This window comes from Anabrus simplex, chromosome 3 (genome assembly GCF_040414725.1).
Source record: "Anabrus simplex isolate iqAnaSimp1 chromosome 3, ASM4041472v1, whole genome shotgun sequence".
In the NCBI taxonomy this organism is placed as follows: Eukaryota; Metazoa; Arthropoda; class Insecta; order Orthoptera; family Tettigoniidae; genus Anabrus; species Anabrus simplex.
In genome coordinates, this window is record NC_090267.1 from 320,151,937 (window position 1) to 321,254,783 (window position 1,102,847).

At 40.2% G+C, this 1,102,847-nt stretch overlaps 3 protein-coding genes across 3 annotated transcripts; 1 reads left to right on the forward strand and 2 right to left on the reverse strand.

Moving 5' to 3' along the window:
* Nucleotides 1-118,904: 118,904 nt before the first annotated feature.
* LOC136867272 (corticotropin-releasing factor-binding protein) lies at nucleotides 118,905-682,397 on the reverse strand. The gene is made up of 9 exons (XM_067144418.2): nucleotides 682,081-682,397; nucleotides 470,351-470,485; nucleotides 389,751-389,811; nucleotides 296,189-296,349; nucleotides 232,146-232,356; nucleotides 229,013-229,188; nucleotides 154,502-154,610; nucleotides 147,336-147,482; nucleotides 118,905-119,376 (listed from the first exon to the last, which is right to left on the reverse strand). Exons 2-8 carry the CDS (start codon nucleotides 470,426-470,428, stop codon nucleotides 147,340-147,342), a joined length of 939 nt encoding a protein of 312 aa, XP_067000519.2. The 5' UTR covers nucleotides 470,429-470,485; nucleotides 682,081-682,397; the 3' UTR covers nucleotides 118,905-119,376; nucleotides 147,336-147,339.
* Nucleotides 682,398-732,918: 50,521 nt separating this feature from the next.
* LOC136867273 (uncharacterized) lies at nucleotides 732,919-835,696 on the forward strand. Its single transcript, XM_067144421.2, has 4 exons — nucleotides 732,919-732,988; nucleotides 791,742-791,848; nucleotides 824,819-825,044; nucleotides 835,544-835,696. The coding sequence occupies exons 1-4, from the start codon at nucleotides 732,983-732,985 to the stop codon at nucleotides 835,670-835,672; spliced, it is 468 nt and encodes a 155-aa protein (XP_067000522.2). The 5' UTR covers nucleotides 732,919-732,982; the 3' UTR covers nucleotides 835,673-835,696.
* Nucleotides 835,697-999,082: 163,386 nt separating this feature from the next.
* Vps60 (vacuolar protein sorting 60) lies at nucleotides 999,083-1,080,220 on the reverse strand. Its single transcript, XM_067143141.2, has 5 exons — nucleotides 1,080,080-1,080,220; nucleotides 1,079,762-1,079,913; nucleotides 1,050,820-1,050,985; nucleotides 1,035,291-1,035,518; nucleotides 999,083-1,000,649 (listed from the first exon to the last, which is right to left on the reverse strand). Exons 1-5 carry the CDS (start codon nucleotides 1,080,146-1,080,148, stop codon nucleotides 1,000,599-1,000,601), a joined length of 666 nt encoding a protein of 221 aa, XP_066999242.1. The 5' UTR covers nucleotides 1,080,149-1,080,220; the 3' UTR covers nucleotides 999,083-1,000,598.
* Nucleotides 1,080,221-1,102,847: the final 22,627 nt, after the last annotated feature.

Below are 1,102,847 nucleotides of genomic sequence, written 5' to 3' on the forward strand. Positions count from 1 at the left end.
GATGCCGCCAAATCATAACATCAGCTTCACAAGACAACGTTATGTGCTAATCTCATTTAAATAGGAAGTTTCAACTCGCTCTTTTTTCATACCTCTGTGAGGCTTTCAACACAGAAATAAAACATATACAGTATATATTGTACTTATCTCTCATTTCTCAAGATTAGTCATCTTAAAACTCGCTTACTAACCTACAGGTTGTGTCCGCAGTCAAAGACGAAAGTTCCCGATCTCTTTATGTAGCGGTCCGTTTCTGGACGTAAATTTTGAGTCGACTTTTACTCTTCTTCCTTTCACATTAATACGTTGTATAAGAAACTGGCACAGGAAATCTATACATAGCCTATCAATCTACAGAATTATTTTTTTTTCATAGTGGCTTTACGTCGCACCGACACAGACAGGTCTTATGACGACAATGGGATAGGAAAGGGCTAGGAGTGGGAAGGAAACGGCTGTGCCTTGAATTAAGGTACAGTCCCACCATTTGCTTGGTGTGAAAATGGGAAACCACGGAAAAACATCTTCAGGGCTGACGACAGTAGGATTCGAACTCACTATCTCCCGGATGCAACCTCACAGCTGTGCGCCTTTAAGCGCACGGCCAACTCGCCCGGTATTATTATTATTATTATTCCGTGGATTTTGTGCAACGCAAAGGTGTAAGAAAGTACGGGCCTGAATCAGTGGACAGAGAAAATACCAAAGTATAATTTAAAACTCTAAAATTTGAAATTTTATTTCTTTCCTTGATTTCTTTTGTTTCTTTACAGATTTCAAACTTTTTTAAACAATAACAAATAACATTTTGGATAGATAAAGTTTAGCTCTTGAGCTCGAGAAACAATCTTAGAGAAGCCTAGAACAGTCAGACAACAAGTATTTAACAGAATGAACTTGAAGCTCCCAAGTTACCACTTTGCCGGGCTGAGTGGCTCAGACGGTTGAGGCGCTGGCCTTTTGACCCCAACATGCCAGTTTCGATCCTGGATCAGTCCGGTGGTATTTGAAGGTGCTCAAATACGTCAGCCTCGTGTCGGTAGATTTACTGGCACGTAAAAGAACTCCTGCGGGACTAAATTCCGGCACCTCGGCGTCTCCGAAGACCTTAAAAAGTAGTTAGTGGGACGTAAATCAAATAACATTTTAAAAAATTATAATTAGTTACCATTTTACAAGAGCACCACTGCTCCATTCAATTACTCCTCAAAAAATTACTACATTCAAAGAGCGCCTTTGCTCCACACAGTTACTCTCCAAACTTATTACAATCAAGCCTTCTCCAAGGCACAATCTACATTTAACACTAGATTTATACTGTCTAACCCGCTCGACAGTCTAAGTTACCTTTAAATGGATAAACTTTTAACAGAAGCAAAATGTGCCTATTCTACATGGCCTTAGTGCAAAAAGAAAACATTTAATATTGTTAGCCGTAAACCAAAATGTTATGAGGCAAACACTTGCACTTCTTTGAAGTTCACTTGAAAATTCTAAAACCCTTTGTGGGCTTATGACCCGAACATACAGAGGTTAAGCCTATACTACAGAGGTGACTAGATGGAAAGAAAATTTAAATTGCAAAAGGAAGAGATGAATTTTAAAGTTTACGAAATCGTAGTCACCTCAATACCAAGTTGAAGGGGAATAGAAGAGGGTTCACCCTCTTTATTCCCTAAGTTAGACTAAGGTCTTTAGACTTGGTAGAAACTTTACATTGAAAGTTTTACATTAAGAAAGGATTTTAAACCTTCCCCTCAAATCAACTTTCTGAAACTGTTACATAATTAAAAGATGTCTGCAATTACGTTGAGCTGGAGGGCCTTCCGAAGACGGACGAGGTGTGCCCCCCCGCCTCCTCTATGGACACACTCTGCTTCTTGACTGAAGCGATCGAAAGATAACATGACCCAAAAGGTCCCAGCTTTTATAACGGAGAGGAAGGTTCCAGAATTTTCTTGGCCAGAGCCCTCGTTGATTCAATGTATCTCAAAAATTCCTGATTGGCCACAATTTTAAGCAGGGGGGAAGTGACAGAAATGCTAGTAACCTTAGAACACCAAAAACGATCTACAAACAATTCAGTTTTGAAAACTCTGACACAACAAAATTAGTTTGAGAATTAATTGTTCATCCTCGCACCAGAGGGGGCACGTAAGTCGACAGTAGAGTCATCTGACGATAAACGTTCAAACTTTTTCCACTAGAAGGTTCACTGTTCGTATTACAGATGGGATTCTAAAAGGCGCTTAGTTCAATGTACGGAATTGGTGTACCTCAGATACAATTATTATTATTATTATTATTATTATTATTATTATTATTATTATTATTATTATTATTATTGCAGCCCTGTGGTGTAGGGATAAAATGCTAGTCTTTTACCGAGTTTCTAGATTCTATTCCCAGTCAGTCCAGGGAACTGAATTCTGCACTGAGGGCTGGGACGGGGTACATTCACTCTATGAGAACAATTGAGGAGCTGGCTGATGCGACATGTAGAGGACCCGGTTAAGAAAGCGGAGTAATTAGCTGAGGATGGCGTAACGTGGGGCTCTAATATTTGCAGGCCATCTGACCGGGCCTCTGTAATCTTTGGAGGTTTAGGCTATAATGGGGTACAGCGCAGCGGGTTTTGTAATTATTATTATTATTATTATTACTATTATTATTATTATTATTATTATTATTATTATTATTATTATTATTATTATTGTTACCGTGTTTTAGTGGTAGGTAGAGGTGAAAGAAGGTGCGGGTGTGAACGGGTCTCAAACTACGGAATCAAAGTTAATGTAAAATTTAACAAGGTTATATTTTCTTTTCAAAAACAAAGAAATAACAAGCATGGCAGGTACAAAGTAACAAGTCCAAAGGGTAGTTACAATATTTACAGGATTTGGGCTTCGCGCCCTGACTTCACAATGCTTGGGCAATCAGCTCAGTTTTACCCCAAACACAAGTTTCAACAGAGGGGCAGAAAACCCCATTCATGCCTAGGAGTCCTTGCTCCAAATTACACTGAAAAGCCTCCACGAGGCATACAACACTCAATTTTCAAAAGAGCCACACGCTCTCAACTTTAAGCCTCTCAAAGGCCACACCAAACTCCACCTTCGAGTTGTCCCCACTGGACATAGACACAGGGGTAAAATACCCAACCTACTGAGGTCTATTAAATGAAAAGGGGCAATTACATGACCTCTAAAATAACAATTTGAGAGGAAGCGATCTGCACTCCTAATACACTTGTTTTTAAAACCTAATCTGGCTCTAGGCCACTAATGCAAGGGCTAATCCCATACTACAGAGGTGACTTTAGAAAAGAGCAATTTGTTTTACGTTAACGAAGAATAGGTTGAGAAAATAAGTTCACCTCAAAACAATGTGAGTGGGAGCTCGAGAGGGTTAGCACTCTCTATCCCAATATGCAGCTTTAAAAGAGAATAGATGAAAAGATTGGTTACATTTTAGGAAAAGGTTACATGGTGGAAACGCTTCGAACCCGCTCCGAGAGTTAAACTGCCAACCTAGCAAGAAAAGAAGTTATTAAGAGGCCATTACCTGGTGTTGAACAGCTGGAGAAGAAAGAGGCGCTTCCCGCCCCCTGCTATGTACTTTACACACTGAAAGATGGAACAGAAGTGGCCCGGAGACCCAAAAATCAGCAGTTTAAAATACTCTCGCGGAAGGTTCTAGGCGTTTTAGGGAAGAGAACACCCGCCTACAATCACTTTATTGGCTAGGGTACAGAAACATATCCAAGTTGGGGGAAGATACATCGGATTGGTCGGAAATTACTCAAAGAAATTCGGGATTGGATAAATCTAAAACAAGGGGAAAAAGAGGGGTATACAGCCAACTTAAACAATAACAGAAAGAAATTTAACAAGAAACAAACTTTTGAAATAAGAACTTCTCCAAAAAAAATAGTTCTTTCACTCCGCACTAGGGTGCACTATTGTTGATCTTCAGTAGTGTCCTCTAGAAGAGAAAGTTCACACTTCTTACTACAAGCAAAACAAAATACGTCGAAAATGACACAGTTCAAAAACTCCAAAATTTCCAGGTAGAGACATCTTCTGAGAAACTTGAAAATTAATACTGTCCATAAAGTTCAGACTTCCTCCAGCAGAGGAGTTTCAACAGGCGCACATTTTAAATTAGCGGTGTGGAGGTGTACCGCCCGGTACAGACCTCCCCCCCCCCCAAAAGTTCCTCCAGGGGTGACACATGAAATTGTTTGAAAACAAGGTCCAAGTTTTGATGTAGATATGGAGATTAATTGCCAAAAAAAATTTATAAGATTTTCTTAATTTGGTTTGATTCAGTTTCAAAATTTTGTTGTTGCAGGTGAAGTACAGTCTTATGTTTGTAGAAGTTGAATTCTGAAGATAAATTTTTAATACTTAAAAGTGATGAAAAATTTTGCAATGTCCACCAAATATTGCTGTTGAATTCCCAAGTGTAGTCATTGCTTATAGTACTGTTCATGTAGTTGATGTTGATGAAGTTGGATGGCCAGACCGGCCGTTGCAGCTTGCGTCCAAAGGAGGCCGCTCGGACCCCTCAAGTACCCTGAGATACCGCTCGCCCGCACTATGAGGGGAGCAGAGGTGTTGAAGCACGCCGCGCCCGCGGTGAACATACACAGCCTGCGGGCAAGTAGCAGGTCGTGCGCCGCACATCAGCCTAGGCCGGGAGGAGAACTCCGGCTCGCCGTGCACATGTCGTCCTCGCTGGGGCCGAGGGGGCCCTTCCTCAAACCCAGTCGCGGCACGGCGCCGCGCGGCTGCGGGGGCACTGAAACATTAAAACTAGGGGGCAGAATTTTGTTGGACCATCATCATTTTTTTGAGGGCACAGGCTTGTTGGAGAGGTAGAGGGGCCAGCGGCGTGCAAATATCCATGGCATTTTAATCTAAGCAAGCCACAGTGTGTATAGCAGGAGACGGGAGCGTGGTAATGGCCATGGTAAGGACAGAATGGCAGTTTAACGGATCGGGGAAGGTTTTACAAAAAATGCTTACATATAAAACAAAATAGAAGGAGCAGAATGCCTTAAGAGTGGAAACTCAAAAAGAAAAATATAACTTTCATATTCCTATCAAATTATATGAAGCAAGTTGACACAAAATTTACACCGGTTTCACCTGGGACAGGTGAACCCTAAATATCCTCTCGGTGGCTGGATTGCTTACTAACAATGTAACCGGCGTAAGAAAATCGAGAATGATACAAGGCCCATGAAATCTGGGGGCAAGCTTGCCCGCGGGAACAAGGTTCTTGACCATAACTTGGTCACCTACCTTCAAAGGGGTGGGTCTCCGTCCACGATCATACCTTTCCCTAACCTTTTCATGAGACACTTTAAGATTGGCTTTAGCCTTCTTCCAAAGATCTTTAATGTTGTCCGGATCTATTGTCTCGGGTAGAATGTCACTCAGAGACCAGAGGTTAGAGAGCGGCGTGTTGGGAACAAACTTGAACATCAACGAGGCTGGAGTACATTTATGTGATTCATGAACCGCCGAATTCAAAGCAAAAGCTAACCAATGCAGGGACGTGTCCCACCTGGAATGATCTTCATGATGATAGGCAATAAGTGCGGACCTGAGATTACGGTTAACTCGTTCAGCCAGAGATGGTTGAGGGTAATAAGCAGAAGTAGTTACATGAGAGATGGACAAGTCAAAACAGAATTTACGAAATAAATTAGATGTAAAAGCCTTAGCATTATCAGATACAATATATTGGCACGGACCAAAAGAAGCAAAAATAGAATTTAAGCAAGTAATGGTAGACTGAGCGGTAGCCAGCTTAGTCGGAAATAACCAGGAAAATCTAGTAAAGCCATCTACGCATACAAAGATGAACTTGTTAGCATTTCCCTTTGACTGGGGGAAGGGTCCTACATAATCAATATACAGGCGTTCCATGGGGCGCGACGCTTGATGCGAAGACAAAAGGCCTACCTTGGTGGACATGGTGGGTTTACTGAGCAAACAAGATTTACAAGCTTTTACAAGTTCACGGATTTCACCGTCCATACCTTTCCAGATGAACATTTCACGAATCTTTTCACGAGTTTTAAAGATACCCAGATGCCCTCCTAATGGGGTCTCATGATAATACTTGAAGATCATAGGTACAAGAACAGCTGGAACGACAACTTTCATCATCTTATCATGCCTCGATGGGCAACATAGAACACCATTCCTCAGAACATAAGGGACAACATGTTCCCCAGAAGAAAGGGTTTCCATTATCGGAGCCAGCGTCGGATCTTCACGTTGGTATTTCTCAATATCCCTAAAAAGCATGGGAGCATCTGTTAAGATGGCATTAACACCAGATAGTATGGACTCGGGAGGTGATGAACTGTCGACCGGTTCATGGGTCTCGACGTCGTTAGAAAACATACGACTGAGTCCATCAGCAACAACATTTTCGGTACCTCTGATATGCCTGACATCGAATTGGAAGGCAGAAATACGGATGGCCCAACGGGCTATACGACCAGTACGACGCGGCCTACCTAAGACCCAGCTTAAGGCTTGATTATCTGTCTCCAGGTCGAATTTGACGTGTTCCAGATAGAGACGGAACTTTTCTAAGGCGAATAAGACTGCCAAACCTTCGAGCTCATAGATGGAATACCTGGCTTCTTGAGCCGACAAGGTCCTAGATGCATAGGCGATGGGTCGCCTCCCTAGTTCAGTCTCTTGAAGAAGGACTGCAGCTACTGCTGACGACGACGCGTCAGTTTGGACGATGAATTTCTTCGAGAAATCAGGCATAGCAAGTACAGGGGCATTACAGAGAGCCAATTTAAGATCTTCAAAAGCGGCTTGTTGAGAAGGTCCCCACTCGAATTTGATGCCTTTCCTACGAAGAAGGTTTAAGGGCGCCGCTCTATTAGCAAAGTTAGGAATGAACTTTCTGAAGAAATTCACCATACCAATAAACCTGGCGATGCCTTTAATGTCCTTGGGAGGTTTAAAATCACGGATGGCCTGTGTTCTCGAATGATCGACTGCAACACCATCAGGTGACACAATATGCCCTAGGAATGACATAGAGGGCTTAGCAAAGGCAACCTTGGACAACTTGACAGTTAACCCAGCCTTACGAAGGCGATTGAGAACTTCTCGCAGATGATCTAGATGTTCTTCGAAGGTTTCCGAAAATACGACGACATCATCCAAGTAGTGGTACAAGTATTCAAATTTGATGTCGGAGAAGACCCTATCTAGCAGCCTAGTGAGTACAGCTGCTCCCGTGGGGAGCCCGAAAGGCACGCGGTTGTATTCATATAAATTCCAGTCCGTGGCAAACGCTGTAAGGTGTTTAGACTCTTCGGCAAGGGGAATTTGATTATAGGCCTGATTCAAGTCCAAGATAGTAAAGAACTTGGCCTTACGAAACCATGAAAAACAAGAATGAAGGTCGGGAAGGGGCACAGATTGTAACACCACCTTCCGATTGAGAGCCCTGTAATCAATGACAGGCCTGAAGCCCCCTTGGGGTTTCGGGACTAGAAAAATAGGCGAAAAATACGCTGACTTAGAGGGCCTAATAATACCATCCTTCAACATCTGATCGATAATTTCTTTCAGAGCCTTCATTTTAGGTGGAGATAGACTATAAGGTGGAAAACGGACAGGAATCGAATCCGTGACCTCAATTTTGTATTCAATAAGGTCAGTAACACCAAGAGTATCAGAGAACACCTCCGGAAAGGACTGACACAATTTGCGAATACTATCAGCCTGCTCCTCAGGTAGATGTCTAAGGTCTAACAACATCTCATCCTGGGTAGGCGAAATAGATGAACATGATACAGAATTACACTTTAACAAGGGAATGTTACAATTGGACGCAAATTTGAATGTGCACGACTTACTCTGAAGATCGAGCACAAGACCAGTGTGAGAAATGAAGTTCGCTCCCAGTATGATGGGGCAAGACAAGTGCTTAGCCACAAACAGTTTGGTTTTCCATGTAAATTTAAAAATACGAATTTTGACCAGTAAGGAACCTAGAATTTCTAATGGAGATGAATTAGCCGAAACATATAGAACAGGAGATGAGACATAGTCAGGTAGTTTACAAACAGATTTCAATTTAGAATACCATTCAGCCGAAATAATCGAACAGACACTGCCTGAATCTACTAAAGCGGTTATAGGCTCATTGTTTAACTCAATCTTAAGAAAAGGAATAGGTGCGGGGGAATCCGCCGCAATCCTAAGACACTCTTTGGGACATTCAAAAGATGCATTTGAAAATTGCTCGTTCCCTGAATTTACAACCTGTTTACTAGGGGCTGAGTCTCGGGAAGATGGATTAGTCGACTCAGCCGAAGCCACTAGTCACTTTTTATTATTGGCATAGGTGGAATTTGCACCAGAAGTTGAGCAGGAGGGGGTGCTATTCGAATTTGGGCAATTCTTGGCGATATGTGAGAAAGCCCCACATTTAAAACAGCCTTGTGATGAACCAGCCCCATTACTTGTCCCACTCGACTTGATCAGTGGACACTTATTGCGCAGGTGGTCAGGCGACCCATAAGCATAACATTTACGAGGGGTGACTGATCGGCGAGGTGGAGGCCGAGTATTACTAAAGGAAGGCGGGGGTTCTTTCGCTACACGCAAAGAATCGGCGTATCTAACTCCTTCCGCTGAGACGGCCAATGCTTCAAGTTCCGAGAAAGTTTGCGGGCACGCCGCGAAACACAAATATGACCTGTAGGGTGGTGAAATCCCTTCCACAATAGCTTGTACAATCTGATCCTCAGGGAAATGAAGAGCAAACACCCTAGTATAAAACTTAATATCTTGGATGAAGTCTGCCAAGTTTTCATCCAAGCGCTGTACCCGATAATAGTACTTCTGAATAAGGGAGGACCTGGCCCTAGCAGGGATGAAGTTAGCTAGCAAGTGGGCATGGAAATCCTCAATAGATGATTGCTCGGCAATGGCTCTTACGATTTTATCAGAGAGAATACCAATAGCATACGGATAGATAATTTGCAAAATTTGACATGGAGAAAGAGAAAAAACAAGGGCATGATCCTGAAATTCAACTAGAAATCTTAAAAATGAAATTATGTCACTGGTGGTATTAACAGAAAACTTAGAGATACCTCTGAGCAACATTGCCAAGGAATGAGGCAAGCTACTAAACCCGGGAGACATAGTAGGTAAAGGTTTCAATGGCAAGGTAGTTAATTCAGAACGTACATTATTTAATGAGTTACGGCGTTCAGACTCGTCCAATGGGGCAGAGGTTGTTTGAGCAGCAATGGTTTTCCTATTGACTTCTCCCTTATGAGGCTCTTCCTCGCTACCTACATTCACCGTGACGGGTTGATCAGTTTTGGGAGGAACCTCCCCAGTTAACAATTGAGTGACCTTGCTAGATAATTCAGAAATGTTTTCAAGCAGCGTACTAGCTTCCTTCCTCTGAACGTCATTCAACTTCAGAGACAACAGATCATTAACTCTATTTGAAAAGTGATATAGCCTGGCTTGCACACACTTAATTTGATTAGGAGAAGGATCATTTTCATCAAAAAAACTAACTACAGATGCTAGCCCAGTAATATTCTCGACGATCATGGAAAGAGAGTCGTCAACTTCTTTCTCTCCCAAGGTGGGGATTGAAATAGGCAATTCAAGGGACTCTCTAAGCTTGTTTGTGTCTACTGCAACCGTGCCTCCAGATTGCACATTTCTAATAGTTAACTCATATATCAACTCCTCTTTGCGCAAATAGTTAAGATGGAGAACATCGCGAGGTCTGGGCATGATGACAGAACAATTTTGAAAAACTCAAAAAAAAATTCCAGCAACTGAAAAAATTGTTAGAGTTCGGAATAAAACAATGTTTAACCGTCAAAAAGGGCTAAATTGAGACCCATTCAACCACGCTCTGCTACCACTTGTTACCGTGTTTTAGTGGTAGGTAGAGGTGAAAGAAGGTGCGGGTGTGAACGGGTCTCAAACTACGGAATCAAAGTTAATGTAAAATTTAACAAGGTTATATTTTCTTTTCAAAAACAAAGAAATAACAAGCATGGCAGGTACAAAGTAACAAGTCCAAAGGGTAGTTACAATATTTACAGGATTTGGGCTTCGCGCCCTGACTTCACGATGCTTGGGCAATCAGCTCAGTTTTACCCCAAACACAAGTTTCAACAGAGGGGCAGAAAACCCCATTCATGCCTAGGAGTCCTTGCTCCAAATTACACTGAAAAGCCTCCACGAGGCATACAACACTCGATTTTCAACTTTAAGCCTCTCAAAGGCCACACCAAACTCCACCTTCGAGTTGTCCTCACTGGACATAGACACAGGGGTAAAATACCCAACCTACTGAGGTCTATTAAATGAAAAGGGGCAATTACATGACCTCTAAAATAACAATTTGAGAGGAGGCGATCTGCACTCCTAATACACTTGTTTTTAAAACCTAATCTGGCTCTAGGCCACTAATGCAAGGGCTAATCCCATACTACAGAGGTGACTTTAGAAAAGAGCAATTTGTTTTACGTTAACGAAGAATAGGTTGAGAAAATAAGTTCACCTCAAAACAATGTGAGTGGGAGCTCGAGAGGGTTATCACTCTCTATCCCAATATGCAGCTTTAAAAGAGAATAGATGAAAAGATTGGTTACATTTTAGGAAAAGGTTACATGGTGGAAACGCTTCGAACCCGCTCCGAGAGTTAAACTGCCAACCTAGCAAGAAAAGAAGTTATTAAGAGGCCATTACCTGGTGTTGAACAGCTGGAGAAGAAAGAGGCGCTTCCCGCCCCCTGCTATGTACTTTACACACTGAAAGATGGAACAGAAGTGGCCCGGAGACCCAAAAATCAGCAGTTTAAAATACTCTCGCGGAAGGTTCTAGGCGTTTTAGGGAAGAGAACACCCGCCCACAATCACTTTATTGGCTAGGGTACAGAAACATATCCAAGTTGGGGGAAGATACATCGGATTGGTCGGAAATTACTCAAAGAAATTCGGGATTGGATAAATCTAAAACAAGGGGAAAAAGAGGGGTATACAGCCAACTTAAACAATAACAGAAAGAAATTTAACAAGAAACAAACTTTTGAAATAAGAACTTCTCCAAAAAAAAAAATAGTTCTTTCACTCCGCACTAGGGTGCACTATTGTTGATCTTCAGTAGTGTCCTCTAGAAGAGAAAGTTCACACTTCTTACTACAAGCAAAACAAAATACGTCGAAAATGACACAGTTCAAAAACTCCAAAATTTCCAGGTAGAGACATCTTCTGAGAAACTTGAAAATTAATACTGTCCATAAAGTTCAGACTTCCTCCAGCAGAGGAGTTTCAACAGGCGCACATTTTAAATTAGCGGTGTGGAGGTGTACCGCCCGGTACAATTATTATTATTATTATTATTATTATTATTATTATTATTATTATTATTATTATTATTATTATTATTATTATTATTATTACTACTACTACTATAAACATAATATCCTTGAAAAATATATGACTCTATTTATAGGAGATGTTTTCGTTCAATTTATAGTTATACTATGAGAAAAAAATTAAAATGGGATAATTTATTGTGGCCCTTCGTTTCACAAAGGCGATTTCCTTCAAATAATATTTAAGGGAAGTTTTAAATCGATCCTAAGATCGGGCTCGTTGGCTGAATGGTCAGCATAGTGTCCTTCGGTCCAGAGGGTCCCAGGTATGATTACCGGCCGGGCCGGAACTTTTAACCACTTTAGGGTAGCCTAGCTTCTAGAATTCGCGTTTTGTCTTAATGCACATCTTCATACAAACACAACACATTAAATTAACAACCACCACAGAAACACACAATAGTAATTATATCCCTCCACATAGGGTTGGCGTCTTGAAAGGTCGTAAAATTTCCACACATAGTACCAAACTGAAGTAATTGGGTTATTAGCTCAATTCTAAGGAGGATTTTGCACTTCATTTCCAATATTTCCATTTCATAATTTGTGGACTTGTTCCTCACTTCTTTTTCTACCCGACTTTTTCTCCATTTTCGTAGGATCGATACATTGTGAGGATTTGATCCTTTTACGGCCAGACGCCCTTCCTGACGCCAACCGTATGTGGAGGAAAGCAATGACTATAACTTAGGTCTATTTCTGTCGAGGTTAGTAGTGTTGTATGTTGTGTATATAGCCTATAAAGATATATAAAGCGATTACCCTACGCAATTAAAATTCCAGGCCTCGTCGGTAATCGAATCCGGCGTTCTCAGAACCGAAGACCACTAAGCTGACCATTCTCTAAAGGTTGCCCTCGTTCCCCATTGTCTTGAATAAATAACTTTTAAAATGTTATGTGTACTTCGCTGTGTTGAGCGGACCATGGGAAAACACTGGCCATGTGAGGAAAAAATATCCACATTGTTGATAGATGGGCCCTGGTCTTAACTGATGGCAAATTACAGGACTATGGGAAATTGTCTTGCAGGGTAAGTTAATGCGACGGTGGAAATGCCTTCGGTTGTAATTATAGATTCACCAAGCGAGTTGGCCGTTCGGTTAGGTTCGAATAGCTGTGAGCATGCGTTCGCGAGATGCTGGGTTCGAATCCCACCTTCGACAGCCCTGAAAATGGCCTTCCATTATTTCCCATTTTCACACAGACAAATGCTGGAGTTGTACCTTAATTAAGACCACGGCTATTACCTCCCCAATCCTAGCCCTTTGGCATCCTGCCGTCTCCGAAAACATTCGATGTATTACTATGAAGTTAAACCACCAGCAAAAAATGTAAATTTTATAAAAAATCCCTTTGTTGGGATCGTCGTGGAAATTTTCGGTCACCAAGAATCCCAACTCTTACAAGGCATGCTTTGACAGTTTTTTATCCTTTGTTTTTGAAACACTCATTCCATTCCATCCTTCGCCCAGTGAATTGTTAATTCCAAACTGTCCAGATATTCTGTCTTAAAATGGAGTCAATGAATACGAATAAATACGAAGTTCTAACTATTTACGATTTAAATTTTTCTAACCATTTTTAGACCTACGTGGGATTCTTCGGTCACCAAGCATTCCTGCGCTCTTCCGGGTTAGGGGTTACCGGCATGTATATTTATAGTTTTCTAGGTCTTCTAGTCATAGAGCTATTTTCTATGGACTGAAGAACTGGTTATAAAATGTTATTATTTTTATTATTACCATTAACTCCACAATTGTCCGGTCACAAGTCCAGAATGTGGAAGGAAGAGGGCTTGCCGGTTTGGCACCCAGCTGCAAAATTACTACTACCCCCGTAATGGAGCCAACGGCTTTGGGCGTATGAGCTCGGGGTGTAGTTTTCGCAGTGGAGGAAATTACACTGGAATCCGTTAGGCGTCTGTTCTCCGTGTTGCGGGCGGCTGGAAAGACATCTATTCTCCACGTTAGGGGTGGCCTAACTTTCATTCATGTCTGTCTAATGGCACTGAGGTGGCACTCCCATCAGTAGACTTGCTTCTTACTTTCCAGCCACCAGTTGAAAGGAAAACATGTTGCTTTTAACACTTGCGTAAAAACAATAACGAATGAAATATTGAAAGTTTTGGTAATAATGATGTTCAATTAGACGATCTTTTGGTAATTTAATTATACCTACTTCAAAAATGAAACGGAAACTCAAAAAATCAAAGGAAACTAAATTACAGTTTTAAACCGGATTTAAAACGAACAAACATACAAGCAAAAGCGTGATGATTCATACACGTTTAAGATCTTGAGTAAATTATTATAATTTCTGCAATGAAAGAATTGTAAAATCACAAATTAAATTCTCTGAAGCTTATCATACAGCTATATTTGCCAACAGGGGCGCACGAGGAAGAAAATGACACACTTTTACAACGAACTTCGACGTATTTTTAACAAAATTAATAAAAATTAATATGATCGTCTTGGTAAGAGAATCATTGCTAGAGTAGCTAATGTGAAATTAGACCAATGTATGGGGATACATGGCGAAGAAATACGTAATAAAAATGACACTGGATTAATATAATTTGTCCTCTACAATCAGGACAAAATTATGAATAGTCTACCATTTTCAACACAAGGATAGTCATAAGTTTGTTTGAACACTTGGTCAAAATCCATAACTTACTACATAATTTGCAATATGAAACTTTCTGAGATAATTCTAGATACTAGAATCATCAGAGGCTCAGACATTGAATTTGATGATTACTTACACCCCCATTTCGTATGAAGCCTAGATGGTACAGAAAAGAAACCCAAGTACAATATCCAACAAGTGCCACCTAAGGAGTAAGCCTTTCGAATGACGCTAGTACAATATGGTTATATCAGAGGAGACTTACAGGCTTAGCCGAATCAACACCACTAAGTACTGATGCTAAAGAAGAATGGGCTAATATTCAAACTGTTCTGGGTATTTCCGTGGTCCGGAGAGGGAAAAGAGCGTGAGAGATATTCATGCACAAAGCATTAACCAAAGTTTAAATTTTGATAGTAAAATCTACTGAAAATATATTTATTTTTCTAATAGGATGATGTTTTAAAAAACAAATAGGGCATACAAAAGATTTAACAGGAGTCAAACATAAACAAGAAGTACAATGAAGCTTATAAGCTTAGTCGTCCCGTTTCAATGCAAGAATCAGTCTCATAAATGCTTAAGTCTTTGGCATTAATGTGGATGGAGAGGCACTAGCCTTTACAAACTGAGTCCTCCGACAGAAGGAATATAGAACTTTATGTAATTCAAAGAAAGAAGCCGTAGCTTCTTGTACAAATTTCTAACGAGGGGAATTGAACCCTCAATTTAAGTTAAATGTCACACCAAATCCTTGACGACCATTTGCGACTTTTACATACCCTCTTAATACTTCAGTGGAAAATCGCAGACCTCAACTCAATGCACTTGTGAGATATGTGCAATGAAAATTATTATAAATTTGTTAAAGATATCGAACACGTACGTACTGGTACGTCAAAACTCCTTTAAAGGAAATAAAAGATATGCAACAATACAACTGCAACTCAGTAATGTGACAGATAATTATAAAATGTTACAATGAATGTGTTTTAACTTGTGAACTTAGACAGCATTACAGGCCTACGTTTGACTACTCGTACTCTGTGTCATCAACGAGAAATTCAACATTTTTACCATCAGTTGTGTCATTTCAGTCTTAAGGTTCTTGAAAAAGTCATGGTAAAGATGAGAATCAATGGGAAAAGTTTAAGTCGGTCGTTGTATTTTGACACCTTGATACAGTGGTCGCTGGACTGTGTGTAATCACAGAGCTTGCTTGTCTTGTATTTACTTTTATTTACTAATCTTCATGGCCATACTTATATACGAGTCCAATAATCTCAGTTTCGATTTTACTTATAAATATGGGGGTACAATTCCTCAGAAATACTGCAGTACCCGTGAGTAATTTTGTATTTTCACAAGGCTTTTCCGCAGCAGAGATAGAGCTTGCATGTCCTCCTTTTCCATGCGAATCACTTGGAATTGTTTCCTATTTCTCGCCCTTGATTTAGTCGTCACCACAGGTCAGAGATATACACATATTTAGTGTGTTTATTCCCTTTTCGATCATACCAATGTCACGAATGTGTCTCATGTTGCTTATTTGCAGCATCCACGTTGCAAAAAATGTTCTATCCAGACAGGATTGCTTTCATCGTGTTGTTCAGTAAATGCATCACAAACCTTACATGTATCGGTTACTGGAAGTTAAAACCCGATGTTAAACTCACAGTTGGAAATATCTCGGTACACATATACCTTCAACAAACTATTATCTAGTTTCAATACACTGATGTTCATACAGAAGATACATTTCCTCTTTAGAATGCACACTTGATATTTACAAATAATCTGGTGTCTTCGTTCTGCTGTAACGTGATTGATACTTTGGAAACAATCGCGTATCTTTTTTCTACCGTCATCATTGATTGTGTGTGGCCAATCTGTATGCCTACCTCGCCGATCTTGCGGTGGTGTGAGGGTTGCTGTGTTCGGAGAACTCGCAAAGGTAATTGTGTTTTCACTTGCCTACGGAAATAATAACCAATGTACAAACATCACGCAGGGAAGACTTACAATAAGCCAAGGAATAATACTAGACATAAAATAACACCAACTGTACCGGGAGGTACACCCCAACGCCAGGCATTTAAATCTTGCGCCTAAAGGAACTCCTCTACAGGAGAAACAGTGAACTTGAAACTAGACCTACTTAAACCTTTACTCAGAAGATGTCATTGCAGTAATTTGACGTAATTTTGGTATTGTGAAGTTTCCTGTACTGTGTGAATTTCTACTTGTTTTGTTTACCCTTCATCAAGAAGTTTGGACTTTCTTCAACAGATGTTACTACAAAAATTATGACCATGCACCCTGGTGCGAAGTGGATGAACTTTGATTTAAAGAAGTTTTGTATTCATAAGTTTTTTAACTAATTAATGTTCCTTACTTTTGGGTTGTTAATATTTATCTTTTCTTTCCGCCAGTTTTGAATTTAGCCAATCACGAATTTCTGTAATTAATTTCCCGCCTATCACAGGCTTCTTCATCGATTTTGAGTGTAACTTTTAAATTCTCCAATAAAGTGAGAGGGCGTCGCTGGTTTATTCATGAAAGGTCTCGAACTTTCCCCGAGGGTTCATAAACTGCGGATTTTCACGTCACTTGGCCAATTGATCGTCATCTAACTTAGTATGTGTGTCAAGCAGGAGGCGGGAGGCGCCTCTTTCATCAGGCAGCAGTACAGCGACAAGGTAACGGCCAATTAACATCTTTATTTCTTGCTAGCTCTGCAGTTTAACCCGAGGGAGAGGTCTGAAACTTTAACTATGTAACCTACTTTTCTGAAAGTGTAACTTCTGCCGGCTTATGTAATAACTTCATAAAATCTTTCACTATAAATCGGGGATAGAGAGTGATGTACCCTCTCGAGCTCCCCTTCATACTGATTTGAGGTGACTACGTTTTGTAACTGGTTTTCTTCCTTTCCGTAATGTCTAAAAGTTTTCCTTATACGAGTCATCTCCATGGTTTGGGAATAGCCCCTCTTTCATCGGCCTAGTGTCCTTTAGGTTTTAAGAATTCATATCTAGGAGTGCAAGCATTCGCCTCCTTTCATTTTGTGTTCGGGCAATTTATCTAACTGCTATTTCTTTTTACACGAAGGCCCTACAGTTTGGGTACGAGATACCCCTGTTTCAATTTGAAAGCTGGGCCATGGAAGGCCAAAAGATGTAAGATATTTTTCGTATTGCCTTGAGTAGGCTTGAAAACTGAGAGCCTGTTAGCTTTTTTCAAAGTAAGATTACGGAATGCCTTTTGAAGGCTGGATATTATATGTTGGGAGCAAGAGCTCCAGGTGTTGAGGGATTTCTGTCCTTGTGTAAATTTGTGTCTTTTGTAAATTTGAGCTAGGAGCTCAGGAACTATAAAGTGACGGCTTGAAGCCCAAGATCTGTTTATACCACCAATCCTGTATTTCCTAGACTTGTTTATTGCTACTGGTACCTGTTACGTTGTTATTTGTTGATTTTTGAAATTTTAAAGAAATAAAATCTTTGTTAAAGTTTTAAATCAATTCGTGGTATTGTAGTTAGACCCATTCACCCCGTCACCTTCTTTCACCTCTGCTGGTCCACGGGTAACTCCGTAACACCAACAATAAGGATAAGAGTAGTAATAACAATGATTATGATAAATAATGTGGCAAATAAATCATAGTACAACATATATGCTAGTAATGAACATCATTAGACACAAAATGCATTGCATTTGATTATTATTATTATTATTATTATTATTATTATTATTATTATTATTATTATTATTATTATTATTATTCAATGGATCTCATATATACAGCAGAAATAAAACTGAATATTGATTTCAGGGCTTTATGGCAAGCAGGAACTCGCCGATTGTTAATTGTAACACAGTAGTGTTTGTAGACTCATTTTCTTTGCGAACAGTCTGGACGCACTTTGTCTTCTTTTACTAGCCTTTCTCTTTGTACATTTCTCCAGAAGTCCAACAAGGAAGGTGTTTTGTCTATTTTAGTCCCCATAGCATAGTAACATAGCGTGTATTTCTGTTCGTAAGGCTGCTGTGTTGGCATACCGACTCGGGCAGTCGGCAACAGGAGACCAAGTTCATCCATCATTATTTAACATTTGCTTGTGCGATCCAGTCACATATTGCTCCTCTTTATTTCTACAACTCTTCCGTTTATTCTCCAGCCCGACTTGGGGATTTTGTGATCGTATTTTCGTTTTACCTGTAGTAACTTCATTTTACTCCATATCAACAGCGTTCGCCACTTCAGTTGTCACGGACGCCATGCTCAGGCTGACTAAGATATGAACGTCTTTCACTGAGGTAGAGCAAGGAAAGCGGTTGTGCAGAACGAAACATTAAATATAACTACCACACGGTACATCCCCCTCAAAAATGGGTTTCTTAGTTTGTGAACAGATAACAGGAAATTACATTTCTCGTAAAAATAAAATAGAAAAACAGACGGCGAGTTGGAATTTGCCATTTTTCCACGAGGTACTCAATTGGTCATAATACCATTGCAATCGGCCTGGTCTATCCTAAACAGTTGCCTTGTGATATCGACGTATTGAAGCATAATGGACATCTCATACATTCGTCGTATTAACATACATTATAGGTTGCAATGCCATAGCAATCAGGGGTCGGCGGTTGCAGAGTGGGCACGGCTGGTCCGTGGTTCGACGGCTCTGCCCTCCGGCCGACCAACCGAGCATTGGAGGGTAGACCGCAGCTCTGCCGTGGCTCTACGCCTCCGTATTCGGGAGACGAAGAGAGGCTGGTCCTCATCGTCGGCTGTCCTGAGAATGGTTTTCTGTGATTTTCCATTTTCCTGCACTAAGGCGAATGCCGGGACAGTTCCCAGTATGCGCCACGGCCGCCAACCCCCCACATCTCCTTCACCGTATCGCATTTCCCTGGCCTGAGAGACGGCGTTACCGTTTAGGAGGCCCGCCGACCTCTTCAGGGAATGAATGAAAACAAGCAAGCTGCTTTACATCGCACCGACATAGATAGGTCTTATGGCGACGATAGGATAGGAGTGGAAAGGAAGCGTCCGTGGCCTTAGTTAAGGTACAGCCCCTGCATTTGCCTGGTGTGATAATGGGAAACCACGGAAAACCATCTTCAGGGCTGCCAACAGTGGGGTTCGAACCCACTATCTCCCGAATACTGGATACTGACCGCACTTAAGCGACTGCAGCTATCGAGCTCGGTGGAATGAAAACATTCAGTAGTAGTAGCAGCAGAAGCAATCAGAGTCGGTGGGTGCAGTGTCGGCTTGGGCCGTACCGGTGACCACAGCTGGACTCTGGCTCTAATGTTTTGCATTCCTGTCGACCAACCGAGCCGAGTAAGCTTCTCCTTACCAGTGGTCGCCATTCTACCGTGACTCCACAGTACTTTTTTTTTTTTTTTTTTGCTATTTGCTTTACGTCGCACCGACACAGATAGGTCTTATGACGAAGGAAGCGGCCGTGGCCTTAATTAAGGTACAGCCCCAGCATTTGCCTGGTGTGAAAATGGGAAATGACAGAAAACCATTTTCAGGGCTGCCGACAGTGGGATTCGAACCTACTATCTCCCGAATACTGGATACTGGGCGCACTTCAGCGACTGCAGCTATCGAGCTCGGTACTCCACAGTTCTCCATTCGGGAGACTGAGAGGGGCTGGTCGCCACCTTCGAATGGTTTTCCGTGGTTTTCCATTCTCCTGAACTAATGCGAATGCCTTCACAATTCCTAGTACAGGCCGCGGACGCCAACCCCATAACTTTCTCGAACATCTCCTTCACCGAAAGTACTTCATTATTCGCTGTTTCCAACTACTAGTAGACTACTACTAATTTTCGCGAGTGTAGTTTGTGTCGTACATGTAGACTTGACCTGGATACTCTTCGTGAATTCAACCCTGTGTAGAGGGACCAGAACTGTCGTTATTAACGTTTCTACAGTCGGTACGAAATCGAAAAATTAGACCAATTATGAGAGTGGAGACGAGCTCTCAAACATGACCTTGATCTCTCCAATCACTAACAACTAAAGATAAAGCAGAGTCTTAAGATGGATACAATTTCCAATTATAAATTAAACTCGTCTCGACATTTGTGCGTTGATAAATATTAAACAGCATAATAACAAGTTTTCATCCATTAAGGAGTGGAGCCAACTTCATGAATATCGGTGGAGTATCATTAAATATTGGTCCAACAACTTTTATAACGAGAAGTTATATAACTCAATATGTCGCATATTAACTTATTCGGATTTAACCTGTCAATTGTTAAGTGTTGACACTCTCTTCAAATTAAGAATTTGTACATTGATAACAATGCATAGCATGGATAAACGGTATTGAATTACTTTTAAATATTTTGCCAATGCTGCATACTATAGCAAACTACAGTAAGTTATAGAAATATCACTGTAAACGCGCATGCATACCGAATTTAGCTATTGTACAGAGTACATAAAATATATTTAAATTACCTTCAAAGTACGTAACAGAAATATATAAGACTAAGATGAATGATTAGCAAATATCATCATTTTACTCTTTGATAACGTAATATTTACTTTCATCAGTGAAGTAATGGATAGGGTGCCCCAGGAAGGAAGGGAAATATTCTAGTTATTTTGAAGAATTTCAAATGAAAATTAGTTTCGAAGATTTTAGGGAGGTACATTCACTGAAACGAGCTGGGCGGTGATGGGAGAATACGGAGCTGGAAATCACTTAAAGATTATATTAAGTTGCCAATATTAAACTGTAGAAGTGTTATAAAGAAAGGAATTAACTTAATTTAATAAGTTACATATATAAATGTGTAACGGGTGTTGTAACAATGGTTCGTGGTGTGGGTTACTGCAATCATGTCCTAGTTTGTGAAATGAAATGGCGTATGGCTTTTAGTGCCGGGAGTGTCTGAGGACACGTGCGGCTTGCCATGTGCAGGTCTTTTGTACTTACTCCCGTAGGCGACTTGCGCGTCGTGATAAGGATGAAGTGATGATTAAGACGACACATACACGCAGCCCCGTACCAGGATAACTGGCCAATTATGGTTAAAATTCCCGACCCTGCCGGGAATAGAACCTGGGACCCCTCTGACCCAAGGCTAGCACGCTAACCATTTAGCCATGGAGCCGGACCCTAGTTTGTGAACCATGGGCAACGGCTTAGTGGCCTAGAAGTGTTTCTGAGAGTCTAGATACAAGCTGCTAATAATAATAATAATAATAATAATAATAATAATAATAATAATAATAATACCGGTAATAATAATAATTTCGTGCGGCTATTTCTAGCCGGTTGCAGCCCTTGTATGGCAGACCCTTCGAAGAGAGTGGCCGGCATCTGCCATGTGTAGGTAACTGCATGTTATTGTGGTGGAGGATACTGTTATGTGTGGTGTGTGAGTTGCATGGGATTTTGGGGATAGCACGAACACCCAGCCCCGAAGCTAAGGGAATTAACCATTTAAGGTAATAATCTCCGACCCGCCCGGGAATCAAACCTGGGACCCTCTGGACCAAAGGCCAGCGTGCTAACCATTTAACCATTGAGCCGGACATACCAGTTGCTATGGAATAGGAGTGGGCATCTTGCACATATTCTGAGTCATGGCCCTCCTTGTGCTCAGGCGGATAGGGCTGTAAAATCCGTCGATCGTCCCTAATCCATTAGAGGAGAGGTTCTCACCGGAAATATGTGTAAATAGGGGAGCATCCTGCTTCACAGAATTTACCGATCTCAGAACATTTTAAACAATCTTCGGACCTATGGCACTATCGGAGTCTCATTTCCATTTGACAAACGAGGGTCTCCTTGGAAACAACCTGGTGAACGAAACATAATTCGATAGAAAGATATAAGAAAGAAAGAAAGAAAGAAAGAAAGAAAGAAAGAACAAACGAATGAATGAATGAATGAATGAATGAATGAATGAATGAATGAATGAATGAATGAAAAACAAACAAAGAAAGAATTTCTGCGTCAGGTAAGATGATGCGTCTGGATGTGTTAGCAGTTTATGATATTCAGGTAAGGAAAGATAATGAGGAAGAAATAGGAGATTATAAAGTGCTCGTAAAAGGTGTTAAAAAGGGAAGGGCAGAGTGTGGGATAGGACTTTTAATAAGGAATACAGAGAAAACGCAACATAGTTTCTGCTCGACACGTAAATGACTGAATGGTATGGGTAGATTTAGTAGTTGGAGGAATGGACGAGAATTTTCTTTGTCTGTTCACAATATGATGGTGCAAATGAGGACGAAGTAACAGCTCTTATGAAGCACTGAGTGACATCGTAGTCAGGGCCAACAACAAGGAGAGGACAGTGCTAGTCGGTGATTTCAATGCGAAAGTTGGAAATAAAGAACTGAAGGACATGAGAAGGTGATGTGTAAATTAGGGGTAAGATATGGAAGCTGATAGGAATTTGAAGCGTTTACTGGACTTTTATGCTAGTTTGGGACTAGCCGTCATGAATACAGTCTTCAAGGATGAGGAAATGCACCGCTACATAACGGGGTAAGGGCACCAGATCCATAATACACTATATCGTACCTGACTTTGAATTCGGAACATCTGTTGGGAATGTGAGCGTATTCCGAGGGTTTTTGGTCGATAAATACCACTATCTGATGTATAGTGAACAAAGTATCTCTGGGATTAGAAAAGAGAAAGTCTGGAGACTCTCCAGGACAAATAAATTAGATGATAGCGCATGGAATTGATTAGTGAAAAGTTCCAAACAATAGACAGTAAGCAGGTTCAGGATATAGAAACACAATGGGTGGTATAAAGGGATGTTGTTGTAGAAACATGAAGGGAATGAGAACAACCTGTGTGTAAAGATGGGGGAAAGCGAACATCTTGGTGGAATAATGAAGTAAGGACAGCTTGTAAAAATAAAGGAAATGTGTATCAGAAATGGCTCCAAACAAGGTCTGATGCAGACAGGGAATAGTGCGTGGATGATAAACGAAGGGAAAAGTAATTGATAAATCCAATACGATTTCGTGGGAAGATTTCGGGAAAAACCCTAGGAAGGCTTGGTCAATCAACCGGCAGGGAATCCTTTCTGGACAGTAACAAAGAAAGAAATTGAGGGGGGAGAAAGAAAATGAATAGTGTTTGGGTAAATCAGTCGAATTCGTAGTATATTATTTAGGGAATCATTGGACAGGTGGAAAGAATATTTTGAAAATGTTTCAAACGTAAGAGGAAATACGCGTATTTCTATTGACGCCGCGAACAACTGAGCTCATGGGGAGAGATTTTATGTTTGAGGAAATGGAAAAGATTGTACATAAACTCCATCGTCATAAAGCAGCAGGAATGGACGAAATTAGACCTGAAATGATGAAGTTTAGTAGGAAGGAAGAAATGAAATCGCTTCACGGAGTAATAAGTTTAGCCTGAAATGTTAGTGAGGTAGAAAGCAGTAATTGCGCCTATCTATAAAAGAATGGTACGGGAAGGATTCATCTTCCATCGAGGTAACTCATTGATCAATATACCAGGCAAGGTGTTCATTGGCATTCTGCAGGAGGGGGGAGGAATGGGATCAATGGTTAAGAAAGAGTTGGATGAAAACCAGTGTGTTTTCAGACCACAGAGGGGCAGTCAGGATCAGATTTTCAGTATGCGCCAGATAAATGAATAATGCTACGAGAGGAATAGACATGTATGTTTATGTTCCGTCGATATAGAGACGGCATAAGGCAGAGTTCATAGGGATAGATGTTAGCCATACTAGGCAAATACAGGATTAAGGGCAGATAATTGAAAGTAATTACAGCCATTTATTTTACAATTGGGCTACAGTGGGAATGATGGAGGAACGAGATCTTGATTCAAGGTATTTACGGAGGTTATACAATACTGTAATCTTTCACCTTTGATGTTCATAATTTGCATGGATCATCTAATGAAAGGTATACATACAGTGGCAGGGAAGGATTCGCTTAGATTGTGCAGAAAGCCTGCAATATAATATTTTGAGACTTAAAAGTGAATGCAGTGAGTATAATATGAAAATTAGCATTTCTAAGACTAAAGTAATGTCAGTATTATTGAGAAGATAACTAAAAGAATGGAGTGTCAGTTTGGGGATAAGAGTCTGGAACAAGTAGATCATTCAAGGTAGGGCTATTGAGGATGTGTATTAAGTACAATTGAAGGAAGGAGAAGTAGGGGAAGAAGGAGAATAGCTTAGCTACGGAATTTATGAGAGTGGTAAGGGCTCAGTATCCCTACTCTTTTCAGAGTTGCTGAGAACAAGAACCAGATCGCCCTGATGACAGCTTGTTGATTAAAGGGACATAACATCTAGGTCATCGGCCCCTAATGGTATGAAATGAGACGATATATAATTAGAATTTAAAAGTCCAAATTCCTCCACTGACCAGAAGTCAAAACATAATGACGAAGAATGGATGGATATGAATTTAAAACAATCAGTGGATCCGACCCGTAATACTCGACATTCCCAGAAACTAGCGTTAAACTATAGTATTACTGACCAAGGGACTGCATCTAAAGCACAATCCTGAATCGATGATACTTGTAGTCTAAAGGGGTCCAAAATCCAGGTCATCGGCCCCTCATAATGGTACTTATTGCTAAGAAAGTAGAACCATGGTATTTGTCATGTTGCGGTACTAATCAAAAGTAGGGTAAACTAGCGGTATTCCACACATTATGGTACTACTCACACGTAATGTAATGAGCACATTTAACAAACATCTATGGTGTTTCTCATATTGCGGCGCCATTTACGGGCAACGCAAACCTATGTTGTACCATTCACCGGGACTCGTACTATCCCGTGGTGTTCCTCACATACTCGTAGTGGGTACTAACCCTAGGCAAGGCAGACCCATGGTAGTAGTTGCTTGTTGCCTGTTGCTTGTTGTTTTAAGGGGCCTAACATTGAAGGTCAGCGGCCCAGTAGTACTAGTAGTAGTACTAGCAACACGTCTAGAATATTCTTCCTCTACTTGGTTTCAACTCTTTCTAATTCAGGTGTCCTGTCCAGATTAACTCATTTACCATTTGATGATCACAATTTCTGTCACTTACAATATCTTTCCAGCTAATATTTGATGAACTCGTGTGTTATATAGGGTTACTCACCTACATGAGAGAAATGAATGACAGTCGCATATCTATTCCAGATCTGAGGTCTAATGTTTGGGGTAGATTTATTTACACCATCACTATCAGTAGAAACAGGTTACAACAAATCAAGAGAATTATTAGATTTGACGATATTACTACCCGACGGGCCCATAAAGATGAATAAAATTTCCCAGAATTTCACGAAATTTTCAACTTTACGAATTAAATACTTCCTGTTTTTCTTTGCTAGTGGTTTACTTCGCACCGACGCAGATAGGTTTTATGTCGACGATAGGATAGGAAAGGCCTAGGAGTTGGAAGAAAGCGACCGTGACCTTAATTAAGGTACAGGAAACCAAGGGAAACCATCTTCAGGGCTGCCGACAGTGGGATTCTAACCCACTATCTTCCGGATAATTCTGGTATACGCTATATACACTAGTGGAAGAAATGTTGTCATTATTTCATGGAAGATTCCCATTCAAAGTTTTTCTGTAAAAGAAACCAAGGATATACGGAATTCTCATTCAAATGCTCACAGTCTGCTGTACCCGATGCATTCTTAGCATGGAACCATACGCTCGAAAGAATACAGAAATAAACTTGGCCTTCAAATTTAGCGAATGATGTTGTGAAATGTCTCATTCGTCTGATAAGTAATTATGGTCGTAATGTACAGTAACCAACGACAGATATTATATTTCAGTAAACCTAGCAGAGCAGTTGTGGAATAATCTTAAACACACTTTAGCAAACAGGAAGCATGTACCAAAGTAACTCAAGGAGCTTGCAGGGAGACAGCTGTATTCCAGGAAATTCTCCTTTGCTGATCGAGGTTCCAGTAACGTTCCTGCAACATTAGTGTTCTACATTCCTCGTGAGAAGTCCAAGAGAAACCTTTTCTTTATATCCACACAGAATACTGAGTCAGCCATATATTCCCATCTGATCCGAAAAAAGACAACTGATAAATTATTACAATGAGTTGAAGAGTGGAGTGGGCACCGTGGATCGAATGGTGTGAAAACATTCCACAAAGAGGTGCACTCGAAAATGGCCACAGTCAGCCTTTGTCACTCGTTTAGGCACTGCGACATTGAATGGTTTCACACTATTTTCGCTGAATTTCCTTAACTGGAACAAACAAATACCTAAAAAGAATATTGATAGTATTTGCGAGAACTACCTACTCAACTCATCAAAGCCTGCACTGAAGAGCGTGCCCAAAATACTGAAGGGCTGCGGAAGTCAGTAATCTTGGTCATGTAAGATATATTAGGCTGTAAAATAAATCAGACAGCCAAAGCCAAGAAAGCTGACGGCGGAAGAGGGCATTGCCACCTTCAAACCAATGGCAAAAGTGCAACAAAGTCAACAAAAACCACCATCAATTTTTCCGGCTGCAATAGACACACATTCGTACAACACAGTAAGAAACCAATCATATATTGCAAGTGTCCTGAAAATACAGAAGAGAGTGATTAATCATTTATTGTCTGAACTTTTTCATGATATATGCTGTTATTGAGTACGTTATCTTTTTGTCCTTCGAGGTTCTAAACATATGATATGTTGAGTGAAAAGCAAAAAAAAAAAAAAAACCGCACAAAACGTTGTCTGGTGGTCACAATAAACTTTACAACCCTCCGCATTGGTACCTTGCGGTTTCAAAATAGTTCGGTATTGGTAGTGTTAGTAACTGGTTTGATAGAAGGAAGTTTGATTTTCGGAAAGTTTATTTGAGCCATGCTCAAAATGTTGGATTCCAGCAAGCTATAGCAGGTATTTTATATTCAGGAGGTCAACTCGTTCCTATCGCTATTGACGTATCTAAGGCTTTTGATAGGGTAGAACCTGGGAGATTAACGAAATGAGGGTTATTGAACTAGTTACTAAACAGTGTGACAAAATAGATGGCTAAATTTCCAGAAAAAGAATTAGAGTAGATGTAGAAGAACTGTCTGATCCTCTAATTATTGAGATGAAGGTCAAGAAAAACAGTATTATTGGACCTTCATGTTCTTATGTATACAGTCTAAATGATATGAGGAAAAAATGGAAACACAGATAAGAATATGTTATGTTGTACAGAAAAGTAAATTAGTTAAAGGACTGCGAGCGACAGAAAAACACCTCGACAATGCCGTGAGATACACGACATATAAGAAGATGATAAAAGAATGAAAAGATATGTTACTTCACAACAGAAACAATCCTCTGAGTTTTAATTACTATGTTGATGTGATGAAAGTATCATTTGTAAGTACCTAGAAAATATCGTCATATTAACGAGCTTGTAAGTAAAGGTTTCAAATTTCTTCATATCGTTATGACAATATTTACGGGTTTTAGTAAAGATGTAAAGTAGAGGGTATATAAGTCTCTATCAAGACCCCGTTTAGAGTACAGCTCCACTGTAGGGTCCCACGCCAGGGTTACTTGATAATAGAACAGGAAATAATCCAAGGGAAAACAACACGTTTTGTTCTAGGTGATATCCCACAAAATTACAAAAAAAAATTGCTGGGAAAACTTGGTACTAAGGAGACGAGATACTCGACTAAGCCGTATATTCCGAGCTGTCTGTGAAGATATAGTGTGGAATAACATTAGTAGACGAACAAGTTTGAGTGTAGCTTTTAAAAGGAGGGAGAGATGAAAATGAAGTTGGAATTAAAGAGAAAAAATTCATTTATAGAAAAAGGAATTAGAGATTGGAATCATTTATCAAGGGAAATGTGTAATTAATTTAGAATTTTTTTGAAATCATTTAAGAATTGACTAGATAAACAACAGATACGGAATCTATCACCTGGGTGACAAACCTGAATGAAAATCAATGGTCACCGATGGCTGACTGATTGACTGAAAATTGCTTTATATACAAGGGTTGGCAAGATAGTTCTGATTGACGAGAAACGATGCGAACCCAGTTTACTTATTTCGTGTTAATTTTTAGGCGACAAGGGTATAAAACAATGGTCGTGGCAGTACCATTTCGTCAGCCAACCAAATCTCCAGACTTCAACCGCTACTGGTATATTGCCCTTTCCCCCTGGATAAGCAGTATACGTCTTCAGAAACATTGCATTCTAAAGTGCGTCTGAGATATTCACAGATCCCTCAATCAATCAATTACTACTGATTTGTATTTATGTCAGTCGCCCAGGTGGCTGATTGCCTATCTGTTGTTCTCCTAGCCTTTTCTTAAATGACTGCAGAGAAGTTGGAAATTTATTGAACATCTCCCTTGGTAAGTGATTCCAATCCCTAACTCCCCTGCCTATAAACTAATATTTCCGCAATTTTTCTTCTTGAATTCCATCTTTATCTTCATAATATGAGCTTTCCTACTTTTAAAGACACCACTCAAACTTATTCGTCTACTGATGTCATTCCTCGCCATCTCTTCACTGATAGCTCTGGTAGGGGAGTTTTGAACAGCTCGGAGCTGTCAGTGGAGAGATGGCGTGGAATGACATCAGTAGACTAATAAGTTTGAGTGGTGTCTTACAACATGAAATGTAATTAAACAAAGAATTAATTTATGGTTACTTGGTTACCTATCCAGAGGGTCCACAGACAATGACAGGCGTCTTGAAGCATATTGGCCTCCTCAGCCAAAATTCACTAGCGATGTATCAAGGTCAGCAGTTACGTTCACTGACGAGTGTGCGATATAACACAGCATGTGAATAATGCGAATAATGTGTTCGAGTGGTCCAAGAAAAATCCTCACATCACCTCAAAAACTCGACATTCCCCGTCATAAACACAAGATCAGCCGCGCGTGACCCGTCACTTGTTTTCAATAGATTTCTGTTACTATGTCATTTATTTAAACAAAAATATAGTACAACTAGCAAATGTACCCGTCCATCGTTACGGTATTCTACATCATATACGGATATAGAAGTAAATTACCGTACATGAAGTGAATAAGGCTTTTTTTTTTATTGCATGTCTCTTAGCGTTATCCGAGAAACAGCACGGCCAGGTCCCCATACACTGTTTCCAATGTAAAGTGTGGGTTGCGAAGTTGTGGTAATAACGGCAGGCTCACTTGACTACTGCCATTAACAATAGAGTTGGGAAGTTTACATTATAATGGCAGGCCCCATTGCCTACTGCGCTGTCACAATCGATTTGGGAAGTTTTCATTACAATGAAAGGCCCCCTTTTCTACTTCCAGACAGATTACAGTTGAGGAGATTTTTATTATTATGGCAGGCAACTTCCCTACTGCCAGTAAAAATTGATTTGTGCTGTTATCATAATGACAGGCCCATTTTCCTACTGCCAGCCAGCTTACTGCCAGTCACACCGAGTTGGTGAGTTTCCATTAAAAATGTAGGCCACTATGCCTAATGCCAGTCACATTTTAGATGGGTACATTTGTTCATAATGGCGGGCATCCTTGCTACAGCCAAACACAATCGAGTAGGGGAGTTTTGAACAAAAAATTGCGTGCTCCCTTGCCTTCTGCAAGTCAAATCGAGAAGGGACGTTTTCATTAGAATGGTAGGCCCTTCTTACTAATGCCAGTTACACAGGAGTTGGACAAGAACCCTGTTCCTACTGCCCCTCAAAGTCGATGTGGGGAGTACTGATTACAATAGCAGACGCATTCTTTCTCAATCGCCCCAAATTGACATCAATGAATATACAGTATATAGATCGACATACGAAAGTATATGCATGTTTACATATTGCAGACCTTCATGTACAGATTAACTGCTGCTAAACCGTACGTCATATCAAAAAATGGAATGTACCATAAGGCGCCGTATTTATCGGTCTAAATGGCTGGTGCTATGATATTTTCTTGCATCTCATCTATTCATGGGTCAGATTGAATTAGAAACGTTGAATAGGGTGAAATGTGGGTAAGATTGTCTCACAGTGCATTATTTTTCGGATAAATATGTGACAACTACAAACATACATTTGGCTCGCATGCACATGAGAAAAAAAAATTGGGAATGGATTTCTATCAAGGTTGACCCATTTCCAGTCAGGTGGGAAAATTTCCATGTATAATTTGACGATTCTGTCGTCCCTGTAAGTGATTCAAAGTATGAATTATGTGTGTAAAATTTGTAAAGCTTACCTACAATCGAGAAATAGAGACAAATCTAACCTATAGGGCATAAAGATACGACAAAAAGTCTTAGGACCAAAGTTATAGATCACACGAAATTGAACGGAGATTGTGCCATCCGTTTTGTGATAGGACTTGCCGTTCAGCCACAAAATACCTCTAAACGAAGATCTGCACCATCATTAAAATTGCCTCCATATTTCGATATTCTTCGGGGATTAAAAGTGAAAAATTTAAAGATCTTAGAAGTTTTCCTTCGATTACAGGCTAAAACGTATAATTTTGTCAAATTTCAATTTTCTAGCTCGTCTGGCAGATTGTGTTGCAATGTTAATTTTGGTGGGAGGGCCTTAAAATTGGACTTTCAGGAAACTAAAGCTACAAAATATGCAGAGGGTCATTATTACCCCTTAAACGGATAGCTGTATGAAAATGTCGCAAAAATAGCCAATGTACAGACACACGAGTGTTACGATTTCATTTATATATATAGATAAGGAATCTGCTCTACCTTTTGGTCTGTGTCCGCTGGACGTAGCCTGCAAAACCGACGGTTTATGATATCTACCTCATTAATCCTCCTGTAGAAAAACATGCACATGAGAAAAAAATTTGGAAATGGATTTCTGTCAACGTTGATCCGTTTCCAGTCAGGTTGGTCTTGTATATATATTGTGGAAGAGTAAAATCACTGTTACGGTTCCCTATAAAATCCCAGTCCTTTCCGCAAATTTGAAATAGTATGGACCTTAGAACCTACCATTGCACAGGTGAATGCTAAATATAAATTTTGGATGAAATATCTTCAGTAGTTTTCAAGTTATAAGCAATACGCTTTACACGCACCCGCTTTTGAGTTCAGTAAGTTGGGACTTGTGCTGAAAAACCGTCCGTCCGTTAATGATATCTCCCTTATTAATCCTCCTATCGAAAAGATGCACATGATAAAAGATTTTAGAAATAGATTTCCATTCAGGATAGTAGATTTCCATTAATTTTGCATGTGAATACTTTGTGGGAGTGCGAAATCATGGTTTCGGTTTCGGATAAACCCCCAGTAAATTTCGGTATTTGGAAATAATATTGGCCTTGAAACCTACCCGAGGACCGGCCGATTCTAAATTTCGAGTATGGTAGAAATATATCCAGTAGTTTTCTAGTTATAAGAATGCAAACAAACAGACACCAAAGCTAAAGTATTACACTTGAAACGGATAACTGTATGGAAATTTCGCCAAAATATTCAATGTACAGACACACGGTCGTTAAAATGTTATTTATATAGATATTATGAAGGTATACGAAGTCCGCCAGATACTATATTTCGAACGAATTGTTATAGTAATTGAGTAGCAAATTAAAGATCTTGCCTCAGTCGAAATGGAAAAATGAATTGGACTTCCTGAACAATGACAGGCTTTAGGACCGACTTGCGTTTTTACGAATCCTTAGGTACTTTTAGACGTGACTGGTAAATTCTAGTGCCAGATAATTTAGTATTTCTTAACGTAACTTCTCCGTCTCCGTAATGGCGGCATTTTGTCGTGCCTGAAGAAGTGGTGGTAGATGTAGACGTTTGGAAACTGTTCGTTTGAGATCATAAACCACATTATCCAATTGTGCACCTTACAATATGTCGAGGGATCATGCTAGCTAGTATATCATATGGATCCCACGTCACTCCTGGTATTCACACACAGGCATAATCTGAACGACAGCTACCAATCGGAGAGTGAATCTTGCTCCCAGTGCGGATTCAAAGCAAGTAATTGTGGAACGAAGAGCACTCAAGCGCGCACGAATCTTGTAATGAAATTAGTTGTGTACGACAGGAGAACGTGATACGTCCCCATAATAGACATAGACCTCCAAGTTGTCTGCGATGCTGTACTAAGAAACATTCATTTTAACGCTTCCCTTATGGCCTCCATAAGCGAATAAATGTTTCACCAGAGCGTTAACCAATTCTCACTCTGTCAGTGAACATGTGTGGAGCCCATAGATGTTATGTACAATTCCATAGAATTCTAACTGATCCGATACGAGCCACCCAAAATGTTATTGAAGTGTAGGGTCTCAAGAAATCTTCGAGAGGTCTTCGAAACATCTTCGAGACCTCAAACTCATATAATTGAGACGTCTCAGAGTTTTGGCTGTAGTTTCCCTGTCACTTCTCAGATCTTGTTCGAGGGTGTCACCGTACATACATCGGCCTTGCACACCTGTTGGTCCTAACCAGGGCCTCTTAGGCTGCATGCACCGGTGCATTGCGCGGCGCTAGTTTGACCAAAGTGCAGACCCCCCACTCCTAGATTTTGAAAAATAGCTCTGTCTCTCCCTTTCACTACGCCTGTCTCGCTCACTCAGCCTGTCTCCCCTTTCCTGACTTTCTCAGCAGCGCTCCACCATCCGAGCAGAGTTGAGCCGAGCTTAGCCTATTCGCCCCGAGACAAAACTCTGATCCGAACCGAGCCGAGTCGGACCGATGCACGGTGCACAGAACCTCTGCGTCTCGATTTTCACGCGTGAGATTTTGGGCGCTTGAGAGGCCGTGGTCGTAAGTATGTTGATTCCTAAGTAATGGAATGTTTGGATCTTTTGCCACAATCAGGTATGGAGATAAAAGTTTGATTAACTTGAACAATGCTAGTGACGTATAATGTTTAATTTTTGTTGCATAGAAGTGATGATTTGGATGTGATCTGCCATTGAAGGATAGTTCTGAAGCATTTTACTGAGCAATGTACTCTCAACCGCACAAAAAAATGACTGCTGCAGAATATGATTTTCCTTAAAAAATACTCTGGATTGAAATAGGATGAACATATTGTGCGGGTGGCAGAATTCCAAGTATAATCTCTTCAGCTACGGGCTATCCATAGCTTAAGAATATACTCGCATTTCAAGAATGAATAAAATTAAATATTTATTTACCGACCAATTTGTGTGCAGTTGTGTGTACAAGCAAACAGCTCACATGCAAATTGCCTGGCTCCTTGACTGAACGGTCAGCGTAATGGCCTTTTTTCGGAGGGTTTCTCTTAGATTCCCGGCCAGGCCGAGGATTTTAACTGCGTATAGTTAATTTTTCTTGTTCTTGTTTCTTGCGTTCGACTAAATACAGTTCTCTTCATCTACATACAACATTTCACACTACCATAGAAATACCTGTTTAACGTTGCACTAACACATCCGAAGTTTTTGGTGATGGAAGGATAGGAAATGCCTAACACTGGGTATGTAGCTGCCGTGGCCTTAAGGTAAAGCACCGGGATTTGCCTGGTGTGATAAATGAAAATCACGGAAAACGATCTTCAGGGCTGCCGATGATTGGACTCGAACCCACTGTCTCCCGAGTGCAAGCTTTCTTCAGCGCGCCTCTAACCGCATGGACAACTCCGTTTACTGAATACATAACTCCACATAGGGTTGGCATCAGAAAGGGCATAACGGTGCACCAAATCTCAGTCTACTGCCGACCCTAATAAACTGAAAAATTGGCCAGGAAGAAGCAGCCTGGGATGACAATGACATAGGAAATAAGGATTCTGGTAAAATTCTATCCTACCTACTTCTGTCTAGCAAAAGTTTTTGAGATCTGAGTCCGTGATATCAGCGACGAAAGGACGACCTCTAATCGTTCGGATCAAGAAGGAGCAGGCGCTATCTCGACTTCTTGTGGTCGTGACCTTTAAATTAAGAAGGATATGAACAAAATAATGTGTACTTTATTACAACGGAAACAGAAATGTCTGATGACCTCATTCTGGAGTGAAGCGGTCTGGCAGCCAGCACAGATTGAGAAAAGCGTGCCAACTCCAGAGAGGTGATGTTAATAAAACATAACCAGCAGCAGCCTAAATAAATCATCTGCTCCAGAGGTCATTCTGAGTAAGAGAGGGAGGGAACGACCAAAGTTAGATGCAAATACGAGGCAGATGAAGTGCTTGTTCGTGTATAGAAACGAGATGGCTTGTTACCTGATATTTAGAGAGAAGGAAAGCTTCTTCACTACAAATATTAACCTTCCGTTGGTCGCGCCTTATTTCTTAACACTGCTGGCCGCAGGTGAGCGACGCACTCCCGACTAACGTAACTAGCGGCCATTATTGTCATTATTATTATTATTATTATTATTATTATTATTATTATTATTATTATTTTCTCCGTTAGCGTCTTCAAGGACCACGTGACAATTTCAATGCTTCAACCTTTGTTGTTCCTTTTTCTTCCTCCAACATTCCTTCATCTGCTCACTATGCCACCTTTTCCTCTCCTAGGACCATTTTGAGCCTGTTTTCTTTCCTCTCGACCTTGGAATCCTTCCATTTTTAACACATTCTTTCTAAAAATCCCTCTCTCCGTTGCTTCTTCTTCCCTTATGTTATTTCTTTCCAAATATTTCTTGGCTTCTTGATTCCAGGTTGTTGCTGACTTCTTGTTCTAAAGATAATTGAAGATGTATTTGTTTGTTCATCATCCATTCTGTATAAATGTCCAAAAATATCACTCGCCTCTTTCATATTGCATCTCTTATGTTTTCTATGTTGCGGTATATTTCATTATTAGTTCTTGATTTCCAGAGTTCTCTAGTTCTTAGCGGACCAAGCATTTTCCGTGTAATTTTTCTTTCCAGTAGCCTACTTCTAATGAACTATAGGAATAAGAACATTTTCATTTTTACGGACAGCCAATCGGCCATTAAGGCACTAGGAGCAGTCCGGATAGTATCCAGAATTGTCTGGTATTGCGATTTACTTCTCCTGAAGCTATCAAAGAGGGGCTGCCTGGCCGAGGCGTACTCGGTTCGCCCGGAAGGACGTGGGCTCGAATCTCCGTCAGGAACTCGTAATATTTAAGAAATGAGATTTCCACTTCCGGAGGTACATATGGCCCTGAGGTTCACTCATCCTACACCAAAAATGAGTACCAGGTGAATTGCTGGGGCCAAAGGTGGCCGAGCGTAGAGCTAACCACTCTACCCCATCAAGTGCTGAGGTTACAAATAGTGGAAGCCTTTACCTTCCATCACTCCCAGAGCGTTCATGGCCTGTATGGAGACGACTTTGCTTTGCTTTGAAGCTATCAAAGTACAACATTGTCAAAATGGTGTGGATACCAAGGCATGCAGGTATAGAAGGAAATGAAAAGGCAGATAAAATGGCCAGGAAAGGGACAGAAATACATTTTGTCCTATGGACAAGCCCGACACTACATAGAAAAATGGGTACAAAAGAAACAAACGGAGAAAATACTCCAGGATGCAGGCTTGCAAAGGAACTGATAAAAGGACCGAACAAGAGGCATACTAAAGAACTGTTGAAACCAAGCAGAGAAAATATAAGATGTGTAGTAGGACTGTTGACAGGACACTGCCATCTGTAAAAACACCTACATAGAATTGGAGTAATAACAAACAATTCATTTCGTCAATGTTAGTATGCACAGCATCCTTCTGCCGAGAATAATTAGCTGTCGTTACGCGTAAGCGAACATTCGTATAAAGCACTATTTTCTCCAACACTCGTTTACTGTCTTTGCATTTTCTGCAACACATTTGGCTCCTGGTGGATGGATGGTGGATGCGTCTGTTGGGACGAGGAAAATCAATATTCCACGGAGTAATGTTGTCACGTCCAACATACTGAGGAGCAGACTTGACCGGCTTATCAGGAACTACTTCGTCCCCAGAAACATCTGATGCGCTGTCATGATACTTATTGGCGGTTTTCTCTAGATCGGAATGCACATAATCTTCGATCTTATTTTCAGCTTCGATAATCACTCCATCTCCGACTCCTCTAACAACCAATTATTAATCAGGGAATCTCGATCCATGATTTGTAATATAACAATAAGGAAGTTGGGAAAAGAAATTGTAACCTCAATGGTCACGGGGGAGAAAAAGTATAGCACTACTTTGTTTCATACAGCATAGGTTCAAAAAATAAAATAATAATCACGCTCACCCCGCGATCAACTGAAGGTTGACAACATTAAAGTATCTAGTGCTTGGTAGCCTGAAAAATCTCTTCCTGAAACTTAAAGAGTTGGTACGCGATACAGGGCATGAGGCTGTAAGCTTGCATTCGGGATGGATGGGTTTGAATCCACTGTCGACAGCTCTAATGATATTTGCCGTTGATTTCAAATTTCACACCAGAAGAATTTTGGGGTTTGTACCTTACTTAAGACCACGGCCCCTTCTTTCTTAGTATTTGCCCTTTGCCACCCTAGCGTAGTCTGTGTTAGTGCGATGTTAAACCACTAGCAAAGGAATCTTCCTACAAATGTTACTTTCCATAACTAATAGTAAACAAAATTAATACTCTCCGTACTTAAACACTAAAGAAAACTCTTATTCACCAGCATGATGCCAATCATTTTATGTGACCTTCAGCTTCCTCCCTACCAGTAATCGAATTTTTCCATACTAAAACTTGGATTCCCAAGCACATCTCCGGTCAGGTAGAGTGCATGCAGTGCACTATGTCTTCTGGTACTGCTCGAAGAGGCTTTGTCACTTTTATAGATATCTCAGTTTAATGTTCGGCTTTGACAATATTAAAGTGACTAAGGTGAAGTCACTCCCAGAGATGAATGGTGTCAAAGTATGGCTTCTAGGATCACTTGGTGTGCACGTCTCAGTGAGACTGGAAGACTGGTAAGTAATAACAGTGAAGAAAGTGACGAGAAGGTACATGACTTCTCGTTTCTCATTTACGCCTCCTGAGTAACACCCGAGCTATATGACAGCCGGTGGTAGAATGTTGGGAATCTAACCAGGTTTAGGCCATCAAACAAATATTAAACCAAGGTTGAAAGATATCACTTTATCGAGGAGAAGATAATTGAGCAGGTTGCTGAGAGAATAGTGGGGTAGTTAACATGCTCGCTGCTTACAGCTCCATCTTTCAATACACAACGACATAAATATCCGAATTTTTTGGCTTATCGGTTTGGGTGGATATTTCAGTTCTCATACTACTGCCACTCATCAACACTAGTTGGCATTGTTGTCGTTGTTCGCAGTCCGCCAATATAGTGAAGTAATTGTTGTTGGTCTACACTCTGCATGTACTTCCCGTAATTCTACCCACAGAGCTTTAATGTGAAGACCCTTCGGTTTGATTTTTCATTTCTTATTATTTGTATGACAAGTGCTGTTATACGAATATAACCTGCTCCCAGATACGAGGATTACTATATTTTTGATTATTTCCTGTAGGTCTATCTCTTCTTGTAGGTCTTGTCTCTTGACAAATACATAGTTATATTTTAATATCAATTACCTGAATAGTCACTATTGTCACCCTGGAGCTATAGTTGAGACCGTTGGAGAGGGATCCTAACGTTAAGAAATGGCCACATGCCGTGATTACTTTGAAATAATCAACTTTGGACTAAAACACATTGGTATTTTCACACTATTTTCAGCGGTGGTAAAGCTACTGGATGCACCGCTGTAAGCCATATTTGCAGCCTCCTATAATGCTCCCTAGAATACTACAATTATGTCATTAACTGATGCAAAATTACGCTCCATCAGATGTTCTATCATCCTAGAAAAGATGAAAGTGGCCACGCACAGATGTTCCATGCTTAGCAAGAAACTCTGATACCATTATATACTGATGTGCAGACTCATGTCATGCAGAAGATAGACTACCGCTGTCCTCTTCGCCACATCTCAAGCCACTTAAGACTCCCGAAGACGACGTAAAACAGCCACATACAGCTCCTTGTTTCCCACTGTACCCTCACGAATGAACTTATAAAGAATTCCCTATTAATTCGAAATCGGTGATGAAGTCTGTAATGAAATCGCTGAATAAATATTAGACATGCACGTTGCTGTAAAAAATCTGTTTTTGTCGTGCGGAAGACGACCACCATGTTAAAGCCCCTTGAAATGAATAAGAATCGTGAATAAGAATTTTGTAATTCTTCAAGTATGTGAAAATGTTATTAGGTGGGTGAAGCTTGTACCTTATCCTGATACTGAAACCCGTTTCAGTCATCTGATAGTGAATCATGTTTATGCCAAGGTATAGTTCTCTCCATTTCCTCAAACGTTAAGCAGTACCACTGCAGAACCCATCATCTCCCGGATGAATGCTCACAGCCGCACGGCCCGACAGATTTTGAACTGTCTACAGTCGCCTCTGTTGTGACCAATAGCAGATGTCCCTTGACCAATAGCATGCTTGCTTTGTCAGTGACCGACTACGTGGAGTACTTCAAAAGCTGCCTGTCCTGGAGCCGACTTGCATTTCTATCTGTCAGGCGCATATCGTACAGCCAGGGAGCAATGCGCGTAAGTAGTGTTTAGGTTCACCTGTTGATCTGCCCTCAGGTATTCCTCAACCGGGAGAGTTGGCCGTGCAAGATAGAGCTGCGCAGCTGTGAGCTTGCATGCGGGAGATAGTGGGTTTGAACCCCACTGAAGATGGTTTTCCGTGGTTTCCCATTTTGACTCCCATGACTTTTCTTCCATCGTCGCCATAATACCTGTCTGTGTCGGTGCGACGTAAATCCAATTGTAACAAAAAAGGTATTCCTGATATAGGGAGTCCTGGAATCTTATCCAGAGATCCAGAGGATTGTTCATGTAACAATATACCACCAATATACACAAGATATCTTTCAACTTTCGAGGACTCTCAGAGACGGCAGCCTCCCAAAGGGTTACCTCGCAGTAGGTGTCATACTACAAGGCCCATCAAGCGGCTTGGGAGATTGGTGTTGAAGTTCTCCACGGACAGTACTCACCATTAACAAGGGTTTTGAACGCCCGATATAAGACATGAGGGTAGGGAACCACCCAACCGATATTTATAGGGACGTTCTCACTACCAACCTTAACAAGCACATGGTGACCACAGTCTTCTGGAGCTCGCCCTCTATACGTCTGGCATCCGTTCTCTCCTGCTATTTCCACCCTTAAAAACTTCCGAGGGTATCTTTGGGTGCTGTGGCCATCCTTCATGCAGGGTTGTTGACGAGTGGCCGGTGATGAAGGCACCACACGTTTTGTGCAGCATATAGGTTTTTACGATCTTATAACCAAATCCATTCGTTCAAGTCGGAAGGGCTCCTTCAGCCAGAGCATGGAGGGGACCTCGATCTGGCATTCATAGCAATGGATGAGTCTTCCCTTTGTTCTGGAGTGCCATGAGATGCTTCATCTTGAGGTGGAAAACCCAGGATGTAACGCTATGACTGTCGTTCTCCGATCGCTATAATATTACATTGGACCACTTAAGTTTGGTTAGTGATTGCAATGAATAAGACAGGATGGCCGTGTACGTAGCAGGAAACGTTTTGTGTGCGGGGGTGCTCGTATCGGCAGCTGCCTGTAATGGTGGAGGGAATGATAGCCACTTGCCCCAGTTTATCAACACTGTCCTCCCACTTCAGAGCGTCTTGAAGGAGGACGGCGTGTTTCGCCCTAGGTTTTCTCTGATACGTCCACAGGTACAGCAGCCGTTACAGGACAAGAGATATTTCACTTCTGTTTAAAATGCTGGTTTGAGTTCTTCTGCCTGATCATAATGCGGACACTATTTACTGACCTGTGGTCAGGTTCTATGTGTTGAATACTGAGCGGTATCCTTCCTCTCCCCTACAGAACATGAGAAGCTACATCCGCTTCAAGCCCTCTGCTCTGGAGTGCAATACGATGTCTCTTCGGTCACTGTCACTGTGTTCCCCAACCATCAAGAGAACAACCTCGTTGACTGTGGGCTCGTTGTACCTGCCTGGATGTGCTCCAGTTGGACGCCAATCTGTTCTGCTCTGATTACGAGGTCGCTGAGGTCGTCTTGAAACTCTGAAGATATTACTCTCGTGGAACATAGTCTACAGAGTGTCCACTATTTCGGCGCCTAGATCCTGAAATACAGACACCCTCGTCTACAGCCGTACCTGGCCGTTACCATTAAAATAGATTTGGAGGAACAAGGAAGGATACCCGGGTGGTGGTAAAAGAGAGCCAATAAGCTGCTACTTTGACCTGAAATGTAGATATATATCCCCCCTTGTAATCTTGATTGCCTGCGAATGCTGTCATCTGGAAGGCACTCTTGAATACTGGAGGTTATCTAGGATGGATGGATGGATGGATGGATGGATGGATGGATGGATGGATGGATGGATGGATGGATGGATGGATGGATGGATGGATGGATGGATGGATGGATGGATGGATGGATGGATGGATGGATGGATGGATGGATGGATGGATGGATGGATGGATGGATGGATGGATGGATGGATGGATGGATGGATGGATGGATGGATGGATGGATGGATGGATGGATGGATGGATGGATGGATGGATGGATGGATGGATGGATGGATGGATGGATGGATGGATGGATGGATGGATGGATGGATGGATGGATGGATGGATGGATGGATGGATGGATGGATGGATGGATGGATGGATGGATGGATGGATGGATGGATGGATGGATGGATGGATGGATGGATGGATGGATGGATGGATGGATGGATGGATGGATGGATGGATGGATGGATGGATGGATGGATGGATGGATGGATGGATGGATGGATGGATGGATGGATGGATGGATGGATGGATGGATGGATGGATGGATGGATGGATGGATGGATGGATGGATGGATGGATGGATGGATGGATGGATGGATGGATGGATGGATGGATGGATGGATGGATGGATGGATGGATGGATGGATGGATGGATGGATGGATGGATGGATGGATGGATGGATGGATGGATGGATGGATGGATGGATGGATGGATGGATGGATGGATGGATGGATGGATGGATGGATGGATGGATGGATGGATGGATGGATGGATGGATGGATGGATGGATGGATGGATGGATGGATGGATGGATGGATGGATGGATGGATGGATGGATGGATGGATGGATGGATGGATGGATGGATGGATGGATGGATGGATGGATGGATGGATGGATGGATGGATGGATGGATGGATGGATGGATGGATGGATGGATGGATGGATGGATGGATGGATGGATGGATGGATGGATGGATGGATGGATGGATGGATGGATGGATGGATGGATGGATGGATGGATGGATGGATGGATGGATGGATGGATGGATGGATGGATGGATGGATGGATGGATGGATGGATGGATGGATGGATGGATGGATGGATGGATGGATGGATGGATGGATGGATGGATGGATGGATGGATGGATGGATGGATGGATGGATGGATGGATGGATGGATGGATGGATGGATGGATGGATGGATGGATGGATGGATGGATGGATGGATGGATGGATGGATGGATGGATGGATGGATGGATGGATGGATGGATGGATGGATGGATGGATGGATGGATGGATGGATGGATGGATGGATGGATGGATGGATGGATGGATGGATGGATGGATGGATGGATGGATGGATGGATGGATGGATGGATGGATGCGCCCATGTGAGTGCACGATAGAACAGCACACCTTGTCCATGGATACAATGTTTGCTACCAGAGTAGTTCATCAGTGCATCATAATGATATCTGATGTTATTTTTGTTCCCTTCCCCAAACCTTCCTGTTACTCGTTTCTTTTGACTTGCCCCAGCCTCTCTTCTTCGGTGTACAGTTTTCTGGTTTCGTGGTGACAGGTTCAAAAACCAGACAGGCATTCATCTCACCCTGGCCCTGGTAGCCCAGTTAAACTTTATCCGATCGTTCTCTTATTCCAGGCCCAGATTTTCCTGGTGAACTGCACGATGGTATCTTTCCCGATCCTTCTCCATCGGGGAATCCATTTCCCCCACTGTTACAAGATTCCACGACGTACCATGGTGAACCCTATTTTCTGATAACAGTCTCTCCCCCTTCTAGATTATTTCAATGTCACTTACAATGATATGGAGGCCCCTGTCATTTACAAGACAGACCTCTCGCTTGTCAGCAGTTTCAGTCTACCTTGAGACAGTTGTCCTCACTTTTATGAACGCCAGTCAAGCTTCCCTTTCCTCAACCCTTCCACACTCACCTGACTCCTCATACCGGAAATTGTCTTCTGCCAGCCACGCCTTCCTCTCTTCGACTGTTTCGCGTTCCCTTGACACACCATGATGAACCCTGTCCTCTTATCAGGCTAGATTTTCTCACTTCCTGAGACAGTCTAGCAGAAGGCTGAGTGCTGCTCTCTGTCCCTGGACAATCGCACCTCTCTCTCTCAGCATCAGACTACCGAGCTCTGTATCAGGTTATGCACTTACGACTGGTGGAAGGTCATGTCCGCAGTCAAACGCAGAGGAGGCTTCCATGGCGCTTGAGTTACCGAAGACACTGCAGTCACCCTTGAGGGCGAGGATTCCCTATTTCAACATCCTCACCCGGACAAGAACTTTAAACAACTTCAGCAGTCCTGCATGCCCTCATTCTCTCAGCTCTCTCATTTATTTTCCTTTTCACGGGGCATGTTGTTAGTAGGCAAACAAATTATTCGTTGTCTAGAGTAGGCGAGATCCACAAAGGCACCAATTAGATAGCCATACAATAATTGTATAGACATATCTAAATGTTTATGTTAGGACTAGCATCCAAAATATAAAGATACACGCACATAGCAAAAACCGGAAAAATTATTAAAAATGTGCATATTTTAAAATATGCCCAAATTGGCGTATAAATTTTAAATCTTGAGTGAAATGTGGTTATTAAAATCATTGCATCTATTACCACGCCCACTTCTAGTTGCCAACGATGAATTTCCACTCCATGGAAAGTGTCCATCGGGGGAAGGAAGTTGGTGCGCATACCAAATTGCTAAGGCAAAAATTGAGGATAATCATCACAAAAGACAAGGCATGAAATTGGAGCTTCTTAAAGCAATTAAAACTATTTATGAAAGACTGGCTGAAGTCAAGATGTTGGAAAAATATTTACATGCTAAAACGCAAAATGTGAACAAAGCTTCTAATAGAACCATAATGAATGGGTGTTCCGAGGAGGTCTATACAGAACACAGAACTGTGAGAATGTGTGTGAATGATTCCGTGTACCATTATAACAAGGCATATGAGGTTGAACTGGAAATTTTGAAGTGGGTGGGTATCAACCCTGAAACAAGTACCATTTCTGGAGTCATCGAGATAACAGAAAATAGGACCTGAAGTGCTAAAAGCATTCCACACCTGATGTAAAGACAAGAAGGAGGTATCTGAGAGGCTGAAAGAAGCTGAAGCTTGACAAACATGAAGTCATGGAAGGGTCAACTTATTCTGCTGGTAGTCGACTTTCTACCTCACTTTTCCGGACGTTGTAATCTTCACAATGACTCGCATTTTCAGACAACAGTTCTTCACTGTACGATATCATAGACATCTTGGCGTCATGTTGAATCTTAAAATGTCTCCCAGTGCCTGGCAAAATCATAACAATAACTAACTGATGACAATTACATTCATGCCGATGCCTAGTACCATTGTTGACGCTGATAGGAAATCATGTTAGAGGACAAATATATCAGTCTACTGTTTGAATCATATTTATAGCCAGTAAAATTCCACGTCCAAATTAAACACGCACGGTTAGTAATATGGTACTGTACACATCCACAAACAGGGGCCTCGTTACATCGCTGATTTCATAACATCCTCCCGAAAGCCGTGTCAATGACAAAATAATGGACTACTAAATAATCTGAAGAAAAGATTAATTAACATTTTATTGTTTAGTTAAGTTCCAAACAGGAAAAAATGGAACCGGCTAATGAACAGTAAGGAATTATGAACATTACTGACAGGGTAAATATCGACAGAGTCATATCGAAACTGACTATGTAATTTCACTGAGAGGACGAAGAGTTCATAAAATAGACACAGTGTAAGTACAAAAATTTACCTGCCATTTCTCGAAATCTTGATTCAAAATCCGTGTGACAACACAGCTACTGGCTAACACTTGCGTCTTTTTGGCGTGGCGCACAACGGAGTGTTGTTTCAGTTGTAGTGGAGAGAGCTAGAACGAACTGGCAGGTTGCCGCACACCAAGGTCACTTTCATGTAAGTGACGGAAAGTGAAACATGAATGAGATGTGTTAATCGCATGGTAAAAACAGAAATATTTTTGGCAACACGAGCAACGAATATGCACTCTAAGCTCACAATCTTCACAGTTTTCCTTACTTGTTTGAAGGCAATATTTTCCAGGCACTTCGAACTCGGTAAGTTTCTCCGTGTGTAATTGCTTACGAACAATGAATTTTTAATAGTTTCTTTGAACCACGAGAAAGAAAATTGAAAATACATGAAGGATTGCATTTTCAGTACGCTGTTTCTCTGATAAACATCAAATCGGAAGTCTTCAGAAGCCGGCACAATGTCTGTGAAACGGCAAAAGCCTAATCCAAAGGCTGTATTTTTCCCGTAGTGCCGCCTGGAGGAATGTCATCAAGGAAGCATTCACCACTATAAATAGTCCAGGGATCTAACAATAGCAATCACGTGTCTTCTGCGAATGGGAAGAAGGCTTCCTTAAACCAATACTTTTAATTTTTTCTTTTCCATTTTCCGTGATTTTACGGCTGTTACAAGTATATTTTCGGCATGTAACATTTCTTTGAAAACTTTTGGGTCAAAAATTCCACTTGCCTTCTTGTAGTACAATGACTAATTTCTGGAAAGAAATACTGGCTATACTAACAGTAAGCATAATTGTGTATGAATGGGTGAATGCACTAACTGATTGAGTGACTGCGTCTCTATGTTTCTCACCAACAAACGATAGAGTCCTTTTCACTTTAGCTTCGTGCATGAAACCACTCTAATGTGTAATGTACATTGAAGAAGGGGTGTAATCTAAAAATCGCTCTTTAGCTACTTCCAACAATTTCTTTTCAACTCTATATTTTTCATCTTCTTCCTACAGACAAGCACGGGATAAAAATTTGGTGATTTTTCTACTTTTGATTCGGTACTTTTTCTTAAAGCAAATCAACCAACCAGTAGATGCGCTGAAATTAGTTTGTCCCATTGAAATCTCTCTCGAAATGTCCAAGACCCACAGTCGCAGGTTTTCATCGCAACATTTCGTTTCAACCTTCTCGCTTCTGCAAAGCAATAAATTAATTTCCAATACATCAACTTTCTTTGTTCAACGGGACTTACTGACGCAGATTCTAATTGGTTCTTCCACGTGTAGAGTTGTCGTAGTGACGTCACCATACAATTTTTGCGATTAGTGGTTAATGATAGCCGCTTATTACCTCCATCCCTTTATATTTGACCATAAAAGAGTAGCTATCCTATTATTCGCAAGATCTACAGTGCATTTCATTCTCGTCTGTGAACTGGAAGCATGACTTGAACTGGCAGATTTGTCGGAAGATTGCGGTGTCGCTTCACGGGATTGATGTGAATCAAACTCCGGGCTCAAACGCGGATCAGTAACACCTCTCGTACACTCGAAATCTTAAGTATTTCGCGGCCAGAAATATTCATTTCAGGCAAGAAATTAATACAGCCCTCAGAACCACCCAGTACCTGCTTACACACTCTCTCTCGTCGGTCACATCCATCAGACGCGTTAACACATGCACACATCTGAAGCGTGAGGGGAGGTGGAGAAAACGGAAGTACGAGGATATCTAGCATGAACGAAACACACGCGGAGGGGAAGGTACTTGCTTCCCCGCCTGAACACATGTTCCACTGGCTCGACAACGAAGGGAGAGGGGAATGAATGGAGGAACCATACGCCTCCTTCAAGGCAACAGACGTAATGTTCCACAAATATTGGTTTTTAGTGTTTGTTTGTTTGTAGTAATAGAGATTAGTGGTATTTATTTGCAATTATTACACTGAGTAGTTCCGTAGCCGTTCGCTAGATTACAAGCTGTAATTTAGGACAATGTGAAAGAAGTAATATCGTTTTTAAATATTATTATAAAAATATCAGTAGGTTTGTTGATAAATGACTTACAAAGACAGGATATTAAAAAGAGTCGTAAATTCGGCAGCGGTTGTATTAGTGCAAGCAATTGACAGGGTATTTCAAATAGACGTTCAACTGTTTCACCTATCACGAAGGTAATAACTTTTTTAAGTAACGCGAAACTGTTGCAAATTTTATTTAAATAAAGGATTTCAACAGAATAAACAGTATTTGAATGGCGAAATAGTTAATATTCGTTGGATTGTTATCGATTATAGTCTCTATTCATATTAAATATTGCATTGTGGGCTACAGTCGTGAACAAAGTGTGTAGTGTAGTCAAGAAAATATTAAAAATAAGCTGATTCTTGTATTCCGATCATTTGTAGTTCAGAGTAGGTAGTTAAAGTATCCGCAATTTATATTTCGCACCTTCGCACCTTCGATCTTTCAGTATTTATGATTGGTTAGGTAATAATAATCAAGTTCCTATATCCCAATCATTGCAATTCAAGTCCGTGGCGTAGTTTTGACAGAAGTATATATGAGATATTATTGTAGACAGCCCCGGTTTTTTTTCAGCATTTAAGGACACTTTTATTCTCTGTCCCGTGGAGTCGAGAAAATAATAGTAATCCACCAGCTGTAATGACCACACAACCACATTTCAGTTGAGAATTGTAGTGTAGATACAGTATATTAGGTTGTACCTTGCCTGTTATATTCGTGTGTATCTTTGTGTACGGTTACTTCTTCGACACTATAGCATTTAACCAAATGGCAGTTTTCATTTCTATTAGAGCATAGTAGGATAAAGTAGTACCGGTACGATTTTTTTTTTTTGCTAGGGGCTTTACGTCGCACCGACACAGATAGGTCTTATGGCGATGATGGGATAGGAAAGGCCTAGGAGTTGGAAGGAAGCGGCCGTGGCCTTAATTAAGGTACAGCCCCAGCATTTGCCTGGTGTGAAAATGGGAAACCACGGAAAACCATTTTCAGGGCTGCCGATAGTGGGATTCGAACCTACTATCTCCCGGATGCAAGCTCACAGCCGCGCGCCTCTACGCGCACGGCCAACTCGCCCGGTTCCCGGTACGAATAATAGTCTGCCTACGCGTTTAACTATGTTGGTAAACTTTGAATAGTTCTTGCGCATTTCAAACTTTAGGCCTAATTGAAATTTTCATGTCTATTTGTACTTTACCGAGCTCGATAGCTGCAGTCGCTTAAGTGCTGCCAGTATCCAGTATTCGGGAGATATTGGGTTCGAACCCCACTGTCAGCAGTCCTGAAGATGGTTTTCTGTGGATTCTCATTTTCACACCAGACAAATGCTGGGGCTGTACCTTAATTAAAGCCACGGTCGCTTCCTTCCCAGTCCTAGTCCTTTCCTATCCCATCGTCGCCATAAGACCTATCTATGTCGGTACGTCGTAAAACAGGTAGCAAAAAAATTGTACTTAATAATAACCTATTGTAATTAGGATACGTCTGAACGTAGTTTAAAATTATTGTAGTGTATTGTAGTATCCGAACGTAGTCTGAACGTAGTTTAAAATTATTGTAGTGTATTATAGTTTCTTATTAGAAATTAGTGTGTTTATTCTATTACTGTGAAATATTTGTGTAGTATAGTATCTGTAGTACCTGTGGTATCTGTAGTAACTCTCTTACTAGAATTATGTTGTAGTACTTATGGTAGACTTAACTGCAGTTTAGAATTGTGTAATTCTTGTGTATTACTGTCGGTTTTCAGTAATTAACAGCAATTTTCGTTCTGTGAGGGTGTTGCAGGATAAAACAAATTTCGTACAAGTAAGTAGTATTATACTGTAGTAGTAGCCTATATTACTTACCTTATTGTTGTGTGAATATTTCTTTCCTTTCATTTTTATTTTGCACAGAATGAGAATTTTATTTTTCCTTTTCTTTCCATTATTCCGTGAATAATGGCTAAGTAGTGCAAGTGTAAGAACAGTGGGTGCGACCAAGCATTAAGGGGTATGAGGGAGGAGTTGGAGAGTTTGAGGTATATAATTAGAATACTATCAGAGGACAGGAAGGAAAGTAGGCCTCCCTCAAAAACTGTATAGGATACAGTAGGTATAAAAGAGGTATGGGAAGGAAAGGGGGGAATTGTCGAAGACAGGTGGTCTAATGTTTTAAGGGGAAGGAGATTGCAGGCCAAGGGCTCTATTCAGGATCACAATTCAGTACAGCTGTCTGTGAGAAATAGGTACGAGTCACTGCAGGCAGAACTATCGAGGGAACGTGATGAACAGGGAACTGTTGCCGAGAAGTGTGGAAGTAGGAGGAAGGGAAAATGTAGGAAAGGGAAATAGGGAGTAGTGGATAGGAAAAGACAGCTGGAACGGTCATTGGAGGGAGAAGAAGGAGGAGGAAGTAGCTTCTGCAGCTGTCAGGTAAGGTAGAGCTGCCCAGGAGGGGAGTAGATCAAATGAGGTGGGTACGGTTGAGGCTCTGGTCATGGGGGATTCCATTGTTAGACATGTGTGGAAAGTGTGTGGAGGAAAGGGAACCACGGTAGAGTGTTATCAAGGAATTAGGTTGAGGCAGATGTTGAAGAAAGTAGAAGGAGGAGGGAAAAGAGAAGGTGGTGGAGTTTTACGTTGGTACTAACAATGTAAGACAAGCAGGTATAAGAACCTAAATAGTTGGTAATTTGTGGGATCTGGTAAATGCAGCACGGGTGAAGTTTAAGGAAGCGGAGATTGTTATCAGTGGAGTATTGTGTAGGAGGGACACTGACTGGAAGGTGATTGTGGATTTAAATGACTATGGAGTGGGTACTTTCACTATCACTATTTCTCTCCAGCACGACTTCAAGACAATACTAGCGCCATGGGATTATTTTCAATTAGTTCGATCACATATCGACCCGTCTCTCTACATTTCGAAGTTATTTAATGGGAAGAAGATAAACCTTTTCCACGCAAATAACGTAATGCATACTCTAAACATTTAGCCGGATTTATGGCTGCTCTTTTAAAGAAACATATGCTCACCGCGCTCCCCTGCGAACCATGTAACCTTGCCGCTGTGGGGAGGCTTGCGTGTCCCAATGAAGCAGATAGCCGAGTCGGAGGTACAACCATATCGGATGGGTATCTGTTGAGAGACCAGACTAACGAATGGTTCATCGAAAGGGGGGTAGCAGCGTTACGGAAGTTGCAAGGGCGGCAGTCTGGATGATTGACTGATATGGCCTTGTAATAATACTCAACATGGTTTAGCTGTGTTGATACAGCTACACGGCTGAAAGCAACGGGAAACTACAGCCGTAACTAACTCCCGAGGACATGCAGCTCTCTCTGTATGAATAATGTACTGATGATGGCTTCCTCCCGGGTAAAATATTCCGGAGGTAAACTAGTCACCCATTCGGATCTCCGGGTGGGGACTACACGAGAGGGGGCGGTCATCAGGAAGATGGATACTGACATTCTGCGAGTCGGAGCGTGGAATGTTAGAAGTTTGAATCGTTGTGGTAGATTAGAGAATCTCAAAATGGAGATGGATAGACTAAAGTTAGATGTAGTTGGTATAAGTGAAGTACGTTTGCAGGAAGAACAGGATTTCTGGTCAGGCGACTACGGAATTATCAACACAAAATCAAACAGAGGAAATGCAGGAGTTGGTTTAATAACGAATAAGAAAATAGGGCAGCGGGTAAGCTACTATGACCAGCATAGTGAACGAATTATTGTCGTCAAGATAGACACCAAACCAATGCCCACCACAATAGTGCAGGTTTATATGCCTACTAGCTCAGCGGATGATGAGAAAATCGAAAAAACATATGAAGAGATAGAAGATTTAATACAATATGTAAAAGGTGACGAGAATCTAATTGTGATGGGAGACTGGAATGCAGTGGTAGGCGAAGGAAGAGAAGGTAATACAGTAGGAGAATTCGGATAGGGACAAAGGAATGAAAGAGCAAGTCGGCTGGTTGAATTCTGCACTGATCATAATTTAGTCCTTGCCAATACTTGGTTCAAACACTACAAACGACGGCTTTATACGTGGACGTGACCTGGAGACACTGGAAGGTATCAAATAGACTTCATTATGATTAGGCAGAGATTCAGAAACCAGGTGTTGGATTGCAAAACCCTCCCAGGAGCAGATGTGGTCTCTGACCACAACTTGTTGGTCATGAAATGCCATCTGAAGCTGAAGAAATTTAAGGAAAGAATGCTAAAAGATGGGATCTAGACAAGTTGAAAGAAAAGCGTGTGAGGGAATGTTTCAAGGAACATATTGCACAAGGGCTAATGAAAAGGCCGAAGGAAACACTATAGAGGAAGAGTGGATAGTCATGAAAAATGAAGTCAGCAGGGCTGCTGAAGAAATGTTAGGAAGGAAGAAAAGATCAACTAAGAATCAATGGATAACTCAGGAGATACTAGACCTGATGAACGACGAAAATACAGGAATGCCAGAAATGAAGAGGGCAGAAAAGAATACAGACGATTAAAGAATGACGTGGATAGAAAGTGCAAGGAAGACTGGCTGAAGGAGAAGTGCAAGGATGTCGAAGGTTGTATGGTGCTAGGAAAGGTAGATGCTGCATACAGGAAAATCAAAGAAACCTTTGGAGAAAGGAAATCTAGGTGTATGAATATTAAGAGCTCAGACGAAAAGCCACTTCTAGGGAAAGAAGACAAAGCAGAAAGATGGCAGGAACATATCTAGCAGGTATATTAAGGTGAAGATATAACAAGATATTCTGAAACAAGAAGAGGCGGTTGATGCTGATGAAATGGGATACCCAATTTTGAGGTCAGAGTTTGACAGAGCTGTGATCGAGCTAAATAGGAACAAGTCACCTGGAATTGATGACATTCCCTCTGAATTACTGACTGCCTTAGGAGAAACCAGCATGGCAAGGTTATTCTATTTAGTGTGCAACATCTCTGAGACAGGAGAAGTCCCAATCGATTTTCGGCAGAATGTTGTTATACCTATTCCCAAGAAAGCCGGTGCTGACAGGTGTGAAAACTATCGCTCCATTAGTTTAGTATCTCATGCCTGCAAAATTTTAACACGTATTGTTTACAGAAGAATGGAAAAACAAGTTGTAGCTGAGTTGGGAGAAGATCAATTTGGCTTCAGAAGAAATGTAGGAACACGTGAAGCAATCCTGACTTTACGTCTGATCTTAGGGGATCGAATCAAGAAGGATAAGCCCACGTACATGGCATTCGTATATCTAGAAAAGGCATTCGATAATGTTGATTGGACCAAGCTCTTTACTATTCTAAATGTGATTGGGATCAGATACCCAGAACGAAGAATTATCTACAATCTGTACAAAAATCAGTCTGCAGTGATAAGAATTGAGGGCTTTGAAAAAGGAGCAGCAATCCAGAAAGGAGTGAGGCTGTAGTTTTCCCCCCTACTCTTCATTGTTTACATAGAATAGGCAGTAAAGGAAATCAAAGAGGAATTTGGAAAGGTAATCACAAACCAAGGAGAGGAAATCAAAACCTTGAGATTTGCCGATGATATTGTTATTTTATCTGAGACTGCAGGAGATCTCGAGAAGGTGCTGAATTGTATGGACGAAGTCCTGGGTTAGGAGTACATGATGAAAATAAATAAGTCCAAAACAAAAGTAATGGAGTGCAGTCGAACGAAGGGAGGTGATGCAGGAAATATAAAATTAGGAAATTAAGTCTTAAAGTAAGTAGATGAATATTGTTACTTGGGTAGTAAAATAACTAACGATGGCAGAAGTAAGGAGGACATAACATGCAGATTAGCACAAGCAAGGAAGAGCTTTCTTAAGGAAAGAAATTTGCTCAATTCAAACATTGATATAGGAATTAGAAAGATGTTTTTGAAGACTTTCGTGTGGAGCGTGGCATTGTATGGAAGTGAAATATGGACGATAACTAGCTCAGAAAGAAAATAGAATCTTAAGAAATGTGGTGTTACAGAAGAATGCTGAATGTGAGATGGATAGATCGAATCACAAATGAAGGGATACTGAATCGAATTAGCGAGAGGAGATCGATTTGGCTAAATTTGACGAGAAGGAGAGATAGAATGATAGGACACATCTTGAGACACCCAGGACTTGTTCAGTTGGTTTTTGAAGGAAGTGTAGGTGGTAAGAATGGTAGGGGTAGACCCAGGTATGAATATGACAAGCAGATGTAGGATGCAGTAGATACGTAGAAATGAAAAGGTTAGCACAGGATAGGGTGGCATGGAGTGCTGCATCAAACCAGTCTATGGACTGATGGCTCAAACACAACACATGCTCACTGCCACGCACAGAGAGCTCAAGGCAACATGCTCGCTTCAGCTGGTCACCAGGGCTGTCCACGTGCAGCTACAGGCTGAAGCGCGCAATTTTATTAGATATTTCCGTGTAGATTTCCGGATCTTACAACTCAAAATGGTAGCTACATTCTTGTACATTGCTTTCTTATGGTCCCCTCATCCTCTGCACGAAATTTCATTGTCGGATACGACATGACTGTATTGATAATTTAATCTGAGGTAGGTGAGTGGTATGCCAGTCCGACTCGTTGGCTGAATGGTCAGCGTACTGACCTTCGGTTCACAGGGTCCCGGGTTCGATTCCCGGCCGGGTCGGGGATTTTAATCGCTTCTGATTAATTCTTCTGGCTCGGGGACTGGGTGTTTGTGTCCGTCCCAACACTCTCCTCTTCATATTCATACAACACGCTACACTACCAACCACCACATAAACACGCAATAGTGATTACATCCCTCCATATAGGGTTGGCGTCAGGAAGGGCATCCGTCCGTAAAACAGGGCCAAATCCACATGTGCGACACAGATCGCACCCGCGACCCCACAGGTGTGGGAAAAGCGGTAGGAAAAGAAGAAGAAGAAGAGGAGGTGAGTGGTATGCCACGCTTGTGTGAGCGTGGCCTTAGCTTGGTTCGGCTCAGTCGGCTGGATGAGTGTACCCGAACTGATATACTGTCAACTATTGGTTAGCTCTTCGATTTAACTGGTTAATCCACCACAAATCATGAATAATAGTTTCAATTTGAGAACAATACTTAAAATAGTGTAGAAGGTCTGATTGATGGTATAGGTCTGTTTAGGCTTAAAAAGAAGTATTTCCAGAATAGCTGCTACTCAAACGTTTTATAATTAATAGAATAATTCCCCGATGGAAGTTCATCAAAATTTTTTGGACTCCATATTGAATATTAAGAGGTTAACATTCATAAAACATTAAACTATTAGCAAATTTGAGATCAGCAGTCGAAAATTAATAGCCTACATATCCATGAGTAAAAAATTGACTTTTACGCGCCATATTGGATTTATAATTTTTAAATGTTTAAATATATCAAAATACTAATAGCACTTTGAATTTTAGCATCCATCTTCAATTTAATGTTTAATTTTTTGAAATGGTGGATGACAATTTAAGATAGGTTCAAACTTACTTACCGCTTCACGTAATAGATAAATCGAAATACCATCAGACGTTTTCTTGTAAAGCTAATCAAATACCTGTCCAAGCAGTTAAAATCAGGTTTCTGAACGCCCGCCATTTTGTCTCAAGATGGTTCTTAACAGTTTAATGTTGCTACAAACCTTAGTTAAAATTGTGGTCTAAACTTGTTTGGCCAGTTTTGTATGAAAAGTTAACAAAATCTCCGTCAAAACAAATAAAATCAGTTTTCATAGCCTTGCCGTTTTGTTTTAAGATAGCAGTTTGAATTTGCTTCAAATCTTCATACCGCTCTAGGCTTTATAACAACGGGAAGAGCTTCATCAAAATCGGTTAAGCCGGTTTCTTGTGTAAAGCGAACAAACTCAGAACCGTCAGCGTAACAGACAGACATAAATACATACATTCAGACACAAAGACAGAAATGTAGATAACTTCTTTTTGTTTTTTTGCTAGTGGCTTTACGTCGCACCGACACAGATAGGTCTTATGGCGACGATGGGATAGGAAAGGTCTAGGAGTTGGAAGAAAGCGGCCGTGGCCTTAATTAAGGTACAGCCCCAGCGTTTGCCTGGTGTGAAAATGGGGAAACCACGGAAACCATCTTCAGGGCTGCCGACAGTGGAATTCGAACCCACTATCTCCCGGATGCAAGCCCACAGCAGCACGCCCGTAACCGCATGGTCAGCTCGCCCGGTAACTTCGTTTTTAGACCCCCTAATGCATGAAACGTAAAGATCAACTAAAATGACCCGATTCCAAAGCATGCATAGATAAAAGTAGTTTATTTATAAGATTACAATACACACAGAAGTTTCACGTAAATAACACTGGTGGCTGTACAGCCCACCAAGTCTTAAGTTTAGTTTTTTATCCTTTTTCCTACAACTTGAAGCCAACATAAAATATTTTTTCAAGGAGAAAAATCCACAAATATTTCAAGAAATTGCTAGACGACTAGGGGAACTACAGTCCTCATTCATGGGTAAAAATCATGTAAGACGAAGGGTGTCATAAAATAAGTAAATCAAGTGTATTTGCTTGCCTTGGATAGTTGGTGGGTTCGAATCAGCCATCAGAATCTTCTCACCAAATGCTACAGCCAGTACCGGTCATTTCCCTTCACATCGCCGCCGAAAACGTAACATTGTCGGTGTAACTACAAGCCACTAACAAAAAATTAATCCCTAGAAGTCCGAAATTATGACCTACGACATCAAATATATTCTGTTAATTTATCAGCAGAGATTAAAACAAATATTTTATATCTTCCTTCTGAACTACTACTCACCTACGCACGAATTAATTAAATCATGTTTAAGCCACATTTCTTCTTTCATCCCTCCTCTTTCTTACCCTCAGTTTGGAAGTGTGTAGAGTCACTACGAGGAATATTAATGATTTGGGTATTGTTTCCACTTATTTTTGCCAGTCACACAATTTTCGTCCGTCTACTTTCATCTTACCCCTTTTGATTAACTCTTGTTTTCTTCCAACTACATAGGTATTGGGTTTTCGGGGCCCAGAGAATCTTCCATATTCACGTCCATGATGATCCCTGCGTTTCGTACGTCGATACCTTAATTCCCTGAAGGGACAGGCTACCTCCATTTTCTCCTACGGCTAGTTTCAAGAAGAGATTATCATTTGTATTTGTCTTTAAAACAAAGTAGTAATCGTCTCCATTACCCCTTTCCACATTGCCTCACTTTAAATATTGTGCATGAAAAGTTACGTTCAGCTGCTTAAAATGTCATGTCGTGAGAAAAGAACTGACAAGAAACACAACAAATTTTCCAAGTTTTATATGTCTAATTTGAAATGGATATCAAGTACCGGTATGGTAATATATTTAAAAATTACATTCAGAAGGATGGTAATTCCATTAATAATTTACAAAATGTACTATTTCTTATTATCTCTAGCATCATTATCAATAAATGATTTCACGAAACCTTACGGGCAAATTGCTCCTAATACGTCTGACGCCCCAATAATGTGTTACGACATCTCCCGCCATTTCCGCCACTTTAAAGGTATCACTGCAGTGTTGATTGTAGGCTTCTTTTAGCTCACTTAGTTATTAATGCTCTTTGGATTATGGTATCGATCGTCAGCCCTGCGAGAGGTCAAGCTTTCTGGATTATTCATTCGTAGTTATTCTAGGCCATTGCGCTAGTTTGAGTTCAGTGCAGCAAAGTCGATCGCACACGTGTTTTGTCACTCTGCGGCACACGTTCAAATTCTGCGACACTTTCTAGTTAGTACTGGCATTGTGTCGAAGTATGACGCATTGCGTTCTACTTCTTTCTTAGCTACGGCGCTCTGATTGTAAATTTCAAAATATATCCAAAAATATATTTCCCAGTTAAATAAGACACTTTCATTGATTTGTGTTACAAGACATCGATAAGAACAGATCAGCTGATTCGAATCCCACTTTCAGCGATATCTGAAATAACGTAACGATTTGGTTATGAACATGTGCTCCTTTTACCAAAGTCATTTTGACTTCCATCCACTACGAATTTTAATTTTCACAAGGTATAACAAATTTATACATCTTAGTGTTAACACATTCTGAGATGTGTGTTGCAATTGAGAGGCAGACATAATGTGTTATTTCTTCTACTTGTTCGGTTTAGTCTCCAAGTCATTTTTCCTATACGAGAAACTTAAAACTTCTTCTCCTCCTCTTTCTTCATCACCATTTATGTTATTGTATCTGTTCCATTCTACATTATAGCAGATATTTCGGTACCTTCTAGGAGTTCGTTCACTCAGGATATTAACTATTATATTATATTATTTTAGCCTAACTGTAATGTATATTGTTACTCCAATTCTGTATTTTTAGCATGATATATTATTAAATGGCTTATTTTATCAAAATTACTATTAATAATTCATTCATTCATTCATTCATTCATCTCGTTTCGGCCAATTTCAACTCTCTCCTTCGGGCTTTGACATTTTCCCAGCACTTTCGCATTTCTTGAGGGTGTTGTTCCCATCTCTCCTGTGTCATTATCTTTCCTGTTTCCAACTTCGGCCTTTGTCGGAAACACTGGCATGCTTGAAGTACTTCTTTTTCGTATATTATTATTACTATTACTATTATTATTATTTACATTATTACCTCCATTTTTCAATACCGATGCCTAATTTGAACTCAACAAGCTGGCTAGCCTTGTCGTCGTAATATTTAAATCTACCCCCCAGCAGTAGTGTTACAACAATGCAGTGCTATAACCTAGGATTCATCTATTCATACTTTATTCCCATATCATACTAATATAATAAGAATGTAATGTCTTCTGTACATGTGCTTTTTGCTGCGTGTTGAGAAGGCTGACAGCATACACGATGCGGAAACGTTACCCATCATCGTTGGTCTGTCGGTCGGTTTAGATTGAATAAACGCAATCAATCAATCAATCAATCAATCAATCAATCAATCAATCAATCAATCAATCAATCAATCAATCAATCAATCAATCAATCACCACTGATGTGTATATAGGGCAGTCGCCCAGGTGGCAGATTCCCGATCTCTTGTTTTCCTAACCTTTTCTTAAATGATTTCAAAAATTTCGGAAATGTATTGAACATCTCCCATGGTAAATTATTCCGATCCCTTACTCCTCTCCCTACAAACGAATAGTTTGCACCAATTTGTCCTCTTGAATTCCAAGATTCTCTTCATAATGTGATCTTTCCTACCTTTAGAAATTCTCTTGTCGGAAATCAAAACAAATCGAGCTGCTTTTCCTTGGATTTGTCCAGTTCTCGAATCAAGTAATCCTGGTAAGGGTCTCATACACTGGAACCATGCTTTAGTTGGGGTATTGCCAAAGACGTATATGCCCCCTCTTTTACATCCTTACTACAACCCTTAAATACCCTCATAAATGTGCAGAGATCTGTAAGCCTTTTTCCCATTTTTCCATATATTAACACCTAGGTACCTACAATGATCCCTATAAGGAACTGTCACCCCACAAACACATTAATTAAAACTGAGAGGACTTTTCCTATTTGTGAAACTGACAACCTGACTTAACACCGTTTACCATTATACCATTTCCTGCTGCCCATCTGAGAACATTGTCGAGGTCCTTTTTTCAGTTCCTCACAGTCTTGTAATATATTTATTACCCGATACAAAATAACATCATCCGCCAACAGCCTTTTCGCTTATTCCAGGTCTTTACTCATCTCATGTAAATAAGAAGAAAACATCCACGTCCGAAGTTCAATAACATTCCCTTGAGGAATCCTCCTCTTAATTATTACAGGATCAGATAAAGCTTGACCTACTCTAATTCTCTGACTTCTATCTTTTAGAAATGTAGCCATCCATTCTGTCACTATCTTTTCTAGTCCAATTCCATTATTTTTTTCCAGTAGTCTTCCATAATCTACCCATTCAAATACCTTGGATAGGTCAATCGCGGTACAGTCCATCTGGCCTCCTGAATCCAAGATATATGCTGTACCTTGCTGTAATCCTGCCAAAGAATGTTTTCCCAAAGCTTCCATGCAACGCATGTCAAACTGACTGGTTTGTAATTTTCAGCTTTATGTCTATCACCCTTTCCTTTACACACAGGGGCTAATATAGCAACTTTCATTCAGTTTATATAGCTCCTTAATACAAACATTAATCATATAAGTACTTCGGATATGGTGCTGTATCCCAACCCATTGTCTTTAGTACATTCCCAGAAATCTTATCATCCAGCTGCTTTTATAGTTTTCAACTTGTGTATCTTACTATAAATGTCGTTGTGATACGTAAATTTCAGTACTTCTTCAGCATTAGTCACCTCCTTTATCTGGACATTATCCTTGTAACCAATAATATTCACAAACTGCTGACTAACTAAATACTTCTGTCTTTTGAAGATCGTCGCATACACACTCCCCTTGTTCATTAATGATTCCTGGAATAATGTTCATGGAGTCTAGTTCTGCCTTAAAGTATATCTTTCTATTTTTCACTAAAATTTGTATGACTGCCAATTATGATTGCCATCATGTTATCCTTAGCTGACTTTTTTGCAAGATTCTATTTCCTAGTAAGTTCCTTCAATTTCTCCTTCCGTCCACAGCCATAGCTGCTGATCCGCTTTTCTCGAAATTTGCCATTATTAAAGCAGACACATCCAGAACTTCCCTGCACTTGGTTTTATCTCAAACTATTAAGCAAAAGCTGAGAAATATTATTAATCATTTCTGACCTTGAGAATACCGCCTCTAAGCCAAAGAGAAGGGAACAATGAGTTCAAAGACTTTCCTCGCGGGTCACCGATGACGTGCCCAGGCCCACTTTTTGTTTCTTACTTACAATAACGGACGTGTACCAGTGTCACGGTCTAGGGGCAGCGTGCCTGCCTCTCACTCAAAGGCCCCGGGTTAAATTCACGGTCAAGTCAGGGATTTTTACCTGGAGGTGAGGCAGGTTCGAGGTCCATTCAGCCTACATGATTTCAATTGAGCAGCTGTCTGACAACGAGATGGCGGCCGCGAAGTAGAAAATCAAAAGTAACTGACTATGCAACACTTCGCTATATGCAGGCCTACGGTCTGAACAACGGTCGCTTCGTAAGCCAAGGCTCATCGGATTTCCAGCGCTATGGGATTTGTTTAATAGTGGATGTATTTGGTATTTTCTTGCTTTCTGCTATCCGTGTACGATGAAGAGTTGAACTCTAAAACATCCTGTACATGTGCCCATTTGATCGCTTTTTCACTTAAGAAAATGCAATTTCTTTGCAACTGTACCTGCTATAACTCTGGCGCGACACATGTTCGGTGACGTCAGTTTTAGTGGTGTTCCATTTCCAGGCCGCAACAGTAGTGTTTATTGCCGGTCGTTGTGTTACATGTCCACTCTCACTGGTTTTGAATGGGTTGATGGTATCTCTACACTCCAGCTCTCCTTTCTCACAACTTCTATTCTATTTACAAACCAACAAAAGACAGTATCTTCATTCATTCTAAAGAAAACCTCTTGAACGTATTTTTGTACAGTTCATCAGTTTTATAAATGGTCATACAATTAATTTTTATTCGTGCGAATCCTCAAGCAAAAAGCTAGTCGAAAATTGGAACATGGGTAAAGATATCGAAGCATAATAAATATTACAAAAAAGATGTTCAGCTCCGTGGTTGTTCTTTGGTGTAAGGGGACCCGGATTCGATAGCCGGCCGGATGGGGGATTTTTTTATCTTCACTGGCTATTTCTGCTGGTTCAGGAGCTGGCTGTTATGATATCTTCAACATACATCGTAGGGCCCCCCCCCCCCCTCCGGAAAGCGCATCCCCCCTGTGTGTGGAGTTGGTAGAATACACCCACGGTATCCCCTGCCTTTCTTTAGAGGCGACTAAAAGAGGCACCAGGGAATCTGAATTTGGGAGCCTCGCCCACAGTTCCCCTGACCGAGTCTGATATTTCCTCCACTTACTTGTGTTTGGCTCCTCGCTCTCATCCTTCCTGTCTAAGGCCTTCCTTGGTCACTCTTGCTTTCAAGACTTCGATGGTATTAAGTCTGTGAATCCGGAGTCTTTCATTTTCACGCCCTTCCCTTTTGCCGGTACCTTGATTCTTCGAAGTCTCTGATCTATCCCATTTTCCTTCTGATTAGTGTTAAAAGAGGATGCTTACCCAGTTATACTTCTTCATAAAACAATAATTACCACCACCACCACTACCACAGGTGCGTAGGTCGTTCATGAGTGTCAAATTGAAAGACCTGTACCAGGCGTCCCCGGAGGCCACACACAATTATTACAAGAATGACTTACGTATAGACCATGATGTTCCTTGGAGTGTAGAGTATAAAAGCTTCCCTTAAGGTATTTATAACCTAAATGAATCCCGGGGTCATATGCTTCTCCAGATGGGAAAGAATCGTTCCTCATTCTCTCGACTGCGTTCTCAAAATGTTGTCTCTCGTGATAGCATTATTGCTTTGCATCATCACAATCATATAAATAGAGCGAAAAATTGATACTCTAATAACTAGATGACCCATGTGAATATCTCGCACAGTATCGTAATCAGTCGCCGAATGGTAATATGCAGAAATAATTAAATGCATGTACTTGTTAATGAAAGCTGTTTTACTTTGAAGAGTACCGGGCGAGTTGGCCGTGCGTGTAGAGGCGCGCGGCTGTGAGCTTGCATCCGGGAGATAGTAGGTTCGAATCCCACTATCGGCAGCCCTGAAAATGGTTTCCCGTGGTTTCCCATTTTCACACCAGGCAAATGCTGGGGCTGTACCTTAATTAAGGCCACGGCCGCTTCCTTCCAACTCCTAGGCCTTTCCTCTCGCATCGTCGCCATAAGACCTATCTGTGTCGGTGCGACGTAAAGCCCCTAGCAAAAAAAAAAAAAAATAATTTGAAGAGTTTTACATTACCCAGAATTTAAAAAGAATGGTATTTCTGTATCGGTCACGCCCACAGCAACAAGGAAATAAACATTTTACTTGTCTGTCTGTCTGTCTGTCTGTACGCGATTCACGAGATAACATCTGAAGAGATTATAATGAAAATTGGTACGTGAAGTCGGGGAATGAGTCACTAAAATCACGGTGAGTGAAATGGTTATACTTAAGTTATACAGTTATACAGAGTAAAATTTTCGGTAATTTATGTCATACATTTTTACCGTACCGGCTATGATAACAGAGGTATGCATGAATTTGTATTTTTATTGTTAAGTCCGTATCAACGCCGAGCTACGAGAAAATGGATAAACAGAATTTAATGAAAATCGGTATATAGAGTCGGGGAATAATAAACTACAGTCAAAGAAATAAACAATTTTGTTTACCCCGAATGAAATTGTAGTTTAGAGAAAGGCACCTAACTTCTTCCTATGTTATTGGTCCTATCGAAAATTACTACATAACAAAATTTATAGAGAATAACATTTCTGATCATTTATGTTTTATTCGGTTTTTTTACCGTCCCGTCGGAAGAAAACTAAATGTGAAGGCTATCGATAGCTCATCGGTTTGATCAACAATAACACTACACTGAGCAATTTTTGTTGTGATATTCTTTGTCTCTTATTCTTCCACTCATCTCCGATAGACTGAATTACTGCTGCGTACCGAGTATAACAGCCTGCCTGAATATTGGCGAGAAATAGCTGGGGAGTTAGATCACTTTCTTCTTTAGCATGCCATTCTTCTGGTTCATACATTTTCTGATACTGCTGGTACGTAGCACACTGGTTCATCTCAGTATTCCAGTTATTCGATCCCTGTTCTGAGGCGCTGATTGAAATGAGCAACGTCCACACTTAACGGAATAATAGCAGAGGAATGTCTGCGGCCCTGGAACTTCGGACTGTTAGATCGGAAGCGCAGTACTATTTGTTAAAAGTGAGAAAATATGTACTTTTTCATTTGATTGCGTAGTTCATATAATAGCATTGCTTTTAATCGCAAAATTCTTACTGGCGTCATTGTAATGACCTATGTTGATTTCAGTTGGGAAAACTACTGAGGATGTGAAAGGCAGGTGGAGAGTGAGTGTCTGCCATTATAATGAAAACTCCCCAACTTGATCGTGACTGATGGTAGGCAAGAGGGCCTACCATTACAGTGAAAACTCCCTAAACCAGTCTTCATATAAAAATACGTTTGGTGACTTCTAGGGTAACGTTAAGAGTTATGCAATTCAATATAATCTTACTCACAACGTGTACACTACCTAACCTAGAATTATGTATACAATGTAGAATTCCTTAGCGAAGTACGGGTACATCAGCTAGTTCGTTACAACTGTACACTGGGCGGTACAGTTTTATGCAACCCTCAGATTATCGCCTAACCTAAAAGTATTGACCTTGACTACTTAAGGAATGTCTCGTCTTACTACGCTTTCTATAGTTTATTCGTGTCAATGAAGTCAGCATTAATGGTAAAATACCGAATGATGGTAAAGAATCGTCAAATTTCTGTATCACAGAAACGTCATGTAGTGAGAATATGATGGCTCAGTGCCTAAAAGTAGTACTGATGTAACAGTTGTAAATGACAACTCATGATAGCCGAGCGTGCTAAAAGTTACACGAAGAATCCGGTGCTCGTTAATTAGAGGTTCGAGTCCGATGTAAAATAATATTTTTATTTCGTAGTTAATATTCGTGTGAGTTGCGTGGTTCGAACCTCCATACTCGGGAGCCCTGAAGATGTTTTACTGCAGTTACTCCCTTTCATACCAAGCTGTACTTTATTTAACGCCACGGTCTCTCCCTTCCCCCGGCATTACCCTGTCCTACACCATCGTCGCCGTAAGACCTGTGTGAAGTCAGTATGATGGAAATCAAACGGCACGGAATAGTCGAGAGTGGATAATGCTAAGAATCCATCACATATACAAGTTTTTGAGACTGTCTATATTGTGATCATAGTCACGGAACATCTAGTTTTATGTGGAACACACATCGCAGGCATGTCATTTGATTTAAATACCTCACATGCATTTTGGCCAGGATAGGAAAAATGACCACCTTGGTAAGAAGCGAGTTGTCACATCGTTCGGTTATCAAAACCTCAGGCCCAGAGTGCGATTATAACTCGTTTCTATTCATTATATTACCTGAGGCCGAGATCAATCTCCTTTACACTCTCAAACAACCTAGTAGTAGTAGTAGTAGTAGTAGTAGTAGTAGTAGTAGTAGTAGTAGTAGTAGTAGTAGTAGTGGTAGAAGAGAGGAAAATAGAATTCGGACCAACTTCTATGTTAACACATTATTAGGGTTCGGAAGTTTATGACCTAAAGAAATACACTATATGCAATCAAATATGCCCTAACATGTATGACCTAAGCATAGGTAAAATATGACAAGTATTTTTGGGATAGGCAGCAAGTATTAGAGCAGGGCCTCTCAGAATGCATGCACCTGGTGCATGCAATGTGCACGGTGCAAAAGACGACTTCGCTTGGTTGACTAGAGTGCAGACCCCCACTCCTCGATTTGGAGCAATAGCGCTGTCTCTCTCTTTCCCCACGGCTGTCTCCCTCTTCCTCACTTGCTCTGTAGCGCTCCAAATCCGAGCCGAGTTAAGCCGAGTAGCCCAGAGACGAAGCGTTGGTCCGAGCCGAGCAGAATGGGACCGATGCACGGTGCACAGCAACTCTTCGCCGCAATTTGCACGCGTGAGAGGCCCTGTATTAGAGTATTACTAACATTAAACGTGTCATAAAGTGATAAGCGATAATACAGCAGACATATTTAATCATGCAGAGCTACAGTAGGTAAACTGAAACTTCATACTTTCATTTAGTATCATAAACCTAAGGCGTAGTTCCCATTCTGTTTTCCTAAATAAGCAAACATGAATTATTAGCATGCTTTTTTTATCTGACGGCGTAAGTACCATCATCTCTTTCTCGGAATCATGCCTTTTAAACCTGCTACCTGTCACATTCGGGGGGGAAAATGAAAATAAAAATGAATTGTCGTATATCTTTTAATGCCGGGAGTGTCCGAGGACAACTTTCGGGAAAAAAGAAATAAATATACGTCTAGTAGAGCATTTTGAAATCCTGTATTTCAAAACTGACGCGGATAACATGCCCCTTTCTGAAAACGACATTTCAATTTAAAGAAAAATGCTCTAAATATGCATTTATATACAAAATGGAATTGCTTTAAACGGGACGAGGGATCCATCATTCGCAGTTATGTTTCACATTTTGAGTAAAATTACCTCAGGAAAGAAATACGACTTTTCCTTAACATCCGGACCTTACTCATTATCAACGCATATTCAGATGTAAGTACCTAGTTCAGAAGAAAATAGTGCTTCCCATATCACCTTCGCCCCTATCCCTGCTGGTCACACTGAACTGGGGCCTACCATCATTTCTTTTGGAAAAAAGTTGGATTAATTAAAGGAGTTTCTACCTTTGTAATTCATCTCATCGCGAGTCCCATCTATTACTGTTCCTGTTCTTTACTTTCAACACTCTCGCAGCCACCCTCATTATCTGCCACATTCAATTAGAGAGTGCTTAGAAGACGTGCCTTGCAGCTTTCTCCATGACACTCTTCAGCATCTCTGCCACCGAGTAATAAAAACTTTCAGACACTTTCATACTAATATTAAGGATATGAAGACGAAACTGTAGATACATCATTTGCACACTGAATTATTCACCAAGGTGGGTATAGAGGGGTGGGGGCCTGGAACCTTTGCAGGTGGAAAACAAATCAATATTTTATTTTTACGTGACTCTTGATATCGCGGATAATAGCGATACGTAGAATATGAACCACAGAAGTATTATGTTTTTTTTTTTTAATTTAGAATTTGCTAAAACGGCGAATCGAAATGTGTATATCCATAATTTCACATTCATTACGTCTGCTGTAATGAAGGCTCGCTGCCTTACTTCATTTCCGATCCAGTTCTGTTCAGGTAGGTGGGTGGGTGTATTTTAACTGTTACCACACTGACTAGATTTGTACTCATAAACAGAAACGAGTCATAATAATTAATGATAACTCGAGCCCTTTTTCTTAGTACTTGTATGAAACGCAGTAAATTATAGTTCTTTTGACCAAAACTTAACCCTATCCAGAGCTTTGTGATTGCCTAGAAATAGGACATCATCTGTACAAGAAGATGAATACAATAAACACTGAGCTGTGTGCCTGATAATTTGGTCTTCTCTAATTCGGCACTGACGTAGTCCAACCTCACCAAACTGACTTTGGACGTTACTACTCCTGACCTCAGCCTGTTCTGGGACTTCCATACCACCCGGTTCTCATCATGACGAGGTACCCGCTGTGGGTGGGGGCGGTAGAATGCATCCATGATCCCACCTGCCTGTCGTAAGAGGGGACTGTAAGGGACCGCAGGAGATTTAAACATTTATGTATTTATTTATTTATTTATGTATTTATTTATTTATTTATTTATTTATTTATTTATTTATTTATATACAAGTTGCGTTACGTCGCACCGACACAGAGAGGTCTTATGGCGACGATGGGACAGGAAAAGGCTAGGAGTGGGGAAGGAAGTTGATTGATTGATTGATTGATTGATTGATTGATTGATTGATTGATTGATTGATTGATATTTGTTGTTTAAAGGGGCCTAACATCGGAGTCATCGGCCCCTATTGGTACGAAATGAGACAAAATGAAATGACAACTTAAAATTCCAAAATCTTCCACTGACCAGAATTCAAAGCATGAGGACGAAGAATGAATGGATGGACGGATATGAATTTAAAACGATCAGTGGAAATTACCCACAATGCCTCACATACATAGAAGCTGGCACAAAACAATAGTATTACTGACCAAGGGACTGCTTCTACAGCACGATGCTGAATCGATTATGCGTATTGTCAAACGGGTCCAAAATTCAGGTCATCAGCCCCACATTATGGTATTTATCGCTAGGAAAGTAGTAATGTTGCGGTACTAATCAAAAGTAGCGGAGACTCGCGGTATTCCACACATTATGGTACCATTCACAGGTAGTGTAATGCGCACATGTAACACAGACCTAGGCCTATAGTGTCTCGCACACTGCGGCACCACTTACAGGCAACGCAAACCTATAAAAGCAACGCAAACCCATGGCGTTTCGCACATAAGTGGACTAACCACAGGGACTCGTACTATCCCGTGGAATTCTTCACATAGTGGGAACTGAGCATAGGTAAGGCAGTACCATGGTGTCGCTCATATGGGGGTACGAATCACAGGTACTTCTTCTGATTCACACTGTCGCTACTAATCACAAACCTATTGCGTACCTAACATAGTGGTACTACGTGCAAGTAAATGCAACCCATGGTGTTCCCTGCGTGATGGTACTAATTATAAGTAGTTTCATGGTTTTAATTGGATCAGCCCTTGGTCGCCACTTTTAGTCGCCTCTTGCGACAGGCAGGGGTACCGTGGGTGTATTATTCATCTTCGTCCCCTACCCACAGGAGGTGGGGAAGGAAGTGGCCGTGACATTAATTAAGGTACAGCCACGGCATTTGCCTGGTGTTAAAATCGAAAACCACGGAAAACCATCTTCAGGGCTGCCGACGCTGGAGTCCGAACTCACTATCTACAGAATACTGGATGCTGCCTCATTTTATTTAATTAAAGGAGATTTTTCCCAAACACATTGCCAGAAGTTCTGCTCAGATACTGTATATTAATTGCATGTAGATATTATCCAGTTAATACTTTACATGTCTTTCCTGTAATAACAGGTACATAAATCCACGCTTTCTGATGGGGATAAGCAGTGGCTGTAATATACAGTAAGCATGAATGACAATCGATGCTGGTTTCTAACTCGCCTGAATGCTCTCTAACCTACTTGACAGGCAATATTGATTCACCATGATCGGTTTTCGGATTGTGTTACTAATACATGATAGGATCGGTTCGTATGATGAAGCATTCAGTTAGGAATATTGTGCATCATTAATCAGTACACCGTATACATATGCAGCTAACGTATTGGACTTGAATGAATGTGTGACACTTTGTAGCGCAAATTCTCGTGTCATTATGTCTCTACTTCTTCCTTCCACTTTACACAGAAATCTCCACCATTATTATTTTATACAGTCTCCTCCAGATATCTGGGGTATTATTTTCTTACAGAGCTTAGTACTGTGTGATGAAAACTAAAACAATAACAGCAACAAAAATTACTACTAATAATAAAGTAGGAGAATAATGCCGCAATTAATAATACTGTACTATTTTGCTTGTGGTTTTACGTCGCACTAACACATCGAAGGTTTTCGAGGACACTAGGATAGGAAAGGACTATCATTAGCAAGGTAGCGGTCGTGACCGTAATTAAGGTATAGCTCCAGCATTTGTCTGGTGTGAAAATGGGAAACCACGGAAATCTATCTTCAGTGCTGCTGACGAAGGGGTTCAAACACCAACTACCAAATGTAAGCTCAGAGATAGGCGACTCTAACCAAACGGCATATTCACTGAATAATAATAATAATAATAATAATAATAATAATAATATTTTCGATGTTATGTCCACTAACGACTTTTACAGTTTTCAGAGACACCACTGCACTGCGCCGGAATCAAGCATGCCAATTTGGGCTCAAATGGCCACTACTTCTGACGTGTGTCACCCAGCTCGCCAGGAGAAGAGAAATGCAAAGAAAAGGTTATATTTGTTCATGGCTGATGACAACATGATCATTGCCACGAACATCCAAGTTTAAGTGGAATCTGAACCGCAAACCACATGGTTATGATATTTCATTGCCAAACTCCCGTATGCATTGTCCGGGAATCGAACCACTAATCAATAATATTTTCAATCTGATCTTATCTGAAGCACCACGAGAGAAACGTTCCTCTGATTTTTATGTGATATACTGCAAAGAAATAATGTTGCATTCACTAGAACTGGAAATGAAGAATGTGATTTTTGTGAGAAATTTTGACATATAATCCTGATCACAATCCTGATGCATGTATATACTCAGAAGAAAACAAAATTATCAAAGGGAACATATAATCACTTTTCTGTGATTAATATTATTTAATTTATATTATTTTGCTGCTTTAAGAAACGTTATGTTCAATGTGTAATCAAGCATAACTTCAATGCAGTCATGAAGCAAGCGAACTTGTAGGTTTACGTGACTGTTGATATCATGATCCTAGCCATTTATTTCCAATTTTACGTGGAATGCGAACCACAGGATTGCCACTTCTCATTTCAAAAATCCATCCTGCATTCACCGGCATTAGAACTGTAGCGTCTTACTGAGAAGCCAGAGGCAATGTTACTCGGTTATCACGTCTTTCCATGCAGTCAATATCCAGTATTCGGGAGATAGTAGGTTCAAACCCCACTGTCGACACCCCCGAAAATGTTTTTCCGTGGTTTCCCCATTTTCACACCAGGCAAATGCTGGGGCTGTACCTTAATTAAGGCCACGGTTGCTTCCTTCTCACTCCTAGCCCTTTCCTATCCCATCGTCGCCATAAGAGCTATCTGTGTCGGTGCGACGTAAAGCAACTAGCAAAATAGCATGCAGTCAAGTGACTGTTCCAGAATTATATCCCATAGTTTTAAACCTAGAAGGTGAGCGTCTCAACCAACCTGGCTACGCAGCCAGTATGTCTATCGGGAATTTGTTGACAGACACTTATTAAAAGCGTGTACTTCCGTTGTAAAACGGTGGTTCATGTCCAATAAATTATTTTATAAATAAACTTAGGCGATGTCCAGCGTCATCCGCACATCATATAAAAGATAAATGTGGGTGGCTACGCGAGCTGTGCTAGATTTATTGCTATGTTATAGAGTCTGACAGTAGTAATGTATTATACGACGAAAAATGGGACAGCATTGAGAGGAGAATATGAAGAAGGTGATGACTGAAGTGAGAACGTTATCCAAAATACTACTTTATTCGTCACAGATAACATGCCTGTGATCGCTATCGTCAACATGATTATTTTAATCTTGTGAATGTATACGCAATTACATTTCGACTGCATAGGGATTAAAAGATTTATAAAGCCCAATCAATACAGGTATTTAAAATACACAATAATGGAATCCAGGACCGTCCATAAAAACAGATGCTTTCCAAAATACAAATGAAGAACTAATATTACACCAAGGGCTATTGAAATAGGAAAAGCCGTGACTTTCTGTAATGACAAACTCTTTGGAAGGGAATCATTAATTTTATGTTCCTAGCAGACATGTCACAGGACTGCTACAAAAGTTCACACTACAATCCAGTCCTTGAAATAGTATTTCCTGGCTCTCATTTCTGTATTGAAGCGGTGAGGGTTAACCAATTTTTCCACTGGTGGCGAAAGGTGGAAACCTCAGTAAATCACTGGACTGACTTCCCCTGCACCCTTTAGCACTACAGCCTTGATGGGCCTTGGCCTACCAAGCGACCGCTGCTCAGCCCGAAGGCCTGGAGATTGCGAGGTGAGGCGTGGTTAATGCTAAGAATCCTCTCCGCCGCTATTCTTGGCTTTCCGAACTGGAGCAGCCATCTCACCGCCAGATAGCTCCTCAAATGTAATGTCGAAGGCTGAGTGGACCTCGAACCGCTCACAGTTCCAGGTGAAATTCCCTGACCTGCTTTGCACTGTTTTATTGGAAAAATTTATTCCGTAGTACTGGAGGAAAAGATACATGATGACACCTCACTTGTTGATTAATTTGAGAGTTAGCCGATTTTTCCTTTTCCTTTCTCCTTTGAAATATTTACCGAGCGAGTTGGCTGCATGGTTCGGAACGAGTAGCTGAGACCATGCATTCAGGAGTGGTGGGTTCGAATCCCATCATTAGAAGTACTAAAACGGTTTCCCATTTTCGTACCAAGCGAATTGGGCTGTTCCTTAATTAAGGTCACCTACCTTACCAATCTCAGCGTTTTTCCATCCCATCGGTGCAAAATCTTGACTGAGGGGTTAAGCAGGTTTCACACAGCCTCGCTAGACTAACTAAGGAGCTGTCTGGTATGAGAGACATGAAAGCCAAGCAATACGGCTCTGAGAATGTTGTCACACTTGACCATGTGACACTTCAGTATCTGTAGACATCTGACCGGACAGTAGTCGTCTTAGGCTGTGTGTGGCTAGTGGCTTTATGTCGCACCGACACAGATATGTCTTATGGCGACGATGGGATAGGAAAGTTCTAGGAGTTGGAAGCCTTAAGGTGCAGCCTGGTGTGACAATGGGAAACCATCTTCAGGGCTGCCGACAGTGGGATTCGAACCCACTATCTCCCGGATGCAAACTCAGAGCCGCGCGTCGCTAACCGCACGGCCATCTCCCCGGTGTTGGAACTGTTTGTAAGTTTTTAGAAGTTAAATGGTGATAGGGTGAAAGAAGCAAAGGAAGAGATTTGATTATTTTAGCAATTTTACATGAAACATATATCACAGTCCGCCTCTGTGGTGTAGTGGTTAGCGTGATTAGCTGCCACCCCCGGAGGTCCGGGTTCGATTCCCGGCTCTGCCACGAAATTTTGAAAAGTGGTACGAAGGCTGGAACGGGATCCACTCAGCCTCGGGAGGTCAACTGAGTATAGAGGTGGATTCGATTTCCACCTCAGCCATCCTGGAAGTGGTTTCCGTGGTTTCCCACTTCTCCTCCAGGCAAATGCCGGGATGGTACCTAACTTAAGGCCACGGCCGCTTCCTTCCCTGTTCCTTGCCTGTCCCACCCAATCTTCCCATCCCTCCACAAGGCCCCTGTTCAGCATAGCAGGTGAGGCCGCCTGGGCGAGGTACTGGTCATTCTCCCCAGTTGTATCCCCAACCCAGAGTCTGAATCTCCAGGACACTGCCCTTGAGGCGGCAGAGGTGGGATCCCTTGCTGAGTCCGAGGGAAAAACCGACCCTGGAGGGTAAACAGATTACGAACGAACGAACGAACATATATCACAGCCATATCTAATGTGGTGCCCGCGATGCCCCTGAATGGCACCCTTCGCAATTAGTTTCCAAATTAAATTTTAATGTTTGAAAGCAATCCTTTTGCATTTTAATATTCTTACTTTTCGTCTTAAAAGACCCGTCCTCGTCCTCAAGCTAAGTAAATGTTTTATATCCCTTCCTCAAAATATAAAGATATTTGAGCCTATCAAGCCATAGATCTGATCTAGGCCTAACTGACTAGTGCTCGCAATTAGTGAAAGGATGATGCGTTAGAGCATGCTGTTCCACTTACATACTAGATTTACCTCGACTTGCAGCGAGCATGCAGTGCTAAATTTCACGTTAATTATGTGAGTAAATATAATTTCATAGATTTTTCATTCTAGACTTATTAGTATCGTATCATCGTTACTATTAGTCCTAGTAGTTCAGACAACAGTAGGAGGGGGAGGGGGGTGTTGATTACCTTAGTGACTTAGCTGTGGTTTTCCACCCGCAAGGCTGAGGTTCAAATCGCTTTTCATCTCAAGAAAGGTATCCGGTCTTAATCCCCTAGTCAAAACCAAAATTAGCCTGGCTGGCCCCAGTGACTCCAGAAGTAACTGTGTTAAGGCAGCGGTAGTGTCGAAGTATTAAAGTAGTAACCTGGCGTCCACGTACCCGTAGTTATCATGCGAATGTGCCCGAGTGCAAACGAACGTTGGATAGTCCTGATCTATCATCACTACTTTATATATATATGTGCTTCTTGAATATTACCCCAATACTGGTTCTTAATGAGACCGCATTGATGCGTTGGATATTTGACGGTTGCTTTTGCATTGCGATTTGATTGTGGTTTCGGAGATTGATGTCACCGAAGCGACAGTTTTGTTTGAGAACAAGTCTCAGGCAGACCCCAAGGCACCGGACTCCCCAAGAGAGTCAATGTCGCCTTCGGGGTGGGTTCAATTTTTCCTCCTAGACTACTGGGTAGAACTATTCAACACATGCATGCACATTGGGGAAATTCCAGAGCAATGGAGGTTGTCAACAATCAAAATGATGTTTAAGAAAGGAGAAACTGACAATCCTGATTCATATCGAGGTATGGCCCTCGAAAATACATCATTCAAAATCTTCATGAAAATCTTAACAATCAGGCTTGCAGAAGAAATAGACTCCCACATACCAGAAAATCAATTCGGCTTCCGAAAGGGAAGAAGTACACTACATGCCGTAAAATACCTAATAGAACAAGTCAAGATACATTGAGGCATCCACGAAAGAAATATTTTGTAGTCTTCGTAGACTATCGTAAGGCTTTTGACCTTGTTGATAGAGCAACACTCGTCCGGAAACTAAATTACCTAATAGGGGTTAAACATCCGATAGCAATCATAATCTCGAATATCTTCAAATATAACTATGTCCAAATATCAGACAACATTACCCTATCCAAAAACATAACCCAAACAAACGGAGTCCTACAAGGTGACCCAATCAACCCAATTTTATTCAACATCATGACAGCAGACATCACAGAAATAATCACAGATACCTCAGCATTGCTTATACTTTACGCAGATGATATGGCAATAGGCTCAGAAAACATAGAAGAGCTCCAAAGAGGTCCTCAATAGGCTCACATCATGGGCAGAAAGGAACGGTTTGCAAATAAACCATAACAAAACTAAACAAATGACCTTTAGGAAAGGAGGAAAACATGCACCTAAAAATACAACAACCATGCACAACAAACCTCTAGACGTAGTGCCGAAATTCAAGTACCTTGGAGTCACCCTCCAAACTACTCTAACATCCTACAATATCCACGTCAAAGAAAGAGAACGAGTAACATGTGCTCACAGAGGTAGTTACCCTACATGTGGTTACAGTGTTGCCAAATTGCCACACCTCAACGTCCTTTTTCTGCATGATATACTCGCAGGACCAACATTTGTGAGAGACTTTTTTTATTGCTGGCATGTTGGGAGTCGCGCTGCGACGCTCGAGTGCGCGAATTTCGCTTCATTCTGTATACAGTCGTGAAGCTCTGATGATATTTTTCATCCGAGGCGACTGCCGCGCTGCAAGCGGCGAGATAGAGGCAACTTGTTAGCAGACAACAGGGAACAAATTACCACTACAGTTTAAAAATGGTCATAACTTCTGAACCACTCATACAAATAATGTCCTGACAAGGTTGTTGAAATCCTTATGAAATAGTGGAGGAGGTCAAACAATTTATTTCGATGAGAAGTCGGCAGAAATGTAATCATTCACGTGCTGATTGGTTGTTCCGTCAACAACATGTATAACACCTAGTGCGCTATAATATCTATTCGTTCTTTTAAGTAATACATATGGGGCATGTGGTGCGAAAATTTATAAATGCATATATATGTACCGACATATTAATCATTTTTATAAAAATTGTCCCTGGTAGTCGAGTTAGTAACGCGTTTAGCTTCGATTCCTGCTGAGGTTGGTGGATATCTTTAAGAAAGAAAACTTCACATCTCGTTTTATCCTTCACGCCGGCATGCAAACTGTCCCTGGTGAAGACATCGGGTCTTCATTCGGCTAAATTAACTCAGAATTGCAATAGATCTAAATTCAGTTTCACTGATAGAAGCAGTGATATAATTAACTACAGCTGCGTGATCTCTTAGCGAGAACTGAACGTGGGAATTGGCAACGAAATCACACAGTAGTGTCAACTGAGCAGACTTTCTCTTTGTCAGCTGAAGCCTTCTATTTAATATTGTATTAATGAACCATATTTTAAAAATCAAACTAGGAATGTACAAAACTTAGGAGCAGCCAAATTGCAGATTGTTTGGTATCAAATGTGAAATCCCATGGGAAACATTGGACTACGTAGAAGAGAGAGAAACGCGTAGGTTTCGATCCAGATTGGGGTTCTCATTTTATTATGCTTAAAAAAGAAAATTTAAAAAATACTTTGCTAAAAACATGGTGTTTTATAAAATACGCGGAACACACAGATAAGAAAAATATCTTAACATTATGAACGAATACACTAACTTGTGTACTATTAGTAATTTATTTTCACCACAGCATGTTACGTTCAGCTGAAGTAGATTCGCTGCCATTCTTTTTCATCATCATCATCATCATCATCATCATCATCTGTTTACCCTCCAGGTTCGGCTTTTCCCTCGGACTCAGCGAGGGATCCCACCTCTACCGCCTCAAGGGCAGTGTCCTGGAGCTTCAGACTCTTGGTTGGGGATACAACTGGAGAGAATGACCAGTACCTCACCCAGGCGGCCTCACCTGCTATGCTGAACAGGGGCCTTGTGTAGGGATGGGAAGATTGGAAGGGATAGGCAAGGAAGAGGGAAGGAAGCGGCCGTGGCCTTAAGTTAGGTAGCATCCCGGCATTCGCCTGGAGGAGAAGTGGGAAACCACGGAAAACCACTTCGAGGATGGCTGAGGTGGGAATCGAACCCACCTCTACTTAGTTGACCTCCCGAGGCTGAGTGGACCCCGTTCCAGCCCTCGTACCACTTTTCAAATTTCGTGGCAGAGCCGGGAATCGAACCCGGACCTCCGGGGGTGGCAGCTAATCACGCTAACCACTACACCACAGAGGCGAACGCCATACGTTCTTCTTGCTGAATTAGATTCAAAGTCAGTATTCTAATTTTTTAAACTGCGTAATTTTTTAAGTTTTTTATCTATTTGCTTTACGTCAAACCGACACAGATAGGTCGTATGGTGAAGATGGGATAAGGAAGCCCTAGGAGTGGGAAGGTAGAAGCCGTGCCTTAAATAAGCTACAGACCCAAGATTTACCTGGTGTGAAAATGGGAACGCACGGAAATTCAAGATGTTTGGGCTCTTTCACGATTACATAGAAAAATTAAATCTACGTTATATTACAAAAACTGGTTTTCACCATTATTGATGCTGTTACAGTTTCAATGGTGAGTTTGTTTCTTTCGTCTGTCAAAATTTCATTAATGAGTGAAAATAAAGGCACTCTACGGCTGCAATGGAACTTGGCAATGCTAAACAAAAGCTAACTAGCACTTAAACATAACACTTATGATTACCTTCTTAAAATATTAAAATATTTTATATCACTTTTCACTTGCACTTCGATTTCTGGTATTCCAAACATCAGATTTACTGTCACAATATTTTCTTTTTCACATATAGAAACCCACTAAATAATGAATCCTCGTCAAGGTTAAAACATGGTACAATTTTTTTTTATATATATTCATAACTGAGCTGTGCATTCATACGACATAATTCTCGATTTACATTAATCCCATCCATTGACTTCAGAGGTGTCAGAAATGGCGCACACCACTTATGAAGCTACTGAATGCAGGTGTCATAAACATGACTGCTGAAGTCTTGAATTGAATAAGGCCATCATTTTCGATTTCCTTCTGCTGATCTTTCACAAATGTTCTGAGACACCGTTCAGTTTTTCTAAAACGTAATTTGAACAACAAATTGTTAATTTCGCTTTTAACTTCTGTGATTGTAAAGTCTTGGAAAACAATGAGAGGCTCAGACGGTTCAGGCGCTGGCCTTCTGACTCCAACTTGACAGGTTCGATCCTGGCTCAGTCTGGTGGTAGTTGAAGGTGCTCAAATACGTCAGCCTCGTGTTGGTAGATTTACTGGCACGTAGAAGAACTCTTGCGAGACTGAATTGCAACACCTCGGCGTCTCTGAAGACCGAAAAAGCGTTAGTGGGACGTAAAGCAAATAATATTATATATATAATTCGCTGGGACCATCAAGGACCGCGTTAAGTCTTGTTGAATTTGACACTGAACTTGGCCCCGTTTAGAGCCAAAATTTCCCTCATTCTTTGTGAATGGACCTGCTTACGCTCCTCTGTCCAAGGGGCACCGTGTCATCTCTTCGGTTGCTCATCCCGGTTTAGCCTGTTCCTCAATATTTTCTTGCGGAAGCGATCTCTGTTAAGGGCGTCTTCAGTTGAGATATGTAGCATTTACAGGTGTTCTTTGGTATTTCCAAACCAGGGAATTGTGGTTTTGGGGTTTGTATAAAAAAAGTGAAAGATCTCTTTAGTTAACTTTCTTCCGTCCATTCTTTTCAGATGACCCTAAAATCGTGCCCGTCTTTTTGGATTGTGTCGGTAATTTTCTCTGTTTTGCTATAGACTTCCTCGTTGGATGTCTTTTGATGGATTCCATTTCTGCACTTTGATCCCAAAATTCCTCTCACAATTTCGCGCTCTTTTCCCTCCAGTTCTTCAAAGAGTCACCGTGTGGCTATTTACCAGTTACCTCCATCGGGCTCGTCCCATTGGAATTGGGGAAGCTCGCTGGCACTGCCGCCAGCAGAGTCAGAGTGTAGTAGGGAAATAAAATACCACCGTGAAAAGAAACTGGTCCCTGGCCACGGTTACGGCGAAGACTGGTAAATGACCAAAAGCCAGAAAACATCTTGAGGCAACCTCTAGGGCTAACAACCCTAGTTGTAATATGATGGGTACCCGTCCAAAACAAAGTCAAGTCAAGAAGCATAATGGCACAACATTTCAGAAAACATATCGCAGGAGGTAAATCATCGGATAAATCCGTCACCGTGAACGCCTCGGTGCATGAGTCTCGTTCGGTTTCTGGGGGAGACTCGACATCATGCAAGAGACGAGTCGGAGCGTATCAGTGTTGCCCGACGAGTCGAAAACTCAGGCCAAATAACATTATTATTATTATTATTATTATTATTATTATTATTATTATTATTATTATTATTATTAAGCAATTTTAGCTGGCTGGCTACAAAAGTCACAAGAATTCTATAAAGTGGATTTTTCAAGAATTTCGTAAGGGCGACAGGACATTTTTCAAGGGAACTGAAGTAGGATTTTATTGTAGAAAATATATCAACAATTATCTGAGCTGCTGGCAAAAGAGACAACCATTTTGTCTTGCTGTGTCCTAAAACCTTATTATATTGTGTGTGAGCAAATTCACAAAATTATTATTATTATTATTATATTATTATTATTATTATTATTATTTAAAGGTGCCTAACAGCTAGGTCATCGGCCCCTAATGGTACGAGGTGCAACGAAATGACACGATAAATAAAACTTCAAAATGTATCCACTGACTACCATCTAAAATGAATGATGCTGAAAAAATGACCATGAATCCAAAACAGTCAGTGGATACAATTCACAATTCCTTATTTTCAGAGGTGATACTTGCTGTGCAAAGGGGTCAAAAATCCAGAACACCCGCCCCTCATAATAGTAATCACTGGTAAAGCAGAACTATGATGTTCCTCTTATAGTGCTACTGATCACAGGTAAAATAGACTCATGGTGTTTCTTGCATGGTGTTACTATTCACAGGTAATGTAGACCCATGGTATGTCACACACAATGGTACCACTCCCAGATAACACAAACCTGTGGTGTTTCGCACATAAGGGTACTACTCACAAGTAAATAAGACCCATGGTGTTCCTCACATAGTGGAAATAATCAATGCCACGTATACTCATGGTATTGCTGACATAGTGATACTAATCATAGACAATGTAGACCCACGGTGTATCACACATTATGGTACCGCCCACACGCAACACACACACGTAGCGTTCCTCACATAATGGTACTACTCTCAGGCAACGCAGACCCGTTGTTTTCCTCACATAGTGGTACTAATCACGGGCAACAGCCAAACCCGTGGTATTTCTCACACAGTGGTACTAATCACAGGCAACGTAGATCTATGGTGTTTCTCATAAAATGGCACAACTCATAGGTAATGCAGACCCATTTTGAAAACACAGTGCAGCCGACCGGTTGAATGCACACGATGTCACTTATCACAAGCAACACCCAGAACAGTAGTGTTCCTCGCATAATGGTACTGCTGCTACGTAACGTTGACCCATAGATTTCCTAGCAATGTGGTGCTAGTCGCAAATAACGTCGACCCATGGTGTTCCGCACATAATGGTACTAATCACAAGTAGTCTCATGGTTCTAATGTCATCATCCTTTAGTCGCCCCTTTTAGTAACCTCTTAAGACAGGCAGGGGATATCGTGGGTTAAATATTCACCTGCGTCCCCCACCCACAAGGAGTATTCACAAAATGAGTTCAATGTTCGAACTCCCACAGAAAATGTGCGCAAGTGTTGATAGACGTTAATATAATTGATTGGATATTAATCGATAAGATGTCTGCACCAGTTTGAACAGCAGTGCACTGCATGTGCTGGGCGCCCAGTACCAATCAAATCTTTTTTTTTTTTTCAGCTTGGCATACAAATTATTTTTTCCTACTGAAATTTGTGTTCGTATTGTCCATGGACACAGCGATCACTTTCTTCTGAAGATCAACCAGTTTTTAAACCTACAACCCATAAAAAGCTATCACATCTGAGGTTTCCCCACCTACATTTTTCCAGATCTAAATCTTTCACCACCACGCCATCTTCAGGGTGAAAATATCTAACGAGCAGGAGTTTTAATTTCCCGTCCAGGTGATTAGAAGCGTATATAATTTGTTGTTTTGCATAAGGTGCAATGACATTGTTAACAATTGGTGTACCTATATTTTGCGAACACAACATCTGTGGTGCAATCGATCGACTTAAAACTGATTATGCACTGCAATGTGGAAAGCATTAGTGTTGCTTGTTGTGCTGCAATTGTATTTCCATTTCACTAATAATGTTATTGGTTTTCACGTCCCATTAATTACATCATTTGTACGGTTTTCGGAGACGCCGAGGTGCCGAAATGTTGCCCCACAGGAATTTTTTTACTTTTCAGTAAATAAACCGACACGAGGCTGAATATTTGAGCACCTTCAAATATCACCGCACTGAGCCAGGATCGAACCGGTCTAGTCGGGCTCAGAGGGCCAGTGCTCTACCGTCAGAGCTACTCATCCCGGCCCTTTCCATTTAACCCAAGTTTTTATATGGGCATACACCCTAACGCTGCATTTTACATCCCATTCTCAACAAAAAGTCTTTTTGATTTCTGATTTTTTATTTACTATGTCCGATCTTCCACCGTGCCCAATGCAGAATTTAACATTACAAGGATGCATTCGATATATCCCGTGTGTCCATTAATAAATGGAAATTTTGTTCTTTTCATGAAACACTTCCACATGGGCATGATGATGATGATGATGATGATGATGATCATGATCATGATGATGATGACGACGATGACGACGAATAAATAAAAATTCCACCACAACAAACACCACTACTGTTGGAACATAAACCGCAGTCATGCATAAGAGGAACAGGATGGATTACGTCATAATTATCAGATCACACGCAGAGAATTACATACAGTACATACAGTACATACATACATACATACATACATACATACATACATACATACATACATACATACTCCATCATTGATACTAGAATGTATTGGTCGGGATGCTAACATCTCCATATCGATGTTTGTCAAGCGATAAGCCACATAAGGTCGAAAAAATTTGTAGACACCATATCGATATTTATACGAAAAGTCGATAACACGCTAAGGTCAGAGATAATTCCCATCGAATACTGTAGTCTGTGCCTCTACTATTCGCCAGGATATTCACGAGTAAATCCCTTCTTTTTCTTCTTTTCTTTACTTTTTTCTTTCTTCTTTTCTTGATCTGTTTACCCTCCAAGGTTGGGTTTTCCCTCGGACTCAGCGAGGGATCCCACCTCTACCGCCTCAAGGGCAGTGTCCTGGAGTGTGATACAACTGGGTGGTCTTCCACTGTGATACAGTGGGATACAACTGGAGAGAATGACCAGTACATTGCCCAGGCCTCACCTGCTATGCTGAACAGGGGTCGTGTGGGGTATTGGCAAGATTGGAAGGGATAGACAAGGAAGAGGGAAGGAAGCGGTCGTGGCTTTAAGTTAGGTGTCATTCCGACATTGCCTGGATGAGAAGTGGGAAACCATGGAAAACCACTTCCAAGATGGCTGAGATGGGAATCGAACCCATCTCTACTCATTTGACCTCCCGAGGATGAGTGGACCCCGTTCCGCCCTCGTACCACCTTTCAAATTTCGTGGCAGAGCCAGGAATCGAACTCGGGTCTCCGGGGGTGGCAGCTAATCACACTAACTACTACACCACAGAGACGGACCTTTACTTTTTACATCGAGAAAAAGCGGGACGTTTCCCGTCCTGAAAAATATCTTCAGGACTAGTATGTTTCTTCAAAAATCGGTTGAAACAGGTAAAATGCGACACGGGACGAATGGGATCCCTTGTGTAGATCAAAGCCCAAAGTGATGAATTGGGGTCTCCCTCGTAAATGTACACTAGAGAAGTCCACAGAATACTTCATGCTCCTGACTTGAGCCAATACTAATCTCCAAGTACCATGACAATATGTCGTTTGTCATAATGCTGGTCGAGGTAGAAGAACTTCCCTTTGGGTTCACTAGTATCTTCAATTGTATCATTCTTGATAAGCATAAAAACTATATTATTATTATTATTATTATTATTATTATTATTATTATTATTATTATTATTATTATTATTATTATTCAACACCACTCAACACACTTATGAGGACGGAAGAGCACCCACGCTCTATTTCGGATTTGAACAAATTACTTCCTTGCTTCCACACACTGGTCCTAAGAAAATTTCATCCCAAGTCACTGGGATTCGAATCCAGGTCCGTCGGCCTAGAGAGTAGAACGGCTAGACGACTGCACCTGCGTGCCCTAATTTTTTAAATTTTGCTTTACGTCGCACAGACACAGATAGCTCTTATGGCGATGATGGGATAGGAAAGAACTAGGAGTGGAAAGGAAGCGACCGTGGTCTTAATTAAGGTACAGCCCCTCATTTGCCTGGTGTGAAAACGAGAAGCCACAGAAAACATCTTCAGGGCTGCCGACCCAAGTATTATTATTATTATTATTATTATTATTATTATTATTATTATTATTATTATTATTATTTACAATTTGCTCTGTCGCACTGACAGACAAGCCTTGTGGCAAAGATGGAATAAAAAAGTATGAAACCATGGCCTTAATTAAGGTACAGCCCAAGGCCAAGCATTTACCTGGTGTAAAAATGGAAAATCACGGAAAACCATCTTCAAGGCTGGCGACAGTGAGATTCGAACCCACTATCTCCAGAATGCGAGCTGACAGGTACGTGACCCAAACCGCATAGCTACTTGTGTGGTATTCTTATTCTTTTCGTTTTTAGTCCGCTTACCCTCCAGGATTTGTTTTTCCGTCGGACTCAGCAAAGGATCTCACATCTACCATGTCCTGGAGCGTAAGACCTTGGGTCGACGGGGTGATATAACTGTGAAGGATGACCAGTAACTCGTGCCGGTGGCATCACCTGTTATGCTGAACAAGGGCCTTGTGGGGAGGAGATCAGAGTGTGGAAGGAATAGAGAAGGAAGAGGGAAGGAAGCGACCGTGGGCTTAAGTTAGGTACCATCCCGGTATTTGCCTGGATAAGTGGAAAACCACGGAAAACCACTTCAAGGATGCCTGATGTGGGAATCGAAACCCCTTTATTCATTTTCACTCCCGAGGCTGAGTGGACCCAGTTCCAGCCCTCGTAACACTTTTCAAATTTCGTGGCAGAGCCGGGGATCGAACCCGGGCCTCCGGGGGTGAGAGCTAATCACACTAACCACAGTGGCAGACTCGGTATTATTATTATCATTAGTAGTAGTAGTAGTAGTAGTAGTAGTAGTAGAAGTAGTAGTTAAAGGAAGCTTGTAATTTTTTTTTATAGTTTTAACATTTTATTGACGTTTCCTGTAAATGCAGTGGTTATGTGTAAGAGAGGGCTTAAGAGCGTTAATTTCGCTAGAGATTAAAAAAAATTTCCAACGATGTAGTCTACAGTACATACTGTACCTATAGACATTTACGCGACTGATAAAATGAGGGTAGCCACTGATCCTTCAGTTTTACAGTACATGGAATTCGAATTATAGTAAGGACACAACTTCTCGACCGAGCTCGATAGCTGCAGTCGCTTAAGTGCAGCCAGTATCCAGTATTCGGGAGATAGTAGGTTCGAACCCCACTGTCAGCAGCCCTGAAAATGGTTTTCCGTGGTTTCCCATTTTCACACCAGGCAAATGCTGGGGCTGTACCTTAATTAAGGCCACGGCCGCTTCCTTCCCACTCCTAGCCCTTTCCTGTCCCATCGTCGCTGTAAGACCTATCTGTGTCGATGCTACGTAAAACAACTAGCAAAAAAAAAGAACCTTTTCGATTCACACGCCCCATTTTGAGCCGTGTCTCTTTTGTTATTATTATTATTATTATTATTATTATTATTATTATTACCCTTTTTTACAAGTTGCTTTACGTCGCACCGACACAGATAGGTCGTACGGCGACGATGGGACAGGAAAGGGCTAGGAGTGGGAAGGGGGTGGCCGTGTCCTTAATTAAGGTATATTTGCCTGGTGTGAAAATGGGAAACCACCGAAAACCATCTTCAGGGCTGCCGACAGTGGGGTTCGAACCCACTTTCTCCCGAATACTGGACACTGGCCGCACTTAAGCGACTGCAGCTATCGAGCTCGGTACCCAAATTTTTCTCCTCCAAAGTACGATTTGAAACTGTACATATTCCTGAAATATCTCAGTGTACATTTTTTGATGAAACTGCTTGTAGGTTTTAAGGTGTTGCTCTTGGCTATTTCTCGTCGTAGCATTGGTTGATCAAGTTGACTGTGAGAGCTCTGTGTGTAGTAAAATTTTACTCGCTTGTAATAAGTTCTCCACCTTGTTCATAGATGGCACTACCAGTTCCTTACACACGCGGAATGTGAGATGTGCACCATACACATCAGAAGAGGCCATCATTATCAGGAAACGAATTCTAACATAGGAGATTAACTAGGATTAATTTTTATGTCAATGAGTAACATGAGAGCGCCGTAATTTTCATGATATAACCAAGAACTTCAGAATTGTTATCCCGAAAGAAAATTATTCGTGGTGTAGTGGTTAGTGTGATTAGCTGTCACCCCCGGAGACCCGGGTTCAATTCCCGGCTCTGCCATGAAATTTGGAAAGTCGTACGAGGGCTAGAACGGGGTCCGCTGAGCCTCGGAATGTCACCTGAGTAGAGAGGAGTTCGATTCCCATCTCAGCCATCCTCGAAATGGTTTACCGTGGTTATATGCTAAGATGGTACCAACTTAAGGTCACGACCACCTCCTTCCCTTCCGATCTTCCCATCCCGCCTCAAGGCCCGTGTTCAGCAAAGCAGGGGAGGCCGCCTGGGCGAGGTACTGATCCTTCTCTCCGGTTGTATGCCTCGACCCAAAGTCTCACGCTCCAGGGCACAATTCTTGAGGAGGAGAGGTGGGTCCCCTCGCTATATCCGCGGTAAAAAAAAACCCACGCTGGAGTGTAAACGGATTAAGAACGAAAGAAAGAAAGAAAGAAAGAAAGAAAGAAAGAAAGAAAGAAAGAAAGAAAGAAAGAAAGAAAATTACTTTTACTTTGTTTATGTAATCAATGGAACGTGTATGACAGCTGATGGCGCAGCTATTGAGGGTTTAACCAAAGGGCTGAATATTCACCATACACGAACTGTAGTAAAATTCGAGCTTACGAATCTCACAAACCGTATTTTCTTTCTTCCGAAATCGTTTAATTTCGTGTAATGTTGACAATTCGGAAGTTCGTTCGATAAAACATTAATATTAATAAAAATAATCACATGGCTAAAGAAACTGAATTACAGACCATGTGGTGCCATGTATGTGGCGTGTCTATCAATTTTTATTTTTCGACTACGCCACTTGTCATTTGGTTTTAATAATAATTACATTTTATAACACAAGATATCGGCATTACGGTGCAAATGGCTGGAAGATTTTAGCGGAGCATAAGGGATATACTATTGAATGTAAATGTCCCAGTATGATACAAAGAGAAGTCTTCTAAGATCTACGTTGTCCCTGTTCTAACATACGGAGTACAACATCCAAAGAGGAAAACGAAGAAGGACCGTATAAGGAACACGGAGATACACGAATGTCTGGGGATAAAGAATCTGCAAAGCAGTACTGGGACCAGCAGAGTGATGTGGCCACGTCGGCAGGATGGAAGTAATGGGAACCCCTACAAGCCTAGAGCAGTGATGGAAGGGAGGGTGACTGGAACAAGAGCGAAGGCGGAAACCAAGGAACAGGTGGATAACCAAAGTAGAGGATGTAGTGGAGAGTAGAGGTGTGAACTGGTCCCAAATTTCAAGAATAATGACGGAAGAAAATACACATATGGTGCTCCCTGGTCGATTGCTTCACCCGACAGGGAATCTGATAGAGGGTGTAGAAGAGGATCTTAAATTTTCTTTCATTGCCGACAGGTGAACAAGTGTGTATGTGTGTGTGTGTGTGTGTGTGTGTGTGTGTGAGCTAAAATGTTAAGACATGTTAAAATGATAAAACATGTTATTTAATGTAAAATTCTGAATAATCTTTTTCTTTTCTACTGGCTTTTCGTCGCACCGACACAGATATGTCTTATGGCGACGATGGGACAGGAAAGGGCTAGGACTGGGATGGAGGCGGCCGTGGCCTTAATTACGGTACAGCCCCAGCATTTGCCTGGTGTGAAAATGGGAAACCACGGAAAAACCATCTTCAGGGCTGCCGACAGTGGGATTCGAACCTACTATCTACCGAATACTGGATATTGGCATTCTGAATAATCAAGTCAGATTAACTACGAATAAGGAAATACAATTTAGAGCATCAGTTCCTTCTCTACGTCTGCCCCTTATTCTCTCTTCTATGTACCTTGTTCATTTTATACCAGATGGACGTTGAACATGATTCGACGCAATTCGCCGAGATAGATATTTTCTCAAACGGTGGAGAGGTAAAGGTTTAATTTCGTACCCGGACATTACTAAACAACATTGTTTTCATTCCATAACCTGATTTCTCAGATCAAGGAGATTGGAATTGATGAAGGAGGTGTACGAGATGTACGGTGAAGATGAGGGAGTTGGGCGGTCGTACTTAACTTGATAGTTTCTTGTTCGCATCACGAGTTCGATCTCGACTGAGGTCGGTAGACTTGAAAGCGAGATAATGCATTGCATGCCATGTCAGTATGCAGAACCCTGGTGAAAATAAAATGAAATGGCGTATGGCTTTTAGTGCCGGGATGTGTCCGCGGACTTCGGCTCGCCATTGCAGGTCTTTTGATTTGCCACCCGTAGGCGTGCTGCACGTTGTGATGAGGATGAAATGATGACGAAGACACATCCTACACCCAAGTCCTCGTGCCAGGGGAATTAACCAATTATCGTTAAAATTCCCCACCCTGCCGGGAATCGAACCCGGGATCCCTTGTGACCAAAGGCCAGCTCGCTAACCATTTAGCCATGGGGCCGGACAGAGTCCTCGTGAACACATGAGATGTTCATTCACCTGAAATATCTAAACATGCTGTAGATACTCTTTAGAATTTGTTTCACTGATACAGGCACTAATTTTAGTTAACTACATTGGCGTGATCTGTTAATGAGGTCAGGACGTCAAAACTATCATGCATATTGCCCGGGCAGTACCAAATCCGACTCATTGGCTGAATGGTCAGCGTTGAGGCCATCGGTTTAGAGGGTCACGGGTTCGATCCCCGGCTGGGTCGGGGATTTTTATCGTCTATGATTAATACTTCTGGCCTGGGGACAGGGTGTTTGTGTTTGTCCCAACACTTTCCTATTCATATTCAGACAACACACTACACTACCGAAACACGCAATAGTGATTAACTCCCTCCATATAGGATTGTCATCAGTAAGGGCATCCGGTCGTAAAACAGGGCCAAATCCACATGTGCGACGCAGTTCGCACCCGTGACCTCACAGATGTGGTAAAAGCGGTAGAAAAGAAGAAGTACCAAGTAAAAACCTTACTGCGGAAATACTTCCGTAGGAAGATTCAACAACTTTCGGATAAGGACGACGATGATATTGTCGTTGCTACCACCATCGACTACTATGCAGCACACGTATTGTTTGCAAGTTAGCTTTAATATCCTTCTGAGTCCTGCGGTTCTTTTAAGAGAACACCGAGTTTCAAATTTCGAATCCCCCGCAAGATACCAACATTACGTACATATTTATATTTCAACTGTTAAGCATGTTATTTACTTTTGTGTAGTTAGTTAGGTTATCACTTCGCTCTTGCCCTACTGAACAGTCAAGAAACAAAATAAAACCACGAGAGTTCACATCGCTCAATGTCAAGTGCTCAGGTATCTTTACTTTTCTACTTGTTAACAAGCTTCCTGTAATGGATAAATAAAAGCAAAACAAAGTCATCTCCATTAAGGCCGTGAAGGTCCTGGGACGCGTGGAAACTAAAGGCTTTCACTATCCGTAACCTCAACACTTTGTAGGATAGAATGGTTAGTTAGCTCTAGCCACGGCCGCCTTTGCCCCCAGGAATTAACCTGATACTCATTTTTGAGGTAGACTGAGTGAATCCCGGTCAAATTTAATGCAATACTGGACCTTTCTAGTCAGAGTTCTAAGCTAAAATAGTAGCACATAGCGGTTTTTCTAGGCGTAACTACGACATTTCAATATGTTAGTACATATTTCACGCCATTTAAGCCGTAGGCTATTGAAATCAGTGACGTACAGAATATTAATAAGGTATTTTCCAAAATACGCCGGCCTCGTGGTGTAGGGGTAGCATGCCTGCCTCTTACCTGGAGGCCCCAGTTTCGATTCCAGGCTAGGTCAGGGATTTTTACCTGGACCTGAGGGCTGATTCGAGGTCCACTCAGCCTACGTGATTAGAATTGAGGAGCTATTTGACGGTGAGATAGCGGCCCCGGTCTAGAAATCCAAGAATAACGGCCGAGAAGATTCGTCGTGCTGACCACACGACACCTCGTAATCTGCAGGCCATGGGGCTGAGCAGCGGTCGCTTGGTAGGCCAATGCCCTTCAAGGGCTGTAGTGCCATGGGGGGGATTTTCCAAAATACATTTTTACCGGGCGAGTTGATCGTGTGGTTAGGGACGCGCAGCTGTGAGCTTACATCCAGGAGATAGTGGGTTCAAACCTCACAGTCGGCAGCCATGAAGATGGTTTTCCGTGGTTTCCCATTTTCAGACCAAGCAAATGTTGGGAGTGTGAATTAAGGCCACGGCCGCTTCCTTCCGACTCCTAAGTCTTAATTACGGTACAGTTCCAGCATTTGCGTGGTGTGAAAATGGTAAACCACAGAAAACCATCTTTAGGGTTGCCGACATTAGGATTCGAACCCACTATCTCCCGAATCGAAGCTAATAGCTACATGACCCAAACCTCGCAGCCACTTACTCAGTTAGAATACAGTTCAAGGCGGCTGAAAATCCGCTGAGTGTGTAAGCACCCATTTGATCGCGTGCGCCACCATTGGGACATGAGCGGTAAATACCGCCGGTAGTAGAGACAGCTGAAGTTGAAGAATTTATTTTTAACTTGTAAAGTTGATCTACGAGAACTTCCTTTTTTGACTTTTACTCACTTCACGAATATTTCCTAGAACGCACAACACTGGTCATTTTGACCCACCCCTTTGTATGTGATTTAATTTTTAATGTTGGTATCTCTGATTCTAAAATACTTCGCGTCACCGCATTTATTCGTCAACAATGGCATTAGATGCAAGAAAAGCAAAAGTGCTTCAAGTTATTTGTTGTTCTTGAGCATGATGTGGTCATTGCTTCTCGTGAGAGCTTGTTGTAAAGATCTCAAACGTTTGCGTGAAGGTGAAATCCTGGAAGAATTGCAAAATATTAAGGAGGGAGAATCTGATGGAGGAAATGTAAGTTTGGATGAATCGGATGATGATTCCGTAGTTCAAAAAGACGAAGCATCCAGTGATTCTGAATGCGAGGAAATGGGAAGCACAACAAATAAATATAAACGTGTGTGTAGGACTATCACAAACGTTAGAGAAATGTAAAGAAATTTAAAAAAAACATTAGTAAATTTCTCTCCCTTTCTTCATAGTAACTTTCTTTTTTCTCTCAATTCATGGACGTAAATTCAATATTTGCAGTTTTTTGATAGGATTTCTAATATACTTGTATTGTTGTAGTTGTAATTTATGAAGAAGCTACTGTTATCCATATAACTGTATTAGGGATTTACGTCCCACTAACTACTTTTTCGGCTTTCGGAGACGCTGAAGTGCCGCAGTATAGTCCCGCAGTTCTTTTACGTGCCAGTAAATCTAGCGACACGAGGCTGACGTATTTGAGCACCTTCAAATACTACCGGACTGAGTCAGGATCGAACCTGCCAAGTTGGGATCAGAAGGCCAAAGCCTCAACCGTCTCAGCCATTCAGCCCGGCTATCTCCAACAAATATTACTGCTCATAAATAATAGTTATTTAATTTTAAAATGTCTTTATCAAACAATAAAATCATTACACCAACATTTTGTAACTTGGGTCAAATTGAACCAGGTTGGGCGTTATTTTTGCTAGTGGCTTTACGTCGCACTGACACAGATAGGTCTTATGGCGACGATGGGATAGGAAAAGCCTAGGAGTTGGAAGGAAGCGGCCGTGGCCTTAATTAAGGTACAGCCCCAAGATTGGCCTGGTGTGAAAATGGGAAACCACGAAAAACCATCTTCAGGCCTGCCGACAGTGGGATTGGAACCCACTGTCTCCCGGATGCAAGCTCACAGTCGCGCAGTTCTAACCACATGGCCAATTCGCCCGGTGGTTGGGCGTTAAAGGCAAACGGAAACGCCGGACATTGGAGTATTAATAGCGGTGTAATCATTTGTGGCTGGCGGTAAATTATGTCTAGGCTGAATTTGGTTTAGACACTAAACTTTATTGGGCACGTCTTTACAGCACAAGTTGCTGTATCTCACTTCTCTAATAGATGCGTCCGATGATTGCTGTCCTGTTTTTGCGCGGCTGCACGTCACATCAACGCAAGTAAATTTTCAGTGGTGATAAAGATATTGTTGTCATGGCCTTAATTAAGGTATAACTCTTCCCTAGCTGGAAATGGAAAACCATGGAAAGCAATATTCAGAGTGGCCGACTGTGAGGATGGAACCAATTATCTTCGGACTGCTAGCTTGCAACCACACGACTCATACTACGCTCTTCTAGTCACCTGACCAGCCAGGTGAGTGAGAGCTACTACATCCTTGACAGGCAGGATGACAGGTTTCATACAAAATTCAAGTGCATCTGGTGAAGGGAAAGTCACGACAGTCCAATCTACACCAATCGAAACAGCAAGCACATCAGTGACAGATACATTCTAATAATGGTTTTCCACATCATTATTACGAATCCTCTTCTACGTATTTCATTGCAAATACATCTTAGAACATTACACGTTGCTCTTGCAGCAAAGATCGAAATAAATTCCCAATGGTAATTTCTTATTCGGTTCGTCCTATCATATCACTCTATCACGTGCTTAAAATAAGATTACATTACGTCATGCCAGAAAAAAAGATCGCCTATTTGCGTCTGTCATCCGGTTCTGCCACTTAATCCGTTTACCCTCCAGGGTTCGTTTTTCCCTCGGACTCAGCGAGGGATCCTACCTCTACCGCCTCAAGGGCAGTGTCCTGGAGCATGAAACATTGGGTGGAGGATACAACCGGAGAGAATGACCAGTACCTCGCCCAGGCGGCCTCGCCTGCTATGCTGATACACAAGGAATAGGGAAGGAAGCGGCCGTGGCTTTTAGTTAGGTACCATCCCGGCATTTTCCTGGAGAAGAGGGAAACCACGGAAAACCACTTCCAGAATGGCTGAGATGGGAATCGAACCTTTGTACTCATTTGACCTCCCGAGGTTGAGTGGAACCCGTTCCTGCCCTCGTACAACTATTCAAATTCCGTGACAGAGCCGAGAATCGAACTCGGGCCTCCGGGGGTGGCAGCTAATCACACTAACCACTACACCACAGAGGCGGCTCATTATTTTAGTCAGTCACTCAGTCCTTGCTGATGCATTGGTTCCTTTTACTCCAACGTCGCTGGCCCCTAACGATCAACACACATTCCATCTTAATTCGTTCCATCGCTTTTGCATTTGTAGCACTCGCAAATTCTTCTCTACCATCCAACCTGTTCTCTGCGAGGCTTGTGTGATGACTGTACGCGGTCCACTAACGCTATCACTGCTTGCCCCTCTGTCATCCACCCATTGCAATGAAGAAACGCTAGCGCCGCCTCGTGAGAGTATAATAACAATCGTACTTTGAATAAGTATATAAGTATATTAACTATTTCCTAAAGTACAGTAGATTGAGTTCTTTCCTTAATGATGATAACATTAATAAGACTAATAATAATTACAAAGATGGTTGCGCAGTTCGAGCCGTATAGCTGTTACATAGCATTGTAGGTTCGACTCCCACAGTCGGCGGCCCTGAAGATGGTTTTCATTTGTTTCCAATTTTCATACAAGGTAAATGTTGAAGTGTACCTTAATTGAGGCCACCAACCCTTCCTTCACAGAACCATTGTGAGCTGGAGCATACGTACATTGAAAGCCTCGATATCGATCTTGAGGCAAACCCTCTACGCTCCACCCACTTAACTGAATCAATTAAAGTAATTTATCTGACGCTTATTTGTGACTTGGTATTGTTTTCTGTACATTATCAGTGGAATTATTGTTTTTTTATTCTGTACTGTATTTAGATTATGAACTAAATTTATATTGTATGATATTCTTTGTCGATTTGGCAACCTCAGTAATTTGAGGAAGAAAATATTATTATTATCCTGTCCTACTCAGCCCAGCTAAAACACTTCCATTTTTGTGTCAGGAATTTTTGTGACGGAATACCGCGCACCCGAAATCTTGGCCCAATTCAACCCGCTTCGAAAACTATCAGCACGTGCATGCCACAGGACTGGCTTTAGTGGGAAGAATGTCACTACAATTCTTTCACTCGTGTAGTCACTTTAAACAAGAATGCTGCCTGGGATGGCTTTTCAAGGTGGCATAATTCAAAGCCGCGAGTGGCTCTTCATTCGAACAACCTCTAGAACCGTGTAATAAGGAAATTACAACGAGCAGAATAACAGGGAAATAAAAATAACGAATGCTTAAGTTTGCTTGTTGCAGTCTAAACATTAGAGGTTTAATTTAACAGGTGGTCTACTTTATAAACTTTTATGCGTTTAGGTCTACTAGTTAGATATCATTTGAAGGAATGTACTGAAGCTAGACGAGAGACGGAGGAGTAATACATCTTCGATGTATATAAACGTGTTTATGCCACGTTTTCTGGATATATATCGATTTTTATCGTTTTTATTACGTACAGCAGGGATTGAAATTATTTCTTACTTCTTCCACATTTAAAGATGTGTATGTTTAGTTTAAACTAGCTATATTACCCGACAATGCCCTGGCACTTTATTGATTGTTTACTTTTACCTATTTTATGTCCCACTCGTTGGCTGAATGGTTAGCGTACAGACCTTTGGTTCAGAAGGTCCCGGGTTCGATTCCCGGCTGGGTCGGGGATTTCAACCTTCATTGGTTAATTCGAATGGCTCGGGGACTGGGTGTTTGTCTGCCTCCAACACCCCTCCACCACAATAACACGCAGTTACCTACGCGTGGCAGATGCCGCCCACCCCCATCGGAGGGTCTGCCTTAGAAGGGCTGCACCCGGCTACAAATAGCCACACGAAATAATAAAAATAATAACAATAATAATAATTATTATTATTATACATATTTTATTACCTGTTAATTACATGTGAAGAGAATTTCTGTAGATCGTTATTGTGACGTTGACAGGTACTTCACCCCCTTTCCACCCCACAACCCAGAGGGGACATTTTTGGACTTTTTCACTCCTTCTCAACCCCCAACCCCACCCCCCATGCCGATTGGGATGAACTTGGACTTAAGCGACCTGCAGAGGGTCACTTTTCATTTCAGCGATCCTAAAACCTATGGATTCGACACTATTTTTGATAACTTTTATATTTCACCTCCTCTCCATCTCCATCCCTAGAGGTGGCTTTCCCGCACAGTATATTTTATCAGACAGTCATATGTGTAGCAGAATCTCTCCTTGGTCTAGCCTGATTTACGCACGTGCCTACTTCGAACACCAGCCCTGTATTCTACTAAAGAATCCTAGAGCTGACGCTGCCATGGTTACCGATTCCTAGAGCGGGATAGACTGATGCCAATATCTCCATAACGGTTCGTTTTAGGCCCTTAAAACATGGTTTTCGGGGCCCTTTTGCTCTCGACGAGTTTTGTTCTTCGCGTCGTGAGGCTTAAAATGAGCTTTTTCTCGTCCTTGTACGACAAATTTGATATTTCGCCCATATTAGCCTATATCAATGTGCCAAATACCATAAATCCAGGGAATGGAGACAGGTGTTAAAATTTATTGTTGATGGGGTTACCTGCAGGGTCCTAAAAGGTAAGTATACAAAATTTGGTTCGAATTGGTGGCACGGTATGAATTTGTATAAGGAACGGACAGACAGACAGACATTCTGAATTTTATATAGAGATAGTTGATAAAATTTTATATAGAGATAGTTGATAAAAAGTAGTATGGAAAATCTAATATGAAACATTTTATCCGTAGCTATGATCACGATATCCACAGCCACGTAAAACTACACATTTGCTACAAGCTTTGGAAAATTTTGTACTTGTACTTAGTCTCAGTCATGCTGTGTTCGTGATAAACATGCTTCAGCTACAAATTGATATTTTCAAGGACTTAAATGGAAAATTAAACTGTGATGACATTGAAGCATTCCAACACATAGGGAATCTCGTGGGTAAACTCAAATCATTCCGGGCACTGAATTGCTACGAAATGATTGTGGACAGTGACGGTCTAAAATAAACATTTCTAAATGCAAAAGAAATTATTTAACTCTGTCATAGTTTTCAAATAATACATTCGGTAGATTCTGACTATCTAACTAAACGTGAAGGTAGACTAGGTCAGATAATAGATTTGTTTGATAACCTGGAGATTAGACCACGAGAATTTCTACAGTAGGCCTACATCTACTATACTGTAAAATAGGTCACATACAAAGAAATGAAAATAATGGACACAGAACACAGCTCACAATTGTCGTTAATATACTCTACATGTGAATTATTTGTCCTCTCCGTCTAACATGAACTCATGACGTTTCCTTATTCTTTTCTCTGTCATAGTCTATTTAATAGCTACCATACTTCTCCAGTACGGAAGGCTATGCTAACTCTCGTCACCTTGTGTTGGTTGGTTTGCTACAGTGCTACACTTACTGACGATGTGTATAATATTGCTGAGGTTCTCCTCATCAGTGATTTTCTAATTATTTTTATGAGCATATTTTACCTAATGGCCTAAGGAAGACCTCTCCGAGCAATCACGCATCGTAGCAATGTGTAGTAAAACTGTACTCAATTTTACATGAATCCAAACAAATCAGGTGACAGATAAGCTGGTGACCTGGATAATAGAAAATGAAAATGCATTACATGCATTCCCAAATAATAAATATTTTGCAGTGAAGTAATTTACTCTACTGTACTTTCGTTAGTTACCATTAACTAGACAAGGTGGTATAGGAGTGTTGGATTTTCGTATCAAACACCTCGCAGTGAGATACAGAGCAATATTACGTACTCTAAATTTACACAGCAATGCAGTAACGATTTATAATATTACTTACTGTACATTCTTGAACTGAAGATGTGTAGAATTGCGCAAATGACGACCGCTAGCTATTCAGGATACGAACTCCACCTGATGATGAAGCAGCCCCGTTCACTTCAAACAGTATATTGTCCCCACCATCGGTTTTCAGCGAACAAAACGAGCTCTACTCTATACAGCTGTTGTCAGTAACAAAAGAAAATCACGTAGTGCGTAGACACTTACCTTTCGTTCTCTACATAGTGGTGGGCAAAATTCTCGTTCGAGATACTCGAGACTGACGTCACCACTCTCGATGCATCTTCGAGATTTACGTAGAGATGGGCATAACTCTCGTTTGAGATACTCGAGCCTGACGTCACTTTCTCGATGCATCTCGAGGCACGCTCCAATTGAACCTCAGCCAGGACGAATATAGCAGAAACAGACATGATTAGTAAACATTGAACTCGAGCTGTTAGCGTGGCTCATTTGGCTAAATAACATCGTTTGGCATTATCCTCCGCTACGTTTTGTGGTGGTTCGAATCTTATCTTCAAATATTTTTGTTTGTTCTTGTTTTGCAATCGGAGTTTCGGCTACCAAACACACACCTGTTCGTGCAGAAACAACCAGATCGCTAATAGAAGTAATTGTAACGTTACTAAATATACAAAATAACCAATAGATAATAAAATCTCTTCCACTTGAACACATGCAATATAAACAAATCATAATGTAAACAAACCTGATTACCTCGTGGCCATGTCATCAGATCAGTTAGCTTTGTATCTGTATTGCACTGAAAATAGTACTCATAATAATGTTGTTTTACGTCCGTCCTAAATGCTAGTTCTTGACAGACGCCTGGGTATGAGAATTATGTCCCGCAGGAGTTCTTTAACATGCTGGAAGACGACATGGAATTGTTACCTTTAAAATAGGTACACTGACAGAACATATTGAACACACTGTGACAAAAATGCACGTGTTTCGACAGAGGGTTATCATACTACTCTGTGTTTTGTATTGTACGTTTTGGTTATTACATATTACAGGCTTTGCTACTCTGGGTTTTGTGTTGTACGTTTTGATTATTCAATATTGCAGGCCTTTTCTCTGTTGTGAAGGTATTTTCACAGAAATAAGTTTGTTTGCGGTAATAAAACCGAATAAATCACCATTTAATTACCGGTTCTACTCTATAACGAGCCACCGGAGACCATGGGTACCTTCTACCAATATACACAGAAGATTTCCCTGAAGAATTTCCGAAAATTTGTCGGTGGAGTTCGGCTTCATCATGTATATGTGCCTTCAGGTCCGATAATATTGTGGCTGGTCTTGAATGATCCTTTTCAAGAAAACGATCTTATATAAAAGTATCGATAGTGCAGAAGGAGACTAGGGGCCAGTTGTACGAACAAGGAATAAAGCTGGGATAATTCTTATTCCGGCATTAGCGCCAGAAACCAGTTGTACGACGACTGGATAAGTTGTATTCCGAGTATAACCTCGGAATACGTTATACGGGCGTGAGGGCCAGTTGTACGAACAAGGAATAAAGCTGGGATAACGCTTATTCCGGCCCGAGAACGAGTCCTTCATCGGATACATGCACACATATACCAGTATATGCCATTGCCGGTATATTTTACCTTCTGTTCAAATTATTACACAATTCGATGCGTCGTAAAAGAAATGGTTTCAATAAAATGTTAAAAATATATCACACTCTTCATTACTATTTATTTCACATACCCAGTCCCCGAACCATAGGAACTAATCAACGAAGGATAAAATATCTCACCTAGCCGAGAATCGAACCCAGAGACCCTTGGACGAAACGCCAGTACGCTAACCATTTCGCCACGGAAGCGGACAGTGATTAAGTAAACTGCAGGAAGTACAGGTAGGTAAGTTGACTGCTAGTAGATTATAAAGTAGTTGGCGTATCGTCATTAGTTGTTATAATGATGTTATTTGCTTTACGTCCCACTAACTACTTATTAAGGTTTTCGGAGACGTCATTAGTTGATCAGCAGGCGGAGTATAGTCGAGGGATAACATACCGCATGCGCATGATGTCCCGATTTAAACTTCGAGGTAGGATTACGAGTCATGGACTGTATCAGTTGCTCGAAATGCTTCGAGAGCTCTCGATACGTTTCCCAGCACTGCCTCGAGACAAAGGGCTCATGCGCCTGACGTCACTATACGACATCGAGACAGCATTATGAGGCACGTACTGCATCGCTTGCTCAGAATGCATCGAGAGCTTTGCATCACGCGACCCATCACTATCTCTACACTAACATTGCTTAGACGTTGGAGAAACAGATTACAAAAGTGTTTGTTCAAGAAGTTGTTGACGTCGCCTGAGTTGTTACTGAGGATTATGTCGTTTGAGCCTTGACGGGCGTTGGCCTACAAACTGACCATTGCTCAACCGAAAGTCCTACAAATTACGAGTTGGCACGTGGTCGGTGCGACGAATTCTCTCGGCCGTTATTTTTGGCTTTCTAGACCGGAACCTCTCTCACATTCAGCTAAATTCTCGATTGTGCTCAGAAAGGCCAAGTGAACCCAGAACCAGCCTTCATATCCAGGTAAAAATTCCCTTACCTGGCCAGGAATTGAATCCACGGCCTCCGCGACTGGCAAGCTACTCTAAGATTGCAGGGCTAGCCAAAGGATTTTGAGATGTACCATATCTATATATATAAAGTAGCTTGTCCTGACTGACTGACTGATTCATCATCGCCGAGTCAAAACTACTGGACGTAAAGAAATGAAATTTTGGGCATAGATACATATTAAGATGTAGGTGCTCGCTAAGAGAGGATTTTTGGATATTCCGTCGCTAAGGGGGTGAAAATGGGGGTGAAATTTTAAAATGAGTGTGTCTATATCTCAAAACTTTAAAAGTTTACAGATGTGAAAATTGGTATTTAGAATCTTCTTTAAAAATAAGGAAACACGTATTTTTTTGTTTTGAGACAATCCCAATAGGAGGGGCGAAAAAGGGTGAAAAAGGGGTTGAATGCCTTTAATCGGGATACCGGTACTTATATCTCAGAAACCGAAGATATTACAGACCTCAAAATTGGTACTTTTGATCGCTGTGAAAAATAAAGAAACACATATTTTTTTTGTTTTTGGAAAATCCAATTAATGCGAGGGTGAAAAGGGGGGTGAATTTTTAAAATGAGTTCATCTATATCTCAAAAGTTTTAAAGTTTAGAGATGTAAAAATTGGTATTTAGAATCTTCATTAAAAATAAAGGAACACGTATTTTTTGTTTTCGGAAAATCCCAATAGGAGGGGTGAAAAGGGGTGAAAAATGGGTTGAATGCCTTTAAAGAGAATACATATATCTCAGAAACTGAAGATATTACAGACCTGAAAATTGGTACCTTTGATCTCTTTTAAAAATAAAGAAACACGTATTGTTTTGTTTTTGGAAAATCCAACTAATGGGGGTGAAAAGGGGGGTGAATTTTTAAAATTAGTGTATCTATATCTCAAAACGTTTAAAGTTTATAGATGTAAAATATGGTATTTAGAATCTCCTTTAAAAATAAAGAAACACGTTTTTTTTGTTTTCGGAAAATCCCGATAGGAAGGGTGGAAAAGGGTGAAAAAGAGGTTGAATGCCTTTAACGAGGCTACTTATATTTCAGAACCTGAAGATATTACAGACCTGAAAATTGGTATTGGGGATCCACTTTAAAAATAAGGAAACACGTATATTTTCGTTTTTGAAAAATCCGGATAATGGGGGGTGAAAAGGGGGGTGAATTTTTAAAATGAATGTGTCTATATCTTAAAACTTTAAAAGTTTACAGATGTAAAAATTGGTATTTAGAATCTCCTTTAAAAGTAAAGGAATAAGTATTTTTTCGTTTTCTGTAAATCCCAATAGGAGGGGTGTAAAAGGGCTAATAGTGGGTTGAATGCCTTTAATGAGGATACATATATCTCAGAAACTGAATATATTACAGAACTAAAAATTTGTATATGGGATCTCCTTTAAAAATAAAGAAACGCGTATTCTCGGAAAATCCAATGAAAGGGGGTGGGGGAAAAAATTCTAAAATTAATTGACTTAATTGTATGAGAATACATACATCTAATAAAAACTGAAGTTGTTACGGACGTGAAAATTGGTATTTTGATCTCCTTTAAAAACAAAGAAATACGCGTTTTATGGGGGAAACCATCTTGGGGGGCGGGAGTGGAAAGGAGTTGAATTCCTTTCATGAGGACACATAAATAAAAAACTGAAGAAGTTAGAGTCGTGATAATTGCTATTTAGAAGATCCTTTACTATTAAAGAAACAAGTATTTTTTGCCGGAAAATTCACTTAAGGGTGGGGGGGAGAAGTGTGAAAGGAAGTAAAAAGAGCGAATTATTTTTATGGGGATACTTATATCTCAAAACTCAAGGTAATAGACGTGAACATTGGGGTTTGGAATCTCCTTTAAACATAAAGAAACACTCCTTCTTTTTTTTTTTTGGGGGGGGGGGTAAATAAACTTAACGGCGGTGGGGTGTAAAAGGAGGTGAGACCAATTGATTTTGCTGTTCATAATGTACTTATAAGGAGCCTCCGTTGCTCAGGCGGCAGCGCGCCGGCCTCTCACAGCTGGGTCCCGTGGTTCAAATCCCGGTCACTCCATGTGACATTCGTGCTGGACAAAACGGAGGCGGGACAGGTTTTTCTCGGGATACTTCGCTTTTCCCTGTCATCATTCATTCCAGCAACACTGTCCAATATCATTTCATTTGTCATTCATCGATCATTGCCCCAGAGGAGTGTTTCGGCAGCCGGCACAATTCCTACTGTCGCCGCTAGATGGGGCTTTATTCATTCCATTCCTGACCCTGTCGAATGACTGGAAACAGGCTGTATATTTTCGATGTACTTATTCTGATCATAAACCGATCTTTTTAATCTTTCCTGGGTTCGTTTTCAACAGCCAACTTTTCCTTCGGAGAACGTTCTTATATTACAGTAGATTCTCCTGGCATATGAATAAAAATTTGAACACATTTGAAATAAACGATAGGAATGAGATTGACCGTCCAATTGTTCACCTCTATAATAAGGTCAATAATGCACGGAAGTATGTCATTCGTATCGCCAGAAATCCCGCACACTTGCCTACGCGCGACATTGGTGCTGGTCACATTCTCAACAATAACAATGGCAGCAGATGTAATTTACCGCCAAGTAGCGGTCTTGCATCTTGCTGTGGGGTCCAGAACATCTATAATAATAATAATAATAATAATAATAATAATAATAATAATAATAATAATAATAATAATAATAATAATAATAATAATAATAATAATGTTCTGGACCGTCGTCAAATGTGCGGACCGTGGTGGAAACGGGTCCTGGACGGGTAATGACTAAGAATGCAGTCGGGCCGCGGGTTCAGTACCGCCAAGGCACCCAAGACGACACCACACCGGATCTCCTGAAGGATTTGTTCCATATTAAAAATGCTTATAAGAAAAGATGGCAAAGATTTAGGGACCCAACTGACAGGGTGGAATACCTGGACCTAGCCTGGGAAGTACGAAATCGATTGCTGGAAATAAAGATTGAAAAATGGGAGGAAACTTGCCATAATCTATTAGAAAACGAGTCAGATCGCGAATTTTGGCGGATTCTCGCAGAAAACGATTCAGATCGCGAATTTCGGCTGATTATATATCTAAAACAACATTCAATTATAAATTTCAGTATAATACCGTAGCGAAGCACGGGTATCTTGCTAGTTAGTATATAAATTAACACATTCAACAAGAGAATGTAGAATTGCTGAAAAGATCCTAATTGTGCTTGCAGTATGTTCTGCCACGCGCTGTTGGTGGGGAACAAGGGAATGGAGGAGCGGAAAGGAACTGGCCACCCTACCGTACGTAAACTCCGGCTCAGGCACACCTCTGCGGAGGTTCGGACCTGCCTTCGGGCAGAATACATCCTTACCTTACATCCCGCTAACTATATTTTTGTCCAGCATGTGTTCTTTTACGTGTAAGTAAATCTATCGATACGAGGTTGACGTATCTGAGCACCCTCAAATACCACCAGACTGAGCCGGGATCGAATCTGGCGTGTTGGGCTCGGAAGGCCAGCGCTCTACCGTTTGAGCTCAGCTCGGCTGTAATTGAAGTAAGATGCCTCCGACTAACAGGCGATAGAAGAGCTATTCTAAGCAACCAATGCAAAGAAATGTTCAGCTAACTTTAAGTTTAAATTTAAATATTAAACTGTCAATGTTCTTAGGTTTTCAATATTCTTCAAGCAGCAGTGGCAAACTAAGTCTGCTGAAGCTAGAGGCGCCAGCAGGGCCGAAGAGGGGAGGAGTCAGCTGATACGAGCAAAACGGGGCTGGTCTTGTAAAATCCCTACGTAAAAAAATGCTGTTATTGTTGTTGCAATCTCACATAAAGGATAGGGATCCTAGGACCGGTAGTCTTCTGTAGCCTACTTAGTAAGTATGGAAATCATTAAGGGATTAATTGATTGACAGACTGATTGATTGATCGATCGATTGTTTTTGTTGGTGTTGTTGTTGTTGTTGTTGTTTTAAAGGAGAAAATAATTTCGATAATCAGCCCCAGTGTGGAGATCTCTGAAGAACATCAACGAAAGCCCAATCACTTCAGTGTCTTCGGTTGGGAAAACGTTTCACATTCATCTCGCCATTGCTCTATTACAACTTGCCTCCCCATACATTAATATCATAAAATTTAATTTCATGATTTCATTCTGCCATTTGTTCTGTACTCAGAGCTCGTCTGGAGGTCGCAATACACTGACCTCGAGACTCATTGGCCTACATTATAAAGCCCTGGAGGGGAAGGTGACCTGGGAAAAATCATAGCCGTATTATCGTCCAGTTTAGCAGAGGTGAGTTTCTAGTTCCTATTGACTGCCCAAAAACATAGACTGAAGTTTTCAGGTTTACTTTCTCCTATACTAATTAAGATAGGAGTACGATTTTGAAGGCATTCGCTTACAATACCATCATCCTCAACCAGTTCAAAATTGTGTATCTTCTTTCATTTACTCTCTGTATTGTATAACAAACTTACAGATGAATCAGGTACAACGCATTCTTTATGTTAAATGGCCAGGATACATTCTGTAACATACACATTATTTCGTTCAAAAGCAAGTGGTTTCAGTATACTTTATAAGACAAACAAAACAAAGTCTATGGTGAAGAGCCCTTATGAACCTTGGCCTACCAAGCGATCGCTGCCAATCCCAAAGGTCTGAAGATTACGAGGTGGCACGTTGTCAGCAGCTGCCTCTGTGCATCCGTGGTAGAGTGTCGGCCTCCGGATCCCAAGATAGCGAGTTCAAGCCCGGCAGAGGTAGTCGGATTTTGGGGCCTACCTGGCCGAGGCGGTAAGGGCGTGCTCGGTTCGCCCGGAAGGACGTGGGTTCGAATCCCCGTCAGGAAATTCTAAAATTTAAAGTCCGCCTCTGTGGTGTAGTGGTTAGCGTGATTAGCTGCCACCCCCGGAGGCCCGGGTTCGTTTCCCGGCTCTGCCACGAAATTTGAAAAGTGGTACGAGGGCTGGAACGGGGTCCACTCAGCCTCGGGAGGTCAACTGAGTAGAGGTGGGTTCGATTCCCACCTCAGCCATCCTGGAAGTGGTTTTCCGTGGTTTCCCACTTCTTCTCCAGGCGAATGCCGGGATGGTACCTAACTTAAGGCCACGGCCGCTTCCTTCCCTCTTCCTTGCCTATCCCTTCCAATCTTCCCATCCCTCCACAAGGCCCCTGTTCAGCATAGCAGGTGAGGCCGCCTGGGCGAGGTACTGGTCATACTCCCCAGTTGTATCCCCCGGCCAAGAGTCTGAAGCTCCAGGACACTGCCCTTGAGGCGGTAGAGGTGGGATCCCTCGCTAAGTCCGAGGGAAAAACCGAACCTGGAGGGTAAACAGATGATGATGATGATGATGATGACGTTGTCAGCGCGACGAATCGTCTCTGCCTTATTCTTGGCTTTCTAGAACCAGTCAGAGAGCTCTTCAGTTTATTCTCACGTTGCACCTCGAAGCAGACCTTTGATCCAAGCAAAATCGAACCTGGAACCTACGGGTTAGAGGCAGGCTTTACATCGCACCGACACAGATAGGTCTTCGACGATGGGATACGAAATGCCTAAGATATGAAAGGAAGCTGCCGTGGCCTTAATTCAGGTACAGCCCCAGCATTTGCCTGGTGTGAAAATGGGAAGCCACAGAAAACAATCTTCAGGGTGCCGACAGTGGGGTTCGAACCCACTATCTCGCGGATGCATGCTCACAGCCGTGCGCCCCTAACCACACGGCCAACACGTCCAGTAGGTGAAAAGTGCTTACGCTTGTGTACATATGTAGAGTTGCTTCTTACCTTTAGATTCGAAACCTCCAGCTCCACCCCTTCGGTCAGGTTTGAGATTTTTTAAGTTTATTATTTTATGTTTCTATGGATTTTGGTATTAAGTTTGTATGTTTCATGTTTATACCTACCTTTACTTAGCCTGATGCTATTTAATGATGGGTATAGTAGTTTTTCACTGTCACTTGGCACAAGGCTGAGTAAATGTACCTTCCAACCTAAGTATCAGTCTCACTTATCGCCATTTTAGTATGGAAGTGTACAACTACTTACCACAGTTATTTCTCGGGCCGGTGGTACCACCCAGGCTTATTTTCGATTTGGCTGGGGTCATAAGACTTGATGCCCTTCCTGATGCCTGGTGATTTCCAAGATGAAGATCTCAACCCAGGATCGACCGGGATTCGAACTCAGCCTGCCGGGTGGGAAGCCAGCAGCTAAGCCAATGGGCCCCTACATACACACACTTACTCAAAAGTTCAGAGAAGCAGCATTCAAGATAGCATTCGTAACAAGGAGTAAATCATGGAACAAAAATTACACCCGGAAACAAAATTCTGCACACAAACAAGTATAATTTATCTAATATTTAAACATTCAAAAATAGTGATTGTCTCAAGAAATTCTATACAGGACGTCCGTCTCCTTGACAGAATGGTCAGAGTATTGGTCTTCCGTTGAAAGGGCCTTGCGTTCGACTTCCAGCCGGGTCGGGAATTTTAACTCCATATTGCTAATTCCTCTAGCTCGGAAACTGGATGTTTGCGTTCGTTTTAACACACATTTTCATCCACATACAGTCCTCGGACACTCCCGGCAATAAAAGCCATACGCCATTTCATTATCCACATATAACACGTTGTTCTACCAACCACCACAGAAACACACACTAGTGAATACACCACTTCACGTACGGTTGGAGTCAGGAAATTCATCCGCCTGTAAAACTGGACTTAATCCAGACAATACCGATCGCAAGCAACTGGTAAAAATCCAGGAAGAAGAATTATTCAAGACATCGGGCATGATTACGCAGACATCAATATAAACATGGAAATTCTTCATATCAGCCCTCCTTGACATAATTTTAACATTCTAGTGCAATATGAAACAGAAAACACTGGCATACTCACACACTTTCTATTTGTATTATATCCTAAAGCACCGTCAGTCTTAATGGTGAGACATAATTAAAATCTCAGTAAGTTTACGGGAACGGCGACCAAACCTCTTCAAACAAAATTCTGAAACTCAGGCATGTTTGAAACCGACAGCAGTTGAAAGGATGTGAAATCTGTAAGATTATTATTACTGCAGTGCCCAGTGGATGAACTCAAAGCTCCGTGGTCGTCGGCAGTGTGTACTAGACAATAATAATTAATATTCATCCAGGTGATCCGTTGAGGTTGGTGTCCCACAGGGTCGGCCCTAGGACCACTCCTATTTTCCGTCTATTTTCCGACGATATTACGTCGTCGATTAACAACTGCAGACATCACATATACTTTGAAGATATAGAATTACATTCACACTGTGAACCATAGAAGGTAACGCATGAAATTAAGCATTACAATAGAGAGAGAAGAAATTTGTAACTGGACAGACACGCATGGACTCAGACCAAATAAGGTAAAATCTCAACCTGTAACTATTTCTCACCAACGACTTCGTTCAAAAATCCTAAACAACTTCTCTTTACCAAAACTCTACCTAAACAATTCATAACTTATTTCAGTCAATCAGTCAAAGATCACGGTGTTATCATAGACGAACATCTTTCATACAACGTAGAAGCAGCAGATTATGAGCGTTTCCAGAAAAGTTTTTGCAACACTTAACGCACGTAGAAGATTCCACAAGATATTATCTCCAGTATTAAAGAAACTCCTCACTTGCACTCCGGTATCACCACAATTTGACTACTGTGACGCCATGCACAACGATCTGACTGCTACGCTCAATGACGAACTACAACATGCGCAAAACGCCTGTGTGACCTACGGTACTATGACCACGTTACACCTGCCTACACCGGGCTTGATAGCTGCAGTCGCTTAAGTGCGGCCAGTATCCAGTATTCGCGAGATAGTGGTTTCGAACCCCACTGTCGGCAGCCCTGAAGATGGTTTTCCGCGGTTTCTCATTTTCACACCTGGCTAATGCTGGGGCTATACCTTAATTAAGGCCATGGCTGCTTCATCTCACCCCTAGCCCTTTCCTGTTCTATCGTCGCCGTAAGACCTATCTGTGTCGGTACGACGTAAAGCAACTTGTGAAGAAAACACCTGCCTACGATGAACTTGGTTGGATAAAACTCAAAGAGCGCCGTAATCTTCACGCTTTGTGCCTTCATCATCAAATATTCTCTTCACGTTCACCTCCCTGTTTCACCACCTGTCATCATCAAATCACAATATAGGAACACGGTCAAATGTGACACGCTCTTATCGACACCACCTCATCGGACTACAAGTTACAGAAACTCGTTTGTTATTTCTTCAGCACGGCAGTGGAATACACTACCTGTCTCTGCCAGAGGGACCTCATCTGCTGTTTTCAGGTAACCAACACCTACTAGGTAATGGATGTTGTTCGTAAGCTATACTGATATTGCTGAGTAGCCTTTATTCAAGATGTACTTTGTATATAAACAAAGTGTTGTTATTATTGCGGGACACTGAGAGCGAGTTTTCTAATTTTTTTAGTTAGTATCGGATTTTAATGTATTTCGGCATGCGGCATGTGTGTGTTATTATATACAATACTAGACAATTTTATACCCCTATCTTTAATAGCTTTTGAGTTATTGATTAAAACATTATTTAAATTATGTAATTTTTTAAAAATTATCTTGTGCTAAAGTAAGAAAACATAATTCTAAAATTATTTTATAATGTGTTGTTCCTGTACAAGTTAATGTAAGCATTCATTTTAACAGTCTTCTGTTACTTACTGTGATACAGTAAATTTTCTAATAGAAATTTTGTTTGTTCTAAAATAAATCATATTTTTAGAAGTATGATATTTTTTAGGAGCAATCAATTTGTCCAAGAACAAAAATTATGATTAAAGTTGTACCGGGCGGTACACCTCCACGCCGCTAATTCAAACATTGCGCCAGTTGAAACTCATCTACTGGAGAAAGCCTGAACTTTAACAACCATATTAATTCTAAGGTTTCTCAGAAGATGTCTCTACTGTAAATTTTGAAGTGTTGTGAACTATGCCTGTTTCGATTTGTTTTGTTTTCTCTGTAGTAAGAAGTGTGAACATTCTCTTCTAGATGGCACTACTTAAGAACTACAATTGTGCACCCTAGTGCGAAGTGAAGGAACTTTTTTGAAGAAATTATGTAGTCATAAGTTTGTTCTTTGTTAAATTTATTTCAGTTATGTTTTGGGTTGGCAGTATAACCCTTCTTTTTCCGCTTGTTTTGAATTTAGCCAATCCCGAATTTCTCTAATTAATTTTTGACCAATAACGCACGTCTTCTCCGATATGGAGATGTTGCTTTATGCTGCCCAATAAAATTGAGGGGGTTGTGGGTTCTCATTCTTGAAAGGTCTCGAATGTTCCACGAGGGTATTTAAACTGCTGATTTTCTGGTCTCCGGGCCACTTCAGTAACATCTATCCGTGTGTGATTATGTAGCAGGGGCGGGAAGCGCCTCTTTCTTCGGGCAGCAGTTCATCCATAACTTCTTTTCTCGCTAGCTCAGCAGTTTAACCCTCGGGGCAGGTTCGAAACTTTTATCATGTAACTTTCCTTTAAAATGTAAAAGACACTTGGTATAAATTCTGTCTCTTTAACTACAAATTGGGATAGAGAGTGCCTAACCCTCTCGAGCTCCCACTCATTTTGTTGTGAGGTGACTACGTTTTCATAACAGTTTTCCTTCTCTTCGTAATGTAATAAAGTTTTCCTATCGTGTCACCTCCGTAGTATGGGATTAGCCCTTGCATATGCGGCTTAGTGCCAAGTAGGTTTTAAAAGGTGTATTAGGAGTGCAAGTTACGCCTCCAGTCAAATTGGTATTTTGGGGCCATGTAATTGTCCTGTTTCTTTACTGAATAGGCCTCAGTAGGTTGGGTATTTTTACCCCTGTTCTTGTGTGCCTGGAGGGCAGCTTGAAGGTTGAGTTTGGTGTGGCCTTTGAATAGGCTTGAACTTTGAGAGCGGGTTGCTCTTTCTTAAATTTGGTTTCTGTGTGCCTCGAGCAGTCTTAACTGGGTAATTTGGAGCTAGTGCTCCTTGGCATGGTTGGGGTTTTCTGCCCCTTTGTTGAACTTTGTACATAGGTAAAGTTGGGCTCATTGCTCAAGGTTTGCGTGTCTGGGGGCTCGAAGCCCAAATCCATTAACAAATTGCAATTGTACATTCTTAATTTGTTGATATGCTACTGAGTACCTTTTATACTTGTTATTTCTTGATCTTTAAAAGAAAATATAACCTTTGTTAAATTTTAAATTAACTTTAATTTCGTAAGTTGAGACCTATTCATCCCAGCTCCTTCTTTCACCTCTGCTGTTCCACAGATACCTCGGAACAAAAGTTATAGAACATTCAGTAAAGATCATACAGAAGAGTTTACGGCAGAGTTGCATTAAAACTGGTGAGAAAGGAACACGTTTTATCATAAAAAATATAAATAGGTTAAAAATGTATTGTTATGAAAACAAACAGCTTGTGCACTATGTCAGTTTACCTCATCGACTAGAACTGTCCTGCCCCATAACGGACACCTTCCTTCATCTTTATAGCCTTCTTTTTTAGTTTTCGAACATTTGTCTTGCGACGGGCTGTTTTTTTCCCTTTGAGAGTCCGACCGGGCACTTGCGACTGTAACGTCTCTTCACAGTTTCTTGTGTTACATGAAGGATTTTTTCTAAGGACCTACGTTCGATCGCAGCAGTTCATCCCATATTAAATTCTGCTACAGCATTGCGAATAGCAATACTCAGTCTTTCCTGTGATATGAAAATCTCTTCGGTACACTTCCACCTGAATCGATTTCAAATATATTATTCTTATATTTTAGTATTTATATTCATCGCGTAGTGCTACAAGTAGTAGTTCTTATCAGTGCCACTAGATTGGAGCTCAGTACAGTCTCCAGGCACGTGGCGGAAAGAAATTGATTTAAAATTAGCTTGAAAATTGGAGAAAATAGACTCGCTAGGCAAATCTATCAGAAGAGGGCATTATTAAACGTCAACGCTCCGAATATTTAAAATTTGCGGCAGACCTTTAAAAATGGCGTAGTGCGGATAAAAATCACTAATCGTTCCGCAAATGTCAGGAAAGTATTTACGATAAAAAATATCATAAAATCGATTTCTTGACAACTTTTGGCTAAATTTCATACCCTTAAGAATTTCCTTTAGGTAGAAATTAGCCATGTTAACATTTTGTGAGTACTATAGTAATGTAATAGTACTGTACATCATCATTTATTTGTTATTTGTATTGCCATTTTGTATCAATATTGTATTGTTTAATAGCTGTAAGATGTCACACTTGTAGTCTATTGCTTTTAAATTCTGTAATGCATTATATTGTATTTTATACTTATATAAATGAGAGGGCTTAATGACCTCAGTCTTTCCAGAAGGAATAAATATATTATATTATATTATATTATATTATATTATATTATATTATATTATATTATATTATATTATATTATATTATATTATATTATATTATATTATATTATATTATATTATATTATATTATATTATATTATAATATATTATATTATTAATATTATTATACTAAGAACGAATATTACCTCCGTGTGGTGCATCAATATTTCATACAATACAATCTTACAGTAACTAAAAGTAATGCCTTTTTCTCTGTTCCCTGTTCTTACAGCAATTATGGAAATAGTAAATATGGCCATCCTTGGTCGTGCAACGGACTTTCAATAGCGTACATAATTTTGTCATAAGGCTATTTAAAAATTTTAAATAGACATAATTATCCAACTGAAATTTTTCATTTTTCTTTTTCATTTAGCTCCGCAAATATATTTCACAAACTAGCCGTCCCATGGATTCACAGCATCTACAAATCGCAATGAATTTTCTCGAAAAAATGTTAAATGATAAAGGCACGTTACGGATGACATAGACGGAGTTACATAATAATATTAAAAAACAGATGAACTAGGTCCAATTATTCTTCAAAACATTCAGTAAGTAACTGAAGATATTTACCAAAACTCTTTGTCAGGTTTTAGCGAAATTGACAAATGCATAGAGTCTTGTTTATATTGTGTGCACCTATCTATGTCGCTATTATTATATTCCAGAACTCTCATCGCGTGGGTTGTAAATCGTGTTTTCCATTCTTGATGAGGGAACAGCATTCTCTCCTGTGCAAGAAAAAGGAACGACGTTATTGTAAGAATACCTACAACGGAGACGTTAATGAATAGCAAGTGTTGAAGAAAAAATTAGTCTGTTCTTGGAGGAACACTAACAGGTTGGTCAATGTAGTACAGGAATGCTATAAAAATATCTGAAAATAATAAGGAAAAGAATCATATCTGAAGTTCATTTCTCTCTCTTTAAGCAAGCTCAGTTATACTACAATCAAGCTCTGAATGACTTCACAGATGATGCAGATGTGGTTGTTCGGACAGAAGTACGCTATGCTAGAACAGCCATTTGTATAGAATTACGCAGCACTTAAGACTAGTACATCGTCGCCATAAGACCTAACTGTGTCGGTGCGACGTAAAGCCCCTAGCAAAAAAACAAAGACTAGTACAATACAATACAACTCTTTATTGCCCACCTTAGTTTACACCATCGGTTACAGGCAATAAAGACCGTGATATACACCTAAACCCCAAAACAAAACAAAACAATATAAACTAACATACTATTATATATCTTGTAAAACTTCTTACTATCTACACTAAAACTATTTACTAACTACTCTACTCATTTAGTGGTGACAGCACCGGCGGAATCCGTACCTTGTACTGCACCACCTTGCCTAAAACTATTGCGATGTCTCTGGCATGCGAGGAACACCTACCGCATGTTAGGACATCCCATACCTCAATTCTAATGTACTAACACATATTCTACTATCTACAGCTAACTAAACCAAGAGAAAAAAGACACTGGCTGCACGCGGAATTCCCTAGTAAGGAGAGAACCATCCCACCCAGCACCGCTATCAGCCACTCCTCTCGGGTCAGATGTTACCCCTACCTATAGCTCGTGCTTCCCTCCTCTTTTGCGTGACGAATCGTATTGGCGGTTGACCAGTCCATCATACGATCCGTCACGTTTTTATCTACTGCTCCGCCCATAATCGAGTCGTCTTACTTCATACCTTCCCCCATCTTGATTCACTTGATCTTCTGTGAGCGGACATGCTTCATCTTTCACCATGGGATGGGACTGTACCACCCCACCCGTCTACATCTTATACCCCTCCCCCCCTTCCATCCCAACTTAAGACTGGTAGTACAATGGTAAGACCGTTGTAGTGTGTATTTAGAAGTAACCCTGGATCGAACGCTGTCTTTCAAGAAACACCTCGAAAACACAGCTGCCAAAATTAGAAGCCACAATAACTCATTGAATAAGCTTTGTGGTACAACTTGGGGTGCTCCTTCAACAACTATGAGGTGCTCTGCTTTACATCTGGTCTTCTCTACCACTGACTTCCGCCCTCCAGTTTGGTTTAACAACCCTCATATTAGGTTAGTCAACACCCAACAATCTATGAGATTAATCACTAGCCTAATCTCAACTACTCGTTTCCAGTTCTCAACAACACCATGCCTCCTCATCTACTGGTCTGATTAGAGAATACAAGAAGATCGTATTCACAGAGTACCTCACCTCAATAAGAACCGGCTAAATTCCAAATATCCACACCAATGATTTATGCCCAGTGATTAATAGAGAGTCATTTTAACGCAAATGCCCAGTGGAGAGAAAAATGGAGTTTGAACGTCAGTCCTCAATTTTTGGTCTTATTTGAAGAAAAATCAACCCTGCGGTTTTAATCTACCAAGTAAAAATTGGACTGCATTTAACAGGATTCGGACCAATTATGGAATCTGCACTGAATCTCTTTTTAAGTAACGCAAAATTACATCTCCACAGTGTGACTGTGGTGCTCTCATACAGACTATTCAGCACATTGTGTCCGAATGCAAGACAAGGGCACATCGAGGAGACTAGTCTGATTTTCAGCTAATACAACTTTAAAGCTATTCATTATGTCAACACTAAATATAACACCTATATCGCTACAACACACATGTAAAAAACACACAGTCCAAACCCATGGTGAGTGATAGAGCAGCACAAGTTGAGCTCACAGGTGTTTAAAAAAGAGTTGGATGTAGTACACGACTTCATATATATTGGATCAACTATTAGTGATACGGAAAGTTCCTAGAAAAAGATAAGGAGAAGTATTTTGCTAGGAAGAGTAGCTATGATAACATTAACAAAGATCTGGACTCCAAGGGTAATAAAATAAGGATCCGTCTCGTTGAAACACTTGTATTCTCTATATTCTCATGTGGCTGTGAGACCTGGACCGAAAAGGCTTTGGACCGAAAACATATCGATGCCTTTTAAATGTGGTACTGGCGTGGAATGCTACGTGTGCCTTTGACCGCAAGAAGAACAGAACCTCCACTCTTCAGGATCTGATGATTGTAAAAAGCCTTTCTTATCGTATCAATGAAAGTATACTGCAGTTGTTTGGACACATTGCGAGACGACCTGGAGAAAATCTACAGAAGTTAACCATGGGAGGGGTGGTTGAAGGCAGTAGAACACGGGAAAGAACTGAAACTAGTGGGAAGAACACGTGAGGACTATCGCCAGCTTATCTTTCCAATGTGCTGTGAGGAAAACCGAAAATCGTCCGGGATGGTGAAGCTACAGCAGAGATGTAACCAGCAATGCCAGAGGGGTCAATATACTCAGAAATGTGTAAATCGATTTGTGATGATGATGATGATGATGATGATGATGATGTTGATGATGCTGTTGATGATGATGATTTTGACAGGTATGGTATAATAATAATAATAATAAATAATAATAATAATAATAATAATGTAATTGTTTTTACATCCCACTAACTACTATTGACGGTTTTTGGAGACGCCGCGAGGAATATCGTATTTGAGCACCTTCAGACATTACCGAACTGAGCCAAAATAGAACCTGCCAAGTAGAGGGGAGAAGGCCAGCGCATTAACCCTCTGAGCCACTCAGCTTGGCAGGTATGGTATATATTACAGGTGTTATATTTAGTGTTCAACAGCCTGAAGAGCTGTAACTGATTCGCCACTGAAAAGTATGGCTTCCTTCGTAACAAATTATTTTCAGCTGGCAACATCTGGAGTCCTAGAGTGGGTGAGCACATTAGATCTCAGGTTATAAGCCCCTTTTGTCTTGTGCCAATTTAAGTAATTCTAAATATGTGTAATTTGAACTTACTATTGCCATACGATAAATAAATAAATGGTCTGGAATATTCATTGATTTATTGTTATAACTTTTTGTTTGTTAAGTCCTTTTCAATGACAGGTAACCGCCATTTCAACAATAGTTGATTTTAAAGGAAGTTTATGTACCCTTACATTTCAGCAAATCCACAATTTTACGCAATAACGTGCGAATCTGACGTTTCTCCGGGTGAGTTGATGGTGCGGTTAGGGGCACGCAGCTGTGAGCTAGCATCCGGGAGATAGTGGGTTCGATCTCCACTGTCGGCAGCCCTGAAGATGGTTTTCCATGTTTATCCACTTTCACACTGGGGCTGTACATTAATGAAGTCCACGGCCGCTTTCTTCCCACTCCTAGGCCTAGGCCTTTCCTATTCCATCGTCTCAATAAGATCCATCTCTGTCGGTGTGACGTAAAGCAAATTTTTAAAAAATCTGACGTTTCTATATATTTTCGTTAATATGAAATTAAATAAGAAGAAAACTAGAATAAATATCTGAAACCCCATAGTTCTGATTGGCTGCTACCGATATTCGAAATGTATAACCTATAATGTCCTTGTAGATACTTTATTCCAAAACTCATTAAGTCTATAATAATTATCCAGAATCGACCTTATTTATTTATTTATTTATTTATTTATTTATTTATTTATTTATTTATTTATTTATTTATTTATTTATTTATTTATTTATTTATTTACGTATTTTATTGTTTCAAAGATCCCATGAGCTAATGCTCATATTTGGACAGTACATTAAAAAACTGGCACAGTTAAAATACTAAAGACAAATTAAATTACAATACAGAGCTGATAAAAATTTACAATAATTTAAATCTAAAATACAAAATTTTTCATTGATACAATTGTGTGTTTAAATGTTAATACAAACAGAACCATAGATCTCGAAATGGAAATGGAAGTTCATTTAAACAGGCTAAATCCAAGAGTATTACATTTTGTTCATAAATGTTTCTTAATGTTCCTTTTGATTTTATTTATATTACGACAAGTTTTTATCGACTCTAGAACAGAATCAAATGCTGTTATAGCTCTATAAATATAGCATTAGTTCCACACTTCACTGTATTCATTGTAAGGACATGTAAGTTTCCAAATTGCCATGTTGCATGATCATGAATAGATGAATTACTGATGAATCTGAGTTTAATTTTTTCCCGAGCCAAACTATGTTTTAGTTTGAAGGCAAGTGTTACCAAAGAGTATGCAGTACATAGCCTAACCGGGGGAATACTTGTTGATGTGTGTATTATTTGTCTGGGCATTAAGAATGGAAAAACTATAAAGGGCTCTGAGTGCTCTATTTTGAAGAATTTTAAGTTCTGCTGTTTGAACTTGAGTGCAGCAACTCCTTAAAACGTTAGTGTATTGTGTATGGCCATGAAGTAAAGCAAAGCAAACACACTCTAAGTTATAATCAGGAAATATTCCACGTAGTCTGTTCAATACACCTATAGTCGATAATATGTTACTCTTAATTAATTGCAGATGATGGTCCCAGTCTAGTGTGAAGGTTATAAAAACATCTAAATATTTAATAAAATCAACTTGTTTAACGTAATCATCATTAAGAGTCAGTTTATTACTCTGCTCTAGTTATATATCCATCTCTTCAGAAAAATATTAAACAGGCTTTTGGTGTTGATTGTAACGTAATTACCATTAAACCATTCAGTTGATACACAGGGGTCATTCCTCATTTCATGTGGGAAAATATCTCTGTTTTCTGCTGGGTAACAAAGACCAATATCATCTGAGAACAGAAGCAGATTACCTTCAAGATCAAGGTCAGAAAGGTCACTAACAAAAATAATAAATAATACAGGACCCAGTACAGAATCCTGAGGTAGAGCATATTTGACTGATAAAGGAGCATTGCTTGTACTATTGATATCAACAAACTGCTTTCTATTATATAAATAACTTTCAAACCACTTCAGTGTAATTCCTCTCACTCAACCATCCAAACCGCATGGTGCTACAGTCCTTGAAGGGCCTTGGCCTACCAAGCGACCGCTGCTCAGCCTGAAGGCCTGCAGATTACGAGGTGTCGTATGGTCAGCACGATAAATCCTCTCGGCTGTTATTCTTGGCTTTCTAGACCGTGGCCGCTATCTCACCGTCAGATATCTCCTCAATTCTAATCACGTAGGCTGAGTAGACCTCGAACCAGCCTTCAGGTCCTGGTAAAAATCCCTGACCTGGCCGGAAATCGAACCCGGGGCCTCCGGGTGAGATGCAGGCATGCTACCCCTACACCACGGGGCCGGCATTGTTCTCACTCCAACCATCTGCAATTTTACAATTAAGAAATTAAGACTAATTGTATCAAAGGCTTTGCACAAGCCAATAGAAAGACCTCCACTACAAAGACCAGAATCCACAGTTTGTTGTAATGCTAGCACTACATCAACTACGGTTGCAGTTGTGCTTGACTTTTCCAGAAACCCATACGGTTCATTCAGAAAAAGATACTTTCTAAGAATTTCAGAAGTCTTGTTTTTACTGCCATTTCTATTATCTGTTCCAATTTCGAGAGAATAGAAATCGGCACGCAGTTCTCAGTTTCATCTTTACTGCCAACTTTGTATATAGGGACTATTCCGGCTTAAGGCTATCAGGCACATAACCATTAGCTGGTGATAAGTTAATTAATCCCATTATGGTAGTTACTAAACTTCTTAGCATTTCTTTAGAAAGTAACTGCTAAAAATGTCACCATTATTAGAACTTGACTTATTTAAGCTGTCTATGTAACGTGAAATTCCTCAACACCAACTCGTTTAAAAAATAAAGAATTACATCTTTTATGCAGGCTATAACTTTATCAGTATAAGGAATCGTTTCGTTTAACTCTTTTACAACCGAGATATTAAAGCAATCAGATATATTACTATATGTAACGCTGGCTACCGTTAACTTTCAGTACTTAGATATTCTAGGAGTTATTGTTGTTAGAATGCTTCCTACCCCTGAGAACCTCATTAATAACACCCCAGATCTGTTTAGGTTCATTTTGATTGTGTTCAGATTTAGAGCTGTAATAATCACGTTTAAGATTCCTTTTTAATTTCGTGACATCATTGCAGATGCTCTTACAATCTTCAATAATTTGTAGTGACAGTAAAGGCTAGAGACTTTTCTTATAAAACCTGTGTTTCATTTTGTATTTATGAATTAACTGATCATTAACCCAATGCTGAAGAGGTATAGACTTTCTGTCTGTTTTAAGTTTACTATAGGGCCGCTGACCTTAGATAATAGGCCGCATTAAACAACAAGCGTCAACAAGCAAGCTAGTTGACTAAAATTAGAACAATGCTCTACAGCCTCTGAAAGAGTATCAGTCAAATAAGTATATGCATCTTAAACGTTACGATTTTCAAAAGTAAGGGATACATTCCTCAAATAATTTAACAGTAATTTATGGTCTATTTTGGAGCTGGATATACTATGAGAAATTAGGCTAGCTAGTGGAATTTCCTTCATACCAAAATTGTCTAAAATCAAATTGTGATCACTTAAATCTGATGAAATACTACAGCTCCTGTATGTGTGAGTATCAGCATTTTTAAAAATATAGTCAATTAGTATTTTAGTACAACGAGATATTCTCTTATGAAGTTTTCGGTTACAAAGCTTACAGTTGTTGCATATGAGTAAATGCAGGTATTGAAGACTAAATTTCTCTATCGATAACATACTGTATCTATATTGGCATCCCTCTACTAACAGACATTTTCTACATGCGGTTAAAGATAAAACTTATTCCAAACCCTCAAAGTAACGGTAAATATTGCTGGGTTATACACACCAATGATATTCGGATTAATGTTTTGCTTGCGATATTTACTAAAATGATACTATGTTTATCTTCCACTACACAGAGCTTTTTAGTATTGAACTTAGCAGTTACATATATTGCTACTCCTGTCCAAATCTCAGATTTCTTAACGGTATGATTAAGAGTATAATTAGATTTGAGTAATATTTACTACCATTATTCTTAAGCCAGGATACTGAAACGACAATTACTTTCGGAAAGTTAGCCTGAGATATCAACATCATTATGTCATGAAATTTGTTCCTCATACTTCTTATATTTAAATAAAGAAATCTGAAATTTGATTGGGGAAAAGGAGCAATTAATGTGTCCTGAATACACGCAAAACCTAGGTCTTCACATATTACGTCACAACATTTATAGATTTGGCTCCAAAAATGAACTTTACCTGTATTCATAACTCAGTATTTAAATAACATCGCTCATTATGTTGTACTTCAAGCTGAGCATTGACCTAATTCGATCTCCATAAGTTGTTGTCCATTTCAAATGAGTATCTTCCTAGCGCCTCCTTCCTTGCTTCGGACAAATACCTTAAAATCGGTGATCCATGTAGAATAAATGAGATCTTTCCGTCTCATATCTCTGGCTGTCTTTGCTAAGCTACGCTTAGAGCTGGTTATATGGTCACTGAAGTAGATGTTTCTTTTAGGACCTTTATTTCGACGAACAGCTCGGATAAATTCATCTTTTTCTAGCGTCAGATAAATCGGACGAGCACTGGAAAAGAGGTAAACGATGCACTGCGTCGATGTCATTGGCAGTAACTGTGACACGCACCAAGTTAGAGAGAACTTTTATGGTGTCTATGAGCTTGCTAGTATCCTCATTCTCTTGCACAGGAATTCCATCAATTTTTATATTATTACGTCGCTGATATTGAAGAATGTCTTCAACGTTCTGGTTAACAAGCACACACTTTTGCATGATGATATTTTTACTAACGGTTTCCTCAAATACACGAACCTCACCATGCAGTTCTTCAAAAACCTCGCTCATATGGTTAGCAGCCTTCATAACGTCCTCCTTTTCACTATTTGTCTTATCAACAACCCTTAGGACACTGGATTCTATATTTAATAATTTGTCATCAAACTGGTTTATTTTTTCTAGGATCATATTCATTTTATATTCTAAATCTTCAAATATTTTTTTCATATTCAAAAAGGCAATATTGTCATTAATACGGAAAATAACTTTATCAACTAAGCGATCAACAATAGCTTCAAGGAATTTGGGTTTCCGAGGATCTCGGTGGTCATGTACATGACATTTTCTATAGAAGATATAGCACAATGATCTCCATTACTTCTATCCGTAGATACATTCCCTCCGACATCATTGTACTGATGTAGTTCCACGGAAGACTGTTGGTCAGAGTGCATAGTATTTTCTAGATCTCTACATCCTCTTTGCGAATAATCTTTTGTTTCCCACCGATTAACTTTTCTCAAATAAGAAAGAATTATCAACTAAATCCCCCGGCACAGACATTAACACACCCTAAAATTAAACACACTTATTATCCACAACTGGTAAGTATACACCTAGAACACTACTCTTAAGTCCCGATTTCACACTAAGTCAAGAGCACATCAATATTGCACAAAACTCGGCGCCGTCTTCTATTATTTATTTATTCTATTATTTATAGTTTACGTATGGAAACTCATCAACATTCTAACGTTAATAGCTTCAAAATAGGATTTTAGTTTGTTAATGTTACTTTGGAAATGTTTATCTTATGTCATAATGAAGTAGTATTGCCTAAACTGGCTCCGGCTCAAAATGGCATTTTCTGAAAAGTCAATATTTTTTACTTCGTGAGTTTTCGACACAATTGCTTCAATTATTTCTTTCGAATAGATTTAGTTAACAGAATTTCGTTGTTCCTAAGCATACCTTTAGAAATAAGAGCTACTCATTTGGTGAAAAGTTGCTTACGCTTACATTAATTAATTTCTGAATTTTTACTTTCAGCTCCTCCACCACAGAGTAATGTGAACTTTCGATGTTTCTAGAACCAATGGAATCACCAAGTTCTCAGGTACGAAGTTTTTCATAAGTTGCCTAGAAGTGCCTCATTAATTCTCTTTTCTGTTTACACATACCCTTATATATCGCTACAATTCTACTTCAGTTTTATTAACAAGCCTATAGATTCCCACAAATGTAGGTATATTACTGTCATATAGATACTATTACGATAGCCGATATTTCACTCTCATGTCCTATGGTCGACTGAGTCGTTGTTATAGACTCATTGCTTCGGACACAGACATCAGGCACGGTCACATCTATGTACAGGACGTTTCTGGCAGCCTGGCTCTCTCGTAACCATGTTTTGAACTTCGCGTCCGGATTTAAAGTCAAAAGAATAATGCAAGTTATATTTCGACATTTTTGGAGTGAACTCTGAAAGGTGGTGGCAAATGGGACTATGCTTAAAACGCAGCAGGTCGATTATGCTTGTTAGGCACCAAAAAGGTACAAAAGTGTAATGTAAATTTTAATCTTATAGCAATTGTATAGTATTATTTGAAGTAATTCCACATACTGCATATGAGTTGATTATGTTTGTAACTACAGAATATATTATGAGTAGAATTTTGTAAATAATTTAAATTGATAAGAATGAGCTGTGTGTTTAATAGAAAAATGTTAGTGTAAATTGTTAATACTGTATTTTATGAAAATATCTTATTTTGTTAATTTAAAATTTAGTGATGGATAATAATGTATTTTTGTGTACTATTTGACACCAAAGTGGATACCTCATTTACAAATAAAGTGAATTTAATTTAATTTAATTTAATTTGATTTGATTTGATTTGATTTGATTTGATTTGATTTGATTTGATTTGATTTGATTTGATTTGATTTGATTTGATTTGATTTGATTTGATTTGATTTGATTTGATTTGATTTGATTTGATTTGATTTGATTTGATTTGATTTGATTTGATTTGATTTGATTTGATTTGATTTGATTTGATTTGATTTGATTTGATTTGATTTGATTTGATTTGATTTGATTTGATTTGGATTTTGGGGAAACCCAAGGGAAAGTCACACCGTCAACGTTGTACCTAGTTTTAATACACTTTCAAATATAGGAAAGGTAAAATTTCCTTGTCCTCTTAAGGAAGTAAGTTGGACTTAGATATTTAAGTGTTTGATATATGCAGGGTTCAGTACACAAATACATTATGTCAGTTATTAACACACTATTACAATAGATTTGCCATATTACGTTTAATTTCCCTGTTTTACACTCACATACAATGACACCAAATATTTTTTCTTTTAAATTACAACACATAAAGTCTTGGGGGTTTTTGTTTTAGAAGGAAGACGAATGATGTAGTAGAGCTACCTGATGTGCTTGAAAGCATATAAAAGTAAATTTCTGCCCACCATTTAGACTAATTTACAAATATTACATTTTCAAAGTATGGAACTTCAATTTTTAGGCTTTCATGTAGAACGCCAGGTAAATAATTCGTTATACAACAAATTATTTGATGTAAAGAAAGTAAGATACTTCAGAAATAAAACCGTTTATTATTAAATAGGATTAAAATATTAATTTAATAAATTAAAGGGATAAAATTAAACAATTTAAATATCCCTAATTGGTTATGAACGTTGATCTAAAACGTTGCCTTAATTCTTCTTCTTGAGCAACATACGTCCAGTTCAATGCAACGTGAGGGAACTCCTGGAAAGAGAAAACAAATATCAGTCAGTTCTAAATCATTATAAGAAAACTAGCATGTGAGCCAGTCTTCGACAGCGCAAATTAATATGCGAATAATTGAATAACTGAAATAAGCATGTATCATTGGAACAAAATTTACACTTCTCTTGCTACATGGGTGTCACTTTATAGAATTATAATAGGTATTATGAAATCTCCGTATCACCTATATTAAGTGTAGTTGTAAATGGGAGCTAACTCAACCTAATTCAAGTTTTCATTTCTTCCCTGAAGGGGAAGGCGGGTCACCGCGACGCTAATGCCCACCCTCTGGCCGTGGATATTTGATACAATGAAGGAATGTGTGTGAATGTGAGGGGTTTTGTGACGTGGAACTGTCCCGGCATTCACCTAAGTGCAGGAGAATGGAAAACCACGGAAAAACCACTCTCAGGACAATCAGACGGAGTGAACCAGCTCCCTCTCCCTCTCCCGAATGCAGAGGTGAAGAGCCACGGTAGAGACGCGGCCACTGGTTCTCTGCTCCGTTAGTCGGTCGGAATTAAGAACTGTGGAACCACGGGTTGTCCTTTGACGTTTATAGATCTGCAAACTCTTTAGAAAATTGCATATAGATATCCTTGTTTGAACACCTGAGTGGAGACATTTATCCCAATGGTATGTAAAGTTTGTTTCTATAACAATAACAATAATAATAATAATAATAATAATAATAATAATAATAATAATAATAATAATAATAATAATAATAATAATCATATTTGTACCATGGTCACCTTCTCCGGCTGTTTAAACTGCCTGCCGTCTTTACGGTCATCTAAACTTAACACTTTAGGTATTCCTTCTTACATGATTCAGATATTCGAAAGTTACCTTTCAGGTTCCAGTCAACAAAACCCTGTCGAGCCCCTGCCTTATCCTAGCGGGTGTTCCCGAGGGTGGATTTCTCTCCCCGATTCTTGTCAACTTGTACACGGCCGACATACCTAAGCCGACGCACGCGAATGTCTACATGTATGTTGATGATATGGCAATTTCTTCTGTCTCTTAGCAACCACCTAAATTACATCCAAGATACCCTCTCCACACCCAAACCGTTGCTTCGAAAGTGGAGAGTCAAAATTAACGTTAACAAAAGCAATGCAACTCTATTTACAAAATGTACCAGGACTAATCCTCTCCCACTGGTCCTTTGGCGAAGTGATCTGGTGGAGGAATGCAAGTAAATACCTAGGTGTTATCCTAGACAGACGACTCACTTTCAAAGATCATAACAATTCAATTTCAGCCCAAGCGAATAGACGCTTATCTGAAATTAACCTCTTTATAAAAGCCGATCAAGACCTTAATCTAGAAAACAGGCTCATTGTGTACACGATATCCCTTCGACCAATTCTAGAGTATGCCAGTCCGGTCCGGGGGAATGGCAGCCGAAACCCACCTGGATAAGATGCAGCGCATCCAAAACCGTGCGCTGCATCTCATCTCAGGTGCACAATGGTTTGAACGGAATCAGGACATCCATCAACCCATTAGGATGAGATTAGAACCAGAATAAAGAAGACGTCCCGGAAATTCTATTCTGGACTAATCATTAAGCCCAAACCGTCATCACTACGTTGGGCAATTATGACACCCTTGACCCCCGCTATAAGCGACCGAAGGTCATTATACACTGACTGACAGAGCAAATGCAACACCAAGAAGGAGTGGTCAGAACTTTATGCCAATTGTAAGGTAGACTGACGTCACTGAGGTATGCTCATGATGTGAAATGCGCCGCTGTGCTGCGCACGTAGCGAACGATAAATGGGACACGGCGTTGGCGAATGGCCCACTTCGTACCGTGATTTCTGAGCCGACAGTCATTGTAGAACGTGTTGTCGTGTGCCACAGGACACGTGTATAGCTAAGAATGCCAGGCCGCCGTCAACTGAGGCATTTCCAGCAGACAGACGACTTTACGAGTGGTATGGTGATCGGGCTGAGAAGGGCAGGTTGGTCGCTTCGTCAAATCACAGCCGATACCCATAGGGATGTGTCCACGGTGCAGCGCCTGTGGCGGAGATGGTTGGCGCAGAGACATGTGGCACGTGCGAGGGGTCCAGGCGCAGCCCGAGTGACGTCAGCACGCGAGGATCGGCGCCCCGCACGCCACGTCAACCGCCATTCTTCAGCATGTGCAAGACAGCCTGGCTGTTCCAATATCGACCAGAACAATTTCCCGTCGATTGGTTGAAGGAGGCCTGCACTCCCGGCGTCCGCTCAGAAGACTACCATTGACTCCACAGCATAGACGTGCACGCCTGGCATGGTGCCGGGCTAGAGCGACTTGGATGAGGGAATGGCGGAACGTCGTGTTCTCCGATGAGTCACGCTTCTGTTCTGTCAGTGATAGTCACCGCAGACGAGTGTGGCGTCGGCGTGGAGAAAGGTCAAATCCGGCAGTAACTGTGGAGCGCCCTACCGCTAGGCAACGCGGCATCATGGTTTGGGGCGCTATTGCGTATGATTCCACGTCACCTCTAGTGCGTATTCAAGGCACGTTAAATGCCCACCGCTACGTGCAGCATGTGCTGCGGCCGGTGGCACTCCCGTACCTTCAGGGGCTGCCCAATGCTCTGTTTCAGCAGGATTATACGAAACCGAAACAGTGATTTTGCACTCCCACAAAATATAAATACCCAGACTTAATGAAAATCAATCTGCCTTAATGGAAATCAATTCATAAACTTTTTTCTGATGTGCATCATGTCGATACGAGGATTAATAAGAGAGATATCATTAACGGACCGTTTTTCGGTACAAGTCCCACTGGACTTAGCTCAAGAGCTGGTGCGTGTAAAGCGTATTTCTTAATTGAAAACTACTGAATATATTTCAACCAAACTTCATATTTAGCATCCACGTGTCCAAAGGTAGTTTTTTTTAGGTCCATACCATGTTAAATTCCCGGACTGGACTGGAGGTTTATAGGGAACCGAAACAGCAGTTTTACTCTCCCACAGTATATACAAGACAAACCTGACTGGAAATCGACCAACCTTGATTGTAGTCCATTTGTAAAATCTTTTTCTCATGTGCATTTTTTCGTTGGGAGGATAAATAATGGAGATTTCATTAACGGACCGTTTTTCGGTGTCGTACAAGTCCCACCGGACTTAAACTCAAAAGCGAGTGCGTGTAGAGATTATTTTTTCTAACTTGAAAAGTACTCGAGATATTTCAACCAAACTTCATATTTAGAATCCACCTGTCCAAAGGTAGGTTCATACCAGCTCAAATTCCCTGAATGGGCTGGGGATTTGTAGGGAAACGAAACAGTCATTTTAAACTCCCACAATATAGACAAGACCAACCTTATTGGAAATCGACCAACCATGATGGAAATCCATTTCTAAAACTTTTTCTCATGTGCATATTTTCTATAGATGGATTAATAAATGGGGTATCATGAACGGTCTGTTTTGCAGGTTACGTCCAGCGGACATAGCCCAAAAGGTGTTGTACTGTACGTTGAGCAGTTTCCTTATCTATATAAATTAAATCGTGACGACCATGTGTCTGCACACTGGCTATTTTGGCGGTATTTTCATACAGTTATCCGTTTCATCTCCGTATTTTGTAGCTTTAGTTTCCTGAAATTCCTTATTTTTACCCCCTCCCCTCCCCAAAGGCAAGTTGCAACACAATCTGCCAGATGAGCTCGAATATTGACATTTGGCAAAATTATGCCTTAGCTAGCAACCGCCGAAATGATTCCAAGACCTTTAAATAGTTCATTTCTTTTACCCTCGAAAAATATCGAAATACTGGGACAATTTTAATGTCGCTTCTTTTCAGGGTATTTCGCAGCTAAACGTTAAGTCGTACCACAAAACGGATGGCACAATCTTGGTTCAATTTGGAGTGATCTGCAACTTTGATCCTATGACGTTTTGTCGTATCTCTGTTAATTATACGTTAGATTTGTCTCCATTTCTCGATTGTTCGTATTTTTACACTTTGTACTCGTATAATTCATACTTTGAATCACTTATAAGAAAGACAGAATCATCTAATTCTACACGAACATTGGTCCACCCAGTATCCATATGTGAGCCAAATTCTATGTTTGTAGCTGTCACGTAAGTATCCAAAACTAATGCGCTGTGAACTAAACTTACCCAAATTTCACCCTCTTCAACGTTTCTAACTCAATCTTATCCATAAATAGATAAAATGTGAAAAAATGTCATAAGACCAGCCGTTTAGACCGCTAAATGAGGCGTCTTATGGTACATGCGTTTGTCGATATGACGTATCGTTTAGCAGTAGTTAATCTGTAAATGAAGATTTGTAATATCGTAAACATGCATATACTTCGTATGTCGATTTATATATATTAATTGAAATCGATTTGTAGCAACATAGAAAGGGTGTGTCTGCCATTATAACTAGTATTTTACAAATCTATAGTGACTCTCAGCAGGAGGGCGTCTGCTATTGTAATCATTTCTCTCCACATCTACCTTGACTGACAGTAGGAATGGGATCCTTCTCCATGTCCTGTGTAACTGGCATTAGGAAGGAGGGACTACCACTGTAATGAATAATTCCCTTCTCGATTTGACTGGCAGAAGTCAAGGGAGTATGCAATTTTGTTCAAAATCCCCTAACGGGTTGTGTTTGGGAGTAGGCAAGTGTGCCCGCCATTGTAAACAAATTTACCCATCTAAAATGTGACTGTCATTAGGCATAGTGGCCTGCTATTATAATGGAAACTCACCATCTCGGTGTGACTGACATTAAGAAAGGAAGTCTGTCACTATAATGACAACAGCACAACTCAGTTTTGACTGGCATTAAGGAAGGTATCTGCCATTATAACAACAACTCTGGGGCCTGCCATGTAATGAAAACTCCCCAAATCAATTGTAACCGCGCAGTAGGTAACGAGGCCTGCAACTATATTGAAAACTTCGCTACTCGATTGTGAATTGCAGTAGGCAAGTGAGCCTGCCATTATCACTACAACTCTGCAACTTGAACTTTATATTGGAAACAACGCACGAGAACCCCCCTCTGCCTTTTCCGGATAATGCCAAGAGACATGGAATTTTAAAACAGTCTTATTCACTGCATGTACAGTGATTTACTTCAATATCCGTATACAATGTAGAATACCGTAGCGAAGCACGGGTACGTTTGTTAGTGTAAAATATTATACCTGTCCGGAACTTGTAATTTAACGCCTTGGAAATGATCTCAAATTTTTGTACCTGATTTCAAGACTTCGAAGTCTCAGACGTTGTTAGAGCTTACTAGCTCATTATTAAACTCTTCTAATGTTTAGTTTTTTATTCAGTTTTCTATCTCTCACTTTCAAGAAAGAAAAGAAATAAAATTTCAAATTTTGTTATGTTAAATGCTGCTCTAAGTAATTCCTTGTTCAGCTATCCAACCCAAGCGCTTCCTATTCCCCTGTGAGCCATGGAAACTCCATAATAATAATAATAATAATAATAATAATAATAATAATAATAATAATAATAATAATAATAATAATAATAATAATAATAGGTGTTTGGTCTCACCTACTGTATTGCAGGTTTTCTGAAATAGGGTCGTCTAAGTGACTTCTCTAACAGTTATGCCATTCCGATTGTGCTTCTGTCTAGCAAGGAAAGCGGAATTCTACTGGAATGGATACTATAACATCTAATTTATTTTATTTATCTTTAAAAAGCCAATAGTGCCATAGTGAGACGATTTTTGACCGCCCTTCAAAAATGTACCACTGATCGACTAAAAAGTAAACTTGTGTCCTCGTCTAGAGGTACCACCGCACTTTTCAGGTACACCCCCAATAGAGCGTGAGCTGCGTAGGCTATACCATTTCAATCACATGCCAGCTCTCCTACCGTTCTTCTCAAGTCCCGGGAATCGTATCCGCGGCGCCGAGAACGGCAGCCAGTAGCGCTAACCTTTGCGCTACGGAGGCGGACACTGATCCACTGAGGGAGCTGGGACTTTTTGACTGAAACAAAAGGCTGAATTTAGGGAAAATTGCCTCTAAGAAGTGAAAAGTGTATCGAAGCCTTAACCTCAGCTTAACGGCACATATGCTGACAATAAACCAATACGGAAGAATTATTACATATTCTACACATACCCAAACAAATTCTCTAACATATGTAGATAAGCAATGCTGAACAATTTTACATACTTTAAGGGAAATAGGGTAGAAGACAGCGGAAGTCCGGAAGGAACTGTGACTCGTTTCTTCGCCATTACCTAATCTGGTAGAGTGCCCGTACTTTAGACATATCCGTTCTCTCGTTATTACCCCATGGTTTTCGCAAGAGATCAACAAACTTTCCCAATTTAAAGTCATTGAAATCTCGCAACCTCTGCATACATTAACAGTGATATATAAACAATGAATAATTATCACATCACCCAGTAACTTATTTACTGTCATGGTAACGAATAACTCTCTCAAACTGAGTACCTTTGCACCATAAGCCTCTTCAGTTGGTAGCATTTCAAAGTACAGTGAATCTGTATGGAGTCTATTTATTCAGTAGGAGCTTGGAAAAGGTTTCCATTCTCGGTATCGCTGTGGAGGACGAGAGAAATCAAGGATTACGGCCGAATTGAAGTGTCGCTCTGGCTAACTCCTTTACCTGCCTTGACAATTGCTTGTGTAGCGCGGCATAAACCTGTAATTGGAAAGTTTCGCCATTATGTGGCTGGAGCGCTGGCTGCCCATGGTACTGACAGGACGCTGTGCACAGTAAATACCATACTTCCAGTATTCAGATGTCTTTTCTAGTACTGCTAATGTGTTCAAAATAAGATCTTCGCTTGTTATTGAGATTTGATTGTTGTGCACTAATTCTTTTTTCCTATTGTGTAGTGCAGTGACTTTTTAATTATGTTCACAAATATTCGGATATATGATATTATTGTGTGTATTTTTAAACTTCGAACAGGAGTAAACAACAAAGGGACACTGTCATTTCACGAATTTCATGCAGACAAGGACAAATACAATGAGTGGCTCGAAGTGATTTCTCGCGAAAACTTTGTCCCAAACATCAGTTCTGTCCCTTCTGCTGTCTGTAGCCTTCATTTCAAAGAAATGTAGAAAAGAAATGAACAGTTCACTTATAGGCAAAAGTAAGAAATTAAGACAAGTTTTTGTACCATCAGTATTCTCTAACTATCCTACTTAAAAGGTACCTAGTACCAAGAATCCCCGAACGAAAATTACCAAAACTGCGCAACCTTCACCCAAAAAAAAAAAAAAAAAAAAATGCAAAAGCCGGACTGAGTGGCTCAGACGGTTGAGGCGTTGGCCTTCTGACCGAAACTTGGCAGGGTCTATCCTGACTCAGTCCGGTGGTATTTGAAGGTGGTGCCTAAAGGAGAAAAATAACTACATTCAAGCTGAAATTATTCGCCAAAAGAGAACTGTGTGCTTCGTTTCACCCAGCGTCATGCTTTCTTTTTAATGCAACGGTTTTCTTGAATTGAACACATACATTCAGGTAGCGCTATGTGCATTTTATAGACAACAGTATATAGAATATTTTTATTAACTACTAGCATTTACCCGTGGATTAACACGTGTGGAATTCCTTTCAGTTTGATAAGAATTTCAACCGATAGTAGCTCCCATTTGGTTTCTTGGTGCGAACAGTGTGAAGCTCATCAGTATGAGGGTATCTGGCGGAATCGACATGTACGACAGTCTCCCAAGCAGACAGCTGAGAGAAATGGAAATCCGGGTGTTGTGGTGGTGGTGAGTTACCTTCCCTACGCTTTGCCTCGGATTACCTTTCCCCCTCCCTTTACCTCCCTCACCACACACCTTCCTCCTCTCCACGCCTCCTTAGCCCTGTACAACCGAGTAGAATCAGCCGTAGAAGAAGGGCGTGTATTTCCTTGAACTGGTACTACTGATCGAAATTACACATTGAAGCACATATTATTCATTATCATATTCTACTGCTTATTGTGCAGTTAAATTTCTGATGATTCTTGGTATTTAAAAAAATATTGGTCAACGCATTATGTAGCTGGAAGAATACTCTTTTAACTCATAAATGTGAAGTTTACAGGAAAATATTTCTTATGACTAGGGGTAATCTGAAAATTTGCGTCATGAAAGTAACGATATAAAATGTGTGATACCGAGCTTGATAGCTGCAGTCGCTTAAGTGCGGCCAGTATCCAGTATTCGGGAGATAGTAGGTTCGAACCCTACTGTCGGCAGCTCTGAAGATGGTTTTCCGTAGGTTCCCATTTTCACACCAGGCAAATGCTGGGGCTGTACCTTAATTAAGGCCACGGCCGCTTCCTTCCCATTCCTAGCCCTTTCCTGTACATCGTCTCCATAAGACGTATCTGTGTCGGTGCGATGTAAAGCAACTAGCAAAAAGAAATTGTGTGATGCGATATTATGTAATATCCGTGCAGATTATGGTATGAAGTTGTTTTTTTTTTTTGCTATTGGCTTTACGTCGCACCGACACAGATATGTCTTATGGCGACGATGGGACAGGAAAGGAAAGTACTGATGGATGGCTATGACTGGGATACATATTATCAAAAAGGGGTGTTAAGGTACAGGAGGTCGATATGTACGTACTCTGTAAATATTAGAAGAATATTCCTGTCAATCACACTCCACAAATAAGCTCACCGGGCAAAAATTTCGTGCGTACAGATAGGTCGTTAAGCTCTAAGGTGACCAGCCTAACATGAACCAGCATGTTTATTTAGACATCACCGGGCGAGTTGGAAGTGCGGTTAGGGGCGCGAAGCTGTGAGCTTGCATCCGGGTGATAGTGGTTTCGAGCCCCACTGTAGGCAGCCCTGAAGAATATATTTAAACATTCTGGATGATCAGGTGTTACCTTTCAACATCTGCATGATGAGTCTACTATTGATAATCCGATTTTTCAAAATGTAAAAACAAAGTTCATCGGGCTGGGCGCATATGTGACGGGTTTTATGAACACTCGCCCACCCTATTACATTTCGATTGGACTGTAAAATTACGTGACTTGAACTCCATTGAAAATGTGTAGGACATGTTCGAACAGCGGGTAAAATGCCGACATCAGCACCCCCGTAATTTGGTGGAACTGCACGATCAAATCCTCAGCGAGTGGCTTAACCCGAATGCGACGTACCTGCAAAATCTTGTGGACTCACTTCCCAATCGAATCCAGGCGGTTATAAAGTACAGAAGTGGAGTTACGTGGTATTAAATGATATTTGTAATTATTTCTCCTTCTTCTTCTTCTTGAGGCACCTTCTCCTAGCGGAGGTTGGCGGTCCACATACCCAGCTCCGGACGTGATGTTGTAGCATGGAAAGTATCTTCTGAAGTGCAGTTGTGCCATCTTCGGATGTCCTTCAGCCATGAATTCCTCCTCCTGCCAACAGACCTTTCCCCTGTATTTTACCTTCAATGATGAGTTGTAATAGCTGGTACCTCTCGCCTCTCATAATGTGCCCTAGATATTGGGGTTTTCTTTTTTTTACAGTAAGTAGTAGTTCTTTTCATTTCTTCATGCGATGAAGGACTTCGTCATTTGACATTTTCAGCACCCAAGGTATTTGGAGTAGGCGGCGATACAAATTCATTTCAAAAGCATCAATTCTTTTCTCTAGATTTTGGTCAAGGGTTCAGCTTACACATCCAAAGAGAAAAATGGAGAATGCATAGCACCGAATCATTCGCATTATTAATTGCACACTTAGGTCCGATTTTGAAAATAGCTGTTTCATGCTAAACAATTGTCTTCTAGCCTTTTCTATTCTAGATTTTATCTCTCTCTTGGAATCACATTCCTCATCTAGCACAGTACACAAGTATTTGAAGGAAGATACTAGTTCAATCGTACTGCCTTTTATTGACAGGTTTTCTGGAATTTTTCTTTTATAGAAGACTACAACTTTGGTCTTGGGAGCATTGACAGACAGGCCAAACTCTTCACTGCGCTGGACTAATTTATCTATCATGCGTTGGAGCACAGGTAATTCATTTGCTATGATAACAGTATCATCTGCGTACCTGATATTGTTAATTGCCTGTCCGTCTATAACTATCCCCCTGTTTTCTCCAGCAACACCTCCCTAAATATTGCCTCAGAATAAATGTTGAATAAGAGAGGTAACAGCACACAAACCTGACGAACACCTTTTCTGATGTTCTTTGGTCGATTTTGACATCTGCGGTTTGATTCCAGTACAGTGCGCTGATAATGCGTAAATCGCATTGGTCAATACCAGTTGATCTTAATATCTCTACCATCTTTTCATGTTTCATACAGTCGAAGTCTATTTTGTAGTCAATGAAACAAGTATATGCATCGACATTCTCCAGGGGTGACTAATGTTTTGCCCGGTAATGTTACATCAGTTATGTTGTTTGAAGTTTTCACTTTATTATTTTAATTAACCGTCTAAGTATGCAGCCTAAAAGTTCCGGATATGTCATTTTTAGCAACAACAACAAAAAACGGTTTGTGCAACTGTCGCCTATAACGATCGTTAATTGGCCGTCCCGTCGGAGCCATTATAACTGATCTCGACTGTATTTCAATTTATGAAATATGTTGTCATGCATGAAGAGTAGACTGGCGAGGTAGCGCGGTTGGCAACAATATATCAAGTCAGTTCCAATCTCCTGGTATTTAGTAGTGTTTAGATAGGAGAAGCCCAGGTTTATATTTTTATTACTGCATTAAATAACCTCTTTTCAGGGTAACATTTTTTCACGCTGTTTTATTCAAAGGTCAATCACAGTCCACTGGTACATCATTACTTGCATATAGTAGTGTAAAAAGTAAGATCATATAAATCATAACTATGTTGTATGCATGTGAAGGATTATACTGTATTTCAATACATATACTTCTTGAAATGCTTTTGCTGCTTCTTTCGTTAGAAACTTATTATTATGCCAAAATTGTAGCTGACTTAGGTTTTGATTAATGAAACATAAAATACATCACAAGACAAAATACAGTAGCTCCCAACGTACGTGAATCGAGGTAAAGGGAAAAGGTTTTTGGGCAGTTTGAGAAGTGTGTTAGTGTAAGCAGCGTTGAGTTCCATTAATAACAAGTACAATATGAATCCGATAGCCGCTAGTACTAGAACAGAAACTCAAGAACGTCCTCACATCCGTATGTCTTGGATTCGTGGTCATACCGGATTTGATGCCAAATGAAAGAGCAGATTCTTTAGCAAAATTAGCAGCCACATCAAACATCGGAATTACATATGATGAATCTCCACTGTGCTATGTTAAGCGACAGATCGTTGCTTACGTTGTTATACAAAGCTTGAAAATGAGCAATAAGAAGTGGGGTCGCCGATTTTAGTTTTCAGTTCTCCCGCTAGGATCGCCTTTCTAAGACACAAGTTCAGCTTGGATCTTGTGACAAGTGCTTGTGAAAATTCACTAATGTACAGCTAATTATGGCACTTACTAAGAAACAACTTGTTCTGAATGTATGAATGAATTTTTGTTGTAGTGCAAATAATCCGTCAATGTGATGTTAACATGTCTTGTTGGAAACTTGTTTACATCAGTATTTTGAGATTATGAGTCGTCCTATTATGGACCCACAGTCAACATGAATTTATACATATTCACAAAGAGTTTTAAAGTGTTTATGAGAATTTATAGTTAATTTATATACACGTAAAAGCTAACACTTAAAAACGTAGTGTTCGTAATGGGTTTTAAGTCCAGAGTATTCATTAGAATCTCACATCACTGCCTAGCCTTAGTTTTAACACTTCTCTGCTCAAAGGTTTGCTGTGTGTAAAATAATATGACACAGGAATCCTGAAATGTGTGGAAAAGCCTTTGAACAGAATGCAGAGCAATTTTTTGGAAAGCTTGTCTTCAATACCGACAGCATCTCTCTCTACCGTCATTCCAAGAAGTTTATCCAAATTCCTGTCAAAGACCAGCTTTGATTTTATTGCCACCTCGGCTTTCATGGGAGGAGCAACCTCTTCATTATCGTGTTGTAAAGATTTCTTTTCTGCAATCAGACGAGCTCGTACCAAAAAGAGTAATTCCTATCTCTCCTCTGGAATGGCCAATGTAAATTTCGACAGTAATATGCAGACCTGTATAGTGAAAGAAATGGCGTATGGCTTTTAGTGCCGGGAGTGTCCGAGGACATGTTCGGCTCGCCAGGTGCAGGTCTTTTTTTGACTTAACTCCCGTAGGTGACCTGCGCGTCGTGATGAGGATGAAATGATGATGAAGACGGACACATACATTCAGCCCCCGTGCTAGAGAAATTAACCAATGATGGCTAACATTCTCGACCCTGCCGGGAATCGAACCCGGAACCCCTGCGACCAAAGGCCAGCACGCTGACCATTTAGCCATGGAGCCGGACACATTTAATGGTATTCTCTCTGAATATACACTTCTGTTTACAAAAAGCTTCAATCTGCTCAATCATGAAATTTAGTTTCAAATCACCTTGTTCAGCTAGTTCTGTAATTTTATTTAGTTGACTCTCAAGTACATACTGCCAACGGCCGTAGCCGTGTTCAAACTCCGGATCCCGTGAGATCTCCGAAGTTAAGCAATATTGGGCGTGGTCAGGAGTTGGATGGGTTGCCACGAGCTGTTGGTGGGGTGGTAAGGGAATGGAGGAGCGGAAAGGAACTGGCCACCTTACCGCACGTAAACTCCGGCTCAGGAACACCTCTGCGGAGGTTCGGACCTGCCTTCGGGCAGAATAACCCTTACCTACCAAGTACATACTGTATGTTTCATTTTTGAGTCGATGCATCCTTTCTTACAAAGTGGTAGTAATATTTGTCTGCTTCACAAGTGCTGCTTGTTTCCTACATTTGTTAACTATTCTTTTCAGTTTCAAACCTACTTTACTTCTGTATATTTTAAGTTTAAAAGAACACTCTGTGCCTGTGGTGTTATATAAAGGTTCACTGATAATTACATGTGGAGGGTCCTTCCCTTCGCTGGCTGCAGATGTGGGTGGTTCTACATGAAGTTCGGTTTTCTTGTAGATTTAGCTTCGTTTTCCACTTCTGTAGCTTTCCTCTTGTGTGGTCTTCCTGCATGTGATTGTGTTTGTGTCCGGGAAAAACTTGAACAGCTTGAATGACATTTGAAAGTAGGATTTATAGTGCTGTGTTTACACTAATCTGAGTCTTTAAAATGCCTACTGCAAACAGTGGAATGCACACTAAATTTCCACAGAGATTCCAGTCTATTTCCTTGACGAGAAATTGCCAAACACCACTTATTTTAAGTTCCTCCTCTTTCAGAAATCTGTGAAAAATACCACATCCTTTTGAGGTCTTTGATGTACAGTAAGAAACACTACAGCACACCACGTTTTTTAAAGAATTATCTGATGTTCGCATTACATAAATACGGTCATTAATTTTAGTCGCACCGAGCTCGATAGCTGCAGTCGCTGAAGTGCGGCCAGTATCCGGTAATCTGGAGATAGTGGGTTCAAGCCCCACTGTCGGCAGCCCTGAAGATGGTTTTCCGTGGTTTCCCATTTTCACACCAGGCAAATGGTGGAGCTGTACATTAATTAAGGCCATTGCCGCTTCCTTCTTATTCCTAGGCCTCTCCTATCCCATCGCTGCCATAAGACCTATCTGTGTTGGTGCGAGGTAAAGCAAATAGCAAAAATAAAAGTAGTTGATAAATTAAAATCACCCGCGCTAGAACAAGAAAGCTCCTAAAGTACAAAAATACGTCTTGGCATGCTCGTGAATGTTTGAATGAGAACTTCGCTTGCGCAATTTTATGACTAAGAAGAAGAGCGCACATAGCGGCAAAGCGATGCGTTTTACGAGCCTGAGTGGAAACCATTTTCACAACCAGCGAGGCCTTGTATTTCCCAGCCTTGTATAATAGCGTAAGCAACGAAAATGATAATTTAAACATAGCTATTCGTAGATTCAGACGGATATGGGCCGCATTATAAAATAATTTCTTGAAGAGCATGAAAGAGGTCTAACCTATCATGCGTTGAGTTTTCATCGTTAGAACAGTTTCAGGAGCTTTAAACAATCTAAGAATGGCAGAAAACTTTAATTGACCAAGGTTTTTCAATTAATGTACAGTTCTTTGTATATTTTCAGTTTACAAATAAACATGTTTTAGTTCTTGGACATATATGGAAGTTAGAAGTATTTATAGCTGTATGATACCTGAGACGTAAGATTATATCTACGTAATAGATGGGCTTGTTCTTGCTCATCTTTTGTCTTGTAACGGAAAGTACGTTGAAGATCAAATGTATTCCTGCATTGAGATACCATCGAGGAGAACAGTATGGAATGTCTATCTAACCAATATGACAAAACGAAATGGTTCAATAATTATTACCCTCTGGTCGTATTGCCTTGTTGAGGGTTGTTCTAGGTCTTACTTGTACAACCTCTTCACATCCAAGACCAAAAGTAGTTAAACACACATTATTGGGAGCTAGGAATAGAAAGTATCATGGCTTACCTTCCCGTAAAATTTACTCTGTATTAATAAAATCTGTCTCTGCCAGGACAAGGAGGGTAACTTTACATGTCTAACTGGTGAGATCGTCTCGCAACATAACGATAAATCACTTGCTCACCTTCTGGTGAAACAATGTCCGTACCACAAGTCTGAGGGCGACTGAGAAAGATATAAAGTAACTGTAGCTGACAGAGTTTCAAAGCAGATAGGCTATAATACAGTTTCTGAACAAGTCCGTGGATTTTAGGAAATCTATTGAAGAAAGGTACTCTTTGGTGGGAGCTACACCGGAAGGAAATATGACAATTCTGGGCTAAGATCAAAGCCGAATGGTTAAATAAACGTGGTCTCAAGCAGGCCTAATTGAAATAAAAAATAAGAAGAAAATTGTCTACTTTCTTTCTTAACATACAGTGACCAAATAACTCAGATTTACCATTGGGAAGGCTATATATTTCACAGGATGCTTGTGATGGATTTTGTAGATAGGGGTACCTTAATATGTAATTTAACCTCTGTTTGATGAGATTTCCTGGTGACTATTGTCTATATAGTATAATATTACTCGGTACGTGTGCTGTCACAATTGCTGTATTGATATTTTATTCAAGTAGGCTTACTCCAAGTGAGTGTGAAAAATCTGTAAGTTCAGTCTTACTTAAGGTAGTCATCAGAAAACGTTCTACTCCTACCTTGAACCCTTCAAATCCAATAATATCATACCGCGAGTATTTGATTCTAGACACGGAATTCAAAGTAATATATTTTCAATAATTCACAATGATAATACGACAATATAATCAAATTCTCCACATTCGAAAACACCATAATTACTGTAGTTATCTTATCTTTTGCCCCAAACTTATGACGGGTTTTAAATTTTCTTTTTCTTTTTATTTCAACTTACCATTATGAACTGATTATGATTTATTAACGACCTAGCATTTTGCGACCAATACCATGGGCTAAATATGTAGCAAATACGTTTGAAAAATAAAGCTCGTACACGTTGTTCATACTGACGTTTTAAAGAAACTCGCTATGTAAATAGGATGTCTACTAGGCAGAATTATACATGTATGCTTTTTGAACCTTCTACGTAGAATTACTGAATTACCTACAAAGGCTGCTGAGTCAAGGTTAGCAGTGGTGCGATCTAGCGGAGAGAACTGCAAGTCGAAATTGACCATGCATTTAATGCCGCCCTCACGTGTTCATAATGAGGCCGGTGGAACATCTACGCTTCATTTGTAAATCAGGTCGCCCATTAAGGTGCTCATCATACTGTTGTGACAGGTTATCGTCTAAGTTGACTACTGCGCCCATCCTGCGTCCAGGTATGACACACAAAAAATACTCCGGTAGTTCGTTAACATCTCAGAGTAAATCTTCATGAAATTACTCGTATTTACGTGAATTCATAGAGAAAGTCGACCGCATGCGAAAATAATTCTTCTCCGGATGAACGTCTCCATCCTATCGCATTTTCTATCACCGCAAGTACCATGATAAATCGCAAAAATCAACTTGAAACTAGATTAACCTAGGACAACTACCTATAAATCACTTACTCACATATTTAAACATCAATAATAAGTTTATTAAATTAATTGAATTATGAAGTGAAGAGGAAGCATGTTTTTCCAGTATCTGTCCAATAAATCATAAAATAAATTAACATTGCGTCTGCATTTCACTGAAGTCAGCGCTGGCTTAGTAAAGTTGAATTTCAATCCTGACGTGAGCTAACATCTCGTTTCCCATTCTCATTTGATACGAAAATATTAAGTTATTTATTTTCATCAATTAAATAATAATCAAATTTAAAAGAAGTCTAATCAATCGTATCACTGATTAATATACACTTAATTCATCTCTAAATGTTTTCTTTTAAGTCTCGTAATCTAAATTGTTCTATGCATATCGCATCTTCTTTGACGTTTCGTTGAATGGCATGCTAAGGTTACTAATCCCTATTGCCATCTATAATCTTCGCACCTACCATCATAATCTTACTATATTTACGTATTTGTAAAATCATATAGTATCTTTCAAAAATAAAAAATCTAAACCTCATTACTAACTAAAGTAGTTCTTAATTAGCCTTGTTAACATCCTCTCATTACGTGTTTGACTTTACATGAAGCCTTATTTGCAATGACAATTTAATCTAATTTTAACTATTATCTCTGACGTCGGTGTTATTCTACATAGCTACACACTCATTTCTTTCTTCAATTCGTGCATTACCTTTGTATGATATTTGCTATTAGTATTTCCTTATAACACAGCTGTATTTTGATATAGCAGAAACCATCTACTCTAAAATACGCGTCTGGGTTTGCCATGCATACTTTGTTTCACGTTATTCCCTCATTTAATGTACTTGCTTCTAATATTTGATCTATAATCTGAATATTAATATCAGAATCCCTCATTACGTCTTGATTGCAACTATCTCCCTAATATTTCATTCCAGTTCTTTCATATAACTCCATTTACTTCTATATATCGCTCAATTCAATCAATTATAACAACAACATGATCATGTTTCTTCATATCATAACCTCTTCATATTTAACACAATTCCTACGACGTATTAAACTTCGTTGCAACTATATTCTCTTCATTGGATCATAATTTTTCACACATAATAATATTTAATCTCTAGCATTACGTCATACCATCTCATGACGTAACTCGACAAGGAATAACCCATATAAATTACACTTCCTTTCTATATCATTACATAATGACGCTTAATTAGCATGTTCGGCTTCAAAACCCATTTCTGAAATATAATGAAAGCAAATACTCTCATTCTGCTGTGTGAAATCTTCACTCCTCCTTGCAAATAATCATAATTTCATTAAATATCATAATATACTCAACGTATGTATAATCACTTCTTCGAGACATATCGATCTTGTCACAAATAAACTTCGTAAGATATAATATAAAACATTGCACTTTACTGAGTCACTTGCTATCTTAAATACTTCACACTTATTTTAAATTTTAAGAGATTATAACATCAACCTTAATTAAGAACCAATATTTAGCACACTTAGCTTGTACATTCAGCGGGTATGGCAAATTTTGCAGCTCTCAGTGCTACATCTCTGGTCCTCGGCCGGCTGGATCTATGGGTCAGCTGGAGTACTCTCCTTTATCAGGTCAGGTCAGCTGGATGGTTACATATTCATCTCCAGGTCGGTCCATCTCGAAATAAGCAAGTCATGCTCATCTTCTTGCTTGAACTAGTATTAACATAAAATAATTACAACGAGTAAGAGTTCATTTTGGAGTTTCTTAAAATTAAAATATCTCGTCAGTACTCTCGTATTTTCTTCGTTAATCTGATTTATGCCAAATATTTTACACTGTGTTCAGTGTACCTTTGTATCTTTGCCTTATTATTTTTTATATATAGTTTTATATGACAATTCTGTTCTTGGAGGCTTATAAATTTCTTAATTTCGCTCTTGGAACTGATTCTTGATTATTTTTCTGTCCTCCAAGCTCTATTTTAATAAGTTTTGACGCGCGTATTGCTCCTTGTCAGTCCAACTGGTGAACGTATTATTCAAATTTTGCTTATTTCACGCCGCGATTCATCTCTTCTACGATGTATGCCGTGTATTATGCCGTATCTTCTTCCTTAGAACGGGTAATGTTTGCGTATTTCGTTTATCTCGGCAACTGTTCTTCCTTTCCGAAGCAGCTAAAATGGTGTGTGTCCGTTCTGTATCTCATCCAATTGGTAAGTGTAGTAATAATATATTATATTTTACTTGTTTCATTTCAAACAATTCACTTGATACTGTTCTGTTCTCTCCTCACAGCCTCTTAAAATTTGTGTGTTCTTTATTTGGTCTTGGCCTCCTGTGAACTCTAAATTTATGGTTCATTAAATATAATTCTGGCCTGTGTGGTCCATATCTCCACTTTGACGCCATTTTGTAACACGTCAGAAAATGCAATGGTCACACTGACTAACGAGTAGCTAACAATCGGATAAAATGAATTAAGGCTGGTAAGTCAAGCCCTCATCGAACATTTGTAGTGATTATCGTGTCCGCCTCCAGGGCGTAACAGAGATCTGTCGTTTTCGGTGACCCAGATTCAATTCCCGATAGTATCTCAATTTTAAGAATGGCAGCAGGGATGATAAACGTTTAAAACGGTACTGCAGCTCATTTCCAATCGGGGTGTGCCTGAAGAGAGTGCACCACTTCAGGTCGAGAACATGAATTTACTTTAGCGATTATAATTTCTATAATTTTCTGGATAAAAATATTCAGCTAGATGTGGAATTAATTCGAAACAGCTGGTTAAATGTTAAATGAAATCTATGCGTGACCTACTCTGAGCTTCACAGAAAACTATGTTTGACATCGCTCGCCTTTGTAAGATAAACAAAACCGCTGCACTCCCCCAGAAAATACTTTGAAATGGTTATGAAACAACAACTAATATTATATTCTGAAAGAAAATTGGGTCAAGGTTGCTGCATTAGAGCAGTAAATGTTTCTAGATCGATATGGGCTTGAATAGTGTGGGGAACAAATTTCATTGAAAATGTGTATACGATCGAGTAAATTCAGAAGTTTAACTCACACGTCAGTAAACGCATATTATTTTTATAGCATACTTAATTAATACATTGGGCAAGGGGATAGTTTACTAAGTACAAAGTTCCTGTTACTGCAATCCTCGAAGTACTGACACTTCCTCAGTAAAATTAAGTTGTTATTAACTAGTATTTGAAATACTGTTCATGGTACCGTTTTATTGATATCGTTTTTTATTACACTCAACCTTTCCTGAAATTACTTCACAGTGCAAAAATAAGACGACACTGGGAGAAGTTAGCAAAGTTATTGGGAGAGTAAAGTCAAACGTAGTAAGTCAAGAAGGGTTCACGAAAGTAAAGCCTACAGGTAAAACAAAGATGAAAGTAAATGTTTATACTATATTCTAAAGAAATGGGGAAGTAAACTGGTGGAATATTTAATATATACCAGTTAAAAATTGGAAACGAAACTCAGCTGTATACAAATGTTTCTCACGTTATACTGGTCCATGAATTGTTCTCTAAGGCAACATGGACAATATTACTTTGTTAAAGTCTAGGGAAATTAAGTATGTAGATTGTAGTATATATATTAATTAAATCACGCCGTATTCTAATTAGTTTGCATATGTCTTAGTGAATATTCTTATTTACTTGAGGTGTCGAACTGGTATTGTAGGTCTGAGATGATTAATGCGGTGGCCTTCACAGGGAAATCACGTTTCCGGGATATTCAATCTATGAACCTCTACAGCATGTCCGAAAAGTTTTACTTCTTTACAATAGCACCTTCAATACTCCTTTCAGACCATTCCCTCTCTGTTCAATCTCTAATCACTTACAATTTTGGTTATTACCCTAACAATCTTTTCCTTACATTTTATTCTTTATTTGTCTTTCTAGTGTATATTATGCTGTAAGCCTTTGGTAAGAAAATATTGTGAAAACTGCATTTATCAAGAAAACATTTATGGATTCCGTTATTATGGGATATGGGTATTTTTTACCTCATCTTATCGAATAATAATAATCTCTCTATTGATATAGACTTGTAGATACGCCAAGTAGTCAGAAATTTTCCCCGTTCGAGTTCTTAAAGCACTGGAAAACCAATGACACTGTGTTGCAAATTAATCCAGCTTGAAACGCAGTTGACGTCAAATGGAATTAAACGGAAATATGATAGTTCATAAACTGGGCCATTAAAGTCTTCTTGGACAACGGTTGTTCACTTCATCACCTGGTGTTATTAGGCATGGGAAGTCTTTACCACTTTTCCCAACACTTTAGTTCAGAGATAGATCGAAGCTTTCCGTTTTCTTTATCTTATTACTGTTACGTTTATGGCTGAAAATTGGTTCGTTTACCCTTTAGAGCAAATTTAAGCACCAAGAGTTTGCGCGAATTTTACCATGTGTATCATCCCTTTGGCTGCCATTGGCATTAAGAAGCGCCGCACTGACAAAACATTTGCCCTAAAAGGGGTTCTTTGATGTTCTAACAAATCTACTGCTAGCTATGTCGTATTTTAGCACTCCTAAATTGCAAATGTCTAGATGCAATTTCAAAACTTACAGCACAGGTGCTGAGCATCCGACTACTTCGGGACCGATCTGACCACCTATGTGATTGTGGGAGCTGTAATATGAAAAGGTAAATGTCAAATGAAATTGATATGATCGAGAATAGAGATGGGTATCCTAAAACGTGAAGGTCAGTACTGCTCTACAATTTGATTCACACTCGTCACAAAATACTGGGGAAAACTACATTTAGGATATATTCAATGATTGGAATTTGAGCCTCCGATTTCTGAACGAGGCAGCATACTATTTTTCGCAGAACGTGAGTTGTCATGATTAATCATGAAAGTGATGCCACAGTAATCGGCCGTTTCTAACACCAAACTGCACATACTCTATCTTACTTTGTGTTAGGGTGGTTGTGATTGTTACATTAAAAGTTAAAACAACGTGAATTTCCGCTTTCCTTTTTGTACTAGTGATAGGGAATTATGGGCCTTATACTGCACAGAAGAAAGGTAACGTGAAAATAAAATAAACGTAAAGGTCATAAATTCATTATTTAAAGTTAAAAACTTCATAATTGTTCCGTATTGAACTTAGAATCGCAATGTAGAAAAACACAGGTTCCACCTATTCAATACACTGATATACAGTTGCACAAACTTATGTTAAAACATGTTTAATTCGTGACCAGATTCGACACATATTTGGTGCAGTCATCAGCCGACTGAAAGAACCGGGCAAGAAGTATACAATTATCAACACACAAAAAAACACATTCAAGGATAACTGTAAGTCATATAACACTTTCATAAAGAAGTGATCAATTGAATTTCATATAGCTTTTACTCTCTTGCTGTGAGTATTAAAAGAACTGAAGGATACAAGTAAAATGTAACACTTTTACACGAATATATCTTTTTGTGGAGATCGTAAGCACTCCTGCTGAGAGCTTTGAAGTCAGTATATTAGATCTTGAGGTTAAAAAGGATCTTGAAGGGTGCAGCTTAATTTACAATTGTTGCTAGGCAAGGAATTACATGCTTGTATTTTTGGTACTTCTAAAGTTGGATAGTGATATATATATACTCTTAGAGTATTTTGTAGGATATAAACTTAACAGTTTTGATATGGGTTTATGAGATCTATAGAAAAAGGAAAATAAGTTAGAAATAAAAACAGGGAAAAATGGTAAGATAAGTAATACTATGAGGCTCACCTTGTTTAGCTTGCCGTGAAGTATAAGAGGAAGTAAGAACAGAAATTGAGCAAAGGGTGGGGAAAAGAGTGGGGTAAGGGAGTAAGGGGAGTTGTCTAAGGTGGATCAGGGGGCGTTGTGGTAGGGGCAAGTAGCGCGAGAAGGTGTTGTGTATAACATGAAAAAATTTTCCACTTTTCAACTTGAAGCTTTTGAAAACTAAGAAAAGGAAGTCAGAAAGGATGTTCGGTTGTTCAGACAAGTCATAAAGGTTTCGGTTAGGATTAAAAAATTGATCGAGGAGTATTGAATAATTTTCAGTGATATCAAGAAGAGGGCCTTTTCTTAGGATACTGTGAATTTCAATATATTGGTCTAACGTAGTGACATGGTTTTCGTCCTGCATGTGTTGCCCTATTGCTGAAAAATTTATTGTATTTTATCACGTTAACGTTTTCTGAGTATCTAATTTTGAAGTTACGTCCTGTTTGTCCCATGTGAGAAGAATTACAGGTATTGCATTTAAAGCGGTATAGGCCTGACCTTGAAAAGACGTTAGTTCTGTTTAATGAATAGCAGTTATATATCACTTCCATGTTTCTATTATTAGTTCGAAGGGAAATTTTGGAATTATGTTTCTGAAGGTATTGGCAATGCTGTAGACGTCTTCATTGAAGGTGAAGGCAGAGTAAGCTGCTAGTTTAGGATCGTCATTTGAGAGAGTTGTATTTGTTCGGTGTTTAAATTTATTGACTATTCGTTCAATAAAAGATCTGCTGTAACCATTAAATTTAGCGATGGAGCGCATGATATTAAGTTCTTTATTTAAATTTTCTTTAGATAAAGGTATTTTTGAAAGCGAGGTTAACCATACTGTTGTAAAAGGCACACTTACGTAATTGTGGGTGTGAGGAAACTTGTCTTATGGTAGTAGCTGTTTGTGTGGGTTTCCTGCAAATCATATATGATAAAGAATAAGGTAGTCTGCTAATTGTTATATCTAGAAAGTTGATTTATCTGTTGGATTTAGTTTCAAGGGTGAATTTAATATGAGGATCAATCTTGTTGATATTATTTAGGGCCGATGATCTAGACGTTAGGCCCCTCTAAACAAAAAGCATCAATCATCAAGCGAGATTATTTAGAGTGGAGGATGCATTAATAATCCTATCATCTAGAATTACCAATGTGTCAGGCCAAAATACTATATTCTTGAAATTATCGTTGTTATCGATTAAAGTGTGTTCCATAAGTACATCTCTGCCAAGATCCCCGAGGCCGGTGATCCCATTGCCAAGCCACCTTGTTGGTATACTATACTGTCAAATGTGAAAAAATTGTTATTGACTACCAATTTTAAGATGGCCATGAAATCAAGAACCTCAAATTTACTCAGGTGACTATATGTATTCAAGTTTCTTTCAATAATGGGAAATATTTTTTATTGTATTAATGCTAGGGTACATGTTGACAATATCGAAAGAATCTAAAGAATGGTGTGGTTGAATTTAAAAGTTATTCAATTTCTCAACTAGCTCTATAGTGCTCTTAATAGACTTTTCGACAAAAACTTATAATTATTCTTTAGAAATTTCTGAAAGAATTGGGATAATTTGTATAGTGGGCTGCGTCTGTAATTAATAATAGGGCGAATGGGGACATCAGCCTTGAGGATTTTAGGGAAATCTTTTGCAGTTGGCAGACCCGGATTCATGTTCAAGATCGATTTTTTTCTCATGATCGGTAAATAAGAAAGAGGTGTTCGTTAATATTTGTTTAAGAAGACGTTGACTATGTTGAGTTGGGTCTTTCTTAATTACTGAAAAATAATTATTGCAGAAAAAGTTTTTGTTTTTTTTATGTATCCTATTTTATCCTCAACTAGCTGTTAGTCCCGGATTCGCTCGCGAGGAGTTGTTAAGTTGATAAAAATGAATTGTTCCTCGGTACTGCATTAACTATAAGACTATCTGAAAATCCCTACTAAAGTATAAGAACTCACCGAAAAATTGCATTTCATTTATCCCAGAACCTCTTTGTAAACCACGTTCGTGGCATTGCCTTTTGAGGATAAGAAAACCCGGCCACTGGCAGAGCTAAATCTGGAACATGCGACATGGAACTCTACATGTGAGGAACAGTCCTCTTTTAAGTCGAAAAGAAAAAGGATTCTTTATTTCTAAAGGCGATTCCAAACACCGATTTTGACGTCTGTAACATCTTAGTTTTTGAAATATAAGTATCCTCATAAAGAGAATTCAATTCATACTTCACTTATTTTTCGATCTCCATCTTAAGTTGATTTTCCGAAAACAAAATGTACGTGTTTATTTTTTAAGGGGATTACAAATGCCAATGTTCACGTCTGTAACATGTTACGTTTATGAGATATACTGTAGATATACTCATTTTAAAAACTGACCCATTCTTTTGCTGAGTTGTCAGCGTTGACGCCTTCGATTCACAGGGTTTCGGGCTCGATTTAGGGCTGGGTAGTGCATTTTAATCGCTTGTGATTAATTCATCTGGCTCGGGGACAGATTTTATGTGTTTGTCCCAACACTCTCCTCTTCATATTCACTCAAGACACAGCACTACCACCCACAACAGGAACACGCAATAGTAATTACATTCCCCCCCACACACACACACACACACGAGGTTTGTGTCACGAAGGGCATCCAGCCGTAAAACAGGGAAAAATTCACATGTGCTACACAGTTCGCACCCGCGACCCCACAGGTGTGGAAAAGTGGTAGAAGAAGATGATGCTCATTTAAAAAATTCACCCGCCTTTTTTATTATTTCACCCCCTTAAGTGGATTTTCCAAAAAAGTTAATTCATTTATTTGTAAAGGAGATTCCAAATATCTATTTCCGTGTCTGTAACATGTTAGCTTTTTGTGATATATTGTACATAATCTCGCTGCTGTAGGAATACTGGAGCTTATGTTGCCATGGTTATGGCAGTTCATTTCTTTATCCGATTCCTAGAGCAGGGGTAGTTTGGTGCCAATATCTCCATAACGGTTGATTTTAGGACCTTAAAACATGGTTTTAGGGCCCGAAGGGCTTACCGAGTTTTTTCTTTGCGTCAAGGGGCTTAAAATGAGCTTTGTTTTGTCCTTGAACGACAAATTCGATTTCTCCTATATTAGCCTATAATTTTTATATTTTTATACATTCCCCCGTCGCCCCCCTCCGCCCCTCAAATTGTTTTGGAAATAAAATACAGTTCATGTTACTCACTGGCAGTGTATCTTTCTATAAGTGAAGTATTTTTTTAAATCGGTTCAGTAGTTTTTGAGTTCATCCGTTACAAACAAATATACAAATTTTTCCTTTTTATAATACTAGTATAGACAACGGTCGTGTTACCTTCATCGGCTTTTGTAATGATGAGATTATTATCTTCAATTTTCTTTTTTTGCTTGCCGGGCTGAGTGGCTCAGACGGTTAAGGCGCTGGCCTTCTAACCCCAACTTGGCAGGTTCGATCCTGGCTCAGTCCGGTGGTATTTGAAGGTGCTCAAATACGACAGCCCCGTGTCGGTAGATTTACTGGCACGTAAAAGAACTCCTGCGGGACTAAATTCCGGCACCTCGGCGTCTCCGAAGACCTTAAAAAGTAGTTAGTGGGACGTAAAACAAATAACATTAATTATTATTACTTTTTTTGCTTGAAAATGAGTTCTCTTTCAGTGAAAGTGTCTCTATTAGCAGGTTTTGTATTTGTAATAGAGGTGCGAATCTTATTTAATTTTCTCTTTACATCTAGTCTTATTTCGTCTTGTAATGCTAGGGGCATTTTACTGATATCTGTTTCAGATTTCGTAACTAAATTAAAAAGTGTATTTAATTTATTTGAGTTAGGCCAATTATGTTTAGGACCATAAGAGATGATCTAGTTTTCATCATCATCTAGGGTTGTTTTTGATATATTGACTACAGGTGGATGGAATTTCCTTATTATGTAGTCGGGATTGCTCTGTTCTTTGGTTACTTTGGAGCAGCTTGCCTATTTTCAAGCGCTCAATGGGACATATTTCAAACCCAAGTTGACAACAGATTGTTCAATATACTATCTGAAAACAAAGTACCCTGGAAAAAAGCTCAACACGTTCAAAATCAACTCAGCGCTAAGCAGAATTGTTACGAAAGTAACCCCACTCCTTCCCCTATCTTTGCTCAATTTCTGTTCTTACTTTCTCCTATTCTTCACGGCAAGCTAAACAAGGTGAGCCTCATAGTATTACTTATCTTACCATTCTTCCCTGTTTTTATTTCTAACTTATTTTCCTTTCTCATAAATCCATATCAAAACTGATATAATCTAAGAGTTTTTATATAAATCACTATCCACCTTTAGAAGTACCAAAAATAAAAGGACGGTATTCTTTGCCTAGCAATAATTGTAAATTAAGCTGCATCCTTCAAGATTCTTTTTAATCTCAAGATCTAACATACTGACTTCAAAACTCGCAGCAGGAGTGCTCATGACCGTCACATTGCTTACGATCTCCACAAAAAAGTTCTTTGTGTAAAAGTGTTACATTTTACTTGTATGCTTCAGTTCTTTTAATACTCACAGCAAGAGTGTAAAAGCTATATGAAATTCAATTGATCACTTCTTCAAGAAAAGTTTTATATGTTTTACAGTTATCCTTTAATGTCTTTTTTGTGTCGATAATTGTATACTTCTTGCCCTGTTTTTTCAGTTGGCTGATGATGGCACCAAATGTGTGTCAAAACAGGTCCCGAATTAAACATGTTTTAACATAAGTTTGTGCAACTGTATATCAGTGTATTGAATAGGTGGAACCTCTTCCTTTTTAACATTGTGAGGGCCATAAAAGGCATAAAATGCTCTATCACTCACATATAAAACAGTCCATACCGGAATAAGACAAAATCACTTTCAAATATCGCAGGCTCACTAATGCTCAACAAGCCAGCGCTCTGCCATCCTAAGCACTCAGCCCGAAAGGAGGGCACGTTACTTGTGTATCACTTTTACAAGCAGAATTCTGGTGAATAAACAAGTGCTCAGGTATATGAATTATGAATTCAAAACACTTCTACAAGGAAGGTGCGATAATGAGCCATTAATAAACATTATAAAGAGTTTAGTCTGAAAGCATCTGTGAAATTAGCTAAGTGCCTCTACAATACTTTATTTACAATTAGTTCTATGACTTCGCAGCTCCCCACCTCTTATCTTTAACTTATTAAGAACTGAATCTGCCAGGACACTGCCCTTGAGGTGGTAGAGGTGGGATCCCTTGCTGATTCCGAGGGAAAAACCAACCCTGGAGGGTAAGCAGATTAAGAAAGAAAGAACTGAATCTAACATTGTCACATTTTTCTTCCTCTACTTCACATACCCTCCAGTGTCCGAGTCCATTATTCTCTTGGTTTCTTTATGCTAGTGTTTTAACTTTGCACTATCTAAGTTTTCTGGACCATGATACAGAAACGCGCTAGGAATGAGAAATAGGTAATAGTGGCTTTAATTAAGTTATATACTCAGTATTTGTTTACTTTAGGGCTTTAGGGCTGCCGATGCGAAACCGGCTCACTCGGTCCATTAATCTCTGGGTAACCTCCCCTCCTCCATTCACCTCACATGACCCGCCATAGAGCCGCATAGCATCTTTCATCGAGTTCGTTCGATCTCCTCAGTCTGAATACCCTCCGTTTGCTTGTAGCAGCAATCATCAATCTTCTCCTTTTTCTACTCTTTCTACCGCTTTTTCCACACCTGTGAAGTCGCGGGTGCGAACTGTGTCGCACATGTGGATTTGGCCCTATTTTACGGCCGAAAGCCCTTCCTGATACCAACCCTATATGGAGGGATGAAATCACTATTGCGTGTTTCTGTGTTGGATGGTAGTGTAGTGTAGTGTGTTGTGTGAATATGAAGAGGAAAGTGTTGGGACAAACACAAACACCCAGTCCCGGGGCCAGAAGAATTAATCAGAGACGATTAAAATCCCCGACCCGGTCGGGAATGGAACCCGGGATCCTCTGAACCGAAGGCCTCAACGCTGAGCATTCAGGCAATGAGTCGTCGGACTAGCAACAATCCTCAATAACTTATCAAATCCATTTAATCTGTTTCACGTACCCATTCACATATCGCAGATGACAGATGCAGTGTCCAAGTCACCCTCGTGTGCCTGGCGGACAGCGACAGTCACTGCATTCTCGAACTCTCCACTGGACACCAGCCGCACTGCACTTACACCGCATAAGATCGTCTCCATCGTGCTGCCTGGGAACATTAGTACAACCGAAATATTTAATAAGGTTACATGTCAAAATTGAAGTTAAATATTTCTTGAGGAATCTCGTACCTTATCAAATTTAAGTCCCTGCAACCCTAAAACATCTACTGCTATAATATTTCAATTTATAGAACTGTTTTTAACATTTCCTGTAAGTTTACTTTACCGGAATTAAACGATTCTTATGGTTCGAATAAGATTCATGATTTTATTTTACTTAAAGCCATTTTTGAAGGGAACAAGTAAAATATCATCCCTGTCACACTAAAATGCTAATGAAAACAACCACACGAATTTCTGTTGTTTCTGTTAACCCAAAGGCTAGTAAATTGGACACACACGGTTCCGATGTTTTAGTCCGCGAATGTCCGACTCGTTGGCTGAATGGTCAGCGTATTGGTGTTCGGTTCAGAGTGTCCCGGGTTCGATTCCCGGCAGGGTCGGTGATTTTAACCTTCATTGGTTAATACCAGTGGCTCGGGGGCTGGGTATTTGTGCTGTCCCCAACATCCCTGAATCTCACACACCACACATAACACTATCCTCCACCACAATAATACGCAGTTACCTACAAATGGCAAATGCCACCCACCCGCATCGGAGGGTCTGCCTTACAAGGGCTGAACTCGGTTAGAAATAGCCACACGAAATTATTATTATTATTAATGCGTGAATACAGTCTCGTAAATTCATGACTTGGACATGAAGTTTGTCACAAAATTTCACATCTTGAAATGTCTTGATAATGAATTAATATCGATACCTCGTATATCCATTTCCTATTATATAATTATTCAAATTTTTATTTTCAACAGAGTTGTCCATGAGCATTATAAAGTACTTTTTTTCTAATTCCCATCGAAATTTAATTTCCACCAATATATTTATCCTTCCTGAAAACTTGAGATCTCTGTGGACACAAGGTTTTAGATTTACAGTGGCCATAGCCTCTCTACTTCAGACAATGAGGTAATATTTTATCAAGATTTTGGTTCCTAGTGTTGAGTAATCGTATAAGAAATTGATGGCATTTTGAATATTATCTGTTCGGTAGATTGACAGATAGAGGTTCATATTATATTGTGTAGAATCCTGGAAGCTGCGATCACAGTAGTTATGAATTCTCGTACAATATTATTTTCTTTGCCTTTTTCTCAGTTACCTGGGGTCGGTACGTTGAGTGGAATGCCTTTCCTGACGTAAACCCTTTGTGGAGGGATGTATTCAATGTTGTGTGTGGGTATTTTTGTTGTTTGTAGGGTGATGTGTTGTATGTAAACGAAGATGTGCATTAAGACGAACACAAAGACCCAGTACCCGAGCCAGAGGAACTAACTGTACGGAGCTGAAATCCCTGACCAGACTGAGAATCGAACCCGAGGCCTTATGAACCGAAGGAGCTAAGGGGCCAGAATTTGATGAAACCATGTAAAATGGATACACTTTTAAATATAGTAACATGATAAACATCAGAGACTTGTTTCTTAACAAATGATAAACCAAATTTATTAATACATTTTAAATTATTTTGTAGCAAAAAATTTTAAGAGTATTATTATTTTTAGAATTACGGCTCCGCTCAAATACTTTCATCCAAGCGGTGGCAGAATATCGTTGTTGTTTGCTGTGAACTAATGAGTTATGAATTCACTATTCCAGAATTGTTCATTGATGAGTGTGACGAATACCTTGAAGAAAGTGGGAAATATGATGCTGCAAATAGAGATGTGCATTGATCTTGAATGAGCCTCAAAATCATAGACCTATATACACCCAAGGACAGGAATCGCCTAAACAAGTGGACTCCTCTCCTTCTTCTCTTTTGTCACTTTTGTAATATGCTGGACTTCACAAATACGCTACGACCCGTCTCTGTGTATTTACTTTGAAAAATAGGCAGGCGGCGGAAGTTGGGATACTGAACATGTAATAGGACAGTTGTGGATTGATATTACCGAAAGGAGGAATGTACATTCTTCCACTATTAATATTTTGTGACAATGGTGACTGATACCCTAAAAGATAATTTATTCATGAATTTGTTTTGCTGAGTTTTGTGTTTATTACATTAAATAGGATATGGCTGATTGTACTTACTTAATTGACACATAGACATATGTGATTTCTGTGATAATTAATATAAATCAACGTTAAGGCGTTTGCCGCTGATTTTCACCCGAAGGTACACCCCGCTCAAACTCGGGCCCTTCACCTTATTACAACTGCCGATTGATATATATGTAATATCGACATCCGTTAAGAGTGCCATACAGCCCCTCAAAGGGGGAAAAATTATAATCGCATGGCCTCAGCTACCGGGTACAGACAATTTAATTTGACGCCATTTGGCTGTCTGCTCATCAGTTTTGACGTTCCGTTTACTGTAGCCTGCTAGATGGCAGACAAATTAAACCGAATCTCTCTTGGGCGTTTGTGGCTGAGATTTAATAAATTTTGTCGGGGAGGAAGGCGGAACATTGCTGCTAAATTATATGGAAACTTACCCCTAGAATTCAACCCCCTATTCAGCATACTTGGTTAATATGAGATCCAAAACCTTAAACACGAAAGGCCAGGGGTCATCCTGAACTGAACAGCGCCCAGCGCAAGGTCACACACTGGCCATCTATGACTAATTCCAAATTCTAACCCGCACCACTAATACCATTCAGCATTTAAGACCTGTATCGGTCGACGAGCCACAAGTTTCACGCCCCTTGGCTTACCCCACAGTGCATATGTAAGAGAGAGTGCGTGCGTTTTGCATATATTTATTACTGAATTACCAATGCAAACATTTAAATAATGTTGTTACCAATGTCCCGTCAATAATTATGCTGTTGGTGATGATGATGATGATGATGATGATGATGATGATGATGATGATGATGTTTGTTGTTTAAAGGGGCCTAACATCGAAGGTCATCGGCCCTAAGTTGATAAGGACTAAAACTGTGCGATATAATACATGTAATCACTGCCAAAGCCAGATATATAAACACTTTCACCACTTCAGTATCGGTATGTCATTTATGGCACACAGTCAGCAACACAGCACGTATCTCTCAGCTTGACGAGCCCCAGATTTGACTCTTGCTCTGACTTGGTTCAACCCAATTTCGAACTCAGTGGACTCAACGTCCAATGCGCTCGAGTCGATTGAAAGCGAAAGCCAACCTTAGAACCTTTAATGCCAGATAACATGTCCCTTGCAGTGACGTATGACTATCCACCAGCCTGTGGAACATTTGCTGACCCAATCTTCCCTTCCCTTCATCCGCCATTCTCTGTAGATGCTTTTAGATTTGTGTAGTCATCAAGATGTTTAAAAATGTGTTATAGTCGATTCCTGTGATTTTGTTAGTATAGAAGTGCTTGCCTTCACAGTAATAATATGTCAGTACACGATACTGTTATATTACCATTACTGTTATAATACCACTGGACCAAGCCGGAATCGAATTCACCAGTCTCACAAAACAAGCGCTCTACTTCCCTACTCAGCCCGAAGAAATGAAAATGAGAAGGAAATTGTAAATCTGAAAGAAGGCCGGTCACAGTACTACTACACTCAATAAAGTTTTAAATACATTTTTGAAGATATGATCCCAGAATTTTGAGGTTAAATTGATGTGAAATTGTCGTGGAATGCACTTAGGCGTGTGTTCGTTTAACTACTTTATACATTGAAGAGACAGCGGTCGATGGCCTGGAGAATGTAATCCACTGTTTGGAAGTGGATCGCTCGAAGTAGTGCTTTCATTTTAGAGATGAGATCGTAGTCGCAGGGTCTGAGATCTGGAGAAAAAGAGGGGAGGGTGTGGTAAGCACTTCCCAGCCCCAGCGTTTGAACAACTCAGCCACAGCTCCTGATGCATGCGGCTTTGCATTGTCATGCAGAATAATGGGTGGGTTTTTCAGGAAATGTCCTCGTTGTCTTCTTAGAGCTGCTGCCAGATTCGTTTGCAAAAAATGCATAGTAACACTCCGCATTAACGGTAAATCCTCGGAGAACAGTATGCTTTATGATAACACCATTCCAGACGTAGGCAACGATCAGCATGGCCTTCACATTGGTTCCGGTCGGCCGAAACGTTACTTTTCGCGGTGACCCGTGATGATGCCACTCGTTTGATTGGCGTTTCAGCTGCGGTTCATAAGCCCTGGCCTATGTCTCGTCAATAGTGAAGGCATCATCTTCGCGTTCATAGCGCTCCAAGTGCATACGAGCTGCATCATATCACAGCCCCTTTCGATGTTCGGTTAAGTCATGTGGAACCCATTTGGAGGCAATTTTCCTGCTTTCCAGCCACTTCTTCGGGATTTGCAGCACAGTTGATGGTGCCAGCCCTGTATCGTTGGCCAATTCACGAACTGTGGTGTTCCGATCCACCAGCACTAACTCGTTCACTCTCTGCACATCGTCATCACTTACTGTAGGATGACCAGGCCGCGGTATGTCTGTCACATTTTGTCGTCCGTGTTTGAAGGCCTTGGCCCACCGTGCAACAGTACGGTAAGCCTCTTGCAATCCTCCATAACACTGCCTTGCATTACGACCTCCAGCACATTCAACTTTCAGCCAGCCTCTCTGATCTTGCTTCGAAATCATCACAGCTGTACTCCACGAGCGCACATTAAATACTGCGTTCTTTTTTTTTTGTTGTTGTTGTTGTCGCTGGACACGTGCATGGGCGAGTTCATTTACGCTGAGGGAGGGTGAATAACTAAGCTACCTCAAGTATATATTATATTGCCTGGCTACGTTTCCGGCATTGTTACAGCATAGTTGCCACTATTAAAATATCAACCCATGTATTTTACTTAACTTCGGAGGTTTTAGACACCTCATTTGCCAATGTGTATTTGTACTCATAATTTTCTACATACAATCTATGATGTTCTTTTGGGGCATTCGTAAATAGCCAAGGTAGATTTTGAGAAAGTTTCCAGGTATGTCCCACAATATATCCTCCATCAATTTCATGATTATACGGGTTTATGGACGCCTGTTATCCTCAGTAACGATCCTTGTTAATTGACTGGTTTAACTGCTGCTGGTAGCTAGCAACGTTCACAATCCATGAATACTGTAGTAGCACAGTGCTCAGCCCATCACCGAACGTTTTGTGTGGAAGTTCTTCTTGTCAATATAAGCAATTAGCTGTTACTAAGGGAAGTAGGAAGTGTATTAATAACGGATTGTAGTCTTCAATACATTATTAGAAATTATTATAAATCTTAAACTAGTAAAGATACGAATCTATCGATCTAGTCATTTCTTCGGAATTTATTAGGAGAAAAGTAATCTATTAAATATCCCAAATTTAAAATTGGACCTTTTTTTGCTAGTGGTGATAATTGTTGTTCTTTATGGTAAATGATCAGCCAGTTAAAATAAATTGAAATATGAAGAGGGAGATTCACAACGTCTCCAATAATGATGATATCCAGCAGGCAAAAGAAGAGTAATTTAAAACAAAAAAAGTGTTCCGAAGCATATTCCTTGAAGGAGTTTAAGCCTTAGCACTGCATAGTATGTTGATCATCACCGCGAGTCAATCGTTGACGGGTGCTAAATTTCAAAGCGTGAACCTCCCATTAAGTTTTCATTAGAACCAGATCTCTTAAATTCCAGGAACACACAAAATACTTTGGCAATCTTGAGGTACCCTATCTTCAACTGATGTATAGACAGTTTTATCAATGCCGGCTAAAGGTTATTGTAAATTCTGTTTAATGGAGCTTTTAGAGTGAATAAATCAATCTCACCCAAATACACTAGTCAGCATTAATCCGGCTTCGAAGAATTACTGAAGGGAATATATAATTAACATAATTTGAAAAATTCCGAATTTATTCCGAATTGTCACTAATAATTTCCTATTTTTGTCCGGGAGATAGTGGGTTCGAACCCTATTGTCGGCAGCCTTGAAGAAGGTATTCTGTGGTTTCCCATTTTCACACCAGGCAAATGCTGGGGCTGTACCTTAATTAAGGCCACGGCCGCTCTCCCCCCCCCCATTCCTAAGCCTTTCCTCTCCCATCGTCACCATAAGACCTATCTGTGTCGGTGCAACGTCAAGCAAATAGCAAAAATAAAATAAAAATAATTTCCTCATAAATAATCAATTTTAAATATTGTATTATTTGTTTCTTTTAAGTCCAGTTCGCTAACATTCCGAAAATTCATCTTATTTTCAGTATTTTAGTGCCATTTAAAAACAAATAATGTAACACTGGCATGGGTTCACCCTCAATTAAGTTTCAGACAAATTATAATATAACTTGCATGGAACTGAAGTAAGTCTCTGTATTTCCCAATTAAATCTATATCAACACTTAAATCCAATATCTTAGTTACAGATTCTTTACATCGTCATATAAAATTCCATGAACGTCAGAAATATCGGGTGCAGTAAGTACCAATCGCCAGATAGGAAATAATGGCTAACAAGGAAGATTCTGGAGTAATTCCTTTGAAAAGTGGTATAAAGTCTGTTTTCTTATAGAAACCTCGCCACAAATATTATTGTGAATAAATTCCACAGTAAAATCTCTCAGGGTATTATATATGATGATGTGGAAAGGGTTGTCATATTCTGTTGTAAAATCCACCCGCTCTTATTAGTACAAATTGCCTAATTTGAGCATTAATTAATGATGATACATATGATAATATAGATTCAAGTGACAGAAAACTAATCCTAACTGTTGAGAGAAAAAGCTCACAAATATTTGTAAGGATATATCGACTAGTAATTTTATTATCTACTTTCCCTATCACCCAGCAAACAGGAATGGATCTTCAGTTCGTCACATCGTGTTGGTCATTATATTTGTATATCAGGGTCGTTCGCAATGTTTTCAATATTAGAATTCCTCCTCCTCCATGGCGTAACAGCCCCGAAAGGCCAAGGTCTACCACATGGCACCTCGTAAACTCAATTATTTGCGTGAGATTTTTCCTCTCAAAATAAAATATAATTAATTATATTTTGCTTACCTGGTCGAGAGTCCGTCCCGCAGATAGAATCGTCAACGTTAAGGTGAGTAGTGTCCAATCCTTCAGCCCCACCAAGTTCCGCGTAATCCGCTAGGCCGCGATCCTGACACTGCAAAATAGAATAGTGAACCTTAACAACATCTTTGAGCTTAAATTATAGAGAATGGGCCGCTTACTCCAACACTTTATAACTTCGTAAATTTATAATAACTTGTAAGTCTTGAGATTATTATATGATACAAGCAATAAATGTAGTTGTGTGGAAAAAGTACAACACACACTGAGAAAAACTGTTCTTGGCAATTTCTTTAACTGAAAACCAACAGTGCTAATGTGGTTGGAGGTTATACGGAAGGAGATGTGGATCCCCTCTCAAACTCATTTCGTTTTCTTTTTCCAGTTTGAAATTAATTTACAATATTATTTTGCGTTTCGTTATTATTAGCACTGACAACTGAAACACATGTAAACAGCATCCTTCTCTCAACACATTGCAATCCGACGAGTAATTTACTTGAGTTCGCTATTGGGTATTGTTAACATGTACACAGCATAACCCATAAACCAAAGGTTCGGTGAATGAAGTCGATCCAGCAATACTGGCGACACACAACGCTGCACCTGCGTAGCAGCAGGTTTTGACCACCTGCTCCCAACCTTGTTCAGTTGAGCATCGTATGTGTGCCGTGTAAGACCTGTTTGACACAGTGCGTGTTTAGTGCGTTGGTTCTGAACTGCGAACAGTAACATGAACGACCAAAAGAGCAATGTACAATTTTGATTTAAGCTTGGCAAGACACGAAAAGAAACACATGCGATGCTGGTACGTGTTTATGAAGATCAAGCACTGTCCTTGAAGTGTGTGTACGAGTGGTTCGCCCGTTTTCGAGGAGGCCGGGAAAGTGTTTCTGACAACCCCCGTAGCGGAAGACCGGCGACCGCCGTTAGTGACGAAAACATTGAGAAGGTGAGGATATTAATCACAAACGATCGGCGATTAACTGTGCGCATGATAGGGGATGAACTGCTGATTAACCGTGAATCCGTGCGACAAATCGTTACCCAGAAGTTAGGGAAGAGGAAAAATTGTTCTCGTCTTGTGCCACATCACTTGACCGACGATCAGAAGTAGGCACGTTTAGAGACTTCACAGGATTTTGTCGAAACGGCGGATGCGACACCAAATATCTTGTACTGTATTGTCACTGAGGATGAAACCTGGTGTGTGAGGTACGACCATGAAACGAAACAGCAAAGCATGGAATGACCATCTCCGGGATCCCCTCGTCGGAAAAAGGTCAGAGCCGAAAAGACACGCATCAAATTCGCTTTGAAAGGAAAGAGATTTGACGACATTCCTGACATCCAACGAAACGTGACGAGGCTTTTGAGTACCATCTCAAAGGAAGCCTTCTTGCAAATTTTCCAGGACATGTATCGCCGATCTCAGCAGTGCATAGTTATGGGAGGGGACTATTTCGAAGGACAGTAAGGTCACTGTCGTGCATTATTCACCTGTGTTGATAGTACAGGACTGTTCACCGAACTTTATTGTCACAGGTTGTATATGTGCGTCAGTGATGCGCATTGCCAAGACACTGTTTAACTTTATTTCTATATTATTCCGTATTATTTGAATAAATACAGGGATCGAAGGATTCAAGTAGCCTATAAAGAGTGGAGTGGCATAAAACTACACTATAAGAGGAAGCAGTTTCAACTAGTATACAGTGATAATGATACATTAAAGCAGGGCCTCTCAAACGCCTAAAATCTCACGCGTGCAAATCGAGGCGCAAGAGCTCCGTGCACTGTGCATCGCTCCCGCTCGGCACGGCTCGGACCAACCCTTCGTCTCTGGGCTACTCAACTAAGCTCGGCTCAACTCGGCTCAATTCGGCTCGGATTTGGAGCGCTACGCAGCAAGTGAGGAAGAGGGAGACAGGGGGAGCGAGCGAGACAGGCGTGGGGAAAGAGAGAGACAGCGCTATTGCTCCAAATCGAGGAGTGGGGGGTCTGCACTCTGGTCAACCAAGTGAAGTCGTCTTTTGCACCGTGCACAGTGCATGCACCAAGCGTATGCACCCTGAGTGGCCCTGCATTAAAGTGTGGCATACATTTCATGTTATAGTGGTTTTGGTTTATGCTGTGAAAATTGAAGCCGATTTACTGCATTAAACACTTGTCGAGATTGAAGTTCATTTTCATTTCCCAAGTACCCGTACACATCTATTTTAGTAGTTAGACATAATTTCCTCACTGAACGAATAAGTCTTGTTGATCTCAGCTGCCGTGTGTATTTGACACCATATATTTATGTATTTATTTATTGATGTCTTTATTTGTGGTGAAGTTAGGGCTCTTGACCCTCTCTTACACTTAACCACATTATGCGGCTTAATACCGAATACAAACTTAATATTCAAACTTAACACACTGTATATTTATATATATATAAAATAAGAGTTTTGTCTCTACATTGCTCAAAATTTGAAAATAATGGTATTTCTGTATCAGTCATGTCCATAGCTACAAGGAAATGCATTTTTTTATTTTCCGTAATGTCTATCTGTCTGTCTGTCTGTCTGTCTGTCTGTCTGTCTGTCTGTCTGTCTGTCTGTCTGTCTGTACACGCATCACGAGAAAACGGCTGAAGAGAATTTAATGAAAATCGGTATGTAAAGTCCGCAAATAAGTCGCTACAATCTAGGCCATAAATAATCTTTTTCACGCTGAGAGAAATGGTAGTTTAGGCCTAAAATTTAATTCTCAAATATTTATATTATTAGTGGTTCTATCGGAAAACCGGTATGTAAAGTTCTAAAGTAAGTTGCTACAATATAAACTATAAATAATCTTATTCACTCTGAAAGAAATGGTAGTTTAGGGGAAGGCCTAAAATTTAATTCTCAAATATTTGTTATTAGTTGTCCCATCGTAAATAAAATCGGTACGCAAAGTCGGGGAATAAGTCGCTACAATCTAGGCCTTAAATAACTTTATTCACGCTGAGCAAAATGGTAGTTTAGAGGAAGGCCCAAAATTTAATTCTCGAATATTTGTGTTATTGGTGGTCTTATGGACAATTACTACATAAATAAAGTTACACAGTATTAAATTTCCCATCATTTATGTCTTATACATTTTGACCATATCGGCTATGATAAAGGAGATATTTATGAATATGGATTTTTGTTGCTAAGATCATATCAGCGCCGTCACGAGAAAATGGGTAAACAGAATTTAATGAAAATCGGTATGTAAAGTCGGGGATTAAGGAACTACAGTCTACGCTATAATTAATTTTATAAGACGGCCTTATATCACAGAGTCGAAAGAAAACTGAACGTGAAAGACTACAATACAGAAAGCTCATATCATTGATCAACAATAACATTACATTGACCATTGTTTGTTGTGATTTGCTTTGTGTCTCTGTTGCCATTTATCTCGGATAGATGGGATTACTGCTGTATACCGAGTTCTTTTTAAAATTTGCTCTACGTCGCGCCGACACAGATAGGACTCATGGCGACGAATGGATACGAAAGGGCTAGGATTGGGAGTGAAGCAGCCCCAACGTTAATTACATTACAGCCCCAGCATTTTCCTGGTGTGAAAATTGGAGACCACGGAAAACTATCTTCAGGGCTGTCGACAGTCGAGTTCGAACCCACTACCTCCTTGATCCAAGCTCACAGCTATGCGCCCCTAACTGCACATCCAACTCACCCGGTCGTACCGAGTATAACAGCCTGCCTGAAAATTGGCGGGAAGTAGCTGGGTAGTTAGATAAACTTCTGATACTACTGATACGTAACAAACTGGTTCATCATAGCATTCGAGCTATTCAATTGCTACTCTGAGGCACTGACTGGAATGAGCAGTGTGCATATTTAACGAAATAATGGCAGAGAAGTGTTCACGGCTGTCTGCGATCTGGTCATTGCAGCACTGAATCTTTGGATTGTTAAATCGGCACCGTAGTACTGTTCGTTAAAAGTGTGAAAATGCGCGGTTTATTAATTTGATCGAGTATTTTATATAAATTTGCTTTTAATCACTACATTCCTTCCGACGACTTCAGGTAGGAAAACCACAAAGACATTATTTCTGAGAATCCCGTAGCGAAGCACGGGTACATCAGCTAGTAATATAATAATAATATAACTTAATATAGACTAAAACTGAAAGATTACATCCTAAGTCTAAAATTAGAAATATAAATTCAATAACTACTCTAGGTGAAATTCATATAATATAACAGTAATTTATGTAAACTTTTGGGAACTATTTGCTCCAGACATTCACTCACACATTCACACATAACTACATGATATAGCCTACGTATTCAAGAGGAAATCTTTAGACTGTTTTTTGAAGATAATTAATGAGGAACAATTTCTAATTTCAGGGGGTAAAGCATTCCATATTCTAGCGCTCGACACAAGGAAAGAATTACTGAAGGCAGATGTATGATGTGGAGGTATTGCAATTGTTGACCCAGATCGCGTGTCACGGTCATGAAACGAAGATAGAAAACGGAAATTACTGGAGAGATATTCAGGTATATTTTCAGTCAAGAGCCGATAGATAAGGGTTGATGCATGGTGATTTCTCTGCCGCTCTACGTTTAACCAAGGAAGTTGTGCATAAAAAGGGGATACATGCGAGGCAAAATTCAATGAAAAAATAAATCTAATGTAGGAGTTTAAAGCTCTCTGCAATTTCCTGTTTCGTTCACTGGTAGCAGATAGCAACACAACATCACAATAGTTAAAAATTGGAAGTATCAATGTTTGAACCAGTTTTATTTTTAAGTTGAGAGGTAATACGGTCTGGTGAATCTTAAGGGGATGAAGTGATGAATGAACTTTCCTGCATACGTTAGTGACATGCTCATCCCAGTTTAAAGTTTCATTTATAGTGACTCCAAGGCTTTTTACTGATTTACAGAATGGGACAGCAACGCCATTTAGTTGAATGACTGGAATTTGTAGACTGTGTAAATGAGCAAACAGTTTTCTCTGCCCTAGTATGATAGCTTGTTTTCGTTGGGTTGATGGAGAGAGAATTCTCAGCTGCATAACGGCTGATCTGCTCTAAGTTTCGGTTCATATTTTCAATAGCTGCATTTATGTCATTCACTTTTGTGTGGCAGTAAATTTGAAGGTCGTCAGCATGGAGATGGTAGTTGCAGTTTTTCAACTTAGAAGAGATGTCATTCAAATATAAAATAAATAACAGGGGGCCGAGTATAGAACCTTGTGGCACACCATTAACTTTGTACTTCCACTCCGTTCTCTTATCATTCATGACAACACACTGTCGTCGGTTATGGAAGTAGGAAGCGAACAAATTGAGAGCAGCGTGGCTAAGATGGAAGGAATGCAATTTCGCTGTTAATATGTCCGTACTGATAGTGTCAAAAGCACTGCTGAAGTCTAGGAGAATGAGCACGGTCACTTTACGTTCGTCCATTGCTGTTCTTACGTCATCCGTAATTTTTAGAAGAGCAGTAGATGTACAATGTCCTTTTTTAAATCCAGTTTGCAAGTGATCAAGTAACGAATGGTGCGTCAAATATTGGAGCAGTTGTTCATGCATGAGTTTTTCTAAGACTTTCGAAAGTGAAGAAAGTATACAGACAGGTCGATAGTCAGATGGAGAATTTCCTAGAGATTTTTTGGTACTGGGAAAATTAAAGCATCCTTCCAAACAGTGGGAAGTAACCTTCCGAAAGACATGAGTTACATATGTGGGTTAAAATTGGCAATACTACATCTATCAAGGTAACGAAGAAGGATATCTTTATGTCGTCCACTCCGATTGCTTGTGATCTGATAGATGTTAGTTTTCTTCTTACATCATTTTCATTTACTTTACGAAATTTGAACCAAGGCCGTTGTAGTAACGGAGTAGATTGAAGAGAATTTGTTGTTTGTATAATATGAGGGTCGGTATTAACTATTTCTCTAGTAAAGTGGGCATTTAATTCATCTGGATTTATGTCATGCGCATTGGAGTTTGTTGTTTTCCCCCCAATACCTACGGATCTGAGTTGTCTCCAGGTACATTTTGTGTTCAATTTACTGGCTAATTGTTGGAAGTACGCATATTTTGTGTTTCTGATTATTTGTTTAACTTTATTTCTAAGCACACGGTACTTTTCAAAATCTTCAGTTGATAATGTGTGCTTGTAACATCTTTGTAGTGCATCTCGTTCAGACATTGCGGACTTAATGTCATTTGATAACCATGGAGCAGCTTTGCGAGTCACCCTAGCAGTACGTTTATGTACGTGTTTGTTATACAATTCCAACACTAATGTGTTAAACCTCTTTACTTTTTCGTCATTGTCAATCAAGTGCAGTATTTCGTCCCACAGACAGAGATTAGCATCTTGTATTAATTGTTGAGAATTTAACTTTTTCATGTCTCTATAGTTTATCCACTTCGGCTTTGTTTTGGGAACTTTCAAAGAATAATCTAAATATATGAGATCGTGGTATGATATACCAGGTACAGAAGTTTGTCCGTGTTTTAGTATTTTCTGAGGACTGTTTGTGATAAGTAAATCTATTATAGTGTGTGAGGATCCGTTAGCCGTGTGCACGTGGTGAGTGGGGTTAAGTGGCAATACTGACATGTTACAAGAGGAAAATATGTTCTGTAAACGATTTGCTTCAATGGAGTCTATTAACAGGTTTGTGTTATAGTCACCAAATATGAGTACATGTTCGTAGGTAGGTACGAGTCTTAGTAAATTTTCTTCGAAGTCGGTGAAGTTTCCTGCTTTTGGTGGTTTGTAAACAACTCTAATCAGTACTTTAGTCTCATCAACAGATACTTCTACAAACATATATTCAGTTAAGGTGTCAGTAGATAATGTCGAAGTTTGTATAATCTTCCCCGTTAAATTGTTTCTGTAGTATAGAGCTACTCCTCCTCCACGGCACTTCGGTCTATTGTGAAAAAGTGCATTAAATCCTTCTATATTTACCGTGTTTAGAGGGACCGATTCCTTCATCCAATTCTCACTAATTGCTACATTTACCATGCTTCCTTCAAAAATAGCTTTCAGCTCAGTGTGATGGGCAATTATAGACTGAGCATTGACATGGGCACACAGTAATGAGCGGAGAAAGGAACGAGAATTCTCTCTCCAGGTGACTGCGGGCGGGGTGAGAAGGAGTCAGGGAAAGAGAAGGGTGAGAGGGTTCAGTATCAAGGTGAAGGTTGTTTGCCCTGCCCAGGGAGAAAGCTACATTGTTACCTGTGTTAGCCATAATCAAAAATAAACAGAAGGCAACTTACCATGGTTTCCTCTTGCCTACGTAAGCCACTTGAATCATTTAAACATTCACTCACACTAAATTTTTAATGAAACCACTTATAATTAAAACGTAAATCCATGAGTCATGTACTCTACTAATCACCTAGCCCTGAAATAACTGCATTTAGTTCCGCTTTAGTGGTCAGTGTAAGTTTGTCTTTGTTTTTGCCTAGAACTATGATTCTTCCTTCGTGGATCCAAAGGTTACGCACTCCGAGCTGGTCTCGGGCTCTATTTAAAAGATCTTTTCTTGTAGCAGTCAATGACTCCGTAACCAATAGTTTGGTGCCTTTGAAGAGCTTCTTAGCGCGCCAGACACGATCGCGAACATGAAACCGGACGAATTTAACTATAATCGGCCTGTTTCCCGAGGTCACGACTTCCGCAGCTGATCTGCGTAGAGGTCCCAATCTATGACAGCGATCGATGTCATCCATCGATAAGTCCACTTGTAAGTTAGATTTTACTGTCTCTATCACTTTGGCATAGACATTCTCAGCCGGTTCTTCTTTCACCCCGTGTATGAGTAGACAGTTCCGTTTAGTGTATTGTTCGGCTTCGTCAGCCCTGGCTTCGTACTGGTCAAGACGCTGTTGCACAACTAATAACTCCTCCTTTACACAAGAAATTTCCGCCGAGATTTACTGGCGGAAGTCTTTGAACTCAGAACAGAGGGAAGACAGATTTTCATCGGCGCGGTCGTTAGTGTTGGCTGCCCTGCTGGCACTGGCTGATCTCAACTGTTCCAAGCGAGCTTATAACTCATCCATCCGTTTAACAAACTTTGTTTCAAAGTCCGACACACGCTTATTTACACCTTTTACGGACATGGTTTTACTAGAACTAGATGTCAGTTGTCTGGTGTAATTATTGACACACACTCATCGGACCTGTCTGCTAATTATCTTGCTAATTCGGGCTGGTAACACGGAGCTCTCCTACACAACACACACAGCACGCGCCACGCTGTTTGCCGTGTTAATTTATACGTTCCGTTTTACTCTACCAGATGGCAGATTAAACCGGATTTCTGCTAGGCAATCTATGGCTGAGTTCTAATCAGTTTTGTCGGGTAAATGCCAAATGTGTCATCACAGATCTTTCATACGCTGACCTTGCAAAATATGAAGCATCAGATGAACTTCTTTCCCCCTTCAAAAATTAGACTACCTACCGTATAAGCTGAAGCAGGAGTTATTTCTTCATACATGATATTTTTCCCTTTAAATAATTCACCTTTCTTCTCCAGTTTAGCGACTACTTCATTTTACTATCAGATATGAGCATGTAATCGGTATAATCTTCTAAATTAAAAAGAAAATTCGAAGCCTTCTCTTTACATAAGTATTAGATATTTGTTTTAATTCTGCAGTGTGTTCAAAGTAATTGACTAATGAAAAAGCACGCTTAACTGGATGCAAAACGTTCTTCTATATTCTTAAATCCATAGCAAAATATGTGATGAAACCTCAGACTTTGCAGTTGAACAAACTGAGGAACAACAGTGAAAATAAGCACTCAGAAATATTTAGTAATCCTTGGGATACTTCCGCTTAAATAATGAATTATATAAAAATTCGTATAGTTCACTTTATTTGAAGACTCTGGTACAATTCTTAGTTATCATAGCCTCAAAATTACAGTAATTCCCTTCATAGAGGGCAGAAGAGTTCTATCTCGATGTTGTTCTGCTTCAATATTTACCACGTTGTGTTCCCGTAACTCCGTCACGTGAAGGGCCTAAATCAATTTTGATGTCTACACGTCTTTGTTTCCTGCTTGAAAGGCCTATTGATTGAGTTACCGTTCCAAACTTGGAAAGAGAAGTTGACTTCCCATCTTCCATACTTACAGAAAAGTTTGTGTCGTGGTATACAAGCATCTACCGCCAGCAGCATTACCAAGAAAAGAGCTCTTCATGTTGGGCATAATCACAATGTCCAAAAGCTGTGAGGAGTTCAGTCTACAAAACAGTATGAAGCTGATCAAATCTTACTCAATAGATATGTGAAGTAAAAATTCTTATACACTGACTGACAGAGCAAATGCAACACCAAGAAGGAGTGGTTCGAAAGGGATGCAAGTTGGGAAAAAAACAGAGACGGCACGGACGAATAATTGATGTTTATTTCAAACCGATATGCAGGTTACACAATGCGCACGGCATCAACTCAGTAGGATGTAGGACCACCGCGAGCGGCGATGCACGCAGAAACACGTCGAGGTACAGAGTCAATAAGAGTGCGGATGGTGTCCTGAGGGATGGTTCTCCATTCTCTGTCAACCATTTGCCACAGTTGGTCGTCCGTACGAGGCTGGGGCAGAGTTTGCAAACGGCGTCCAATGAGATCCCACACGTGTTGGATTGGTGAGAGATCCGGAGAGTACGCTGGCCACGAAAGCATCTGTACACCTCGTAGAGCCTGTTGGGAGATGTGAGCAGTGTATGGGCGGGCATTATCCTGCTGAAACAGAGCATTGGGCAGCCCCTGAAGGTACCGGTACGGGAGTGCCACCGGCCGCAGCACATGCTGCACGTAGCGGTGGGCATTTAACGTGCCTTGAATACGCACTAGAGGTGACGTGGAATCATACGCAATAGCGCCCCAAACCATGATGCCGCGTTCTAGCGGTAGGGCGCTCCACAGTTATTGCCGGATTTGACCTTTCTCCACGCCGACGCCACACTCGTCTGCGGTGACTATCACTGACAGAACAGAAGCGTGACTCATCGGAGAACACGACGTTCCGCCATTCCCTCATCCAAGTCGCTCTAGCCCGGCACCATGCCACATGCCAGGCGTGCACGTCTCTGCTGTGGAGTCAATGGTAGTCTTCTGAGCGGACGCCGGGAGTGCAGGCCTCCTTCAACCAATCGACGGGAAATCGGGAAATTGTTCTGGTCGATATTGGAACAGCCAGGGTGTCTTGCACATGCTGAAGAATGGCGGTTGACGTGGCGTGCGGGGCTGCCACCGCTTGGCGGCGGATGCGCCGATCCTCGCGTGCTGACGTCACTCGGGCTGCGCCTGGACCCCTCGCACGTGCCACATGTCCCTGCGCCAACCATCTTCGCCACAGGCGCTGCACCGTGGACACATCCCTATGGGTATCGGTTTGGGCTGCGATTTGACGAAGCGACCAACCCGCCCTTCTCAGCCCGATCACCATACCCCTCGTATAGTCGTCTGTCTGCTGGAAATGCCTCCGTTGACGGCGGCCTGGCATTCTTAGCTATACACGTGTCCTGTGGCACACGACAACACGTTCTACAATGACTGTCGGCTGAGAAATCACGGTACGAAGTGGGCCATTCGCCAACGCCGTGTCCCATTTATCGTTCGCTACGTGCGCAGCACAGCGGCGCATTTCACATCATGAGCATACCTCAGTGACGTCAGTCTACCCTGCAATTGGCATAAAGTTCTGACCACTCCTTCTTGGTGTTGCATTTGCTCTGTCTGTCAGTCAGTGTATACTAATTCTGATGTAAGCAGAAGTAGATTATTTACATGTAAACGTAATTCATTCTGATTTTATTTCATGTTGATCACTGGAAAAGTTGTCTGGTTAGAGCACTTCGTTCCGTACTAAGAAAATAATTTGAATAAACAGACGATACCAGTGATTTGATTCTGATTTAGTACTAATTGAGGATTAGATGAATATCTACAAGTTCATTATCAATCCATATAGCGGTTATCCAATACGTGATGCCTTTCGTGACCGGGCGAGTTGTCGGTGCGGTTAGGAGCGCACATCTGTGAGCTTGTATCCGGGAGATAGTGGGTTCGAACTCCACTGTCGGCAGCCCTGAGGATGGTTTTCCGTGGTTTCTAATTTTCACACCAGGCAAATGCTCGGGCTGTACCATAATTAAGGCCACGGCCGCTTCCTTCACACTCCTAGCCGTTTCCTATCCCATCGTCGCCAAAAGACCTATCTGTGTCAGTGCGACGTAAAGCAACTAGCAAAAAAATTCGTTTGTGAAGGATCGAAAGCATATACTTGAAATTAAGCACTATGGTTGGATGTGATAATCTAATCTTGAGCTCACTTTGGCAGCCAACTCTCGACAAATGTTAGTATCGCATCATAAGTGGTAGTGAGGAGTTCGGTCGCCTCCTTAAAAGGGTCTTCGAAAGTCATGTTCTCAGTTTCCAGTCAAGCAACACGCTAACAATGTCAGAATGACACCAATACTTACTTATGAACTTGGACTGCTAACAGAAGACGTTTAAATATGTGAAAAATAATTACCAGTGCTGTGATAGATTAAAATTGAACGACTGTCGAACAAACATCGGTTTATTGGAAGAGACTAATTTCACTAACGTCGAGGCTATAACTTCGATAAACCGGCCGTGGCACCCACATGCCTTATAGTGTGGTCGTAGAATGTGTTCAAGAATAAGTATAATATGGCAAAGTGCCAAATTGCCTTCAGAAACTGGAAGGCTATAGCTTGGGGAAGTATTGTCCACAGCGTTCGAAACGACAGCGATGAACGCACGAGTCCGATAAAAGATATCTCAAAAGAGTATGAGAAAATCACTGAACTGACCACCGAATTCTACAACAACATGAATCTTTGGTAGATTTCATGTATCAGCATTGCAGCCGAGCATGTTGTAATAAATATCGCCTCTTCAGCCATATAAGAAACCATAATCGGCTACACTGATGCTCTCGGAAGACATTCATTGTAATAACCGACGAGTGAATGCCTACGAAGAAATGAATCAGGCTTCAGCAAAGGATTATTTCGATGATGATGATGATGATGATGATGATGATGATGATGGTTTTGTTTAAAGGGGCCTAACATCTAAGTCATCGTCCCCCTAGGATTTTATCTGTTTAACGTCCACAGTAAGTGGCAGCCGACTTAACATACGCCAGCGTGTTGGAAATTTGTCCCTCAGGTGTTATTTTAACGAACCTGAAGGCATGCCGCGGAGTTGTTGCATTTAACACACAGTGGCCGCAGCCAGGAATGAGTTCACAATCTTCATAAGAGAAGGAGAGCAGCTAACCAACTGCGTCACTGAGGTCATCTAACTTGAAGGAGACAAGAACAGCAATAAAGGTACAGGTACATTAATTTCGAACATGGGCCTTGCACGTAGTTCATAATTTCCTCACAATGTAACAAAATATTGAGTCTTCACTACACATTCAAATTCTCGTTTCGGGAATAACGTGGGTTAAGAAGTAGGCCTACACATTACCCTACCCAATAAAAAAGGTTTCGTAATTTCTATTATCACCATCGATAGGAATTCAAAATTCAGAATCATTAGACCTCGACATTAAGAACCTCAACATACTGATCCACTTTATTCTTTAAATACAACATGTATACGTATGGTCACCCCTTAGACTCGAGTCCTGTTACGGGTTCGAGGATGGGGAGAGATGAATTTATATGGCATGCTTTTACGGACGGTTGCGCTTCCTGAAGCCAACCTCAGTTAAGGAGCTAATGAACATGAAATGAATGATGCTGAGTGAAAGTAGGTGCAAGAAATCGGCTTTAGCCTATGAATAGGAACTGTCCCGGAATTTGCCTGGAAGTGAAAATGTAAAACCACAGAAAATCATTCTCAGGTCAGTCAACGCTGGGGGTCGAACCCATTCGTTTCCCGAATGCAGAGATTGGCTCCATAGCCGTTCGCTGTTCTTTGAATATAATATCAACTGATAAACTCAAGCAAATAAAAATCAGTATCATCATCATCATTAGTCGTTGTGCTCATTACTGAGCGTCGTGACCTCATAACTCCATCATTTCCTTGTTGCAACCTTGACAAGATGTCTCCATCCCGAGTGGTTTTCACATTTCGTTAATATGATATGAAGTGGCAGCCCAGTGATCTTCTTCGCCTGATTTATCCATCTGCTTGCTGTTCTTCCTCGTGGTCTACTGCCTTCAATTTTTCCTTGTAAAATTACCTTTTCCAAGTTCTCTCCATCTCGTCTTAAAATGTGGCCAAGGAACTGGAGGTAACGTTCACTCACACGGGAAGATAGGCGTTTCTTGATGCAGAGTTCGTCCAGAATGGAAACATTAGTTCTTTTTTCTGTCCAGGGTACACGCAGCATTCTCCGCGAACACCACATCTCAAAGGCATCAATGCGCTTTTTGTCTTTAGCATTCACGGTCCAGGTCTCACAGCCGTACAAAAAGACGAAGAACACTAGTGATTCTACCAAGCGCATATTCGTGGCTTTTGATATTGCCCGGTTCTGCCATATCTTAGTAAGTTTAACCATTGCAGCACGACATAAGACAATACGTCTTTTCACCTCTTTATCACAGCTTCCCGTGTCAGTGATGACAGACCCCAAGTATACAAATTCCTTAATTATATCCAGGTCCTTTAGGTATCCCGTAAGTTGGATTTCACCTTGCCGATCAACTACCATTAGTTTGGTCTTTTTGATGTTTATCTCTAGACCATACTGAAGACTAGTGTTCTCAAAACAAATCAGTATATTAAGTTCAAATTTGTACAGCCCTGAAAGCCATTGCAAGGTTACCAGCTGGTATAAATTCCACAAAATGTTGATTCGATTCTACTGGAGATAGAAGTCACGACAACCTGTAGTTTCGTAAATTTCTGTTTGTATATTTCTCCTGTCCTTTTTCACATTGTTCATACTGGGGTTTTGAAATATTTATGAAGCTTAGATGAACGGTCAAATATGCGCCTTCACTATTAATAGAATACCAATGTAGGAATTTTATCTTTTACACGTCAACATATTCATTAGAATATTTTCTCTGTAGTACACTCAAATTAAACTGCCAACATTGCAAATGAAGTGTACTTAACATTTATAAATACACCAGCGTTCACACGTTCACCTACATTTCAAAAATACCTAAAAATATTGGCCGAGATTCCAACCACGGCCACGTTGGTGAGAAGCCACTGTGTTTGTCACGTTATCTGTACTATTTGTAACCTCAGAACTAACAAGGGGCATTCATATCTCACTGCTAATGATATAGAACTAACTGCGATGTCAAGTTCAGCTATAATCAATACTTAATGCACCTATTTTACCTGCCCATAGCGGTAATTATACATGTTAATGATTCAAGATAGATATGGTATAATAATGAATATGACAGGAAACTCGACTATCGTTGATGATTATCCTGCTAATTTTAGCTCCCTTTACATATACTTAAACACATTTGTGGATCTTGATTTAGAATCTGTTTAGCATAAATGTAAAAATGTAAACAGCAATAAGCACATTGCATGAATGATGCATTTGTGCAGTTGGAAGTTGACGGAGAATGTATACACCCAAAGGTCGGGCAAGTGAAGTTGCAGCAGATAGAATGGCTGTTACCTGCATGCGTTTATCCGGGATTACGAGCAGATTGTGTTGATGGAGAGAAAATGAATCGTCGCCATAAGACCTGCCCATGTCAGCGCTAGGTAAAGAAAATTGTTAAAAATCAGACTACACTTTGTTCCAACAACGGTAATTTCACCATTTTTCAAGAATACTCTTGTCAACTTTACCTGATTGTGAACAAGTTATACAATACCTAACGGAAATTATCAAAACACCCTTTTCTGTTCTTTCCAAATATGTCAGCCATAGCATGTAGGAGCTTCTTTTTTCACTATTACAGCATTTAATCCTCGCGGAAAGATTTCCATTCTGATACACTGAAAGTGGAGTTTTTTCCATTCTTACTCCAGCATGGTGAATAGTTCTTTCGGGGTTGTTGGGCGAATTGATCTGGCGCGCAATCAACGCTCCAGTTCATCCAAAAGATGTTCGATGGGGTTCGGGTCGCCGCTTTGAGCAGACCAGTCCAGTACATCCACCTGATTTCCTTCGAACCACGATGCAATGGTCCTTGCTGTGGACAAGAGCATTATCGTGCTGATACTGGAAAGGTCCCATTTCAAACTTTTCTCACAATGAGGGAGGCATATTATGGTCTAAAAGTTTTCATGTACGCCTAGATTCGTTGTGCCATCGACCAGAACTAATGATCCGAGCCCAAACTACGAAAAACAGCCTCAGACCATCACACAGCCTCCATCGAATTTCACTGTTGCCACAGCCCGCTCAGGTGAATCGTTCACCAGGCATCCGCCAAGTCCACGCACGCCCGGGTGAGTGACAGAGCATATATCGTGAATCATCGCTCCATAAAACTTCCTTCCACTACTTCATAGACCGATGAAGAAGTTGTTTGTCCAGTTCTAAGCAACGTAATGCATTCGTTCGTGCAATCAGTGGCCTCCGGACAGCAGCACGACTCTATGCCATCTGAACGATCGTTCTGTCACGGATCTGTGCCCCTGATCCACAACGGAAGTCTTCTGCAATAGCTGACAAGGATGTCTGACGACTGTTCTTACAGTACGCTTTAGAGTTCAGTAGTCCCTATCAATTAATTTGTTTTGATTTACAGAGAGACGATTGGGTTCAGTGTTATCTGACGTTTCCACTGCACAAGGAAATCGGTAGTAGATGACCTGGGCATATGTAATCTCCGTTATTCTCTGACGGAATGCCTGCAATTATGAACCTCTACAATATACCCCGTTCGAACTCAGTCGGTTCTCTGCGTTAACTCAGAAGACACGTTTTTAATGGTAAATCATTGCGCTTGCCTTTATATACCCTCGAATTAATAGCAGGACGTCACAAAAAGCGTATTCAGTAGACGTTTTTGACTATATTTTCTTACGGATAAATGGAAAGGTGAGCAAAGTATAGGGTGGCATGGAGGGCTGCATCAAACCATTCTATGGACTGATGACTCAAACAACAACAGTCTATGCATATTAGGAGGTTAAATCATGCTATATGACACAAGGGGACCAAATATACCAATTGATTCATGTAAAAAAATAAAAATGGGGGGAGAGGTTTACCTTCTATGGATACAATGGGTTGAATTGTATACGAATGTGATATTCCAGACGCTAATTCCTCTCTAGCAGTTTGTCTCTTTCCCCTATGCCAGATAGGGTGTGGTCCCCGTGAATTTTATAATTAAATCCGGACTGTACGGTATTCAGATTCTCAGCTGATGAATAATTAGAAAAAATATTGTCAGTCAGTGAATTCAAAACCAAATGGTAACTTAGAATTCTCAATCTCTTCTGGCGATTGACCATGTTTGTAAATTATAATGTGCATAACTTTTGACTAACAACATTGTGAACTATCTTGAAATTACAAATCCAGGTCGATACAGCTTTGAAATAAGTCAATCCAAGCGCCCTAGCTTTCATGTACCTCCACCAGTTTATATCAATACTAGCTGTAGTACCCAGCGTTGCCCGGTTCGTTTTCAAATATTTGCATTTAAGATTAGTATTACCAACTAGTTATGTGTGAAGTAAATATTTATAATATTTTCGGAATATTGATTTTTACCATCTATTATGTCGTTTTAGAATTAATTAGATGTGTTTGATTTAAAGTTTTAGATTATTTAATTTTCGAATAAAACTGTATCCTTGTGGAAGCACGAATTTACTGGGAAGTATTTAATCCTTTCAAAAAATAAGTTATAACCACATGTATTTATACGTCGCACTTTAGGTATGATCTACACGATTTCACCTGTGAGATTCTCACCAATCAGCCTTGTGAACCCAAAAGCAGTGGATTCAAAACATCTCTGTCATTTTAGACTATGTACTATTAAACCCCATTCAGCCTGCCGTGTCAATGGAGGCTGAACGTGGACTTAAACGGTATTCAGAGTGTCAAAATTAGTCTCAGCGACACATAAACAATGGATTCGAAATTAATATCGGTTATTTTCCATTATTTTTAAATGCCATCCCCTCCCATTCCCCACCCTCAGCAGGGGTTGGTATGTTTCATCTCCATAGTAGTTTCTTCCAGATGGTAAGTCATATGTGTACCAAGTTTCGTTGAGAACCATTCTGGAACATGCCCACATAGGCCTACACCCATACGTGTGACTTAACCATCCATTCAACTCAGCGACCTGAAGGTGTTCGACATTAATATCAGTCATTTCGTTTATTTTTATATTTCATCACCTACGCTAGGAGTACTAGGGGTGTTTTACCCTATAGTATTTTTTTCAGATAGTACTTTAAGTCATATGCGTACCAATTTTGTTTGAGGATTATGATGGAAGAAACACTCATACATCCGTAATTTAGGTCAATTTGGACAATTTCTTTTCCACCCCTTCTCATCTCTATGCCGATAGGGATTGAACATGAACTTCAAGGACGTCCGGAATGTCACTGTTCTTCTCAGCGACCACGAAAACAAACTATGGATTCAATACTGTTTCCGATTACTTTTTCACCTCAACCCCTCCTATCCCACCCCTAGGGATGCTAGGGTTACCATACCTTCTCGCATTTTATCTCCTGATTTTAAGTCGAAAGTGTGCCAAGTTTGGTCGAAATCTCTCCCGTAGTCGAGAGAAGTATGGATTCAACACAAATATCGGTCGTTTTTAGTTATAATTATATTTCGCCCCCTTCTAAGGATGTCTTGTCCACACAGTACTTTTTCCAGATAGTTGTTATTTTTACCAAGTTTATTTGACACCTATGCTGGAACATACTCTCCATAATCTTGGTCATTTGGACATTTCCATTTCTTATCCTCTTCTCATGCCCCTGCATATTGGGGTTCAACTTGGACTTAAACGATATCCGAAGTGTCACTATTCATTTCAGCGACCCCGAAAAGTATGAATTCAACGCTGTTTTCGATTATTTTTATATTCCACGCCCCTTACGCCCACCCCTAAGGATGGCCCCACACGGTTAGTCTCCTGATGTAAAGCAAAGTCACCTCCGTACAAGCCATGAAGGCCCTTGGAGGAGTGAAAGGTAAAGGCTTCCACCACTGTTAACCTCGCATCGTGATGGGGAAAAGTGGTTAGCTCTACGCCCGGCCGCCTTTGCCCCGAGGAATTAACCTGGTACTCATTTCTGGTGTAGGCTGAGTGAACCTCAGGGCCACATGCACCTCCGGAAGTGGATATCTCATTTCTTAAATTTTACGACTTCCTGACAGGGATTCGAATCCACGTCCTTCCGGGCGAACCGAGCTCGCCTTTACCGCCTCGGCCAGGCAGCCCCTTTAGTCTCCTGATAGTATGTCATAAATGTACCACGTTTGGTTCCAATCGCCCCAGTAGTCATGAAAACTATGGATTTGACACTATTATTAGTAGTTTGTATTTATATTTGCATTTCCCCACTTCCCCTAAAGTTTCAAGGGGCATCTCCTTCCCACTGTATTTTTCACACATAGTAAGTAATATTTGCACCAAATTTAGTCGACAGATATGCTTGGAAATTGTGCACATACATCCATAATCTCGGTCTTTTTGATCATTTTATTTTTTTTACCCTTTCTCACCCCCTATCCCAACGTGGCTGAACTTGAAATTAAGAAAATTTCGGAGTTGCACTATTTATCTCAGCGACCCCGGAAACTGTGGAGTGACACTATTTCCGAATTATATACCTCAGACCGCTCCCCCCCCCCCCCCCCTCAAGGGTGCTAGGGGTGTCTTATCCCCAAGCGGTTAGTCTCCTGATAGTAAGTCATATGTGTACCACGCTTTGTAGAAATCGCTCCAGTAGTCCTGAAACGATGGTTCCAGAATAATATCAGTCGTTTTTATTTATATTTCAATCCCCACTCTGGGGGTTCTAGCAGTGTCTTGCCCCAACAGTACTTCTCACAAATAGTAAGTAATATTTGTACCAAATTTAGCTGTCACCTCTGCTGGAATATACAAACCTCAGCCATTTTGGTCATTTTATGTTTTCACTTTTTGTCACCCCTATGTCAAAGGGTGATGGCTGGACTTGGACTTACAAATCCTGAGTGTCACTGTTCATTTCAGTAACCCCTGAAACTTTGGATTCGACTCTATTTTCATTTATTTTATATCTCACTCCCTCCTAATCTCCAACCACAAAGGGGACTGAACTTGGACTTTAAAAATTCCGGAATGTCACTATTCATCTCAGCGACCCCAAAATCTATGGATTCGACACTATTTTCTATTACTTTTATGTCTCGCTCCCCCATCATCCCCCAACCCAAAGGGGACTGAAAATGTCCTTTAAAAGTCTTGAGTGTCTATTCATCTCAGCGACCACGAAAACTATGGATTCAACACTATTTTCGATTTTTTTATATCTCGCCCCCTCGACCCCCACCCGTAAGGGATAAAAAGTCCGCAGTGTCACTATCCATCTCAGCGCCCCCCAAAACTGTGGATTAGACACTACTTTCTATTATTTTTATATCTCATTCCCCCTCGCCACCACCCGAAAATGGGCTGACATTGGACTTGAAAAAGTCCAGGGTGTCACTATTCATCTCAGCGCCCCCGAAATCTATGTATTCGACAATATTTTGGATTATTTTGATATCTGCACCCCCTCGAACCACACTCATAAGGGTTAAAAAATCCGGAGTGTCACTATTCATCTCAGCGACCCCGAGAACTATGGATTCGACACTATTTCCGATAAATGTTATATTCCACAACCCCTCGCCCCCCAACCCAAAGGGACTGAACTTGGACTTAAAAACATCCGGAGTGTCACTATTCATCTCAGTGACCCCAAAAAGTAAGGATTCGACACTACTGTACTTCCGATTATTTTTATCATTCAGCCCCCTTGCCCCCCACCTTTAAGGGTGCTTGTTGTGTCTTTCCCCCACGAGGTTTGTCTCCTGATACTAAGTTACAAGTGTACCAAGTTTGGTTGAAATCGCTCCAGTGATTTAGAAGATGTAATTCATACATACCCACATACTATGACATTTATTTACGTAGACCTTGCCTTTGCTCGTTGGGAACCAGCAGTTGCTCTTCGTTAGGAGTGGGTGATAACTCGTGTCATTCCACTGTTGATGTTCTATATTTTTCAGAGTTTCTTAAATATTTTACACATCTATAAACATAACTACATTCTTCAAACTGGGCAGACGTATCAAAGTTGGTCCTATGACATGAAGGTACATCTCGATCACGGCATGTTGGATTGCTATTTCCAAATAACTAGCATAAGAACGAACCTTCTATCAAGAAAGGTACTTAAAAAAACATGGCGTCGTCTTCCCACCCTCCTATATACTGTACAGCATTTATTACCGGACTACCATGATATACAGTAAGTTGCTGTTGCCTAGCGACAATCTGTCCATCGAATCGAGCCAATCTTGGTGCGGCTTTGCAATTTCATAAAATTACATAAAATTACTCATAATAATAAAACTGCCTATCCGATTTCGTTAAAAATACACCATAAACCCTCTAAGAAGTAAAAAGAGCAAACTGTGAAATTTTTTGCGAAATCGCTCGAGTAGTTTTTGATTCTATCAATGTTAAAGACGTCATATGAGAATGTTGCTACGATGATATAATGAATGTAAGTGAAATATTTGAAGAGAAAGTAGATAAAATTAACGCAAGTCGGATCAATTGTATTTATGAAGCGGTAACAATATTGCTTTGATTGAGAATCCATATCATACAATAATGACAACATTAGGTGATACGTGGCGGGAATAGATCATCGAAATGAGTCCTGATGAGGAGAATCATTTATTTAAATGATTATATCAACATAGTATTGTTACAATAAAGTAACTTACCCTGAAATATTAATAATGGCAGGTTTTGATAGTTATGAGTAGATAATGCTACTTCTTACCAGTGATTTCAATTGACTATGAGTCCCTTGATATCGTTAACCATGGTATTCCCTAATATTTAGTTGAGTCGCATAAGGTCATATGTTGAATCTTCAATGTAGTTGAGAATTTCTTTGGTTATTTATGATGTATGTTTTATTTAAGTTGGAGACTAAGTTGACACATGATGCAATGACAATTAATGTTATTATCTTAAATGAATTTTAGCCTACGTTTGCTACGCAGATATGAAACCAATCGTTTTCCTTAAGTTATTTTTTTTATGAAACAACGTACATAAATGAAGGAAAGTAACTGACGTAAGAAATAAAAGAAGAATTACAATTTGAATGATCAAGAATACATGGTGATATGATTAATTGCTTAACTTTACCAAATTTTTAAACACGATAATTTGCAATTCGACACCGTAAAACAGCGCCGTTAACACATATCACTCCACGACATTCGATGAGTTACGAATTAGCAGTCACAGTTCCTCTCACGATGTTTTAACTTCAGAAACACAGCTCTTCTATCCCGATTCCATACTTGCGTTACTGAACACGTTCACTGCATATTTGTAGAACAAGACATATCCACTAACCTGAGCAAAATATTTGTTCATTTCAGTAAGATATTAATGTAACAAGCAACGAATATAACGATGATATGTCAATGATTGATCTCTTAAAATTAATTAATTAATTTTGCATCTTCAATCCATTTATTTCACATTCTTCTATTATCCATCACATTTTGTCAATAAATCATAGTAATTAAGATATATTGAGGTGTTATTTATAGATCGCAGGAATACTATACAATTTAGAACTAAGATATAGCTTAATCTACTATTTCCGATTTTGAGGCGATACGTTAGGTGGAACTCTTTAAAAGTTGTAATAATTTGAATTTTAGAACATTGGTACGACAAGTTATATTGAACCCGTGGACTTATCCCACTCACGCGCCAGGTGGTTGAAATCGAGATGGAATACTGGTCATCGGTCGAATCACGCATCAGGCGCGTCGGTAGATTACTGTGGATTATTTACCGCGGATGAAAAGCAAATGGATAAGTCTTATCTCGCATTGAAGTTGTCTTGATGCTCAAAGATCCCAAATAGAATTATGACGTTAACATATAACACCATTTCAACGGTGTTTCCATCCAGGCTGATAACATTTAAATAACGTCATAAATCCCAGTGAATGTAGGTAATAAATAGACTGATGTGTAATAGCAACTTCTGGCTTGGTGAGGAAAGCAACGGGAAACTACCTCACTCCTCATTTCCCTAGTACGCCTCTTCAGTGATGCCTAGGCCATCTATGACAGCTGATGGCGGAACTGTTGAGGATCCAACCAGCCTTTGGGCTGAGGACTAAACATACATACATACAAAGAGCATCTTATCTTGCTCTGCCTGTCATACGCAAGTACTATATCTCCAATGTCAGTCTCCAGGGTTATGAGCGAGACAAAGGATTCCCATGCGTGTTTTTTCTTACCTATTCTAACATCTAAGCTTCAACTCTCAATCAAAATTTTCTAATCTCTTCATCGTGCTTTGAAAGACAAGTCACATATTCAGGTCTGAGTATTCACGTTTCCACTTAACTTTTCCAGGGCGTTCTATTTCTTTCACTAAACTTCCAAGAATGCTTGTTACGAAAGCCACCCTCCAGTGGCATCAGGTGAAGAGTATGCATATATTGCCACTTCACAACCCAAGTAGAATATATTGCACTTGAAGAGCAAGCTCGCAGTCTTTATTTTATAACAACCTTTTCTCTCTCTCACCTTGATAATACATTTTTTTTTTGCTAGGGGCTTTACGTCGCACCGACACAGATAGTCTTATGGCGACGATGGGATGGGAAAGGCCTAGGAGTTGGAAGGAAGCGGCCGTGGCCTTAATTAAGGTACAGCCCCAGCATTTGCCTGGTGTGAAAATGGGAAACCACGGAAAACCATCTTCAGGGCTGCCGATAGTGGGATTCGAACCTACTATCTCCCGGATGCAAGCTCACAGCCGCACGCCTCTACGCGCACGGCCAACTCGCCCGGTCCTTGATAATACAAAATGTTCCTTTTAAGTTTCAATTTACTTACTGTCGCAATGAAGGATTAATACTCTTAACTAGTTATCTGACGTTTTGAACAGAGAACGGTACTCCATATCTACAACCTAAAGCCATCTAACATGACTTAAGTTGAATTAAACAAATACGACGCCCTAAATCGTCGTTGAAAACCGTGAGCCAAAGCAATCACTGCAAAAGCGGACAGTGCATAGACGCAGAATACGAGACTCGTGGCTCACGTGAAATTAGCATGTGAATTTTTGTAGTGTGGTAGCTCACATTAGCTTCATCTGTGCAGTGGATCCACATGAGTAAAGTGATTTGTGAGCGGGAAAGGTAAAACTTCAATTAAATATTAATTCCGCGCAAAGTACATTTTTTTTCTTTTTTGCTAGTTGCTTTACGTCGCGCCGACACAGATAGGTCTTATGGCGACGATGGGACAGGTAAGGGCTGGGAGTGGGAAGGAAGCGGCCGTGGCCTTCATTAAGGTACAGCCCCAGCATTTTCCTGGTGTGAAAATGGGAAACCACGGAAAACCATTTTCAGGGCTGCCGACAGTGGGGTTCGAACCTACTATCTCCCGAATACTGGATAATGGCCGCACTTAAGCGACTGCAGCTATCGAGCTTGGTAAAACAAGTACCAATGGAAGCCATAGTTAAGCAGGAAGCGCTGATCAGCAAGGATACACTCGACACGCTTGCCAACCAGGCGACAAGTTCAGTCGTCGAACAATTTAAAGGAGACTATTAATGTCAATACGAGTTTAACTGAAGAACTTGGGAAGGCTCTGGAGAAACTAGAAAATCTATCAGTGAGTTAAAAACGGAACTTCAGAATAAAACTGTAATCACAGAAGGCAGTGCCTACTGTATTGGGTATACCGAAACTGCGAACGAGAGCACTGATAACACAGCTCTTGACATTGCTAAAGAAATCGGGGTTTCTCTTTCTATGGATGATATCGATAGGTCTCACAGGCTCGGGAGAAAGCAGAATGGGCGTCCACGACCTATAATTGATATGTTTGTGTCATATCGTAAGAGAAACGCTATGTTCATAAAAGAAAAAAGAATAAACTTAAGGGGTTTAATAAAACCACCCGCGAGGACCTAACTTAAGCAAGACTCCACTTCTTCAGGACGCAGTCGTTAAGTTTACTTCTTCAGAACTTTTAGTCTAGAGATGGGATATACGAGGTATCTAAAACAAGGGAAGCGTAACGTAACTAATCGTTAACACAATGCTGTCCGCTCACGTATCAATACGTGTTTCCAAGCACGGTGCTCTGCAGCCGATCACGTATGTTTGTGCAAGTCTGTCTTCTGATGCCATCTAACGGTTATTGAGGAACTATTTGGAGATTTACGTTGATGTGCCTAAATGGTAGAAAATCTACGCTTCTTTTAGTACTGATTTTGCCCGTTTTAGTGCGTCAGTGGCATTTGTTTTTGCCTTTGAATATCTTCCGTGTATTCATCAATGCTAGTAAACAAAAATGGCAGCGCCGGTAAACAAAAACAGTGGACTGACTCCTGCTGATACTATACATGAATTATACGCTGAAAATTTGTCATATGTTTCCCATGATTGTGAGGAGAGTGAAGATGAATTGTCTAATGATAATTCTAGTGCTAGTGTCATGCATTTATGTGGAAGTGATGCGTTGAATGACACGTTTATTGCACCATGCGAGCAATGACCTGATGCTTCAGATAGCAAAGATGGTCTAGATCTAAGTACTGTTGATAATATTCTCCCTATTTCTGGCAGTTTTTGGAGTCTTTCTCGTGGACGCCTGGCGTTAATATTTCGCCGAATGAACCTGAAAATAATAGATTGTGATGTCAAGTTGTTCATTTGTAATGATTTGTTGGCGTATATGGTGGAGGAATCAAACAGATATCATTACCACAATGAAATATAAAATCTCACCAAAAACTTTAAAGTGGACAGATATAAGTGTGAATGAACCTAAAATTATTAAATTATGATACCCTGCAATAACTCCATGACCCTGCCAAAACCTTCTGGCCACAGGGGCAATTTATAGGTCAGATGGGCCGGACAGCAATGTGTTAAGATCTGAACAATATTCACTAGTCATGAGCAGACTCTCTGCAATTCAAGGGCCCCCACAGTTAAATTCACTTATTTTTATACTTTTTCACATATTCTTAGTTCCGATATAGATACTCATCTTATATGTACGTGCAGTAGGCACTTCTTATTATCATTTGTCACAATTTAACTTTGAAATTGGCAGCATTAGGCAATCAGGAAACAAATGACACTATTTTCAGCCTCCTTTCATCATGTCGCAGGCAGGTCATTATCGCGTCACGCCAGAGTCCTCTCAGAATACCACAAATCGTCTTAAAGATATTCTTTCACCCTATCAAACTTCTCTACAAGTAGCACTTGTCAATTCACAGAGAATAATCCCTCATTTCGCAGAATTTTCCGAAATATTTTCATCGTATAATCTTCACCTCATAATGATTTCAGATTCATGGTTACGTCAGTATATCCATTCAGCACTAGTTAAAAGGAGTGAGGCAATCATAACTAAGGAACGATCGGGAGGGAAATCCTGGAGGTGGAGTAGTGATATTCATACGTGATGACTTGAAATATATAGAAATATTTAAATCACCAAGTAAAAACTTTCAAAGAGCGGAGTTCTTGTTCGTAAAAATTGAAGTTCGTGGTCCAAAGTGTTTACTCAGTGTACTGTATCGCCCGCCGAACACTTAAAACATCATGGATCTGGAGGAAGCGCAATCGGTTTTAATATCCAGGTATGAACATGTGATTATAATGCAAGGCTTTAACATGTTTGAATCCATCAATATGGCAATCCTGATCTTAGAATCCACACACCATGTTGCAACCTCGCACACACCCGTCGATCTAATAATTATTAACAATAACGGCATGGACAGATGTCTGTGCCAGTCTTTCCCGCCATGATATGATTTATGCTGCAAACACTTTGCAGTGTCCGAAATACACGCTCTGAGAACACCACGCACACATTTCAGAATATAAAGGACATTGACGAAAAGTTATTTGATTTTAAGGAACTTCTCTTAACTTTTTACAACAGGCATGCCCCATTATGTACTGCTCGAGTTAAGCCCCTCTCTAATCCTTGGATCAATCAGGAAATTCGAGGTCTAATGAAAGACATACACGCAGCCTGTATGAGAAACATCCAGCACAGGACTTGAGAAATATAAACGATCCAAAATAAAACAACGCATATGATAAGAAATGAAAAAAAATACGGTACTCATACGAAATTTTATTCACACATAACACTACTGTTGTATGGTAAACTCTCCACGATATGAGTTTAACTAAAACAAAGACAAAGAATAATAACTGTAATAAACCTATGGACGATCTGAATTATTATTTTAGCTCAAGAACCATCCAGATGAACTGAAATACCAAGAGAGCCACTATTGACCGAATATCTTCAAAGGGAATGCATGTCGGAGAAACGTTCTACTTCTCATGTGACTTCACGTGATGTAAAGAGCGCCCTCACTGACATAAAATCTGGGTCCACTGGACACGATGGAATAAACCTGTCCCTTTTAAGAAAAATTCTAGACGTAATTATTCCTTCAACAACGCATATTGTTCTCTCTTATGATGAGAATCTTTCCTGAGAACTGGAAAAATGCCCTGCCGAAAAATAGTATCCCCATAACCATTGATGATTACCGCCCAGTTAGTATTCTCCCTGTCCTAGAAAATGTACTCGAGAAACTACTACACAAAAAAAATTGATTGACTATCTTTTACATCGTAAGTTAATTGACAGATATCAATCAGGATTTAGAGCAGGGTTTAGATCAAATTATAGTACCAGTATCATTAAAAGTAACAAACTATATTCAGCTAGCAATGGATAACGGACAAATGGGTGTTTTAATACTTCTCGACCTTACAAAGGCATTTGACTGCATAGACAAAGACATTTTATTATCCAACTAAGAAAATATGAAATTTTCTAATATATTATGCTGGCTACGTTCCTATCTCAGTGGACGTAAACGATGAGTGTCAGTGGGAGATAATATGTGTAGATGGCGAAATACTGAGATGGGGTATTACAGGGTAGGATTTTATCACCTCTTCTGTTCTCCCTATTCATAAATTACCTACGACAACTGACGAACTGTAAATATCACTTATACGCAGCGCAGACGATATCCAAATGTATATTCATACCAAGCCAAATGGCATACAATAAACAACCATGAAATTAAACACAGACCTATCAAGCATAAACAATTGGACTAGCAACCACTGCCTGAAGGTAAACCCATTAAGACTGGAAGCAATCGTAATTGGACCTAAGAAAGCGCATGCCGAATTAGAAAGCATCAATATACTGGTTATCAAGATCATTGAAACATCCATTACACTGAAGGATTCCATTAAGGACCTATCAAGAATTTTTGATAAGATTTTAAGTTGGTTATAGCACGTAACAAACATATTTCAATGTGTATTCTGTTCATTACACTCACTATACAAAATGAGGGACTTCCCACCTGCAAATACCAGAACATAGCTCGTTCAAGGACTACAGTAATACTAACAATATTTGATAATGGCGATGTAGTCTACAATGACATAAGTGGTTCACTTGGTTCTAAACTTCAGAGGGCGCCTAATGTCTACATTCGATTAATTCTAAATATTCCTCTCCATTCTCATATCAGACACTTCCTCCATCATCTGTCGTAATTACCATGCTCTGTAAAATATTACAAACAGGTAAAGAATATTACATCAGAATAGATTCAACTACCTCTCCCCCTCAGGCAGTGCACCCTCAAGGTCATCAATACGATTCTTGCTGTCCATCCCCGCCCATGAAAGCAATACGCACAAAAAATCATTGTACCGCGAACCATACGTTCCTGGAATTCTTTCCCGGCTTAAATTAGAGGATAAGTAACCTAAAGCTATTCCGAAGGAAGTGCTGGAAGTTGTAATAACACAGAGATTAGTGAAACTAAGGAGAACACTCAAAATTTCGATTAAGAACTAAATATTATGTAAATGTAAGGTTAATAACATTACTGATTACATTTTTCAAGATTTAAGTTTTAATCACAGTAAATACTGTACATTCATTTAATAATTTTAAAGTGAGTTTTTATGAAAATTTAAATGTCAGTTAAATTACATTTTACGTTAAATTTAAATTAACGTTTACTTTATTTACTTTTAATTTCAATGTGTAATATTCACAATAAATTTTTACGAAGGTGTATAACTAGGCTATATGTTTTGGCATAATAGCAGACGTTATAACCTGAACCCCGCCATCTACAGAAATAAATAAATAAATAAATAAATAAATAAATAAATAAATAAATAAATAAATAAATAAATAAATAAATAAATAAATAAATAAATAAATAAATAAATAAATAAATAAATAAATAAATAAATAAATAAATAAATATATATATATATATATATATATAAATAAATAAATAAGTGCCAGAAACACCTTTAGAGGATACCACAATCCATAATCTCGGTACTAAGTTCAATAGTTTTTTAGCCTTATGCCTGGCGACCGCTTAATCCAGTACTCATTTCTTATGTGGATGAGTGAATCTCAGAGCTCTGTATCTATACAGAAGTTGAAATCTCGTTTTCAAATGTTTTGACATCCTGGTGGGGAATAGATCCCACGTTTTTGCATGAGAATCTATCACTCCTTTACCGTTTCCGCTAGGAAGGCCCTGTGAGCTATCGGATCAGTGTAGACTTCTTCAGAAATAAGATCGTATTAGTGATTGATTCTTTCGTTATTTGTTAACGATTACTTTGCAATCGACTTACATTTAACCCAACCGTCTTAAAAAATGTGCATAAACTGGACTATTCTTATGAATAAATCAATTCATTATGAAGCATTTGTCAGTAATATATTATTTTTCTACAAATAAGGTGACAACCGCACCACTATACTGCACGTTATGTGGCGGATGCAGAAGCAGAAGGTGTAGCTGATTAGTGCGAAAATGGAGACCTCGACGATCCCGTGACGAAAGTGAGTCATCACAGATCCAGACAAACAGCACAAGAAGAAGGAGTGGTTCCAAGGGGGGATACGAAATCAGGAAGAAGAGAACATAGAGCAGCGTTAAACTTACAGGACATTTGGGCTAAAAAACGGTCTCACGAGTACGGAGGAAACCGGGGTTGTGGAAGAAAGATTCATCAGTTCCTCCAGCGGACATATTATTCAATTAGAAAAATCAAGAATTCCTAGGAGTAGAGCTGCTTGCTCAGCGGATATACCCGAAAATAAACAATTAGAATGGGTTGTGTGGATTAATAAATATAGGGGGTATGCTGATCTTAGAGGATCGAATTAAGAAAAACAAGCCCACGTACATCGCGATCGTAGATCTATAAAAATCATTCGATAATGTTGATTGGACCAAGCTATTTCAGATTCTGAAGGTGATCGGTATCAAATAGCGAGAAAGGAGAAATATCTGCAATCTGCACAAAAATCTGTCTGCAGTGATCGGAATCGAGGGCTTTGAGAAAGAAGTAGCAATCCAGAAAGGAGTGAGGTAATAATAATAATAATAATAATAATAATCGTATGGCCTCAGCTACCGTGTGCAGACATTTCGATTTGACGCCATCTGGCTGTCTAATCGTCAATTTCGACGTTCCGTTTTACTCTAGGTCCGCTAGATGGCAGACAGAGTAAACCGGATCTCTCTTGGGCGTCTATGGCTGAGATTTAATTAATTTTGTCGGGTAAATACCAAATGTATCACCAGAGATCTTTTACATGCCGACATCGTACGACATGGAGTATCGAATGGACTTTTTTCCGCCCTTCAAAAATCCGACTACCTCTGCCGGGTTTGAACCCGCTATCTTGGGATCCGGAGGCCGACACTCTACCACGGACCCACAGAGGCAGCTAGGAGTGAGGTAATGTTTACATAGAACAAGCGGTAAAGAAAATCAAAGAGAAATTTGGAAAGGGAATCAAACTCCAAGGAGAGGAAATAAAAGCTCTGAGATTTGCCGATGATATTGTAATTTTATCTGCGTCTGCAAAAGATCTATAGAAATTTGTGAATGGTACGGACAGAGTGTTGCGGAAGGAATACAAGGTGAAAATAAATAATTCCAAATCAAAACTAATGGAGTGCGGTCGAACAAAGTCAGATGATGCAGGAAATATTAGATTAGTAAATCAAGTTTTAAAGGAAGTAGATAAATACTGTTACTTGATACTAGAACAACTAATGATGGCAGAAGTAAAGAGGGCATAGAATTCAGACTAGCACAAGCAAAGAAGACCCTTCTTAAGGAAATAAATTTGTTCACCTCGAGTATTGACATAGGAATTAGAAAGATGTTTTTGAAGAATTTCTTCTGGAGCATGGCATTGTGTGATAGTGGAATATGGACGATAACTAACTCAGAAAGAAAGAGAATAGAAGCTTTTGAAATGTGGTGTTACAGAATAATGCTGAAGGCGAGATGGGTAGGCAGAATCACAAATGAAGATATAGTGAATCGAATCGGTGAGAGGAGATCGATTTGGCTAAATTTGACCAGAAGAAGAGACAGAATGATAAGGCACATCGTAAGACACCCAGGACTTGTGCAGCTGGTTTTAATGGAACTGTAGATGATAAGAACAGTAGGGGGTAGACCAAGGCACGAATATAACAATCGGAATAGAGCAGATATAGGATGTAGTAGTTATGTAGAAATGAAAAGGTTAGCACAGGATAGGGTGCTATGAAGATCTGCATCAGACCAGTCTATGGATTGATGACTTAAACAACAACTGAGTAAACTGAGAAATGACGAAGTCAGGGATTTAATGTGGGATGATGAGATTACGGGGATGATTCAAACGTGGATGGCTGATTGATACAAGCTGCAAATACCGGGATATAAATTCTGGATTATAACGAAACAGAGGAGTCTGAAAGGGTGCTATCCTGGAGGGATATCAGTATTTATAAAAGAAAAAATATGTAACCAGATATAGCTATGGTAATAAAGAACTGAAGAAATGATTTGGGTTAAAAAAAGGCTAACAGAAAGTAGGAGGATAGAGAAATTTTCATAGGTTTTTTGCTACAACCATTCAATGGGGTCACCCTTTGAGAACAAATCCTTCTTTGTTGATCATTTTGGATAAATAAACCAAATCAAATTAAAGAATGAGGAACCGGGCGAGTTGGCCGTGCGTGTAGAGGCGCGCGGCTGTGAGCTTGCATCCGGGAGATAGTAGGTTCGAATCCCACTATCGGCAGCCCTGAAGATGGTTTTCCGTGATTTCCCATTTTCACACCAGGCAAATGCTGGGGCTGTACCTTAATTAAGGCCACGGCCGCTTCCTTCCAACTCCTAGGCCTTTCCTATCCCATCGTCGCCATAAGACCTATCTGTGTCGGTGCGACGTAAAGCCCCTAGCAAAAAAAAAGAATGAGGAAGCACAAATAATTACTGTTCCGAGGTATCTGTGGAACAGCAGAGGTGAAAGAAGGTGCGGGCTGGAATAGGTCTAACTACAAGTCCGAAAGATGAATTAAAAATTTTAATAACGGTTATATTTTCAATAGACAACAAGATTTAACAAATTTTCACTAGATGAAATAACAATGAAGAAAATCAGGTACAATTATAACTTTACAAACGAAAGCAAAAGTTAAGGGGTCCTTACAAATCCTGGACTTCGAGCCCCAATTTCACAATCCTTGAGCTCTCAGCTCACAACCACAAAATACCAAAGGGTAGAAAACCCCTAATTACATGGAGCACTTGCTCCCACCTAGTAATGTCAAACCTCCTACAGGCACCTTTCAAAACACCAGACAGAGCTGACCCGCTCTCAATCTTTCAAGCCTATTAAAGGCAATACCAGACTTTACAATTAACTGCCATCAAGGCACAACTTATAATGGAACAGGGGTATCTAGTACCCAGTCTACTGGGCCTTCGCAGGAAGGAACACAAAAACGGGTTAAGTTCATGGCCAAAAATACACTGACTGACAGAGCAAATGCAACACCAAGAAGGAGTGCTCAGAACTTTATGCCAATTGCAGGGTAGACTGACGTCACTGAGGTATGCTCATGATGTGAAATGCGCCGCTGTGCTGCGCACGTAGCGAACGATAAATGGGACACGGCGTTGGCGAATGGCCCACTTCGTACCGTGATTTCTCAGCCGACAGTCATTGTAGAACGTGTTGTCGTGTGCCACAGGACACGTGTATAGCTAAGAATGCCAGGCCGCCGTCAACGGAGGCATTTCCAGCAGACAGACGACTTTACGAGGGGTATGGTGATCGGGCTGAGAAGGGCAGGTTGGTCGCTTCGTCAAATCGCAGCCGATACCCATAGGGATGTGTCCACGGTGCAGCGCCTGTGGCGAAGATGGTTGGCGCAGGGACATGTGGCACGTGCGAGGGGTCCAGGCGCAGCCCGAGTGACGTCAGCACGCGAGGATCGGCGCATCCGCCGCCAAGCGGTGGCAGCCCCGCACGCCACGTCAACCGCCATTCTTCAGCATGTGCAAGACACCCTGGTTGTTCCAATATCGACCAGAACAATTTCCCGTCGATTGTTTGATGGAGGCCTGCTCTCGCGGCGTCCGCTCAGAAGACTACCATTGACTCCACAGCATAGACGTGCATGCCTGGCATGGTGCCGGGCTAGAGCGACTTGGATGAGGGAATGGCGGAACGTCGTGTTCTCCGATGAGTCAAGCTTCTGTTCTGTCAGTGATAGTCACCGCAGACGAGTGTGGCGTCGGCGTGGAGAAAGGTCAAATCCGGCAGTAACTGTGGAGCGCCCTACCGCTAGACAACGCGGCATCATGGTTTGGGGCGCTATTGCGTATGATTCCACGTCACCTCTAGTGCGTATTCAAGGCACGTTAAATGCCCACCGCTACGTGCAGCATGTGCTGCGGCCGGTGGCACTCCCGTACCTTCAGGGGCTGCCCAACGCTCTGTTTCAGCAGGATAATGCCCGCCCACACACTGCTCGCATCTCCCAACAGGCTCTACGAGGTGTAGAGATGCTTCCGTGGCCAACGTACTCTCCGGATCTCTCACCAATCGAATACGTGTGGGATCTCATTGGACGCCGTTTGCAAACTCTGCCCCAGCCTCGTACGGACGACCAACTGTGGCAAATGGTTGACAGAGAATGGAGAACCATCCCTCAGGACACCATCCGCACTCTTATTGACTCTGTACCTCGACGTGTTTCTGCGTGCATCGCCGCTCGCGGTGGTCCTACATCCTAATGAGTCGATGCCGTGCGCATTGTGTAACCTGCATATCGGTTTGAAATAAACATCAATTATTCGTCCGTGCCGTCTCTGTTTTTTCCCCAACTTTCATCCCTTTCGAACCACTCCTTCTTGGTGTTGCATTTGCTCTGTCAGTCAGTGTACAAAGATGAATGGAGGCGATTACTTGCACTCCTACATGAAAGCTTGTTAAAACCTAAGTGGCGATAGGCCGATTCAACAGGGGCTATTCCCACACTAGGGAGGTGACTCGTATAAGAAAATTTTAATACATTAGGAAAGAGAAGAAAATCGGTTATGAAAACGCAGTCACCTCAGATCAAAATGCAGGGGAGCTCGAGAGGGTAAAGCACTCTTTATCCCCGATTTACAGTTAAAGTAACATGAAAATTTTACATCGAAATGGTATAGGTTACATCAAAAAGGGTTTCGGACCTTCCCCGAGGGTTAAACTGCTGAGCTAGCAAGAAAATAAAGATGTTAAACGGCCATTACCTTTTGAAGGGCTGCTGACTGATGAAAGAGGCGCTTCCCGCCTCCTGCTATTCTTCCATACACTAAGCTAGATGTTGTACGAGTGGCGGAGAGCCAAGAAAATCAGCAGTTTTTATACTCTCGGGGAAGATTTGAGACCTTTCATGAATGATTAAGACACACCCACAGTCGTTCATTGGGTAGCTTACAGTTACACATCGACATTGGTAAAGAAAGACGCCATTGGCTGAAAATTAATGACAGAAATTTACGATTGGCTAATGTCAACACTGGCGGAAAGAAAGATTAATATTGCCAACCCACAAATGAAAGAACAACACTTAGTAAAGGACAAACTTATGAATACAAAATATCTTAAAGAAAAGTTCCTTCACTTCGCGCCAGGGTGCATGATCATAGTTTTTGGTAGAGACATCTGTGAGAGAATGTCCACACTTCTTGATAATAAAAAAACAAAAACAATTCGAAATTAACACAGTGACATCTTCTGATAAACGGTTGAATTAATTCAGTTTTAAAGTTCAGAGTTCCAGCTGTAGAGGAGTACCTTAAGGCGGAAAATTCAAATGTGCGGCGTGTAGGTGTACCAACCGGTACAATTAAAATGGGAGATTTCAATGCAAGAGTGGTGAAAAAATCCAATGTACGATAGAGAAATGGATGAAATTTTAATAGAAGCGAGGAGAAGCAAAGATAAGGTAAGTAACAAAAATGGTGAGAAATTATTAGAAACGTGTGATATGCTAACTTGTATCAAAGACATATAGGTACGGAACCGAACGGCATCCCATCATCAATCAACCAGTCACTACTGATCTGCATTTAGGGCTGTCGCCCAAGTGCCACATTCCCTATCTGTTGTTTTCCTAGCCGTTACTTAATTGACTGCAAAGCAACTGGAAATTTATTGAACATTTTTCTTGGTAAGTTATTTCAATCCCTAACTCACCTTCCTATAAACGAAAATTTGCCCCAGTTTGTTCTCTTAATTCTAACTTTTTCTACCCTGTACATATTGTGATCTTTCCTACTTTTAAAGACACCATTCAAACTTATTCGTTAACAAATGCCATTCTATATCATCTCTCCACTGACAGCTCGGAACATACCACTTACTCGAGCAACTCGTCTCCTTTCTCCGAAGTCTTCCCAGCCCAAACTTTGCAAAAATTTTCTAACGCTACGCTTTTGTCGGAAATCACCCAGAACAAATCGAGCTGGTTTTCTTTGGATTTTTCCAGCTCTTGAATTCTGGTGAGGGTCCTATACACTGGAACCATACTCTAGTTGGGGTCTTACCAGGTACTTATATGTCCTCTCCTTTACATCCTTACTACAACTCCTAAATACCCCAATAGCCATGTGCATACATTTATACCCTTTATTAACAATCGCATTTATTTGATTACTTTACTGAAGACCTTTCCTTATATTGACACATATGTACTTACAGTGATCTCCATAAGGAACCTTCACCCCCATCAACGCAGTAATTAAATTTAATTAATTAAATTGTTCGATTAATGATAGATGAAGGGAAACCAAAAATAAAACACCACGTTAACCATGTACAAAAAGAACTGGTTAGGTATAGATGGAGGGAGGAACATAGAGACAAATTTAGGAATTATTACACGGGGAACCTTTTGAAATTTTGAAGTTGGGTGTTGTGAACATGATAGAAAATAACGACATAGAAGAAGCAATAATAATGTTTGAAAGATCAATGACAATAGCAGTCAAAAAGTGATAGTAAGTAAGAGATGGGGAAATAAACAAAATTTATGGTACAATGATGAGTGTAGGAAAAAGAAAATTGAGTGGCAAAGGCACTAAATGAATGCAGGAATGAGGGATAGAAAAATGAGGAAAGAGTACAAGATTATTGAGGTAAATAAAAAGAGCAGGCAGGCCAAAGGGGTAGAATTATTAAATTGGCATTTTAAAGAATACTAAACCAAGAAAATATGGAAAAAATGGAACAGAATCTGTAAAGAATATAAAATTAATAATAAAGCAAGCATAACCATTGAAGAGTGGTTAGTATATTTCAATGGTTTCTTAGGAATAAAGATATATGGAAAAGGAGCGAAATCCAGTCTGTTGTACTTGTGCGGTACACTCTGCCTGCATTAGACGACCCAGTAAAAGCAGGTGAAGTAGTAGACACATTGAATAAAGAGAGCGGGGGAGGGGGGGGGGCGTAAGGAAAGTGCTATCAGTGAATTCTGGAAAGAGGTAATGCCGGCCCCCGCGGTGTAGATGTAGCGAGCCTGCCTCTTACCCAGAGGCCCCGGATTCGATTTCCGGCGAAGTCAGGGATTTTTACCTGTATCTGAGGGCTGTTTCGAGGTCCACTCAGCCTACGTGATTACGATTGAGGAGCTATCTGACGGTGAGATAGCGGCCCCGGTCTAGAAAGTCAAGAATAACGGCCGAGAGGACCCGTCGTGCTTACCGCACGACACCTCGTAATCTATAGGCCTTTCGGATGAGCAGCAGTCACTTGGTAGGCCATAGCCCTACGGGGCTCTTGCGCCATGGGGGGGGGGTTATGCTGGAAATAATAACTATAATATTTAACGACATCTTTGATGGTAGAAAATTTCCAAGTTCTTGGAAAGATTGAATTATATGTCCAGTATACAAAAGAAAAGGGGAAAGCTCAAATACCATCAACTATAGGGGTATTACACTTCGTAAGATTTATACCGGGATTTTTGTAAACAAAATTAAGAAATAGGCAGAAGATTACTCTATACTCTCAGTGTACCAGTCGAGGATTTAGGAAAGGAATGGCAATCACAGATATTATATGTATAATTAAAACAATAATAGACAAATATTTAAAGAGGGAAGGTGGGAAGTTATATATTGCAGCGATAGATCCCCAAAAAGCTTTTGATTCAGTGAGCAGGTGGGCTGAGTTGCGAAGAAGCTGGCTTAATAAGGTTGTCAAATAATATGATCAGGGCCATAGAAGAACTATACACAGAGGTGATATGCACGATTAAGTAAAGGAAGACTTGATAGTAGGAGAGATACACTCATATATTGGACTTAATCAGTGATGTAAACTTTCACATATATTGTACATAATTTTCATTAATGATGTCTTAGATAATCAAGTGAAGGGGGATAGAACATGCCCATGTGTGAATAACAAAGAAATTATTGGCCTAGTTTTCACGGACGACATCCTTCTGCTCTCTCTAACACCAGGTGGTATGCATTCCCTAACTCCCCTACCAATAAACGAATATTTTCCCCAATTTTTTCGCTTATTTCCAACTTTATCTTCATATTGTCATCTTTCTTACTTTGAAAACACCACTTAAAATTATTCGTCTACTAACGTCATTCGACGCCATCTCTCATATATTTCCTACCTATACATTATATTTGGTGTTGTTGTTATTATTATTATTATTAGGCTAATATGCTGAATTCGGTTCAAATAAATGTTCTTTATGTTGGTGAAGTCAAGCTTTCTTCTTACGCGCATTCATCCTTTCAAACTTCGTAAGTTTATCTGAAAGTACTCACAGCTATTCTCCAACACGGGTTTTCAACTGGATGTGCATGAAGCGTAAAAAGTACTAGAGAGAAAGAAATTATCGGAGCATGAAGATAGGATACAACATGGTCTGCTGGCTGAGAATGATTCTGTTGCCAAATAAAGCGAGAGAGGAGGTCATCCGATAGCTTTACGTGGACTGAGCGTCTACCGAAACGTAACTTTTTTTCTTCGACTATTGTAAATCTGTAACTTACTTTAAATGCTACATTGAATTTCGAAAGTTCTTCATAGATCCGAATTGTTCTAAACTTGTCAATCTATCAGTTTATAATTTCAGCACATTACCGGATATTAACAGTTGTATGACTCAGTTGAATGAAGATCATTATTTGTTAGAGATAACGCTAGTGACTAAAGATAATTAGGTTTATTTTACAAGTTACCTTAAAGCAGCTAACAGTTTGGGGACGGTAGCAGATAACACATACCTAGATAATGTGTGTTTCCTTAATTTCAACAATTTGCTATGCTTCCTTGAACCTTATTAAAAATAATTAAAGTGATTGTTTTATATGTATGTATGTATGTATGTATGTATGTATGTATGTATGTATGTATGTATGTATGTATGTATGTATTTAAGATACCAAAAGTTACCTGAACGTGTGCCATGCCATTTTAAACCTCATAATGCAATCAATATGTAAAAGAAATGTCTTGCACTTTTGCAGTTCATTATCTTGCGGGATCCCGTAATTCCTTCAAAACATACATTTATTTGTCGTATATTAGTCTAGTTTTTATCGGAAATGTTATTCCTTTGTTTAGCACTAGCATAGCACAAATAAACATTGATGGATAGCTTATACGGCGAGTGTAATTCCCAGTCACTAGAATATGACTTTTTATTGGAAAATTCCCACGTCCAATGCATCAATGACTTCTGAAATGAAAAGTCGTGCGCCTGTGGCTCTTAATCTACGTAAACCTAAAAGTTCCGTCGGTATGATAACGGTATTAACGGAAACGTAAAATTTCAAACTTCATTTGTCCATAAAGTGTGTGAAGTGGTATATTAATACACCCAGCTCCGTTAGTTACTGGTCAGCATCCAGGGCTACTTCCCCCTCCGGGTCGTAATATCTTAGTCGTTAATGGTTGATTTCCTTGGCATGGGAAAGATTTTTTGTTTTCTTTTCTTTGCTATTGGCTTTACGTCGCACCGGCGCAGATAGGTCTTATGGCGACAATGGGACAGGGAATGGCCAGGACTGGGAAGGAATCGGCCCTGGCCTTAATTAAGGTACAGCCCCAACATTTGACTGGTGTGAAAATAGGGAACCACGGAAAACCATCTTCAGGGTTGCCGACAGTGGGTCTCGAACCCACTATCTCCCGAATACTGGATATTGGCCGCACTTAAGCGACGGAAAGTTTGTTTGTGCTGACACTAACAGTCCTGAAAAAACTTACCCGACACACTAGCACAATTTATAATTTATGGCAGACGCCACCCAACCCAATCTCGTCGGAATGTATGATTTACAATGGTTCCACCAGGGTGGTGATAGCCACATGAAATTATTATTGTTAATTAATAATTTAATGTTATTTGCTTTACGTCCCACTAAATACGCTTTTACGGTTTTCGGAGACGCCGAGGTGCCGGAATTTCGTCCCGCAGGAGTTCATTTACGTGACAGTAAATCTGCCGACACGAGGCTGACGTATTTAAGCACCTTAAAATACCACCGGACTGAGCCAGGATCGAACCTGCCAAATTAGGGTCAGAAGGCCAGCGCCTCAACCGTCTGAGCCACTCAGCCCGGCAATTATTATTGTAAGAAGTAGGAAGGATTGCAACAACGTAAAACGTACAACTACTTCACCGGCAGATAAATGCTTTGCAGGAGTAAATAACTGAAAATATTACGTATGTATAATATTTTACAGAACGTTTGCAAATGTTGTGTGGATAAATGAAAAATGAAATAAAATAAATTATTATTATTATTATTATTATTATTATTATTATTATTATTATTATTATTATTAAGCTCTTTTAGCCTGGTTGATACACACATGTGGATAAGTGGCATCTGCCTTGAAAAGAGCCTGTATCTTTGTAGTGTGCTGTAATGTCTGAGTTGTAGCAATGTTACGAACATCTAGCTCACGAGCCACAGGAATACGTCGTATATGTTGAAAATCCTATATCTCGGTTGGGAATCGATCGTGGAATCAGACACCTGGAAGTATATATTATTAAATTTAAATGAACTCATCATCTTTCACCTAGTAGGGCCTACCATATTATTCATCTATGAGGTATTCTTTAATGTACTGCATATTGATATGAATGCTCGTCAACTTTGCTGCACTCTCAAATATTAAAGCAGTGCACACACATATGGAAACACATCTAACGATGTGTTTGTTTCCTTTGCACATTTCCCTGGGGAAATCGAAGCTGGGAAACTTAAGTTACAGAAACTAGTGGAAATGATTGCCCATTGACATGGCACCCTATTAACGTCATCTAGAGCGTAAAGAATTAGGTGAAATTCAAAGAGATCTAATTAGTGGTTGCTGCGTGGCATTCATCTGTGTTGTGTACCCTCATTCAAGGCTGCGATCTTCATAAGCAGGTTTATTTCACACTAGTGGATATTATGCCATGTTAAATTAACATCAAACTCGCACATTGCCATTACTTCATCAAGGAGGACCCTACCTTATCGCCACATCGTCATCGACTCAATACTGATCCCAGTGCACTTCAGCCTTGGAGGTCAATTGTGTGTGGGTCTATACTCTCCACGTCACTGGCAAATGGATCGTAAGGAGCACTTAACCCACAAACAAAGCTCAGACGGGAAAGTCAGTTAGTGATGGCCGCTTCTACTTCAAAGATCCGAGGTTCAAATGTAGACTCAATAAACATCATATTCAAGATATCTAATCGTGGTATCTTTATATCCTACCCAAAAATGATTTCTGCACACAAGTACAATACATTATTTATTTATTTATTTATTTATTTATTTATTTATTTATTTATTTATTTATTTATTTATTTATTTGTTTGTTTATTTATTCATTTATTTATTCTCAGTGACGTAACTCTTTCTAAAATGTAAATTGAAAACTTAAAGTGGAAACTAGAAAGACAAGCGACTACTGTTAGCACTTTAAAATATACAAAATACCATTGAAATGAAATGAAATAGCATATGGCTTTTAGTGCCGGAAGTGTCCGAGGACATGTTCGTCTCGCCAGATGCAGGTCTTCTGATTTTACGCCCGTAGGCGAACTGCGCGTCGTGAGGAGGATGAAATGGTGACGAAGACGACACATACACCCAGCCCCCGTGCCAGAAAATTTAACCAATTATGGTTAAAATTCCCGACGCTACCAGTCATCGAATCCGGGACCCCTGTGACCAAAGGCCAGCACGCAAACCATTTAGCCTTCGAGCCGGACAATGATTACAATTACTTATATTTAATGGTAGTCCAAAGGAAGTAAATATTTGAAGATCAATGAGCAAGGTTGTCTAATACCATTATGTCTATACAATTTGTTCATAGAATATTCTATCAAGGAGTTTATAAGGGAACTGAAAAATGAACTGAGGTGCCATACATACTGTTACCGTGTTTTTGTGGTAGGTAGAGGTGAAAGAAGGTGCGGGGGGTGAACAGGTCTCAGGCTACGAAATTAAAGTGAATTTAAAATTTAACAAGGTTATATTTTCTTTTCAAAATTAAGAAATAAAAAGCATGGCAGGTACAGAGTAGCAAGGCAACAAAGGTGCGATTGCAGAATTTACAGGATTTGGGCTTCGAGCCCCGAATTCACACTTCTAGGGCAATTAGCCCAACTTTACTCCAAAATAAGTTTTTCACAGAGGGGCAGAAAACCCCATTCATGCCCAGGAGCACTTGCTCCAAAATTACACCATAAAGCCTCCACGAGGCATACAACCATCAATTTTCAAGGAAAGAGCCACCCGCTCTCAACTTTAAGCCTATCAAAGGCCACACCAAACTCCACCTTCAAGTTGTCCTCTAAGGACATAGACACAGGGGCAAAATACCCAACCTACTGAGGCCTATTAAGTGAGAAAAAGGTTAATTACATGACCTCAAAAATAACCAATTGAGAGGAGGCGACCTGCACTCCTAATACATTTGTTTAAAACCTACTTGGCACTAGGCCATTAATGCAAGGGCTAATCCCATACTAAAGAGGTGACTTTAGAAAGGAACAATTTACATTACGTTAAAGAAGAATAGGTTGAGAAAAAATAAGTTCACCTCAAAATACTATGAGTGAGAGCTCGAGAGGGTTAAGCACTCTCTATCCCGATATGCAGTTTAAAAGATAGAATAGATACTAAGTGTCTTTACATTTTAAGGAAGGTTACATTATGGAAAAACTTCGGACCCGCCCCGAGAGTTAAACTGCTGAGCTAGCAAGGAAAGAAGTTATTAATCGGCCATTACCTTGTTGTTGACTGCTGCCGAAGAAAGAGGCGCTTCCCGACCCCTGCTATGTACTTTACACACTAAAAGATGGAACAGAAGTGGCGCAGAGACCCAACAATCAGCAGTTTATATACTCTCGCAGAAAGTTCGAGGCGTTTCAGGAAGGAAAACACCCGCCCACAATCATTTTATTGGTGGATAAAGAAAACCCCTACACAATACGAAGAAGAAACATACTATTGGTGAAAAATTAATTCAAGAAATTCGGGATTGGCTGAATTCAAAACAAGGGGAAAGAAAGGGTTAATATTGCCAACTTAAACAATGACTGAAAGAAATTTAGCAAAGAACAAACTTTTGAAATTAAATTTTCTCCAAAAAAAAAAAACCAGTTCTTTCACTTCGCACTAGGGTGCACCGTTGTAGTTCTTCAGTAGTATCCTCTAGAAGAGAATGTTCACACTTCTTACTACAAGCAAAACAAAAATACGTCGAAAACAACACAGTTCAGAAACTACAAAATTTCCACGTAGTGACATCTTCTGAGAAACTTGAAAATTAATACCGTAGATTAAGTTCAGACTTCCTCCAGCAGAGGAGTTTCAACTGGCGCAAATTTTAAATTAGCTGCGTGGAGGTGTACCGCCCGGTACAGACCTCCCCCCCCCCCAAAAAAAGTTCCTCCAGGGGTGACACACGAAATTTGTTTGAAAACCAGGTCCAAATTATGATGTTGATATGGAGATTAATTGCAGAAGCATTTATAAAATTTTCTTAATTTGGTTTGATTCAGTTTCAAAATTTTTGTAGTAACTGGTGAAGTAATGTCTTTATGTTTGTAGAAGTTGAATTCAGAAGGAAAACTTTAGTTTTTAAAGTTGAGGAAAATTTTCTAAGTCCACCAAATATTGCAGTAGAATACCCAAGAAAAGGTAGTAAGGTTGAACTGGAATGTCCATATAGCTGGATATGTACTTCAAACGTTGATGATATTAACGGCCAGACCAGCCGCCACTGCTTGCGTTCAGAGGAGGCCGCCCGGGCCCCTCAAGTACCCTGAGATACCGCTCGCCCGCACTATGAGGGGAGCAGAGGTGTAGAAGCACGCCGCGCCCGCGGTGAACATATACAGGCTGCGGGCCAGTAGCAGGTCGTGCGCCGCACATCAGCCTTGGCCGGGAGGAGAGCTCCGGCTCGCCTTGCACATGTCGTCCTCGCTGGGGTCGAGGGGGCCCTTCCTCTATCCCAGTCGCGGCACAGCGCCGCGCGGCTGCGGGGGCACTGAAACATTAAAGCTAGGCGGCAGAATTTTTGTTGGACCAGAATAATAGTAGGGTACATTCATTGTGGAGAGGTTGAGGGGCCAGCGGCGTGCAGCAATTCATTTCAGATGCGAGCCACTGTGTGTAGTGGAGCAGGAGACGGGAGCGTGGTAATGGCCGTGGCAACGACAGGATGGCAGTTTAACGGTTCGGGGGAGGTTTTACAAAAATGCTTACATATGGAACAAAATATTATAGAAGTGGCAGAATGCCTCAAAAGTGAAAACTCAAAAAAAAAAAATATAACCTTCATATTCCTTTCAAGATAATATGAGGCAAGTTAGCCCAGAAATTATACAGGTTTCACCTGCGACAGGTGAACCCTAAATAACCTCTCGGTGGCTGGATTGCTTAATAACAACGTAACCGGCGTAAGGAAATCGAGAATGACACACGGCCCATGAAATCTGGGGGCAAGCTTGCCCGCGGGAACAAAATTCTTGACCATTACCTGGTCACCTACCTTCAAATGGGTGGGTCTCCGTCCACGATCATACCTTTCCCTAACCTTTTCATGAGACACTTTAAGATTGGCTTTAGCCTTCTTCCAAAGATCTTTAATGTTGTCCGGATCTATTGTCTCAGGTAGAATGTCACTCAGAGACCAGAGGTTAGAGAGCGGCGTGTTGAGAACGAACTTGAACATCAAGGAAGCTGGAGTAAAGTTGTGAGATTCATGAACCGCCGAATTCAAAGCAAAAGCTAACCAATGCAGGGACGTGTCCCACCTAGAATGATCTTCATGATGATAGGCAATAAGCGCGGACCTGAGATTACGATTAACCCGTTCAGCCAGAGATGGTTGAGGGTAATAAGCCGAAGTCGTCACATGAGAGATGGACAAGTCAAAACAGAATACGAAAAAGATTTGATGTAAACGCCTTAGCATTATCAGACACAATGTATTGGCACGGACCAAAAGAAGCACAAATAGAATTTAAGCAAGTAATGGTGGACTGAGCGGTAGCCAGCTTCGTCGGAAATAACCAGGAAAATCTTGTAAAACCATCTACGCATACAAAGATGAACTTGTTGGCATTTCCCTTTGACTGGGGGAAGGGTCCTACATAATCAATATACAGGCGTTCCATGGGGCGCGACGCTTGATGCGAAGACAAAAGGCCTACCTTGGTGGACATGGTGGGTTTACTGAGCAAACAAGATTTACAAGCTTTTACTAGTTCACGGATTTCACCGTCCATACCCTTCCAGATGAACCTTTCACGAATCTTTTCACGAGTTTTAAAGATACCAAGATGCCCGCCTAATGGGGTCGCATGATAGTACTTGAAGATCATAGGCACGAGAACAGCTGGAACGACAACCTTCATCATCTTATCATGCCTCGAAGGGCAACATAGAACACCATTCCTCAGAACATAAGGGACAACATGTTCCCCAGAAGAAAGGGTTTCCATTATCGAAGCCAGCGTCGGATCTTCACGTTGGTATTTCTCGATATCCCTAAAGAGCATGGGAGCATCTGTTAAGATGGCATTAACATCAGATAGTATGGACTCGGGAGGTGATGAACTGTCGACCGGTTCATGGGTCTCGACGTCGTTGGAAAACATACGGCTGAGTCCATCAGCAACAACATTTTCGGTACCTCTGATATGCCGGACATCGAATTGGAAGGCAGAAATACGGATGGCCCAACGGGCTATACGACCAGTACGACGCGGCCTACCTAAGACCCAGCTTAAGGCTTGATTATCTGTCTCCAGGTCGAATTTGACATGTTCCAGATAGAGACGGAACTTTTCTAAGGCAAATAAAACTGCCAACCCTTCGAGATCATAGATAGAATACTTGGCTTCTTGAGCCGATAGAGTCCTAGATGCATAGGCGATGGGTCGCCTCCCTAGTTCAGTCTCTTGAAGAAGGACTGCAGCAACTGCTGACGACGACGCGTCAGTTTGGACGATGAATTTCTTCGAGAAATCAGGCATAGCAAGTACAGGGGCATTACAGAGAGCTAATTTAAGATCTTCAAAAGCGGTTTGTTGAGAAGGTCCCCACTCGAATTTGATGCCTTTCCTACGAAGAAGGTTCAAGGGCGCCGCTCTATTAGCGAAGTTAGGAATAAACTTCCTGAAGAAATTCACCATACCAATGAACCTGGTGATACCTTTGATGTCCTTAGGGGGTTTAAAATCACGGATGGCCTGTGTTCTCGAATGATCGACTGCAACACCATCAGGTGACACAATATGCCCTAGGAATGACATCGAGGGCTTAGCAAAGGCAACCTTGGACAACTTGACAGTTAACCCAGCCTTACGAAGGCGATTGAGAACTTCTCGCAGATGATCTACATGTTCTTCAAAGGTCTCCGAAAATACGACGACATCATCCAAGTAGTGATATAAGTACTCAAATTTGATGTCGGAGAAGACCCTATCTAGCAGTCTAGTGAGTACAGCTGCTCCCGTGGGAGCCCGAAAGGCACGCGGTTGTATTCATACAAATTCCAATCCGTGGCAAACGCTGTAAGATGTTTAGACTCTTCCGCTAGGGGAATTTGATTGTAGGCCTGATTCAAATCCAAGATGGTGAAGAACTTGGCCTTACGGAACCATGAAAAACAAGAATGAACGTCAGGAAGGGGCACAGATTGTAACACCACCTTCCGATTGAGAGCCCTATAATCAATGACAGGCCTGAAGCCCCCTTGGGGTTTCGGAACTAGAAAAATAGGTGACGAATACGCCGACTTAGAAGGCCTAATAATACCATCCTTCAACATCTGATCGATGATTTCTTTCAGAGCCTTCATTTTAGGTGGAGATAGCCTATAAGGTGGAAAACGGACAGGAATTGAATCCGTGACCTCAATTTTGTATTCGATAAGGTCAGTAACACCAAGAGTATCAGAGAACACCTCTGGAAATGACTGACATAATTTACGAATACTATCAGCCTGCTCCTCAGGTAGATGTCTAAGGTCTAACAACATCTCATCCTGGGTAGGCGAAATAGATGAACATGATACAGAATTACACTTTAACAAGGGGATTTTACAATTGGACGCAAATTTGAATGTGCACGACTTACTCTGAAGATCGAGCACAAGACCAGTGTGAGAAATAAAGTCAGCTCCCAATATGATGGGGCAAGACAGGTGCTTAGCCACAAACAATTTGATTTTCCATGTAAATTTCAAAATACGAATTTTGACATTTACAGAACCTAGAATTTCCAATGGAGATGAATTAGCCGAAACATATGGAACAGGAGATGAGTCATAGTCAGGTAGTTTACAAACAGATTTCAATTTAGAATACCATTCAGCCGAAATAATCGAACAAACACTGCCTGAATCTAAAAGAGCAGTTACAGGTTCATTATTTAACTGAAGTTTGAGGAAAGGGACCGGTGCGGGGGTATCCGCCGCAATCCTAAGACACTCTTTGGGGCATTCAAAAGATAGATTTGCAGATTGAACATTCCCTGAATTTACGACCTGTTTGCCAGGGGCTGAGCCTCGGGAAGATGGATTAGTCGACTCAGCCGAAGCCACTAGTCACTTTTGATTGTTGTTGGAAGTTGCACCTGAAGTTGAGCAGGAGGGAGTGCTATTCGAATTGGGACAATTCTTGGCGATATGTGAGAAAGCCCCACATTTAAAACAGCCTTGTGATGAACCCGCTCCATTCCTTGTCCCACTAGACTTGAGCAATGGGCACTTGTTCCGAAGATGGTCGGGCGACCCGCAAGCATAGCATTTACGAGGTGTGACTGGTCGGCGAGGAGGAGGCCGAGGATTACCAAAAGAAGGAGGGGGTTCTTTCGCGACACGCAAAGAATCGGCGTATCTAACTCCTTCCGCTGAGACGGCCAATGCTTCAAGTTCAGAGAAGGTTTGCGGGCACGCCGCGAAACACAAATATGACCTATAGGATGGTGAAATTCCTTCTACAATAGCCTGTACAATCTGATCTTCAGGAAAATGAAGAGCAAACACCCTAGTATAGAATTTAATATCTTGGATGAAGTCTGCCAAGTTTTCATCCAAACGCTGTACACGATAATAGTACTTCTGAATAAGGGAGGACCTGGCCCTAGCCGGGATGAAGTTAGCTAGCAAGTGGGCGTGGAAATCCTCAATAGATGATTGCTCGGCAATGGCTCTTACTATTTTGTCTGAGAGAATACCAATTGCATAGGGATAGATGATTTGCAAAATCTGACATGGGGAAAGAGAAAACACAAGGGCATGATCCTGAAATTCAACTAAAAATCTTAAAAATGAAATTACTTCACTGGTGGTATTCACGGAAAACTTAGAGATACCTCTGAGCAACATTGCCAATAGATGAGGCAAGCTGCTAAACCCAGGTGACATAGTAGGTAAAGGTTTCAGTGGCAAGGAAGTTAATTCAGAACGTATATTATTCAACGATGCACGGCGTTCAGACTCGTTGTCCAATGGGGCAGAGATAGTTTGAGCAGCAACGGTTATCCTATTGACTTCTCCCTTAGGAGGCTCTTCCTCGCTACCTACATTCATCGTGGTGGGTTGATCAATTTTGGGAGGAACTTCCCCAGTTAACAATTGAGTGACCTTACTAGATAATTCAGAAATACTTTCAAGCAACTTACTAGCTTCCTTCCTCTGAACGTCATTCAACTTCAGAGACAACAGATCATTAACTCTATTTGAAAAATGATATAGCCTGGCTTGCACACGCTTAATTTGATTAGGAGAAGGACCATTTTCGTCAAAAAAACTAACTACCGATGCTAGCCCAGTGGTATTCTCGGTGATCGTGGAAAGAGAATCGTCAATTTCTTTCTCTCCAAAATTGGGGATGGAAATGGGCAAATCAAGGGACTCTCTAAGCTTGTTGGTGTCTATCGCAACCGTGCCCCCAGATTGCACATTTCTGATAGTTAACTCATAGATCAACTCCTCCTTGCGCAAATAGCTAAGATGAAGAACATCGCGAGGGCCGGGCATGATGACAGAACAATTTTGAAACAGGAAAGGTCAAAAATTGCAGCAACTGAGAAAATTGTTAGAGTTTGAATCAAAGCAATGTTTAACCGTCAAAAGGGGCTAAATTGAGACCCATTCAACCACGCTCTGCTACCACTTGTTACCGTGTTTTTGTGGTAGGTAGAGGTGAAAGAAGGTGCGGGGGGTGAACAGGTCTCAGGCTACGAAATTAAAGTGAATTTAAAATTTAACAAGGTTATATTTTCTCTTCAAAATTAAGAATTAACAAGCATGGCAGGTACAGAGTAGCAAGGCAACAAAGGTGCGATTACAGAATTTACAGGATTTGGGCTTCGAGCCCAGAATTCACACTTCTAGGGCAATTAGCCCAACTTTACTCCAAAATAAGTTTTTCACAGAGGGGCAGAAAACCCCATTCATGCCCAGGAGCACTTGCTCCAAAATTACACCATAAAGCCTCCACGAGGCATACAACCATCAATTTTCAAGGAAAGAGCCACCCGCTCTCAACTTTAAGCCTATCAAAGGCCACACCAAACTCCACCTTCAAGTTGTCCTCTAAGGACATAGACACAGGGGCAAAATACCCAACCTACTGAGGCCTATTAAGTGAGAAAAAGGTTAATTACATGACCTCAAAAATAACCAATTGAGAGGAGGCGACCTGCACTCCTAATACATTTGTTTAAAACCTACTTGGCACTAGGCCATTAATGCAAGGGCTAATCCCATACTAAAGAGGTGACTTTAGAAAGGAACAATTTACATTACGTTAAAGAAGAATAGGTTGAGAAAAAATAAGTTCACCTCAAAATACTATGAGTGGGAGCTCGAGAGGGTTAAGCATTCTCTATCCCGATATGCAGTTTAAAAGATAGAATAGATACTAAGTGCCTTTACATTTTAAGGAAGGTTACATTATGGAAAAACTTCGGACCCGCCCCGAGAGTTAAGCTGCTGAGCTAGCAAGGAGAGAAGTTATTAATCGGCCATTACCTTGTTGTTGACTGCTGCCGAAGAAAGAGGCGCTTCCCGACCCCTGCTATGTACTTTACACACTAAAAGATGGAACAGAAGTGGCGCAGAGACCCAAAAATCAGCAGTTTATATACTCTCGCAGAAAGTTCGAGGCGTTTCAGGAAGGAAAACACCCGCCCACAATCATTTTATTGGTGGATAAAGAAAACCCCTACACAATACGAAGAAGAAACATACTATTGGTGAAAAATTAATTCAAGAAATTCGGGATTGGCTGAATTCAAAACAAGGGGAAAGAAAGGGTTAATATTGCCAACTTAAACAATGACTGAAAGAAATTTAGCAAAGAACAAACTTTTGAAATTAAATTTTCTCCAAAAAAAACCAGTTCTTTCACTTCGCACTAGGGTGCACCGTTGTAGTTCTTCAGTAGTGTCCTCTAGAAGAGAATGTTCACACTTCTTACTACAAGCAAAACAAAAATACGTCGAAAACAACACAGTTCAGAAGCTACAAAATTTCCACGTAGTGACATCTTCTGAGAAACTTGAAAATTAATACCGTAGATAAAGTTCAGACTTCCTCCAGCAGAGGAGTTTCAACTGGCGCAAATTTTAAATTAGCGGCGTGGAGGTGTACCGCCCGGTACACATACAATGATTTTTGCATTTAACATTTAACTGTCAGAATCAGAAAGGGACATGGATGTCTCCTTGAATATTATGTCAGTAATATAAAATAATGACGTCTCAATATAAATATCCAGAAAACAAAAGATTCATTAGTAAGCAATGAGTAATGCACTATTTAACATAAAACCCGGAAATTCCAAAATCAAAAAGTGGACACGTTTTGTTATTTAGGGAGCTTGATTATAAGAAATTGAAAGAGGACAGATGAAATAAAGGGGGACAATATTTTCAGTAAAATATATTAACTATCGGCCGTCTTAGCTAGGATTAAGAACAGTAATCAAATCGTTTGTATGAAATGTGTTTCTGTATGGAAGGGAGAGAGAGATTTTATCGAAACAAGATTTTAAACAGAATGATCCGTGGAAGTTTGCATTGAATGCTAAAAATCGGGTAGATAGCGAATAAATCCTCGAGAACATTTTAGAGATAAGTTATGAAAGGATTTTGATTGACACTTCGGATAAAATAAACACTAAATTTGTATTCCACAACATGAGACATATATAATTCCTTTAGAACAATGCGTGAAACGCGAGGGTGCACATTTTAAACGCATGCTGTATCGACACAATTACATACGTGTTTCTATCGTCAATTTGTTTGTTAGAATGACGTATCTTAATGTTAAAAGCATGTATGCAATTTCAGTCCTCTTTGTTTACAACATACTGTACTTAACCAATTTTACCAAGGCTGGCGTAGGTTTAAAATATATACAGATTACCCGTTTCCTACTTCCTTAAATGTTATGATTGCTTCGATATCTTTGAATTATGGGGTGAATCAACACTGAACTTCATATTTCAAGCGAATCCTGAAATGTTTATGTTGAAATAAGTTACGTTTTCTTGACATATTATTCTTATCCAATCAAAAATGAAAAACGTTTCCACCTAATCGATACTTTCTCTTATTTTATTTAGCCTTGGGCTATTTATAAAGACATTAATAATCACATGTAAAACAGCTGATGATGATTGCTAAGCAATCGAAACATGTTCTGTGATTATCTTATTATCTTTACAAATTGCCCAAGGCTAAATAAAAAAGAGAAAGTATCGATTAGGTGGAACCTCTTTTCATTTATTGATTGGATTACATTATCGATACGGGAATGAAGGGGATAGTTTGTAATATTATGCTTATCATTAAACATGCGTATATCTTGGTAGAACAATTTATTATCCTATTGTTCTACTTCCAGTGCAATAAAAATTGAGTTTTATAAAATAATGAAACAAAATATTTTTCTTTATATTTTGAATGAAATCATCTGGCAGTTAATATGTTTAAAACATTCAAATAATGAGAGACAATAACGGAACACTTACACGTTATGCGACATTGTCTACGTTTAAGTTCAGCATTAGAAACTTTCACAAACTTAAAATACACCTCTTCAGAACACAAATAGTACTCTTATACCTACATTGCTAACATCAGATGCATAAGCGTTACCATTCTGCGAGCAGCTCGACAGTACAGTGTATTCATACATTTTGGAGAACAATTGTTGCGTAGAGATATCGCCGAGTGAAACTAAATTATAGCTTCAATTATAATGATTTCGAGTTGAAATCAGTATTCATTATATCCATAGGGGTAATCTCTACCGGTATTGCTGTTGGAAATTAGAGTCACATCGGCTTGCGCGCCGTTTCTATGCAATAAGTATTTCGTCATAATCCGAATTTTGAAGTTACGGAATGGAATGGAACCTGACCAGTGGTGGTTACTGTTGTAAGAGGACGTACAACTTGGTAAACATTCTCTCGTAACACGACTCAGAAGTAAACATCCCATACTTCCGTCCCTTGGAAGAATGAGTGTATCGGCTAAAGAAACTCAGGGGAGACGAAGGGCGTGTAAATGAAAGACTCCCTAGGGCTCGTAAAATTAATATCGTCACGGTGGGGAGAGAACAATAGTTGACAGGTCGATAAAGTGCGGAGCCTAGCACAAGTAAGTGGAAGCAATTCCAGACTCAGCTGGGAGCCCCATGGTCACCAACCAACGCTCCCAATATGGCAGTTCCTCTGAATTCCCTTTTCAGTCGCCTTTTACAACAGGAAGGGGATACTGGTGTTGTGTTGTACAGCCTCTACCTACAGAAGGAAGTAATGTGGGTATTGCTGGGTATTGTCAGCTTCTGATGACCTCAAACACGTCATCATGTAATACCATATCGTGGGTTCACAAGCAAAACTTTTCTTCTGAGAAAAACAGGTTTGAAAGATTATTAACTGCTCTTAACATAAGAATATTCCTCTTCAAAATTTAGCAATTGGTTTGTTAGAGTATCTAGAATAACACTGTGTGACTAAAATTTAAATCCATGATCACGTCCCGAGGTGAAGCAGTTCATTTCAAGCAAACCACCACTGGAGGCGAGTTGCATGTAGCAGCTCCTCTGCGAATCGTAAAGTGTGTGTCTGTACGGGTGATCGAACCCGAGGTCCAGGGGACTGAAGCTAATGTCACTAACTGTTTCATAACGCTGCGTAACTGAAATTTCATCAATGTATTTTACTTTAATGAAATTCATCTCTTGAAACTTAGCAAGAAAATGCAAATTATAACATTCAGTAAGCAAAAGAACCTGGTATGATTTAATGGATATCGCCAGCGAATAGAGTGAAAAGAACACATAGAGTAGCACAAGAACATACAACTGTTAGGCTCTTCAGTTTTCCGGAAATAATTTTGAATAAATAAGGTTACAAAATATCTGAAAAAGAAAACATATGGTAACGGAATTATACTTGAAAAAGAAACATCTTAATTAAAATAGAATGGCTGCTTCGTTCTTAAAAGAACATCATCAGATTCTTTCAAATCACACTCAAATATTTAGAAATGTATAGGCATATATTATATTGTGTTATATTCTATTGTTATCATTATTATTGTTCTTATTATGAGATTTGAAAATATATGTAAATATTAAAAAATCTATTTTCGCACAAGGCACAAAAGACCAATAGAAAGGTATTAACATACAAACTACATGACAACACGAAGAAGTTACAAAGGACTTAAAATTATCTAGAAGACGGTAATGATAGCCGATTTGTATCGTCAATGGATAGGATTCTCACCAAGGTAGCATTGGTTCGAATCCCGAACAATACATGTGGAATTTTTAAAATGAAAATTTGCATCCTTGCGGTTCGGATTACATTCAAAACTGGAGGCTCAGTAGCTGTGATAATGATATGACGTTAAACTAGAAGCTTCCTTGCTTTGTCTATGAGTAATTGTAACCCAATATATGAAAATTATCAATATTAAATTGATTACTAGCGTACGTAAATCAAGCCAATCAGACTGGAAAATGAATGCAGAAGGGTGAGTTCTGGAAACGTATCATTTCAGAATGGCATATACTCTACAACAACTAAAAATCCTTCTAACAAGAAATAATAAATTAATTATTATTTATTCACTTGGAAATAAGTATATTATCCTTCTGCTGAAAATTGGAGGCCTGACTTCAGAATAATTCATAAGGAATAGCGTAACTGAGACATACATTAATTTAGAACTAACGTGGTGTGTAAGAATGGCAATAGCCGAATTCAAAAATATATGGTAGACAGTAGTGGCGTGCATTTTTCGAACTAGATACCTGTAACTAAGACGGAGCAACAAGTGCCTTGCTGCATATGCAACCGCCATCACGCATGAGTGAAGCGTGTAAGCTAAAATGCCCGAGTTTGCTGCAATTCGTTCGAGAGGGCATGTTCGAAGTAAAGTTTGCTGACGAGCGAGGATGACTTTGCAGGCTTTACCGACGTTGCAAGCAATGAGGTTCATGCAGATATGAGTAAGCCATTGTTTACATAGAGAAAAAACCTGGAATTCGGAGGTATAAAAGGACGATGGGCCATGTGAATTGACGGACAGCGTTATGGCTAACATTCGAAGTAGTGAATATAAACTAATTAAGAGATATGGGCCCAGTTCTGATGTTCGGAAGAAATTCCTGCTTGTGGTCAATGCAGACAATCAGCAGACAGGGTGTATTTCCTGTTAATCGTGCAATGCACTCTTAAGATATAAATTCGGTACAACTCATTTTTTTTAAAAACACGTTTGCAAATGCAGTGCTGGCTCTCCTCGTCAAGTATTGCCCGACAATACAAAGCAAACCATAACTAGCGTGAGTGTTTTCATGTGTGTCGAGGATTTCTGACCGTTTAACACTGTTGCCGGAGAAGGCTTTAAAGAATTAGTGCAAGAACTAATTAATATCGGTGCTAAGTTTGGAAAAGTTGACTTCTGATATGTGGTCAGACCAGATCCATTATCTGACTGTGACCACGCAGCGTGCATACAGAGTGTGGAAGCTGTTGAGTAATGTGCTATTTAACACAAAATTTCCAGATACAAAGAAAGCAAATGCAAGATTAATTGACGAAGTTTACGAAAGAATGTCCGAGTTAAACATTTCTAGCCAGCAAGTTGGCCGTGCGGTTAGGGGCGCGCAGCTGTGAGCTCGCACCCGGGAGATAGTGGGTTCGAACCCCACTGTCGGCAGCCCTGAAGATAGCTTTCCGTGGTTTCCCATTTTCACACGAGGCAAATGCTGAGGCTGTACCTTAATCAAGGCCACGGCCGCTTCCCATTCCTAGGCCTTTCCTATCCCATCGTCGCCATAAGACCTATCTGTGTCGGTGCGACGTAAAGCAGCTAGCAAAAAGAACATTTCTAAGTGTGATTATAAATATATATTTCATAACAGATCAGGGCTTAAACATAAAGGAAGCTTTTCAAGGAAGCTGTTCACTGCATAAATAAAGCACGTGCGCACGTATTTGATGAGGTGAGATTTCTTGTGGAAAATGTTCCAGTATCTGCAAACACAATAAACGCCGCATAGGCTGTGGTGAGGTAAATGAAGAAAATAACGGTATTCTAACCCATCTTCAAAAATCGATACCGCAGGAAGTAATTACGAGGTGGAATAGTCTCTATACGATGTTACAGGTTATTTTTAATCAGTATGACCACATTGTCGTATCGTTGCGAAAGCGTAATGCCTTCCAAAAGTTAGATGGCTTCAGTTATGAGGTTGCAGAACAGAAGGTAGATTTTCTTAAACCATTCACAAATAACAGCACCAACAATTTACTCATTACCATTGTAGTTCCTTAAAAAGCGACAGCACTACTCAGTGAGTGAATCAGACTGTGAGGTATTTGTTAATGATTGACTTCTGCAGTTTATGTCACTTAAGTAATATGCATACAGTTATTACATTAATATTATATTGAAACTCGATTTAACTTTCATGAAATCCGTAAGATAAAGATCAGATCTCACAAGCTCTAAGGGTACAGAAAATAGCCACATTAATATGGCCTCCGTTTCACCAGCTGAAAATGTTAGAAGAAGATGAAAGGAAGGCCGCAATGGACGGAGTCATACGTACCTGGATAAGAGATCTGTACATCAGGCTCATAATAATTTGCCTCCGTCTCTGTTGTGTTGTGTTTAGTGTGAATAGCTACCACCTCGGAGCCCGGGTTCGATTTCCGGTTCTGCCACGAAATTTGAACAGTGGTACGAAGGACGGAACGGGATTTACTCATCCTCTGGAGGTCAACGGAGTATCGGGGTTCTATTCCCACCTCAGCCATCCTCGAAGTAGATTTCCGTGGTTTACCACCTCCCCTCCGGCCCGGGATGGTACGTAGCTTAAGGTCACGGCCACTTCCTTCCCTCCTCCTTGTGTATCCCTTCCAATCTCCCCATCCTCCCACAAGGCCCCTGTTGAGCATAGTCAAGCGAGGCCACCTGGGCAAGGTACTGGTCCTTCTCTCCAGTCGTATCCCCTCGACCCTAAAGTCTCACGCTCCAGGACACTGCCCTTGAGGCGGTATAGGTGGTAATCCCTCGTTGTCTGAGGAGTCCGAGGGAAGAACCAATCCTGGAGGTAAACGGATTGAGAAAGAAAGAAAGAAAGAAAGAAAGAAAGAAAAGAGAAAGAAAAGAAATGTAACTTGCTGTGCGTAGTTACTTACGAAATTGTATCCTAACGTCCATCAAACAACTTGTTTAGTTAAAATGAGAAACTAAACAAAGTAACTAAACAAAGTATTTGGTCTCTCTGTAGATCATTCATGTCGCACTGTACATGCATCGGGCAGTCTACAAGAGGCTCCGAAAGAAAAGAAAAAAATAGTCAGTGAATAAGCGACAACTGAGCTGTTGGTTACGAAGTAGGGATGTACTGCGATATGAGCGCTGGTGAAGATGACGAAGACCTACTGCGCTGTTGGAAGGAGCACGACATCAGTCTGCTCACTCTGTCAGTAACTGCTAGACATACTTTAGTAAAGCTGGAATGCTTTTTACGAGTCGAAGGTGTCAGCTAGGCCCAGACGAAGTCAATGACTAGTTATTAATTCATAATAATCATATAACAATAAATAATTAATTTGCAATTCATTGCCAATTTTAAGCTCGAGTTTCTGTACTTGCCATATATTCTTTAATACAAAACCTTCAGAAAAGAGGACTTTTGCCATTAATGTTGAGGTTTATATTTAACTTTATATGTTATAATGGCATTAATTTGCACAATTTATACACAATGTCTTTGGTATGGATAGTAATGAAATGTGTGGCTTATATCCATTAACCATTTCTTCCAGTACAGTGTAGAAACATTGTATAAAAATATGAGTTTAATTATAGACAGTTTCGTGTCCTGTTATGAGTCCACTATTGACGCGAAGGCGTATTGTTTCGAGAGATAAAATAACGCGAGACAAACAAGGACGGCGCCTCGGCGGGGGGCGAGCACTTCTACCTGTGACTCAGATAGCACGGGAAGGAGCGAGTATCAAGGGACAAGCTTGTACGAACATGGGTCGCCTTTGAGAAGAAAATTCAGTCATAGCCATACTCGACAAATATGAACCGAGCACAGAGCGTGTTTGGCACGATACTAGTAAATAGAGATATTGGATGGGCTGAAAAGATTCTCTGGTATGGTAAGTTCCGTCGCGAAACGCCTAACGGCAGTTTACCCGTTGTACAGCTAGGTAAGGGACGTGGCTGAAACACCCCTGCGACCTAACGGTGAACCAGTCCTGCTATTGATACGTTATTTCGTATTTGTAACTGACCTTGGACACATGAATGTGGACCTGTCTTCCATCTGTACGAGAATGAATGATGATTAAAAGAAGCATTTTGGGCATTTTATGTTGTTTTATTTCAGTAAAGATAAAACGGCCTCGCAAATCAGAATACAAATTTATGTGGTGTATGATGAAGATGCAGTGTCGAATCGAGCATGTCAAAAGCGGTTTTCACGATTTCAATCGGGGTGTTTCTTCCTAAAGAACTAATTGCGTAGAGGACAGCCTGTCGTGGTAGCAATGGAAAGTACGAACTTTCAGAAAAATGGAAATACATTCTTCAAAACAATCGGCATATTGTGTGAAATAAAGTTTAAGACAACGCATCGTTACGTTCTCAAACGCCATTTCATTTTTGCTAGCGATTTGATGATGATGATGATGATGATGGTGCTTGTTGTTCAAAGGGGCATAACATCTGAGATCATCGGCCCTGCTAGCGATTTAACTTCGCATTAACGCATGGAAGGTCTTCGACCGAAACAAGGATGGAAAATGGCTAGGATTGGCAGGGCAGTGACCGTGGACATAAATTAAGGTACAACCCCATAATTTCACTGGTATGAAAATGGGAAACCATGGAAAACCATCTTCAGTGCTCTCAACGGTGGGATTCGGGCCCAAAATCTCCCGCATATGTAAGATCAAAACTACGCGCTCCTAAACCCTCGGCAACTCACTCAAACTATCGTCAGTCCTGTCGCAGCCCTCTTCGGTATTTCCTGAAAGGGATTGGTGAGACAGACTGGGAAACTCCCAGCCAAACTTTCCTTGTATTGTGGCTTTCATCTTGTTTCCCAGTAGGCATTATAGAACGGGACACGATAACCTTCCTTCTCTAGCCGCACCGCGCAAGTTCTGGTACTTCATCGCCCGAGATATAACCACAGGGCCACCGCAAACAAGGAGTTATTGTAGTGCTGCAGTGAATGGGAGTGGGACGGCAGTAGTGCGGGTTGCTCTCAGTGTCCCTCCGGAGTCAGAGTATCGTCGTGTACTGAGCGGAGCACCGTCTGTGTACTGCCGTGCAGTGTTGTGAGTGTAGTATGGTGGACTCCGACTTGGTGTTAGTGTGTATGGAATAATGGAACTCTTGTGTAAGTAGTGGTGCACGTACGTTGTTGTAAGGAATATTGCAGTGCTGTTTACCACCGTTGAGCTGTTGCTGATTGGTTGTCAGTATTAAGTGGAGCGGCCACGTGAATTGTCTGAGTGGACTGTGTGAGGGGCGCTCTTTCTCTTGACTGGAGAGCCAAGGAAGAGTCGTCGAGTGTTCTGGTGGTCAGAATCCCTGAGTTCGAATCTGTAAGCACGTAGCTGTTTTGCGGCGTGATCGAACTTGTGAGACGACATGAAAGTAAGATGAGTTGTCAGTCACGATTACCACATTCCAGGTAATACCGGCGAACCAAACTACGTACTGTGGGGAGAACAGAGAATTTGTAAACAGAAAATTAGTGGACTGTGGTCATTCATAGTTGAATACAATATTGTGTGCATATATAATGAAAATCTTCCGGGCTATTATGCCGTGGTCCGCTTGTCCCAGACGTTTCGACTACTGCTGCGGTAGTCATCTTCTGTGGCGTCGTGTCGATACGCTCTCCTGTATCCCGCTGGCGACTGGTGTGGCTGACCTTGTATATCATGTTTTGTTACGTCTATATCCTATATCCAACCTTATAGAAATTGACGATAGCATTACCACATCAAATCCCATCAGGCAGACTAACGGAATTTTTGCAGGGTGACCCTTTTAAGCCCATTTGTATTCAATACCGCTACGGCAGACTTGATCGGTATAATTCAGGACCCTTCCTCCTTCCCCCCACCCCAACAAGTACGACTCTACTACTTTATGCAGATTACATGGTATTAGGGTCCTCAAACAAAGTAAAATTACAAAGAAAAAAATGAAATGGCGTATGGCTTTTAGTACCGGGAGTGGCCACGGACATGTTCGACTCGCCAGGTGCAGGTCTTTTGATTTGACTCCCGTAGGAGACCTGCGTGTCATGATGAGGATGAAATGATGATGAAGACGACACATACACCCAGCCCCCATGCCGGCGAAATTAACCAATCAAGGTTAAAATTCCCGACCCTGCCGAAATCGAACCCGGGACCCCTGTAGCCAAAGGCCTGCACGCTAACCATTTAGCCATGGAGCCGGACAGAATTACAAAGAACTTTAACAGAACTAGGAAAATGGGTAAATGAAAATCACTTTGAAATCAATCTTCAAAACAACTGTTCAAATGGTATTTTAGAAAGGTGAAAAATCTTCTCTTGAAGACACCTTCATGATGAAAAACGAATCATTAATCGTAGTGAACAAATTCAATTACCTGGGTATAACCCTCTAGACTTCAGCAAGATCATTCAGGCATCATATACAAGAAAGATAAGCAAAATCCGTCAGAGCAATCTATAAGATCAAAAAGCTAACAGCCCTATCTCTCATTACAGTTTTGATACTATTCCGTACCTCCGTCTTATCCAGTGTGATTTATGGCATAGGAATAATTTGGGATTAACTCACAACCTGTGATCTCGAAAGATTAGTGTGTGTCAAGTCTCGCTTCTTAAAATCTACCTTAAGAGTTGGTAAAATGGCCCCTACAAGATTAGTTTACGAGCTAGCGACTCCTTCTATTACAGGACCATCTATACACCTATTAGAGTGTAGACAATCAAAGAGAAGTGTGACCGACCAAGATTATGCCATGCTGGACAGAAAGAGGGCCAACGAGAATCAACATCAAAGGCATGTAATAACAAGACTCGTTATTCATTGTGTCCACCATAAGATGTGCTCATTCAGATCATTCTACAGCCGAGTCACAAATGTGTTTGTGTGTACTACGCAATCAAAGGTGTACGATGAATCATTTAACGACGTGCCACAAAAGAACAAAATATTTAAGTGAATACAGTAAGAATTAATGCCCATTCGGGCGATCATTTCTCCTTTGTATTTCAGTAAAAGAAGTATATTAATATATCCCATACCCGAGGGTTTTCGGTAACTGCTCTGTTGTATCTGCGCTGCGGGTGGCAGTGCTCGCATGCGTTATTGAAAGGTAACGAAGAAGCAAGGTTGTGGGATAACCCAATACTTTTGAGATAGCTTGTAGACTGTTTATAATAGCAGCTGTAACATTAATATAGGTCTCAGTATTAACATAAAGTTAAGAAGAGAGAATCTATGCACTTGATATGGGATTATTTCGAACTTCAGGAGGTTGCACCCGCCTTGACCGTCAGAGAAATTATTACATCCACCAGATGTTACATGTAAGAAATACAACGGTTATAATGGACACCATAACTGAATAGAGAGGCTTTGGTGTCACTATGTTGTGATAGTACATATATCACACCCCAGAATTATATGTCGAAGTAAGAGATATTATTGTCTGTATTCTATTATTATTATTATTATTATTATTATTATTATTATTATTATTATTATTATTATTATTATTTCATTTGTATACTTTGCCATTTATATTGGTAAGCTGGAAGATATCCACATATGTAGGTATGAGTAATTTGTTTTGCACGAGTGGGAAAACATTGCTGTAATAACTCTGGTAATTTGAATGAGTCATATGGCTACCCCAGTGTCTGTTGTGATGTACTTGTGTCAGGAAATTCCATTAGTCATGTATATATCCCAGCCTGATGAGATGAGCTTGTTGATGTACCAGGGAAATTTGATGATGCATGTAAAACTCCCGAGTGTTTGTTTATAACTTGGGAGAAAGAAGAGGTTCACTCATGATTGGCTGGCAAGCACCAATCCAGACGTATCATCTGAGAGGAGGGGGATGTTGATGTCTATAAAGGTTGATGATACGGAGGCAACAAAAAACATTGTAAGGGTGACTGTAGAGGTGATTGTAAAGGAACGAGAAGGAAGATAACTACAACTACAACTACAACTGACGCACTGTACGAGAAGGAAGTGGTGCTGATACACGGTACTGGAGTGACACGGCTGCAATGGACTGGACTTCAAACGTTCGTGGAGCGTAGTCTTGTTATGTTTGTGGAAAGTGGCTGATTGTGGAGAGTGCTTGCGCATTAAGTATTGTAGCACTTGTGGCGGCCTAGCATTATATGTTGGTGAAAGCTATCTCAGACTTTCCATAAATTTATATGTTGAGGATCGACAGACGTGTGTATATATCTTTACAACAAGTGTTAAAATATGTGAACACAGTAGTACAAGGTACAGTATCTGTGTGATGTGATAACTGCCGATTATGAGAATCGGTAAGTCGAATTGATACAGAGACAGTGAAGGGTATTTATCTTCATACATGTACATTGTTCATCGGACTATTTACAAATGGTAACATAGTTCTCGCTTTCGTTTTCCCACGATTTTCATTATTTTTGTTGTTGTTGTAAATATGGAGTCTTCCAGCAATATTTTATGTGTGTATTATATGTATAATGTTGTATGTTGATGAGGTGCTCATGCACGGAATTTGTTCAGAATATAGTTAGCTATTTTAGAATCAGTGTTATTGATAAACCTAGGTGCAGTTCCTACCTAATTAGTCGTTTTCAGGAGGTTAGGTAAGGCCTGCAGCAGATGTACCAGTACGCAGCATTATGTACACGCCCTGGGATATACAGTTTATCATGCTCTTATCTAAATTCGAGGGATCCATTCTGGTGAACTCTGGCGCCCATACTACGGACATTTTGGTTAATTATGCTTATTAATTTTATTAAGTTTTTGAGTAATTTTATTCATATATTTTTATTCATGATTTTATTTATTATAATCATCAAATAGTTACAATGTATGTCTAATGGATTGTACTCGAATTCCGACTAAGATTCATAACAATAAACAAGCTGTAATAAGGATGATAAGATGGCCGTTGAAAAGATGGACTGACAAATTGAACATGGAGATGTAACATAGACCAAATCCTTGACATTTACGATGACCGTATAGAGTTTCTGTCTAAACAAATTACCTTTACAGCCCGTCAAAACACATCAGTATAAACTTTTAATGAACTGTTAAGATCAGAGGTGTGTGGTTCAGCCGCACGACTCAAGCCACAACGGTTGTCATGATTGCACCATTTCGTAGACACGGGTGTAATCGCATGGATTTGGCAGGATTGGTATCTTTATTTTCCCGATAGTGAGAAGGAACTGAAGGATGGGAGTAGTATTATTCGTCTACAGGTGCTGGAAGAGGTTGAAGACGATGAAATTCAAGATCTGATATTAAACTAGAACTATAGAGCAGAATATGTTCTAAGCAAGAACAGAGGAAGGCTTAAATGTCATCCTAATCAAAGAATTTCACTATTCCAAATTCTGTATTATGTCGAGCCTAACAGTGAGTGGCCCTGGTGTAAACTAGGATTCTGAACAACTAAGGTAAGGGTTATTCTGCCCGAAGGCAGGTCCGAACCTCCGCAGAGGTGTTCCTGAGCCGGAGTTTACGTGCGGTAGGGTGGCCAGTTCCTTTCCGCTCCTCCATTCCCTTACCCCCACCAACAGCGCGTGGCAACCCATCCAACTCCTGACCACGCCCAATGTTGCTTAACTTCGGAAATCTCACGGGATCCCGTGTTTCAACACGGCTACGGCCGTTGGCTCTGAACAACTAATTACATTCAAATATTTGAGAATGCCACTGTTGTATAGCCTCTAAGCGATGTGATTCATGCAACTGCGTGGCTATACTTATAGGCAGTCAACCAGAACTGCACGGTCTGTAAAGGAAAATGAACCTTACTGTATCGTACTGCAGGAATGTATGTTTGCATGACATATTTACCCACTCCTAGAGTATAATGTATCTAAGGTTAATTTTCCTTTACAGTCTAGCATAGCAAAATTAACACAATGGAAATGTTCAGATGGACTGCATATCATATGCGGCAGAGAGGCGTGACCAGTCTTAAGGGAAACAATGGATAGGAAGAGCATCGTCACATTCATGGTTTTGGTGCCACAGCGACGATATGTCTAAATAACAAGTACAGATTGACCGTATCTGGTACCAATTTCCATAGCAACATATGACATGGGAAATTTGTTCTTAATGTTATACAACTTTAGCCTCTACTTTCTGGTGATTATGATAACGATTAACTACTTCACAACGTCCCCACTACTGGCATCACTCGTCGAGTAGACATCATCGCCTTCGGCAAACTGGGAGAGAGTATATATATATATATACACCAGGTGGCTCTCGAACGCCGTACTTTCTACTTATAAATGCCCCGCATGCACAAATGATGAATCGGATGTCTACCAACTGATTTTCATAGGAGAACTACTGCCAGCGGGCAGGTTACGTCAGAATATGAAGAAGTAAGAAACGGAATGTCACTCGCAGCATGTTACTCAGCGCTGCCGGTCGAATGCGCCCCTTGCATTAGTAAACGTCGTTTTCGACCGCATAGTTCTAGGCTGGTGTATGCTACAGTCACACTATATTGGCTGTCTGCATATCAGCAATGGCTAGTGTGATCAGCAGCGATGAATACACAGACATTATTTTAATTTGGACAGTCTGGTCGGAATGCAACAGAAGCTCCAAACAGACGTACGCCTTCTACACACACATTTCGCCGAACAGTACTCCTTTTTCTTCCATACAATCAACTCCCTTATCGAGTTGAATGTCTGCACGTGTATAAATTATTACATTTTATTTACTGCATCTTTGGCGTGTCTACAAACAGTAGCGGCGATTAGGGGGTGGGGCGAGGAGGGACAGTCGCCTCCCCCCACACTTTGTGGGGTAAACATTACATTGTCATTTTAGCCAGCTGGAACTAGGAATTATTTTAAAAAGCTGTTTGTACAAACCTTGTTATCTTATCTGCTAATTCCTTTGTTTGTTTTCTTTAATTATTAACATAATTATTGACGGAAATACGCACAAAATTCTGTTCGTTGCAGCTAACCAATTTGTATAGCATTACGGCAAGTAATGCAGACTTTGCATGTGCTGTGAGGAAGGGTAGTAGGGATACATATTTTTTGCCGAGGTCGTGGCCACTGAGTTATAATTCACCCACTTGCCGCGTGCATTCATAAATCTGGCAGTCTCTTTAGTGTCTGTTAGTTTCTTAGTGAGTATTCAAATACTAAATAATTTTAATTGCATAATCATGCCATACTTCTGTTTAATTATACCGGGCGAAGTGGCCGTGGGGCGCGCAGCTCTGAGTTTGCACTCAGGAGATAGTAGTTTCGAATCCCACTGTCAGCAGACCTGAAGATGTTTTTCCATGGTTTACCTTTCTCACACCAGGCAAGTGCTGGGGATATACCTTATTTAAGGCCATGGTCGCTTCCTTTACATGCGTATCCCTTTCCTGTCTCATCGTCGCCATAAAACATATCTATGTCTGTGCGACGTAAAGCCAATTGTAAAAAAATTATTCAGTTGTAATCGTACTTCAACAGGAACTAATACCAACGTTCCTAAATGATTTCTTTGTGTTATGTTTTTTATTAAGTGAAAATGCCCCGTAGTATGTTTGTGAGACCTGGTGAAAATTGTACTATACAGCATTGAATCAAAATCTCAAAAAAATATATTATTACGAATAGGCCTAATCCACGGGGCAGATTAATTACAATTACATATAATAATAATGATAATAATAATAATAATAATAATAATAATAATAATAATGGCGTATGGCCTCCGGAGAGGCCTGTTGCAAGTCTTTATCTAGTAGACGGCCTATTAGGCGACCTGCATGTCTTTGAAGATAAGGGCCCTACCTAGGATGATTTATAATTCTTAATACGCCCCACACGCCCAGCCCACGAGCCATTGGAATTAACCAATTAAGGTTAAAATCCCCGACCCGGCCGGGAATCGAACCCGGGACCCTCTGAACCGAAGGCCAGTACGCTGACCATTCAGCCAACGAGTCGGACACATTTACATATCAAATAACATAACACAAACGAAATAATTTAGTCCGGTGGAAGTAAAGTTGGTATTCTCTCGCGATGAAATTACAATACAATTAAATATATCTTTTTTTACAATTGACTTTACGTCGAACGAACACAGATAGAAATTATGTGAAGGAAGCGGCCGTGGCCTTAATTAAGGTACAGCCACAGCATTTGCATGGTATGAAAATGGGATACCACAGAAAACCATCTTCAGTGCTGTCGACAATGGGATTCGACACCACTATCTCTCGAGTGCAAGCTCACAGCTGCGCGCCCGTAACCCCACGGCCAGATCGCCCTGTACAATTACATAGATGTATGGCATGATTATGCAATTAATAATCATTATTTAGTATTTGAATACACACTAAGAAACTACCAGACAATAAAGAGACTGCCAGACTGACGAATGCGCGCGGCAAGCGGGTGAATTATAACTCAGTGGCCACGACCTCGGCAAAAAATATGTACCCCTACTACCCTTCCTCACAGCACATGCAAAGTCTCCACTACTTGCCGTAGCTGTATACAATAAAGGAAATATTTAGCATATAAGACAACAAGGCTTGTACAAATAGCTTTTTTAAAATAATTCCTAGTTGCAGCTGGCTAAAGTGAAAATGTAATGTTTAACCCACAAAGTGTGGGGGGAGGCGACTGTCCCTCCTCGCCCCACCCCCTAATTGCCGCTACTGTTTGTAGACACGCCAAGGATGCAGTAAATAAAATCTAATAATTTATACACGTGTAGACATTCAACTCGATAAGGGAGTTGATTGTATGGAAGAAAAAGGAGTACTGTTCGGCGAAATGTGTCTGTAGAAGGTGTACGTCTGTTTGGAGCTTCTGTTGCATTCCGACCAGACTGTCCAGATTAAAATAATGTCTGTGTATTCATCGCTGCTGATCACACTAGCCATTGCTGATATGCAGACAGCCAATATAGTGTGGCTGTAGCATACACCAGCCTAGAACTATGCGGTCGAAAATGACGTTTACTAATGCAAGGGGTGCATTCGACCGGCAGCGCTGAGTAACATGCTGCGAGCGACCCTCCGTTTCTCACTTCTTCATATTCTGACGTAATCTGCCCGATGGCAGTAGTTCCCCTGTGGAAATCAGTTGGTAGACATCCCATTCATCAATTGTGCATGCGGGGCATTTATAAGTAGAAAGTACGGCGTTCGTGAGCCACCTGGCATATAGAAGAGACTAAACCGTTAGGTTCGAGCCAATATAAGTAAAAACAGAGAAAGAATTAGGATGGGGATTTGTCGGAGTTTTGGTGTGGAAAACATACCACGTTATAGGTATTGTTGAAGTAAAATATCTAGTCAATATTGGTTTGAATTTATACCGCTTACACTTTATTTCTTAACTAGCTGATGTACCCGTGCTTCGCTACGGAACTCTACACTGCATACAGAATTGTACGTTAGGTAGAGTACACGTTGTGAGCAAGACTGTATTGAATTGCATAGCTCATAACGTTACCCTAGAAACGTGACGGAGAAATCCAAACGTCTTTTCTCATATAAAAACTGCATTAGAGAATTTTCATTGTAATGGTAAGCCCACTTGCCTACCATCAGTCACAATCAGGTTGGGGAATTGCATTATAATGGCAGACACTCACTCTCCACCTGCCTTTTCACATCCTCAGAAAGACTGTTTTAGTGGTTTTCCCACCTGAAATGAACATAGGTCATTACAATGACGTCAGTAGGAATGGCTCGAGTAAAAGCAATGATTTCACATGAAATATTTGATCAAATGAAAAACCACTCATGTTCTCACTTTTAACGAACAGTACAAAGTTGCAGAGCTGGAATGACCAGGCCGCAGACAGCGATGAACCGTGAACACTCTTAGTCTTTCTTCGTGGGGGGGGGTCGAATAGTGAAGAGTCCCAGGGCATAAACTTTGCCCTTTATCCTAATATGTTTCGTAGGAGTACCCGATGAGTCGGAAAATCTCAATTCACTGCACTGGCGGTGGAAAAATCTATGTGACTTGGAAGCAATTATTTCCTCCAAGCCAGAGGAGAAACCCCCTCTGCACTGCTAATATGGAATAAAATGAATGTAGAATTTAATAAAAGTGAAGTGGAAAAAGCATTTTTTTTTTTTTTTAAGAAACGGCTCTTTTCAGAGTTGAATTTTGAGTTATTTAGTGAACTGTGGTGCTATAATTTGGAATATGCCTCAGTTGTAATTCTTCACCAGGTCATAATACTACTACTACTACTACTACTACTACTACTACTACTAAGTGACCTGCCTAAAGAGTGCACACTGCTCATTCAAAACAGCTCGTCAGAGTAGGGTTCGAATAGCTGATATACTATGATGAACCAGTGTGTTACCTACCAGCAGTATCAGAAAATGTATGAACCAGAGAAATGACATGCGACAGACGAAAGTTTTCTAACTCCCCAGCTCTTTCCCGCCAATATTCAATCAGGCTATTATACTCTATACACATCAGTAATCCCATCTATCGGAGTTGAGCGGCAGCATAAGAGAAAGAACATCACCACAAACAATGGTCAATGTAATGTTATTGTTGATCAATGTTATGCACTTTCAATATTGTAGGCCTTCATAGTTAGTTTTCTTCCGACTCTCAAATACCACTCTTATCATAGTCGATACGGTAAAATTGAATAAAACATAAATGGTCGGAATTTGTATTCTCAATAACTTTTGTTATGTAGTAGGTACTTTTTGATAGGACCAATAACATAGGTACCGGTATTTAAAAATTAAATTTTAGCCGCCTTCCCCTAAACTACAATTTCATACAGGGCGAATACAATTGTTTATAACTTAGACTGTAGTTCCTTATTCTCTGACTCAATATACCGACTTTCATTAAATTCTGTTAACCCAGTTTCTCGTGGCTCGGCGTTGATATGGACTTGGCAACAAAAATACAAATTCATGAATATCTGTGTTATCAAAGCCGCTACTGTAACAATGTATGACATAAATGATCGGAAATTGAATTCTATATAACTTCAGTTATGTAGTATTTATCGATAGGACGACTAATAACAAATATTTCAGAACTAAATTTTAGGTCTTCCCCTAAACTAGCATTTCACTCAACGTGAGTAAAATGATTTATAGCCTAGATTGTAGAGGCCCACTCCCCGACTTCACATACCGATTTTCATTAAATTCTCTTCAGCCGTTTTCTCGTGATGCGTGTACATACATACATACATACATACAGACAGACAGACAGACAGACAGACAGACAGACAGACAGACAGACAGACAGACAGACAGAAATTACGGAAAAGAAAAAAGTGCATTTCCTTATTACTATGGACATGACCGATACAGAAATACCATTCTTTTCAAATTCTAAGCAATGTACAGACAAAACTCTTATTTTATATATATAGATTGTAAAAAAAAGTAAACATCTTCCAGAAAAATTGGGAGTATAATACGTCTGTGAAATGAGAAGTAGCCTACGTTGAAGTGGGGCTCCAGTAGCACGGAGCTTGCCTCACGTCGCTCGGCCGCCTTAAATATGAGACGCTCCCGATAAGCCTTCTGACGCTCGATATCAGTGATCTTCGATTTTTTTTTAACTTATGGCATATGTTGTACCCATCGGATACATTTCTGATAAATCTAAAGCCATTTATTTCCCATATCGTCGTTGCCATGACAAAACCTCCTATGTGATAATATTTTTGGAGATATACTGACCCGCAACACATGCATTATGAAGAGCGAGAATGCCTTCAAAATATTCACACAACATTGCACCTTAGATGACAGAACCTTACCGGCCAAAGTTCTAAGTTAAAATATTTCACATAGGAGGTTTTGTCCTGGCAGCGACGATATGTCACATTTTGCGAGGGAAAGGCTTCACACTTTTTCACAGCACCATTTTCTCAACTGTTCACTATCTGATTTGTTCTTCGCTGTATACATATGGAAGTCACTAAGATAAATGTAACTACAGCTCACACGAGATGCTACTACGTTGGAATCCAGAGCTACACTAAATGTCATTCCAGTATTTCAGGATAGGGGCACTACTGCATAATCCGATGACATCATATAGACGTGAGAATCCTGTTTCTAGATTTATTGGTCTTTACTCTGTACTACGGGGATAGCACCACCAGATACTCGGAAAAGAACGGCTGCGGAAATGGGGAAGAAGCAGCAGTAATCTGACCCTAGACATCCCTTGTACAGACATAAACAACAGCATTCAAGGCTAAGATCAAGAAAAAGCTTCTTGCAGTCAACGGTGGCAATTACATCATCACCTAGTAAGTGTCGACTCGAACTGTAGCGAGATTCGTTACCTGAAGAGAATTGGGAGGTACCTGCGGCGGGCTACCATTTGCCGTATGCTACGTGGAAGACGTTGGGTAGGCTGAGAACTGGAGTGTCTCGATGCTGGGTGAATCTGAAGAAATGGGGATACACTAAAGACGAGCGTTGCGAGTATGGTGATTTACAGGACCTACAACATCTGTTGATCTGCAGAAACCTTCCTGAACGATCTAATTCTTGCTAATGATAAGGCCATCAAGATTGCTGAATAATGATCCTCGCATTGCATCTAGTAATGTAGTTTGTATACTTACACAGATATTTGTATTTAACGATGTAAAATAGATACCTTGGACGCGTATTATTAATTAATTAATTAATTAATTAAATACCCTTAACTATGAGATATTTAAAACTGGCGTCGCATGTGTTATCTAGAAATTATTCCCATTTCATGTTCTTGTAACGGTCACTTGTCCATATACAGTTCCGAAACTACAGAAGCATTGTACGCGAAAAGAATGGATCAACCCGTGTGTCTTGTACTATCTTAATGGATATCACCTCAAGAACCTGAAAGTCGTAGGAATTCTGACCGGAGCCAGAGGTGCAATTACGTCTTTTCTTGTTGACTTCAGCAACAGATTAAAAATCAGAAATACGTCATCCACATCTTTGCTCTCACATTATTGATAGGATCCACCAATATATTGAGACATCATTTACTATAAATTCATCCTCATGTTAGTGTACTCAAGCACCAAAAATCTCAAGCTTCCTTTCTGCTTTTTTACAACATATATCATTACCTATTTCGTGAAAAGAAAATCTATAATCTGTTTTCCAGTCAGTGACCGGGTCAGGACGGAATGAATGAAACCCCATCTTGCGGTGAGGATAGAAATTGTGCCGGCTGCCGAAGCTTGTCGCACTCCCCTGGGGCAATCGTTAATGACTGACAGATGAAATGAAATGATATTGGAGAGTGTTGCTGGAATGAAGGGTGTCAGGGAAAACCGGAATACCCGGAAAATAAACGGTCCCACTTCCACTTTCTCCAGCACAAATCTCACATGGAGTGACCGGGATTAGAACCACGGAATCCAGCGGTGAGAGGCCGACACGCTGCCGCCTGAGCCACTGAGGTTTTTCCTTTGTTCATATCTGCTATTAATTTATGAATTTGTTGTAGTATTATCGATTTTTGAGGTCATCTGTAATTTCAGGCATATCAATAAACAACCAATCCTGCTAATAATGTATATATCCGTCTCCGTAGCGTAACGGTCAGTGTTATTAGCTGCCGTCCTCGGGGGCTCGGGTTCGATTCCAGGTACTGCCAGGAATTTAAAACTGGCACGAGGGCTGGTATGTGGTTGAAAGGGTACATGCAGCTCACCTCCATTGGAGGTGTGCCTGAAATGAGCTGCACTACCTCAGGAAGAGGACACGAGTTTACTTTTTGTCCGAATCGTTGGATGAATGGTCAGCGTACTGGCCTTCGGTTCAGAGGGTCCCGGGTTCGATTCCCGGCCGGGTCGGGGATTTTAACTTTCATTGGTTAATTCCAATGGCCCGAGGGCTGGGTGTTCGTGCTGTCCCCACCATCCCTGCAACTCACACACAACACATAACACTATCATCCACCACAATAACATGCAGTGTCCTACAAATGGCAGATGCCGCCCACCCTCTTCGGAGGGTCTGCCTTACAAGGGCTGCACTCGGCTAGAAATAGCCACACGAAATTATTATTAGTATCCATAATGTCTACTGGATTTTCCATACATACCTAGGTATGTGCGTGCGTGAGTTATCCGTACTAGTGTCATGCAAATCACGGTATATGCTCGGATGATATTTGTCGAGTATGGTCATGACCGAACTTCGCTTCTCAGAGGCGAGGCGAGCTATGTTCCATCGAACTTTCCCCTTGATACTCGCTCCTTCACGCGCTGTCTGAGTCACAGGTAGAAGTGCTCGTCTCCCTTCGTTCTTGTTTAGCCGTACTCAAGTTTATCTCCTGTGCCTTTATCTCTCGAAATATTACGCTTTTGCCGTAATGGTGGACTCATGGTCGGACATGATAATACCAATAGTAACTCATATTTTTAGACTGTGTTTGTCCGTCGCATGTAAGCAAAACAGGAAATAATGTAGTAAATACCACTCATGTCGGAGAAATGGTCAATGAAGTTCACGTCCTGCCACGTGTATTCCTCCTGGAAAGAGTACATCACTGCTCTATACACGTTAACTAAATACACATGATTAATGCATAAGCCATATATTCTACTGCTAGACACACAAAAGACATTTTATACAAACTGTGCAAATTATTAAGTTATAATATCACATAAAGTTAAATATAAACCTCAAAATTAATTTTAAAAACTCTCTTTGCTCAAGGTTTCTATCCAAGTAGATATGGCTAGTGCAAAATTCTAGCTCCAATTTGGGATGAATTGCAAACCTTCTGTTATGATTGTTATGAATTAATAACAAGTCATTGACTTGTTCTGGGTCTAAATACCTCCTACTACTCCTTAAAAGCATCCCCGTTTTACTGGAGTTTCTTTCGCTGCTTGCTGGTATGCACAACTTACGTCTGGCAGATACTGACAGTGTAGACAGAATAATTTCGTGCTCCTTTCACCGGGAGAATGGGAAACCACAAAAACCTTCTCAGGACAGCTGACGGTGTGATCCGGTCCCTCTCCGTCTCCCGAATACAGTGGCGTAGAGACAAGGTGGAGCCGTGGCCATCCCTCTTCTGTTCGGTCGGCCCGACTGAGTGCAGAGCTGTTGGACCACGGACAAGCTATGGCCACTTGTGTGCCGAGAACCACTCTGAATCCATCGTCTCTTAACCAAACATTCCATCACCCTTTCCTGAATTGTCCGGCCCCATGGCAAAATGGTTAGCGTGCTGCCCTTGGGTCACAGGGGTCTCGGATCCGATTCCCGGCAGGGTCAGGAATTTTAACCATCATTGCTTAATTTCGCTGGCACGGGGGCTGGGTGTATGAGTTGCATTCTCCATCATTTCATCCCCATCACGACGCGTAGGTCGCCTACGGGTTTCAAAGAAAAGACCTGCACCTGGCGAGCCTAACATGTCCTTGGACACTCCCGGCACTTCGGCACTTAAAGCCATACGACATTTCATACCTCTGAATTCCAAACCTTTGCTCTTTGTAAACAAGGACTTACTCATATCTTCATAATAATGTCGTGTGGCCTTCGAAGAGGCCTGGTGCAGGTCTTTGGAGTTGATGACGTATAGGGCCCCTACCTATGACGAATTCTAATGATGAAGATGGCACACACATCCAGCTCCCGAGCCATCAGAATTGACCAATGAAGGTTAAGTTCCCCGACCCGGCCTGGAGTCGAACCCAGGAACCACTGAACCATAGGCCAGCACGCTAAACATTTAGCCATGGAGCGTGACTCATATCAGGATGAATCATATTGATTGCAACGTCAGAAAAGCAAGCAAGGTCATTCTCCCTTCGCATGCTCCGAACATGCCTTGTCGAACGAATTGGAGAAAACTCGGGCATTTTAGTTTACACGCTCCACTCATGCGTGATAGTGGTTGCATAAGCAGCAAGGCACATATTGCTCTCTCGTTGTTCCCTGACTCAAGTTCGAACAATGCACGTCACTAATCCCTACATACTTCTACACTTTGTAAATACATACGTATGATGAAATTATTTGCAAGTTGATATTTGAAAGCGCATATCAGTTAAGTTCAATTGATATCAGTAAAATCTATGTGAGTATAGGTATATGGAAGTACTATTTCTGGTAAATAATGCTATTCGTCCATAAGAGGAGGGATTTTTCTTCGAGTAAGGCTACTATTTTGTAAAGCATACTTTATTATCACCTACTCCAAAGAAATCAGACAATAGACTCGGAATTGTACTGTAGACGACTGGATTAATTATTCCTAAATATTAATGGATGAGTCCAGAATTAGCGAGAACAGTGTTCCACCGAGATATACCATTTGAGAACTATAGAAGATTGGAAAAGATTGTCTGTTATGTCTTACGCCTCTATAATATCGACCGTACATTGCCACATCTGATTCTTACTTGTTTTGGGCTCTGTCAAATATTTTCAGTTGTATATTAGTTCCTAATATCAACACTGTCAAAAGTACATGGATAACTTCTTCGCGTCCAAGTCAGCTAAGATATCCACTGAGGAAATTTTGAAATTTAAAAAAAGATTAATGCTATGAAGCTTTGTTATATCCATTGTATTATACACATACTTTATGTCTGAACGTTGGCACTACTATGGCATTTGTACTCACATTATTTCTTAATTCACTCCCATATTTACAAATTAACATTTTAATCATGTACATAATGATTTTTCATACAATACATTACTTCTAGTTACATTCAGATTTAATGTTATAATTCCCTTAATTCGTATACAGTACATTACTTGAATCATCTTATATGGTCTAGGATTATCGAAGGACTCTACTTATCCTACGGCACTGGCAAAATCGGTAGGGTATTGCTTACTAAATTCTTCTTGGATATATGTTAAAACTTCTTATATGACACCGAAATAGAATGATATTAATTAATATTGCATTGGAATCAGGACCACATTAGACTACAGTGGCTAATAACCCTGGATGAAATGTGGATGTACTGCTAAATAATGAACATCTCCCAGTTTTGAGAACTTAGTTGGAGAGAATTAGTAACTTTGCCTATTAATTGCCTTGCGTCAAATCTGGATTTCTGGAAACTGAAAATCAATGAGGTGAATATTAACACGAATGATGTGTTCACCTTCACCTGTGTTCACAATACATAATGTTATTAATGTTTCCAGCTCTCTTCCCCGGGGGCAAGGCGTCTCAGAGCCCCATGTGGGGTGATGGGCGTTAATATCTCCCAACAAGAGGAAGGGAGGTGGAAGATGATCTATAAGGTCAGTGACATCATTCATGTTAATATTATAATGAACCCATACATTTCTGTATAAATTGAGTGTCAGCTTATCTAAAGTCAGTTACCTAAACAATGTGTCTATTTTATGGCTGAATAGTAAAATAATGGCTTTAGTGTTGTAGGCATTGTCTTACCTTCCGTATAGTTCCTGTTTCGACGTCTAGGTGCCGATGGGGATCAACGAGCCCCACACTCAGAGACAGCACCCTAATGTGGGCTGGATAAAGTGCCAGTAGCGTACAGTTCACCGCCTTCCCGTAGTTCCTTAATGTGTATACGTCCGACTTGCCTTCCAATAGTATGTTGCATGCTGAAACATAATCGTACACTCATTCAATTACTCATGTTTTCACGAAGACTATTAGAAAAATGAGTCTAATTCCAATTACCGTATCTGTTTGATTTGTTTTATATCCAATGGTCTGAGTCAATGATTATCCAGTTAAAAATTACTCTGCAACAAGATCCATGTTTAAAATTTGTAACCAGTAACACTGCCGAAACTAAAAGTACTGGAGGTTTAGTTGACCTGAACAAGAAGAAGTTATTTATACCTTTCATCACGATTTACATGAAGAGAGCCATTTGTTTATCTGTGTAGTATACTGTAGTCAATACGGGTCTTTAAGGATTAATTACTACAGTTTGGAATAGGAATTTATTTAACATTTCTGAACAGTTTAGGTCACGTAGCCCTCAGCTTGCATTAGGGAGATAGCGGGTTCAAACCACACTGTCGGCAGCCCTGAAGCTGGTTTTCCGTGGTTTTCCATTTTCACACCAGGCAAATGGTAGGACTAAACATCAATCAAAGCCATGATCGCTTCCTTCACACTCCCAGCCCTTTTCTGCTCCATCGTCACCATAAGACCTATCTGTGTGGGTGCAACGTAAAGCCTATTATAAAAAGGAAAAATGTAAGAAAGTCTCTTTAACAAGCAAGCAGTTTCATAATTAAAGCGATATCAGCTGGCAAGAAACATAATGGGATTGGTATCGGAAGGAGAATATGAAAATGGAACAGGTGGATCATTTAAATGCCGAGGATGATAGTGTAGTAAGTGAGATCAAGTTAAGTGCACAAAAGCAAATGCGATGAGCTCTCAGTTGGGATCAACGGCATTATGTAGGAATGTTGGTCCGAAAAGTGAGCGCTGTAAAGATAATGTTGTCCGAGTGCTCATTTTTCGGACCAAAATTGCTATATGTGAGTGGAGACTTGGTGGACTAACGGTATCTTATTCAAAAATTCCAAGTAACAAAGGTGAATGTAGTGAGAACGATTGCCGAAGCTACGAAGAGGTAACAATGGCAGGAGTGTATTCACAGTGAGAATATAAAGGCGAAGTTAGGCATGAATTCGATTAATAAAACTGTGAGTGAGCTTTGGTGGTAGGGCCATGTGAGGTGAATGGTGTAGAATAAGATACCTAGGGGAAGAAGCGCAGAGGAAACCCATGGGGATGTTGTTTAGACTCAGATTTTAATGATGTGAAGATAACAGATGAGGAACTAAAGATATCACCGTGCAAGGTGCAAACTGGTTAATGTAGAAACCTTATTTAACCCACAGAAGCCTACCTACTGATAGATAAAACTGTCCATAATTAATACGTATGCATATACAAGGTGTATCCGGGATGATGTTGATGTAAAACGGCAAATGGATCAGTTTCAGAGGAACCGTAGTCCGGTAACATTCGGGTCAACATTTATTAATAATACAATTTGCTTAACGTTAGTCCGTTCTTAACTGACACCGGGATGTCGACATTTTGTCCCGCAATAGTTCTTTAACGTGCCGGAAGCCAACGAATAGTGTTATCACCTTTAAACACCCTTAAAAGCCACCGATCTCAGTCGGGTTCTAACCCGTTAACTGTGGATTAGTAGACCAACGCTGTGTCCACTACACCACTGCAGCCAGCAGTCAAAAGTTAAATAAAAATCGGTCTGATACACTACATGTGCTACGAGTTCAATACTGTAGACAATACCGACGAGCAGAAGAGGGTAGGATCATAACTCAACAGCTCGATCGGACACTCCCTGCAAAGTGGAATGGAAGAGGTGGCCCGCTCGTTCATCTGATCTCACCCCACTTGATTTATTATTGTGGGGCCATGTGGAAAGCCTTGTATATGAGACACCTGTCGAGACTGAAAGGGATTTTTTGCCAAGAATTCTCGCTGCCTACGACGCTGTTCAAACGACAGCGGGGACATTCGAACGGGCACGATGGAACGTTGTGTGACGATGCCATGCCTCGTTGACGCAGAGGGACGCCATTTCGTTGTTGTAAATGGACAGCTCGTGAAACTTGTGCAGGTAAACAGACTTAAATGAGTGGAATTTTGCTTAACTTTTGACTCGATCGCTTCCGAAATATGGTTCAAATTGATTCATTTGCCTTCTTCCATCAACCCAGAATATTTGTAACATCATCATTGATACACCGTGTATGTGCGTATGATTATGGTTCTTGAAAGTGACAAGGAGAGCCGCAGAGTCTGCCGAAGATCTGATTGGCTTCTGACTACTACTAAAATGTTTTCATTCCTCCCCTGAAGGGGTATGCGGGCCTCTTAGACGGTGACGCCGTCTCTCAGCCAGGAGATTTGTTACGGTGAAGGAGATGCTCGGAGAAGGTGAGGGAGTTGGCGGCCGTGGCCTGTACTAGGAACTGTTCCGGCATTTGCCTTAGTGCAGGAGAATGTAAAACCACAGAAAACCATTCTCAGGACAGCCGACGGTTGGGGCCAGCCATTAGGTCCAGCCCTGTCCCGTCTCCCGAATGCAGGGGCGTACAGCCACGGTAGAGCCGTAGACACCCCTCCTCTGCTCGGTTGGCCGGTCAGAGCGCAGAGCTGTTGGACCACGGATCAGCCGTGGCCACTTATGGGCCGAGACCCACTCTGTATCTACCACCTGGCTTCTGAGTCATCCAGTGCATTTTGTACTGACCCACGGGATGAAGTGGTGAATCATAGACCCAGAAACTGGGCCACAGAATATTTTTATGGTGTGAACCATAAAAACCCCTATGTTAATAACTTCATAAAACATCCCTTGAGATCTATTAATAATACTTTTTAAATATGTATTCATCTGCGATCCAGTCATAATACTTGTAACATGTATTTCTGTACGATCCATTCACAGTAAAATTAACATATATTTATCTGCGGTCCACTGATAATACCTTGAAATTGTATTCCTCCATGACGCAGATGTTCACTTACTCATCAGCTACGAAACAAGACTTACGAGTTGAATTGAGTGGAAACCGCACGCGGAAGCTGAAACCTCTCCCTGCGGTGGGAATGCGGTACTGCACCAAGGCAGCGTTCTGTGACGACTGGAATATCTCTTTCTGCTTCTGCGGACCACAAAATTCTCGATATCGCATGTTGAGTGGTTTTGAGTGATCTTCTGCGCTGGGAAAGAACTGTTGATTGAGTTCCCAACCGTCCACGAACTGTAACAAATAGAAGATATTTAAAATATGGAACACTACCTCTCAAATTATGAAAATTACAGTAGCAGTACATTTCTCTTACTGTAACATACGTATATAGTAGTCATAACATAATGTGCATTATATTAAGGGCATATTCCTTGTTGAATTACTTATCAAATTAACCCAAAAAATATCTTAGTACAAATCATAATATTTTACGTGATAGACCGGTCTAAATTTGGGAAATTGATTTCACGATGTCTATGATAATAATGTGGTGGTGATTATTGTTTTAAGAGGAAGTACAACTAGGCAACCATCCTCTATATAACACTTATCAGAGAGAAAGAAATGGAAGGGGTCCGGCACTTCGATAAATGAAGGTATCGGCCAAAGGAAGACAAGGGCCACGAAGGGCGTGAAAATGAAAGACTCCTTTTTTTTTTTTTTTTTTTTTTTTGCTATTTGCTTTACGTCGCACCGACACAGATAGGTCTTATGACGACGATGGGATAGGAAAAGCCTAGGAAGTGGAAGGAAACGGCCGTGGCCTTAACCTGGTGTGAAAATGGGAAACCACGGAAAACCATCTTCAGGGCTGCCGACAGTGGGGCTCGAACCCACTATCTCCCGATTACTGGACACTGGCCGCACTTAAGCGACTGCAGCTATCGAGCTCGGTATGAAAGACTCCCTAGCCCTCGAAAACCTAATAGCGTCGCGGTCGGAAAAGAACAACAGTTGACAAAGGGAGGTTGGATAGGATAGATTGAAGTGAGGAGCCTGGCACAAGTAAGTGGAAGAAATTCCAGGACTCAGCTGAGGGCTCGTGGACGCCAACCCACGCTCCAAAGTTCAGAGCCCCTGAGGCCCCTTTTCGTCGCCACTTTCGACAGGCAGGGGATACCGTGGGAGTTATTCTACCGCCCCCACCCACAGAGGGGTTAGAATAAGACAATGAATAGTCATAGGACGTATTTTAATCGTCTGTTCTTTGTTAGGAAGTTAACGCTCCCATGTCCAAGCTATTCGACACCTTTATTTTACCAAGCGGGATATTATGATTACCACAATACCATTTTGTGATTTACTGTAATATTTTTACTTGCAATTGAAATCTATTATAATAATGTAATTTCAGCACAACAGCGAACGTATAATTCAAGTCAACCATAATAGTAACTGGAACAGGAGATATCAATGTATGTATTGAGGTAAATAATGGTTGTAGCGTAAAATTCAACAATGTAAAAATTAAATAACGTAGATGAAGGAGAGAAATATTTCGGAAATCCTTCATTTTTACAAACGGGAAAATAAGACAATTCGTACCAAGCGGGGTAGTCTCACAACCCCACCAATATATCCGTCATTTAATAACTAGAAGACAAAAAAATGGGTCAGTCACGAGTGTAAATTACATTTCAGTCATTTCAGGACAAAGTAATGAAAGCACAGGTATGTAGTAGCTCTTCAGATAAAATTATTAGCGGGAAAAATTATCCTGGGATAGTCAGAATACCCCGGTCGGTAATGCGAGGTTTAACAACGACCTACAAAAGTGGAACTTGTAAAGATATAAATGGTAAGAACAAAAATTATTATTATTATTATTATTATTATTATTATTATTATTATTATTATTATTATTATTATTATTATTATTATAAAACCAGGGGTTCTCGTAACTCTAGATTCTACAACTACATCTTTGGAAGACGTTCATCTCCTACGTTACAAAGTAAAGTCGAGTGAATGGTGAGTTAATTGATACTATGAAGGTAGAATTCTTTTCCTTCAAATTGCTTTACATCGCACCGACACGGATAGGTCCCACGGAGATTATGGGATAGGAAGTAGCTAGGAGTGGGAAGGATGCGGCTGTGGTCTTAATTAAGGTACAACCCCAGCATTTGCCTGGTGTTAAAAATGGGAAACCACGGATTCTCAAGCTAGAGTCATACCAGTTTAAATACCTAAACGAATTTCAGAATTATTCGAAACAAAACCATAACCAATACTATTTTATATTTTAATAGTCTACTAGGCCAACACAGTCGAAATTTGACGGATGGGTTTTATGGAAACGTGGAAGAAATAAGCAGAATATTTGCATGCAATGCTGGAATAAATTTATAAAATATTTTTTTCTGTAAATGATAAGCAAAGGACCTCGCATTCATTGCATCCAGCGCTCACTTTAAAGCATGTCTTTATAAATGTCACATTGAGATCTGTCTGACCTTTAGTTACTGTTTGCACTTTGAAATTACTCAAGGAACACACTCGAGATATTGCAGCATATAACTGGCCATGAGTAAATACGGGTGGGATAGATACACCTACACAATCTGCAGTTTTCAGTCTTGCTTTGTTAATCTCCACGAAAAATGCATGGCGAAAATATGTTATGTCTGGCAGTGTTAGATTGATTCTTGGAATCAGGGTCATTTGGCATATCCTTACACCAGTAATGATTTCAGGTCAATGATATAATTGAAAATTCTTAATAACATCACAGCAGCACCGGTTTCCAGTGTGATCGGGGGCGGAAAGCCATTTAATTCGAAATAGTTTCTTCTTCTTTACGATGAGGCTTGCTAGGGACCAATTCATTCTTCCTCGTTTTTCCTCTTCTGTTCTTCCCAGTATTCCTTCATCATTGCACTATGTTTTATTCTTCTCTCTTCAGACCACCCTTTCCATTCTTCCTTGGAATCCTTTCATTCTTAAAACTTTCTTAATTACAATTTCTCTTTCTGCAGTTTCCTCTTCTCTTACTTTCTTTCTTTCTAAATCTTTCTTGTCCTCTTGTATCCAGCCTGTTGTTGAGTTTTTCTCCCAAAGTTTCTTGAATATATGTTTTGTCAATCAGTTTTAGTCCATTTTAGAGATATGTCGAAAAAATTGCAGCAAACTCCATTTTTCGTATTATTCGAAACAGTTTATTAAAAATTACTTTTACCACTCTTTACGCTGATGAATGTCTGCGGTTTATGACATTAGTATCGATTACTTCCATTTTTCCATTTTTGTTGGCAAGAATAGAAAATTTAGAAAAATTCAACACATTACCAGAATATTGTAATAAGTCCGACACGTTGGCTGAATGGTCAGCGTACTGGCCTTCGGTTCAGAGGGTGCCAGGTTCGATTTCCGGCCGGATCGGGGATTTTAATCGCTTCTAATTAATTCTTCTGGCTCGGGGACTGGGTGTATATGTCCGTCCCAACACTCTCCTCATCATATTTAGACAACATACTACACTACCAACCACAACAGAAACGCACAATAGTGCTTACATCCCTCCATAGAGGGTTGGCGTCAGGAAGGGCATCCGGCCGTAAAAACAGGGCCAAATCCACATGTGCGACGCAGTTCGCACCCGCGACCCCACAGGTGTGGGAAAAAACGGCAGGAAAAGAAGAAGAAGTCCAGAATATTGTAATAAAAAATTCTGAAGTAATGTTTTCTTCAACTATTATCCTTGATAGTAAATGTATGACTGGAAATTTCTGATTATTCACTGTTTAAGTTACAATCTCCTTTAGCAATATGAGCAAGAAATTAGGGAATTCATCTAGTTTTGTCCATGTGTTTTTTTAACAACCGATCTACCTTAAATTATAACCAAAGCGGATAAAACTTAATACTATTTTGAATTATTCTTATTTTGTGGTATGTGAAAGTATTGCCAAGAATTTTCAAAAGTACCTTCAAGCTTCAATTATTTTTCCTCCCTCCTACCGAGCTCGATAGCTGCAGTCGCTTAAGTGCGGCCAGTATCCAGTATTCGGGAGATAGTAGGTTCGAACCCCACTGTCGGCAGCCCTGAAAATGGTTTTCCGTGTTTTCCCATTTTCACACCAGGCAAATGCTGGGGCTGTGCCTTAATTAAGGCCGCGGCCACTTCCTTCCCACTCCTAGGCCTTCCCTGTTTCATCGTCGCCATAAGACCTATCAGTGTCGGTGCGACGTAAAGCAACTAGCAAATATATATATATTTTTCCTCCAATAATACTACTGCTCATAAAGTCTCTGAAAAGAATACGAAACCACAGTGCTGCATTTACATTAGGCACGGGAGCTTCAACCAATATACCTGTAGTTATTGGTAATTTGCTATGTGAAGTGGTTTTCGAAGATTAAGTGACAATAATCTCCTAGCATAATTTTAGTAGTAAGTTAGAGAATTCTAGTTCATCAAGTTTTGTGCGCATGTTTTTGAACAACTGGTTTACCTTAAGTTATGATAAACATGGAGAAAATAAAAATTGAAATTATTGTTTATTTTGTCGTACGTGAAAGTACTGGAATTATCCGGCTAAAATACCGACAAGCTCTGATCACCAAACGAAATACTACTGTTCATAAGGTCTCTGAACAGAATATCAACGCGCAGCGCTGTATTTGCATTAGAAATGGGAGCTTCGACCAACATACCTGTAATTTTCTCAGCCCTTAGGCTATACAGGCAATTTGCTGCGCAAATCGATTTTCAAATATTACACAGAAGTTTCCATTTGAAGGCAACTTAATTCACGATAAATGACATGATCATTTGGTAACACCTGTCTTGTCCGTGCCGCTGGTATAACTTCCAAACCTAAAATAAAACACTTTTGTATTACACACTGGTATATGCCAGTTCCAAATTTTGCTGTAGATGTTAGAAGCAGACTTTCAAAACAACATGGATATGGAACGATTCTACAATGTCGTAATGACGTATCAACATTGCCAGGAAGCAGTAAGTTGCTAATAATATTGTCAGTCCCGTAATCAAAATTTCTGTTATCATTTCTCTATTTTCAAAATAGGTGACCAATGCAGTGTATTTCAAACTTACCACTGTACTCTCCAACTAATGACAGAACATGTGCTTATTCTATTGTCTTTACATACAAGTCTACAGAAAAGGTCACCGGAAATGACGTCGGAAAACCTTTCCCATTCATTTGAACTTTTTCTACTACTCGCAAATCAATTTCTTGTTGATACTCTTCGGTATAGAATAACAAATGGGAATCAGCAAGAGATAAACAATTACCGCCATCTAAAATAGCAACAACATGTCATTCCATGACTAAATAACCAAACAAAGGAGTTCAAACACTTGGCGCCTGTTGCCGATTGTTCTGATTCACGGCACGAAGTAAAATAGCATTATAACCCAAACCTCTGAAATTACGCGGCAGTGTGTACATGCAGCGCAATATCCACACAAATGAGTTATATATCTTGGAACTTCTCATCGATTGTTTCGATTCGCAATACAAAGTAAACTGTGACCTGAAAAGTTGAGATTGCACAGCAATTCTGTTATGCTGCAATACACTTTAGGTGTGGTAAAATAATTTGACATTTTCTATATACTAACATGTCCTGATGCCTGTATCCACTTACGTGCCACTGGGATGGCTCCTTCATGGTGCGCAACTTCTTTTGCAAATGGGTGTATTTAAAGCACAAGTATTGGCGTAGGGATGTGGCGACCCCATCGCCCAGTGGGAAACCACTGCAATCAGCTACCCGAGTATTGGCGGGAAAACCATAACATATGCGGAGTATGGAGGAAATGCCTACTCCCAGTCCTGAACAACTAGGATGAACTTGTAGCACTTCATTCATCACCAATTCATACTTCATTAATCACCTTTCCAGATCACATCTGGAATTGTAAAGCCTGACCTTGGTCAGAAATGTTTCGATCGAAAGATCAGACAATCAATGATGATGAGTCTTCTAATGAATAAATCCACCGGTGTGGACAAACAACAACAAGGATCTGCACAAAGACACCACTCGGAATCGGTGGGGTGTCAAGTAGAAGACCTAGGCGAATCGGAGCGCCTGGAAGCCCAACAGACAATCGACAGACAGCTGACAGACAGTGGACTAACCCAACAATGTAAGAAGAGACTTAAGTTCAACAAATCAGGAAAATTTTCATACTTTGCAACATTAAACATTAATTCACTAAGTAAGGTGGGCAAGTTGAAACATTTAACTGATGTGATGGACCAACATAGGATTTTAATAATGGCTTTACAAGAACTTAGGAACACAGACCAGGACCCAATTGAATCAGGAGGTTATCGTCTCTACAAAGGACCTCCAGGAGAAAGAGTAATGAAGAATGTCCCTCAATTTGGTGTAGGTTTTCTTGTTCATAGTAGCATAATAGACTCAATTGAAGAATTTTCTTCAAAATCTTCGAGGATGGCACTTCTAACAATTAAAGTAGGGAATAAAACTTATACTTTAATAAATGTCCATGCACCAACAAATGACAAAAACAATAAAGATAGAGAAGGAGTTGAAAACTTTTGGGAGGAACTTGATTACATATTAGCGAAGATCCCTGATGAGCATATAAAAATCTTACTTGGAGATTTCAATGCTAAAATAGGCAGAGAAAAGAAGTATCGCACAGTTGTAGGAAAATGGCCAGCTCATAAATTAACGAACAAAAATGGCCAAAGATTAATTGAACTTTGTGCAGATCATAGACTCGTTTTGGAAACCACCAGATTCATGAGGCGACCACATAAACTTATGACATGGAAATGCCCTAACGTAAAATTGGGAGAGTTTCAGATTGATCATGTTGCCATGGATAAAGATTATCATAAAGAAATTTATAATGTCAGAGTCCTCCGTGGGGTAGACATTGACTCGGATCATTATATCTCAAAAATAAAAATCAAGTTAACACCAAAAAGGAAACACAAACATAATCATCTCAAAGCAAGGAGAAATTATGATCCCAGTTACTTAATAAATAATAAAATATATTTAGAGAGATCCAAAACACCTTTAAATGACAAATTAGAGACAATGATCAACAAACTTAAAACCATAGCTGAAGAAATTGCCCCAATCAAAAGGAGAAAGAAACATGCGTGGTGGAACGAGGAATGTGACAAAGCAATTCAAGCAAGACACAAGGCATGGATAAATGATCAACAGAGGAAAACGGAAAAATCTCGAGAAGAACTAATTAATGCCAGAAGACAAACAGCTAAAGAAATTAGGACAATTAAAAGGAATTATCAAAAGGAAATGCTTAGCACTATAGAAGAAACATTCAATCAGCATAAAACAAGAGACTATTACAAAACATTCAAGCAATATCAATCTAAATTTACCCCTCCCACACTTATGTTAAGAAATAAAAATGGTAAAATGGCACACAATAATCAGGATAATGCTAACATTCTTGCAGAATACTTTAAAGAGTTACTTAATTGTGAGGATCCTGTGGAACATTTAGAATTTGATCCTAACCCAAAAAATAAAACTCCATTACAAAAGATTATACCACCAGTTTACAATGAAGTGAAAACGGCAATTAATGCACTTAAAAACTACAAAGCAGCAGGAGAGAATCAAATAGTAGCAGAAATATGGAAGAATGCTAATGATCAGACTATTCAAAACCTACATAAATACATCATTGATATTTGGAACACGGAGAAGCTTCCTGAGGAATGGAATACAGCGATAATCCACCCGCTGCACAAGAAAGGTGATCGCTCCGATCCAAATAATTATCGGGGGATATCCTTACTTGATATTACATACAAGATTTTATCCAAGATTATATACACAAGAATCCAAGAACAACTCGACCAAGAACTTGGAGAATATCAGGGAGGATTTCGACCAGGTAGAAGCTGTCCAGATCAAATCATTAGTTTAAAATGGATAATGAAGCACCAAAGAGTTCGAAGTAAGGGTCTGGTCATCACGTTTGTAGATTTTAAAAAAGCATACGACAGTATTCATCGTGACTCATTATTAAAAAGCCTTAAAGAATTTGGCTTACATCAAAAACTTGTTAACCTCATTAATATGACTTTTAAAAATACGAAGGCAAAAGTTAAATTTAGAGGTGAATTATCAGAATCATTCACTATAAGAACTGGACTTCGACAAGGAGACGGACTTTCACCATTGTTATTTAATTGTGCATTGGAGAAGGTTATGCGTGAATGGAACAAGAAATGCCAACCAACTATCAAGATCGGTAGAAATATTAAACTCAACTGCCTTGCTTTTGCGGACGATTTAGCATTACTTGCAAATACAATAGAAGAGGCTAAATTTCAAATTGAACAACTAGAAATTATAGCTAAAAAAATGGGATTACAAATTTCATTTGAAAAAACAGAAATGATGCCAACTTTTAAAGTTGATTTACCAGTTATTCAGCTGAACAGTAATAAAGAGATTAAAATTGTTCAGAAATTCAAATATCTTGGGGAAATAATAACATGGAACACAAATGAAAAAGAAGCAATAGAACACAGAACAACTAAATTTAAACAAGCACAAAGACTTACCTGGCCAACCTATAAAAAAAAATCTCTTTCGATAAACGCTAAGCTGAAACACTATAATTCCATAGTTAAACCAGAGGCAACCTATGCTAGTGAAACTTTATTCAAATTAAATGTAAAATCTACAACAGACAAATTACAGAAAACTGAGAGAAGAATTCTTAGAACAATTATTAATAAAAAACACCAAGTTGATGGACAGTGGAGATTGTTGCCTAACAACATTGTCTATCGTGAATGTGAATCAATAATATCTACAATGCGTAAAAGAAGAATTTCCTTTTTCTGTCACATATCAAGATTAGCAGACACCAGGATATTGAAACAACTATTCGATTACTTTTTGAAGAATAAAATCAATAATAATTGGTTCAAAGAAGTTCAGGACGATTTGGAAGAATTGGGTATAACTCGGCAACAAATCAAAGACAGAAAAGAGGAAAGGATTTTGAAGAACAAAAGCATAAGTCTCAAACTAAAAGCAGTTGAACGGAAACAATATACTATATCGGACACACAAAGGGCTTCCAGGTCGGAGAGGATGAAAAAGTTCTGGGAGAAGAAGAAGAAGAAATTAACTCAAATGTATTGATTTCAGTGCTCCAATGTGGGCGTAAAATATGTAAATAAATAAAGCACAAGTACATTTTACGTAGGTAATTCCATTTTTTAATATTAGAGGTTTCTGCCTGCAGGTGCAAGAACGCAGCTTTTTGACTGATTACTATCCGTTTTATACATAATGGATTGTCGTTTATATGAATGCGTGGTTCGTGTTTTCGTAGTTCACCTGGATACAGATGACGACGGAATTCCAGTCTGGAGACGTCCTGACCAGCGCAGTGATCCACTCTTCATTGCAGAGCGGCACACTGCACCAACGAGAGGTGTCCTGGTGTAGGGTGCCATTTCCTACAATTCCTCACCCCACTGAAGGGACTTTTCCTGGGATACGTCCAGGAAATTCTAAAATTTTCTGCTTTCCTTCCAGTCGAAAACGCTGTTTTCCAGCTGGATAATGTCCGACCACACTCAGCACGAGTATCATAGTTTAGTCATTACGGTTGAAGTGGCGACCAATGCGCCAAAGTGCCCAAACTGCCTCTCCTAGAAGTTAGTGCGACGATGTAGCCTCTCTCAAACTCATCTAGCTTGTCAAATGTCCCACTTTCCTGATACCATCGTACCATCTTGCAGGATGCACTTAGATCACCCTTAGTATGGAGACAGGTGACAACATGGTCGGGCATAGAGGAATACATATTTCGGATGTTGTACTGAGAAAGGTCCTACCACAGACGGCTCAACTCATCCTTCACATTGCCGTGGTTGTAACTGGCCGAAGTTGCCGTCGAATCTGGTCCCAAACATTCTCGATGGACCTTCCCATTCTTCGTCCTTTCCCTTCTTTGCGCAACCGAAAACCTTCGATGTCTTAGTGCACTGTTAAACCACTACAAAAATTAAAAGAATGTCTAGGCTATGCATGGCAGCCAATAGTGGATATTTTAGGGATACAACCATCCTTCAGCCCAAAGGCTCAATATACACATTGTAGAAGGGATATAGACTTCGCTGGATCAGTGGAAGACTGCCCTACCCAAACTTCCAAGATCACGAGTTCGATGTTGGCATAGCTAGTCATATCAGAACGGAGGGCAATGTACTTATACTTAATGTCATGGTTGCTTTAATTTTCGTAATTCATGGTGGTGTATTCTGAGTTCACTCAGCTAAGTTAACTCCTCACTAGCCTACTAAGTGACAGTCCAGGAAAGTTCCATCTTCGCAACTTCACCTGGTAATCGGTTTATCACTGTTGGTATACAGGTCGCCTAAATCAAGAAGGTCTGCAACGTAATACCTGAGGTCATACATTTATAGAGAAAATAGTAAATCTACGTCATATATGTGAACTGCATTGACACAATCGTGTTCCTTGCTGAAAATGCCACTGATCCTTAATAATATTTGACGTCAACGTCGTTGCCTTCAGTACCTGATATGATTCTTGTATTTCCCTTTTTATGTTTAAGTTCTGGAGATGGAAATATTTATTTTAATACGTACTATAAAGAACTCCTTTACCATCAAACGTAGATCTCCTTTCAGCATTACATAAACTAACGAAGTACAATATTTTTTTACAATATGTTTTACGTCACACTGACACATAGGTCTTACGGTGACGATGGGACAGGAAAGGTCTAGGAGTTGGAAGGAAGCGGCCGTGGCCTTAATTAAGGTACAGCCCCAGCATTTTCCTGGTGTGAAAATGGGAAACCACGGAAAACCATCTTCAGGGCTGCCGACAGTAGGATTCGAACCCACTATCTCTCGGATGCAAGCTCATAGCCGCGCGCCCCCTACCGCACGGCCAACTCACCCGGTCAAATAATATTTATAACAAACACTATTCCAGAATGTATGTCAAAGGATAAGTGTTTTTCTCCATCATATTTCCCCATAACATTTCTCAATAAAACAATTAAAACTTGTTAATAATATTACGAAGTAGATGTTAAAACATTCAAAATTCGTATGACTATGTACACTTTCTTTTCGTGAATGCATGTTGCTGTCGTTCAATAGAAATCACATTTGATTTGGCTCAAACAATACAGCACAGGGTTTCTGAGCCCCATCCTGGCCAGTGGTATCTGAAGGTGTATAATTCGCTAGCCTCATGTCTGTAGTTTTACCGGCACGCAAGGGAACTCTTGTGAGACATAGTTCCGGAACCTCTACGCCTCCAAAAGATATAAAAGTAGTAAGAAGGAAGTAAAACTAACATTATTATTATTATGGTCGTCATGAATGCTCGGGTAATGAAGTTAAAAATAGCAAAGGAAATAGAGGAAGAGCAGCGAATAACCTGGAGAGCGCATCCCAATCAAACAACAATTGTCCAAACTATTCGACTCCAACGTTCGTCGTATTGAACATTGTTGAAAAGTAGACTTTTGTCTGTGTGTCGATGCGACGTAAAGCTACTTGTAAGTAGGCTTTGCAACGAGGAACAAGAGCGAGGTGGATATCACAGACAGAGTATGAAAACTTGAGTGGCTGAGTAGTATTAGGAACAGATGATTTTCTAAATCTGAACACGAGTTAATGTCGAAATTCAGAATATTTTTTTTTGCTATCGGCTTTACGTCGCACCGACACAGATATGTCTTCGTCGACGATGGGACAGGAAAGGGCTAGGATTGGGAAGGAAGCGGCCTGGTGTGAAAATGGGAATCCACGCAAAACCATATTCAGGGCTGCCGACAGTGGGGTTCGAATCCACTACCTCCCGAATACTGGTTACTTGCCGCACTTAAGCGGCTGCAGTTATCGAGCTCGGTAAATTCAGAATAATTAAGTGTAAGTGGTTGGAAATATGGGGTTAGTCAGAACGTTAGACTATATTGCTGGCCAGCGATACACTTGTCAATATTTGAAAGCAATCCATTATCCTTACCTGTGTTGTTTGAGTCATCAGTACATAGACTGCTTTGATGCAGCTCTCCACAATATCCTATCCTGTGCTAACCTTTTCATTTCTACATTACTACTGCAACCTACATCTGCTTTAATGCTAGTCATATTCCAACCTTGGTCTACCCCTACCGTTCTTACCAACTACACTTCCCTCAAGAACCAGCTGTACAAGTCCTGGGTGTCTTACGATGTGTCCTATCATTCTACCTCTTCTTCTCTTCAAATTTAGCCAAATCGATCTCCTCTCACCAGTTCGATTCAATATCCCTTCATTCATGATTCTACCTACCCACGTCACCTTCAAAATTTTTCTGTAACTAGTCTATATATTTCAGCGTCAGTTGAGTATTAATTTTACGCGACCTACAATTTCAAAATTATTATAATGTCATTTAGTGGTCGTGAATGTCTACGTATTAAGATAAATAAACTCTTTCTGGAGAGTATTTACTACAATATGAAACGCTTTGAACGGCTGACGCTGAAAAGCCGTAATTCATCTCGCTGTTTAATCAGAAGTTTACGAAGGGCAGTACTGAGTGTAATAACACGATAAATAATAATAATAATAATAATAATAATAATAATAATAATAATAATTTAACTAATGATATGATCTCCCTGGTGCTGGTTAATCGATCCATTCCAGTAACGAAGATAAATATTATTACGATATCTTCAGTCAATGACGTTCTCAGCGTAGGTGTATCCTCCGTTTCTCTACGCCTATGATTACACAAGCGGTTCTGTATCATTTCTCTTTCACTCTTAATTCAAAACGCAACCCCGTTTACTAACTATGCTACGTGTTTAACGTCCTTGCAATTGACATATAAAACGCGGTCTAGAAAGTTACTTAGAAAGGGAGCCTTTAACATTTGTGTCTTAACAAACTTAAATGCCCAGATGTAATGTCGTTCCTTTTAAGTTTTCTTTTCATGCAATTATAAAAAGTACATGAGATTATTGTTAAAGTTCATTATATTATTTATTATGCAAAAATAGGGGAAGTAAGGAATGCGCTTCCGTGGCTAAGGAGGCAGCGCGCCGGCCTTTCACTGCTGGGTTACGTGCAAGAATCCTGGTCACTCCATGTGAGATTTGTCCTGGGCAAAGCGGAAACGGGACATGATTATTTTTCGGGTACTCCGGTTTTACCTATCATCTTTTATTCCAACAACACTCTCCAATATCATTTCATTTGTCGGTCATTAATCATTGTCCCAGAGGAGTACGGGCTTCGGAAGCCGGTACAATTCCTATCCTCGCCGCTAGATGGGGCTTCGTTCATTCCATCGAGCTCTATAGCTGCAGTCACTTAATTGCGACCAGTCTCCAGTATTCGAGGGATAGTGGGTTCGAGCCTCACTGTCGGCAGCCCTGAAGATGGTTTTCCTTGGTTTCCCATTTGCCCACCAGGCAAATGCTGGGGCTGTACCTTTATTAAGGTCACAACCGCCTCCTTCCCACTCCTATCCCTTTCCTGTCCCATCGTCGCCATAAGGCCTATCTGTGTCGGTACGACGTAAAACAACTTATAAAATTTTTTTTTACATTAATTCCATTCCTGACCCAGTCACACGAATACGCAAACAGGTTATGGAAAGTGGACGTAAGGAATGCTGTACGTAACATCGAAGCAAGGTTTTTAATAGACTAAGTAAGCATTTCGAGAAGTGATGTACTATGTGTGCTGTAAAATCTTATATTACTCTGTTCGCATTGTAGGTGTTCTAGTACTTAACCAGTACTAAATGGGTGCCGTCCTGACATCACTTTATAATCTCTGCAACAGGCACAGAAACATGCACTCGTATAAAAACAACATCTTCACTGAGTACTTCATGAATATTCCAAATAATATGAATAATCATAAAGGGACAACGACGTCTCTAGTTTTAACGAGATCACATCAGATTTCGCAGTCTCAAGCGGTGAAGTAGAGCCTGAAGAACAAATCTTTAGACCTGAATTTATGTTTCCTTACAGCAATTATTTCTTCATAATATCGGACAGTATGGACCATAAATAACACATTAATGTGAACATAAACAACTTTCAAGAATAATAATATACAACATTCATGTAATAATAGTGTAAACAAATATTTGAAAATACTTAGACAGTAAGTTAAATTGGGAGGTACATATTACGTATAAATATTAAAGGATCAAGAATAGTATTTTTGTTGCGTAAATAAAGATCATGCATCAGCTTATAGAAAATGTTCAGTGTATGCCATATATTTGTATGTCCGACTCGTTGGCTGAATGGTCAGCGTACTGGCCTTCGGTTCAGAGGGTCCCGGGTTCGATTCCCGGCTGGGTCGGGGATTTTAACATTCATTGGTTAATTCCAATGGCCCGCGGCTGGGTGTTTGTGCTGTCCAACATCCCTGCAACTCACACACCACACATAACACCATCCTCCACCACAATAACACGCAGTTACCCACACATGGCAGTTGCCACCCACCCTCATCGGAGGGTCTGCCTTACAAGGGCTGCACTCGGCTAGAAATAGCCACACGAAATTTATTTATATATTTGTATCCAATCTTTCGATATGAATTGACCTTCTGTGGAAGCAGTTACTTCCACAAGTTGCAAAATAAAGCAATTCTAGCAATATCGGCATCCCCAGCTTAGAAACTTTTAGGCAGATATTTATCAGATTAAAAATCAGGACGTTACTATGTTCAACCTATATACTATACCCGTTTACGCCACAGTATCATTCAGGGAGAAACACGAAACTAACTGAATCTCCTTCTTCTTTTTAATCTGCTTAGTCTCCAGGGTCTTTTTTTCCTCGGACTCAGCGAGGGATCCCTCCTCTACCGCCTCAAGGGCAGTGTTCTGGAGCTTCAGACTCTGAGTCGGGGATACAACTCGGGAGGATGACCAGTACCCCATCCAGGCGGCCTCACCTGCTATGGTGAACAGGGGCCTTGCGGGGGGGATGGGAAGATTGAAAGGGATGAACATGGAAGAAGGAAGAAAGCGGCCGTGGCCTTAAGTTAAGTACCATCCCGGCATTTGCCTGGAGGAGAAGTGGTAAACCACGGAAAATGACTTACAAGATGGCTGAGGTGAGATTCGAACCCACCTCTACTCAGTTGACCTCCCGAGGCTGAGTGGACCCCGTTCCAGCCATCGTACCACTTTTCAAATTTCTTGGCATAGCCGGGAATCGAACCCGGGCCTCCGGAGGTGGCAGCTAGTCACACTAACCACTACACCACAGAGGCGTAACTGAATGCTGTCTTTTTTGTACTTTTCACAAGTTGCATTACGTCGCACCGACACAGATAGGTTTTATGGCGACGATGGGACAGGAAAGCGCTAGGAGCGGGAAGGAAGCGGTCGTGGCCTTAATAAAGGTACAGCCTGGTGTGAAAATCGGAAAACACAAAAAACCATCTTCAGGGCTGCGGTCAGTGGAGCTCGAACCCACTATCTCTCGAATACTGGACACTGGCCGCAATTAAACGACTGCAGCTATAGAGCTCGATGGAATGAACGAAGCCCCATCTAGCGGCGAGGATAGGAGCTATACCGGCTTCCGAAGTCTGTCGTACTCCTCTGGGGCAATGATTAATGACCGACAAATGAAATGAAACTATATTGGAGAGTGCTGTTGGAATGAAAGATTATTGGTCAAACCGGAGCACCCGGAGAAAAATCTGTCGCGTCTCCGCTTTGTCCAGCACTAATCTTACATGGAATGACCGGGATTTGAACCACGTAACCCAGCAATGAAAGCCCGACGCACTGTATCCTGAGCCACGGAGGGTCGTTTTTTAAAATTAAGGTGAGAGGGCGTTCGAGTTACCTATGGGAGACGGATATATTTCTAATGAGTTTGTTCCTGTCCATACATAGCGAGAATAATACGAGTAATAAGCGTAATATCTCATATACCTACGGAATGACAACGCCCACACACCAATGACCTCTATATATTTATTTTTTAAATGAATTTGGTATAGAAGCAACAGACAAAACAACAACAAATTATTTATATTCATGTTTTCTCTTACAACGGAGACAGTTTTAGTTATTATTCATCAATGATTGATCTAGATTACACTGACAATCGTAACTATTGGCATCGAACTGATTAGAAATGAATTTCATAACTCAATCAAATAAGAAAACATGTAATATTAAATATAGTGACGGTAATTAAACAAACCACGACAACTATTTTACAACTAAATTTTGGTTCAATTGATGCATCATAATAAATATTAATTCTCAGTTTAAATTGTAAGACTTATGCTTACGAAGTCACCATAACATGTCTCTACCTGTCCCAACATTATTCCTCAACAAAATTAAAGTACTCAAAAAATTAATTCGTCTAATTTTTAAGAAATTTGACCGAATAATTCGAATTATCATTATATTCTGCTTGAATGAAGAATAACACCAAAATCATTAACAACGTTTACATTCTTTAAATAATCATATAACGAATGAAATGACTACATCAGTACGATGAAAACTGCTGGTAGTTCTCCACTTAACTAATTATGGGTAAATATTATTAACAAGAAATAGCATTACATGTTTAACAGAAATAACTCAAAGAAATAACAAGATCAACACATAAATAAATAGCATTCAAAGACAACGACCCTGGATTCATATCTCCAATAATCCCCAGTGACAGTACTTTCTTCAGTATGGGATTAAGCTGAAAATATAATAAGCTCTACGCTAGATATTCAATCTACGTTTAGTAAATACGACACTCAACAAAACAGTATTCCTCTGTTAGATAGATATTACCATGATGAAGTTTAATATAAGTTACGTCGATTCTTAAAGACTATCGACATTTACGATGAGTTTCCAAAATGACGAGCCCCATGCACACAGATATTCACAATCACTCATCTCATATATGACGCGACATTCATATTTCTCTTCCTCAATATTTCCACAGACGCTATGCAATTATTTCCTTATGAATACATCCTATTTCGAAAATTATCACACTATCTTAATCCTCATTGATCAACCCAGTGTTTTTATATATCATATCAACTGTAGGAATTATTTCGTCATAAACTATATAATAAACTAGCATGTACCCGCGGCTTCAACCGCGTTTATTAATTCAACACCTTAAAACCATTTATTTGGAAATAGATTTAAAATGTTTTATCACACATCGTGTTTACATAAATTGCATTAATTACATTATTTTATTTTTAAAATATTGTAACTCCGATGCTTAAGACATACCGGGTTGGTGGATGGTACAAATAATAGTAAAACAATATAACAGAACTTCCGGATAAATTATACTAATTACTCTTCAACTTAGAGCTAAGTTGTATATTGTGTTTGCCATTCGAACTCTTGAACAACCCACATACAGTGGACCATAAGAGAAGAACAGTTTCCGATGATGCAGTCCTACAAATTCAAGCGATTTTCTTTGTGCCTTGTTGATGTGCATATCGAATCTCGAACAAATGGGGGAACTGCAGATGCCTAAATTGAAACGGTATATCCGAAGATATCATTTGAATCCAAGGAATGAATACTTACACCTGCGGCATAACCAGTCATGACGGTGACTTCAATATGTTCCACATCAGCTTCTTGACTGAGAGTCATAATAATATTGCTTTACAGAGGGAAGGAGGATTCATATACCTAAGAAGGATAATCGGTGGTGCCACACTTATCCAGTCTAAGATGTTCATGGTACTCCAGGTGACTCCAAGTTGTTCGGAAGCTCTGGAGTGTTGTTGACAGCCTCATCTGTATTATATGTTGTGTCGATAAACTTGAAAATTTGTAGAACACCGGGTAATTTTTGTAAAAGTCGCTTGTTGATGACGTTGATAACTTCATTTCTTGGAGCAAGAACTTCTCTTTGACACAGCCATGTCTGATGGGTGAAATGCTGCACCGACCTATGACAAAACTTTCAGATCTCTGCATGCCGTAGGTTTGGCTGGGCATTTGGCTGGGCATCATACAAATACACACAAACACCTCCGGATATTACGGACTGAATTTGGCTTCCCGTGTCGGGGAACGAAAATGGCTTCCAACGCAATGGACTTAAGGCTCCTTGACTTGTATTACCTATCTTATGTACGTTGCCTAGCGATGGTGAATCTATGCTGGTGGCAGCACGTTGGATTGCCATAAACCAACACACTTTTCCGACATTAAGAAAGCACACACACAATATTTTTTTTTTTTTTTTGCTTTACGTCGCACCGACACAGATAGGTCTTATGGCGACGATGGGACAAGGAACGGCTAGGAGTGGGAAGGAAGCGGCCGTGGCCTTAATTAAGGTACAGCCCCAGCATTTGCCTGGTGTGAAAATGGGAAACCACGGAAAACCATTTTCAGGGCTGCCAACAGTGGGGTTCGAACCTACTATTTCCCGAATACTGGATACTGGCCGCACTTAAGCGACTGCAGCTATCGAGCTCGGTCACACTCACAAACACACAGGGGGATGTATATCTGACATCAGCAAGTTCATAAAGAGCAGCCATGTTTCGAGTTGTCAAAAGAGTTGGCGAGAGAACATATGATCAGGCGACAGAGAGATTGTTCGTGGTGATTGAACGTCATAAATTTGTAAGAAGTGAACAGTTAAATTCTCACCTTGAAGAATACCAGGCGTATGCTCAGCGTAGGGCTACACTAATCGAAGTGCCTGGTTTTTGTGCATTTGTTTGATGTAGGCCAGATCAGTCAAACGCCCACCAAGTATGCTAAATACAGTATTTTACTGCTGTTTGTAAAATTTATTTTTATTGTAGATGTCAGTCATATTACTATTTAAGATATGGCTGCACATCATATTGGACAACTTTCAAGGTTATGTTTCAGCTTGTAATCCCAATATGTTAAGTGAATTGGGTAAAACGATATGTCCTCTACAGTATAATAAATCATAACGTTAAACAATTATAGTGGTACGCATGGGAATGCAATACGTTTAAAATATGATCAGAATGAGGTGGGTTGTTTTCTAATGTCACACTGACACTTCGAAGGTTTCAGCAAGAGAGGAATGGGAAAGGAGTAATATTGGGAAGGTAGCGATCGTGGTCTTAATTAAATTACAGCACCAGCATTTGCCTGGTTCGAAAATTGAAAACTACGGGAAACCATTTTCAGAGCTGACGTCGGTGGGATTCGAACCCACTATCTCCCGAATGCAAACTGACAGGTAGCGCGACCCTAACCGCACGGCCAACTCGCTTGGTGGGGAAATGAAGTTGAAACCTATCGTAGGTTCCTTCCGTTTTAAGGATTTCCGTCCTAAATAATGTCGACGGTTCTTTTTTTATTGTAATTTGCACTACACCATAACAACCGAGCAGGGTAACTCTCTTGATTCGATTTCGCGGCCAGTTCATGGATGAAGTGGCGGTATTCGCAATCTATTATTATGAATGCTCTAAACTTTCGCCTTTAATTTTGCATGTATAATTTTATAATGCGTATTTTCAACATTTTTCGTCATTCGAGAAGCACGTCCCTTTGCTTACTCGAGCACTGGAGACGTGACGAACGCTCGTACAGTTAAGTTCAACTAGGCAGAGCTTCCACCTCTCTATGTTATTGTAGGTCGTTGCATTTACTACAGAAAGATACCTCTCATTACATTTCCACTTCCAGTTTCTGAGAGAGGGATTACCCGCCATTTTGCCTGTCTCCAAGTGGCTCGTTGTTGTGGTTTGGTAATAACACGTAGAGTTCAATGAGAAATTCACACACGTGTAGAGAAAGGTACCACAGCCTTTTACATGGTGCTATAATTTGTGAATTTTCTTTTTTCTGTAGTTTCTTAGATGTTACGCTTTTCGCTACTTATGGCTGTAATTTTTGTTACCTTCTGAGAGTACCTGTGCAAAAACCGGTGCCCGTTGATGCGGTGTAGTATATGTCTACGCTATTCCCTGCCTGTTGCAAGAAGCCACTAAAAGGGGTAACCCTAGGCTCTATACTTGAGACCACAGGAACCCTAGCTATGTCTGACATTGCTTCCAAGTACTTCTACCAGCTTCACCACATTCATCATTCTGTCGAACCTCACTTATTCAACCCTTGTAGTCTTCCGATCCAGACAGTATTTAGCTTGCGAGACCTAGCCAAACTTTAAATTTTCATAGCTCCCTAAACGCAGTATATACGTCCATTTCTTACTTTGATCCGACCCCAACGTTGTTAGGTTTGTGAGACCTAGGGATTGGACTTGCCCCGGTTTCATGACCAAATGCCCTTCATGACACCAACCCTGAGTAGAAGGATGTATTGAATAATTACGTGTTTCTGCAGTGGTTGGCAGTGTGCAGTGATGTGTGTGTAATTTTGGAGACCTGAATCATAGCCTCATTAAATAAATAATACTATAATTGATTTTATGCCGAGGTGGCGTACTTTTGTCCCGCAGCAGTTGTTTTAGGTTCGTTCGTAATCTGTTTACCCTCCAGGGTCGGTTTTTCCCTCGGACTCAGCGAGGGATCCCACCTCTACCGCCTCAAGGGCAGTGTCCTGGAGATTCAGACTTTCGGTCGGGGATATAACCGGGGAGAATGACCAGTACCTCGCCCAGGCGGCCTCACCCGCTATGCTGAACAGGGGCCTTGTGGAGGGATGGGAAGATTGGATGGGACAGGCAAGGAAGAGGGAAGGAAGCGGCCGTGGCCTTGAGTTAGGTACCATCCCGGCATTTGCCTGGAGGAGAATTGGGAAATCACGGAAAACCACTTCTAAGATGGCTGAGGTGGGAATCGAACCCACTTCTACTCAGGCTGAGTCGACCCCGCTCCAGCCCTCGTACAACTTTTCAAATTTTCGTGGCAGAGCCGGGAATCGAACTCGGACCTCTGAGAATGGAAGCTAATCACGCTAACCACTACACCACAGAGGCGGGTTGTTTTAGATGCCAGTAAATATACTGCCTTGAGGCTTCATACGTGAGCACATTCAATCGCTTCTACTGTCTGAGGTAAACAGCTCGTCTCGCAACTGAAGGTCGTTACGCTAGTTGTTCAGTCATGAACTGGTCATCTCAACGGCATTATTGAATTATATGTATTTATTATTAATATTATAATTACTTGATCTGTTTTGCACTGCTCATATCTTGGCATTTCTCTTCTATTGTAATCCCTTAACAGTCTTTTTAATGCGACGCATCACGAATCGTCTTATTTATTTATTTGTATGCTTTTATTTATTTATTTTATTTATTTATTTATTTATTTATTTATTTATTTATTTATTTATTTATTTTATGAATTTACTTATTTACCATGGCATTATTTATGCATTTTCACTTTTTTACGCTTTTTCAATAGCCATATTCTAGAACAAAGCAACTTCTCCAGATCCTGTCTACGGTAGTTTCACAGAAAATAAGCGTTTATTTACCTATATTTTTCATGTCGTTGTGAAAACACATCTTTAGATATCTCCATTCCGTGGATTTGGCCACGCATCGCACACATACAAACACTTCCGGATGTCACATACTGTCTGAATATGGCTCCTCGTGTCTGGGAAAGAAACTGGCTTCCTACCTCATGGATTTAAAACGGCACCTTGACTTGTATTACCTACGTTGCGTAGCAGCAATGAATCTATAGAGGATGGTTGCATATTTGTACTTCCTCTTAAAACAATAATCACCACCACCACCACCACCACAGTGACTCTATGCATTCAGTCTTGGTGACAGTACGGATTATCCCAACACACGTATTTCCGATGGTTTTACGCTCAAAAATCACCAATGAAAGCGAAAATGAAAAATCCGGCTTCGAGGTGCATTCGGACCCCCTTCCATCTATCTAGACCTTATGTTCAAAATTTCAGATCTCTGCGTGCTGTAGATTTGGCTGGGCATTGCGCGCACACACACACACACACACACACACACACACTTCCTTTTAGTATTATAGATATATCCACAATGTCCGAATTATTATCTTTGATACAGTCTTTCCAAAATTCCTGCATCATGGCAATTAAGTACAGTGCTTCACTTCTCCACTTTTAAATGACATAAATTATCATCCCCTACATTAGAAATATTCACCCATCAACAAGTTATCCACTAGTTATTGAAAAGTCAAGATCTGTCATTCACCTTCAAGTATTAACTTCAAAATCAACTTCAAAATTAATTGAATTAAATTAGCACAATTTAAATAAAGCAAAGTCATCTCCGTACAGGCCATGAAGACCCTTGGAGGAGTGGAAGGTAAAGGCTTCCATTGTTCGTTACCTCGGCACGTGATTTGGTAGAGTGGTTAGCTCTACGCCCGCCACCTTTGCCCCCAGGAATTAGCCTGGTACTCATTTTTGGTGTAGGCTGAGTGAACCTCAGGGCCATATGCACCTCAGGAAGTAGAAATCTCGTTTCTAAAATTTTACGACTTCCTGACGGGGATTCAAACCGTCCTTCCGGGCGAAGGCTGCACGCCTTTACCGCCTCGGCCAGGTAGCCCCTCATCATTTAAACAAGCCAGCATTATTCAGATGAATAATGCTATTCGTAATAACAAATAGATATAGACATGTTACTTAAGAAGATTATGCCATCTCGTCTGGACTAACAATTGCTACCTGCCAGTCACCATTGTCCACGTCTCTCTCATCTTACTCGTATATACACACTTTTGCACTCGATAGGGCCTATCATATTTCGGGCTTCCAAATATTGTTCGTCTACTTGAAACCTAAAAAGAAATATCAGTTTCTGTGGCAGACGTGTATTATCTCGTAGTGAGTGCAGGCCGACACACACTTAACTGTCGATTTTGTAACCACTATCATTAATCAGCTGACTTATATTGAAATTTCTTCTTCTTCTCCTTCTTCTTCTTCTGCTTAATTTGGTTACCCTCCAGGTTCGGTTTTTCCCTCGGACTCAGCGAGGGATCCCACCTCTACCGCCTCAAGGGCAGTGTCCTGGAGCTTCAGACTTTGGGTCGGGGGTTACAACTGGGGAGAATGACCAGTACCTCTCCCAGGCGGCCTCACCTGCTATGCTGAACAGGGGCCTTGTGGAGGGATGGGAAGACTGGATGGGACAGGCAAGGAAGGGAGAAGGAAGCGGCCGTGGCCTTAAGTTAGGTACCATCCCGGCATTTGCCTGGAGGAGAAGTGGGAAACCACGGAAATCCACTTCCAGGATGGCTGAGGTGGGAATCGAACCCACCTCTACTCAGTTGACCCCCCGAAGCTGAGTGGACCCCGTTTCAGCCCTCGTACCACTTTTCAAAATTCGTGGTAGAGCTGGGAATCGAACCCGGACCTCCGGGGGTGGCAGCTAATCACGCTAATCACTACACCATAGAGGCGGACTATTGAAATTTACTGATCATTTTCCTCACGTTTCATAATCTCTATTTTACTCACAATAACCTCAATTATTATATTAGTAACACAACACATTTTATCCATTCTTCTTGAATAACAATTCTCAATAATGCTATGATCCTTTTAAGTCAAGTAGTCTACTGCTTCTTCTTTTATAACTAGAGTAGATCGTCATCATCATCTTTCCATTTCTCCCCTTACGTGGGGTCTGCCTCCTTGCAATGTTTCCTCCACTTCAGTCGATCAATCGCGTCTCGGGGACTGAGTTTGGTGAGCCGCATATCATCCCTTACCCGATTCAGCCAGAGTGTTTGAGGTCGGCGACCCTCCACGTTCAGTCGAAGGGCAGTCATTGCAACTGAGGTTTCACTGCTACGGTGTACATGTCCATACCGTCGCAGGCGTGATTCATGCATTTCCCCTGTGATTGGGGCAATCACAACCAGATGAATGTATATTTTATTGAAAATTTTCGTCCCGACGCACAACAGTGGAATGTACCATTCACCTGGCCCCCAATCTCATGACCTGTTCAAAAGACGATAATTCACATCACCTTGCCATGACTAGCACAGACTGCATGTATACTCACTCTAGACATGTCAGATCATACCTGCTAAAAGTATGAACACCTCGAAGATATCACGGCACAGTGGCACCACCGACTATTATTTTTAAATACTGTTAGCCCATTACTTTGGCGTATCAGTGTATCTTAGAAGTGTGTCGGTACTCATGTACCGGCACGCGTCACCTATTTTCTTGGAATGGAGCAGTGACAACCTGCTCTAAGAGGCTCTTTGCTATCGGTCCGCTGCTATTATGAGAGTGTTGCGCTGCGACTCGCTGTTTGCTGTATCGGGAAGTGTCATTACTGCTACCTGCAAACGGTCCAGTGATACAGCCGTTCGTCGTCGCCGTCGTCGTCATCATCCTGTACTGTTAGAGAGGGTGTGACTAGAACAGGACGGAGACATACGGGTATGGTCTTTATTATTTCATGTGAGGGAAAGAAATGCACAGTAGTGTTGGCTACTGAGTGTATGATTCGAAGCAGTGCATCGATTCATTCAAGTGTCCGAGTAAATCGATTCACAGGAACGGCGAGCTCACGGCACACGATTCAGTAGTATGTTCCGAGCTGTCAGTGGAGAGATGGCGTGGAATAACATCAGTAGACGAATGAGTTTGAGTGGTATCTTTAAAAGCAGCAAAGAACACTATATAAGGGTAAAAATGGAATTCAAGAGGACAAATTGGGGGAAATATTCGTTTATAGGAAGGGGAGTTAAGGATTGTAATAACTTATCAAGGGAGATGCTCAATAAATTTCCAATTTCTTTGCAAGCATTTGGGAAAAGGCTAGGTAAACAACAGATAGGGAATCTGCCACCTGGGCTATTTCCCTAAATGCAAATCAGAATTGGATTGATTGATTGATTGATTGATTGATTGATTGATTGATTGATTGATTGATTGATTGATTGATTGATTGATTGATTGATTGATTGATTGATTGATTGATTGATTGATTGATTGATTGATTGATTGATTGATTGATTGATTGATTGATTGATTGATTGATTGATTGATTGATTGATTGATTGATTGATTGATTGATTGATTGATTGATTGATTGATTGATTGATTGATTGATTGATTGATTGATTGATTGATTGATTGATTGATTGATTGATTGATTGATTGATTGATTGATTGATTGATTGATTGATTGATTGATTGATTGATTGATTGATTGATTGATTGATTGATTGATTGATTGATTGATTGATTGAGACTTGAAGCAGACAGTGCGCACTCACGGATCACTGAGAAACAATACACATACGGCTCACTAGCGGGACACTGGACATTGGCGCGGAGCCGAACTTTCGCTGCAGCGAGACATACAGCGCCATAGCACACTGAAAGTATCGTACGCAGTCACGGATCAGTGAGACACGACGCACACACGTTTCATTATCGGTACATTGGATATTGGCGAGGAGCCGTACTTCCGCTGCAGCGATAGGTACAGAGCCATAGCACATTGAAAGAATCCTTCGCTATAACGGACTCTCGCGCTCAACTCATTTGGAAATAAAACCCACTAAATAATACACGGATTTATTCGCTATGTTAAAAAGGTAGTCAATACATAATTCCAGAGTACCTAGCTTGTAAGTAGGCTATTAGGTTATTCTATTTACCGTATTATTTTAATCAATGTCCGACTCTTTCGCTCAATGGTCAGTGTACTGGCCTTCGGTCCAGAGGGTCCCGGGTTCGATTCCCGGTCGGGTCGGGGATTTTAACCTCCATTGGTTAATTCCAGTGGCTGGGTGTTTGTGCTATCCCCAACATCCCTGCAACTAACACGCACCACACATAACACCATCCTCCACCACAAAAGCACGCAGTTACCTGTACATGGCAGATGCCGCCCACCCTCATCGGAGAGTCTGCCTTACAAGGGCTGCAGACGGTTAGAAATAGCCACACGAAATTATGATAGTTTAATCAATCAGTTTTTAATAACTAGTTGACAATCGACAGTTAATAAAACTCAGCCCTCTAGCCTACCCGCCTGGCTGAGTGGCTCAGATGGTTGAGGCCAGGCCTTCTGACCCCAACTTGGCAGGTTCGATCGTGGCTCAGTCTGGTGGTATGTGAAGGTGCTGAAATACGTCAGCCTCGTGTCGGTAGATTTACTGGCACGTAAAAGAACTCCTGCGGGACTAAATTCCAGTACCTCGGTGTCTCCGGAAACCGTAAAAGTAGTTAGTGGGACGTAAAGCCAATAACATTAATATCTAGCCTACCCTATGACTCATGCTCATGGCCCCTCGAAATTGTCTGTTTTATATTCGGAAGAACCGCTCGGTATTCTCTCAGTTCATATGTCGCATCATTGCACAATACTTCAATATTCGAATCACGAGATCACCGGTGTGCGTGGACAATGAATAAGTGAGTCGACTGATTCAATAGCTTAAATAAAATGTTAAATCAGAAAATCAGTGGTTTACTGTAAATCTCGGGTAGCATACACAAAATATATGTAAAACATATTTTGCTGATAGAAAAAGACATTTTCAAAGACGACCGAGCTAGTTGGCCGTGCATTTAGGGTCGCGTAGCTATGAGCTTGCATTCGGGGGATGGTGGGTTCGAATCCTACCGTCGTCAGCCATTAAGGTGGTTTTCCGTGATTTTTCCATTCTCACACCAGGCATATGCTGGTGATGCACTTTAATGTTTTTTTTTTGTTTTGTTTTTTTTGCTAGTTTCTTTACGTCGCACTGACACATGTACCGTAATTAAGGCCACGGCCACTTCCTTTCCACTTCTACTCCATCTCACCGTTGCCATAAGACGTACAGGCTACTTATTGTGGGCACAGCGATTTTTACATATAATTAAGTATAGGATGATGATGATGATGCTTGTTGTTTAAAGAGGCCTAACATCGAGGTCATCGGCCTCTAATTATGTATAAATACATAATAGACATGTGACTTTCAGAGGACTGTAGAAAACCGCAAGGTAGTGCATAAAATTTGAGTTATATAAATTACCAAGCTCGACAGCTGCAGTCGCTTAAGTGCGGCCAGGATCCAGTAATCGGGAGATAGTGGGTTCGAACCCCACTGTCGGCAGCCCTGAAGATGGTTTTCCGTGGTTTCCCATTTTCACACCAGGATGTACTTTAATTAAGGCCACGGCAGCTTCCTTCCACTTCCTCGGCCTTTCCTATCCCATTGTCCCCATAAGACATATCTGTGTCGGTGCGACGTAAAGCAAATAGCAAAAAAAAAGTTTTATAAATCATTATTATTATTATTATTATTATTATTATTATTATTATTATTAATATTATTATTATTTTTATTAGTATTATTATTATTAACTATGTAAATTTTGTGCTGTAATAAGCGTGTACAGTATTGCACAAGTACCTATTTTTTCCTGCATTCCAATTTTTAACTAATTTATTTTGTATTATGTACTTACCGAGAATATACTTAAATTTCCAAGTTCCTTGAAATCATTTAAGAAAAGATTAGGCAAACAATTGATAGGAAATCTCCCACCTGCGCGATACCTCTAAATGCAGGTCATTGATAATTGTGTGTAAAAATATTTTTCATCTAACTCTATATACTTATTTAATGGAATTGTCACTGTCGGAGGAAGGCTTTGTAACATCAAAACTTGATGCGAAGAAGTTGCTGCAAGAGGATCGAGAATCTGAAAGCTAGATGACGCATAGGAAAGCAGTTCGTAGAATGAAGACCAGATGGCAGCAGCAAGCACTGAATATTGTTGCTGCTGTCTTATCAGTACACACTACACAGATGCAATAGGATCGATGAGTCTAATGAGCAGTGAATCGGCTCACTGTAAAAATTCAGTTACGTGAACGGAATCAAATGAATCGATTCAGTAAAATGAATGGAATATCCCATCACTAATGCAGAGTAATCTACTTCAACACTAAAACGTTCCTAGAGATTCTTCTTCTTCTTCTTCTTCTTCTTATTATTATTATTATTATTATTATTATTATTATTATTATTATTAACATTCTTAATCTGCTTACCCTCCAGGGTCGGTTTTTCACTCGGACTCAGAGAGGGATCCCACCTCTACCGCCTCAAGGGTAGTGTCCTGAAGCTTCAGACTCTGGGTCGGGGGATGAAACTGGGGAGGATGACCAGTACCTCGCCCAGGCAGCCTCACCTGCTATGCTGACTAGGGGCTTTGGTGGGGGAAATTGTTTGTTTGTGACTTTATACCGTTCAGTGTGGTTGAAGATGAAGATTTTCTAGCATATTCGAGAGCACTGAATTCAAATTATGAGCCACCATGCCGCAAAATCATTTTGAAAACACTGATTCCTGCGCTATATGAAGAGTTTGTGACAAATGTGTTTGACCACAGACTGTTGGACCTCACTAAATAATCAGAGCTTCTTAGACGTAACAATCCACTTCGTAAATGAAAACTTTGAACTTTGAATGAAGGTAGCCACACTACTGTCAATCTTGCTAATAAAATAAAAGAATATGTCGGTGCATGCGGTCTGGAAAGCGCTATTTTGCTTGCTGTTTTGTACAATGCAGCCAAAATTAAAAATGCTATAGTGAACGAATATCTGTAGAACACGTAAACTAAGGTGAACACATTTCGGATGTTTCGCACACATACTGAATTTGATTTTAATGGATGCCTAGAGCTTAGTGATGCCAGTCGTTGTGAAGGTAAAAGGTATAGTCGCGGAACTTCAAGAGAAGCACTATTGCCAACGAGAAGCTGTAGAGCTACCAGACCAGGAATGGCTCAGGGCAACCTGAAAAGTTATTGCAGCAAGTGGCGACACATTGGAACTCCGATTATTTTACATTTGACACATTTGTTAAATTTGAAGATGCCATACGTAGCACGAATTTTTAACCTGATAAAAGTACTGACTGGAGATATTGCATGAATTGGGAAGTTTTAAGCTGTAATAGTGTCTCAAATATTATATACAAATAGTATTATTTTAAATTACCGGTATGATTTATGAGTGGTTTTCCTGTTTTATAACTAGGATCGCAAATATTTTCCGGCACATTGAGCCTATTGTATCCTTTAAGTCATGAGGATATATTATTCATGTGTTAAGTGCTGGTTTTGGAGAAAACATAAAATCCCTCAACCTGTTTCCAGTCATTCGACCGGGTCAGGAATAGAATGAATGAAGTCCCCATCTAACGGCAAGGATAGTAATTGTGCCAGCTGTCGACCACAGTGGAATGTACCTATTACTAACTGAATTGTTCTAATAACGAAGTTCAAATTATCTCTACAAGATGTCTCTGCTAGTGATTATTTTGCTACCTTGTGTACAGTTCTGTAACTTACCCGAAAGAGAATTTTCATAGTTTAAGGCGTTGCGTACGTTATAATACTAGGCCTGGAAATAGAGGCCGTAAAACGCTATCGAAGTGGTCACACTGAAGTTCAAAGCCGGGCCGCTAGGATCGCTTTCTTGACCCCTGTCTACCAGGTTCGCGCCTTTAAACGTGTTTATTAACTGAATTGGTTGTGAATGTATTATGTATTCGTCTGATGTTAAGCATTCGCAGTTCCAATCATGGTTTATTCACGAGAAATTAAAGGTAGTGGAATTTCGTTCGACAAGTTTCCAGTGAATGTTCAATGTTCGAAGTATTACGCATGAGATACGACTCCAATCAGATGAAATTAGGCCTCTGTTCCTAAGTTTTGATACGAGTGTCGTCATAAGAATCGGGCGATTCCAAAATTTGTCACTGGACATTTTTGTAAACAATGCTACCGTGACCGGCGATCATTTGAGAGGTCTCTTTAAACTCAGAAATCTTAAATTAGGAAACCAACCAGAAAAATAATTTGCCCAACAAATTTGGAGAAAATGAATGTAGCAAGAGCTAAAAATATTGTATTTTCCCCTGAAACAATCTTTTATTTGGGAAATATGGACGTGGCTTGTCCCGAGAGCATTAAATACAGTTTTAGCAGCAGCAGTAGTAGTAGTAGTAGTAGTAGTAGTAGTATTTATTCTTATATACATAACTCTTCTAATAACATTATTACTTGAGAAAAATTAATCTTCTAACTAAACCACATATTACAGAAGTAGTAGTATTATTATTATTAACATATTAATCCTTAAAATAAATTGAACTTGTAACTGTCTCTTGCACACATTAAATACATTATTATTATTATTATTATTATTATTATTATTATTATTATTATTATTATTATTATTATTATTATTATTATTATTATTATTATTATTATTATTATTATTATTATTATACATAACAAAATCACACCAACCTCAACAGAGTCGAGCAGATATCAGTAAAATAGCACGTAAGGTGAAACCTTGTGTGTGGTAATTTAGAATATTAATTACATAGAGAGAAATATATTTTTAAATGATGCCTGAAGTACGAGTATGGGTATGAGCGATTGATGGATATGATCAACAGCACATAGTGGAGCATCGAATAGAAATTGAATATGGTGACGTGATGTTCTCATTTAGTTATTTCTTCAATATCATTTTTATTGTCCCTGACAAAGGATTTAAGACACTTCAGACTCATTTTCTGACTTAATGAAGTAGTTTGTAAAGAACCTTAAAATAAACCATTTGTTTTATGGGGCATTTTATGAAATTGTTCGATGCGCATGACGTCTGCAATACCTCACATCGGACATATTCCAGGAATGAGAACAAACGAGCATCTTTTAGTACTGAAAATGAACGCCTCTGTTGGTTAATTAATGATTTCCTGTCACATATTAAGAAAATTCAATTGCATTCAAAGAAAGTAAAAAAGATCCATGAGGGAAATGTATCAGGCATAGATCTTGAACACCCAATCCACTGTGGTCTGCGTAAAATACCTCATAAGTATACATTTGCATTATGCATTGGCGAGGAACCTAACAAGCGATGACATCGAGCTGTTCTTCAGCTACCTAAGATGCCAAGCGGAATACAATAACATTATGGTTCGTGTGGAAAAAGAACAAACAGAGTGTAAAGGCTGTTTAGAACATATCTCTTCTCCAGCTACTCAAGTCCAACATTGTGTCTTATTCGTTTTCAAGAACGAGGAGCCTTCAGATACCGAAAATCGTCGTCTGTGGCACCTCTGCAGTGAACGACGGAATTTGTCACCTCCGCTACGCAGTACTTGCCCCGAAAAGAGTTACTAAAAGGTGTACTTTTTTTTCGAAAGACATGTTCAGCAGTGAAATTAAGTGTAGAAAGTGTAAAGTCGACAAACTACCTCTTTTTCTACTCTGAAAATTTCTGAGACCTCTATTAGACATCATTGCTTCGAGCCATTCAAGTAGAAGAGAGAAAGTTTTGAAACTTGATAAGAAGCCCCTCAGAAGGAAACTTTTGAAACTTTAATGGCATAGCCAAGCCAATGCAGCACCGCTCAATAAATAAAGTACTGTCAATACTCGCAAAAACATTCAGTTCTTTTTATTTAGGATATAATTTACTTATTGACATACACGGCCATGCGAATACAAGGGGACAAGAACGCGATCCTAGCGGCTGAATGGTGAACTAGGATGCCACTCGTTTCCACGAGTGCATTTCAAGGCCTTGTATTATAGCGTAGGCAACGGTTTAAGGCGTTGCCTACGTTAAAATACAAGGCCTGGAAGTAGAGCCCGTAAAACGTTATCGAAGTGGTCACACTGAAGTTCAATGCCGGGCCGCTAGGATCGCTTCCTTGCCCCCTGTGTACCAGGTTCGCGCCTTTAAACGTGTTTATTAACTGAGTTGGTTGTGGATGTATTATGTATTCGTCTGATGTTAAGCATTCGCAGTTCCAGTCATGGTTTATTCACGAGAAATTAAAGGTAGTGCATTATACAGAACAAGTATTACACATGAGATACGACTTCAAGCTGATGAAATTAGGCCCCTGTTTCTAAGTTTTGAACCGAGTACGTCATAAGAATCGGGCGATCCCAACATTTTTCACTAGACTTATTTGTAAACAATGCTACCGTGACCGGCGATCATTTGAGAGGTCTCTTCAAAATCAGAAATCTTAAATTAGGAAACCAACCAGAAAAATGATTTGCTCAACAAATTTGGAGAAAATGAATGTAGCAAGAGCTAAAAATGTTATATTTTCCCCTGAAACAATGTCTGGTTTGAAAAGTATGCAGGTGATTTGTCCCGAGCGCATTAAATACAGTTTAAAATAAACCATTTGTTTTATGGAGCATTTTATGAAATTGTTCGATGCGCATGACGTCTGCAACACCTCACATGGGACATATTCCAGGAATGAGAACAAACGAGCATCGTTTGGTACTGAAGATGAACGCCTCAGTTGGTTAATTAATGATTTCCTGTCATATATTAAGAAAATTCAAATGCATTCAGAGAAAGTAAAAAAGATTCATGAGGGAAATGTATTAGGCATAGATCTTGAACACCCAATCCACTGTGGCCTACGTAAAATACCTCATAAATATACATTTGCATTATGCATTGACAAGGAACTTAACAAGCAATGACATCGAGCTCTTTTTCAGCTACCTAAGACGCCAAGCAGAATAAAATGGCATTATGGTTTGTGTGGCAGAAGATAAAACAGATTGTAAAGGCTGTTTAGAACATATCCCTTCTCCAGCTACTCAAAGTCCAACAGTGTGTCTTATTCGTTTTCAAGATCGAGGAGCCCTCAGAAACCGAAAATTATCGCCTGTGGCACTTCTGCAGTGAACGACGGAATTTGTCACCTCCGCTACACAGTACTTGCCCCAAAGAGAGTTACTAAAAGGTGTACTTTTTTTTTTTTTGAAAGACATGTTCAACAGTGAAATTAAGTGTAGAAAGTGTAAAGACGACAAACCACCTCTTTTTCTACTTTGAAAAATTCTGAGACTTTTTAGGCAACATTGCTTTGAGCCACTCAAGTAGAAGAGAGAAAGTTTTGAAACTTGGTAAGAAGCCCCTCAAAAGGAAAGTTTTGAAACTTCAATGACATATCCAAGCCAATGCAGCACCTTTCTATAAATAAAGTACTGCCAATACTCGCAAAAACATTCAGTTCTTATTGACTTATTGACTTATTGACATATACGGCCATGCGAATACAAGGGGGCAAGAACGCGATCCTAGCAGCTTTGAACGAGTAAGATAAAATCTATATTAGTGGTGTCTGGCTAGAGCTGTCCGTAGTAACAGATATGGGAGCAGAAGACCTAACGGAGTGCCCTCGTTAACACCATGAGGCCAGGCACAGAGTCCCATCTGGGCGCGTGACGTTGCTTATTGAACCCTAGGGGACTATCAAAATGTATTTGGTCCGACGAGCCACTATTACAGTAGTTTCGAACTGATGGTAGGTTTCGGATATGCCGCAGGCCCCGTGAACTCATGGACACCAATTATCAACAACGCAACATACAGGCTGATGGTAGCTCCACATCATATTGATGTGGGGTGTGTTCACTTGGAATGGGCTGGATTCGCTAATCCACCTGAACAGATCGCTGACCAGTAACCGCTACGCTGAACTGCTTGTGACCACTTGAAGCCCTCCATGGACTTTACGTAACCCTACAACGACGACGAGACATTCCAGCAGGATAATGCACTGAGTCATTGGACCGAAGTTGTCCAGAATTCGTTCGAAGAGCGTTCTGGTGACTTTCAAAAACTGCTGTAGCCACCTCGTTTGCCTGATATGAAACCTGTCGAGCATCTAAGGGACGTGTGGTAAGGTCTATTCGCATCCTAGACTCTGCACCTGCAAAAAACAGTAAAAGGAGAAAGAAACGGCTTGGGTCAGAATCTCTCCACAGCTGTTTCTTCCACTTGTGGAAATGACGACATGACGAGTTGCTGTACTTGGCCGAGCTAGAAGTGGGCGTGCACGGTACGAGGCCCGTATCACATGACTTTTGGATATCAATATATGACACTAGTGTACTGTATATGTATATTCCAGTGTGCCGGGCTGAGTGGCTCAGATGGTAGAAGCACTGCCCTTTCTGCCTAAGTTGATGAGTCTGATCACGATTCAAACCAGTGGTATTCGAAGGTGCTCAAATATTTCAGCCTCGTAACAGTAGATCTACTGGCACGAAAATGAACTTCTGCGAGTAAAAATTCCATCACGTCGACGTCTCCGAAAGGGAGTATTTAATAGGATGCAAAAAAAAAAAGATAATAGCATTATGTTGCATTTTTCATTGAGAAATATGAAGACGTTTACTTGACTGGACAAAACACGCCCTTCGATGTTTAATAATATTTTTGTTGCAGCCCTTAGCCCTTAAATTTGTTTATATTATAAATGGCGTCAGAGCGGCTGGTAAAAATATCGTCATAGACTCGAAATTATAGATTGGACTGCTACATTTAATTAGTTGAAGAAGAAAGTACCTATTTTATTGCTATGTTAAGCTAGTTGAAGGAAATCAGATTGAATTGCTACGTTAGGCAGTTAAATAAATTATATTTCTACGTTTACCTAGTTAAAGGAAAACACATTACATTGCTATGTTTACCTTGCCGACACGATAGAAACGTGATCGGTTCACCTGAAAAGGTGTGGATTCAATTAAATTCCCCACCAGAAGCCAACAAATGAGGAAACTCCTCATGACCAATGGGTTCACTCAACCTTCATAACGAAGTGAGGGATAGTAGAAGCCTTTTCCTTCTACTCTTCCGCGGGCCTTACTTTGTGGACTACTTACGTAGATGTAAATTAGTACTGTACATAAATGAATAAGTAGCGCTATTCGCAACCCCATTTCTTCTTGTCTCCACGCCTGAACCAGCCCCAAGATATTATATTATTTAAATCAAGATAAATAAAGGTCATTGCAGCATCCCGGGTACATCCCAAACAGGATGTTCTCTACAAATAGTTACACCTCGAATGTGAGATTTTCTCTGACTATCTGCCTTTATCAAACTCCATGCTGATTCGTTTATAGCCGCTAAACCGGTAGCCCAAGTTTATCAGCCTCTAACTAAATTATCCCAACTCCCCTCTGTCACTTGATTTTTGTAAACTCATTCACTCTCTGTATTTCTTTCCCTTAAATAGATTCCGGCTGCAGTAGAACATCAAAGCTGCCGCGGCCCACCGCAGGTGGTAGCTCGTTGTTGCACCAGCAAAAGGGTTTTCTGTGTTATATCACGTTCATAGCTCAGCCTTTCAATCCCGTGTTGACATTAAACAGTAGACCAGGGTCAAGTCCGCTCTCACTGGCGCCGTAAGTGATGCACGGCAATTGACTATGCAAGACTCATTTTCAATTTTCTTTGCCCACCACATTATAAAGAGAAGGGCTCTCTATTTACATCGCAATATTTTAAACTAGCTGTAATACCCGTCGTTGGCCGGACAATCACATACCCAGTGGATGATTACATTTTTGTCTACTCATTGCATTGGTCCACGGATTCTGAGGCACGTAAGTGGGAACACAATTGAACCATGCTCGGCTGTTGATATGGACTAAGCAATAAAAGTCCAAATTCTTGAGTTCTATCTATATATATAAAATAATAGTTTTGTATGTACATTGCTCAGAATTTGAAAATAATGGTATTTCTGTATCGGTCGTGTACACAGTAACAAGGAAATGCACTTTTTACTTTTCCGTAATGTCTGTCTGTCTGTCTGTCTGTCTGTCTGTACACCCATCACGATAAAACGGCTGAAGGGAATTTCATGAAAATCGGTATGTAAAGTCGGGGGATGAGCTACCAAACAAACAAACAAACCCCATGGCACTACAGCCCTTAAAGGGCCTTGGACTACCAAGCGACCGCTGCTCATCCCGAAGGCCTACAGATTACGAGGTGTCGTGTGGTCAGCACGATGAATCCTCTCGGCCGTTATTCTTGGCTTTCTAGACCGGGGCCGCCATCTCACCGTCAGATAGCTCCTCAATTCTAATCACGTAGGCTGAGTGGACCTCGAACCAGCCCTCAGGTTCAGGTAAAAATCCCTGACCTGGAGGGGAATCGAACCCGGGGCCTCCGGGTAAGAGGCAGGCACGCTACCCCTACACCACGGGGCTTTAATTCTCAAATATTTATATTATTAGTTATATAGAATTAAATTTCCGTTAATTTATGTCTTATTATACATTTTTACCGTACCAGCTATGACAACACAGATATTCATGAATTTGTATTTTTGTTGCTAAGTCCATATCAATGCCGAGCCACGAAAAAATGGGTTAACAGAATTTATTGAAAATCGGTACATAGAGTCGGGGAATAAGAAACTACAATCTAAGCTATAAACAATCACCCAGGATGAAATTGTAGTTTAGGGGAAGGCACGCAAAATGTAATTTTTAAATGCCTATGGTATTGGTCCTATCGAAAAGTACTACATAACTAAAGTTATAAATACCGGTAATACACTTTCCGATTATTTATGTTTTATTCAGTTTTACCGCACCGACTATGATAAGAGTGGTATTTCAGAGTCGGAAAAAACTAAATGTGAAGGCCTACAATATTGATCAACAATAACATAACATTGACCACTGTTTGTTGTGATGTTCTTTGTCTCTTATGCTGCCGCTCAACTCCGATAGATGGGATTACTGCTGCGTACCGAGTATAATAGCCTGACTGAACATTGGCGGGATATAGCTGGGGATTTGGAAAACTTTCTTCTTTAGCATGCCATTCCTCTGGTTCATACATTTCCTGGTGCTGCGGGTATGTAAAACACTGGTTCAACATAGTATTTCAGCTATTCGATCCCTACTCTGACACGGTGTTTTGAATGAGCAGTGTGTACATATACGACAGAGACTCACTTAGTAATAGTTGTAGTATCCCCTGATCTAGAATTACAATTTACCGGGTGAGTTGGCAGTGCGGTTAGGGGCGCGTGGCTGTGAGCTTGCATCCGGGAGGTAGAGGGTTTGAATCCCATTGTCGGCAGCCCTGAATATGGTTTTCCGTGGTTTCCCATTTTCACACTACTCAAATGCTGGCGCTGTACCTTAGTTAAGGCCACGGACACTTCCTTCCAACTCCTAAGCCTTTCCTATCCCATCGTCGCCATAAGACCTATCTGTGTCGGTGCGACGTAAAGTCACTAGCAAAAGAGAACTACAATTTAGGCCGATTCCAAATTATAGCACCACAATTCACTAAATAATTCAAAATTCAAACCTGAAAAGAGCCGTTTCTTAAGAAAAGCTTCTTCCTCTTCACTTGCATAAAATTCTACATTCATTTTATTCCAAATTATCAGTGAAGAGGGGTTTACTCTGGCTTGGAGGAAAAATTTGCCTCCAAGTCAGATAGATTTTATCCGCCACCAGTGTATGAATTGAGATTTTCCGACTCATCGCGTACTCCTATGAATTTTCATAGCTCCCTAAACACAGTATACATGCCCATTTCTTACTCTAATTCGACCCCAACGTTGTTAGGTTTGTGAGACTTAGGGAGTGGACTTGGTCCAGTTTTATGACCAAATGCCCTTCATGACACAAACCCCGTGTAGAAGGATGTATTGCATAATTACGCGTTTCTGCAGTGGTTGGCAGTCTACTGTGCTGTCTGTGTGTAATTTGAAGATCTGATCTGAAACGGGAACCTCGTGAACTGAATAATACTATTATTGATTTTATGTCCCAATAACTACTTTTAAAGTTTTCGGAGACGCCGAAGTGGCGTGATTTTTCCGCAGCAGTTGTTTTATGTGCCAGTAAATCTACCGACACAAGGCTGCCGTATTTGAGCACCTTGAAATACAACCGGACTAAGCCAGGATCGAACCCGTCAAGTTGGGGTCGGAAGGCCAGCGCCTCAACCGTCTGATCCACTTAGTCCGACTATCAGATTTGATAACCAATGTGCATGAAAAAACTAGTTTTGAAAACCGGGTCGGACTATAACGGCACTATGGAAGCTGTTTTGTAGTCTATTTAGGAACGTTTAAATTACATTCAAATAAAAGCAATTATAATATTTGACTTGAGGAAACTGGATTTTTGTGGGTTATTTTCTATGTACGAATTATAGTTGAATAGTTTTAACTTGCGGAAAGTATTTTATCGTTATTATATCGAGGTTTTAATCTGCAAATAGCCTACATATAAAACATTAGTGTAAACGATATTTTTACGTATATTTAGGAAAAATATCCCTGTAAATTCTACGAATGGTACTTCCAAACAACAATAATAATAATAATAATAATAATAATAATAATAATAATAATAATAATAATAATAATAATAATAATAATAATAATAGTATCGTAAGTACACCCACCCCGTTCATTTAGAAGAAACGCCTTGGAGAAGTCCATCTAAAATCTAAAACTCGCAACAACTAATCACCGCCGTCTCAATCTCTATAGGATTGAGACGGCGGTGCAACTAATACAAGAAGTTTGGATATTTCTCTACAGATGTCTCTACTATAAACTTACGTTATGTCCTCTGGTGCTAAGCTTGACTATTCAAATTGTAAAGTAATTTTGTATTGTAAGGCTACCTAAACTGAATTGATTATTCTTTGTTTTTGGTGTGTTAAAGTTTACACTACTTCTATCTCTTCCCGACAACTTAAGATGTGGACCAATAGAAAATGTTGTATAATTATTTTCATCCAATCACAGGTTTCTGGTATTTATTTAATTATCCAATGGGAATTGGGGGTGTGTCGGGCCTTAGCCCAGAGTTTTCTGGAACTTTCCCCTCGGGTGTAAAAGCTGGCATATTTTAGGGCCAGGTTGTCTGGTTGATCGTTCCAGTCTACAGAGTGTGTATTTATAAAGGAGGCGAGGGCGCCTCGTCCATCTTGGAGAAGTACACAAGCTCAAAGTAATGGCAGTCCTGGTTTAATTACGTGATAGTCTTTGAAAGCTAGCTCGAGGGTGAGGTTTCCAATCTTTAACCCTGCAACTTTTATTTTCTAAAATTTAAATTCCAAAATTCGAACGTAAATTTCAGACAAGCCAAAGGAACCTAACCGAAATCAGGGTATAGAGAGTATGATACCCTCTCGTGCTCCCTATCAGCTTGATTTTGAAGTGACTATGATTTTGTAATTTTTTTCAGTTTGTAATCTTTGTAACTTAAATATTATCTCCATCTTGTCACCTCAGTAGTATAGGCATAGCCTCTGTAACTTGGGGCCATAAGCCCATATAGGGTTTTAAGCTTTCCATTTCAATTTTCAATAATAATAATAATAATAATAATAATAATAATAATAATAATAATAATAATAATAATAATAATAATAATAATTTTATTTGTTTTACGTCCCACTAACTACTCTTTTACGGTTTTCGGAGACGTCGAGATGCCGGAATTTAGTCCCGCAGGAGTTCTTTTACGTGCCAGTAAATCTACCGACACGAGGCTAACGTATTTGAGCACCTTCTAATACCACCGGACTGAGCCAGGATCGAACCTGCCAAGTTGGGGTCAGAAGGTCAGCGCCTTAACCGTCTGAGCCACTCAGCCTGGCATTTCAATTTTCAAGGAGCGCAAGTGTGCGCCTCCTCACCATTTTGATTCTTGGGCTAGTAACTTAACCTGTTGTTTTTCACGAAGGCCTGGTGCAATGGGTAATCAATTACCCCTGTTAAACTCTATTTCATTCCTTTTCTATAAAGATCTTAGACTGTTGAGCATATAAGACAGTGAATACTGCTTCAATTGGTAAAATATAGATTGTGCCTTTGATAGGCCTGGACATTTCAGGAAATAGGTTCCTAAGTATGTGACAGTATTTAGTGCACCGAACCTCCACAGAAAACCTTTTGGACTGGTATGTTCACCATTAGAAATTCTTAACAACGAACTTTGACAATAAACATTGCCGTATCTCATTTAGAGTGGAATATCTTGCCATTTACGTATGATATTCGACTATTTCCTTCAACTCGGTCTATGAAGTGTTACGCTCTGGTGACTAGCCTTTGAACTTTCGAAACCACCTGAGGGATTCTGCGCGTGTGCTGTCAGCAGCAAGAGTAAGCAACCCTTCTCGGCTTCGGACGCGAACAGTGTGAGTTGAGCCGCCATAAGAATAAGTTGTGTGTGGTTAAGCAGCGATATGCTTCGGGTTGGCGGCTTTGATCCGGGATAAAACCAGGCCTCTGTGGGCATTTGGAGCCCTTTAACCTGGTAGTTGGCCTCGATAATTTCTGCATGTGTGCGACGAGCACTTAATCTGCATTTTCTTCCCTTTTTGGGCTAGCTGTGGAAGGTAACATTATGTAACCCTCACCGTTGCTTCGTTGTTGATGGATCAAAAACTGTAGGTTTCATCTTTTATTTACTCATGGGAATTCTACCTTCAAAGTAATCATCTGAGAAAACTTCCAACGAATTATTTTGGTTATGTGTTTCAAAAGTGATCGTTATCCGAAGTAATAATAATAATAATAATAATAATAATAATAATAATAATAATAATAATAATAATAATAATAATAATAATAATCTTCGACTCGTATAATGACTGCACGTTCGTTACGTTACTACGTGTTCAACAAAAGAAGTTTCATCCTGGTGTTTTAAGAGAAAAGCGCGGTGTGGACAGTTTTTCAAAATTAATTTTAAGTTCTACTATGATTTTTACCCGGAAATATTCCTAGAATTCTCTGTGAATCGGGAGCCCGCGCATGTCATACTAAAATAATTAAATATTTTTAATATTTCTTTATTCCTCAAATAATACCTATAAATTGATTAATTTTATTCTTTATATTTTCATCTACTCTTATTTTATTTTTTATTTTATTTTTTTGGTTGGGTTTTTGGGTTAATTTAATCTTATTCTGTTCTGCTTATTTTGGCACTTACGATTCATTATTCTATTTGGGCTAGTTCTGTGTTGTTTCGTCTTTGGGGGACATGCTGTTTGTTGCTGTTATCTTAGCAACGTGTTCTTAGTTCGACTGTTGGGAAGACTTGAATTTTGATCTGTCCGGGAAAATTAATTGTACCTTCCTTAATGTGGATATGTTTTGATTTTCGTATACACTAAGTGTGATGTGATCCTAAATTTTATTTTGCCATCTATTTTCTTCTCGGTTTTGTAATTTTTGAAAGGGGATTTGTGTTGTTGTCTGGTGTAAATACTATCCTTGCGTCGGCTTGTCTTGATGAAAAGGGATTCTTAATTGTAAAATTTTACTGCAACCTAGGGTTAATAATTCTCTAGATGTTAAGTTTAATTAATCTTTAGGTAGGTGACCGGTCACATGAGAAAACTTTAATCCTTCCTGTTTTTATTTGTATTCTTATCGAGGTCAGCATTTTATTTTTAATCAACTATAATTGATTTATATTTTATTGTTCCTTTATAGCTTATCACCTTAAATAATATTTTATTTTTTAACAATGATTAATTGGTTTTCAACTTATTGTCCTTTTTCAAAGCATTCCAAAACTAAATGACGTTGTATAGTTCCTATAAGTTATCCAGAAGTTTTAAAAAGCTTTCAAAGAAGCTTAATTTCCATTAGAATTTTTATATTATAAGTTGTTGGCCAACGGCCGTAGCCGTGTTGAAACACCGGATCCCGTGAGATCTCCGAAGTTAAGCAACATTGGGCGTGGTTAGGAGTTGGATGGGTTGCCACGCGCTGTTGGTGAGGGGTAAGGGAATGGAGGAGCGGAAAGGAACTGGCTACCCTACCGCACGTAAACTCCGGCTCAGAAACACCTCCGAGGAGGTTCGGACCTGCCTTCGGGCAGAACAACCCTTACCATACTTATGTTGTTGCAACATATTTTTCTTATGAATTAAAGTCACTTGTGTTACAAAACGTGGATTTTCATTTCACTAAATCAATGAAGCCCTATCATTGTTCCTTTTCGAAGTTTTAACCACGCCTTTACCCGCTTCCTTTCATCTTTTGGGGTAAGTGTGTGTTTTTTCCTATTTTGGGGATTTTATGTTGATGTTTGCCTTTTTCCTGACTGTTTTTGGTTCCTCCCTTGTGTTTGCTTTAACTCCCTTTGGGGGCGAATACGCAGCCAACCTTCTCACCTAGGGGCCTTACCTCTGGGCGTGTAAGGTTAATCTCCCCATCGCCCGAAGGGTTGTTTTGGGGGCCTTCAGGACGGTACCGGTGTGAGAAGTGTAAATTTTATAGAGCAAATATGCTCTTACTAATGGTGGAAATTGGGAGATACGTCTCCTTCATTATTTATTTAATGGAGCAGTAGTGCTCAACTGACATAAGTAAATTGTGAAATTTCCAGAAATATCCAGGCCTATCAAAGGCACAACCTACATTTTACCAATTGTTAATTCTGATTTTACTACATTGTACCTAAGCTAACGAGCTAGTTCTGTACCTAAATTGTTACTTTCTTAGCAAAGTGTAAAATTCAAAATCTGAAAAGGAAAATGATAACAAAGAAATACAGCTCTAATTTTAAAGTTTTTAATGAATCTTCTGATTGTGTTATATCGACCCATTCATGCCCGCGCCTTACTTCACCTCTGTGATACACACAAACTCGGTAATAATAATATAATCTTCATATTAAATAACTTTATTAAAAGCAGCTTTTTCCAATCCCTCCGTCCGTTCTATGGGGCCGATTTGATTCAATTTTTGTTTTATTCTCTCCAAAATTTCCTGCCGGTAAATCGTGAGGCATTGACATGTCTCTAACTTCAGCCAACTTTGAGCAATGATAAAATATAATCTTTAAATGATCACTCCAATAATTGTAGACGAAGACTTTCCCTTACACACAAAACATTCTGTACTTAACAGGTTACCAAACTACTAACACTTTCATTAATATTCTGATGTATGTGATTTTCATTCTTAGTAATGTCATTGCATCACGGAATAATACTATTCCCTGCTATATACTCTTTGATTCTCTAATCATTCCCAGCTTTCAAATGTATTCAACAGATTGCAGAGCGTTCTAAATACAGTGGAAATTTGGATTGCGAGCATAATTCGTTCCGGCAACATGCTTGTAATCCAAAGCGCTCGTATATCAAAGCAAGTTTTCCTATAAGAAAAAAATGATACGCGGACGATTCGTCCACAACACAAAAATATTTATTCGAATACCATTTCTGAAAGATAAAATAACGTAAAACAAATTAGAGTGAACTTTTCCTTACAATAGAATCATTGTTGGTGTGAGGGAGACGAGAGATGACATGAGAAGGGTTACTGTGTAGTGCGCCCTGGTGGGGGGGATAGGCGTCATTCAATTGTAATTAATTATTGGGGAATATATATTTCATATTCAGAAGCAAGAATATCTTACTTTATATATTGTAAGTATGTGCCAGGTCGAATGGTATTGTGAAACCTACCACAGACTGATGTCTCCTCTAAGATTAGGAAATACGATGGCCAGCAGAATCAGTTTTCTCAGAAATCGTGACGTGTTGGAAAAGAGTTATTTCTGAGTCAGTGGAAAAGTTTCATAGCCGCGGGCGATGTTATAGTTGGAATAATGGACGGGCCGAGGGCAGGGGAAACGCAGTCACGACAACTTCGTATTGTAAGAAGCACTATCAAAGTTAACTGCATGGATAAAATTTATAGAAGGAAATGGATTATGAATTCGAGATAAGGTGAAACTTAGAAGCCTAACCATATAATAAAAATTATTAAAAGTTATTAATTGAGGGAGATTGACTGGCGTAATTCTGAGAATTCATGGACGCTATTAGCTGATTGGCTGGAGGAAAGAGACGCTACAAACGGCGCGAAATTTCCCGCCCAGGATACGGGAGCTAAATTCACAATTATATTAATTATTAGTGAACGATATTAGTTGAGAATTGGCATAGAGGCTATAATAACGTAATTACATCAGTGGATCACAAGTTTAAGCCGCTGGCAGGTCCGCAAATAGTCGTATGAGGATATTGGAACTGCTCAATCTAAGGTGACCTCTCGTGAACTCGGAGAAGGGGTAAGATTAATATAAATACATGGCCGTGGCGACGGAAGTTACTTACTTGTGAAAAATTGTTCGTGCTGTTACTACGCCAGGGTGCGTACTTACTCGTGGAGAATTTTAGGAGCTGTTACTATGCAAGTACGTGTACGTATTCACTCGTGAGAAATTGTTGGAGCTGTTACTACGCCGAAGCGCATAGGCATTCGTAAAATATTGTTGAAGTGTTATTATATTAGGTGGCACAGTGGTCTAAGATGTGGATTAGTAGGTGTTACAGACTTGAACAGTCTACTATCAAGAGTTCGAATATTTACGGAACTTATTAAATCAAAACCTACGGGTAGGATTGTGAGATTCTATCTCAAGAATAGTATTTTTGTTACGTGAGAACGGTCGCGCGTGTTGACGTAATTTCACCAGTGAACTATCGATTACGAACTGATACCTGGTCAGCCACGCGAACGTGAGACGGGTCGGAATATCGAGTGCACGCCGGGCCGTTGAAGGTGATAACCGATGTATCCCATGTTCCTAGTGCCCGGGGAAGGAATGAAGAATGTATATTTACATTAAGTGGGCTAGATAAAAGCCAATAGTGTAAAATTTCTTTGTTAAATTTAGTGTGGAAAATATTCCAAGTGTAAAAGGTTATTTGTTTTCTAAGATTTAACATGTGTAATATTGAACAGTGTCAAGGATTACCTCTTCAAGCTGGCATGAATACCAGTGTGATGCAGTGCTAAAACTGGATGGGGCCGATGCTCCTCGTCCAGTTCAGCAAACTACAAGGCTGAGATGAGTACCCATTAATATACATTTGTAGACTGCCAACATTAGCCGCAGGAAATCATATTCTTTCATAATGGTAACTTATTGTGAAACGAGCCGATTCCCGGCTCGTGTAAATTCAGGGATAGGTAGACAAAGGGACAAATTAATATGTACATAATTAGATCAAGCACTCATCATAATTTTTATTATTTAATAAAATAGATTAGGGTTGATTTGTTTGTTCAAGTGCTTGAATTTTTCGTGATTATATGGAGCACGTTTCACGCAAAGATTAGATTTGTATTCATTTTAGAAGTGCTCAAATGTGTTTCCAGTTATCGGAAACTTTATAGATATCAAGGCATGTTGTATGATTATCCAGAGGTAGAGGATTGCCAGTGAATTTAATTGTTGTGGGACGGAATGAAGTCCATTGTATTGTCTGTAAATATCAATGATTATCTGTGCCGCGAAGTTTCGCCAGTGGACAGAAATGTAATAATCAGTAGAAGTATCTGAGTGATAAATGAACATGGGTAATGTGTAAATGAGTGTTTAATAATAATGTTATGTGAATAAAGGCACGGGCCTAGTTTGATAGAATGATTGCAAGTTAAAGTAATTTAAATGTGGAAATAACATGTGGCGTGGAAGACTTTAATTCGAGCAGTAAATTTGATTTTAATTTTAATTGTTGATTTAACGGTTTTGGACTCCATAATAATCGTAAATATTTGTTTAGAAGCGATAGGGGAACTTGTATATGATGGTCACGCAATGTTGAAAGCCCAGAGTGGTTTGAGCCCATTTTTATGTTGAATTCGTGCGGGACAAAAATTCGGCACGAGATGAAATTGAGTCGTACTGATGTTGATGAAGATGAGGCCTACGTCGATATAATATGCCGATTCCGGTGTTATGAGTGGCAGTAGAGTGCATGCACCGAGGATTAATTAGTGAATTAAATGGTTTGAAAAGTTCCAGTGGATTAAATGGGCTTCAAAATAAAAAAAGAAGGAATAATTTAGCATTTGCAAAGATTGTATCTATTTGCACAACTGCGAGGTGCCATGAGATTTGAGATTTGTCTTGGGAGGACATGGTGTTCCCAAAAATTAACGACAGTACGAACATAAAGTTGCGGGTTCGAATACCGTTATTGCGTCCCGACCGATGTGAATTCGGATCTTGGTGGTTCATATTGGTAGTTAACATATGTGACTACATTTTAAAGATTGAAAATTAAAATATAACATTTACAAATAATAATAATAATAATAATAATAATAATAATAATAATAATAATAATAATAATAATAATAATAATAATAATAATAATAATAATCCAAGTAAATTGATTAGTGCCAAACTAGACCGGACTTGTAAAAGGGTTATGCATTAAACATAATAATAGTTAACTGCCGTGTACCAAATGAAATTAATTTATAATAATTATACCGGATGGTACACCTCTACGCCGCACTTTTGAATTTTCCGCCTTAAAGTACTCCCCTATAGCAGAAACTCTGAACTTTAAAAACTGAATTATCGCAACATTTTCTAAGAAAATGTCACTGTGTTAATTTCGAACTGCTTTTGTTTACTAATTATCAAGAAGTGTGGACATTCTCTGATAGATGTCTCTACAAGACTATGACCATGCACCCTGGTGCGAAGTGGTAGAACTTTATTTGAAGAAATTTTGTATTCATAAGTTTGTTCTTTACTAATTTCGTTCTTTCATTTGTGGGTTGGCAATATAAATCTTTCTTTCCGCCAGTTTTGAAGTTAGCCAAACAATAATTTCTGTCATTAATTTTCAGCCAATCGCGTCTTTCTTCTCCAATTTTTATGTGTAAATTTTAGTCAGCCAATAAACGCCTGTGGGTGTGTCTTAATTATTCATGACAGGTCTCGAATCTTCCACGAGGTTATAAAACTGCTGATTTTTACGGCTCTTCGCCACTTCAACAACATCTAGCGTAGTGTATGGAAGTATAGCAGGGGGGCGGGTAGCGCCTCTTTCGTCGGGAAGCATCACTTCAACAAAGGTAATGGCCGTTTAACATCTTTATTTCTTGCTAGCTCAGCAGTTTAACCCTCGGGGAAGATCCGAAACCTTTTCAATGTAACCTACCTGTCTAAAAATGTAACTTAGTGCCGGCTTATGTAAAATTTTCTTATTACTTTAACTGTAAATCGGGGATAGAGAGTGCTTTGCCCTCTCGAGCTCCCCTTCATTTTTGATTTGAGGTGACTACGTTTTCATAACCGATTTTCTTCTCTTCTTAATGTGTTAAAAAATTCTTATATGAGTCACCTCCCTAGTTTGGGAATAGTCCCTGTGTCATCGGCCTAGTGCCCCTTAGGTTTAATAAGGTTTCATGTAGGAGTGCAAGTAACGCCTCCATTCATCTTGGTATTTTGGGCCATTTAATTATTCTGTTCCTTTCCACTGAAGCCCAGTAGGTTGGGTGCGAGATACCCCCGTTTCATTTGATGTAAGCGGTGCCTTGATGGCAATTTAGTGTAATAGTCTGGTATTGCCTTTAATAGGCTTGAAAAATTGAGAGCGGCTCAGCTCTTTCTTGTCTTTGAAAAGTGCCTCTAGGAAGCTTGAGGTTAAAAGGTGGGAACAAGTGCTCCATACAGTAAGGGGATTTCTGCCCTTTGGTAATATATGGTTGTGAGCTGAGAGCTCAGGAATTGTAAAACGTGGGGCTCGAAGCCCAGATCGTTAAAATATCTCTAAATCTTGGATTTCCTGGTTTTGTACCTGATTTGTCGTTATTTGTTGTATGTTCAAATTATATATTAAATCTGTTAAGTTTAGCTGTGTTGGAAATATAACCTTTAATGAAATTTTAATTCGTTTCTCGGTTTTGTAGTTAGACCCATTCCAGCCCGCACCTTCCTTCACCTCTGCTGTTCCACGGGTAACTCCGTAACAATAATAATAATAATAATAATAATAATAATAATAATAATAATAATAATAATAATAATAATAATAATGGTGGAAAATGGAATTGAAATATTAAATCAATGATGGTTACGTTCTACGATAATAATGATCTCCACTGATAATATTGATAATAATATTAACATTAAAAATATATTTTAAATTATTTCGGATGATATTGACTGATACCAGGGAAGTCAGCTGGCGAAATAACGTAATAATATCCAGTTGTTGTAAATAATAACTTTGTTATTTGTAATGTGATGGCAAATCCTTACATCTGGACCATTAGGTTAGAGACGCTTTTTCGTTTCCTTCTGTTAACGATTAGCATATCTTGGTTAGGAACCCGGGGACGGTTTTATATTATCCCGGGTTGGTCTCATCTCAATAAAGGTGGAGGCGAAGGCATAATTCATGTGATCTCGCCCACCTGGCCAACAGGTAACTGGTCTATGACTATAAATGGTCATTGTGTTCACGAGGGTCGAATTGAAACCCTCAGAAATCAACGGTTCCACCACCCAAGTGGATGGGTGGTCAAAAGTGTAAAATATTATATAAAATTTTCAGAAATGATTTGCAAAATTACTGGCAAAATAAGGGTCAACGAATTTTGTAGTGCGTTAAATTTTTAATTTAAATAAAATGCTCCTTTAGCATTTGCAAGGAAACAGTTCCAGGTTCTTGTTCTTGTAGCATAGTAAACCCTTGGTGACCGTTTAAATATCCGTCCCCATTCCTAGGACGGAGCCTTCCAATTTTTCCCTTGGATCTGATTTAATATATTTTGTTTTTTATGATGAGCTTTAAAGTTAATGATTAGAGTGTCCCGTTCGACCCTGTAGTACTGATTAGATTGGCGCCCATACATATAATTGGAGATCTTATATCTTCATTTTTTTGTTGTTTATTATTTGCGATAGATTCTAGTGTCGTGCAAAACACGCTCTATGCTCGGTTCATATTTGGCGAGTATGGCCATGACCGAGCCTCGCTTCTCACAGGCGAGGCGAGCTATGTTCGTTTGAACTTGCCCCTTCATACTCGCTCCTTCACGCGCTGTCTCAGACACAGGTAGACGTGCTAGTTTCCCCTCGTTCTTGTTTAGCCGTACTCTGTTGTTTGTCACGCGCTCCTTTATCTATAGAAACATTCGCTTTTGCCTCAATGGTGGACTTATGACTGAGCATGTAACTGTCAATAGTTAAACTCGTACTTTTAGACTGTGATTCTGCAATATACTGAACTCGTATATATATAGGTAAGCAATACTGGAAAATCATGTAGTAAATATCGCTCCTGTCGGAGAAATGGTTAATGAATTTCACGTGCTGCCACATGTATTCCTCCTGCTTAAAAACAGACTGCAACATCGTATAGAGGCTATTCCACGTCGTCGTTACTTCTTACTGTACCATTATTTGAAGCTGGGAAGCACGACCGCTTTTTTCAGGTACCTCACTACTGCCTTTTTGGCGTTTATTATGTTTGCAAATACTGGAGCATCTTTCATAAGAAATCTCGTTTCATCGAATACGTGCACAAGTGCTGTATTTATGCAGTGAGCAGCACAAGGCACACGTCTATGTTCTTCGAAAGCTGTCTTTATGTTCGAACCCTGATCTGTTACAAAAAACATGTCTTCATACTCACACTGAGGAATGTTTAACTAGGACATTCTTTCGTGAACTTCCTCAATTATACTTGCACTCGTTTTCTTTGTACTTGGAAATTTTGTAGTAAAAACCACATTGCTGATCAGCTTCCAATCTCTGTCTACTTACGTAGTCAGCGTCAGATAATGGGTTTGGTTGTATTGGTCAGTCCACATATCAACAGTAGCCGAGCAACATTAGTCGTGCATAGCAGAAATAATCAGCGGCATTATTTCGCTTCGTATTTCATCTGCCTATGCTTGGACGTTTCTACTGATGGTGGAAGGATGCGGTAACACATCAACAATATCTACTTTTCCAAAATTAGCACGATATTAATCAGTTCTTTCCCTAATTCTTTAAAGCCTTCACCGGCAACAGTGTTAAACGGTCGGAAATCTTTGGCACACATGAAATCACACGCGCTAGTTACGGTTTGCTTTGTAATGCCGGGCAATACTTGGCTAGAAAAGCCAGCATTAAATTTGCAAACGTGTTTCTTTTTAAATGAGTTTTACTGGGATTACATGTTAACAGTGCATTGCACATTTCACAGGAAACATACCATGTCTGTTGACTATCTGCAGTGACCACAAGTAGGAACTTCTTCCAAACATCAGAACTGAACCCATCTCTCTTGATTAGTTTATATTCACTGCTTTGAATTTTAGTCATAACGCTGTCCGTTGATTCACGTGCCATGGTGAACTTCAGCTCAAAACAAAAGGATAACGCAACCATTCCTTCGCCCTTTTATAGCTCCTAATTCTCGGGCTTTGCTGTATGTAAACAAGGGATTCCATATATCTGGAAAAACCACATTGCTTGCAAAGTCAGTAAAGCAAGCAAGGCCATCCTCCCTAGTCAGCAACCTTCACTCCGAATATGACCTCTCGAACGAATTAGAGCAAACTCGGGCATTTTAGCTTACACGCTCCCCTCATGCGTGATACTGGTTGCATATGCAGCTAGGCACATGCTGTTCTGTCTTGGTTACCCGTCTCAAGTTCGAACAATGCACGACACTAATAGATTCGGATCGTAACACCCCCTGAGATAAATGCTGGTTGGGACTCAGGCTTTGAGCAGGTACAGTAGCACGAATTTCACTAACGGAATCACTGCTATCTGTTGGCTCACTGGAATTGTTTTCTTTTTGTGCAACTTCAACGAGGGACCTGTCCAATAACTGTTCCTTTTGCCTCTTTTGGAGGATTTCAGAAAAGGTGACATTGCATTGCCATTGAACTGATTCATCGCTCGCACTGCTACAGCCGTATTCGGGTGGTGTTTTTCTACAAAATTATTGTTCACCGTTTCCCACATTTTTCACTTCTTCCGAATCTCAGTTGAAGTGAGAGATTCCTTTGACTTTTCCTCCTCCTCTTCCCCGGGCGAGATCTCGAGATCTCCTGTTGTTCTTCATGCAGGTCCATCAGTTCGTTGGTGGTCAGTTCCTGGCTGTGCTCTTCCACCAGCTCTTGTATGTCCACCTCATTCACCTCCATCCCCATAGTCTTCCCTAAGGACAGAAGTTCATCGACAATTGGTGGCTCATTGTCAACAACAATTCCCTCAAAGTCACGTCCAAGAACATAGTCAGGCCACAGCTTTCCCCAAGCGGAAGTGAGAGTTCTCTTCGTGACTCCATCTCAGGCTTTATCGATGATCTCCAGGCAGTTCACGATGGGGAAATGATTTGTCCCAAACTCTCGGAGGGTAAGGTTTGTTCCTTCGGTCACTTAGAAGCATCGCTGAAATAGTGCTTTGGTGTATAGCTTCTTGAAGTTCGAAATGACTTGCTGGTCCATAGGCTGGAGAAGTGGAGTAGTGTTGGGAGGAAGGAACTTAATCTTAACGAACTTGAATTCCTCCAGTAAGACGTCCTCAAGGCTTGGAGGATGGGTAGGAGCATTGTCCATAGCCAGAAAGACTTTGAGCAGCAGATTATTTTCTGAAAATTATTTTTTCACATCAAGACCAATGATCTCGTTCATCTATTCATCAAACGAACAGGGGAGGGAAAAACGTAGGCACACGTGACGCTCGTATTGCGGAAGCTCACTCGCTTATCAAGTTACAATTTATTTAAAATGTTTGCTCGTCTTGCAAAACACTCGTAGACCAAGTTACTCGCATTCCGTGGTTTCACTGTAACTTATATACTGCTACGGGAAGAAAAGCCTACGTACACACAAACCCCATCATGACACACATCTTAGACATTATCTGGGAGCACCTGTCGAAGGATAACCTAGCTACACTAGAAAGACTGAAAGCCATGAATCTCAAAAAAGTTCTCTGTCTGGCAAACCTCGCTCCTTCGAGACTAACCTATGAACAACCGTTCTATATTGAAGAACTGCAATTAAGAATGCCATTGCCTTCTATGACACAATACCAAGCTTTACATCAAGAACTGCAGGATAAAACAACAAATGTATATGGATAAATTTTAATCAAACAGACGGAATGATGACGTCAGCATAGATGAATTCTGGCTACGAACTGTAGCATACATTGTTCATAAAACCATTGCAAAGGGCAGGCAAAACAATATGACTGCGACGGGCATATCGAGATGAGTTATCAGATCTATCTATAAACAATGCTGCGGAGTAGCCCGGCTCCTCTAATAGTACTATTAATGTTATTAATGTTACGTCCCACTAAATAATTTTGCGGTTTTAGGTATCCTTTGTGCCACAATTTTGTTTCGGAGGAGTTATTTTACGTGCCAGTAGATCTAATGACAAGAGGTTAACATATCAACGCACCTTCAGTTATCATCGGATTAATCCGGGTTCAAACCCTCCAACTCGAGCGCATAAGACTGGAACTGTTTAGCCCAGCAGGGATAAAGAGATGCCGGAAATTTTTCCGGTACGAGTATTTTTACGTGTCGGTGAATCATCCAACGTGATTCTGGCGTAATTGAGCGCCTTGAAATACCACCAGACTCAGCTGGAATCGAACCTACCAGCTCAGTCTCAGAAAGCCAGCACTCTACCGTCTGAAGCATTGCAGAATTTTGAAAATGAGAAATGAACAACTTTATTTGCAATTTGTTCAAATAAAGCGAAACTGTTCTATTCAGGAGTACCCAGCGCATTGGGCATCTATTAAGTATAAATATAATGCAGTTATTATATTAATCTGGTTCAAAAGCTAACATAGTATTTTATGCCACAGTTATTTACTGAAGGGGCTGCCTGGCCGAGGCGGTAAAGGCGTGCTCGGTTCGCCCGGAAGGACGTGGGTTCCAATCCCCGTCAGGAAGTCGTAAAATTTACGAAACGAGATTTCCACTTCCGGAGGTGTATATGGCCCTGAGGTTCACTTAGCCTTCACCAGAAATGAGTACCAGGTTAATTCCTGGGGGCAAAGGCGGCCGGGCGTATAGCTAACCACTCTACCCAATCACGTGCCGAGGTTAACAATGGTGGAAGCCTTTACCTTACACTCCTCCAAGGGCCTTCATGGCCTGTATGGAGGTGACTTTGACTTTGCTTTGTTACTTACTGAACTGTGTCCTGAAATTTTATTTTGATAAAATGTATTGTCAGCAATTCCAAACAATGTACCTGTAGGTGTTCCTTCTGAATATGAAGATTGAATTATACGAGTACTAATGATGTAAACATGATTCGTCATCAACTTTCCATTTATTTGGGGTTGCCTTCTTGCAATGTTGCCCCAATTCAATCGATACATAGCGTCCCGCTCCAGACAGTGTGTTAAATATCGCCCTCGAGGTCGCCGAACCTCAACGATCAGCTGAAGAACAGTCTTTACAACTGAGGTTTCACCGCTACGGCGTACATGCCTCTACCACCTCAGGCGTGATTTTCGCATTGACTCTGTTTCTTCCACACATCAGCGTTTGTGATATGATCTAGTCGAGACGAGCGATTTGACCATCACAGCATCTTCATTTCCATTGCATGAAGTGCCTACATTCAGTTCCACAAAAGACCACAGGTCTGATCACTGTGAGGTAGACTTTAGATTTTAGATGCAATCGCATCTCTCTGAAGTGCATTTTCTGATCGTGCTTCACCTACCTCGCCCATAATTCGGATGTGGTATTGTTACATCTGCCTCTTGGACAAAGTGTAGCTTGTACTGAAGTCTAACGACCACTCTAATTTCTGACTGAGTCACTATGGAAGCTGTTGAGGTACGAGTGGTCCGGATTTGTAGGTGGTACAAGCCTTCATTTTAGGTTTATTGTATACTTAAAATATTTTAATCTTTGCTTCTTGGATGCGGCCACTGATGTCTTATAAGAACATTCCCATGGTCGGAATGGTTAGCACGTACCATGGCACGTATTCAGACACCAACACCCGGCATAGACGAAAGTTAAAGTTATGATCAGGATTACCAACTGTGGAAGAAATAACTCTTGCTGCTGGATTTATTTCTTCTAGCTACATCAACAATGATTGCAACGGCATATTTATGCTGCTCAAGATGGGATTTCTGCTCACGTTTGTACTGAAACAATAAATAGAAACATTTAAACATCACTCAGCGTGCTATGATATTGTAATGCAGTTTTCAGGTTAGTTACTGGAACCTAATTTGCTTGGATCATGACTGAGAGAAGACTACTCAATCATCCGTAGTAAAATTTCGATCCATAGCAATCCATTTCTTCAATTTAGGCGTTGTTTCACTATATAACAGTTAAATTTAGAAAAGTAATGCAGAAATCATTCACCACACTTTCTGCCTACTGTACACTCTGTGGACGACTGTAGCTCACCCCGTCACGCTCCTTCTGACCGTCTATCATCTGCATCAGCGTGTCACCATGTATGTCATATCTGCATGGGACGTGCTGCATTTGATGGTAGTAACCTGAATTATCTCCGTCTTACTGCTTATAATCGTGGTGGATATAATTTTACGGTAAGTCTCAATGGGAAAATAGCGATCTTCATTTAAAGAAAGCAAAACAGCTATTTAGGTTCTTTGAAATGCAAACCCCTCAATTAGGTATTTTAAGGTACAATGAAATTCATATATTCTGATTCATGAAGTGTGAAATGAATACATATTTTGAAATATGTTAATTAAATAGGGAGTAACAATAGGTTAAAACTTAAAACTCTGGGTCATACTAATGACATTCAAAGCACTAGTGCATCTGGATGTCATGCAAGGTGTTAATTAAATTTAAGTTGTGCTACAATAGCATTTTCTGGTTCTTTGAGGGAAGCAATGGTGAACTAACAAACTCCAAATTTACTTGGTACGCGCCTCGATGTAGTTCTCTGATCGGTTTTTTCTGTTTTCTTATAATCGAAAGACCTACTTTTGTCACCATACCAAAAAAGGCTAGTGCATCACATTGTGATGATTATCGTATGATCAGCCTAATGTCCCATGTGCTAAAGATATTTCTGCGTATTATCCACACTCGAATCTACCTCAAATGCGAACACCAAGTTGGACATACTCAGTTTGGCTTTAGGAATGGACTGGGTACTCGTGAGGCTCTTTTCTCCTTGAATGTTTTGACCCAGAGATGCCTAGATGTGAATGTAGATGTGCACGCTTGTTCTATCGACTACCGAAAAGCATTTGATTGCGTATCTCATGCAAAACATGTTGAGATTTTAAAATCTACTGGTGTAGATGTTGGTGATCTTCGTATCATTTCCCATCTGTACTGGAATCAAACGGCATTGGTCAAAATAGAGGGAACTACTATTGAGGACATAGCTATATGAAGAGGTGTCCGCCAGGGATGCGTCCTGTCCCCACTCCTTTTCAACATCTACTCTGAAGCTGTGTTCAGAGAGGCTATGGAAGATGTTAGTCTAGGTATCAAGATCAATGGCTTTGTCATTAATAACATCCGGTTTGCTGATGACACGATTGTGTTAGCCAGCAACCCTAGTGATCTTCAAATCATTATAAACAACATCGTGAGGACCAGTGAAACCTATGGTTTATCCTTGAATATTAACAAGACCAAGCTGATTGTATTCTCAAAAACACCAAAACAGGCCTCCCTTTACATCAACAACAACATCGTCCAACAAGTATCTTCTATCAAATATCTTGGAACTCTAGTTAACCAGCATTGTGATTCAAAATGCGAAATCTTATCCAGGATTGGACAAGCAAAAAATATGTTCAATACCATGAGGACCTTATTCACCAGCCGAGAACTCAACCTCCAGCTCAGAGTTCTAATGCTACGGTGTTATGTCTTTCCTGTCCTTCTGTATGGTTTCGAAGGGTGGACGCTTAGCCCTTTATTGGAGAAGCGTATTGAATCTTTTGAAATGTACTTATACAGAAGAATACTCCGAATATCTTGGGTAGAAAAGAAGTCAAATGAAGAAGTCCTCAACATCTTGAACAAGAAGAAAGAGCTTCTCATAACCATCAAGGAGCGTAAGCTCAGCTACCTCGGGCACATCATGAGAGGTGAACGATACGAACTTCTCCAACTGATAATTCAAGGGAAGATTGATGGGAAAAGATATGTGGGAAGACGGAGAAATTCCTGGCTGAAAGACTTGCGGCGGTGGTATGGACATACGTCGATAGAAATCTTCCGTGCTGCCGTTTCACGTGTAATCATAATCAATTGGATCGCCAACCTTCGAAGGGAGACGGCGTCATAAGAAGAAGAAGAATGACCTTCAACAGCGATGTCTGAGAATCAAACCAGCCCCTGGACTGAAGAAAAATACAGGACGTCTCCAATATTTATAGTCAAAATTATACAGATGTAAAGAGCTCTAAAATGAGTATTTCGAAATAGGGAACTAATGGTCGGAAACGCAAATTTTTTCTAGAAACAACTTGCATCTCGTAGTAACAACTTACATTTCATAGCAAAAACATGGCAACGTTTTACAGCTCACGGCAACAATAAAGAAACATCGCCGACCACTAGCGTCGGTTTATGCATTACAACGGTGCATGAAATTTTGCGGCACTTTCTCAAGTATCGTTAATATCTGCTGTACAGCGAGACAGGCAACCAGGTCTCTATCAGCCTATTCCTCAACAGTTTCTACTGGGGTTTCATACACCAATAACTGATGTCCCTCCATAGGAAAAATGTCCAGAGGACAAACAAAAACAAATGTTACCCGTATTTGGTTGAAAATCTTCTTAAAATCATAATAATCACCACCACTACCATCACCGTGGAAACATACCAAGCGATTTTGTACTGTATTGCAAGGCTAGCGCCACCAAACGAAGACGAGACAGGCAGTTGCGTGTTATGAACACTAAAGCATTTTTCATAAAAGTTCCACATACGTATTCTTCATTCAAGACCTCGTGTTGCCAGAAATATTCATTTCTGACTATTAATTCCCGGTCTCAAACTTCTTACTTTATAATTCTCTACTATCTGTAGAATTTTGGCCCTAAGGTTTGGAAATGACAAACTGTACAAGTCAATGGTAACGCCATCTTGAACCATCAGATCCTGACATAAGCAATACTGGGCGTGGTAACCTATTGTAGGCTAGACCAATGGTATTTAAAGTGTGGTTCGCGTACTTCTAGGGGTACGCAAATTTATCGTAGTTTCTAAATGTTTTCAGTGAGCAATTCAGAAAAGAATTGAACCTGCTCATTTTTAATAAAAATCGTGTTTGCATTTATTGTTTTTGTCTACTATTACACAGTGGCTCCTTTCTGAACTGGACATTCTAAAATTTGTGCTAGTTTATACCACCCATTGACTAGGTATTAAAATGCTTACTCATACTGCATTCCTCTTTTTTTGAATTTTTGTTTTGAAATCCACTCATCCTCTTCAAGTTTTTCATTAGCAATGTATACAGTACAATAGTAATTAATTTATTAATAATTATACTAGTATATTTATAGGCCTATATCATTCCTAGACAATTCCACTCACGAGAAAATCACGTTTCTCCATCTGCCTTGTGAAGGCTTGCCGCGTTGCCTGAGAAGAGGTACGATGGTAAAACAAATAGATTTAGTGGGTATGCCAACTAAAAAGTTTGAATACCGCTGGGTTAGGCGAGGAACGAAAAGGAACTGCTACCCTACCGCCGGTGAACACCAGCTGAAAGTATGTGATTAGTTGCACCCTAGGCCAGATAGGGATACTGACCGAGCGCCAACGTTCAAGTTTTGATAAGACACTAGCTTAGTTGAGTTTTAAACATTACGACGAATGAAAGTTGCTGAAATTACAGTCAGGACTTCCCTACGATGTAGATAGTGGTGACCCTTGCACAATGGATTTCCAGCATCTTCTCTTATGCAACACTCCCCTGTATTACACACACACCTGAGGTCAAATTAGCCGGTATTCTGCCCAATTAAACCAACAGATTGATTTCTGATTGAATACAGTCTGGTAGCCTGCGTTCTAATCCGATAACTTTGGATTTACTCTGCATTATTTTATCCTCAATGCTAAAATATTAAAATAAGCGCTCGACTGACCTAAAACATGCTTCAATTATATTTAGCTCGTACCTGAGTTATAGAGTGATCTTATGAGCTTAATCTTTCCAATAACTTAATATTTAGATAATGAAATTAGGAATGTTGAAGTTGGCCACTGATGACGCCTGCCCTGTCCGTGACCACAACCTGCGCCGAGGGTTCATCGTGTCTAGAACTGAACAGTGTGTCTGCAGGCGTTAACTTAATAATATTTAGATCAAGAAATGGCGACGTCTAGACAGTAGATGTGAACCACACAGGCTCTCTCATTTACACATATCTTAAATTTGGCAGTGGGATTATTTTATTCTTAATATGTTTCGTGCAGCCTCAGTTACTGAGGTGAGAGCCTTCTGAAGTGATACCATCTCGGTGGCCTGGCCTGTCCACCAACTCCGATTGTACTGCTATCTAGCAACCAAAGCTGAATTCCACTGGAACGAATACTATGGCTGAGTTTAATAGTTTATCGAGTGACACTGAGTGCGCAACCAGACAACAATGACAGGTTTTCCACCGTCGTTTAAATATCGATTATCTCAGTTGGAATCGAACCCACAAATTTGGAATCATGAATCGGACCCTCTACCACTGATCCACCGAGGCAGCTGGCAGTGGGATAACATAATTTCATAATGACATCATTCTTTATTTAACAACACATTTTGATCCTATAATAATTTAAAGACATTTTCTCAACGCATTAACTATCCGGCTCCATAGAGAAATGGTTAATGGGCTGGCCTTTGATCCAAGGAGTCCCAAGTTCGATTCCGGCCAGCACAGGGACTTAAACCTTGATGTTTAATTCGTCTGCCTCGGGGACTGGGTGTGTGTGCCATCTTCAACATTAAACCTCATCTTTAGTACTGACCCACCCATTCAGGACGCCAACTCGAAAGACCTGTGCCGCGACCCTCTGGAGGCTACAAGTCGTTATCATTATGAGACCAGGAACTTCTTAATGTATTTTATCACATTACATTTTAGAATCTTCCTCTAAATGATTCTTCTTTTTTGGTGGAAAGTTATGCGACGATTTCTAGGTCTATTCTTATTAAGTAACTTGACTTCTCGTCAACCTCCATCGGCCCTTATGGATTCTACAGATAATAGAGGCATAACTAAATAATGAAATGTTTTATTTACACACAGTAAAGGCTAAAAGGAGACTGAGATATCTCTGGACTCCAATCTGTCGAGTGAGTTGTCAAAGAGGTGGCACTAGGAGGATAATGACCTGAGATGTAGTTAGCAGAATGAGAAAAGAGGGGTAACGTGTAGTCTACCCGTTAATGAGTTGACCTTAGCAACGATAATTTGAGTGGAGGCAATGGAGCGAGGTAGCAGTTCTATCATTCACTGGGTGTCGTCATTTTCTGTTTGTATAAGAAATACATCAGCAGTGTTTGACTTCGTTCCTTTAGCGACGTAACTCAAAAAATAGACTCTCTATAACACAAATGTATTGTATTAAAATACCAGTTTTCATTTGTAGGTTTGAAATAAAAGCATTGCTATGATTATGTTAAACAAGTTCATTGTATTAAATATTTAGGTGTTTTTATAACCTCCACACTAGACTGGGACCATCGTCTGCAATTTATTAAGAGTAAGTACCGACTATTGATGTACTGAACAGACTACGTGAATAATTCCTGATTCTAACTTAAAAGTGTGTTTACTATGCTTTAATTCATAACCATTTACAATACACTAATGTTGTATGGAGTTGCTACAGTCTAGTTCAATAGCAGAACTTCAAATTCTTCAAAATAAAGCACTCAGAGCTCTTTATAATTTTCCATTCTTAATGTCCAGACAAGTAATATACTCATCAACAAGCGTTCCTCCGGTTAGGCTATCTATTGCATACTCTTTGGTAACACTTGCTTCAAAATTAAACATAGTGGTTTGGGCAAAAATAAAACTCAGATTCATCAGTAATTCATCTATACATGATCGTGCAATATGGCAATTTGGAAACTTACATGTTCCGAGAATGGATACAGTGAAGTATGGAACTAATGGTACCGGGCGAGTTGGCCGTGCGCGTAGAGGCGCGCGGCTGTGAGCTTGCATCCGGGAGATAGTAGGTTCGAATCCCACTATCGGCAGCCCTGAAGATGGTTTTTCGTGGTTTCCCATTTTCACACCAGGCAAATGCTGGGGCTGTACCTTAAATAAGGCCACGGCCGCTTCCCTCCAACTCCTAGGCCTTTCCTATCCCATCGTCGCCATAAGACCTATCTGTGTCGGTGCGACGTAAAGCCCCTAGCAGAAAAAAGAGAGAGAGAGAGGAACTAATGGTGTATTGTACAGGGCTATAATAGAATTCAGTTTCATTCCAGGCCCGATGAAAGCTTTTCGAATTCCAATAAATTCAAAATAATTATTAAGAAACATTTATGGACAAAATTTAATATTCTTAGAAATAGTCTGTTTAGATGAACTTATTGTCGGGTTTCATTTCGAGCTATATAGTTCTGTTTATATAAACTTTCAAACAACAATTGTATCCTTGAAAAATGCTGTGTTTTAGATTTAAATTATAATAATTTTTATCAGCTTTGTACCATAAATGATTATTCAGTTTTTCTTTAATATTGTTACTGTGCCAGCATTTTAATTTACTGTCCCAATAGGAGAGTTAGTTCATGGGATCTTTGAAACAATAAAATAAATAAATAATTTCTAACCTGTCAATCCAATGAAACGAATTTTACATTCATATAAAAATGTATCGTTGTATGTAGCATAGTTTTGATGTAAAATTAATACAAGGTAATGTAATGTACATTACAAGTAGTATAGCAGTACACTTTTTGGCTCCAATGTTACATTTTGGATATGATTATAAAGGTTGAAGAGGCATATTCCTTTGGAAGTAGACATGCTGATCATATCTCGTGCGGAATTTACGAGAGGTATTATCTAGTTGAAGATTTTTGGTGTGGAACTTTGGTATGTCTGGGCTTGTATAGTGTGTTCTTCTTCCCAGCAGATAACGTTCACAATGTACTACTATTACTACTACTACTACCACACTTATTCTTATTACTGTTCTTGAAGGTACATCGGAGTGATAATATAATTAGCGGTAATGTTCATTCCATGTGGTTTAAACATCGTACTGTAAGTTTTTGTTACACTTTCCATCCACGTCCTAGTCCAACGAGTCGATTGCAGTCTGATCAAAGATGCTTTCAGTTGTCAGTATAATTTCGCTCAACCCGCGGTCATAGACAAGAACCAGAACCCAAAAAAATACGAAGCTGCATTCTTCACGGACCCCAGCATTGTCAGAAATCAAGGATTTTATAATTAGTCGCAATTATCAGGTATAAGCGACTGACTTCAGTGAAGCCTATGGACTACATCTTTTACAGGTTTGTTTTTTCAATTTTTCGACTAACGTCATTCTTCCTTTCTTTATGGGTATTGTGTGGCTTCGAAAAATTGTAGTAAATTCCAAATTCAAAAGCGTGGAAAGAGTTTAATAGTAGCAATTTCCTTACTTGTTGATTGATCCTCTTGTTTAAATAAGTTACAATGATGACCTAAAAATGGATGACGTATTAAATCAAAAGTTATTTGCGTGGGATGCTTTCAAATACTGTTCCTCTGTTTCTAAGCGTAATCAAAATTGGTAACTCTGTAACAATGTGAATTCGATCGTGTTGGATTTTTTCATTGTTTTTGTTGCTTCTTTACATTTACATTACAGTAAATTGAGTTAAGGGTTCTTTAATTTCGAATTTCTTTCATAATGCTGACACATTACAAATGACTGAATTTAAAGCCATGCAGTTAAGATTTCTCTTTTCAGGATATTTTTGAAGCTACTCCTTCAAAGATACATAGAAATCATAACGCGGTCAGACTCAATGGTGTTTCCGTCGGGGATCGAAAATGTTCATTGTTTTTTCATCTGATCTGAAAGTGTCGATACAAATGCCACGATTTTACTGCCCAGAAAGTGAAAGTTCTCTGTGATGACTTTTGGAAGGAGTCATAATTTGTTCAAGGCAACATCAATATGGGCCCTATTAATGTAGTGCTTGTTCATATAGGGAAGAATGTAACCAGTGGGGACTCGTCGGCAAGTAAGAGAAAGGCCTTCGTCTAGTGGCTGTGTCCAAGTCTATCTCAAATCTTTCAGAGGTATATTGAGGTTGTCCCGGAAGCGAACATGTAACTGGATGTTAAGGGAGGAAAAGGAGAATGGAAATAACTTATAAAGACCTCTGGGGAGAGATTCCTAAAACCTGTACACATAATTAAATACACGTTTGAAGGTAGGAATGTCACCAAATCCCACAAACTATCGTGGGGGAGAGCCTTATTAGCGACGGGACACTTCGAGGCCCTACCTAAGTCTTGACCTGAATATTCAAATTGTATGCATTTTTGCGAAGTATCCTGATCATCAAAAAACTGGCCAAAAATACTACAGCAAATGTTTGAGAAAGAATTCCCAAAACTGAAATTCTACTGTCCTCGTACTTACTCATATGCATTTTGTGACACCCTGAAGGATGAAAAGGCCAGAACTAAACTCGAATATGATAACACGATCACAAAAGTGTTGTTAAGTCTAACGTATACCAAGCCATGAGCCTGAAGTAAGTCAAATTTACTATTATTTTGACACACACAAATATGCTTAATTTCAGGTAATTTGTCTGTAAGTGACACGAGTCACTATTACATGTGCATGTGGCATGAGGGGAATGAAGTAATGTTGAGGTCCTGTTTTACCTATAGAAACCATAAACTATATACAGATTAGATGCGATAACGAATCAAGAACCTGAGGATACCTAAAGGTTTAGAATTAAGCAATTACAAACAAATTTTTCGCAACAGTGAAGTTGAAATTCTTTGTTTCTGGACACTTCTACATGATCTGCAATTGAGACTACGGGGAAAAAAGGAAAATGGAAGCAAATTTATAAGGCTGTGATTCGTAATGACCGAGCGACTTGGCCGTACGGTTAGTGTCGCGCAGCTAACAGCTTGCATTCGGGAGAGAGTGGGTTCGAACCCCACTGTCGGCAGCCCTAAAGAGGGTTTTTGGTGGTATCCTATTTTCACACCAGGCAAATGCTGGGGCTGTACCGTAAATAAGGCAACAACCACTTCCTTCCAACTCCTAGCAATATCCTATCCCATTGTCACCATAAAACCTACCTGTGTCCGTGCGAAGTAAAGCAACTTGTAAAAATAAAAATTTAACAAATATTATAGTGATTTACCTGACGTGGTAGGAAACTGCAAGTATGATAACTTATTTCAGGTCATTGAAATGCAGCGAGCAGATTTTGAACGATAAGACTGTTGTGGGTGGCCAACTCTTGAACAGTTCTCAGTAAAAATAAAATTAACTATTTGTCATGGATCAGGATTTCAAGGCCTGAATTTCCATCCAACAAAACCCGGCAAACGTCCAACGATTAGGAGGAGTGAAAATAATCCCTTATTTAAAAAATAGATATTACATAAAGACATCACACATCTAATACACCAGTCATAATTTGATAGGTTTCCAGAAATTAACTATGTAAAAAGGAGTGGAGTTAGATTTTCTATGTTTCAAGAGTTTATGGATAAACATAGGAAGACGTTTAACGTTTTAGTACAATATAAAAGATAAGATAAACCAAATTTTATATTTTTAAAAATATGCAATGTTATTTTTTAATAGCTAAGAACATCTTGTTGTTTGTCATGCTAATAAAATAGATACTTTGAAGTGATTTTAATAACATTTTTAGAATAATATTTACACGTTTCTCAACGCTTCAGTTGTAAACGAGATAATTCTATTTTTATTTCGGGTCATAATTAGTACTGGGGAAAGTTATTTCTCTTCTTTACGCGAAACGTACATGATAAAAGCAAACCAGAACTGATGTAAATGTCAAAGTGAAGCACTTGAGTTCGGACTGTGATTTAAAAAATCATGCAGTTGAACTCGGTATACTTTATCTAATACATAGGTAATCGTTCCACAAATTTACTATCCTGATATGAGTTATAAGGAACATAATATATAAATATTTCGTACCTCCCTTCACTATTACTTAATTCTATTTCTTATCAATCTTCATGATTTGATCAGCATTTGTTGACATTGTAGTGTGTATTTGAGATCATAAATAACAAACAGGTATATCATCTTGATATAATTTCTTGTGTTCGCCATTGATGTTTATCAGTGAAATAATCATGCCTGACTTGTATTCTTCCAAGCATATGCACTACGTGAGGAACGTTCTTACTTACCGAAACTAACCCACCATCTTCACAGGGCACATCGAGCCAGTCAAAACGCACTTGAATGCTCCGCTCCGGATCAGTCAGCAGGTAAACCCCGCACACCGTACCCTCGTTGTCCACTGCTTCATGGAAGTATACACCTTCCTCCGACGCCACGGTGATGCACTCTGCAACATTGGATTATAGCATTTTAAATTAGACCAACAACTAAATTATAATCTCATAGTTGAGCAGAAGAAATTATATTACTTTATTTCCATTCAAAAATGCAAGTACCTGATTGTCAATGTAGGATGGGAACAACATAATTTATAACTTATTTAATTTTTAGCAAGTATTTCTCATTATATTAGTTCCTTGTTATTCTGGAAGGTTCTTTATTTGGTTTCACTGTTCTATTTTAGTCTCCCATAGAATCCAGTAATAACATTAGTGGTTTCTATGCCCAACTAACTACATTTTCAGTCTTTAGAGAAACAGACGTATCAGAATTTCGTCTCATAGCAGTTATTTTACATAAATCTACTGACACTAGGTTAGAGTATATGAATTTCTAGAAATACTTTTGGACTGACCCAGAATTAAACCGGCCAACCTGAGCTCAGGAGACCAGCGCACTACTTCCTGAGCCACTCAAAGAACTCCGTCCATTTTTTCTGCCGAGTGTTTTCTGCTTCCAAATTCGTGTCTCTGTACTTTTAAATCATCCAGCGCAGCATTCAATGATCACAGTTTAAGTTTTCCAGCTGTTCTGCTTCCTCCTGTATTAAGGAGTAACATCCGAGAAAATAAACTGAAATTCCTCAGCCTTTTCCCAGCCATTCGGCTGGGTCAGGAATGGGATGAATGGAGCCCCCATCTAGCGGCGGGGATTGAAATTGTGCCGGCTGCCAGAGTACCCGGAGAAAAGCCTGTCCCGCCTTCGCTTTGTCCAGCACAAAACATCCGAAGATTCTTTATTATTATAACTTGTCCTAGCCTTCAGAACCTTCTATTTTTATGGATGATACCTGGGAACTCAACCAACCTCTTCCAATAGATTGTTTATCTTTCTAGTAATATACCCTCACATTTCAAAATGCGAGTGTGTTGATAAAGTACCAGCTCTCCCTGTGAAATTGCGGCATATGTCGGCCTACTGATTCAACTATAGTTGGATACTTTAAGGGCGAGAGCGGTCCATTTGTCACTGCATGACGTATGATGTCAGCACGTGAAATCTCTTTGAACACTCCGTGTTTACCCACCACAATTAATTAAAACTCAGCAATAGTTCGCAGTTTCTCTGCCTCCCGTAGATAAAAACTGATCTTCAATGGCGTCAAATCAAAGTGCATGCACATGATAACGTATATTATAATATTCTCCTCTTATTCTTTTGCTTCAGCGTCTGCAGTGTGGCGGGGTCCGCTTTTCTGGCTGTTTTCTCCATTTGACATGATCTTATGCCTAGTCGGGGTATAGACCCACGATCTTCAGGTCGTTGTGAAGACTGTCGAGCCATCGCTACTTTGGTCTTCCTTCTGATCGTATTCCCACAACTTCCACGGTCAAATTTCTCCCTGCGACAGATGTGCTGTGTGCTCGAAGCACACGTCCGTATCATCGTAGCCGGCCTTCTCTCATCTTGTCCGTGATTGGTGCAATTCAATATCTACGACGGATGTCATTGTTAACAGTGTCAGTCCTGCGAAGCATTCTGGTTTCCATAACGGCAAGTCAATGTTCTACTTCCTTTCCTGCAGGCCAATACTCTGCAGCATATAGTGCAACTGGACGGATTACAGTCCAATATATTTTTTTTACTATAACCACTCAGGAATTTTCTTGTCACTAAACATACCATCATAGAACGCCACTTCAGCTACGCATTACTGGGGCGCTAGGCTCTTTCCATACTGAGGGGTCCCATCGGCAAGGTATTTGAAGACATTTATTTTCTGCAGGTCGACGCCCTCGATTTCGAAGCTATCCAGAACATTCGCATCTGTCGTCACGTACTCCAACTTTTTAATATTAAAACGTTGTCCGAACACCTTTAGGCTGGTTTTCCATGCTAGGTACTTGTTCGTGGAGCTCTGTCTTGCTCACAGAGGCCAACAATACGTCATCGTCATACAGAAGGGTTCAAGCTGCCGGTTTGTACGGGTCTTTTTTGATACTGTCCATGATTATGATAAAATGCAGGAGTGATTATAGAGTATAACATTATATTATTGTTATTATTAATAATAATATTACTATTATCTATAAGACAAATCTATACTTGTTGTTGTAATGTCAGCTTCTTTTTAGAACTGTTGTGGGTACGACGCTATCTCAGAACAATGCTTTTTTTATGGGACAGTGATTAAATGGATCAGTCCAGTGTTGGCAGATTTTCCAGATACATATTCGAAAGAAAATATTTAACCTCCTCCCAACGTCGTCTCTGAAATATTTAGAAATGAATGGTACTCAAATTCTGAATGAACTGCAAGTAAAAGAGCGGAACAGGAAATAGGCCAAACTTCGAGGAGTACTTGGTATAACAGTGAGTCGAGTATATTCTACAGATGCAGTGGAGAGAGAGTAAACCCTTTTTATATAATTGTCAGCCGTCCTCGTCTTCCTCGAGGTGATGCATCTCTTTTCAGGCACACCCCGAATGGAGGTGAAGTGCGTGTATTTTTTACCCCACATCATGCACCCTGCCAAACTTAAATTTTTGGCAGTGCCATGAAACGAACCCCGGCCTCCGAGGATGACAGCAAACAGTGCTAACCGTTACACTACGGAGATGGTCCCAGCAATGAGATATCGATTATAACTCTCGACTTCATACAATTAAACACGAGCTGAAAGACCTGTTGGTTAAAGGAGGATTTGACTACTATGACGAGGTTTCTCCAGTCGGTAAGGGATTCCTTCGATGTAGTGACAATGTAACATTTCCCACACATGATTATAGAATTCTCATTTCACCCGAAGAAGTGTAATGTTCGCCCTACGTTGTGGCCTATGCATATGCAAAAATTAAGAAGTATGACTGGGGATGGGTTACTCAATCATCCACTATACATTCCAGAACTTGCACCGCCTGTCCTCTACATTTTAGTACCAGAGGAGAAATTCCTAGGAAGTCAACGCTTTGGTTCATGCGAAGAAGTGAAATCATTCTTGCGCATCCGGCTACACTCCCTGGGAACGGAGTTCAATGGACGAGACGTATTCAACTTAGTATCAAGAAGGGAAACATTTCTCCAGAGAAAGAGATCAACGTCGAAAAATAGATAAAACCTAGAGTTATTTTGCTTTCCTACATAGTATTTTTACTATGAGTATAAGCTCACCGGACAAAAAAAATAGTCACCACTGGAGAAATCATTACAAGCATCATTTAATACCGTGTAACTCCGCCTCTGGACTTGATAACCACCTGGATTTGGTTAGGAAGTGAGTCAACAAGGTTGTACAGGTTAAGCCACTCGCTGAGAATGTGTTCGCGCAGTTCTACCAAATTTGCGAGGATGCTGATATTGGCTTTTTACCCCCTGTTCCAAAATGTCCCACAGATGTTCAGTGGGGTTATAGTCAGGTGATTTTTCAAGGTAATTTAGATGTAATAAGGTGGGAGAGTGTTCATAAAACGAGTCACATACGCGTCCAGCCCGATGAACTTTGTTGTTGTCATCTTGAAAAATCGGGCTATCAAAAGCATACTCATCATGCAGATGTTGACTGAAAGGCAATACCTGATCATACATAATGTTTAAATGAGCATGCTTGTTCATGTTAGTGGTCACCTCAGAGAGCGAACCCAATTAATGATACAAAAAACACACCCGAAATATCATAGACCAACCTGCGGCTTGAACTTGACCTTGCGCACAATCAGGACGAAATACTTCATTTGGCCTACGGTACGCTCTACGACGTGTGTCACTTTAATACGGACATAAAAGTGATTCTTCAGACTACGTTACGTTCCGCCAGTCAGATACAGTACACGTTCGATGGTTTGTAGCTCATTGAAGACCTGCAGCTTTATGTGCCTCTGTGAGCAATGACCTCTTGCGAGGTGACCGACTCCAAATGTTTATTGTATGCACTTCCTGTCGCAATGTTCTTTCGCTAACTGTGTTGGGGATATCACTAATAAATAAAACACTGAATCACTTTACTTCGCCATGGCTGCCATCTTTATTCTTACCTTACTTACTACAACCCAGTACAAAACAAAAGCATAAATACAAGCGATATAGCAGTTCCCAGTAGCTCCGCTAGATAGCAGGAGCTCATACTTGAAATACTAAACTATGTACAGGAAGATTGCATATCCAAATCACATAACGCCGTTAGAGTGTGTACGAGTCCTTTTCTATGAATCTCCAACATCCTCCCCACCCTGGTCTATCTCGAGTGGGATGACCAGCTGGACAGGTCGTGTCACAAGGTTTCCGTCCGAGGTGCGAAGAATAACCGTTCTAGTTCTCCCGTCACGTCCTTCGCGTAATTCTTCGACCCGTGCTTTATTCCACAATTGCCTTGGGCGTGTATTCTCTTGTAGTAAAACTACGTCACTGACCCTGATTCTTGACCCGTGGTCTCTGGGCTGGCGAACTTCATGAAAATTCCGTAATAGTAGCAAATACTCTTTACTCCAACGCTTCCAGAAGTCGTCAGTCATTCGCTGGAGTAGTCTGAAGGTTCTAAGAAGGTCTCGCCTAGGTGGTTCTGGTCCAGTAGGTATCGTGGTGAGTCGATCGCCAACGAGGAAGTGGGCTGGAGTCAATACACCACCATTGTCATCATGTTGCGTCAAGGGTCTTGTGTTTAATACGGCTTCTATGGTAGTCAAAACAGTCCGTAGCCCTTCATCATCAATAGTGGAACGTCCAAGTATTTTCCGTAGACATTGCTTGGTGAGGCCAATTAGTCTTTCCCACGATTCTCCAAATATTGCAAGTTCGTGATGAAGCGTTTCGTAACTTGAACAGATGGGTTATTTCGGCACCATAAATGTTGGGGATATCACTAATAAATGAAACACTGAATCACTTTACTTCGTCATAGCTGCCATCTTTATTCTTACTTACTACAACCCAGTACAAAACAAAAGCATAAATACAAGCGATATAGCAGTTCCCAGTAGCTCCGCTAGATAGCAGGAGCTCATACTTGAAATACTAAACTATGTACAGAAAGATTGCATATCCAAATCACATAACGCCGTTAGAGTGTGTACGAGTCCTTTTCTATGAATCTCCAACAAACTGTTTGGGATGGACCTTCATTCACTGACTGCAGCAATTCCTGTTGGGGTTGGAAGTGATTTTGATCCCTCTGTCAGGATTATTTTCCGAACACAATTCTGACGTCGTGTTTCGTGGCCACGTCTAGTATACCACTGCTCGTAGACCCGTTGAATAGTAAGCTGCGAAACACCAAAAATCCAGCAAATTCATGAATAACAATGTTATTTGCTTTACGTCCCACTAACTACTTTTTAGGTTTTAGGAGACGCCGAGGTGCCGGAATTTTATCCCGCAGGAGTTCTTTTATGTGCCAGTAAATCTATGGGCACGAGGCTGACGTATTTCAGCACTTTCAAATATCACCGGACTGAGCCAGGAACGAACTCTGCCGAGTTGAAGAGAGAAGGCCAGAGCCTCAACCGTCTGAGCCACTCAGCCCGTCTCCAGCAACTTCACGCTCCGTATAGCCATGGGTACTGCCAAGCATGATTGCCCCCTTTTGCCACTCTGCCACATCCTTACATTAATGTTTCACTGATCGCTAGTGCGCATGCTTACGTAGAGACAGTGCGCGTGCGGTTGAGCACGGGACTCATTAGCTACGTCATCTGTACAGGCTTAGCGATCCATCCGTGCGTGCGCAATAAGGGTGCCGGTGAGCTTACTTTGTGTGTAGGCTTGACTATTCTGTAATAATGGACAATTTGTCATTCATCATTTAGAAGGAATGTGGCGTAGTAGTGTTCATTAAGCATATAGAATATATACTTTTAATCTCATTCTTCAAGTAAAGAAGGAACTACCGAGCAAGCTGGCCATATGGTTAGGGTCACGTAGCTGCGGCTAGCATTCGGGAGGTGGTGGATGTTGTATGTCCGTCGCTCACTTCTCGATCCGCCAGCCAGCTACACGCGTGCCAGTATGTTATTCTTCGAGCCTCGACGCGCAGCTCTCAGTGCGCGTGCCTGGAACGTCGTGTGTGCTATAAAAAGGAGCTCCTAGCCTGTCCAGACGCCCACTGACCCCGGTGTCCAGCTCCAGAATACACCCTACGTCGAGCACGGAGGCTACTCCTCTTGAAAATGTGCTTCGGCCAGGTGGACTGAATTTCTGGCAGTAAGAGGTCTCACCTCGGGTCACCGCTCCTCTTGCTTATTCCGCTGTCCATGTCCAGTCTTACCATTATATGCCACTATCATTCCCTAGCTAATGCAAGCTCCCATTATCAACTTAGTGTCGCTAAGTAGGAACTCTTCAGTCATTGAACTTACGTTAATGAACTCAGACACTTCAACAAGGAAGGACTCTCTGAGATATTTACGTCAGTGCTTCTGATAGGTTTCGACTATCAAGAACTTTTCATGTCACAAGGACTATCTTTCCGAAACAGTAGTGAACGTGAATACTCCAACGTGTATATAGTGTACAAAGACAGACTCTTTCTCCAAATTCATAGTTCATTTTACTTCGAGATAACTTTCAGTTTTGTTAGTGTAAATATTGTAATTTTACATGTGAAGCAAATAAAGAAGTTGTGTTTTTGTAAACCCAACCTTGTTTACAACAGTGGATTGGAATCCCACTGTCGGCAGCCATGAAGATGATTTCCGTGGTTTCCCATTTTCATACCACGCAAATGCTAGGACTGTACCTTAATTAAGGCAACATACACTACCTTCCCAGTCCTAGCCCTTTCCCATCCTTGCGTCATCGAAGATATTGGACATGTTAGTGCGACGTTAAACCACTAACAAGAAAAAAACTGTAGGAACTACGAAACATGGTTTCCGATCGTTATTTTATTACTGGAGTCCAATGTCTTAAATTGTTTGTTTCCGTATCTATAAGTACCCCCTAGGCCTAGTAAGTAGGTCAGAAGTAAAAATAATATCTGCAGAGAGATAACGAACGTTTCTGAGCTTACCTTGAGTTATTTAAGTTATGTTCGCTTTCATCAAGGCTATTCATGTGCTCTTATGAAAGGTGATAAGGTCACCCATCCACAAATGTATGAGTTGAGTATTTACGCATGTTCATCCATCATGTTCAAGACAAGTAGATCGTCAAGGAGAAGAAGTACGATAACCACAATCTACTTTTAGAACTCTACGACATTTGTTTCAAGATTCAAGGAAAGTAAATTTCCTGTTACTCTGAGAAAAGTCAGACCTTATTTCAAACTCAATTCATTCACAATATAAATTTGTACAAATTAATATTAAAACACGATTATTTATGTAGGTAGACTCAGCCTCAAAGTCTCCCCCGCTGCTACGCCACTGCTTCAATGAAATGAAGAGAATATGTATTAATTTCTCTATCAGTGATGATCTACCTACTATCGGGGATTATTTCGCTGTCCCTTCTAGGTAATCAATCATCATTTCATTAATTTAAAATACTTACTGTCTTCATAATGTGTGTAAATTTCACTGCCACACAACGGGTTGCCTATTACTCTATGAAAAATGACAACCTACAATCTGTTTTCCAGTCAGTAACCGGGTCAGGGATAGAATGAATGAAGCCCCCATCTTGCGGCGAGGATACGATTTGTGCCGGCTGCCGAGGCCTGTAGCACTCCTCTGGGGCAATGATTAATGACTGACAGATTACATGAAATGATATTGAAGAGTGTTGCTGGGATGAAAGATGACAGGGAAAACCGCAGTACACGGAGAAAAACCTGCCTCACCTGCGCTTTGCCCAGCACAAATGTGACATGGAGTGACCGGGATTTGAACCACGGAACCCAGCCGTGAGAGGCCGATGCGCTGCCACCTGAGCCACGGAGGTTACCTGTCTATTACTCTAGTACCTGTCTGTGTCTAACATCGCTGATTAACGGGGCCGTAGCGATATCGGACGCAGAACACCTCGAAGAAGAGAAAGAACACCTCACGAGAACCCTCAGGAGAAACGGCTACTCGCTCAATGATATCCGACGAGTCTTTAGAAAATCAGAAGAAACCAAAGAAAAGGCCGTTGTAGAAGATAACAACGGGAAAGAAGAACTAACCTGCCCGAAAACAGCGATACTTCCGTACATTAGGAACACTAAAGACAGGATGGGCAAGATACTGGATAAATATGACATAAAAACCATCTATAAACCACACCGGAAACAAACCCGTTATCTACCACCAGTAAAAGACACAATAGAACTACAGGCTCCTGGAGTATACCACATAGAATGTAGCTACAGAACGTGCTATGTCGGTGAAACAAAACGTCTGATCTCTACCCGCATAAAAGAATACATCCGTCACACCAAGAACCAAAACACAGATATTTCAGCTGTAGCGAAGCATTCCTACGAAACAAGACACGGAATATCATTTGACAAGACCAAGATCCTAGCCGCTGTCCCTTGGAATCTGGAAAGGAAAATCCGTGAGGCTATTGAAATCAAGAAAAACCCAAACAATATGAATTTAGAAGGAGGATATAAAATTAGCAATTCTTGGATGCATATCGTACATAGATTAAGACATACAGACCTTAGCATAAAGAAGCAGTACGAACTTCTAATTAGATAACAGCGTGATCAAGTGCCACTACCTGGCTGTGACACATACTTTCCAGAATTCTCACGAGACAGGCAGGGGGCTTACGTCAGCCAGAAACAGTAGAATATATAAGGCCAAGGTCAGTTGTAGTGTGATTGCTGCCTGGGAGACTGGTTACCTCGGTTCGAGTACGGGTATTTCAGTCGCCTTGACAAATGTATTCGAAACGTCGGCAAACTGTACGGAATGTACAAACAACAACAACAGCACGGTTCAACCCGAAAAAAGAATTAAATAAGATGACTTGTTATAATTAACCTATGCCTCTGAAACCTCATAGAATCCTTAAGTGTCTCATGAGAAACGTTGGCATTCTCAAATCTGGTCAGCGGTAGCGGGTCGTCATTAGTATATGCACGTGTTGTGAAGCGTTCATTGGTTCACTCAAGTCTGGTTAGTGAATTGTTCAATATCTATATCAAAGGTTCTATTGCTAGAATGTAAATCCTTACTTGATTTGAATATTTTACTAAACACTTGGTCAAGAGAAATCCTTTAATCATAACTCGTGTGTTGGGCGTGCGGTATATGCCTCTGGAAACCGCGTGTACAGCAAAGCGGCAGCAAATGTAGATTTTTCTGAAAAAGGAATTCAATTGAGTCGTGGCAGTAAAAGCTCTCAGGTACGCTCAAGTTATTCAGTATGAAACACGAAGGCATCACGGTTGGCCTTCAGTAACTGCCGATGTGGCGTCAGTTCAGTGTGAAAGAGGACAGTGACCAGCACCACACTATGTGAATAATAAACTTGCAGAATCCACATGTGCAGGCTATCATGTAAGTGTACCATCCAATGATTTTGTTCTTGGTGTTCTAGTGTTCTCTCCCGTTTCGTATCTTAGGGTACCTGGGATGGTGGTGTGGCGGTGGGAGCACTCTATAGAAATATGTTGTTTCCCACTGAATGTTAAGATTTTTTCTTTTATTCATTCTCCTTCTTGTGGTTTCTTTCGTTTCATATCCAGGAATATTGGGTATGGTGGTGTGTAGGAGGGACAAGGCTATTGACTGAAGATTATCACTTGTTTTATCGGATTTTCGCTTCTGTTTTAGGTACCGTATCGTTGAGGACTTTCTTCGAGAAATAACTATGAAGCTGAGGAAGAAGGATCAAAAGTGAAGGAAGTGATTTTGATTACGAACCCGAGGAAATAGAACAAGAGGTAACTGCAACAGGTCCGGATCATTCGTTACTAGGAGATGATGGTAGATTGGATGAAAAAATTCCGCTGGAGGATTACTATCCTGTTAAATTACGTGTTTTATATTGGTAGCTACCAGGAATCGTTGTGGGTAAATGATTCGAAAAATTCAGCCAGGGCATTACACAAAACAAGGGCTAAAAGTATTATATCCTCAGAAAGGAGCTGCATGAGTTGCCATAACCCCTCTAGATGTATTTTCTACGAAAAATATGCCTCCAAATAATCGATGAAATAGTGATTAATCGTTTGAAAATATCTGGAGCTGATTCGAATGACCAATATAGTGGCCCTCAGGCTGTTTCCTTCAATATATTTCTATGATATTTATGTGAAACGTCTTACTGTCTACAACTGAATACATTTTGATGGCATATTTTGCTGGTTTTAATATTGAGTAAAACCCCGCATGTGACGCGAAATGCAGCAAACATCTCATCTATTGTAAGTTCACCCAAGACGCAGCAAAATAGATCCCAGCAGTGGGAGAAGCAGAGGAAGGTCGATTGACAGGGCAGGGATATAGTTTTGACAAATCGCTAAGAAATCTTGGCACTCACTGGGCTTCTCTTTTTGTTAACCTGTAAGAAATCAAATCGGGATAACGTGAGGGAATTATAGAAAACCGATGGGACGTGATTGAAAATGCTTAGAGTGAATTTCACCTACAATAATATTTTTGCTTCTTTTACGATACCTACGTTTTGATGACGTAAGAACCAGAACTGCAAGATAAAACCTAACAAATTGGCCCCTATTCGTGACTCCCACTCTGAATTCGTCAAGAATTTCCGAAATAGCTACAGACTGTGGACCTTACGGCAATATATTAAATGATTTTTGCCTTTCATGGCAGATGCTGTATTACTCAATGTATATAACTAAAATCAGCAAAATAAGGCATTAAAATGTATTAAACTTGTGATAGCACATATATCACACCCTCGCACTGTATTTAGAAGTGAGAGATGTTATTGTCAGTATTCGATTTATTATTATTATTATTATTATTATTATTATTATTATTATTACCATTATTATTATTATTATTATTATTATTATTATTATTATTATTATTTCACTTGTATGTGTTATTCTTATCATCTTAAACCAGAAGGTATCCATATGTGGTATGAGTATCTTTTTGTACAACGGCTGGGAAAACAGTGCTATTCATAACTCGGGAAATTTGTATGACTCATGCGGGTATCCCAGTGTCCGATGAGGTGGCCTTGTTGACGTTGGAGTCGTAAACTTTGTATGACTCATGTGAATAGCCCAGAGTCTGTTGATGCTGTTATTCTCATGTGATCCAGAAGAGGTTCAGGGCGTGGTCTTGACAAGAGGATCTACTCAGTATTGGCTGGCCAGGATCAATCTAGACGTATCATCTGAGGGACGGAGGAGGCTGAGGTCTATATAAATGCATGTAATCATACGGCACTGGAGTACACGATAAAGCACTGGGGTGACACTGCTACACTGAACTGGACTAGACTTAAAACGTTTGTAGAACGTGGCTGACCTACAAACTGTGGAGTGCTTAGGCACTGAGTATTGTATCACTTGTGGCGGCTTGGTATTATATGTTGGTGAAAGCTATCTCAGACTTTCCATAATTTATGTCGAGGAACGACAAGCGTATGTTGCCCAAGTGAATGTATCTTTAAAACAAGTGTTGAAGTCAGTGAACACAGTATTATGAGGTACAGTACCTGTTCGATATAATAAGTGCCAGTTATGAGAATCTACAAGTCGTGTTGATACACAGAGACAGTGAAGGGTACTTATATACATATGTATGCATTGTTCAACGGACCAACTGCAAATGTTGGCTTGGTCCTCGCATTCTTTTTCCCACTGTTTTCATTGTTATTGATTTAAATATGGAGTCTTCCATCAATACTTTGTGTGTGTATTATATACATATTTTGGTGTGTAGATGAGGTGCTCATCTACGGATGTTATTCAGAATATAGTTAATTATTTTAGAATCAGTGGAGTTATTGATTAGCCTAGGTGCAGTTCCTACCAATTTAGTGGTTTTTAGAATGTTAGTTAAGGCCTGAACAGTGTTGCAAACTTATATTTTCAAGATCCGCTAAATACTACTAAACATCCGCTAAAATTCCACCAAGAAATCCAATCTCAAATAATGAGCAATAATAATAATAATAATAATAATAATAATAATAATAATAATAATAATAATAATAATAATAATAATAATAATAATAATAATAATAATAATAATAATAATAATTTCAAATGTCATTTGAAAGCGAAGAGTTAAATTTCTTGGACATATTTCAAGAATGCCTGATGACAAACTTGCTAAGAAAATCTTTAACCACTTCAATAAGCCCAATAGGAAAGGCAACTCTTATGAAAAATGGTTTGTTAACACGAAGAAAGATTTGCAGGAAATGAACATCAAACATCAAGACATCCACAATAGAACCACCTTCAGAAAAAAGTTACACACATTTAAGGGTTTCCTAGAGCCAGAAACAGCGACCAAGAAGAAACAACAATGGATGGTTGAAAGGAAAGAAGCAGCAAGCAGGAGGATGAAGGAGTACTGGCGCCAAATAAAATTTAAATCAAGAGGAGTTATTTACGTGGTCCACAGCCGGCCAAAATCGATAAAATAATAATAATAATAATAATAATAATAATAATAATAATAATAATAATAATAATAATAATAATAATAAATGTCTGCGAGTCGGCGAGCTAAAACTTGTAGGCGTTTTAGTGCCGGGTACAAACTAGGTGAATCCCGTACCTCAAGGGCCACACACAGAACAGGTCAGTTCATTAAACGGTCTTCCTTCATAGCATAAATATAAATGCTACTCTCTCACAGTTTCATTATCTGTCGTCATTCGCCAACTAAGAGATAAGTTCCCTCTCCCCACGCATTACAAATTTATGATATCACGATCTCATAACATCAAATCAAATAACATGTTTTCCTCATGGGACTGCTAGCTCCTGACAAGAAATACGGAATAGCTCAGAGACAGACTGAAGTACAAATTAAAAAAAGTAAAATGGATAAAACGCTAAATTCCGCTATAATTAATCTAGAATTCCGTCAAAAAATCCGCTGTCCGCTAAATGGTATATTTCTCCGCCGACAGTCTTCTAATTCCGACAAATTTAGCGGAAAATCCGCTAAGTTGGCAACACTGGTCCTGAAGCAGATGTATCAGTACACAGCTTTATGTACACACCCTGGGAGAGAGAGATTTAGCATGCTTATCAAAATTCGAGGAATCCATTCTGGAGAAGTCTGGCACCCATACTACGCACATTTCGATTAATTATTTTATTAATTGATGTTATTTTAATTATGTTATTATTTATTCAGATAGATTTCAATTGACGCCCAAGCGTGAGGCGAATACGTATTTTATTATTATTAATGGTATTTACAAAGAGTTATAAATTATGGGGAGTAAGACGTTATACATACATACCATTGAAATATATTGTGGAAAACATCCTGAGGATGTTATTGGTCATTCAAATAAGGCCTATATAATGTCTAACGACTGGTTGAACCAGGAATAAATGGTCCAGTCGTAACCTAACTACGGATTATTACTACTCATGCATTCCGTTAGCGGAATATTTGCTCGAAAGTGGAATGACATTTCTAGGAACACGTAAAAGGAATAAAATGGAGATACCTCTAGAATTTCTGAATGTTACTTCTTATAAGGTACGATCATCATTATTTGGTTTTCAGTATGACAAATCCTTGCTGAGTTCTGTAACGAAAATTCAAAAAACTCGTCATTACCTTGTCTACTATGCTCGACGCTGCTGAAATCCACCTGGATGTGGATTCAGTGGACCAGATGCGTTCCACATTGACAACAGCGTGGAAAACAAGAAGATGGCCTATGACAGTTTTTTCAGACACCTTGTTATTACGGTTATTAAGTAGTGCAAAATTTACATAACCAATTTCATAAGATAAGAAAATTTCAGAAGAAGGCTTTATTTCCTTAAAACTTCCCAGATGTTGTTGCAACTGAAATTCAGAAACCGAGCAATAAACTACCTCAGCTGTTCAAACGATATTTTTTTACATATGCGGAACACATAAAAAATACCAGAACAAGTCTTGTCTGGGCAAAATGCTCACTGAAAGTTTGCAAAAATCACAGCAAACTTTTTTTAACAAGTTGCTTTACGTCGCACTGACACAGATAGATCTTATTGCGACGATAGGACAGGAAAGGCCTGGGAGTGGGAATGAAGCGGCCGTGGCCTTAATTAAGGTACAGCCCCGGCATTTTCCTGGTGTGAAAATCTGAAACCACGGAAAACCATCTTCAGGGCCGTCGACAGTGGGGTTCGAGCCCACTATCTCCCGAATACTGGATACTGGTGGCACTTATCACATCAAACTGACAGGAAGATGTCAAGAAAGACGTGAGACAATGAAGACTGGGTGATTATGTGTTTGAGTTTTGTTATTTAGAAAATCATAAGTGATGTGTTAGAGTTTGGTGATTTGTAAAACAACTTAGAGCTCATTAATGAGTAACTTTTACCTAGTTATCCCAGTATTTTTCTTCAATTTCTTCAATTCCAGTAATTCTTATAATTTGTATTTATTTATTTGGATTTCGTCAGAAAAATGTTATGCCCCTCTGAACTTTTCAAAAGAAGAAAGTTATTTTTTGGCAATGTGATGTTCAATATTTTATAATGATTGTTTTACTTGAATGCGTACTTCAAACGTTGATATTGATTCATACAACCGAAAAGTTACAAAATATTGCATTGGGAGTAGAAAAATTGAAATTCTTATGGTGCGGCCAATTTGCCGCCACGCGGATTCTACCGTAACTTCAGGTTTTGCGGGTTGCTGTGAATCAGTCCGGAAGACGAAACCTTTCTAATACTTTTCTCTCGAATGTTTTTCTGAATCGATACTTGCTAGTGTTGTGAAGTGTTGTCGTAACGTAAATAATATATAATTAAATCGTGAATTTCCAGTAAGTTATATACAGTGGCGGTCAAAATAATAGAGCCACCTCTGTTGACGAGATTAAGAACTAGGATATCTATTAGTTCGCAAAATCTCAATGAGTGCCGTGTTGTCAGTCTCTTTTAGACGATATCAGGGAAGACGTCGCTGCTGTCTGTAGTCGTGCGAAAGGAAGCGTTTGAGCTAGACGTTCGAAAAGAGGCATAAAGGTAAGAATCTTATGGGTCAAAATAATAAAGCCGTTTTACAGAAGTCCCGTTCAAATTGGTTTTTGCAGTTGTTTTGGGGGCTAGCGATATTATTTGTCAACAAACCTCCACTCAATATTATTTTGTATGTAAATTGACGTTTGGTTTTGTTTACATTCTTCTAGATGGGCAGAGCAGAGCATACAAGTGATGATGGTCGTATAGTAAAGTTCCGGATGTTCAAAAGTGGGATATCCATGAATCAAATAGCCAAAGATTTATGCGTTTCGCGAAAACGAGTCCAGAACGCCATTAGACTGGCAAAACAAACAAAGCCGCAGGTGGGGAACAGGGGGCGACCTCGTGTAACTACTCCTCGCGTAGACAGACTCATCACTAGGGAAGTAAAGAAACCCATTTTTGTCACCACCACGACTGAAAGCCATTTTGTTTAGCGATAAAAATGATGTTCAACCATCAACTTCAACGATTCAAAGACGACTGAGATCCGCAAAATTGAATGGGCGCATTGCGAGACAGGAGCCACATGTTTCAAAAGCTAATGTTCGGAAAAGGTTGGCCTTCGCCCGGAGAAATGAACACAAACCCAATATTTGGTAGAGGAACATCCTTTGGTCCGATGAATCCAAGTATAATAGGTTTGCCTCAGACGGAAAAGTCTATGTGCGCCGCCCACCAAACCAGAAATTTAATCCCAAGTACACTTTAAAAACTGTGAAATACGGTGGCGAAAGTGTTACGGTATGGGGATGTTTTTCATGGTATGGCCTTGGTCCAATACACCGTATCAACGGCATAATGAACGCAGAAATGTACAACGACATCTTAGCAAATGTGATGCTGCCTTATGCTGAAGAGGAAATGCCGCTGAAATGGAAATTTCAGCACGATAACGATCCAAAGCATACTGCAAGGATCATAAGGCAGTTTTTTCAATATCACCATATCGAAGTATTAGAGTGGCCACCTCAATCCCCTGACGCATCATCCATCGAGAACTTATGGGAGATCATAGACAAGAGAATTGACCGCTCAAAAGCTACGTCTTTAGATAAACTTTGGGAAGAAATCCAGAGAGCCTTGTATGCGATCAGCAGCGACGAATGCAGGCGTTTAGTCGACTCTATGGGTAAGAGGTGCAGGGAAATCCTAAAAAATAAGGGTTACACCACGAAGTACTAATGCACTCCTATGCAAAAACGACTGTTCCTGTAAATTTCATAAGACGTAGATCAAGTACAAAATATTTGTGTCAGTTGGCTCTATATTTTTGACCCTGTGGTCTGGTATTATTTTGAATATTATTGATTAGTTTCAGTTGTGTTATCTATATAACTGACTGTGGTACAATGTGACTCTGTTGTAATGGTTCCTGTACAACGTAAAATTTTGTTTCCATCATAGTACAAACATGTCTAGTAATAAATTTGCACTTTATTCTAAACCTTTGCCAGGTGGCTCTATTATTTTGACCACCACTGTATATAAGACACTTTCTCCAGGTATAGTACATGTCCGTCCATTGTTAATCACTGCAGGGAGAATGGTTCTAATTCTGACCACTAAGAACTTGGCTAGTACTTTATGATTCGAATTTAGAATTATAATTGGTCTGCAATCATTAACGCGCGTGCAGTTAGAGAGGCTGGGAATTAGAACTATGTTTCCCTTAGTAGATGTAGAATTAGTTATATGGTTCAAGGCATAGTTAAGTACCGGTAATTGTGTGAAATCTTTATCGATAACGTTCCAGAATGTATTATTCATTACCATAATACTTATAACGTGCTCCGAATTTTTCTACTGTTTTATGGATTCTACGTTTACTACGCTGCATATGCCGCTACTAACCTGCCTGTGCTCTCTTCGCCCGTCCAGTTTCAACTGCTCGTGCTGCTTACCCTCCCTCTTTCCTTCCCCTACCGCTTCGCTGCGCATTGGGTACTGTATGCTCTCGTCCTTTCTGGACGCTTCTACCTGAATATAAATTGGCCTGCTCTGGGCTTGAGCAGCGAGTTGGGATGAACGCGACGATTTGTGTGGAGGGAGGACTTGCTTTTATTTTGCTACCAGCTGGACTGTGTGCAATGTTTCTTTTAAAATGTGCTTTTGTATACCATTGAAAAGCTACGACTGCTGGACGGGTGAGCGAAAACTTTAATTTATTTCATTTCCATGTTGTTCTTTCAACTTTCTTTTAATGCTGCACTTCCTTAATTTTCAAATTGCCGTTACTGGCCACCAATGACAGTTCATGTTGATAATAAACTAACTGCAGCTGTTGATAGCGGTACCTTACTTTGGAATTACATTACCATCTTACTCCGAAGTTGGACTTTGTGATACGTCAAGTGATTGCTGCGATATGAACCATTGAAATTCAACTGTTTTCCCGAGCAAACGCATGAATAGAATCAATTGAACTATCACCTAGCTTCTGTTTGCTATTTTGGAATTTCATCGATACTAACTGATTCTATTTTTCCAAATCCCTGTTGGCAGCCATTGGTACTCTTTTCTTTCACGTCCCTCCCCTTTCCCCACCTTCCTATTCCGCATCCCTTCCGCGCTTTTTTTCTTCTACATGTATTATTGTACAGTGGCCCATGTGTCTTTCAAATTTTAATGTTTTTTTGTGTGTTCATACGTAAATTTCTGTTTTCCTGGTGCAGGACACTCCCCATGTAAAAGAGGTTGTATTATTATTGAAGGTTTCGAGTCTAGCTGTTCTCTTTGAAAAAACAAATCAGAAAATTAATATGGTCGTCCCATCTGTTTTTTCTCTTTTGGAAGTCAGAACTAACTGACCTTTGGATGATTGTTGTTTTCTTTGGGTTGTAAATGTTTCTTCTGGGTGTTTTTTTAATATATTGTTATTATGAAAAAACTATTTCTTCTTTGACCTTTTTTGTTGTCGTATGCCTTTCCTTGCCCTCAAATTTTGTACCTACCACGGTTCCTCTGAATACATGGACTCAGTGAAAATGCTTCCATTATGCGCTCTGCTGAAAACCTTTCACCTTGAAAATTGAAAACTACCTGCGAACTTGTGCACGGACGGACTTATATTTCCTTTTTTTGGAGTGTTGTTACACCCCTTTTGCTACGCCATCACGTGCGTTGATTGGTGCTGCGTCAGTTGGATTAGTATACTGGTTTATGCCTTGTGTTTTTCTTGGTGCATTGTCTTACCATTCCCATTCTGGTGCATGGCGAGATCATATTTCTGAGCGTACATACTTTACCTTAAATACGACACAGACCCATCCTACCCTTACCAACCGTCACACGTCACACTCACTCAATCTACACCACATACTGTATCCCGTCAAAGCCAGACGTCTTATTGGGAGCAGTATGGTTCAATGATTACTTCACTGAATTTTCAGCAAAGATATTCGCAATAATTGTAATGTAATCTTCTTCTAGATAGTTCTCAAAATGCTGGAGATTCCTGTCAATTTCCAAGTCTGAAATGCTTTCCTCTACGAACATTTTGCGGAATTTTCTTCTGGTATCCGCTAATTTTTATTGAAATAGTCCTCTATACCTCTATCTACTGATAAACTGCCTATTTACTGACTTTTTAACTTTTGCAACCTGATACACTGTAACGAAATGTTCTCTCTTCAAAGAGGAAGTGCTTTTTAGGTTGTTGTGGAGCTGCTGTAGGCTGCTTTCCTGAATTCATAAAACGATTCTCTCTGACTGTTCTTTACGAGGCAGATAATGCTTTACTCTGTCGTAAAACTCTATTTTCCGAGCAAGTGGTTGTGTGGTTTGAGTCACGTAGCTATCAGCTTGCATTCGGCAGATAGTAGGTTCGAACCCCACTATCGGCAGCCCTAAGATGGTTTTCCGTGGTTTCCCATTTTCCTACCACGAAAAGGCAGGGATATACCTTAATTATGGCCACGGTCGCTTTCTTCCCTCTCCTAGTCCAGTCCTATCCCATCGTCGCCGTAAGACGTACCTGTGTTGATGTGACGTAAAGCAGATTGTAAAAAAAGGAAAACTCTTATTTTCCTATGTGTATCCTACCTGAGCTTGCATGCTATTTCCTAGCTAGAGAGCCAATTGCTGGGTTAGCTTTACGCGTATAAAAGTCCGTAAAGCTATTGTATCGATTCTGTACTAATTTAGGTTCATTGAAAATACGATTTTGTGAAGTGATACATCCACCACATGGGCGCCCATGCATGAGGGCAAGGTGGGGACGTGCCCCACGCCCCTAGCTCTCAGGGAAAGGAAAAAATATCTAATATAGTCAGGTATTTTTCTTTCAAGAAGATTAAAAATCGGCATTAGATAGAAGTGGTAGGGTATACCGTGTGTGGAATTCTATCGTGGAATACAAGTTGCCATTCATCTTCCAGAATATTAAAAATAATACATACCCCCAGGTCTAGCCCCCTCCCCCCTACAAACTATCCTATGGGCGCCCATGATCCTCCATATTACTGAACAGAGATATATTCATCCCTCATGTTACCTTCCAAATAAAGCATAGTATGAGGGGGGTGATGAATAAAAGCACAATTGGTAGCGTCAAATTCTACAAATAAGATTTATTAGCCACTAGTACTTCCACACTAACAGACACACAAGCACCATTATTTTTGCTCTCTCTACTCACACTACAGCAACAATCTCTCTCTCAGAGCGTAGGCCTATGGTAGTCACGTAGAGTACTCCACGGCAGTACACACGCAGTATTCGGTACTCCACGGGAGTACACACACACACGCACACAAACACACACACAGTACTCCAATCTGCACTCCACGGCAGTTAACACAACACTCATCCACTCGACTTTACTCCCCTGCATTCGCGGACGTAAACTCCACAAGAGCAATGATTATTTACTAACTTCCTTTCTACCGCATATTGGCCGGGCCAATCAGCCGATGTTTCTCCAGCGTGGGAGGTCTCCAGTATTCTCTGGGTGTCGAATATTCCGGACTAGGCCATTCAGCCACGTTAGGGAGAAATTGGCATATCGCACTACAATGCCCTCCGTCCTGAAGCGGCAACCAATAGCGTTGATCGCTTCGTGGGCGGAAACAGATAGGCAAGCTCTTCCTGTCTTGGAATCCGGATGGCGGCTAGCCCGCTATAATACTTTATTCTTTGTTATTCTCGTCGTTAATGTGACGCTGTCTGATCATTGAAGGTCACTGGGATCATCTTACAAGCTATCTAGGTTCTGTACTTGTGATAGGATATCTATCCTTGATTTTGAATCTCTACGACAAAAGGCAAATTATAATTGTGTAGTTGCTGCCAAATATCTTTCAGATGCATGGACTGCATCGGTGTCTGATGACCTACACGAAATTTGAATGTACCTGTTCGGCCTTGTGGATGAAGAGCGCAGTTGACATGGTTGGGTGTGGATAACCAAATAAGTCAATATTTCATAGCGAACTGTCGTCTATTTAACAATTCCATTGTCGTCAAAATTATTACTACTAGTAGACACTCTCCATTCAAGAAATATTGCATTTACAGGGTATCCTGCTCGACATCCAAAAATTAAGCTTCATTCAATTATGTCTCATCTATCAGTGTATATATGAGGTAATAATGATTATAATAATCGTATAGCCATCTAAGCTGTCTGCGAGAAAATGTTGACTTTCAGTTTTATTCTATCCGATCACGTGAAAATAGATCTCTGTTGGGTGAACAATGACTGAGCGTTAATTAATTCTGTGTAGTAAATATGAAATGTGTCAATATAATTGGTATATTTTGACACATTATAAATGTTCCAGCTAACTTATTCCTGTGGCCAGCGTTTCGCCCCAGTGTACCATCTATCCACTCTTTTCTCCAACTTGTTTACAAGTGGCTAACTAGCCATGCGTCTTGGTATGTGTACTAGTTACCAACTGACGAACCCAAATTGGCACACTGGAGCGAAAGGCTGGCAACAAAAAGGAGTTAGCTAGAAAATGTATAATGTCCAATAATGGACCAATTGTATTTAAATTTACCTATTCGGGACAAATATTTCAGGTTCCCTATGTGAATCAATTTCTGTAACGAATGAAATGTGTCACCAGAGATCTTCTGCATGCCGTCATCGTACGACATGGAGTGACAAATCGACTTCTATCCGTCCTTAAAAACTTCAACTACGTATGCCGTGTTCGGACCCATGATCTTAGAAACTGGAGGATAACACTTTACCACTGGTTCACATGGCGAACTTTTATTAATGAGGAAATATTAACCCACTTTTTTCTTCAACTTGTTTACAAGTGGAGCAAAAGTCTCTTAATACAACGCATTTTAAATCTCGAATCACTCGGAAGGAATGAACGATACCGCACAGTTGAACATCATCAAATTTTACTTTCAGTCACGAATTATGAATTTTTTGCCTGTCTAACCCTTTTTTAAACAATTCGCTGATTGCTTTGAGATAATATCCTCTGCAACATATTTCATTCTAATGGCGCTTTTTTATCTTTTCGAATGTGAAACTCTTCCGTAGTATTTTTCAAAGGGCTTAGTCACCAGCAAATTTATTATAGCGGAATCAATATATGTTGGCAGTTGGTAATATACGGATAAGTCCCTCTTCTCCTGTTTTCTTCTTCTTGACCTATTCCCAGTTATTTTGAGATTAACACTACATGTGGATTTTCCTGAGTTTTACGGCTGAATGCCCTAATAATATAATTGTTACAGAGAAAGTCGATTCTTAGTAAGAGTTGACTCCCCCTAGGCAGATTCAACTCTTACTAAGAGTATCAGTACCGAGCTAGATAGCTGCAGTCACTTAAGTGCGGCCAGTATCCAGTATTCGGGAGATAGTAGGTTCGAACCCCACTGTCGGCAGCTCTGAAAATGGTTTTCCGTGGTTTCCCATTTTCACAGCAGGCAAATGCTGGGGCTGTACCTTAATTAAGGCCACGGCGGTTTCCTTCCCACTCCTAGCCCTTTCCTGTCCCATCGTCGCCGTAAGACCTATCGGTGTCGGCGCGACGTAAAACAAGTAGCAAAAAAAAAAAAAGAGTATCAGTAACAGTTGATTGAAAACCAAGTGATCAGTTTTTCCTAGAACTAGTTAACTATGTCTGCTGTGGTTTAGTAAAACTTGATTAGCAGTTGCTGCTCTGAAAATGTAACCGTGCGCGCCAAACCTTTGTTATGATTATTAAAACATTCCAATTGTTTGGACTCGTACTCTATTCTTGGAACGTTTATTTGTTTTGATTACCCCACAACACAACAGGCAGTCACCAGTCGTCATTACATTACTCGGCTCTTTATTGTTGTGCAATAGTGATAAAATATTAATTTACGTTTAAATAATGTAAAAGTGTGTATGTCAGACCCCACGGCAGAACTGTTTCGTGAAAAACTGAAGCAGGAACTCTCGACTTCCAAGGTAAATTCACTGACATTGACCAAATTGAAATATGATAGCTACATTCAAAAAGTGAAAAAATCTTTAAACTGCGACTAGGAAAACAGAGTAACGATATCAGGTTTCTAAGACGATATGACATTATTGAAGTAAATGGTATTACAAAACTAACACACCCTGTCACAGACCAAGATAGCATAAGGTATCATGTTTTGGATGAAGAGTTGTTCTGAGTTCTTCATGAAGCGTACATATCCACTGGACATGGAGGAAGAGATCGTATGTTTCAGCAATTCAAAGGAAAATTTCAAAATGTTGCTACAAAGGACATTTTACTAATTTTAAGCTTGTGTGAACCTTGTGTTCAAAAATTGAAACAAGAAGAAAGGACTGGTTGCAGAGCTTTTGTTATTCAAGGAAATGAATTCACGATGTCAAGTGGATTTGATTAACTTTCAGTCGCAAACTGATGAAGACTTCAAATTTATAATGGTGTATCAGGACCATTTGACAAAGTTTGTTGTGCTAAGACCACAGAAAACAAAGACTGCAGACGAAGTGTGTAATAATATCATTGATATTTTTTACTTTCTTAGGCACTCGTAGTATTTTACAGTCGGACAATGTCGTAGGATTTGTTAGTAAAATTATTGACAGTCTGGTTAATATATAGCCTAACTTCAAAATGGTGCACGACAAACCGCGGCATAGTCAGAGTCAAGGTAGCATCGAAAGAGCCAACCAGGACATAGAAAATATGATAACCACCTGGATGCAAGACCACAAAACATCAAAATGCAGTGAAGGCTTTAAGTTCATTCCATTTACGTAAAAAGAGTACATTGCATAGTAGGTTAAAATGATCCCCGTATGAGGCAATGTTCGGTTGCCCCCCGAGACATGGCTTATCTAGCTCAAAACTACCAACTGAGGTACTGGCAAATTTATAAACAGAAGATGACCTTCAATGCGCAATTGATCAAATTCAGCGAAAACAAGAAAACGAAATTCAGAGTAACAAGAATGGAAATGCTGATAAAAATGAAACAAACCAAAATTCATCAAGTGATGAAAAGCTTGTAGGTGATAGTGATTATGTCCTCAATGACCTGGACAAGTCTACTCAGGATATCAAGAGACACAGAAAATAAGCTTTCTACTGTCTAGAACAAACAAGTTAAATGCATGAAAAAACCTCAGATCACATTCATAGGCCAGTACAAAGGAACATCAGTTCGAATTCCTGTCCGCGATGATGACCGCGGTAGAGGACATGCTCGATCTATCCTTACCGTGGTGCTGTAGGTTGTTGATGATGGGTTTTATAGAATTGGAACGAGAAATAGAATTCTAAAGCAGCCTTTCTCAAGGTAGGTTTGCAAAGCTAAACTAATATATATATATATATATATATATATATATATATATATATATATATATATATGTGTGTGTGTATCCTCTCTCTCGCTGCCCGTAGTATGAAATCGTTCAGATTTCAATGATTATATTTTTTCAGGTCTGAATTTAGTAAATATCCTACGAACATAATGCAAGAAAAGGAAGTTCCTATGAATAAAATAATAGCTGTGAGGACTGTTGCAACTTCACAATCACTTGGAAGTTGACAAGGATTCTTTTAAAACCGAGCTCGATAGTTGCAGTCGCTTAAGTGCGGCCAGTATCCAGTATTCGGGAGATAGTAGGTTCGAACCCCACTGTCGGCAGCTCTAAAAATGGTTTTCCTTGGTTTCCCATTTTCACACCAGGCAAATGCTGGGGCTGTACCTTAATTAAGGCCACGGCCGCTTCCTTCCCACTCCTAGCCCTTTCCTGTCCCATCGTCGCCGTAAGACCTATCTATGTCGGTGCGACGTAAAACAACTAGCAAAGAAAGATTCTTTTAAATGCTCTTGCAACACTGAATGTGAATCCATGAAGTGTATGTGCCTTGCAACTCATAGTGTCACAAATTTTTACTTTGCTATAATAAATGATAAACATTTCTACTTCTTTATGTATTATAAAGGTTTTGTATTTTATTAGTTTTTCGTAAACATTTATCACTCTCTTTATATATTGGTTTTGCCATTTTATTTGTTTTTTAATACGTAGTATCATTTCCTTGGAAATAGTGAACGGTTACTACCTCAAGTCAGTGAGAGTATACTTTCTCTAGGTATAGTCAACTCTGACTAGTAAATGTTGATCGAAATTGAACACTTACCGCTTTTAGTACACTTTTACTGAAAAGACCAGTACAAGTCAACTTTAACTGTGGAGTGTCAACTCTTACTGGCCAATCGACTTTCCCTGTAACATAATAACGATAAAAATAAAAACGTTCTTCTTGAATTAACGCCTGAAATTCTCAGAGACTCGGATGGAAATAATGCGATGCTCATCGGCGTATTATCAACCGGCTCCTTGACTGAATGGTCGAGTAATTTAGGTGGGGGAAGGCGGTTAGCTTAAATACTCCGGCTCAGGAGCTGGTCGTCTGTGTGTGTGTATCTCTTCAGCTATACGCAACACATCACGACAACCACACTACCGACCATCACAGCAACACGCAAAGCTGTGAATCCATCATTCCACGTACGGTTGGCGGTAGAACGGCAGGGCCAAGTCTACATTTGCGACACAGTTCGAACCCACGACCCCACCGGGGTACAGATAAAGCGGCAGAACGGAAAAAGAAGAAATGACTGTAAATGAGTTTGGAGAAAAGAAATTAAAGCCATTAATTTGAGGTTAATATTACTGCATTAACTAAGTTACTTCAAAGAATTGATCGCAACAGTCTTTCGCGATAGAAGAAAGAAAGTAATTCTAATAAAACTCTTAAGAGAGGAGTAATGAGGACTGAAGATGGACAGCCAGTAACAATCGTGTTGGAAGTTTTCACTATAATGATAGAGTCATGTGTTATGCTATCATGATGTGAGATAGTGGAGTGTGCTATGAAGTGTACCAACAGATTGAAAGAATTTTCAATACAATGACCTATTTAAGTGGATATTGAATATTAGATCGGAACTATATTCAAGTATTAAGCTATCCGTTTTTGTTATGTGTATGGCCAATTAGATTTTTAAGTGTTTTAAAATCTTATGACTGATGATGGCCTAATATCAATAGGATGAAACTAGTACCATGATTAAAATAAACTGAAGTATTAATTTTGTATACTGTATTGATTAGGTGGATTACCTCACTTGTCTACAATAATTATACTGTCATCAATACGGGACATGAAAATTATAAACTTCGATTTAACTTGGAGAGTGTAAAGAAACATGAAGGCTGTGACCGAGCGGGAGATAAAGCGATCTCTGTTATACTATATTAATATATATTGCAATGATTCTCCGTGCCGTGATAGATGACCGAGCGTGATTCTGTTTTCTATTTAGTCATTTGTCTAATCTGTTCATGTTCATTGCCATTTAAAGGCATTTAAAATAACGTAGCCCCACATGCGGCGCCAGTGTACAGTCCTCAAACTGAAGCGTAGTCAGTTATATATTGTTAGAACTTGGTTACTGCGAAAAGTAAAGAAAGGACGAAAGCATGAGTGGGCGTAGTGAATCACACATCGTCGCTCCTATGCCAAAACCGCAAATGTGATAATGCTCTTCCTATCCATTATTTCCCTTAAGGCTGGTCACGCCCCCCAGACACATACTAATATGCAATTTCCGTTGAGTTCTTGTTCCTATGCAAATGTGTAAAGGAAAATGAATCTTACTGTACCTTACTGTAGGAATGCATGTTTGCATGACTTTTTAAATAATGAAGCAGGGGAAATGTACTTAAAATTCATTTGCCAGAATTTTTATTACATGAATGTTTTCATAACTATAAAATTTACGAGAAAATGCTTTCCTCTGTTTTGGCGTATGTCTTTTAGGGTTGCGATATAATGTCCTTACTTTCAACGAACGAAATAAGCCACAAAATGGCGGAAGCTGCACCATTTAATTCGAGAAAAGTTACACACAATTTAATGCCGTTGCTCTTATGGCAAACCGCGAATGTGACAATGCTCTTCCTATCAATTATTTCCCTTAAGACTGGTTACGCTTCCCAGTCATATAGTGATATACAGTCCATCAGAACAATCTTCGTTGAGTTCGTTTTCCTATGCGTGTGTCTAAAGGAAATTGAACCTTAAATACATTATACTCTAGGAGTGGCTTAATTTTTTCCCAGCAAATTAAATTTTAAGTACATTTCCTATGCTTCATTGTTTAGTAAGCAGATTATTAACTTTTAAGGCTCCTTGGCGTAAGTTTTCCTCAGACTTGCTTCAAATTTTCTTTCGCTACATGGCCCGTTTGAAAGATAATGTGACAGTAAAACATAGAAAAGCCAATTTTTTTCTGGAATATTGTTAGAATTACAAAGGAAATGCTTAAAAAAAATTTCTAGGAATTCGAATTTTAAGTATACTCGATGACTCCGTTATTTAATGGGACTAGCCGTTTATGAATGGTATTCACTTTTAAGGATCCCCGGCGTACATATTCCTATCAGGTGCTTCAGATTTTATTTCCCTAGACGGTCGTCTTAAGATACGCTTCAATAATAAGTAGCCTATATGTTAAATAAAAGTTCCAGTTGTATGCTTGCTAAATTTGAGCACGGTGCGGCAAGTAGTTTTTACATGAAGGAAACCGACGAAGAAACCTAGGATAAAGCATGCGCCAAACACGGAAAACTTTTTCTTGGAAACTGTTGCAGATACGAAGGTAATTCATATAACATTATTCTGGGAAATCTAATTTCAAGCACACCTGATGCCCTCCATTGTTGAATAGGACTAAAGGTTAAGGCAGCGTATTCAATTTTAAATGTCTGAAGTATACGTTTTCGTCTTACTTGCTTGCACATTCTTTTTCGCTAGATAGCCCACTTGAAAGACAGTGCGACATTAAATAGACTAGTTACCCAAGGATATCAACTATAAGATTTCAACATTTAAGATCATTCAGTGAAGTAGTTTTTACGTAAATAAAACAGAGACAGGCGAACCTGCAAATTTTCAGGTTTATTATTGCTGTCATTTTTTCCTTCAATCACAACCTGATATTATATTATCTTTCAAATGATGAAAGAAACTTCAAACTAGGTCCAGTAGGATCTGAAATTACCCGTTACATAGAAACAAAGTCACAGTATATGCCAAAACACAGAAAAACATTTTCTTGAAAATTATTAGAGTTACGAAGGGAATTCATGTAACATTTTTCTGACAAATAGAATTTTAAGTAAACCTGCTCTGCTCCAACGCTTAATAGAATTAAACGTTGCATGCAGCTTGATCATTTTTAAAGGTCCCAGGCATACGTTTTCCTCTGACTTGCTTTACATTCTTCTTTCACTATTTACCCCGCTTAAAAATTAGCGTGATGGTATGCAGTCTGTGTGTTAACAAAAGGTATCATCTATAAGCTGGCCAAATTTGAGCTCCAAAAGTCAAGAAGTTTTTACGTGAAGAAGCGGAGACAGGCAAATATACAAACTTTTAGATTGATTATTGCTGTAATTTTCTCCTTCAATCACGGTTATCGCGTGAACCCTTTGGTATTCTACGATGGTTGATAACCTGCGTTATCCGGTATGATATATTTCAGATGTTAAAATAAATTTTTAAATAGAACCATTAGTTTTTAAGATTACCAATTCCATGCAAAGAAACTCACAATCTCACTTTATGTATTAGTAATGATGATGATAACGATGATGATGATGATTGTTTTTGAAGGGGCCCGACACCTACGTCACCGGCCCCTTAGAATTAGTATAGATGAATTTGTATTTTAATAGTCCAAAACTTAATAAACTACAGTATTCTAATAAAATCCTCTACACTAAAATAGTCAGTTTTTAATCAATAATTCACCACTAGTTTAAGCCGATTTCTAAATTTAAAGGTGTGAATAGTTGAAAAAGAAGGAAACGATCACCTTTTATTACTAAAATAATATACAGTACAAAAGAGAAGAAACTAGAATTTGTTATGCAGTAATTATTGTAATGTAATCGTTTGACGTCCAGTTCAATACGTTTCTTCTTGACAAAATTTTAACCCAAATTAAAACTACTCATCATTTGGAGAACTTAGTAACCTTTTGGATAATTGATGATAATGATGCTTGTTGTTTAAAGGAGCCTAACATCTAGGTCATTGGCTCTTTTGTATAATTAACCCCAAGCCTGAAGGTTGGTTGAATTCCTGACAGTTCCACAATCACGTTTAATGCATAGCTATGGCACCATTGTTTTCCTCACCGAGGCAAAATTTTCAATCTGCCAAGCCCTCTGAAATGTATACATCAAATCGCGCTATGAGTGGCACCTTCACATTATTGATCACTGGGACTGGTTATGATAACAAATGGTGTTACTAACGTTACTCATACCTCCATCACTTTGATATTGTCAAAGTCGAATATGAGGTACATGAAATTAACATATTTGTTACCAACAACAGCAGTGTACCATTTTCCGAATTCCGCAAGAAATATACTATATAAAGCTGTAAATTAAAGCCATATAGCTAAATGGTGTGCATCAGTATTATAAAGATTAAAATGGGAGTAAATTAAAGTAACATTAAATGGAGAATGGTAGATTACATAACTCTTATATAGTAAAATTAATTTAAACATTTTATGGTAGACCACATTCTTGGTTAAATGGTACCATCTATGGCGACTCACTAGTCTTATTCTGGTGAGATAAAGGATCGTACGCCATCCGAAGGACGGGAGAAGTTCATGACAACACAGAGCTGGCCATGCGTGAATACCGTCTTTAGGAGATAAATGCCAACCCGAGAGAGAGAGACTAGCCCTGTAAGCGATTGATGGTCATCGCGGAGTTGGAACTGCAAGCCCTCAGGTTGCAATAGAAAGAGGCCAGTGATCTGTGAAAGTTTGTCGCGTGGTATTAGAACCTCTTTGTCTTTAGAGTGACCAGTGAAGATCACGCACGTAACACAGTTTGAATAGAGAGCAATACCTTCATACGGGTCCCGTTAATGAGTCCCTTAGTGGTGTTAAAGTTGCACATCACGCCCCAGCTGGTTTCAGCTTGCCAAGAAGAACGTGGGCAACCCTAAACAGGTTCCGCACAAATTGTGGCAGATCTGCATTCTCCCTTCACCAGTGGGGCTTCAGGGACTCTCCAGCGTGTGATTGTGGTGGTTTAGTCCAGACCATGCATCATATAATGGACGAATGCCCTCTGCGTGCTTATGGTGGAGACCGAAAAGACTTTGCTGATGTCTCAGTATTCCTAGTGCAGTGGATAAACAATTTAGATATTCATGTGTAATTGTTCCCTACTTACCATGTATTCTTTGCAGGTTTTTCTTTTGTATAATATTGTATATACTTGTCCATTCTGTAAATTCCATACGCTTAATAATAATAATAGAATGATAATGGCGTTGACCTTTAGATGGAGACGATGGGAGTGGTTGACGCGATGGCTCGATAGAGTTGAGGTACTCCGCTCGACGCCACTCTCATCACTGATGATTTTGTCAAAGGATTTGTTGGTTGATTTCAGCACGTTGTTCGTTCTTTGGCGCTATGACCACTTGGGGACCATCAATTCCAGCTCGCAGTCACAGTTGGTGTTTCTGCAGAGTAACGCACCCAGTGCCTGCTATATTGCACAGGTTGTTGTCCCCGTGCTACTGCCATTTCTTCGACAGGAAGGTGATGCGCTTTTCCGGCAGAACAATGCACATCCACATAAAGCTGCTGTGATACAATGTGCTCTACGCGGTGTACAACAACTGCCCTGGCTAGTAACATCACCAGATTTCTCGCCAATTGAACACGTAGGCTACGTAGGCTATGAGAAACGATGAAGCGGGAACTTAAGTGTTCGCCAGGCCTCCTGAGCACCATCTGATCACCGATGTCCGTGACAAATGAATCACCAGCACAACAACCCCTCAGTATGCACATATTATACCCTGGTGCCACTGGGCACAGTCCTTGAGGAATTTGCATGTTTAATTTTTACCTGCAGTGTATATACACTGACTGACAGTGACAATGCAACACCAAGGAGGAGTGGTTCGAAAGGGATGAAAGCTGGGGAAAAAACAGAGACGGCACGGATGAATAATTGATGTTTATTTCAAACCGATATGCAGGTTACACAATGCGCACGGCATCGAATCAGTAGGATGTAGGACCACCGCGAGCGGCGATGCACGCAGAAGCACGTCGAGGTACAGAGTCAATAAGAGTGCGGATGGTGTCCTGAGGGATGGTAGGGATGGTTCTCCATTCTCTGTCAACCATTTGCCACAGTTGGTCGTCCGTACGAGGCTGGGGCAGAGTTTGCAAACGGCGTCCAATGTGATCCCACACGTGTTCGATTGGTAAGAGATCCGGAGAGTACGCTCGCCACGGAAGCATCTGTACACCTCGTAGAGCCTGTTGGGAGATGCGAGCAGTGTGTGGGCGGGCATTATCCTGCTGAAACAGAGCATTGGGCAGCCCCTGAAGGTACGGGAGTGCCACCGGCCGCAGCACATGCTGCACGTAGCGGTGGGCATTTAACGTGCCTTGAATACGCACTAGAGGTGACGTGGAATCATACGCAATAGCGCCCCAAACCATGATGCCGCGTTGTCTAGCGGTAGGGCGCTCCACAGTTACTGCCTGATTTGACCTTTCTCCACGCCGACGCCACACTCGTCTGCGGTGACTATCACTGACAGAACAGAAGCGTGACTCATCGGAGAACACAACGTTCCACCATTCCCTCATCCAAGTCGCTCTAGCCCGGCACCATGCCAGGCGTGCACGTCTATGCTGTGGAGTCAATGGTAGTCTTCTGAGCGGACGCCGGGAGTGCAGGCCTCCTTCAACCAATCGACTGGAAATTGTTCTGGTCGATATTGGAACAGCCAGGGTGTCTTGCACATGCTGAAGAATGGCGGTTGACGTGGTGTGCGGGGCTGCCACCGCTTGGCGGCGGATGCACCGATCCTCGCGTGCTGACGTCACTCGGGCTGCGCCTGGACCCCTCGCACGTGCCACATGCCCTTGCGCCAACCATCTTCGCCACAGGCGCTGCACCGTGGACACATCCCTATGGGTATCGGCTGCGATTTGACGAAGCGACCAACCTGCCCTTCTCAGCCCGATCACCATACCCCTCGTAAAGTCGTCTGTCTGCTGGAAATGCCTCCGTTGACGGCGGCCTGGCATTCTTAGCTATACACGTGTCCTGTGGCACACGACAACACGTTCTACAATGACTGTCGGCTGAGAAATCACGGTACGAAGTGGGCCATTCGCCAACGCCGTGTCCCATTTATCGTTCGCTACGTGCGCAGCACAGCGGCGCATTTCACATCATGAGCATACCTCAGTGACGTCAGTCTACCCTGCAATTGGCATAAAGTTCTGAGCACTCCTTCTTGGTGTTGCATTTGCTCTGTCAGTCAGTGTACTATGAGACTAGTGCTTTTCAGGGTGTGACATGGCTGTAGCAGATACTGTATTTTATTTTGTGTAATGTATGGTCAATAGTCCGGCCCCGCGGTGTAGGGGGCAACGCGTCCGCCTGTCACTCGGCGTCAGGGGTTTTTAATTGTAATGATTAATATCCCTGAACTGGGGACTGGGTGATTGTGACATCCTTAATCTTACTTTCCTCACACACAACATTCCACACTACCGCCATTTCGATTACACGCAGGTTCATACAATAAGGTGCCAGTAGGGGCAAAGGATCCACATGGGTCCACGCCCCGAACAAATAGCATTAAAAAATATATGGTCAATACATTTGTTATGACTGCCAATACATGTATTCACTGAATGTTATGGTGGCTCCCACTTAATCCTGTATACTAGAACCCTATAATTTCAGGACCTGCTCACCTGATGAGTTAAAGTGAGCACTGTCCCTGCATTTCAGGAGTACATAGCCCTTAGGTGATTCATAAGGCTGTATAATTTATTTATTTATTTATTTATTTATTTATTTATTTATTTATTTATTTATTTATTTATTTATTTATTTATTTCGTATAGTTAAACAATTAAGTACCTTGCTTGCATAATTAAAGATGAACTCGTGTTTAACCAAGATGCGCTCGTACCTTCCTGCAAAAACCTGGAAAAATGATCTAAAACACTACTGTTCAAATGGAATATTAACCATTTTAACAAATGTATCTTTCCTTCCCTTATTCACCTACTGCAGTCAGCCCCTATGACCAAACTTGCGCTGTATCCTTGAGGGCCTGGATATCATCATACAGTGAACTGTCGAGTAATTTATGAGACCTCCAGACAGCACCACTAGAATAGAATAGAATACTCCCAACCCCTAGTTCTGGATCGATTGAAACTGGGGAGAGTGTAATCTTTTATTGCAATTCATTAAACTCGATACATGCATTGCGTTCTCCTGTTACAATTATTTGACTATTACTACACTAAATTTAATTTATTTTGTCCTAGTTAACAATGTTATATAGTCTAGTACAACATGTATCTTTCCCTTCCATAGCTTATTTACTGCCTACTTTTGTGTCACAAGTGTTACGGAGTTATCCAACCACTAAAACACACTTTATGTCTGAAATGAACGAGTGGATGACTGAATGAATTGATAAATGGATGATTTCATGGTTGCATTATTTGCAGAACCACTAGGAACGTGTTCTACGCACCATGAAAGATGTGTGGAATAGGACTGTTAAACTGCAAGCAGGAATCTCCGCCACAACATCAAAAATGCACGTTTTTAGCTACGATCAGGAACTCCAGATGTACCTTGATGAAATACAGTAGAAGCACTGGGATTTGCTATAACAGTTCATAAAAACAGTAGACAGTTTCGCTGAATGTTTAGATTAAAATCATCCAATAACTGGTGAGGAATACCCGGAAGCTAATAACAGTATGTCAGAATATATCCATTAGGCATAGTTGCCGTCCTGAAATTCAATGTAAATCATGCTAATCTTCGTGGGGTTCTTGATAACGGCAGTAAAAGAAGAAACACTGTGTCATGTACTCTGCTCCTATTCTTTCTGTTCATTGTTAATCAACCAGAGGCACGATAATATAAAGCATTCACTCACCGAGCCATTGCGTAGAAAAGAATACCAAAGTTTGGGAGCACTAGATCGGAAGGAGCAATTATATATTCTACAATCAGGTACGAAACCAACGCTGTTGACTAAGCAGAAGATTCTGGCAAATAAAAAAGGCATTTATAATGGCTATACTCCTTTCTTGAGTGAGAAACGTCGCGCATGCTTCCATGATCGGATATTCGCTGTTCATGGACTACTGATTGGAACTCCAGGAACTCTATATCGATTTATGGCCGATATTTGACATGATTATGCATTTAAGAAACGAACCTTTGTTCTTTACTTAAAGGCATTTTTTGTGACGGTGTTGTCATTGTTTGGCACCATAAGTAACACGCATGTTATATTATTATTAATTTAATAGTATCAATTACAGTATTTTAGGTTTATAATATTGTCATTTTTCGCGATTACCTTAGAATGTCATATCATTTGGCAAACAGTGCTGAAGAAAGCATCTTCACTTCGTAAATAAATTTTTTCTCTTCTTTTTGATCGTCTTCTTCTGCCTCTTCTTCCACTTTATTATTATTATTATTATTATTATTATTATTATTATTATTATTATTATTATTATCGAATACATTGGAATTGGGATGTATTCCAGTTACAAATAAGGAATTAAATGAAAACATACATTATATAACTAAAACAATAACAACGGCAATACAAATACAAAATGAATTACATAAAAGCAAACTATAACAAGAAATTATACTAAAACACGAAGTAAATGAAATGGCGTATGGATTTTAGTGCCGGAAGTGCCTGAGGACATTTTCGGCTCGCCAGATGTAGGTCTTTTCGATTTGACTCTCGTAGGCGACCTGCGTATCGTGATGAGGATGAAATAATTATGAAGACACATACACCAGCCCCCGTGTCGGCGAAATAAACCAGTGATGGTTAAAATTCCCGACCCTGCCTTGAATCGAACCCGGGACCCCTGTGACCAAAGGCCAGCACGCTAACCATTTAGCCATGGAGCCGGACAACAAGAAGTTATACGATAACGAAAGAAGAGGAATAAATCATCATTACATGAAACAAGAAAAAATATCCGAGAATTAAGGTTCACTTGTGCTGTGATAATTACCCTTAGTCGTATAAAAATTAACACACAACTTAAACATCGCACTATCTGCAATGTACAGTAGATCGCTTTATTACAATCTCAACATTGTGCCCATAACATTATCACATACACCGGGACCTGGGTGGTTGTGTTCGTCATAATACACATCTTCATTTACACCCAATACACCGCACTACCTACTACCACAGAAACACGCAATAATGAATAAACCTCCCCCACATAGGATTGGTGCCAGAAAGGACATCCGTCCTTAACACTCTGCCAAGTCCACACGAAGTGTCGACCCCATGAAACAGGGAAAGAATCTGGGAAGAAGAAAAATGTCACAAAGAAATGTAAATAAAATTATCAAGTTACAGAAATGTGTTTCTTGAATCATCTAACCATTTTTGGAAAAAGAGTCTTAAGATTGTTATAGGGGAATGCACAGAAAACGATTCCTCGATTTAAAACTAATACTTCTGTACCTTCGACAAACTCGATAAGAGAATACGTCCTTGATCAACACTCGCTGGCAAGTTGAAATTAGTCTCATTACCCATGAGAATATCACTTTTAACAGCCACTTTCATCATTCTTTGATATCCATCACTTCTGGACAGCAATATCTTGAAAGTCTTAGAGTCAGGGTCGTCGGAACTATTCATATCAAAAACAACCAAATGCAAGTACGAGTTACATCCCTCATCCTCAAACCCACGGAGCTCGGAGCTCAAAGAGCAACAGGTGCGAGACAGGTAACAGAGGACACCACGGACAGGCAATTACAGTTGATTAAATTTACTCTCCCCATCTGGGGCTTAGAGTAATATAACTTCAGGACGGTAGTCGAAGTTCATAACTCAGATAGAAACAAAGAACAAACAGCTCCCTTTTGGCCTGGGAATTAACAGGGATGTAACCACTACGGCCACTAAGCCTCCTCTTTCAATTCTTTGTCGCAATCAATATTCTTTTCCTTTATATACTCCAGTTTCACAAAACAATTAGGTTGTCTTCCTTTGTCAGTAGAAATCCCGTTCCTTATATTTTTCTTTTTTATTTTACTGTACTTCCTGACGGGGACTCGAGCCCACGTCCTTACGGATATTAAATCTTACTATACTCCTCCGACAATTCCTCAAACTTGTAGGCACCTAAAATATTAACGAGGACATTGTATGGCGCATATCTGAAAGGAAAAAGAAGGCAAAGCTGTACAGGCCATGCAGGCCCTGGGATGTAAAGGCATCCACTATCAATAACCTCAGCACTTGGTGGACTCTACGCCCGGCCGCCTTTGTCCCTAGGAATTAACATGGGACTCATTTTTGGTGCAGGCTGAGTATGTGGTTGCACCTCCAGAAGTGGAAATCTCGTTTCTTAAATGTCTCGATTTCCTGAGTGGGAATCGAACCTACGTCTTTCCCTTACAGCTTCGGCCAGGTTGTCCTATTCTCTTATTCGATAATAAAACTAATCCTAGATTTTCTTACTCGCGTATGTGTTAATTCGGTAGTCACCTGACTAAAGTCCCATTCTTCTTGCCAACGCCATCACATAAATCAGCTACGTCTAATTTAGTATACCTATTATCCATTACGGTTTCTCTAATCCATCACGTTTCAGACTTTACGCTCCGACTCGGAATTTCAGTATTCGACTTCCTGCAGTGTAGGCTCCTCTGGGGATCCGAATGGGGGTTTAGTTTACCTGCAAATTATTTTAGCAACGAGTGGGCCATGACGCGAAAAACAAAATTACACATGCCCATGTCCTCGATAGTTCAGGTTAAGGTTCCCGTAGCCTTCAGCCGTGCAGCAATATCAACGTAACTTCTTAATTCTCAATCCTAAGATTGGTTGGCAGCAATTCGTCTTCTCCTCTCTTCTCTGTAATCCGCTAATCTCTTCATTTCCACATATGAGCCTGTTCCTACGTCATCTCTGATCTGTCTTGAATATTGCATTCTAGGTCTTCCTCTTCCTCTTTTACCTTGAATCATTCCTTCCATGACATTAACTATGAAACCATTGTGTCTATAGAGATGACCAATTAATTGGTCTCTTCTTTTCCTTATTGTTGCTAAAAGGATCTTTTTTCGCCTATTCGTCGAAGGACTTCTTCATTGGTGAGTTTTTCTGTCCGTGAGATCTTTTCCATCCTCCTCCAGCACCACATCTCAAATGCTTCCAGACGTTTCTTATCACGTGCACTTAGTCCACGTTTCTGAACCATACAAGGCCACACTCCAGACATAGCACTTAATAAATCTCTTCTTGGTCTCTACATTTAAAGTCCTTGATGTAAGTAGTATACTTTTCTTGTAAAAAACAATTTTTGCTTGGGAAATTCTGCTCTTTATGTCGACTGAACTTTTGCCATCTGGAGTGATTTTACTTCCTAAATAGGTAAAGAAATTTACTTGCCTTAGTGGCATATCACTAATTCTGATGTCGACTGCAATATGCTGGCGGTTGCATACCATAATTTCGGAAAATCCACAGCCTGTTTCCAGTCATCTGACCGGGTCAGGAATGGAATGAATGAAGCCCCCATCTAGCGGCGAGGATAGGAAGTGTGCCGGCTGCCGAAGCCTGTCGCACTCTTCTGGGGCAATGATAAATGACTGACAGATGAAATGAAATGTTAATGGAGAGTGTTGCTGGAATGAAAGATGACAGGGAAACCGGAATACCCGGAGAAAATCCTGTCCTGCCTCCGTTTTGTCCAGCACGAATCTCACATGGAGTGACCGGGATTTGAACCACGGTATCCAGCAGTGAGAGGCCGGCGCGCTGCCGCCTGAGCCACGGAGGCTTCTAACTAAGCCATGTTGGGTAATATTATATCATCTGGACAGCCACCCTTTCAACATGTAAATATCGGCTGTTCCCTTTCGATGAACTATGGCGGGCTGAGTGTTTCAGACGTTGAAAAGCAGAGTGCAAGTTGGTGGGTTCGATCTCCGGTCAGTCCAGTGGTATTTGAAGTTGCTCCAATACGCTAGCCTCATGTCGGTAGCTTTACCGACACGTTAAAGAACTCCTTTTGGAAAAAAATTCCGGCACCTCAGCCCGTATGAACATTTAAAAAGTAATGAGACGTAAATTATTATTATTATTATTATTATTATTATTATTATTATTATTATTATTATTATTATTGTTGTTGTACCGGGCGGTACACCTCCACGCCGCTAATTCAAACCTTGCGCCAGTTGAAAATCCTCTGCTGGAGGAAGTCCGAACTTTATCTAATGTATTAATTTTCAAGTTACCCAGAAGATGTCACTACTTGGAAATTTTGAAGTTTCTGAACTGGGTCGTTTTCGACGTATTTTTGTTTTGCTTGTAGTAAGAAGTGTGAACTTTCTCTTCTAGAGGACACTACTGAAGAACTACAATAGTGCACCCTAGTGCAAGGTGAAAGAACTGTTTTTTGGAGAAATTTTTATTTCAAAAGTTTGTTTCTTGTTAAATTTCTTTCTGGTATTTTTTAAGTTGGCTGTATTCCCCTTTCTTTCGCCTTGTTCTGAATTTAGCCAATCCCGAGTTTCTTTAATTAATTTACGACCAATAAGGTGTTTCTTCTTCAAATTGGATATGCTGCTTAACCCTAACCAATAAATGATTGTGGGCGGGTGTTTTCTTTCCTGAAACGCCTCGAACTTTCCGCGAGAGTATATAAACTGCTGATTTTAGGGTCTCTGCGCCACTTCTCTACCATCTTTCAGTGTGTAAAGTACATAGCAGGGGGCGGGAAGCGCCTCTTTCTTCGGACAGCAGTTCAACAACCAGGTAATGGCCGTATAATAACTTCTCTTTTTGCTAGCTCAGCAGTTTAACTCTCGGGGCGGGTCCGAAGCTTTTTCACCATGTAACCTTTCCCTAAAATGTCAAGACTCTTAGTATCTATTCTCTTTTATGCTACATATTGGGATAGAGAGTGCTTAACCCTCTCGAGCTCCCACTCATATTGTTTTGAGGTGAACTTACCTTTCCACAACCAATTCTTCTTTAACGAAATGTAAATTATTTTCCTTCTAAAGTCACCTCGTTAGTATGGGATTAGCCCTTGCATTTGTGGCCTAGAGCCAGATTATGTTTTAAAACAAAATGTATTAGGAGTGCAGATCGCCTCCTCTCAAATTGTTATTTTAGAGGCCATGTAATTATCCTTTTCTCACTTAATAGGCCTCAGTAGGTTGGGTATTTTACCCCTGTGTTTACGTCCTTAGAGGACAGCTTGAAGGTCGAGTTAGGTGTGGCCGTTTGATAGGCTTAAAACTTAAAGAGCGGATCGCTCTTTTGAAATTTGTTTCTGCGTGCCTCTAGGAGGTCTTACTGTGTAATTTGGAGCAAGTGCTCCTGGGCATGATTGGGGTTTTCTGCCCCTTTGTTAAACCTTATGTACATGTAAGCTTGGGCTAACTGCTCAAGAATTGTGAGTTCGGGGCTCGAAGCCCAAAGCCTGTAAATACTGTTGTTGCTCTTTTGTTGCCTTGCTACTCTGTACCTGCCATTCGTGTTATTTCTGAATTTTGAAAAGAAAATATAACCTTGTTAAATTTTAAATTAACTTTAATTTCGTAGCCTGAGACCTGTTCACCCCCGCACCTTCTTTCACCTCTACCTACCACAAAAATACGGTAACAAGTGGTAGCAGAGCGTGGTTGAATGGGTCTCAATTTAGCCCCTTTTGACGGCTAAACATTGCTTTGAACCGAACTCTAACAATTTTCTCAGTTGCTGGAATTTTTGATTTGTCCTGTTTCAAAATTGTTCTGTCATCATGCCCGGCCCTCGCGATGTTCTCCATCTTAACTATTTGCGCAAGGAGGAGTTGATCTATGAGTTAACTATCAGAAATGTGCAATCTGGAGGCACGGTTGCAGTAGACACAAACAAGCTTAGAGAGTCCCTTGATTTGCCCATTTCCATCCCCACTTTGGGAGAGAAAGAAATTGACGACTCTCTTTCCACGATCATCGAGAATATTACTGGGCTAGCATCTGTAGTTAGTTTTTTTGACGAAAATGATCCGTCTCCGAATCAAATTAAGCGTGTGCAAGCCAGGCTATTTCATTTTTCAAATAGAGTTAACGATCTGTTGTCTCTAAAGTTGAATGACGTTCAGAGGAAGGAAGCTAGTACGGTGCTTGAAAATATTTCTGAATTATCTAGTAAGGTCACTCAATTGTTAACTGGGGAAGTTCCTCCCAAAACTGATCAACCCGCTACGGTGAATGTAGGTAGCGAGGAAGAGCCTCCTACGGGAGAAGTCAATAGGAAAACCGTTGGAGCTCAAACTATCTTTGCCCCATTGGACAACGAGTCTGAGCGCCGTACGTCGTTGAATAATGTACGTTCTGAACTAACTTCTTTGCCACTGAAACCTTTACCTACTATGTCACCTGGGTTCAGCAGCTTGCCTCATCCATTAGCAATGTTGCTCAGAGGTATCTCTAAGTTTTCTGTTAATACCACCAGTGAAGTTATTTCATTCTTAAGGTTTTTAGTTGAATTTCAGGATCATGCCCTTGTTTTTTCTCTTTCTCCGTGTCAAATTTTACAGATAATTTATCCTTATGGAATTGGTATTCTCTCAGATAAAATAGTAAGAGCCATTGCCGAACAGTCATCTATTGAAGATTTTCATGCACATCTGCTTGCAAATTTTATTCCTGCTCGCGCGAGGTCATCTCTGATCCAGAAGTACTATTATCGAGTACAGAGATTGGATGAAAATCTGGCTGATTTCATACAAGACATTAAGTTCTATACTAGGGTGTTTGCTCTTCACTTCCCTGAGGATCAGATTGTACAAGCTATTGTGGAAGGCATTTCACCATCTTATAGGTCATATTTGTGTTTCGCGGCGTGCCCGCAAACCTTCTCTGAACTTGAAGCATTGGCCGTCTCAGCGGAAGGAGTTAGATACGCCGATTCCTTGCGTGTCGCGAAAGAACCCCCTCCTTCGTTTAGTAATACTCGGCCTCCATCTCCCCGACCAGTCACACCCCGTAAATGTTATGCTTGCGGGTCGCCTGACCATCTACGCAATAAATGTCCATTGGTCAAAACTAGTAGGGCAAATAATGGAGCTGGTTCATCACAAGGCTGTTTTAAATGTGGGGCTTTCTCACATATCGCCAAGAATTGCCCAAATTCAAATAGCACCCCCTCCTGCTCAACCTCTGGTGCAAATTCCACCAATGCCAATAATAAAAGGTGACTAGTGGCTTCGGCTGAGTCGACTAATCCATCTTTCCGATGCTCAGCCGCTGGTAAACAGATCGAAAATTCAGGGAACGTTCAATCTGCGAATCCATCTTTTGAATGCCCCAAAGAGTGTCTTAGGATTGCGGCGGATACCCCCGCACCGGTCCCCTTTCTCAAAATTGAGTTAAATAATGAGCCTATAACAGCTCTATTAGATTCAGGCAGTGTTTGTTCTATTATTTCGGCTGAATGGTATGCAAAATTGAAATCTGTTTGTAAACTTCCTGACTATTGTTCCTCTTCGATCCAATATGTTTCGGCTAATTCATCTCCATTAGAAATTCTAGGTTCTTTACTGGTTAAAATTCGTATTTTTAAATTTACATGGAAAATCAAATTGTTTGTGGCTAAGCACTTGTCTTGCCCCATCATATTGGGAGCTGACTTCATTACTCACACTGGTCTTGTGCTCGATCTTCAGAGTAAGTCGTGCACATTGAAATTTGCTTCCAATTGTAAAATCCCCTTGTTAAAATGTAATTCTGCGTCATGTTCATCTATTTCGCCTACCCAGGATGAGATGTTGTTAGACCTTAGACATCTACCTGAGGAGCAGGCTGATAGTATTCGTAAGTTGTGTCAGTCGTTTCCAGAGGTGTTCTCTGATACTCTTGGTGTTACTGACCTTATTGAATACAAAGTTGAGGTCACGGATTCGATTCCTGTCCGTTTTCCACCTTATAGGCTATCTCCACCAAAAATGAAGGCTCTGAAAGAAATTATCGATCAGATGTTGAAGGATGGTATTATTAGGCCCTCTAAGTCGGCGTATTCTTCGCCTATTTTTCTAGTCCCGAAACCCCAAGGGGGCTTCAGGCCTGTCATTGATTATAGGGCTCTCAATCGGAAGGTGGTGTTACAATCTGTGCCCCTTCCTGACCTTCATTCTTGTTCTTCATGGTTTCTTAAGGCCAAGTTCTTTACTATCTTGGACTTGAATCAGGCCTATAATCAAATTCCCCTAGCGGAAGAGTCTAAACATCTTACAGCGTTTGCCACGGATTGGAATTTGTATGAATACAACCGCGTGCCTTTTGGGCTCCCCACGGGAGCAGCTGTACTCACTAGGCTGCTAGATAGGGTCTTCTCCGACATCAAATTTGAGTACTTGTATCACTACTTGGATGATGTCGTCGTATTTTCGGAGACCTTTGAAGAACAACTAGATCATCTGCGAGAAGTTCTCAATCGCCTTCGTAAGGCTGGGTTAACTGTCAAGTTGTCCAAGGTTGCCTTTGCTAAGCCCTCGATGTCATTCCTAGGGCATATTGTGTCACCTGATGGTGTTGCCGTCGATCATTCTAGAACACAGGCCATCCGTGATTTTAAACCTCCCAAGGACATCAAAGGCATCGCCAGGTTTATTGGTATGGTGAATTTCTTCAGGAAGTTTATTCCTAACTTCGCTAATAGAGCGGCGCCCTTGAACCTTCTTCGTAGGAAAGGCATCAAATTCGAGTGGGGACCTTCTCAACAAGCCGCTTTTGAAGATCTTAAATTAGCTCTCTGTAATGCCCCTGTCCTTGCTATGCCTGATTTCTCAAAGAAATTCATCGTCCAAACTGACGCGTCGTCGTCAGCAGTAGCTGCAGTCCTTCTTCAAGAGACTGAATTAGGGAGGCGACCCATCGCCTATGCATCTAGGACTCTATCGGCTCAAGAAGCCAAGTATTCCATCTATGAGCTCGAAGGTTTGGCAGTCTTATTTGCCTTAGAAAAGTTCCGTCTCTATCTGGAACATGTCAAATTCGACCTGGAGACAGATAATCAAGCCTTCAGCTGGGTCTTAGGTAGGCCGCGTTGTACTGGTCGTATAGCCCGTTGGGCCATCCGAATTTCTGCCTTCCAATTCGATGTCAGGCATATCAGAGGGACCGAAAATGTTGTTGCCGATGGACTCAGCCGTATGTTTTCCAACGACGTCGAGACCCATGAACCGGTCGATAGTTCATCTCCTCCCGAGTCCATACTACCTGATGTTAATGCCATCTTAACAGATGCTCCCATGCTCTTTAGGGATATAGAGAAATACCACGTGAAGATCCGACGCTGGCTCCGATAATGGAAACCCTTTCTTCTGGGGAACATGTTGTCCCTTATGTACTGAGGAATGGTGTTCTATGTTGCCCTTGGAGGCATGATAAGATGATGAAGGTTGTCGTTCCAGTTGTTCTTGTGCCTATGATCTTCAAGTACTATCATGAGACCCCATTAGGGGGGCATCTTGGAATCTTTAAAACTCGTGAAAAGATTCGTGAAAGGTTCATCTGGAAGGGTATGGACGGTGAAATCCGTGAACTAGTAAAAGCTTGTAAATCTTGTTTGCTTAGTAAACCCACCATGTCCACCAAGGTAGACCTTTTGTCTTCGCATCAGGCTTCGCGCCCCATGGAGCGCCTATATATTGATTATGTAGGACCCTTCCCCCAGTCAAAGGGAAATGCCAACAAGTTCATCTTTGTATGCGTAGATGGTTTTACAAGATTTTCCTGGTTATTTCCGACTAAGCTGGCTACCGCTCAGTCCACCATTACTTGCCTAAATTCTATTTTTGCTTCTTTTGGTCCGTGCCAATATATTGTGTCTGATAATGCTAAGGCGTTCACATCAAATCTTTTTCGTAAATTCTGTTTTGACTTGTCCATCTCTCATGTGACGACTTCTGTTTATTACCCTCAACCCTCTCTGGCTGAACGGGTTAATCGTAATCTCAGGTCCGCGCTTATTGCCTATCATCATGAAGATCATTCTAGGTGGGACACGTCCCTGCATTGGTTAGCTTTTGCTTTGAATTTGGCGGTTCATGAATCTCACAAGTTTACCCCAGCTTCGTTGATGTTCAAGTTCGTTCCCAACACGCCGCTCTCTAACCTCTGGTCTCTGAGTGACATTCTACCCGAGACAATAGATCCGGATAATATTAAAGATCTTTGGAAGAAAGCTAAAGCCAATCTTAAGGTGTCTCATGAAAAGGTTAGGGAAAGATATGATCGTGGACGGAGACCCACCAGTTTGAAGGTAGGTGACCAGGTGATGGTCAAGTATTTTGTTCCCGCGGGCAAGCTTGCCCCCAGATTTCATGGGCCGTGTATCATTCTCGATTTCCTTACTCCCGTTACCTTATTGTTAAGTAATCCAGCCACCGAGAGGATATTTAGGGTTCACCTGTCACAGGTGAAACCGGTGTAATTTCTGTGTTAATTTGCTTCATATAATTTTGAAAGAAATAGGAAGGTTATACTTTTTTTTGAGGGGTTTCTCCTTTAAGGCCTTCTGCTCTTGGTATCTGTTTCCTTTGTATGTAATTATTTCTTTGTAAACCTCCCCCGATTAGTTAAACTGCCATCCTGTCCTTGCCACGGCCATTACCACGCTCCCGTCTCCTGCTCCACAACACACAGTGGCTTAGAGGAATGAAATAAATATCTCCACGCCGCTGGCCACTCATCTTCTCCACTGAGACTGTACCCTAAAAATCGTTCTGGTCAACCAAAATTCTGCCGCCGAGCTTTAATGTTTCAGTGCCCCCGCAGCAGCGTGGCGCCGTACCGTTCCTGAGGCAGGGTATGGGCCCGCCCTTCCCCAGTGAGGCCAACCTGTGTACGGCGAGCCGGAGCCCTCCTCCCAGCCAAGGCTGATGTGCGGCGCACGATCTGCTACCGGCCCGCAGCCTGTATATGTTCACCGCGGGCGCGGCGTGCTTCAACACCTCTACTCCTACTCCTCTCATAGTACGGGCGAGCGGTATCTCAGGGTACTTGAGAGGTCCGAGCGGCCTCCTCTGGACACAAGCTGCAGCGGCCGGTCTGGCCATCCAATTTAATCAACTACATGGACATTTACTATCAGCAATTACTACACTTGGGAATTCTACTACAATATTTGGTGGACGTAGGAAAATTTTCTTCACTTTCAAGTATTAAAAGTTTTTCTTCTGAATTCAATTCCTACAAACATAAAGACATTACTTCAACAGTTACTACAAGAATTTTGAAACGGGATCAAACCAAATTTAGAAATTTTTTATAAATGCTTCTGCAATTAACCTCCATATCAACATCATAACTTGGACCTTATTTTCAAACAAATTTCATGTGTCACCCCTGGAGGGACTTTTGGGGGGGGGGAGGTCTGTACCGGGCGGTACACCTCCACGCCGCTAATTCAAACCTTGCGCCAGTTGAAAATCCTCTGCTGGAGGAAGTCCGAACTTTATCTAATGTATTAATTTTCAAGTTACCCAGAAGATGTCACTACTTGGAAATTTTGAAGTTTCTGAACTGGGTCGTTTTCGACGTATTTTTGTTTTGCTTGTAGTAAGAAGTGTGAACTTTCTCTTCTAGAGGACACTACTGAAGAACTACAATAGTGCACCCTAGTGCAAGGTGAAAGAACTGTTTTTTGGAGAAATTTTTATTTCAAAAGTTTGTTTCTTGTTAAATTTCTTTCTGGTATTTTTTAAGTTGGCTGTATTCCCCTTTCTTTCGCCTTGTTCTGAATTTAGCCAATCCCGAATTTCTTTAATTAATTTACGACCAATAAGGTGTTTCTTCTTCAAATTGGATATGCTGCTTAACCCTAACCAATAAATGATTGTGGGCGGGTGTTTTCTTTCCTGAAACGCCTCGAACTTTCCGCGAGAGTATATAAACTGCTGATTTTAGGGTCTCTGCGCCACTTCTCTACCATCTTTCAGTGTGTAAAGTACATAGCAGGGGGCGGGAAGCGCCTCTTTCTTCGGACAGCAGTTCAACAACCAGGTAATGGCCGTATAATAACTTCTCTTCTTGCTAGCTCAGCAGTTTAACTCTCGGGGCGGGTCCGAAGCTTTTTCACCATGTAACCTTTCCCTAAAATGTCAAGACTCTTAGTATCTATTCTCTTTTATGCTACATATTGGGATAGAGAGTGCTTAACCCTCTCGAGCTCCCACTCATATTGTTTTGAGGTGAACTTACCTTTCCACAACCAATTCTTCTTTAACGAAATGTAAATTATTTTCCTTCTAAAGTCACCTCGTTAGTATGGGATTAGCCCTTGCATTTGTGGCCTAGAGCCAGATTAGGTTTTAAAACAAAATGTATTAGGAGTGCAGATCGCCTCCTCTCAAATTGTTATTTTAGAGGCCATGTAATTATCCTTTTCTCACTTAGTAGGCCTCAGTAGGTTGGGTATTTTACCCCTGTGTTTACGTCCTTAGAGGACAGCTTGAAGGTCGAGTTAGGTGTGGCCGTTTGATAGGCTTAAAACTTAAAGAGCGGATCGCTCTTTTGAAATTTGTTTCTGCGTGCCTCTAGGAGGTCTTACTGTGTAATTTGGAGCAAGTGCTCCTGGGCATGATTGGGGTTTTCTGCCCCTTTGTTAAACCTTATGTACATGTAAGCTTGGGCTAACTGCTCAAGAATTGTGAGTTCGGGGCTCGAAGCCCAAAGCCTGTAAATACTGTTGTTGCTCTTTTGTTGCCTTGCTACTCTGTACCTGCCATTCGTGTTATTTCTGAATTTTGAAAAGAAAATATAACCTTGTTAAATTTTAAATTAACTTTAATTTCGTAGCCTGAGACCTGTTCACCCCCGCACCTTCTTTCACCTCTACATACCACAAAAATACGGTAACAATTATTATTATTATTATTATTATTATTATTATTATTATTATTATTATTATTATTATTATTCGGTAAATCAGTCGCTGGTCTGGCACGTCAAACGTTAACTATGCTATGTGGTTGCACCCGGCTATCGGTTTCCTCGAGAAGCTGAAACTTCATCCTGGAAATGTAATCTGATTCATAGAGGAGTTAATAACCATTTGAATACATAACATCATTACTACGTTTCATTTTGAAGTTTCCACTGTCTGTTTATGTCACGCAGCCTCAACTCAGGGAAAGCGGTTAGAGGCCGAGGTCAGCACATTCGCAGCTAGCGGACGTCGAGAGATAGTTGTTTATGAGAAGGCAGCGGACACGTGGAACTACTACTACTGCCACCAGAACAAGAAACTACTAAAACAATAAATCATATGATAATGATAGAAATGGAATAAAATTATATGAATCTGTTTACCCTTCAGGGTTGTTTTATTTCCTCGGACTCCTACCTCTACCGCCTGAAGGGCAGCGCCCTGGAACGTGAGACTTGGGGTCGGGGATACAACTGGGGAGGAGGACCAGTACCTCACCCAGGCTGCCTCACCTGCTATGCTGAACAGGGGCCTTGTGGAGGGGGGATATTGGAAGGGATATACAAAGAAGAGGGAAGGAAGTGGCCGTGGCCTTAATTAAGTTAGACACCATCCCGTCATTTGCCTGAAGAAGTAGGAAACCACGGAAAACCACTTCCAAGATGGCTGTGGTAGGAATCGAACCCACCCCTACTCAGTTGACCTCTACTCAGGCTGAGTGGACCCCGTTCCAGCCCTCGTACCACTCTTGAAATTTTGTGGCAGAGCCGGGATGGAAGCTAATCATGTTAACCACTACACCACAGAGGCGGACATAAAAAAGTATATGCGAGAATCAAAGATATCTTGTGGCGTAAAAATTACCCTTAGTCGCCTTGGAATATCTACAGTTTTCAGTAGATCGATTTACTACTAGCTCAACACTGTGCCCATAACGTTATCAGTGGTTATCACACAATTTTCCTCTGGGCCTGGAACTGGGCGATTGTGTTCGTCATAAAACATATCTTCGTGTACAGCTAACATACCACATTACCTACCACTACAGAAACACACAATAAGGAACAAATCCCTCACATAGGGTTGGCGCCAGTAAGGGCATTCGTCCATACCATTTCCAAATTGTCGTATGTTTACACAATAGGAACCAAAATAAGAATTATTAAATTTGTTCAAGGTGGAAATTTCTGAATTATTCGCACGGTGTATTAAATGTTAACATTAATGTCAGTTTGGTCAAGCATCCGTTATCGTTATCAGTAGAGAGCGGTTCGCTTCCGTAGTGTAACGGATAATGTTATTAGCTGCCGTCCTCGGAGGCCCAGGACCGATTCCCGGTAGTGCCAGGTATGTGGTTGAAATGGTACATGCAGCTCACCTCCATTGAGGGTGTGCCTGGAATTAGCTGCACCACCTCAGGATGAGGACACGAGTTTATATTTTACTACAGGGTGGATTCATATTCACCAATATGCATTCGTCCATACACTAAAATCAACAATATATGCTGTCATATACGCACTATTGCATACTCTCCAGAATACATGCTTTTTCTCTGTGAATAAGGTTGGTTCTCCAAATACCAATTGCTGAAGCAGAATACTTTTAGACGCTTTTCTTTTGGCATGATTTCTAGTGTTTACTGGTCTTCAAACTACGAAGAAATGAAAGTATATATTATAAATCCAACATAGCTGCGGCTCCGGCGATCTCGCAATGCACTAAACAGGCTTACCAACATCAGCGCATTATCCACAGATACTAACATGAAGGATGAATGGTGAAGATAGGTTTGAGCTACAAAATGTCGGTCTGGACAAGACAATTGGGGCGGGTAGTTTGGACCCTGCCAAGTATCGAGGGAGGATCTCTACTCTCTGCTACTTCAGGTCCCGTAAAATATTATTTTTCTCTGATTCCAACGTCCGAACCGAATACCAAAATGCCACAGAAAAAATTACACATTGTCAAGCTCTTGTACTGTCGATTGTCAACAACAATGCTTTATATGGGCTTCCGGCGGCGAACGGAATTTTTACATATTCATTTCTTTGCGTTGTTGTACCGGTATGAATATCAGTATACAATATTATATGCTGTTTTATACACAATAATAACAAACTTGGAATTCGGTGACCAAACTGATGGCACGAGCACTGTAGGTGGGGTTCAACTTATAAAGTGACCCAGTTCAAATACCTTGGGTCATGCATCACCTCAGACTGCAGTACGATTCCTGATGTCTAGACAAGAGTCAGTGCCGCATGGATGCAATGGCACCAAGTTACTGGCGTCCTGTGTGATAAGAAAATGCCATTGCATCTAAAATCTAAGGTCTACTGCACAGTGACTCAACCGATGGCCCTTTATGGATCTGAATGCTGGCCTACAATATCGAATCACAAACAGGCACTTCATGCAATGGAAATGAAGATGCTGCGGTGGTCCAATGGCTTGACTCGACTAGACCATATCAGGAAAGATGATGTGCGGCAGAAATTCAAGATTGCCCAAATCAACAGAGAAAATGGGTGAATCGTGTCTGCAATAGTATAGGCATGTACTCCACAGCAGTGAACTGAACGTGGAGGGTCACCGACCTCGAGGGCGACATCAAACGCGCTGACTGGATAGGGTGAGAGATGATCCCACACAAATGGAAAAATCCAAATAAGATGATGAATAACAAAAACTGCAGATATGCATGTATATGCACAGACGTCAAGAATATGCGCGTATTCCGTATATATGCATTCATATGCACTATAAATGATACGAATCGCTTTTATTTCTGATGGGCATGTTACATTGAAGCCAAACACACGCAAATATGCCAAAATGCGCCCTCTAGTTTTCACAAATGCAACGGACTGACAATGTTAACGTCATCGTCAACGTAGCACCCGCTCCAGAATATCAGGTGTCAGGGCACTTGGTTATAACGTCACAGGGCAATAAATTGCAGCTGCCTGGTTTATGTGAATAATTGTTCTTCGTCCAGTGTTAACCGTTCCGTAGTTACACTGACTGACAGTGACAATGCAACACCAAGGAGGAGTGGTTCGAAAGAGATGAAAGTTGGGGAAAAAACAGAGACGGCACGGATGAATAATTGATGTTTATTTCAAACCGATATGCAGGTTACACAATGCGCACGGCATCGACTCAGTAGGAAGTAGGACCACCGCGAGCGGCGATGCACGCAGAAACACGTCGAGGTACAGAGTCAATAAGAGTGCGGATGGTGTCCTGAGGGATGGTTCTCCATTCTCTGTCAACCATTTGCCACAGTTGGTCGTCCGTACGAGGCTGGGGCAGAGTTTGCAAACGGCGTCCAATGAGATCCCACACGTGTTCGATTGGTGAGAGATCCGGAGAGTACGCTGGCCACGGAAGCATCTGTACACCTCGTAGAGCCTGTTGAGAGATGCGAGCAGTGTGTGGGCGGGCATTATCCTGCTGAAACAGAGCATTGGGCAGCCCCTGAAGGTACGGGAGTGCCACCGCCCGCAGCACATGCTGTACGTAGCGGTGGGCATTTAACGTGCCTTGAATACGCACTAGAGGTGACGTGGAATCATACGCAATAGCGCCCCAAACCATGATGCCGCGTTGTCTAGCGGTAGGGCGCTCCACAGTTACTGCCGGATTTGACCTTTCTCCACGCCGACGCCACACTCGTCTGCGGTGACTATCACTGACAGAACAGAAGCGTGACTCATCGGAGAACACGACGTTCCGCCATTCCCTCATCCAAGTCGCTCTAGCCCGGCACCATGCCAGGCGTGCACGTCTATGCTGTGGAGTCAATGGTAGTCTTCTGAGCGGACGCCGGGAGTGCAGGCCTCCTTCAACCAATCGACGGGAAATTGTTCTGGTCGATACTGGAACAGCCAGGCTGTCTTGCACATGCTGAAGAATTGCGGTTGACGTGGCGTGCGGGGCTGCCACCGCTTGGCGGCGGATGCGCCGATACTCGCGTGCTGACGTCACTCGGGCTGCGCCTGGACCCCTCGCACGTGCCACATGTCCCTGCGCCAACCATCTTCACCACAGGCGCTGCACCGTGGACACATCCCTATGGGTATCGGCTGCGATTTGACGAAGCGACCAACCTGCCCTTCTCAGCCCGATCACCATACCCCTCGTAAAGTCGTCTGTCTGCTGGAAATGCCTCCGTTGACGGCGGCCTGGCATTCTTAGCTATACACGTGTCCTGTGGCACACGAAAACACGTTCTACAATGACTGTCGGCTGAGAAATCACGGTACGAAGTGGGCCATTCGCCAATGCCGTGTCCCATTTATCGTTCGCTACGTGCGCAGCACAGCGGCGCATTTCACATCATGAGCATACCTCAGTGACGTCAGTCTACCCTGTAATTGGCAGAAAGTTCTGACCACTCCTTCTTGGTGTTGCATTTGCTCTGTCAGTCAGTGTACATTTGCATTATGAAAGTTTTTCGACGTGGCGAATATATAGCAGTATTCTTCACCACGGGGACTGACATGACGTATTCAACTGCCTGAAGAGACTCGGATCTAGTAGGAGTGAGAATTGAGGAGGTATTCTATAGCTGTGTTCACTGAGTCAGAAATCTCTTCTGCAGCATTACTGATCCCATGAGCAAGTCCTTTCACTGCACCCACAGGGACTGGCGGCGCTCTGAATAACATTATTCTAGTTACATCCATACCTCGGTAGCTTCCGAATTTTCACAGCTATTAATAACACTGAGACAGCATAGTACTCCGTGCCAATGGGTAAAAGCAAGAAAACAAAATTCTGCGTTTACTGACCGAAAGCATATCGCCTGTATCTGTTGGTTATAGTTATTATGTTTTATTCCTGTTGCTGTAGAATTGCATTCTTTTTGTGAGTGATATTTTTTTTTACAAATTCCTTTACGTCACGCCAACAAAGATGGGTCTTTTGGTGATGATGGGAGAGGAAAGAGTTAGGAATAGGAAGGAAGCAGGCATGGTTTTAATTAAGGTACGGCGTTTGCCTCATGTGAAAATAGAAAATCACAGAAAACCATTATAAACGCTGTCGACAGTGGGATTGGAATTCACTATCTCCCGAATGCAAGCTGACAGTTATATGACTCAAACCATGGGGCCACTTGCTCGGTTATTTTATGAGCGAACACAGAGGATAGATAAGTGCAGAATCCTAAAGATGTTAGTACCACCTGATCCAGATAGAACCGACCCCGAACCCAAGATTAGTTCAAAAAGTAATCATCCGAGCCGCTAGCCGGCCCGTTTGAAATTTTATATAATAAAAATAACGATAATAATAATTACATCGACGCTGTTATGGTAAATGAAATCAACTTCAGATAGACGTAAATTGATTTTAGTATTAATCCGTTGAGAGTAGTTTTCTCACCGATCATTGCTGTGCTAGCTCCGGATTGTCATGTGAGTTAAAAGAACGGAATCCACAGTATGGTTGCTCACATTCGTACGGCGAAAATGAAACACTACAACTGTGACACTTTAATTTATTTTGTAACAGGGGTGGTAAGAAGTGATAGACCTTTGTACTGGAACAGGAAACCTAGGTAATATAGAGAGTCCATTACAACAGGAAGAGTATATTTTACCAAATCAAACATTTAAAGTGAGATCAGATATACAGTGGCGCTCAAAATAATAGAGCCACCTCTATTGACGAGATTAAGAACTAGGATATCTATTAGTTCGCAAAATCTCCACGAGTGCCGTGTTGTCAGTCCCTTTTAGACAATATCAGGGAAGACGTCGCTGCTGTCTGTAGTCGTGCGAAAGGAAGCGTTTGAGCTAGACGTTCGAAAAGAGGCATAAAGGTAAGAATCTTATAGGTCAAAATAATAGAGCCGTTTTACAGAAGTCCCGTTCAAATTGATTTTTTGCAGTTGTTTTGGGGGCTAGCGATATTGTTTGTCAACAAACCTCCACTCAATATTATTTTGTATGTAAACTGACGTTTGGTTTTGTTTACATTCTTCTAGATGGGCAGAGCAGAGCATACAAGTGATGATGGTCGTATAGGAATGTTCCGGATGTTCAAAAGTGGGATATCCATGAATCAAATAGCCAAAGATTTACACGTTTCGCGAAAACGAGTCCAGAACGCCATTAGACTGGCAAAACAAACAAAGCCGCAGGTGGGGAACAGGGGGCGACCTCGTGTAACTACTCCTCGCGTAGACAGACTCATCATTAGGGAAGTAAAGAAACCCATTTTTGTCACCACCACGACTGAAAGCCATTTTGTTTAGCGACAAAAATGATGTTCAACCATCAAATTCAACGATTCAAAGACGACTGAGATCCGCAAAATTGAATGGGCGCATTGCGAGACAGGAGCCACATGTTTCAAAAGCTAATGTTCGGAAAAGGTTGGCCTTCGCCCGGAGAAATGAACACAAACCCAATATTTGGTGGAGGAACATCCTTTGGTCCGATGAATCCAAGTATAATAGGTTTGCCTCAGACGGAAAAGTCTATGTGCGCCGCCCACCAAACCGGGAATTTAATCCCAAGTACACTTTAAAAACTGTGAAATACGGTGGCGGAAGTGTTACGGTATGGGGATGTTTTTCATGGTATGGCCTTGGTCCAATACACCGTATCAACGGCATAATGAACGCAGAAATGTACAACGACATCTTATAAAATGTGATGCTGCCTTATGCTGAAGAGGAAATGCCGCTGAAATGGAAATTTCAGAACGATAACGATCCAAAACATACTGCAAGGATCATAAGGCAGTTTTTTCAATATCACCATATCGAAGTATTAGAGTGGCCACCTCAATCCCCTGACGCATCATCCATCGAGAACTTATGGGAGATCGTAGACAAGAGAATTGACCGCTCAAAAGCTACGTCTTTAGATAAACTTTGGGAAGAAATCCAGAGAGCCTTGTATGCGATCAGCAGCGACGAATGCAGGCGTTTAGTCGACTCTATGGGTAAGAGGTGCAGGGAAATCCTCAAAAATAAGGGTTACACCACGAAGTACTAATGCACTCCTATGCAAAAACGACTGTTCCTGTAAATTTCATAAGACTTAGATCAAGTACAAAATATTTGTGTCAATTGGCTCTATTTTTTTGACCCTGTGGTCTGGTATTATTTTGAATATTACTGATTAGTTTCAGTTGTGTTATCTATATAACTGACTGTGGTACAATGTGACTCTGTTGTAATGGTTCCTGTACAACGTAAAATTTTGTTTCCATCATAGTACAAACATGTCTAGTAATAAATTTGCACTTTATTCTAAACCTTTGCCAGGTGGCTCTATTATTTTGACCACCACTGTATATCATAAGAGATTAAACGAAACAGAGCGCACTTTCTCCTAAGTCAAAATTTAACTGACCACAACAAAGTTTGGAAATTAGTTAGTATAATGTGAAATGGGGAACGAAATTTCAAAGAATTAATGTAATACAGAAAATAATAAACACTGCCCATTAAATATAAATTAGAAAAGTTAAATTACAGATGATGATGATGAGATTAAATAGATGACATAGTCTGCGTTCGCCTCTGTGGTGTAGTGGTTAGTGTGATTAGCTGTCACCCTCGGAGGCCCGGGTTCGATTCCCGGCTCTGCAACGAAATTTGAAAAGTGGTGCGAGAGCTGGAACGGGGTCCACTCAGCCTCGGGAGGTCAACTGAGTAGAGGTGGGTTCGATTCCCACGTCAGCCATCCTGGAAGTGCTTTTCCGTGGTTTCCCAATTCTCCTCCAGGAAAATGCCAGGATGGTACCTAACTTAAAGCCATAACCGTTTCCTTCCCTCTTCCCCGTCAATCCCTTCCAAACTTCCCATTCCCCCGCAAGGCCCCTGTTCAGCATAGCAGATAAGGCCGCCCGGGCGAGGTACTGGTCATCCCCCAGGTGTATCCCCGGCCCAGAGTCTGAAGCTCCAGGACACTGCCCCGGTAGAGGTGGGATCCCTCGCTGAGTTCAAGGGAAAAACAACCCTGGAGGGTAAACAGATAAATAAGAAGAAGACATAGTCTGCTCCTGTCAAATAAGACCAAGGCTTAAAGATTCCGTCTGACTAACCAATCATCATCAGCAGTTTTATATACCCACACTCCATTTAAACACTGCGGAGAGTTTTGGAATTGAATCCAGGCTCTTGACACGCAATCAGGTTATTAGAAATTGTATAAATGTACTCTAACTACAATCTGTACCACGCAAACTTAATAACTGTATTTGCGGCACTTCTCAACTGAGGTACTTCATGTATGCTGAATATCTGTCTCTGACATAATTGCACTGAGCATTAATGTGCAGAAATACTAACATACGCTTCACAGGTGACTGCGGATCCCTCTGGCAACACTTTGTAACCATGTTGTCCAACATCAGCATTGGTAGAACAGTAAGAGTAGCAAATTGTCCAGGTAAGTCGAATCTGTGGGGTATATGATGATGATGATGATAATGATGTTGATGATGATGATGATGTTGATGATTGTTGTTAAAAGGGGCCTAACATCTAGGTCATCGGCCCCTAATGGTACTAAATGTCTTGATAAATTAAAAGTTCAAAATCATCCACTGACCAAAATAAAAAATGTAATGAAAAAGGAATGGATGGATATGAATTTAAAACAATCAGTGGATCCGACCCAAAAACTATCATAACAATAGTATTACTGACCAAGGGACCACTTCCAAAGCACAATCCTGAATCGAGGATACTTGTTGTCTAAAGGGTCCAAAATCCAGGCAACGGCCCCTCATAATGGTACCTATCGCTAGTAAAGTAGAACCATGGTATTTGTCATGTTTGGGGTACTAATCAAAAGTAGCGTAGACTCACGGTATTCCACACATGATGGTACAACTCACAAGTATTGTACGTCGCACTTGTAACGTAGAATTATGGTGTTTCTCACATAACGGCGCCACTCATAGGCAACGCAAACCGATGGTGTTCCTCACCTACGTGTACTAATCACGGACGCCGGTGTTCCCGTGATGTTCCTCATATAGTGGGTACTAATCACAGGCAACGCAGACCCACGGTGTCGCTCATATAGTGGTACCAATCACCGGCAACGCCGCCCAGACCCGTGGTGTTTCTCACAGTTGTACTAATCAGGGGTACTGGAAACCCACAGTGAACCACTCTCTGCTACTACTAATCACAAACCTCTGGTATACCTAACATAGTGGTACTACTCGCAAGTAAAGGTGACCCATGGCGTTCCCCGCGAAATGGTACTAATCAAAAGTAGTTTCATGATTCTAATGCAATCATCCCTTGGTCGCCCCTCTTAGTCGCCTCTCACGACAGGCAGGAAATACCGTGAGTGTATATTTCGTTTGCATCCCACACCCACAGGTGGTAGACAGAGAGAAAATATAAGAAAAAATAAGGGATCCGTCACTTCGAAAAATGAAGTAACGGACGAAGAAAGGCAAGGGCCACGAAGGGCGTGAAAATGAAAGACTCCCTAGGCCTCAAATGCTCTAATATCGTCGGGGTCGGAAAAGAACAAGAGTTGACCAAGAGAGGTCGGACAGGATAGACGAAAGTAAGGTTTCTGGCACAAGTAAGTGGAAGCAATGCCAGGACTCAGATAAGGGCGTGGGGTATATGAATAAATCAACTTTAAATAGAGTAATTGCATACCACGCAATTGCTATAATCTATATATATAAAATAACTTGTCCTGACTGACTGACTGACTGACTGACTGATTCATCATCGCCGAGCCAAAACTACTGGACATAAAGAAATGAAATTTTGGGGATATATTCATATTAAGATGTAGGTGCTCGCTAAGAGAGGATTTTTGGATATTCCGTTGCTAAGGGGGTGAAAAGGGGGGTGAAATTTTAAAATGAGTGTAGCCATATCTCAAAACTTTAAAAGTTTACAGATGTAAAAATTGGTATTTAGAATCTTCTTTAAAATTAAAGAAACACGTATTTTTTTGTTTTCAGAAAATCCCAATAGGAGGGGTGAAAAAGGGTGAAAATGGGGGAAAATGGGTTGAATGCCTTTAATCAGGATACCGGTACTTATATCTCAGAAACTGAAGATATTACAGACCTGAAAATTGGTACTTTTGATCTCTTTTAAAAATAAAGAAACACGTATTTTTTTTGTTTTTGGAAAATCCAATTAATGGGAGGGTGAAAATGGGGGTGATTTTTAAAATGAGTGATTCTATATCCCCAAACTTTTAAAGTTTGGAGATGTAAAAATTGGTATTTAGAATCTTCATTAAAAATAAAGAAACACGTATTTTTTTGTTTTCGGAAAATCGCAATAGGAGGAGTGAAAAGGGGTGAAAAAGGGGTTGAATGCCTTTAATGAGGCTACTTATATCTCAGAAACTGAAGATATTACAGACCTGAAAATTGGTGTTTGGGATCTCCTTTAAAAATAAAGAAACACGTATTTTTTAGTTTTTGGAAAATCCAATTAATGGCGGTTAAACAGGAGTGACAAATTGGGGTGAATTTTTTGAAAGAATATATCTACAGAATATCTTGGAAACGTAAAATGTTACAGATGTAAAAAGTGGGTGTTTGGAATCTCCTGTAAATGTAAAGAAACATAGGTGATTTGTTTTAGGAAACTCCGCTTAAGGGGAACTCAAAAGGGGTGAAATTTTAAAATGAGAATTTTTACAGTATATCTAAAAAAACTTAACATGTTACAGAAGTGAAAAATGGTATTTTTATCTCTATTAAACATAAAGAAACGTGTATTTTTAGTTTTCGGAAATACCACTCGGGTGGAAGGGGGGTGGGGGTAAAAGTGACTGAAAATGGTGTTGAATTCTTTTAATTAGGCTACTGAAATCTCAAAAATGAAGATGTTACAGACGTGAAATTTGATATTTGCAATCTGCTTTAAAAGTAAAGAAACACGTATTCTCTGAAAATCCCTTGAAGGCGTGGGGGGGGGGGAGGTGAAAGAATTGAAAAATTAATTGACTTAATTCTATGAGAATACATACATCTAATAAATATAAAGTTGTTACAGACGTGAAAATTCGTATTTTGATCTCCTTTAAAAACAAAGAAAAACGCATTTGGTGGGGAAACCATCTTGGAGGGCGGGAGTGTAAAGGAGTTGAATTCCTTTCATGAGGACACATAAATCAAAAACTCTGAAGAAGTTAGAGTCGTGATAATTGGTATTTAGAAGATCCTTTACTATTAAAGAAACAAGTATTTTTTGAGGGGAAAATTCACTTCGCGGGGGGGGGGGGGAGTATTGTGAAATGAAGTGAAAAAAGTAAATTATTTTTATGTGATACTTATATTTCAAAACTGAAGGTAATAGACGTGAACATTGGTGTTTGGAATCTCCTTTAAACATAAAGAAACAAGCATTATTTTAATATTTTTAGGGGGTTGGCGGTAAATAAACTTAACGGCGTTGGGGTGTAGAAGGAGGTGTATCCAATTGATTTTACTGTTATTAATGTACTTATAAGTATCCTCCGTTGCTCAGGCGGCAGCGCGCCGGCCTCTCACAGCTGGGTGCCGTGGTTCAAATCCCGGTCACTCCATGTGACATTCGTGCTGGACAAAACGGAGGCGGGACAGATTTTTCTCCGGATACTCCGGTTTTCCCTGTCATCAGCCATTCCAGCAACACATAATAGTAAAAATAATAATAATAATAATAATAATAATAATAATAATAATAATAATAATAATAATAATAATAATAATAATAATAATAATATTCCGGACCGTCGTCAAATGTGCGGACCGCGCTGGTAACGGCTCCTGGACAAATGACTAAGAATGCAGCCCGGCCGCGGGTTCAGTGCCGCCAAGGCACCCAATATGACACCACGCCGGATCTCCTGAAGGATTTTATCCATATTAAAAATGATTATAGGAAAAGATGGCAAAGATTTACGGACCCAACTGACCGGGAGGAATATCTGAGCCTAGCCCGGGAAGTACGAAATCGATTGCTGGAAAGGAAGATTGAAAAATGGGAGGAAACGTGCCGTGAAATAATAGAAAACCAGTCAGATCGGGAATTTTGGTGGATTCTCGCAGAAAACGAGTCAGTTCGCGAATTTCGGGGGATTATATATCTAAAACAATAAGCATTCAATTATAAATTTCAGTATAATACCGTAGCGAAGCACGGGTATCTTGCTAGTCTATATATATATAAAGTAGCTTGTCCTGACTGACTGACTGACTGATTCATCATCGCCGAGCCAAAACTACTGGACATAAAGAAATGAAATTTTGGGGATATATTCGTATTAAGATGTAGGTGCTCGCTAAGAGAGGGTTTTTGGATATTCCGTCGCTAAGGGGGTGAAAAAGGGGGGTGAAATATTAAAATGAGTGTGTCTATATCTCAAAACTTTAAAAGTTTACAGATGTGAAAATTGGTATTTAGAATCTTCTTTAAAAATAAGGAAACACGTATTTTTTGTTTTCGGAAAATCCCAATAGGAGGGGTGAAAAGGGTGAAAAAGGGGTTGAATGCCTTTAATCAGGATACCGGTACCTATATCTCAGAAACTGAAGATATTACAGACCTCAAAATTGGTACTTTTGATCTCTTTCAAAAATAAAGAAACACATTTTTTTTGTTTTTGGAAAATCCAATTAATGCGAGGGTGAAAAGGGGGGTGAATTTTTAAAATGAGTGAATCTATATCTCCAAACTTTTAAAGTTTTCAGATATAAAAATTGGTATTTAGAATCTTCATTAAAAATAAAGAAACACGTATTTTTTTTGTTTTCGGAAAATCGCAATAGGAGGAGTGAAAAGGGGTGAAAAAGCGGTTGAATCCTTTAATGAGGCTACTTATATCTCAGAAACTGAAGATATTACAGATCTGAAAATTGGTGTATGGGATCTCTTTCAAAAATAAAGAAACACGTATTTTTTGTTTTTGTAAAATCCAATTAATGGGTGTGAAAAGGGGGTGATTTTTTAAAATGAGTGTATCTATATCTCAAAACTTTATAGTTTATAGACGTAACAATTGGTATTTAGAATCTCCTTTAAAAATAAAGAAACACGTATTCTTTTGTTTTCGGAAAATCCCAATAGGAAGGGTGTAAAAGGGTGAGTAATGGGTTGAATGCCTTTAATGAGGCTACTTATATTTCAGAACCTGAAGATATTACAGACCTGAAAATTTGTATTTGGGATCTACTTTAAAAGTAAAGAAACACGTATTTTTTTCGTTTTTGGAAAATCCAAATATTGGGGGTGAAAAGGGGGGGGGTGAATTTTTAAAATGAGTGTGTCTACATCTTAAAACTATAAATTTACAGATGAAAAATTGGTACTTGGATTCTCCTCTAAAAATAAAGGAACATGTCTTTTTTTGTTTCCTTAAATCCCAATACGAGGGGTTTAAAAGGGTGAAAAATGGGTTGAATGCCTTTAATAAGGATACATATATCTCAGAAACGAAAGATATTACAGAACTGAAAATTTGTATATGGGATCTCCTTTAAAAATAAAGAAACACGTATTTTTTAGTTTTTGGAAAATCCAATTAATGGCGGTTAAACAGGAGTGACAAAATGGGGTGAATTTTTTGAAAGACTATATCTACAGAATATCTTGGAAACGTAAAATGTTACAGACGTAAAAAGTGGGTGTTTGGAATCTCCTGTAAATGTAAAGAAACATAGGTGATTTGTTTTGGGAAACTCCACTTAAGGGGAACTCAAAAGGGGTGAAATTTTAAAATGAGAATTTTTACAGTATATCTCAAAAAACTTAACATGTTACAGAAGTGAAAAATGGTATTTTTTTATCTCTATTAAGCATAAAGAAACGTGTATTTTTAGTTTTTGGAAATACCACTTGGGTGGAGCGGGGGGGGGTAAAAGTGACTGAAAATGGTGTTGAATTCTTTTAATTAGGCTACTGATATCTCAAAAATGAAGATGTTACAGACGTGAAATTTGATATTTGGAATCTGCTTTAAAAGTAAAGATACACGTATTGTCGGAAAATCCAATGAAGGGGAGGAGGGTGAAAGAATTGAAAAATTAATTGACTTAATTGTATGAGAATACATACATCTAATAAAAACTAAAGTTGTTACAGACGTGATAATTCGTATTTGGATCTCCTTTAAAAACAAAGAAAAACGCGTTTGGGGGGGGGGGACAATCTTGGAGGGCGGGAGTGTAAAGGAGTTGAATTCCTTTAATGAGGACACATAAATCAAAAACTGAAGAATTTTGAGTCGTGATAATTGGTATTTAGAAGATCCTTTACTATTAAAGAAACAATATTTTTTGCGGGAAAATTCACTTGGGGAGGGGGGGGAGTAGTGTGAAATGAAGTGAAAAAAGTAAATTATTTTTATGGGGATACTAATATCTCAAAGCTGAAGGTAATAGACGTGAACAGTGGTGTTTGGAATCTCCCTTAAACATAAAGAAACAAGCCTTCTTTTAATTTTTCTTGGGGGGGGGGGAGGTGGCGGTAAATAAACTTAACGGCGGTGGGGTGTAGAAGGAGATGAGACCAATTGATTTTACTGTGATTAATGTACTTATAAGGATCCTCCGTTGCTCAGACGCAAGTGTGCCGGCCTCTCACAGCTGGGTTCCGTGGTTCAAATCCCGTTCGCTCCATGTGTCATTCGTGCTGGACAAAACGGAGGCGGGACAGGTTTTTCTCCAGATACTCCGGTTTTCCCTGTCATCAGCCATTCCAGCAACACATAATAATAATAATAATAATAATAATAATAATAATAATAATAATAATAATAATAATAATAATAATAATAATAATAATAATAATAATGTTCCGGACCGTCGTCAAATGTGCGGACCGCGCTGGAAACGGCTCCTGGACGGGTAATGACTAAGAATGCAGACTGGCCGCGGGTTCAGTGCCGCCAAGGCACCCAATATGACACCACGCTGGATCTCCTGAAGGATTTTATCCATATTAAAAATGATTATAGGAAAAGATGGCACAGATTTACGGACCCAACTGACCGGGAGGAATACCTGAGCCTAACCCGGGAAGTACGAAATCGATTGCTGAAAAGGAAGATTGAAAAATGGGAGGAAACGTGCCGTAAAATAATAGAAAACGAGTCAGATCGGGAATTTTGGTGGATTCTCGCAGAAAACGAGTCATATCGCGAATTTCGGAGGATTATATATCTAAAACAATAAGCATTCAATTATAAATTTCAGTATAATACCGTAGCGAAGCACGGGTATCTTGCTAGTATTAGAAAAGAGAGAAGGGGGCGTATTTATCGCTTCTTTTAATACGTAGAGTAATTACTATGAATGTTTTTAGTACCGAGGCAACAGTAGTACATGATATACAGTCATTATTAAAATAAAAGCTTCATTTGTTACTTTTTCCTATCTGGGAAGCAGATACTTTAGGTCAAAACCTAACCCACGCAGAGCATACCGTTTTGAAACTGAGCGTAAAATTAATAGACAGTCATAATTTGGTCATTAAATGAGTTGGTCTTCTTCACTGAAGCTTATGAGTTAGAACAATTTCCTCTCAAGCTGGCCCCATTGAAGTTCATAGATCGATGAAAAATTTGAAGTTAGTTTGAGGAAATGGATTGGGATGTACCGGGTACTTCACAGTAGGATGGGTGGTATATCTAGTCTGCTGTAGGAACTTCCATCATGATGAATGAAAGGTCTACAAGCAACAACGTAAAGTCGGAGAATTGCCGAATGTTGCAGAGGTTGCAGACTAACCGTGCACCCAGTTTGCTCATAGGTCACATGAGTGCTCTGTGCATTGCTAAGGACACAAACATTTCTAACGCATAAACATACAGAGTAGTCAAATGTACACCAATGCAACGACTACGAGTAACGTATTTGTGGATATGATGCTTATATTTTGAGAGTATCGTTGCAATGAACGACAAGCAGCTGCAGTTTAAGTACAACGACATCCAGATCGCAGTATGTTCCGGAATATGGAGGATAAATCCTATCTAATTCGTAGTGCGACGAAGAGGCAATTGTAATTAAAAAAAATTTAAAAAGACTTAATGAGTGATCATATTTCTCAATAGAGAAACATTAAGATTTTAGACTTTTCGACTGTACTAGGTCCGCCTCTGTGGTGTAGTGGTTAGCGTGATTAGCTGCCACCCCTGGAGGTCCGGGTTCGATTCGCGGCTCTGCCACGAAATTTGAAAAGTGGTACGAGGGCTGGAACGGGGTCCACTCAGACTCAGGGAGGTCAACTGAGTAGAGATGGGTTCGATTCCCACCTCAGCCATCCTGGAAGTGGTTTTCCGTGGTTTCCCACTTCTTCTCCAGGCAAATGCCGGGATGGTACCTAACTTAAGGCCACGGCCGCTTCCTTACCTCTTCCTTGCCTGTCCCATCCAATCTTCCCTTCCCTCCACTAGGCCCCTGTTCAGCATAGCAGGTGAGGCCGCCTGGGCGAGTTACTGGTCATTCTCCCCAGTTGTATCCCCCGACCCAAAGTCTGAATATCCAGGACACTGCCCTTGAGGCGGTAGAGGTGGGATCTCTCGCTGAATTCGAGGGAAAAACCGACCCTGGAGGGTAAACAGATTACGAACGAACGAACGAACGACTGTACTAGACATAGTACTTTACTTCTACAATATATACTGTAGACACGATCTCAAAAGATCCATATTTCGTACCACTCAAGCATTTCATGGGACATACTTTAGTTTTTTAATTTTTTTGCTATTGGCTTTACGTCGCACCGACACAGAAATGTCTTATAGCGACGATGGGACAGGAAAGGGCTAGGACTGGGAAGGAAGCGGCCGTGGCCTTAATTAAGGTACAGCCCCAGCATTTGCCTGGTGTGAAAATGGGAAACCACGAAAAACCACCTTCAGGGCTGCCGACAGTGGGGCTCGAACCCACTAGCTCCCGAATACTGGATACTGGCCGCACTTAAGCGACTGCAGCTATCGAGCTCGGTCACTTTAGTTTTACTGCGAGGTCAATCTGCTTGTTATTTCTGAGGAAGTGAATAATGATTTTTCGAAAATATTACGGATGTCAGTGGTAGTGATTATTAATAGCACAATGATTTATCAGAATGAACATGTTAAATACTAGATTACGATGAAGAGAACGGCCACCCACATAGGTTGCATTTTCTCCACCCTTCCATATCATTTCTAAAATCAGAAGTGACACGTTTTATTATAAAGCTCACTTTATCATGCTGCTTCCTTTTGAAATGATTGACCAAGTAAATGTTGTCGTTTGTTATTTCACAGCAGGAGGTAATAACACCGGTGACTTAACGCCCACGAGCCGAGAGCAAGCCAGGCAGAATAGCCAGCTGATCACAAAGTGAGAACAGCGAGAAAGTCCTTTGCTGTCGAGCCACACTTGGAACAGACGAGAGACGCCTTGGAAGTGATTAATGATAAGAGAGTGTAAAGTTATTTTAGTGTTTTTTCAGTGCATAATCTTACTATATATAAAAATGGATGGTGTGTGTGGGTATGTGTGTAAATGACGCATCTCTTCCTAAACCTCTGGAGCTATATCAACCAAACTTTGTACACCTATTACTTACTATGTGGAGACGAGCACTATGCGGGTAAGCCATCCCTTGCGCCCTTAAGGTAGGGGGATCAGGGGAGGTTAGTTATATAAATAATCGAAAATAGTGTCGAATTCACAGTATTCGGGGTCGCTGAGTTGAAAAGTAATACTCCAGAATGTTTTGATGTCCAAGTTCAGCCCCCTTTTAGGTAAGGAGCGAAGGGGGTATGAGATATAGACATAATTAAAAACAGTGTCAAATCCATAGATTTGAGGGTCTCTGGGATGAATAGTAATACTCCGGATTTTTTAAAAGTCCAATTGGGTTGCGAAGGGGGTGAGATACAAAAAGAATCGAAAAACTATATATAAAAATCCTATCTTCTTCTTACTATATATAAAAATGGATGAATGTGTGTGCGTGGGTGTGTGTTGGGGTGTGTATATGACATCTCATCCTAAACCACTGGAGCAATTTCAACTAAACTTGGTACACTTATCACTTAGTATCAGGAGACAAACCGCGTGGGGGAAAGCGACCACGAACTTCCATAGGGGCGGGAGGGTCAGATATCAAAATTAACTAAAATAGTGTCCAATCCATACTTCTCGGGGTCACTGAGTTGAATAATGACACTCCGGATTTTTCAAGTCCAAGTTCATCCCCCCTTTGGGGTGGAGGCGAGGGGGGAGTGATATATAAAATTAATCTCAAAATAGTGTCGAATACATAGTTTTCGGGGTCGCAGAGGTGAATTGTACACTTCGGATTTTTAGTATCAGGAGACAAAGCACGTGGGGATAATACACCCCAGGAACCCTTAGGGGCGGGAGGGGTGAGGGGGTGTGATATAAAAATCATCGAAAGTAGTGTCGAATCCGTACTTTCCGGGCTTGCTGAAATGAATAGTAACACTTCGGAATTTTTTAAAGTCCAAGTTCAGCCCCCTTCGGGGTGGGGGCGATGGGAGAGTGATATATAAAAATAATCGAAAATAGTGCCGAATCCATAGCTGTTGGGGTCGCTGAGATGAATAGTGAGCCTCCGGATATTTTATACGTCCAAGTTCATCCCCCTTTGGGGTGGGGGCGAGGTCCTTTGAGATATAAATATAATCGAAAATAGTGTCGAATCGATAGTTTTCGGGATCACTGAGATGAACAGTAACACTCCCGATTTAAAAGAAGAAACTCAAAGTTCAGCCCCCTTTAGGGTGGGGGAGTGGGGAATGAGACATAAAAATAATCGAAAATAGTGTCGAAACCATAGTTTTCCGGGTCGCTGAGATAAATAGTAATATTTCGGATTTTTTAAAGTCCAACTTCAGCCCCCTTTGGCATAGGGGGTGAGAAAGGGTGAAAACATATATTGTCCAAAATGACCGAGATAATGGACGTGTGTATGTTCCGGTATGACTTACAAGTATGACTTACTATGTGGAAAATATACTGTGGGAGTCTGACGCCCCTAGAACCACTAGGGAAGCTGGTGAAATATAATCCACATTAACAAATGGAAGTCAGTTTGGGGCAATCTGTATGTACTGTACTATATATATGTATAAATCTCTATATATAAAATAACTTGTCCTGACTGACTGACTGACTGACTGACTGACTGATTTATCATCGCCGAGCCAAAACTACTGGACATAAAGAGATGAAATTTTGGGGATATATTCATATTAAGACGTAGGTGCTCGCTAAGAGAGGATTTTTGGATATTCCTTCGCTAAGGGGGTGAAAACGGGGGTGAAATTTTAAAATGAGTTGCTCTATATCTCAAAACTTTAAAAGTTTACAGATGTAAAAATTGGTATTTAGAATCTTCTTTAAAAATAAGGAAACACGTATATTTTTGTTTTCAGAAAATCCCAATAGGAGGGGTGAAAAAGGGTGAAAATGGGGAAAAATGGGTTGAATGCCTTTAATCAGGATACCGGTACCTATATCTCAGAAACTGAAAATATTACAGACCTGAAAATTGGTACTTTTGATCTCTTTTAAAAATAAAGAAACACATATTTTTTTGTTTTTGGAAAATCCAATTAATGGGAGGGTGAAAAGGGGGTGAATTTTTAAAATGAGTGAATCTATATCTCCAAACTTTTAAAGTTTGCAGATGTAAAAATTGGTATTTAGAACCTCCATTAAAAATAAAGGAACACGTATTTTTTTGTTTTCGGAAAATCGCAATAGGAGGAGTGAAAAGGGGCTAAAAAGTGGTTGAATGCCTTTAATGAGGCTACTTATATATCAGAAACTGAAGATATTACAGACCTGAAAATTGGTGTTTGGGATCTCCGTTAAAACTAAAGAAACACGTATTTTTTTGTTTCTGGAAAATCCAATTTAGGGGGGGGGTTAAAAGGGAGTAATATTTTAAAATGAGTGCATCTCAAAATTTTTAAAGGTTATATATGTGAAAATTGGTATTTAGAATCTCCTTTAAAAATAAATAAACACACGTATTTTTTCGTTTTTGGAAAATCCAAATATTGGGGGGTAAAAAGGGGGGAGGGTAAATTTTTTAAAATGAGTGTGTATACATCTTAAAACTTTAAAATTTACAGATGTAAAAATTGGTAGTTAGAATCTCCTCTAAAAATAAAGGAAAACGTATTTTTTGTTTCCTGTAAATTCCAATAGGAGGGGTGTAAAAGGGTGAAAAATGGGTTGAATGCCTTTAATGAGGATACATATATCTCAGAAACGAAAGATATTACAGAACTGAAAATTTGTATATGGGATATCCTTTAAAAATAAAAACACGTATTTTTTTTGTTTTGGAAAATCCAATTAATGACGGTTAAACAGGAGTGACAAATTGGGTGAATTTTTGAAAGACTATATCTACAGAATATCTTGGAAACGTAAAATGTTACAGACGTAAAAAGTGGGTGTTTGTAATCTCCTGTAAATCTAAAGAAACATAGGTGATTTGTGTTTGGAAACTCCACTTAAGGGGAACTCAAAAGGGGTGAAATTTTAAAATGAGAATTTTTACAGTTTATCTAAAAAACTTAACATGTTACAGAAGTGAAAAATGGTATTTTTTATCTCTATTAAACATAAAGAAACGTGTATTTTTAGCTTTCGGAAATACCACTTGGGTAGAGGGGGGGGTAAAAGTGACTGAAAATTGTGTTGAATTCTTTTAATTAGGCTACTGATATCTCAAAAATGAAGATGTTACAGACGTGAAATTTGATATTTGCAATCTGCTTTAAAAATAAAGAAACACGTATTCTCGGAAAATCCAATGAAGGGGGGTGAAAGAATTGAAAAATTAATTGAATTAATTGAAGGAGAATACATACATCTAATAAAAACTAAAGTTGTTACAGACGTGAAAATTCGTATTTGGATATCCTTTAAAAACAAAGAAGAACGCGTTTTGGTGGGAAACCATCTTGGAGGGCGGGAGTGTAAAGGAGTTGAATTCCTTTCATGAGGACACATAAATCAAAAACTGAAGAAGTTAGAGTCGTGATAATTGGTATTTAGAAGATCCTTTACTATTAAAGAAACAAGTATTTTTTGCGGGAAAATTCACTTAGGGGCGGGGGGGGGGGGGAGTAGTGTGAAATGAAGTGAAAAAATTAAATTATTTTTATGGGGATACTTATATCTCAAAACTGAAGTTAATAGATGTGAACATTGGTGTTTGAAATCTTCTTTAAACATAAGAAACAAGCCTTCTTTTAATCTTTTTGGGGGGGGGGGGTGCCGGTAAATAAACTTAACGGCGGTGGGGTGTAGAAGGTGGTGAGTCCAATTGATTTTACTGTTCTTAATGTACTTATAAGGATCCTCGGCAGCGCGCCGGCCTCTCACAGCTGGGTTCCGTGGTTCAAATCCCGTTCACTCCTTGTGACATTCGTGCTGGACAAAACGGAGGCGGGACAGGTTTTTCTCCGGATACTCCGGTTTTCCTGTCATCATCCATTCCAGCAACATATAATAATAATAATAATAATAATAATAATAATAATAATAATAATAATAATAATAATAATGTTCCGGACCGACCTCAAATGTGCGGACCGCGCTGGAAACGGCTCCTGGACTGGTAATGACTAAGAATGCAGTCCGGCCGCGGGTTCAGTGCCTTCTAGGCACCCAATATGACACCACGCCGGATCTCCTGAAGGATTTTATCCATATTAAAAATGATTATAGGAAAAGATGGCAAAGATTTACGGACCCAACTGACCGGGAGGAATACCTGAGCCTAGCCCGGGAAGTACGAAATCGATTGCTGGAAAAGAAGATTGAAAAATGGGAGGAAACATGACGTAATCTAATAGAAAACGAGTCAGATCGGGAATTTTGGTGGGTTCTCGCAGAAAACGAGTCAGACCGCGAATTTCGGCGGATTATATATCTAAAACAATAAGCATTCAATTATAAATTTCAGTATAATACCGTAGCGAAGCACGGGTATCTTGCTAGTTAAGGCATAAAATTGAAAACAGACGTGAATTAATGAGACAATTCCAGGCATCTTAGAAACTTAAAACTTGGTACCAGACAAGCTGATCATTTCAGGAATCCTAGAAAAATCGAAAATTCTCAAAATTCTCTAAGGGGGACACGCTGGGAGTTTCAAATCTGCATAAGAAAGCAGTCGGTTATATTTATCCAGAACGATAACCTGTAGGTTTCATGGGCTTAATCGTTTTCTGAAAGTTCTAATTTTTAATCCCCTCCCCTGTCAAGATGGAGACACAATCTGCCAGACGAGTTAGAAAATTTAAAATTGATAAAATTATAGCTTTTAGCCTGTAACCGACGGAAAATTTACAAGATGTTTAAAATATTTATTTTTTACCCCAGGAAAATATCGAAATATGGAGGCAATTTTCATGACGGTGCAGACCTTCCTTTCGAGGTATTTGGTGGCTAAACGGTAAGTCGCATCACAAAACGGATGGCACAATCTTATTTTGGAATGATCTACAACTTTGGTCATATGACTTTTTGTCGTATCTCTATCCCTTATATGTTAAATGTGGCTCTATTTCTAGATTTACCTGAATTTTGCACTTTGTACACGTATAATTGATGGTTTGAATCACTTATAGGAAAGATATGTTCATCAAATTCTACACGAATATTAGCCCACTAAGTAGCCATGTATGTATGTTGAGTCCTCAGCCCTAAGGCTGGTTGGATCCTCAACAGCTCTGCCATCAGCTGTCATAGATGGCCTAGGCATCACTGAAGAGGCGTACTAAGGAAATGAGGAGTGAGGTAGTTTCCCGTTGCTTTCCTCACCGAGCCAGAGTTGCTGTTACATATCAGTCTGCCAAGCCCACTGAAATGCATGCACCAACCGAACCTATGAGCAACATTTTCACACCATTCATAGCAGGGACTGGCTGCATAAGGATTGGCATTACGAGCATCGCTCATACCTCAGTCACTTTCATATTGTCAAAGCCAAGGATAAGACAGAGACAGATCTATGAAAGTAACAAAATTGTTCTAGCCTATACCAGAAGACATAGTGCACTGTAAACACTAGGTCCTGCCAGCAAAGGCATATGTGAGCCAAATTCTATGTCTAAAGCTGTCACATAAGTATCTGAAAAGTAATTCACTGTGTGAAAACCTTACACAAATTTCACCCTATTCAACGTTTCTAAAACAATCTTACCTTTAAATAGATGAGATACGAGGAAATATCACACGACCAGCCATTTAGATCACTAAATGAGGCCAGAGGCGTCTTATCGTAAATTCTTTTTTTCGATATGATGCACCGTTTAGCAGCAGTTATTCTGTAAATGAAGGTAAACAAGCATATACTTCCGTATGTAGATCTATGTTTATTCATTGTAGTCGATTTGTAGCGATCTAGAAGAGGTGTGTCTGCCATTGTAATTAATACTTTACAAATCAATAGTGACTGTCAGCAGAAGAGCGTCTGCTATTGTAATCAGTACCCCCACATCAACTTTAAAAGGCAGTAGGAATGAGGTCCTCCTCCAACTCCTGTGTACCATTGTAATGAGTAATTCACTTCTCGATTTGACTAGCAGAAGGCAAGAGAGAGAGCATTTTTTTCAAAACTCCTTTACCTTATTCTCTTTGTCATTAGGCAAAGGCGCCCCCTTGCAAGGGTGTCCCCGATTATAAACGAATTTACTCATCAAAATGTGACTGACGTTACCCATAGTGAATTGCAGTAGACAAGTGGAACTGTAGTTATCATCACAACTATGCAACTCGCACTTTATATTTTAAACAACATATGCGGACCACCCTATGCTGTTTCACAGATAACGCCAATGGACATGCAATTTAAAAAATCTTATTAACTTCATGTACGGTAATTTACTTCGATATCCATATACAATGTAGAATACCGTAGCGAAGCACGGGTACATTTGCTAGTTGTTATATATAAATTTGTGTAATTGCTAGTAAACTAGTGTCAGAATGTTCCTTAACGGATATACCTGGTGGATCATCATGAATTCCATCGCATGTAATATGGATTAAAGTCCATCATAGTGGGCGCTGGCGGTAAGAATGGAAGACCGCTGGCGATGATTACGCAGTACTCCGGTAATAATAATAATAATAATAATAATAATAATAATAATAATAATAATAATAATAATAATAATAGTAATAATAACAAGTCATTAATGAACAACAAAGCACCTGGCGAAGATGCAATAATTGCTGAACTCTGGAAGGCCGCAGATGACAAGGCGATCGACAAACTAACAGAGATCATTCATGAAATCTGGGAAACAGAGAAAATTCCAAGTGACTGGACAACAGCCCCGATTAATCCCCTTCATAACAAAGGTGACGAAGCAGATGTAAACAACTACCGTGGCATCTCCCTCCTTTTGATAACGTACAAAATTCTCTCGAAAGCCCTTCAGACCCGAGCAGAAGAGCAGCTCGATTCACAGTTGGGTGAATATCAAGGAGGGTTTAGAAAAAGCTGATTATGCGGAGAGCAGATCATGAATCTTAAGTCTGTGCTTTCCTATCTGAATCTCAGAAATAAGAAGTTTGTGGCTACCTTCGTTGACTTCAAAAAAGCCTATGATTCTATAGATCGACAAAAACTGCTACAAATTCTAAAGGAGATGGGTTTAGACAACAAAACGAGAGCAATTATCCAACAGACTCTAACCAACACAACATCTAGAGTGAAATTCAGGAGAGAGATTTCGGACATCTTCGAAATCAAGACAGGTGTAAGGCAGGGAGACGGATTATCGCCTCTACTCCAACTGTGTACTGGAGAAAATAATTCGCGAATGGCGCAAAGAGATGTCCAAGGAAGAGTTCGGGATAGGACTTCAAATAGGATACAAGAGAACTGGCCTGACGATAGATTGCCTAGCTTTTGCAGTTGATCCTGCGATATTCTCTGATTCCCTACATACCGCTGAAAATCAAACCAACCTACTTAAAACCCAAGCACCAAAGGCTGGCCTCCATATCTCCTTTGGAAAAACATAGTTTATAACAAATACCAAACCAGCTCCTAGAGAATTTTAGAACAGGGGAAAATAAAACGAACAGAAAAGTTTAAATACTTAGGCGAGTGGATAGCACTTAACAACTCTGAGGAACTAGCAATCACATCTAGAATCAACAATATGGCATACCAACTAACTAGAAATATCTACAACAAAACATCAGGGTCCATCTAGGCGAAGCTTAAGCATACAGAGAAATTGGTGAGTACAGGAGACGGCATAACAATGAACTGTACATACATGTGGCAAGGATAACGGACCTCATTCGGAAACGGAGGATTAATTTTTATGGCCACATAACACGTATGAGCTCGCTGAGATTGACCAACCGGATCCTATCCTACTTTGTAAACAAGAAAATCAAGGGACCCTGGTTCACCGAAGTTGAAAAAGACCTTCAAGGAATAGCAATCACACATGAAGATATCCAGGAACGTTTTCCTCTCCAGAAGAAAGTTCGAGCATACCACAGATTCCAAGAAAGGCCGAAGCTGAAAACAGGCAAGAAGTGGACTGATCAAAGAATGGAGGTTCACAGAAAGCGAATGCGGGAATACTGGCAAAGAATTAAAGCTCAAGGATGCAAACGGTTGACATAACGTGGTCCACAGCTGGCTGAAACGAATAATACTAATAATACTAATAATAATAATAATAATAATAATAATAATAATAATAATAATAATAATAATAATAATAATCATCATCATCATCATCATCATCATCATCATAATAGTAATGTTTCTTTGTGAGAGAATAGTTAAAATTTCACGTTTATATTATTTTACTTTTATTTTTCGCAAGTCCTAGATGACAATTGGGATGAATTAACATTAGTTATGAGTAATAGTACATTGCATGCGGTTCTGTATTATGTATGGTCATCATTTTGTGTTTCTGTTTTGTATTGATTAGTAATGTCCAGAATCAAACGATGATTTTTAGGAATAATAAAAATAATAACCGATAATAATAAAAATGATCGTACCAGGAGTAAGGCCTCTCCGCCTATTTAAAATTGCCTCTCAGTGCCCATGTTGGTAACCGTGTAAATATCTCGAACTATCAAATGCTCTGAGTCGTTTGACTGTCGGGTCTAGATGTCCTTAGTGTCGATTTCGAACTGCTCTTTGATTTTTAAGTATTATATAACCTGGAAGAATGTTGATGTTTAGAAGTTGGGTAACCTGTTTAAAGTCAGTTATTTCTTTTACTCACTCTGAAGTTGTCAAATCTGGACATGACGACAGAGGAAATGTCGATATCCTGGGATGAAATGCTCTCCGTTGGACCGAAGTGAATAAATATTGATGATTACCACAACATGTTTAGGAAGCAGGAGCAATATGACAGTACATAATACCCAGTCGTAACAAACGGAAAATTAATATGAAACTTAAAATAGATTTTTGGTACTATGTTGCTTGTTTCGAATCATGAATGAATTATTAAACCTTCTGGGAATTGCGTTAATTAATCGATAAATAAGAAGTAATTTGCTACTCGGATGTAAGATCTTGAGGTTCATTCTAGAGACTGATAAGTAATGGATGGAGATTTTTGACATGTATGTCGGAGAAAAATGCCCGAATTTATAGTTTTAACTCAACTGACCATGATAAAAGACGATGAGAAATGGCCAAGGGCCGTTTCAGTTAAAATAATTTCTGATAGTCACTAAGGCAAATGATCTAACGCACCAGAACGAATTTCGTTTGCATGTGATCTCCGGGCCACCAATAAGACCCAATAATATTAATCAGTGCAGTCATCACATGAAATAAAGTATATGACAAACAAATACGTTGAACCTCATTATTTGTAAATAGTGTAGTTAGTGTATTTTATTTGTCTTTTATTACATATCGTAGTGGGTTTTGCATGTCATTTTAAGGGTTTTATTCGTGATTGTTGTGTATAGTTGATTGTGTAAGTGTGATTCTGTCTTGACATTAAGCCCCCGTGGCTCAGGTGGCAGCACGCCGACCTCTCACCGCTCTTTGTGAGATTTGTGCTGGATAAAACGGAGGCGGGGCAGGTTTTTCTCTGGGTACTCCGGTTTTCCCTGTCATCTTCTATTCCAACAACACATTCCACTATCATTTCATTTCATATGTCAGTCATTAATCATTACCCCAGAGGAGTGCGACGGGCCTCGGCAGCCGGCACAATTCCTATCCTCGCCGCAAGCTGGGGGCTTGATTCATCCCATCTCTGACCCGGTCAGAGACTGGAAAACAGGTTGTAGGTTTTATTTTCTGACTTGACATTGTAGTGAATCAACGTTGTAAGATATGTAAATAACTGACCCACGATGATCACTTGTGCAGCTTTAGATTAGAGATAGGACGACCGCTAGAATCGGGTCAAGTGAAAACAACATTCCTAAAGTCACGACGTTATTACAGTGATAAGTCGCTGAACATACGTTAATTTCATTTTTGATTGTAAGTTGCATCGATCTGATTGTTAGTAACTGAAATTTCAGATATTTAAATGTGACGAATAACAGACATGCATATTATGTGTGCTAAATATCTAACTCAGAAGTGTATTATAAATTTTATTATAAATTATAGTTTTTTTATTCCTGGCGAACTAAACATAGATGCCACAAGTGTAAGCAGTAACTCCTATGCAGACCCATAATATGTTAAAGGGACCGATTTGTGTCAGGGTCCATTATTTGGTTTCCAACAGGACACAATTGTGTGTTAGTAACATAGATTTATATGAAGAGACCATTCTCGACGATGTGTGTGTTTTATTACATGAAGTTAATACTGAATATTTAAATCATTTTTCTTGATGCGATTTTATTTTGATTCAAGATCACATTTGTTTGTGATTTTGTTCGGGGACAACGAAGAGTTATTTAAGTGGATTTCACTATGGACAAAATTGTATTAGTTAATTCGGTCAAGGGCCATAATTAATATGCCACACATTTTTTATTTTATTACCATTGACACATTTATTTTCAATCTGATTGGGAATAGATTACCCGAGCCGATTTTATTGCTATTACAATCAATTTTGCCTTCTTTGCATTTTAATTGTCAGTTTATTCATTGTTATTCAATTTCATCATTTTCGTTACTTTATGATAATAAATTAGCTATTCTGAATGTCTAGGTTTCATTATTTTAATACCTTAGCCTTTAGAAGAGGATCCCTCATGTACCCTAAAGAAAACGAATCAACGCAAGGTCTGTGACCCTGAGATAAGTGAAGAGAACAGTAGGTATTCGAGCAGAGGATTTAAATATTACATTATGTATTTATAATTAATTGATAATTTGTAAATTCCAGCCTCGTGGTGTAGAAGTAGTGTGTCTTTTCTTCCGTTACGACTTTTCTTTCTCTAAAGTACTGACTATTTCACTCGTGGTAGGCCATGAGTCATTTTCCCCATTTCGATGCTCTGAAAACTATACTTGTCTCACAAGATGTTTATGATAGCTCAATTGCTGACATAAATGTATCTTACAGCTAGGGGTCCAGTGATATAAAGGTGGCACGTGATATCACCTCGCAACCAACCGCCTCCATGGCTAAATGGTTGGCGTGCTAGCCTATGGTCCAGTAGGACCCTGGTTCGATTCCCGGCCGGGTCGGGGATTGCAATCTCCATTGATTAATTCGGATGGCTCGGAGGCTGGTTGTGTGTGCCATCTTAATTATTAGAATTCATCAAAGGTAGGACCCCATACTCACAGATCCGCAGGTCGCCTATACGGCGTCAACTCGATAGACCTCAACAGACCTCTTCGAAGACCACATGTCATTATTATTACCTCGCAACCATGCAGGCTGTGATGAAAATTATTTATGGATGGTTATGACTGAGAGAGGCCTTATCTCGTCATACTCTAGAGCAGAGGTACTCATGCTGGGCATTCCGTCCCGCGGGCGCCCAGCACTGCAAGTAGGCGGGCAGTCAGGCGATGAGCGTACGCTATTCAACCACGGTGACATTGTGGCTACGTCACAGGTCGTGAAGGTTGGGCGAAGTTCTCCCAGTCACTCTCGACCACTGCGGCGATGTCCGGCTCCATGGCGAAATGGTTAGCGTGCTGCCCTTTGGTCACAGGGATCCTAGGTTCGATTCCCCTCAGGGTCGGGAATTTTAGCCATAATTGGTTAATTCCGCTGGCTCGGAGACTGGGTGAATGCGTCGTCTTCATCATTATTTCATCCTCATAACGACGCACAGGTCACCTACGGGTCTCAACTCGAAAGACCTGCATCTGGCGAGCTGAACTTGTCTTCGGACACTCCCGGCATTAAAACCAATACGGAATTACGGTGGATAAGCTGTGGCTTGTGGTTGTTTGGATTTAAATTATCTGATAAACCCACCAACAATCGAATCATGCATACCTGGAATAACATCAGTTAGGTTATATATTTGAAGGCATGCTGTATTATCTCTCTGTTAGATATGGGTATTTACATTGTTGTTGTACTTTAATCTTTCCTAAGCCATGGTATTTTAAGTTGCATCAGTCACGTGGTATAACGGTTTTAGTAATCCGAATGAGGCTCAATCATAGATCACTCTCTTCGCATCTACATCGCATATGGGTTTTAGATTTACCGCGCTGTCGGTGTCAGTATGCCGAGGATAGATATCTCAAGCACACTTTGTTTACGTGTGGCCTTTATGATGCTTCTCGAAGCAGCTTTCTATCTGAACTATCTGTTCTACCAGTACCGTTCCCGACCAGTGCTGCATTGGTGTTCTGCGGTGAAAAAAATCAGTTCTCAATGCTGTGATTTACTTTTTGAGACCCGCAGATATAAGAATTTGACTTTGTCTTCTTCGCATTGTTGCCAGTGTTTTGTTTGTTCTCCCCGTCTTTTCCAGGAAGAGAGATTCAGTGTAGTGTTCTGTACTTGCAAAATGTGGACAAATTGGTTTTCATTTCTTATATGTACTTTGCACTGCCTTTTTATATTTTTTATATGTGGAGTGAGTGTTCCTTATACATAGCGGATGATCAAATGTTGTTCCAGCAAAGATCAATTAAATAAATTTTTAAAACATTTTATCTTGGATTGTAAATATCTTTCTCCTCACTCGTGATGAAACTCCCTCTCGCCATTTAGAGGCTAGCTATTATCATGGGACGCCTGTTAAATTTTAAATACTAATGAACTGAGAAAGTCACACAACACTACAACACTGTGCAAAATCAAGCAGCTCCACCAAAGGCTACCATAGACAGCCTAGGCGTCACTGGAGAGGCATACTAGGGAAATGAGGAGTAAGCTAGTTTCCTGTTGCTTTCCTCACCGAGCCAGAAGTTGCTATTGCATATCAGTCTGCCAAACCCACTGAAATGCATGCACCAACCGACCCTATGGGCGATATTTTCACACCAATCATAACAGGGACTGGCTGCATAATGAATGGTATTACTACAGTAGCATCGCTCATATCTCCGTCACTTTCATATTGTCAAAGCCAATGATGAGAATGAGACAGGTCAACGAAAGTAACAAATTGCTCTAGCCCATACCAGAAGATATAGCGCACTGTAAACATCTACCCAGCAAGGGCTCGTTGAATTATGTAATTATACTACTTTTGTATTCGGCATCAAGTCGCATAATGTGGTTAAGTGTAGGAGAGGGCCAGGAACCCTAAATTTGCCACAAATAAAGACATCAATAAATACTTTTTGTTTAATGAATAACATGAATGTTACTTTTTTCAAATGAAATTATAGTGATGCCCATCCAAAGAATTGTAAATCGTAGAATGTGCGCTTAAACTCTGTACCTGTTTAGATTGCAGCAACCAAATTATAACATGTCAGTTTATTTGAATGAATAAATGTAAGAAAATAAAACTGACTGTTTATATTGAGAGCAGTATAAATCAATCTGGAATATCTTGAAAAGGTCAGGTTTGCCTTTTTGGGATTATAGCGCTTTATTTTAAATACTGCACCCCAATCAGCATACCGCTGGGTAGTGGAGGAGAGCTTCGTAATCACAGCTGAACGTCAATGCTCTCTCTCTTCCCCGCAAAGTGTGTCCACTCTCACGCTTCACTATGACGTACGCTTGTTATGTAACCTGCTCGCAATTACTTCACGCCAGTCGGACCGCACTGGGCTAGCCTCAACGAGCGCCCAGCTGAGCACCTCCGTTCTAGAGGACTGGTTATTTCATTCGTAGTAGTTTTGTAGGGCTCGAGTCAGTTTCTCCTTATTTCGATGCACTGAATCCTACACTTGTCGACTCCAAATTCCATACAGACGTCTCTCGAAAACAATTCGTTAGGTACTAAAAACTTTATCGTTATCATATGAGTTTCATTTATTGAAAGACATATTTGTGATCATTTGTTTTTCCAAAGGGAAATTTCACACCTGTTTTTGTTTCTCAGAATTGGTTTTGGTTGTTTATTTGTTTAGCTTAAGAGTGTTATACCTGTCTCATACAGGAGACCATGGGGTCGATTCCTGGATCTTTTGAGAAGTTTATGGAATTTGATTCACTTAGTCTTGTCTGATAGAGGAGGCAGCGGGCAAAGTCAAGAAAACAAAGCAGTACGGATGATTCAGCCTGACACAGTGACAATCCAGTATCTCAAGCTTACCTGTCTGGCCAACAGTTCTCTCGGTATTTCAAGACCTTGGAATGTATGGGCTAATACGTTTCCTCTGACAGAATGTTTTAAATAATGTTCAAATTCAGACAGCCTACACTCAGCGAAGTGACTACGAGTTAGAGACCACTTTGCACCATTCGCGTCGGCAACCTCGAATATGTTCTTTTCCAAGGTTTTATATTTTCACACCTGCCAAATATTACGATTGTGCCGATGAAGGTTTTCACCGCTACCTTCGTAATGCTTCTCACCATAGTCCAGTATAATTCGAATAATTTGCCAGTGGATCAACCCTCACAAGGCAAAACATTTCTACCATCCCACCCATCACCTCTTCTTCAGGGGTTCTCAACTTGGGAGCGTGGTATGGCGACCACGGGGCCCTGAGATGAGTTCTGGAACTTCTTCCACTTACTCGTGCCAGACTCCTCACTTTCATCTATCCTATCCAACTTCCCTTGGTCAACTCTTGTTCTTTTCCGACCCCGACGGTATTAAAGCACTCGAGGCCTAGGGAGTATTTCATTTTCACGCCCTTCATGGCCCTTGTCTTTCTTTGGCCGATACCTTCATTTTTCGAACTGTCGGATCCCTTCCATTTTTTTCTCTGATTAGTGTTATACAGAGGATGGTTGCCTAGTTGTACTTCCTCTTAAAAAATAATAACCACCACCCACAACCTCTCATCAAATATAGACGTTTTGTTTCAATTTTTATTCTATTTTAAATTCCCCCCCCCCCCCCTAAAATTGCTCAAGATTCACACTGCTTTCAAATGTGCTTACAATGCTGTATGTTGCCGATGCCAAAGGGCCAACGCTGTCTCTGCATCTGCATAAGTTTTTTTGGGGGGGGGACGGTGAGGAGAACAATATAATGTAACAACACATTCAAAATTTGTGATTATTACAGCTCTTGATCATCAAAATATATTCTACTGTATTTATTCTTTATATCTTATAAGCTAACTTTTTTTATCTGTAGAAAAGTGTGAGGAACCCCCTTTTCCACTATTTGGCGTCGTTGTCGGGGATCGCGCCCCACAGTTTGAGAAAGACTCCTTAACTCAATACCATTATGTGTTAACGCAACGTTAAACCGCTAGCAAAAATAGAGTTCCATTGATATAATGCAATGACGGATGTATTGAAATGAAATTTCTATAACGAAAATAACGACTGCTCATATTTTCTTCGTGTTACGAATGTCAGATACAGCATCACAGTCGCATCACTGATGTAGATGGTGGAAAATATATCTTAAATGGCTGGAAAAGAATGGCGTATGGCTTTTATTGCCGGGAGTGTCCGAGGACAAGTTCGGCTTGCCAGATACAGGTCTTCTGATTTGACACTCGTAGGCGACCTGCGCGTCGTGATGAGGATGAAATGATGATGACGACAAATACACCCTGCCTCCATGCCAGCGAAATTAACCAATTATGGTTAAAATTCCCGACCCCGCAGGCAATCGAACCCAGGACCCCTGTAATCATTTAGCCATGGAGCCGGACTTAAATGGCTGAGAATGAAAGGTTGACAATTCAAAACTCATGATTTCTCAGGGGACGAGTTTAAAGTTTTAAAAGTTTACATCACTGCCTCTCAAAAATACACTTGTTATATATGTGTTATGAAAACTGGTGTGTACATAGTTTTTACATCGCCGGGCTGAGTGGCTCAGACGGTTGAGGCACTGGTCTTTTGACCCCAACTTGGCAGGTTCGATCCTGGCTTAGTCCGGTGGTATTTGAAGGTGCTCAAATACGTCATCCCCTTGTCGGTAGATTTACTGGCACGAAAAAAAGAACTCCCGTGGGACTAAATTCCGGCACCTCAGTGTCTCCGAAGACCGTAAACGTAGTTAGTGGGACGTAAAGTATATAACATGTATTATCATTTATTATAATCTGAAAAATAGTTACAATTCAAAGTGTAACCTTTTCGAACTAAGCAAAGTGACTAATGTAAGACCATTCCAAACTGTTAGAAGTTCTCGCTGGCATTAATATATTATAGGCCTATTTTGTGTTGTAACACTTTCCGAGATTGTAGAGGTCGAAATAAGTTATACATACATACATACATACATACATACATACATACATACATACATACATACATACATACATACATTATCATTATAGACTTATGCCTTTCAGCGTTCATTCTGCAAGCCTCTGTGAATTTACTAAACGTCGCCACAATCTTCGATTCGCAACTAGTGTTGTGGCCTCATTTAGTTCTATACCTCTTATCTCCAAATCGTTAGAAACAGAGTCTAACCATCGTCGTCTTGCTCTCCCTCTACTTCTTACCCTCCGTAGCAGAGTCCATTATTCTCCTAGGTACCCTATCCCTGTCCATTCGCCTCACATGACCCCACCACCGAAGCCGGTTTATGCGTAACAGCTTCATCCATCGAGTTCATTCCTAAATTAGCCTTTATCTCCTCATTTCGAGTACCCTCCTGCCATTGTTCCCACCTGTTTGTACCAGCAATCATTCTCGCTACTTTCATGTCTGTTACTTCTAACTTATGAATAAGATATCCTGAGTCCACCCAGCTTTCGCTCCCATAAAGCAAAGTTGGTCTGAAAACAGACCGATGTAAAGATAGTTTCGTCTGGGAGCTGACTTCTGCTGATCGCAACTACGAGCTCACTGCATTAGCTTTGCTACACCTTGATTCATTCTCACTTACTATATTACCATCCTGGGAGAACACACAACCTAAGTTATATGTAAGTTATACATTGATTGTAAAATCTTAAAAATGTAATTTTTTTTTTTTTTAGTTGTAAGTCTTTCGTTCTCAGCCATCGATATAAAGAACGACAGTAGGTGGACGGATCTATTGCATGGAGTTTGAAATATAAAAAAACATATTCAGAATGATCTGGATGTGATTTTAACCTAATCGGGAAAGTTTTTTCATCCATCCCTAGTATTAAATCTGAACGTCCATTTATCTTCGTATGAAAGATGAATTTTAACATTTAGTACTCCGTCAAAAATAACTCGTTTAAAACTTTTCGTTCCACTTTGTTCTCCGAGACCGCAGCTGGGGCTTGCGCTACTGCCTGGGAAACGCGGCTAGTGAGACATGTGCTCTCCCATCAATGCCTGTGCATTAATCGGAAAAAGAGACGAGGGCATGCGGAGCTTCACATGTGGCAGGAGCAGAGTGTAGCGTAAATCAGATAGCTGATGAGAAATTGCTGGTGACTGTCTAGTAGTAACAGAAACGATGTGCTACAATCCTGTGAATACATGAATAATCCTGAATAGCATGTTGGGATCACATATAGGCCTACTGACTTATAAAGATGAACTCAGTGATCAGTTTGACTGATACTGTGTGCGGAAGTCAATAACATGGAATTGTCGTACTCAAACACCTTCAAATGCCATCGATCTCAGCCGAAAAGGAACGCGTTATCGTGGAAATAGAAGGAAATGACCAACCGATAGCACCATAGAGACTAGCAGAAGCTCGCCATAACCCTTCAGGTTACGGAATGAAAACCTTTGTATTTAATTAAAAAATTTGGCAGTCGAGTAGAGTAGTCTTAGGTTTAACAGCGGCTAGCTTTAGCTATCCGTGCAGCTCAACTTGCGGAAGGTGGAGAGGCTGGTCCCCACCGTCGCCTATCCTGACAACGGTTTTCCATTCTCCTGCACTAAAGCGAATGTCGAGACAGTTCCTATTTTAGGCCACGGCCGCACTCACCTTCTCCATAAATCACATCACCGATGTGATCTCCCTGACCTCGCTGGCCTGAGAGACGGCGTTGCCATCTAGGAGGCCCTCTATGCCCTGCCCGGGTATCGAATTAAACTTAACACAACCCTACGACCCAAATTTTAGCACCGAGCAGAGTAGGCTTCGGCTTAACGGTAGTCACGACTTTATGGCCGATCTACGGCTCTGAATTCGGGAGATGGTGTGCTAGGTTAGCCGTCAGCTGTCCTGAGAATTGTTTACCGCGGTCTTCAGTTCACCTCACTAAGGTGAATATAATCGTGGTGGTGGCGATTATTGTTTTAAGAGGAAGTACAACTAGGCAACCATCGTCTATATAACACTAATCAGAGGGGAAAAATGGAAGGGACCCGACGTTCCGACAAATGAAGATATCGGCCAAAGGAAGACAAGGGCCACGAAGGGCGTGAAAATGAAAGAATCCCTACCCCTCGCAAACCTAATAGCGTTGGGGTCGGAAAAGAACAAGAGTTGACCAAGAAAGGTCGGATAGGATAGTTGAAAGTGAGGAGCCTGACAAGTAAGTGGAAGCAATTCCAGGACTCAGCTAAGGGCCCCTCGCTCCAAAGTTCAGAGCCCCTGGGGCCCCATTTAGTCGCCTCTTACGACAGGCAGGGGATACCGTGGGTGTTATTCTACCCCCCCCCACAGAGGGAGCGTATCTAATCCACTCAAAAATAATTTAGGATGCTCACTCACCCTCATGGCCCACGGGGAGGAGAGTCTGAGAGCGCTACTGGTACCGGTGCAGTTTAATGCTCCTCACCCAATCAATAAAGAATTTGCTAGTTGGCGTTAACATTTGTAAGATTTATAGCCAGATAAGAAATGAAGAAGTATTTGAGGTGTATGACTGCTGAAGTCATTAGAGAAAGCTTAGTGGTAATTTGTATGAAAAGAGTTTAGTGTCTAAGGTTGATTTATGCCTCTTTTGCGCTAACATGCTGCCGCGAAAGATAATCGATAATATTCTACCGACCTCTGCGATTGAGTACATCCAATATTGAAGATAAGTATACCGAGCTCGATAGCTGCAGTCGCTTAAGTGCGGCCAGTATCCAGTATTCGGGAGATAGTAGGTTCCAACCCCACTGTCGGCAGCCCTGAAGATGGTTTTCCGTGGTTTCCCATTTTCAGACCAGGCAAATGCTGGGGCTGTTCCTTAATTAAGGCCACGGTCGCTTCCTTCCCCAGTCCTAGCCCTTTCCTGTCCCATTGTCGCCATAAGACCTATCTGCGTCGGTGCGACGTAAAGCCAATAGCAAAAAAAAAAAAAAAAAGAAAACAGAAGATAAGTACTTACTATTACACAAATATGCATGTTTACAGCTAGTGTTCGGTAATTCTGGATGAGTTTTAATTTGTCTTTTTGCCGACGTGCATACATGAAAGTCTTCCGCCCGCGTAGGGTTAAGTCGTGTTAAATCGTTGACGATAACATTATGGTAGTCATAGTAGTTTTCCATGCTGACCAGCAGTGAAACCAAGCATGCAGGAAGTAAGTGAGGTGAGTGGCCATTACAACTCATGGTACAGAGCGTGTAATACCTGTTTCAGAAGTTTAAAAAATTACCAGTTAGTGATAACCCTACCACACTACAACAACATTTTATTTTTGGTAATGAAAAGAGTGAAAATGTTGAGAGTAACATGACAGATGAAGACGTTCAGCATGCACCAGCAGAGATATAAATATAGATACAGCTCCTGGACCCGACCAGTTGCTCCTTAAGTTTGTCAAGGAGCTTAACTTTGGAAGATGATTAGTATAACTGCCAAAATGATGATGACCTTATGTCATTACCTCAGGCTTTCAGAAGGGATCGTACCATATTGATTACATATCTGGATATGCAGAATCAGTGAATAATTGCCGTCCGATCACTATCTTCTGCATCATTAGGAGAACTATACGGAAAGAAAACTGGAAAAGGAAATTAGAACTTTTAATTGAGGTACCGACCCATTAGGGAGTATTTGTGTCGACTCTAGGCCGCGAAAACATTGAGTCTTCTTTGAAGGTCACATCAGTTCCTTAGCGTGTAACGCTTTTGTACTTTCACTCCTGAAAAACAGTTCAGTCAACATGAAGAGAGATAAAACCACGTGAATATTCTCTAATTTGTAGGGGGTTGACTCAAGGTTCACCATTGGCACCTCTTTGTTTAATGTGGGGATCGATTTCGTTTTGAGAGAGATGAATGATATTGAGCACCATTCCCTGTTTGCCTAAAACATTATGTAAGATCTAAACAATGTGGTTGCACTCGGCATTGTGGACAACGCTCTTTTGGTATCGAAAAATCAAAAGTCTGCTGCTATTGAAACAGCTTATCAGTGCCAAAAGAAGTTGGTCTCACATTAAATGCAGCTAAATCTAAGGCCATAGTAATAGAGGTCATGATAGTAGTCAGGATTAGTGACATGTATTTAAATTTTACCACATAATCTGTAGGCCTTCGGGCTTTTATCATCTTTTATTTCGAAAGTTAATAATAATAATAATAATAATAATAATAATAATAATAATAATAATAATAATAATAATAATAATAATAATGGCGAAAGTAAAGAGCAATGAGACGCGTCGAAATTAATGTCCATGTGATGAATTTTATTGTTTTTGGATAATATCATTTGTGAAATTCGTGATAAGTAGTAGTATTATGGCGAAGGTTCGCTCGAAAGCTAAGTGGAGGTGTCGTGTGGGTTTTCGGTGTCGTAGTTTCAATGAAAAATCCTCTCGAGTGTTTGAAATTTGTTGTTTGTTGTCCATATTGTATTTGAAGAAGCGATGTTTTGTCCATTGGGTGCTAAACCATGAAGCGCAGAGAATGAGAGGTATTCTTGGCAGGTAGTCCAGATGTAATGTATTCCTGGTGAGAAATCCAGATTTAATGTACAGTAATTGATACCTGGTTTGTGGTGCATAAAACCCGAGGAAAAAGTAGTAGGGCAGTGGGTTTGAAATGTGGGACATCCCAGGGTTGATATTCCACGTGAAACTATAGGAAAGGATTCTCTCGTAAACTCCAATAGCTTATGTAATTGAGGCAAACACATGTTGTATTCCACCAGTCTCATTAGACGTAAGTTTATTAGCATTGATAGACCGAAGAACCTGGCTATTGTTAAAATCGCATTATGTGGACGTTTGTACATTATAATTTGTAATTGAATCTGGTTAGGAATATATTTTTTCATGGACTGACGAAACAGCCCGTTTCCAGGTAGATGAACCCTTTCGCCAGAATAAACAGATGTTTTGTTTTATTTTTATTTTTTCACGCAAGGAAGGGTCTGCCGCTTCAGAATATCTAAGACGGGCTGTGACAGCAATTAAATGTTGAATTTAAATTATGGGAGATTATTTTCAATCTCATTTCGTTCCCCAGGCAAGATTTTTAGTTAAATCATTTGTAAGTCAAGTCGTCAGGATGTAATAGTTTGTCTTTCGAGTTTAGTAGCTGAAGACTCAGCGGTCGCATGCCCAGAGTGCCCTTGTTGTCTCTGAACGTGCCATATTAAGAAAAGAACAAAGAATAATTCAACGAAAAATTGTCAGCTATGACCAAATATGTGGGGTCTTATGATGGGGCTGAACGATTTCAGTATGCGATGCCATACTGTTGCTATAAAGTGGCTGAAGGACATCGCACGGCATCGCATACTGAAATCGTCCAGCCCCATCATAAGAGTAAGGTCATTGACCCCAGATAATATTTTATATTAGAGTTACTTTAAATGGTACATGGTTTATTTATTTATTTATTTATTTATTTATTTATTTATTTATTTATTTATTTATTTAGTAGCACAGAATTCCTCTCAACAGGTCTTTGTTCGGATTGTATTCCCAACACGTGTTCCAATGAAACAAAATATTTTACTGCAAGTGTTGTTGATTGATGTCGTTAGAAATTAATTATTGCTGAAAACCACTAGATAATCCGGGGAGATAAATAATTGTTTTCCGCCCATCAGGAGTCAGTTGAATATTCATTCAGCTGTTTAGATAAAGTTTTGATTTGCATGTGTTAACATAAAGCCAAGTATTCACTTGAATTTAACCAAGAAGACGTATTTGTTGTTGTTGGCTGATAATTAATCTCATTGATTGTATTTAATGGTATAACAATTATGACACTGTTGTCATCAGTAGAGTGTACTTAAACTCAGTAAGCTTATCATTTTGTGCTCTTGCATTTTGCACGTTCATTTCATTTTATTTTAGTGGGTGGACACTGTAATCATCGACCAGGTTAACTTAAATTAACCTCACTGAAGGATCAGTTGGGCCATCAACCACGTTCACTTAACTTCAGTGAAGGAACACCAGGTCAACCATGTGTGCTTAACATTATTTTCATATTAATGAGTGATGATGATGATCGGTCCATATTTCTAATTGGAGGTTACTCGGAGGATTCGTTTAGGGGTCCATGTAGCTTGTCCTGTATGTTCGTCAGTTAGTAGATGGCCTTAATTCAGCAATGTTTGGAAATCAGTTCGTGATCAGGCATTTCAGCAAATGGAAGCATAACCAGAGTTATTTATGGATTCGAACAGTAATACTTCCAGGTTGTTTTTATGGTTGTTGGTTTACCTTTAATTTAAGCTGGTTTTTGGACAATGGCCCTTCAGTCACTTTATAGCAACAGTATGGTATCGTATACAGAAATCGTCCAGCCCCATCATGAGAGTAAGGTCATTGACCCCAGATATTTGGTCATAGCTGTTTGACAATTTTTCGTTGAATTATTCTCTGTTCATTTCTTAAATAAATATAGTTAGTTTGCCCACGCCTTTGATTTCATAGCTTCTCTTTTGATACCCTAAAGTCATGTCAGCAAGTGACGGAGAGCCAGTAACATTCCCTGTGACAGAAGAATCTACTAAACATGCTCGAGACCTAGAACAGGTAATTTATTAATTAACAGCTAAGTAAAGGGTTCATTAAGAATGTATGTAACTTCAAGATGTTGACATCATATTTATCTGAGTGGAGTTTTCACTTTATCAGTTTGTTAAGTATGTGATAATTGATAGATCAGTTCGATGATATCTTCAGTGATCATTTCACAAAATTAAATTCTAAAAGTTAATTTCAAAACCGACTTTCGTGTTGATTGATAAATAATTTGTTAACGCTACATTAAGGAATATATGAGTGTTAGCTGATTTATTTTACGAATTAGATCTGATGAAAGTAATAATCATCCCCACCATCGCAGCTAGTTAGAATAACGTTATTATATTATTATTATAAAGAGGAAAAATGTGTATATTTGTTTGTAACGGATAGACTCAAAAACTACTGAACCGATTTTTGAAACGACTTCGCCTGTAGAAAGCTACATTTCCAGTGAATGACATGGGCTGTATTTTATTTAAAAAGCAATGCGAGGGGGGCGACGGGGGGGAGATATAAAAATAACAGGATAATATAGCGAAGTATCGAATTTGTCGTACAAGGACGAGACAAAGCTCATTCCTTGTTGCAAAGATCAAAACTCGGTAAGCCCTACGGGCCCTAAAACCGACCGTTAGGATATATTGGCACCACACTACCCCTGCTCTAGGAATCGGATAAAAGAAATGAACTGCCGTAACCATGGCAACGTTAGCTCCAGGATTCTAGAACAGCGAGATTATGCGTGTACTTTTGGGCATAGCTGCCAACCAATGTTTATTTTGCTATTTTCTTTACGTCGCACCGACACAGATATGTCTTGTGGCGACGATGGGATAGGAAAGGCCTAGGAATGGGAAGAAAGTGGCCGTGGCCTTAATTAAGGTACAGTCCCAACCAACCAAAATTAGCACACATATGACTTCCTATACTGTTGTGTAAGACACTCGTAGGACTCCTTTGAGCGGGGATTGAAAGGAGGTGAAGTATAAAAATAATAAATGTCATTGTTTGTTTTCATGTGTGTATGTATTACATCTCCTCCTAAACTACTGGAGCGATTTCGACCAAATTTGGTACACTTATGACTTAGTATGAGGAGACAGAAAGCGTGGGGATAAGACACCCCTAGCACCCTTATGGGCAGGGGGCGAGGGGGTAAGGTATGAAAATAATCTAGAATAGTATCGAATCCATAGTTTTCGTGGTCGCTGAAATGAATAGTGACACTTCGAATTGTTTAAAGTTCATGTTCAGCCCCCTTTGGGGGTGGGGGTGAGGGGGAGTGAGACATAAAAATAATCCAAAATAGTGACGAATCTACAGTTTTCGGGGTCACTGAGATGAATGGTGACAATCCAGAATTTTTAACTCTTAGGGGTAGGGGGCGAGAGGGGAATAGTCTAATTGACAGTTGAAATACTTTACATCGTATCTATAGTGCGACGGCTAAATGCCTTATTAATTCTTGACAGGATCAAATACTTCCCAGTCGATTCGAGCTTCCATATGGAGAAAGTTTTACTCGAAGATTAAATAATCTAAAACTTGAAATGAAACACACCTAAATAATTCTAAAACTGCATAATATATATCGTAACATATCAATCTGCAAGTCAAAAAGGAATTCTATAAAAATTCACTTCACACATGACTAACTGGTAATACAAATCTTAAAGGTAAACATTCAGAAAGTATCCGAGCAACGCCGGGTACTACAGCTAGTTTAATAATAAATGTATAAACACCACGTATTTTCACCACATGATTTCTTTATTTACCTGGTATAACCCCCAAGTCTTTTTATTCACAATAGATGTACTGAGCATTTCAAGGAGGGTCTCGGCTCTACACGTGAACGGGTAAAATACTTCGTCGACCTCAGATAAACATGGGAAGGTGACGATAATCAAATTAAAATAAAACAAAACATTAGATTCCACAAATATAATTGTGGTGAAATCTATCTCAACTCCTCTATGAACTCGAACTAAAACTTTTAAAACATCTGTCGATTGTTTCCCTTACAACTCAGCAGTAAAAGACAGACATTTATCTGTCTGAACGTGTCGAAGTTTCCGTAAGTCAATCTATCCTTCAGGATATCGTTTCTTAAGTACTATTAACTTAACACCCATGAATAGAAAACTTACTAAGCGTATACACTATCTGATCCAGAGTATCCGTTGACTCCTCTACACACGTAAACTAGAGCCTACGGATGTCACTACGACCACCGCTACTGCTATAAAAGCTGGCCGAGGACTCGATGATGTACAGCACTGGGAAATACTTTTTGAATGGATCTGTGACTTCGAACGTGGAATGGTTAGTGGTTTCTATATCAGTAAACAATGTCAGAAGCATTTGCGCCCTTTTCAAGTTTCTCAAGTCACTGTCAGGGATGTGATTGTGAAGTGGAAATGGTAAGACACAGCCACAATAAACCATGGCCGGATAGGTCCATGTCATCATCATCGTCATCAACATCATAAAGATTATCTTCATAATCCTGAGCAGCTTCTAACCTACGACCGGGTCTGTTGTTGATTCTGGAGCAAAACTCTATTACCACACGCCTTGTTGATGCAACACACAGTAGGATCTGATAGGCCGCTCGTATCCTGGAGACCAGATGCCCTTGTATTGACCCCTAACTGAAGATATTGACACTGCCTGATGGTTTTCAGAGGCATTTATTCGTCTAAGGCAGGGCCTCTCAGGGTGCATGCGCATGGTGCATGCTCTGTGCACGGTGCAAGAGAAGACTTCGCTTGGTTGATCAGAGTGCAGACCCCCACTCCTCGATTTGGAGCGATAGCGCCTACTCTCTCTTTCCTCACGCCTGTGTCACTCGCTCCCACTGCCTCCCTCTTCCCCACCTGCCCCGTAGCGCTCCATATCCGAGCTGAGTTGAGCCGAGCTTAGCCGAGTAGCCCAGAGATGAAGCGTTGGTCGGAGCCAGTCGAGCGGGACCGATGCACAGTGCACGGAGCGCTTGCGCCTCGATTTGCACGCGTGAGATTTTGGGCGTTTGAGAGGCCCTGGTCTAAGGCACCATCATCCTCCCAAGAGGGATCCTATGCCCGAAGCCGTTGGTCCTCTCAGGCTGTCTAGTAATTTCTTGCCACCCGACACCCGACGTTGAGACGCTGGCTGTACGGTCTACTTCATACTGTTGGCAACGATGCATTAAGGATAATCTCAGGATGCCTAAAGAAAAATCACCACCAATGCAGAAACTATACCCAGTTGTTGAAATACCCAACATCTGGAGGGCCTCTGCTGCAGACGCCGAGAGAATAAAGCAAGAGAATGACCATCGACATCCACTCCAAGGTCACTAAGCTGCAAGGTCTCACCTCAGTCAGATCCCGCAAGAGCTTCCTTGTTAGGACTCTGCCGCTGGAGTGAACACCAGAGATAACTCGTCTTAACAGATCGAGGAGCTCACTGCTCACAGACATGTCACCAAAAGGAAGAACTAGCTCCAGCGCCGACCTACCTTACCGAGTACGTAAGTCCCTCAACTGCTTAAGAGTGGGTGTCCTTCAATGCAAGACCAACCTGAAGACAAGGGGATCTTTCCAGCAAAAGCAGAAACCTCGTGTGAATGTGGTGCTGAACAAGACCCAATCCACCTACTTACTCGTCCCCTCCTGTGATAACAGGATGCTTTTAGAAGAAACAACAAGGCCATCACAGCTGCAGTTTTTGGAAATGCCGACCGGACCCAAAAATGAATGAATGATTACCATAGCAGGGTCATCTGCCCAGACACGGGAATATTACAGCAAATAGCAAATGTGCCCGTGCTTCGCTACGGTTTCTTACATCTATACGGATTTATAAATAAATTACTTTACACGCCGTAATTGAAATTTCATTAAATTTATTAAAGTGTAGACCTCCACTTCGAGATTCACTACTTCTACACGGTACATGATATTAACAATCGCTTTGTGCTATAAGACGTCACTTTTATCCTTCTATTTGTTTAGTTCTAAAACATTTTCTCGTATCTCACCATATTTATGTGTTAAAGTGAGCTCAAAACTTTGAATTGGGTGAAATTTGGGAACATTTTTTGCATATTTATGTATAAGCCAGGATCATGAAGCTTGGACCACATATGGCCCTTCATTGTGCCAATGTGTGCACAAATCTTTATGATCCTATATTTCCTATAAATGTGCCAAACAATGAAATATACGTGTGAAAATCACCAAATTTACGAACAATCCAGAAATACGACCAAATGTAACGTATAAGGGAGAGAGATACGACAAGAAGTCATAGGATCAAAGTTATAGTTCACTCCAAATTGAACGGAGATTGTGCCATCCGTCTTGTGATACGACTTACCGTTTAGCCAACAAATACCTCAAAAGGAATATCTGCACAGTCATTAAAATTGCCTCCATATTTGGATATATTTGGGGGTAAAATTGACAAATTTGTACATCTTGGGATTTTTCCGTCGGTTAGAGACTAAAAGCTATAATTTCGCCAAATTTCAATTTTCTACCTCGTCTGGCAGGTTGTGCCGCCATCTTGAATAGGGGGACGGGGGATAAAAATTAAGAAATTCCTGAACATTTTTAAGCCCACGAAACCTATAGGTTGTCGCTTTGGATAAATTATACCACTGCGTTCCTATGCTGAGCCCAAAACTTGACTTCCCCAGCGTGCCCCCTTCAGAGAATTTTGAGAATTCTCGATTTTTCTAGGTATCCTGGGGTCATCGGCTTCTCCCGTAGCAAATTTTAAATTTCTGAGATTTCCGGAAGTGCCTCATTAATTCACGTCTATTTTCATTTTTAAATATTTATATATAGATCGCTCCAGACCGACTTGCTTATATACATATATAGCGAGAGAGAGAGAGAGAGAGAGAGAGAGAGAGAGAGAGAGATTGGGATTTAAAATCTAACTAAAAGCCTTTACATTTCACAGCAGACAGTTCAGAAATGTATTATTTTTTCATATTGTGAAGGTCACTTGTGTTGGCTGAAATGTCGTTAGGAGTGGAGAAGGTGGTACGGGAAAATCGTCGTCACCAATTAATTGCACAGTGCCAGTAATTATGCAGCTAGAACCGTTATTGTGTGCTAGGAGATGCGAAGAATGGGGTTCAAGCCGGCAACACCCCTCCCCCATAAACCGCACATTTCGCCGGTGAACGCTAAGTGCTACTCGCTCATCCGTGGACAAATGGAGACGCGTGATTTACGGGGGATGTATCCCACTACACCACGGGACAGCCAGAGAGGAACTTTGGGGGTTGCGAATTCCAAGTGAGCGATACGTGCAAGCCTGTACAAAAGCCACTGTGAAATCTGGCAGACGTGGAGTGACAGTGTGGATGTGTTCTTCATGGAAGTGACACGGTCCTTTCGTGATACAACACAGTACGTTAAATAAAGGAGGGTATAAGGACATTTTGATCAAATATGCATTGTCTACGGTAGAAGACTGCATGTGAGATGATCATTGTCTTTCATCAAAATAATGCTCCCTACCATAAAGTGGAGTCTGATCGTGAGCGGTTAACGAACAGTAAGGTTTCGAAAATGGACTTTCTAGCCTAAGTTGCCCCCCCCCCCTTAATTCAATAGAACTCTCCTGGTAGGAACTAGAATGGCTACTTTGCTCCAGAACCAACTACTTACATTACTAACTACATTTGCTACAGAGCTGCTGAAAGAATGATCCACCATTCCTCCGGAGACTTTCGGACACTTGGAAAACATTTACCCTCCCAGAGTTCGAGCCATAATAAAGGACAAGGATGGCTACTCCATATTATTGTCCACTATTGGGCTGAATTTAAGAAAAATTTCCAGTAGGTAACCGCATACTTTTGATCACGTAGTTTATATTTGAGACCGTAAACTCTTCTTTGATGTTGTTGATTTTACGTCCTCCTAACTTATTTCGCACTTTGAACCCATAACGAATTCTAAATTAATTTAAAATTAATTTTTGTGTTGTAGAAATTCAGCGTCCCATTACAGTCGTATGATTTAAAGAGTACCTCGAATATATCAGAATTTATCTCAATAATATTCAGTAGCTAGCATCACCCACAGCGAGGCGTGGGGTACTTGCCAGTCTCTTCAATTCCAGTTCTGTCAAGAAAGATTATCTTTCATCTCTCTACTAAATACCCGCTTTGTGGAACGTAAACGGTTAGATCAGAATTCGTTCTAAAGGACACGAATCACGTAACGTGCCATGCATATCAGCCCCGTATTATCTGAGCAAAAACACGCACGCGGTGTTGCGTGAGAAAGTCGGGAGCTCTCTTTGTGTGGGCGGGACATGGGTCACTCAGGCAATATGCATGCAGATCCTTTGTGTCATGGATGTGTATTAAAAGTCCACACGCTCTCGTATACAATCATTTACTTACCCTTGATAGGGTGATACTGTATTCGCCTCGCCCTGGAAAGGGTAGATTGCCGGGATACGACCTGGAAAGAGAAAAAAATAAATTCCGCCATACATACAAGCTGTATTTGTAATCTTCAATCAAGGATATATCAATAACCAGATAAATAAATTTATAGCATCCTCCAACGTTACAAAAAGGTATGACTCATTACTAGAGACGAGAATTATAGGCACTAAAAACAGTTAAAAGAGGCAGGCATATATGCTCTTAAATTAGCCAAAATAGGCATATAAATAGGCACTAACGTGTAAAATAGGCAACAAAATGGGCACGAAAAAATACTCTCAAACACGCTCAATTACTATAAAATGAATTTACAACAAGCAACGTTTCAATGTTTTCGGGTAACAATCTTATTCTCCTGTCGGGCAGAATGTTTTGTACTGAGAGAAATCTCTTCATCAGAGGAAGTGATTGGACAAAACTTCAATGAAGCCACTTCATCTGGTTTTAGTTCAAATGCTTCATCTACCTCACCTCGTAGCACCCTGGCTACTTTTGCCGTCGTTTTCCATCGTGGATTCTGCTGCAGGACTCTTATGGAACATTTTACTGACAGCGGCTACCTTCCCAGAGGTTCGGTCAACATTTCTCCTGACTTCTTCCACAACCCTAAATGACTCCACCGGGGGAAAACCACTCGTCTCCTACTCGGTGATTGCTCCCGGCAGCTTGTTGAAGTCTGAAGATACTCCAGTTTATGCAAGGGGGATATTAGCTCCCATCATCGCAGTACACAGGTCTGTAGCAAATTGTTGTTGGTCGCTGTTCACAATGGACTGGCAGAAAAGCTGCCTGTACTCGTGTCAAATGCATCGCAGTATTTGTATGTTGATCTATATGGTATTTTTTTCACCTTTGATCTGAAAAATAATAAAACTGAATTAAATTACAATGTTCTTATATTCCTAAAGCTGGGCTAATTGGCAATAATGCTTAATATAAACATAATAATGGCGTATGGCCTCCGAAGAGACCTGGTGCGGGTCTTTTTCTCGTAGACATCCTATTAGGCGACGTGCATGTCTGTGATGAGTTCTAATGTTGAGTACGCCACACACACACACCCAGCCCCGGAGCAATTGGAATTAACCAATTAAGGTTAAAATCTTCGACCCGACCGGGAATTGAACCCGGGATCCTGTGAACCTAAGGCCAGTACGCTGACCATTCAGCCAACGAGTCGGACAGTATAACCATGCATTTGTTTCATTAAAAAAAGAGAAAGACTATTAGAGGTGATGTTTCTAGAAATACAAAACTTTAAAGTAGGAACAAGAGAATTCGTAATTTACATGGAAATATGTCCTCAAAATGTTCAGTTATAATCTGGCAGTTTCCTGTCGAGTTCACCGGGTGAAAAAATCATGAAAATGACGCGAAACGATACCTGAGAAGCGTAGAGGAGAGATCCTTCCTACATGCTTGTCAGAAACTCACCAAGCTGCCTCCAGCAATATTCTTACTTATATAGAAAAATTAAAACGGAGGCACTATAAATCTCAGACTTGTGAAAATTTTATATGTTTCTATTGGCCTGCTTTGGTCACCCGGGTCAGCTGTCATGAAGACTATTTTCTGTTGCCTGCAATAGATCCTGCATCACGTTTGCCCATCTTGTATGTCTAGCCTCTGTGATGTCGTCCTAGCTGCACCACATTCGATCTTCACCCTATGTTTCGCGAAGGCATAGCGGAAGCGTAATAGAGTTTACTAGAGCCTACACATAGCACCGCTGAAAGTTACTCAAGATTTTTAAAAATTACAATTCAGTTGTAGTCCGCTTCTGTAGTGTAGTAGTTAGCGTGATTAGCCGCCACCAACGTAGGCTCGGGTTGGATTCCCGGCTCTGCCACGAAATTTGAAAAGTGGCACGAGGGCTAGAACGGTGTCCACTAAGCCTTGGGAGGTCAACTGAGTAGAGGTGGGTTCGATTCCCACATCACTGGGCGAGTTGGCCGTGCGGTTAGGGGTGCGCAGCTGTGAGCTTGCATCCAGGAGATAGTGGGTTCGAATCCCACTGTCAGCAGCCATGAAGATGGTTTTCCGTGGTTTCCTTTTTTCACACCAGACAAATGCTGGGGCTGTACCTTAATTAAGGCCACGACCGCTTCCTTCCAACTCCTAGACCTTTCCTATCCCATCGTCGCCATAAGACCTTTCTGTGTCGGTGCGACGTAAAGCCGCTAGCAAAAAAAATAAAATTCCCACCTCAGCCATCCTCGAAGTGCTTTTCTGTGGTTTCCCACTTCTCCTCAGGGAAATGCCGAGATGGTACCTAACTTAAAAAAGGTGGCCACTTCCTTCCCTCTTATTTGCCTGTCCCTTCCAATCTTCCCATGCCTTCATAAGGCCGCTGTTCAGCATAGAAGGTGAGGCTGTCTGGGAAAGGTACTACTCCTCCCCGGTTGTATTCCCCGACCCAAAGTCTCACGCTCCAGGACACTGCCTTTGACACGGTAGAGGTGGGATCCTTCGCTGAGTCCGAGTAAAAAACCTATCCCGGAGGGTAAACAGATTAAGAAAGAAAGAAAGAAAGAAAGAAAGAAAGAAAGAAAGAAATACAGAAATAAAATATTTCAGTTGTAAATCTCTATTTTCGCGGGAATTGAATCAGAGTTCAAATGACCGATTTTTAATTTTCATCTACACTATGACATGAGACTATCGGCGCTCTAACTCCTCGTTCAGTAATAAAATGATTATCTACATTTTAGTAATATAAATTATTTAAAATTCCCGACTAATATAGCATTGTAACAAAATTAACTTTCCACAATACTTAAATTAATAGGCCTATAAATGCTACAATGAAATGCGATCGTAGTTCAGTTACAAAAAAAAAAAAAGATAAAAGGAACAAACGAACTTACCAAGCTTGGCAGAAGACTACTTTTCCATCCGTAGTGAAATTGGGATCCCCTGTGATCCACCGCTTCAGCCAGTAGGACTTCCGAGATTTTTCTTTGCAATTACATTTTTTACGTCACGCCGACACAGATAGTTCTTATGGGGATGATGGGATGGGAAAGGCCTAGGAGTGGGAAGGAAGCGCCCGTGGCCTTAATTAAGGTACAGAGCCAGCATTTGCCTAGTGTGAAAATCGGAAACCATTGAAAACCGTCTTCAGGGCTGCCGACAGTGGGGCACGAACCCACTATCTCCCGGATGCAAGCTCACAGCTGCGCGCCCCTAAGCGCACATCCAAATCGCCCGATGATTTTTCTTCGGGTATTGCCACAGACACCCTTCTTCTTCACAATAAATCGCAACACGTTTTGAAAATAAAGCGTACGCGTACAACAATTCACATCGAGAAGGAGGTATAAGGGTTCGACGTTGATTGGTTCTCGTATATGTCTTAGAAAGTTGAAGGGGTTGAAGGCTTCGAGGTCAAATTGTTCCTTGTTCCTTCTGACGAAAATTTCCCAAGAACTATTTCTGGTGACTTCGAAGAATTCCCATTTTTGTTCGTGGGGTAAACACATCTTGAGAAATGAGAAGATAATACTGTCGAGCGCATCAGTTGCAATGTAATGCACTGGAAGAAAACTGGCTTCTTTAAAATAGATTAAAAAGGCATCAAATAGGCATCGAATAGGCAATTATACTCCAAATAGGCACAAACCCCTGAAATAGGCATTTATAGGCACAATAAAACCAACTAAATCCAGCTTAAAGGAACCTGAAACGGATTTATATCTCAAAAGCCTACGTTTCTGAGCACAGGAATAAAATAGGCAAATAGACAAATTCCCGTCTCTACTCATTACATGTAGCCACAGACTCCCTAAACCTCTATCTAGCCCCTATGCGAAGAGGAAAGACCTAAAACACTTGGCCTCAACAGATGAAACGAGAATAGCAACTTTTCGACCCTCCTTATGTTGAAAGAGAAGAAGGTGTGGAAACAATGCAACTATGTTCTACTAATCCTGGAGATTCTTCAGCAGTGGCTCCGCAACCGGTGTAAACTTCATAGATGACGAAACTAGATAGAAAAGTAGAAGAACCTGGCCGTAATTACTAGTATACCACACGGCGTAAAACTTAACCTTTCATCACCCTTTCTTTGTCGATTAACGTTCATCACAAGAACTGGCTGCACAAGGAAGGATATTACTAGTGCCAGTTCTGCTTCTGCCACTTCTATTGTAGTCAAGGAATGGTATTACTAGGAAGGAATTTTGATGGAATTTAAGTAGGACTGTAAATTGTACTCACATCTTACGGGTATTTATCTTAATTTTCTTCGTTTTCAATGAGCTACCCGGTGGGGGGAAGTTAGTGCACGATGAAAGACATTTTGGAGGGCTCAGAAAAAGACAAATGGGTAAGATATCTTGCAGAAATCTGTTGCTCCTCAGCAGTCAGGTAGACGAATTTGCAATTCATCCTAATTCCTTGCTGCGAAGAAGTTTGCTGCTTAATGAGATCTCGTATGTTCTATACATATTGAGATTAGTTTAGGTAAGATTTCTTATGGTTCTAAATATACTTTTATTGTGATAATATTATCGTTGCACTTCAGTTTGTTTTACTTTTATTCCTACAATTTTATTTTGCCGATTGCCATTAAAACAAATATCACTAGAACATAAAAGCAAAGCAAAAGCAAAGTCACCTCCCTACAGGCCATGAAGGCCCTCGGCACGAAATATGGTAGAGTGATTATCTCTACGCCCGGCCACCTTTACCCCCCCCCCCAGGAATTAACCTGGTATTCATTTTTGCTGTAGGCTGAGTGAACCTCAGGGCCATATGCACCTCCGGAAGTGGAAATCTAGTTTCTTAAATTGTACGACTTCTGACGGGGATTCGAACCCACGTCCTTCCGGGCGAACCGAGCACGCCTTTACCGCCTCGGCCAGGCAGCCCCTACTAGAACATAAATCACTGCAATACTTTACACTCACAGTTTACAGATTCAAACCAGAATGAACGGTGTATGAATTTACATTTATTTATTTATTTATTTATTTATTTATTTATTTATTTATTTATTTATTTATTTATTTATTTATTTATTTATTTATTTATTTATGAGAAAATCAAAATTACCGTTCATCAAATATTAAGCCCTGTCAATTACCAATCAAATTGCGTGTCACGTAAAAGGAGAGTCTACGACAGAACAATTAATTTGATATTAAAATTATGGTTGTTGTAATTTTCAGCTGTTTGATACAATAAACTCCTAACAGTATATTGTGTATATAAAAGAATAGAAATAACGATGTGCCACATAGCAAAAGAACAAATTGACTAACTGACTACTCTAGACCATATTAGTAGGTGTTCACGAGTTTGGAGATTGTTTATGAAATAATAGACCTACAGAAAATCCAATAACACGATCAATTTTCCTCGTTTCATTTCAGGTCTTCTAGCTTTCGGATCTTTAATTTATATTTTAATTTTTTTACTGTAGGTGGAATTCAAGTGACAGTTTTAAGCGTATTTCAATCATGCGTCAAATTTAAGACATTATTTCTCCAAAATCGATCATCTGATCGAATACACATTTTAACTCAACATACACTGGGATATTTTATATTTTAAATTTCATAATTTTATGTTACCAAGAAAAACGTTATTCATTTTATAAGGTAACTTTTCCTCGGCTCGGGGTGGTAGTGTGATAGTGTGGAATATCGCCCCATGCCACGCCTCACTCGGAGTTGAACCTGCTGATTGCAAGTTGCATTTGCTTCGCCGTTTTTTTTTTTTTTTTTTTTTTTTTTTGTTTCCACCAGTATTTAATAATTACCTGTCATTATGGAATAGTGTGACAGACTGGTTTGAATTAGGGAGAGCATTAATACAAGGTATTTCACCAAACTTGTTTAACATTTATATTAAAGACATGATAATATGTAATATATTTGAAGATTAGGAACCGGAAGGTGTAAGCAGAAGTAGCCAGAAGATAACTTGTATCAGATTTAAAGATGACGTGGTATTACTTGCCATTATCTCTTCAAGTGATTATGCACAGGCTAGAAGAAGGATGGAAGGGTAGAGAATGAAAATAAACGTTAACAAACGAAGGCCATGACAATGTGCGATCGAGAAGATATGGAGGTAATGACATCAGAAGGCAACATTGAACAGGTTAAACAGAATCGATATTTGGGAAGCATGGTAAATGGTAATTGGACAAGTGTTACCAGGTGTTTGCGTAAGTTTTTGCCGGTTTTTGAGGTAAAGAAAACACGTAATTTTCAAGGGAAATTCATTGTTTGTTTATTCAAAATATTGACCATCGGCTTCTACACACTTCACCCACCTTTCAGGTAAGTCATGAATAGTATGCCAGAAAAACTGCTTGTCTTTTGCGACAAACCATTCGTCGATCCATTTTCCAACTTTCTCGAAATTGCTGAAGTGTTGCTCTGCGAATGCGTTCCCCATTGATGCGAAGAGGTAATAGTCAGGTGGTGCTAGGTCGGGGCAGTAGGTCGAGTGCGGAAGGATGTACCACCCACGCGATTTCAAGGTGACTAACTGATTTTACTGTGTGAGACGGTGCCTTGTCGTGTAATAAAATCACTTTTCCATGTCTTCTGGCCCATTCCAGTCATCTTTCGATCAATGCGTGATTTAAACTAATCATTTCTTGGTGATAGCGTTGTGTATAAACGGCTTCACCGAGCTTCAAGAGTGCATAATACGCAATACCGCTCTGATCCCACCAGACACAAAGCATAGTCTTCTTGCCGAAGAGATTGTGCCTTGGTGTCGAAGGTCCGGCTTCGCCAGGTGACAGCAACGATTTTCTCCGCTTTGAGTTTTCAAAATGAAACCATTTTTCGTCACTCGTCACAATTCGGTACAGAAATGACTTTTTCACAAGTGACTGCGATTTTCCATTTGCTCTTCATTCAAATCGTGAGGGACACATTTATTGAGTGTATTGATCTTCCCTATTGCTCGTTAACGTCTGCTGATTGTTTCTTGTGACACATGAAATGTTTGTGCCAATTTCTGTTGAGTTTGAGTTGGGTTATCATCCAGTAACACCTGCAATTGCTCGTCTTCGCACTATTGTTGATATCGTGTCTCATATATTTTAATCGACGGAGCGTGTTCACCATATGTTTCTACTGGCAAACGATGACTTTCCACAGCCTTTTTCTTCTTTTGATTAAATAAGAAAAGCAATGCATGCCGCAAATGTTCTTTCTTTCAGGCACAAACGTCGACATGGTGACTGTACGCTAGTGTTTTCCGGGCTCAACTTGTGTGTGTTCGTAGGTTAATGTCATACGAGCAAACTGACGTATTTGTCAAATTCATACATTGCGTACTGTTTGCTGGCGCCATCTCTTAGTGAAAACCGAAAATACTTATGCATACACCTTGTGAAGATAAGAATCAGAATAACCACAGCCATGGCAAAGGAGGCATTTAACAAAAAGAAACGCTTATTACACAGTGGAACAGAATCCAGTCGTCAAGCCTACCCTCTTCAATCCCGACGACATAGCTCTATGTTTCATGAAAACATCACGAGATGGCAGCACGAACTACGCCGTAGTCTAAGTCAGTCCAGCGATCTACCAGGCACTACGGAACTGCGAGGAACTCAACGTAGGATTCATGAGATTCAACTTCAGCGAACATGTTTCCGTGATTCGCTGCTACAACTGCGTGGGCTAAGGACATTTCTCTACAAATTGTAGTAAGGGAAAGTGCTGTTCACTCTGCTCAGATGCTCACAACATTCTTGACTGCCTAAAAACAAAGACTGAGTGAGTTAATTGTAAATTACAAAACTAAAGGAACGCATTTAGAAAATACCGAAAATACTCAATTTTAAAATCTAAACTATGCCTGAACACCAAGTCTATCAACAAAATTTGCATAAATCAGTTGTGCCTACCCAAAAACTCATTTCAGATTTCGAGCATAATGAAAGAACAATTTTATGTGTTCAAGAACCAAACGTAAGAAATAATAGAGTTTTAGATTTTGGACAAAACTTCTGCATCCACGCAATGAAAATGAATACGCCCGCGAAACGGATTCGAGCTGCAATCATAACGAAAACGAAAAACAGCTTACTCTCACAATAGTGCACTGCTGACAGGGTCGCCATGTGTACCACATTTAATCAACAGGGCCTCTACATCTGCAACGTTGACTTAAAACGAGACATTGACATGGATCTAAACGGCCTTCATAAGATATGTGATGAGCTAAATGGGAAACTACTCCTAATCACCGGGAACTTCAACGCTAAACATGCGGCTTGGAACAGTCCCATAGAAGAAGCACGAGGAAGACTATGACTTTTGCAACTCCTCTAATTTTACTAAACAATAACGGTAAACCGACTTACAGACGCACCAACTCACAGAGTTATTTAGATGTAACTGTATGCAGTCCAGAACTTCCCCGTCTTATCTACGATTGGGACGTAAGTGACGTTCCAACACACTCCGAACACTAATTATACCAACCTTAAAATCAACTTCAGAAATACAGCCAATAAACGCTAATAATCACTCAACCAGGACGTATAGAGCAAGAAATGTCAAATGGTCTCAACTACAACAGGCTGCCAAAATACATCAGAAGAAATTAGCTACCTGCAACACTGCCACGGAATTAGACGACTTAGTAGATATATTAGCTGACCCCATAAACAAACAGGCAGAAGCAAATCTACATATTAAGAACTTCATTTTGGTTCCATATAGACGTCACTAAACAAGTGCGAATGCAAATGTGGTGGAATTTTTACATTTGCATTTGAACAAGAAGCAAATCTATCAAAAATCTCAAAAACCGTGTAAAAATTTCTGGTTGAATGAAGAACTGACAATCATGCGAAAACGTGCACTGGACTGTGCTAGGCGATATAAAAGAAGCTGCTGCCAGGTCCTACGTCACAGATAATGCGACATTTATCTAGCAATCAAAGGGGAATACAAAAACTTAATCCTTAAAAGAAAATAGGAACGCTGGAAAGAATTCCGTTTAATCCCTGCAAAATCTAAACCTTAGGAATTTGTTCAGAAGCTAAACAGGAATCCAAAAATTCTCAATAACCTAACCTCAATAGAGACTGAACATGGATAAACTACAACCTTTTCCGATACCGCAAATGCTGTACTAAACACGTTTTTCCACGTGAAACAGAGGATACAGAAGCACAAAAAAGGTGAGAATCTCATCCACGATCAAACTGATACAGCTGATGATGTACTGTTTTCACATGAAGAAGTCGAGCGAATCATTCTACAAAAAAGATAAAATAGAATGGCATATGCACCAACATAATCAAAATATTCCATCCTTATTTGTCACACTGTTCAGTAAGTGTCTATCTTTGAACCATTTCCCTACCCGGTGGAAAATTGCAGTAGTGAAGGTAGTTTCTAAATAAAGCACCTTAACAAAGTTTACAGCCAAGTTCTTCAGACCTATCTGCCTCTTGTCAGTTCTCGGAAAGATTCTGGAGAATCCATTAATGGACGAAATTATGTACCACAAGTATCGTCGTGGCGTATTAACCCAATTTCACTACGGCTCTACCCAACAAAAATTTACTGATGATTCTGTTCTCTATACAACTGAATGGATTCGGAACATCTCCTCAAGGCGAAAAATGCGGTTATTAATCTCTTTGTATATAACTGGTGTATTTGATAACGGTTGCTGGCCGAAAATTTTTTGTCAACTAAAGGAAAAGCAATGCCCGCGTAATCTGTACAAAATCACTCAAAGCGTACTTCAGCAACAGAAAAGCGAAACGTCAAGTTGGAGCATAAATTTCAACTAAATACATCAACAAAGGATGTCCCCATGGATCTACCTGCAGCCCAGTATTTTGGAATATCTTGTAAGATGACGTCCTCAAAGTACCTCTTCCCACGAACTGCAAGATTTTTGCCTACGCTGACGATGCACTTTTGCTAATCGAAGCTGACAATGGCGCTGAATTAAACGCTCAATCGAATAGAGAACTACATATTCTGTTCGACTGGGGTTCCAAAAACAAGCTGCAATTTAATCCACTGAAAACTAAGGCTATGGTTTTCACAACAAGAAGAAACCTGATAAAGCCACAACTCAAATGAACGGACAGGAAGTCGCACAAGAAGATCAACTTTTATACCTGGAGGTTCTACTTTTAGGCTACATTTCAATAAACTAAAACGGAAATATAAATTTCTTCAGGCCATTGCTACTGCACACAGGCCGCCCTGGGGAATACAATCAGAAATACTCCGATTGATATACTACACAACTTCTGTTCCACTAATATTGTATTGTGCTTCATCGTTCCGTTCTACACTTGAAAAGCAGTGGGCTAAGGAAAGTCTTCTGCAGATTCAGACAGGAATCGTCCTTCGAATTTCTTGTCCCTATCGCACAATACTTACACAAGCAGCCCTTCTCATCGGTGGAATAGAATCCCTGTTCTTTACTGTCATCGGAACGGCTGAACACACGTTAATGAAGAAAAACGTAGCATCACCTGAACCAATTATTGAAACCACACTGGAGAAGAACTGTCAATTCCTGAAATGCGGTCAACCTAGTAACTTCAAGACTTACGTTTGCAATAGCTGCTTGCTCAACCATGACTACTATATCTACAAAGACGGCTATCGCACACCTAACAACACTGAATCTAACAAAGTGGGATGAGCAGTCGTTGTCTACAAGAATAACAGGGAAGTGTTCTCAGCCCAATACAAATTGTCATCCAGCTTCTCAGTATTTTAAGCCGAGCTATGAGGCATCAAGTCTGCTGTGTAGTGGTGTGAACACAACAACAGTAGCGCTCGGATACTAAGTGACTCGCAGGCTGCGTTGAACACAATCAACGACAAGCAGAGTGTCAATCCAGTAGCTGCTACTATAAGATCTAGAGGACAGCAGTGCCCCCGCGTCTTTCTTTCCTGGATAAGAGGACACACCAGTTCTCCCGGAAATGAAAGGGCAAACATCCTCGCAAAAGTAGCCTCATCTAATATAGAAATCACCTTCAACAAATCACCCCTAAGCTATGCAAAAGCCCAAATCAAAACACATCTAATAATACAGTGGAACAGGGTATCTCAAATGAGAATTATTTCTCTCGATATATATAGCCGACTCCTGTGCAAAACATTAGTGCCCGAATTCATTGTCACTCGGTCTCTATTCGGCCATGGAAAGTTTAAGTGCTACTTCGAGCACTTCAAAATTAATATTGCAGGCTTTTACTTGTGCTTTGGTGGATATTGAGAAAGAGTACCATTTACTGTGCAACTGTGCCATGTTTGGAAGGACAAGATTCGAACTTTGTTTCACCTAAACAGTTGTAATGTGGAACTTTCAAATCCATTATACCATCTGTTCAGGAAATCCTGCTGCTACAAACAGTTTCTTAAGTTCATTCATCACATCTTCAATAATTTAGTTTCCTACTTTTCTTTCAATCCCCAGTAATTTAAAAAACTGATCAAAATTATAACCCTAATATATGTCTACTCATGTACAGGATATTTAATAAATAAATAAATAAATAAATAAATAAATAAATAAATAAATAAATAATTAAATAAATAAATAAATTAAATACATAAATAAATACACACTGGAATGGAGTTACAAATGAGATAAAGACCAGTGAAATATTTCGTATGGTGTGTTCTCTTACACAATTTTGAAACATGGTGTATGAAAAAGGTAAGGTTGGCATCGAAGATTTTGAAATGTAAGCTTGGCGGAGAATGGAAGGAATAAAGTGGGTGGATAGAATGAAAAACAAGGAAGTAGTAAAAAAGTCAAAGAACACCGAACACTGTTTTAAAGAGAAAAGCCACCATATAGGCCATGTTATGAGAAGGAAAGTGCTTCAAACAACAGTTCTCGAAGGAACTATAGAAGCAGAAAAGAAAAGAAGGGCGGAGAAAACAACGGTAAAGGAAATGAAGGGCCGAAGGTATCAGATGACCAAAAAATATGCCTGAAATAGGAGTAGATTCGTTGTTGAGAAAGCCTGAATGTATCGCTTGCTGCAGTGACCTAAATACAAAGTATTTAGACAAAAATTATGTTTCTTCTCTCTCCTGCAAAATGATCTGTGGTAAATTAAGCTCTCTTTCCCCATGGACTATCATAAATATTGACCACTGATACATGCATTAATATTTTACGTAATTATAAATATAAGTTCATACACATGGCATCCTGAATCTATCTATACAAATGTATTGTAGGTAAAAAGAATTACTGGGTTTCACCTTCGTCTTCATCAAGAGTGACTTTCCGAAGTGAAAGTGTTTCCTCGAAAGATGAAACTCAGTTTACCGCGGCGATATTGCGCTTACCGAGGTGATAAACTGACTGCGATACCATCACGCTCCAGGGAATACCGCGCCAATGTGGGAGATTCCATTTACCACAATATAACTAGACGTCGTCCTGAACCGTTCCGAACTGGTTACCGCGTCTGTGTGTGGGAGCCTTAATGTTCCGGCTACTTCAAGTGACAGCATCCCCCTGTGCTTTCCTGTTCCATATACGTTGAACGAAAACAGTGACACAAGTCCTGTAGTCCCAAGTGTAAAATTAAAACGCCTATCAACATTATCAGAGGGCGCATAATCCTAAATGTCGGGTAACTGTCAACAACTGAAAATGGATCCGTTAAGGCAAGGATTTTCTTTCCGGTCCTCATTATCTAGCAAATAATAAAAATTTACTTAAGACAGTATTCAGTAAAATACTGTTTGAGTGATTTTTAGGCGTGCCTTGTCCTGTGTTTGCTTACTCAGGCTAATTCCCAAGTATTAATCGTGGCCCTAGTTTTTATGGCATATACGTAGCTGTTCTACTATTCATATTTACACATCTTACGTTTCTTGTAAGATCTAATACCAGGAAGTGGACGATCTAGGAAAAATTTCAGAATTATAGAAATGTGTTATGATGAAACCATCAAGTTACAATCGACAGTGATCATCTTATCCATATTGCTGACTTCACAGTTATTTTACCTTAAAGGGATAATCTTCAACGCATCGTCTACAGTTATTATAACATAAAATGATATTGTACTCATCATCATCATCATCACTGGAACGACAGCCCTCTTTGGGCCTTGGCCTTCTGAAGAAGTTTTGCCCATTCTTTCCTGTTAAGTGCAGAACTCCTCCAATTCTTAATTCAAATTATCTTTACATCCTCTTGTGCTATTTCACTGTCATAAATGAACAGTTTGGAGAAAAATAAACACGGCACGCGAATTCAATTATCAATGACAAGAAGATAATATTTACATCATAAAAAAGGCGAGAATTATTATAAAGAAGGCGGTGAGAAAAGTAAAGTAGGATATAGGATTGTTATGATATTATTATTATTATTATTATTATTATTATTATTATTATTATTATTATTATTATTATTATTATTAAAAATTCCACAAGAAAAATCATTGCAAGCTACACGGAGCGACAATATAACTACGAGAAAAAGAGGATATTACAAGCAACAAATCTGAATTGGAAGGAATTTGGAGTAATATTGAAAGAAAAGAGCGGAAAGCTATATAAGTATTGAGTCGAGTCGCATAATAAGACCAAGAAATTAAAGAGGCTTATTGAAATACATACCTAACAGACTACGTCATGAAATACAGAACAAGAGCGGCGGATATTATTTTAAGATTCCTAGAAAGAAAAAAAAGCCACGGGAATTTAAAGCGATATATAAAATTATAAATCAAATTATACAGTTGAAGTTAGGTAGACATATTGGTAATCTGGAAGACAGTAACGGAATTAAACTTAGATAAGTAATCTTCTCAACACATATATGAATGTTAGAAGGCTTTGAACATACTAATATGACGAAACTGACCATGTCTGTTTATATTTTTTTTCTATCTGCGCAAGATGTGTACAGCAACATGAGCTAAGAAGATCGAGGCCGAATGTCCGGGGAAGATGACCTGAGTTGACGGAGATGACCTGCCCATGCCCATTTAGATGTCCCAGTACATCTAATATGATAATATTTACGCAGTAAGTAAATTAGATATATTTTTTGAAAAGTGCCATTTCTTATTGTGATAAATAATTGTGCGGTGGAAACGTTGATTTAGCCCAAGAAGAATGGATTTAAATGTAAAATCGCGTACACATGATGATGTAGGAAGATAATAGAGAGTCATCTGACTGAAAATAGCAATTCTTTGGCTAGGATGTATTAGAACATTGGTAACCTAATTATGCGTTCGTAATGTTATCCATCATAAATAAGAGGTTAACTTACTTGAATTGTGAGAAGTATAACAACATTGCTGTTAATGTAATGGGTGTTAGGGTGTTATGTTACGAAATAAAGGTGATACAGTGCAATGCACAGGTTATGCTTGAATTATATGAAGACATATGAGTATTATGAAGTGAATCCGAAGAGAATTGAGAAGAAAAGGAAATATTTAAGTGAATAGATGATAGTTATGGAATCACATGCGTCGAGTTAAGGTATATATGAAAGTTATTGAAATGAAAGAAGAGATACGATGTGAAGAAATGGAACGGTTGATATGCATATGAAGAATAGTTGAATAATAAGAAGAGTAATGATGGTGATGCTTATTATTTCGTCGAAAGAAGAGATAGATTTTTTTATGGTGATATTAAGTTAACAGACGCAATTTAAGGTTAAGAGTGCATATATTTAATTCCATGACATGTTAATTCTTCAGTATTCCGCATCCAACGTTAAATATGATCAATACAGCTTACATATATCGAATTGGCAATGGTAGATCATCAAAATGAATCCGTATAGGGAAAATTGAGCAGAATTAAACAACATTAACCCAAATTCCTGAACACAGTCGTGTTTCCTGTAGTAAATAGAGATATAATGCAGACTTATTCATCTCAATAATGTTATTGAAGAGGTTACCAATGATTAGTTGATGAATATATTGTTTTTGAAAGCCTTCTTAGATGACAGACCACATATTTTTCAGAAATAATAAAGAGTAAGATGTTGTAAGTCACTGATATGTTGTACGTGATATAAATAATTGGCACTTAACTGAAGTTATGGATTTTTAAAAAAATAATATCCACATGAGCTATTGATAATAGTAATTTTAATCATTTTAGAATGCAATGATGTTGAATGACTTATCATTTAACTTTTCTTCCTGAAACATCCACATATGAGAACTACTGAAACTGAAATCCTCGATATAAATCAGAAGATTATTGTTTTTATTATTTCATTGATTAGCTATGATGATACAAAATCATGACTATATGAAATATTAATGTTTAAATCTAGGCAGAAAGGAATGTCCGATAATTTGCCAGATAGATCTGCAAAATGTTGTGATTTTAAGCGAGTCTTGGGAAATATTTTCATTCAAGCAGACAAATAATGAACTTAAACGAGATTTTTATTTAATCTGATAGAATTTTACGAAGCATCTCAAGATTATTTTCTACTTTCCAACAGAATGAATGTAAATATTTAATGTTTATTTTCAGTCAAAGATCTTTGAACATTTTTCTCGTTAATTAATTATCTGTAGGAGAAGAGAAACGCGTATTTCCTAGAATTTATCTATTTTATTTTATTTTCAAGAATCTTTTAATTTAATAAATGATCTTGGTCATACTTACTAACTTGCTTGTGATATTTTAGGATAATTAAATAGTTATAGACACCCGTAGGTTAAGTATTATGGAATTTCATTAAGCGAAAATTACTGATTTGCGGGATGGAGACGTCCATCAGGCTAACTTAAGCGAATCTAGCTGTCGAGCACACCCAACGTCTTTTACTTTCGGGACCCATGACCTCAAGAATTTTCGAAATTAGAAATTTTATGCTGAAATAAGCTCAGGATTTCTTTGCGACCCAGCCTGGACGCGGGAACGGCGCACTCTCTCACCCCTTCTTTTCACCTTGGCTTTGGTCTTCCAACTTTTCTGGTTCCTTCTGGCATTTCACGGGCATGTAAGTATTTATTCTTTCATTAATCTGTAAATTTATCTTTCTTGCTGCTTTTTCGAAGCTTGTGAAAGATTCCCTCCTTTCTCTTGGTGTTCTTGCGATTATATCGATATAATCTGCATGCACCAAAATTTTAACTGATTTATATAAGATGGTTTCACTTGTGTTAATACCCGCACCTCTAATAATCTTCTCCAAAAGCTATATTGAACAAAAGGTCCTTACAGCACTTGATAACATGTTCTTTATCTTAATCTGATTCCGAGTATTTTCCATACTAGCTTTCAAAAGGGCGATCAAATTCCTAGGGATTTCTAACTCTTCGGTTGATACATAGAGATTACTTCTATCAATACTGTCATAAGCTGATCTGAAGTCAATGAAGAGATGGTGCGTACCAATTCCAAATTCTTTATATTTTTCAAGGGATATTGTACTCTCCAATAAATATTCCACTTTATTTTCTGGAAAGGAGTCGTTTATTTGACATAACCCTTATCATCGTCGTAGATATTGACTCGCATGCGGGTATAATAATATTGTCGCCGATTATATTGTCTCAAACGGCTAAATAGCGCAATTATAAAACCAGAAGCTCTGTCGCATTACTGACACATAAAGTCTACAAGAATATACAAGTACAAAACCTGTAAAACAAATACTGTAAATTTGAAAGAAAATATTGAATGTTCGCACAAAGTTGATTAACAGAAATAATGAAATGGAAGAATCAAATCCTAAACAAAAATTTTAGAAATAAGGAGGAAGACACCCTCCTTAAAATTTACTGAATGATTTTCAGGTCTGTTTTCAGATTTGGAAACGAAACAGTCTTGGATTGAAGACGACAAGAAGAAAATCTAGACAGCAGAAAGGCCCCGTAGATCTTTAGCTGGATATAAGGTATTAGAAGTAAACGAAGTGAATTCATTAGAGACGAAATGAATAGCAACATTGTATTCGGTGAAGTGTGGGTGGGCAAAAGTTTTCATTCCGTACTCGGACAGGGGGGACGGTAATGCAGTTGGTCAGTCCAGGGAGATTTGTGGCAGTGCTGTGACGTTCGGAGAAGGTAAGTTGAATGCGGCCGTGGTCTATGCTAGGAACTGTCCCAGAATTCACCTTAGTGCCGGAGAATGAAAAACCGCGAGAAGGCATTATAAGGACAGCCAACGGTGGGGACCACCCTTTCTCCGGTGAAATTAGTACTTCCAGGAAAACATGGAAGTAACACGAAGGCAGAATGACGAGCCTAAACGCACGTAGACAATGTAAGAAAGAGCAACCGATCGCTAACACTAGGTCAAATGTTGGTATATGTGTGCGATTTCAATTTAGTGCCAGAATAAATGCTAGTTTACAATTTACTCTTCGTTGTTGACGAGTTAGTTTTTGTACAATTGTAGCGATAATGTCATTTATCGGCGTCGGAAGAAACAGAATATATTTAATTTTTCAGCAGTTGTTATTGTCGACCAGGAAGTCCCGAAAGGTCGTGTCTTAACTCGTGTCATATTTCTTATCAGCTTCCCTTGGTGAATATTTGCTTTCTTCTTGTTCGGTGACATAATTCTACTTTAAAGTTCAGAACACTGTGAGACCTCTGTATAAAGCTCGCTGACTAGTAAATAAATATGAAAAAATGAAATGGCGTATGACTTTTAGTGCCGGGAGTGTCCGAGGACAAGTTCGGCTCGTCAGATGCAGGTCTTTTGATTTGACTCCCGTAGGCGACCTGCGCGTCATGATGAGGATGAAAATGATGATGAAGACGACACATACACCCAGCCCCCGTATCAGCGAAATTAACCAATTTAGGTTAAAATTCCCGACCCCGCCGGGAATCGAACTCGGGACCCCTGTGGCCAAAGGCCAGCGCGCTAACCATTTAGCCATGGAGCCGGATAGTAAATATATATGTTTCATTAGTACAGTCCTCAATGCAAGATCCAAAGGAGAAGAGAGCAACTGAATAAGGTGCGCTTCATTGTATTAACATGAAAACAACACGCGTTCATGTACGGACATCCTTCTCTCTATCTTCCTTGTACTGATCTATCAATATTTATTTTGCATTAAGTATGAATTTTTCAGAGCACATGTTCATAGGTAGTTCGATAACGAATTATTACCCCCAGCGGAGCCTTTAGCACAGATACCAGTCATTTAGAAGCTCTTTTAATTAGCCGTTTCAAAGCCTCATTATGAATCGTACGATTTTATTGTTTTTATGACGATTTGGCTTAATGAATGGCGCAATTATACTCGTAATTGGAGGAACTGCTGAACGGAAATTTTACAGGGTTTTTCAAAGAACTCAAGCAAAAATACTGTGTTTGAAGTTGTGTTATATGTATGAATAGCATTTACATGCCCCCCCCCGATTACGGCTGCTGCTACTACTACTACTACTACTAATGCTCCGGCTCTTTGGCGGAATGGTCAGCGTAGTGGCCCTCGGTTCAGAGCCACCGGCTTCAATTTTCGGCTGGGCTGGAGACTTTAAATAAATGTGTATGGTTAATACTTGCCGACCCCGTGGTGTAGGGGTAGCGTGCCTGCCTCTTACCCGGAGGCCCCGCGTTCGATTCCCGGCCAGGTCAGGGATTTTTACCTGGACCTGAGGGCTGGTTCGAGGTTCACTCAGCCTACGTAATTAGAATTGAGGAGCTAGCTGACGGTGAGATGGCGGCCCCGGTCTAGAAAGCCAAGAATAACGGCCGAGAGGAATCGTCGTGCTGACCATACGACACCTCGTAATCTGCAGGCCTTCGGGCTGAGCAGCGGTCGCTTGGTAGGCCAAGGCCCTTCAAGGGCTGTAGTGCCATGGGGTTTGGTTTGGTTTTGTATGGTTAATACTTACGGTTAGGGACAGTGCGTATGTGTTTGTCCCAACACAACCCTCTTCCTATTTACACAACACACCACATTAACAACCACCACACACATGCAATAATGAATGCAAATGAATGCATCCCTCAACATACGGTAAGCGTCAGGGAGTGCATTCAGCCGCAAAAACTGGGCAGATCCAGACATGAGATGCAGTGCACTCGCGGCGCCGCCAGTATAGGAAATAGTTATTAATATATGAATTAATAATGAAGATATTATTATTATTATTATTATTATTATTATTATTATTATTATTATTATTATTATTATTATTATTGGCATAAAGGAAAGATTCAACATTCATAACCTGAACACAAAATACAGGCAGATAAAATGGGTTCCACACTTGGTAAAATTGTAGAACCAACAGCCTTAGAAAAGAAAACTCAGAAAGTTCACCTACAGAAACTCAAGAGAGCGTACTGGAGAACGTGCGATGTTTACAACAAAAAAAGCATGTCCACACATACAAATCTAAAGTTCTAAACGCGAGCGAAACGGTGCTAAAGATAGAAAAGAGAATGTAGAGAACAGAATGTTCTCTACATTCTCTTTTCTATCTTTAGCACCGTTCTTACTTCAGAATGAAGAACTAAATATCATGAGGAAAATTCTTGGTCCAGAAAAAACTCAAGACTGATACAATCTGAAATCCCATCAAGCAACAAAGAAACTGTTCAACCCGGCCGCTGATATTTGAAAACGAAGACGGAGATTTTATGAACACTTTCAAAGTCTCCCAACAGCAAGGCTTTCAAGATCATGATATACAGCAGAAAATTGAAGTCTACCGTGGGTCCATAGCCTAAACAAGAAAACGACTACGGACATGCTAAGTCGAGTGTGCCGGTATAGTGGGAGTCTGGTGTGATCGGGGAGTGGGCAAGTTAAGCGGAGAGTGGCGTAAAAGATGATTGGTGTATAACAATATCGGGTCGTTATCGGAAGATGACAGTGAAGAAGGGAGAAGGAAAGAACCAAAGGAAAGCAAGGAAGGTCCTTATTAAGTAAATTTGATCTCATCAAACACAGATATGCTTATTAGAAATATCTTTCTGAAGACTTCTCTATGGAGTGTAGCCCTTTATGGAAGTGAAGCTTGGGCAATGACCGAAGAAGAAAGAAAGAAAGAAAGAAAGAAAGAAAGAAAGAAAGAAAGAAAGAAAGAAAGAAAGAAAGAAAGGAAAAGAAAGAAAGAAAGAAAAGAGAAAAGCCGCTTTTACATATGACATTTAAACCGAGGACTGGCGAAGGGATCACAAAAGAAGAGTCAATAAATCTGAGAGAACAACAATGTGACGAAGTTTGTGCAAGGGAAGATTGACAGACACAGCTCGAGACACCCAAGACTTGCACCGTCAACATAGCTAAGGGACGCGATTCTTTGATAGAATCTAAATTAAATCATTTTTAGACGTTAGAGACGTAGAGGCTTTTAAACTATTTGCAAGTGTTTAATTGAAAATCTTAAGTCGAAATAAAATTGGTGAAAAAAGAATAGTGTTTTATTTCAAATGCGCTATATTCATCAAAATATTTAAAATATGCAATATTTTTCAAAATATTTATTATGCATCGAAATATGTAACTTTAAACCCCTGGAATAATTGTCCCTTTAATGTGATTCACCGACATTTTAGCTTTTCCAGTAGCTACATACATGGGAACAGAATATGTAATTACATATAATACGGGATCCAGTGATAACTGTATTGCTAGTTGTTGGGGGCGTGGAAGTAAACCCCGGCCCGAATTCAAGTGGCAACATGAGCTGGGAGGACGTGGAAATCATAAGGAAGGTGGTAAAGGAGGTTGTGGAAGAAGTTTTCCCGTTTGTACAGATCAAAAATATGATACAGGAACAAGTGCAGGAGTTCGAAAATATGAGGCAATGGATACAGGAAAAAACGGAAGAAACAATGATCAAAGTGGGAAATGAGAGAGAAATTGTGTTACTAAGAGAGAAAATAAAAAAGATGGAAGAGGAAGCGTTGAAGCTGAAGAGAGAAGTAGAAGCCAGCAGTCAGGAACGTAGGAGAAAATGCTACTGGCTTTACGTCGCACCGACACAGATAGGCCTAATGGTGACGATGAAATAGGACAGGCCTAGGAGTTGGAAGGAAGCGGCCGTGGCCTTAAATAAGGTTCAGCCCCAGTATTTGCCTTGGGTGTGAAAATAGGAAACCGCGAAAAACGGTCTTCATGGCTGCCGACAGTGGAATTCTAACCCACTATCTCCCGGATGCAAGCTCACAGTCGCGCGCCCTAATCGCACGGCCAAATCGCCCGGTAGGAGAAAATGCATATTTATATAAGGTGTGCCGGAAGAAAGGGAGAGGACAAAGTGGGCATAATTTATAAAGTGGTGGAGGTCTTCCAGAAAATGAAAAATGAAAATTAATTTCAGCGAAGTTGATACAGATGACGCGGAAAGGATAGGTAAAGTGAGAGGACACAGGCCTATGAAAGTGATGTTGTTATCCACGTTGATGGCGGAAATAGTGATAAAAAAACACGGAAAATCTAGAGAGAGAGAAAAACTGGATTTAGAGAGACACGGGAAGAGAAGGGAATAAGAATTTAAAACTTTTAAAGAAACATCTAGTGAGAGCCAGACATCAAGGACTAAGGGCGCACATTAGGGGTCAGCAATTTATGGTAACCAATGGCAGATGGAGGATGTGATGACGCCGAGATCCGAAGAAAGACAAGTAATAGAAAGCAGTGCCGGAGAAGACGGGCATAGTGAAAAGAAAAGAGCAATTGGAAACAGTGAGTTTAGAGAAGAGTTTGTGGAAGCAGTTAGGGAATGAGGAAGATAAATGAAACAGGAGGTGTTGGGGGAGGGAAAACCTCAAGAACAATATCGGGTCGTTATCGGAAGATGGCAGGGGAAAAGGAAGAAATTTAAAGTAGCTGTGGGGAAAGATAGCTAAAAATTGATGAGGGCATGATAACAAGAAGCAAAAAAGCTAAGTAATATTGAAGGATTGCAAAGAGTGATTATGAAAGGTGGTAAGGTATATAAAGAGTGATTGTAATGAAAGGTGCTTGAGGTAAGGAAGGACGTTTAAAGGAGGGATTGTAAAGTTGGAAGGTTTGTGGAGTATGGCTTATATATAAATTGGATTGAAGTTAAATTTGGTAGATGGTAGAGTGTGATTAAATTAAAAAGTTATATTGATGAAGTAATGAAGAATGGTTGAGGTTTGTGAAGAGTGATGAAGTTAATTTCTTTGGTTTGTGGAGTGTGGCTATGATAAAATACGATAAAGAACGATAATTATATTGGAAGGTATAGTGTGATTATGGTTAAGTATATTTGAATTGCAAGTTAATATGAGATTGATTAGAGGTTTGTATAGAGTGATTGTAAATAAATGAAATGTGGTAAGATTAGCTAAGAGTGATTAAGTGGCAGAGATTGGTGAAATACTGAATGTCTGGTATAGTTAAGTATATTTGAAGTGTAAGTTAATATGAGATTGGATTGGAGGTATATAAAGAGTTATTGTAAATAATGAAAAGTGGTTGAGTAAAATGAGGCTGGAACGTGGTAGAATAAAGATGGTGAAAGAATGAAGGACCGTTAAGAGAGGGTTTGTAAAGTTGGAAAGTTTCTCGAGTCGAGTATGACTTGTAAATATTTGAAGGGTAAGATAATTTTAAATAATATTGGTAAGTAAGTTAGATAATAATGTCCTAGTGAGTAATGAGAGGTAACATGAAAGTAGAACAATGCATAAAGTTGAAACGTCAGAAGAATGAGGGGTTCAGACTCAGCAGATGACGCAATGTTATGACTAGACCAGCAAGCTTTAGTAGGTCCGATCGGCCAAATGGCTCACGGCCAACTAAAATGTGGAGATCAGATAGCCTTGGCAATACGGCAACTGAATGAACAAATAAGCAAAATAAAATAAAATAAAATAAAATAAAATAAAATAAAATAAAATAAAATAAAATGAGATAAAACATTCGGCAACACGGCAAAATGGGCCATGGACACCCATAGGAAGGGTAACATCCTTCCTTTCCTCTCCTGTCTTTACACATTTCACAGCTATTTTATTTCGCTTGTTTGTATATTTTTTCATTAAGTGGTATATACTTGTTTTGTTATGCTGATTTGACTGTGTGGCAGATGACAGTATGTTTCTCCAAATATGATCGAAAAAAATCAATAAATAAATACAATGGGTCCAAAAAGTCAAAAAGGGATGGAGAAAGCCCAGATAGATATATCAGAAATATTATACAGAAATCTGTTCCGTAAAAGAGCAAACAAATGGTTAGTACAGCCAGAGAATGAAGTTCTAAGGAGACTAGGAACCAAGTTGACTGAAGAAAGGAAAAGAGCCCACGAGAGATAAAAATGAAAGCTATACGGAAGACCAGAAAGGCGAGTCATTAAAGCACTGCGTTATCCAACAGGGTCCATATGCAAACAAACACATTAATAATAAAGGAAAGATTTGGAGTTTACAGACAAAATTATAATATTATTATCATTTTATTTTAAAAGTTTTTCTTAATACAGTACTCGCTTTTCTTTCCTACAGGGTTTAGTTACTTATATGACTAGTAAAACTATAATTTTGCCAGAGAGTTTGGGGCTAGTAGTCAATAAATGGGACTTCCACAACAAGAAGAAACTTGGAAAACATATATTTAAGGAATTGCAGAATACAAATATATGGAACAGTGAGATTAATCAGAAAGTATTTGTGCGTTTCTTGCTAATAGCAGCGATTCCTCTGTTTTAGTGTGATATTGTTTCACGTATGAGTCTAGTTTATTGTCTATCCAACCTCTTACTGCTCTCATTATGACCATTAATTACAAAATTTATTAAAAGCATTAAGCTTATATGTTTTTCATATGGCTTATAGCAAGTGTACCTACATACAAATTATTTGCCATGTAATTCATGGATTTCAACCTTCATTGGTTAATTCCAATGACTCGCGGGTTGGGTGTTTGTGCTGTCCCCAACATCTCTCCAACTCACACACCACACATAACACTATCCTTCCCAACAATAATACGCAGTTACCTACACATGGCAGATGCCGACCACCCTCATCGGAGGGTCTGCCTTACAAAGGCTGCACCCGGCTAGAAAGTGCCACACGAAATTATTATTATTATTATTATTATTATTATTATTATTATTATTATTATTATTATTATTATTATTATTATTATTATTATTATTATTAGTGCGTCTGCACAAACGCTCATCTCGAATAATGCTATCCCCAGTCTTAACTGTCAACAACGAATATCATAGAAAAGATTATACACGCTGTTCATCAAAATATGAAAGGAATACAGTTATGTAAACGAGCATTGCATTCAAGAGCAGTGCATAATCGATTTTTTCAACTTTTCACTAACGAAGTTGCTAAAACATATCCATCATACAAAATTTAAAATAAATTAAATATATTAGCCCCTTCCTTGAAGTTAAGATGACGAGTATTCTTAAGTTCCGTAATTTGTCATCGAAAATGAAATAAATTCTCTTGCATAGAAAATGACAGATTTTATGCACTACCTTTTGCTTTAAAATAATAAATGCAAACCAAGAGTGGTATACACTTTAGATCTATATATAAATATTGGACGTACGAGTGCGTTCAACATAGATACTACGATTCAGAGTCATATTTTTCAAGTTATAAGAGAAAATCAATAAATACATTCTATAGTTACAGCTTCCACGATCGTTATCAGAGATAGACCAGGTCATTCTTTTCAATACAGTATATACAGACTACCGAGATATCGCAAACATTGCACTATTTTTATGCGATAGTCGGTCTCCGCAGGTAATAGAAGTGGTCCGATGTTCTTATTCGTTCTTCTTTATCAGGGGTAACATACGGACCATACCAGGAACCGAAGTAATCAACCACCCCAGACAGCTTAAAAGACTGCATATTTTTATTCCTTATTCAGTTTGTGTATGTACCCCTGCGTTATCTGATGGAATCAGTTTCATCAGGCAGCTGAAGGCGTTAGATGTTCTTATTCTCCATTTCAATGTGACTGATGTTCCCCTAATCGATCCGAGGTAATCAGTCCTCCCCCCGGGCAACTAAACGGACCGTATCGAGTAAGGCCACATAATCGCTTTGATGAAGAACAGTGAAACGTACTCAGAAACGTCGCCAGCCTGTAAATACTCTAAAATTCATAGAGCAACGGCACTATGCAACCTATGCGAGGAACTTAATAGAAATAATATGTTGCTCTTGCTGTCCCTAAATTTTCAATTAAAATTGTAGATGTCCTACTTTTTAGATGTTTACTTCCGAGCACTTTGGTTGATAAGAACGACTAGAAGCTGTGTCTTGCAATACGGAAGTTTCTCACTGCGACCGAGCACTTGTCTGGTCGTTGAGCTGTGTCTTGAATCAGTGAAGCCTAAAAGTGGCGGACTATAACAAATTGTTCCTTGACTTTGATGAGACGTCTGAAGAGAGTGTTTAGGCATAGCAGGAGGAGGAAGGGGTGCGGTAACCTAATTACACGTTCGTGGTAATCTAATCTCGCAGGCAAATTACAGTATAATAAGAGCCGTGTTCGTCGAACGAGACGTGGCAACCCAATTAGCTGGAAACATTCATCTCCATGTGGGTACAAGCGCTTGGCAAAATCTTACCCTAAAGTGTAAGAAGTTCAAGTTTACTCTCCCTGATAAACTACAAATAGATCTAATATTTCAGTCTAGTCATCCTCGTACACTGCTTCATCTCTACATTAGATTTTATCAGTTTGTTCATTAGATGCTCCATAGGCAGAGATCAGAATTTATTCCCTTTCATGATCTAAAATGATCGAGGCCTTGAGACAAATCTTCTCATCACTGAGAGTATTCTAAAATAAACTAAAATAAATGATATCATCTTTCATAAACCAGTATGAAGACTTTATCTGGATAATACACTCAAAATTTATAACTGCAAAATACCTAGAGCTAGGGCGACAAAGTTCCTAGGATTAAGTATTGACGAATTCCTCTCTTGGAGTTATTAGTTTCAGGCTACTTGTAATAAAATTACACCAGAAATTGGCGTCCTTAATGGACTTAAATACAAACTTACTAACATTCTACTACAAAATATTTATCACTCTCTTATTCAAACATATACTTTATATGATGCATATTTGGGCATGTTGCAGTAAAGAGCTATTTTAGATTGTTGAAATCCTACACAAGAGAGCATTAAAATATTGTTTAAGGGACCTACATTGACACCAACAGCTTATCCATACAAACATTGTAATGTTCTTCCACTTGAGGCTTTACGTCAGAAAGCTTCAGCTGTGATGGTCTATGAATTGATAAGTAATCTGGCTCACTCCAATACTTTATGTGTGACAAATTTTGACATGCATTCATACAATACAAGAGGTATCAACAAAATTCAAATTGAATTAATTAATCCAACTAAATATGGCAGCAAATCTGTATGGTACTACTCAGCACATGTCTATAATTCACTTCCTGAACATATTCGACAGGCTGCTTCATTTACTGTTTTTAAGCAGAAAGTTGTAAAATATTTACATAAGATGATATGAACATTTGAGATATCTTGACTATGTAATATGTAGGCCTATACGTTAAATGTGTCGCACCTCTTTAATGAGTTTAACTCACTTTCCGTTTATTCTCATGTAAAACATTTAAGATTCCGATGTAATATGTAGGCCTATACGTTAAATGTATCGCACTTCTATAATGAGTTTAACTCACTTTCCGTTTATTCTCATGTAAAACGTTTAAGATTCCGTGTTATCTCCTAATTCTGCTACATGTATATCAGATATGTATTGCACCTATATGAGCCATGGCTCAGGTGCCCTTTACGAAATAAATAAATAAATAAATAAATAAATAAATAAATAAATAAATAAATAAATAAATAAATAAATAAATAAATAAAACATATTCACATCCATTGATCTTTCTGATGTACACACGTTTTGCATTTCTTTCCCCAATGCTTCGTACATCATCAGCAATTGAAACGCATACAGCGATTCCCCTCTCTACTTTTGTGTTTAGTGTAATAGTGCCATTTATCGGGATTTAGTAAAGGTTGGTGTGGGAATGAACTAAAGCTTAGATGCATGTTCAAACATGCACAAGGTAGGGTAATTTCAACCTTTCAATTATATGAATAGGTGAATGTCATCGAACATTATAGAACCGATACTTGAATATAATTGACCACTCGCCAACTCGCTCGGCAGAAGAATAAACCGTCCAGTGGCGTGAGATTGGGTGATCTGGTGGGCCTAAGAACGAGTGCTTTGATATTTCGATAACAGCTTGCGGCCAGTAACATTCGGTCCAATAACTTCAGTCATTAGCAAAGAAATTATCGGTGAACCTTCGTAAACCTTTTAGTACCCACGTGGAATATAAGCCAACCAGGTTTAGAGTCTACAAATTCACATCTGCTCCACGTGAATTCTATAACAAAGTTGCGTTTTGTTATATGTTAATTCGGATATTCTCCCTCCCCCCAACACGCACACACACGGTTATCTTTAATGTTAGTATTGTTGACGTTTTGAGTGCATGGCATACACTCGTAGAAATGTCTTACGATATGATGGTTGATCATCCCTAAATATTTTGAATCGCATGAATTAATTATAAGTAGTAAACTTGTTACTTTTACTTAAGGGCCTAACTCTGTTCTCCTCTGACCTGAGGTCTGAGACGACTTAAGCCATCCTTCAGACGGTCCTGGCGTTGCTGACAGTGGGCTGCTGGAACGGAGATTTTGCACGGGTATTTTTAAGCTTTAAGAACAGTGGGGGTCCACTTTTGTGGTGTAGTGGTTAGTGTAGGTTAAATATCACCCTCGGAGGCTCGGGTTCGATTCCCAGCTCTGCCACGAAATTTGAAAATTGGTACGAGGGCCTCAGGAGGTCAACTGAGTAGAGAGAAGTTAGATTCCCTCCTCAGCCATCCTCGAAATGGTTTTCCGTGGTTTCACACTTCTCCTCCAGGCAAATGCCAGAATGGTACCTTACTTAAGGCCACGGCCGCTTCCTTCCCTCTTGTTTGTCTATCCCTTTCAATCTTCCCATTCCCCCACAAGACCCCTGTTCAGCATAGCAGGTGAGGGCACCTGGGCGAGATACTGGTCCTCCTTCTCAGTTTTATACCACGACGCAAAGTCTCACGCTCCGGGACACTGTTCTTGAGGCGGTAGAGGTGGGATCCCTCACTGAGTCCGAGGGAGAAACCAACCCTGTACAGTAAACGGATTAAGAAAGAACAGTGGGGAAGATGTTTGTAAACAAATGGATATCAAGTTGAGAAGTGTCACATGATGTATTTGTTTTTTCAATAAAAGTAAATCTTGTTTCACAAAGTATGGTCGCACGTTTGGTTTAGTGCGGCCCTCGTGTAACTCGGTAATTAAAAACGCCGTTTTCCACCTGAAATATGGGGCGTTGTAGAGCATGACGTACAGCCAACACACCTGAAATACACACCTCAAGAATAAACTCACGCGCGCTCACGCATATCCCCACACACGCACGCATTTTCTATTTGAAGGCGACCCACATTTAACGCATTTTAATGAGATTTCTGTGTCATTTACCACTTGAGCGGCGAACGTTTATTTCAATCTCGCATGTAATGGTTTTATTTATTAACATGCATTTTTTATATTCTGGATAACATTTGAATATCACCAGACTAAACGAGTAAAAGAAATGAGTGTAGAACTGATATAATATGAAATAAATGATGATCTAATAATTCTCCTGAAAGAAAATAGTTCAGTGTTCATATTTATTACAGCTGACCACATCGTTAATAATGAGCATAAGTTCACTGGACTGTTTGAAAATTTCCCAGCAGGTGATGTGGATGATATAATTTTACTTCTCCACCAGATTAGAGCCCAAAATAATTGAATACCGCCACCAATTAAAACACCACGAGTTTTATTACATTTGTCTTCCACATAGCTGTGGGCAAAATATTAATCCACACAGCTGACTCAGATACGATTCCTGGCTCCGTCACGCACTTCATTATGGCTCAAGCTTAGCCCATATGGAGAGAAGTTTATTCTCTTGCAACGGATAGTGTTTGAAGGAGCTTTTCTATCTTCTTCTGCCGCTTTATCAGTCTGATGTTTCATCACATTCTTTAAATAAAATTCTGTAAATCCCTTATATCTCTGTCGTACATGTAAGCTTGGCTGTATTTTACGACCGGATGCTCTTGCTGACGCCAAATTTTGTGGAGGGATGTATGCACTATTGCGTGTTCCCATGGTAATGTGTGTATGTTAAACGGCGTGTATTGAGACAAACACAAACACCCAGCGCCCGAGACTGAGAAATTCACGACCAGGCCCGTAATCGAACCCACGACCCTCTGAACCGACCACTAAGCCGGACTAGCAGTATTTAGTATTAATGAAATGCCATAGTTTTCCGAAAAATTTAAATTAAGTATGAATTGAACATTTCCATCTAATGAGATTTTAAATACATTTTGTGGGCATATCATTCCATTCTTTGAGAATTTATTTGTGTCATGTGATAGTCGTGTTTATAAGGGTAGCAAATGAAGGCGAATTAACGTGCGCGATAGCTCAAGTGACGTCATCACTACCGTCTCAGTGAGGCGGTTTTATTTCGGAACCTAGTCAAAACAGGTGAAATATTGCAACTGTATTTTCTTGTTCCAGTACTTCGGATTTTTCGTATAACTGTATTATCACTATCCACTATGTTAATAACCAAATACATTTTCAGGGTCTATTTTAATTCAGTCTTGATTATGTGACTTCAAATATATTCATTTCTGTGCGTTGAGCAGGGTGCGTATTGATAATGGTAATTAGCAATACCAGTGTCTAGTAGAATTCCTTTAGAAATATTTACAAGAGCAGCAGGGGTACAGCCCCCAGAAATCAGTGTCCGCTAACGTAACGGGGAAGAAATCCCTTCGCTATAATGTGCTAATCAACGGTTATTTCACCTATCGATTCACTGCTTCTACAGGCAGAACGAATATACGAATTTAAGCAGTAAGATAATCTCACACAGCTTCCCATTTTCACACCAGGCAAATACTAGAGCTGCAAACTAAGGCCACGACCGCTTCCTTCCCAATTGTAAGTCTTTCCTATCACATCGTCAATGAAAATTTTTCTTGGTTACTACGACGTTACATCACTAGAAAAAGAGCAAATACATATCCTCCTTGTGTTACAACGCTGAAACGACCGGTTAATCGGCGTATTCTCTTGTCAGTAGGAATTAATATCATTATTCTGCAAGTTCTAATAACCTATTATATGGAACAAACTGTATTAAGAGTAGTAATTTCCTGAACAAAATTTGTTGTAAAACCAAACCAAACCCCATGGTATTACAGCCCTTGAAGGGCCTTGGCCTACCAAGCGACCGCTGCTCGGCCCGAAGGCCTGCAGATTACGAGGTGTCGTGTGGTCAGCACGATGAATCCTCTCGGCCGTTATTCTTGGCTTTCTAGGCCGGGGCCGTCATCTCACCGTCAGATAGCTCAATTCTAATCACGTAGGCTGAGTGGACCTCGAACCAGCCCTCAGGTCCAGGTAAAATCCCTGACCTGGCCGGGAATCGAACCCGGGGCCTCCGGGTAAGAGACAGGCACGCTACCCCTACACCACGGGGTCGGCAAAATTTGTTATACCGAATAATAATAATAATAATAATAATAATAATAATAATAATAATAATAATAATAATAATAATAATAATAATAATACGCAGCAGAAACATTAAACATGAATTTCAAAGGCCAGTTGTAGAAACTCGAGCTAAAAGAATGGAAAAAGTTAAGAAAGATCATAGTACCAATATTTCAGGATAATAAGAAAATATACATCAAGAATGAAACACTATACAAGAACATTGAAACCTCACAGATAGTATGCGGAAAAGAAGGATAAAGTTTTACGGTCGCCTTCTCAGAATAAACCAAACTTTGAAATCTTTGATTTCTTCTATAACCGCTAAACAAAACCCAACTGCTTTAAAGAAACTGAAAAAGGCCTAGTAGAATTAAAATTACAGAAAATTCACTAAATAACTAAAGACGGAATATACGGTTCCAAGACAAATCTACAATAAAAGCCAAAGCTATTATCTCGAAAGACGAGGGGACACGAAGATCAGAAAGAATGAAGAAATGCTCTGCACTAAGAAAAGAACAACACACAGAGAAATGATTGATTCAACATACCTCAAAGAGGATGAAACGAAAGATTGACAGTAATAATAATAATAATAATAATAATAATAATAATAATAATAATAATAATAATAATAATAATAATAATAATAATAATAATAATAATAATAATAATAATGCTAGGCTGAGAAGGTCAAGTGATAGAGCGCTAGTTTTCTGAGCCCAACTTGGCAAGTTCGATCCTGGCTCGGTTCGGTGGTATTTGATGGTGCTCAAATAGGTCAGCCTCGCGTCGGTATACTGGCACGTAAAAGAACTTTCACGTGACAAAATTCCGGCTCGTCTGCGCCTCCGAAAGTTGTAAAAATATAGTTAGTGGGACGTAAAATCAATGACCTTAATTTAATGGCGTATGGCCTCTGGAGAGGCCTCATTCAGGGTGATCCATGGGCGATCTCAGCGTTTGTGAGTAAGGGTTCCTATACAGGGTGAAACCTCATGTTGAAGATGGCAAAAAAAAAAACAGTCGCCAAAGGAAATGACCGCTGAAGGTTAAATCCCGACTCAAATCGAACCGGAATAACTTACCCTTCGTCTAAAATCCATCATGCTTACGTGATAAGCACGAAGATGGACATAAAAAGTAGAATGTTAGGTTTCCACACCACTACTTTTACAGTGCTTTTACGGTTTTCCGAGACACCAAGGTGCCGTCAGACATTCCCGAGCTCTCTTTTACGTGATGATAAATCTACCGACACGAGGCTACCACGTCCAAATACCACAGGACTGAATCGGGGCTAAACCCGAAAACTTGGGTTCACAAATCTAGGGATTCACCGTCTGAGCCACTCAGCCCAGCTATACCGTACAGAGCAATTCACTGTTCACATTACTATCTTCAAAGCCGTTAAAAGGATATCGGGATTTCTTTTCACGGAGGTAAATGATAATAACAGGCTTATAACACAGGTGAATTACCCGGTATTTAAATATTAATTAGCATCCACCTACAACTGAATTTTTACAAGTAGTACGTATTCGACCTGCTAATGAAGCAGTCTCACAAATGACAAGAACTTCAGTAGAAAATTCTAGTATCAACATGATAACTCGATTTAACTTCCACTGATTCAGTTACTGTTATCCTACGCTGGCATTTTTCTGGCTGTTGTCACATTGTGGCTATTAAAGTGTGTTTCCTACGACAGAAATTCAATTTCCCAGAAGTTAGAAATAGAGCTTAAACAAAAGGCTTAACTTACAGCAAAATATTCTGTTGTGTGTAGCGGAAATATAATCCATTTACATTTCCGTTACAATTATTTGAAATGAACGAAGTGTTCTGAATTTCTAATGAGGTGAGGAACATAAAACGTCTCGCGTGAAGAATGAAGAATACCAGGATTCAGTGCTTTTAAATAACAGATCCTAAGAAACAATATGAGCATAATTGTGCTACCAGATTTAATTCCAGACTTCCTACTTTCAATAAAATTCCTTACATTTCTCAATTTCATGGGTAAAATACCCAGTTTTCCATTTTTTAATTCAGAATTTAGCATAGCAATTAAAATATTTTAAATATGTAGCTGTACGAGAGTATGAACTCCGGATCTTTTTTATTTACACTTTGCTTTACGTCGCACCGACACAGATAGGTCTTACGGTGACGATGTGACAGGAACGGGCTAGGAACGGGAAGGAAGCGGCCGTGGCCTTTATTGAGGCACAGCCCCAGCATTTGCCTGGTGTGAAAATGGGAAACCACGGAAAACCATCTTCAGGGCTGCCGACAGTGAGGTTCGAACCCACTATCTCCCGAATATTGGATACTGGCCGCACTTAAGCGACTGCAACTATCGAGCTCGGTCCGGATCTTTTAGGTTAGGAAATGTTCGTAACTTAACTTGTTATATAAGGTAGTGAGTGAAATGCATGTGATTTCTTTAAGTTAATATGTAAGAATTAATGATTTGCAGTTAGAAAATATGGGAAAATGTATATTATTGCATTTTGTATAAACTATTAACTTTGGGTGAGAATCTGTACATATCGTATCATAGTGAAGATGGCTCAAAATTGTGTAACATGGGGAACAGTGGCTAAATCAAGAACGGCGGTTGAATTCGGTTGCAAGTAGCTTGAAAACCCGGGGGTGGAATAGGAACATAAAGCTAAACATCGTGATGCATCAACGTGAAACCTACAGGGTTGATTATTCATTGATTCTACAGGATTTATTCTTCATTCTTTCGTTGTTATTTCTTCTCTCTTCATTGTCCATTGCGCATGGACTCAGTACGCGAACAAGATTCAAGATTCAAGATTCAAGATACCCGTCTCCCTTAATCTCGAAATTCATAGATTAGGGAGAGGGTATTATTTATTGTAATCGTTTCATAATTTCATAATTTGTGATACATGCCGTATACAAAATTAGAAGGAGTAACTTAAATAACTATTGTGAATAGTGTTAATAATTGGTACATGCGATGAATGTTCATATAAAACAGGTGCATAGAGATTGAACAGAGAAAGAATACTATAAACTGAATGTTGGACTTCCATTCATATATAGTATTATGGCAGAAAAAAAAAACATCTATTTATAGTGATATCTTTTCAGATTATCAAAGCTAATATTGCCTTTGCAGGCTGTTAAGAAAAAAAGAGAAAACGGAAATTATTACTCGACAATACATAAAACTAGTAGAACTACGGTAACGAGGTAGTTCCATGCTATCCCTTAAGCCTATGAACCTAATGGCTCTAGACTTCAACGGAGTTATATTGTCTAGGTTACCTTAGGCACAATTCGGTTCCTGGCTGACATGTATCACATCCTTTCCTTCCTTCAATTTCCTGCTCCACCTTCCCCTAATAATGTTAAATAATTTTGCAATTCTATCCGGGTGCATCCATTCTCTGTTCAATAACTTTACAATTGTATACAACTGATTTTCGTTCTCAATTTTCTTTACATCCTCATCGTCTATGAATTTTTCTCGTATTTCCTTTGTCATAGGGCAATCTTTTATAAGGTGTGCCCATCCCATCTCTTCAGAGCATATTAAACATTTATTTTCATCCCTGTTCCTTCTATATGCTTTACTTTTATGTATCCCCATTAACCACCATATTATACCCCTCATTCTCTTTTTTGTTATAAACTCTACATTTATTCTCATTCTCCCATATATATTACAAAATTCTTCTAATGACCTCTTACTTCTACATTGTGCATCAATATCTTGTTTTTCAATATCCTTAATTCTTAGAACTATTTTTTTTTACATATTTTCCACTTCTCTATACATTCTTTTTCCCAGTAACATCCCATTCCAATCGTTTCTAAAATATTCCGTACCCCATCCACCCAGTATCCTTGGTTCTGATGTTTCATTTGGTGTTGATATTCTATCTGTAAAATTTCGCCCCCTTCTCGCAACTTCATTCTCAACCAATACTTTATTATCCTTTTAATAATGTCCACTCGCAGACTTATATCTTTGCACATCATTCTCACTCCACAATTAGCTGTACAGCTGGGTAGACCCATAATTATTTTCCCAAATCTACTCGTAATTGTATCAAGTAAGTCAACCCTTTCTTCAACTCCCCAAATTTCCGCTCCGTACAACACTCTAGATTTAACTACTGCATTAAAAACATTTTTATGCACTCTGTAGTCTGTGTTGGGCATCTTCTTCTCCAGTATGCTAATGGCTGACACTGCACTCATGCCTTTTAGCTTAGATCTTTTTATTTGCTCTGACCACTTTCCGTTTCCACTTAAAATCATACCCAAGTATTCTACTTTATTGACAACTTCTAACCTCGTCTCGCCCATCCACCATTTTTCATTCTTTGATAATTTATGTCCTTTTTTACACATCATTACCTTGGTTTTCTGTACATTGATTTTTAAGTTCCAATCTTGACAGTAATTTACCACCACTTTTATACTACCTTGCATACTATTGGGTGTCAAAGTGAGCAGAAGGATGTCGTCAGAAAAATGAGGCCCGGAATATCCCGGTTCTCAAGACTTGGATAAACCCCTGCCTCGAAGCCTTTCGATTGAAAGATATCATTTATAAAGAGTAGAAACAGTACTGGTGACAATTTACAACCCTGTTTTAATCCTACATTAGAGAATATTTCTCCAAATACTACGCCCTCCTTAGTTTTTATTGCGCACCTTACATCTGCATATATATTTTCAACCGCTGTTATCTTCTGGGACACCCCTATCCCTCTCATCTTGGCCACGACCGCCCCTCTGCTCACAGAATCAAATGCTTTCTCCAAATCAATAGTAGTAATGTATACTTTTCCTCCTTTCTTTTTTACATACTTATCTATTATTGTTTTCACTACAAAAATATTATCTGTTGTCCTCATCCTTTCTTTAAAACCTGCTTGCAGCCTCTCCAGAATCGATTCCCCCTCTGCCCACTTCATTATCCTTTTTGCTAACACACCTGTATATATTTTACTTAATGTATCTAGCAACGTTATACCCCTGTAGTTGTTAGGGTTATTTTTATCTCCCTTCTTCTTATAGATTGGGCAGATCACTCCCTCTTGCCAAGATTTTGGGAACTCACCTCCTTCAAATATTTTGTTAAATAGTTTCGCCATACTTTCTAGGATATCCTTATTTTGCGCCAGCTGCTTCCAAAATTCGTTAGTGATACCCGAAATCGCTCCTGATTTGCCTTTCCTGGCTTTCCCTAGTACCTCCCTTATTTCTTCTTTCGATATTTCCTTATCTAATGCCGGCACAGTACACCCTAGCCCTACCGATATACCGGTATCGTTTACTCTCGGTCTCCACCTATCTTCAGTCTCTAAAAGTTTCTTATAGTGCTCCACCCAGATAGCCTGACTTATTACCGTCTGCCGCGGCAGCTTCCGTATTCCACAAATCCCCTTAATTGTACTCCATACTTTTCTACTATCATTCTGTTTTGCATTGCTATTTAATTCGACAACTCTCTGCTCCTGCCATTCAGACTTAGTTGCATACAGTAATTCCCTATATTCTCTTCTCACGTTACAGAATCCCATCCTATGGTTTTCTCCCCCATGCTTCCGAAACTCCTTCAATGCTTTCATCACTTCATATTTTTTATGCCTGCATTCGTCATTGTACCAGCCTTTTCCTATTATATTCTGCCCCTCCTTTATCTTCATCTTCTCCCCTGCCATCTTTACAGAATTTTCAATTATTTTAACTGCTGTATTCGTTTGGTTACTCTCGATCATTGAATCTATTCCAGCTTTCACTATCTGTCCTATTTCTCCATCATAATAATTCATAAACTCGTTTTTAGCTCCTCTCTCCACCTATATTTAGTGACTATCGTTTCTTTGTATTTTATCATATTGTTTGTTGGTATCTTACCCTCTCTAACTTTTATTCTGACAATAATTGGGAGATGATGTGACTCACCCCATTCCTTAACCTCCATACTTTTAATCACAGGCAACGCATTCCTGGAGCATAACGCCAAGTCTATGCTACTACCCCCTGTTTCCATAATGTATGTCAGGTTCCCTAATTCGTCGCTATGCCACCATCCATTCAAAATATATAATTCTATCGTACCACATAGCTCTAGCAACTTTTCTCCATTTTTATTACAACCCTTATCCTGGCTCACTCTCTTTTTTACATAAACAGCTTCTGTCTCCTTGTCGTATACCGGCTTCTGGTCTGCAACCATCGCATTGAAATCCCCCATTATAAGAATGCCTGTATCCTCAAAAATATTTTGTACTCTATGGATTTCTAATGCCAACTCATCAAAGAAAACCCTTTTCGCAAATGGCGAGGTTTCAGTAGGGTTGTAGAAAAAACCAATACATAAGTCTGACTCATTTTCATCATACATCTTTATTCTGACCCACATCATTTCCTCCATTTCTGATTCTATCTTAATTATTCTAGCTTGCAAATCCTCCCTAACCATCACCATTATCCCACCCGGGTATCTGCCCCTTTCGGTTCGTCTCTCTTTTGACTTATAATAGACTGTGAACTCTCCTATTTCTATAATAGTTTTCGGTGGAATCCAGGTTTCCACACATGCGAGAATATGCAAGCTATGTAATAACTCTTTAAAAGCTTCATTCTGTAACTTACTCCTAAGGCCTTCAATATTGATACACCCTACTCTTATCTCTAGTTATGTCTTTCTCCCTTGTCCCTCACTCTGGCAGATCTTCTTGGACCTCGTAATCCTTGTTACACCTAGATCTTCAGGGTTCTCATCTAGAGTGTTAACACCTTCTCTATCAAGGCTACCCTCATTTGCATTACCTTTTCTGAGCAAGAATTCCTTGATACTCACACGTCTGCGTTTCGGTGTTGCTTCTTTCAGAGAGTCTGCACTCAGCTGCCTCTGAAGGTCGCCTGGACTGCCTTCGCTAATCGTTGTTTCAGCATCTGTTACTTCCTCTCTCTGTCCTTGTTGCATCGCTGGCTGATTGTCCCTAGCTGCTCCGCATTCTGCTGGTCTCAGCTGCCTCGTACGTTCACCTTCCTCCTCGGCCAATGTACTCGCTGTATTGTACATATTCTTTAACTGTTCTACTCCCCAGGTCCTCGTCCAGTTACTGTCCCCCACCACTAATTCGTTGCGCCTTATGTAGGCCCTTAATCCTTCACGTCTAGCTTTCCCTAGTTGAAACTGTAGCATTTTCTGGTTCCTGAAGGCTTCTTTTTCCATCTCCTGTTTCACCCATATGTTCTCACCTTTCAACCGACTTGTACTATGCAGAATCTTTCTCACTAGTAAGTTTGATACAAATCTCACTCTCACTGGTCTCTTGCCTTTTGTTTTCCCCATTCTCTGTAGTTCTTCTATATCGGCCTCTCTGCAGCTAATCTTCATCTTCTCGTTAATTAGCTCCAGCACTTTGAATACCAGGTCTTCTTTAGTGTTCTCTGGTAGCCCATATATAAAAATATTTTTCTTTCGGGTTTCCTCTTTTCTTTTTTTCTCCTGCCATCTCAACTCTTTTATCTCTTCCTCCATTCTCCTCACCTCATCCCTCAAACTTGATATTTCTTTATTATTTTGGACCGCCCTTTCCGTCACTTTTCCTACCTCCTCTTTCACCATTTCTCGTAGATCACTAGATTGCTCTCGTAATAGCTCTCTCATTTGTTCAGTTTGGGCCTTACTATATTCCCTTATCTTCTCCATGTCTTCCCAACCAACCACATTCTCATGATCAGGTCCGGGGTTCATCTCGACCCCTCCAATAACCAACAACACTGCCATCACTGATGCAGCCATCAAAATTGAAACCAAACTTACCTGCTGTCGGTTCTGCCACTCATATTGCGCCTCGTATTCCTGACTCTACCGTGCCAACGACCTATCGTCGCCCGGTACAATTCTATTGAAATCCCCATGTCAGCATTCACACACTCAACAACCTTCCTCTTCGCTTGCACGATTACAACTGAGTACGCGAACTGTTTTAGTGTTCATTTGTTTGGATTCACTTCTCTTCACTTCACGTGACTTGATATGGTTATAGTGAAGTTGTATATGATATTTTCACCTAGGATGATGCTGTCACCTTAGTTTTAGCTCGTACAGTAATAGTACTTGTTATTCACATTCACACAGTGATGGTGCTTTTTAATTCATGTATATTAGAGTGACCCTTATTTTACAAAAATATGTATATGCGAATTTTTTGGGCTCATCCCGTAAATATTTTCCATTGGGTCAGATTTACACAAAAACAAAACTTCGTCTCAATAGGCCGGTATTAACCCGTGTCGACTTGAGCGCGAAATTTGAATTATAGGTTTTGTAGTTTTAGCTCAGCGGAAAAGCTATTGATACATGTTGTAATATCGAATTTTATATTACAATTTAATACATGTTCACTCTTTGGACTCTATTGTGGTTTTTAATATTTTTGTGGATACTTTCCTTCAATCTGGGTACAGTGCACTATATTCTTGAGCACACCAACACAACACAAATTGCTTTTTCACCTCATCTACAGTCAGTAGGCCATGAAAATTTTGAATTAATATAACACCCCTTTCAGTAGAGTCATTCGTAGCTTTTAACTCCATAACTAACCTGGTAGTTTCTAAATATGAAGTGTTGCTCGTCCATGTGCCCATCTTCAGGCAAGAGAACAGATCTCTGCTTTTTGATTGAAACAAAGTAATCTATTGTTTTCACCTGGGTGGCAAGTCTGGACTTGCTCTTCACGCGATGCATCGATCTCAGCAAAATTTTGTATAGGCATGTTTTACAGTCATTTGAACAAAACTGGAGGGTGAGCGTTCAAAAGTTTCGAAGTCGTAAAATAAGGGACACCCTAGCGTACATATGAAGTTAAAATGGGACAGTGATCTCATACGTTCGAAATTTTCAATCTGAGACTTGGCCGCCAGAAACGGTGTACATAATTTTGTGAAATCGGTTGGCTAATCTTGTATAATAATGTCTTGAAGCGACACGAGGATCAATTTTCTAAATGGTTATTGGAAGCTGGGGGGACCTAGAGCGTCAGTTTGAAGAGGAAGTGTTTGTGTGATTAGGATTAGATATAACCTTAGTAAATAAGTGCATCCAAGTGTAAGGCAGGTTGTCACACCGTGCCCTAACCAGATAGTAAGTGGAATATAAGTGGTATCATGCAGTGCCTATTGGAATATTATCATTTGTGTATAATAATTGATTGTGGTTAATTTGTTTGTGAATTTCATAATGTATACTGTTTGCTAATTTGGAGACATATGGGTTGGGTTATGAAGCAAAACTGGTTGGTATCATCAGGTGATGATACTTGGTGTTGTGTCGGTTTTAGTTTGTATTAAATTGATATAGTTCACATAACAGTGATTTTTGTTGGTGGAGTGAAAACCCGGCATACTACCCACATTGATTTTTAGGATTTAAATTGTGTCAGGTAAGATCAGGAAACTATAATAATAATGCTATTGGCTTTACGTCCAACTAACTACTTATACGGTTTTCGAAAACGCTGAGGTACAGGAATTTAATCCCGCAGGAGTTCTTTCACGTTCTAGTAAACCTACCGACACGAGGCTCACGTATTTGAATACCTTCTAAAACCTCCGGACTGAGCCAGGATCGAACCTGCCAAGTTGAGTCAGAAGGCCAGTGCCTAAACTGTCTGAGCCTCTCAGCTCGGCCCAGGAAACAAATTTGGAACCTCGTCAGCCTGTGTCCATCGCCTTGAGAGAAAGGGTTCTTCCGTGCTCAACCTAGTTATTTATTTCTGTAATTTGGAAGTGGCGCCCAATATTTATTTGATATTATGATGCATTTTCTTTTCTAATACAAAGTTAAATTATTCATTTCGTGTTTAAATTCCACCAAAAATTGCAAATCTAGCATCTTCGGTATCGAAACTGACGAGAGCAATGGTTGAAGAACTAGCACTACTTCACCTCGATTACGGCAACATTGTGATGTATATAGGGACGCTGGAATGGACCTAAATATCGACTAGAAGAGAAAAAAACCCATGCGTATTGTACGTCTGTAACTTGAAATGTTTTGATCATATATCACCGTCGTCTACTCGACTGTCATAGCCTCGTCTTGACAGGTGACGCATTTATCAATCACTCATTGCCATTCATAAAATGCTATTGTTACAAATAATACAGTTCCTCTTTTGAAAATACACATCCTGTTTCCAGTCATTCGACCAGGTCAGGAACAAATGAAGTGCCCATCTAGCGGCGATGATAGGAATTGTGCCGGCTACCGAAATCTGTCGCACTCCTCTGGGACGATGATTAATGACTGATAGATGAAATGAAATTATATTGGAGAATGTTGTTGGAATGAAAGATGGCAGGGAAAGCCGGAGTACCCGGAGGAAAACATGTCGCTCCCCCGCTTTGTCGAGCACAAATCTCACATGCAGTGACCGAAATTTGAACCACGGAATCTAGCGGTGAGAGATAGTGCGCTGTCGCCTGAGCCACGAAGACTATTACTGTTCCTTTTATTGATCTAATTTAATCCAGGATGACCCAATCAACACACACACACACACATATATATATACCAGGTGGTTCACCAGCCCCTTATTTTTTCGGAGTCAGGCAATACAAATAACACGTATAACTACTGTACATATCCTTATAATTAAGTTCAAGAACATCAAATAACTTGAAATTTATCTTTATGGTCAATAAGGCTCTCCCCTAACGGTGTGTCATTACTGTAAATTGATCCATGGACTTAGAAACAGAAAAAACTACTATGCGCAATTCCGCGCCAAATACAAAGGGCTATTCTGCAAACATGTCATTACTTGCGCCTTGAAATAACACAGGTACCCGCAATACGATCGAATTAATAGGTTATGCCACGTGCTCTGTAATGGTAAAGTGTTCAATGAACACTGTAAAGTGGTCAACATTTCGAACACTTCTTACTCTGATTATGCAGGATATCCTACTTCCTACCTACTGAGACCGGGTGAGTTGGCCGTGCGGTTAGAGACGTGCGGCTGTGCGCTTGCATCCGGGAGATAATGGATTCCAATCCCACTGTAGGCAGCCCTGAATATGGTTTTTCTGTTGTTTCCCGTTTTCACACCAGGCAAATGCTGGAGCTGTACCCTAATTAAGGCTACGGCCGCTTCCATCCAACTGCTAGGCCTTTCCTATCCCATCGTCGCCATAAGACCCATCTGTGTCCGTGCGACGTAAAGCAACTAGCAAAAAATCTACCTACGGACCATCACGTCGTAGTCCAACCTGCTTACATATCATCGGATAAAAACGGTCTTTTCCAGGGCCAAATAAAACTTTACTCTTTGGAACAGGATGATATGCGGCCATATTGCAGTCATTGTAAATTAATCGAAAAAGTTTAAAAGTGTACCAGCCTGTAATTCGAGCCTACTACCACAGCTTGGCTGATGCAACAGCAGTGATGCGTAGCTTAGCCACCTTAGCTACCGCGAGCCGCTGCGTCTACACGTAAGATAGTGTTATTAGCAGCTGTGATCGTTTTCCACATTCATTGTTAAGTAATAGAAATAACACTGCCGTTGATTATTTCTACCATATTCGCACGCATGATATAAATGGTATGATTGTACTGAGTTCATAAAGAAGCAGGTTCTATGTTTTTCCGATGACTGATATACGCGTTAATTGGGTTGCCTATCTCCGAAATAATAAGGAGCTAGTGAACCATCCGGTATTCACACACATATATACAATTATACCTGACAATGAATGACAACACGTCACTAAATAGTGGCCATTTACGAAACTACCTTGTCCTCGCAGCAGGTCTCCAGCTTACCGGTATTTACCTGGAACGGGTAATCCTTCTGTAATACTGACTGAGAAGTATCACATTTCAATTCGCTCGCACCACTTTCACTACAATGAGAAGTTCCAAGAGACAGGTTCGAACACAGCTCTGTTAACTCTCACAACTCGTGGCTAATGTACACTTGGTTCGTCTCCAGACAGGCATGACAACTACTAAACACAGCCAACCAACCACTAAACTACCGTAAACTATGACAACAATTCTCAAATCTAACACTAATCTAATACTCAACCACGACGACATTTTCTCAACACTTACTATTCAACAACTGTAACCACATGTTCGCGGCGAGCCTGTTTTTATATACCTGGCGATGAGATTCTTCTATCTTCCGCGTACGGCCAGTGCACGAAATATTGCACATTCACCTTCCAGAAAATACATAGACAAACCAGGCGAAAATCACAATACAATGAGAGGACGTCACATGCCCTCAGACGGGCTAGAAGCTTCCTCTGCCTGACTCACTCATTCCTTCGAGGAAATACCGAAGGGGGAATCCAGAGGGACGACATTCGCTTGATCACGTAACACTATACATTTCACAACCCAGCTACATTATAATTTTATTTAAGTTCCTTTATTTGTATCATGACAGAAATACTCCTGGACTTACCTCCCTATAGATAATATATCTATGACAACTCCTTCATTGTTTTCAGATCCCTTTAGCGAAATTGAATTATTTCTGGTAATATAAGGCCTACGCAGAAGAAAATTCATTTAAAGCATGAAAAAGCTATGTGGAAATTCTTGTGTAGCTAAACCTCAGTAAACTTACGAATTGTTTCTATACTTTAAAGCATTTTATTGATAAATATATACAATGCCACTGACTCATGTTTAACTCACACGTGCAAATCCATATTGTACGTATTTGATTATATCTAACTGTATATCTGTATCTCAATTAATACCACTTTTATTTTTTAACTATTCTTCAATGCTTATGTATTACTGAGTCCTTAGCTGAATGGTCAGCGTTGAAGCTTTCAACTATGAGTATCCTGGGTTGGATTACCGACTTGGTTGGTGGTTTTGAAGGCACCGGGTTAATTTCCCAGACTGAGGCACACCCCTTTATATTAGTGTTATGTAAGACACGCTCAGTTCTCGATTCATATTGTCGAGCGTGGCAATGACCGAAGTTTGCTTCTCAAAGGCGAGCAGAGCTATGTTCGTTCAACCTTGCCCCTTGATACTCGCTCCTTCACGTGCTAACTCAGTCAAAGCTAGAAGCTTTCTCCTCCCTCCGTCCTTGTTTCTACTAATGGTGGAAGGATGTGGTAACACATCAACAATTGCCAATATTAGCACCGATAGTAATCATTTTTTGCTCTAATTAACATGGATGTATATCTGGGCTTGGGGTATTCCTAGAATTGGCGTGGACAGTTTTGTGGCGACAATTTTCCGACACCATGACACCCAGTGAATGTCATATGTATACTATTACATAGGACAGGAATAAACAAACCATGTTTCTATGCTTAGTTAATTTTGTAAAGCCTGCTCTGACAACCGTGTTGAATGCTCGGATATCTTTGACACGCACGAATTCACAAGCGCTAGTTACGGTTTGCTTTGTATTGCCGGGCAATGCTTGGCGAGAAACGATAACATTAAATTTGCAAACGTTCCTTTTGTCTTTTGTTTTGATTTTTTGAAGTATGAGTTGTACCGGATTTATATGTTAACAGTGCATGGCACGTTTGTCAGGAAACATACCCTGTCCACTGACTGTCTGCAGTGAGGAACGTATTCCAAACATCAGAACTGAGCCCAACTCTGTTAACTAGATTATATTCAATGTTTTGATTTTTAGCCATAACGCCATCCGTCGATTCACGTGGCATGGTGAACTTTAGCTCAAAACTAATGATTAAGTCAACCATACCACCATCCTTTTATACCTCCCAATCCTCGGCGTTTACTATTTGTAAACAAGGTCTTACTCATCTCTGGATGAACTGTATTGCTTGCAACGTCTGTAAGGCAAGCGAGATCATCCCTCCCTAATCAGCAAACTTTGCTTCGAACGTGCCCTGTCGAACGAATTGGAGCAAACTCGGGCATTTAAGCTTACGCTCCACTCGTGCGTGATGGTGGTTGCATATGCAGTAAGGCCCACCTTGCTCCGTCTTGGTTACCCGTCTCAGGTTCAAACAATGCATGCCACTACTTTACAGTATATACAGAAACCAAACCAAACCAAACCCCATGGCACTACAGCCCTTGAAGGGCCTTAGCCTACCAAGCGACCGCTGCTCAGCCCGAAGGCCTGCAGATTACAAGGTGTCGTGTGGTCAGCACGACGAATCCTCTCGGCCGTTATTCCTGGCTTTCTAGACCGGGGCCGCCATCTCACAGTCAGATAGCTCCTCAATTTCAATCAGTTAGGCTAAGTGGACCTCGAACCAGCCCTCAGGTCCAGGTAAAAATCCCTGACCTGGCCGGGAATCGAACCCGGGGCATCAGGGTAAGAGGCACAGTATATACAGACTGGTCGGAAACAACGTGAACCAAGTATATGAGCGTTAGAACGTTGGTCATACTGATGGGTAATTTGAAAAAATTACATCGATATCTCGCGCCATTGTAATTTTATCAGCTACTAAATTTAGCCAATCAGATCGCTTCGCGGGCGAATTCAAATGAACTTTACGAGGTGGTGTTCCTAAATCTGCACGTAGCTGGTCGGGCTTGAGAGCCATGCTGATAAATGAGCAACACCCCGTAGCGTGCTTGCTATGGGCCAAGCCTATCAGCAGGGAGGTCCCTGTTCGAGTCCTTCCTTTCCAGAAGTTTATTTCTTATATTGGCGCTCTCAATCCGGTCATAAGCCACGTGCATATTTAGCAACACTGCCTTGCAAAGCCCACCTCAAGTCGCCCACGAAGCGACCTTATTGGATAAATTTAACAGTTGATAAAATGACAACGGTGTGAGATATATAATTATTTTTTGCCAATTATTTATCAGTATGATCAGCCCTTTGACGCTGATATACCCGGTTCACATCGTTTCCGACCCCCCAAGTATATCAAAACCAAATCCCATGGCGCAACAGCCACGGAGGGCCATGACCTACAAAGCGACCGCTGCTCAGCCCGATTACGAGGTGTCGTCTGGTGGGCACGACGAGTCCGCTCGGCCGTTTTTCTTGGCTTTCTGGACCGGCCTTCATATATATAAACAAAGTCACCTCCGTACAGGCCTTAGAGGCCCTTGGAGGAGTGGAAGGTAAAGGCTTCCACCATTGTTAACTACGGCACGTAATGTGGTGGAGTGGTTAAGCTCTACGCCCAGCCGCCTTTGCCCCCAGGTAACCTGGTACTCATTTTTGGTGTAGGCTGAGTGAACCTCAGGGCCATATGCACCTCCGGAAGTGGAAATCTCGTTTCTTAAAATTCACGACTTCCTGACGGGGATTCGAACCCACGTCCTTCCGGGCGAACCGAGAACACCTTTACCGCCTCGGCCAGGCAGCCCCTAAATTATTATGTACTAGTATTAAATGTTCATAAAACCATTGACAAGGGCAATGGTAATATTCGTGATAGTTTCAGTGGAACTTGAAGTGTTGTACGAACTATCGTGTATAGTACCTAGGCCTGTACGAATGTAAACTAACCTGTCTTTATGGGAATTCTACCAACAAAACTACATTTATTTAAACAAATATGGAATATTATTTCTTAATTTGCCTAGCCCAATATTGAAACAAAACAAACGTAACCTCCGTAACCTACAGCACGTAACCTAACAAACACCAAATAGAACTACTCAATGTAAAATTCAAAAAAAAAAGGAATATATTACTAATATTAGTTACTTCCACAATCACAAACACACACAATATTTACTTGCATCTCTACATTCGGGAGGTGAAGTTGGTTTTCCCAGCTGTCCACTGTCCTGAGAATGGCTTTTTTTTTTGTGGTTCTCCGTTCACCCGCACTAAGACGAATGCCGGGACAGTTCCTTTATAAGCCACGGGCGCCCCTACCTCTCCTTCCCCGTATATCACTTCACCAACACAAATCTCCGTCATTCCCGTTTCGTCAGTCACAGCGTACGGACGTGCTTGGACAGCTCTTCCGTGTAAGTCGTGTCATCAAGTGAGGCGCTTTATATCAGTGTATTCGTATAATAGGACCATTATTCAATAGTGAACTAAGTGTTTAATTTTAATTTTTTGTATGTATTTGGACCAATTATTATAAAAGTGCTACGGTGATGGCGGACTCGCCCGATACAGGGAAACATATCAACATCGCTTTACAGACATGCTACCAACTTCCGGAACATTCTACTACGCCAAACCTGAGCGCAGACACACTAATGGAACTGCAGCAGTATTCAATCAAAACAAAACACCATCAACAAGGTAATACTCAACCTCAATTACGTGACTTGTCTTCAGACATAGAACTAGATGAATGGAGTACTAAACGTTTGCGTAGCTTAACCAACATCATGGACGTAGAACAGGACCCTAAGGAAACAGATACACCTTTCCTTTTAAACATCATGCGCACTAGTAACGATGCCGCACATCGAAGTCAGTTACCTACTGAGTTGCAAAATCCACTCAATCAAACGGATCTTCCTCCCAATCGCTTACCAGTACAGGATCGTAGTAAAAGTAATAGATACAGTCGCACGGATCAAGGACCATTTTACGAATCTGTCGTAAGCCTCAACAAGAACCAGAGAACCTCCAATTTTACATGCAATTCGAGTCACATATACCAGTATGTAATTACACTAGCCTGCATGGTATAAGACGACTAAAAATTAATATGTGATGTTAACTAAATTTTTATGCTGATTCCAGAACTGTCTTCAGTTTTCTCCTATCATGCACAGTTTTTTTCGCAATTGGACTTCAAAGATATATAGTTGTGCCAGTAGGTAATGAGTATTCTTGGAATGAAATTTCTCAATACACACCTGTAAACTGCCTGTGTTACTGCATAAAGAGAATGTGTATGGGTTCATTTCCGTGACCCATTCAAATTAAAGAGACGTATGAGAACATGAAGGTACTTTTTACAAGTATCCAGTGAGAGGAACACGAATAGCTTATCTTCGGTGACCTCAAAGTTATCGAAATACTATTAGAAGAACAATCTGGGTTCACAGAAATGCCTTGTTTTCTACGCGAATGGGACAGTCGGTCAAGACATTAAAGTCCGAGATATGGCAAGAGCGGAGAAATTTTGTGCCTAGAACTAAAAAGAGAACCGCCTGTTCACCCAAAGAATTTTGCTTCTACCACTACACATCAAATTTAGCTTGATGAAGCAATTTGTAAGGGCTCTACCACAGGATGGACCCTGCTTCAAGTACCTTTCCAAGAAATTTCCCTTCATCAAAAAAGACAAATTGAAAGCTGGAATTTTTGCTGGTCTTCAAATAAATTGATTAAGGATGAAAATTTCGAGAAGATAATAAAAAGGGAGAAAAAGACACATGGACCTTCTTCGGATCAATCAGTGAGAACATTCTAAGGAGTAACAAAGAACCTAATTACAGGGCCATTTTTTAAACAATGTTGGAAAATTTCAAGAAGATGGGTTGTAATATGAGTGTTAAAGTCCACTTTCTACACTCACATATCGACTACTTTCCGGCAAGTTTGGGACATTCTAGTGAGGACCAGGCCGAATTTTTTCACCAAGATATTAAGGTATCAGGGGAACTGGAATGCAACTATGATGCCCGAGTACTGTTGGATGTTGAAGAGGAACAGTCATCTTCAACGATCTGCAAGGAAGTCAAAGAAGATAAAGTTTAAAAATTAATGGAACACTGTTGACTAATTGTTTTAATACAAACTAGTCACGAAATAAATTACGGGAGTTCTGCAGAGCATTTTTAAAAGTGTGTTTTGAATAAAAACTCTCCTTGTCCAAAATGGTGTTTGAATACATTTGTGCGCTCAGAAGTTAAAATCGTCGAGACATTACTTCTTCTTTTGTGTAAAATCCTGACGTGATGAGCAAAAACAGAAGGAATTTATAGAATCAGCACAAAAATTGATTTAAGAACACCTACTTTTAACAGATCATCTGAGACAGTTTTAAAATCCAAACTAGTGTCATTTATTTTTAAAATTCAATTTGCATTGGCCACTGTAAAACCAGCAGCCTCCTTGATTAGAAGCCAGTAACGATATCACATGTTTTTCATACCCCTACTTTATCATGTCTACCTGAATATAGGTCTATGAGACTGCGAGGAAGGATTTTATTACATTTATATGATCCTGAAGGCCCTTTGGTGAATCAACAACTCCGTGCAGTACATTATCAAACATCTTGAACTCGCCAGACCGGTTAAAGCACATAAGATCAGATTGGTCCAAGGAGCACGTTAAGTGTTGTTGAGGTAAGGTTCCCCCACCTCCTCAAACAATTTCGGTCGATAGCTCCTGAAAGGGAGGGAGATACGGAAGATTGTTTTCAAACAAGCAATTTGTGTTCCTCATTAAACTACGCGCCCAATTATCCTGTTTGTATGAAGAGAGCAAAGCTTACAAAACGCTAACAAACTCCATTAACTTCGAAACTCTCCTCCAGCGATGTGCTGTGAACATTAAAACTTCAGAAAAAATCATGAAGGTGTGTGGAAAAGAAGCACTTGCCCTTGGAAAAAGTCCGCAAAACCTGTAAAATGAACTACCTCAGATATTTAGCACACTGAATGTACAATACTCACTAATTACCTGTATAAAGACTTGTGCAATCTGATCTACAGACAAGTTGACTAAAAACTAATTCCGTGTTTGTGATTCCGTTAATATTTGATCTTGTGTCAATATCTGTAGAAAAGTACAAACTCATCCATTTTGTATGAATATTGTATGTATGTACAAAGCTTGTCCCGTTTCCCTAAGGGAGATGAATTCTCGTAGCGAGTTTTTACGACTGGATACCCTTCCTAGCGTCAAACTTATCAGAGGAGTTAATCATATGAAATTAATGACGTGATATATGATAGTAGGAATGGAGAGTTGAAATCCTGTGCCGGCACGTAGGCTATTCATGTCGAATAGCACCAAGGCTTAGCGTCTATATCCGACGATGAATCACTATCAAGAGCGACTTATGCCCTCAGTCCATATTGAACCCATGACCTTTGTGCCCTAAGAACATTATGCGCAAATTGACAATTTAATTAGAAGTTCGATTCTTGATGGCATGGATTTGATACGTGACGAGGGGGTGATTACCTTCGGTCCCACGCTCTGGGATACGTGACGTCAGTCGCACGTGTCAACGGCGGAAGAATCTCAAGTCATTTTTGTAAACTATTTCAAAGCGCGTGTACATGGCGTGCCCCAAGCCAAGTCAAAAAAATATAGTGCCTATCAAAGGAGGTCAATTATCCCACAAATCGAACCCGTATAAATTTTAAATGTCCATGAACACTACCGCCAGAAATGTAGCAAGTATGTAGTCACTTTCAAAACTCTTGTAATTACAGTTTAGTTAAGTCAGAAAATTTATAGAAATTTCCTTGGCGGCAAAAGGGAGATACCCGAAGAGAGGGGGTAACTGGTATAAATATGAAGGTACGCCATGACGAAATCTCCTTCTCCAGCATTTATGGTACAAAGCGGACGAAAAGGTGTTGAGCTGCTCTGTGAAATCAAACAACAAAAGTAGACTAAGTTCAACCACAAATTTTAGCCATTGTGGCTGGGGTCTTGACTCCATGTGGAGATAGTTTCTTGAGTGGAAATAATTGTACCAGATAGGACGGTCAAAGTACTGAATAAATTCTAATGTGATAAAGTAATTCGTGTGCGGAAGTAATTATAGTCCATCGTGTGCGCTCAACAAACAAGTGAATGGTATTTTATTTTTTATGCCTTATTTCCAGGAAACCTGAAGAAATAAAAAGATCTGTAAAGCCAGAAATATAAAAATGGCTAAATAAAAATGCCAGGGTCGCAGGTGAGCCTTACGATGAATACTGGTGTAACTACATAAGGTAATGTGACTTTCCATCTTACCGCCTATTATATCTTGTTTCATGATCTCTAAATGTGTATCTGAATTGGGATATACGACGCAGTGGTCACCCCTATGTGTTTTTTGTAAATGTTAGAATACGACTAAAAGAGTCATTTGTTTTATTTTCCACTTGGATAAATTTTGGAAGTCTTGCGAGTGCAGTATGATGTTGTAAAATAGTGATTGAATAGGGTTTCGAAGTGATATCACGTCCAATGTAGATCGTCATTTACGTGTGTGTGTACTGCCTATATTTTGTGATGTCAAATTAAGATGTTCATTCGACGTAAAAATTTTCTGTCTGTAATTTTGACGTAAATAATTTAGAAATCCATGGTTACTCATTTTCAATCGAGTGGAAGCGCGCTGTCGGGTGAGATTCTAGTGTGATGAATTTCGTCACGGAGAGAAACGTTTTTCTAGGCCCATTTTAAACTGTGTCTGACTGACAATAAAAATAAGATCTAGTAGAATGTTTCAGTCATTTTTCGGAAAAATAAAGTTATTAAAAATACAATATCATGTTATGCGAAGTTGTTCATTATTAATGCATTTGCGTATTAGACGTCATGAATTCTAGTAAGGATTTATTCCAGTTCTTTGTCGATGATAGTTGTGGAGTTGGGAAACAAAGGTTAGTTGTCGTGTGAGTCAAGATGAGATTTGTGAATCAGGCTGAGACCTGTCAAATGAAGCCGGGACATGGAAGCCCGAGGAATATTTTATAATGTTGGGGAATGGAAAGAAATATATAGAAATCCATAGCGGTATTAATTTGTGACGCGTATAAATATTGTGGGCATCTTGAAGTATAATCTAGGTGCATTTTATTGGTTAGGAATATCGTATTTTGTAATTAGTCTTTTGCGAAGTTAAACGTGTCATTCTTGGAGGTCAGTCAGGCATGATGAACAGATGTTCCATATCGAGATGGCAGACAGGGAAGGGTCGTTTGTAGCTGAGACCGCCAGCGGATCGAAAGGGAAACGGGTTGTAACGGGACATGTAGTGGTTTACGTGTAGGATTGAGATTTCATTCGTGGCGACGGAGATGAATAATTATGGAATCTAGTTGAAATTTTCATCCGGTAATAACCTGAGTGTTGTGGAATACTGTAAATTTGTTTAATTGGGGATGTAATGAACATTTGAAACCACGAACTTAGAGTATAAAGAGTACTAGTAACCAAATTCAGAGTTGTCCAAAATATAGAGTGGTGGTAGTGATGATTGTTTGTCTGTGAGGGGTGCGCAAACTTTATAAATGTTATGACGAGATATAACATCGTAATTATATGGCGAGTTGCTTTGGTTTGTACGTAGATTATTAGGATACCCAAGTGTTAATAATGGCTAGGATTAGATTAGATTTAAACTGGATATAAACTGGACATGAATGATGTAGTTCTTTTCCAGATAATAGGAAGCAACAGATAAACATCGATAGGATTTTAAAAATTGTGGGAACACAATTGCGTAGGAATTTGTGAAGAAACCAGAGTCCGCGGAGATAGAAATTGTTGTTCTTTAACATTTCATTAAATCATTTAAATTTATTTCATTATTAAATTCAGTGAAACCGCATTTTGAAATAACTTTAATCAAGCGAATAACTTGGAGATGCATCCTGGAAATCTTAGTTTGTTTTCTGGGGAATATTTAAATGGTAAAGTAAAGATTAAGGGGACATATCCGAAGGAAATGGATTTTACTGCCACAAAGTTTGTGGGCATTGCTATTGTTGTAATTATTTAACTTTGATTGATTGAGCAGTGAATGTGCTGGGGATAGTAAAGTGGAAACTTTGGCCATCAATCGATGTAACTTAATTCTGTTTGGCCTTCAGCTTAGAAACTTGGATGGTCAAGGGGTCATCCACCTCAGTGACTTAGATTAGGGCCATATGCCACTGTAGCATCATTTTCCTTGCAGTCATCATCCATAATGACTTTAAAGTAACTTAGAAGTTTAGATGTCGGTCCATGACATAGACGCAGGTCACATCGATTCAATTAAGGGTCCATGTCGTATAACCACTGTGTGGCACACACCGATTGGACGGCCTTAATTATACCCAGAGTCCAGAGTTCGTGTTACGAGGGCTGGACCATAACGAATCAATATGATGGTACATGTGGTCCCAAATGGAAGCCGGATTTAAGGATTTCCAGACTTTCCTTTCTTTAATAAAAAATGAGACAATGGTTTCTAGTAAGAATGCCCATCAGGCAGACACGCCAAAGGCTCACCAGTGTTCTAACTTTATATGTAATAAAATGATTGTGGTGTCCAGTGGACACGTGTAATTTCAGAAATACCGTTGACATATCAGAATGCTTCAGAATTTCCTGAATAAAATGGAAACTTTTAAACAGACCTTTCATTGAAAGTACATAGATTAGAATTACTGAACCTACCTTTACCTCAGCAAGTGACGAAGAATCCGATACGACCCAAGAGACAGATCTCATGAATTTTGCTGATAGGTAAGAAAGGTAGGTTTCCCTCAATATGGACCAAAGGGTACAATATAAACACTGCGTAGAGGTTTGGAGTTGAATCTAGGCTTCTGGCATGTAACATAGTGGTCATAAGTTGAATACCAAGACATCTCCTACCCTAGCGGCCAACATTCTGTTAGTGAAAATGTTTCCGACCAACGGGACTTGAACCGGCTAAGCACGGTTTTAGACTTGACGCCTTACTGATTATGGCCACCAGACGGCCTATTTTATATGGATACTAGCTGAAGTACCCGGTGTTGCCCGGATAGTTTTTTAATGTTTACCTTAGAGATTTGGATTACCAGTTAATTATGTGTGAAGTGAATTTTTGTAGGGCTCCTTATTGAGACGTTGATCGATATTTTACGATATATTACGTCGTTTCAATGTTATTTATATGTATTCAGTTTCATCTTTTAGATTATAAAGTTTTACCGTGCGGTTAGGAGCGCGCAGCTGTGAGCTTGCATCCGTGAGATAGTGGGTTCGAATCCCATTGTCGGCAGCCCTGAAGATGATTTTCCATTGTTTCCCATTTTTACACCAGGCAAATGCTGGGGCTGTACCTTAATTAAGGCCAGGGCCAATTCCTTCCCATTCCCAGGCCTTTCCTACCCTATCGTCGCCATAAGACCTATCTGTGTCGGTGCGACGTAAAGCAAATAGCAAAGAAATAACTTTGTCCATGTAGAAGCCCGAATTGATTGGGAAGTATTTGATCCCTTCAAAAAAAAATAAGTGAAAATTTTATGTATTTACCTGTCGCTCTCTTGATATGGGGAACGTGATTTCAACTCTCATTATGACTGTCACCAAGTAGCCTTGCGCACAAGAAATCTGTGGATTCAGCACTAACTCGGTCATTTTAGACTGTTTGATTTTCACCCCCATCTCAGCCCCTGTCTCAATGAAGGATAAACATGGATTTAAACGATATCCAGCGTGTCACAATTCATCTCAGCGACACAAAAACAATGGATTCGACATTAATATCGGTCATTTTCTATTTTAATCGCGTTTGCAATACCTTTTCCTCTTTCTAAGTAGATACACAAATAGAAGGCAGGCACATTTATATGTACAAAATAAATGAAAGAATGATATTTAGTGGTAAGGTAAGGGTGTATTCTGCAGAGGTGTGCCTGAGCCGGAGTTTTACGTGCGGTAGGGTGGCCAGTTCCTTTTCGCTCCTCCATTCCCTTACCCCCCACTAACAGCGCGTGGCAACCCATGCAAATATTGACCACGCCCAATGTTGCTTAATTTTGGAGATCTCACGGGATCCGGTGTTTCAACACGGCTACGGCCGTTGGCACATGATATTTAGTGCATTAAATTAAATTTGAAAACGTTCATTCGAGTGCTTTGGGGTATATAATATTTATGGTCCTTCCGTCTTCTGCAAAAATAAACACTTTTTTCGATTGTCCCACTCATGAGCATGCAGCGTATAATTGACCATGTGAAAAGCATGGATTTTCCATATTTAATCCATATACTTATTGCCTTGATGGTGGTCATTGAGAATTCAAGGTTAAAGGGGATCTACAGTCTTTTGAAACGAAATGGCATGTCGGTGGAAATGATGGGAATACATGACTCGTAATCGCTTTTACGTTAGTGCTCCGTCATCAGATCTACCAATTGATGCGCGTTTAAGAGACATGATTATTTTGACGGAGAAAGCATCTGCAACTACAAGCAAAGCAATATTGTTAATCATATATTTGTTAAATGTAATAGTGCACAGTTTACAATCTACGTACAAACAAATTACGTACCTACCTTTTAACAGTTTTCAATTAGTGTTCCGCTGGTACCAGTTGTACCCATTTTGTTTCTTTTGTCATAGCTACCATGGAAACCACGAAGATGTACACTCTACGTACTAGTCACGTCGTTGCCTAGGTCACATGGACTACCCATACTCTTATCCATCTTTATTTGCATGGTAATGAACTTCCTGGCAAGAAACGTACTTAAAACATAGCGGCATTTTCCCATCCTCCCATATACAGCATTTCTTACCGAACTATCATGATCCACAGAAATTCGCTGTTGCCTAGCGACAATCTGTCCATCAAATCGATGCAGTCTTGGTGCGGCTTTCAAATTAAATTACTCATCATAAACAAACTGCCCGTCGTATTTCCTTCAAAAAACTTTCTAAATCCTCTCAGGAGTAAAGAGAACAAACTGAAAATGTCAGCAAAATCGATCCAGTTGTTTTTGAGTTCAGTGGAGACGAACAAACAAATATTAATTTTATATATTAGAAGATTAAATGCAATAATTTGTCGGAACTGTACAAAACAAAATATATCGTGCCATTTCATTACCAAGTATAATGCGGGCGTTGAATTCTCATTGCACTAATTTGAGAAATGCTCAGAGTTATCAGAAATTACCTAACATTTGCGTGATGCAGAACTTAAGCCAAGTGTATGTGTGTGCTGATTAAAAGTAATCATTGTTGTCAATTGCGTTATTTGAACATTGCCGAAGATCTGAGTCGTGAAACAATTGAAGACATTTTTTTTTTTTGCTAGGGGCTTTACGTCGCACCGACACAGATAGGTCTTATGGCGACGATGGGATAGGAAAGGCCTACGAGTTGGAAGGAAGCGGCCGTGGCCTTAAGTAAGGTACAGCCCCAGCATTTGCCTGGTGTGAAAATGGGAAACCAAGGAAAACCATCTTCAGGGCTGCCGATAGTGGGATTCGAACCTACTATCTCCCGGATGCAAGCTCACAGCCGCGCACCTCTACACGCACGGCCAACTCGCCCGGTAGACAAAATTTTATAGAACGATACTTGGAGAAATAATGTCCAGGTAATGTAAACGTAGTAAGTATATTTTTGACACTGACTAAGAAGAGTCATGTGTGACGACAGAAGAGGAAGAAGAATCTATGAAGATGATGTCATCCAGATTGTTTTTAGGAAATGGAGTTATTAACATTTAAACGAATATTATGTTATATAGCAGTAGATTTGAAGAAGAGCCTGTTTTTTTTTGTGATAATCATACGAGTGTGTCGCGTAACGTAAATACGTGTATATGTGACGCAAGAAATGAACACGCTAGACAATGCTTTTTTTCGCTAGTTGTTTTACGTCGCACTGACACAGATAGGTCTTATGGCGACGATGAGATAGGAAAGGACTAGGAGTGGGAAGGAAGCGGCCGTGGCCTTAATTAAGGTACAGCCCCAGCATTTGCCTGGTGTGAAAATGGGAAACCACGAAAAACCATCTCCAGGGCTGCCGACAGAGACAATGCTTGTTGGCATAATAGGAAGTGAGCACATGCTCACTCTTCACCACCAATTACTAGAGGCCAGACCTATGATTCTGCTCATCGTATGTTCACGTTAGGATGCGTAATAATCACTGGAATTGGTAAGCTGGTTGGAAGAAGTTTCGACTGCTGATGATACGCTAGTTTATAATTACAAAACTAACAGTGGATATTAAGAATACAGTGCATAAACATTTACCAGGAGTAATCTGCATACAATTGTATAAAGTTATATTTGTTTCTTTGTTTTATTAATCTCGTGATTCTAACCTCAACAGAAGTCATGTTCATTCTTAGAATGCATTGCTTGCTAAACTGTGTGTGAACATGTTTATAATAAGAAAAATAACCAGGAATAGATGAGTAAGGATCGCTAAAACGTGGATACATGGAGTGCAACTTAATACAAGACTAATAACAATATTAGTGATAATAATCGGATGGGTTCAGCTACCATGTGCAGACATTTTAATTTGACGCCATCTGACTGACTGACTGATCGTCAATTTCGATGTTCCGTTTCATTGTAGACCTACTAGATTGCACACCGCATAAACCGAATCTCTCTTGGACGTTTGTGGCTGAGATTTAATTACTTTTTCGGGTAAACACCAACTGTGTCACCAGAGATCTTTTACATGCCGACATCGTACGACATGGAGTGTGGAATGCAATTTCTTTCGCCCTTCAAAAATCCGACTACCACTACCGGGTTGGAACCCGCTATCTTGTGATCCGGAAGCTCACCACTGATCCACAATGGCGTCACTAAAGAATGATTTTTATCCGATACTCTAACTTCTTATTGTTCACATTTTATTGTGACATTCCCCTTTTTATTTCTGTTATCTATACTTCTATATAATATTACTAAGAGGAAAAATTTGTTTGTTTGTAACGAATAGACTCAAAAACTACTGAACCGATTTTAAAAATTACTTCACCTATAGAAAGCTACATTGCAAGTGAGTAACATGGGCTGTATTTTATTTTCAAAACAATTCGAGATGGGGGGCACGGGGGGAGATATCAAAATAATAGGCTAATATAGGCAAAATATCGAATTTTTCGTATAAGGACGAGACAAAGTTCAATTTAATCCTCTTGACGCAAAGAACAAAACTCGGTAAGCCCTACGGGCCCGAAAACCATGTTTTAAGGCCCTAAGACCAACCGTTACGGAGATGTTGGCACCACACTACCCCTCCTCTAGGAATCCGAGAAAATAATGACCTGCCGTAACCAGGACAACGTCGGCTCTAGGATTCTACAGCAGCGAAATTATCTACAATAAATCACAAACACCTAACATGTTACAGACATGAAAATTGATATTTGGAATCCCCTTTAAAAATAAAGGAACACAAACATTCGTTTTCAGAAAATCCACTTAAGGAGGAGGGGTGTGAAAAAAGTGAGGAAGGAATTGAATTATTTATGTCAGGATACATATATCTCAAAAAATGAATTACAGACTTTACAATTGGTACATGGAATCTCCTTTAAAAATGAACACACCTTCTTGGAAAAGCCACTTGAGGGGGTGAAAAGAATAAAAAGGAGCGGGTGAATTTTTAAAATGAGTACCTTCTTCTTCTTCTATCGCTTTACCCACACCTGTGGGTTTGCGGGTGCGAACTGCGTAGCACATGTGGATTTGACCGTTTTACGGCTGGATGCCCTTCCTGACGCCAACCGTATGTGTAGGGATGTAATTTATACTTCTATACTAATATTATACAGAGGAAAAATTTGTATATTTGCTTGTAATGGATAGACTCAAAAAATACTGAACCGATTTTAAAAATTACTTCACCTATAGAAAGCTACATTGCCAGTGAGTAATGTTGTATACAAGGAACTTAGTATACAGTAACACAACATAAAGTTTATTGCTTCAATAGTTTTATACAGTATTTACAAGAATATAACTATTCTTGAAGCTTGATTAATTGCACGCAGTTAATGCTGATATTAAAAGGTAGACTGAAGCACTGTGGCGTATATACACTGACTGACAGAGCAAATGCAACACCAAGAAGGAGTGGTCAGAACTTTATGCCAATTGCAGGGTAGACTGACGTCACTGAGGTATGCTCATGAAGTGAAATGCGCCGCTGTGCTGCGCACGTAGCGAACTATAAATGGGACACGGCGTTGGCGAATGGCCCACTTCGTACCGTGATTTCTCAGCCGACAGTCATTGTAGAACGTCTTGTCGTGTGCCACAGGCCGCCGTCAACGGAGGCATTTCCAGCAGACAGACGACTTTACGAGGGGTATGGTGATCGGGCTGAGAAGGGCAGGTTGGTCGCTTCGTCAAATCGCAGCCGATACCCATAGGGATGTGTCCACGGTGCAGCGCCTGTGGCGAAGATGGTTGGCGCAGGGACATGTGGCACGTGCGAGGGGTCCAGGCGCAGCCCGAGTGACGTCAGCACGCCAGGATCGGCGCATCCGCCGCCAAGCGGTGGCAGCCCCGCACGCCACGTCAACCGCCATTCTTCAGCATGTGCAAGACACCCTGGCTGTTCCAATATCGACCAGAACAATTTCCTGTCGATTGGTTGAAGGAGGCCTGCACTCCCGGCGTCCGCTCAGAAGACTACCATTGACTCCACAGCATAGACGTGCACGCCTGGCATGGTGCCGGGCTAGAGCGACTTGGATGAGGGAATGGCGGAACGTCGTGTTCTCCGATGAGTCACGCTTCTGTTCTGTCAGTGATAGTCACAGCAGACGAGTGTGGCGTCGGCGTGGAGAAAGGTCAAATCCGGCAGTAACTGTGGAGCGCCCTACCGCTAGACAACGCGGCATCATGGTTTGGGGCGCTATTGCGTATGATTCCACGTCACCTCTAGTGCGTATTCAAGGCACGTTAAATGCCCACCGCTACGTGCAGCATGTGCTGCGGCCGGTGGCACTCCCGTACCTTCAGGGGCTGCCCAATGCTCTGTTTCAGCAGGATAATGCCCGCCCACACACTGCTCGCATCTCCCAACAGGCTCTACGAGGTGTACAGATACTTCCGTGGCCAGCGTACTCACCGGATCTCTCACCAATCGAACACGTGTGGGATCTCATTGGACGCCGTTTGCAAACTCTGCCCCAGCCTCGTACGGACGACCAACTGTAGCAAATGGTTGACAGAGAATGGAGAACCATCCCTCAGGACACCATCCGCACTCTTATTGACTCTGTACCTCGACGTGTTTCTGCGTGCATCGCCGCTCGCGGTGGTCCTACATCCTACTGAGTCGATGCAGTGCGCATTGTGTAACCTGCATATCGGTTTGAAATAAACATCAATTATTCGTCCGTGCCGTCTCTGTTTTTTTCCCAACTTTCATCCCTTTCGAACCACTCCTTCTTGGTGTTGCATTTACTTTGTCAGTCAGTGTACATTTATGCAAAGTGAGAGTCCTATATACGCATTCAATTCTATCTTGATGAGATAATCTGTTCCAATGAGAATGTCCTTGGATAGTCGAAAACTATCTGCTGAGTAATAACAAGTGTAACTCGTAGCGAGAGTTCGTATTAACAGGAAGCTAGTATTAGGTTTAGACTTGCAAGGAACTTGCATTAATATTCCTAATTAGTAGAATGCTAAGATTGACGTCGGAGCACTGGTGAGGACTTGAGGGAGTAGCAGAATGCTTGACTCGGGGCTCGACGTGGCTACGGGGATCAGGGAAAGTGAGGCAATGTCCAGAGGTGAGACCTCACGGCCAGAAATCAGTCCACCTGTTCAAACAGATTTTAAGGAGGAATGCCTCCGTAACTGACTTCCGGTGTGGTCTGGTCGTTGAACACTGGGGTAGTCCTGTAGAGGCGTGGAACATTGCTCCTTATATAGCGCTGGCTGACGTCACAGACGAGCATGCCAGGCGCAGTGCAGTCACCTCGTAGGCTCTGGAAACATCGGTGATGCGGTGGGCTGCGGAGCTTGTACGCGTGGAGCTTTATGTGCGGAGGACACACACAACAAGTAACATGGGCTGTATTTCATTTTCAAAACAATTCGAGGGGGGCCACGGGGGGAGTTATAAAAATATTAAAATAATAGACTAATATAGGCGAAATCGAATTTGTCGTGCAAGGACAAGACAAAGCTCATTTTAAGCCCCTTGACGCAAAGAACAATACTCGGTAAACCCTACGGGTCAGTAAACAATATTTTAAGGCCCTAAAACCAACCGTTGTGGAGGTGTTGAAACCACACTACCCCTGCTCTAGGAATCGGATAAAGAAACGAACGACCGTAGCCATGGCAAGGTCAGCTCCAGGATTCTACAGCGGCTAGATTATGCATGTACGTTTGGGCATAGCTGCCAGCCAAAATTGATACACACATGACTTACTATCTGGAAAAAATAAACTATTGGGTAAGACGCTTATAGCACTCCTTTGGGCGGGGATGGATAGGGAGTAAAGTATAAAAATAACAGCCCCGGAGATCTCCGTAGTACGGCGACCAGCGGTTGCCGACGGGCCTCCGATTTTACATACTGGCTTAGGTTTCAGCATTTTGCGGAGTCTGTTACCTATAGTTTAAACTATTTTCTATAAAATCATGAAGTAGTAGGATCACTGATGTTATTAGTGCCGATATTTTGGTCCACTCTTACGATCATTGTAACCATGAAAACAACCTATATACTGTACACAATTGTTAAGATGGTGCGTCCATGACTTGAATGAATTTCTCAACATTTATACTCAGATTCATTATATGATGTGCGACATGAGTGATAAGCCCTGAGAATTATAATTCTCGATAATGATAGTAGTTTTTATGCATCGCGTATTTCCTTGATCATTTGTAATAGTTACGAAATGTCGGATCAAACAAATACATTCGTTAATATTTATATTTGTGATACTATCTAACGGAAGTATACTTACACTAAAGCTGCAGCTTTGTGAAGGGAGCATGTATATCTAGGTGGGAATGAAGGAAAATCATGGTAGCAAAAGATCTTAGATGTCGACGCTAATTAAGAACTAATATTTAGAGGCCTCCAAACATGACAAATAATTTCTACGTACTTAAGTAAATACACCAATGATATACATATCTAAAGAAGTCAGTCACACCGATAGTATGAGTAACTAAAGCCATTTTCTGATAACCCGTACGAAGAACTGATACTTCTGCTAGTTTGAATTATAATTAAATTAGTATGTTATTTAGGCCGGATTACAACGAGTGTATACAATATGAAGAAGTTGAGGGTCATCGTAAGGCTTCGATATTAATGTGTAGTTTACAATCAGTTATTATTCCTCCTATAAATTCCTGTAAAGTGCTAGAATCGGAAATTATTAAAAGAATAGTTACGGTATTATGGTTGATAATGTGTACTCCTTTGGAAGTTTAGAGTCTTCTTTCTATAATTTAGTAGGAGATGAGTTTTGCTTCAAAATTTTAAGAGACAGAGATCATCTATATTACCTGAAGTAAATTAGGATGTCCTCAGCAAATACAATTACAAGTGTCATTCACAGGTTGAATTCAGTAATAGAAGGGAAGACAATTAATCCAAGAAAAGGTTATTAGAAGTGGTTTAATTATGTGTTCTTCAGGGAACTATTGATATTTAAGAGAGGAATACAATTCTACGACAAAGTGAATTAAGGATAGTATTAGTGTCTTCGAATGTTATAAAATTTTATGGATAAGTACTAACCACACATATGTATATAGCATATTAGGAAGGAATGCTATATGAGCTTTGAGTAAATCCTTTTATTTATGACGCGTCGGCATATACATGTTGTTGAATTTTTCAGCCCAGTCTTCGTAATACTTATGTGACAGATTATATTGTTGAGGAATTATTTTTGTGACTATCATATATGGATAAGCTGATATATCATCCTCGGAGATAATTGAATCAGTTACGGAGATGCAAACATGTCAGAGACCATCTTTCAAGCAACAGTCATTAGGAAGGTTTAACGTAGGAATGTCATCTAATAGTTAAATCTGATACAGAAGGATCTTCCAAAGTTACCATGCTTTAAGTAATGAATGCTGATTGTAGCTTTAGTCACAGTTTCAGCTTTTGACCTTGATGATGACCGGACTTCGAGATAATGCTACAGTGATATGATTCATAGCCTAGTTGTGTGAATTAGTACATGTCTTCTCTGCATATTACTTTTAGAACATGGGGCGCCGCATACAACGTTGCTGTTATTGTTGTTACATGGTTTCTTGTCACATTGGTTGAATTCATTATTTCTTTGCTACAGGAGACTTTACACCGATGTCCTATTTATTATTCTAATCCCCTGCCAAAAGAATTGATGACGTAACTTAATTTTGCAATGTATAAGAAAGTTTGTTCTCTTACATTCTCCATTGGGGAGAATAGCGTTTTTATAAGAGGGCGATGTACCCTTGATACTCAATTTCGTCAGCTTCACTCAACTTTTTATAAATAACATTAATTACGCGATAATCTTATATTGTGGGAAGTTCAGCACGACTGTTGTGGACCATTCTACAGTAAATGTTTCGGTTTAAGTTTGGTTTTGAATAGCGGTATGACTTATTGCAGTACTCGAACACAAAGAGCAATTTTTGAGTTGTCGCAGTTCTTTTGAACCAGACGACTGATTTTTGATGATAGAAATTTTGTAATTTAGGAAACTGAATTATGTTCTACTTTATTGGTGAAGCATGTTCTGTAGTACGCCATCTTATGGTTGATTATTATCCATTGTTATTCCAAATCGATACAGATCGTTGTGAATGTGTCAGTCTCGACCTGACCACGGACTGGAAGACGAAGCAAACAGGTGTCCCACAAGGATCTGTGCTTGGAACTCTTCTGTTTACTCTGTATATCAATGATATATCTTCTCAGTTCAGTAATTGTAAGTAGCATTTATATGCAGATGATCTACAAGTATATTAACACTCTAAAGCTGTTGATATTGAGTTTGGAATTCATCAGAAGAATTCTATTTTAAATCTGATTAGCTCCTGTTCTAACAAGAACTGTTTATTAATTAATCCCAAAAAGACACAAGCTATTGTAATAGGGCAACAAAGGCAGTTAAGTATCCTTAATAAGAAGTTATTGCCTTCACTTTTGCTATGTGGTGTAGCTATACCATTTCAGAAGTCGGTAAAAAATCTTGGGATTATCATAAGTGATACACTAGATTGGAGTGAGCACATAACAAGCATCTGTAGGAAAATTCACTTGTCACTTCACCCTCTTAAAACTCGCCAATCACTTCTTCCACTAAGCATGAAAATTAAACTTATCCAGACCCTCATATTTCCCATACTTAATTATTGTGATATTGTAATGATAGATGCCACCATGGAACAAACATTAAAATTACAGAGGGCAATGAACTCATGCATTAGGTTTATATTTTCAATTAAATTTTCAACCCATATCTCCCCCTATTATGAAATTCTCTCCTGGTTAAAAACTGATAAACTACGACATCTTCACATTGCAACTCTCGTTTTTCGTCTGTTGAATGAATCTAAACCCCAGTATTTATCCTCTAAGTTTAATTTTCTTTCCTCCTCTCATGAACATAACACACGATCGACTACCAAAATCTCAATTCCTGTGCATCGCTCATCTTCATTTAACCTCTCCTTTCAAGTGTCTGGTGCAAGGCTATGGAATTCCCTTCCAGTCAGTGTTAGAAATTGCACTTCTTTAGCTTCTTTCAAGCGGTCTTGCCGAGATTACCTATTAAATGTATAACCAGCTTGTATGAATGGCAGTATGAATGGCAGAATGAATGAGGTTAGGATTTATATTTTGTTATATTATTTCATTATTATGTTGAAGTTTATTATAGATAATATGTAGTTAAGCGTAAGAGAGGGCCGTGAGCCTTAACTTCGTCACAAATGAAGGCATGAAATAAATAAATATATAACACATTACCTTGAATAATAGATGTGTATAGTCAATAAACACCCCCCCCCACACACACACACACACATTTCTATGTTATTCTTTCGATTATTTTGAAATATAGTAAAGGAAAAAGAGTAAAATACCAGCAGACGTTATATTTATATACTAGCTGTAGTACCCGACGTTGCCTGGTTGGTTTTTGAATGTTTATTTTTAAGATTAGTGTAACCGGTTTCCAGTGGTTACAAGATACACAGTTAAGAAAAGGGGGGAAAATCAAATTACACGGCACTTTAAAACCTTATCACACAATAAAACATCAGATGAACTGCGCCAATACAAACAAACAAACACCAGGTTGGGCAACGTGGCGACTGTAATAAAGGAATGTGGAGCGGGTCTGGGAAACCTGCCAGGGCTATTGGGATACGAAGGTTGCGGGTTTCCAGAAAAATCAACGGTTATCCCTTAATTCAAGATATTATTTCCAAAACAAACATTACAAAGAAATTCGGGAAAATCCACTTATCCCAACAATCCATTTGCGCTATTTCCAAAATACAAATTAGATGTAGTCGCCGAGAGCTTTCTCTTAGGCCAAGAGGGTAACTAAAGATATCTCAACATAATGCAACTTGTACAATACAATTTTAAGGGTAAGAGGAAACTCAGGATACAAATACAATATTAAATGAAAGTTAACGTGCTTTCTAAGGCACCTGATAAATTGAGTGGCGAGTCTGGACGAGTAGGGCACACTCCTATGCGAAAATACGGGCGAACATTAAATGTAAATTAACGTGGAACTGAAACCAACAGTGCTTACCCCAAGGTAGCCCATCCCGGGAATGAAGATTCGCCGACATGAGTCTGATCACTGGACTGATGAGAGAACTAAAAGACCACGAAATCTCGCCTCACTATGTTAAAAAGGCAAAGCTGGCCCCGGTGTAATTACCGAGTGACCAATCAGATCGCTTCTTCTTCCCACCACCTCTGACAATTGACCTCCTCAGACTCCTCACCACATTTTTATACGAGATCGCTGCGACACTCCTCACCATTCACCTCAACCCTGCCACTCTCGTCTAAACCTACACCTCCTCTACACACACTCCCTCATTCACATCGCTCCAGCCAAGAGACCCCATCATTCCTTCTCTACCATATATCATCTTCTATTTCCCATCTTCTTCCCCATCACACCCGCTGTTCTCACCACTTCTCCTGGCCTGTGAGGGGACGTTACCCCCTAGGTGGCCTGAATGAAAACGTCGTCGTCGTCGTCGTCGTCGTCGTCGGGAAACAAATATAGTCTTATTCCACAGTCAGACCTGCATGGTTGACTGCTGGTGAACGTGGGTGTGCCGAGATGGCTAAGTGAGTGGAAATCTTCAAAGATGATGAGAATAAATACTTTATATTTCTACGTGCAAACTGACTGAGGCGTGTGAGCAGTGGTTAAAGGTACTTTAAAATATTCCAAACAAATTATCTGCTATACTTTAACATTTTGGAAGTGATTATAACCTAATCTGTCAAACCTAGAGTTTCGCTTGTGCAATGAACACTTAGGTAACTCGTAAATTCAACAAACACTGAAATTAATATTTCTCTGAGAATAGATTGTGTTTCAAACACGTAGGTCATTCATAAACTGTGTGAAATAATTTTACGCCCTGAACTGTGTAAATACTTGCATTCTGTGAAGTAACCTTGCGTTACTTATCTTACGAATTGAACTGCGTCTTCGTGTGGAACAATTTCACTTTCTTTACTACGCGACAAAAAAAACTATGCAGTGATGTGAAATACCTTTCATTTATTCTTTCCACGCACTGAATTATATTTTAATAGTCTTTGTGTTATTTACTTCGACAGTGATAATATTCAAGTAAAATAACTTCATATTTGCACTGAAACGTCGTGAACGGGACTAACTTCACGCATAATACATTTGAACTTCGAACAGACAGTCGAAGTATGTGTTGTAAAAAGTTGCAATTAATTTCTCTTCGATAATAGCAGTGTTCCATAGCGAATTAATTCTCCGAATTTTTTTGCATAATACTCTGTATTACTCTCTAAAATCTATTGCGTCCTCAAACTCTACAAACATTAAAGACAGTTCTTTAAGCCCTTCATAGGACTAGTGAACGTATATCACAAAGTGCACTTAATCACCTAGCCATAGTACAAGTACGAGTGACTCATACGTGTGCTCACCTCATTGACTTGAGTGCAACCTGTACGTGAACTACAAGATATTCTAGATCGTCTGGAAAATTCTAGAACTTCTGGACGTTCTAGATCGGCCAAAGAGGGAGTAGACCGTGGTTTTCATGGTTCTGGAAGGTATTTCCTGACCTGGACGAGTAAGATCCCGGTTCGATGCTGACACCGCATTCAACTGTACGAGGAGATCTCGTACTCAGTTACATTACTGAGGTAATGTTATAATTGCTTTCAATAAAAGAACGGCTAAAAACGATTATGAACATTATTTCAAGTTCAGACCTCTCATTCTCTGTATCTGCTCCAAGGGAGCATACCGTATGTGCCTTGCGTCCGTCTCATGCTCTTCAAGAACGAAGTACATGTGTTTCCTGGTACAATATGTGTAAGAAAATCCCATTATGTCAGAATAGCCACGGCCAAGTTTGTACAGGTATTGGGGTCGAATTAGAATTACTCTGCCGGTCCCGTGGTGTAGGGGTAGCGTGCCTCCCTCTTACCCGGAGGCCCCGGGTTCGATTCCCGGCCAGTTGAGGGATTTTTACCTGGACCTGAGGGCTGGTTCGAGGTCCACTCAGCCTATGTGATTGGAATTGATGAGCTATCTGACGGTGAGATAGCGGCCCCGGTCTAGGAAGCCAAGAATAACGGCCGAGAGGATTCGTCGTGCTGATCACATACCTCGTAATCTGCAGGCCTTCGGGCTGAGCAGCGGTCGCTTGGTAGGCCAAGGCCCTTCAAGGGCTGTAGTGCCATGGGGTTGGGTTTGGTTTGGTTTAGGATAACTCTAATTCCTAACCATTCTCGCTAGGGACGAATTCGGATGAAGCGATATGCCCTAAGTCAGTTGGTTTTTACGGATTAGTCCAGGTGGATGTGCCACCCATTATGATCTAGAAACAAAGCGAATCATTTATTTTTGCTAACATATCATTTATCGAAAACTTCTCAAGTGACGAGAGCTGAGGCTTCTGGAGGCAATGCAGATATGGAATTGAAGAAAAATAACCAGAACTTCTTTGAAAGAAATTAAAAGAAATTAAAAAGGCCTAAACCCAGACAGAGAACACAAACATCTAGTAGATACAATTTAGAGCAAGAAGACTTCACTTTTTGAACATTTGTTAAGGCACAATAACTCTCAAACATAACTGAAGGCGAGATACCGGGGAAGAAAACCAGAGCGAGAAAAAAGAAAAATTATGAATGATATAACACACATAAGAGGATGCAAAAACTGTCAAGAACTGAATGAAAAAAGGTGTCAGATTTTCCTTTGAGAAAATCAAGTGAAAATAAATTGTCTTTCAATAAATGAAACTCAAATTGATAACTATTAATTTATTTGCATCTAACGGATTGTTTTCGAGAGACATTTGTATGTAATATGGAGTCGCAAGTTTAATACCTTAAGTGCCACATATGCAGTAAAAAATTTCCATCCAGGCCATTCTTTATTTTTTACTACAGAGTATGAAATGGTGCATCTTATTACAGAAATGTACCTTATAGTCTTCTTGGGCCAAAATTGTAGTCATAACATTGTGTTGAAATTGTAGTGACACATTGGTCTCACACGGCCACTGACACTACCTTCCAGCTGTAGGGTAATTCCGGGAGAGTTGCCGCACTTTTTATGTCTTTTGTTATATCTCGGTATATTTACTTTAAAAATTGTTGCAAATTCATCGAGCATAATTTGAAAACATGTACATTTGATCAGGGATGAACAAAACATTGGCAATTGAAAGTAAATGGGAGAAAGGAGTGAACAAAGGAATTGTTGCATCTGCGGCGTCTCTCCCTGGATCCCGGTATAGATGCCGACTTTGCTCGGGAGAGATGCCGCGAGTAAAATAATTAATGACAAAATCAAATTTAAGCCAATTTCTTCAACTTTAATATAACCGAACACTAAAACGTACTACAAGACAATTATATCCACATAATAATATAATCATTCAATGGAAAAAATCTATCTGATAATTTACAACATTAAAATCATATTTTAATTTCGATTTACTATAAATGTGCATGTGCAATGGATTCTTCATTGTGTTATATAAAACCCCACGGCACTTAACACCCTTGAAATGGCTCTGGCCTGCACAGCGACCGCTGCTCAGCCCGAAGGCCAACTATCAGGGAGAGACGCCGCACCCTCCTGTTTTCATACCTCAAGGCTATCATGGCCCAAAATTAGCTTACTCTCAACTACAGTTATGTTTCTGACGTCTACTGTACTAAAAACGTCTGATTTAAGCATTTGAAGCCAACTTAATATACAATAAATTAACACACGCAAAAACTTTGTCAGGAGGAAACATGTACTCGCCTCATGATATCGGCTATAATTGGCGTAATATACGAGCAAATTTCGCCACACTCGCAGACAGTAGTTCTTCCTTAGAAACTGAAAAACCACACATATTGCCATCTAGCTGTAACAATGGGAACCTTTAGCTACATTGTATGCGGCATCTCTACCGGGGCGGCATCTGTCCCGGATTTACCTTATAGGCCGCGTGAGACCAATGTGTCACCACGTATCCTAGCACAGTTCTCACCTTCCTGACGCACTGGTATACGTCTGTCTCATTAGCTCATGAACTACTAAAGAATAAAACTCTATCTTTGTAACATTGAAATCTTATCGGAAGTATAATCCAACCGATGTTACTAAAAGGAAGTTAGCAAGAGGAGAGACAAGAACCCGTGAAAGTAACACTGGTGTGGTTGTTCAGAAATGACAGGATAAAAGAGACGTGTTAATTTTGACAACTAAACACACTGGTGAGATGGTCACTATTCAGAGGAGGGATGGTGAAGTGCAAAAACCACGGAGTGTTATAGAGTACAACAAATACAAACTGTACATTTATTTATCAGATCATAAAAAGAGCTATAGTACTTCCGTGAGGCGGAGTAAAATGGTACAAAATATAGCTATAGAGATATTGATCGGCACAAGTATAGTACATGCCATACATATTTCCAGTCAACTTGGGAATGAGAGTATATCTGTTACCCAGTTCAAAGAGGACATTGCTGAACAGTTAACAGGTACCGGTATCAAAAGTTTTCACATTCCCCCACAAGAACCAAAGAAACAGGTATTACCCCACCGACTCAGGATGTAGGCCGGCAGGGATGACGGAGATGCAGTAAGTGATATGAAGAGATCCATCGGGAAACAGGAAGGCAATATGCCATGAGGAAACTCTACAGTTTAAGTTCAAATGATCAGCCTATGAAAATTTCTTCTGTTTAGACTGTTTCTTCAACGTGTACAGATTTGTAGTGTGATTGTGATTGTGATTGTGAAACACAGTTTGAATCATATTTCTTCAGAAAGCCTCATTTGTTAGGCCTATACTTTAAATTCATATGCAAAAAGTGTACCAATTTGTGGTGTGATTGCGAATGAGACAAGTTACAAATATTTCTTTATAAAGTTCATGTAATTTTTTGTCCTATGTTTTCAATTCGTTTATAGACTCTGATATGAGGCAATGAACAATGAGTACACTATACAGTAAAATCTTTTGTTATTTGTACACATGACACGATCAGAAAACAATAAATAACGTCATCATAATTTATTTATTGCGGTTGATATATTACAATGACGTATAAGCTACGTGGTGCCACATCGGACTCGCAAATGGACAGGCCAAGAATAGATTCATGATGCACTGGCCACCTAATTTCATTTGACGTACGTTTACATGTCAAGTGTGATGACAGTATGGCATCACGGGGCCTGAGACTTTCAGAGTGCGCGTGAGTCCACAGCGGACTCACGCGGCCCGAATGATATTAAGCTCTGTGAGTCAACGTTGGTCCCACGTGGCACTCAAGCTGTTAAGATTCAGGGAATGGAAAGGGAAAAACTGACTCAGGGCTTATGAAGCTATTGCGAATGAAATAACCAGTTCTCTAGAATATAATGATGAAAGAGCCTTCTCTATGTCTCTCAATCATGACTATTCTTCAATACTTTACATGGCAGCATGCAAGATTACATCGGACATCTGTACTTCAACGCTCCTCTTTGACAACACGTCTCTCAGTGATGGCCATCCATCAGTACTTCGCATCGTACCCTACACGGTTGCTAGGTAACATGGCGTCACACATTTTGTATCCCTATTTACGAGATGCAGATTTTCAGATGACACCCCAGCCACAAAATATACGTAAGTCTGTCATTAACAGTCGAAATTACTATATATAAAGTAACTGGAAATTCTAAATGGACTTTTGATATATCTTACGAACAAAAATTACACTTTCCAGGGTTTATGCCGCATTTGAATGGAATCAAAATAGGTATTGTAATATTTTCTTACAAACCATATTGCATGTAGTTGTAGCTCGGAGTTGTACTTTGACATCTATGGATCTGCGTGCTCTTGAGAAATCAACATACAACTGTCCAAGCTACTGGAGTGGGGAGATACATCCCAACTTTAATGTTATGCTGGTGCCTTACTCATTGAGACATTTAGAGGAAACTGCCTCCATTGAAGAATGAATGATATACACAGGTGCTAAAACTATTCTTGGATTAAAGCACGTTCTCCCTGAATCTGAGTCCGTCTGATATTATCCATGAGCGATTTTTTTTCTAGCTTCCGTAAATTCAATCTCGTTCCATTTCACAAACCAGCTTTATTAACGTCATTCAAATTATGGAGTCAATGATAATGTACCGTACGTTATTTGGTCACCTATCAAACTATTCAGAACTCTGAGTTGGACGAAAAAATAACCAAATGGATCTCGTACAATATTTTGTGAAATACTGTTTTGAAGAATGTCAATACTACCATTGGACCGAGTTCTCAGTTTTCGAGTTTAGAAGCCATTCACCGAGTTTAATTCTTCATTTTGTGCAACAATGTCGAATATTTAAAACTTGGCTGGGTAACAACTGTTCTGTAACACTGAGGAATTACTGCCAGACACTGTCTGAAACCTGCACCAAGTAAGATCATATTTCTAGCGAAAAGTGATTTGTTGTTCATTGTAAGCAGCTGGCTTAATGTTGAAAGAGCACGAAGGGGAGCCATGCTGCCTCGTCCCGTATGATTAAATTATTATATTTCATTTAACCGCGTCTTCTGACATTCTTATGTTACACGTAGAGCACTGCGAATTTACAGTCATATCTCTGCCTTTCCTTTGCTTAATTCATCTTTCTTCAAACGCATCGTTTTAGCTTAATTTTTTTCTCTGGAACTACATATTTTATCTTAACCAATCTTGCCTTTGTTTACAATTTTCGTCTTCCTTGTGGAGTTTTAATGCGTTACATTTAAAAAAAAATTGATTTAACAAACGAAATTTATACAGCCTTTGATGATCGAGAATTGAAATGAATGACGTGATATATGATAGTAGGAATAGAGAGGGTGAAGCCCGCTGCTGGCGCCTACACTTGTCGAAGAGCACCAAGGGATCTGATAAAGGACTTACGTTTCCATCGTATGGACGAATCACCATCAATAGCGTCATATGCCTTCACTCCAAATGAGCACTGCGTACAGGTCTGGAATTTAATCCAGGATTTTGGCACGCAATCTAGTGATTAGGAATAGTATACCATCACCTCCCCCAACCTGTCAGCCAAAATTATGATGGTAAAATTATCGTCGACGAATGAGACTCGAACCGTCAAAGAACGGTTTTAGATAATAACTTCATGCTTCCACGCCCACAGCTACCAGACAGACTGCTTTATTATTGTCTGCTTATAGATAGAAATACTCTGTTTTCATACTCCAGAATGGAAGAAAATTATTCATTTAATTCACTGATAAATATTTTTCACTAAACAGTTCAAGATTGATGGCTATCCTTGCATTGTTCTTGTAGCCCATACCTTGTACCAGTATAAGTCTGCCAAACGCGATCGTTTTCTCAATATATATGTGGAAAGCAAAAGATGCCTGATGCAGTTCGGCAGTATGCAGATAGATACAGCTGTGTACCAACGTCATCATGGCGATGAGACAATAACTTCTTTTTCTTAGTCTTTTACCCTCCAGGGTCGGTTTTTCCCTCGCACTCAGGGAGGGATCCCACCTCTACCGCCTCAAGGGCAGTGTCCTGGAGCTTCAGAATTTGGGTCGAGATACAACTGGGGAAGATGACCAGTACCTCGCCCAGGCGGCCTCACCTGCTATGCTGAACAGGGGCCTTGCGGGGGGATGGGAAGATTGGAAGGGATAGACAAGGAAGAGGGAAGGAAGCGGCCGTGGCCTTAAGTTAGGTACCATTCTGGCATTTGCCTGGAGAAGTGGGAAACCACGGAAAACCACTTCCAGGATGGCTGAGATGAGAATAGAACCCACCTTTACTCAGTTGACCTCCCGAGGCTGAGTGGGTCCCGTTCCAGCCCTCGTACCACTTTTCAAATTTCGTGGCAGAGACGGGAATGGAACCCGGGCCTCCGGGGGTGGCACCTAATCACATTAGCCACTACACCACAGAGGCGGACAACAATAACTTCGCTGATAAAAACATATTTTTCTTTAAGTAGAAAAATCGTGGTCGTGGGAGGTTCATAACATTTTTCTTGTAAAGAAGACATAGAAATCTATAAATGGTGCCAAGTTCAGTTATTGAAACATGCTCGTTTTCTCAATATCGCTGTGAATGACAGACAGAATTAAGCATTTTATATACATATATATTATATATTATATATTATACATTACATATATATATTTATCAAAATAAGAAAGAAGTGAAATATGGTTGAATCGAAAAAGCGTGATGATGATGATGATGATTTTGATGATGATGATGATTCCATACATCTCACCCAAGAAAATATACTTAAGAGTATCACTAGCATAAAAGTATGTACAACTGTCTTAAACTGATCGAAACAACTCGGCTGTTATTGTTGCTGTGGTATAGGTGGTCAACATTAGTACAAATGCTTTGTTCTGATGCAGCAATATCTGACACTCAATCCTGTGCGAATCTCTTTATTTCTACTTAGCAATTTCCCCATATATTTTATTCATCAAAATCATATCATGTCTTTTTCCAGCCTTTTTAACACCTACCCATTTTCCAAAACGAATTTCACAAATCTTGAGTGTCCCATGATGTCTCCTTTCAATTTATCTCGTCTACTAGTGGAATGTCACCAAACCATTCCACAACAACTTTAACATTGGTAATAAAACAATTATTGTCAGTAGATATAGAAATTCGTTGACTTAGAACAAAGAATGAAATTCTACATCTGTCACCAGTCGTTTGACGAATCGGAAATCCCTCCTACTTCTCATTCACTTGCACAAATTATAGTCACATGTTCTTAGCATCCAACACCAATCCCTGTGTAAAGAAGACCACATGTGTGAGAATCAGTGAATATAGATTCATAAAATCCACGACGTCTGAGAGGAAGGGATACGCCTCTGTAAATATTATCCTTCCGGTTCTAAAGTCAATAATCCTGAGTATTTTGCGTTTTAGAACCAGTTCCACTTGGATATGAAGACATGGGATGCAATATCTCCAGGGACTTACTCAACACCTGCGTTTCAACTTCATTTTTCTTTTTTCATCGCTTTCCCCACTCCCTGGCAGGGTTGTGGGTGCACCGTGCCGCAGCTATTGACCTGGCCTCGTTTTACGTTCTAATGTCCCTCCTGACCTCAACACGATGTTGAGGGTGAATTCTTCACTACTGTGCGTATTGTGTTGATTGGTAGTGTAGTGAGTTGCATGTAAGAGAAGAGGCGTGTATTAACAAGAACAAAAATAATCAGTCCCCTAGTCAAAAATAACTAGACACGGTAAAATCCCCCATCTGGCCGAGAATCGAATCCAGGATTCTGTGAACCGAAGACCTCGATGCTGACCATTCAGCTAAGGAACCCGTGTTCCAGATAACAATATATATTTCCTATGTATTTATTTGAACCGGCCCTGAGGTGTAGGGCGTAGCATGCCTGATTCTTATCCAGAGGCTCCGGGGTCGATTCCCGACCAGAACACGGTTTTCTACCTCGATCTGAGGACAAGTTCCTTTCAGCCTATCGCATGACACCTAGTAATCTGCAGGAATTCGGGTTCAGCAGCGGTCATTTATTACATCCTTCGAGGCTCCTGCGCCTTGGAGTTTTTTTAATGTGTCTGGGTGTGTAAATCTTAGTGGAATATTAAAAAGAAAAGGATACACCTTTACCTGGAGAAGAATTCAATGCCATTATTTTCCAGAAATTTAAATGAGAAATCACGAAACTTATTTGAAGAATGGGTGACGCTAATATCTGAACGCAGTCGTCTAATTGTATACCAAGTTTATGAGTAATTTCTAATCAAAATTCACTGTACATAATGATAATCAACTGTGGCCTTTGAAGGCTCCCCCACCATTAACCCAGTAGGTGAATGAACTTGATATGCATCTCTTAAATCGTGATCTTCATCTTGGGGATGTAGTTGCAGTCTTCTTCTTTTTGCTAGTGGTTTTACGTCGCACCGACACAGATAGGTCTTACGGCGACGATGGGATAGGAAAGGACTAAGAGTTAGAAGGATGCGGCCGTGGCCTTAATTAAGGCACAGCCCCAGCAATTGTCTGATGTGAAAATGGGAAACCACGCAAAACCATGTTCAGGGCTGTCGACAGTGGGATTCGAACCCACTCTCTCCCGGATGCAATCTCACAGCTGGGCACCCCTAACCGCACGGCCAACTCGCCCGGAAAGTTGACATTATACAATAACCTAACCCCATGGCACTACAGACCTGAAGGGCCTTTGCCTACCAAGCGACCGCTGCTCAGCCCGAAGGCCTGCAGACTACGAGATGTGTGATCAGCACGACGAATCCCCTCGGCCGTTATTTTTGGCTTTCAAGACCAAGACCACTATCTCGCCGTCATGTAGCTCCTCAATTCTAATCACGTGGGCTGAGTGGACCTCGAACCAGACCCCAGATCCAGGTAAAAATCCCTGACCTGGCCGGGAATCGATCCTGGGGCTTCCGGGTAAGAGGCACGCACGCTACCCCTACACCACGGGGCCAGCACATTATACAATACAAATATTTTTATTATTCTAATTTTGAATGTAGTCCTATGTTCGGTTTCTTAAAGGGTAAATACCTACCACATTACTACATTACATGCATTACAACTATGCAAACACGCAGCTTCAGATCTATCAGAGCCACTCTCCACTATCATGTAAGACTGTTTAGTAGGTGGAACACGGAGTAACTTCCTCTGGCGGTATAGCATTCAAAGTGGCTTCAAATTGAATTACAGCCGGAATGGATTGGGTGCATCCTGTCACCGTAAACTGTAAACGATGCTTTGAGGACGACTAGAGTGAGTTTGAACGGGACCACGGTAGGGTTCTTAAATGGTAATTGATGTCCTGCCAGTCTAAATCTGTACATGGTATGATACCCTTTACACCTATTAAGCTTGAATTAGTCACGTGGGGAAATTTGAAAATTCATTATCTAATACTATTACCTTTGGTTGTAACCCCTCTATGTTCAGTGTAATTCTCTCTCCACTTCTCATCAAATCCTATAACACCATATTTTCTTTCCCGGGCAGTTTAGGACTATATTTCGTGCATGTGTACTGTTGCAGAGGGTTATCCAAGTGCGAAAAGTAACTACCACCACTGTCACATACCGGGTGATTACGCTGCACCTGACTTTTTCCTGTTGTTAGGCATCCCACCAAACGCAAGGTGTGTAATAGTCGATTCTCCTTTGCCGTACACAAAGCCACAGTCGCCTTTAACCACTTACTGCGCCATTACAGCAAGACTTGCGAAATCATGTATGCGACAGGTATTAACACAGTGCATCACACTGTAATATATTGTTACTAGCAAATGTACCCGTGCTTCGCTACGATATTCTACAATGTATACGGATATCGAAGTAAATTGCTGTGCATGAAGTGAATAAAAAAAAATTGATAGCATGTCTCTTGGCGTTATCCGAGAAAAAGCATAGGGAGGTCCGCAGACGTTGTTTCCAATGTGAGGTGCGAGTTGCAGAGTTGTGATGATAACGACAGGTCCACTTGTCTGCCGCAATTCACTATGCGTAACGTCAGTCACATTTTGATGGGTAAATTTGTTTATAATCGGGGGCTCCTATACCTAATGATAAAGAGAATCAGGTAAAAGAGTTTTTAAAAAATGCACGCTCCCTTGCCTTCTGCTAGTCAAATCAAGAAGGGAATTATGCATTACAATGATACACAGGCGTTGGAGAACTACCACATTCCTATTGCTAGTTAAAGTCGATGTAGGGAGTACTGATTACAACAAGAGACGCCCTCCTGCTGACAGTCACTATTGATTTGTAAAATATTAATTACAATGTAAGACACACCCCTTTCTAGATCACTAAAAATCGACTTAAATTAATAAATGTAGATCGACATACGGAAGTATATGCATGTTCACCTTCATTTAGAAAATAACTGCTGCTAAACGGTGCATTCATATTGAAAAACAGATTATATAAAAAGACGACTCTGGCCTCATTGAGCTATCTAAATGGCTGGCCCTATGATATTTCCTCGTATCGCATCTATTTAAAGGCAAGATTATTTTAGAAACGTTGAATAGGGTGAAATTTGTGTAAGGTTTTCATACAGTGAAGTACTTTTCAGATACTAATGTGACAACATCAAACATAGAATTTGGCTGTGTGGGCCAATATTCGTGTAGAATTTGATGATCCCATCTTTCCTATAAGTGACTCAAACCATCAATTATACTGTACGTGTACAAAGTGCAAAATTTAGGAAAATCCAGAAATAGAGCCAAATTTCACATATGGGATAGAGATACGACAAAAAGACAAAAAGTCATAGGACCAAAGTTTTAGATCACTCCAAATTGAACTGAGGTTGTGCCATCCGTTTTGTGATACGACTTACCGTTTAGCCACCAAATACCTCGAAAGAAAGGTCTGCACCGTCATTAAAATTGCCTCCATATTTCGATATTTTTGGGGGGTAAAAAATACATTTTTTAAACATCTCGTAAATTTTCCATCGGTTACAGGCAAAAAGCTGTAATTTTGCCAAATTTCTATTTTCTAACTCGTCTGGGAGATTTTGCTGCCATCTTGATACGGGGGAGGGGGTTAAGAATTAGGACTTTCAGGAAATTTTTAAGCCCATGAAACCTATAGGTTATCGTTCAGGATAAATATCACCGACTGTGTTCATATGCAGATTTGAAACTCCCAACGTGACCCTCTCAGAGAATTTTGAGAATTTTAGATCTTTCTAGGGATCCTGACGTCATCAGGTTGTCTGGTACCAAGTTTTAAGTTTCTAGGATGCCTAGAATGGTCTCATTAATTCCCGTCTGTTTTCATTTTTTTGCCTTAATTTATATATGTATAGTACAGTATATATAGATCGCGCCAAACTGAATTCTACCGAGCTCGATAGCTGAAGCCGCTTAAGTGTGGCCAGTATCCAGTATTCGGGAGATAGTAGGTTCGAACCCCACTGTCGGCAGCCCTGAAAATGGTTTTCCGTGGTTTCCCATTTTCACACCAGGCAAATGCTGGGGCTGTACCTTAATTAAGGCCACGGCCGCTTCCTTCCCACTCCTAGGCCTTTCCAGTCCCATTGTCGCCATAAGACCTATCTGTGTCGGTGCGACGTAAAGCAACTAGCAAAAAAAAAAACTGAATTCTATTTATTAATATGGATTATATATTTCACCCGCTTCCGAAGTGGTTCTGGGGGCGTCATACTCCCACAGTATGTTTTCCAGGTAGTAAGTCATACTTGAAAGTCATACTGGAACATACACACGTCTATTACCTTGGGCATTCTTGACAATTTATTTTTTCACCCTTTCTCACCCTCTATGCTAAAGGGGGCATTTTTGACAATTTATTTTTCACCCTTTCTCAACCTCTATGCCAAAAGAGCCTGAAGCTGGACTTTAAAAATCCGGAATGTTACTATTCATCTCAGCGACCCGGAAAACTATGGATTAGCAGTATATTCGATTATTATTATATCTCACTCCCCCTCCCCTCTACAGGGGGTTGAACTTTGAGTTTTAATCGGGAGTGTTACTATTCATCTCAGCGACCCCGAAAACTATGGCTTCGACACTATTTTCGATTATTTTTAAATCTGAATTCCCATCAACCCCTACCAGATAGGGGGATGAACTTGGACTTGTAAAATATCCGGGGTCTCACCATTCATCTCAGCGACCCCGACAACTATGGATTGAACATTATTTTCGTTTATTTTTATATATCACTCTCCAATTGCCACCCACCACGAAGGGGGCAGAACTTTAAAAAATTTAGGAGTGCCATTATTCATCTCAGCGACCCCGAAAAGTATGGATTTGACACTACTTTCTACGATTTTTATATCTAAGCCCCCTCGCCCCACCCCCGCCCCTAAGGGTTCCTGGGGTGTCCTACCCCCACGTGGTTTGTCTCATGATACTAAAATTTCGAAGTATACATTCACATCGGCGAAATCGAAAACTATGTATTCGACACTATTTTCGATTAATTTTATATATCACAACCCCCTCGCCCACGATCCCAGAGGGGGATGAACTTCGACTTATAAAATAACCGAAGTCTCACTAAACATCTCAGCGCCCCCGTCAACTAGGGATTCGACACCATTTTCGATTATTTTTATATATCATTCTTCCATCTCTCCCACTACGATGGAGGCTGAATTTGGACTTCAAAAAATTCTGGAGTGTCACTATTCATCTCAGCGACCCCAGAAAATATGGGTTCGACACCACATTCGATGATTTGTATATCTCAGCACCTGGCTCCCCCCGCCCCTAATATTTCCTGGGGTGTATTACCCCCACGTGGTTTGTCTCCTGATACTAAAATTCCGGAGTGTCACTATTCATCTCAGCGACCCCGAAGACTACGTATTCGACAGTATTTTCTATTATTTCTGTATATCACTCCCCTATCCCCCTCCTCCAACGAAGAGGGCTGAACTTGGAAATTAAAAAATTCCGGAGTGTTGCTATTCATTTCAGCGAGCCCGAAAAGTTTTTATTCGACACTATTTTCGTTAATTTGTATATCTAACCCCCTTGCCCCCAGCCCTAAGGTTTCCTGGGCTGTCTAACCCCCACGTGGTTTGTCTCCTGATACTAAAAATCCGGAGTGTACAATTCACCTCGATGACCCCGAAAACTATGTATTAGACACTATTTTCGTTTAATTATATATATATATATATATATATATATATCAGTCCTCTCTCGCCCCCCATCCAAATGGGAGCAGAAATTTGACTTTAAAAAAAAGGAGTGCCACTATTCACCTCAGCGACCCCAAAAACTATGGATTCGACACTATTTTACGATTATGTTTTTAACTGCCCCTAACCCCCCACCCCCAAGGGGGCTAGTGGTGGCTTACCCCCACAGTGCTCGTCTTCAGATAGCAAATAATATGTGTTCAAAATTTGATTGAAATTGCTCCAGTGGTTTAGGAGGAGATGTGTCATTTACACACATTGATTGATTGATTGATTGATTGATTCATTGATTCATTGATTGATTGATTGATTGATTGATTGATTGATTGATTGATTGATTGATTGATTGATTGATTGATTGATTGATTGATTGTACGTTCCTCACATCTAATAGGCCTATCTTTTAGACAATTGTAATTATTAAAAATTTATAATTGATCTCCCGTGTAGATACAAACCCTGTATCCATGTTTCTGATAAAATTGTATCTGTGAGGAAATTACGTTAAGTAAGCCTATGTAGAAGTAGTAATGTATTTAACGAGGACGTAATAATAGGAAAAATTGCAAAAGTCAGCAATTGAATTAATACGGAAGGCATTTCTTCACATCGATGTCGTATTCTTTACATCCTTTGAAACAAATTTTGCGCACAAAATGAATATGATCACCGTACTATGCAGTCTTCTCTGAAAAATATGACGTCTTGATTTGTACGATAGAACATTTGTGGTAGAGTTAATTTCTGTAAACATACAAATGAGTTCAAATTAATATTTGAGTCATTCCATAGTGAGTACCTACCTGTTGTGGGGGAAACTGGGCTGTTGCAGAATGAAGAGCCAACATAAGCCATGCGAGGGAGAAGTAATGATGATGCATTTCAATTATTTGTCACTGCTTGCTTGTCTTCACGAATCGTCCGCCTGTCAAATCCACCTGCCAATAGAAACAATATGAAATGCATAACTAGCTCAAAGTGCATTGTTAAATTTACAAATTTACCCAGTGAGGTGAGGAAATACTACATGTTGTACTATTAGCTTTGATGACCTTGTGTATTCATTGAAAACAAATCAGATTCAGGTCTTCGCTTCCTAGGATTAATTACAGTGCTTTTCCACAACACTGGGTACAAATAGAAAATTAATCACAGTTCTCTGTCGTTTGCACAGATTCATTGGTGGTAGTGGTCGCCGTTATTGTGGTGGGCACCCCCAAATACACTGCTTAAATTAAAAAATGGAAAATATACCATAGTAGTACAAGAGAAATAAACAATTTCAACGTCAATACAAGTTGGAAAACAACTGGTAAAGAACTTGAGGATGAATAATTTGAGATTCGAAACTTTATTTCGAGGAAAACACAGCAACTCACTAAATAACTCTGGACAGATTCTGCCATCTACTTATACCCTCATTCAAATCTAAAACTAAACTAAAACCTCACTCTGTAGTTGTGTGAGAGTGTGTCAGCATCCTGATTTCAAGATCGGGGTTCAAACTAGGCAGAGAGTATCGAAATATTCAAGGGACGTAAAACGTCCATTCGGCAGCCTATATCGTATAATACCACCTTGTAGATTATCCATGGTGACACAATAGATGTTTACCTGACAAGTTCAACCATAGGTCACCCAACAGCGCTATGATTTCTCTGTCATCTGGTAGAGTAAATCAAAACGTCAAAATTGGCACCCAGGACACCTAAATGGCATCAGTTCGAAATGCCTGCATATGGTAACGGAAGCCATACGATTATTATTATTATTATTATTATTATTATTATTATTATTATTATTATTATTATTATTATTATTATTATTATTATTATTATTATTATTATAAACATTTTTCTTTACCTTATCCTGTCTTTGTTCAATTCGAACCTGCAAGTCTTTAATAAATATCAAAGGAACCCGTTTATATAATATACGAAAGCTGCTGATAGCCAGCCGCATTCCTTCAGATTACATGGAATCATGTTGTTAACTCCTCAGTTTCCACCATCGTGAATTCTATTTATCTTTAGTAGGTTTGTTACATTTTCAAACACGTATTTTGCCTTATACCAACATAACATAATTTCAGAAAGGTAACAGGTAATAAAAATACACCACCTGAAATATTTCATTTAGTCAAATGTAACCTTCAGTTAATATGGGTAGGTAGGTCTACAGTAAATGACTACATTTGCAGAATACATATTTAGGTTTGAAAATATAGTGTATGCTAACAGTGTATAGATGAGCGAGAGTTATAACTCACAGCATCCTAAGTCATGATTTTTCGTATCGGGTTTGTGTGTTGCGGTCAGAACGTTGGTTGCTTAGTTGTGACTTCTCTTAGAATAATAACCCCTATCGTAGCCACCACCACTCGTCATGGACTAACACAATAAGTGTGCAATTTCCACAAGGGAAGAAGACGTAGGAGGTTAATAAAGGGGCCACGGGAAACTTACTCAGAAAAAATAAGATAAATATGAATATAGATGGGATGTTAAAACTTGTGAGTGTGAGTAATGTTTTGTAGAGTCAACATTTTTTTGCTATTGGTTTTACGTCGCACCAACACAAATGGGTCTTATGGCGACGATGGGGCAGGAAAGGGCTAGGACTGGGAAGGAAGCAGCCGTGCCCTAATTAAGGTACAGCCCTAACGTTTGCCTGGTGTGAAAATAGGGAAACCACGAAAAACCATCTTCAGGGCTGTCGACAGTGGGGTTCGAACCCACTATCTCCCGAATACTGGATACTGGCCGCGTTTAAGCGACTGCAGCTATCGAGCTCGGTGAGTCAACAATTGCATCGATCTTGACGCTTAATATATCCTTTACCAGTGGGTACACGTTTTATGGTTTATTTCTCTCTTCGTTCTATCCGTTCTACCAGTACGTCTTTCCAGTTTTCTCAATTCTTAAAGGCAAACTGTTGTTTAAAAATGTTTGAAATTAATCTGACTGGAAATCATTCAATTTAGTTGCAGGTTTTCTTAAACTTCATATCAAACACTAACATTTTGTTGGCGTATTATTATTATTATTATTATTATTATTATTATTATTATTATTATTATTATTATTATTATTATTATTATTATTATTATTATTATTATTATTATTATTATTATTTCTACATGAGGAAATTTACATTTTTGTTTCAGCCGCAAATCCTAGTTTTTTGTCAAAATTTTTAGTTGCCATGCTATTGTCCTATATTACTGTTAAATATACGATTTTCTGATAAAGAAATATTTGTAAACGGTACATATCTGATACATCCTGCTACGGTAATGGAGAAGTTCGTACTCAGCACAGAGTGTCAGGTGGTGGGAACTATTCTGACACCCGGGGGCAACAACGGTCTTGATCGGAAGAGTTTTTCTAGGAATGATTGTGAATCCATAGTGGAGAAAATTACACTTGAATCCACGAAAACCGCTGTCTGAGGATATGGGTGAAGTTCACACCTGCAATAATGGTACAGAAGACTTCGGTATGGTGGAGCTGGTTTAATTGAAAATACCGCTTTTCAGGGATTCCTCTAGGGAACATAGATATGGAGGACCCAAGCCAGGGTAGACGTGAAGTTCTCACCAGTCGATTCGGCGAAAAAGGAAGCCTACCTACAGAACGGCATAGGAGTGGAAAGGGCACATGTGCACTATTTTGTCCAAGAAGTCGGACGAGTCTTCAACGGTCCAACAACATAGGATCAGAAAGGTAAGGCGGGGAACCATCAGATTGTCGTCCCATGCACACATCATGAAGCATCAAATAAACGATACTGTTGTGTCAGGCGAACAACATAGTGATCGGCGGTAGTTCAAATCTATCCCGGTTGGTGTGAAATGAGTGAGGGATCAGGCCTTGCACGGCAAATCCACTAGTTATCGAACAAATGCAGGCCAACTCCGTAATGAACACCGTGAAGGGAACTATCGTTGGATGCGAACTAAAGCAACATTAAACTGACATATGCGGCGTATGAAAACCAAACTGGAAATACTATGGGCACTATCACACAGAAAACTATGTGATATTCATCACGGTGCATATATCGCGGTACGAAATTGCATCGCATTTCTCGTCAGCAAGTGATTTACTTCTAACGTCAATACCTTGAGGGGGTGGTGGTTATTACTGTTTTAAGATAAAGTGCAACCGGGCAAAATCTCAAAACCTAGAGGGCTATCAATTCTTAAGACTAATCCGTACAAGCTGTATGTGTACCAACCACTGACACAGACGACGAAGAAGAAGAGGACTTCTGCGCTAAGCTAAAGGACACTATGGCATACCGCAAGCCCAGAAGAATCATGATATTCCTGGGGGAATTTAACGCGATGTTTAGGAGCACCGCAACGGAGCGCAGCGTACAACGTACAACGAGCGAGGCAACAGAGTGATCCAGTTCCATAATGAATTTAACGTTCAAAGATCATAAACGTACAGGCCATACATGTATATGAATCAGGTCGATTATATTCTTGTCTGCAAAAGACGGAGAACTCACTTCCGCGACATCAAATCCAGACCAAGTACTGAATGCAGAAATGACTACCGTTTTCTCTGGTTTTACCGAAAGGTAAACTGAGCAAGACAGACACCAGTGCAAAATCCAAGATGATGGTTGCCCCAGATACAATTGCCTTCAAGAAAAAGCTCTCCTACAGACCAGGGAAGACTTCGATGAAGTTTGGAAGTGAGTGGAGGAATGGAATATTGAAACAGCTAAGAATATTCCCAAACCCAGTCGTAAAGTGATGCGATATCATTGGATGCCAGACAAGATCTTGACCCCAGTTGACTCTCAGTCACAAACCCTGCGCAACAGGAACGGATAGTGGAAAATGTTAATGAAGGCGTAAGGCTCAATAGTAGAGGAGATATGAAGGAGCACATGAACAGGCTGTGCCATGATCTGGGGAAGCATACAACCGAAAACCACTTTAAAAAGCTCCATGACAAAGTAAAATACCTGGATCGAGAGTTCAAAGCCAAAGGCACAGATCATAGGGATGGTCAAGGCAATGCCATCTTGGATGCGAAGGACATAGCCGAAGTATGGCGGAAGAATTGCAAAAGGCTATTACACAACAACCCATGCCAGGACACCACGTTGGAGACCTAAAACTATACGTAGCAATCTTCAGAGTACTGTAGGAGTGGAATATCCACTGAAGGAGTTCGCGACTGCAAGTATGAAATCCGTAGGCTTGGACTTATTTACCGATGTAATCCTGAAAAACATAGGCAAGCTGGTTGTTGACATCCTCCACAACCTGTTCCAGAATATCTGGACGTCCAAAAACTGGCCACACACCCTTCATGCCACTGTGCAAGAATTGCTCTCCACTCGACTGCGGGTCCTATTGCACAATAGCTCTCATCTCCCACGCCAGTAAAGTTATGCTTTGTCGTGCACCGACCTCCCACGGACTCGAACCGGCGGACTGCCAGGTGGAAGGCAGCCGGGGTTAGCAGCCGAGTCTTGAGCTCAAGGTGTCAGAGGAGATTAATTAGTGTTAGAATGATAATCAAAGACAGGAGACACCTTGTAGCATTAATGTAATTGAATAATAATTATAGGCAGATTTAGTTACTGTAAGAAAAGGGAAACATTTCAAGAAGTTACATGTAGTGGAGAGAGCTTGCGAAGTGCGCTTACACAAGAGTTGACTAAGAGCGGGGACTTGTTGATCACAACAAGGTATTTACTGTGTATCGACAAACAGAGCTAGTATGGCAGCGGGCCGCCGAAGCCGACAAAGAAATAAAGCCCAGTGCAAGGCCATTCAGGGTCAGTACAGATGCACTAGGGAAACAAGGAAAGATGACGATAAAGTAAGACAGTAGTGCCTAGGTAGCAGCACTTACTGTGACAACTATTGAGAATAGCCACTTGAGGGCGCTAGTGACTGGATGATCAGTTTAGCAATGCCCGTAAGACCCAAGGAGGTAGGGATAGAACTTTGAGTTCAGGAGCGGAGATATAACCCCTGGCCAAGATGGCGCGGGGCCTTCTTCCAGCCAGTAGTTCGTACTAGTCAGAACGATATTCTGTTCGGGCATAGCCCAAGTGCCGTAGGGCAAGATTCAGATAGACGCGTAGTAGGAAAATAGGCGCGTAGAACAAGCTCGCTCTCTCTACAGATCATTGCATTCAGACTTGTAAATATACTGTACATAGTAGTTGTAGTTGTCCTCAGTAATAAAGGACAGGTAAATAATTTCATCTTTTATTTCGGGAGTTGCGGGACGAGTCATACCTACAATTACCTCCCTACATTCCGCTCGGCAGGACAGGTAATACTTCAACATCCAACGGCCTGGTGACCAACCTACGAGATCGTCTCACAGGACAGGTAGGTCACGACAGGCACGTATAAAAATTTGGTGTCAGGTAGTGCAGGGTCCCGAGTTCGATCCTCGAACAGTGTCAACTCGCCGAAATAACGTGAGAAAACCGCGACTTCGTAGAAGATTGTCCGTAAGAGAACCGCGACTTCGCAGAAGATTTCCGTGTGAGAAAATCGCGACTTCGCAGAAGATTGTCCGAACCGCGCTACCGCGTAGTTTCGTTCGTGTGCCGCGCATCGCAGAAGAGGAGCATCACTACCGCAGCCTACTAAGCCAGCCCAGCAGAGGGGTAGCAGTCCAGTAGCAGACAACGCCATCCGGTGGAGACGCAGCACTACAGCCGACTACTCATCCAGCCCAGCAGTGAAGCAGCATTGCAGATTAAGGTAAGCTGAATATTTATTTCAAATGGCACGACAGAACAGTTCAGTACCAGCAGACCAAGGCACTGAGATGCTTGACGAGGTGGAATCAGTAAGTATGAGTGGGCCTTTTGTTACAGTAGTAGAAGGACATCGTCTCATTGGACGAGAGTTTGATGGCAGTCAACCAGATAGATTGCATGAGTTCATAGCTAACGTAGATGCTGCTGTTCGTATGATTAAGGATGAGGATCAAGAGTTGTTTTTCAAGTATATTTTAACTAAGGTTACGGGCAGAGCCCGAGATAAGTTGTTGTACAGACGTGATATACATAATTGGGAGAAAGCCAAGCGGGCATTGATAGAATATTATGGCCAGCAAGGCACGTTAGATTTGTACATTTGCCAAATGTTCCAAACAGCGCAGGACCTGCGAGAATCAGTAGCACTTTGGGCACACAAAATAGAAACATTGTCAGCTTCTTTTAGAGAGGCAATACTTGAGGATGAATTAGAGGAGGATCGTGACGCGCAGTTGAAAATAACGAGAAAAATATGTGTTGCTAGTTTCATACAAGGGTTAGCCAACCCTAGAATACAAGCTAGGGTACAGTCAGAGAAGGGCATCACTTTTGAGAGGGCAGTTGCACTTGCACAACAGGAAGAAACCGTAATAATGTCAAAGAAGGCACGAGAGGGCCTACAACACAAACGTAGTTCAGGGTTTAGCAAGCGCAAACCAGAACAGGAGCGCAGTGCAGCACCAAAGTGGCATACTAAGCCAACACATGCTAGTGTTAGGGTGGTCTGTTACAATTGTAGCAAGGAAGGCCACATAGCAAGGAACTGTAAAAACACAGGAACGCAAGGGGCTCACACCACACAGACCGCTAGTTCCAATACGGCTACAGGGGGCACCTTCAGTAGATTAAAATGCCGCTATTGTGGGAAGACAGGGCACATTGACCGTGACTGTAGAAAGAAACAGAGGGACAAGGAAACAGATGTACGAGAAACAGTGCGCATAGTACGCACACAACCAAACACAGTGACAGGTGAAAACAGAACTTGTTATCGTTGCGGCCGAAAAGGTCACATACAGGTGAATTGTCGACAAGGTGCACGCACACAAGGTGCACACACTCAAGGTTCACGCACTCAAGGTGCACACACTCCGGCGATGCGAACGGATAGCCGTAGATGCTATTCGTGTGGCCAACAGGGCCACATTCAGAGAAACTGTCGAAAAGCCCAAGGCGAGTCCACAGGCAGTAGGGCCATGAAAGGCCAGGCTCAGGGTGGTCGCATAAGGGGCAAGGCCGTAAGATACCGAGCCCAATGCGAACATTGTGATAGATGGTCACACCAAACCCAAGACTGTTGGTTCAAAAAGAAGGGTGGCAGTACGCACGCCACGAAAACCTCCGTGGCTCAGGCGGCAAACTAGAACGGGCCCGTAGCAAGGGGACAGTTACGGAGGCCCGCACACCAGAAGGTCCCAAGAATTCTGACGTAGAAGGCACGGTGCTGATCCAGGTCGCAAACCAAGGAAGACCGTTGAGATTTTTGATAGATACTGGGTCTGATGTCAGCCTAGTTAAGAGGCAATCGGTACCCAAGGAATCCCTGATTGACGGGAGTAAATCGATTGAATTAGCGGGTGTAAGTAAGGGAATAATTTACACCCAGGGTACTGTACGTTTTGCCATTGGAAACACAAGTCACACATTTCATGTGGTAGGGAGTGACTTCCAATTAACACAGGATGGTATAGTTGGGCGAGACCTCCTGACAGATAGCGTGATTGACTATAGGGAAGGTCATGTCACCATAAGAGGGAGACAATACCCTATGGGGGCACGAGAGACGAAGGTGATCCGTCTCGAACCAAGGACCCAGAAGGTCGTTGTTATAGAAGTAGATCGGAATCTACCCTTAGGAATTATTGAGAAGGAAGAGGTGATACCAGGGGTGTACCTCGCAGGGTGCCTAACCAAATCAGAGCACCATGAAGCAGTGGTTAGCATGATGAATACCACTGAAAAGGCGGTGACTTTACACAGTCCACGAGTGCACATACAGGAGGTAGATAAGACCTGCCTAGCACAAGTGCGAAAGGTAGAGCAGAACAGTAGAGTGGCAAACGGAGAACCGGCCACTCAGAAGCCCCGATCACAGCGGGTGATAGACTGTTTGCGAGTTGATCACCTCACGCAGGTAGATAAGGAAGGGATATACGCCATCTGTGCTGAGTACAATGATATCTTCCATCTTGAGGGAGACAAACTAACTCACACTGATGTACTACAGCATGAGATCCCTACACCCCAAGATCAACCTCCAATTAATGTACGACCGTATAGACTTCCCGAAGCACAGAAAGGGGAAATACAAGCTCAGATAGATAAGATGCTGAGTGATGAAATTATCACACCTAGCACATCAGCCTGGAATGCGCCATTACTTTTAATTCCCAAGAAGTTAGACGCCTCAGGGAAACAAAAATGGAGGGTCGTGATCGACTTTCGAAAATTAAACGAGATAACGATAGGAACCAGTTATCCCCTGCCATTAATTTCAGAACTGTTAGACGCCCTTGGCAAGGCGAGATATTTTTCGACCTTAGATCTCGCGAGTGGCTATCACCAAGTGTTGTTGAAGCCTGAAGACAGGCCAAAGACAGCATTCTCTGCGCTAGGACGTAAGTACGAATTCAGGAAAATGCCCATGGGTTTGAAAGACGCGCCAGCCACGTTTACGAGGCTGATGAACAACGTGCTCACAGGGTTAATGGGTATAAAATGTCTGTGTTACCTGGATGACGTCATTGTGTACGGGAGTTCAATCCAGGAGCACAATGCGAAGCTAAGAGACGTATTTCAAAGGCTGAGAGAGAACACGCTGAAACTCCAGCCAGATAAGTGTGAATTCCTAAGAACCGAAGTAGCGTTCCTAGGACATGTAATTACTGACGAAGGTGTCTTACCAGACCCACGTAAAGTACAGGCCGTTAAGGACTTTCCGAGGCCTACCACTAGCCGCCAGATCAAGCAGTTCTGCGGACTGAGTGGGTACTATAGGAAGTTCATACCTAACTACAGCAAAATCGCGAAACCGCTGTATCAGTTAGTGAAGAAGGACGTTCCCTTTGTATGGGGAGACGATCAGGAACAAGCGTTCCAGATACTAAAACAAAAGCTAATTGAGGAACCTATATTGCAGTATCCGGATTTTGAAAAACCATTCGTTGTTACCACTGATGCGAGCAACGAAGCGGTTGGGGCAGTATTGTCACAAGGACCTATCGGAAAAGACCTTCCAATTGCCTATGCAAGTAGAACGCTTAATAAAGCAGAAATGAATTATAGCGTAACTGAGAAAGAATTGTTGGCAATAGTGTGGGCAGTAAAGTATTTCAGACCATATCTGTTTGGTAGAAAATTCACTGTTGTGACAGACCATAAGCCATTGAAGTGGGTCTTCAACGTGCAAGATCCGTCTTCACGCCTGCTAAAGTTCAGGCTGAAGCTGGCGGAATACGACTTCGACGTCGTATATAAGCAGGGCAAACAGAACTGCAATGCAGATGCCCTGAGTAGGAATCCCACTGAACCCAAGTGCCAAGCGCGAGTAGTTAACTCGGCTCAGCACAGGTCTCACTCAGAGACAACGGTAGAAACTCAGGCCTCAGACGAGAATAGAGAGGAGGTACTGTCTTCAAAAACCGAGGACGCTACGGCAGAGGGAATTGAAGCGGACGGTAGCGAGGTTTCCGAGGACGCTAACGCAGAGGAGATTTCGCCCGAAGGTAGCTTATCGGAGGAAGAGAACGAATTAGGCGAAGCTGAAAAGCTAGCCATTTTGAAAGAATGTCATGATTCTTTGGTGGGAGGCCACCAAGGAATAGCGCGCACGTACGCCAGGGTACGTGAACGAATTCAGTGGAAGGGCATGAAAGGGGACATTGAGCGCTATGTACGCACATGTCCCTCCTGCCAAAAGAATAAAGGGACCAGACCAGACGTCAGGGCTCCCATGAGAATCACGGATACCCCGAACACAGTCTTTGAGAAGATATCCCTAGACGTAGTTGGACCTCTTCCGTTGACAGAGGCAGGAAACAGGTACATACTGACATGCCAAGATCAGCTGTCAAAGTACATAGTAGCGAGTGCCATGCCTAATCAGGAGGCAGAAACCGTGGCACGGACGCTAATCAATAACGTAATAAGTATCTACGGGATACCAGAGCAGATTCTCACTGACCAGGGTAGTAATTTCATGAGTGATGTGTTTAAGACGCTGTGTAAAACGCTGCGCATTCGTAAAACACACACTACGGCTTTCAGGCCACAATCGAACGGTAGCATAGAGAGATCCCATAAGGTGCTCACGGAGTACCTAAGGCATTATGTCTGCTCAGGGGAGCAGAATGACTGGGACAAGTATTTGCCTACAGCTAGCTTTGTGTATAATACCACAAAGAGCACAAGTACAGGGTTCACACCCTACGAATTAATTTTTGGAAGGAAGGCAAATATCCCAGGTGTGCTGCAAAAGCCACCTGAAATGAATTACAATGAACACCAGAACGTGGTGGAGGAACTGACGGCACAGCTTAGGCGAAATCACGAGGCCGCCAGAAAGACCTTAATAGAGCGAAAGGAATTAGAGAAAGAACACTACGACAAAAAGCAAAATGAGGTCACCTTTCAGGTAGGTGATAAGGTTCTCTTGCGCAATGACGCATTGCGAAGAGGAAAATCCAGAAAGCTAAGCCCACCATTCGAAGGTCCGTACGAGATAGTAGATGTTTCAGGGGTGAATTGCACCCTACAGATGAACAAGAAGGGAAAAAGGGTTAAGGTACATAAGAATCGTTTGAAATTGTACTTGTAGAAACGAGAACTGGGAAGCGAATGGTAACACACATCCTGTCTTTACCTTGCAGGTAGACAGCAGATATGGCGCGAATGCTAAGATTGTTGTCCATCGTAGTAGCAGTGATAGTCGTGACGTCACATCGCTACAGAATAGCCGGAGAAATACTGGATGTCAAGGTGACACCATATGAGAGTACTCCAGGAGCATACTTCGACAATCAGGGTGAAATACAGTTATACCATACGGAATGGACATTAGTTACCTATGTAAACCTGAATAAATTAAGTGATGTATTTTCAAATGTCAAGAGACACATACACTGGACTCAATTAATATGTACACAGTTAGAAAGAAGTACTAACCTAACATGTCAACAGGATGTTAAAATGCTAAGTGCACAATTAGATAGAATTAGGGAATCGAAGGAATTAATTACGAGGATTACTAAACCAACAGGGGAAACGGATAACACTAGGCGAAAACGAGGCCTAATTAACGCAGTAGGTTCCATCGCAAAGGCATTATTTGGAACATTAAGTCAAGAGGATGCCGATAAATATGAGTCAAAAATTAGTGAGTTAGAGCAGGAACAGCTTTCAATTATGAAAATTGCAAAAGACCAGATGATAGTAGTAAAATCTACACTGCAATCTATGAACAGCACCATTTACGATGTCACAGCCAATGAGCAGAAATTAACTCAAAACATTGCAGAAATTAGATCTTATCTTGCCAATAGCACGCTTCAGATTACAGAAGCACTTAAGGAAGTAGAACTAGAAAACTCAGTGAATAGGCATTTAATTGAGATTGAAGGCCTTCTCATACAACTGTATGAGCATTACAGTGTTGTATTATCAGGTATAATGAATGCTCACGTAGGAGTCATTCAGGTGCAAATAATTTCACCAGATGATATTATTAAAGGTTATAAGAAAGCTCAGGGAGATTTCCCTAAAGGATTGTCATTGCCATTTGATTTAAAATCAGCTTACGCCTACTTGATTTACAAGGTAGCCACAGTGGAAGTGTTCGCTAACAAAAATTATCTAGTGTACGTCATCAAGACACCCCTTACAGATAGGGTAACTTATACATTGTATCACATGATTCTATTCCCCACATATATGAAGAGTAATCCACACCATTTTGTTTATATTCAAGAGACCAAGGACTATATCCTTATGGACAAGGAAAAACAAACTTATGTTCAATTAGACAAGGATCAGGTAAATCAATGTAAGGTAGTAATACCCAGTTGGAAACTATGTCATGTTAAATTCCCTATTAATACAGTGTACACTCAAAAGAGTTGCGCGATCCAGTTAATTATTGGAGTTAGTCAAATCCCAGATAATTGTGATATAAGAGTGCTTCCCGTTCAACAGCTCATGTGGATACCTATCAGAGCTAACGGATATATATACGTATCCCCAGAAGAAGTTAAAGTAACATGTATGTGTAAGGATACCACCAGTGATATCAGGTTAATAAGCACTGGTATTCTTGTTTTAAGTGCAGGTTGCACAGTGTATGGGCCACATAGTAAAATACAAGGTGTAGGTGAAGTGAACACTACACAAAGTAAAGACTTTGTACCAGAAGTCACACTTGATTATGACTGTTGTGAACAAATAGGTAGTGAAATCAAGTTAGAACAGATACCCGAAATGAATAAGTTGTCCTTAAATAATTTGCTAAATCACATTAACGATTTACAATGGGCTACCCATAAGACACAAGAAGTGGAAGATATGGTGAGACAAAAAGAAGAAGAACTGCAAAGACAAATGGCCTATCAGCATATTAATGTATACAGATATATTGTGTGGATAGTTGTTGGTATCACAAGTTTAATTTTAATTTGTTATTGTTGTAATTGTTGCTGTCCGAAACTAGGGTTTCCAGCAAAGAGATGGTTTGATGATGCACGGGCTCATTGCCCTAATATATGTATAAAACAAACGGTAATCACGAAGGGAGATAAGGTTAAGACTTCAGATGAGGATTTAACTATATTCCAACGTCCCAGGCGGATCCGGGGACGCCCGGAGATGTCTGCGGAGATCATGGAATTACACTTCAGGCCTGCTGGGGGACGCCCTAGTACGCCTGTGAGATCTATAGAAGCAATAGAAATGGATGCAAGTGATAATCAGAGTAGAGAACAACCTTCCCCTTCACCACAGGGTCGCCGATCGTTACGTACAAGTAACATCAGAGTGTAAATAGTGTAGGACAGAAATGGACGCAACGTATGGTTGCATCCATTTCTTCCCTAAGGGGGGAGATGTCGTGCACCGACCTCCCACGGACTCGAACCGGCGGACTGCCAGGTGGAAGGCAGCCGGGGTTAGCAGCCGAGTCTTGAGCTCAAGGTGTCAGAGGAGATTAATTAGTGTTAGAATGATAATCAAAGACAGGAGACACCTTGTAGCATTAATGTAATTGAATAATAATTATAGGCAGATTTAGTTACTGTAAGAAAAGGGAAACATTTCAAGAAGTTACATGTAGTGGAGAGAGCTTGCGAAGTGCGCTTACACAAGAGTTGACTAAGAGCGGGGACTTGTTGATCACAACAAGGTATTTACTGTGTATCGACAAACAGAGCTAGTATGGCAGCGGGCCGCCGAAGCCGACAAAGAAATAAAGCCCAGTGCAAGGCCATTCAGGGTCAGTACAGATGCACTAGGGAAACAAGGAAAGATGACGATAAAGTAAGACAGTAGTGCCTAGGTAGCAGCACTTACTGTGACAACTATTGAGAATAGCCACTTGAGGGCGCTAGTGACTGGATGATCAGTTTAGCAATGCCCGTAAGACCCAAGGAGGTAGGGATAGAACTTTGAGTTCAGGAGCGGAGATATAACCCCTGGCCAAGATGGCGCGGGGCCTTCTTCCAGCCAGTAGTTCGTACTAGTCAGAACGATATTCTGTTCGGGCATAGCCCAAGTGCCGTAGGGCAAGATTCAGATAGACGCGTAGTAGGAAAATAGGCGCGTAGAACAAGCTCGCTCTCTCTACAGATCATTGCATTCAGACTTGTAAATATACTGTACATAGTAGTTGTAGTTGTCCTCAGTAATAAAGGACAGGTAAATAATTTCATCTTTTATTTCGGGAGTTGCGGGACGAGTCATACCTACAATTACCTCCCTACATTCCGCTCGGCAGGACAGGTAATACTTCAACATCCAACGGCCTGGTGACCAACCTACGAGATCGTCTCACAGGACAGGTAGGTCACGACAGCTTATGACACTGAACTAGAGACTCCCACAGATATTGGACAAGAATACGTGATTCGAGTCAAGAAAAAGAACGCGTAAGCAGATTCTGAACGCTCGCAAACTCATCGAGAAGGCTAGGGAGTTCAACATCAGGATGTACGTGTACTTCTTAGATTTCAAAAACAAAAAGTTTGCGACTTGAAGTGGTTGAAGCTCTTGATATGTTTCATCTAAATAGGAACATCTAGTCACTTGGTTAACTTAATTAAGCAATTGTACTCTTCAAATACGGTGGCGATGTGTGTCAATGACATCCTCTCGGATATCTACTCACTGCTGCTGGAGTGAGAAAAGGATGTATTTTATTGTCTATCCTTTTCAAATCTACAGCCAGCACATCATGCGGGTGGTCTCGAGATTGGAATGGTGACATCGCAGTTGGTAGCAAGAGAATTAGTAATCTACTATACGCTGATTACACTCTGATAATAGGAAAATATGAGCATGAACTACTGTTGAGACCGTGATGTGTAAACTAGAACGAAAAAGACTGAAGTACTGATTGTAGATCATCCCAACAACAACTGCCCATTTATTAGAGGATTCGCTAGCTATTAAACCATTAACCACTTTGAATACCTGGGATCCATCATCTCTAACGCTGGCGACTGCTGGTCTGAAATCACCCGGCACATGGCAATGGCGAGCAAAACTGACTCGCACCTTCATTGCTGTCAAAATTAAACTGAGATTGTTGTGAACTCTCATGCTCTCTATCGCAAAATATGGGGCAGAAACTTAGACTGTGAAGATGCAGGCCGCTGTAAGACGTTGCCTTGGAACAGTTGTACTATAGACGGCTACTGTGAATATCCTGGATGGCACACCACACCAAAGAGTCTATCCGGAGACAACTCGGCGTGAAAATCAGACAGTTGACCCGAGTGAGCCAATATTTTATGAAATATTGCCACGGGGCCAGAGGTAATATTAATCGACGGAAGAGTTGACGGCCTGCGACACAGCAGTTGGTCTGCCTATTGTGATGGACAGACGAACTGAAAAGCCTGACTGAAGACAGCCTAAAATATGGGATCCACCATGCTCAGGATAAAGAATCCAGGAGGTTAACCATGTACGTGCTTTTGTAACATTATGTCACCACATCTTACTTACGGTTAAAATATGAAAAATTGTGGGGTACATCAGATTTGCAGAGCTTACAAAGGGGAGCACCAATTGAAAAGTCTAAGGAGTCTTTCCAGATCTACATCACACATTTAGATGACATCTAAACTCCAGAGGCTATCTAAAGTTAATATGAAATAAATAATTTTAAATCACCAAGTGGTGAGATGTATGGTATGTTACCTTACCTGAAGAACGTCGTAAATTAGCAGATACTCCGAAGAAACCAACCGAAGTTTACGAGAGTTTACGGAAGATATTCTAGAGGATACGAACGGGAATCACAGTACGTGCGGGGAAAAAATGTATTATTTCAATGAAAATTATGGTATGAAGAGTCAGACCGTCGAGAAAGTTGGAAAATATTTTCTGGAATTAAAATTTTTGAGTACGTGTTTAATTATCATACCATTTGTTTCGTATTATGTTAAATTTCGCTTTATTTCAGTCATTACATTACGTCTTGTTATTTCCGCGCACTCACACACGCACACACCACATACACTAATAAAATAAGCAGAGTAAGTTTATGAGCTTTTTGTGTATGGAGAGTAATCTTGAGAACCACACACCAGATTTCATCAATTTGTTCCCCATCAGAAAGCTCGTTTCCAAATTATTATAGGCCACATATAATTACACTGGCGTACCTGGGTGGCAGGTAGTTTTTAGAAAAAGTAGAGGTACTTGGAACAATTTTGCATCTGGATGTCATTAACATTGAATGTGCTTGTTGAGCTATTCGTCCTATTAAAATGGAGTTCACCTAGTGTACATTTCCTTCCTAAATATAATAATTTTTAGGATGAAATATATTCCTGTGTTTCGACGCAAACTTTGTTCGATATAAAACAACATAAAGGGCAAACTGTTAGTCTTATCTTAAAAATTGGAATATTTACGCAGGATTTAAATTTGAAATTACTGAAAAACATGCATATTCATTTTCTTCATGACGCACTATTTCCTTCAAAATTGCACTTTTACGGTGTTGAAGGAGCATTTCTAGCATGTAGCCTAGAGTGCTCGCCCGTCGAATAAGGTAGAGCTCGGTGGTTGAGGGTGAAAATAGTTATTTGTAGCGATTAGTGAAGCTAGTACAACAACCGCTGTACATGTTCACGGTGGGATAGAAACTTTGACGCGATAGGCAGGGGCAATAAAAGAAAATTAATGTGGATCACAGCAAACTAAATGTATGCTGGCAATAAAAGAAAATTAATGTGGATCACAGCAAACTAAATGTATGCTAGGAGCGTTAAAAGATAACACAGTCTCCAATCTGCTAGAAGTAAGGTTCGTAAAAGGCTACGGCTTTGCATGCGCTGATTGTTGTAGATCCGAGGGAAGAGATGAAATGTGACAAAGAGGTTGCTCAGGGTAAGTTATTATTTGACTGTTTACTTTTGTTACTAACAGTGCACAGATCTAATTACGTCTAACTTCAACGCGCGCAGCCCTGCAGGAACTGCTAATATTATGATTTACATAGCTAGAGCCAAATGTGTGCTACAAGCTGTTTGGCATCATTAAATTTACACCAATAGCCGTGGGCGCATTGCTCTTTCCTTGTATTTAGTTTCACTTTATTTTTTTCATGACATGTGTTAAATAAATAAATTATTTAAATTAAATAAATAAATAAATAAATAAATAAATAAATAAATGTGAAGCTACCTCCTAAAATTTTGATGAGCGGTTTCAGATCTTTTTCTTTTTACTCTTATTGGGCGTTTTTCAAATTTACTTGGGTCGGATTTGCTTCAGTTTTACAGCCGGTGCCTGCATTCACTATTGCGAATTTCTGTGGTGGTTGGTAGTGTGATGTGTTCTACATAGATGAAGAGGGGTGTATCCAGACGAATACAAACACACAGTCCCCAGGCCAGGGGACTCAACCATACACAGTTAAAAATTCTCGTTTCAATCAGGAATCGAATCCGAAGGCCAGTATGTTGACCATTCAGCAAAGGAGCCTGGCGATGATAGTTTTTTGATAGCTACCTTACGTCGCACCGACACAGATAGTTCTTATGGCGACGATGAGATAGGAAAGGCCTAGGAGTTGGAACGAAGCGGCCGTGGCTTTAATTAACGTACAGCCCCAGCATTTTCCTGGAATGAAAATGGGAAACCACGGGAAACCATCTTCAGGGCTGCCGACAACGGGATTCGAACGCACTATCTCCCGGATGCAAGCTCACAGCCGCGTGCCCCTGACCGCACGGCCAACCCGCCCGGTGATGATAGTTTTTTATATTTTCATTTTTTTTAACTGTTGGTATATTAAAACACAACTGTTTCAAACAAGATAATCGCAAAAGTTATTACCGGTATAGTGTGCAGGTACTGTCAATGAAGGAAATTTACACCAGTACGAGTATACAACGAGGAACAATTATACAACGACCACCCCAACCTGGGAACGTCGTGTTTGGAGCGTGGAACGTTATACATGACGCACTAGTAGCACGATATATAGTGCGTAGGTGTACAACCTCACTGTTAACCCTCTACTGCATACTGTTGCCGTGAGGCAACAAATAACTTTTCACCTGTATAAATTGATAAATATTGTAGACGGAGGTAGTTTTACGGTACACCTTCAACTGTACAGTCAATTAAACACATATCTCAGTGATGCCTTCCACCCCGTCAACCTCCACGCTACCAACCACCGTTTATTTTACGTGGGCCCTTCCAATCACATTACCACAGGCTTCAGAAGTACCTCTGGCTCAACCTCAAAGACATTACCGACCTACAGTCGTGCAAGTTGTACTTACGCCTTGCAGTACGTACCCATGGCCAGTAGGTAGTAATGTTCGGTTTTTGAATGTTAAAAGCTTAGCGTAAAATCGTGAAAAATCATATATATATTCCACTATGGCAATCCACATCACATATGAGTGTTAAGCTATTAGCACCAGTTAAGAATTGCTGGTACATCTAAAACACTGAACGTATGTTGAACATTAAAGCTTGAAATTTTTCTTCACCAAACGAAAACGAAAAATAATTCATGCAGTAGAGGGTTAATCGTGTCTCCGGCGACAGAATGATAAAAGAGGCGGATCTCTACGACTGTAAGGTTTCTCTCTGAATTAACGACTCAAAGGACGAACATTCTTCCATGAAATTTTATAAAGTGGACTGAATGATTATAGACATTAGAATTTAAATTGTCACTGATAAATATTCGATTCACTTCTGAACAAGACTTTAAAAAATCACATATTATGAACAGGCCTACGCAGCTAGACTGCGCTCTAGCAACAGCTATGTGCAGTGTGGGCTACACCACGCGAGTTAGCGAATGCCAAGCGCACGGTAGGAACACTGGGTACGGTCTTCCCGCAGTAGATAGCCAAGTTATTACGCGAAGCGCATAAAATTATCAAGACAAGACAAGATAGCCAACCGCCAGGAGAAGGTAGAGTCGAGCTATTGTCTCCTATCTACGCAAGCTGTGAAAATGTTTTCAGGACGTACGTTTACTACCAGAGCTACGACAAAATTAAAATAAATAGAGAAGTTATGTTTCTGAATTACAATACTAGATTGCAAGATCATAAATGACAATTTATACAGGTCTAACTCATGTGAATAACAAACGTAATAATTAACATAATTATCGTTTTATTTTACACAAGTTTGAAGGATACGTTACAACTCAAAGTAATAAATAAAATGCAAACAACGCGAATTTAAATACTGAAGTAATTAGTACACGTATTTATTCCGCTGACATGGTATGTTTACTTAACACACAGATATATTCTCGGATGTGAGACAAGACGTAGATATTTCGTTACGCTGATGATATAACATGCTTGTACAAAGGTCAACTTAGAAACGACTTCAGTTACTCCATTCCCGTCACTCTCTCTTGCAGTTTACTCGTGAAAGTGAATGCAATTTCAAATTAAATTTTCATAATTTAACTATTGACCACTCTCAAACTATTCACACCTTTATCATGTGCATGGCACCCACTTCTACGGATTTAATAATTCCGTGCTACCCCTTCCAATACAAGTTACCTAGTTTCAATTGCATGATTCATAAACTTCTTTCTGTACCCCAAAATCAGTCAAATTTACGTAAAGAACTTCAGGTTATTAAAGGCATGAATATGAATAACGGCTAAAAGATGATGATGATGATGATGATGATGATGATGATGATGATGATGATGATGATACTTGTTGTTTAAAGGGGCCTAACGTCTAGATCATCGGCCCACTAAACGGTGAATCTCATTGACAAATTGTTAACGCAAAAATAGAAGAAATTGAATATGATTTTGATGTACTCATCGCTCTATCAAGGAAATAAAAAGTGGACAGTTCTTCTATACTACGGTCCAGTTTCTGAAAAGCTGGGAAATCTTCTACAATGACAGGGCTATTCTGTAATGCTTAAATTTAGTTATTATTTCGCAGAATGATCGAAGACAAAGCGAAGTATCAGCAAGGAAATTAAAAGTGGTGTATATAAATTACAGTGCGGCGATTGCAACTCCGTTTACGGAGGTCAGACGGGATGAAACTTTAAAATCAGGACGAAAGAACATATTGTATTAGTCTACGGCAATTACACAAGACCACAGAGTCGCAGTTTTCTAAACAACTCCTAACAAACAATCATTGATTCAATCTGAATCGGCATCTCTAAATTTTCACATTTAAATCAAGGCCTCCATACGAAATTCTTTCGAAATTATAGAAATACAAAAGTGTGTCGAAATGACCAAGAGACATATATAAATGAACAAACTTTCTTCCATGAACACTTTGTGATCAATACACTGCACAATTCCTCCCGTTAACGTATTTCCACTATCCGATACCTGTATTTGTCTGGAACTCATGTGGACGTCTATCATTCACACTACAGAAGGATTGTCCAGCAGCTATTTTAATATGTTTCTTATTTTATGTTTGAAATTTACATGCACGTTATTTTCTAAGACTAATCTATAGCGTTTTCATTTATGTAACAAAACTCAGCATGATACTGTTGTTGTATTTATAGGTTGAAGGTGACATGAGTACGTGAAATGGAATAATTCGTGATAAAAACTACATCTAAACCCCATCATTATGGGTAAAAATCACAACATCTTTGCCGCAATAACAATTAAATATTTAGAAAATAAATGTCAATTATTCTAATTTTTTCCCTAATATAATTAAACCTCCTCTGCGAACCATGTGACCTTGCCGCGGTGGGGAGGCTTGCGTGTCCCAATGATGCAGATAGCCGAGCCGCAGGTGCAACCATATCGGATGGGTACCTGTTGAGAGACCAGACTAACGAATGGTTCATCGAAAGGGGGGTAGCAGCCTTTCGGTAGTTGCAAGGGCGGCAGTCTAGATAATTGACTGATACGGCCTTGTAATAATACTCAACATGGCTTAGCTGTGTTGATACTGCTACACGGCTGAAAGCAACGGGAAACTACAGCCGTAACTAACTCCCGAGGACATGCAGCTCTCTCTGTATGAATGATGTACTGATGATGGCTTCCTCCCGGGTAAAATATTCCGGAGGTAAACTAGTCCCCCATTCGGATCTCCGGGTGGGGACTACACGAGAGGGGGCGATCATCAGGAAGATGGATACTGACATTCTGCGAGTCGGAGCGTGGAATGATAGAAGTTTGAATCGTTGTGGTAGGTTAGAGAATCTGAAAAGGGAGATGGATAGGCTAAAGTTAGATGTAGTTGGTATAAGTGAAGTACGTTGGCAGGAAGAACAGGATTTTTGGTCAGGTGACTACCGAATTATCAACACAAAATCAAACAGGGGAAATGCAGCAGTTGGTTTAATAATGAATAAGAAAATAGGGCAGCGGGTAAGCTACTACGACCAACATACTGAAAGAATTATTGTCGTCAAGATAGACACCAAACCAATGCCCACCACAATAGTGCAGGTCTATATGCCTACTAGTTCAGCGGATGATGAAGAAATCGAAAGAATATATGAGGAGATAGAAGATTTAATACAATATGTAAAAGGTGACGAGAATCTAATTGTGATGGGAGACTGGAATGCAATGGTAGGCCAAGGAAGAGAAGGTAGTACAGTAGGAGAATTTGGATTGGGACAAAGGAACGAAAGAGGAAGTCGGCTGGTTGAATTCTGCACTGATCATAATTTAGTGCTTGCTAATACTTGGTTCAAACACCACAAATGACGGCTGTATACGTGGACGAGACCTGGAGACACTGGAAGGTATCAAATAGACTTCATTATGATTAGGCAGAGATTCAGAAACCAGGTGTTGGATTGCAAAACTTTCCCAGGAGCAGACGTGGACTCTGACCACAACTTGTTGGTCATGAAATGCCATCTGAAGTTGAAGAAATTGAAGAAAGGAAAGAATGCAAAAGGATGGGATCTAGACAAGTTGAAAGAAAAGAGTGTGAGGGATTGCTTCAAGGAACATGTTGCACAAGGACTAAATGAAAAGGCTGAAGGAAACACTATAGAGGAAGAGTGGAGAGTCATGAAGAATGAAGTCAGTAGGGCTGCTGAAGAAATGTTAGGAAGGAAGAAAAGATCAACTAAGAATCAGTGGATAACTCAGGAGATACTAGACCTGATTGATGAACGACGAAAATACAAGAATGCTAGAAATGAAGAGGGCAGAAAAGAATACAGGCGATTAAAGAATCAAGTGGATAGAAAGTGCAAGGTAGCTAAGGAAGAATGGCTGAAGGAGAAGTGCAAGGATGTTGAAGGCTGTATGGTTCTGGGAAAGGTAGATGCGGCATACAGTAAAATCAAGGAAACCTTTGGAGAAAGGAAATCTAGCTGGATGAATATTAAGAGCTCAAATGGAAAGCCACTTCTAGGGAAAGAAGACAAAGCAGAAAGATGGCAGGAGCATATCCAACAGTTGTATCAAGGTAAAGATGTAGATTATTTGGTTCTGGAACATGAAGAGGCTGTTAATGCTGATGAAATGGGAGACCCAATTTTGAGGTCAGAGTTTGACAGAGCTGTGAGTGACCTCAATAGGAACAAGGCACCTGGAATTGATGACATTCCCTCTGAATTACTGACTGCCTTAGGAGAAACCAGCATGGCAAGGTTATTTCATTTAGTGTGTAAGATGTATGTGACAGGAGAAGTCCCATCCGATTTTCGGAAGAATGTTGTTATACCTATTCCCAAGAAAGCCGGTGCTGACAGGTGTGAAAACTACCGCACCATTAGTTTGGTATCTCATGCCTGCAAAATTTTAAGACGTATTATTTACAGAAGAATGGAAAAATAAGTTGATGCTGAGTTGGGAGAAGATCAATTTGGCTTCAGAAGAAATGTAGGAACACGTGAAGCAATCCTGACTTTACGTCTGATCTTAGAGGATCGAATCAAGAAAGACAAGCCCACGTACATGGCATTCGTAGATCTAGAAAAGGCATTCGATAATGTTGATTGGACCAAGCTATTTATGATTCTGAAGACGGTAGGGATCAGATACCGAGAACGAAGAATTATCTACAATCTGTATAAAAATCAGTCTGCAGTGACAAGAATCAAGGGATTTAAAAAAGAAGCAGCAATCCAGAAAGGAGTGAGGCAAGGCTGCAGTTTGTCCCCTCTCCTTTTCAATGTTTACATAGAACAGGCAGTAAAGGAAATCAAAGAGAAATTTGGAAAGGGAATCATAGTCCAAGGAGAGGAAATCAAAACCTTGAGATTTGCCGATGATATTGTTATTTTATCTGAGACTGCAGAAGATCTCGAGAAGTTGCTGAATGGTATGGATGAAGTCTTGGGTAAGGAGTACAAGATGAAAATAAATAAGTCCAAAACAAAAGTAATGGAGTGCAGTCGAACGAAGGCAGGTGATGCAGGAAATATTAGATTAGGAAATGAAGTCTTAAAGGAAGTAGATGAATATTGTTACTTAGGTAGTAAAATAACTAAGGATGGCAGAAGTAAGAACTGTAGACTAGCACAAGCAAGGAAGAGCTTTCTTAAGAAAAGAAATTTGCTCACTTCAAACATTGATATCGGAATTAGAAAGATGTTTTTGAAGACATTTGTGTGGAGCGTGGCATTGTATGGAAGTGAAACATGGACGATAACTAGCTCAGAAAGAAAGAGAATAGAAGCTTTTGAAATGTGGTGTTACAGAAGAATGCTGAAGGAGAGATGGATAGATCGAATCACGAATGAAGAGATACTGAATCGAATTGGCGAGAGGAGATCGATTTGGCTAAATTTGACTAGAAGAAGAGATAGAATGATAGGAGACATCTTAAGACACCCAGGACTTGTTCAGTTGGTTTTTGAAGGAAGTGTAGGTGGCAAGAACGGTAGGGGTAGACCAAGGTATGAATATGACAAGCAGATTAGAGCAGATGTAGGATGCAATAGTTACGTAGAAATGAAAAGGTTAGCACATGATAGGATGGCATGGAGGGCTGCATCAAACCAGTCTGTGGACTAATGACTCAAACAACAACAACAATATAATTAAATATAATGGCAGAGGTCAACTATTAGTAGAAACTAAATGTAGAAGGCCTGATGTACTGTATTTACAGGGTTTGTCTCATAAACTCAGACCGAGCGTACGGTGCTTGTACTCTGCGATATAGCAGCTGCCTCAGCCCAAACTACGTCGCGCGCGGCCGCCCTGCTTTAAGCATGTACGGTATACAATCGTATATAAAATTCTACCTTATAAAAGATGCTGGAAGTGTCATCCTTCATATTGAGGGACTTCATAAACACGATTAGGATTTTTCTGCACACCAATAGCGAGAGTTATGACTAGAGCTGGGTTTTCTATGTAATTACATATTTTGTTCCTTGCTATTTAGGTGCTGGGAAAAGTCATATGTTCACAAAACACTATGTTAGCGTTATTATTACCGAATTTCATTTTACATATTTTTTATATTTATGGGTATTCTACATATTCTTAGTGATATTACAAAAAATTACATATTTTAACGTTTTCCTGTTTTCATATATAATAAATTGCTGAACTGAAATTGGGTGGGGCTGTTGTCTGTTCTCTCAACAGGGGGATTAAGGTAATTATGAGTGACAGGTATTTGAGATAGGTGCAGGTAGAGACCCTTGCGAAATAGGTTATTCTAAAGGTTCCAATTAGCTGCAGGAAAACTGTTACTTTATATGTGCCAGTCTTCAATCTTTCATCCCTTTTAAAGTTACGGTAATTGCTTTACAGCTAGCCACTTTCATGTTGGAGTTTCCAGGAATATTTTCCTAAGCGCATTTCTGTGACCTCTCTGTTATGTACTTAGGAATTTCCAAATCTGTTGTTAGAGCTGTCTTCCTTTGAAATGTCTCAATTAGGTTTTAGTTTCTTTTGAACAGCTGAAGAACATAGTTCATGAACATCAGTTTCCTCTAGAGTCAATATGGCACCAGTAGCGTCCTCGCTGGCTTCAAAGTTAAAATCATAGATTGCAGTTGACGAGTCCTTTGCAACTGATGGCAAAGTAGTGATTTGCCAAGCATGCAACAAACATATCGCATGTTCTATGAAATCCCAGCTTGAGCAACATACACGAAGTGCTCTGCATAGGAAAAACCAACAGTTAGTCTACAAAAGAAACAAATCCTTTTAACACAGATGCAGCCTTCACCTTCAAGTAACCCTTTTTATAAAGACTTACGCAGCGCAATGATTGCAGCCAATATTCCATGGTATAAACTTGAAGTGCCTGAATTCACATCTTTTCTGGAAAAAATACTGCAAGAAACATGTTCCTAACCAATCAACACTACGCAAGAATTATCCTCAAGTCTATTACGACGAGGTAATGCACAACATAAGACAGCATATAGGAAATTCTTTCATATGGGTTGCTGTTGATGAAACAACAGATGCTAAGGGTAGATTTATTGCAAATCTTGTGGTGGGGAAGCTACAACCTGACAGCGCCGCAAAACCATGTTTGATCTACTGTAAAGAGCTAGACTATACAAATCACTCAACTATTGCAAGATTTGTGAATGATGGATTAAGAGCTCTGTGGCTGACTGAGATGAAAGAGGGAAAGGTATTAGTGATGTATTCTGATGCTGCAGCATATATGCTTAAGGCTGCAACTGCTTTGAAGGTGTTTTATCCCAATATGCTCCATTTCACATGCTTGGCTCATGGACTGCAACGTGTTGCCGAAGATATTAGAGTTAAGTTTCCACAAGTGAATAGATTAATTTCAGCAACAAAAAAGGTTTTTCTAAAAGCTCCACAACGGGTGCTATCTTAAAAACAGCAATTGCCAAAGATACCACTGCCGCCGGAACCAGTGTTAACGAGGTGGGGGACATGGGTAGAAGCAGTTAAATTCTATAGTGATCATCTAGATGCTATAAAGACTGTGGTAGATTCTTTTGATCCTAAAAATGCTGTATCTATTAGTTAATCACAAACTGTCTTTAGTGACTCCAAAGTGGTCTCCTCAATCACCTACATAAGGGGCAACTTCTGCTGGCTTCCAGAAACCATCAAACGTCTAGAAACATCAGGACTGCCACTGCAAGATTCTATTGCCATCATAGAGGATGCTATTGAAAAACTAAGTGCTGTGCATGGGGAAACTGGTGCAAGTGTATTGAGTAAATTGCAAAAAGTGTTGAAGAGAAATCGTGGTTATTCAACAGTTCACAGTGTGTGCCGAATTCTAAATGGAGATGACGTTGATCCTCCCGAGGACATTTCTCCAGTGAAAATTCCTCTCCTAAAATTTGCCCCAGTCACATCATGTGATGTTGAAAGATCTTTCTCTGCATATAAGAACATCTTAAGTGACAAACGCCTTTCCATGACCCCTGAGAACATCGAAAAATACTTAATAGTTCACTGTGCTACAAAATTTAAGGAATAAATATGCTTTGAGTGTTGAAAATAATAAGTATCTATTGAATATGTGTGTGATATATTCATATAATACGACACCAAAGAACATTGAAAAATATTTAATTGTTCACTGTGCTGCAAAATGTAATATAAAGCGTGTTTAGTGTGTTGTAACTGACAAAATGGTAAGTTTATATTAATTATATGATATTGCATATTTTGCCCATTCTACATATTTTGCTACATATTTTGGTACATATTTATGTACATATTATGCCACTTGATACTACATAAAAATCCCAGCTCTAGTTATGACTGTCCACACAATCATTAAGATGAAACCAGGCCTCATCCGTAAAGAACACAAGATGTGGGTCGAATAAACGATCATTCAATGATACAAGTTTTAGAAATGGATTTCCATGAAAGGTTGGTTGTTTCTCATTCAGGTTTATCTGGCATATTTTGTGGGAAAGTAAAATCACCGTTTCGGTTTGCTATAAATCTCCAGTCCACTCCGTGTATTTGAAATGCTATGGACCTTGAAAGCTGGTAAATATGAAGTTTGATTATATTATTTGCAGTAGTTTTGCAGTTATAGAAATATGTTTTACATGCACCCGCTTTTGGTTTCGTACAAACCCGCAATCAATTCAAGGATTTAGAACTAATAGTGGCCCTAAAACCTTCCCAAGAACAGGTGGATTCTAAACATGAAGTTTGGTAGAAATATATCTAGTACGTTTAAAGTTATAAGAACTGAGACAAACAGACACCAAAGCTAAAAATATGCAGATAGTTATTATTACACCTGAAACGAATAACTGAATGAAAATGTCTGCCAAATAGTGAATGTACAGACACACGGTCGTTACGATTTTATTTATAAAGATTACACGAATCTGTGCCCATGAAGGTGGCACTTTATTAGGAAATAGCTGAACAAATGCATCGTGTCCCCGTCGAGCCGACTCGGACGTAAAATAACTTTAACGTACGAAAATACGGTGTTGCAATGGTAACTATCTCACCATGTTAACAGCTGAGATGTTTGTGGTGATGGTGATTATTGTTTTAAGAGGAAGTACAACTAGGCAACACTATGTAACACTAATCAGAGGGAAAAATGGAAGGGATCAGATACTTTGAAAAATGAAGATATCGGCCAAAGGAAGACAAGGGCCACGAAGGGCGTGAAAATGAAAGACTCCCTAGCCCTCGCAAACCTAATAGCGTCGGGGTCGCAAAAGAACAAGAGTTGACCAAGGGAGATCAGATAGGATAGGGTAGATAAAAGTGAGGAGCCTGGCACAAGTAAGTGGAAGCAATGCCAAGACTCATCTGAGGGCCCCGTGGTCGCCAACCCACGCTCCAAAGTTCAGAGCCCCTGAGGCCCCTTTTAGTAACAGCAGACTGGCTGTTGATGTTAAGTCGAACACATGCACGCTCCTTGCAAGGTCAGAAACTATGCGCGTCCTCCCGTACAGCTGCTTAGGTCTCGGAGAGTAGAAATGGCGCTGGACGGTCTGGGTTTAAAAGAGATACCCTAAGTTTTTATATTACATTATTTTTATGAGAACTGGAGGAAAATTTCAGATTGTCCTAGTTTTACCTAAGGCTTGTTGGAGTCAATCTGGCTCACTTCGGAACTTGACCAGAGGTTCAAAACGGGATAAACTATTTGTAGCCACGTGGCTTCAATGTCGGTCATACAGCTGAAAACCCAACAGTTAAGCCAATATTCTACTAATAAATCCACCACAAATAAATATACGGACATAGCTTCTCTGTGATAAAATTCTAAATGCATAACTGAACAAACGTGTGATGTGTATTGAAAGTATTTCAATTTAATCCCATGAGTGGTTATACGGGCTAAAGCTATCTTTGATGCAACGTTAGCTACAAAAAACAAACCATGCAAAGGAGAGATTCTAGCTCATGAGATTTAAAAATAACAGGGATGAGCTGGTATGTTGTGTGTTGTTTTCAACATTATTCTCCTCTGAGAGACCACAAACCTAAGGCAAAATATTGCACAGGGTGTGGCAGTAATGCGATTTGGCACTTCCTTTTTTGACAGACTTGTGATAATACAAAGTCTGCGACGAAATAACACAGAGCAACAGAATCCACATGAGGTGAAACGATCGAGTTTGAACGTGTCGTGTAAATAAATTAACATGGGAGTTTAAGTTATAAACAAAGGGCCAGAATTCCAGCACACTACTATAATATGTTCCGATCTTATCGCCGGCATAGTTAACCACAGCACCCTGGTTTCAAAACATATTCAACCATGTGAAATAATAATCAAATTATAAATCACGTTTATTGCCTGTACTTCTTAAACGTTATCCTGATAGCTGGTTTCAATGTTGGACAAGGCAAGTAATCACCAATGTCGAGTTCAGAATGTTTTTGCCTATTTGTCTGCTTATTTGTTCGTCTGTTACAGTTTCATGGGAATACGGCTAAGTTAAATTTAATGAAACTTGGTTTCCAAGTTGGGGATAAGAGCATGTAGGCTCTATCTAAGCTATTCATTTTGTGATTCATTTCGAAGTGAGTCGGCATGTTAGAGGAAAACTTTATTTTCAATTTCGATTCTTGGGCAATGACTATACAACTACCTTATAACATACTGCACAACACTGCCATGTATTACACTCATGAATCCTAGCAGACGGAACTGTGAAGACACCAGTAGTTGAAATGAATAATCAAGCTGTTGCAAGGAAGCACTGTCACACTCTGTCTTTGTGACTTTGTGTCGTGTTGGATATCATCACTCGAAACTCATATTTTTGTGTCCAAATGCTGTAGAAACTTTTGAGTAAACCCTGTGGTTGAAATGTGTTAGTAGCGGCAGCAAACTTGGTGGCAAATCGCGTTCGTAACTGAATGAGTTGTGCGTATATTCTGCGCTGTACCGTATTTTCTACGTTCTAAAATGATGTGGTTTAAATATGCGAAACATGGGGGTCATAAACCCAGATGGGTGACTCTAACACCTTTATTCTATACAGACGTGTCCTAGTTTCATACGGATGATAGCTTTTAGATGTCATCGGTTGAGTGAACCAGAGTTTCTCAGGTATTGTAGGTTGCAGAGCGGCGTAGTGTCGTCCGTTATGGAGGTCCTTAGTTGTCCATTCAGTTGACCATCGATCGTAAGTTTACTGGTGGATAGTGGAAAATAAACTTTAGGACGACGTTGAGTGGATGTTCATTAAAGTTTGTTTTACAAGAAGACTTTTTCGTTGTGCTGTATTGATGCGTACCCTTCAATCCGTAATTGATATATGATGGTCCCTTGCCGTTGTGCGTTTCTTATAAGTTGTAGTATATCACAGATACAACGGTGGGTTCGATCATCCCATTCTGATCCAGAAGCTATATTACAGTGCGGTAATCTGTCATAATAAGAATATTTTTGAACTGGTGAGTGATACCATACCGAACTGCTGCGTTAATTGCCAGAGTTCCTGCAGTATAAACTGATGGTTCAGGAAGAGATCGTTATTCGATTGCATTTGTGGCTGAGCAGTAAAATGCATAGCCTACTCCGTCTGTGTAAAGATGCATGAAATGCGGTCAAATAGTCTATATAATATTGTCAGAACGTTGGTACTTATATTGGTGTTGGAGAGTATAGAACTGGATAGGTGGAATGTATTGGGTAGGCACAACGATAGCTTGTAAGCGTACAGAGGAAAACGTGAGCACAAAAAGAGGCGAGTGCAGGGTCGAAGCCATTACCGTAGGTATTGTGGGCGTAAAATACTCATGATGGTGCTGGATGGGTGTCACAGTAGTACATTACACAACAAGCCTATAATGGCAATAATTAAGACACGAGTGTGTTTACTGTATAAAACGAGCGAAGTGAGTTTTATAATTTCCATACGAGTGTCTTAATTACCATCATAGGCGAGTTGCATACCACTGTTTATGCTCGACGATAATTAGAACTCTATTCTTAAAATATTCATAAATTTCTGTCGAGATGTCGCTTGACAGTTGAGTATCGCAGAGCGCATTTTCCGTGATTGGATCAGAGACCTTGACAATGTCATATGTTTTCAAAACTTTGATAGAAAGTTATTATAAGCTAGCTTTATTTCAAACACAAATTGTTTATTGTACAGTTCGTGAAGTGAATTTGCGAATATGTGCCGTGTGGTTGTGGAATATTGCAAGTAGAAGGTGCATTGATGTTAATATGTGTGTCCGACATGTATGATTTTGCTTTCCTTACCTAATTGGTGAAACAGTTGTTTCATAATGAAAATCTGAACTCTGGTGGAGAACCTGAACTATAATGAGCCTCATCAAAATTCAGTTTTCCGGCATATAATACTTACATTTCTGCATCGTTGAGCATAAAGAAATGAATTCCCTGCAATTTCAAACGAGTGCTTAAATATTTTATTTTGCCTAGATTTTCCTCTAGCGAATGTTTTAAAAATCACAGTATTTCCAATATCCAGCGACTCGGTTACGTCTTGTTGCGAGTCTTCGGGCTCATCTATCTCCATCGGTTTGACGGAAGCTGTAAGTTAGACCTACACGGTTGCAGCTGGTGGCTCTCGGCGGCTTGGGTTTCTTACGTTCTAGGACGTTCTACGTTGAGTCTCGTACGCACAGCCTCAGACTTTTTGAACTTATTTTCTCTTTGACTCATTCTGTCTGCTTATTTTCATTGCCGTATGTTTAAACTTTTAAGGTATTGAGAAAGTTCGGAAATTATCACAAAGATCTCAGCAGTTTCACAAATGTTCACGCACCTAGTCAAGTTTTCACACAGATACGAGGGCGGGTTTTTTTTCAACCTCCGGAGGGTCATAAATGAAAGACAAGTGTACGTATCCAAATGAATTTATTACCAAATGTTAGGTACAAATGTGGTTACTTTTCAAAATAATCACCATGGAGGGTGAGACATTTGTCATACCTGTGGACAAGCTTTTCGATCCTCTCTGCACAGTATGTTGCCGCCAGTGAGTTCAGGTAGGCCCGAACGTTGGTTTGAAGATCTTCCTCCTCCTGGAACCTCTGCCCTCTCTCAACGCTGCTGCCATCCGTTGACTCTTGCGGTCATCAGACAACTTCGCCCTCACAGTGCTCGTGTCACCCAACAACTTCTGCAGGAGGAATTTCGGTGGGACGTTTTTGACCACCCACCGTACAGTCCCGATTTAGCGCCGAGTGACTTCCACCTCTTCCCGGGACTGATAAAGTGGCTGGGAGGGTAGAGGTTCCAGGAGGATGAAGATCTTCAAACCAACGTTCGGACCTATCTGAACTCGCTGGCGGCAACATACTGTGCAGAGGGGATCGAAAAGCTTGTCCACAGGTATGACAAATGCCTCAACCTCCATGGTGATTATGTTGAAAAGTAACCACATTTGTACCTAACATTTGGTAATAAATTCATTTGGATACGTACACTTGTCTTTCATTTATGACCCTCCGGAGGTTGAAAAAAAAACCGCCTTCGTACTATTACAAATATCCATACATCTCCTGTAGAGGAAAGGAACGACACTTCGCTATCACGTCGCGGTCCCGAGTTATCCTACTTTTCTATCTATAATGGATACTGGGTGGGCCATGCTCGTGTAGAATTAGATGATTCTATCTTTCGTATAAGTGATTCGAACTACGAATTATACGTGTACAAAGACCAAAATGTAGGTATAATCGAGAATTGGAGACAAATCTAACTTATAAGGAATAAAGATACGAAGAAACGTCGAAGGCCCAAAGTTGTAGATCACTCCAAATTGAAATGAGATTGTGCAATCCATTTTGTGATACGACTTAGCGTTTAGCCGCGAAATACCTCAAAACGAAGGTCTGCACCAACATTACAATTGCCTCAATATTCCGATATATTTCGGGGGTAAAATATGAAATATTTAAAGATCTTTGAAACTTTCCGTCGATTACAGGCTAAAACGGATAATTTTGCCTGATTTCAATTTTCTGGCTCATCTGGCAGATTGTGCTGTAATCTTGATTTGGGCGCGGGGAGTAAAATTTAGGATTTTCAGGAAACTATACCTAAAAAATATGCAGATGGTCATTATTATCCCTTAAACGGATAGCTGTACGAAAATTTCACTAAAATAGTCAATGCACAGACACACGGTCGTTACGATTTTGATTTATACAGATAGGTAAGGAATCTGCTCCAAGTACAATACATTTTGGGCTGTATCCGCTGGACTTAGCCTGCAAAATCGACCGTTCAAGATATCACGCTTATTAATCCTCCTGTCGAAAAAATGCAAATGAGAAAAAATAAGTTTTAGAAATGGATGTCCATCAAGGTTGGTCGATTTCCAGTCAGATTGGTCTTGTATATATTGTGGGAGAGTAAAATTATTGTATCGGTTCCCTGAAAACCCCCGGTCCATTCCGGGAATTTGAAATGTTTTGGACCCTAAAATCTACTTTTGGACAGGTGTATGCTAAATATAAGGTTTGGTTGAAATATCTTCAGTAGTTTTTAAGTTATAAGAAGTACGCTTTACACGCACCCGCTCTTGAGTATAGTCCGGTGGTACTTGTGCCGAAAAACGGGCCGTTAATGATATCTCACTTATTAATCCTCCTATCGAAATGTTGCACATTAGTAAAAGGGTTTAGAAATTTATTTCCATGAATACAGGTAGATTTCCATTAAGTTTGGTTATGCATATTTTGTGAGAGTGCAAAATCACGATTTCAGTTTCGTATAAGCCCCTCAGTCAGTTCAGGGATTTAGAAACAATATTAGCCCTAAAACCTACCCAAGGACTGGTGTATACTAAATATGAAGTTTGGTACAACTATATCCAGTAGTTTTTAAATTATAGACAAACAGGCAAAAAACAATCAGAAAAACAGACACCAAAGCTAAAAAATTGGCAGATGGTCATTATTAAACCTGAAATGGATAACTGTACGGAAATTTCGCCAAAATAGTCAATGTAGAGACACACGGCCGTTACGATTTTATTTATATAGATAAAAGTCATTGTATGTATGTATGTATGTATGTATGTATGTATGTATGTATGTATGTATGTATGTATGTATGTATGTATGTATTGCAACCGTTAGGGCTTTTATCGTCGCACCAAATTAAGTATGAACCAGCTCTGAACACAACAGGCGACAAAATGAAACTGGCCCCGTTAGATGGGCAACAAATGAAGCTTACTCTGGGTATAATTAGGGTTTCACAAACAGATGTACAGATGGAACATTTGTATGAGAACCGCCAGAAGTCACTTACCAGGCTTGAAGTCCCATCCTCCCTACTTTCATAAGATCACCGGCTGAATTCGTAGAGCTTTATGGGTAATGGAATGTTCGATAAAGAAATAAAATAGGCACTATCTAAAATAATGAAAGTAGGATTCTATAATATGAGAGGAATACGCTAATATTTGTTAAATGAGAAGAATCTCCGTTCAAGTATATATTCTAAACATTTTATTTATACTGATGTGAACCACACAAATAATATTCTATCTCAACATGTGAGCAAGAAACAATTAAACTGACACAATTAAATACATTATATGCCTTCTTTTCTTGAAATTGTCTTGGCATATTAATTCTTGGCGTACATCAATTAACTCGATCAACATACACTGATAAATGAGTTTATTTATTTTTTTAAAAATGGATATTGAATGGTATCCTTTATTTATTAAACTCTCGTCACAAATGGATATTAAATATGGTTCCGGTACCGGGGATCGAACTCGAGCCTCCTGGGTAAGAACCAGGTATCCTCTATTTGTCAGTCATGATTTGGATAGAGAGAAAAAAATTAACACAATATAAGCACATCTGTTATACACACGAGATTGCATTGCCGAGTATCGAACATGTGATCCATTTGACCACGACAAATGTATATGTACATTGAACACTTACAATGAACATACACGCTGAACATATATGTGTGTATCCTGGGTTTACCTAACAAATTATATATTTAAAGAATATCAATCAAAGCTGGAATCAAACCCATCACCATATCACTTTGGGAAATAATTAAAAAAAACAGAAACATATATATAAAAATATCAAATATATTTACACAACACATCTTTAAGATATGGCTTAACCAAGCCATAACATCTGGTTAAATCTTCGCTCCAGCATCATTCGAACCAACAGGCTTCGGCTTCCAAGGTAAACATTTTTGGACTCCAATCAGAGGCTAAATTAATGCTTAGCATGAGAAGGGATCTATCCTTCACAAAATCCGGAAATTATCCGTGTTACTCGCAACGTATAATTAGAATAGAATTGAGACTACTTTGGTGAATGAAAAGAGACATCGTTTTGCTGGAGACTACAAAGTTTGCTCGGCCTACGGTCGACCAGCATATACCTGTCAATCACAATAACAGCTGTGACTAGTCCTGGGTGTGGATGCCATAAATCGTCCGTCACCCCTTCCTTTCATTTTCCTTACATATCATCTCGGCTTATTGTCAAGTATGCACTCACTTGAAAGCCATTATTTCTTATTACTCGTTATCTGGCTATATATTCAGCCCAATTTAATATCTCACAACAGTTATAATTATTTATTCTTCCTTATCACTCCAACAACAAAACATGTTACAGCTTCGCCCTCTCATGTCTTGGCATCGTATCTCAATCCGTTCATTTAATTCACAAAGAAAACCCCATTATTTCAGGTTATTTTATTCTCACAATTTCATATATAATTATAAATTAATTACACCTCGGTTTGGATCAACTCCAATGATTATCTAATATTATCCGGGATTACAAATGCCCGAATCTCAAACGTATCATTTATATCCAAACTACTCTGAAGACCTTTACCAGACGAAGAAATATAAATCTAGCTAACCTGCCGTTCTTCCCAAAGATAGTTCATATAAGCTAAGAACTTTGAAGTCTATATAATAATTCATGCAAATGAATTTTTGTTAAATATCAATGATTATCTTAAAAATCACTTGATGATCCTAACTAATAGTAATAAATATTTCCCAATCATACGCGCATAATGTTCCCTACATATTTAATATTTAATTATGACATTATAATATTTACAAATATTATTATTACTGGCATGCATCTCTCGTGTTTAGGGTATATAAAAGTATGTACTTAACACTTGGTGAGTAAGGCTTGCTGTCATCTAGGGTACATCTTAGATCTTTACACGAACATGATGAATATTCTTGTTCCTAGTAGTCCTTGGTTCTTCTTCATACGACGATCCATGACTCGAACTGCTGTTTTCTCAGTTGAATTTCGGGACGATCCTTGTAAAGCTTGATTGCAGGCACTCAGGCGCGACTCTTGTAGGCTCCGAGTCTTGGGTTCGACGACCACTCACGAACATACAGAAAAATGGAGAATGGGTTATCAAATACTGTTCTATGCACTTTCAAAGGGGGCCTACTTGTAACCAGATCCACTCTTAAGTTCAAACAGATTAACGCAAGTAGTGATAAGTTGTAAAATCACTGTTCATTCCCTGACCGTCACACAGACTATCACAACGAATGTCCCTGGAGGATGCGAATATTAATTTTGTCAAGAACAGTTATTTAATTTTTGCTAAATGTCACTCGTTCTTAAATGCTCAGGAGCGGTGATAATTAGCCCCTGCATATATTAATTAACTGTCTCACCACGCTAAATAACCTGAAGCGTTTGCCCTCCGTTGGTGATTGCACCATAAGTCATAATTAACTATCTTCGACGATTGTGATGTTAAAATGCCAAATTAAGGATTCTATTTGGCAATTATGTACATTAACTCGTACCACACGACTTATTCCGTAAATATATTTACATCACATTGATGTGTTTCTTCAATGGCACAACACTTTGTACACTGATATCCAAATCACTGATATCCAAGTTCCACTTCTAATATGTTGTGTTGACACTACACAGACGATAATGAGGTAACGTGTTACCACTGCCGGTACACGGATGAGAATGAGATACAGTGTCTGGGTCTTAGATATATGTATAGCCTACGGGCAAAATGGTCAGGGGGGAGGTGAATTATGTCCCTGTTGGAAATGACAGTCCGGTAATCGAAGTCTTTGAACGACGTGATAACAATCGAATTAAAGCTTATAGCCTCTACTTTCTACTGAACATATATGAAACCAAAGCGATCAGTAGGTTATTCATAATTCTAAAAGCGTCCTTTTGGAAGATTACGCGTCATGTTTCATCATGCAATATCTCCCACCTTTTTCCACATGTTGTCAGATTTCAGTAGTCGCTTTTGATCTGCGTACTACTGTATGGTAGGCGTCATTATTGATCCATTAATAAAGTATTGTATTTATATGCGTTGACAGTCAGCATAAAATACATTGGTTCGAATGGGACCCGTTTTATAAATTCAGAAAAATTATCTCATATAGAAGTATTCTTCTTCTTCCTCTTTTTCGTAAATTATGGTGAAGTGGTACTAATGAATGCGGTGTTGAATTTATAGTGGACATTTATTTTTCAAAAGTTAACACACCTTAATTCGGCCCGGTCTCCAAAAACCTCCATCTCCGTGCGTAGCGTTATCTTCTCTTCTCGCTCGCTCGGAAAGAGAGCGCGGTTTCAAGGTTAGCAATACTGCGTTGCCCTCTTCTCATTACAGCGTAGGAAAAATGCTCCTTCCGGACTGGCTCGTCGCGGATCATACCCCGGTTTGATATACAGAATGCTAACTACTGCATTACATGTCACAGGATGCTACGGAAAACGGCATATATAATTAGCCAGACCTCCTAACATCTCCATGGCATGATGGTGAATTGTCACAGTATGTATGTACGTGGGTGGGTAGGTGGGTGGGTGGGTTTGTATCACATCTCTTCCTAAACCACTAGAGCTATTTCAACCTAATATGGTACACTTATGACTTAGTAAAAGGAGACAAACCGCGTTGGGGTAAGACACACCAAGCACCCTTGCTGTGGGAGGGGGGACGAGGGCGAGGGGGGATATAAAAACAATCGAACATAGTTTCGAATCCATACTTTTGGGGTTTGCTGAGATGAATAGTCACGCCGACCCCGTGGTGTAGGGGGAGCGTGCCTGCCTCTCGCCCGAAGGCCCCGGGTTCGATTCCTGGCCAGGTCAGGGATTTTCTCTCGACCTGAGGGCTGGTTCGAGGTCCATTCAGCCTACGTGATTAGAATTGAGGAGCTATCTGACGGTGAGGTGATGGCCCCGGTCTTGAAAACCCAGAATAACGGCCGAGAGGATGCGTCGTGCTGACCACACAACCCCTCGCAATCTGCAGGCCTTCAGGCTGAGCAGTGGTCTCTGGGAAGGCCAAGCCCCTTTCAAGGACGTTATGTGCCGTGGGGTTTGGTTTTTGGTTTTGAGATGGATAGTCATACACTGGATTTTTGAAGCCCCATTTCGGGTGGGGGACGAGGAGGGGAGTGAGATATAAAAATAATCGAAAATATTGTTTAGTCCATAGTTTTCTTGGTCGCTGAGGTTAATGGTGACACTCCTTATTTTTTAAAAGTCCAATTTCAGCCCCTCTGTGGTGGGGTCCGGGGGGGGGGGGGGGGATCGAGTAACAAAGGTAAACCAAATTAATGTCGAAATCGTACTTTTTGGAGTCACTGAGATGTATAGTGACACTCCGAATTTTTTAAAGCCCAAGTTCAGCCCCCTTTCGGGTGGGGGGGCACGAGGGCAGTGATATATAAAAATAATCTGAAATAGTGTCATATCCATAGTTTTGGAAGTTGATTAGATGAATAGTGACACTCCGGATCTTTCGTAAAGTCCACGTTCATTCTCCTTTTCGGTGGGGGCGAGGTGGGGAGTGAGATATAAAAAATAATTCTGTCGGGGTCGCTGAAATGAATAGTAACACTCCGGATTTTTTAAAGTCCAAGTTCAGCCCCCCTTGTGTTGGGGGACGAGGTGGGAGTGTGATACAGAAATAATCGAAAATGGTGTCTAATCCATACTTTTCTAATCCATACTTTACGACCGATATTAGTCTCGAACCATAGTTTTTCAGGACTAGACCTACTGTAGGGATTTCTAGCAAACTCGGTACACGTATGACTTACTATCAGGAGACTAACCGCGCGGGTATGAATAGTGACACTCCAGAAATTTTGTAAGTCCATGTTGAGCCCCCTTTGTGGTGGGGGGCGAGGGGGGGGGTGAGATATAAGAAACGAAAGTAGTGTCGAATCCATAGTTTATGGGGTAGCTGAGATGAATAGTGACACTCCGGACTTTTTATGAGCCCAAGTTCAGCCCCTTTTGGGGTGGTGTCTATGGGGAGTAAGATATCAAAATAATCGAAAATAGTGTCGAATGGGTCACTGAGATGAAAAGTAAAACTCCGGATTTTTAAGTCCAAGTTCTGCTCCATTTGACATAGGGGTGAAAAAAATAAAATGGTCAAAATGCCCCATATAATGGATTTATGTGTGTATTTTTCAGCATAGCTGTCAACTAAGTTTGGTACAAGTATTACTTACTATGTGTGAAAAATTCTGTTGGGGCAAGACACCTCTAGAATACACCAGGGAAGGGGGTAAAATATAAATATAACTAAAAACGACCGATATTATTCTCGAACCATTCAAGACTAGACCTAGCAAACTCGATACACATATAACTTACTATCAGGAGACTAACTGAGTGGGGACATGACTCGCCTGTGAATCAACATTCTGTACTCAGCAAAACACTGGGCTGTTAGATTATTCCCCGAAAGGGATTCTTAGCGTATGAATAAAACTCATAGGGTCTCCTTTGTATTTACTTTATGCACGATTTAATTGTTATCCCAGATTCATCCCTGATGATTATGATTATGATTATGATGATGATGATGATGATGATGTAGGGAGGGGCGAAACCCATTGTGGGCATATAGCCTACTTCTGTCGAATAACACCTCCCCAACCGAGGGACGAATTATCATCATCATCGTCGTCGTCCTCGTCGTTGTCGTCGTCATCTTCGTAATGCCCTGACTCCACATGAACACTGCGGAGCGATCTGGAATTGAACCCAGCCTTTTGGTACGCAATCTAGTGATTAGAAATTGCATACCTCTCGTACTTTGCCCACCAATAATCTGAAAGTGAAATTTGTTTCCGCCATCGGGATTCGAACCTGCTGAAGATGTCAGCCCTCAAAAACTCGACGCTTATGGTCACTAAGCACGTACAGTGCTCTACAGCTTCTATTACGCACTAAACCAAATCGGTAACTTTCATTAAGTCTGCTCAGTCCCATCCTTGATTTTCTTAATATGAAAGTGTCTCAGGTATGCGTGACACTTGCAATACCATACCTAATGCAGCCAGTGTAACTTCGCAGACTGATAGGTATGAGTAAATATCACCTCCTGGCTCATTGGGAAAGCAACGGAAAACTATATTTTTCTTCATACCTGAAGTGCGGCCCTTCAGTACTGTCTGAACTTCCTGTAACAGCTGACTGTTAAGCTGTTTGGAATCCAACCAACTTTCGGGTTGATGATGATGATGCTTGTTGTTTAAAGGGGCCTAACATCGAGGTCATCGGCCCCTAATGGTACGAAATTAAATGACAAACAAAAAGGTACAAATCATCCACTGACCAAAATTAAAAAAATGTCACGAAGAATGAATGGATGGACATGAACACAAAAAAACACAAAAAACCACAGTGGAGCCGACTCAAAATAACATCATATATAATAGTATTACTGACCAAGAAACCACTTATAAAGCACAATCCTGAATCGAGGATGCTTGATGTCTAAAGGGGTCCAAAATCCAGGTCAAAGGCCCCTCAGAATGGTATGGTGTTTGTCATGTTGGGGTACTAATCAAAAGTAGCGAAGACTCACGGTGTTCCACACATGATGGTACGACTCAGAAGTATTGTACGTCGTACAGGTAACGCAGACCTATGGTGTTTCTCACACAATGTCGCCACTCATAACCAACGCAAACCGATGAGGTTCCTCGCCTAGGTGTACTAGTCACGGGCGCCGGTATTCCCGTGGTGTTCCTCATATAGTGGGTACCAATCACAGGCAACGCAGACCCACGGTGTCGCTTATATAGTGTTACAACACACAGGCAACGCCCAGACCCGCGGTGTTGCTCACATGGGTACGACTCACGCGTTCTGGAAACCCACAGGGGAAGCAACTCTCTGCTGATACTAATCACAAACCTATTTCGTACCTAATATAGTGGTACTACTCGTAAGTACAGGCAACCCATGGTGTTCCCCGCGTGATGATACGAATCAAAAGTAGTTTCATGGTTCTAATTAAATCATCCCTTGTTCGTCCTTTTAGTCGCCTCTCACGACAGGCAGGGGATACCGTGGGTGTATTTTTCGTCTGCGTCCCCCCCACCCACAGGGGGTAGAGAGAGAGAAAAAAGAAGAAAGAAGAGATCCGTCACTTCGAAAAATGAAGCAACGGACGATGAAAAGCAAGGGCCACGAGGGCGTGAAAATGAAAGACTCCCTAGGCCTCGAATGTTCTAATACCGTCGGGGTCGGAAAAGAACACGAGTTGACCAAGGGAGGTCGGACAGGATAGACGAAAGTGAGGAGCTTGGCACAAGTAAGGGGAAGCAATGTCTAGACTCAGCTAAGGGCCCCGTGGTCGCCAGTCCACACTACCCCCCCAGTAGAGAGCCCCTTGGGCCCCTTGTAGTTGCCTCTTACGACAAGCAGGGGATACCGCGGGTGTATTCTACACGTGAGTCCCCAACCCGCAGGGGGTAGTGTGTTTGATCCGCGAGAGTTATTTTATTTCCCTCAAGTCCGCCGGCAAGCCGGTTAGGATCCGCCCCCCCCCCCTATCTGCCAACTGGAACGCGCCACGTGGGAGTATCACCTCTCCCCCTGCTACGCCAGCGTAGTAGGTTCGTGGCCTTCGGGCTGAGGACTGGGCCTACCACTCTAAAACTCTTAAACGGTTACACACCGCCTTGCAGAAGGGGTCATTAGAGTTGTATTCACATTATCCCCTGCTTGTCGTAAGATGTGCTTAAAAGAGCAAACCTACGGCCGTTCATCGCGGAAGGCTAGGTTGGAGGCAAAGGGCTTACTAGTGCAGGCCGCTCATTTTCACCTTTACCACCTCACCTAATTTGGTCAACTCTTGTTCTGTTCCAACCCCGCGAAGTCCAGTGAGCCTTTGATTTTCACACCCTTCGCAGCCCTTCCCTTTATCACACCGATATCTCCTTTCTTGCAAGAGTCGGCTCTGTGCCATTCTTTCCACGGATTAGAGTTAAGAGGGGAGGGTTGCGGTAGTATATACTTTAATTTTTTTTTTTCTTTCCGTAGTAAATCTCCGTCATTTGTTCTCCTTTACATTAATACCATTCTTTCAAACTCTGCAAAATTTGTTTCAGTTTTCAGACTCTGAATATTCTCTGGGTTATAAACGTAATTTCCCATGAGCTTGTATTTTATTCGAGAGAATGGACGCATATGAATATTAAACTAAGTTACAAAAGAGCACCGCCATTCTTCTGGCGTTATACGGCTGACATCTGAGCAGCGGTGTGGTATATGGCTTTTCCCACTCCTAAAATGCCACAATTTTTCAAGTTATTATCCTTTATTTTAGTTGGTCCGCATTTAATTAGTTTTATTGCAGCCAATGGCCATTTACATAAAGTGTTTAGTGACAGAACTATACAGATATAGGCCTACAGTTAAATGTGTACATATTTCGACGCTGTTCGGGCAAAAGGTCATATCTCACAATGCGCTTCCTATTCATTATTTTTCTTAAGGCTGGTCACGCCTCCCAGCCATATACGGATATTTAGTCCATCAGAACAATATTCGTTGTGTTAATTTTCCTATGCTTACATGTAAAAGAAAATAAACCTTACCGTACCGCACTCTGGGAATGTATGTTTGCATGACTTATTTACGCACTCCTACAGTAAAATGTACGTATGGTTCATTTTCCGTTACACATTAGCATATCAAAATTAACGCAACGAAAATTGTTCTGATGGACTGTATATCCGTAAAGTGGCTGGGTGGCATGACTAGTCTTAAGGTAAATAATGAATAGAAAGAGCATTGTGAGATATGATCTTTTGCCCGAATAGCGACGATTTAATCTTTGCTTAGTTCAGTCAGGCCAAGAACAACGGCCGAGAGGAATCGTCGTGCTGACCACACGACACCTCACAATCTGCAGGACTTAGGGCTGAGCAGCGGTCGCTTGGTACGCCAAGGCCCTTCAAGGGCTGTGGTGCCATGGGTTTGTTTGTTTGTTTGTTTGTTTGTTTGTTTGTTTGTTTGTTTGTTTGTTTGTTTGTTTGTTTGTTTGTTTGTTTGTTTGTTTGTTTGTTTGTTTGTTTGTTTGTTTGTTTGTTTGTTTGTTTGTTTGTTTGTTTGTTTGTTTGTTTGTTTGTTTGTTTGTTTGTTTGTTTGTTTGTTTGTTTGTTTGTTTGTTTGTTTGTTTGTTTGTTTGTTTGTTTGTTTGTTTGTTTGTTTGTTTGTTTGTTTGTTTGTTTGTTTGTTTGTTTGTTTGTTTGTTTGTTTGTTTGTTTGTTTGTTTGTTTGTTTGTTTGTTTGTTTGTTTGTTTGTTTGTTTGTTTGTTTGTTTGTTTGTTTGTTTGTTTGTTTGTTTGTTTGTTTGTTTGTTTGTTTGTTTGTTTGTTTGTTTGTTTGTTTGTTTGTTTGTTTGTTTGTTTGTTTGTTTGTTTGTTTGTTTGTTTGTTTGTTTGTTTGTTTGTTTGTTTGTTTGTTTGTTTGTTTGTTTGTTTGTTTGTTTGTTTGTTTGTTTGTTTGTTTGTTTGTTTGTTTGTTTGTTTGTTTGTTTGTTTGTTTGTTTGTTTGTTTGTTTGTTTGTTTGTTTGTTTGTTTGTTTGTTTGTTTGTTTGTTTGTTTGTTTGTTTGTTTGTTTGTTTGTTTGTTTGTTTGTTTGTTTGTTTGTTTGTTTGTTTGTTTGTTTGTTTGTTTGTTTGTTTGTTTGTTTGTTTGTTTGTTTGTTTGTTTGTTTGTTTGTTTGTTTGTTTGTTTGTTTGTTTGTTTGTTTGTTTGTTTGTTTGTTTGTTTGTTTGTTTGTTTGTTTGTTTGTTTGTTTGTTTGTTTGTTTGTTTGTTTGTTTGTTTGTTTGTTTGTTTGTTTGTTTGTTTGTTTGTTTGTTTGTTTGTTTGTTTGTTTGTTTGTTTGTTTGTTTGTTTGTTTGTTTGTTTGTTTGTTTGTTTGTTTGTTTGTTTGTTTGTTTGTTTGTTTTTTAGTTCAGTCAGAGAAAACTTCAATTACTTGCATCTAAGAGCATGGTATCTGTCACACTGCCGATAACACAACATACAGTACATTGTGAATCCGGTACATGATATTTATTTAGTTGGTAATCCATATATGGCAAAACCAGTTACTGAGTGTCTCAGTTTGTATCCACTATTTGTCCACTCCGTCGTTCTTACAACATCAGTAACATAAAAGTCGTCCCATGTTTTGTATTTCTTCCACTTCATTTCATTCGAGAGTTCTCCATAGCCCGTTGTGTAGGGTAGTGTTATTTGAGTTCATAGGTGTTCAATAAAGAACGTCTCTTTTGCTGTCGCTAAGGTGCCAGTCTTCTATCAGTTGTTCACCCAGTCTTTCCTTAAATACAGTATTTCCAAGAAAACCTTAAATTTATCGAACATCTTCCTTGGTAAATTATTCTAATCTCTAATTCCTCTTCATATAAACGAGTAATTTCCAATATCTGTCCTCTTGAATTCTAACTGTTTCTTCATATTACGGTCAATCCTTTTAAAAATTCTAGATCGATTTTAGATTCTAGATAGATAACGCCTTTATTGGTGGCGAAGTTAAGGCTCAAGGCCCTCTCATACACTTAACCACTAGAAGAGTATACATATACATAACTACGAATGTCATTCCAAACCATAATCACAATGACAGCCAGGAACATACCACTTTGTCGAGCAGCTCATCTTTATATTCCCAGACCTTCTTAGTCCAAAGACTGTAATACACTGACTGACAGAGCAAATGCAACACCAAGGAGGAGTGGTTCGAAGGGGATGAAAGTTGGGGAAAAAACAGAGTCGGCACGGAAGAATAATTGATGTTTATTTAAAACCGATATGCAGGTTACACAATGCGCACGGCATCGACTCAGTAGGATGTAGGACCACCGCGAGCGGCGATGCACGCAGAAACACGTCGAGGTACAGAGTCAATAAGAGTGCGGATGGTGTCCTGAGGGATGGTTCTCCATTCTCTGTCAACCATTTGCCACAGTTGGTCGTCCGTACGAGGCTGGGGCAGAGTTTGCAAACGGCGTCCAATGAGATCCCACACGTGTTCGATTGGTGAGAGATCCGGAGAGTACGCTGGCCACGGAAGCATCTGTACACATCGTAGAGACTGTTGGGAGATGCGAGCAGTGTGTGGGCGGGCATTATCCTGCTGAAACAGAGCATTGGGCAGCCCCTGAAGGTACGGGAGTGCCACCGGCCGCAGCACATGCTGCACGTAGCGGTGGGCATTTAACGTGCCTTGAATACGCACTAGAGTTGACGTGGAATAATACGCAATAGCGCCCCAAACCATGATGCCGCGTTGTCTAGCGGTAGGGTGCTCCACAGTTACTGCCGGATTTGACCTTTCTCCACGCCGACGCCACACTCGTCTGCGGTGACTATCACTGACAGAACAGAAGCGTGACTCATCGGAGAACACGACGTTCCGCCATTCCCTCATCCAAGTCGCTCTAGCCCGGCACCATGCCAGGCGTGCACGTCTATGCTGTGGAGTCAATGGTAGTCTTCTGAGCGGACGCCGGGAGTGCAGGCCTCCTTCAACCAATCGACGGAAAATTGTTCTGGTCGATATTGGAGCAGCCAGGGTGTCTTGCACATGCTGAAGAATGGCGGTTGACGTGGCGTGCGGGGCTGCCACCGCTTGGCGGCGGATGCGCCGATCCTCGCGTGCTGACGTCACTCGGGCTGCGCCTGGACCCCTCGCACGTGCCACATGTCCCTGCGCCAACCATCTTCGCCACAGGCGCTGCACCGCGGACACATCCCTATGGGTATCGGCTGCGATTTGACGAAGCGACCAACCTGCCCTTCTCAGCCCGATCACCATACCCCTCATAAAGTCGTCTGTCTGCTGGAAATGCCTCCGTTGACGGCGGCCTGGCATTCTTAGCTATACACGTGTCCTGTGGCACAGGACAACACGTTCTACAATGACTGTCGGCTGAGAAATCACGGTACGAAGTGGGCCATTCGCCAACGCCGTGTCCCATTTATCGTTCGCTACGTGCGCAGCACAGCGGCGCATTTCACATCATGAGCATACCTCAGTGACGTCAGTCTACCCTGCAATTGGCATAAAGTTCTGACCACTCCTTCTTGGTGTTGCATTTGCTCTGTCAGTCAGTGTATTTTGCAACGCAACTCGTTTGTTTGAAAACACCCAGAACAAATCATCTGCTTCTCTTCGGATCTTTTCCAGTTCTTGAATCTAGTAATCCTGGTGACGATCGCATACACAGGAACCATACTTTAACTGAAATCTTGCCAGAGACTTATAGATAGATAGATAGATAGATAGATAGATAGATAGATAGATACCACGTTTATTGGTGGCGAAGTTAAGGCTCAAGGCCCTCTCTTACATTAGGACAGTATACATCTACATAACTTATAATTACAAATAAAATTTACACAAATAATATTAATAGCAATAATAATAATAATAATAATAATAATAATAATAATAATAATAATAATAATAATAATAAATACATACATTAATACACACATACATCATTATAGACAGTTTTGCCTTTCAGCGTTCAAACTGCAAGCCTCTATGAATTTATTAAACGTCGCCACAATCCTCTAATTGCAACTAGTGCTGTGGCCACATTTAGTCCTGTACCTCTTATATTTAAAACATTAGAAACAGAGTCTAACCATCGTCGTCTTGGTCTCCCTCTACATTTCTTACTCTCCATAACAGAGTCCATTATTCTCCTAGGTAACCTATCCTCCTCCATTAACCTCACATGACCCACCACCAAAACCGGTTTATGCATACGGCGTATAGTTTCATCCGGGAGCTGACTTCCTTCTTGCAGAACACTGTTGATCGCAACTGCGAGCTCACTGCATTAGCTTTACTGCACCTTTATTCAATATCACGTACTGTATTACCATCCTGAGAGAACACACAACCTAAATACTTGAAATTATCTATCTGTTCCAGCTTTCTATCACCAATCTGACATTCAGTTCTCTTGGATTTCTTACCTACTGACATCAAATTAGTCTTCGGAAGGCTAATTTTCATACCATACTCATTGCACCTACTTTCAGCTTGCAATATATTAGACTGCAGGCTTTCGGCACAATCTGCCATTAAGACAAGTCATCAGCATAGGCCATACTGCTTACTACATTTCCGCCTAACTGAATCACTCCTTGCTAGTAGATGATGATCCATATAAATTATGAACAACACAGATGAAAGATTACAGCCTAGTCTAAACCCCGTAAGTACCCTGAACCAAAAACTCATTCTACCACCAATTCTCACTGCAGCACAATTGTCAACATAAATACCTTTGATTGATTTCAATAGCCTACCCTTAACGCCATAGTCCCCTGGTATGGCGAACATCTTTTCCCCCGGTACCCTGTCATGCTTTCTCTAGATCTATGAAACATAAGCATAACTGCCTATTCTTCTCGTAGCATTTTTCAATTACCTGGCGGATACTGAAAATCTGATCCTGACAGCCCCTCTGTGGTCTGAAACCATACTGGTTTTCATCCAACTTCCTCCCAACCACTGATATCACCCTTCTTTCCAAGATGCCAGCGTACACTTTGCCCGATATACTGATCAATGAGATACCTCGTTAGTTGTAGCAAACTTTCCTGTTTCTTTGCATATGGATAGGTAAAATTGCTACTTTTGTCCAATCTGAAGGCACCTTACCATTATTCCATGTAATTTTATTACTCTATGAAGCCATTACATCCCTGCCCTCCCACTATCCTTCACCATTTCAGGTCTAATTTCATCTATTCATGCTGCTTTCTGGCAATGGAGTTTATCTATCACCCTTTCCACTTCCTCAAGAGTAATTTCACCAACATCATTTTCCTCCTCCCCATGAGCTCGGTTGTTCGCGAGACCACCAGGAAGGTTTCCTTTTACGTTGAGAAGATGTTCAAAATATTCCCTCCACCTCTCCAGTGATTCCCTGGGATCTATTATGAGTTCACCTGAATTACCCAAAACACTGTTCATATTCTTTTACCCTCCCTTACTAAGATTCTTTGTTACTGTCCAGAAAGGATTTCCTGTTGCCTGACCTAGCCTTTCCAGGTTATTACCAAAATCTTCCCACGACTTTTTTTTGGATTCGACAACTATTTGTTTCACTCTGTTTCTTTCATCTACTTACAATTCCCTGTATGCATCATGGCTTGTTTGGAGCCATTTCTAATAAGCCTCCTTTTTACGTTTACAAGCTGCTCTCACTTCATCATCCCATCTTTCCCCATCTTTACACACAGTCATTCCTAGGCATTTCCTTGCTGTTCCTACTACAGCATCTCTGTATGCCACCCATTCTCTTTCTATATCCTGAACCTGCTTACTGTCCACTGTTCGGAACTTCTCACTAATCCTATCCTTGTACTTCTGCCTAATTTTATCGTCCTGGAGATTTACTATCCTTACTCGTTTGCAGACAGATTTCACTTTCTCTATTCTAAGCCTAGAGAAACTTAGTTCACTACAGATCATAATTATAGTAGTCTCTATCATCGAAAAATCCTCGGAAAACCCGTACATTCCTAACCGACTTCCTGAATTCGAAGACGGTTAAGATACAGTCTATTATGGATCTGGTACCCCTAGCCTCCCATGTGTAGAGGTGTATAGCCTGATTATCCAATTATCCTTGACTTTTGGTAACTGCTAAACCCTTACTAGCACAGAAGTCCAGCAAACGCTTCCCATTCCTATTAGCTTCCATATCTTCCTCAAATTTACCAATCACCCTTTCGTATACTTCAGATCTATTTCCAACTCTCTCATTGAAATCGCCCATCAACACTATCCTACCCTTGCTGTTCACTCTGACTACGATGTCACTCAATGCTTCATAAACCTTGTCAACTTCATCCTCATCTGCACCCTCACGTGGTGAATACGCTAAGACAATTCTCGTCCGAATTCCTCCTACTGACAAATCTACCCACATCATTCCCTCATTTACGTGCCTAACAGAAACTATGTTGCGTGCAGTGGTATTCCTGATGAACAGCCCTACCCCGCACTCTGCCTTTCCCTTTTTAACACCCGTCAAGCACGCTTTATAATCTCCTATCTCTTCCTCATCATTCTCCCCTTACCCGAATAGCATTAACTCCTAGCACATCCAGATGCATCCTCTTTGCTGAATCAGCCAGTTCTACTTTCTTTTTTCCATAAGCCTCACTAATATTGATAGGTCCCCTTCAAATTCAATTTCGTTCGCCAAGTTGTTTCCAGTGAGTCTCTCGCCTGTCAAATGGGAGTGGAACTCCGTTTCTCCCATAACTCCTAGGCTTGCTTAAAATGTTCTGAGCTCGGTAAATTCGTGAAACAGGATGTTACCCTACTTACATGGATTGTATAGTCCTAGCTGCCTGAGCACATGGAGGGCCATTACTCAGAATATGTCCGAGATACCCACTCCCATTCCGTAGCAACAGGTAACCCGATTCTCAGGACCACTTACTAGGCCACTCAGCCGTTGAGCATGGTTCACGATCTAGGACGTGAGTACAGTAACCCATATGATGAATAATAATAATAATAATAATAATAATAATAATAATAATAATAATAATAATAATAATTGTACCGGGCGGTACACCTCCACACCGTTTATTTAAAAGTTGCGCCAGTTGAAACTCCTCTTCTGGAGGAAGTCTGAACTTTATCTACGGTCTTAATTTCCAAATTTCTCAGAAGATGTCACTACCTGGAAATTTTTGAGTTTGTGAACTGTGTCATTTTCGACGTACTTTTGTCTTGCTTGTATTAAGAAGTGTGAACTTTCTCTTCTAGAGGACACTACTGAAGATCAACAATAGTGCACCCTAGTGCGGAGTCAAAGAACTATTTTGTTGGAGAAAATTAAATTTCAGGAGTTTGTTCTTTGTTAAATTTCTTTCTGTCATTGTTTAAGTTGGCAATATTTACCCCTTTCTTCCCCTTGTTTTGAATGTATCCAATCACGATTTTTTTCAATTAATTTCTGACCAATCTGGTGTATCTTTCCCCAACTTGAATCTGTTGCGGGGTCCTACCCAATAAAATCTTTGTGGGAGGGTGTTTTCTTTCCCCTAACGCCTAGAACTTTCTGCGAGAGTATTTAAACTGCTGATTTTAGGGTCTCCGGGCCACTTCTGTTCCATCTTTCAGTGTATTAAGTACATAGCAGGAGGCGGGAAGCGCCTCTTTCCTCGGCAGCGGTCAACAATAAGGTAATGGCCGATTTCTTTGCCAGCTCAGCAGTTTAACTTTCGGGGCAGGTTCTAAGCGTTCCCCTATGTAACCTTTTCCTAAAATGTAACTTCTCTTTTCTTCTATTCTCTTGTAAAGCGACATACTGGGATAGAGAGTGTTAACCCTCTCGAGCTCCCACTCACATTGTTTGAGGTGAACTTATTTTTCGCAACCTATTCTTCAGTAATGTAAGTTAGTAGTTTCTTAAGTCACCTCTGTAGTATGGGATTAGCCCTTGCATCAGTGGCCTTAGAGCCAAAATAGGTCTTAAAGACAAAGTGTATTAGGAGTGCAAGTTCGCCTCCTCTCAAATTGTGATTTTAGAGGTCATGTATTAACTTTCTTGTCATTTAACAGACCTCAGTAGATTGGGTATTTTGCTCCTGTGTATATGTCCTTTGAGGACGGCTTAAAGGTGGAGTTCGGAGTGGCCTATGATAGGCTTGTATTTTAAGGGGAAGTTGCCCTTTTTGAAAATTGTGTTTCTGCCTCAAGGAGGCTTTTGGATGTAATTGGAAGCCGGTGTTTCTGGCATGTTTGGGGGTTTTCGGCCCCTTTGTTGTATGGTGTTCATTGTAAGGTTGGGCTCATGGCTCAAGAATTATGTTTCTGACTTTTTGAAGCCCCAAATGGGGTACCTATGTAAATGTAATTGTCAATCGTGTTTCGGCTACTAAGTACCTGTTCAATTTGTTGTTACCTAATTTTGAAAAGAAAATATAACCTTGTTAAATTTTAAAATTAATTTCACTTTAGTAGCTTGAGACCCCTTCACCACCCAGCACCTTCTTTCATGCATAACTACCACCAAAACTCGGGAGCAATAATAATAATAATAATAATAATAATAATAATAATAATAATAATAATAATAATAATAATAATTGTACCGTGAGGTACACCCGCCCCGTTCATTCAAATGAAGCGCCTTTAAGAATGCCATATACAATATAACCTTTCAACAACTTGTGCAAAATGTTTGGACTTTTCTGCACAGATGTCTCTCCCAAGAAAAACTTATGTTATGCCCTCTAGGGTGAAGAGGAACTACTTAACATCCTAAAGGAGTTTTTTATTTTGAGGTTTACTATTCTGAGTTGAGTGTCCTTTATTTTTCTAAAGTTGTCAACACTTAGATCTCTTTCCGCCAACTGGAAATTTTGTATGTGTAGTTTTCCACCAATAATGTTCATATTCTACCTTTTTGATTATCCAGTAAAAATTGGGGGGCCGGGCTGAGTGGCTCAGACGGTTGAGGCGCTGGCCTTCTGACCCCAACTTGGGAGGTTCGATCCCGGATCAGTCCGGTGGTATTTGAAGGTGCTCAAATACGTCAGCCTCGTGTCAGTAGATTTACTGGTACGTAAAATAACTCCTGCGGGACAAAATTCCGACACCTCGGCGTCTCCGAAAACCGTAAAAGTAGTTAGTGGGACGTAAAACAATTATTATTATTATTATTATTATTATTATTATTATTCTTTCTTCGTTATGCCCGTTTATAGAGCGCGTTGGAACTTGTTAGCCTGATGATGGTTTTCCTTTCTTCTTCTCCTCCCAAAATTTTATGAACTCGCTATGCTGTTTCTTGCGTTCTTCCGTCCATTGCTTCCCTGTTGTTCTTTTAGCCTTTTCCTTGAACGTGTGCTTTGCAACCAGATTCCCAAAAGCCTTGCGATCCCTGATGATATCTTCTGTGATATTAATTTCTTTTAAGTCTTGCTTTATTTCCTCAAACCAGCTTATTTTGAACTTCTTTGAATTAATTATACCGAGCAGTTTTTTTTGCATGTCTAGTGTCGTCCATTCTACAGATGCGGTCATAGAATTTCAATCGTCTCCTGCGTACAGTATTATTATTATTATTATTATTATTATTATTATTATTATTAAAAATTGGGGGTGTGTCGGGCCTTAGTCCAGAGTTCTCTAGAACCTTCCTCTCGGGTATAAAAGCTGGCACATTTCGAGCTACCTTGTCTTAATGATCGTCCAGTTTACTGAGTGTATGCTAATAGAGGAGGCGGGAGCGTCTCGCCCGTCATCGAGCTTTTCTGCAGATTAAGGTAATAGCAGCTATTTAATAACTATGCGGTAGCCTCTGAAAGCTAGCTCAAGGGGAAGGTTTCCTACCATTAATAATGTAACCTTTAATTTCCAATCTTCTAAACTGCAAATTTCTATTGTAAATTTGAAACAAGCCGAAAAGCACTTAGCTTAATTTCGGGAGTGGAGAGTGTGACACCCTCTCGAGTTCCCTATCAACTTGACTTGGGCAGTGAGCCCAACTACGGTTTAAAATTTCTAAGTTTCAAGGAGTGGAAGTGTCCGCTTCCGCATCATTTTGATTTTTGGGCCAGTAAATTTTACCTGTGTTGTTTTCTTCTCACAAAGGCCCGGCAGAATGAGTATTCGATACTCCTGTAAAAGTCAATCATTTATGTTAAGTGGCTAGACTGTTGAGTTTTTAAGACAGTGAATTCTTCTTGAATTGTAAAATGTAGTTTGTGCCTCGAGAGGCCTGGAAAGTATAAAGTTTAGTGAGCAAAGATGCTCGGGTTGTAAATGTGGAAGGTTGCCCTGAGGAGGCAATAAGAGCGCAGTCTCCTAGATAAATTCATGGAGCATAGATGCTCTTTCTGTTCTTTTACAGGTATTAGTACACTTTGTAAATGAAATTGGGAGACCTGTCTCCTTGACTCTTGAATGGATGGAGCAATAGTGCTCAAGTAACATTTGTAAAATTGGGGAGCTTTAAGCTCAGATGATAGAAAAAATGTTTGATTTTCTGATTTCTCCGATTTTGGATTTAAACTACTGTACCTGAAATCTTGTTCTGTCTCTGGCCGACGTGTTTTGTTAAAATTTGGCATTAAAAAAAACAATAGAAAAGAAATATAACTCCGATTTTAAAGCTTTTAATTAATATTTTGATTGTAGAAGATAGACCCATTCATGCCCGCACCTTTTTGACCTCTGTCCACCACGGAACCACGGTAATAATAATAATAATAATAATAATAATAATAAAATCCTTAATTTTAAAATATACAAAATGAAGTACACTTAAATGACGTGACTATAGCAGTCAATTCATTCATCTCATTCATTCCTACATTCACTCAACAATTATCCAGCAAATTAGCGGAACCTACTCAGCAAATGCTCGCGGTAAGCCACTTTTAAACTTGCGATGAGAGGGATTGTCTGTGATGTTCACAGATAGCGAATTCCATGACCTGGACGCAGAGATTATGAAGGAGCGGTTATAAGCAGAAGTGCGGTTTACAGGTATTGCAAGAGAGGAGCCAGATCTTGTATTGTGGCCATGATAGGACGAGAGTTAAGAAAAAAAGCGAAGAAAGATAGCTGGTAGTATTACTGGAAAGTATTTTGTGCAGAAAATATAACATATAGAGTTCACGGCGCTGGTGCTCTCGAAGCCACGACAGCTCCTTATAATAAGACGATATATGAGCATCATATCGCAGATTAAAGATATATCTTACTCAGCTGTTCAGGCTCCGGTCCAGTTTCTTGTTACGCCCTCTCCCTTACATTTTTACTACAACCCCAAATACCCTCATAATTATATGAAGAGATCTGAATCCCTTATTTACAATCCCGTTAATGTGATTACGCTATTGAATATCGTTACTTATACTAACACCTAGATACTTAGAGTAGTCTCATTCTCTCCATTACATGGACTTGTCCTCTTGGTCAAACTTACAGCGTAACTATTCACCCCGTTTATCAGCGTGATATTGTCTGCAGTCCATCTCATAAATTCCTCGTGATCTTTTTTGGTGTTGCTCACCATTCCGTAACTGATTTAAGCCTTATCTGTAATTCCAGTGCTTTACTCATGTTATTTATATATAGGAAAATATAACGGTCCAAAATAGTGCCTTGCGGAAGCCCACTCTCAATCATTACTGTATCTGATAATGCTTCAACTATTCTAATTCTCTGAGTTCTATTTTCTGGAAATGTAGCCACCCATTTAATCACATTTTGTCTAGCCCAATAATCCTCGCCCCCTTGATCTACCATAACAAAAGATCCGGGTAAGTCAATCGCGATACAGCGCATTTGACCTCCTGAATATAAAATATCTACCGGTGTAAAGCATATCTGACCACCTTGTACTTAGATAACCTCTCGAGTATTCCAGAAATTTTAATATAATATGAATGTGGAGTACGTATGCTGTGAACATAACCATTTATATTGTAGAAAAAAATCGTACACCTAAGTACAGGTAGTATTGTAGTGTAGTAGTAGCTCATTGTTGTTGTTGTGTGATTTTTGTGAACTATCCTAGACAATATCTCTTTCCTTTCATTTTTATAGGCAATATTTCCTTCCTTTCATTTTTATACGCAATATTTCTTTCATTTCATTTTTATTTGCACAGAATAAGTTATTTTATTTTTCCTTTTCTTCCCATTATTCCGTAAATAATGGCCAAGCAGTGCAACTGTAGGAACTTTGGGTGTGGCCAGGCATTAAGGAGTATGAGGGAGGAGTTGGAGAGTTTGAGGGAGATAATTAGGATTCTCTCAGAGGACAGGAAGGAAAGTAGGCCTCCCTCAAATAATGTACAGGATACAGTAGGTGTAAAGGAGGGATGGGAAGGAAATGGGAGAATTGTAGAAGACTGGTGGTCTAATGTTTTAAGGGGAAGGAGATTGCAGGCTAAGGGCTCTGTTCAGGATCAGAATTCAAGACAGGTGTCTGTTAGAAATCGGTACGAGTCACTGCAGGTTAAACAACCTAGGGAAGATGAGGAACAGGGAACTGTTGCTGAGTCGTGTGGAAGTAGGAGAAAGGGAAAAGGTAGGAAAGGGAAATGTAGTCTAGTGGAAAGGAAAAGACAGGTGGAACAGGGTCATGGGAGGGAGAAAAGGGAAGAGGAAGTAGCTTCTGCAGCAGTGAGAGAAGATAGGGCTGACCAGGAGGGGAGGGGATCAAATGAGGTGGGTAGGGTTGAGGCTCTGGTCATGGGGGATTCCATCGTTAGACATGTGGGGAAAGTGTGTGGAGGAAAAGGAACCAGGGTAGAGTGTTATCCAGAAATTAGGTTGAGGCAGATGTTGAGGAAAGTAGAAGAGAAGGAAGAGGGAAAGGAGAAGGTGGTAGTGTTTCACTAACAATGTAAGGCAAGCAGGTGTAAGTACCAACATAGTTGGGGATGTGTGGGATCTGGTAAATGCAGCACGGATGAAGTTTAAGGAAGCGGAGATTGTTATCAGTGGAATACTCTGTAGGAGGGATACTGACTGGAAGGTGATTGGAGATTTAAATGAGACTATTGAGTGGGTATGTGAGAAACTGGGAGTGAGTTTTCTAGATCCTAATGGGTGGGTAGGAGACAGGGATCTGCGCCCAGATGGCCTTCACTTAAACCGCAGTGGTACATATAAGTTAGGAAACTTGTTTAGAAGTGTTATAAGCAGGTACATTCAGGGAAACGGGGTGGCCTAGGGAGCGGTGTTAAACGAACGGGAAACTGGAAATCAAGTAGAGATGACATAAAAATGTTAATGCTCAATTGTAGAAGCATTGTAAACAAAGGAATCGAATTAATTTAATAGATATATACTTACCAGATATTGTAATAGGAGTTGAATCATGGCTGAGAAATGATATAATGGATGCAGAGATATTCTCACGGAACTGAAGTGTGTATCGTAGAGATAGGGTAGGAATGGCAGGAGGGGGAGTATTCATTCTAGTGAAAGAAGAATTTGTAAGCTACGGAAAAGTTAAGGATGAAAAACATGAAATTCTGAGTGTAAGCTTCTTCTCTAAATATAATAGGCAACTTAATATCTTTGGAGTGTACAGGCCGGGAAAGAGTAGCGCTGACGCTGACTCAGTGTTATTTGATAAGGTAATCAGCTATGTTGGAAATGATATGGAAAGGAATGTGATAGTACCAGGTGATCTCAATTTACCAAATGTCAATTGGGAAGGTAATACGAACGACAGGAAGCATGAACAACATATGTCAAATAAGTTAATATGGGAAAATGATGGAACCAACTAGATGGAAGAATATTTTGGATGTGGGGCTGAGCTCTATAGAGAAACCGAAGTAATAGATGGTATTAGTGATCACGAAGCTGTTTTTGTCGTAGTGAAAAATAAATGTGAAAGAAAGGAAGGTATTAAAATTAGGACTATTAGGCAGTACCATATGGCTGATAAAACAGGCATGAGGGAGTTTCTAAAAAGTTACTATGATTGATGGAAAATGGTAAATAAAAATGTAAACAGACTCTGGGATGGATAGGAAGAGCATTGTCACATTCGCCGTTTTGGCAGAACAGGGACGATATCGTGATGGCACAAATACGCCCCTGCTGATCGTTATCAGTCGAAGATGTATTCAAATTCCTAAATATAACAGAATTGAAGACTAGCTTACTAGTAGTTACATACTGAAGGACCTCTGTGGTGTAGTGGTAGAACACTTGGCTAACAATCCGGTAGTCTCCGGAAAGTTAACACGAGGTTCTAGAACCCTTATCTGATTAAATTTCGAAACAGACTAGATCTAAACTCACAAGAACTGGTTGAATTTATTATTTGGCTATATTCAAACCGAGCAGCCTCCGTGGCTCAGACGGCAGCGCGTCGGCCTCTCACCGCTGGATACCGTGGTTCAAATCCCGGTCACTCCATGTGAGATTTGTGCTGGACAAAGCGGAGGTGGGACTGGTTTTTCTTCGGGTACTCCGGTTTTCCCTGTCACCTTTCATTCCAGCAGCACTCTCCATTCTCATTTCATTGCATCTATCATTCATTAATAAATCACTTTGGGAGTGGCGACCCCATCGTACTAACAGCCTATATCTGCTTCATTCATTACATCCCTGACCCGGTCAATGACTGGAAAACAGGTTGTAGGTTTTCATTCAAACCGAATATGTTGTATATATCTTATGAATATTAAATTTAATTATGAAGAGGAAACTTTTCCTTTTTATTCATTATCCACGTACAAATCTTTGTTTATTGTTTCGTATCTGTCATCTTCCCAAACAAAAAAACAAAAAAAAAACGGGAGCTTTAACAAGAACAGTGCATCAGTTAAATAAACTTATTTTTAACATCCGCTTCGTATATTCCTCTGTATACCAATTCAGCTTTCTAAAGAACATCCTTGGCAATGATACGACGTTTCTAGAGCCTTTAGATAGGCATTACATTATATGTAGAAGTTTCTTGAATTCTCATTCCGATAAGAATATGCTGCATAACTCGATGCAAGCTTTTGTCTGCAGGGAATAATAACTCGTGCAGTGTGTATGTCACATGAGAACTTACGAGATTATTTTCTAGTCCTTAAGGGACGTCCCTTTTATTTTAAAACTTCTCCTCCAAACAGAACACGAAACAAACTGTTTGTTTACTAAGTTACCATCTACTCCTCGGAGGAAGCCACGCTGCTGTGTTCTCAATTTAACTCGACTGCTCCACTCTCGAGCAAAGACAGCGAAAGTGAACAAAGCGTACAACATTACTTCAAGCGAGAATTCCGAGGCGAAAGTAAATACAAAGGTATATTTCACACACTGATAACAGAGGTTTTGAAATTTCTTTATACAAAATTTAGTTCTCATGGTATACCTGAATGAGTTGAAGCTATACTTTTCAGTGTCGATGGTAACAGCATACCTATGGATTACTAAATGCAGATAGCGAAGATATTCTGCATGGCAAATTTTATGAAAAAGGGCAAAAATAAATTATTACATTCACATAATGCAAAATTACGACATTACAAGACAGTTGTTTGGCCGGAAGCTTTACACGCCCCAGAAACCATATCCCTTGGAGGTCACTCTAAAATTATAGAGCCGGGCTGAGTGGCTCAGACGGTTAAGGCGCTGGCCTTCTAACCCCAACTTGGCAGGTTCGATCCTGGCTCAGTCCGGCGGTATTTGAAGGTGTTCAAATACGTCAGCCTCGTGTCGGTAGATTTACTGGCACGTAAAAGAACTCCTGCTGGACTAAATTCTGGCACCTCGGCGTCTCCGAAAACCTTAAAAGAGTAGTTAGTGGGACGTAAAGCAAATAACATTATTATTTAAAATTATAGAAATGTTAAAGCAATAAAGAAAAATTCTCCGGAAAAAGTACGGTCCCACGAGAGAAAATGGAATGTGGACTAAGAGGAGAACAGCGGATTCATTAACCGACAGATTCACTGATGCAGTACGCAAGAGACGCCTGAAATGATATGGCCATATATAGACAATGGACAGCAACAGACTCACCACACCAAAAGATTACTTTAAAGTAATCAACTCAAGGAAGGTCAAAATAAACTGCCTAGAAGAAACTAGGGCAGACCTCCAAGAAATGAATATCACGGACAACATCATAGAAGATCATGGAGCCTTTAGTACAATAGTAGCCAAGCACGAATTCATGGAGAAACCTAGAAATAAAACTGATAGAAACTGGTCCACAGAACGCAAGATGCAACACAGTGCATTCATGAAGATATTAAGGGAGGATAAAAACACGAAAACCTTCAGGCCAACAAACAATTCTAAAAAAGCTCTTTTAATGGGTATCACAAAGCAAGAATCGGTCATATATGTTTGATGGAACAGTTTGCGATTACTTTCGAGACCGTAACACTCTGTTACCACATGCCAGGAAGCAGCGACGTCGCTTAAGAGTGAAGGAGTATCATCAGTGGTGTAGGCTTCCTCGTAAAGGTAACGGCGTAAAGTTTTTCGGCGACTATTCGCCTGCAAATAAACTGATACGAGATCATCGCTCCGAATGGCGAGATGCCATAAAGATGACTGCTGCTGTTTCCGCTGTGCGTTACCTGCCGTGGAGGTCATAGAACAACAGCCTCTATCGCCGCTGTGGTAAGAACAGCCCGTGCAAATGTTCTGGGTGCCTGGCCGTATAACAGTCGACACCATCAAGTTCGGAGTATGCTGGCAGAAGTAATGTTTTGTGATTCAATAGAATTTGAAACTAGGACTGAATTCAAACCACACAGATGTAGCAAATATGTTTAATGAAACAGTTTGAGATTAAATATTTACAAACACTAAAATATACAAAATATACACGTATTCCTGCTTATGTATAATGTTGATGGTATGTCGAACTTTGAATAATGAAATGAACATCACTTAACCACGATTGACTCAGGAGTTGTCAAAACAATGCGGACCGAGCTCGATAGCTGCAGTCGCTTAAGTGCGGCCAGTATCCAGTATTCGGGAGATAGTAGGTTCGAACCCCACTGTTGGCAGCCCTGAAGATGGTTTTCCGTGGTTTCCCATTTTCACACCAGGCAAATGCTGGGGCTGTACGTTAAGTAAGGCCACGGCCGCTTCCTTCCCACTCCTAGCCCTTCCCTGTCCCATCGTCGCCATAAGACCTATCTGTGTCGGTGCGACGTAAAGCAACTAGCAAAAAAAAAAAAAAAACAATGCGGTAAGTATCAACCGCGTACTCATTATTATGATTTATTTAAAAACATTACACTTCCCGAGCTAGAGTGTTATAACAAAATGGCATATTGTCAAAAAACAATGTGTAATTCTATATAATGCATAACATACATAACAAACATGTGAGCACTGAACAGGAATAGGCTTATTGACATGATTGCTTTCAAACAATCATGCAAGAGCGGAGTGATCATTGTTTCATTCTGAGTCGCACAGCAGTCAACATGAGGAATTATACGCTAAAAAGAAAGCAGTTTACGAACAAACCATTGAATATTATAATGAGAAGTCTGATCTGCAAGTTATAACTCTTATAGAACTCTTGGTTGGTGCTCGGGCAACGATATCGAAACTGTTTCACCGGTTTTGAATAAGTCAAGGTTTGGACAAGGAACAGCTCAATTTAATTGTTCTAACTTCCTTAAAAGGATCTATTTTTATTCTGAGGAACCATCTTTATAGCCACAAAAAATTATGAATAATATTACGAATGGCGAGCCTCCGTGGCTCAGACGGCAGCGCGTCGGCCTCTCACCGCTGGATACCGTGGTTCTAATCCCGGTCACTCCATGTGAGATTTGTGCTGGACAAAGCGGAGGCGGGACAGGTTTTTCTCCGGGTACTCCGGTTTTCCCTGTCATCTTTCATTCCAGCAACACTCTCCATTCTCATTTCATAGCATATATCATTCATTAATAAATCACTTTGGGAGTGGCGACCCCATCGTACTAACAGCCTATATCTGCTTCATTCATTACATCCCTGACCCGGCCAATGACTGGAAAACAGGTTGTAGGTTTTAATTTTCATTACGAATGGCAATATTTTTAAGAAGATAATTATTTATGCATATTTATTATATGTGTTTCTGTTACTACCAGATGAGAGTACCAGCATGCTAATGAAAAGACAGTAACTACCTGAACCTGAAAACTGAGAAAATTGAGATCAAAGTTTAATTTCTCATTACTTTCTACTTTATGGATGACGTTGAAATTAACACATTAACTATAAAACAGCAATTTCTTTCGCACTCCCAGCCCTTTCCTATCCCATCGTCGTTTCTGTTCATCCTCTGTCTCGACACCATCACACTCTTGGACTCTATACTGATGATGTTATGGTCGCCTATGAATCCCGCCAACATTTGCAACAACTGGTCCAACGCTGGAAAATATCCTTGGACGGATAGGCCTGCGACTTAACGTCGGGAAGACTGAGAACGTAGAGTGTCGGGTACAAAGTGATGGGTCAATTAACATCGACAGCGTTTAGATTTTCAAAACATCTCAGTTTAAATATCTGTAACCACTTATCCAATCGGATGGTGACACGCTCTCAGGTGTAAGAAGCAGAATCAACGCTGCCTGGATGAATTGACGCCAAGTCGCAGGAGTCCTCTTTGTTCGGAGGGTGCCAATGTATCTGAAATCCAAAATCTATAGAACCATCATTAGACCAGTGGAACTCTATGGAACAAAGTGTTCGCCAGTTACAAGGAGACACGAACAACAGCTGCATGTCATGGAGATGAAGATGCTTCGCCGGCTAATGCGACTCACTAGACTGAATCACATGAGAAATGAGGATGTTCGAATGGTATTTGGTGTGGCCCCAATCCCTGAGAAATGCGAGAGAATCGTTTGCAATGTTATGGCCACGTGCTATACAGAAATGGTTTATGAGTTGCGAGAAAGGCATTAAATTAAGTCGTGAGGGCCGCAGACCACGAGGGCGACCAAAGAAGCGCTGGTTCGACACTCTGCGGGAAGACATGCATGTGGCGAAAGTATCTCCTAAAGATTCACAAGATCGCATCAAGAGGAAAAGAAAGTGCACAACAGCAGACCCTTCAATTAAGCGGGATAAATTTTAAGAAGAAGAAGAAGAAGAAATTTAAGTAATACACTGTAGTGACTCCCCGAGTGTTAAAAGAAGGGAACCATAATTTTAATTTAGTTAGAAAATTTTAATAAACGGCAGTGAATGGGGAACGGAAGGCTGGTGATGAAGAGAATATAGACGTTTCGAAGCTCATCCAACACACGGAAACACGTTATACACCACGTACAAAGTTCACTTCATAAGATATTACCGGTATCATTGCGTGAACTGCTGCTCCAGCTTTAGTCCAAGTTCGACGTGGCAGCGCAATAGATATAGTGTCACTTGGAACGTTCCTGAAAGCAACAGAGATTCACCGGCGTTCAAAGGTACAAGCAATGTAGCATTAAGTACAACTGATAGATAGTTCCAGATGAAAAAACAGATTATTTAAAACGGCGATAACTAGGTGTTATGGTTTTTAGTTAAAATAATTGTAAGGAACATCACCACCTTCTAAAAGTACAGTAGAACACTTCGTAACTCAAAAGTGATATATCACCACAATTTTCTTTCTTTCATAATCCGTTTACCTTCCAGGGTTGGTTCTTCCCTTGAACTCAGCGACAGATCCCACCTCCACAGCCTCAAGGGCAGTGCCCTGGAGTGTGAGATTTTGCTCGGGGGTATACAACTGTGGAGGAAGACCAGTATCTCATCCAGGCTGCCTCACCTGGTATGCTGAACAGGGGTCCTGTGGGGGGATGGGAAGATTGGAAAGGATAGACAAGGAAGAGGGAAGGAAGCGGCCATGCCCTTAAGTTAGGTACAATCCCGGAATTTGCCTGGAGGAAAATTCGGAAACCACGAGAAACCACTTCGAGGATGGCTGAGGTGAGAATCGAACCCCTGCTCAGTTGACCTCCCGAGGCTGAGTGAACCCCTTTCCAGTCCTCGTACCACTTTTCGAGTCAGAGCCGGGAATCGAACCCGAGCCGCCGAGGTTGTCAGATAATCACACTAACCACTACACCACAGAGGCAGACATCATCAGAACTGTTAAAAAATTGATTCCAGTAGGTGATGAAACAGTCAGTCCAATTCTTGAAAGAGTTGGCAGGTTGTCGACGGAACCACATCTATACCCAGTTACACACGTAACCGTCTGACGCAAACCGATGCCAATGAATGTCTGCTATGGGTTCTGTTATGAACATTTGGTGCACGGAAGAGAACCACAAACGATATGCCCACGTGTACAAGCCATCAAAACCATTGCGGACGTGGCGAAGAGTACAGAACTGAATTTAGATGAAAGGACGAAATTGTGACCACCTGCTGCAATGGATTCGCATATACAGTACAGTATTATGCCATATGATATTGTAATTATTTAAAGCTGTAAACCAGACAGACACCGGGCGAGTTGGCCGTGCGCGTAGAGGCGCACGGCTGTGAGCTTGCATCCAGGAGATAGTAGGTTCGAATCCCACTATCGGCAGCCCTGAAATGGTTTTCCGTGGTTTCCCATTTTCACACCAGGCAAAAGCTGGGGCTGTACCTTAATTAAGGCCACGGCCGCTTCCTTCCAACTCCTAGGCCTTTCCTATCCCATCGTCGCCATAAGACCTATCTGTGTCGGTGCGACGTAAAGCCCCTAGCAAAAAAAAAAAAAAAAAAAAAAAAAGCAAAAAAGTAAACCAGACATGGTTTAACAGCTATCATTAAGGAGGTGCAAGATTTTTCGGTTTTTCCCAGGATGGCACCTGTAGCACAAAAGCGTAAACAACACAAGGTTTGCAAGCAATCACTTCAGTAGCGGAGAGTCAATATACGCCCACAATTATCTCATCAACGATTCGATTGCGACCTCGAGTTCACTCAGGCGTTTGTGTTTCTTCTAACATGTATGTTCCACCATTTCGGCTTATGGCATGACTTCTCATACACCCTGTAGATACGATTACAAACTGAATGATAAAATATCAACTTGGTGCGGAGAGAACAAATCGATTTTTTTAATTTGCTTTATGTCGCAACGGTACAAAGATGTCTTATGACGACGATGGGATAGTAAAGGGCTAGAAGTGGGGAAGGAAGCGCCCGTCACCTTAATTACTGTACAGCCCCAGTATTTGCCTGGTGTGAAAAATGGAAACCACGGAAAACTATCTTCAGAGCTGCCGCCAGTAGGGCTTGAACTCTCTATCTCCCAAAATTCAATTGATAAATTTTAACTAAAAGTATAAACAGATGAAGAATATGCAACAATTAACACTTCTCTCCGCAAGCAGGAAGGTGACATCGAATTTAGCTCAACTGCGTTCATTTTAGAATAAACTACCCTCGTGATAAATGGAGCTCGTTTTTCTACAAAAAAAGGGAGGATCGACTGGGATGTGCTGTCAAGAGACCTCACACCACTGAATGTAATATAAAATTAATCGTTGTCACAGTTATCGATCGTGGGAGAGGTCAATTAACAGGTCAATCGTTACACGTTAACATCTTTCACAGACGTCCACCGAATTATCTGTTCATTGAAGTGGAGATAATCAAATTTGAATAGATCTAACACCCCTCTAGAGCAAAATATGACACACTTCTCACATTTATTTTCCCAGGTGTGTGTTTGAGTCATTAGTCCGGTCCGCCACTGCCGTTCATACTGCCTACACCTTCATCAAAACCAAGTGAACAAGTCCTGGGTGTCTTAAGATGTGTCCTATCATTCTACCCCTCCTTCCCGTCAAATTTACCCAAATCGATCTCCTCTTACCAATTCGAATCATTATCTCTTCTTTCGTGATTCGATTCGATCCATCCATTTCACCCTCTGGATTTTTCAAAAGCTGCTATTCTCTTATTTTCTGAGCTAGTTATCGTCCATGTTTCACTTCCATGTAATGCCACAATCCAGACGAAAGTCTTCAAAAACATCTTTCTAATTTCCCAAGTATAAACAAACAAATAACGTTTTTCTTTCTTTCTTTCTTTCTTTATTTATTTATTTATTTATTTATTTATTTATTTATTTATTTATTTACTTTTCGGCTTCCAAAGGCAGTTATACAATGCTGCGGAAACTCGGTGTAATCATTTCACATTCAAAAGTACTTAAATGCGAAAGACATGTCTAATTTTCTAGAACGTTTAAGAACCCCTTTTCAAGTGAAAATTCTGGCATTCCAGCGTCTAATAGCGTAAAAGTTGAGGAAAGTTGAAATAATGTATTATTATTCTGTTTTATAGCTGAGGTCCCGGGTTTGATTCCCGGCTGTGTTGAGGAATTTTACTAACAAATTCCCATTGGGTTGAGACTGGTTTCTGGAGCTGCCTACAACATTCCTGCAACTCAAACACAACACACAATACTATCCTCCTTGACACTAACATGCAGCTCCCCGTGCATGACAGGTTGGGCCCACCCTCGTCGAAGGATCTACCTCACAAAGGCGCCTGTACCAAGCTAGCAATAACCAGAAGAAATTTTTAATTTGTATTAATAATAATAATGTTCACGTCCCACTAACTACTTTTTACGATTTTCGGAGACACCCAAGTGTCGGAGTTTAGTCTTTCACGTGAGAGTAAATCTACCGACACGGGGCTGACGTATTTGAGTACCTTCAAATACCACCGGACTGAGCCAGGATCGAACCTGCCAAGTTGGGGTCAGAAGGCCAGCGCCTCAACCGTGTAAGCCACTTAGCCCGGCAATTATTAAGTTCATCAACAGTCACTTACCTCAAAGAATGTTTCGCGATTGCAAATTTGCCTTCCTTAGAAGGACCAGGCCCATTTCTATAATACAGCACCCAACAATCAAAGGCAAATAGAATAATATATACGCCCAACCTAATATCAGATATCGCGCGTGACTTGCTGATTGAACATATGCACATTTCTTCCGTCAGTTACCTTTAAAATTATACGGGTGGAGACAGGTGAGGGACTGTCCCACGGAGATTTCGCGATAACGTTGCGCGGCGTAAGTCTGACTTGCCTGAAATGAAAGACACGTTGGATAGTTAGTTCGATACAATGCATTTACAAGTGGCCGACGAATGGCATCGTAGTGGGCAAGATGTTCCTTGCAAATGCAAAGTCGATGCTAGTGTTGCCAAATGTCGTTCAAGAGGAAATAACATGGTTCAGGCAGAACGCATCGGCCATCAAGTATAATAACCAGCCGTTCTATGGTCTATGGCATCTCCATTGAAGCTGTTATGCTATAGATGTCATTTATTGCGAACTAACCAATGTACCCGTGATTCGCCACGGTATTCTATCTTGTATACGGAGTTCTACGTAAGTTACTGTACCTGCAGTGAGTGAGATTAGGGCAATCCGAGAAACAAAACGGGGAGGACCCCATACGTTGTTTCCGATGTAAAGTGCACGTCAGGAAAGTTTTGATGAAATGGCAGGCCAAATCCCTACTGCCATTCGCAATGGAATTCGGGATTTTCTATAATAACGGCAGGCTTACTTGCCAACTGCCATTATTCGCAATAGAGATGGATAGTTTTCATTACAATGTCAGGCCCCCTTGCCTAATGCTAGTCAGAATGAATTTGGAGAGGTTTTATTATCATCGAGAAATGCTACGCTATCTAAAGTATAAAGAATCGAGATACAACAATAAGGCATAGGACCAAAGTTGAAGTTTTCTCCAAATTGAGCGGCGATTAAGTAATCTACTTTGTGAAATGACTTACCGTTTAGAAAGCAGTTACCACGGAGCGAAGGTCTGCGCCGTCATTGAAATTGCCTCCATATTTCGATATATTCCCGGGCGTAAAAGTAATATATTTGAACAGCCTAGACTTTCCCTCAAAGGAAAGTGTGTCCAGTGGCCAAGCGAAATTATGTGCATAACAAAAGTTGTTTAATATGAACGACGTTTCGCATATGGTCCACGAATTTTACAGAAAATCAATAGTATAAGAGAAAATGGAAGAAAACTGTTGTGGTTTCCGTATAAAACCCTATTCTATTCAGTGATTTTTAAATCATATATCTATACCTTTCACTGGATGAGTATACTCTATATGAAGTGTGGTCAAGATCTCTTCAGCCGTTTCGCCATGCTGATGGAACAGACGTACGGACAAACGGACAAACACGCACGAAAGCTAAAAACCACTGATACGGTCTTGATTTGACCTAAATCAAATAAATATCTAAAAATTTGACAAAACAATTGAAATTACAGACAGCGGACCCCGTCCAACTACATTTATATAGATTAACTTATCTGTGGAAAAGCAATGGCAATATGGGAATGATATGGTGATGACATTCATTAACATTGAAAAGGCATATGACTGTGTCCCCAGGACTAAAGTTTGGGACAGTCTGGTGCAAAAAGGAATTGGACAGGGATTAGTAAAAATGAACATGGCATTGTACAAGGAATGCTGTAGTTGCGTGCAAACACACGTTGGTTCAAAATCACTACTGGGCTGAGATAATACAATAGTAATGGATGACATCATGAGAACAGCAAAAGCAGCATATGGAGGAAGAGAAATGAACATGTTGTTATTTGCAGATGATATTGCGATTTGGGGAGAAGACGATATGAATGTTCAAGAACATTTGGATGTGGTGAATGGGAAGATCGAAGAATGTGGATTGAAAATAAGGTTAGAAAGTAAAACTCTTGTTGTGACTAGAGGGGAAAAGTAGGGAAAGGTCAGATTAGACTTGCAGACAAACCCCTGGAAGTAGTGGAGACGTTTTAATACCTGGGGAGTGAATTAACGGAGAATGTTAGACTGGATGCTGAAATTAGTAAGAGGATTCAAGCTGGAAGCTGTTTCTCTCATAGCGTAAGAAACACGTTATGGGAAAAAGATGTGCCAATGGAAGCAAAGGGAACTATATGCAAGATGTATTACGTACCCATAACAACGGACGGAGCAGAAACTTGGACAATGACAAAGAAGAATGAGACTCAAATACAGGCAGCTGAAATGCATTTCTTGAGGACTATGATACAGAAGAGTGGAAGAGACAAAATAAGGAATGAGAACATCCGGGAAGAAATTGGAGTGGAAGAAATGAATGACAGAATAGAGACGAGCCGACTAGGATGGTAGGAACACATAAAGCGAATGAGTGATGAAATAATGCCAAGAAAGGTGATGGAAATGCAAATGCAAGGAAGGAGAGGCAGCGGACGACCACGATTGAGATGGAAGGCTTCTTTCTCTAATACTGCGTTGGATTGTGTCCCATCTTGCGGCGAGGATAGGAATTGTGCCGGCTGCCAAGGCCTGTCGCATTCCTGTGGGGCAATGATTAATGACTGATAGATGAAATGAAATTATATTGGAGAGTGTTGCTGAAATGAAATATGACAGGGCAAACCGGAGTACCCGGAGAAAAACCAGTCCCGCCTCCGCTTTGTCCAGCACAAATCTCACATGGAGTGACCGGGATTTGAACCACGGTGCCCAGCGGTGAGAGGCCGACGCGCTGCCACCTGAGCCACGGAGGCTCACTTGTAATAATTAATACCTAATAATAATAATCATCATGTCATTAGCTTTACGATCAATTAACTACCGCACTTCAACGGATTTTGGTAGACGCCCAGGTGCCGGAAAATTTTTGGCGGGAATTCTTTTACGTGGCGTTAAATCTTCCGACACGGGGATGAGTACCTTCAAATACCACCGGTCTGAGTCGAGGTTAAACCTGCCAACTTGGGTTCAGAAGGCTACTGCTCTACCGTTTGAGCTACTTATGCTGGCTAAATATATTAATAAAAATATAATTGAGGCAGTCGACGTAACAAGGGCACATACGTGATAACTCATTTTGGGAAAGGAAAGGAAATATTTGTGTTTGTTTTTCTTTGGTGTTTATTTGTTTTCCATACTGTAGTGTTTGTTATTATTTAGAATATTTAATTCAGATATGAATAATTCGTGTAAAACATGACATAAATGGCTCATGAATTAAATAAGAACTTTTAAATTATTATGATCCCTTTTTACGCAGACCGCATTTTTTATGGTAAAATTCAATAAACAAGACTGAATACAGTACTTTAAATTAAATGTAATTCAATTTTAATACCAAAGATTTAGTTTGTGGAAAAATTAAGTAGCTACAGTAGATTAGTAATGTCAGAGGATAAAATATTCTATTGACTCTTGATTTATTAGCGTGATCAGAGAATAATACCAAAAGGCCCTACTGCATTTACTGTTCAGCCTTGGTTTATCATCCCTTCAATAAACGCAACACCGTCTTCAAGCAAAAACTTGTACAGGCTTCTTATATCCTTCACTTTCTTTTGGAGTTCGGGAGAGTGGTCCTTTCAATGGTGAAGTTTTCTCGTCTGTAAGAACATTTCCAAATGTGAAAAAGTTGAAATTTGCAGTGAAGGTGCGAGAACACAAAACATGACCACTTCTCATTGTGTTTATGATCACATACTGACCGAGCTCGATAGCTGCAGTCGCTTAAGTGCGGCCAGTATCCAGTATTCGGGAGATAGTAGGTTCGAACCCCACTGTCGGCAGCCCTGAAAATGGTTTTCCGTGGTTTCCCATTTTCACACCAGGCAAATGCTCGGGCTGTACCTTAATTAAGGCCACGGCCGCTTCCTTCCCACTCCTAGCCCTTCCCTATCCCATCGTCGCCATAAGACCTATCTGTGTCGGTGCGACGTAAAGCAACTTGCAAAAAAAGAATCACATACCGCATTATTGTGAATGACACTATATTTCCAGATACTGGCTTCTCCAAAGAGGATTAAGATAAAAATGTATTCCAGTCTGGCAGTAGGTCCACATCCATTATAACTTCATAAATGGAGAAAGGTTTCTGCGTCACAATACCATTGCGGTAACATAAGGTTTGGCATTCCCAATCATTTTTTTTTCTGGTTAATAAACCTGTCTGATAAGTCCAAAATTCCTATCACACTGTGAGAAGCTGTGCCCACGAACTGGGTAAAGTTGAACAGCTAACTTTAAACAGGTGTGACAACATCAGTTTTTAATCACATTCCGCTGAATCTTTAACCATTATTAACTAGAGAAAATGGCCGAAAACCTATGTATTTTGCGTAAATCTGTCCCATAGGTCTATGTGCCGTTTATACGTCGACCGCCTCAAATTATTATTTAACTTCATTATACAAATATTGTATACCCTATTCTTCGTAGTTTAAATTTTATAATGAAAACGTAAATTTCCATTGCTTGCTCATCAATTCCAGGTGCATAATAATAGTATAAGGAAGCAACTTTGATGCATCGTCATGCACAAACTAGTATATTAAATTGAATATAAATGCATCGTAATAACATTTTCACGATTTTAATTAACAAAGTGAGTGGAGCAATCTGAAACTAAAATGCTCAGAACTTCATTAATTTCACTGAATATGAGGTGGATGTAGAACAAAGACCAGGCGCAGTGGCCTTTGAGTAGCAGGAGGTAACAAAGAGAATGTCTGAACAAACGGGCCGCCACAGAACAAGCAATGATAAAAGTCATCTAATTAGGAAGGCCGTGAGTTTATTTATGACCCAGTCCTTCATTTTCGCGCTTATTAATTAAATATCACATCGATATACTTTGTGAAGTAGGTTCGGTGTCTGTTTAGGAACACTTCAATTTCTGACTAATGTCTACCTTATCGTGATCAGCTTGCCATGATGAACTAAAAATCTTCGTTTCAATTATTCGAAGATTTTCCCAGTAAGTGTTTCCTAAATCATTATTGCAAAAATTTACTTTTACTAAATGTCAGTTTCCCTGAAAAGAATCCTATTTATTTTCTCTGAAAACTGTTTTTAAACAAATTTCTACAAAATGTTTTCTAAATTTTCTACGAAATAATGTTTTTTTTTTCATTACCGTGAAACGATTCCCTAAAGAACGTTATGTTTCTAAGACAAATCGCTACAATTTGCCATAACAACTTAGAGAATATTAATAATTCCAATATAATTGGTCCGTTATTGGACATTATAAATTTTCCAGCTAACTCATTATTGGTTCCTAGCGTTTCGTCCCACTGTGGCAATTTGGGCTAAGCATTTGGTAACTAGCACACCTACCAAGACGCACGGCTAGTGCATACCGTGGAGGCCACTGTGTAGACTATTGATTCCTACAGGGTTGGTAGGCGGGTTAGTTACAAACTGATGAGCCCAAATTGGCACACAGAGGCGAAACTCTGACAACCAAGAATGAATTAGCTGTGAATATTTATAATGTTCAATAACCGACCAATTGCATTGCAATTATGAATGTACTCCTTCAGGACAAATACGTCAGGTTCTCTATGGGAATCACTATCTATATCAACTTGGAAAATGTTAAGAATCAGGAAGGCTGTGACTGAGTGAGAGTTAAAAAAGATCACCGCTATATTATATTAGTGCAGTATCTTGCAAAGTACAGTGAGCTTCTCTCACCGGTTGGCCGGCAGGCGCGCCCATCTTATCTGCCTCTCGTTAACTCATCACTCCCTGCTCCGCGGCTTAGCGACAAGGACAGTACTTCGCTCAATTTATCCGTGAATAACATGAAATAACAAGAAAATAAGAATTAAGGAAATCAGTAATTAAGAATTAAGAAAATGAGCTCGTGCCTTATGACAGGATATGTTGGAAATTTTCTCCTCCTGCATCCACACATTTCTGGCATCGTCTTATGAAACGCCGATTCACACATGTAAGTTCGTCTCCCGTAAATGAGGCTATTTCTCTCCAGGTATGATTTTCAAATTTAACAATTTCGTAGCCCGCCATGCTGAGCTCTTTGAAACCCCGGCTTCTTGTGCAAGTCGTCTTACGGGTTTTGTAGGCGTATGTTCTAATCTGTCATTTACTTTTTCGTCGTTAAGTTCATGTTTTTTAAAACTTTGCTTCTTATCGAGCGAAGAACCAGTTCCTCTCAATTTGCTTACGAGTTTCCGGATGGTCTCTCTGTGTGGAGGGCGTACACCTGGAAATTGTGTTACAAGTCGCCTAACAAATTATCTGCAAAACTCTGTTTTCACATAATTATCGAACATAAATACCCTTTCCTCTACCATGTACACATGTAGAGGCATTATGAGAATTATACCCCGAAGTAACACTTCACAACTCGAGAACAGCTGTAGCGACAGATCAACACTTAATGCACATTCTAATCACGAACCTGAACTGGGAAGTTCGGGCATTCCTGTACTGTTGATGCGCTGTGTAACGGGAAGTGATGAGTCAACGGGAGGCGGATAAGCTGGACGCACCTGCGGGCCAACCGAAGATAGAAACTCGCTGTACTTCCATGACGTGATAGTTAACCGCATGTGTTCCTGTTTTTGTTTCGTCATTTGTATAATCTATCTATGTCTCTTGCCAATGAAAGGCATCCAAAATAAGATAGCCTCACATGCGGCGCTAGTGTACTGTCCTCAAATTGAAGCGGAATCACTTGTTCATGGTTTATACTTGGTTACTGTGAAAAGAAAAGGAACAGCGTGAGGGTGAGTGGATACCGTGAATGACACACGAATGTGTGTAGCAGTTCTTGAATTGAATTAAAAGTTAAAGCGCCAGCCGTTTTCAGGTTTATTTTATTCGTTCAAAGAAAGGGCATTACACTCTAACCCTCAAAAGTATGCGCCAAAACACAAACACCCTTTTCTCGGAAATTATTGATTACGAAGAAAATTCATATAAACTTTTTTCTAGTAAATCGAGTTTTAAGTACACCTGCTCTGCTCCAGTGTTTAATAGGAGTAACCGTTCAAGCAGCTTATTCACTTTTAAGTACCCCAGGTGTACGTTTCCCTGTGACTTGCTTCACACTTTATTTCCCTGCTCGGCCTGCGTAAGATACACTGTAATAGTAAGTAGCCTATATGTTAACGAAACGTTCCAGATGCATGCTTGCCAAATGTGAGCACGGTCCATCAAGTACTTTTTACGTGAATAAAACCAAAATAAATAGACCAAGGATAAAGCATGCGCCAAAACACTGCAAAACATTTTTTTCTCTAGAGATACCAAGAGACTAAGAATATTCATTCGAATGTTTTTTCTTGGAAATCGAATTTTAGGTACACTTTCTGCGCAACATTCTGGCAGCGTATTCACTTTTAAGGGTCCCAAGCGTACGTTTTCCTCTGACTTGCTTCAGATTTTCATTCACTAATAGACCACTTAAAAGATAAAGTGACAGTAAATAGCCAGTTTGTTAAGAAAAGGCATCAGCCATAAGCTTGCAAAATTTGAGTTCCATCAGTCAAGTCGTTTTTATGTGAAAAAAAACGCAGATAGTCAAACATTCGAACTCTGATATTTTTTATTACTGCCACTTATTACTTAAATTACGGTTCTTGCGGAAATCCTTTCATATTCCGGGATGACATATAACATATGTTACACGAAATGACATTTATGTTTCAAATGGTGAAATAAATTTCAAAATCGGTTTCTGTGACTCCCGTTACATTTAAACAGATTCACAGCCTCCCTTTATATACATTATCAGTACAATTAAGACTATCACCTATATGTAACACATCCTGGAAGGTTCTGCACATATAGAAATAGGAGTGCTCAAATTCTTCAATGGAATATTGCCGTAATACATTAGAACCATGCTTTTCGGGAGTGCTTATATTGGCTTATATTTATCTGGGTTTAAGTCCCGAAGCATTCCATGTTATAACCCCAGTTTTTGACACATCCTATTTTAGATGGAATGATACTCAAGTCTAATAACGCTTCCATCTGCTGTATTTCTAAAAGTGGTCATCGAAAGAGTATACAAAATGATCAAAGGAGGACTTCTCGCTTGTACTACGAGTAGTGGTTGAGGAATGAGTCACTGGACTGGTCACAAACGTTCATTCCATACAAATCAAAGTCTAACTCCTTCGATAATGTAAACTATTCAGTACTATCATATTTGTATACTGTGGTAATCTGATATCGTCCAGGAAGAAACAACTTGCTTTACGTCGCACCGACACAGGTAGGTCTTATGTCGACGATGAAATAGGAAAGGCCAAGGAGTGGGAAGGAAGCGGTCGTGACCTTAATTAATTTGCCTAGGCGTTAAAATGGTAAACTACGGAAAACCACTTCCAGGATGGCTGAGTGTGGAATCGAATCCCCCTCTAGTCATCTGACCTCCCGAGGCTGAGTGGACCGCGTTCCAGCCCTTGTACCACTTTTCAGATTTCTTGCCAGAGCCGGGAGTTAAACCCAGGCCTCCGTGGGTGACAGCTAACCACTACGCCACAGATACGGACCATTTGGTATTTACCCGAAAAAAAATTAAACTCAGCTACGAACCGCCAACAGAGGTGTGGTTTACGCTGCCATCTGGTAGAGTAAAACGGAATGTCGGAATTGACGAGCAGGCAGCCTAAATAACGACGTCAAGTTAAAATGCCTGCACATGGTAGCTGAGGCTGTACGATTATTATTATTATTATTATTATTATTATTATTATTATTATTATTATTATTATTAACACAATGACGACTCTAAATTCTAATTTTGGGGATATATTATCATGTTTATTCTTGTAGATGTTCACGGTTTGATGTAAAGACGTCTAAGCCTAAAGAGGATAGCGAACGGCCAAGGGCGGTACAAGGCGATGACGTAGTTACTGCCGGGTAAGTTACTATGTATGTCTCCGGGCACCTCTAAAGGGAGCAGATCCAGTGTCGTGCTCCGCTTTAAACTTTGAATATTCCTTCCAACTTATAGACCATTGATTTCTTTCTAAATTTCACTCCACTTTCAAATCTGAAATGGGAAGTAGACTCATAGGAGCCACGTTATGCTTTTGTAGGTAGGGAGTTACATGGAACCAACTATAGAAACTTCTGGACCGATTTCAGTTACTTTAAAGTAAAACAAAATTCAGAGGTCCCATTATGGAGGAGTCTAATTGTCACCTATTATCATCCCTGGTTAAGAAATAGGTGAATATACAATATACGCTGAATTACAGTAATTACAACCATGCACAACAGACGTCAAGTACAATGAACCGATTTCTGAAGGAATTCAGGAAAATGTTCTGAGCCATCCACTTATGAGGAAACATTCCCATATGATATAGATGAAAGATGTTTCATTCCCTACGATGAAGTGTAGAAAATATTTAATTCTGTATATGTGCCGGTACGTACAAGAGGCAATATTTTATTATTTCATTTCATTTAAATCTTCTGGCACTGTTGAGGACATACTATATTAAAAACATATATTGTTTTCCTATTCTCATTTGTCGATATATTATCTACCCTGACATGAAGTCTTTGAATTCAAAAGGCGTGAAGTGTCGTAATATTCAACATGGTAACAAAATTATAATACAAATTGGGTGAATGTACTGTATAAGTAAAGAAACACTTCGTGTCATAAGAAGAGCTATTTTCAATTAAAAATCACCTGGATATCACGTGGAAAACTAACAATAATAAAAGCTATGGATGCAGAAGCTGTTGGTGCTTCATAAAAGTTATATCAAATGTTTTATTTAATTGCCGTGATGGATAAGCGAAATTTTAGATGAATTGAGGCAGTTTAACACTAGAACAGCGGAAGGGGTCAAAATGACAGCCACCTTCAATTTTTCTTTAACAATGTGCGCACTCTTATATTGTTTATCTTCAAATATCTTGACCTTTCATAGTTTTTTGTCCTATTTAAGGTGACGTATCGCACCCAACAAAATATTTACATTTGCATAGATTTTTCACATGGCATACCCTGGACAGCGGAAGGGGTCATTTTGATACTTGTACTATTCCTTTTTTTTCTTTCTTTTTTTCTATTTGCTTTACGTCGCACCGACACAGATAGGTCTTCTGGCGACGATGGGATAGGAAAGGGCTAGGAGTTGGAAGGAAGCGGCCGTGGCCTTAATTAAGGTACAGCCCCAGCATTTGCCTGGTGTGAAAATGGGAAACCGCAGAAAATCATCTTCAGGGCTGCCGACAGTGGGATTCGAACCCACTATCTCCCGAATACCTATTCCTTATTACAACGCAAGATTTTGTACTGCCAGACAACAATGGATTAGTAGTATTGTTAGACCCCTACTGTCAGGTGAGTGTTTCAGTTAGCCGGATTATTGTATTAACTTCATCATTTAGAAAGTGCTCTTCTTATAGACAAGTGTTACGATCGTCTTTCTACTGACGAAGTGTCTGGTATGCTGGAAAATTCAGATGCTGAATCTGAAAGGACACAGTTGCAAGAGACAGACTTCGAGAGTTTTTCAGATTCATCCATTTCGACTAGAAATCAACCCGAGGTGAGCGCCTGCCAGCTGACAGGTTCGCTCTTGTCTCTGAAAACTGGGGAAATTTTGTGGAAAATTGCCTTCACTGTTATCGCCTTAGTGAAAATATAACAGTCGATGAACAGTTACTTCTCAGCAAAATCAGGTGCAGCTTTACCCAATATATGACAAACAAGCTCGACAAGTATGGACTCAAATTCTGGATTGCTGCAGGTGTGGTCACAAAATATATATATGCAATGCCTTTCCATACCTTGGTAAGGTCGACGCAAGTCTGTGTAAGCAGCCACTGAGAGAGTAGTTCGTGTTTCACCTCATCTAACCGTTTCTAAACTAAGAGAGAAACGTGACAACAGACAACTTCTTCACATTCCTACAACTTGCTAAGAAGCTCCAAGTCCAAGACCAAAATCTTCAACCCCATTCAACCTGAAATCCCTACTGAGGTGAAGAAGTCCAAGTCTACTCTACAACCATCTTGCGACAGAATGGGAACACACAGTGCACCTTGACAATGTAACAAGGGAAGACGAAACAAGAAAGTCCTTTTTGTTCGCAGTAACAATGAGCGCAGAAGGAAAGAAGAAGGCAGAAACTATAACGTTCTACAACGCCACGAATTACGAGGTAGATGTTGTTGACCAAATGTCTCGTAAATATACCACCACGGATGCATGCAGGAGGTGACTAAAGGTCTTTTACGATATCCTCGACCTAACAGCTATCAGTGCCTGGGTCATTTACAAGCAAGTAATGGGTTGGAAGGTAAAGCGGAAGAAGTTTATCCTGTATCTGGCAAGTGAACTAACAAGAAGGGACGAGCAATGACAACAACAACAACAACAACAACAAAGAGAAGGTTCTAAGACCATTTCCATATCAAAAGTGGAAGAAGTGCCAGGTTGGTCGGTGTAACGGCAACAAGTCTAGAGATGCCTGCAGCAAATGCCTCAAAGCAGTGTACAGAAAATGTGCATGAAAAGTAGAAGTTGTGTGTGCAAAATGTGTTTCGGTTGTTTTTATATTTTCTTGAAGTATTTCTGAAAATTTATCATTGTTGTAATGAGGACGACTGACTAACAGCAGGTGTTCAATCGGTTAATTTTGTGAAAACTACTTCTCTTCTCAATTCTCAATCCTAAGATTGGTTGGCAGCAATTCGTCTTCTCCACTCTTCTCTGTAATCCGCTAATCTCTTCATTTCCACGAAAACTTCTTAGAGAAACCGATTCATGATGCAGTTATTTGTGATTATTCATATGTCCCTCAGTAATATAAACGGTCCAAACACTAAAATCAGGTCTTTGTATGCACAATAAATTTGTGGAAACATAGTAGAATAAAACACATCTCTCACTGAGTTATAATTTGAACATTTCCAAGCATTACTTACGATGGGTCAAAATGACCTCTTATCGCTGTTCTAGGAATGTAATGTTCTCCGATGCTTGTTTTTACCTGTATAACACAGACATTAACATGAACGCGAGGAATGCAAGTGCTTAAAACATGTGGCTGCTGGTGAACATCAGGAATAAATGTCAGTTACATGGATCTCGACCTCCACAAAGGATGACTTGAGCAAGCAATATCTGTATATTTTGGAGTACCGAATATATAAATGTCAAAAAATGGTTTACTGAGGTATTGCAATAATATAGCAGGCTACGTCATCTAGCGCCATTTCTTGCAAACAAATAACAAGAGCAAAAAAGAAAATAGAAGAACACACAGCAAACCGTTCGGCATACCACGTTGTCCATTATAGTGTACTAATAGTGTACTACGTAATTAGTAACGTCATGCTATAAAAAACTATGACGTGAAGAACGTTACACATTTCACTGACATGTCGCAACCCTTGCTCTGTAATTATAAAGCTAGTGGATTAACATCGCACTAACATATAATTATAATGAGTCCCATCCTCACAGACTTAACAACTGCATCACGTCATTATAATTATACAACATAAGCCTGATAGACATAGACCTCCACGAAGCAACAAGATCCGTTAGTTATGCGTTCAACATTTACAACAAGCATCACCATCATCAAGCAACATTTACAATCAAGATCAAATCCCAACAGCACTCTCAAATGTCAGAGGTTCATTCATTAGATATTCTGGCACGTTACAGAACCCCTTTCCAGGGGTTTAAGAGTGTCGATTACTATTATCATTATTGTTCCGGGGTATTTGTGGAACGCAGGGAGAAGTAAAAGAAGTGCGGGGCTTGAATGGGTGTAACTACAACATCAAGAATTGAATTAAAACTTTAACAAAGGTTATTTTTCTTTAGAATTTCAATAATTAACAAATAACAACAGGACAGGTACAATTAGCAATCTTGAAAGAGGCGCCCCGCCTCCTGCTTTAACACACACACTTAGAAAGACGGCGATCAATTAACAATGTACCCAGGAAAGCCGCAGTTTATATACCCTCAGGGAAGGTTCGAGAGAAATCAGGATTAATCCGGACACACCCTCTCAATTTTTATTGGTTAATTCAAAGTGAACAAGAAATGCGGGATTGGTTGAAAATTAATTACAAAAATCCCGGATTGGCCAGATTCAAAACTGGCGGAAAGAAAGAGAAGTGTTGCCAACCCAAAAATAAATGGGCATAGGTTCAGTTATGGAAAACCTAGGAATACGAAACTTCTTTAAGTTATAAGTTCTTCCACCTTGCACCAGAGTGCATAATCAGAGTTTTTTGGTAGTGTCATCTGTGGAAAAATGTCCAAACTTCTTGATGTATAGCAAAACAAAACAAGGAAAAATTCAATCAGTTTAGGAAACTTACCAATAACACAATTACTTAGTATTTGAGTGGTTACATCTTCTGATTAAAGTTCCAACTTCATATAGTATCAGTTTTCCCCTTTGATCGATAGAGGAGTTTATTAAGGTGCTGATTTTGAATGAGCGGAGTAGAGGTGTACCTCCCGGTACAATTATTATTATTATTATTATTATTATTATTATTATTATTATTATTATCCCATCGTTACTATAAAACGTAAAGCAAACTGTAAATAAAATTATTGTTAAGAATATTGTTATACAGTGAGTTTCTCTTATCGGTGGCCGGCAGGTGCGCCCAGCTCATCTACCGCCCGTTGACTCATCACTCCCCGCTCCGCGCCATAGCAACAAGGACAACACTTCGCTCACTTTATCCGTGCATGACATGAGATAACAATTAAAATTAAGAAAATAAGAATAACATTTTCGTAGCCGGCCCCGGCTTCTTGTCCAAGTCATCTTAGGGATTTTGCAGCCGTATGTTCTAATCTTTCTGCGATTTCATTTACTTCTTTCTCATTAATTACACGTTTTTAACACGTCTCTTCTTACCGAGTAAAGAACCAGTCAGTCTCTCTCAATTTGCTTACGAGTTTCCGCACGGTCTCTCCATGTGGAGGGCGTACACCTGGAAATTGTGTTATAAATACCCCCAACGACTTCCCTGTAAGACTCTGTTGTCACATAATTATCGTACCTAAATAATCTTTCCTCTATCGTGTACACATGCGGAGGCATTATGAGAATTATGCACCGAAGTAACACTTCACAACTCAAGAAAAGCTGGAGCGACAGATCAACACTTAATACACGTTCTAAGCACGGACCTGAACTGCGAAGTGCGCTGTGTAACGGGAAGTGATGAGTCAACGGGAGGCAAATAAGCTGGGCGCGCCTGCCGGCCAACCGATATTAATCCATTGCTGGGGAATGTACTGAACGCTTCTGACCCAGAAGTCCCCATGCTCGAATGTGGTCACTGCTTAGGATTTATTTCATCTGAACTTGTACTAGGTTTTCCAGCCCCGCGAGAGCAATTGGAAATGTTGATCATGTTGTACGGATACGAGATCTGTAATAATTTTCAAATCATCAATGTTTTTATCTTACTGTCTGGTTATTTATCACGGTAAATGATAATAAATAGAAAATATTACTCAAAGCAACAAATACATGTTAGAAGTTATCCGAGTACTTGCTGTTGTTTAATAAAAGTTTGCTGTGTATTTACCACCAACTTTCTTCATAAGGGCTGAAGCCACAATATATCGTCATTTATAACAGGCACAGGTACAAAAACTACGGTACGTGTCCTTAGTCAGGTGTCACTGAAGAATTATACTGTGGAAATCAAGAACGATATAATTTGCCGTTTCTTCCCTCTCTGATTCAGAAGCTGCTATTAGATGAAAGTCAACCAAGTCGACTGAAACAGATGCATTAATCGTCACTACAAACGATGTCATCAGAACACTCATCAAAGGAAATTCTTCTGCACGCAAGAGGGTTACTAACATCGTTTCTTCCTCTGCTACTTTTCTGTTGTTAAATATCAGACAGACAGATAGATCAACAGACCTGGGTTGGTATGTAAAGTTTAACTGCAATATCTTAGAAATTCTGAAGGTTGTCGGGGACGTAGCTTTGATAAACAAACATTTGAGCAAAGAAAGTGGTAAACGTAGAAAAGGATTTTAAAAGTAAACGACCATCAATAAAAAATGGGCTGACGCTTGAAAAAGGCGTTAATTTGGTCATCAAAGCTAACACCATTGGAATTCTTCACAGAATGCAACATGTCCGTTAGTCAAAGAAATTCACCATTGGGTAGGATGTGTGAACAGTTTAATCAAATAGCCTTAAATGCAATGCCAATTTGCGAATTTCTGTTTCAGGTTGGTTTACACATATCTGATTTCTAAAGTTCCTTTAAGGTTAGTATTAAGCTGTCCTTACTAAATATTTCCAATATATTCCCTATACTGTACATCACTTCATTGTAAATTTTGTCTTATGTTACTGTAGATGTTTTTCATCAATAGTATTAATTAACGCATTGATTATAATTTAAAACCTATAGGCCTATACTGTAAGTCATTTCATTATAAATTTTGTCTTATGAGAATATCAATTACCGAAGTTCTTTTTCGCTGATAATACTAATTATAATTTAAAAACTATATACTGTACATACTTCATTGAGTATGAGTGGAGTATTTCCTGTTACTGTAGTCCCTTTTCACTAATAAAATTTGTAATGGGGAAACCGCGGTGGACAGAGTTTTAGATTTAAGATGGCTTTTCCAAGGCGCTTCATTTGAATGAAGTGGGCGGGTCTACCTCCCGGTACAATATTATTGTATGCACTTATTATAATTTTTTTTAAATATGGGTGTACAGAAAGATGTTTTGTTTGTCAGCGAGACAGACTCATTTTGTTTATTTGGTTTTGTTCTGTTCTCTTTTACTTTTCTTCAACCTTTTTAAACTGTTTATGTTTTCTTTAAATGTTCTATGTATGTACTATGTACTGCCTTTTGTAACCGGAGGTAACCTCTGTAAAAGGTCCGGCTCCATGGCCAAATGGTTAGCGTGCTGGGCTTTGGTCATAGGGGGTCCCGGGTTCGATTCGCGGCAGGGTCGGGAATTTTAACCATAATTTGTAAATTCCCCTGGCACGGGAACTGCGTGTATGTGACGTCTTCATCATCATTTCATCCTCATCACGACGCGCGGGTCGCCTACGGGTGTCAGATCAAAAGATCTGCACCAGGCCTCTCCGGAGGCCACATACCATTACCTCTGTAAAAGGCAATGTTTAAATTAATTAACTAAATATCAAGAAAGTGACAGTTCTAGTCTGTTTCATTGGTGGATGTTATTTAAATGACTTAAGTTCGTGGTATGGCGATTGAACATACGTGTATGAGGGTGCTCTTCGTGGAACCTATAAACAATATTTAGTAGAAGGCATACTGGTACTTGAGTGCTGAGATACATGACCAATAGGCATGCCTAAAAAATACAAGAGGAACAACTGTCGGGGAGGCCGTATTAAGTGGCTGCGAGAAGCAGTTTGGACGTTCGGCCAAATTCACAATCGTTAAGACATTTCACAAATCGGTTGAGAGCAACGGACATGTGATGGCACCCATACACGGCGTGCTGGTTCTGGACAGCCTCAATAGACCGTCCGGTCGAAGGGCCGTTTATTACCAGAGAAACACTGATAGATCCAACGGTTTCCTTGTCCACCAAATAAAGATATTTATCAAGTTCACTGGGGCATCTCATCTGTACCAAAATCTTTCCAGATAATAAGCAGAGGCAAATTTACGATCTAAATCTACTTCCACGATTTCTACCATTAATACCCCAACATCGTCAACTTTCCTTTTGGTGATGTAGGCATAGAACAACGTGGAATACTACGTACTTCTGACGTATTGTATGAATCATGTCTTCCATTTGGAGGACTAAGGTAAGTGCTATAATTCCTGCCTCACTTAAACCAGTCTTATACGTCTTCTTCAACCGGTACGGTAATCTGGGGAGCTGTTGCATATTATCTCATAAAATACTGAACAACAATATTTTGAAGAAATTCCCGGCGGCGCCATAGGACTAGATGGACAAATCTACCGCATGATAACAGACAGTGTCTGTCTGGTCCCATGCTCGTCCATATCAACGTCTGTATACCAGCATGAGGCTGTCCAGCAAGTATCCAATGTGAACATATCCTCACCGCAGATGAATGAGAGATTGTCCTACAGCAAGTTCTACAGGAATAACTTCCCTCTATCGTTCGTACCACCACACTAATAGAATTATATCCAAATCCATCCGTTCCTTTCTGGAGTGCAAAATTGTTATGTCTGTGAGTGGATTTTTGCTTTCTTTACTCTCGTTTAAGGAGATGGAGAAAAGTGACGAAATGTAGAATACCGGTAGTCCAACGATTCACACCTGAAATTTACCCATTCATTTCGTCCACTGGCAAACACTTACTCGCATTTTGTTACTCTTCGTGTGTGCGAATGTCTTGAAAATTCCGAATAATTTTAGAGTGCCGTATTCTCGATTTTTTCATCTATCCAAAAAAATTAGGCTATAACAAACGCATTTACACCACAATCCCGTGAATGCTCATTTCAAGGTCCCTTCGTGCACTGGAGATATTTGTTTTTCTGCAAACCTCTACAGTCGTCCACTAAAGGCCTCTGTATGCCATGCCACATTGGACCTTTGCCTGCCACTACGCAGTTAGTGACCTTATTTAGTGAAGCGTGAGATAATGGTAATCAGTCCTGCTAAAGTATTGCGATTGGTTGAGATGAAGTTACGACGAACTTACGCATCTTCTTGAAGATGATATTGGTGTAGAAGATTAATCATTCGCATGTTTTCTGGTATCTATAGCGCTAAAATATAATCACTGTTTAGAAACGGATACTGTTCTAACACTCATAAATAATTATGATGCTAGTGATGATAATGACGAACAAGCGATAATGATATGGCACGTTCTAAGAGGCGATGAAAGCAGTGAAAGTGAATTCCAACCTTCTCCTGATAATAAGTTAAAGTCGATAGTGTCATCTTGGTGTTTGCTGACAACACATCAGAGAACATATACAATGCTTATCACGTCAGATGTTGCAACACAAACAACAAGCTCCTGAAAAGATACCCTAAACTGAAGGATAAAAGCAATATGAGACACGTAAATGACTACGTGAGAAGGAAACGAGAAGGCAATAGAGTTTTCAAAGGAAATCGTACGCTGCAGTTCAATGTCATCAAGCAGTGTGTAATCGCAAAGTTTGTTGAAGCGCGGGAATGCTGTTCTTCCGTTCTACATTGGCATTTACAGCGGTGAGCGTTGGACGCAGCTCGAAATATCTGGTGTACAAACTTTACAGCATTACAGGATTTATTACTAATTTGGAAAAGGAGTTGAGGATAACCTGCTCCAAGCACTAAAAATAAGGAGGATGAAGAATAGTTGATTCAAAGGGCTCAAACATTTGTTGCTGATGTAAAAGCGCATATCACGACAGAAAGCATCCAAATGAGTTCTGTATAGAATTATGATCAGAGTCAGTTCAACTATGAACTTTCTTCCAAAAGAACACTCTCCATGAAAGGAGAGAGAAACGCTGTCTACGATATTGGTGAACCTGTGGACAACTTCAAAAGTGTTATTGACCTGGCGTTCAGAAGTGATATTATGGAATGTGCATTATGCGTTTTGTAATCATTCATATTGCCTTGAGCATTTTATTGTAAGTCCTCACTTGGACTTCTGGTTAAGATCCAGGGACTGCGTTGGGCTTCTACAATGACACCTGCAGTGACATCTACAGCACGTTTTGCAAAGTCTTGCATAAAAAGACACTCTCCGGTTCATTGAGCGGTACGTATTGGTCCTGTAGCCAAAATTTCATACATATATATTTGTTCGAGCCCAAATACTTTCCTTGTTAGAAATTGAAAGGGCAACGAAACAGTTAATACATTTCCGTGTTATAAACCAATAAATTTGTCCCATAAGGTAGTCCATAAAGGGTTGATTGATAAATTAAAATTTGATCCTTTAGGTATGACTGGTGTTGGAGATTCCATGTCGTAGATACACAAGATTATACTGCGTATTGATTTTGTTCATATTTCAACACCTCACGGCATTTCCCTTTCCACCATATATTTTCCTAGAGTACTCACTACATACAAGCCGATAAATGTCTTTACACCTCCCTGCAACTGCTCTTCCTTCTACATTTATTCACATTAATTGAAATTCAGAAATAAAAATAACTATCCACAACAACATTGTTGATAAATAGTGAGACATTACTTCACAATATTTATAATTTACTATGTGTATTCCTACAGTTTGAATTCATGTCAATGTTCAGATTAACACCGTTGAAAAGCTATCCAAACTTCACTCGCATCTCCGTTATATTATTGACAAAACGTTAAGTTATACGTTAGACAGATTTACAGAGGAAAGACCTTTCATACAATACATGAAGGACCGGGTTAATTCCTGCAGCATGAGTTAATAACTCTCTCCATTTAACTGCCGAAGTTATGGTCTTTTATTTTCTTGCTCACTTGGTCTAATATTGCTGTTTTAGTTACAAAAACTGGCCAGCGTAGCACAGCGCATTAAATCATTTCGTTTGAATGTGAATAATGGGTAATTTTTTCCTGATAACTACCACCGATTTCTTCTTAATATTAGCTCCGATCACTTACAAATATACGGTATATAAAGGACAGGAATGCAGGTCATCAAAGACTATCCCATCCAAGTTTAGCCAACGGGAGATATAACTGTGACATCGAGCAAGAAATCAATATTAAGAACATAAAATACCTTTAACCTGAAGATTCCATTTCCAACTTTGTGCTCGGAAATACGCATTAAACAGAGCATGCAGGATCTTTCCTTACGCAATTGGTTAAATGACACGCTAGTCTAGAGAGCGTACGTCCCAGATTCCAGTTCTGAGAGCAAAAGCAAAGCATTTCAGTCATTGTTCACTAGGGAGCTTCAAAGGCAGCTATTCAACATTGCATAATTTCTCCAGTATCAGTCGTAGTGGAATCAAAGAATACACTATCCAAAGAGCAGGTATTGCATAATTTCTCCAGTATCAGTCGTAGTGGAATCAAAGAATACACTATCCAAAGAGCAGGTATTGCATAATTTCTCCAGTATCAGTCGTAGTAGAATCAAAGAATACACGATCCAAAGAGCAGGTATTGCATAATTTCTCCAGCATCAGTCGTAGTAGAATCAAAGAATACATGATCCAAAGAGCAGGTATTGCATAATTTCTCCAGTATCAGTCGTAGTGGAATCAAAGAATACACTATCCAAAGAGCAGGTATTGCATAATTTCTCCAGTATCAGTCGTAGTAGAATCAAAGAATACACGATCCAAAGAGCAGGTATTGCATAATTTCTCCAGCATCAGTCGTAGTAGAATCAAAGAATACATGATCCAAAGAGCAGGTATTGCATAATTTCTCCAGCATCAGTCGTAGTGGAATCAAAGAATACACGATCCAAAGAGCACGTATTGCATAATTTCTCCAGCATCAGTCGTAGTGGAATCAAAGAATACACGATTCAAAGAGCAGGTAATGTGTTGCTGAATGAGGGTGGGCATATCTCTAACTCCTCCAGCTTGTCCGTGTCCTAATACAGTGTAAATAAACGACAGAAGAGTGATGCCAAGAGCATGCCTGGATTTGAAAAAGGAGACTATTCTGAGAACAATGAGATTTGTGGGGGCTAAACATACACTAAACAAAGGTAAAACAGAAACAAAGGGAATGAATGCAACTACGTCATTCACTACCGTTTGATAATATAAACCTACACAGACTTTAGCGAACAATGAGAACCAGTTTAGTTAACAATAATTACATTAGAGAGCAGATGTCGTTAATCTAGCAAGGAAATTGGTTTCGCTCCCAATCCACAGGCTGGAGTTCTCTCTTAACATTAGGCGTCACTGATGGAAATAAAGTGAGCTTTGGTGAGTAGTAACTGAAGTTTGGGACACATCGTTACACTACAAGCCAATGTTGTTTGAACTCAGTTGATGCCCCACGAAACGATCCGGGCTAATTAAGCAATCCAAACTTTAATTATTAACCCTGATATTTAATTGTCTGCGGACTACCAGCGACAGACAGCATGAAGTAAACTGTACGCCGTTGTACACGAATGTAAACAGTAAAGTGATGACGCTGGTGTTAACCTCTTTACAGAAGTTACGGAAAAGTTAATCTTGCGTGACCTTGCTGTGAATATCATTCCTGCGTGCTGTACACACACAGACACAAACACACACATGCAAATAAATAAATAAATAAATAAATAAATAAATAACCAGAACAAGAAATATTGTCTTACTTTACTTCTTAACACGTAATAATCTAACAGGAAAGATACCCAAATTTAGTGTTAGAGTGGATGTGCATTTTATAGGCGCGCTGTAATAACGTCGATTTTGTGTCTGGATTGGAGTGGCCTTTTTAACGCCCAACCCCGAGGTGTAGGGGTAGCGTGCCTGCCTTCTACCGGAGGACCTGGATTCGATTCCCGACCAGGTGAGGGATTTTTACCTGGATCTGAGGGCTAGTTCGAGGTCCACTTAGCCTACGTGATTACAAAATTGAGGATCTATCTGACGGTGAGATGACGGCCCCGCTCTATGAAGCCAAGAAAACGGCCGAGAGGATACGTCGTGCTGACCACACACGACACCTAATGATCTTCAAGCCTTCGGGTTGAGCAGCGGTCGCTTGGTGGGCCATGGTTCTTCGGGGCTTCTGCGCCATGGGGTTTGGTTTTTGACCTTTTTAACGATATTAGAACATAAAGTTTGTGTGTCTTAATATTTTCTTTCAATTACGATATTTTTGGATGTATTATAGAAGGGAATTAATAATGAATGCTGTCATCAAGTCGAATGCTGTCCGAAAAGTATGAAATGATTCAAACGTATCTTCCGTCTGTTCGCCAATCTGAACATTTCACTCCAGTATAGTCTTTCCCTGGTGTGATCTAGTCGCGAAGATGATTTTACAAACTCAGGGGTTCGTAAATGTACCGCTATAGACACAATTCACAAAACAAAAACAGCCACTGATCAAATAATTCAGAACTGGAAGTGCACATTTGCATAGCTGTGGTGTGAAGACGACGTATATCCATTATCAAGTTTATGAAAATTACATAACCTCGAATGAAAGTTGAAATTCTCATGATACTTGCATTAAATGCAAAGCAGGGTATGGCAAGCAAGTGATTTAGTATTACTTGGCCCGACATCGTGTGAACTGCCATGCTAGATGTATAAATTAGATATTGCCAACGGTCCAGGAGTCTTTACCCGCAGCGCGAGCTCGTCTTGCATATGCGAGAGCTCACGCCTCGCTATAGAAAATGCCGGAATGGTTATGCAACACTGTCATGCCGGTACTTTCAAATTCGGATACCTAAGAGTCGGGAGTGGCTCTCCCGATAGACCAGTCATTGTGTTGTCGTTAATGGATACAGACGATTAGTAATCTCGTTCCAAAAGTGAAAACTCTACGAAGAAAATTCTACTTAGGCATTACAAGTACACTGGAAAACAAAGAATAAGGAAATATTTATGTTTAATGAAATGTTTCTAATAGTTGAAGTTAAGTTTAGATCCTCTGACAATTAAGATTGTTGATTATGTTCAGTGTGTGCAATGTTCTGTCATATTAACGAATGCCTTCTGGTTCCTCTAGAACGCGACAAAGTTGGCAGATATACTGATACAGCCTTTGGCATTAATATTGCAGAAAAATACGTTGTTCTCTATACGACAAAACATGGATATAAGTAACCAAAATTAGTCATGATGACCAAAATAGAGTTCTTTGCATTCCTACCAACAGTACTCCTAGCGAAATGAACTTTAGCAAGGCAGGTATTGTAGTACAAGAGAGAAGAATATGATTATCTCCAGAAACGGTAGATACCATTCTTATTGCGTAATTTTACAATCAATTTGCTTCTGTACTGTTCCTCTTTACGTATCAGTAGCCATGAGTATCGGATTATTGCTTATAATAGTTGCAATATAATCACATAGAAGCAGATTTTAGATTTCTCAGGAATTTAACTCTATTTCCCTATCTTTTTCAAAGATGTATTCTTTATTTTTTTATTTTTATGCACAAAGCTGCGAAGAATAATGTTTGCTTATAATCTTAAGTGCAGTTCTCATTAAAGAAACGAGTTTCTGTAGTTAATATATTTCTTTCTTATGTCATTTTCCGTTTTTGTAGCTCTATGTCATATTATTGCTTACGATAGCCATAACATATAGAATACAATGTACATTTCTCACAATCCGCATAACTCATGACTTATTCTCCCCTGTTTAACAACAGTTCTGAATGTGTTTGTCCTATGTCTTCGGTTTACATAGTTTTACATAGTTTTAGATGTTTGTCTTCATAGTTGTGAAGAAAAATACAAAATGTATCCTTTATGGCTTTATAAATAATTATTTTTGAGAGAGTAGAATTCTGATTTTGGAGTTTACAAGAATGGCAACCATTAAACAAAATTGACTATATTAACTCTGTACCAATGTTTGCTGCTTGAAGTATAAACTCCTCACCAAACGACCACTTAACATTGACCTTCGGGTGGTTGGTTCACTCACGACCATCATTCAGGAGTGTGATTCCCACCCGTTACTAATGTTATATCAGCGGTATAAATAGAGGACAGTTTAGGAGCGTAGCAATTGCAGCTTCAGTGTGAACAAGCTGTAAACCTTTCTCCAAGAGTAACTGTGCCTCGTGTTTAAACAACTCTCGAAGTTTGAACGTGGACGAATCTTCGGCCTCGTATGGGACATGTCGCATCAGAAATGCGAGTGTGGAAAGAATGATCCGATGAGAAACCGACGCATCGACAATTCCACAGTCGATCACAAACTGTGACGCCACCTCAGAATGACAGGCATCTCGTCAACATGGCACTGATGGATCGTACAGCTTCATCACGAGTGTTATCACAACAGTGCAGCATTGCAAGTGTGGCTTTGTTCGACGTCTGTGTCGAAGAAAACTGGTTGCACGCACTCCTTAGCGGCGGGTTCCCTTGACCTAGGCCCAACGACGTCTCAGGTTATAATGAAATCACGAAGACACATGGTGGCGTGCAGACGGGCAAAACGTTGTCTTCGGACGAGTCCTGCTATAACATAGACTACAGTGTTAGATGTAAACGTGCTAGGCGAAAGGTCCTATCGTAGTGAGTAGTACGATTTAGTGTGTATCGACCACATACCAGGGGAGCCATTGAGTAGCGTTCGTGATCTCGGCTGCTGCGTATTGAACGTAATCTCTCCAGCAACCACATGTAAAGTAGAGTAAAGTAGTGAATAGTGTTAGGTTAGAGGAAGTAAGTTGTCAATGAGACAGTGAAAGATGAGCCGAGTTATGGTATCCGTCTCGGCAGTGAAATATAGGTGTGATAGCCTACATGTAGAGCTAGGCAATCCGCTCACATGTGGGTTGTTACAGGAAGGAGTGGTGAGGAAATAACATTGACAGCTTAAAGGGTCTATGAGGTATCGGTTTCCGAGCCTCATGAGACATGTCTGGTCGTGACATCCCAGGGAAGGGTGGTAGCAGTTCCTCACCAGGGGTGATGTCACGGCCAGACAGATTTAGGATAGATTTAGTATATATTCATGTAGTAAAGTAGTTAGTTTAGTTAGGTGGTGTGTTGCATGTGGAGCTGGCGATCCGCCCATGTGCAAGATGCTACAAAATAGATTTAGAAGTAGTTAAGTAGTATATTCATGTAGTAAAGTAGTTAGTTTAGTTAGGTGGTGTGCTGCATGTGGAGCTGGCGATCCGCCCATGTGCAGGATGCTACAAAGTAGATTTAGAAGTAGTTAAGTAGTAAGTAGTTAGTGTCTGGCTATAAATAGTCTGTGAGTGTTTATTTTATTGGAACATTGTAACTGGGCGAAAGCCTGTTATGTTCAGTTCAATAAATTCATTCAAATTCCGTCAAATTCCAGCAACCGGTACGTCAAGAAAATTGTAGGGGTAGAAATCATACCCTTCCCTCAACGCACTCCTAGCGCTTATATTTCAACAAGTAAATCTCCGTCCACCGGGCTGAGTAACTCAGGCAGTAGAGCACTGGCCTTCTGAACCCAGCTTGTCAGGTTCGATCCTGGCTCAGTCTGGTGCAATTTGAATATGCTCAAATACGTCAGCCTCGTGCCGCGAGGTTTACTGTCTGTCTGTTAGGTCATCAGCCCAGAGGCTGATTGGATCCTCAAATAGCACCACCAAAGGCTATGCAGTTATAGGGTAACCGCAAAAGCCAATGGCAGAGCCAAAATGAGGCAGTCTAGGCAGGATGAGGAGTGAGGTTGTTTGCGATTGCTTTCCTCACTGGACCAGAAGGTGCTACTGGAGCACGACTGATCCTATGAGCAACACCTTTCATAACACTCAGACACACTACTTGTGCTCCAAATGTCATTACTCAGCACCACCCATACCTCTGCAGCGTCCATATTGTGACAGCCATGGATGAGACTGGGGCTTCGGTGAAAGCTACACTTTGCTCTGGCCTGTGCTAAGAGACGGATACAAAAATACTGCATCCATTAAGAAATGACAATAGGCGGGGCAGGATTACTGGCACGTAAAATAATTACTGCGGGACAAATTTTCCGCATTTTGGAGTCTCCAGAAAGCATAAAAATTGAGTTAGTGGGGCGTAAAATTATTATTATTATTATTATTATTATTATTATTATTATTACATAAACGCCTGATCATGTGTTTTTAGGAATTTTAAAACTTTCTTCGTAGCAAAGCAGGTATTGTTTTTTGCTCGTGGACTGCATGGAATATGGTCAGTGAACAACTAGCCCGTCGAAGTCCTTCAGTATCCAGCATCAATGAACTGTAGACTGGAACCAGCTTGTCAGGAGTCAGGAAGCCAATTATCCAGGAAAAACATCCAAAGTCTCATTCATTCAATGGCATCACGTGTAGCAGTTCCCATTGCAGCTCATGGAACTTTCACAAAATACTCGTATTTGTCTAAAATTCTACCATTCGTGTAAATTAAAAAGAATCCTGTGGATCGAGTGATTTGGGCGTGCGGTTAGAGTCGCGCAGCTATGAGCTTGCGTACATGAGGTAGTGGCTTAGAATTTCACAGTTGGTAGCCCTGAAAATCGTTTTCGGTTTCTTTCAGTTTTCACATCAGGCAAACGCTGGGGCTGCACTTTAATTAAGGCCACGGCCGCTACCTTCCCAATCATATCCCTTTCCCATCCTCCCACCGCCGAAAACCTTCAATGTGTTAGTGCGACTTTAAACAAGTAGCGAAAAAGAAATGAACCTGTGTCATAACATTAGCCCATTAAGGAACCTGGCCTGCCAACATGACTGCTGCCAAGACAGATAACCTACAGATACTGCAGGGTGATGTCATCTTCAGCCGTATTCCTTAGCTTTCGTGACCGGTTCACAGCCTATCATATCAGACAGCAGATGAATTGTTACGAGGCTGACTTAACCTCATTCCAGCTCTCAGCCCAGAACTGAAATCTCTTGAATGGCCGGGAATCAAGCCCGGGATCTCAGGGCAAAAGGCAGATTCGTTAATACTTCACCCCCACAGGGCTGGCATTATTCATATATCAGTACTAGTAATAACTCTCTTCTGTTCAATGTTAACAAGAGCAAGTCGATTGTCTCCACCAGGAAAAACAACCACAAATGCAGGGCCTCTCAGAGTGCATGCGCCTGGTGCATGCACTGTGCACGGTGCAAAAGACGACTTCGCTTGGTTGACCAGAGTGCAGACCCCCCACTCCTCGATTTGGAGCAATAGCGCTTACTCTCTCTTTCCTCACGCCTATCTCGCTCGCTCCCCCTGTCTCCCTCTTCCGCACTTGCTACGTAGCGAGCTGAGTTGCGCCGAATAGAGCCGAGCTTAGGCGAGCTTAGCCGAGTAGCCCAGAGACGAAGCGTTGGTCCGAGTCGAGCCGAGCGGGGACGATGCACAGTGCACAGAGCTCTTGCACCTCGATTTGCACGCGTGAGATTTTGGGCGTTTGAGAGGCCCTGACAAATGGATTCGTATATAACAAGTTCTTGTCTAAAGCGAATTGAAGGCAAGAAATATCTACGAGTAATAGGCTTATTTGATCGTAAACTTCTTAAATTCATCAAGTTATTCTTAAAACATGTTTATTCTTTAAATTTTGATTCGTTATACCTTCAAAGTCAGTTCAGTGGCCATTACCTTCATTATATCTAATAGATTTAAACTATTCCCTAAAGTATCAAAACCTTTCGTGCTTCATACACCTAGATATATCAATAATTAAATTGCCAAAATCACCAGATAAAATACATCCTATAAAAATATAAAAGTTGTATATATATATATATATATATATATATATATATATAAGGTGTATAAGGTTGAGTACGTTTAAATTATGCGTCTACGTCAAGTACTGTATACATACAATACGTTCATCGTATATACTGACCACTATCAAGCTCTTCGCACATAACCAAACTTAGATTCATACTGAAGCTTGTAAATGCGCTATTTAAGATGCATTGAAACATTGTTTGCGAGCGGCTCTGCCCAAACGTTGACAAGAGCGCTGTAGACTTGTTCTCTCCGCTAGGGTCGATGCGATGCTACCGAAAGAGTTATAACCATAGCTGAGGGCTTGAGATTGACACAGCTCTAGAAATCGTTGTCCTTACTTACCTTTTTATCTAGACACAAAACAATCCTCGTTCTCAAGCCATTTGTTATATAAATATAAATAAAATACCTCACGCTTGGGCGTCAACTGAATTATTAGTATATGCAATTATAAACGACATGAAATAAATAAAAGTATTAACTGAAATGTTCATAATTTGGGCGCTAAAGTTCACCAAAATGGATCCCTCGAATTTTGACAGAACATGAAAATTCTCTCTCCTAGGGCGTGTACATAAAGCTGCGCATTGGTACATCTTTTACGGGCGTTACCTAACCCTTTGAAAACGATTAAAGAGGTATGAATTGCACCTAGATCCTCCAGTAACTTATCCATTGATTCTACCTATATTCTGACATGAACTAGTGCATGAGCAGTTCATCAAAACACAAAAATGTACACCTCACACTCAAAACATTAACAACTGCTGGAAGATTCCTTATATACCTTGAAAAATTCTAGAACAAAAGCAGTGGAAAACAACAGTGAGGACTGCACTATCGTTTGTAGTGAGCCCGATGACCAATAGTTACTGTGTGTACACATATATTTCCCTTCACTGTTTTTGTGCATCAACACAAATTTTCGGCTTTCGCCATCAACACATGGTATACCACTTTGATAGTGTACCTCTGTAAGTACTGACAGTAACACTTGGTTTTAGAGATACTTTCGCTTTCACAAACACACGCTGTTGGTCTATGCCTCGAAACCAGGCCATAAGTAATCGAAAATTGTCATGAGACATAGAAGACCAAGTATATTTTCTAGATCAGTGCACTAGCATAAGAGTTGTATTAAGAATCGGTATGTAGTTCCAATAGCGCCTGCATTCCACCTGTTTGCGGCGTGGACACACTGAACCTACACCGGGAGTTCTAGTCTGGAGAGTGATTTCCTATGACGCACTCTGACTACAGATGTGTACGTCCGTCTGGTCATTCGACCTGTTGTACTACCATTCATGAACAGCATTCCCGGGGGTGTTTTCCAACAGGATAATGCACGCCCCGTGCCGCTGTTGTAACCCAACGTACTATACAGAGTGTCGACATGTTGCCTGGACCTGCTCTATCGCCCGATCTGTCCTCAGTCGAACACATATGGGACATCAATGGACGACAACTCCAGCGTCATCCACAACCGGCATTAACCGTCCCTGTATTGACCGACCACGTGAAACAGACATGGAACTCCATCCCACAAGCTGACATCCGGCACCTGTACGGCACAATGCCAGCATTCAACAGTCAGGAAATTACATTGGTTATTAATGGACCAGCATGGCACATCTGCGCCGCATTTTCACGTGCTGATATTAACCTGTACCTTTAAACAATTAAATATATTACCTCGACAAATATAATGCCAAAATTTCCGTATTCTGCATTATTTATTTCATGGTGTTTAGGTATTTTTTCCGCCAGTGTATATAACAAACATGCCCCTTGTATGTATTATAAATTAAAGTATATAAATGAGCTAAATAAATATTCTTTGTTAATTTTTGTTTTGTCAGAAGTTACTTATCTCACCTATGTAATTACACTGATGAGCAATTGAATTAGAGAATGCTTTCTTTAGCGAAATAGCTCGACTGTTCACACGGTATGAAACAGAACCCCTGGTACATCCGTCAACGTCTCTCATCGGAGAACGATACTGGAAATTTCCTTCACACGATGTTCACCCTCCTGTTCTCATCCAGCACCTTGTGAGACACCTGTACCTACACCAAGACGATGACGATGCGGTGAGACATGGACACTACAAGATTACAAGCACTGGAGATCCATACTGTTCCGTAATCGTTAAACAGGCTCTTATAATTAACCGATATTGCTCGGAGTGGGGCTCAGGGCGTGTACCGCTGGTGTATCGCTGCTGGATTGTGGCCTACTGATCCGATCTCGTTTGGCCCTCAAAGTCGCCCGACCTGAATGCTATATAGCTTATCCGGGATTCAATCGAGAGGAATGACGTACTTACTCTGGGCCCTGCTCATTTTCTTTTCATATCTGTATCTCCTTGTGTCCGATCTAGGAAAACAAGTATAACGGCCGAGAGGATTCGTCGTGCCGACCACACGACACCTGATAACCTGCAGGCCTTCGGGCTGAGCACCACTCGCTTTGTAGGCATGGCCCTTCGGGGCTGTTGTGCCATGGTTGGGCTTTGGTTATCTCCTTGTGTTAGTGAACGAGAGATAGTAACTCGTCATGCACTATCTTTAACGACTCCACCAGCACCGAGATCTAACTTTTAACTTCTGACCGTCTCCGTTTAGTCATAACTGACGAAAATAGTAATTCATAACATAGAAAATATAGATCTACTTACAAATAAAAACGTTAAAATCATGACACTTATCAACTCTTCAATTGTTCGACGAAGTCTTCCAACAGCTGCTGAAGGACTCCCACCACAGCTAGTTACACAATCCTCTAAAAATGTAACAAGAATTAGAAGGAGAAGAAAGTGGATGTCAGAATTCTTGAGGAATTTCATTAATTCCATATATGTCATAGAGGACCTATTGGAGTTCAACACCCTCTGAACAATGATTCTATGGACTGAAAACTGCTCTGATGTACTGATTTACCAAAGGTTGACCGACGGCGGTTGGCAGGGAAATAAAATAATTTAACTCAATTCTTCCTTGCAGAGCAATAACTTCTGCATTCCTGAAGCATCTGTTCTTGACAGCAATGCGGAAAGTTGCATATGAACAAAAAATATCGGTCGACCTTGAGAGTACAAACTCGAGGGATGAACTGTAGGAGCATCTCTGTGATACTCACTTGAACTAATGCTCCTCAGCAGACATATTCTTTTTAATAATGTATTTATTTTCTTTCTTGGTCTTCTCCCAATTACTTGGGTCGACTGTACAAGCGAATTGATCCAAGACTGGCGATCGCCTTCAATTCTGGACGCCGACCCTATGTGGAGGGATATATTTCACTATTACTTTTTTCTGTGGTATTTGACAGTGTGAAAACGTTGCATGCAAATTAAAAGGCATGAATTAGAAACGAACATAAATACCTATTCTGCGAGCCAGAAGAATTAACCAGACGATGCTGATATCTCTGTCGCCCCCTCAACCTAGCGCTGCTAGTTGGCCATCCAGCCAGAAAGCTGTACTTAAATTAATAATAATAATAATAATAATAATAATAACAATAATACCCGATCGCATATGCCGAAAGAGATAGGGGGAATCGATGATGATAATAATAATAATAATAATAATAATAATAATAAATAAATAACTTTGGAGGCAGTGCTACCCAGGGAGTGGCGCCCCTGCCTGTGTGAGTCCCAGAGCATACTCACCCTAAAAAGCGGTAACAAACTCTATACTGTGTTCAGTGCCCATTCCCCTATTAATGACAACAAAAAGAATTCCCAGAAGGTAAAAGAGTTCTGGTCTCAACTTGAAGAAGAAATATTCATAACTCGAGGCAGGCACATCAAGATTCTAATGGGGGACGTTAATGCTCAGCTAGGGAAAGAAAAGAATTAAAAGAAAGGTGATAGGTAAATACCCAGCTCACCACAGGACTAACAAGAACGGTAAAAATTTAATAGATATCTGCGAATCTTTCGACATGAAAATAATGTCTACACAGTCCAAGAGGACCCCAAAGCAGATGAAGACATGGTGGTCACCCAACCCTCCGCTAGGAGTGTTCCAAATTGATTATGTTGCAACCAATAACCCCAGAGAAATAATGAATGTTAGAGTAGAACGAGAAGCAAACTTCGATTCAGACCGCTATCTGACAAGTATCAAAACGGAATTAATTTATAACAAAACCAAGAAGAAAACTTTCAGGATACAAAAATACAGAATTTAAGAACTAAAAATAAACCAATATATTATAGAAAACTACCAGAAAGAACTGGATTTTTTGAACACACGTAAATGGGATGATATGGATCGAAAAATCCAAGAAGCTGCAAAACATACAATATTTATCGCTAAAAGTAAAAAGCATCCATGGTGCAATGATAAGTGTGAAGCTGGTATAAAGAAACTTTCTGAATCATGGAATATATGGAACTCCACCAAAGAGAATTCCGATGGGTTCAGAGCTCAAAGGAAATTGACGGCCGGGAAACGCCAAACGAAAATTTGAAAGAGACCAATTAAGGGATATTGAAGAAAACTTTAAGAAGAACAACACAAGAAACTTCTATAAGACTTTCAAATCAAAACGTAGAAAAACTTCTACACCCGCTATCTGCTTCAAGAACGCTTGCTTGCTTGTTTAAAAGGGCCTAACATCGAGGTCATCGGCCCGCTTCAAGAACGATTCCGGTAAATTGATTCTGAACAACACACAAAATTGTGAACATTTGGCCAAATACTTTAAAGTATTACTGAACTGTAAACATCCAAAGAAAGATATGTCATTGTAAGAACCCTCATCCAGATATTTCGTTAAGCCCCACCAGACAAAGAGGAAATAAAAGAAATCATTAAGAACCTCGAAAACAACAAAATCCGGTAAAGATTCAATCGTGACGGAACTTCTAAAATACTCAGGGTACGAAGTATTAGAACAGTTAGTGAGACTCTTCCAAAATATTTGAGAAATGGAAAAGATACCAGATAAATGGAAGAAGAATAAGAAGAAGGAGACAAGACTTATGTTAACAACTATAGAGGCATATCACTCCCGTCAATTGCATACAAGATATTGTCCAAAGCGCTCCAGAATAGAAGAGAGAATCACATAGATCAAGAGTTGGGGGAATACCAAGCAGCATTCAGGAAAGGGCGGTCGTGTGAGGAGCAGATATTTAACATCAAGACTTTAATCAAAACTAAAACTTAAGCAGTAGACAAGAAGGTAATTATGACATTTGTAGATTTCAGAAAGGTATATGACTCTGTCGACAGGGACACATTAATAAACGTGTTGAAGGAATTTGGAATTGATGACCAGACAACTAATATAATACAACAGACATTAACAAATACCCGGTCACAAGTAAAATTTGTTGGAGAGCTATCAGAACCGTTTGAAATCAAGACAGGTGTAACGTAAGGAGATGGCCTCTCGCCAGTCTTTTTCAACTGCGCCTTGGAGAAGGTGATAAGGGAATTGCAAGAAGAGTCAGCAAAATATCCCGAATGGAATCAAGATAGGACACAAAAAGCCTGGACTTAAATTTGAATGTCTTGCATTTGCAGACGACTTAGTGTCCTTCGCTGAAAATCTAGAGACTGCCACTACACAGATAGAGGTTTTGCAAGAAACAGCAGAAAATACACGACTTCAAATATCCTTTGATAAAACTAAGTTCATGAACATAGATCCCAAAGAACCAACATGGACTATGAAGACCAAGTATGATAACATAAAGCGAGTCCACAGATTCAAATATACAGGGAAGATTCTGACTCCTAACATCAACGAGAAGCCAGCTATCGAAGAATAGCAAAGAAGATGGAGATTGCATTCAGACTATGCCGGGAAACTCCTCTCCTATCAAGCCAAATTCAGACACTATAATATCGTGGTGAAACCTGAATGCATCTATGCAGCAGAGACAATTGCCAGAAAGGCGATTACCGAAATAGAAAAGAACGAGCGTAAATTTCTGAGGAAAACTCTGGGACCCAAGGAAGCAACAGGAAATGAGATTACCTTCCGTTTGACATCAAATCAAGAGCTGTATGAAAAATGCGAAAACATTTCAACCTCGATAACAAAAAAGTCGACTGACCTTCTATGGACAGCTGAGAAGAATAGGACCGGAAAGTCTAGGAAATAAGATTCTCATCTTCCAGGAACAAAAGAAAGACCCAAGTACAATGGCTGAAAGAACGCATCAGAATCTTAAAAAACGTGGCATTGAGGAGGGAGATACTACAAACAGAACAGTATTCAGAAGGAAAATTGCGGAGATGACGGATCTGTTCGTAGAGAAACCCAGGAGAATGAGAAGAGGAACGAGCAAGAGTGAGCCGAGAATGAAGGAGTATTGGCTTAAAAAGGAAGAACATCAACAGTCAAGGATGTTGTGTAATCGTAACCTTTATGAGGTTGAAACGATCCTAAATAAAATATACCGAGCTCGATAGCTACAGTCGCTTAACTGCGGTCAGTATCCAGTATTCGGGAGATACTGGGTTTGAACCCAACTCTCGTCAGCCCTGAAGATGGTTTTCCGTGGTTTCCCATTTTTACACCAAGCAATGCCACGCAGTGCCTTACTTAAGGCCATGGGCGCTTCCTTCCCACTCCTAGCCCTTTCCTGTCGCACCGTCGCCAAAAGACCTATCTCTGTCGGTGCGAAGTAAAGCAACTTGCAAAAAAAATTTACGTCCCTCTAACTACGTTTTTACAGTTTTTGGAGACGCCGAGGTGCCGCAAGTTTGTCCCGCAGGGGTTCTTTAACGTGCTAGTAAATCTACCGACACGAGGGTGACGTATTTGAGCACCTTCAAACACCGGTCTGAGGTGGGATCGAACCCGCTAACTTGAGCACAGAAGGCCAGAGCTCTACAGGATAAGCTACCCAGCCCGGCTACCCGGCTACCCAGAAAGTCCAGTTACATGTAGGCATTTGTGTTCGTCCATATAATATATCCGGTTATACTGCACCAATATTTTAGTAAAGCTACAAAAAGCTACAGAAATTGACAATTCACGTCCCTTGTTTGAAAATTACAGTCCATCTGTAGAATCCCAATACACCCATGAAAAAAGGAAGGAGATATTGAATTTTCTTCCGTAAGTTAGACCACCAAGCGTATGTGAGCACTGGCTTTCTCGGATTGCCCTTATTGGCTATTATGGTAATGGAATGGCAGTATTACATGCTCACTCAAAGATAGTAAGGGTTGGGCTATTGTCAATTGCTTTGATCAATGAAGGGATAATTATATTGAACAATTGATTACGGTATTACAATTGAACAATATGAAACCTGTCCAATAATGCAATTATCCACGACAAAATTCAGGTAGATTCATAGTGTGAGCTTCGGCGTCAGTCACCTAGTGACAGATTCCATATATATATTTCATGATTTAATGTCGACCGTGGTATTGCAGAAAGCAAGTCCATGCTACATGTAGGCTATTGTGTTCATCCAGATGAAATATCTGGTTACACTGCACAATTATTTGAATCACTTGTCACATTTTGTAATAAATGCGCTTTTGTGTGAAAATGGAATCTCAACATTGTTTATGAAAGGTCTCTTCCCCCATTGCTCCAACACTGTCATTAGGCCATATGAAATATGCGTTTATTTAAGAAATGCCTCTTTTCTCGGACAAGAGTTTTTTCATAACTAAAAGTGATGTGGCTGCACTGGGAACCCGCTGGTTGTTTTGTTAGTTTACTTCTGTTGTGTTCGACACATTTGTATTTCTGTCACAGTTTTCTGAGCATTAACAGCACTGATGTTATGTTTGCATTTACACTGTAATTGTGCAAAGCAAGTTTCATTTTATTCTTATGTGAAATGTTTGTTGAAGTGTTCTGTTGTCTTAGTGAAGTGAACAATGTCAGATAGTGAGGGTGAAGAAAAGGTATATGACTTGAAAAATGTGTTGCATTACATACTAAATGAACATTTCTGGTTTTAAAATGTATTATTATAGTGGTCGAGTATAAATAAGGACTGAAAGGAAATGTAAGAACCACAAGAAGTTCACTTTTATCTTTGTAGTTATGTAATATTACTACTTTTATTTTTCACATAATAAACCTAGGCATACGATTTTTTTTTTTGCTAAGTGCTTTGCGTCGCACCGACACAGATACGTCTTATGGCGACGATATATACTAATTTAAAATATTTACTTTTGCTACGGTAACAGTTTGATTTATTTCACTTCCAAAACGGAAAACTAAAGACTTAGAGACAAAAATGTATTGCTCTTCTATATACATACTAGCTGATGTATCCGTGCTTCGCTACGGAATTCTCAACTAAAGTCAACACATATGCCATTACAACTATGTCAGTAGATTTGTAGCTATTAAAAGCGACGTTATCATATAAAATAATCGATAAAATGAAAAACCACACATTTTCTCACTTAACGAACAGTACTACGGTGCCGATGTATAAGTCCAAAGTTCCAGTGCTGGAATGACATGTCGCAGGCAGCACTGTAACAGCCGGCACGGTAAAAAGGTATCAGACATAATGATAGGAAATATAACACTATATAACTTAAGTTATCTAGTATTTATCGTTAGAACCACTAATAACATAAATATTTGAATTAAATTTTAGGCCTTCCCCTAAACTACAATTTCACTCAGCGTGAATAAAATTGTTTATGGCCTAGATTGTGGCGACTTATTCCCCGACTTTACATACCGAGTTTCATTAAATTCTCTTCAGACGTTACTCCTGACGTGCGTACATACATACATACATACAGACAGCCAGACAGACAGACAGACAGACAGACAGACAGATGGACGGACTGACAGACAGATGGAAAATTAAAAATTGCATTTCCTTGTTACTTTGGACATTACCGATACATAAATACCATTTTTTTTAAATTCCGAGCAATGTACAGACAATGTTCTTATTTTATATATATATAGATGTATAGGCTATGTGTTTTAAATATAGTTTGTTTCAATAGAAAAATAGGGTAAATAAAACTTTTTTAACTTGCACTAATAATTTACTTTGAGAAAATAAACTGTATTACAATATTTTTTTCACTTTTGTTTATTATATTCACCATGTCAGCGACTTTCAAAAACTGAAATCGTAGGTTCAAATGTTAAGACAAAATTTCAAAAATATGAGAGTCTAAAGATTTTAAAAACGTAGGAACATGTACATTTCACTTTTTTGACATGTTTAAGAAATAAACAATTTTTTGTTTACCGAAAACTTGGATTTTGTGACAAGAGACCCTTCAAAAATAAGCAATTCGTTTTAGCCAAGCTATAAAACTAGATTAATTGAGATTTCACGTCTCTTCTTTGAATTACCAAGTCAATCTGTACAGTCAAGGAAGAACTTTGCAAAAGGATAAGGTAGATGCTACCACTTTCCGGAACCTCAGTACTAAGTGGGTAAGGTGGTTAGCTCCATGTCTGGCTGCCTTCTCCCATAGGAATTAAGGTGGTACTTCTTACGGCTAAGAGTGTCCCAGGGACATGTGTAAGTCTTGTTTCTGAACTATTTACTTTCTGAAAGGGGAATCTAACCCCATATTCTTACGAGTAAATTAAACATACCCCTGCCACTCGACTAGACAGTTCCCTCATGCTTTACAATTAGATTATTACACTATATTCATGATGGGCTGAGTTGCTCAGAAGGGAAAAGGGCAGGGCCCTCAGAGCCCATGTTAGTACAAAAATACGCCAGAGTCTTGTCGGTAGATTTACCATCACGTAAAGGAACTCCCGCGAGACAAAATTGCGTCACCTCAGCATTTCTAAAAATCCGTTGGAGTAGTCACTGTGACGTAAAACCATTATTATTATTATTATTATTATTATTATTATTATTATTATTATTATTATTATTATTTCTTGTTTGAGGTATAAACGATCCACTAGGCCACTTTGTTTTTACAATTGGCTTGACGTCCCACCGACAGGTAGGTCTTACGGCGACAATGGGATAGGAAAGAACTAGGAGTGGGAAGGAAGAGGATTTGGCCTTAATTAAGGCACAGTTCCAACATTTGTCTGGTGTGAATAGGAAACTTGGGTTGAACAATATTCATGGGATTATTTACGATTAATTGCGATTGTGATTACAATAATAGCCCGCCACATTGAGTATTCCAAGTAAGTGTCACACATTAAATCAAAATTAATCATAATCGTAAATAATCCCATGTACAACCGACGTTCCATATTCACATCCAATAAAACACCATAGAAATAGGTCTATATCGAAAGCTTTCTTAACTCTTAATTGATTTACCATTCCACAAATTATGAACTTATTAGAATAATAGAGAGATTGCTTTGCTTTTACTCGTACGTTCGAGAAAGATGTACCTTGTATGAGGTCGGTCCGACAGCCTCCACCATGCCAGTGTCTCCCATTACTTGAGCCCTACAACTAATACCGTCCTACAGTTCTCTAAAAGCTTCACCCCAACCCCCAACCCCTGTGTTCAAGAGCTCCGTAGCTCTCAAGAAGTGCAACGGTCGTAGAGTAGAGTGCCTTGATATGGAACCGAATCATGGTGCCAACACTATCATATTGTATGTGATGAAGAACACGCAGAGAAAACAAGAAATTCTCGAAACAAGAGGAAGTGGATACTATTGGGCAGTCTGTAAATTCTGAACAAAAGAACATGTCCAAGTGGATTCAGAGTTACTGGTCTAACATCAATTAACTAGTACCAGGAAAGCATAAAAATAGCCGGAAAGATACTGAATGATGTTACTAAAACAAGGGCTTTCAACAACCTCTGAATTAAAGAATACCTTAGTAGTTTCTAATTGTACAGTTCATAATTACAGCTATGTCTGTGTAGTTTTTGTTTGATAGAAAATTAAGATGCGTTCCTAAAAGCATGTCTGATTTCGTGAACATTCAGAGGTTTGCAAATTATTACACTCAAAGGAGAAGATAAAAAATAAAATCGCCTTAGTTTTAGTGTTTGCCTTGATTTTTCCTTCTAATTTTTACCATGAAACTCCCTGTCTTTCAGTCAGATATTAGTTCGACTGACTAAAATGTGTGAAACACTGTATTCTTCATAATGTTTGAAATATTACATTGAGGTTATATCTTTCTCTTTGATCTATTGACAATTCTAGAAGATCACACATTCCGATAATTTCGGATAGTACGCAGTATAAAGCACAGAGATTCATATCAGCGATCAAGTAAAGCAAAATATCACACAACCACTTCATATGATTTCATATTATCTAACCGCACTGAAAAGATGATTTAAAAATCGTCAATATTTGACTTTAATATTGATACACGAGTCTAAATTCGCTATAAAATCATCACTAAAGTAATTTACAGAAAATGTAACGTTTGTTCTACAATTTCTTTCAAACATACTGGAAGTAACACGTGAATAAACTTCACTGCCTCCCAAAATGGTTAACGTTCATTTTTAAAGGTAGGCAGTAATGAGTAATGTGATAACAGAAATAATCAAAAAATACTATTGAGTCTAATAATTTTCACACCTCCGTATATTAAATGGCCTGTCTCTAACTTCACTCTGCAGTGAGCGAAACATTTCTACATGTTTTACGCTTTTCATTTTCCATTGTACTACCTGTCCTATTTAATTCTCTTTTCGGTCTTTCGAGCAACATGTAATTTAATACTACGTTATTCCATGGTGGCATTACTAAGGAAAATCAGTCAAGCGAATACAGTAGAGTGCACTGAGCGTATCTTATAAATAGACTGGAAAATTCAGAAATGCATTTAAAGAACGATTGCTGGTGCAAACGGGGATAAAAGAGGAGAGCACTCACAAAGAGGAGGTAAGGACTCAGTTTATATCATGTGAGACGAATTGAGAAGAATAAGTTACCTAGTAGAAGAGATGTGTTCACGCTGGGCATTTCGTCGCGCAGTCCGGCTCCGTGGCTAAATGGTTAGCGTGCTGGCCTTTGGTCACAGGGGTCCCGGGTTCGATTCCCGGCAGAGTCGGGAATTTTGCTATTTGCTTTACGTCGCACCGACACAGATAAGTCTTACGGCGACGATAGGATAGGAAAGGCCTAGGAATTGGAAGGAAGCGACCGTGGCCTTAATTAAGGTACAGCCTCAGCATTTGCCTGGTGTGAAAATGGGAAACCAAGGAAAACCATCTTCAGGGCTGCCGACAGTGGGGCTCGAACCCACTATCTCACGATTACTGGATACTGGCCGCACTTAAGCGACTGCAGCTATCGGGCTCCGTGTGTCGGGAATTTTAACCACCATTGGTTAGTTTCACTGGCACGGGGCCTGGGTGTATGTGTCGCCTTCATCATCATTTCATCCCCATCACGACGCGCACGTCGCCTACGAGCGTCAAATCAGAAGACCTGCACCTGGCGAGGCGAACTTGACCTCGGACACTCCCGGCACTAAAAGCCATACGCCATTTCATTTTTTATTTCGTCCCGCGGGCACATAGCACTGCAAGCGCGCGGGCGGGCGGGCAGGCGATGAGCGTATGGTATGCAGCCAAAGTGACGTTGTGATTACGTCACAGGCCGTGAAGGTTGAGCGAAGTCCTTCCATTCACTCTCGATCACTTCGGCGATACCAGAATTTGAAATGTAGTCAGAACATATTGAAAGAAAGAGGGTAGAAATCTACGTTATTTTCAATTTACGTTGTAAGAAATAAGTTATTTACGTTGAAATGTCGTATGGCTTTTAGTGCCGGGATATCCCAGGACGGGTTCGGCTCGCCAGGTGCAGGTCTTTCTAATTGACTCCCGTAGGCGAACTGGATGAAGTGATCATGAAGACCACACATACACCCAGCCCCCGGGCCATTGGAATTAACTAATTAAGGTTAAAATCCCCGACCTGGCCGGGAATCGAACCCAGGACCCTTTGAACCGAACGCCAGTACGCTGACCGTTCAGCCAACGAGTCGGTTATTTACGTTAATTGCAGTTTATGTATTTTGACCGGATACAATAAAGAGTTAGGCCTACAACCTCAAATATTTTCGTATTCGTAATGAATTACAGTCTTCAATATTATATTTTAAGAGGTGCTTTAGAAATATTGCTCCCATAATGTGGAGTTAAGGTAGATAAGATGTGACTTGCGGTTGCTTCGGTTTAAATTATCTGATAAACTCACCAACAATACAGTCCTACTCGTTGGCTGAATGGTTAGCGTACTGGCCTTCGGTTCAGAGGGTCCCGGGTTCGATTCCCGGCCGGGTCGGGGATTTTAACCTTAATTGGTTAATTCCAATGGCTCGGGGGCTGGGTGTGCGTGGAGTATACAACATTAGAAATCATCCTAGGTAGGGCCCTCACCTTCACGGACATGCAGGTCGCCTAATAGGTCGTCTACTAGGAAAAGTCCTGCACCAGGCCTCTCCGGAGGCCATACGCCATTATCATTACCAACAATACAATCATGCTTACCGGGAATAATATCATTTAGGTTATTTATTTGAAGGCATGCTGTACATCTATTTGGTACATGCATTTACATTGTTGTTGTTATACTTTAATCTTGGATAGTAAATATCTATGTCCACACTCGTGATTAAACTCCCTCTCTCCATTTAGAGGATAGCTGATATCATCGGACGACTGATTTTTAAATACTACTTTCAGAAATTCAGTGAACAGGGAATGTCACATAACATTGCAACACTGTGCAGAATCAGGCATTAAACTTGTTGAATTATGTAAATATATTACGTTTTGCTGAACGAATAACAAGAATAAATGTGGCTGTTTATAATAAGTGCAATACACATCAAACCGGAATATCTTGAAAAAAGTCGGTTTTCTTGCAAGTATTTTGTTTTCATTTTAATACTGTATTCGAATCAATTTCACTGATTAGTAGAGGAGAGCTTCTTAGTCACCAATCGAACGACACTGCTTCGCATCCCTGCCAAGTGTGTTGGCTTTCTCGCTTCACTGTGACGTATGCATGCTGCATATGCTGCCCGCATTTACGTCAAGTCAATATCTGGTCAGGCAACAGTTTTCTTGGTAGAATAAGGCCGTTAAAGAGCTGTATATGCCACAGAGTTTTTTGTCGGTGATTTGATTTATTTGTGGCTTATAACTTGATTAGTTAATCATTATTATTAGAGACAGTGAAGAATCTCATCCAATTACTGCTAAACTTGGTATGCACAATAATATAAATCTTGTCCATGAACATCAGCATTCGTACCTGTCTCTAATTTCTCAGAGTTACCGTCCCAGGAGAAAGTCTTCCCATGGCAGGTGGTTCGTATTTATTTTTCCTCCTCTATGACGTTCAGGACCATGGTTGTCGACTAGAAATATTTCTCCAAGATCGACATCCGTTAAATATTAATTAGTGCTGAAAGTAACTATACTGATCGATTATTGGACATATCACTCGACATTTCAAGGCGAAAATACATACTTCTTCTGGTACCTTTTCCTCACGAAAGTTTGGTAACAATCATCGAGCAATTATTCCTGTTTAAAAATACATCGGAGCACTCAAAAGGAGCACAAGGATCACCTATTCCGACCATAATTAGTGATACAAACTACCCACCAAGTTGGTATTTCACACGGTACCACCTGCTAGCTTATAGGAGAACCTCTTCTGCAAACAGACTGCATTAGCCTCCAAAGTGATTACATTGCATCCAGTGCCTCGTAATTATGGAATGGGGTAATTATGTAAATCGTATCGCGGTAATAGCGCTGCAGAACGTAGGAAGACGCTTCAGACATGTTTGATATCCTTCAGATGCTTGGCATCAGCATAATTGTTGTTTATCGGATTTTTCCTTACGTCATATCGACAGGCAGGTCTTATGGCAACGATGGCTTAGGAATGGGGAGAGAGCGATCGTGCCCTTAATTAAGGTACAGTACCAGCATTTGCCTGGTGTGGAAATGGGAAACAATTGAGGAAAACCATCTTCAGTGCTGCCGGAAGTGGGGTTCGAATTCATCGTCTCCCGAACGGAAGTTCACAGCTACGTGACCCAAACCACGTGACCAACTTGCTCGGTAGATCGAACGCCTCGTTAAGACCGGGGGTATGTCTGACCACCCTCGTTTGGGCCGTCTAAGGACTAATAGGACATAATAGCTCATCAATGCCGTGAAATAAGAAATTTGCCGAAATAATGTGCAAAAGCAAGAAAGATGAACTTTTCGAGACAAACACTGCAGTCACAGCTCGTCAGATGGCTTCGAGAATACAGAGAGCTTATCATCTGGAATCACTAATGGTTTGATGGAGAGTTTCTTTCGGTGGCGTTTCGACTTCCACTTTTACGAAAAAGGTATCAAAACATCCGCTAAAGTGTACCGAACCAAAGTGTTATGTTCTGTTTGAAACTATTAAATCAAAATGTGTTCATAGGGCGGAATTTGAGTTTTCAGCAGCAGTCTGCTCCAGCACAAAAAGCGAAGACCACTCGAGAATTGTAGCAGCAAATCTTCCTGACTTAAGTTTCGATTTTTGATTGACCATTTGGTAGTCCACATCTTCATAATTTGGATTTAAAATTGCAGTCAGCGCTAAGAGCTTTGAAAACTGATGTAGCCAATGAATATCGTGAGTGATGCGATCGATGTGTGGCCACAGATAAAGGCAAGAGTAAACCTAAAACGGTTAGTAAAAGTACAAGTAGGGGCGCACAGCGGTGAGCTTGCATTCGGGAGATAGTCTTGTGGGTTCGAACCCCTCTGTCAGCAGCCCATTTTCACACCAGGCAAACTAATTAAGGCCACGGCTACTTCCTTCCCACTCCTAGGACTTTTCTATCCCATCGTCGGTATAAGACCTGTCTGTGTCGGTGCGACCGAAAGAAAACTGTAAAAAATAATAATTACAAGTTCATTCATACAAAAAAACTTCTCTTCTCCACTATGTACTACATTATACAGTTATTATAATACTAGCAGTTACCCGCGGATTCGCTCGCGTGGATTTCGTAATTTCATAAAAGTAATCGTTGCACGGCACTGTAATAAGACATCATCTGAAAACCTCTGAAGTATTAAAAATCACTGAAAAATTGAGTTTCATTGACCGCAGAAATTCTTCGTAAACCACGTTTTTGGTTATGCCTTCTGAGACTAAAATGGCCATGCGACATAGAAGTGTACATGTGAGAAACAGTCTTCTCCCAACTCGAAAATAAGTACATGTTTATTTCTTTTTAAAGGAGATTCCAAAATGCCTATTTCCACGTCTGCAACATCTTCAGATTTTGAGATATGCGTAAATCAATAAAAAGGAATTCAACCCCTTTATAAATCTTTTCCCCAGCCCAACCTCCACCTAACTCAATTTTCCGGAAACATAAAAATACTGTTTCTTAATTTTTAAAGGAGATTACAAATATCAATTTTCACGTCTGTAACATCTTCAGTTTTTGTGATATCAGTATCCTAATAAAGAGCCTCCATGGTTCAGACGGCAGCGCGTCGGCCTCTCATCGCTGGATACCATGGTTCAAACCCCGGTCAACGCATGTGAGATTAGTGCTGAACAAAGCGGATGCGGGACAGGTTTTTCTCCGGGTACTCCAGTTTTTCCTGTCATATTTCACTCCAGAAACTCTCTCCGTTCTCATTCCATAGCATCTATCAGTCATCAATCAATCACTTTGGGAGTGGCGACCCCATCGTACTAATAGCCTATATATGACTCATTCATTACATCCCTGACCCGGTCTCTGACTGGAAAACAGGTTGTAGGTTTTCAATTTCAGTATCCTAATAATAATTCAACACCCTCCCTGAAGTGTTATTTTCCGAAAAAAATAAGTACACATTGCTTTACTTTTAACAGAGATAAAAATATCAATTTTCACGTCTGTAACATTTTAAGTTTTTGAGGCGTACTGTTGACATAATCATTTTAAAAATTCACCCTCTTGTTTCACTCTTACTCACCCCCATTAATTGGATTTTCCAAAAATATTATTTTAAAGGATATTTCAATTACCAATTTTCATATCTGTAACACCTTCAGTTTTTCAGATATAAGTATCCTCATAAAAGGTATTCAACCCCTGTTTCACCTTTTTCGGCCCTTTAATGGGATTTCCCGGAAAAATTATGTGTTTATTTTTAGAGGAGGTGCCAAATAAGAGAATTTATATCTGTAAGCTTTTACGTTTTTGTGATATGGATATACTCATTTAAACTATTTACCCCCGTTTTCACCCCCTCTTTAGCGATGGAATATCCAAAGATCCACTCTTAGTGAGCACCTACACTCTAATATAAATATATCTCCAAAATTTCATTTCTTTATGTCTAATAGTTTTGGCTCGGCGATGATGAATCTGTCAGTCAGTCAGTCAGTCAGTCAGTCAGGGCATGTTATTTTATATATACAGATGTAACACTATTTTCCAACCACTCAGTAGCAATATGACGTGAATTGGCAGATATGAACATAAGTAGAAACTGCTCAATATCTGTCCCAAGGAATACATCTTTAATTCTCTAGAAATGTATGGAGGCTATAATTATATATATGCATATAGGGTAAAGGGAGGTGTGTTCGTGGTTGTGTCCTCTAGAGCACGATGAAAACCAATGCAAGTGGTTAGAGACATTTGTTGAGAACTGAGGGAACTAGTAGTAAATTTTAAATGCTTAGTTTGCAAAAAGAATGTTCACGATACGTATTCAAAGATTTATCACGAACTTACCTGTATCGCGAATTTACCTGCTTTAACCCTACACCTAAATCCGAAAGCATCAACTTTCTGGACGGACGGGCACAATCCCAATTCATTGTAACGGACACAAGAATGTTAATTAAACCCCCTTCGTAACATCCACTTCCTCTAAACGACCTGTGAACATCGTAAGTAGGTTACACTCTACTTCATATTTAACGCATAAACAATTGAATATTATATGAAGGAGAAAAGTGAGTTGCGCGTTTCCAGTGAAGTTCTGTATGTGAAAGCCTATAATATAATAATAATACTTCCATAGACATCGAAAGCGGTCCAAGGATTTTAAATTAAATTTCGAATTCCAAAAAAGTCATAGGAATATACAACTCCTAACCAACACAATGCAGGGAACCTTAATGATTACAAGTGTTGTTAAATTGAAGCATAGACTGGTATCCGAGAATATACACTGTATGTATTACTCTATGTAAAACGACAGTTTTATTATGATAGTTTGAGAGGATCTACAAATAATCACTTATACTGCTCAGGCATTGCCCCAACGCTGAGCAAGTTTCTCTGTACCCACCGTAATGAAGGATGCTGGCTGCTGCTTGAACACATCCGAAACCGCTTGATCGATGGTGATCCTTACCCTTCAGGGATTTCTTCAGCAGACCAAAGCCGTGATCGTCGCAAAGGAAGATATCTTGGCTGTAAGGTGCGTGATCCATATTCACACCTTGAAAGACTAGAGACAGGGAGTTCATATTCAAAGGACATGTTCATTAGTATGGTATTCAGAAACGATTAGCATTTCAGTCACCTAGGTTCAGCCTGTGCCCTGTTGCCTAGTAGGCACTGGATCCTCCGTGGGCACTGATAACTTGTTCAACGCGTGATGGCATTGATGCGTATAAGGCGCGAATAGCTCCTGGGGTATAGCCATCCGTCCTGCATTCACCTGGTTCCATAGTTCATTTTTGGTAGTTGGTATTAGATCACAGCGCCGCATCCGTCGTTTCACCATATTCCACACATTTTCGATTGGCGACAAGTGCGGTGATCGGGCGGGCCAGGGCAACAATCTGACATCCTGTGACAACAAGAAGGTACGTGTTCGTGCAGAAACATGTGGTCACGCATTGTCCTGCTGAAATATGGCGTCTGGGGTGTCGTGCATAAAGGGTATGGCTACGGGTCGCAGGATGTCATTCACGTAGGTCAAGCCGGTCAGAGTGCCATGAACACGCACCAACTGTGATTTGTGGTTGTACCCAATAGCACCCCACGTCATAAGGCCTTGCGTTGGCGCTGTATGTCCTGTGCGAATGCAGTCGATAAGATTCATCTCACCCTGTCTGCGGCGAACCAAAATACGGCCATCATTTTCAAACAAACAGAAGCTAGATTCGGCCGAAAACACTATCTGCTGCTATTCCTGTACCCAGTGACGTCGTTCCATACACCCTTCCAGTCTAGCATGTTTATGCACATTAGTAGGTGGAGTAGTGGACGACGCGCCGGTAACCCAGACCGTAATAAACGGCGACGGACTGTCACTCGTGATAGTGTACGATGTGTTACACTGTTCTACTGTTGCGCCAGAGCCGAGGAGGACGCACATCTCTCCTGCAATGTCATTCGGATGAGGTGTCGATCTTCTCGAGGAGTAGTCTGGGTGGTGCGTGGTACGACCAGACCCATCTCGTCATGTTTTACGGCCTTCTGTGAACCATTCTGTACACACAAGTTGCACTGCCGACACACTTCGTTCCACACGAGCAGCAATTTCCCGGATGGATTCATCACGTTCTCTCATACCAATAATGCGTTCTCTTTCAAACTCACTCATTTGACGGTACGGTTCTCGCACACGTCTGCGAGGCATCCTGCACGTCTGCTCAAGTCACACTGATTCATTACCTTCGGTTTCTAGCGACAACGAGAGTCGCAGGCACGTCTTACTAGTCGGTGGTGGTGTGCCGAGATATCCATGTGAACCTTGAACCAGAGGGCAGACATGGTTCAAATGCTAATCGTTTCTTCAGATCATACTAGTACACATGTCCTGTGAATATGAACGTCCTATCTCTAGTCTTTCAAGGTGTTCTGGTTTTTATGAACATGAGTGTACTATATGTTCCATTGTTAGTCATTGGTATAATCCTTCCTATTAATTTGCAAACTTATTCATTAAAACTTCGATAATTACGGTAGCATAATAATATTTCACATTGCCCCATTTTATCTCGTACGTTGTCAGTGTATACATATGTGCTCTCGTCACATGATTATTCATTTGAATTTAAGCCCCTTGCAGTTGCATCAAGACCTCTTCAATGAATATTAAGAGAAGTAAAATAGTTTAGCAGTTGTTTAGATTGTTGGTTGAGTATGGACCTAAGAACCCCATTCTAATTAATTTCGTGTGGCTATTTCTAGCCAAGTGTAGCCCTTGTAAGGCAGACCCTCCAATAAGGGTGAGCGGCATCTGTCATGTGTAGGTAACTGCGTGTTCTTGTGGTGTAGGATAGTGGCATGTGTGGTGTGTGAGTTGCAGGGATGTTGGGGACACCACAAGCACCCAGCCCCCAAGCCAATGGAATTAACCAATGAAGGTTAAAATTCCCGACCGGCCGGGAAGCGAACCAGGAACCCTCTTAACCGAAGGCCAGTACGCTGACCATTCAACCAACGAGTCGGACACAACCGCATTCTGCATAACATATTCGGTTGTTATGAAACTTCACAAAAAGCTTTGGTACCTATTTAATGATAGAGTCATATTAAATATGGTCTTCGATTTGGAACATGGTATCTATTAAGTATGAATAGACCAGGAGCATTAAAGAGATTAACATTATGCAGTCTACATGTCGTCGCTGTGCCGGAATGAGAGGATCGGAAGAAAGTACAACAAAAAATGACAACTTTGTAATGATGCATGAAGGCTGTCAAAACTGATAAGAATTGAGATTTGCATATAGAAAATGTTCAATGCATCTCATAACGTAATTCAAGTCAGTAAACAAGAGAATAACATATTTGACACAATAACAAAAATAATATAATTGGATTTGCTCAGAATACAACTCTGGATTACAAGAAAATCAAATAGGAACTCACTGGCAAATATACATCGAGGCTGCATCAGATTTTGCGTTGCTACCTGAATGCCAAGTACGAAATTAAATCAATAAAGTACGCTATTCCAACATTTTTTTATTCGTTCGGAATTCTGAAATGGTCTGCTACAGAAATAGACAGCATACATAGAAAAACGAGAACTTTGCTCACCACCTATAGATTAAATCATCCAAATTCATGCATGGAAAGGATCACTCTTCCATGAAAATCGGGAGGCCGAGGAGTACTGGATCTTCAAGTCATGCTCCTGAATCAGATAAAGAACCTAAGAAGATACTTTCATAAAAAGCAAGAAAACAGCCTTCTACATAAAGATGTAGTATTTGCTGGCAAGTACAGTGTACTATATCCATATACTGTCTCTGACCCTCATAAAAATCCCCAGCATACAAATCGCCAAGTATCCCTGCAGGAGAAAGAAAGGACCTGGAGAGAGGAGACCCTCCACGGAAAATACTACAGCAATCTGAACCAACAGAGCATAGACAAGAATGCGTTATGCATGAGGTCACAAAGTGGGCACTTATTTGGGGAGACAGAGGGATTTTCATTTTCTATACAAGACCAAGTAATAGCTACAAACAATTACAAAAAGTACATCATCAAAGACACCAGCATATTCTCTGACAAATGCAGACGACGCTCCGTTCATCTCGAGACCAGCGACCATATCACTGCGGGCTGCCCAGTACTTGCCTCCGTAGAATACATGAGATGGCACAATCATGTCTCGGGAATTATGCACCAGGTACTTGCTCAGGGAAACCAATTAACTCAGGAGCGTATGCGTTATTACAAGTACTATCCAACACCACTCCTGGAGAACCAGTCGATTAAGCTTTATTGGGACACTGCTGTAGTGACAGACAAAACAGTCAACCATAACAGGCCAGACATCATACTGGTAAACAAGAAAACTGGGACAACTTTCATTATTGACATCGCAATCTCCAATGACACAAACATTGACAGGAAGTACCATGAAAAAATCTTCAAGTACAAAGAACTTGCAGAAGAGATCAAGAGGATGTGGAAGATTAAACTGGTACGGATATTGCATATGATTCTGTCAGTCAACGGCCTCATTCCACACACACTTCACAAGAGTCTGCGAGAACTGGGTCTTCCACCGAGCATCTACACAATACTGCAACATTCTGTCCTCCTGTCAACATGCAACATTGTGCGACCGTTCCTCTCGCAAGAATGAAGATCCCGTGATCTACAGTTTTGTATATAATACCTGTACATCAATATTTGTATCATAATGTGTAAATACTTTTATTATTGTAATGCAATTGGTGCATCCCGTGCCACGTTACTTCCACCATATTTCCAGTGAAGAAGTGTATATAATAATAATCTTGTTTATTAAATACTAGCATGTGCCCGCGACTTTGCGCGCGTTTAGTAATTCAACTGTTACATGTTTCTAAACTCTTTATTTAAAAACAAATTAAAGCATTATATTTATTAACTCACATCCTTTTGACGTAAATTGCATGAAATATATTATTTTATTTGTATTATATTGTTACTTGCAATGCTTAAGATACCGGGTTGATGGATGGTACAAATAATATTACAGCCATGCAAAAGACCATGTTATATAATACAAAATATATTGTTTCCTTAGAGCTTCGGAATAAACTATATTAATGTCCTTCCATTTGGAGGTAAGATGTATACTGTATTGTGTTTGCCTTTCGAGCTCTTGAACAATCAACGTACAGTTGACAATGGCAAAAGCACCGTGTGTCGTAGATTTGACTGGGTTTCGCATACATACACACAAACACTTCCGAATATTACGGGCTGATGGCTCCTCGAGTCGCGGGCCGAAAATGACCTCCTACTCAATGGACTTACAGTCCGAGGAATGCTACTTGGCCCGCGGCATGCTCAGTCATGATGGTGGCTTCAATAATATCCGTCATTAGTTTCAGAGCCGTCTTCATTGCAGAGGGAAGGATTTATATTCCTGAGAAGGATAATCGGTGCCACAATCGTCCACCCCAAGATGTTCGAGGGTACTCCGGGTGACTCCAAATTGTTCAAAATCTCTGTCGTGTAATTGACAGCCTCATCTGTATGACATGGCGTGTCGATAGACTTTTCAATTTATAGGAAACCGAATAATTCTTGTGAGAGTTGCTTGTTGATGACGTTGACAGCTTCATGTCATGGTGCAAGAATTGCTCTCAGATACAGCCATGTGTCTTAGGTGAAAACCTGTGCCCACCTAGGACAAACATTTTAGATCTTTGCTTGCCATGGATTTGGCTGGGCATCGCACACATGGACACAGACAGACAGACAGACAGACAGACAGACAGACAGACAGACAGACAGACAGACAGACAGACAGACAGACAGACAGACAGACGTCATGGATTGAAGGAAAATGGCTTCCTATTCCACGGACTTACAATGGCATCCTGACTGATATATGTGTTATTCCTTGTTTATTATTATCGTCTATCTTGTATCATATATGTTTTCTCTAAATGTGTAAGTGTCCAACCCTTGTCCCCTTTATCTACGGGGTTTGGGTAAGAAGTGAGATGAATCTTCGTAGCGAATTTTTACGACCGGATGACTTTCATGACGTCAATCTAATCAGATGAGTTAATGAGATGAAATGAACGACATTATATATGATAGTAAGAATGAAGAGGATGAAACCCGGCGCCGGCACATAGCCCACTCCTCTCGAATAGCTCAAGACTTTACGTCCCGATCCGACAGACGAATCACCATCAACAGCGTCATATGCCCTCACACCATATAAGACCAAAACCGGTTTCCTACGCCCTGGGCTTAAAATGGCTCCTTGAATATTGTATGCTCTACCTATCTTATGTACGTTGCCTAGCGACAGCGACATTTAATCTTGGTGACAGCACGTTGGATTGTCATATCCCAATGCACGTTTTCCGATGGTTTTTCGTTCATAACTCACCAACGAAAGCTAAACTGAAAATTCCGGCTTCGAGGTGCATTCGAACCCCTTTCCATCTACCTATGTTCAAAATTTCAGATCTCTTCCTGCTGTAGATTTTGCTGGGCATCGCGCACAGACACGCAAACACTTCCTTTTATAATTATAGGCTATAGTAAAGTGATTTGTTACAATGCGTAACATAGCATGTACTAAAATGATGTCTCGAGTGACTTGGAACTTAAAACGCAAGTCCACATTGAAGCAACCCTCATTAGTATTCTCGAATCGGAATTTAACTCAATTATCTTGTGTTACAAAGCCTATTGAAGTGGACAGCTGCCATCATTAACTTAGTCTCGCGAAAGTGATCACAATAAATGCCGTCTATCTCCTCCTTCGCATTCCGAATCTAAACTGGATAGACTGCGCTCTGAATTTCAATTGATGGGTAGAAAGAGGAGTACAGAAACCAGTTGTAAACTAAATGATGTGCTTCATCTTTATTTCGTATGCAAGCTGGCTTTCCTAGCAGAAATACTCGAGGAGTCCAATAAAAATTAAAAGAATAATGTCACTATATTAAAGAATGCCAGGAAAGCGCAAACGAAGAAAGACTATGGAAATGAGTGGACATATTTTAAAATAGGCCTATTCATTTCTGTCGTCGTAGAAGCTCCTTTTAAAAACCTTGTGACAGCCAAGTAATGAAGTATTGTGTTCTTATTCACTTTGAAGAATAGTCAAGTATAATTTGTAGTTCGAATCTGTAATATATCATCATCGCTATTATTATTATTATTATTATTATTATTATTATTATTATTATTATTATTATTATTATTATTATTATTATTTAATTTTAACAACAAGCATTTGAACATAGATATCTAAACATTTTATAGTAATTGGTTATTCAGTTTAATTACCAATAAATAATTACGTAATTGTTTTTATTTTCCACTAAACCGGACGAGTTTGCGTTGCGGTTAGAGCCACGCGGCTGTGAGCTTGCATCCGGGAGATGGTGGGTTCGAGTCCCACTATCAGCAGCCCTGAAGAGGTTTTCCGTGGTTTCCCATTTTCACACCAGGGGCTGTACCTTAATCTTAATTGAGGCCACGGCCGCTTCCTTCCCACTTCTAGCCCTTTCCTATCCCATCATCGCCATTAGACCTATCTGTGTCGGTACGACGTAAGGCAAATTGAAAATACCTTCCACTAATTACTTTTTTCCGTTTTTGGAGACACCGAGGTGTCGTAATTTAGCCCCGCTAGAGTTTTACCAACACGAGGCTGAGGTATTTGGGGACCTTCAAATACTACCGGATTGAGCCAGGATCGAACCTGCAAGTTTGGAGGGGGGTCAGAAGGCCAGCGCCTCATCTGTCTGAGTCACTCAGCCCGGCTTAAGTTCCAATAACATCGAGGTCATCGATCTTAAGTTCAAAATGGATTAAGACTTCAAATATCACAATGAATGAGGGTGTAGGATAGGGAACGGAATAGATATCAACGACTTCCTGGGCTTTGCATTCGTTACGCTGCTGGAAACGGAACAAAAAGAAGTGATCTAACGTAAAGATAACAATACCTGGTATAAGTAAGAGAAAACATTTCTCCTAAATATCGTCCGGGTGCAAAATTAATTTAATTTTCCTATAGTTTATCTGGAGATTACACCTCATTCATCTACCCTTCAGCCATCGGTGAAGTCGTATCGAAATACTGAAACCCATGAATTTTCGACGATGAGTACTGTTGGGTACCTAGACAGATGGCTGATGGTTGTGGTGATTATTGTTTTAACCCCGTTTGTTCCGCTGCTTTAAAAATCGAACGTACAACGAAATCTGTCTGAACAGTTTAGTTTCGACGATTGGCTGATATCTGAGTATGGAAACGTGATTCAGACATATCTGCGCAAAATCTCAAACAGTTTTCTATTAGGTTAATCTCATTTTCATGAAGCAGTGAGCTTAGGGTTGCCAACCATTCAGATTTCTTTCCTGACCCTTTGTTTCAGTTGGGAGAAATCCAAAGTACTTTCCGGAGTCTGCACTGTCCAGAGTTATTTATTTTAAATAGAGCAACTTAAAATTTAATTTTATCAACCGAGTCTGTTATTAAATTACCAGTTTAGAAAATTACGTTCCAATCAGCAATCCACAATATTCGGTTAAAACACGTATGTTTCTCATTGCTGCTTCAAGTTAAATTACTGCTTCTTCCTCTTTAAATAAGATGAGATTTTGCCACACAGAAATGAAATGAATTGGTTTCGGGAAACCAAAATCATCCGCAAACATCTGAGAAAATGGGAAGACGTATCTGTGCGTTTAAAATCAATAGGGCAGATTTTACAAGGTGTACAACTTTGCTTCAGCCGTTTGCCGATGGATGGCGACAACGGTACGTAGCGGTCGAACGAAACAGATCGCAGACGTCAGGCAGTTAACTTGGACCTCGGTCAACATAACCCCATTCAAACTTAGTCGATGTGCGTCTGCATCATAAAGTTGTTCTCGAATGAGCATTGCAGTGTACGAGCCAAATTCTCGGCATTTGCGGGAGGTGTTACTGTTTTGTTTCAATACGAAAACAGCGATTGAGTCTCATCGAATGCTCTCACGTGCGTATGGTGAGGACGCCGTTAGTGGAAGAACGTGTCGTGAGTGGTTTCAACGCTTCAAGAACGGTGATTTTAACGTCGAAGACCGGCATAGTGGTGGAAGAGAGAAAGTTTTCGAAGATGCAGAATTGGAGATATTGTTGAGTGAAGACTCGCGCCAAATTCAAGAAGAATTGGCACTATCAGTGGGATGACACAGCAAGCCATTTCAAAACGTCTTAAGACCATGGGCATGATTCAGAAAGAAGGAACTTGGGTCCCGTATGAGTTGAAACCAAGAGGCGTTGAACGGGGACGAAAAATGGGTTCATTACGATAACCCTAAACGCAAAAAATCATGGGGATATTCCGGCTATGCTTCAACGTCGACGGCAAAACCGAATATTCACGGCTCCAAGATCATGCTCTGCATTTTGTGGGACCAGCTCGGCGTCGTGTAGTATGAGGTGTTAAAACCCGGTGAAACAATCACAGGTGCTCGTTATCTAACGCAATTAATGCACTTGAGCAGAGCATTGAAAGACAAACCGCCGCAATACAGCGAGAGGCACGAGAAAGTTATTTTGCAACACGACAACGCTCGACACCACGTTGTAAAAGAGGTCAAAACATACCTGGGAATGTTAAAATGGGACGTCCTACCCCACCCGCTGTATTCTCCAGACATCGCTCCCTCTGATTATCACCTGCTTCGATCAATGGCGCATGGCCTGACTGACCGACACTTCCGATCTCATGAAGAAGTCACAAATTGGATCGATTCGTGGATCGCTTCAAAAAATGAACATTTTTTTCGACACGGTATTCGAACACTGCCCGAAAGATGGGAGAAAGTCGTGGCCACCGATGGACACTACTTTGAATGATACATGTGTAAGTAATGTTTCATTAAAGCCTCCAATGTTGGGGACAAAACGGCGGAAGCAAAGTTGTACACCTTGTAAGAAATATGTGTGTATGCGTTCTTAAATAACATTCGAGGAAATATTATTACAATGTTTATTATTTCGTTATTTATGATTGTTATTGTATGGTTCCATCGACCAACTCATTGGCTGAATGGTCATCGCTGAGGCCTGCGGTTCAGAGGGTCCCGAGTTCTATTCCCGGCCAGGTCGGCTATTTCAATCGCGTCTGATTAATTATTCTGGGGACTGGGTGTTTGTGTTTGTCCCAAAAATTTCCTCTTCGTATTCAGGAAACACACTACCAACCACCACAGAAACACAAAATAGTAATTACATCCCTCCATATAGGGATGGCTAACGGCCGTAGCCGTGTTGAAACACCGGATCCCGTGAGATCTCCGAAGTTAAGCAACATTGGGCGTGGTCAAGATTTGGATGGGTTGCCACGCGCTGTTGGTGGGGGTAAGGGAATGGAGGAGCGGAAAGGAACTGGCCACCCTACCGCACGTAAACCCCGGCTCAGCACAAATCTGCGGAGGCTCGGACCTGCCTTCGGGCAGAATACACCCCTATATAGAGTTGGACATTTTGGGCATCATCATTATCATCATCATCATCATCTGTTTACCCTCCAGGTTCGGCTTTTCCCTCGGACTCAGCGGGAGATACCAGCTCTACCGCCTCAAGGGCAGTGTCCCGGAGCTTCAGACTCTTGGTCGGAGATACAACTGGGGAGAATGACCAGTACCTCGCCCAGGTGGCCTTACCTGCTATGCTGAACAGGTGCCTTGTAGAGGGATGGGAAGATTGGAAGGAAGAGGGAAGGAAGCGGCCGTGGCCTTAAGTTAGGTCCCATCCCGTCATTCGCCTGGAGGAGAAGTGGGAAACCACGGAAAACCACTTCCAGGATGGCTTAGGTGGGAATCGAACCCACCTCTACTCAGTTGACCTCCCGAGGCTGAGTGGACCCCGTTCCAGCCCTCGTACCACTTTTCAAATTTCGTGGAAGAGCCTGGAATCGAACCCGGACCTCCGGGGGTGGCAGCTAATCACGCTAACCACATATAGGGCATTCGGCCATAAAACATGGCCAAATCCACATGGGTGACAAAGTTCGCACCCGCGTCCCCGCATATGTGGGAAAAGCGGTGCATGAAGATTGTGTGATTATATCACGTATTACAAAGACATAATTTCTCCTCCCACCTCTACTCCATCTGTAACAAAATTCGAATTTATTTTTTACGAGAGTTGGTATACGTAAGTGAGTTACTGAATATTGTTATATTCTAGGCAATGACAGCAACAGAAAATTAAATATTATTGTAATATACCCTACAGTGGGTAAAATAAGTATCCATACACTATATGTACCACCTGTAAAAAAAACTTTAATTAAAAACAAACTAATTATTTTACTACTACATGAACGTTATGCCGAGGATTAAGTACATATACCAGTCACTGTGCGAATATCTTATGCTTTTATAACTGAGCAAAATTATATCACTTTCTCACTGCAAAGGAATTATCATCCATTGTCAACCTTGTACGGCAAAATCAGTATTTTTTATGCATTCCCCTTGCATCCACTATGCCCTAAATCTTATTGGTATGGAGCCTACAAGTTTTACTTTTGTTTCTTTATCAACCTGACACAATTCTTCTTTTAAATTCCCAATGTGTATCCCCTTAATGAACACCGCATTTTCGCACACACCTCTCCAACAATGTCCAAAGATTTTCGATAGAATTGATATATGGTGATTGTGTAGGTGCTGGCAGCTGTTCAGAATATTACACTGCAAAATTTACTTCATTTTACGGGCTGCGTGCTTTGGGTCACTGTCCTGTTAAATAATAAAGGTGCCTAACTTGTTAACACTACTCTGAAAATTATCGCGGATTATTCTCATATACCCTCTGACATCCTAGCAACCCTGAATAACAACGAGTTGTCCCTCACCAAAGTAGCTCATACACCTCCATATCCTTCCCCGTATTTAACGATTGGCACTACTTAGAGCGAAGTTCTTCGTTTGGCTTACAAGACATAAACCCTCCCCCTTCTGACCCAAAGATTAACGTTATCTCGCCAGAAAACACAACTTTCTTCCAGAATTCCTATGGTAATGTATGTTGAGATAAGAAAGCGCAAATTTTACTCTTTTCACCCTCTAAGGCTTGCTAATCAACGGCGTACTTCTTATTGTTCGGAATTTGTTGCCAGCTTTATTCATGTAGTTTCTCACTGTCCGCGGTGTCAGTTCCTTGCCCGTTGGAGTCGCGATGCCTTCAGCCAATGCTCGAGCATTACCACACGAGTTATTGTGCCATTGTTTGCACTATAAGCTGTAGTTCTAGAGCTCCAACTCGTCCATGTCTCGGCATATTCGCAACAGATCCCGTCGTTTATACAATCGGCAGTCGCATGAGCTAAAGTCAACGTGGCTGCAAGTTTCCAATAACTGTCCCCCTTGCTCCCACAATAAATAATATTCTGTCTTTTAACACCGGAGGTCAACTCACCCTATTGGGTCGCATTACACTCACGGTAAACAAAGATTTGTTCTGTACATGTTTGCTGGATTAGCAGAAAAGTGTTAGTGAGGATTAACTATGTACTACTGTATACTTGAATGCGATGTGACTGTATGAAAACTTATTTTTCTAGTTCTACAGTATAATTGTAGGGGCTGCCTGGCCGAGGCGGTAAAGGCGTTCTCGGTTCGCCCGGAAGGGCGTGGATTCGAATCCCCGTCAGGAAGTCGTAAAATTAAAGAAACGAGATTTCCACTTCCGGAGGTGCACATGGCCCTGAGGTTCACTCAGTCTACACCAAAAATGAGTACGAGGATAATTCCTGGGGGCAAAGGCGGCCGGGCGTAGAGCTAACCACCCAACCCCATCAAGCGCCGAGGTTACGGATAGTGGAAGCCTTTACCTTCAACCCCTCCAAGGGCCTTCATGGCCTGTACGGAGATGACTTCGCACAGTATAACTGTTGTTTACAGAGGAAAAGTACTACGCGTACATCATAATTATGTCTTAATTTATCGTGCCAGGCGAAAAAAAAACATCCATTAACAGCATTACTGCAGAATAAGAACAGTTTGAAAACTATGTGTACGAATGCTTATTTTACCCGCGGTATATTTTATTATTGAAGTGCCAATTCTTGTTGTGATGACAGTGTTAATACTTTCGATCTGCATTATTACAGCAAGTTACTGAAATAAGTGTGCCAGAAATAGAGCAATGGACACAAATGAGTACATCCAAATTGTACGTGGTGCCCTGCATTATTTTTTAAGTTTCAGTACATGTTACAGAGTAAATTGAGCATTTACAAAATAATTCAACAGCAGGGTTCGTAGGAAACATTTGTGAATCCTGATAAGATATAAAGCTCTTTCTACGGCTGTATGCGGATATTAATGCTGGTGTTCCTTCCTTACCTCATCTTACTGACAGTGGGATGGATAACGTGCGATAGCCGGACGGTATAGGTGCTGGTTTTCTGAGCCCAACTTGGCAGGTACAATCATGGCTCAGTCGGGTGTCGGTAGATTTATCGGCTCGTAAAAGAACACCCGTAGGGCAAAATTCCATACCTCGACGCCTCCAAAAATCGTAAAAGCAGTTAGTGGGACGTCAAACCAATATTGTTATTTATATCGTGAAATAAACCACAGAAATTTAAAAAAGAAAAATGGGCCTTAATGGGCTGCGAGGAAACACAACTAGGCAACCATCACCTCTTAACACTAATGAGAAAGGGAAAAAAGGAGGTTTCCGATGTTTTGAAGAATGAAAGATGGATAACAGAATGGAAGGGTCACGAAGGGCGTGGAAATGGAAAGCTTTCTACGCTTTGTAAATCGAAGCCTCCATTCATGATTAAATTAAAGCGTTACCATAATAACATAAAACTACATAAAATTACAGAGATATGTGCATTCGCAATGAACGACGAAACGTAGGCTAAGTGAGAACTAGAGTAGATTAATACTCTATAGCTAACCGTTGATGTGAAATGGCTAGTTATGGCCAAATAGCGAAACAAGTTACGTACACTGAACTGCCCAAAAATTGGCCGGCAAAGACATATTTAATTTTTGCTATTTGTTTAACTTCGCACCGACACAGCTACGTCTTATGGTGACGATGGGATAGGAAAGGCCTAGGAGTGGTAAGGAAGCGGTCGTGGCCTTAATTAAGGCACAGCCCCAGCATTTGCCTGGTATGAAAATGGGGAACCACGGAAAACCATTTTCAGGGCTGCCGACAGTGGGGTTCGAACCCACTATCTCCCGAATGCAAGCTCACAGCTGCGCGCCCCTAACCGCACGGCCAACTCGCCCGGCATATTTAATTTTATGCATTCTCGAAACACGAGCATATTCGTAAACTGTGCATAGCCTGTGCCCGAATAAATGGTACTTGGAATCCTACGCTCTGCCCAATATGTTCATCCAATTCCAAACAAAAGATTTTGAAAGAAAGTCATAATCTGCGGCAGCCATTTGTAGTGCTGTTGAGTGTACGTACAAAAACGTAATCCGCATTATTTTAACTTTCCATCACAATATCATTCACGGGAAAATGACGCTCATATTTTAGCTTTCAACATGTATGATCTGCTTTTCTTGTGATACAAGCAGGCACGAGTCTGATCTACTGCAACCAGCTTTTATATCTAACGAAACAATTGTGCAAGTGGGAACATCTGAACAACAGTACGTTCTGAATGGCTGATTTCTTACGTTCTGCGTGAACTTAGGCGTAGAAGCTTCGATCGTGAAAGCTTCTCTTCACTCGTTTAATTGAGCATTTGTTTTTTTATATTTACGGGATCGATTGTTAACGATTCCATTATAATGCATAGCATTTCGTTTGTGTTACATTTACGTTTAATTTTCATTTCGACTGGAACTGAGCACCAAAGATGTCGAAAGAGAACAAAGGAAGTCGGGTAGGAGTCATAAAAGTGAGCAGCATGGCACAAGGGTGCGGAGCTAGGGGACCTGTGGTCGCCAACCCACGTTGCCAAGTTGAAAGTCCCTGGAGGTGACAGAGAACCACTTAATACAGGACAGGAGGAAAACTGACCACCTACCACAGAAAAACTTTAAGACTCAGGATGCTTGAAAAGTGATCGGGTCACAACGCCTTAAACCGGATGAAACCATAAACAAACTCATGGACTACAGCATGTATAATTGAGTTTTTCACCCACTATTGTGATGATGATAATAATAATAATAATAATAATAATAATAATAATAATAATAATAATAATTTCTTGTGGCTATTTCCAGCCGGTTGCAGCCCTTGTAAGGCAGACCCTCCGATGAGTGGGCGCTATCTGCCATTTGTAGGTAACTGTGTGTGATTGTGGTGGAGGATAGTCTTATGTGTGATGTGTGAGTTGCAGGGATGTTGGGGACAGCCCCCGAGCCATTGGAATTAACCAATGAAGGTTAAAATCCCCGGCCCGGCCGCGAATCGAACCCGCGACCCTCTGAACCGAAGGCCAGTACGCTGCCCATTCAGCCAACAAATCAGATACAATTGTGGTGTACGAGCTAGAATACTTCAGTCCCAACCTCCATTTTGAACCCAACTCTGTCATACCGTGACAACTGTGGGGATCGATAGGTGCGAACCACACTCCAACCATCCTAAAAGTGGTTTTGAGATCCAGGTGAATACATGAAAAATATTTTAGACAAGCATAAACCTAGTCTCAGTTAATTAAAATGCACTCACCATGACCGAGAGTAAAACCATACAGGCTAACAATGTCCACGCACAATAAGGACACTGAATCTGACCACAATGAGTGAAACTTCTAAAAGTGAAAATTAACAACATTATGATTCATAATAAGATCCATATGACCTTTATTTTTCCATGATAAAGTTTCTTCTTCATACTTAGTGTTAATTGCTACAGGAGAATCCAAGATACCACGATCTCGTCTCGAAATGGTGTGTTTTGACGTGTCACTAAATCCATTGGCACAGAGTTTCAAGCATTCTTAATTGTCATCTTGCAACTCTAGGAAGTGAATCCGCAACCTCGAACATACAGCGAGAGAGGTTCATAGTGATTTAACTCGAGACGACCAACAGTTTGCTAAGCGCTCTGTACAGGAAGTATAAACACCTGCTGCGCAGACACTCTAATTACGTGACCACCATTCTACGCCCACCTGGGGTGAATTTTAAAATGTACGAACGACCTAGATTCATATCGAGAGTAAGGTTCGTGACCCGCATCAAATGAAATCTAACTCTTCTGTCCCAGAGAAAGAAAAACAGGAGGATAAGGGTGTTTCTCACAAGTTGTTAAACTTCCAATATATTAAAATATAACATTCTTTGGTACTCAGATGATTAAAGGAATGTGTAGACTCATGTTCAACATCTCATTTGCCAGTTACCACATTCGGATGTTATTCAGTCGATGTGGTTCTTTTTGTTGGAGTTTTTGTACTTCCGTAAGACACATCTATATACGTCGATACCTGTATATACATACATACATACATACATACATACATACATACATACATACATACATACATACATACATACATACATACATACATACATACATACATACACACAGGGGTTTCTCACTTAAGTCCAGACAGAATGCAAGGTGTTCGTACTCTGCGCTACGACAGCTCAGTATGCGAGGCGCGCACATAGTTATTGACCTTGCAGGCAGCCTGCACGTGTTCGACCTGGCAAGCATGAGTCGCCAGTCTGAAGCTCAGCTGTTAACATGGTAAGACAGTTACCATTGCAACACCGTAGTTTCATACGTAAAATTTCTGGTTTCATCTTAATGTTCGTATGAACGGTCATAACTCTCACTATTGGTGTGCTGAAAATCCTAATGGTGTTTATGAAGTCCCTCATTATGATAGGAAGATTGATGTTTGGTGTGCTGTTAGTGCAAGACGAATCACTGGGCCTATTTTTTTCGAGACAACAGTAAATGCAGAGAAGTACCAAGATGATATTTTGACGCCCATCTTCAGTCAGTTAATGGAAGAAGAAAAGTCACGTGGGTGGTTTCAACAATATTCAGCCCCTGCTCATACAGCAGAAGATTCCCTTCTCGCGATCTCGGAAGTGTTCATAGACAGAGCGATCAGTGTTGGTTTATTCCCCCTCGTCTTCCAGGTCTAACAGTGTGTGATTTTTACTTGTGAGGTCAAGTGAAAGAAAAAGTGTATCGAACAAATCCACACACATTGGAGGAACTGAAAGAATACGAATGAAATCAGAAACATTACAGTGGCAGAACTCACTCGCATCAGCCCGAATGTGGCTACCAGATAGAATGCCTGTACAACCCAGAAAAGACGACACTTCCAGCCTCTTTATAAGGTAAGATTTCATATAAGAGTCTATACACGCTTAAAGCAGGGCGGCGCGCGCGACATAAGTTCGGCTGAGTCAGCTGCGGTAGCGCAGAGTACAATCACCGTGCGCTTGGTCTGAGTTTATATGTGAGACCCTGTAAAGTGTAACCCACTTACGATGAACACAGGTCGTTTAGAGGAAGTGGATGTCACGAAGGGGTTTAATGAACAGTCTTGTGTCTGTTAGCAACAACACGGATTGTGTCCATCCATCCGGAAAGTTGATGCTTTCAGATTTAGGTGTAGGGTAGAGGGAGGTATATTTGTGATACAGGGAAGTTCGTGATAAATACCTAATACATACTAAATTGTCAACCTGAAACTCTGGAAAACGAATCCGCAACCTCGAGCATACAGCGAGAGAGAGAGAGTCACCGTGATTTATCTCCAGACATCCGGTCCATGTCTAAATGGTTAGCGTGCTGGCCTTTAGTCACAGGGATCCCGGGTACGATTCATTGGTTAATTCCGCTGGTACGAGGGCTGAGTGTATGTGTCGTCTTCATCATCATTTCATCATCATTTCATCCTCATCACGACGCGCTGGTCATCTATGGGCGTCAAATCAAAAGACCTACACCTGGCTAGCCGAACATGTCCTCGGACACTCTAGGCACTAAAAGCCACATTTCATTTCTTTTTATCTCCAGACGAGAATTTAAACCGTATATGGCTGACATAATCGTTTGTCTCTGATACATGCATAACCACTCAGTCTGCAAGCCTCTGTAGAAAGCGATTTAACCACTGCCACCTGAAACACCAAGTTCCGTCTTACGCTTCTGAATATCTCACCACTAAGACACACAGCTTCATCAACAGAGTACATTCTTACTTTATCCCTTATGTATCCATTACCCCAACCCTTCCGCCATCTTTCCGATCTGTTACTGCATTATTCGTGCTATGGCTGTTACCCACAGCTTATTAATATGATATTTTCAGCCACCAATCTTTCACTCCCGTACACAAAGTTGCCTTGAAAGCAGAGCTATATAAGGATAGTTTCAGTGAACTCACTTCCTTCTCAAAGAATATTATTTGTTGCAACAGCGAGCTAACTGCATTAGTACTGATTCGATTTCTCTCACTGCATTATTATATGGGAGAATTCACACGGACACAGATAGGTCTTATAGCGACGATGGGATAGGAAACGGCTAGACGTGGGAAGGAAGCAGCCGCAGCCTTAATTAAAGTATAGCGCCCCAGAATTTTCCTGAGATGAAAATTGTAAACCACGGAAAACCATCTTCAGGGCAGCCGATAGTGGAGTAAGAACCCAAGCTCACTGCTGCGCGCCCCTAATCGCACGGCCAACTCGCATGGTTCAATGGATCCTTTTTACCTTGCTCCATTCTCTTTTTTTCTTGTGGTTTAACGTCACACTAACATACCGAAGGTTTCCGGTGGCTCAAGGATGGAAAAGTTATAGGATTGGGATGCCGGTGGCTGTGGTCTTAATATTAAGGTACAGTCCCGACATTTACCTGGTGTTAGAACGGAAATCACAGAAGAACAATTTCAGGGCTGCCAACGGTAGGATTCGAACCCACCATCTCCCGAATGCAAGCTCAAAGCCGAGTGACTCACAACGCATGGCTAATCCGCTCGGTGCTCCCTTTTCTATACTTGTGTTCATAACTCAAAATCTGTCATGTTTGTTATATTTTATTATGAAAATGTGCGTTTATTAATTCGTCTGTAGACAGTATATGTGCATCTCTGACTTGTATGTCCGGCTCCATGGCTAAATAGTTAGCGTGCTGGCCTTTGGTCTCAGGGGTCCCGGGTTCGATTCCCAGAAGGGTCGGGAATTTTAACCATCATTGGTTAATTCCGATGGGACGAGGGCTTGGTGTACGTGTCATCTTCATCATCATTTCATCGTCATCATGATGCACAGGTCGCCCGAACTTGTCCTCGGACACTTCCGGTACAAAAGGCCATACACCATTTCATTTCTGTATTTTAAGTGATAAATAAGAAACAAGCAATAGCCTGTGCTTGAAACATACTTACTGTACCTTATTTCCGTCTTTTTTATCCCTAGGGCAAATTTCCAGAGTTGTAATGCATCATAGGAAGAATTTTTACCTGTTCGAAAAGTTATCTGTAAGCTATCAAATCACTTCGATTTCACTAATAGCTCCATCGTCGTGCCACTTAATGGCCGCTTCGCCTGTTCGTAACCACACCGTTCGCTCACTGAGAGGCTGCTCCAACAGGTGTCCGTTCATGGCTAAAGAACAGGAGCGCTGGGAAACGTAGGAGAGAGAAAGTCTCCCTAGGTGTGTGATGCTGACCTAATTAGGTGTTCCACAAGCGAACTTCCGGAATAAAACTCAAAGGAGCATTTCCATGTAATTTAAACAAAGGTAACACGACAGGTAAGCAATATTATTCAATTATTTCTCGAGAACACGCTTTCGTTACTTCTCAACATATACAGGCTCCTGAGCCACGTTTCTTTAAATTAATTATAACATAAAAATTTGTCACTTTAATTAATTTAAAGAAAGGCTCGTCATGAACAGATTAGGTCTAATTAATTGTAAATACTACTACTATACTACCAAGAAGAGGCTGCCTAGCCAAAATCAGTAAAGGCGTGTTCGGCTCATCCAGAAGGACGTGGGTTCGATTCCCTGTCACAAAATCGACCAATTTAAAGAAACGTCCGGAGTGGCACATGGCCCTGGAATTTAATCAGGCTAAAACAAAAATGAGTACCATTTTAATTGCTGGGGCCAAAGGCGGTCGAGCATAGAGCTAACCACGGATGGCGGAAACCTTTACCTTTCGCTCCTGAAAGGGTCTTCATAACCTGCACGGAAATGGCTTTGCCTTGGTATGAATGTATCCATCGTCGTAACTCCGACGGGCTTGAGAGACAACGATGAGCCAGAAATTTGCCTGGAATAGTTCAGATAAGTTACCAGTAGGTCTGCTGAATCGGGTCTACCGCATATAACCACCCTCAAATGTCGATCGAATGTCGAGTTTGATGCTGCAAATTTGAGAATAATTGACGAATTTCTAATGCCACACAGTCAGTGATGCTGGTAATCCCACTAAGAAAATTAATACACAAGTCACTCGACTTATGAAGAGCTCAACACTTCCAGAACACTTGCAGAAGACCTTACTAAATTCAGACACGATACCTCCAGTCATTTATGGCCTCCCAAAAATACACAGAACTGACGTACCACTAAGACCAATCGTGAGTGTCATTGGTTCTGCGACCCATGAGTTAGGCCGCTATATTTCATCACTGTTACAGGCAGAAACTGCGAAGACACATCATCACATTAAAGATTCGGTCGTGACTTTTACGTTCCTTCGAAGAATTTCCTTACTCCCAGTCCGAGGCAAATCATCACATGCCCTGATGAAGGCCAATGCAATTTGGCAGAAAGCTCGGCTATGCTAAATACCGGGTGAGTCAGCCGCGCCTGACGTTTCTGCTTTTAGGCATCCCAACGAACGTCAATGAGGCGATGGTCGATTTTCCTTTGCCGTATACCAAGCTACAGTCGCCTTTAAAGCACTTACTGCGTCATCACTGCACAACTTTTACAAAAACATGTACGTGACATGTATTTCACAATACATCAAACTGTCATACGGTTATGTAAAATGTACGTGCCAGTTATAAGCTTTCGATTGGTTATGAAATTATCGCTAAAAGCAATGTCATACTGTTAGAGAACATGTGTTTGTGAAGCGGGACGTAGTTTTACACAAGTAAGCTTTCTGATAAACTGGAGGCAACAGTCACCGTGGTGCAGTGGACTAACCACAGACGTATCGACGCATGTTGCGTTGGTAGGTGGGTCCGAATTCCACGAGCGATACATGTTTTTATTCACATTTTAAAATTTGAGGATCAAATAAGAGGCCATTCCTGCCACATTCGACCAACAGCATGTATGTTGGATGTGTAGTGGCCTGACACTTGGTGTAGTCCTATGTATTCCGCAGATGAGTATGTTGACATGCTCCTCATCTACGGTGAAGCAAAACAAAACGCACAGGAAGCACAGCGCTTGTACCAGGAAAGATTTCCATACAGACAACAACCAAACGCAAATACGTTTAGGAGGCTGGAGAGACGTTTGCGTATAACATTGTTACTTTCCCGAACAGGTCCAGTTAGAGAGACACCAGTTACGTTCAGTGAAACTGCTGAGATGATTTTGGACACTTTCCGGGAGAATCCTCACACGAGTACCCGGGCAGTAGCACAACAGGACAACATCAGCCAGTCGTCTGTTGTAAGTATACGGCATTCCAGTTTTTACGTCCGTATTACCTGCAACTACATCAAGAACTCCACGGACGACATTTCTAAACTCGTGTTGATTTCTGCGCGTGGATACTGACGCAAGTGGCAAATGATCCAGCGATTGTATCTCACATTTTATTTTGGACGAGACACGATATCATAATAATGGCTCTGTGAATCGTCATAATATGCAGTACTGGAATGTTAAAAATCCCCACTGGGTAGGGCAGGCAGCATTTCAGGCACGATGGGGGAGTAAATGTCTGGTGTGGTGTACTGGGGGATTACCTAATTGGACCATATTTCTTTGAGGATCATTTGACGGGAACCCGGTATCTATAGTTTCTTCAAGACCAACTACCATTGCTGCTAAAGGATGTGCCCCTGGATGAGCGTGTAACCACGTGGTTTCAACAGCACGGAACTCCCCCTCACATGTCAGCAGATGTTCGCAACTACCGGAATGTTACACGTCCCGGTCGATGGATAGGAAGGGGAGGACCTGTCACCAGGCCTGCTAGATCACCCGATTTGACGCCAGTGGACTTCTTCTTATTGAGCTATTTGAAGTATGTAATGTACGCTCAGCAGCCGGAAAATCCTGAAAGCCTTCGAAACCTTATTAGGGAAGCCTGTGAATCCGTAACATCTACAATGCTGTAAGGAGCCCGAATGGCAATTCAATTGCGTGCTGAAACGTGCATTACTGCAGAAGGCCATCTATTCAAACACTTACTGCGTTAACAGGTTGTTGCTCAGTCAAGCGGATTCAAACCCCCAACCATTCTATCCTCATCCAGGCCTGCTTATGAAATATCCACGTAAGCAGTCCTAATGGCCTAGAACAATGCCTAAATTAATTAATGAACTCACGATTCTCGAAGTACAAAATGGGAATAAAATTTACAGGCCCAAGTGGAATTCGAACCCACCTACAAAATGCAGCTGCATTAACAGCACCGCACTTAACCTATGACACCAAGGAGACTCCAGCGAGTAGGTTTCCAGAAAGCCTACTAAATGCACTACTACTTCCGTTTCACAAATGCACACACGTTTTCTATCAGTATGCCATCGCTTTTAGCATTAATTTCATATCCTATTGAAACCTCATAATTGGCACGTACTTTTTACATAACCGTATGACAGTTTGATGCATTGTGTAAATGCCTGTCGCATATGATACATGTTTTTGCAAAGGTAATGGTTCAGTGAGTGAATAAAGGCTATTGCTGCTTAGCATAGGACAAAGGAGAATAGACCATAACGATACCAATGACGTTCGAGGGGTTGCCTAACAGCATAAAACGTCAGGCGCGGCTGACTCACCCGATATATATCAGGCGGCTCGCGAGTGTACTAGTGTACAGCACAGCAGCACTACAGTTGCTGTCTGCATATCGGCAATGGCTAGTGTGTTCAGCAATAACGAATACACAGACATTTTAATCTGTGCAGGATCTGGTGAAAATGCAGCCGAAGCTCTAAACAGACGTCTGTCTTCTACACACGTATTTCACGGAACAGTATTAATTTTTGTTTCATACAATAAACTCTTTTATAGAGTGGAATGTCTACGCGTGTATAAATTAATAAATTATTACATTTTATTTTCTGCACCTTTGGCGTATTTACAAATGCACCCTGTTATGGGACATGTGCAGTAAAATGGCTGATGCTTGTTTCATAACATCCATAATACAGCACGTTGTAGCGCTCCTTCGAAAACAAGTGACTAGGCATCCCCATGCATCACTGGTGCATGCGGGACAACTATAAGTAGAAATTACGGCGCTCGCGAGCCGCTTGCTATAAGGGGCTTTAATCCAGTCCACATATTTAGTCCTTTATTTTAATGCTGGTATACCTTTTTAATTTCGTATGGCTATTACAGCCTGTAAGGAACCCTCCAATAAGTGTGGATGGCGTTTGTCGTGTATGGGGAAACTGAATGTTAATGTGATGGAGGATGGTGTTGTGTGTGGTGTGTTACTTGCAGGTATGTTGGAAACAGCACAAGCACCCGTCCTCGAGTGAATGGAATTCACCCTTTACTATTAAAAAAAACACGACCCAGCCGGAAATTGAACCCAACCCTATGGAACGTGAGCCAAGACAGTGGTCACTCAGCCATGGAGGCGAATATAATGAGAAGAAGAACAAACATACAAATCGAAGCTTAGACATTACTGTACAGTAATTCGACCCGAAGCTCTATATGTAGCAGAGTGCCTGTCAGTGAATAAGAAAGGTGTGGTAGAACGAAAGAATATCCTCGAGCCAAAGAAAGAAAGATAGAAAGAAATAAAGAAATAAAGAAAGATTCTAAGGATGATATTGGGCCCAGTAAAAATGGAGAGTATAGGAGAAGGCACAATCATGAACTATAACTGCATATAGAGAAAACAACATTATTTTTAAAAGAACGAGTTCTTTCTTTCTATGGTCACTTAACACGAATGTCCGACTCGTTGGCTGAATGGTCAGCGTACTGGCCTTCGGTTCAGAGGGTCCGGGTTCGATTCCCGGCCGGGTCGTGGATTTTAACCTTCATTGGTTAATTCCAGTGGCCCGGGGGCTTGGTGTTTGTGCCCTTCCCAACATCCCTGCAACTCACACACCACACATAACACTACGCTCCACCACAACAACACGCAGTTACCTACACATGGCCGATGCCACCCACCCGCATCGGAGGGTCTGCCTTACAAGGGCTGCACTCGGCTAGAAATAGCCACACGAAAATAAAAACTCAACACGAATGAGAATAGAAAGCCTTTTTTGTTGCTAGTTGCTTTAAGTCACACCGACACAGATAGGTCTTATGGAGACGATGGGATGGGAAAGGCCTAGGAGTTGGAAGGAAGCGGCCGTGGCCTTAATTAAGGTACAGCCTCACCATTTGCCTGGTGCGAAAATGGCAAACCACGGAAAACCATCTTCAGGGCTGCCGGCAGTGGGATTCGAACCCACTATCTCGCGGATGCAAGCTCACAGCCGTGTGCCCCTGACCGCACGGCCAACTCGCCCGGTACTAGAAATACTGTCCACTCGAATCTTTGCCTACTTTCTGAATAAGAGTCCTAAAGGCGTCTGGTTCACCGAGGTGGAAAAAATTACAAGAACTGGGGAGCTTACGTGATGATATCTATCAACGCGACCCTTTAAAGAAGGAACTTGGAGGTCTACAGAGTTGTCGAACAAAACCTAAAAAACTGAAGACAGGCAGGACGTGGACCGAAGAACGGAAAGAAGCTCACCGAAGAAGGATGCGGGAGTACCGGGCGAGTGTTAAACTGAGTGTTATTGTGATGGAGGATAGTGTTGTGTGTAGTATGTTAGTTGCAAGAATGTTGGAAACAGCACAAACACGAGTTCTCGAGTGAATGAAATTCACTCTTTACGATCAAATCCCTCGTCCCAAACGGAAATTGAACCCAACCCTATGGGACGCGAAATGGTTGAAATAGCGTGGTCCGTAGCTGGCCGAAATGAAAGAAGAAGATGAATAAACTTAAGAATAATAACCCCGCTTCTACACTAAATGGTCTGGGTACCGGTCTTCCCTTCAGAGGGTCCCCGGTTCGAATTCCGGCCAGACCGAGGATTTTAACTGTCTATAGTTAAATTCCTGTGGTGCGGGGACCGGGTGTTTCGGTTCGTCATAATACAATTCCCTTCGTACATACAACACTCCATACTACGAACACCCCAGAGACACACAAGAGTGAATAGATCCCTCGATGAAGGGTTAGCGTCAGGAAAGGGTATTCGGCAACGGGGCCAAATCCATATCACATAGCGACCCCAGTATTTTGTGAAGAAGGCCAGGAAGATTATTATTATTATTATTATTATTATTATTATTATTATTATTATTATTATTATTATTATTATTATTATTATTATTATTATTATTATTATTATTATTATTATTATTATTATTATTATTATTTTATTTCGCAATGCTATAAGCCTGTTCCCAGTGGCGATGGTAATTGTGTCTTTAGGGTCGTAAAAACAAGATAATCAGTACCGATACGGTGATTTTGTCTTAATGCATCTCATGTTCTTGTGGAATGTACAGTTACAATTGGCTTAACGTCGGACTGACACAGATAGGTCTTATGGCAGCGATGGAATATGAAAAGCCTAGCAATAGGAGGGAAGTGGCCGTGGCATAATTTAAGGAACAGCTCCAGCATTTGCCTGGTGTGAAAATGGGAAACCACGGAAAACCATCTTCAGGGCTGCCTACAACGGGACTCAAACCCACTATCTCCCGGATGCAAGCTCACAGCTGCATGCCCCTAACCGCACGGCAAACTCGCCCGGTTTATGGAATGTGTAAGAGGAGTAATGAGCTCTACGATGTCCCCAGCCCTGAGTTTTGATTTATCGGCCAGATGCGTTGCTTTTTACGACAGTCTTCCCAAAATCAGACATTGGCGAGAGGTGGAAATCGATATCATGATCAACGAAGAGGCAGATAGAACCCGGAATAAATGTAAACAGAATGGGCAGAATCCCATGCCTGTACATTATTCTACTAAAAGTGTTGAAACTGTTTTCTATTTCAAGTAAAGTAATGACAGTCCCAACGGCCCTTGCAGGAGTGCTGAGCTGAGTGGAATATACGTACTGTAGCTGGCTTTCTGAGAGCAACTTAGCAGGTTCGATCACTAGTTCGGTGGTGTATGAAGGCCTCTAAATGAAATACTGCGGAACACAATTCCGGCAACTTCCTGTCTCTATAAACCGTAAAATAAGCTGGTGGTACGTAAAACTATTATTCTGTATGACTCCAGTATAGATCCTATCTGTTTCACGTCGCACCGACCCAGAGAGTTCCATGGCAACGATGGGACAGGGCAGGACTATGAGGGAAGTGACCGTGGCCTTGCATTTGCCCGGTGTGAAAAGGTTGAACCATGGAAAACCGTCTTCAGTGGTGTTTGAACCGATTATCTCCCGAATGCAATCTAACTGCTACACGCTTCGAACCGCATAATCAACTCTCCGTCTTCTTAATTTGTTTACCCTCCAGGGTTGGTTCTTCCCTCGGACATAGCGAGGGACCCCACCTCTACCGCCTCAAGGGCAGTGTCCTGGAGCTTCAGACTGTGGGTCGTGGATACAACTGGGGAGGATGACCAATACCTCGCCCAGGCGTTCTCACCTGCTATGCTGAACAGGGGCCTTGGTGGAGGATGGTAAGATTGGAAGGGATAGACAAGGTAGAGGGAAGGAAGCGTCCGTGGCCTTAATTTAGGTACCACCTCGCCATTTGCCTGGAGGAGAATTGGAAAACCACGGAAAACCACTCCCAGGTTGGCTGAGGTGGAATCGAACAAGCCTCTACTCAGTTGACCTCCCGAGGCTGAGTGGACCCCGTTCCAGCTCTCGTACCACTTTACAAATTTCGTGGCAAAGCCGGGAATCGAATCCGGACCTCCGCGGGTGGCAGCTAATCACACTACCCACTACACCACAGAGGCGGACGTAACCAACTCGATCGATTAAATTAGATCCCTTAAATCATCATCATCATCATCATCATTTGCCCGTTTGACTTCTTATAACTGGAGGATCACTGGACATATTTAAAGTTAACTTTGTATATTGAAAGTATTAAGTACTGACCTTAAAGTTTAAAAAATACACAATGTACTATGGATTTACGGGAATAATAGACACAGGCATTTTTCTGATTATAAGAATATGTAACCGCTCTCGAGATTCGAATTCAAATCTGCTCTCCGCACCGGTCCGTTGACAGGTTCCGACAAACTGGCTAACACATGAGAGGTTAAATAGCTGTGTTAGGAGACATCTCCTGGGCAACAACTGAACTATTACAGTACAAGATCACATGCTCTCCGTCGGCCAGAAACTGACTTCTAACGGATTACCAACTTCAGAATTTTAGCCAGTTTCTCTCGATATTTCAAAATAAACAGAGTTGAATATGCCTCTCTTGTTCGTTAGCCATTTTGGCAGAATAGTTAACTCACATGTTAGGAGAGCAGGTGGGATTGGAGTTTTCATCTCGAGTGTTGTAATATTATGACCTCTTTAAGGGAACATAATATACTTCACTTTTCCGTAATCACCATTGGTTTAAACGTTGGCTGAAAGGTCAACGCACTGGCCTTCGGTTCAGAGGGTCCCGGGTTCGAATCCCGGCCGGGTCGGGATTTTAACCTTAATTGGTTAATTCCAATGGTCCGGGGGCTGGGTGTATGTGTTGTCTTCATCATTTCATCCTCATCACGACGCGCAGGTCACCTACGGGAGCCAAATAGACCTGCACCTGGCAAGCCGAACCCTTCCTGGGATATCCCGGCACTAAAAGCCATACGACATTTTATTTCATTGGTTTAAACGATACAGTATATGGTCATGAAAGCTAAATATGTCCACCTCTGTGGTAGATTGCTTAGTATGATCAGCTGCCACCCCTGGAGTCCCAGGTTGAAATGTGGTACGATGGCTGGAACGGGATCCACTCAACCTCTGGAGGACAACTGAGTAGAGGGTGTTCGATTCCCACTTCATCCATCCTCGAAGTGATTTTCCGTGGTTTTCAACTTATCCTCCAGCCATATGCCGGGGTGGGTGTCTAACTCAAGGCCGCGATCGCTTCCTTCCTCTTCCTTGTCCATTCCTTCCAATTTTTTCATCCCCCTATAAGCGCCCTGTTCAGCATAGCAGGTGAGGCTGCATGGGCAAGATGCTGGTTCTCCTTCTCAGTTGTATCCCCGACCCAAAGTCACGCGCTCCAGGACACTGCCTTTGAGGCAGTAGAGGTGGGATCCCTTGCTGAGTCCGAGGGATAAACCAACCCTGGAGGGTAAACGGATTAAGAAAGAAAGAAAGAAAGAAAGAAAGCTAAACATTCAGTTCCAATGGCCCATACAGGAAGACTACTACGCACTGTACAATTATGGCCGTAGTGAGTCTATACCTCATACCCCTGCCAACCGAACAAGACTTCACAATGGAACAATCGAGAGAGCATTGAATTCGAAACGACCTAATAAGCTGAAAGTATATTAAGTACAATGCGGTCGTGAAAGTTACATATTCCATTTGCATAACTAACTTTACTCGAGTATAACTTTCTTCCCCTAGACCTTTTTATCAACACCTGGCTGTTTATTATCGAAGTTCTAGAGTGTAGAGGGAGCGTAAAATCAATTGTAGCCGTCAGCCATATGTGCAGTCCCCGCATCACTTGACAGTGAAGCAATAGCTGAATTTCGCATGCTCCGAGCGAGTTTGCCGTGCGGTTACGTTCTCGCAGCTGTGAGCTTGCATTTGGGATATAGTGGGTTCTCTGTCGATAGCCCTAAAGAGGGTTTTCCGTGGTTTCACCTTTTCACACCAGGCAAATCCTGGGGATATACTTTAATTAAGGCCACTGTCACTTCTTTCCCTACTCCTAGCTCTTTCCTACCCCATAGTCAACATAAGACCTATCTGCGTCGGAGCGACGTAGAAAAACAAATTGTCAAAAAACGGTTCGCATTCGTGACGACTAGGCTACATAGTTTACTTCCTGCTTCTCACATCGTACCGTACTTTCGGGCTGAGAGAATCGGACGATAGAAGCGCTGCCTTCCTGCACTGTAGGTACCAGGTTCGATCCTGGGTCAGTCCGGTGATAGTTGAATATGCTCATACACGTTTATCTAGTATCGGTAGATTTACTGACACCAAAAGGAACTTCTATGGGACAAAATTCTGCACCTCGCCGTCTTCGAAAACAACTAAAGTAGTTGTTTGTACAAAAAAGTATTATTATTATTATTATTATTATTATTATTATTATTATTATTATTATTATTACCTTTCGTTCGTTCTATATGAATGAAATATGTAAAATCATAGCTTCTCATCTACATCAACATTTAATACTTTTAGTCTTTTAATAATAATAATAATAATAATAATAATAATAATATTTGATTTACGTCCCACTAACTACTTTTACGGTATTCGGAGACGCCGAGGTGCCGGAATTTAATCCCGCAGGAGTTCTTTAACGTGCCTATAAATCTACCGACACGAGGCTGTCGTATTTGAGCACCTTCAAATACCACCGGACTGAGCCAGGATCAAACCTGCCAAGTTGGGGTTAGAAGGCCAGCGCCTTAACCGTCTATTCCACTCAGCCCGGCTTTTAGTCTTTTAATATTTGAATTTATTACTGAGACATATAGCTGTTATCCGATTTGCCGACTTTGTGGAATAGTCGGGTAGTCCTAGACCGTATGTTTCTGTCGTAGTAGAGGTCAGTCACTTTTAAAACTGCTTAAATGTGACAACTCTGTGTCGTTGATTTTCAGTACTCTAAAGAACAGCTGTGGAACATCCCGACACTCCTGTGACCGTTAAAATATTCAGCTATGGAACGGATGATATATTTATTTATTCTTTTAGAATCCGCTTTACATCGTACCGACGCAGAGAGATCTTATGTTGACTATGGGATAGGAAAGAGCTAGGAGTGGGGAAAGAAGCGACAGTGGCCTAAATTAAACTATATCACCAAGATTTGCCTGGTGTGAAAATGGAAAACCATGGAAAACCATACTCAGGGATGGCGACATTTATGTTTGAACCCAGATGGTTTGTACGAGGCAGATGATATTGTATATTTAATAAATACATGGAATATACTGAATTGAATTGCGGTGTTGTGAGGATTTCAATAAAAGTGATAATTTCCGATTTTACTTCTGGTGTTGGTTTTAATAGGATCAGTCTTGACTGAAATCTAAATTTCAGTCTCTGTTTTCTGTGTGAGAATAAGTTACAGACTCAACGGCTATTGATGAAAATGTAAGATCATTCATTAGTAATACTCACTGTCACCGGTATACCAGCAGCATACACTGATAGGAAAATATATAATCTCAACGCGGCACTGACAGGCAACACTGCTATTTGATGATGATGATGATGATGATGATGATAATTTACATAATTCCTATTCTTTCAATCTCGCTGCTTATCTCACAAACGATATCAACTACAATTTTAAAAAACTTGTCGCCATTTTACAGGCTAGAAAATAATCATCATTCAATCTTTATTTGTACTCATTATTTTCTCCTAAACTGCAGCAATTCTGGAAAACATACGCATATTCTGGCTAAATGTCTACATGGAGTTACTTCTCGCCAGGCATTATCAGATGGTTTGTACGAGGCAGATGATTGAAATGTTTCACAGCAACACTCCTTCATCGACTTGATTACGTTAGTCTTTCATGTTCTGTTGCATAACAGACGGCATATGATTATTTATTTATTTATTTATTTATTTATTCTTTTCTTTCCTTCTTTCTTTCTTAATTCGTTTACCCTGCAGGGTTGGTTTTCCCTCGGACTCAGGGAGGGATCCTACCTCTACAGCTTGAAGGGCAGTGTCCTGGAGCGTGTCAGAGGATAAAACTGGGGAGGAGGATCAGTACCTCGCCCAGGTGGCCTCACCTGCTATGCGGAACAGGGGCCTTGTCGGGAGATGGGAAGATTGGGAGGGATAGACAAGGAACAGGGAAGGAAGCGGCCGTGGCTTTAAGTTAGGTACCATCCCGGCATTTGGCTGGAGGAGGAGTGGGAAATCACAGAAAACCACATCGATGGTGGCTGAGGTGGGAATCGAACCCCCCCTCCCTCCACTCAGCTGACGTCCCGAGGCTGAGTGGACCTCCTTTCAGTCCTCTTACACGTTTCAAATTTCGTGTCAGAGCCGGGAATCGAACCACTACACCACAGAGGCGGAGTATTTATTTATTTATTTATTTATTTATTTATTTATTTATTTATTTATTTATTCGTCAGTCAGTCGATCGGATCATGAACTTCTTGGTCATTCTAAGCACTAGATTGAAGGATTACCTTTAGGCACCGTGATGTGGATATACAATGAGCAACGAATGAACTGTACTGTCCCTTTCGGCATATGGAAGTTGCCGTCGTTATCTTATTATTATTATTATTATTATTACTGGTGTTATTATTTGCGTCGTGGCTTAGATGTAGGCTCTCTATTTGGACGGCTGCAGTTCGAATTTCGAGGGTTACTGAGGTTATATTTTCATCGGTAAAATCATGCGGTGTCAGAAATGGAATTCGGTCTTAAAAACCTGATCAAAAGTCAAAATTAGATACGGGACTATTATTATTATTATTATTATTATTATTATTATTATTATTATTATTATTATTATTATTATTATTATTATTATTATTATATAGAATTAACTTAGGATAGCCTATTATGGCATGAAGTTAAACGGAGTACTATCACCACAATATGATTTGCCGATGCTGTAGTACGTTTTGTAAACAAAAATATCATGGCCTGCAAGAGGCTTTATAATGTATCAACGAGTATTTGAAGCAAACCTATAGCATAAAATTAATAAGAAGTAAGTAAACAAAAGTTATGAAATGCATGTGTGATGATAACCACAAGACTAGCTGCCTCTGTGGATCAGCGGTAGAGTGTCAGCCTCCGGATCCCAAGATAGCGGGTTCAAACCCGGCAGAGGTAGTCGGATTTTTGAAGGGCGGAAAAAAGTCCATTCGACACTCCATGTCGTACGATGTCGGCATGTAAAAGATCTCTGGTGACACATTTGGTGTTAACCCGACAAAATTAATTAAATCTCAGCCATAGACGCCCAAAAGAGTTTCGGTTTACTCGGTCTGCCATCTAGTGGGCCTAGAGTAAAACGGAACGACGAAATTGACGAGCAGACAGCCAGATGGCGTCAAATTGAAATGTCTGCACACGGTAGCTGAGGCCATACGATTATTATTATTATTATTATTATTATTATTATTATTATTATTATTATTACCACAATACTAATATCTGGTTAGTAGATGACAAGTTGCAGCCTCGTAACATCAGATGGAGTAAGTCAAAAGGAAACTGCAACAAGTATAACACAAGCAAAACCATCATTCAAAAGAAATTCTGCTGACATCTAAAACCACGGCGCTAACAACATGGAAACATGAGACCTCAGTATGACTTATAAGAGCATTTGAGATGTGGTATTGGCGACATACGTTACGAATTTCTTGAACAGATAGTAAAAGTGACCCATCTAATACCAGGGAGGTGCACGCTCAATGATGCCATTCGGAAAAGGAAAATTCAACTTATCAGCCACCTTATAAGATACTCTTATTAGTACACCACCTAATGGAAGGACGTGTTGAAGGTAAGATACCCAGAGGAAAACTGAAACAACATGGGCATTATTGCGATAATTTTCATTGTTTATGAAAATTTCATTGGTCACCTTAAATTTTATATTAACGTGATATTGCACCTTGATTAAAATGTAAAATAGGTTTTCCCTTGGAATTTATTATTATTATTATTATTATTATTATTATTATTATTATTATTATTATTATTATTCGATAGCATCAGACAATGACGACCTTATCAGGATATCAAACAACTGGTTGAAGGAAGGTAGTCAATTCTCTACTTTCATCTCGCCCTCCAGAGATTATGGTGATGTATACAAACACAATCCCGTACGTGCGTGTGTGCATGCGTGTGTGTCTTATACAGAGATATTTCACTGAACTTCAAGGAGGCTTTACACAGATAACATTCATCACGGTAACCTGTTCCAATCAAGTTCTGATGGATTCTGAGCTTGCGATATCGCCTTAATCCAGTGATTCATTTTTTGCACATGCCTAGTAAGCTATTCGTATGTACAGTTCTAATTTATAAGTCGTCATCGCAAAACATAGCTATTTTTGCGGTAGAAAAATATAAGAAAGGAACAAATATGATTCGGTCCGACGGAATTCCTGACGTTGTATGTGAAGGATAAATCTAAATATTGACTGTTTTCGTAAAATGCAGATTGGCATAAGATATGGTTAAAGGAATCGATCTTTTCAAATCACGACACGCTTTAAATAATAATAATAATAATAATAATAATAATAATAATAATAATAATAATAATAATAATAATAATAATAATAATAATAATAATAATAATTTGTTCATTTTACATCCCACAAACCACTTTTGCTGTTTTCAGAGACACCGATGTGCCATAAATTTAGCCCCGCAGAACGATTCGATTGCGTTTTCCTGTTAATCATAAAATCTGTTCTTACTGGATAAGATATAAGATTAATTGCGGGTATTTCCACACGGATTGTAAACCAGTATTTTGACTTTGAATGGGTATGTTATTATCTATGATAGCAGCTAATAGTTCTAATACAGTTTTACGAACTTCACGTTGACTACATTCGTGAAATTTAATTATAATTTCACTCATTCCGAGATTTGTTCAGTATCACTTGTACAGTACATGTTGCTTGCTCTCCTTCAATTCTAACGTTTAAATAAGATATCTGAGGTTAAACTCTCAGAGAAGTGGATACAAATAAACCAATATGGAAATGAGGAAACCCCAACACCTCTAACAGTTAAAATCACCGACAGATGCTTACATGTGATGCCACCCACAGACAATTAAGCAGGTTTTAATTGTGACTCATTTTATTTAACTGAGAGATTCTGAGGAGCTCAGATGTTCTCTATCCCTCTCCCAGACCGAGAAAAAAATTATGACATTGCCTTTAGCCTCCGACATATTTTTTTTGTGATAACTTTATTGGTCTTACGTTCCAACAACCGTTGTTACGATTTCTAGAGAGTCGAAAGTACCGAAAAGTTTGTCCCTCAGATGATCTTTCACGTGCCTTAAAATCTACGAGTACGAGTCTAGCATATTAGCACCTGAAAACACAACCCGACTGAGGTGGGATCTAACCCACCAACATGGGCACAGAAAGTCAGCACTCAGCCATCAACCTGGCTTGAATATAATGAGAAATTTCAATTAGAGATGTTTTAAGCAGGACACAAGTAGCAAATCACAACTAAAAACAGCGACAGTCTGCTTGTCAGGAAATACATCACGTAATCTCTCGTAGTTCTAAACAAAGGACATAACAGAATCTACTGACTGACTCACCTTCCTATGCCGGCGCGCGGGATCCGGAGTGCGTCGCTGTCCGTCGCGGCGACCCTTATAACGGAGGGCGGCGGCCATGCGCGTGGCTCAACGCTCCAGGGAGGGGCGCCCTTCCTATCGCACGCAAGAGAAAAAGGATTGTAATTACTACCAAGACTTCGTAATGTTGATGACGAAATTATATTTCGTATCAAAGTATGGATTTGTGGATAATTACTCCTAAATCGGCCTCATTGTACCAAAGGATGTCCAGAAGGACAAGCGGGTTTTTTTTAATTTTACTTTAGAAATACAGCTGAACATACGAGTAGAATTGCATTCCTTATGAGAAATATGCATCTGCTAATATATCAAGTAACTCGCAGCTTGTTGAAATCTCTTGTAACCGGTAGAAGGAAGAAATGTCCATGAATGGTCCATTCTATGTTCTTCTGCACCTTATTTTCTGATAAAAGACCATGCATATAGGAATATATGTTCATATTTAGCTTTATTCTCTTATTTAGAATAGTACTGTTTGTAATCTGCCCAAGACGTTTTAATTCCCCTTCTTTCGAATGCGTTGGGGACGTAGTTTCCTTCTTGACAAATTCAACATTTTAATCAGGGAAAAAGTGAGTCCCAGTCGTAGTATACAGTAGTAACATGTTGCCGTACCAGGCAAGAAAATATATAATGGTCTGAATAAGAGATTCAACTTGTTTCATTCTCATGAACTAGGTGAACACTACTTAACAGTAGGTAGCAATTCTCTGAATAAAGACCGTTTGGAATATTGTCAGTTCACGATTTACTAAGTAAAGAATTACATAGTACATTCATTGCCTATGATTTTCTTGGCCGATGACCTCGATATTAGGCCCCTTTAAACATCAAGTAACAGCAACAACAAACAACGGCTACCTATGGGTTTTCTGAAGAATAACTCCATCCCACATCATGAAGATTGATTGTTGGTCCACGAGATGTTCAGTGTGCAATAACTTCGTAATAATTGTAAGTATCAGATATGCTTAATGAGATCTTACACTGCAAAGAATACGCTCTCCGAGTTGAACTAAAGTACTTCAACTGCGACTTCGTGTGACACAATTTCAGAATTATCTGTGAATCTTAACAAGATTATGGTAGCATCATGCAACCCTCCAAAGAAACTATAATTCTAGATTCAGATCTTTCTTTTTAAGTTCCAAATTAATTGCCACAGAAAAAGTCGTGTCCGCCTCTGTAGCGTAGTGGTTAGTGTGATCAGCTGCCACCCCCGAAAGCTCGGGTTCGATTCCCGGCTCTGCCACAAACATTTTCGAAAAGTGGTACGAGTGCTGAAACGGGGTCCACTCAGCCTTGGGAGGTCAACTGAATAGAGGGGGATTTCGATTCCCACCACAGCCATCCTCGAAGTGGTTTTCTGTTGTTTCCCATATCTCCTTCAGGCAAATGCTGGGATGGTACGTAACTTAAGGTCACAGCCGTTTCCTTCCAACTTGCTGGTCTATCCCTTCCAATTTTCCTATCCCTCACAAGGGCCCTGTTCAGCATAACAGGTGAGGCCACCTGGGCAAGGTACTGGTCCTCCTTCCAGGTTGTATCCCCGACCCAAAGTCTCACGCTACAGGACACTGCCCTTGAAGAAGCAGAGGTGGGTTCCCTCGCTTAGTCCGAAGGAAAAACCAAGTCTGGAGGGTAAACCGGTTAAGAAAGGAAGAAAGAAGAAAAAGTCGTATCTCCACTTATTAAGTATAAATCTATTAAATAAGTTAACATGAGATTTATAATTATAATATACATAATAATTTATAATTAAAATAAAAAACTTATTTGAATATAAAAACAATCGATATACTTGGAAGATACAAAGGTTATTCAGAAAGTAATTTACATTCGTTTATTGTAGATCAAGAACCTGTTATTGAGACAGGACTAGGTAGCAAATTACTCAAGGTGGATATTTTATACCAATTTACCATGAAATTATCCAATGATTGTCTATACTTGTTTTAAATTGAGAAGAAACTTTCGATTATCTCATGATAGAAATCTGTCTTTTCGTGTGCGTAGAACCCCAGTCTTCTCCTATTCTCACAGGCAAACTTCTGCCCATTGAGATGTTATTTCAGGTCTCTGAAGAGAGAGAAATCCGTCTCTTATGTTTACTGTGACCGACGTTAATGGCCCTCCGACAATCATTCGTCAAGTAAATCGCATTCACACTGCTTCACTATTACTAGAAATGAACTTACGTATGTCCCAAAGACCGAAGCTTGTCCGAATAATTGAGAAGTTTCGTCCACAGAAATTCTCCTGATTTCGAGTTTGACGTGTCATTCCAGCCCTTTTGAATGCTTGCGATGTAACAGCCCTTATCACTACGACAAAGATATTAAGTCACCAGAATTGCTTATATGAACTCACATTCCAGCCATACGCCATGATTATTGCTCGTAGCTACAAAGAGATGGAGACATTTGTAATTTACTATTATTTTTATTTTTCTCATAGTGTGTGTGGAGTGTGAGGGTTTTTTATATTTAATATTGTTTTGTTGTCTTAGTTCTCCCGATTGTGTTATACTACTTCCTTAATGGACTACTGGACTGTGTTATAGAACAATATGGGATTTTCCTGTAAATGAAATATAGCTCATGTATTATTATTATTATTATTATTATTATTATTATTATTATTATTATTATTATTATTATTATTATTATTATTATTACCAATACCCTGGTGAGGGTCGTGGGTGCGAGCTGTAATTCACTTACTGCCAAGGCCCAGTTTTATAGCCGGATGTCCTTCCTGTCGCCAGCCTTACCTACAGGGATGTATTTACTATTATGTGCAACTAGGGTGGTTGGTAGTGTGCTGTATTGTGTGTGAATGAAGAGGTGTGTATTAAACCCGACATAAACTCACAGTCCCCGAGCCAGAGTAATTAATCTGGAGCGGCAAAAGTACTCGACATGGCCAGTAATCGAACCCGGGACAATTCGAACCAATGGTCAGTCAGGGAGCCAGGGTTGCTGTGTCGTGTTGTCGATGTCGAAACAATTTTGAAGGTTCCAGAGCCAGGATAATCGTCTCCATCCACATCCAGATGTCTTTCTTTCCATGATCAGTTGTGTCAGGTTGTATGACCGAAATAGGCTAAGTTTCTGCGTTTGGCCAGCGATAAGACCATTTGATTTCCCAGCCTGACGGAATAGACCAGATCAAACACACAACCCACCTTAGGAGATAGCACAACGGATTTATGACACACTTTCCAACCAGATAAGTACATGCATTGAGGCCAGATGGGGTGCAATTTCATTCTGAGGTTATGTGAACGAATTTGATCCACGAAATGTCGGTATAATATTTGTCCCAAATGGAAGATAATAATTGCTTTTACTCAAATAAAGCCTAAAATCTGAAGTAAATTAAGAAATAATACGAAATATTTTATTTGTAGGGAATGCATACTTTACTGCCTTACAACTACTATCTCTGCTACGTTGCAGCGCTTCCGTAAGTGTTTTGTTTGTCTAACACTGTCGTGTGTGATGTCTTCGCTCACTGAAGTTGTTTAAATTAATTAGGTGTTGTTTCCTTCATATTGCTCATTCGTTTTTTGCCCTAACTCATTCATTATCATTGGTCCACGGATCATGCTATTTTCCTTTCAACATAACAGTAATATATTTATTCGTCCAGGGATCATGGTATTTTGCTGTTTGAACTGCCCGCTCTAGTCATATGGACAAAGATAATGAGAATTCACAGACATAGCACTCCCATTCGTTGATGGGTCTCAAGAAAGAAACAAAAGACGGCGCGAGTAGCGGAATGCAACATAAGGGAGTCCCGTCTACAGCTCGTAAGTACGTCAAGTCAAGTAAGTATGAGATCACGATACTCAGACTTGAGTTATGCGAGTGTTGAGTGTTTTGGAAACAGGCTGTGAATTTTCATATTTTTCAATCGCTGACACCAAACACAAACTCCATAAATAAACCAAAAATAACGCCCACTACATTAATGCAATGTGAAGAATAGAAGAGACCGAGCTCGATAGCTGCAGTCGCTTAAATGCGGCCAGTATCCACTTATCGGGAGATAGTAGGTTCTAACCCCACTGTCAGGAGCCCTGAAAATGGTTTTCCGTGGTTTCCCATTTTCACACCAGGCAACTGCTGGGGCTGTATCTTAATTAAGGCCACGGCCGCTTCCTTCCAACTCCTAGCCCTTCCCCGTCCCATCGTCGCCATAAGACCTACCTGTGTCGGTGCGACGTAAAGCAACTAGCAAAAAAAAAAGAAGAATAGAAGATACCACATAAGGAAATCAAGTAATTAAATACCAAGTAATATTCAGAAATAATCACGCAAGGTGTAAGGTATTACAACGAACAAGTAACTGGAAGCGATGTATTGCTGATATCTAAGAAATGATAACAAAGATAAATAAAAGAGGTAATTGGTAAAGATGACAATTAAGGTTTAAACTAAGCACAGTAGGCATTTAAGAAAAATGTTAATTAAAGATATTTCACCCAAATTAAATCAATTAAGTTTCGGTTAAATATTCAAAGTAATAATTCTCAATAAGGAAGCACAATTCAATAACCGAATAAAACGTTAAATACCGAGGGAAGATTAAGAATCTGAGACCATAGGTATGATCACCTCAACGCTTCAGTTAACGAAGATAAAATATTATTAAGACGGAAGAATGCCTTTGCTGGCGGGACCTAGTGTTTATAGTGCACTGTATCTTCTGGTAGAGGCTAGAGCAATTTTGTTACTTTCTTATCCCTGGCTTTGACAATATAAAGGTGACTGAGATATGAGCGATGCTAGTAATGCCATTCCTTACGCAGCCAGTCCCTGTTATGAATGGTGTGAAAATAACACACATAGGTTCGGTTGATGACTGATATGTAATAGCAGCTTCTGGTTCAGTGAGGAAAGCAACGGGAAACTACCTCATTCCTCATTTCCCTAGTACAGCTCTTCATTGACGCCTAGGCCATCTATGACAGGTGATGCAGAGCTGTTGAAAATCCAACCAGCCTTTGGGCTGAGGACTGAACATGCATACAAGACAGAAGAATATGTAGATTAATCATGAAAACAAGCTATGAACCCCAATGTAATAAGCTATCGAAAAAGATATTGAATTAAATAAACTCAATGAAATTCAATAATTCTCAGCTATTACCGCAGTCACATCTTTATCTACACAACACGTCTTACCAGGTCAGTAATCAATCAAACACTAACTGTTCATATCAACAGAATAAGAAATTCAATTTTTCTTAATAAAGGTCGCTAAGGGTGGCCCAGAAAAAATATACCAGGGAACATCTGAATGACCAGAGAATAACAAGCAATTGAGAATTATTACGATCATTATTTACCGAATAATATAATCCTCTTACAAATGATTCTCCTCGATTTTAGAATAATTACCGATATGGATAGTACTTTAAACAAAAACAAAATTACCCTCCCTTCGACGAAGCCAAACTTTAACGATAATAACATCGTTACTACATTAAATGGTTGAAGGTAGATATAAAATTACAACTGACACTGCATTACATTAAAATAACATTCAAGAATGGGAGAGTGAGACTTTTCAGCTCATGACAAAAATAATTTTTATTTAAGAACGTTAACCCGCCAATAGAAGATTAAATAATTTTAGAAAATTATCAACATAGGCAATACTAAATCTAAAAATGTAACCGAAAGGAAATGATACTAATATATAGAATTACATGGTGATAACAAGACAACGAAAGGGGAGTGAGAACTTCTGAATAAAATGAAGATTAATCAGATGAACCTTAACCAAAGAATAAATAGTTCAACACTTTTAGAATAATCATCAGCCTAGGTTAGAACGAGCCTTGCAATGAAACAGGATTACGAAGGTAAGATATCCAGCCTACAATCCAAAAAAACTTTTAAGATGGTATAAAACAAATTAACATCAAAAGGAGTGAGAATACATTAAAAATGTAGAAGAAAGTAAGATAAAAGTATATAGAGTTAGGAGACCAAAAGGATCAAATCTGGGACATAGGCCCCAGTAAAATTTAAATAATACATGGCACGTCTGTATAGAAGAATGTTTGAAACCCAACTGCCCATAATGGCTGCCAAAACTAGGCATGGCCTTCACTGAACGAGAACCACGAATGAAAGATTCGCATCGCATCTACACACAGATAATTAGATAGCATGGGTAAACATTAACAGAATCAGAAGGATTTGAAAAGACATGCTTAATAGGGAAAATCCAAAGCAGAAAGTAATAAAATACAATAGTGAAATAATGATAATGATAATACTTATTTTTTCTGAATTTGCTTTACGTCGCACCGAAAGGATAGGTCTTATGGCGACGATATGGTAGGACAGACCTAGGAGTGTGAAGGAAGCGTCCGTGGCGTTAATTCAGGTACAGCCCCAGCATTTGCCTTGTGTGAAAACCACGGAAAACCATCTTCAGGGCTGCCGACAGTGGGGTTCAAACCCATTATCTCCCGGATGCAAGCTGACAGCTGCGCGCGCCTAACTCCATGGCGAACTCGCCCGGTTATGATAACACTACTAATAAAACATAACTTCATGACACTGCAGCGTTGAAGGGCCGTGGCCTACCAAGCGACCGCTGCTCAGCCCGAAGGGCTGCAGATTACGATGTGTCGTGTGGTCAGCACGACGAATCCTCTCGGCCATTATTCTTTGCTTTCTAGACCGGGGCCGCTATCTCGTCAGATATCTCCCTCCTCAATTCTAATCACGTAGGCTCAGTGGACCTCGAAGCAGCCCTGAGATGCAGGTAAAAATCCCTGACCTGGCCCGGAATCGAACCCGGGTCCTCCGGGTAAGGGGCAGGCAAGCTACCCCTACACCACGGGACCGGCACTACTACTACTACTAAAATAATAATAATAATAATAATAATAATAATAATAATAATAATACAGTCGAAAACGTTGATTGTGGCATTGCTTTTAACGACATACGGGATATAACTAGAGCCCTGCGCGGATATAGAAAATATTATCCGCACCCACATCCCCATCTACGAATGGTTATCTGAGGATAAATATTTAACTACAGTTTATCACACCCACGGTATTGGAAATGCTAGATGTGTTAACATAATACGATAGGCCTGACACCTGGCACCAGAACCTCTACTGTCACAGGTTCATGGGGGATTTTCTCTTACGACAACAACTGACGTCTTGATGTTTGTTCCTTCCATTAATTGTGGGCAATTGTCAGTTAGGCTTAGGTCATATTTTCGGCTTTATGATCTCAAGGCTCTTTATGTATCACCATTCTCCCATACCAATGCCAAGGATCGCCTGGCCACAAGCAAAGATAAGAGTATGCCTGAGTGAAAATCAATCAACTTTATTATTCAGAAATTATCAGCAAAATTATCCGCACTGCCATACAATTTGCATCCGCCAAGACAACAACTTCGCGGATAAAACGACGTATTTTGATCACATTTTCGGAGAAGTGTATCGGCTGTAACTTTCAATGTTGACTTTTGTTTGTTACGTAATTGGGATTTGCTGTATAGCTTATTTTAAATTTATTTTTAGTAGTGTGTAGATTTGAAATCAGTTTGACTGTTAAATTCCGGTCTAGGCAGCCAAGAAAAACGGCCGAGAGAAATCGTCGTGCTGACCACACGATACCTCATAATCTGCAAGCCTCCGGTATGAGCTGCGGTTGCTTGGTAGACCATGGCCCGTCGGGGCTTTGTGGTTTGGTTTGGTTTGGTTCTGTCGGTTAAATACTCACGGCAAGCATCGCTGTGAAGGTGTCGCAAAAGAAGAGAAAAGGGTTTAACCTAATTTTGATGAAAAATCACACATAATATGGCAATTAGAAAATGGGGAAACAAACTTCAGCCTCGTGAAGGAAGTGGGTGTATCACACTCAACGATTTGAAAGGACAGAGATAACATTTAATTGATTAACCAAGATCGTGAGGGACATTATTGAAAAATTAACATTCTTGCTGCTTATTTCCTCATCTATTATTGTGCATTTTTCTGGTAAACTATTGCTGTTCGTACTGGGTAAACACTAGAAGCAAAATTCCTCTCAGCCCCTGTCCACAAATCGTAATCCACACCAAGATGATTAAATACATTAGGTCACTAATAATAATAATTCGCGAGATAGTCCAAATTAAGGCATTAAATAGTAATGTTGCAATATGTACATAATAACACACAGTTCAAAAAAATTAGGTGAACGTTAATTTGGTAGATGGGGTTCCGTTTGTTTGTTTTTTTTTTTTTTTAGTTGCTTTACGTCGCACAGACACAGATAGGTCTTATGGCGACGATGTGACAGGGAAGGGCTAGGAGTGGGAAGGAAGCGGCCGTGGCCTTAATTTGTCTGGTGTGAAAATGGGAAACCACGGAAAACCATTTTCGGGGCTGCCGACAGTGGGGTTCGAACCTACTATCTCCCGAATACTGGATACTGGCCGCACTTAAGCGACTGCAGCTATCGAGCTCGGTCTCAGATGGGGTCCCAACGGTCGTACAGCATACCTTGAGACCTTAGCTACTCAGGGTATGTCAAAAAGAAGTTAATTTAATTTGTGTGGCTATTTCTAGCCGAGTGCAGCCCTTGTAAGGCAGACCCTCCGATGAGGCTGGGCGGCATCTGCCATGCGTAGGTAACTGCGTGTTATTGTGGTAGAGGATAGTGTTGTGTGTGGTGTGTGAGTTGCAGGGACGTTGGAGACAGCACAAACACCCAGCCCCCGGCCCATTGAAATTAACCAATGAAGGTTACAATCCCCGACCCGGTCGGGAATTGAACCTGAGACCCTCTGAACCGAAAGCTAGTACGCTGACCATTCAGCTAACAAGTCGGACAAAAGGAACTCTCAGGTCACCCCTCAAAATAAAGTAAACAGTGGTGCATCCGTGTGTTGTTGTGAGGTACACAGACTACTGCGGTCATTTGAGCACGTTGTACGTAAACCAGCACATCCCATGAGACATCTTAACGAGGTTCAAGTCGCAAGGGCTGTCACTTTGATCCAGGAAGGATGGACTATATCGTGTTGCTGTGGATCTCAATGTCTCTCTGTCAGTTATTCAACGCTTGTGGAATCGCTACAATGAGACAGTCCAATTCACAAGGACGGTTGGACAATGTCGTGAACCACGACAACCCCACAGGATGACCGATAACTGACCATCTGTGCGTTGCTGCGTCGTTCAGCAGCTGCCAGAGAACTGCAACAAGACCTCAGGAGGGTCGCTGGAGTCACGGTGTCTCACCAGACAGTAAGGAACAGGTTAAGAGAAGTGTCCTTACGACCCAGACGTCCTGTTCGAGTGCCCCGTTTAACGCAGCAACATCGCGCAGCTCGCCTTCTCTTTCCCGTACCCACGTCAACTGGCAACTTTGCCAATGGAGACCTGTGTTGTTCACAGACGAGTCCAGATTTCCCCTGACACAGCGTGATGGACGTCAACATGTTTGGAGACGCCGTGGTGAGCAGTATATGCCAAATGTTGTCCAGGAAGGCGACCGATTCGGACAAGGTTCTGTGATGCTGTGGGGTGGCATCAGTATTGAATGGCCGTATGGATCTTGTCGTCGTCCTTGGTAATCTTACCGCTGCGGGGTACATCGAGCAGATACTGCTACAGCATGTGTTGGTTTCTGCATACGGTATTGGCCCTTAATTCGTACACATGCACGACAATGCCAGGGCTCATGTAGCGCGCATCACCAGATATATCTTGCGAGAACTGGACATTCGAGAGAGGGAATGGCTAGCAGTAAGTCCCGACCTTAATCCCCTCTCTACCGGGCAAGTTGGTCGTGCGGTTAGGACCGCGCAGCTGTGAGCTTGCATCCGGGAGATAATGGGTTCGAATCCCACTGTCGGCAGCCCTGAAGATGGTTTTCCGTGGTTTCCCATTTTCACACCAGGCAAATGCTGGGGCTGTACCTTAATCAAGGACACGGCCGCTTCCTTCCCATTCCCAGGTTTTTCCTGTCCCATTGTCGCCATAAGGCCTATCTGTGTCGGTGCGACGCAAAGCAAAATAGCAAAAAAAATAAATAATAATAATCCCCTCTAGTATGTGTGGGATAGGCTCGACAGAAGTGTTCGTAGGCGTCCTGTTCCACCACAGACTCTCCAAGACCTAGAACAGGCTCTCATTGAAGAATGGGACCTGATACCGCGTGACCTCCGTCGACTTATAGGGAGCAAGCCACGCAGGTGCCAATCTGTGATAAATGCTCGTGGAGGACATACACCACACTGAAGCTCTCCAACTGTTATAAAAATCCACCCTGGAGAACTGTTATCACTTTGTTTTCGCCCCTATCAGCACATTTCTGTTTGTGTTCTGAAAATGAACGCGAATCCATCGATGTTCTTTTGTATACTTCAACGTTAAAGAATAAAGGTTTAGTTGGTAATATACCTGGGTGTGAGGTATTGTTTTGTGGAGCATGGCATACGTTCAAAAACATGTTCCCCTATTTTTTAACTGTGTATATAATATAAGGGTTTGCACAACTGGTTTCAAGTTTGCTTAGGAACACTTTGCCCGAATTTATGTCGTGCTGATGGTACTGCCCAATACCGATTCCGTGGCTTAGGAACTGAGATTAGGGAGAAACGAACGTGTGATATCCCCTCCCTCCCTCCCCCCACCCCGCCTCTTCCGCCACTGTCATTGCATGAAAAGATAAGACAACCAGAACTTGAATATGACCACTACAAAGAAAGCAACAATAGACTCGACTGCATTCGAGGCATTGGCTACAACTTTACGCTCTAAATTCAATATTTGACGGGATATTGATACAACCATCCAGTTTAAGTTTGGCAAGTGGAAAAATTACCAACACGTGCGTATAAACGTTCATTACTGTTTAATAAATCATTATTTACTGAAGATAATTTTCTTCGTATGCCGTACTTTTTAGAAACCTTTCCGGGTTATTTCTTTTCCGGAATTTGTCGATATGGGGAAGAGGTTTGCGGATAATGGTTAATTCGGGAAATCGGATTCTAGGAAATGTCCGTTCGAGTGAATGGCATCCTACGATCATCAGTTTACTGTAATTTTGAATGTTTTATGAGTCTATAATAAAGACATTGCAATACAATATATATTGGTATGTTGTATTATCAGTGTAAGTGAGTTGTATTACGACCAAAATCTTCAACTACAGTTTGGATCTAGTTTTTAATATAAAGGCAAATAATCAAACAAGTAATACAACGCCGGCAATATAACCATATGCGCCCGGTAACGGAACTACGTCCGACGCATCCTCTAGAAGTAATATGTAATAATCACTAATCACATTATGTCAGAAAATATTGTACCCTTCCGCTGTACTTACTTCGTTAAGTGTACTGTACGTTGTCATATAACTCGAACGAAATATTACTTCTGCTTATCTGCGCTTTCCTTCGAAAGATTTCCTGCGGAATTTCATCTGTAAAAATATACCGTGATACGAACCGTTAAAAAGAAGAGATTTCTGCCCTCTTCCATTTCTATCTCATTTCTCGTATGTCTGCTATATAAAAAAAAACAAAAACTGTTGTGAAGAAGAACTATGAAAATAATGAAAATACTTTTGAACATAAACAGAGCAAAAGAGTATCTATCGCAAAATCACTTGAAGATAAAGAACTTCAATATTTAATCAGTTTAAATCATCACTATGATAACTGGCTATTCCACAGAAAAATTAAAGAAATGACTAAACCTTTTATAATTATGTGTTTGTTTATTAGCTCGTCTGTTCTTTTATATATTTATTTATATGTTTTATTTATTTATTTATTTATTTATTTATTTATTTATTTATTTATTTATTTATTTATTTATTTATTTATTATGCTCTACGATACCAAGGATAGTACAAAACCATTTGCAATTATAAAATATTGTTTTCGTTAACAATAATAAAGTGTTCATAACAGTTCTAAGAAAATTTGAATAAAGAATAATTACATTCAAATTTACTATAATCATGTCCTAGAGCTTCAGTCTACATAAAAGTATACATATATGTGTTATGGCGACGATGGGATAGGAAAGGGCTAGGAGTGGGAAGGAAGCGACCATGGCCTTGATTAAAGTACAGCTTCACCGTTTGTCTGGTGTGAAAATGGGAAACCACAGAAAACCATCTTCAGGGCTGCTGACAGTAGGGTTCGAACCCACTATCTCTCGAATGCTACCTGATAACTACGCCATCCAAACGAGTGAGCCACTTGCTCGGTCTAGTAAAACTTATTGAGCCCATTTATTTAAGTAATAAGTCTAGAACCAACTACAATTCTAATATAATTCTTAGATCAAAGCTTCTACGAAAAGAAACACGAATTTATTGGTCTGTCGGTCGGTTGGTTAATTTCAGGACTTGTCATCCATATCTACAACCCTATAAATATACTCATATAGACAAAAACACAGCCAGTAAAATTTCGAAAAATCTCGATTAATTGTACCCGAGATGTGCAATTAAATATCACCAGACAAAGGGAAACACAGTTCCATTACAACTCACTCCTACTGTTCTCTTTCATTACATTTCCCGTGCAACCAATATACCCTTCTATGACACGTTTTCAGTGTAAGATCTCAAATTCATAAATTTATAGATACATTGAAGTGTTATGATGCTCCTACCAAAACTACAGAATGATATATTAGTGAATGCATCCCTCCACTTACGGCTAACGTCAGGAATGTCATCCAGCTGAAAAACGGGACCAAGATCACGTGCGTGAAACAGTTCACACAGCTGCGACCCCACCAGGGTATGTGGAAAGTGACAGCAGAAGAACAAGGTAAATGAAATGGTGTATGGCTTTTAGTGCCGGGAGTGTCCGAGAACATGTTCGGCTCGCCAGGTGTAAGTCTTTCGATTTGACGCCCGTAGGCGTCGTGATGAGGATGAAATTATGAAGAAGACAACACATACACCCAGCCCCAGTGTCAGTGGAATTAACCAATGATGGTTAAAATTCTCGACCCTGCCGGGAATCGAACCCGAGACCCCTGTCACCAAAGGCCAGCACGCTAACCATTTAGCCATGGAGCCGGACAAGAACAAGGTGAAGAAGAAGAATTGAAGTATTGTGATGATTTAACTTACATATATCGTCATTGCCATGAGTTGAACTGCATAAAATTGATACTGCATGCAAGCTATCTAATATTTACCGGGCGAATTGGCCGTGCGCGTAGAGGCGCGCGGCTGTGAGCTTGCATCCGGGAGATAGTAGGTTCGAATCCCACTATCGGCAGCCCTGAAGATGGTTTTCCGTGGTTTCCCATTTTCACACCAGGCAAATGCTGGGGCTGTAACTTAATTAAGGCCACGGCCGCTTCCTTCCAACTCCTAGGCCTTTCCTATCCCATCGTCGCCATAAGACCTATCTGTGTCGGTGCGACGTAAAGCCCCTAGCAAAAAAAATCTAATATTTAAAATGTCCCAATTGATATTGTGAACATGGCTATAGCAGAAATCGTTTTAAATGAGGTAAATTTAACAGGCCTATGAACCTTACCGTACGGTACTGTAGGAATGCATATTTGCGCGACGAATTCACTCGTCCCTGCAGTATACTGTATTTAAGATTAATTTTCCTTTACACTTTCGCATAGGAAAATGAACACAAAATTTGTCCGCTGGACTGCGTATCCATGTGTGGCTGGAAGTCGTGATAACCCTTAAGGATAATAATGGACAGGAAGAGCATTGTGTCATACGAGGTTTGGTTTATTCACGGACGTTATGACGTTTCTTGTGGAAAATTTAACTCCCAGGCCACTTCGTGCACATTATTTTTCGACAGGACCGACCATTTGCCTCTTATTTTAGTTGATGTAAGACAAAAGCTGCCCAAAATTTGGAACACCCACTAGTTCAAAATATGTCAACGGTGAAATAAGGGTGTATCCCTAATGATGTTACAGATTTCAAGGATGATGGAGGACGGCAAATGGATCAATTTGATATAAGGAACCAGAGTCCGGAAACATTCAAGTCGAACGTCATTAATAATAATTCACGTTGTTCAACTTCCATCCATATTTAACAGATGCCGGGGTGTCAAAATTTCGTCCCGAAGTAGTTCTTTAACGTGCCGGAAGCCAACGACACAGGGTTGTCACCTTTGAACACCCTTAAAAGCCACCGACCTCCGTCGGGTTTGAACCCGTTAACTTGGGATTGGTAGACAAACGCCGTATCCACTACACCACTGCGGCCAGCAGTCAAAAGTTAAAGCAAAAATCGGTCTGATACCTTCGACTGTACTGCCACAACATCTGCTAAGAGTACAATACGGGAGACAATCCCGACGAGCACAAGTGGCTTAAATTTGGGCTCGAACTTTTCCCGAATTTGGTTCCTTATCTCAAATTGATCAATTTTCCGTCTTCCATCATCCCTGAAAGTTTATACCATCATCATGGATATTCCCTGCATATTAAAATTAAAAGTATCCCTTGCATGACTCGACATTTCAAGCTATATCCTTGCTAAATTTCTGCTCTATCAGCCCTACGGTTTTGAAGCGTATCCTGAAAAAACCAAGCAGGTAGACAGACGCCATCTCAATTTTATTAATAGATAGATATAAACTGACTTAGTAGAAACTCACATTTTTCCTCATCCATGGGTCACTGGAAAATAGCCTAAATTTTACAATTTGCTTTACGTCGCACCGACACAGATAGGTCTTATGGCGACGATGGGATAGGAAAGGCCTAGGAGTGGGAAGGAGGCGGTCGTGGTCTTAATTGAGGTACAGTCCCAGCATTTTCCTGGTGTGAAAATGGGAAACCACGGAAAACCATCTTCAGGGCTGTTGACAGTGGTGATCGAACCCACTATCTCCCGGATGCAAGCTCACAACTGCGCGGCCCTAGCCGCAAGGCCAACTCATCCGGTATAGCCTAAATTTAGGTGAAGTTAGTGTACTTTCAGACTCACTGTTGCATCTTAAGTATTTATATTTTTCTTGCACGCTCTTTGCATGTTCCAAATAGTTCGTTGTCGGGCTGAGTGGCTCAGACGGTTGAGGCGCTGGTCTTCTGATCCCAACTTGGCAGGTTCGATCCTGGTTTAGTCCGGCGGAATTTCAAGGTGCTTAAATACGTCAGCCTCGTATTGGTAGATTTACTGGCACATAAAAGAACTCCTGCAGGACAAAATTACGGCACCTCGATGTATCCGAAAACCGTCAAAATGTAGCTAGTGGGACGTAAAGCAATAAAAATATTATTAAATAATTTGTATCTTCCTTATTTTCCATGACTTATGAACCAATTCTTTGAAAGAGAAAGTGCTCAGGCTTCTCAGTTTTGAAAAATCCAGGGTTTCGCCCTAGTGCAGCAGTGAGATCGTCAGATACCATTTCAAAAGGGCGGCTAGTACACTGTTGAGATATCACTATAAGCCTCCTTTGTAGTACAATGCACTGGGGAAAACCTAGAAAGCAATTTTTAGTTTATGGGTGTAATTAATACCTAACTCCTCAGTACACTCTCACTACATTGCGCTACAAAAGGCTTGCAGTAGTATCTCAGCAGTATATCCGAAAAGTGTGGCAATCTGAAGAGTCCACTGCCACTCTAGGCCGAAACGCTGGATTTTTTTTTAGATTGAAAAGCCTGAACGCTATCAGTTTTGATTAACTGACATTCTCCATCAGTAAAACAAATTATAGTTCCCCACTGAAAAACTTTTATGTTTATTTTTAAAGGGTATGTTGAACATTATTATTATTATTATTATTATTATTATTATTATTATTATTAATATTATTATCTAATAATTGTGCTAAACGCAAGTGGAGAGGGTGTAACCCAAAATGATCCTCATAGAGAAGCTATGTAAAGAAAAGTGACCGGAATACCAAAAGTGTTTATGCGTAAAGTACCTACACACTGCTAATAGCTGCCAAGTGCTTAGCTCCTAAGGAAAAGGGTTATATTCCTCAGTGAATAGAGTGACTGGCACGGTTACTCATCTGTTCCAAATGGACGTAAGCTAAGTCTTGCCACTGGTTCCGTCGCTATGGCAACGCTAGTAATTGCTTTTCTTCTATTGTAAGCTTCTTTCATCAATCAGCTGCTTGACTCGCGCGCAGTTATACAAAGAGATCTTACAAAGATATCATCGGAAATCGTAACTCTCTGCAAGTATCGGACATCAGACTTTGAACGAAACACATCAGAAATTAACAATTAAATGCAGTTGTCTTCAGAGACGAAGTTCTTCAGTTTTACAAAATCTTAGTGAGTGAGTCAATCAATCAATGAATCAATCAATCAATGGGATCGATTAGTCAGTTAGGTAGTTAGTTGGTTGGTTAGTTAGTTAGTTCCTACGAGATAACAACTAGTGAGACGTATTCAGTGAATGCAAGTTCCTACCTGTGTTCCACGAAATTCCAAACGAGTTCGCCTTCTCATCATTTCTGGTTATACTCTGGTTATACCGTCCAAACCCCTGTAGATGTGAAGTACACCAGACCTGAAATATATATCATTTTACTGCTATTTTTCTATGCATACCCCGACTTCCAAGGGGTCGACTCATTTTGTATTTCTTTATATTATGTATTTTGAGGTGTTCTCATCCCAGTTCAAACTCTTTTCCACTTACTCTATTTTCCAGGCTGAACTTCGGGTGATCAAATCTGCGATCGAATGGTCCATATCTAACAACAAGAAATATCTGTTAATAAGTGACTCGCAAGCTGCGTTGAATGCCCAACATTATATGAATCCAATGTTTGTCCAACCCTTGTCCCGTTTCCCTACGGGGTCGGGTAAGAGATGAGATACTACGGGGTCGGGTATGAGATGAGATAAATCTCTCGTGGCGGGTTTTTATGACCGGATACCCTTCCTGAGATGAAATTAATGACGTGATATATGAAGTAGGGAGAGGGTGAAACCCGCTGGCGGTACATAGCCTACTCCTGTCGAATAGCACCAAGGGGTCTGCTCAAGGCTTAACGTCCCCATCCAGCGGACGAATCACAATCAACAGCGTCATATGCCCGCACTCCATGTGAGCACTGCGGAGAGGTTTCGAATTTAATCCAGGCTTTCGACCAACGGGACTCGAACCAGCTAACCTCGGTGTCAGACCGTTTAGAGTTCAGCGCCTTAAAAATCATGGCCACCAGGAGAGCTTTATATGAATCCAATAGCTGTAGCTATTAGAGCCACAGCTCAATAAAGTTCGCACATCTGTTTTGACTGGATTCACGGTCATTGTGGAATATCTGGAAACGAGAAAACTTATCTTCTGGAAAAAGCAGTGGCTACATCTCATTTGGAAATTACTTATGACAAAATGCCACCTAGCTACGCTAAAATCATCATAAAGAAGCAAGTAATCCATCAATGGAACAACATTTGGACTTCTTCCGCTAGAGGCCAAGTCACCAGAGACATATTCTTTCCTGAGGTTTTCAACTGCCTCCAAAGTAACGTGTTGGTGCCAAGCTTTGAAATAACTCAATCTTTGACTGGTCATGGCAAATTCGGTTATTATTTTCATTGATTTGGAATCAATCGTCCTGATGGCTACATGTGTGTCTGTGGATCCTCACAAACAGTGGACCACTACTGTCTGAATGTGCTGCATTTGAAAGAAGAAGGCATGACTTGAACTCTCATTTAAATTATTGCAACAATGAATTATCAAAACCCCTGTATCATTTGTTTAAGAAGCCGTGTTGTTACAAATATTTTATTCATACACTTCATTCTCCACCAATTATATACATGAATTCATTTTCATTGTAAAATTGAACATGCATTTTTACTATAATCCTAGTATACTATGTAAAATATGGTTCCAAACTGCTTTGGATAATCAGTAATAATAATATGTATTACTGCTTTCTACGAACTCACATATCCTTAAGTCCTCAGCTACTAAGAAAGAATGTTATATCCCTCAATAAATAGAGTGGCACGGTTACTCATACCTATTTATGTCGTATGAATTGATTAGAGGGACAGAAAATTGTAACCCGTGCATTTCGTACATCGTAGAAAACGGTAAACAAAAGTCCTGTTCTTAATTATTACTCACATGGCCAGGATGACGTCTGGCGGCGTTTCAGTCAAGAGCCACGCCATATTATTAGATTTGCCGGACTGACCACAGAGCCATTTTGCCAAAACGGCACCTATCCCTAATTCAGTTTCCCATTAGTGTGCGCCGATATAGTAACTCTATACTTTATGACAGGAAAATCGAAAACATCCTTGCACTGAAGAATCAACGTCAAACAATGTATACCTCGTCCCATGCTATGATCTTTCGTAATGTCCAATGCACACTTCGTCAATGAGCTTGCGTAATCACATTTCATTAGGAATGAGACGAACAGTGTTTTGGGGACCATTTTAATTAATATTACAATTTAAACTCATCATAAGAGCATAGTTATGCGCCCTTTTATTACCAAAGTGTAGATAAAACTTTGTCCGTTAACTAGCCAAGAAATCTTGTGTGTTACCTCCTTGCACTCATGGACTATTCAGCCGACCCATTTTTGTGTACATTTCGCAATTCAGTCAAGATACAGGCACAAAGAAAACCATTTCATGAAATTTAGTGATATTTCGATGCCTCCTAAAACTGAATGAATTTGAAGAAACTTTCAACAAATTGGATTATATTTAAACATCATCCTTCTTTCCAGAAATTCTTCTCTCCAGGAAGGGCGGCGTGATTCACTCTTCGGCCCCTTAAAACAATGATCATCGTCGTTATCGTAATCACAGTCCTCCATCCATTATAACTGTCAGTGCATCATTTGCTGATCACGACATCAATTACCTGTGGGTTCGGGAGCCAGCCCTGTTCACACCAACATTCTTTTAAAAATGACTTTACCGAGCTCGATAGCTGCAGTCGCTTAAGCGCGGCCAGTATCCAGTATTCGGGAGATAGTAGGTTCGAACCCCACTGTCGGCAGCCCTGAAAATGGTTTTCCGTGGTTTCCCATTTTCACACCAAGAAAATGCTGGGGCTGTACCTTAATTAAGGCCACGGCCGCTTCCTTCCCACTCCTAGCCCTTTCCTCTCCTATCGTCGCCGTAAGACCTATCTGTGTCGGTGCGACGTAAAACAACTAGCAAAAAAAAAATTAAAAATTACTTTCTTTTTCCCATCATTCTTTATGCAGTTTATAACATCACATAGGCCTGTCATAATTTCAACACTTCCAACTACAAAATATACTCGATTAAAATGTTTCCACAATGATATAACCAGGAGTTATTAGTTAAATATATTATTATGTTTTGTTGCTGTTGTTGATGTTGTTGTTGTTACGTTCTGCTGACTACTTATACGATTTTGAGAGACGCCGAGGAGCCATAATTTCGTATCACGGAAGTTGTTTCACTTATCGGTAAATCACCTAACACGAGGCTGGAGTATTTGCGTACCCTGAAATACCACTAGAATGAGTTGGGATTGAACCCGGCACCTTGGACACAGAAAACCAGCGCTCTACTCATCTCAGCCACTCATCCCGTCGAAGGATAGTAAGAATTGTATATTTCTGCATTTTAAATCTCAGAAAGAATTCAAAATACAGATAACAGCTCTGAAGTTTCTAAAGTATATATTCGATTCAAATGGTGTGCTCATTAACATGGGATAGGATATTTTGTTATACCTTATAATTATGTAAGATAGCGCAGTAAGTGAACATTACACCAGCAGACATAATATACGGTGCTACAACCCGATGCTGGTATTTCGTCCTTTCTCCGCACATCCCATTTAGATGATACGTTTCCAGGTAACTTGCCTTATTTGGCTGCGCGACGGGTTGCAGTTCCCCGCAAGTGGGGAATACAAGTGTTCCGATTTAAAATTTGAAGTGAGATTCATTTATATCCCAATAGCATGACTCATCGCAATGAAATAAAGCAGACGTTCAAAACTGACTCGCAATTTTCACAGGTCATTTTTCTCCAATGTGCAAGACTATATTCTAGCACTGACTTTAAATTAGTGTGCGGAAGTCACTCAGTTCTATAGTTCTACATAAGGTAATACGCTACCAGCCTATTGCACGGTTATTGCAAAGTTTAGGTTGGGAAGAATTGAGAGAAAGAAGAAGAGCTGCTCGACTAAGTGGTATGTTCCGAGCTGTCAGCGGAGAGATGGCGTGGAATGACATTAGTAGACGAATAAGTTTGAGTGGCGTTTATAAAAGTAGGAAAGATCACAATATGAAGATAAAGTTGGAATTCAAGAGGACAAACTGGGGCAAATATTCATTTATAGGAAGGGGAGTTAGGGATTGGAATAACTTACCAAGGGAGACATTTAATAAATTTCCAATTTCTTTGAAATCATTTAGGAAAAGGCTAGGAAAACAACATATAGGGAATGTGACACCTGGGTGACTGCCCTAAATGCAGATCAGTATTGATTGATTGATATTACGTGAAATGAGATGCGGTTCCCGTATCACCGTAGCTTCTGGCTTTCCACCCAGAGGTTGAGATTCAAATACCGGTCGATCATGGGTTGGAATTTTCACTTGAAAAGTTATACGGCATCAGGAAGGTAAAGTAAACTCATATCCTCATCCTGAGGTGGTGCAGCTCTTGTCACGTACACCCCCATTGGAGGTGAGGTGCATGTAATTTCAACCACAAACTAGCCCTTTTGCCATTCTTAAGTTTCTGGCAGTACCGGGAATCGAACCCGGGCCACCGAGGACGGTAGCTAATAGTGCTAACCGTTACCCTACGGAGGCGAACGTCAGGAAGGTAATCCGGTCTTAAAACCCACGGCCAGAACCAAAATGAGCCCGAGTGGCTGCAGTGACCCCAGAAGTATCTGAGATAAGCAGAGGAAAGTTAGTAAGTGAACATATTCATCGGTTCATGGTAGCCATGATCGTTATGGTGTGTTTAGCTGGTTCGAGTCTCGTTGGTAGAAAAATTACTATCAGAATGTTGGTGGCAGGGTAGGAGCGGTGGTGGTATACAATTCCTTATCACGAGATTGCGTACCAAAAGCCAGGATTCAAATCAAAACCTCTCTACAGAGTTCATATGGAGTGAGAGCATAAGACACTGTTGATGATAATTCGACCGTTGGATGGAGACTTTGAGCCTTGGGAATACCCCATATTGTTATTCGACAAGAGTAGGCTATGTGCCAGCATCGGGTTTCAACCTCTGCCTACCTCATCTCACGCCCGGACGCGCATGTAGCCCATGGGAGCTAAATAGAAAGACCTTCACCAGGAGAGCCGAACATGTTCTCGGACACTCCTAGCACTAAAGGCCATATGCTATTCTTTTAATCCTCTAAGTCACTGGATGAAATATTCTTACATATGTTCATTGATATAGGCTAGAGCTAAATAGAACGCATTACGCAGTTAATTCGGTGATGGTTTTATATACTGAAAGTTGAGAGATCGAATCTCTGAGCATCCGCCTGGAATTTAAAAGTATTATTATGCCAGAGAGTCTTTAAAATTGACTAAATGGCAAGTTGAAGAACCCCTCTGCAGGGAACAGGGTAACTCATGGGTTTCCTAACATTTAAGAGAGTTGAAGGAATGTTGAATACATTATTATTATTATTATTATTATTATTATTATTATTATTATTATTATTATTATTATTATTAAAGTACAGTAGATAACCTCGAACGGGATTTTTTCTGGCTCGCGGCAACAAGTTTTGACGTAGAATACGTACCGTGTGATAGGTATTGTCGAAATAAAGTACCTAGTCAGTGTGAGTTTGTAATGTTATTGTTTATTATTCTTCATTCTAAACAAATTTACACATCTTCAGGACCATGATTTCCAAACAAATTTTTACCATTGGTGTAGCAGATGTGTTCGACTCGGCTCCAGTAGCCCGGAACTCGCCTTACGACACTCGACCACCTTGAATTTGAGACGCTCACGATAAGCCTTTTGACCCTCCGCAAGCTGCTCTATCCACTACATTGTGTCTTCAATATTGAAGTCATTTATTGTCCATGTGTTACGACATTTTTCGAAAGAAAATTTCGAAACTCTTCGCACTGCAGTAATCCCACATATTTACTATCTGATTTCTTTTCCGCCGTATACTTGTAGAACAAACCGAGGCGAATCAAAGGATACCTTATGATGATGCTTGTTTTTTAAAGGGGTCTAAGATCTAGGTCATCGGCCACTAATGGACGAAATGAAACGAAATATGATGACAATTTAAAAGTCCAAAACAATTCCACTGATTAGAATTCAAAACATGATGATGAAGAATGAATGGATGAACATGAGTTTAAAATAATCAGCGGATCCAACTCACAATACTGGAAGTTAAAAATAATTCCAAAATTAATCCAATGACTAGAATTGAAAAAAGAGACGATGAACAAGAATTATGAACTTCAACAATCAGTGACTTCGACCAGCATTGCCTCACCTTACCAGAAACGATCTTAAAACAATATACATTTCCAGTTAGGAACAATCTTCTGTATTTACAGGCTGTCACTAACTACAAGGTAAAACATATCAAGATTTATATACAGTTCCATTAATTGATGAAAACTCTAAATTATAAATGAAGAGTAAAATTAGCGCTGCATTTCAGAGCTGTAGCTGTAGAGGTGATATCTCAGGATCTACAGATGGAGCCCCAAAAGACGAGAGCCGCAATTTTGGGGATGAGCTTCATTGGAAGTTGGAAGCGCTTCCACGTAGCAACAAAGTGACGAGGTACGCCACCGCGAGTTTCGACCATTCTCCCTATTATTTCAATTTCCTGAAGGTGGTATTTAGATCTGTAGTAAGGGATAGTGGATTTGTATTTTTTTAATCTTTTCTAGATTAACCTGCTCTGACTAACCGCTGTGGTGTTCGAACCTGACAGTTGGGTCTAAGATGAATCCTTAACACCTATTGTCTTTAAAGGCTATGATGTCAATTATCTGCGAACTATCGTTTATGGCCAGTCCGTGTACCTCTTCATGTACATTGAATCCTTTCTCAGTTCTTCGGCAATGAAGGATCTGATCTGGTGGTGCCGCGTGTTACTTAGGAGCTCCCCGCGTGTGGAGAATCCCAGGACATGACCAAGATTTCTTTCTCTCCGTGGCAAAGTCGACAGAGGTTGTTGTCCAGGAATCTGCCTGGCACCTTGTGTTGCTACTAATCACAAACCTATTGTGTACCTAACATAGTGGTACTACTCGCAAGTAAAGACGACCCATGGTGTTCCTCGCGTGATGGTACTAATGACAAGTGGTCTCATGGTTCTACTTCACCCCTTTTAGTCTCCTCTTACGACAGGCAACGGATACCGTGCTTGTATTCTTCGTCTGCGTGCCCCATCTGCAGGTAGTTGTGTGTTTTGTCCGCCAGAGCTATTTTATTTCGCTCTAGTCCACCGGCAAGCCGTTTAGGACCCCCTATCCGCCACCTGGGACGCACCACGTGGGAGTATCACCTCTCCCCCTTCTACGCCAGCGTAGTAGGTTCGTGGCAAACGATACCTAAAACGAAGTTATACCATACGGGAGTACAGAGCTACATTAATTGTTAGCCGCGCAGCACGGTAATTTTTATTATATTGCTTTACGTCTAACTAACTACTTTTCATGGTTCTCGGAAAAGCAGCCATGGCCTTAATTAAGGTACAGCCACAGCATTTGTCTGATGTGAAAATGGGGAGCCACAGAAATCCATCTTTAGGGCTGCCGACAGTGGGGTTCGAAACCACTATCTCCCGAATACTGGATAATGGCCGCATGTAAACTACTGCAGCTACCGAGCTGCCACGACAAGGGGGTAGTTTTCTGATATGTCTTACTCATTCGCAGTTGTTATCATACAGAGACTGTTGAGGTGTAAACCTGGCTCCGTAATAACCTTAGGGATGATGTTAGTGCGTGCAGATGGCGGAAAAGGTGTTACTCCTAGGGTCACGATCGCTGCCATAACTGTTTGTGGCTCAGTGAGGGAAGCAATTGTAAACTGCGGATAGGTACTTCAGTTCTCACCCTGACGAGTTCACTTCTTTGCAGTGTAAACTACTGTGGTGTCCAGGTTTATCCTTTTACAAGCGGAGCACCTCTGATCCAATATTATATTGTTAATTCATTGAATATTAATTATTTTCTCTCCAATAAATTGATTTAAATATTCCTGTCATCACTCACCAGGTTAATCGATATGCTATAAAATAAATAAGCGACTACTCCGGAAGAGCGCTTCAAACACACTTTTCTTCATGGGCTGCGAATATAATACCGTAAAATGGAATTATATTTATTGTAATTTAAAAATATGCGATAGTAATTGACGAAGTCAATAATGCAAAAAATATATTAACCTTCACAAAGGCCTAAAATAAGGACGAATGCTGAAATGCAGAACATATTAGTCCAGGAGGATATAGTTAGATTTATTAAGGCACAGAGACTGCGATGGCTTGGCCATGTGGAAAGAATGGAGGAAGATCGAATGCCAAGAAAAGTAGTTAAATCCCGAGTAGATAAAAGACGGCGACAAGGAAGGCCCCGTAATAGATGGAGCGATGAAGATGAAGCCGACCTGAGGGCAATGAACATCCGCCCATGGAGACCAGCCGCACAGGATCGAAGTAGATGGCGGACTATCGTAGAAGAGGCCAAGGCTCACACAGGGCTGTAGCGCCGGATAAGTAAGTACAAAGGCCTAAATATGATTAAATTCGTTTCTTACTCTACATCAATACTGGAAGGTAAGTTCTAAAACTTATCTAATTATCTTGAAATGATTAAAGTCGCATCCATATTTACAGTAATCAGATGGACACCGAATATGTGAGATTAGTTTTACATCGCACAACCCAGACAGTGATACGCGATGATGCAAAAGGACAAGGCGTGGACTGGGGAAGGAAGCTACCGTGGCCTTATATATGGTACAGCCCCTGTATTTGGTTGGTGTGAACGTAAAAAGACATGGAAAACAATCTTCAGAATTGCCGAAAGCGGGGTTCTAACCGACCATCTCCACAATTCAACCTAACAGCAACACGCCAACTTAGTCGGTATACGGCTTTCTGGCATTGCTACCGCCGTAATATAAAGCTCTCTAACTATTCTCCGTTAACAATTGTACCCTTGAGCGACTTGAATTTAAACGTAATCTTTAGGGTTTTTTTACATACAGTGAGCAGTTTCGTTTCTTTTTCAGACTTCATTTGCATCCGGGAGATAGTGGGTTCGAACCCCACTGTCGGCAGGCCTGAAGATGGTTTTCCTTAGTTTCCCATTTTCATACCAGGCTGCTGGGTCTATACCTTAAGTAAACCCATTGCCGCTTCCTTCCCACACCTAGGCCCTTCCTATCCCATCGTCGCCATAAAACATATCTGTGTCCGTGCAACGTAAAGCAAATATTTAAAAAATAATGTATATTTCATCACTGTGGCAATCTACTTTATCTGGGAAGTAATAATAATAATAATAATAATAATAATAATAATAATAATAATAATAATAATAATAATAATAAACGGTGGTGATAATTATTGTTTTAAGAGGATATACAACTAGGCAACCATCTCGTATTAACTCTAATCAGAAACAAAAAAATTAAGTGACCCGACAATTCCAAGAATGTAGTTATTGGCAAAAGAAAAGGACGGGCCACAAAGCTGGGCGTAGACATGAAAGGCCTCCAATGTCTCACAACTCTCATAACTTTGGAGTAGGAAGAGAATAGTTGACCAAGAAAGGTCGGATAAGGATATTAAAATTGAAAATCCTGATACTACAACAAAGTGGAAGAAATGGCAGACTCAGTTTAGGGGCCCATGGTCGTGCAGCCACGGTCCCAAGTAAAGACCCCTGGGGTTTACCCCTTTTAGTAACCTTTTAGGACATGCAGGGAGATAACGTGGAAGTATTCAAACGCCTCCACACACAGCATGTAATAACATTTGTGATGGATTATATTATGAAGGATAGCATAGACAACGTATCATGGTACAATGATAGACAGAATGCTTTTTGCTGATGATGGGGGAAAAGACGACAAAGGAATTTTTAAAAACCCTGATGCAGTAAAAGATAGAAGAAAGAGAATGAGAGTCAATGTGGAGAAAAGTAAGACAATGGTGAAGATAGAAGAATGAATAACAGGCACAGAGACAAGGATACTGAAGTTATTTTTTTTTTTTTTTTTTTTTGCTAGTTGCTTTACGTCGCACCGACACAGATAGGTCTTATGGCGACGATGGGACAGGGAAGGGCTAGGAGTGGGAAGGAAGCGGCCGTGGCCTTAATTAAGGTACAGCCCCAGCATTTGCCTGGTGTGAAAATGGGAAACCACGGAAAACCATCTTCAGGGCTGCCGACAGTGGGGTTCGAACCTACTATCTCCCGAATACTGGATACTGACCGCATTTAAGCGACTGCAGCTATCGAGCTCGGTGATACTGAAGTTATAAAAAGCTTCAAATACTTATAAAGAATGCAAGATTTGATATGGGTATCATCTGGAGGATATAACACGCACGTTATTCCAATCAAAGTGTTCGATATGCATCGGGAGGTGTGTCTGCAAAACGTTGGCTGTTGCATTGCCAAGAAAACCAGAAAATAAGGTTCGTTAGCAACGGACGTCCATGTTTTATGATTATTCTCGTAAAAAATTAGTCACTCTTTGTTATATTATTTATCAGTGTAATGAGACCCAGTGAATTCAATATTTACTTTCGGAATGACACACTGACAGTAGGTGGTTAAAGGAAGTTTGTTCCGTACTGTACAGTAAAATTGCATTGAGTTTTCAGCGGTGGCAAACACTATTATTATAACGCGCAATCCAAATTCCACAGGGGACACGACGGAATCACAACCGCTATTTGTAACTCTCCAAACGTGGGAGGGGATTCCACCCACGCATAGCTTCCTAGACAGGAAACGTGAGTCAAAATGTACACGGGAACGATCGATCGATAGAGAAGGAACTTTGAACAATCTGGGAATCGTAACACATGAATATACGATTGAAACCAAAAATGCCCCCACGTGACGGCACGTGGGGTTGTAGCTCTCTTAAGATACCATGATCATAACTCCGTATGTTTCATATGTTCTATCATTTATCTGCTATGCAAATACTTGATAGTTGCAAACAATAATTCAAAAGACCTTCGGTTCCTCTTGAACAGCATCATGAAAGTAAGCAAATGAGTTTGGCTTTAGAGTAAACATTCAGAAATCAAAAACAACATTAATTGTAATCAGCAAGAAGGATAAACAACGCTGTTATCGCCTTGGATGAAAGTACCACTGAAAGGGCACAACGTTTCAAGTACCTACAGTGGGTTTCGAATGTAAAAATCAGAACTAAAAACGACATTGCTAGAAGTATCTTTCTGAACTTATAACATCTTGTGTGCAACAGTCACCTCCAGTTTGAAACTCCTCGGTGCGTCGTGGAGTGTTATATGTTAACTGTGCTACATTTCGGTGGCGAAGAATAGACACTAAAGACTTCGCCAGAAGACTAAATGCAGACCATTAAAATGTAGATGTATCCAAGAATGTTCAAGACCCTAAGGATAGATTACGTCACCCAACGAAGAGGTACTCAGCCATACTAGGAATTTACGTGAAGTCCTTACACTTGCAAAACTTATAAATGTATCCTGCTTTGGTCACATCCTCAGAAATGACGAAGACAGTCCGATCAAAATAATCACAGACAGTAAGTTAGACCGGAAACGTGAATGGAAAAGATTATTCTCGACGCGTAATTTCCGAGGATACTTGAATTAGCATCCACGATACAGTAATGATGACACAGGAAACGCAAAATAGGAAACTGTGTACTCCATTATGGTCGCCAACCATCTTCGAGAAAACGACAGCAGAATAAGAAGACGAGGAAGAGAAAGTTTTACATCTCACTCACTAATGTTACTATTTTCAGAGGCGGTGATGTGCCAGAAGTTTAGTCCTGCATGAGTTCCTGTACATGCCCATATATCTTACTAACACGATGCTGACGTTTTTTAGTAACTTGAAACAGAACAGGACTGAGCCATGACTGAACCTGCGAAATTGAGTTCAGAAAGCAAATACTGTGCAAGACGGGAAAACCAAACCAAACCAAACCAAACCTCCTGGCACAACAGCCCCGAAGAGCCTTAGCTTACCCAGCGACCACTACTCAGCCCGAAGCCTGCAGATTACGAAGTATCGTGTGTTCGGCTCGACGAATCCTCTCGGCCGTTAATTTTGCCTTTCTAAACCAGGGCTGCTATCTCGCCCTCAGATTGCCCCTCAATTATTAATCACATAGTCTGAGTGGAAATCGAAATCAGTCCTTAGCTCCAGGTAAAAAATCCCTGACCTGGCCGGGAATCGAACCCGGGGCCTCGGGGTAAGAGGCAGATACGCTACCCCTACACCTCGGGGCCGGCATTCAGTCAGAAAACGTGAATCAAAATAAATTCTGGCAAGACCGATAAGGAAAGAAATCCCAGTAGTGCAAGAGAGGGCCAGGTACCCTAACTTCGCCTCTTGAAAGAAGTTATAACTATGTAAAGGGAGTAGCAGCCTTTCGGGAGTTTCAAGGGCGGCAGTCCTAATGCTTGACTGATATGGCCTTGTAATAATATTTAACATGGTTTAGCTGTGTTTATACTGCTATACAGTTGAAAACAACGGGAAACTACCCCAGTAAATGACTCCCGAGGACATGCAACTCTTTCTGTATGAATGAATGATGTACTGATGATGGCTTCCTCTATGGTAAAATATTTCGGACGGGACAATCGTTAGGAAGATGAATACTGATATTCTGAGAGTCGGAGCGTGGAATTTTAGAAGACCGGGCGAGTTGGCCGTGAGCGTAGAGGCGCGCGGCTGTGAGCTTGCATCCGGGAGATAGTAGGTTCGAATCCCACTATCGGCAGCCCTGAAAATGATTTTCCGTGGTTTCCCATTTTCACACCAGGCGAATGCTGGGGCTGTACCTTAATTAAGGCCACGGCCGCTTCCTTCCAACTCCTAGGCCTTTCCTATCCCATCGTCACCATAAGACCTTTCTGTGTCGGTGCGACGTAAAGCCCATAGCAAAAAAAAAATATATAGAAGTTTGAATCGTTTCGGAAGGTACTGGTGATGGCTTCCTCCAGAGTAGAATATTCGGGTGGGAACTACACGGGAAAAGGCAATCATTAGGAAAATGCATACTGGCATTCTGCGAGTCGGAGCATGGAATGTTGGAAGTTAGAAAATGTTAGAGAATCTGAAAATGAAAATGGATAGACTGACGTTAGATGGAGTCCGTGTAAGTGAAGTACGTTGAGGAAGAGGACAATTTATGATCAGGCGACTACAGAATTATCAACACAAAATCAAATAGGGGAAATGCAGGAGTTGGTGTAATAATGAATAAGAAAATAGGGCAGCAGGTAAGCTACTACGACCAGCATAGTGAACGAATTATTGTCAAAATAGACACCAAGCCAATGCCCACCACAAGAGTAAAATTCTACATGTCTACTAGTTCAGCAGATGACGAAGAAATCGAAAGAATGTATGAAATGATAAAATATGTAAAGGAAGATTGTGATTGGAGAGTGGAATGAAATAATAGGCCAAGGAAGGGAAGGTAATACCTTAGGAGAATTCGGACTTGGACAAGGGAACGACAGAGGAAGTCGCCTGGTTGAATTCTTCACTGATCATAATGTAGTACTTGCTAATACTTGGTTCAAACAATACAAACGACGACTGTATACGTGGACGAGACCTGGAGGTACAGGAAGGTATCAAATATGATTAAGCAGAGATACTGGAACCAGGTGCTGGATTTCAAGACGTGGATTCTGACCACAACTTGGTGGTCATGAAATGTCACCTGAAGTTGAAGAAATCTAAGAAAGGTAGTCATTCAAGAATATGATCTCTACATAAGCTGAAAGAAAATTTGAGAGATTGTTTCAAGGCCTAAGTGAAAAGGCTGTAGGAAACACATCCACTTATCATCCACTGCATAATTCCCTGTAGTTACTGTTGGAAGTCTTAGTGTCATAGTCCATATTACGTAAGCCCCTCTACTCTGAGTAACAACATTATAAACTATTACCCAACGTGTTAACGCTTGTTCAAAGTTCCTGGTGGATATCGAAGACCATAATGCTATATGACACGACAGAAGCTATACGTCAATGAAATAACCGTAATTCACTCCGCATAGGGTAAATATATTTCTTTTCGTACACACCACAAATGTCTGCAAAAGAGCGCTCGCACCGTCATAACACCGCACTGTGTCACCAATTTCGTTCAAACGTCAGGTCGATGTACGTCAAAAATGAACAGATTTGTGCCATTGACCTTTATTCAACGATAAAATAGCCCATTAAATTGCATGATGGTTAGAAAACCGAGCGAGTTGGGGTCACGCAAGCTGTGAACTTGAATTCGGGAGATAGCGGGTTCGAACCCCACTGTCGGAAGCCGTAAAATGGTTTTCCGGGGTTTCCTATTTTCATACCAAGGAAGTGCTGGGGATGTACCTTAATTAAGGCCACGGCCGCTTTCTTCCCATTCCTAACTCTTTCCTATACCATCGTCGTCATAAGACCGATCTGTGTCGGTGAGACGTAAAGCAAATTGAAAAAAATGATGGTTTGGAAGCTGTATAGGATCCTTTGCAGTGCCGCTGATCTAGTGGTCAGTGTCTCTAACTTTCATGCGGGAATCTAAATTATTCCTTTTCTTATTTTGTCACGTATTCGGTTCTTGTCTTTAAATGCGGGCTAGGGAAAGCGCAGATTGTAATCATCAACTCATTTACCATCGTCCCGTCTTACCACTCATGACTTGATAAATCTCCGCTTTTCCTCGTATTCCGACAAACACTGTTGTAGTTTTGATAAGAGATGCAGGGATAGATTTACAACTAAAATCAGTAAAGTAAAAGACAGCTCCCATACTCCGGATGAGAAGTTTTATTTCTTTCCTAATCCGTTTACCCTCCAGGATAGCGACGTTGCGAGGGATCTCACCTCTACCGCCTTAAGTGCAGTGTTCTGGAGCATGATACTTTGGGTCGGGGATACAACTGGGAATGAGGATCAGTACCTCGCCCAGGCTGCCTCACCTGCGATGCTGAACAGGGGCCTTGTGGAGGGATGGGAAAATTGGAAGGGATAGACAAGGGAGACGGAAAGAAGCGGCCATGGCCTTAACTTGAGTACCATCCCGGCATTTACCTGGAGGAGAAGTGGGAAATCACGGTAAACCACTTCGAGAATGGCTGAGGTGGGAATTGAACCCCTCTCAAGTCAGTTCACCTCCCGAGGCTGATTGGACCCCGATTCAACCCTCGTACCATTTTTCAAACTTCCTGGCAAAGGCGGGAAACAAACCCGGGCCTCCGAGGATGGCAGCTAATCACACTAAGCACTACACCAGAGAGGTGCACAAAAGTTTTATTTACAGTGTTAATTGTACAATTTCCCGTATTCCTTCTTGCCAATTTCATAAATCACTTTCTTTGATCGTAAATGTAACATGCCTATGAAGAATTTTCAAACAAGCGTATTGTGCATTGCACACTTATTAGAACGTGGGCATATTTCTATTTTGTAATTAGTGTATACTGCATATCTTCTAAAGAGAAAAACTAGTACTCGTCAACGGATGCCAGGATGTTTTCAAGTCGATTGAAAGAAAGCAAGCCGTGCGAATTGGTCGTGCGTTTAGGGTCGCGCAGCTGTAAGCTTGTATATGGGAAGTAGTGGGTTGGAATCCCACCGTCCGCAGCCCTGAAGATGCTTTTCGGCGGTTTTACATTTTCACACCAGGGCAAACGATGCGGCTGCACCTTAATTAAGGCCACGGCCGCTACCTTCCAAATCCTATCTCTTTCCTATAGTTGTGTCGTCAAAAACCGTCGATGTGTTAGTGCGACGTTAAGCCACTAACAAAAAGCAAAAAAAAAAAAAAAAAAAACGTAAAAGTGAGAGGCTGGCAATCCTCAAACGCGAGAGACCTGTGTGGATGGTGAAGACGCTGACCATTAGACCAGCTACAGATATTCAGAACGCAAATTTCCAATGCATTGCGTTAAATATAAAGGGTTTCTGAGGCCAACTTGGGAGGTTTAATCCTGGCTTAGCCCGGTGGTATTTGAATGTGCTCAAAAATATATCAGCCTCGTGTCGATAGATTTACTGGCACGTAAAAGAACTCCTGCGGGACAAAATTCCAGCAACTAGGCCTCTCCGAAAACCGGAAAAATTAGTTAGTGGAACATATAAAAAAGCATTATTATATTTAAGGACTCCTTTCTTGTTATTAAATAAGGAGCAATGGCAAAAATCTTCAGACACGTATCTGTTTTTCTTTACATAGATCAACCGCCCAAAGTTTGAGCGAAATCGTAGATCATATAATATTGCCTCCCTTTATTATTTATAGGGGATAGAGTGCTTATATTTATGTCCAGCCAAAATTACATAGTTTTAAATCTATCACTCATTTCTGTTGAGGCCAGGACAACCTCTAGACCAGGGATGGCGAACCTATGACACGCGTGTCACTAGGTGATACGCGAACACGGCTTTGGTGGCACACCGCACAACACACAAACATATATTAATGTTTTTTAACATATAATAAATAGTTCAAAAATCTACTAACGTAGGGTATTTTAACATTACGCTTTTATGAAGAAATGTGTCACAATTAATTATACGGCCAAATTTTTTACAAATTTTATTATGTTAAAGCAAAAAAATTTGTTATTCTTAAAATTTACCTGTTTTTGAAATGTAATTTTCGGTGGTGTTTGCAAAATAAAATCATGAAACCTTCAGTCGAATAGATTTACATGTAATGCAAACTAATATTCCTATCTAAATTAAGTCATGATGATTTTAAAGGAAAATAACCGGTGGAGCACTAGACAGTAAAAAAGGAATAAACAAAAGCATAATTGATACACTAGTCGGAAAAGGTTTAACATTCCTGACCTAGACCAACAAAAGACCAGTTTCGACTTTCTACAGGGAATCCTACTCATATCTTTCCGTTTGATCCAGAAACGCTCTTGCCATTTAAAATAGATAATTAACGTGGAATCTGTAAAGACGACGATAACCGCCTGTTTAATTCAAAGCCGAGCCGAGTGCCTCAGGGGGTAGAGCGCCGCTCTTCCCAGCCCAAGTTGGAGGATTCGATCCCGTCTTAATCCGATGGTACTCGTATTTTAAGGTGCTCAAATAATATCCCCTCGTGCCGGTATATTAACCGCCACCTAAAAACAACTCCTGCGGGACAAAATTTCGCCATCTTTGCTATATCTGAAACTTTAAAGGTAGTCTGGGACGTAAAGCTAATATTTTTTTAAAGTTTTTTGCTATTTGCTGTACGTCGCACCGACACACATAGGTCTTACGGCGACGATGGAACAGGAAAGGTCTAGGAATGGGAAGGAAGTGGCCGTGGCGGTAATTAAGGTACAGCCCCAGCATTTGCCTGGTGTGAAAATGAGAAACCACGGAAAACCATCTTTAGGGCTGCCGACAGTGGGGTTCGACCCACTATCTCCCGGATGCGAGCTTACAGCTGCGCGCCCCTAACCACACGACCAACTCGCCTGGTATTATTATTATTATTATTATACCACGGGTACACATTCACCGGCCAGTTAAACTGCGTGCCTTCTATAAGGCCCATCTAGGTAATCTACCTTGAACTGATGTTATACAAGATAGTTTGGGTGTCAACTGTTAGATGTCTGTACCACAACTTTAATTGCTCAAACTTGTAGGGAAAACTACAATTAATCCATAAAGAAATTTGTAATGTGGAGGTTTTTCAACCTGGTTCTTAGGATTGCTCTTTTTTATGTATCAAATTTGCCTACACTTCAGCTGCTTCCTTCTTCAATGGATATCAACCTATCAGAAATTTGCAAATATTTTCGCTAGCCAATTAAATTTGGGGGTCTGTACAAGAATCTAGCTTGTCTGTAAAGAGTTCTGTAAACTTCCCCTCGAAATACTACAGAAGGTGAACGCTTTAGGGTCGTGTTCTAAAGTTCATCGCTCCAGTTTTTGATTGCGGCGTGTTCTTCAGGGCGCAGGGGCCGCGGTCGGCGCGGCGTTCGGAAGGCCCAGCAACTCAAGCTAATGGCAGAATTTTCATGACATGTGATAGCTCCAGCAGATAGCTTGAGGGGAAGGTTTAAAACCTCTTTTATTTTATGTAAATTTGTAAACCTGGCGGTTTAAATGTAGAATTTTCTGCCGGTATGAGGACTTAGTTCTAATCTGCTTTGGGAAATATGTAATGTAAGGGTACAAAGAGTGATTACCCTCTGTTGATTCCCATTAAACTTGGTATGGGGGTGACTAAAGTTTCTAATCATCTAAAATTCTTAACACACTTTTGGAATTAAATGTTTCTCATTTAGTCACCCCGGCGTAGAATAGGCTTAGCCTCTCTATCTCTGGGCCTTAAGCCCACTTAGGGTTTTAAAATATTCTAGAAGGAGTGCAAGTGTTTCGCTTCCTAGCCTTTTCTTCATGGCAATCATGTTAAACATTTTCTTTATGCATTAAGGCCATTTACTATGGGCACTCATTGCCCCTGTTTATTCGGTAATCGTTTATGGACCAGTAGGTAACAAATTGTTGAGCGATAAATAAGCCCACATCAGGGCAACTATGTGTAAATACTTCAATTAAAAACAACCTGCAGGTTGTAAGTGCGCTATTAAGAGCTCATGCCTGGACTATGATATAGTTGACAGTCCAGACTCCCTTGTAGTGCGAAAGGATGGAAGCAAAGAGTGCTCTTGTAAATTTTGTACCTGCGAAGAGCAATCCAGCTCTTTTCTGTGGAAATTAGTAGTTGTAATTCTCTCAAGATGTGCCTGATTTGTTTGGGACTAAGTCATTGTTGTTGGAGCTGACGAGCTCATTGTTGTTCTATTTAACTGTTATTTGTTCTAAAATTTCTCTCTATCCAATTTTATTCTCCCAAAACAAAAGGAAAGAAATAAAATGTCAAAATTTATTCTGTGTATTATGTCTTAGTTAATTCCTTGACCGCCCATTCACCCCAGCAGCTTCTTACACCTCCGTAAACAACAGAAATCCCGTATCAATTATTATTATTATTATTATTATTATTATTATTATTATTATTATTATTATTATTATTATTGTTGTGACTCAAAGGCGCCCGACTTCTTGGACGAATAGTCAGCGTACTGCACTTCGGTTCAGAGAGTTCCTGGTTCGATACCTGGCAGGGTCGCGGATTTTAATCGCTTCTGATTAAATCCTCTAACTCGGAGACTGTGCGTTTGTGTCTGTTCTAACATTCTCCCCTTTCTATGCGGACACCACACTCCCAATCACCACAGGAACATGTAATAGTGATTACATCCCTCCGTATAGGGTTGACGTCAGGAAGGGCACCCGACCGTAAAACAGAGTCAAATCACGTATGCTCTGCAGTTCGTACCCACGACCCCCACAGGTGTGAGAAGAGCGGTAGAATAAGAATAATAAGAATAAGAAGAATTGCGACTCATTGTCACACAGCATATTGATCAGAAGATACACAGCTAATGACTCTCCACTTCCTAGTGCAGACGTAGGAATATTTATAAGACTATTAACGGGTAGCAAATTTTCGGAAGCAACTAGAATTATCCAAGTAGATTGCACATCTGCTGAAGCATTTGGTCAGGATCTCTCACGACCGATTTGCTGAAGTTAGGTAGTAAAATCCCTAGGTACAGAATTTGCTGTATGCCAAAGGTAATTTATTCAAGGTTTATGGTATCGTGTACTGGCACAGTTATGAACCATTTGTGATATGTTATTTGACTGCTGCCATAACGAACCCGTCTGGCCCCTTGGCTAAAGATAGCGAGCCTGCCTCTTATCCAGAGGCCCCGAGTGCAATACTGTATCAGCACAGGGATTTTTACACCCATCTGAGGGCTAGTTCGCGGTCCACTCTGCCTGTATGAGAACAACTGAGAAGATATCTGACGGTAAGGTAGCGTTCGTGGTCTAGAAAGCCAAGAACAACCGCCGAGAGGATTCGTTGCTCTGAGCACGCGTCACGTCTTTGGAATGAGTAGCGGTCGCTGGGTAGGTGAAAGCCCATTAGGTCTGTATCGCTATGGGGTTTAGAGAAATATCGAGATGGAGAAATTCTGGCACGGAGGCTTGTCATATACTAACGGTGATTGATATAACGTCAAAAATGAATGATTTTTTTATAAATAATGGTGTAATTGCTTCATGATCGAATACAAAATGTTGTATTTCGGGGAGACTCGATTCACTAGTGTTATTGTTATGCGATTTTTTCCTAACATATATGGATCATTGGTAGAGCGCTGATTTTTTTATTATACGAGGTCGGATTCAAACCCAGAAGAGCTAATCGAATTTTCGATGGCATAAACGATCATTTCGTACTCTTATTTCATACGATATCGACATGCTGATAAATTTGGTAGGAACAAGATAAAATTAATAAAAACTCAGGATTAGCTCCCTCAGATGAGTCCCGAATACACTGCCATCTGGAAGAGTATAAAGGAGCATCGAAACCATTCTATTCTTATTATTCTTTCGCTATATAATTGATTGTCATCGTTGATGGTGTTCTGGTTGTGCAGCTGCTCCTGAAGATCCTTTTTTTAACTGGTTTTACGTCCCACTTACTGTTTTTAACGGTTTTCGGAGACGCTGAGGTGCTCAGAGTCTCAGAGGAGTTCTTTTACGTGGCAGAGCAACCTATGTTAGTTCAACAACTTTTACCAGTGGTATACAAGACAGTGTCTTATGAGCCTAAGATTTTGTTAGCAATTTTAATCTTATATATAGGAAAGCGGCTGAAGATGCCTATAAAAATTAGGCGAAACATGTCCCGCAATTAGACACTGTAATATTATATGTAGGGGCTGCCTGGCCGAGGTGGTAAAGGCGTGCTCGGTTCGCCCGGAAGGACGTGGGTTCGAATCCCCGTCAGGAAGTCGAAAATTTAAGAAACGAGATGTCCACTTCCGGAGGTGCATATGGCCCTGAGATTCACTCAGCCTACACCAAAAATGAGTACCAGGTTAATTCCTAGGGGCAAAAACGCCCGGGCGTAGAGCTAACCACTCTACCCCATTACGTGGCGCGGTTAACAACGGTGGAAGCCTTTACCTTCCACTCCTCCAAGGGCCTTCATGGCCTGTACGGAGGTGACTTTGTCTTTAATATTATATGTAATTTTTAAAAATCACATACTGTATTGTAAAGGTGGGCTCTCAAGCGGCATTCCTTCATAAAAACATAAATTGTTCAATACGGACTCAATAATGAGATTTATAACTTGTGACTCCATTTGTATCCTGCCACTGGCATATGCCAACTGGTACCTCGACTCAACTGTCCAGGCAACTTCTTTACCATGCATCAAGAGTCCAATGGTAGTGATACTCTGTCCATGTCAATCTTTGTGTCTTGTGACTTTCGATGAATATACAGTACGTACCCCATTTGAACGGTGGCTTCTTTAGCCCATTGCGAGCAGATGGTTGCGGATGGTATGGCTCCTCATATTTCATTGTTGTCCAGCAATGAATTCGCGAGTGATCGGCTGCACAGTGGTCTGGTTATTACCACTCAAGCTACCAGACGGTGACCAGAATCACGGGTTGTTGATCACGTCAGTTGATCTTGGTGGCAGTGGTTTTGCCCGATCCACGAATTCATGGTACTCTCTTGGCACATGACCCACGCAGTGGCCTGCAGGACATCGGAGACGGAATAGCACATATGTAAGTATCGTCAAAGTGGCCGCGATCCAATGCGCTGAGATATCGTGCCTTACCCATCATGTACTCAACTGTTACACACACGGCCAGTACGAGATTTGACAATATCGCAGTCACGTGCCACGTCGTACTATTATATTTGCCGAGCCGACCAAAACCCCATTCCAACAAAACGGCAGCTATCTCTATTGTAGTTACACATCAGTGCACATCATACGCACAGGAGGAGAACATGTGTCTATCAGAGGGCTAGTTGCATTCATACACTTGAAACTCTACAGTACTGCTTACTGCTCTCACTGTGTATTTCTAATACCGAGAACGAAAAAATGTCTACAATCTGTATAAAAATCAGTCTTCAGTCATAAGAATCGAGGGCTTCGAAAAAGAAGCAGCAATCCTGAAAGGAGTGAGGCAAGGTTGAAGTTTGTACCCCTGCTTTTCAGTGTTTATATAGTACAGGCAGTAAAGAAAATCTAAGAGGAATTTGGGAAGGTAATCACAATCCAAGGAGGGGAAATCAAAACCCTGAAATTTGCTGATGATATTATTTTATTTCAGACTGTATAAGATATGGATAAATTGTTGAATGGTATGGACGGAGTCTTAATGTAAATAAGGAGTACAAAATGAAAATAAGCAAGTCCCAACCAAAAGTAATGGAGTGCAGTCGAACGAATTCAGATGATGCAGGGAATATTAGTTTAGAAAATGGAGTCTTAAAGGAAGTAAATGAATATTGTTACTTGGGCAGTAAAATAACTAACACGTCCAGGCTGAGTGGCTCAGACGGTTGAGGCGCTGCTGACCTTCTGGCCCCTACTTGGCAGGTTCGATCCTAGCTCAGTCCGGTGGTATTTTAAGGTGCTCAAATACGTCAGCCTCGTGTTGGTAGATTTACTGGCACGTAAAAGAACTCCTGAGAGACAAAATTCCGGTACCTCGGCGTCTCCAAACACCGTCAAAAAGTAGTTCGTGGGACGTAAAGAAAAGCACTAAATAACTAACGATGACATAAGTAAGGAGGACTTAAAATACAGACTAGCACAAGCATGGATGGCCTTTATTAAGAAAAGAAATTTGATCACTTCGAACATTCATATAGGAATTAGAAAGATGTTAGAGAAGACCTTCGTCTGGAGTGTAACATTGTATGGAAGTGAAACGTGGACAGTAACTAGCTCAGAAAGAAGGAGAATAGAAGCTTTTGAAATGTGGTGTTAGAAGAATGCTGAAGGTGAGATGGATAGATCGAATCACGAATGATGAGATACTGAATCGAACTGGTGAGGGGGGGGGGGGATCGATTTGGCTAAATTTGACGAGAAGAAGAGACAGAATGATACGACACATCTTAAGACACCCAGGACTTATGCAATTGGTTTTTGATGGAAGTGTAGGCGGTAAGAACGGTAGGGGTAGACCAAGCTATGAATATGACAAGTAGATTAAAGCAGATGTACGATGCAACAGTTACGTAGAAATGAAAACGTTAGCACAAGATAGAATGGAATGGAGAGCTGCATCAAACCAGTATCTAGCTGATGACTCAAACAACACATACAGGCCAATTAATACTTGTGCCCCACCGGCTTATGTAGCATTAGATCGGCCAATTAGAACTTCTGTCCCACCTGTCAGCCATCCAAGTACTGTAGCAAAACTCTGCTAATTGGAAGGGATCGAACGACGCAAAGAGCACGCAAATATTAGGAACAGTTTTCTGTTGCCACATCAGCAATCCCATCTTTCTCTCATTGTATCTACAACGCATACAATTACCCAGTCACCATTCTCCTTTATACAGACTTTTCTTACTTTCCCTTTCTTTGGCGAGACTAGGACGTTTGCCTTTTACCATCTTCGTTGACATACTTTGAGAATGCAATCAGCCTTGAGGCCGTTAATTCAAAAAACATCAATCATATAAACATAGCCAGAGCAGTATCCGCACAGACTATGAAGACAATTGGACGATTGGACGATAAAGGCTTCCACTATTCGTAATCTGGGCATATTTTCTGAAACTGATAACGAGACCCTTACCGATACTAGGAGTTATTCACTCACTACTTCCCTTTAACAGTACAACATTATCAAAATATACTTCTTTAATAATGCAGATAGGAATACCATAGGCCTGTTTATCTATTGGCTATGAACATAAGGCAAACATATTACATTAGAATACTCAACAAATAACAATGCTGTCTATTTGAAAGTTTATTAACTATAAACATAAGATAATAACGCAGTACACTGTACGTTTTCTTCTTTGCTTACTATAAGCACAACGAAAAAATATTACAGTACTCAGCAAATAAGGCTGTTGTCTATTTGACAGTTAGTTACTGTAAGCATAAGACAAATAATACTGTTTAGTTACCTTAAGCATATTCGATTCCCGGCAGGGTCGGGAAATTTAACCTTAATTGGTTAATTTCTCTGGCTCAGGGGCTGGATGTATGTGCTGTCTTCATTATCATTTCATCCTTATCACGACGCACAGGTCGCCTATGGGTGTCAAATCAGAATACCTGCATCTGGGGAGCCGAACTTGTCCTCGGACACTCCCGGCACTAAAAGCCATGCGCCATTTCATTTGATTTCACCTTAAGCATGAGACAAATAACACTGTTGTATATTTGACAGTTTAGCTACTGTAAGCATAATACAAATAGCACTGTTGCCTACTTGATAGGAAGACAAATAACACTGTGTACTGTAAGCATAAGGCAAATAACACTGTGTACTGTAAGCATAAGGCAAATAACACTGTTGTCCACTTGACAGAAAGGCAAATAACACTGTTGTATGTACATATGTCTTTTCATTTACTATAAGCATATGCGTTGGTCCAGCTGTAAGCCACAGAACAGGAATGAGTTTCTCATTTGGAACTCGCTTGACTTTAAAATATTGCAGCCTCTTGCTACCCTCATTGCCTATTCTACCGTCACGAGTTCTACTAATTGCATTTAGTGCCTATCTCCATTGCCACTCATTGCTATTCGAGGTTCCCGAGTGTCCAGCTCACCACATGTTTGGCAGGCAACATTCACACTTAGATTGTGCCTTTTTATCTTTTCGACTGCAGGCACAATCTCATACATCCATACATGTTCGTGTGCCGTTCAGTTGGATATGATCTATTTTGGAAGTTCCTCCATATGTTCGTCCAAACCTTCATAGAATATTTCACCATTATACATGCTGTAAATACCCGTTCCTTTGGGAGTAAATGGTTGATCACTTTGGATGCGTAGACTGTATAGACAGCTGTTGTATTGGTTGTTATTATGTTAATTATAGGTAGTTCTTTGTTGAATCAATTCAGAATTAGTCGATGAAAACCTAGTGCACGGAAGTTCATGTAGGTACTGTCAAATTAATCAAATTAATGATCTAATGCTAGCGGTGCAATCTGTTTTTTATCTTGAGAGGAAGGCAGCATATTTGTCTCTCAAATACTATAACGGTAACCATAAGAAATCCAACTGCTGACATATCACGTGCATGGGTATCGATGTACCAAATATTTTGTATGAAGTTTAATCTTCTTGAGTGTTCCTTCAGTTGAAACCTCACAGAGTTGAAAAGGTTTGTTCAGTTATAGCATTCAGTTTCCTTCGTGTTACAAAAGAATGTTATTCCCAGAATTTTGCAGTTGTCGGTAATTAGTATCCCTAGCTCATGTGAATATTCTATGTCTACTGGATAAGAGAATGACATTATACAATATTTTAAGTTGACTCTCAAGCCTGAGAGAATGTAACCAAGATACTGTTTGACGTTTGCACTGTCTTCTTCAGTACTGTTACATCATCTGCATAAGCACGGAGTGTTACATTTACACCATGGTCATGGAGACATCCAAAATTTTTATCAAGATCGCGAATTATGGGTTCAATGGCCAAAACAAAGAGTACAATAGACAACGAACATCCCTGATGGATGGATTTGCGTAGGTACGGTACCTTACAGGATAAAAGAAACTCTGGAGAAGACATATTTGTGCAGTCTTCGAATACAGATCAGTGTGTTGGGAAAGCGAAAGTATTATTGTACTATTCACAGGTACTAATGTGAGACACTCTCAAATGCTTTATTGAAGTTCATGTTTAAAAGTGCAGCCTCGGAGTTTGCTTTTTCTGAATAGCATACGATCACTACTTAAAAAACCAAAGTGCATGCTGTGTTTTTATCCGGCAAGGTACAAGTTAGTTCAGGGCCTATTATAATTGCAAGTATGTTTGAAATCTTGTTTTACTAGGACTACGATAAGCTACTTGTAGACTTTATTAAAACAGTGATTGATCGATAGTCGTTAATACAATTAGCAGTAGTTCTCATTGGGATCAAAATGCGTATGCTTTCAGTAAATTTAAATATTACTTCAATTTGAAAGAGGTAGTTCAACCCTTAGGTTAGGTCATCTTCTCATACCACATTCCAGAAGTATTTGCATCACTCATAAGGGAGGGTGATGACTTAGATGTTAGGCCCTTTAAACAACAAGCAAGCATCATGGTAAAGGGAGCTATGGATTATACTGTTCGTTCGCCTCTGGTGTTGGTACAAGAATGCAGCATGAGGTTCATTGTAAACATCATCCTAACCCATTCTGTTGCCATCTGTACAACAACAGACACAAAGAGATGTACTGGTAGGGACGATGAGCACCCACACACCGTCCGTGCAACTCTGTGCATTCTCCAACGAATTCGTCTTCGCCTGCAAGTATATTTCTCCTTCCAAAAGAAGTCGAAAACTCGTTCTTGGTGTTTCACCACTGCTACCCGTCCACTGATGGATGGATGTATTGGCGATTCGTTTCACGTCGTAATTTAGTGATATGATACACCAATAGATGCCCTTATTCATCTGCGGAAGTTCTCCTAATGTGCTGTCTTAGATTTTCCAGATTATTCTCCTTTATGTCAAAGGTAATTTCAATAATGCTACTTATTAATGGTTTACATATTTTCACAAGCTCGTTCACGACTGCAAAATCCCTGCGGCACCATGCCATAAAATTCCAGTTTCCTATTTACGTTTTTAGCAATTTCAAGATAGATTGTTTAGCCATTTCAACCCACCAGTTGGCTATATTATTGTAGTGGCTCTTATACCGGCGACACTGCTTATAAACTGTAGTAGATGAAAATGAAAATCCACAGACGGTTTCCAGTTATTTGACTGGGTCAGGAATTGAATGAATGAAGCCCCCAATTAGCGACGAGGGTAGGAAATGTGCCGGCTGCCGAAGCCTGTCGCACTCCTCTGGGGCAATGATAAATGACTGACAAATGAAATGTTAATGGAGAATGTTGCTGGAATGAAAGATGACAGGGAAACCCGGAGTACCCGGAGAAAAACCCGTCCTGCCTCCTTTTTGTCCAGCACAAATCTCACATGGAGTGACCGGAATTTGAACCACGGTATCCAGCGGTGAGAGGCCGGCGCGTTGCCGCCTGAGCCACGGAGGCTCCAATAAACTGTAATACATCGCTGAGTTGTCCGCCTCTGCGGTGTAGTGGTTAGCGTGATTAGCTGCCACCCCCGGAGGTCCGGGTTCGATTCCCGGCTCTGCCACGAAATTTGAAAAGTGGTACGAGGGCTGGAACGGCGTCCACTCAGCCTCGGGAGGTCAGCTGAGTAGAGGTGGGTTCGATTCCCACCTTAGCCATCCTGGTAGTGGTTTCCCGTGGTTTCCCACTTGTCCTACAGGCAAATGCCGGGATGGTACCTAACTTAAGGCCACGGCCGCTTTCTTCCCTCTTCCTTTCCTGTCCCATCCAATCTTCCCATCCCTCCACAAGGCTCCTGTTCAGCATAGCAAGTGATGCCGCCTGGGCGAGGTACTGGTCATTCTCCCCAGTTGTATCCCCGACCCAAAGTCTGAATCTCCAGGACACTGCCCTTGAGGCGGTAGAGGTGGGATCCCTCGCTGAGTCCGAAGGAAAAACCGACCCTGGAGGGAAAACAGATTACGAACGAACATCGCTGAGTATGTTGTTCACTTTGGAAACACTTCGTATTTATTTTCCAAGTCCCTCGATCAGTGAAATATACCTTGTGTGAAATACACTCTGTGTAAACTATATGCCCTACTTCGACGTTCCTCTGCATAAAATGTATTGTAGAGAATGTTCCATATATCAAACAAGTTCGTCGAATGTTTCAATTAGTCCAGGACAGAAATTAAAATTCCCAGCTTGATCCTATGGATTTAATGTCCAATTTAAGTTCCCAGCGAGAATTGCTTGAAGAAATATCTTAATATGTAGTGCAAATATCCTGTTTGAAGAGGTGGTGTCTTTCTTTTTTATATTAGGAACCCGACGGTCCGTATGCACTTATGTTATCTTTCAAGGTAGCAGATAATAGTATCCGCGAAGGATGGATAACTACTCCCGATGTAGACATGCCTTTCCTATAAGGTATTGCAGTGTCTCGATGATCTGGTTCTAAATTGATGGCTTACTCTTGATGTTCTAGGATCTTTATACTGACCTCATTTACCTCCGATATCATATGCGCGGCTGAATCAATTAACAGAACCTGTGATACAGGGTCCTTCAATCTATTTATATTAACAGTGGCATTTTCATTTTATTTTTTATTTTCTACTTTTATTTTGCCAGTGGCTTAACGTCGCACGATCACATCGAAAGGTTTCCGGTGACGCAAGGATGGAGAAAAGCTAGGACTGGGAAGGTAGTGACCATGGCCTTAATTAAGGTACATCCCCAGTCTTTGCCTGGTGTCAACATAAGAGACCACAGGGGTACGGTTGGCCGTGCGGGTAGGAGCGCGGAGCTGTGAGCTTGCATCCGGGAGATAGTGGGTTCGAACCCCACTGTCGGCAGCCCTGAAGATGGTTTTCTGTGGTTTCCCATTTTCACACCAGGAACATGCTAGGGCTGTACCATAATTAAGGCCACGGCCACTTCCTTCCCATTCCTAGCCCTTTCCTATCCCATCATCGCCATAAGACCTACTTGTGTCGGTGCGACGTTAAGCAACTAGCAAGAAAAACATAAGAGAGCATGGAAAACTGTCTTCAGGTCTGCCAACGATGTAATTCAAACCCACCATCTCCCGAATGCAAGTTCACAGATACGCAATCCTAACCTTACGACCAATTCACTCGGTAGTGGCAAATTTATGTCCGTAAGAAAAATGTGTAAGAAACACATATTGATGTTAATAGGTAGTAAAAGTGAATAGTTGTCTTACTTCTGGTACTGGCTTGCAGGCGCGATCTCTACTACTGTGTTTTGCGATCTGCCAGAAAGTTTCCTTGGCTGATGTTTTAGACGGCGCGCTTTTTTTACTAACTGTGTTCAAGTAGGACACCGAAGTTGTGCTTTCCGCATGTCCCCGGATTTCAGGCCGTACTTTCACAGTGCACTCCGTTATTTCTCTGTTCTCCGGTGCTAGTGTTTTGCAGCTCGAATGTTCATGTGGAACAAAAGTTTCTTCTCTAGTTGGAGTTAAATTGGAGTTTATCAGGTCATTGGGCGTCGTTGTCTCACTGGTGTTTTCAAATGCCTGCTGGGGGTTGGTGGTTAGGTGTAGGTGGAGTGTTACTGGGGGCGTATCTTCCTCTTCGTGGAAGTTCAATAATCCGATCAGGTGGTCGTGTGGTTTGAGATATGAGCTGTCAGCTTGCATTCGGGATATAGTGGGTTCGAACCCCACTGTCAGCAGTCCTGAAGATGGTTTTCCGTGGTTTTCCCATTTTCACACCAGAATGTAATTTAATTAATGCCACGTTCGCTTCCTTCCCACTCCTAGCACTTTCCTATCCCATTGTCGCCGATGCGACGTAAAGTAAATTATGTAAAAGTCAATAACCCTGCAATAGACTGCTGTGTCTTCTGTATTGTTTTCAGGATGATTTTGTCACGCGCATACAGTTGCGCTATGTCCAGCTCCATGGCTAAATGGTTAACGTGCTAGCCTTTGGACACTGGAGCCCCGAGTTCGATTCCCGGCAGGGCCTGGAATTTTAACCATCATTGATTAATTTCGCTGGCACGAGGGCTGGATGTATGTGTCGTCTTCATCATCATTTCATCCTCGTCATGACGCGCAGGTCGCCTACGGAAGGCAAATCAAAAGACCTGTACCTGGCGAGCCGAACTTTTCCTCGAACACTCCCGGAACTAAAAGCCATACGCCACTTCATTTCATTTTAGTGGCGCTATGTAAACGTGTGATAAGTAGTCTGTCTTCTTTCGTTTGGAACCGAGCAAGTGGTCGTGCGCTTAGGAGCGTGCAGCTGTGAGCTTGAATCCGGGAGATAGTGGGTTCGAACCCCACTGTCCGCAGACCTGAAGATGGTTTGCCGTGGTTTCCCATTTTCACATCAATCAAATGTTGGGGCTATACCGATACCTTAATTAAGGCCACGGCCGCGTCCTTTCCACTCCTAGCTCTTTCTTATTCCAACGTTGCCATAAGACCTATCCGTGTAGGTGCAACGTAAAACTTTCGTTTAGATTTTGTTTCGGTGATTGACGGAAAGTCATCGTTGTTTATGTGAACAATCTCTAATGCCATGTCCTCTATCCAAACGGTTTGTTTGTAAACATCCTTGGCCTTGCTCGACTGACGAGCTCTACTAGCGCGGCATGCTTGTTTACAATTGGTATCTGCATCACTGTAGGCAGCGCTATCATAATTATTCGGAATGAGTGGATCACAGCACCGTTTGTTTACTAGCCGAATTGCTCTTTGTTTCGCTGGCACCGGGCGCTGCCATACTGTTGCTAGCAGGGGCAGGTACAGGCCGGCAGTAACAGGATTATCGCGCCCTGGGCAACTGAGGGGTCTGGGCCCCTAAATCCCGGTACACTCCCCCCTCCGCTCACTTAATTTAGACCATAACTGCGAAGTTTCAGGTTATTTTATAACCAGGATTTATCTGATATCATCCCCTGGCAGCAGAGTTTGCCTCAAAAATGGGTGTAATAATGGTTAAAATGGGTGCAAGTATTTATAGGTGCAAACCTGTTGTATTTGTAGTGCTAATCTGGTGCAAAAGCAATAAAGGATTTACCAATGTAACACCAATGAAGGATGTACCAAAACTGCGCCATAATTACACCATATAATTTTTTAACCTTTATACACCATTTTCACAGCAACAAAGTTGATGGAAAAGAAGTGACATTTTATACCATAATTACACCGAAAATTAAGTACATTAATCAGACAATTTATGCACCAATTTCGTGCTAAAAATACACCCAAGTTCTTCTTTCAAATTTCTTTATTGTCAACACCACTGTTGAACCAAATTTGCTTCAAAATGCTCGAAAGTTACACCAAGGATTTGGGTGGATTTGTGGAATCAACTTGGTGTCATTTTTCTGCAACATTTTTGCAATTTTCTTTATATGCACCGTACCCTATAATGTTTCAAAATTGATATAATCTTGGTGCAAAGTTTGTGTATTTTCTGTGTATCCTTCGAAGCAAGCATTGTGGTACTTTTTGCCACTCGTTGCAAAATTAGTGCATATTCTTTCGCATTTACCCCCAAAAATAGAGTACAGACTTGGTATAAAATTGGTAACAACATCAACATCAACAACACTAACATCATACTTTTCTGCTGCACACTGACACACGCTCTACCTCGATTTGTTTTTTCACGTTTTAAGCAACACAAGTTTGTATTCTTATTGGCATTTAAATTTATTTAAACTTCAATTTTTTATTTATATTCATTTTTTTTTTGGTCCCGGGCCCCGGGATATTTGCACCCTCTGCCCCCTCCCCCTGTCATCGGCGCTGCCTTTTCGATTTCCACGAATGACATTTTTAAGTCTAAAAAGATTCCTTTCAACACCCGCCCAACCTTCAGGCTGATTATTATTCATCTAATTTACATCTAGCGTACTCTGCTAAATGAGGGGCTGGTACTAGATGCTGGAGTGTTACATCGAAATAAAGTGATAGCTGCAAGTATCAGTTTCAAGTGCGATTTCTGACATTTCTACAGATATATATGGTGATCACATAACAAGGCATTAACCTTTCGTGATAATACCTTAGTCTCCTGTCGCAAGTAGGATTCTCACTAAAGTTATAAGAAGTTTCCAAATCGACATAATCACTTTGAAGCACTTTCAATTGAAGTAAGGCAGTCATTGTGGTTGAGTATGAGCAGTACGAAAGCTAAGGTATAACAGAATTATTTCACCACCTTATAAAAACGCATCCTGCAATAAAAGTACTCTCTCTGGAATACATAATTTGCTGTATGTTTGTCATGATTAAGTACTCTTTAAATGTGATAATGGGTTAGTGGAATTCAAAATGCTAGCAAACTTTGACGTTCACTACCTCAATGGCAAAGTCAATATCCATCATGTCCTTCTGTTCCAAAGATATCTGGTTCGATCCCGACTGAGGTCGATGACATTTAAATGCAATAGATCCGTACCACTGGCTTGTGGCACGTTATAGAATTCTTACGGAGTAAATTTTGGATACCTTGGCATCGTTCAAAACCCAAATCAACTGAAGGGACATGAAGTGAATTACATTTTTATTTAATTGTAACGTCACACTGAAGTCATGTTTACCATGCACAAAAGACAAAAGCTTATGTTCTTTAACTATTCAGAAGTGTGAAGCGGAATAGAATGAATAGCTGATCGTGTTAGTCTAGACACTATTTCCGGGGAAGTGACATATATATTCAAACTGTGTCCAGGTTTTACTTCATTGAAATACAGGAAGAGGTTCACAGTTTTCATTTCTAAGCCATTACCGTTCTCAAAACGTAGTTTTGCCGGGCTGAGTGGCTCAGACGGTCGAGGCGCTGGCCTTCTGACCACAACCTGGCAGGTTCGATTCTGATTCAGTCCGGTGGTATTTGAAGGTGCTCAAATACGTACTCGTGTCGGTAGATTTACTGGCACGTAAAAGAACTCCTGCGGGACAAAATTCCGGCACCTCAGCGTATCCGAAAACCGTTAAAGTATTTAGTGGGACGTAAAGCCAATCAAATTATTATTTATAAAACTTAGTTTTATTACTGATCATGTGCATGCATGGCGCTTTGATATTTCTAATTTACTAAGCAATCGTGACAAAACAGTTCATCTAAAACTGTAGCCATTCGTATTTTAAATTTGAGTCATAGTTATTTTGCCTTTAATTTTACTTGAACATGACTCCTTAAAATTTTGTAGACTAATCCAGTCCATTGTAATAAATTTATTTTGGCGATATGCTGGTCAAATTAGTTGAAATGAGAATTAATTTTATCACAACATTATATCGACCAGATGATGCAGCCACTTGTTATTTTGAAGCACGCTGCCCACGGATCGTGTGACATTCAGACCACAGTCCAGAGCCACTGCTGTGGTAATTACAAATATCGGTGTCGATCGATAAATCCACTATAGTGTATATTTAATATTCAATGTAACATTAAATTCAAAATAACCTGGACTCTCTTTGTACCGAAAGAGTATCCAATTACATACTGATGTTGATTTGCATCATAAAAATGAAGCCTCTATTATAAATGTGACGTGTGGTTAAATGTATTTATGAGCATCAAACATTCTACTTCTAAATTCAACATGGCAACCTTATAATATGTCTGCGTATTGTTTATGGCATCATTTTGTATTACAACAAATATCATGGCCGTAAGTGTACTTCAGGAGCTGGTGTTACTTGCCAATAGATGAAAGAAGGTATTATTAATTAGTAATTTATCGCCTCCATTACTATCTGCGTCTCACGAGCAGTCGCGGCAGCTTGTAGGTACGGCACGAGTAACAGACACTACCCTAAGCTACAAACATTAGTCGTGATAAAGCGAGCTTTATAAGAGAGATGCGTGTTCATTATCAAACTGTTCATTGTGCAGTACTTGCACTACCATTTTGAAACTTCACAGCAGTAGCTTAGTTCATAAGAATCACGGCGCACGGAACCGATGGTTATTGTCAGGCAACGAGCTTTCTAGCTCCTTGTTGTCAGGCCTCGAGACTTGAGAATGACGCCTGCGCAGAAGCCATTCTTACCCTCCGCACACCTTGCCCCGCATGCATGTGACCTCTCGTCAGGCGATCATAGTATTTGGACGAAGTAAAGTTTTACCATACAGTGAACTAACCCTTTGAGTGCCACTCGATTTTTCTAATTCCCCAACATTAAATTACTAGCTATTTTATCTGATAATGCATACTTTTCATCCTTTTTCCCTATATATATAATAAGAGTTTCGTCTGTACGTTGCTCACAATTTAAAAAGAATGGTATTTGTGTATCAGTCATGTCCATAGTAACAAGGAAATGAACTTGTTAATTTTCTATCATGTCTGTCTGTCTGTCCGTCTGTACCCGCATCACGAGAAAATGTCTGAAGAGAATTGAATGAAAATTGGTATGTAAAGTTGGGAAATGAGGCACTACAATCTAGACTATAAGTAATTTTATTCGCGCTGTGTGAAATGGTAGTTTAGGGGAAGGCCTAAAATTTAACTCTCAAATATCTATGTTATTAGTGGTCCTAACGATATGTCTTATACATTGTTACCATACCGGCTATGATAACAGATATATTCATGAATTTCGATTGTTCTTACTAAGTCGATTATCAATGCCGAGCCACGAGGAAATGAGTGTACTAAAGTCGGGGAATATAGCGCTACAGTCTAGGCTATAGATAACTTTATTAACATACATACATACATACATACATACATTATCATTATAGACTGTTATGCCTTTCAGCGTTCAGTCTGCAAGCCTCTGTGAATTTACTAAACGTCGCCACAATCCTCGACTTGCAACTAGTGTTGTGGCCTCATTTAGTTCTATACCTCTTATCTTTAAATCGTTAGAAACCGAGTCTAACCATCGTCTTCTTGGTCTCCCTCTACTTCTCTTACCCTCCATAGCAGAGTCCATCATTCTCCTAGGTAATCTATCCTCCTCCATTCGCCTCACATGACCCCACCACCGAAGCCGGTTTATGCGTACAGCTTCATCCATCGAGTTCATTCCTAAATTAGCCTTTATCTCCTCATTCCGAGTACCCTCCTGCCATTGTTCCCACCTGTTTGTACCAGCAATCATTCTTGCTACTTTCATGTCTGTTACTTCTAACTTATGAATAAGATATCCTGAGTCCACCCAGCTTTCGCTCCCATAAAGCAAAGTTGGTCTGAAAACAGACCGATGTAACGATAGTTTCGTCTGGGAGCTGACTTCCTTCTTACAGAATACTGTTGATCACAACTGCGAGCTCACTGCATTAGCTTTACGACACCTTGATTCAATCTCACTTACTATATTACCATCCTGGGAGAACACACAACCTAAATACTTGAAATTATCGAACTGTTCTAGCTTTGTATCACCAATCTGACATTCAATTCTGTTGAATTTCTTACCTACTGACATCAATTTAGTCTTCGAGAGGCTAATTTTCATACCATACTCATTGCACCTATTTTCAAGTTCCACGATATTTGACTGTAGGCTTTCGGCACAATCTGCCATTAAGACCAAGTCGTCAGCATAGGCCAGACTGCTTACTACATTTCCACCTTACTGAATCCCTCCCTGGCATTTTATACCTTTCAGCAGATGATCCATGTAAACTACAAACAGCAAAGGTGAAAGATTACAGCCTTGTCTAACCCCTGTAAGTACCCTGAACCAAGAACTCATTCTACCATCAATTCTCACCGAAGCCCAATTGTCAACATAAATGCCTTCGATTGCTTTTAATAATCTACCTTTAATTCCATAGTCCCCCAGTATGGCGAACATCTTTTCCCTCGGTACCCTGTCATATGCTTTCTCGAGATCTACGAAACATAAACAGAACTGCCTATTCCTCTCGTAGCATTTTTCAATTACCTGGCGCATACTAAAAATCTGATCCTGACAGCCTCTCTGTGGTCTGAAACCACACTGGTTTTCATCCAGCTTCCTCTCAACGACTGATCGCACCCTCCCTTCCAGGATGCCAGTGAATAATTTGCCTGGTATACTAATCAGTGAGATACCTCGATAGTTGTTGCAATCCTTCCTGTTCCCTTGCTTATAGATAGGTGCGATTACTGCTTTTGCCCAATCTGAAGGTACCTTACCAACACTCCATGCTAATTTTACTACTCTATGAAGCCATTTCATCCCTGCCTTCCCACTATACTTCACCATTTCAGGTCTAATTTCATCTATTCCTGCTGCCTTATGACAATGGAGTTTATTTACCATCCTTTCCACTTCCTCAAGCATAATTTCACCATCATCATTTTCCTCCTCCCCATGAGCTTGGCTGTTTGCAACACCACCAAGATGATTTCCTTTTACATTGAGAAGATGTTCAAAATATTCCCTCCACCTCTCCAGTGATTCCCTGGGATCTATTATGAGTTCACCTGAATTACTCAAAACACTGTTCATTTCCTTTTTCCCTCCCTTCCTAAGATTCTTTATTACTGTCCAGAAAGGTTTCCCTGCTGCTTGACCTAGCCTTTCCATGTTGTTACCAAAATCTTCCCATGACTTCTTTTTGGATTCAACAACTATTTGTTTCGCTCTGTTTCTTTCATCTACATACAACTCCCTGTCTGCCTCGGCCCTTGTTTGGAGCCATTTCTGATAAGCCTTCTTTTTACGTTTACAAGCTGCTCTCACTTCATCATTCCACCAAGATGTTTGCCTTTTCCCATCTTTACACACAGTTGTTCCTAGGCATTCCCTTGTTGTTTCTACTACAGCATCCCTGTATGCCACCCATTCACTTTCTATATCCTGAACCTGCTTACTGTCTACTGTTCGAAACTTCTCACTAATCATATCCATGTACTTCTGTCTAATTTCCTCATCCTGGAGATTTTCTACCCTTATTCGTTTGCAGACAGATTTCACTTTCTCTACCTTAGGCCTAGAGATACTTAGTTCACTACAGATCAGATAGTGGTCTGTATCATCGAAAAATCCCCGGAAAACTCGTACATTCCTAACAGATTTCCTGAATTCGAAGTCTGTTAAGATATAGTCTATTATGGATCTGGTACCCCTAGCCTCCCATGTGTAGCGGTGAATAGCCTTATGCTTGAAGAATGTATTCGTAACAGCTAAACCCATACTAGCACAGAAGTCCAGCAAACGCTTCCCATTCCCATTAGCTTCCATATCTTCCCCACATTTACCAATCACCCTTTCGTATCCTTCAGTTCTATTGCCAACTCTCGCATTGAAATCGCCCATTAGCACTATTCTATCCTTGCTGTTGACCCTGACCACGATGTCACTCAATGCTTCCTAAAACTTGTCAACTTCATCCTCATCTGCACCCTCACATGGTGAATACACGGACACAATTCTAGTCCTAATTCCTCCAACTGACAAATCTACCCATATCATTCGCTCATTTACGTGCCTAACAGAAACTATGTTCCGTGCAATGGTATTCCTGATAAAGAGCCCTACCCCAGACTCTGCCCTTCCCTTTCTAACACCCGTCAAGTACACTTTATAATCTCCTATCTCTTCCTCGTTATCTCCCCTTACCCGAATATCACTTACTCCTAGGCACATCCAGATGCATCCTCTTTGCTGACTCAGCCAGTTCTACTTTCTTTCTTCCATAAGCCCCATTAATATTGATAGCTCCCCATGGAATTCCATTTCGTTCGCCAAGTTGTTTCCAAGGAGTCCCTCGCCTGTCAAATGGGAGTGGGACTCCGTTACTCCCATAGGTCCGAGGCTTGCTTAAAATGTTCTGAGCTCGGTCGATTCATGAAGCAGGATGCTACCCTACTTGCACATAGTCCAAGTGAGGATCTCTCCTCTAACAGGTTATGGACCACCGGTGGATTGTATAGTCCTAGCCGCCTGAGCACAAGGAGGGCCAGGACTCAGAATATGTCCGAGATGCCCATTCCCATTCCATAGCAACTGGTATCCCGACTCTCAGGACCACTTACTGGGCCACTCAGCCGTTGCCCATGGTTCACGAACTAGGACGTGACTACAGTAACCCACAAACATGAACCATAACTTTATTAACGCTGTATAAAATGGTAGATTAGGGGAATGCGCCTAAAATTTAATTTTTAAATACCTATGTTATTATGCAATTCAATAAAATCTTATTCACAACGTATACATAAGTTCATCTAGAATTCTGTATACAATGCACAATTCCGTAGCGAAGCACGGGCACATCAGATATATACGTGAGTGTGTGTTCATGTTTCTATTTTAAAATATAAAGTATTGTGTCCTTGAAATTGAAATCACTACCAAGAGCGGTAGCGTGTTTCACTAAACTACTATTTACAGTCATTTACAAATTCACTCGCGTTCGCGTTTTCTACTTCACATAGTTTTTCTTCCTAGTGGTTCAACGTCGCATTAACACATTGGACGATTTTGGCTATAGGCCTACAAAGGTGGGAAAGTACTATGATTGGAAAAGTAGTGACCTTGGCCTTAATTAAGGTACAATCCCAGCATTTACCTGGTGTGAAAATGGGGAAACCACGTAAAACCATCTTCAGGGCTAACGATGGTGGGATTCGAACCACCATCTCCCGAATGCAAGTTCACAGCAACGCGACCCTAAACGCTCGGCCAACGTACTCGGTTAACCAGTTTGTACGCATGAAAGTAGCTGAACGCACCGCTTTCTGGCACGTCGAACTTTCGCTCTCCAACACGAGTGTCGTCCTCACGACAGTTCACAACTCGACACACTCTAACCGCGCTGAACTACACGTAGCCATCTAACTTATTACACGCTGGTGCACCCCTGAATAAAGACTGTCTCGTAACTCACACACGCTCACCCGCGATTGACTCAAGACTGACACAAGACCCTTCGGCTTCGCTCTTTATGTAGCCCAGCGCAGGATTCTCACTCTCACCTTCAGCCGTCATTGCCATAGCAAAATTTACAAGTAATTGAACAATTTTGACCGATTTTTGAACCAGAAAATCTTCCCGGATAAAACAAACTTTCCAAATTTTTAGGTCAGTTATTATTTTTTAAATATATTTTCAGCAATTCAAATGTGCATTTTCTATCTAGGCTAGTGTGTATATTAATCGCATTCCGTCAAATAATTCGGTATTTACTTCTCACACCGAACGCCATTGCCAGTTTGATTTTCTTGGTGGTGGTGGTGGTGGTGGTGGTGGTGGTAATTATCGTTCTAAGGGAAAATAAAATTAGACAACCACCCCGTCCATTATCTGTTTATGGACTGTGAATATTCACAATAAAATTCAACGAATATTCCTTTGTCTAATCTCCATTTTTCTCTCGGTGCTACTGGTTTAACCTTGCACACAGGTTTCCGGCGACGATGGTATTGGAAAGAACTAGGATTGTGAAGGGAGCGTCTGTGATCTTCATTAAAGTACAGCCTCAGCATTTACCTGGTGAAAAATGAAAAACCATAGAAGGCAGTCCTCATGGCTATCAGTGGTAAGGTTCGAACCCACAATCTGCCGAATACGAGCTTACAGTATACGGTCCATACCCACGCAGCCAACTCACTCGGTTGTCTAATTACATAGTCTACGAAGTATCTCATTCGGTCTTGAAAAACTTATAGAACCTCCTAGTCAGTCATGACTCAGTCACAGACTTCTCTCACTTGTGACATGACAACAACGCTAAGGAAAACACTGACACGCTTACATCTTATTTAGCACTCTAAAGATTAAAACACAGGCATATATAATGCAATATATACCAGGTGTATGCATAAGGTTTTGCCGGTTTTTGTGCTAAATAAAACACGTAATTTTCAAGGGAAATTCATTGTTTGTTTATTCAAAATATTGACATCGGCTTCTACACACTTCGCCCATCTTTGAGGCAAGTTACGAATACCGTGTCAGAAAAACTGCTTGTCTTTTGCAGAAAACCATTCATCGAGCCATTTTCCAACTTCCACGAAATTGCTGAAGTGCTGCTCTGCGAGCGCGTGCCTTATTGATGTGAAGGGGTGATAGTCAGATGGCGCCAGATCGGGGCAGTACGGCGAGTGCAGAAGGATGTCCCATCCAAGCGACTTCAAGGTATTGCTCTGTGAGATGGCGCATTGTCGTGAAACAAAATCACTTTGCCATGTCTTCTGGCCCATTCCTGTCGTCTTTCGATCAATGCGTGATTTAAATTAATCATTTGTTGGCGATAGCGTTGTGCATTAACGGTTTCGCCGGGCTTCAAGAGTTCATAATACAAAATACCGCTCTGGTCCCACCAGACATAAAGCATGGTCTTCTTGCCGAAGCGATTTGGCCTTGGTGTTGAAGTACCGGCTCCGCCAAGTGAGAGCCACGATTTTCACCGCCTCGGGTTTTCAAAATAAGTTCATTTTTCGTCACCAGTCACAATTCGGTACAGAAATTATTTTCTTTCGTGACGTTAAAGCAGCATTTCACAAGTGACTTTGCGATTTTCCATTTTCCGTTCCTTCAAATCGTGTGAGACCCATTTACCGAGTTTATTGATCTTCCCTATTGCTCGTAAGCGTCTGATGATTATTTCTTGTGACACATTTAATGCTTGTACCAATTGCTGTTGAGTTTGAGTTGGGTCATCATTCAATAATGTCTACCAGAGCGCCCACTGCCTTTCACATTGAAATCACCACGTTTAAATTGTCGAAACCATGTCTCACATGTTCTAATCGATGGAGCGTGCTCACCATATGTTTCTACCAGCAAACGATGGCTTTCTAAAGCATTTTTCTTTTGAATAAATAAGAAAAGCAATGCGTTCCGCAAATGTTCTTTTTCGGGCACAAACGTCGACACGATCACTAAACGATACAACACAGACGCCAGTGTTTAGCGGACTCATCTAGTGTGTGTTGGTAGGTTAATGTCAGACGAACAATCTGACATATGTGTCCAATTCATACGCTGCGTACTGTTCGTTGGCGCCATCTCTTAGTGAAACAGGAAAAGACTTATGCATACACCTGGTAACTAGGTATTCAATGCAAATATCGTATGTGACTGTGGTGCTACTCAAGATTCAGAGCATCTGCCGATCTGTCCTCTACTGGATGATCCTCGCACAAATGAAGTCATTGTCATATAAATGACAAAGCCATAGCAGTAACTAATTTATGGAAGTCTATTGTGTAACCAGACATGGAAGAAATAAATAAAAATAACTTATTGCACATTTATGTTTTGCCATCATTTGTGTATATTCTTCAACTTCCCTGTCCGACTCCTTGGCTGAATGGTTAGCGTTGAGGCCTTCGGTTCAGAGTGTCTCGCGTTCAATTCCCAGCCAGGTCAGGGATTTTAACCAAGTCTGATTATTTCTTTTGATTCGGGGACTGGATTTTTGTGTTTGTCCCAACATTTTCTTCCCCATATTCAGACAACACACCACAATACCAACCACCATAGAAACACGTAACAGTGATTATATCCCTCCACATAGGGAAGGCGTCAAAAAGGGCATCCGGGCGTAAAACATGGCCGGATCCACATTTGTTATACAGTTCGCACCCGCGACCCCACAGGCGTGGAAAAAGCAGTAGAAGAAGAAGAATTCAGCAACATGCCTATGCCGTAATTATAGCTATATCTAGCTACTCCTGTCGGGGTCGGCGGATACAGAGGGAATCCTCGTTTATGTGGTGTACCAAATCCAGAGGTATGTTTCTGCTTATATAACGTTTTTCGCAGGATCTCTTCGGTAATTGACCTTCCTCGAACAAATCTACATAAGTCAACATGAATTTTCACTAGTTTTTGCATCCAGTTTGCCAATATGCGTTCCCAGATATTTGGCGTTAACAGTTTTATTCCTCTATAGTTCGCACATTGCCCGGAAGATCAGTATCGGGTGACATTCACGGAGCAGAGATGGAAGGGAGCAACTTGCTGAGCAGCTGTTTATTTTTTCTAGTTATTAAAGGCCTTAATTTGTGCCTTAACTGTTACTATTTTCTCCTTATTTAAAATTTCACCTCATGAAAAGTTTTAATGTGGACTAAGGGTGACCATCGTCGACATGATTTACTCAAGCTTTTAATAAGGACAGTAACGGGTGGATGAACTCTCTCAAGCTTGCGCAGTCGGACTCCTACTTTTCTTTCCTCTCTTATCCTTGCTATTTTTATCTTCCTCTTTTCCCTCCCCTCCCTCTTTCACTTGTATTATTAGACATTTGTAAAACAACCTGGAGGTGTTGGATTTAAATTGTGGCCAAATATTATTGTTGTCATGGAAAAAAGTTGCTCTTTGAAAAGTTCACGTCTGTTTTCCTGAAAATAATGTTATATGACATGATAATGTGTAAATTATTTTGAAAATTGTAAGAAATCCTGGCTAGCTGTTCTTTTTACTCCCCTCTTATTAGTGAATTGTCGAACTTTGTTTTTCTTTCATGACCGTAGGAATTGTATTAATGATCTCCATCCATGTTTATCTCGGACATTTTTAGATCCTATATTAATCTGTGTGCACTGTGCAAGGTCATTTATTTAATACAGTTGTTTATCTGAGCTATCGAATGGTGGTCCTTTTTCTTTTGTTGGGTACCTACCACGGAAACCTCTTCCTCTATCCCCCAGCGTTGCTTCCTGTCACTCTGTTCGTTTTCTGTATTAGATACGTAAAATATTGATGCGATCTAACTTGTTAGAGAAATCGGTGGTGCATTATTACCATTGCTTTGAATTCGTCCTGTTTTCCTAACTGTGGTGATGAAAATATACTATGCAGAATTAACTATATGTTGTAAAATTCGCCACAAGACTTAGAAAACTTTTGACAAGCCATGACCTTTCCATTACACTACAAACACGACTACTCCGGTGCTACGTTTTCAGCGAAGATACCTTGGACAGCTAAAATAACCAATATAGAAGTTTTGCACCGCATGAACAAAGAACCAGAAATTCTCACTACCATCAAGAGAAGGAAGCAAGAATACTTTGGTCATATGATGTGGAACAGTAAATACCACCTTTTGCAAGTAATACTCCAAGGAAAAATTAATGGAAAACGTGGTCCGGGGAGAAGTAGGACATCGTGGCTTAGCAACTTGAACCAATGGTCTGGGGTCACAAAGCTTAGTCTGTTCAGAACAGGTATGAACAAACAACAGATAATGCTACTGATCGCCAACGTTCTGCGAGGACATGGCACATGAAGAAGATGAAGAAGAAGAAGAATGGTACAATGCGTTCCTATGAATGGGTCCCTCCAGCCACATTTCAGCTAATACAGGGCCGCTCAGTTAACACAGAACGGCTTCCCGCCCGCCGAGCAATATCGAGAGCAAGCTGGCACTTTCAAAATACTCACCCCTAACTTCTCGTCATGATTAAGTTCCTTATGGAACAGATTAGGTTTTTCCAGCCATCCAATATCGGCTGTTTTGAGAATTTTTGAACCCACTTAAGTGAAATCACGCTTCTTCTGAGAAGAGAATGAGATAGGGATCAATTTCTCAGTCATGCTTTTTTTTTTCAAAATAAATTCACTAAATCTAATCCTACATACAGAATCACCCGGTTTAAGTCCTTGCACCACATTATATTTATAGACTTTTGACTTAGGTAATTTCGTACCCCTTTGTACGGAACCATAATTCCCATTTGCTGAGAAAGACAGCTAAGAGATTTCTTCGAAATTTTTAGGCGTTGTCCAATGCGTTCAAGATTTTCTTCGGTTGGCAATGTGTCTCGCCCTCTTCACTTCTTATAATTAATATTTCCCGTTTCACGAAATTTATTAAGTAATATATGAATCATCCCACGACTTTGAACTCGAATACCTGGAAATTTCTCTTAAAATAATCTCCTAACAGCTTGAGCGGATGCTGTACTGTCATACGAATCGAATGTGGAATACAGTAATTTGGCATATTTTTATTATTTTCCATGTATTCTCCCTTCACTTTCCACACAGATGTTGTTCTCACTGAAACGCGAAATAAATTGCGTTGCTAGACAAAGCCAGAACTAGTAGTCCCCGCAGGCTCCCTCCCTCCCGCGTAGTTGTAGGCTTAGTCACTCCCAGCCCCCGCTCCATTTCCAAGATAAGGGATGACCCAGTAGAATGTGACGTGCTGTGAAAGGCTCGTCCGAAATCAATCTGGACACCCCTATAGCCTTGAGACCCCTTTTTATTGGACATATTGAGTGCACAATTTAATTCCTTATACATTTAATGTTAAAAATCCTCTGTACATTGGAGACTATTCAATTCTGGACATTGGACAGCTATTAAATGACATTTTGGACAGGTTCAAAACTATTTTGTTTTGCTATTTTGTAATGGTTTAGTGCAAGCAATTTTTACATTGTCATTAGAAATGCTTGCTGACCAAGAGCATTTAAAAACAATAATGTTAAGACAGAGAGTCTTCCCTTAATTTGACTGGTAAGTGTAACAGTGCCATCGAATTTACACGGAGTGTGAAGGTCCTCGATCAAATTTGCTGGATCAATTGTGCCGGGATGGACGTGTATAAAGAAACAATTGTGAAATATGTTAACTGAGGAATTGAGATATCTCTCTAAAGTCCTTCGCAGTGAATTGTAAGATATTGGTGCGTTTAATGATTTCGATAATGTGTAGGAAGTCCACGATGATATTCCTGGAAAAATTGATGGATTATTGTAGGAATTGAACTCTTCAGAAGAAGGACTGTCTACAGAAGAATAAGAATAGTTTCTGTCTCCAAGGAGCCACCTACTCATCAAAACGTTGTGCAGTGTACTAATGAGATGGAACGTTATGCGTTTGTGTATAACTCACCAGGAATGACTGAGGCTATCTGGGTTACGTAGGAAAATTGAATCAGAATGGGCACGTACAAAAGTCGAAAAATAAAACAGTCTTGCGATTGTTTTCTTTGCTAAGTAGTAAAGAGTGAGTGTCCGCCTCCGTAGTGTAGTGGTTAACGTGATTAGCTGCCATCTCCGGAGGCCCGGGTTCGATTCCCGGCTCTCCCACGAAATTTGAAAAGTGGTACGAGGACTGGAACGGGGTCCACTCAGCCTCTAGAGGTCAACTGAGTAGAGGTGGATTCGATTCCCACCTCAGCCATCCTCAAAGTGGTTTTTCGTGGTTTCCCACTTCTCCTTCAGGCAAATGACGGGATGGTACCTAACTTAAGGCCACGGTCGCTTCCTTCCCTCTTCCTTGTCTATCCCTTCTAATCTTCCCATACTCCACCAAAGCCCCTGTTCAGCATAGCAGGCGAGGTCGGCTGGGCGAGGTACTGGTCCTCGTACCCAGTTGTATCCCTCTACCCAAAGTCTCGCGCTCCTGGGCACTGCCCTTGAAGCGGCAGAGGTGGGATCCCTCGCTTTGTCCGAGGTAAAAACCGACCCTGGATGGTAAACAGATTAAAAAAGAAAGAAGAAGAAGTAAAGAGTGAGTACTGTATGCAAAATATAACAAAAGATAATACTACAGTGCTTTGTTTTTTGAGATTTTTATAAGTTATTTTACGTCGCACCAACACAGATAGGTTTTATGGCGTCGATGGGACAGGAAAGGACTAGGAGTGGCAAAGAAGTGGCTGTGGCCTTAATTAAGGTACATCCCCAGCATTTGCCTGGTGTGAAAATGGGAAACCATGGAAAACTATTTCCAATGCTGCCGTCAGTGGGGTTCGAACCCACTATCTACCGGATACAAGCTCACAGCTGTGCGCCCCTAACCGCACGGCCAACTCACCCGGTTTTAAAGTTTAAGAGCCGTCGCCATAAGACCTATCTGTGTCGGTGCAACGTAAAGCAAATAGCAAAAAAAAAAAAATGTTTTAGTAGGCATGAAATTCAGTGCATTGTAATGTATGTAAATTCAAAGAACCGCTGTTTTTATTACGTATATACATTACACACTAGCTCAGAGTTTTTCCTTTTCTGCACTGAGAGTGTACTTTTGAAATGCTGTACACCCACCCTGTAGATTAGACACCCCACTACAATGGACACATTTTTAACGAATCGTAGGTGTCCAACATAGAGGGATTTCACTGTGCGTGTATTGTGTAATAAATCGGTAGTAAACAAGGTTTAAAAAGTGGTAAGCAGCAAAGTTGAGGGACTAAAATCTGGAGCCAACAATAGTATGTTAAGTACTATGTAAAGTCTTTCAACAGAACATTTTACGTGCTCTGTATGGCGCGAAGCTCGTCTCCTAACAGTGAGTCGGTTCATGGCATTCCACTGGGAAAAGCGGAAATCCTCTGTTCAGGACAGTAATTTTTCCTCCCACTCCGCAGTGTCCTCTCAACCACAATGGCAAGCAGCTCTCAATTAATACGTTTTTCTGTCTTCTAATGTCCGCTACACCGGGTGCTCTGGACCGTCAAGAGAACTAATCCTTTGATTTACGTTCCCTTTACGTTAAAATAACATGACACCACTGCTCCCAGAGGACTCCAGAACATACATGTGAATACGTGTTAATCTTCTCTATAGGCTATACAAAGCTGAAATGACGTATGTATGTCTGTCTGTCTTTCTTCTTTCTTTCTAAAATACATCACGTCTAATCCGCTGGGCAGAATTTCGTGAAATTTGCATTCTCAGGGGGGTTTGTCATATGACTATGCTTCTGGTCCAAAAATACATTATTTGCGAAATTGTTTGCGAAAAAACGCATAAGAGACATACTGTAAGTTTTTTGATGTGAAGGCGGTAGCCGACATATTAGTAGTCTGTCTTGCGGAGCAAAGTGGAATTACGTTGGCCTCTGTAGATGTTTACCTAAATAAAAATATTCCTAAGTAAATTATCTTTTCTAACTGAGCTCTTATTCTTAACAGGGCAACTTCAAGAGCACTAGCAGTTTGGAAGCTATTCAAAAGTCTGGAAGATATTAAATTAATCATTCATGACTTCCCAATTTGATATTCAAACCGTATTACATTAAACTTGGGTACATTTGGAAAATAATAACAAGCATGTACCTGTAGGGTAATAAAAGTTACATTAAAAACAATTCCAGATTTTGATTTATCATTGTTTACACTCATATAGCAAATAAGTGGCTGCCGAACTATCGGCTGAAACTTTCTTTATATAGACAGGCAGATGACGTATTTATTCGTCTGGGAGAGACGGCTCAAGGCCCTTTCTTAAACTTAATCACTTCATTTAAGATTTACATTAAAATTATACAGTCGTATAATAGAAATAGTAAACCTTGAGAAAATTAAATAATTGTAGTAGTAATAGAGGTAAAAGATATTTTTGAGAGGGTCATGGCAACTGACTCTGTCTTTTCCTGCCAGTCTGAGTGGCTCAGACAGTTACGGCGCTGCTTTCCAGGCAGGTTTAAAATCCTGGCTTAGTCGGTGTCTTTTGAAGGTGCTCAAATACGTCAGCCCGTGTCAATAGATTTACCGACACGCAAAGATACTCCCGCGGAACAGAACTCCGACACTTCGGCCTCTCCAAAAACCATAAAAGTGGTTAGTGGAACGTAAAATTAATAGAATTATTATTATTACTATATTATTATTATTATTATTATTATTATTATTATTATTATAGCAATTCCTTTCACACGTGCGAGGTCTACTAGACAAATGGAAATGTAGGCTACGGATGTGAGTGGGAAGTTGTAGAATGTTTGCATAACGCTGAGTACGTTTACCAGGTGTATGATATAAAGCGAGAATATCAGCCATGAAATCCTTGTTCTACATAACGTTTATTCTTAGAGAGTACAGTAACCGTTACGGTAAACCCTCATAGTAGTCCCCTATATTGTCAACAAATCGTTGCCAACGATACCTAGGACGTCGGATACCAGTCGCCTCACCATGTGTGAATTTTGCAGTCTCATGTTTCAAAGCTTTGGCAATGTCCCCTCCTGTCTCCTGGTTCTTTCATTTTGAGGATGAGATGAAAATCGCACGGAGACAGGTCTGGCGAGTATGGCAGGTGGTCGAGTACTTCCTACCACCCAGCAGTGAACTTGCCGCCTAACAGCCTCTGCTCCACGAGGACTGGCGTTGTCATGGATGACGTTGTTGACGAAATTCAGACGTTTGTCCCTAATGGCACGACGTAAGGAAGGTTCTATAATACCTTGCTGTCGCCGTTGTGCCATGTGAAATCAAGAGAGTCGCAATCACGCCTCTGATATCGTAAGCCACAATAACCATCGACTTCGGAGGGAAAAGGGTTTCGCCGGAACTTGTCTTCGTAGTGATCCTGCTTGTCGCCATTCTGCAGACTGGCGTTTGAGCTCTGGTCCATACACTTGGCCCAAAATTCATTCGTCACATTCATTCTACACTAAGCCTGACAGACTACTGCAGTCCCATCACCCTGTGCGTGGTAACTGTTCAACACACCGCAATCTCGAACTGTGTCCCTGTTCTATGAGTGCCATGCTTTTCCCAAACGACCATTGTATGGTAACACCGTGCAAATGTGAGGGGGAAAAATAGTGGCCATGACTGATGGCCTAACCTTCGTAATTACATACTCATTGGGTATCAATATAATAATCACTACTTAATTATAAATATCTTATTAATTAACTCCTGAACAGGAGAGAAAATTCCTTCGCTCTCACAGAGAGAGAAGAAATACTAATACTTTGTTTGCGTATGACCTTTGCTAGGAAGGGAGAATATTTGTCAAGGTTGCTGGCATTCAAGAATATCGGTTGAAAGACAAATTAATACTAAGTAACACGATAACTGTCCGCCTCTGTGGTGTAGTGGTTAGCCTAATTAACTGCCACCCCCGAAGGTCCGGGTTCGATTCCCGGCTCTGCCACGAAATCTGAAAAGTGGTACGAGGGCTGGAACGGGGTCCACTCAGCCTCGGGAGGTCAACTGAGTAGAGGTGGGTTCTATTCCCACCTCAGCCATCCTGGAAGTCGTTTTCCGTGGTTTCCCACGTCTCCTCCAGGCAAATGCCGGGATGGTACCTAACGTAAGGCCACGGCCGCTTCTTTCCCTCTTCCTTGCCTGTCCCATCCAATCTTTCCATCCCTCCACTAGGCCCCTTTTCAGCATAGCAGGTGAGGCCGCCTGGGCGAGTTACTGCTCATTCTCCCTACTAGTATCCCCCGACCCAAAGTCCGAAGCTCCAGGATACTGCCCTTGAGGCGGTAAAGGTAGGATCCCTCGCTGAGTCCGAGGGGAAAACCGACCCTGGAGGGTAAACAGATTACGAACGAACTCGATAACTTCCAGTAGTTCATAAACAAAACACCAGTGATAAAAAGCAATTCCTTCCCCTTTCCCCCCATTAGATGAGTGATGCTATTATATGTGGTTTAGAAAGTGTTGCTTACACCTCTTCGTCATCTACATACATTTGTAATGTTGAAAAGAAGCCGAACCAAACAGGCAAACTGAATGGAACCCATGGGGCAACGGAACAGTAATAAGCACACCGGCTCCATAGCTAAATGGTTAGCGTGCTGGCCTTTGGTCACAGGGGTCCCGGGTTCGATTCCCGGCAGGGTCGGAAATTTTAACCGTCATTGGTTAATATCGCTGGCACGGGGACTGGGTGTATGTGTCGTCTTCATCATCATTTCATTCTCGTCATGACGCGCAGGTCGCCTACGGAGTCAAATCAAAAGACCTGCACCTGGCGAACCGAACATGTCCTCGGACACTCCCGGCTCTAAAAGCCGTACGCCATTTCGTTTATTTTAGTATATAGCAGCGCCATATCCGAGTTTATTGTCTGAATAAGTTCGCACCATTCCGGCCTGATTACTGCACTTACAAGAAATGCGGCGCGCTTCACGCTTCGGGCAGCGTGTGCGTGAACATCAGTCGTTATATTTGCAGCAGCAGCAGCAGCTTATCAACTGCCCTGGAAAAATATGTGTGACCGTAGCTTTGGTAAGCCTTATATTGTTCATAGTAGCAGACAAAATGCATTCAGAGAGAGACATGACAATATCTGACAAGATACGACTTGAAGGTCAAGGTCTTGTGACGTAGGTTGAGTCAGTACTGGCGGGGGGGGGGGGGCAATCACCCCCACCCACTTTGTGGATAAAACATTGCATTCTTATTCCATTTTAGCCGGCTGAAACTAGGCATTATAGGAATTATTAAAACAAGCAATTTGTACAAGTCCTGTTGTCTTATCAGCGAATTATTTCCTTTAATTTATGTAATTATTAACGAACTTATTAGCGGAAATACGCAAAAAGTATCGTTCGTCGCGGATAATCGATTTGTATAGCGCCACAGCAAGTAGTGGACACTTTGCTTGTGCCGTGAGGAAGGGTAGCAGCGGTTTTTTTTTTTTTTTTTTTTTTTTTTTTTTTTTTTTTTTTTTTTTTTTTTTTCAAAGTCAAACACCGAGCTATTATTCACTCGCTTGCAGCGCGCATTCGCTGTCTGGCAGTCTCTTTAGTGTCTATTAATTTCTTAGTGTGTATTCAAATACTACTTGATTTTTAATTGTATAATCCAGTCCGGTGCTATTTGAAGGTGCTCAAATACGTCAGCCTCGTGTCGGTAGATTTACTTGCACGTAAAAGAACTCCTGTGGGGCAAACTTCCGGCACCTCGGTGTCTCCGAAAACCGCCAAAAGTAGTTACTGCGACGTAAAAACAATAACATTATTATTATTATTATTATTATTATTATTATTATTATTATTATTATTATTGTTGTTGTTGTTGTATAATCATGCCGTACTTCTACTTGATTGTAATACATGTATATTGTTGTTTCTTTGGTGAAAGTTTTATTATATACTATTGAATCAAAATCTCGACAACAAAAACAAAACTATTATTACCGCGCTTAAGTTGGTAAACTGTTAACCTTTGCCTCTCTGTCGAAATTCGCTCAGAAAGCATCAAAAGAAAACTTACTTTTTTTTTTTTTTCCAATGTTGATGTATAGCCACATACCCACCCACCCCTCACCCCCATCCCCATCCTCCGCTATAACCGACAAACTCTGTACAATTTCCCCTCCCCCCGCGCTTCTAATTACCAATTGCCGCTACTGGGTTCAATTCCAGGAGTAGGTAGTGAATTGGACGATGGATCACTGCAGGAAATTTGTATGTACCACAGGAGATGCTAACGAAAAATCATGATCTGACTCTTGTTTCCTTCGTTTATTTACACTCTCTGTATTCGAAAAAAATGCCACGGGATCTACTGTGTGCTTCTTTTGAACGTTTGACCGGCTTGCTGTGCTCCATCTGATACGCTCCGGCAGCGGAAGCGCGCATCTCCATTGCACATGTAGTGAACAGTCAGTTCGCATGTGGCTAGGCAAGTTACATGCGAGGCATGTCCTAATTTGTCCACCATACAAGATTTGAGCCCTATATCTTCAAATGATAACAAATGATGGGACGGCTTCCTTAAGGTCCATTCGAACAGCAGCCCTACTGTATACCATTTTTAACTTGAAACAGGTACTACTGCCATCATTCCTCGTTCCTGAATTTGATTACCTTCCCTATCTTATTTATTCAACACCTTATTTATCGACTGTACTAGAACTTTAGATGGCACATTTGATATCCTACCGTTTGAGAGATGTTTTTTCTGTTAACCATCAAATACACTACATTTAAAACCCTTTCAAAAAGAACATTAGAAATTACCTTACCAAAGGTAGTATTTTCTAAGATGTCTAGTTTCATTTCCAGTTAGTCGGCCGACAGGAACTTTGAAATCCCATACGCTAGGCCTGTTGTCTTAATCAAACGCACATTTTAATGTGTTCTTTCTCACAAATTGTATCGCCATTATTTTTTGTTCGGTTGAAATTGTCACAAAAATACACTTTAATGTTTACTACATACACAGACGTCGAATATTAACAGGCTAGGTGTGTAGTTACCCAAGTTAACCTCAGAACGCACACTTTCCCAGGAACAAGTATATGCACACTCGTAACACTGCAGCTCACGATGTGAACACGCCGGAGTCGATCGAGCAACTGATTCATATCGTCCACCACAATCAAAGCTCCTACAACGGACCAGGCAGACAACCCAGTCTACTGAGGAATATGTGTCTGAAGCACGCGATTCGTTACAATGAAAACCAGGTCCGAAATATTTAAGCGGAATCATAAACAAACCAACAGGACAATATCGGAAACTCTCAGAACTAGATCCACATTTACCCACTTCATAGATGGCGCACTGGCAATTAAGCAAGGGCGATGTTTCCAAATAGATCACAGATTTCTTAAATACTTGGATTTGTGAGTTCGAGTTAGGCATATGTTTCTTCGAAACTTAGTTTTACACATTTTGAGCTTAGCAAAGGTTACTTAGAAACCCCGAGTTTTAAAGTCGACGTGAGCACAGTGTATTTATTTATTTATTTATTTATTTATTTATTTATTTATTTATTTATTTACTTATTTATTTATTTATTTATTTATTTATTTATTTATTTATTTATTTATTTATTTATTTATTTATTTATTGCAATTTGCTTTACGTCGCACCGACACAGACAAGTCTTATGGCGACGACGGGACAGGAAGGAGCTAGGGGTGAGAAGGAAGCAGCTGTGGCCTTAATTAAGGTACAACCCCAATATTTTTCCTGGTGTGAAAATGGGAAATACCGAGCTCGATAGCTGCAGTCGCTTAAGTGCGGCCAGTGTCCAGTATTCGGGAGATAGTTGGTTCGAACCCCACTGTCGGCAGCCCTGAAGATGGTTTTCCGTGGTTTCCCATTTTCAACCAGGCAAATGCTGTGGCTGTAGGGCCTACCTTAATGAAGGCCACGGGCGCTACCTTTCCAATCTCCCTCCCTTCCGCCGCCGAAAACCTTCGATGTGTTAGTGCGACGTTAAACAAATAGCAAAACAAAACAAAAAAGAGATCACAACATTCTATGCATTGTCTCTTTTGCATGTTGCCAGTTTCTGTTGTCTATTAGTTTCAACTTTTAATCTTTTCAAATTTCTAAATATGTATATGCAGGTAATCGTTACTGAATTTCAAGTGAAATCTTTCCGAAGTACCGAGCTCGATAGCTGCAGTCGCTTAAGTGCGGCCAGTATCCAGTATTCGGGAGATAGTAGGTTCGAATCCCACTGTCGGCAGCCCTGAAGATGGTTTTCCGTGGTTTCCCATTTTCACACCAGGCAAATGCTGGGACTGCACTTTAATTAAGGCCACGGCCGCTTCCTTCCCACTCCTAGCCCTTCCCTGTCCCATCGTCGCCATAAGACCTATCTGTGTCGGTGCGACGTAAAGCAAATAGCTTTCCGAAGTATTTCTTGAGCATATTGATTCCATTGACTTGGATGATTACACTCGTGAATTAAATAATGCGGTAACACTTGTGTACGTGCCTGTTAAGTAATCAGGAGATCGTATAATTTAAGAAACGGGATCTCCACTTCCGGAGGTGCACATGGCCCTGAGGTTCACTCAGCCTGCACCAAAAATGAGCAACAGGTTAATTCCTGGGTGCAAAAGCGACCGGGCGTAGAGCTAACCACTCTACCCCCATCAAGTGCCGAGGTTACGAATAGCGGAAGCCTTTACCCTCCACCCCTCCAATGGCCACCATGGCCTGTACGGAGATGAATTTGCTTTGTTAAGTAATCACTGAATCTATTGACTTTGGGAGACCGACATGACATGACACCGTTGTCATTTTATCAGCTACAGCCAATCAGATCGTTTCTCGGGCGAATTCAAATGGACTGTACTAGGCAGTGTTGCTAAATCTGCACGTAACTTATGACCGGCTTGAGAGTTCCAAAAAAAAAGAAATAAACTTCTCCAGGGGAGGGACTTGAGCAAGGATAGGCTCCACCATAGCAACCACGCTACGTTGGCATTGACTGAAACTGCCGGTGTGTTAGAGTTTGATGCTTATTTCTCGGCCCAACCAAGCCATACGCAAATTTAGCAACACTGCCTCGTACAGCCCAATTGAATTCACCCGCGAAGGGATCTGATTGGCTAACTTCACCAGCTAATAAAATGACAACGGCGCGAGACATCGACGCTTTTTTTTCCAAATTACCTATCAGTATGACCAACGCTGTAACGCTCATATACTCGGTTCACGTTCTTTCCAACCATTCTGTATATATTTAAAAATTCTACGTGCAAATAAAGTATCAGCTTCGTTTGGATCAGAGTAAATCCAAAACAGAAAATGCTATTCGTTCAACTCGTGGGTTTATTTCTGTTTATATTAAATTTGAATGAAACAAGAGATCGATGATGAGAAAGATTTCAGCCCATTGTGTTAATATGCATGAACCTGTCTACATAGGCTGGGCTGAGTAGCTCAGGAGATAGAGCGCTGGCCTTCTGAGGTCAAGTCGGTGGGTTCGATCCTGGTTCATCCGGTGGTATTTGATGGTGCTCAAATAAATCAGTCTTGTGCCGGAAGGTTTAGTAGTAAGTTAAAGAACTCCTGTGAGACAAAATGTCGGCACCTCAGCGCCTCTGATATAGTTGGTGGAACGTAACTTTTTTGCTATTTGTTTTACGCCGCACCGACACAGATAGGTCTTATGGCGACAATGGGATAGAAAAGGCCTAGGAATGGGAAGGAAGCGGCCGTGGCCCTAATTAAGGTACAGTTCCAGCATTGTCTGGTGTGAAAATGGGAAACCAGGGGAAAAGATCTTCAGGGTTACCGACAGTGGCGTTCGAACCCACTATCTCCCGGATGCAAGCTCAGAGCTGCGCGCTCCTAACCACATGACCAACTCGCCCGGTAGTGGAACGTGAAACCAGTAACATTATTATTGTCTAAAATGGCCAAGTGCGAAAGAACTATTTGTATCAGAAAGTAATTATGCAGATATACTGCGCAACACTATGAAATTGCCACGAACAGATTTAAGTCGCTTACAACCAAAAACAATGCACTCGTCATGTCTATCATAGCAGCCGAGTTAGTTATTGTTCACCAGGTGAATGAAAGAAAAACACAGGTATGATTTTTAATATTGATTTTACTTGGATTAAAGGTAAATAAATTATGGACTTGTTCTGTCATAATGATGATGGTCATAATGGTCGTAGTGTGGGTAGACGAAAGGTGACCACAGTCTCTTGTAGCTTTGGGACGACGACAACATGAGCGCCATCTTACTTAGAAGCAATGCTTTGCCGGCCAACATCGCCATGAACTGGAACCCCATGGGCACCAGGAACGATGACATAGTCATAAAGCCAACCACCATCAGTGGGAACATGTGCTTGTAGTGATGTCTCCGGAGGCGAGCTGAAACGGCATATATATGAACATTTAGAATGGTTACAGCCTTATAATAATAATAATAATAATAATAATAATAATAATAATAATAATAATAATAATAATAATAATAATAATAATAATAATAATAGTGGCGTATGCCTCTGGAGAGGCCTGCTGCAGATCTTTCAAACTGATGCATATAAGCGACGTGTTGGCCTGTGATAAAGATGACCCTCTAATTATGATAAATTCTGATGTTAGGTATGGAACATACCCAGTTCCGGAGCTAGAGGAATTAAACATTACATTTTTAAAAAGCGTCCCCACCAGGAATCGAGCCCAGGACCCCTTTGAGCACATCCCAGCATGCTAACCACTTAGCCACGAAACGTGATGTTCAAACCATCATTTTGCATAAGTAACAATCTTGCTAGTGGCTTTACGTCGCACCGACACAGATAGGTCTTATGGCGACGATGCAATAGGAAAGGTCTAGGAGTTGGAAGGAAGCGGCAGTGGCCTTAATTAAGGTACAACCCCAGCATTTGCCTGGTGTGAAAATGGGAAACCACGAAAAAGCATCTTCAGGGCTGCCGAATGCAAGCTCACAGCCGCGCCCCTAAACGCACGGCCAACTCGCCCGGTAGAAACAATCTTGAGAACGCAAAAATATGGAATTATAAACATATTAAACATGATAAAATATTTTAAAAAGGTAAAGAGAGGAAAAGTCCGCCTCTGTTGTGTAGTGGTTAGTGTGATTAGCTGCCACCCCCGGGGGCCCGAATTCGATTCCCGGCTCTGTCGCGAAATTTGAAAAGTGGTACGAGGGCTGGAACGGGGTCCACTCAGCCTCGCGAGGTCGACTGAGTAGAGGTGGGTTCGATTCCCACCTCAGCCATCCTGGAAGTCGTTTTCCGTGGTTTCCCACTTCTCCTCCAGGCAAATGCCGGGATAGTACCTAACTTAAGGCCACGGCCGCTTCCTTCCCTCTTCCTTGTCCATACCTTCAAAGCTTCCCATCCCTCACCAAGGCCCCTGTTCAGCATAGCAGATGAGTCCCCTTGGGCGACGTACTGGTCACCCTCCCCAGTTGTATCCCCCGACCCAATGTCTCACGATCCAGGACACTGCCTTTGGGGCGGTAGAGGTGGGATCCCTCGCTGAGTCCGAGGGAAAAACCAATCCTGGAGGGTAAGCAGATTAAGAAAGAAAGAAATAAAGAAAGAGAGGAAACGAAAAGATAGCAATAAATATGTAAATAAATAAATAAATAAATAAATAAATAAATAAATAAATAAATAAATAAATAAATACGTAAATAAATAAATACTTTCTTTCTTAATCTGTTTACCCTCCAGGGCTTGCTTTACCCTCTGACTCGGCGAGCGATCCCACCTCTACCGCCTCAAGGGCAGTGTCCCGGAGCGTGAGATTTTGGGTCGGGGTATACAACTGGAAAGGAGGACCAGTACCTCACCCAGGTGGCCTCACCTGCTATGTTGAACAAGGGCCTTGTGGGCGGATGGGAAGACTCGAAGGCATAGACAAGGAAGAAGCCGTGGGTTTAAGTTAGTTACCATCCCCGCATTTGCCTGGAGGAGAATTGAGAAACCACGGAAAACCACGTCCAGGATTGCTGAGGTGAGAATAGAAACCCCATCTACTCACTTGACCTCCCGAGGCTGGGTGGACCTCGTTCCAGTCCTCGTACCACTTTCCAAATTCGTGGCAGAGCCGGGAATCGAACCTGAACTTCCGGGAGTGGCAGCTAATCATGCTAACCACTAGACCACAGAGGACAAATAAATACATACAAAAACGAATTACTCCACCATTTGACCAGAAATTCTACTTTGGCTTTCAGTGTTCAAGCAAATGAGTACGGTATAGATAGATAGATAGATAGATAGATAGATAGATAGATTCATACATTCTTTCTTTCTTTCTTTTTTTTCTTTCTTTCTTTTGTCTCTTAATCCGTTTACCGTTTAGGGTTAGTTTTTTCCTGGGACTCAGCGAGGTATCCCACCTCCACCACCAATGTCCTGGAGCGTGAGAATTTGGGTCTGGGATACAACTGGGGATGAGGACCAGATCCTCGCCCAGGCGGCCTCACCCTGCGTTGCTGAGCAGGGGTCTTGTGCGGGAATGGAGAAATTGGAAGGAATGGACAAGCAAGAGGAAAGGAAGCGGCCGTGGCCTTAATTTGGGTACCATCCAGGCATTTGCCGAAAGGTAAATGGGAAACCACGGTAAACCACTTCGAGGATGGATGGGGAGGGAATCGAACTCCCTTCTATTCAGTTGACCTCGCGGGGCTAAGTGGACCCCGTTCCAGCACTCGTACCACTTTTCAAATTTTGTGGCAGATCCCGCAATGTAACTCGCACCTCCGGGGTTGGCAGCTAATCACACTAACCACTACACCACAGAGGCGAGAGTCATACATGCGCGTATAATTTTTTGACGAAATGAAACTAAATGTTGGTATTGACATAAATATGGCCTCCTTAACGATTGATTGATTGATTGATTGATTGATTGATTGATTGATTGATTGATTGATTGATTGATTGATTGATTGATTGATTGATTGATTGATTGATTGATTGATTGATTGATTGATTGATTGATTGATTGATTGATTGATTGATTGATTGATTGATTGATTGATTGATTGATTGATTGTTATAACCCTTTGTATATAATAGAAAATGGAAGAAAATGGCATCGTATGTACTGTAAGTACGGTAATGCAGTTTGTTTAAATTTACGCTACTTATACTTACCAAGCATTTAACGGTCAAATACGTGAAATCAGCTCGTCAAACTTTCCTAGGTATTTATGGATTTTACTAAAACTATTAAATATATATCTATTGTTTACATCTGTGATGTAGTGTTAGTGAGATTAGCTGATACCCCCGGAGGCCCTGCCACGAAATTTGAAAAGTTGTAAGAGGGCTGGAACGGGGTCCACTCATCCTCGGGAGGTCAAATACATCTTATTTCTCCAGACTCATTTTATTTTATATAATCTTTAGTGGTCGACGCAGTTTTTTTTTGTTTTTTTTTTTGTTTTTGTTTTTTTAGTGTCAGACGAGTCCCTCTTTCTCCTCTGCGTTAGGTTCAAGGAGAATGATTGTATAGTTTTATGAGCACTTAAACCAATAATCACCGAACAAGTTGGCTACGTGGCATAGGCCATGTAGCTGTAAGCTTGCACTCGGGAGAGAGGAAGGGAGAGTTTGAACTGAAGATCATTCTCCGTTGCTTCTCATTCCAACACCAGAAAAATCGTGGGACTGTACTCTAAAGGTCAAGTCTGATACACTAGACACGGAATCACGCAGTTCCGTGTCTACCCCAGCTTCGCGGCAAACCATTGTGTCAGTAGAACGTTGAACGGATGTATGTATGTTGGGTATTCAGCCCGAAGACTGTTTGGATCCTCACCAGGTCCACCATTAGCTGTCATAGATGGCCTAGGTATCACTGGAGAGGCGTACTAGGGAAATGAGGAGTGAAGTAGTTTCCCGTTGCTTTCCTCACTGATCCAGAGGTTGCTATTGCCGATCAGTCTACCAAGCCCACTGAAGTGCGTGCACCAACCGACCCTATGAGCGACATTTTTGCATCATTCATAGCAGGGACTGGCTGCATAAAGAATAGCATTACTAGCATCACTCATACCTCAGCCACCGAGCTCGATAGCTCCAGTCGCTTAAGTGCGGCCAGTATCCAGTATTCGGGAGATAGTGGGTTCGAGCACCACTGTCGGCAGCCCTGAAGATGGTTTTCCGTGGTTTCCCATTTTCACACGAGGCAAATGCTGGTGTTGTACCTTAATTAATGCCACGGCCGCTTCCTTCCCACTCCTATCTCTTTCCCGTTCCATCATCGCCATAAGACCTATCTGTGTCGGTGCGACGTAAAGCAACTTGCATAGCTCAGCCACTTTCATATTGTCAAAGCCAAGGATAAGACTGAGACAGGTCAATGAAAGTGAACAGATAGCAAAAAAAAAAAATATAATTACAACCGCATCATCACGAATCTATCGGCATTTACCCCACATTCCATTCCAACTCAGCTTTTCAACGGAGCCCTAATGCAGTTCCGTGTCTAGCCAGGGCTAACGCCCGTCCCCCGCACTCTTCTCTATCGCTGCGTCGATGGTGATGTAAAAACGCACGCACTGGATTGCTGACCTTTCCTTTTGATCCTGTATTGAAATCTATTTGAGTGATTTAAGTGGGAGAGGGGTTGTAAGGCAAAAATGTGTTGATTGTTGCTATATGGGACAGAATTAGAGATTTAATATCAAACCTTCATTGTTCGAATATAAATTTTAGGAGAATGATTTCCATCTTTAAAACCATGTGATTGTAATACTGATAGATATTGTGAAGACCTTAAGCAATTCGAGAATGATTTAGTAATATCTTAGAAATGTCGCCTGAATGAAGCCTTTTTTCTGTAAATTTTGAGTAAGCTCCAGTCAAATTTGAAATGTAACTCAGTTTTGAAAGAGTTGTTACAATATTCCAAGCGGCTTCCATGCATTTTATAATAACTTGGAACAAAAAGAGTTACCACGGATCCATGCATTGGGATGCGGATTATTTAACGATTGGCCCTATTCTCCTTTGCGAACACATGTTCTCAGTCATTAACCTTGAATACGAGTAAAAGTAGGTCATGTTCGTCCGATACTGTGTTGGAAGCAGGATTACACTTTTTTGTCCTCAAATAACTTTCCCTGCTACGTTGTTGAAATAAGTATAAAGTCAGGTGTCCTCCTAAGTGCAGAAAAGAGGACAGTTTTATTGTATTATTCTTAAAGATTGATTTTTGTAATTATTGAATTCATTCTTTGTTTCATAATATAGTATATGCCGTCTATACACCACACTCACCTCCGTCTCATTCCCACTCACTCATTACCTCTCTCATATTTCTTTCTTAATTCGCTTACCTTCCAGGGTTGGTTTTTTCCCTCGGACTCAGCGAGGGATCCCACCTCTACCGCCAAAAGGGCAGTGTCTGTAGCGTGAGTCTTTGGATCCGGGATACAATTCGGGAGAAGGGCCAGTACCTCGCCCACGTAGCCTCATCTGTTATGCTGATCAGGGCCTTGAGGGAGATGAGAATACTAGAAGGCATAGACAAGGAAGAGCGAAGGAAGCGGCCGTGGCCTTAAGTTAGGTACCATCCCGGGATTTACCTGGAGGAGAAGTGGAAAACCACTTTGAGGATGGCTGAGGTGGGAATTGAAGCCCCTCTACTCATTTAAACTTCCGAGACTGAGTGGACCCCGTTTCAGTTCTCGTAACACTTTTCAAATATCGTGACAGAGCCAGGAGTCGAACACGGGCCTCCGGAGGTGGCAGCTTATCACATTAACCACTACACCACAGAGGCGGACCTCTCTCTCTCTCTCTCTCTCTCTCTCTCTCTCGGGGCTCACTCCCTGCCCTGACAATCCCTGACGGCGACGGTCCTTGCACGTAGACTAACCACTTAAAATGGTCTGGCTCAATGCTTCAACGTACTAAGCGTTAGTGGTGGTTATTGCCTTAAGAGGAAGTACATTGGCCAACCATCTTCTCTTAGCACCAATCAGAAGAAAAAATTGAAGAATTCGAATGGGTAACAGCAATAGAAATGGAACCCTTTTTTGAACCTCAAAACCTAATACCATCGGAGTCGAAAGAGAACAAGAGTTGGGCGAGGGAGGTCGGATAGCATAGATGAAAGTGAGGTACCTGACAAAAAGAATAAAAGCGTTCCTAGTACAGTACTTGCAGGTAGTCAAGAAATATTACACACAGTAAGTGTACAGGGCAGATGAACGCAGTGTCTCAAGTCAGTCAATGTAAATACAAACTCGTGCCCTCATCCCGAGGTGGTGCGGCTCTGTTTTTCAGGCACACCTCCATTGAAGGTGAGCTGCATGTGCCATTCTAACTACATACCAGCCCTCCTGCCATTCTCAAATTTCCGACAGTACCGGAAACCGATCCCGGGCCCCCGAGGACGGCAGATAATAACACTCACCGTTGCGCTACAGAAGCGGACAGTTGGTGAATGAAACACCACCACACTGAGGTTCAGAAATGGTCGACGCAGTCATATCAACATACTATAAGGCAACTTTTTTAATATCTCAAAAGCCAGCTCTCCTCAGAGAATACACGATTTGTCACAGCTTGACGCTGAAGGAGACAACGTTCTCCAGTAATCACCAGCTCGGAGGACGGTGGCCAGAAATTACAGCTAAGCACACATGGTGGATAGATAAACCACACTTTAAGGCTGTAAACATGAGACGGCAAGTTAAAGAGTCTTCCGACTAAAATTTATCTTGTGAAGTTGTCGTTTTACAGTTTGAGACCAAGCACTGTATATGGGGAAAGCGTGCAAATAAAACTTTGCTATTTGTAATTTAAGCTAAATTTTGTGTGCGAGTATTTTTAAGCACTATACTATGTCATATTGATATTTAGTACAGAAATTTCACCAATTTCCATTTTAAGAATTTTCAAAATCTGAAATACTCAACGTGCAGTTCCTCTGTAATCTCGCTCTGCTTGCTGAACCTTTGCAACAATAATATGGAATCAATTGCTGGGTAGAGTTTTAGGCCTTATTTATCATAGTGGAAAATAGGTTCCAAAATGCTTATCAAGGAACTAGGAGAAATGTGGACATCAAGTAGCAGTATTGGGAATCATAACCCAAAACACCATCTAGCATAGCCGGTAATTAGCCTGCTGGCCTTTAATCGAAGGCGTCCCTTGTTCGATTCCCGGAGGTCATGGATTTTAACCATCACTGATTATTTCCTCTGACTTGGGGACTGGGTATTTGAGCCGTACTCAGCATTAGATTTCATCCTTGGTAGCGCCCCATCCTCACTGACGCGCATGTCGCCCATGGGAGTCAACTCGAAATAACTGTATCAGGCCTTTCAAGAGGCCACGCGCCATTATTATCACCGACAATGATCGTAAATGAATCGAAATTTTCCAAGAAGTGACACATGACATGACGTTTAAAATTTGGCCTCACACGGGAACCTAAAATCAATATTTTTAACTTATGGAGAAAAAGATCGATATATTCAGAAAGTACTTTTGATTTTACGTAACACTGCCAACATCAGCAGAAGCTGAAAGTTTCATGTGACAGGCATCGGCAGTCACTTTACATGCGTGACCCATCCAAATAATAACCCAACTAATCTAGTGTCGGAATTTCTTTTGAAAACCAGGCATATACTGTAATATGCTACCAGCTGAACACATACTGTTCGAATGTGAGGCACTGGGTAGAATCAGACTCTCCACTCTAGGACTACCAGGTGAAGAGAGAGAAAAAATCCAAGAAGACCCAATAAGAACAACCTGCAGCTTCGTGAAGGGACCCGGTATATCAAGGTGGGAATGAAGGAAAAACATGGTAGCAAAAGATCTTAGCGGTCGACGCTAATTAAGAACTAATACTTAGAGGCCCCATGAAGAAGAGAAGAAGAAGAATATGTCATATGCTCAAAACAGTGACAAAAAAGCAGTCCATATTATAAAAACTTTAACTCATACTCAATAATAATTACCTTCCTCTCCGACCTCTTCTCCGTCATTTGTGATATACAGCTCGTGAGTTCGGAGGACAGACAATATTTTGGAGAGTATCCAGTCTTTTCCCTCATAATTTCGCGACCTGAAATTTTAAAGAAATGTAATAGAGTTGGTATTGTTCATAAATAAAATTTTATGAAAGTTAAAAAATGCATAATACAGATTTAGATCACATTGCAACTTTCTGAAATCTACAGGTGTAAATGGAATGAATACAATAACAGTAAATCTGACACGCACATTTTCTTTAAAATAGAATCCCAGTAACATCACACTTACATTTGAGGTATTTTAAAGATGAAAACGTGAGTTAAAGATACACGACATTGCTATGATACTGTACAGGGCGTTTTACTAGATTTTCCACTCAGAAAACCAGTCGTTTGAAGATCATCGTTTAAGTATAGAAAGACAAAACTTCACGGTATATGAAGCATATTATTCCTTCCTGGTGAAATATAATAGACACATCGATATTGCTTTGTTCCAAAAACTGTTGAAAGGATCTGATAAGGCGATGTCATGATTAAACTCACTACCATACTTTCCACAAGGATTGAGGTCCCTGATGTACCAAGCATCATGTTGCTACGTACAGTTTAAAGTCCTACATAACTGAGTGTGAAGACCGATGGTTATAGTCTGACGCCAGGCTGTACAGGCAAACCGCCAAACATTTCTGTGCAGTAATATTGTATAGTACAACCGAGAATGAAAGACCTGATTAAGTTTGTTCATGATATATAGAATAAATCGTGAATTATTATTTTACACATAACACCGATAATATAATTTTCTGGACGTTAGTATGTAGGACGCATATTTTTTTCTTTTCATGCCACTGTATCAGACTCTCCATATTTGCATTGCAAGACGTTAGAATACTGCCTCTTGGTCAAATTGACGAGCACTGGTAAGAAATTATTTTAATCTCTTTTCATAGTGTACTACTGCCTGAAATTTTAGACATTAATTATAGCGGATAAAATCGTATTATGATTTTTTTCGGAGTTGGAGTTGCTTCAAAGCCGAACTTTCGGAACTCGAGTTGGTTCCCGTGAACTTTGTAATTATAATAATGTTATTGGCTTTACGTCCCACTAACTACTTTTACTGTTTTCGGAGACGCCGAGGTCCCGAAATTTAGTCCTGCAGGAATTCTGTTACGTGGCAGTAAATCTATCGACACGAGACTGACGTATTTTAGCACCTTCAAATACCACCGAACCGAGTCTGAATTGAACATGCACCGGGCAAATCGGCCATTCGGTTAGGGGCGCGCAATTGTGAACTTGTATCCGGAAGATAGTGTGTTCGAGCCCCACTGTCGGCAGCCCTGAAGATGGTTTTCCGTGGTTTCCCATGTTCACACCACGCAAATGCTGGGGTGTACCTTAATTAAGGCCACGGCCGTTTCCTTCCCACTCCTAGACCTTTCTTATCCCATCGTCGCCATAAGACCTATCTGTGTCGGTGCGGCATAAAACAAATTGTAAAAACCTGCCAAGTTGGGGTCAGAAGACCAGCGCCTCAACCGTCTGAACCACTCATCCCGGCCTATTAAATTTGGATTTTGAATTTAACGTTACTCGATTTGGTTCCCGTAAGTTTTCGGTCTTCAAATATAATTATATCGAGAACCAATAATTATTTTTCAACATAGTCTCCCTGTAGACTAATGCATTTGGTCCAGCGATGTTCCAATGCCTTGATCCCGTCTCGAAAATGAGATTCCTCCAGGCCTGCAAAATACCTCTCCAATTCGGCTGTCAGTTCTTCCCTTGTAGAAAATCTCCGTCCACCGAGGAAAATTTTCAGCTTGGGGAATAGATGAAAGTCTGATGGTTCCCAATCAGGTGAATAAGGTGGATGTGGCAACAATTCGTACCCCAGTTCATGAAGTTTTGCCATGGCAATAACACTTGTGTGCGGCGGAGCGTTGTCCTGATGAAGGATAACCTTTTTCCTTGCCAAACCAGGCCTTGTTTCGCGTATCTTTTCCTGTAGTTGGTCTAGGAGGGTTGCACAGTATTGCCTCGTAATTGTTTGGCCAGTAGGAAGATAATCTATCAGCAGAATGCCTTTTGCATCCCAGAAAACTGAGGCCATGACCTTTCCGGCCGAACGCACTGCCTCTGATTTCTTTGGTGGTGGTGAATCAGCATGTTTCCACTGCTTTGACTACTGTTTTGTCTCTGGGATATAGTAGAGGACCCAAGTTTCATCTGTAGTCACAAACCGGCGCAAAAAATATTGTTGGTTGCACTAAAAACGGGCCAGACTTTGTTCGGACATTTCCAATCTGGTGCGTTTATTGTCCAATGTCAAGAGCCGCGGCATCCATCTTGCGGATATTTTTTTCATACCCAATTCTTCGGTTAAAATATAATATATCCGTTCAGAAGACATCCCTACAGCTTCAGCAATCTCCCGCACTTTCAGTCGACGATCCTCCATGACCATTTTATGCACTTTTACGATAAATTCTGGGGTCGTAACACTTTTTGGCCGTCCACTATGCGGATCATCATCCAAGCTCTCCCGACCAAATTTAAACTCGCTGGTCCACTTGACAACAGTTGAAAATGAAGGAGCAGAGTCCTCCAGTGTGTTCTGAAAGTCGGCATGAATTTCCTTTGCTTTCATACCTTTCTTTACAAAGTATTTAATCACTGCTCGAATCTCAGATTTTTCCATTGTCACAAATCACTACGCGGGAACAACAACAAAGAGTCGTCACTACCACACTCCTGCAGCTAGAGCACTGACGCGCCACGCGTTCACTCACAAAAGATGTGTGATTATTGCGCGCGAACCTCGTTGCTCTAGCTCTGACATCTAGCGGTGATTTCCAGAACTTTTCAAACCGTCCTCGTAACTAGTTATTCATTCCCAAAACAGTCTGTTTTATAGACATGATAAATATTTGTGTTTGTGTTTATGCCATGTCAATAAAATAAGGTAAAATGCTTTATGATGCACAGAGGACTTTGCTCCAAGTCTTCTTCTTCCTCCTCCTCCTCCCCTTCTTCCTATTCTTCTTCTTCTTCTTATGCAGACGCGTAGCAATGTTCCCTGCGAAAGTAAAGAATTTCACCTTATTTTCTTGACACGGCATAATCCCAAAATGCCTATATTCATGTCTGCAATTACGGGCCATGAAAGCATCAATGGCAACAAGTCCCTTTTATGTCTTACCATCCAAGGCTAAACCACAATTTGATACTGGATAAATCATTTTTAGCCATACATACTGCGTTATCACTAAACAGTCATTAATCTGTTATAGAAGGGAAGGAAAGTGACGTGCTGCATTCTTAAATATTTCACTAGTTTCTTACCACGCCTTTCATTGTCTAAGAAAAGCCACTGACGTGCTGCATTCTTAAATATTCTATGACTGGCCTGTACTGTACTGGCCCTTAAATGGTTTATTGTTTCCTCGAAGCAAACAACAAGCTTGGCTCAGCCATTTTCACACGATTTTGAATCATATGACCTAATTGATAATTGCGAGACACTTTCATTTCTATCGAAGCAACGTGGGGTGTTTCTCGATGAAATGAAACCGAATAATTTTTTCGATCAAGGCTATCTTGTCACTGAAGATATCTTCAGACCGAAAACACAGAAGAGGATGCAGTCTCGTTGATTATTTAAATTCAGTTGGTATAAAATATAAATAGGCCTATATTCTTCGCGCTGTGTTATAGATCTGAACTCGACATGCCAGATTCCAATTGTTCTACGACATTGACGTTTTTCAATCAGAACGTTGCTCACCTGACTCCCAAATATAATTCAGCGAATAAAAGCCATCCAAGTACCAAACAGCGGAGAACGGTGTGAGGAAATTGAGCTCAATACAGAGCCATTTACTCGCGGATGTTTAAATCATGAATATTATGATCGAGTGTCAGGCTATGTGAAATGTACAGTGTTTTCCAACATTATAAACGCACAACAATATAATACAAAGGTTTATGTCTAACAAACGTACTGAAATAATATTTATTTATTTATTTATTTATTTATTTATTTATTTATTTATTTATTTATTTATTTATTTATTTATTTATTTATGCACGATAGTGTTGTCTAGAGGGAAAATAATAACTTAGGAATGCACATTACACTATGACCAACAATACTATTTTTCACTAGTTTCTTACCACGCCTTTCATTGTCTAAGAAAAGAAAAGCCACTGACGTGCTGCATTCTTAAATATTCTATGACTGGTTGATGGTGGCGTGTAAGCCGTATTGTTGATACTTCAACTGTAAAAGCATAGCGTACAGAAGAGAAAGTGTGATCACTTCTCCGCTCGTCCGTTCACTTGCCATTGTCTGCGACAGGCACCACGGCGTCTGGCCGAAACTGTGGCGTGGTGGTCGCTACTTCATTTAGTTGCTAATGCAGTACCTCGTATTGTGCGCCGAAGTTTGAATGGTCATGTGAGATTCCCTTGACTGAAAACAATGATGCAGACCGCCAAACAGAATAAAACATGCAGTTTGAACGGCTGAATCTATAAAAACGTCACCTCACAAATCAAAACTCTTCACATTTCAATAATGGTGTGTGTGTAACCTCCTCTGCCCGGATATTTTCCTAACATCCAACTATCTTCACATACTGCTGATCGAATACTTCTGCGTTCTGCAAATCTTCACATAAACACTCCCCTTGTTCATTAATGATCTCTGGAACGTCTTTCCTAGAACATATGCCTGCCTTAAAGTACCTATACATACACTTTCATTTTTCTCTCAAGTTCATATCTCTAGCAATTACGTTTCTCGTCATTTTGTTATTAGCTGACTTGTTTTACTAAATTCAAATTAACTCATCCAGCTTCACAGTCAGGGCTTAAGTAATGTACACTACAACTATGACGAATAGAATACCTAGTGTCATCACTTCGCTCTCTCTTCACTGTCGTTGATCGCTCCACCGGAGAGTAGCGCTGCAGTCGCTTCGAACCAGTAACAACACGTGCGCGAAGCAGTTGACGAGAGTAATAGCACGCATGCGTGAAATCGTGTTCATGCGTGGGTATGCAAGGGAATTCATTTGTTTTCATATTTTCCGAAGGGCTGTTTTATTATCAGTGCAAAGCTTTGTGTGTGCAATCAACTAGTTTTCTATTGTATATAATATGATAATAAGCTTTTGGGCTTTATCCATGTCATGTAAAAGGGCGAAATTATTTACGTTTCGCAGATAACTTTCTCCGCGTAATGCCGTATTGTTTCGTTCCTGGTTGTAAATCGGGTTACGGAGAAAGCGTTATGGTAGACGAGGTTTTTTTTACCACCAAAAGAAAAAGTCTGTAAGTCTGTTTGCTAAGTGGGCGAGAATTATTATATGGAATGGTAAGCAATTGTCGGCCAAAAGTAAGTCGGTGAGGTGCATTTTTGGAAGATTTAATGATACAGACTGTTTCGTAGAGAACGGTGTAAACGTGTAATTTCCTCATATGAAGTGCAAATTAAAACCAGGGGCAGTGACTCATAGTCTATTCGTTATCCGATGGTAGAACCTTAGCATTCAGCTTATTCCGAATGAAGGAGCAGGTTCAGCCGTGAACAGCAGTAAACAAAAACGAGCTTGCTTTCATATCAGCCCTCACTTTGAAAACGATTCCACATCACTGAGGATATTAGTCCAATGACATCATGAGATAACTGATAACGTAACTCAAGAGCTGTTAGACATGGTCAATAACCATGCCAGATGGTGCGACATGTTTTGTCCTGTTAAGCCACCCTGATAAAGCTTTTCAAATAAGATCAACAGAATACGCCGGCTGCCCGTCAGTGTCAGGTTATTGTTTGAAAAGAGGATAATTTCAAATCGAAATCGACCGTCAACCTATTAGGTCGTGTTGCATACATTTAGTACGTGTTGAAGAGATGTTAAGTACAGAACAAAAATGGCCAACCGGACACCAGTGGGATCCGTATCCACAATCTCCCGATTACGTGTCGAAAGGACCTAAGCTACAGAACATCAGAACAAAGATGACCTAAGCTACCATTGCTCAATTGGTAGAGGAAGTGAAGCGGAACCGGGAGGTTGTGGGTTCGGATCCCACTGGTGTCCGGTTGGCTATTTTTATTATGTATTTAACATCTCTTCAATACGTACTGAAATGAAATAGCGTTTGGCTTTTAGTGCCGATGTGTCCTCCGAGGACTAGTTGGGCTCGCTAGATGCAGGTCTTTTGAGTTGACGCCCCGTTGTAATGAGGATGAAGACAACACATACACCCAGCCCCCGTACCAGCGGAATTAACCAATTATGGTTCAAATTCCTGACCCTGCCGGGAATCGAACCCGGGACCCCTGTGGCCAAAGGCCAGCACGCTAACCATTTAGCCAAGGAACCGGACTTAAACACGTACTAAATGTACGTAAGACGACCTAATAGGTTGAAAGTCGATTTCGATTACAATGCAGACGTGAAAATTCAGTATTCACGGGTAAGTTCAAATTTAAATTGCCAAGATCCAGCCTACTCCAATAAATACTACTCTGTTTGAGTTCTAGTTTGTAGACTACAGTATAACCTTTCAATTATGCTCTGTTCGAGTTACCTTTTGTCGAATATATTAAAAATTTTCTCCAAATTATTTTAAGTAGGGTGCTTCACCTCTCGCTAGCTTAAATTTTGTAAAATTTTAAAAACAAATCGTCGCATGCTTAACACTATATTAAATTCGGAGCGTTGCCTACGCTATAATACGAGGCCTTGAAATGCTCTCATAAAAACGGGTGGCATCCTAGTTCACCATCCAGCCACTAGGATCGCGTTCTTGCCCCCTTGTGTTCGCGTAGCCGTGTATGTCAATACGCAAATTATATCCTAAATTAAACGAGCTGAATGTTTTTGCGAGTATTTACAGTACAGTACCTTATTTACAGAGCGGTGCTTCATTGGCCAGGATAAGTCATTAAAGTTTTAAAACTTTCCTATTGATGGACTCTTATCAAGTTTCAAAACTTTAGCTCTTCTATTTGAGTGGCTCGAGGTAATGTTGTCTAATGTTGTCTCCGAAATTTTCAAAATAGAAAAAAGAGGTAGTTTGTTGTCTTTACGCTTTCTACACTTAATTTCACTGATGAACATGTCTTTCAGAATAAAGGACACATTTTTAGTAACTGTCTTCGGGGCAAGCACTGCGCAGTAGAGGTGACAAATTCCGTCTGCACTGCAGAAGTGCCACAAACGATGATTTCGAATATCTGAGGGCTCCTCGATCTTGAAACCGAGTAATATACTGTTGGACGTTAAGTAACTGGAGAAGTGGTATGTTCTAAACAACCTTCATAGTACACCCTTGGAGAGTGGATGCAATAGTCCGTTTGTTCTTCTGCCACACGCACTATGGATCATGCTACCATAGCTACAGAAATACCAGGCATTGTAAATCGGGATTCTGAAACTAATTAATCATATTTACATACTAGCTAACATTTTACAATCAAGTGTTGTACAAAAGGCTTTTGTAATAATAGACATTATGTTCTCAGGAAGCTGCGGAATTTACACATCCTTGCGACTTTCATGCCTTATACCTTTTTCACCTATCTGGGACTCTCCTGATTGTATGAACTGATTCATACAGTGTGGGCCTTCTCTTCATCCGTCATCTCAACATTGCCGTGTTTTGATGCCGCAATAATCCCAATATGGAGGTTGTTTCGATTGTGTTAAGGCATGACCTTGAGTCCATCGTGTCATTGTATCTCGCTTTGGGTCGTAGGTGGCTGAAGAAGAGCTCTATGTTATCGCTTGTTAAGTTCTCGTCAAGACATAATGCAAGTGTATACTTCTTCTTCTTGCCGTTTGGGCCTACTGAGGACCACGGGGCTCGTTTCGACTCCTTGTATGGAAATTCTGTTTTTTCTTCGCCCAGAAAGCTTTCATCTTCTGGCTGTGTGCTTGCTTCCTTTCCTCGGTCCACTTCGGTCGGGTGGTGCCTGTACTCTATCTGCTGGTGAGAGACTCTGGAAAGACACCTTGAAAGGTCAACTGCCGGAATAACACACGATCCTGTATGGTTTGTTCTGAAGTCACCAGCTGTTCTAAGTCGGACTTCACTGTGGTGATCCATTTATTTTTGGACGCTTTCCCTCTGCCTGTAGTGGTAAAGATCTTGCTGGTAAGTCTGTAAGTACTCATACGAGTCAAATGCCCATAGAAAGTCAATCGCCTCTTCCTCATGGATGTAACTATGTCTTGATGGTCATAGATCTCACTGTTGTGCCTTATCCTGTAAGTACCACCCCCTTCTCTTATTGGTCCTAAAATCCTCCTTAGTATTTTTCGTTCCTTGAGCTCTAGCTTCTTCAGTGGACCTTTTCTGTTCATCAGAAGACACTCAGAGACGTACAGTACGGACGGTCTTACTACTGAATTGTAATGTTGGAGTTTAAGGTTCTTAGAGAGGCACTTGGATGTATAGATGCTCTTACAGGTATGGTAGATCCCCTCCAACTTGGGCATCTGGTGTCTATTGCTAATGTCTCATTCTCGGTTGCTGAAATCCACTCCCCTAGGTACTTCACTGCAGGAACCTTACGAGTGGTGGTGTTTTACAATTGCATAATAGGTGGGAAAAAGCAAATGGATACGTATATAAAGTATTTTACGTAGGCCACAGTGGATTGGGCAGTCAAAACTAAGGTCTGATACGTTTTTCCATCGTGAATCATTTCGCTTTCTCGAATTGTGGTTGAATTTTTTTCATAACCTATATGATAGGAGATTGTTAATTAAGCAAGTGAGACGTTCATCTTCAATGCTAAAATGCCAGTTTGTTCTCATTCGTGGAATATGTCCCATACGAGATGTTGCAGACGTCATGCGCATCGAACCATTTCCTAAAATGCTTCATAGAACAAATGGTTTATTTTAACTTGTCTCTGTCCTTAATGCTCTCGCGATAAACCACCTCCATACTTTTCAAGTCAATGATTGTTTCAAGGAAGAATACAATTTTAGCTCTTGCTACATTCATTTTCTCCAAATCTGTCGGGCAGCGTTACTTTTCTGGTTAGTTTTCTTACCGGCTTAATAATTGAAGATTTCTAAAGTTTGAAAAGACCTATCAAATGATCGCCAGTCACGATAGCATTCTTTACAAAGACGACCAGTGACAAATATTGGGATCGCACAATTTTTATGATGTGACTGGGATCAAAACTTAGGAACAGAGGCCTAGTTTTATCAGCTGGATGTCGTATCTCATGCGTAATGCTTCCTTCGCATAATGTTTTGAACATTGAACATTCACTGGAACCATGACTGGAACTGCGAGTGCTTAACAGCAGAAGAACACACACATTAACAACCAACTCACGTAACAAACACTTTTAAAGGCGTGAACCTGGTAAACAGGGGGCAGGACAGCGATCCCAGCGGCCCAGCATTGAAATTCTGTGTGACCACTTCGATAGCGTCTTACGGGATTTCAAGGTCTTGAATTATAACGTAGGCAACGGTACGGAAGCTGTCAATTAAGTAGTTGTTGTCCAGACACTCGCAAGAGATCGTTCATGCGCAAGTAGGATATGGGAGCGGTGAAGTGGCGCTGTTGTCAATGTGTAGTGTGCAATTGGCGGGCATCCAGTTGTTGTTGCTGTGTGGCGTTGAAGTGAATAGTGTCGATTTCACCGTTCTAAAGCATGTTTTCAAACAGTGCTCAACGTTCGTGGATAAAAATCGAGGTTCCCCGTGGCAAAAATGCATCATAATGTTATCGAGGATTACGTGAAACCTGTGGCGTGAATGCATTGCCATATAGGACGGTTGTACGATGGGTCGAGGTGTTTCATGCGAGTCGGAATGAGACGGCATATTTGCACCGCACAGGATGCCCGTCAATTTCTCAAGATCAGGCTGGGAACGTGAGTGGTCTCGTTTATGTAGACCATGGATGGACTGTCCAGGATTGTCCGTAGAGGCTGGTCTCAGTCAACAAATGGTGTGGCACATACTGACAAAATGTAGTAACATGAGAAAAATTGCGTCCCGTTGGGTTTCACATCAACTCACCGACGTATAGAAATAGCACCGGTATGCACTGGCTGGCATCCACCTGGATAGGCACCGCAACGAAGGAGACACATGTCTGCAGTGCATTGTCGCCATTCATGTGACGTAGGCACGAGCCTACGAGTCTGAATTAAAGCGTCAATCGAATGAATGGCATCACCCAGTTTCGCCACGTCCACAGAAATTTCAACAGGAACCCAGTCGGGTGAAGCTTGTGCTAATTGTGGCAGACGACTACGAGGGTGTTATTCTTACGCATGCTATACCTGAGGAACAAACCGATTTCTGGAGCGGCACCTGTGTCAGGCTATGCGGTGCAAACGTCCATGTTTATTCCGAGACTATCACCCTATCGTGTGGCATGACTACGCACGTTGTCATGTCGCAAATTCCCCCTGTGGGTGGGGGCGGTATAATAACACCCACGGTATCCCCTGCCTGTCGTAAGAGGCGACTTCCATCTATCCTATCCGACCTCCCTTGGTCAACTCTTGTTCTTTTCAGACCCCGACGCTATTAGGTTTGCAAGGGCTAGGGAGTCTTCATTTTCACGCCCTTTGTGGCCTTTGTCTTCCTTTGGCCGATATCTTCATTTTTCGAAGTGTCGGACCCCTTCCATATTTTCCCTCTGATTAGTGTTATATAGAGGATGGTTGCCAAGTTGTACTTCCTCTTTAAACAACAATCATCACCACCACCACCACCTCATGTCGTAAACAATGTCAAGCTCTTATAGCAACGGTGGTATTGAGAGGTCTTGGAACACCCTCCGTACTCATCAGACATGAGTCCTCGTGACTTCGACCTGTTTCTGAAGTTGAAGGAACCCCTTCAAGGCCACCGATTTCCTGAAGTGGCGTCTGTATTCCGCGCAGTAAGGTGCCCCGTCGCTGACATCAACAAGGCGCCTTATCAACGGTCCGCAGCGGCTTTCCGACATTTGGAAAAAGGTAATAGACATTTTCGGATAACTATATCGAAGGTATGTAATGCAACTGTACTTGTAAGCTCATTAAATGTTGCATTCTATCAGTATTGCCACTACTTTATTCACAGCTCTCGTAATTATTTATAAAATAGTGTCAAATATGCATGTTAATTTTATGCGGATAAAGGGGGTTTTGCACTACAAATACCACAATTCATTGATAATTTACAAGACTGATATCGACAACGTTGTATGTATGTTGGGTATTCAGCCCGAAGGCTGGTTTGATTCTCTACAGCTCCGCCAACAGCTGTCATAAATAGCCTAGGTGTCATTGAAGAGGCGTACTAGGAAAATGAGGAGTGAGGTAGTTTCCCGTTGCTTTCCTCACCGAGCCAGCCGTTGCTATTACATATCAGTCTGCCAAGCCTACTGAAATGCATGCACCAACCGACCCTATGAGTCATATTTTCACACCATTCATAACAGGGACTGGCTGCATGAGCAATGGTATGACTTGCGTCGCGCATACCTCAGTCACTTTCATATTGTCAAAGCTAAGGAAGAGACTGAGACAGGTCAATGAAAGTAACTGATATAGCCCATACCAGAAGACATAGTGCACTGTAAACACTACATCTCGCCAGCAAAGGGATATATCGACAATATACTAAGGAATCTCTCAGATATTCCTTCAGAAACTTTGTTTGCCGTCCGCTTCTGTTGTGTAGTGGTTACTGTGATTAGCTGCCACCCCCGGAGGTCCGGGTTCAATTCCCGACTCTGCCACGAAATTTGAAAAGTGATACTACGGCTGCAACGCAGTCCACTCAACCTCGGGAAGTCAAATGAGTAGAGGTGGGTTCGATTCCCACCTCAGCAATCCTGGAAGTGGTTGTACGTGGTTTCCCACTTCTCCTCCAGCCAAATGCTGGGATGGTACCTAACATAAGGCCACGGCCGCTTCCTTCCCTCTCCCTTGCCTATCCCTTCCAATCTTCCCGTCCTCCACAAAGCCCCTGTTCAGCATACCAGGCGAGGCCGCCTGGGCGAGGTACTGCTCGTTCTTCCCAGTTGTATCCCCCGACCCAATGTCTCACGCTCCAGGACACTGCCCTTGAGGTGGTAGAGGTGGGATCCCTCGCTGAGACCGATGGAAAAACCGACCCTGGAAGGTAAACATATTAAGAAAGGAAGAAAACTTTGGTGCCTTTAATCGTTAATTATCATGTATTTTTTTGTATTTTTCACTATTAATTATTTCAACACGTAATTTATTAGTGACAACCTAGAATACTTTCTTCCTATAAATATGAACTATTATGCAAAATTGGGAATTACGGAAAATTAGCCACAAACCTGTGAATCGCATGTTCTTTACGAAATGTTGGTCTTGAAGCTATGCTACAAATACTAGGTAATTACCACCGTTTGGTGTTGAAAGGAGACGACTGCAGTCCACACAAAGGCTGTTACGGGCCTTTGAAATAGCCATTTGATGTTGAAAGTTATTTGAACCATCTCACTACCATCATTTTATATGAACTACCTCCAGTCCAGGAGTACTGCTAGTTGTTACCTAGCCGAGCACTCATTCATTTGAGGAACACTCAACAACACTTGAGTTTACCCCCTCAACGAATAACCGCTAGAAGTCAAATAATGACATGTAAAATGGATAGCATTAAAATAACCACTGAAATTCATACCTTACCAGCATGTGGAATTTTCATCCGCCCAACAGACAATAAATATCCAAGATGGTATGAAACGGCTTATTGCTTTTAGTGCCAGAAGTGTCTGAGGACATGTTCGGCTCGCCATGTGCAGGTCTTTTGATTTGACGCCCGTGAATGACCTGCGCGTTGTGATAAAGATGAAATTATGATGAAGATGATACACCCAGCCCCCGTGCCAGCAAAATTAACCAATGATTGTTAAAATTCCCGACCCTGCTGGGAATCGAACCCGGGACCCCTGTCACCAAAGGCCAGCCCGCTAACCATTTACCCATGGTCCCGGAAAATATGTAAGATGAAAATCGTGAATAGTTTGATGTTCAGTGTTTGAATGATTCTTGCAAAATCTACAGTAATTGTACTTTTGTCATATTACTATTTATTGGCGTTATGTTCATATTGTAATGCTGTTATTGGAATTGCTTTCTGTATTTCAGTTATTGGGGCAATGATATTGTTCTTTCGTTTTATATTAGTATAGGTTTGTCATTTTTGCTTGAATTTTCCAACTGGGAATAGGTTTTGTACCTTTCAAAATCAATAGCAATACATGTTTTATCTGTACGTTTTGTATGAAAGGTGCCATTAAAAATTCCCGTATTTAATCCGTTTCATGTAAAAATAAATGGGGGTCTTACGTGAATGCATTAGTGAAAAGTGTCTTGTACTGGCAGAACTTTAAACCTCAGATCGCAATTTACCTGCACCTAGACTGTTTTCCCTCTTACTGTGAAATTTGTCCGCCTCTGTGGTGCAGTTGTTAGTGTTATTAGCTGCCACTCCCGGAGGTCCGGGTTCGATTCCCGGCTCCACCACGAAATTTGAAAAGTGGCACGAGGGCTGGAACGGGGTCCACTCAGCCTCGGGAAGTCAACTGAGTAGAGGTGGGTTCGATTCCCACCTCAGCCATCCTGGAAGTGGTTCTCCGTGGTTTCCCACTTCTCCTCCAAGCAAATACTGGGATGGTACCTAACTTAAGGCCACGGCCGCTTCCTTCCCTTTTCCTTGCCTATCCTTTCCAATCTTCCCATCCCCCCTGTTCAGCATAGCAGGTGAGGTCACCTGGGCGAGATACTAGTCATCCTCCCCAGTTGTATCCCCCAACCCAATGTCTCACGCTCCAGGACACTGCCCTTGAGGCGGTAGAGGTGGGATCCCTCGCTGAGTCCGCTGAGGAAAAACCAACCCTGGAGGGTAAGCAGAGTAAGAAAGAAAGACTGTGAAATTTGGAATTTTTCAGAAGTCCTGTTTCAACATTGAGCGGTTTATATGACAGAGTGGGGCGCAGCAAGGAAGTAACATACACGGACGTATACAAATATACCTTTGCAAGTAGTGCATATAATTATTTTTCCTTCTAGATTAGAGGCGAATGTGTTTTGTATAACCTTTACAGACCTAAAACGAAATTAACTAAAATTTTACAATAGCTTTGTGATTTTATTGATTGTTACACCATGTAAATGATATAATATCTGGTTTTCCTGAAAACGTGTAACACAGTTTTTTCAGAAAATATACCCTCACTTGTGAATGTTAAGGCCATACACCTGCTGGAAAAATACTTTGTTTTGTGATGGTACATCAGTATCTTCTGGGTCTGTAATTTAGTGAAGCAGTTAGAGTCTGTATTTAAATACAAATAAGCATTGTTTCTAGCACCTCACTCTTGATCGACGTGAAGAACCCTTAAGCTGGCAGCACAGTGGGGCTTTCAACTTGTCAACTGCAGACCAGTGGTTGTACCAATCGTTTATTGACACTGGGTATTGCTGCTGGTCGATTCACTCTTTGTGATGGTGAGAATTTTGGATCAGATTTACTCATGGATTTAGCAAATCTGTGCATTTTAGCTATATAGACTATTAAAATGATCATTTTAGAACATAATTCAACAACATACCTGAACAAATATATTCTGTATTTTAAACAAAGCAAAAATAGTCGTGATGCGGCGCGAAACAATCAGCAAGTGCTCACCGCCATTATAAAAACTCGTGTTACCACCCTGACGATCGGAAATGTATCCATAAATTCACTGCTCCTTGAATCTTAAGATTCTCACAATCATGTGAAATCGTTCCCAACACTAAAAGAGTAGAGCCCTGGTACTAGCATGCGTTTGAAAGAACCCTCACAAACGTGAGTGCCAATCAATTTCTTTTCCCCTACTGGTACACCTCCTAATAAACACTGAGAATACTCATTTAATTGGAGCTTCATGACCACTACCTCTTTGAAATTAGTTCCGAGACTTTGTATTTTTAGGATAATACCTTTGAGAGGCTATAGAGGCGTGCTCGATTCATTCGGATGGACATCCCTATCACGAAGTCGAACAATTTAGAAACAAGTCTTCCTCTTCTGTTCAGGCATTTAGGGATTCATTAAACCTACATTACAAATAATTTCCAGGGTTTTTAATGTTTTTTGTTCGAGGCGTCCACTTATAGAGATTTTTTGCCCCTACTTGCACCATGTGATATGAACCTGCGTGTAATGGGAATGGAGGAAGTGTAGATTGTTGAATGTGAGGGAAGGAAAGTTAAGGACGACACAAACACTCAGTCCCCAGGCCAGGGATATTAATCATTTACAATTTTAAAAACCCTCATCCAGCCGGGAATCCAACCCGGGGACGCCGGGTGACAGGCGGACGCGTTGCCCCCTACACCGCATGGCCGGATTAATTTCCAGGTTAATCCATGAGGAAGAATTGGCCGCGCATAGGTCTAATCACTCTATCCCACCTAGTGCCAATGTTACGAACAAAGGAGGCCTTTATCTGGAATTCTCCAAGGGCTGTCATGGCCTGTACGAAAATGATTGTCTTCTCTATTTTGTATTTTTAAAGTTTTGGGTATATTTCCTCATTTTCATCCTCTTCTTAATCTGCTTACCCTCCAGGTTCGGGTTTTCCCTCGGACTCAGCGAGGGATCCCACCTCTACCGCCTGAAGGGCAGTGTCCTGGAGCTTCAGGCTCTGGGTCGGGAGATACAACTGAGGAGGATGACCAGTACCTCGCCCAGGCGGCCTCACCTGCTATGAAGAACAGGAGCCTTGCTGGGGGATAGATAAGGAAGAGGGAAGGAAGCGGACGTGGACTCAAGTTAGGTACCATCCCAGCATTTGCCTGGAGGAGAAGTGGGAAACCACGGAGAACCAGTTCCAGGATGGCTGAGGTGGGAATCGAACCCACCTCTACTCAGTTGACCTCCCGAGGCTGAGTGAACCACGTTCCAGCCCTCGTACCACTTTTCAAATTTCGTGGCAGAGCCGGAAATCGAACCCGTGCCTCCGGGAGTGGCAACTAATCACACTAACCACTACACCACAGAGGATTTCCTTATTTTAATATGTTATATGCTATATCTAGCAGGAGTACCCCGGTGAAAGTTCACATTTCATCATTTTCTTCCTTACACCCCGAGCGTCAAATTAATGTGTGTAAAGCGCGTCGACATTGACGTTCAACAAGCAATGCCAATTATGAAAGGTAATTCATTATTACAATAATGAAAACGCTGTTTATCGACGGAAATTGCTTTTTAGGTTTGCGCCCACATCATAAAGAGCTCGAGCACATATTAATTCTAAAAGCTTTTCAATATTAGGAAAATCATTGTACATTACTTCCAGTTCTTGTTTGAAAATCCTATGCTGTGAAGATAAATTCAATGAAATAAATATTTTGAAAATAACTTCTCGTCCTTACTGAAAGTTGTAAGTTAAAATAATTAGGCCGTGATGTATAAGAAATGGGTCATCAGTGATAAAAATTTGTTCCTACAAAGACTGTGAACAAAACGTACTCACTAGCTCCTAGATCAGGGGCGAAGCGTCAGAGGAGACAGGGTAGACAGCGTGTACCCTTAACATTTTGTGAAAGAAATGTTGTCTAGTTAATTCAATTACTTTTTAGAACATCAATTATTTCCATATTCGTGACATTATTTTATTCCCCGCTTTACTTATTTTCGTCTCACTTCGGCAATGCTAAGGCTCGCGTTAGTTACACGAAGCACGTAGGCGAAAGTAGACGCTGTCCATTCTGTGTATTTTACCTTTGATTTTCAAAGCTTTCAGTTAGTGCAACACTAACGCTATCTGTAGGTGTTGACTGTGGAACTATGACTTTCTTATAGCGAGATGTCTCCGCCCAGTAGACAGACTTACCAGCGTCTCTTCTTGCTCTCATTGGCTAGTATTTGGATCTCTCTTATAAATGTGCTCTTATTGGCTACCATCTTAGACATGCTTTTAATGTTATTAATTTGAATTTACTTTATCACAAGACACGTCTAAAAATAAATTAATAATATTTAAATACGAAGTATAGTAAACTTACACCTAATAAATGAATGACAGCATCAAAACCCTTCAAGTACGTGCATTTTCTTGCCCGCCAATATTAGTTGTGGTATTATAACCCCAACAACTATTGGCTTCCAGTCTTAATAAGGTACTCCAGAGTACGCATACGGAAAGAATTGCTTAAGTTGATGCTGTATATTCCGTTAAAGTCAGTTTCTAGTGAACGCGCTATGAGTGCATTCAAACGAATTAAAACGTACCTATTTAAGGAATTGGATGACCATCCAGAGACTGTCTAACTTGGGAATTCTAGCTATAGAGAAGAAATTTCTGTGGAATCTTAGCAAGACGCCTGTCTCCAAGACGAGAGTAATAGATATATTTGCCGAAATGAAGGACATGCGGATTAAACTCATTTACAAGAATATTGTTTAAAGTTACTTGTACGAACTATTTATTTCTTATTTCTCTTATTAAATCTACATACCGGTAACAATGAAATATATTGCTACTTTTTTTCTAAAAGTATGTTGTTATTTGACAACTCCCGCGGCCTATTTCGTCTATATTTAAAAATGAAGCAAGTGCACGTAGGGTTATAGGTTGTTATAGGGTTTGTCTTATTTTTAGAGTCATTAATATAATACTGAATACAGATGTATGTGTCGAAAACAAAATTCCGTATAATAATATGATTTAAACAGTTTAAATAAAAGAAATCTCTGCCTACCCCCTTACTTAGTTCACGCTTCGCCTCTGTCCTAGACATCAGTACAGTAGGAGCAATGATGACCTCATGAGAACGTGACATGGAAGGGGACACTTTTATTTGAAAGGAAGTTATAAAATAATCTGGATATACTAAGGAAAGTTCACTCCTGAATATGCAGGCTGGTTCCTTGATAAGGAAAATATTTTATATGTGTTATTACGTGTGTGATGTTTATCTGTTAGCATATGTTATCGTGGTGCAATTTATTGCGGTACGTGTTAAGTCACGAGTGCCAATGTTCCCGAGTTTGATTCCATGCTCAGAGATTTTTTAAATCTGGTGATAGGACTGAACGGGGTATACTCAGACACAAGAAGTCAAATTAGCAGAGGTGGGTTGAAATTCAATCCTCGTTATCTTTCCGCTTTAACTCCAGCCAAATACCAGGATGGTACCTAACTAAGGCCACGTTTAATTCTAAAAGCATAGCCAATGACCAAGATTTTAGCAGATCCAAGCTAGCTCTATAAAGGCTATGAAGGCCCTTAGAGGAGTGGAAAATAAAGCCTAGCACTATCAATAACCTTGATACTAACAAGTAGGATAGAGAGTTTACACTATGACCGACGCCTTTGCTCCCGGGGAATTAAATTGGTACTCAATTTTTGACGTAGACTGAGTGAAACTCAGGGCCATGTGCACTACCAAAAGCGGAAACATCTTTTAAATTTTTCAACTTCGTGCCGTGGAATTGAGCCCACGTCCTTCCAGATGAAACGAGCACACCTTTACCGACTCGGCTACTAGGCCCCGTAAAACAACCATCATCACCATCTTCATCCTTCCCAAAGCCATCCATATTTATCTCTTCCTAATTCAATCCTTGAAAAACACCCCCCTTCAGTCTAATGGACTCTGCTGCCTGGGTGAAAGGCCAATCCCATTTCTCATTTATATTCAAGATTCAATGTGTTTCCAATTCCAGGATATTGCCTGACGGCCGTATTGAGATGAGATACCCCGCCGAGTCCGAAGTGATTAGCCAAACCCAGGGGGCAAAAGACAATGAAAAGAAATGTTCTACTGCGGGAAGAAGATGCTGAGAATGTGCCAAAGTTATTGTGGAGTGAATTGAGTGACTGCGGGGAACCACTTAAAGAATGGCTGGCGGTAGGAAACCAAACTCCGAATCTACGGGTTCACGACAGCTAACCATTTCCGTTTCGTAGACGCAATATGCTGAGTATTAATATTTCACCTGAGTGTCGTAGAAATCATATTCAGTTTATTCTCTATTCTCTCCTGCGGCCAGTTTTTATTCCCTTTCCCCTCTATGAAAATAATTTTAAATATTCCAATACCCTCCTCATCAGAAAAGAGCAGTATGATTTAAATATTCGCTCCAATAGAATGGCTTTCCTTCTGTTAAAATTATATAATATACTGTTAACAGAAAATATCGAGATAACGGATAGATTACTGTTTCACAACATTGCAAAACCCATGTCTCACAAGGGCCTTCCAAATTCTTTTGTGTAGAAAAAACAAAAAGTATTTTAACATTTATTCAGACATAAAACATGATAATTAAGATTTCAGCTTTAATTAACAGCCAATGAATGCATCGTTTTTAAACACACCAAGGGTATTATTTTATACAGTCCGAGGTCTGTGTAAGGTATGACGGAAAATCGTGTGCCTAGTTAAGACAAACGGGCTGTCCCACAAATACATTTTCTCTCATTAAGAGTTTATAACTCAGTGCCTTGTTTGTTTGTTTGTTTGTTTGTTTGTTTGTTTGTTTGTTTGTTTGTTTGTTTGTTTGTTTTCACAAGGAGATGGATTGAGCAAAGACGTTGTGTAGAACTCCCTGCAGGTTCTCTTGACCTCACGCCTATGGAATTTTAATAATTGCGATAGATCAAAGGTAAGGTTTACTGCACCATACTAGCAACATTCGAGGAGGTAAAAGAGGCAGTTAAAAGACAACATCTCGCAACTCCGTGTGAAATGGCTCTTAACGTTATTGAATCGTTTGGTCCGCGTTGGAACCCATGTACTGAAAATAACGATTGTCGTTTTAAACGTGTGTGTACACGTAAAGGTACCAGACTCGTCGTCTTTCGTGGAGTTGTTTATTTAAAATAACTTCATGTAATTGTATTGTTGGTAATATATTTCATTTTCACTATTAAACGTGTGTCTCTTTTATAATCACAGCATTTATTGAAATTTTGGGATACTGTCATTTTGTAGGGAATCAGACTACATTAAAAGATAAATAACGTAAATTTTCTGTGGTGGGAATCAGAACTTTGTTTTGGGGAGGAATTCGTCGTTACCCACAACCTGTTGCTAGCTGGCTGTATCGCTCCGTTTTCCTGATAATATGTTTATCGAAGGTTCGAGTGAGCGTGAGAAACAGAACTGCAGAAAACTAAAAGCACACAAGGCATACAGGAAAATTTTGTTGGCCAGTGGCCACTATAGCAAAATAGGGGGAGGGGGGGTGTTCGCAAGAGAAAGAAAGGTTCTGCAGAGGAATACCTTGATGGGAAACAACAGTGAATAGGGAAGGAAGGAAGGAAGGAAGGAAGGAAGGAAGGAAGGAAGGAAGGAAGGAAGGAAGGAAAGGGTTATGTCGAGTGCAAATTGAACAATGTAAGGAACGAACCACTATTTTAAGACATGTTCCGACCTGTGAATTCCTTTGACTCATCCACAGCATAAGAATCTGCAAACTAACCATGTAATTAGACTGAGTTTGTAAATTTGTACAAATAGCTTATGATTCAGGCCATATTACTCATTTATTTGTGTTAATGACTAAAGAATGGAAACTAGCTTCTATTTTTCTGACTTTTAGCTCCTTCTTTCGTCAGCAAAGAAATGTAGTAAAAATATGCGGTATTTTAGAGTATATTTCTACAATGTTGTCTCCTAAACATACGTGCAACCGTTTTACTAAATTGAAAAATGCATATTTTTGAACACTAATGGATGGAAAAAATATCACTCTGAGTTAATCTTCTAATATTCGCCCGGCAGACGAAGAATTAGATCACCATGGATATGGATATGTTACATTAAACGTGATTCAGACAATAAGAACGATAAGCATCGCCTCGAGTCCTGAAAGCGCAGACCACAAGCGGTACAACTGATAAAATGGACAAGAATAAAATCATTTTATTTCCCCAGTAAAGTTTATATAGCTTGAAAATGTTGTATCCGAACTCTCGGACTGAACGCCAGAAGCAGATACATTGACTTACTGCGCTGGGCGTTGAGTGTGAATGGTGAGGAGACGGAAGCCATGCGGGTTCCCCGCTTACTGCCAGCATGACCGAGCTCATGAACTTTGACGACAATTCTAACCGCGCCCTTGTTTTAGTGCCCTACAGTAAACAATGTCCTATTAAAATTAACACAAGCTTCACCTACTTTCAAGTCATATCCTCAGCAGCCTCCACTTCCTATTCGAAGAATGTGCCTTCGGTTCATTTCGCAGAATATACAGTACACTTAGCTACTGTTTAGCAACGTAATGACGTTAAATAAGGGTGTGCTTTCTTATTAAAGCCGATGTATTAAGCATAAATCAATACATTTCTTAAGATGTTACTAAAGAACTCGGTGCATGTTATTGGCTGTTACCGGGCGAGTTGGCCGTGCGGTTAGGGGCGCGCAGCTGTGAGCTTGCGTCCAGGAGATAGTGGGTTCGACCCCTACTGTCGGCAGACCTGAAGATGGTTTTCCGTGGTTTCCCATTTTCACACCAGGCAAATGCTGGGGCTGTATCTTAATTAAGGCCATGACCGCTTCCTTCCCATTCCTAGGCATTTCCTATCCCATCGTCGCCATAAGACCTATCTGTGTCGGTGCGACGTAAAGCAAATAGCAAGTATTGGCTGTTGCTGTGATGCTATACTGTAAGGATAACGTGCTTATCATTCTCATCTGACGTAACAATATTGCAGTGGACAGAACAGACCATTGCAATGTTTCTAACAAATAAATAGTCCCTGTATGGGGGCGTGGCGGTAGAATTCATCCACGATATCCCTAGCGTGTAGTAAGAGGCGACTAAAGTGGGAACTCCCGGGGTTGTCAACTTGGAAACGTGGGCTGACGACTATGGGGCCCCTACCTGAGTATGACTCTGCTTTCATTTACTTTGCCAGTCACCTCACTTTCAATATTTGTATCCTGCCGCCCTTGGTCAACTCCCGCTTATTCCCGACTCCGACAGTATTAGATTTGCGAGGGCTAGGGTGTCCATTTTCATGCCCTTTGTGACTCTTCCCTTTCCGTTGTCAATGTGCTCATTCTTTGCATGGTTGGACCTCTTCTATTTCTTTCCTCCGATTGGTGTTCAGAGGACAATAATAATCACCACTACAACCACCACCATAATTTGACTATTGAGTCATTAGAAGGCATACTCTAAACTTGCGGGACCGAGCTCGATAGCTGCAGTCGCTTAAGTGCGGCCAGTATCCAGTAATCGGGAGACAGTGGGTTCGAATCCCACTGTCGGCAGCCCTGAAAATGGTTTTCCGTGGTTTTCCATATTTTTTTTTTGCTAGTTGCTTTACGTCGCACCGACACAGATAGGTCTTATGGCGACGATGGGACAGGAAAGAGCTAGGAGTGGGAAGGAAGCGGCCGTGGCCTTAATTAAGGTACAGCCCCAGCATTTGCCTGGTGTGAAAATGGGAAACCACGGAAAACCATTTTCAGGGCTGCCGACAGTGGGGTTCGAACCTACTATCTCCCGAATACCGGATACTGTCCGCACTTAAGCGACTGCAGCTATCGAGCTCGGTGTTTCCCATTTTCACTCCAGGCAAATGCTGAGGCTGTACCTTAATTAAGGCCACGGCCGCTTCCTTCCCATTCCTAGGCCTTTCCTATCCCATCGTCGCCATAAGACATATATGTCGGTGCGACGTAAAGCAATTAGCAAAAAAAAAGAACTTGCGGTCAGGAAATGGTGACCAAGGGTTCTTAGCTGAGTCTCGCCATGTTTCTACCACTTAGTTATGTCAAACTTTTCATTTCATATTTTCTGGATAAGACTTGTTTTCCTTGACCCGCCTTTCATTGCCTTTCCCATTGTTTAGCAGATTCGCTCAAATTTCTAGGTATCGGAATCATTCTGTTTTCTCTTGTGATCAAACTTATGATGCATTAATCATGCCTACGGACATCTTCCAGAAGCTCGCAGCTTGTGTATGTTGGGTATACAGCTCGAAGGCTGGTTTGATCCTCTACAGCTCCACCAACAGCTGTCATAGATAGCCTCGGTGACACTGAAGAGGCATACTAGGGAAATGAGGAGTGGGATAGTTTCCCGTTGCTTTCCTCACCGAGCCAGAAGTTTCTATTACATATCTATTAGCCAAGCCTACTGAAATGCATGCACCAACCGACCCTATGAGCGATATTTTACACCATTCATAACAGGGAGTGGCTGTGTTAGGAATGGCATTACTAGCATCGCTCATACCTCAGTCACTTTCATGTTGTCAAAGCGAAGGATAAGACTGAGACAGGTCAATGAAAGTAACAAATTTATTCTAGCCCATACCAGAAGACATAGTGCACTGTAAACACTACATCCTGCCAGCAAAGGCTCGCAGCTTATGGGCGGGATTTGGCAACCATGACACCCTAGATGAGTCTTACATTCGCTACCACTTCCTTGTTTCAACCTCCTCTCTTTAATTTGATCTATACAACCTTTCTTGATCAGCTCATGTTCTTTTTTGACCCTGAAGGTAGCCTATAAGATTTAACAGGCCGGATAATATTTCATTGTCTTGCCTTCCAAGTCTGATATTATCGTCCTCAGAGATAACAGGACACTTCTTATTCAAAGAAAAACCAAACCTTTGGCATACACAGTCCTAATTGTCCAAAACACCTGCTGCTCAGTCAGATGACCTGCAGTTATTGGAGTTCCACCTGGTCAGCATGATGACAGTCCGACTCGTTGGCTGAATGGTCAGCGTACTGGCCTTCGGTTCAGAGGGTCCCGGGTTCGATTCCCGACCGGGTCGGGGATTTTAACCTTCATCGATAACTCCAATGGCTCGGGGGCTGGGTGTTTGTGCTGTCCACAACATCCCTACAACTCATAAACCACACATAACACTATCCTCCACCACAATAACACAGAGTTACCTGCACATGGCAGATGCCGCCCACCCTCATCGGAGGGTCTGCCTTACAAGGGCTGCACTCGGCTAGAAATAGCCACACGAAATTAAAATTTTAAAAAAGCATGATGACATTCTCAGCTTTTTGCTTGGCTTCTATGACAGGACCTGCTATCTCTCAGCTCCTCAGTTGACCTCACGAGGCTCAGTCTACAATTGGAATTCTTCGACGAGAAAGAAATGGAACCCGGGGCTTCCACGTATAAGACAGACCCTACACGACCAGGCTGCTCTTTTATTCATATATCAGTATCAGAAGCTGTTACTCTTGCTATTTCTCTCCAAAACAACGATCACCTCTACCACCGTTACCTAAACAGACATAGTAAGGGGGAGACTGACTCCTTCCTTCTTCACAAGCAGTTTAGCGCCTAACACACATAGGTTTCCGAGGATTGTGGGTTAGGAAAGGGGCTAGGACTGGGAAGGTTACGACCTTGTCTTAATTAAGGTAAAGCTTCGGTATTTGCCTAATTTGAAGATAGGAATCTAAGGAAAACTAATTTTACCACTGCCGACGTTGGGTTTCGAACCCATCATCACCCGTACCCGAAGTTAAAGCTACACGATCTGTATCTTAGCCTACTCGATCGGTCATTTTCTTTTTGATCCTCAAGTATCTCATAATATTCAATGACCCTAAACTGCTAGGCAAACTACTTTTCTACTGAAGATACCTAGAATATTTCAATTGCTCACACATGAAGTTCATATTTTTTATCTCTGAACTAGCATTTTTACCCGTTCTTCGCAGGAGAGTTTATAATGGATTACATGTTGAATGAATTTATGCAAATTTACAAGCCTGTATTCAAACGTTTAGTACGGCTTGTTAAACTTATATTTTTATACAAAAGCACGTGGCAGTAACTTGAAGTACGATAAAGACGAACAAAGTCGAGACAGAAGTAGGACGATCAGAGAATTTCTTGTACGGTACAGTTTCAGGTCCAAAGTTATGCGAAATACACCCCGCTTCTCGATTACATATTGTTGTTTCTCTGACCACTGGAGTGGTGCTGTGACTTAAGATTCATGAAACCAATCTATGATAACCTCCCTTATTATACGTTCTTTCGAAAAGAGTAAGATTGGTCTTTACTTATTCCCACAGACAATCTTGAAGTGATACGCACCAAGCGTTCCACGGGACTTCGACTAAAAATCCGAATTTTCGTAAGCAACCCCATTATTTACCGTTGTACGATACTTACGTTCACGGCAAAAAATAAAAAATAAATAAAATAACAATAAAATAACAAAAATGACATACTTAAACTTCCATTATATACAGTCTTTTGCTAGATCTAATTTGACGGATAAACGCATACTCCAAGTGACAACTTGACGTCGTATGCACCTGATAACACAATCCTGAATGAGTAGATTACAAACGCTGGGACGTAACTGCAAAACTGTCCGTTTATGATTTCTCCCTTATTAATCCTCCTATGGAAAAGGTGCAAATGGGAAAAATGTTTTAAACATTTATTTCTGTTTAACGACCTAATGCCCTTCCTGACGCTAACGCAATATGGAGGGAGGTAATCACTATTGTGTATTTCTATAGCGGTTGTTAATGTGGTGCGTTGGGTGAATATAAATAGGAGTGTTTTGGGACAAACACAAACACCCAGTCAGAAAAAATAATCGCTGCGATTAAAATCCTCGACCGGTAATCGAACTCGGGATCCTCTGAACCGAAGGCCTCGATGCTTACCATTCAGCCAAAGAGTCGGACAATGTCGAACTATTAAATATCTTTTTAATAAAACAAACATTACTGAATTAAAATGCAGTACATAAAACATAAGCAGATAATATCAGTATTACTCATAAGGTGGTAGTTTTTGTGGTACAAATCACGACACTTCGGCAAAGTCTGAGTATTCGCAGTCTGTAACACGTATTTACGTAAGGGCACATGTCTGTGAAGAACACAGTTACGTAGTGGAAAATCACTATTTTTGCCATCATAATTTGGACAGAAATACATACTTATGCTAGGTGAACAAATATTATCATGTGCAATTAACGAACATTGTAGATTGTGATTAGTTTTGTGGTTTCTCGTTATACTCCATGGTCAATTTTTATGATAGTTTATTCCTTGCTATGTTTTTCTAAAGCTAAAAATTCACTCCAAGGTGTCGGAAGGGTAAACTCAGAAACTACACATGTGATATGAATGATATTTTTACACCTACTACTCACAGCATGTAGGTACAACGTAGATTACATTCACCACAGTTGATAACAAAATGCTTATTTGTAGGAAAATTTCAAATATTGCTATTCATATTTTATCGAATATTTTATGGCCTATTTTTCATGCTTTAAAAGATGCATTCACGACTGTAGTTCACAATAATTAAGACAATTGCACATTAAAACAGTCTGCCAAATTTCATTGGTCTATTATTACTGGTTACTGAGATATTGGACTTTGAATTGCTCTCCTGAAAAAAAGGATATTTTTTAGAATATTAATTTTACTCTCTCTTCAAATATTAATGAGAAATTAAATTCGGCACACAGTTTTTAATGTGCAATTACTTAAAAATAGACTATAATCATGAACGTAGATCTTTATTTATAAAAATAAAGGCAATAAAATTTTCGACAACATTTATGAACATTTTAATAACAATATTTGAACTTTCTTGACAAAAGATATTTTACCAAACATCATGATTGCAGTCTACATTGTAGCTACATGATGTGGGTAGTAGCTGTAAAAATATTGTTCATGTCACATGAGTAGTTACCGAGTTTATCCTTCCGACAGCTTGAAGTGAATTTGCAGTCATGAGAAACATCGCAAGTAATAAACTGTCGTATAAAATTAACCAAGCAGTGTCGAATAAGCTATTAACAATCTACAATGTTCATTCATTGCACATGGAAGTTTTGTCCACCTGGAATAAGCATTTCTGTCCAGATTATCATGGGAAAAATAATTATTTTCCGCTACTTTACTGGGGTCTCCACAAACATGTGCCCATAACTGCATCTTAAACGTAGTGCTCACATAACGAAGCATATTAAAACGTGCTTAGAACATTGATCACATCGGGAACACAGAGAAGGTTACAAGAAGGGAAGCTAGATAGAGGAAGAAATTTCAGAGGCCACTGATACAAGCGACGGGCAAAAAAATGTGAGACCTAGTGGTCCCAGGAACCTCACGTCAGTAGCTAAGGGTTAATGCGAAAATACGTCTGAGAACTTCCTTTGACGTAATAATCCAGCATCACGTCTATATATTTAAAACACAAGGCCAGTTATTTGGAGAGTCCGCTTGCGCATCCCGTTGAACCGATTTACATACAGTAATTACATTTCTAGGTTCTTTTCATACAGATGTGACAACACAATTTTTTCGCTGCTTATTAATTATACACACATATATTTCCTTTTTGACGAGAACACGTCTATTGTTTCATTCAAGTGCTGGGTCCCTGGGCAAAATCTGTATGTTCCAGAAAGGTACCAGACTTCGTTCAATAACATTAAAACTATTGAAAACAGACCTTCTTTCTTTCTTTCTTTCTTTCTTTCTTTCGTAATCCGTTTACCTTCCTCGGTTGGTATTTCCCACGGACTCAGCGAGGGATCCCACCTCTACCGCCTCAAGAGCAGTGTCCTGGAGCGAGAGACTTTGGGTCTGGGGATACAACAGGGAGGAGGACCAGTACATCACCCAGGTGGTCTCACCTGCTATGCTGAACAGGGGCCTTGTAGATGATAGGAAGATCGGAAGGGATAGACAAGAAAGAGGAAAGGAAGCGGCTGTGGCCTTAAGTTAGGTACCATTCCGACATTTGCCTGCAGGAGAAGTGGGAAACCACGATAAAAACCACTTCGAGGATGACTGAGGTGGAAATCGACCCCCCTCCCCGCCTCCCTTTACTCATTTGACCTCCTGAGGTTGAGTGGACCCTTTCCAGCCCTCGTACCACTTTTCAATCGGAAATCGAACCCCAGCTTCCGGGGTTGGCAGATAATCACACTAACCACTACACCACAGTGGCGGCCTAGAAGACAGACAAATACAAAAAGCCGACTTAAAAAACGAAGGTTCAAAGAGTTCACTCAAATATATTTCAAAGTTATAGGGCACAGTAGCCAGCAGCGCATACATCCACCATTGTGTTGTGAATTCGGAGCTCTCGGGGCGTGCGGTAAAATCATACCGAGCAGTCAAATGAAACCGGATCAACTGGCAAAATGTATAAAGGAACATTTCATACCTCAACAGTAATCACCAGAATCGTTAAGGTACTTATCCCACTGGATGATAAAAGACACTTGACGGGTTGTCGACGGAACCACATACACATAATATGTCATCGTCGGATATACTATAAACCGATATCCACGAATGTTATTCTTCAGCACCCGACAGACGTGAAAATCGCTTGGGAAGAGATCTTGGCTATAGAGAGATTTTTGAAGAGTTTCCTATCCAAATCTCTACTGCTCGTGAAGTGGATTCCTCGCAGATTTGGCAGTGTGGGGGCAGGCATTCATTTTGAAGAAAGATGAGACCTTTCGATACAATGCCTGAGCGTTTCGACTTTATGGACATGTGAATACTGTTTCAGCTATCAATCTACAATTAAAATCCCTGGGCTGTCACGGAACAACCTGTGACCTTCAAATATGAGGAGAGTTTATTATTACGCGCAGGTTGTACTGTGCAGTGATTAAATAGAAAACAATAAAGAAGTATGCAGATTCAGAAAATAAGTTTCAAATATCGCTATCTTACAACATAGATTACTACACCATGTAAATGAATTTAATTGAGCTATTGTGTTTCTTGTTGATAAAATAGCATATTCCTAGCTATCTAACTTCAATTTACTGTTACACGTTCTTTTTCTATTATTTATATTATTGTATGATTTATTTGCTCACTTTCGGTTAGCAGCTGACGGGGCATTTTGTCCTAATTGTTACTGAATGAAAACCTACAACCTGTTTTCCAGTCATTGACCGGGTCAGGGATGCAATGAATGAACCATATATATAGGCTATTAGTACTATGGGGTTGCCACTCCCAAAGTGATTTATGAATGACTGATAAATGCTATGAAATGATAATGGAGAGTGATTCTGGAATGAGAGATGACAGGGAAAACAATAGTACCCGGAGAAAAATTTGTCCCGCCTCCGCTTTGTCCAGCACAAATCTCACATGGAGTGACAGGGATTTGAACCACAGTATCCAGCGGTGAGAGGTCGACGCGCTGCCGTCTGAGCCACGAAGGCCCCCTATTTGTCATTAACTTTTAAAATTCTTCTTCTTGCCGGGCTGAGTGGCTCAGACGGTTGAGGCGCTGGCCTTGTGACCCCAACTTGGCAGGTTCAATCCTGGCTCAGTCCGGTGGTATTTTAAGGTGCTCAAATATGCCAGCCTCGCGTCGGTAGATTTAATGGCACGTAAAAGAATTCCTGCGGAACTAAATTCCGGCACCTCGGCGTCCTCAAAAACCGTAAAAGAAGTTAGTGGGGCGTAAAGCAAATAACATAATTATTTAAATCTTCTTCTCCTTCTTCTTCGAACTGTGTCACGCATGTGGACTTCGCTTTTTTTTTTCTTTTGCTAGATGTCCTATGTGAAAGGATGTATTCTCAGTTGCAAACTTTTGTGGTGGTTGGATGTGTGATGTGTTCGTATGAAAATATGTATTCCGATATTCAATCTCTGATCCGACCGGGAACTGAATCTTGGTCTGTCTGAACCAAAAACCGTTACGTTGACCATCCAGACAAAGTACCGCACAATTAACTTTATAAAAGAAATGTCTAGCTTCATATGCCACCTACCTCAGAAAAATTATTAACAGTGTTATGGGTTTTTCGTCCTACTTTTTATTTTGGCCGTTTTTGAAGACGCGAAGGTGCTGGAATTTTGTCCCGCAGGATTTATTTTATATGCTAGTAAATCTACCGTCACCAAGTCGACATATTTGAGTACCTTCAAATACCACAGGACTAAGCTAGGATCGAACCCGCCAACCACTCAGAAATCCACTCTCATTTTCACGGAAATGTTTGTTATTCCTGAACATCAAGGAAGTGGTCAGGGATGGTCAGTTGCAGTTATGAATATCAGTAAAAGCATATTTCCTCGAATAAAATTAACTTCTGATCCCATGCTCATAATTTTCAGGTTGTACATGGAATCAGCTCACTCAATTATGAAATGTCACGTGTAATGCAAATAAAACTATTTTCTAATAGATAAAACGGTGCGCAATTTCCACGACAAAAGCAAGTAATTAGAACAGAAAATTAACAGTATATTCAACTAGTGCTTTCTAATTTAACCACCTCTCTTCATACTTGTGGAAACTAGGAAGCTGCATTCGTATATTTCCGCTCCAAGCCACGTCAAATCTAAACACAGCATTTTCTACGTTTCTCCAGGTTCACTCCAGGTACATAAATACCGACATCTCTGGACATTTAATGTATTTCTAGAATTTAAGTACTTAAAAAATGGAATTGAAAGCCAGGTTGAGAATACAAAATTCGAAAAGGTGGATGATTTCAAGTACTAAGGATGTGTATACTTCTAGGATGATTGTATCGAATGAAGGTATAGCAAAGCTAATGCCACCGACCTTAGAAAAAATTATTAACAATGTTCTTGGTTTTACGTTGTACTAACTACTGTACCTTTGCGGTTTTCGAAGGTGCAGGAATTTTGTCCAGCAGGAGTTCTTCTATGTGCCAGTAAATCTACCGTCACGAAACCGACGTATTTGAGTACCTTCAAATATCACCGGACTAAGCTAGTGCAATCAACAATATTCAGTAAGAAAGAAGATTTTTTTGTTCATTTTGCTTTTACAACTGGCTTTAAGTCGCACCGAAACAGAGAGGTGTTATGGCGACGATGGGATAGGAAAGGGCTAGGAGTGGGAAGGAAGTGTCCGTGGCCTTAATTAAAGTACAGTCCCAGCATTTGCCTGGTGAGAAAATGGGGAAACCACGGAAAATATAATCTTTAGGGCTGCCGTCAGTGGGATTCGAAGCCACTATCTCTCGAATGCTATCTCACAACTGTGCGTCCCTAACCGCACGGACAACTCGCTGGGAAAAAAGTCAGCTCTCGGACAAATCTCTCTTACTTTACTGTACGGGGGTGAAAGCTGGGTGCTCTTATGATATCTTATAATTTGGAAGTAACATACATTAATGTAACGAGAATGATTGCTGGTACAAACAGTTGGAAATGAACTCGATGGATGCAGCTGAGCGTATAAACCGTCTACGATAGTGGAGTCATGTAAAGCGGATGGACGAGGACAGACTACCTAGAAAAATTATAGACTCGGCCATCTGTTAACTCAGTTTGTAATGATTGAAAAATGAGGAGCAGCACTAAACGATACTACAGAGCTAACTGAAGACAGAGGATTGCGGAGGTGCTTAGTTACTTTCACAGATGATGAATCGCATGCCAGTCTATAGTAGAGATGTATGAAATATTCTTACCCTGTGGAATGAAGCTGCAGCTAGGAATTTGGTCGTTGTTTCAGAGCTACCGTGGACCTCCCTAGGATGATAGATCAATGGTAATCATCAACCATAAATGAAATAAAGGTGATAAGTTAAACAAAACAACCAGGGAAATCCATGCTTCACTGTTCTTCTTTCCTGGACGTAATGTGCCTTTAACTTTCACATTTCGAATTTACATGGTTTCGGCACAACATGTGAATTTTAGCTCAGTTTTTGGGCTGTGTCCCTTCCTGATGCCAATGCTACGTATAGTGGTGTAATCGCTATCGCATGTTCCTGAGTGTTGTATGTGTGGATATATACACTCAGACAAACACTTTGACCCACTTCCCGAGCCAAAGAAATTAACCAGCCGCGCTGAGTAGCTCGGATAGTAGCGTGCTGTTCTTCTGACCCCAAGTATTCAGGTTCAATCACGGTTCGGTCTAGTGGTATTTGAAGGTGCTCAAATAAGCTAGCCTCCTGTCGGTGAATTTGCAGCCACGTAAAAGAATCCCTGTCGTACAGAATTCCGCCACCATTTTGTCCATGAAAACCGCAAAAGTAGTTAGTGGGCTGTTAAACAATTATTATTATTATTATTATTATTATTATTATTATTATTATTATTATTGCATGCAGTTTGGTTGCCCTGAACTTAAGTAACACTTCTTACTTTGTCTCTGTGCGTGCAATCTCCCTCGAAACTTGATTTAACTGTGCTAAATTTCACATCCTGGGTTGTTGTTGTTTTGTTTTTGTTTTTTTGTTTTTTTTTTTTGCTAGGGGCTTTACGTCGCACCGACACAGATAGGTCTTATGGCGACGATGGGATAGGAAAGGCCTAGGAGTTGGAAGGAAGCGGCCGTGGCCTTAATTAAGGTACAGCTCCAGCATTTGCCTGGTGTGAAAATGGGAAACCACGGAAAACCATCTTCAGGGCTGCCGATAGTGGGATTCGAACCTACTATCTCCCGGATGCAAGCTCACAGCCGCGCGCCTCTACGCGCACGGCCAACTCGCCCGGTACCTGGGTTGGTATCCCTTCCAAAATAGTTAGGGTGGCTCTAATTGTGCCCAATCAGCGGCCAGCCAGCTAGATATAAAAGAGCCATCTATTTCCTCTGTGAGTGTCTTTCTGTGTGTGTGACTGGGCTTGTCAACTTGACGTGCGATGAGGTATTTTCAAAACTTTAAACCTCGTTTTATGATTTTGCTTTCTTTTCTCCTAGCCGCAACGCAGTTTGGGCTTTTCTCTGTCCATTTGGGCACCCGTACGCTAGGAGGATGTTGTCTAATATACCTTCCATTAGTGGCAAGATGGTTACAACGTAGGACATCTTGGAAATGTAAAGGCCATCTCTATCTTCGTGACTCCTCTCTTGATCGAGAGAGATATTTTAAAACTTTAATGTAATTTAAACGTGATGTAATTGTTAGGTTGGACTTTCAGTTTTGCCATTGAATTATACAGGGAATATCTGAACCGTTAAACATATAATAGGGCAAGTAGTGGTTCACCTTAATTAATATCACCATGCGGGGACTAACCTAAATATCATATTTTGATTGTAAATGTCACAAGCCTCTTCGAGTGATTTACTCTCGTTCCCTTCTCACTTTTCACTTACTGCGATTAGGTATTTTCAAAATGTTAAACCTCGTTTTAGGGTTTTGCTTTCTTTTCTGCTAGCCGCAGCATAGTTTGGGCTTTTCTTTGTTCGTTTGGTCACCCGTACTCCAGTAGGTTGTTGTCTAATATACCTTTCATTAATGGAATTTCCTATGTTTATGAAATACCCTGCCTGCTGCTACTTTCGGTCTTCTCTTCTCCCAGAGGCCACTTACGTAGTATGACTCTTTGCTCCCTGCTCCAAGTGTATATACCCTATTTGGTTTCGATCTGTGTCCATGCTCAACACATGAATTTCCTATGAGGTACGCTAAGTAGGTTTATAAACTCGATGGATGAAGCTCTACGCATAAATCAGCTTCAGTGGTGTGATCATGTGAGGTGGATTAAGAAGGACTTCAGAACAATTTATTGTTGTTGCATTAAAGAATATTTATTTATTTATTTATTTATTTATTTATTTATTTATTTATTTATTTATTTATTTATTTATTTATTTTATTTATTTATTGATTGATAGTCGTTTAACGTCGCACTGGCAAATTAATTTGTTCATGAATCACAAAATCTCTCAAAATTTATACAGAAATAAGAAATTCTTCCTGCAGCTATCCATACATTTCATGGAATATAAATCACAGAAATCGTAAAAATAATTATTTTTTTTAATTTCGACCAATGAAAATTCGTATATCATTTTTCATTATATTTAAGAGAATAGGATATCTTCTCTTAACAATATGTACCCGGTTAAAATGTCACAATGACAGGCACATGTACTGAAATTTTATTTCATTCGTTATATTTTCCTTGGTCTAATATTCATCATTCATGTCATATGTATTTATTTGGAAATCTATTTAATGAATATGATTTTCATTAACTATAAAGGTGGCCGGAATTACAGTGCAGAAATACGTACTTGCTTCTAGTAAACAGAGTTTTCTGGGCTGATATTGAATCGTACACCAGAGTACACTTTGAATAAAATAATGCTGTATACTATTATTATTTCCCATACGAGCTTTTATTCTCCATTAAAGGATAAGACTCTATATTCGCTCTATTTAGATGGTTTCTTCAGGAGAAGCATTCGCCATTTACTTCGTGTAAAAAGAGATCCGACCTTCAGTACCAAAAAAAAAGAAAGGAGCATTTACTTTTTTTTCTTCAATGCTAATTCCCTCTCGTCCTGGGAGCAGGTGGTACCGCTGCTCTACCCAAGAAGATTTTATTCGTGGCCTGAGGTAGGAAACAAGAAGCGTTCCATATTTATATGAGAAATAAAAGTAGCTGTGATACACCGAGTGTGAGACCGCACAGTAAGTATTGCTTAGATCTCGTCTCCGTTAAGAGGATAAATATAAAGGGTGTAACAATAAAGTGCGGCCAAGCTTTGAGGATACAATACTAACACGTAGAAGAATAAAATATGGTATATGGGTTCGCAAACGCTTTGTTTCCATGTTAGAATACATGTTCTACAATTATTCATAAATCATGGGAAACACAGAAGAATAGAATGCACCAAACATACCACATGAAAGTCTTTCTTTCATGAAATATTCAACATGCCCTTCATCAGCATTGATACTTGCTACTGCAGTACTATAGACTCTTCCCCTATCCCACGTGCTTAAACATCACATCATCACTGTGTGCATCTCAATGCAAACGGAGGGCATTTTCAACATGTCATGTAAGGAAGAATTTCATGTGCGGTACTGCTACTTTCTGTTCCTGTATGTCTATTTATTTATTTATTTATTTATTTATTTATTTATTTATTTATTTATTTATTTATTTATTTATTTATTTATTTATTTATTTATAAGATCCCATGACCTAATGGTCGTACTGGGACAGTACATTAAAGAGCTGTCATAGTTACAGTATTAAAGAAAAATTGAATTATTTAGCGTATAATACAGAGATGATAAAAATTTATTATAATTTAAAATCTAAAATGCAACATTTTTCAAAGATACAACTGTTGTTTAAAAGTGTATATAAACAGAACCATAAAGATCGGAATGAATCCTGATAATGAGTTCATTTAAACAGACTAAATCCAAGAACATTAAATATAGTCCATAAATGTTTCTTAATATTTCTTTTGAATTTATTGAAATTCTGACAAGCTTTCTTCGAGTCTGGGATGGAATTAAATTCTATTATACCCTATGCAATACACCAATAGTTCTATACTTCATTGTATTCGTTCTAGGGACATGTAAGTTTCCAGAATACTTGAATTACTGATTAATTTGAGTTTCATTTTTCCCAGAGCCAGAGTATGTTTAATTTTGAAGGCAAGTGTTACCAAAGTGTATACAACAGATAGGCTAACCGGAGGAACGCCCGTTGATGAGTATATTATTTGTCTGGACATTGAGAATGAAAAACTATAAAGGGCTCCAAGTGCTTTATTTTGAAGAATTTGAAGTTCTGCTATTTGAACTTGAGCGCAGCAACTCCATACAACATTAGTGTATTGTAGATGGTTATGAATTAAAGCATGGTAAACAGACTTTAAGTTACAATCAGGAATTATTCGACGTACCTTCCCATGGTTTATGTACTATGTAGAATTGTAGAAAATAAATTCTATCATGTAAGCAGAGCATTTCCGGACTTGTTTCTATTTAATATATTTTCTTCTTCTACCTTTCAGGAATGTGTCCTGAGATTTTGGCATATTCTGTATAAGAGTGGTGTGATACAAATTTCCTAGAAATCATTAAAGAATTATCGGGAATGTAAGAAATTACTCAAAATTTGTTTGGCGTAGCTCTACGAAGGCCATCAAAGAAGAGTTTGTTTAATCAAGGAGCATATTTTATAACTCACGGAGAAAAACACGTGATCAGTATCAGGCTCCTTGCCTGAATTTTCAGCGTCCTGAACTTCGATTCGGAAGGCTCTGCATTCGATTACTGGCAGGGCCTACGTATTCAAACGCGTTTGGTTTATTCGTATAGCACGGGAGCTCGATTTTAGTGTCCGTCTTAATACATACTCTCAATTTACACACAACACATCGCACTTCAAACCTCCAGGGAAACATGCAGTAATGAATACAACCCTATACATAGTTTTGATGTCAGGAAAAACATCCGGCCGTAAAAGAGCTAAATTCTTACAATGTGCCAATCCCAGGTCATTAGGAATAAGCTCAAGTAAAAGATTTAGAGTTTATACAAAGTTCTCATATTCGAAAAGTACAATGAGATTTTGACATCTTATCCGTTACTCACCGTGCTGTGAAAGTGTAATCGGTGATGTAATTTCCTTATGTCCGAAAGTGCTCTCCGGTTAATGTAATAGCTGAACACCCTGGCAGTCTGATGCATTAGCTTGAGATTATTTTACGTAAATTTTAGTTGCATTTTATGCAGGACTCTTTGATTTCGTGCATTATCGGCTGACTGTTCAACAGCATATCTGTATCCAATGAGTGGCCAAAAGTGATGGAAAGACACTGAATGTGATTTTGATAACGAGTTTCTCTCCGCGAGCCCTGAGAACGGCAGTAATACGGCGAGGCACCGACTCTACAAGGTGCCGGGATCCTTTTGAAGGGATCTGGACCCACGTATCTTGCACTGCTACCCTCAATCGGTCTTGTGCAGTTGGTGCGGTGTTCATGGAGCGTATACCAGTATCGACAGCATCCCATAAATGTTCGATTGGCGGGCATTTGGAGGGCCAATCCATGGTCGTAACTTCACTGGAGAGCTCCTCCAGCCACCTGAGTGCCACCACAGAGCGATGATATGGCGCATTGTCCTGTTTAAACATAGCATCTCCATCAGAGTACTCTAGGGCCAATGGAGGACTCTAAACAGGATAAGAGTCAATCAAGGAAGATGCGGCTATACTCTTTATAAATGGGGCTGGCAGAAGTCTTCTGGGTGTGATTGTAGAGCTACCTCACAGACCATCCACCACGTAATTGCCGAGTGTCCACAGAGAGCATTTCAAGGTTCTTTGGAGGACATTCATAATGCAACTGAGGAGGCCTTAAAATGGATCAATGGACTTGATTTGGAACTATAGGCTTCTGCTTGTATATATTGTGTATATATTGTATACTTATTTATATAATCTATCTGTGCACATCATACGATAAGTAATAATAATAGGGCCAGAAAGGGATATAGATGGTCTGGAAGAATATCCACATAACGTGTACCTGTCAGCGCTCTCTGCAGTCGGATAATGGGGGCTATACGGGTTGTAACATTTTCTCTGTGATATTGAATATCCACCATCGACACTGTTGGCCTTGCGTGTAATCTCCGCAATGCTATGACCCATGCACCGTGCACCGATGGTCATCCCACGTTCAAAGTCGGTTAACTCGTGACGTGTTGCTATCGACACTATAGTATTTTACAGACTGCTCAGTTATGCCGCAGCTAGCCACAACGCTCAGGGGTCATACACGGAAAATTTCCTAATGTAAACCCCTTCCCGTGACTTTTGGCCACTCGGTGTGATAAGGGACATGAAAGTACAAATCAGTTGGAAGAGTTAAGAACTAATTTCGTGAGCAATTTAGCTGTGCGTTAATATCAATGCGAGATGGGTTTATTTTCCAAATAATAACTGGATTCATTTCTGCTGACTTTTTTGCTATTTGTTTTCCGTCGCACCGACAAAGATAGGCTTTATGGCGACGATGGGATAGGAAAGGCCTAGGAATGGGAAGGGAGCGGCCGTGGCTTTAATTAAGGTACAGCCCCAGCATTTTCCTGATGTGAAAATGGGAAACCACTGAAAACCATCTTCAGGGCTGCCTACGGTGGGATTCGAACCCACTATCTCCCGGATGTGAGTTCACAGCTGCGCGCCCCTAACCGCACGGCCACCTTTCCCGGTTTTCTGCTGACTGCCCGCCATCTCATGAGTCCAATCTCAAATCTACACGGCTCGTTTCGCGTAGTTAGCTCGCTCGATTATGTGAGTATGAGATTATATACATATACCTACATACACTCACACAAACATATATAGAGAGAGTGAAAGAGAATGTTGTACTACGATTATATGGGACAGAAGAGAATTATATTTGCCAGGCATAAGTAAAAACCTTTTGTTTATATTCAAGAATATTGTTGCTACTGTGATGGTACGATGTAAACCATAATTGCTTTATGTAAGGTAATACGCCGCAGTACAGTGGCTTCTTCTGTATGCGGTGAGGCACTCGTTACTCTAGTTTCAATAGGAAGCGACCTGTTGTGACAAATACAACAAACCTGGACGAAGGTAATAGCAGTAGAATTAATCATAACAAGCGCACGAACTGGTTACGTGACTTGTTGTTTAGGAACAATCTCTGTATGTCATAGACACAGACATCGGGTCCATGGTTGTTTGTCTGTCGGTCACCCGTGCATGTTGAGTAGGCCTACCTATGTGTCTACAAATACTCCCCCGTGCGAAGTAAAGTAAAATGGAAAACATTAACGTTTGATCTTCTGAACGATAACAGGATGTTGACAGCAGTACCATATTGTTTTTTTTTAATAGTTGCTTTACGTCGCACCGACACAGATAGGTCTTATGGCGACGATATAGCATATGTAGCAAATAGGAATACTTCCTATACATCCCTCACGTTTTCGGTATAAATTTCAATTAGTCCCTCTATATACGGTATATATAGAAAGTTTGAAAAAGATTTCGTATTTACAGAGGAGATAGTATTTGTCAACACTGGAATAACTGTTCCTAAGGGTAATTACATATCCGGAAACCAACACCGGTTGAGAAATGGGCCATTTTACTCCTGACGTGTTGATGTAGTATTCGGCTGTTTAGACCGTCTTCCTGTTTAAGTTAATTGCTCATTTCTGATTAGATGTGTTTGCAGTGCTCTGACGGTGGTGCTGGTACCAATCAAAGCAGTACAATGGTCTCCTATATTGGTCAATTGAGGATGTTCTGCCAATATAGTAAGATATCAAAACAATATTAGTGATTCCCTACTGTGGGAACAGCGTAAGCAGTGAAAAGGGGTCCTGCTATTCTACGAGGGAAATGGCAGGCATGATATTCTGCTGTGGGTTAGCAGTAATCACAGGCCCCTATCATGTTCATCGAACAACGTTCACAACGCCACATTCCATTTGCAAAGATGTTCATCAGGCTATTCAAGACACTTGCAGACACGGGATCATTCGCAGCAAGTACAACGGATCGCGGTACGCCTTGCACAGTTCGCACGCCGGTGATGGAGGAGCAGGCGTTGTGACATGTAGAACATGACCCTGAAGCAAGAGTGCGAAGAATCGCAGCTGCTGAAGGTATCAACTACACAATTGCATGTTCATTACTGCATGAGCAGCTACTTTATAATGCCGAACGTTTGCAAGCTCTTACGTCACCATAACACCATGCCAATTGCTTCTAGGACAAAGTACTGAAGATCGGCAGTTCACAGCTTGCATTTTATCTACAGATGAAGTAAGATTCACAAGAGATGGCTTAGACAACCAACGCGTGGGCAGATGCAAATTCTCGAGCAATCATGGAGGTAAGGCATCAGATTCACTTCAGAAATTGTGAGTGACAGACTCAGAGACTTCACCAAACAGATTAACAGCTGCTCTGTATCATCCATTTCTGTGCGATTAATTCCAGCGCTATTGGAGAATATTACCCTTTCAGAAAGACAATGGAGTGGTATATGCACGACGGACCTCCAGCCCATTTTCTACGCTTCGTGCCAACAGTACCTAACCTATGGGCGATAGATTGGTCAAAGATGTCCAGTAGCATGGCCTCCCCGTTCACCTGACATTTAAAGGCATTGATATATTCCCAACCCATGGACAATGTGCACTCGTTTCAGGAGCTTGTAACCAATGCATGTCACAAAATCCGAGCACAGCCAGGTGTAATCGCAAGAATTCGTGATTGATTGATTGATTGATTGATTGATTGATTGATTGATTGATTGATTGATTGATTGATTGATTGATTGATTGATTGATTGATTGATTGATTGATTGATTGATTGATTGATTGATTGATTGATTGATTGATTGATTGATTGATTGATTGATTGATTGATTGATTGATTGATTGATTGATTGATTGATTGATTGATTGAAAAGAAGCGCTGAAGTATGTGTTAGGATGCGTGGTAACTACATAGAGCATGCCATGTAATGTCTACTACGTAACAGGCAGATAGGTATCAAAGGACAGATTGGCCCATATATCAAGAGGTTTTGGTTTCCGGGCATATAAGTATTCGAATTTTTAATCTAGTTTTGACCGATATCACCTGCTGTAGGAAAATGGGACGTTTTTTATAAATACCCTATATAGATACATACGTACAGGTCGAATGACATTGATGTTAAGCCTCAGAATGCAGACATCGTCTACATATGCACATCTTCATCGAAAACTGCTAAGCTTTTCAGCGTTTAGTCTTCAAACGTTTCTCAGTGAACCAAGGTCTTCTGTTGGGAATAACATCATTTTCATCATCATCATTTCATGTATTAGTCCTATAGAAGAACTGTTACGGTCTATACAAAATATTTGCATTTTCACGCCATCTCTTCCTGGGGCGTCTCAGAGATCTCTTCCCACCGGGGCAGTAGTTTATGACTGCTTTGGGTATCCTGCTTTTGTCCTTCCTGTTTAGGTGTTCTAGTCAGTTTCTCTGGTATTCATAGATGTATTCCAATATAGGTCTGCTTTTAGGGTCATTCGGCACATCTGTATTTCCTGTGTGTTCCCACTTAGTGACTCCTGCTGTTCACTGCATGTATTTCATTTCAGCTGTAGTTATTCTTCTCTCATCTCATTTCCTCAGGGTCCACGCTTCACTTCCATAGCAAAGTACAGGTCTTGCCAAGGTTTTGTATATTCTTGTACGGGTGTGTTTTTGAACTAATGATGGTCTAACAACTTTATTGATGATTCCCAGACATCTGTTGAATTTGGAGATTTTCTCGGGTATGTCCAGTTCTTCAAAGAAAGACTCTTTCCAAAATGTTATTTAAGCAGATCTTGCTTCTCACTGGTTCCTTGCCACAGAAAGCCATTATCTTAGTTTTCTCAGGGGATATTTCCATTGAGAACTTTTCTGAGACTAGGTTTAGGTTTTACATAGAACGCTGTAAGTCATGGCGGTATAACCACTCCATCTCCGTACTGAGGAAATGCAGTACCATGCAGCTGGTTCAGAAGCTGAAAGGACCGAGTTCGATAGCTGCAGTCACTTAAGTGCGGCCAGTATCCAGTATTCGGGAGATAGTAGGTTCGAACCCCACTGTCGGCAGCCCTGAAAATGGTTTTCCGTGGTTTCCCATTTTCACACCTGGCAAATGCTGGGGCTGTACCTTAATTAAGGCCACGGCCGCTTCCTTCCGACTCCTAGCCCTTCCCTCTCCCATCGTCCGCCATAAGACCTATCTGAGTCGGTGCAACGTAAAGCAACTAGCAAAAAAAAAAGGAAGCTGAAAGGTGACAGACACACCAGCAACTAGTGGGGGGGGGGGGGAACATTTCGTTGGTTTCAAGTCTATCAAAGATACAATTGCAGAATGGGAATAACATTAATATTTCAAATACTGATTGCTTCTTACGGCCAGGTTTTATTTATACTCTATTTTCACCAGTGAACAAAATATTAACGAGAACCGTCAAAGCACCCAATTTATAACAACCTCCATAATCCTCTCCTTGTAATTCTCATTGTGACCTCCCCTGAAAATTCGAGTCTTAACTACCAGCTCCAAGGTCTGTCGCTAATTCCCTCACACTCCATGGCCACCTCCATTGATCTCCTAGGAAACCTGTTCAACTTCATTCGTCTCGAGTGATCCAACCACCAAGTGGCGTAACTGGGATGAGGCAGTCAGGGCTTATGCCCTGGGTGTCACAAATAAATAAATAAATAAATAAATAAATAAATAAATAAATAAATAAATAAATAAATAAATAAATAAATAAATAAATAAATAAAGTTGTGTAATATTTTGTTTCATTTCGTTTATACGTATTATGTACTGCAATCAATGCGGCATAGGCTAACGACACAGCTTTCAAAACAATAAGTACCTAAGACAAAGGCAGATTTCTTTGTTATACCGTTATGTAAGCAAAGACGCTCGGAGATGTGTCGATCGCCTATTGTTTTGTAAGAGTCTATGGGTCAACAACGGCTGAGGGATTTTGCTATTCTAAGTTTTAAACAAGAAATACTAGAAAAAATAACTTTGATGAAATAATTGATCAAATGTTAATAATATTAATAATTTAATTTAATAATTTCGTTTTCTTCAGTTTTGTTTTTTCCAACAGAAGTAGTCATGATTAGTACTTACAAAAGATAAGCCAAAGACATTTGTAATTAAATCACATCTGTTGAAAGGTTTTAAATTTAAGAATCTTTATTTTTCGAATACTATTTTAGATCTATTAAATGATCCACGTCACTTTTATTACTTTACTGGATTCTTGATTTGATTTTTTAACTACATTAGTATAGTTGGAGAGGGCTTTCAAATCACGGTTTGTCCCGGATACTATTTTACTAAGTTACGCCACTGCAACCGTGTAAGCCGTTTCATACACATAGCTTTATCAAAGATATAAGGAACATCTTCCGCCTATCAACTTTCCAGCAACCATCTTTGCTATTCAAGTTTTATTACATCTAGCTTCTGAATTAGATATTCCTAGTTTACCCATATTTCGTTCTCATACAATAATGTTGTCCTCAAAGCAGAGCAACGAAAGGTCAGCTTCACCTGCAAACTCACCATAGGTATTGCAGGTATAATATCAAACGACAAGTATAAAACTACACCGTAGATATCAGGGGCACGGATTGGCTCTTCGCTGGTGGCTGATGCATTTACAGCCTTCCGACACCATCAACATCTTCCCTTACATTAAGCAGCTCACTGCGTCGTTCTGTGAGAAGCGGAAGCTTTATCGAGGTCGCATCAATTTCCGGATACGCTGTTACTGCCCGGCGGATGTTTCGTGCAAAGTGCGGAACAATACGTACGTCTGTCATGGATGGTTTCTATTCCCTCTTACTTCATAGTCAGACGACGCTTTACCCCTGTAATTAAAGAAGCTAGTCTTGTTTTAACGGCACTCTTTAATCCGGAAACAAGCCTCCCGTGTCACGACATGAGCTCAAAAAGCCTATATCATGTCTACAATTACGGGCCATGAAAGCATCAATGGTAGGTAACAAGTCTGTCATTTGTTTATTCTTTGCTTTCTTTCTGTACACAGGGTTATTCTCTTGTTCTCGGGCGTGACGAATATAAGTGCACACTTATAGAGTTCATTTCCCATAGGTTGCATATTTTAATCCTATTAAATGATACTAACCTCCCATGGCACTACAGCCCTTGAAAGGCCTTGGCCTACCAAGCGACCGCTGCTCAGCCCGAAGGCCTGCGGATTACGAGGTGTCGCGTGGTCAGCACGACGGATCCTCTCGGCCATTAGTCTTGGCTTTCTAGACCGGGGTCGCTATCTCACTGTCAGATAGCTCCTCAGTTCTAATCACGTAGGCTGAGTGGACCTCGAACCAGCCCTCAGGTCCAAGTGAAAATCCCTGACCTGGGTGGGAATCGAACCCAGGGCGTCCGGGTAAGAGGCAGGCACGCTACCCCTACACCACGGGGCCGGCATTGAATGATACTACGTCCCGATCTTTCCTTGGACAATCCAGAATAACCTAGTCTGGATACTTTCCTTAATAGTCGGCGTCAAGGCCACCGGTTCAAACGGTCCCGGATTCGCTTCCTGGCCCGGGTTGTGGATTTGACTCATGTGTAGGTAATTCGTCTAACTCGGGGACTGGAACTTCGTGCTTGTGCCAGTACACTTCTCTCTTTCCATACGTATAGCATTACACCACCAACCATAACAGAGATACAAAATGACCTACCAGGATGTGGGGAAGAAGCGGCAGAAGAAGCAAACCGAGAATAACCTACCAGACATGAAGGTGTCATTTTGATAGTGGTATAACTCCCATGTTTGTGAAAATGGAGTTAACCACACTTCAATCACTTATCTTAGGAATAAAGTAAGTCCATTTTTGTATAATATGTTTCTATGAGACAATCTGTACAATTCAGCATAGAAACAACATTAGTTCAATGTTTTCTTGTATCGATGCAATATCTTTACTTTTGCGCTGACTTTAGAAGTCCAGGACTACCACTGTTTCAATTCTGAATGTTGGCACTGTTGTTCCCAACACTGCGCGATATTCTACCATTATTGGCAGCTAGTTAGTCTTTCGCGCTCATTGTTGTTACTTGGGTCATTAGTCTATAGAATGGTTTGATGCAGCCCTCCATCCTATCATGTGCTAACCTTTTCATTCTCCTACGTAACTACTACGTACATCCTACATCTACTCTACTCTGTTCGTCATATTCATACCTTACTCTACTCCTACCGGTTTTACCACATACACTTTCCTCAAAAACCAAATGAACAACTGCTGGGAGTCTTAAAGTATGTCCTATATTATATCTCTTCTTCTGGTCAAATTTCGCCAAATCTTCTCCTTTCACCAGTTCGATTCAGTTCCTCTTCATTTGTAATTCGACCTATCCATCTCACTTTCAGCATTTTTCTGTACCGGGCGAGTTGGCCGTGCGGTTAGGGGCGCGCAGCTGTGAGCTCGCATCCGGGAGATAGTGGGTTCGAACCCCACTGTCGGCAGCCCTGAAGATGGTTTTCCGTGGTTTCCCATTTTCACACCAGGCAAATGCTGGGACTGTACCTTAATTAAGGCCACGGCCGCTTCCTTCCAACTCCTAGGCCTTTCCTATCCCATCGTCGCCATAAGACCTATCTGTGTCGGTGCGACGTAAAGCCCATAGCAAAAAAAAAAAAATTCCTGTAACACCGCGTTTCTAAAGATTCTATTTTCTTTCTGAACCAGTTATCGTCCGTCTTTTACTTCCATATAATGACACACTCCAGACGAAAGGCTTCAAACATCCCTCTAATTCCTATATCAATGTTCGAAGTGAGCAAACTGAAGCTATAGTGAGCAAATTTCTTTTCTTGTTCGTATTAGTCTGCATTTTATGTCCTCCGTACTTCTGCCATCATTAGTTATTATACTATCCAAATAACAATTTCATCTACTTCCTTTAAGACTTCGTTCCCTAATCTAATGTTTCCTCATATAGAGTACAATTTATTCTCGTAATTGTGTGAGTTCTGCGTAATTATATATGGTGGAAATAAAAGAAAACGGAGCTATTAAAAACTAAAGTTAATTATTAAACGTCTCGTGTGGAAGGGAAATAATGTAAATACTACAGTGGTAGAATAGTTCCTGCACGAAAAAGTGGCTCGAGATACAACTGTAAGAAAGTATGTTTTAGTGATATACTGTGGAAGAGGTGCAGCAAACACTAATATTAAATATATTTAACAGCTTTATACTGAAGGATGAACAAGATCTCCATTTTCAAAGATTAATAGAATGCCAGCCAGTGCAGAGAAAACTTCCTAAACAATTTGGTGGAGCATAGTCATAATTTCAAGTACCATGCTTTCATAAATTAATCGAAAATTAAGTGTGTCAGTTTCGTCAATCTGCATGGTCTGAATGGTGACTGACAGACAAATTCACCGTGTTAGGCAACAACTATTTTACAGGAGATCTGCAGATAACCAATGGAGTAAAAATGTTACAGCAAATGTCAAGCCTACTGACGTTAAAACGCTTATTCATAACCACGTTATAAGACTATCCAACATTTGAATCATTATCCACAGAATAGTGCCTTTATTTCGAAAAAAGATAAATAATATTTAGTTGCAAAACTGCTGGTGGAAACGATGCTTTATCTTTCCAAATTGAAACACCCAGACGTTAAAGGGAATTATCAGTACTATAAAACATATTAAAGAACAGTTTGACTTAAAATTTGGGCGGCCTTATGTGGACACCTGCTGCACCTGCGAGTTGCTTGAGCTGAAGCTTAAACCACCGTTCCTTAACAATGTCTCAAAAAAGAGAGTCTCAAGCTAAACTAGCCATATACAAGAAAAGAGCGAAAAAGTTATAGAATGTTCTGAAAAAGTCAGAAAATCTATGTAAGAAAGGGGCGATCTCACAGTGATAACTTGCGATCACGTGCAGACTATGTCTGATTATCACAATGTAAGAGTTATTCTACTTACGTCAATTGACGCTCATGTATTTTAAATTCTCAACGCGAAGACAGGAAGTATCAACATCTACAGTACATCTATATTTAGTGCCAAGGAAAAAAGCACCTGTAGAGGTAGCATCCTTCATTACACACTACATTAATCACAATCTTTCCAAGGCAATTACTGAACTCCATCGTATAATCCTGTAGCTGAGGAGGGCAAAACAGAAACTATGCGATTGTGGGTGTTCTGCTGGCCTTTACAGACACCAAACGTTATAAGACTATCCAACATTTTTCTCTATAAGGGGATATTCGTTCCTACCAAACGACCGCGATTTTAGTGTAGTAAAGAGACTATTAAGCCTAAAAGAGAACGACAGAATTTATCATGCAAAACATGCATGCGAACCAATTTTAGAAGCAAGATCCAGAATGAATCGTACTATAACAATGGTAAATATGAATGATATTATAATTTAAACTTCAAAGAGTGGTGGCCTCGGATTCTAAAAAAAAAAGAAGCTCTACTCTAGTGAAAGCTTCAGTGTTTTATGAAACCAAAAGAGCCAATTTCTAACATCAACGTTGAGATATTTAAAAAAATTCAGCAACTTCCGTGGAACAGGTTTTGCATCATAATTCATAAACGGTGCTGGTGGATAATAGGAAGAAGACAAATAATATAACGAAGTACGCTGAATGTTCATTTCGTGCTCTAAATGTTTGTGTTTGCCATATTATTAAAATGCTAAGAAGATACACATAAGATTTTGCATAATACAGTATCAGTTTCATAAGTGACTTAAGTCCAAGCAGTTCAATAATAAAATTATGATTACTTCCAAATCCATCATAATGTTGTATGGCTCTTTATACTTCTGAAACAATTCGTCTGTTACACATACTGAAAAAATATTTAACATTTATTTCTCTGGAGATATTTTTATAATATTATTGCAAGTTGCTTTACGTCGCACTGACACAGATAGGTCTTATGGCGACGATGGGACAGGAAGGGGCTAGGAGTGGGAAGGAAACAGTCGTGGTCTTAATTAAGGTACAGCCCCGACATTTGCCTGGTGTGCAAAATGGAAAACCACAGAAAACCATCTTCAGAGCTGCCGACAGTGGAGTTCGAACCCACTATCTCCCGAATACTGGACACGGGCCGCACTTAAGCGACTGCAGCTATCGAGCTCGGTGGAGACATTTCACTTGAAAATTTGGTATTCTAGACTTAAGTAGTTTCTCACATTATTGATTGACTTGCATAACCACGTAATTATATTCCTCTTTTTTATTCTAAAATCTTCCTACCAAAGCCACCAAAATGCATCAAAATACAGGCAGTTATATAATACCTACAAGGAAGGTATCATAAAATTATGGGTACAGCTCAGTTGTGTTTCTAACCAAAACAACATGATTTTATAGAGGTAACTGTCTCAGATGACATGGATAATCTAGATCAGAATTATAGAATACAGAAGAGGTATTACTCAGATATTTCCGGAAAGGAGAGTCTGTTCTTGAATCTAGGAAATTCTTAGACATCGTTTAGTAATAATGTTATTGATCTTATGCCCCACCAACTCCTTTTAAGATTTTCTGAGGAAACATTTAAGTTTAAGATGCTCTTTCCTATTATTGTTACTTATAGGCATTTGTTTCATGCATTTTGGAGGAACAAAGAAAATTTTAAAACTGTCAGTAATTACATATTATCATTTTAGATAATAGCTATTTTGAAGGGGAGAAAGGAGAAGAAGAAGAATATTTTAATTGCGATGAAATTCCAACTTACAGAGAACAGTGCAAAAGAAATGTGGCTTTCTTATGCTGAAATATAAATATTCATTACAGCAGTAATTTGATATACCTCCATAGAGCTATCTTGGATTTATCAGTCATGCATGGAATTATTTTATTTGAATATTGGTAACCTCCCTTACCCGTCTACGTTAAGCATGTCTGATTTTTATAAACACCAATGCATAGGGAGATCACCTAATCTCTGTCAAATAAGCAAAGGCCACTTTTCTTCAAATATTTTATCTCCTGATTTTTCTTTTCACATTTTAACTTCAAGGTTCCGTACCTTAAACTGATTGAAAATGGAGTTGTAGCATAATTAAAATAACACCCCATATAACTGGGTCTGCATCTCCTAGTTCATACACCACTAAAACTAAGAATGGAAGCAACCATGCTGGAGAAACCCGAGGCAATTCTCAGCCACATGAACTAACAACAATCACGTTCTAGAAGTTTATTAAAATAAGAACATGACACCAAACTCTTCAGTCATACCAGTGAAGAATTAAGAGCCACAACCCTATGAATAATAAAAACACAAGTGAAGACAGGTTATGAAGATTAAAGGCAAAGTGGCCTTAACAATCACATAACAATATTTGTATTTATATAAGAATAAATAAGTACGGTATGCGACAATACAAAACTAACTACACTACAATCATTGCTAATCTGCTGTCCACACTTCCTAACGACAAAGTATTTATTAAATGTAATAGCTTGACATACTGTGAATTCAGTGTTGTGTTGATTTCTGCCATTATGGTTCTCACAACAGAGTAGAAGGTGTTTATCATGGAACGTTAGTTCCGGCCATACAGAGCGGGGTGTAAGAATGGGCCGAGTTTGCTCCACGTTAAAGAACAGTGTGATCCAAACCCAAGTCCTAACGATATGTTTTCAGTGTCTTTCACTTTCAGAAGCTTCTATGCTCTCTACGGAGGTAGCATTGCATTATTTATACAGGTAGGTGAATTGTTGCAGGATGAAATTATACTACGCGAAATTACGAGCGATACTATGGATAAATGGAGCATTGATTCTTCGCTGGTAGTCGATGTATTAAAATAACATGACAGATATCCATAGTGTAGAAAATAGTACTGAGCCGTGTCACGGCTTTAACGTAAAATAGCCTACTTACTGCGTGATAGGTGTTATTGAATAAAGTATGTAGCCAGTATGGATTTAAAATTTTACTATCGACACTTCATAATTTTCAAGTCAGTTTCCACTACTGAAGCAGTAGATATGCTCGGCACGGAGTCTAGTAGCGTGGAAATCACCTCGGGACGTTCGGCCGTCTTATTATCTTTAGACGCTGGACACTGTTGATTTTGATTTTTAATTCTGACAACCCGCTCTATTCCCTTGAATGCGTTTTCGATCATTTTCGAGCCATTTATTATTTATATGTCGCGACATTTTATGAAAGAAATATTTCGCAATTCTTTGCACCGGACTTTTCTCAAATGCTCCATGAACCTACTACGCTGGCGTCCCAGGGAGAGAGGTGATACACCCACGTGGCGCGTCCCAGGTGGCGGATAACGGGTTCCTAACCGGCTTGCCGGCGGACTTGAGCGAAATAAAATAGCTCTCGCGGACCAAACACACAACTCCCTGTGGGTGGGGGACGCAGACGAAGAATACACCCACGGTATACCCTCCCTGTCGTAAGAGGCATCTAAAAGAGACGACCAAGGGATGATGAATTAGAATCATGAGACTACTTGTAATTAGTACCATCACGCGAAGAACACCATGGGTTGCATTTACTTGCGAGTAGTACCACTATGTTAGGTACACAATAGTTTTGTGATTGGTAGCAAAAGAGGGTAAATCAGCATGGCTTTTACAGTACTCGTGATTAGTACCGCTATATGCGGAACACCACCGGCTTACATTGCCTGTGATTAGTACCACTATATGAGCAACACCTTGGGTCTACGTTACATGTGTTTAGTATCCACTATGTGAGGAACACCATGGGTTTGCGTTGCCTATGAGTGGCGCCGTACTATGAGAAACACCCTAGGTCTGCGTTACCTGTGAGTAGTACCACAATGTGTGGATTGTTTTATGAACCCAGAGGAAGTCTTCCAAGGGAATCTATGCTTCCAATATTTATTTCAATAGCAATCTTGATCAACCTAAGTCCAATGAAATGTAGAAATCAGGCAAAAATTTCTTGTCATAACGGAGGTTGAACCTAAGATCTGTAGACTAGAGTTTAACATCGTAACAATTACAGCACGGATTATACGAATATCGTTATTTGTTATACTAGAACGCTATGGCATTTGATACAGACTGTACCGTGCATTTACCTGAACGTAACTGTCGAAACGTTGAGTGACTCACGTTAACTTGATACATGTAGTGGACATCACACTGCATACTAACCTCTCCTAGATCTTTGCATAGGTCTTAAGTTAAGAGCTTAGTACTTACGAGACAGTGACGTTGGAGGTACCATTACGCCTCACTAACATGACATTATCGAAGAGTGGAATGGTGTCCTGCTGGAGAAATCTGTCGACAGCTCTCATAGTAGCTTCTGTCAGGCGTTTCTGAAGCATGTGTAGAACAGTTCGTGTTTTAGAGCTGTCAACCCCGTCCTCAGCAGTGATGACAGAGAGTAGAAAGACTGAAGCGAGAAATACCCGTAGCAGCATTCTGTGAACAACAACAATAATTGTTTAAATATTCCACAAATATTAAGAAACAAAAAAAATTAACTAATCAAAACTAAGCAAAAAATTAACATACAATAATTTAACAATGTCTTCCGTCAGATTATTTTAAAATACATCAATATAACCATCATCGTCACCAGAAGGAGTCACTCGCTCGTGAGAATGATTATGTTTTCCAGGTGTATGGAGGTCACCGACTATGCGCTGAAGAAACTAGTTCTGGACCCACAATTTCTGCTGCAATCAAATGAAGTCTGAAAAGTCTCCTTGTTGTTGAATAGACACTACATTCTACCAGCTGCCGATGTCAGTCAACATGGCACTTCTTCATATTTGATTTTGGAACGCCCTTGTATCGTTTTCACTGCCTGCCTTGATTGCTTAAAAGAAGACGTGCGTTAGGCACGCTGGCGACATCTCCAACCCATTAAAAATTATTCGATAATAATTGGCTCATTGCTCATGGTATTGGCTGTACTGCTGTGTTTTCAACGGTCCAATAATTTTCCTCCAATTATTGTTCTAAGACAGCATCCCGGATATCTTGTCCTCTGTAAGTTTTCATAAGTAAGTGTTGGTACTCGTATCTGACATACACAGAGCTCTGGACACAGCAATCTTGATATTCAAAGACAGAAAGAGCCGCCCAAACGTCGCACTTGCACATCTGATATGGTATTTAATACTTAATACTTGAAGAGCGAAAATTCGCTTTCCTAACAATTCCTTATCTGATTTCACATTATTTAAAGAGATTGTTCAAATGGAGGCCCTGTTTTTCGAAGAACAATTGACCATGTTTACGCACCGATTTACAGATGATAGAATATAACTCAGGACTTTCATCAATTTTCACGAATGACGGTTCCATCATATGTCGTAACTGATGAAGATCCCGTGGTTTCTGGGCAAAAGTACTCCAAAGCGAGAAAATCACATTGTATCAGGTCGCATGATCTGGGTGACCATTCTAGCGTGCCACGATGCCAATTCATTCATTGAATTGCTAGTTCAAGAATGTCCTCACTCCTGAATCAAAATGAGGTGGTACTCCATCTTGCTTCCACATCAACTGCATATTGGCAAAACTGGGGCTGTTTTCAAGTTCTGTAATAATCACTTCTTGTAACATCTGGAGATACCAATCGCTGAAAACCATTCCTTCAAAAAATAATGATCTTATGACTCCTCCACTCAAAATGTCACCTCAGACAGTTAAACCAGGGGTATTTAATTCGTTCGAGATAATTTAAATTTGATTTTCACTAGCCCGTTAAATAAGATTGTGCCGGTCCACTCGGCGTTTATGTTAAGTGCTTCATAGGTCAATGGAATTGTTTTCAGAAAATAAGGTCGGCTTCATATCGAATAAGAGAACGTTTTAAAATCTCTAGACGGCCCACATCATTTTCGTGTAGCGTATTCTAAAGCATTGGATGATATGCTCTCAGTTCTAGGTCGTATAATAGGCTTCTTAAAGTAATACGATCAATCCTCAGTTAGAGAGACCTCCTTCTGGTGGACTTAGATGGACTAATAACACAACTCTGAGCAATGAACTTAGTATTGTATTCCTTTCTACCAGTGCGTGGTCACCCGCTTCGCAGAAGATTCCTAACACTGACCATTTGCTCCAAGCGTTTGTTAAAGTCTCTAATCGCTTGGCGTGATGGCGGTTGAATACCAGGAAATCTTCTCCCAAAGCCTGCTAACATCAGTGCTATGTTTCCACGACGTTCTAGCACATAAAACGTTTTGTGGTTAATTTGCTATTCATTACAAGAATCTAACCTTTACTACGGTACAGACGCAATCCAACACAATAAACACTAAACAACAACAACAAAACATGACATCCGAAAACAATTGACGTTCGAATATGTTTACCAGTCCGCCACTTATATACGAGCTACCCATTTGCTCTGTTATGAGATGTGTACATGCGTACAGACATAAAACCTAAGAACGAATTTTAGGGAAAGCGACTTTTCTCCCACCTGAATAAGACACGCAAAAACAACCGTCAGAACCAATTGTTGAGTACACACGAGGGAACGATTACATCACAGAAAGGAAGCCATTTATCTTGACTGAAACTACAGATGTTTCGTCTGTTCCTACAATATACTTTTCGTAATTCCCGCTCCTGCGATGTTAGGCCCCTTAAAACAACAAGCATCATCATCTAGCTCCATATCTCTCTATTCGACGATACAGGATGCATTTGTACTCAAATTCGTAGATTCATGGGCACACAAAAGAACCTCTGAGGGACTAGATGCACGGCACCGCGGAGAAAGGGACAGACACTGCCCACACGTCTGTTAGGCAGGTCGCTGTGGAGTCTCGTCTAGTATTGTGTGAATAGCGGCCAAATGCAATGGCGCGTCAACTGGACGTTCACTCCAAATGGGAGGTGCGTGCGACAATCCGATTCCCATGGACCAAAAGGAAGAATTGCACGGACATTCATCGTGAAATTAGTGCTGTGTATGGGGAGCGGGCCATTTCCTGGCAAGGTATCGAAAAGTGGTGTCAGCAATTCGAAGCCGGACGCATAGATATCACAGACAACCATCGCGAAGGCAGGCCCGCAACGTCCAGAACCCGTGCAAAGGTCAACAGTGTGAATGCGATCATTAGACAGAACCGGCGCATTAAAATAAGAGAAATTGCGACGCAGCTGAACATGTCGTATGGCAGTGTGTTCGCCATTGTTCACGAGGACCTTGGATATCGTAAGCTGTGTCAAAGATGGGTCCCACGTCTTCTCACCGATGAGCACAAGGGACAATGCTTCCAATCCTCCCTGGCATTTTTCCAACGCTATGCCGCAGACGGCAACGGGTTTCTGCGGCGAATCGTCACAGGCGACGAAACGTGGGTCCACCACTTCACCCCGGAAACGAAGTGAACATCAATGGAATGGCTGCACCCATCATCACCACAGCGAAAGAAGGCCAAGGTTCAACCTTCGGTCGGTAAGGTTATGGCGACAGTGTTCTTTGACATGGAGGGTTTGCTGCACGTGGAATTCATGCCGAAAGGAACGACGATCAACGCGGCGTCGTATTGTCAAACGTTGCACCGGTTGCGTAAAGCGATTAAAGAGAAGCGCCGGGGGAAATTCAGCGCCGGTGTGATTTTGTTGCACGATAACGCAACACCTCACAAGGCCCGCCAAACGAGAGAACTGCTACAGCGTTTCAAGTGGGAGGTCTGGCAGCATCCACCGTACAGTCCCGACCTAGCGCCATGTGACTTTCATCTGTTCGGTAAGCTCAAAGAGGAGCTCGGTGGTCGACATTTCTAGACCAATGAGGAGGTGAAGGCTGCTGTCTCCGAGTGGTTGCAGAACGCTGGAGGAAATTTCTATGCATCTGGCATCAACAAGTTCGTTGTGCGTTCGCAGAAATGTTTGGAGTCTCTCGGAAACTATGTAGAAAAGTGACGTTACAGTGTATGTCGTTATAGTCGTGTTGCTGTTGTATAGGTGGTGTAATAAATGGCCATAACTGGCAAGTGTAACTTATTTTCTGATCTGTCCTCGTACTTTGTACTCTATATTTCTCAATTCCTTCACAGTATCTGGGAATATGTATTGAAATATGTTACTATGACGTAAGCATCTTTGTTACGGTCATCGGAAAATTGTGGGCCGTGTTTACATGGTATAAAGTGTTACAAGAGAGCCTCCGTGGCTCAGACGGCAGTGCATCGGCCTCTCACAGCTGGATACCGTGGTTCAAATCCCGGTCACTCCATGTGAGATTTGTGCTGGACAAAGCGGAGGCGGGACAGGTTTTTCTCCGGGTACTCCCGTTTTCCCTGTCATTCCAGCAACACTCTCCATTCTCATTTCATAGCATCTATCAGTCATTAATAAATCACTTTGGGAGTGGCGACCCCATCGTACTAATAGCCTATATCTGCTTCATTCATTCCATCCCTGACCCGGTCAATGACTGGAAAACAGGTTGTAGGTTTTCATTTTCAAAGTGTTACAATATATAAGAAACATTCCGTATTGACGGTTTTCACTTTACAAAGGTGAAAATTGAGTGCATCCTCCTAATTCAATACATCATATATTCCATCATTAGACGGAGTAATCAAATTCAAATATGTTTCGGCTCATTTGAGCCATTTTCAGTGAAAAAGAGGGGGGTTGAAATAATTTACATAATACAAGCTAAAAAATGCTAAAAACATAATGAAGGAACAAATGAAAAAACAAAAGAGAGCCTAGAAGGAAACAAAATTAGCACAATATACAATATTTACATCATCATGTGGAGCAAAAAACAACTCACTGCGATAAAATTCAGTGAAACAGGGGTTAATACCAGTGGCGGCCGGTCAGTACGTGCTACCGGGCTCCAGCACGTAGCTTGAAACTGTAAGGAATATTATTTATGTACAGTAAAATTATCCTGGTGCCTTTTCGTTTTGAGTACGATATGAATTTGTGTTTTGTGAAAATCAGGACGAGATCTGTCGAACACCTAGCGCCGTTCTCCCGGGGAACAAGGCTCGTGCTCATGTGAAGTGAGCCCTTGCCTGTAGCCTGGAGGAAGCAATACGCAGGCGCAGCCAAGCTTGCAACACTCCCCCTAGCCGGCGGAGTATACCATAAACCGGGATCAACTTTCACTGATCCCGTCTATAGTTACTTCCTCTCCCGCAAGGGGGTAGAAGTACTCGATGTCTCCTGCTACCTTGATGTTCACGGCCGACTGGATCCCTCGCTGCGCTCCTTAGCTAGCTAGAGCGACGCATCAAGTCGGCCGTGTGATTTTGAACGTGGTAAGCGAGTCTGCCACTAGAGAGTAGCATCGTCTGGGCTCGAAAGTAAAGCGTAAGCGGAGGCAATCTATCTCACACATGCTTATTAAAATATCCATCTTCCTTTTGTGTCAAAAATAAGGAATTCGTAGGTGAGTCAAAGAATCTTTGAGTGACCCTAAATGTGATCCCGCATTACAATGTAATTTACTCTGGTGAAATGAAATAACGTATGGCTTTTAGTGCCGGAAGTATCCGAGGACATGTTCGACTCGCCAGATGCAGGTCTTTTGGTTTGACTCCCGTAGGCGACCTGCGAGTCGTGATGAGGATGAAATGATGATGAAGACAACACATACACCCAATGATGGTTAAAATTCCAGACCCAGCTGGGAATTGAACCCGGGATCCCTGTGACCAAAGGCCAGCGCGCTAACCATTTAGCCATGGAGCCGGACATTTACTCTGGTAATAGGGGAGGTCTCAATGAATCAGTTGGCAGCTCTTTCAGTTGCTTTGTGCAGTTTTTAATCTCGCGGTTATATTACTGGTGCGTGTTTTTTCTGTCATTGTGTTAGTGCTCAAGTTTATACGGAGATTTATCAAATTATTTATCCACTGCAGTGTATATAAAGTGAAATTAAATTAGTGTTCTTAGTGGGGATCTATATTCCCACGATTCTATTTGCACTGATGTAAGTTGCGCCATTAGGTTAGTAAAAACAATATTTCTCGAATGAATTATTTATCTCGTAGACAATTGTCGAAGAATTCATCTGCTTCCAAATTAATGTTGTTTTTGTTTGTTCTGAGTTATAAATTGTGAGAAAAGTTGTATTGTTATTATTATTATTATTATTATTATTATTATTATGATTATTATTATTATTACCAAGTTTGAAGTATGCGTTGTTCATCATGGCAATATGCAGATTTAAAACAGCGTATTTAGCTTGTTTTTTGTAGCACGTAGGACGATTTTTTCACGAGCCGCCACTGGTTAATACAAAACATAACTGAAACTAAAAACTGTGTTAACTTAAGAAGAAAAGAATTCAACACAAATGATACACATGGAAATGAACAATAAGTACACATAGTGAGGTTGCGGACCTCTTAATTTACAAAATAGTTTTGTAACAATACAAAACAGGATGAAATCACTGTCGAAAATTCAGGCAGAAAATATATCTTTGTTAGCAACCCATCACATCGAATTGGCTAGGAGAGGAGCGGGAGCGAAAAAGTTTGAGAAACCAATCCTGACATAACGTGCAGACGAAAAGCCTGTGCCAAGGAAAAACGCCGATGAAATTTAAAGCTTTAGAACAGCAGCATTCTCAAAGTCTTCTCAGTCTAGCGGTCCCATTCTCGATTATTGTTTCATAGTGTTGGCTCGTTGGTTTACCTTATTATAAAAGGTCAGAAGGGCCGCGACATAAAATTGAGAAGCTGTGTTGGGAGATGACAAATGCATGGCAAACTGTAAGTGACCTAGTGGAAACCGTCAATGAAGTTCCAATGGAGTTTAGAAGGTGGTTGTCCTCTCAAACGGCCTGGCCTTCTCAAAGTAACTGTCTCGTTCGCGCGATCGAGTCTATTGTTGGTTCAGCAGTGTTTGCGTCGTTATTTAGTATGGGGAACAGCAAAACTAGGTAATATTATCAGAGGAAAGTGGGAAAGAAAAATAGAAGAAGAGTGACAATACGGATGAAGCACGTAAACAGGATAAGTAGAGGATTTATCCTAGACTGTCTTTGAAGTCTAGGAAATATTTCACGAAGTGTAATTATGAACTATTATTAATGATACTTTCAGAATATTTGTGGGATATATAAACACGAATATCTTATATTTTTATTACCTTTGTTAAATATTGTCGCTTAAAACATAAATAACTGAATATATCAGCAGTCATTAAAATAACCTTGTTGTTCATCCCCGATTGGGATAGAAGATTATTCTATTAATTCAAGCATTCGCTCACATTCTTGCGGAACCTCTTCCTTTGTCTCTGATTTCTCTCTGTCTTAGTGTTCTTCTTTACGTTTATTCTCCAAGATCAACTTAATCCCGGAGAGAGCCACTATAATTCTCAACAATGACGTTTGTTAGCTCAAATAGAATGTAAATGTGAAAACCTTCAGAAGTATTGCCAATTAATAAGAACGAAAGTTTGATGCAAATACAAACGTATAAGAACTAAATAGAAGTTGTTCATCATTCAGTAAGCGCGTTCTTCTACGGGGAATAATCGTTATTTTTTATCAGTAATAGTGAGAGCAGATAAGAAAAATGTTGTTTTTAAAGCATCCGTCAAATTAAGCAATTAATGCCTCTTAAAGATTTTTTTTCATGAGAGATAATAAGGGCTGAATACAAAACGCAGGATTCTCTTCAGCGTTAGTTTAGCAATCTGAAAACAACGCCCCTTAATCTCATCAATTTGCTCCGTGATCTAGAAGTCGTGTCGTGGTTTTTACCCGCACGAGTTACAAGGAAAGCTCTTAGCTCGCTCGAGGCACTGCGAGTTGCTCACTTACCTTTCTCTTGCAGCTGTCAATACGAGGCCATTACAGAAAGATTCTATCTCTAGTACCCCATTCATTACGAAGGTCTGACTGGAATAACTGTACAATATCTCACTGAAATGGGACTTTCATGGGATTTTAAAATAGACTAAGAATCCAAAACTCTCAGATATCTGTTTGGTGGAACGTAAATCCGACTCGTAAACAATATATTCAGTAAAACCAGAAAATCTGATGGGTGAAATATTAATTTTTCATATTTCTCAGCTTCATATGCTGCATTCCTAAAAAAAATACATTTCAAGAGAACCAGTGTGTTAATTTGGATAATATACTAATCTTAGGACAATATACTAATCTTAGTATTATCATTTCGTCAGCCAGAAAACTAGTTGGATCTACAGAAATAAAATCAGAAACATCTATCTTATCCTGAGCCTATGACGTTACTAAACCACTAAATGGAATAGAAAAATCTCTATATTTTGTACATACCAAATCTCCAAATACGTGTGCTTTGGTGTTCCATGGCAGATAAACCCAAACTGTGTTGTTTAATACCAAGCTATGACGAATGTTGGTGGATATTTTGAGTACGATTTGACTCTGCACTTTTCACACTAGGTCCAGAAAATTTCTGAATCTATTTTCCGACTCCTACGGCAACGTTCCCATTCACCAACTTAAGGTAGCACCATAAAGTTGTTTACCTAAAAAGAAGTGATTCGAAGCCCAACACGCTGTAAGAAATGCAAACCTTTAAGTCCATAAAGATGCGCTATCCTATCGCTATAGACAGTCTTCGAAAGCCAGCAGGCAGACGCATCGTCGAATTTTTCATTCAGCTCATGCTGTGTTCTATGTGTGTTGTGTTACAGTCTTTGAACGCCAGTAGACAAACAATACACAATATACCTCGTAAACATTGTTCATACCTTCCAAAAGTAGTAGGAAAGAGTACATTGAGCAATTAAGAAATTAGAGTAGAACCTGATTAATCCAGACTAATTAAGCCTCTAGTTTGTCCAAATTAATGAAATTCCGGATTAAACAAAATAACTTAGACTACGAAATTAACTAAGGTGCATATTTAAACACTCCCTTCAGTAAAAGAACGTATACATTACAGTATTTTAAATTTGAGGAATACGAAATAACTAGTTCAGTACAGGATTAGAACATGGCAATCAAGGCACCCTTTCATTGACCACTCTTGACATGCTTAATGGTTTGAAGAAATCTCTGATCTTTCGTTGCCTTCCTTTGACATTAACATCTTTAATATAATTAACTCCTCATATGTTAATAATACGCAGATATGTTTTCATCGTTGTTATCTTCAGCGCATTTAATGGCAATGTTTAGTTGGCCTTTAATTTCACTTAAGTTTTGGCTTAGGGTTAATAATATCACCTGCTTCATCCTGGTCATATTCCTCCGTTTCAGAGCTTTCTGCAGAGATCACACTTTCAATGATCTCCTCCTCTGTTAACATGTGTTAATCTGGATCATCTTCATCTGCTTATAGCCACAATCCATGTCTTCAAGTGCTGCTGAATTTTCAGCACCTTGGTGAAGGGTGTTGTGAAAATCCTCTGCTTCCGATCATTTATTAAAAGCCTCTTCAACGATTTAATCAACGTTGATGGTCGTAAATCATAGACAGGAGACGCGAAAGTGAAAATCATGGATATGAAATTTTAATTGCATTTATGTATTATTATTATTATTATTATTATTATTATTATTATCATCAAATGGGTGTCCGGATTAAGCGAAGTCCGGACTAATGTAGTCCGGATTAATAAGGGCCTACTGTATAAAACTGAAGGTGATAAATGTGGCAGTTGCATGGGTGAGATTAAAAATGGAAAGATTCCACATTTTGTTCGAAATGATTTGAGATATCTATTTCAATTCTGAAGTGAAGATGCTCGCAGTGAAGGAAAGTGGGTCGATACTCCTACACTGCTAAAGCATTTGAAGGCTTTTGGAAGTTTTGACAGAGATGAAGAAATAAAATATTTCTGGAATGCTTTCAAGGTAAAGCTCATATTACATTAGTAATTAACCAACTTTAAGGTGTGCTGATCTTCGTTCTTAAGAAAAAGCAAGAAAAGATTTAGAAAGCAGACAAAACTTCCAAATTAACCGACACAAAATGTTTACTCCCCATGACGAACAGACGGATCGTGTAACGGTCATGAGTGAAGGGTTTAAGTTGTACAAGGGTGGTTAGGTTTCAATTCCTACTGTCAGAGTGTACAAAGGGGAGGTAGCCATGGACAAGATAAAGCTTGAAGATGTGGCTAAAATCGTTAATTCTGATGACTACAAAGATTGTACTGTCGCCAGCTTCTAATGGGGACTAGGATAGTGATTAATGCTTTTCTTTTGCCAGTTGCGTCACGTCGCATCGACACCGGTAGGTCTTACGGCGACGATGGGACAGGGAAGGGCTAGGAGTGGGAAGGAAGCGGCCGTGGCCTTAATTAAGGTACAGCCCCAGCATTTGCCTGGTGTGAAAATGGGAAACGACGGAAAACCATTTTCACGGCTGCCGACAATGGGGTTCGAACCTACTATCTCACAATACTGGATACTGGCCGCACTTAAGCGACTGCAGCTATCGAGCTCGGTGATTAACGCTTAAATCTTTTATATGATAGACTTTTGTATACAAAGACATGAGTTTTTAACTTTAAACTAAATTTAATATTGTACGTTAACCAGAGGATAAGAAAAAATATTTTCATTAGAAGCCATGTTGAAAATAATCATTGTAATGTTTTTGTACAATAATGGTTTTTGATATTGAGTTCTGTTTTCATTTGAGAGAAAGGGGAGATTCCAACATCCTTTGCTCCTTTTATTATAGAACATAAGTAAAATGTTTAAAAGTAATTATTTTACATAGTTACTAATGTTCGTTGATTAACTTTGTACCGAGCAAATGGCCGTACGGTTTGCGTCACGTAGCTATCAGCTTGCATTCGGCAGAAAGTGGGTTCGAACCCCGTTGTCTGAAGCCCAGAATATAATATTACGTGATTTCCCATTTTCACACCAGGCAAATGCTGGGGCTGTACCTTATTTTAAGCCACGACTTCTTCCTTCCCACTCCTAGTCCTTTCCTACCCCATCACTGCCATAAAAACTACCTGTGTCAGTACGACATAAATCAAAATGGAAAAGAACATGAAATTGTTATTGTACATTTGACCGTTAATTTAAAATTACACATTTTTTTCGTTTTTCTGAAAGTAATGCTACATGGAATCCATAATCTCTCGCATTTAATTGTAGGAGTCATCACTTTTTTCACTGACAAAGCTAACCTTGATGTGTATAGTAATGGTACATTTTAGACGGTCTTAACCGCTCCATACAGTTGTATATACTATGAAACATTTTTATTTCCCTCTATTTACTTGCCCTTTGTTTACAAATAAAACCGAGGAAAAGTATTGCAGTAAAAGGATAAAAGCCTTCTAATGTCAGTCCAGAAATGTGACTTCTGTAATGTATAGTTGATGGATGTATTATATTGTTTGTAAAATGGACAGGCCCCAATACCTTGCAAATGAAAGACTTGCGTAAAATAAATAATTTCGGGGAAAAGTGTGAAATCTAGAAGGCCTATGTAGTTAGTGTGTGTGAGACGGGTGTAAAATAAACGCATGCAGGAAAAATAAAAGAGTAAATCGATAGTTTGCTGGCATCTGCGCTTCAGGTTTTCATCTACCGAGTATGTTGGTATGCTTCATGATTCTACTTTGAGCCTGAAGGTTTACTTCAGTTGAAAGTTCGTTTCGCAGATTTCCCTCAAACTTGATTGCAAATAGTCGACCTCACAGTATAGTTGTAATGTGGCTGACTCTTACTGGGGGAGGGGGGAGGGACGTGTTTGAATCTCGGCCAGATCAGGGATTTTTTACTTGTATCTTAGGGCTAGGTTGAAGTTCGCTCAGCCTGAGAACAATTTGGAAGCTATCTGACAGTGATAAGATGGCCCCGGCCTAGAAAACCAAGATTAGCAAGAGAACTCACTGCGCTGACCACGCGTTACCTTGCAATCTGCAGGCCTTCAGCTCAGCGGCAGTCGCTTTTCAGGTCAAGGCCCCCCATATCTGTGTCGCCGTAGAGCTTTGTTTTTCTTTTTATTGAAAAGACACGCTTTATACGGTTATCGAAGTATCACAGACTAGGAGACAGAATTCAGTATCTCTATAAGAGGAGTTACTGATGATTTTATTACAATTATTCCCTTTATGAAGTTATTAATAAACTTCTGTCGTTCAGAATTCAGTAATACTGAATGAGATCGGCGAACTGAAGGGAATCTCGCCCACGATCATGGTGACACTTCCATTCCTAATTGTTAAAGTTGGGGTGCCTGCATCTCAATTAAGTTTCCACGATAGCAGCCAGTTCATCACGCCGTGTGACCAGTGCTAATAAGGTGTCAGCAAGACATTTGCTAATGGCAAGCCAAATGAAATTAGCATCAGTAACGAATCTCATGTCTGGAGCGCAGAAAGGACATGCACAAAAATGAGAATTAGTCAGATATGTACCGACAATAAAATCTCTCTTACTAAGAATTCCATGCTGCAGGGTAAAAGCAAACTGGAAACAATTATGTCGGGACAAAAATGGTATTGTGTCTCAAAAGAAAAATGTCCGCGTTTATAATATTCACAACTTTAGTTGAATTGCTGTTTCTTGCCTTCGATGTTAGAAATTGAGAATTTGATTTTACATTGTGGAGAGAAGAAAAAAGCAAGCAACTTTTAGTTTTACGTGGCAGTTGATGCCATGATAGTAGCTCGGGACCTCCAGGTTTACGTGAAAATCTAACAGCAGGGGCGTGAATTTTCATTTCAAAAGTCCCGTATGTTTTGTCCGGGTTTCGAACAGCGACCGCCTTGATGAGAAGCCAGAGATTATACCACTCGGCTATTACGGTCCTGGTGAGGAGGACAAGGAGTAACTAATTTCACCACTGAGATCGTCAGATGAACTGTAACTCAGTTCTCCGTCTCACAGAAAGAAGCAGGGAAGCTTGCAGTTTTACTTGGCTATTGATACCATGATCATAGCCACGAACCTCCAGTTTTACGCAAAAACTCACCCGCAGGGGCGTGAATTTTCACTTCAAAATTCCCACGTGCATTGGCCGAGATTCGAACCGTGGTCGCTTTGGTGAAAAGTCAGTAACTATGGGCAATGCCACTTAGTTACCACGCCCCTTTATCATAGAGTTAGCTGATTCTGTGAATCAGTGGTAGAGTGTCGGCCTCCAAATTCCAAGACAGCGGGTTCACACCCTGCAGAGGTAGCCGGAATTTTTCTTTCTTAATCTGTTTACCCTCCAGGGTTGGTTTTTCTCTAGGACTCAGCGAGGGATCCCACCTCTACCGCCTCAAGGGCAGTGTCCTGGAGCGTCAGACTTTGGGTCAGGGGATACAACTGGGGAGGATGACAAGTACCTCGCCCAGGCGGCCTCACTTGCTATGCTATGAACAGGGGCCTTAGTGGGGATGGGAAAATTGGAAAGGAAAGACAGCAAGAGGGAAGAAAGCGGCCGTGGCCTTAACTTAGGTACCATCCCGGCATTTGCCTGGAGGAGAAGTGGGAAACCACGGAAAACCACTTCCAGGATGGCTGAGGTGGGAATTGAACCCACCTCTACTCCGTTGACCTCCAGACGCTGAGTGGACCCCGTCCCAGCTCTCGTACAACTTTTCAAAATTTCGTGGCAGAGCCGGGAATCGAACCCGGGCCTCTGGGGGTGGCAGCTAATCACACTAACCACTACATCACAGAGGTGGACAGCCGGACTTTTTAAAGGCGGGAAAATGTCCATTCGACGCTCCATGTCGTACAATGTCGGTTTAAAAAGAACTCTGATAACACATTTGATGTTCATCCGACACAATTCATTAAAACTCTGCCATAGACACCCAAGAGAGATTCGGTCTACTCTGCCATTTAGTAGGCCTAGAGTAAAACGGAACATTGAAACTGACGAGAAGACAGCCAGATGGCGTGAAATTAATATGTCTGCACATACGATTGTTATTTATTACTAGCATTTGTACCCATTCTTCGCACTGGAATTTGCAGTGGATTACATGTTTTCTTCATGAATGTATGCGAAGTTACATGCCTGTATTCAAACGTTTAATGAATGTATGTTGGGTATTCAGCCCGAAGGCTGGTTGGATCCTCCACAGTCCCGCCAACAGCTGTCATAGATAGTCTAGGTGTCACTGAAGAGGCGTAGTAGGGAAATGACCGAGCTCGATAGCTGAAGTCGCTTAAGTGCGGCCAGTATCCAGTATTCGGGAGATAGTAGGTTCGAACCCCACTGTCGGCAGCCCTGAAAATGGTTTTCCGTGGTTTCCCATTTTCACACCAGGCAAATGCTGGGGCTGTACCTTAATTAAGGCCACGGCCACTTCCTTCCCACTCCTAGCCCTTTCCCATCCCATCATCGCCATAAGACCTATCTGTGTCGGTACGACGTAAAGCAACTAGCAAAAAAAAGTAGGGAAATTAGAAGCAAGGTAGTTTCCCGTTGCTTTCCTCACTGAGCCAGAAGTTCGCTATTACATATCAGTCTGCCAAGCCCACTGAAATTCATGCACCACCCGACGCTATGAGTGATATTTTCACACCATTCATAACAGGGACTGGCTTCATAAGGAATGGTATTTCTAGCATCGCTCGTACCTCAGTCACCTTCAAATTGTCAAAGCCAAGAATGAGACTGAGACAGGTCAATGAAAGTAACCAATTTCACCACTGAGATCGTCAGATGAAGAGTAACTCACTTCTAAGTCTCATAGAAAGAAGCAAGGAAGCTTGCAGTTTTACTTGGCTATTGATATCTTGATCATAGCCAATTTATTCTGACCCATACCAGAAGACAGTGCACTATAAACACGACATCTCGCCAGCAAAGGCATAAACGTATAATACGGCATGTTAAGCTGATATTTTTATACGAAAGCGCGTGCCAGGAACGTGAAGCGCGATGAAGATGAACAAAGTACACACAGAATGTGGTCTATTAGAGAGTTAATTGTACGATACAGTTCCTAGTCCAAAGTTGTGCGAACTTCTCGGTTATATATTGTTGTTTCTTTGACTACTGGAGTGGCGCTGTGGCAGAAGTCTCATGAAACCCATCGTTGTTGATGATAATCTTTTTTTATATAATGTTATTTATTTTACGTCCCACTAACTACTCTTTTACGGTTTTCGGAGACGCCGAGGTGCAGGAATTTGGTCCCGCAGGAGTTCTTTTACGTGCCAGTAAATCTACCGACACGAGGCTGACGTATTTGAGCACCTTCAAATACCACCGGACTGAGCCAGGATCGAACCTGCCAGGTTGGGGTCAGAAGGCCAGCGCCTTAACCGTCTGAACCACTCGGCCCGGCTAATGATGACAATCTCCCTTACTGTCTGTTCTACCAGAGAAACGTAATAGAGCTCTTTAGTCTTCCTATTACCCCACTTGAAATGACATGCACCAAGTATTCCACGGGAATTAAATACGTATGCGACATAAAATAACGGAAATAACATATACTTAAACGTTTGTTATATTCAGACTTTGGGTACACCTAATTTAACAAATATATATTAAGGTTGGCCATGTATATTTGTGGGAGAGTACTGTAAAATGACAGTTTCGATCCTGCTATAAACCCCACGTCTATTCAGGGATTCATAAATTAACTTGGCCCTAAAACCTACCCGAGAATAGGTAGATTCTAAATAGGAAGTTTGGTAGAAATAAATCCAGTAGTTTTCTACTTATTGGAACTCAGACCAACAGACAGACACTAAAGCTAAAAAGTATGCAGATGGTCATTATTAGACCTGAAACGGAAAACTGTACGAAAATTTCGCCAAAATATTCAATGTACAGACACGGTCTTTATGATTTTATGTATATAGATGATTATCGTAGAGTCCAACTCGTTGGCTGAATGATCAGCGTACTGGCCTTCGGTTCAGAGGGTCGCGGGTTTGATTCCCGGCCTGGTCGGGGATTTTAATCGCTTCTGATTGATTCTTCTGGCTCGTGGACTGGATGTTTGTGTCCGTCCAAACACTTTCCTCTTCATATTCAGACAACATACCACACTACCAACCACCACAGAAACAGGCAATAGTGATTACATCCCTTAATACAGGGTTGGCGTCACCAAGGGCATCTGGCCGTAAAACAGGGCCAAATCCACATGCGGTATGCAGTTCGCACCCGCGACCCCACAGGTGTGGAATAAGAAGATTATATAATAGAGTTGGGCTATAGAATGTCAAAACACAATTATTAATTTATATTCCACATGGACATTTACATTTTAAGAGGATTTTACAGACTTACTGATTCCGGCATGGAATTCGTGTAGCAACAGACCGAAGCTCTAATAACGCTAATCTTTCTCTGCATGGCCCATGAGGAGTGGAACGTAAAGGATTCCACTGTCCAAAACCTCGACACTATATGCGACAAAGTGGTTAGCTGTATTCCCAGCTTTTCTCCCTACCTGCACTACCCTGGTATTCTGCTGAAGGCTCAGGGAGCCGCAAGGCCATATACCTACAGTACCAAAAGATGAAATATCGTTTCAAATGTTTCCGACTGCCTGCTGGGAAATCAAAGCACACGTCCTTCGGAATGACCCAAGATTGCAATCATTATTATAGAATATACCTACAAAAGTTCAACTATTATTGTATTCGTAATGTTGGCAATTATAAGACATAATGGAAAACATTAGCTAAGGACTTCATGTAGCACATTACTGAATGTTAGCTGAAGTACCTGTCGTTGACGGGTCAAGCATATAGCATGTGCAAAGTTATGTAACTCCCCGGCTACTTTCCGCCAATATTCAGGCATGCTGTTTCACTCAGGACGCTATGGGAGATGAGTCGCAGCAGAAGAGACAAATCACAACACAACAGTGGTCAATGTAATGTTATTGTTGATCAGTTTTATGAGCTTTCGATATTATAGGCCTTCTTATTTCGTTTTCTTCCGACTCAGGCGTATTAGAGCATGTAATGTAAGGGCATTCCTTTCTTCTTTCATATACCCCCTTTTGTATTTATTCTCTATAACTTTTGTTATTTAATATTTTTCGATAGGATCAATAACATAAGTTTTTAACTTAGGCACCTTCCCCTAAACTACCATTTCATCCAGCGTGAATAAAAATTATTAAATTTATAGCCTATACTGTAGTACCTTATTCCCATACTTAACATACAGATTTTCATTAAATCCTATTCACCCATCTCCTGGTTCCGCGTTGATATCTTTGTTATCATAGCCGGTACGGTAAAAATGTATAAGATATAAATGATCGGAAATTGAATTCTATATAACTTTAGTTATGTAGTATTTATCTACAGAACCACGAAGAACGTAAAAATTTGAGGATTAAATTTTAGGCCTTCTCCTAAACTACCATTTCACTCAGAGTGAAATATCCTAGATTGTAGTGGCTCATTCCCCGACATTATATACCAATTTTCATTCCATTATCTTCAGCCATTTTCTTGTGATGCCCGTACATACATACATACATACATACATACATACATACATACATAACATGTAGACGGACAGACAGACAGACAGATAGACAGACAGTCAGACAGACAGAGATGACGGAAAATTAAAACGTGCATTTCCTTATTACTGTGGACACGACCGATACAGAAATACCATTCCCTTTCAATTCTGAGCAACGCACAGACAAAACTCTTATACAAAATACATGTACCGTATACAGATATATAGATAGATAGATATAAACTCCATACATTATTTATATATAATTATATAACATTTCATTCATGTTTAAAGCTGACAAGACCGTAATTTTCTATTTTTTAAAAGCCTGGAATAGCATCCTCCACTTGTAGTTCCTTGCACACCATCCCTGAGACCATTGTCACTTGGAATGAAGGCCTAGATATATCGGTTTCAAAGCAAAACCGTCTCCATGCATGTCATGGAGGTCCGTGGAGGAGTGGAAGGTAAAGGCTTCCATAATTCGAAACCTCAGCACTAAGAAGGCCACATTTGCCTCCAGAGATTAACCTAGTATTCACTTTTGGTGTAGGCTGAATGAACCTCAGAGCCATGTGTCTCTCCAGAAGTAAAAATGCTAATGATGTATGGGCTTCAGAGAGGCCTGGTGTAGATCTTTTAAACTGACACCAATGGGTGACCTGCGTGCCTGAGAAGTTGGGGTTCTGCTTGGGATGAAATATAATTTTGAAGACTGCACCAACTCTCAGTCCCCGAACCAGAGGAATTAACGAATGAAAGTTAAAATTCCTGAACAAAACCAGGAATCGAAACCGGGACCCCTTGGACAGAAGATCTACATGCTAACCAGTTACCCACGGAGCCACTGCAGAACAAAATTTTCTTCTGGCGTGGAATCGATCCCATGTCCCTAGAGGTGAATCCAATACCACCTTTACAGTCTGAGCTAAGCAAACCCTAGATATCGGTCTCAGGCTAATGGATATTGTACCGATACAGTATACATGACACCTCTAATCTAGTCCATGTGTCGAGGCTAAACTTTTGAAATATATTTAAGAAAATCTACTGATCAGGAATTTATGAAGAACTTTCACATATATCAAATTAGAGATGCACTTTAAATGTTCTAAAGAAGTAGCCACTCGCCGTAGTTGGAACAAATCTTCACAAACAACATTACTCACGCAGTTAACTTTCAGGTAAGCGGTTGACGAACAAAACTTGCTTGCAGTGACGAAGTTCCGTTGTTGTTGTAGTAACGAATTGAACAGTGAGTAACCGTAGACAACACTAGTGAGTCTGCTGTCCCGAATTGGTCTTTTATCAGGGAGACGGAGTAAATGGTGCATGGCCCGCAATAAGCAGGTCACCTATGTCTGGGGAAACATGGTTAGTGTTGTTTGTTATTATTATTATTATCCAGTTGGGTGACCACTTGGGAACGCATGTAGAGCGCAGGACAAGAAGGACGTAGCCTTGAAACTTTCATCTACTGTAAGTGAAATGATTGGAACCTTCTTGCTTATGACCTGCTAACCTCCACATTAATACTCATACATTTTCAATGATTAACGTCTATTAACCTCCACGGTAATACCCACAAATTTTCAATGATTAACGTCTATTTGTAAACATTCTAGTGACAGCAGTATTGTTCTAGTTAGCGATGGATACATTTCCAAGAAGTTTCCGATCAGAATATGTCCTACAGAACATTTACCAAATTGAACACTTAAGACATGCTGAAACCTTAAAAATATAAAACTTCGATATTTTATATCTTCATCCTGATTAAGTTGATGTCACTCGTTTTTCATTTTGGGGATACGTCTCTGACGTTTATCGGGTTAGGGCCCATTCATAATGAAAACTGAACATAAACTTAATGTATATTTAGTAATAACAATGTTATTTGGTGTAGGTCCCACTAACTAGTTTTACGGTTTTCGGAGACGCCGAGGTGGCGGAATTGAGTCCTGCAGGAGTTCTTTTACGTGCCATTAAATCTACCGACACGAGACTGACGTATTTGAGCACCTTCTAATACCTTCGGACTGACCTAGGATCAAAACTGCCAAGCTGGGGTCAGAAGGCCAGCGCCTCAACCGTCTGAACCACTCAGCCCGGAGAACTTTCCCTTTTAAACTAAACGCTATGTTACTGTATATAACGGAACCTTTCGCAATGGATCACTTAAACATAAAAACAAATCTACAAAAAATATAATATATAATTTTATAAGGTCCAAGCTTCTGCGCTTGCATTTATGCGGAACATAGGAAACCAGCCAAGCAGAACCCACTGGTATTCAGATGTTCGTAGTCGCACAGTGACATCTTTGGATGAAAGGCTGGTTGCAGTTTGACAGACTCATCCCTGCTTGTATGACGAGAAAAGCAGATCATACAAAGATGCAGTTTTTAAAGCTTATGGGCATAATTTTCATGTGAATTGAAATGTGAAGGTAGATAAGAAAATGTTGTTTATAATGGTTTACATAGGTAACATATTTCGGTTTGCTCTCTTTTCCTCATTGGCTAATATTTATTTTTGTGTCTATAATTGAAAACACCTATATCTCAATAACGGTCTGCCTACATATTTAATATTATTATGTTAACGTTTACATTTCATAGTGAATGCGGCCTAATAGAGTTAAAATTATGCCATTCTCGTGTCGTTCTTCTGAAACCTTCCAGTTCCTAAAACATCCACAAGGTATGACTATACAGAGTGCAGTACCCGGTTAGCAATTCAGTGTTTCGTAGTGTGAGTATTTCGAGGGAATTAATTTTATCGCAGCTTCTAGAATTTCATATCTTCAATATAATATATTTCTAACTACTATATTGCATTCCAAGAGTCCGGATTTTTTTAATTCCAAACCTCTCCGCAATGCTCATGTACAATGAGGGCATGTGACCCTATGGTGGTTATTCTCCCATCGGATGGAGACGTAAAGCCTTGAGAAGACCCCTGTGCCGAGCCCGGTTTTTCACCCTCTCCCGACCTTGTCATCATCATCATCGCACATCCAGACGTGCAAGTCACCCATGGGCCTCAGCTAGAAAGACCTGCACCAGACCTCTCCCGAGGCCAAATAACATGATATACTCTGTCTGACAAACTATTGAACAGATCATTATATTCAAATTTCCATTAAGTTCTTAAAACAATGACCACAAACCACTGAACTAAAATTTTAGTAAAATATTTAACATTGTCTACCCCCTGTGGGCGCGGATGGAAGAATGCATCCACGGTGTATCCTGCCTGCACTAAAGGCGACTAAATGAAAGGATCCCAAAGATTCTCGACTTCCGTGGTTTGGCCACCACGGGGTCCCTAGTTCAGACCAGGATTTCTTCTACTTACTGCTTCCAGGATCCTCACTTACGTCATTGCTATCCGATCTTCCTTGGTCAAAAATTATTCTCTTTCCATCCCAACGGCACTTAGTTTCGGAGGCCTAGATAGTCATTTTCACGCCCTCCATGACCCTTCTCTCTCTCTTTTGCTGATAGCTTCATCTTTCTAAGGAACAGATTTTTCCATTTTCTCTTCTAATTTGTTCCCCCTGTGGGTGTGGGTTGTAGAATACATCCACAGTATCCCTTGCCTGTCTTAGGAGGAACCTGAAAGGGGACCCTAGATTCCTTTATTCTTCGAAGAATCGAAACTTTTCATTTTTCCATCTAATTAGTGTTAAGAGAGAATGGTTACTCAGTTCTACTTCCTAATAATAATAATAATAATAATAATAATAATAATAATAATAATAATAATTGTACCGGGAGGTACGCCTCAACGCCGCGCATTCAAATTCAGCTCCTAAAGAACTCCTCTATCGGTAAAACAGGGAAACTGAAACTACACCTACTTAGCCTATGGCCTAGGAGGCCCATCTCCAGTTCATGACCTGTTCGCCGGTCATTTCCAGTCACGGTCCAAACCCAACCTTTTGGTATCATGATTTTTGTTACGGCACTTAATTTCCACTGCGCATTCCAATCTTCATAATCACGTTTCTCCTCGATCGGGTGTATCAGTATATCTTCATGGGAATTTATCGTAGTAGATTCATATAATTAGTGGATATGTGTGGTTCAGTGGTCCTCCAGGCAAATGCTGGGATGGTACCTCACTCAAGACCACGACCGCTTCCTTCCCTCTTCCTTATCTATCCCTCCCAATCTTGCCATCACCCACAAGGCCCCTGCTCAGCATAGCAGGTGAGGCCGCCTGGGCTAGGTACTGGTTCTCCTTCTCAGTTGTATCCCCAGACCCCAAGTCTCACGCTCCAGGACACTGCCCTTGATGTCGTAGAGGTGGGAGCCCTTGCTGAGTCATAGGGAAAAACCAACCCTGGAGAATAAACCGATTAAGAAAGAAAGAAAGAAAGAAAGAAAGAAAGAAAGAAAGAAAGAAAATCACGTAACAATTAAAATGTATCATTTAAAGGAGTTTGAATAAGTGCCAGTCTTCAGGACTATTATTTTATTTGTTTTTGGCAATTTGTTAAACATCGCATAAATATACAGAATTTCTGAGACGGTGAGATGACAGAGGGTTAGAGGTGGAAATTCAAAGGCAGTGGTCTTAAATAAGGTACATCCCTCACTTGTTTGGTATTATGAAAATTGAAAATCATTTAATGCAATCGTCATAGCTGTCGACGATGAGGTATGAACACACTACCTCCGAATTCAAGCTTACAACTAAATGATCTGAACTGCCTACTCGCTCTGTTTTCTCTCAATCTATGAACATGTTCTCAAATAACATGACATTCTGAGGCGAGCTGATTATTCCCGGACTCTAGAACGAACGTGCGAGGTACATTATCACTGCGGGCTGTAAATATTAAAAGGGGATTATGGAAGAAACAATGTAGAAGAGATTAAGTCAGCGTGTAGAATGAGATTACATGAGTTAGCCATTAGCAATGCTCTGATAGAGTAATGTGAAAAAAAAATGCAATTTTTAGGTTCCCCAGGAACCTGCTAAATCCCGTAGGACAGCTCTGCGTTTAATCTCTAATAACATCAAAATGGAGAAAATCAGAGGATTAAGACATACACAAATGTCATTCTTTCGTATCATTGTAAGAAAAGCATGACATATAACGACAATTCTGGTCACCTAGATAATGATTTTTCAAACTTTAGCAATAAACATGTTTTAGAATAAAACTATGGAAGTGTGATGTTAATTATCAAGCAATAAATGCGTTTAATATTCAGGGATACTTAAAGATCCGTAAATCACTCTGAAATTTCTATTTTGTATTGGAGTGAAATAGCCGCATATACGGAATACAGGGTGTATCATAATAGCGCAAATTGAAACAGCTGCAAGTGCACAATACTAGAGGCAAAAAAAAAATCTAAGTAAACATGGATCCGCAAACGAGTCGTTTGGGAGATAATTTAGAATTTGTGGTTACCAGGCACCACTGACTTGATTGTGTGGTAACGTCGTCCTATTTAGGACCAATACAATATTAATAAAATGTATCACTTTGGAAGAAGTTCAGTTGTTTTTAATGAACAAGAAAACAGTCGACACTTTGAACACTTCTTATAACTACTGTACAAGTTAGTCACTGTACAATCAATGTAACATGTAACTATAACGTACTAAGCAAGACAAAGTTTAAATTATGTCGCAAACAACTCATTTTCAGACTCCTGTTTACTAAGACATTTTTGCTTCTAGTATCGTTTACTTACAGCTGTTTCAATTTTCGTTATTAATTATGATACAGTCTGTATAGCCGTTGCATTCATAATTTCTATGAGGTGCTAATAAATTGCTTTAAATATGTATTCAGCCTCTAAGCTATGTATTCAATAGAGATAGGGTACCAAAATAATCGCAATGAATTTGCAGAAGTTACAATATGAATTGAATTGTAAGGTAGTTACAGCCTAGCTTCTAATCACGGACAACAGCTGAATGGCCTAATAAGTGATCCTGACCGCCATGATGCCGATTAGTATGAAGTAGCCCACCTATCTCCCGCGCGTGGCCGAAAAACACCGAACAGAGACGGCTTTGGCTAAGTGGTAGCCACGATTTTATCGTCGTTCTACAGCTCTGTATTCGGGAGACGATGGGCTGGTCCCACCGTCAGCTGTCCTGAGAGTGGTTTGCCGTCGCTTCCCATTCTCCTCACTAAGGCGAATGACGGGACAGTTCGTATCTAGACCACGCCCCCCCCCCCCTCACCCTTCTCTGCACCGCAAATACTGCAACATATCTCCTGGACTGAGAGAGGGCCGTCACCCGTAGGTTGGCCCACTGGACTTTATTTATTTTATTTTATTTTATTTTATTTTATTTTATTTTATTTTATTTTATTTTATTTTATTTTATTTGGCTTCTTTTCAAGTGGTGAAGTTAGCGCGCCTGGTTCTGTCTTACACAAAATGGGAGGTCATTGGCCTTATGATTCGCGCTGGAGAGACAATTCCTAAGGAGACACTGAACTTCTTAAGAATAAACAAAATCCCGGAAACCATTATCCAGACCATAGCGGACTCGACGTTGAAAAATTCATTGGCGATTATTAAACACCATATGTACTTCCTGAGTAGTGTCGTGCAAAACACGCTCTATGCTCGGTTCATATTTGGCGAGTATGGCCATGACCGAGCCTCGCTTCTCACAGGCGAGGCGAGCTATGTTCGTTCGAACTTGCCCCTTCATACTCGCTCCTTCACGCCTGTCTCTGGCACAGGTGGACGTCTCGCTTCCCCTCGTTCTTGTTTAGCCGTACTCTGTTGTTTGTCTCGCGCACCTTTATCTATCGAAACATTCGCTTTTGCCTCGTTGGTGGACTTACGACTGGGCATGTAACTGTCAATAGTTGAACTCGTATTTTTAGACTGTGATTCTACAATATACTGAACTCGTATATATATAGGTAAGCAATACTGGAAAATCATGTAATAAATGTTGCTCCTGTCGGAGAAATGGTTAATGAATTTCACGTGCTGCCACGTGTATTCCTCCTGCTTAAAAACAGACTGCAACATCGTATAGAGGCTATTCCACGTCGTCATTACTTCTTGCTGTACCGTTGTTTGAAGCTGGGCAGCAAGACCGCTTTTTTTCAGGTACTTCACTACTGCCTTTGAGGCGTTTATTGTGTTTGCAGATACTGAAGCATCTTTCATAAGAAATCTCGTTTCATCGAATACGTGCGCAAGTGCTGTATTTATGCAGTGAGCAGCACAAGGCACACGTCTATGTTCTTCGAAAGCTGTCTTTATGTTCGAACCCGGATCTGTTACAAACACTTGTCTTCATACTCACACTGAGGAATGTTTAACTAGGACATTCTTTCGTGAACTTCCTCAATTATACTTGCACTTGTTTTCTTTGTACTTGGAAATTTTGTAGTAAAAACTACATTACTGATCAGCTTCCAATCTCTGTCTACATATTGCGTAGTCAGCGTCAGATAATGGGTTTGGTTGTATTGGTCAGTCCACATATCAACAGTAGCCGAGCAACATTTGTCGTGCATAGCAGAAATAATCAGCGGCATTATTTCGCTTCGTAGTTCATCTGCCTTTGCTTGGACGGTTCTACTGATGGTTGAAGGATGCGGTAATAGATTAACAATATCTACTTTTGCAAAATTATCACCGATATTAATCAGTTCTTGCCCTAATTCTTTAAAACCTTCTCCGGCAACAGTGTTAAACGGTCGGAAATCTTTGGCACACATGAAATCACACGCGCTACTTACGGTTTGCTTTGTAATGCCGGGCAATACTTGGCGAGAAAAGCCATAATTAAATTAGCAAACGTGTTTCTTTTTAAATGAGTTGTACCTGGTTTATTATGTTAACAGTGCATTGCACATTTCACAGGAAGCGTACCCTGTCTGCTGACTGTCTGCAGTGACCACAAGCAGGAACTTCTTCAAAAGATCAGAACTGAGTCCATCTCTCTTGATTAGTTTATATTCACTGCTTTGAATTTTAGTCATAACGCAGTCCGTCGATTCACGTGCCATGGTGAACTTCAGCCCAAAAAAAAAAGGGTAACTCAAGCATTCCCTCTATAGCTCCTTTTATAATTCCGAATTCCCGGGCTTTGCTGTATGTAAACAAGGGATTCCCTATATCTGGAAAATACACATTGCTTGCAACGTCAGTAAAGCAAGCAAGGTCATCCTTCCTAGTCAGCAAGCTTCGCTCCGAACATGACCTGTCGAACGAATTGGAGCAAACTCGGGCATTTTAGCTTATACGCTCCACTCATGCGTAATACTGGTTGCATATGCAGCTAGGCACATGATGTTCTGTCTTGGTTACCCATCCCAAGTTCGAACAATGCACGACACTACTCCTGAGTTGAAGTACCATGTACTGGATTTTCTTTTTTTAAATAAAATCTGAAAGAGACAATCCGCCTGATGGTTGGCAATTTTAATCTTGAGTTACTCAAGCCCTTAAGACAATCCACCTGGTGATTGGCAATTTTAATCTTGAGTTACTCGAGCCCTCAAGACAATCCGCCTGGTGATTGGCAATTTTAATCTTGAGTTACTCAAGCCCTTAAGACGATCCACCTGGTGATTGGCAATTTTAATCTTGAGTTACTCAAGCCCTTAAGACAATCCACCTGGTGATTGGCAATTTTAATCTTGAGTTACTCGAGCCCTCAAGACAATCCGCCTGGTGATTGGCAATTTTAATCTTGAGTTACTCAAGCCCTTAAGACGATCCACCTGGTGATTGGCAATTTTAATCTTGAGTTACTCAAGCCCTTAAGACGATCCACCTGGTGATTGGCAATTTTAATCTTGAGTTATGACTCAAGCCCTCAAGACAATCCGCCTGATGGTTGGCAATTTTAATCTTGAGTTACTCAAGCCCTTAAGACAATCCACTTGGTGACTGGCAATTTTAATCTTGAGTTACTCAAGCCCTCAAGACAATCCGCCTGGTGATTGGCAATTTTAATCTTGAGTTACTCAAGCCCTTAAGACAATCCACCTGGTGATTGGCAATTTTAATCTTGAGTTATGACTCAAGCCCTCAAGATAATCCGCCTGATGGTTGGCAATTTTAATCTTGAGTTATGACTCAAGCCCTGCTTAATCCAAACATCATATAAAATAAATACTGTTCATATGAACTGATTAGGAGACCGATCGTTCGATTCCGTAACAGGGGCAGCTGTCAGGTAGATTATCTCTAATCTCTTATCTGCAGATACATTAACCTATAATTTAGCAGAGTTGAATTATACTTACACTCACAATCTCACTTTTAGTAGTATTAGTAGTAGTAGTAGTAGTAGTAATACAGAAAACACTCAATTTACTGTACTCACTTTTAACAACACATTTTGGAAATCCAAGCTATCGGATTGTATGCACCGCTGAAATCAGTGGACAATGTTTCCACTGACATGGCACGGATAATCTTCAGAAACGAATGAAATTTCAGAGCGAATATTTTGTTTCAAATCTTTCTCAGTTTTTCTAGCAGATAAAAGTCACAAGAGGTGAGTTCTAAGGAAGGTTTTTGATATGCTAACTGTAGTAATCTTATCTCCGAGAGTTTCAAATAAAACTGCCTTGCTCTCGCATTCCATATGAGGCGTCATCGTGCATAAATTAGAAGTGATATCTCTGGAGTTTGTTGTAAGGAAGAACGTAGAATTGATTAAGTTTGAAAACAAGATGCGCCTGGATATGTTTGAAAATGGAGGAATTTCATTGTCTTTCCAAGATGACAAAAAGATTCGAGTAAAGTGCAGTGTGGGATGGTTCATCAAGAAAGCCACGTGTTTTAGGCACGTGAATGAACGAGTGATGAAGGAAGATCCGGTAATTTTGGGAAGTGCGACTAGAATATCAGTTCCTTTGCCCTCTATTCAGACAAAAATATCCCGCAGACTAGAAGACCTAGCAAGCTAACCCACAAATGAAGTGGCGTATGGCTTTTAGTGCCGGGAATGTCCGAGGACATGTTCGGCTCGCCAGGTGTAGGTCCTTTGACTTGACGCCTGTAAGCGACCTGCCCGTCGTGATGAGGATGAAATGATGATGAAGACGACACATACGACCAAAAATTCCCACGCGAGATCCAGAAAGGTGGAATTTTCCTTTTTAAAATCCTAAAAAGGTTATATATTCATTGACTCACTCTTAAGGAAACTTATCTTGGCAGTTCGGAGGCAAGATTTCACTAAACGACGGAAATTGAATAGAAATATATCCAAGCACTAGAAAGTTTAGAAGGCTGAAAGTATGCATATAAGTAGCCCGTAAGGATGAGGTAACGCTTGGTGATCAAAAAAGGGCTGCATCGCGCATGTTGTCGATCTGTCTCCCGCCAGAAATCTGTGGCACAATTCTCCAAAATATGTCGTCTCTTGAATTTTTCAGGTCTCATTATTGTCACGGTACTCAAAATACTCGTAAAAATGTGGCCATCACAAATTCACCCTTCAGTTTTCGGAAATACAATACATTTTATTGTAAAGCCTTAACCGTCTACAAAATTATATTTTTTTTACCTCTGCCGATATCAATCCGCTCAGACTGACACGTGTGGAAAAATAGTCCCGCTAGAGAATATGAGAAAAATGTGCATGTTACGAAGTCACATAAAAACTGATGAAGAACTGAATTATCGATTTTCCGAAAGTAACCAAAATGGCGCTTTATCCTTCGTTCCTCTACTACCTTTAAGATAATGGACTTCTCCTCTTTACAACCTCTAAATGATGGGTTGAGTATCGTCTAAAAAATCACATACGAATACAGAGAGATTTACCTTGTACACTTTGCTTTCTTCTTCTTTCCACGACATCAATGTAAACGCTCTAAAAGTTTAACAACTCTGTTTCCACTTAATAGACGTCATAAACGGTTTTATCTTTCTTTCTTTCTTTGATGCGTCTGTTGCTTCGCGTCTAACTTGCAACTTTTAGAAAATCTGTTCGGCTCTAAAGCTTATCACAGGATGTCTCTTGACGATGCCTGAAAAATCTTCTTTTGTGCTGCAATTATCTTAAGCTTCTTTGAAGTCCTCTTCCATCCCAAAGAACTTACCTTCCTCCCAGGCTTTTCAGAGAGCTGAAAGTAAGCAGTTAACAACATAATTCACAACAAAGTACCTCACTGTATATAACTTCGCTCTTTCCAAGTCAATCACGTGTTTGCCGCCTGTGCGTTAAAACCCCGGCACAGTTGGTTAAAATGGTTAAAATTTATAAATACTTAAATGCGAGATGCTCGTGGCAGTAGATTTACATATATATATATAAGAAGTACCTCTTTCAGGTCTTAATTCCGACTATCGATACTTATTTAAAACCTATAGTAGCTGTAAAGTCATTGGGCAAAAAGCTTTATTATTATTATTATTATTATTATTATTATTTGAGGTATTCGGTTCAGAAGGTCCCAAGTTCGATTCCCGGCCTGGTGGGGGACTTTAATCACTCTGGAACTGGTTGTTTGTGTTTGTCCCAACCCCACCAATCACCATAGAATCACGTAACAATGAATACATCCCTCTATATAGGATTGGCGTCAGGAAGGACACCCGGCCGTAAAACAGAGCCAAGTTCACATGTGTGATACAGTTCGCATCCGAGAAACCACCAGAGGGTAGAAATAGCAGTAGTAGATTATTATTATTATTATTATTATTATTATTATTATTATTATTATTATTATTATTATTATTATTATTATTATTATTGTACCGGTTGGTACACCTATACGCCGCACATTTGAATTTTCCGCCTTAAAGTACTCCTCTACAGCTGAAACTCTGAATTATAAAACTGAATTAATTCAACCGTTTATCAGAAGATGTCACTGTGTTAATTTCGAATTGTTTTTGTTTACTAATTATCAAGAAGTGTGGACATTCTCTCACAGATGTCTCTACCAAAAACTATGATCATGCACCCTGGTGCGAAGTGATGGAACTTTTCTTGAAGATATTTTATACTTATAAGTTTTCCTATAACTAAATTTCGTTCTTTCATTTGTGGGTTGGCAATATAATTATTTTCTTTCCGCCAGTTTTGAAGTTAGCCAATCAATAATTTCTGTCATTAATTTTCAGCCAATTGTATCTTTCTTCCCCAATTTTTGATGTGTAAATTTTAGTTAGCCAATAAACGCATGTGGGTGTGTCTTAATTATTCATGAAAGGTCTCGAATCTTCCCTGAGAGTATAAAAACTGCTGATTTTTCTGCCTCTCGGCCACTTCAACAACATCTAGCTTAGTGTATGGAAGTATAGCAGGGGGCGGGTAGCGCCTCTTCCCTCGGACAGCAGCTCTTCAACAAAGGTAATGAATGGCCTTTTAACATCTTCATTTCTTGCTAGCTCAGCAGTTTAGCCCTCGGGGAAGGTCCGAAACCTTTTCAATGTAATCTACCTTTCTAAAAATATAACTTAGTGCCGGCTTATGTAAAAATTTCTTATTACTTTAACTGTAAATCGGGGATAGAGAGTGCTTTACCCTCTCGAGCTCCCCTTCATTTTGAGTTGAGGTGACTACGTTTTCATAACCGATTTTCTACTCTTAATGTATTAAAATTTTCTTGTACGAGTCACCTCCCTACTTTGGGAATAGTCCCTGTATCATCGGCCTAGTGCCCCTTACGTTTTATTATGTTTTCATGTAGGAGTGCAAGCAACGCCTCCATTCATCTTGGTATTTTGGGCCATTTAATTAATCTGTTCTTTTCCACTGAGGCCCAGGTAGGTTGTGTACGAGATACCCCCGTTTCATTTGATGTAGGCGGTGCCTTGACGGCAATTTATGTAATAGTCTGGTATTGCCTTTCATAGGCTTGAAAGATTGAGAGCGGCTCAGCTCTTTCTTGTGTTTGAAAAGTACCTCTGGGAGGCTTGAGGGTAAAAGGTGGGAGCAAGTGCTCCATGTAATTAGGGGTTTTCTGCCCTTTGGTAGTTTGTGGTTGTAAGCTGAGGGCTCAGGAATTATAAACTTGGGGCTCGAAGCCCAGATCTTGTAATGATCCCGTAAAACTTGTGATTTCGTTGTACCTGATGTTGGCTTCTTGTTGATTTGTTACTTGTTGAATTTTGAAAGTCTATATGAAAATTGTTAAGTTCTGAAAATATAACCTTTATGAAAATTTGAATTCATCTTTCGGACTTGTAGTTAGACCCATTCCAGCCCGCACCTTCTTTCACCTCTGCCTTCCACGGATAACTCCGTACCAATTATTATTATTATTATTATTATTATTATTATTATTATTATTATTATTATTATTATTATTATTATTATTATTGAACCCTCAGTTAGGCCCCTCCCGCTCTTTTCAAATCATCCGCAGTTCTACTGTGGTGCTCCCTACTCAACTCCGTTAACTGTCTGCTGGAAAAGTTGGGACTCGTGCTAGGAAGGCGTAAGATTCACCGTCATCTAGCACCAGGCCTGTCGTCACGCACAGCCGAACCACCGCCTACTCGGTGTGCATCCGATGGCTGTTTATACTGCCTGCTCATTCCATACTCAAACGCGTAACACGACTTGAGAATTCGCTGCTAAACGGCAGCACCAAACAGCCCTAGTTATCGTGGGAATACAAGTAGATAAGCACATAAGGAAGTTGAAAATCTAAAGTAGAAAAAGGAAAAAGTTTTCCTTATAAAGTGGTGCTCTAGAGATGTAGGCCTATAGCTTCAGGACTTCTCGAGAAGAAGGTTTGGGCGGACAAAAAAACCTGGAAACTTTGTCTGTATGATACTTCCCTACGTTACTAATCGGAGGTTTCACAATTTTGGCCACAACGCAAGTTCCTTAGGATTATAGTTGAAACACAGTTTAAATGATTTGAAGAGTTCTTGCAGTACAGTAGATCCGCCTCAACCAATTTATGTAGCCCTATCCGAGTGACAGATCAAATTCATCAATAGGGATGCATTAACTGAGGTGTAAACATTATTCAAGCACGTTCTGCATTCAGTTGCTTCTTCGATTACACGCACCAAATAACAACACACTAGTGCCTGCGAAGCTGTTACCAAAGTGGCACACACTGACTCAGGGAGCTCACGAACATCTTCCAGTAAATCAAGTACATACTCAAAGAGCAACAATGATTCTCTTTAATCAAGTCTCGGAGAGAATACTGAGGCAGAAAAATTGTGAATTTTCCTTGTGGATAACTCTAGCACCTTCGGTGGACATTAAAATACCGGATTTTAAAATTATATTTATGGAATTCTGAGCAACCCCTGAGTCAGTCATGTTATTGCTCCTTCTTCCATTCAATTGAACGTCCTGAAAAAGCCTTGTGTCTCCACAGAAAAAATAATCCATTCTGTAGAAGATGATAAATCAACGATGAAATAGATGATGCAGTAATAATGACAACTTGATGTCTTTCTTTGGTAAGTCCTTTCTTTACTGAGAGCTTTGGATGCTTCTTGTAGCTCTTCATGATATTGGCAGAAATTGTCTTTCAGCCGCTGGAGAGGCTCATATTCTGGAGAAAAGAACGTCATTTTCTACGGATTATTTTGCTTCAAGTGTTGTGTTTTTCGCTGGTGTCATGGACACAAAAGAATGTATACATATATTTCATAAATCGTATGGTAGGTCCAGCCTCCAAAAAATCAATTCTTGCGGTCATGTTCAATGAGCTTACCAACAGGAACTGCAAAGTTGCTGTAGATGGTGGTGAGAAAACTTGCACAAAATATTTAAAAAACCTGACATTACAAAATTCCCCATCTGTCGGAAAGCCAGGATTATCCGGGTTAATATCTCTGCTAAAAATAACAACAGACAAAGTGAAGTAATATAAATGAATCTGTGAACTGACCTCGCGAAAATCTTTACCATTAAATACAGTACAAGGCAAATAAATCTGCGGACGATACAGCCCAGGATATCCCTTGGCCTGCCAAAACAACTGCTGCCGAACCAGAGGGACTGAAGGTATAGGAGTATCACATGGGGAGTGTGATGTAATCTTCAGCCTGTTGCTTATCTTTCGCGACCGTGTCCGCCGCCTCTCACATCAAGAGCTCGTCAATTCGTCTCAAGAGGTTGAGTGAACACCGAACACCGTTCCTACATTCATTTCAGAATTAGAATCCTTAGACGAGCCAGGACATTCGGCAAGAGGCAAACACGTTACCTCTACGCCAATAGGGCTGACACATAGTGTAGCATAGTCTATTTATAAAATAAATTGAAAATCGATTTACGCTCCTCCAGAGTGAATTTTGCGAGACAGTGAATGTTTAACATGCGCTATAAGATGATTTTAGAACATATTTGTAATTGTTTGCCTTTTGATGGCCTGTACTACTAACTTACAAAGATATCTGTTGATGAGTAGTAATAGCCTGAACTATTTTCTATTGGAATGAATTGCGAAATTTGATTAGCTTCGTTAAAACCGTGGTAAGAGTGGAGTGAAGTGAATTGAATAAAATCTAGCTAAATTAATGGAGGACACTCGTTAGTGTCCAAACGAAAGAGTGAGAGAGAGAGAACTGAACTGAATTGAATTGAATTGAATTGAATTGAATTGAATTGAATTGAACTGAACTAAATTGAATTTATTAATAATCAACATGCTACTGAGGCTGAAAAGCCTCTTTATATAATACAATACAGGTTTATGAACACACTAACTACATTTTTACAACATTAAAATATTAAATTAAACATTAAATTAAAAAAAAGAAAATACAGAGACCAAATTCAGTAACATTAAAACAAACGTTATAGAATAAGTGAGATAGTAAAACATTAAGCCTAAGAGAGTGAGTGAGTGAGTGAGTGAGTGAGTGAGTGAGTGAGTGAGTGAGTGAGCAACGAATGAAAATCAATCAATGCGCTGATTACAGAAGTTCACTCCATCAAAATTAAAAGCGAACACATTCGATGTGGCAGAGATGTGGTAAACCGGTCAAAAGGATCAGACGTGGAACCGCGGCTTGAATAACCCACACTGGACCACCACGCTAGTCAAATAACTTATGATCGTAATGAGTGGTCTAAACCAGTTTCTGCAGAGCTCTACGCATTGTTGCGTGCCAGCCAAGTGGTAGCCCCGTAGCCCCTTTCGGTAAGTTACTTCCAGGAAGGAGCTAGTGACTCAGACGATCAGGGATCTCCAAGCCGGCTTGTGGGGTTGGGCCGGCCTTTCCGTGTATTGTTCTCGTCGGCTGGCTTACCTGTAAGTTTCTTGGAGATTCAACTGGAATGTTTCGCCTCTAGCCAGCTCTGGAATGTTCTTGTTCCCATCACCCGAGCTGTAAAAATGGGGACTAGCCGCGAACCGTCAGTGAAAGTTGAACTCTGTGGTGGAGCTATTGTCAGAGTTGCGATCCGCGGTGAAGCTATGGTCAGAGATGAGCTGGGCTCCGTGGTGGAGACAGTGGTGGAGTCAATGTGTTGAGGTTCGGTGGCTGGGCTGGGGGCGACAGAAGTGTTGGCTGAACGAGGAGCTGTTGTGGTGGGGTCGGAGAGTCCAGTGAGTAGCTGGATGTAGCCGACGTGCGGAACGGAACACTGTTTACTACCTGAAAGTAATGTGCGTTTGTGTATTTCTATGGACTGAGGATAGCCGTGGGTCAGTGAGGGAACCGCTATCTTGAGTGTGAGGGAAAATTGATCTGTGTTAATAATCGCTGTTGGGAGTATCGTCCTGCTGTTGAATACTGTTGAGCTGTTGATGTTTGGTTGTTCACTGCATGTGACTGTGTGAATTACTCGACTGTCTCTGCAGTCGAACCAACGAACAGTCATCATGTGTTGAGTGGTCCGTAGCCCTGTGTTCAGATCCAGCGGTCTGCACACAGCCGCTGTATGAGGTGACTGGACTGGAGGAAGTGAAAGTAAGGATTAGCCGTTCGTGGTAGAGCAACGGGCCGGACCGCCTGCTGCGTCATCAGGAAGAGAGACTTGTAAATAGATAGTGATTAGTAAATGTGACCATTCATGGTTGATTATAATTGTGTGTGCATGCGAATGTGTGTGTGCATTTATTGGGTCATCCTGAAATAAATTACAGTAATAAAACGTACGGTCCGTCTCTAAGGTGTAGTGGTTAGTGTGATTAGCTGCCACCCCCGGAGGCCCGGGTTCGATTCCCGGCTCTGCCACGAAATTTGAAAAGTGGTACGAGGGCTGGAACGGGGTCCACTCAGCCTCGGGAGGTCAACTTAGTAGAGGTGGGTTCGATTCCCATCTCAGCCATCCTGGAAGTGGTTTTCCGTGGTTTCCCACTTCTCCTCCAGGCGAATGCCGGGATGTACCTAACTTAAGGCCACGGCCGCTTCCTTCCCTCTTCCTTGTCTATCCCTTCCAATCTTCCCATCCCCCACAAAGTCCCTGTTCAGTATAGCAGGTGAGGCCGCCTGGGCGATGTACTAGTTCTCCTCCCCAGTTGTATTCCCCGACCCAAAGTCTGAAGCTCCAGGACACTGCCCTTGAGGCGGTAGAGGTGGGATCCCTCGCTGAGTCCGAGGGCAAAACCAACCCTGGAAGATAAACTGATTAAGATAGAAGAAGAAGATAAAAATAATTGACCAACAACAACTACTACTACAACAAGAGTACAACAAGAGTACAACAAGCAATTCCATAGAAAGAATATATTATAAGAAATACTACCGGTTTAACATTCTAAACCGCCCATCATCATATACAAATTCACACACAACTTAATATGTAATATGCATGAAATATGTAGTAGTATTAAAGCATTAAATTTACAAACATATTCGTATATTCCTTTTATTATGACTTATGATTATGATACGAGACAATGAAGTGGTTTTAAATACTCCATATTTTAGGATAGTTATTCTTGTTGCTTTAGATAATTTATATAGTCTACAGTTTTCTAATTTTCACAGTAAGTATAGTCATTAAATAAACAAATTAAGGGCATAGTCAAAATACTGTACTTCAGATATATAAAAATAATGTTATGCACTGTAAATCGCGGAGTGTGTGTACAACCCTTGTACCGTTTATCAACGGGGCCAGGTATGAAGTGAGATGAATATTCGTAGCGAGGTTTTATGACCTGATGCTCTTTCTGACGTCAACCTCATCGGATGTTAATGAAATGAAGTGAATTATTATTATTACTGTAATAATAATAAAATTATTATTATTATGTTCGCCTCCGTAGCATAACGGTTAGTGTTATTAGCTACCGTCCTCGGGGGCCCGGGTTCGATTCCCGGTACTGTCAGACATTTAAGAATGACAGAAGGGCTAGTATGTGGTTGGAATGGTACATGCAGCTCACCTCCATTGGGAGTATGCCTGAAAAGAGCTGCACCAACTCGGGATGAGGACACGAGTTCGTCCGACTCGTTGGCGTACTGGCCTTCGGTTCAGAGGGTCATGGGTTCGACTTCCGACCGGGACGGAGATTTTAACCTTCATTGGTTAATTCCAGTGGCTCGTGGGCTGGGTGTTTGTGCTGTCCCCAACATCCCTGCGACTCACACACCACGGATAACACTATCCTCCACCACAGTAACACGCAGTTACCTACAAGTGACAGATGCCGCCCACCCTCATCGGAGGGTCTGCCTTACAAGGACTGCACTCGGCTAGAAATAGCCGCACGTAATAGCCACATGAAAAAAATTATTTATTTATTTATTTATTTATTTATTTATTTATTTATTTATTTATTTATTTATTTATTTATTTATTTATTTATTTATTTATTTATTTATTTATTTATTTATTTATTTATTTATTTATTTATTTATTTATTTATTTATTTATTTATTTATTTATTTATTTATTTTCCTTAAATTGTACATGTACAATTTGGGGGTGGTAGGTGGAGAAAGGGCCAGACCCACATATACTAAGTGCCCCTATCTCCACATGTACCTTTACATAAACTCTACTGAATATTTACATATATGTAGACAATTTTAAATTTCCATTATTACACTCCAAACACTGTACTCTTAGAATAATAATTGTCTTTATTCATTTTATACATATTACAGTAAGACGACCACTCATTCCCTTGTATACAGACTCATTCATGAACGGCGTGTTATATGATAATAGAAAGGGATGGGGTGGAACCCGGTGACGGCATATATACTACTCCTGTCGACTAGCACCAAGGAAACTGCTGAAGTCTTAATGTCTCCTTTCGACGGACAACAGCAGCGTCATATACCCTCACTCCATGCGAACACTGCGGATAGGTTTGGAATTGAATCTAGGCTTTTGGCACGCAATTAGAAATTGTATACCACAATCTCTCCTGCCGGCCAATATTCCGATGGTAAAATATTTTTGTACCAACCGGACTCGAACCAGCTAATTACAGTGTCAAACCATTATAGACTTGACGCCTTAACACTCATGGCCTCCAGACGTGCTGCACTGCAAATCGCGGAGTATTTTGCACAATTTGTTGTAGTGGCTAATTTCTTGACATGAATATGAAAAGGATAAACGTTAGTAAATAAAGCTACAGTGAGTCTCTTTCATCGGTTGGCCGGTAAGCGCACCCAGCTTATCTGTCTCCCTTTGACTCATCACTTCCCGTAACAGAGCGCAGCGACAGCACGTTAATGCCCGCGCTTCGCAGTTCAGGTCCGTGCTTAGAACGTGTCGCTCCAACTGATCTCGAGTTGTGAAGTGTTACTACGGGGTATAATTCTCATAATGCCTCCACATGTGTACACGGTAGAGGAAAGGGTAATTATGTACGATAATTATGTGAGAACAGAGTCTTTCAGGCAAGTTGTCAGGCGATATGTAACACAATTTCAAGTGTACGCCCTGCACAGAGAGACCGTGCGGAAACTCGCAAACAAATTGAGAGGAACTGGTTCTTTACTCGATAAAAGCGAAGTGTAAAAAAACATGTACTTAACGAGGAAAAAGTAAATGAAATCGCAGAAAGATTAGAATATACGCCTTCAAAGTCCCCAAGACGACTTGGAAAAGAAGCCGGGGTTTCGAAGAGCTCAGTATGGCGGGCCAAGACCAACTACAATATTAGTTGGTCTTGGGTGGGCTACGTAAATGTTAAATTAAGGTACGTACTTTCTTAATTACTAATTTTCTTAATTCTTATTTTATTAGTTCTTAGTATATTTTCTTAATTTTAATTGTTATATCACCGGCTCCGTAGTGTAGGGGTAGCGTGCCTGCCTCTCGCCCGGAGACCCCGAGTTCGATTCCCGGCCAGGTCAGGGACTTTTCTCCCAACCTGAGGGCTGGTTCGAGGTCCACTCAGCCTATGTGATTAGAATTGAGGAGTTATCTGACGGTGAGATGGCAGCCCATGTCTCGAAAGCCCAGAATAACGGCCGAGAGGATGCGACGTGCTGACCACACGGCCCCTCGTAATCTGCAGGCCTTCGGGCTGAGCAGCGGTCGCTGGCGAGGTCAAAGCCCTTTCAAGGGCGTTAAATGCCGTGAGGTTTTTTTGGTTAACTGTTATATCATGTCATGCACGGATAAGTGTCGCTACGCCACGGAGCGGGGAGTGATGAGTCAACGGGAGGTAGATAAGCTGAGCGCACTTGCCGGCCAACCGATGAGAGAAACTCGCTGTAGTATCGCTTATATGTACAAAAGTATTACATTCTTCGCATAATATGCAAAATATGCAATATTACTAAGAATATGTACAAATATATAAAATGAAAACCAAGTGTAATCATATTAGAACCACAATTCGTCGACAAGTTTCATTTTCAGTTTTCTATAAGTAAAGGAGTGGTATAATAAATTACATAAATAAGAGTTCGGGCCCTAATCATAACTCTTATCAATGGTTGGTGGATGACTTGGTAACCGCAGTAATTTAGTTGACCTTTATTCAGATCAAAGTTAAGCATATCGACCACACAATGAGTGGGCACCTGAGAACAACGAACCGTAAAAACTACTTTATGGCAGCCCTTTCTGCTAACAAGAGGCAATAAAAAGAAGAACGTGACACGAATGAGTAAATACCAACAATTACCATTATATTATTTGTTTCGAATCAGAGAAAGCACTATATGAATTTCACGTATTAACTGTGAAAGAGTAATAACAGTTTAATTTTACTGCAGTCAAACATGTGGAAAATCATCTGGTATTTCCTCATCTTCCATCAGGTAGGCTTTTGACAGATTTTTGTTCAACTTTAGAGCTCAAGAATAGTGTATCCTTAATATTTCAGTACTTTCGGGAGTACTTAAAATTAATTGCTCATCCTCGAAACGAGGTGATACTTCTCATTTTCAGTGAGCCGTTTATCCTGTCCTTCAGATGCAATCTAACGGCTAGAGGGCAGTTTCCAGTTTACAAAGAGCCATTTTTAATCCTGATCACATTTTTTTTTAATATCCTCCAATCCGCTAATAGACTGTTAAGAATTACCACCACAAAACGGGTAAACACCGATTCAGTACCCACCTCTCCTATAGAGCAGGTCATAAAAGTCTATAGTTTTTACCTTTCCGCACATATAGCTCATTAGAAACCCTGGCTGGTCAAGACGACTGTCCATTCATATGGCCTGCATATATTGGAGTGCCACGTGGTCAGCGCGAGGACGCCCTTATCTGTGTTCCTTGGCTTTCATAACCGGGTCTACTGCTTCTCATGTCAGACCGCTCCTCATTTGGTCTTATACCGGAGTGAGTGGCTCAGTAAATAGAACGCTGGCTTCCTGAACCCAAGTTGATAGGTTCAAACCCGGCTCAGTCTGGTGGTATGTTATTTGGAGGTACTCACGCGGCAGCCCTGTATCGGTAGATTTACTAGCACGTAAAAGAAATCCTGCAGGGAAAAAATTCCAACTATGCTGGCGTCTCCGAAAACCTTAAAAGTAGTTGTGGGATATAAAATTATTATTATTATTATTATTATTATTATTATTATTATTATTATTATTAAAGTTTCCTGAGACTTCGAGGCTCAGGCGGTCTATCACCGCTGGATTCCGTTGTTCAAATTCCGGTCAATCCATGTGAGATTTGTGCTGGACCAAGCGGAGGTGGGACAGGATTTTCTCCGGGTACTACGTTTTTCCCTGTCATCTTTTATTCCAGCAACACTCTCCAATATCATTTTTATTTCATCTGTCAGTCATTAATCATTGCCTCAGAGGAGTGCGACAGGCTTCGGCAGCCGGTACAACTCCTAACGACGTGCGCGTAGAGGCGCGCGGCTGTGAGCTTGCATCCGGGAGATAGTAGGTTCGAATCCCACTATCGGCAGCCCTGAAAATGGTTTTCCGTGGTTTCCCATTTTCACACCAGGCACGCCCGCTTCCTTCCAACTCCTAGCCTTTCCTTTCCCATCGTCGCCATAAGACCTATCTGTGTCGGTGCGACGTAAAGGCTTCATTCATTCCATTCCTGACCTGGTCAAGTGACTGGAAACAGGATGTGGATTTTCATTTTCATTCAGGTTTCCTGGGATTTCACTCGTGTTCAGTTGCATTAGGTCCAAGACTAGTTAACCACTATTGATCTTCTGTATGTCTTCATTTCTGGATCATTCAAATCTACTTTCCCCTTAATACCGCAGGTTTATAAAACAATGGGGATATAATTTTTAAGCTTTAGCTGGTGAAGTTCATCATAGTATCTGGTGGGGAATGTATACAAGTACTCTCGCACTGTTGGAATAACTCTATGGCAAATTTACATATATGAGAGCCAAATACCCGCAAATACCACCCATTGGTCACAAAATCTCCAGATCCAAAAGATTTAGAAATCTGAAATTAGGAACGTAGGTTCATCTTTTGACCTAGAGGTACACTAAGAAAGAATTTCTCAAAATTCAGTATCTGCCCTAAATTCAGGCACTTTGCCACAATAGGACAGACTAACATAGGCGAAAACGAATGTGTCGTATAAGGATGAGACCAAGCTCATTTTATGACGCGAGGAACAAATCTCGGACAAAACACGTTTCAAGGCCCTAACCAACCGTTTTTGAGATATTGGCATCACACTGCGCCACTCTACAGTTAAGAGTACTGGAGAGCCGATTTTGACAGACTTATGAACGAAGCCATTACAATTTTCGCTTGGGCTGATTGCGTAAGACATGCAGAAAGATTGCAAGAAAAAGAAGATATTCTGTGAGAGAATTTCACGGTGCTCACTGTCATTTACAGCAATACGATCAGTTCCGCGTTCTATCACACAGCTTTATACTGTTCAGTGAGCTGCACGTCTTCATTTTTATTTGTTTGTATTTATTTTCTATCCTTAATGCATCCCACCTTTTCAGACTCATTTTGGTTACAACGCTGCTGTTGTTCTAGCAGGCCGTGCACGCCCAAGTCACTTGGTACGGATACATGAGCTAGTCTCTCTCATATAATTTTCCAGAGGCAGGTACTTTTAAACTTTTTCTCTGATCTTCTTTTTGGTGTTCTCAGGGGCTGGAATTACAATGTCGATCAGATTTGTGGCCTTTGACACCTTGTCTGTCAATACAATATCAGGTTGATTGTGATTCGTTCTGGCAGTTCGTATTTTAAGCTCACCGAAAAAAAAAAAAAAGAAATAGTTACCCTAGTGCGCACGCACAGATGGATCGTTAAGCCTGTACAGATGCCGCAGAAAACGAGTCGCGTGCTGAACCGCAGGCGCACTGCCTCTACGTGAGCATAAAGTAGTAGTGATCAGTAAGACATTGATGTTTCAAGCGGACAGTGTACGTCACCATGGGTAGGCTGTGACAGAGTGGCAAAAAAAAAAAAGGGATAATCGTGTTTGGCCGTACCCATTGTCATACAGTGCGTGAAGTTGCTGGATTTGTTAGTGTTTCACAGCGGACTGTTTAACATGTCCACAAGCAATGATGTACTACATGTGGCCACGAAACACGACGTCAGAATTGTGGATGGAAAAAGATTCTGATCGACACGCGTTTCATGGCTTGTCAATCGAAATCGCTTCACAACCCGACAGGAATTGCTGCGGTCGGTGAATGAAGGTCCATTCCAACCTGTTAGCGCGAAAACATTGTGACGGGAACTGCATGCTATGAACATTTCGAGTCGATCACCTCGCAGGAAACCATTGTCCACACAGAAACATAAAGCTGCGCGTATTCAATGGGCTAGAAATCATCGAACGTGGGCATCAGCTGATTGGAGGAACGTAATGTGGTCTGATGAATCCTGTTTTTGCCTGTATTCCAATGACGCGCGTCGTTGAGTGCACCGAAGGCCAAATGAAGCAGGATCAGGTTCAAGCCAGAGGTGGATCTGTGATGTTTTGGGGGTGATTTTTCGTATCATGGATTGAACCCGCTCATTGCAGTGACCACTAACATGAACCAGCATGTCCATTTAAACATTATGTATGATCAAGTGTTGCCTTTCAGTCAACATCTGCATGATTAGTATACCCCGAATTTTCAAGATTACAACAGCAATGTTCATCGGGCTGGACGCATAAGTGACTGGTTTTATGAACACTCCCCTACCCTACTGCATCTCGTTTGGCCTGCAAATTCTCCTGACTTGAACCCAATTGAAAATCTGTGGGACATGTTGGAACAACGGGTAGCCGAAATCAGCATTCCCGCAATTTGGTGGAATTGCAGGATCAAATCCTAAACGAGTGTCCTTGGATGTGATGTACCTGCACAACTTTGTGGACTCACTTCCTAACCGAATCCAGGCGTTTGGCAAATCTAGAGGCGGAGTTACGCGGTATTAATTGGTGCTCGCCGGTGAGCTTAGCAGCACACTTCTGGTTATCGTACACAGGTTACGGATGGTATCTATAACAGGGTGTATGATCGGTGATAAGATCTTGATCCAAACAAATCTGATTACTATTATTATTATTTGGTCTTGTGAGGCTGAGTGGACCTCGATCCAGCTCTGAGTGGAGAATTAATATTCTTTGACGAGTCGGAAATCGAAACCAGGGACTCCATGTATGAAATTTAAGCTATTATACAAGATTAAGAGGTGGCCTTTACAGATTTAACATTAAGTCATTAGGAAAACGGAAGCCTGCAGCTAGACAGACAGAACAATGACGAGAAATGATAGCAAAACCTTGAACACACATTTCAATTAATTCGAGGTTCCACCTTCAGGTAATACAGGTAAGTGATTACATCCACAGTTCAATACATGCGGACGTCCCGAAGCACAAGATATGCCAACATACTCAGACAGTATATCAATAAGCTGTGTACTGTCCCTAAGCATCAATACACGCCCGTATTCCATCCCACGGGGGCCAAACATCTCCTTGCGGTACATCGACGAATGCCCATGATGCAATTGCTGACATAATTCTACAAGGCTTATTGGTATCCTTACCGAAAGGAGCTATGATTGATCGGAAGCTGTATTTTCCATTGTCGATTTGTTAACAGTAAGAAAATTGAAAAACTTTGTCCGCCAACACAATTTCAATATAAATAAACACGAAACTTAAATCACAAGCGCTAATAAACACAGATTGACGTATTTCATCCCAGTAAGTGGACTTTTTCGGATTCCGAAAACAACATCAGTTAAAAATAAATCATCCTTGGGAATATGTTTACGAAATATAAATTCGTCACAGAGCCGAAAGGGAAAGTTGAATATTTGCAAGTAAAAATTAGTCACAAGGCAAAAAAGTTGAAAAATATTTGCAAATACGAGTGCAGGGGGTCTGCTGTCCGTACCTTTGCTTCCTTTGCCATGTATTGAGATATTGTTTCGATCTACGTCAACTCAAGACGAAACTAATGGCTTTTACTAGGTGTATGCATAAGTCTTTACCGGTTTCATTAAGAGATGGCGCCAGCGAATGAATTTGACACATACGTCAGTTTGTTCGCCTGACATTAACCTACCACCGGGCGAGTTGGCCTGCGGTTAGGAGCGCGCGGCTGTGAGCTTGCATCCGGAAGATATTGGGTTCGAATACCACTGTCGGCAGCCCTGAAGATGGTTTTCTGTGGTTTCCCATTTTCAACACCAGGCAAATGCTGGGGCTGTACCTTAATCAAGGTCACTACCGCTTCCTTCCAACTCCTAGGCCTTTCCTATTCCATCGTCGCCATAAGACCTATCGGTGCGACGTAAAGCCACCAGCAAAAAGAAATTAACACACACAAGTTGAGTCCGCCAAACACTAGTGTGTGTGTTGTATCGTTCAGTGATCATATAGAAGTTTGTGCCTGAAAAAGAACATTTGCGGCACGCATGCTTATCTTACATACATACATGCATTATCATTATAGACTGTTATGCCTTTCAGCGTTCAGTCTGCAAGCCTCTGAGAATTTACTAAACGTCGCCACAATCCTCGATTTGCAACTAGTGTTGTGGCCTCATTTAGTTCTATACCTCTTATCTTTAAATCGTTAGAAACAGAGTCTAACCATCGTCGTCTTGGTCTCCCTCTACTTCTCTTACCCTCCATAACAGAGTCCATTATTCTCCTAGGTAACCTATCCTCCTCCATTCGCCTCACATGACCCCACCACCGAAGCCGGTTTATGCGTACAGCTTCATCCATCAAGTTCATTCCTAAATTAGCCTTTATCTCCTCATTCCGAGTTCCCTTCTGCCATTGTTCCTACCTGTTTGTACCAGCAATCATTCTTGCTACTTTCATGTCTGTTACTTCTAACTTATGAATAAGATATCCTGAGTCCACCCAGCTTTCGCTCCCATAAAGCAAAGTTGGTCTGAAAACAGACCGATGTAAAGATAGTTTCGTTTGGGAGCTGACTTCCTTCTTACAGAATACTGCTGATCGCAACTGCGAGCTCACTGCATTAGCTTTACTACACCTTGATTCAACCTCTCTTACTATATTACCATCCTGGGAGAACACACAACCTAAATACTTGAAATTATCGACCTATTATAGCTTAGTATCACCAATCTTATCTTATTTAATCAAAATAAACAGGCTGTGGAAAGTCATCGTTTGCTGGTATGATTATATGGTGAACACGCTCCATCGATTAGAACATGTGACACATGGTTTCAAAAATTTAAACGTGGTGATTTGTGTCTGGTGGGACCAGAGCGGTGTTGTGTATTATGAACCTTTGAAGCCCGGCGAAACCGTTAAGTCACAACGCTATCGAAAGACGACCGGAATGGGCCAGAAGACATGGCAAAGTGATTTTGTTACACGACAATGCGCCGTCTCACACAGCAAAACCAGTGAAAGACACCTTGAAATCGCTTGGATGGGACATTCTTCCGCACCCGCCGAACTACCCCGACCTGGCGCCATCTAACTATCACCTCTTCGAATTAATGGGGTACGCCCTCGCAGAGCAGCACTTCAGCAATTTTGAGGAAGTTGGAAAATGGCTTGATGAATGGTTTGCCGCAAAAGACAAGCAGTTTCTCTGGCATGGTATTCATAACTTACCTGAAAGATGGGTAAAGTGTGCAGAAGCCGGTGACCAATATTTTGAATTTTTAAAAAAAATGAATTTCCTTTGACAATTACGTGTTTTCTTTATCACAAAACCCGGTAAAAACTTATTCATATGTAACGGTTTGTTTGTTTGTTCGTTCGTTCCAGCATTCTGGAAAAATGACTGATTATATTTCAACCAAATGTAGCAGTCCAAGAATAGTCTTTTTGTGATTTTTCAAACGTTCAATTTACAGGAGATCTACAGGAAGACCAAAACAGTTATTGATGATTTAATGTTTTCTTATACTCGCTATTGATTCTCCGTAATATCTATGGAATCTATTTAACGCGTCTGTACCTTTTAAGAGGATTTTCCCAGTACATGTTTTCGCTTACTCTTGAAATAACAACGTTAAGAAGGCTTTTGTTTTGCTGTGTGTGACTGGCTCCCTCGCAGCTCAGCAATGAGTGTGCTGTTTGGAAACACTAAAGTCTACTATAATTGCTCACGTGCCACCGAGATAGACACATGACACCACGTTTGTCATCATTAGGACCAGGAATTTAATGGAGTAATAGGTGAGAATGCAAACGAGTATCGAGTATCCTCTTGCTATTGTAAAGTTGAGTTGAAAGAGTTGGAAAAACAGTAGGATATGTAACAGATCGTACCCGAAATATCTATTCAGATCTCATAGAAAAAGTCATCGTATGAACAAGAGGATACTTAAAACTCAGCTACATTTTAAAACTATTATATTCTAGTATGAAATCCTCACCCTAGTTAGTTAGTCAGTTAGTTAGATATCAGTCGTATAGCAAAGACACAACTCTATTATACTGTACAGGTACAGAATTAAAACTACGGAAATTCACAGACAACGAAAAATAAATCGACGTTAATAAAGTAAACTATTTACAACAAAGTAAACCCGTAACAAAGCCACCAATCATAATTTCATGTCTAGAGATCAAAGTCAGTTCAATGTAGATGATTCAGCATTACTTTAGGTCCCTAATACTTTCTCAAGGAGCATTCTTGGTCTTTGTCATCTACAGTCTGCTCACTTATCCCGCAGGTAAATTCTGGAGAATTACAGTCCCCACTTGTATAAGTGGTATAACGTATTCCATTCAACGTCGTTCATCCTTTTCTCTTTAACCCATATCCAGGTACAATTTTTGTTGGATTTTGAACGGTATGATGCTTTATGGGCACAGCTTTCAATTTCAGTTGCCAATCTTCCTTCGCATTGAAATTATCGCTCCTACGATTAAACCGGATTGGGTTCTGAAATTTGAGTCGATTCTGGAGAGGATCATTTACAACCTCAGGGATTTTGTGAGTAGGTAGGATGGTGTAATTTCATTCCTTCAATTACAGATGCTTTGTATTGCCTTTCTTGTGGTGGCGGGAATATTGCTGATGGTGAAAAGACAGCGGATAGACGTTGATTTTAGAGTTTCGGTTATTATCCTTATTGATACATTCAACCAGCGAAGAATTAGATATAATTGTAACCCTGAATACCTTGGTAGTACATAGATCGGTCCATGACTTACAGAAGTCATCTGAAAAATAAACAATCAGAAACAAAAGCTTGCGACAAGAACAATAATAATAATGTTATTTGTTTTTACGTCCCACTAACTACAACACTTTTACGGTTTTCGGAGACGCCTAGGTGCCGGAATTTAGTCCCGCAGGAGTTCTTTTTACGTGCCAGTAAATCTACCGACACGAGGCTGACGTATTTGAGCACCTTAAAATACCACCTGACTGAGCCAGTATCGAACCTGCCAAGTTGGGGTCAGAAGGCCAGCGCCTTAACCGCCTGCGCCACTCAGCCCGGCGCAACAAGAACATAACTGGCCGTAGTCATTACTCGTGTGAACTCGTCAATAATAAAGTAATAACAATACACTGACTAGGAACTTAGCTTGAGTCATAAACTCAGCAGTCCGTGGATATCAGTTACCACTTCATTTCACTCCGCTAGATCTTACGTATTCCGCACTCATTCTGTTACAGATGTAACCATTATTGTTATTGGGCTGACCGACACTACTTTAACATTTACAACTAGATGTTTAATTGGTTTTCATAACTGTTCTGACGTGGTTTATTAGTATAGATATCCTTATGCTACGAGTAGCATAGATACTAATTATTTTGAACTCGTGAGATAAAGTAGCCGCCTCTGTGGTGTAGTGGTTAGCGTGATTAGCTGCCACCCCCGGAGGTCCGGGTTCGATTCCCGGCTCTGCCACGAAATTTGAAAAGTGGTACGAGGGCTGGAACGGGGTCCACTCAGCCTCGGGAGGGCAACTGAGTAGAGGTGGGTTCGATTCCCACCTCAGCCATCCTCGAAGTGGTTTTCCGTGGTTTCCCACTTCACCTCCAGGCGAATGCCGGGATGGTACCTAACTTAAGGCCACGGCCGCTTCCTTCCCTCATCCTTGCCTATCCCTTCCAATCGTCCCACCCCCCTACTAGGCCCCTGTTCACCATAGCAGGTGAGGCCGCCTGGGCGAGGTACTGGTCATACTCCCCAGTTGTATCCCCCGACCAAGAGTCTGAAGCTCCAGGACACTGCCCTTGAGGCGGTAGAGGTGGGATCCCTCGCTGAGTCCGAGGGAAAAGCCGAACCTGGAGGGTAAACAGATGATGATGATGATGATGAGATAAAGTACCCACCAGCCTTTTTAGGTGAAACCCTTTATTGGCACAAATGATCCCAAGGCAACATAACCGTTATTGACGGTTACAATATATAAAGCTTGATAGCAAGCTGGTGGAGCGCAGGCTTTCTGAGCCCCAGGTAGAGTGTTATATCCGGAATCAGTCCAATGGAATTTGACTGTGCTCGAATACACCAGCCTTGTGTCGTTAAAATTACCAGAACGTAAAAGAACTCCTGCGGGACACAATTCTCGGCACCTCTGCGGCTCTGCAATACCGTAATAGTAAATAGTGGAATATTTACCAGTAGATGAATTTTCATCTCTATGTTTTGAAATGAACGAAAACTTAGACTTCTGATATAAGAATTGCAATTCACAGCTTCTGATGTAACTGTCCCAGATGTGAAATCATTCGTCATTTCTGCGGAATAAACTCTGTTTCAGAAAGGAAGTCAAAAACATTATCTCTCCCTCTCTCTGAATTCATCTTACCTAAATCCTAAGATCATAAGTAAGGATTAGACAGGAAACCTTTCATCATATTCTGTAGAAACGATGCACGCAGGAGTTTGTTTAGTTACCTTACATGTTATCTCTTCCATTTTCAGATCGTCATCTATGCTATGGACCTGAAAGAAGAGGAGAAAAAAGAATTACTCGACGTTTGGAACAAGATTAAAACAAGCTCTCAAGCAATGGACGACATACTCGTAACGTAAGAGGACAAGCATATTTACCATAGCTTAATTTTCTTCAAGAAAATTATTTGTGTTTGCATGGATTTCCGATTCTTTATTTTCTTACATGGACCTATTGTAGGACCGAATAAACTCACGGTGATACTGAGTTTTATCTAGTTCCATTACTTTGTTCTGAAATGAGTAATCTCTCGGAAAGCCTATGTGGATAAATGGTTGAAACAAATGGAATATTAGGATTTCTTACACTCTCAAACACAATATAATATTACAAAGCTAGTTAATAAGAACACTGATAAAATGAAAATATATCAAAAACTGGCATGTTCTATACCATGAGTAGGGTCCTACAATTGTCAGTGGATCTTTAAAATAAAATGCCATATTATGAGTCTTCCATGTAACTATTTTGGTTAGGCTTTCTAATAAATTTAAGAAAGGTATGCTATTATAAATGTTATCCTCAAATAAAACTGATAATAAAAACTGTACTGAACGCTTTTACAATACCAACGGTAACGTGCACTGGGTTCACTTGGAACTTATTTTTTCTGTTTGTTCGTGGCGTCGACCTGTAGAGATCTTTTGCCCCTACTTGCACCATGTTATATGAACCTGCGTGTAATTGGAATGGAGGAAGTGTAGAGTGTTAAATATGAGGAAAGGAACGTTAAGGACGACACAAACACCCAGACCCCAGGTCAGGGATATTAATCATTTACAATTAAAAACCCCTGACCAGGCTGGAATCGAACCCGAGGCCGCCGAGTGACAGGCGGACGCATTGCCCCCCCCCCCACACACACACACACCGCGGGGCCGGACTCACTTGGGACTACAATCTCTTGGTTCCCAGGTCTTCTGAACTGTAGCTTCTTTGGAGAAGCGATTACACAACATTCTAGTATTATGTTAACAAAGATAAACTGTACCATACAGGGTGATTACCAATGATTTATCGGGCTTTGGATGAAAGTATTTCAAAAAGTATTGCTTACAAAATAGTGAATGACACATTGTATGAAAAATCACATTTTCAAGTTTCTTACTCACCATTACATGATGTTCTGTGTGTCCTCCATGTGTTACATCGCACACATCTATGTGGTAGTCAAGTTCGACCCATACATATTCGTCAGTGTTAACCAGCGCAGCAATAATACGATCCTGGAGTTCAGCGAATGTTGTCGGCAAAGGTGACACGTAAATAATGTCTTTCACTTATCCCCAATGAAACAAATTACAAACTGTATGGTCAGCAGACCTTGGGAGCCATCTGAAGAGTGCCAAATCGTCCGGAGTATATCGCCCAATCCACCAGTTTGGAAGTTCCTTGTTCAGATAGCGGCACACTTCTCTATGCTAATGAGGCGGGGCTCTGTCTTGCTGGCATATGAAGTTCGGGTTATCATCTATCAGTTTCGGAAGATATTTTGTCTTGACGTTGCTGAATACACCAGCCATTTTCGATATGTTGACAGCCACTGTAGTGCTACTGCATCAAATACCAGCCTGCGACTACCAAGGAAGGGTGCCCCACTGTTGTTACGCTCATTTTGAATCTATATAGTGTGCTGTATAGACACTCATATGCAAACCGTGCAAATACAGCTGCTATGCGCAAGAAACATGGAAGCTACGAGCTATTAAATATACACTTCGAGTACACATAGAGACAGAAATACTCGTGCAGATTAGTCCAAATACTGAATATTGTAGATGGGCGCGCAAATACATTCAGTAACGTTTAAATACCAGAAATAAAACACATTACGCACCCATGGCAGTTCAAGTGCAGTAGACATGAAGATCGATATCTTTCACAGTGAACACATAGAATGAAGGCAAGCTGAACAGTCGTCTGTGAAACATTCTTGTTCCAAACCATTCTCAAAACAGTATTCAGAAGGTGTCTGAAATGATCCTGAATGTTCATCATTGAAACCACATTTGAAAAAAGCAAAGCGGATCAATTTTTTGAATCTATTCGCCGAAGATTGGAAGTGCACAAACGATTGAATGCGAAGAAATTATTCTCTTTGCCACTAACTTTGGACGTTAACACTATCGTATCTGTGAGGAACCGTACCATACTTTTGAACTGGTGGAAAAAGTAAAGTCCGTTTGTTGTACAAATCCAGCACATTTTGCAGAGATCAGCTTGATATGAAATTTACCATCTTCTGGAACTGTCTCATTGTATTGAGAATCATCATTATTTGCTGTCCAAGAATCAATCAAAACGACCTCTGCCGTGCAAATCCGGCCATAACACATGTTCCAGGAACACTTTCAAATCCCGTTTTGTCATGTTTGGTGATTTGCTAATATAATTCAAGTGCCATGCTTGCGCAAAATTTCCCACTGGATTCCGAGACAAGAAAGTACATGTGTGAAAGAATTGTAGACATTATCATGTATGAATGGGTGGTTGCTGCAACTGAACTCACGGTGTCATTAATTTTCTTTGCTCCCTTGACAACAAGAGTTCACCCAGAACGTAACTCTTTACAAAATCTTGACTGATCTGCATTAATTATCTGCTCTGGTGCAAAATTATTATACTCTTCAATGTAACACCTCACTTGCGCAGCAAACTAATCAGCCTTCTCTTCTATATCAGCGGCATCATCAATAAATCTGCTGCCAAGTTTATGCGTGATCTTGCGAGAAACAATTTTGTTTTTTATGTTGAACCGCTGCAACTATGATTTGGAAGCTTTGAATGTTAAGGCGTTGTTTGGATCAATTTGTGCTTTAAAAGACATCTCCCAGATTCGTAGTGTTCGGTCGTATATAATTCCATGTTGTTTTCGCATTGCAATGAACTGATCACATACCTCGTTATTTATTCTCTATTGTAGCACCTTCCTATTCCTGTCATGTCATTTCAGCGTCTTTTGAAAGTTTTTCAAAACTATCTTGTTTTTTATTTGTCTTTTGGTGACATTACGGGACATGTCTAGGGCTACTTCAGGTGGGCACCATTGTAGAGGATCATTTCCTCTTGGCTGCTTCGTCCAGCTTTTGTAAGCATCAGCCAAGTAACCTCCAGGAAATTTTGTTCTATTCTTCTTTGCTGGTGATGGGTAATACGGGGAACCACTGTTCTCGTCACTGCCACATTATGTTGGACCGCTTTTTGAAGTCGTCTCATTTTCTAGCTGTATCGCTGGATCGTCCCCAAAATCACTTTCAATATCATCTTCATCGGTGACTTCTTCATCTACCATAAGAGTTATGTACTCTTCTACAAGAACGTCTTCATCAAGCAGCTGTTTTCTAATCTGTTCGAAAACCATGCGATGCACCCGAGTTGGTTTTTCCTCCGAAATACCGAAGAAATCCGCTAACAACTTAACGACCACAACTGGTTTCATTTTGTAACAGCCTATGCATACAGCAGGTCACATTCAACTCTAGTACGTAACTAGCAGATCGAGTCCGCATCTACTCCTTTCTTTGCGCTCCATACTCCCTTTCCCCTCCTTCCACTTCCAGCGGTCCATAGTACGTCAAATTGCGCCAAATGTTGTTTCTGATGCTCTGAAACATAAATAAACTGGTCTCATTCAAACGTCAGCGATAACAGTTGGGTACCTTCCCTTGTGAGCTTTCGAAAACGAAGCTTACTAACTCAAGAGAGGGGGCATTAGACGGGTAGCGCTGAGGAACATGCACCGAGCGGCCATCGGATTGTTATATCTTCATAATCTGACATAAATAACATGAAGGCCTGTGAAAATGAATTATTAGACATCCCATTCATCATTAGCGCATTCAGGATACTTATAAGTAGAAAGTTCGGCGTTGATGAGCCACCTAGTATTTGCGATCAAAGTCAATATATTGAGCTTTATTTCTGACAGGGAATACATAACACTCTATGGCCTTCATGCACTAACCCTTGACTCAATTCCAAACTTTTCCAAAGTGTTCATATCGAGTTAGCCGTGCGGTTTGGAGCGCGCAGGTGTGAGCTTGCATCCGGGGGATAGTGAGTTCAAACCCCACTGTCGGCAGCCCTGAAGATAAGTTTCCGTGGTTTCCCATTTTCACGCCAGTCAAATGCTGGGGCTGTACCTTAATTAAGGCCACAGCCGCCTTCCCACTCCTAGCCCTTCCCTCTCCATCATCGTCATAAGACCTATCTGTTCATATGAAGTAAGGGCATATGACGCTATTGGTGGTGATTCGTCCGTCAGATGGAGACGTTAAACCTTGAGCAGACCCCTTGGTGTTATTCAAGAGAAGTAGGCTATGTGCCGACGCCAGGTTTCGCTCTGTCCCTAATTCATGTATCTTCTTTCGTTTTTTATTCCTTTTTCCGGGTACAAAAATATCTTACATTCTAAGTCATTTCACATACATTCTTATACACTACATTTGATGTCTTGTCGCCTGACGCATGCTCAAACAGGTTTTCTGCTTGTCCGATTCGGGAGGAAGCAACGTGGAGCTGACCATGTGTGAAGCAGGAATCCTTTAAATTAACTCTGCAATTGTGGAACCTTTGACGCGGAGTCATATTGATAGTCATACTATAAGGTAATCTCACTGGAAATTGTAATCGTTTGAAACAAAATCATTTGAGATCGATGGAATTCTTGGTATGAAAACCGATTTTCCCCTTTCTCTGCCCGTTAGGATTACTGCCTCAATGATATTGTTAAGGAGCTGTTTCAGTAAATATCTGCTTTATATTCAAGAATTCTAGAAAATACTCGCAGAAAAGTGGAAAACTATCTTTCTGAGATCGTCATACGCCTGCGAAATGAATCAAAGATGACATATAAAACCGAGGAGTACAGATCACAGCCTTCTAGAGTACATTCTCACTCCGATTCTTCCCGTACATTATCACTCATTTTAATATATTCAGTAACGAAGTCAGCCACTTTCAAGCCCCACATTCCGACACCACCACAGATACAGACACGCAACACATATAGTGCACGATGGTAGACCCGAGGCTGATACCGCACACAAACACCAGTTGTCTGCGGTGGATAGTTGTGGGTACAAGGTGAATTGTATGAACACACACGTCTTTTTGTTATATGTGGTTGGTCACTTTAAACCCCTATATCTACCACACCGCCACAGCTACCGACACGCAACCACCATAGTCCATGCCAAGCCGCCAGCTAATTATTAGCTAATCCCCCCCCCCCGTTCACACACCGCCCTGCTCCAAGAAGTCAACTCCTCATCTTACCCCCTGTTACACCTACACCCTCTCGGACTCCTCTAACTTCCTCCCATAATTATGTCCAATCTTCAAAATTTGTTATGAAGCAACATTGGGAATGGTCACTTATTGGATGGGTGACCATCCACCTGATGTTGCCCCCCCCCTCTTCGTTGGACTCTAATCGCAGAGTGCCAACGACCCCCACCAACCCCTGTCCTACTAAGGGTACCTTTGGCCCTACCTAGGGCCCAGGCCATATCCTGGTCAGTTCGATCCCCGCACAACTATACCAGTTCACCTACAACCGTCATGTCCCTACAATCTGAATTATGAAATAGCACTCAAGGCCTGAAACATTGGTCGACGGGCTAAAATCACTCATTGGTCCCTTGGGACCTCTGAGAAGCTGGTCTGAAGTGTACGATGGGAAACTCGAGGCTATTACCACACAAAAACACCAGTTGTCTGCGGTGGGTAGTTTTGGCTGAAAGGTGAAGTATACGAACACATACGTCTATTTATATATAGAGAGATTTTAAACCCCACATCTACCACACCACTACGGCTACCGACACAGAACCACTAGAGTACACGATAGGAGATTCGAGGCCACTACCGCACACAAGCACCAGTGGTCTGCGGTGAATAGTTGTGACTGCAAGGTGAAATATAAGAACACACACGTCTATTTTTATATGTAATTGGTCAGTTTAAACCCCTATATCTACCACACCACCAGAGCTACCGACACTCAACCACCATAGTGCATGATGGGAAACTCGATTCTACTACCGCACACAAACACCAGTGGTCTGTGGTGGGTAGTTTTGGCTGCAAGGTGAAATATACGGATACACACGTCTATTTAGATAGATAGATAAATGTATAGGTAGATAGGTACATAGATAAATTTCAGTAGTGATTTCAATGAAAAGGAAAGAGGTCTTCCGTGCGCCTTTTCAGCTTACGCTGGCTACACCGTTAAGATACACCTATACTATGAAGGTAAGAATTGTTCAGCATAATGAGTTCTACAAACAAGTCCACGGCAGTATATGTCTATCTTTAACTCATAACTCACTATAACTGTTTTTATGTTATAGTTTGCAGTAAAAAACTGCAATGTAATTTACATAATTTTATTTTCATTTATACTTTCGGCGATATCATACTTCTAATTTTTTCGCGCAATCTCCTGTCTGAAATATTGACGACCGAGCTCGATAGCTGCAGTCGCTTAAGTGCGGCCAGTATCCAGTATTCGAACACCACTGTCGGCAGCCCTGAAAATGGTTTTCCGTGGTTTCCCATTTTCACACCAGGCTGAGCCTTAATTAAGGCCACGGTCGCTTCCTTCCCACTCCTAGCCCTTCCCTGTCCCATCGTCGCCGTAAGACCTATCTGTGTCGGTGCGACGTAAAGCAACTAGCAAAAGAAATATTGACACGCTTCAGAGCAACTGAGTAGACTCCGAGCCAGGGCGCGAGCTATCAGCGACTTTGGCCAGCATTCGTTGAACATGCTACGATACAATAATTAATAATTTTCCAGTGATATTTCGTTATCTATATACAATCTACGATAACCCATCATGCCGAGACAGAAAGCGAATATAAGACGTAGTACATTGCGTTCGATAAAATGCGTTTATCACGTAATAATGAAACTGACCAACAAAGGAATTCTCGAATGCCACAGGAGAGAGAAAGAATGTTTGCATAAAGAGAAAGGGAGTCATCATTCTTCAAATTCACTGCCCAGGTTCAAGTATATTACTCAGTATACGCAGCAGTCGATAGTGAAGAAGCTGTTCATTACCATACAGAATTTCTAAATTATTTACATCCTTCCAGATTGCCACCAAACAAGTTGATTTTTAAAGTAAGTTTGGGGGGGGGGGTGCCTATTACATAGTTACGTAATCTACAGCAGTTGAAAACATACTGTGTGATGGAAGTTACTAATTGACCTGATTTTAGCACAGGAGAAGCGGTCTTAATATCGAAAATCCCTATTATTCCTACAGATTGGCCTTTTGATTTCAAATTCCCGGTAAGAGACTTCTTCCGCATGACAATAAATAAAGCTCAGGGCCAGACACTTGGCGTGGCTAGAGTTGATCTCAGTGGAGAAAGTTTTTTTCATGGCCAGCTTACTTGTCCCTTTCGCATGTTACGTCACAAACAAAACCTTCGCGTGCTCATTACTAGAGGAAAATGGACTAATGTCGTATACAAGAAAATCTTATAAGTCCTCAGTTAAAAGAAGGCTATCGCCTTAAATTCATAACTCTTCTCCTGAGAAGCCGGGGCGGGTAGCTAGTTAATTATAAATATTATAAACAGTATTATCAGATAGCCTGGTTGTACGAACGTAGCATGAATTTCGTACAACAATGCTGTTGTAGTGATCTTTGAGCTTTGTGTTTATAATGAAATATTGGGGCATTATATCAATGATCATCTTCGAAACATCATCCACGAATGTTTTGGTTGACCATCACCAGTTTTAAATCTTTCCCAGGTTTCCATGGCTTTCTGCTTTTAAAACTTCACTTTCTTTCACTTTTTTTTCACTTGCTCTTCACTGCGTTTCCCGCCGCTCGAAGCATTGAATTAAAATGCCACTATTTTCCAGGCAAGTTTTTTCCTACCCAGTATCATTACGTCAGGTAGTTTTCACTTCATGACCTTCGCGTAGATTTTTATTATCTCTAATAACATGTTTTTATCTTCTTCGCAAACGTTTCTCTCCATTTTCCTATCGCACTTGCACACAACCTTATCCATACCTTTAAACAAAAAGCGCAAACACAGCAAAACTCCACGAGTAATGAACGCTATTTCTGTAGTAGTAGTAGTAGTAGTAGTAGTAGTAGTAGTAGTAGAAGCAGTAGTATTTCACCTCTCCGACGTTATCCCGAAGTAAATTACTCTCACCAAGCGAGTTAGCCGTGCGGTTAGCACCGCGCAGCAGTGACCTTGCATTCGGGAGATAGTGGGTTCGAATACAACTGTCGGCAGCCCTGAAGATGATTTTCAACTAAACTCGTGATGTCATTCATGAAGGTTTAACATGTATGGATCAAATTTCTTTGGATGTAGATATGAAAAGGCTTGCCGCAGATTCCACGCACATCAGTGTTCGTAAAGCTAGAAAAGAACTGCGATAAAGAGCATTTCAATTCTGGTGTTCGCTCCCACACAAAAGGAAAGGTGCCATTCTTTACAAGGAGTGTACGCCTGCTAACAGATGGGTGAGTTAGCCTGAAGAACTGAGGAGTGGAGAGTGGATAAAAGCCATCAGGATGACTTCTAACATCAGTGCTGTTAGAACCGTACCTGACATGTCCCAAACCGACAACTACTGTCGGACAATGCCTCAATACAAATCAAAGTGAGTATGAAACACTTGTTCGTACGACGAATCACTGCGTAGTTCGAGGCACCATAAAATAAGATCTGTCATTGCTGTCGCTTTAAGAGGAAAAGGCTTCCTAGTTCACGATTAAGTCAATGGAATCTGGGAATCAGACAGCACAAGACATATTGATATGCTAGTCATCAACTCTGAGGCGAGAATAGGGTACTAGCATAGACCCAACCGTAAGAACAGAATCATACCTCTAACAACCATCTGATGTCTACACCAAAAAATGTTCCAACCGTCCCTTACTACAAATCAGAGTATCAATCTAATAACAATAAGATCATTGGTTTAATGGTCGGTGCGAGACGTATGATCCGAAGCTTCTTCACAAAGTTCTGGACAATGCCTTTGTTTAAGGAGTGCAGTTACTGCTATCAAAGGCTCAATTGCAATATTACGCAATCATTTCAGTGGCACATAAACTAACAAGTTTCTCTTAATGATTTTCCAAACTACCTCATTTTAAATTACGAAATCATGGTGCTAAGTAGGCTTTGTCTTACGGCAATATCTGAATAGGAAAAGCATATTGTTTGTTATCAAGCAATACAAATAAAATTTAACTCACTGTTCGGATTGCCAAAATGTGTCCAGGCTTTATCGTTAACAAACCTCTGACTGTTAAATGTAATGTACGATAGCCCTCTCTTGCAACGGTGCCCTTTGTCTCCATGGCAGATTACGTTTAATGTAAGAATAATTATACATTTAAATTAGTTCTGTTATTGAGACCTTTATTCGTGAGGTCTGCTTTCTGTATTTTGGGGTAAGTACCATTTCAGACACCTTCCGCTAAAAAGCTTCGGACTGCTTATGCCTCTACTGGGACTGAATTCTAAGAACGTACGGTAACAGGAACAAACGAGTTATTGTATGTGTGACATGAGTAAATCCTTCCGGTGAAGTTTAAACTGTGTATTCTATCTCTAGGAAAAACTGTGAACTTGAGGAAATCGTAGTAGCTTTTCCATTTCAAAGTGTTACCTGATCTAGAGTTCAGATGTCATTAGATCTTATTCCTACTGTTGATCTTCCATTGCCAACGGCCTTAGCCGTGTTGAAACACCGGATCCCGTGAGATCTCCGAAGTTAAGCAACATTGGGCGTGGTCAAGATTTGGATGGGTTGCCACGCGCTGTTGGTGGGGGGTAAGGGAATGGAGGAGCGGAAAGGAACTGCCAACCCTACCGTACGTAAACTGCACCTCTGCGGAGGTTCGGACCTCCCTTCGGGCAGAAATCACCCTTACCTTACCGATCTTCCATTGTTTATTTTAATTATCTGGAGTTACCCTAAACTGCAGTTTATTTTATCCACCCCTCCAGAGGCGTGATATCAAGCTAATCCACCTATCAGAATCTCAGATATGAATGTTATTGAATCCAATCAAATGAGTTCTCAATAAAACGTCTAGAAGGTTCTGCCAAAACCTCTATATAAGAAGCGAGCTTTGGGGAGAGTCTGTCAGATCTTGCGGCAGCTTTATTATGTGGGTACTACGAACTGAGAATGGGGGAAATCTCCTTCGGGAGATTAAAGAGGCGGGAATTCGGTATTACGACATCATAAATAAACAAGGAATGGCAGTCTATTTTATTAAATGAACTAATGCGTGTGAAGCTAGGGTAGATTTCTATGTCCCCTTTAATATGCAACTACTAGGTCACCGGCTCCGTTCTAAAATTAAATGTAGGGCTCTTACGATAACTAATGTAACTTTCGTCTTTAGATTTTTATATTTTCATTTCCCCTGTGGAAATAGCTGAAATGTAAGGAAGGAGGAATTGCTACCCTCGTTAACCTTCCTCTAAATTTGTGTAGTGTGATTAAGTTTTGCAACCATCTAAATTTTCTTTCGGTTTTGTGGCTTTTAACTTCTAATACTCAGTCATCCGGTAGTATGGGATTAGCCTCTGTATCATAGGACCGGACGCCCACTTAGGGATCTAACTTCTTAAATTGTTTTAGAGTACTTGAACTTCGCTTCCAGTTCACTGTGTACTTCCGGTCTTGTACCTTTAAAAAGTATTCTCTCTCTTTTATGCCGAGTAGCGTAGGCCATATGCCACTGTAAATCGTTTCTATTTTTCGAGGGTAGCTTTCATGTTAGTTGTGGAGGGGTAATTGTACATCAGTGTACTATTGCTTTCTACTGTGAAAATGTCCGCGGCGGTCAATGGTTTATGATTCATAGGCCACAAGGGGCAAACTGTACTCTGATGTAAAACAAACTCTCGGGGTTAGAAACCCTGCATATTGCAAATCTTGGGGAAGTTAAGGCTTCTGTTTTGTTTGTTCGTTTGTTTTATTCTTGTTTTCTTTTTACTGTATAAAGGCCTGAGGGTTAACGACTTTGACTGTGCTGCTCAAAGCGAGTTGTATTTAATTCATTACACTATTGTAAATATTTTGAGCCTTCGAGCTACTCATATGTAAATACGTAAACCTAGAGCGGCTCAGCTCTTCGTGAATAACTGAAGGTACCTTCCCAACTGCAATTATTGTTTAATTTTGTTCAAAATAGTGAAAGAAAAGAAATAAACTTCAAATCTGATTTTGATAGCTATGCTTACATTCTGGTTAGTTCTTGTCCAGAAATTCACCTCTCGCGCTTCCTCCTCCCCCCCCCCCCCCCCCTGCTCTGCTCCGCGAAAATAAGTCAAGTAACAGTTCGAACTCCTGCGATGAATTGAAACGAGCGAAGGGATCGTGTTGATGACCTGGAGAGAATTCTACCTAAAGGGGCGAGGTGTTCGAAGTCTGTACTGCGTTAGCTTGCTTAATAATTATGAGTTTTCACTGTTCCTAAAACAAACCATAATTGTTATTAATAAGAATTTTCGAGTCAAACATTTATGTTTAACTTTTTAGTAGGAGCCTAGGTTAGCCTGACCAAGAATCCTGTGCTGACAGAAGACTGTACCTTGAGGTAAATATAACTTGTCCCTGGAATCCCCAGCCAGTTGCATTTCCGTAAAATAATACGGGAAGCCATAGTAAGAAAATCTTCAAAGGACGCGTATGACATCAAAGGCACTGTCCATGTTCTGAAAATGAAACCGCCGGTCGATAGACTTTGGTCACTCGCTACAGTAGCTCGCTGAAGAGCCTCTAGAGTGCCGGCAGACCTCACCCTTCTCAGTGAGCAAAGTTTTAGCTCAGTCCGTGATAAAGATGGCGAAACTTTATTAACTCCATTGCACTTTCAGTGTGTAAAGAAAGGGGAGGAATACTGATTGCTTTACAAAGTGGCCAGGCCTACGAGGTCGAGAAGAAAATAACAACCAAGCGAGCGGCTGTGCGATTTAGGTCATGTAGCTGTCAATGATGTAAGCCTCATCTCAGAGCTGTATCAATAGCCGAATCTTTTTATATATAAAATAACATGTTCTCACTGACTGACTGACTGACTGACTGATTTATCATCGCCGAGCCAAAAATACTGGACATAAAGGAATGAAATTTTAGGGATACATTAATATTACAATATAGGTGCTCACTAAGGGAGGATTTTTGGATATTCCGTCGCTAAGGGGGTGAAAAGGGGGTGAATTTTTAAAATGAGTGTATCCATATCTCAAGAACTTAACAGTTTAAAGACGTAAAAACCTGGTATTTGGAATATCCTTTAAAAATAAGGGAACACGTACTTTTATGTTTTCGATTGTAAAAAGGTGAAAAGTGGCTTGAATACCTTTTATGAATATACTTATATCTCATAAACTGAAGATTTTTACAGTAATGAAAATTTGTATTTGGAATCTCCTTTAAAAATAAAGAAACACGTTTTTTTATTTTTGGAAAATCTACTTAAGGGGAGGTGAACAGGAGTAACAAAAGGTGTGAATTTTTAAAAGGGTTATAACTACAGTATATCCCAAAAACGTAACATGTTACAGATGTGAAAATTGATATCTGAAATCTCCTGTAAAAATAAAGGAGCATGTATAATTTGTTTTCTGAAAATCTACTTAAGTGGAGGTGTTAAGGGGGTGAATTTTTAAAATGAGCATATCTACAGTATATGTCAAAAACGGAACATATTACGGACGTGAAAATTGGCATCTTTAATATCTTATAAAAATGAAGTAATATTTACTTTTTTTTTCTTTTCAGAAGAAACACTTAAGGACTGAAAAAGGGGTTGAATTATTTTTATAAGGGTACTTATATCTTAAAAACTGAAGACGTTACAGACAGGATAATTTGTGTTTGGAATCTCCATTAAAACTAAAGAAACAGGTTTTGTTTTCGGAAAATCCAAATGGGGATGAGGATACTTATATATCAAAAACAAAGGATGTTAAGGACGTGAAAATTGGTCTTTGAGATCTCCTTTAAAAATAAAGAAACACGCATTTTTGGGGGGAGGATCAACTGAAGGGGGTTGTGAAAGGAGATGAATTATTTTTATGAGGACACAAATAAGAAGTGGAATTTAAACAATACACCCCTAAGGGGTTTTGACTGGGGGTGAGGAATGATGACAAAAATGTATTTATATGAAACCGTTTGAATTACGATGTTAAAATTTCAAATGATATTCTAGGTGTTAAATAACAGAAGGTTTGAAATAAATTTAACCCCTCATGGAGTTAAAAGGAGGTTAAAATCCGAAAACAAATAGGCCTATATTCACCCTTTTCTCCGCTACGGTTTAATGTACGAAGACAAATTTGCAAATAGCGGTCTTGTACCGGTTACGACCTGTACATGCCTTTTTTTTTTTTTTTTTTTTTTTTTTTTTTTTTTTTTTTTCTTGCTATTAATTGTACTTCATCATCACGCAAGACGTTCAGAGTGAACTTGGTTTGTTTACGTTCGGAGGAGCGAGCAGGCGAGCCAGCGACAGCTGTGTGTGTGACGTAGCTGCATGGACAGGAAAGACTACCCGTCTGATGCCACGTGTAGCCTGCATGGCCTGGTATGTTCTGAATATGATCGTCACGCCTTCGCGAACATTCGATTGAATTTTTTAAACACCTGTAATAATGATCGCAGCGACTTTAGCGATACGTCATTTTGAAGAGGATAAGATAAACGTCTCAAATTATGAATCTCAAGAAAATCCGTCGAGGGATTCACGAGATAGTCCGCTTCAAAGGGATCACGTAATATGATGACGTAGGAGCCCCAAACTGAATATAAGCTGAGCTCACTAGACCCGATCAGACAGTCATAGCTGGATGTTCAGCCTGACTCTCCACGCTGCAGTGTTTGTCGAAGTGCTGACAGAGTCTATCGAATATTCAAAGTCTTCATGTGTGGCTTAAACTCTGACAGGCTTGTTGAACTTACAATTTGTGCGCGTGTTAAACTACAAAAGGTAGCAAACTCTTAATGATGGAGATTGAGTCTATTAGTCGAAGCTGAACATGGAATATTAGCGTGTGTTGAAGTTCTAATTATTCAAAGTCTTTATATAGTAGAGTTGGATTATATCCATCAAGTTGAACTTATCATCTGTGCGCGTGTTTGAACTCTGATTATGACAATTCGTGTATTGGACTTAGATGACAACAGCTGAGTTGAGCTTATATTCTGTGCGCATGTAGAAACTTCTCGATATAACTTACTTTCGTTCTTGTGGAACTGAACAAACATTACTAATTTCAATGTGGCACTACTGCGATATACTAGGAACTGTGATATTTCTTTTTAAATATCAGTCAGCAGAACTTAATCTCTGAACAAAAAAACCAAACCCCATGGCACTACAGCCCTTGAAGGGCCTTGACCTACCAAGCGACCGCTGCTCAGCCCGGAGGCCTGCAGATTACGAGGTGTCGTGTGGTCAGCACGACGAATCCTCTCGGTCGTTATTCTTGGCTTTCTAGACCGGGGCCGCTATCTCACCGTCAGATAGCTCCTCAATTCTAATCACGTAGGCTGAGTGGACCTCGAACCAGCCCTCAGGTCCAGGTAAAAATCCCTGACCTGGCCGGGAATCGAACCCGGGGCCTCCGGGTGAGAGGCAGGCACGCTACCCCTACACCACGGGGCCGGCATCTCTGAACAAACATATCATTAATTTCAGTGTGACACTACTACGTTATACTATTAACTGTGGCATTTTGTTGAATCTCAGTCAGCATAATTTTATCGATAAACAAGGGTGTTTATGAAAGAATTCGAACTTTCATATGAATGTTAACGCAAGTGATTACCATAATCGTGTGCTACGACACCAACGTTTCACTCCGGACTCAAACTGTGTTCTTTATCCAATTAAAACAAAATGTGTATTATTTCTTCTGAACAGTATGTAAATTATTTGTGTGTGACTGACAGTAGTGTCTTTGATAAACGTTCGAACAGTCACCTATTTTATTTAATGTTAAGTACGCCTAACAATGAACTGTGCTTTTCATTTCAACCTTATTTCTTCGTCAAAATGTTCAGTATTATTTCATGACTGACAGCAGTGTCTTTGATAAACTCTAGAACAGTCATACACTTCTTTCAATGTCAAATGCTACTTTATTTAGTGGAAAATCACCACGAACTGTGCCAAGTGCGTGAACAATTTTCAGATTCATTATTTCCATTCATGAACTGTGCTTTAGTTTTTTTCCAATCTCGATGCTACCCGCATCTTCATCTTTAGTGAACTTATAAATCTGTCTACAAGATTAAGAGTGAATTCGACTGCATATCACAACCACATTAAATGGAACAGTGCTGTTAAACCAAAGAGTCGGGGGACTGTAATTCTGGACACTCGTATAAGTTATGTGACGAGTGATTACCCCGCAACATCGTCGGAGATCGTCGGAGAACGTCGGAGATAGTCCAGAACGTCGAAAGTTCGAGACTCAAACCCATATCAAACCAACCTGGGTGTTCCGGCCTTATTTCAACGTAATATTGGCAACTTCCAGAATATGTTCCAGCCCCGTTCAGCCTGGTGAACTTGGAGCACGGGTCATTAAAAGGCGATGTTGAAGACAGCGACAATCAACAGTAAGGTGATGTGCACTTTGAAATGCATTTTCTGAATAAAAAATATATTATTCAATCGGTTTAAAAATGTTCTTGTAGATAGGACCCTGCCTCCTGTACCAAGCCCTAGCTAGAAATCACCTAGAGTTGCCCTGAGATCTACTTCGTGTTAACTTTAAAATTAATCCATAAAGTCGGGCTATTTTACTGGTTCAAATCACAGGAGTGAAATAGGAAATAGTTTTAAACTAAAGTGTTAAATGAGGTTAGCTCCGTAAACGTAATTGTTGATCCCTCCAAAATCGTTTTACAAAATTGTAATTTTACGAGAAGGGTCTTCTTTTATGTCCTAGGTGTAAAATATCGTGTACTTTGAAATATTTCTCTCCTAAGGGGTTAGATGGTGGTTGACTCTCTAAAACACAATATCCATTCTTCCGAAACCGTTTCAAGCACGAACTTAAATTTTTTTATGAAGGGTGGTCTTCTATACCTTAAATTTTAATAAATATTTTAAAACTTCCACCCCTTAAAAAGTATTAATTCCTCCATCAATGAGCAACGTACAAAATCAAAATTTCACAGGCTGGTTGCTTTTGCATCTTACATATTAAATAAGATAGGTTTTAAAATATTAAAATTCATCCGTCTGGGGTTCAAATGAGTGTTAGATCAGAAAATAAACAATATTTCCCCCAAAAACGTTTGATGTACGAACTGAGAGCGTATTTTACAGGCTCAGCTTACAGTTGACCCTCCAAAATGTAAAACTTTGAATAATAACTTTCAGTTTAAAACCGAAGCGAAGCACGGGTATCTTGGTAGTTCTCTTATAAGTTTTCCCTACATCTGAAACAGAGTGCTGATAAATCTCATCGAAACTTACTTTCAGGCCCACAAGGTAGCGATAAGTTTCAGTCATTTTATTCCTACAGTATATTATGTAATATGACTGCCTTTGCAGAATAATGAATAGAACATCTGCGAAAGAAAAACATTTGTCAAGGACACTGAAGAACAAACAGAAATTACAATATTCTAAAAAAGAAAGAAAACTGGAAATAGGTGAAGCAATATCATGTTCCACTTTGAATGCAATGATAAATTGGTTGCCCAATCATTTGACGGGGTGTCCACTTTGGCGGAGTGTTTGAATGAGGTTCAAGCACCGATAAAAGAATCCCATCCTAAAGCTCTGTTTATTTGCTGTTGTGTCCATGATCTAAGTTTGATCCTATCACGAACTGTTAGCATAATACCTGAATTTAACGTGCTTTTTATTACACTAAGTGAACTTGCTGCATTTTCCACAAGATTTCCAACATAGGCCAGATTTCTCGACGAGTTTTTGAAGCACGGGTTTCCACAAGATTGAACTGTCAAATCTATTTTATGTATTATCATTCTAGACTCGTAAATATTGTGTCCAGCAAGAGCGCCCATGTCCGGGGGCAAGGGAGGGCCGCCTCCCACCCCTAGCTCTCAGAAAAAGGCAAAACTCTAATGTAGACAGCTGTTTTTCTTTCAAGAAAATGATTGAAAAGTCGGTATTACGTAGAAGTGGTAGTACCGCCCCCCACTAACAGGAAGGGGATACCGTGGGTGTTATTCTACTGCGGAATGCAAGTCGCCACTCACCTTCCAAAATGTTAAAAATTCGACATACCCCCAGGTCTAGACCTCCCCTACAAACTGCCACATGGGCGCCCATGGTGTCCAGGAATAGATCTCAATTGTACAATGTGTACATTGTTATGTTGAACAATCCAGAGGAACTGGAACATGATATTGCTTCACTAGTATCCAGTTCTCTTTATTAGAAGATTTTAATTTCTGTTTTTCTTCAATGTTCTTGACAAATGTTTTTCTTTCACAGATGTTCAATTCAGTATTCTGCAAAGGCAGTCATATTACATAATATACTGTAGGCATAAAATCACTGAAACTCAACATAATCTTGTGGGCCTCAAAGTAACTTTCTATGACAGTTATCAGCACTCTGTTTCAGATGTAGGTAAACCGTGTAAGGGATGCAATGGTGCCAGAACACACCGGAAAGGAATCTGAAACCTATTACCCCTTAAATTGACTGATGTTTATTTATGTTATAACATTTCAATATTCTAAATCTCCCACAGTATTTCAAAAGCCAATAGCGAAGAACTTCTGTATCATATCACTACTGACAACTTTATTTCATCAAATCTCTGGAATGTGTGATATTGAATAATACCTACATCAAATTTCTAAATGTGGCAGAACTTTCAATTTTCAAATTAACAGAAAAAATACTAGGCGTTTCCAGTAGTATCGTTTATTTAGTTTGTGCTTTATTTATTTATTTATTTATTTATTTATTTATTTATTTATTTATTTATTTATTTATTTATTTATTTATTTATTTATTTATTTATTTATTTATTTATTTATTTATTTTTGTTTTATTTCTTGATCGCGCTTGTGTCGGTTTTTGCTTCTGGAAGTCTTCAGTCTTGATCAGGTTTATAAAATACTAGTTGATGTACTCGTGCTTCGCTACGGAATTCTACATCGTATACAGAATTCTAGGTTAGGTCGTTTACACGTTGTGAGCAATATTGTATTAAACTGCATAGCACTGAACGTTACACTAGAAACGCGACGGGGAAGTCACCAAACGTCTTTTCTCATATGAAGACTGATTTAGGGAATTTTCGTTGTAATGGTAGGCCATTACCATTGCCTACCATCAGTCACAATCAGGTTGGGGATTTCACATTATAATGGCAGACACTAATTCCACCTTCCTTTTTTACATCCTCAGAAAGCCTGTCTTAGTAGTTTTCCCAACTGAAATGAGCATAGGTCATTTCAATGACGTCAGTAGGAATGGCGCGATTAAAAGCAATGCTTTCATATGAAATACTCGATCAAATGAAAACCACACATTTTCTCACTTTTAACGAACAGTAGCCTACTACGCTGCTGATCTAACAGTCCAAAGTTCCAGAGCTGGAATGACCAAGCCGCAGACAACCGTTACCCGTGAACAAACTTCGTCTTATTTCGGCCGGGTGCGGGTGAATAGCGAAGACTCACAGGGCAAAAACTATGCCCTTTTACTAATCTGTTTCCTAGGAGTACCCGATGAGTAGGGAAATCTCAGTTCACTACACAGGCGGCGGAAAAATTATATCTGACTTGGAGGCAATTCTTTCCTCCAAACCAGAGCTAATTTGGAATAAAATGAATGTAGAATTTAATAAAAGTGAATATGAAGAAGCTTTTCTTAAGAAACGGCTCTTTTCAGGGTTGAATTCTGAGTTATTTAGTGATTGTGGTGCTATAATTCGGAAAAGGCCTAAATTGTAATTCTAGACCAGGTCATACTACTACTACTACTCCTACTACTACTACTACTGAGCTTCTGCCTTAGGTGTGCATACTGCTGTTACGTACCGGCAGTATCAGAAAATATATGAACCAGAGGAATGGCATGCTAGAGAAAAAAGTTCTCTAACTCCCCAGCTATTTCCTGTCAATATTCAGTCAGGCTATTATATTCGGTACGCAGGAGTAATCCCATCTATCTGAGTTGAGCGGCAGCATAAGAGACAAAGAACATCACAACAATCAATGGTTAATGTAATAGTATTGTTGATCAATGTTATGCGCTTTCAATAATGTAGGCCTTCACATTTAGTTTTCTTTTGACTCTGAAATACCACTCTTATCATAGTCGGTACGGTAAAACTGAATAAAATGGTCGTAAATTGTATTCTCTCTAACTGTCGTTATGTAGTAGTACTTTTCGATAGGACAAATAATATAGGTATTTAAAAATTAAATTTTAGGCGCCTTCCCCTAAACTACAATTTCATCCAGGGTGAATAAAATTGTTTCTAACTAAGACTGTGGTTTCTTATTCCCCGACTCCATACTGTATACCTACTTTCATTAAATTCTGCAAACCCCTTTTCTCGTGGCTCGGCGTTGGTATGGACTTGGCAACAAAAATACAAGCTCATGAATATCTGTATTATCAAAGCCGGTACGGTAACAATGTATGACATAATTGATCGGAAATGTAATTCTATATAACTTTCGTTATGTGGTATTTATCGACAGGATCACTAATAATATAAATATCTGAGAATTAAATTTTAGGTCTTCCCCTAAACTACCATTTCACTCAGCGTGAGAAAAATGATTTATAGCTTAGATCGTAGTGGCTCATCCTCCGACTTCACATACCGATTTTCATTCAATTCTCTTCAGCCGTTTTCTTGTGATGCGTGTACATACACACATACAGATAGACAGAAAGTACGGAAAAGTAAAAAGTGCATTTCCTTGTTACTGTGGACATGACCGATACAGAAATACCATTCTTTTCAAATTCTGAGCAGTGTACAGACAAAACTCTCATTTTATATAGATAGATAGATAGATAGATAGATAGATAGATAGATAGATAGATAGATAGATAGATAGATAGATAGATAGATAGATATACCAAGTTAACTTTAATATACAGCAGGTGTCTACTTCACGGTGATGAAGACTACGTTGTTAGTTATTTTTACAACCGGACGGTCTGTAAGAAATCTGGAGAATCTACTCACAAAACACAAGTTAGAGATGATGGCCACGTGGTTACTGTATGTGATTTAAGTTCAGATGCCAGTAGTAGTTCTACCTGTGCAGCATCTGTAAGCGAAAGTTTGCATTCATATCCAAAATACTGCATTGCTCAACAATCAAAAGTCTTCTTGAACACATACCCTTGGCTAGTTATTGAAGAGCAGAAAATTTGTTGTACTGTTGTCCAAAGAGAATGAAACTTGATTTGGGTGTTGAAAGAGAATCAGTGCTCTATAATTCAAAAGAATGGAAAAACATTGAGGTTATGTATTATGGAAGCAAGAGAGGGGGAAAATATTTTAGTCATAAAAGGCCAAGGCAAACAGAACAGTATCAGATAAAGTTAATTTTGCAGAGAAGCAGCAGAACATCTTATTGGTCAACAACTCAGTACACAGCATGCAGATACCAATACGGTTTTTCGTACAGCATACAGTACAGCAAAATGTTGCATTTCATAAATGTGATATAACAAATACCGTGATTTAATAGATCTATAGGTAGCCAGTAAATTGGAAAAGGGTATAGGCCTCCACAGTCCTACATCAGTCTCCAGTATATTTAATTGTATTAATATTGTGCGAGGAAATAGTTGCAGCTGATTCTAAATTGTCGTTTACTGTAGATGAATCGACAGCAATTTCATCAAAAATACTTTTAATAGTACATATCCCTGCATATTTCACTGGTAACGAAACAATAATATATTTTTCTTTAAATTGCTATGCCAACGTGCAGAAATTCCTCGCAGAATAGGTATGTGTTGGATAGCATTCCGAAAACTAAGATTCATGCTGACCAACAAGGATGTTCCAATTAAACTGAAGACCAAGGTTTATAATACGTGTGCGCTGCCAGTTACTATGTACTGACGGTCTGGAAACGATGTCTCTGACGAAGGAAAGTGCTCGCAAGCTTCAGCGAGCACAACCAACCATGGAGCGACAGATGCTAGGAATCAGCCTTAGGGATAAGATCCATTCAGAGGACATCAGGAGAAGAACGAATATAACAGACATCCTAGGGAGAGTAGCAAGACTAAAATGGCAATGGGTTGAACACGTAGCTCGACAAGACTACAACAGGTGGACCTCTAGGATTATTCACTGGAGACGATGGGAACACAAAGAGAGACATTGGAAGATCTAAGAAGAGATGGCTCGATGACATAAAGCTGTTGGCTGGAACACACTGGTTCCAAGTGGCTCAAGACCAAAGACGATGGAAGCATATGGAAGAGGCCTATATCCAGCAGTGGATTGAAATAGGCTATTAAAGAAGAAGAAGAAGAAGAAGAAGAAGAAGAAGAAGAAGAAGAATTGGCGTCTACTTCGTCTGAGAGCATAGTGAATACTTTTTTAATTGATTATATTCTATTGGCCTCTCAGATGAAATTTTAGTAAAAAATTGATTGGTTTATATAAAGATGGTGTGAGTTCCATGATAGATAAAAATCTGGTGCGCTAAAATGACCGAGTCTGAAGTATCCTACTATTACCAAGTGGTTTAGTCTGTGTCATAGAATAGAACTGAGTGTTGGTAAATCCGTAAACTCCGTGTCTGGAGTAAATGAATTTTAAATTTTCATGGATAAAGTCTATTCGTTGTGCCATAAATACTAAACAATCGGTATCAACTGCAGACATACGACCTAGGACTGCAAGTAGCAGAAGTAGGTAGAATTATGTTTGTGCTCTGGGTAGCGTTATATCTTGGAGATGCTGAGGCAACCATAAAGAATTACAAAGCTCTGTATGAAAATCTGCGAATGGCATCAGATGATCAGAATCACATTGCTAAAGAGCGTTCAGTGTACAAAGGTCGCTGCTATTGTATTTGTTCACACAAGTTTGTTTTTAATTTAGCACTACTGTGTCTCCTTTCGGACACGCACTGTACTCAACACTTACTGGCTGATGCCTCCGAGGCTTCAGTCGTTCTCGCGAGTTGGTCTCAGACTGATCCTCAGAACAGATCAACAGTCCTTGACCTCATCTGGAGTTCGGCTGTCACCTAAAGGACACCACCAAATACGATGGGGCTTCCTTGACTTAATGCAGGAAGCTTTCGTAGAGGTGATGGCCCCTCCCCGCCATCACCCGTGGCGACCATCCAGTAAGTCGATGCGCTTTGTCGCCCCCGGAATCCTTTCGGACGCGCACCTCATCCCACGTATTTGTTAATATCCTCGAAGGTTCAGTCGTTCCGGACACTCGGGACTGAATCCCCAAACAGAGAAAACCCTGTTCTGAGGAGCAGTGACCTCGTGTCGAGTTCGGCTGTAACCCCGACGATATTAATAAGTACAGTGGGGTAGTACCAACTGCGATCGCAGCAGGCTTCCCCGTAGTGATGGCCCCTCCCCGCCATCACCCGTGGCAACCATCCAGAGAATCAGCACGCTTGATCGCCCCCGGAATCCTTACGGACGCGTGCTAGCTGAACGGGGAATGGCGAAAACATTTCTTACCCTTCTTATATTAACGGAATGCGGACTGCACAGTAAGCGACTTGTTCAACAATAGTATGTTTCTATCGTGTCTTATTGTTGACTGTGTACCGAATGTGTTGTGACTATAGAGCATAATGAAGACTTCTCCCAATCAGATTATTTCCTACCAGGTCTTAAAAATGTTACACTAAGGAATGTCGTAAGAAAAAACAACTGAGTTTCTCTCTATATTATATTGTTTCCTACCGGAGGATTGTTGAATTGGGCTGTGAAACTCCTGCACTCGCATTCTATTCTGGACACATATTTTTTTAAAGATAGCAGATAGTGAAGTAGCGTTACTACCTCAGTCCTGAAGATGGTGCATCATGCTCAATGCACAGTGATTACTATGCATCGCATGTACTACAAGCTGCCATTTCCCCATACATTGATATGTTTTTGTGGCAATAATAAGCTTGTTCGTTTCCTTAGAAACAAATCCGACATATCAAGCTTCCAAAAACTGAACCATAATACTAATTCCAGTTATTCAGAGCACTTCATTCGTGATATACAGGCCGTATCGAGGCTTTCGTCGACACAAGAGTCCGCATGTATATCCAATAAAATCTAAATACTCCCTTAAATAGCTACATAAAATGTTCGCCTCTCACCTTATATCAGAAGCAATCATAAATAACGTAATATACAGGCTTGAGTCCTCGCATATTACGTTTCATTTCAATAATCATTCAGTAGCAGTAAATTAATCCATTCCTTTCGGTAAGAACCTGTGAATTATACTGTTATACAAGAACATGAAAAGCCCCAGGGGATCTTAATTTGGGATTCCCCTGTGGGTGGGGGCGGTAGAATAGCATCCACGGTATCCCCTGCCTATTGTAAGAGGCGACTAAAAGGGGCCCCAGGGTCTCTGAACTTTGGAGCGTTGGTTGGCAACCACGGGGACCTTAGCTGAGTCCTGGCATTGCTTCCGCTTACTTGTGCCAGGTTCCTCACTTTCATTTATCCTATCCGACCTCCCTTGGTCAACTCTTGTTCTTTTCCGACCCCGACGCTATTAGGTTTGCGAGGGCTAGGGAGTCTTTCATTTTCACGCCCTTCGTGGCCCTTGCACTTCTTTGGCTGATACCTTCATTTTTGGAAGTGTCGGGCCCCTTCCCTTTTTTCTCTCTGATTAGTGTTATATAGAGGATGGTTGTCTAGTTGTATTTCCTCTTAAAACAATAATCACCACCACCACCATCTTAACTTGGAAGCCTTTTGTGTCCTGGCATTGTTTCCACTTACTTGTGCCAGGCTCCTCACTTTCATTTATCATTTATCCTATCCGACCTTCATTGGTCAACTGTTGGCCACTTCCGACCCCGATGGTATTTAGGTTCCCAAGGCCTAGGGAGTCTTCCAATTTCACACCCTTCGTGGCTCTTGTCTTTCTTTGGCCGATAAAATTGACGTGTCGGATCCCTTCCATTTCTTCTCTCTGATTAGTGTTCTATAAGGATGGTTTCCTGGTTGTACTTCCTCTTAAAACAATAGTCACCCCCACAAGAACATGAAAGTAATTAAATCGTCACTTTTTTTGTTCCATTCTTTTGCTGGTAGACCTACAACTATTCAAGATCTACTGGAGAGATTATATGTAGGGTTGGCAAATTTTTTTGCGTTTTGAAGTCTTAAATTTAATATTTTTTTAGCGTTTATACATGATTGAATTGGTTTTTTTGTGTTTTTAAGAAAGACAAAAAATATGAGGCCATTCATCAAAAGGTATAATATTAACGTGAAACTAAAAATCGCATTTGCACAGAGCTAACAGTAAAATAAGGTCCGCCTCTGTGGTGTAGTGGTTAGTGTGATTATCTGCCACCCCCGGAGGCCCAGGTTCGATTCCCGGCTCTGCCACGAAATTTGAAAAGGGGTACGAGGGCTGGAACGGGTCCACTCAGCCTCAGAAGGTCAACTGAGTAAAGGTGGGTTCGATTCCAACCTCAGCCATCCTGGAAGTGGTTTTCCGTGGTTTCCCACTTCTCCTCCAGGCAAATGCCGGCATGGTACCTAACTTAAGGCCACGGCCGCTTCTTTCCCTCTTCCTTGTCTATCCCTTCCAATCTTCCCATCCCCCCCGCAAGGCCCCTGTTCAGCATATCAGGTGAGGATGCCTGGGCGAGGTACTGGTCATCCTCCCCAGTTTTATCCCCGACCCAGAGTCTGAAGCTCTAGGACACTGCCCTTGACGCGGTAGAGTTGGGATCTCTCGCTGGGAAAAGCCAACCCTGGAGGGTAAACAGAAGAAGAAGCTTTTCATTCGCTGAGTCCTTAAATCAATTGACAGTGATGACACATAGGCTAGGTAGAGGAGGGCCTTGTTGACCATAAGGAGAAATTTCAAGTTATTTGGTGTTCATAAAACTAAATTATAAGGATCTTTAGGTTTTACGCGTTATTTGGGTTGCCTGTCTCCGAAAAATAAGGGGCTGGTGAATCACCCAGTATAGGCCATGTGCAATAATTGGTCTAAAATTTGTCATAACAACTCCGAGAACGTTAGGAATCACGAAGGTTGTGAAATAAGATAGACTCGCACGCGGCGTTAGTATACGGGCCTCAAATTGAAGCGGAGTCAGTTGTATATGGTTTGTACTTAGTTACTGTAAAGAATAAAGAAAAGGCGAGAGCATGAGTGACGGCCGTAAATAACAAGCGAATATGTATAACTGTTCTCAATTAAAATTGTGCATCTTCCCCCATTGTGTGGCTTATCTTATTCGTTCAAAGTAAATACATCACACTCCAAACCTCAAAAGTATACGCCAAAATACATAAAAGCATTCTTTCCTCGAAAATTATTAGAGTTACCAAGAAAATTCGCATTAATATTTTTCTCGCAAATCAAATTTTAAGTACATCTGCTCTGCTCCAAGGACTAACTTTTCAGACAGCTCGTTCACTTATCAGGGTCCCAGACGTGCGTTTTCCTCTGACTTGCTTCACATTTTCTCTCGCTACGTAGCCCGCTTAAGAGACAGTGTGATAATAAGACACAGAAAAGCTTTTCTTTTCTGGAGTACGGTTAGAATTACGAAGACTTACCTGTGTAAAAAAAAGGTAAGTATCCTATATGTTAACAAAACATTCCAGTTGTATGCTTGCCAAAACTGACCACGGTTCGTCAAGTAGTTTTCACGTGAAAGAAGCCAAGACGAAGGGTCGGAAGGTAAAGCATGCATCAAAACACAGAAAAACATTTTTTGTCGAAAACTATTTAAAGATATGAAGACAATTCATATAAACATTTTTTTCTGGAAGACCTAATTTCGTTGTACATTTGGTGTGATTCATTGTTCAGTAGGACTAACCGCTTAAGCAGTGTATTCACTTTGAATGGTCCCAGGTGAACGTTTTCCACTGACTTGATTAACATTTTCTTTCACTGCAGAGCCTACTTAAAATATATCGTGATAGCAGCCTGTGTGTTAACCAAAGGCACCAGGTAAATTTTTGACAATTTGAGCTCCATCGTTCAAGTAGTTTTTAAGTGAGAAGAACTGAGATCGGCAAATACACAATCTTTCAGATTTATTATTGCTGTCATTTTTTCCTTCAACCACGGTTCTCTCGTTAACCCTTTGGTATTCCGCGATGATACACAGCCTATGTTATCCAGAATGATATTGGTGAACTTCAAAACTGGTCCGGTAGTTGCTTTTTTTTATCTTACACGTTGCTTTGCGTCACATCGACAGAGATAGGTCTTATGGTGAGGATGGGACATGAAAGGGCTAGAAGTGGGAAAGAACTTGCCTTAAGGAACATCCCCAGTATTTGCCTGGTGTGAAAATGGGAAACGACGGAAAGCCATCTTTAATGCTGCCAGCAGTGGGGTTCGAACCCACTATCTCCCGAATGTGAACTCACAGCTGCGCGCCCCAAACCTCACGGCCAACTCGCTCGGTGTTCCGGTAGTTTCTAATATTGTCCGTTACATTATAAACAAACTCACAGTCTCTGTATATTAATACAGACCTATGACACGCGTGCCATTAGGTGACCCGAGAAGACGACTTCTGTGGCTCATCAGACAACATACTAACGTATTTTAATGTTTTTAACATGTAAGAAATAGATGGAAAATCTAGCAACGTAGCATATTTTAACATTAATGAAGATATGTATACAGGGTTATTCACCTAAGATGTTACACGGAAATAACATTTAAACCATTAAAGATATCGGCATTCTGTTTTCATATTCGTAAATGGTACCCAGGGTCTTGTAAAACAACGTACTACTTATTCTCGTGGGGTGATTAATAACCGAGATATTAATACTAACTCCATATTTTAAATAGAACGGCAGGAATGCATACAGCTGGCCTAAAAGTTCAACTGCGTACAAGTTCGGGTATCTAAGTATTTTCAGAATCGGACAGTTACTTTTTGAGATATCGATAACAACGCATTTGGGCTTTTGAGTGCCGCATCAGACAGCGTACAGTCGGCCAAGGACGTATTGGCACGCAAGCTGTTTCCTGGCATTGATTCCAGCCACAGAACGGATACCAGGCATGTACTGTAAACTATCGTACACATAATGTGATGTACCGTAATACACCCTGGGTGTGCAACGTTATGTATGACTAGCGAATACACAACGGGGAAGGGAGATTATTCGGACATTATTTTTTTTCTAGAAGGAGCTCTTTCGGTGTCCTGTATAATGTTTATTTCTCAATTCATACAGTTGTATGTACTGCACACTCAAACCAGTGACAATTATAGCTTTCGTTATGTTCCTTTGAAGTCAAAGTAATTATTTTATTCCTTTTAAAAACATCACACCTCTCTGTCCTGTCATGAGTTCGCCTGTCATGCACACTTTGCAAATCCATCACATGTGTACGATATACTTACATTCCTCGTATCCATTATGTGGCTGGAATCACATCCAAGAACCTGCTTGCGCGTCAATATGTCCTTGCCCGACTGCACGCTGTCTGATGCGGCATGCAAAACAGCGCATTCTGTTCTTATTGATATCTCAATAACTAACTGTCTGATTTTGAAAATACTTACACATTTGCACTTGTACTCAGTTGATATTTTAGACCGGCTGTATGAATATGTACCGTTCTATTTAAAAATATGGCGTTAGTGTCAATATCGTTCGTTCGTTCGTTCGTTCGTTCGTTCGTTCGTTCGTTCGTTCGTTCGTAATCTGTTTATCCTCCAGGGTCGGTTTTTCCCTGGGACTCGGCGAGGGATCCCACCTCTAACACCTCAAGGGCAGTGTCCTGGAGTTTGAGACTCTGGGTCGGGGGATACATCTGGGGAGGATGACCAGTACCTCGCCCAGGCAGCCTCACCTGTTATGCTGAACAGGGGCCTTGTGGGGGGATGGGAAGTTTGGAAGGGATAGACAAGTAAGAGGGAAGGAAGCGGCCCTGGCCTTAAGTTAGGTACCATCCCGGCATTTGCCTCGAGGAGAAGTGGGAAACGACGGAAATCCAGTTGACTTCCCGACGCTGAGTGGACCCCGTTCCGGCCCTCGTACCACTTTTCAAATTTCGTGGCAGAGCCGGAAATCGAACCCGGGCCTCTTGGGGTGGCAGCTAATCACGCTAACCACTACACCACAGAAGCGGACAGTTAGTATCAATATATCAGTTATTAATCACCCCATGAGAATACGTCGCACATTATTTTACAAGCTCCTGGGTACCATTTACGAATATGAAAACAGAATGCCGATAAGTTTAATGGTATAGAAGTTACTTCCGTGTAACATCTTAGGTGAATAACCCTGTATAAAAATGAATTCTATGGCGATATGTATTACAATTTTCTTAAATTAAAATATGAATATATCTTATTCTTAAAATTTACCAGTTTTTAAAATGTAATTTGCAGTGATGTTTGCAACATAAAATCATGAAACGTTCAGTCTAATGGATTTGTATGTAATGCACTCTCATACCTAAACGAAGTCAAATGAGGGGTTTCAGGATGATTTTAAAGGAAAATAAACGAGCTCGATAGCTGCAGTCGCTTAAGTGCGGCCAGTATCCAGTAATCGGGAGATAGTGGGTTCGAGCCTCACTGTCGGCAGCCGTGAAGATGGTTTTCCGTGGTTTCCCATTTTCACACCTGACAAATGCCGGTGCTGTACTTTAATTAAGGCCATGCCCGCTTCTTTCTACTTCCTAGGCCTTTTCTATCCCATCGTCGCCATAAGACATATCTGTGTCGGTGTGACGTAAAGCAAGTAACAATAACAACAAAAAAATAACCGATTGCACATTAGACAGTAAAAAGGGATGAAACGAGACCTTAATTCACACTCTAGTCAGTGAAAGTTTGCCATCTCTGGCATAGCCTATGCTGTAGCTTATAACTGATTTCTTTAAGCTGACCTCTTTTCTCCATCGTAGTAAGCAATACGTTTTATAACTTGTACTATGATACAATTTCTTAACTGATATTTTTAAAATATTGTATGACTATACTGCAAGAAGAATATTTTAAGAAGAGCTTTTATTTTCAAGTGTGTTACTTGTTGTTTGAATCCAGTGCTTCACCTGTCTAGAGTGTCACCGCATGCCACTAGTAACACTTACAGTATCGTAGTAGAAGCCCCACAGTCGCCACGCACCTTACAAACTGTGAGTCCGTAGTTGCCTCAAGCCTTTCATATTTTAACTTAGATGCAGCTGATCCCGCAACGTTGAGTACAATAGACAAGTGTTTAACCAATTGAACTTCTCAGTCAGTCCCTCCGATTGAATATGTTGAAATATCGCACACCTTCGTTTAGTATCACTCTCACTGAGCTCGATAGCTGCAGTCGCTTAAGTGTGGCCAGTATCCAGTATTCGGGAGATAGTGGGTTCGAACCCCACTGTCGGCAGCCCTGAAGATGGTTTTCCGTGGTTTCCCATTTTCACACCAGGCAAATGCTCTGGCTGTACCTTAAATAAGGACACGGCCGCTTCCTTCCCAGTCCTATACCTTTCCTGTCCCATCGTCGCCATAAGAACTATCTGTGTCGGTGCGACGTAAAGCCAATAGCAACAACAACAACAACAGTATCACTCTCTTTGAAAATCTTTTTTTCCGCGAACTAAGCACAGCACATTTCTTCCTCGCATGGGAAAACAGTAACCATATGTTGCCTTTCCTGTTGCTATACATTAGCGGCTACCAGAGTGCACTATGCGTGAAGGAGCCGTAACGAAATGCAGATCCGGTTAGCGGGAAGCGCTTGACAGCCAAGAGAACTCCTGGAGAACGAAGCAACAAAGGATTAAGTACGAGACCGAATTCAAAGCAAGCAGGCAAATTTGTACTTTTATGTGACTGTTTATATCGCAATCGTGGCCACGGAGCCACCAGTTTTAGGTGAATTGTGAACTACAGCGCTATAATTATCCATTTCAAAAATTCCACATACGTTAACCGGGATTCGTATCGAAGCCACCTTAGTGAGAAGCCAGTGGCGATGCCACTAGGTTATCACATCCCCTTGACCAAATTCTCGTAAGTGTACATAGTTAGCAGCTGGGGCTTATGAATAGCAGAAAAGTCCCACTTTTACAAGTTCAAAAATGTTTATTTGAAGTCTCACAAGTACATGTTCCGTTCTTTTATTTAGAACATCCTCAGCTTGAACTCAGTCATTGATACTATAAAAAACCAAGGTACCATTCAAGGCGAAAATGCACATAGTTAATATTCAAAAATTATACTTATGTTCATAAATAAAATTATGTAAAATGCGTCATGTTAAAATACCATCTTAAAAATGTTTAATTGTGGGAGCAAATGGTGAGTTAAGAAGAAAGTTCTCCTATTCAGAATGGCACATTTCGTTTTAAAAACTTGTACAGGTGTTTGTTAAACTAGAGTTCATATTACATTGTACGTGATGTTATGCAATAATGTTAAATCTGACACTGTATCAGCTGCTGTTGATTATCACTAGAAGAGAAGCTGTATTGTGGTTGCAAATTAAGGCCGGACTGGTATTGTGTGATAAACGTACTCGCCGGCCTTACACTGGTTGACCTGTATCAAGCTGTTGGCGTGACTAATACCTGTGAGACTTAAAATAAACATTTTTGAACTTGTAAAGGTGGGAATTTTCTGCTATTAATAAGCCCATTAAGGTCGACAATACGGAAAAGATATGAATTTTATAACTTGTAATAGTTAGCAGCTAACATCTTACCGAACAGGTCAGCTCAGTGGATTGCAGCACGACCAATGGTTATGGTCGCTAGCTCTAGGCTAGTGGGTTCAAAATCCCCGTCGGCCATCCTCGAAGTGGTTTCCCGTTGTTTCCCTCTTTTCAACCCCATATAAATGCCAGAATGGTACCGTACAATTACATGTACACCTACAGACACCGGTACATGTAGCACACTCCCACAGGATGTACCGGGAAAAACAGTAACCGAACTGGCAAGCCGAACATGCTCTCGGACACTCCCAGCACTTAAAGCCATATTCCAAAAAAGGAAAAGGAGCTAAGATCTTGTAACCGAGCTCGATAGCTGCAGTCGCTTAAGTGCGGCCAGTATCCGGTAATCGGGAGATAGTGGGTTCGAGCTCCACTGTCGGCAGCCCTGAAAATGTTTTTCCGTGGTTTCCCATTTTCATACAAGGCAAATCCCGGGGCTGTACCTTAATTAAGGCCACGGCCGCTTCCTTCCAGTTCCTAGGTCTTTCCTATCCCATCGTCGCCGAAAGACATATCTGTGTCGGTGCGACGTAAAGCAAATAGCCAACATCTTGTAATCCCCCAGATGAATGATGAATTACATTCTAATTCAATATACGTGATAGATTTGCCCGTAGCATTATTTAGCATCGAGAAGACGATATCTTCTTTGATTCCTTAGCTGACTTCTTTGCTAGATTCAATTTCCTAGTAAGTTCCTTCAATTTCTCCTTACTTCCACAACCATTTCTAACTCTATTTCTTTCCAACCTGCACCTCCTTCTTAGCCTCTTTACTTCTCTGTTATAATATAGTGGAACTGAATAGAATTGTGTGAAATTATTCTCAAATGCATAATCTGGAATTACGTTTTTTCAGATTTTAATATAAACTCAGTAGTGTTTTTGTGGGTTTGTCTTAACGAACGGTTTGTGCTTATAAATGACGCTCAGCAATGCGGTATGTATTTAACAATATTGGTTGAGTAACGTGTGTTTTATCACCCGCTTCTCTGTGAGAAATTGGATGTTATTTATAGAGAATTTAAGTACCTTATTGTTAAATGCTGATTTTTCAATAACTAGGTAGGCACAGTTATAACGGATGATTACGAGTTTGGTATCACATCTCAGTCAGTTTTGTTTTATGTGTGTGTGACGAAAGATTTCTCAAAATATTTTTCTCACATCTTCATCGATATATTTGTTTTCTGTCATTTACTGTGTTGCGACTACGGATTGTTACATGAACCAGAGGGGTACAGATCGTAAAAAAAGGAAACAAGACAAGTAATAATTTATACGGCATCTAGCGCACTAAACAAAAGTTGCGTTTGTGTATCCACTAGGAGATTTTAAATCGTCCGTCACATTCTTGAGCGGTCTTCTGTAATCACGAACCCAATCAATCAGTCACCACTGTTCTGCATTTGGCTCAGTCGCCCATGTGGCAGATTCTATATCCGTTGTTTTCCTAGCCTTTTCTTAAATGATTGCAAAGAATTTGGAAATTTGGTAAATTATTCCAATCTCTAACTTCCTCTCCTATAAAGGGATATTTGCCCCAATTTGTCCTTCCAACTTTATCTTCGTATTGTGATCTTTCCTAACCCTGCCGCAAGCAACGGGTACCGTAGCATATTCCAAAATATTGTGGCATATAGCTGATGATGAACAATTTAATACATTTCCTTCTCACTATTTTATATAGGGCTGACATTAAATGAAATCAAAGAGGAATTTGGAAAGGGATAATGATAGGAGAGGAAATCAAAACTATGAAATTTATCGATGATAATGTTATTTTATCTGAGTCTGCAGAAGATGTGGAGAAATTGCTAAATGGTATGGACACAGTCTTGGAGAAGAAGAACAAGATGAAAATAAATTAATCCAAAATAATAGTAATTGAGTGCAGTGGAACGAAGTCAGCTGATGCAGGAAATATGAGATTGGGAAATTAAGTCTTAAAAAAGTAGATGAATATTGTTACTTGGGGAGCAGAATAACTGACCTGGCCGGGAATAAAACCCGGGGCTTCCGACTAAGAGGCAGGCACGCTACCCCTACAACACAAGGCCGGCAGCACTTCAACACACCCATGATAAAATTTATCTTTTCTTTCCAGGTTCATGAAGAATCATCCTGACATATTCGACAAGTTCTGTGACCTCTGTGATAAGCCGTCGGATGTCATGGTCAAAGATGATATGTTCAAGGCGATAAAATCCAAAATGAAGGGTTTGTTGTCAAAGCTTTTTAAAGCAATGGACGATGATAAACTGCTTCAAGACTTAGCACTTAAGTTGGCAACTTTTCATTCAAAGTTCGACATCGACGGGGATTACTTACAGGTTAGTACATTATAAAATACAATAAGAATATTCCTAGATTATTATTTAAATTATTTCAATAAGAGAAATTAATAGATTTATCGCCGTGTCAAGAGAACTATTTATTCCCTGATAACAAGTGTCATTATTGGTGAGAGTAATTGTAAGTGACCGGAGCTGAGATTAGCCATCGTGGAGATGGTAATTATTGTTTTAAGAGGAAGTACATCATCGAAGCAACACAAAATCTGCGTAGACTCTTGTAATGAACAATCAATATCAAGTTTTGTATACCTCGTCCCATGTTATGGTCTTTTGTAATAAAATATTCATTCATTCATATCCTAAAGTCAAGGCCTTGTCGCTGCAACCACATTTGTCTCTCATCTGCTGAGCGTTTCATATCAACATATTTTTTCAAATTCATTATTTTTAATACGCACTAAATTTCCAGATAAATTTGCAGCCTGTCACTTACTGTATCAGGAAGTGTAACTAACCCCATGGCACTACCGCCTTGAAAGGCCTTGACCTACCAAGCGACCGCTGCTCAGCCCGAAGGCCTGCAGATTACGAGGTGCCATGTGGTCAGTACGACAAATCCTCTCGGACATTATTCCTGGCTTTCTAGACCCGGGGCCAGTATCTCACCCTCAGATACCTCGTCAAATATAATCACGTAGACTGAGTGCACCTCGAACCACCCCTCAGATCTAGGTAAAAATCCCTGACTTGGCCGAGAATCGAACCCGGGGCCTTCGGGTAAGAGACAGACACGCTACCCCTACACCACGGGGCCGTCTATCAGGAAGTGTACCATTCTCCGGAATTATTATTCTTACCTTTCATTCTTACTTATATTGCTTGAGAATGAGAGTGCCTTCCAGCCCAGACGTTAATTCGACGCAGAGCTGGGAATCGAATCATATCGATCAGGAAATAACTTCTTCTACTACTACTACTACTACTACTACTACTACTACTACTACTACTACTACTTCGGAGAGCTCCATAATATGTTAAAACCTATTCTCCCGATGAGGCAGAAATGCACTCGTCGATTTCCGACAAGAATGTTGCAAAGTTTGGGCTGGGAAGGCTTTGAAGAAAGGAGACGAGCTGCTCGACTAAGTGGTATGTTCCGAGCTGACAGTGGAGAAATGGCGTGGGAGGACATCAGAAGACGAATAAGTTTGCGTGGTGTCTTTAAAAGTAGGAAAGGTCACAATATGAAGATCAAGTTGGTATTCAAGAGGACAAATTGGGGCCAATATTCGTTTATAGGAAGGGGAGTTAGGGATTGGAATAACTTTCCAAGGGAGATGTTCAATAAATTTCCAATTTCTTTGCAATCATTTAAGAAAAGGCTAGAAAAACAACAGATAGGGAATCTGCCACCTGGGCGACTGCCCTAAATGCAGATCAGTAGTGCCTGAATATAAAAAAATATTGAAAGGCTGTTACTCTCTCCTTTCACACTGACCTGACTGGGCGAGTTGGCCGTGCGGTTAGGGCGCCCAGCTGTGAGATTGCATCTGGGAGAGTGTGTTCGAACCCCACTGTCGGCAGCCCTGAAGATGTTTTTCCGTGTATTCCCATTCTCACACCAAGCAAATGCTGGGGCTGCGCCTTAAGGCCACGGCCGCTTCCTTCCTACTCCTAGCCCTTTCCTATCCCACCGTCGCCATAAGACCTATCTGTGTCGGGGCGACGTAAAGCACCTTGTAAGAAAGAACACTGACCTGACATTGTGTTTGTCCCGTTATGTGTTTCTTTTCTGTGTTCGTATCTCTCCATTTATGTAACAACATAGGCTTTGTATGTTGTATGTTCAATACACTTCAGAAGGACATGGAACCCTGGACTACAATTTACATTTTACAGGTTACAATGGCCTAATGGGACACGAATTCACATTAGATTAATGAATTTACATTAATGAATTCACGTCAGAACACCTCTTGTTACATGTAGCAGAACCCCACTTTCTGCACTCAAAACATCTTTAACACTCGCTGCATTTACACTGACTGACAGAGCAAATGCAACACCAAGAAGGAGTGGTCAGAACTTTATGCCAATTGCAGGGTAGACTGACGTCACTGAGGTATGCTCATGATGTGAAATGCGCCGCTGTGCTGCGCACGTAGCGAACGATAAATGGGACACGGCGTTGGCGAATGGCCCACTTCGTACCGTGATTTCTCAGCCGACAGTCATTGTAGAACGTGTTGTCGTGTGCCACAGGACACGTGTATAGCTAAGAATGCCAGGCCGCCGTCAACGGAGGCATTTCCAGCAGACAGACGACTTTACGAGGGGTATGGTGATCGGGCTGAGAAGGGCAGGTTGGTCGCTTCGTCAAATCGCAGCCGATACCCATAGGGATGTGTCCACGGTGCAGCGCCTGTGGCGAAGATGGTTGGTGCAGGGACATGTGGCACGTGCGAGGGGTCCAGGCGCAGCCCGAGTGACGTCAGCACGCGAGGATCGGCGCATCCGCCGCCAAGCGGTGGCAGCCCCGCACGCCACGCCAACCGCCATTCTTCAGCATGTGCAAGACACCCTGGCTGTTCCAATATCGACCAGAACAATTTCCCGTCGATTGGTTGAAGGAGGCCTGCACTCCCGGCGCCCGCTCAGAAGACTACCATTGACTCCACAGCATAGACGTGCACGCCTGGCATGGTGCCGGGCTAGAGCGACTTGGATGAGGGAATGGCGGAACGTCGTGTTCTCCGATGAGTCACGCTTCTGTTCTGTCAGTGATAGTCACCGCAGACGAGTGTGGCGTCGGCGTGGAGAAAGGTCAAATCCGGCAGTAACTGTGGAGCGCCCTACCGCTAGACAACGCGGCATCATGGTTTGGGGCGCTATTGCGTATGATTCCACGTCACCTCTAGTGCGTATTCAAGGCACGTTAAATGCCCACCGCTACGTGCAGCATGTGCTGCGGCCGGTGGCACTCCCGTACCTTCAGGGGTTGCCCAATGCTCTGTTTCAGCAGGATAATGCCCGCCCACACACTGCTCGCATCTCCCAACAGGCTCTACGAGGTGTACAGATGCTTCCGTGGCCAGCGTACTCTCCGGATCTCTCACCAATCGAACACGTGTGGGATCTCATTGGACGCCGTTTGCAAACATTGCCCCAGCCTCGTACGGACGACCAACTGTGGCAAATTGTTGACAGAGAATGGAGAACCATCCCTCAGGACACCATCCGCACTCTTATTGACTCTGTACCTCGACGTGTTTCTGCGTGCATCGCCGCTCGCGGTGGTCCTACATCCTACTGAGTCGACGCCGTGCGCATTGTGTAACCTGCATATCGGTTTGAAGTAAACATCAATTATTCATCCGTGCCGTCTCTGTTTTTTCCCCAACTTTCATCCCTTTCGAACCACTCCTCCTTGGTGTTGCATTGTCACTGTCAGTCAGTGTATTTCATAGGGGAGCCACACCAAGTAACGGATCGAAAAAGCCAGCACATAGGAGCCGAAGTCCTACTATACGGCCTATAAAGGAAAAAACAAATAAACGGTTAATGGAAAGGCCGAGATCAAAATGAAAGGAAGGCTGAACCCACTCAAGCACTCTCAGTACATGACTCGTCAATGCAGCCAAATAGGGCAGAAGGCCCGTGACTCTGAGGATAATCCATACTACTCCATGACTAATATAGGAAAAGTTACAGTCCGAAACACAAGATACCGAAAATTTAGAGTTTAGAAACGTAATCACCAGAAAACAAAGTTATTTATTATTCACCGTATGATGCAAAGTGAATAAGGGAAACGAGGGTACATACTGGTGAGCCCTTATACTACATATTCCCCATGAGGGTTTAACATAAGTCCGTAGACTCCAAGAGTAAGTCCTAACAGAAAAAAAGTGAAACCTACATTAACATTGAAGGAAAACGTAGCTTGACCTAACAATTATATGCTAAGGGGAACGCTGAAATCTTCCCTTTGCCACACGTAGATGAATTTCGCATTGCTAGGTGATAGTTCTTTACTTCACACTGCCATCAATACGCCGTAGCTTCCCCACCCTCGTCATCCGGCTTCCAGCGGAAGACCTCACTTAATGTAGCACTCTCAAAGTCCCGAACCGAATTGTCACTTAAGGCTCAAACTCGCAGCTATATATAGGGATAGGAACTGGCTGGGTGCAGATTTATTAACTGACGTAATTACACTATTGATTGGTGGAACATGACATCATAAGGCAAAGAGCTGATTTGGTTGATCATTGCGTATTAGGCAGTAGAGGTAATTCAAAAATGGCTGAAGGTAATTCAGGTTAGCCAACCCCAAAACAGAAGCATTTAACTACCAGGTTAATTGCAGTTAAATTTCCTAGATGGCACTTGGAATAAACAGTGGTGAAATCTTCTAAATATACATAATACTTAGTTGAAATGGTTGAGTTCAAGCAGTCGCTAGATTACTCTGCTGACAGTTGATGAAGCGGGAATTTAAACTCATGGAGAGGCAGTATTATTATTATTATTATTATTATTATTATTATTATTATTATTATTATTATTATTATTATTATTATTATTAATGAAGCTCCGTGGCTCAGGCGGCACCGCACCGGCCTCTCTCCGCTGGATACCGCGCTTCAAATCCCGGTCACTCATGTGAGATTTGTGCTGGACAAAGCGGAGGTGGGACAGGTTTTTCTCCGGGTACTACGGTTTTCCCCGTCATCCTTCATTCCAGCAACACTCTCCATTAACATTTCATCCGTCAGTCTTTATCATTTCCCCAGAGGAGTGCGACAGACTTCGGCAGCCGGCACATTTCCTACCCTCGCCGCTAGATGGGGGTTTTATTCATTCCATTCTTGACCCGGTCGAATGATTGGAAACAGGCTGTGGATTTTCATTTTCATTATTATTATTATTAAAAATATCGACGATGAGTGGAAAAATATTCATATCGAAGACTTGGGTATGGTTGAACGCAATTACTCATAAATTTTGATAAAATACAACCGAAAACAATTGCGAACTACACACGATACCCTCAATGTAAACACATCTTCTTGGCTGGCTTCGTAGTATTCCAAACGTTGTCTTGCGGCCACCTGAAAACTGAAATAATAAACTCTGTTCCTGGCACGCTACACAGAAGTTTATCATTTGGACAACTTAACTTAGCCCCAGCGAAATTTAGAATACTAATGAGATCGAAATCACTTTGCACTCCGTAAACGTGATCCATCAACAGGGACGTAGAAAACGGAAGTATAATGCCATTGGATGTTAAAGACGTCATGTTGAATATTCTAGTTAAACAATTATTTCGACGTTAGAAATGCGTAAATCTTCTTATAATCTTCCCCTTATCTTTTTGTAGATACAGAACTCAACGAACATATATATCATAGTCAACCTACAAACATTGGTACCTGATCCTATATTGCCTTAGTTCAACTACAACATTGAGTTCTTGCTCGAGAATATAGATGAAATCATTATCGCCAATGTTATTTTAATGACGTAAACTATAATGAATGTTTAAAACGATCACAGATGCTAGAATAAATCACGCATCGCTATTGTTGCGGAGTCAAGCTGCCAGGAAGAAACGTTCAATTTCCAGACTTTATGCCGTTTACTGTGGATGTGATACAGCCACTTACCCACTTATCCCAACAAGTGGTTTTTTATTTGATCCTGTAAAGGACCCTTTTTATCGGATGTTACGTAGCCAGATTAGACTAGGTCTGTAGGTAGGAAGCAGGGTACCCTGGATATTTAACGCGGAAATTGTTCGAAATGCCGGCCCCGTGGTGTAGGGATAGCGTGCCTGCCTCTTACCCGGAGGTCCCGCGTTCGATTCCCAGCCAGGTCAGGGATTTTTACCTTGATCTGAGGGCTGGTTCGAGGTCCATTCAGCCTACGTGATTAGAATTGAGGAGCTATCTGACGGTGAGATAGCGGTCCCAGTCTAGAAAACCCAGAATAACGGCCGAGAGGATTCATCGTGTCGACACACGACACCTCGTAATCCGCAGGCCTTCGGGCTGAGCAGCGGTCGCTTGGTAGGCCAAGGCCCTTCAAGGGCTGTAGTATCATGGGGTTAGGTTAATTGTTCGAAATGTAGACCACCTTCGTTTATACACATTTCAGTACGACGTTGTAAAGTATTAATCGTTGTAACGTGTGAGATGCAACGGCTTAGCAGGCCTCGGTGATCAGTTGCCGAAAGTGACCAGGATTTTCAGGCTCCTGTGCATAAAGCACGTGCTTTAAATGACCCCGCTTTTGTTAGTTGCGTTACGTCGCACCGACACAGATAGGTCTTATGGCGACGCAGGAAGAAGTCAAGTGACGTAAGATCGGGTGATCTGGCGGGTCAGGGAACGGATTCTCCCTTTTCCTAACTATTTATTAGGATATGAAGATGGTTCCGGACAACTGCTGATCCGTGAGGTGGGTCCCCGTCCTGTTGAAACCACATTCGTAATCGGTCGAGTAATGACACGTCCTCCAGCAACAGTGAAAGTCTATTTTAAAGAAAATGAAGATAGCGTACTTCCGTCAGATGGAAATCGAAGAAATATGGTCTGATTAGGTAGTCGCCGAAGATTCCACGCCACATATTGCACTTGAAATGCATCCTATCATACTCACTTTGGGATTCACCGCGTTCCAATAAGGCATATTGTGCCGATTCACAACGCCATTGTTATGAATACGTAATTCATCTGAAAACAGGACACTTGACAAAAAGGGCTCCATTACTGGTCACACCGCGTAATGCCCATTTACAAAACGCTACTGGAGCGTTGAAATCATGTCTGTGGAGTTGCTTGTGGAACTGTATTCGTCTAACAGATGACCAACTGATGCTGGTCTGTCGTGCAAATTTCCGTGTACTAATATGAGTATTATTCCGGACAGCGTCCAAAAAAGCCTCTTTAGCGTTATAGGAGCATCTTTAACAGGAGGTACCCTTCCATGCGTCCCAGTTAACCACAATCGTCGTTCAAGTTTTCGAAACGTACTGGTCTTCTGTCAGGAAACCGCTCACGTTACAGGCCTTGCGACTCAAATATGTTCTGCCTTGTTTCTTCATAAATTAGCAACATATCAACGTACCCGTCTCTAGAACACATCATGAGTGAATGAATAAGCGCTGTCACGTGACCTGGTAGGTGTGGACAAACACTGTGTACCTGAAACAAAGAGGCACGATCTGTCGTTCAAAACTTATTTGATAAGTGGACTGGAACCACTACACTACCGATACTGTGATGCCATACACAGATGATTGGCACGTTACCGACTCAGCCACAAAGTTAACATACAGTACAATGTACACGCTAGAAGTGTAGTACTAAACTACGGCCCATTCATCTCGAAAGTTAATATCCGTACCAGAGTTTTCAATCATGGTTTACGGCGTTCTTTTAACTTGCTACCATTACAGATCACGTGACATACCCTATTAATTCTATCTTATTGTGGATACATGTGTTCTTTCAGGGAACAACAAATCGCATGTTTCTACAATGATCCGTAGGATTCGGGGGGGGGGGGGGGGAATTGTGCATAGTCGTTTTTCCTTTGCTACTTCCACGGTCCATGTACATTGCTGACACACGCAGGATGCAGAGCAATATCGACCTTAAAGAGAAACTTAATATTGGTTGGGTTTCATTAAACTAAATAACAAGGGGCGTGTGGACCACCTAGTATATCACAACCATCTAAGTCTTATTTTCTCCTTTTAGTCATTCACTTATTCTGAGCCTATTTCTTCCCGGCCTATTCTCATTTCTCACTCGATCTCTCCTTGTCTTCGTAGAATTTTAAGATTTCATCCATCTAACTGTGCCTTTGCTGGTGAGACCTAGTGTTTACAGTGCACTATGTCTTCTGGTATGGGCTAGAACAATTTTGTTACTTTCATTGATCTGTCTCAGTCTTATCCTTGGCTTTGACAAAATGAAAGTGACTGAGGTATGAGTGATGCTAGTAATGCAATTCTTTCTGCAGCCAGTCCCTGCTATGAATGGTGTGAAAATATTGCTCATAGGGTCAATTGGTGCATGCATTTCAGTGGGTTTGGCAGACTGATATGTAATAGCAACTTCTGGCTCGGTGAGGAAAGCAACGGGAAACTACCTCACTCCTCATTTCCCTAGTACGCCTCTTAAGTGATGCCTAGGCCATCTATGACAGCTGATGGCGGAACTGTTGAGGATCCAACCAGCCTACGGGCTGAGGACTAAACATACATACATACATACATACATACATACATACATACATACATACATACATACATACATACATACATACATACATACATACATACATACATACATACATACATACATACATACATACCATCTAACTATCCAGTTCTCAGCTGTAAAGATAATGTCGTAATAGGTATGCATGTGCCTTGTATATTAATATTATTATTATTATTATTATTATTATTATTATTATTATTATTATTATTATTATTATTATTATTATTATTATTATTACAAATAATGATCTGAGATAATCAAAATGAGTAACACAATTACAGAAAATAAACTAGCACAAAGGCAAAGCAGCTTCCCAAATGGCTAAGCCGACTTCAATCCTTGTCTGTCGTGGAATACTTAAATACTGCCGTAGGCGTTAGAAGGTGGTTCACTCAGTGCCGCAAGGACAAGTCAAAATTAAAGTAGGTTGTAATCTAGCTCCTTCCTCCCTAAAAATGTATTTCCACGTTAGCTACAGGAGATACACATGGTGATACCTATGGTACAGGCTACAGCAGCTTCTATCTCGATGCCGGCCTAAAAAATTAGAAATACACGCGTCAATACCGAGACCAGGAATGCTCAGGATTTTACACTAACTTCACAGGAATAAAGTTTATGGGGCTGTTGATCAAGGTGTACAGTTTAATATTCCGCAATTAAGTATCAATAGCAGCAATAGCAATATTTCATTACTGTTTTATATATATAACTTATAGGGGCTGTCTGGCCGAGGCGGTAAAGGCGTGCTCGGTCCGCCCAGAAGGACGTGGGCTCGAATCCCCGTCAGGGAGTCGTAAAAATTTAAGAAACGAGATTTCCACTTCCGGAGGTGCATATGGCCCTGAGGTTCACTCAGCCTACACCAAAAATGAGTACCAGGTTAATTCCTGAGGGCAAAGGTGGCTGGGCGTAGAGCTAACCACTCTACCCCACCACGTGCCGAGGTTAACAATGGTGGAAGCCTTTACCTTCCACTCCTCCAAGGGCCTTCATGGCCTGTACGGCCTATACACATATGGTGATATTATTAAGGTAAAATATATTATCATGAAGTTCGATGTGCAAGCATAGGAATGAAAATGCATTGCTGGTTACTGCTGGAGGTTCCTTTAACTTTTGTGGAAGAACGTTTTGTATTTGCGTTAATATGAAGAACTTGTAAATATTTCTGGTATGGTTGCCTAGTTGTACTTCCCCTTAAAACAATCACCAAATATATAATCAATCTCATCTATTTCTTACATTTCATAGATACAATATGTATATAAATAGTTGGACAATGAACATGAAACGCTTTCATTTTTCATGTAATATCCTGGATAACCACTGAGACATATATTTTATGTATCATAACTTGTGTAACTGTTCTTAATTTCTGCTGGTAACATACTATAAAGTTTTACTGTATTTCTATGTTGTAAACGGCTTATATACCCTAATATTTTGTAACTTACATGTTTATACTTAAGTATTCTCTGCTAAAGAAATGTTTCTTATTAAAACTGACAAAAATGTCAATATTTATGTCAGTGGATCACCACTTAATTAAGCTAAATGATTTAATTATAATATTTAGGTCAGTTTTAAACAGCTACTTAATCTAGAAAGAAATATATTGTCATAAATTTTCAAATTAAATATCCTTGAAGGAGCAACTATACCTTCTTAAAATGTTAAAACTAACTTCAATAATTTCACAAGGAATTGTTCCATACAGACTCCCAAATTAACATAAGTAAGTTTGACAAATATTGTTAATGGTCTTTTCTGTAAGATAACTTCATTGAATCCGAGGATTCTCAGAACGTATGTACGTTATAGAAAAATCAAAATTTATAGGCTATGTATAAAATTCAATTATTCACCTTTTAGATGGAGTTTAGAGCGATTAATCTAGTTTCCCTTTTGTGAAAATGTTCATATTTTTAAATGGAATTTACAATTCCTTTTATATCTCTAACAACATTAGGATAAAGAAACTTCCCTACAAGAATTCTCCTTTTGGTTCAAACAACAGTTACAAAAATGTCAAATGAAACAGCTCTATAACTTATTGAGAAAATATTTCTCAAATATCTCCATTTAACTGTCAGAACTTCAGATCTCACCTTTACGACAGGTACTTTCTCTCACCTTTTCCACCTCAGTATTGAGTCTCACTCTTGGAATTGTGGTTGACAGTGTGGAACACAGTCTAGGGATTATCAAACAAATCTCTCACTTTTTTTGTTTCAGAAAGCACCTGAAGAACTGACAGAGACGGTAAAGGATTCCTTACCCGAAGGCTTATCACCTGTAGCTAAGGAAGCACTTTTCAAGATTCTACAGGAATTTTCATGTTGTATTGAGAGGAACATGAATTAATGGGCAATGAGGATCTCATCCATAACTGATTGAATAAAAGTTTATAAAACATATTCTTTGTGAATCTTAATGAACATAGTTTGAATTTGCCGTGTGAATGAGCGCATAAAATGTAAATTATGTTCCCATCAATAATTTCAGTGTCAAACCCAACAGGTTTTTTATTAACTTGCCTGAAATTACAAGCATCCAACATATTACAAGAAGTTATAATACGAGGGTTGGAACTTAAATAGTGGCAACACTGCTATGAAGACGCTATGCAGCGGAATTTATTATTGTCGCTGAGAGCACACGTTGGTTACATACCTGCCTTACCTCAGAGCAAATGGACTCGCCCTTCCCACATCACCTGCGTGCGCACAAGCGAGAGAAACACAGTCACTTGTGAGCTAGCGGTCTAACGTAACGTTGTCACTAAGTTTTCCAAACAGGAACAACGGAGTTGGATTAAGACTGAATGTGCCAGAGGTCGTACTGCACGACGGTGTCATCAAGGTCTTCAAGAGGCTTGTGGGGAATCTGGTTTTGCCTTACAGAACAGTGGCACGTTGAGTAAAAGCCTTCAACGATGGTCGGCAAACTGTGGCGGACATTCATCGGGCAGGTCGTCCTACGAGTGAAGAAGAAGTGCATGCTCTTGCCGCGTTACTGGACAGTGATCGAAACCAGACAATTAGTGAGCATTCGCTTCAGAACTGTTGCAGAGATTCGACAGGCAGTAGACCGCTCCATTCGCACCATCATCAGAACAGGCTCTGCTAAAGGTATAGGGCCTACTACGACTTCCACATCGCTGGCAACGGGTTATACACAACGCTGGTGACTACATTGAAGGAAGTAAAGGTTGCTAACATGTAACTCTTTTGTATCTGTTGTAAATAAATAGTTGCAACTATTTAAGTTCCAACCTTCGCAGCTAACAGCGATTATGAATGAAGAAAGTGAAATATGAATACCAAAGAGGAAGATATGCGATTTGTAGCACACTGAGTGAGTTAACACAAGGAGACATATAGACAATATCTCAATATCTTAATGAACATAGTTTGAATGTGCCGTGTGAATGAACGCATAAAACAAATTATGTGCTCATCACTAACTTCAGTGTCAAACCCAACAGGTTTTTTTTTAAACTTGCCTGAAATTACAATTATCCAGCACATTACAAGAAGTTATAATAGCTAACAGCGATTATGAATGAAGTGAAATATGAACACCAAAGATGATGATATGCTGAGTGAGTTAACACAAGGAGAGATATAGACAATGTCTCAATATTCTGATTGATCTTCCCAATGCTGTGGGGGCAACCAAATGGATGATGTATTTGTTGATTCTGACTCTGGTGCAGAAGATGACAGAGAGAGACGTAATCCTGCCCCTGGCTCTGACGGGAACAGATCAGTATAAGATACGAAATATTCGTTTTTATCTAAACAGATTATTCAAAAATTGTACGCCAAATCTCTCTCGGATATATAGTGCAGGAAACTGATTAGTTGAATAACTTTTTGTTTTTTCTTTGCTAGTGGTTTACCGTCGCACCAACACATAGAAGTCTTTTGGCGACGCAAGGATGAGAACGGGTTAGAATTGGGAATGTAGCGCCCGTGACTTAATTAAGGTACAACTTTAATATGGAAATTAGAAAGCACGGAAAATCATTTTCAAAGCTGGTGACGGTGGGACTCGACCAACCATCTCCATTATACGAGCATGAAATTACGTGACCCCAATCGCCTAGCCTATTCCCTCGGTACTTAAATAATTTTATTGGTCTGAAAGAAACATATAGTGACCCGGCGAACATGTTCAGGTAAAATAAAAGGTTAGTGAAAGTTAGGTGTGAGATAAGGATTTAAGGGGGCATTTACACCATTCAATAGCTTAAATGCCCGGCCTCTTAGCTGAACAGGCAGCGAAGTGGTCTTGGGTTCATAGGGCCCTGGGTTCGAATACCACCCGGTCAGGATTTTTAATCTTAAAAAGTTAATTCCCTTGGCTTGGGGACTGGGTGTTGTGCTGTCCCCAATATTCATGCAACTCACACGATACAATACCCTGCACCACAATAACATGCTGTTTCCTATGCACAGTAGTACTCTCATCGGAGGGTGTTCCTTACAAGGGTTGCTTCAGGCTGGCAATGGTTACACGAAATAATTATCATTTCTAGTTTAAATGTATGAAAATCATTTTATAGCTTATCTAGAGTAAATTTTCCGTAAACACAACCTCACACGCTTGATATTCATTCATTACATTCATGAAATACTTTTCAGATTTTTAATAAGCCTAGTAATTACCTGTAACATTTTATCACTTGCATACTAAGTTTTTCAGCTATACAGTGTTCCCACATGAAAATCATAATTAACTGAGTATTTACACGATTCTATTGCTGAAATTATTTGAAGACTTATATCACCAACATACTTCGGAATTTCTAAGGCATTATTTGAGAATTTCTTTTTCTTAATTGATCCCTAAGCACAGATCCAATTCTGGTAAGACGTGGTCTTTGCAGCACACATTGTCTTCTGGTATAATCTGTAACAAATTTGTTACTTTCATTGACCTGTCTCATCCTTGTCTTTGTTAACGTGAAAGCGACCGTACCATGAGCAATGTTAATAATGCAATTCCTTACGCAGTCTGTTCCTGTTGTTAATGGTATGAAAGTTTAGCTCCTAGGGTCAGTTAATGTGCACAATTCAGTGGTCTTGGTAGACGGATATGTGTTAAAACCTTCTCGCTCAGTGAGGAAAGGAACAGGAAACTACGACACTCCCTATTTTCTCTTGTATGCACTATTAGCGAAGCTTAGGGTAACTACTAAATCTGATGGTGGAGCTATTGGGGATACAACCAGCATTTGGGCTGAGCATTAATCAACGGATACTTTTTATATAGGCTATAATGGCTCCTTTTTCATTTTTCACTCCAACATATTTTAATATAAATTACTTGAGTCAAGGAAAAACTCAAAACACGTTCTTTATATAAATAAAATCCCTGCCATGCACAATTTGGCGTGAATATCTTCAAGTTTTTTATGATGAAAACCGTGAGAAAAAGTGACAGGAGCCAGGCTAAGTAGCTCACTGACCTCCTAAGCACAAGTTGGCGGGTATGATCCCGGCTCAGTGCAGTGGTATTTGAAGGTGCTTAAATACGCCATCCTAGTGTCGGTAGATTTACGGGCACGTAGCAGAGCTCATGTGGGACAAAATTATGGTACTTTGGCGTCTCCAAAAACCGTAAACGAAATAGGTTATTAGCATGTTAAACCATTGACATTAATTATTAATTAAAAAGGGGAAGGAATGGAAAATGAACAAACAAATACAACAAAGTGACAGAAGACTGAGGCGCTGGCCTTCCGAAACCAACTTGGCAGGTTCGATCCTGGCTCAGTCCCGGTAGTATTTGAAGGTTCTCAAATACGTCAGCCTCATGACGGTAGATTTACTGGCAAGTAAAAGAACTCCTGCGGGACTGAATTCCTGCACCTCGGCATCTCCAAAAACCGTAAAAGTAGTTAGTGGGACCTAAAGCAAAATAACATTATTATTATTATTATTATTATTATTATTATTATTATTATTATTATTATTATTATTATTATTATTATTATTATTATTATTATTATTATTATTATTATTATTATTATTAACACAAAGTGACACGTAGCAAGTGACATACATGGACATACACAAATCATTCGCATTCGTGGGGTTAATTATGTTGCTTAACCAGGTTAAAGAAGAAAGTTTGTCATAAAGAAAAAAATCGGAAAATGCCGTAATTTGCCCATATATTTGAACCTCCCCTTAAACGAAAATGTATTTTTTATGGAAATCAGAGTTTAAAAAGCTTATTTGTACACGCTTCAATATAATTTGCTCATGGTAAACCAAATTAATATGATTGTACGGTCGAAGTGACTTGGTAATCGTAAAATAAGCGAGGTTGCGCAACGTAGTTCTTCTTTCATATTCACTACTATGTGTTTCTGTGGTGGTTAGTTAGTGTGATGTGCTGCATGCAAATGAATATTATTGAGACGATCAATAACGCCTAGTCTCTGAAATTCAGAAATTAAACTCAGCTCAAATGCCCGATCCGTCCAGGAAACGAACCCGAGTCCCTATGAACCGAAGGCCAGTATGCTAACCATTGAGCTAAGTAGCTGGACAAAATGACGAAACGTAGTATCATAAAATATACGGGTGTTCCCTGTATTACTTCAGAAGGCAAAGCATAGGACCCACACAAAAAAATTTCATGTAGACCCACAGAAAGACTCCATGACCACCTTTCGATGTTAATGACATCTACAGTTCTTATTAACTGCAGTGTGTATAACTCTTGGAATATACTTAAAACCAATGAAAAGTTAAGTCACATCTAGTAACACTCTCCAGTACAGCACGTCACTTACGTTAGGTGGGTGCACTTGTCACTGGATGCTTTATGAGACCTGAGTCTATTACGTAAAATACATTTCCTTCGGCCTCTTCTACACCCCCACCTGGAATTTTTGTGATGGTATTTCAAAATGTGTCCAAATTCGAATGAATTTAAAAGTATATTAACACTAGTAATTTTAAGCATTCTTCATAGCCCTATTTTAACACAATAATGTTGACAGAAATTTTGCATAGGCTGAAAGAGTGTGCTAGTTAAGTTCAAGGAGTTCGCGAGAAACACAGGTTAAGACTGATGCTGTACCATTCTAAACAAATATTTTCAATCTCGCTGGAACACATTTCCTTCATCTAGAAACCAAGAAGATTCAGGTTTGCATTCCAAAAGAGTCTTATACTTTAAATTGCTATCTCTCTCTCTCTCTCTCTCTCTCTCTCTCTCTCTCTCTCTAACGTAGATCCCACATGATGTTGGGATTCAGCTTTCGTTACTTTTCCTGCTCCACTCCGCTCTGTCGACGACATCGCATCCTCCGAGAGTTTGCATGCCCTGACAACTAGATTCATCCACCTCATTTTGGTCTATCGCTGGATTTCCGACCAGGCACGGACAGGTGTAATGTCGTGTTTTCGACGTAATCAGAGAGTTTTCTTTGAACATGGCGAAACCAGCGCAGTTTTATTTTCTTGTAGCTTCTAGGCGAACTCGCGTACGCTATGGCTGCCTCGCACATACTCGTTGCGTAGTCTGTCGCTCCTTGTAACGCCGAACATCCACCCTCCACCTTCATTTCGGTCGTCTGGATCGCTCGAATGTGGCTAGTGTGTCATAGTAAGTTAATTGCACAAATGAAAATTCACAGCCTATTTCCAGTCGTTTGACCGGGTCAGGAATGGAATTAATAAAGTCCCCATCTAGCGGCGATGTTAGGAATTTTGCCGGCTGCCGAAGCCTGTCGGCACTCCTCTGGGGCAATGAGTAATGACTGACAAATGAAATTATATTGGAGAGTGTTGCTGGAATGAATGATGACAGAAAAACCGGAGTACCCAGAGAAAAACCTGTCCCGCCTTCACTTTATCCAGCTCAAATCTCACATGGAGTGACCGGAATTTGAACCACGGAAACCAGCGGTGAAAGGCCGGCCCGCTTCCGTATGAGCTATAGTGGTCCTAATTGTATAAATATTATCGATAAGTATTTTATGAGATATAAAAATAACAACGAAGACAGAATATATGAAATGAAAAGAAGTATCAAAGACTACAATTTATCCATCAAATAAGATTTGTGAACAACAATCACAGGCGTTATAGTCTGTGAATCAGTAGTCAAAATCCCTGAACTTAATGCACATCCTAGTCTAACTGCTACAACTGTGATCAAAAATCCCGTGCATTAGGGTATTTCACTGCCTCATTTGTCATGGCTCACATTGAACGTCATAGGGTTTGTTGGGAAAGTTATGTAATGAATATGTTGGCATGTGCTGTTGAAATGAACACACAATGTGTATTGCTCTTCATTCCTGAAAAAGGCATCAAACAGCATTAACCTTCATTTTACGCAATTAGTGGAGAACAGCATGTTCCAGTCACCTAATATAAAAAATATAATATATAAAAATAATATAAATATAAATATAATATAAAAAATATTAAAATATTCCTTTCTGGTTTTATTCTCTAGCTGTTAAACGTAATAATACTGCATTTAGCATGTTAGAACGTTAATATAGCACTGGTACTGATAAAGATACAATTCCATCAATTCCTGATACAAGTATGGCATACCACAGAAAATCAGCTCACTATCCCCCGAATACACATTTAGAACTAGACGACAAAAACAGAGTACCAAACACACTCGATTATGAGTATAGTGTAGAACAGTGCCTCTCAAACGCCCAAAATCTCACGCGTGCAGATCGAGGTGCAAGAGCTCCGTGCACTGTGCATCGGTGCCGCTCGGCATGGCTCGGATCAACGCTTCGTCTCTGGGCTACTCGGCTAAGCTCGGCTCTACTCGGCTATACTCGGCTCAAGTCAGCCTGGATTTGGAGCGCTACGGCGCAAGTGGGGCAGAGGGAGACAGGCGGAGCGAGCGAGACAGGCGTGAGGAAAGAGAAAGTAAGCGCTATTGCTCCAAATCGAGGAGTGGGGGGTCTGCACCCTGGTCAGCCAAGCCAAGTCGTCTTTTGCACCGTGCACAGTGCATGCACCCTGAGAGGCCCTGGTGTAGAATGTAATACCAATTTAAAAAACTTAATCTAAATGAAGGATATCGCTAAATTTTCCTTTCAACATGGATATGTTTTGAGACTAGGACCTATCTAGAATTGGCGTGGACAGTTTTGCTTCGACAGCTTTCTGACGCCACGGTAAACATGACAATGAGTGTACATCATCTATGTACACTACGACAGGAAACACTTATCCATGCTTCTATGCTCCTCCGTGTAGCGGAGGAACTTATTTTCCTATCAAACAGACAACCTTCAATTGTTTCAAATCATAACTCTACAAGATGCCAAGAAGCTGACAGTTTTGAGTTGATGACGATGATGATGGTGATTATTATTATTATTATTATTATTATTATTATTATTATTATTATTATTATTATTATTATTATTATTATTATTATTATTATTTCAGTCCAGGATGATAACATGTGTATATGGGCTTGAAATGATGTATTACTGAAACATGTATTAGGAGTAAGCATGGGAAAACAAGTAGGAATCAGAAAATTCATGTTACCTTTGGTAACATTGAGTTGCAGCAAGTTTAACTATGATAATAATATAATGATATAATGATATATGATGATAATAATTGAATACGTATTGGGACCCAATCAGTACCACCTCACTTATAAGCTCACCGATATTGACTGTTTTTTTCTCAATCTACTACCTTACCATACAGTAATTATAAGACGACGACAAAAATTGCTTTACCACTGCTGCATGTATTATCCGCACACTTTATCTTGGTGCATTTCAACCCTAGTGCTGAATCGGTCGACCTCGGCGATCTTCGAGATTCGTACTGGCAACCTTTGAACCACAAACAATGAATCGCTTAAGCATCGTTGTGCGACATCTGGCGTACTCTTTACGTACTAGTACTGTTGTTCTTTACACAACAAAGCCAAAGTATAGAATTCACGCTAGGAACAAGATTCGCATCGAGAAATGTTTTATAATGTTATATAATGTGGATGTGACATAGTTGTTGGCTTAAGATGATAACGGTTTAGAAATTTCATATCGATCGATCATATTCTCGATTCAATTCAGATTTCATTTTCATTCAGTTGGCAGCACCAGGCAGCACTATCGATACTGGGACCGCTCCCTCCTTACTCCTCACCCCCGTACACAAATGCACCAAGATAAAGTGTGCGGATAATACAAACATTATTCATAGTTCAATTCATTACTCGATTCGACTGGGATCTTAACAGCAGAGCTTGTCTGATAAATTTCACACACGAACTAAATGTACGGTACTAATGAACACAACGCCCTAATCTCCTAAATGAAGCAACAGTAATAATAACCTTCTTATACCCTACTATTCCACTTTGTAATCGTATGCATTCATTCATTTTTTCTCCTTGCGACTGTGGATGCTTCGTTGATCGCTATATCACGGAAGAGTAAGTACATTTCAGCAGTAAATAACTACTAGTGTGCACTGTTCCATGCGATGGGTCTCACTTCTCCGTTCTAAGACCACATATACTTGTAAATCACGCAAAAATGTTAGCAAAATACAATCTATCTACAGTGATCAAAAAGCGAAACATTATGCGTACAGGTCTCAGAGAAAAGCATCCCCAATTCGTAACTTCAGCACTGAAATAAGTAATAAGCTCTATCCCTCACCGCCTTTGTCATTCTCAGAGAGGCTGAGTGAACCCCAAACCCAAGTGCTTCTCCAGAAGTGGAAGATTCGTTTTTAATGCTTTGAATTTCTGACAGGAGGAGGTGAAGTCACATTAACTGGCTCAGTCGGTAGGCTTCGATCCCGACTCAGTCTGGTGGTACAAGGTAATAAGGTAACATGAGCTCGTACGGAGAAATTTAATTTTATAGGTAGACATAAGGATACATAGTAGTAGGAGACATACGCATTACTGTTCAACATATTCATCATTCTTGTCCATATATTTGAAAGAATGGTACCCCAAGGTATTGAAGAAATCTGCATCCAGTCCCTGAAACCACGTCATAACGGCGTGCTGAACAGTCTTATCGTTATTGAATCGCTTACCGACCAGTATTTCTTCAGCGGTCCGAAAAGATGGAAATCACTGGGCACCAAGTCGGGGGTGCAAGCAGGATTGTCCAGTACTTCCCACCAGAAGCACCGTAACAGTTCATGCTGTTTGTTGGCTGCATGTGGTCTGGCGTTATCGTGCAGCTACAAGACGCCTGTTGAGAAAAGTCCAGGTCGTATTCCGCGAATTGTTACCCCGCAAACGATCCAGTGTATCACAATAACTGACAGCACTCACTAGCGCTCCCCTCGTGGCACCCCGAATTAACGACGGGGCCCCCAAAGATTTGAAGCCAAAAATTTAGTCCTTGCTGTCAAGACTATTTAAACGCCTTACATGTGATAAGCCTAACGTTCCTTTTTAGGAGTGGGAGCATCTAGACACGATATTGTTCTGGCATGCAACGTGGTGGCCGGTCTAAAATCCTAAGTATACTGCTTCAACTGAGTCATAAGAAGTGACCGGTCTGAACTTGTTACAGTTCTCAGGGATTTGTTATCCCTTTCCTCTTTAGTGAGTGGTAGTTACATCAATGTGCTTCCTTAGCACTATTTTAACGTTTGTCATAAACCCGCTATCTTAATAGCTATGTCATGAAATTTGGTATCCATATCATATTTATACTGGCAAATGGGTGGATCATGTACCATTGTATCCATATCATATATAAGGCGTGATCAAAAAGTTGAGGGTGTTGCTGATGCGGACATGCAACGTAGCGTAGTATGGACATTTAGGCAAATGGATTAGTGTGGCAGTCGTGTCGTGCCGAGGTGCGTGCGTTAAATGCGTCCAAACAGGACCAACGTGCTGTCATTCTGTTCTTGAAGTTCCATGCGAGCCGAGTTTCGACACAAGACGCCGGTTGATCTGGGAACCCAGCCCCATCCATTACGGACAACAACAACAACAAGCGCGCGCTAGATTCTGATCTCTCCCCATGCGATTATCACCCCTTCGATCCCCTCAAAAGGGCCATGAAGGGTCGATGCTTCCTGTCGGACGAGGATGTGCAACAGGCGGTTACGGACTTATTCCCGGTGTTTTACCACACGGGGATTTTCAACCTGATGTGTTGGTGGGATGAATGCCTCATTGCTCACGGCGATTACGCCTGATTCTCATCCCGATTCAGGACAGTACGCCCGTTAAACGGAAACCTTTTGATCGCCCCTTATATTTATATTGACAACTTGGTTCATATATGGCGCCACTAGTTATGGACAATCAGATTTTACTTAATTAGCATTGCGTAACGTCTCTCCACCACCTGAGGGAATCCATTCTAACATGACCCACGTCAGCAATCTAGCCTGTGAACACGACGGCATTCCTATGAAATGTCAGCACGTTTCGTGGTGTTATCTTCATAGCGGATGGTGGTTATTTGCTTCCTCATCTTGATAAGGACATTACCAAAGTAGCTTCAGAGTAAAAGTTTTAAAAGTGAATGAAATTGTAACAGCTACCCCAGAGTCTACCAAAATACGACGACTAGAATAGCAGTGAAACGCGCAGAGAGAGTGAAAAAGCCCTGCATATTAAGTCCGCAAGATCGTTCGACCAGGGCAAACGAAAAACAGTTTGAAGTTAAACCCGTACTGCCCTGCATTAACACACCGACCTTAATAGCAAGCCTTACTGTTTAAATGGAAAAGATAGAGTAAAAGGTAACACAGATTTATTTAAAATTAAAAGTTCAAAGGCAAATAAACGGGGTAAATTCAGAACATGAAAAGGCCATCAAATCAAATAGCGCATGAGCTATTAACAGGTCGCTTCATCATCAGATTTCGTGGAATCATATCATAATATACCTTTTACCACACTAATGGATTTGGTGTACCATCTCATTCATTTAGACAGTGAAAACTGGGGTAGAACATCATAATTCTATCTCGAAAATTAGCTTGAGATATAGGTTTAATTATTAGGAATATTAGAACGGCCCAGTACGAGGGACTTCTCCCACGCCAGAAAAAACAATAGAGTACCCCAATAACAATCTAGGCAAAGTTTTAGTGAAAAATGGAAAATCAACGTCACACAAGGACTCAAACATTAAGAAATAAAAAGGGGAAACGATTCGCGCAGTATCGGAATCAGTATGTTTGCCTCCGCGAGGTACAAATAACATAAACCAAACAACTAGTTACCACGAGACCAGACGAAATGTAAACATAACGGGACTCACTGAAAGGGTCCAAACGATAAAAAAGAACATTAACACAAGAATGAAGAAAAAGAAACTTAGGGTAAAATAAATTAAATTCTCCACTGGGCGAGTTGGCCGTGCGGTTAAGGGCGCGTAGCTGTGAACTCGCATCCGGGAGATAGTGGGTTCGAACCACACTGTCAGCAGCCCTGAAGAAGGTTTTCCGTGGTTTCCCACTTTCACACCGGACCTTAATTAAGGCCACGGCCGCTTCCTTCCCATTCTTAGGCCTTTCCTGTCCCATCGTCGCCATAAGACCTATCTGTGTCGGTGCGACGTAAAGCAAAAGGAAAAAAATTAAATCCTCCTCCTTCTCTAGGTACGAGTACGATGTATTGCTCCCAGACTCTCGTCAAACATTCAGAATCCGTAATCTCCAAGGCACATGTACCATAAACAAGTTGTGTCAGCACTTCATATGAAGAAGAAATGATATTTCAAGGAGTATAAATATACGTTCCACAGAGACAATCGGAGATCATTAGTGATTTTCTCTCTGAACTTTTTGCTTTGTTTTTGTTCATTCATTCTTATAAAATTACCTTTTCATCTCATATGAAGTTATTTACTAATAGCATAACCCACATTATGCTAGTGTAGCCAAAGTGGTGACCCCGACGTGATTTGAACAAAACCGCATTATTTTTTCAGTAGTGATAGACTAATTATTCAACATGAGCAACCAGAAAATCAACGCGAAGAACAAGAAATTGTTAAGATGAGTGTTAAAATTCCATCTTTCCGGAAAGTAACCCAGCTTTATGGTTCGCACAAATCGAATTACAATTTATAACTGCTAGAATAACAGCCGATTCTACAAAATATATTACGCTGTCGGCGTAATCGAATGCTACGTACTCAATGCAGTCAGTGATGTTATTTTAAATCCTCCAAGGTCAGACATGTATGCTACACTAAAACATCGATTGTTAAAAGAATTTCCTGACACTGAAGAGCGGTGGTGGTGGTGGTAATGGTGGTGGGGTGGTAGTGGTGATTTTTTTTAAAGAGAAAATACAACTAGGTAATCATCCTCTCGGAAAAAATTAAGTGGAAAAGAAATTTAAAGTAAAACAAATTTATTCAACGAAGGAATTTCGAAATGAAGTACAAAATAAAACAAAAATGTAATGTTTTAAGCCGAAACGTTCACTAACGGATCAAAAAGGAACGTGAGATCCCTGAGTAATAGGGCACTTCCAATCTATATACCCTTCAATAATCCACTGTTGGACATAAAGCGGATGACGAGATCAGCAGTAGTCGCGTCATCAGCTAATATGCGTTCGAGTGTTTCCTGTAGGCCGAGGCTCCGTCTTAGGCCAGAGAGATCGGCGCACTCTGTGAGGATGTGGGCCACGGTGAAGTCGGCACCACAAGAACACACTGCGGGCTCTTCCCTCTTTAGGAGATAAGAGTGCGTAGATGGTCCATGACCTACCCTCAGCCCACACAATACTATGGCCTCTCTTCGTGAAGGCCGGAAAGAGGACCGCCACACGGTCGTTGTCCTCTTCATTGCTCTCAGCTTGTGAGTTCGGATAGCTAGCTACTCCGATTCCCAGGACGCCAAGATGGTTCGACGTAGCTGAGAACACATATCTTTAGCAGGTACATTGATAGGTCTTTGAGGTAAAAGTACAGCTACCTTTCAGCTTCATCCGCAAGTTCATTTCCCGCAATCCCAATGTGGCTTGGAAGCCACGCAAAAGTGATTCTTGTTGATGCTTGTTGTATTAAGGGGCTTAACATCGAAGGTCATCTGCCCAGCATCACTTAACCTGGCTAGAAGGTCATGAATCTTATGTACCAGTGGGTGTTGCGAGAAACGGGTTTCAATAGACTGCAGAGAACTTTATGAGTCGGTACACATAACAAAATGTTTTTTTCATCACCTAGTGCAAAGGGCAGAGCTTTTAAGATGGCGTAAAGCTCCGCAGTATACACGCCACATAGGCTACACTGGGAAGCGAGATCTTCATGCTCATCTCATCGGTTACGAAAGAGAAACCAACATTTTCTCCGATTTTAGAAACATCCGTGAAGATATGTCTCGCGGCCGGATACTGGTGAACGAAGTCCTGGAAATACCTCCGATAACCGCAAATCCGTGCACACCCTGGATCTATACGTATATTCAGTCGCGAAACTAACCACGGGGGTACCTCGCTAAAAGTCTGTTCAAGACAACCACCGATATATATATCGTGTGGCATACGACTGGTTTTGGTACCTCTGATGGTATTGCGTATTAAGGATACACTGATAGCTTGGATGTAGCGGTATTTCACGAATTTTGGCAGCGTACGTGAAGAGTGGCGGTTGCCTCCTTATTCGTAAAGATGGAACTCCCGCTTCAGCGAATAGGCTGGGAATGGGGCTAGCACGGAAAGCTTCCGTTGCCAGCCTAACTCCACTATGGTGAACACTGTCTGAAAGGCTGAGCGTAGATTTTGATGCTGAGCCATAAGCCGCACTACCATAGTCCATTCGGTAGAGGATAGTTGCCGTTTAGAAACGAAAAAGCACCGCACGGTCAGAACCCACGAAATGCCAAGCATTTTAAGTCTCTTCATGCAGCCAACCTTCAGCTGACGATGGTGGGGTTGCCACGGGTCTCTTATCAAAATGGAGACCCAGGAATCTGCAGGTGTCTACCACTGGTAAGACACTGTTTCGCAAGCGGAGCTCTGGTTCAGGACGCTCAAGCCGACGTCAACAGAAGTGTACAACTGAGGTTTTCGCCGCTGAAAATTGGAAACCATGTTGCAGGACCCATCTGTCGACTTGATTAATAGCTTGCTGTAGCTGTCTCTCAGCAAACTCCACCCTTCCGGATCTGTAATCTAGAGCTAAATCATCTACATACAGCAATGGAATGACTGCGGGCCCAGCAGCGGCAACTATGCCGGTGATGATGATTGCGAACAGCGTGATACTCAGTACAGATCCCTGTGCTACTCCATTTTCTTAAACATAATATTGAGAAAGATCCGGAGAAACATGTTCTCAACAAACGTTGGCAAATTTCTCCGAAATCCCCACTGGTGTGGTGTGGAGAGAATCCCATATCTCCAGGTAGTACCGTAAGCTTTCTCCAGGTCAAAGAACACGGCGACTAGGTGTTACTTCCGGAGTAAAGCCTCCTGAATTGTGCTCTCTATTCTGATCAGATTATCGGGGCAGACCGATGAGAGCGAAAACCACACTGATAGTTAGACAAGAGACTTTCCTTTTCGATGTCCCACACAAAACGCCGGTTAAACCTCCTTTCAAATAGCTTACAAAGGCCATTTGCAAGGCATGTTGGCCTATAACTATCCAGGAGTATTGGATCGTTATCTGGCTTTGGAATTGAAATCACAATTCCCTCACGTCATTCAGATGTAAACACTCCCTCACTCCACACACTGTTGAATACGGTGAGAATATCCTTGAGACATCGGTAACTCAAATGCTTAAGCATTTGATTGTGGATTTTGTCCGGTCCAGGAGCCGTGTCTCTGCATAGCGCGAGTGCACTCCGCAACTCCCATTCCGTGAAAGGCATGTTGTAGGAATGCCAAGCACTAGAGGCAAAGGAGAGACGGTGTTCCTCTGCTTCGCGTTTAATTAGTAGAAATGCAGCGTCGTATCTCCCAGAGCTGGACGTATCTGGGAAATGTGACGTAATGTGGTCTGCAATGACTGAAGGAATCGTAACTATATCCCCATTAATGGAGATTCCGGAGACTGAAGGCAATTCCTTTCTCTTTGGGTATCCCTTGCCGGAAACATGTCCAATGGTGGACCGACGAAATTGCAGCAGCCATGCGTGATCGCCGACGGGCTTTTATCGTCGGAATCCTACGATGGCCAATCATATCACATTTAAGTGTCTGCGCGCGAAGGCCCGTTTTCTTTATTCGAGAAAGTAAGAAGGCTACGTGGGAAAAGTATGTGTCATTCATGAGGGCGTAGTCCAGTGGTACGTACACCTTGTGCACCGTTGTCATTACTGACAATGGAGCACGAACTGTAACTGCATCTAGCTGAGTGCGGAGCGGTACTTCGTCGCTGAAGATGTCGGAGCGGACTAGGGCACAAACGCCCCCAGACGCAGCGCCATCTACAGCTATTCTTTCTTTAGAATAAAGACTAGATCTTCTCATAGTCGTGCATTAGCCAGGTCTCAAACGAGATTTCTATAGACAGACTATGGAGGCCGCAGAGACAGATATCAACTGACGAAACTCAGCTAGGCGACAGTGATAACTATTGCAGTTCCACAGCAATAGTGCCATTATGTAGATAGGTAGCACTTCGAATTTAGAGCATTTTCTTGCCCTTAGTTTGGTCCACTACCTGCCAGATTCCGCCGTATTTGTCGATATCTTTCTTGTCACCATTACCATCCACTACAATGAGTGGTTCAGTCAACGGCAGGAAATGATTTATCTATGCTGGCCATTACGGTAGACAAAATTCAACAAGTGCATTTAACCTCAAGTACACACTCAGTGGCATAAACCTCATCGGAGGATTCAAGCAAGCATTTCTCAATTCAACTTCAGATAGCCAAGCTGACGGAACAGGTCGAAACAATGAGAAAATTACATAACAGAATCTAGTTTGGCGGAATCGTAGCAGACAACGCTCACGCGCCTCCACTCGAAACCTATGCTGGTATCACGCAACGTTTGGAGAAAATGCGAAAAATGCACTCCTCCTTTCCGATTTAATCAGACACCGAAAAACTAGGATACCGGTCGGGAATTTCGGCTGTCGCCACCGGTTCACTTCCATGGCGCTTATTCATTAAAGGTAAATCATCCGGTTTGACTTCCCTGGTTGATACAGGAGGTGAAGTGTAAAAGAACTACGTAGTTCTCCAGATAAGTACAAATTATTTGCAGCCAATGACTCCATCATCAACACTTACGGTGAAATAATATTGAACCTGGACCTTGGTTTACGGCGCATCTTTAAATGGCCTTCCATTGCTGCACGTGTCACAAGACCTATTTTGTGAGCCGATTTCCTCGCAAGCTAGGCCTTCTGGTGGATCTAAGAAATCACTTTCTAGTAAATCAAAGCACTTCCATAACCTCAAAGGACACTCTATTCAATACCCCCCCTCCCCCTCACCCCCCTCCCCACGAGAAGAGGTTGAAGAGACGTCTGGATGATAAGCTGCTCGATACAGATAACAAAATGTAATAGTTAAACAAAGTGGAGTTTCAGTACCTGGAACATGGAAAGAAGAGCGTTATGGCCGACGTTGACTGGGAAGGGCTCTTCTTAGAAACGTTCGGCTGGGAAGTCCGTCCCCCCCTCCCTACAGGGCGGGGAGAAAGACTTACCCAAATAGAGCTGCAAAGCCCAGTCCTCCTTCCAATGCCCAGACCAAAAAGGAGGAGAAGGGAAAACCCCAGAACTCACCTAAGAAATTGGAGAAGAAGCCTTCTCCAACTCAATCGGAGGTCACAGGATCCCCGAAGTAGTCCGGCAAGCCATCTGCCGGTTCTCCCCCAAAAAAGACAGAAACGGTGGGCAAGAGCGAGAGGCCCCGACGCCCTCTTGCTTGATCGCTTTCTGGAGAACCTAGCTCTCGCAGGAAGAAGTCCCACTGTACCCGATCAGTGACATCACCGTCCGCGGAGGGCCAAGTCACCGCGTCTCCCTCTTCTGAGGAGACCATGGAGACGAATCTACACATTACCAAAGACATAATATAATCTTTTCATGGGGACATTCCATTACAGCATCGGCAGTCTTGAGCAACACTATAAAGTACAAACTGTTCGTACCAGTCTCAACATGTATGTAGGAGTACTTGTGCTTAGATCATTCTGCTTTCGTTCATCTCCGTAGCTGAATGGTCAGCGTAGTGCCCTTCGGTTCAGTGGTCGATTTCCGATTGTGTCGGGAATTTTAATTCTAAATTGTTAATTCCCTTTGCTAGGGGACTGGGTGTTCGTGCTGTCCCCAACATCCCTGCAACTCGTACACTTGGGGACAAAACATGACAACCTCGCCTCACACCACTACTCTCCAGCAGCAGCCCTGTGTCTATTAGCGGCTAATAGGAATTACTACGTCTACTGTGATGATGATGATGATGATGATGATGATGTTGTTGTTTAAAGGCGCCTAGCATCTAAGTTCATCGGCCCCAAACGTTTACTGTAGCCGGAGTTGCCAAACCATCTACTGCACTCGACACGAAGAAAGAGTCAAGACTGAAGAAAGTGGTTTTGCAACCTCTCCACAACAAATACTCAGAACTCGTCAACTCAGCAGGATACAGGGTGTGATTGACTGCTGGCTTCCAGCTCGCTTCCAGAAACTGAGACCATCATGCTTTGTCCCCAAGTACACACCACACTAACACGTAGCTTCCCATACATAGCAGATGCCTCCCACCCTCGTCGGAGGGTCTGTCTTATGAGGGCTGCACCAGACTAGCAATAGCCAAACAAAATGAATAATAATAATAATAATAATAATAATAATAATAATAATAATAATAATAATAATAATAATAATAATAATAATAATAATAATAATATCCCATTATCTGCCTGCAATGGAGACTGCCTTGCCGAGGGTGTAAATGTGTGCTGTAATCATCTGGAAGGACAACGCTCTGAAGGTGTCTCTTCACTTTCATTGTATTTTCGTCTTCCTCGCCGTTGAGATGGTATCAAACATCCTCGTCCGCTTCACAACCTCTTGATTCGTATTCACCTGTAGCTCTACACAGGAGCCTTTACGGGGCACTATGAGCCGAACCAGCTAAAGCCTGGTTTATAACGAGTTTCTTACTCCACTTTCCTTTTTTTCATCCTGGTCATGGCGGAGTTATAGAAAGTACAAACCATTCGATATAACACCTCCGAATAACAAACTGTAGGATGATACTGAATCACTTACGAGCTTGTTATACACAAAGACACTCGTACCTCACAAGTAAGACAGTGTTCCAGCAGCATATTTTCCATCACAAAGCAACTTAATCTACGGAGTCAATTTTCTTTCATAATGTCAGTTATTGCTGCACTACGATCCATGACGCTTTTTCGGAACTCGCTCCTCTTTCACTCCGAAAGGACGCGTAACCTCCTTCCTTCGTACTGGCATACTTGTTAAAACTTCACACAGCTATGGTCATTAAAGTATAGATACCGAGAAAACGAGCCTAGAACTAGTCATGCACAAACAACAGGAATACTGTAAAGAATAATAATTAATTGCTAGAAAAATTACACACGTAATTACATTCGCTTTTATGATTCGTAAATGGACCCTATTTTTTTTTCCACAAGAAAGGAATTGTGATTGTCATCCAGAGGCTCTCATTGGGAGGGATAATAAATAAACTTTCAGTAATCAAAACAGAATTGCACTAGCTCCTCCCCCACCTCCTATACTCTCCAAACTTGATGAAGTTAGATACAGAACAGAGACTAGAACATCTTCCACTTAGAGCACCTCTTTTTCACCATCATTACATCGTCATCTTTATTATTATTATATATATATATATATTGCGAATGAGCCCATTAAGACTACGCAAAGTACTTAGAGACAGGCATTTGCCTTTCTTTGTGCCCACACTTCCTTCATTCGTTTGCTGTGTGCTTCTTTTCTCTCTTGAGACCATGTTGTTCCGGTCTTCTTCTTTGGTTTTTCCTCTTGGTCAACTTGCCACTTATGAACTTTGGTTCTGAAGATAACCCGGCTTTGGATGTCTTCAGGTGTAATTCCTGCCAGTTTGAGATCTGTTTTAATTTCGCCAATCCATTTTATTGTGTCCGTTTTAGCTTTACTTCGGTTTTCATAAAATTCAACTATTTGCTTGGTAAGTCTATCTGGGTTCATCCTTTTTATATGTCCAAAGAATCTTAATCTGCGTTTTCTGATGTCGCTGTGAATGTTAGAAAATTGTTTGATTTCCTGTTTCCCTCTAAGGCGGTACTGTTCATCTACGAGTTTTGGGCCTAAAATTTTTCTAATGATCTTGCGTTCCTTTTTCTGAATATTTTCTAGATCAGTTTTCCTGTTCAAAATTAGTGTCTCTGATCCATAGAGGCATTCTGGTTTTATAACTGTATTATAGTGTCTTATTATTATTATTATTATTATTATTATTATTATTATTATTATTATTATTATTATTGACCGAGAGGAGTGGCCGCGTGTGTTAACGCGCTACGGCTATGGAGCTAAACTCTGCGTTCGGGAGACGAGTGGGTTCGAGCCCCACTGTCGACTGTCCTGAGAACGGTTTTCTGTCGTTTCCCACTTCCACTTCCATGTATATTGCCAGGACAGTTCCTATTCATAGGTCACACCTGATTCCTTCCACGTCCTTATCCAATAACATTCACCATCATTCATTTAATCTTCATTAGTTCCTCAATTGAGGTTGGCGTCAGGAAGAGTATCCGACCGTAAAAATATGCCATGTAATTCCATTTCACCTCATTCCCGACCTCGCATCAGGTAAAACGGGACTAAGGGAAGACATATTATTATTATTATTATTATTATTATTATTATTATTATTATTATTATTATTATTATTATTATTATTATTATTATTATTATTTTTCATCATCATTTCATCCTCATCATGACGCGCAGGTCGCCTACTGGCGTCAAATAGAAAGACCTGCACCTGGCGAGCCGAACCCGTTCTGGGATATCCCGGCACTAAAAGCCATACGACATTTCATTTCATTACCAGCAGTGGAAGTATTACTACTTTCGTCATCTTATCCCAGTTATTTGTGGGGTCGCTGGAGCCACCCTAGTTCATTTTAGTTTCCTTGATACCACATGATTTTTGAGATGAAAGTTTCAATCCGGGATTGACCGGAATTCGAACCTCAGCCTCCCGGCTGGCAGCTAAGTCACTGAGCTAATCACGCCCGACACTCAATAATAATAATAATAATAATAATAATAATAATAATAATAATAATAATAATAATAATAATGTATTTGTATGTTCAGTCTTCAGCCCTAAGGCTAGTTAGATCCTCAACAGCTCCACCATCAGCTGTCATAAGTGGCCTAGGCATCACTGAAGAGGCGTACTAGGGAAATGAGGAGTGAGGTAGTTTCCCGTTGCTTTCCTCACCGAACCAGAAGTTGCTATTACATATCAGTCTGCCAAGCCCACTGAAATGCATGCACCAACCGACCCTATGAGCAACATTTTCACACCATTCATAGCAGGGACTGGCTGCAGAAGGAATGGCATTACTAACATCACTCATACCTCAGTCACTTTCATATTGTCAAAGCCAAGGATAAGACAGAGACAGATCAATGAAAGTAAAAAAATTGCTCTAGCCCATACCAGAAGACATAGTGCACTGTAAACACTAGGTCCTGCCAGCAAAGGCATAATAATAATAATAATAATAATAATAATAATAATAATAATAATAATAATAATAATAATAAACGGACATAAGTTTAAATATCTTGTTGAGTGAATAGAAGTAAAAATCTCTGAAAAGGAGCTTTCGCGTCGCACGTGAATAAATTGGAAATGGCTTATCAACTGACCAAAGACGTTTGCAACAAAAAGTCACTCTCCTTGAAAGCAAAACTTAGACATTATTTCACTGTCGTAAGACCGGAGGGTTTGTATTTAGCGGAATGTCTTGCTATGAACAAAAAAGGCTTGGTAGAAGAAATAGAAATTAGAGAAAGAAAGATTTTAAAGAAAGCCTTTGGCCCATTTAGAGACAAGGGTGAATACAGACATTGGCTTAACCATGAGCTGTATACTCATGTCCAGAAGATCTGTGATGTTATGTGGAGAAGAAGAATTGCATTTGATGACTACCTGCTAAGATGAAACTAACATGATTATCAAAGCAGATATTTACCTATTTTAAAGATAAGAAGACCAAGCCATCTTGCCTCAGGCAGGTGGAAAGGGCCGAACAGGAGATGGGGATTAGTTATGAAGATATACAAGAACGCAACGCACTCAGGAGGAAACTGAAAGACCACGAGGGTTTTTCAAGAAAGGCCAAAGTCGATGACGGGGAAGACGTGGACACAAGAAAGAAAACAGCAACACCGGCAACGAATGAAGGAGCGCTGGGCAAAGATCAACGCCGAGAGAAGACATCTGAAATAACGTGGGTCTTAGTATGCCAGTACGAATAAATAACAATAATACCGAGCTCGATAGCTGTAGTCGCTTAAGTGCGGTCAGTATCCAGTATTCAGGAGATAGTGGGTTCGAACCCATTGTCGGCAGCCCTGAAGATGGTTTTCCGTGGTTTCCCATTTTCACACCAGAAAAATGCTGGGGCTGTACCTTAATTAAGGCCACGGCCGCTTCCTTCCCAGTCTTAGCCCTTTCCTGCCCTATCGTCGCCATAGTCCTATCTGTGTCGGTGCGACGTCAAGCCAATAACAAAACAATAATAATAATAATAATAATAATAATAATAATAATAATAATAATAATAATATCGAATACGAAAGTTAATCAAAATGATTTGCAACCTAAGTTGTTGGCGGCTACTTGTGCGCTCTTGAGAGTTTCTTCCTTGTCCCTATCTCTTTATCACTTTGCTTTCATTGTTGTCCAGATTCTTTTGATCCCTTTCGTCTCAATCATACCTTAAATTCCATTTGTGAGTTCCTTGTATCACTTTTCGGAAAGCTTTTCTGTCAGGTGTTAGTATTTCTGGGACATTGAAAGTTTCAAAGATCTTGTTTGACCTGTTTGTACCAAGTGATGTTTTCTTACGTGGGTTGGTTAGTCTTCATTTTTCCATCCCTTCTAGGTGTTCATCCTTATTATTATTATTATTATTATTATTATTATTATTATTATTATTATTATTATTATTATTAGGCAATAGAGTAACCATTTTAAAACACCGGATCACCTGAGACCTTCCAAATAAAGTAACATTGGTTTTCTACGTATCTATATACTGTAGATAGATTAGACTGCAGCTTAGATTTGGTTGGAGGAGAAGCCGTATGGAGATGGCGAGTGTGCCCCCAAGAAAACGACAGTTGAGGATATGTGACCAGTGGTTGGCTTAGTTGAAGACTCTGACTTGGTCATCAATGTCCAGGTTTTACCGGCAACTTATAAAGTCTATTGAGTAACATTATCTAGGCAACTTCAGCACCAATTTTCTGCCAATAGGTCTGGCCGCTATAGTTAAAATCAACGCTCCTGGTAACGAAGCTTGAACTCTACGTAGAGAGGTTAGAATGATAATTGAAAACACATATTTGCTCAATAACCACCATTAACTCATTGTTAGTATTTACCGAAACTTTTTTTTTTTTTTTTTTAAATTTCGTTTCACGTCGCACTGGCACACATAGGTATTATGGCGACGATGAGATTGGAAAGACCTAGGAGTGGGAAGGAAGCGGCCGAGGCCTTAATTAAGGTACAGCCCTAGCATTTGCCTGGTGTGAAAATGGGAAATCATGGAAAACCATCTTCCGGGCTGACGACAGTTGGGTTCGAACCCGCCCCTAACCGCATGGCCAACTCGCCCGGTCGACCGAAACATTGTCGAGTCTAGTACTGTACGCGAACCTTTTCTTGAGCCCTGAGCTCTCTAGTGCTGAATCGGTAGACCTCGATTATCGTCGACATCCATATTGGAAACCTTTGAAACATAAACTATGAATCGCTTATTCATCGCTGTGCGACATCTGGAGTACACTTTACGAACTAGTACTGTTGTTGTTTACACAGCAAAGCCAAACTATATAATTCATGATAGTAACAAGATTCGTATCGAGAAATGTCATATAATGTAAAATAATGTATGTGTGACACAGTTGATGACGTAAGATAATAAATATTTAGAAAATTCATATCGATCGATCATATTATCGATTCAATTCAGATTTCATTTCCATCCAGTTGGCAGTATAACCGGAACCGGCAGCGCTCTCTCCTTACTACTCACCCCGTAAAAATCGGGCTCAAGAAAAGGTTCTCGTATAATACGTACGTCTTGTAATTCTGTTTCTTTCCCAGCAGAAGTACATATATACCCTCAATAATCAATGACTGCAATAAAGAGGTAGTGTGTACCTCATTTTCTCATGATGTACTCTGGGTAGGAAAAAAAGTGATATTTCCCCTGGCACTGGTCGTAGATGGATCAACAGCCTTTCCTGTAAATGTAAGAAGAAAAGAGAACCATACTCAGGATAGCCCCTGTTAAAGCCTAGAATTGGAGCCTTGAATCTCGGAATTTTGCATTGCCATGCTGGATCATTGGAAAGTGTTGTTTAAAAATATTGAAAATTAAGTAGCTGGATAGGTTCCCGAATGTTTGTTCTTGTTATTGATTTATTTAAGAGTCGTAGGACATGGTGGTCAAAATTCCCATGTACTTACGGTATCCAGCCATAGAACTAGGCCAAGTCAACATATGCGACGTAAATCGCACACGCGACTCACTAGGAAGTAGAAGAATTGGCAGAAGAAGGAGAGTGATGGATGGGATAATGGTGATGGTGGTAGTGGTAGTGGTTATCGTTTTCAGAGGAAGTACAACTGGACAAACATCCTCTAAAAGTAAAAGGAGAGGAAGCAGTCGTGGCCTGTGTAAGATCGCCAGAGGCTGAAATGAGAAATCCTAGAAAAATCCTCTATAATGCTAGTTGTGTTCTTCAGCTGGGAGTCGAATCCCAGTCAACCGAATAGGAAGGAGGACGCACCAAAGAGTTAAATTTGGATGGAAGGAAGATTGGAAGGTTAGGCCTGATGAGTTATACAGGCTTAATCTGCTAGCAGGTTCACTTCAAATAGCGCATGGGCATTTATAGTGCGGTAGTTTTACAGGATGCCAGGTCGAGTGGTTCATATGGTAGAGTGCTGGCTTTCTGAACTCAAGTTAGCACATTCGATCTCGGCTGAGGCCGGTAGTATTTGGGATTTTAAAGAACTCTGTGAGATAAAATTTGCAGTATCTCGGCCTCATCGAAAATCTTAAAAGTGGTCACGGGGACACAAAATCAATAGCATTATTAATATTTACCACAGGTTGTCGATAACTGTTTAGATGATTGCACCAACATTGATTTAAATTGAACTATACATTTTTCTTTATCTGACATTGTGAGAACTTTAAATGTAGAGGCGTAATTATTTTTTAATCGAACAATTACTTTTCAAGGGGAGAGAATCTACTTAAATGTACTCAGTTCACCAGACATGGTTAGTCCTTATCTTATGGTGACGATGGGATAGGAAACGTCTAATAGCTGGAAGAAAGCGGCCATGGCCTTAATTAAAGTACAACCCCAGCGTCCTGTTAAAACAAATGGCGTATGGTCTCTATAGAGGCTATATTAAAATGAAAGTGAAAGAAAAATGGACTAAAGTTTAATTAAAGACATTTCTCCACCGACTGAGACAAACTTCATCACGTAGACTGAGAGGACATCGAACCAGCGCCTAAATCCGAGCAAAGAAAAATCTTGACCTGATTAGAAATCAAACCTAGAGTCTCCCAGTAAGAGGCAGGTTCACTACCCCTAGACCATAGGGCTGGCTGAGAAGGCTTCTAAGGGATAACATTATTATCCGAAAGTTGTGTGTTAGGCGGTTCCACCAGTAGGGCCAACATCCAAGAGAGGAACACTCGGTTCTTTAACGTAGAAGTGACTGCATTTAGAGATACCCGCTGGGCAAAGACGAACAAACGAAATAACACTTGACCTTCAGCTACTCTGCTACGAAGAAGATGGAGGCCTAAGAACAGCTAGGCCCAACAGATGAGGTGACAACAACAATTTTTCACCCCCACTGATGTTAAAACTCAAGAAGTTGCCAATAACAAATTGCAACCTGCGTTACGTTAACCCTAAAGGTTCTTCAGCATAAGCTCCACAACCACGACATCATCAGTGTCAGTATGAACATGGATGGCAAAGCAAGAAAAAGAGACAAAGACTGGTTTACAATGAAACTACGCGACAATTTTCAATCCCAGCAATGGGCTAAATTGTTGAAACACAAATGGTTGTAGAGGATAATTTATTTAGAAGTGGTCGTAATTCCAAAGCGAAGGGGTTGGACTGTTGGGATTAGAACCCAATCCCCCTCTCTCTCGAGGGGTGAGTTCCACTAACTTATTTACAGTTGAGATTTTTGTCGATGAATTTAATTCTCCCGGCTCATTCAGATCAGTGTGTATTTGACGTGGATGGAGAGATCTATCGATGTAACCTACAACATTTACCTCTTCTGTGTCATTGTACTAAAAATATCGATTTGATCGACTCGAAAATCGTTATTTGGTCAGAACATCCTCTACAACGTAATCACTCACAGAAGTGACTATGTGACGGGAACAAGAACAAAAGAATAACTTCATAAAATGAGAACATTGATAAAGAGTGTCATTATGTGAACTCACTTGAGAAGAACACTTGTCCTAGCTCTGTTTATGACATGCGGAAGGGGTTGCAAAATTCACCTGCTGTGATTTGTGCCATTAGTCTTCCTGCTTAATACACTCCACCACCGGCGCAGTATGTACTAAGCTTTAAGAGGGATGTAGCAATCCAATTAACATCTACCTCAGCATCACTATTAGTTGGCGTCCTCAGAGCTCCGGATTCGATTCCTGGCTCTGCTGGGGATTCATAGCAGGTTTGTATGTGATTAGAAGGTACATGTAGCACATGTCCTCCCTGAGAAGAGCACTACCATCTCCGGTAATACCGATGAAAGGAATGGCCTCAGCTACCGTGTGCAGACATTTCGATTTGACGCCATCTGGCTGTCTGCTCGTCAATTTCGACGTTCCGTTTTACTCTAGGTCCGCTAGATGGCAGATCTCTCTTGGGCGTCTATGGCTGAGATTTAATTAATTTTGTCTGGTAAACACCAAATGTGTCAACAGAGATCTTTTACATGCCGACATCGTACGACATGGAGTGTCGAATGGACTTTTTTCCGCCCTTCAAAAATCCGACTACCTCTGCCGGGTTTGAACCCGCTATCTTGAGATTCGGGGGCCGACACTCTACCACGGATCCACACAGTCAGCTGATAAATCTGCTTAAATGATGCTGGATAAAGGAAATGATTAAAACATGGATCTCTACTTGAAGCCTGATTCCCTAATTCCCATCTAGAGCAAGAGTAACGAGTCTTCTGTAAAATGTCGCTCATTTTGAAGTTATGGCGTTTACTGCACTTCATAAACCCAATAGGCTCTTCTTACCTGTAAGAAAGAATTTGGAAATGGATAGTACCTACACATAGTGTTGAGAATGTAGACTGAGGGGGTAATTGTAGTGAAAAACGGAATGAATAAGTAATACTTTGCCAGCAGGTGGTACGGAATCCTATAATCTTGAACTGACACTTGGCTGTGATTCCACGCAATTCCACCAGGTGGCAGGACAGCGCTTATGTGCCTGCGCTGCGGCGGTTTTGTTGTCTAGGTGGTGATAAAGTATGAATATGAACACCGAGCAATGTATGAATATAAAATTCTGATTTAAAAAAGACAGCCACGTCTACACATAGCTTGTTTCTTACGCGATCCACACTGTCATCCGTGCGTTTCGTCGATGGCCGTCCACACCAGGACTCTTTCTCAACCGACTCTGTACCATTCACAGAACACTCGAGCTCGTAATGGCTGATCACCATAAGCCTTCTAGATAAGGTTCCAGGATTACGCGGCTCTCTTTCCTGTCCTTCCGCCTAGAGGAATCGCGTGAAGTCAGTTCAAGATTATAGGGTACCATGCCACATGCTAACCAGGTTTCACTAGTTAATGATCGGGCGAGTTGGCCGTGCGGTTAGCGGCGCGTGACTTTGAGCTTGCATCCAGTAGATAGTAGGTTCGAATCCCACTGTCAGCAGTCCTGAAGATGGTTTTCCATGGTTTCCCATTTTCACACCAGGCAAATGCTGGGGCTGTACCTTAATTAAGGCCACGGTCGCTTCCTTCCAACTCCTTGGCCTTTCCTATCCCATCGTCGCCATGAGACTTATCTGTGTCGGTGCGACGTAAAACCATTAGCACTAATTAATTGCCATCCCCTTAATGGGAACTGAGATGTACTCTTTGTATTTAACACTGTGTGAAGAAGTTCTCTTGATTAAATTAAACATGCCATAGCCACAGTCTTGTTTATTTATTTATTTATTTATTTATTTATTTATTTTTATTTTTATTCTTATTAGTATTTTTATTTATATGTTTACTTTATTTTATTTATAAACCGGGACATTGCAGAGGGCTATGAATAAACATATGGCTCTTCGTATAGATTTAAGTTCCTCCGGCGCATACACGTGATTTATTTTGAAGCTGTTTACATGAATAATGGTGTTGATTTCTTTCCAATCGTTACCCCTGAAAATGGATTTCCTTGGTTTCCCATTTTCACACCAGGCAAGCGCTGGGGCTGTACCTTAATTAAGGCCACGGCCGCTTCCTTCCTACTCCTAGATCTTTCCTATCCCATCGTCGCCATAAGACCAATCTGTATCGGTGGGACGTAAAGCAACTAGCAAATTGTTACCAGTTAAAATTCAAATTTACAAAAAGTTAGTTTTCGTTCAACTTTTCAGAAATCAACAATAGAAACAGAGAACTCTTATTTTCCTATGAAGACCTGATACAGAGTTGTGTAACGGTTGCGTAATATCAGATCCGCATGCACTCATTCGAACTTACGGCGTTCTTATTTAACGGTATCTGAAGAAGTTCCCTTGATCGAATGAAACACGTCACTGTTATGTACAAAGCAGTTCCGATCTCCGATGTAAAGATGGCAAAGACTTTACGCGATATGCGATTGTGAGTAAGGTCTGCAAACATCGTTGACGTGTTCTAAAGGAAAGAGGCAGTGTGAAAATAGAGGAAGTTTATCAGATCTGTAGGCACGTTTCTAGTTCCCAAGTTTCACCGGAAACTTCACCCAACATTCTCAAAGATCCTCGGCGAAAGCGGACCCTGTACGGAAGAATATCCCGGAAACTACCGTAGGAATCCTATTGGACTACGGCCTACAAGACCAGAAAATTGGTTTCATATTCATTGACGCGTAGCCCGCGAATAATAAGCTGTTGTGAATGGGTAGAAAGTTCTTGTAATACAAGAGGAGTGTGGATCAGTGAGGCATCCGATGTTCTCAATTGCATAGACAACACTGTAATCGTTTGAGAAGACCGGAAAGTGTTTCAGCCCTGAACTGCTAGGTCACTATTAGTGTGAAGTTAGAGGCTGGTAGAAGAGGAATGAGGAAATGCTTGTCCTGAACTAGTAAATACATCCTTCACTAACACCTTCAAAATATGGAATCCTTTTTCTGAATTTCTTTATTTCCAAAACGCTGAATCGTATGACTACTGGCGGAAAAACGAACTACTACGCAGCATTGTTGTGAATCACGAAAATGTAAGTTAAGCAATACTGAGTTTTGTCAGCACTGAAAATTATGAGTGTGGTTGTTGATTATTAAGCATTTGACAAAGTGAATATTCTCTCGATTTCACATAACAAGCCATCGTAAAGATGATGAATCTGATGTGGCTTGGAGCTCGAAGCAAATAGTTCGGAGAGTTCATACTTCCTTTCTTTCAAGAGTATGTACTCGCAGGTCCATGATTACCCCCGTCCTCTGGAGAGATGAACATTAAAATCTAGGTCATATGTGCATATTTCTTTGTAGAAGTAGAAGTAGGTGAAATCAGTGTGCACTTAGTTCATTCCACTTGCGTCCATCTCCGTAGCTGAATGGCCAGCGTAGTGACCTTCGCTTCAGAGGACACTCGGGAACTGGGTGTTCGTGCTGTCCCCAACATCCCTGCAACTTATATTCAACACAAACACGCAGCTTCCCATACACGGCGGATGCCGCCCACCCTCGTCGGAGGGTCTGCCTTACGAGGACTGCGCTAGACTAGCAATAGTCACACACAATTATTATTGTTAATAATAATATCCCAATAACTGCCTGCAATGGGGACTGCCTAGCCGAGGGTGTAAAGGCGTGCTCTAGTAAACAGGAAGGATATGAGACTGATTTACCGTCGGGAAGTCAAGAAATTCAGAAAAAGGATTTCATTTCTCCAGAACATAATACCTCAAGGGTTCCCCCAACCTTCACCAGAAGTGAATTTCTGAAGGCAAAGGTGGTTAGGCATAGCCCTCTCCAAACTTTCGCACTTAGTGCCCAAATTAGGAATAGGAGAAGCTTTCACTTTGCACTGCTCGATGGGTCTTCATGGTCTCTACGGAGAAGACATGCTTGTGTGCCTGTAACACTGGAAAGAAGATGAAAACCCAGTTACCCGTAAAAGGATTCGAGCTATAGATCTAAAGCCAAAAACTGACTTCATCATTCATCTAGCGCCAACTTCATAAATGGGCAGTAAAATACAGCAAACACTTTGTACTTCCAGAACAATCCAGTAATTTAAACCCAATAGACGTTATGGACCCATTGTAATAATGAAATTAATGGTATTAAACACTTACAATCAAGAACATAAATCTCACAATATCCATACACATAACTCCATTTGCACACAATAACCCGCACTTATCGGATCGTTTTAAAATGGTACAGCACAAACAAGTATTATGACTTGGGGTTTCATTGAATTGCCCTACGTTCGCAGGAAATGAATGAATAAACAACACATATCCAGGATAACTTGTGTGGAGAATTATTGTTCACGCTGCACATAAACCACGTCAACAGAAGTCAAGCTACCATGACGAGATCGTATTTAGGAATAGTTCTTCTAATACAGGTACAGCACTTACATTTAGTAAATCATGCAATTTGAATTTAAGATAAGAAATAATAATTAATCATTTTGTTATTTCTTGTTCACCGTTTATTCCATGTATGCGCATAACTTCACCTCCCAACGTCAATACTTCGTACGCGAGAGGTACTTCGAAGAAAAATAAGAGAGGTTGAAATCTTACTGTAAATAATAATAATAATAATAATAATAATAATAATAATAATAATAATAATAATAATAATAATAATAATAATTCATGACCATAGCAATAAAATCAATATAATCAAATATGAATTAAATAAAAGACTTAATCGCCTCACGCTTGGTCGTCAGTGGCAATCTAATTCAAAATATATTAATAAATAACTTAATAAATTAAAATATATTAAGAAAAATAATCGAAATATCCGTAGTATGAGCGCCAGAGTTTACCAGAAACGATCCCTCAAATTTTGATAAAGCATGATTTTTCTCTCTCTCAGAGCGTGTACATAAAGCTGCGTACTGATACATCTGCTTCAGGCCTTACACAACCTTCTGAAAACGACTAATTAGGTAGGAACTCCACCTAGGTTCATCAATAAATCCATTGATTCTAAAATAACTAACTATTTTCTGAATAACATCCGTGGATGAGCAACTCATCAACAGACCAAAATATATAAAATATTCTCACAAAATACCGTTGGAAGACTCCATATTTACAACAACAACAACAACAACAAAAACGAAAATAGAGGGAATCCAAAAGTGAGGACCAAGCTACCATTTGCAGTCAGTCCTTTGAAAATTCATTACAAAGCATATATACAGTATGTGGATGAATACCCTTCACTGTCTCTATGTATCATCACAACTTGCATATTCTCATTATTGGCAGTTATTATCTCACACAGATACTGTAAATTATTGTAAATGAAAGATACATTCACACGAGCAGTACCCCCTTGTTGTTCCAGAACATGAATTCTGAAAAGTCTGAGGTAACGTACTCCATATCTTTCACCAACATATCATACCAAGCCGCCACAAGTGATACAATACCAAGTGCCTAAGCACTCCACAGTTGTACGTTATTACCACACTTCACATTCCACAAAACTTATCAGACCACATTCCGTCAAAGTTGCATCTCCTCTTCCTACCAAAGTTTGAAGTCAACTCTCTTCACCAAAGTTTGAAGTCCACTCTCTCCACCAAAATTTAAAGTCAAGTCCTCTCCACCAAAGTTTGAAGTCAAGTCTCTTCCGCCGTTTCCTCACATGCCTAAATAGATCTCAGCTTCCCCTTCCTCTCACATGATACGTCTAGATTGATTCTGGCCAGCCAATCACGAGTGGAAGATCCTCTTGTCGCATCAAGACCACGCCCTGAACTAGTTTCGCATCCCATGACAATGACAACCAGTCCGCGTCATCGGACTCTGGGCTATCCGCATGACTCACGCCAACTTTCCGAGTTGTTGATAGCACTGTTTTCCCATCCTCTTGTACAAAACAAAATACTCAGACCACATTTGGACACCTTCCAGCTTAAAATATTAAGAATAAATATACAAATGAAATAATAATAATAATAATAATGATAATACGAATAATGACAATAATACCCCCTACTTCTGAATACAGTGCGAGGGTGTGATATATGTACCCGAAAAATAGTTGTAAAACGGGCATACCGGCACCTTTTGAAATGTTTCAGGTCCTATGTAATTGTTGTAGTTAATTTTGATAGTTTATTCGTGAATTTCTTCAATGCCTGGCTACTCCCACACCATATAAAATATCACTTTACTTTCAACTCACATTTAAACTTAAGTTACACAGAAAGAAACGACAACCAGGCACCTAAATTATTTATGTAATCAATTGAATTTCCATTGTCACCAAGGAACTCGTCGATCATGAAATCAAACAAACGAAGTGTGCTATGCTGCGTCATATTTTCCCACAGTTGATGCAAAATGATCTCCAAATCATGAATAATATTCTGGTCCATGACTGGACAGGACTAGGAGGTGTTCAAGCATGACGGAAACGCTTCCGGGAAATATGAATTGTGTAGGACACATGGAGCTTCAGAATTTCTTCAACATATCGCCATGCAGTCAATGACCCTCGTATGTTACCAAAATCGAACGACCAAGCGACTGCATTCTACTGGGGCATGTGTGCTGTTATAAACTGAGATAAGGATTTCAACACTCGCCTGTGTTCCTCCAATGGTCATCTGCTTCCAATGAAAAGCGTAACTGATCACTAAAATCAAAATGACACCAGTACTTAACATTCTCCGGTGTTTTCAAAGACACCACAGCAAGTGAAAGAGATGACGTTGAGGTTTTAATAGATGAAAATGTAAAGGCCATCGAGAGCATAGATTTGCCTGTGATAGGCGTCTGTAAATGTCTTAGTGAGTTGTTGGAGTTGTCCAGAACCGGCCCGTCGTACGCGGGTGGTTCCACATATCTTTGTTCCAAAAAGACATGACTGTGAACGGCTAATTCTACGTGCCATCCACCCTGCCTCTTGCACCCCGGTTATAAATAAATAAATAAATAAATAAAATAATAAATAATAATAAATAAATAAATATAAATAAATTGTGCATGTCACGTCACACGCGCTTTTCTGAGGACGATTCACAGAACGACACGAATCTCGTACGGCATGACACTTTAGTCGTTTACAGAACTTCAATCTAAATAGCTATTTACCAATTTTGCATTTGCTGAATGGATTTTATAGGCAAACATTTATGATATAAACATAACTTTTAACAATTAAAATGATAGTTACTGAAACTTCACATGACTCAAGTAGGGTAGTTGAAGTCATAGAAAATGTCCGTCGTTGGTGTCGTCGTCATTGATAATGATGATGATGGTTCTGGTTATGGTAGCAGTGGTAGTGATGATGTTAAATCTAGGAAGTCTCCAAATGTGTGTATGTGGGGGGGGGGTATTAATCTATATATATATAAAATAACTTGTCCTGACTGACTGACTGATTCATCATCGCCGAGCCAAAACTACTGGACATAAAGTAATGAAATTTTAAGGATATATTCATATTAAGATGTAGGTGCTCGCTAAGAGAGGATTTTTGGATATTCCGTCGCTAAGGGGGGTGAAAAGGGGGGTAAAATTTTAAAATGAGTGTATCTATATCTCAAAACTTTATAAGTTTACAGATGTAAAAATTGGTATTTAGAATCTTCTTTAAAAATAAGGAAACACGTATTTTTTTGTTTTCAGAAAATCCCAATAGGAGGGGTGAAAAAGGGTGAAAATGAGGGGAAAATGGGTTGAATGCCTTTAATCAGGATACCGGTACATATATCTCAGAAACTGAAGATATTACAGACCTGAAAATTGGTATTTTTGATCTCTTTTTAAATAAAGAAACAGGTTTTTTTGTTTTTGGAAAATCCAGTTAATGGGAGGGTGAAAAGGGGGTGAATTTTTAAAATGAGTGAATCTATATCTCCAAACTTTTAAAGTTTGCAGATGTAAAAATTGGCATTTAGAATCTCCTTTTAAAATAAAGAAACACGTATATTTTGTTTTCGGAAAATCCTAATAGGAATGGTGGAAAAGTTTGAAAAAGGGGTCGAATGCATTTCATGAGTCTACTTATATTTCAGAACCTGAAGATATTACAGACCTGAAAATTGGTGATTGGGATCTCCTTTAAAAATAAAGAAACACGTATTTTTTGTTTGTGGAAAATCCACTTAATGGGGGGATGAAAAGGGGGTGATTTTTTAAAATGGATATATCTATATCTCAAAACATTTAAAGTTTATAGATGTAAAAATTGGTATTTAGAATTTCCTTTAAAAATAAAGAAACACGTATTCTTTTGTTTTCGGAAAATCCCAATAGGAAGGGTGTAAAAGAGTTAATAATGGGTTGAATGCCTTTAATGAGGCTACTTATATTTCAGAACCTGAAGATATTACAGACCTGAAAATTGGTATTTTGGATCTACTTTAAAAGTAAAGAAACACGTATTTTTTCGTTTTTGGAAAATCCAAATATTGGGGGGTGAAAAGGGGGGGTGAATTTTTTAAAATGAGTGTGTCTACATCTTAAAACTTTAAAATTTACAAATGTAAAAATTGGTAGTTAGAATCTCCTCTAAAAATAAAGGGACACGTATTTTTTTGTTTCCTGTAAATCCTAATAGGAGGGGTGTAAAAGGGTGAAAAATGGGTTGAATGCCTTTAATGAGGATACATATATCTCAGAAACGAAAGATATTACAGAACTGAAAATTTGTATATGGGATCTCCTTTAAAAGTAAAGGAACACGTATTTTTAAGTTTTTGGAAAATCCAATTAATGGCGGTTAAACAGGAGTGACATTTTGGGGTGAATTTTTTGAAAGACTATATCTACAGAATATCTTGGAAACGTAAAATGTTACAGACGCAAAGAGTGGGTGTTTGGAATCTCCTGTAAATGTAAAGAAACATAGGTGATTTGTTTTTGGAAACTCCACTTAAGGGGAACTCAAAAGGGGTAAAATTTTAAAATGAGAAGTTTTACAGTATATCTAAAAAAACTTAACATGTTACAGAAGTGAAAAATGGTATTTTTTATCTCTATTAAACATAAAGAAACGTGTACTTTTAGTTTTCGGAAATGCCACTTGGGCGGGAGGGGGGGGGTAAAAGTGACTGAAAATGGTGTTGATTTCTTTTAATTAGGCTACTGATATCTCAAAAATGAAGATATTACAGACGTGAAATTTGATATTTGCAATCTGCTTTAAAAGTAAAGAAACACGTATTCTCGGAAAATCCAATGAAGGGGGAGGGGGGAGGTGAAAGAAGCGAAAAATTAGTTGACTTAATTGTATGAGAATACATACATCTAATAAAAACTAAAGTTGTTACAGACGTGAAAATTCGTTTTTGGATCTCCTAAAAACAAAGAAAAACGCGTTTTGGTGGGGAAACCATCTTGGAGGGCGGGAGTGTAAAGGAGTTGAATTCCTTTCATGAGGACACATAAATCAAAAACTGAAGAAGTTAGAGTCGTGATAATTGGTATTTAGAAGATCCTTTACTATTAAAGAAACAAGTATGTTTTGCGGGAAAATTCACTTAGGAGGGGGGGGGGGGGTTATTGTGAAATGAAGTGAAAAAAGTACATTATTTTTATGGGGATACTTATATCTCGAAACTGAAGGTAATAGACGTGAACATTGGTGTTTGGAATCTCCCTTAAACATAAAGAAACAAGCATTCTTTTATTTTTTGGGTGCGCGCGGGGGGGGGAGGGGGAGTGGCCGTAAATAAACTTAACGGCTTTGGGGTGTAGAAGGAGGTGAGACCAATTGATTTTACTGTTATTAATGTACTTATAAGGATCCTCTGTTGCTCAGGCGACAGCGCGCCGGCCTCTCACAGCTGGGTTCCGTGGTTCAAATGCCGGTCACTCCATGTGACATTCGTGCTGGACAAAACGGAGGCGGGACAGGTTTTTCTCCTGATACTCCGGTTTTCCCTGTCATCAGCCATTCCAACAACACATAATAATAATATTCCGGACCATCGTCAAATGTGCGGACCGCGCTGGAAACGGCTCCTGGACGGGTAATGACTAAGAATGCAGTCCGGCCGCGGGTTCAGTGCCGCCAAGGCACCCAATATGACACCACGCCGGATCTCCTGAAGGATTTTATCGATATTAAAAATGATTATAGGAAAAGATGGCAAAGATTTACGGACCCAACTGACCGGGAGGAATACCTGAGCCTAGCCCGGGAAGTACGAAATCGATTGCTGGGAAGGAAGATTGAAAAATGGGAGGAAACGTGCCGTAAAATAATAGAAAACCAGTCAGATCGGGAATTTTGGTGGATTGTCGCAGAAAACAAGTCAGATCGCGAATTTCGGCGGATTATATATCTAAAACAATAAGCATTCAATTATAAATTACAGTATAATACCGTAGCGAAGCACGGGTATCTTGCTAGTAGTATTATAAAATCATATTACAATAAAATAACTTATAACATTATTCAACTGATAGCTAATTTAAAGCCTACAATTCTTTATAACTCCTATAATAATTATAAGTTCTATTCTAAAGCTTATCCCTTAAAATATTATATTCAATTAACAGTTAATATATTAATATAAAAAATACTATTAAATACTGAATTAAATTCATTTCTTGAAGAACCAGAGGAGAAGGTGTTTATCGTGGAACATTATTTCCGGTCATACGGAGAGGAGAGTGAAAATGGGCCGAGTTTGCTTGGCGTGAAAGAACAGTACGAAGAGCGATTTACAGTAATAAGGAGACACCAATAACAGAACAATACTAGCTATTGTTGATAAATTCCGTCATGCGGGATCAGTCTTATGTCAACGAATGGGGACAACAGGACACCCAAGAACCGTTACCACAAACAAACATAATTGATGGCTTCTCCAGCAGGTGTTACGTATCTGAGGATGGAATATAGGGCCCTTATTTCGTGAGGGTATTGTACAGAAGCCAAAGTCAGAGGACCAGGTTGTCTACAGAGACCTTACTACTACCCCGATTCTTGTGGGAGTTGTGCTGATTTTGTTGCGCCAGAAACTTACACCTCCAACGACAATCGACGCAGCAAGACGTAATTACAGCCCACACAGCAGGGGGAGTCATTACTCTTCTACAACGACACATTAGAGATCACCTAATTTCCCGTGGAACTCCATTCCCATACCCTTGCTACTCTCCGGATCTCTCGGCCACAGATACCTACGTACGGAAAATGTTGAAAGAATCACTTTCCAAGACAGAAGACCCACCTATAAATTTTCCCGAATTGAGCTAGAAGATAACGTCATTTCTTGTGTCCTTACACTTTTGTTCATTAACATGTTCAATCTTCAGAGACGTTATGAACAATGTGGCTCGTGGTGGTACACTTATTGAACACATACGGTACCAACGCAATTAAATCATATGTCATGCCATTTGTTGTGCCGCATATGGTACCTGCCCACTACTTAACTGATACCCTAATTCATATCGTGTGATACATGACTATTATAATATTGTAGAGCTGTTTCGAACTTGGAATAGTTTACCGTGTAGTCGAGAGTACACGCAGATATATGCAGTATGCCCTCTGCTTAACTCCGCTCATTAGGGAATGCCTTCTGATTTATTGCGTACACCTTCTACTTTGGTTTCTTTCCTTTTCTTTTTAATTTCGCTATTCTTTCAGTGAGTTTTAACTCTCCAGCTACGTTCCTAATTGTGAACATCAAACGTTCGATTGACGAATAACATTATCAGCCATCACATTTAAGGTCCTCACTGTTCGTTGCTTACGTCTCCAGCTTTATGTTCATGTCATTCAAATGCCTCACCAGGTGACCGATTTAAGCCTGAGAAATATATTAAGACGTGGCTGCAAAACCACTATACAGCAACATACACCAGTTCAAGAATTCGTTCCAGTGAAAAGTGTGATAGCAAATCAAAAGAGGCCCATTGGATTGTTTTTAATAAATATGTGGAAGTAGGTCCAGTAGAAAACTACTGTGTAAGCAAATTAAGAGTTTCAAACTAGTGAATTAAAATATGGATTTCTTCTTTGTCATCATAAAATGTCGTCTATATACCTGATTTATACCAAGTTGACGGCAGGGTGTTGTAACCCACTGACATCCGAGATTTATCATGCCGTGACTTAGAGTTTACCCTGTGAGAATTTTGGACTACAACACCGACCGTACTTAAGGTATATGTAAATGATTGCCCTGGTTCTCTTACAAAACCTGGTTCACATATTTACAAGACATAAAATATTCATAATGAATGTTCCTGCTGTTAAAGAACTATTTAGCAAACCGAAACTCGCAGGTAGCTAATAATAATAACGGTATGTGGACTCCAGAGAGACCTGGTGCAGATCTTTAGAGCAAACGCCGTAAAGGCGACCTGTGCGTCTGTTAACATGGCACAAACACTCAGCCCCGAGCCAGCGGAATTAACTAATGAAAGTTAAAATTCCCGACCTGGCTGGAAATCGAATCCAGGACCCCTTGGAGAAGAGGCCAGTGTGCTAACCATTTATCCATGGAGCTTGACAGATGGCTAGAATCATATGAAAGCATTTCTAACGCATTTGGAGAGCTCTGTTTAGAAAAAAGTAATTCGTGTATTAGGACAAGAATTGTACAAAATATTCAGGATGTAATAGAATCAAATCATTTTCCTCGAACAAAACACACGCCCTTCAACTTTCATCAGTTGATTATAAATGACACAAGTAAACATTTTATACGGTACATCATCGGACGGCGAACAAGCAACTCTGCATAAAATAGCTACTGGATTTGTTGTTCATATAAGCCCTTACCGGTTCTTCTTTACCCTGCACTTTTGTACGCCGGTTGTCTCACGCAAAGAATGTAATAAACTCTACTTAACCAAGAATGACTCACGTACGACCTAAACTCTTCGATAGTTTTATACTCAAGTCCAAGTTAAATAGGCTACTGTATTTCCATCTGTTGTAATTAACTTAGAAGTATGTGATGAGCCCTTTATTTTCAGTGTTTAGATTTTAGAGGTGTAAATAGAAAGATAAGGACAAAGAGAGTTAGGGCCAAATTAGAATATTTTCGTCCCATTGGTTTATCTGAACAGCACAGTATGGCATCTGTTGTGTGTCCTTCGCGCTCCTAGCTCTGCACCAGCCAGCACCGCGCACGCCGCAGCTTGGATTATGCGAGCCTCTACGAGACGACTCCAGTGCGCTTGCTTGTGACGTCAGTCTGCACTATAAAAGGAGCACCTTGCAGCCACTTAGTAGGACTCCCCAGTGTCCAGCACCAGATTACACTGAACGTCGAACACGGAGGTTGTCCCTCTTAAACATGTGTCTCGGCCAGGTGGACTGAATTCTGGTTGTATGAGGTTTCACCTCGGGCCACTGCCTCAGTTCCCGTTCCTGCAGCCACGTCGAGCCCCGATGTCTGTATTCTACACATCCTCAGTCCTCACTCAGGCTCCGACACCTACATTAGATTCTCTAATTGTGAATATTCATGTCATTTCATGACAAGCCAACAGAAATAACTGCATTATGTTAGTAGGAACTTTCATGGCAAGTTACGCTTATAAAACCGATAGTTTTCGACTATCATGAACTCTACCTTTTTACAAACTATCTCATCAAGATAGCTTCGAGTGTACATAAAGTTAATGTGTATAAAGTGTATATTTCTACAGACTCTCAGTCTGCTATCAAGATTAATTACTTGCGAATTTACTCAGCTTCAAGAAAAGTTTAATTCATGTATATATATTGTATAAAGTCATATTGAAGCAATAAATTTATGTTGTGTTCCAGTATACCTTATCTTGTATACAACAGCATCCTTCACATTTAGTGTTTAGATTACCGAGCGAGTTGGCTACACGGTTTAGATCGCGTAGCTGTCAGCTTGATTTCGGAAAATAGTGAATTTGAACCCCATTGCCGGCAACCCTGAAGATAGTGTTCCGTCGTTTCCCATTTTCACCCCAGACAAATTCTGGGGCTGTACCTTAAGTAAGGCCACGGTCACATCCTTCCCACTCCTGGCTCCCTCCTATCTCACCACCGCCGTGAGACTTGTCTGTGTCGGTGTGACATAAAACAAACAGCAATATAATATTTAGATTTTAGAGGTAGAATTACCTTCGCATCTTCATTTCGATAACATTTCGATCAATACATTGTCCAGTTTGTATATCTACGCACTTGAGAAACAAGTGAAGATAGTATTGTACTTGTTAAGTGAAATTATTCCAGACTACTGAAGTGAATCAGATGTAAATCGATCCCCACATTGTTATTCCCATTAACGGAGATTTATGATTATCTGTCTGCTAAGGGACTAGGTCTGTTACTTCATTCGTGTTCTTTGTTAGAAGGTATGGTTAAAATGTAGGCGTTAAAAACCATCAAATAAAATATAAAAAGCTTTACCTCATGCTGGAGAGAAACTTCCAGCAAACATGCTATAAATATTCATAACCACTAATTGCTTCACTGATGTAATACCTTTCCTTTTTTCGTGTATTGTTCCCCCTCTCGCTTTTTCCTACACTCAGTCTTTTATCAACTCGAAGCTTCAAGTCTCTCTTTGAATTTAAGAACATCAGAGGTGTGAAGTGAAGAATATTTAGATGTGGTGAATGTGAAGAGAACCCTACTTGCTGTGAAATTAATCGTATTAATAATTTGTGCTGCGCTCAGTATTTGATGTTTTTGTCACCCAGACTTCTGATACAAATCCACGAGTTTCTTCCAGACGCTTCCCCTATGTTTCTTAACACTTTTAGCCCGCCCAAACCAATTTTTGAAGCTTGTGTGGGTTCAGTCGGCAGCGAACAAATCTGAATAACCAGCAATACTATTTTGATTTCACCCTTAAGAAGTCCGGCTGCATGGCTAAATGGCTATCCCGGGTTCAATTCCCGCCCTGGTCGGGGATGTTAACCTTAATTGATTAATTCCAATGGCTTGTATGTACCGTCTTCAGCACTAGAATTCGTCATAAATAGGGCCCCATCCTCACAGATGCGCCAGTCACCTATAGGGAGTCAAATTGTAAGACCTGCACCAGGCCTTCTTGGATGCGACACGTCATTATTATTATTATTATTATTATTATTATTATTATTATTATTATTATTATATCCGTAAGAAAATAATAATCAGAAGAATAAGTGGCTTCCTAGTGACAGGGATTCAATGAACCATTCAACCTGATGAGAAGCCGTGCCTGTGTGCAGGGTATAACTGAGGGTATAATTCATTAAACCGCATATTATTTTACTACCGCGTACCTTTTATGTTTACATAGTAAATTCATTTTGCTATTTAAATGTTAAAATACAAACTTTCTTTTGCTAGTTGCTTTACATCGCACCGACACAGATAGGTCTTATGGCGACGATGGGACAGGAAAGGCCTAGGAATGGGAAGGAAGCGGTCATGGCCGTAATTAAGGTATAGCCCCTGCATTTGCCTGGTGTGAAAATGGGAAACAATTCTCAGGGCTACCGACAGTGGGGTTCGAACCCATTATCTCCCGGATGCGAGCTCACAGCTGCGCGCTCCTAAACGCACGGCCAACGCGTCCGGTTACAAACATTTTAAACAAGTGTGCAAAGTAGTTTATTTTCCTGTCTGTTAAGTCTTCAGCCTGGAGGCTCGTTAGATTCTTAAATAGTAACACCAAAGGTTATGCGGTTCTAAGAAAACCGCAAAAAATCGATGGTGACGCCATAATTGAGGCGTACAAGGCTTAATGAGGAGTGAGGTAATTTGCCATTGCTTTCCTCACTGGCCCAGAAAGTGCTGCTGTAGGATGACCAGTCCTATGAGATATACTAGTCGTGCCCCGTCAGCTTCCATACTGGTACAGCCATAAATAAGACTGTGACTTCGGTGGAAGCTAAATTTTACTCTGGTCTATGCCAAGAGATAGATGCAAGAACACTGCATCTATCAAGAAATGACAATATTTTCCTAAGATCCAAAATTAATCGAAGTGGAGACTACAGTCCAGTAATGATGAAGTTGAATGGGTGAAGGACTCATTTTCATCGGGTAAATATTAATTAAAGTGGAGATGGTAACGTTTAATGTGTGAAGGACTCATATTTCTGTGATCCAGTATCATTTAAAGTGGACACTACAGCCCGGTGATGATGAGTATGAATGTGTGAATGACTCATAATTCTGAGCAAAATTTACACAGGAGTCTTAGCTAATAGACTAAGGGACTGGGCTGAAAATAACGGTATAATCTCAAAATACCAGGGAGGATTTAGAAGGGGGAGACAAACAATAAATAATATCATCATTGTAAAAATGCTAACCGAGAAATACACGGTACGGGGAAGTGGCAGCATATTTTTGGCAGCGGTCGATTTTGAGAAAGCGTTTGATACAATAAGCAGAAGGGCGTTAATAGAAAAATTAGGGAGTCTGAGAGTTTCTAGGAAAATGATACGAACGATGGAGGCGCTGTATCACAGAGTGTATAGTAGCGTTAAACTAGAGGACAATGTAATAAGTAAACCGATAAAGTGTAAGCTGGGACTCAAAGAAGGATGTAAACTATCACCCATATTATTTATATTACTTATAAATGATATACTGGACTCATATTTCTGGGATCCAATATCGATTAAAGTGGACACTACAGCACAGTGATGATGAGACAGTGTTTGTGAAAGACTCATATTTCTGGGATCCAATATCAATTAAAGTGGAAACTACACTCCAGTGATTATGAAGTTGAATGTGTGAAGGACTCATATTTCTGGGATCCAGTATCGATTAAAGTGGACACTACAGTACAGTGATGATGAGACTGTGTTTGTAAAAGACTCTTATTTCTGGGATCTAATATCAATTAAAGTGGAAACGACACTCCAGTGATTATGAAGTTGAATGTGTAAAGGATTCATATTTCTGTGATCCAATATCAACTAAAGTGGACACTACAGTATAGTGATGATAACGATGAATGTGTGAAGGACTCATATTTCTATGATCCAATATCGATTAAAGTGGACACTACAGTATAGTGATGATAACGATGAATGTGTGAAGGACTCATATTTCTATGATCCAATATCGATTAAAGTGGACACTACAGTACAGTGATGATGAGGTTGAATGTGTGAAGGACTCATATTTCTGGGATCCAATAGCAATTACAGTGGACACTATAGTCCGGTGATGACGGGGCTGAGTGTATGAAAGACTAATTTTTCTGGGATCCGGTATCAATGAAAGAGGAGACTATATTCAGAAGTATTTAGCTGAATGGTCGTTTCTTATCTTTCTCTTCGGGACTGAAATAATCCTCGAAGATTTAATTTCTGCACATTTTCAACTCAACCATTAGCACCGTACAGAATGGTTAATTTAACACAGCATAAATATAATATACGTATCCTAGAACCATTTAATATGAATCCGTCAATTAAGGAGTTGATATACGGTGTCAGTGGCATGGCTACTATCATGGACTTTTGAATTCCTAAACTGTATGGAACGTGTAAAACTTGGACGGAGACTGGCCCCCTGCCAATGAGGAATCCTAGACTACAAGCAGGTCGTTGAACAGGCTACAGGTTGGGACTGGGAGATCAAGGGACAACCTAAGGAAATTGGGTTTCTTGCAAGAAAATACCGTGTGATGCTGTGGTGAACATGTGACGACATTTTGTCCCCCCACCGGTTCTCATCCCTTGATCTGGCACTAGGCAGCACCGACACCATAAATATCGTCAAATTTAGGTCTGACCTATTCATATACGAGGGTTGGAACTTGAATAGTGGCAAATATTTAATTACAACTGATACAAAAGGGGTATATGTTACCAAGTTTTACTGTCTTTCAAAGTAGTCACCAGCATTGTCCCGTTATCAGCGATGTGGAAGTCGCAGGATACCTTAAGCAGCGCCTGATGTGTTGATAGTTCGAATGGAGTGGTCTTCTGCCTGACGAATCTCGTGAACAGTTCTGATACGAATGAAGCAGTTTCTTCATCTTAGGTATCAAGTCCAATTCACCAGTGCTTAAGACCTGCAAATATGGTAGATGGCACAGCAATTCCCAGCCCCATTGACCGAACAAATCAGCCACATCTTGCGCTGTATGCGGCCGAGTATTGTCGTACAAAATGATGGGTGGGCTTCTTTCTCAGAGCTGGTCGCAGGTTGTGTCCCAAAAATGAACAGTCTGCTGTGGAGGAACGTAATGTGTTAGTCGTATATGGGAATAATAATAACTTTCACACTGCTGGGGTTCTGACGAACTTTCGATCTGCGCCATGATCCGTAATGACGCCATTCGTTCGATTGGCGTTTCAGTTGTGGCTCGTACGATTTGGCCCATGTCTCCTCCAGCGTAATGATACGGCGTAAGAAAGCCTCTCCTTCATGCTCATAGCGCTCCAAGTAGTTACGCGCAGCTTTGTATCTTAACCATTTCTGCATTTCCGTCAAATCACGCCGAACCCATCGTGCCTTCAGAATGTGAAGCACAGTCGTATGCACTTATCTGGTATCACGGGCCATCTCACGAATCGCATGGCGTCAATCAGTACCCAGTAACGCGGCAAGAGTATGCACTTCTTCTTCACTGACACGAGGACGACCTGGCCGTGCCACATTTTGGCGTCCCTAGTTGAGGGCTTTTACCCGCCATGCCACTGTTCTGTGAGGCAATGTAGATTCCCCTCGAGCCTTTTGAAGACCTTGATGACAACGTCGTGCTGTACGACCTCTGGCAACTCCGTTCTTCCTGTTTCGAAAACATCGTAACAACACTACCTTAGACTGCCAGCTAACACGAGGCTCTGTTCCATATGCTCTGAGGTGAGGTAGGTATGTAACTAACATGTGCTATCAGCGACATTACTGGGTTCCTTTTCATGGCGTCTCTACAGCAATGTTGCCACTATTAAAGTTCAAACCTTGTTAAATATATTTTTTTCCTAATTTTTATGTATAATGTTTACAGACAGGAATAAAGAAAGTAGCATAGTTATGTTGTAACACTGGAGTTTTGACATCACCAGAATTTAAGAACAAGGGTGCATAGCCAGTACAGGGATAGGTAACCAAGGTCATTCTACAACATCCCTTGGCTTAGCTTCAGACGGGGTGAAGAAACACTAAAGGGGATACTGATGTCCAGAGATCGAACACAGTGCTTACGTACATCTGGTAAATATATTGTATTCATTCTAACGTGTTTACGATGTAGTTTCTTGCAGGAATTGGCGAAGGTCTCCAGTTGAACGAAGCAGAGAGCAAGAATGTGTTAGCAGCCATATACTACTTCAAATCCATGTCTCGGGCCATTGAAGACATGATGCTCATGTAAGAAATTCAAGTTATGTAATAAATTATTTGCTAATTACATCTTATCACTAAAGCAACATGTCCGGGCAAATAACCGATTGTTTGTGATAACAGGATTGCAAAATGTTAACTGTTCCATCAACACATTTCATTCCAGATCTTTCAAAGAGAGACCACAGGTCCTAAATATGTTCCTAGATATGAAGGATGAGGTGACAGATGTAATGATAGATGAAGAAGTTACCTATGTACTTATTCCTAAGCTGTTGTGGATACTTTCAAGATTCCTCAGGGAAATGGACGAAGCGTCTCTGGATAATACACTGGCCACTGTTATACACTTGTATACCAGCTTTGGTATACCGAAGGAGACGTTAAGGGTATGTATTCTCCACAGAAATAGCATGTTAATAAAAACCTTTCAGCATTTCCCATTTTACGTGTTGAACTACATCAATCAATCAATCAATCAATCAATCAAACAATCACTACTGATCTGCATTTAGGGCAGTCACCCAGGTGGCCGATTCCCTACCTGTTGTTTTCCTAGCCTTTTCTTAAATGATAGCAAAGAAATTGGAAAATTATTGAACATTTCCCTTGGTAAGTTATTCCAATCCCTAACTCCCCTTCCTATAAACGAATATTTTCCCCAATTTGTCCTTTTGAATTCCAACGTTATCTGCATATTGTGATCTTTCCACTTTCAAAGACACCACTCAAACGTATTCGTCTACTGATATCCTCCCACGCCATCTCTCCTCTGACAGCTTGGAACATACCACTTAATCGAGCAGCTCGCCTCCTTTCTCCCAGTTCTTCCCAGCCCAAACTTTGCAACATTTTTGTAACGCTACCCTTTTGTCGGAAATCACCCACAACAAATCGAGATGCTTTTCTTTGGATTTTTTCCAGTTCTTGAATCAAGTAATCCTGCTGAGGGTCCCATACACTGGAAACATACTCTAGTTGGAGTCTTACCAGAGACTTATATGCCCTCTCCTTTACATCCTTACCACAACCCCTAAATACCCTCATAGCCATGTGCAGAGATTGTACCCTTTATTAACAATCATATTTATGTGATTACCCCAATGAAGGTCTTTTCTTATATTAACACCTAGGTACCGGTACTTACAATAATCCCCAAAAGGAACTTTCACCCCATCAACGCAGTAATTAAAACTGAGAGGACTTTTCCTATTTGTGAAACTCACAACCTGACTTTTAACCCCGTTTATCATCATACCATTGCCCACCGTCCATCTCACAACACTATAGAGGTCACCCTGCAGCCGCTCACAATCTTGTAACTTATTTATTACTCTGTACAGAATAACATCATCTGTAAACAGCCTTATCTCTGATTCCACTTCTTTACACATATCACTTATATATATAAGAAAACATAAAGGTCCAATAACACTGCCTTGAGGAATTCCCCTCTTAATTATTACAGGGTCAGATAAAGTTTCGCCTACTCTAATATTTCTAGAAATATAGCCACCCATTCAGTCGCTCTTTTTTCTAGTCCAATTGCACTCATTTTTGCCAGTCGTCTTCCATGATCTACCCTATCAAATGCCTTAGATAGGTCAATCGCAATACAGTCCATTTGGCCTCCTGAATCCAGGATATCTGCTACATCTTGCTGAAATCCTACAAGCTGAGCTTCAGTGGAATAACCTTTCCTAAACCCAAACTGCCTTCTGTCAAACCAGTTATTAATTTTTCAAACATGTCTTATATATCCAGAAAGAATGCTTTCCCAAAACTTACATTCAATGCATGTCAAACTGACTGGGCTGTAATTTTCAGCTTTATGCCTATCACCCTTTCCTTTATACACAGGGGCTACTATAGCAACTCTCCATTCATTTGGTATAGCTCCTTCAACCAAACAATAATCAAATAAGTATTTCAGATATGGTACTATATCCCAACCAATTGCCTTTAGTATATCCCCAGAAATCTTATCAATTCCAGCTGCTTTTCTAGTTTTCAACTTTTATATCTTACTGTAAATGTCATTATCATCATAGGTAAATTTTAATACTTCTTTGGTATTATTCGTCTCCCCTGTCTGGATATTATCCTTGAAACCAATAATCTTTACATACTGCTGACTGAATACTTCTGCCTTTTGAAGATCCTCGCAAACACACTCCCCTTGTTCATTAATTATTCCTGGAATGTCCTTCTTGGAACCTGTTTCTGCCTTAAAATACCTATACATACCTTTCCATTTTTCACTAAAATTTGTATGACCACCAATTATGCTTGCCATCATGTTATCCTTAGCTGACTTCTTTGCTAGATTCAGTTTCCTTGTATCACCTAGAATATCGACACTACTGTATTTGGAACACAAATGTATAACATTAGAGTAGCTGCAAGACAGATCTTTTGCAAATAGTGAGAGCTTGCTTACTGTTGTTTTCATCAAAGTGTGATGTGTTATTTTACAAGATTTTAATCTCACGGTCTCGGACTAAATTCAACTTTAAACAAAAATATCTCTACAGAAATTTTTCGGCTAATTCTAGTCATCCCTGAGGTAGCTGTAGCCACCTTGGCGGGTTTTAAAACCACATACCTTTTTCGACACCTGTTGATTCTTCAACTGAAACTCCCAACCCGACATCAATTGAAAATGGACAGTTCAAATGGAAAGCTACCATCTAAGTCGTTGCGCTAATCAAGCACCCTTTCAAACATGAATTTCTTCGTCAGAAGTCAGTAATATTCCGTAATCAACTACTTTAGTGTTGTATAGTTTTTACTATGTAGTTATTTATCTATTGATGTAATATTTTCCGTTTAATCTCCTTGGACGAATGGTCAGCGTAATGACCTTCGGGTCAGGGTTTCCCGGGTTTATTCTTGGTTAGGTCGTGGTTTTTAGCATTATTTGGTTAAATCCTTCGGCTCAGGGACGGCGTGTTTGTGTTTATCCTAATGCATTACTCTTCATTTACATATTTATTTTACAATTTGTTTTACGTCGCACCGACACAGATAAGTCTCATGGCGACGACGGGATAGGAAACGCCTAGGAGTTGGAAGGAAGTGTCCGTGGCCTTATTTAACGTACAGACCCAGCATTTGCCTGGTGTAAAAATGGGAAACCACAGAAAACCATTTTCAGGGCTGCCGACAGTGAGGTTCGAACCAACTATCTCCCAAATACTGGATACTGACCGCACATAAGCGAATGCAGCTACCGAGCTCGGTCATTTACATATAACACACCACATAAAGGCGTAATTGTTCAATACATCCCTCCACATAACCTTGGCATCAGGAAGGTCATATGGCTGTAAAAGAGAGCCAAATCCACTGGTGCAGCACAGAAAGTAGCCGTGGCCCAATCAAAGTATGGGAAGAAGCGGTCAGAAAGATGATAATGATGATGATGATGATGGTGGTGGTGGTGGTGGTGGTGGTGGTGGTGTTTATGTATTGTGACCGTTCAGTATGGGTACAGTATGTATGTATGTATGTATGTATGTATGTATGTATGTATGTATGTATGTATGTATGTATGTATGTATGTATGTATGTATGTATGTATGTATGTATGTATGTATGTATGTATGTATGTATGTATGTATGTATGCATGCATGTATGTATGTATGTAAAGCACCCTGGTGGGGTGTCAGATGCGTCATTCAATTGCAATTATTAATTATGGAATATATATTTCACATTCATAAGAAAGAATATCTTACAATATATTGTAAGTACGGGCCAATTCGAATGGTATTGTGAAACCTACCACGGACTGATGTCTCCACTAGAGATTAGGAAATACAATGGCCAGCAGAATTAGTTTCCTCAGAAATTGTGGCCGAGTTGAGAAGAGAAAAGCAGGCTTATTTCCGAGTCAGTGGAATGTTCCATAGCCGCGGGCCATGTGATAGTTTGAACAACGAAAAGACGGTCAGCAAAATTCCTGGAAATGACGTCAGGGGCACACCAGTGTATCAATCGAGAAGTGGGCGCACAGTTGGTACTTAAAGAAAAATTATGAAACTTCTCCGTCCCGCGTAGCTTGCACCAATAGTAAAATTTGCCGGGGAGAAGCAGTCACGCCAACTTCGTATTGTAAGAAGCACTATCAAAGGAATCTCCACGGATTAAATTTAGAGAAGGAAATGGATTATAAATTCGAGATAATGTGAAATTTAGAAGCCTAACCATATAAAAAATTATTAAAAGTTATTAATTGAGGAATATTGACTGGCCTAATTCTGAGAATTCATGGACGCTATTCGCTGATTGGCTGGAGGCAAGAGACGCTACAAACGGCGCAAAATTTCCTACCCAGGACACGGGAGCTAAATTCACAATTATATTAATTGCCAGTGAACGAAAATAGTTGAGACTTGGCATAGAGGCTATGATAATATTATTACATCAGTGTATCCCAAGTTTAAGCCACTGACTTCATTTACATATTTATTTTACAATTTGTTTTACGTCGCACCGACACAGATAAGTCTCATGGCGACGACGGGATAGGAAACGCCTAGGAGTTGGAAGGAAGTGTCCGTGGCCTTATTTAACGTACAGACCCAGCATTTGCCTGGTGTAAAAATGGGAAACCACGGAAAACCATTTTCAGGGCTGCCGACAGTGAGGTTCGAACCAACTATCTCCCAAATACTGGATACTGACCGCACATAAGCGAATGCAGCTACCGAGCTCGGTCATTTACATATAACACACCACATAAAGGCGTAATTGTTCAATACATCCCTCCACATAACCTTGGCATCAGGAAAGTCATATGGCTGTAAAAGAGAGCCAAATCCACTGGTGCAGCACAGAAAGTAGCCGTGGCCCAATCAAAGTATGGGAAGAAGCGGTCAGAAAGATGATAATGATGATGATGATGATGATGGTGGTGGTGGTGGTGGTGGTGGTGGTGGTGGTGTTTATGTATTGTGACCGTTCAGTATGGGTACAGTATGTATGTATGTATGTATGTATGTATGTATGTATGTATGTATGCATGTATGTATGTATGTATGTATGTATGTATGTATGTGTGTATGTATGTATGTATGTATGTATGTACAGTATGTATTATGTATGTATGTATGTATGTATGTATGTATGTATGTATGTATGTATGTATGTATGTATGTATGTATGTATGTATGTATGTATGTATGTATGTATGTATGTATGTATGTATGTAAAGCACCCTGGTGGGGTGTCAGATGCGTCATTCAATTGCAATTATTAATTACGGAATATATATTTCACATTCATAAGAAAGAATATCTTACAATCTATTGTAAGTACGGGCCAATTTGAATGGTATTGTGAAACCTACCACGGACTGATGTCTCCACTAGAGATTAGGAAATACAATGGCCAGCAGAATTAGTTTCCTCAGAAATTGTGCCCGAGTTGAGAAGAGAAAAGCAGGCTTATTTCCTAGTCAGTGGAATGTTCCATAGCCGCGGGCGATGTGATAGTTTGAACAACGAAAAGACGGTCAGCAAAATTCCTGGAAATGACGTTAGGGGCACACCAGTGTATCAATCGAGAAGTGGGTGCACAGTTGGTACTTAAAGAAAAATTATGAAACTTCTCCGTCCCGCGTAGCTTGCACCAATAGTAAAATTTGCCGGGGAGTAGCAGTCACGCCAACTTCGTATTGTAAGAAGCACTATCAAAGGAATCTCCACGGATTACATTTAGAGAAGGAAATATATTATAAATTCGAGATAATGTGAAATTTAGAAGCCTAACCATATAAAAAATTATTAAAAGTTATTAATTGAGGAATATTGACTGGCCTAATTCTGAGAATTCATGGACGCTATTCGCTGATTGGCTGGAGGCAAGAGACGCTACAAACGGCGCAAAATTTCCTACCCAGGACACGGGAGCTAAATTCACAATTATACTAATTGCCAGTGAACGAAAATAGTTGAGACTTGGCATAGAGGCTATGATAATATTATTACATCAGTGTATCCCAAGTTTAAGCCACTGACTGGCCCGCAAATAGTCGTATGAGGATATTGGAAATGCTCACTCTAAGGTGACCTCTCGTGAACTCGGAGAAAGGGTGAGATTCATATAAATAAATGGTCGTGGCGACGGAAGACTCACTCGTGAAGAACTGTTCGAGCTGTGTGTGTACTTACTCGTGAGAAATTGTTGGAGCTGTTACTACGCAAATGCGTGTAGACTTACTCGTGAAGAATTCTTCGAGCTGTTACTATGCCTGTGTGTGTACTTACTCGTGAAATATTGTTTGAGGTGTTATTATGTTAAGTAGCACAGTGATCCAGGATGTGAATTAGTACGTGTTACAGACTTGAACAATCTACTATCAGGAGTCCGAACATTTACGGAACTCATTAAATCGAAACCTACGGGTAGGATTGAGAGATTCTATATCGAGAATAGTATATGTTACGTGAGAACGGTTGCGGGTGTTCGACATAATTTCACCAGTGAACAGTTGATTACGAACTGATACCTGGTCAGCCACGCGAACGTGAGACGGGAGAAACGCGAACGGACACGAAAGTGCCGGGTCGGAATCTCGAGTGCACGCCGGGCCGTTGCAGGTCATACCGATGGATCCCATGTTCCTTAGTGCCTGGGGAAGGAATGAAGAATGTAAATTTACATTAAGTGGGCTAGATAAAAAGCCAATAGTGTAAAAATGTCTGTGTTAAGTTTAGAGTGGAAAATATTCCAAGTGTAAAAAGTTATTTGCTTATCTAACATTTAAAAATGTCTAATACTGAAAAGTGTGTCAAGGATTACCTCTTTAAGCTGGCATGGAAACCAGTAGGATGCAGTGCTAAATTGGACGGGGCCCATGCTCCTCGTCCGGTTTGGCAAACTACAAGGCATAAATGAGTACCCCATTAATATAAATTTGTAGATTGCTAACGTTAACGGGAGGGAATCATATTCTTTCATAATAGTAACTTGATTGTTATATGAGACGCTTCCTGGCTAGTTTAAATTCAGAGATGGGTAGACAAAGGGACAAATTAATATGTACATAATTAGATCAAGCACTCATCATAATTTTGATTATTTAATAGAGTAGATTAGGGTTGATTTGTTTGTTCAAGTGCTTGAAGTGTTCGTGATTGTATAGGAGCACGTTTCACGTAAGGATAAAATTAATATTTCAGTTCTGAAGTGCTCAAATGTGTTTTCAGTTATCGGAATCTTTATAGATATTAAGGCATGTTGTAAGATTATCCAGAGGTAGAGGGTTGCCAGTGAATTTAATTGTTGTAGGACGGAATGAAGTCCATTGGATTGTCTGTAAATATCAATGATTATTTGTGCCGCGAAGTTTCGCCAGTGAAGAGAAATATACTCATCAGTAGAATTATCGGAGTGATAAATGAACATGGGTTATGTGTAAATTAGTGTTTAATATTAATGCTTTGTGAATAAAGGCACGGGCCTAGTTTGATAGAATGAATGCAAGTTAAAGTAATTTAAATGTGGAGATAACATGTGGCGTGGAAGACTTTAATTCGGGCAGTAAGTTTTATTTTAACATTAATTGTTGATTTAACGTTTTTGGACTCCATAACAATCATAAAAATTTGCTTAGAAGCGATAGAGGCACTTGTGTATGATGGTCACGCTATGTTGAAGGCCCAGAGTGGTTTGAGCCCATTTTTGATTTTGGAATTCGTGCGGGACAAAAATCCGGCATGAGATGAAATTGAGTCGTACTGATGTTGATGAAGAAATGGATGAATCCTGAGGCCTACGTCGATATAATATGCCGATTACGGTGTTATGAGTGGCAGAAGAGTCCACGCACCGAGGATTAATTAGTGAATTACATGTTTTTGAAGAGTTCCAGTGGAATAAATGCACTTTAAATGAAAACCAAACCAAACCCCACGGCACTACAGCCCTTGAAGGTCCGTGGCCTACCAAGCGACCGCTGCTCAGCCCGAAGGCCTGCAGATTAAGAGGTGTCGTGTGGTCAGCATGACGAATCCTCTCGGCCGTTATTTTGGCTTTCTAGACCGGGGCCGCCATCTCACCCTCTGATAGCTCCTCAATTCTAATCACGTAGGCTGAGTGGACCTCGTACCAGCCCTCAGGTCCAGGTAAAAATCCCTGACCAGGCCGGGAATCGAACCCGGGGTCTCTGGGTAAGAGACAGGCACGCTACCCCTACACTTTAAATGAAAAGGAGGGAATAATTTAGCAATCGCAGTTACTGGATGGATATTCCCATACGCAAGGTGCCATGGGATTTGAGATTTGTCTTGGGAGGACATGGTGTTCCCATAAATAAACGGCAGTGCGAAAATAAGGTTGCGGGTTCGAATACCGTTATTGTGTCCCGACCGATGTGAAATCGGATCTTGGTGGTTCATATTGGGATTTAACATATGTGACTAAATTCTAAAGATTGGAAATTAAAATTTAAAATTAATAATAATACTCCAAGTAAATTATGTAAATTAAGATGAAAAGTCATAGTAATATATTTTCCTTGCAAACTTCGGTACCATTCCAGCTCCATGTGAAAAAATGTCAGTGGTTCCCTAAAGACTCGCGTTCTGTTACGTAATTGTAATAATTATAATTTCATTTATTACTTTTTAAAAGTAATTGTAATTGAGTATTTTTATGTATGTATGTATGTATGTATGTATGTATGTATGTATGTATGTATGTATGTATGTATGTATGTATGTATGTATGTATGTATGTATGTACGTACTCGTATGTATATAAACCCCTTAATCCCGTTTTCTGGTACAGGGTCGGGGATAAGGTGAGATGAAATTAGAGGGCATGTTTATACGGCCGGATGCCCTCCCTGTCGCCAGCTTCAGTTGAGAAACTAATGGAGATTAAATTGATGAAATAGGTTAAGGAGATGGAAAGAATCAGATGTGGCGTATGAATAGGAACTGTCCCGGTAATTGCTTGGAAGTGAAAATGGGAAACCACAGAAAACCACTCAGGATAGTCTACGATGGGGCTCGAACCCACTCGTCTCTCGAATGTAGAGCTTGCCTCCATAGCCGTAGTGCATTAACACGTGTATCCACCCCACTCGATAATAATAATAATAATAATAATAATAATAATAATAATAATAATAATAATAATAATAATAATAATAAAACCTCTTAGGGGTTGCTATTCAAAGTTATGTGTGCACGGTTCTTCTAACAACCTTAATATACATAAACGTCCTTACACACATCGAGTTCCATTTATCCTTCTTAATATCTCGAAAAGCCACGAACCTACTACGCTGGCGTAGCATGGGGAGAGGTGGTACTCCCAGTGGTACGTCCCAGGTGGTGATTAGGGAGGTCCTAACCGGTTTGCCGGCGGACTTGAGAGAAATAAAATACCTCTCGCGGACCAAACACACAACCCCCTGTGGGTGGGGGACGCAGACGAAGAATTCACCCACGGTATCCCTTGCCTGTCGTAAGAGGCGACTAAAAGGGGCGACCAAGGGACGACCAAATTAGACCCCTGAAACTACTTGTGATTAGTACCACCACACGGGGAACACAATGGGTCGCTTTTCCTTGCGCCTAGTACCACTATGTAAGGTACACAGTAGGTTTGTGAATAGTAGCAAACGAGAGCGCGACGGATTTACAGTACCTGTGATTAGTAGCACTATATGAGCGACACCATGGGATGACGGAACCCATGGTTCTGGCTTGCCAATGATTAGTACCCACCATATGAGGAACACCGCGGGATAATACCGAGTCCCTGTGGTTAGTACACTTAGGTGATGAACACCATAGGTTTGCGTTGCCTGTCAATGGCGCCGCAATGTGCGAAACAGCGTAGGTCTGTAATACATGTGAGAATTTCATTACCTGTGAGTAGTACCATAATGTGTGGAATACCGCGAGTCTACGCTACTCTTGATTAGTAACGCAACATGACAAATACCATGGTCCTACTTTCCTAGCGAGGGGCCGCTGACTTGGATTTTGGACCCCTTTCGACTACAAGTATCATCGATTCAGTATTGTGCTATAGAAGCAGTCCCTTGGTCAGTAATACTATTGTTCTACGCCAGCTTCTGTGCATGTAAGGCACTGTGGGTCGGTTCCACTGATCGTCCTCACTTTTTGAATTGTGGTCAGTGGATGTTTTTGGGCTTTTAATTTGCCATTTCATTTCGTCTCATTTCGTACCATTAGGGGCCGATGACCTAGATGTTAGGCCCCTTTAAACAACAAGCATCATTATCATCATCATCATCAATATCTCGAAAATGTCCATCAATTCTTTCTCGGGGTTTGGTGATAAAAATGAATTTGGACTTTCAGAAAACTCATAAGCCCACAAAAACTATAGGTCATCGTTTTCGTGAAAAAGATCCGGCTGGGTGAAGAAATGCTTATACTTACATACTTATGCTGAGCCCCAAATTTGAGACCCCGCAACTTGGCCCCCTTGATGAATATTGGATTCGACTTTTCTAAGGAACCTGAGGGCGTTAGCTTTTCTGGTACCAAGTTTAAAGTTTGTAGGATACCTAGAAGTGCCTCATTAATTAATGTCTATTTTCATTTTTTTCACTTTTGTACATATCTCTTCACATCTAGTTCCATGCATCAGTATCCTTAATATCTTCAAAATTTCCCTCAACATATTCTCGAGGTTTGATATTAAAACTTAATTTGGACTGTCAGGAAACCTTTAAACCCATGAAGACTATAGGTCATCGCTTAAGAAAAATATATCCTATTTGGTGAATGAAATACGTATACTTGCGTTCTTAATCTGAAACCCAGTTTTGAAAACCCCACCCAGTCTGGCACCCTGAGGGAATTCTGGGAATTTCGATTTTTCTAGGGATCCTGAGGGACTATCTTCTCTGGTACCAAGCTATAAGTTTTTAGGATGCCTGAAAGTGCCTAAATAATTCATGTCTATTTTCATTTTTATACTTTTGTACAAGTAGCTTCACATCCAGTTCCATTTATTAGTATCCTTAATATATCGAAAATTTCCCTCAACGTATTCCCAGGGTTTGATGTTAAAATTTAATTTGGACTTTCAAGAAACCCTTAAGCCTATAAAAGTAGAGGTCATCGCTTTGAAAAAGTATCAACGGTGTGAAAGCTTACACTTGCATTGTTATATTGATACCCAATTTAGAAACAACCACACAGCCTGAAGTCCTCGGGGAATTCTTGGAACTTCTTGATGTCCCTAGGGGTTTCTGAGGGCATTAACTTCTCTGGCGCCAAGTTTTAAATTTGTAGGATGCCTGGAAATGCCTCATTAACTTATGTCTATTTTCATTTGTATACTTTTGTACAGATCGCTTCACATCTAGTTCCCCGTGCGGTTAGGGGGGCGCGCAGCTGTGATCTAGCATTCGGGAGATAGTGGGTTCGAACCCCACAGTCGACAGCCCTGAAGGTTTCTCCGTGGTTTTCCATTTTCACGCTAGGCAAGTGTACGGGTTGTACCTTAATAAAGGCCACGACCGCTTCCTTCCTACCCAATCGTCGTCATAAGACCTATCTGTGTCGGTACAACGTAAACCAACTTGTAAAAAAAGAAAAACGTCGTCGAGTTATATTTATTAGTATCCTTTGGCTGTGATTGAGGGTAGGAAATGGGGCTTGCCAATATAATGAAGGGTCCCTAACTTTATTGTGCTTGGCAGTAGGTAAGGGGGTCTGACATTATAATGGAAAATTCCCAACTCGATTTTGGCGGGCTGTAAGCCTGCCATAATAATGAAAATATTCTAATTTGATTGTGATTGGCAGAAGGCAAGGGGGCTTGCCATTATAATGAAAACTTCCCAACTGCATTATGACTGGCAATAGGAAAGGAGACTTGCCATTATAATCAAAACTCCCCACCTCGACTGTGACTGGCAGTAGGCAAGGGGACCTGCCAAAATAATGAAAACTCACCCAACTGCTTTGTGACTGGCAGTAGCAAACAGTGGCCTGTCATTATAACAAAAATTCTCCAACTCCACCGTTACTAAGTTAATTAAAAGTACCTAACTCGACTGTGACAGGTAGTAGGTAAGAGGTCCTGCCATTATAATGGCAGGAGAAAAGAGCGTCTAACATTATAATGAAAACACCCCAACTCTATTGTAACTGGAAGTAGGAAGGATGGTCTTTCATTATAATCTAAACTCGCCAACTCGACTGTGACTGACATTAGGATAGGGGGCATAATGAAAACTCCCCAAGTCGATTATGACTGGCATTAGGCAACGGAGCCTACCATTATAATGAAAGTACTCCAGCTCGATGGTGACCAGCAGTAGGCAAGGAGTTCTGCCATTATAATCAAAACTCTCCATCTCTATAGTGACTGGCAGTAGGCAAGGGTGTCTGCCATTATAATCAAAACTCCCCAACTCGATTGTGACTGGCAGTAGGCAAGGGAGCCTGCCTTTATAATGAAAACTGCCCAACTCGATTGTGAATGGCAGTAGGCAAGTTGGCCTGCCATTATGATCAAAGCTCGCCAACCCAGAATGTACATGAGAAACAACGTATGGGGACCTCCCCGTGATATTTCTCGGGTAGCACTAAGAGACAAGTAATTCAATAAAATCTTACTCACAGCACGTCCAGTAATTTACCTCGATATCCGTATACAACGTAGAATTCCGTAGTGAAGCACGAGTATATTAGCTAGTTTAAACTAACACAGTACTAGAAAATTATACTTTTTTTACCACAAAATTGAGCTTTCCAAGCATGGATACACAAGGGTAGAATATTTCTAGCTTCAGTAAGGAAACTGTCTTAATAAGCTTTCCGTTTTACAAAGTCGTATATTTGGAGCCTGTGCCCTATGATTCTAGCCTTCTCAATTGATGAGTGCTTGCTGTACGGTCTACTCGAGCCACCGCAGCAGGATTAATACTGCAAAGCAGTTACCTCCGTATAGGCCATGAAGGCCCTTGGAGGAGTGGAAGGTAAAGGCTTCCACCATTGTTAACCTCGACACGTGATGGGGTAGAGTGGTTAGCTCTATGCCCAGCCGCCTTTGCCCCCAGGAATTAACCTGGTACTCATTTTTGGTGTAGGCTGAGTGAACTTCAGAGCCATATGCACCTCCGGAAGTGGAAATCTCGTTTCTTAAATTTTACGACTTCCTGACGGGGATTCGAACCCACGTCCTTCCGGGCGAACCGAGCACGCCTTTACCGCCTCAGCCAGGCAGCCCCTAGCCCTTTCAGACCTGAAAGAAAACTGGCCGTGTGAATTTTTGTTTGTATGTCAAAAACTGACTAAAATGCTCTTAAATACATATATATTTAGTTTATTCTACAAAATAAAAATTAACATCTGAAAAAAAGCACCCGCACAATTGTGCGTGTCAGGACTTACTTCACTACTTAAAAAAAAGAAAAATTACCTCAATGCATGTGAATATACATATGTACATGATCAAATGTTCTATTTTACAGTGGGGAATAATTTAAAACAATTAAATCTTCGTTCAAACACAAGTAAACGTTACATTTTCTACATTGAGGAAGAGTTTTGCTTTTACTGCCCTTTTGGCAGCAGCAACTTGTCGTCAGACCTGAAAGATATCTGGAGGCGTCGAAACGTCAAAAACTTACTAAAATGCTCTCAAATACATGTTTTTACAGTTTGTTTTACAAAATAAGAACTATCGGCTGAAAAACAGAACCCGCACAATTGTGCGTGTCAGGACTTCATTCACTACTTCCAAAAAATAACAAATAAAAATATCAACTCAGTACATGTGAATATGCACATGTACATAATCAAATGTTCTATTTTAGTCTGGAACGATTTTAAACAATTAAAATCTTATACATTGCATTTCTCATGTAGAGTACGAGTTTTTCTTTCACAGTCCTTTTTGTGACAGCACCCAGCACTCCAGCATGCATTGCCTGTAAGGAAACCTAGTCCGCACATATGTGGGTATCAACATTCAAAACCTCATGGTATTACGTACGATGATGTTGTAAGTTCACAATTTACGTTTGCTACACAATTTACACACTTCCTTGATTATATTCTGATATTCAGTAAAGCTTCCAGACTAATATGAATGAAATAAATAAATACTTACTTTAGGCATTACTGCTTCCCGCCATCTTGCTAATGGACTGTATTTTTAAACTCTTCTTCCTGCCCCCTGGGGGTTAAGTACTAATCAAAAACAGCTGAAATACATGCTACGTGTCCCTCATAAGCACTCAAGTCTGGTCTAGCGCCAAGAAAACATCAAATAAGCTCAGACATAAGCAAAATACGAACCCGCACAATTGTGCGTACACGGTCTGAAAGGGCTGGGATTAATACTGGCCACACATATTACAAAATATAAATGTTATACCTTCCATAATCATACGTGTTACGAAAATTTAATTCTGGACCTATGAGTTAAGAACAATCCCGGTCAGTTAACTTAGTCGAAATCATGATTTCCTCCTTTCTTTGCAATTTCCAATGCATTTGCTCCTCCTTTACTTACCATTCACTAATTTATATCTTCGAAGTTTGATGCATAAGTTATTGGTTGTGTTGTATTGTTTCAGAGCATAGTCACGCCGTTACTGGATATTATTCATAATAACATGCAAGGAAAATTATCAAAAGATGATCTGAAGAGATTGGAAGCGTTCTTAGAAAAAGTCACCAAAGCTGTGTAATAAAAAACAATTCATTGCATTGTTAGCAATAAAGGATGAAGTCAAGTGTGTTCTCACTACATTTATTGATAAAGTAGAGTAGAAATGTATGTTAACTAATAAAATATATTCATATTTCTTTTCATGATCCTTTACCTAGTACAATTTCCTTTCTAAACTACGTCGACACTAGCTACGTAGCAGCCACCATCACTGTACAGCTGAGGTCACCTTATTGTAGTCTGTGTAGTACGACGTTTTTCTATCGGTGATATTTAAAGTAGTACCCGGTGGAATGCAATGAGGTGGCTGGTAAAACATGAATAACATATTAAAATCATCTTTAGAATAAACAAGTGGTGCATCCTGTCTAGTATCTAATAGGAAATTCTTCGTAAATCTGCCACTTATCTTCGTTCTGACTTCTGGAATAAAGCACGATATCACTTCCCCAATTTCAAGTGGGTAATCAAATTCTTGGTGCAATTTTCGTCGACATTTTTGTAGGTAATGATTTTTTTATACTTCTAGTCGTCAAGGCTACTACTGAGTAAAACTCAGCCTGATATAAATCAACCGGTGTCAATGCTGGAAGCTTAAGTATCTCGGAACTCTAACTCTTTGTTACACTTATTCCTCTCACTTGTTAATTACCTAGCCATTAACAAAGTACATGTTACATTTCAGAATACCAGTCAGACTAAAAAATTGTGTTTTTTCTTATTTCCTCTAGAACAGGGCCTCTCAGGGTGCATGCGCGTGGTGCATGCACTGTGCACGGTGCAAGACACGACTTGGCTTGGTTGACCAGAGTGCAGACCCCCCACTCCTCGATTTGGAGCAATAGCGCTTACTCTCTCTTTCCTCACGCCTGTCTCCCTCTGCCCCACTTGCGCCGTAGCGCTCCAAATCCAGGCTGACTTGAGCCGAGCATAGGCGAGTTGAGCCGAGCTTAGCCGAGTAGCCCAGAGACAAAGCGTTGATCCGAGCCATGCCGAGCGGCAGCGATGCACAGTGCACGGAGCTCTTGCGCCTCTATCTGCACGCGTGAGATTTTGGGCGTTTGAGAGGCCCTGCTCTAGAAGTTAGATATTGGTGGCTCTTTAAAACAACGGAACAGGAGAAGTGGTACTTTAGACACACACAAAAAAAGGTTGGGAAACACTGGTGTAGAACGTTACAATATTTCCTCCATGACTACAATACACAGGATGGACGGAAACAACGTCAATCGCGTATATGAGCGCTAGAGAGTTGATCATTCTGATAAATAATTTGAAAAAATTAATTCGATACCTCGCACCGTTGTTATTGTATCAGCTATTGAATTTAGCGAATCAGATCGTTTTGTGGGTGAATTCAAATATGATTTGCATGGCGATATTGATAAATCTGAACGTGGCATAAGACCGGTTTGAGAACACCAGTCTAAGGGGAAAAAATCGCCATGGGAGGGTTTTGAACATGAACCTCCGAGCTTACAGGATGGCGCCTCAACAAGTACCCTGCGGTGGCATCGGCTGGAACCCGCGGTGTGTTTGTGTTTGATGCTACTTTCTCGGCATGACTTTCAAAAATATCTAAGCCACCTGCATATTTAGCAACACCGCTGCGCAAAGCCATGTAAATTCTCCCAGGATGCGGTCTGATTCACTAACTTCAGCAGCTGATAAAATTACAACGGTGCGGGATACCACATTACACAAGTCTGCATGGTATCAAATGACCGAAAACTAATGTATGATATTATACACATTGTTTTTTGCTCATTCGAGATATGTTTTCAGTTTTCTCCTATCACGTACAGTTTCTTCTTCGTCTTCTTCTTCTTCTTCTTCTTCTGTTTACCCTCCAGGGTCGGTTTTTCCCTCGGACTCAGCGTGGGATCCCCCCTCTACCGCCTCAAGGGCAGTGTCTTGGAGCTTCAGACTCTGGGTAGGGGATACAACTGGGGAGGATGACCAGTACCTTGCCCAGACGGCCTCACCTGCTGTGCTGAACAGGGGCCTTGCGGGGGGATGGGAAGATTGGAAGGGATAGATAAGCAGAGGGAAGGAAGTGGCCGTGGCCTTAAGTTAGGGACCATCCCTGCATTTGCCCGGAGAAGTGGGAAACCACGGAAAACCACTTCCGGGATGGCTGAGGTGGGAATCGAACCCACCTCTACTCAGTTGACCTCTCGAGGCTGAGTGGACCCAGTTCCAGCCCTCGTACCACTTTTCAAATTTCCTGGCAGAGCCGGGAATCGATCCCGGGCCTTCGGGGGTGGCAGCTAATCACACTAACCACTACACCAGAGAGGTGGACTTTCTTTTTACTTCTAAAATAATTATGTTGCTAGCCAGTAGGTATCAATTATTGACCGGGCGAGTTGGCCGTGCGGTTAGGGGCGCGTAGTTGTAACCTTGCATCCGGGAGACAGTGGATTCGAACCCCATTGTCATCATCCCTGAAGATGGTTTTCTGTGGTTTCCCATTTTCACACCAGGAAAATGCTAGGGCTGTACCTTAATTAAGGCCACGGCCGCTTCCTTCCCATTCCCAGGCCTCCCATCGTCGCCATAAGATCTATCTGTGTCGGTGCGATGTAAAACAATTTTTCTTTTTAATCTTGACGAGAAGTTTCTCAATACAGACCTGTAAAACTTTAGGGTGTTATACCTGTTGATGCTAGTTGTTATCGTATGACTTTGAAAGTGTTGCTTATCTCACAGCTTGCATTACCAGTGCTGTATTGTCATTATTCTGTATATTTTTAACATGGTCCTACTCAGTGCAGACTTTTTCTAGACTCATCAACGAGGAGCCTGAAAGGCGCATTACTGCATAATGGGAATGTATAAGGGTCCATTCCTGTAGCCCATTCAGTTCAAATGAAAGAGACATATGAGAGCATGAAGATACTTTTAACAAGTATCCAGTATGATGAACAAAATTGGCTTATCTGCAGTGACTTCAAAGTTATCGGAATACTATTAGGAAAACAAGCTGGGTTCACAAAAATGCCGGGCAAGGCAAAGACATTGGAGTGTGAGAGTTTGGCCAGAGAGGATAAATTTTGTGTCTGGGACTAAAAATATCCTGCACGAACCGCTTCAAGAACCAAAAAATATCTCGCTTCTCTTGCTTCCACCACTGCATAAAATTGGGCTTGGTGAAGCAATTTGTAAGGGCTCTACCATAGATTGGCCCCTGCTTTAAATACATTTCCTTTCTTCATCACACAAGCCAAATTGAAAGCTGGAATTTTTGTTTGTCCTCATATAAAGAAATTGATGAAGGATGACGATTTTGAAAAGACAATGAAGAAGAGAGAAAAAGATGCATGGACTGCCATTCTGTCAGTTAGTGAGAACTTTCTAGGGAATAACAAACATCCTATTTGCAAGGCCATTGTTGAAACACTGTCGGAAAATGTCAAGAAGATCTGTTGTAACATGGGTGTGAAAGTTTACCTTCTACATTCACATTTCGACTACTTTCCGCCAAAATTGGGACATTAGAGTAAAGAACAGGGTGAACGTTTTCATCAAGATGGAGAGGAGATACCAGGGGAACTTGAATGCAACTGTGATGGCCGACTACTGTTGGATGTGGAAGAGGAACAGTCATCTTCAAGGATCTGCAAGGAAGTCAAAGAAGAGAAAGTTTAAAAAATAATGGAACACTGTTGATTTCTTTTTGTGATACAAGGTAGTCAGGAAATACCTCAGGAGAGTTCTGTATAGTATTTTTAAATAGTTTTGAATAAAACCTCACCTTGTGTAATGGTGTTTGAATATATTTGTGCTCTCAGAATTTAAAATCGTCAAAATATTACTTCTCATTTTGTGTAAAATCCTCACGTGATAGACAAAAACTGAAGTTATTTCTAGAATCAGCGTAAAAATGTTGATTGAAGACACCTACTCTTAACATATTATCTGACAAAAAGTTTTAAAATGCAGACTAGTGTTATTTTTTAAAAATTATTTTTCAATATGACCAACCCTGTAACGCTCATATTCCCGGTTCACTTTGTTTCCGACCGCTCTGTATAATGACCTATAGCCGGGCCTCTCAGGGTGCATGCACTGTGCACGGTTCAAAAGACGACTTCTCTTGGTTGACCAGAGTGCAGACCCCCACTCCTCGATTTGGAGCAATAGCGCTGTCTCTCTCATTTCCCACGCCTGTCTCGCTCTTCCTCACTTGCTCCGTAGCGCTCCAAATCGGAGCCAAGTTGAGCCGAGCTTAGCCGAGTAGCCCAGAGACGAAGCGTTGGTCCGAGCCGAGCCGAGCGGGACCGATGCACTGTGCACAGGAACTCTGCGCCGCTGTTTGCACGCGTGAGATTTTGGGCGTTTGAGAGGCCCTGGCCTATAATCATAGTAAGTATCGGATTCTATTATCACTCTTCGGCGTCACCTATTCGCAATTATTCCATCTCTTTTAAGCTTTACTGTATATTGGCATTGCTTCATATTATATTGTTCGGCTCCATGGATAAATGGCTAGCGTGCTGGCCTTTGGCCACAGGGGTCCCGGGTTCGATTCCCGGCAGGTAGGGAATTTTAACCATAATTGGTTAATTCCGCTGGCACTGGGGCTGGGTGTATGTATCGTCTTTGGACACTCCCGGCATTAAAAGCCATACGCCATTTCATTTCATATTATAATGTGCTGAATCACTGCCAATTATCATATCAGGTGAGCTAAGTATAAGATCCCCGTGAGCGCGGCAGGGTCTGCATGTGGCCATAGCTTTCTTAGCACACTACTGTACACGTTTCATTTCAGTATCTGCTTAGCTCAGACTGGTAATTAACTCATAGTTCCCAAGAAGCTCAGGTTTCCTATCGTGTCGAAGTGGCCTAGGCAGACATCGCAGCTGGACTGGACCCACAGTGCGCACGGGCAACTTACATTCTAGTCACCTGGTATATTGATACGCCCAGTATGTATGTCCCAATTTAAAATTCCTTATTATTACTCCTATGAATTTTAAAGTTATGACAAATGAAATTCTTAAACCTGTTTTCCAGTCATTGACCGGGTCAGGGATGGAATGAATGAAGCAGATATAGGCTATTAGTACGATGGGGTCGCCACTCCCAAAGTGATTTATTAATGACTGATAGATGCTCTGAAATGAGAATGGAGAGTGTTGCTAGAATGAAAGATGACAGGAAAACCGGAGTACCCGGAGAAAAACCTGTCCCACCTCTGCTTTGTCCAGCACAAATCTCACATGGAACGACCGGGATTTGAACCACGGTATCCAGCGGTGAGAGGCCGACGCGCTGCCGTTTGAGCGCCACGGAGGCTCTTTAAACTTATTGATATTACATTAAATTCTATGGTCTGCTCGGTGTAACCTGCTGCCCTATGTAAACAAAGCCAGAGTTTTTCTCCAATGAGACAAATAAATGTACCGAACTCGGTAGATGCAGTCGCTTAAGTGCGGCCAGTACCAGTATTGGGGAGATAGCGGGTTCCAACACCATTGTCGATAGCCCTGAAAATGGTTTTCCGTGGTTTCCCATTTTCACACCAGTTTGTACCTTAATGAGGGTCAAGGCAGCTTCCATCCCACTCCTAGCACTTTCCTGTCCCATCGTCGCCATAAGACCCATCTGTCTCGGTGCGACGTAAAACAACTTGTAAAAAAAAAGTTCGAGACGTGGAGAGCTTTACAGTGTATTTAAATCAAAAATAGGCCTCCTAAACCAATAAAAGTTCTAATAATAGGAGAATGATATTCATTCCACAAAATTATTCGTACGCTTCCAAAATGAAAAAGAAACGACTGTACTTCATAGAAATGACAAGTAAGTCCGTATGAAAATGAAAATCCACAGCCTGTTTCCAGTCATTTGACCGGGTCAGGAATGGAATGAATGAAGCCCCCATCTAGCGGCGATGATAGGAATGACTGACAGATGAAATGAAATGTTTATGGAGAGTGTTGCTGGAATGAAATACGACAGGGAAAACCAGAGTACTCGTAGAAATACCTGTCCCACTTCCGCTTTGTCCAGCACAAATTGTACATGGACTCGCTGGGATTTGAACCACGGAACCCAGCGGTGAGAAGCCGCCGTGCTGCTGCCTGAGCCACGGAGAAATCACTTAAGTCCATATCTACCCTACAATATTACAATTGTAAAAAGAAACTACACTGAGCCATGGGACTACACTTCTGTTGTCAGTAAAAATTAGAATAAATAACTCAAGAATGGACATAAATTACAAATAAATAACCAGCACATTAAAAGTACGTTGTAATTATGCAGTCTCGTTAGTCGTCCTCCGGCAGTGATTCTATTCCCTCTATATCGGTGTCGGAGTCCTTAACTTCACTTGAAGATGAAGCAGTTACACTAATTATGAATTGGTCATCCACAGACTCCGTAATCCCGACTAAATCTCATAGTGTCCCTGTTCCTTCACCACTTGATGGATACACACCTGCCCCTTCTTAACTGTTGCGTGAGCAAATCCTTCGTTAACCAAGCCATACAAGTCCCTTAATCTAAAACTTGTTTTGTGCTCGTTGAACACTACTAACTGACACTCCGGAAAATCCTGCCGTTAACGAATCGATTTCTTTCACTCGTAATGCCGGATACTTTCACAACATTTGTGTAACTCGTTTAAAACCAAATGTTTCAGAGGCTTGCTAAATCGATGTTCCACAACTTCCACCATTATCAACGACACGCTATTCGTATTTAAGCACGACTGTACGCCCGGATAGGCTTGCTGCAATATTTGCCAAGCAAAACAATCTCTTTCCAAAAAAATTACTTATTAAGTTTACAATATAAATATAATATTCTGGAATAGATTTAATAAAGTTAAAAGACACCGTAAATTTAATAAAATAGGAAATATATATTGAAAAGCGTTACAGAGCCGGCAGGCAGTCAGAAAATACCCAAGTGTATTTGTTTACAACGGGCTTCAGCTTCCATCCAACAACCTACAGCTCTTGTTAACCCGTCGCTGACGGGTAAATTTTCGTAGTTGCAGCAATAGTGTCATCTAGTAGAGAGGAGTGGCAGCAGAAGAGACCTCAGCTAACAATACTCAGTATAATGTTATTGTTGATGACTTTTAGGGGCTTAAGGAGCTGAAGATCATCACATTTTGTTCTCCATCGGCTCGTATATATTAAGACTTTCAACCCCGACCCCTTTCCCTTTCTTATGATTACTTTTACCCTAATTCTTCAGGTAACCATTCCTTCACGCTTCTCTTCTCATTTCGATATTAATCTTCACTAGACCTAACTTCCTGACGACCAGGGGTTAATTAATGACCACACAGTTTTGCAGCTTATAATAACAATCACGACTACCATTGCCAGTTACTACGTTGCAAAGAGGACTCAGCGATACTCACAGTTGATGAACTCAGTAATGAAAATCTAATGTCCATTATTACACCAAGGTAAAACCATACCTTTGCTGGTGAGACCTGCAGTTTCCAGTGCACTGAGTCTTCTAGAAAGGGCTAGAACACATTTGTTACTTTCATTGTCCTGTCTGTCTCAGTCTCATCCTTGGGTTTGAGATATGAGTGATGCTAGTAACGCCATTCCTTATGCAGCCAGTCCCTGTTTTGAATGGTGTGAAAATGTTGTTCATAGGGTCGGTTTCTATGTGCATTTCAGTGGGCTTGGCAAAATGATATGTAAGAGCAATGATGAGAAAAACAACGGGAAACTATCTCACTTATCATGTCCCTAATACGCCTCTTCGGTGATGCCTAGGAAATCTATGACTGCTGATGGTGGATCTGTTGAGGATCCAAGCAGCCACCGGCTCGAGCACTCAACGTACAATACGAGGTAAGTAAATTCCAGTTTCTATAACTATTGTCATGTACACTTCTTAGATAGAATTAATATTTACAGAGATGTTAGAAAGTTTATGAAAAATATAATGTATGTATGTCTACGAACTTGTCCCGGATACGATGTCGGGAATGAGGTGAGACGAAATTATATGGCATGTTTTACGGCCGGATGCCCTTGCTGAGACAACCTCATTTGAGGAGCTAATGAAGGTGAAATGAATTATGATGTATGGAATTGTGTAAGAAGGTGGAATGAATCGGTTGTGGCTTATGAATAGTAACCGTCGCAGCATATGCCTGAAAGTGACTGAAAATGGGAGTCCATTCTCAGAACAGCCGATGGCGGGTTTCGAATCCACTCATCTCCCGACCGCAGAGCTTGGCTCCATAGTCGTAGTGCGGCCACTCCACTTGGTTTGTGAAAAATATCGCGAATATCTCTGTCATTAATTATCTAACGGTAAAAACACAAGAAAGACAGAAGATCAAAAAGTATGTTACACAACTTTTACTGCGTGTACAGCGTTTAGATACAGCTAATATTAACGGCGAAATTTGATATCTTCTATTTCGGTCCCCTTAAAATTGTTACGCCACTGTACGTTAGTGCATATCCCGGCTATCCCCGAACTCAAATAACTATTTTCGAGAAATTTTCTTCAGCTGTTTTTCTATTATCTTTTTCCGCTTAGGGCAGGAATGTGTTCAAATCCCTTTTTAGTGATCATTTAATGTATCAGAGCAACAACTATCGTGCGAAATTCGAACGTTTCATATTAGAGTGTTTCAGAGAAACAGTGTAACATTTACCATGTTACACACTCGGTTGTCTACGTTGTTGTATATTTATTGTATATTATAAATGTGTAATAGCTTATCATGTATGTAAATATGAAGGCAATCACGTAATTATTATGCCAAAATGAATTGCTAATATTGTAATGTACATATCTGGATTACTATAATTAAGTTAGGCATTTCAAATTAAAATTATACAGCCTATTAGTGGTAAGAATCAGACAGCCTTTTCTGAGACCTTAGCAGTTTGTGTAATCTTGAACATCCAGGTAAAAACAGCCACGTGCATGTGACCGGCGCGCTGCCGCCTGAGCTACGGAGGCTCCTTACAATACCTAAATACCCTCAATCACATGAGGAGATCTGTAAAATTTGTTTACAGTCCCGTGTATGTGATTCCCCCAATGAACAGCTTTCCTGATTACAATGACCCCCATGAAGTACTTCAATTCCATCAACTAAATAAAACAGTTGATGAAACTTAAACCTGAATTTTCATTCCGTTTACCAGCATATCATCGTCTGCTGTCCATCTCACAACTTTTTCGAGGTATTTTTGCATTCGCTCACAATCCCGTAACTTATTGATTGCTCTATACAGTACAGCATCATACGAAAAAAGCCTTATCTCCGATTCCAGTTCATATTATTTATATACCAGCAGAAGTACCCGTTCTTCGTACGGGTTATCAGAAACTGGCTTTAGTTACTCATACTATCAGTGTGACCGGTGTGACTGACTCCATTAGATATTTATACCACTGGTGTATTTACGTAAGTACGTAGAAATTATTTGTCATGTTTGGAATTATAGTGTATCTTCTTATTTTCTTCATGGCGGCCTCTAAATATTAGTTCCTAATTAGCGTCAACCTCTAAGATCTTTTGCTACCATGTTTTCCTTCATTCCCACCTAGATATACCTGCTCCCTTCACAAAACTGCAGGTTTAGTGTAAGTATACTTCCGCTAGATAGTACCACAAATATAAATATTATTGAATGTATTTGTTTGATCCGACATTTCGTAACTATTACAAATGATCAAGGAAATACGAGATGCGTAAAAGAAACTACTATAATTATCGAGAATTATAATTCTCAGGGCTTGTCACTCATGACGCACATTATATAATGAATCTGAGTATAAATATTGAGAAATTTTCTCAAGTCATGGGCGCACCATCTTGACAACTGTGTATAGTATATAGGTTGTTTTCATGGTTACAATGATCGTAAAAGTGGACCAAAATATCGGCACTAATAACATCAGTGATCCTACTACTCCATGATTTGATAGCAAATAGTTTAAACTATAGGTAACAGACTCCGCAAAATGCTGAAACCTAAGCCAGTACGTAAAACGGAGACCCGTCGGCAACCGTTGGTCGTTGTACTACGGAGATCGCCGGGGCTATTACTTTTATAGTCACTCCCTTCCTTCTCCGCCCAGAGGAGTGATATGAGCGTCTTACACAACAGTTTATTTTTTCCAGATAGTAAGTCATATGTGTATCAATTTTGGTTGGCAGCTATGCCCAAACGTACATGCGTAATCTAGCTGCTGCAGAATCCTGGAGCTGACGTTGCCATGGTTACGGCCGTTCGTTCCTTTATCCGATTCCTAGAGCACGGGCATTGTGGTTTCAATATCTCCATAACGGTTGGTTTTAGGGCCTTAAAACATGGTTTTTGGGCTCGAAGGGTTTACCGAGTTTTGTTCTTTGCATCAAGGGGCTTAAAATGAGCTTTGTCTCGTCCTTGTACGACAAATTCTATTTCGCTTATATTATATTTTATATTTTAATATTTTTACATCTCCCCACCCCACCCCACCCCCACTCGAATTGTTTTGAAAATAAAATACAGCCCATGTTACTCACTGGCAATGTAGCTTTGTATAGATAAAGAAATTTTTAAAATCGGTTCAGTAGTTTTTGAGTCTATCCGTTACAAATAAATATACAAATTTTTCCTCTTCATAATATTAGTATAGAAGTATAGATTGCATCCCTACACATACGGTTGCCGTCAGGAAGGGCATCCAGCCGTAAAACATGGTCAATTTCACATGTGCTATATAGTTCGCACCCGCAAACCCACGGGTGTGGGTAAAGCGATAAAAGAAGAAAATACTCATTTTAACAATTCACCCGTTTTTTATTCTTTTCACCCCCTTAACTGGATTTTCCAAAAAGAGTGTGTTCATTTTTTGAAGAGATTCCAAGTACCAATTTTAAAGTCTGTAACATCTTCATTTTTTGAGGTATATGTATCCTCATACAAATAATTCAACTCCTTCCTCACTTCTTTTCACCCCACTCTTTAAGTGGATTTTCTAAAAACGAATATTTGTGTTCTTTTATTTTTAAAGGGGATTCCAAATATCAATTTTCATGTCTGTAACATGTTAGGTTTTTGTGATTTATTGTAGACTAGCAAATGCACCCGTGCTTCGCTACGGTATTCTGCATTGTATACGAATATTGAAGTAAATACTGTACATGCAGTAAATAAGATTGTTTTAAAATAGCATGTCTCTTAGCGTTATCCGAGAAACAGCATGGAGAGGTCCCAATACGTTGTTTCCAATGTAAATTGCTTGTTACGAATTTGTGATGATAACGACAGGCTCACTTGCCTTCTGCCATTCACAATCGAGTTGGGAAGTTTACATTATAATTGCAGGCTCCATTGCCTACTGCGCTGTCACAATCGATTTGGGGAGTTTCCGTTACAATGGCAGCCCCCCTTTCCTACTTCCAGACATATTACAAATTGAGGTTTTTTTATTATAATGGCAGGAAACTTCCCTACAACCAGTCAAAATTGAGTTGTGCAGTTATCATTATAATGACAGGCCCCTTTTCCAACTGCCAGCCAGCTTATTGCCAGTCACACCAAGTTGGTGAGTTTCCATCAAAATAGCAGGCCAGTATGCCTAATGCCAGCCACATTTTAGATGGGTACATCTGCTTATAACTGCGGGAACGCTTGCCTACAGCCAAACACAATCGGGTAAGGGGAGTTTTGAACAAAACTGCATGCTCCCTTGGCTTCTGCAAGTCAAATCGAGAAGTGAATTATTCATTACAATGGTAGGCCTGTCTTATTAATGCCAGTTACACAGGAATTGGAGAAGGACCCCATTTCTACTACCAGTCAAAGTCAGTGTGGGGAGTACTGATTACAATAGCAGACACACCCTTTCTCGATCGCTACAAAATCGACATCATTGAATATATATAGTTCGACATACGAAAGTATGTGCTTGTTTACAATATTGCAGACCTTCATTTACAGATTAACTGTTGCTAAACGGTACATCATATTGAGAAAGGATTGTACCATAAGACGCCGGATTTAGCGGCCTAAACTGCTGGTCTTATGATATCTCATTTATTCATGGGTCAGATTGAGTTAGAAACGTGGAATAGGGTAAAATTTGTGTAAGATTATCTCACATTGCATTGCTTTTCGGATAATTAAGTGACAGCTACATACATAGCATTTGGCTCATATATGGCTACTGGGTGGACCAATTTTCGTGCAGAGTTTGATGATTCTGTCTTTCCTATAAGTGATGGAAGGTATGAATTATGTATGTGAAAAGTCCAAATTTACTTAACATCGAGAAATAGAGAAAAATCAAACGTAAAAGGGATAGAAATACGACAAAATGTCGTAAGACCAAGGTTGGAGATCACTTCAAATTGAACGGGGATTGTGCCATCCGTTATGTGATAATACTTCCCGAAGGTCTGCACCATCATTAAAATTGCCTCCATATTTCGGTATTCTTCGGGATAAAAAGGGAAAAATTTAAAGATCTTTGAAGTTTTCCGTCCGTTACAGGCTAAAACGTATAATTTTGCCAAATTTCAATATCCTTCTTCGACTGGCAGATTATGCCGCAATCTGGGTTTTCGGTGAGAAGTGTAGAAATTAGGACTTTCAAGAAACTAAACCCAAAAAAATGCAGATGGACATTATTTCCCCTTAAACGTGTAGCTGTACGAAAATTTCGCCAAAATAGTCAATGTACAGGCACACAGTCGTTACGATTTTATTTACATAGGTAGATAAGGAACCTGCTCCACGTACAACACCTTTTGGGCTATATCCGCTGGACTTAACCTGAAAAACGGACCGTTTATGATATCTCCCTTATTAATCCTCCTGTCGAAAAAATGCACATGAAAAAAAAGTTTTAGAGGTGGAATTCCGTCACGTTTGGTCGATTTCCAGTCAGGTTGATCTTGTACTGTATATATTGTGTAAGATTAAAATCACCATTTCGGTTCCCTATAAACCGCCAGTCCATTCCGGGAACATGAAATGTTATTGACGATTAACACCTACCGTTGGACAGGTGGATGTTAATGTAAAGTTTGAACCAAATATCTTCAGTAGTTTTCAAGTTGTAAAAAATACGTTTTACACGCACCCGCTCTTGAGTTAAGTCCGGTGGGACTTGTACCGAGAAACGGTCCGTTAATGATATCTCCCTTATTAATCCTCGTATTGAAATGATGCACATGAGGAAAAAGGCTTAGAAATTAATTTTCATTAAGGCTGGTAAATTTACATTAAGTTTGGTTGTGTATATTTTGTGGGAATGCAAAATCACGGTTTCTGTTTCGTATAATCCCCCAGTCAATTCAGGGATTTAGAAACAATATTTGCCCTAAAACCTACAAAAGGAGAGGTGGATTCTAAATATCAAGTTTGGTGGAAATATATCCAGTAGTTTCCAAGTTATAGACAAACAGACAAACAAACAAACAAACAAACAGACTGACAGACACCAAACTGAATATATGTAGATGGTCATTATTACACCTGAAACGGATAACTGTACGGAAATTTCGCCAAAATTGTCAATGTACGGACACACTCTAGAAGTGCAGACCTTTATTTCGATAGTTAATGCTTTGAAACTGTACGACGTATCTGCAAACGGACTTCACCATCAGACGCCCCTTTCAGTGCTCTACACGGTTGGTCCTATGACATCTTCTCGTATCTCCTATATGTATGGGTTAGATTGAGTTTAGAGTCATTGAATGGGGTGAAATTTTGTACAGTTCTCACATACTACTTTATATTTTTGACACTCATGTGACAGCTAGAATCATAAAATTTGGCTATAACATGGCCAGTGGTCATGTCAATGTGCGTGCCGAATGTCATGATTCTACCTTTCCTATAAGTGTGCCAAATGATAACATATACGTGTAAAAGTACAAAATCAACTTGAAATCGAGAAATACACCTGTATTTAACGTAAGTTTATTAGGGATAGAAATACGACGAAAAGTCATAGGACAAAAGTTGTAGCTCTCCAAAATGAAACGCCATTTGCTTTCTGACTTGTGATACGACTTACTGATTAGCCACCAATGACCCTGAAACGAAGGTCTGCACCGTCGTTAAAATTGCATCCATATTTCGGAATTTGCCTGGACCAAAAGTTATACATTTGCATAGCTTAGAATATTTCCTCAAAGAAAAGAGTGTCCAGCATTCGGGATTAGCACTCACATACATACGTGGTAATGAAGGAAGAAAATAATACATTTTAGTAAGTTGGAATTAATAGAAAATGGATTATAACTGAGGACATCCGGATGACGACAAATATGTAAATACCAAGTGAATATATTGGAAAATCAAATGCTCCTCAATAAATTATGCCGGCGTGAGTTATGGATATAAGAAAGCGGTAATCGGAGAGAAATTTAGGTGCAGGGATTCTTAGGTAATCAGATAAGAAGATGAATATTTGTGTTATTACTTCAGCTATTCGAGGACGGTTATAACCTCCAATGATATTCTGCCAATATCCCGCAGAATGGCCGATTGACGACTCTCTTGCTTTCTACCCAAGGAACAACCACGAATTTAAAGGAATGATGAGGAAAATGGCAATACGTTACTTCCCTGCTGGCAAGCAGTCAGAGACGTTGCCATGGTAACCCATATATTCGTTGTCGTACTGTCGGTCACTCAATGCAGAGCATGGTATCGGAAGAAAATAGTAAATTTCTCCGTCATTTGAAGAGTAAGGTAAATTATGAACATAACAAAAGTTGTTTATAATGAAGAGACCTTTCACATACGGGCTACAGAGTTTACAGAAAATCAATAGTATAAGAGAAAATGGAGGAAAACCGTTGTGGTTTTCCTATAAAACCCCTGTCTTTTCAAGGATTTTAAAATGATATGCATATCGAAACCTTCCCTGGGATGAGTATACTCTAAATATGAAATTTGTTTGAGATCTATCCAGCCGTTTCGACGTGATGGTGGAACAGACAAACAGACAAACAGACACGAAAATAAAAACCACCGATTCGGTCTTGAGTTAACCTAAAACGGGTAGATATTTGAAAATTTGGCACAAAAAAAGGAATTACAGACAGCGGATCCCCTACAACTTTATTTATAAGATAAGTAAACACAGAGGTGCAATAATACTACCTTGGGGGACCACCTCTTAATCAGTACAGGGTCAGATAATGCTTCACCCACTGTAATTCTCTGAGTTACTTTCTACTGCACAAGATCAAGAATCCAGCAAGATGGTAATTCACCAGTCCTAAAATTAATTAAATTGTATAATAAATATAATAATGAGTACAGTCTAGATATATTTGCAGCTACACACTCTCCCTTAATAAAACTATGTTAACAAATTATTTGTAACATATTTTGGGTGTGTAGGTACTGGGGCAGACAAGTTGAAAGAGAGAGTAAGATAGGGCTACCGGTAGAATTGTTAAATAATTTATAGATAAACAGAAGAACTGTGATTCCTCGTCTTTTTGCCAAGGACTTATAGCCAAACTACTAAATTGGCACAAGAATCAAATTGAGGGTTATTATCGGTTAGTTTTAAGGAAGGTATATGAGAAATTTGTTTTACACCACTTCAATTTTGTTTTTATACGTGTTATAGGCGGGATTCCAAATGAGTTATGCATATTTTAGCCGACGTGTGTATCACTTAATAAATTCTAATGAATTGTTAATTAATAGGCGGAGATAGTATTGTATTCATTTTCTGCATGTCTGTAAACTATAAAATTCAGTTCTTCTTCGTATATTCCCCCACCCCCTGAACGGAAATCCTGCGTACGCCCATGCACACTGTGCGCTGTCAGAAAGAGATATAACGTTGGCAGAGTTGAATGTAAATTGAAAAACTTGGTTTGATGGTCAATATAAATAAGACGAAAAACACGGTTATTGATCTAGTTGGGTCACTTCCACGAACAAATTTACGGTCTGAACGCAAAAGAGTTTATTTATTTATTTATTTATTTATTTATTTATTTATTTATTTATTTATTTATTTATTTATTTATTTATTTATTTATTTGTTTATTTATTTATTTATTAGTTAATGTACGCGTGTTTCGCTACGGGATTCTCAGAAAGACTGACTTTGTGGTTTTCCTAACTGAAATCAACATAGGTCATTACAAAAACGTAAGTATGAATGTAGCGATTAAAAGCTGATTACCGGGCGAGTTGGCCGTGCGCGTAGAGGCACGCGGCTGTGAGCTTGCATCCGGGAGATAGTAGGTTCGAATCCCACTATCGGCAGCCCTGAAAATGGTTTTCCGTGGTTTCCCATTTTCACACCAGGCAAATGCTGGGGCTGTACCTTAATTAAGGCCACGGCCGCTTCCTTCCAACTCCTAGGCCTTTCCTATCCCATCGTCGCCATAAGACCTATCTGTGTCGGCGCGACGTAAAGCCACTAGCAAAACAAGCTGATGATGATGATGATGATGATGATTATGATGATGATGATTATGCTTGTTGTTTTAAGGGGCCTAACATCGAGGTCATCGGCCCCTGAGCGATTAAAAGCAATGCTATCATTTAAAATACTCGATCAAATGGAAAGCCGTACGTTTTATCACTTTTAACGAACAGTGCTGCTGTTAGATTGCGGTGCCAATCTAATAGTCCAAAGTTCCAGAGCTGGGATGACCAGGCCGCAGATTGCCATGAACACTCATCTGACATTATTCCGCTATATATGCACACTGTTCATTCCAATCAGTGCCTCAGAGTAGGGATTGAATAGCCCGAATGCTATGATGATCCAGTGTGTTACGTACCAGTAGTATCAGAAAATTTATAAACCAGGGGAATGGCATGCTAAAGAAGAAAGTTATCTAACTCCCCAGCTACTTCCCATCAATATTCAGGCAGGCTGTTACACTCTGTACGACTGGGCGAGTTGACCGTGTGGTTAGCGGTGCGCAGCTGTGAGCTTGCATCCGAGAGATAGTGGATTTGAACCCCATTGTAGGCAGCGCTGAAGATGGTATTCCGTGGTTTCCCACTTTCACACCAGTTAAATGCTGGGCCTGTACCTTAATTAAGGCCTAAGGCACTCCTAGCCCTTTCCTATCCCATCGGCGCCATAAAACCTATCTATGTCGGTGAGACGCAAATCAAATAAAAAATATTCTGTACGCAGCAGTAATCCTATCTACCGGAGATGAGGGGCAACAGAAGACGCAAAGCACATCACGACAAACAATGGTCAATGTAATGTTATTGTTGATCAATGTTATGAGCTTTCTATATTGTATACCTACACATTTAGTTTTCTTTCGACTTTGTGATTTGTAAAATATTTTATACCGTAAACTGTAGTTTCTTATTCTCCGATTTTACATACCGATTTTCATTAAATACTGTTTACCCATTTTCTCGTTACTCGGCGCTGATATGGACTTAGTAACAAAAATCCAAATTCATGAATATCTTTGTGATCATAGCCAGTACGGTAACAATGTATAAGACATGAATAATAGGAAATTTAATGCTTTCATCGATTACACCTCTAATAAGAAATATTTGAGAATTACATTTTAGACCTTCCCCTAAACTACCATTTCACTCACCGTGAATAAAATAATTTACAGCCTAGACTATAGCGACTTATTTCCTGACCTTGCATACCGATTTTCTTCAAGATAGGACTACTAATAACAACAATATTTGAAAATTAAATTTTAGGCCTTCCCCTAAACTACCATTTTTCTCAGCGTGAATACAATTATTGACAGCCTAGATTGTAGCAATTTATTCCCCAACTTTGCATACCCATTTTCTTTAAAATACGACCACTAATAACAAATAGTTGAGAATTCAATTCTAGGCCTTCCCCTAAACTACCATTTCACTCAGCGTGAGTAAAATGATTTATAGCCTAGATTGTAGGGGCTCATCTCCCGACTTCACATACCGATTTTCATTAGACCACTAATAATATAAATAGTTGAAATTCAATTTTAGGCCTTCCCTTAAACTACCATTTCACTCAGCGTGAGTAAAGTAATTTATAGCCTAGATTGTAAAGGCTCATCCTCCGACTTCACATACCGATTTTCATTAAATTCTCTTCAACCGTTTTCTCGTGATGCGTGTACATACATACATACAGACAGACAGACAGACAGACAGACAGACAGACAGATAGACGGACAGAAATTACGGAAAAGTAAAAAGTGCATATTCTTGTTACTATGGACATGACTGATACAGAAATACCATTATTTTCAAATTCGGAGCAATGTACAGACAAAACTCTTATTTTATATATATAGATTTATTTATTTATTTATTTATTTATTTATTTATTTATTTATTATTATTATTCGTTTAGGCCTACGATGGACCACGTGGTTCTTAACTCTGGTGAGCTCTTTTCTTCCTCTTAGCCCAGTATTCCTTCATTCTAGCGCTATGGATGTCTTTTCTTTCTTGAGTCCATTTCACTCCTGTTCCTAGACGCAGTGATTTAGTTGATAGTGACTGGAGAGTGTCAGATGTCTTGACTAACTTTCTGAACTTATCTCGGTTGTAAATGTCAATGTGATCAATGTTAAGGTATTGTAGGTCTTTCCGCACTAAATTCGTCCATTTGGCATTGGTTGCTTTCCCTCTAGATACAGTGTTGAAGATCCTTGAAGTGAGTCTCTGGCTGTCCATCCTCACTACGTGACCATAGAACATTAGTCTTCTCTTCCTCATAGCTGTTGTAATGCTCTCTGTTTTACTGTACAGTTCCTTGTTGTGCCTGATTCTGTAGCCATCTCCTTCTTTAATGGGACCCATAATCCTTCTGAGGATCTTTCGCTCTTTCAATTCCAGTTCTCTGAGTTGTCCTTTCCGGGTCATGTTTAGGCATTCTGAGGCGTACAGTACAGATGGTCTTATTACGGTGTTGTAGTGTCTAAGTTTAAGATTCAAGGAGAGGGATTTATACTTGTATATGTTCTTAGAAAGATGATAAGCTCTTTCTAATTTAGTGCATCTACTCTTCATTGCAAGGTCCTCATTAACATTTGGGGTTATCCATTCTCCAAGATATTTGAATGAATTGGCCTTGTGTATTATTTTGTTCCCCAAAGAAATGAAGTTGGGTGCTTCTCTGATGTTGGTCAGAAATTCTGTTTTATTGACAGCGATCTTTAGCCCCACCTTAGCTGCTATGCGTTCTAGGGAGGATAGCTGGTACGTAGCTTCTTCCATACTTGAAGCTAAGAGTGTGAGGTCATCTGCGAAGGCTAAGCAAGTAACTGTTAACTTGTCTTTCTTGTAGCCGATTTTTAATCCAGAGTTGTCAGCTAGTGTGTTCGTCCATTCCCGAATGACCTTCTCCAGCAGACAGTTAAACAGGATAGGGCACAAACCATCTCCTTGTCTAACACCTGTTTTTATCTCGAAGCTTTTTGATAATACCCCTCTGAATTTGACTTTGGACATGGTGTTAGTTAGAGTAGCCTTCACAAGATTCAAAGTCTTCTTATCCAGTCCCATTTCAGTCAACGTCTCAAAGAGGGACTGTCTGTCTACCGAGTCGTAAGCCTTCTGGAAGTCAACGAAAATTGCTACATAGGGTGAGGTGCTGAGGTTTTTGTAGGTAAAGATAGTTTTGAGGTTCAGAATCTGCTCTGTGCATGATCTTGACTTCCTAAATCCAGCTTGGTACTCTCCTATGCAGGAATCTAATTGTGCCTCCACTCTTTTAAGCAATGCTTTGGAGAAGATTTTGTAGGTCACTGATAGGAGAGAGACACCTCTATAGTTGTTAGGGTCTAACTTGTCTCCTTTCTTGTGCAGCGGGTGGATGATAGCTGAAGTCCAATCCCTTGGTAGTGTTTCTGTTGTCCAGATGTCAGTTATGATTCTGTGGATACTGTCAATTGACTCTTCATCTGCATGTTTCCATAATTCTGCAATGATGCCATCTTCGCCTGCTGCTCTGTTAGATTTCAGTTCAGAGATGATCTGTTTGATTTCTCCTTTGGTGGGAGGAAGGGAGTCAGGGTTAATAACATTCTTAGGTTGAAATTGTAGTTTTTCCTCTGGTTCTTCTGCATTGAGGAGGCCATCAAAATATTTAGCAGGGGCTGTAGTACAATCTTCATTGTTCATTTTCAGTTCTCCGTCTGGTCCACGAAGGTGGAGTGTAGGGGCTGAGTAAGCGTTTGTCTGAGATTTTAGAGTTTTGTACAAGTTACTGGTGTTGTTCCTTTGAAAGTCTTTCTCTGCCTGATTTATGATGTTGTTGTTATATTGCCTCTTAGCATTTCTAATGGTCTTGGCCGTGTTCTTTCTGACTGTTAGGAAGGTTGTATGATTTTCTGTGTTTTTGTTGCAGTTTCATTTCACCCATGCCTGTCTTCTCTCCTCTATTGCCTTATTGCATGTTGGTGTCCACCATGGGTGTTTACTCCTTCTGGTTGCAAGGATGGTTTCTGTTGCTGCATCTATCAGTGCCTTCTGTAGGTTAGGCCAATCAGTTTTATTCTTATTATTGCTTAGTACCTTAGTAAAGTTGTTCTTCTCTTTCAACTGGGCTGGATTAAATTTTGGGATTCTGGACCTGGTGTAATTATTACCTCTGCACTTTGTGAGTGGAATGAAATTTGCTTTGACCAATGATAGGTAGTGGTCTGAATCAATATTGGCACCTCTCAATACCTTGACGTTCATTATTTCCTTACTATTCCTATTTATTTATTTATTTATTTATTTATTTATTTATTTATTTATTTATTTATTTATTTATTTATTTATTTATTTATTTATTTATTTATTTATTTATTTATTTATTTATTTATTTATTTATTTATTTATTTATTTATTTATTTATTTATTTATTTATTTATTTATTTATTTATTTATTTATTTATTTATTTATTTATTTATTTATTTATTTATTTATTTATTTATTTATTTATTTATTTATTTATTTATTTATTTATTTATTTATTTATTTATTTATTTATTTATTTATTTATTTATTTATTTATTTATTTATTTATTTATTTATTTATTTATTTATTTATTTATTTATTTATTTATTTATTTATTTATTTATTTATTTATTTATTTATTTATTTATTTATTTATTTATTTATTTATTTATTTATTTATTTATTTATTTATTTATTTATTTATTTATTTATTTATTTATTTATTTATACAGGGTCTGTTGTATAAAGCTCATCATCACCACCATTATCTAAGGGCTTTGCCTTGTCGCTGCCACCATTGATCTCTTCTCTCTGCGATCCTTTTCATCTCTCCATAACTTTGGCATCCCATCATCTCAACTACCTCTTCGATGATCTTCTTCCGTGGTTTCCCTCTGCCTTTTTTTCCATCACCTTGCCTTCGAACAAGTTCTTTATGAAGTCATTATGCCGGAGAATTTGACCCAAAACTGACCCTTTTCTCCTTTCTATCGTTGTTATTAAATGTCTCTGGGTGTTTATTTCTCTAAGCACTGCTTCATTATTCTTCTTCTCAATCCAGCTAGTTCTTGTCATTTGCCTCCATAGCCACATTTCCACTGACTTTAGTCGTTTCACGTCTTCCTTCAAGAGAGTCCATCCTTCACAGCCATATAGCAGCACACAAATAAATGTTTTGATAAACAATTTTTGTTCAGTATCTAAGGATTTATTAATTAAGAGCTGCTTCTTCTCCTCAAAGGCTTTCTTACACAGGGAAAGTTTTCTTTTTATTTCCACAGTGCATCTGTTGTCATCGGTAATAACTGATCCTCTAGCAGAACTTGTGCACCTTTTTTATTAAAATATTTCCAATTCTGAGATGTGCCTCTGGCTTCATTTTAGATTTGCTTACAACCATAACGATAGTTTTATTTACGTTAGAAATCTTTTAAGATGCATTTTAATTTGTTGAGCATGACCTGCATGTTCTTCTCATTTGTCAGCCAGAAGTGCAATATCGTCGGCAAATCTAATACAGTGTACAGTTGTTCCATTTATTTTAATGCCAGGTATTTTTGATTTAAAAATGTTCATGGCCTCTTCAATGTACAGATTAAATAGAAATGGTGATAAGGAACACTCCTGTCTTACACCTTTCCTGATCCTCACCTTGCTTACTTTCCTATTACTTTTGATGCTTATTCTTTGATTGATGTAGAGATTTAGTATTGCTTTTCTGTCTTTCTAGTCCAAATGAATATGCTTCATAATTTTGAACAGTCTTTTCTACTGAACATTGTCAAAAGCTTTCTCCAAGTCTACAAAAGATATATATATATGTGTGTGTGTATTTCTGTTAAGCTCTAGTATTCTCTCCAAGATGGTTTTAAGTACTATAATAGCTTCTCTCGTTCCTACTCCTTTCCTGAACCCAAACTGATCATCATCTAGATTCTGCTCAATTTTTATTTTGATTCTTTCTTTTTAATATGCATGTGAATATTTTTGCTGCATGTGAAACAAGGCTTAGTATTCTGAAATTGGAGCATTCTGCTGAATCTCGTTTTTTGTGTGCAGAAGTACTGCTTTGCTTTCTACAAAATCCTCTGACATATCTCCGTTTTCATAGCAGTACTTGGTGATTTTGAAAAGTTCATCCTTTTGCTTTTTCCAGAGTTTTTCCACAGTTCAGCAGGCAGTTTGTCTGGTCCAGGAACCTTTTTCCTTTTTCAGCTGTTGCAGTGCTGTTTCGAATTCACTTCACATTATGGGAGGCCCTAGTACATCTTGTGAATCCTGCTCTTGTTTTATGATGTACTCATCTACATTGTCAATTTCTTCTCCATTATATAGATCCTCCAAATACTCTTTCCATCTCTTCATTACCTCCTTATCTTCTATTAACAGATTTCCTTCCTTCCTTATCTTTTATGACACTGGATTTCATTTTAGCCTTGAATTGCGTTCTTTTTACTTGATTGTATGCTCTGTCAGCATTTCCGATTTTCATAGCATGTTCTATGCTTTTACAAATGCCATCTATCCATCTTTCTTTCGCCCCTCGGCACTTCTGTGTAACTAAGTGTTTTAGTTTCTTATAGTTTATCATTCCTTCTGGAGTATTTTCCGGTGTTCTTTATTCCTTTCCTGAATGAGATTTATTATTTCTTCAGTCATCCAGTTCTTCCTGGGTTCAAGCGTCGTTTTCCTAGCACTTCATCTGCTGCCGTTGTAAATGAAGCTTTGACAGCGTCCCAATCTGTTTCGTTGCAGTTGTTGTACATGATCCTGTCTGTCTTCTCTTCGAATGCTACTTGTGTTACTGGATCATTTAACTTTTCTAGATTCCATTTCTTGCTTCTTGGTTTCCTTAACTTCTTCTGCCTAATTCTACATTTTGCTAATACTGGGATATGGTCGCTGTCGATGTCTAAGCCAGGATAGCTATGGCATGACGTTACCTGATTTCTGTACCTTCTCTTAACTAGAATGTAGTCAATCCGGTATCTGTTATTATCTCATAAATACTTCCATGTGTAATGTCTTCTATTAGGCATGTCAAATACAGTATTCATTATGATCATGTCCTATTCTTCACAGAAGTCCATCATACGTTCTCCCAGTGGCGGCCCGTGGCCAAATTATCCGGCGGGGCACAACTTATAAAATAATATGGACAGTCAAGTAGATATTTAAGGTATCGGTTGCAAAATATAACAATAATGCGCATGTGAATAAATACACTAACAACTGACTTGTAAATCAGCTTATCCCGTTTACAGTTGGTGCCAGTTAGATATTAACACCAAGGAAAAAGACAGTGAAAGGTGGGGTCAAAGGAAACGGGACACGAACCCGTGACCTCTCCATTTGCGGTCAAGTGTTATTTCACTGAGCTAAATGGCAGGGGATAAGCTGATCCACATTTCGTTTATAACCTGTTCCCCTACAAATCAAGTAATAATGAATATACTAACCTTCTCATTTTTAGATGAAGTCTATTCTTCGATCCTTTGCTTGAGCAAATACTTCGATAACTCGCTGGTTGAAGTCGGGAATCGAACGTACCATTTTACTTTCAAATGAAAGCATCGCCAGGGCCGTTAGTCTGTCTTGGCTCATCGTATTCCTCAAGAAGGTCTTTATTCGATTTAGAGTAGAGAAAAACTTTTTACTTTCCACTGTCGACATCGGGTTTGTAACAATGATGCTCAGTAACCTAACGCATTCATTGAAAGTGTCTTGCATATTGTTGCGCAGGAAAAGTTGCAAAAGCACCGCAGCACCATCTGCCGCACGCACGTCTACCCTGGAATATAACACTTCAAGTTCGGTCCTGAGCCTGGCTTTGTTCACTTTCGGGCACTTGTTTACGGTTGACGCGGAATTTTTTCCGGAAAGAGAGTACAAAATTCTCCAAAACTTGATACCCGAATAAGGTTGGCAGCTGCTAAATGGCCTATTAGAAACACGGTAACCTCATTTAAGATGACTTATTTTAATAATGAAAACATCTGAAAGCAACTAAATCCCTGCATGAGCGATATGAACGCATTTTTAAATAAACAAGACTAAAATATTATTGGATTTACTTTTGTTACAGAATTGGTGAATTGGCTGCACTGATGTTTGTAAAGCGCGGATATTTCTCGTGATCTTTTATTTGCTCTATGCGCATGCGCTGCAGAAGGCCTCAAGGATCTGAGTGCCCAACCAGAAGTACTCCCCGTCGCCCGCTCACCCACACAAGCCCACAGCTGTCATGGACTTTCACCATCTTCAAATACTGTGTTCTAATGCGCAGGCGCGTCGTTTGGGCACAAGACGGTCTAGTGCCCAGAGCTGCACATTTCGCCTGCCACTCGCTTCGCAAGACTCCTGCAGTCATTATTGTCGCCCTGACAGCAACAGCTTGTCTCTTTAAATACGAGTACAAAAGGTATCCTCTCTTCGTGCTTAAAGACATGGTGGGTTTAAATATCTACCAAAATCCGTAATCCAGTTAAGAATATAACATTTTGTCGTGATAATATTTGTAGAAATAATACTGTTGTTCGGCTGTAGCCCAACTAAATTATAAATTATTTCCTGAAATTCTGAGTGCAAAAACTTGACAGGGCACGTGCCCCTGTGCCCCTAAGGGCCCACCGCCACTGCGTTCTCCTCTATCATTTGTTCGTCCTAGACCGAATCTGCCAGCAACATTTCTAGTACAAAGTAATATTGCTGCCAACCACAGCATTGAAGTCTCCCATTATGATTATGTTATCTTTGTCATTAAACTAAACCATTATATCTTCTATTTTATTATACTGTAATGATTATAGTGTCCGCCATGCCAACTTGCTACGGGCCCGCCTCGTCACCGTATTCGGCCCACCCCCTTGCTTCAGCCGCGCCAATCACGTGCAGCGCTTGGGTGCTGAGCCGGCCACTCTCGCCTCCGCCCGCGGTCCCGCGGCGGAGGACTATGGAAATGACTGGAAGATTAATCTGGAGTCTTCTATCCCGCGAGGTTCCTGGATACATCTAGCATCCGGACTGTTCTGGAAGGCCCAGAGCAGGTACATAAGGGGAGGAGTAACTTGGAGTGACAGCCAGTGAGAGTCAGTTAGAGAGTGAGTGAGCGAGAGCGAGATTGAGTTCGCTGGTGTGAGTTAGCGAAGCGCGCAGTCAGTGATTGCCTGGGCTGAGAAGTCAGCCTGATGGAGTATCTGCCTTTTGGAGCCGAGGACTCGTTCCTGTTTCCCTGATGTCGTGTGTGTGTGTCCCTTGAGGTTGGCTGCTGGAGGAGAACCTGGAGTGTTCTGGAGCAGCGCAAAGGGAACACTGGGTGCCGACGTGTGCAGACTGTGAACGGGGTTCGACGGATTGAGTGAACAGCGGATACTATCCCGAACCTGCGAGACTGGCGTGTAGGCTGTGGACCGCGACAGCGCTAACGAGTGTGACTGAGTAGCTGAGTGAGTGTAGTGTAAATAATCGATGACTCTGTGTGTGTGTGTCTGTGTGTGTGTGTGTGTGTGTGTGTGTGTGTGTGTGTGTGTGTGTGTGTGTGTGTGTGTGTGTGTGTGTGTGTGTCATTGTAGATGGAACATGAGAAACTGAGGAAGAGAGAGCGCGCGCGAACCGTGTACGTGTGTAAGTTGTAAACTCGGCTATCGGCTGTGTGTGTGTAAATCTGTAATTGTAGTGATTAGTTAATAAATCTTAGAAATAGGACGCTACCAGGTTCTGTACTCATTTATTTATTTATTTACCCAGCCAACACGTTACAATACGTTTCCTCAACTTCATCGTAGTCATGTCCAGTAGTAGGGAAGTATACCTGTATTATCACCATATCTGTTGGTTTGGCAGCTATTTTCACCATTATTCTATCATCGACATGATATGTGTTTAGCACGTTGTTTGCCCACTTATTTCCTAATATTACAGCTGCTCCATATTGTCCACCATTTTCATTTCCACTGTACACAATTCTGAATGGGTCACTGGGTAAATCACCTTTGCCAGGCCATCAAGTTTCACGTAATCCCAGGATGTCTATTTTGTTTTCATCCATAATTCGTTTGAGTTCTTCTAGTCTTCCTGTTCTTAGCATTGTTCTTGTATTCCATGTCCCTATTTTAATCCCTTCTCCAAACTTCTGAGGTTTTCGCTTGCTGACGACCTGGGATACCTCAGTTACTCTCCTTCCGGATGTTGGTGTCCGAGTACCATGATCAGTAGTGTCTACGGAGTGCGTAAAAACAAAAAAATACTCTAGGTGAACTCGAAGAGGTAAAAAGGTTATCCTTCACTTGTACATCAGAGAATTCTGAAATTCTGTTGTCATAGAGTACGTCGTCAGGAAGATAACCTGGATAAAATCATTGTTCAGGGAAAATTGGATGGACAAAGATCTCGAGGAAGATGACCAACACGATGGATAGATTAGGTGAAAAGAGAAGCTACCAGAACGCTAGATCACTGAAGTCATAAAGCAAAAGTCACGTGCAATGTAAGCAACTAGTTAAACTTGTTTTATGATAGGCCGCCAGATTTCATCACTGAACGATGGAGTTAATTACAAAGAAGTTTAATAAGGAAGAAAATTAAAATGCGTAAACTGCTTCAGTACAATGCATATCATGCCACGTGCTACTAAATCAGATGAATTTACTCTTTCTTACGTTGTCACGGTCCAGAGTACTATGTATATTTTAAGATCATTGAGTTCTTTGTCACCGTGATATCGTCCTTTTGACGCTTCTAATGTAATTAGCGTAATGGAAATAATAATCGTACTTTTGGTTCTAGACCATAGCTTAACCTAAAGTGGTTGATTCCTTAAGAGAAAAATGAATTGTAAATTAAGATGTTGTCGAGACTCAAAAACCAAATCTCCCTCGTTTTCTAGACTCGCTCCTGTTTAGAAATGTACGATCATCCGTATTTTGAACTCATTTTCCATATAAATGACACTTTGTTGAAGTATAATAACGTTAACACATCTGAATGGTATTAACTAGTATAATATTCTATGCTAATTAGAAATGTAAAATCAAGAACTATTAAAATGTGTAGTAGAAGAAGAAGCTTTAACGAGGCTCTTTACCATAACTTTATGTAATACCTGGATATCAGTGAGTGCTATTGTTATTACTGATGACTGGAAACTTACAAATAAACGAACTTATTTTTCACATTCGGTACGTCGATGATGTACAAGTTATATTAAAAGTTCCATTGTTACATTTTTCGACAGAAGTTACAATTACCAATCGTTTTTACATGTTTGCTTTGATGGGAATAATGTTACTTGATCTCTAACTATACAATTATTATTATTATTATTATTATTATTATTATTATTATTATTATTATTATTATTATTATTATTATTATTATTATTATTATTTAAATAATTGTGCTACGGGTTGTGGTAAAAGGACGACTGACTCTAGTTACGCGTAGTCTTATTATTGTACGTTCTGCAAGGTGAACCACGAGTTACTCTCAGAAACAAACCTATAGTCGTAATTATAAAACTCAACCTCTGTTCAAACGGGAAGTAGTCCCACGTACCCCATTGCACACACACAGTCACATAAAAGAAGAATGCAGCTTTTCAGCCTACACAATATCGTATTCAGGAAATCAACACAATACAAAGGAACAATATTCACAATGCATACTAAAATCCCACGCGCAGGAAGTAATATAATATTCTATGATTTTAGCTGCAGAGCACTTGATTGACTACGATTGCTTCACATGTAATATCCTGTCGACAAAGAGATTTTCCTGTACGTAAAAGCGTATTATAATGAAGCTCTACTTAGGACTTATCTTCATTACTCAGGTAGGCCATAGAGCACAGATATTTTATTATATAAATTCAAGTAAGTTCAGTGCATATTAATTACTTGGTAAGTGTTTAACGTTGCACCAATTCGGACACGACTCATCGTGACGATAGGATAAAACTAGAGTTGTAAAGCTATCGACGTATACTGTACAGAATCACATGAAAGCGCAAACCACAGCACTTTTTCCCTAGAATAAGAGCAACATTAGTTACAGATATGTTTAGCTTGTTGCCTAAATGTCAGGTGATCCCATTTAATGGCTGCGTTGTGGACGTTCCAAATCGATCGCATACTGGATTTCTCTAGAAATCGGAAACGTGTAAAGTTCTAGAAGTTGAGTGAGGTTATATCAACAATCTCTTATCCTGCGAAACATCAAAGCTCACGCACAGTTCTTCAGTATCCATCCTCATTTACCAGTTTCATTAATACCGCAAGGAATTAACCAAATGCGACTAAAATCATCGAGCCGTCCGGGAACCGAGCCCGGTGCCCTATGAACCAAAAGTATGACGCTGACACTCAGAAAAGGACCCGTAGGATTATAAATTACAATTTTAAAATTAATCATTGTCTCGGGTTCATGTGGAAGTGAATTTTAATCACAACTAATAATAACAGAAATCCTATTGAAAATAGCTATATAAAACCATTAACATATACAGTACACTGTTGAAATACTTCTCCAAACAATAGATTGGTCCTGAACTCAAGTGCAACTGTAATTATGAAATAATAGAGTCAGCTCCTACTTCCTATCCTACACATATGATTTTCTTTTCCTACCAATACTCCTTATGTTGACACCAATTATACCATTTATTACCCCATTTCTGCATTTTACCAAACTACCGAACCGGTAGAAATCAAGAGCCCAACTCTAGATAGGGCAGAGCTAGGAAGTCAATTAATGAACTTCCCCAACATTTGCCTGGTGTGAAAAATAAGAAACTATGGAAAACCATCTACAAGTCTGACTACAATGGGGTTCGAACAATCTATATTCCGAATACAAGCTCACAGCTAAGTGAGCATATTTAATTAACTTTATATTCATTGCTTTCATTAGGGACTACTAATGCCATGATTGTAAGTCTCTTTCACTTACTGTGTGTTTGTGTGTGAGAGAGGCAGAGAAGAGGGGTTGAGAGGGAGAAAGAAGGAAACAAAATGTTAGCTAAGACTTGATTAAAAATGTAAAAAAGAAAAGACTGATGGTGAGCGTATTTTTATCTAATCACAATTACGGATAGAAAAGTAGTGTCACGATACTTAAAACTAACCCAAATGCCAGGATTTCCCTGTTTCCTCTCTCTTTCTCTCTTTCTCTCTCTCTCTCTCTCTCTCTCTCTCTCTCTCTCTCTGCTTGCAAGCGTGCATGTCTACATCACCACCGTCCGGCTCCATAGCTAAATGGTTAGCGTGCTGGCCTTTGGTCACAGGAGTCCCAGGTTCGATTCCCGGCAGGGTCGAGAATTTTAACCATCATTGGTTAATTTCACTGGCACTGGGGCTGGGTGTATGTGTCGTCTTCATCATCATTTCATCCTCATCACGACGCGCAGGTCACCTACGGGTGTCAAATCGAAAGACCTGCACCTGGCGAGCCGAACATGTCCTCGGACACTCCCGGCACTAAAAGCCATACGCCATTTCATTTTTTACATCACCACCATATATTTATCTTTGGAACAAGGTCGATAGATGCAGAGTCGGTCTCGGCCCATAAGTGGCCACGGCTGGTCCATGGTCCAACAGCTCTACATTCCGACCGGCCAACCGAGCAGAGGAGTGGCCACGGCTCTATCATGGCTCTATGCCTCTGCATTCTGCAGACGGGACAGGGCTGGATCTCATGACTGGCCCCAACCGTCGGCTGTCCTGAGAATGGTTTTCCGTGGTTTTCCATTCTCCTGCACCAAAGTAAATGCCGGGACAGCTCCTACTATAGGCCACGGCCGCCAACCCCCTCATCTTCTCCGAACATCTCCTTCACCGAACAAATCTCCCGGCCTGAGAGACGGCGTCACAGTCTAAGAGGCCCACCTCCCCCTTCAGGGGAGGAATGAAAACATTTTTAGCAGTAGTAGTTTGAAACAACAGCCCTGTGTGCATCCTCCCTTCCTTCCAAGTTTCACTATTCTTTTCACCTACATTCTTAAATAGTTCTAAATCCTACAGTTCTTGTATTCATTTTCTCATAGTCTTCCCGTGTATGCTTAGAAAATCTAAATTTCCTATTTCAGTCTATATTTAGGTTATAGCGTACCGAATTTGTTCCCAGCTGTTCTATTCCCACTACGTAGTAATGCACTTCCAGCACATTTCAGCCTTACCGTGAAAGTTGGCTACGCGTCACGGGTTATGTAGCTGTAAACTTGCATTCGGTGGATGCTAGGTTCGAACCCATGTTTCAATAGTCCTGAAGATTTTTGTGGTATCTCCTTTTTACACCAGGCAAATGCATGCCCTGTACCGTAATTATGCCGTAGACTGATACATTCTCAATCCTAGCACGTTCCTTACATAGTGTTGCCGAATATTTAAATGAGCGCGATGTTAAAAGCTTTAAACAGTGCGTTCGAACCAGGTAATGTACCCGTTCAGTCAGCAGAACAGCAGAGCATGAACAATCCCAAACGTTGAACGTTCGTAATCCATTCTTGTATGATGATATAAAAGGAATAGTGTAATTTTAAAATTATATTTAAGAAATAAATAACATCGTGAAGTACCAAATTGTATACAATTCAATTTATTCTAAAACTGAAATACCATTCCTTATTTTAAGATCAAATAAAAATGAAATGAAATATTATTTACACATATTATTATTACACGACTACGTGGAGTGATACACAAAATAAATTGTGACGTGTACTAATAAATTATTTATATATTCGCATCACTGTTGATTATCAAAATTAAACTTTTATTTTTCAGCTTATTCGAAAGGTTAATTTTCAAAACATTAAGCATAATTAACTTCAAGAAAAATTATTTTTGTAATATTAATGTTCCAAGATAAATGTTCTTGCTTCTTTCTTTCTTTCTTTCTTTCTTTCTTTCTTTCTTTCTTTCTTTCTTTCTTAATCTGTTTACCCTCCAGGATTGGTTTTTTTCTTTCTTAATCTGTTTACCCTCCAGGATTGGTTTTTACCTCGGACTCAGCGAGAGATCCCATCTCCACAGCCTCAAGGGCAGTGTCCTGGAGTGTGAGACTTTGGGTCGGGGGATACAACTGGGGAGGATGAGCAGTACCTCGCCCAGGCGGCCTCACCTGCTATGCTGAACAATGGGGCTTGTGGGGGGATAGGAAGATTGGAAGGGATAGACAAGGAAGAGAAAAGGAAGCGGCCGTGGCCTGAAATTAGGTACCACTCCGGCATTTGCCTGGAGGTGAAGTTGGAAACCGCGGAAAACCACTTCGAGAATGGCTGAGGTGATAATCGAACCCACCTCTACTCAGTTGACCTCCCAAGGCTGAGTGGACCTCGTTCCAGCCATCGTACCACATTTCAAATTTCGTGGCAGGGCCGGGAATCGGACCCGGGGCCTCCGGGGGTGACAACTAATAACGCTAACCACTACACCACAGAGGCGGACCAAAATAAATGTTACGTTCTGTAATTTATATTAATAAACCCACTATCTCCCGAATACTGGATACTGGTCGCAGTTAAGCGACTGCAGATATCGATCTTGGTAGTAAAATCAATAGCCACGGTGTCAAAACCGCATTGATTCTACTATTATTATTATTATTATTATTATTATTATTATTATTATTATTATTATTATTATTATTATTATTATTATTATTATTATTATTATTATTATTAAAATATCCAATGGCATAAGTGGTACCATTAGATTAAAAACATATTATACTTCTTGCATATTGTTTTATTAGATAAACTCAAAATTTCTTTACCGTTTGATTTTGCAGCTATTGGTGGAAGGCGGCCAAGCTCTTCAATTATCGGACCAGGAGATCAAGGATATCCTGACGGCCATTTATTTCGTCAGATCCTTTGCACGAGCCATTGAGGATGTAATGCTCATGTAAGACAAATGACGTGAAATACTAACTTATAATACCATTTATTTTTAAATTTAAAATTCATCGTAAACTACGACCAATAAGGAGGATTAGTCCGCAGTTGATCAGGAATCAGATCATAGATTTAAGATTAGTGCAATTTTAAATTCAATCTTAAAAACAACAAAAACAAACAACCCACCCCCGAATAAAACAGATAATGATATTTCGCTGGTGAGATCATATCCATTTTGGAAGATCCTTCGAAATTTCGGAACATATTCCGATGTAATAATCCATATCTCATCCAATCGTTATATCTTCATTTAACAAATTTAAATGACTATGTAGACCAATTCAGTATACTCTTAATATGTTCATACATCCGTGATACGTATACCTATTGAAATAAAAAGAGACACGCAATGGAAACAAACCTTCTTCTTTGCAGTAAATAAGAATAGTAATGAAAGGGGTTCTTTGCACTTTCAATATGCGACATCATTGCACAACGTGTCATAAACAAAGTGGTCCCTGGTCATACAGAGTATGGTTGACCAGTTGTACTTCCTCTTAAACAATAATCACCACCAACACCTGGTCATACACCAAAATGGCCACGTGATAATTAAGCATCTTACCAAGGAGAATTGCCACCATTTCCATGGATTATAGTTTCACAAAGCCTTCTCATCCTTCTGACAAGGCGCTGCACGTTCAGTTGGGCCGGACGCTCTTCCAAAAATGCGTCTTCAAGGGCTTGTTGTGTTTGGGCTGGTGGATTTCTCGCTCGGATGCGTTGCTCCAGTTGGTCCCAGACTTGCTCGATCGGATTCAAGTCTGAACTTCTGGATGACCACTCCATTTGTTGCACGTGGTGCTTTTGAATGTATCTCCGAACGATGCTGGCATTATCATACATGGATACTGTGTTTCCTCCAAGTTACCTCACGTGAAGAATCACATGTGGCACTACGATCTCGTTAAAGTACCGCCGAGCAGTTAAAGGTATTGCATCAACCAAAATGTACACATATAGAGATCACTTTTCTACATAGTGTCCTGCCTTCGATACACATTGTAACTGTTCGTCCCCTCATCAAAACACTTGGGGAGATGAAAGTTATTATCTTGGGACACATGAATATCAAATAAACTATTTGTGGCTTGCCCGCAAATTGCCACGCAAATAGAAACAATTAACATTCCATGGTTTCCCATTTCTCTATGTAATGTTTGGGCGCCAGGGTTACAGTTTTAAACAAAACTGTAAACCAAAATTTATATTTACTAGCATAGAGACTTATAATTAAATCACAGGGGTAGGATTTTAAATAATTAACCATTAAGTATCGCTTAAGAAAGAAAATTAACGCAATATAAAATACAAATGAATTTATTATACAAAAAATGAGATGAATCGGAAAAGTTCCTTAAAGCGTGGAGGAATTTATAATTTACTTTACTGAATTTATTATTGCTTGCTTTATCTAATTGAAGCTCACAAATTGCAGCTTCCGTTGAAGTCATCTGGTTTCCGTGGTTACTCGTTCTCTTCTTCTCGATGTAGAATTTGCTGCATGGACATCCTTCCTTCCTTCTCTGATATGGTACGGGCTATCTGGACTAGCACTCCCTATTTGCCTAGTCTTTAAATTAGACATTGGCCCTATACTTGTAAAAACTGATCAGCGTTGATCGTATGAGGAGAAAATTCAGAGATATGAATTTTTCCATATTAGTAGAAACCTCAATCCAACTGAGCTATGCTATTTATACGGTACAGACTTGTACCAAATTCCGTAGACTTGAACTAAACATAGTTCTTCGTCCAGAAGATTTACTGAATATAACACAAGCCGTAAGCTTGTTTCGTCTCACGCAGATCTGATAACATTACCGCACCTAAGTACTGTATCGAAGCGACAACACATTGTACCAAAATAACTATGTCGCGGAGCGACCACACACTGTTTCAAAAATCAAATAACGTCGTTCAAAGTAGATGTTCACAGTAGAAGTAGTAGTGATGGAGTATCCGTAAGTATCTCGCTCCGCACCTGATAATATCACCGGGCTCCCCCACTCTAGGTAACAGCTTAATTTCAGATCTCTATATAACGAAACATCTGATTCGTAGATCGCATTATCATCTCCCCTTCTCTTCTTTCTTGTCGAGTCCAGTAGGCGTGGCGATGATGTACTCTGCTGGTATGCAAGCCTCGCGCGCGGGTCGCTGTTTACTGCCTTCGCCAAACCCGTGAGTCACGCAAAATCCCAGCTTTAAGAATAACTTTCCGTATACACAAATATGAGATGAAATGAAAACAACTATGTCTCAACATATTGACCGTATTTACAACATAATGAATTCCTATCCTACATAATATAATAATTTAAATAATAAAACGATATTATCATATATACAATTTGATTCCAAAAGGCCTTGATTACAAATGATTGACGTTGAATAAATATGTTATTACGAAAAACTGCCGATGGTGGATAAACTTGATATCAAATGATATCGCGTAAAATGATATTATATTAAATTAGTAGGGCTGGAGAAGCCTGGACGGTTACAACATTTTCTCCATCAGATTGGTAAGTTTTTGATACCGTCCTGATAGAAAGAAGAGGGACGTGAGCGGAGCCAGTTGCGCACGAACTCTTCTACACTTGCATCATCATCGAACTGCTGTCCTCCTAGGTCTTGTTTCAGTGATCAAAACAAATGGTAGTCGCAGGACGATAAATCTGGACTGTACAGAGAGTGAATTTTCTTCAGTTTTTCCACGTTAAAGCGGCAGAACGCGGCCTTGCATTGTCATGGAGAAGAACGACGTTTCCGATCGGTTGCCGAAGTCACTTCTTGCGATACGCAGCGTTTCCTTCATCCAAAAGGCGACAGTAATAGGCTACATTAATTGTCCTTTGTTCGTGAAGAAAATCCAACAGCAAAACGCCCACGGACTCCCAGAAAACGATTGCAAGCACCTTTCCAGCAGATGGACGTGTTTTGGCCTTGACCAGAATTGATTCATCTCTGCGCTGCCACTCCATGCTTGCTTTGATTCTGGGGTGTAATGATGCACCCCCAAGTTTCATCACAAGTCACAATAAGACGCAAGAAATCCCCTCATTCCTCCTCGTAGCGGCGCAATAGTCTCTGACAAACTTCCTGGCGTAAAGATTTTTGTTCCTGGTTGAGGAGACGAGGAACTCACCTGGCAACCAATGTTCTGAAATGGAATTCATCTCGGATGATGGTTTGAACACTTCCGTAACTTATTCCTACGGCTAAAACAATTTGCGAAATTGTTATTCGCCGATCTTCACAAATAATGTCACGAATGGCACCAATATTGTCTCCAGTGATGCTTGTCCGCGGTCTCCTTACATGAGGTTCATTTTCCACAGCTTCTCTTCTTGCCACAAATTTTAGCCCACTCATACACTCATGTCTGCGAAAGTATTTCTTCTCCAAACTGTGCCCGGAGCCGTCTCAAAATTTCGGAAGGTTTGGTGTCATCTTTTGTGAGAAATTTGATAATGATGCGTTGCGCAACAGACGTGTGCACCTCTTTCACACTCATGGCATATTAAAGCAGCCCAGCTCTCCACTGTCGTTCGCGCGCGAACTCCTAGACACCCCCACCAACATCATGGCAAAGCCCCGCCTCAGAATTATTACTAACATCAGCGGGACATTCAAATCTTCGTTTATATTTGATCCGCCTTCGGATGATCAGGAGATCTAATTTTCATGTCAAGACTTATGCCTACCCACACCATAAAAGATCCACCTCTATATTTATTTATTTAGCGTATGACACACAAAAAAACATTAAATTATCATTAAGTTATCACATACATGAAATTATATAAAAATTCCAGCTATTTAAGTATAACTTCCTACATATATCTATATACAAATATTCAAGTTCTTTATGTGGCATACAGCATCCGTTGTGACTGTTAAAAAGTCCTTTCAATCCCCTCAATATGCATAGTTTGGACACTCAGTCACTAAGTGATGAATTGTCTGTTTCTCAGCACCACAGTCACATTTTGGTGGCCAGGCTTTTCCCCACTTGTGGAGAGCATCTAAACATATTCCATGGCCAGTGCGGATACGATTGAGGTCTGTCCACACAGAACGAGGTTGATCAAATCCTGGCATGGCATGCTATGACATCGTTCAGGGCAGTGTTGTTTCCAATGTAGAACTTCTCTTCTGACAAAATTCTGGCTGTGGAAATAGCAGGGTGTCTTGATCTGAGCCGTTTTCGCTCCACATAGGCTACATCGTTTAACAAAGGCAGCTGAGAATTATCCACGATCTTCTAATATTCTTGTACGAGAGCACTCTTCCTTCTAGCATCAGGTGGTGGAATATGGCTCAGAATGGGTAGCCAGTAAGTGGGAGTAGATCGTATGGTCCCACTAATAATAAGCATGGTCTCATTCAACTTCGTGTCTACTTTCTGTGTTTGAGCGCTGTTTGTCCACACTGGTGCGCAGTATTCTGCAGCTGAATAAACCAACCCAAGAGTTGAAGTTCGTCTGCTGAAGATCCTCAACCAGTAACACCCAGTTTATGCACGAGGTTGTTCTTGCTCCTTAACTTCGCAGCTACCTTCGTAAGATGTTCCTTGTAGGAAAGTGTCCGATCCAAAATGATCCCTCGATATTTAGGGCACATGTTATGATGGAGTCTGTTTCCCTCAAAGTACACATTGAAAATTCCGTTTGAAAATTTATTCGATAGATGGAAACAGGCTACTTATGTTTTAATGGGGTTGAGTTGTAGTCTCCACTGGGGAAAGTACTTGCCTAACGTATGAAATTCTGAAGATAGGACTTGTTCAGTTACTTCAAATGTACTGTTATGAGTAGCGATGGGCTAATCATCTGCTTAATCAAACTTTTTAGATTTTGTTTTTGGTATGTCAGATAAGTACAAGTTGAAAAGCAGAGGGGCATGGACAGAACCTTGTGGCAAACCATTGTTCAGTGTTTTCGGAGAGCTGACATCCTTTCTGATTACTACAGTAAAATTTCTTTAATTAAGCATGTTTTCAATTAGTCGTGTTGTACTTTGGCATGGGATCATCTGTAGTAATCTATACAGCAGCCCTCGTCTCCAAACTGTATCGTATGCAGCGCTTAAGTCTATAAGGGCAATTGGTGTTTTTTGCTTCATTTGATATCCTGCTTCTATGAAGGTGGTGAGTGATAGGACCTGATCAGTGCAGCTGCGGTTTGGGCGGAAGCCACCATGTTCAACAGATAGATTCGCAAAAACTGTTTGGCTAATTCTGTTGTACAACAGCCTTTCGAGAAGCTTATAGATGACACTCAGCAATGCAATAGGACGATAAGCAACTTTTCATTGACACATTACTGCGAGGAATTTCTTTAATGCCAATCTGGAAAACCTTGTCCATTCCCCGGCCTAACCTTGGGTTCTGTGCCTCATGATCAGTAAACGATACATCTTGCTGCGACAACATAATGGTTGCCTAACTTGGGACGAAGTAGTGCAGTGGTTTCCAGTTGCCTTCTGTATGGTACTTTATTGTAGCCGCCGCTTGCCCTTTGTAGCAGCACCTAACCTGGAGAACAGACGCTACGAGGATTGTTTTAATGGTTTACTCCACTAGATTCCTCCGCTCTCTCGGTCGTTGGAAATGAAATTCCTCTTCCGCCTTTAAGACCGCTGACCAGATGTCACCTATAGCCTTGGCAAGGGGCCCTTACAAGGTGCTACCACCCGGGCCAGCTGGACCAAAAAGGTTACTCTTCTATCACTCACCATTTGCCCTGGCTTATGATAGGCAGAGCCTGGCTTTCCAAAACGATGGGTCCAGGTTGGCGGGGTTAATAACAGAACTTAATTACAAAATAAAGAGACAGAGGGAGAAGAAATAACATTAGTATTGGAGACGCTCAATTATCTTACAAAGTCTGTAACACTCTATCGCAGGATGCATCAAACTGGTTTTCCGACATGCTGAATACGTCTATATCAAGATGATGCACTTAATTATACTGAGTTATTATGTATATTGGTGAGTTCCTGTGTGAATCTGGTTTTTTTTCGGTATGAAGAATATATTCCAGAATATACGGGAAATTAACTTAGGAACATATAAGTTAATCTTTCTCTGATTTTACTATCCTCAATATGTGGGGTATATATGAAGAAAAAGACGAGTACAGGAAATAAATATCAAGATCCGTATTCGAAACAATAGTAAAAAAGAGAGTGGAAATGCAATTCAAGAGAGAATTTTCAGTTACGTACTGGTCGAAAGTTAGAAGTTAGGTCGAGATGGAACACGTATGGAAAATAATTACGTAAGATCTGATGGTATGAGGAGGCCATTAGCAGCTTTGAAATATAGTTCAAACTGGGAAAGGAATAACTGGTTGTAGAAAATGTTTCAATGATCTGAGACGCCAAAAGTATGTGACGTCTGAGAATTTGTACAGTAAACCAAAAGTGGCATGGAACGTGAACCCGTGTATAGGTGTAACAAACAACAATGAATGTAGCTCCGAAGAGCTACCAACTCATTTCGAGCACGGTCTTCGAGCCCGATCTTTTTTCAAGGCATATTGAACGAGGCGCCGGCCTTGAAAGCCTAAGCCAACAACGTCAAATATATTTTATTTCCACTGGACATTATATTATAAACTATAATTTACTAATTTTTGATAATACTAATATTAATGAGAAATGAGAAATGGTCTCCTTAATACTGCTACGCCACTGTACGCGTATCAAGTAATATATAGCCTAGAGAACTCTCTGGAGATCCTTGAACATAAGTACCAACATTCAAGAAATTCTGTCAAGCTATTTTCCCGTGTTGTTGAGACAAACATCCAGAACAGACAGGCAGACAAAATAGAACTGAACTTATTTTCGAATTTTGTATGCCTAATCCGCGATTAATACAAAGTAAGAGGTCAAAATTTGAGAATTGACAAAATTACGTGTAATTTTATTTATATAGATTTCTCTCCCTTGTGTCCACTTCATGTAAACGTACAATCTGTAGTCATTCCTCACGACTATTGTGAATCTCTTCCTCTCCAATGCAGATCTACAGTTCAAAGTCAAGATCTCGAGCTCCAAAGTCCAGTGCGTATCTCATTATTTCCAAGGTTTCCTTCAAGAAAAATTTGCTCTTGACTGGCGACATGTCGTAGCCATTTGCTGTGTGTGTATAGCCAATGACGCTGGTCTACGGATGAGTCAGTACTCGGTTATTACTTCCCAGGGAGAGCGATAATTTGTCCCAGCTTGAGACTTTAATTCCTCCTCTGTTCGAGTCATTAATCCTTTACCATTTTTAGACTCTGGCAGTGACGCAACAACTCCACAGTGAGATCTACTACCACTACCTTCCGTTTTCATCAAGCTAGCCTGAAGAAGGTTACACCCATGTAACTCGAAGAGAGGGAGAGGAGCAATAAATTGTTAGTAAATTTCTTATACTGATAAAGAAACAAGAAATATTCCCCGAGATTACACAAGTTCCTCGTAGAAACGCGAAGGAGGTTGTTTTATATGTACAATATATAAAATCTCCTGTCTGTCTGTCTGTCTGTCTGTCTGTCTGTCTGTCTGTCTGTCTGTCTGTCTGTCTGTCTGTCTGTCTGTCTGTCTGTCTGTCTGTCTGTCTGTCTGTCTGTCTGTCTGTCTGTCTGTCTGTCTGTCTGTCTGTCTGTCTGTCTGTCATGGTGATGCTGAGAAAAAGGAGGCGTTTCATCAGCTGAAATTAGCACCAAAGGCTGTTATCACCCTTTACGAATAAACTACAATGAACCTCTCACTTCCCGGATTTTTGTACCTTTTCAAGAAACAGATGTTTCTTTCAATCCATCGGTCAGGGTGAGTTCGAACTACGTCCATCTTAGAGTTATGTTGCCTTACTCTCTCTCTCTCTACGACACTAAGTCTCTTATCAGTGCTAGCGCACGTCTCCTTGCCCATTCATATCACATCTTGTATCCAAGGTAGAGGCAGATCCACAGAGTACTGGAGACTCAATTCAACTATTCAGTTCTCCACAGTAAAATAGCATTGTGCTTTGATATTACTTACTTATGTATGAACGTTGTAATCACTCATACAAAATGTCATGCGATTGCAACAATCCCTTCTTGGTGCGGGTTTATCTCAAATGAGTGAATTTCTGACTTTAAATTCAGTTACTACGGTAACTAAGATTAATATTGTTAATACGTGCAATATATCTATCTAATTTGTGAGGTAGCAAGTTAAAACATAAAACTGTAAGGATTATTTTATTGTTGTTAGTAGTCAATCTATTTCCATTATCCTTCCATATAATCCGGGTACAGAAATAGTTAATTTGTTCATTTGTTCACTGGTTCATTTGGTTGGTTGGTTGGTTGGTCGGTCGGTCGGTCGGTCGGTTTGTTTGTTTGTTTGTTTGTTTGTTTGTTTGTTTGTTTGTTTGTTTGTTTGTTTGTTTGTTTGTTTGTTTGTTTGTTTGTTTGTTTGTTTGTTTGTTTGTTTGTTTGTTTGTTTGTTTGTTTGTTTGTTTGTTTGTTTGTTTGTTTGTTTGTTTGTTTGTTTGTTTGTTTGTTTGTTTGTTTGTTTGTTTGTTTGTTTGTTTGTTTGTTTGTTTGTTTGTTTGTTTGTTTGTTTGTTTGTTTGTTTGTTTGTTTGTTTGTTTGTTTGTTTGTTTGTTTGTTTGTTTGTTTGTTTGTTTGTTTGTTTGTTTGTTTGTTTGTTTGTTTGTTTGTTTGTTTGTTTGTTTGTTTGTTTGTTTGTTTGTTTGTTTGTTTGTTTGTTTGTTTGTTTGTTTGTTTGTTTGTTTGTTTGTTTGTTTGTTTGTTTGTTTGTTTGTTTGTTTGTTGAGTCCTCAGTCCAAAGGCTGGTCGTTTTCTCAACAGTTCAATCATCGCTGTCATGAACAGTTCAGGCATCTGTATCATTGGTATATTATTTGATACAATGTAGATATTCTTCACATTATTTTTCACCATTTTATTAAATATATTCCATGAAACGGCATGTGGCTTTTTTATTGCCGGGAGTGTCCGAGGACAAGTTTGGCTCGCCAGATTCAGGTCTTTTGATTCGACTCCCGTTGGCGACCTGCGCGCCGTGATGAGGATGAAATGATGATGAAGACGACACATACACCCAGCCCCCGTGCCAGCGGAATTAACCAATGAAATTCCAAATCATCTACAACCGTTAAAAAATTGTCATAGTCTTAATAACATAAAATATACTGTTTACAATGCGCTTTTCATTCTGATATGAGTTAGAAATAGTTATTAATTTCATTGACCTACCTTAGTATTACATTTTTGCTCCTTTCTTCTTCCTACCTCAGTTTCTTCGAAATCAAGAGATTTATTCACTCAGTGGCAATTGACACAACTCAAAACTTGTCAAAGAATGAATTTCGTCACAATCTTCAAGATTTATATAGAAGTTAGTTCGTTAAGCATTTCCTGAGGAATATTTCAGTTTAATAATTTTTTAACCACGAACGTGAGTTCATATCGATATAGATAATGTGAACAAAACTTACCACAAAGTTCTGAAGAAGTTTTGTGCTTCGGTAGACGTTAGAATGATGCAACAAAATAAATTACTTCTATAAATTATGATACCGGCAGTGAAAAATAACGGATTAATTCAACTCAATATTCTTGGAAATCATCTTGTTATCAATATAAATGTCTCTATTAACCAACTGGTGATGATTAATGGAAGCTATTAAAACGTTGAACGAAATAACAGAGTCCTATTTGTCTCGTATATTTGTATGCAACTGCCATTTAACACATCAATAACCCTCTGGGAGATGAAGAGGCCCACACATGTTCACTTTTGTTGACAATACTTCGATAAATATTGATAAATGTCTAGTTTACTCTGTCAACATTTACTACCGAATGTCATCAACTACTAAGCGATGCTATTCGTACTGTGTTTGAAACAAAATAAAGATGACTTTATTACCGGTACTTTAGCGTACCGATTTTCAATGCACTAAATGTTATAAAACTACTATACAGTAATTACTACAATGTATAGTCAGGTTTTCTGTATGAAACCAATTGCTGTGGTCTTAATTAAATGAATCCTCTTGGGTCTCCTATTCTTCAGTGATGTACTGAATTGTAGTCTATCAACCCAGCCGTCTCGTTGTGGAGAAGAAATTATACTCCGCTTTCAATGAAGATCTCCACAAGCTCCATGATTTTATTATACAGTTTAGAGTTGATCAGATTATTTACGGTAGATCACTTCCAGGAATTTTCTCAAAAATACATGATATATCACGAAACTCTACTGGTGAGAACGTTAACCAATCAAGGAAACATTGGTTTTCCAAGTTGAAATTATTGGCTATAAGGCCCACACCTCATTGATGAGGAAGAGTCGTATGATACTCTCGAGAAAGAGAGTTGCATCTGCGAAGATGAGGTAAAGAGATATGGCTCAATATGATACCCACTGAACTAGGTTGTTCTTGGTGGTACCCACTGAACTAGGTTGTTCTTGGTGGTTCCATTTAAAAAGCACATGGTGTTATTCTTTGAGCGTCGATCTCTTTCACATGGGGACTGTATAACTACCCCAGGGCACAGTAAAGTCACAAGTTAAAGGAGCAGATCATATCCCAATTGGATTTATAAAAACATTATTGGTGTTATCCCACCAAACATTAGGCACACTGTAAACTATTGTTTAACCACAGAGACATTTATAGTTGCATGAAAGGATAATAACACCAATATTAGAGCAAACTATACCAAATAAGCCATCTGATTACCGACCAATTTCAATATTTCCCCCTCTCTCGAAAGTTTTTGAACGACTTGTAGACGAGAAGCTAGTATAATTATTAACCTTCATTATCTTTTGGACCCACTGCAATCTGGATTCAGAAAAAAAACACGGCATTGCGACCGCCCTTCCTTGAGATGGCATAAAACTAGCAATGGACAAACGGCAGTTAGTAGTGCTTTTGACACGGTAAATATTGGCATACTACTATCCAAATTCCGCTCTCTGCAAAGCGGCTTGATAGCCCTAAATTTTTTAAAGTCATGCCTTACAAAGCCTTTCGAAAATTGCATGCGCCGCAGTCTAGGTGATTGATTGATAAGGCCTTGTTTTAATATTTAACATGGGTTAGCTGTGTTGATAATGCTACACTGCTGACAGCAACAACAAACTACAGCCATAACTAACGCCTGAAAATATGCAGCTCTCCCTGTATGAATTAATGATGTACTGATGATGGTTTCCTCCCGGGTAAAATATTTAGGAGGTAAAATAGTCCCCCAATCGGATCTCCGAGTGATGATTACACGGGAGGAAGCAATCATCAGGAAGATGAAAACCGACATCCTGCGAGTCGGAGAGTGGAATGTCAGAAGTCTAAATCGTTGTGGTATGTTAGAGAATCTAAAGAGGGAAATGGATAGACTTAAATAAGATGTTGTTGGTATAAGTGAAATACATTGACAGAAAGATAAGGATTTTTGGTCAGGTGACTACAGAATTATCAACAAAAAAAATCAAACAGGGGAAATGCAGTTGGTTTAATAATGAATAAGAAAATAAGGCAGCGGATAAGCTACTTCGACCAGCATAGCGAACGAATTATTGTTGTCAAGATAGACATCAATCTAATGCCCACCACAATAGTGCATGTCTATATGCCTACTAGTTCAGTAGATGACGAATAAATGGAAGGAATATATAAAGAGATAGAAGATGTAATACAATATGTAAAAGGAGAGGAGAATCTAATTGTAATGGGAGATTGGAATGCAGTGGTAGGCCAAGGAATAGAAGGTAATGCCGTAAGAAAAATCGGACTGGAAAAGGAATGAAAGAGTACGTCGGCTAGCTGAATTCTGCACTGATCATAATTTAGTCCTTGCTTATACTTGGTTCAAATACCACAGACAACGGCTGTATACGTGGACAAGACCTGGAGATAGTAGAAGGCATCAAAATTACTTCTACATGATTAGGCAATTCAGAAACCAGCAGTAGCAGCTTTTCAAGCGCATCAGGTACAGCCCGGCTGCACTAACATTTCTCAAAATAATTGTCTATCATTTTCTACATCCGTATAATTTATCTTTAAAACCTATTCGTTTACAAAAACCGAGGAGCGCGCCATATATGTTGTGATTACTCAACAGGCGTAGCACTCATAGTTAATTAAGCAAGCACCACTGTTCGCTTCCTTTACGAGTGGGCCTTGCAGTCTGACTGCAGCCCTGAGTGCAGCCCTCGCAATGCTAGCAGCAATGCGGGCTGACTTGTAACGTGTGACACAACGGTTGCCATGACAATGCGGAAGCCCGCCATTAGTACGTATACGGCTGCATTTTGTTTGGTGCAGCCCATGGACGCGCTGGTATTTTGGCTGCATGGCACGAGCTGGGACGATATTATCCGAACACACACGAATATGTAACCCGGGCTACCTGCTTAGGGTGAACACATGCCGACTCTTATACCATTGCTGGCAATGTTAGTATCTCAATCTTACGCTGAAACACAATCAAACAAATACATATTTACAAGCATATTTTGTCGCGAGAGTTGTGGCTAATGTTCCAACAGATGTAAGAAGAAGCTTGTTTTGAATTTGAACTTCTGGTGTGCGGAGTATTCTTTTAATGAGGAAATAAATGCCCGGGATTATCAAGTGATCATGGCCGTGTGGCGGATTAATTGTGAGTGAACTGCAAATAAAGGAATGACGAAACATTTAAAACCTATTTTCATACGGCTGAGAAGAAAAACGAAATTGAACTAAGAAGACATTCTGGTTTAAAAACAGAAAATGAAATTTTCTTAAATAGCTGGTGCTTTATATTCAGATATTGGATTTAGTGTCCATAGAAATTCATAAAAGAATTCAAGATATGGAGATGCTCAAATTTCTTTGCTTACAGGATAGCTCTAAGTTTGAAGAATTTTCTAAAATCCTCCATCTTGATGCTCTAGAGATGCTCTCCATCTTGATGCTCTTATCTCTCGATATTTGACACACAAATTTTTAAAAAAGAACTTCAATATATTTATTCTGAACCAGTTTTGAAGAAATAATTCTGTCGCTCAATAAGAATGAACTCAAGGACGTGTTCGAAGAAGCGTATAAATTATTTTGTTTAATATTTTGTATACCGTCTACCAGCTCCTCAGTAGAAAGAAGCTTTTCGTGCCTTAAGCGGATAAAAACCTACTTAAGAAATTCAGCATCCCTGGAGAAGTCACTGCTCAACGACTTGATGGATACAATGCCCTTTTACGATGACATGATAGCGAAGTTCGGTGCTTCAAAGGACGGAATAATAGATTTAATATACAAGCAATAGACGTTACCGAATGTGAGTAATATTTGCTTTTCTTACTTAATTTTATAGTTATATTGTGGTTGTTAAAGTAAGTGCTTGAAGATGATACAGCAGATGATTTGTAAGCCATTATCTTCCCAAAGCATCACTCCGATACCTGATTTCCTCCTAGCTATTCAAAATGTACACTTTTACTGCACACGCGCGTGTGTTGGGCTGCACCAAACTTACACCCCACGAGCCGCCACTGGAAACCAGGTGTTGGATTGCAAGACTTTCCCAGGAGCAGACGAGGACTCTGACTACAACGTCGTGGTCATGAAATGTCACTAAAGTTGAATAAATTGAAGAAAGAAAGGAATGTAAGGAGATAGGATTTAGCTAAGTTGAAAGAAATGAGTGTGAGAGATTGTTTCAAGAAAAATTTGCACGACGACTAAGTGAAAAGGCTGAAGGAAATACGATAGATGAAGAGTAAACAGTCGTGAATAATGAGATCAGGAGTGCTGCTGAAGAAAATTTAGGAAGAAAGGTAAGATCAAGTACGAAACAGTGGATATGTCGGGAGATATTAGACCTGATTGATGAACAGCGAAAATAAAAAATTGATAAATATGACAAAGGCAGAAAACAATAGAGGCGATTAAAGAATGAAATAGATAAGAAATTTCAAGTCCGGTAAGGAAGAATGGCTGAAAGAGAAGTGCAAGGAGGTTGTAGGAAAGGTAGATCCAGCATACAGGAAAATAAAGGAAACCTCTAGAGAAGGGGAAACTAGGTGTATAAATATTATCTCAGATGGAAAACCACTTCTATGGAAAGAATACAAGGCACAGAGATGGGAGGAACATATTTTAAAAATGTACTAGTATCAAGGGATAGAAGTAGATGATAAGGTTCTGGAAAAAGAGGAGGCTGTTCATGTTGATGCTGATGAAATGGGAGACCTAATTTTGAGGTCAAAATTCGATAGAGCTTTGAGAGATCTAAATAGGAGCAAGGCATCTGAAATTGATGACATATCCTCAGAATTACTGACCGCCTTAGAATAAACAAGCATGGTGAGGTTATTCCATTCAGGAAAAGTGCTATCCAATTTTAGACAGAACGTTGTTACACTTATTCCCAAGAAATCAGGTGCTGACAAGTGTGAAAACTACATTAGTTTAGTACTTCACGCTTGCAAAATTTTAGCACTTGTTTACGGAAGAGTGGAAAGATAAGTTGAATCTGAATTCGGAGAAGATCAATTTAGCTTCAGATGGCATGTAGGAACACATGAAGCAATCCTGACTTTACTTATGATCTTAGAGAATCGAATTAATAAAGGCAAACCTAAGTACATGGGATTCACAGATTTAGAAAGGGCATTTGATGATGTTGACTGGAGCAAACTATTTGAGATGCTGAAGGTGATTGAGGTCAGATACCTGAAAAGAAGAATTATCTATAATCTGTACAAAATTCAGTCTGCAGTTATAAGAATCGAAAGCTTTGAAAAGAGAAGCAGCAATTCAGAAAGGAGTGAGGGAAGCCTGCAGTTTGTCCCCTCTGATTTCTATTGTTTATATTGAATACGCGGTAAAGGAAATCAAACAGGTAGTTGTAAAAGGAATCACAATCCAAGGAGAGGAACACAAAACTCTGAGAATTGCTTATAATAGTGATCTGGATAAAGAGTATAGGATGAAAATAAATCCAAAACAAAAGTAATGGAGTACAGTCAAATGAAGTCAGGTGATGCAGGATATATTAGATTAGGATATGAAGTCTTAAAGGAAGAATATGAATATCGTTTCTTGTGTATTAGAGTGTAATGACTGAATAATTATGGATGACATAAAATTCAGACTAACACAAGCAAGGAAGGTTTTCTTAAGAAAAGAAATATGCTCACTTCAAATATAAAAATGAAATAGACTTTTTGAAGACTTTCATCTCGAGCATGGCATTGCATGGAAGTGAAACAGAAAGAATAGAAGTTTTGAAATGTGATGTTAAAAAATAATGCTGAAGGTGAGATGGGTAGATCGAATCACGAATGAAGAGACACTGAACAGAAATGGTGAGAGGGGAACGATTTGATGAAATTTTACCAGAAGAATAAGTAGAATGATAGGACACATATTAACACACCCAGGACTTGTTCAGTCAGTTTTTGAGAGAAGCGGTCAGTAAAAACGGCATGGGAAGACCAAAGTATTAATATAACAAGCAGATTTGAGTAGATATAGGATGCAGTAGAAACGTAGAAATGGAAAGGTTAGCACAGGATAGGATGGCAGGGTGAGCTGCATCAAACCAGTCAATGGACTTATGGCCAAAACAACAATACCTTACAAACCGTCGCTAGTACGTAACGGTAAGCATATCAATCCCCTCCAATTACCATGCTGATGCTTGTTGTTTTAAGGGGCCTAACATCGAAGGTCATCGGCCCAGCCAATTACCATCAATGGCATTGCTGTACTGTATCTTAAGTATGTAATTAATCTTGGAATCTCTAACAACGAGAATCTGACCTGGAATGAACACGTAACTAATGTATGTAGAAAGGTTCATCCAGCTCTATATCCCCTGAAACGTCACAAGAATGCTTTTTTCCACAAGTCCTTAAATTAACATTAATCCAAGCTATTATATTCCCAATTTTAGACTACTGTGATACGGTACCAGTCAATCTAAATTCCAAATAAGCTGCGCGACCTCAACGAACACAGAACTCTTGCATATGATATGCCTTCCAACTTCGACATGACGCTCATGTTACGCAATATTTCGAAACATTGGGATTGCTACGCTTGAATGTATGAAGGAATGTTCACCTAATGACACTTGTTTACCATCTACTTTCGACGAACTCTCCTACTTACCATCATCAAATTTCCGTTTTCTTTCCTCTTTCCATAATATTAGAACCCGTTATGGTTCCCTGCTTTAAATTCAACTAAATCTAACGAATTCCTACAATCAGTATGCTATCGAGACTCTTGAATACACTCCCAATGGATATTTGGCACTTGACTTCCTCTCACACATTCAAATCTGCCTGCCGAAAGGTTTACCTGGGCACATAAAACTGAGTTGTGTGAGTCAGTGTGTGTATGTTGTGTGAATGGGTGTCCTATCTATTATGCACTTTAGTCATTATTATTATTATTAGTATTCCTCTCTATATTCTTATATTAGTATTATCACTCTTATTGCCTTACCAATTGTAACCCGATCCTAATTGTTTATACTTCCATCACATTGTTTGGTAAAATAATATGTAAAACGCACAACTGTAATTGTTTACAGTCTCTGTTATCAATTATTAGAATATTATTAGAAATTATTCATTTAACTTGATGCAGTTGGTGCAGTTATTTAGATAACATTATATGTATTAAGCTTTTTATTTTCATTGTATTTATCTCGTTAGAAATTATTCATTTAACTTGATGCAGTTGGTGCAGTTATTTAGATAACATTATATGTATTAAGCTTTTTATTTTCATTGTATTTATCTCGTTAGAAATTATTCATTTAACTTGATGCAGTTGGTGCAGTTATTTAGATAACATTATATGTATTAAGCTTTTTATTTTCATTGTATTTATCTCGTTAGAAATTATTCATTTAACTTGATGCAGTTGGTGCAGTTATTTAGATAACATTATATGTATTAAGCTTTTTATTTTCATTGTATTTATCTCGTTAGAAATTATTCATTTAACTTGATGCAGTTGGTGCAGTTATTTAGATAACATTATATGTATTAAGCTTTTTATTTTCATTGTATTTATCTCGTTAGAAATTATTCATTTAACTTGATGCAGTTGGTGCAGTTATTTAGATAACATTATATGTATTAAGCTTTTTATTTTCATTGTATTTATCTCGTTAGAAATTATTCATTTAACTTGATGCAGTTGGTGCAGTTATTTAGATAACATTATATGTATTAAGCTTTTGATTTTCATTGTATTTATCTCGTATTACCAGCATTTTGTGTCCCGGTTCTCCTTTGGCAAGAAATTCTTGGTATAGATTTTATCTAACCTCAATCCATCCCGGAATGTATTCCTGGCAGTACCCTCTACAGATGCGCGTTTTGTCTGTTGCAATCATAGCACATACAAATCTGTCATTTATTATCGCATGTAAGAAGTGTTCATCGATTCTACATCATTTCCAAAATTTCAACATGGCTGAGGAAATGAAGTACGCAGTGATATCTGGGCACCAATTTCAAGGATCATAGGATGATGCTTAGTGTGAGGGGAGCCAGGAAAAAAACCTTGCGAATGGCAAAGAGGGGGAACATTTGATCGTTCGTCTAGATTGTATTCCTGCCTTCATGCAATAAATTTAAATGTTCCTCAAACCTCTACATACACTTCTATTCCTCATGGTAACTGACAAAATCTCCCATAAATACCAAGGGATGATATGTGAGTGGAGAATATGAGTTGGTCATGGATGAGCTTGAGACTTATCTAAGGTGATGTACGTCTTCGATTTGGAACACATTATGGTATCAATGATGCTATATGAGAACAATATATAATTCGCTAATAGTGTTAGTTGGAACGGTTGGCTAAGACTGTAGAGCACTGACTTTCTGAACTCAAGCTGGTGGATTCATTCTGGTTCAGACCAGGGGCATTTAAAGGTGCTCAAATGCACAAGCCTCTTGTCGATAGACTCACTAGTAAGTAAAAGAATTTTGTGGGACTAAATTGCGGCAAGTCTGTGCCACCAAAAATTATTTAGACGAACGTAGAATTAGTAGTAGTAGTAGCATTAATAGTAGTATCTATCGAGTTATGAACTGATAATGCTGCACCATGCGTATGATGATATTTTGCACTGATTATTTTATAGCCTAGATCGTTCCTCTTGATCGAAGTTGATCCATCTCCAGTATGAGTTGCATGAATGACATTCACGTTGATGTTATCATCTTGTAAATCTTTCGGTACGAAGTGGGATTTAGATTTACTAATGCCTTCTATTGAAATATTCGGATAGCATACTTTTCGTTTCTTGAAATGAAGCTGGTTCTGGAAAACAAAAGCTATGTAAGCGTTGCATTCTAATTTATCGTAACGCAAATCTGCTGTCAGATCACTGTTGCTCATGGGTTACAAGTGGTGTTCATTAAGGTCATAACTATGCAACACCCAACGACGTGGTAAACAATTTTATTATCAGTCCAGGGTGATTCAGTATGAATGCGACAATAATTAGTATGTTGTGCAGGAAGGCAAGCTGATCATTTTTCAGGGGGGGGGGCATATGTCCGAAAACACACGGTTTGTGTGCTGTGGTGCGTCGAAGTTTGGAAACGCTACGGATATGGCGATTAGTATGCGTTTCAGATTTTGTCAAGAAATCTATGCCATCCAAACAAGGGCATCACATCGTGCACCAAATAACAAAAGGAATTCGATCTGTTGTACTCCAGCTTGATTGTAGAGCCTTCACCGTTCTTGTAGAGATTAGTGCACAATAACAATTACAGGAAAAATAAAAGAAATGAACATATTATTTATACCAAGACTAATTATTTAATACCAATGTATGAGTTATTTAATTTTAATATAAATAATCTAATAATCTTTATATTGATGGACTAACACAATTTTGTAACGTCATGACATTGGTTTATACAGAAGTAAATGTTTTCATCAGTTTTGTATTATACCGTTATTTCCAGATCTTTCAAAGAACGGCCACAAATCATCAACATGTTCGTAGATATGAAAGGTGACATGGCAGATGTCATTATTGACACAGAAGTTAATACAATACTTATCCCTAAGCTATTGTGGATGCTATCAAGATTCTTCAAAGAAATGGACGAAGGTAGTCTCCAAAATACTATTTCCAGTGTGTTAAAATTGTACACTGGATTTGGTATATCCAAAGAGACATTGAAGGTAAGTTGAGTTACACCAAATGCTTAGAAACATTCTTCGTAATTTTTATGTTTATTGTGGGAACGGTTCATTTTGTGGGTTACTGTAGACACATTCTAGTTTGTGAACCATAGGCAACGGTTGAGTGGCCTAGTAAGTGGTCCTTACAGTCGGAATACCACTAGGAGTGGACATCTAGGTATTCTGAGTCATGGCCCACCTTGCGCTGAGGCGGCTAGAGATATTTAATCCAGGATAAATTCTCACTGGGACCGTGTGTAAGTAAGGTAGCATCCTACTTCACTGGAATTACCGATCTCAGAATATTTTAAGCAAGCCTCGGAATTATGGGAGTGATGGAGTTCCACAGTCAGGGACTTCCTGAAAAAAAATCAGTGAACGAAATGGAATTCGATGGAGTGCAAATAATATTAATGGAGCTTATGAAAGAAATAAAGTAGAACTGGCTGAGTCAGCAAAGAAAATGCATCAGGAGAGTTAGTTGTTAATAATGTTCGGGTAAGGGGAGATACCAAAGAAAATATAAGAGATTATAAGGTATTCTTATCAGGTATTAAAAGGTAAGGGAAAGAGTGGGATAGGACTGTTCATCAGGAACATCGTAGTTTCTGTTAGGCACGTAAATGAGCGAATGATGTCGATATATTTATTGGTTGGAGGAATTACAAAGTGAATAGTCTCAGTACATTCACCACGTGAGGGTGCAGATGAGGATGAATTAGACGAAGATTTATGAAGCACTGTGTGATACTGTAGTCAGGATCAATAGCAAGGACAATATAGTGCTAATAGGTGATTTCAGTCTGAGATTTGGAAATAGAACCGAAGGATATGAGAAAGTGGTTGGTAAATGTAGGGAAGATACGGAAATAAACAGGAATGAGAAACATTTGCAGGACTTCTGTGCTAACATGAGATTAGCATTTCATTCTTCAAGCATACGGCTATTCTTAGTTACACATGAGAGGGCAGAGGCAACAGATCCATAAAATACTATATCAAAACTTACATTGAATTCAGAAAATACATTAGGAATGGGGATTTTTCGATGATACAGACCATCTGATCTGCATTGAACTAAGTATCACTAGGTCTACGTTAGAGAAAGCGAAAAGTCTGTCTGCAGAAAGATAATGGAATAAAATCTCCAGGATGACGAAATTAGACAGAAGTACGGGGAAATGATTAGTGAAAAGTTCCAATGAATAGACAGTCAGCAGGTTAAGGATGTAGAAAGGGAATGGGTGGCATACAGGGATGCAGTAGTGGGAACGGCAAGGGAATGCCAAGGAACAACTGTGTGTATGGGAAAAAAGCATACATTTTGGCGAAATTATGAAATCAGGACAACTAGTAAAATGTTAGAATAAGGCATGATAAAATGGTTCAAAATAAGATCTGGTGTAGACAGGGAACGGTACGCAGAGGAAAGAAACATAAATCATTGTAGATTCCAAGAAGAAATCATGGGATCATTAGGGTAACCTGGAAAGGCTTGCTCAAGCAGTAGGGAAATATTTCTGGATTGTAGTGAAGAATTTTAAATAGGGAGGAAAAAGATAAATGTACTGTATAAATCAGGTGAACTTGAACTCACTGTAGTTTCTGCGGAATCACTGCACGGATAGATGGAACATTTTGAAAATCTTCTCCACGTAAGAGGAATTTTTTGTTGAAATTCCGAACAATAGAGTTCATGGGAAGGAGAACAATGAAAGCAGTAAAGTTATGCTCGAGGAAGTGGAAAGGATGGCAAATTAACTGCATTGTCATCAAGCAGCACGAATAGATGAAATTAGACCTGAATTGGTAAAATATAGGGAGAAATGCAACGATGAAATAGATCTGTAGGACAATAGAAATATAAGGTACCTACGTTTGATTGCACTAAACAACGAAACAGTTAGGATTGCAACAGCTATCGAGATATTTCACTGATCGGTATACAAGGCAAGGATTTCATGGGCATTTTCAAGTCAATCACTGCTGATCTGCATTTAGGGCAGTCGCCCAGGTGTCAGATACCCTAACTGTTGTTTTTCTAGCCTTTTCTTAAATGATTGCAAAGAAATTGGAAATGTTTTGAACATCTCCCCTGGTAAGTTATTCCAATCCCTAGCTCCCCTTCCTATAAACCTCTTTTCTTCGAAAATCACCCAGAACAAATCGAGCTGCTTTACTTTGGATTTTTTCCAGTTCTTGAATCAAGTAATCCTGGTGAGGGTCCCATACACTGGAACCAGACTCTTGTAGGGGTCTTACCAGAGACGTATATGCCCTCTCCTTTACATCCTTACCACGACCCCTAAATATCCTCATAACCATGTGCAGAGATCTGTACCCTTTATTTACAATCCCATTTATGTGATTTCCCCAATGAAGATCTTACACGTAGGATCCCCATAAGGAACTTTCACCCCATCAACGCAGTAATTAAAACTGAGAGGACTTTTCCTATTAATGAAACTCACAACCTGATTTTAACCCAATTTATCAACATACCATTGCCTACTGTTCATTTCACAACATTGTCGAGGTCTGTTTTGCAGCTGCACACAACCTTGTAACTTATTTATTACTCCATATAGAATAACATCACCCGCAAAAAGCCTTATCTCTGATTCCACTTTACTAATGTCATTTATATATATATATATATATAAAGAAAACATAAAGTCCAATAATACTGCCTTGAGAAATTCCCCTCTTAATTATTACAGGGTCAGACAGAGCTTCACCTAGTCTAATTCTGTTTTGAGGAAAAATTGTCCCCCATTCAGTCACTCTTTTGTCTACTCCAATTTTGGAAAGCAGGGTGCGATCAATGGTGGAGAGGAAGTTGGATGAAAACCAGTGTGGGTTCAGACCACAGAGGGGTTGTCAGGACCAGATTTTATGTATGCGTCAAGTAAGTAAGATAGCATATTTGCTACGAGAAGAATGGACAGTCGTGGATCTAGAGATGTAACAGAGTACCCAGGGAAAAAATGTTATCCGTACTGGGGGATTATGAGTTTAGGAGTAGGTTATTACAGGCGATGAGAAGCATTTGTATTGACAGTATGACCGCAGTGAGAATTGATGGTCGAATGAGTTCTTGGTTCAAAGTAGTGGCAAGAATTGGGCAAGACTGTAATGTTTCATCTCTGCTGTTCATGGTAAACATGGATCATTTGCTGAAAGGTATAACATCTCAAGGAGGGTTTTAGTTGGATGGAAACGTAAAAATTAGCATTTCTAAGACTAAAAGTGAAATCAGTAAGAAACCTAAGAGGATTGAATGCCAGGTAGAGAATAAGGAACTGGACCAGGTGGATTATTTCAAATACTTAGAATATGTACTCTCCTACGATGATAGAACACTAAGTAAAGTGGAATAAATGTGCTGCAAAGCGAATTTAGAGAACTCGAAGTTGCGATCAACGGTATTTTGTAAGAAAAAATGAGTTTTCGGACGAAACTATCGGGCGGCTTTTAGGCCAACTTTGCCATATGGGAGTGAAACCTTGGTGGACTCAGGATATCTTATTCATAAGTTAGAAGTGACAGACATGAAAGTAGCGAGAATGATTGCTGGCATAAACAGGAGTGAAGAGTGGTAGGAATAAATAAATAAATAAATAAATAAATAAATAAATAAATAAATATAAATAAATAAATAAAGGCTAAATTGGGAATAAATTCGATAAAGCTGTACGAATAAATCGACTTCGGTGGTAAGGTCATGTGGGGCGAATGGAGGAAGATAGGTTACCTAGGAAAATAACGGACTTGGCCATGGAGGGTAAGAGACGTAGAGGGAGACCAAGGTGACGATGGTTAGACTCAGTTTTTCATTTTTAATGCTAAGTGGTGTGTAACTAAACGAGGCCACAGAGCTTTTTGGAAACAGAAGATTATGGAGGCGTTTAGTTAATTCACAGATTCTTGCAGACTGAACACGGAATGCAAAACAATCCATAATGGAGTTAGGGGTATGTATGTATGTATGTACGTATGTATGTATGTATGTATGTATGTATGTATGTATGTATGTATGTATGTATGTATGTATGTATGTATGAGTATTATCAAAGTAAAATAATTTAAAATGCATTCTCGTTTTCCAAAATGGTCACTCTACAACAAAATATTTCTGTTCCAATAGAATATGCGTGAATGCTCTGCGTGTATTGTTTTTCACTTAAAAAAGCAAGTGGCACATTATTCACGACGAGGTTGTTACCATCTACGTAATACCCGCATTGCGTTATACTTCAACGTTGCGTCGGTTACCTAGTTAAGAGAGAGGTGTGAATAACGCGTTAAATATGGCTGCAAGTGGAAGAAGAAGGGGGTAGTACTGATTATTATTTTAAGAAGAAGTACAACTGAGCAACCATACGCTATTAACTCTACCGGGCTGTGTAGCTCAGACGGTAGAGCGCTGGCCCTCCGAGCTCAATATGTCAGGTTCAATCCTAGCACAGTCCTAAGGTGTTCAAATACGTCAGCCTCGTATCGGTAGATTTACTGGCACGTAAAAGTACTCCTGCGTGACAAAATCCAAGCACCTCGGCGTCTCAGAAAACCATCAAAGTAGTTAGTGGGGCGTTAAACCGATAACATGTATTGTTGTTATTATTATTATTATTATTATTATTATTATTATTATTATTATTATTATTATTATTATTATTATTATTATTATTATTTACTAACGCTAATCAGAAATGAAAATGGAAGAGGTCAAACAACCCTTCGAAGAATGAAGGTATCGGCAAAAGAAAAAGGAAGTTCCACGAAAGGCGTGAAAATGACTTCCTAGTCATCGCGAACCTAACACCGTCCGGGTCGGTAAAGAATAAGGGTTGACAAAAGAAGGTCAGATAGGAAATATGAAAGTAAGGAGACCGGCAGAAATAACTGTAAGCAATGCCAGGCTCAGCTAGGGGAACCGCAGTCACCAATCCACGTTCCAAGTTAAGAGCCCCTAATCTCCCTTTTAGTCACCTTTTACAACAGGAAGAGGATACCATGGATCTAAAAGCTTTGAGTTATTGAAGATGCAGAAAATATTGGAAATCGCGCAGCAGGAGGAAAGCGAAAGATATATTGGCGGCTGGCGAAAAAACAAAAAAACAAAACTCGGCCTCCAGAAACTATCAGTAACCGCCAGACGATTCGTGGACAAAAAGAGAAGCGTCCGAGCATCGAAAACACGCTGCGCAATTATGGGAATGAAAAAAAGGCAACACAATAACCTTATGGCACTACAGCCTTTGGAGGGCCTTGGCCTATCAAGCGACCGCTGCTCAGCCCGAAGGCCTGCAGATTACGAGGTGTCGTGTGGTCATCTCTTGGCCGTTATTCTTGGCTTTCTAGACCGGGACCGCTATCTCACCGTCAGATAGCTCCTCAATTCTAATCACGTAGGCTGAGTGGACTCGAGCCAGCCCTCAGATCCAGGTAAAAATCCCTGGCCTTGCCGGGAATCGAACCCGGGGCTCCGGGTAAGCGGCAGGCACGATAACCCTACAACACGGGGCCGGCTAAAAAGAAGACAATGAGAATACTTAATTACAAGTGAAATGTGCCTAATAAAAGCTTTAACTGTAGCCAGGGAACTAGGTATTACGGGCTTCAAACTAGCCAGGATTAGCGAACAAGAGTTTTCAATCTCAATGGATTCGGTTTCCAGAGAAAAGCTGGCATTCCTCAACGGCTTCCAATTGGTTACGAAGAAAGGATGTTGATTTTTCGTCCTACGTAATAAATTTGCGCCCATTTGTATTTTCACAAAATTGCAACGTGGATTAGACGCTGATCCAGAGTGTTTTGAAACGGCACTTTACAACATTGTAAATAGTAAGGAGTAATCCAGCGTAGGCCTAATGGTGAGAATTGGTGGATGTGAAAAGCAAAGGTGTAATTCCGTGTTTTGCATAAACCGAAGATGGACGAAAACTATCACTTCACGTAATATTCAGAAGAGAAACAATTCCGAAAGTGCCAGTGAAAAGTGTTATGATGAGAGCGAAGCCGAAAAGCTGAATGGACGACAACCAGATGGTTGACTGAGTAACGCATGTTTGGCAACTTCTTGGAGGCGCACTGCTATATTATGTTGGGCAGCTTCCAAGGACATTTCATTCAAGATTCAAGAAGTGCGACAGAACTTGCAAAAAAAGGGAAACGGATATAGTGATTATCCCTGGAGGCTTAACAGCCGTCCAGCCACTACAGATGTGTACAAATCAACCGTTTGACTGGGATTTCTGAGTGAGTAAAATATGCATTGGACTCCATTTCACTACTACTGGTAGAAAAATACTTCAAGATATGTAGGATCATGAATTTGCTTGACAGAACTGAGGACGCTCCATAGGAAGATGGTGACGATAGCAATGATTCTTCTGCCGGCAATGGCAATGAAAGTGATGATGAATACAAGTAAGGAAGGATGTAATTATTGTTAAGTTTTATGGCATATATTGACACTATTTTTAAATTAACATTCATGTTTTGTTTGTGTTATTGTAGAACCCCACTTGAAGCTACAACAGCATCCAAAAATGACGACGAGGGTGAAAATTACAGTGCCTTCTTTGAAAGCAAATGGCTATTTTTATTTGGGATTGGTTTCTTGTCAATAAAGCAAATTAAAATTTGTTTTATTTTTTCAGAACTTCCCGTCCTAAACTTAGAATGAGCGGATTATTCACGTATTTTCTGTAATTTCTTCATCTTTTTGTGGATAAACAAACTAGGAACAACTTAATTTAGTTTTAGTGCCAAAATAAACAATGTATGTTCTTTACCAGTCGTAACCTGTGTGTTTGATTATACGAGTATACCACACGAAGGAATACATCAGGAGTTATTATAGATGTATTTGCATGTTTCTATCTTCATTTCCATGTTCCTGTCTTTAGATGAAAGTTCTTAAAAATTGAACTGTTATTTAATCTTCTTAGTTTTAAGCAATTAAATGCTATTCCTGTTAATTTTTCTTCTCATGTTGCAGCGCATCGCTGTTCCTTTGAATGGCATCCTACGTCACAGCTTTGAAGGAAAATTACCTCAAGAAGAAATGAAGAGCCTTATAGATTTTTTTGATAAAGTAGTCAAATCTATTTAACCTTATTCATCAAATAGGCCTATCGGTACCAAAAATTTACCTTCACACTAAACACAACTCATTTCAAAAATTAAATCCACTTCATTTGATGAAAGACAACTACTATTTTAACTTTCGGAATACTATAAACATTGTAACATTATATATCTTACTTCATCAACTCGGTGATCTTAGATAGAAGAAACTACTTCAAAATCCACATTTTAGCCTCACGAAATATATATATTTCTTTTTTTATTGTTAAGAATCTAACTGTGCGTGGAATAGTTTTATATTTCTGCCACTCTTGAGAGTAATGTGGATGCACTATTAAGTTAAACTCTGCAATCCATGTAGCCTAAAGTTAAAAATACATTCTTCTCATTTTTTGTACAATTACATCAGGAGAATCATCTCAACTAGACGCGCTCAGAACGGTCTCAAATGAAATTTCCCTACCTGTTCTACAGTATACTATAATGAGTACTTTTGAAAACTGAAAATTTCCTCAGTTCCTTTTCTTAATAATAATGTTTCACACGTGTTATCACACAGCCTTCTACACAATCATTTTTATTAACGTAATGAAGATCTTGTAAGAATCATTTTAACTTCAACGACAATCTATCTACTACAGCATTTGTCCAGTAATGAAAGAAACTATCGTAAATAACATGTATTTTCTCGTTTCCTCCCCTTATGTATGTTCAATGGAGGGAAACGTGTATAATAATTAAATATAATTAACAGAAAACAACAAACTTGAGTGGATTTATTGTAACTTTTAACGAGGGCGTTCATGTCTTAAAGTTATGTGAAGTTATAAATATACAGTAGAAAGTCTGTACCAATATGGCACAATTGTTAATGGATATACCTATCTTACAATAATTATAGGTTAACCACACGAAATTGAAATCTAACCTGTGACGTGAAATATACTTAGATAAGATGTACGATCAAGAACTTACGACTGTTCCTGCAAATTCCAAGACATAATATTTTAAGGTATTAAGCATTGGTGGTTCTGAATACAGATATTGGTTTTGATTTTTCTAGAGGCTCATAGTTTTATAGATATTTACAAATATTCCATAAGAAGAGAATACATAATTTTCTCAGTTCATTTTTCTATGTTAAGTTAATTTTATTTATAATTTTTATCACTTACCTTCCCAGAAGTGTCTGTGTCAGGGCAAGTTCAGTCCCTCTCAATGTTTACTCTGTGCCTCTATCATTCTTCATTCTTTACCATGTTCCACGCTTTGATTATCTTAACCAGATTTATCCATCATCATCATTATCCAGGTTTTCTTCAACTCTTCTTGGGTATTGTAATTCCGCAGTCTGGTTGGCATTATTCTTCATTCAACTGATAAATGTGACAAACGATTCCTTTCATCTCCCTTCCCAATTATATTCACCATAATTCATTTCATCTTCATTAGCTAACCGAGTTTTGCGTCAGAAAGGACATCCGGCCGTAAAACATTGGCATATAATTTCATCCCCCCTCATCCCAGATCCCGTATCAGCAAACGGACAAAGGGGTAGATATGCATGCATCTGATCAATATGGCTAAATAATCTTTATTTTATCACTCGTGTTGTTTCTTTCTGACAGCTCTCTTGCTCGCTCTCTCTCCCTCTGTCTCTCTCTCCCCTTGTCTTCCCAAACATCAAACTAGCTACAGTGTTGGGTGAGGATTGGGAGAGTGAAAAAAGCGATTAACGTAACCTAGTGGCCGACTACTGTCGCTCTGCGCAATGGTAAGACGATCCAAACTAACTACAGTAATCACTTAAATGTACTGCTCTATATCGGCCCAGCGGTGACTATGTTTGTGAAGCTGGCAGCGATCAAAATAATATCGCTGGCGTATTGTTGAGGCTCGCGGTAAGGAAGCTATTTAGACGATGGTGGAAGCCGATTAGAAATCGAGAAGGCGTCCAGGATGATCTGGAAGTTTTAAGTGAGAGGTTATTACGCTGACTTATATTAAGAGTGAGGCTAGGAGCGCAAGTCTGTCTTCAGTCAGCCGCGAGTGAGTTACGAGACGGTCGCGAGTCAGTGATGTCATTCGGGAGTGCGTCAGTAGTGAGTAGCGTGGTCTTGATTACCATAACCATATGTCAGTTTGGCGGAAAGTGCGGTGAGTTGTGAGCTGTGTAGTGAACTGCTCTGTGAACGAGGCTGCGACGTGAGAAGTCATGTTAGAGAGCAACACTATACAGGGCTGTGTGTTCGATTATGTTCGCGAGTATAAACTGTGTGAAGTGAAAATCTTGAATACGAGTGAACTTGTAAATAACTGTTAACAGTAATTAATTAAATTTAATGGATGGTAAAATACGTTAATACTTCGAGTAGTGATTTAAGTTTTAAGATCTCTAACAACTTACCACAATGTTCAAACCTGTAGACACATACACTTGTGTCTAAAGGAATTAATAGCAGTTGTGGCTCTGGTAGAAGGTTGTCTAGTGTTCTATGCTTTTAAAATACGGTGAGACTTTTATGAACTGTGAGGGCTAAAACGTTTTAAAATAACGCCGAAAAGGGAGTGTTCTTTCAATAGCGACCTACAGAAAGAGTATCCATACATTTAAAAAAACATTTCTGGCTCAGTTTTCAAATGCAATAAGTGTCCACTTTTAGTATAAGCCACGAGGAGGCTGATCCGATATAAGATAATACAATACACCAGTGAATCCGCTGCCCCTGCCAATATTTTGTTCAGCAGCCCAACATACGTGTTACATCGTCAGAATTGTATTAGGATGGGATGGATTAGGATTGGTTTCTTACTATTTGGTGATTTATTACCAGAATATGAAATCTTATAATGCTGGGTTATCGATATTCCTCTGCTATCCTTCCGTATCGTACTAATGCACTGTAAGCAACCTCCTGCAAACGATTCTGAACACTATTATCGTTCCCGCCACGTGGCTATATACCTTTCGAAAAATATGATATTCTTTCAATCATTTCTCGTACGTCACTACCATATAACTATGTTAATATGTCGTGCAAAGGGAACGGATATAGCAAAATGCGAAATTAACGCTTTTTCTAAACAGCTTCCCTATTGCGAGCCTGTCCGACTCGTTGGCTGAATGGTCAGCGTACTGGCCTTCGGTTCAGAGGGTCCCGGGTTCGATTCCCGGCCGGGTCGGGGATTTTAACCTTCATTGGTTAATTCCAATGGCCCGAGGGCTGGGTGTTTGTGCTGTCCCCAACATCCCTGCAACTCACACACCACACATAACACTATCCTCCACCACAATAACACGCAGTTACCTACACATGGCAGATGCCGCCCACCCTCATCGGAGGGTCTGCCTTACAAGGGCTGCACTCGGCTAGAAATAGCCACACGAAATTATTATTATTATTATTGCGAGCCTCAACAATTCGCTTGCGATACAGTGACGTGGAGAGCTGAGAACGTACGAAACAGCGAACTGGAGGAGTAAAGGCCGCTACACACGTTCCGGTCTGCCTGTCAGGTTCGCCTGTATAGACGCACCTGTGCAGATATACAGGGTTATTCACCTAACATGTTACATGCAAATAACTTCTAAACCATTAAAGATATCAGCATTCCGTTTTCATATTCGTAAATGATACGCAGAGTCTTGTAAAATAACGTGCTACTTGGTCTCATGGGGTGATTAACAACCGATATATTGATACTAACTCCATATTTTTAAATAGAACGGCACAAATTTATACAGCTGGTTTAAAAGTTCATCTGCGTACAATTTCAAATATGTAAGTATTTTCAAAATCGGACAATTACTTTTTGAGATATAAGTAAGAACAGCATGTGCTACTTTGCATGCCGCTTCAGACGGCGTGAAGTCGGGCAAGGACATATTGAGGCGCAAGCAGTTTCCTGGGAGTGATTTCAGCCACAGAATGGGTACCAGGCATGTAAGCACCTTGTACAGATGTGATGGGTTTGCAAAGTGTGTATGACAGGCGAACACATGACAGGACAGAAACGGTTGATGTGTTCAAAACGAATAAAATAAGTACTTTGCCTTTAAAGGAACATAACGAAAGCTATAATTGTCACTGGTTTTAGTGTACAGTTCATACTACTCTATGAATTGAGAAATAAACATAACACAAAACACCGGAAGAGCTCCTTCTAGAAAAGCAAATGTTCAGAGCTGATCGTAGTGAGATGGCAGCAACACTATTATTTATGTTTTATTTTACACCCATTAATCTCTGCAGAGCTCCAGTGCGACTGTAGTAGCGTGCATTCGGGAGAGCGTAGGTTCGAGTCCTGCCTCGCCCAACCTGACATTGATTTTTAAGGTGTCCCATGTTCAACATCAGGCAAATACCGGATAGGTACCTTTGTGATAGGCCACGGCCGACTTTCTTTCCAACTCCTTCCCATCACCATCCGTCAGAAAAAAACGCTAAACTGAGCGCATCCTATTACATGTCAAAACAAAACAATACAACTTTAATCTCCCTTCCCCGTTGTGTGTTCCCCAGTCATACAATAACGTTACACACCCAGGGTATGTTACGGTACATCACATTATGTTTACAGTACATGCCTGGTATCCGTTCTGTGGCTGGGATCAAGGCCAGGAAACAGCTTGCACCTCAATATGTCCTTGCCCGACTTCACGCCGTCTGATGCGGCATGCACAACCGCGCATGCCGTTCTTATTTATATCTCAAAAAGTAATTGTCCGATTTTGAAAATACTTACATATTTGAACTTGTACGCAGATGAACTTTTAAATCAGCTGTATAAATTTGTGCCGTTCCATTTAAAAATATGGAGTTATTATCAATATCTCGGTTGTTAATCATCCCATGAAACTAAGTATCACGTTATTTTACAAGATCCTGCGTACCATTTACGAATATGAAAACAGAATGCTGATATCTTTAATAGTTTAGAAGTTATTTGCGTGTAACATGTTAGGTGAATAACCCTGTATATGAATACCCCCGTGCGCCCGCACGCTCAGGTGTACCTGTGTTGGTTGCAGTGGGCCATGGTATCTAGCGATGATGATGTTCCAGCTCTAGTGGGTTTATTATTAACAACAAATTACTTCAAACGCAAAAAAGCGCACATTGTGGTGCAAGGAGTGATTGAAGAAAATAAACATATTTTCGCATATTAACCAGTTAAGTGGACTGAAGGTGTTTCCAAAAGATTCGCATGAATGAAGAAACGTGCTTGAAGCTCTTTTCTGTAGTTGGACCGTTAATTCAGAAAGAATATACCGTTATGAGAGTAGCCATTTCACCGTACGAAAGATTAACTGCAGCTTTACGATATTGGCTACAGGAAGAACCTACGCAGACCTGAAATTCACCTCAGGCTCTCTCCACCATTATACCAGAGACATGTGAAGGTATATACGAAGTTCTACATAAGGATTATCTCAAAAATCTTGCTGCTGCATCCGTTTTCCCATGATTGTGGTACTTTTTGCTCTTAATTTTCCACAAGCAAGATTCACTACGGTACATACACTGACTGACAGAGAAAATGCAACACCAAGAAGGAGTGGTCAGAACTTTATGCCAATTGCAGGGTAGACTGACGTCACTGAGGTATGCTCATGGTGTGAAATGCGCCGCTGTGCTGCGCACGTAGCGAACGATAAATGGGACACGGCGTTGGTGAATGGCCCACTTCGTACCGTGATTTCTCAGCCGACAGTCATTGTAGAACGTGTTGTCGTGTGCCACAGGACACGTGTATAGCTAAGAATGCCAGGCCGCCGTCAACGGAGGCATTTCCAGCAGACAGACGACTTTACGAGGGGTATGGTGATCGGGCTGAGAAGGGCAGGTTGGTCGCTTCGTCAAATCGCAGCCGATACCCATAGGGATGTGTCCACGGTGCAGCGCCTGTGGCGAAGATGGTTGGCGCAGGGGCATGTGGCACGTGCGAGGGGTCCAGGCGCAGCCCGAGTGACGTCAGCACGCGAGGATCGGCGCATCCGCCGCCAAGCGGTGGCAGCCCCGCACGCCACGTCAACCGCCATTCTTCAGCATGTGCAAGACACCCTGGCTGTTCCAATATCGACCAGAACAATTTCCCGTCGATTGGTTGAAGGAGGCCTGCACTCCCGGCGCCCGCTCAGAAGACTACCATTGACTCCACAGCATGGACGTGCACGCCTGGCATGGTGCCGGGCTAGAGCGACTTGGATGAGGGAATGGCGGAACGTCGTGTTCTCCGATGAGTCACGCTTCTGTTCTGTCAGTGATAGTCACCGTAGACGAGTGTGGCGTCGGCGTGGAGAAAGGTCAAATCCGTCAGTAACTGTGGAGCGCCCTACCGCTAGACAACGCGGCATCATGGTTTGGGGCGCTATTGCGTATGATTCCACGTCACCTCTAGTGCGTATTCAAGGCACGTTAAATGCCCACCGCTACGTGCAGCATGTGCTGCGGCCGGTGGCACTCCCGTACCTTCAGGGGCTGCCCAATGCTCTGTTTCAGCAGGATAATGCCCGCCCACACACTGCTCGCATCTCCCAACAGGCTCTACGAGGTGTACAGATGCTTCCGTGGCCAGCGTACTCTCCGGATCTCTCACCAATCGAACACATGTGGGATCTCATTGGACGCCGTTTGCAAACTCTGCCCCAGCCTCGTACGGACGACCAACTGTGGCAAATGGTTGACAGAGAATGGAGAACCATCCCTCAGGACACCATCCGCACTCTTATTGACTCTGTACCTCGACGTGTTTCTGCGTGCATCGCCGCTCGCGGTGGTCCTACATCCTACTGAGTCGATGCCGTGCGCATTGTGTAACCTGCATATCGGTTTGAAATAAACATCAATTATTTTCCGTGCCGACTCTGTTTTCTCCCCAACTTTCATCCCTTTCGAACCACTCCTCCTTGGTGTTGCATTTGCTCTGTCAGTCAGTGTATTTATGAATTTTTCGATGCACTGTTTGTTATTGGCTGTCGACGCCATTGCAGTTGTTAACTCGCGTGCCAACTTGGCGCCTTTCTCTGTTCTCGAACCTGAACTGAGATGACTTTACTCACGCTCTGCTTTGCCTGCACAGGTAAAACTGGATAGGCGTACTGAATGCTTTTTTCGATTGTGTTCCAGCAGCCTGTTCAGGTGGCAATACCTGCGCAGTATTATCATCCACACGCCCCGGCAGACCTGCACAGATGCGCCTGTACATACGAACCTGATGTGTAAAACGGAACGTGTGTAGCAGCCTTAAGTAGTCTACGTTGCGGCGTATCGGAGAGGTTTACTTGTACAGTTGACCTGCGCAGTAAACCTGCACAGGCGACGGCCACATACACGGTACCGTTTGCCCATCAGTTAACATTATGGCATCGACACGACGAGATGATGACGCGATAGCAGCGGTTGGTTTATTGTTAGCAAGTAGTTTTTTTTTAAAGCAAAGGAAACGCCGACACTCATGGTGTAAAAGCTCATTGTTGAGAATAAATCGCTACGCTCACGTCAATTTATTAAAAGAATTGAGTGGAGAAGAAGGAGACTACCGTAATTACTTTTGAGGTTGAGTGAACCAGTGTACCAAAAATTGCTTTCATTGGTGTCACCTTTCATCCAAAAGGTTCAGATTTGCACAACTCGATAAACTTCTCTAAAACTTGAATTCTATCAAAACAAAACAAAAATTATCGGTAACCAAAAAGAAATTACAAAACAAAACAAACCGAGTAGTTTTGTGAAAACAAATAAACAGAACGCAAGACCCTCTTCCTACGCTTGTCCTGCTTCAACTGAGCTGAAACCTGTGCAGTTCTTGGGTGAATCACACAGACGTGCAGTTATGTTCAACTGCGCAGGTAACGGAATTGTTTTTCGATTCTTCCTGGCTCGCCTGTACAGGTCTGGTCACCTGTGCAGGTTCATCGAACGTAGGTGCCACCCACGCTCCCGTTTACCTGCGCAGGTCAACTATACAGGTAAACCTCTCCGGTACGCCGCAACGTGTATGGCCGGCCTAACGCATTCTTAATAATAGTTTCAATCACAGGTGTGGAGTAGAGCATGTGGTGAAACGTTAGCTTACCAATTAACGGAACGTAGTATTGGTAGTTCGAAAATATTTTGCATCGATATAAAGCGCTAGTTCTTAAACACACCCAAGCAGTAAAAGGCCGCTATTGTTTTTTTGTGCGCTGCCCTCACTGCACTGCTATACGGTCGGAATGAAGTCGCTTCAGTGATACGCCATATATTTCACGGAAGAATACGTTTGCATTGTCTTTCTTTACGGAGAAGCAAGAGAGGATTCGTTTCAGGCATTACGTCTGTGTCAGAAAAGTTATCCGGACAGGCTACATCCGACTGCAAACATTTTCTACAATGCTGAAAGACGTTTACGAACTTCAAACGATACCACCTGTCTGAGAGAAGACCGTTAACGTCTGATGAGAGTAAGGAGACTGTTCTGGACACAGCTCGCAATAAACCACACACGAGTACACGGTCAAGTGTACAACAGCTGAGCATCAGCCAGGCTTTCCGTACTACGAACATAGCATGGACATAAATATAATTCCTACCATCTACAGCTAAACTAGCAACTCCAAGGGCGGAATATTTGTCAGCGGCTATTTGTAAATCCGGAAAATGATGCAGCATTAGTGACGAAAAGCCTGTTCTCGGATGAATCGCGATTCCACAATAATAGTACCTACCGTCAACCGCAACGACATGCACAGTGCTGACAATCCCTACTGGGTGCGACAGCCTATCAAGTGCAATGAGGGGTGAATGTATGGTGTGGAATCTTGGATGGTAGCCTTCTTGGCCCGCAATTCTTGGAGAGTCATTTAACAGGAGCACGCCACCTGCATTTTTTAGGCCGTGAACACTTCTCTTGGAGGATGTGCCACTTCGAGAACGTTTAACGATGTGGTTTCAACAGGATGGGGCTCCATCACATTGGACGTCATCCGTCCGTAACCATCTGAATGACACATCCAAGAAAATTAGTAGGAAGAGGAGGACCTGTCTCTAGTCCCGCCAGATCGCCGGATTTAACGCCATTAGACTTCTTCCTGTGGAGACATTTGTAACAAATTCTCAGACTCAGGAGCTAGAAAATAGCGAGCGCCTTCAACATTCGACATTCATCGCCGAAACCTGCAGATCATTATTACCTACTATGCTACAGTGTCCTAGAATATATTCAGCGACGTGCCTAGGTGTGCATAAAGCAAGCAAGTCATACTTCGAGCACTTGCTAACGTAGCCTCAGTGCGTTTGTTTGCACCCCCCCCCCCCTAACCCCCTTCTTCCACTACTTATCCCGTTTTCTCTGCTCATCTAGGGCCTGTTTCATAAAGCTACAAGTCTATACTCCTGAGCACGTAAGCCCATACACTGAGGGTGCAACCTTACTCTTTCTCCCCTGTAACGTAAAGTTAATGATTTATAGTTACCTTTTTAACTGTTGGGTTTTTATTCAGTGTCATTAACCATACAGCTTGGGGACCCTACTTGCCGTTACCGTAAATCTGGCACGTTGGGAATGTTCAGCCATGGTTGTTGCCTGAATAAATACGCGAACCTTTTCTTGAGCCCGATTTTTACGAGGTGAGGAGTAAGGAGGGAGCGCTGCCGGTTCCGGTTATACTGCCAACCGGATGGAAATGAAATCTGAATTGAATCGATAATATGATCGATCGATATGAATTTTCCAAACATTTATTATCTTACGTCAACAACTATGTTACACATACATTATTTAACATTATATGACATTTCTCGATGCGAATCTTGTTACTAGCATGAATGATATAGTTTGGTTTTGCTGTGTAAACAACAACAGTACTAGTTCGTAAAGTGTACGCCAGATGTCGCACAGCGATGAATAAGCGATTCATAATTTGTGTTTCAAAGGTTGCCAATATGGATGTCGAAGATAACCGAGGTCTACCGATTCAGCACTAGAGAGCTCAGGGCTCAAGAAAAGGTTCGCGTATAGCCACTGCAGTACTGTTAAAGTCACTAGTGATACATCTGCGAGTATATTTAAAGCATATTTTATTTTTCTGTAGGATTGTAAATCTGTTTGGCTAATACCAGGTAAATAGATGTGTGGCATGTTCGAATAATGCACTTAATAATATGTTATTAAATGTGTGAAATGATGAACACAGCATTGTATTAATTACGGTCCTATTTCGTCCAATACTTACGTACAAAATTCGATCGGTATCATGGGCGCCCGCAGGATCTTTTCCAGGGGGGGCACATTAATAATTTTCTTGAATATAAAAACCAATATAACGTCAGCAACATTAAATTGTTTACAGAAACTTCCAGTTATAACATATGCTAGGTGACTGTCAGTAATTTCAGTTTATGAAATAATCTAGTATGATATTAAACAATTGAACATCAACATCTTTAGAATTCCAGGGGGGGGCAAGTGCCCCCCTTGCCCCCCCTTGCGGGCGCCCATGATCGGTATGTCTAAAAAGCAAGAAAAAGCTGCAAGAACTCCTCCGAGAAGGAAAGCAACGTTACGTCCTTTACAAAAATCAGGTCAAGAAATGCTTATACATTGCTACGAGCAATTGAAACACGAAGACGAAGAAGAAGGTACCTATCAGTCGTAGTGATACGGACCTAATGACAAGAGTTTCAAAATTAACTGGGGTAAGTGTTTATTTTAATCTCGTTTCTATGATAAGTTTCTGACATAATGACAATCAGTTGAAATGGAGGAATATTTCATTATGAACCTAACCTAATCATGTTTTGTCTTGTCTCGACTTTGATACGGTTTGTGTATTCATATTGACTTACGGCATATGTGTATGTAATATATTTCCTTCTGTTTATTATTACAGCGTGGTTTCAGTTTAGTCCGAGAAGTAATAGGAAATTTCAAGAAGGGAATTGAATTTTCTACCCCAGGTAAACACCGGAAGCGTGAATATCCAGTGACCGGCATAGACAGTTTTTCTAAGGAAGCGATAGCGAGGTTTATTTATGATAAAATGCATAATGGTAAGGTAACTTTACAAGGATTCTATTGCAACATTATTTATATAAAATGGCACGCAGGTGAGATAACCTCCCAGAAATGTTTTGTGCATGTATCGACATACAGTTCTTTTGAGCCCGTTGTAACCGTTGCCTACGCTATAACACAAGGCCTTGAAATGCACTAATGAAAACGGGTGCCATCTTAGTTCACCATTCAGCCACTAGGATCGCGTTCTTGCCACCTTGTGTTCGCATGGCCGTGTATGTCTAAAAGTAAATTATATCCTAAATAAAGAGAGCTGAATGTTGTAGGTGTCTACAGTTCTAGAACTTTCCTACTCAGGGGCTTCTTATCAAGTTTCAAAACTTTCTCACTCCTACTTGAGGGACTCGAAGCAATGTTGTCTAATAGAGGTCTCAGAAATTTTTGGAGTAGAAGAAGAGGTAGTTTGTCGTCTTTACACTCTCTACACTTAATTTCACTGATGAACCTGGCTTTCAGAAAAAACGTACACATTTTTAGTAACTGTCGTCGGGGTAAATACTGCACAGCAGAGGTGACAAATTCCGTCATGCGCTGCAGAAGAGCCACAAACTATGATTTCGGGTATCTGAGGGCTCCTCGATCTTGAAAGCGAATAAGACACAATGTTGGACTTTCACTAGCTGGAGAAGTGATATGTTCTAAACAGCCTTTACAGTCTGTTTGTTCTTCTGCCACACGCACTAAGTATCCTGCTACCATAGCTAGAGAAATATCAGGTATTGTAGCTGTTGAATCTGAAACAAATTAATCATATTTATGTACTAGCGAACACTTAATAATAAAGTATTGTTCACACAGCTCTGATGTAATTTACTTTGCAAGAGTTTTGTAACGATAGACATTATGTGTTCAGGAAGCTGCGGAATTTGCACATCATCGCGACTTTCATTCCTTCTATAACTTTCATCCATCTGGCACATTCTTGGTTGTAGTAAACTGGTTCGTACATTGCGGATCTTATTTTCATCCCTCAGCTCAACATTGCCATGTTTTGATGTCGCAATAATTCCTGTATGGACCGTTGTTTCGATTGCGTTAAGGCATGACCTTGCGTCCATTGTGTCATTGTATCCCGCTTTGCGTCGTAGGTGGCTAAAGAAAAGCTCGATATCATCGCTTGTTAGATTCCTCGTCAAGACATAATGAAAATTTATACTTATGAGATAGTGTACGCAGGCCGCAGTGGATTGGGTAGTCAAGACCAACGCCTGATACGTTTCCCTAGTGAATCTTTTCTCTTTCTCTGGATGCTTTTGAATGTTCTTGATATATGACAGGAAATCATTTATTAACCAACTGAGGCGTTCATCTTCAATGCTGAAAAATGCCAGTTTGTTCTCATTCCTGGAGTATGTCTCATACGAGGTGTTGCAGACATCATGGGCATCGAACCACTTCATAAAATGCTCCATAAAACAAATTGTTTCTTTTAAACTGTTCCTGTCTTTAATGCTCTCGGGAAAACCACCTTCATACTCTTCAAGTCTCTGGTAAGACCCTAACTAGTGTCTAGTTCCAGTGTATGGGACACTCACTTGGATTACTTGATTCGAGAACTGGAAAAATTTCAAAGGAAAGAAGCACGATTTGTTCTGGGTGATTTCTGACAAAAGAGTAGCGTAGCAAAAATGTTGCCGAGTTTGGGCTGGGAAGACTTGGGAGAAAGGAGGCGAGTTGTTGAACTAAGTGGTATGTTCTGAGCTGTCGGTAGTGTGGAATGACATTGATAGACGAAAAAGTTTGAGTGGTGTTTTAAAAGTAGGTAAGATCACAGTACAATAATTAAATTAAGGGTGCAAATTGGTGCAAGTATTTGTTTTTAAGAAGGTAGTTAAGGATTGGAATAAATTATCAAGGGAGATATTCAATAAATTTCCAAATTATCTGCAATTATTGAAGAAAAGACTAGGTAAACTACATATGCCACCTGGGCGACTGTCCTAAGTGCAGTTCAGTGGTGACCGATTGATTGAAATTGACTGGCACGATAATGGAAGTGGCATTATAACTTACCGCCTCACTGGGTTCAATATGTGGTTCTTGATTTTTTACTTCTCCACTGTTAAGGGATCTCTTGGTTATTAAAAAGACCTACTGTGCCGTTTTCATGTGTGACATATGCTACAGCGCGAACAAAACCAACTAGCGCGAGGTCCAGAAACATGGCGCCGGAGCAGTTTAGGCGAGGACTGGTTTATAAATGTCGAATACGCAATGAAGTGATTGTGAAGAAAGGACTTTACTTTCATCTTTAAGCGGAGAAAACGTGTATATATGTGTAAATATTGTTAGAATTAAGTCAAATGTAAAATGTAGAATGTAAGAAAACAAGACGAAACCAAAGATTGAACACATTGGGTAATGTAGGGCGCACTACAGATATTCACTACAGATATTCACTTTCAGCCAACGATTAACTTTAGAGAGGTACTTCAATTAAAACTTCTCCAATGTATTTTAATGTAATATTACTGGATATTTGTATCAATAAATTACTTGTATTTTAGACTATTTCTTAAGTTTGTTCTGTATTCGACAATCTCCATCTGGATAAGTGTATGATAGCTGACAGTTGGACACCTTCCAAGTTTCTCATTTCTTAGTGCCTGATATAGGTACAGTGTTCGCAGCAATTGCATTTGTTCTAAGGTATTAAAATTAAGAGTTTATAGTTACAGTATATCATTAATACAAATGATCGTGGACTTCTAATCTATACATAGGCCTACTAATGGAAATACATTCATGACAGATGTTAGGATAAAGTAGTGTAAGTAGTAATTCATTGACTTCATCATCAGGTGACTTTGCTACATTGTAGTTCGTTTCACTTAAAATTAGACATCTTTTTCTATCATTCAACAGAAATCACAATTTTTGTCAATTAATATCCCTGAAGAGGGTAATCTCATAATTTTAGGGAATAACTTTTCAGAAGAAACAACTTCATTCTAAAATATACAATTCGTGCAGGTGCTGATTTGATATTTGCCACAAACTTGAAGAGAAATCAAGATTATCATGGTGCTATGAACATGGGCGCCCATATGACAGTACGTAGTAATTTTAATATTTTGGAAGATAAATGGCGATTTGTATTCTGCGGTAGAATAACCCACGGTATCCGCTGCCTGTTGGTGGTGGACGGTACTACCGCTTTTACGTAATACTGACTTTTAAATCATTTTCTTGAAATGAAAACACATGACTACACTAGATTTTTGCCTTTCCCTGAGAGCTAGAGGGGGCGCGGCCCCACCTTGCCCCCGGGTATGGGCGCCCTTGGCTATGAACAGTGAGAAATTTCATGTGTGAGTGGGGACACAATTCATCGTAGGATTAAGAAATATAGGCCTCTGTGTTATTGTAATGGATAATGCAGCATATCACTGTAAGCTTGTGAAGCATCAACCAACAACGAAATGGAAGAAGGATCAAGTAGTGGTAATTATACCACATTGAATATTTTCTTTTACTGATTGATATTTAATGATATTACAGAATTTTATTTTATTTTTTCCTTTAATTTATAGTCATAGTTGAGGCAGAATGGTCTGTTTCCACCAGAAACTGAAACAAATGATGAGCTGAAAAGTTGTGTCATATGAATCGAAGTCACTTAAAGAGGCACAGAAGCATAAGTTTAGGTAAATGTTGTTTATTTTCATTTATGCATAACAATATTTCTCTGTTTTAAAACCAGTTAAGTTGTTGATGAGATGCTGCACAATGAAGGCCATACTGTCCTACGACTTCCTCCATACCACTCATTTTTCAGTGCCATCCAATCAGTATGGTCTGTGGCGAAGCAGTATTGTAACAAAACAGCGGCTTCAAGACATGGCCATGGATTGGACCGAGCTAGAGCCGTGTGGAAAGAATCTCTTGATCACGTAGGCCAAGCGGAAATGTTATTTATTGCGTATAGGCAAGTGGCGTTGTCATATACAGTACCGTACTTGTTAGGTTGTGATACTTCAATACGTATTTCCTACAGGTGACAGCAGAGATGTGGAGAAATGAAGTGAAACACAGTGAGAAGAACATTGTTGAGATCTATAATAATGAGGTGAGAGGTATTCCTGAAGTGAAAGAACTAGTCATTCGTAATGGAAGCAGTGAATCAGAGGATGAAGAAGAGGAAGAAGAAGAAGAGGAGAAGCTGAGAAGTTAGCTGTACCATTGTAAGAGCAACACCTCCTAGATATATAAGGCCTCACAACTGTTCTGGGAGTATACTGTGACGTCAAAATCGGGAGGCAAGCTTGAACCTTTTCAGTAATAACACAGCAATGAGTTTGGCCATGTAACGCTGAAATTAGAAGAGTTTTAATTCGTTTAATGGTGCCAATTGTTAATACCGTTGTACGTAATGGTACTGATGTGTTGCGTACTCAACTTTAAGAAGAATTCCGGCAGTGATAACGAAGTGCATGCATTAAGTTTACGAAAGACGAGGTTATGCGGCAGATATGTTTACGTGCAATTCCAAGACAAGACTACAGATTTACTAATAACTCAATGGTGAGTAACTATTATTATTACATTCTCACACAATCATAATGAGTATAGGCCTATGACGTATTTAACTACACGCAACAGCTGGTGATATGTAGGCATATTTACTCTTCAATGATATAAGGTTATGCTAGATCACAATCATGGGAAACATTATTTCAACGGTATTATTATTATTATTATTATTATTATTATTATTATTATTATTATTATTATTATTATTATTATTATTATTATTATTATTATTATTATTATTATTATTATTATTATACGCATTAAAACATACCACCTACAGGAGCTGCTGGTGTAGGCCGATTCACTCTGTAAATGCACGAATTTCGCTCACGGTGATACATTATTTTACAGGTATGCCACAGACATTTCAAAGTCGGTGATATTTTATGGGAAGTAACTGGTACTGATCCTGCCAGAATGTGACTATAAATATGATGGGCAGTTGGAAAAGATATAAGCCACTGCTGTCTCTGACAATCATGGTCTTGGAAGAGGAGTAGTTAAAAGAACCAGGCAAAAATGTAGAATAGAAAGGAGCAATAAAGAGAGCCATTGAAGATAGTACATATCTCATACACAGAATTTCAACACATCTGAAAAGTACAATAAACACGTTGTTACCTGATGGTTGTTGTACTGTGATGAAGGGACCGTAAGTATTTTTTCTGTACGTCGATACATCAAGGCAACCATACTGCATGGCATATGTAATCATCTAATAAGACATGGCCTTTATTCTAAACGGGTTTTATTAAAGTAAAAAATATTTCTAATGAATATGTGGACAAAATTACTAATACAAATGCGGTATATTCTTTAGTTACAAAACATCATAGCTGCATCACAAGGAATTAGTGTAACAATGTGTAGAAAGATTCAATAAATAAGTTAATTCTAGTCCTAGTTGGTGAATTGGACACCGAGGATGATGTCCCCACAGTTAATTTAATAGCCATAGTTAAAATATTTCTTAGTTCATAAAGGAGTATGTGCATGATTTTCTTGTTATTTGTTCAACCTTCTGTCTGATATTTCCTCATGTTTACAAATTTATGGCCGACCCCGTGGTGAGGGGATATAATGCCTGCCTCCTACCCGGAGGCCCCGGTTCGATTCCAGGCCAAGTCAGGGATTTTTACTTAGATCTGAGGGCTGGTTTGAGGTCCACTCAGCCTGCGTGTTTACATTTGCAAGCTATCTGACGGTGAGATAGCGGCCCAGGTCTAGAAAGCCAAGAATAACGGCTGAAAGGATTCGTCCTGCGGAACCCAAGACACCTCGTAATCTGCAGGCCTTCGGGCTGAGCAGGATCAAGGCCAAGCCCTTCAGGGCTGTTGCGCCGTGCGGTTTTTACAAATGTATGAGACAGTAGCAATTTAATGTTGCCACAATATGTCAATACTTTTAAAAGAGTAGGCTCCAGTCCGAATGGTAGTCCAATATTAGGTTAGAAACTTACATACTTCCTGGAATACATAAAGGTTTCGAACAGAATTACAAATTAGTAACATCGGTGGTAGGTGAAATTCTCATAACCATACATGAACTTCAAGGGAGGAAACATTGTAGGCTCATGTGCATATACTGCCAGTGATGCTACATCAGCTTAGATGTTAGGCCTATGCTAATATTATACGTGCTAGTTTTCCTTTAAGATCACGTAATGCCTATTTAAATTGAAATATGTTTGTAATATTCTGTTGTGATGTTAGCAATTCGGCCTAAGTGAGTTAACATTGCAAAATGCTGTCGTGTTTTACAACTGTCTGCTGTTTATCTTTAATGGCAGAGTCACTAAAATACGGTAATAACGACAGTATAATTCAATATCCTTCAAATTTGAAACGCTGTTTGTTAGTAAATAAATTATTCCATTGGCAAAAAATATTAAAATCATGTCTGTGTTTAACTATGTTCCGCGTTTCTCTGCATTGCCATCGCCTCCGTAGCGTGACGTCACTACGCTGTTGTTAGGCCTTATTATCTAGGAGGTGTTGGTAAGAGCCATTCCATGAGGTTAAGAGTTTTCCAACTTTGCCGGGAAATATTACATTTCTAATTGCCCTGTCCTTTCGGATATAACTAAGTTACGTTTGAAAATTGTAGGGAAATGCTACCGTTTTGCTAAACATAGCTATTTTATGCTGGTACCGCAGTCTTGGTCTACTAAGTCTGGTCCTAATTAAATGTTATGGTACTTTTAGGAGATTTCCACCGTTACAATACAAATTGACTTTATTCCTTTCAGACTAACATTAAATCATGGTACATGTTTCGTCCTCGTTGTAGAACATCTTCAGCCATCAAAGTTCATAAAAGGAAAAAAGAACAAGGATATATATTTAAACTTTGAAAGACACTGGATATTATTGGTATCTGGTCCTGCCTATGTGCTCTGATCAAAATTTATCACATTAAATATCATCACATTATTACGCATGCATCTAGATTTTTTATACAAGTTGCGTTACGTCACACCGACACAGATAGGTCTTATGGTACGAAGGGACAGGAAAGGGCTAGGAGTGGGAAGGAAGCGGCCGTGGCCTTAATTAAGGCCTGGTATGATCATGGGAGACCACGGAAAGCCGCCTTCAGGGCTGCCGACAGTGGGGTTCAAACCCACTATCTCCCAAATACTGGATACTGGCCGCACTTAAGCAACTGCAGCTATCGAGCTCGGTGTATCTAGAAATGTAAACAGCAGAGTCCTCTAAAAAAGACCATTTTCAAAATATACAACGACCATATCAAACATGTTTCATATATGAAAATACACTGAGGTGTTAAATTGAGACCTGTCATTAATGGACTATATTTGAAAAATCTTAATGTTGTATTTAGTAGCACATAAAATGTAGGTTAGTGTTTGTTAAAATTGTGAGGTGCTTTAATACAATTATCTGAAAACAAGTCTTAAATAATATGTTCAGCACTTTCGATGAAGGCTGTGGTTCCTATTGGATTGGACTACTTTCGAGGGGGAACTTCTCTTAAAGGTTTTGCAAGCTTATTGCCGAGCTTGGCTTCATAAAGACGTTAAAAACGAAGAAGTATCCTCGCTGGTCTCGCATTAGCCTGGTCAACCTGTGTGCCAACTTGAGTTGAACTGTATGTTGAACGAAACATGTACCATGTGTGTATACCATGATTTAATGTTATTTTGAAAGGAATAAATTTAATTTGTATTGTAAAATTGGAATCCCCTTAAAAGTACCATAACACTTGTTAAGGTCAACAATACGGGCTAAAAATGAATTTCATTTCTTATAAAGTCTCGCTCTTACCGGGAGGATCTGGGTTCAATTCCCATGCCGGTTGGCGATTTTAACCTGGATTTCTGGACAAAACCTTCATAAGAACAACAGAAGAGCAATGAGGGAAGAAACCAGAATGTGCCGGCACATCTATGATGTCATACTTGCAGGACCTGCCTGGGTAGTAGGGGTTTTTGATGGGGAGAAACTAAAATTATTGAATAACCGATTTACTTTTCTTTTATCTCTTCTGTCTCATTCTCCTGCGTAGCCTTCAGTTCACCTACCTTCTCTTATTTTATATTTTATATTTATTTACACCGTATATGTTTGCATCTTAGGTGAATTTAACTTACCGGTTATTAATTCCTGGCGACGGGTCGACTTAACCACCAATCTCGAAGTCCATAGTCTTTTAGCGTTATCACTCAGCTAAAATGTCACTTGAGAGGTACCGTAGTTTTAAAAAGTCTTATATACAGATACATAGTACACCACCATTAAGACAGATAGCATTGCGAAGTAATTCGTCTTTACCATGAAAGATATCGTCGTCGTACATGACTGAATTACTATCAACATATCTTAGAAAAACTATAAAGTACATGAAACCCAAATTATGAGTTTCATTTCCACGACACATTCCTCCTATAAAAAGGAGGCCATGTAGCTTAGCCACCTTCATTTCAGCTACATAAATATTCAGCAAAAATTGCAAAATCACAGTAGAGGACAAATACAATTTTAAGTTGAAATAGTCCGGAACATAGATTAGTGAGGTTGGACATCCTGCCCGTCATCGTCCATGAGTCGCTGTTGAACATGCTGTCTGTGTGTATGTGCATGATGGGATACTGTGCTTGTCAAAACTAATAAGTTGCTATTTTACACAATAATAGTGAAATGATGATGAAGACGACACATACACCCAGCCGCCGTGCCAGAGAAATTAACCAAGGATGGTTAAATTTCCCGACCCTGCCGGGAATCGAACCTGGGACCCTGTGATCAAAGGCCAGCATGCTAACCATTTAGCCATGGAGCCGGACAATAATAGTGAAAAACCAAGCTCACTGCAGCTTTTGTTGAATGGACATTTCTTCTATTTAAAGAACAGTGAGTAGGGACACAGGGTGAATAGGGACAAAAACTGGGAAAATTAATCTGAATTAAGCAGCTCGCTTGTGTTTTGGTCTATGGTGATGGTACCAGTGCACTTAAGATGGATAATCTGTTGGGTACAATACTGTATGTTTTGGCGCCAAAATTGTAATATTTTATTTCTTGTGTTGGCAGACTTGCTAATGGGATGTTAATTTTTTAGAAATTCCATATTGTGTGTAATGTTGTCTGATATCAGCTTGTGGCTAGACTGACATGTTATTGCAATACTATTCTCATTTAGGTGTGTTTTGGTGAGTATTTTCACATAATAGATGTTAATATACCTTTACTTTGAATTCAGCTCTTTATTTTTTGTTGGAGGCATTTTTTTCATTAAACTGGGGTGAATAGGGACAAGATGAAAAAGTACAAAATAAACACGTTTATCTGAAAAATTGATACCTATTATCAATTATAAATCAAACAAACTGCAGTTGTAACAGTTTTATTTGACACCGTGGCATTCTGCTAACATAACCTCAATTTTGGTCTCATTTAATTTCAGCGATTCTTGAATGATGCCTAGGAAATATGTCAGGGACCCTCGATCAAAAGTGCATCGTCCTCTTGATGAGGAGAAGGTGATACAGGCTGTCCAAGCAGTTGTTCGTGGTATGTCTATAAGACAGGCAGAGAAAAAAAATTGAAATTTCAAGGTCAGCCCTACATCGTTATTTAAAGCAGTCGAGACACCTCAGTAGCTGCAAATGACAGCCTGACAGAATTCTTGAAGGAAATGCTATATGGAAAAGATGAAATGGAGCAGATAAGGGGCTTAGAAAAGAGGCTGAACGTCCCAGCTGGACGCTGTTTGACTCTAGGTGATTTTGAGGAAGCTAATAAAGATGATCCAGAACAACAAGGATCTGTTCAATATGAAGTAGACTCGAGTGATGAAGAAGGACAAAATGGTGAAATGGAGAAAGCAATTGAAGGAGAGAATGCAAGTGAAGGAATAAACGATCTGAAGGAAGGAGACTGGTGTGAAGATATTCATTGGAATGGTTCTACAAGAATTTGAAAAGAAAAAGGACAAATGCATAGCAACTTTTCTTCACCAATCAACCAAATGTTCAGATGTCTTCGTGTTCCCTGATGTGCGTGATGAATGCGAGTTCTCTTGCTTGCTGTTTTAAAGCCACCAACCACCTTCAAGCCAAACCTACTTTCAAAGTGACTGCTTTCTTTGGAAAATCATTATTTTTTAATTTTAGATCATCCGTCCTTTTAGAATTTGTAATTTGCGTCTTTGTGCCATTACAATGTTTAAAATAAATACTTGTGTTTTTAATTTTGTAATAAATGTTAACAATTTATTTTTAAAGAGGTAAATGATGTCCCTATTCACCCCTCTGTATGGCTGAATAGGGATTACAATAAAAATAAACACCTGTCCCTTTTCACTCCGACCTTGGGGTGAATAGGGACATGAATATATGTAAATATATATGTTCAGGGGAAGGGAGAAGCAGATTTATATTATATGTTATGAACAATCTACGGAACATTACACAATATAAAAATATAACTTTAATACTAAGTTATTTATTGCAAAGATTTATAGGAAAAACTGAAAAAGTTGTCCCTATTCACCCCAGTTTACGGTATCCTGTTTTGTTGATCCCTGTAAACTTTGTATGTATGGTGTTGGCTCGCCAGTTCCTGGCGTATCTACTGGACGAAAACCTTATAGACCAATTGATTCAGTTTTATGTTGATTGCATTCAATCGTCACTACAGTGGTTTCAATTACAACAATCGGTCAATTACAAATCCTGTCGAACCTAACCTAACACTGTGATAATCAGTGGTTTTCGGTGAATCACAACCTAACCAGTCATTATATTCTGTTTTCCGTGGATCATAACCTAACCTGTCACTATCAGTGGTTTTCGGTAGAATACAATGGTCTTGTCACAAGCCAATACTGTCCAGGGGATGCTAGAGGCCTGCCTACTAACCTGGGGGCTCACGCCCCTAGACCCCCTTTGCTTGCCTCTATCCGAATAGTCTTGTCACTAGCCGGACCTACCTAAACCAGCCCATTTGCCTTGTCACTAGCCAGACTTAACGAAACCCTTTGGTCTTGTTATTAGGTGGACCTAGCCAATCCAAACCAATGGTTTGGTCACTAGTTGGACGTATCTCATATTCTGTCATGTTCTTGTCTTCTTACGTCATGCTCCCTTTAACAAACCAGTCATTAAAGTTTCACCCAATCTAGTCGCACCTTGATTTGCTATGCTTGATCTATGTTCACAGCTTTAACATTTCTCAACTCCGTATTCATCACGACCCTTACTTTCCAACAACAGAGCATTTATGGTAATGCTTTCACAGTCTTTCTTCATTATGATGATATGCGGACTGTCCTATTTAAAAGTCTCTGGAGAAAAAATCTGAGGCTTGGGCATCAGTTTAAACAAATTACATGTCACCGATAACGAAATGAAAGAGATCAGTTATACTTATATCGCTATTTCCTTTTTGTCGCACTGATACAGATACGTCTTCAATCAATGAGTGAACATGGGAAAGTGCAGAAAACCATCTTCAGGAATGCTGACAGTGGGGATCGAACCCCTGTCTCCCAATTCCATCTCGATAGCTATGAGATGCACACTGCGTAGTGGTCTCGCTCTATAGATAAATCATATCATAGTGAAAAAAAATGTTTTCAAACAAAACATTTGTCTGGCATTCCGGGCAACCATGAATATCCGGAAGGAAAATACTTTCATTGGCATTCTTATTTATGTGTTCACCGCCCTAGTAGGCTTAACATGAGTGACAGGGTTTAAGGTAATTTAGAAGGAATGTTTTGCATATGATATATCATTCGGTCGGCATTAGTGAGTTAACATCCCCATGGCCTACCACCCAAGGACATCCGACCTCAGCCCCATGGAGCACATCTGGGATGGTCTCGAGAGGGATGTGCGCGCCTAGGTTATTATTCCACCAGACCTCTGTGCATTATGGGAGGCTGTGCAGCGGTTGTGGATCAGGATGGCTTCCCAACTTTTCCGTGTCTTTTTGAACACTTGCCACACCGTATCATCACAATCATCAGGGTGAAAGTTGGTCTACATGCAACCAGCCAGGTATCACTGATTCAATTGTACATCAGTATACGTATTAATCGGAGAAGACACTCTCCTTTAGTCATACCACCTCAATTAAGAATGTGCTATGAGACTGTTCGAAAGATCGGTTCATGCTACACCACCTCTATAACATACATGCTCAGTTAAAGGGTACAATCTCAGGAACTTAATTCTTATGAAGCGGAGTATTTGCTCAAAAACGTTTAATATAATTAATTACTCGTATACTAAAATAACTCACGTTAGAAGCTGCGTGGCCGAGACGGTAAAGACGTGGTCGGATCGTCCACCGTGCAGGGCGTGGGTACGATTCCCCGTCAGGAAGTCGAAAAATTTAAGAAACGAGATTTCCACTTCTGGAGGTGCACATGGCTCTGAGGTTCACTCAACCTACACCAAAAATGAGTACCAGGTTAACTCCTGGGGGCAAAGGCGGTCGTGCGTAGAGCTAACCACTCTACCCCACCAAGTGCCAACGTTATGGATAGGGGGAGCCTTTACCTTGCACCCTTCCAACGGCTTACATGGTTTGTACTGAGATGACTTTGCGTTTTGCTTTTTAAATACTAGTACTCATGTTTATTATGTTTGTTTATTCATACCCCTGCTTTGTAATTCAGTGACCGTGGAATGGCTCTTGATGTTGTAAATTATATTTAGTTCTTTATTGCATGCATTTGTTGTTATTATTATTACTACATATCCCTTAAAATGTAAATAAACTAATATTTAATACAGTAAATTATGTTTATCTCTTTGGATTTATTTATTTCATTGCATATTGTTATTGCTATGACAACATGACTTCTTTATGGTGTAAATATAAAATAAAAGAACTTCTTCCCAAATATATTTGTTATACCTGCACCAATCAGACAACCGACTAGGGAAGTCTATTTTATTAAGGTACATAATGTTCTTGTATAGGTATATATGTATAATTGAAGAACTGAGGATCCATATACAGGTAAGTGGGTCGCCCTATGGTAGAAGTCCAAACTGTGTAATTTGGGAGAGAGCAAGCCAATGTGGTAGGCCTATCACGCGTCATAAAAAAACTGAGTGAACTGGCTGTGCAGTTCGAACATATTGCTGTGACCTTGCTTTCAGGAGATGGTGGATTCGAACCCCAGAGTTGGCAGATCTAAAGATTTTTACAACCTGTCTTCATTTTATTTCGCCAATATTCGTAGGTCGAGTCATAAGTCATGGCAACTATTTTTTCTCGCGAACAGGTGACAACACGGAAAATCTAAGATATGCATTTGGAAACGTACGGTATGTACTTGAGTATGATGCCACTATATGGTGGCAACAGTGTGGGTCTAAGCATGCCTCCAAGTTCAGTGCGTGAGTGAGAGCGTCACAAAATTGAAGTCAACAAGCAACGATCGTATATTAAAACAGCAGTTCTCCGCGGCAGAAATGCACGCCAATGCCACACAGAGCTGCGGGAAGCATTAGTTGTGCACGCCATGCCCTATAGAACAGTGGTGAGGTGGGTGGAATCGTTCAAACGGGGTAGAGTATCAACTGCCGATTTGCCTCGCGCCCAGGCTATCCAGTGTCCATGGACAAAGATGTACGGATAATGGTGATCGATCAGATTTTACACGAGGACAGGCGCTGGACTCTAGCGGAATTGCAAGAACATACAGCAATACCAGCGCCAACAATACGGCGCATCGTTCAGCGTCGCTTACAACGGTAGGGATGGGAGGTTCTTCCACACCCGCCTTATTCGCGTCATTTGTGCCCATGGGACTATGATCTAATCCTCAAAGTCAAGAAGCCATTATGTGGACAACGGTTTGCTAACAAAGAGGACATCGTAACAGCATTCGGAGAGAGGTGTCACACGTTAGCGATACACATGCAGCGAATGGTATTCAGCGCCTGCCCCAGCGCTGGGAACGCACAGTGGAAACCTTGGGTGATTATTTCGAAGGTCTGTAACCAGTGGAGACCTGTCCTTTGTACGTACAGTGACTTAGCAAATGCCATGGGATAGTCACCTAATAGCGTGTGGGGCCTCCTCTGGCCCTGCGAACTGCAGTGAATCGACTAGTCCCTGGTAGTCCTCTGGACGCAGCTGACACCAAATCATTTGCAGAGCGGCCGCCAATGCTGGTCTGTTCGTGGGTGCAGGATCTATGGCACGGAGCCTGCGTTCCAGGACATCCCAGATATGCTCGATAGGGTTCATATCGGGGCTCCTGGGTGGCCATGGCAGTCATTGGACCACCGCTGCATGGTCCTTGAACTATTCCCGGGCGACGTGGAAGCGATGTAGCGGCGCGTTATCATCTTGAAACACCGCAGAACCGACTGGGCGCTGGAAGGCCAAAAATGGGTGGAGATGGTCTCCGAGCAGCTCAACATACCGCGTACTATTCAAAGTCTCTTCCAGAACAACTAGGGGACCCATTCCATACCAGGAAAATGCACCCCAAACCATAACAGAGACACCAGCGCCCTGGACCACACCTTCGAGGCAGGCGGGATCCATCGCTTCATGTGGTCTGCGCCATACACGGTGCCTCCCATCGGCATGGTGCAGTTGAAATCGTAATTCGTCCGACCATAAACAAAAAACAATAAACAAAAACGGTTGACTGAACACCCCTGTTACGGTGAGGAATGAAAAGAGGGGTGAAAACCGGTCTAGAAGACAGCAAGGCGCGACCTTCACACCAGCTGTTACCAAACAGTGGGACTGAAAGAAAGTGAAGATGTCAGTGTGGTCTATAGGTGAATATCGCGCAATTATCCGCTGTAATTTTGCTCGTGGATTAATTGTTGACCAATGCCTGGAGGAAATGATTCCTGTGCTGGGGAAAGACTGCCCAAATCGGGTAACAATTTTCCTCTGGTACAAAGAGTTCCAGGGGGGAAATTTTGGGGTTGAAGAAGATCCTCGTTCTGGGTGATCGTCTCAATCAGTGACTGAGGAAAACATTGAAGCTGTGAGGAAAATGTTGCAGCAAGAGGGGCGATTGACATATCGGCAAGTAGATGATACTTTCCACATCCCTGCACCAGCTATTCATTCAATTCTACACGACCATCTCCGTGTTAGAAAGGTTTGTTCCCTTTGCCTGCCCCATTCACTTTCAGAGGAACAAAGGGCACATAGAGTGAAATGGTGCCGAAAAATGCTAAAACAGTTTGGAAATGGGACTTCGCGTAAGGTCAATAGCATCGTTACAGGTGACGAAACTTGGCTTTATTATTACGATGTCCCAACAAAATCTTAGAACAAGGTGTGGCTGTTTGAAGATGAGGGAACTCCAGTGACTGTGTGAAAGTCAAGGTCAGTGAAGAAAACGGTGATTGCAGCATTCTTCTCTAAATGGGGCATCCTGATTCGGGTTGTGCTAGAAACACAAAGGACAGTTACTGCGAAGTGGTACAATGAGACATGTCTGCCTCAGGTCATCCAGGCTCCCAAGCAGCTCCATCCAAGGTCACAGCTCAACACTTGGTTCTTGCATCACGACAATGCTCCAGCACATCGTGCTAATGTATCAATGGATGTTCTTGCCAGATGAGGGTGCTTGATCACCCTTCATACAGTCCTGATCTTGCCCCAGGTGACTTCGCACTTTTCCCAGAAGTGAAGATGAAGATGAAAGGGCGGCGTTTTGCATCCGATGAGGAGCATCTGGCAGCATGGGATCAAGAGTGTGAAAATGTAACCGAAGGAAAGTGGCAGAGTTGGTTCAGTGACTGGTTTCGGCGTATGGAGAAGTGTATAGAGCGTGGTGGAAATTATTTTGAAAAAGACTAAAGTGTTCACTCACATTGCAAAACTTTTATAGTGCCCTTTGTACAGTGGAGACATTCCTGACACATCATTCTTCAATAGCGTGGAAGGAAAATCTACCTTCACGTAGCCCTATTATATGGCCTCGTTCAACCGCAGTGAGCTGTTGATACTGGCCTCTTCGTCACCGTAAATACATTCTTGACCCACTCACAGTCACCCCGTCTAATCTCACAGGTAACTAACGCTCTCGCACAGTACAGCCCGTATTTAAAGGAAACCTAATGTACCGAGCGAGTTGGCCATGTGGTTAGGGCCACGCAGGTGCGAGCTTGCATCCGGGAGATAGTGGGTTCCAATTCCACTGTCGGCAGCCCTGAAGATAGTTTTCCGTGGCTTCCCATTTTCACACCAGCCAGTGCTGGAGCTGTACCTTAATTAAGGCCACGACCGCTTCCTTCCCACTCCTAGCACTTTCCTATCCCATCGTCGCCATAAGACCTATCTGTGTTGGTGCGACGTAAAGCAAAAAAAGAAACCTGATGTGCAACGTCATGGGACTCCTACTAGCGCCACGCTATTGCGATTTGCGGGAAATATGAACCAAAGTCATCTTTCAGATGTATAAACACGCCCACCAACATTCGTTAATCTATCACAAACCTTCTTGGTGTTTCAATATTTTTTGCGCCAGTGTATTATATAAAATGAAACAATGTCAAATTTTTTAAAAAAATAGAGCCTAACGTTGTGAAAAGAATGTGTTCAGAAGATATTTTTAGGGTATTTAAGACTATGTTCTATTTGAACATAGTATAATAAACGTACTGTAACATGATGTAATAATACACAATTTAAAATACCGATAACATCAATAATTGTAAACAATATTGTAATCATGACCGCTTCCCTTAACAAAATTCTGCATACGTCACTGTCTCTGCCTCAGTATTGTCGTCCGCTCGCTAGTTTCGCCATGCCTCATAGGAGTTTGGTTGCCTTGTAGAGACAAGAATGCAATCTCCTGTCAGAACCTACTAACTTGGGGAGTGCGAGTACTTTTTTTGTTATCAGCAAAGCTACACCATCAATCAGTCACTACTGATCTGCATTTAGGGCAGTCTCCCAGGTGGCAGATTACCTATATGTTGTTTTCCTAGCCTTTTCTGAAATGATCGCAAAGAAATTGGAAATTTATTGAACATCTCCCTTGGTAAGTTATTCCAATCCGTAACTCCCCTGCCTATAAACAAAAATTTGCCCCAATTTGTCCTCTTCAATTCCAGGTTTATCTTCATATTGTGAACTCTCCTACTTTTAAAGACATCACTCAAACATATTCGTCTACTGAAAACAGCCTTATCTCTGATTCCACTTCTTTACACTGATATATATAAGAAAACATAAAGGTCCAATAATATTGCCTTGAGGAATTCACCTCTTAATTATTACGGGGTCAAATAAAGCTTCGCCTACTCTAATTCTTTGAGTTCTATTTTCTAGAAATATAGCCACCCATTCAGTCACTCTTTTTTCTAGTCCAATTGCACTCATTTTAGCCAGTAGTCTCCCATGATCTACCCTATCAAATGCCTTAGATAGGTCAATCGCAATACAGTCCATTTGACCTCCTGAATCCAGGATATCAGCTATATCTTACTGGAATCCTACAAGTTGAGCTTCAGTGGAATAACCTTTCCTAAACCCAAACTGCCTTCTGTCAAACCAGTTATTAAGTTTGCAAACATGTCTAATATAATCAGAAAGAATGCTTTCCCAAAGCTTACATGCAATGCATGTGAAACTGGCTGGCCTGTATTTTTCAGCTTTATGTCTATCACACTTTCCTTTATACACAGAGACTACTATAGCAACTCTCAATTCATTTGGTACAGCTTCTTTATACAAACAATAATCAAATAAGTACTTCAAAATATGGTACTATATCCCAACCCATTGACTTTAGTATATCCGCAGAAATCTTATCAATTCCAGCCGCTTTTCTAGTTTTCAACTTTTGTATCTTACTGTAAATGTCATTGTCATCATAGGTAAATTTTAATACTTCTTTAGTATTAGTCACCTCCTCTATCTGGACATTATCCTTATAACCAACAATCTTCACATACTGCTGACTGAATACTTCTGCCTTTTGAAGATCCTTGCATGCACACTCCCCTTGTTCATTAATGATTCCTGGAATGTCCTTCCTGGAACCTGTTTCTGCCTTGAAGTAACTAGTGTATACATACCCTTCCATTTTTCACTAATTTGTATGACCACCAAATGTGCTCGCCATCATGTTATCCTTAGCTGACTTCTTTGCTACATTCAATTTTCTAGTAAGTTCCTTCAACTTCTTCTTACTTCCACAGCCATTTCTAACTCAATTTCTTTCCAACCTGCACCTCCTTCTTAGTCTCTTTACTTCTATGTTATAATACAGTGGATCTTTACCATTCCTTACCACCTAGGTACAAGCCTATTTTTGCATTCCTCAACAATTGCTTTAAACCCATCTCAGAGTCTGTTTACATTTTTATTTACAGATCATAGCTACTTTTTAACAACTCCCTCATGCCTGTTTTATCAGCCATATGGTACTGTACCATTCTGTTCAGTTATTAACAAATGATATTTAACGCATAAAAAATATTGCTCAACATGACGCCAACTGGAAGGGCGTGATGCCATATAGAACGCGGGAAATCAGAAGATGATTCCCTAGACGATGCATGAGTGAGATAGAATATGTGGAAGGGAGAAAGAGAGATAAGAATTTGTTTAGGGAAGCACCATGCCACCCTAACAACAATTTTAAGCGGGAGTAGTCAGGTTCACTACATCACGGGAATTGAGCGATATCTCCTCTATCTCAAGGTTTTCCAGGATAATAAAAGGATATAAATTATCTCCAGAATTTTACGAAGCCAACAATACGTGTAATGCTGTTAATAAATAATCAGATTAATAACTACGTGGCCAGCCGCCGACCGTGGGAAACTGTTCGGTGGCTGCATACCAATCTCAAGTTTTTTCCAGGGGCTTCCCCGGGCGTCGCGTGGGTTTCTGCCTCCTATAAGAACTGAAAGATGTGGAAGGAGGTTATTCATTCGACGATAAGACCGCTGCCCGTGCGTGTCGCGTGTCTGCTTGTATTTTGGCCAGAAACCTTTGTTTAGGACAAAGACCGTGAATAATAAATGTAGTGGCGATAACTTAGATTCAGTGGATCGGAGATCCCTAAACTTTCCAGTAGTAATTCAAGTGTACGATAATATTTAGACGCTTTGCAGTGATATCGCGAGTGCATAATTAATTGACGGTAAAGAATGCCGTATTTATAGACTTCATTATGAAGCGGTAAGGGTGAAGTTTGCGAAGGGCAAAAGACATACCAATGATAAACTAAAGCAATCGGTGTCATTCCTGCTAGACTTAGGAGACTAGATCAGCGGTTCATGAAATAGTAAGAATTGCCCCTAATGACTCAGTATTGGTTTCAAATTTGAGGTCGCAGATAGCCAGTATTGATCTCCACTTCAAAAGTGAACAAAATATACCGGGAGATGGTATGCTGTGAATAAATTAGGCATTTCATTCTAGGAAAGACCTGTGACGTGTGCAAGAGACGTGGAATACGGGATCTTCCGGCTACAACCACAAGATGACGACCAACGAGCCATTCTCACCGAAGAAGACATCATGAACGAGCTACACATGGAGACAGGACCCAGAGGCTCGATCCAGGACCATACCACCACCATGATGGGTTAAGCTGGCGCGATTCAACCCGAAAGGAAAGGAAGAGTTCTCCAAAATGATAGATAAGTGAACCATACTTAAACATATGTTAAGATCGGGGGTTGTTGCGCAGAAATTCAGTAGTTAAATTTCTAAATAATTGGTAGATGATGTGATTATAGCCTATCAGGCCATTCATTAAGATGATTTTATAACATTAATGTGTAACGCTATGCAGCAACAACGATAGAAATGAGATTACACGATAGGAAGAAGAGTGCCTAGTATTACGGGAGCTTGTTTTGTGTACATTAGATTAGTATATTCCTTAGGATATGAATAACATTTTCTTGTAAATGAGAGTTACTCAGAGTAGTTTATCGTTTCTCTCTGTTGGGTAGGATAGAGGGATCTGCGCAACGTAAGTGTCGTCAAAAGAAAGTTCTGATAATTTAAGACGGAGTCTGGGTAGGAACAAAATTTTTGTAAAATTTAAGTCGGGATCTGCATGTTGTATTGCATGGTTTCCAGTGCTTTGGGTGAGGCGGCATATGAATTGTAGCAACGTCGTAACAGTAAGATTATCTGAATTTCCGACAGAGTTTTTCACTATGCACTTGACTTGAACCTGGGACTCAAGGAAGAGATGTTGCGCTGTATGAAAGGTGCGCCCTAGCGTTCATAATGAATTGGTACGTCAGAGTACCCTGATTTAATGAGATAGGCCCTAGATGCGGCCAGGCGTTTGAGCATTTTATATTTGTGAAAATAAATGATCCCTTGTGGTAGGAATGGCCGAGGGAGCTGATATGCCCGCTTGAAAGAGTGGAAGAATGAGAGTCCCTGTCCCGTCAAGTTCGCATCAGCTGAGAGGAACTAGGTCGAGGAGGCATGTTTGTTTACTGTTTTTCTTTTTTTTTTTTTTTTGCTGCTAGTCAGGGAGAGATCCGCACCCAACTCCGCAGGTCAAAGACACGACCCACACCCTTTAAAGGGAGTTTTCGTCTCGTATGTCTGCATGCGAATTGTTATTTTTGGTCTGTTTCTCTTGTGTGTTTTTTTTAATTCCAGATGATTCATTTGATGTCTATTGTTGGCATCCGTGTGTATGTTTATTTGTGTGGTAAGGCATTCCCCTTCAGGTAGAGAAGTATTTGACAGTGATGTTTCTTTGATTTGTCCTTTTCTTTCTCACATGTTGATATTGTCATGAATTACATATAGGACATCGTGACTATAAGGAATTAATAGTGTTAGGCTATCTTGTAAATACAATGATTACTTAATAGACATGAGTTCGCTTCCGTATGCGTACCTCTATGCATGGTAGGGACAGATACGGTTGCAGTGGTAGATCTATTTTAGTCGTAGTTGTAACAGACGAACTTACTATTTGTGTGTGTACTCCCCAATATGTGAGGGGATCCCTTGCAATGGCTTTATTTCTGCGAGACAGTTCTGATCTTGGCATCATGTTTCTTTACTTTTATAGGTCCGATGGTATTCCTTAAAGAGGAATACAAGTTTGGTTCACAGATTTACTAATCAGCACCGAGTCATCACTGAATGTAATTTTATAAATTATGAATATGCGCCTTTATATTGTACATAGGAAAGAGTGATAACAAAATTCTTGTTTATTTGATTAGTCAAACAATGTTTGTCCAGTAAAATATGAATCATAACTGAGTTCCTCATTTCGTAATTTGTAGAAATAGAGTAATTTTCCTAACCCCCATACTCTCGTCGCAAGGATCCAGTAATCGACCGTCTGCCGACTGCAGCTAGGCTGGTGCATATATTTAGTAAGAGCTAAGCAGGTAAGTTCGATTATGCATCGTTATTTATGCCCTGTAGGGTATAGTACTGCCTAATAGTCCTAATGTTAATACCTTCCTTTCTTCCACATTTATTTTAACTACGACAAAAACAGCTTCACGATCACTGATACCCTCTATTACTTCAATCTCTCTACAGAGGTCATCTGGTTTTACCTGCACCACATCCAAAATATTCTTCCTTCTAGTTGGTTGCTTCACTTTCTGAATCAGTTGCCCTTTCCATATTAACCTATTTGCCATTTGCTGTTCATGCGTCCTGTCGTTCACATTACCTTCTCAATTGACATTAGGTAAATTGAGATCGCCTGCTACTATCACATTCCTTACCATATCATTGCCATCATAGCTGATTATCTTATCAAATAATTCTGAATCAGCATCAGCGCTACCCTTTCCCTGTCTGTACACTCCAAAGACATCAAGTTGCCTATTATCTTTAGAGATGAGCCTTACACCTAGAATTTCATGTTTTTCATCCTTAACTTTTTCGTAGCTTACAAATTCTTCTTTCACCAGAATGAATACTCCCCCTCCTACCATTCCTACCCTATCTCTACGATACACACTCCAGTTCCGTGAGAATATTTCTGCATCAATTATATCATTTCTCAGCCATGATTAAACTCATATTACAATACCTGGTATGTATATATCTATTGAATTAATTCAATTCCTTTGTTTACAATGCTTCTACATTTGAGCACTACCATTTTTATGTCATCTCTACTTGATTTCTAGTTCCCTGTTCGCTTAACACCGCTCCCTAGGCCACCCCATTTCTCTGAATGTACCTGCCTATACGCCTTCTAAACAAGTTCCCTAACTTATATGTACCACTGCGGTTTAAGTAAAGGCCACCTGAGCGCAGATACCTATCTCCTACCCACCCATTAGGATCTAAAAAATCTCACACCTAGTTTCCCACAAACCCACTCCATAGTATTTAAATTCCCATCACCTTCCAGTCAATATCCCTCCTACACAGTATTCCACTGATAATCTCCGCTTTCTTAAACTGCACCCGTGCTGCATTTACCAGATCTCACACATCCCCAACTATGTTGGTACTTATACCTGCTTGTCTAACGTTGTTAGTACCAACGTGAAACACTACCACCTTCTCCTTTCCCTCCTCCTTCTCTTCTACTTTCCTCAACATCTGCCTCAATCTAATTCCTGGATAACACTCTACCCTGGTACCCTTTCCTCCACACACTTTCCCCACATGTCTAACCATGGAATCTCCCATGACCAGAGCCTCAACCCTACCCATCTCATTTGATCCCCTCCCCTCCTGGTCAGCCCGATCTTCTCTTTTCCTTCTACTTGCTATGGCAAGACCATTCCACATTAAGTCAATCCCTGTGATGAATGGTGTGAAAAAGGTGCTTGTAGGATTAATTGGTGATGGTGATAGTGATTATTGCTTTAAGAGGAAGTATAATCAGGCAATGATGTCAGTACAAATCAGAAGAAAAACCATGCAAGAGCGAAGCTTTGAAGGAGGAAGGTATCAGCAAAAGAAAGGGAACAGTATGAAAATGAAAGACTCCTTCGGCCTCGCAAGCGTAATGCTGCTGTTGTCAGAAGAGAAAAGGAATTGAACAAGGAAGGTCAGATAGAAAATATGGAAGTGAGGAGCCTAGAACAAATAAGAGGTTTCAATGTCAGACTCAATTAGGGGTTCGTAGTTACCAGTGCACGCTCATTAGTTGAGAGCCCCCTTGAGGTTCCCCCTTCAGTTGCCTCTTACAAGCCGTGGATATCATGCTTATATTCTATCACTCCCACCCACAAAGGGAGGGGTCGATCTATGAACATGTTTCAGTGGGCTTGGTTGACTGCTATGTAATAGCACCTTCTGGTTCAGTGAGAAAGTCAATATTTCGATTCACATTTTGCTATGCGTTTTTGATGATGCCTGGGCTTTTTACAACAACTATGGTGGAACTTTTGTAATCCAATCATCCTTCAAATCGAGGACTCAAAACATACAAAAGGTGACCAAATTTTTAAAACAATAAAACAGGATATTTCAATATCCCCTTCAATGAAAAGAAAAAGGATAGAGGGGGGGTGCAAAGTACACATTTTATAAACATTGAAAACTTACATGACGTAGAAGTATTCAGTTCACTCCAACCAAATAGTCCTTTAGAATTACAGCATAATTCATTGGTACCGGTACTGTCCTAATGAATGGATTTTCTGTAGTAAATCCTTTATCACATAGCATTTTGAAAAATTGACAGAAGTATGATTGAAGTTCACTTTGAGGGCTAACCCTCAATTGGTCGCACTACAGTCTTTTAGACCGGGCTTATTGTTTATTTCCACTCAGTGTATGCACCCTGTTTGGTGCCAAACTTTCCACTCTCTAGTACCTTCCCCCTATCCATCCTCTTACACCACCATGCACGTTATCAGTTCCGTTCCAAGTGCTTTGCTGCTACAATAGAACGCTTCGACTGCTTGTCTAAAGCTCCATGCCTGACTAATTAAGACTGTCTAATTTGTGTGCAGTTCTGGCTTTGTTTCCATCACTTGACTGTTGCTTGTGGTGAAATGGATAAAGGAGAAGTAGAGTAGATCAGTTCTAGAATGTGATTTACACCATGAACATTCTGTTGAAGACAGTGATGACAGAAATGGAGACGAGTTAGGAGCAAGCGACAATACTGAAAATCATTAGTCAGAATTCATAGAACAAGTAATTAAAGCTTGTATTTGAATGAAGACGGGTTTGTCCTTTATTATTGTATTAAGATACCTCAAATTCATGGCACATGCAAAATAATTGAAGAAATACCACAATATTTTAGTACCTCTGCATATTGTACTAGAAATGCACGGTACATGCCGTATTATTTTAGATAAATAATATTTAATCATCACGCAGGAGATTTACTGGGAGCTTGGTCTGCCTACTCTCAGTGGAGCGAGCACGTCTGAGGCAGCTACAGCTGTACGAGTGACGCACACGCAGGAGCAAGATAGGCTACCTGCCTGTTCTGCCACGTGCAACCCGGCAAGGACTGGCGTGCTCTAGAAGAAACGTCACACGTTCCCGAATGTTCGACTAGAAAATTTTCAAAACTCCTATAATAATGATCGTATGAACTCGAGGGATACGTCATTTTGTAATCATGTAAACGTCTTTAATAATAAGTTTCAAGTAAATCCATTGAGGGATTCTCGAGTTATTCTATTTCATAGAAATCATATGATATCTGATGACGGACAAGCACAAATCGTATATAAGACAAGCTCGACCCAACCTAGTCAGTCAGTCATAGCTGAGAGTCCAGTCTGACTCACCACGGTACACTGTTACTTCATATTAGAGCCCGTATTGTCAAAGTATCAACTTGTGAAAATTTGAATTTATAATTCCACCTTTACAATACTTCAATTGTCTTTATTATAAAAACTACATGAAGTTATACTCGTGAAACATGTTTCGTCCTCATATGGGACATCTTCAGTCACAAATACAAAACATTAAAAATCAGGCGAGGACACGTTGAAATGAGTGAATAAAAAGTATTTGTATCCTGTGACGCGGTGTGATGGCATCTTGTCAATCTTCAATGTTAAAATGGTGCGACGTGAACATGATATGAAGCATGAAGTCCAATTAAAATCACAGATTAAATTGTTGTTCAAAACAACGAATTTTCAATTATAAAACAACGTGAGTGGCTGGGCAAATAAAATTATATGCATATTGTACATAAAACAGTGTGGTGATAATGCCACATTAAAATAGCTTTCTTGATTAAGAGGTGGAGTTATACTGATGATGCAAGTTGAACTTTATTATGTGTTGACAATAGGGGCCTAAAAAGAAAAAGAAAAATATGAAAGAATTGAGGAACCAGTTCAATTAAAATATGAACTACGTGCCCATCCAGTCACTCACCACCTTGCCCGTCTTACGTCGACCATTCCACCTCAAGTGCTAAAGCTAACTGAGTGACGTCCTTGAAGGTCGTTGAGGACTGACTGTGAGGGGAGGTTGAGGGGAGTTTGATGTAAGGGGAGAGGCGTGAGGTAGAGTGTTACTCACGCGCCTTCGTGAAAAGAATTTATTGATTTACTCCTCAAAAAGTATATTGATATCCTCCGATATCTCATTAAGGTTATAAATTGGGTTGCATTTTTTATCAATATTTATAAAAATGTTTTCCAAAGTATTCAATAGATCTCCTTTCTTACATAAATGGAGAATTTGAAGATCTTGTTGTATGCCTGTGAATGTATGATTGGTATCGTTCATATGTGAACCGAATGCTGAGAATCTGCCGTACTTTGACGCATTAACATGTTCATTATACCTTATGTTAAAATTGCGGCCTGTCTGTCCAACATACTGTAACTGGCGGAACACTGCTGGCACTTTAATTTGTAAACACCTGATTTCTGAAATTTGCTACTGCCGTTATTGATAGTGTGCTGATTAAAGAAAAGATGGGCGTTGTTATTGGTTGTTTTAAAAGAAACTTTCATATTAAGTTTCTTGAAAACATTCGTGATTTCGTATATTTTACTGCGACTATAAGTGAAAAGGGCGTAACTATCTTCTTTCTTTTTGGTAGCCTTGGTTAATGTGGAAAAGGATTTCTTTTCGATTATGTTAATAATTTTGTCCACAAATTGCCTGTTGAACCCGTCTCGTTTTGCTATAAAATAAATAGTATCCAACTCATTTTCACGATGTTCTTCTGACATGGGTATATTATAAACTCTGTGTATCATACTGTAAAAGGAGGCCCTCTTATGTGCTGCTGGGTGTACGGAACTTTGTCTAATTACGTTTGCCGTTTGAGTGGGTTTCCTGAATATTTTAAACCTAAGTTTATTAGAGTCATTAATAATTGCAATGTCAAGAAAATTTAATGCTTTATTATTTTCACTTTCGAAAGGAAATTTAATATGCGAATCCATATTGTTTAATTGTTCTAATACCTCTAATTAGTAATGCTATGGTCAATTATTGTAAACGTATCATCTACGTATCTCAACCACCTTATTATTCCTTTAATGTTATTGATTTTACTATTTTCGAGAAAATCCATATAAATTTCCGCCAAAATTCCCGAAGCTGGGGCCGCCATAGGAAGACCTTCCTGTTTATATATTTGGCCGTTGAAGGTAAAGTAATTATTAGCGGTGACGAACTCCAAAATATTAATAAAATCGGCGATCTCTTGCCTACTAAGTAGATTATTCTTTACAAGATTTATCGTTTTTGATACTGGAATATTCGAGAACATATTTTTGACATCAAATGAATACATCTTATGGTTTGACTGCATGTTTAAATCTTTAATATGATCGCAAAATTCATCGGGATTTTTAATAGACCAATTAACCTCAAATCTATAATGTTGTTTTAAAACATTGTGTATAAATCTAGACGTCTTATGTGTAGGGCTATTTCTGAAATTAATAATAGGTCTAATAGGTATATTCTCTTTATGCACCTTCGGTAGTGCCCTAGCCGTCGGAATACCCGGGTTCATATTTATAAGGTTTTGGGACTACCTTTCTTTTTTTTTTTTTTTTTTTGCTATTTGCTATATGTCTTATGGCGACGATGGGATAGGAAAGGCCTAGGAATTGGAAGGAATCAGCCGTGGCCTTAATTAAGGTACAGCCCCGGCATTTGCCTGGTGTGAAAATGGGGAACCACGGAAAACCATCTTCAGGGCTGCCGACAGTGGGGCTCGAACCCACTAACTCCCGATTACTGGATACTGGCCGCACTTAAGCGACTGCAGCTATCGAGCTCGGTCTACCTTTAAGGATGAAAGAAGATCGTTTAAGAAGTTGCTTTAAGTTTCTCTGGATGATATTCGTCAGGTCTCTTTTTTTATAATTTTGAATGAATTCTCTGCGAAAAAGGTTTCGGTTTTCTGTACGTATGATTCTTTATTCAAAATGACCGTCGCATTCCCTTTGTCCGCCTTAGTCACAATCAAACCATTCTCCTTAATTTCCTGTTTCAGTGAAGCAACCCAATTTATAATCCTAATGAGATATTGGAGGATATCAATATACTTTTTGAGGAGTTAATAAATTCTTTTCACGAAGGCACGAGTAATACTCTACCTCATGCCTCTCCCCTTACACCAAACTCCCCTCACAGTCAGTCCTCAATGACCTTCAAGGACGTCACTCAGTTAGCTTTAGCACTTGAGGTGGAGTGGTCGATGTAAGACGGGCAAGGTGGTGAGTGACTGCATGGGCACGTAGTTCATATTTTAATTGAACTGGTTCCTCAATTCATTCATATTTTTCTTTTTCTTTTTAGGCCCCTATTGTCAACACATAATAAAGTTCAACTTGCATCATCAGTATAACTCCACCTCTTAATCAAGAAAGCTATTTTAATGTGGCATTATCACCACACTGTTTTATGTACAATATGCATATAATTTTATTTGCCCAGCCACTCACGTTGTTTTGTAATTGAAAATTCGTTGTTTTGAACAACAATTTAATCTGTGATTTTAATTGGACTTCATGCTTCATATCATGTTCACGTCGCACCATTTTAACATTGAAGATTGACAAGATGGCATCACACCGCGTCACAGGATACAAAGACGTTTTATTCACTCATTTCAATGTGTCCTCGCTTTATTTTTAATGTTTTGCATTTGTGACTGAAACATGTTTCACGAGTATAACTTAATGTAGTCTTTATAATAAAGACAATTGAAGTATTGTTAAGGTGGAATTATAAATTCAAATTTTCACAAGTTGACACTATTACTCTGTTTGTCGAGACGAAGTGCTGTCTGAATTTATCTTCGAATTCTACAAGTCTTCATAGTGGACTTAGATTCTGACAGTCGATTGGAACTTTTTGTGCGCATATAGAAACCTCGATATGTGACAAGTCTTACAGTGACTTAGGTTCTCTCAGTTAATTGGAACTTAATTTGTGCGCGTGTAGGAACGTCAACATGTAACAAGTCTTTATAATTGTGGAACTTAGTTTCTTACCACTACAGGGCTGTCGACAGTGGGATTCAAACCCACTATCTTCCGAATGCAAGCTGATAGCCACATACTAGGGTACAAGATGATTTAATGATTCCGGTTTTCGAAGTATTGGTAGTTCATGATTTACGCTTGTGAAGTGACAAACTGACTGTACTGCTTTCATCTGAGGGGGCTGGTACATGGACAAGTAACGGATATGGTGAGGTAGATCATTTAAAGCAAAATATGCTAAACTATGATAATTCAATGGCTCATATGAACTCCGAACTAGAATGAAGTTTTACAAAAATATAATCAATATCAGGTGTTATAGTACATTTAGATGAAACATTGATAGATATAAAGGGACCAAGAACAGATATGCAAGATATAGCAGATATCCTCGATTCAGGAGGTCAATTGGACTGTATCGCGATTGACCTGTCTAAGGCATTTGATAGGGTAGATCATGGGAGAATACTGGCAAAAATGAGTGCAATTGGACTTGACAAAAGAGCGACTGAATGGGTGGCTCTGTTTCTAGAAAACAGAACTCAGAGAATTAGAGTAGGTGAAGCTTTTCTGTCCCTGTAATAATTAAGAGGGGAATTCCTCAAGCCAGTATTATTGGACCTTCGTGTTTTCTTATATATATCAATGATATGTGTAAAGAAGTGGAATCCGAGATAAGGCTTTTTGCAGATGATGTTATTCTGTACAGAGTAATAAATAAGTTAAAAGATTTGTGAGCAACTACAAAATGACCTCGATAATGTTGTGAGATGGACAGTAGGCAATGGTATGATAAACGGGGATAAAATTCAGATTGTGAGTTTCACAAATAGGAGAAGTCCTCTCAGTTTTAATTACTGCGTTGATGGGGTGAAAGTTCCTTTTGGGGATCACTGTAAATACCTAGGTATTGATATAAGGAAAGATCTTCAGTGGGGTAATCACATAAATATGATTGTAAATAAAGGGTACAGATCTCTGCACATGATTATGAGGGTATTTAGGGGTTGTAGTAAGGATGTAAAGGAGAGCGCATATTTGTCTCTGGTGAGACCCCAACTAGAGTATGGTTCCAGTGTATGGGACCCTCACCAGGATTACTTGATTCAGGAACTGGAAAAAATCCAAAGAAAAGCAGCTCGATTTGTTCTGGGCGATTTCAGACAAAAGAGTAGCGTTACAAAAATACTGCAAAGTTTGGGCTGGGAAGACTTCGGTGAAAGGAGATGAGCTGCTAGACTAAGTGTATGTACCGAGCTGTCAGTGGAGATGGCATGGGAGGACATCAGTAGACTAATAAGTTTACGTGGTGTCTTTAAAAGTAGGAAAGATCACAATATGAAGATAAAGTTGGAATTCAAGAGGACAAATTGGGGCAAATATTTGTTTATAGGAAGGGGAGTTAGGGACTGGAATAACTTACCAAGGGAGATGTTCAATTAATTTCCAATTTCCTTGCAATCATTTAGGAAAAGGCTAGGAAAACAACAGATAGGTAATCTGCCACCAAGGCGACTGCCCTAAATGTAGATAAGTAGTGACTGATTGACAAATAACACTGATATGCAACCATTTTGCTACACAGAAACTGTTCATATTTCTCAGTTACCCCTATTCGAAGTTACAAAGCCCATATGTAATCTCATTTCATCACGTCCAACTTTCTTTAAAACAAATTTTTTTTTATAAAAATGTCTAGATACAAAAATTAATACATATTTACAGCAATTATACTATTATTATTGCATTAAAGCTGGTAATTTAGACATAATGAAATCACTAAAAGCTTATAAAACATCTGAAATTAAAACTATGAACAAAGTATCCTATAATTTTACCATTGATGCTTTCACGGCCCGTACTTATAGAAATGATATAAAATTTTGGGCTTATGCCGTGTCAAGAAAATAAGGTGAAATTCTTTATGTTTCGCAGAGAACTTCGCTCTGAGTCTTCAGAAGAATATCTCGACTGTTCACAAGGAAGACTTCTCCAAGAATTACTTTTGAATTTAGACATTAATGATATAAGTGAAAGTGGTATGTTCATTCGTCACCAGGTGGCTCATCGTATGTGGTGCAGCGCTAGCATCCAAAGCGAAAGCTGACGGAACCATCAGAATCAGTCTTGAGAGTGAGTCACATAACAGTTGCACACATGTATGAAAGTATGACATTGACACAAGCCTGGAATGAAACATCTGGTGACTAAGAACGTACAAATTTGGAAAACACTGAAACGAAATAACAATAGTGAAGAGACAGGGAAGGGAACTATCTAGGAAAATCCTTAATGGCTGGCAACCAAGTATTACTTAATTGGTAACCAGTGTCCCTGTTGAAATTGTTAGGATTTCTACATATTTCCACAGCTTCCTGTATAATCCTGGACCTGTAGTGTCTAGTGTGGGTAAGAGCCCGAGCATCTTGGAACACATCATGACCTGAGGATAGGGTGTACTTAGCTATTGCTGATTTGTTTGGCTGGTTGAGACGAATATTTCGTTGATGTTCCTTGATACGAGTACCAATGGACCGGTATGTTTGGCCAATGAATACCTTGCCGCAAGTTCATGGAAGTTTGTATACCCCACGATTTAAAAGTGGGGACAATTTGTCCTTGGTTTTACCTAGACTGTGAGCAATTTTAGCGACTGTGCCAAACACTGTTTATATGGTGTTTGCGGAGGAACTTGGCAATTCAATCTGTGGTGTTGTGATATAAGGCAGGTAGGCAGTGCCCTTCACTTCTTCCTTCTGGGAGCTTTGCTTGGTCCTTTCTCTGGGATGCAGGGCTCTATGAATCTGCATATCGCTGTAACCATTACCCTTGAACGTGACTGAGTGTGTCCATTTCCACCTGGATATTTGATGGCTCACAAATTTATATCGCCCTCTTGGTGAGTGTCGTGAGAATCCCTTGTTTTTGTGTTGCATGGTGGTGAGAATCTGCATGAAGATAGCGATTTGTGTGGGTAGCCTTACGATAGATGGTATGTCCTAAGGAGCAGTCCGGTTTCTTTCTTACTAGAACATCAAATAAAGGAAGGCATCCGTCCGACTCGCTCTCCATAGTGAGTTTAATTGAAAGATGTTGCTGATTTAGGTGGTTTGCAAGTTTCTGAGGACCGTCCGTCCAGACCACAAATGTATCATCAACATACCCCTTCCAAATCATAGGTTTGACGGACGCTGAATCAATAGCCTCCTCCTCAAGAGGCTCCATAAAGAAATGAGCCACTACGGACGAAAGCTGGCATTCCCATAGCCACCCCATTCGTCTGTTCATAAAACTTCCACCCCACAAGAAATAACTGGAAGTCATGAAGTGGTAAAGTAGCTTAGTAATGTCCTCAGGAAACAGATGTTCAAGGAGAGACATGACTGAGTCAATCGGTACTTTAGTGAACAAGGACTCACATCGAAACTTATTGAAAGTGCATTAGGTTGAAAGGGTGAAATACAGGGAGTACATCCTATGTGTAGCTGAAGCAACTTGCTTAGGTATTTAGCTAAAGCATACATAGCAGAACCTATCACACTAACAAATTGGTCTGAGGGGAAAGCCTTCTTGATGGATTTTAGGAAGTCCATATAATCTAGGTGGCACTGTATCTCCCGGGTACAGATATTTAGCCTCCTCATTTGGAATTGAGGATTCCCTTAAGAACTTCACAGTGGCGTAGGACACACGAGTGGGTTTTTTTTTTGTTTTGTTTTTTTTACAAGTTGCTTTATGTCGCACCGACACAGATAGGTCTAGAAGTAAGTATAAATAACCACCTAATCGATACTTTATTAATGCCTCAGGCAAAATTGAATAGATGTTCGTAATGTTTCCTGCTTGGTTAGCATTCGTATTACAAGTTGTCCATTTCATGACCGTATCGATGTTTAATCAAGAAGTATAAATAACCACCTAATCGATACTTTATTAATGCCTCAGGCAAAATTGAATAGATGTTCGTAATGTTTCCTGCTTGGTTAGCATTCGTATTACAAGTTGTCCATTTCATGACCGTATCGATGTTTAATCAAGAAGTAAGTATAAATAACCACCTAATCGATACATTAAATAACATCTATTTAATTTTGCCTGAGGCATTAATAAAGTATCGATTAGGTGGTTATTTATACTTCTTGATTAAACATCGATACGGTCATGAAATGGACAACTTGTAATACAGATAGGTCTTACGGCGACGATGGGACAGGAAGGGGCTAGGAGTGTGAAGGAAGCGGCCATGGCCTTAAGGTACAGCCCCAGCATTTGCATGGTGTGGAAATGGGAAACCACAGAAAAACATCTTCAGGGCTGCCGACAATGGGGTTCGAATCCACTATCTCCCGAATACTGGATACTGGCCGCACTTAAGCAACTGCAGCTATCGAGCTCGGTGACACGAGTGGTAGGGTCACGTGACATCAGTCTGTAAACAGGCTCTGACAATATAGCTGAGATCTTATTCTTAAGCTGCGCTTAGCGTAGATGCTCCCTCACCCCCGAGTAATTGCGGATTGAGGGCCCTCGCTGCGAGCCGGAGCCCAGTCGGTTTTTGTCCGCGCATCAAAGGGTTTCGCTCATCGAATTTCTCTCAGTGTAAATGTGGTCCCCATAGTTGCGCGAGGAATGAATCAAGAACAGTGCTTGCAGCTCATCGAGCTCTACAAAAATCAAGATTTTATGTGGAATCCGAAAAACAAAAACTATTTCAATCTCAATAAAAGAGAAGATGCGTGGAAGGAAATTAGTTCTCAACTAAACTTTCTTATTTCTATAAATACTGCAAACTTATGTACGAATCACCAGTTGCTAAGAAACGCAGTGTGACCGCCAACCTTTCTCGCACTGTTACTGCTTCTCTGAATGTTGTGTCTTTTTTTCCAACTTTTTGACTGATCAGTGAAACGAGTTGTTCAAAATCTTGAGTACTCATGCGGACGAAGTTCTTAATTGTATCACCATTGGGTTCCTGTACCATTTCTCTCATAAGGCTGTTTCATATTGGCTTCTTCCAAGAAATAATTGTTTGCTCCACCATCGTCGAGGGCGCCGATTTTTCTTCTTCCCTTTTTTGATCAAAAATGACATTGATATGATTTTAAACGCAGCTGCAGCGGCTCGAGGGACAAAACAAGTTTCCATGTTGGCTGCAAAACCAGAACTGAAGCTTTCAGGCTTGTCAAAGGCGGCTCGCCCCACTCGCACTATTTTTTGTTCTGAATTGCGCTCTGTTTTGGGTAGTGCAAAATTTCACTCGAAGCAAGTAAGTTTCACCCGAGCGACTTTCGCGAGGGATTTTCGCTAGTGTAAATGCAGTTTTATACTCGCCAGTGCCCATAACCACTGTTGCATTACCCATATCAGCTGAGAGAATGGTCAGTTCTGAATCATCTCTCAAGTTCCTTCAGATATATATATAATAAATAGTATGTTTTACCATCTACAAAAAATTTGAAGTAAATGGACATGTGCCCTTCTGGGCATAAGTTCAATTATTTTCCATACTCCCTTTGCTCTTTTTTAATTTCACAAATGAAACCTGCCAATGCTTCCTGCCACACGGAGCTGAAGTTATCAGGTAAATGCAGTTCATACTGTTGTCAACTGACTGGTTATCTAGAGGGATTCTTTAACACTGGTTATAATCAAACCACTCAATTCTGTCATTTCTCTGAAAAAACATAAATGAAGGATACTGCAGATCCCACACCCTAGTAAAAGGGACCCCTCTCATAGGTCTGCAGACCTCCTGTTGGGAACCACTGATCCAGAACATTTTCATCCCTGACAGTTCTTAACTCACACAGATGTAACATCTCAAAACAACAATCAATACCCATTTATCCTACTGCTGTGTCACTTTATTTTAGATCCCAATCTACTTCAAACAGGCAGAAAGGGAAAACATCTCTATGGGGACTGGGAAATACATTTTTATTAAATAACAAAATACAGCTCTCCATAAAAAAAGTTTCCCTTTAAAAATACTTGGAAAAATAACAATACTGAGAATATACATAAACTAATAAAGGACATGAAGTTTAAAAATGTAAACTATCCGATACAAATCAACTTATTTTCATGGACAACTTCAGTGTTACTCATTTTTCACAAGTAATCCAAGAACTTTAATAGGTATCTGTAAATATTATGAAATCTTGTAAATTCTGGGCACTTTGAATAAATCAACTGTTAGAGACATTAAAGCTTTTATGATAGTGGGGATTCAAAATGAAGGAATAGTGTCTAATGAAAACCCTAATTAAACAAGGTTAAAAAATATAACTTGAGACCTAATCAATCTTAACAGTAAAAAAACAAACCTAGAATAGTTATATACAGTACATATGTGTATCTACATGCATAGGGTCTGCTGTACAAATTTAACAACACAATGCAGAAAACAGACATGCTATTTGGCAACTTAACAAAAGTGATCATTGGTAATGTCTGTTTTACTAAATACAAGGAGGCTGACGCAGCAGGGATGCATTCTAAAGAGACACTATCAAGACATAAAAGGTTTGTTTAACTTGGGTGAGGTAAATTTTAAAAACAATTTTAAAAACAATGCTACATGACAAGTATAGTACAGAGAATTATGAATCAAAACAATGGTAGGCGAGGGAAAAAATCCTGAGATAACAATAAAACTAGTAATGCAACAAATATTTATTCTTCCAAAAAATATATATATTTTATGAAATGGTTTATAAACATGGCATGGCAATGTGTTTAAAACTGTATAAATGTATTTCACAGTCAGACTATAGGCAGAGAAGATTTGGGAAGATCAAATTCATAAGAAAAACTGAAAACTGGAAGGGAGATGAACACTTTTAGAATTTAAGAGAAATAATCCCAAAGTTGTAAATATTATAGAAATCAAATGGGATAAAGATTTATTTAACAAGAAAATAAGCACAAATGTCAATTATAGAATTAGGTTGGTTCACTACCGACATAACACAAAACTTGCTGTTCTTGAAAGAAACGAGGCATAACAAGTAGAAAAAGAGTTTTGAATTTAAATAATAAAGCAAGAAGTGTGCATAACTGCTGTAATTTCATAATAACTTCCAGGAATGATTATTCTTTTCCCTTCTTTTGGTACAGGTATAAGTATCAATTAATTCAGATTTATCTGCCAACTAACAGATCACTCTCGCTTTCCTGTAACATGCTTTAGGTTGCACTTTCCAATAAGCATGTCTTGTTTTTTGCATCCTTTGAAATTCACTCAGGCAACAATAACAGAATGTTAAGTTGTTAATTAGATTGCTATACAAATTAATTAACACTGCAAAGAGTTAGATCACATATTTATTCGACGAAATATATCACAAAGCTGTGCCTTTATCTTTTCTTGTGTCTGTGTATTCGCAGCACAAAATCTGAGCTTGTGCACAAAGCATAGAAATAGTGGATTTTATGAAGCAGGAATCTGCGGCAGTCCAAATTCATCCACCAAGACACCATCCTGAAATTAAAAAGGGTGAAAGTAAGAGTTCAAGTTCCAAATGAATAATAAAATATAGATAACCAAGTCTCTCGTGAAAATTAAGGTTTGCATTTAAAGCAAGCGCAAAACAGCAAGGTCATAGGATAAAGAAATAATATTTGAAAATATATAACCTGAAGGGAATGTCATAATGCAGGAATTAATATAAGTTTTTTGAAGCATACACATGTGAACTTATTCTTAGAAACATATCATTGTATATCAGAGAAAATGTACTATCTGTTTCTAAAGAAAATAGATATCTGCCAATCCAATATGTCATAATTCTAAAGGGTGAGGCAACAACAAAAAAAGGGAGAAATCTTTCTATACACCAAATAATTTCTCATTGCTTTTTCGCTAAGCATTTTCACTCACAGTCTACAGCAAAAGTGGGAAGCTTCACAGTACAGAGAACCAAGGTTTTAATCCTGACATAGCCAGAGTTCTCCCAAATAGGCAGAAATGTCAGTAAATACCTTATTTCAAGCACATAATTATAGTTAACCACCACAGACGAAACAATCACACATAATTATTGTCAATTGTGAAATACAATTTATGTAGTATTTGTATCAAATGAAGTGTTTTTGTCAGGGATAGTTGCACAACAGGGGACTTTCAAAACTGAAAACATAAGTGTTCATTATACTCTATAAATACTGTATGAAAAATGCCAATACCATTACAATACATTCTTATTACTGATGCTTTTAGTGTACAATACCCGTTTGTTCTGGGACAGCTATCCCTCGTGGATTTTCTCTCATTCACAGGTACTAGGGGATGATGTGAAACGCAGTCTCAAGCCCCCAATGAAAATCAGCAAGAATATTTTATATTGTTTGTTGGTTGAAAATTGGAAATTAATGAATATCAACAACTAAGCCTTTCTTGAGACAAGGTACTATTTAAAATATCCTCTCTAGCGGGTAGACCTGAGAACTACTGATTCTGCCTTAAGAGCACATGTATTTGTGTGTGAAGTTCTTGGTGTTATTTATGCGTTTTCAGTGAGTTGACATAATTAAATAGTAGCGTGTGTCATTCCTTGATATCTCCTCTCAACATGAGGGGAAAGGTATGTGCTGTGTTTGGCTGAAGTAACTATGAAGTAGAGAAGAATGCGCGGTCTTTCTTTCGCTACCCTCATGACAAGAAAATGTAATATTCTGTTTTCATATGTATTCTTCCAGTGACAAAGAGATTTTTATAGTACTTCATAATCTTCTGACCTGCTCGACCCATATTTTAACTGGCTTAAAATATAATGCGCATATTTTACTGTATAGTGCAGCAGTTAACCTTCAATACCGATGTGTTGTTGTAGGTGTGATCTGTGGGTTTTGAAATGTCACAGAAGTGATTTGGATAAGGTATACAAGAAAGAAGGGACGTTACGCTTATATAAGAATTATAAGATCTGTTCAGATCATTTCAGGCCAGCGACTTTAAAAATCCTCAACTATACAGCCAAGGGTATGTTACATTTTTACTCTAATTGTACATAAATATTCCTCAAAGCATCACTATCGACAACATTTTCATACTTTTCTTTCTTTTATCCCTCTTCTCAGATTAAAGCCAGGATTTTATACATTTTCTTTCAGTTAATAGGCTTCATGTTAAGAAGAAAATTGTCCAGCTTTTAAATGTTAATTCATTGAATCGTGTGTAAGGAATGTGCCGATATTTTTATTGACAAGTGTTTTTAATGTGATGATACAATGTTTTTTAAATGAGAAAAAAGAAAAAATCTAACCGTAAACGTTCAGGCAGGAATGCTAAAGCAAAAAAAGTAATGCATAAATGAAAGATCAACCCATTTCACAGCAGTCCATTTCACATCTTGTTTATATGTCTAATTTCAGTCTTTAAATAATAACCTTTAAATAATTCTTCATTCATTTATCCAGAATTGCTTAGCAACTTCGAAGTTAATATCTCAATAATACTTTCTTTCTAGACGTAATTTATGTATCCATTTTCGTATATGCATTTCCATTGATATTTGAATTTAACGCGACTTTTCAGGTCAAGTCAGTAGGAGCGCCACCGTCGAATTTTCTCCCATTTTAACACGGCTAAATCCGTAAGTGTCGCGTATTGTCTCTACTGTATTTGATAGTATTTTCTCATGTGACCATAACACTGAAGTCTTCAGCCAGCTACCCACCTTCATTCCTGATTTTGTCCTTCTGAGTAGTTTGATTCATAGTTCTAATGAATTTCATTTCCGTTGCCTGAATTCTGCTATAGTCATTGTTCAGAGTACGTGCCTCTAAACTGTATCTGGGAATAGGTACAAAGTAGGTGTGGTATGTGGTTGATTTTGCTTTTTATCGTATTTTTGCAGTCCCAGAATATGTTTCTGACTTGATTATAAAAGTTTGATGCTTGACAGTGTTGTCATTTGAGATTGTGCTTCCGAGGTACTTGAAGTGAGAAACTTATTCTAAATTGGTTCTTTCCAGAAATCTATTTAAAAAAATTTAAATCCTTATTTACAGTCAAGACAAGTTAAATTCACCAATTTACTGTTTATAGCTATATAAAAGCATGACAGCTGGTAAAAATTAAGATTTTTCTTATTTTAGAGTATGAAAACACTGTTACAGACCAATTTCAGAGATATGATTTTTTTTTTTTTTTTTTTTTTTTTTTTTGAAAGCATTAACCCATTGCCATCTAACATCACCTCAGAAACGTGGTCAGCCACCAAGACCGAAGAGCCGGACCACGTCTCAGACAAGTGCTGAATTTTGCCACATGTTGGTGTCGATAGTTTTGCATGTCACAGATATATGACAGTATTATGCAGTTCTATCGTCTTTCTTGAACATCTTTGAAAAGAGGCAATATCGATACTGTTGTTTATGTTACCTATATCTTTGAAGAATAGGTGGAGTGTCTTCTGCTACTGGAGTTCCTTGTCAATATGAGCATAAACAAGAACTTGATACAGATAAATGGTTTGACAAAACTAATGATAAAATGAAGGCTTACTTTGCACTATGCATTATTAAGTAAAGAAAAAGCGCTTAGTGAAAATGAACTGGTCAAAGAGGAATAATGCTGCAACTCCGCTATTACATAAAACAATACTCTTATTTCAAGATTTCTGCATTTTCGTGAATAACGAAACTATAGACAGAAGTGATAAGCTAAGAAAAGCAAGAACTGTTGTGGAGTACCTAAATAACTGATTTCAGTAAATTATACTGTCCGACTCGTTGGCTGAATGGTCAGCATACTGGCCTTCGGTTCAGAGGGCCCCGGGTTCGACTCCCGGCCGGGTCGGGGATTTTAATCGCTTCCGATTAATTCTTCTGGCTCCGGGACTGGTGTGTCCATCCCAACACTCTCCTCTTCATATTCACACAACACACTACACTACCAACCACCACAGAAACACGCAATAGTGATTATATCCCTCCATATAGGGTTGGCGGCAGGAAGAGCATCCAGCCGTAAAACAGGGCTAGATCCACACGTGCAACACAGTTCGCACCCGCAACCCCACACGTGTGGGAAAAATCGGTAGGAAAAGAAGAAGTGAATTATACTATGTTACTTATGACATGGTATACTGTACACAGAATCTTCCATTTTAAATTGGTATTATGTGTTATAGATATAGCTAATATTAGAATTCAAAGGGTTAAGGTCAAACATATTTAAAATAATTTGTCGCATTGTGATGTAAACCTTTCAAACAAATAATCACAAAGTTGTATGGTAAGCACATGTTGAAAAAGAAGTCCAGAAAATCCAATTTTGAAGATTTAAATAGTTTTTAGAGCATGGTTCAGATGACCTCTCTGTGAGAAAACATTGAAAGATATACTGAATTTATCTGCAATAAAGGACATCAAAATAATTATTATCTGACCACTCAATATGCTCGAAACTACATTTGCAGAAAGAATTACACGGGGAGAAAGTAGACGGTTTCAAAAATAAGCAAACTGGTGCAAAATGGGGACTTCTTGTCAATCACACGTATCTCCCAGACAATTTTCAGAACAACTGAAAATGAGTGTTTGGTATTTTCCCCCCCCCTGTCTTAATACTAATGGTGGAGTCTGCCCCTATGACTAAATGGTTAGCATGCTTGCCTTTGGTCATACAGGTCTTCGGTTGTTGTTATTATTATTATTATTATTATTATTAACTTATTTAATTTTTACATTACAAGGCTCGTTTTGTCTCGACATGGCTCTTCTGTTTCTTCTTGACCCAGTAAGCTTTGATTTTCTCACTGTGCGCCAGCTTCGTCTCCTCTGTCCACTTTGGTCTGGTGGTCCATGTTGTTCCTGCTGGTGAGGGACAGTGGGAAGACAGACATCCTGCATAGTTAATTCCTTAGAGCTGTACTATGGTCCATTATCTGTTTCAGCACTTCAGGAATTCCACATAATGACCACAATTTTCTTAGGTGCTTTATGACTTCCGTAGAAGTTGACCTTTTAAGTCTGGTGATGTAAATTAATCTTGAGTAACTGACAGCAATGACGATGTAGATATTTTCAGTAACGCTGAAGAGATTAGATACAACTATCTGCCAGGGTAGTTTTAGTGTCTTCCTTCCCCATGAATGGTTTGCTACAATTACTTCTTTGCACTTTCTGACATACTGAGCAGCCGTTTACATAGGTGGTTAGATCTTCTATCACAGACTTCCGTTCAGCGACTTCTCTATTCCACTATGATGTATATGAATTTTATCAATCATGATCTTAATTTGTGACTTAGGGAGTATTATTTTGTTCCCTTTAAACAATATCCCTTCGACGTATGATAGTTCTTCTCTAAAACTGAAACTCCCCCTGATATCTGGAGCTATATCATGATCTTATCACACCATCCTAACATGATCACTTCTCTCAGCTGTTGGAGTTCTTTATCCATTTTAGTTGCTTCTTGCAGGCTCTTAAGAACCTTTTCTGTTACTGCCAGGACTGCATGAACTTCCAACTGCCCCTTATCTGTAATATCACCTTGATCACTTCCTTCACTGTATTCACAGCTGGTATTGGGATTTCCCTTCCCTTCCATTCCCTTTTTTTTTTTCAGTGAATAGTGCAGAACCTTGAATATTATTCTTTAAAGCCACAGAGGTGCTGTCACAGTTGGTTCCTTGAATATTATTTCCAATGGTTTATGATCCATCTCGACCACAAGTGGTTTCCCATAAATGAAATTGTGGAACTTGTTGCATGCAAATTTGACTGCTAATGCATCTTCCTCATCTGTGGATAGTTCTGCTCCAATTTCTATAATACTCAACCAGATGGATGATCATCTTGAGTGAGCACAGCTCCCAGTGCTTTGGTACTTGCATTAACTGTTAATTAAACGTCTTTGTTGACATCAATCTAACATACAACTGGTGGACTTGCCAAAAAAAAAATCTTTTTTTTAAAATCTCCTTTACGTTGCAAGTGCCTGGTGCAAAAATGGAAAACCAGGGCTGCCGACAATAGGGTTCAAACCCACTACCTCTTGAATGCAAGCTGATAGCTATGTGACCCAAATATCTGAGACATTGGCACACTGATAAATGACAAATCAAACCAGAAAAATTTACTCCAATATTTGCTAACATCCTCCTTCTTCTTCTTCTTCTTCTTCGTTTAGACCTACAATGGACCACGTCATTCTTATCTCTGGTGAGCTTTTTTCTTCTTCTTCTTAGCCCAGTATTCCTTCATTCTAGAGCTATGGATGTCTTTTCTTTCTTGAGTCCATTTCACTCCTACTCCTGGACACAGTGATTTAGTTGTTAGTGACTGGAGAGAGTCTTGATTAACTTTCTGAACTTATGTTGGTTGTAAATGTCAGTATGATCAATGCTTATGTATTGTACGAGGGGGGATCAAATATAAACAGGATTTTATTTTTTATTTAAATACATTTATTGAAAAACAAGGCAATTAAAATTTATTTTTCCAAATAGTTTCCTGCTTTGGAAATGCATTTTTCCCAGCATAAGGGCAGCTTTTTGATGCCTTCATCATAAAAACAACAGGGTCGTGTCACCAGCCAGTTGCGCACAAAGTCTTCCACACTCTCGTTTTCTTCAAATCGTTGCCCTCCTACAGCTTCTTTAAGCGGTCCGAACAAATGGAAATCACAGGGTGATAAGTCCGGGCTGTAAGGAGGATGGTCAAGTGTAGTCCAGTACATTTCCTGTAGCTTGGAGACAGAGTTGCACTTTGGGGCCACGCATTGTCGTGGAGGAGGATGACCTGTCGAATCGGTTGGTCTCGTCTTTTGCGGTGATATCCAACCCTTGCCTTGTTCAACAGCTCGCAGTAGTACGCAGCATTGATTGTGCATTGCTCCTGCAAAAAATCAATCGGCAAAGTGCCTTGCCGATAAAAATCAACGGTTGCAAGAACCTTGCCAGCTGACAGTCGAGTCGTGGCTTTCACTGGTGCTGCATCTCCTTTCCTATGCCACTCCTTACTGGCTTGTTTGGATTCGGGAGTGTAGTAGTGGACCCATGTTTCGTCGCAGGTGATGATCTGACTCAAAAATGCATCACCTTCTTCCGCAAACCTTGCTGTAAGACTCTGACAGACCTCCAAACGTCTGAACTTCAGATTTAATGATAAAAATTTCATCATGTTCCGTATTGAAAATTAAATTGAAATAAGAAATAATGCAGTTCAACCTATTCAATACAAATAAATAAGAAATGTAGTGTTACATTTCAATTTAATTATAAGCGGAATCGGTACTGGTTTCGACCCCAATCTGGATCATCATCAGCCAAATAAAATGCAAAAAACAATGCATAGGTAAATAAGAAATTAAAGAGCGAGTCTTTCACAAAAACAGTTGAAGAGGCAAAATATGTTAAATGGGGATTGGCAATGTGCAATTTTAAATCGTAAAATCTATAAGTAGAAAGTCAGTCATTTATAAGAAGTAAGGTGCGATCTTCTGAATAGTAGCACAACACACGCAAAGTTCAGCACTGTCTCATAATATTTACAAGAAGAGGTGAAAAGTTAAATGAGCCAGCATGCATATATTATCAGGCGCGAAGTCACAATATAATTTAATGAATATGAAGTCCCAAAATTGTCGAGAAGTCGAAGATGAATCGCTTGACTGAAGCGAATTGCTAGCTCCTGAAGATCAGCGCAACACAATGTCCGGCACTGTGCTTTCAAATACCGACAGAACTCGGTGAATAGCTTGATGAACCAGTCTGTAATTGTTTCGATTGCGGAAATGTGTGTATATAAATATATATATGTATATAAATAAAGCGCCGACATCAACTGTTCTAAAGAATCTACAATATCTTGTTTACGTACTTCAATTATATTAAATTGTATTATTTATAGATATACACACATTTCCGCAACCGAAATAATTACAGACTGGTTCATCAAGCTATTCACCGAGTTCCGTCGGCATTTGAGAGCACAGTGCCGGACCTTGAGTGTGTTGCGGTGATCTTTTTTTGCTAGTTGCTTTACGTCGCACCGACACAGATAGGTCTTATGACGATGATGGGATAGGAAAGGCCTAGGAGTTGGAAGGAAGTGGCCGTGGCCTTAAGGTACAGCCCCAGCATTTGCCTGGTGTGAAAATGGGAAACCACGGAAAACCATCTTCAGGGCTGCCGAGAGTGGGGCTCGAACCCACGATCTCCTGGATGCAAGTTCACAATAATACCAATATATATGGTCCGTTATTGGACATTATAAATTTTCCAGCTAACTTATTCCTGGTTGCCAGCGTTTCGCCCCCATGTGCTAGGCTGGGCTCATTAGTTGGTACCTAGCACACCTACCAATACGCTGGCCAGTGCATACCGTGGAGGCCACTGCGTAGGCTAATTATAGCCACCGGCAGTGCCAATGCACTATGAGAGACTTTGGCTCATTTCCAAAATTAATGCCTGCTTGGCCATCAGATGATATAGATGTTGATTCCTAAAAGGAATCTGAAATTTTTTGTTCCGAATGAGTAAATTTATAATACCAATAGGTAGGTGTGCTAGGTACCAACTGATGAGCCCAGCCTAGCACACGGGGGAAAAACGCTGGCAACCAGGAATGAGTTAGTTGGAAAATTTATAATGTCCAAAAACGGACCATATATTGGTATTATAAATTTACTCATTCGGAACAAAAAATTTCAGATTCCTTTTAGGAATCAACATATATATCATCTGATGGCCAAGCAGGAATTAATTTTGGTAATGAGACAAAGTCTCTCATAGAGCATTGGCACTGCCGGTGGCTATAATTAGCCTACACAGTGGCCTCCACGGTATGCACTGGCCAGCGTATTGGTAGGTGTGCTAGGTACCAACTGATGAGCCCAGCCTAGCACACGGGGGTGAAACACTGGCAACCAGGAATGAGTTAGCTGGAAAATTTATAATGTCCAATAACGGACCATATATATTGGTATTATAAATTTACTCATTCGGAACAAAAAATTTCAGATTCCTTTTAGGAATCAACATCTATATCATGCAAGCTCACAGCCGCGCGCCCCTACGCGCACGGCCAACTCGCCCGGTACGTGCTGATCTTCAGGAGCTAGCAATTCGCTTCAATCGATTCATCTTCGACTTCTAGACAATTTTGGGACTTCATATTCATTAAATTATATTGTGACTTCACGCCTGATAATATATGCATGCTGGCTCATTTAACTTTTCACCTCTTCTTGTAAACATTATGAGACAGTGCTGAACTTTGCGTGTGTTGTGCTACAATTCAGAAAATCGCGCCTTACTTCTTATAAATGACTGACTTTCTACTTCTAGATTTTGCGATTTAAAATTGCACATTGCCAATCCCCATTAACACATTTTGCCTCTTCAACTGTTTTTGTGAAAGACTCACTCACTCTTTAATTTCTTATTACCTATGCATTGTTTTTTTTTTGCATTTTATTCGGCTGATGATGACCCAGATTGGAGTCGAAACCGGTACCGATTCTGCTTATAATTAAATAGAAATGTAACACTACATTTATTATTTATTTGTATTGAATAGGTTGAACTACATTATTTCTTATTTCAATTTAATTGTGAATTTCAGATTTTCGGTCAAAATTCCAGGGACCCATCTGGAACACACTTTACGGAACTGCAGGTCGTTTGTGATGATTGCTTCACAGCTCCCATAAATGATTCCGACTTGCTCTGCAATTTTTTATACTCTCGCCCGTCGATCGTCATCAATAATGTCTTTAACTGCACAAATGTTTTCGTCTGTAATGCTGGTCCGAGGAAGGCGATCGTGTTGCTGATTTTCCACATGTTCTCGTCCTTTCATTAACTTTTTATGACAGGCAAACACAAGCATCCTTGACAATGTTTGATCACCAAACTGTGCAGTTAATCTTTGGCAAATTTCCGTCGCTGTAACTCCTTCATGAGCAAGAAATTTTATAATTATGTGTTGCGCAGTGGAGGGGTGCACCTGTTGCTCTGAGATCGTGAGCGTCACTGACGAAACGGCAGGAAATATCTAACAGCACGCTCTCCCCACTTCTAACGATCCCGCCTAAGCACAACAGAAGCCTGGGGCCAACCCTACCAACTGTTGATGCTCAGGAACAAAAATCCTGTTTATATTTGATCCACCTTCGTAGGTCTTTCCGAACTAAATTTGTCCACTTGGCGTTTGTTGCTTCCCCTCTAGATATAGTGTTGAATTTCCAAATCTACATAAAGAAAAAATATTAAAATCCAACTCGTGTGAATCTGTAGAAATTAATAAACATCTATGCAAGCAAATGTATAAGGTTAAAAATGAGGATTTAACACACTGTAGTTGTGAAGTACCCTAGAGGTTAAGTAGATGATATAATAGGTGTATTCTTGTAGTCCGAGGAGAAAAACTGCTAATGAATGTAAATGCATTTAAGCACTAGTCCAGGGTCAATCTTGCTATCTCACAAACTTAATAAACCAAAAAATCATTCCCCAGTAACTGGAACACACCTTAGCAACCAGTGTAAACAAACTTCTAACAGTGCCCTTGAAAAAGACTTTTTCCACTAAAAACAGATCCAAACATAATGAAACCTACACCAAAATGAGAATAAAGCCATTTCCACTCATGCCATAACTAAAATTACAAATTAATTGAAAAATTTGGCCTACTAAGTTCAAGAATCTGATATGTAGTCTATGTTTCAATGTCCACAGAACTACATGAGTAAGAAATGGAGAGGATCTGTATTCATCACTGAAACTGGTATCAAAACACTGTTAAAGTAGGAATACAAGAATGCAACTTGAATTCACATGAAAATGTTGGTGATTTGTGCTACAATGATAAAAAATACTCCCTCCAAATTAGTTGAGAGATTCTTTTGTTTTTCTTTTCAGTCAACAGTGCTAAAAATGCTATTAAGAAACTTTTTTCTGGTGTTGCATACCATGTATGCATATCAGCTAACAATTTCTTTTAATATTTTGTAATAGATTTTTTATTGTTATTTTGTTCTGAGTAAATGAAATGGCGTATAGCTTTTAGTGCCGGGAGTGTCCGAGGACAAGTTCGACTCGTCAGATGCAGGTCTTTTGATTTGATGCCCGTAGGCCCCTGCACGCCGTGACGACGATGAATGCCGATGGAAACTACACATACACCCAACCCCCTTGCCAGCGGAATTAATCAATTATGGTTAAAATTCCCGACCCTGCCGGGAATCGAACCCGGGACCCCTGTGACCAAAGGCCAACACGCTAACCATTTAACCATGGAGTCTGGTTTTGTTTCGAGTAATCAAATAGGTAAAAGTTTGTGAAAATTTAGAGGGTTTTATTACAATTGGCTTCATGTTGCAGTGAAGATGGGACAGGAAATGGCTAGGAGTGGGAAGGAAGCGGCTGTGGCCTTAATTAAAATAAGAGTCTCAGCATTTGCCTGGTGTGAAAATAGAAAACCACAGAAAACCATCTTCAGGGGAAGAAGTTAGTTACTTTGTGAATAAATTATCACTGTTTTCCATAAACCACACTTTTTTTTTTTAAATTAAAATTTTAATAAAGGGATAGTTTGAATGGAATTAACAGGATATTTACAGCTATAAATAGCTTTATTTTCACGAAGTGTCAACTATGCTTATTACAACTGTTCATGCTACTTTGAACAATGTGTCTGACCATATGTGCCTGACAATATCTGATACCACATATCTGGAAGTTCAGAAAGTCATCACATGCATTCAACAGCAGCCTTCGTTACTTTAAAATTACCAACGACAAAAAAAAGTAATAGTACAGGAGTGGAAAAGGTGAGAGGAAGAAGTGGTACCAACTTTGGTTTCAGCTAGGCAAGGCCTTGAGGTTCTTAGATGACTTATCTTTCTTCTATGCAGACAAGGATCTCTTCAGCAGTATCAAACAGATGGTAACTGTACGTCAGACTGTAAAGAGGAAAAAAATACTACTCTGCGAGAGTTTTTCAAAAGAAAAACTAAAAGTTCCTTTAAAAGGTTTTAGTTTAGTCAAAATACAACTTATATTACTATCCTGCTTGGCGTTATTTCCCAGAGGATTCTTATTTCTCCTCTTCCTTTGCCAAGATGCAAAGTCTATAGGCCGATTGCAGAAACGATGGCTAGTTTTAAGCCTTAGACAACGTCTACCTAAACAACGTCTAAATCAAGCACAATCTTCCATTGCATAAACAATGTTCAGTCGATGTTTAACTAGACATCGCTTAAGGTTTAAAGTTTGGTTTGAAAATTGAGACAGAAGTATCTTTCATGCAACTCTTTGCTTGTCGCAACCAATGAAATTCGTCAGTGCGCGCGCTGAACATCAATCAGCTGTTTGTCTTCCTACACATTACTCAAATATGGCTAAGCGTGAGCATGACTTGCCCACAGATAAAGAGTATCACTTTCGGTGGAAATTAAATCTCATCAAAATATTATCCACACTAAACCGACACGCTACCTTATGGGGAAGTGTAGCTTTGATTATAGCGTTGTTACAGTGAGTGCAATCTACTCATAAATACTGTAGCTTTGACGAAGGGAAGATGAAGCAATAGTGATGTGTAACCGAGTGTGTCGTATGGGCCATATAGATCTAGCTTGCATTCTGGAGATCGTAGGTTCGAAACGCATCATCGGCAGCCCTGAAGATTGTTTACGATAGTTTCCCTATTTTTACAACAGGCAAATAATAGGGCTGTTATTATGGCCACGGCTCTTCATCCCTAGTCCTCCTCTTTAAACAATAATCACCACCACTTGCCTTTTCCTATCTAATAGTTGCCAAAAACTAAAATAATTATATATATATAAAAAACCCATACAACATACCTTTTAGTTTTCACTATTATATGTGTTACCCGGTAGTAAATATAAGCGAATCCCTCCCAGTTGATGTATGTGATAGCCCTCTGACGATCAGGACAAGTGACCAATAATTCAATGGAAATTACCCCATGCATATAATAAAATATATCTGTACCGGCTGGTACACCTCTACGCCGCACATTTAAATTTTCTGCCTTAAAGTGCTCCTCTACAGGAGAAACTCTAAACTTTAACAACTGTATCAACTCATAAGTTTTCTCAGAAGATGTCACTACCGTAAATTTTGTGATTACGAAGTTGTCAGTACTGTGTGGAGTTGAACTTGTTTTGTTTTCTATTGATCAAGAAGTGTGGACAGTCTCTGATAGATGTGTCTACAAAAAACTATGACCATGCAGCCTGGTGCGAAGTGGAAGAACTTTATTTGAAGAAATTTTGTATTCATAAGTTTGTTCTTTACTAAATTTCGTTTTTTCATTTGTGGGTTGGCAATATAAATCTTTTCTTTCCGCCAGTTTTGAACTTAGCTAATCCAGAATTTCTGTAATTAATTTTTGACCAATCGTGTCTTTCTTCTTCGATTTTGATGTGTAACTGTAAGCTACCCAATAAACGCCTGTGGGTGTGTCTAATTATTCATGAAAGGTCTCGAATCTTCCCCGAGAGTATAAAAACTGCTGATTTTCCTATCTCTCAGCCACTTCTTCAACATCTAGCTTAGTGTATGGACGTGTAGCAGGGGGCAGGTAGTGCCTCTTCCTTCGGGCAGCAGCTCTTCACAAACGTAATGGCCGTTTAACATCTTTATTTTCTTGCTAGCTCAGCAGTTTAACCCTTGGAGAAGGTCCGAAACCTTTTTGATGTAACCTATCTGACCAAAAATGTAACTTTTTCCATTTTGATGTAAAATTTTCATATAACCTTAACTGTAAATCGGGGATAGAGAGTGCTTTACCCTCTCAAGCTCCCCTTCATTTTGAATTTGAGGTGACTACGTTTTCGTAACCGTTCTTCTACTCTTCCGTAATGTGTTAAATTTATTCTGTATACGAGTCACCTCCATAGTTTGGGAATAGCCCCTGCTTCATCGGCCTAGTGCCTCTTAGGTTTTAAGAAGTTTCATGTAGGAGCGCATATTCATGCCTCCATTCAGTTTTGCATTTTGGGCAATTAACTTAACCTATTTTTTTTTTCCTGCAAAGGCCCAGTAGGTTGGGTACAAGATACTCTTGTTTCTTTGTAAGTGTGCCTTGAGGGCGGTTGATAGTAAAGTTTGTTGTGGCCTTTGATAGGCTCAGAAAATTGAGAGCAGGTCAGCTCTTTTATTTGTGGTAAAAGCGCCTCAGAGAGGCTTGATATTCGAAGGTGGGAGCAAGTGCTCCATGTTATTAGGGGTTTTCCGCCCTTTGATAAATATGTGGTTAGGAGCTGAGAGCTCAGAAAATGTAAAGTGAAGGCTTGAAGCCGAAGTTCTGTTATACCACCAATTTTGTCGTTCCTAGACTTAAATTTTGTTACTGGTATTGTACCTGATTTGACTTGTTGTTACTTGTTAAAATCTGAAGTTTTATGTGAAAATTGTTTTGCTATTTTGAAAATATAACCTGTAATACCATTTTAATCAATATCTCAGCTCTGTAGTTAGACCCATTCCAGCCTGCACCTTCTTTCACCTCTGCATTCCACGGGTAACCCCGTAACAATATCGATTGCCAAGAATTGTATTCAAGTTGACAGTTACCGGACTGTCCCTTTGTAAATCTCAAGAAACAAGTCTCTCGAAATGCAAAACCTTATTTTAAGATTTATCTCCCCGTACATGTCAAACGAATTGCTGCAATTTAGCAGCGGGCGACCCACGGAGAGGCCGTCGGACTAACCTTTCTTCCCGGAATCGTCTCAACATGATAATACAAATTACATGTTTCATGGTACATAACCTCTGATTGTGATTCACTCCTCTCATTTGAGGTTAACAGTACTCTTGGCAGTGTTTAAACATGACCAGTTGAACATCAGTTTCAGACAGTGTCTAAGTGATAAATAACGCCTCTGCAATGCGGCAGCCATACTTAGGCATTGTTCAACCGTAGACATCGTCTAAATATCGTTTCTGCAATCGGCCCTATATATTTGCAAGTCATTCTGATCCACTGCATAAGGAGTGTTTTTCACATCCTTTCTAATTCATTATATATATTCACACGGTAACACTTCCTCAATTCAGAGGCTGCCTAAAAGACAAAGTATAATTATACCAAGAAATACAGTGTAATGGAAAAATCAATAAAAGTCTACTGATTTTTATAGAAAATCATTGAGAATGGTTTCTATATATTGATGATTTCAAGGCAGAAAGTGCAATGTCAATAATCAAAGATTATGGCAGAAGGAATATCTTGCAGAACTCCACTAATTTTCAAGCTTTAGCAAGCCCATAACTTCGGTCCTTTTCAGGCTGTATACTTCCTTAATCAATTACATTTATTACACTGTTTGACAATCCTTTTACACAGTATTCTGTATACTGTGAATAAAATTACACGGATATAGATTTATGATAGACTGTTATGACACCAAATCTAACGAAATGTTTTTAAGCGATTCTATAATCACTCATATGAAGGAATGTGATCACACTGGATTTAAAACCTTGAAACCATTACATTTAAGGACTAATGATTGCCTTCTACAAGTCAACTCTCTACAATTCAGTTAATCCCCTCTCACTAATAGAATCTCCCAATCCATGGCCCCTAAATATTAGCCAACTTACATACGGACTATACCGAAGCTTCCTCTCACTACTAACATCTGATGCCTTTGATATGATCCTACATGAAATCTTACCGTATAAAAGATGCTGAGTCATCCTTCATAACGAGGTACTTCATAAATGCCATTAGGATTTTCTGCACACCAATAGCGAGAGTTATGACTGTTCATATGACCATTAAGATGAAATCGGGCCTCATCCGAGAAGAACACAAGCTGTGGGTCGAATAAATGATCATTCGATGATGCAAGATACCACTCACAATATCTCACCCATGTAGCTGGATCAGCAGGTTTTAAACAATGGGCCTGTGTAAATCTGTACGGTTTGATGTGTATCAGCTTTGTAGCTTGGTGTGCAGAAGAAACCGAAACTCCTACTTGTCATGCTAATTTTATGAGTGATTCATTTGGTGACCATTCCAGACCAGATGACCAATGTCTTCTAGCTTTTTCTCTGTTAAAACTGTTCATATGCACATATGTTTTTATTGAGCACTGAGCCAATAGCTTCAAATGTATTTACAATTATGTGAATCTGTGCTCATGAAGGTGGCACATCACCAGGAAATTGCTGAACAAATGCATCACGTACCCATCAAGCTAACTCGTACTTAAAATAAGTTTTACATAAAAAAATACGGTGTTGCAATGATAACTGTCTCACCACGTTAACATCTGAGATTCAAATTGGCTATTGATGCTAGGTCTAACACGTGCACGCTCCTTGCAAGCTCTAGAACTATGCGCGTGCCTCCCATACGGCTGCTTAGGTCCGAGAGAGTTAAAACGCCACTGGGCGGTCTGGATTTGTGAGAGAGACCATGTATATCAAACTGCAGGTAGTAAAATGAATCACAATATCCCCTTGGACATCGCAAGAATGAACAAGAAATAACAAACACAAAAGAATTGAATGACTGATTAATTAACTATAAGCAATTTCATTAGCAATGACATGTATGAGGTAAATTGGAAACGTATCTTTGAAATACATAAATAAAAAGATATGTCCTGGACTCGAATTGGATTTCCTTCATTACATTGATCTGTCCAAATCTACCTCAGCTGTCTGCACCACCTGGCACAGGTAAAAAATGCTCTGCTGTGCATCATACTATTGAATGTGGACGGATAAACCTAATTACAAGAAACTTGTATTTCTTAATTTTTTGGATTAATAAGAGCTAATGTGAACTTTAATTCCTTACATTCCACTGCCCAGAATAATCAAATAATGTTAGCTATACAGCCATACTGTTTTCAGGAGCATGCCAACTGTAGGCCTACTCAATGGACTCTCGCATGCACAGACGTACCTGCGAAGAACTTATCCAATAGCATGCTTTGTTTTTGTTTTTTTGTTTTTTCGAGCAACTGTACATTTACACCCCTGAACATTTATTTCCATCCAAGCAACAGCACCAAATCAACAACAATCTTGTGCAAAATATGAACAGAGGATACAATGTATGTAAAACCATGGCAGCTGATCATGTTCTACAACTCAGGAACAATAATTTTCTTCATTCCATCTAACGAGGGAAACACGCCAAGTGTACCAACCCAATTTCACACAAAATTTGCTCAATGAAAGGGGGCCGAAATAAGCAAACACATTGTTTCGGCTTATCCGTAGACACACTACCATTTCCCAAAAAATGACTGCCGAAGTTTCCGACGTGCTTTACGTGCCTTTTAGAGTGTAACAAGTTCAGCTGACACAGTGGCTATTTTGTACCCCGTGTTCAAATTCCGAATTTTTTTTCTTCTTGTTTCATTTATCTACTTATGTCCATTGACAATTACTATACATATGTTTCTTATTAAGTTAGTGGATACAAGGGCATTATATAGACTAAAATTACAACTGGGTTTCACAGTAAGTGTTGTATGTATAATATTTTTCAGAGATTACAATGTTTTGTAAGTTCATTCTTATATTAACGCTACAGGGAGATACGGTGCATTCCCTTGGATGATAGCAATCGTAGAAACATTTGAAACATAGATATTTTGCAAACCACGAGCATCGCCTAAAGGCAGGTTTGCCACAATTACATTTCTGGGGAGGAATGTCACTCGGGAAAGAACGTCGTTAACATTACTTAAGATTTGAAGAGTTGGCAATAAGTTTGCGACAAACCATGCATAATGGATCATTTTTCCAAACACTGGCACTTGCAATCGATTATGAATCAATGCGTGGATTGATCTCCATCATATCCTTTTGCTGTGCAATGCTGAAGTTTTAAAAAATAACTTACAAGACAGAACATTAACACATGAAGAACAACGATATTTCAAAATACATTGAACAAAGCAGGTAGCAGGTAGGGACCTTCCTTGGAGGCAGCCCTGCCCAGGGAGTGGCGCCCCTGCCTCTGAAAGTCCCAGAGCATACTGACCCAATATGTAACATCTGGTAAGGATCCCAAGCTCAGGGCTATGAGTCAAGACCTCAACGGAATCTACAGTGGAGAAGATGGACTTTGAAACAGTAGAGATTGAGGAAGAGGGAGCCCAGTACTTGGGGAATAATGAGTACACTACTCATCAGCAGTGTTTGTTTTACATGTTAGGGACAGCTGCAAGGGGGTCTGTTCCGCAGGTAAAGGGCAGTCTGATTACAGTGGAACCTCAATATCACGAATCACCTCGGCAGCTAAATACAATTTTTAAGCATGTGTAGCACATAACTGAGTCATATGTACCTACGGATTTATACTGAATACAGTATTTTTAACAATATTTAAAAATATACAAACAAACTGGTATTTTACGGCATCACTTTAATTATAACCCTTATTATAGTCCTTGCTCGGCAGCTCCACTGACGGTATTTGTAGGAGGTTGGGCAACTAAAACGTCAAGAGTCCAGATTTATGTAAGCCTCAAAATCAGTTCACAGTTAATAAGCAGCTGATACTCCACCTATTCTTCAGGAATAAGAGCAACTTCCCACTCTTCGTGTTCTGAAGTTCCTAACCTGCCTTTCAAACATCCTGTTTTGCGGAAGCAGTTTAATTGTTTCCTGCTTCACATCAGCCCATAATTTACTCAGCATTCTTATCGAGAGTAGTAGATTAATATCTGTTAATGTCTCCTCTGATTCAATACCTCTCAGAATTCTCTGAACAGCACTCTTCCTATGGAAATGCTTCAAGTTTTTAATCACTCCTTGGTCCATGGACTGTAGTTTGGATGTAAAGTTCGGTGGCAAGAAAACCATGCGCACTGCCTTTAACTTCTGAACAAGCATTTTGGGATTACCAGGCCAGTTGTCTACAAAAGGGACATTGAAACTTCTTGTCGATACCACGCAGCCAAGATTCGTAAATGGAGCTTGTCATCCATGACTTCCGGGGTTGCTTTCGTAAATGACCGGTAATGAATATAAACCCGAAAAACAGCGAGGCTTCACCGATTTTTCGATGACTAGAAAGAAGTTTTAGGTTTTCGATTTCCGTCACATTAGCTCCCAGTATCACTGTAACCCTTCCTCTATTTGTTAACTCTTCTTCACAAACCACAGTTAATGTTGTACATAATTTGAGTTACAGAGTATATTTTGCTTCAAAAGAGGAAACGTTTGCTTCGAGAAATTGAGAAATTCGTGTAACCAAATTTTGACTAATAGAGAGATAAATATACGTGAAGAATAGGACGAACGGCCGGGAAATAAGTTACTTCAAGATGCTGAAAATTCGAATAATGGAGGTTCGAGATATTGAACCCTTGACTTTTCAGTCATAAGGAGCCAGAGTCCTAAATTCATTACATGAGATCCCATATAAATTACAAGTCATGAGCTCTAGCTGCATTTTTTTTTCTCTGATCAGAGATGGCACGTGGAGAACAGATGGTGATTCTCATTCTCACACTACAGAAATTACATCACCCACACGTGTAGAATGAGCCGGGATACAAAGTAACTTTGCAGAACTATTTTTTTAAATTAAAAGTACATTTTAAGAAGAATTGGCGACGAAACTGCCATAGTAAATGTCAGGAAATTGTAAGTGAAACAATTTGGCTGTTAATGGAAAAGACTTCAGACCGCTAAATAGCTTCAGAAGGAAAATTGTCAAAAGACGCGCCTGTTTGTTTAAACTCTGTTACATAGACCAAAATATAGTGCCTAGCTTATGAGTTAATTTAACAACTCAGTTGGATAAAAGAAACCTGTAAATGCTTATCAACACCACTACTAAACTAAATAACTGTGTGTTATGTCGTGATCTGATCAGCCATAATTACATTTATGTGGGGAGGAAAATGTTTCCTTAATTCTGGGTGGTAAATGCAGATGGCATAGGAGTGGGAGTAAATCTTATAAAAGAACGCCGCGCCATTTAGCAATCCTGCATTGTTTTCAGTGAATCTGAAGAGACCGCACATTATTCAGACTAACATAAAAAAACGGTTGTGCAGATTAACTCCCCAAGAGGGAAGGCAGTTTGGCCAAGTGGCTATCTAAAATCATCTCCACTTATTTTTAATTTTTGCCATTTGCTTTACATCGCACTGACACAAGATAGGTCTTATGGTGACGATGGGACAGGAAGGAACTAGGAATGGGAAGGAAGCAGCCGTGGCCTTACTTAAGGTACAGCCCCAGCATTTGCCTGGTGTGAAAATGGGAATGATGTTAAAAATAAAAGGAAGAATATGTTTTGTAAAGCCACTATCTGCCGAAATGGCTAGAAAAAGAATGAGAGAGGCTGGTGGGCCTGTTAATATGCGAGACGACGTACGACTTCCAGATATGCTAATTACCTTTGTTATAAAGTGCTTTTATTTATTTCATGGTGTCACCATTTTGTGTATCTGTGACGCATTTTGGTCTCCCCTTTATTTCGTAAAAAAGTCAGAGGAATATGACAAAAGATCATTTTATTTTATGTTTTTGGGCTAATCGAAAAGTCGCAAAACTAGCATGTGAAATGTTGTACAGTAGTAGATTTGATGGTTGTAAAACGAATATAATGTCTAGAGCAAAGTATCACTTCCATACGTTTACTTTCTATATTTGCTGTTTGCCAAAGTTAAGACATTAATTTATCATAAAATTCTGTTCAGTGTAAAGGTGAAATTCACGTAAGTGTAATCCGTGGTTTACCATTTACAGCAAGTGCACGATAATGATGGAATGCCAGCTGTTACGGAAGGTACACCATCGTGTGTTCGGCGCTGTAAATTTTGTCAAGAGAACTTTCGTTTTTTTTTTTATTTTTTTTTTTTTTTTTATTTTTTTTTTTTTTTGCTATTTGTTTTACATCACACCGACACAGATAGGTCTTATGATGACGATGGGATAGGAAAGGCCTGGGAGTGGAAAGGAAGCGGCCGTGACCTTAATTAAGGTACAGCCCCAGCATTTGCCTAGTGTGAAAATCGGAAACCATGGAAAAGCATTTTCAGGGCTGTCAACAGTGTGATTCGAACTCACTATCTCCCAGATGAAAGCTCACAGCTGCGCGACCTTAACCACATAGCCAACTCGCCCGGTCAAATGGAAATTACAAGGCAAGACCAGTGTGATTTGTTAAAGGGGGACTGCTATTCCAAAAGTCTGTTAAAATCTGTGTAGAATTTATAAGAAAATAACAGAAACAATTTTTGTAAGTCAAGTTGTGAGTTTCGGTTTCGGAGATAATGTGTTGTCAATCTCAGATATGCGAGGAGAAATGGTTAGTTTGTCACATACTGTTTTATGTAACAACATAGTGGGCCACCCAAGAGAGATATTCCATATTATTGTCGTGTAGAGAATTTGTGATAGCAAGTGGTATAAGTCTTGCAAAGATGGAAAGGAATGTGGATCAGGTTGTTGAAATCCTGTAGTGTTCAAGAGACTTTATGCCAGGATAATCATTGTAGGGAACCCGAGGATTTATTTTGTGCAATTTAATGATATGGGAATAGGGTCGTTCCATAGTTAGGATTCCACATGAAACCGTAGGACCGTGATGGATATAATGTAAACTTGAATGATGTTTTAAATTAAATCTCTTTGCATATTCTGTGTTGGTCAAGAATTATATTTCATGTCAATTATCAGTGAAGCGAGCTTTTTATTTTAATACAGGTCAAGATAACGTATGTTTTGGTAGAGTGATAGCGAGGAGGGGTCGAGTTCCCGTTAATAATCCAGCTGTTGGGCAGTCGGGCCAGTTTATTGTTAGAAAGAAACTGTAACTGAGATTTTGTCATTTGTAGTAAAGGTTTGAAATTACATTTAATTACTTTAGAAGAGAGTCATTTTAGTAGAGACTTGAGACTCATTATCGAAGCAACGGAAATGACACGATGGTGCGTTATGTTGGAAATAACCATTTTCAGGTATGTGAAAATTTGAGAACCAGTAGTGGTGTTTGGTGTTGTTGATGGTTGTACAAAGTTTTGCAATTATTTTATTTGAATGTCATGACAGCTGTCAATTCACAGAGTTCGTGATGGGTGTAAGTGCTGGTGGTGGTGTTGGTTTCCCAGGCACAAATGTAGGTTCACTGATATGAGATCATGCTTGTGGAGCACATGGGGTGCAGTAGTCCATTTACCCTAGAGTAGAGTGAGGTGCATTACAACACTTTAGTTTCATCGACATGAAATCCTATCCTAAGGAGATGCCGGAGTTAGACCAAGGGATAACCGTAGCCATTATAAGTGATTTGACATGGGTTATTTTATTTTGCGTTATGTGTAAATTTATGCAGATTATAGGATTTAAAATTAGGATTATCCAAGCTTGTTTCTTAATGATTATTAGTGTTATCGCGCAAACTTGTTGAGTGACTCCATGAAATAAATAAATGATACTGGTATTTATGACAATGTATTTCGATTCCAGCTGCGATGAAGAAAACCATGAGTATAAAACAGTGTTAGATCAATATTTTCATCAAAGGAATGTTCCTGATAAACAGCTCCGAGTGATAAAGAAAATATAATTATGCAGTTAGGGAGTTTAGAGAAACCATTCGTCCAGGATAGATAAAATTTTGTTGTTAATTAGGATTATGATATTACTTCATTTATTAATTTATTAAATTCAGTGGAATCATATTTTGAGAATTAGTTTAAAACCAAGTGACTAACTTGAAAATGTATTCTGGAAATTTTAGTTTTATTTGCTGGGAAATTTCAACTTATTAATGTAATGATTAAGGGGACATGTCCAATGGCAAGGGACTTCATTGCCACAAGTGTTGTGAGCATTTGTTGTTGTCGTTTTGTTTTGTTGATTTGTTGAGCATCAGATGTGTTGAGGATTTATTAATGTGGAAACCTTGGTCATCAACTATTGTAACTTGTGTTCAGCCTTCAGCTTAAAAGTTTGAATGGTCATGGGGTCATCAACCTCAGTGACTTAGATTAGGGCCATCTGCCAGTATAGCATCATTTTCCTTGCGGGCATCACCCACAATGACTTTAACGTAAATCACAAATTCAGATGTCAGTCCATGACATAGTCGCAGGTCACATCGATTTAATTAAGGGTCCATGCGGTACAACCACTGTGTGACATATACCGATTGGACTGCCTTAATTATACCACAAGTCCAGAGCTCATGTTACGGGGGCTGGATCATCACGGATCATCATGGTGGTACATGTAGTCTCATATGGAAACTGATCGTAGGGATCTCCAGACTTTCTGTATTTCATTATTAAATTAAGACAGTGGTTTCTAGTAAGGATGCCCCTCAGGCAATTGAATTAAGGTCTCCAAAGCCAGCGTCTCTCATCATCGTTATTACTGTTATTTTTTTTTAATGCACAAGACTGAGTTCGTTGATTAGAGGTGCAACAATGTCACAAGTTTCTTCAATTGCATCGCCTATGGTTAATAAACATCCATTTATTTTTACTGGAGTCCTCTCATTATAGACAACAGTTTAAATTACTGAAACCCGCCTCTTACCTAAGCAAGAGACAAAGAACCTATAGACAACCCAAGAGAAAGATCTCATGCAGATTTGCTGATAGTTAAGGAAGGTAGTTATCCGACGAAGGACCTTAAAGAGTTAAATTTCAAGGGTTCAACTGTAATTGCTGGCAGTAGCACTAAAATGCCTTTGGGAGTGCCAACTCCACTGTAACAAGAGCCTAAAATGAGTGGTGGTAATTAACAACCTCGAGAAAGGTTTTAGGGCGTAACCTGCTAAAAGCGTCATGCAGTTCTTGCGCTCGGAGAGGTGTGATAAGTGGGCAACCAGCAACCAACAGCATAAAGCCTGGAATAATAACTTGTGACCCTGACAGGAAAATCAGAAGTGTTGATTGATTTTATGGAGAAAGAAAATGTTGCAATCATGGAACTGAGGGGTGTCAAGTGGAAGGGAAAGGGAGTGAAGAGGATGAGTAGAGGGGACACCCTATACTGGAGTGGAGGAAGTGAGGCAAAGAATGGAGTAGGAATGATTGTTAACAAAATCCTGGATAAAAATGTCGATAGGGTAGACTACATTAGTGACAGAATAATCAGAGTATGACCGAGGACAGAAGGAGTGAAAGATTTCATCCAAGTTTATGCACCCCAAACTGGAAACAGTGAAGAAAATGGAGTAATTCTTGGAGACACTCGACGTAATCACCTAAATGGAGGTGATACTCGTGGGAGACCTCAATACACAGGTTGGAAATGACAGAATTTGTAAAGAAGAAGTGATTGGTCCATTTGGATAAGGAGAAAGAAACAGCAAGGGATATAAGATAAATTATTTTTTTTTTTTTTTTTTTTAGAGAAAGGGATAATTGTATGTAACACTTTGTTTAGAAAGAAGAATAGTAGGAAGATCACTAGATATGGCTAGGGTCAAAGGACAAAAACAGTTGGTTATTGATATATTTTGGTTGAGAAAATAAATCTTAAAAAAGTTAATGGATGTAACAGCACTACCAAGTGAAGCGTTTGATGGCGACCACAAAGTAGTGTTAGCAAAATTGAAGATAGGTAAAATTGTGAGAGTAAAAGTAATAAGATAAAAGAAAATGAAAGTATGGAAATTAAAAGAACTCAGGAGAAATTTCAGGAAGAATTAAAACAGCACATCCCCATATTGGAAATAGAAAGTGTACAAGATGAATGAACCAAATTTAAAAACACATTTGTAAGCTATGCAGAGAAGATTTGTGGCAGAAATTCAGGGAGAGTGAAAGAAAAGGAGACACCTTGGTGGAACGAAAAGATGAAGGACATTGTTAAACAAAAGAAGAAAGCATGGCAAGAATGGAATAGAGATAGGAAAGAAGGAAGTAAGATTAAGTATCAGGAAATTAAGAGTAAGTGTAAAAAGTGATAAACGAGGAAAAGAAAAAATATTGGGAGACCTATTGGTCTACATTGGTTTATATAGGCTGCTGAGGTGTATGTGGAGGAAAAAGCAAGTACCTGATGATTCGTGTTAAGGTGTAATAATACCAGTATTTAAGAAAGGTGACAGGAAGGTATGTGACAAGAGTTGGAAAAGGATGTTATATGGATTGATAAAAAAATAAGAGAAAAGAAAATTCTACACAAAAAAGTGAAGGAAGTGTAATAACAGACTCAGCAGATAAAGAATAGATGGAAAGATTATTTGATGAACTCTTTAATGTGAGAAATGAAGGAGAAGAAGAAAAGTGTAACGGTAAACTAGGCTGATCCAGGAATGGAGAGTAATATTGCAATGGCAGAGGTGGAAATGGATGTTATAAAAACGAAAATAGGAAAGCAGCAGGGATGGATGAAATATGTGTAGAAATGATAAAGGCAGCAGGACCTATTAGTCTACATTAGTTATATAGACTGCTAAGGTGTATATGGAGGGTAAAGCAAGTATCTGATGATTGGTGTAAAGTTGTAATAATACCAGTATTTAAGAAAGGTGAAAGGAAGGTAAGTGACAATTATAGAGGAATTACGCTGTTGTCACAAGTAGCCAAAATACAGGAGAGAATAATAGAAAGGACAATCAGAAGAAGGGTGGAATGAAATTCAGAAGAAGAGCAGTATGATATTACTGATGGAAAAACAGTGAGAATATGGGAAAGTTTTGGTAATGGTATGCCTTGATCTACAGAAAGCATACAATAGTGTTAATAGAGAAAAGGTGTGAGAAACCCTGAAAAGAAAAGGATATAGAAGGCAATCAAGAGAACTAGTGAAAGCAATGTATAAGAATTGTTCCAGCTGTGTCCAGACACCAGTGAGAAGAACAGATTGGTTTAGAAATCAAATTGGACTAACGAGGGAACGGTATGAAGTCGGACGGCGAATTTGGATTTGATATTTACATATTCTTGAAGTCTTTTTAAACTGAAATAGGTAGTGGAGGTCTAATTTTTCGCTGGTCCTTTTTAACGGGGCATTTGCGAGCTCCAATTTGGCAGTGCACACCCTGAATTCTACAGTACCTGCCGACACATGTCAGTGCTCACAGCCAGCAGTTGCCTTGCCTCGCCTTCCCTCGGCACTTAGTACGTAGGTTCTCCTCTGTCCCCCACCACATACGGCTGCCTACAATTGTGTACCCGGGATGATGGGTAAGACTGATGTTAGTTGGGATATTTTGACTTGTCATGTGAATTCTCTACTCAGCAAATGTTTTCCATTCGATGGCTAAACATTTCAGTTGTCGGAAGAGTCCAAGATCACACAGCTGGCAAAGATACGTGTTTCCTTTCAGTATGTATTCAATGTGTACACATTTGTTTCAGAGATTCAAGTTATGCATTTTTGCCCTGGCGACTGAATGAATCTACGAGAAGAAGATTTCTTCCATCTTCCTGTAATTGCGGATGGAAAACGTTTTGTAACCAGACACATACATATGTTTTCCCCATTTTCCCGGAAGATGAACAATTTATGACATTCAATGGCATCCATGTTTGCTTTGATATTTTCTTGTACCCTAGGTCCAAACTTTCCACTCATTTCTTGGAAAACGATCAAGAACAAATGTCCCATTTCTCTGGCTTTAGAAATATAATATTGCACTGTATGAGAGTTCGTAAAACTATTTCGGCAAACAAGCGTAGCAAGAACGTCTTTCACACACGAAAATCATAAATTCTCTATGTTGCCATATCGTACTCGGACTGGTCCGAATTCCAGATATTGGCATCAGGTATCTCTTTCCCTTCTTGCAATTCATTAATGAATGTTACAAACCTTTTATCCACTTCATGTTGTACTTCCTCGTCTGTTTAAAAACGTTTTACTGACTAGTTTGGTTACTTTTCAGAACTGAATTTTCAAACGCCTTTTAAGGTTTGTCAAGTAGGAGTCGCTCTGGAGAGTGTGTTTGGGGCAATGCAACTCTCCTACCCTCACCAATCCAACGCTGAATGTCCGACTGTGTGACATAAATAACGCACCCTTGCCATGGTGAACTCTTCTTTCACATAAGCTTGAACGATTACACATTTCTTAATTTCTCCATTGTGTTCAACGTGATGGACGATGCTATACATTTGTCTCCGAGTCTTGTTATACTTCCGTGCAGCGTACATAGGTCCTCGTTCCTTCATTTTTGATACATGAACAATGATTCGGATTCATAATCTTCCACAGACTTGCAGGGCCATCCTCGGCCATCACAAGACGTTATCTTCGTTAAACTCATCTCCGTAGTTGCTTTTTTTCGGTAATGTTTCCTTTACTCAACGCCATCTTCGTCTTCTAAATCAACGAAATCTGCTTCTTCCTCCTGAATAAGTTTGCATTTCTCCTCCAAAATTGCATCAAACGTTGTCTTTATTTGTATGCACATAATTTGCTCTTTATCACAAAGCTCTGTAGCTTCCTGAATAATAACACCGTAGGCATTAATAAGAGCTGCAATAATGTTGCAAGCGGTCATAACAAACTAAAGAATCCAATGTGATCGCCTATACTGAAATAGCCATCAGTCATGGAGAACTTGACTGTATAGAATAGGACTCGCTGTCCCATACACACAACTGTTGGCAGCCGTATGTGGTGGGGGATAGTGGCGAACCTACTACGTGGAGAGGGAAGGGGAGGCAAGACTGCCGTTGGCTGCGAGCGCTGACGTGTGCCGGCATGTACTTTATAATTCAGGGTGCGCAGGCCAAATTGGAGCTCCCAAATGCCCCCTTAAAAAGAACCAGCGAAAAATTAGACCTCCACTACTTGTTCAGTTTTAAAAGTCCTTCACAAATATGTAAAAATAAAGTCTAAATTCGCCGTCTGACTTCGTACTGTTCCCTCATAAGACAGGGAAGTGCACTGTCACCACTTATGTTTACAATGGTTATGGATGAAATTCTAAAGGAAACAAAGGCAACAGACAGAGGGGATATGAAAATATCCTTGTTTGCAGATGACATAGTGATCTGGGGAGTCAACAATACAGAACTGCAAATCCAACTAGAGGCTTTAAATGACAATATTGAGAAATATGGAACAAAAATCAGTGTGGAGAAGAGCAAAACAGTGGTGATGACAACAGGGGAAAGAGAAGGAAAAGGAATTGTTACTATCAGGGGACAAAACCTTGAGGTTGTTGAATACTTCAAATACTTGGAAAGTGAAATAATGGAAGATGCAAAGTTGGATAAGGAGATCAACAGGATACTAGCGGGAAATACATTCAACCAGAATGTAAGGAACCTGGTGTGGAACAGAGAAGTTCCTATGAAATGTAAAGAGATAATGTACAAGATGTACTATACACCGATATTAGTGTATGCATCAGACACTTGGACTTTGACAGCAAGAGTTGAGAGTAACCTTCAGACCAGTGAGATGAAGTTCCTGAGGGGTATGGTAGCGAAGACAACAAGACAGAGTAAGAAATGTTGAGGTCAGAAAAGAGATAGTTGTAGAAAAACTGAGTGATAGGATGGAGAAGAATAAATTGAGATGGTTTAGACATGTTATGAGGATGAAGGAGGGAACGGTACCAAAACAAGTGTTGGAGGGTAAGATAGAAGGAAAGAGGGCAAGAGGTAGGCCCAGAGCAAGATGGATGGACTCTGTCAAGATTAGTATAAGAAAAATAAGACTGGACAGGAATACAATTACTGAAGAGTGCTCAGAAGGAGAGGCAATGGTGGAGAAGTGTCATCAACACCCCAACCTGGCAGAAGCTGGACAAGGGGTAATGAAAATGATGACATTGAACAAAACCATTTGTATAGTAATTGTCGTAATCGTCAATGAACGAAAGTAAATAAAGTAAAAGAAAAAAATTCATCGGGATTTGAACATGGTGCAAAAGTGTGAGGTCAGCTGAACTTTCTACACGCTAATAGGCATGTAAGCACGGCTGAAACTTCGACCATCATTTTCTCGGAATCTGTGCATAAGAAACGTGTTCGCTTATTTCAACCCCTCTTTCACTGAACGAAGTTTCTGGCAAATCGGGTTGTTACACTTAGCAGATTACCCTCATAAGCCATAAATGTATCTGTGTTATGACAAACAATGAATTAAACCACTTTTAAGTGAAGTTATGCAGTATACTTTATAACCCATCATTGTGTCTGCATGGTTTCTGCAATAATTTTCTTGAAATGAGTTTTTTTTTGTTTCGTTTTACGTCGCACCAACACAGATAGGTCTTATGGCAACAATCGCTGATAGGAAAAGATAGGAGTGGGAAGGAAGCAGCCATGGCCTTAAGTAAGGTACAACCCCAGTATTTGCCTGGTGTGAAAATGGGAAACCATGGAAACCATCTTCAGGGCTGCCAACAGTGGGGTTCGAACCTACCATCTCCCAGATGCAAGCTCACAGCTGTGCGCCCCTAAATGCATGGCTAACTCGCCCGGTAAATCGTGAGTTTTCTAAGATATCCCTTTTTCACATCCAAGTGACTCCTGCAGGATACAAAAGAAAGGTATCTGTTTCACTGCTATACTGTGGCTGCTAATGTAGTGCATATATTTAAGATGGTCAGTATCTGATCCATTTTGTACTGTTGTAGGAAACTGAAGAAAGTGCGTGGCTGATCAAGAAAGACAATTCATTGCAATACGGTATTCCATTATCTCGTTCAAGTAGTTCTCGTAATTACACACAAGCCTTATATGTTGGATTTACTAGTATTCCTGCATGGATAACTATTATTTTTGATGCATCATTCATGAAGCACAGTTCTTAATGTTATTTGCTTTACATTCCACTAAGTACTTTTAAGTTTTCAGAGACGCCGAGGTGCCACAGGCTGGCCAGAATCTCAACAAATCCTCAAATCACCTGCCATGGGCAGCGTAGGCGTAACTGATCAACTGTACTAGGGAAATGGGGAGCAAGGTAATTTCCCGTTGCTTTCCTCACTGAGCCAGACTGTGCTGTTACATATCAGTCTGCCGAGACCAATGACACTCTACGATCAATACGTTCACACCATTCTTCACAGGGACTGATGATAATCATACCTAAGGTCATTTCTGTATGATCAAAGCTAAGGATGTGATGGAGACAAAAAAAAAAGAAAGTAACGAACTTGATCTAGCCCAGGAGAGACAGCGATGCATAGGTTCAACAAGATGGAACTCATAACATCCTTGAGTGTATATCATTATATTTACCATCCAGAAATTAATTAAATGAACTCTACACTCTAAAGAATTTCAACATAAGGCCAACTATCAGCATATCCAGACTGAGGTGGTTTGGGCATGTAATGAGGACAGCATATGTTAACTTGGAGCGACATGCGGCAGGGAAACGGATGGTGGGAAGACCAAGAACCCACTGGATGGACATCGTAAAGATGGACATTGCAGATCGGGGAAGGACACTGGAGGATGTCATTAACAACAGAACATATCTCAACAAGACAGAATGGAAGAGGCTCGCCAACAGTACCTGGGAAATTGGAATTGTAAAATGATGATGATGATGATGATCTACTGTTCAAACTGCCCTTTGTTCTGCTATACTCAACTCCCTTTTCACTCACATTAACTCACTCTGAAACACGAATCTGAAATGAATATTAACTTTCACTATAAATAATTAAATCATTTGTCTCATATCAGGTTTAAAGATTTTTTTAAACAATTTATCAGCATCTAAATCACGTGTTAAAAATCAGTCAACTGAACTCCACTTGCTCATTTTGACACTCCCTTCTGTATATAAGGATAATATCTTTTGTTTATTTCCACCTATTCAATACATTACAAGAAGTTGGCATTTACTTTAAAACATTATTCAGATGAGACATGTTTCGCCTCTCACTGTGAGGCATCTTCAGTCTATCAAAAACCTTATTATTTTACCAGGCATCTGGTTAAAGATATTCAAAAATGTGTTTGAAGATTATAAGAGAGTTACGTTAGTTATAAACATGTTCATGAAGTAACTAAAAATCTAATATATTGATAAAAACAATAAGTAGTTCTTTGTTGAATAGGACTTGTTTGATTGTACTATATAGTAAAAGAAGGTGGCTTGAAGCCGTAGTCATTATTAGATGTCTAATACATAGTGGAAGGCATAAAATATCAGTTCTATGAGAATATACATTACATTCAAATGATACTAAAAACTAGTGGATTCAAAGATAGTACATATAAAATGTTCAATGAAATAACTGTGATCTAATAAAAAGATAAACACATATGTAGTTCTTTGTTAATAAGGACGTTGTAAGATTGTACGGCTTAAAGCCGTAGTCATTAATAGATGTCTAATACATAGTGGAAGGCATATGAAATCAGTTCAATGAGAATATATAATACAAAACAATTGGTACATAAAAACTGGTAGATTCATAAGAGGTACATTTAAAAATGAAGGCGTCATGTGACTATAAAAGACAGTTGATGGCTTAAAGCCGTAGTCAAAGTTTGAAATGTAGGTCAAATAACTGTTAAATATATGGTAAAAAGATATAAGTCAAAATATACAGTTTAGTATAAAAAATATATGAAGGAAAAACATTCCAATTGCTTGACAAAAGTTACTTGACGTTGGCATGCGTTTGTCCGTGATATTTATTGGTCAACATTTCGTAGGTTATTTTAGATTTATTCGGCAAGATTGCGTTGACAAGAAGTTCACCAGATGTTTATAGTTGGCCTAATTTGTAAAAAGAAAGATGCAGAGATGATGATGGGTGGAAATTCTCAACGTTGGTATGGTTTTCTGACGTGAAGGTTGGAGAGCTGTTGTGTTCTTCTTCGATGACAATATATTTATAAAACGTTGATTGTAAATAATTTATACTATTGAAGAGTATTATGGAAGTTTGATGAAGCTGTTGAATTATTGTTGTTATAGAATGGTTCTGAAATGAAGAAAAAACTGTAATTAATTTTTACGAGAATGAAAGAAAACATGGGAAGGTTTTGTTTAAGTGTTGTTAGTGAGAAAATGTTGGTGCTTACCTATGGCGTTGTAGGCCCATTTAACAAGCTGTGTGAGGCGCTATTAGGATACTAATGGTCACTAACGGTTTTTACTCCTTGTGTTGTACGTATGTCGTCTGGCTAGAGGGGGGTGGGTAGGAGGGGGCGGAGTTGTAGGCTTGTGATTCGTGAACGGGAGGGAGTTGTGAATGGTAGGGGAAGCGGAGGGGCGTGTATCTTTTATTGGTTTGAGAACGGCGCGTGGAGGGGATTTACGTAAGATGGGAGGGGGAGGGGGGTATGATGTATTTGTTGGCGTAGGGGTGTTTGTTGATACTGTTTTGAAAATATTAAAAAACTTTTTGTCCTGAAGGTTTACATTATTGAATAATGTTATTATTTGGTCATATAAAGGGCTTCTATTGTCTATTGGATCATTTAAATTCTTATTAGCATTGAATTTTTGGTCCAAAAATATGTATAAATTTTCGAATTCGGTCATAAGTCTACCTTTCTTTATTGTTTTTAAAATTTGAAGGTCCTGTTCAATTGTGGTAAAGTTGTGCCCCGTTTCTTTCATGTGATTGCTCATTGCTGAGTGTTTATTATGTTTCTGCGCATTGAAATGTTCTGTGTACCTAGTTATGAAGCTTCTTCCTGTTTGTCCGATGTATGAGCTGAGGCACTCATTACATTTTAATCTATAGATACCAGAGCTTGAGTATTTATTATTTTCTGAATTTATTGTATTATGGTTGAAGAACATTTTTTGGTTTGAATTTTGAGTTTTGAAAGCTATTTTGATCTCTTGATTTTTTAAGGTGTTGGTTACTTGGTGTATGATAGGGTTGGTGTATGTAAAGGTTGCGAACTTTGATTTTTCATTTTTTATTGGGGAGAGGTTTGTGGATAGTTTTAATTTAACTTTATTAATTAGTTTGTCTATGATAGAGGGATTATATCCATTAAAAGTGGCTATTTCTTTTATTGTATTTATTTCTTTTTTAAAATTGGTCGCTGAAAGGGGAATTTTTAGAGCTCTGTACACCATACTATAAAATGAGGACTGTTTGTGTGATTGTGGATGAAGGGAACTTTGTTTAATAGTTATAGGTGTGAATGAGGGTTTTCTGTAAATTTGGAAATCAAACTTATTGGAAGTTCTTGTTATTGTGATGTCAAGAAAATTAAATGATTTGTGGTTCTCGTCCTCTTTAGTGAATTTAATATTGTTATCCAGATTATTTAAATAAGTTAATATATTTTCACTATTGTTGAGATTTTTGTCAATTATATGACCAAATAATAACATTATTCAATAACGTAAACCTTCAGGACAAAAAGTTTTTTAATATTTTCAAAACAGTATCAACAAACACCTCTACGTCAACAAATACATCATACCCCCCTCCCCCTCCCATCTTACGTAAATCCCCTCCACGCGCCGTTCTCAAACCAATAAAAGATACACGCCCCTCCGCTTCCCCTACCATTCACAACTCCCTCCCGTTCACGAATCACAAGCCTACAACTCCGCCCCCTCCTACCCACCCCCCTCTAGCCAGACGACATACGTACAACACAAGGAGTAAAAACCGTTAGTGACCATTAGTATCCTAATAGCGCCTCACACAGCTTGTTAAATGGGCCTACAACGCCATAGGTAAGCACCAACATTTTCTCACTAACAACACTTAAACAAAACCTTCCCATGTTTTCTTTCATTCTCGTAAAAATTAATTACAGTTTTTTCTTCATTTCAGAACCATTCTATAACAACAATAATTCAACAGCTTCATCAAACTTCCATAATACTCTTCAATAGTATAAATTATTTACAATCAACGTTTTATAAATATATTGTCATCGAAGAAGAACACAACAGCTCTCCAACCTTCACGTCAGAAAACCATACCAACGTTGAGAATTTCCACCCATCATCATCTCTGCATCTTTCTTTTTACAAATTAGGCCAACTATAAACATCTGGTGAACTTCTTGTCAACGCAATCTTGCCGAATAAATCTAAAATAACCTACGAAATGTTGACCAATAAATATCACGGACAAACGCATGCCAACGTCAAGTAACTTTTGTCAAGCAATTGGAATGTTTTTCCTTCATATATTTTTTATACTAAACTGTATATTTTGACTTATATCTTTTTACCATATATTTAACAGTTATTTGACCTACATTTCAAACTTTGACTACGGCTTTAAGCCATCAACTGTCTTTTATAGTCACATGACGCCTTCATTTTTAAATGTACCTCTTATGAATCTACCAGTTTTTATGTACCAATTGTTTTGTATTATATATTCTCATTGAACTGATTTCATATGCCTTCCACTATGTATTAGACATCTATTAATGACTACGGCTTTAAGCCGTACAATCTTACAACGTCCTTATTAACAAAGAACTACATATGTGTTTATCTTTTTATTAGATCACAGTTATTTCATTGAACATTTTATATGTACTATCTTTGAATCCACTAGTTTTTAGTATCATTTGAATGTAATGTATATTCTCACAGAACTGATATTTTATGCCTACCACTATGTATTAGACATCTAATAATGACTACGGCTTCAAGCCACCTTCTTTTACTATATAGTACAATCAAACAAGTCCTATTCAACAAAGAACTACTTATTGTTTTTATCAATATATTAGATTTTTAGTTACTTCATGAACATGTTTATAACTAACGTAAATCTTAACTCTCTTATAATCTTCAAACACATTTTTGAATATCTTTAACCAGATGCCTGGTAAAATAATAAGGTTTTTGATAATGACTGAAGATGCCTCACAGTGAGAGGCGAAACATGTCTCATCTGAATAATGTTTTAAAGTAAATGCCAACTTCTTGTAATGTATTGAATAGGTGGAAATAAACAAAAGATATTATCCTTATATACAGTTTATGAAACTTTCAATACGGACGAAAAATGATTTTCATCACTCCCTTCTGTGTCAATCACCTGGTACCCTCAGTTTTGAACAATGATAATGACAAAAAATATTTGCATCACTAGTAACACCTTTAAACTGAGTAGTCTTCCGTTGAGTAGATCTTTTAAAATAATGACAAGTTGTTGTTTTCTGCCACTTGTTTCCACTTTAATATTGTTGTAAGGAGAATATCAGTCAAAAATAGGTATATGTGGAAGGACTTATGAAAGCAATAAATATCCCAACCTTATTCCTAATACTGTCAGTTCCTGGCTCTTTGTCAGGGGCACTTGGAGCCTTAACAGCATCATCCAAATATGAAGTGTCATCATCCAGTGCAATTTCATCACCAAGGGCATCCAATTCAGCCTCTAGTTCTTCGTCATCTATTTCAGGCATGCCATAGGAACGTCCCAAGGCCTCCTGCACCTCATCGGCCTGCTCTAACATATCTGCTAAGTCATCTTGGACATCCTGAAATACAATAAAAAGGTAAGAACAAAAATTATCCTTTGCAAAATACAATCTTATTTCTTAATAAAGCTGGGAATGAATCAAATACACAATGGAACAGTCATCTAAAAGGAGGAGAAAATATCTACTGATAAACACTAAAATACACATTCATACGCTTAATATAGTTTTCATAAAGCTTGAATAAACCTTTTATATCTCAGACAAGGATCTATAGTTTGACTTCTTAAATATGATGACCTGAATGCTGATAAAGAGGGAAGAGTTTATTGCCAAATTACAGAGAAAGACACCCGAATACATTCATGTACATTATAATCTCCAATCCTTACTGACTGAGTCACTTATACTTTCTTTCTTCCATAACTTCTATTAATAATAACAGCTCACCATCAAATGCCATTAGCTCTGCAGAACTGTTTCCAAGGAGTTGAATGGAAGCGGGACTTCATCACTCCCGTAAGTGTAAGGATTGCTAAAAACATCCCATGCTTGGTAAATTGTGAATTAGGGTGCTGTCCTTAATTGCACATAGTCCCAGTGAGAATGTTCCACTCAAACAGTTTAGGGACCAACAGTGGGTTGGCTAGTCCTAGCTGCCCGAGCACATGGAGGGCCACAATTCAGAATATGACCACTTCTATTCCAAAGCAACTGGTTTATTATTTTTTTCTTCAGATTTTGTTCTAAAAATCAGAGCGGGAAAGTTATGCGAGTAAATGCGGTATCTGCTTTCATCTTACAGTCAAACTTTAAAAATTTCCAGTGTCTTGATTGGTCCTTGGGAATTTGATACCAATGCGCTTAGCATCATTCTGTTGTTTCGCATCAACCTAGGTATCCTGACTGTCACCCGGGTTTTCAAACTGTGTGATGCACCATTTCCACATATTTCCATTTCTATCTGACTTCAGCCATCTCTCCTGATTATGCTCTGCTTTCCCATGTTACACAGTCTTGAGTAATATTAGCTACCATTCCACATATACGAACTTCCACCAACATTTATGAACTGTATAAAATTGCATCATATTACTTTCTCCTACATTTCTTAATTATATGATATGCTTGTGATGTCATTGTTACATACTAATGTAAATATATCACATGGTTTTCATCAGTTTACATTCCACACAATTTTTATCAGTTTACATTCCAGATTAAGTAGTGGAATTTCATTATCTAATAAATCCGGGGTTCGTATTCTCGCTTTTATCAACTATCTCATCTACCTTCTTAACTGATTTCTTTCATCTTACCTGGAACTGCTGTCAACTATTTTTCATCCTAATGAAATGAAGTGGTGATGTGCGTTTGTACATTGTGTGAAGGTTTCTTCAGTATGATATGTTCACGATGGTGCCGGGTTCATGCAGTTTTTTTAGCACTGAGTCTACAGAATATTATAAGGATTTGAAAAGAATGGAGGGGGGTTGGAAACATTACGCCAGAAATACGGTAAGTCATGTAGTTGACTTTTGGGATGCCACCACTACGGTCATAAGGAGGGGTTTGAGCAGGAAGAGAGATTTTTCTTATTAGAAGCTGATTGTGAGACTGTTCTTCTGAGAGGTTATTATTATGAGAATATGAGAAGCTTATTCAGAAACGGTTATATAAGAGGTTATTCTTATGAGAATCTGATAGTGTTTTCTTCCGTGAAGTTATTATTCAGAGATGCTTATTGTGGTGAGGTTGTTAGAAACTGTTATTATGTTAATATGAGACTCTCCTTTCGAGTTAGAAAACTACATCTTTGGTTAGATGGACTGCCATGCTGTCTGATAGAAAAAGTTATTTTATATTTCATAAGGAATTGTGACATACTGTGTGTTAAGACTGAATATCATAATGAAATGTAGTGAGTTGCTTATTTCTCATTTGTGTAGCGTGAATTTAAGTTGGCATTTATTGTCGAAGGCTGTGCTGTGTGGCAGTGTGGGTTAGTGTAACCCATGAGAGTGTAAATCCTGTTCAGCGATGTCTGGGAGCTGGGAGAGATAGACCAATTAACTCCAATAGATGCTGGTGGCGAGTTACAAGGTCCTGGACGCAATAGTGAAGCATGTGTGTGACAATTTTAAGTTACGAATCACATTGAGTACACTGAGTGCTAAGAGGAATATCCCTCAGAGGTATGTCTGTCTGTCAGGTCATTAGCCCAGAGGCTGGTTGGATCCGCAAATAGCACCACCAAAAGTTATGCGGTTACAAGGAAACCGCAAAAACCAATGGCAGTACCAAAATGAGGCGTACTAGGCAAGACGAGGAGTGAGGTGGTTTGCCATTGCTTTCCTCACTGGGTCAGAAAGTGCTATTGCAGCACGACTGACCCTATGAGCAACACCTTTCATAACACTCAGATGCACTAGTCATGTTCTGAATGTCATTATTCAGCACCACCCATACCCCAGCAGCTTCCATATTGTCACAGCCATGGATGAGACTGGGACTTTGGTGAAAGCTACAGTTTACTCTGGCCTGTGCCAAGAGATGGATACAAAAGTACTGTATCCATCAGGAAATGGCAGCAGGCAACAGAGGTATGTACTGAAAATATATAAAGAAGTGTTTATGTCTATGTATTATGTTTGTTGTACGTGATGGTTATTCTCACAGGAAAATTAACGGAAGTTGTGAGGAGGAAGTTCTGTGATGTTAGTAACAAGGAAGAAGTTGTTAACTGGTAGATAATTATGCATTTGTATTAAGATCATATTTAAGTTTAGAGTAGCATGTTACCTAGATTTAATTTCAAGGAGTTGGTTGGTATCAGGTAAGATTAGGAAGCAAATTTTAAAGATTTATTAGCACACTAGCTGTAGTACCCAGTGTTGCCTGGACAGTTTTTGAATGTTTACCCTTAAGATTTGTATTAACAATTAGCTATGTGTAGTGAATTTTTGTAGAATTCCTTACTGATATGTTGGTTGATATTTTACAATCTACTGTGTCATTTTAGAGTTATTTAGATGTGTTTAATTTCAAATTTTAGATTATTTAATTTTCGAGTAAACCTTTGCCCTCTCCTTTCAAGTTCGAATTGAACAGAATTCTTTGATCCTTTCAAAAAAAGAATATGCGATAGCTACATGTATTTACCCGTCGCGCTATAGATATGATGTACACAATTTCAACAGTCATTAACAGCCTTGCAACCCCAAAAGCAGTGGATTCAACAATAATCTCAGTCATTTTAGACTATTTACTTTTAACCCCATCTCAGCCCTCTGTCCCAATAGAGGCTGAAAATAGACTTAAATGGTGTCCAGAGCGTCACAATTCACCTCAGCGACACAAATAATGGATTTGACATTAATATCAGTTATTTTCCATTATTTTTACATGTCATTCCCTCCCATGCCCCATTTTTTTGGCTTGTAATTGATATGTGTACCAAGCCTCGTTGAGAGTTATTCTGGAACATACCCCACATACATCCATAATCTTTGTTATTTTTACAATCATTTTCACCTCTTCTCAACCTCCATTCTAACTGCAGCTGAAGTATGACTTAACCGGCATCCAGAGTGTCACAGTTCAACTCCGCGACCTCGTAAACAATGTATTGGACATTAATATCAGTCGTTTTCATTTATTTTTACATTTGACCCCCTCCCCTAGGAGTTCTAGTGGTGTTTTACCCCCACAGTATATTTTTCAGATAGTAAGTCATATGTGTACCAAGTACCAAGTTTAGTTGAAAGCTATTCTGGAACATACACACATACATGGTAATGGGGATTGGAAATGGACTTAAACGACAACCGAATTGCCACTATTCATCTCAATGGCCATGAAAACTGCATTCCACATTAATATTGGTCATTTTGTAATATTTTATATGTCACCCCTTTCCAAACCTGCCCATAGGGTTCTCTTACCCCAGTTTCTTTTTTCCGAAATAGAAAGTCATATGTACCAAGTTTGCTTGAGAGCTATACTGGAACATGCACACACACATCCATAATCTCGGTCATTTTGGAAATTTTCTTTTTCACCCCTTCTCATCCTTCATGCTGCTGGGGGCTGAAACTGGGCTTAAAATACATCCGGAGTGTCACTATTCATCTTCGCGACCCTAGAAACTATGGATTCTACATTAATACAGAACGTTTTCTATAATTTTTATATTTCACTCCCTTTCCTCCCCTGCCCTAGGGATGGTAGGAGTATCTTAATGCCCCAGTATTTTCATCCAGTACTAAGTCATACGTCTGCCAAGTTTGAATGATAGCTGTTCTGGAACATACACTGATATTCTCGGTTATTTAGGATGTTTTATTTTTCACCCCTTCTCGTCCCATCCTGCATGCCGATGAGGGGTGAACTTCAACTTAAACAGCATCTGGAGTGTCACTATTCATCTGAGCGACACCGAAGACTATCGATTCAACACTAATATTGGTTGTTTTCAATAATTCTTTGTCAACCCGTACCCTGGGGGTGCTGGAGCTGTGTCATACCCACCACAGGTGTTTTTTTTTTTTTTTTTTTTTTTCCCCTCAGATATTAATATGTATAGCAATTTCAGTTGAGATATATTCTGGAATACATACAGATCACATCCATAATCTCCGTCATTTTGCACCTTCTCTTTCATCTCTGGTCATCCCCAATGCGGATAGGGGATGAACATGGACTTAAAACGACATCCGGAATGTCATCTATTCACATCAGCAATGCAAGAAAAACTAAGGATTAGACATTAATATTGGATGTTTTTGATTATTTTTACGTTTCACCCCGCCCCTGGGGGTGTTAGGGATGTCTTACCCCAACAGTAATTTTGCTAGATAGTATGTCATATGTGATCCGTAATTTTGGTATTTTCGGACATTTTCGTTTTCACCCCTTCTCATCCCCACGCCGATGGTGGCAGAACTTCGACGACATCCAGAATGTCATTATTCACCTCAGCTACCCCAGAAACTGTGGACTGTACATGAATATTTGTCTTCTTAATTTTACATTTCAACCCTTTTTCCGTAATTTTTAATCATTTACTCCTGTATTATTTTTTTCCCAGATAGTAAGGGATATGTATACCAAGTTCTGTTGAGAGGTATACTAGAACATACACACACACACACACACGTGTCCATAGCCTTGGTCATATTGGATATTCTTTTCCACCCCTGCTAACCTCATTCCGATTCGGGCTGAACTTTAACTTAAATGGCATCCAGAGTGTCACAGTTCATCTTAGCGACCCCGAAAACTATGGATTCGACACTAATATCGGTCGTTTTAAGTTATTTTTATATTTCACACCCTCCTCTAGGGTTCTCTTGGCCGCACAGTATTTTTTTCCAGATAGTAAGCAATATTTGTACCAAGTTAAATTGCCAGCTATGCTGGAACATACTCGCATACATCCATAATCTCCGTCACTTTGGTAATTTGCTTTTACACCTCAACCCCTATGACAAAAGGAAATGAATTTGGACTTCAAAAAATTCCAGCGTATTACTGTTCATCTCAGTGGCCCTGAAATCTACGGATTAGACACTATTTTTGATTATTTTTATATCTCACTCCCCTCATCACTCCCACCCCAAAGGGTGCTGAACTTGGACTTTTAAAAATCTGTAATGTCACTATACATCTCAGCAACCCCGAAACTATGGATTCAACACTATTTTTGACTATTTTTATATCTCACCACCCCTCGCTCGCCCCCTGCCCCTAAGGGTACTTGGAGTGTCTTACCCTCACGCAGTTTGCCTCCTGACACAATGTCAAAAGTGTACCAAGTTCGGTTGAAATCGCTCCAGTAGTTTAGGAGGAGATGTAATACATACATACCCACAAATATACGACGACATCTAGATATAAATAGATGATTAACATCCTGGGAAGCAGAAGATACCTCATACTACACAAACTTGATTACTTATTTATTTACTAGCTGCAGAACCCATTGTTGACGGGACAATTAACAATTACTTAGCATGTGCATGATTATATTTTTAACAGTATCCTAAAAAATAAAGTTATCTAACTCCCCAGCTACTTCCTGCCAATATTTAGGCATGTTGTTCTACTTGACATGCAACTATAATGCCATCCCTCGGAAATCAGTGGCAGCAGAAGAGAGAAAGCACAACAAACAATAGTCAATGTAATTTCATCGATCAATTTTATAGACTTTCAATATTGTAGGCCTTAACATCTAATTTTCTTTTGACTGTGGTATTAGGACATCCAACGTAAAAGGAGTCCTTCCTCCTTCAATGATGTTCCTTCACGGCTTTTCTCATTTTGATAGTCATCTTTACAATTCTCCTTGCCAATATGGGCTGATGAACACACGGTTTTTCACCTTAAGACAATAATGACAAAAGCACCACCATTGCTCGTTAACATGAGTGAACATTATTTCCATGTTAGCGGTGCTCGGCATTGACACAATAATCACCATCACCACCTTTCCCTAAACTACCATTTCACCCAGTGTGAATAAAATTATTTATATCCTCCTAGATTGTATTGCCTTATTCCCCAACTTTATATACTGATCTTCATTCAATTCTGTTCAGCCATCTCCTCAAGGCTTGGCACTGATGTCAACGAAACACAAAAATCTAAATTTCTGAATATCTCTGTTATCATAGCCGGCAAAGGTAGAAGTGTATATGGCCTACGTAAATAACTTTTGTTATGTAGTGTATAGACAGAACCAATAATAACACAGATATTACATACATACATACATACATTATCATTATAGACTGTCATGCCTTTCAGCGTTCAGTCTGCAAGCCTCTGTGAATTTACTAAACGTCGCCACAATCCTCGATTTGCAACTAGAGTTGTGGCCTCATTTAGTTCTATACCTCTTATCTTTATATCGTTAGAAACCGAGTCTAACCATCGTCGTCTTGGTCTACCTCTACTTCTTTTACCCTACATAGCAGAGTCCATTATTCTCCTAGGTAACCTATCCTCCTCCATTCGCCTCACATGACCCCACCAACGAAGCCGGTTTATGCGTACAGCTTCATCCATCGAGTTCATTCCCAAATTAGCCTTTATCTCCTCATTCCGAGTAATCTCCTGCGATTGTTCCCACCTGTTTGTACCAGCAATCATTCTTGCTACTTTCATGTCTGTTACTTCTAACTTATGAGATAGCCCGAGTCCACCCAGCTTTCGCTCCCGTAAAGCAAAGTTGGTCTGAAAACAGACCGATGTAAGGATAGTTTCGTCTGGGAGCTCACTTCCTTCTTACAGAATACTGTTGATCGCAACTGCAAGCTCACTGCATTAGCTTTACGACACCTTGATTCAATCTCACTATATTACCATCCTGGGAGAACACACAACCTAAATACCTGAAATTATCAACCTGTTCTAGCTTTGTATCACCAATCTGACATTCAATTCTGTTGAATTTCCTACCTACTGACATCAATTTAGTCTTTGAGAGGCTAATTTTCATATCATACTCATTGCACCTATTTTCAAGTTCCAAGATATTACACAGCAGGCTTTTGGCACAATCTGCCATTAAGACCAAGTCGTCAGCATAGGCCAGACTGCTTACTACATTTCCACCTAACTGAATCCCTCCCTGCCATTTTATACCTTTCAGCAGATGATCCATGTAAACTATGAACAGCCAAGGTGAAAGATTACAGCATTGTCTAACCCCTGTAAGTACCCTGAACCAAGAACTCATTCTACCATCAATTCTCACTGAAGCCCAATTTTCAACATAAATACCTTTGATTGCGTTTAATAATCTACTTTTAATTCCATAGTCCCCCAGTATGGCGAACATCTTTTCCCTTGGTACCCTGTCATATGCTTTCTCTAGATCTACGAAACATAAACACTCGTAGCATTTTTCAATTACCTGCCGCATACTGAAAATCTGATACTGACAGCCTCTCTGTGGTCTGAAACCACACTGGTTTTCATCCAACTTCCTCTCAATGACTGATCGCACCCTCCCATCCAAGATGCCAGTGAATACTTTGCCTGGTATACTAATCAATGAGATACCTCGATAGTTATTGCAATACTTCCTGTTCCCTTGCTTATAGATAGGTGCAATTACTGCTTTTGCCCAATCTGAAGGTACCTTACCAACACTCCATGCTAATTTTACTACTCTATGAAGCCATTTCATCCCTGCCTTCCCACTATACTTCACCATTTCAGGTCTAATTTCATCTATTCCTGCTGCCTTATGACAATGGAGTTTATTTACCATCCTTTCCACTTCCTCAAGCATAATTTCACCAACATCATTTTCCTCCTCCCCATGAGCTTGGCTGTTCACAACACCACCAGGATGATTTCCTTTTACATTGAGAAGATGTTCAAAATATTCCCTCCACCTCTCCAGTGATTCCCTGGGATCTATTATGAGTTCACCTGAATTACTCAAAACACTGTTCATTTCCTTTTTCCCTCCCTTCCTAAGTTTCTTTATTACTGTCCAGAAAGGTTTCCTTGCTGCTTGACCTAGCCTTTCCAGGTTGTTACCAAAATCTTCCCATGGCTTCTTTTTGGATTCAACAACTATTTGTTTCGCCCTGTTTCTTTCATCTACATACAAATTCCTGTCTGCCTCGGCCCTTGTTTGGAGCCATTTCTGATAAGCCTTCTTTTTACGTTTACAAGCTGCTCTCACTTCATCATTCCACCAAGCTGTTCGCCTTTTCCCATCTTTACACACAGTTGTTCCTAGGCATTCCCTTGCTGTTTCTACTACAGCACCCCTGTATGCCACCCATTCACTTTCTATATCCTGATCCTGCTTACTGTCTACTGTTCGAAACTTCTCACTAATCACATCCATGTACTTCTGTCTAATTTCCTCGTCCTGGAAATTTTCTACCCTTATTCGTTTGCAGACAGATTTCACTTTGTCTACCCTAGGCCTAGAGATACTTAGCTCACTACAGGTCAGATAGTGGTCTGTGTCATCAAAAAATCCCCGGAATACTCATACATTCCTAACAGATTTCCTGAATTTGAAGTCTGTTAAGATATAGTCTATTATGGATCTGGTACCCCTAGCCTCCCACGTGTAGCGGTGAATAGCCTTATGCTTAAAGAATGTATTCGTAACAGCTAAGCCCATACTACCACAGAAGTCCAGCAAACGCTTCCCATTCCCATTAGCTTCCATATCTTCCCCACATTTACCAATCACCCTTTCGTATCCTTCAGTTCTATTCCCAACTCTCACATTGAAATCGCCCATTAGCACTATTCTATCCTTGCTGTTCACCCTGACCACAATGTCACTCAATGCTTCATATAACTTGTCAAGTTCATCCTCATCTGCACCCTCACATGGTGAATACACAGACAATTCTAGTCCTAATTCCTCCAACTGACAAATCTACCCACATCATTCGCTCATTTACGTGCCTAACAGAAACTATGTTGCATGCAATGGTATTCCTGATAAAGAGCCCACCCCAGACTCTGCCCTTCCCTTTCTAACACCCGTCAAGTACACTTTATAATCTCCTATCTCTTCCTCATTACCTCCCCTTACCCGAATATCACTTACTCCTAGCACATCCAGATGCATCCTCTTTGATGACTCAGCCAGTTCTACTTTCTTTCTTCCATAAGCCCCATTAATATTGATAGCTCCCCATTGAATTCCATTTCGTTCGCCAAGTTGTTTCCAGTGAGTCCCTCGCCTGTCAAATGGGAGTGGGACACCGTTACTCCCATAGGTCCGAGGCTTGCTTAAAATGTTCTGAGCTCAGTAAATTCATGAAGCAGGATGCTACCCTACTTGCACATAGTCCAAGTGAGGATCTATCCTCTAATGGGTTATGGACCACCGGTGGATTGTATAGTCCTAACCGCCTGAGCTCAAGGAGGGCCACGCCTCAGAATATGTCCGAGATGCCCACTCCCATTCCATAGCAACTGGTATCCCGACTCTCAGGACCACTTACTAGGCCACTCAGCCGTTGCCCATGGTTCACGAACTAGGACATGACTACAGTAACCCACAAACATGACACACAGATATTTGAGAATTAAATTTCAAGGCTTCCCCTTAACTACCACTTCACTCAACGCGAATAAAATTAATTATAGCCTACATTGTAATGCCGTTTTGCAACTTTGTAGATAGATAGATAAAGAATGGGTGAACCCTGCCTTCGCAGGGCTCCACACGTAGGTCTGTGAAGACCCTTTGTGTCCCTTAAACGGGTTTGCCTAGTCCAGCCCTAGTGCTCCTATAAAGGATACCAGTGTCCGGATGTTGGCATTCCTGATGTCTTCCAGGCTCACGAAATGTGAGCCAAGGTATCGATGTCTAGTGCTTGCAAGAGCCTCGCACTGACATAACACATGCGCGGAGGTCTCCTCCTCCCTACCGCATCTTCTACACATCAGATCCTGACTGATTTTCATGATGTGTAGGTGTGTCTGTAAGGTATTGTAGCCTGTGAACAGTCCAACTACCATTCGCATTCTGGTCCTATTCAAATTTATCAGGACCTTTTTATAACTTTGGCTAGGCCCTTTGATAAGTTCACATGCCTGCCTTGCTATAGTTAACCTCTTCCAAATGTCTAAGTGAGACTAGTTTGTCCACTGGGATATTACCAGTTTCACGCTTTGGAGTGACACTCCCAGGAAGGGCTCTGGTCCTATGAAAGGACCTTTTGAGCCTTGTTTCGCTAGTTTGTCAGCTTCTTCATTTCCACTGATACCTGCGTGCCCAGGGACCCATAATAGGGTAACTGAGCTAAGTTCACACAGCTGATCAAACATCCTTTGGCATTCCCATACCATTTTTGATGTTTTACCTGCACATAGTGCTTTTAACGCTGCCTGGCTATCGCTGTAAATAGTGATGTATCTTCTGTGTCCACGCATGTTCCATATATATACAGCACAGGCCAGTATTGCGTATACTTCGGCCTGGAAAACAGCAGCGTATTTACCCATAGGTAGGGAGAGCCTTGTCTTAGGCCCTCAGACCCCGGCGCCTGTGCCCGTCTGTCCGCGAGCCATCTGTATACCATGTACAGCCCCCAGACCTAAGACGGACCCCAGCATCCATGGCCCACTCCTCCCTTGTGGGTATCACCACTGAATTTATAATTCAAATTAAAACTAGGCTTCATCAGGTCCCCGATCATCATTGTCGTAGGGCAGGTCTGGTGAAGCCTTGTAAGAATAGAGGCATGACCTCTATTCGGATTCTTTAAGGACCATCCTCCGAGTGACCAGAGGCGGTAGGCACTCATTCCCGCTATTTCCTTAACATATAAATGTAAGGGGGGAAAACTTAGGATGGCCTCCATTGCACATAATAGTGTAGTATCCAGTGCCCCTGTTATTCCTAGACACGCAAGTCTTTGGACACTGTTTAACTTGGTGGTCACAGTTTTACTCTCCGAACTTGGCCACCAGACTAAAGATGCGTAGGTGATCGTGGGCTGTACAATAGAAATATAGAGCCACTGGACCACCTTAGGTCCTAGGCCCCAAGTCTTTCCGACGGCCATGCGACAGGCCCACATAGTCTTGCGAGCCTTATCCACCTTATGATCTATGTGTTTCTTCCAACTCAGTCTTGCCTCAAGGAATACCCCTAGGTACTTAACTGAGGTTGTCTTAACTAATTTTTTCCCAAATAGGAAAGACTCTGACAGTCCGTCTAGCCTCCTTCTCCTGGTAAATACCACGAGCTCCATCTTGTCGGGACTAACCGACAGGTCTGTGTCGTGGCACCATCTTTCCACCCTACGTAGGGAGCTCTGTACGAGCTCTGAAACCGTACTGGGGAAATTTCCCACCGCCATCAGGCTAATGTCATCAGCATAGCCTTGGGCGTAAATTCCTCCAACATTTAACCTGGTAAGTAGTTCATCCACTTGCAACTTTGTATACCGATTTTCATTCAATTCTGTCAGTCCATGCTCTCGTTATACATGTACATACAGACAGACATAACAGAAAATTTTAAAATATCATTTCTTTCTTGCTGTGGACACGACCGATAAAGATATTTCCATTCTCTATTAATTCTGAGTAAACTCTGTTATTTTATTTATTTCTGTAATATTACAGTGGTGCCCAATTTCCAGGTTTATTCTAGTAAGTGTATTTAATAGTGTCTGCCTCTGTGGTATAGTGGTTGGTGTGATTAGCTGCCACCCCCAGAGGCCCAGGTACGATTCCCGGCTCTGCCACGAAATCTGAAAACTGGTACGAGAGCTGGAACGGGGTCCACTCAGCCTCAGGAGGTCAACTGAGTAGAGGTGGGTTCGATTTCCACCTCAGCCATCCTGGAAGCGGTTTTCCCACTTCTCCTCCAGGCAAATGACGGGATGGTACCTAACTTACGGCCATGGTCACTTCCTTCTCTCTTCCTTGTCTATCCCTTCCCATCTCCCCCGCAAGGCCCCTGTTCAGCATAGCAGGTGAGGCCGCCTAGGCGAGGTATTGGTCGTCCTCCCCAGTTGTATCCCCGACCCAAAGTCTGCAGTTCCAGGACACTGCCCTTGAGGCGGCAGAGGTGGGATCCCTCGCTGAGTCCGAGGGAAATACCGACCCTGGAGGGTAAACAGATAAAGAAGTAGTAGTATTTAATGGTAAGGGCAGGGCAGGGGTAATTTTTTGTATTTGGTCCAGCAAATTCATGTACAGTAAAACCTGCCTTAACAAACACCTGACAGGCGGACGATTTTCTAGGTCCATAATTAAATACCATGTTGTGTACAAGTAATTTACTCCTCTTATCGGACATCCTTTATTACGGACACGGACACACCATAGCCATGAGAAACTCCAATTAAACCTCTCCTAACAGACACTTTATTTTTTTTTTTTTTTAACTGTATTTGTGTCCTGTATAGTATGAATTCGCTTACTTTTTGCACAGGCGGTACTTCCAAGAATCGCAGACACCATAACTTTTGGTCCAGGCTGTACACATTCTTGGAAGGCAATACTAAGCTATGCTATCAGCTCCAGAAGTTGTGCGATCTGACATACTTGACAGCGCTAGAATTCGTACCTTCACTGTCAGGTTACCTTTCACTGACTCGTGGGCTTTTGATGTGTTCAGTTTTACGTTAGTAAGTTGGTGTAAACATGGCTCCAAGGAAGTTTTTAACTCTAAGAGGAAAGGTAAGCATAATAGACTATCATAAACGGAGAAGTGTGGTGTGCATGAACAGTCCGAGGTGTTCAAGATTAGAAAGACACAGGCAGCTAAAATTGTGAAAAAGCAAGAGGAACTAGTGAAAGAATGGCATTTAAATGGCAACGAACAGCACGTTAAACTGTTTCAAAGTGGTAGTGGAGCTCTCACTGACGAGGCAACGCTAGAGTGGTTCGCTAAAATAAGAAGTCAGAATGTCCTTGTCTCATGACCAATGATACAAGCAAAAGCGTTAGAATTCACAGCAGAATTAGGTATTGGAGATTTCAAAGCCTGAATGGCTGGCTAGAAAGATTCAGAAACCAACATGGTACCAACTTCAGAGTGATTTGCAGAGAATCATCTAATGTCAGTATGGAGATTGTTGAAAACTGGCAGGAAAAAATACCTTCAATCATAGACGGGTATGCTCCGGAAAATATTTTGAATGCCAATGAAACTGGATTATTTATCTGTGCTTTACCCGACAAAACTTTGTGTTTCAAAGGAAATCATTGTACTGGTGGAAACGTTGTGAAAGAACGTCTTATGGTCTTGTTATGTACAAGTATGAGTGGAGAACAGGAGAAGCCCCTTGTGATAGGAAAAGCTGCAAAACCAAGGTGTTTTAAGAATATGGACGTTACGAAGTTTGGCATTGAATGAAAAGTGAATAGGAAAGCACGGATGACCAGAGAAATAATGAAAGAGTGGCTAGGACAATTGGACAGAAAAATGATACATCAGAAGTGAAAAGTGTTATTATTCCTCGATAATGCAGCATCGCATCCTGATACAATTAAGTTGTAAACTGTGAAGATCGTCTTTTTCGCACCAAATGTAACATCAGTTTCTCAGCCGCTTGACCAAGGAGTAATCCAGAACTTCAAGGTTATGTACAGTGACGAAGCACATAGTATCAGAACTTAACGGGAATGAAGTAACCCTTCAAACACTGATCAAGGGACTGAATGTTCTACAAGCAATTTAATGGATAACCAATGCATGGAAAAACGTTACAGCCTCAACAATTCGTAACTGCTTTCTGAAAGCTGGGTGGACATCCTGAAAAAGAATAGAATACCCTTCTTGACAGCATGGAAACAACAAAACAGTAGATTAATGCAGCAGGTTACAGTGTACAAGCGAACACCTATATCGAAATTGATTCAGATATTCCAACAGATTGTGAGAGTGGAGACACGGAAACGATTCTTCGGTCAATCCAAGGAAAGGACAAAAATGATTCTGACAAAAGCGAGAGTGAAGGTGATGCTAATGACGACTTTGAAGAAAATATGGAAATTAATGTGCTGCCAATAACCTCATACAGTAAGGCTCTCGGCTTTGTTAAGCGACTGAAAGAATTATATTATTTTAAAAAAAGAAAATCTCCATAAATCTGTCCTATGTTGGCTAAAAAATAAAAATAAATAAATAATAAACAAAACGATGAAAAAAGGTGTAAATTTGATCCAGGATTTAATTGCACATAGTGAAAATATCATTGCTAAACTGAAATGGATAAAGCAAACTAACATTAAGGATTTTTTCAAGTGGTAATGTTTTACTGTAGTGTGCTAGAGATTGCAACATCTACATATTGATTTAAAGTTTTAAAAACTTGTATGTTCTTCTTAATTTTAACATGGTGAATGGTAATAGTGTACAGTGTGCTCAATAGAGGTTTCCATAGAAGTGTGTTTGTCTCTCTAACACAGTACATCGCAGCTGCAGCAGCCCATCTACAACTTTCTCATGTGAGTACAGTCCAGTATATTGTACAATACCGTATACAGTATACAATTAAAGGTACATTTGCGAGAACTGTTAACACATACAATACATGGGTTATTGTGTTCCAACTTATGTTTAATGGTACCGGTTTCATAACCTCTCTCAGGTGGTCACCCCTTCATAACGGGCATTTTTTTTTCATTCCCGAAGGTGTCCATTATAGAGAGGTTACTTTGTATTTTTACTTCAGTCTATTAATGTCCATCGGACAGATAACCATTCAGGTTCATTAAAATTTAAGCCCAATACAGAGGCATGCTTAGGCAAGTAATTCTGAATACCCTATTAATAGATTTACAAAGTCCAGGCCTGTAACAAAATCACTTTCAAATTCTATGAAACTTTCATATCAATACCAACCTCAATTTCATCAATATTTATTTTCTTAAATTCCTTCTGCATTTGTTTCATACCCGCTTTCATTGCTACAACAGTAGTATGTGTATCTTTCAGTGTCTGGCAAGCATAATTAGCCTGCTCCATGTTGAATGCCTGCTGTCGCAAATTGTCAGCCTGTTGCTCATACCTGCAAAAATAAAATTCCCAAATTCTAACAAATGTCACAAAACATTTACTTCCAACACCAATGCCAATGATACAACACTAACAAGAAATAAACTTTAAGAATCAGAAACAAAGTAAATAAGCTTTATGTGTACTTTCTAACCTGAAATGTGCTTCCACAGGCCCTAGTTTAGCTTAAATGGTCATTTTTATCAACTGCAAGTCAGAAAAATTGGGATGCTCACTTCTCTCGAACATGTTATTCTTTGGCTCTTGTTACAGCAAAGAAAACGGGGCGTAATAAACAGTCATCATCATCATCATCATCATCATCATCATCATCATCATCATCATCATCGGTACCTTCCGTGTGAAGAGCATAGAGCAGAAAGCTTCCGCCAACAAGTCCTGTTCGAAGCAGCAATCTTGGTATCATCGGTATCATCCCTGACGAACTATTCGTAGGTCTTCTATGAACGTTTGGTGCCATGTTTTGCATGAATCCTGCTGGCTTCCATCACATAGCGTCCTATGAGTATCGGCTATCTGGTTAACCCATTAATGCCCAGAAAATATTTTTTTCGAGTTTTCTTGTACTTTTTTCAACAGTACATCTATAACCTATCCTTGAAGCAAGAATACTTGAAAAATCTGAATATTTCAATTTTAAGGACCATTTTTTTGGCATATGATATATCATACGCTGGGCAGTAGGGGTAACATATTACACCAAATATGGTTATGATTTACTCAGAACAAAAATAATTTATTGCAACATAAATTAGAACTAAAAACAGAATACTGATCTTATAGATGGAATTTAAATAATTCAGTAACAGTAACCACAGAAAACATCGTATTGTTTGTTTTCATGATTCTCTCCATCACCATTTAGTAATCACTTCATCATATGGAACTGAACAAAGCACTGGAGTGAACTTACTGACACTCCACTCTTGAACGCATGATGGTTCTGGCACATCTCTCTGTAAACTTCACTGACTTCTTAAGCTCCTTGTTTACCCAATTTCTTTCTTTCCTTACTTTCTTTTGTGGATTCTTGGATTTATTCCGTTCAGAAGATACATCAATGGATTCTGTAATTGTAGGAGCCTTCTGTAGTGGTACCTGATTCTCATCAGCTGCAGTAAATACTCTCTCTGAATTTTCAAAAATGCATACATCGAGTCACTCTTCTAAGCCACACGGAGTTTTCTTTACCCTCTGACCTCGATTTCCTGTCTAAGTACACCCTTCCCTACATCCCAAGCTGTAGCACAATCATCATCACTAGGCCCATCGTCTTGATCACTGTCATTGCCATCAACAGCTCCCGTAAGCACTAATCTTATTTCATCTGCTTCTGAAAATGGGTCATCATCAAAATCACCATTTTCTAGGCTGTCCAGAATGTTCAGAATGGCCTCCCCATCTGTAATTGTATTTTATCTGAAATTAAAAAATTTCATCTTGCGAATGCCCAGCGTATGATATTTCATACGTTAAAAGATATTTGTGTTTGAATGCCATCTCGATCAGTGAAGATAGGAACTATCATACGAGGTCAAATCCTCATACTATTCCCGTAACAAATATACTGAAATATGATTAATTTTTCATAGCTCAGTTCCACAATAATTATAAATACTCACCGGTGCGTTATTTTTGTCAGCCTGCTGCGCTACCCACACTTTCTTGCCAACTATCATCGTAACAGGAGGAAAACAACAATGCCATTAGCTAGGAAACATTATTTGCATCCCTGATGCACTAAATGATACCTTTAAAAATTGCAAAACAGTCACGGTGACTTAGATACAACGCAATTTGGAAAGCACGTTTTGCGTATGATATATCATATGGTGGGCATTAGTGGGTTAACAAAGAATATGGCCGCCACAATATCTTGTAATTTCCTGCAGCCAATTTGTCACAAAATTTCCTCATTGGCGACTCGGTCATGCCAAGAGACACCCAAACTTTTGCATAAATAACGTAGATGGAATACGCTGAGCATACGTGCTGTCTGTGCAATAATTTTCCATGTTTCACCGGCATAGATCGCTGTTGATGAGATGAGTTTTATAAAGTTTGAGTTTCATCTCTTCATTAATTGCTGAAATGGGCCAGATGGGTTGCAAATGCCAAAAGACTGCTGAGGCCTTGCCAATTCTGTAGCCGACATCTACATCTACACTGCCATCTTGCAATAAGACGCTACTGAAGTAAGTGAATCGTTTTAATTTTTCAACTGGCTGCTGACCAACAGTGATCTAACTAACCCCATGGCACTACAGCCCTGAAGGGCTGCTCATCCCAAAGGCCTGCAGATTAAGAGGTGCCATGTGGCGAGCACGACAAATCCTCTCGGTGGTTGTTCTTGGCTTTCTAGACCGAGGACACTATCTCACCGTCAGATAGTTCCTCAATTCTAATCATTTAGGCTGAGTGGACCTCAAAACAGCCCTCAGATCCAGGTAAAAATCCCTGGCCTGACCGGGAATCGAACCCGGAGCCTCTCTGTAAGAGGCAGGCACACTTCCCCTACACCACGGGGCCGGCACCAACAGTGATCGGTGTGATAATAGCGTGATTACCAATCAACACGGTTTTCGTTTTATTAACACTAGTTCAGCGTTTCCAACCTTGATGTCTAAGCTGTCAGTCATGTCTTGTACAGAGGTACTGGTTTCCACCAGCAATGTGACATTGTCGGAAAGGTCGAGGTCAGTGACCTGCATGTGATCATTCCGCAAGAGATTCCAGCACTTGGTTCATTCAGCGCTTTCTGCATAACAAGATCCAATTGTGAGGAGATGCAGCAAGAGTGATAAAATACAGCCCTGTCAGTCACCTGTATCAATAAAAAAGTTTGTTGTCCCATTATCGGCCCTCACACAACAATGCTGTCATAATACAGATTTTTTAAGACATTGATAAACCTATCTGCGATACCATAGCTTTTTACAATGTTCCACAAGCCCCGATGCATGTTATCAAAAGCTTTCTTGAAATCTATAATATAACTGGGAGTAACTGGTTTTTGGAACTCAATACATTGCTTGATAATGTTACAAAGCATGAAGATTTGTTCGGGACATGAGCGGCCCTCTCGGCCTGTTCCTCTCGTAATGGCTTTTCCCAAACACTTGAGTAAAACGATCCACAACACTTCACCAGGTGCCAAAAGAACAATAATTCCTAGCCAGTTATTGCAGTCACTAAGTTTACTTTTCTTGGGGATCTCTGCAATAACACCTTCACACCAATTGTCAGGTTCAATGTGTGTTCCACACTCATTTAATAATTTAGTTAGCTGTATTACCAGATCTTCTCAACCAGCCTTCAAGAATTTTGCTGGGATCTTCTCTATGCCAGCAGTTGTTCATGCACCTGGCTTCATCTGTGTCAATAATTCTCAACTCAATGTTCGACGGGCTAGTGGTATCAGCAGTATTGAAGTCAAGGTGACATCTGGGGCTGGTTGGTTCAAAGTCTCCTTGAAATGCTGCAACCATCTTGCCTCCTGTTCTTCTCTGACAAGAACGATTTTGCTGCCTTTGTCTTTAATAGGACTGCTTCCTGATTGGTTAATTCACAAACAAAATGGTACAGCGTCTTGGTATCATTCTGATTTCAGCCTCCTGTGCCTCGGCCGCCTTATCTCCATTATGCTCCAGCCAAGATTTCTTGTCGGCCCAACAGCTCCTCTTGACCTGGTAGTCCAAGTCTCTGTTTTTGTTCGCTGCTCTGTTTCAAGTAATGTCTTTGCTTGGTCCCTCTAACTTTTCACAGTCTTATAATCGTCAATGAGTATCCAAGTGTGGTCTTAAATCGATCGCTCCCTACTTGTGCCTCGCCTACGACCAACTGCCTCATCTGCACTGTCAACAATGGCTCATTTGAAGTGTCTATCGAACTGTGATGTCCACATCGTCCTGCAGAAGTGGCTGGAAATGATGATGATGATGATGCTTGTTGTTTAAAGGGGCCTAACATCGAGGTCATCGGCCCCTAATGGTACGAAATGAAATAACAAAAGAAATCAAATTCATCCACTGACCAAAATAAAATAAAAATGTCGTGAAGAAAGAATGGATGGACATGAACCAAAAAAACGAGCAAACAAAAAAACAGTGGATCCAATTCCAAAAAGATCATAATTAATGTATGACTGACCAAGGGACCACTCATAAAGCACAATCCTGAATCGAGAATGCTTGATGTCGATAGGGGTCCAAATCCAGATCTAAGGCCCCGCAGAATGGTACATGTCGCGAGTAAAGTAGAACCATGGTATTTGTCATGTCGGGGTACTAATCAAAAGTAGCGAAGACTAACGGTGTTCCACACAAGAAGGTACTACTCACAAGTTTTGCACTTCGTACAGGGAACGCAGACCTATGGTGTCTCGCACACAATGGCGCCACTCATAGCCCACGCAAACCGATAAGGTTCCTCACCTAGGTGTACTAACCACACATCCCGTGGTGTTCCTCACAGAGTGGGTACCAATCACAGCCAACGCAGACCCACGGTGTCGCTCATATAGTGGTACAACTCACAGGCAACGCCCAGACCCGCGGTGTTGCTCACATGGGTACGACGCACGGGTACTGGAAACCCACAGGAGAACCCCCTCCAGCTGCTACTAATCACAAACTTATTTCATACCTAATATAGTGGTACTACTCGCAAGTACAGGCAACCCATGGTGTTCCCCACGTGTTGGTACGAATCAAAAGTAGTTTCATGGTTCTAATTCCATCATCCCTTGGTCGCCCCTTGTAGTCGCCTCTCACGACAGGCAGGGGATACCGCGGGTGTATTCTACATGTGCGTCCCCCACCCGCAGGGGGTAGTGTGTTTGGTCCGCGAGAGGTATTTTATTTCCCTCAAGTCCGCCGGCAAGCCGGTTAGGACCCCCCTATCCGCCACCTGGGACGCGCCACGTGGGAGTATCACCTCTCCCCCTGCTACGCCTGCGTAGCAGGTTCGTGGGGCTGGAAATGGTTGGCTGTTTTGAGGTGGAACTGTGCAACAACAGCACGGTCTTTCATTTTCCTGACAGCAGACTAGTGTTGTTGTATCTTCTTTAGCCTGAGGCGAAATGTAATCATTACTAGATGGTGGTCTCCTGACCTTACATACAACGTTTCAAGAAATTATGTTGAGCTGTTTTCTAGTGATGTTCACACAAACCACCACAGACAGACAGTCAGACAGACAGACAAAAGCTGAACTGATTCTATTTTCAACTTTTGTATGCCTAATCTTAAGACATAATACATGAACCCCATGGTGCCATAGTTTACCAAGCGACTGCTGCTCGGTCCAAAGGTCTGCAGATTATAAGGTGCCTTGTGGTCGGCATGACGAATCCTCTTGGTCGCTATTCTTGGCTTCCTAGACCAGGGCTGCTGTCTCACAGTCTAATAGCTCCTCAATTTGGCATCAGAAGTCATCGGAAAGAGACCCACACAGCAGTGGGCTGATACACTACAAAACGTCATGATGAGGCTAAATATACATCTCCAACCAAATTAAATGGGGACAGTGAAGCTGCATAAAGAACCATGCCACAAATTGGGACAAATGTTAGTGATGCACCTGTCATGATATCACCATCTAAAGACACAAAACATTGTCTTTCTGGAGAGGTAACAAAGGAGATGAACTGTACCTAGACTATACACAAAATTTCTTATAAAAAATTACCAAAGCTCAATCCACCTATTTTTTATTTTTTAAATCTTCCTCCTCTTGGAGGGAATAGTATGAGTACACTATATATCAGCAGCATTTGTTTCACATGTTTGGGTATTGCCTACGATATATACAAGGTCGGGACATAGCTATTAGTTCATGGCTGTTCACCGTGTTCATGGTTTGGCCACCAGATGTCAGGTTTCTGTTCGGTTCTAGGTGAATTTAAACATTGTGATGTGCGAAGTAATTGTGATGCAGTGTTGATCTCGTGCAACTTATTGCGAGTATTATTTCTGTCGGTGAGTGTCTGTGATGGTCTGTGAAAGTGAGAAGACTGTGTACTGTTGTGTACCTCTACGTCCTTTGGATACCGCCAAAAAGCAAGAAAATATGACTTCCATATTTTACCTTCGGAGTGTGGTTTAAGAGAGAAATTCAGGCAAGCTATTATGAGGCAGGGTGAAGTTGGATCTCTTTAAATACCTATCAATTCTTTGCAAACATTTAACTTGCATTTTAATACATCAAATTTCAGTGTAAGCACATCACTCAAACGCATTCTTCACAACAAAGTTCCTTCTGTTTTTAGTGTGTATCCTGTTCACAAACAGAAAAGTGTCAAACGCAGAAAGGATCCAGCTCCCTGAAATGACATATTGCCATCAAAATTGAGTAAAATTTCTTATTCAGATAATGATGAACATGTCATATCTTCAGCAAATAACTGTTCTGCATCAGCCACAAAGGAAAAAGGAGTACAAGTCTCGTTTCTCTGTCAAAGAAAGGCTATGAGTAGCTCGACCAATTCTAAATATATATTACTGCTGTAAGTTTTACGTCCCACTAACTACTTTTACGGTTTTCGGAGATGCCAGAATTTAGTACCACAGGAGTTCTTTTGCATGCCAGTAAAACTAGTGACACAAGGCTGATGTATTTCAGCACCTTCAAATACCACCTGACAGAGCCAAGATCAAACCTGCTAAGTTGGGGTCGGAAAGCCTGCTTCTCAACTGTCTGGGCCACTCAGCCCGGCTATCAGATTAAGAAAACCAATCTTTAAATTGAGAAGTAGGATATGGATAACATCAGAAGAAGTTTAAGGTATCTGAACTTCACGAAAGGACTATCATCAGCCACCAGTGATAGTCTTCTAACGCACCAAACTAGAAAGCAGTATCCATCAAGAAAATTTTGCATTTCCTAAGAAACATTTTAAAATTCAAGTGCCCTGCTTTTCGTTACTTGGGAAAAGCAAATCTGGTAAAGAAGCTACCTAACTGTCTATGTTGTAGCCAAGTTCCTGCAATGCTTTCACTGTGTTGGTTGTTGTGACCAGGAAAGACTAAGTAACATAATACTAACAAAGTTTCTAACACTGATTCTGGACAATTGCACCAAGAAAATTTCTGATCAGGGTGATGCTTTCAAGAATTTCAGAACAAAATGCCTGAACAGCAGAGTGCTGAAATTATGACAGCTTCTTGCAATTCAGGTAATCTAATCTTATGTACCGGTACATCACACAATATATACAATACTGGTATTTGTATGAAATGAAATGGTCCTTGTGAACATTAATGTTGCTGATGTTTTTGTCATAATAAATTTATCACAAAGTTTTCGTCAATTACCCATTTTGTTTTAGCATAGAGTAAGAAATACGTTGTTGAAAGTAAGTGATACAATTGCTCTTTGACTATTTCTTATCTCATATTTGTTTGGTGTTTCTGAAATTACTAGTTTTAATGAACTTGACCCAATATTTACATTGCATCAAATAATGGAAAGGTATTGGGAATATGGAAAGGACATGGTAGTAACGTTTCTAGATATTGAAAAGGCATATGACAGTCTCCCAAGGAATTTGGTATGGAAAACACTGACTGAGGCACAGATTGGGAATGAAACAATGCAGATGGTAATAGCATTGTATCAAAATTTCTAAAGCTGTGTTAGAAACAAAGTGGGTCAAACTGAATGGTTCAGAGTGAGACAGGCTTGTCTATGGATAGAATTCTACATAATATCAAGGAGAAGATGATGAGTGAGCAAGTAAAGTCTATGCTCTTTGCTGATGGCATTGTAGTTTGGGGAGATAATGAAGAGTAAGTACAGACACAAGTTGATATATAGAATGAGGAGATAAGAAATTTTGGAATGAAGATTAGTACTGCAAAAAGTAAGACTTTGATCATGACAAGAGGTAACAGAAAATCCAAGGGCGTGATAAAAATAGGAAATGAACCTCTTGAAGTAGTGAAAAATTTTAAATATTTGGGCAGCATGATATCATAAGATGGAAATTTGGATAGAGAAACTGATTTAAGAATACGGCAGTCTGCAAGTTTCTAGGAGTGTGTGAAAGACATTGTATGGAACAAAGATGTGCCAATGAAGAACGTGAAGGTTTTATACCCGTCCTATTATAAACCTATACTGACCTATGCTTCAGCAGTCTTGACGTTAACTAAGCGGAACCAAAGTAAGATACAAGCAGCTGAAATTAGGTTCTTGAGAAGCATACAGGGAAAGACAAGAATACAAAATGAGGAAATAAGGAGAAGCGTGGGAGTGAGTAAACTTCAAGAAGAGATTGAAATAGCAAAGCTAAAATGGTTTGGACACATGATAAGAATGCCAGGAGAGAGAATACCAAAGAGAACATTCATGGATACAGAGACTGGAAAGAGGCCTAGGGGATATCCTAGAATGAGATGGAGGAGCTCTGTTGTGGACTGTATTGCAAATAGAGGAGTCGATAGCAATAAAGTACTAGAAGAGGAATCGTTGAAAGAGAGTAAGGTGGGCTTTGGTACACTACCCTACCCAGAGAAATTCTGGAAAAGGGAATGGGTGAAGAAGAAGAATGGTTATATATTTTCATATTCGAACATGTTGCAATGAGTGGGTAAGACAGCTCAGTAAAGAGAACTCTAGTGGAGGTAGTCGGAAATATCTCGAGGCCGAGTCTAGTGTGCTATATTTCCCAGCCTTTAACATCTCGTAGGCAATGGTTTGGGGCAGCTGCAAGGGCATCTGTTCCCCATGTAAGGGGTGGGCTGAATAATTGCTAGCAGTAGCTCTAAAATGCCCTTGGGAGTGGCAACCCCAACGTAACAATAGCCTAAAAATAAGTGATGGCAAATATCAGCCTCGGAAAAGGTTAGGGCATATCCTGCTAAAAGCAACGTGCAGTTCTTATGCTGGGGGAGCTTTGATAAGTGGGCAACCAGCAACCAATAATATGAAACACGGAATAATAACTGTCATGACCCCGGCAGGAAAGTCAAGCGTCGATTGTCTTTATGGAGAAAGAGAATGTTGCAATGATGGGACAGAATGAGGTCAAGTAGAAGGGAAAGGGAGTGAAGAAGATGAGCCAAGGATACACCCTATACTGGAGTGGAGGAAGTGAGGCTAAGAATGGAGTACGAGTGACTTAACAAAACCCTAGATGAACATGTGAATAAGGTAGACTACGTTAGTGACAAAATAATCAGAGTATGACCGAGGACGGAAGAAAGAGAGAAAGACTTCATCCAAATTTAAGCACCCCAAATTGGGAACTGTGAGGAAAATATAGAGGAATTCTTGGAGACACTCAAGGAAGTAATCACCGATGTGAAAGTGATAGTCATGGGAGACCTCAATGTGCAGGTTGGATATGACATTTCACCCCAGTGTGCTAAGTTGGGCTCATCAGTTGGTAAATGTGGCCTCCACGGTATGCACTAGCCATGCGTCTTGGTAGATGTGCTATTTACCAACTGATGAGCCCAACTTAGTACACTGTGGCGAAACGCTGGCAACCAGGAATGAGTAAGCTGGAAAATTTATTATGTCCAATAATGGACCAACTATATTGGTATTACATACCACTTAGTCAATAGTGTTAGTAGAGAAAAGGTGTGGGAACCCTGGAAAGACAAGTACGTAGAAAGTAATCAAGGGAACTAGTGAAAGCAATGTATAAAATCTGTTCCAGTTGTGTCCAGACTATTGTGGGTAGAAGAGATTGGTTTAGAAACCAAAAAGGTGTAGGCTAATTAGTATCAGGAGAAAAAAGCCTTGAAGTTGTTCAATACTTCAGATATTTGGGAAGTGAAATAATACAAGATGCAAGGTTGAATAAGGAGATCAGCAGAAGGGTACAAAGAGGGGAAATACATTCTACTGGAATGTAAGGAACTTGGTGTGGAATAAAGAAGTTCCTGTGAAATGTAGAGAGATAATTTACAAGATGTTCTATAGCCCTCATATTATTGTATGCATAAGAGACTGACTAACAGCAAGAGATGAGAGTAAAATTCAGGCCAGTGAGGTGAAGTTCCTGAGGAGTATGGTAAGGAAGACAAGGCGAGAGAGTAAGAAATTTACTTTACAATGGCGAAAAATGAAAGTATCCTCCTATTCAATACATCATATATTCCGTCATTAGACGGAGTAAACAAGTTCAGACATGTTTCGGCTCGTTTGAGCCATCTTCAGTGAAAAAATTAGGGGGGTTGGAATAATTATTTACATAATATGAGTTGAAAAATGCTAAAAAACATAATGAAAGCGTAAATGAAAAAACAAACAAAAGAGAGCCTAGACGGAAACAAAATAGCACAAATATACAATATTTACATCAATATGCAGAGCAAAACAACTTATTGCGACAAAATTCAGTGAAACAGGTGTTAATTTGAAATAATAATTGATACTAAAAACTGCATTAACCTAAGAAACAAGGGAATGAGAAAACAAATGATGCAGATGGAAATGAATAATAGTAGCACATGGTGGGGTTGTGGACCTCATAGTTTACAAATTATTAGTTTATAAAAACGACAAAACAGTTTGAAATCGCTGTCAAAATCCTAGTGGAAATCCTAGTGTAAACTATGAGGTCCACAACCCCACCATGTGCTACTATTATTCATTTCCATCTGCATCATTTGTTTTCTCATTCCCTTGTTTCTTAGGTTAATGCAGTTTTTAGTATCAATTATTATTTCAAATTAACACCTGTTTCACTGAATTTTGTCGCAATAAGTTGTTTTGCTCTGCATATTGATGTAAATATTGTATATTTGTGCTATTTTGTTTCCGTCTAGGCTCTCTTTTGTTTGTTTTTTTCATTTACGCTTTCATTATGTTTTTTAGCATTTTTCAACTCATATTATGTAAATAATTATTCCAACCCCCCTAATTTTTTCACTGAAGATGGCTCAAACGAGCCGAAACATGTCTGAACTTGTTTACTCCGTCTAATGACGGAATATATGATGTATTGAATAGGAGGATACTTTCATTTTTCACCATTGTAAAGTGAAAACCGTCAATACGGAATGATTCTAATATCTTGTAATAATAAAAGAGTAAGAAATGCTGAGATCAGAAAAGACATAGGGGTATAAAAACTGAGTGATAAGATGGAGAAGAATAAATTGAGATATTTTGGACATGTTATGAGGATAGAGGAGCGAAGGATACCAAAACAAGTGTTCGAGACTAAGACAGTGTGAAAGAGGGCAAGAGGAAGGCCCAAAGCAAGATGGATAGACTTGGTCAAGAACAGTGTAAGAAAAAGAAGACTGAACTGGAATACAATTATTGAGGAGGAATGGTGGAAGGGGAGACAATGGTGAAGTACCATCAACACCCCGACCTGGAAGGACTGGACAAGGGAAAATAAAAAATTATGATTATTCCTGATTTTTGGGATTGGTGTAATAACAATGCTTAATGTCTTTTCTCCACTGTTTTGTCACATTCATGGTTCCACCACTGATGCTTTTATGGGGAGACTTATTTTTTCAGTTGCTTTATGGTAATTTTCATTCTTGATTACCTGGATAGGGTCTATTTTTCGTTTAAGTTTAGGGGCTTGGGTTTGTAGTTTCTTTTGGGGAGTTAATTTAATTTTAATTTTGACTATGCAGTGATCCGAACCTGTGTCCATTTTTAAACGTAAGGAACTTCACATTTCTTATCCGTGTCCATTTGTCGGAGGACTTTGAAATAAATCTCTTTGTGGTATTGTCTATGACTATATGATCAAGCTGCCAATTTTCTTTAGTGTGGTCAGGGTATTTCAATGTTTTGAGCTTTTGAGGTTTCCTCTTGACATACGTGGATTACATGATTAGGCTATGGTCTCTGGAGAGATCAACAAGTCTGTCTATTTTTGTTTGTTCCTCTTGTGGCCAGGCTTTTTTCTGATGTCACGGTGTTGTGATCCTGAGGATTTGGACAGGCTGAGGACCTGGGTTCAAATCTATGCTAAGTTTAATAAACAAGTTCAACGTGACACCAATTAAATTCTTACTTCTAATTATATTACTGCAAGATATTTTCAATTTACAATATATTTATATAAGCAGTCTTTTCCCTTCACTTCAACACAATTCTGAAATTAAGAGAAGTTTCTTTAAAGCACTTGAATTATGTGTGTGAAAGTCTCAAGCTCTTCCATAATTTTCTTGAAATAGTAAATTTAATTGCTCTACTAAGTCTATAAAGGCTTTCAATACTTAGCTCGGAGGGAGGCTTTTCTCTTGTTTCTTCTCTCTTCCAATCCATGGAATCCAGTTGTTTCCCCAGAAGAAAAATGCAGATTCACAATCTCAAACTCTGATATCCCTCTATTAAGGCTGAAGTTTTTTTTCTTTTTTACCGAGTTCCCCTATTTGCGGAGTTCACTCTGTCTTTCTAGTCTTTATACTACCTCCAAGTCCTACACATGAAGTATAAAATTGGTCTGCAAACTGTCTACACCTAAGAACTCTCTAAGCAAACTACTAAGAGGAAGTTATCAATTCTCAGTCTCTGCTGCCATTTGCAGCCTTGCTGAATTATCACAGGATACCTTCTCACAACTCCCAGTTCAAACTCTCCCGATTATATAGAATTCTGTAGCTCTCTGGCACAAACTTCACCCTGACACATATAACATAGAATTCTCCTTACTAATTCCCGATCTGCACACCGCCCATTCTATGATATACTTTCTCGGCACACCCAAAAACTGGAGTTTTCATAAGCTTAATCTGTTCTGCTAGAAATTGCTGTGGTTCTCCCAAATAATAACCCCTTCTTCTGCACGACACTGATGTGTTTAAACCTGATTGACCCTCATGATCCTGCCACAAGCTAAGGGAGTGGATCCCTGCAATGTTTCCCGAAGCTCATGGAAGGATATGTTTGATAGAAATTCGGCAACTTCTGCCTAAGTTTTACAGCATTATAATGGATTTGAAATGGTAGAAATCTTATGTGGAATACCTTGTAGAGGAGAGATCTGTTTATTGCAACATCCAGGGACCCACCCACCAGGCCCCAAAAGTACATTTACTTTTATAACGTAATGTAACTTAGCACTCCATTGCTCAAGCATGCAGTAGCATTTCCATTGACCGAGATATAATCGGATATGACTCCATTCCCAGCAATCAAGTCAAACGCTGGAGGAGCGTTGAGCACAATAGGAGGCCCAATGTGAGTCAACTGTTAGGGGTGTCAGGTGATTTGGACACAACCAAATCACAAGAGTCGCTTTCCATCTCTAACACAATTAGGCCTAGTCCATTTCATCTGGCAAAAAACTTCCCCTTTCCATCACATGAAGGGTGAATATTACAAGAACTTGCATAGCTACACACTACTGTTTTAATTATTTATCAAGAAAATACATTTTTAAGATCCCTTTATTTTAGGATAGTTAAGTGGCTCAGTGACAACGAAGAGAAAATCGACTCTTTTGACATTTAAACCTTTTATTAGTCAAGGACAAGTTGTTTTTAATATTTTATTTTACCTACGTTACTTGTGTTTCATGTATATTTTAACTATCATTCAGGACCACGGCTGAAGATGTTTTCCATGGAAAACAAAACATGTACCAACAAAAAATGTTTTCTTAAATAAGTTAATATTACTGTAATCTAAGAACATTGTAAGATTTAAAGTGTTGGAAAGGTGGAACTTTCTAAATGCACAAGTTAGAATTTGTTATATACAATAACTCTACCAAAGATCAAAATGAAATTTATTACTTGTAACTGGTTTGTATGTAAAGTGTTTTCTGGACTTATCACTCAAAGGAATTGGTGCAGTGCTCTGCGACATTTATGTGATTATATGATTTTCGTGACAAGTGATTAATAAGGTTCTCTAATTGTCAGCAATATGTAATTTTATGTTGTATTAATAAATATTCTATCGCTAACCCATAAGGATATGTGTATAAGTAAAAATTACCCAAGCAAATTTGAAATATGTATTTCAGTTATTTCTAGTGTGCTCTTCAGGCTATCCCTCGCACAATGGAAGTAACAAGTAAGACGGGTCGAAACCTATTGTGAAATTTTTTGACACAATCGTTGTACTGTAGGAGGAAAGCATGAGGAGAATCGGCCTCCAGATTTAACTGCAAGGCTCCAAAATCACACCTGGAATCCTGGTACGCAAGCATGACAGAGATCGCAGCTGGACATTCCTGAGCTAGCTTGGAGTTGTGGTGTGGCGAGGCAGATATGCATGCAGTCTCTCGACCCGCTTTGAAGCTGTATTGTTTCACTCACTTGTCAGTCACTCACAAAAGTATGGCAGAGATGACAGGTATAAATTGCATGATGACAATACAAGTTTTTTGTTCACCAAGCATAACAAATTAGAACATTGTCGCACTATTCTTCACATGTTTCTTTCTTCTCCAAACAATATTTAGCGGGCACTATGAACTCGAGAGGCCACTCTTGTGTAATTCATTGCAAACCATGAATATTTTATCATATCCCGAAATTGTGGAGATGAAAACTGAAAATGTATGAAGGACTACAGTTTAAGGATTGTGTCTCTGATGAGCCTCAACTTTAACATCATTACAAGAAGTTAGAATTTCTGTTAATTGGTGGTAAAAAGCTTTCCACTGCTGGAAGAAGAATTTGTCTAATGATTGAATTATCCCTGTGTTGCCTGGAGAAAGCAGTTCTATTGTCTTGCATGGAGGGATGTCTTCAAGACAAGTTATATCACTGTATGTGGTCCACAAATCAAAAAGCAGGGCACAGTTGTCTTCTCTAAACCATATTTTCAGTTCTGTTTTCCCCATCCTTCCTGAGTTTGTGGCAGTGACAACGATGTCATCTGCTTCAAACATTTTTTTTTTAACCAGAGGATGGAAAGTTCCTGTCAGTTCCTGCAGTACAATAAATAACTTAGGGAACAAAGAACAGTCCATACTGATTGTTGGCATTATGGTGTATGAATGTGTTAGTAAACAAACTGATTGGGCTAGTGTGTGTGTGAGTGGTTTCTCTCTCACCCACAAATGATTGAGTTCTTTTCGACCACATCTCGCACTGGGTGTTGTAAACAGAGGACGGAGTGTAATAGAGAAATCATTCTCAAGCTCCCTCCAGAAATTCTTCTGCAGCCTCATTAATTTGCTTTTCATCCTGAATATGAGAACAGGATATAAATTTCATAATTTTCCTACTCTCAACTGAGTTGTTTCTTGAAACGGCTTATCCAGGCAAGAGAGGTGGAGAAATGACATCGATAGATAGTTCAAATGCAATTTCCACAGCCCACAGTTGTAAATCTTCATCACTTACATTTCGCCTTCCCCTTCTTGCCTCCTGGAAACGGGAATCGAAAGTGATAATCGCTTTCGCTTTCTACTACCTTCGTTAAGCCAGAATTTTACAGCCTTCCTCTTGTACTCCATACTGATGTTTTCTCACACACTTTTTACAGGACTAGGACTATAAGTAGAACTGGACAATTTGCTTGATGATTGACTCTTAGCATCACTAGATGCGGGGAGTCATATTCTAGCTTCAAACTCGGAACTGGAACTTTGCTTGCAACTGGCGAAAGGTTTTGACAAGCGGAATAACTTGAGTCACTTCCACTGTCTCCACTGTGTACATCAAGAGAAAGCCCAAGACATTGCACTCCTCTATGATTATTTTCCATCAAATCAATCAAATATTGCCCCATTTCTGTTTCTTTTGAGCTAATTTCTCTGGAAATTTCTCTGCAGAAATAACTTGTTACAAACACTGCTACGTTAATAGGATTTAAAAAGTCATCCTCCGAGGAACTCATTTTCATTGTCTTACTTTCTTTAAAACAACCATCAAAACTGTTATGTTATTGCTGTATGCAGTAGAAAACCCCACAGCTGACTAGCGCGTGGGGCTCTGCTTGTCACTGGCCTTTCGTACCTGGGATGTCACGACTATCCACTCCAACCAACAAGTACATGTACAACACTCACGCTACTTCCCACTGATCTACAAGAGAGATTCACCACATCTTTTCAGAGACTTGTAGTTGCATCTGGAGACTGATTTTCCGCACACTGTCTTCTTATAGCACATCGATTATGTCAAAGAAATTCAGGACAGGTTTTGAACTGTCTTACCCGTTACTTCCCTTGTCAGCATCTTTCTGGTGAACTCTTCCAAATATCAAGACCTAGAATCATCTACACAGCTTTGCTAGTTCTGCTTATAGTGGGTAAATTTCACCCATCAAATCAAGATAGTCCTTTGCGATCGCATTTCGCACTCGAACCCACTGTGATAGGTGTTGAACACAGAGAACAGGGTGTAATGGAGAAATTGCTCTCGAGCCCTCTCCAGAAATTCTTCTGCAGCCTTATTCTTTTGTTTTTTGTCCTGAACATGTGAACGGGATACAAATTTTGTAATTTTCCTACTCCCAATTCTGTGGTGTTTCTTGAAACTGCTGATCCAGGCCATTGTTGTTTATTGTTAACTACTTTGTTTTTATGGATGAATAGTGCTGTAATTAATCTATATATATAAAATAACTCGTCCTGACCGACTGACCGATTCATCATCGCCAAAACTACTGTACATAACGAAATTAAATTTTGGGGATACATTCATATTAACATGTAGGTGCTCGCTAAGGGAGGAATTTTGGATATTCTGTCGCTAAGGGGGTGAAAAGGGGGTTGAATGTTCAAAATGAGGATATCTATATCTCAAAAACTCAAAAATCTCATTAGGCGGGATGAAAAAAGGGGGAAAAGGGGTTGAATACCTATTATGAGGAGACATATCTCAAAAACTGAACAGACATGAAAACTGGTATTTGGAATCTCCTTTAAAATAAGGACACACGTATTCTTCGGTTTTCGAAAAAAAAAACGTTAAGGAGGGGGAAGTGAAAAAATTGAAAAATTAGTTGAAGTATTTGTATGAGAATTTATGTATATATACCAAAAAATCTAAGGATGTTACAAACGTGGAAACTGGTATTTGTAATCTCCTTTAAAAATAAAGAAACACGCATGTTTTGGGTGGGGGGAACCAACTTAACGGCAGAAGTGGAGTGAAAAAGGAGTTGAATTCTTTTCATGAAGATACTTATATCTCAAAAACTGAAGATATTACAGACATGAAAATTTGTACTTGGAATTTTCTTTCAAAGTAAAGAAATGCATAATCTTTTGTCTTTGGAAAATCCACTTAAGGGGGGTGAATTAATTGAAAAATTAGTTGAATACTTTGTATGAGGATACTTATATCTCAGAAACAAAAGATGTTACAGATGTGAAAATTAGTATTTGGAATCTCCTTTAAAAATAAAGAAACACACATTTGGGAGGAGGCGGTGAAAAAGGAGTTTAATTCCTTTTTATGAGGATACTTTTATCTCAAGGTTGAAGATGTTACAGCTGTGATAATGGGATTTGGAAGCTCCTTTATAAATGAAGGAACATGCAAATTTGGGGAGGGGTGGAGGGGGGAATCAACTTAACGGATAGGAAGGGGGGTGGAAAAGGAGTTGAATTACTTTTATGAGGTTACTTATATCTCAAAAACTGAAGATGTTACAGACGTGAAAATTAGTATTTGGAATCTCCTTCAAAAATAAAGAAACACACATTTTTTTCCTGAAAATTTACGAAGGGGTGTGGGGTTGAAAATAAGTAAGGAGTTGAAATATGTTAATGAGGATACTTTATCTTAAGAACTGAAGTTGTTAGACACGTGGAAGTTGGTATTTTGAATTTCCTTTCAAGAAACATGTATTTTTTGTTTTCGGAAAGTCCACTTAAGGCGGAAGAGGGATGGAAAGAAGTCAAGAAGAAGAAGAAGTTGAATTAATCTTATGAGTACACATTTATCTCAGAAACGGATGTGTTACAGACGTACAAACATGAAAACCGGTTTTTGGAATCTCCTTTAAAAATAATGAAAGACGTATTTTTTTTATTCGGAAAATCCAGTTAAGAGGCTAAAAAGAATTGGAAAAGTGGGTGATTTTTTAAACGAGTACCGGTATATCTACATTACATGTCAAAAACTTATGTTAGAGACAAGAAACTTGGAATTTGGAAAGTCCTTTAAAAATACAGGAACATGTACTTTTTTTGTTTTCGGAGAAGGCATTTAACGGGGGGTGAAATTTCGGAGAAGGCATTTAATGGGGGGGTGAAAAGAAGTGAAAATTAGTTGAATTATTTTTATGAGTATACTTATATCTTATAAACTGAAGATTTAACAGACGTGAAAACTGGTATTTGTAATCTCCTTTAAAAATAAACATATAATTTTGTTTTCGGAAAATACACTAAGATGGGGGTGGGGTTGGGGGAAGCACTGATCAAGGGGTTGAATTCTTTTTATGGGGATACTTATGTATATCTCAAAAACTGAAGATGTTACGGATGTGGGAATAGGTACTTGGAATCCCCTTTAAATATAAAGAAACATTTATTTATTTTTACGACTTGAGAGAAGACTGCTTCTCACATGTACAGTTCTATGTCGCATGGTCGTCTTAGCCCCAAAAGGTAATACCACAAACATGGTTCACAAAGAATTTCTGGGGTAAATGAAACTCAATTTTTGGGTGAGTTTTTATATTTTGGGAATTTTCAGATAATGTCTTAGTACAATGCTCAGGAATGATTACTTTGATCAAATTACGAAATCCATGCGAGTGAAGCCGCGGGTAATGGCTAGTATTGTATAAATGTACTTTATAGGAGTGCGAGTTCTTTCAGTAAGTTTCCACTAAATTTTAATGAATTTGGAATGAAGACATATAGCTCTCTGACACAGAATGAAATTACAAATGTATTGGATGCATCACTTGTGTAGGTACAATAAGGAAGAACAAAAGAGAAATTCCACCTGAATTCGTGAAAACCAAGGGAAAAGAAGTTTGTTCCTCATATTTGGATTCTCTCAGCATGTAACTCTTTTAACACCTTATGTGCAAAAAAAAAAAAAAAAGAAGAGAGTGGTTTCCCTAGCATCAACTATGCATCGCGATGCAGCCATTGATCAAGAGTCTGGCATCAAAAACAAACAAGAAATGACAACATCGTACAATGATACTAAGGGGAAAGTCTGGCACCAAAAAGAAGCCAGAAATAACAACATTGTACAATGGTACTAAAGTGGGTGTAAACACGATTGACAAAATGTGTGGCACTTACACAGTCTCTTGACAATCATTTCGATGACCACTAACAATAGTTTTCAGCATTCTGTACATCGCTGCTATTAATGCTCAAGTCATCTATAACGCAAACGATCACAACTCAAAACTTACATTCACTCGAAATTTCAGTCCTTGGATCTCACAAAGGAGCATTTGGAATTGAGAAGTAAGATACTGAATCTACCAACATATCTCCGAAGCTGTATTCAGTGACTTTCTGGAAAAACTGAGGAAAGAAAAAGTACAATCCTCAGAAAGCATCAATAAAGAAGATATGAAGACTGTGGTAGTAAAAAGTACAGAAAAATCACAAGTGGTTATGTTAAGTGTGAAAAAATAATTTCTCGGGAATATGAAAAGCCAGTGTGAGGAGACTGTGTGGAACAAGTAAACGAGCAATAGGAAATAATGGACCAGGAGTGAAGTCTCTTCAAGTCTGATCTTTGAACATCCTCCACAGTTATTACTCTTTGCTCTTCTCTCAGTACTCAGTGGGCAATGGGTACTCATTGTACGTGACTCTTCTGATGCAGAAAATGTGTGTGACAAATGATCTAATATAAACAACTGTGTGATGCTAGTGTATGTGTAAACATACTGAGAACATTAATATTTTTAATATCCATTCTTATTATTACAAGTTGCACATTACTATAATTACTCCTAAAACTCTAATCAAAATACCCCACTGCTATAATGTGAAAGGGAGCAGATCCAATTATAAACTAATCACAACACAGATTTCTTACCTAAAAAGTAACTTAATCTCTCTCATTAAATGATAACAAGGGCGTATAAGCATCCTTTACTTTTAACTGATTTTCCAGGCTGTGTTGCTTATACACAATTTTCTTACAAACAAATAATAATAATAATAATAATAATAATAATAATAATAATAATAATAATAATAATAATAATAATAATTGTACCGGCAGGTACACCTCAACGCCGCGCATTCAAAATCAACACCTTAGGAATCTCTTCTATTGATCAACAGGTGAAACTGATACTACACAAACTTGGAATTTGAATCAGAAGATGTCACCACTGAAATATTAGGCCTAAGTAATTGTTTTGTTGTAAAGTTTCCTCAACTGACTTAATTTCTCCTTGTTTTGTTTTGCTATACATCAAGAAGTTTGGACATTTTTCCTCAGATGACACTACCAAAAGACTATGATCATGCACCCTGGTGCAAGGTAAAAGAAATTAAAACTTAAAGAAGTCTCATATTCCTAGGTTTTCCATAACTGATCTATGTTCATTTATTTTTGGGTTGGCAATGCTTCCTTTTCTTTCCGCCTGTTTTGAATCCAGCCAATCACGAATTTTTGTAATTAATTTTCAACCAATCCCGCATTTCTTGTTCACTTTGAATCTGCCAATAAAATTTAAGAGGGTGTGTCCTGATTATTCTTGAATGATCTCGAACCTTCCCTGAGTGTATATAAACTGCGGCTTTTCATGTTTTCTTGTCAAATGATCACCGTCTTGACAAGTGTGTGTGTGTTAAGGCAGGAGGCGGGGCTGCCTCTTTCTTCGGTCAGCAGAACATCTATAAGGTAAATGGCCACATAACTTCATTCTTTCTTGCTACCTCTGCAGCTTTATTCGAGGGGAAGGTCCGAATCTTTAAGTATGTAACCATACTTTTCTAAAATGTAAACTTTCTTTCGGCTAATGTAAACACTTCATAAAATCTTTAATTGTAAATCGGGGATAGAGAGTGAGTTACCCTCTCGAGCTCCCCTTCACCTTAATTTGAGGTGTTTGCAATTTAGCAACCTTTTGCTGTATTGTATTACCGTTATTTCCATGCGCGCCACCTCAAGTAGCTTGAGCCCCTGTTTCATCGGCCGAGAGCCTTGTAGGTTTTAATTTTTCATTATATGGGAGTGCAGTGTACACCTCCATTCAGTTTGTGTTTGGGCCATTTATTTAACCTATTCTTTTTTGCAAAGGCCCTGTACTAGATACCACTGTATAAAATTATTTTCAATTTGTAAGTTGTGCCTTGAGAGGTCAGAGATTGTAAGTTGATGTTGCCTTGAGTAGGCTGGAAGAAACTGAGAGCCTGTAAGCTCTTTTTAAAGTTTTGTAATAGTAACTAGTGCCTCTGGAAGGCTTAGATATTGTATTTTGGAAGTAAGGGCTCTTGAATTAGGGGATTTCTGCCCTTGACTAGAGGATTCCTCATTTTTAATTAAAGTTTTGTAAACTGGATCCGGTATCTCTGGAATTGTAAAACTAGGGGCTTGAAGCCCAGAATCTGTAAAAATCACTAATCTTGGATTTTCCTAGTCTTGTTTCAAGATTGTCATTGTACCTGATGTTTCATTGTTATGAAAAACTTTTAAGTTTGAAAGTCTAAAAGAAATATAACCTTCAGTTCAAGTTTTAATTAATTTTGGTATTGTAGATAGACCCATTCACCCCGGCACCTTCTTTAACCTCTTTCTGCTCCACGGGTATCCCCGTAACAATAATGGCAATAACAACAACACCCTCCCCTGCGAAGCATGTGACCTTGCCACGGCGGGGAGGCTTGTGTGTCCCAATGAAGCAGATAGCCGAGCCGCAGGCGCAACCATATCAAATGGATATCTGTTGAAAGACCAGACTAAGGAATGGTTCAATGAAAGGGGGGTAGCAGCCTTTCAGAAATTGCAAGGGCAGCAGTCTAGATGATTGACTGATATGGCCTTGTAATAATACTCAACATGGCTTAGCTGTGTTGATACTGCTACACCGCTGAAAGCAATGGGGAAACTACAGCTGTAACTAACTCCGGAGGACATCCAGCTCTCTCTGTATGAATGATGTACTGATGATGGCTTCCTCCCGGGTAAAATATTCCGGAGGTAAACTAGTCCCCCATTGGGATCTCCGGGTGGGGACTACACGAGAGGGGGCAATCATCAGGAAGATGGATACTGACATTCTGCAAGTCGGAGCGTGGAATGTTAGAAGTTTGAATCGTTGTGGTAGGTTAGAGAATCTGAAATGGGAGATGGGATAGGCTGAAGTTAGATGTAGTTGGTATAAGTGAAGTACGTTGGCAGGAAGAACAGGATTTTTGGTCAGGCGACTACCGAATTATCAACACAAAATCAAACAGGGGAAATGCAGGAGTTGGAATTTAGTCCTTGCCAATACTTGGTTCAAACACCACAAATGACGGCTGTATATGTGGACGAGACCCAGAGACACTGGAAGGTATCAAATAGACTTCATTATGATTAAGCAGAAATTCAGAAACCAGGTGTTGGATTGCAAAACTTTCCCAGGAGTAGACGTGGACTCTGACCACAACTTGTTGGTCATGAAATGCCATCTGAAGTTGAAATTGAAGAAAGGAAAGAATGCAAAAGAATGGGATCTAAACAAGTTGAAAGAAAAGAGTGTGAGGGATTGTTTCAAGGAACATGTTGCACAAGGGCTAAATGAAAAGGCTGAAGGAAACACATAAGTGGAAGAGTGGATAGTCATGAAAAATGAAGTCAGTAGGGCTGCTGAAGAAATGTTAGGAAGGAAGGAAGGAAGAAAAGATCAACTAAGAATCAGTGGATAACTCAGGAAATACTAGACCTGATTGATGTATGACGAAAATACAAGAATTCTAGAAATGAAGAGGGCAGAAAAGAATACAGGCGCTTAAAGAATGAAGTGAACAGAAAGTGCAAGGTAGCTAAGGAAGAATGGCTGAAGGAGAAGTGCAAGGATGTCGAAGGTTGTATGGTCGTGGGAAAGGTAGATGCTGCATACAGGAAAATCAAGGAAACTTTTGGAGAAAGGAAATCTGGGTGTATGAATATTAAGAGCTCAGATGGAAAGCCATTTCTACGGAAATAAGACAAAGCAGAAAGATAGCAAGAACATATCCAACAGTTGTATCAAGTTATAGATAATTTGGTTATGGAACAAGAAAAGGCTGTTGATGCTGATGAAATGGGAGACCCAATTTTGAGGTCAGAGTTTGACAGAGCTGTGAGTGACCTAAATAGAAACAAGGCACCTGGAATTGATGACATTCCCTCTGAATTACTGACTGCCTTAGGAGAAACCAGCATGGTAAGGTTATTTCCTTTAATGTGTAAGATGTATGAGACAGAAGTCCCATCCGATTTTTGGAAGAATGTTGTTATACCTATTCCCAAGAAAGCCAGTGCTGACAGGTGTGAAAACTACCGCACCATGCCTGCAAAATGTTAACACATATTATTTACAGAAGAATGGAAAAACAACTTGAAGCTGAGTTGGGAGAAGATCAATTTGGCTTCAGAAGAAATGTAGGAACACGTGAAGCAATCCTGACTTTGCGTCTGATCCTAGAGGATCGAATTAAGAAGGATAAGCCCACGTACATGGCATTCATAGATCTAGAAAAGGCATTCGATAATGTTGATTAGACCAGGCTATTTAAGATTCTGAAGGTGATTGGGATCAGATACCGAGAACGAAGAATTATCTACAATCTGTATAAAAATCAGTCTGCAGTGATAAGAATCAAGGGCTTTGAAAAAGAAACAGCAATCCAGAAAGGAGTAAAGCAAGGCGACAGTTTGTCACCCCTCCTTTTCAATGTTTAAATAGAACAGGCAGTAAAAGAAATGTAAGAGGAAAATTTGGAAAGGGAATCACAATCCAAGGAGAGGAAATCAAAACCTTAAGATTTGCCGATGATATTGTTATTTTATCTGAGACTGCAGAAGATCTCAAGAAGCTGCTGAATGGTATGGACGACGTCTTGGGTAAGGAGTACAAGATGAAAATAAATAAGTTCAAAACAAAAGTAATGGATTGCAGTCGAACGAAGGCAGGTGATGCAGGAAATATTAGGTTAGGAAATGAAGTCTTAAAGGAAGTTGATGAATATTGTTACTTGGGTAGTAAAATAACTAACAATGGCGGAAGTAAGGAGACATAAAATGCAGACTAGCACAAGAAGGAAGAGCTTTCTTAAGAAAAGAAATTTGCTCACTTCAAACATTGATATAGGAATTAGAAAGACGTTCTGAGACTTTCGTGTGGAGCGTGGCATTGTATGGACGTGAAATATGGATGATAACTAGCTCAGAAAGAAAGAGAATAGAAGTGTTTGAAATGTGGTGTTACAAAAGAATGTTGAAGATGAGGATAGATCGAACCACGAATTAAGAGATACTGAATCGAATTGGTGAGAGATTGATTTGGCTTAAATTTGATGAGAAGAAGAGATAGAATGATAGGACACCCAGGACTTGTTCAGTTGGTTTTTGAAGGAAGTGTAGGTGGTAAGAACGGTAGGGGTAGACCAAGGTCTGAATATGACTAGTAGATTAGAGCAGATGTAGGATACAATAGTTATGTAGAAATGAAAAGGTTAGCACAGGATAGGGTGGCATGGAAGGCTGCATCAAACCAGTCTATGGACTGATGACTTAAACAACAAACAACAACACCAACAACATCCAGTCCTTGGCTGAATCTTCAGCATCAAGGTCTTCAGAGAGTCCCAGGCTCCATCTCAGCTGAGTAGGGGATTTTAATTTTTTGTGGTGAATACCTCTGATTCGTGGATTGGATGTTTGAATTTGTTCTCAATACTATCGTTCTCATTTACACATAACACATTGCACTATGAACTACCACAGCAACATGTAATAGTGAATACAACCCTCCACATAGGGTTGGTGTTAGGAAGAGCATCAGGCGATAAAGTAGGGCCAAGCTCACAAATGTGACACAGCTGGCACCTGCAATCTCACCAAGGTGCACGAAAAGCAGTAGAAGAAGAATGTAATGTTATGTGCCAGCCCTGTGGTAGCCCCTTTCAGTACTTCCCAGAAGATGCTAGTGAGACAGGCGACTGGGGATCTCTCAGCTGATCTGTAGGGTGCGACCAGTCTTTCCATGTACTGTTCTTGTCAGCTAGCTTACCTGCGAATTTCTGGGAGATGCAACGAGAATGTTCCATCTCTAGCCACGTCCCAAAAATTCTAGTGCACATCACCTGAGCTATAAAAAGGGAGGCTAGCCGCAGACAGTCAGTCAGTGTTGGACTACGTGATGGGGTCATTGTAGTAATCCGTGTTCGAGTCAGTGCGAGACTCAGTGTGTAGGAGTTCAGTGCCTGGGCTGAGGGCAACAGAGGTGTTGGCTCTACTTCACAAATTATATCTTTAATAATTAAAAATCAGCCTTGTTAATACTTAGAGTTGTTTAATTATTTTTATCACCTCATCTGAAGTAGAGATTGTAGTCAATACAGACCATTATAAAAATCTAACCACACTGGCTGTTAAAAAAAGAAGTGTTGGCTGTCGCTAGTGTCCCACCCGGGCCTGAACGAGGGGCTGTGGTGGTTTTGGTTGTCAGAATGTCCAGCGAGTAGCTGGACTGAAGATGGCAGATGGAACAGAAGATTGTGTACTACCTGAGAGTATTGTGTGTTCATGTACTTCTGTGGACTGAGAATTGTCAAAGAGGTGGCGAGCAGAGCAGATATCGTGAATGTAATTAGAAATGTGTGAATGAGTGTATTGTGAGAAGTAATGTCCTGCTGTTTAACACTGTTGAACTGTTTATTTGTTCACTGTGTTTGACTGTGTGAATTACTGAACAGTCTCGGAAATCAAACCAAGGAACAGTCTTGTGTTGTGTAGCCAGTAGCACTGTGTTCAAACCCAGCTGCTGTATGGGGGTGACTGGACTTGTGAGCATAAGTGAAAGTAACGATTATAGCCATGCCCAGGTAACACCAATGGGCCGGACCACCTACTGCGTAAAGAGAAGACTGGTTGAATAGAACTGTACGTATATATAGGTGCGTGTGCATTTATTGGGTAGGCCTGAAATAAATTAGAGTAATTTGTGTTTTATTCGTAACCGTATTAATCATTTTTTTCTTCTTTCCTGTTTTTTTCTCCTAATATCTTGGGTCGGCACTAATGTGAATTAAGCCGGATGCTCTTCCTCATACCAAACCTACCGGATATATTCACTACCAGCACCGTACTGCATGTTTCTCTGGTGGTTGGTAGCGTGATGTGCCATAGGTGTATGAAGATGTGTACAAAAACGGTCACAAAAACCCAGCCCCCTACTACAGGAATTAACCAAATGCAGCTAAAATCCCTAGCCTGGCCAGTAATCAAATTCAGGGCTCTATGAACAGAAGGCCACTATAATGACAAGTCAGCAAACGAGCCTGATGCATTATTATTATTATTATTATTATTATCATCATCATTATTATTTCTGGCTCCGTGGCTAAATGGTTAGTGTGCTGGCCTTTGGTCACAGGGGTCCTGGGTTTGATTCCCAGCAGGTTCGGGAATTTTAACCATCATTGGTTAATTTCGCTGGCACGGGGGCTGGGTGTATGTGTTGTCTCCATCATCATTTCATCCTCATCACGACGCGCAGGTCACCTACGGGTGTCAAATCAAAAGACCTGCACCTGGTGAGCCGAACATGTCCTCGGGCACTCTCGGTACTAAAAGCCATACGCCATTTCATTATTATTATTATCATTATCATCATCATCATCCTGGTAATTATTATAATATGTCTGATTTAACTCATTAAGAAATGTTCTAAATGTGTAGCAATCTCTGGCATAATCACTTAAACTTAGTGGCCTATTAAAAGCAATGGCTTCAATGTTATAGATTTGTTCCTTTTGATGCATATTTCTTAATATTAGTCCAAAAGGCATGAAAAAGCTGGCAAGCAGCAAGTTTTACGGGACAGTTCATACCACAATCATAGCCACGGGATCTACAGTTTTATGTGGAATTCAAATCACAGAAACATGACTTTTCATTTCAAAATTCCCACTCAAAATACCCACATACATTGGCTGAGATTCGAACCGCGGCTGCCTCGGTAAGATTCCAGTGACTATATGTACCACTCTGATTTCAAGCGCCTTAAACGCCTTATTTGATTATTGTTTGGTTGAAAGAGCTATACCAGATGAATGGAGAGTTACTATAGTAGCCCCTGTGTATAAAGGAAAGGGTGATAGACATAAAGCTGAAAATTACAGGCCAGTCAGTTTGACATGCATTCAGTGTGACATGCATTTAATGTAAGCTTTGGGAACGCATTCTTTCAGATTATATTAGACATGTTTGTGAAATTAATAATTGGTTTGACAGAAGGCAGTTTGGGTTTAGGAAAGGTTATTCCACTGAAGCTCAGCTTGTAGGATTTCAGCAAGATATAGCAGATATCCTGGATTCAGGAGGCCAAATGGACTGTACTGCGATTGACCTATTTAAGGCATTTGATAGGGTAGATCATGGAAGACTACTGGAAAAAATTAGTGCTACTGGACTAGAAAAAAGTGTGACTGAATGGGTGGCTATATGTCTAGAAAATAGAACTCAGAGAATTAGAGTAGGTGAAGCTTTATCTGACCCTGTAATAATTAAGAGGGGAATTCCTCAAGGCAGTATTATTGGACCTTTATGTTTTCTTACATATATCAATGATATGTGTAAAGAAGTGGAATCAGAGATAAGACTGTTTGCAGATGATGTTATTCTGTACAAAGTAATAAATGTTACAAGATTGTGAGCGGCTGCAGGGTGACCTCGATAATGTTGCGAGATGGGCGGTGGGCAATGGTAAAATGATAAACGGTGTTAAAAGTCAGGTTGTGAGTTTCACACATAGGAAAAGTCCTCTGAGTTTTAATTACTGTGTTGATTGGGTGAAAGTTCCTTTTGGGGATCATTGTAAGTACCAGTACCTAGGTGTTAATATAAGAAAAGACCTTCATTGGGGTAATCCATTAAATATGATTGTTAATAAAAGGTACAGGGTATTTAGGGGTTGTAGTAAGGATGTAAAGGAGAGGGCATATAAGTATCTGGTAAGACCCCAACTAGAGTATGGTTCCAGTGTATGGGACCCTCACCAGGATTACTCGATTCAAGAACTGGAAAAAATCCAAGGAAAAGCAGCTCGATTTGTACTGGGTGATTTCCGACAAAAGAGTAGCGTTATAAAAATGTGGCAAAGTTTGGGCTGGGAAGAACTGGGAGAAAGGAGACGAACTGCTCGATTAAGTGGTATGTTCCGAGCTGTCTGTGGGGAGATGGCGTGGGAGGACATCAGTAGACGAATAAGTTTGAGTGGTTTCTTTAAAAGTAGGAAAGATCACAATAAGAAGATAAAGTTAGAATTCAAGAGGACAAATTTGGGCAAATATTCGTTTATAGGAAGGGGAGTTAGGGATTGGAGTAACTTACTAACGGAAATGTTCAATAACTTTCCAATTTCTTTGCTATCATGTAAGAAAAGGCTAGGAAAACAACAGATAGGGAATCTGCCACCTGGACGACTGCCCTAAATGCAGATCAGTAGTGACTGATTGATAAAAGTCTTTATGCTACTGGTACCTAATAAATCTCACACACAATTATATTCAGAAAATGTTACACTCGAATATATAGTGGGTACCACCGATATTTTGTGGTGTCCTTTAAACATAGTGGAGGGGGAGGGGAAATATCTAAGGAAATAAGAACAACTGTACCATAAGTACCGTAAATACAATGACAGCTGATAGAAACATTAAATGTAATATTAAATGTACAATAAAACAACTCACATTTTTCTCTGTTTAAGAATGCGAACTGCCTTTTGCTTAACAGCATTTTTAGCTGGACCCTCTCTCATTTTTTTCATTTGATCCTTGTATTTCTTAAGTTCTGCGTCCAAACGTGCAATTTTCTTTTCCACTGATTCTGCTCGGCTATCAACCTATAACAAATAATATACCTTTTAGAGAAAACCAAGAGATCTACAAGTAAACAGCGAGCGTCGAAAGCAATATTCATAAAATAAGTATACAAATAAGGCCAATTTCACGAATGGAAAGGACACCATAACCTTATTCAAAACATACACAAAGTTAGTTTTTACTTACGCCAGCTATACAGTCGTTCATATTTGGAGGAGGTTCTTTTGGCTTGGCTTTACCAAACAATCTGTTCATTGTGGAAGTTTTCCTTTTTTTTAAAGTGTCACTACTTTTAAACGATGAAACTGACAGTCCGTCAGTCAGACAGATCAGTGGATCAGACTGAGTGCACACTACAAGCGCAGGCAACCTTGACAGGCAACTTTCCTGAGTAATTCCGAAACTTCTCACGACACACACGTGACAGGCAGTCGAAAACTTCTGACAATCGATACAGCAAATACTACCAATACTTATTCTCTTTGATACTACCCAGACTCGGACGGTCGGAGCGTTGCCTACGAGAACGGTCGGAGTCGGTCTTGATTTGATACTACTGTATTTGATAGATTGATAAAAATTACATTACACATACCCGCCAAGCGCTAAGTTTGAAACTGTAATATATTATATCTTTTCTGTATGCAATGACAATTAAAAATCTACCAATTGCGAGAGAAATGCAAAGGGAAACTTGGGAAAACATTTTAAAGCATACCTACTCAACCAACAAGGGAAATGTTCGATACTTTTTCGACTTCTTTGAAATCACTTAACCTATATCTTCCCAATGTTTTTAAAATATTTCATTGTAGTTTTACAATATGGTTTCTAACAATCAGAAGAATAAAGGAAATTTGGTTTTACGGTTTTCCGAACTGTTCGTGCCGAGATTTGCCATGTCGACATGGGTACCGGTAACTTCACATTTCTTGAATGGTATCTCTTCAGCCATTACCACAGAATTCACGGTGCAAATGACAGGCCTATGTTGAGTGCGAGGGATGGGCTCTCCCATAGTTTTCACACACTACCCAGCTATTTTTGAAGACACAAACATATTGTGTGGATTGTACCCTCTTTTCCAGCTACCACTAATGAAGAAAGATGGGAGCTTCACATCATGGATCAGATGCAAGTCATGAGTCTCAGCCCATATTTCTAGACTTGTTCCATTTGCATCAGAATTTGGGTATCCCCAAGCTGTGCTTTTACAGTTGAAATCGCCAATGACAATGTTTACGTCCTGGTGGTTGAAGTTGGTAGGTGTTTTAAAGCTGAAAATAGCTCTGGGTGATTAGACTGATGTGATGCAGAAGTATGGAGTGCGGATTGTAAGGAGCTCGATGCCATTGTCTTCAGTCAATGAGGCCGAGCTGATGTTCAGGTTAGGTCTGGAAAAGATGGCACTGCCATATTTATTGTGAGGCCTTTCTGGTATTAGTTCCATACCAGCAATTCTTAGACGGTACCTAGTACTGCCCCTGTGTGTTTCCTGGACTAGCAGGATGTCACATGCATGTTTTTGGCACAAATTAGCTAATAGGACTTCTTTCTTTTGAGAAAATGAAGTCCTCCCCAATGCAGCATGCTAGCTCCAGCGCTGTACAACATCTACACGAATGATCAACCGATTCCAGCAAGCACTATGCTCTTCATCTATGCTGAAGACACAGCAGTGGCTGCTCAGGGATCATCCTTTGAAGAAGTAGAAAGAAAGCTGACTTCAGCTATGGATGAACTCTTCAAGTACTATGATGCCAACCATCTGAAGTCGAACTCCAGTAAAACACAAGTGTGTGCATTTCATCTACGAAACAAGGAAGCACAGCGACAGCTGAACATTACACGGTGAGGGGAACGACCGAAACATTGCCCAACACCAGTTTATCTAGGTGTCACACTAGACCACGCTCTAACAAACAGGCAGCAATGTTTGAACACGAAACAGAAGGTCAGTGCTCGCAATGGCATACTAAAGAAGCTGATTGGCAGCACCTGGGGAGCCAGCCCACACATTCTGAGGACTCCTGCTCTTGCACTGTGTGTGTCTGCCACTAACTATGCCACTCCTGTGTGGAACACTTCAGCACATGCTAAATAGGTTGATACCGCAGTTAACGATACTGCAAGGATAATCTCGGGATGCCTAAAATCAACGCCAGTGCAGAAACAGTACACGGTTGTTGCAATAGCCCCACCCAACACCTGGAGGGCAACTGCTGCAGATGCTGAGAGAACAAAGCAGGAGAATGACGATCGACATCCACTCCATGGTTACCAAGCTGCAAGGTCTCGCCTCAGTCAGATCACGCAAGAACTTCCTGGCTAGGACTCTGCCAGTGGAGGGAACACCAGAAACAACTCGACTTAACAGATGGAGGAGATCAATGCCCACAGACATGTCACCAAAGGAAGAACTAGCTCCAGGCATTGTCCTACCCTACCCTGTATGGAGGTCTCTCAACCGCTTAAGAGTGGGCATCCCTTGATGAAAGACCAACTTGAAGAAATAGGGGATCCTTCCAGAAAACGCAGACACCTCGTGTGAATGTGGTGCTGAACAAGACTCTAGCCACCTACTTATATGTCCTCTCCTGGACAACTCATGCACATCACAAGATGTTTTTAGAGGAAACAACAAGGCCATCGCAGCTGCAGTTTTTGGAAATGCTGACTGGACATGGAAATGAAATTATAATGACTTCACATTTCTGAAAAGTTCATCCGTCATTGTTCTGTAACTTTTACTTGTACATGTTTTATAAATACATTACCTACATGAATGACTAAAACCACCATAATTATGACATTGGTGAGAATAAACAGTAACAGTGAGATTACAACAGTCCAAACCAATTCACAATAGCAGACGTCGTGCATCTACAATGCTAAATGCTCCTTGCAATGCATTGTAACGTGTGTGAAATGCTTCTGAACAGAGCATGGTGCATCTAATACTGGACTTCTTGCACATATTCCTAGTTGCCATTCCGCACCGCACACCTTGAACTTGGGTGACTTCAGTTTCGAGGTGATGGTGATAAAGAGATCCCATCAAACCACATAGCAGGCAACAATCGTGGAGATACTTTTATGTTTGGCCTCCCTACGGAAGAACGTTAAGGGGCACAGGTCCGCAAATATGCCCTTACTACATAGCATGTGGATCTCAAGAAGTCTATTTTTTCTTCTCCTCCCTTAGGAGTTATACTATAGCGTTGGCTTACGTGTCTCCATGAAGCAGATAGCCGAGCTGCAGGTGCAACCATATTGGATGGGTATCTGTTGAGGGACCAGACTAATGAATAGTTCATCGAAAGGAGGTTAGCAGCATTTCGGAAGCTGCAAGGGTGACAGTCTGGATGATTGACTGATCTGGCCTTGTAATAATACTCAACATGGTTTAACTGTTATTTATAAGCTATAAATTTCATTTTTGTTCCGTATTGAAGTGCAATTATAAGAAATAAATTGACACGAGGGTCCCACCTTTTCAATACAGTATATCAAGTAAGTAATATTACATCACTCTCGGGACTAGTTTCAGCATCTTAGCGGCCATCTTCAGCCAAAATAAAAATCAAACAGGTCATGTGATAATTAAAACATGTATACAAGACAAAGACAATCTTGAAAGAATAATTATAACATTAAAATACATATAATAACAAAAATATGGTTGTGATCTTCTTGCATAATATGATGTACCAGTATTTAAGTTGAGTTAGGACCTCAGGCAATGAAGTAAATCTGGAAATGACAGCTTGAATTAGGAATGAATAAACAGAAAAGAAATAAGGAGAAAAATTATTTATGAGACTCGTCTCTATAGTGAAATGTATCTGGATCATTTAGAACACACCAATATTAATAATAACATATTTAGTAATATTATTTTTTGGACAAGATATGTGGATGACACTCTTGTGATGATGAACGAAAGTGCAACTGATGCCATCACCACTCTATCCAATCTTAATCACACTGACCCACATATCAAGTTTACACTAGAATCAGAGAACGCTAAAAAAGTCAATTATTTAGATCTAACGATCATCAGACAACCTGGTTCATTGAGCTACAAGATTTTTAGAAAACCACCACAAACCACTAACACAATTCATCAAAATTCAATACACCCACATGCTCATAAATGTGCAGCATACCATAATACGGTACACCATGCATTTAGAATCCCGCTGTCTAAAGAAGAACTTAAAAACAAATTTAACACCATTCGCAGTATAACTAAATTTAATGGTTACAACAGCTCCTTTATAGAGAAAATCATTGATAAACATAAACACCAAACTTCAACCACCTTAAACAAAAGAAAAATCTCACAACAATGTTTTATCTACTTTCACATTTAGTAATAAACAATTCTACCAAATCACAAACATATTTAAAAAGCATGACATCAAAATAGCCTTCAAAATGTGTAACAGAAACACAGTTATACCAATTCTATTAATCATAGCAACAAGTTCACTAAGTCAGGTGTTTATAGACACAATTGCAATAATTGTGACGCATCTTATGTCATTCAAACAGATAGGAGCTTCCATACAAGATACTTAGAACATGTTAACACCCTGAAATATAACAGATTTTTGGCCATAGGACAGCACATGGGTGGTACTAAGCATAAGTTCAGTAATATCAACCAAGACATGAAAATTCTCAAAGTTATAGAAAAAGGCCCCTGCTCAATATTATGGAAAATTGTTTTATCCATCTGGAACAGGTTTTCAATCCTAAGTTCAATCTAAATGAAATTTCAGAGAAACCAATATTTCATTTGATCTTTTAATTCCTATATTTCGTAATCATGTCTCGGATAAAAAGAATTCTTTCTTTTACAATCTCTTTCAATTCCCCTTTCAGCAGCAGTCTTTCTTTCTGCATCCTTCAGCCCCACCTTAGACACCCCTTCTCCCCCTTTCCTTTTCTATCCCTTCCTCTTCCTTTTTTATCTCCCCCCTCATCTCCCTATCTACTCCTTTGTTTCCATTAGCTGCTTCCTACAATATGTCAGTGCTTGTTCCCTATCCCATCCTTTGTTTTCATGGCCTGCCTACTTCCTCCAGCATGTCAATGTTGTTTCTACATCATACATTAGATATGCCGTAATATTTCACTAGAGAGATGAGTCTCATAAATAATTTTTCTCCGTTTTAGTTTCCTTTCTGTTTGTTTATTCATGCCTAATTCTGGCTATCATTTCCAGATTTACTCCATTGCCTGAGGTCCTAACTTAACTTAAAGACATCATATTATGACAAGAAGATCACAACCATATTTTTGTTATATGTATTTTAATGATATAATTATTCCTGCAACATTGTCTTTGTCTTGTAGGCCTATACATATGTTTCAGTTATCACATGATCTGTTTAATTTTTATTTTGGCTGAAGATGGCCACTAAGATGCTGAAACTAGTCCCAAGACTGCCGTAATAATATTTACTTAATTATTGTATTGAAAAGATGGACCCTCTTGTCAATTTATTTCTTATAATAGCTTAGCTGTGTTGATACTGCTACATGGCAGAAAGCAACCAGGAAACTACAGCTGCAACCAACTCACGTGGACATGCAGCTCTCTCTGTATGAACGGTGTACTGACGATGGCTTCCTCCCGGATTAAATATTCCAGAGGTAAAATAGTCCCCCATTTAGATCTCTGGGTGGGGACTACACGAGAGGGGGCAATCATCAGCAAGATGGATGCTAACATTCTGTGAGTCGGAGCATGGAATGTTAGAAGTTTGAATCGTCGTGATAGATTAGAGAATCTGAAAAGGGAGATGAATGGACTAAAGTTAGATGTAGTGAAGTATATTGGGAGGAAAAGCAGGATTTTTGGTCAGGCGACTACAGAAATATCAACACAAAATCAAACAGGGGAAATGAATAAGGAAATAGGGCAGTGGATAAGCTACTATTATTGTTGTCAAGATAGACACCAAACCAATGCCCACCACAATAGTGCAGATCTACAGTATATGCCTACTAGTTCAGCAGATGATGAAGAAATCGAAAGAATATATGAAGAGATAGAAGATGTAATACAACATGTAAAAGGTGAAGAGAATCTAATTATGATGGGAGACTGGAATGAAGTGGCAGACCAAGGAAGAGAAGGTAATGCACTAAGAGAATTCGGATTGGGACAAAGCAATGAAAGAGGAAGTCGGCTGGTTGGATTCTGAATGTTTACTTTTAATTTTAGTATTACCAGTTAGTTATGTGTGAAGTGTATTTTTATAGAATTCCTTTTTGGGACATTGACTTTTACCATCTATTATGTAGTTTTAGAGTTATTTATATGTGTTCGACTTCAAGTTTTAGAATATTTAATTTTCGAGTAAAATTTTGTCCTTGTGGGAAGTATTTGATCCTTTCAAAAAAGTAATAAGTGATAACTACATGTGCTCATCCGTTGTGCTGTAGATATGATCTACACGATTTCAACTATCTTTGAGACTGTCACCAACCAGCCTTGCAACCCCAAAAGCAGTGGATTCAATACTAATCTTAGCCACTTCAAACTTTTTACTATTAAATCCCATTCAGCCTCCCGTTTCAATGGAGGCTGAACATGGACTTAAACAGTATTTAGAGCATCAAAATTCGTCTCAGTGACACATAAACAATGGATTCAACATTAATATCGGTTATTTTCCATTATTTTTAAAAGCCATTCCCTCCCATTCCCCACCCCTAGCAGGGGTTGGTTTGTTTCATCTCCATACTATTCTTTTTCCAGATGCTAAGTCATATGTGTACCAAGTTTCGTTGAGAGCTATTCTGGAACATACCCTCATACACCCATATGTATGACTTAACCATTCAGAGTGTCACAGTTCAATTCAGCAACCTGGTAAACGATGGTATTTGACATTAATATCAGTCATTTTGTTTGTTTTTATATTTCACCATCTCCGCTAGGATTGCTAGGGGTGTTTTGTGCAACAGTATTTGTTTCAGATAGTAAATCAGATGTCTACCAATTTTGTATGAGGGTTATGTGTGAAGAAACATTCTTACATCCACAATTTCAGTCATTTTGGACAATTTCTTTTCCACCCCTTTGTATTGCAGTTAAAATTGAAATAATTGATAAAGAGATTCAACCTATTCAATACAAAAGAATAAGAAATGTAGTGAATTACATTCCCATTTAATAATTGGTAGAAATGGTACCGGTTTCAACCCTAGTCCAGGTCATCTTCAGCCGATTAAGACGAAAAACAATGCATATGATCAGTAGAAGAAGCGATATAAAAATGAAATGGGGGTAGACACTGTAAAACTTAGAAGAAGTAAAATGCAAATCACTCAAAAGAAAACAGTGCGCAATTCTCTGAGCGGTAACATAGCACACGCAGCACTAGGCAAAGTCCCACAATGTTTACGAATAGGGGAGAAAGGTTAAATGAGCCAGTTTTTAAATACTGTCAGGCATAAAGTCACATCACAATCGAACACGTACGAAGATCCATAATCGTGCAGAAGTTGAAGATGAGTACTCGTAGATCCATTGAAGCAACTGCACGATTATGGATCTTCGTATGTGTTCGATTGTGATGTGACTTTATGCCTGACAGTATTTAAAAACTGGCTCATTTAACCTTTCTCCACTATTCGTAAACATTGTGGGACTTTGCCTAGTGCTGCGTGTGCTATGTTACCGCTCAGAGAATTGCGCACTGTTTTCTTTTGAGTGATTTGCATTTTACTTCTTCTAAGTTTTTCAGTGTCTACCCCCATTTCATTTTTATATCGCTTCTTCTACTGATCATATGCATTGTTTTTCGTCTTAATCGGCTGAAGATGACCTGGACTAGGGTTGAAACCGGTACCATTTCTACCAATTATTAAATGGGAATGTAATTCACTACATTTCTTATTCTTTTGTATTGAATAGGTTGAATCTCTTTATCAATTATTTCAATTTTAACTGTAATATTCTTCAATACGGAACAATGAAATTTTTAACTTTAAACCCCTTTGTATGTCCATGCCCATGAGGCTGAAGATTCATTTCAGCGACCTCGAAAAGTATGGATTCGACACTATCTTCAATTATTTTTATATTCCACACTCCTCACCCCCATCCCTAAGTGTGCTAAAGGTGTCTTGCCGCCACGTGGTTAGTCTCCCGATAGTAAGTCAAAAGTGTACCAAGTTTGGTTCAAATCGCCTCAGTAGTCCTGAAAACTATGGATTCGACACTATTATTGGTCTTTTTTATTTATATTTGCATTTCACCACTTCCCCTAAAGTTTCTAGGGGTGTCTCGTCCCCACCGTATTTTTGACACATAGTAAGTAATATTTGCACCAAATTTAGTTGACAGCTATGCTGCAAAATACACAAATACATCCATAATCTTGGTCATTTTGGTCATTTTATTTTGTTTAACCTTTCTAATCCCCAAATTTAAAAAATTTTGGGGGAGCACTACTCATCTCAGCAACCAGTACGCACTATCAGAAGACTAACTGCATGGGAATAAGACACCCCTAGCACCCTTAGTGGGGGGTGGGGTGGGGCGAGAGGTAAAAATTTTGGAAATAGTGTCGAATCCACAGTTTTCGTGGTCACTGAGATGAGTAGTGCTCCCCCAAAATTTTTTAAATTTCAAGTTCAGCCCCCCTTGGTATTGGGGATTAGAAAGGTTAAACAAAATAAAATGACCAAAATGACCAAGATTATGGATGTATTTGTGTATTTTCCAGCATAGCTGTCAACTAAATTTGGTGCAAATATTACTTACTATGTGTCAAAAATACAGTGGGGACGAGACACCCCTAGAAACCTTAGGGGAAGTGGTGAAATGCAAATATAAATTTAAAAAAGACCAATAATAGTGTCGAATCCATAGTTTTCAGGACTACTGAGGCGATTTGAACCAAACTTGGTACACTTTTGACTTACTATCGGGAGACTAACCACGTGGGGGCAAGACACCCTTAGCACACTTAGGGATGGGGGTGAGGGGTGTGGAATATAAAAATAATTGAAGATAGTGTCAAATCCATACTTTTCGAGCAGGAGTACTGGAGCAATTTATACCAAACCTGGTACATACTCACTGAAAACTATGGTTCCAGACTAGATCGGTCGTTTTTGTTTATGTGTATATTTCACCCCAGGGGGGTTTAGCTGTGTCTTTCCCCTACAGCATTTTTCACAAATAGTAAGTAATATTTGTACCAAATTTAGTTGTCAGCTATGCTGGAAAATTCAAACATACATCCAAAATATCGGTCATTTTGGTCATTTAATTTTTTCACTTTTTCTCACCCCTATGTCAAATGGGGCTGAACTTTTTTTTTTTAATTTATATATTTCATTTCAATATAGGCACCTGAGCCAAGGCTCTTCTTGGTGCAATACAAATAAATGACAATGGCAGCTATATTCACAATCTGATTACAAAATAAAATACAGTAAGTATATAATTTAACATGGTGTAAGAGATAAGATAGGACAAAGCTTCCTAACCATAATTACCATACTACTTCAGGTATTTAGTTACATTACTCTTGAAGATAGATAAAGTTGGTAACATTTTTATATTTTTTGGAAGCGAGTTATACATAGTTATAGAAAAATGCCAAAGAGAGTTTTGACCATAACTAGTGGAATGAATCTGATTGTAGTGAATATTATAAATAATTCTTGTTTCATAATTATGAATCTGTGAATTGGTAATTACTGATGTGTTTGAGTGGACTAATTTGTTTTGAATTTTATAGATCATAATTATAGAAGCCTTTATGCGGAGGTTTGGAAGTGATAATATATTACAATATTTATACAGATCTTTAGTCGGTGTCAGAATGGGCAGTTTGAAAATTATTGTTAGTGCTCTCTTCCTAAGGACCTCTACCTTTCCAAATAATTCTTTATTACAGCATGCCCAGACATGTATTATATAAGAGATGTGAATTTCAATAAGAGCATAGTAAATACCCTTCAACAACCCACGAGAAAACTTATATCGCAATCTACTGAGGATACCAATCACAGGGATAATTTTATTACAAATAGTCTCCACGTGATTACTCCATGACAGATTTTCATCTATAATCAGTCCTAAGAATTTAGTACTGTGCACTTTCATTACTCTTTGATTGAAGAAAAGCAGATTTTTATCCAAATTTAATACATATAAAGGTTTGTGAAAATTTATGTAGTTTGTTTTTGTTAGATTGATAGTTAATCGGTTGGAATTAAGCCATGTTTCAAGTAATCGAATATCCTGCTGCATATTTTGTTCAAGTTCATGATTGCTAGAGCCTGTATAAAAAATATTAGTGTCATCAGCAAAAATGGATAGTCTTCCATTTAATTTAAGGTGACCAATATCATTAATGAAGATAAGAAACAATAAAGGCCCAAGCACAGAACCCTGAGGCATACCAAATGAGATCACCTCCACATTACTCTGATTATTATTACATGTAACAAACTGCTCCCTATTAGAGAGATAATCAACAAACCAATCCAATGCAATGCCTCTAATGCCTGCTACTTCTAATTTATGTAATAAAATTTTATGATCAACTGTGTCAAAAGCCTTTATAAGATCTATAAATAAACCAGCTGCTAACATACCTGAGTCTAAAGCTTGTTGTAGTTTAATAATAATATCCTCAATAGCATTACTGGTACTCGAGTGAGGTAGGAAACCATACTGAAATTGATAAAAATATTTATTATTTAACAAAAAATCTAATGATCATTTTTTAACCACTTGTTCTAAAATCTTAGATAAAGGAGGTAGTACGGAGATTGGTCTGTAATTACTTACATCAAATTTATCCATGCCTTTATAGATTGGTACAACTCTGGCGATTTTAAGTTTGGCTGGTACTTTACCCTCTGATAGAGATTTGTTAACTAATTTTGTGATGTGAGGTATAATAAATTTGGAGAGTCTCTTTACAAGAATATTACTAATACCAAAACAGTCAACACTACAACTGTTTTTAAGATTATTAATTATTTGTTCAATTTCATTTTCATTAGTAGGGGTTAAAAATAAGGAATTAGATGGGCCAGGCTCAAGGTGAGGGTATTTACACTGAGGAATTTTCTTAGCTAAAGACAGACCCATATCAGTGAAATAGTTATTAAATATAGTAGAAATTTGACTAGAATCAGTCACCAACTTATCATTTACTTTCAGTTGTATTTCTTCATTGTTACTGTTATTAGTTGTTAGAATATTATTAATAACTTTCCACTGATTATTTGTGCTGTTTAACTTATTGATATAATAATTATTTTCTAGATCTCTTTTCATTCTAGTAACCCTGTTACGTATGTCTTTATAGTCTTGTATTAACTGCTGTGAAACATAGCCACATCCCATACTAAATCTCATCTGTTGTCTTTTAATTTTATAATATAATTTATTTTTTTGTTTGATTAAATTTAACAGCTCTGAAGTAAACCATGGGCAAAAGGGTCTAACTTTCTTATTTAGATTAGGACTTTCAGTTTTAACTAAAGCAGTACTTTCTTTAAAATATGTCATTAATTTATTTGTTATGATATCCGAGCTATCCTCTTCATTTATAGTTAATGGCGTTTGAGACATGTATTTTTCCATAGATGGGACATGGTATTTTGTAGGTTGCATTACATAATTTCTTTGTGTATTCATTTTGGGTGTAATATTAATATCCAAGATTAATAAATTGTGATCACTCAGATCATTTATTATGTTATATATTTTATATTTGCAGACTCTGTTTATGTAAAAATGATCTATAAGTGTACTAGTTGTCAATGAAATTCTAGTAGGAAAGGCAGTGTTACATGAACTCTGATTATAACACCCACAGAGATTCTGAAGCTCAGTAGATATATGACTATTTTCTAATTTATTTATATTAAAGTCACCAACAGTAATATAAAATGTTTTACCACTTTTATTCCAAATATCTTCTAAACATTTTAGAAAATCTTTGGAAAATTTGGTATGAGTGTTATATACTGCTACTAAGTGAATGTCATTCACAAAACCCTTTATCTCGATTAATAATATACTATATGAACTGGCATTACTGTTAATAGATAATAATACATTAGCCTTATACGGTTCCTTTATATAAATGGCAATTCCACCACCCCTATTATGGGATCTAGAGCAAAAGAGACCATCATATCCATTTAGATTAAAATATTTCTCTTCCTCAGGGGAAACCCATATTTCAACAATTACAATGATTTCAGGATATTGTGCTTCCTGTATTGTATAAAGTAAATTACTCCACTTATTACGAATACTTTGGGAGTTGATGTACAGAATTCTAATTCCATCTTTGTTAGTAAGCTCCTGTAGTTCATTTAGTTGGAATTCAGAACCTTCCATAAAAAATAATGTTGATTTTTCATGTGTCTACAAGTAAATAGCCTACCTAAGTCCTAAGGGGAAGAGAGAGCTAAGACATCATCTATGTTTTTGATATGTATAATGCTGGAAGTATCATTTCTCCTTACAAAAATTCTCCCATCCCTTGACCACACATACTTGAAGCCTTTCGCTCTAAGGTCTTTAGCTCTCTTAAGAAGACCTTTAGATTTAGCTGTTAGGTGGTCATTGATGTAAATAGTATGGTTAGTGGCATTAATATTAAGTGCAGTGGATGAAAGTTGCCTAACATTTTTCTTTGCAACCATAAGTTCATGCTTCTTCCATCTATTCACGAACTTAACCACAATAGGTCTAGGCAGAGATTTATTGGATGTTGGAATTCTATGAGCAATGTCAATGTCTGTTTTATTGATTACACAGCCAACTGCTTGGACTTGGACTTTGAAAAATTCCGGAGTGTCACTATTCATCTCAGCGACCCCAAAAACTGTGGATTCGACTCCATTTTCTATTATTATTATTATTATTATTGTATCTCACTCCTCCCTTGCCACTACCCGATAGGGAGTTGAAATTGGACTTAAAAATGCAGAGTGTCTTTACTCATTTCAGTGACCCTGAAAACTATGGATTCAACACTATTTTCGAATATTTTTATACCTCCACACTATCTGGAACCCTACCCTGAAGGGATAAAAAAAATCCAGAATGTCACTATTCATCTCAGCGACTCTGAAAACTATGGATTTGACACTATTTTCAATTTTTTATATATCACTCCCCCTCGCCTCCCACTCAAAAGGGTGCTGAATACAGACTTTAAAAATCCAGAGTGTCACTATTCATCTCAGCGACCATGCAAAATGTGGATTCAACACTATTTTCTAATACTTTTATATCTCCCCCCTCGACCCCCACCCTTAAGGGATAAACAGTCCCGAGTGTCACTATTCATCTTAGCGCCTCTAAAAAGTATGAATTCGACACTATTTGCGATTATATTTATATCTCACTTGTACCCCCCACCCTCCCTGCAAAGGGAGCTGACCTTGGACTTTAAAAAATCTGGAGTGTCACTATTCATCTCAACAACCCTGAAAACTATGAATTTGACACTATTTTTGATTCTTTTGTATCTCACTCCCCCCCCCCATTGCCCCCACACCAAATGGGGCTGAAATTGGACTTAAAACCTCCTTATTGTCACTATTTTTCTCAGCGACACCGAATATGGATTCGACACTATTTTGGATTATTTTTATAACTCCGCCCCCTCGCCCCCTGCCTTTAAGAGTGCTTGTGGTGTCTTTCCCCCCACGAGGTTTGTCTTTTGATACTAAGTCTCAAGTGTACCAAGTTTGGATGAAATCACTCCAGTGGTTTAGGAGATGTCATACATATCCGCATACAATGACATTTATATATATAAACCTATAGATAGATTACAGAGACTCGCCTTTGCTCATTGAGAACCCCCAGCTGCTCTTCATTAGAAGTGGATGATAACTTGTGTCATTCCCCTGTTGATATTCTATATTTTTCACAGTTTCTTAAATATCTTTTTATAAAGGAGGGATGGGAAGGAAAGGGGGGAAAATGTAGAAGGCAGTTGGTCTAATGTTCTAAGGAGAAGGAGATTGCAGGCTAAGGGCTCTATTCAGGATCAGAATTCAGGACAGGTGTTTGTGAGAAATCGGTATGAGTCCCTGCAGGTGGAACAGCAGAGGGAGGATGAGGAACAGGGAACCGTTGTTGAGAAGTGTGGAAGTAGGAGGGCGGGAAATGTAGAGTAGAGGATAGGAAAAGTCAGGTGGAACAGGGTCATGGGAGGGAGAAAAGGGAGGAAGAAGTAGCTTCTGCAGCTGTCAGTACAGATAGGGCTGACCAGGAAGGGAGAGGATCAGTTGAGGTGGGTAGGATTGAGGCCGTGGTCATGGTGGATTCCATTGTAAGACATGTGGGGAAAGTGTGTGGAGGAAAGGGAACCAGGGTAGAGTGTTATCCAGGAATTAGTTTGAGGCAGATGTTGAAGAAAGTAGAAGAGAAGGAGGGCGGGAAGGATGTTTTATCAACAATTCTTTCTGCATTAGCCGAAGTACAGAAGCAAAGAACTGATACAACTGATGGAAGAAGACAGGTTTAGGCTCGTAAACAGGAAAGAGAACAAAATTTACTTTGCTCATAATGGTACTAGTACGATAGACCTAATTTTCTTCAAAGGCCTTGTATTAACCAATTCACATCATTTGACAAGCTGTGGTTGCACATGGTGTTTTGGTGCATGAATCAAATGATGAGTTCAGCTCACAATGACACAGTGTTTGCTTATCTTCGTATATTAGATTCCCTTTGCAATACAAATTGCATTGGTAAATAATGCTGTCTGTATTTCTATGCGACAATGGGTTTATTTTCATCAGTATTCAGTATTTTCTTATGCAATAGAACCGGCATCGCAGTAATGATGATGAGAGTTTGAAAGTCCTTGTAGACAGTGTTTTAGATGGCAATTATGGCAATAATGGCATTTTTGAAAATGAATATTAGTTTGAAGGTAGTCATAGTGTGCCCGTCAAAATAACGATATGACTGTGCTTACACATATTTGTCTGAAAGAGCTACATTCATTTATGCGTAGCATGTTATTTAGTGACATCTTTTTATGAAGGCAACCTTGACCCTGAAATTGACAGCTGATGCCTGTTCACCCGAGGCGATGTGGTATTTTGTTTTATTTGTCAAAAATAATAATAATGTTATTTGCTTTACATCTCACTAACTACTTTTACAGTTTTCAGAGACGCCGAGGTGCCAAAATTTAGTCCCGCAGGAGTTCTTTTACATGCCAGTAAATCTACCGACACGAGGCTGACGTATTTGAGCACCTTCAAATACCACCGGACTGAGCCAGGATCAAACCTGCCAAGTTGGGGTCAGAAGGCCAGCGCCTCAACCATGTGAACCACTCAGCCCGGTGTTTTATTTGTCAAACTTTGCAGCGAGCGAAGATATCATGTGACATACTCAGCTAATTCAAGGTTAGACACATGGAGAAAAAGCGAGCTAGCACTTGAACAATCTAGACCTCAGGCAGGGAACGAACCAATGATGTGAACAACTGTGCTGCAAGTGATCCCATCTAAGACAAATCGTGTGACACACATTTATATAACCGATGAGAATTAGACCTCCTTTTATTACTTGAGATCAAGATGAGCCAAGATAAGTCTTTTTCTATAGCTCAACAATTGAACTTTGAACTGGTAGGAGCACATTGTAAAACTGCTTTTTTAGTTTCAGCTAACTTCATCATTGCCAAGAAGAGGAACAATTTAAGAATTTTTACAGAGTCTAAACGACGTACATCTCATCATGTGCTGTCTAAGAAGAGGATTTCCTATACATCATCATAATTCAATGAGGGACCTAGCAAAGCAAATGTCCAGCTAAAATCTGAGCACAGAGCCATGATCTAACAATGGAACATTCGGAGCTGTATGAAGTCATCATCCAAGGATAGAGTCTCATAGTAAAAATTAAGTACATTTTTATCATGTAATCCATCTATCTTTTGTAGATTATAATACAATCTTTCTCCTAGAAGTAATATGTTGTATTAGCAGTATTTAGTTGCATTTTTGCTTTTCAACTTCACTTAAGTGATGGTATAGCTTTTGAGTGTGAATGTGGAGGAGATTCTATTATATTAGACAGTAGTGTTGTCTTTAGTTAATGATATCTCAGAATATTAATCTCTAATAATCACGTTTATAATATAATTTGTTGTCCACATGTTTAAACTGTGCATCGGTGAACTGATGCATTAATAATTAATGATGGGTTAGACATTAGCATCTGACAATATTTCTACAGCATGATGCTATTTTTTCAGAAATCAATTATCTGTAAAATTCAATACAGCTGAAGTTTTGAAGTAAAAATCAGAATTAATAATTATATGAAATACAGCAGGTTAAATTATGGATTTAGTAGGTGTTGAGTGATGAAATAAATGTTGATAATAGTTGCAAGAAGTGAATTTGTGTTCACACAATATTATATTTGCCAGTGACATTGGTAGGCTTGTAAGTCCTAATGTTAATTATTGTGGAGCATTTGCTAGGATTATTATCTATTTGTGTTATATTATGAGTAGCACATGTTACATTTCAGTTTTATTCGAGTAAGTGAACTCAATGCAAGTGCTTTAAGGCATATTATTTTTGTATAGGCCAAGATGACCTAAAATTTAATTTGATGAGTGAGCAAATTTATTTTGTGAATTAGGGTTTTTTTCGGTGTATTTTCACTCAACCGAAATATAAGGTTAATCTTTAGTTTTTCTGGTTTATTTCAGAAAGTAGTTGAGTTTCATCATCAAGCTTATCTTGAGTTTTATTTTATAAAATTTTTGTAAAATATGTGAGTGGATCAAAGAACAATAACACCATCAAGAAATTACAGTAGAACCTCGATAATTCAAAATCGGTTAATTCAAAATCTTGTGGCTTTCCACACTTTCACTCACTTCGGTGTATCTACAGTGTGCTTCACATTTGCTAAGTTCCAGTGAAATCGTAATTCTTTCGTATACAGCATTTTAAGGAACATCACAATATCACATAGCAGGCAGTGTGCGAAGAAATATAATCCATGAGCACTGGCGATACTGACAGTTGGCGAAAAAATGTGGCTCATACAATCAATTCGTACGCATCAAGCAATATTGTCAGTGCCAATCAAACTGCAATTTTTTTTTTAAATGCCGAGCCAAACAGGCGGATTTAAAGAAGAGAAGTGCCAGCCGGGAAATCATACAAGAGTAGGAGTCACTGTAATGTGTTGTAATGCACACGGAAGCGAGAAACTTCCTTCCCTCATCATATGAACTATAAGCCATGATGTTTTAAGGGCATCGGGCACTTTCTGTGCAAGTACAAGGCATCTAAAAATGCAAACAGTACAGTAATCCAAGAGAGAAACCATTTGCACAGGAGAGCCAGCATAATTTGTCCTCCTTTGAATTGTGGGGTTTTATATTTTGATGTGCAAGATTATGTTTGCCAGTATTTTATCCAAGTGTATTATTTGAATAATGTAAATGCACCTTGTTGGATACATTTCAGAAACAGTGTTTTCCATAGCATTTGAAAAGTTTACACTGTGAATCAAGGTTAACTGCATGCAGTAACAGGACTTAAAATATTTTGTAACAGCACAAGGATTGGCATTTCAGAATTACGAGTTGGCGGTTAATTCGAAATCACATAATTCGAAATCTGATTTTTGTGTCCCAACGACTTCGAATTAATGAGGTTTTACTGTAATCATTTTCATTTTTACCATCAGAAAATTTTCTTGTGATGTGGTCTATTATGAATAAATGCCAACCTTATTTTAATTTGTGTTAATTTCTGAGTTGTCATCAACCCAATCCTTTTAATGCCTCTGGTAAGTGAACAGCCAGCATTACGAACGGTCCACCTTGGGATCTTTCGTATTGCCCGGCTGAGCGATGTCAGGGTAAAAGGGGGCAATAGTGACAGTGAAAGTTATTCAAGTGCGAAAAGCATTGATGAAAGTGAGAACGGAAGTGCCACGCCATGACCTTCCAAATGTGCATGGCCTGTGACGCAAAAGAAACGTAGTGATTGTAAATTGGAGAACAAAGACAGTAATTGCGATATATATCCATTGCATGGATACGCAGTGTTTCAGAAATACAACAAATTTAGCTTCTGCCCATCTTCCAAACTTGCAAATGTTTTAGAGTACACAGATCCACTCTTTTTGAAATTATTTCAAATAAAACATTTCTACCACACCCAGCAGTCATTCAAGGAATGAAGTATGTGTAAGTCATAACTTTCAATGGCATGAATGCAAAATTTGAGTGAATTATCTTCATTATTTAATATTTTATGCATGTTTTTGTGTGACAGGTATGCTCTAACTACTGGCTGGCAAATTAAATCTGATTCCACAGTCAACAGCGACTCGAATGGGTTAAAACTGATAAATTACAAAGTATCTTTTACTGAAGCAGAAATGCCACTCAAAAAGCACTGTCCAGTAGTGGCATGTTTTACCATAGCTGAACTTGAGAATAGAACAGTCATCTCTGTGCCCACATCCAAGCTAATACAGAAAGCATAAATTTAGTTTGATGAAGAATACTACCATAAGCAAAAATGAGTCCTACACGAACTGCACATGGCAAACATCAGAAAAAATGAAGATGAATTTAGAGCCTATAATAACTTCTGGAAAGCATACATAAATCTACTGAAGTAAAAACAAAAGGTGTACATGGAATCTGAAACAGTGAAAATGATAGAGGAAGACAAGGGAGATCCATATCTTGCACTGAAGCCCAGGAGACTACGAACAATAGGCAGAATTGACAAGACCATTTGGGAAGATCATTTCGACAAAATTCTGAACAAAGGAGGGATCACAACTGCATATGCACTGAAGCCCATCGATAGGACCAGACCTATTACTAACCCATTCCCTATGGGTGAAGTGTATTAAACAATAATGAGTCTGGAAAAGAACAAGGCTACTGGCCTGGATGGGATATTCAATGAACATCTTAAAATCGCAGCCATCACTATGCTCCCAGAAGCCACAGAGCTTATGAACCTATGGCCCAAAATGAATAATATACCAGTGCAATGGAGATCTTCCATAATAAAGGAATTTATAAAGGCAAAGGCAATGCCAATAACCCAAACTTATATAAAGGAATAGCTTCAGAAAATAGTCTCTTTAAGATACTGAACAAACTCATAACAAATAGCACCCCTCCAAGGGCCTTCACGGCCTGTACGGAGATGACTTTGCTCTTTTTATGTTTAACTGAATGATTCACTAAAAATGCTTCAGTAGCAGTTACTTTTTGTTGCTTTACAATTCCACAACACGTAAAATAATAATTTACTTTCTTCTGCATTTTCAAAGCCGACTGATGAATAGAAGCTTTATGCATTGCTGTATTTGTGTGGGTTTCAGTGTAATTTTTGTTTCCATGAGAAAGAGTAAAGCATAAGGGCACACAGTTGAGTAAACATTATAGTAATCTTTCCCCTCTCTAAACCATGAATAAGTATTGCACTGTTCACTATTAACCCTAGAACACTTTTTTTTTTTTTTTTTTTTTTTTGCTTTACGTTGCACCGACACAGATAGGTCTTATGGCAATGATGGGACAGGAAAGGGCTAGGAGTAGGAAGGAAGCGGCCATGGCCTTAATTAAGGTACAGCCCCAGCATTCACTTGTTGTGAAAATGGGAAACCACGGAAAACCATCTTCAGGGCTGCCGATAGTGGGGTTCGAACCTACTATCTACCGAATACTGGATACTGGCCGCACTTAAGCAACTGCAGCTATCGAGCTTGGTACCCTAGAATACTAACGTACGTAACATTAACGTGTATGCGTCATATAACTATGCAATCTACCTTCCCGCATTACCCCCAACACACCACCTCTATGCAGTGCTTCCACTGATCAATGAGGATGATGTCACCATAGCATTTAGATGCTTGTGTGAGGAGCGAATGCCGGAAGAGTTCATTTTCGGTAAGTCACTGCGCTTCTTTTCACGTATTGTTAGTATTAACGCATTATCTTTGATACATAAATCTTACATATTATTAGTATTTAACAGGTACTTGTATGTTGTTGTATGTAGGTAGGTTGCTTATTCCAGATTGTTGCTTTATAGTTATTAGGAATGTGGACTTCCAGAATACAATGACACAATGGAAAAGCGAAGGAGTTCATATGCCGTATTCTAGACAAGCTGGATGAAGATGAGAGCGGGGAAGACAACCATTTAGAAACTGAATCTGAGCACGAAGACTCACTGATGATGAGCCGAACTATTCACCCAGTGATGATGGTTCCGAAGATAATCTCGACAGTGATCCAGATCTACGAGCTTGTGTTGAAATTCATAAAATTGAGTGGTCATAAAAAGGGACATCTTACAAAGGAACTAGAAAGAGAACAACAGAAGAGACTACTTCAAACAGCTCAGCTTCAGCCTTTCAACCTCTACAACAGCTTTCTTGTTGACTGTGAAGTGGATAAACTCTTTGGTATGGATGGACAGATATATGGGAAACACACACAAGAAAATACCCAACAAAGAACACAGTTCATATCCGACCAGTACCTACGTTGGATGTAGAAGCTGATCCACTTCAGTGTTTTGAATTATTCTTTACCAACAACATAAAGCTAAGTATACTTCGTAATACTTAAATAATATATTCGTTCTGGCAACAATGTGAAGTTTCTTTGTTCTTTTAGCGTAGATATGGTCATGCACGTAAAATTTATGTATGTTAGTACTGGGCAACTAATGAATAATGTTAGAACTCTAAGGTTAAACTAAGTTTTCTACTTTTGCTTCCTTTCCAACATGAACTCTTTACAAGATTCAGAGTCTGGCAATGAATCCAATCATAAAAATGTGTTATGAAACTGTAAAGTACACTATAATAGCCAATAGTGAAGTGTTGCAAATACCACTATGTTCATGTAGACCAACTACTAATTTGCAACTGCCTGGAGTGGAGTAAAATACACACTGCCTCAGAACTCAGTGAAGTACAGCATTGTGAATGCAACAGCCAGTGAGTAGGAAAGGAATTATATGGCATGTTTCAACTTGCTTGCGAGTGGAATAAACACTACCACAGAACTCAGGCAAGTATTGTACTGCATATCATCATCAATTATGTTAACTTTAGAATACCGCCTTTTAATTTGAAACTAGCTGCCTCTGTGGATCCGTGGTAGAGTGTCGGCCTCCGGATCCCAAGATAGCGGGTTCAAACCCGGCAGAGGTAGTCGGATTTTTGAAGGGCGGAAAAAAGTCCATTCGACACTCCATGTCGTACGATGTCGGCATGTAAAAGATCTCTGGTGATACATTTGGTATTTACCCGACAAAATTAATTAAATCTCAGCCATAGACGCCCAAGAGAGATCCGGTTTACTCTAGGTCCGCTAGATGGCAGACAGAGTAAACCGGAACGTCGAAATTGACGAGCAGACAGCCAGATGGCGTCAAATCGAAATGTCTGCAAACGGTAGCTGAGGCCATACGATTATTATTATTATTATTTTAATTTGAAACTTCACATTATTCTAATTTAACTCCTGCTAAGTTTCCCTACCCATTACACTACTAGTTATAGTGATTCATTCATCCCTGCTACTATCCGTTTGTGGAATTCTCTGTCAGCTGAAATTAGAGACATTCCTAGTACTCAGCTGTTCAAAAGAAGGTGTTGCAAACATTACTTATATATAAGAATATAATCTGTAGCACACATGTAACATAATTTACTTCCTTCTGATAACTGGTGGTCACTATCAAGGTTCTCACTAAGTTTTACTTTGCCTTCTGTCACTAGCTTGCTCCATTCTTCATTTGTGATGACATAATCTATTACGGTTTATGATATCCATCCCTGCTCCATGTCATGACCCTGTAACTTACTCTTGAACCAGTTTTTTTTCAATTAAAATTTCTACTTTTATTGTCAATTAGAATAATGTGAAGTTTTAAATTAAAAGGTGGTATTCTAAAGTTAACATACCTAATTGATGATGATATGCAGTACAAGACTTGCCTTTTTTCAATTAAAATCTCTACTTTTATCGTTAATGATCTTGTTTGGTGACTATTTCTGAATGATAGGTACTGAAGGATATCTCTCAAGTAAACCAGTGTTTCGCTCCATAGAACACGAGAGTGCAGATTTTGTCTCTCCTCTAAATATAGCCAAGATAACTGATTGAGGTAGGGGAGATATGGCAATGTCTCGGTTTGATGAAGATAAAGTGGATACATGCATTGTATGAGCATTGTTTTTTGGTTTTTGGTATGGAGTGTGCTGTTTAAACTGTTGTATATTACATCTCTGTAGTCGAAAATGGGTAGAATTAGACTTTGTATAAGTAATTTCTTTGTTTTAAATGGGAGAAGATCTCCTAGCCTTTTAAAAGTGTAATGTGTACAAAGTTTGCTGGCAGAGTTTTGTTGCAAGTTCAGACGAGGTTAGAGTTTTGTCGATGATTAGGCCAAGAATCTTCCTAGCCTTTTAAATGAGTGTAATGTGTACAAAGTTTTCTGGCAGAGTTTTGTTGCAAGTTCGGACGAGTTTAGAGTTTTGTCGATGATTAGGCCAAGATTCTTCAAGGAGTCTATAGTCTCCAGAGACAACATAGTTACAGGAGAGATCACAAACAGGTTTAAAAAGAGTTCCCTCCTGCACCAACAAGTGAGGACACTCCTCTGGGATGATAAGATTCCAAAGAAAGCAAAATTAGTTATGTTCAGCAGCTTTTTCATACACGATCACATGGCAGGATGATAAACATGTGCTCTCACAAAGAAAGACTCGTCAAAACTGCAGGCATCAGAGATGAAGTTCCTTAGGGCTTCTACACAGAAGACCAGAAGAAACGAGGACGTAAGGTAGGAAGCTGGGAAACCCACTCACCACATATTTTAAAAGCCACTGAGTTAT

Excerpts from the sequence above, each read along its gene's own strand:
- LOC136867273 (XM_067144421.2), top strand. Across the intron at positions 791,849-824,818 it reads ATGGACGACATACTCGTAAC|GTTCATGAAGAATCATCCTG; the intron begins GTAAGAGGACAA and ends TTTTCTTTCCAG. Across the intron at positions 825,045-835,543 it reads TCGACGGGGATTACTTACAG|AAAGCACCTGAAGAACTGAC; the intron begins GTTAGTACATTA and ends TTTTTGTTTCAG.
- LOC136867272 (XM_067144418.2), bottom strand. The coding sequence starts at position 470,428 with ATGCATCATCATTACTTCTCCCTCGCATGGCTTATGTTGGCTCTTCAT. Across the intron at positions 389,812-470,350 it reads CCCAGTTTCCCCCACAACAG|GTCGTATCCCGGCAATCTAC; the intron begins GTAGGTACTCAC and ends TTCTCTTTCCAG. Across the intron at positions 296,350-389,750 it reads ACAGTATCACCCTATCAAGG|AGTGCATCACCGTGGCGTCG; the intron begins GTAAGTAAATGA and ends CCAATGTTGCAG.
- Vps60 (XM_067143141.2), bottom strand. The coding sequence starts at position 1,080,148 with ATGAACAGATTGTTTGGTAAAGCCAAGCCAAAAGAACCTCCTCCAAAT. Across the intron at positions 1,079,914-1,080,079 it reads TGAACGACTGTATAGCTGGC|GTTGATAGCCGAGCAGAATC; the intron begins GTAAGTAAAAAC and ends TATTTGTTATAG. Across the intron at positions 1,035,519-1,050,819 it reads TAAATATTGATGAAATTGAG|GATGTCCAAGATGACTTAGC; the intron begins GTTGGTATTGAT and ends ATTGTATTTCAG.